This window comes from Homalodisca vitripennis, chromosome 1 (assembly GCF_021130785.1).
Source record: "Homalodisca vitripennis isolate AUS2020 chromosome 1, UT_GWSS_2.1, whole genome shotgun sequence".
Taxonomy (NCBI): Eukaryota; Metazoa; Arthropoda; class Insecta; order Hemiptera; family Cicadellidae; genus Homalodisca; species Homalodisca vitripennis.
The window spans coordinates 201,960,408-203,113,840 of record NC_060207.1 but is presented as its reverse complement, the minus strand read 5'-3'; the positions used below and the strand labels follow the sequence as shown (position 1 = coordinate 203,113,840).

Genomic DNA, 1,153,433 nt, shown 5'->3' with positions numbered 1-1,153,433 from the left:
CAGAATCATGTATCAGATGTATCAAGATTTTAAGAAAGTTTACTACAAAAAATATGGAAATGTATTACAACCCCAAAGAATTTATAGCAAATAGACCCATTTATGTCATTGATACAACAAAGAGTTTTGACAAATATTTCTAGTTCAAAGAACGATATAATTATCAATATGGATTTTCAAAATGCTGTTACAAACGCGATTTGTTATGTGGTTGTGGTTTCTGAGAAATTTTTAGCCTATGATGTGATTAAGAACGATATTAAAGAAATTCAGTAAAAAATCGTCTTATTTTCTGTTGAGCGAATGTTAGCAAATTTCATTATTTCCGTTTATAGATTTTTCATTAAGATTTCTGGATTTTTTCATTAAAACAGCTTATAAATGTAGAAGCAAACATTGAACAGTAAAACAGCTATAGATTCGGTTATTTAACATTCGTGATTTACAGATTTGTTTATGGTTCAATGGACAGTATTTTCCGTTGGTTTTCTGACTGTCCCAAAAGTGAGCTAGGACCCTCATATTCATATCTACTAATATGTACCAATACGAACATATGTTTTAGAAAATATTGACTCACCATTTAGTGGAGTCTCCGACACTACTGATGGTGAAAGATTTTGCAGAGATGAAATTCACTTTGAAACACTAACGCTACAATCTCTATCTAAATTTAAAATAATTAACATTTATCCATTGGGAATCTTTTAAAGGAGATATACTTTTTAGTAAGACCTCCATCAACTTTAAACCTCAAGTAGATGAATGTATATAAGTTATAAGTGGTCTCTACTACGGGGACAGGTTTTGGTAATAAGTAGTTGTAAAGTACATTAAAAATACTGTGTATACATTGTTTCTCTCGTTGTTATTGAATATCGAATGTGTCTCGATGTTGAAATTTCTGTACCGCAATCATATAGAAACCCATACAGATAACAGTTAAAATTTAAATAATAAAATAATAATATTTAAACTACAAAATAATAAAAAATATATCATAGTTCTATATCGTTTTCATTATAATATGTAAAATATATTTTAATTGTCTCGTTATTGGCGGATTTCTATTTCGGGTGTCATTATCTGCTAAAGTGCATAAAACCTTCTAAAACTTCAAAATGAAGGTCATATCAATATTTATAGTTGCCAATTACCATTATAAGAAGAAAACTCTATAATAAAATAATGATAAACTGAAATATTATCTTTCAGATTCTGGTTCCTTCAACTTTTGAATAAGTTTCCAAATATTTTTTAACTGATTTTATTACGTTTACAGTATGAAGAAAAAGTTATTTTTTGGAAGTTTTTAAAGTAATTATTTTGCCATGTATTTGAAAGTTTAAAATAGCGGCCTCTGAGTAGTCTGCATATTTGTCGTGAAAGAGAACAAGCTCCACTTATGTAATCCGAGGGGTTCGTTTTATTAATGGTGTGTGTTGCACCGTTGGGGTATATCTATTCCACAAGATCTGTATAATGCGCTCTTGTACTGTATTTACAAAATTGCAAGCTTGTATATTGCAAATATTGCTTTCCTGTAAATACTTTTATAAAATACGTGTTAGTCACGTCACATCAACATTCCTAAATGTAATTTCAATAACATAAATTATTAAAATTATAAATAGTTCGTTCTATATTCTCTGTATCAAAAGTATATGACTGTTTTACATATTCGTACTTTAGCAACCCAACCATCCACTTCTAGTTCAAAATATAAATTCAATGTATGAGTCACTTGGTTTTATCAATGTTGCGTGACTATCCACAGTTTTCCCTCAAACTCTTGCACAAATTTTGATTTATTGCCTTAACTGGTGTCGCCCAACAACCTTTAATGCTATCCCTGGCGTGAAAAATGTTGGCAAAATCTTTATAAAGACTTGTAATGCTAGGTTTGCAAAAGCTCACTCGCTGAATGATACAATCACACACAGGTGTGTTACGTTGATTATCTACACGAACCTAGGAACTGGTTATAGTCAAATCTTAAGATTTCTGCAATGGCACTGTGTAATAGTATCTATATATTAAATTGTATGGTGCCAAATCTTTCATTATATAGTTATGCTGACCAGATATATTTTCTAGATATAGTCTTTCAACTTCATTAAATTCTTTTCTATGCTATCTGAGATTAGAAAAAAGGCGGATGTGCAAGCTGTAAACCAGTAATATGTACTAGCTGACAAGGCAATTGATCTCAACAGTGGGTGGAATATAATAATTCAGACAAATACATGGTATATTACATATTTCCATGTTGGGCAAGATTTTGTACACTCAATGTACACTATGTGCCGTCGTGTTTTGGACTTGACGTAGGGTTGACTTTAGGAGTGCTTAACTTTGGATGGTTGAAGGAAAGAGAATTTTCCATCATTCAGTGACAAATATCACAGAACAATGGAAATCATATTTCCTTTACAATTCTTCCATCGTCAAAATTAAGCTAAATAAATATATCGAAGTTTTTCCTAAGTTTATTGTGTTGTAGAAGTTGCTTTAGTTCTGTTCAGAATTCATCTCCTTCTACCCTTTAGTTGGTATTGCAATACTGTCGCAAACTTTGGACTCTGCAGATTTCGTTCTTCCTTCACTCTGTAGAAGAGTCAAAAATAACAGATTTCCAAGAACACCTGCCTCAAGGTACATCCTTCTCTTGGTATCCTTAGATGTGCCTTTTTCACACAAAAAAATTAGTAAAATAATTAGATACGAAATACATAGGAACATAAAATAATACATTAAGAGTTTTCAAATCATATTTAGAGTTATTGTAGTTAATCGAGTAATAACTGTAGAAAGGTCTGACCCTAGGTACTTAAGGTTGAAGGTAATGAGGACGTATGGATGGTTGCATAGGTTATAAAACGTGCTCAGTGCATAACTACTATCGTGGTCTAGTACTGGGACTGTACTTTGGCCTGGACATGTTTGGCAACAACTTGGCGATGATAATTGATAGAAGAATACAGTTAGATTTGTTCAGATATTTACAACATAAATTAAGATGGTTCTGCAAGGACTAGTCGAATTATTGCATAGCTAGGCGAAAGGCTAAGATCTAAACCTATTATAAACAACTCGGTTCAATATACAAGTGAATAGTTCGTTATAGTTACTCTGTCTGTATAGTGATGATTTTCCATTTCAACTTCAGTTTAGTATAGCGTCAGAGATATATCCTGGAATCGGGAGTCTACGCCCGTCTGAATAGATGCAGGTACATCGAGGCACCAGAGCACCTTGGCCAAACACTGTTTGGTACCTCCATCGTTTTATAGTTAAATACGTACTAAGCATCATGATGAGTTTTGTAAGATTAGTTGTTTTTGTGTTACACATTTTCGACCTCAGAGACTACACAAGAGCGTCCTCTGTTTTGTCCAGCCGAATTTTAATTGGAATTAGACTGTATCTAATCTAGAAAAAAATGAATTTTCATTGTCTCACCGGGTGCTCAAATGAGTCCATGAAAATTTTTCAGACAATATGTCAAAGCATGGCGAAGTAACACAGGTTTTAGTGGAAAGAGTTGATGTAATGCGAATGTTGCGTTTAGCTCCATTTTACCTTCCAGTTAGAGCAGCGTCTGAGATATGACAATTTCATTGTCTTTGGCCCTGCTGGATCGATCTTTTGGTCTTTTCAGCCTTAATGTAATCCATTAGACTAATAAGAACTTCAGATTCTATAATCTCAGACAGACCTCAGACTTTGCACTAGGCGGAAGGTGAATTGGAGCTATATTCACAATTTCAATTGAATCATACATTCACACTATAGCTGAATTATGTGAATATTAGGATCAGAGCCGTAACCTTGACCTAATTTATGTGGATGAGAGCCTTAAACGTAAAAAAGATAGAAAAACGTAGAAAAGATACAGTATAATGTTACAGTGAGTAGTTAAAGAGTTTTACTGTCAGTTTTTCATTACACATTACTTTTGGGCGTTGCTCATTAGGCTGTTTTTCAACTTAATATTTTATTATGTACTATCATAAGAGCTATGTAACGTGTTTTCTATCAGTAATAAGATGAATATCTCGCAGTTTGGCTGAATTTCATATGAAGCACGATATTGTAAGCTTGAATTATTATGACTGTTTATGAATATGGATCGAAAGTAATAAATAAATTTGAACACGCAAGACCGTACCTGTTGTACACGGGGTGCGAGATATGACGCCGTGCCACACCGCCGTGTTCTGAGGTGTAGTGGTTGCGTGGATAGGGTTCACACATCATTGGCGGCCCACGGCATCCTCTGGTACTGGGTAAGTGATGGTGACTCACACTTCTCATATACGCTATTCAATAAATGAAGTAGGAGGATTTAACTCGAATTTAGGTGTTTTTGAATATCTGTAATATGCTAAAGTGTTAAGTTTATTGTTAAAGTACTTAAGTTTATTGAATTAGTTTCCATTACATACTTTCTACTCATTTATTATTAACCGCTTAAATGAGATATAAAAAAAAGATTTAAACATTTATATTTACACATTTAAAATCAAATCTTGACGGGTGAATTAATATTAGACCACCAATTTTTGATTTAGAACATTTTGTAATAATTTAGTTAGTAAAACTTTTTTTGTTTCGAACTGTTCTCAAGATATTTGTAGTACATTAAATTTCCATTGAAGTAATTTAATAATATTTCAGTTTTTAGGAAATGTACCAAACCCTCTTTTGAAAATATAAGCGTTTTTCGCCCGTGTTCTCTGTCTTGTCTGTGTGATGGCTATTGATAAAATGGCCCTAAATACCTATTAAAATCTTGATAAATTTGCCCTAGATATTAATAAAATTAAACTTGATTTATACGTTTTCTTTATCCAGAGAAAATTTTACTGATTTTGGAATTAAAATTTAAAAGGCAGTCCTTTTAACTATGTGTCCAGCGATTTTATGTGTCTGGTCGTTTTATTCTCAGTTTTATCCGTTAATTGTTATGATAAATATATATTACAGGTATAAGTTTTATTTTGGTGACTTAAGCTAAAGTTTCGAGGAATGAGATCAATATTTATTTAAAATACTGAATTATAAATTTAATTTCATCACAACTATCATCAATTCATTTTAAATATTTATTTTCCTAAAAAATAAGTAAAAACATTTTTATTTTAAAATCACATTTGTAGATATGTATTAATAATTGTATATGTAAATTATTAGTTAACTATTATTATTTGATACTATATAAATGGCAGTAACTTAATCGGGATATTAAATTTATTAACTGATTATGGAGTTATTTTGCCATTGAAAGCCAAAGTGCTTATTAAAATATAACAAAGAAAAAATTATTAATACAGAAAGCGTCTAAGGCGTAATATGATCTCTTTTTCGCCTCGGGCCGTGCTTTTTGCAGCTTCGAGAGCTTGTAAAGAGAATAGAAATAAGCTGATGGATGAAAATGGAACCTTTTACTAGTGAGTTTGTTACTTTTTACAAGCAATGGCCAGTTCTTGACCTTCTGATAGTAGGAAAAATAATATCAAAGATTGGAATTAGTTTCTGCCAGCTAAAAACTATTTGTATCATACTAAGAGTTATAAAGATTTTGTAAATAGATATAAAAATGAAAGAATAGATTGGATATAAAGAATGAGATGAAAAACCACAAAGATATTTTGTCCATTAGCTAAATTAACCAGTACTTAAACAAATACATAAGTCAACTGGATACTACGCACTTCCTCGTACTCATTTTCTCGTACTATAACTGTGAGTTAATTAAACATTGTGTTACAATCACCGAACTACTTGTCAGTAATTCAGAGTACAATGCTTAAAGAGGCCAATAAATTGTAGTCATGAGGTTTTAACGATAAATAATTTCATACTGAACATCTATTAGTTTCTTTCCTTGAAAATAGTTTTTCACTACGAAAGGATTGTAAAAGAAATAGGATTTGTCCGGACATTTGTCATCGTTCATTGATAAATAAAATCAGTAAAGGTACGTTTCAAGATCTGTAACCTGATCTCTTCCCCAGGTAAATAAATAACATAACACATAGCTATAGTTTAGCTTAAAATAAAAAAATCATGCTGAAGCGATTTTAAAGGCATAAGTCTGCCATGTTGTTTTTGACCTCTGCTAACTCTAAAACGTGCACTTAATAAAGCAAAAGACAACACCTATTTTTTTAACCTGGACTACAGTATTATTGATTCCTTTAGTTAAATTTTAATATTAGTATTGTTTATTAATCCAGTTATGTTTTGAATGTTATGTACAGGTATACAAATGAGACGGCTTTTGTATATGACGTAACATGCACAGAATATCTTGCCAAGCCAAGTACGTTTATTCCCGTGCAAAACTGTGTCACCCCACAACGAGATAACATCTCAGATACTATCAGCTCATACGCCCTCAAGTTTTGAGTTCAACACGCCTTCATTGCATATTTATTACTTGCTTTGATTGGGCTCATCTATGATATAAAACATAAAAACCACAAAAATGATACAATTTTTTACGAAAATAAATATTTATAATTGATTCACACCATGGGGTGTAGTACTGTATCTTTAATATTGGCTCAGCATTAACAAAATCTACGAGAGATTGTAAGATATTAATTTCTCTAAGTCTCTTTATATACCAACAGACTTTAAATTTTGTATTAACTTTATTTATACATAGACAAGAATGAGCTCTCTAGTGGTGCATGTCGACTCATGGAATTTGTCTGAGTGACATTGAAGCCAATCGTTCAGTAGGCTGCAACAATTTCTCTTTGCCAGGTGATATTATGAAAAAAGTTCTCCTCTTTATAATTACCTGTCTGCCCACAGGAGATATCAAGAATGAAATCAGCTACAGCCTTGAAATGCTGCATAAACTTTAGTAAAATCTGTTACACGACACTTGGTGTGAGATTTTTATACTTTGACGTATGCCAATTATAATCATAACCCAATCTTGCGCGATTACCAGGTTTTTTACTAACTGATTGCCTTTTATCGTGTAAGATTTGGTTATTTTCAGCCTAACATCTCATATGCAGGGAAATAAAAGCTTGCATTTTTCAAAAAACAGTTAAATAATCCTCTGTTTAAAGTATTTTTTTACCTCTTTGAATTTAGAATTTGAGAAGTTCGTCTTTTGTCCTAGACTTATGTGGATTCCCTCATGACCGATGCCAGTCACAATTTTTGTGAACTGTTTTTGTGCTCTCTGTGATACCTACCTACTACCTGTGTACTGACTGTGCCGACCTAGTGGGAGTCCCTCCGAAGAATTCTACGTCTCAGCGGTGCTTTGCGAGAACGACGTTTCCACCGGTTCTATATTTTTTTAAATCTACTTTCCCAACTAATCATTGGTCATCTGTACCATATAACTCTTTCCCATATTCCCTATCGTATCAAATGAGTTATTCGTACTCTGCAGCCTAACTATATTTATTTTATTCTGAATCTCTAACTATTTAGTATAGTTATTACTCCAACTATTTTATTAATAGTTATAAATAAAATTACTGCTTGCGCAGTTTTACTAAAAAACTACTTCTTTAAATATTAATTACAAATTAATAAATTGTGTGTATTAAATAATGATTTATTTATTACGCCCACTTACGGTATGAGAATAAATCCAAAAACACTTTATTTTATACAGTTTTCTGCTTACTAGAGGCATAAACTTCAAATCTCAATAACATTATATATTTTACCTGGTTTTTTCCTTTTGTGGAAACTACTCTGAGGAAATTATTTCTTCCTGTTCAGAAATCACACTTTTTTATGTTTCTTTTAAAATACTCAACTAAATAACTTAATCAATTAACCTTGTCTGGGCGATATCTCCAATTGAGGAACTGAACAATAAACTTATACTTACTTAATAGACTAATATTGTATAAAGCTTCTGTTATATTTATACTAGCTTTTACCTCCGGTCTTGCTCGCATTAACCTGTTAAATAAGCATCGGAGGTAATTACTATAGAAATGAATTAATATAATAAATATATTTTATTGCTTAGCTCGAAACGTAGGTAATACATTTCGTAATAAATAACAATGGCAAGGGTCCGAAATCCTACTATCATTTTAAAATTTTTATAGTTTAAATTTACTAATAATCTGATAACAAAAAAGTAGCACAACAATCTAAAGTGTAAGCAATCGAGGTTTTTAATTTAGTAATTATGTGTACTGAATGGAGGAAACACATAGGATTGGATACCGCTGAGAACGTAGCTGTAAATTTCCAAAGTTTAATTATATGTTTTTATGTAGAAAATAAACATAAAAGCAACGCTACTGAATGTAAAAATAAAATAATGAATTGCCACGTTGCTTTCAAATAGAGTGATAATGAACTAAATGATATCGTGGTGTGGGCCTAATGGTTCCAATGTTCTATGGGAATTTTAATTAATAATAATTAAAACTTTAAAACGGAACATCTATTTACGTTGATGTCGGATCACAAACGCGGGCGTTAGCATCTTGGCTCGACATTGCAGCTGTAGTCGAAATATAAGAAGATTAGTAGACTAGAAGTCTAAAACACAAATGTTGGACGCACTCGAAGTTGTACTCATAGTTAAAACCAAACTCAGAGACTCAAAGTTAAGCTCGTCTATAACAAAATCGCGATGGTATCAGCCATTTATCGAGACAACTTAAGATTTATGACTAATTGGTCTCGTCAGAAGTACATCACCACACTATTATCCATATTAATCTGCCATTTCAAACATCAATCAAGGTAATTTATTTTAATATTTATATGTTTACTTTATATTACATTCATAAATTAGATGTCTCACATGAGAGGGCTAATTTATAATTCGAAAATATAAACTTCACTTACGGACAGGGCGCGCGAGGTGTTGCTCGGCAGCTACAAAAATCACGAGAGAAAAAAAATAATAAGCATGCCAATTAGGTTATTAATCCGCCAAGAATTTAGTTCCAACAACATCGGATTAACTTATTACATAACTTATATAATTATGTATATAATTATATAACTTATATATTGATATAACTTATAATTCACCAGTTACGAGTAACAGGATTGCGAAAATATGTTTAATATAAAACAACTAAATAACGGTACAAGATGGTGTTGATTTTGGAGGAAAGGTATTACTTTATGACTACAATTAAGAAAGCACAGCGTAATATTAATTAAAACCTGAAATTTATGTTAAACGTTACTCTGGAAATATAACATTATACGCACTTTTGTTTCGATGACTAGCGCACAAAAATCCGATGTATATTTACTACAAATATGAATTACCTACTTTATTTTTAGTAAAGGAGTAAAACATTATACCTACGATTCGGTACGAGGTACTAGAAAATTTTTCAAAATTTACCTTCCTGATAACATATTTGCATGAGTTCTCAATAAAATGGATTATCGCTGTTAAAGTACCGAGTTTTTATATTTAGAAAATCCGAAAATCTCCCAAGTATTAGGACTGATCACATGCTCGAGACACTTTACTCAGCTATTTATGTCATTTCAAAGGTTTATTTATGTAAAGGCTTTGCTTCCCGACCTTCCAGTCCCACTCACTGATCTTTACATTTCCAATGAAAACCAATAAACAAGATAATCTGAAGATTATTCAATGTATTTTCTTGGTACCAATGTATTTTATGGTACCAATAGAGGTTACCACAAAGGGAAGTATTTTATCTCCTACGTCAGGATGATACCCACTCGCATTTAGCACTTATTAGAGGCGTATCAGATTACATTTCTTCGAGTATTGTACACGAGATCAGCATAACATCAAATCGTAAAGATGTGGTCTGATGGAATATAGTGACTAAAACAGCTACGCAAATAACGTGAAATGTTTGCTCTGACGTTCATATTGACCCCAGTCGATAACTTGAAACAGTTATATAATGATTATACAAAGGTTTACCTCTGTATGAATAGGCAGAGGTTTATAAATCGTAGATATGTACTATAGAGTCAATTGTGTTGACTGATTCATGTATCGGAGTGTCGATCGTCGAGCGATCTAAAAATTTGAGCTTTATACCTGAGTTAGAGATAACTTTGTTTTATATCCAGTATGTAACCTTAGCAAGTACTATCTACATTGTACTGTATCGACTCTCCATTTTATTTTGTTCTATAAAATCCTCACACTAGCCAGTGGGACATGAGGAAGACAGGATAAGTTTGAAAAAACTATCGGCGATGATTTCTTTAAGATAACCTAAATGCATAGTTATGTCTATCATTAGCTTTATTGTAAAAAGCTGTAATGTTTCATTATTGTGACCAATTTTAATTGATTTACAATTTTAAAGTAGCTATGATATATTTAATTTACTTTTTTATATGGACGATCAAGATAAAATTGTCGGTTCATGAGTTCACGATTTTCTCCGCAATAATTTTTATAGTAGTAATCAGTTAATAATTGTCAGGTTAAAAAGTCGTAGTTAGTAATTACATTGAAATTAATGTCACTTACTTTTTAACAATAAAGTGCAAACTCGAAATCTAAGAATAGCTTAATGACGAACAAAACATGGTACATTAAACTGTTATATGAAAAGCTAAAGCATTTTAGTTTATATATTATTGATTTATCCATACAGGAAGAATAGTTTTAACCGTTAAAGAACTGCCATTACCAGAAAACATCATAATTCGGTGAAAAGCTAAGATTATTCTTCTGTATAATGTTCTTTGGTGTTATTGGGACTTTTTACTGTTAGATTTTACTGGTGCCTAGAAGCTGACAGCACTGCTAATTACAAGCATACATCATGTCTGTGATCTTAGGGGACGATCCTTCATAGTGTCGAGATCATTTATGTCTATAAAATGATTTTATGTGACGTCTATAGTCGAATAGATACAACTTCCGTATTGGAAGGGTGTGGAGGGGCGGCGAGCAGTGGGGAGACTGATGCCGTGGTGTTGCCGCGTTGGTGCGGGCACTGCCGTGAGCGGTCACTTTCTCACCGAACACTGAGAAGAGAACATCAGACGGTGCGCGCCAGCGTACTTACCAACAAACAACGCGTCAGTGGGTGTTGTCTTTTGATTGTTTACACTAGTAATCAGAAACGAAAATTCTCTAATTTAACACAAATATGTGCGATATTAATATGTTACCATTATACTATATAATAATCTACAACTACTAAATAATTCGGATATCGTGAAGGACAAATAATTTGGGTACTCTGAAAACCTAATATTGCATTCACAGCACGAATATATTTATTGCGGGGGCCGTCAAAATACTTCAAACACCGCCCCCCAGCTCCGCGCTTTTTTGTTACCTTGCGTTGGGGCCTAATCTAAAATCTTGGAGTGGTATGGGGCGTTGTCCATAACAATAACCGATGGAGCAGAAAGGTTAGGTATATGTGATTCTCTGAACCATTTTTAAAAAGTGTCATGGTTCATTTCTTCATGGTAGTCTGTGGTTTGCTTTGAAGCAAATAATAAGCAACAGTTAGGAACAAACCCTCCAGATGTATCAGCGTGCAGTAAAATCAGCCTACCACCTTTGCCAATATGCCTTTGCCGATGTGGCAACAGTGCCTGTTTCTATGGCAACCGCGTCAGACGCTTCTCGCTCCTATTGGTCAGGTAGCCAACCAGGTAGTTCTCCCTCTCACTCCAACGTCAGAACGCCCCAGCACGCCGATACGGAAGTTGTATCTATTCGACTATAAAGTTACATCATTATTATTTGGTATAACAGTGTCATTTTGAAATGCTTTGCCAAATGTGTGTTATACTAACTTTACTTTGTGTGTTTTTTCAAATAGATAAGTTTAAACTTACACGTCATTTAAACAAATCTGAATATTTTCTTGTGTAACTTTGAATTAATAAATTCATGTTTACTGTTACATAATTACACTTGAATTATAAAAAATATACCGAGAAAGTAAAACCGTTGATTGTCATGCACGCGTTTGTGGAGATATTGAGTTTAGATCTATTTCGCAAAAGATACACAAAAGATTTTATAAGCAATTCTTGGTACTATATAGACGTTACCACTAACTTGCTTTATCTCCCACGCCAGGACGCCACACACACACGCATTTGACACATATTAGAACCATATCAGATTCCTTTTTCTACATATGTTTACATTTCTTTAAGTATTGTAAATGAGATCAGTATAACACCCAATCGAAGAGATTTATTTCGTCCAATCGAAATTAAAGACTAAAACAGCTACGCAAATAACGTGAAATGTTTGCTCTGACGTCATATTGTCCCAATTTGATCACTTGAAACAATTATATAATTATGATACAAATGTATACCTCTGTACGACTAGGTAGCACTTTAAATCATAGATATGTACTATACAGAGTAAATTGTGTTGACTCATTCATGTATCGGATGATCGATCGTCGAGCGGTATAAAAGTCGAACTTTAGATCTTAGTTAGAGATTACGTAGGTTCATATCCTGTATGTAACCTTAGCAATTGTTATAAGTACTATCGACATTGTACTGTATCGACTCTCCACACCTTACTCTGTTCGATTAGATACTCACACTGGCCATTGGTACATGACAAAGGCTGGATAAGCTTGAAAAAACGATCAAAGATGTTCTCCTTAAAATAACTGAAATGCATAGTTATGTCTATCTTTAGGTTTCTTATACAAAAACTCAGATTTTTCATTATTGCAACTAAATTTAAATGATTTTAAAATTTAAAGTAGCTATGATATTTTTATTTACATTGTTTTATATGGTCGATCATAATAAAATCATTGGTTTATGACTTCACGATTCTCTCCTCAATAATTGTATAGTAGTAATCAGTTAATAATTGTCAGGATAAAAACTCGTAGTTAGTAATTACATTGAAATTAAAGTCACTTACTTTTTACCAATAAAGTTCAAAACTCGAAAACTAAGAATAGTGACAACCATGGTACATTAAACCGTTACTTATATGAAAAGTATTAGCAGTTTAGTTTATCTATTATTGTTTTATCTTTATAGAAAGGATAGTTTTAACCATTACAGAACTGCCATCACCAGAAATCATCATAATGCACTGAAAAGCTAAGATTATTCTTTTGTATAATGCTCTTTGGTGTTAATGAGACTTTTTGCTGCGAAATTTCCCTGGTGTCTAGAAGCTGACAGCACAGTTAATTACAAGTCTATATCATGTCTCCGATCTTAGGAGACGAAAACCCCTCCATAGTGTCCAGATCATTGATGTCATGTTTTGATGTGATTTCAAAGATTACATATTTTTACTTCGTATAGCAGTGTCATTTTGAAATGCAGTGTCATTTAAAAATTATGTATATTCTATACTAACTTTACAAACAGATAAGTTTAAACGTAGACGTAATTAAAAAAAAAAAATCAGAATATTTTCTTGTGTAACTGTGTATCAATAAATTCATGTTTACTGTTATTGAAGTACACTTAAATTATAACAAATACTCCTAGAAAGTAAAATCGTTGATTGTAATGCACAGGTTTGTGGAGATATTGAGTTTAGAAGTTTATATCTATTTCAACTTTCGCTTGGTGCAGCGTCTGAAATCTGACACTTCGCTGCTGTAATTTGAAATGCGCGTCCTTGTGAAGAGATAAAAAAATTCAATCCATACTTCCAACTACAGCTAAGTTATGTATTTAAAGCTTACTTGCTCCACCGAGTTTGGAATGAAATTACATGCAATGAAAATGAAATGAAATGAAAAAAAAAACTTTATTAGAGGCGAAATTAGGACTTTAATGTCCTCTCTTCGTTTTTAAAACATCGTAGTGGTCTCAGTTGTAAACCTGATGGGAAAATGAGGATAACACTTCATTTATAATACACTGGATATCTACTGGATAACCACACTTATACTAGAAATATATTATATAAGTTTGTTGAATGCTTTTATAATATTGAGATTAATTTCATATCCGGAAACATTTTGGAGGAGTAATACTGTACTGACAATGTATTCCATGTGTACCAATGTTGATAGAGTCAACAGAATTAACATGCTATTGCCTTTCAGGTTTTAATATCTAATGAAGGTATAAAATCATTAAAACTTCATCTAAAAATTTATATATATATATATATATATATATATATATATATATATATATATATATATATTTCCTTGCACATTGCTTGGATGAGTTCGTTGCCCAGTATTAACAAATATAAAGTTTGAGATGGCGGACATTCATATTCAAGGAAAACTTCTAACTAAACTACTTCCCAACATCGACCCAAAGAAAGATGGCGGTGATCCGAATTTAGAGAAAATATGTTTCTTCGTTATTATAAAATTAATTAATAAAATTAAAATTAATTAAAAACGATTGCTGTCATATTTATAATTTCCCAGTTCACAATGACGGCCATTTAAAAAAGCCACCTTCTGTATAGAAAGTGAGGTATTCATGTTTCTTTCAGTCATGCGATGTGGCTTTTAAAGTATTAGGAAGTTCTAGTAGGTTGAAAGATACTTATAAAATCCATAAGGAATATTTAAGGATCATAACGTTTACTAAAAGAAACATATCATACAAAATAATATTTAAAGATTTAAATCTGTTAATTTGTCCACCAGTTTATGTGCTGAGATGTTTATTGTTTGTAAGGAAGAATACAAAGCTCTTTTTTGGAAATCACTATACCAATACTTGTAATACAAGACATAACGACTCACTTTCCCAGTCTTAGATTTAGTTTGAGCGTTCACCATAGTATGTAGGTCAAAATTATGGCATAAGTTGCCTACTAGGTTTAAATCAACCCAAAAATATTATGAGTTTTAAATTAAAGCTTCAGATGTTTAATAAGAAACACTCTTATTCTATTGAAAAATATCTTGTACAAGTACGTCAAATCCCTTTTAAAAAAATGCCAGCTCAAAACGAGATTGCATCTTAGATATTATCAGCTCATTTTACCTCTCACGTTTTGAGTTCAACATAGCACAATTGCATATTTTATATGCTTTGAGATTGCTCATTCAGAGTTCAAAAAGGTAAAACCACAATCGCATAACAATGATTTTGTTTTTTTATTATATATTTTTTTGAGTTTCAGTGATTTTGGCCCATACAAACAAAATTAAGAACATTGATATTTTTAAAACGAGTAGCTCATAGGCTTTAGAGATAAAAAATTTAAATGTTTTAATTTGTGTAATGGTTTTATGAAAAAGTTATTTTTAATAAAATACGCGATTTTAGATATTACCTAGAGAAATAAAAGTTTCATATTAACACCATACATTTCCTTTAGTTATATTTCACATAAATAATAAAAAACCTCGAATTCTACAAACATGTACCTGATTTCAATACGGTCCTAATAATTCCTAACATGCTTTCAAGTCATTGTGGAGGAGATTGCTCATTCAGAGTTCAAAAAGATAAAAACACAATCTTATAAAAATGATTTTACTTCCAGTATAAATACATTCATACATACTTACATATATAGAAAATACAAATATCTATTGTTTACTTAGGACTGTATTTTATAACAATGTTTTTTGTAGATTAATTATTTTTTTACTTCGATAAATTTATGAGAAGGGAGAAAAAGGGAGATTGGTCGTAAAACTCTCAAAATGGGGCTGTATTATTACCTATAAAATTTAGAAACTCCTTCAATAATAAATATCTGTATAGTTATGTAATTTCTAGTATATTTTCGGTTAAGTTGCCAATGATAAGTTTTCTATGGATAATAAATATACAAATCTTTCAGTTTCAGTCATTCACGCTTCTATACTATAATGTTTACAATTATTTTACACTGTGAGTGTTAAATTATAATACATACAGTATAGTGCTATTTATAAAAATTAATTTTTAACGCAATAAAATTATTTATAAGTTTATTTTAACCATGCGTAATTCACTAAACAATTAAGATAATTTTTTTAACAAAATTTAATGTTCTGGCTTGGTCTCAAATCGACTATTCTAAACCAGAGAGAAGCAGAGAAGACAGTTGAGGTTGTGATCCGTACGGTCTTTCACTTCCCCAGCCAACCGGAAATGTGCTGCGTTGCCATTCTCACCAAACGCCCAACGACTCAAACCTTGACTTATGGATACTCTTAATAGTTAATACTGGTTTGCGATGAAAAAATTTAGGAGCTCCTTTATTCAGGGTCGATATAAAAAGGAGCTTGAAAGACCTACGTTTTGATAAATAATATTTTTTTCTAGGCCAAATATTATGGTAGTTTATTAACTTTATGTATATTGAGTAATATACTTTATTAAATATGTTTTTAAATATGTAAATTCTTTTAAATAGCCTTCCTATTTGAAAGAATATCATATTGATTGTTAGACTTGTACTAGAGATAGAAGCAAATTTTTTTAATCCAAAACTACCAATAAACCCCAATGCCTTATAGTTTCTTACAAATTAAAAATGCACGGATTCATAGAGAAGAAGAAAATTAAGAAGAATCTGAAGATGGAATTTTGGTAAGGGCAATGTTTCATGGCTAAAATCACCTTTTTATTAAAAGTGTCTTATCTGAAAAGATAGAACCAGGTATGAGTTAATATTAATAAGGAAAGTATATATAAGTTATAAGAGCCCCGATTATCTCTCCTTTACTAAAACTATAACATATTTTTCCAATTATACATTTTTTCTAGTATTTATAATACTCCATATTTCAGTTGAAGTTTCTATATGGGTGCTGGACAAAATTAGAACAAGATAAACTCAAAATTAGGGGTATTTATCATATAAGCATAGACTAAGAACAGTTTTCTGATGTATTTTATTTAATGTATCCCGCGAGTTTTAACCGAGATGAGAACAATGAACCGAGGAAGTGAAAGAGATTGCGGCTGGATGCAGGAATACATAAGAGAAGATCGAAGTCGCCGATAACATCTGAGATATTATCTCTTTGTGGGCTCAACCGATGTTTGCACAGGGATGGAATATGTATCATACACCTCGGTAAGGGAACCTTTTGGTTCTCATATGATCAAAATGTCATCAGTTAAAGTTTTAAGCAAACTATTTCCTTAGTAAATAACATCCTGTTTTTAGTAAAAATACTGTAAAAGGCTAACTAATCAAATATCTCTAAACTTCTTAAGAATAGCATTAGACGAAACTTAAACACTTTTTGAAATTAAAATACTTTAAATATATAAAATATATATCATGAACACTATTGAAAACCAATTTAAATATATAGTATGTACATTCTGGTCTAAAACAGTCTATACATATATAAAGTGTTAAATAAAAATATATAAATCAATACCATAACAGAAATAAATTTGTATTTGTTCTGAGCTTACTACATTTTAAACTCTTACATTAGAAAGTGTTCTTTTAACACCTTTTACATTTATTTAACAGTGTACTAAATAGTAATCTTTACGTGAATTTTGATTATTAATTTTAACTTTATTTTTGATTATAATATCAGAAACTTTGGTACACTATATGAAATTATATAGATGTTGTTGATGAATGTTTACCCTTTATGTGAATATTGCTTAAAGGAAATTTTGTTTTGAATATGCACTCTAATTCTAGTCTTTTTATAGTTTTGTAGTGTTTTACTGTTCAGAAATGTATTAGTTACTCTTGATTTGTCATTAATGACTTGTATACTGTACGTCGTAATAAATAGTTCCTGTTAATAATAATGTTATATATGTTACTAATCAAGTATATATTATTCTCTTAGCATGCATATAATATGTCATTCATTCACGATGAGAGGTTAAAAATATTTAATATTGAGAACGTACCTGGTAACATTGCTGGAACTAATTTTGCTTATCTATATATATAAAAATGAATGTTTGTATGTTTGTCCTTTATGGAATCGTGAACTATTGGACCGATCATGATGAAAATTTGTACGTATATGTATTTTTTCCACGGAGAAGGTTTATAAGCTATGCCCATCCCTTTCCCGATTCAGGATTCCGCGCCACTGGTTACAGAAATACCCATAAGAAATGCATTGCAGCAAACATATGTTAACGTCTTTTCAAATTTTTAATCAGCTGTTCTTTGTAAACATATATTACACTTATAGTTTTTAAAGCATAGAGTAAGCTTAAGAGAAACGACAAATTTTGTTTAAACTGTTTCTGCAATCACTGTTAAACATAGACTTTACTATCCAGATAATACAATTCAAATTTGACGTAAAAATTCACCTTTAACTGCAATATTTATTTAATATAAACCATGCTCATGCTTGATCAGAAGAGCAATGCAGATATCATAATTACTATCTTACGTTGGCTACAAATATAAAGAATGTTATAAAATCAACCTTAGTTGTTTTTTTTGACAGAAGTATGGTTCTCAAAACTCCGTGTGTACATATTCTCTCGATCGAGACAACAAAGCAAGCTCAATCGTGGCATCGGAGATATAACTAATTTAATCTAAAATTTATTATAGTAAAAAAAAAAAAGTTTACTAAGTAATATAAGGACTTCGGTTCTTAAGATTTGCGTGCGAAGCCGTGGGTAACAGCTAGATAGAGGCAGGAATATGGTACATACCTTCATAATACGCCCAAGAGGCTCACGATGGAACGACTATCAATTATCTCAGCAATGTTTAGAATGTGATAGAAAAAGAATAAGTGAATATAGTGTACTGTTTTCAACGGGAAATTGCGTGCGAAGCCGCGGGCAACTTTTGCAAAAAATTATTGAAATGCGCAGCAAAGCGCGCCGGGCCCGCTAGTGCTTTATAAAATGTGGGAGAACATGTGCCATCTTGCATTTCTTGCGTTAATACTTTTATTACCAGTTTAGAACCTACCTCCCTGTTTAGAATTGTATTTTGGTTAGTAGTATAAAAATGTAACAATGTTTTTAACTCTGCCTACTACTATATGATATAACAAAGATTTGCCCATTTCAACTGCGTCGCTTTTTAAATTGTAGTGCCTTCCAATTGTTAAAGGCATTTCTCCTACCAGCTGGTCCCTATTGTCCCTACTGTTTCCAAACTTATATCATGCAATTCAGTTACCGTACTAAGAAGGTTCTCTATACCCCGTCCATTATGTGTAATGTCTTTAAAATAAATATAAAAAAGTATTTTAGGTTTTTTAAAACACCATGTTCCACATCTGTTTTTAAATCGACGGATTTATCAGCGAGAAAACAAAAAAAGGCTATAGAATCTACTGGGTACTAGCTCATTGAAATAATATGTTAACACAATAAGTATGTAATATAAGGTAATAATAGAAATAAAACAACCCACACTATACATAGGAACTTATTTTCATGATTATATCCTCTTTAGAAAACAAACCTAGACTTACCAAAGAAGGTAAAATAATTTTACATGTCAAGAAAATAAGAGGACATGAGTGATAACTGAAAAATTTAATTGTTTGATTTTAGAGTAAAGTAATAAAAAAATCTAAATACTTTCTCCTCATCCTTAAAACATTATTTTTAGTATTAATGGGATCAGCGCTATTAAATGTACACTTTTAATATTGAATATACTTTAACAAACGAAATAAATATGATTAAGGAATACGTGCTGTATTTGACAATGGGTTGACAGATCGTTATTAGACAGAGGTGATAATCATTGACAAAGCAGAACCTATGACTTCCCCATGCGAGATCACAATTAACGATAACAACTGACGTTTTGCACATATTTATCGATCGTGGTAATGGTATAATATAGATGTAATTTATTGCTTTGTACCTTCTGTCATGATTTATTTAGCGGAACATGTAGTATGAAAAAACCTAAAATACTTTTTTATATTTATTTTAAAGACATTACACATAATGGACGGGGTATAGAGAACCTTCTTAGTACGGTAACTGAATTGCATGATATAATTTTGAAAACAGTAGGGACAATAGGGACCAGCTGGTAGGAGAAATCCAATGAGGTCTATGATAAAATGTTGAAATTGAGCAAGTTAATGAGTTAATGAGAAAGTTCTAATAGGAGAATGAACGTATCTAGTAATTTTAGCTTTCTGGCAATGTTGACAGGCAAGGGTCCAAGATTCACAGGCATGGTACATGCTAGGAATACAAATATTTGAGATATGATTTTGTTTGTGACTATAATGAGAAATGTTGTGAATGGAATTGAAAACTTGACGAAGTAGTGAGGTATGGATGAAGGTTGGCAATAAACTTGTAGATCACTTCTTAGTATGACTTGATGAAGATTCATACTTGTGTTGTTTTGAGTACTTCCTTCAGTTCTGCTTCATCATTTTGAGTGAAATTAAGGCCCTGCAGGTCGAATTTTGTGGATGTAGTTAGAATAGAACCGAGACATGAAAACAGCGCACATTTTCGATGCTCCAGAACCAAACTGAATATCAGCTGTAGATTGAGCGATGAAGGAAATCTGGTTAAGTTTTACAGATGGTAGTTTAACTTTATTTTTGCGGAAAATATACGTGAGAGGTTTGGTAAGTAAATATTGTATAGTATTGAGTCTCTAAGATATGGTGAAAATTCTGCTCTGCAGCGGAAGCAGTTAGGAATTCTTAGTAGTAAGTAAGCCACTCAGAATGGTGTGGGGAGTTTCTGGAGAGGTTTTTAGTAATTTACAACACATTATTAAGATAAGCACCAACAGCTACGTTTGATGCATCGGTAAAGAGTCCTAAGGGTGCTTCGTGATCTGGATATGCAAGAAGCGTGACTTCGTTCGGATGTTCTTTGTGTGCTTCAAATACTTGTTCGAGCTCAGGAGTCCAGGATACGGTTGTACCCTTTAGTCCATCTTGAAATTTGCATTGCTTTACCAGAGTCACGTCTTAATATTGTGATCGCGTCTGATGTGTTCCAGATAAGCTCAGTTTCACACGAATAAGCTGGTAACTGATAGCTCCATTATACTGTACCTGTCAGTACACTAGTACTTCCTCTATCCATTACGTACACGTGTACAATGTAAGATACTATATAAATCACAGAATGTAGAAATCCTCAGTAACGTCTTTGATGGAAATGCAATACTCTATTATATATGACTAATAATATTATACGTTATTTATTTAAGGTGTACCGTTAGTTAGTTAGATTTTATATAATGTAAATTGCACAACCTAGTCAGCCAGTATAATTTAATATTTTTTTTATCCAATGTTCCGGAACTAAATTATCGGCGGAGTAACTACCTAATTGGCACGCGTATGAATATTTTATTCTAACCCTTTGTAGCAGCCCAACTACGTGACCGATCTGAACTCGCGCGCCTTGTCCGTAAGTAAAATTTATCTTTCCGTATTATTAAATTAGCCCTTTGATGCCAAACATATAAAAATGAATGTAACGTAAAGTAAAGTTGTAAATAGTAAAGTAACTTACCCTTGAAGATATTTTATTTGCTTGATTGAAATAGATACAAGTTGTGGCGTCGTCCTTCTGACGAGCACGTTGTTGTAATAAGTTTTTGTCTCATTAAATGGCTAATACCGTCGCGAATTTGTTTTAGGCGAGCTCACGTATCTCACGTATTATTTTAGTAGATGGCTACCACTTTCACAACTTCTACTCCTCTTCTAGTAATTACCGACTAGAAATAACCCTTCTTAGACTACAGCTTCAATGTCTCGAGACAAGACGCCGACACCCGGGTTGTGAGTATACATATTGCGAAGGGAAGTGAAATCTTAATGTTTTATAAAGTAAAACATCGTAGGCATAATTCCATAGAACATTGGATATTTTAGGCCCACCTATCAGATATAAATTTTTAGTTCTTGTACTCTAATTTGCAGCAACGTGGCAAGGCATAAATTTAATTTACCAACTAAAAGTGGTGCTTGTAAGTTTCACTGATTAAATTGAACTTTTAAGTAAACTTTGCAATTCGAGTATTTATTACTACGACCTCAGAAGTCACCACCCCCATGTGTTATCGTCATTCAGTACAAAGGGAAAGTATAATTTATTATACACGAAGCGTTCAATTCTCTAAATCCAGAAGGGGAATGTATTATACATTTTTTATATAAGAGGTACGCCCTAACGCTGCATCAAACATCATTAATAAAACGAATCTCACGCATTACGTAGGTAAACACTCCACCATTTTCAAAGCTACGAATAAAACATATATATCGTATATGCATTTGAAAACACAAGTAAAAGAGTTTACAATTTCTTTCTTTTTAATATGGTATTGGTAAAATGTTCTGCTAAATATATAGATTACAAACCGTATTTACCGGTAAAGAGGACCCGCATCTCAAAAAGGATAATTTACGTGTCAAAATTTCTTTTACGGAGGCTAATGGCTGCATAAAAGCGTTATAATATGGATCAACCTGCCAGTTCACTTGTACTTCCTCTATCCATTACGTACACTTGTATAATGTAAGATAATGTCTAAATCACAAATTGTAGAAATCCTCAGTAAAGTCTTTGTTGAAAATGCAATACTATTATATTGTATTATGTATTACCAATTTTTACATATAAATAATATGTATAAACATGTATCATTTAATCTCTAAGCTATAACTCTCAGTTAGGCCTGGGTGGAAAGTTGCGACTCTGTAAAAAAGTGGTCTCTGTAAATTACTAACGTTTTGATTGAAATTAACTTTGGATTCGTTCAAATTAAAGAAAAGCCACTAATAAATACAAGTTCAACTGATTGACATAATATCGAATTATTCTACTGAATTTTTATGATATGCAAAACTTCTTGTTTCGGAACTAAAGTTTTTTATACAAATATCAAGAACTTCTTCAAGTTTCTGTTTGTGTTTAGACTTGTACTTGGTTGAGAAAGAGATTAGTGTATCAACCATATTTAGTTTCATATTGTCACAGCTCTTTGTACGTATATTACTGGTTCTAAAACGATATCCATAAAATCTTTTCACAAACATTTTTAACATGTCTACAGTTGTCTTTAACAACGATCAAGCGATGTTAAGCTCTTTACATAAACTTGTACGAAAGTTAAAAAAGTACTGAGTGCTCATGTTTTTCCATAAGAGAACACATGCAGGCGTGTTTGTTTTTAAAGCAAGATACATATGTTGGCTGGATGGCATGTTCATGTACATTTCGTTTGGTGTTTCATTTTATGTTACACGGACGTGAATTTCAAAATTTTGTGCAAATATTTTCTCCATGCTTTCCTGCAGAAGAAATTGTTAAAAGATAATAGGATTACGGGCATATGCCATCGTTATATGGTACAAAAAAGGAATCCCGCAGTAAAAAAATATAAGACTTTATTGTAGTAAAAATAGTTTTAATGTAAGTATCACACTTTGTGTTAGATGATAAACAGTGTACAGAATTTTACTTATTGAGTACTAATTTATGGATCGCCCTGTATATCCACACACATCGGAGAGATCTAAGTAAAATATTTACTATGGAAAATAATTTTGTTTATTAGCTTCAGATCCTATAAAACCTACATTTCTAAATATAGCATGCTGTTTTAACTGCTGCTGTAAGATTCGTATAAAAGGTTGATCACTTTGAGGCAATAACATTCTGTTTTGTTGTTTCTTGTGATTATAGAGTGAAATCCACTGCACATTTTTAAGCCAAGGGTGGATTCATCACGGACAAGAGATGTCAAACTTGGATAGCAGTGACAAATCAGTTCACAAACATTTTTAAATATTTTGAGTGGAGTCATACTTGGAGTGGAAACACACGAAACGTGTCAGAATGCAATAAACTTTATTTTAAATGGTTTTACTTTACGATTGTAGTCTAAATTGTATTGTTTAAAACAATTTTATAAGTGTAAAATAATAAGATACATTATTCTTTCATGCGACACTAATAAGTAACCGAAATAAAATGCTAAAACACCATTTCTAAAACAACAAATTTCACCGCCGCCAAGTCTCAGAGACATTGAAGGCTACCGCAACTTTGTCGGTAACTTTTAATGAGATGAAAAAGCGAGATGAATAATAAACGACGACTTTATCGCACTTTTACTCCTGTCTTTCGTTGATCTCATTTTTCTCTCGTTTCGCTTAATCACTTAATAACGTAGTTAGCAGTTTGAACGAGTTCCCTAGAACATAGAGAAGTACGGATTTACAATACGTATATTTCAGTAATTAACAGTTGATGAACCACAGGTTTGGATTGATTTGAACTTGAGTTTTAAATATTTCCTAATGCGTAAAAGTAGCTCGCTTCCTTCTAGGATCCTTTCTAGAGAAATATTATCTGTTACTGCAATCAGTTTCTAATAGTAAAAAAAGTATTTTAAATACCTAATTTTCGTTACTTTTTAAACAAAGTTCTTATGTTTAGGACCATTTGCGTCATACATAGCGTTATTTTTTCATAATTTATTTCTCAATATTACTGTGGATGCTTTACTCTTGCTCCTTGTAATACATTTTATAGGAAGCAGTTTTAGTTATTTAAAATCACTAGTAAAAAAGGATATTGAGATTTTGTAAAGAAATTATAAGAGAAGTAATAAAAAATTATGCTATTCAAGTTCACGGAAAGTTGGAAAGTTTATTGATGACTAAATCACTTAGTGCACGCTCCTTTCCTCTTTCACTTTTTCTGAAACAATTTGAACCTATTCTTCTACCTTCATGTATTCGCTCTTCCTTTAAAATAAGCGGTTGACTAGTACAAAACACAAAATTTTCACTGCGTTTTTATAATTTTAAGTTAAGAAAACATACAATCTAAGGTTTATACCATAGTTAAAATTAATAACACTATATATTACACTCGTACTACATATTTTACTTCTTCCTTTTCTCCTAAAATGAAAACTATACTTATGCAGAGTTAACTTTATTACAGAAAAATGCATTCCTTGCGTCTCCAACATGTAAGACTTAAAATAAAACTAAATGTTGTACTCCACTTTAAATACGTAGGGAAACAACGTTGAGAAAGATGGAGACAAAAGTAATCGACAGGGTTTGATATAATCAGAAGTAACGTAAAAATACAAATTTACAACGTGACATGGAGTAAAAGTCATTACTTAAAAAATACATGTAACCCCTACAAAGTATTACAAGTTGTTTACTTCTCCAACATTATTTCTTAAAATGAGCTAATAACATGTTGTGGTTTTAAAACATTTTAAATTTACCATTTGAAAATTGCTCTATACATAAAAACACTCCTATTAATTGAACTTGTAATTTTACGCCTGTCATCCAGGACATGTATATAATATACAATTATATATATATATTTATCCTGAATTCTAAAATGAAACAAACAATAACCAATACGTACATTTAGAACTCATCCTTTTATATGTCTAAATCATGTTTCAAGTAAAATGTTAATCTATAGATGTAATTTTTCTCGAGTTTTCTTGCAACATGAAAATTTCATTTTTGTACATAAAGTTAAATTTAAAATCACTTTTCAGATAATAAAGTACTAAAATTTTCTTTTTTATTCCATTTATAATCCAATACGACAAACAAAGTCTGTTTGTTTACAAATATTTTTATTCTGCTATATTTTCATTGCCATCATTTTTATCCACATGGCCAAAGTAAAAGTATTCGCTAATGTTGAGCCAAAATCCCAAACACATAACTATGTGTACCATCATTTGACTCCGTAATGCCTATATCATTTGTATATTATAGAAATGAAGCATCATACAAACTTCCAAGTATATAAGTCTATATGTTTACGCACTACAATGCTCACGGATAGACACTGAAATCTTCAGAATTGAAATTTTTTCAGCCCCTTGAGAGGAAGACTTTGCTAACGCTCAGCCAAATGCTAACCTCAATATAGAAGATGTAACAGTTTGATATAAGAAACATAATATTTCTATAATGTTACAAACTACTGATTTGTTTAGCTGTAAAAACCGCCGTTTAATAAACAGATGATGTATGACAACATCAGAAACACTGATGTATGACACATCAGAAACTGTTGTCAGTTCTCTGTGAAAGCACTTAACAGATGCAATTAGAGACGAGTAACTTGATACCCTTAGCGCCCTAACTGACTCACGTGTTTAGCGGTAACCCTGTCTGCTGAGTTTAGAGTTACAGCTAGACTAGACTATAGTAGCTGCAACTCAAATAAAAATAAAGGTTTTAAATGTTAGCCCTTATTTATCAATATATTATGTATTTTATAGTAAAATATAGATCACAAGATATGTATGAAAATGAATGAATACTAATAAACTACAGTAAATCAACGCAAGATAAGAATTAAAATTAACTGTGGACACATAAATTATTCCATACATTAGCCAGAATATAAATATAGAAGTCCTTTTAAAGTGATAAACCAAGTGTAATTACAGAGTATTAGCAAACGATTTAGCTATAAGTTGACTTGGCCAATCATTTTAAGTACTTTAATGACATTGCGAACTGCCCACATTTCTTCATGACATAATTGAATTTCAATTGATCAATTTTAACACAACTTGTATTCCCGCTTTCTAAATCTTGATCGGTGCCAGTATTCAGTTTATCACAGTATGAGTCTACATTTGTTACTGCACGTCCAGTGAAAAGTGAATAATTATAATAATATATCACTAGCTATATTACATGGCATTTGACTGACCTTCTTGGGTAATTAAAATGCATGAATACTGAAGGAAGATACCGGAGAAGAAAAGTGAACAGTTAATAAGTTAAAATAAAACATATGAGAGAACGGAAAGGGCGGTAAGGGTGGTTACTTTTGAATTGCAATAGAATGTCCTTTGTGGCGTAAATGGAATATTCAGAGAAGGAAAGTATCCGGATAGATGGAATCAAGTTTTTGTAGAAGAAAAGGATAATGATCATACAAAGGTGAAGTCGTATATGACAGAAACTTTTTTTCTGGTGCCTACATTAAAAGAGAAGAGGATGAAATTTTTCTAAACAATAGGTATGGTAAAGAACATATCAAACATAACATATGGTAAAGTATTTTGAAAAATGGTTAGCCAGTATAAAATATTTAAATGTAATCTTTTTCTGATGCCAAAATTAAAAGAGATCCTTCTTGTAAAAATGTTAGAGGGAAGATCTCGAGGAAAGAATAAGTTACAAGTAGGATTGCTTATAGAAGGTAACAAGTACGTTAGAGGCACAAGCATAAAACAGTGGCAGATGCAGATAATAAACTATGTGTTAGTTACTTAGTGACTACAAATGTTTATTTGATGAAGCATGATTACCGGAAACTATGTGGAAACTGTAGGAAGTCCATTGTCACTGACGTTCGTATATAGCTGTATATATTACGATGCTTATGTATGTTTGTTAATGATTATTATTTTAGAAGTCGTTCTGATTAAAAAATTTGCAACTCAAGCATAAAGAAGAACGTATCAACAATGTATAAGTTTTTATAACGAAAATGTTTATTTAAAAAATAAAAGAAGTTTTATTGCTGAAAAAACCATTTTAGTACGAGTAAGAATTGGAAACGATATCTTTAAAGGGTTTTTCCTAAATATCCAATTAAGAGATAGAAAGACACTTTATATTTAAGGTGGGCAGCTCTAAGAGTAATCACTCAGAGATACCTTCCCTGCTGATCTAATTCAATTCATTTTGTTAATTACTCAATTCAATTTACCCTGTGACCAATTGGACAGATTGCTTGGCTTAACGTTGAAAATTACAATAATAGTATTTAAACGTATTTATTTCGTTTCAATTCCTAGGGCAATATTTCAAAAGTTCACTAGGTATGTAAATAATTTGTATTTATTTATTTATTTTATATTTAATCCTAATTTGATGACAATCTATAAGGAGGAAAGGACTAGTGCTATATTTATGTCTGTCATTTAATATAGTAACTTTAATTTGTGTTATTTAGAAAAGTTAATCTTAAATAAAACACTATCTCTTTGTCACCAATACATTAGAACTACGTTTAAAACAAGTATTTTATTATTATAATACATCTATATTAGTCTTTAAATTTTCAATCAAACAATTTTGAATATGTTTCATAATTTAATTTTAAACATTGAAGTATTTATATGGAATAAAAAGTAAAAAGTTGCATCTCTTCCAACAAAGAGAGAGACTTAACTCTTTTAGTTATAATTGCAATACGTTCTCTCCTGAATATTCGCATAAATTTGGCTTTTATCCAATTCGGAAAATGAAATAAATCTATTAATTGCAGCGTTTCTAGTAATAATTTCGTGGAATATGGACTGAATAGTCGTTTGTCCTAAAGATTTATTGTTTAACTATTCGAATATTAATTTAAAGTCATTAACTTTAAGCTATGATCAATTTAATTTCCATTTTAATATTTATTATTTAGTTCAGTAGGTATCCAATGCATTAAACTATTAATAATTGAAAGTGGCTTAATATAACATTTCTGTTATATCTAATGCTTCGACGATTTTGGAGTGCCGAAGGCCGAATGGACCCCAAACTTATAGAATATGAGTTACACATATAAGTTGGATAAATATAAAACACAGTGTGACACTTTTTATCAGTAGCCTACCATCGCATATGTAATGTATCGACTCCCTTTACTGTGTTTGACAATATGATGAGGCTGAGCGAAATAAGACTTAATAGGGGATCGGCCTCTCCTTAAAAAAATTAAAATCATTTTTTTATATCATGAAGCTTATTCAATTGGTATCGTCTCTTCTAGTACGAAAATAATATTAGTTTTTCTTTACTAATCAAGCTATTTGGGTCCTATACTTATTTTTAAAATTTAAAAAATATCATATATTTTATTTTTCAGACTAAATATTATTTTTTTATAAAACTAAAGAAAATTCTAACACACAAAAACCACGATCATGGGGGAGTTTCATGTTTACTAATTCCATTAAAGATGAGGTGATAAAAGATAGTAACAGTAAATTACTTCGTTCTTGCCATATAATTAAAATGACCAAAGGTGCGTGAAAGGACGTGTGTGTATAGTCACCGATTGTGATCTCGCGTGTAGAAAGTCGCCCGGTTCTGGCCCATAAATACGTTTATTCAATAACTATCACCTATGTCTAATAACACTCTGTCATTCCGTTGTCAAAACTAACACGCACTCTGGTGGAGTTATGGATATTTCAGTAAAAAATTATTTAAAATCACTCGTAATTATCGTTTTAAACTCTATTCTATTTAGTCTTGTCAGTGTATACAATACTGCTGTATATCTACGATCAGGAACTTTCTTTATTAGTATTATTATTTTATCAGCACCTAGATAATTATAAGTATGATTGTTTCAAGTACAAAAACTCAAGCCTATTCTTCGAATTTAACACGAAAGTATTGTTTTGAGATATGATATCTATCCATTTAATTGAATAAGTTGGTCTTTTAAGATAACTGAGTACTGTATTATAAATAGAATATAATTAAGTAATATTGTTGTTGTGGGTTATTTGAATAAATATACATTATTGGTACACATATTAGCCACTGTATGCCTTTACTTCGTAAGTGGAGGATGCTAGATATTCTTGCTGATTATTGCGTACATTAAAATGAAAAGGGGGGTTCTATGTGTTGTTTAAAAAATATACAAGTAATTCAAACAAGTTTAGTTTAGTTACATAGCTAATAAAATTCAAAAATATTAACGTTTCAGGTATGATAATTTTGTATTACCTAAGTGATAAATCTACAATTAAAATTCGTGAAAGAAGGAGCTGAGTTTCGAGGTCCCTTAAGGATCCATATTTATTTATTTCTAAATTTAGCTCATGGAAATGAGTAGTCTCATTGCTGTAACACGGCTGTCCAGATATATGCTGATAAGACGTCTCTTTAGTTCCAGTGTGGACTGAACAAAATCGGTAATTGTATATTTTTATATAATTACAATACTCAATACCTTAATACGCGTAAAGAAACCGACGACGTTGGTCTTCGAGTCTGACATAGAGATAGCGCAGGTTCAAATCCTGTCTGTGACCGTTGCACTTTTTATCAGTACCATCGACATTGTACTTTATCGACTCTCCCCCTTATTCTGTTTCTCGAAGATCCTCGAACAGGTCAGTGGCCCCTGAGGACAGGCAGAGTAAGGCTTAAATGAAATCGGCTTCTCCTTAAAAAAATGACCAATAGTCCTGACATTATAAAATATTCAAAATAGAGTTCGGTGATGTTTCATGTCACTGTATGTTTAGTACCTCAGGTTATTTAAAACCAAAATATAGTTGGGTCAAATCCTGTTTGTGACAGTAGCTCTTTTCAACAGTATGATCGTACTTGTACCGTGTGACCTATGAGGACGGGTAAAATAAGGCTTAAAAGGAAGTCGGCATCTTCTTACAAATTTTTTTATAACTATAAAAGTTAACTATAAAAGTTTTGTAAGTTACAAAAATTTTTAGTTTAAATTACCTAAATATATTATGTAAATATATTATTTTAACTGTAATTATCTAATATTATTATAATTTTTTCATGTACTTTAAAAGAAAAATGTTTGATAAAAGAAAAAAGTAAAAGAGTATTTTAGGCTATTTTGTAAAGTAAAGCAGCAAAAAAAACCTTCCTTTACCAAGGTGAGTGATACATATTCCATCCCTGTGCAAACATCAGTTGAGCCCACAAAGAGATAATATCTCAGATGTTATCAGCGACTTCCCTCGTATGTTCCTCCATCCTGCTGCAATATCTTCCACTTCCTTAGTTCGTTCGTTGTAACTTCGCTTTAAAGTAATTGAATACGGTACATGCTATTTGAGAGAATTTATCTGAAAATTAGTACACCTCTATATTTTGTGACTAAAAATAAACAGAATTTAAAACTATCATTATGATTTTTTTGGGATTTAGATAAAACATTTACCTATCACAAGGATATTTTTAATAAAACTGATAGCAACAAAAACAAAAAGATATTGAAAAATCAGGAATACTAGAGGCTTATTAAAATACTAGATAAAAAGTATACATATATTCACAAATCATTTCTTTTTCGTTATTATTTCCATCTGGTCACCTTCGTTGAACTACCACAACTTTCAATGAAGGACCCCTGTAGAGCAGATGGTCACAGTATTGTCTTAATTTATTATGGATTATTGTGTATTCTTTTCACTTAACATATTGAGTGCAAACGTTTTACCACTATTTGACACTGTCTAGAGGTTCTTCACAGTCTACACGAGACTTTAGTACTGTAAGGGTTATGCTTTGGCTTATATTCTCTAATTTAAAAAAAATACGGTACCCCATCCACAAATCTCATCACTATCAAAAACTGAGAGCATTCTTACATCCTCACTTCTATTTCTCTTATTTATAAAAGTACATCTACGTAATATTTCTTAGCCAATGGAGTAATTCCAATCCCCCACAATTATGTTACTGTCCTACCTTGGCACTATTTATACTTACTGGCTACCTTACTAGACCTATACTCATCAATTGCCTTCAACATAAATGACACAATTATCAGCCTCCTAGCATAGCCCATACCTTCTTCCTCTCCCAACACAAATCCTGCCTGCTTTAAAGTAAAAATTGCTGACCGGAATTCCTATACTTGTATGGTCGCACATACACCTATATCCCTTCCCTTGTGTCTAACCGAAATAATCTATTTCGTTGATTGATCTACTCCAATTATCCTGTATATCTTCAAACAGTCTCTACGTGTCCTCTTTTGTGCATAAATCTTCATCTCATTCTCATGTATATTTTTCCATAATATGTTAACTCACCATAACCTCCGATGGGTTGTTCACAGTTACTTTGACAGCATTATCTGAAACATTTAAGGACGTCTGCACGACGCTTACCAATACTTCAAAAATGTAGTCATGAAAGAATTTGTCTATAATTTAATATGTATAAGGCTCGGCCTTCTTTTTTAAGATAGGACTATTGACAGTCCAACGCTTTGAAAAATAAATACCCTCGATGAATGATTTGTTTATGAGAGTCAGCAAAGAAAAGAGAAATAGTGCACATTTCTTTTGAACCTCTGATATTACATGGGTACAAAAGACGCATAATGGCAAAGTGGTTAAAGAACATACCCCTTCTCTAAATAGATGTGCACGGGTCAAAGGTTGACCAGGTGTAAGAAGAGGATACCACGATTTTGCGGCTAATATCATCCTTCTTTCCATTCTTTATATCTCTTAGTATAATTGATTTTTAGATTTATTTGGTTTGTATTATTTGTGTTATTAAGATAGCTCTCTAATGTTGAAGTATTTAAAGCGAACTGTAAAATAAAATTACGTGTATAATCTAGTTTCATATTCGGATTATTTTTAGATATCATAATTTTCGGACCCATTTTCTCAAATTGCCTATCATGCATCCTGTGACTTTTGAACGAAATGATAACGAATGAACCGAGGACGTGAAAGAGATTGCGGTAGGATGCAAGAACATGCAAGAGAAGAGAAAAGTCGCTGATAACATCTGAGATATTATCTCTTTGTGGGCTCAACTGATGTTTGCACAGGGATGAAATATGTATCACACAGGTCAGGAAGGAAACTTTCACAGGTAAAGGGAACTTTTGTTACTGATTTCTTGGATAACAAACGTTAGATGTAAATGTTCTGAAAATATCCTTCATAATCATTCAATGACTACAATAAAACTTTGAACATTATTATAATTAATCATTAATCATAATTAATCATGTACTTTATCTAAAATTAAAAAATCTCTGTATAAGAATTTGTGTATGAATATCCTTTTTAAATTTTGAAGAATATGACGTTTAATGATGACCACATGAAATTCCTTAATCTAGAGGTAATTTTCTTATTATATGTTACTATGCACTCTGTAGAAAATTTAGAATTTAAAAAAGTTACTATTTGGTGGTGATTTTACAATTCCAGTGCCTTATTGATTATTAATCTGTATATTAATTTGTGCAAGAAAACATAAAAGCACGTTTTGGCCGCCGTTTTGAAACAGATGAAAAAACATAGTGATTAAAAAATACCTTTAATTTAAGGCATTAAGGTCTATCTATGCGTTTAAAACTTTGTCTAAATGAAATATTTAAAAATTTGGAGCAGTAGGCCTAGTTGTATTTAAAAACTATATTAGTGTTTGACCTATCGATTTAAAGGTGTGTCAATAACTTCAATAAGGTTTCAAGAATAATAAAATAAAATAAGGTAGGTAGAATAATAAAATAAACCAACTCTAATTTGTAGATGGAAAATAGAAAAGATACTAATTTAGGTTATTTTAAGGTACCATTTTGAATGAGAGAAATACAAGTACATAAACCCAATTTTAAAATATTTTTCTTAAAACAACCATTACTATGTTGCATCACCTGATCTATGTTTACATTTGTACTTTTCTAGATTCAAACTGATAACTCTGTAATTCAGGAACACTGTAAATAGAAACAATGAAACAAATTTTCAAAGGTAGCCGATAGCTTATTTAATGGGTTAGCAATCACCATGTATTTCAGTAACATTTAATAAAATTTAGAATTTTAAAAAAGTTGCAAATAATTTAAACCACATATTTACTTTCTGAGTATATGTTTATATACACAACATATAAGACTTTTTGTTACTATTTGTTGGTGATTTTACAATTCCAGTGCCTTGTTGATTATTAATCTGTATATTAATTTGTGCAAGAAAACAGAAAAGCAAGTTTTGGCCACCGTTTTGAAACAGATGAAAAAAACATAGTGATTAAAAAATACCTTTAATTTAAGGCATTACACGGTCTATCTATGCGTTTAAAACTTTGTCTAAATGAAATATTTAAAAATTTGGAGCAGTAGGCCTAGTTGTATTTAAAAACTATATTAGTGTTTGACCTATCGATTTAAAGGTGTGTCAATAACTTCAATAAGGTTTCAAGAATAATAAAATAAAATAAGGTAGGTAGAATAATAAAATAAACCAACTCTAATTTGTAGATGGAAAATATAAAAGATACTAATTTAGGTTATTTTAAGGTACCATTTTGAATGAGAGAAATACAAGTACATAAACCCAATTTTTAAAATATTTTTCTTAAAACAACCATTACTATGTTGCATCACCTGATCTATGTTTACATTTGTACTTTTCTAGATTCAAACTGATAACTCTGTAATTCAGGAACACTGTAAAATAGAAACAGTCAAAACTAAATTTTAATAGGTAGCCGATAGCTTATTTAATGGGTTTGCGATTTATATGGCGGTTCCAGCACTTACATTTCTGCTTATATAAATAGTGCACGGGTGCAATGGATGACCATGTATTTAAGTAACATTTAATAAAATGTTGGATGTCTAAAAAGAATTCTCAAATATGTTTTCTGTTCAATGTTCAAAATATCTTCAGTGAGTGAATTTTTACTATAGATAATATTTCTGTTAGCATTTAGGTCGATAGTAGACAAACGTCATGTTATTTCTAATGTATTATCCATTACTGCCATAATGTATCATCATCCATAAATATGCACCTTCCATTTAACAGTGATTTGTTTATTTAGAGTATAGCACTTACTGCTGTTTTTTTTTTAGCTTTAGAGCCTTCCAATTTATAAATGCACGTCACGCAATACCTCCCTGATAGGCGTCTTTTCACTTTGCAGTTACGTTTTAAATTACGAAAACGTGATTTGCATTTTGTACTTGAAGTATTTGATCCGCAGTATATTTTTATGTGTATATGAAAACTTTCGCAAAAACAACCCACCCTCCCTATTCTCAAAATTACTACTTACAGTGTACAATACAAATAAAGTTCACTCTGTGTATTGTAAAGCGAAGCAAAACTGCTGTTTTCCTGTTTTCATTCAGGTTCATTGTACTGGAATATTTGGCATTGTTGATTTTTTATCAGAATTTAAGACATTAGTTATTTATGTATTAAATTGTTATATAAATGGACATAATAAATATTTGTTATATAATAAATTGACTGGAAGATATTTTAAAAATACAAGAGAAATTTTTAAGGATAACGTTTTCGGTCAAGTTCCGTTATTTCACCCCATGTTTTTAAATCGCTACTACAGCCAGGGAATTGATTGTTTGAGGTGAACTACTCATTTCAACTTATATTTCTGCTCAGCCCCTCTAGAATTTTATATTTTACTGATAGATACTATCTCGAGGGATGTTTTTCTTTTATTGACATCAGCGCGGGGCAGCACCTTCGGCCGGAGGCACTCGTCTCATTTCGATAACAAGAACAATCTGGGCATGCCTGATGCTGATAAGATAAGACGTCGTAAAGGAAAACAAATAGTGTCTATCTAGTTTAGTACCTCCGTACTCATCTATGATCATAAATAGTTAAAACAATCAATTCCGTGGGTATAGTAGCGATTTAAAAACATGGGGTGAAATAACGGAACCTGACCACGTTTTCTAACTGAAGAACTTCATGTAAAAAGACTTTTTTAAAGATTTAAATCTGTTAACCTGTATACCATTTTATGTGCTGAGATTTTTATTGTTTGTGCGGGAAAATATCGAGCTCTTCTTACAAAATTACTATAACCATAATTTATTGTAATACGTAAAATAAAGATATGTTGCACTTTCCAATTCATAGATTTGGTTTGCTTGAGCGTTCACCATAGTATCTAGGACGGAAATAATTAGGCAATACGTTACACACTACGTTTAAATAAATAATAAAAGATAATGACTTTAAAATCAAAGCTTCAGATATTTTAAAAGGAAAAAAACTATTATTATATTGAAGAATATCTACGTGATAAAATAATTTTCATGTCAATATGAATATAAATATAGCTAAATAAAATTATTAATTTTTATTAATAAATTTGCGCACATTAATTTGACAATGTTATATAACTAACACTAATATTAAGCTCTATTTTATATCTTGATATATCACATATTTTTCCAGCTGTGCTGGATTAAAAGTAGCCTATGTGTTCTATGTTAATTGTGGCAATAGAAAATTTGAATTCATTCAACCTTTTGCTTTGGAGACAAATGATAAATTCCAGAATTTATGTAATAGAAATTTTTTGGGGAGCATTCCGAATTGGGTCTTAGTATTCTGCTGTTGCTTTATTAAATAGGAAATGGTAATAGCTTACTGATAATGTTAAAATATGGATCTGAAAATGTTCAAGCTCTACCTAAAACTATTAACTAGTAGCTGCAGGGTAACCACATTGGGCTTCTTTGTGGCGTGATTGTCTCTGTAGCGAATTTATTATATTTATTTATCTATTTAGTGTCAGTCCAATGCCACATTTTGTAGGTTTTAAGTACGTTTTCATACATTAAATGTTTTACACCTGACGAAGAGGGTAGTTATCAACTCTCGAAAAGTAGTGTTACGATATACACTTGGTAAAATACAACTATTACATCAGTTTCATATTTCAGACGCTATACTAAACGGAAGGTAAGGAGCTTAATACAATATTCGCAATCTCAATGTTGTTAATTCCGGACAAAGTTCAACCAGACATATGTAATTTTCTTATATTATTTGGAATCCAAGTTGTAGTCAGGTATGATAATTTTGAATCTGTTTAGTGTCAGCCCATTTCCACACGTTGTTGGTTTAAAGTATTTTTTCACGCATTACATTTATTACACTTGACGAAGAGGGTTGACATTAACCCTCGAAACGTCGGATATACATTTCGTAAAATTTAATGAAATGTAAGTATCCGAAATAATATTATCATTTTAAATGTTTTCTAACATAATTTTACTGTAAATTTGATAACTATAAAATAGCACAGAAATTTAAAGTGTAAGCAATTGAGGTATGTAATTTAGTAACATATGGTTTTGATTTTGGAGAAAAGATATTACTTTATGTATATAATTAAGGAAGGACAGCGTAATGTCAATTCAAGCCTAAATTATATTGTTAACAGTCACTCTGGAAATATACCATTATACGCACTTTTTTCGTTTACTAAGGCACAAAAATCTACAATATTTTTTTCTACAAAATATGAGTTACATACTTAATTTTTAGTGTAGGAGTAAGACGTACTTCTAACTGATTCATTACGATGTGTATGTTCTAATATTTTTAAATAGACCTTCCCGAGAACATATTCACACGAGTGCTCAATAAAACGGTTTATCGCTGTAACACTCCTGAGCTTCTATATTTAGAAAATCCAAAAATTTCACAAAGTAATGGGACTGATAACATGCTTAAGATACTTTACTCAGCCATTTATATCCTCTCAAAGGTTTATTTATGTAAAAGTTTTGCTTCTCTAACTTACACTCCCACTCATTCATCTTTCCGTCTCCAAAGGAAACCAATAAACATGATATTATGAATATTTGCAAAGTACTTCATTTTACCATATAGAGGTTATCACTAAGGGATGTGCTTTATGTATCACGCCAGGACGCCACCTACACGCATTTAACACTTATTAGTTCCATATCTGATGCCTTTTTCTACATGTGTTCATATTCCTACAAGTATTGTAAACGAGATCAGTATAACATCCAATGGGAGAGATTTTGTCCAGTGGATTTTAGAGACTAAAGAAACTACACAAATAACGCGAATTGTGTGACGTTCATATTGTACGAAGTTGATAACTTAAAACAGTTATATATTGATCACACAATGGCATACCTCTATGCGAATAGGTAGCTCTATAAATCATGTATAATATGTACAATACAGAGTGAATTTGTGCATGCACGTTGACTGATTTATGTTTTGTAGTGCCGATGTTCGAGCTGTCTAAGATGTCGGATTTTAAATCTGAGTTAGAGACAGCGCAACACATCCTGTTTGTGACCTTAGAAATTTGAATAAGTACTATCGAAAATGTACTGTATCGACTCTCCGTTTTATTCTGTTCGATAAGATCCGCACACAGTCCAGTGGGACATGAAGATGGGCAGAATAAATCTTAAAAAGAGATCGGCTTTTGTTTAAAAATAAAAAAACAGTAGCAGTCGTGAGACTGCCGATAGAAGTGAAAACGGAACTATTAAGTTGAGAGTAATTAACAATACAATACGTTATAGTAGCAGTACATCTGTAATTGTAAATGTGACGCGTTTTTAATTTTCCAATTTTAAAATCCACGAAAAAATATTATCAAATAACTAGAAATCTATTTACCACGCTAGTAAGATAAATCTTATACCGTAATAATACTCATTTCATGATGAAGAGGTTAAATATTAAAAACATAATTAAAATGAATAATGCTAAATTTTAAATACAAATATTCGTACAAATATTATAAAATGTTTAAAAATATATTCGCTGTTTTCATTATTCATTTATCTGTATAAAAATATGTTGTAATTGCTCAATATTAATAGTTAGTTAAACATAGAATACAAGTGAGTAAACACCGAGTGAACAACAGTGAGTTGAACACCGTTGTAAATAATACAGTTATTGCTACGGATAAAGTATATAATTGCAATAACAATTAAACCCACAATATTTTTAAAACTAATAAATTAGTTAAATTAACTTGGTTCTTTCGTAAAGGTATTTTTATTGCACAATAAACTAATTTATTGAGTTAATACGGTATCAGTGAGCCAATGCGCCAACTACAGTTCCGGCAGAAACGTTCACTCATCACTTCATACGCTACTACAGGCTAAACTAAACTTCCGATAAAAAAATGATAAATTACAAAAAAATATTCATCTATTTTCACACAACTTTCTCGCTGACAAATTTTTGTCTGACCAAAAAATAAAAAAAAATCCTCGCTTACTACTTTTTTCTTGTCATTGTAAACGCTATGTAAAATGTAAACAATAATCAAAATTATTTCGAAATTTTTTTTAATATTTAAAAATGTAACCAATAGATTGCCAATATTAAGAGCTTTAATTTGACGCATCTTACAGAATTGTACGACATTGGCTTCACTTTTAAATCGCGAGAGGAAGCCGTAAAGGTCACTGATTTTCGCAGTCTGTTTTCATACTCCGCCGGGACAGTTTTAACACAGCGAGACTGACTTTTTCATGCAGGTTAGTATCATTAGCATGTCGGTGACGCGAACCGAGGATTTTACCCTCTACCAAAACGCTCAACACGCCTAAAGAAGTTTTCACTTCAAAAAATTAAGTTGATAATATAACCATCCTCTATTGGCAGGACGTAGTAAAGTCCTTGACGCACTGAAACCATTCATAATATCCCTTCCGGTTCAGTCAGAATAAAGGTAAATTTCACACGAGGCTGTCATTTCAAAATGTGAAGCTGAAGATGCATTATTAGTTTAGATGTTTGATTCGCACAACACATATGAGACAATAGCACTCAATGTTGCCCTGTTAATACAATTGACTTCCAAAGATTTAGAACATCAATAAACATTAAACCTTACTAAATAAAAATAATTAAAAACATATAAATTTCTTTGTAACAACATGGACATGATTAAGTTTCAATTAATCAGGATTTATGTTCGTAAACACATTTACACATGACGGTTCAATTGCATAGTTCTATACTTTAAATAAAAATCTTGAAACATAACAAGTTCTCGAAAAAGTAAATCTAAATGTTAGTTTGAATTACTTGAACATTTTATAAAATTACAACTTTTTGTTAGAAAATACTCAAGAAAAAGTTTGTCGACATGGGAATAATTAGCATCTTGAAACCTTAAAATGTATCAATAGATGTAAAAGAATGGCAGTTCATTATAATTATGTAAATATGTAAAAAAAGTTGTAGATGTAACATTAGTTTGGGTCTAAGTTGTAAATTAGTTGAGTCAAGGGTTTTGCTCGGATGTGAATGGCTGCCATTTTGAAACCTTTCATTGGTTAAGTCTGAACAATTAACTCACTTAAATTATATGCGAGTACCATTATGGATATTTAAAAAATTACGGCCAATGTCGGTTTTACTACCACGCGTTATATTCAATAATCCCATTCACATACACTTTTATATAAGCACATATGCTTTTATATATACTCGGATTATGGTGGTTTTGGCTTCTGACAGTCATGATAGGAGAAAATCCATAAAATATCTCAAAAACTTTATTATATATTGTTAGAATTAGTTTCATGTTTCTGATTGTACGATTGTAAAGGTTATGCCAAATGTAATTTGAATTGTAAGTTGTTGTTGAATTGTATAAACATTCACCAATGTTGGTCATCCATCGCAACTTTCATAGATTCAGAGAATATCTAATACTATAGACTAATCTCTCTATTTCTTTAGTTCTGGATATATTCTTGATATATATAACCAGTTACACCAAATGATTGGAGAGACTAATGTAATATTGTTGTTGACCAAGTCAGTGTATTGGTATTGTTTCTGACAATGCCGTTTGCAAATCTGCTGAGATATTCCGGTACAGCGGATGTAATTCTGATGCTGGAATAATTTCTTGGACAAGCTCGTGCAGTCCTAACTATACTCCAAAGGTTTAAACTGGATGGAATTGCATAATAAATAAACCCACTGACCATTTATTTTATGGTACCATTTACTTATGTGTATTTTTTTATAAACACCTATATTGATATTTATAAAGTATAAATGAACGAGTTTTAAATATCATCCATTAATTTATTTCAACTCCCTTAAAAGGCTTGAAAAGCCGTTCAAAGCACAGCCTGAGGCAATAAAGGATCACAATATTCTTTCATCCTTCAAACCATTAACGATCTTTCCTTGTTAACATTTTATAAAATATTTCTGTTACAGTACCGTATTATTGATTATAATAAATTTAAATATCGTAAATTGACATGGGTATTCAACCGCTAATTCATGGGCTCTTATAATTTGAAAATAATGTTAATGGAATGAGCTTCTTTAACCTATAACTATATATGTAACTGTAATACCTAAACCAATTCAAAACCATTTAGCCCACAACACAGTGAGATGACGTGATTAAAATAAGCTCTCAAAAATATTATTTACAAATTGTAACCCACAGCCTCATACTTATGTTAAGAGTAATTATTTTTTTGAGAACTTACTATGAATAATAAAAGGTTTTACGTAGAAATCCATTTTCCTTAAGAGTCTGTTTAACTGATGGTTATCTTGTAGCTCTGTAGGAAAAATGTTAACTTCAATAGTTTTTTCTCTATTGTTTTTTGGCCATAGAATACTCGAAAATGTGGATTTTTAATTCGATCCTAATGAATGCTTGTAAATTTTTTATATTTATTGATTATTAATAAAAAATTCGAAATATTTTTTTATACTTTATCATTTAAATACTCAAAAAGTATTATAATTTCAAGACATTATCAAAAACGTTTGGAAGCTTATATCATGTATAATGCTTATGTATAATAAGCTAATATCTTTGAAATAATACATTTACCATAGCAACAGTGTTTAGATTGTTGCTGATATTTTTAAAACAACATCCGCGAGTTAAATCACTTAGGAGCCAGGTGGCAGAGCCCTGTCTTGAATATAACCTTTCTGTGCGCTTCTATAATGTAATATGAATTGGTGTGCGCGAATTAGTTATTTATGGTTTGTACTTTAAACTGTGCAGATGTAGACACTGAAGTAGGCAGTACTAGTATCTTTCCTGGTACTAACTAGAGCCAGGTATCATAGGATACAAAAAGTGTTACCAACTTAAAGGTTTATATTTTCTGGGAATTTCGCAAATTGATAAAACGCATAAACTGAGGACATTTTTTAAAACGATGCTCATGTCGTTTTTTAAGCCCATAGCAATAAAACACCTATATAAAACATAAATTTTCTCTTTTATAAAAATATGTTGTATATTCAAAATTAAAGTTTAAAAATAATTTTATAACACAATTTTTATTTTTAATTATTCATGTTATGGCAATAATTGTGAACATTATATGGAATTATATACTTGTTTTAAAAACTTGAAATCTGTTCTAAAATTTTCTAAATGTAAGATTTATGTGCATTCTGACCCTTTTTTATTGAAACTTCAGTTATATTTGTATTAGATTTTTCTAAAAATCCGTAACATAGCTATAAATATATTCTATGGCTCTTATGATAAATATCCATAATTTTCTGCTTACGAACCGGGACAAACTGTAAAACTACACCCAAAAGTATGAACGATAAAAGCAAAATGTTTTAAAAACACAATCTATTGCAGTTAACATTCATATATATTTTTAATCACTTTATTTAGATATTTTATGACACCCTATCAAACTATTATACTCAGATATCTTGAAAATGACATTATGATTCTATTAGTAAAAATAAATCTGTTTATTTTTAATTTTAAAATTACTAATATTAAATACATATTAATACAATATCCATGTTATTGTTTCCACGGTTTCCTTCAAAAAACTTACATATAGTTTCAACTTTAAAAAATAGTTTTTCTTTCGATACATTTTATATTTAAATTTTTTTATATGGAGTATCAAAACAAAATCGTTTGTTTACGAACTCACGATTCTTACAGGAATAACTTAATCGGTTCTTATTAGTAATCGGTTAATAATAGTACGGATAAAAAGTCGTTGGTTATACTGAGTTTAATTTCAAACACTCACTTTTCATCAAATAGAGTACAAAACTCGATAAAATATAGTTTAGTGACGAACAAACCATGATATATTATAATGTTAGTAATGATTTGAAGAATTAAAGCAGTTTAATTGATCTATTATTGCTTTATCCGTATAAAAAGAATCATTTTAACCCGTTAAAGAACTGTCTTCACCAGAAAACATCATAATGCGGTGGAGAGCCAAGAATATTCTTCTGTATAATGTTCTTTGGCGTTAATGAAACTTTTTACTGTTAGATTTCCCTGGTGTCTAGAAGCTGACAGCACAGCTAATTACAAGTCTATATCATGTCTCCTGTCTTAGGGGACGTAAAATCCTTCATAGGTCATCACTGATGTCTATAACATGTCATGAGTTTATGCGACGTCAAAGATTACATCATTATTTACTTATTACGCCAGTGTCATTTTAAAATTATGAGGCATTTGAATATATATATATATATATGATATATATATATATACATAATATATATATATATATATATATATATATATATATCATACTAACTTTATAAATAGATAAGTCAAATCGTAGTCACCGTTGCAAAAATAAATAAAAAAAGCAATAAATGCGTTCTTTAATTACACCGAACAAAGATTGATGATTCAACCTTGCTTTGGGAATGTTTCTGAAACATTTATATATATCTATATATATATATATATATATATATCTGTGTGTGTGTGTGTGTGTGTGTGTGTGTGTGTGTGTGTGTGTGTGTGTGTGTGTGTGTGTGTGTGTGTGTGTGTGTGTGTGTGTGTGTGTGTACGGGCTTACACAATATAATGCGAGCTTGTGAACCCGATCACTTAATTTTAAAAATATTGACTCTGATCTTGGTAAAAAGCCAGTAATTGCACATATACTACGTATTCCTCACACTGTTTTAACCAAAATAAAGTTTCAAGATGGCGGCGATTCACAATAGAACTAAACTTCTTACTCAACAAATTCTAAACATACACCCAAAGTACGATGGAGGTCCTCCAAAAGTGGGCAATTTTTATTTTTCGGTAACTATAAAATAAATAAATACTGAAATGTTCTTAAAATTGTCAAGAAACATGTATTTCCAGCTATTTTTTCACAACTGCGAATGTTTGCTAATGGTGGCCGTTTAAAAGTTATACAAGCATACATTTCCACCGTTACAAACATAATGTCTGATTAATTGTAACTGAATGAAGTATGTGCTTTTAAAAATAAATATGAATGGTCATAGCAATTGTTACCTTATGGTTTTGAATATTAATTGTTGTTAATTTTAATTGCTTGAAATGTTTACGTTTATATTAACATGCCAACATTAAGGGTTATTGTGCCATCAATGCTGTACACATACTTCTAAACTTATAATGCATATTTAGTTTGGCATTTAGATGACAGTGACACGTAAAATATATCTTTAACAAACACTACAGTTTAATAACTATATAGATATATAGTAAGGAAAAAAGAGTTTTTTGAGTAGAGCGTAATTATATATTCTTACTCTTTCGAAAAAAAAAACAAAATGTTCACAACGCGAATAAATCTCCTATACAGTTTATTCAATTATACAATATCTTTAAAACTAAATGAAATTTCCTGTTTAGAGTATTCAAATAGATGCTTACTAAAAATACGTTTTCTACGACTACTCGAGCATATAAAATCCAGCATTTTGATATTTCATATCGCCGTAATTAAGAAAAATATCAAAAAACAAGTCAAGAATTTAAAAAATCTGTAAGTAACTTTTTCTAACGATAATAAATACAGATATAAAATACATGATGTTCCATAAAAAGCAAAGTTGTTCACCATACTGAACAGAGGATAAAAAAATCTAAATACATATTTTAAAGTAAATACATACAGGTATGTCTCTCAAAACAACAAAACCCAATAAAAATTGTTTTCAAGTTTATGATTTCCCAAATCACAATGGCGGCCCATTAAAAAAAACCACCCTGCATATGGGCAGTGAGGTATTCTTAAATGTACGATTTAAGCTATATAATTAGTACCAAATAGTCACAAGTATAGATGTAACAATCTTCCGTCTGAAGAATTCAGAAATACTAATTTACATCCAGAATTAAATATAGTAGTTCATTTTATAATGTCTGAGGAATAAAAGGTATGTAGATGAAAATACATTCTATAGTAATGGTTCCTTTTAGTTTTTCTGAAATCAAACAAAGATTTTTTTTAAATCATAAAAGTTAGTACTTGAATATAATCCTACATTGTTAAATGGGTTTCTTTCTTTTAATGATCAGTGTAACTAGGACAACTGTTGTGTGGTCACGTATACAGACTATCTTGCCAAGCCAAGTACGTGTAATCCCTTGCAAAACTATGTCAGCCCACAACGAGATAGCATCTCAGATACTATCAGCTCATTTGCTCCTCACGTTTTGAGTTCAACTCGACTTCATTGCATATTTATTGCATGCTCGGAGATTGCTCATCCATAGCTACAAAAAATCAAACTAAAATCGTATCAAAATGATTTTGCTTTTTTATAATATATTTTTTGAGTTTCAGTGATTTTTTTAACGGCCCATACAAAAAAATTGAGAACACTGATATTTTTAAAACGTGTAGCTCATAGGCAGTAAAGATGAAAAACTGAAATGTTTTAATTTTAAGATACTTTTAATGAAATACGCGATTTCAGATATTATCGAGAGAGAGAAAGGTTTTTATATTAAAACCATAAATTTCCTTTAGTAAGTTATCTTTCACATAGATAATATAAAAACTCGAATTCTACAATCATTTATGTACGTATCTGATTTCAATGCGGCCCTAATAATTCCTAACATGCTTTCAATTCATTTTGGAGGTATATTTTTCTAATTTTACTTTTTTCAAGGTTTTCAGTCCAAATTCTATAAATAGTTTTACAAGTAAAACTAAGAAAGCCATCTATCTTATATAATTTACATTAATAATGTCTGGAAAAGAAAGAAGACACTACGGCAAATGACTTACTCCACAATAATATGCGTTTAGTAAAACCTGGGCTCTTATGATAGGTAATTTCGTGTTTTTACATGGAAGTATTACAGAAATAATAATTTTTCAGTAGAATTTATAATTACCTAACAGAATATAAAAACACAACAGTGTCAGAAACCTCCAAATACATTTTGTAACGAAATCGAAGCCAAAATGTGAGAGATTTTGCCAGGCGCGTGGTGATATGGCAGCAGCGACGATACGCTGCTTACTATTGGCGGTAGCTGAACTGTCTTCTTTGATGCACTCGTGTGTAATTACTGAATTTACTTCTCTTACATAAAGACCGCACTCTATCTCTTAGAGTCATGTTAGAATTCGTCATCATCATGTTTGTGATGTAAAATAAAGATTAAAGGCACAAACATTTTAATTGTATACTTAAAGACGTACAATAAATAAAATTTTCTTTGTTGGCAAAAAGAATACCACGAAAAAGTATCAAAATTCTATTTAAGTAAATAATTGCTTTGTTTATATAAGGGGTGTCAGGTAACTAAAAATAAAAAAAATCATTTTCCAGATTATTTTTTTTAATATTCATGAATTATTACTATGTATTTTACTGAAAACTTCATTAATTTATGACCATTACTTTTTTAGTTATACATTTTTAAAGTTGCGCTTGCTCAAAAAGTTTTGCATGTTCACTCAACTCCCAGCAGTATCACTTGTTATAGTACAGTTGTATTCTTAGTTGCTATAGTTACTTGATTTATCCTTAGGTTGCCTTTGCCTGTAATATTCCCAGCTGTTTTCATTTGAAATTTGTTCACTGAAGTGTATCTATTGCATTTCATATTGTGATTTGCTTACCAACAAGTATTGAATAATTTTTACAGTTCTTTTAGTTCAAAAATGCCTAGAGCAATCGGTAAAGTATTCAAGAAGCGTAAAAGGGTGTTTATTGGTACACCAAAATGTCGTGTAGTTAGACTAGAAGAAGTGGAGGACAGTATAAACAACTCTACTTGTGAAGTTAGTCGTAGGTCCAGCATACCTAATTGTGAACCTAGTATTTCTAGCCCTAAGCGTTTTTTGCGTTTTCTGGAAGTTACCATTTTTCAGCTTTAATTTACCTTTTCTCAGGAACCACGTGAGATATCTGAATGATTTTTTTAAAATTTTGTTTAGCTCATTGTCCTCTTTAATTTTTATGGAGAATACTTTTGCAACTATTTTATTTTATTATTTAGAGAATTAAAAAACTAATTTACATAAGAATAAAAAGTCAATTTAAAATGAAAATCATAAAAATACCAATATTAACTGAAACAGTAAACCATCCATGTAAATTATAGAGAAAGGAGTAGGCTTTAATTTCAAACAAAAATTAGAATTATGGTATTTGTACTTATTTCAAAAAGGTACATCAAAGACAGTCAATTTAATATTGTAAGGATAGGGAAACCCGACTCCCCTAACAATATACTTCATTAAACATGTTTTTAAATATATAAAACCTTTTAAAACAGCCCCAATATTTGAAAGAATGCTATATTTATTGTTGGACTTGTACTAGAGATACTAGCAAATGTTTTAATCCAAAACTACCTATAACTCCAACGCCCTTGTATTTTTCACAAATTGTAAATGTACAGCTTCGAAGAAGAGACGAAATTAAGACGAAACAGAAGGGAAGAGAATGATCCATAATGCACTATGGCATTATGATAAGGGTAACGTGTCAGGGCTAAAATTACCAGAGCCATCTTCTCTGAATAGAAAGAACAAAATTGGGGTAAATAACGATATAAGGAAATTGTCTGTGATTATATCAACCCTGTTTGTCTTTCTTTTACTGTAAAACTAAAGCGGATTTATTTAATTCTAAAATCTTTGCTGGCGTTGTAAAATTCATCATTCTGTTGAGTTTTCTATGAGTGCTCAAACCAAATCACATGAAGTTTAGCTCAAAACTAGGGTTGTTTATTATATATAAGAATACAGGAATGACAGTTTTCTGATTTATTTGATTAAATAGCATGTTGTCTATACCATGGGTTTTAGCAGAGATGAGAATGACGGAACTGAAGAAGTGAAAGAGATTGCTGCTGTATGCATACAGAGTGAATACATAAGAGAAGAAATAAGTCGATGATAACATCTGAGATATTATCTCTTTGTGGGCTCAGCAGCTCATGTTTGCACAGGGATGGAATATGTATCGCACAGCTGGGTAAAGGAAGCTTTTGTTGCTCGACTTATAAAAATTTAATCAAACAATTTTGCAAACCTTATTGTTATTGTTATGCAAAATTATTCTTGAGTAAATATTGTACTGTATGTTAGCTAAAATACTGTAAATGGCTTACTGATAAAATATCTGTAAACTTTATATGGGTACGAGTAGAAAAGTTTTAAACAACATTGCAAATTTCAATACCTTAAATTTTCAAAATTTATGTATATTTAACCCTATTCAAAATTGTTTTAATATATATATATATATATGATTTCAATAAACAATCAATCACAAACAGTTTATATATATATATATATATATATATATATATATATGTATATATATATTAAGAACATTATTGGTTCAAAAAGGTTCTTGTTATATAGAGTATTAGATTAAAATATATAAATAAATAGCAATAACCGAAATAAGTATGTATTTGTTTTAGACTGTACTTGATTTTTAACTTTCGTGATAAAATGCTTTTCTGTTAACCTCCTTATTTTTTATCAGTCCACTAGGTAGTAAGTTCTACGCCAATTTTTAGTATTGATGTTATATTTTTTTTTTATTATAACATCAAATTCATTATAAATATAACATTCTGCACACTGTCTTGATTAAGGTATGCCCTGTACGTGAATATTGTTGTGAAGGAAATCTTGTTTTGTATACACTCTCTAACTCTATGCTTATAGTGTTTTATTGTACATAAATGTAACAATTACTGCTTTGTAATATAAATACTACTTTAATTATTATACTCTTTCTTTGCTCTCTTTGACACGTATAACGTATGTAATTTAATGATTATTTGTATGTTAATTTATAATTATTTGTATGTAATTTAATAATCACAGATATGTATTAACTTAGTTTTAGACAAATATGATTTTACGAGCAAAGTAATCTGAGATAATCCTTAGTTTACAGTGTATTTTATTTATCTCTGTGATTTTCATCTATTTTGAACGGCCAGGTTATATCGTCATGGTATTAAAAGAAGTCTTTATTTAATTATTTTTTCTAAGACCAAATATGTATTGGCTTTCATGTTGACTGAAATTTTAATTATTTATTTATGATATGCATTTTACAGATAATATTAATTTACTTAGTGCATTCTACGGGTACTCAAGACAAGAATAAACCATAAAAATACGGAAAATCTGGTATATATTTTCATAGCTGTGTCATTAATCCACTACGAGATTTTAAAAATGAATAATATTTAGCACGTATGTGGGAAAAATGCTCAAATGCATTTTCTTACACTTAAGAAGATGTGGCAGAACATGTTCTACATGAATTTCCTGCGGTAAATCCTTTCTTACCATAGATAATGTTTAAAATTGTACTTTGGTTATGTACTAGTAGTATAAATGTGTAATGATGTTTCTAACACTATCTTCCACATCCGATGTAACAACGATTTGTCCATTGCGACTGCAACGCTTTTCTTAGTTTTAGTGCCTTCCAATTGTTAAAGGCATGTTCCGCAGTACTTCTGTGATTTGTAATATGAGATACCAGTGGAAATAAACATCCCACTTTAGACATAAAAACCGTTTATAATTATATTATTGAGAAAAAATATTTCGACTTATTAAATAACGTGAAATACTCGTAAATATGAAGAAATATATACAATGTATATCTTAAATATTTTGTTGTTTTAATTTCGAGTAAAGAGCTAAATACTTCTTTCTTAGTTAACAATAAATATTATTATAAAATTTGTATAATTGACTAATTACAAACGTTCAACAACAATGTTACATATATTGTCGAAAGTCAACTAAAAAGTAATTAAAACGATCGTTGTAATAAATGTGAATTTAATAAATATTGGAATAAGCATGATTATGGAACATATGAAGTTTTTTGACAATGAGTTGACAGATCTTTATTAGACATACAGGTAGGTGATAATTATTGACGAAGCATAACCTACGACTTCCCCACGCGAGATCGTAATAAACGATAACACACTGACGTTTGTACGATAACACACATCAATCGATCGTAGTAGTGTTGTAAAAGAGATGTAATTTATTGCTTGTGACTTCTTTTCATCATTTATTTAGCGAAATTTTATATGAACAACACTACAACTTTTTTTCATATTTATTGTGAAGTCACAACAGATAACGCTCGAGATGTAAATAAGCTAAATAATTATGGTAGTTAAACCGCATGATAGCATTTTAATAACAGTAGAAACAATTAAGTTAAATAAACTTTAACTCTTAAATATTCTAGAAGAATTAGAACAGGTTCAGATGTTGTCAGAAGATTCTCAAATCTCCTGCCACTTTTTGCATTATAAAAAAGCATTATAAAAAAATTATTTATAATATAATATTTAATGTTACATGTATAAAGCCTAAAATTTTAATATTGTAAGTCATGCATAAATCCTTTTTATTTAATACAGCACAATAGTTATAATAAATTTAAACTTTGAAACATACCTAATAGTACATTATTTACTACATAAGCTACAATAACTCATTTTTATAATTTCATTCTTGCTCGTTTCCGCAATTTTTATTTTTTACCCTTTTTTGTATATAGTATCCCCAACACAGGCACAGCCTTATGGGGTACCTAAATTCTCTTATTGTATAAATTTATTGGCCTAATTATTGGTTTAAAAAAAGAAAGAAAAACCTAAAAGGATGTAATCTGCTTTTTATATTTTATTACTCTAATTACATAAATTAGAAATAAAATAAGTAGAAAACATTTTTTTTGTATTTGTTATTTACTGCTATTGTAAATACGTTATGTAATAGTATTATTTATTATTAAGCACTGGCAATAATATTTGTTTGTAATATCCAATTTGTTATTTTGGGGAAATACATGATTATTATTATTATTATTTTTGCACTTAAGGTTGGACTGTTTACTACCTCGTACCCACTTCGGGTATACTTGGGTAAACTTCACTCATAGACAATATACAACATTACAGTAATTTACTTACGTGTCTCCAAACCTAAATTGAATTTGATACAATAATTGTTATAAGGCTTATGTTGATGTGAACCAAGTAAGAACGCAAGTAATAAAAATAAAACAAGGTACGAGTACATTACACCATGTGTCGCGTAACAGGCATGTATGAGATTGCATGAGAAAGCCTATACCAAATTTCATTAAGCTACGTACTATGTTACTAATGTAAAATGTCACGATTGTACACAGTTTGTCTAAAAATTTATTTATTCTGAGATTTTATCGTTTCTATCATGGTTACCTATAATACCTATGTAAAGATGTTCACTAACGCTCAGCAAAATCCCATGGAGTGACATGCATCATTCAGTTTCAAACAAAAACCAAAGTATGTTCTATTGTTTAAGATAGGAACATATGCTCCTCCCTCGCCACCAAGGTGATATTTTGTTATATTTCATGCGTATTATTCAATGTCAAGATATAATTCTCCAAATAGTTTGAGTAGCAAATAATATCGTAAAGTAATAAGAGCAATTATAAAAATAGTATAGTAGGATTTTTTTTTAAGAATTTATTTTATTAAAGACGGAGAAAACAAACAAAATTATCTTAATACAAAATTACTCTTTTATTCTGTGCCGGCAAAAAAACATTGAAGTGACAAAATACTCAGCTTACTCACACAATACTACTTCAAAGTCATATTTAGTAAAAACGCATAATTGAAGTTAAAAATAGAAAGCCTATAATTAATACGAAAAAAATCGTTGCAGTTGTAACAATGGGTTACATCACTCATTTCATTGCAATAAGTATATATTTTAGTTATATATTTATTACAATCTGTTGCAAAATTTTAAAAATAAAGTTTGATTACTATTAAAGGCAATTAATATGTAAAATGAAAAATATTGTGTTAAACAAAATTTCTGCATATTCCCTTTTTAATGAACTGCCAATAATTATGGTTTATACATGTTTGCAATATTTCCCGGTTTCATACTGATTTTTTTTAAAAAAGCTTTTGATTACTGTCATTGCAAATAATAAGATACGATGACGAGCCATATATTTAAGTTAGCCTTTGTAGTAACCCTAATAAAACCAACAAATTGAAGAAATATGGAAAAGCAGTTTCCTTACGTGTTATTTTAGTTAACACATTATATCTATAGGACAATTTTTAAGATTTATAGCATTAACATCTTTGATAGAATAAACAGATGAAGTAAATTAAGATGATTGCAGGATTGCTAATTTCTTCTCCTCCAAACCTAACAGTACCAATGACGGTGAAATAAACTTATCAATACCTCCTAAAGTATTTAAACAGTTTTCTTGTAATTTTCTACGTTTCTAAACTGAGCAATCTGTCCAATAGGTGCCAGAGTTAATTGAATTGGGTAATTAACAAAAAGAATTGAGTTAGTCCAGCCAGGAGAGGTATCTCTGAGTGATTGCTCCTATAATTGCACCACGTTTAATGGAGGGAGTCTTTAAATGTATTACTTGTGATCTCTTAACTAAATTAGCCTACAAAGTCGTAGGACACGATTTAAAAAATTTATCTCTATGTATAAAATATAAATCTCTCACCGAAAAATCTCCCATCTTATCAGCTGTGTCCAAGTTCGAAAGTTTTTGACATAATGTTTCATTTAGTGAACATACAAAATTTCAACCTCTCCATAAATCCAAATTAATTATTAATATTATTATTTTTGACAAATAATATCAGTCTAACAGCATGAACATGTTTGAGTATTGTCTGAGTTTGTGTTTTTCTAGTAATGTTCAGATGTGTAGATTTTTGTCGTTTTATATTTTAAGGACTCAAACTTAAAACAGCTGCAATAACTAAAAATGAATAATCATTTTTAAAAAGTTACGAAAATAGTTATCACCTTGAAACACATTTATTTCCCAATAGACTAGATTTCAATCTTGAATTGACGAGTAAAAGGATTTATTAGATATTGAAAGTAGTTGTCAGGAAACAGAGGTTTTTCTTAATTCCCATTTCAATCCATAATTATGCACAAGCCTTTTCTGATTTTGAAGAATGAGTATGAAAATTAATGCTGCACAAACCTAATCGGATTCCATAGTTTTAAGTATAAAGACCTTGATCTTTTGTTATTATCACAGCACTATCTCATGAATCCAGAGAGCTGATTTTTAGTTCAATGAAAACTGTGGGATATAATTTAATCATAAGATGTTAGAACCTTGATATGGTTATTATTATTTCAATAGCATTAAAATGTGTTTACTCCCAGCGTAGTGGGAAACTAAATAGTTACTGAGTGACGATCTAGTTTACTAACCCAGATCGTTATCAAGTAGTTAACAGCGTCCACCCCAGTGAAATGGTAAACTCTGTAACTGTATGCAACTAATAAACTACTTTTTATTCTTTTAGATTTTAATTTTGGGTTGTTTCTGTTTTCACCACGTCAAAAAGCTCATAACACATCTAAAATCTGGAAATGTTTGGGGCTTGCTGTGAAGAGCCATTTCCGATCAAAAAATTGTTAAACTACACATGACTTGACCAGTAAAGTCTTCCGATGACGAGTGAAGAAAGCGGCGCTTTATAGTGATTGGCTGAAGTTTAACTAGTTACTAATCAAGCTATCATCAGATTATGGAGAAGAATCTGTGAAAAAGAAGACGCTGTTTGGTCTAATAAATCGCTTCGAATAATCATAAGTCTAGCCATATTTAGTTTTAAATTTTTTGATTGGATGTGGCTCTCCTGAGCGATGCCGAACAATTGCAAGGTTTGGAGTGTAATACAAATATTACGATGTGGTGCAAACTAGAAAGTAATAGCCTTGTGTCCTGCCACGGAATCTAAACATTTAAGGCTACTACATTTTAAATAATCATTATTTGCATATTCATCCTGAAAGTAAAAATATTGATATAGTGATGATTTTATGCAAATTATAAAATAAATACGACATATTGTGGAGTAATGTATGTTTGGCGTACGTATCAATGTAAATACATTCATTTTCAAACATTCGAAAAACTGACCTAGTCACATATATTTTGCGACTGAAATACCGTTAAAGCATAAAGGCTTACATAGATTAAACGTACCGTTAAGCTTAAGCTCTAGTTTATTACGTGATAAAAATCTAGGTACTTGTGCTGTGAAATGCCTATTTAGTAATGTACTTGATATTTAGTAATGAATTTGTTGTAATGGTTTTATTTATTTCACTTAGGTCAAGAAACTGAAAAATTGTACTGAATTAGTCCTAAGTATCACCGTATTATAAGTGACACCATTTCCAAAATGACAGGATGTAGTGGATGAGTAAGGTTGGAGTAAAGGCCGCCTCCTAATGAGATCCATGGGGAATGATTTTTGGGTATTTAACTCAGCTGACCGTGTCTCCTTGGGTAAAGATAAGTCATCTCTGTACCAGCCTCTCCAGTCATAGGTGGCCCGCCCTTAAGTCTAGGCTAGTAACAGCCCTTACACCCAAGGAAACCCACCAACTCCTACAATTATCTCCTGCAGTAGACTAAAGCTATCTACCAATCTATATACCTTTGAACCTCATTATCTCGACATTTGTGGTTAGTGATCTGCCGCTCTTAGACAAGGTTGCTCAGATTTAATTGACACATCGGCTTTGGCTGCTCCTAGTGAAGTTTAAACTGGAAGGTATAAACCAGCCAGAAATAAACCCTCCTGGAGTTTGTTGTAATAGGCTACTCTACGAATTATTGAAATGATTTAAATTGAATAAATAGACGTGATTTTTATTTTTTTATTTAAGTGTTATTATTAAAGTGATATTATTATAAAACACTTTTATTCAATTGATACATTTATAAACGAAAATATCACAGTAACTAATAATCTTATGAAATACAATTCAATACAATATGAACACCGTACATGTTTCTCAGTGCTTTTCCACGTCTTCAACGCCTGGCAAACAACCTCTCCAGACATCTGGACTTCTTTAATATGAGCTGTAATACCTTCAAGAGAGAATTACGACTAGCTTGTCATGACTTAAAAATCGTCTGATAACTTTTTTCCCATTATTCTTGTTATGTTATTAACTGTTGTTGTTACTCTGTTATTGTTTTTGCTTGTATTTTGTTATATATTTATAATTACGACTGTGCCTCTTGGCTATATATTTACATTTATTGCATGCATTTGGTTTTTTCTCTGTTTGTATTTATATACTGTATTTTTTACTCTTGTTATTAATTTACAGTCTTTTCTCCATTGTTATTTACTTTATATAGTTAATTTGCACTGTTATTATTTATTATTTTATTTATTCATATGTCACGTCTTAGACAGTAATGTACATGGATTTAAGTAAAATATTTTTCTCATTTCTTATTTACCACTATCACTAATTTGTATTTGTCACTCTTGTTATTCATTTATAGTTTAGTTTTCATTGTTATTTATTATTTTTATAGTTTACTTGCTCTGTTATTATTTATCTTTTTTATTTATTCATATAATTTCACATATTATACAGTAGTGTATTTACGTTAAATACGTTTCCCATTTATTATTTACTGCTATCAATAATATTTATTATAATTTATACATTTCTTATTTATTGTTAATTATGCCTAGATTTGATTTAGAGCCCAGTTACATGTTTGGTTTGGCCCTTTTCTTTTAAGTATTATTTAATTATTACTTAGTCATCTTATCATAAATTTATAAATGTAAATTGGTTTTTGACCGTTGAAAGGAAATAAATAAATAAACACCAGCAAGGATCTGAAAGCTGTACAGCATTGTATGTCCCACAGGACAGGAGACGTGATGAAGACTCGTGTAATTAGCCGTGCTGCCAGCTTCTAGACACCAGAGAAATCTCACAGTAAAAAGTCTCATTATCCCCTAAGAATTTTTACAGAAGAGAATTCTAATATTCTTAGTTCTCCGCATGTGGCAACGCGACGGTCGTAGTTAACATGTATTTAACAAAACGCTTACTTTTTGTTTGTATAAAAATGAGTTTTATTGTTGGTTATTAGTTTTATATTAAAATAAAACTTTTTATATCACTTAATTTGTTTAGCTTCAGCGAAAAATCGCACTCGTGGGGCTGAAATAATTGTACTTATCTCTGTTTGTCTGCCTGTCTACACACCTAACAACGATATGTAGAAAACGAACTGACGTCTAGACTTTTCATGAAGTTTTTTCATATATTAGCAACAATGAGTTTGATGATGGTGCTTGTTACTCAAAGCAATTTGGCTAAGTGTTAGCAAATATATTTTTACATTGATCTTTCGATTAACAATGATGGCAACAAGTTAATATCACAGTAAGCTTTGGAGCAAACTAAATATAAGCATATGAGATTTTAACATGTGAAATTGTTATTCATGGAGAAAAGAGGAAAACGGTGTAGAGTAAAAAATGTTCAAGGTCGGTGACTTTATATTCGATTTCAGTGCGCTCTTGCGTTGTTGCACCGTACCTTGGTCACATGAACTTTTATTATTTTAAAACTGCTTTGAAACGTGCTTGAAAAAAATTTTAAATTCATTATGTGGCAAGATTTATTTGGAAAATATTTCATCAGCATCTTTACATTTTGAATCAATCTTCATTTCTACATAGGGAAGAATTTGGCTGTGCATCATTGAAGGCTGACACAATTTCTCGTTTGTCTGCCAGAGAAATGTAAAAATTTCCGTTATTATTGCTAGTCTGTCTATTGACACACTGAAATGGGCTATAGATTTGAAATTTTGCAATAAAAATCAGCAAAGCCTGTTACGCGATACGTGGTGTGGAGTAATGCTACCATATTATAACTGCAGACATAGAAAAGGAAAATGTGTTATGGAATTTTAACAAATATGATGTGTTATTTGAGTCAGTTAAGCAAAGGATTGAAAGGAGTAGCTGGACAGTAATTGCAATAATTGGGGTTTTTAATAGTTCAGTGAATATACCGAGATTTGTTATAACATATAATAAGGATATCAAACATATATAATGAGACAAGTTGTAAAGAACACTTTTATGGAATGAGTGAGATCATCTTTCACCCTGTATCACTTTATAGTCATGTAATGTGGCTCTGTCACACTATAGAATTCTGATCACATTAAAAATGAATTTTCTTGCTTAGACTTAATGTGATTTTCTAAAAGTATTTAGGGCAAACAAGATTTGGATGAGTATTTCTTTGGCTATCCAGCTGTAAAAAAGGAAAAGAAAAATTTAAAATGTTTTTATAATAAACAATATACACCACACTACGTTTTACAGTAAAAGGCTTCACTTCTCAGTAACGTACAATAAAACAGAGAGAGTATGCATGTAACACTTCAACTCTATTGCTCATTTAATTACGTTATATGTGTTACTATGTCACATGTTAAAATCCCATATGATTGTACTCAGTTTGTTTACTATCACGTGGTTATGTGCACGGGCTGTGCGGTGAAGGCAGCATGAACATGTTCTCTTGTAAAACTGTTTCAGCCCACAACGAGATAACATCTCAGATGTTATCAGTATACCCCTCAACGTTTTTATTTCAAAACGCCTTCATTGCATATTTATTATATACTCTGAGCGGCTTATCTCTAGTTGTGAAAAAATATAATCTGTTACCATTCAGATATTTTTTAGTGATTATTATATCAAATTAATTATCGTCTCATGAAACATGGTCACGTGGCTTAGGAATTTGTTTATATTACAAAACAAAGACTCGACCAGTCCTATTAACTCACAAATGGTTACAGATGCCTTGGATGTATGTCTTCTTCGGTTATGTGCTCTATTTGGGTAACACACCGCAAGGAGCGCTAGTAACGATTGGCCTCGTTTCTGATTGGCCAATATCTATACTGGAGTATAATTATCACAATGTTGGCTATCAAAATAGATTTATGTGGTTATATATATTAGTTAGGTTCTTTATAATTATTACTTTGAATTACAACTATTATCACGATTTATCCACATTGCCATATGTATTCATGTTTAAGTTGATTTATTAAAAACTTTAATTGTAACAGCCGCAGACTCAGTTTCCTTAGTTTCTTTTAATTTATTAACACATTTCCTATTGCATGGCAATTGATGTTGTGTTTCTAATATATTGCAATCTAAATCAGTTGAAGAGTTGGAAATATTTAAAAAATAACACTGATAAAATTATTGTTATTTTTTGGTAATGCCAATATGATATTAATAAATTTGAAATTGAAAATGCCACGTATAATGTACGAAAATCATGCCCAGTGAGCTAAGTACTATAACGCTAAGGCCCAGTACTACAACGCTAGAGTGTGCTGAAATCAAACATTGCATTTCAATTCTATTATTTTTTTTTTTAATTAATGGTCTTTGGTGAGTTAACTCAGTAATTGGAACGCATGAACATCATAACTGCAACGGCTTTGGAGTCACAAAATCAATCTACCTCATCTACTTGTCCAAATGGCCATATTTATTACTAATAATATTTTGAAACTCTACCAATAATAAATATCGGGTTAGTAGAGTAGGTGACTGTATGGACAACGATTTCTCAGATAATTATAATATAAGTACTTAAGATTCAACAATAAAGTATAATTTATTATATTGTTCACGTTTAGTTTTCTCTTTCAAACAGTTTTGACATACTTCCTAGGAAATCCTCGGTTGTATGTGGAATAATATAATTTTATTTTAACATTTTATATTTATTATTTTATATATATAATAAATATTTTATAATTTTTATTTTTTTAAATTGTAAGATTTATTGTTCTTATCACTTGTATATTATTGCATTTATGTAGTGACCTATGTTTAATAACTATATAACGCTAACATCTGGAAAGGTTAGTCAAAATGATATTTTACAAGTGGTTTCGTGCTGGCTCTCATGTAAAATATATGTATGACCAATGATGAGAACAAAAATTATATACAATATAATAAAAATCCAAATTATATAAACTATAACATTTATATTTGTGTTTATTTATGTGAGCTGATAAACATTAGTAATTTGCACATTCAAATTTAGAGTACTGGCCACTTAAGCACTAACTTTACTTTTTCTTTCCAAAATCCTTCATATTTAGAGGTTACGGTGGCTTGCAAAATATATGCTCATTTTACGATTCTAGTTATGGGAGTTCTCCACCAAATAAAATTTTTATTTATTTTGATAGAGTCATATTAGTCATATATATATTAAAATTATATATTTATTTATTCAATTTAGACTTGCTTATGTTATTGTTGCTAATTTATGTACAGTAATTGATAAAATACTAGTTTGTTTTAATGTTTTATCTCATATTAATTATTATATTTCTTGTAACATTTCTACTATTTTTAAGTGTGAAGAAGGGATTAAGTCCTTGTCCTAGATACAGGATTATTCTCTCACCTTTAAACTGAACAAATTAATTGCTCAGTTTTAAAATTGTTAAGCATCATACTAGAACTCTAAACCTCTTAATATATTCTTAATAAAAAGAGAATAATATTAGTAATGCAAGTGTACCAGGCTAATGCTCATATTTACTTCTACTGCGTAACGAGGAAAATTTTTCCATCCATCAGTTGGCCAGTCTGTCAAACGTCAATTAACATCCATGTCTAGAGTTACAACTGACATTTGATTGATGTAAATTGGCCTCAGTGGCGGGGGTTTGTTTGCTACTCTATATTTCCCATACATTTTTAACAAGTTTTGTGCAGAATTATTCACAAGCAGGTACATACGGAATGTCTGATTGCGTAGCCTCAAGATTCAATAATATATTTGAAACGTTTTAAATGAAAAATTCAGCTTAAATATCAATTACATTATGCTGTCATATAAAACATTAGTGATTCTACTCAAAATATAAGTAATGAACAAAAGCGTGACTGGCAGCTGTAAAAATGTGTCTCATAAAAAGAAATATGTTGTTAAATAATTAATGTAGATATCATATCAATATAAATTGGTGTTTCTAAAGGAGTTTACAAAAATCAAAAAAGCACTGTAGACGCAAGAACAAAACCATTTAAAGAACGTAATGTTAAGCTCCAGTTCATACTGTGGTAAGGTAAATATATTACTTTGGAAGTAAATTTAAACGGTAGGAATAGACATTTTTTACCGATTTTTTTTATCAAAGATTGTGTCAAATAATCTTACATTTGTATGTATATATATCTTCTTGGTTGAAACAGTACTATTGGAAAACTATACTTTGACGTAAAAGACGCAATTTATTCAAACCACAAATATATGCTCCTACACGTACAAAACCTGTAGTAGAAAGACAACGCCCTTCAATCTTAAAAACTGCTTGCGATGCCGCGAGTAACTACTAGTCTTAAATAAACCCATTTCTTATATTCAATTATCAGTGTATTCTTGTATTCATTTAAACAACAAATATATCTTTAAATATAACTCAAGACCAGTGAAAAAGTACAAACGTACACAGTTTTTAATATTGCGGTTATGTTACACTAAATACAGAGCGAATGAATTTTACTTATAGACCTGCTATCACACCATGAATTTTACTTATAAACCTGCTATCACACCAACATGTTTGCAATATTAAAAAACAAAAACGCATAAAACTATTCTATCCTGGTAGATACCTACAGGCGTAGTGAGTACTTGCATTACTTTCGCACAAATAGGTGTATAGAACAAAACATCGTGTAAACATTGATTAACCCTTTTCCGGGCCAGGCGGCAATATATTGCCGCCATAGATCGCGTCTGAAAAGTGCCAGGCGGTAATATATTGCCGGCGGTGACATACGCGAAAAGCGCCAGGTGGCAGTATATAGTCGCCTTGATATTCGTCGTTTTCTTAAATAAATACGACGTCAAATGATTAAAGTTTTATGTTATTTTATTCCCTGGTATATTTGTAGATAATTAATATGAATACCATTTTTATTTTGGAGGTCTATGCATTTTTATTTCGTAATAATTGTCACGTAACATTATCAGCTGATCTATTGTTGTTAATTCTTTATGCTTTAGTGTAATCGTATTATTGTATGCTGGATTCTTCTTCATTTATCATATTTTATTTTGTGGTTGTAAATATTAGTAGTGTTAGTAGTTACGTGCTTAGCTATTGTGTGTAGTAAGTTACAATGACTGTCAATTTGCGATCTCACGGGAGTGAAATTCTAAGTAGCATATTTGTAAATAGAAAAAGTGTAAATAAATTTCAAATAAAATTGTGTAAATATTTCTTGGTTTTAACTGTATTGAAACTGTTTATGGATCCTACAATCATCTGTTTACCGGTACATCCATAATGTGAATATTTATTTTAAGTTTCTTGCAGTGTAAGAGTCAGTTGCTTTATCACTTGTTGCGAAGTACAATTATGCGTATTATACAAAATGTGTCATAAAAAATTAGTTTATGAGAGAATTAACACAAAATTTTGTATGATTGTTCCTTTCTAAATGTACAATATAATAAAATAGCTTCCCACGGTAAAATTATTTTTCCTTTTTTAGTTATTTACAAGAAAAATAAAAAAAAAATAAAATTGTTTAATGTAATCTATTAAAACATTATTTTTTTAAATTTTAAACTACTTAAAACTACATCTATATATTGTTTTGTTGATATTATATATCTATACGAGTAATTTGGCACAACTTTTAGGTCATTCTCTAATTTTTATGAAAAGTTATAAATTTTAATATAAGAGACTGCAAAATCGCCAATTTTAGCCTGGCACTTTTGACTAGTCACAAGTGGATACAATATGTGAAAAGATTTTGCAACATCTCATATTTGGTCCTGGCCCTGAAAGGGTTAAGATAGGTATAGTATTGTTTAATATATGTTAAACATGTTCGACATGGGAGTGCCGATGACCGAGCGGTCTAAGATGTTCGACTTTGAGTCTGAGTTAGAGATAGCGCAGGTTCGAATCCTGTCTGTGACCCTTGCACATTTTATCAGTATCATCGACCTTGTACTGCATCGACTCCCTCCCTTATTCTGTTTGATAAGATCCTCGCACAGGCCAGTGGCCCATGAGGACGGGCAGAATAAGGCATAAAAGAAGATCGGCTTCTCCTTAAAAAAAATTTATATATATATATATATATATATATATATATATATATATATATATATATATATATATATTCAGCATGATATAAAGTAACATTGAAATATAAAAAGAAAACAAATATATTTATTCTATTTGTACATTTCTACATTAAATTGTAACACTAAGTAATAACGATATGAACTATAACCATATCAAATACTCAAAATATGGCAGACAGTAATGATCTGTACACTACTATACGTCCCCTAAGACAGGAGACATGATATAGACTTTAATTAGTTGTGCTGTCAGCTTCTAGACACCAGGGAAATCTCACAGTAAAAAGTCTCATTAACGCCAAAGAACAATTAACGGAAGAATCTTCTTATCTGTACACCACATTACGCTGTATTATGACGATGGCTTAGTTACCAGATGTTTGAAAAGTTCTATAAGAAATCCTTTCTTGAAATCTTCTTTGGAATATGTATAAAACTTGTTTTCGTCACTCTGTATAGTAATAGGCTACTTTCAACACAGCTGAGGTCTGCAAAAGTCATTGATTCTCTTGTAGCTAAGTCTGATTTTCCGTCTCCCAAACGTTACTTTCCCTATGTAAACAATTCTTTCTCTATGTAAACATTTTTCCCTTCGAAAATGTAATTCCGGTATTTGTTTTGACTCTCCTATGTTTAAACTGGCAATTATATGAACAAAATGAATTGTAATAAAGTTGTCACGTTTACTTATGGAATAATAATTAGTAGGATATGAAATGTCAGATAATATTGTGAAACAATTAGTGTTTTTGTTGGCATCATTATGAACTAAATTGTTTTATACCGATCACGAAAGTTTTTTTGCGGGGCTTGGTAGCATTTCCACGCTTGATTTCGGCTCGCGCGTATGGTCACTTTTTTACGTTTGTTTTTAGTTAACAAAGTATCCAAAATATTCGTTTTTCACAAATTTTCCTCCTATTTTCTTTTAAAGGTTCATTAATGTTATAAACTATTATTAATAAACTAGTATTATTAATTGTTCTAAATTGGGAAGTTACTTAGTAGCTTTTCTTTTTATCTTCTCTTTACGTTCTAGCATTAATGATTTCTCCATTCAACATTCAGAATGAAAACTGTTATAGGACTTACAGATAATTAATGAACAAAAGGGTCTAATAGAGTAATTAATATCTATTAATCTATCTCTATCCAGTAAAAATGTACTATCAGTTAGTCAGCTATGTCCGTCGTGGGCACCTGAGCTTATCAGGAACATATCAGACGCGATCACAATATCAGACCTGGTATCGTGATGTACATGTCAGTATAGTTATACTGTATATTACATTGCAAGTGATGATAATGTATGTAGGATGTAGTAGTGAACTGGCAGGTACGTATAATGGAGATATCAGTTACTAGCATGGTCGTGTACAACTGATGTTAACTGGAATCAATCTGACGCGATCACTAATAGAGACATGGCTCTGTTAACGTGATGTACATTTCAGGATAGTTATACATTAACTTACAGTGCACGTACAGATAATGAATGTAGATGAACTGGCAGGTACGTTTAATGGAGATATCAGTTACTAGCATGGTCGTGTACAACTGATGTTAACTGGAATCAATCTGACGCGATCACTAATAGAGACATGGCTCTGTTAACGTGATGTACATTTCAGGATAGTTATACATTAACTTACAGTGCACGTACAGATAATGAATGTAGATGAACTGGCAGGTACGTTTAATGGAGATATCAGTTACTAGCATGGTCGTGTACAACTGATGTTAACTGGAATCAATCTGACGCGATCACTAATAGAGACATGGCTCTGTTAACGTGATGTACATTTCAGGATAGTTATACAGTAACTTACAGTGCACGTACAGATAATGAATGTAGATTAACTGGCAGGTACGTATAATGGAGATATCAGTTACTAGCATAGTCGTGTACAACTGATGTTATCTGGAATCAATCTGACGCGATCACTAATGGAGACATGGCTCTGTTAACGTGATGTACATTTCAGGATAGTTATACATTATCTTACAGTGCACCTACAAATAATTAATGGAGATGAACTCGCAGGTACAACATTATAGTGGAGCTATTAGTTACAATGTTAGTCATGTATAAGTGAGCTTATCAAGAACACGTCAGCCGCGATCACAGTACAGCATGGTAGTATTATGTACATTTCAAAACGTACATATATATACATGACCTTAAATTGCACATTGAGATGATGGGTGGAAGAAGTACTACTGAATTGGCAGGTTAATCCATGCCATAATGTGTTTTGCGAAGCATTTATCCTCTGCAGGGTAATTTTGAACACGTGAACGTTTTGAGCTTCGAATCCTCTTAACCACGTAAATACGGGTTGTAATCTACACCCACACACACACACACACACACACACACACACACACACACACACACACACACACACACACACACACACACACACACACACACACACACACACATAGCAGAAAATATTACCAATACCATATTAAAAAGAAAGATGTTAGTAAATTCATTTACTCGTATTTATGTTCATAAACATATACTATATATATATATATATATATATATATATATATATATATATATATATATATATGATTTATTCGTAGCTTTAAAATGGTGGAGCGTTCACCTACGTAATGCATGGGGTTCGTTTTATTAATGATGCGTGATGCAGCGTTAGGGCGTATCTCTTGTATAAAATATGTATAATGCATTCCCGTTATGTATTTAGAGAATTGAACACTTCGTGTATAATAAATGATGCTATCCTTTAAATAAATAACTTTAAATATTATGTGTCTAACTAAATAAACTTTCCTTTACTTAAATGTATATCATATCTTTATTAAGTTTATGAATCATGATCTGGATGAATCAGAATCATGCCATTGGGTAAAATATAAAAAATTTAATATTTTTAATACTTTATCAGTGTAACTATAATTTTAAATTCAAAATATATAATCAATGAGTTCTGACGTTATCAACAACTGCGTGACTATCTTCAATTTTCTTCAAACGATTGCACAACTTTTGATTTATTGCTTCAACTGGAGTCGCACAACAACAACCAGTTATGTTATCATTGGCTAGGAATATGCCAGCAAAACATCTGGATAATGCAACTTTAATGGCAGTTGTATAAAAGCTTACTCGCTGAAGAAAATAGGATTGTTACGTCATTATCAATACGAATATAGTATTGTATGTACTTTATTCCCAGTTTTTATTATGAAATGGTGTAACACGTCGATAAGAAAGGTACTGTTGATCAAAAATGTATTGTTATTTAATGATGGTTACATGTTATTATTGATCGTGCACTGCAAGTTCGCTAATTTGATCGAACCCTAGTTCGAGAGCAGATTTGTTCCTGAGTATTTTGTTCCTCGTTTCCACGCATTGGTTAAATAATATGGATCTTTATAAATAGTATCAGATATCAGGCTCAGAAAATATTTTATCTACTCGTCACTTTTAATATTATATTGTACCTCCTGTTCTTATACAGCACGCGAAAAATCCATAAGTAGCCCAAAATAATTCAAAATACCTTAGAATTTCAAATAATTCTATGCTTGATTGGAAATATTAAGTAGTGATAATATAAATAAGACATAAGCATATAATAGCGTAATCTTATACAATAAAGTGTAAAATTCTTAGCTCAAAATTGCGTTATCAAATCAAAGATTTCTTCATTATATTACAATGAAGAAATTCAAGAAACTATCAAAATTCTATACTTCTATACTAAACGTGAATTTTTGTACAGCGATATTGTAAGTGAAATCGTACATTTATAATATACATTTTCACAATTTACGTCCCAATAAACTTTTTCTATTAAAAAAGAATTCCTCATAATTATGTTGCAGTTATTCATTAATAATTTTCTCTTATGTGTTCCAAATATGTGTGTTTAGCATTGGAACAGTTTTTGGATTAGCCCATATATTATCTTACTTGGAGGGATGATAATTCTAATACACACAGCATTTAAAGTATAATTTACTCAGAGTGATTTTATCCTATAAACTTATTAAAATATTGTGTGTAATATGATTTATCCAGAAAAAGTTAATTCAAATTATTATTTAGCTGATCTTACATTTGTGGATAAAAATTCAAAAAAAACCTAACAACTTCATTTGTTTATAAGAAATGTAAGTCAGATTTCAATCACTTATAAACCTGCTTTCCTTGCTTTCAATTGTTTTACTAAAACTGATTACTACAATTTAACTACGTGGATTCACAAGTTAAGAGCCTTAACAACTCACACATACACACAACCTTTGGTCGAGTAAGCTATATTCCTTCTTCAAAGTATACAGTAGATCCTCAAAGGCGTCTTCTATCTAAATGATATACACATAACACACAATAACTGTATAGAACATATGTCAGCAGCACAGAGGCAGTACTACTTGTTGAGGTCGTCAAAGCACTAGCCTTTACTTCGACTTCACAGAAATCGGTCAACTGGAAAGATTGTACTTTGCATGTACATTTGTTTGGTGACAAAAATATTTGCCAGCCTTTTAATGCAAAACCTCTAACCGTTATAAAATATGAATATACAATTTAGCAAATTTATTTATCAATTTCCGACATTTCAGGTAGGAAATTTGAGCGTTTGTTATAGTTTGAAATACAGTTTACAAGTATCCCCCTACAAAACAATAACCACAATTTATGACATCTGCGATAAGAATTCGATTAATCACTATCGATTCAGTTAGGGCTTTTCATTTTAGATATTGTACTGTACACTGCCAAGGCTGCCACAATTAGGAAGTTTCTTCACGACTGTCCCGGACTTTGGCATCCATTCAGGATTTTTAAAACAAGGGATTTACTGTAAATTTTTGATGGAACAGTGAACATCGTTAGGATATTTAGGAATAAATCTCTTTCTCTTATTCCAAACACAGGTTTATGGCATAGGTTAGGAGTTCGTATCAACATTTTTAATGCTTCGCAACCCCACGGTCACAATCCATTTTAAACATGACTATAGCGAGCTGACCTTAAGAAGATCGAAATTTAGTAACCATTGACTGTTATAAAATCCCTTCTATATCAAAATAATCATAATATGAGAATTACAGCAAACTTTTTCAATCAAGAATTGATTAAAGTTTTGCATTTGTCATGTTAGTGCCTTCTTTGAAATGGTTTTGAAGTTATCACTTGAATAATCACTGAATAATCATATAATTATTAATACAGTAATAGGACTCACGTCACTAAATCACACACTTTAATGTACTGTATTAATGTAGAATGCCCTACGAAGAACATACAATACCAGTATTTCTTTTAATAAGTATAAAACTTGCATTAAGAAAACTCCTAGCGGTAGGTAGACCACACAAAACATTGCAGTCAAGATGAAACTGTGTCTTCAGAGACGTCACTGGTTATAATGAAACTTTTTGCAAGAATATGCCCCAAGAGAGCAAAAGCTGAATGTATAATTATACGACGTAATGACGTACGTGTCGTCTGGGAGAGTTAGTTGTTGTTTCATTGTATGCTCATTACTAGTAGTCCTTACATTGAACCTTGAGCATCTTATTAGTTACATGCTAAATAATTATAGGATGTGTAAAAACTTATCCTGAAGCAGTAAAATAAGCCATTTTAAATGAAAAATGTGACCTCGCTGAATATTTTCTTCTTCAAGGTAATTTGAGCAACAAAACAAAAATGTATTTGATTAGTACAGAATGTTAAATTAACTTAGCTATTGGCCTAATTGCAATTTATTATGTCCTACAAATATAACTATTTATTCAGACATGATTGCTATTACGGCAATTTGTTAGTTACATAAACTACCTTGGTTACCATAGTTACATGGATGTCATTACTTTAGATGCCCCTAGTATACATTTATAAACAGTTTATAAAACTTAAACCTTTTACTTACAACGAGTAGGTCAACGAATTATAATAAACATGTTTCAAACAAATAATTAGGTGTATCCTTGTTGGAATTAAATAACTCTTTGTTGTTTAATGTATGATTTATAATAATTATATGATATTAAAAAATAAAAAATTCTAGAGTCTATAAAGAATTAACTGTTAAATGGCAAAACAACTGTTCTAAAATTACTGAAACTGTTATCACTACAGATAATATATCACTATAAGAGAAAATATTGCATTCAATACCAAACTCTATTGCCCCGTGAAACGTCATAGCTGCGCACTATCTAACAGCAAACGAAGAATCAGTGATTATAAATATAAGTAATACAAATTTATACAATTTGTACTTAATTACTTTTCTTAATCACTTCTTCGGTCTCCCCATGATATGCCAAGCATATATGTTTTCAGACTAGTTTTGAATGCCTTGAGCACTGGAGCACTTTTGACTGAATTTGGAAAATTGTTGAAAACTTTAACTCCTGTCTGTGATGTCAAATGTTCATGAGGTATCATTCTGTGTCTCCCTGTACGGTAGCTCTCACTGCACCTTGTTATATAAGAGTATATCTCTACCTCTTATTTTGTCGCATTTTGCCTTGAAGAAGAGACATTGATCTAATATATAGTGACAAGGTAGAGTAAAAAGTCTTAAAATTTTTAACGCTGGTCTGGAAGGCTTTCTATTTTGCAGCTTTGAAATGATACTGACTGCTCATTTGTAGAATAAAGAGTTTTGAAAAGTTTGCATTTGAGCAACCTTCCCACAAAAGCCGATCCATAGGAGAGGTGTGGGTAGATTACCCCGTAGTTCGCCGTCATCAGTACCTGAGTCGGGCAACACGCGGGCAGTTTTCTCAAAACGTAAATGACCGAAGATAGCTTAGAACAAACACTATCTACATAACAATCGACAGTCAACCCTTGTCCTAGGTGTATTCCAAGGAACTTCATTGAGTAGACTTTTTTTATCTCAGTTTCATCCAACATGTCTGTAGGACGAAAACTGAGTCTGTTTGTCGCAAACAAAACTGAATGAACGTTTTTTTTTTTTATTTGTTTTGAGATTCAGTTCATTGAAATGCTGAATTGCATTGTTGAGTTCAAATAATGTAAACTTCTCGAGTTCTATTTTTGAATTACCCTTAAAATAGAGACTCCTGTCTACAGCATACTGGACGATTTGTCCATATTTTAGTGATTAGTCAGCATTGTTGAAGTAGAACAAGAAGAGTATAGGCCTCAATATGGAACCTGGAGGAACCCCATAACGCAGCCATCTCTCCTCATACCGAACGTCTAAAATGCCTACAAATTGTGTTCTATTACCAGGATATAATTTAAGCCAATTGAGTGGAACTCCTCGTATCTCGTAATTTTTCAGTCAATGACGGTGCGATGGTCAACACAGTCAAAGGCTTCTGACAAGTCCAGAAATAAACACAAAGTGTCCCTCCGACTTTCAATTCCTCTACTATGAACTCAACCTGACGTCCGAATTGGTTTGTTCACATTAGCTTGTGTTTTTTCAAAAAAATTCAGACATGAAATGAGAAAGATCTTTTAAAAAGCTTAAGATTGGGTGGTAACTTTGGGTGGACAGTGGGTCGCCCTTCTAGGTTACTAGATATTAGTATTTTCCAGCGTTAAGACACTAATACTGCGCATAAATTATCAATCTTCATTATAATTATATTACCGAAAGTACTTGATACTTTTTCTCATTTATATTCAAGTAATTTATTTACATTTAAACCGTTTAATGTGTGTATTATAGTGGAATTTTAATAATTCAATAACTGAAGATACAATATTTCACCCAATGGTGTGAAACAATTATAAATATATATTTTATGTTAAGTAAAGTAGCTTAGATAATAAGTCAAATAAATTTAGTAAATACATTATTGTAGTTTTTATACTATATATCATAGATGAGCTCATTCAAAGCAAGTTATAAATATGCAATGAAGGCGTGTTGAATTTAAAACTTGAGGACGTATGAGCTGATAGTATCTGAGATGTTATCTCGTTGTGGGGTGACACAGTTTTGCATGGGAATAAACGTACTTGGCTTGGCAAGATAGTCTGTATATGTTCCATTGTATACAAGAGCCGTCTAAGTTGTACACAAGTACCTAACCTTGAAAACGTAACTAAGCTAATAAGCAACACTAATATCAAAATTTAACTAAAGATAGCAATAATACTGTAATCGGATTAAAAATACGTGTTTTGCTTTATTTAGTGCATATTTTGGAGTTAGTGTAGGTCACACAAAACATGGCTGACTTATGCGTTTTACATCGCTCTGGTATGATTTGTTTATTTTAACCTAGGTTATAGATATAATATGTTAGGTTAGTTATTCACATGGGTAAAAGATCAGATTGATGATCCTAAAACTATATTTAATAAAGTTACTTCTTTTTTATCTGTACCCATTTAATAACCTTTATAATTCGAAGTAAGGTAAACCATCAGACACTGAATTAAATAATTAATATCAAACAGTAAATAATTAAAAAATATTGTAAACTCTAGCATTAAACTCATTAGTAAAAAAGTTCCATTTTTATCCATCAGCTAATTCTATTCTGTTTAAAAACTCTCGAAGCTGTTCAAAGCACGGCCCAAAGCGATCAAGAGATAATATTACGCCTTAGACGCTATCTGCATTAATTATTTTTGCTTTGTAATATTTTAATAATCTCTTTGACTCTCCTAGGCACATTAGTTTAATAATCAGTTAATAAAACCTACATCCCGACTAATTTACTGCCACTTGTGCAGTATTAAATATGATTTACATATCCAATTATTAATAACAATTAGAAAAATTAGATTTTATTTTTTATTTATTTTGTATAAAATATATATTTCAAAATTAATTTATAAATATTGTGATAAACTTAAATGATTTAATATTAATTCTATATATATATATATATATATGTATATATATATATATATATATATATATATATATAATATATAGATATATATATTACTCCTCGGAACTTATGGTTAAGTTAACAAAATAAATTAATATACCTGTAATATATTTATCATAACAATTAAAGGACCAGACGAAGAATCATCGGACAGATATTCAGACGGAGTGCTTTTTGAATTTTAATTATAAAATCAGTACATTCTTCTTTGGACAAATGAAACGTACACACGCATTTCAAGTCTCAAGGGCCATTTTATCAAATGTTATAGCACAGATGGACAAAGAGGTGGACGGAAAATGTTCAAGCAATGCAAGTATAATAATTATTTATACATACACACGTTCGATGTTTAAATGGGTAAATATATTATAATAACGAGTGAACAGAAAACATTTATAGTAAAATAATTTAATAAACTTAATTATTTTAACAATATACTTCAAACTTTAAAAAATCTGTATTGAAAGAAAGCTAAATTCGAGTTAAATCCTCCTACTTTATTTATTGAATATCGTATATGAGAAGTATGAGTCACCATCACTTTCCCAGATACAAGAGGATGCCGTGGGCCGCCAATGATGTGTGAACCCTATCCACGCAACCACTACACCTCAGAACACGGCGTCATATCTCACACCCCGTGTACAACAGGCACAGTCTTGTATATTCAAATTTATTCATTACTTTCGATCCATATTCATAAATAGTCGTAATAATTCAAGCGTACACTCTCCTGCTACATACATAATTGAGCTACGCTGTAAAATAATCATCTTATTGACTTTACTGATAGAAAACACGTTACACAACTTTTATAATCGTACGTAACAAAAACTTTAGTTGACAAACGGCCTAGTGAGCAACATGCAAAACTAACTTGTAATGAAAAACTGATAGTAAAACTCTTTGACTATTCTGCAGTATTATGCTGTATTTTTGTATCTCGTACGTAAGTGCAATTATGTGCAGGTTGTATTTATTTAAAGACGTAAATTAATTGATAGCCCCTACTTAATTCATCTGCACACTGGATCACGAAATAATGAGCCTTTTTTCTTTAAAACTACTATTTATATTATGCGGATAATCTTCTTCGTATAAAACATATTTGCATACGTTGAGTATGCATATTATGATGTTTAAGGCTCTAATTCTCATAGACATATAATTCTTTATGGTTCGAACGTTTGATTCAATTGAAATATTGAGAATAGCTCTAATTCAACTTCCACTTAGAGTCTGAAATATGTTACAGATTTTTATCACGGAATCTGTAGTCATAATTCGTATAATAGGTTGCATTAAGCCTGAACCTAAGACCGAAAGATCGATCCAGCGGGGCCGAATATCAATGAAATTGTCAGATCTCAAACGCTGCTGTACCTGGAAGGTATTTTACCTTCCAGTAAAATACCTAATATATACCTCGCATTGAATCAACTCCTTCCATCATCATGTTACGACGTCACGCTATGAGATCGTGTCTAAAAAACTGTGGTGTTTTCAATTGTGCACCTGATGAGAGAATGAAAACATTTCCTTATTTAGATGAGCATTTTTAGTCTAGGTGTCGAGAAGATGTAACACGAAAAAAATAATCTATAAAGCAAATCATAATGCTGAGTACGTTTTTGAAACTAAAAATGATGGAAGTACTAAGCAGTATTGCCAAGGTACTATAATGTCTCAATCTATCAGGTTCGCTTCAGACGAGAGTGGACTCCAGATTCCAGGTTATATCTACGACGTTACACCTTAGTTAAATGAAAAATCATCTCCATACAGACAGAGCAACTATATAAGAACTATTTATATTAAACGAGTTTTTTATTATAGGTTTCAATCTTAGTCTTTCTCCTAGCTACTACAACATTCAACTAGTTCTTGCAGTGCTATTTTACTTTATTTTATAAATATCAGAACATATCTAACAGCATTCTTCCATGAATTATCATCGCACAGTTGATGCTAAATGTGTCCAGATCAGAGTGCATAGTACTGGGCCACGGTAGAAGTTGTACCCGTTTTCTAACCTAGAAGTCCTAATTACATTCGACCTTAAGTACGTGGGCTCAGATCTGTCTCAATTTATTACTCGATTGACTATAGTCACCTTAAATTTGATTTGAAACCTTTTAATATCTTAGTTTATGTTTCACAATGCTTTTTGTGAAAGGAACATCCTGGGGTAATCAGAAACGGATGTACTCTGAGGCAGATGCTCTACATGTCTGAAACCTGCTTTTTCCTTTTTTCTACGGAATTGGATGGGAACGAGTTCCCAGAATCAAAGGTCAGCGTCCGTATTGTACTACTCAAGGGCAGAAGAAGATTGATTCTGAATAAAACTGTAGCAACTTCCTCAACACAAGAAACTTGTGAAATTTCCGACATCTTTATTTGTAGATTAATTTTGACGATGGAAGGATCTTGAAGGAAAGAGGATTTTTCGGTAAATTTTCATTGTTTTGTGATTTTTGTCTCTGAACGATGGCAAATGTCTGGAAAAATCAAGGTTCATTCAACCATTGAAAGTTAAACACTCCTAAAGTCAATCCTACGTCATGTCCAAAACACGAAGGCACACACCTTCAGTAAACAAAATCTGGCGGACATGAAAATATGTACTATGCCATGCATTGTTCTGAATTAATATACTGATAACCCACTGTTGAGATAAATTTCCTTATCAGGCAGTTCATATTAATGGTTTATAGCTTGTATATTCGCCTTTTTTAAATGTAAGTAAGCTTAAATGCTTCGAAAAGGATTTAATGAAGTTGAAAGACTGTATATCGAAAAAGTATCTAGTCATCATAACTATATAATGAACAATCTAGCACTAGGATAAGATTTGACTAGAACCAGTCACTAGATTCGTGTTGATAATTCGTGTTTTACCACAACTGTGTATGAGCTTTTGCACACCTAGCATTAAAGGTCTTTATAAAGATGTTTTGCTAACATTTTCCACGCTAGGTATAGCGTTACTGGTTTTTGGGCGACACCAGTTTTTTAAGGAAAACTGTGGATAGTCACGTAACCGTTGATAAAACCAAGTGACGCATACATTGAGCATATATTATATTATGATTATAACGAACGACAATTATGACTTTTTTTTTTGAGGGAGGGACAGGAAAATTGCAATTACGCACGCAGGAAGCTCGCTCCTTATCCAGCCGCTCGGTCAAGTGATCTGGGCCACTTTGCGGTCCAGATCGGAACTGTGTGAGGTTATAGTCCACCTCGCCATGCCGCCTTTCGACCACATGGTTGAACCTGCTCGATGAGTCGTGCAGTCCATCGTCCTAGAGTTTCGTGCTCCCAGCTGTTTTGCCACTGCTGGAAGGTTCGGGCGTGCTCTTCGGATCTTGCTGCGTCCTTGCCGATCTCGCCTTGTCTCTGATAAATCGCCTTCCTCTCCCCTGCCAAGAGCTTGACAGGGATGACTCCGGCAGCTACCAGGACGGCAGGCTCGGATACTGTCCGATAGGCGGAACACACCCGGAGCGCAGGCTTGACGCTGAACCTAGAATCACAGCCTATAGAATTCCTTGGTGAGAGCGTCTGCCCACACCTCTGCCGAGAAACGGAGCACGGAATGGACTGCGGACATCAATAACCGTCATCTGCTGGACCGAGGACTCCCGACATTAGCCATCAGCTTACTAAGATAAGAGACCTCCTTAGCAGCCTTGTCCGACAATTATAACTATATAAATATATAATTATAATAATTGTTATAATTCAAATTATTGAAATGATGTTTACGAATGATGATATGGCTTGAAAAATATTTTGTAAAGTACCTTATTTTTTATCCTTAATTTGATAAATACAAGTTAGATACGCTCGAATTCTGAAGAAAGTTGAAATGACCTATTTTACTGAAATCGGCTAAAGCATTTTGTGATAGTTAGAAAGCGAGATATGCTTTTTCCCGTATTTAAATAATTTATATTCATATTGCTATTGTAAACTATCATTATTAAAGTTGAAATAGAGGTTTTATATGCAAACATGTAATCTAAAGTCAGTTTATCAGGAGATAAGGGTTTGCTGCATCAACTTTGTGTTTCCCTCATCAACGTTCAAAGGGTTGCCTCTCAGACAACCCTTAATTATCTGGCTTCACCGTTGGAACCCCCACAAATCGGGCTAGAGCTGCCAATATTGATAGTGTCCTGATGCCAGCAGTTAGTTTTCGTCAATGGTGTTATATTGATACACGCGGTATATTTAAGTCAATTTTTAACAATAATATAGATAGTCCATTTCTATTACAAATAAACCATTTAGTTCTTACAAAAGCCATTTTATACTTCAATTCTTGTAAATATGTTACATATACTATTTATATGAATGCGTGTTTGTTTGTCATCCACGAATAATACCGGAAATCCCCCCTACTTAATTTTTGAACCTTAGTCATATAAATATTTCTGGTCCTCACCGCGTAAATCTTTTCTTGTGCAATTGGATTCTAGAAGTATTTTAGGCCGTGGAGAGCCAGTTTCAGTGAAAAAGGTACAAGCGGAAACAGAAATTTTTGTATTTCTTTCGGCTTAACACACAACGAAACCGAAATATTTTTAGAATTGAATTGTGTAAGTAATGTCTCGACGCTTTGTGATACGAAAAACTGCCAAACAAACTTGAACTGTATAGACATTTTTCATATTTTTTTAAGGGATATTATATTTAGAATTTAAAAGAATACCGCTGACAACGCCGAGCTTCGCACCTCGCTTAGCTTTGTCTCTGATTCCATGGATAAGGTGAACACTGTCATGAGTGAATTATCGAAAGAACTAAAAAGAGTCCTGGCGGAAAATACCCAATTAAAAAAAGAGAACCAAGAACTACGAGGGGACATCTCCGGCCTCCACGTACGAGTGAGAAACTGGAACAGTACTCAAGAAGCAGAATGTCGAGATTGATGGCATTCCCGAAACCCAGGGAGAAAACGTACTCAGAGTCTTGGAAAGTGTCGCTGAGGCAGTGGGGGTTGAATTCAAAAAGGAGAATATCGTCGCAGCCCACCGCATCCCATCCTTCAACAAGAAGAGGACACCACCCATCATCGTAAGGTTCTCGACCTACGAAGAGCGGGACACCTGGATCAAGGAATACAAGAGCATGCGGCCTCTAATGCTCAACATGATCAACCCAGGATTCAAGAGCTCTGCCAAGGTGTTTGTAAACGAACATCTTTCACCTGAGAACAAGCTGCTTCTGGCTAAAAACCAAGGAAGCTGCCAGAAACAAGGGCTTCAAGTACGTCTGGAGTAGAGACGGCAAAATATTTGTGCGGAAGGAAGACGGAGAAAGGTGCAAAAAAAAATTGATAGCGCAGCCGATCTAGAGACACTACAAGTAAGCTAAGATCTGCAAGCAGCTAAACTCTAATACCTTTACATTTATATTATTATCTGTTATGTTTAGACTATTTTTCTATTTATTTGCTAGGCCAATTATTTTTTTGTTTTATTTTACTGCTGTTATAACAAACCCTCTATGAGCTTAAATGTATGTAGTGTCTTTGATACTCTAGACAAAACTTTTTTTGAAATCGATAATTATAAAAATGTTTTATGTATTCATCAAAATATTAGAAGTCTCCGGAAAAACTTTAACTTCTTTTTAGCTTATATTCAACCATTACAACGAGACATAGATGTGATAGTCTTAAACCGAGACTTGGATTTGCGAAGAAGAAAAATGTTACTTTGAAATCCCAAACTATTCTTCTTTCTTTTATTGTAACATATTAAATAGATCAGGAGGAGTAGTAGTTTATATTAGCAAACAGAATTAAAGCTAATTTAGTAGACTGTGTTATGACAACTGCAGATGTTTTTATTACTAACAATTAGTTTTAACGATATACCTTTTTCATTAATTGGAATTTATAGAAAACACGAGTTTACTGTTAACAACTTCTTAACTGAATTAGAACCTATTTTTAGTAGATTAAAAACCAATTCAATAATTATGGGCGATTTAAAATATTGATATAAACAAATCAAATACAGACACAGACGCCTATTTATCTCTCATGTATAACTATAGTTTTACTCCTTTAATTGATAATTATACTAGAATAACTAAGGATTCTTCTACTAATACTGATCATATTTTTGTAAGACACAAATGTTTAAAGCAATTTCAAACCCGGAATTTTTCACATAAATATTACTGATCATAGCTTAGTAGCCCTTATCATATCAAATGAAAAGCCCAACTATAAATCTACAGAAAAAACTTTTTGTTAAAAAAATAAATTACGATGGTTGTTAAAACTGCGTTGATGACAACAGAGTGGAGTAGTGTTTTTAATTGGAACGATGTAGACAATGCTGTTCACTCTTTTTATTCAATTTTAAATAACTGCATTCAGCAAAATACGGAAGACTATAACAATATCGAACAAATTTCACAAAGCTAAAACAAAAAGTCCGTGGATTACTGAAACAATACTTAAAAAAAATTGAGAAAAGAAATAAACTGTTAAAAACACAAAAAATAGACCATTTGATCTAGATTTCCCAAAATTATGTTAACAGATTTTAAAGCAAAATCTCTGCCTTGAAATTGACAACGCGAAAAAAGATTTTTATCATAAATTATTCCAAAAACACGCTGGTAAACACTTCTGAGCAGTGGAGAATTGTAAACAATTTAACTGACCAGAAAAGATAGAGGTGCAAATAACTAAGATAAGACTAGAAGACAGACGGATAGAACAGAATCCGCAGGCGATAGCGAACCTGTTTAATGATTACTTTGTGTCTGTTGCGCAACAGCTGATAACCAGCCCTCCCGGCCCGCGTCCCGACACACTCAGGTACTGCCAGCACCCAGCCGCGCTCGCTGTTCCTTAACCCTGTCACTCATCAAGAAATCTCTTCCATCATTAAAAGCCCTAAAAAATAAGAAATCAACCGGCTGTGATAATATATCTACTCATTTAATAAAATTCATTGAACCTGAAATCTCCAAAGTTTTAACATTTATTGTGAATTTAAGTTTCTTAAGTGGAAAGTTCCCTACTAAATTCAAGCAAGCAACTGTGGTTCCAATATTTAAGAAAGGTGATAGGGAACTTTTACAGAACCACAGACCAATCGCTCTATTATGTGTATTCTCTAAAGTTTTTGAGAGATATATGAAAGCAAGGTTGTTGTCTTTTTTAAATAAAGTAAAATTCTTCTCGCCCTAATCAATCAATTCGGATTTACTGAAGGAAAGAGTACTGAGACCGCAATTACAACTCTTATTGGAAAATGTTTTACACAGTATTAATAACAATAATAAATCTTCCGGTATTTTCATAGACTTTTCAAAGGCTTTCGATTTAGTAGATCACGGAATACTTTTAGAAAAACTTAAGGCTGCTGGAGTAAGGGGAGTTGCGCTGGACTGGTTTGAAAGTTATTTAACGAACAGAACTCAAAAAGTGAATATAGCTAATATTACCAGTAACTCAAAACCTGTATCCCGGGGCGTCCCTCAAGGCTCTGTGCTTAGTGCAACTATGTTTTTTAGTATTCGTGAATGATTTACTATGCGTTCCCTTCAAGGGAAGAGCCACAGCTTTTTGCGGACGACATTTGCTCTTCAATATAATAATACACACTGGACTAACATTTTAGAGGAAATGAAATTCGACATTCGGTCATTAAAAGCGTGGTGTGTGAAAATAATAACATGATAGTAAACGCCGAAAAAACTAAATTTATAAATTTTTTGGTCTTAAACGTTTTTCTTTCGACAACAACTTGAAATTTCACGTAAAATATTAACTGCGAGAATGACAATAAATGTAAATGTCCAGTTATAGAGCAAGTGAATCAAATCAAATACCTTGGCATAATAATCGACGAATCATTATCCTGGAAACCACATACAGACAATCTACAGTCACAATTAAGAAGAAACGTCAGAAAATTTTACTTTTTGAGGAACTTGCTACGTGAGGCTGTAATGCGCACCCTTTACTTTGCACTAATTCACTCCAGATTTATTTATGGGATAGAAATTTGGGGGGAGGAGTAATAAAGCTTTAAACCCACTGGAGATAATACAGAAGCACTTTATTAGAATAATAACATTTAAATGTAAAACGTGAGCCGTCCCTTCCTCTGTTCAGACAGTTGAAAATACTACCATTAAAATATCTATTTGTATTTAAAGTATTAAAAACGTTTTATATGCGAAGTGGTGGTGATGACAATAATAAACAGTTTAAATATTATACGCGAGCTGCTTCAGAAGGTCTTTTCAAAAGACCAAAAGTGTATAAGTCATTTTTTAGAAATTCATTTGTATTTTTAGGTCCAAAATTGTTTAACATGCTACCAAACCAAATCAAAATTATTTGTAAAAAACATTTATTAAAAAAAAAAATTAGAATTTGGTTGCTGGAAAAGGATGAAATTACTGAATTAACAGGCATCATTCAGTGATATATTATAAACTCGATGTAAATTAAAATTGTATTATACAATGATGTAATACTTCATCTTGGGAGTAATTTTAATTTCCATTAAATGTTATGTTGTGGATGAAACGTTTGAAAATGGTAGCATTAAGTTTAGAATATATAATATTTTATTTCTGTTTCGTAAAATTTGAAAATATGTACTTACTGGGGTATTAATTATAACAAGAAATAATCTATAATCCTTAGTTTTGACTTAATAGTTTTTGTGTGTATATAGTAGGCGCTGCAGTGGACCGCCAGTTTCAGTGTCAAATATAGACTGTTGTATGCCAATTTAGTTGTTTGATAAACTGTGCTAGCCATCGCCACCTGTCTAGATGGCTAATATCTTATTCTTATTCTTATTTCGTCAGGCATGGTTTTTATGGGAAAACATATTATTCTTTAAAATTATAGCTTTCAACTAAAAGATGAAGATTGCAATGACGAAGGAAACAGATTTATGATTAGTCTAGCCTAAACGGGTAGTGTTTGAACAATTTAAAATTGTAACATAAATTGCACGCTATTGTTGGATGGTTTTCAACTGTAATACCTGTAAATGTTGCCATTATTTTTTTTTCTATTGCAAACAACGAGCTTGCTGTAAATATTATTACACTTTTCATCAAGTAATGCAGTTTTTCTTTTTATTAAATGAACACTCTTGCTAGTATGGCACCCCCATCGTAACCCCATCGTATGGCACCTAATTTTGTAAGTCTTGATAAAATAACGAGGATAGTGAAAATTAGAGGTCTCTTTGTTGATTCCATCCTACACAGTGTCCAATTAAAGTTACAACTATACCTTTGTTCAAACAGTACCCAATTTGTCCAAAGAACGGTCATTAATTGGTTCTCCTGATGTCAATGGTTTTGTCTAATCAAAACCTACAATTTGTATATAGGGAGGCAACATTGCATGATCAAATTGTTGAATGTATCTTTTTGTGTGATTATTGCAAAACCAAATAAAAGATTGCTAGAAAAATATATTCCAATACAGTAGAGAACCTTAATAGAAAAATCTGGTGAGTATGAGAAGTCGATCCCTTATCTGGCCCCCGCACGACTTTGTTCTATCACTGAAGTCTTAAAGAAACTAAACGGTCTAGTAATAAAGGCATATTTACAGTAATTAATATTAAGTATTAAGTTAAATTATTAAGTTAATTAATCTTTCAGGAGTCCTCGCCAATTATTAGTACCAAGTGATGTATATTTTAGATCCTCATTATTTTTACAATGCATTCTTTTGATATAGTATGCCTATAGTTTCTAGTCTATATTGGAATTTCATTTCATTAATTATTTTCATGAAATTATTGTTTAGTTATGTATTTAGAAATTTATGGTTATAAGAAATGCATCAAGAGAAATTAAAAATGGACTACGTTCAAGGTTTTTCACACGCTCAGATATGTCTCAATTAGACAGGTCTCAAAAGATCGTCTGAGGTAGATTTTTGATACATTGTTTGTCATTTATTATTGTTTTATTTACTAATATATAATCAATTACCCGTTATGTTATCCAAGAAGAAGTAATTGAAATTTTTAAGGGTCAATAGTTTATTTATTAGCAGATCTGTATCTGCATTTTGATGATGTGTATATGTAACAATATTACACAAAGTAACGTGATATATATTACATATTAATATTGAAATTCTACCAAGAATAATTAAAGAAAAAAGAAATGTATTAAATACTAGCCAACCTTAAGATTTCAATCCAAATCAATTCTATAATGGAGACAGTTGCAACCCGTCTGCTAATTCAATAAACTCTGTTATTGCCGAAGATCCCGCGCCCCGTCTCTCTTGCCTCGTCAATATTCCCGGTATTTGCATATCGGCTTCTGATCACTGATTTACATTCGTGCACGTTCACAGCATCAGACGGTGCATTATAAATATTTACATTATCCAATACCTTAAAAATCCCTTTATAACGTTTGTGATCTTACTACAACACACGTTCAGTTCTGGTCATCATTTTTGGGGCTGATCTCCAAAATTCAGAGAAATAGTGAGAATATTGTTTTAATTTTTTTATTATTTAAATTGTTTACAGAATTTATAAGTTCATGTTATTTGAAAATATTCATTAAGTTTGATATAAATATAACAATTAAACTTAGACATACTAAAAACTATGAATTTTTGTTCCTTCATTTCATGTACAAAGTCTTAATAAGTCAGAAAGGAATTTTTTTCTGGTCAACTAGTCTACATTTTCAAAATTATCATGAGCTTGGGGCCGGAGATATTTGGTTCCAGTAGTTAATAGTATTATTATCATGGACATATCTTGTTTTGCAGATGCTTATTTCCTCCCAAAGCCACAGTAACTAACTGTAAAATCACGAACAATAAATCTGATCCATTCATAATAAATCATACAAATTGTCTGTGCACCATTAATTTTTACAGAGAACTTTAAACTGCAACTATTAAAGTGTAAATCAAATACCCAGCTTTCTTTTTTCTAATACAAATAAAGTTTCAAAACTGTATGTGAAATTTCGTTCCAACTAATTAGTGTGTATACACATTATGAATGAAACATGGAAAGAAATTTTTAATTTATATTAAAATGAACAAAGAGTATTAAATTAAATTATTCACACTTAATAAAAAGTCTTGTTGAAATTTTTAAACCAATTACTATAGTATCATATTATGATTATTTTTTATTTCATATATGTAAATTAATGCTACTATAAAATTGTTTACATTTATTCCCCTTTTAAAATAAAAATATGATTGTTTCTGTTTTTTTTTTTTTTTTTTTTTTTTTTTTTTTTTTTTTTTTTTTTTAATTGTTGGACAATAATCATCATCAAATAAATTAAAGTACAAAACTCAAAGTTTAAGCTCGCCTAATTCTTTAAATATCAAATATACATTGTGTACATATCATATACATTGTGTGTTTAATACACAACACTATAAACTGGTAGTAATTAATTGTAATTCTAAAGTTAACAGAGTATATCAGGGTACAAGAAGTGGTACTCAATAATAAATTAAAAAATAAACATAATTAATGCATGAAGCGTCTAAGCCGTAATACGATGCCTTCTTTGTGTGGCTTTGCGAGCTTGTAAAGAGATAGCAATAAGTTGATTGATGAAAATGAAACATTTTTACGGAGAGTTTGTCTTTTGTACGATGTGAAGGCAGACTAAACAGCACAACTTTTCTGATAACTTCTGGGTAATACTAAATTTCGTCGTAGAAATAATAAACGTATATCTTATATTCACTTACCAATATCTAGATGATTTAAACCACATATACTTGCTTAGACATGAGACAAGGCCAGTGAAGTGGTATAAAGGTATACACAGATCTGAAACCTTACGGTCATGTTATATTAAATACAAAGAGAATGAATTTTAGTTATAGACGTCAACCTGCCATCACACCAACATGCGTACAATATTTAACAATAAAAACGCATAGAACTATTCTCAACTAGAACAGTCGTAGTTAGTACTGCGAGTTAAGTTTCATACAATTTGGTTTAAAGAACAAAGAATGTTTGGTGTAAGAATGTTTGACCAAGAGTTATTAAACAACTGTATATATTATCGGCATTTTGTAAGTAAAATTGAAATATGGAAAGAAAATAAGTATAATTATTCTGTTGGTAAATTTCTAAATTGATTTGTAGCACTGTTTTAACGATGTGAATTATATCACCAAAATAATGCAGGCAGGAAATGATCTCTAGACTAACATACGTCCCCTAAGACAGGAGACATGATATAGACTTGTAATTAGCTGTGCTGTCAGCTTCTAGACACCAGGGAAATCTCACAGTAAAAAGTCTCATTAACGCCAAAGAACAATTAACAGAAGAATCTTCTTATATGTATACCATTACGCTTTGTTATGAAGATGGCTTAGTTTAGCGATAACAGATGTTTCAAAAGCTGTATAAGAAACGTGTATATACATATATAATAAATGTGTATAAAAAACTTGTTTTCATCACTCTGTATAGTAATAGGCTACAGTCCAACACGGCTGAGATCAGCGAAAGTTGTAGATAAGTCAGCTGATTTTTCCTCTCCCAAACGTTACTTTCCATATGTAAACATATTTTTCTCTACATAGAGAAAGAATTGTTTACATAATAACTTTTTCCCTTCGAAAACACATCAATGCAAATTCCGGTATTTGTTTTGACTTTCTCTGTTTAAACAGATAATTATACAGGGTGATTCAAAAACTAAACGGCAATCTCTCGGGAGCTTATTCTATAGCTAAAAAACAAGTAAAAAAGTTCATATAACCATATGCCCGGAAACGCTTCGTTAGCGAGTTACGCCTAGCGAAAGATTTCGCCCGGATGTCAGAACCCTTGGTGAAGTCAGGCCGTATAAAAAATGGTAAAGGTAGTTACAAAGATACAAATACGATTGTTTTTTATGTTTTTATATCTGACAAATTTATTAAAATTCGTCCCAGAGCTGTAAATGCAATACTTTCAGAGATATCTTACGTAAAACACAAGAATTGGTGCAAAGAAATAACACATTTTTGAGTTTAACGTAAGATTACTTCCATAAATGTTAAATAAAGGTCATTTTTTTCTTAAACAGATTTGTAGAACATTTAATTCTGAAAATATTCATGTGAATTACTTATGGAATAATAATAGGTATTGAAATTTAGCTTTATTTAAAAATAAAACAGACGCACAAAAATGCATATTCTTATCTGCATAAAATATTAACTAATGTTTAGGTTGTGAGTAACAGCTGATCATTTATTCAACCCTTTTTATCGTCATATTTTCTTTCCAAAGGTTGGCAATATCAGCTGATCAACAATTAAGTTCATGAAGTAATATTTGAATAACCTTTATGGAGGTTTTTGTATTGTGGCGTGTGAAGATTGTATTTTGTGAGATCCTGTGATTATTTGGAAATATTTTATACAAGTGTATAAAATATTTTATTAAATATTTATTTTTAAAATATTTTATTAAATATTTATTTTTAAAATATTTTATTAAATATTTATTTTTAAAATATGTTATTAAATATTTTTATAAAAGTGTATGTAATTATCTTAGTAAATAATGGCAGATAATGTAAATTGTATGTATTCGTTTGAAGAGTATACGGACATGATACTGATTTACGGCAAAGTTAACAAGAATGGTTTAGCTGCAGTTCAGGAATATCGTGATACTTTTCCACATCGAAGAACACCTGATCGCAAAACATTTGAAGCTGTGGAGAGTAAGCTTGCTATGAAATGTCAGATAAAGTTTAAAATATTTCATGTTCCTGTTGACAATGTGATGAACGGAATTGTTTTATACCAGTCTCGAAAGTTCTTTTGCGGGGCTTGATAAGAATGTGTACGCTTGGTTTCGTATCGTCCATGTCGCTCCGCAATAGGTCACTTTCAAGACTTTCCATAATGCTAAATGCCTAAGTTATTTTTAGTTAACAAATTATCTAAAATGTTTTTAAAATATTCATTCAGGAATTTCGCAAAGATTCCTCCTCTATTGTTTTAAAAGTGCAATTCATTTGATTAACTAATTACTAATAAATTAATATTATTAAATGTTCTAAATTGGAAAGTTACCTCGCTGCCGTTCCTTTTTTCTACTTTCTAGCAATAATGATTTCTCCATTCTGCATTAAAAAAGTATCCAAAATATTCGTTTAGAAATCTCACAAAGATTCCTCCTATTTCCTATTTCCTTTTAAAGGTGGAATTCATTTGATATACTAATTTCTGATAAACTAATATTAATAATTGTTCTAAATTTGGAAGTTACGTCACAACTGTTCTTTTTTCTTCTTTTTTACGTTCTAGCATTAATGATCTCTACATTCAGCTTAAAAAATGTAAATTATTATAGGACCTAAAGATAAATAATCTAAATATAGTCTAATGCTATTAATAAAAGATGTAAACTGTAGCCTGTACAAATTTACTATCCGTTATATAAAATTGAAAGTGGAGAATTATTTTTATAGGTTTTGTTTTAATTATGATCAATTCGCTTTTATCACGGTCATTGAAAATTAGAGTATTTTTCTAATTTGTGGAAGACCTTCAATAAATACTTGTACGTAACTAAATAAAACTTTCACCAATTTTTATATGCTTCATACTGCATTTTCGTTCTCTAGATAACCTATTGTATGAAGTACTAGCTGTAGAGTTACTTCCACAAATTTTTTTTCTGAACATCAAATTACTATGTTAACAGTTTTAAAGAACAATCCGACATTTTTCCAAGGAGATAATTAAGATAAGTAAAAAGTTAGAGGTGTAAGAAATTTTAATTACGCAATAAATTACAGAGTATCGCAGCGAATATTTCCCAAATTAAAAGTTCTCGTGGTCACATCGTTAAAGTTGTCAATACAACAAGTTCATTGCGAAAGTACTAGTGAAATTGCATGTTCTGTATATTAGAGCTTTCAGTTACCAGCTCAGTCATGTACAACTGAGGTTATCTGAAATCTATGTGACGCGATCACTAATAGAGACATGGCTCTGTTAACGTGATGTACATTTCAGGATAGTTATACAGTATTTTACAGTGCACGTACAGATAATGAATGGAGATGAACTCGCAGGTACAATATTATAATGGAGCTATCAGTTACAATCTTAGTCATGTATAACTGAGCTTATCTGGAACACGCCAGACGCGATACAGTCTCAACATGGTAACATATGTACATTTCAAAACAGTTATAAATTACCTTACATTGCACATAGAGATAATGGGTGGAAGAAGTACTACTGAACTGGCAGGTTGATCCATGTCAAAATGTGTTTTGTGAAGTCTTTAGCCTCTGCAGGTGAAATCTTAACACGTGAATGTTTCAAGTATTGGGCTGAGTATCCTCTTAACCGGTAAATACGATTTTTTATCTATATTTCGCAGAAACATTTTACCAATACCATATTGAAAAGAATAATTAGTAAAGTCTCTTGCTTACGTTTTTAAATGCATATACGATATGTATGATTTCTTCGCAGCTTTAAAAATGGTGGAGGTTGACCTACACAATGCGTGGGATTTGTTTTATTAATGGTGCGTGATGCAGCGTTAGGGCGTATCTCTTGTATAAAAAATGTATAATGCATTCCCGTTATGTATTTAGAGAATTGAAAGCTTCGTGTATAATAAATGATACTTTCCTTTAAATAAATTTAGAATAAATAGAATCATGATCTGAAAGGTATATAGCATTAGATAAAATATTTCAAACATTATATATTTAATAATTCATTAGTGTATTTATAATTTTAAATATATTATCAATGACTATTGACTTTTTCAACAGCTGCGTGATACTCTACGTTTCCCTTCAAACGTTTGCACAAATTTTGATATATTGCTTCAACTGCAGTCGCACAACAACCAGTTATGTTATCATTGGCGAGAAAAATGCCAGGTAAAACATCTGGATAAGGCAACTTTAATGACAGTTGTGTAAAAGCTCACTCGCTGAAGAAAACAGGTTTGATAAGTCATTATCAATACGAATATAGTACTGTATGTTTTATTATATGAAATTGTGTAATACATCAATAAGAAAGGTGATGTTGATCGAAAGTTCATTGTATTTAATGTTGGATAGCTGCTATTGATCGTGAACTGTAAGTACGTTATTTCGCTCAAACCCTAGTTTTAGAGCACATTTGTTCCTGAGTATTTTGTTCCTCCTTTCCACGCATTGGTTAAATACTCCGTGGATGCCAGTAAATACGAGGCAATCGTACATCAATCAATATGGAGCGGGGTTCTATACCCCTCTCAGTCCCGACTATTTCACTCTTTTTAGTTTTTGTATTTGCTAACCTGTGCATTTTGTATTTTTTTTTTTAATATTATCCTTTTAATTATTATTTAATTCAAGATATCTTTCATATTTCACTTGAAGTAATATTATTGTGCAATTAATTACATTTTATTAGAAAGGTTGTATTGTATTATGAAACATAAGGAAATAACATTATGTGAATCATACTGGCATATCAATAATATCATATGAGGTATCACGCAGACTGGCTTGGTTTCATGTTTGGTATTCTGAAAGGTATTTTACGCTTAAATTATTGTAAATGTTTATAAATATGGATCAAAAGTAATTTATTTATTAGTAATAAATTTGAATATACAAGACCGTACCTGTTGTACACGAGGTGTGAGATATGACGCCGTGTTCTAAGGTGTAGTGGTTGCGTGGATAGGGTTCACACATCATTGGCGGCCCACGGCATCCTCTTGTATCTGGGTAAGTGATGGTGACTTATACTTCTCATATAGGGTATAAAGTCCATAAAGGAGGAAGAGAATATAAAAAAAGTATAACTCATTTACAATTCTTATAAATAGGTAATCGTATATTTTGAGAATATAATTCATATGAATCAATAGGTTGTTATTGTTGGAATTACTGTTGTTTAAAATTAAATGTATGAATTTAAATTAGTATAATATAGATACAGTTTTTTAATTTTATTTTTTTAATATAGTTTTGTACAATCAATTAAATTATTATAATTTAACATTCCATTATATGATGGCTTTAATATATTTAAACTAATAATACCAATGACGTAGTGGTATATATTTCAGATATCCCCTTCAAAAATAATTGAGCTCTATTTGAGTGCATACGGTATATTAACGAACTACGTCACAAACCTTTTGCAAATGTTTAATTTTCTGCACTTTATTCTACTGCGGTAGGTGACGATTCTTATATCATCGTCGCACAATTTATACAGGACGGGAATAGAGCAATCTCGGCAGAGCTGAGTGTATACCATCTACATGCCAAGCCTTTTGAGCCCAGAAAGAGATACGAGGATCTTAAATTTTATCAGATATCAGGCTTCGAATATTTTTCATCTACTCGTCACTTTTAATATTTTATTAGGCCTCCTGAGTTTATGAAACACGCGATGAATCCTTAAGTAGCACATCATGTTTCAACATACCTTAAAATAATTCCATTCTTGACTGGAAATATTGAATAGTGATGATAGCAATAAAACAAAGAGATAATAGCGTAAGTTAATCCTGTACAATAACTTATAATATTCTTAGCGCAAAGATTTCTTCATTTCACTATAAATATAATATACTTCTTAAATAAAACGTGAAACTTTGTGCAGCGATATTGTAAGTAAAATCACCCATTTGTTATTATTTTTCACAATTCACATCCCAATAACCTTTTTCCATTTAAAAATAATTCATCATAATTATTTCTCAGGTTACGCATTAAAAATATTCTCTTATTAGTAACTATTGTTCTGTTAGTCCTGATATTATTTTACTTGGAGGGGTAGTAAAATCTAATACACTCAACATTTAAGGTATAATTTACTCAAGATAGTTGTAACCTATGATCTTATTAAAACGCTCTGTTTAATATGATTTATCAAGAAAAATTTTGATAATAAATAAAAAAATTATCCAGTTATTATTAGAATCGTATGCAAACAACATTTTTGGATAATAATTGAAACATAGCCTGTTAGTTCCATTTTTATAAGAAATGTAAGCCGTTCTTCAATGCACTAATATACTAGTTGTATTCTTTTTTAAATCTTATTGGTAAAACGGAATATTACAATTTAATTGCATGGATTCACAATTTATGAGCCTTAAGAACTCACACGCGTATACACACACTCGTTAGCTGAGTAACCTATATTCTTACTTCAAAGTATAAAGTAGACCCTAAAATGAGTATTCTACCTAAATAATATAAACATCACACACAATAGCTGTATGTAACACATGTCAGCACACAAGGACAGTACTATTTGTTGAGGTCGTCAAAACGCCAGCCGTTACTCCGGCTTGTCAGAAATCGGTCAACTGGAGAGATTGTACTTCGCATATACATTTGTTTGCTGGTAGAAATATTACCTTTTTCCAGTTTTTTAATTCAAAACCTTCAATTATTATTAAAAAACATTAATATTCAATATAGATTATTTATATATAATTTATGGTATAAGTAGGAAGTTCGAGCGTTTGTTACAGTTTCAAATTTGGAATCTCCCTACCAAAAAGGTTCCAAAAATTATACCGTATGTGAAGAAAGAAAAGAACCAGTATCGAGGCAGTAAGGGCTTTACCTTTTACAAATGTTGTACTATACCCTAGCAACGACTGTCACTGTAAGGAAATTTCTTCACGACGGACTTAGACTATGGGAGCAAGAGATTTATTGCAAATCTCCGATGGAACAGTGACATCGTTAAGATATTTGGAGATAAATCTATTTCTCTTGGTACCAAATACCTCATTGATGCACAAGGCCTCAAAATGTGTGAATTAACGGAATCACAAGGGAAACACGTTTACCCTGTGTGATTTACTACTATACGTCATCCTATAAGGCCAAGGTTAAAAATATATGTTTGGTTCCTTCAAAGTATAGATCATTATATTACGATATCATAGTAAATATACGATAAACCTACACAACCGAGTATCGTAGAACCTGAAGAATTTTTTATCCCAAAATTAATACGGGAAGTACCTTCAAGCAAGATGAACCAATTTAATAAGTTTAAAGTGTCTAGGACATGCCTATCAAGAGTTTTTACCCACGTGTACAGGCGGAAAATCAGACAGAAGGCCTTTAGACCTGTTGAATCTAAGTTAAAAGTCTCTAAAACATTTATTTCTAGGGTTTTCGTACCGACGAACAGAAAGATGGACACTGACATGAATCCAAGTTGATCCTGTCTGGTCTTCAAAAAGTGATGCATAATTAATTGCAGGAATCAGCCATGTCATAAATTATTGTTTTATATAAAGGTTTTATATTTGGAGACTATTAATGCTACACACTTTAGCCGCACGGACTTGGAATTGAGCGAGAGTAAACACAGTAACTAACTTCCCTTCTGGGAATTCATAAACAGTATTGGTCACTAAACACCACACACGCACTTATATTAATCGATACTATCCAGGACTACTGAAGGGATTTAGAATTAATTCATTAAAAAGTTACGTGCCGTCATTTCGGTGTTTCTTATCAACTTTTGTAATGCTTCGCCACCCTACGACACAATCTATTTCAAACGTGACCATTGCGAGTTGAGCTTATGTATTGAATTGAACTTTAGTAACCATTAACCTCTTAACAATCCCTGATATTTCAAAATAATCTGAGAATTACGGCGAATTCTTTTTTTTTTCAAGAATTAATTAAAGTTTTTCCTTTATCATAAGTTAGTGTGTTCTCTGAAATGGTTTTGTATTTAGTACTTCGATCATATACTAATAAAAGAACTCATGCCACTAATAAAAACATTATAATTGCCTATTAAAACACACATTTCTTTTTTATATGTATAAAACTGGCATTAAGAAAAGTTCTAGCGGTAGGTAAATAACACAAAACATTGCAGTCAAGATGAAATTGTGTCTTCAGAGACATCACTGGTTATAATGAAACTTTTTGCAAGGATATGCCCCAAGAGAGCAAAAGCTGAATGTATAATTATACGACATAATGACGTACACGTGGTCTTGGAGAGTTAGTTGTTGTTTCATTGTATGCTCATTACTAGTAGTCCTTCCATTGAACCCTGAGCATCTTATTATTTTACATGCTTGATTATGGGATGTATAAAACATGTATCCTGAAGCAGTAACATAAGCAAGGTTATATGTAATAATAACCTTACTGTATATTTTCTTCTTTAAGGTAATTAGATCAACAAAAGAAACATGTATTTGATTAGAACAAAATATTACATTAATATAATTATGTTACAAATTTAATTGCATACTTAAATGTGATTGATATTATGGCGATTGTTAATTAAATATATTCTAAACTATTAAAAGTCTTAATAAATTATTCTAACCTCTCCCTATCTACAGTAGACTTCGAACTTTGGCGTTTCCATTGCTGTTTTGACATATGGGGTTTAATTAATCAGCTTAAATATACTGCTTAACAATATTTCTTTATTGATTCTTGACTCCGATTTTCACAAAATAATACTTTTAATGTCATTATTTTATATGGCCCTAGTAAGGATAAAAAGTTTGTAATACCAAAATCTTTTACTTAGATGTCGTTGTTCAATGAATTATAATGTCTTTAAAGAAATATTTAGGTGGAATTAAATAACTCTTTCTTATTTTAATTGATTTGTGTTTTATAATAATGATATGATATTAAATATAACTTACTCTCGAGCCTATAAAAGAGTAACCGTTTCTTTATCACAAGACCAATTTCAAAATTTTGAAACAAATTTTTACAAAAACTGTTATCACCACAGGTTATATATCAGTATACGAGAATATATTCCATTCAATACTAAAATCTGCTCCCACTTGAAACGTCATAGATGCGCACTGTCTAACGGCAAACGAAGAATCAGTGATTATAAATATATTACAGATCAGTAATAAAACATTTGTACATAGTAAACTCTAAAAGTAATTAATATTACTCACCATTTTATATTACAAGAAGATACAATAGATTTGAGCCCTAAACAAAACATTATCATGGTAGCCCTATCTATAACTTGTCCTAAGGTTTACCGATCAAAGTTACTGCCACCCAATCCTCATAGATGTAATGTTTATTCTCTTTTAAAGTGTAAGGTATTATCTTCAATGTACGCCATAGATTTGAATTTTATCCTTTCAATGCTACTTAAAATGCAGAATTAAAGTGGTTAAAAACTATTTGTTAATATATTTTATTTTGTTTCGTTTAACACCTCCCGTGGATCAATGTGTTATTTCCTTAAATAAACAAGGTAGGAGTACGTCATACCACTTTTCATGTAACAGGGTTTGCTGAGGTTGGATGTTAAATTGCAATTTTATTGTGTGCGTGTATGTATATATATATATATATAAATAAGAAATTATTTTGCTTTCGATACATATATATATATATATATATATATATATATATATATATATATATATATATATATATATATATATGTATCGAAAGCAAAATAATATATATATAGCATATACACATGTGTACTATGCTAAAGGTTAAAATATCATAACATTCTAATATTTTTCTTTACAAATTTATTTATTCTGCGATTTTATTGTATCCATGATGTTTAATACCAATGAGACCAACGTAAATATTTTTGCTACCGCTTAGCCAAATATGTTTGAGTATACTTATACATAAATCAGTGTACAGGTCAGTTCGTCCTCGTGATATCTTTCATACATAGGTAGACAAACATATATTCATACTTTCAGTCCCTTGAGTATTTAATTAAATTATATTATAAGGAACATACACATTATCACATTATAAATGTTCTATAATATCTAAATAAAATTACTAACTGAAAAAATACAAACAAATTTTCGTTCAGTTTAAAATTGTTGCAAATTAATAAAAAAAGCTGACTATAACTGAATATGTTCTAGATGACCAGGTTATAAGCCGGTAGTGCAATTTAGCAAAAACAGGGTTTTTCTATTTATGGAAGATGTATAAAGTAGTCATTTGCCAGTTGACAGCTGATCATTCTCTGACGAGTGAACCGTTAGTTGAGTGACGTTTCTCATCGCGATATGGACGATTGATTGACAAGTCAGTCAAACTTTCAGAACGGACGGTGAGTTGAAAATTTAAATCCAACAGTGTGCAATAAATCTTAAAAATAAGAAATTATTTTGCTTTCGATAATAATGAAACGCGTTATTTCAGGAGTGTAAGATTCATCCGAGGAAGAGATCAGATTGCAGATCTCGAAACGTAGTGTTACTAATTTTTGTATCACTAAGCAATGAAAAAATGTCTACAAAATTCCAGTTTCCTTCATATAAACCGATCTCGAATTTCAACGGAAATTCATTTTAAAAAAAACTTAGCCGAGTTGGAACAGTCTATCTCATGATTACCGCTAAGGGACATATTTTCCGATTAATTTTTATTTATATTTTTAACTATCAATACTATAAATAAATGAAAACCATACATAAAATAGATATAAAACAGTTTATATAAGTTGTGTGTCTAATGTTTTATAAGTGTACGTGTGATATATTTAAGTTTAATTACAAAGATCTTATAATGGCATAATTCCTTACAAAGATTACGAGCCATTAGTATTTTCCAGCGCTATGACAATAATACTGCACAGAAATTTGCAATCTTCTTTATAATATTATATAATACTACAAGTAATTGATACTTATTCCCATTGATATTCAAGTATTTTGCTTAGAATTTGAAACTAATCATAAATGAATATGCCTCAAGCTGGAATTATTTTGTAAGTGTATTTCTAAGCCATGTTCAGTTATTTGGTTTGAAATTTAATAGGTCTTTGAGAACACGAAGAATCTGTTTACCACAGACACTTCGCTGCGGATCACGTCCACACGTGGATAAACAGCATAATTGACAAACCGTGGAGACCCGAATCTCTGAGCGAGCAGGAATCTTTTAACGCTAAATAATTCCTAGTACACTCAATCCGTTGAATTGAGCCAAAATCAAGCGTAAATGTGTAAATTACTCTAGTACTCTACTGTGTTTTAGCTGGAGATTTGATTTATTTCATTATATGGGCCACCTTTATATAGAAAGTATAGTATTTTCAGTAACCTTTTCACAACATTATCCAAAAATAAATTCACATGTTGCTCAAATAACGCTTACGATTCCTGCGGTTATTAAAATATTGTAAGTGAGAAAGTCAATACAGCTTCGAAGATTTAATCGACCGTGGATCACTATCGGTAGCCTAATTACTGGTGGCGAGAGAAAAGAAGAGACCTGGCCCGTGCCGGCGCACAGCTGTGTATTAGTGTGTTGCCGCGCGGTAATTTCAGGCGCTTCGCCCCACAGCCAACCCTGCGAATTGTTTATCCTAGCAATGGAGTTATTTGTTTTCAGTAATGTGGCATTCCTGCAGAGTGTGACTCATCTTAAATGTTAAATTTTATATACATAAAAGCACTACATTTACATTAGTAATTGTTATCTTAAAAATACAAAAATCTTCAATTTCAGCAATTCATTCCTTTAATTATTGTTTGTTACAACCACTGTAGAGCCTAATTATTAGACTTTATTACAAACATAAATTTTGCTCAATTTTAATTGATCAAAACAGTACCGTCATTTAAATTATCTTATAAAATATAACAATTAGGCCGCAAATCAATCAAAACAGTGAAACAATAATGGAATTACGAAACAAGGCGCGGCAACATACTAGTAGTAGCGCCTGCAACTTTCAGATAGGCCAGAATCCAGGTCTCTTCTTTTCTCTCGCCATCAGTACAAGAATGGTAGCCGTACAACGGATTTATAACAGTTCTTGTTAAGAATAGATTTAGGTATATCCCATGTAGAGACATGGACTATCATCAAACTCGATCCACAAGAAATAAATATTTCATACAATACTGTAAGCCTATAGCTTACTTCTTCTCTAGATAAGTGCGAAAGACGGACATACAGCCAACTAGAAGAGGTACTTTCCAGCCATCGAGTGAAAGCAAAATATATACAATTTCAACTGAATAATATTCAATACCTCCTTGAGATATTATGCAGACAGCTAAGATTTGTAAACGCCAAGCCAGGTCCCAAAAAGGGACATGCACCAATGTAGAACTTAATTGACGTATATAGAAAGAAAGACTCATGCACAAAAGAGATATTCTATGGAGAGATAACGCAGTTAACGCAGAAAATTGTGCCAGCACCAGAGTGATAAATAAGCTTATTTATCGCTCAGTCAATTCAATTAAAATTTAAAGACTATAATTATAGATTTAAATATAATTTTCATATCTAAAAAGTATAAAGAAATATTCTTCTCACATAAAGACACAAATAATCTTCGATAGCCCATGATCAGTTACTATTTTATTCGTTTTTACCTTCGAGTTTTCTAAAAAGATAACGCAAAAACCCATTTCTTACTAGAGCATTATATTCTGGGCAGTGGCTCATGTACAACGGTTTAACTAAACTTGAGAACTAATTTAAAAGTATAAAGCTTATAAGCATTTTGAAAAATATCAGAAATTCAACCATACACAATCTGTCATTGTAATTAACATTTCAGATAATTTTAAGGTAACATTAAGCATCCAATGATTAGGTAACTTCCGGTATCCAAGTTAAATTGAGTTACTAATATTGAGTAAGTACTATCCAATGGGTTGTGTTATTTTAATTTCAAAAGCTTCTCAGCCAAAAATTGCATTTACAAGTCTCAAATCACTTAAGGATAATTATATGTATAAAAAAATCCTTTTTTCTTATGGGGCTTTATTCTTCGCCATTTGATTATATTAAAAAACTTCAAAATAAAACTATACCATTAGAAAATATTCATGGTTTCCCTGGTAATAAAACATGTGACCTCTTTATTACAGATCCCAACTTTTCTCTCAGGACTATAATTTTAATTGTAACAGATATTTTATAAATATTACAATTATAGATAGACAATGGAGTCTTTCCAACTAAGAATTTACTAAGAATATCTAGTCTTGTGATTTATACAGTATCTTACACTGCACACGTTTAGGCAATGTATAGAGGAAGTACTAGTGTACTGACAGGTACAGTATAATGGAGCTATCAGTTACCAGCTTAGTCGTGTGCAACTGAGCTTATCGGGAACACATCAGACGCGATCACAATATTAAGACCTGCCTCTGGTTACATGGTGTATATTTCAAGATAATTATACAATGTATAGTATCTTATATTTCACGATTCAGTATGTTAAAAGGAAACATGGTTTTGTGTTTTATATTATTTTCTATAAAATAAAACTCAAAATAAATTGATCAATAATTTAAATTTTCTCACACAAAGCTTTCGACATCGTCAGGCTGTATGGCTAATAATAAAAAAACTATCAGCCGAATAAAGCTTAATATAAGATTTCTATAATTAAAAGTAAAACAAAATAAATATGAGTATATGTATAAAAGTTTGGGTAAAAATCATTTAGTTATATTTAAAGGAAGAGTAAATATTGAATCGGTCCAAAATCATATATTAATACTTTATATTTATGTTTTTTTTTTTTTTTTTTTTTATAATGCTTCAATGCGTCAAGTTATTTTTGTTTATGTATTTTTTTAAATAATTTTAAGTTTTAAAGGTGTGATTTGTCTTTAATGCACATTTGGCAATAGCTGATTTTTTTAGTTTGTTCGTATTTATAATATATTTCATGTTCTGTAAATTTTTTTAAAGGTTTTTTTATCAGGCTAATGTAAATCTTATCATAATCGTCACAGTTTAATTTTATCTATTTTCCACTAAATTTATATCTTTTTGATTTCCAAGTAGATTATTTATATTATTCGTTGTGAAAAAGGTAATGTACACGCCAACATCTTTCTAAATACTTTTTTGAATTCTCGTTCACTTCTTAAAGTAGTTCTTGATAACTTCTTATTTATTTATTTTTTAATAAACTCAATTAATTTAGTTAAATATCCATTGATAACTGATATACGTTTTATATTACTTAGTTCCTTCGTGTACTCATAGTTTTTTGAAGATGTTGTAAGTAATCTATTAATCATGGTATGGAAAGCAGGTTTTTTTTTGGTGGGTGGTTCGAATCGTGTGGCATGTATCTGTTGTTACAAGTGTATTTTCTGTAAATGTCATGTTCTATGTCGCCATTATTCCTTTTCACCAATACATAAAAAATGTCAAAGTGAATTTGTTTCAATTTCATAAGTAAATTTGATTTTGGATAAAATAATTTTAATTGGTTAGTACAATTTTAAAGATTGTACTAACCTTTTAACCTTTACTGCTTTTAATAAATATGTCGAAAATATCATTAAATACTGTAACCACTCTCTGGGCAAATAAGTTATGTTTTGAAGAATCTTGGATTATTATAAAAATGTTATTCTATTATCGGTAAATAACTAAAAAAATACTCCAATATTTATTTCTTTATCGCAAAGTTATTCGGAATCAATGATTTTATGAAGTATATGATGATTGACTCATTGATTCCGGAAGGTCTTACAATAAATAAATAAATATTGGAAAATTTGTATTTATTTACCAGTGATATAAAAGTCATATTTGGTTTTGCTTTTAATTTAAAATGTGCTGGAAAAATGTTTACAATAAAATATTGGTTCCCCATTTCTGTTTCTTCAATCTGTAGAAAAACCTAATTTAAAAATGGTTTGAGACATGCATATATCAGTTTATACAAAATAGTTTTTCCAATAAAAAGAGCTCCTTCTTCAATGGTTTTGCGTATATTACGTTAGTTAGTTGAAGTTCTATATGCATCATAATATTTAGTTCAGGTCAAATAAGTGTGTAAGGGATATAGAAATTGCCCATTTTTGTATGCATTTTTTATACATGTATTTTGCTGCAGCTATGTATTCCATGAGCCTGTTAGTTTATTAAATTTGCTTTGTAGACAGGATTTTGTGGATAGGCTAGACTAAGTATGTATCCTTAATTCTATTACTTACATTAATAGTGTCAGTCTACATATTCTAGATCATTGACAAGTTCAAGTCAAGTATTTTTTCATGAAATCTTTGAAGCCTCTTGAGTGATTCCTTCGCTAAAGATCAGCCAATTAATGCAATAGTTATACATTATAAACTTTTTTCACTTATTTCAGTCCTTCTAAATACAAAGAAGAGGTAAACTGCAACATGTATCGTAATAGGCTTCGCTGAGGTTGCAAGCAAGATTTTAAGCCCATGACTCATTTTATTCTTTATTAAAGATCTAGCTTAATATTACAAGTCTAAATAAGTCAGTTTAAAATGATGTTCTATGTATTAAGATAGCCCTCCAAGCTCACTGGAAATTTGAAGCGTTACTTAATAATCAAATCTACGAGTATATTATGTGGCAAGATATTCTAAGAAATATTAAATCCGAAGACTTTGAATTTGGCGTGAAAATTCATTTTTACCTACAAAAGAATGTGATCTATAATGGTGCATTTCCAACAATGGAATTTGGCTGAGCATAATTTTATTGTCGGTTTCTGATCTGTATGATTGCATGTCCGTCTACCTACCCGCAGAAAATCTTGAAAATAAAATGCATTATAGATTTGAACAAAACCCCAGCGGCGCCTGTTACGCGACAGGTGATTTGGCGTCTTACTACCTTGTTATTTAATACTTTGCCCCTTTATAGTTTGCGCTGCATGAAATATTTATGTGGTACTGGCATTTAATAACTTTTATTTTCTCATATTACAAATGTTTACCTTTGAGTTTCTTAATTTCAGTTTTTATGTTGATAGCATCGCAAGGGATACCGGTTTTTGTTGCTCCCCAAACAAGTAAAAATGGTATTATTAAGCTCCGCATATTATATTTGAGTATACTCGTGTTAAAACATTAGATCCCTATGACACAAATATGCTGGCCTACGAGTAGAGAACCTATTTGTATTGTATTTGCACAAAATCTAATTTACCGTAGAATTTTCCTTAAGAACGAAATTAATGGTCGGCAGCGTAAATATTGATCAGGATAGAAATATGTGGGTGTTGGAAAGGTTAAAATATGCAGGGAAACTTAATCAGATCATCTTCTTAGATTGACATACCCAAAAAAAAACCCGTCTGGCACGTAAATAACAGTTATATTACTGTCCCTAATGAGATAAAAAGTTTTGAAGTCGTATTTACCAGCTAAATATTCAGTATTCATATGGTTAATTGACTGGAGATTTAAATGAAAACGAAATTTACGCTCTTTAGATATAAAGATCGGTTTACATAAAACATTAAAAATATAAATAGCATGTAAAGTCCTAGGTACTAAAGTGTGTGTCGTTCAACACTTACCAAAGGCTCTCAAGTTGTGTCTCTTACTTTTATTTTGTCAAAATATACTTTAATTCTTGAGGTTTATAAAGAAATTAACCTCGGATCAATTCAAATAAAAGAAAAGCCTCTAATCGATATACAAGCCCAACCGATTGAGATATCTTGTATTGAACTCTTATACAGATTTTTTAAAGCTTATTTTTAGCAACTAATTATCTTTCATACACAATTTTTATTATCTTTAAAATAATTTCATCTAATTAGTTTTTGTCTTTACACTTCTATTGATTGAGAAAGTGAGAAATTTACCAACTACATTTAGTTTTATCACGTTACATATATATATCGTTATAAAATGTTACAAAATATTACAGGTTTCAAAAACTATATCCATAAAACATATTTTTCACAATAATATACACGTTTAACAAGTCCATAGCTTTCTTTAACAACGTTAACGCGATGTTTACATCTTTACACCAACTTGTAAAAAAGTTTAAAAAAAAGTTCTGAGTACTATTGTTTTGCCAGAACACGTCGTATGCAGTCATGTTGATTTTTAAAACATCACACATATTTTGGCTGGGGGGCATGTTCATGTATCTAGGTAAATTTCGTCCTGGGTTTTCATTTTATGTTACATGGATGTTATTTTAAAATTGTAAGTTTTTTCCCGTATCCTGCAGGAAAGGATTATATAAAGGAATAGGAAAGATAGGATAGGATTTTATATATAGGAAGGATTATAGGGAAGGTGTATATGTAAGGAAAGGATTTTGGTGAAATGCCACCGTTATATGTAACAGAAATAGAATCCACGATAATTAAAAAGAAGATTTTATTTTATTATTAAATGGTAAAAATTGAATGATCAAAAATTGTAAGCTACATAATTTTACTAATTGAATACTAATTTAGACACGCCATACCAAACCCTTTTATATTTCCTTGCCCAGTCTTTTCAGAGTTACCGCTCACCCTGTATATCTCCCACAAGCAGTAGAAATATAAATGAAATTTTTAATATATAAAATAATATAATTTAGTCTAGAATTAAATTAAGACACTATAATGGTTGAATGACAAACATTGTGATAGCTAAACCATGTTAAATATTTATAAAATTGCAAATACAAATATGGCTTACCGCGTGTTCATGCAAATCATGCATTCCGTATGTATCTCCTTGTGAATAATTCTGCACAAAACTTAGAAATCCCTTCACCTAGATTACACTATAATATATGTTGTAGTCCAGGTGTCTCTGAAGTTGACACTACATAAATAGCTCCTTTTGAGCTTCTTCATTGCGGATTATTTTTTATCTCCTCCGACGAACATGACTTCAGATTTCAAGAGTCAAATCTGTGACAGCATCAGACACTGCACCAAGAGGAAGATGAACTGGAGCTTAACTCAATATTCGAACATTACGTTCTTTAAACTGTTTTGTTCTTGTGTCTACAATGCCTTTCTGATTTTGTGTAAACTCCTTTAGAAACACCAATTTATAATGATATGATATCTACATAAATTATTTAAAATATATTTCTTTTTATGAGACACATTTTCACAGCTGCCAGTCACGCTTTTGTTCATTACTTATATTTTGAGTAGAATCACTAATGCTTTATATGACAGCATAATATAATTGATAATGAAGCTGAAATGTTTCAAATATATTATTGAATTTTGAGGCTACGCAAATCAGACATTCCGTATGTATCTCCTGGTAAATAATTCTGCACAAAACTTGTTAAACATGTATGGGAAATATTGAGTAGCAAACAAACCCCGCCACTGAGGCCAATTTACATCAATCAAATGTCAGTTGTAACTATAGACATGGATGTTAATTAACGTTTGACAGACCGGCCAACTGATGGATGAGAAAATTTTCCACGTTAGGCAGTACAAGTATTAATGAGCATGAGCCTGCCACACTTACACTGCTAGTATAGGTATTGCTGGTTTTATTTAATTATAGGAGTTTGATCAAATATGATCATGATTAACCATCTTCAAATTGAGTGGTTTTATCGTATCGATTTCTATTTATTTAGTTTAACTATGCCCTTTATGTCCTTCCTAGAACCATAATCTTGTCACTAAACTTTAAAATTCATTCTTTAAAATTAAAAACAGGAGCATATATTACAGGAAATAAAACACACGAACTGAGACAAAAGATTAAGAAAAATGAAATAAAAAAACTAGTTTATACATTTTTTTCAACTATATGCGTTAAATCCTATTTTTGTCGCAGTAGTAACAAAAATTCCATAAATTGATATCCTAGATGCCTGTTTCAACAGGCGAGATAAAATAAATAATAAGGAGTACTAATCAGGAACATTTGGATTGGTTCTGAAAACAAAATATTGTTGGAATATACTAAAGTTATTGTTGTTTTTGACAATGCCGTATTGCTAATAGCTCATAACACCCATGTATTATGTAAATGTCTTTGGTTGAGTTATTCCCTATCAGTTGAGAAGTATATCTGTACGTACTGTTAGATAGCATACAAGATTTTTGAGTAATTTTATCTTGAGTATTAGTCAATATTTTTTCTATCTGTTTTAGTGTTAGGTGTAAAATAGATGTAGTTGTATGATACTTACACAGAATGAGATGGTAGAAGTAAGCCACGCCAGGACATATTCTTAAGATGTCCAGCGGACAAATAAACGAACAAAGAATCTTACAGAGAAAAACTTTTACACCTCGGCTAAAGACAAAAGAGTTGTTTCAGGCTACTGAATATAAGCTTTATTGATGTTTAGCTAAATTACATGGATGGAAATGCTCAATTATGAAACATTTTAATCTTACGTAAAAGTTTCATAAAATTTGATCATAGATAAATTCTTTCTCACGATGCCTTGCCACATAATGCAAATATGTGTTTTAGGGTAGTTAGGCAATACTCGTAAGTATTATTATGTCACATGTTAAAACATGTGACAAACCTGAAATGATTTTACTCAGTTTGTTTGCAAATTTATTTATTCGCCTATTTTCTCGTGCTATCATGATTACAACAATATAATAATATTCCCCAACGCTCAACTAAATTCCTTGTTGTAAATATTCACAATTATCGAACTTAGCGTAGGCTATTTAGTAGCAAGGTTTTATGAAAATTTCAAGATTACATGCCAGGTTGTTTTTTTTTTTAATTTAGAGTGGATAGACAGATATGAAATGTCCACGTTTTAGTTAACCCTACAGCTAGTAAAACGAGCTGAGACAATAACGGAGGAAATAAGGATGAAATAAGGAAAGCAATATTGTAGGAAAATAAAAATAAAATAGTTCAACTACTAAAATAATTGGTTCTCATCATTGCACTTATTTCATATAAAGAGTCAGTGAAATATTTTTATTTGAATGAAATCAAAGATGGCCCTGTATATCCCAATGTAGCATCATAAGAAGAGATGTAAAATGAGTTTTAGGCTTTCCTTTTAGGATGTCATCTTTAAGTAGTTTTAATACGGAACACTAACTGACTACTTTTTCATAGCTCATAAAAATACAAATTGAAATGATTTATACTTTATGTAAAGCAGTAGGCGATCCCCAAAATGTTTATTAGTAAGTTTTGAGGGGGAAAATTTAATGAAATCAATTCTATTCTAAGGAATTTACAGTGTTATTATTCGAGAAAACAGTATTGGAAACTCACTGACAATTTATATCTAATATTGTTATTGTTCAAACATACACTCGGTAATAAGTGCAGCCCCATCTCGAGAGTGTTATGGCCTATCTCCCCTCCATCCCCCACAATAAAACTATCTTTCTCACATCCTAATGATAAATTGATCAGACTACCCCATAACTGCCTATAATAACGGCACAGTCTGACTGTAGCCATAATATTGCGGCATTTCGAGGGATTTAACTGTTCGCTTCAGATATATCTTATTGTGTAATAAAAAAGGAAACGCAGGTAAAGTGACTAAAGATGGGTAACTTGACTTTTATCAGGATTAATAATATTTCGTCACGGCTCATTAAGATATCTTTCCTGAATAAAGGGAATGATTCTAAAAGCTGCAAGACGAATTTCAGGCATTTAAAATAGTTGTTTGCATCACATTGAAAGAAGGCCTTTGGAAAATTGTAAAATCTACGTATAAATATACATACATATATATGTTTTATCTAATTCATAAAAATTCAGGGAAACCATAATCTTTAAATGCGATTTATCACAATCAAAGTTAACCGAAAAATTTGCTTCAAACTAAGAGAGATTTAGCATTTGGAGCTAAGTTTCAACATCAGTACTATCTAATGTAAGACATTAATTTTGAAATCACACACCAAATAATTTTAAAACCATGGCAACCTGACTTGTTAAACGTATTTGATATTATTTGTAAAACATTATTATTTTATTGTACTGTTTACTACTTTGAATTTATATTTTTTCAATTTTTTAATGGGTAGTTTACTGAAAACCCCGAAAATCAAAAACATGAACATAAACACTGATATCCTCATCATCACTTTTAAGCACGAGTGCGCGCGCGCGTCTGTGTGTCGTGTGTGTCTACAAAGGCAGGCAACTCTTTTAAATTACATATTTACTAAATTACAGCGAGTAATATATTAATCAATATTAATTTACAGTTTTACGTCAGTTTATTGGAGGGTACCAGGCACTATGAGCACCAGGAATCGCCCTGAAAACATTCAAGCGATCTCCTCCCATACTATGTTCAGGATTTCTAGGGTAACGGATTCAATTTCAGTTTAGATTTTTCGATGCATGTGTTTTTACTATAAAATTTACACAAATTAAATATAAAGATGATTATGGTCACAAAATATAAGTACTCCACACATCGTGTCGCGTAACAGGCTTCACAAAAAATTAATGAAATGAATGCCAATTTATGAGCCTTAAGAAATCACACGCATACACACACTCGTTAGCTGAGTAACCTATATTCTTACTTCAAAGTATAAAGATGATCCTAAAATGAGTATTCTACCTAAATAATATAAACATCACACACAATTGTATGTAACACATGTCAGCAACACAAGGACAGTACTATTTGTTGAGGTCGTCAAAACGCTAGCCGTTACCCCGGCTTGTCAGAAATCGGTCAACTGGAGAGATTGTACTTTGTATTTACATTTGTTTGTTTGGTGACAGAAATATTACAGTAAGTTTTCCAGTTTTAAATTCAAAACTTCAATTATTATTATAAAACATTAACATTCTATATAGCTTATTTATATACAATTTTTGGTATAAGTCGGAAATTTGAGTGTTTGTTTCAGTTTCAAATTTGGAATCTCCCTACCAAAAAGGTTCCAAAAATTATACCGTATGTGAAGAAAGAAAAGTACCATTATCGAGGCAGTGAGGGCTTTGCCTTTTACAAAAGTACTATGCCCTGGCCACGTCTGTCACCGTAAGGAAATTTCTTCACGATGGTCTTAGATTATGGGAGCAAGAGATTTATTGCAAATCTCCGATGGAACAGTGACATCGTTAAGATATTTGGAAAATCTCTTTCTCTTTATTCCAAAAACCTCATTGATGCGCAAGGCCTCAAAACGTGTGAATGAACGGAATCAAAAGGAAAAATCGTTTACCCTGTGTGGTTTTACTACTGCAAGTCGTCCTTTAAGGCCAACGTTAATAAATATACATTTGATTCCTTCCTTAGTAAATATGATAATAAACCTACACAACCGAGTATCGTAGAACCTGAAGAATGTGTTTATCCCAAAATTAATACGGGAAGTTCCTTGTACCAAGATTTAATAAGTTTAAAGTGTCTACGACATGCCTATCAAGAGTTTTTGCACACATGTACAGGCGGAAAATCAGACAGAAGGCCTTTAGACCTGTTGAATCTAAGTTAAAAGTCGCTAAAACATTTATTTCTGGGGTTGCCGCACGGAAGAACAGAAAGATTGACACTGACATGAATCCAAGATGATCCTGTTAGGTCTTCAAAAAGTGATGCATAATTAATTGCAGGAGTCAGCCATGTCATAAATTTTTTTATATTATGGTTTTATATTTGGAGACTATTAATGCTCCACAATTTAGCCACACGGGCTTGAAGTTGAGCGAGAGTAAACACAGTAGCTAACTTCCCTTCTGGGAATTCGTAAACAGTATTGGTCACTAAACACCACACACGCACTTATATTAATCGATACTATCCAGGACTACTGAAGGGATTTAGAATTAATTTATTAAAAAGTTACGTGCCGTCCTTTCGGTGTTTCTTATCAACTGTTTTAATGCTTCGCCACCCTACGACACAATCAATTTCAAACGTGACTATTAAGAGTTGAACTTAAGTATTGAATTGAACTTTAGTAACTATTAACCTCATTAACAATCCCTGATATTTCAACATAATCTGAGAATTACGGCGAATTCCTTTTTTTTCAAAAATTAATTAAAGTTTTTCCTTTATCATAAGTTAGTGTGTTCTCTGAAATGGTTTTGTAACTTCAATCATATAATTACTAATAAGAGAACTCATGCCACAAATAAAAACATTATAATTCCCTATTAAAACACACATTTCTTTTTTATGTATATAAAACTGGCATTAAGAAAAGTTCTAGCTGTAGATAAATCACACAAAACATTGCAGTCAAGATGAAATTGTGTCTTCAGAGACGTCACTGGTTATAATGAAACTTTTTGCAAGAATATGCCCCAAGAGAGCAAAAGCTGAATGTATAATTATACGACATAATGACGTACGTGTCGTCTGGGAGAGTTAGTTGTTGTTTCATTGTATGCTCATTACTAGTAGTCCTTACATTGAACCTTGAGCATCTTATTAGTTACCTGCTTAATTATGGGATGTATAAAACATGCATCCTGAAGCAGTAAAATAAGCAATTCTAAACACAAATAGTGACCTCGCTGAATATTTTCTTCTTTAAGGTAATTTTATCAACAAATCAAACAGCTATTTGATTAGAACACAATTTTAAATTAACCTAGGTATTGGCCAAACTGTGAGTTACTATGTCCTCATGTCCTAGTAATATATTTGTTTTTCCAGATATGATTGCTGTTAAGGCGATTGTTAGTTAAATGAATTCAAAAATATTAAAAGTTCCAATAAATTTATCTAAATCTATAGTAGACTTTGCTTTTGTCGTTTCCGTTGCTGTTATGACCTATGTAGTAGAATTATTCCGTTTATATATATATATATATTATATATATATATATATATATATATATATATATTCGAGTCCCGGCGGAGCAAGTACTTTTTGTGATTCAATGTTTATTGAAATTAAATAAGGCTATTACCATTTATACAAATTTAATGTATATATATATATATATATATATATCATAACCATGATAATGTTATGTATATTATTGTTATATTATATATATAATATATAATACATATATTATATATAATGTATTACATAACATTATCATGGTCACACTATCCACAAATCGCGGCAAGGTTTACCGCTCAAAGTTTCTGCCACCCAATACTCATAGATGTAAGTTCTATTCTATTTTAAAGTGTAAGGTATTATCTTTGATGTACGCCACAGATTAGAATTTTATCCTTTCAGTTCTAATTAAAATTTAGTATTAAAGTGGTTTAAAACTATTTGTTAATATATTTTATTTTATTTCCTTTTACACCTCTCGTAGATCAATTGTTATTTCATTGACAATACGTGGTAGGATTACGCCACGTCTTTTAAGTACTTTTAAGTAGGATGCTATATTGTAATTTTATATATGCATTACATGTGGATTACCATGCCACATGTTAAAATATCATATCATTCTAATACATTTTTTGTGCATTTTTTTATTTTGCGATTTTCTCGTACTCTGTGTGATTAATACCCTTAAGATCAACATAAATATGTTTGCTATCGCTTAGTCAAATCTCATAGAGTAGTTAATTAAATTATATTATAGTTAAAATACTCATTGTAAATATTCTATATTATAGGAATCAAATTATTATTTATATTAATAGTATTATATTTTATATTATAGAAAATGTATAAATACGTTTTGGTTCAGTTTTTAAAAGTGGTGCAAATTTATAGGAAAAGCTGACTATAACTGAATATGTCCTAGCAGGCCAAGTTTTAAACCACTACTGCAATGAAGTAAAAACAGGTTTTTCTATTTAAGGAAGATATATAAATTATTCATTTGCCCTTTGACAGCTGATCATTTCCCTGACAAGTTGAGCGTCAGCTGAATGACGTTGCTCATCTCGATATGGACGACTGATTGATAAAAGTCAGTCAAACTTTCAGATCGGACGGTGAATTGAAAATTTACTTCCATAATATGGAATTAATTTTGCCTCCGATAATAATAAAACACGTAATTTTAGGAATAAAAGATTACATATTCATCCGAAGAATAGATCAGATTGTAGATCTCGAACGTAGATTCAGATTGTAGACTGTATTAATTTTTGTATCACTAAACGATGGAAAATGTCCGCAAAAATCATGATTCTTTCATATAAACCGTCCTCATATTTACTAAAAAAAACTTAGCCGAATTGGTGCAGTCTGCCTGTTTTTATTTATATTTTATAACTATGTATACTATAATAAACATAATAAGTAAATAAACATAATAAATTAATACTATAAACAAATAAGATATAAATCAGTTTAATCAAGTTACATGACTAAACTTTTATAAGTGTACTTGTGATATTTTTTAGTTTAATTAGAAAGCCAATAAGACATAATTCCTGAGAAAAATTTCGAGTCATCAGTATTTTCCAGCGTTAAGAACATAATACTGCCCAGAAATGATCAATCTTCATTATCATTATATATTATTAAAGTACTTAATATGATTCCCATTTATAATATTTAAGTAATCTTTTGGAATTTGAAACTTTTATCATAAATGAAAGTGCTTTAAGCTGGAATTATTTTGTAAGTATATTTTTCAAGCCATGTTCAGTTATTCGGATTCAAATTTCATAGGTCTTTGAGAACACGAGGAATATGTTTATCACAGACACTTCGCTGCGGATCTCGTGCACACGTGGGTAAGCAGCATAATTGACAAACCGTGGAGGCCCGAATCTCTGAGCGAGCAGGAATCTATTAACGCTAAATAATTCCTAGTACACTCAATCCGTTGAATTGAGCCAAACACAAGCGTAAATTTATAAATTTATTCTCTAGTGATTTTTAGCTGGAGATTAGATTTATTTTGTTTCATGGACCAACTTTATATGGAAAGTATAGTATTTGCAGCAATCTTATAAAAATCTAAATTCACATGTTGCTCAAACAACGCTTACGTATTCCTGTAGTGATAAAAATGTTGTAGGTGAGAACGTCAGTGTAGCTTCCAAGATTTAATCAATCGTGGAACACTATCAGTAATTACAAGAAAGGTAGCGAACGTCGGTCGTAGAACATTACTAATACAGTACCCATGAAGAGACATGGACTATCATCAAACTCGATCTTGCCTATGAGGATATGAAAATTTCATACAATACTGTAAGGCTTTAGCTTATTTCTTCTCGAGAAAACTGCGAAAAATGTACATAAAAACGATTAGAAGAGGTGTTTTCCAGCCATCGAGTGAAAGGAAAATATAAGCAATTTCAACTCAATAATTCAATACCTCCTTTGAGATATTCTGAGGACAGCTAACTTTGTAAACGCTAAGCCAGGTCACATAAAGCGACATGCACCAATGTAGAATTTAATATTACGTATATAGGAAGAAAGACTCATGCACTATTTAAAGAAATATTCTGTGGAGAGACAAACGCAAAAGATAAATTTTGCTAGCACCAGAGTAATAAATAAACTTCTCTATCGCTCAGTCAATTAATACATAATTTAAAGGTTATAATTTGTAGATTTAAATATAATTTACATATCTAACAAGTGCAAAGAAACATTCTTCTCACATGAAAAAAAACAATCTTCAAAAGCCAACGATCGGTTCCCGTTGGACATTTTTGTCTTTTACCTTTCCCACCTCGGCCACTTTTGTCAGTCGGTGGGGGAGTCACTCCGTCAAAGTATTGATTATTTTCTGCCTGGATGGACTGATTGGTCGAGGTCAGGTGGTTGACCTTGACTGATTACCGACCAGCTGTTTACCGGCAGCGGCTACTGTTCGGACACGTTAGGCAGAAGCGACTTGATTCTCTGGCTGTTGACTGCTTGTCCTGATGCCCATGGCTGGCTAATTCTTCTGCTTTCGGCAGGTAAATGTTTTTCTCTCTCACTCTCTTAACTTTATATTGTTGGCGGTTTTTCTCTCCCACGCAGACATATATTTTCGTAGTTTAGTTAAAAGTTGCTTATTTATTATTTTGTAAATTGTGTTCCTTGTGTACGTTTTCGTGTCGCTAAGTGTTCTATCCTGTCTTTCGTACGTTCTAAATTTTGTTACTTTATTTAACTTGCCAGTTAAATATTATATTTTGCGCCGTGCTTTCTATTCGATCCATTCGGCGAACGGAAATTATTTATTCCGTGTACATACTTTGTCTTTATTTAGTGTAAGCGAGACGGTACAGACTTTGCAAATTTTGTTACCTCCTGTCTTTTTCGCTTACTCGGGACACCATGTAATCTTTTTTACCTTCGAGTTTTCTTAACAGTTGCGCAAAATCTCATTTCTTATTAGAGCATTAGATTCTGGGCAGCTGCGTGTACAACGGTTTAACTAAACTTGAGGACCACTTTAAAAGTATTAAGTTTAGTATCAAGTATGAAAATACCATACATTCAATCATACACCATCTCTCGTTGTAATTTATGGATTAGATCATTTTAAGACAATATTAAGCATCCAATGATTAGGTAACTTCCGTTCTCCAAGGTACATTAAGTAATAGTACTACCTAATGGGTTGTCCCAGTCTAATTTCCAAAGCATCTCAGCTAAAAAAAATTGCGTTTACAAGTCTCAAATCACGTAAGGACAAACTTTTGTGTAACAAATACTCTTTTCTTATGGGGCTATTTTCTTCGCCATTTGAATGTATTAATAATCTTCAAAGGAAAACTACACCATTAGAAACTATTCGTGGTTTCCCTGGCAATAAAACTTGTGACCTCTTTATTATAGAGTCACAAATTTACACGCAGGACTATAATTTAGATTTTTTTAAATACTTTATAAATGTAACAGTTATTAATAGATAATGGAGACTTTCCAACAAAGACTTTACTGAGAACATCTAGTCTTGTGATTTATACAGTATCTTACACTGCACACGTTTAGGTAATGGATGTAGGAAGTACTAGTGTACTGACAGGTACAGTATAATGGAGCTATCAGTTACCAGCTTAGTCGTGTGCAACTGAGGTCGGGAACACATCAGACGCGATCACAATGTTAAGATCTGACCCTGGCAACATGGTGTATATTTCAAGATAATTAAACAATGTATAGTAGCATGCGTTTTACAATACAGTGTGTTAAAAAAAAACAGGTTTGTGTTTTCTATTATTTCCTATAAAATTTTCTAATCATTTTAATTTTCTCACACGAGGCTTTTCGACATCTAAGATGCCATCGTCAGGTGTGATCACAAATTTGAAATAGTATAAATATTTTACAATTAAACAAAATTACCAGCTGAATAAAACAAGATTAACACGTGATTTGTATAATAAAAAGTGAAATAAAATACATATTAATATATGTATTAAAGTTTGGGTAAGAATAATATAGTTATATTTTAAAGGAAGAGTATATATTGAATCGGTACAAAAGCATAGCCTTTAAAGGTGAGATTTGTTTGTAATGCATGTTTGGTAATAGCAGATTTTTTAGTTTGTCCGTAGCTTTTTGTTCTGTAACTCTTTTTTAATTGTTTTTTGTCAGACCAATTTAAATCTTATCACTATCTTCACAGGTAATTTTGTAAATTTCACTTTATTTTTCCTCTGAAAATTTATCTTTTGAATTTCTAAGTAGATTATTTCTCTTATTCGTTGTGGAAAAATGTATGTTCATGCCAACATTTTGTCTAAATACTTTTTTGATTTCTTTATAAAATGACCACAATTCATAAATTACCAGTTTCATTTTTCTTCTTGTTCACTTCTTAAAGTAGTTCTTGATAAATTCTTCTTTAGTTTTTTTAATAAACTGTCAATTAATTTAGTTGAGTATCCATTGGAACTGCTATACTATTTTTTATATTGCTCAGCTCTTTCGTGTACTCATAGTTTTTTTGATGCGTTGTAAGTGATCTATTATTCATGGTACAGAAAGCAGGTCTTTTTTGGAAGGTGGATGGTTTGAGTCGTGTGGCATGTATCTGTTGTTACAAGTGTATTTTCTGTAAATATCATGTTCTATGTCGCCATTATTCCTTGTCACTAATACATTAAAACATGGCAAAGTGAATTTGTTTTTATTTCATAAGTAAAATTGATATTCGGATTAAATGAATAATTATGTTAGTACAATTTTGGAGATCTTGATTTGATTAAATATAGTGAAAATATCATCAACAGAGCGTAACCACTCTCTGAGCAAATGAGTCATATTTTGAAGAATCTTGGAGCATTGCAAAAACTTTTTCTACCACTGGTAAATAAATTACAAATTTTCCAATATTTATTTCTTTATTGCAAGGTCTTTTGGAATCAATGATTCCATGAAGTGCCTGATAGATGGAATCATTGATTCCAAAAGGCCTTGTAATAAAGAAATAAATAATTTAAGAAATCTTAATTTATTTACCAGTGGCAGAAAAAGTCATATTTTGTTTCTAGTGTAATTCAAAATTTACTAGAAAAATGTTTGAAATAAAATATGATAAAGGGTTCCCCACCCAATTGCTGTTACTTTAATCTGTTGATAAAACTTATTTTAAAATTTTAAAATGGTTTGAGACATGCAGAAATCAGTTTATAAAAATTACTTTTTCCAATAAAAAGAGCTCCTCTTTCAATGGTTATTGAGTTAGTTAGTTGACATTCTATGTGCATCATAATTATTTAGTTTAGGCCAAATAAGTGTTTGTAAGGGATATAGAAACTGCCCATTTTTGTATGCATTTTTCATATTTTGCAGCAGCTGTGCTAAGCCTGTAGGTTTATTAAATTTGGTTTGTAGACAGGATTTTGTATCGTTAGTACTATTACTTACATTAGTAGTGTCAGTATGTTCTAGATCATTGTCAAGTTAAAGTCAAGTGTTTGTGTCTTAACATATTTACAGCCTCTCGAGTGATTCCTTCTCTAAAGATCAGCCAATTAATTCAATAGTAACTAATTAATTAATTAGTAAGTAATTAATTCATTATAAACTTTTTTCCCGAGTCCTTCTAAATACAGGGTGGCGCAAATAAACGGGAAATTTTGAAGTTGTTGTTGGTACACCTGTAAGTCTCGTAGAAGTGGGGTACGGAAGTCATGAACGAGCTCCTCATGCAGCGGGTAAATGGGGTGATCGCAACTGGTGGAGAGAAAGATTGGGTGCAGAGCCGAGCAGTACCGTTAAATCCCGAAAATTCGTCGACTGGTCAGAGCCAATCAGTGCCGACAAACCCTGAACATGCGGCTGATAGCGACCTCAGTCTGATTTCTATTATCCATTACGAACTAGTGAGTCGTTTTATATCCGAACATATCTGCAAAACATAGAAATTCTATCGAATTAAATATATTAATATTGAACTTTCTTTATGTCTTTTTGTTGGATATATCCAGAATGAAAAATAAGCTATAGACTTGAAATTGTTCATGCAACTTCGTCAAAGCCTGATATGTGTTATGTGTCGTCTGGCGTACGCAATTATAATGCTGACCTGATCTATAGTACTATTATTATTATCAAATAATTTCTAACTACTAGTAATGTAAACTACAAATTATATTTATTTGATTAAGGCAGTTGGAAAATGCTATGAACCAAATATAATGTTACAAAACAGTTTTATTGGTTTACATTTTAATACAAAATATGCAATTAAAAAACTCAACTTAATTGTTGATTTTGTATTTTTGAGACCCTGAAGATCATTATTTAACTACTATGCTAAGAACACAAGTCTCGAATCTTTTGAACAGTTTAAATGTTTGCAAGCATGAATGCTTACAATCACATTTGAGTGATTAAGAAAATTAAAAAAGTACAATTAAATTGAGAATTCACTTGTAAACAAACAAATTTCTAAATTTTGCGAGTAGGGCTCTTTTTAATCCTCCTGGATGTTTAATCCACCCTCGAATGTTTTCTAGCTACGCCACTGAATGTAACGAGGTTACTTTGTTACATTAGACCTCCTTACGTCTCTTTGGGCCTTTCGATACTCCGTTGTATTGGTTTATTTGTATGCAGACAAGATTAATTGCCTGTCATTAATTACGTTGTAAAATCAAGGTTTAATGAAATAAATTTAATTGCGCTGCACATCCTGCAGCATCCAGCTTTGAAAATGTAATATATATATATATATATATATATATATATATATATATATATATATATATATATATATGTTGTACCAAATTACTGAAAGGTGCTTAACTCAGAGTAGAAGCTAAAAACACAGTGGTACATTTTAAGAGGTTTGTCAGATTAATTGCCTGCAATTTAATTGTGCTGCATCCTGCAACATCCAGCTTTGAAAATGTAATTTAAATATATGTATGCTGTACTAAACTACGATAAGAGGTTTGAAAATACAGTGATCCATTTTAATAGGTTTGCCAGTTACTGAGCTAAATTAAATTCAGAGGAGTACGGAGCATGAACGCACGGACTGCTCATTCCACTATTCCAATACACGGGTTATCTGTAGTTGGTAGGAGGGGCCCACCATTCCACTCTTTCTCTCCGCCGGTTGCGATCACCCCATTTAGCCGCTGCATGAGGAGCTCGTAAGTCATGACTCCAGGTAGTAACGGTCATTTAGTTGAGATGGATGGCTATACCATCATGTGAAGAGGTTCGTAATTTTGAAGAGACCTTAAAGAAAAAATCTCCTGGGCGTATAGTGACTGTTTTAACCCCAGAAAATGTTGATGCAGTGCGAGTCGCAGTGAAAAGGAGTACGCGTCGTTCTGTACGAAAAATCGCCTCATCATTGCGACTTGAGCGTCGGAGTGTACTAAGAATATTGCACGGCCTGCAGTTTCATCCTTAAAACCTTCAGATTGTTCAAGCTCTAAAACCAAATGACGGTGAGTTACGCCTACAATATTGTGAACAGCTACTGACTAAAATCAATGAGGACGCAAATTTCCTTGAACATTTTTGGGTGTCTGATGAGGCCCACTTTCATTTAAATGGGCATGTCAATAAGCAGAACATGCGTTACTGGGCTCGCAGAAATCCCGGTGAACTTCATCAACGTCCATTACACGGCCTTAAAGTTACTGTATGGTGTGTAGTGTCTTGTCGAGGGATAATTGGACCTTCCTTCTTTGAGGATGGTAATGGTTCCACTGTACTTTCACATCTGAACGTTACATTCATATGCTGGAGACATTTTTTGCACGGCTTCATGCTTTTCAAGATATTGACATGTAGCAAACCTGGTTTCAACAGGATGGAGCCACCTCACACACGGCCAATCTGTCAATGTCAGCACTGAGGCGTTTGTTTGGGGAGCGCATAATTTCAAGGAACGCAAACATCACTTGGCCCCCACGGTATCCAGACCTCTCAGTATGCGACTTCTTTCTGTGAGGACATCTAAAGAGCGTTGTGTACCATACTAGGCCAAGAAATCTTTTTGAGCTCAAGACTCAGATTGAAGAACACGTCGCCAACATCCTAGAGAACACATTGCGTCGCTTAATGTTAAGTCTTCGAAATCGATTGAATGAATGTGTCAGGCACAATGAACAGCACATAACTGATTTTATTTTTAAAAAGTGGCTTTAACTTTATTGTTATTTCCAACATTTCTCATGTAATTTCCACTCTTGCCTAACACATTTTAATCATTAAAAAGTTTTTTGTACAATTCATTGATTTATTATGATTATTTCAAAATGTTCCGTTTCTCTGCTCCACCCTGTACAAGGAAGAGGTACGCTACATCATGTATCGTAATACGCTTCGCTGAGGTTGCATGAAATGTTAAAAATCCATAACTCATTATATCCATTATTAAAGATAATCTAGCTTATTATTAAAAGTCTACACAAGTCAGTTTAAAATTATGTTGTATGTATTAATATAGCCCTCTAAGCTCACCAGATGTTTGAAAAGATACTTAATAAACAAATATATTATGTGGCAAGATATTCTGAGAAATATTTATCTGAAGACTTTAAATGTTGTGTGAAAATTTATTTCTTCCTAGACAATAATGTGATCTCTGATAGTGCATGTCCAGCAATGGAATTTGGCTGAGCGTAATTTTAGTGTCGGTTTCTGATCTGTATGATTGGATGTATGTCTACCTACCCGCAGGACACTTTGAAAATAAAATGCGATATAGATTTGAAATTATGTACACAACCCAGCTAGACCTGTTACGCGACAGGTGGTATGGCGTCTTACTACCTTGTTGTAATACTTGTGTCCCTTTAAAGTTGGAGTTGCTTTGAAGCTTTGTGTGGTATTGGCAATTAATAAATTTTATTTTGTCAAATTACAATTTCTGTACTCTTTAGTTTCTTAATTTCAGTTTTTATGTTGATAAATCGCAAAGGACACTGGTTTTTGTTGGTCCCCAAACAAGTAAGAAGGGTATTTATGTATCTCAGCGTATTATATTTGAATATACTCGTATGAAAATATTAGATCCATACATATATGGAATAAAATATTAGATAGTGAAAAAGAAATCCACGCTCTTTAAGAATAAAAATTAGTTTACTTGATTCACTAAAAATATAAACTGCATATAGTAGAGTCCTAGGTACTACAGTGCGTGTTATTTAACACTTACTATCGAAATGTGTCTCTGACTTTTATTTTATTAACATATACCTTAATTACTAAACGTTTTTAAACATTGCATTCGGATTTATTCAAATCAAATAAAAGTGTCTAATCAATATAAAACCAACCGATTCTTATAATATTCAAAGCTTATTTTAGGATCTGAAGATCTTTAATACAAATTTAAACAATTTCTTCACATTAGCTTTGTATTTAGACTTGTGTTGGATTGATAAATTGAGTAATTTGCCAACCACCTTTATTTTTGTAACGTCACATCTGTTTGTAAGTACTGGTCCTAAAATTACAACCATAAACATTTTTTTCACATACATATACATTTTTAACAAGTCCATACTTATCTTAAACGCCCTTAACGTGATGTTTAGCTCTTTACATAGACTTGTACAAAAGTAAAAAATTACCGAGTTTTTTCCAGAAAAGGACGTATGCAGTCATGTAAAACAACATATATATGATGGCTGTGGCATGTTCAAGCATTTGTTCCGGGCTTACATTTCATGTTAAATGGCCGTGAATTTAAAAATTGTGAGTAAGTTCTTTCTCCGAGTTAACCTGCAGAATAATATATTAAAAGGATATTATGATTGTGAAGATTTGCCACGATCATATGTCGCAGAAAAAGAATCCCACAATAATTAAAATGGGAGCCTTTACTGTACTATAAAATGGTATAAATTAAATGATCACAAATTATATTAGATTTTAATACGCTACAGGATTTTACTAATTGAATACTAATTTAGACACGCCATACCAGACGCTATTATGTTTCCTTGTCGAGTGTATCCAGAGTTACGCCTTGCCCTGTATATCCTTGCAAACAGTGGAGAACTAAATAAAATATTTCATATACAAAATAATATAATTTAGTCTAATACTAAATTCAGATTTCATACAAAAAAGCCCTTTTCAAATATATTAAAATTTAAAATCGATTCACTTCGTACATTTTTGAATTCGTGAATTGGTATAATTATAAGTTTTGCAAGCCCAAGAAACCAAAATTATTGATGACTCAACGAAATAAGGTTTCGTCACAGTAATTTAAAACTCATTCTCCAATAATTTCATCTAAAAATGTATATAACTGGTTTTAAAAGAATATTTAATATTTAAAGAATTAAAAACATTATTATAACTCAATCACATTAAATATTTATATAATTTCAAAAATAAATATTGCTTATAGTGTGCTCATACAAATCATGTATTCCGTATGCATCTCCTTCTGAATAATTCTGCACAAAACTTGTTAAACATGTATGGGAAATATTGAGTAGCAAACAAACCCCCGCCACTGAGGCCAATTTACATCAATCAAATGTCAGTTGTAACTCTAGACATGGTTGTTAATTGACGTTTGACAGACCGGCTATCTGATGGATGGGAAAATTTTCCACGTTACACAGTAGAAGTATTAATGAACATGAGCCTGCCACTCTTACATTACTAGTATAGGTGTTGGTACTATTAGTTAATTATAGAAATTTATTACTCTGATGTAGCGATCAAATATGATCATAATTAATCATCTTCAAATTCAGTGGTTTTTCTAATCGATTTCTATTTATTTAGTTTTAACTATGCCCTTTATGCCCACAGATAACCATAATCTTCTTTCTAGAACAATTTAATACCTTCTTTTAACCTAAAAACAGAAGAAATACTACAAGAAATAAAATACACGAACTGAGACAAAAAATTGAGAAAAACGAAATTTAAAAAAAATAGTTTAAAAGTTCTTTCATCTACATGATTTAAACCCTATTTATGTTGCAGTAGTAACAAAAATGTCCATAAATAGATACCCTAGATGCATATTTCATCGAGGGAAATAAAATACAAAATCAAAAGTACTAACAAAGAATATTTGGATGGGTTCGGAGCACATAATATTGTTGGAATATTCTAAAGTTATTTTTTTGACAATGCCGTATTGCTGATAGCACATAATACCCATGTATTATGTAAATGTCTTTGGTTGAGTTATTCTCTTTTAGTTGAGAAGTATATCTACGTACTGTTAGATGACATACAAGATTTTTGAAAGACATTTTTTTTAGTATTAGTCAATATTTTGACTAGCTGTTTTAGTGTCTAAAATAGATGTAGTTGTATGGTATCTTACACAGAATGAGGTGGTAAAAATAAGCCACGCCAGGACATATTCTCAAGATATCAAATGGACAAATAAACGGACAGAGGAAAACTTTTACACCCCGGCTAGAAGACAAAAGAGTTGTTTCGGGCTACTGAATAATAGGCTTTAATGACGTATAGCCAAATTCCATGACTGGAAATGCTTCATTAAGAAACATTCTAATCTTACGTAAAGTTTCACAAAATTTTGTCATAGATAGAATCTTTCTCACGATGTTTTGTCACATAATGCAAAGATGTGTTTTTGGGGATAGTTAGGCAATACTTGAAAGTGTTATTATGTCACATGTTAAAAACCTAAAATTATTGTTTTCAGTTTGTTTGCAAATTGATTTTTTCGTCTATTTCTTCGTGATATCATGATTACAACAATACAATAATATTCGCTAACGCTAAACTAAATCCTTGCTGTAATATTCACCATTATCAAACTTATAATGCGCTGCATATTTTATAAGAAAGTTCCATTAAACTTTAAACACTACATATCAGGTTGTTTTTAAAATTTCGTTTAGATAGATATATATATAAAATGTCTCCATCCCCTCACGTTATAGTTAACGCAACACTCAGCTAATAAAACGAGGAATAATGACGGAGAAAATAAGGATGCTAGCAATACTGCAGCTTACAGGAAATAGTTAAACTACTAAAAATAATTTGTTCTCGTTATTGCTTATATAATCGTACCATTTCATAAGGAGAGTTAGTGAAATGTGAATGAAATCAAAGATGATGCTGCATATCACCATGAAGCATCATAAGAAAAGATGTAAAGGAGTTTTATGCTTTCCTCTCAGATGTCAGGTTTATATAGTTTTAATACGGAAAAATTACTGAATAAGATTTTATAGGTCACAAAATTACAAATTGAAATGCTCTTATAATTTATGTAAAACACAGATGATTCCCAAAATATTGATTAATACATTAATAGTTTTTGGGGAAAAGGAAAATTTAATGAAATCAATACTAGTCTATGGAACTTATAGTGTTATTATCTGAGAAAACAGTACTGGAAACTCACTCACCATGAAACGTATTATATAAATATATATATATATATATATATATATATATATACACTATTTATATCTAATACTGTTATTGCTTATGACCGCTTCTATCCCCTACAATAAAACTAGCGTTCTCACACCCTAATGATAAATGGATCAGACTACCCCATAACTGCCCATAATAACGGCACTGTCCGACTGTAGGCATAATATTGCGGTATTTCGAGTGTTCCAACTGTTAGCTTTATATATTTCTCGTTGTGTATTTCTCGCCCAAGAATGAAACTCAGTAGAAGTGACTAAAGGTGAGTAACTTGGCTTTTATCAGAATTAATAATATTTCGCCACAGTTCATAAGGATATCTTTCCTGAAGAAAGGAAATGTTTATAAAATTTGCAAGATGAATTTCAGCAATTTAAATTATTTTGTTTGCATCGCAATGAAAGCAGGCCTCTATAAAATCGTAAAAACGATGTATAAATATACAATACTAGTATATATCTATATATATATAGATATATATATATATATACGTGTGTGTGTGTGTGTGTGTGTGTGTGTGTGTGTGTGTGTGTGTGTGTGTGTGTGTGAGTGTGTGTGTGTGTGTGTCTGTGTGTGTGTGTGTGTGTGTGTGTGTGTGTGTGTGTGTGTGTGTGTGTGTGTGTGTGTGTGTGTGTGTGTGTGTGTGTGTGTGTGTGTGTGTGTGTGTGTGTGTGTGTGTGTGTGTGTGTGTGTGTGTGTGTGTGTGTGTGTGTGTGTGTGTGTGTGTGTGTGTGTGTGTGTGTGTTTAATCTAATGCGTCAACACTCAGAGAAACCATGGTGATCTCCAAATGCGATTCATCACAATCACCAGAAGTTAACCAGAAATTTGCTCCAAACTATGAGAGATTTTGCATTTGGAACCAGGTTTCAATATCAGTACTATCTGATTAATGTAAGAAATGAATTTTTGAAATCACACATCAATTAATTATAAAACCATGGCAACCAGACGTGCTAAATGTATTTGGTATTTGTTAGTAAAAACATTATTATTTACTAGTTTGAGTTCTATCTTTTTTTAATAAGAGTTTACTGAAAACCCCGAAAAAAAAAAAAAAAAACTTGAACACTGATATGCCTAATCATCCTACTTTTAAGTGTATGTGTGAAAGTATAGATTTAGTCTGTTTAGTTTTTGATGGATAAAAATGGAGGGATGGAACCTGTCTAGGAACTAGAATTGAGCTTTTTTTATTCACTGATACAACTTTGCCCATCTCCTCCAAACGATTTGGAGGAGGGGCAAAAAGTTTTTAAATGTAAAGACCCATTAAGTGGACATCTCTTCAGTGGAAATGTTCTTGACAAAAGAAGAAGAACAGTGGAAACTAGAGCTGTCTATCTCAACCCAGTACAAAATGGAAGCCCATTACAGTAACTAAAATGCTCACTTATATTTCATAGAAATGTGTCCCCATTTCCATCCCTCCATTAGCCATTAAAAACGAAACAGAGTGTATCCATGCTGTTAACTAACACTGTGCATACCCATATATGCATACTAATATTCTACGGATCAAATACTTCAAGTACAGTAAATGACAATATTCGTAATTTTATATGTCCCTACAAAGTGAAAAGACGCATATCAGAGAAGTACTACGTGACGTGCATTTATAAATTGGAAGGCACTAAAGCTAAGACACAGCAGTAAGTGCTGCATTCTAAATAGTCAAATCACCGTTAAGTGGAAGGTGCACATTTACAGATGACGATAAAATATGACAGTAATGGATGATGATATATTAAAATTAAAATATCATTTGTCCGTCTACTACCAAACTAAATGCCAGGATAAACATTATCTGAAATAAAACACCAATTACTGAATGTTAATTTAAGATTGCACATTTCCGTTCGTATATTTTCAAGTAAAAGAACACATTTGAGAATTCTTTGTAGACATGGGACAATTTATTAAATGTACATATATACATAGTGTCGCAGTCCACCCGTCTACTATTTATATAAGGTAATGAACTATGGCTTTGCAGTTACTATTAGATCTAGAGAGAGAGCTGAACAGTCTCCAGTGAAATATTTGTTAGCTCACAGAAGGGGACCATATGGAAATAAATGCCGTAATAAAAGAAATTTGTAAATATCATTATAGTTCTTGTAATTTCCTATAATTCTGTATAACCTAGAATTATTTATTCAATGTCCCAATACGCCAAGGAAAGTTTGTTAAAACTATCCTTGGCGTATGTAAATATTTTATGTAAATGCCAAAGACTTACAATTTTAATTTGGCTTATTTTAGCAACAAAATGTAGAGGTTTTCTCGAATATCATGGTATGCCATGGTTTTAAACTAAGTTACAACGAATGTACCAAGAAAGTGAAAGAGATTGCAGCGCGATGGAGGAATATAACAAAATCAGAACAACTTAATCTCAAAACTAGGGTTATTTATCATATATATGCGTACAGGAATAACAGTTTCCTGAAGTATTTTTTATGTATCCCGTGAGTTTTAACCGAGATGAGAATGATGGAACTGTAGACATGAAAGAGATTGCGGCAGGATGCAGGAATACATAAAAGAAGAGCTAAATCGCTGATAACATCTGAGATATTATCTCTTTGTGGGCTCAACTGATGTTTGCACAGGGATGGAATATGTATCACACAGCTTGGTAAAGGTAGGTTTTCGCTGCTCAACTTTACAATATATCCTTAAATAATATTTTACGTTATTTTTCTTCTTCTAAGATCCTTCAATAAAAGAAAACGAAAACATAACAATCATATTAGAAATTTACTGTTAAAATAATATATTTCCAAACATATGTTAAGATGTGTACGCTAAAAAAGGAAAAACTTTCAGTAATAACATATTTTAAGAAGATTCCGACTCCCTTTTATGCTAGATTTTGCCCGTCCTCATGAGTCAGTCGCCTGTTCAAGGATCGCATTAAACAGAATAAAGGTGAGAGTTCACACGGGACAAAAACGATGATATTAATAAAGAAAAACGGTCACAAACATGATTTTAACCTACGCTACCTCTAACTCAGATCCAAAGTCCAAAGTCTTAGACCTCATGGGCATCGGCACTCTTAATGGCTGTATGAATAATGTAAAACTTCATTCTAAAAAGTTTTTTTATATCTAAGTATATTATCGGTTTTAAAGAAGCTTACGTACAGAACTCATAGTGCCATGAAACATCACCGAACTCGATTTTGCTTATTTAGGAATTTCAGATCGATTGGCCATTCATTACCAAGATATCCCTTAAAGTTATGTGTACAAACATTAGACTCGGTGCTGCCTATATAGATATGAAGCTTTATGCAAACTTCAAACTTCCAAGTATATAGAAAAATATGTTCTTGCACTAGCCTGCTCACAGACAGAAATTTTACTTTCGACGTCCCTCAAGTGATATGATTCGTTAACTCTCGGCCAATAATAATAAGCGTTATTGATTTCACCTCAATTTAAGGGCAATATTACTCTATTGCAGCCACTTATCAAAAATTTACTAATAATTATTTTTATGTCACTAATCACGTCACATTTTAACAGAGTTTATCGTATTTTCATGCTCAATTAAATTTACTTTATTGTATTTTATCTTATTTTAATTGATAAATGAAAAAACTAAATACATTTTTCCAATCCATACTAGAATAAAGAGACGTGTCAATAGCACATCTCTGGACTTAGCCATGTTCCACCAATGATCCAACTCAATCCCATGAATAACAAATAGAAATAAATAAATATAGATCCTCAAGGGACCACAAAACTCAGCTTCTCCTTTCACGAATTGTAATTGCAGATTTGTCGCTGAGGTAATACAAAATTAAAGTACTCATCGTAACCTTCAACGATCCAGTTTTTGTTTTTTTTTTTTTTTTTTTTTTTTTTTTTTATTAAAAGTTATGTAACTAAGCTAAATGTTGATTCACTTGTAAATTTTTAAAAGAACATGACGGACTCCTGTTTGCATTTCAATTAATGGATCGAAGAGCAAGAGTATCCACCATCTCCAACTTCCGCAGTAAATTCATATTTAAATTCTTAAGTAGCTAATATGTTATACCAATGTATTTATTCAAACAACTCACTTAAAATATCAATATTACTTTTTATATTCTATTTATAATAGGCTACACTACCTAGCAATCTTGAAAGACAGATTTAAATTAAGAGGACAGGTTTCATCTGTGTTCATGTTAGGTTAAATGTGATGAGTAGGCTAAAGTGTTTGTACTTAAAACATTCTTACTTATAATTATCTAGAAACTGATAAACTTAACACTAAAAAATGTTCCTGACCGTAAAGTATACAACAATATCGCATACATTGACAAGGATAATTACGATAGGAATTTTTTAAGCAATTTTTTTTTTTACTAAAATCTCCATAAGTCCAGAGTGCGTGTAGGTTTTGACAACGGAATGACAGAGTGTTATTAGACATAGGTGATAGTTATTGAATGAACGTATTTATTGGGCCAGAACCGGGCGACTTTCCACACGCGAGATCACAATCGGTGACTATACACACACGTCCTTTCACGCACCTTTGGTCGTTTTAATTATATGGCGAAAACTAAGTAATTTACTGCTTACTACCTTTCATCAGCTCAACTTTAATGGAATTAGTAAACATGTAACCCCACCCTGACTTTGTTTATTGTGAAGATATAATAGGTAACGGACCGAGATAAATCTGAGTGACCATACGAGTACAAGAATGGAGCCATTTTAAATAGTTTCAAGAGAAATAATATTAAAAATTATTTTTATGTAATGATGATTTTACATTTGGAAAATATTTATAGGACTCGGATAAATTAATTAATATAAAACAAATTATATTTTTGTGCTACAACAGACATTACAAATTAAATATGTGTAATTAATAAGATTATTTATTTGTTTTTGTTTTTTTTTAAGGAGAGGCCGATCATTTTTTCAAGTCTTAATTTGCACGTCCTCACAGGCCTCATCATCTCATCAAACAGAATAAAGGGGAAGAGTCGATACATTGCATAGTCGATGGTAGGCTACTGATAAAAAATGCAACGGTCCCAGACAGAATTTCAACTTTTGATATATGTAACTCAGCCTTAAACCATTCGGCCTTCAGCACTCTAAATTATTGAAAGATCAGATTATAACAGAAATATTTTGTTAAGCCAGTTTTAATTAATAATAGTCTAGTTAATTAACATCTGCACTATATAAAAACAATTTAAATATAGAATAAATGTGTGTGTGTGTGTGTGTGTGTGTGTGTGTGTGTGTGACTGTTGTGTGTGTGTGTGTGTGTGTGTGTGTGTGTGTGTGTGTGTGTGTGTGTGTGTGTGTGTGTGTGTGTGTGTGTGTTAAGCCAGTTTTAATTAATAATTGTCTAGTTAATTGATTGTAATAAAAAAATATTATTGATATCGTTATTATATATATATTACAATATATATATATATATTAATGTATATATATATATATATATATATATATATATATAATTTAAATTCGGCCACTGCTTAAAGTGTTAAATAGGTTAAAAATAGTATTTTAAGACTTAAACAATAAATCTCTATACAACCGACTATTCAGTTCATAGTACATACCATTATTACCAAGGAAACTGCAATTAATAGCTTTATTTCTTCTTGCGAATTGGATAAAATCCAAATGTATGCAAATATACCAGAGAGAGGGAACGTATTGCAATTACAACAAAAAAAAGACAGTCTCTCTCTTTGTTGGAAGAGATGAAACTTTTAACTTTTTATTCTGTACAAATACTTACACTTTTAAAATTAAAATTAGGAAGCATAAAGAGAATTGCTTACAAAATAATTTAAACGCTAACATACATGTAATATAACATTAAATGTACTTATTTTAAAACAAATCTATTATACATTTCCGGTGTGTTGTTTTTTTTTTTTTTTAATTCAATGCAATAACCGTTTCAAAATAGTTTTATATAGTTATATGTAACTAAGCAGATACCTTGATTCCATTATTTATTATTTTCACAATACATATTTGATAATACATTCATGACAACAAGAGAGTGTTTTATTTTAAGTTAGCTTTTCTAACAAAAACTATTTAAAGTAATTATAATGAATAATATAGACAACATAAAGCACCCGTCCTTTCCCCTTCATAGATTACAATCAAACTGTGTTTAAATACATAATAAATAAATGAAGACTATTAAATATCTAGTGGATTTTTTAAAAATATGGTCTTTATAATTGAAACGAAAAAATACTTTAAAACAGTATTATTGTAATTTTTAACGTTATGTCAAGCAATCTGTCCAATTGGTCACAGGATAAATTGAATTGACTAATTAACAAAAGTAATTGGGTTAGATCAGCCAGGGAAGGTATCTCTGAGTGATTACTCTTAGAATTGCCCACCTTAAATAAAAAGTGTTTTTCAATCTTATACTTGGATTTGTTGGGAAAAAGGCTAAAACAATATATTTCCCCGTTCTTACATGTTATATTCGTACTAAAATAGTTTATTCAGCAATAAAACTGCTATTTTAGAGTGTTTGAATATATATTTTCGTTATAAAAAACGTACAAAAGGTTTTATACCTGCTTCTTTAATGCTCCAGTTGCCAACTGTTAAATCAGCACAGGATCTAAAATAATCATTCAATTCAATTTAATTCTGCAAAGTTGTTAACTCATTATTAGAATACAACATCAGACATCTATTTAGAAGTGTGATAACATAAATGTTGATCGTGATTATGTACGTCAATGACTGTTGCTGGTAAACTGACCTATCATCTGGGCAAACTCCATTGCTATCCAGGAATGATATATCAATAACAGAAAATTATAATACAATTAGAGCCTTTTACTCTAATTGGTGGATCGGTAGGTCTTGCCTACTGTGGAGGTTGACTGATGGAGTCAATGGAGCTCCCTTTGTGTTGAAGGCTGTTGCTAGTCTAAACATGAAGCAGTGCCTTCCCATGTCTGCATTGACTAGAAGAGGATTGGGCAGAGCTGACTTAGAGAGCCCGCTATACCTCCCTCCTCACGGGATCTCGACAGGGGGAGGCCTCTTCTGCCCATCCTGAAAGACCTATCACTCCGGAAGTAAGCGCAAATATTTTTGTAGAACTATGTGCAATGAGGCGTATCCTCAACTTGTCCTAAGTTAACCAAAAATAATACAAACAGTAATGAATGTATAAGTGAACGCGACAAAATGAACAATTTTAAGTTTAAACTAAACGAACAAAGATATAGGCTCGTCCAAGGGCTACTGTCAATCTTGCTCATCCTGAAAATCCTATCACTCCAGAAGCAAGCGCAAAGGTTCTTTAAGCAGTATGTGCAATAAGACCTATCATCAACTTGTCCTAAGTTAACAAAAAATAATAAATACTATTAATGAAATATATAAGTAAATGCGACAAAATGAACAACTTTCTGTTCAAACTAAACGAAGAAAGAGATAGAATCGTCCAAGGAGCAGGTTAACGTTTTAAGTTATTCATTGCTCTTAGCAACACAAACTAACTCTGCCCAACTTTCAGTTCATTCTCTCATTATCACCGCTGTATTATAAGAAGCTCAACTTCAACACTTTCTCTCAAGTACTGAAATTCCAAGGTGAACGTACCGTGAAACGGGCATTGCACTAAAATTTCCATCATAAGACAAAAAGAACTTTTGCGTTTATTTTCCCGAAATGATCTTCCCGTTATATATAAATTGGTAAGCTAAAAGTGAAAGTTTTACGACACAGGGGACTAGGGGCACAGTATGTCCTTTTTGAACAAGCGTTCCTTTAGTACTCAAACATCACGTGAAATAAAGTTCTTGGACAAAACCATTTGTTTTATTATTTAGCTACAAAATAACTGAAGCAGTTTTATAAAGCATGACTTCAAAAAACGACAAACAACAACTCATGTATTTATGTAGACCATAACTATTTTGCTATTAACTACCAGCAATACCCTATATTGATCAATTTTTTAAATGAATAAATATATTTCTTGTTATATTATGTTTATATTAGGCTACACTACCTAGCCATCTTGAAAGACTTAAATTAAATTAAATTAAGAGGACAGGTTTTATCTGTAAAAAAATAATGTTAGGTTAGATGTGATGAGTGGGCTAAAGTGGTACTTAAAATAATCCACAAATACTTATAATTATCCATAAACTAATAAACTTTATACTAATAAAGAAAGTTCTTGATCGTAAATGTAAAACAATATTGCATACATTTGCAAGGACAAATAGAATAGAATTAAAACTATATTTACGAATCGTGTTTTTAAGTCATTTTTTAAAGTGAAATAACCATAACTCCACCAGAGTGCGTGTAAGTTTTGACAACGGAACGACAGAGTGTTATTAGACATAGGTGATAGTTATTGAATAAACGTATTTATGGGCCAGAACCGGGCGACTTTCCACACGCGAGATCACAATCGGTGACTATACACACACGTCCTTTCACGCACCTTTGGCTTTTATAATTAATTGGTGAAACAAAATAATTAACTGCTTACTACCTTTTATCAGCCCACCTTTAATGGAATTAGTAAACGCGGAACCCTACCATGACCATGTTTTGTGTACATAAATAGCTAACACACCAAGATGGATAATGAGAGATTATCCAAGAATGAAGGATTAGCAAATTCTTAATTGTTTCAAGAGAAATAATATTTAGTCTAAAGTATAACATTTTATGTGATAATTTTAAATTTGAAAAATAATTAAATAAAATGATTTTAATTTTTTTAATATTTTTTTTTAGAAAATAAGAAGAGGCCCATCCCCTTTAAGTCTTATTTTGGACGTCCTCATGAGCCTTATCGTCGCATCAAACAGAATAAAGAGAAAGAGTCGATACATTATATAGGCTACTGATAAAAAATGCAACGGTCACATACAGAATTTGAACCTGTGTTACATGTTTAACTCAGTCCTAAACCATTCGGCCTTCGGCACTCTAAATTATTATAACATCAGATATAACAGAAGAAGTATTTCGTTAAGCTAGTTTCAATTAATAATACTATAGTTAATTGACAACTGTACTATGTGTGTGTGTGTATATATATATATATATAGAACTTTAATAAAAGACCGAATCTAAATTCATTTAATTTTAATTTAAATTCATTTTCACTAATCAAATAGTAATTAACGTATTTAACTTTAATAAAAGACCAAATGTAAATTCATTTAATTTTAAATTAATTTTAATTGAAATTCATTTTAATTTACATTCTGTCTATGATTAAAGTTAAATACGTTAAATTGCCTACTATTTGATTAGTTAAACAAAAACGTTTTAGACAAACAACTATTCAGTCCTTAGTGCAAACCATTATTATCTGATATAATCAAGGGAACTTTAATTAATAGCTTTAATTCTTCTTCCAAATTGGATAAAAGCCAAATGTATGCGAATATACAGGCGAGAGGGAACGTATCGCAATTACAACGAAAAGAGTCACGTAGATCTCTTTGTTATCTTTTAACTTTTAATTGCATAAAAATACTTAAAAGTTTAAAACTAAATTAGGAAACGTAAAGAGAATTGTTTGCGAAATAATTTAAAGACTAATATACATGTATTATAATATTAAAAGTACTTTGTTTAAACAAAATTCTTATACATTTCAGTTGTTTTTTTAAATCCTATAAACATTTCATATTAGATTTTAATAGTTTTATAAAGTTATTTATTTTTTCCAGCAGGTAACTTGATTCAATTTATCCAACTTTTTATTTTCACAATACATTTTTTTATAATACATTTATGACTAAGGGAGAGTGTTTTATTTTGTAATAAATTCAATATTTACTATTTAAAGTAATTATATTGAATAATATAGACATAAATAAAGCAATAGCGTTTGTTTATTAATATATTACAATCAAATGCGGATTGAATATAAAATAAATAAAAATTATATCTATATCCAGTGGACTTTTGAAATATGGTCCTTAGAATTTAAACTAAATACATACTTTCAAAAAGTCAAAAAGTATTATTATAATTTTCAACGTTTAGTCAAGCAATCTGTCCAATTGGTTACAGGGCAAATTGAATTGAGTAATTAACAAAAGTAATTGAATTAGATCAGTTAGGAAGGGTGTCTCTGAATGATTACTCTTAGAATTGCCCACCTTAAATAAAAAGTGTTTTTCAATCTCTTACTTGAATTTTAAGGAAAACTCCAATAAACATATCGTTCCCAGTTCTTACTTGTTATATTCGTACTAAAATAGTTTATTCAGCAATAAAACTTCTTTTTAAAAGTGTTTGAATATATATTTTTGTTGTAAAAAAGATAAAAAAGATTTCATACCTGCTCCTTTATGCTCGAGTTGCCAACTGTTAAATGAGCACGGGTTCTAAAATAATCATTGACAAACATATACAAGCATCGTAATATATACAGCCATGTACGAACTTCAGTGACTCTGGACCTTCCACAGTTTCCACATAGTTTTCGGCAATCGTGCTCCATCAAATAAACATTTGTAATCATTAAATACCTAACACATAGTTTGTTATGTGCATCCACCACCACAAGTTCCATGGTTGTGCCTCAACCCAGGACCTAACGAACCTCTTTTCTTCTATTCCATACTTGTCCATTATTCTCCCCTCAAAGCCCAGGACAACCTCTAACATTTTAACAAGGTTCCTTATATTGTTAACATCAGAAAATTCTGTCATATACGACTTCATCTTTGTAGGATCATTATCTCATTTCACCTATTGCAATACATACGTAAGCACCTTAGTATCTGTTCCTTTCTCACAAGAGGTTTTATTTTAACTTATTCTTTGTCCATTTTTCTTCTCCGATAACTTACTCCAGTATTAAGACATTCTCAATACCTAAGCTCAGTAAAACGCCATGTAATATAGCTGTTGAGTTATTATTATATAAATTTTGTCACTGTATGTTCAGTAATAAATGTAGACTAAAACAGAGGACTGGCACCCATATGGAGCTAGAAAACGGAAATGCAAGTATTCCAATTCAATATTGTCAAGAAGAAAGGTGGGCAGTTCGCCATCTCATTACAGTACTTAAAAGGACTGGGCAAGTTAACTCATCGGGTAAATCCGCTCCTAATACTCTGTAATTACATCCGGTTTACCACTTTAAAAGTACTTTCACAAATATATTCTGGATAATGTATGTATTCATGTCTGAATTTATTTATTTATCCATAGTTAATTTGAATTCTAATGTTGCGTTCATTTACTGTCATTTATTAGTTTTCATTCAACCTCATGCCTATCTTGTAATCTTTATATTTAAATGTAAAAAACATAATTTATTGATAAATAAGGGCTGAGATTTAAAACCTACATTGTTTTTATTTAAGTTGCAGCTGCTAATGTCTAGTGTAGTTATTACTCTAAACTCAGGAGACAGGGTTACCGCTAAACACGTGAGTCAGTTAAGACGCTAAGGGTATCAAGTTACTCATCTCTAATTATATCTGTTAAGTGCTTCTACAGAGTACAGTTTCTGTTGCTGTCACACAACATCTATTAATATTATGGCGTTTTTACAGCTAAATAATTTAGTAGTTTGTAATACTGTATCAGTATTTCACATACAATACCATTATATTTTCTTTATTGAATTTAGCGAATAGCTGTGCGTTAGCAAAGCATCTCAATCAAGGGGCTGGAAATTTAATTTCTATCTATATGTCAGCATGATTACTCGATAACATAATATTGGAAAATAGACTTAATATCAATATAGGCAACACCGGGTTCGATGATGGTGAATATTATTCATTGGGATTTGTCTATGCGTTAGTGAATGCTTTTACGTTGGTCCTATGGATAAGAATTATGGCAACAAAAATAGCAGAATAAATAAATATGTAAACAGAGTAAAACAATATGTAATTATAAATGGAGGAAAAAGAAAAAAGTATTAGAGTGGAAAGTCGATGTTGAATTTTGTTTATTGTGTTTTAGTTTATTACTAATTTATTATTTTAACACTGATTTGAAATCTACCTAATGAACACAAATATAAAAGTACCTGTATATAGACTACTACAAGATTTTACTCTCTTTTAGTTTTCAGGACAAATATAAATAAATGCATAAAAATAGTATGAACGTTTCATGTACAACTGACGTAAAAGTAGGTGTTCAATTAGTACGTGCTTATATATAAATGTATAATGCAATACTCACAAAGTTAACTTTAAATAACTTAAAACCACAAAATGTTCTTAGCTCATTTTATGGAGTAATGTTGGACAAAATACTGCTGTTTTCTAATATTTAAACACTTCATTTAGTAAAAGCTCATTTTAAAGGAAGAGCGAATACATGAAGGTGGAAGGAAGAGGTTTAAATTGTTTCAGATGAAGATGTAAAAATAAAGGGGCGTGCACTGAGTGATTTAATCATCTGTAAACTGTCAAACTTTACGTGAACTTGAAAAGTAATACTCTCTGACAACTTGTGAAGAAAACTCGAATCCCTAATATATTTAAAATGGAGTCATTTTAAATGTGTAACTAATATTACTTCCGTTAAAATATAATAAATCAAGCACAATAATGTATAGAAATAAATGTAGACAAATGACACGTCTATATTTTAAATATAAAGGTAAATAAAAACCAAAAATTAGGTACCTAAATAAATTGTTAATGATTATGAATTGTTTACAGTAACACCGTGCCATAACAGACAATGGTTTGTCTGGAAAGTATTCGAATGAAGCAGCAGATACCTTTGCGCATTAGGAAATATTCCAAACTCACCTTCAAAATATTCCACTGCCGTGTGTTCGTCAAATCTAAAGTACTGAAATATACGTATTGTGAATCCGTACTTTAGGCTCTAGAGAACTCGTCAAAACTGCTAACTACGTTATTAAGTGATTAAGCGAAACGAGAGAAAAGTGAGATCAACGAAAGACAGGAGTAAAAGTGCGATAAAGTCGTCGTTTATTATTCATCTCGCTTTTTCATCTCATTAAAAGTTGCCGACAAAGTTGCGGTAGCCTTCAATGTCTGTGAGACTTTGGATGTGGTAATTTTTTTGTTTTAGAAGTGGCGTTTTAGCACTTTATTTCGGTTACTTATTAGTGTCGCATTAGAGAATAATGTATCACATTCTTTTAAAATTATAAACTTGTTTAAAACAATACAATTTAGACTACAATAGTAAAGCAAAACCATTTAAAATAAAGTTTATTGCATTCTGACACGTTTCGTGTGTTTCCAACTCCAAGTATGATTCTACTCAAAATGTTTTGAACTGATTTGTCACAGCTATCCAAGTTTGACATCTCTTGTCCGTGATGAATCCACCCTTGGCTTAAAAATGTGCAGTGGATTTCACTCTATAATCACAAGAAACAACAAAATAGAATGATATTGTCTCAAAGTGAGCAACCTTTTATACTAATCTTCTATCAGCATGCTATATTTAGAAATTTAGGTTTTATAGGATCTGAAGCTAATAAACAAAATTATTTTCTATAGTAAATACTTTACTTAGATCTCTCCGATGTGTGTGGATATACAGGGTGATCCATAAATTAGTCTGATATGGTGTGATTAAATTAGTACTCACTAACTAAAATTCTGTACACTGTTTATCATCAACACAAAATGTGATACTTCCATTAAAACTATTTTTACTGAAATAAAGTCGTCTATTTATTTACTGCAGGGTTCCTTTTCTGTATCATATAACGATGGCATATGTCCATAATCCTATTATCTTTTAACAATTTCTTCTGCATGAAAAATCATGGAAAAAATATTTACATAAAGTTTTTAAATTCACGTCCATGTAACATAAAATAAAACACTAAACGAAATGTACTTGAACATGCCATCTAGCCAACACATGTATCTTGCTTTAAAAAACCAACACGCCTGCATATGTACTCTTCTGGAAAAACATGAGCACTCAGTACTTTTTTTTAACTTTAATACAAGTTTATGTAAAGAGCTTAACATCGCTTGAACGTTGTTGAATAAAAACTGTGGCCTTGTTGAAAAATTATATGTGTGTGAAAAAAAATTCTATGGATATAGTTTTAGGACCATTAATATACGAACAAAGAGCTGGGACAATACAAAACTAAATATCGTTGATAAATTAATCTCTTTCTAAACCGAATACAAGTATAAACACAAACAGAAACAGTTGCTCAAATTTGTATATTTGTACTTGTAACAAACCTTTAGTTGCGAAACAAGACGTTTTGTATATCATAACCATTCAGTAGAATAATTCGATATTATGTCAATCAGTTGAACTTGTATTGATTAGTGGCTTTTCTTTAATTTGAACGAAGTTAATTTCAATCAAAACGTTAATAATTAAGTTAGTATGTGTTAGACACACACTGTCGTATTTTTGCCTGCCTATGCCACTTAGTTTGCAGTGATAAAAACTAAACAAAATTTTTATGGCTTAAAACCCTGGATTTCATTTTCATTTAAATCTCGGCCAAATAATCATGTAACTACCTTCAACTTGGCTGATATCACTTCTGACCTGAAAAAAAGGATTTTTAACATTTTTTTAAACAGGTAGAAATGATAGTATATTCAAAATTTAAATTCTACGGATTAAATATTTCGCAAGATACCTTGATACGTACTATATTCACATTTTTCTTATTAAGCTAGGTTTCACAATACAGGTTCCTAGAAAAGATACTACAAGGCAAAAGTATGCTGAAATTTCAAGTCTAAAAAATTTCAAGTTTGTAGCTCAGTTCGTTTTCGAAATATCGTGCAAGCTGATAGAAAGACAGAATTTTTACTCTTCCAGCCTCCCAAGTGATTACTTCGCTAAATATCTAGTTATCCAACCCATTTGAAAATTTCTTGTGGTTTCCCTGGAAATCAAAAACGTGAACAATTTTTTTACATAGTTGCAACTTTCCACACAGGCCTAACTGAGAGTTATGGCGTAGAGAATAAATGATAAATTTTTAGATATATTATTTATATGTAAATAGTGATATATAATAGATTATTGCATTTTCAACGAAGACTTGACTGAGGATTGCTACAGTTTGTGATTTATACAGTATCTTACATTGTACTCGTGTACGATAGAGGAAGTACTAGTGTACTGACAGGTACAGTATAATGGAGCTATCAGTTACCAGTGTAGTTGTGTGCAACTGAGCTTATCGGGAACACATCAGATGTACATTTCAAAGCAGTACACTAAACATTGAGATAATGGGTGGAAGAGGTAATACTGAACTGGCAGGTTGATCCATATCATAAAGTGTTTTGCAAAGCCTTTGGCCTCTGCAGAAGAAATTTTGAACACAAAAATGATTTTTTTTAGCTTTGGGTCCTCTTAACCGATAAATACGGTTTGCAGTCTATATATTTGGCAGAAAATATTTCCGATATTATATTACAAAGAAAGAAATAGTAATCTTTTACTTGTGTTTTCAAATGCATATAAGATATATATGTTTTATTCGTAGGTTTAAAACTGGTGGAGTGTTCACCTACATAATACGTCGGATTCGTTTTATTAATTATGTGTGATGCAGCGCTAGGGCGTACGTCTTGTATAAAAAATTTATAATGCATTCGCCATCTGCATTTAAAGAATTGAACGCTTCGTGTATAATAAATTATACTTTTACTTAAATAAATAAGTTATAATCGTATTAGTGATATATAATAGAGTTTTGTATTTCCAACAAAGACTTCACTAAGGATTTCTACAGTTTGTGATTTATACAGTATCATACATTGTACACGTTTACGTAATGGATGGAGGAAGTACTAGTGTACTGACAGGTACAGTATAATGTAGCTGTCAGTTACCAGCTTAGTCGTGTGCAACTTGAGCTTATCGGGATCACATCAGACACGATCTTAATATGAAGATATAACTCTGGTAACGTGGTGTACAATTCAAGATAGTTATACATTACCTTTCATGGCAGCTAACATTCAATACTTACAAAATGAGAGGAGGTAATAATGTACTCGCAGGTACAGTATAATGGAGCTATCAGTTACCAGCTTAGTCGTGTATACTAAGCTTATCGGGAACACACCAAACCCGACCACAATATCAAGACTCTGGAAAATAAATGTAAAATTCAAGATGGACTAAAGGGCACAACTGTATCTCCTGGACTCCTGAGCTCGAACAAGTATTTGAAGCCCACAAAGAACATCCGAACGAAGTCACGCTTCTTGCACATCCAGATCACGAAGCACCCTTAGGACTCTTTACCGATGCATCAAACGGAGACAAGCTGTTGGTGCTTGTCTTAATAATATGTTGGAAATGATTAAAAACCTCTCAATTTCTTCTCCAGAAAACTTCCCACGCCATTCTGAGTGGCTTGCTTACTACTGAGAGTTTCTAACTGTTTCCGCTGCAGATCAGAACTATCGCCAAATCTTGGAGACTCAACACTATACAATTTTTACATACCAAACCTTTCACGTATGTTTTCCCCAAACACAAAGGTACACTACCATCTGTATAACTTAACCAGGTTTCCTTCATCGCTCAATGTACACCTGATATTCAGTTTGGTTCTGTAGCATCCAAAATGTGCGCTGATGTCTCGGATCTAATCTAACTACATCCACACCATTCGACCTGCAGGGCCTAACTTTCATTCATAATGATGAAGCAGAACTTTGAATATATTCAAGAATTATTGAGGAAATACTCAAAACAACACAAGTATGAACCCTTAGCTAGTCACAATAAGAAGTGATGTACAAGTTTATTGCCACCCTTCATCTATACCTCACTACTTCGTCAAGTTTTCAATTCCATTCACATCATTTCTCATTAGCCTATGGTGACAAAGTTACAAACAAAATAATAGCTCAACTATTTGTATTCCTAGCATGTACCATGACTGTGAATCTTGGACCCTTGCCTATCAACATTGCCAGAAAGCCAAAATGACTAGATACGTTCATTCTCCTATCAGAACTTTCTCATTGAATGTAACTCAATTTCAACATTTCAACATAGACCTCATCGGATTTCTCCTACCAGCAGGTCCCTATTGTCCCTACTGTTTTCAAAATTATATCATGAAATTCAGTTACCGTACTTCTTAGGTTCTCTACACCTCGTCCATTATCAATAATGTCCTTAAAAATAAATATAAAAAAGTATTTTAGTTTTGTTCATACTACATGTTCCGCTAAATAAATGATGACAGAAGGTACAAAGCAATAAATTACATCTATATTATAGCATTACTACGATCGATAGATATGTGTAAAACGTCAGTGTGTTATCGTTAATTGCGATCTCGCATGGGGAAGTCATAGGTTCTGCTTTGTCAATGATTATCACCTCTGTCTAATAACGATCTGTCAACCCATTGTCAAAAAATGCACGTATTCCATTATCAAATTTCTTTCGTTATTCATTAAATTCAATTTTATTGTAAAGAAAACTTTAATTAGCCTTTGTCATTACACTCCTTCAGTATATTCAACATTAAAAGTGTACGTTAAAAGGCGCTGATTCCATTAATACTAAACATAATGATATAATAGTGGTTAACGCAGGAAGGAAGTATTTAGATTTTTGATTACTTTACTCTAAAATCTAACAATGTAATTTTCCAGTGATCAATCATGTCTTATTATTTTCTTGACATGTAAAATTATTTTACTTTCTAAATCTAGGTTTGTTTTCTCAAGAGGATGTAATGGTGAAAATAAGTTCATATGTATAATGTGGGTTGTTTTATTTCTATTAGTATCTCATATTACATACCTATTGCGGTAACATATCATTTCAATGAGCTAGTACCCAGTGTATTCTAAAGCCTTCTAAAGTTAATTAATACTATTTATACAATTTATTAGGCTATAGTGTACCAATGATTTTGATATTATAATAAAAAAATAAACGTAAAATTAATAATCAAAACTGACGAGAAGTTTACTTTTTAGTACACTGTTAAATAAATTTAAGGGGAGTTAAAAAGAAAAACGTAAGAGTTTAAAATGTAGTAAACTCAGAACAAATACAAATTTATTTCAGTTATTGTGTTGATTTGTATATTTTATATAATACTTTATGTATTTATGAACTGTTTTAGACCAGATTGTGCATACTATATATTTAAAATTGTTTTCAATGTTGTTCTGGATATATATTTTATTATATTTAAAGTATTTAAATTTCAAAAAGTGTTATTTTAAAGTCTAAATTTCAAGTTTCGTCCAATCATATTCTTAAGAAGTTTACAGATATTTAATCAGTTAGCCTTTTACAGAATGTTAACTAAAAAACAGAATATTATTTACTAAAGAAAAAGCATGTTTAAAACTTTATTTGATGGTATTTTGATAAGTCGAGCAACAAAAGTTTCCTTTACTGAGCTGTGTGATACATATTCCATCCCTGTGCAAACATCAGTTGAGCCCACAAAGAGATAATATCTCAGATGTTATCAGCAACTTCGCTCTTCTCTTATGTAATCCTGCATCATACCGCAATCTCTTTCACTTTCTCGGTTCGTCGTTCTCATCTCGGTTAAAATTCACGGGGTGCACTAGATGCTAATCAACATAATGGCTGAGTAAAGTGTCTTGAGCATGTGATCAGTCCCAGTACTTTGTGAGAATTTAGTATTTTATAAATATAAAAGCTCTGGTAGTGCTACAGCTATAATCCATTTTATTGAGCACTCATGCAAATAAGTTATCAGGAAGGTCCATTATAAATTATTTTCTAGTACCTCGTAGCGAATCATTAGTACTACGTTTTACTCCTCACTAAAAATAAAGTAGGTAACTCTTATTTTGTAGAAAAACTATATTGGATTTTTGTCCCTTAGTCATCGAAAAAAGTGCGTATAATGTTATCTTTCCAAAGAGACTGGTAACTTAAAATTAAGGGTTTAATAATTAATATTACGCTGTGCATTCTTAATTTTAGTCATAAAGTAATACCATTTCTCCAAAATCAACATTATCTTGTATCGTATTTTTAATTGTATTTCACATAACACATATTTTCGTAACCCTGTTAGTCGTTACTGGTTAATATAAGTTACATCCGATGTTGTAAGAACTAAATTCTTGGCAGATTAATAACCTAATTGGCACACTTATTAATCTTTTTCTCTTGTGAACATTGTAGCTGCCGATCCTGTTGCCGAGCAACCTCGCGCGCCTTGTCCGTAAGTGAAATTTATATTTTCGTATTATAAATTAGCCCTTTCTTGTGACGCATCTAATGTATGAATGTATTATAAAGTAAAGTTATAAATAGTAAAATAACTTACCTTGAGTTATGTTTTATATGGCAGATTAATATGGATAATAGTGTGGTGATATCCTTCTGACGAGATCACGTTATCATGAATGTTAAGTAAGTAGTTGGTAAGTTGTCTCGATAAATGGCTAATACCACCGCGATTATGTTATAGGCGAGTTTAACTTCGAGTCTCTGAGTTTCTGTTGAACTATGAGTTCAACTTTTAGTGCGTCCAACATTTATGTTTTAGACTTCTAGTCTACTAATTTTCTTATATTCCGACTACAGCTACAATTTCGAGCCAAGATGCTAACGCCTGCGCTTGTGAGTCAACATCAACGTAAATGGAAATCAATTTTAAAGTTTTAATAATTATTAAGTAAAATTCTCATAGAACATTTGAACCATTGGGCCCACCACCAAGATATCATTTTGTTAATTATTACTGTATTTGGCAGCAACGTGACAACACATTATTTCATTTTTACATCCAGTAACGGTGCTTTTATGTTTATTTTTCACAGTTAAATATACAATTAAACTTGCAAATCGAGTATTCATAACTATAACCTCAGCGGTATCCGATCCTATGTGTTTCCTCCATTGGGTACACATAATTACTAAATTAAAGACCTCGATTGCTTACGCTTTAGATTGTTATTTAGTTATCGCTGTTATTGCTACTTTTTTGTTATCAGATTATTAGTAAAATTATACTATAAAACATTTAAAATTATAATTTGATTTCGGACCCTTGCCTTTGTTATTTATTACGAAAAGTATAACCTACGTTTCCAGCTAAGCAATAAAATATAGTTATCATATTAATTCATTTCTATAGTAATTACCTCCGATGCTTATTTAACAAGTCTATGCGAGCGAAACCGGGGGTAAAAGCTACTATAAATATAAAAGAAGCTTCATAAAATATTTAAAGTCTATGTTCAGATCCTCAATTACAGATATCGTTTAGACAAGGTTAATTGATTAAGTTATTTAGACTATTTTAAAATAAACATCAAAAAGTGTGGATTACTGAACAGGAAGCAACAATCTCCTAACAGTAGTTTCCAAAAAAGGTCAAAACCAGGTAAAATATATAATGGTATTGAGATTTGAAGTTTATGCCTCTAGCAAACAGAAAACTGTATAAAATAAAGTGGTTTTTGGATGTATTCTCATACCGTAAGTGGACGTAATAAATAAATCATTAACACACACAATTTAATAATTTTCAATTAATAATTAAAGAAGTATTTTTTAGTAACACTAGGTAAGTAGTAATTTTATTTATATCTATTTGAATAATTAGAGATTCAGAATAAAATAAATATAGTTAGCCTTCAGATTACGAATGAATCGTTTGATACGATAGGGAATATAATAAAGAGTTATAAGGTTCAGATGACTAATGATTAGTTCAAGGTTAATTGATTACTTCAAAAAAACGTATACTAGCATAATTTATACATATTTGGGAAAGAAAATGTAAAAAAAAAATTATGGTTGCCTGTAAAGTCGGTTTTACGGGCGAAGATTTTACGTGACAACGTCTTTTTCTCGGTAGAATATTTATTGATATGAATATTATTAAATTGCACAATAGGAACAAGGAATTGAATGAAAATAAGAATTGCACAAATTTTAACTATAGAAATATATTTTGTTTACTAAAACATTGTACATAATTTGAAATTAATTAAATTTGTTATTGTAAATGGTAAAGTTGAATAAAACATTTACTAAAATTGGAATTTGAAATTCTTGCTAAACCCAGTTAAATTCTAACTCCGCGCGTGGTGATTGGTCGGTTTAGTTCGTTTGTTTGGTCGCACTGTTATTACAGGTTATAGGTTATAATTTGTTATTTTAAATGTTTGACTAGCAATACGCGCTGTTTCTTCTCAATCGACTGAATTACGATTGATTGCAGAGTGATTTAAACTAATAATTTACTTAACACTATCAACATTTGTCAATAGTATGACATAACCTATAAACTCAGTTTCTCAACTTTTGTGTCAATCTAACAATTAATCAATCAATCATAGTTTACGATAATGAAATATCAGTGTACAATTATTTACCTTTATTGTTGTAGTTGTTGTAAATGACGAATCTAAGCACTCCACATTTTTACGAATAAACATAGTTATCTGCTTTATCCCGTGCGGCGGACCCACAGTTATCTGCTTTATCCCGTGCGGATCCCGTGCGGCGGACCCACTGGACGGGCATCGTAACGTTACCGGGCGTTACACTTTTTCATGAGTGACTCCGAGCCGCAACCTAATTTAAGACGTTGTCACGTCAAAAAGATGGAACGTGTGGAAACATTGTCCTCACAGATCACACGCACCGTAAGGCAATGCTCAGACGTCGCATTCTGCGGAGGGACTCGCACTAGGTTGGCACAGTCAGCACAGAGGTAGACGTGTTGGTGTAATCACAGAGAGCATATAAACAGTTCACAACAATTGTTACTGGCATCGGTTAAGAGGGAATCCACATATGTCTAGATAAAAGACGAACTTCTCAAAATCTAAACCGGTTCAAGGAGTTCAAAAACCTACTTTAAAAAGCGAATCATTCAAATGTTTTTTAATGCTAGCTTTTGCTACCCTGCATATGAGATTTTAGGCTGAAACTAACCAAATATTACACGATAAGAGGCAATCAACTACTAAAAAGCCTGGTAATCGCGCAAGATTGGGTTAAAATTGTAATTGGCATACATTTGGTTTGAACAATGGAAGGATTGGGAAGGAAACAGGATTTTTCCGGACATTCTCCATCGTTCAGTGATGATTTTTTGTTTCACTGAACGATGGTAAATTTCCAGAAACATCCTGTTTCCTTCCCAATTGGCATACGTCAAGGTGTACAAAGTCTAACACCAAGTGTCGTGTAACAGGTTTTACTAAAGTTGTATGCAGCATTTCAAGTCTGTAGCTGATTTCATTCTTCTCATTGTCCTGCGGACAGACATGCAATTATAAAGAAGAGAACTTGTTTCATAATACCACCTGGCAAAGAGAAATTGTTCCAGCCTACTGAACGATTGGTTTCAATGACACTCAGACATATTCCATAAGTCGACATGCACCACTATTATAGAGCTCATTCTTGTCTATGTATAAATAAAGTTGATACAAAATTTAAAGTCTATTGGTATATAAACAGACTTAGAGAAATGAATATTTTATAACCTCTCATAAATTTTGGTAATGTCCAGCCAATATTTGAACATACAATACATGGTATGAAACAATTATAAATATTTATTTTATGTAAAGAAATTTATTATTTTTGTGGTTTTTATGTTATATATCATAGAGGAGCGCAATCAAAGCAAGTAATAAATATGCAACGAAGGCGTGTTGAACTCAAAACTTGAGGGCGTATGAGCTGATAGTATCTGAGATGTTATCTCGTTGTGGGCTGACACAGTTTTGCATGGGAAATAAACGTACTTGGCTTGGCAAGATAGTGTGTGCACGTTACGTCACATACAAAAGCCGTCTCATTTGTATACCTGTACATAACCTTCAAAACATAACTGAACTAATAAACAATACTAATATAAAAATTTAACTAAAGGAACCAATAATATTGATAGTCCAGGTTAAAAATAGGTGTTTTGTTTTGCTTTATTAAGTGCATGTTTTAGAGTTAGCGGAGTTCACAGACAACATGGCTGAACTATGCCTTTAAAATCTCTCTAGCATGATTTTTTTATTTTAAGCTAGACTATAGCTATGTGTTATTTTAGTTATTTAAGTGGTGAGGAGATCAGATTACAGATCTTGAAACGTACTTTTACTGATTTGTTTTATCAATGAAGAATGACAAATGTCCGTACAAATCCTATTTCTTTTACAATCCTTTCATAGTCAAAAACTATTTTCAAGTAAAGAAACTAATAGATGTTCAGTATGAAAATATTTATCGTTACAACCTCAGGACTTCAATTTATTGGTCTCTTTAAGCATTGTACTCTGAATTACTGACAAGTAGTTCGGAGATTGTAACACTATATTTAATTAAATCACAGTTATAATACGAAAAAATGAGTACGAGGAAGTGCGTAGTATCCAATTGACTTATGTATTTGTTTAAGTACTGGTTAATTTAGCTGATGGAAGAATGATGAAAATACCATTGTAGTTTTCATCTCATTCTTTATATCCAATCTATTCTTTAATTTTTATACCCATTTACAAAATCTTAGTATGATACAAATAGTTTTTAGCTGGCAGAAACTAATATTCCAATCTTTGATATTATTTTTCCTACTATCAAAATTCAAGAATTCACCATTGCTTGTAAAAGTAACAAACTCACTAGTAAAAGGTTCCATTTTCATCCATCAGCTTATTTCTATTTTCTTTACAAGTTCTTGAAGCTGTACAAAGAGGGCCCGAGGCGGAAAAGAGATCATATTACGCCTTAGACGCTTTCTGCATTAATTATTTTTACTTTGTTATATTTTAATAAGCACTTTGGCTTTCAATGGCACAATAACTCCATAATCAGCTAATAAATTTAATATCCCGATTAAGTTACTGCCATTTATGTAGTATCAAATAATAATTAATAACTAATAATTTACATATACAATTTTTAATACATATCTAAAAATGTGATTTTAAAATAAAAATGTTGTTACTTATTTTTTAGGAAAAAAATATTATTCAAAATGAATTGATGATAGTTGTGATGAAATTAAATTTATAATTCAGTATTTTCAATAAATATTGATCTCATTCATCAAAACTGCAGCTTAAGTCACCAAAATAAAACATATACCTGTAATATATTTATCATAACAATTAACGGATAAAACAGAGAATAAAAGGACCAGACAAAGATTCGTTGGACACATATTTAACGGACTGCCTTCTGAATTTTAATTCCAAAATCAATACAATTTTTCTCTGGACAAAGAAAACGTATAAATAAAGTTTAATTTTATTAATATCTAGGGCAAATTTGTCAATATTTTAATAGGTATTAGGACCATTTTATCAAAAGCCATCACACAATGGACAGAGAAGACGGGAGGAAAACGTCTATATTTTAAAAAGAGGGATTGGTAGATTTCGTAAAAAACTGAAATATTATTAAATGTCTTTGATGGAAATTTAATATACTACATATCTTGAGAATAGTTTGAAACAAAAAAGTTTTACTAACCAAATTATTGCAAAATGTTCTAAATCAAAAATTGGTAGTCTAATATTAATTCATCCGTCAAGATTTTATTTTTAAATGTGTAAATCCTTTTTTTATATCTCATTTAAGTGGTTAATAATAAAGAATGAGTAGAAAATATTTAATGAAAAACTTAATTTTATAAACTGAAGTACTTTAAACAATATACTTAACACTTTAACATATTACAGATATTCAAAAACACCTAAACTCGAGATTATTAGTCCTCCTTTATTTATTAAATAGCGTATATGAGAAGTGTTGAGTCACCATCACTTACACAAGACACACAAGACAATGCCGTGGGCCGCCAATGGATGTGTGAACCCTGTCCATGCAACCACTACACCTCAGAACACGGCGTCATATCTCGCACTTCGTGTACAGCAGGTACGGTCTTGTATATTCAAATTTATTCATTACTTTCGATCCATATTTATAAACAGTCATAATAAATCAAGTGTACATTCTCCTGCTACATATAAAACTGAGCCAAACTGCGAGATATTCATTTTATTGACTTTACTGATAGAAAACACGTTACATAACTTATATGATAGTAGATAATAAAATATTAGGTTGAAAAACAGCCTAATGAGCAATACCCAAAACTAATGTTTAATTAAAAAACTGACAGTAAAAACTCTTTAACTACTCCATAACATGATACTTTATCTTTTCTACGTATTCTATCTTTTCTACGTTTAAGGCTCTTATCCACATGAATTAGGTTCACGGTTACAGGTCTGATCCTAATATTCACACAATTCGGCTATAGTGTAAATGTATAGTTCAATTGAAATTAGAGTTTAGCTCTAATTCACCTTCCGCCTAGTGCAATTTCTGATCATGGAATCTTGAGTCCTTCTTAGTCTAATAGATTGTATTAAGACTGAAAATAATACCAAAAGATCGATCCAGCAGGGCCAAAGACAATGACATTGTCATATCCTCAGGACGCTGCTCTAACTGGAAGGTAAAATGGAGCTAAACGCAACATTCTCATTATAGCAACTCTTTCCACTAAAACCTATTTTACGTCACCATGCTTTGACATATTGTCTGAAAAATTGTCATGGACTCATTTGAGCAGTCGGTGAGACAATGAAACCTCTTCTTTATCTATGTTTAGGTACAGTCTAATTCCAATTACAATTCGGCTGGACAAAACAGAGGAACGCTCTTTTGTATTCTCTGAGGTCGAAAATGTGTAACACAAAAACAACTAATCTTACAAAACTCATCATAATGCTGAGTACGCCTTTAACTATAAAACGATGGAAGTACCAATCAGTGTTTGGCCAAGGTGCTCTGGTGCCTCGATGTAACTGCATCTATTCAGACGGGCGTAGACTCCCGATTCCAAGATATATCTCTGACGCTATACTATACTGAAGTAGAAATGGAAACTCATCACTATACAGACAGAGTAACTATACACGAACTATTCACTCGTATATTGAACCGAGTTGTTTATAATAGGTTTAGATCTTAGCATTTCGCCTAGCTACGCAATAATTCGACTAGTCCTTGCAGGAAACCATCTTAATTTATTTTGGAACTATCTGAACAAATCTAACTGTATTTCTTCTATCACTTATCATCGACAAGTTGTTGCCAATCATGTCCAGGCCAAAGGGCAGTCCCAGTACTAGACCACGATAGAAGTTGTGCTCTGAGCACGTTTTCTAACGTATACGACCATCCCATCCAGACGTCCTCATTACCTTCAACCGTAAGTACGTGTGATCAGACCTTTCTGCATTTATTACTCGATTAACTGCAATCACTCTAAATATGATTTGAAAACTCTTACTATATTATTTTATGTTCCTATGTTATTTCGTATCTAATTATTTTACTAATGTTTTTTGTGAAAAAGGCACATCCAAAGATACCCAGAAAAGGATGCACTTTGAGGCAGGTTTTCTTGGAAATCTGTTATTTTTCACTCTTCTACAGAGTGAAGGAAGAAAGAGATATTGCAGAGTCCAAAGTTTGCGACAGTATTGCACTACAAAACTCAAGGGTAGAAGGAGATGGATTCTGAACAAAACTAAAGCAACTTCTACAACACAAGAAAAACCTTCAATATATATTTATTGAGCTTAATTTTGACGATGGAAGAATTGTAAAGGAAATATGATTTTTCGGAAGATTTCCATTGTTCTGTGATATTTGTCACTGAATGATGGAAAATTCTGTTTCCTTTAAACCATCCAAAGTTAAGCACTCCTAAAGTCAAACCCTACGTCAAGTCCAAAACACGACGGCACATAGTGTACATTTTAGTGTACAAACATCTTGCCAGCATGGAAATATGTACTATACCATACCATGTATTTGTCTGAATTAATTATATTCCACCCACTGTTGAGATCAATTCCCTTGTCAGCTAGTACATATAATTGGTTTACAGCTTGCACATCCGCCTTTTTCTAATCTCAGATAGCATAGAAAAGGATTTAATGAAGTTGAAAGACTCTATCTAGAAAATATATCTGGTCAGCATAGCCTAATTATATAATGAAAAATTTGGCACCATACAATTTAATATATAGATATTACACAGTGCTATTGCAGAAATCTTAAGATTTGACTATAACCAGTTCCTAGGTTCGTGTAGATAATCAACGTAACACACCTGTGTGTGATTGTATCATTCAGCGAGTGAGCCTTTGCAAACCTAGCATTACAGGTCTTTATAAAGATTTTGCTAACATTTTTCACGCCAGGGATAGCATTACAGGTTGTTGGGCGACACCAGTTAAAGCAATAAATCAAAAGTTGTGCAAGAGTTTGAAGGAAAACTGTGGATAGTCACGCAATATTGATAAAACCAAGTGACGCATTCATTGAGTTTATATTTTGAACTAGAAGTGGATGGTTGGGTTGCTAAAGTACGAATATGGAAAACAGTCATATACTATTGATACAGAGTATATAGAACGAACGTTTATATAATTTTAATAATTTATATTATTGAAATTACATTTAGGAATGTTGATATGACGTGACTAACACTTATTTTATAAAAGTATTTACAGGAAAGCAATATTTGCAAAATACAAGCTTGCAATTTTGTAAATACAGTACAGAGTGCATTATACAGATCTTGTGGAATAGATATACCCCAACGCTGCAGCACACGCCATTAATAAAACGAACCCCTCGCATTACATAAGTGGAGCTTGTTCTCTTTCACGACAAATATGCAGACTACTCAGAGGCTGCTATTTTAAAGTTTCAAATACATGGCAAAATAATTACTTTAAAACCTTCCATAAAATAACTTTTTCTTCATACTATAGACGTAATAAAATCAGTTAAAAAATATTTTGAAACTTATTCAAAAGTTGAAGGAACCAGAATCTGAAAGTTAATGATATTTCAGTTTTATTATTATTTTATTATAGAGTTTTCTTCTTATAATGGCAATTGGCAACTATAACTATTGATATGACCCTCGTTTTGAAGTTTTAGAAGGTTTTATGCACTTTAGCAGGTGATGACACGCGAAATAGAAATCCGCCAATAACGAGACAATTAAAATATATATTTTAAATATTATAATGAAAACGATATAGAACTATGATATATTTTTTATTATTTTGTAGTTTAAATATTATTATTTTATTATTTAAATATTAACTGTTATCTGTATGGGTTTCTATATGGTTGCGGTACAGAAATTTCAACATCGAGACACATTCGATATTCAATAACAACGAGAGAAACAACGTAATACACAGTATTTTTAAATGAACTTTACAACTACTTATTACCAAACCCTGTCCCCATAGTAGAGACCACTTATATACATTCATCTACTTGAGGTATTAAGTTGATGGAGGTCTTACTTAAAACGTATATCTACTTTAAAAGATTCCCAATGGATACATCATTCATTATTTTAAATTTAGATATAGAATTTGTAGCGGTAGTGTTTCAAAGTGAATTTCAATCTGCTTTCACCACCGGTAGTGTCGGAAACTCCACTACTAAATTATTGAGTCAATATTTTCTAAACCATATGCTCGTATTGGTACATATTATTCATATTATATAGTAGTATATACATAGTGTATAAACTATGTGAAGCAGTATTTGGTAAATTCTTCCAATGGATTCCAGTTCTCAGCCACATTTCAAATTTCAGACTCTAGGTCTTTGAAAAGTTAGTTTAAAATCCATAAAGTATTGGATTTATTGCAAGCTTTTGAACTGTTATACATTAGATATATGCTGCATTTGAACTCATGTTAATCAGTAATCCCAGTCAACACATAACATATAGTTTCACGCCAAATTTCAAAGTTCCCATTCAACTCATTCTACACATTTCGTTCATATAGACAGACATAAATCTGGTATAACGGTATATGCATTATTTTGTTTGGTAAGAATTGAAAAGTTAATATTGCTAGGTGTTCAACTAAGCTAATCTAGATCAGCCCAATGTAAAACTCTCATGGTGTACAAAATTCCAGATTTTTGAAAAGAAAAGATTTCTGCATGTAAGAATATGCTCGTATGAACAATCTCACAACGTTTGCATTTATATTAACGTTTTATGTTTGGAACAGACTGCCGTATTAATAATGTTGTCTGATTAGTAAATGAAGAAGATAGGCACGTTATTGTTTTATTGAAAATAGGAATGTTTCAAACGAATTTTGATAAATGTAAAACAAATTCAAACATGCTCATGAGTCAAGATTTCTTGAGTACAAAAATGGAGATTGAGCACAAAAAATTTTTATTTCAAAGATCAAACTTAAATATTAAGAAAATGAAAATAGCTTTAAAAGTGTTTTAAACTTTTTTTATTTTCAAACTAAGTCCTACTGTTAACTACATTATGGCCAAAACATTAGTTAGTTTCATGTACTTAATACACTAGTTGGTATAAGGTAGTAAATATATGCACTAAGTTATCACTAAACCAGATAAATAATACTACGATTTTGAAATGTTTATTTAAACTCGCATATTAATATTTTATTGTTAAAAGTTCCTCATTTTTAGTCCTCAATTTGATACATACAAATTAGATGCAAGAACATTCTTTAAGAAGTTAAAATGATCAAATTGACTGAAATTAGCTATAGCATTTTGTGGCAGTTAGAAAGCAGGATATTTTGTTTTCTTTATTTAAATAAATATTCATACTATATATATAAACTATTATTATTATAGAGTTGAAATAGAAGTTGTGTATGCAAGCATGTCATCTAGATTCAGTTTATCAAAAGATAGGGGTTAGCTGCATCAACTTTGTGGTTCCATCATCAACGTTCAAAGAGTTTCCTCTCAGAGAAGCATTAATTATCTGGCTTCAACGTTGAAACACCCACAAATCGGGCTAAAGCTGCCAATATCGGTAGTGTCCTGCAGCCAGCAGTTAGTTTACGTCAAGGATATTTTATTGATATACGGATAAGATTTTAAATCAATTTTCAACAATAAATGAACATAGTTCTATTTCTATTACAAACCAGCCATTTCATTCTTATAAAAGCAATTGTATTCTTCTAATTACGTTAAGTAGTATACTATTTATGTTAATTTCTGTTTGTTCCTCGTCTACCGATACTAACGGTACCTTCTCCTACTTAATTTTTTGAACATTATTATGGTATAATGATTTCAGGTCTGCATCGTAAAAAGATTTGCTGCTGCAATTTAATCCTGTAAATATGGGTTCACTATGGAAAACCAGTTTTAGTGCAAAAGCTATAGGCCAAAAACGAAGTTTTTGTATTTCCCTCGGCATAATACACATCAAAACTTAAATATTTTAATAGCTGAATTGTTAAGTATTGTTTCGACGCTGTGTGAACCGAAAAACCTTTCGAATGAACTTGAACTGTATATATATATTTTTTCATATTTTATTAGGAGATATGTTATTTCCCCAAAAATTATTTTGTTGGGACAACCCGTTAAAAAAAATTAATTGCAACTAAAATATTAAGACTCCCATTATTAAGGAAGCAGATTTCTTATTAGTCTACGCTAAACATGTACTGTTCGAACAATACTAAAATTATAACATAAATTGCATGCTATAGCTTAAGTTTATCATTTGAAATACCTGTGTTTTTCTCATTATTTTTTGTTTTATTATTGAAGTGAGTTTGGTAAATATTTTTTCACCTCTCCAAAAATAATGCAGGTTTTAGGATTAAATGAACACTCTTTGCTAGTAACCTCATCGTATGATACCCAATTTAAAAAGGTTTCATGAAAGAACGAGGATAGTGAAAATTAGAGGTATCTTTGTTGATTCCATCCCCCACAGTGTCCAATTAAGGTTACAATTACACCTTTGTTCTAACAGTACTCAATTTATACAAAGAATGGTCATTAATTGCTTCTCCAGGTGTCAATGGTTTTGTCTCATCAAAACCTATAATTGTACAAAGGTAGGTACAATGGCCTGGTCAAGTTGTTGAATTTATCTTTTTGTGTGATTAATGCAAAAAAGATACAAGATAGTTAGAAAATGGATTCCAATACAACAGAGAGGCTTACTAGAGTATTATTTGTTGAATATGAAATTTCGATCCCTTACTTGGCCACCACACGGCTGTGTTCTACCATGGAAGTCTTGTGAAGTGCAGAAGGAATATATTAAAGGCAAACCTACAAGAGTTAAATTTATTAAACTTTCTGGAGGCCTCAAAAAATGTGAGTAAATTTTTCATTGTACGTGTAAAATATAAAGGTTATTGTACAGCTTAGTAGAGTTTAGAAATAATAAGAGAATTTCTTGTTTATAAATAATACTATTCGGATTTTCTAAAGTTCTAGTTCATAATAAGTTATTTAAAAAGTAATTCATTAAAATGTAACACACGAACTAAATTAAATTAGGGAACGTAACAGGATTCCTCCATTGCGAAAACCTGTAATACTAAGGGAAGTCCATTTTTTAAACCTTACGTGGTTCAACTTACGCCATTGGCATTTTACACAATTACACCAAAGGTTTTTAAGGAATAATGGTCCGAACCCATACACATTAACTAACTTTTACTGACTTTTACAGGAATTGAACCCGGGATCTCGGTTAGCTACAGTGTTACCTCTACGCTACAGTGAAGGTGCTTAGCAGTAGATAAGTGACACAAGCTCGCCAAGTACAACAATACAACAAGTGACAACATGATACAACACAATATCTTGGTAAGGGATTGAACACGAGAAAAATACAGTGTTAGTGACCTTAAAAATTATGCTTTTTATTAGAGACAGTATGCAAAAAAAAAACTAATCATTAAAAATTAATTTGATAAAACAAATTAAGCAATTGAGTACAAAGATAAATATATAAATAAAGTTATATTTTATATAACATAAATCGATTAAATTAATTATATTTTAAATACCTTCTTATTTTTATAATACATTCTTTTGACATTGTATGGCTATAGTCTCTAATCTATATTGGTATTTTCATTTCTATTTCATTTATTTTGTTGTTTTATTCTTATTAATAACATTATTGTGTAGTTATGTATTTAGAAATCTATACACGCTTCTTTTATTCTTTGATTATATGAAAATGCATTAAGAGAAATTTCAAATGGACTATGACAAATGCTTTACACATTCTCAGATGTCTTAATTACTCACGGACTCAGAAAAGAGTCTAAGGTCAGTTGCTTGGCATTTATTACGTATTTACTAATGAATCGATTACCCGTTTCTTTATCCAATAGGATATCATTGAAATTTTAAAGAGTCAATAGTCTATTCATTAGCAGATCTGCATCTGCATTTGCATAATGTGCATATATAACAATTTTACACAAAGTATCTTGAGATATATTATATATATTTATACTAAAATTCAACCTAGAATACGTAAAAACCCAAGACATTTACAAACTACTAGCCAACCTTAAGATTTCAATCAAATCGATTCTATAATGGAGACAGTTGCAACCCGTCTGCTAATTCAATAAACTCTGTTATTGCCGAAGATCCCGCGCCCCGTCTCTCTTGCCTCGTCAATATTCCCGGTATTTGCATATCGGCTTCTGATCACTGATTCACATTCGTGCACGTTCACACCATCAGACTAATACTTTACACATTCTTTTATAATGTTTGTGATCTTACTACAAAAAACATGTTTTGGTCTGGTTATCAATTAAGACTGTGGCTGATTTCCAAAATTCGATAAGAGTAAGAATATTTTTTTTAACGTGTAAAGAATTTCTGATTTCATGTGATTTAAAAACTTTTAATTAAGTTAGGTATACCTAAATATAAAAGTTAAACTTTGACATGTAAATACTAAGAATGAAATTTTATTTCCTTCATTTCATGTACAAAATTTTAGTAAGCCAGGAAGGAAATTTTAAGGAGAAATATCCTACAACTGGGAGTCTGGGAGGAGGTAATATATGGTTCTAGTAGTTATTAGTCATGGACTTATCTTGTTTTGCAGATGCTTATTTTCTCCCAAAACCACAATAACCACCTTTAAAATCACGAACAATACAAACTATGATTCAGTCATAATGATCGATACAAATTGTCTGCGCACCATTCATTTTTAAAGAGGAATTTAAAGTGTACGTATTACAGTGTAGTTAAAACACTTAGCTTTTTTTTTCTATTAGCAAATACAGTTTCAAAACTGTGCGTAATATTTTGTTCAAACTAAGTAATGTGTGTATACATTATGAATCAAACGTAGAAAGACATATTAGGGCCTAAATTTATATTAAAAATGAAAAGCATATTACATTAAATTGCTTACGTCAGATAAAAGGTATGTTGAAAATGTTCAACCAATTAGTAGAGTACTAATTATAATTATTTTTATTTTAGAAATGTAAATTGAGAAATAATTCCAACATATAACTGTTAACATTTATGGCTCCTTTTTATAATAAATCATTTGTTTGTTACTTTTTCAATAAATTTTTAGATAATATTAATCATTAAATAAATTAAAGTACAAAAAACCAAGTTTAAGATTACCTTGTTATTTAAATATCAAATAATCATATAGTCATTTGTGATTAATACACAATACTATAAACTGGCATTAATTAATATTGATGTTAAAGCTAATAAGGTAGATCATGGTAATAGGGAAGGTACTCATTAAAATATTACAAAATAAAAATCATTAATGTAGAAAGCGTCTAAGCCGTAATATGATGCCTTGTTCGCCCCGGGCCGTGCTTTGTGTAGCTTTTCGAGCTTGTAAAGGGAATAGCAATACGTTGATTGATCAAAATGAAACATTTTACTTGAGAGTTTATTTCTGTACGATGTTAGGCAGACTAAACAACACAATTTTGCTGATGACTTCTGGTTAATACTAAATTTCAACATCAAAAGTTTCATTTTTTCATTTAACTCCTCACCAAATCTAACGTACTCAGCTTTAGCGAAGCCCATCACTCTAGGGGCTGGAAACATTTCATTTCTGTTTGTCCGCTCGATATCTCAAAAACTGATTGACCTATAATAGGCTTGGTTATTTACATTAAACTGATTAAACTATATTTATATATTATCATTGCTGTTTTTGAAGATGGTGCATATCATTTATTAGGATTTTGATGAGCTTGGGCAACCATAATGTAAACGAGAGGATTGCAGAATAAATAAATTTGTAAACAAGCTAAGTACAACCAAATGATATTTAACATGTGACATACATATTAACAAATTGAGACTATTTATACAGCAAAAATAAAACCAATGCAATGATAATTAATACATCTAAGACAAAAAATCATCCTAAAATACTAAATATTGCATTAAACTTCATTTCTACATGCAATCTTATTTCTACCTTGTTTATTTATGTAGTTCTACGCCAGTTTTAAAGTTTAAAGTTATTAACAGAGTTAGAATACTTTTCTTTAATACAAACTGAGTAGTGGGCTTTCAAAATCTGTTCATATAATCTATTACTTTCTTATAACTTCCACAATTTTCAAAATAGACTTTCCTCTGTTTTATGAATAATTGTTATTGTTGCATGTCTATATATGGCTTAAAATTTAGATATTAAGCATCGTAGAGAAAAAAATAAAAGGGATTTTGTAATCATAGGCTATTCACAATAACTTTTGTTTTTTACGTGTTTTGATGTCTGTGATGAACTCTTAGAGGTAGTTTCTAAATTATTTTAGCTGATACTCTTCTATTACTTACATGTTTTAGGCAAGTTCCTATCAAGCCTCATGGAAAATAAAGATAGTGGGTTAAATATTTGAGAACCTTAAAGCTTTCGATATTTTCGCACAATATAAAGAATATATATTTAAAAACCAAAAACCTCCATTTGAAGATTCTGATATTTGTAAGATGAAAGCCACCTTAAAAGTTTATAAAAAAAAAATATTAAATTTCAACCACCTTAATTTGATTTGAAAGCTATTGTGTTAATACATGTAAACAATTGTAACTCTGTTAATAAAAATACATTCAAATAAATTATCTGTAATGATTCATACATAAAAACATTAAACAATTCAAAATAACTGAAAAATCCACTTCAACGTTAATATCTTTTTAACACTTATATGTTTTATTATGTTAGTCGCGGAGCTTCATATAATATTCGTATTTACCAGACAATCAAAAAGACTTTTTACAAGAACAGTTTTAGAAAACAACTTTCATAGCAATTTAAATTATTTGAATGCAATTTGAATGCACTAAATTATTGTTTAGTACATCTGGAAAAATTACTGCTATCAAAAGTTTAAAGGTAAAGTAAAGGTGTAAGATATTCTGATTACACAATAAAGTGGATAGCTTGAGTAGCTTTTTTAACATTTCAATTTCTTTTAGATATATCAAAAAGTTGCAAGCTCAAAATTAAAATAAAGCTTCATGGCGAACACAAAACCTTGTGTTCCACAGTCATACGTTACATGTGTAGGATGTACTAGTGAACTGGTACGGACACTATAATATAAAACTATCATTACCAGCTTAAACTCCTGTAACTAAGCTTATCGGGAACACACTAGACGCGATCACAATATCAAGACCTGTCTCTGGTAACGTAATGTACAATTTAAGATAGTTACACAATAATTTACTTTGCACGTGTAAGTAATGGATGGAGGAAGTACTAGTGTACTGACAGGTACAATATAATTGGAGCTATCAGTTACCAGCTTAGTCGTGTGCAACTGAGCTTATCGGGAACACATCAGACGCGATCACAATATCAAGACCTGTCTCTGGTAACGTAATGTACAATTTAAGATAGGTACACAATAATTTACTTTGCACGTGTAGGTAATGGATGGAGGATGTACTAGTGAACCGTCGAGTATAATATAATGGAAATATCAGTTACAGTCTTAGTTGTGTGCAGCTAAGGTTATCTGGAACCCATCTGACGCGAATCATTAATTGATACATGAATCTGGTAACATGATGTAATGTCAAGATGGTTATACAGTAGATACACAATAATTTACTTTGCACGTGCACGTAACATATGGAAGTGTTACTACTGAACTGGTAGGTTTATTTATATCATAATGTGTTTTGCGAACGTTCAGTCTGTGTAGGATAAGTTTTGAACACGTGAATGTTTTCAACTTAGCTTCGGGTCGTAATTTTATATAATAAATAATATAATAATGATTTATATTATTTATTATATAATTATTTATTAATAAAAATATAATAAATTTAAATTAATAATTTATTATATAATGCGGGTTTTATTATTTATTAATTGGTAAATACGATTTGTAATCTATATTTAGCAATATGCCAGCAATATAATATATTTATATAGACTATGCATTTAATGGAAGAATGATGAACAACACGCTTATAATTTTTATCTAACTCTTCTCTATTAATAGCCATTTACGTAATATCTATAATTCTTAGTATGGTACAAATAGATTAACCGACAAAGACTAACTCCAATCATTGATATCATTATTACTACTATCAAGAAGTCAATAATTGACAAATATCGTAAATATTGCTTGTAAAAACACTAAATTCGCCAGTAAAAGGTTCCATTATCATCCATCAGCTTATTTCTATTCTCTTTACAAGCTCTCGAAGCTGTACAAAGCAAGGCCCGAGGCGGACAAGAGATCATATTCCGCCTTAGACGCTCTCTGCATTAATGATTTTTACTTTGCAATATTTTAATAAGCACTTTGGTTATCTTTAGCACAATAAGTCCACAATCAGTTAAGATATAATATGTAATATTCCAGTTTGGTTACTGTCACTTGGTAAAATGAAAAAGTAATGCACTTATGCTACTAGTATTCAACTTTCGAAAAATGGGATTTTAAAATAAAAGTTGTAGTTATTTATTTTGTTGCAAAATATTTATTTTTCAAAATTAATTTATGATAATTGTGGTAAATGTCTAAAATTTATTATCAATTCAATATTTTCCATAAATATCGATGTCATTGCTAAAACGTAAGCTTAAGCTAAGAAAATAAATTAATATACCTTTCATATATTTATCATAACAATTAAAGCATATAACGAAGAATGAAAGGACCAGACGAAGAACTATTGGACAGATAGTTGGACGAACTGCCTTTAGAACCTTAGTTCCAAAATCAATACAATCTTCATTGGACAAATAAAGCGTGTGCAACAAGTCTCTAGGTTAATTTTATCAAAAGTCATCGCACAGACAGTCAGGCGAGACGACGGAAAACGACTCGATTTCCAGAAGAGCTTGTTGGGTCTTTCCGACTCAGTGAAAAGAAATTGTGCATTTTGTGACAACTGAATTACTATTAATTTATTCTGATGGGATTTTAATATACTCAATATATCGAACACGTCCGAGACAAAAAAAGTGTTTCAAACAAAATGGTTAGAACATGTTCAAAATCAAAACTTGACGGTCTAATATTATTTTATCCGTAAAGATTCGATTTGAAAGTGCGTAAATCTTTTTTTTATATATCAAATTAGAAAGTCTATGACATTTTCTAATCACAGAAACTGTACTATTCGGAAGGTAAAATGGAGATAAACTTCAAAATTTGAATGAAATAAACTCTTTCCACAATGTTACGAGTAGAGAATTTGGTTGCTACGCTCCGTGCTTTAAGATCGTGCCCAAAACATTGTTGTGCACTCAACTGTGCACCGGATGGAAAAATGAGAACACATTTTATCTATATTATATTGGACTTCTGCTGAATAAACCAGACGAATCCCTTGTGTGGGCTAGGTGTCTCTGGTATCACAGAGGTGCAACTCGATAACAATTAATGTAACCAAACCCATTGTGATGCTGAGTACGTTTCTAATACTTAAATCATTGCCAGTACTAAACAGTACTGCCAAGATACTCTAATGTCTCAATCTACCTGTGACTTGAGAAATATTGCTAAAACTCTTTGTTTAAAGTTTTTTTTACGATGGAAGAATTGTGAAGGAAACAGTATTTTACCTGAAAATTTCAATTGTTCAGCGACTTTTTGTTTCTATGGACGATATAAGTTTCCGGAAAAATCCTGTTCCTTCAACCACCCAAACACGAATATTGACGGCATATGTGAACCATTAGTGTACAAAATCTTGCCTAACATGGGAATATGTACTGTATAATGGATTTCTCTGAATTACAACACTCCATCCACTGTTGGGATGGATTTCTGATAAAGCCTGTTCATATTACTGGTTTACAGCGTGCATGCCCGCTCTTTCCAATATAAGTAAGTTTAAATGCTTAGGAAAGGAATAATGAAGTTGAAAGACTACGTTTTGTAAAAGTCTTTAGTCACTTTATCTATATAATAAAATTTCCGACAATATTCACTTTAATATCTAGATATTACACAGTCCCATGTAAGATATGATGAGATTTGAATAGAACCAGTCCCTAGGTTCATGCAGATAATTAACGTAACATATCTGTGTGATTGAATCATTCAGCGAGGGAGCTTTTGCACACTCTAGCATTAAAAAGGTCTTTATAAAGATATTTTGCTAGTATTTCTCACGCCAGGTATAGCATTACAGGTTGTTGGGCGACACCAGTTAAGACAATAAATAAAAAGTTGTGCAAGAGTTTGAAGGAAAACTGTGGATAGTCACGCACCCGTTGATAAAACCAAGTGACGCATACATTGAGTTTATATTTTGAACTAAAATTGGAGAGTGAATTGCTAAAATACGTATATATAACACAGTTATATAATATTATTACAGAGAAAATTGAATGAGTACATAACTGTTTAAAATTTTAATCATGAAATGACATTTAGAAATTATGATTTAACTTGATCATGTTAGTATTTTATGAAACTGTTTACTGAAAACTAATGTTTCTAATATACTAGCTTGCAATTTTACAATGGTAGTACAAAAGCACTTTATACAGTTCATGTAGAAGAGATACAACCCCAACACTGCATCATACATCATTAATAAAACGAACCCCACGCATTACGTAAGTGGAGCTTGTTCCCTTTAACGATAAATGTGCAGACTACTCAACGTGTGCAATTTTAAAGTTATGAAAACATGGCAATATAATGATATTGAAAATTCCCATAAAATAACTAGCATTTTTCCTTTTTCTTATATTGTGGAAATATTCTTATTAAAAAAGAAGGAATCTGAACGTTTAAAATAATCCAATATTATCATTTATTACTTGTATAGTTTTCTTCAAAAAATGGCCAATAATAACTATTCAAATATCTTATGTAGATTTCATGGGAATATGTCTATTGAAATCACCGTCATTTCGAGATTTTTAGAAGGTTTAATGCACTTTAGCACACAATGGCGCCGTACCACAGATCCACCATAATGAGACAATTTGAATATATTTTGTAGAGAAAAATTTAAAATGGATTTATCACTATCATAGACTTTTAATTAACTGTTATCTGTATGGGTTTCTATACAGTTAACGTACAAAGATGTGAACATTATCCCATTACATCGATGAAACATAAGGTAATATTTTTACAAATGTAGGTTACAACTGATTTGTTGCCAAATCCAGTCCACATTATTAGAAACTATAAATATGCATAGATTTTGAGGTTTGAAGTTGATGGAGATCTTATTTAAAAGTTATATCTCCTCAAAAAGCTTTCCTTTCGACATAAGTGTAAATTTATATATATATATATATATATATATATATATATATATATTATATATATATATATATATATATAGATTGTTGTGGTGTCGTTCCTAACCAAATGTCAACTCTTCAAAATCTGCTTTCACCATCAACTGCTGGGATAAACTCCAGCTCTCTGATAATGTGCTTATTTGGAGATTCTCGTAAAGTTTGCATTTATAATAATGTTACATGTTTGGTACATAATGCCATATTAAGTATTGTTTGATTCACCAATAAAAACCCTATGCTAATTATTGTTTGAGGAGCTATAAAAATTTCAACAAAAGTGTCACTGCTGCCCTGAAATGAAAAAAAAAAAATTTCAACTTTAGACAATATAAAAATAGTTTCTGTTTTATCTGTATATCTTTGAAAGATCAATCTTTGTAGTAAAGTTTGTCTTATTTACTTTTATGTGTAAAATATTTCATCCTCGGGTATTAAATTGATGTTAAAACTAAAGGTATGTTCGTACGCTAAAAATTATTTAAACGAATTTTGGGAAATGTAATTACAAATTCAATTATGCTCATGACCCCTGATTTTACGAGTTACCCTTAAGCAAAAACATTGTATTCCGAAGACCCAAACTTAATTATTGTGGAAATGAAAATAAATGACAAAATGTGTTAAACTGGTTTTATTTTTAATCGAAGCCCTACTATTAACTGCTCTTCGTAATTTTTGAAGATATAAAACATTCAACAAAAGTTACTGCTGCCCATAAATAAAAATGTTTTAAACGAATTTAGGTAAATTTAATAAAAAATTCAATAATGCTCATGAATCCTAATTTAACGAGTTATTATTGAGCAGAACAATTACATTCCAAAGAAGCTAACTTAGATATTTTAAATGGAAAATAACTTACAAAATCTGTTAAACTATTTTAATTTGTAATCCAAGTCCTACTGTTACCTGCTCTCGCGTTATATTGTGGCCAAACACGTATTTAGTCTCATGTACTTAATACATTAGTCGCTATAAGGTAGTAAATATATGTATAACGTTATCACTAAACATAATAGGATATAAAATGTTTATTTAAAATCGCATATTACTAATGTTTTTTGTAAGTACCTGATTTATTAGTTCTCAGTTTAGTAAATACAAGTTAGATGCATGAAAATTCTAAAGGAAGTTAAATTGTTTAACTGCCTGAAATAGGCTACAGCATTTTTTGGCAGTTAGAAAGCAGGATGCACTGTTTTCCTTATTTAAAGAAATATTTATACTTTATATGCAAATTATATTATTATAGAGTTAAACTAGATCGGGATGTGTATGCAAGTATGTAACCTAAATTCAGTTTATCAGAAGATAGGGGTTAGCTGCATCAACTTTGTGTTTCCCTCATCAACGTTCAAAGGGATGCCTCTCAGACAAACCTTAATTATCTGGCTTCACCGTTGAAACCCCCACAAATCGGGCTAGAGTTGCCAATATCGGTAGTGTCCTGCAGCCAGTCGTTAGTTTTCGTCAACGATATTATATTGATTTAAAGATAAGATTTTAATTCTGTTTTTAGCAATCAATGTGCATAGTTTAATTGCTATTACAAGCAAGCCATTTAATTCTAATAAAAGCCCTTTTTAGACTTCGTTCCTTCAAATTACATTAAGTATACTATTTATATCTATTTTGGTTTGTTACTCATCTAGCGATACTAAAGGTATCTCCCCTCACTTTATTTTTTGAATCTTTATCATATAATGAGTTCTGGTCCACACCGCGTAAAACTTTGCTTGTGAAATTTAATTCTAGAAATATTTTGGGCTCGCTGTAAAAATCCAGTTTTAGTTTTGCTAGTAACCCCTTCGTATGATACCCAATTTTGTAAGTCTTGATAAAAGAACGAGGATAGTGAAAATTAGAGGTCTCTTTGTTGATTCCATCCTACACAGTGTCCAATTAAAGTTACAACTACACCTTTGTTCAAACAGTACCCAATTGTTTCAAAGAATGGTCATTAATTGGTTCTCCTGGTGTCAATGGTATTGTCTTTGAATCAAAACCTACAATTTGTACATTCATAGGTACAATGACCTGACCAAGTTCTTTTTGTTTGAATAATACAAAACCTCAAAACAAAGATAGTTCAAGTTAAAAAAGAAAAGCTTATTAAACAATTTTTATGAAAATTGAATTTCGACACTTACTTGGCCCCCGCATGCTTTGTTCTACCATTGATGTCTTGTGAGATGCAGAAGGAATAATTTGTCTATAACTCAGTTCCACAGCTGATAAGCTTGCTCATAAATAGTGCAAGATTAAAAGCAACTAAACCGTTAAGTATTAAAGGTTATATTTACAAGAGTTAAAAGTAATTAAACTTTCAGGATGACTTACCAAAAATGTAAACTTTCAACGTCAGATATAAACGGTTATTTTACAGCTTAGTAGAGTAATATTAGATTTATAGTATATTTCTTGTTTATAAATAATACTATTCAGATTTTCTTAAACACTAATCTATTTAAAAATCAATTGATTAAAACGTATGACAGAAACTAAGTTAAATTTAAGTAACTGGCAATATTCATCCATTGCAAAAACTGTAACATTAGGAGAACGCAAATTTTATTTATTTATTTAGTGTGGTTCAATTTACGCCAGTGACTTTTTCCAGAATTAAACCAACCATATTTAAAGGGAAACGGTCCGAACCCTAATCACGTTGACTAACTTTTACTGACTTCCCCGAGAATTGAACCTGGGACCTCTCGGTTAGTAAGCCACACGCATGCTACTGTGAAGGTGCTAACCAGTAGATAAGTGGCACAAGCTCGCCAAATATTTGGCAACATGATACAAAAAAATCTCTTAGTAAGGGATCGTATGCGACGAAAACAGTGCTTGTGATCATAAAATTGTGCTTTTGAAATAGGATAAAAAACTAAGTATTTCAAAAAAATTATAAAAACATAAACAATACAAAGATAAATACATAAACAAAGTTATGAATTTTTATTGATTAAATTAATTATGTTTTAGATACCTCATTATTTTTATAATGCATTCTTTTGACATAGTATACTTAGAGCCTGTGGTCTGTATTGGAATGTTCGTTTCATAATTAATTCATTTTGTTGTTTTAATTTTATTAATAAAATTACTGTCTAGTTATGTATTTAGTATCTTTTATTCTTTGGTTATATGAAACGCATTAGGAGAAATTACAAATGGATTAAGACCAAGATTTTTCACATGCTCAGTCTTATTTGGACAGATATCAGAAGATAGTCAGAGATCAATTTTCGATACACTGTTTGGCATTTATTGCGTTTTTACTAATGTACTATATATTACCCATTATGTTATATAAGAAGATATAATTGAAATTTTAAGAAGTAAATACTTTATTAATCAGCAGATTTGTATATGCATTTGCATAATGTACATATATAATAATTTTACAAAAAGCAATGTAAGATTATATATTAATAGTAAAGTTTAATGCGGAATATGTAAAGAACTGAGATATTTGCATACTACTGGCTAACCTTAAGATTTCAATCTAAATCGATTCTATAATGGAGACAGTTGCAACCCGTCTGCTAATTCAATAAACTCTGTTATTGCCGAAGATCCCGCGCCCCGTCTCTCTTGCCTCGTCAATATTCCCGGTATTTGCATATCGGCTTCTGATCACTGATTCACATTCGTGCACGATCACACCATCAGACGAATACTTTTCAAATACTTTTATAATGTTTGTGATCTTACTACAATCACGCGTTCAGTTCTGGTCGTCAATAAAGGCTGGGGCTGATCTCCGAAATTCGATATGAGTTAGAATATTTTTAAATTGTTTACAAAATTTTTAAAATTTTAATAAATTTAGATATGACTATACAAATTAAATGTGACACACTATAAACTAAAATTGAAATTGTTGTTCCTTCATTTCACGTAGAAAATTTTCAGTAATGCAAGAAGGAAATATTTTCGTGACCAAGTACCCAACATTTCAAAAATGAGAGCCTAGGTTCGGAGTATTTGGTTCCAGTAGTTAATAGTAGTATTATCATGGATATATCTTGTTTTTAAGATGCTTATTTCATCCAAAAGCTACAATAACCACCTGTAAAATCACGAACAAGAAAAACTATGATCCAGTCATAATGATTCATACCAACTGTCAGCGCACCATTCATTTTTACACAGGACTTTAAGCTGTAACTATTAAAGTGTAAATAAAATACTTAGTTTTTTTCTAATAACAAATAAATGTCTCGATACTGTGTTGAAACTAAATAATTTGTACATTATGAATCAAACCTAGATAAAAATTGTTTAATTCATATTAAAAAATGAAAAGCTTATTAATTTAAATTATTTACATCAAATAAAAAGTCTTGTTGTAAAATTCCAACTGATTAGCAGAATATATATTATAATTATTTTATTTCAGATATGTAAATTAATGCTAATAGAAAACTGTTTACATGTATTGCTCCTTTTAAAAATAAAAATTTTTTTGTTTCTATTTTTTCTATTATTTTTAGAAAATATCCATCACTAAATAAATCAAAGAACAAAAATCAAAGTTTAAAATCTCCTTCTCCTTTAAATATCAAATATTTATCGTATACATTATGTGTTTAATACACAAACATTATACACTGGCAGTAATTATTTGTGATGCTAAAGTTAATGGGGTAGATCATGGTAGAAGCAAAGGTACTCAATAAAATATTAAACAATAAAAATAATTAATGCACAAAGCAACTAAGCCGTAATATGATGCCTTCTTCGCCCCGGGCCGTGCTTTGTGTAGCTTTTCGAGCTTGTTAAATGAATAGCAATAAGTTGATTGATGAAAATGAAACATTTTACTGGCGAGTTTATTTCTGTGTGATGTTATAAAGACTAAACAACACAATTTTTCTGATAAATTCTGGTTAATATTAAATTTCAACATCGAAATATTTATAGTTTTATTTAACACGTCAGTAAATCTAACGTGTACAGCTTTAGTGAAGCCTATCACTCATGGAGCTGGGAACATTTCTTTTCACACTGTCTTTCCGCACGATATCTCGAAAGCTGACCTATAGACTTGATCATTTACATTAAGCTTTATTTATATACTAGCTATACGTATATAATTTAATCGTTATAAAAAGGCCAACTCAACTATTAGAATTAAAACTGTACAGGGTTATAGTAGACGTTTTTTGGCTGAAGTAGGTAGTGAAAACCAACATATGTATATATTTTTGACCTGGGCAAGGGAAAACCCCCTGTTGTACCGTTAATTAATTAGACGGTAAATTTAAACGATGATATTATACATGTTTTGACCGTTCGTAGATAAAAAGGACTTACACTTTAGGTTTCTCAGTTCTACGTATGTACATCTACTTTCTTAATCATATTACATGTTTTCACTAGAAAGACAGTTCTAAAAGTTGTATGGAAAGCCGCGGGTAACTGTCAGTCTTAAGTAAATGTATCTCTTATAACCACTTATCAGTACCCAGTTGATTTAAACAATACTTGTTTAAAAATGAGACAAGGCCAGTAAAGAAGTAAAAAGGTACACACAGATCTGAACATTACGGTCATGTTACATTAAATACAAAGCGAATGCATTTTAGTTAGAACATTCATAGTTAGTACTGCATTAAGTACATGGTGTAAGAATTTTTGAACAAGATTTATTAAACAATTGTATATATTTTCGGCATTCTAGAAGAAACACTGAAATATAAAAAGAAAATAAGTATATTTATTCTATGTGTACATTTCTGAATTAATTTGTAACACTAAGTAATAACGACGAGAATTATATCACCAAAATAACTAATTAAAATATGACAGACAGAAAATGATCTCTAGACTATCATACGTTCCCTAAGACAGGATACTTGATATAGACTTGTAATTAACAGTGCTGACAGCTTCTAGACACCAGGGAAATCTCACAGTAAAAAGTCTCATTAACGCCAAAGAACGTTTAACAAGGGAATGTTCTTATCTGTACACCACATTACGCTGTGTTATGAAGATGGCTTAGTTTACAGATGTTTCATATTGCATTCAACAAGACAATGTGTTTTTATTTGCATTATTGTTTATGAAGTAAATAACATTATGTGAATCATTTAGATGTATCACGTAAGTTTGCTTGGTTTCATATGTGATATTCTGAAAGATATTTTACGCTTAAATTAATATGACTGTTTATGAATATGGATTGAAAGTAATGAATAAATTTGAATATACAAGACCGTACCTGTTGTACACGGGGTGCGAGATATGACGCCGTGTTCTGAGGTGTAGTGGTTGCGTGGATAGGGTTCACACATCATTGGCGGCCCACGGCATCCTCTTGTATCTGGGTAAGTGCTGGTGACTCACACTTCTCATATAGGGCATAAAGTCCATAAAGGTAGAGAAAGAGAATATGACAAATTTTACCTTAATTACAATTCGTATAAAGATTCAAACGAATAGTAATAGAAAAATATATTCTATAAACCAATACGTAATTTTAGTTAATTTAAAATTAAAAGAATGAATTTAGTGTATAGAATACAGTTTTTATTTTATTTCTTTAATATAGTTTTTTACAATAATTAAAATTAGTATAAGGTAACATTCCACTAAATTGGAGGCTTTAATATTTATAAACAGAGCATACCAGTGACGTATTGGTATATTTTCCATTGATCTCCTTCAAAAATAACTGACTTCCATGTCGAGTGTATTTGGTATATTAATGTATATTGTAACAAATTTTGGAAAAAATATTAAATTTTCTGCACTATATTCTACTGCAGTTGGTGATGATTCTTGTATGAAAGTCACACAATTTATCCAGGACGGGGATAGAGCAATCTCGGCAGAGCTTAGTGTATACCATCTACATGCAAAGCTATTTGAGCCCACAAAGTGATAGCATCTTAAATTTTATCAGATATCAGGCTCAGATAATATTTCATCTACATCGCATTTTCTAATATGTTACTAGAGGTACACCTCCTAATTTTATGGAGCACGCGAAGATTCCTTGAATAGCACAAAATCAACGTACCTTGAAATTTAAAATAATTCTATTCTTGACTGGAAATAATTAATAGTGATGGTAGCAATAAAACACATTAGTTAATAGCGTAATAGTTAATAACTTTTAATACTCTTAACGCAAATTTGTTAATTTCTTTATTTAAGTATTAATATACTATAGTTCTTACATAAAACGAGAATTTTTGATCAGCGATATTTTTAGTGAAATTGTCCATTTATAATATACTTTTTCACAGTTTATACTCCAAATAACTTTTTTCTATTAAAAAAAACATCATCATAATTATGTCGCAGTTATTCATTTGTTTCCAGATATTTTTATTTAGCATTAGAACTATTTTTTTTTTAGCCCTTAAAGAGACGATAATTCTAATACACGCAACATTTAATTGTATAATTTAATAGGGGTAATTGTAACCTATGACCTTATTAAAAGACTGTGATTAATACAATTTATCCAGGTAAAGTTAACTCAAATTATTATTCAAATATTATGCTGAATTTCTAACATTTTTGTATAAAACTGTAACATAGCTTAACAATTCCATGTGTTTATAAGAAATACAAGCCGTTCTTCAGTGCACTTATATAGTAAGGTTCCTTGTTTTCAAACTTATTATTGGAACTGATTACTAAAATTTGTTTACTTGAATTCACAATTTATTAGCCTTAATAACTGACACGCATAAACACACCCGTGGGCTGAGTAAGCTATATTCTTACTTCAAAAATCATCAATGGTATCATTTACCTTAATTATATAAACATCACACACAATAACTGTATGTAACATATGTCAGCAGCACAGAGACAGTACTATTTGTTGAGGTCGTCAAAACGCTAGCTTTTACTCCGACTTGACAGAAATCGGTCAAATGGAGAGATTATACTACGCATATACATTTGTTTGCTGATAGGAATATTACCTTTTTCCAGCTTTTCAAGACAAACCTGTAATCAATATAAAATATTAATATACAATTATCTTATTTACTTATAATTTCCGACGTAGATAGGAACATTGAGCGTTTGTTACAGTTTGAATTTAGAATCCCCTACAAAAAACAGAAACCACAATCTATGCCATCTGCCATAAGGACTAGAGACATTACTCTACTCGAGGCAGTGAGAGATTTTCTTTTTACAGATACTTTACTGTACACTGCCCAAAACTGTCACTATAAGGAAATTTCTTCACGACGATCCTGGATTTTTAGATACATTCAGGATTTTGGGAACAAGGGATTTATTAAAAATCACCAATGTAACAGTGGACATCACTATGATATTTAGGGATCAATCTCTTTATCTAATTCCAAAATCCTCGTTGGTGCACAGGACCTTAAAATTAGTATTGAAAACCTGAAGGCTGAAGTCTTTTTTAACCCAAAATTAATACGGGCAGTACCTTGTACCAAGAGGAACTTATTTAAAAACTTTAAAGTGTAAAGAGTTATCGCACAGATGGGCAGTGGGAAAGGCAGACAGACAGCCTTTAGACTTTTTGAATCTAAGTTCTAAAATTGTCGCACAGACAGACAGAAATATGGACACTGACATAATTCCAAGATGGCCCTGGCGGGATTATATTAAGTGAAGCATAATTAATTACGTGAATATGCTATGGCATTACCTTGTTTTATAAAGATTTGATGAACACATAATTTGGAGACAATTAATCTGGAGGCACTTCAACCTCACAGGCTTGGAGTTGGGTGAGAGAAAACATTGTAGCTAACTTTCCTTTTGAAAATTCTGAAAACTCCATCGGTACAAGACCCCCATATCCGCACTCATATTAATCGATACATGTCCAGGACTACTGAAGGGATTTAGAATTAAGTTGTTAAACAGGTTCATTGTATCTGTTAGGAGTTTAAATCATTTTTAATGCATCGCCACCCCACAGTCACAATCCATGTCAAGTGCGACTATGGTGAGCTAAACTTAAGAACACAAATTTAGTAACCATTGACCTTTATATAATCGCGGATATTTCATAGTCATACCCAGAGAATTAAGGGAAACTTTTTCAATCAAGCATTAATTAAAGTTATGCCTTTGTCATAACTTAATTAGTGCCCTCTTTGAAGTGATTTTGAATGTATTACTTCAATAATATAATTAATAATAATAGAACTCGTGTCACTAATACACGTTATAATTCCCTTATAAGAACATATAATACTAGTATTTCTTTTAATAAGTATAAAACCGACATTAAGAAAATACCTAGCGGTAGGTAGAACACACAAAACATTGTAGTCAAGATGAAACTGTGTCTTCAGAGACGTCATGGTTATAATGAAACTTTTTGCAAGAATATGCCCCAAGAGAGCAAAAGCTGAATGTATAATTATACGACGTAATGACGTACGTGTCGTCTGGGAGAGTTAGTTGTTGTTTCATTGTATGCTCATTACTAGTAGTCCTTACATTGAACCTTGAGCATCTTATTAGTTACATGCTTGATTATGGGATGTATAAAACATGTCCAGAAACATTATAAAACATCCTGAAGCAGTAAAATAAGCAATTTTAAACGCAAAAAGTGACCTCGCTGAATATTTTCTTTTTTTAGTTAATTTGAACAACAAAACAAACAGCTATTTGATTAGAACACAATTTTAAATTAACCTAGCTATTGGCCTAACTGTGATTTACTATGTCCACATGTCCTATAAATATATTTTTTCAGACATGATTGCTGTTAAGGCAATTGTTAGTTACATAAATTAAAAGTTCCAATAAATTAATCGAACCTCTCCCTTTCTATTATAGACTTTTCACTGTGTCGTTTTCATTGCTGTTTTGACCTATTGTGTTGAATAAATCATCTTAGAAATACTGCTAAAATATTTCTTTACTGTTTCTTGACTCCGCTTTTAACGAAATAATAATTGTGATGTCATTATTTCAGATGACCCTAGTATAAGTAAAATGTTTTTAAAACTTAAATATTGAGATATTGTTCATATATAGGCAGAAAAACAAGTAATTTATATTTTAAGTCTCTTGAATACTTAACTACATTATATTAGAATTAAAATACACATTATAAATTTTTATAAATTAAATTACCGAACTTAAAAGTTATAAATACGTTTTGGTTTTATAACAAAGTTATAGAAAAAGCTGATTATACCTGAATATGTTCTAGATGGCAGGTTGTAAACCTGTAGTGCAATGAAGTAAAAACAGGTTTTTCTATTTAAGGAAGATGTATAAATTATTCATTTGCCTTTTGACAGCTGATCATTTCCCTGACGAGAGAACCGTCAGCTGAATGACGTTGCTCATCTCGATATGGACGATTGATTGATAAAAGTCAGTCAAACTTTCAGATCGGACGGTGAGTTGAAAATTTAAATCCAGTAGTGTATAATAACTCTTAAAAATATAAAATTAATTTTGCCTTAGATAATAATGAAGCACGTAATTTCAGGAGTATAGGATTATATATTCATCCGAGGAAGAGATCAGATTGCAGATCTTGAAACGTAGTGTTACTAATGTTTGTATCACTAAATGATGGGAAATTTCCGCAAAAGTTCCTGTTTCATATATATAAACCGTCCTCGGATTTCAATGGACATTTAAAAAAAAATCAGATTAAGGCAAAACATTATCCGATTCATTTGTATTTATATTTTATAACTATGTACACTATATAAAAATTAAAACTATAAACAAATTAGATATAAACAGTTTAATAAAGTTACGTGTCTACATTTTTATAAGTGTACGTGTGATATATTTTAGTTTAATTATAAATGATTTTATAATTGCATAATTCCTCAGACAGATTACGAGCCATTAGTATTTTAGTAGTAGCGTTAACAGCACATAATACTGCCCAGAAATTATTAATCTTCATTATAATTATATTTTACTAAAGTACTTGATATTTATTCCCATTTATATTCAAGTAATTGAGTTTAGAGTTTGAAATGTTAATCATAAATGAATGTGCTTGAAGCTGGAATTATTTTCTAAGTATATTTTTTATGCCACGTTTAGTTATTCGGTTTCAAATTTAACAGGTCTTTCAGAATATGAGGAATCTCTTTATCACAGACACTTCGCTGCGAATCACTTGCTGAAGTAGGGTAAACAGCATAATTGACAAACCGTGGAGGCCCGAACCTGAGAGCGAGCAGGAATCTGTTAACGCTAAATAGTTCCCAGTACACTCAATCCGTTAATCTGAAGCCGAACACAAACGTAAATGTATAAATTTATACTCTAGTGAATTTTAGCTGGAGATTTGATTTATTTATGACCACATGTATATAGAAAGTATAGTATTTTCAGCACATTTTTCACAACATTATCCAAATATAAATTCACATGTTGCTTAAGCAACGCTTACGTGTTCCTGTGGTGATTAAAACATTGTAAGTGAGAAAGTCAATGAAGCTTCCAAGATTTAATCGATCGTGAGAAAGGTAGCTGTACTTCTGATTTATAACAGGCCTTGTTAAGAATAGAGTTAGTAAAAACATCTTACATTTCTTACTAGAGAAAAAAATAATAATACAATACATTATTATACAATGTATACAATAATGTATACAATACATTATGGGCAGTGGCTCCTGTACAACGGTTTAACTAAACTTGAGAACCAATATACAAGTATGAAGCTTATTAACATTTTGGAAAATTATCAGAAATTCAATCATACACCATCTGTCATTGTAATTTACGGTTCAGATAATTTTAAGATAACGTTAAGCATCCAATGATTAGGTAACATCCGGTCTCCAAGGTACATTAAGTTACATTACTACCTAATGGGGTTTTTAGTCTATTTTGAAAAGCTTCTCAGCCAAAAACACAAATTGCATTTACAAGTCTCAAATCACGTAAGAACAATCATATGTGTAATATATCCTTTTTTCTGATGAGGCTTTTTTCTTCGCCATTTGATTGTATTACAAATCTTCAAAGGAGAACTATACCTTAAGAAAATAATCGTGGTTTCCCTGGGAATAAAACCTGTGACCTCTCTATTACAGAATAGCAAATTTTCTCTCAGGAATACAATTTAGATTTTAAGAAATATTTTATAAATCTAATAATTGTTGATAGACAATGGAGTATTTTCCAACAAAGACTTTACTGAAAACATCTAGTCTTGTGATTTATACAGTATCTTACACTGCACAGGTTTAGGTAATGAATGGAGGAAGTACTAGTGTACTGACAGGTACAATATAATGGAGCTATCAGTTACCAGCTTAGTCGTGTGCAACTGAGCTTATCGGGAACACATCAGACGCGATCACAATATCAAGATCTGTCTCTGGTTACATGGTGAATATTTCAAGATAATTATACAGTATATAGTATCTTACGTTTAACGAGTCAGCATGTTAAAAGGAAACATGGTTTGTGTTTTCTACTATTTTCTTAGAAAGGAAAACTTTCAACTGTCCAATAATTTTAATATTCTCACACGAGGCCATTCGACATGTAAGATGCCATCGTCAGGTGTGAATCAAAAATTTTAAATAGTATATATATTTTACAATTTTAAAAATTAGCAGCTAAAAAAGCTTAATACAAGATTTGTATAATAAAAAGTAAAATAAAATAAATATTAATATATTTATGAAAGTTTAGGTAAAAATTAATTTAGTTTATACTTTAAGGAAAGATTAAATTTTGAATTGGTCAAAAATCATTGATTAGTATTTTTAATTTATGCTTTGTTATGTATAATGTTTAAAAGCGTCAAGTTTTCTTGTTTATGGACTTGTTTTAATAATGTAAAGTTTTGAAAGTTGTGGTTTGTTTCTAATGCATGTTTGGTAATAGCTGATTTTTTAGTTTGTCCGTATTTATAATAACTTTCATGTTCTGTAAATCTTTTTTAATGTTTTTTGTCCGTCCAATGTAAACCTTCACAGTTAATTTTGTAAATTCCACTTATTTCTCTAATTAAATATTATCTTTTGGATTTTCAAGTAGATTATTTATCTTATTCGCAGTGGAAAAAGTTATGTTCATGCCAACATTTTTTCCAAATACTTTACTTATTTCCTTGTAAAATGGACCATAACTGGAAGATTACCAGTTTCATTTTTCTTATCTTCACTTCTTAAAGTAGTTCTTGATAAATTCTTCTTTAGTTTTTTTAATAAACTGTCAATTAATTTAGTTGAGTATCCATTTTTAACAAGTCCTAGTTTTCTTGAACACCGTTAACGTGATGTTTAGCTCTTTACATAAACTTGTACGAATGTAAAGAAAAGTACCGGTACTGGTACTCTTGTTTTTTCCAGAAGACGACGTATGCAGTCATGTTGGATTTTAAAACAACATACGTATGTTGGCTGGGTGGCATGTTCAAGCATTTCTTCCTGGGTTATATTTTATGTTACATGGACGTGATTTTAAAAGTTGTGAGTAAGGTTTTTCTCCGAGCTATCCTGCAGAATAAAATTTTAGAGGATAATGTTACTTTAGAGATATTCAACGGTTATATTTTGCAGAAAAACAATCTCACAGTAACTAAAAAGAAGCCCTTATTGTACTATAAAATGGTATACATTGAATTATCGCAAATTATATTAGCTAATTGTAAAATGCTGCATAATTTTACTTATTGAATACTAATTTAGACACGCCATACCAGACGCTATTATGTTTTCTTGCCGAGTGTATCCAGAGGTACGGCTCACCCTGTATATCCCCGCAAACAGTGGAGGTCGAAGTAAAATATATCCTAGACAAAAAAAAATATAATTTGGTCTAATATTAACTTAAGGTTCCATAAAAAAGCCTTTTTTTAAATATATGAAAATGGAAAATCGATCCACATTTGTATTTTGTTAACGTTTTTTCACAAGAAACCAAAGTTTTTGATGATTGAACGAAATAAGGTCTCGTCAGAGTAATTTAAAACCCATCCTTCAACAATTAGAACTAAAAAGTTTATATGTCTGGTTTTAAACAGACACATTGCCCTTAAAAGAATATTTACTGTTTAATGACATAAAAATATTTGTAAAACTCAACCTCATTAATTATTTATAAAATTGCAAATAAAATATCGCTTATATTGTGCTCATGCAAATTATGTATTCCGTATGCATCTCCTTCTGAATAATTCTGCACAAAACTTGTTAAACATGTATGGGAAATATTGAGTAGCAAACAAACCCCGCCACTGAGGCCAATTTACATCAATCAAATGTCAGTTGTAACTCTAGACATGGATGTTAATTGACGTTTGACAGACCGGTCAACTGATGGATGGGAAAATTTTCCACGTTCCACAGTAGAAGTATTAATGAGCATGAGCCTGCCACACTTGCATTGCTAGTATAGGTATTGCTGGTTTTATTTAATTATAGAAGTTTATTACTCTGACATAGCGAAATTCAAAAAACTAAATTTAAAAACTAGTTTACAACCACATAAACCCTATTTATGTTACAGTAGTATCCATAACAAAAATATCCATAAATAGATACCATAGATACATATTTCAACAGTGGGAATAAAATATAAAATAAAAAGTACTAACCAAGAACATTTGGATCGGTTCTAAACACATGTTGGAATATTCTAAATTTATTGTTGTTTTTAACAATACAATATTTCTGATAGCTTATCATACTCATTTATTATGTAAATGTCTTTAGTTGAGATATTCCCTCTGTTAAGAAGTATATCTACGTACTGTTAAATAGTATAAAAGATTTTTGAAAGGCATTTTGTTGTGATTATTAGTCAATATTTTTACTACCTTTTTAGTGCTTCGTCTAAAATATACGAGTATGTAATTGTATGGTACCTTACACAAAATAAGGTGGTAAGAGTAGGCCACGCCAGGACATATTTTAAGATGTCCAGCGGACAAATAAACGGACAGAGAATGTTACAGAGGAAACTATTTACACCCCGGCGGTAAGACAAAAGAGTTGTTTCAGGCTACTCAATAATAATCTTTAATAACGTTTAGCCAAAATCAATGACTAGAAATTCTCCATTAAGAAACATTCTACTCTTACGTAAACGTTATCATGTCACATGTTAAATACTGAGATGATTGTACTCAGTTTGTTTGCAAGTTGATTTATTCGTGTATATTCTCGTGCTATCATGATTACAAGAATATAATAATATTCGCTAACGCTCAAATAAATTCCTTTTTGTAATATTCACCATTATCAAACTTAGCGTTGCCTTTTTAGTAACAAAGTTCCATTAAAATGTAAGATTACATTACATATTTAATATTAATAAAGATTACATGTCATGTTGTTTTTAAAATTTGGTTTAGATAGACAGATATAAAATGTGTCCATCCCTTCACGTTATAGTTAACGCAACAGTCAGCTAATAAAACGAGCTGTGAAAATAACTGGGGAAATACGGATGCTATAATTTATTGCAGCGTACAAGAAATTTAAATAGTTTAAGTTATTTAAAAACTACTAAAAATAATTTGTTCTTATCATTGCACACATTTCATATAAGGAGAATAAGTGAAATGTGATAATTGATTCAAATCAAAGATGCTGCTACATATCGCAATGAAGCATCATAAGAAAAGATGTAAAATGAGTTTTATGCTTTTTTTAAGATGTCAGGTGTATATAGTTTTAATACGGAACACTGACTGAATAAGATTTTATAGCTCACAAAAATACAAATTGAAATGCTCTTATAATTTATGTAAAACACAGATGATTCCCAAAATATTGATTAGTACATTTTGGGGGGAAAGGAAAATTTAATGAAATCAATACTAGTCTAGGGAATTTATAGTGTTATTATCTGAGAAAACAGTATTGGAAACTCACTCACCGTGAAACGTATTATATAAATATAGATAAACTATTTATATATAATATTTTTATTGTTTAAACATAAATTCGGCAATAAATGTAGCCCCATCTCGAGAGTGTTATGGCCCATCTCCCCTTCTATCCCCTACAATAAAACTAGCGTTCTCACACCCTAATGATAAATGGATCAGACTACCCCATAACTGCCCATAATAACGGCACTGTCCGACTGTAGACTTAATATTGCGGTATGTCGAGTGTTCCAACTGTTTCAGATATTTCTCATTGTGTATTTCTCGCCCAAGAAAAAAGAATGAAACTCAGGTGAAGTGACTAAAGGTGGGTAACTTGGCTTTTATCAGGATTAATAATATTTCGCCACAGTTCATAAGGATATCTTTCCTGAAGAAAGGAAGTGTTTCTAAAAGCTGCAAGATGAATTTTAGCAATTTAAATTATTTTGTTTGCATCACAATGAAAGCAGGCCTCTCTAAAATCGTAAAAAACGATGTATAAATATACAATCGTGTGTATATATATATATTTATATATATATTTGTGTGTGTGTGTGTGTGTGTGTGTGTGTGTGTGTGTGTGTGTGTGTGTGTGTGTGTGTGTGTGTGTGTGTGTGTGTGTGTGTGTGTGTGTGTGTGTGTGTGTGTGTGTGTGTGTGTGTGGAACCAGGTTTCAATATCAGTACTATCTGATTAATGTAAGAAAGGAATTTTGAAATCACACATCTATTAATTATAAAACCATGGCAACCAGACGTGGTAAAAGTATTTGGTATTTGTTAGTTAAAAACATTATTATTTAGTAGTATTATGTACTAGTTTGAGTTCTATCTTTTTTTAATTATTTAATTAGTAGTTTACTGAAAAACCCGAAAATCTAAAACATAAACTTGAACACTGATATGCCTGATCATCCTACTTTTGTGTGTGTGTGTGTGTGTGTGTGTGTGTTGTGAAAGTATAGATTTAGTCTGTTTAGTTTTTGATGGATAAAAATGGAGGGATGGAACCTGTCTAGGAATTAGAATTGAACTTTTTTTATTCACTGATACAACTTTGCCCATCTCCTCCAAACGATTTGGAGGAGGGGCTCAAAATATTTAAATGTAAAGACCCATTAAGTGGACAGCTCTTCAGTGGAAATTTTCTTGACAAAAGAAGAAGAACAGTGGAAACTAGAGCTGTCTATCTCAACCCAGTACAAAATGGAAGCCCATTACAGTAACTAAAAAGTTCACTTATATTTCATAGAAAGGTGTCCCCATTTCCATCCCTCCATTATCCATTAAAAACTAAACAGAGTGTATCCATACTTTTAACTAACACTGTATATACCCATATATGCATACTAATATTCTACAGATCAAATACTTCAAGTACAGTAAATGGCAATTCGTAATTTTATATGTCCCTGCAAAGTGAAAAGACGCATATCAGAGAAGTACTGCGTGACGTGCATTTATAAATTGGAAGGCACTAAAGCTAAGAAACAGCAGTAAGTGCTGCATTCTAAATAGACAAATCACCGTTAAATGGAAGGTGCACATTTACGGATGACGATAAAATATGACAGTAATGGATGATGATATATTAAAATAAAAATAACATTTGTCCGTCTACTACCAAACTATGTGCCAGGATAAACATTATCTATATTAAAACACCAATTACTGAAGTTAATTTAAGATTGCACATTTCCGTTCATATTTTTTCAAGTAAAAGAAAATTTCTTTGAGAATTTTTGGTAGACATGGGACAATTTATTAAATGTAACATATATACATAGTGTCACAGTCCATACTTCCAATATTTATATAAGGTAATGAACTATGGCTTTGCAGTTACTATCAGATCTAGAGAGAGCGTTGAACAGTCTTCACTGAAATATTTGTTAGCTCACAGAAGGGGACCATATGGAAATAAATGCCGTAATAAAAGAAATTTGTAAATATCATTATAGTTCTTGTAATTTCCTATAATTCTGTATATCCTAGAATTATTAATTTTAAAATGTCTTTTTGTTTATTTTGCTGGATTTATTAAAACTATCTTTGGCGTATGTAAATATTTTAAGTAAATGCCAAAAACTCACAATTTTAATTTGGCTTATTTTAGCCACAAAACATGTAGAGTTGACTAATTTTTAGATACATTTTCTCGATATCATGTACGTATGCCATGGTTTTAAACTAAGTTACAACGAAAGTACCAAGAAAGTGAAAGAGATTGCAGCGCGATGGAGGAATATAACAAAATTAGAACAATGTAATCTCAAAACTAGGGTTATTTATCATATATATGCATACAGGAATAACAGTTTCCTGATGTATTTTTATGTATCCCGTTAATTTTTAACCGAGATGAGAATGACGGAACCGAAGACGTGAAAGAGATTACGGCAGGATGCAGGAATACATAAGAGAAGAGAGAAGTCGCTGATAACATCTGAGATATTATCTCTTTGTGGGCTCAACTGATGTTTGCACAGGGATGGAATATGTAATCACACAGCTTGGTAAAGGTAGTTTTTCGCTGCTCAACTTTACAATATATCCTCAAATATTATTTTACGTTATTTTTCTTCTTCTAAGATCCTTCAATAAAAGCAAACGAAAACATAACAATAATATTAGAAATTTACTGATAAAATAATATATTTACAAACATATGTTAAGGTATGTACGCTAAAAATGGAAAAAAACTTTCAGTAATAACATATTTTAAGAAGATTCCGACTTCCTTTTATGCTTGATTTTGCCCGTTCTCATGAGTCAGTCGCCTGTTCCAAGTGAGCCACACCCCCGCTTCCGCTCGCCCGTACCAAGCTAGCTTAACAAAGAACGTGCTCCCATTGGAGCGGAGCGGGGCCCGACTCACGGAGAGAGAGCAAGGAAAGGCAAAGAAAGAACGTGGATGGCCAGCCATAGTGAAAATACATATATATATATTTGAGAAGAAAAAAAAACAAGGGGACAAACGCAGACAAAACTACCCAGAAAGGTTGCCTACTCAGGTGCACCTGGAGAACAAAACTATAAGTGGTCAACCCAGACTTATGGATAAAATTAAAAATCTTTATAAATTTAAGTTAGATAGAATTTAGAGCGCCAAATTTCAAACAGGAAAAGCCAAAATCACCCGGAGTCCTGTGGCACCAGGGCGGGTTCCTGAAAGGATAGAATTAACCTAAACTTAACTACTTAAAACTAGATAACAAACTGGATAACAATACTTAAATAACAGGCACACTGAGACAAATATCACAGCAGGGTATCACAGAGAAAATAATGTCCTCAGGTAGGAAAACCTTAGTAGCCCGCCATGGCACCGGTGTAAGGACCCGGCCCAAGAATCATGGGAGAGGCGGACATTGGAGCTGGAGCTCGTGAACCCTGCAAGCACAGAGTGCTTCTATAGCCTGTCTTGCTAGGTAAACATTTCAACAAAGTAAAAGTGTATAAACAAGTTTCAGAAGCCCTGGGTACATGAAAACAATTCAAAAGAATAAAAGTTAAGAATTAAGAGTAAAAAAAAAGAAAATAGTAAAAAAAAAATTTAGAAGGTAAAACTATTATAATCAATAAATTATACAGGAAATTACATGTTAAAGTTATAATTAACTGCTGTGACATAAGTAATAGTACAGTACAAAACAAAAGGTAAGTCTAGAAAACCTTTGGTTTAAAAAAACAAAAGAAACTCATATAACCAAGTACAAAAAAATTAAGATAAGGTCAGAATTTCAACTTTAAAGACTAACAGTAAGTAAAAGCAAGCACAAAAGGAGTTGGAACCTTTAGTAAAAGTAGCAGGGACATCTGGGTCAAGCAGAGAAAGCTTAATATAAACATTTGGTGGTACATAAAAAAAAATAATAACCATAATACAAGACCACTACCAAGGAAACTAAAATTATGGAAAAACTTATAAAATACACTATGTAGAGTTAATTCCTGAACCGAATTAGCTGAAACTTTCTGAAAAGCAGGGGAAAAAGCTTCCCTGCAGCTATAATAAGGTAAAATCCCCCCTGAAAATTTAAGGGAAACAAAAGATAGCCTAAGAAACCCTTTGATCTAGGCTTATATTAAACTCTAGGCCTATCTAGGCTAAAAAACTTAAAACTTAGAAACAGGGTGAAAACAGTTTTGCCTAGAGTTGACAGAATAAAAAGTTAAATCCGGAAAACATAAATCCCAATTTAAATTCCCCCCAAATAACAGTTAGCCTAAGAAACAAAAAAAATGGGAAAAGTTTAAAGTTTCCAGTTTCAAGGGTGAGTAAAAAAAACAATTTAGCGGCCTCCTAAGCTGGGAGAAAAGGAGACAAGTTACTAAATAACACATAACTAATAAATACAAAACTAGAATCCCCAGAACCTATAACTTAAATTCAGAACCACACGCTTATTGAGGTTAACCTGCTAAACGAACAAATATAAGTAAAATATAAATAGAGAACAGTTACTCACTCGTCAGTTGACACAGCCGTGTTTAGCCAGACATTTGGGGCAGAACAAAACCCAAAACTAAATAAAAGGGTTAAAACAAAATAAACTTCACTAGTAACGGTCCGAACAGAAGTGAAAGTCGCTACTCTCTCGATCCAGTCGCAGACGACACCAAAGCCTCGAAGAGTCAACGAGAGCAAACACCAACAACAAAATAAAACACTATAACAAAAAAGAGTCGGGAAAACCGAAAGGGGCACGAGAATTTGACCCGGCTCACAAGATCGCTCAAACAGAATAAAGGGGAGAGTTCACAGGGGACAATAACGATGATATTAATAAAGAAAAACGGTCACAAACATGATTTGAACCTACGCTACCTCTAACTCAGATCCAAAGTCCAAAGTCTTAGACCTCATGGGCATCGGCACTCTTAATGGCTGTATGAATAATGTAAAACTTCATTCTAAAAAGTTTTTTATATCTAAGTATATTATCGGTTTTAAAGAAGCTTACGTACAGAACTCATAGTGCCATGAAACATCACCGAACTCGATTTTGCTTATTTAGGAATTTCAGATCGATTGGCCATTCATTCCAAGATATCCCTTAAAGTTATGTGTACAAACATTAGACTCGGTGCTGCCTATATAGATATGAAGCTTTATGCAAACTTCAAACTTCCAAGTATATAGAAAAATATGTTCTTGCACTAGCCTGCTCACAGACAGAAATTTTACTTTCGACGTCCCTCAAGTGATATGATTCGTTAACTCTCGGCCAATAATACTAAGCGTTCTTGATTTCAACTCAATTTAAAGGCAATATTACTCTATTGCAGCCACTTATCAAAATTTTACTAATAATTATTTTTATGTCACTAATCACGTCACATTTTAACAGAGTTTATCGTATTTTCATGCTCAATTAAATTTACTTTATTGTATTTTATCTTATTTTAATTGATAAATGAAAAAACTAAATACATTTTTTCAATCCATACTAGAATAAAGAGACATGTCAATGGACTTAGCCATGTTCCACCAATGATCCAACTCAATCCCATGAATAACAAATAGAAATAAATAAATATAGATCCTCAAGGGACCACAAAACTCAGCTTCTCCTTTCACGAATTGTAATTGCAGATTTGTCGCTGAGGTAATACAAAATTAAAGTACTCATCGTAACCTTCAACGCTCCAGTTCTTTTAATGAATAGTTATGTAACTAAGCTAAGCATTCTTTTACTTGTCAATTTTTGAAAGAACATGACGGACTCCTGATTGCATTTCAATTAATGGATCGAAGAGTATCCACCATCTCCAACTTCCACAGTAAACTCATATTTAAATTCATAAGTAGCTAATATGTTATACCAATGTATTTATTCAAACATCTCATTCAAATATCAATATTACTTTTTATACTCTATTTATAATAGGCTTACACTACCTAGCAATCTTAGATCTACAAAGACAGATTTAAATTAAGAGGACAGGTTTCATATGTGAAAAAATACTGTTAGGTTAAATGTGATGAGTAGGCTAAAGTGTTTGTACTTAAAACATTCTTACTTGTAATTATCTAGAAACTGAAAAACGTAACACTAAAAAATGTTCCTGACCGTAAAGTATACAACAATATCGCATACATTGACAAGGATAATTACGATAAGAGTTTTTAAGTAGTTTTTTACTAAACTCTTCATAATTCCAGAGTGCGTGTAGGTTTGGACAACGGAACGACAGAGTGTTCTTAGACATAGGTGATAGTTATTGAATGAACGTATTTATGGGCCAGAACCGGGCGACTTTCCACACGCGAGATCACAATCTGTGACTAAACACACACGTCCTTTTACGCACCAATGGTCGTTTTAATTATATGGCGAAAACTAAGTAATTTACTGCTTACTACCTTTCATCAGCTCAACTTTAATGGAATTATTAAACATGTAACCCCACCCTGACATTGTTTATTGTGCTTATATAATAGGTAACGGACCGAGAAGAATACTGAGTGGTCATACAAGAATGGAGCCATTTCTTAATAGTTTCAAGATAAATAATATTTAAAACTAATTTTATGTAGTGATTTTACATTTGGAAAATATTTATAGCACTCGGATATATTAATTAATATAAAACAATTTATATTTTTGAATTACAACTGACATTACAAATGAAATATGTGTAAGTAATTAACAAGATTATTATTTTTTTTAAGGAGAGGCCGATACTTTTTTCAAGTCTTAATATGCACGTCCTCACAGGTCTTATCATCTCATCAAACAGAATAAAGGGGAAGAGTCGATACATTGCATAGTCGATGGTAGGCTAATGATAAAATATGCAACGGTCCCAGACAGAATTTCAACTTGTGTTATATGTAACTTATATGTAACCTAAACCATTCGGCCTTCGGAACTGTAAATTATTGAAAGATCAGATTATAACAGAAATATTTTGTTCCAGTTTTAATGAATAATAGTCTAGTTAATTAACATATGCACTATATATATATATATATATATATATATATATATATATATATATATATTATATATATATATATATTTTATATATATATATATATTTATATATAATTTACATTCGGCCATTGTTTAAACTTAAATAGGTTAAAAATAATATTTTAATAGTTAAACAATAAATCTCTATACAAATGATTATTCAGTTCAAACATACCATTATTACCAAGGAAAGTGCAAATAATAGCTTTATTTCTTCTTCTGAATTGGATAAAATCCAAATTTATGCGAATACTAGCCTAAACCCGCGGCTCCGCTCGCGTGGCAGTAGAGAGGGCTACATCAATCAAGCATCGAAAAGAAATACTAATTTTATTATACGTTTTTCCAATTAATTTATTGCTCTACTAATACATCGTAGCATATCATAAAATCTATTATAAAAGTTTTTTGTTTATTTTAATGCGTTACCGCTCGATTACTTTGCATTCTCAATCTATCATTCAAATTTGATGTTTCTCTTTCTTCTTGCGACAGCATCATTCTTGATGCTGATGTTCGTATTCGATTCAATTCGTTTACCTTTGCGCGCTGGTCGTTGCTTTGATTATTACGAATTCGTTTTGTTGCTATCGCACGTGCGCTGTGACGGCTTAAAGCACTTTTTTTCTTGGCGGCATTATGTTATTTTCCAATAAAATTCGTCAAAAAACTGCTCAAAGGAATTCTGTAAAAAAAAATGTTGAGAAAAACATTCTTCAAAGAATATTTACATGAGAAAACAAAAATACTTGCCTATTTTTTTTAAACCTTTTACTGATGGAAAATAACACTGTTCTTGGAAATTGTAAAAAAGATATCAAATCACGTTTATCAAAAATTTGACATTTGTGACACTTTGTAAATGTCAAAAAATGTTTGTTTACATAGAAACGTCAAAAATATTTATGTTTACTTAGTTACTGTCAAAAATAACAACAATTTTTTGTCGCATTATATATGTTTACAAAGAACAGCTGATTAAAAATTTGAAAAGACTCTTTCACTTAATAACATATGTTTGCTGCAATGCATTTCTTACGGGTATTTCTGTAACCAGTGGGGCGGAATCCTGAATCGGGAAAGGGATAAAAAGTATCCTATAACCTTCTACAGATCAAGACGAACAAATTAAAAAAAAAATTAGGCGAATCCGTCCAGCCGTTTGTGAGTGATGCTGTTACACACGAACAGTTTCATTTTTATATATATAGATACCAGAGAGAGGGGACGTATTGCAATTACAACAAAAAAGTCAGTCTCTCTCTCTCTTTGTTGGAAGAGATGAAACTTTTAAACTTTTAACTTTTAACAAATACTTAAACGTTTAAAAGTAAATTAGGAAGAATAAAAAGAATTGCTTACAAAATAATTTAAACGCTAACATACATGTAATATAACATTAACTGTACTTATTTTTAAACAAATTTATTATATATTTCCGGAGGTGTGTTTTTTTTTTAAAATTTAACTGCCATTTCAAAACTCAATTTTCTCAATAGTTTATATACAGGGTGTGAGTCAGAAATTATGGCTAAAATATTTTAAGACGTGGATTGTGAGAGCTAAATAATCTAAGAAAAAAATGTTATATAAAGGTAGGTCTGGAACGCTCCATTACTGAGTAATGGGCTGGCGAAAGATTTTGCTTTGTTTTCAGTTCACCTGGATGAAATTAAGTGATTCTGAAAGGTTTTGTTCTTACTTTTTTACTCAAATATGATGGTATATGATGAGGAAAAATCATCCTTGGGAAAAATCAAATAAAACCCACTTCTGAGAGGTTGTCATAGTAGTGTGATCAGTTATTTTGAGAAAATGTATGAAATTTTGCCAAAAATCTAATAACAAAAAATACCATCTTAAATGTTTTGAAGTCGAATAACATTGTTAAATGACCAATAAAACATTATTGTTTTTCTTCTAATATCAGATTTGTTAGAGAATTTAATTCTTGGAAAAACAAACCGTAATATAACATAAGTTAACTTAAATGTGTCAAAAAAGTTATGAAATTGAACTCCCCACGTATTACAATACACTGCAATTTTTTTGCTGTTTTATATAATAAGGAATGAGTATCTGATTGGTAACAGCTCGGTAATAATTAATTATTTAAACCAATAAACTGTTTTAAACATTTTTAAAAATAATAAATAAATCAGCTCGGGGCATTTATTATTAGATGACATATGTCACCTCATTGGTTGAAACATAAACAACAAACTGTAAAGATACTTTTTTGTGCTTATGGTTAAAGTGATTATACTAGTTATTTCCATCCATTTTATTAGTAATTTTCGATGTGGTGGTGTGTGTTTTATTTATTAAATATGGAAGGTAATTAAATGTCTCTGATTACCAGACATGGCATTTTAATGTATGGTTGTGGAACGCGTTGCGATAGTACTTCAGCAAGACGTCCTGTCTAGCAAAAAGAAAACTTTCCTAACCGGCAGGTGTCAAAGCGCAAGATTTTTGTCACTATTCATCAACGGCCTATCTGAAACAGGTTCTATTTGAGAGTCTTTGGAGCATAGTTAATGCAGCATCGCCCTATTATGTAGGGACTGTTGAATTTAGAAGAGGTCGGTTCTTAAAACCCATCCCAACCTTGGGCAGTCATGTTTTCCTGTTAGTGCGCGGCATCGTTTTCAAGCTCGTGCAAGGGTTTTTTAAAAAAATTTATTAAAAATATAAATTAAAAAGTAATACTATATAGAAGTATATATTTTTGTGGTTCAGAATTTAATCATATACATAATATTAGTATTTATAATTTTGGCCCTTAAAACATGTTTTACATAAAAATTTTTTTTTCCATATGAAATTCAAAAATTTACATTTTCTTTTTTTTTTTTTATTAGCGGGAGGATCATACCTAGCAAACCAAGTGTATAGTAAAGGAAAAACTCATAAAAGTGTGAGTTACCATTTGTGGTGTTGTCAAATTTATTCTTGTTTCAGAAACCATACATAAGCATTATAAAACATTTATGATGAAACTGTAAGAACACTATATAACAAAAAGCAGCGATGCGCAATAAATTGTGAAAAATAGGGTGTATATGTTAAGAGTATGCTAATAAAAGTTTTACTAATACAGTTTTACTTCCTATACATGTTGATATTGCACTATTTTTATTACTCAGAATGAAGTAATACTATACCAGCATTAGTAACATTAATATTCCATATACTCATTTTTTTGAAGAGTCGAAAAAAGTTTCAATTTTGTCCATTAACTCAAAAATTTTGCCGAAAAATTTTTCGAGTAATTTATTTATTCTTAAAATATATTTAATTTGCACTACTGCAATATTTAACAATTCATCACCACACTCTAACAACAACACTAACAACACAAATAATCCTACTAAAACTTACTTAATAAACACGGACTCTCGTCACCTCAAACAACTCAGACGGCATCGACAAACATGGCGGGTCCACATCTTTTACGTTCCAAAACTAAGAACTTGAGTTACGTGTGCCAACTACAATATAAAAGGAATTAAAAACTTTATTATTTACTTAGGCTTTTTTCCCCCGAATCCAATGGTATGCATGTAAATCGATATCGATTCGTTGACGGTATATATGTTATGAGCGTGATTGATGCACAAGGGAATGTTTGTTTATTCAAAATTTTGACGAAATCAATCCGCGAAGGGTTATGTGTATTATCAAAATTTTGATAAACAAACAGTTGGAGGGGTTATTATATCTTTTGATTATCCTGGATAAAGAGCACTAGAGAATTTGTCACTTACAGTTCAAATGTCAGCCAATCTAGTATTCGGTGAATACTTACACGAGTACCTGGTTACACCCATACCACTTCCAGAATGTCACATAGCAAACTCCATGTGCCAGCAATCTATTTTGCCACAAAGGGACTACGCTCACCATGTTGTTTTTGTCGATGTGCTTCTGTTTAAAAATGTTGCTTGATACACACGTTTTTGGAATAACAATTTTGTTTACCAATGAAGACTCACTTTATAAGAACTGCTATCATTAACTTTCCATAACTACCACATATGGGGCAGACCTAATCGCCACAACATCAGTTTTCAGTTAAATGTTTCGGCTGGGAATTCCTTAGCAGATCATTTACTCGTATTCGTGCTTCTTCCCAGGCTTCAAATGGCGTTGGTGTAATTGATCTTTTTAAGAGACGATGTACCTAACCTGGCTTGGATGGAGTTGTACCTCTGCATTTGCGCCAAAACAGATGGTGGGTTTATTGCATGACGGGGCCACCTGTTGCACTACTCTCCCGGCTGTTCTTGGACACCTAAATGAGAGTTTTTTCCAAAACAAATCAATCAATAGGCCGAGGTGACCAGGTTTCTATTGACCAGCAAGATAACTGGACTTAAATCCTTTGGACTTTTTTACTTTGGGGGGACATTTTAATAACCATTAGTTTTACTCTTCCCCAGAAGATACCATTGGGAAGAAACTCCGATTAAACATTTCTTAATGGAATTAGAAACCATTAAGCAAGGACTCACCTGGAGTTTTTGAATGGGGTCCGAAAAAAACTTGATGGAGAAGATGCCTGAACGCGCTGCATTCTTAAACGTGTTGGAGGTCATTTAGGAGGCATTCCGTTTTTAATCTTACGGTGAGGACTAAAAGCGATTGGTAGATTGTTTATTGAATTTTAAAAATTAAAAATTTTGAATTAAGAATGTTTATTTTTCACCAGATGTTACCAATCAGATACTCATTCGCTTATTATAAAACTGCAAAAGTTGTGCTGTGTTAGTGTAATACGTGGTGGTAGTTTCAATTTCATAATCTTTTTGACACATGTAGTTAACTTTGTTTATTAACGGTTGTTTTTCAGGAATTACAATTCTCTACAATCCGTAATTAGGAAAACAATTTTGTTTATTGGTCATTTTAACAATTGTTATTCGACTTTTTCAAACATTTAAAGATGTGCTATTTTTGTTATTAGATTTTTGGCAACATTTTCTTACTTTTCTACAAAAACTGGATCACACTCACAACCTCTAGAGTGGTTTTTATTTGGATTTTTCAGGTGATTTTTACCTCATATTATCCATCTGTATTTGAGGTTTAAAAAGTGAAGAACTAAAACCTTTCAAGAATCATCGTAATTTCACTCCAGGTGATAACTGGAAAACAAAGCTAAAATCTTTCGCCAAAGCCATTAATCGGTAATGGGAGCGGTTTCCGGACCCTACCGTATATATAAACATTTTTTCTCTTTATTTTTAGTTCTACAATTCACGTCTTAAAATTATTTTACCATATTTCTGACTCACCCTGTATATAACTAGCAGATACCTTGGTTAGATTATTTATTAATTTCACAATACATATTTGATAATACATTCATGACAACGAGAGAGTGTTTTATTTTAAGTTAGCTTTTCTAACAAAAACTATTTAAAGTAATACTATAGTGAATAATATAGACAAAAAGCACCCGTCCTTTACCCTTCATAGATTACAACGAAACCGTGTTTAAATATATAATAAATAAATGAAGATTATTAAATATCCAGTGGATTTTTTAAATATGGTCTTTATAATTTAAACGAAAAATTACTTTTAAACAGTATTATTGTAATTTTCAACGTTAAGCCAAGCAATCTGTCCAATTGGTCACAGGATAAATTGAATTGACTAATTAACAAAAGTAATTGGGTTAGATCAGCCAGGGAAGGTATCTCTGAGTGATTACTCTTAGAATTGCCCACCTTAAATAAAAAGTGTTTTTCAATCTTATACTTGGATTTGTAGGAAAAAAGGCTAAAACAATATGTTTCCCCGTTCTTACATGTTATATTCGTACTAAAATAGTTTATTCAGCAATAAAACTGCTATTTTAGTGTGTTTGAACATATATTTTCGTTATAAAAAACGTACAAAAGGTTTTATACCTGCTTCTTTAATGCTCCAGTTGCCAACTGTTAAATCAGCACAGGATCTAAAATAATCATTCAATTCAATTTAATTCTGGAAATTTGTCACCTTATTATTATAATCCAACACTATACATCTATTTAGAAGTGTGAAAACATAAATTTTGATCGTGATGATGTACGTCAATGACTGTTGCTGGTAAACTGACTGACCTATCATCTGGGAAAACTCCATTGCTATTGGAGAAAATTATAATATTAGAGTAAAAGGGTGGATCGGTAGGTCTTGCCTACTGTGGAGGTTGACTGATGGAGTCAATGGAGCTCCTTTGTGTTGAAGGCTGTTGCTAGTCTAAACATGAAGCAGTGCCTTCCCATGTCTGCATTGACTAGAAGAGGATTGGGCAGAGCTGACTTAGAGAGCCCGCTATACCTCCCTCCTCACGGGATCTCGACAGGAGGAGGCCTCTTCTGCCCATCCTGAAAGACCTATCACTCCGGAAGCTAGCGCAAATATTTTTGTAGAACTATGTGCAATGAGACGTATCCTCAACTTGTCCTAAGTTAACAAAAAATAATAAAAACAGTAATGAAATATATAAGTAAACGCGACAAAATGAACAACTTTCAGTTCAAACTAAACGAACAAAGAGATAGAATCGTCCAAGGGCCAGGTTAACGTTTTAAGTTATTCATTGCTCTTAGCAACACAAACTAACTCTGCCCAACTTTCAGTTCATTCTCTCATTATCACCGCTGCATTATAAGAAGCTCAACTTCAACACTTCCTCTCAAGTACTGAAATTCCAAGGTGAACGTACCGTGAAACGGACATTGCACTAAAATTTCCATCATAAGACAAAAAGAACTTTTGCGTTATTTTCCCGAAAAGATCTTAACGTTATATATAAATTGTTAAGCTAAAAGTGAAAGTTTTACGACACAGTGGACTAGGGACACAGTATGTCCTTTTTGGACAAGCGTTCCTTTAGTACTCGACATCACGTGAAATAAAGCTCTTGGACAAAACCATTTGTTTTATTATTTAGCTAAAAATTAACTGAAGCAGATTTATAAAGCAAGACTTCAAAAAACGACAAACAACTCATGTATTTATGTAGACCATAACTATTTTGCTATTAACTACCAGCAATACCCTATATTGATCAATTTTTTAAATGAATAAATATATTTCTTGTTATATTATGTTTATATTAGGCTACACTACCTAGCCATCTTGAAAGACTTAAATTAAATTAAATTAAGAGGACAGGTTTTATCTGTGAAAAAATAATGTTAGGTTAGATGTGATGAGTGGGCTAAAGTGTATGTACTTAAAATAATCCGCAAATACTTTTAATTATCCATAAACTAATAAACTTTATACTAATAAAGAAAGTTCTTGATCGTAAATGTAAAACAATATTGCATACATTTGCAAGGACAAATAGAATAGAATTAAAACTATATTTACGAATCGTGTTTTTAAGTCATTTTTTAAAATGAAATAACCATAACTCCACCAGAGTGCGTGTAAGTTTTGACAACGGAATGACAGAGTGTTATTAGACATAGGTGATAGTTATTGAATAAACGTATTTATGGGCCAGAACCGGGCGACTTTCCACACGCGAGATCACAATCGGTGACTATACACACACGTCCTTTCACGCACCTTTGGCTTTTATAATTAATTGGTGAAACGAAATAATTAACTGCTTACTACCTTTTATCAGCCCACCTTTAATGGAATTAGTAAACGCGGAACCCTACCATGACCATGTTTTGTGTACATAAATAGCTAACACACCAAGATGGATAATGAGAGATTATCCAAGAATGAAGGATTAGCAAATTCTTAATTGTTTCAAGAGAAATAATATTTAGTCTAAAGTATAACATTTTATGTGATAATTTTAAATTTGAAAAATAATTAAATAAAATGATTAAATAAAATGGTTTTAATATTATTTTTAGAAAATAAGAAGAGGCCCATCCCCTTTTAGTCTTATTTTGGACGTCCTCATGAGCCTTATCATCGCATCAAACAGAAAAAAGAGAAAGAGTCGATACATTATATAGGCTACTGATAAAAAATGCAACGGTCACATACAGAATTTGAACCTGTGTTACATGTAACTCAGTCCTAAACCATTCGGCCTTCGGCACTCTAAATTATTATAACATCAGATATAACAGAAGAAGTATTTCGTTAAGCTAGTTTCAATTAATAATACTATAGTTAATTGACAACTGTACTATGTGTGTGTGTATAAATATATACTATATATATATATATATATATATATATATATATATATATATATATATATACATAGTAACTTTAATAAAAGACCGAATGTAAATTCATTTAATTGAAATTAATTTTAATTGAAATTCATTTAATTTACATTCATTTAATTTACAACTCTACTCTCTCTGTGTGTGTATTATATATATTATATTATATATTAATCAAAGACCGAATGTAAATTCATTTATTATATTAATTTACATTCTGTCTATGATTAAAGTTAAATACGTTAAATTACTATTTGATTAGTTAAACAAAAACGTTTTAGACAAACAACTATTCAGTCCTTAGTGCAAACCATTATTATCAAGGGCACTTTAATTAATAGCTTTAATTCTTCTTCCAAATTGGATAAAAGCCAAATGTATGCGAATATACAGGCGAGGGGGAACGTATCGCAATTACAACGAAAAGAGTCACGTAGATCTCTTTGTTATCTTTTAACTTTTAATTGCATAAAAATACTTAAAAGTTTAAAACTAAATTAGGAAACGTAAAGAGAATTGTTTGCGAAATAATTTAAAGACTATTATACATGTATTATATTATTAAAAGTACTTTGTTTAAACAAAATTCTTATACATTTCCGTTGTTTTTTTAAATCCTATAAACATTTCATATTAGATTTTAATAGTTTTATAAAGTTGTTTAAATTTTTCCAGCAGGTAACTTGATTCAATTTATCCATCTTTTTATTTTCACAATTAACTATTTAAAGTAATTATATTGAATAATATAGACATAAATAAAGCAATAGATCTTGTCTATTAATATATTACAATCAAATGGGGATTGAATATAAAATAAAAATAAAGATTATATCTATATCCAGTAGACTTTTGAAATATGGTCCTTAGAATTTAAACTAAATACATACTTTCAAACAGTATTATTATAATTTTCAACGTTTAGTCAAGCAATCTGTCCAATTGGTTACAGGGCAAATTGAATTGAGTAATTAACAAAAGTAATTGAATTAGATCAGTTAGGAAGGGTGTCTCTGATTGATTACTCTTAGAATTGCCCACCTTAAATAAAAAGTGTTTTTCAATCTCTTATTTGAATTTTAATTAAAACTCCAATAAACATATCGTTCCCAGTTCTTACTTGTTTTATTAGTACTTAAATAGTTTATCAGCAATAAAACTTCTTTTTAAAAGTGTTTGAATATATATTTTTGTTGTAAAAAAGATAAAAAAAGATTTGATACCTGCTCCTTTATGCTCGAGTTGCCAACTGTTAAATGAGCACGGGTTCTAAAATAACCATTGACAAACATATACAAGCATCGTAATATATACAGCCATGTACGAACTTCAGTGACTCTGGACCTTCCACAGTTTCCACATAGTTTCCGGCAATCGTGCTCCATCAAATAAACATTTGTAATCATTAAATACCTAACACATAGTTTGTTATGTGCATCCACCACCACAAGTTCCATGGTTGTGCCTCAACCCAAGACCTAACGAACCTCTTCTCTTCTATTCCATACTTATCCATTATTCTCCCCTCAAAGCCCAGGACAACCTCTAACATTTTAACAAGGTTCCTTATATTGTTAACATCAGAAAATTCTGTGATATACGACTTCATCTTTGTAGGATCATTATCTCATTTCACCTATTGCAATACATACGTAAGCACCTTAGTATCTGTTCCTTTTTCAGAAGAGATTTTATTTTAACTTATTCGTTGTCCACTTTTCTTCTCCGGAACTTACTCCAGTATTAGGACATTCTCAATACCTAAGCTCAGTAAAACGCCATGTAATATAGCTGTTGAGTTATTATTATATAAATTTTTTCACTGTATGTTCAGTAATAAATGTAGACTAAAACAGAGGACTGGCACCGATATAGAGCTAGAAAACGGAAATACAAGTATTCCAATTGAATATTGTCAAGAAGAAAGGTTGGCAGTTCGCAATCTCATTACAGTACTTAAAAGGACTGGGCAAGTTAACTCATCGGGTAAATCCGCTCCTAATACTCTGTAATTACATCCGGTTTACCACTTTAAAAGTACTTTCACAAATATATTCTGGATAATGTATGTATTCATGTCTGAATTTATTTATGTATCCATAGTTAATTTGAACTCTAATGTTGCGTTAATTTACTGTCATTTATTAGTTTTCATTCAACCTCATGCCTATCTTGTAATCTTTATATTTAAATGTAAAAAACATAATTTATTGATAAATAAGGGCTGAGATTTAAAACCTACATTGTTTTTATTTAAGTTGCAGCTGCTAATGTCTAGTGTAGTTATCACTCTAAACTCAGGAGACAGGGTTACCGCTAAACACGTGAGTCAGTTAAGACGCTAAGGGTATCAAGTTACTCATCTCTAATTATATCTGTTAAGTGCTTCTACAGAGTACAGTTTCTGTTGCTGTCATACAACATCTATTAATATTATGGCGTTTTTACAGCTAAATAATTTAGTAGTTTGTAATACTGTATCAGTATTTCTCATAAAATACCATTATATTTTCTTTATTGAATTTAGCGAATAGCTGTGCGTTAGCAAAGCATCTCAATCAAGGGGCTGGAAAATTTCATTTCTATCTATATGTCAGCATGATAACTCGAAAACATAATATTGGCCAATAGACTTAATATCAATATAGGCAACACCGGGTTCGATGATGGTGAATATTATTCATTGGGATTTGTATATGCGTTAGTGAATACTTTTACGTTGGTCCTATGGATAAGAATATTATGGCAACAAAAATAGCAGAATAAATAAATATTTAAACAGAGTAAAACTATATGTAATTATTCTTGGAGTAAATAGAAAAAAGTATTAGATTGGAAAGTCGATGTTGAATTTTGTTTATTAGTACTTTAGTACTTTTTTATTTTAACACTGATTTGAAATCTACCTTGATGAACACAAATATGAAAGTATCTGTATATACTACTGCAAGATTTTACTCTCTTTTAGTTTTCAGGACAAATATAAATAAATGGATAAAAATAGTATGAACGTTTCATGTACAACTGACGTAAAAGTAGGTGTTCAATTAGTACGTGCTTATATATAAATGTATAAAATAAAAATGCAATACTCACAAAGTTAACTTTAAATAACTTAAAACCACAAAATGTTCTTAGCTCATTTTATGGAGTAATGTTGGACAAAATACTGCTGTTTTCTAATATTTAAACACTTCATTTAGTAAAAGCTCATTTTAAAAGAAGAGCGAATACATGAAGGTGGAAGGAAGAGGTTTAAATTGTTTCAGATGAAGATATAAAAATAAAGGGGCGTGCACTGAGTGATTTAACTATCTGTAAACAGTCCAACTTTACGTGAACTTGAAAAGTTCTCTCTGACAACTTGTGAAGAAAACTCGAATCCCTAATATATTTAAAATGGAGTTATTTTAAATGTGTAACTAATATTACTTCCGATAAAATATAATAAATCAAGCACAATAATGTATAGAAATAAATGTAGACAGATTACACGTCTATATTTTAAATATAAAGGTAAATAAAAACAAAAAATTAGGTAGCTAAATAAATTGTTAACGATTTTGAATTGTTTACAGTAACACCGTGCCATAACAGACAATGTTTGTCTGGAAAGTATTCGAATGAAGCCAGCAGCTACCATTACGCATTAGGAAATATTCCAAACTCACCTTCAAAATATTCCACAGCCGTGTGTTCGTCAAATCTAAAGTACTGAAATATACGTATTGTGAATCCGTACTTTAGGCTCTAGAGAACTCGTCAAAACTGCTAACTACGTTATTAGGTGATTAAGCGAAACGAGAGAAAAATGAGATCAACGAAAGACAGGAGTAAAAGTGCGATAAAGTCGTCGTTTATTATTCATCTCGCTTTTTCATCTCATTAAAAGTTACCGACAAAGTTGCGGTAGCCTTCAATGTCTCTGAGACTTGGCGGCGGTGAAATTTGTTGTTTTAGAAATGGTGTTTTAGCACTTTATTTCCGTTACTTATTAGATTCGCATGGAAGGAAAGTATCTGTCATTCCTTTATACTGTTATAACTGTTTTACAACAATACAAGGTAGATTGCACTCGTAACGTAAAACAATTTGAAATAAAGTTTATTGCAATCTGACATATTTTGTTTATCAGGTTTCCACTCCAAGTATGACTCCACTTCCAACTGATTTCTCAGTGCTATCCAAGTTTGACACTTTTATCCATGATGAATACATGTTTGACTTTGAAAAGTGCAGTGGATGTTATTCTATAACCACAAGAAGCAACAAGATAGAATATTATTATTTTATTAATGTGTTTTAAAATGGTGAATTTTTGTGTTCTGTTATTTTAGTTTTGTTGGCTGTGCAATTTCTTGCGTCGCTTTTTCTGAAGGAAACATACATTTTCCATTGTTCAGTGGCACAAAAAAGTCCTTCTCAGGCTGATTACTAGTCTAATGTACGAGTATAGCTTAGCTACTATTTAGATTAAATTAATCGAATCATACCAGGCTTGGAGAAGCGCTTAACGTCAGGGAATCACAAACAAACATGTTGTGTGTTAACTCCATGCACACTATCTATAAAACGTGTTATTAATAAAAGTAACATTAACCATTAAAACTGAAAAGAGAATTTCACAATATCTCAGGTCCACTAACCGACAGGGAACTGACCGATCAGAGGCCAATTAGAAAATGGCGATCATTACAGCATAGTGACAAGTCTAGAGATGTGCAGAAATCATTGCCATTTCTTCATCTTAACGGCAAATTTTTACTCAAACTAATTACTTTGCGTTTATAGTTCTAACTTCTCCACTTTTTGTATAGTAAATTTTGTCCTTTCATTTTACGTTACCTCTTCTATTAGTCGTAATAAAGGAATAACCCGATCTTTATACCAACATGTGTAATTTATTGAACATGCACAAAAATGATAGTGATGTTTGACTTCTGATTTTTATCAAGGATTTGTTATAGATACCAAAATTGACTCCAGCCTTCTCTAAGATTGGAAATATCACACAATGGTTACTGTACAATGTGTTAAAATAAAGATAAAAAATCTGTTCGGACCTTAATTCTTGTTTGATAAAAGTAGTGACATTCAGAATCATGAAGCCACTAGGTCAACAGAACAAAATTACTAACAGAGCTGAAGATGCACATTGTAGAGTTTGATGAATGGAAGTGCTAAGTGTTATTGGTTAAAGGAATTGCTCCTCCTAAACTTTTTTCTATGACATGAGTGCCTGAAATAGAACTAAAGAATAAGAGCGCATTTAAACCAAGCCAGATGAACAAGTCGTTTACAGAATTTTCAGTTTACCATTGTGCGGAAATTGTAAAAAATTTATTCATTTTTAGAATACACGTTAATCATCTAATTATAAATGTGATAACATAAAAAGTGATCGTGATGGTGCGCCTTTACCACTGTCACTGGTAAACCGACGCATTTATTACATTTGGGTAACTCCATGGATGTTCAGGAGTGATATATCAATAACGGAATTAATATATCGCAGGAATGTTATCCACGTACTTGTGGTTTGTGCTCGGGACTAGCATCCTATGCATTGACAAGGCCTGGACTTGACTCCAAGCGGCATATGAGTATGTTTGAACCCTTTTCTTTTCCTTCTTTAATTCTCTCTGTTCGTTATTTGTGTATGTATTAGTACCTCCCCCACCTGACGAAGAGGATAGATTCCAATCATAAAACGTTTTGTTATACCTTTTAAACCTACAACGATGGCAAATGTCCAAAATCCTGTTATCATTTCAATAACAGAAAATTGTAATATTACGGTAAAAGGGTGAATCGATGCGTCTAATCTACTGCGGGAGTTGACTGTTGGAGTGGTCTTGCCTTCCCCTATCCGCATTGACTGGAGGGTGCTGGGACAGAGGTGACTTACTGAGTCCTCTATCAGAGTCACCTCACGGGATCTCGACTGGAGGCGGCCCCTACTGTCAATCTTGCTCATCCTGAAAATCCTATCACTCCAGAAGCAAGCGCAAAGGTTCTTTAAGCACTATGTGCAATGAGGCCTATCTTCAACTTGTCCTAAGTGAACAAAAAATAATAAAAAACAGTAATGAAATATATAAGTAAATGCGACAAAATGAACAATGTTCAGTTCAAACTAAAAGAACAAAGAGATAGAATCGTCCAAGGAGCAGGTTACCGTTTTAAGTTATTCATTGCTCTTAGCAACACAAACTAACTCTGTCCAACTTTCAGTTCATTCTCTCATTATCACCGCTATATTATAAGAAGCTCAATTTGTTAACTTCAACACTTCTTCTCCAATACCGAAATTCCAGGGTGAACGTACCGTGAAACGGGCATTGTACTAACATTGCCATGATAACATTAAAAGAACTTTTGCGTTCATTTTCCCGAAAAGATCTTCGCTTTGTATATAAGTTAGTAAGAAACAAGTGCAATTTATGACAAAATGAACTAGAGGCACCGTAGGTTCTTATTGAACATGCATTACTTTATTACTCTACCATCACGTGATTATAAAATAAATTTCTTGGACAAAACCAATTTTTGATTATTTAGTTAACAATTAACTGTAGTAGTTTTATAATCAGTGTTTTTAAGTAACACTTCAAAAAGACGACAAACAACTCATGTATAATGTGGACCATTACTATTCCGCTATTGACCACCAGCAGTACTCTATATTGAGCAGTTTTTTTAATTAATACATATATACGTGTTCTATATATTATATATATATATATATATATATATATATATATATATATATATATATATTACATCTATATGTCGTCTTTATATCAAACTATTTAGTAGAATGTTTATGAATATTAATATAATTTCCAAGTTCTCTTGAAAAAATAGTCATCAAATAAAGTAGTTTGAAATGTTTAGAGTCTTAGTTATTTATTGCTTGAATTAAAATTGGTGTGAACAATGTATACAAGAAATAGTAAGACAGGTTATGTATTAGATAGAGTTTTCTATACAAAATAAGCTTATTGCAATTGTCCTCATCATAGGTAACACTTAGTCTACCGAATACCTCTAGATAGCTTAACCGTGTATGACTACCGGACCCAAAACGACACTTCTCCAGCACCGTTCAAAATGTTTAACGAGGATTATGAAAAAACGTGTAACTGTCACAAGGAAGAAGACATATGTTTAAATTTGACACAAAAATGGATTTTGAAAATATCTCGTCTGAGTTCGTGTGACAGCTAGGTGCATTCTACATTTGGCGGCTATTTATAATTTTAAAAATCACAACTTTGTTCTTTATGAACCCAGAGAAAAAAAACAAACGTGTTCTGGAATAGCTATAGTATATACTATATAATATATAGTAGGAGTGCTGAAACAAATTCTACAAAATTGCTACAAAAATGTATCTTAAAATATCTGGCCAACTTTGTACGACTATTTTAATCAATCTAAAAACGGTTTTCAATGTACTCGTACTGAGTACATTTAATTCACTTGAGAATTCAGGAGCTTAGAATGGAATATCCTAGAGGCTTGAAGCTCTTAGAATCTGGGATTTCCAAAAGAATACATATATAGATCAGTTTTTAAAGCAACGAGTATATGTTGTGATACATAGTGATGGCCAGTGCCCTAAAACCTGTTATCATTTCAAATAGTTCATACTTCACAATGATCTATAAAAAAGTGTGTTTTTGAAAACTAAGGGCATACAATAAATCCGGGTGCCCTCAGGCTGGATATTTTGAAACTCTGCTTTTTCCATATTTGTGATACCTCATCATTGCCAATATAACTGCTACATTGCCACATTGCAGCCATTCCCGGCACTGATGGAGCGGAGGCCTCTTTTATTCAGGATTTTGTATGGTCAAGTGAAAACACTAGAACAACAAATATGGTCGAATAATAAAAAGTCATGATCAGACGCAAAGCAATTATCCGGTATGTTTCACAAGACAAATGGGAGATCCAATGGCCTGATTGGTCTAATACGTTGGACTATAGAACCTGAGTTAGAGATAGCACATGTTTAAAAACTGTCTGTGACCACAGCCCTTTTTATCAGTACTATTGACCTTGCACTGTATCGACTCTCCCCTTTATTATGTTTGATAAGCCTTGTTCATGCTAGTGGTCCATGAGGATAATCAGAATAAGGATGTAAAAGGGGATCGACCTGCCCTTAAAAAATTCACTAAGTCAAAGTGAGTCTTGGATAAATAACATTTGATTACATTTGTGTCTGAACTAAGCCCCTCACTCAAAGATGAGAGGTTATGTCTATGTTTCTCTTTTGGGTTTATATAATTACCAGAGATGCAATTAATTCCACATTACACGAAGTTACACCTGGAGTCGCGTGCTTGGCAAGTTGTTTATTGCACCAACTTGCCGGTGCTTGAAAACTTGTAGCAATTAACTGTTGCTGAGACAAGTGGAGCTATGTGCCGATGTTACGAGATGGGAAGATATCTTGAAACAGCAAAATACAGACAATATGAAATAACTGAGTTAGTTATGTGTTGCATTTCAATATAGTTTTGGTTTGATTGTCGAATTTGTAAGACTTGTTGTGCATTACTTCTTGCTGCCTAAGCTGTCTTGAAACGTCTGCTATAAAGGTCTATTAAAGCCATAAACTAAAAACAAAATTAAATTTACAATGACGATTTTAGTTACACATCGATCTCAATAATTTCACCATTTTCCACTAAGCTAAAGCTAGCCTTCTATAATTACCCCGGGTCTAATTAATTACACATTACATGGATTTACACCTGGAATCGCGTATTTGGTAAGTTTTTAGCTGGAACAATGTGAGAAATTACTCGGAAAGATTCAAAATACAGATAACAGGAGTAACTGATTTTTCGTTTAGTTAGTTGCTACATTAGTATATTTAATTAACGTTGTGGTTTCACTCTCGAAATTGTAAAATTTTGTTATGCATGCAGTTTTGCTTCAAGCCGCAGCTGTTTTGAAATCTCTGTTATAAAATTATAAAAACATCTTAATTTTCTTAAATTAAACAAGGCATTTTCAAATGTAATATACATTTTTACACATTAAATAAATTTTCCTAGCATGACTAATTAACTGTAAAATAAAAAAGATTAAATTTAAAAGTAAAATAAGTAAGGCCTAATGAAAAGTCTAATAAGAGATTCCATCATCCCATTAAACATTTTTTTAAATGATCAGATACCAACTGATACTTATTTTAGCTCTCTGTACTTCAAAAATATACAATAAATAGCAGGAAGTCTTACAAGTACAATTGTGCAGCCATTTATTTATTTTGACTTGTTTTAGTCTTATTAAATTAAAGACTATTGTATCCTATTACCGATGGTATAAAAGTAAAAAGAAATACATTTAAAATTCAGAATATTTACTATAATGTTATTTCCTAATATTTATAACCAAATGTATTACAGTTCAAAACACTTTTAACTTCCGAATGGGTTATAACATTTTTAATTGCATTTTTAATGGAATTATAGAGTTAATGATATTCCTTTTAATGTCAATTATTTAATTTGAGAATGACAATGTTTTAATGGATTCGGTAGGCCTACAAAGTGAGAACAGATATAAAGTGACGTATGTGTTCGGCGTGAATTTCGTTGAAAGACTTGAAGGCGTTTCAAATAATCCAATGTTCTCCTAACGCTGTGTTTCTAGTTTGATTGTGATTTTAAAAATTTGTAAATTTTAGTTATGCTACTGTAGAATGTTTTAATTTTGTTAATTTTAGTATTCAGGATGTTCTGTTTTAACTATTTGAAAAGAATCTCTGTTTTACAACTTTAATATTTTGAAATTGGGAAAGAGTTTTTATTCCCTACTAAAAATATTTTTATCTCGCTAATTTTATTTATGAATTTGAGTCAATGTATGCGATACTGCAGTTTATATTTATCTATGTTTTTAACTAAACTTACCTTAAACCACATACTAATAATTTAAATCTTTTATTAGAAAAATATTTGTATTGGAATCTTAGATACAAATATTTATTGGAATACCAACATATTTAACGTAGTATATTTTCTTCCTCCTATTTAAACTTTTTATGATACCAGTACTTATTGGAATACCAACATATTTTACAAAATACATATTCTTTCTCCAAATTTAAACTTATTCAAAAACAAGTACTGATTGGAATACCGAATGGAATGCCAACATATTTAACGTAATTCATTTTCTTCTCCTAATTTAATCTTATTTGAATACAAGTACTTATTGGAATACGAACATATTTTACGTAATACATTTTCTTTCTCCTAATTTAATCTTATTTGAATACAAGTACTTATTGGAATACGAACATATTTTACGTAATACATTTTCTTTCTCCTAATTTAATCTTATTTGGATACAAGTACTTATTGGATACTAACATATTTTACGCAATACATTTTCTCTCTCCTTATAATCAAAACCACTCTAAGTCCAGATACATTTTCCTTTCCTGTCGACATTGGAAATGTATTTAGGATGCAAAACCCTTGATGAACAAATTATATCCCATCACATGTTGACAAATTAGGTAACTAGAAGTTCGTTGCTCTCTTATGCGTATAGCCTACTGTTTTAATTAATAAATGTACTCACTCGTTCGTATCTCCAGATGACTCAAGTTTACATTTCAAGGCTACCCATCTCTGATAGATTTCATATAAAACTGCTTATTACAATCACTTTCATTCTGGAATTTCCGGAAGAATTTTTTTATTTTCTCCGATCACGCCCTCAGAACCCAAAACCACCATAATTCGAAAATATGTGAGGGCTTATGCACTTTAACGCGACCTTTTGAACACGATATCTGCCGTAATTTTTATAGATCCAGAGGAATGTTTGTGCAGTGAAAATATTTGCACGTAACTTGAATGAGTTCGTTACCCAAGACTAATCAATTAAACGTTTTAAGGTGGCAGCCATTCGCCAACAATTTTAACTTGAATAATTTCCAGTTTAAGCCCAAAATCAATCAAGGCCCAAATTATGTAAGATTTAACATATTTTATTCGTCCATGTTTAACTATATCCTTTAAGGTTTTAATACGGCGGCCGTTCAAAGTTGGAAAGATACTATATTATATTTCAGTTACTACATTCAGCAAAAATTGTCTTTTAGGATTCTCGGGTCATTTAGTTTTTTTTTTTTTTATATATATATCTTATAAGATTTTCAGATAGCTATTATACAAAGTTTTGGGTGAGAATGATACCTGGCGGAAATAATTATCAACGCTATAACTACTGTAACGTTTAAGAGATTTAGACTAAATTGGTAAAGATTGTCTTAAACATTTTTATTTTTATTCATGCACAGTTCCGATATCTCATAAAGATTCTTAAAGCCGTTTCAAGAGTAGAAAACTATTTATTATGTTGACCAGTTTCTTTTTTATTAATTACTTTATTTGAAATAACTTTTGCTCTTACGTGGACTTTGATTGACTGATTGACTTGAAGATTTTCAGAGAATGATTATACTATGTTTTGAATAATATAAAGTAACAATGTGGAAATAGCGCTGTGCAATTAGCGAAATTTTTTAAACTTACCCATTCAAATTAAACTTGGTACTATGACATATATTGGATGAATGAGATCGTTAGCTAGTCGGAAAAATAGGTTTCAAAATGCGACTATTTGCGTTTGTGCAACATTTTATCTTGAAAATAATTATTCAATATAAATGAACTTTTATGGTTATAACGAAGTTTGTCCTATAAGGTACCACGATAATGTGATTCCTAAATACGTTTAAATTAATAATTCATCTTCAATTCGAGGAGACAACCAAAAGTGAAAATTAACTTTATTCCAACTAAGCCGGAAGGGATATTTTTAATTATTAACATTTACTAATAAACTAAAAAAACCGCTCGGAATCGTAATCAGCCTTAGTTGTTATCTTTGACCAAGTCGGTAACTCTGTATCCTTGCCCTATATCCTATACGGTAAATCATGAGATGAGATTTATAGTCAGAGATGTCTCCTTGACACAGATAGTAACTCTGATAAAAATGTTCATAGCTCTATCTGTACCTAGTGCTTCTTGTATGGATTTTGTACAGATGTTTGTAATCAAAGATACTATTCTTATCTCAGACGGTACCTAACTCTGTAAGAAAACTCATAGCTCTGAGGCTAGTACACTCTGTACGGATCCTATAAAGAGAATTGCAGTCCGAGTTAAGTATCCTTGACCTAGATCCTAAACGGTAAATCTTTGAAAGGAATCTCAGAGCTCCGTAAGTTCATATTATGCTCTAAGGATGATCACATATATTTGTAGTAAAGTGGTGACCGATATTTGTTTTACGAGTTCTAGGAAAACAGACTTCTGCCTATTAATGGCATCTTATATTTTATACAATCAGTAAAAAAGCTTCAATGATGAATAAAAAAAACTGTCAGTTGGAACTGATACAGGTAACTGAATATTCAAGGTTCCACATCTCGGAACAAAGAAGCATTCCATTCCTCCTGAGCGGAAATGCTGTAGGTAGGTAGGTGTTCGTGGAAGGCTGATGTCATGACGGAACGGTGGATCAGACTGTACCGCGACAAAGTGAGTCTGTGACTGTACAGCGTACACCGGTGTGGTGACTGACTCGGCTCAGGTAGCGCGCGGCGCGGCATTGTTACTCTCCCTCCCCCTATCGCGCCCCCACCACTACCAACTGTTGAGCGGACGCGGTGCGGCGCTCAGTGACGAGTCGACCTTCGCGTCCGCAATGACTCTTTCTTGATGTATGACGGGCGCTCTTTACATCGTTAGTGTTAGTAAATATCAGTGTAGTGATCATGTGGAGTGCCGTGGATTGCTCGGTTGTTCCACTGATTTTAACTATAGTGATGTCTGTGGGTGGATTCGAAAATTTGGAGAGGACACAGGACTTGTCTTCAGATAACATGTTGGATAACCTAAAAAAAGGTTAGAGCATGACATTAAATGTGTTCATGGCGAGAAACCCATTTACCTCACTGTAACCCTGCTAACTAACACAGTTAATGTTTAATAAAAGATTTTGTCTAAAAAAACCTTGATAAGTGTATGTATTTTACATTTACTTAGGTATCTACAATCTGATAACATTATCCAAAAGTGTAATTTATTGGAAAATCGAAAAACAGAATTCGAATGTAAGTTGACATTCATTAGAACCCAACGAGAACGAATATGCGTATTATAGCAGTGACACCATTCAAATAATATTAATGCACCAAAAATAAAAATATATTATTGAATGTAGCAATGTAATTAAAAAAGTATAAAGTTTTTTTTATGTATTCATCAAACACATTATGTTCCACATATATCACAATCAAAGACTGATTGTGTACAAATGACGGGATCATTTAATTCATGTAAAATATTATTGTTCTTATTTAGATGACTACGATAATTCAGTAGACAAGGAAAACATGTTTGTCGCATTACAGACTGAAGATTAATAAATAACTAAACGTAAACAGTCGACACGAGAATCATACTTTTTAAGCGCGTGTTACTAAATTAAAAAAATATTGTCTATTCCAAAAACTTTTGCTTATATGTATAAATAATGTGGGATAAATCAATGATAAGGAATCACAAAATTTAAAACAAATCATTAAAAACAAGTAATTATTCCGCTAGTAGCATTTTTTTATTGTAAATAATAAAATACACTTATTTACAATATTTTCGATTGAACTGTAGCTCAAGTACAAAACCACCTTTCCTCGAATCGAAGCAAGAAAAGGCAACAGAAGCTCTATTTCCGTTCCACATAAAATGAACTTTCCTGGAATTCACATCTATAGGTGGCCCAAGACTACTGATAATGAAGTGCGAAAACGCGGGAAATCAAAACCAGAATTCCTTTTCCATTTTTTACTATGTAAACGGTCGTACTGGATGTAATTAGACTGTCAATATACCATGGTCCAAGATCAATGAAATACAACAAATGAAAATATGATATGGGCTAACATAAATGTAGGACCTGTAGAACAATCTATTATAAAAAGAAAGATTTTTGCTTTTGTATGTCGTGTTGACCTTACGTTTTTTAAATAGTTTTGCAGCTAAGAATCATATGAAAGCCAGTCTCTTGACATAAAACGAGAAGACCAATGATCTCCAGTAATGCTAATAACACGTTTTTCTTCTAAAAGAGCTTTCTCGATTGTCCGGAATTGTTGTAACTGGTTAAATAATTTAAATATGGCAGGAATGTAATATTTTTTTATAAATTATTCCGTGTACATGAAAACCCATTGTGGATGAGAACCATTGAAAATAATTGTGGAATATTATCATATTTTATAAATAACGCTGTGTGCGACAGAACGGCGATTATTATGTCATCATTAAATTGCACAAATATCGAATATTTAAATTTACTGAGAGGTAGGTGATAATGGCGATTTTTAAAACGTTAAAATGAAAGCAATCTGATGTAACGAACCATCAACCCAGTAATTTAGACCGTCCATACAGTACAGTCCAGTATTCATTCCGAATCCAAAGCAACTAATCAGCTTTATGATTGCGTTTACTATTCACGACAAAAGATTTTTATTGAAACAAAAACAAACTATTATTAAGTGCATTTTATATTGTCAAATAGTTTTCAATTCCTCACAACTCTATTGCAACTTTATGGACATGGACTTCATTCTGAAATTTTAGATTAACTGTGTTATTGAGCCAAAACGTAAATATTAAAGATTAATTTTTCACAGTATTTGCTACTGAAGTTTCAAATGTTTAAATTAATATAGCTCTGTTGAAACAATAAATTATGATAGATAATAAATAAATAGCGAAAATATTACTGAAACGTTACATTGAAACATTTAAATGTCATTTTAGTTTATACCATACCAATTTCATATATGAATGTTCTCAGGTAATGTGTTAAGTCATGTTAACATACCAACTCGTAGTTTTAAATTTGTTGTAAATTATCTCCTAAGAAATAGTTCTAGCAAATGCACTATATTTTGCACTTCTAGCATATGAATTGAGAGGGTTCCTTTACAAATGCACGACTATTTTTCCAACTATTTTATACATTGAGGGTAATTATTTTTGTATTCGAATGTGGGAGTTAAAGTTATCGTTAGTAATTTGGTTATTAAATAAGTAACGTTTCATGGTTTCTTATTATAATTTTGTAACCATCTATATCTTTCTAAAAGACATAAGCAATTTACACATTAAATACATCAAGTATGAATGTTATACGACTGTAATTGTCAAGAAAAGTTACTGACAACTGCAACAAACACGTTTGCAGAATATATCACGGGAATAATGTTAAGAAGGTGTCAGTATATGCAGTATGAGAGCAGAATGAGCTTGTAAACACGTGAAGTAAGACTATTACACTACTAGGATTGTCAAGAAAGGTATTGACGACTGCGGCAAACACGTGTTCAGAATCTGTCACGGAAATAATGTGAATTACTGTTAGTATATACAATGTGCGAGCAGAGTGGTCTTGTAAAGATATTGAGTAAGAATATTACACTACTAGGATTGTCAAGAAAGGTATTGACGACTGCGGCAAACACGTGTGCAGAATCTTTCACGGAAATAATGTGAATTACTGTTAGTATATGCAATGTGCGAGCAGAATGGTCTTGTAAAGACATTAAGTAAGAATATCACACTATTGGGATTGTCAAGAAAAGGTATTGAAGACTGCAGCAAACACGTGTGCAGAATCTGTCACGGAAATAATGTGAATTACTGTTAGTATATGCAATGTGCGAGCAGAGTGGTCTTGTAAAGATATTGAGTAAGAATATTACACTGCTGGGATTGTCAAGAAAAGGTATTGAAGACTGCAGCAAACACGTGTGCAAAATCTGTCACGGAAATAATGTGAATTACTGTTAGTATATGCAATGTGCGAGCAGAGTGGTCTTGTAAAGATATTGAGTAAGAATATTACACTGCTGGGATTGTCAAGAAAAGGTATTGAAGACTGCAGCAAACACGTGTGCAGAATCTGTCACGGAAATAATGTGAATTACTGTTAGTATATGCAATGTGCGAGCAGAGTGGTCTTGTAAAGATATTGAGTAAGAATATTACACTGCTGGGATTGTCAAGAAAAGGTATTGAAGACTGCAGCAAACACGTGTGCAGAATCTGTCACGGAAATAATGTGAATTACTGTTAGTATATGCAATGTGCGAGCAGAATGGTCTTGTAAAGATATTAAGTAAGAATATTACACTATTGGGATTGTCAAGAAAAGGTATTGAAGACTGCAGCAAACACGTGTGCAGAATCTGTCACGGAAATAATGTGAATTACTGTTAGTATATGCAATGTGCGAAGCAGAGTGGTCTTGTAAAGATATTGAGTAAGAATATTACACTACTAGGATTGTCAAGAAAGGTATTGACGACTGCGGCAAACACGTGTGCAGAATCTGTCACGGAAATAATGTGAATTACTGTTAGTATATGCAATGTGCGAGCAGAGTGGTCTTGTAAAGATATTGAGTAAGAATATTACACTATTGGGATTGTCAAGAAAGGTATTGAAGTCTGCAGCAAACACGTGTGCAAAATCTGTCACGGAAATAATGTGAATTACTGTTAGTGTATGCAATGTGCGAGCAGAGTGGTCTTGTAAAGATATTAAGTAAAAATATTACACTGCTGGGATTGTCAAGAAAGGTATTGAAGACTGCAGCAAACACGTGTGCAAAATCTGTCACGGAAATAATGTGAATTACTGTTAGTGTATGCAATGTGCGAGCAGAGTGGTCTTGTAAAGATATTGAGTAAGAATATTACACTATTGGGATTGTCAAGAAAATTAATTGAAGACTGCAGCAAACACGTGTGCAGAATCTGTCACGGAAACAATGTGAATTACTGTTAGTAATATATGCAATGTGCGAGCAGAATGGTCTTGTAAAGATATTAAGTAAGAATATTACACTATTGGGATTGTCAAGAAAAGGTATTGAAGACTGCGGCAAACACGTGTGCAGAATCTGTCACACAAATAATGTGAAGTAACTATCAGTATTTGCAATGTGGGATCTTGCAATGACAGTCCCATCATGTTGTGCGGATGAAATATGCGAGTATTAGACTACTTGAGTCTATTTATTTGAATAGCCTACATCTTGACACAAAAGATTTGTTGTATTAAAATGACTGTGTACATAACAATGACACGCGTCTCAAATAGAATAAATGTGTAAATAATATGTTGTTATTAATGTTATTCACAGAATTTTCACAGAAACTACTCTAGTGTTTTTAATAAGTGAATACACTATACTGTATTAACAAGACGTTTAGAAGACCACTTTAATATTTCGATATGTATTATTTCCTCTTTTATTTCGTGTAGATGATTATTTATGTGCCAGACATAATGTGGCAAATCTTCATTTTCTTACTAATTTTTAGTGCAATGCCTAGCCAATATTTACAAAAATATATTATGACAACATACTCATGATAATATACTCATAAAATATAATGTACCGATATTCGACGGAGAGATATAATAAAATACAATCAGTAATAAACATAAACTAATATATTTTTTATTTTTTTATTTCTCTGTCACAAAGTGACATAATTTTCAAATCACACTATACATTTCAGAATTTTTATTATAACGTGGACACAATACATTGAAGCGCCCTTCGCTTAGAGGAAAATGTAAAGATCTTTCCGTTATCTCCATGAATGAATTAAGTTGCAGGAATAAATAATGTTTCATTTAATTAAAGCTGCTCTAAAATCAACAGAGACTTACAGATTGTTCTCTCTTTCGTCTCTTACTTCTTTCCATCCAGACAGAACCGGATCGCATCATTTATAATTCTTTACATTGTGCTGTATAATTCTGTCATATATATTATTTAAATTTCATTCATTAATTCTAACATTTAGCTTGTTTCAAACGATAAGAATAAAGTGAGTGATAAATTAGTTTTCTGAATTAGTAATTTGTTTCAGTGTATTTACACTATTTTTTAAATGTAGGTGTTATAAATTCTTCAGTATAAGAGAAAGTGAGGTTTTAATGACGTACAAAATTACAATTTAATGCTGAATATCTTATAATAAATTACATTTCTTTTTATATTCCTTGGATTGTTCATTTTATTCTAAGTGAAAGTGAATATTTGGCTTATAAGTATGCATTTGGACGTAAATAAAAGTACTTGATGGAATATAAATTTATGAATGTGTGAATTAAAAAATATCATCGTCCCAAAATTGATGTTGATTATATTTACGTACTCGGTACAGTAAGGTATATTTTTATTTATAGATTGTTCTGTTTTTTTTTAGTAGCGTAACCTATAAATAATACCTTTTATGATTAATAAAATTGTAAAACTTATTTATATTGACTATAGAAAAACCTCTTATGTAGATAGTGTACCTTGTAAATAAATTAGTAACGTGTCTAAAGAGCTCTTAAATATTTTCTCCTTGTTTGTTACACCATTTTATACAAGTGTATATTCAAATAGTTTGATCCAATGAATCAGAAACTGAAATGGCTCAGAGTCGTCGTTATAAATAGATGAATAAAAAATGCTTCAAATAAAAGAGTGCTGATTTTTAATTGCTGTTTTATTTATATTTCGGCTCATGCCTCTCTGAATAAAAGTTTCACAATACTGCGCGGACGGGACGTTGCCGATGCAGCGTAGACAATTGAATGTTGTTGATATAAAATGAGAACAATAGAAGTCGACAGAAGTTCAAACAAAGAGTTGATAAACATGTAACTATGGCGTTCCATTCTGCCCCGGCGATTGTGGATGTGTATGCATTGGGATATAGGCAATGTGCCGCCCTTTATTTTACTCGGTGGCGGAAATACGATCTTTGTGTGTCGCATGAGGTTTGGCGGATAACTTGTTGGTTTTTGCTTTTATTATTGACAAGAAGTTTTCATTTAAAATTTTAATATGTGTGCTCATCCCAAAATGGGTCGTTAAAAATGCTTTTGTTCCTTTGTGGGAATTTTTATCGTCGATGATATGCGGAGGAGTGCCTCGCATCCCCAGACAATCAGTCTTAAAATGTATCGCGTTATTGCCGCCATACTGTACCGATAGATCATGAATAGAAACGATTGTCCGAATGGTGACATATTGTTCTAGTGTTTTATTGTAAGTGTTGATAGGTATAGTTTGTTTTTCTAAAAAAATCCCTGACGGAGCCGGGTCCCGGCGACCTCTCTCGCACGCTTATCATCCATCTCACTTCAAACGTCCCCCACATTAAAATATATAGCTGTATTACCTAGGAAATAGTTCTTTACTGATTGGGTCGTATTGATCCATATATTCGAGTTTAAAATTGTTTTGTTAGTTATTGTTAATAACAATAACCAAAAATATGGAGAAAAACATGGTTTTCTGTTATAATTTAAGCTTTCTCCTGTTAAGCTCATCAATATTTCAAAAGTAATACCAGGAAAATACATTATTACACAGCATGTTTTGCATGTCTTTTGAAGAACGACAACTAAAAATTGAGAGTTATGAATTAATAATTAAAGGCGTATTTTACTTTTTTATAAACCCTTACGAAATCGGTAATTAGGTATTATTTTGACTTTTTTTAAATACTGTATGATACTGCACGTACTGGTCGTGAATTCTGATAAGGATTCATGGTAATTCCATTCATCATCTCACAAATAGATGATATTTCAAAAGAGTTTTTGGTTATTACAACGGGTGAGCAGTAGGTAGTATTGTAGAAAACCGTCGAATTAGTATTAAAAGTAAGAGAGTGGCAGAGAGAAAATTGACAGTTTAGTGACAAGCAAGTGTATGAGTGCCAATACGTGACAGTTTATGCATGCTTAGAGCTCAACTAATACTCAGCGAAGAATCTAGATTTCCTGGATTCAATTTACGTTAGCGCCACAATACTGGAAGACACTGTCAATTTTATTTCATTTTATTCTATCACACGTAAAGAGAATAAGCGAATCGTTGAAGTCGCAGTTTGAGTAGGTAAATTTGATAAATAAAGAACCATTTAAAAAGCAGTCTAGCAACCATTCTCATAATAAATATAATAGTTTGTCTGAGAAAAGAATACCTAGTAGGAAACGCCTGTTCCTCAAGATTTTTTGCCACATTGCACATTCAAATTTTTTTTAATCAAGGGTATTCCCTTCTGAAAGCCGTGATTTTCTTAAAACAATTTTAACAATAATTGTAACATATAGTTATTTTTTAATTCATTTGGTTTTCGAATCTTTTTTACATTACTAAATAAAAAAAACTTAATTTACATACATTTTGGGTTTTTTGAGTTTCCTTTGAAAAAAACAGGAATTTAAATTTCTTACAAATTAAAAAATAAAATTTTAGTGTTTTATATGTTATTTTAAAGTGCATAAAAATTACTAAATTCTAAATGCTTATTTTAAATAATTTTAAAGTGATGGTTAAAAAAAATTGTGTTTAATTTTTCGTTTTTTATTTATAAACTTGTATTAAACTTATAGTATTATCCTTGCACAAAATTGCATAAATAATTTGTAGTATAACTTACATTGCTCTAGGTATAATAGTTAATACAAGTCCTTTTGTGTTGAAAATATCAAAGTTGGGGGACCAGCGTTTGAAGTGTACATTAACTACGGAGGAAAATAGTATACCCTACAGGTGCTTGTAGTCAGTTAATTGTATGTTTAGATAATGAAGACATATGTAGCACTAGTAAACCACTCAAACGAAACATTATTACGAACTATATTTGTTAAATAATCTCTAAAACAATGTATAATTAATGATTACAGACATCATCACTGCCCCAAAAGTAAGTGTACATACTCCGCTTCAAATATCTTTTTCCATGGTAAAATAGATATATTATGCCATGTTTTGTGTTTTTATAAGCAATTTTAAAACATAAAACAGGAAAAAATACAAACAAAGTTTTCTGTATTTTGTAAAAATTGTCATTTTGTTCAAATAATAAAAGATCTGATGAGCTACGGAGAAACTATAACACAAGTGTGTGCTGAAATCAAATATTGTCACCGACTTTATTATTGACAGTACACTCTATTACTTTTATATTTGAGTTCTATGTATTAGTCGCACGTTGAAATCTCATATGATTGGCCTCAGTCTGTTTACAAATTTATTTATTCTGCTATTTTCTCGTTGCCATCATGAAGTGACATGCACTATCATTGCACTCACTGTTGTTCATATAGAAATGAAGCTTCATGCAACATTTCGGGTCATTTGGTTTTCGAGGTATTGTACGGGAACAGATAGACAGACAAACAGCTATAACTTTCGATTTTGAACTCACCCAATAAATATATGACCTATGATCATAACGGCGTAATGTATAATTTTATAATTGTAGCAAAGTCAATACATACCATATAGTATGTAAAAGGATTGGATGTTGAATATGCAGAACGTTGAATGTATGCTGAATCATACTGAGCGTCTCAGATAGCTGGTATACACAAAAATATGAAACTGGTATCTGAACGGAAAAGATATCTGATACTGAAGTATCCCACAGATCAGTGGCACCTATAGATTTCGTCTTCCCAAGAACATGCCAGTGTTCCCAACAGTCGAAAACCTATTTATTGCCAAGTTAGATGACTAAATAGATCAAGAGTTAATCAAAGATAAGGTAGCAGTTTCTATAGATTGAGAGTTCTCAGAAATATTTCCCACGAGTCGAGATCCATTCTAGAGGACTGAGGTTTCCACAGACATGGTGCTCCCAGAGATTGTTGCTTCCAGATGAATGAGCTACCAAAGGAAGGAACGTTCCAGAAACCAGGGTTTCTCAATATTGGTAAGTCCCAGGAGTCGGATGTACACTGGAGCAGAAAACTCCCGAGAGGTCGGATACAGCCTTAGAACTTGAGCTTGTAAAGGCAAGTGTTTATGAGTGAGCAGGTAGATCAAAAGCCTTGGCTGTCACACCTTATGGTTTCAGTAGGCTGAGATACGATAACCTACTTGGACATATATGGCTTCTTGAGAGTAGGTTTGCCCCAGAAATGTCGTAGTCTAAGAATGCAGCGCTACATTGGCTTCCGAAGGGTCAATGTTAGTTTAACTCGCTACTAGAGATTGGAACGTGAAGTAGTCTGCGTACCGGCAGTAAGTAGTCCGCGTGCAACTTCATTAGACAAAGGTCGTATTTAAATGACGAGGCGTATGTATGAGGACAGAAGTAGTCGTTTGATACACGGTTCATGTTCTCCAGAAATTAGTTTTAGTTATTTAATTCGTTAAAGAATGTAGGTATTCCAGGTTATTTCCTAACTAGCTGTTACCCGGTCTCGTATGCTCTGTACATGTATTAATAATACACAGGTTTTTATTTTATTAATATTAGGAATTACCAAATTCTGCAACAAAGCGTGGTAGAGTTGAATCCTTGAAATAGATTCATCCTCTGTGTAAATAAGTTTCCTTTTAAGATTTGATTTATTATTAATTGTTGCATGAAACGATCGTTCACACTTAAGGGTAAGTTTAGACTTCGAAAGCGTTAGTTTTGCTCTAATGTGTTATCAGTTCTAATCTCATATTGATTTGGAAAAAAGCTTTTTTTGTATGTTGTGACCAGTGAGCGAGCATTTTTTAACAGAAGTATATCTCAAGACGAGGACAGAATATTTAAGACCTATATAATTTTTCCAACTTTTACAACTCTTATATTTGTGTGTTGTTGTACATAGCGTAGTATGTATAAAACCCTGTTTCGTGTGACTGTGAGAACCCTGGGCTACACGAGGCTATGACGTCAACTATACCTGGAATGCTAACAATGCACTTCCATTGTCGGACATTCCAGAAGCTGCGGGTGGTGGCCGCGACTCTGACAGTTGCGTTATGGCAGGCAATACTACTCGTAACTCCTCGACTCGCCCATCAAGAGTAGCGATGGGCTAAATCAGTATTTACCTGTAACCGTTACTTATGATACCAATACTCGGCGGTACTGAGTATACTGGTTTAGATACTGATTCACCGAATACTCTTACTATTACCGTAGCTATAGTAGGAAGGATTGATTCAACTGAATTTTGAGTTTATCTCCAGTTTACCTTCCTTTTAATGCAGCGTCTGGTATCTGACACTGACTCAGACTTGATTCCTGGAATCTGGAGTCATGTTCGTTCGAAGAGATTCAAAGAAAGTCGACGACGAAGAAGCTCAAAGCGAAATATTTACATCGTTTCGACATCAGAGACACCTATAAATAGGTGAAGTGGTAGTCTCATTGTCTCATCAGGTGCACAACCGAGTGCTCTAAGATGTGATAGACACGATCTGTAAGCACGTTGGGGTAACTGAGTTTTCTACACATAACGTAGTTATGATAGGAAGGGTTAATTCAATTGAATTTTGAGTTTAGCTTAAGAATTCAACTCTTACTCTGATAAGAAGGAAGCTTTAAATCAGTATTTAATGCACTGGTAACGTTTGAAATACTATAAAACTTTAAATCAGAATTTTAGTAGTTGTAACGTTTTAAATAATAAGAGATTTTAACTCACAATTTTAGTACTTGTAATGTTTTAAATACTAAGAAACTTCAAATCAGTATTTCCGTACTAGTACGCTTACAGTACTGAGTATTTTCCTAGTACACACACAGTTTAGTAAATGCTTCGATGTAATTAATATTATTCAAACGAACGACACATTAATGTAAAAAATGTATGGAAACAATCTATTTTTATTAAAAACCTGTCTACTATTATTGAGATGTGGTCAGTCAACTGTACGATAAAATTTAATTTCTGGTTCTTAAATTCAAATGGGCTTTAAGACTGCTTGTTCTTTAATTTTATGAAAATAAAATTCTAGATTATAAGTAATTTTATATTTTTTGTGTATTTTTGATACATTAAAAAACGTTATAAAATGTATAATCATAGTGTACTGAAATACTTTTAACCATATGCATTATTTAATTGTTTAATTTCACCTAAAACAAGATATTAACTACTCAATGAGTAATTTAAGAATATAGCACTGACACAGTGGTTGATACGGTATACATTGTGAAGTATATTAATATAGTAATATTTTCCAGTTGTACCGTTATGATCGTGGAATTTATTTAGGATTTGTCAGCCTCAAATCATTATTTCAGTATTCGGTAGCAGTGATAGATATCTTCATATCATATCATATCTGTCATCAGTATTGTTTGGTTTTGAGTATCCGTTACAGTACTCGAGAAAAGTAACTGTTACAAAGTACTGTTTACTGAAATACCGTCTTACCTCTAAATATAGGATTGAAATTATCTCTCATTCACTTGCATTTAATCAAGCTTACGTTCAAAGACTAGCCTATTCACTATAAAAATATTTGTGAAAAGAAACAGTGTGTTTCAATATACTTTGCATAGTTGGCTTTAGTTATATTAGGGTGGCTTATTGTACAAGAAACAGCGTATAGTAGTCAATCTTCAAAAAAGAATTTCGGTTTTCTGTTAAACGGTCCAAATTCAAAGTGAAGGATTGGTGAGATTAAAATATTATTAACATTTCAGGTTAAACACATCTCACTTTCACTGTTCGTAGGCAGTCCTCCGTAATGCAAACCCTTGAAATGACTCTCATCAAACAAAGTAACCGCAACCAAACCACACGCATAGTAAACTAACCTCTAGAAGCAAACATAGAGTAGAAGAGCAAATATCACTAATAACATGTGACATTTCACCGATTATCTCTAAACAGGAGTCTTCTTAAATGTTACATATTAATGATTTTGATTACAATGATCTTAAAACAAAGCATTTTGGAAATACAATAATTCTTTTTGCACGTGGACCTTGTTATAAAATTCACTGAATGTAGATAAAAATACAGAGCTCCATCTGTTTGCGGTCATTAGGAACTTAAAAACAATGTGTTACTTTCATACGGATTCGCTGTTGTTACGTGAAATTCCCCCTCTTATGAGTGACGTCACACCATGATCGAAACTGGCGACTAATTTCAGAAGCCCAGTGGCGCGTCCCATATATAGTCCCATGATGTGATAACGGTCTGCTTTTGAAAGCTTCTCATTTCTTATCATATTTTTCTGTTGCAGCATATTCTTTAGAAGCTTTGGCAAATTTCCTCCAACCTGTGATTCTCTCTCAGCTCTAGAAGTCTCATCGGTTGAAGGTCCATCTCTAAACGTATCATTTAGAACGTCTGTAATTTCAGCCTCTGGTTGCACACCCTCTAAATGTTTTAGGCCTTTATAATCTCTGTGCCCCTGGTCAGTACGCCTCTGGAGAGTCAAATTCATCTTTCTGTTAGGTACACGTGATGAGGAATTTATTTGGGAAGAAATATTACTTTAGTTTGCCTTTAATCCAAAAAGTGTTTAAATACCACAGGTTACATTTTAGCGTGTATTTTTATAGACATTTACGTTAGTTGCTGTATTTTTACTAACATTTTTGTACTGTTATTTAAGAATACAAGATTAAATAATTGCACAATGGACAACAACGTCCACTACAAAAACTTGATGAAGGGTGTCATAGACTTTGTATGCATTTTTATTCCGAGGATTTTAACGTTGCTCTCCAAATCCAACCAGAAGTAGAAGAGTTATTTGCCGTGAATTGAGAACACTTGACCACGCTCCAGACGGCATTCTCTCACGTATCAGGCCACTTTGCGTCGCCTCTATCTCTATTCTCTTTTATTGATTTCATCCTTTTTCGCCGTTAATTCCCAGTATTATTTCAGCTTACGTAAATAAATCCTAACATAAATTATCGGATGCCTCTATATAAAATCGATATGACTGTAAAGTTATAATTTTATTATTAATTATTATGCTTTGAAATACTTAGCTTTTTGAAAACAGAACTTAATGCAGATTGTTCGTAATTCTTATATCATTCTGATTGCCTAATGAAATATCGACTAAAGGAATCACATCAGCGAACTTAGATCGCGTTGTAAGTTTCGATGATTGAGTACGGTACCGACAAACAGTCGTGCGTACGTCACAGAAGAAGACGAGTTTGTCAGTAACCTCGCTCTTGTACTTAATGCCATATTGTTCGCTCACAATCCTATTACGTTTCCTTCCACTACTTGCGCAAACATGTGTGAATTACGAAGCTTAAACACTCCGGTAGCAATTGGAAACACTAAATCGCAAAGCGGCTTTGCGGTGTGCCGCAGCCGTAGACGCCAATTCCACACCCTTTTGGCCACATTCCGAATTAAGGTGGTTCTTCTCCCTTACAAAGTTGCGGTAGATGTAATGCCACTTTTTCATCCCGAGCTCTTGGCATCCCTGATTTGGGTTAATGGGCAGCCCCGCCCCAGATATCCCAGGAGTGAAATATAACTGCCTGCTGTTAACAAATTACGAGATGTTGTTTCAGTTCTTTTAAGAGTGTTTCCCGCCGAGAAGCTTTACGAAGCGTAAACCTGTAACTAACAGCTCTATTATTTAGAAAGATACAAAAAGTTATATATGATACACATACTGTGACTTTATTATTAGATACGTTTTATTATTTTTAATTAGACATTTATTAACAATCTACAACTTACAATCTTGCTAAAATGTTGTTTCATAAAGTAAACTTTGTCATTTCCCGCCTATTTAACTGAAACACGACTATTACTATAAAATATCATACAAATTTAAAGCGTTGGAATTATTACGCTGGGTTTATCATAACCAATTGCATCTACTTTATTATTGTAGCCGGTTCTTACATTAGTAAAGAAAGTGTTTAGTTGCCAATTTTTAAATTTTTTTTAGAAGGCATACCTTATTTCTTTATTGTAATTTTTAATTACTAAATGTTGAATATCGGTTACCTTAATTGTAAAAGATAAATAGGCGTAGACGTATCTAGACATCTAAGGTATCTTTATTAAGGAACACATTTCTGGGAATTACCAATTGTTAAAAAAAACAAGTAAATGGTGTAATACTTACGTCAGTATGTTTTCGTTATCATTCAAAGAACTAATCACAATCCCTTTGAATGTTTAGTCATTACTAACATCACTCTGTTACCATTAAGAGAAAAGGTTAATTAAATACTAAACTGAGTTTCAGAGGACTGTAAGTTGAGTTTTAGTAGTAACGACACTCTGTTACCATTAGCAAAAAGGCTGGTACTGACCTGATTTGCTGAAAGCTACATGCACGTTGTACTATAGTGATAACAACAAACATTACCATTAAAAGACACTATGGCTAGTACTGTGCTGAGCTTCAGAGAGCTGTACTTGGAGCTTTCGTGGTAACAACAATTTGTTACTATTAAGAGAAACAATGGCTGGTACTGACCTGATTTGCTGAGAGCTACCACGTTGTACTTATAGTGATAACAACAAACATTACCATTAAAAGACATGATGGCTAGTACTGAGCTGAGCTTCAAAGAGCTGTACGTGAATGGCTGGTACTGACCTGATTTGTTGAAAGCTGCACGCACGTTGTACTACAGTGATAACAACAAACTTTTACCATTAAGAGGAATAATGGCTGGTACTGACCTGATTTTTCGAAGGCCGCACGTTGTATTATAGTGAAACGACAATTCACTGTTACCATTAAGAAAAACAATGGCTGGTACTGACTCAGTTAGCTGAAGGCTGCACTTTGTATTATAGTGATAACAACACACTGTAACCATTAAGAGGAATAATGGCTGGTACTGACCTGATTTTTCGAAGGCTGCACGTTGCATTATAGTGAAAACAGTTCACTGTTACCATTAAGGAAAACAATGGCTGGTACTGACTCGGTTAGCTGAAGGCTGCACGCTGTACTATAGTGATAACAACACACCGTTACCATTAAGAGGAACAATGGCTGGTACTGAGCTGATTTGCTGAAGGCTGCACGCTGTACTATAGTGATAACAACACACTGTAACCATTAAGAGGAACAATGGCTGGTACTGAGCTGATTTGCTGAAGGCTGCACGCTTGTACTATAGTGATAACAACACACTGTTACCATTAAGAGGAACAATGGCTAGTACTGAGCTGATTTGAACCGTTAAGTTAAGTGGTGATGGGAAGCCCATATAACGCGTCGGTGTGCGCAATCAGTAACACGTAACTGGCATCGGATGAATTGGAACAGTTACGTGGTTCTCACGCGTCAATGTACGCTGGCCCGTCGCATTGCGGAATTATTACTATCAGATAATTCTCTGCAAGGTAAATCTTCTACATGGTGTCCAAAAGTATTTGTTTTAGTCTATTTTATTAAAACATAATTATACAGGAGCTACTATATGTGATTAACGTGATTCCAATTATTGACGATAGATTATCTACTTTACTTACATCGGATTGGTACTTATAAATAGAAATTTCCAATTATTCATTATGAGTAATAATTGAATGATGTGTCAAATGCATAATCACACTTTCATAAATATACGAAAGGACCATTAGGACTAAAACTCCCTGACGACTTGAATTCATTCTCATGCGACAGTCCGAAGACTAATTCGCTCTATAAATGGTTCTCATGCCCAATTCGCGCCAACATGGTCATATTCTTAGCACATTTTTGGGTATACTGGTAAATTACATTATATAGATGGCAATTTTTCTTCCGGTTTTATCCTTATTACATCTGTGCTGTTCGATGTTTTGTCGTTACTACATAATCATTTAATAAGTAGTACTTATATTCTAGGATATCCACGATGCCTAAAAATGCTTTCCAAATAACATACTCATTAATATTTAATATACAAAATTTTTTACTAGAGGATTATTCTTCAAGTGTATTGTTTTCACCTCGGTCAGAATCTATTCTTCACTTCATTGAGTAACATCCTGTATATATGTCACTAGGGGTCCCTTAACGATCAGTGTAGTAAACATTTACAAGTAATCTTCGCCTACAGCTATATAACTGCGTATTCCCCTCACCAAATCGGTGTTAAAAAATGTCTGTAGGCGTAGAAAATGATACAGGACACATTCGGGCAATGTCAAATACAATCTCACAAAGTACATTTCAAAACCGTAAATAAAAACAAAATATACTCACTTAAAATGTTATGAAATACATAAAATATGCCTGCAAAATCAGACTAATGATCAAAAGGACACGCAACTGAGTCGTCTTCAGTATACAGCGAGAGACTAAAACTGTGTCGCTGTGTACAACCACTATTGGTTTATCGACCGGCTACAACCACAGTCTAGGTCTATTTTTATCTGACAGATATTACTGTACTTTCTACATTTACATGCCTCAGTAGTAGTAGTACAGCTTCAGTAAAGATTACTGTAGAGTCTACGTTATGCACCAAGAGTGAAAATTTACCTATAATCTACAGTTTTAGTAAATATGAATAGTGTGGAGCTGTGTATCACTATTAGGTTACTGAATAACTGTTCAACATAGTCTGGTTATATTTTTGTAACTTGAGGTACTATACCTTCAACTACACTTCCCCCAGTTCTTGAAGAGTTTAAAGAAATATTATTGCACAGTCGACGTTACATTGTGGGAGTACGAATCTGCAATATATTACGGCAGAGTTTATGGTGTTAGAGTGAGAAACTGTGTAACAGTACATTATGAGGTTATCGATCGAGTGCACAACACATTCAATTACTAATATATATCGACAGATGTAACACTGTCTGTATCTCTTTTCTGCTCCAGTAGTAGAGTAAAAATGACAGAGATTTATCTAAACTACACAGCGAGAGTGTGAAACTGTGTACAGCCACTATTAAGTTATCAGGCGACTGTACAACACATTTAATCACTAATCTATATAGGCAGATGTTACACTGTTTGTACCTCTTTCCTCCCACAGTAGTACAGTAAGAAGAATCTAGAGTACACAGCGAGAGTGTGAAACTGTGCACAACCACTATTAAGTTATCGAGCGACTGTACAACACAGTTAATCACTAATCTATACAGACAGATGTTACACTGTCTGTACCTCTTTCTTACCACAGTAGTAGAGTAAGAATGAATCTAGAGTACACAACGAGAGTGTGAAACTGTGTACAACCACTATTAAGTTATCGAGCGACTGTACAACACAATCAATCTCTAATCTATATCGACAGATGTTACACTGTCTGTACCTCTTTCCTCCCACAGTAGTAGAGTAAGAAGAAGAATCTAGAGTACACAGCGAGAGTGTGAAACTGTGCACAACCACTATTGAGTTATCGAGCGACTGTACAGCACAGTTAATCACTAATCTATATCGACAGATGTTACACTGTCTGTACCTCTTTCCTGCCACAGTAGTAGAGTAAGAATAATAGTTTAATGTAGAGTACAAAGCGAGAGTGTGAAACTGTGCACAACCACTATTAAGTTGTCGAGTAACTAAACAACACAGTTAATCACTAATCTATATCGAGATGTAACACTGTCTGTATCTCTTTCCTAACACATTAGTAGAGTAAGAAGAATCTAGAGTACACAGCGAGAGTGTGAAACTGTGTACAACCACTATTAAGTTATCGAGCGACTGTACAACACAATCAATCTCTAATCTATATCGACAGATGTTACAGTGTCTGTACCTATTTCTTGCCACAGTAAGTAGAGTAAGAATGATAGAGATTAATCTAGAGTACACAGCGAGAGTGTGAAACTGTGTACAACCACTATTAAGTTATCGAGCGACTGTACAACACAGTTAATCTCTAATCTATATCGACAGATTTTACAGTGTCTGTTTCTCTTCCCTGCTACAATAGTGGAGTAAGAATAATCATCGAGAATAATGTGAGGTAGGCATAATACAGTGGATAGCCTAGATTTATACAGTCCCTATTGATTCGCTTCCTGCCTTAAAGATAGTATCGCCTAGTTCCATCCTTAATTGACCAATTTTACTTAGTGCTCCCTTTTCACTAATAGAAGATTAAAATAAAACTAAGCATGGCTGTTCAGGAGGAATTTCAATATAGAAATGTTTAATTCGGGAAATTCTTGAATTTGGCTTTTATTATATGTATTATGTCGCTATGTTTTAGTAATAAATACAATGGATAATATAATTAAATAGTTATGTATTTATTTAAATTGTTTAGTAGTATACAGAGTGTATACGAACTCTCCGGTTACATTTTGCGAATTCGCTCCTCGGATTAAGTTGACTAAAAGTGTAGTCTTTCTGTATATTATTTTAGATTTTCTTATTTCAGTAACAAGTAAACATAAATATTTGGAATTTTTAGGAAAATTCTAAGAAAATTTAAGAAAAAAGTCGTATTATTTTGCAAAATGGTGGCATACAATACTTTTAGACTCAATAACAGGAGATTTTATGAAAGCATTTGGTAACACAATACGTGATAAATCCAATAAAATGTAATAAAAATTTGTAAAAATACAACAATAAGTAAATAATTTTATCTGTTAGTTAAAATAATCACCTAACCATAAATCGGCAGTTAAAACAGTTTTAATAACTCGATTGGAGTATTTTAAGTGAGGTATGGCGCAGTAAAACCTTAACTATTTCTTTATTATTTGTCGTAGCGAAATAAACTTGGTATCGGAATGTGCATATGTAACCCATATTTTACGAATCTCGTAGAAGTTTTCTAAAACCTCACGTTTTAGAGTTATTGCAGTTTACTAATTGTGTATAGACGCCATTTTTAATAATATATAATGTTTTACTGAAACTTTTATAACACACGTCTTAATTAGACTAAACATTTTGCAAAGTTAACTTACATCTTTATCTAATTTCAATATATATTTACCCCCCAAGAAAACATAGACAGACAGGCAGTAAAAAAGAGAAAATTTTATTACTTATTTTAGTCTGACGTAAATCAAATAGGGATATTAGGTAGGGTATAATTTGTGCACTCTCTGAGTAATAAAACCTGTAAAATTTGATTACATAAGTAATTAATTGACGAGTCCTATTAGTTAAATTTCTTTCTCAAACCTTGTGGTTGTGTAAAAGTATGAAGCACCGTCAGGTTTTGTTTCACGTATATGAGCTATTGATGAAGTGAAGTCATCATCCACTCTGTTGGCTCTGATAAGCGTTATCAGTAATCACACAGATAACGTGACTAGAGCGTCTGTTCGGGTCTCACATAAAGCTGATTACGTGATGAGCACACCCACGGAACATCTTCGTTGTTCACTTCAGTACACGTGAATATTATTGGCTGAGCGTCAGCGAAGCCTATCACTGGAGAGACTGAAAACTGTTATTTCTGTATGTCTGTCTGTCTGTCCGCACGATATCTGGAGAACGAACAGACCTGTAGACTAAAATTGTCAATGAAGCTTAACTTATGTATGAGGAACATCGAGTTCAACGATGGTGTACGTTACGCCATGGTGTTCGGCTGAATAATAGCAAAAATTGTTACACTGACATTATGGATGACCATGACGGCAACGAAACAATCGTACAAGAAATAAACTTGACTTGTACAATCATATGACATTTAAAAATGTAACATGTTAACACAAGTTGGCCAAATGGAATACATGTATTTTGTGTTGGTCTGTATATGCATCAATATTTTCTAAACTACTCTACGGATTTTGGTACGGTTTTAACTGTCGATTTCGTTATGAACTAGGGCAGGGTCCTAGGTCTGATGCATTAATATTTTAATCGTAAAAAGTAGAGAAAAGTTTGCATAATGCGAAAATTGATATTTTTGAGATTTTAGGAAAATAATTCATTGTAATACTTACGAAATCTAATTTAAAATTAACTGACACAACCAGATGTCGGCTCTTTCGGAGAATGTTCACCAAAGAAGCGGTAACAAAAAAGTTGTAGAATATATTAAATATACAGTGCTTGATCATTAGTTAGATTATCATTACATCTGCAGTGATTGCAGACTAAGTTACTATCTAATTTGGTATTTAAACCACCTAATGCATTGGAAGTACTATTTAAATGATGTTGTAAAACACACATTAATGAACAAATCTGTGAGAGTTTGCACATATGGTACTTGGCACTAATTAGCTCCCTTGACATTGTGTATGACATTTTGATGTAGCTTGAGGAAAACAAAGGTATGACACTCTCTTCCCCTTATACCGGAAGGAGTACACAAGCGACGGAAGTGCTTTTGAAAACATTATACTTTTTGACCGAAGTAGTCCTTTTAAGCTTATATATGCGTATATTTTCTTTACCGGAGATTTATATCTACTTATGTTTGAAAAATATCATACATTAAGTCAATTATTAAGTCATAATTTCTATCACTAAGTAGGATATGTCCGTCAACTTTAAAAATTACGTGAGGAGCCGCGGGTAACTGCTAGTTCAGAATGAAATGAGCTTTAAACTCGTATTTAGCCTTGTATTTTGAAATATCATATGATGGATAATTTTTAAACAAATGAAAATTTAGGGTTCCAAAGGTAAGCCGACATTTATTTAGAAACAAACCCGAATTGGGAGAAAGAGAAGAGTTTGATGGTAACGCCGCCGCCGTGCCGCGCGCTGGCCTGGGTGTAAGCACAGTCGTTCGCTACGCTCGTGAGGTGATAAACAAGCCAGGTGTCCCCTTTCACCTCCTGTAGTAGGTCGTTTCCTCGATTCCCCTCGCTCCCCTTTTCTTTACCACTCTTCCTAGAACTATTTGTTCATTCCAACATGTTTTATGTCTCCCGATGCGATACAACGCCGCTTTGAAGTGCGTGTAGTTTACGCGTGTACGGCCCTTTTTGGGAATATACTTTTGTTAGAAGCGTTTTTGTTGAAGTAGGCAGTTGTAGTGGCGCCCGTACATCATCGATGGTCTCAAAGTGATTTAATTTTTTATAGGTAAGACTGTTTACAAACATTACAAAATGTCTTTTCGTGGATGTACGTATTTAGTTTAAATTGCATAATTGGTATTTTCACATTTTGCATAAGAGATACTCCACTCTTTACTGAATAAAAAAACATCAAAACTTCAACTACATAAAAGACATTGCTATTATGAACGATTGCCTGGTACATGGTAGGGGCCTCCCTTCGTGTCACGTAACTGGATTCAGCGATGTGTCTTCAATTTGGGCAACCTTATGATGTCCAGGAGGGGCACATCACTAACCGCAAATATTGAGATTCTGGAGTGGAAGGGTAATTTGATAGGTCTAGTCTATTGCTGGAGATGATTGTTGGAGTTAGTGGGGTTCGTTCCCTAAGTGTCAAAGGCTCTTGCTAGCCTAACATAAAAGTGAGCCACCCCCAGGCTACTTTGACTGGAGAGGCTGATTCAGAGCGGGCATACTCTTCTTTCGAGGGGACATGACTTGAGGTTAGTGCTCTAAATTCTTCCTCATGGATCTCGATAGGAGGCGGCCCCTAACCCCAACCTTACCATCCAGAATATCCTGTCATTCCGGAAACAACGTAAATCCTTATAGAACTAGTTGCAATTTATAAGCTTCTTGTCCTAAGGAAACAAAAATTCTGTTTTCGCTGAGTTTGCATGCAAACATGTTAAGTCTACAGCACATTGCATTATTAAGAAGTCCTACGGACAGATAGAAATGCCAGAAAATCATACAGAAGAGGGCTTTTAAAATTCCTCAGCAGACAATACAGACATTTTTCAAGCCTATTGAAGCTTTAATGATGATTAGCGAAATTCCATGATTGGACACTCACTGTCACTACCATAAAACTCATTATTCAGCATGCGGAAAGGAAATTCATGCAAAGTTTAAAGTTTACAAATTATTATGAAGATATCTGCTGCGTTGGTTATCAATCAGTAAATAATAAAATGTTTTAGGTATTGAAGTAGTTAGACAAAATTTGTTAATATGATACATGTGTTAATGGTTACACGCAGTTTTGTTTAAAAATGTATTTATTCTACTATGTTTTCAGTGCCATGATCAGTCGTAAGACCTATATAAGGATATTCGCTAACGTCCAGCCACATCCCATTGAGTGAAATGCACCATCGCAGAATTCAGTTTTGCCTTTATATAATTTTAACTCTTTAAGTCAGATCGTTTAGAGATATCGTGCGAATGAAGTTATAATAAGCATAGCCAATTAATTTTAGTTTGATTTGTATTGTGCAGTACAAATATTAGTACAAAACTTGATAATTTTATAACTTGTAATGAGTATAGAGTTTCATTATATTCAACACCAACTCGGTAAACAAGGACTATAAAAGACGTTTAAAGATTTTATCATTAGAACGTTACGCTTGCAAAACAAAGGCTTATTTTCGCGAAAAGAAAAGTATTACAATTTCTTTGTAAGACGCCTTGAAAAGTTCGAAGTAACAGAATCAATATATTGAACTTAATAAAATAAACATGTTTTCCTGTCTTAACTCTAGTAATAGCTTGTTTTCTGAATGGAACCTACTTAGAAACTTCAAATTACTTTCGTCTCAATCAGAAGTCCAGAGAATGTTCATAGAACGTTCTGTCGACGCCTTGGCGATGGCTTTCTCATTGGCTACATCCTATAAACTTTTCAATTACGCTGCTAATGCACTAGTTTATTTTCCAGAGTTTTCAATCAGCAGCTTAGTCAGTTTAGATCACGGAGTCTTCCCTGCTCCACGGAGCTCTTAACTTTGGCTGCAAACCAAATTACTAGCTTAATTTAAATGTAGGAGCCATTATTTAATAAGAAATACTGTGTATTTCTTGTAGCGTTTCGTCGATAGTAAATTAAATTTTTACGTTCAAACTGTATCCTTCAGTTTATAATACAATGTTAACTGATTCTGACACTGGAAAATTGATCAAATAGTTATTGTAATACCAGAAATATACAAATTAATTAAATCAAAAGATAAATATGTTTTACCCCCTCCAGTTTGTAAGACACAGTTTGCTGACATATATAATTAAAAACTTAGTGACATTAGCAATTTTAAAATCTAAACCTTCTTTGTATAAAATTATCGATACTATTTGTTTAACTTAAAATATGCAATCAAAATCTCATTTGTATACTGCACAGTTCCAGCAACAAAAGAAGAAAAATAAGATTTAAAATATATTCAAAATGAATGGATGAGTATCGGGAGATGGGTGTTTATTGAAAAGTATCCAATCATATAGGATGGATGTGATGGTCGGGGAAGGATCTTCTACACTCATGGGTGGTGTAAGGAAGGTACCAGTATCAATATACCCAACCCCGTAGTATATGAGGAACGCCTGGGGAAGGGCCTTTTATTCTCAAACATATGGAGAGGTACCAGCAATATTAAAATATTCAGCCATTCCCTTTATGATGGATGGAATGGCTGAGAAATTACCGAAGATAAGCCGACAGTTATAAGAAACAAAACGGTCTTGGGAAAGTAAGAGAAGAGTTTTCGTTTAATTGTGTCATTTGTCTTATACTCACTATAGTAAGATGGGTATAAGATAGGTGCATAATAATAATTCGTCTAACCCAGCAGGATGGACGTAAGGACGTGGAAAGGTCTGTGTGTATAAAAACAGGTGGATAGATGGATGGTTAAAGGAAAGGTAACAACGGTGATCAATTCAATCCAACCCAATAGGAAAGATAGAAAAGGAAGAATAACCTTTTATACTCATATAAAATAGATGATTGCCTATCGAAGAGACATCAAAATTAATAAAATTCATGCAACCCAAACGTTCATATTTTATATTTGGATTCATTAGAATGCGTTGTTGTATTGTTTAAAGAAGATATTGTTGGATTGTAAATAAATAAATAGCACCGTACGCCGGCAAAGGGCTTCCAATAGAAAAGTACAGAACAGGTACCGACATTAATAATAATCTCCCAATTCCGTAGACCATACTAGCTTTACTAGCCATTGTAATCCACCTATGAAAGTTTTATGTCGTTCGCCGTGAAAATGTAACCGATACGTAATGTTTCTGGATAAGGATAAGTGGGATTTTACAATTTGAGATCCACTTAGATACTTTAGTTGGGTAAAAAATCACTTAAGGAAGACGCTACGCAACCCGAGTGCCTATTCCACAGGCATTGGCCACAGGCCACCTATTTACAACAAGTCGCACTTCCTTGGCCAGCCTGGTCTCGTATAGTACGCCGCGGTGATTTTCATCAGCCCAGAGCAATGGTTTTGTTTCATTGCTTCACATGTTTAATGTTTCACATTTCAACCAGCAGGTGTAAAATCCCGGACAGCTTGTATCGCGTACATCACCATGTCATTTTAAATTAACTATTATAAATGCCGTGGGTACTTCTATTTGGGCTTATATGTTGCTCTACAAATGAATAAGTATCACAATCAACTTAGGAACAAATAGCCTAATTTCTCCCAAATCATGACGTACTATTCATATATTTTCAAAGACAAAATATAAGATTAAATCATAAAATCTGTTTAAATCGAATTAATAATATCTAAGATGGCAAAATGAAAAATATTCTGACAGTATTGCTTATCTTAAATGTACATTAATTAATGGTTGGAAGACTCATTTATAAGGCCTTCAATCTGTTAAGTGGAAAAGTTACACTTGTTTGAGCAGATTCGTATTTTTTAATCTTTCATAGTGTTTAAAATAGCGGTTTTTATATTTTTAACATTTATTAAAACATTAGGTAAAATTTTTTTTATTTGTTTTTTTGTTTGTTGTAATTTGTTTTTAATTTTAACATTAAGTAAGAATATTACGTGGTTGTGTTAAGTTTTAGCTAATAATAATTTTACTTATATAAAGTATATGATATAAGAAGTGGAAAAAGATATATTGGTATTTACCAAAAGATTAAAAAAGTTTCTTCAACGCCTTTCAAATCTCTTTAAGAAACATATAAGTGTTCATGTAAACATGAAACACAGCGATGCACACATTCTGCCAACAACAAAGTTATATTCATGTAAAAACATACAATCAGAGTATTAGAGTCAAAGTATTTTTGCATAAAAATGTTAAAGTCACAGTTTCAAACGAAGATAAACTAAAGCCTGTAGCATCGTATCCGATCTCTTGAAGCGGCGCAAAATGGTCGTTCAGATTTCATAATAAGTTTACCTATTGTTTCTCAGTATCTTACAAAAGTAGCCATTTTAGCTTCTATAAGAAAAAAGTGAATAACTATATGGATATTGTAGCACCATGTAAATTATATTTTCCAAATTCAGGACTGAAGTACAACTGTATGATTATCAGCACTTTTGTCAAGGCATTTTCCTTATTTTGTAACATAGTTTTAGTAACATGGTTTTAATTTGAGGTGATTGAAAATTAAAACAATACTCTAACGAAGAGTAACGCAATATTAGTGAATTTGAAATGGACACGCAATACCAGAGACTGTCATTCATATGTGTGGGGATTGGGTAGCGAGCGAATGTCCCCGCACATTTGTCATTTCCTGTTGCCTAAATCATTTGTTCCTGGGTTTGTAATAAGTTTTCAACAGCAACGGAAGCGCCAATACGTTTACCATTCAGCAGCGAATCCTGGTTGTAGAGTGATGAGAAAGTTTACCAATATTTTAGTAAAGTAATAATACTAAGGGCAAAGATCTCAATTGTAAACAATCCATTATTGCTTTTTATAGACTGATTGAACATTTCCAAAACCTTATTCATATCCATAGGATTTTCCTTACAATTTTGAGAATATTATAATAATCTAGCTAATCATTTTCACATTACTTTAACGCATAATTTTGTCCTGAACGCAATAAAAACTAAGTAGGTATTCTCTCCGTACAAAATTGGTAACTTAACTTTGGTACTTTCAGAACTTTTGCAGGATTAATGGTTATGCAAATACCAATGTCGACAAACAACTTTTAATTCAATTTTCGCTTTCCCTTCCAGCGAAAGTTGCGACTGGAATATTATTCCAACGTGTTGCTAAGCTCTTGCTTATTTATCAAGCGATTAAAAACATGAGTCGTTCCAAAATAATGAACTCTGTAAATAGTTAAATGTGTAAAAAGGTTATAAACTTTCCCGTACTATTACAACTTTAGAGATTGAATCTGTAATAAATTTCTCTCATTAATAGCATTTTATTTAGGATGAAAACTAGAATGGAATGTATCGACTAATTCTAGCAGAGCAATAGACATTGTTGAAATGACTATGGGAGCTGTTAAGATAAGAGAGTATTGCCGACTTTGACTTCTAACGTACTTCACCCGATAGCTGTAATCTTTCTGACTAAGAGTTACATAAGACAGACCACTTCAGACAGTTTTTGTGCTAATCTGAACTTTAGTGTGATGTTGAAACCAAGACAATTATAACTCATTTTTCGTCTACATCAATTACAACAAGTCTACATGGTATTTGTTTGAGCCCACAAACACAAAATGCTTAAAAGTACTCACTTGATAATTTAATATATCAACAGAATCAGAGGCAAAATGAAATACCACTATATCATCCTTTGTCCAGAAAACGATTTCTTTCTATAATTTCTTAAGCACTTTATGGACGTGTTTGGTAGCTCATAATACCTGATACCAAAATACCTGAGGCTAAACGAAATACCACTGTATCATCCTTTGTCCAGAAGAAGATTTCTTTCTATAATTTCTTAAGCACTTTATGGACGTTTTTGGTAGCTCATAATACGTGATACCAAAATACCTGAAGCAAAACGAAATACCACTCTATCATCCTTTGTCCAGTAGAAAATTTCTTTCTATAATTTCTTAAGCACTTTATGGACGTGTTTGGTAGCTCATAATACCTGATACCAAAATGCCTGAGGCAAAACGAAATACCACTCTATCATCCTTTGTCCAGAAGAAGATTTCTTTCTATAATTCCTTAAGCACTTTATGGACGTTTTTGGTAGCTCATAATACCTGATACCAAATTACCTGAGGCAAAACGAAATACCACTATATCATCCTTTGTCCAGAAGAAGATTTCTTTCTATAATTTCTTAAGCACTTTATGGACGTTTTTGGTAGTTCATAATACCTGATACCAAAATACCTGAGGCAAAATGAAAAACCACTATATATCATCCTTTGTCCAGACGATGTTTTATTTCTATAATTTCTTAAGCACTTTATGGACGTTTTTGGTAGCTCTTAACGATTAACTTATATGTAAATGAATGAAACCCAATAAAAACTTAATGTATTTTGATTAGGGACAATATGACAAATAATCACGGTGGGTATTTAATTTACCATAAGAGACATTGTACTGTTCAAACTATTACAGTTGAATAGATGGGGATAGATAGTTAAAGGTGGGTTAGTGCAGTAAAAGTAACAAATAGTAATTCCTTAGATAAGAAATAGCAACAACCTCCAAGGTGCAGACCTACTTCTATGGAACGTATCATTCTGTATTAGTAAGTTTTAAGATTGCAATAATCAGAGGGTCCTATTTGTTTTAAGAGGATATTTATATAATTTTAGTTAATATTTATTTACAAGAATTACTTGCTTCGCCTGTGCTAAAACTGGGATCAAATGATAACCAGTACATTAAACATACATATGGAAATCTTTATATGTCTTTTTTATTTGGCTGTTTCTTCTTTTATTTGTAAGCTTAGAGAAACAAGGTAACAAACAAGTGATTCAAAAAAGAAATGCCAATCATGACATCAAACACTATTAAATTTGTATAAATAAAAAGGTCCTTATTTATTTTTAATGAAGATTGAGTGGCAAAAAGGACTTGCTCCACGTGGACTCAAACCCGATCTCTCACTTGTTGGGCGAATGTTCTGATATGACACCATTAAGTTTTAAATTTTTTTAATACGATTATTTGTTATTTGGCTTTTGTTTAAACACATTCAGGTTCAAATCAACAGACCAAGATCTGATCGGAGTATCAACCCAACTTTAGAAGTCCAGAATAGGATCATCCAAAAATCCACTGGGATGACGGATGATCACATTATTAACTGGGTGAAGTACGGGGGCGATGACGCTGTAACTCTCGTTGCGTTAATTGGTACATCAGCGCTTTGGTTTGCTTCACTAGACAAACTACTGGCTTAATTAGAGTGTGTCGGTTTGTTTCCGCCCACCTACAATCTCTTCCGGGAAGATGTTTTCCCGATACCGATTAACTTCTTTTGCGATTAACGATCTTTTTTCTGAGAATTACGTTTACACCTGTTTTCAAGTTTAAAGCTATATTCCACAAAGATAAATTATTATTTATCAGAAATGAAATGTTTTTCTTTATTTTCCCAATTATTCCCTTTATTCTTGAAGTAGGCTACAATAGCTATGAGTGGGACGATAACGACTTTGACGACTTTCAACGTAGCACAGGGCAAGGCTGCACCGAGAGATCTCAGGGATTCTCAGGAAGGTCACTAAGAAATTTCAAGTGGACCCAATAACATAATCGCTTAATATACCATTTCGTCAAGTTGTTATTAATTTCGCCTCATAATTTGGTAATAACTGTGCTTATTTTTAGCTACAAAAAATGGAATTATGATACATTCCTGATTTTTCGTGGATAACATTGACATTTTTGTATTATGACTTCTTTTTACTACAAAACTATTATAAAAATGTATAAATTGTGTAAATACAAAACAAATTATTTTTAAAAAGTTATAAGAAAATCGAAACCTAATTTTTACAAGATTTGTCGTTGATTGTACTGAAACTATTGCATTACCATACGTTTGTTTACTTTAAGGCTTGTGACACTTGTAATGTACTTGTGACACTTTAAAGAGTGTATGGATACTTCTGATATTTGAGCAATTTATAATTTGAACTATATGTGTTTTAATTTGGGTAAACATGGAGATAAAACTGTCTCATGTTTACAATAAGGACTATCTGTGTGTAGCTCGAGTTCAGCATAAGTTAGTTTAAAATAATATAAAGCACACATAAAGTGATAAATACTGTATACATTTATAAAATACTAATATTACTTAAAAACACTAAACACTTAATATTACGAAGATGGCCACTACAGTTTATTTTACCTTTGTTGGCTTCAAGCCGATTGCGGTCTCTTTGTTGAGGATTTCTTCCGATACACCGACCAGAAAATCCGTTCACGCCAAACTGCTCCCCAAATGATTCTCTATAAATTGGAGGGTGGCCATTTAAAGCTACTAAACAATAGACTACTTATCAAAGCTTTCAATGACACAAAAAATACTTAAAAGGGCTAAACACTATAATAATTTATCGGCCTGTACAAAATGTGTTCATATTAGCTAATTAGTATGCAATGTTTACCCTTCATAGAGACATAGAGAGGTTACTATTTAAATGATGACTAAAATTATTTAAATAAAATGAAATGATTCAGAATCAATATAAGATTACACATTAACAGAAACCAGTTTAAAGAAAGAACTCTGATTACGTACTGATTACAATGGAGAGATGAGAGTTTTCTTCACAACCGGATGTGAAGCTATTCGTCCTAATGCTTTTTACTGTGGTACAATTAGTTGATTTACATACTAGTCGCTTAAATTCAAGGTCATGACCTAGTTGGTAGACAAATCTTAAATGTCAAAACTTTACGAAATGTGAAAGTTACATTCCAGTATAATACTTGTTTTGTGTGAAAAGCATTCATAAATATTGCACGTCTGTTGTTCGATTTGAAAGCAAGAACTTGCGTAAAAAGGCAATACCTTTTTTATTTTTACTTTACTTTTACACCGTAACTGGTTTAATCTTTTCACAATGGGTAATATTGATTTTATTTTTGTTTCAGGTCAGTTGCGGCGATTCCATATCACATGTGATGAAACCATCGACTAAGATGAGTAAAAAATTTCTAAAAGTTGGTGTAAATTAAGAGGCATGTTATAGTGGAAGGCTGAAATATTCAGAGTTTATCATTTAGGGTACACAATTATTTTTTTATTTTTCAACCTGTAAACGTTTGCAATGGACATATGCTCAGAACACTAATCTATTAGTCCTGTTATTTACCTCTCTTATAATGACAAGGGCAGAGAAAATAATAGAAATAAAACTAATTTCTGCAGGTTCGAAACACGTATGAGAGTTGCCGCTTAAACCTTTAGTTTTTGACAGGTCGTCAGATATTTGGTAATGTAACTGATAGCGGAAAATCGGAATCATAAGCGCAAGAAAAAAATTGTCATCAATAACCCAAAAACAGTGATATAGAATAGAAAGATTGGTTGCCGTAAAAACATCGCACTAGCTGGGTTAAATGCCACATTTTTTCGTACGGTTATCTAACTCCTAACTAAATCTTGAATCTTCATTTTACTCTTCTACCATACATTGGATAACACACACTCTTGCCACGTATGGGAGAATATTTACCCATCTTCTACACGTGGGACAATTCACCCATCTTCCACACGTGAGATAACTTACCCTTCTAGCACACGTAGGATAAGTTGACATATTGCTCAACCAAGAAAAGTTTAGAGAATGTAATTTGTGATCCACATATGAAGTTCACGTAATGTGATATAATAACACTCTTGTGTCCGTAGATGATCGGGTACTGTTCCAAGTAATTGTGCACGATAACAAAACGAATTGGCGTAAATACTAATCATTTACTTTTCAGACCGATCCCTGGCTATACTGATACTACGCCGAACAATCATCAATCGTGCACGATAACAATACAGATTGGCTTAAATGCTAATCATTTACTTTTCAGACCGATCACTGGCTGATACTACGCCGAACAATCATCAATCGTGCACGAAAACAATACAGATTGGCTTAAATGCTAATCATTTACTTTTCAGACCGATCACTGGCTATACTGATACTCGTACTATGCCGAACAATCATCGCTGGAAAACCTTTCTCTCTCATGAAACGAGACCCAATAACAGATCGTTGCCTTTTTTGCAGGCTGTATTTGGTGTTGGATTGCGATTTTCCCCCATCAGTGTCGAAAAATCCTCTTGAGCAATCCACGAATTACAGTGTTCATCATTCCAATACAGTAGAAGGTGAAATCTTATGGTTGAAAAGCCATGCTGGGACTGCATGAGTTGTTAGATTATAATTATTATTGGTTGTTGGATTTGTACTGATTGTTAGGGCGTTTGTTCGGAATGTAATTAATCATTCAATTATTAAACAAAATTTAGTTTTTTAAGGCTACGACCAAAGGTATCACATCATGGAATTGACTTTGTAGTATTTAAGCTCAGACTACGCGACTATTTAAGTCTAAAAATAGTAAAATACCAGAATAATATTGTTGGGTGTCTGATTTGTTTTGCTCTTATGTAAAAAAATAGTTTCAAACAAAAGTTGCTGTACTATAGGCTATTCCTACGTAGTTGAAAAGGACAGGTAGGATTTTAGAACACGTTTCCTCATTTCTCTCACCGTACTTTGTACTTGTGATTCAGCTGGTCCGCTACCCGTGACCATGACATTGCAGTACTTCGTGTATCATTCTGGCATTCTTCAGGCATATTTGAGAACCACCCAACCATATATGCTAAAGTACACCTTGTTATCCCTGCAATCACCAAGCAGTTATAACCTGCCATGGGTTTGGACTGATGGAGTGGCCAAAAAATTACATAGATTAACTCAAATTATCGTGGAAGAATTGGGGGGAAAGCATGTGTGGAATTATGTGCACCGTTTTTGGATTTAAAGTATTTTGTACACCTGCCACTGTTACTCAGCCGACAATCCTTTGGTATGTCATCAAGGAGAGGTATGTGTTTCTGTGGCAATAAACTAAACACATTATACATTTTACCAGCTTCTTCTTATTGGAAACTAAATGCTTAACATATGATCAAACACTCCAATAAATGAAAAATTTTTTATTTTGTGAGGGCTTTCGTGCTCAAAGAACACATCGTCAGACCTACATAACTGAAATAAAAATAATAAAAAAATAAACACATTATTACTATTATTATACATATTGTTTTAAAATTTTATTCAAAATTACTATTTCTTATTTGGCAGGAAAAACAAACTCGTCAAAAATGAAAATTTGTAAGCTAGATAATTATAACACTGCTCTCAGAAGCGAGTAATTTTAATTAAAATTCAATAAATCTGTTTGTTCCCAAGATTTCAACGTGAAGGAGCCAATCTTATCAGTCACCTGCACAAAGAATGCTTGAACTCTCTTAGAGCAGAAGAAGTCTGTGGAAAATTAAATCATCGCTTGAAAGTTAATTAGGAGACTTAAATATTTACAAACGAAGTGCTTGAACCCAAGTGAAGAAGAGAACTTTGAATACGAAGAAAGAGAGATGTGCCAAGCCAAAATTTGTTATTTGTGTTGAAGGAAATGGTCTGTCGCTATTTCTCGCTACATAAACTTAAAGTTGCATACATATTTTAGGTTATCTATAAAATATAGACAGAAAATTATGAACGAGAAGACTATGCTTTAGTCCATAACTGTGTTTTTTATCTGTTTATATATATATATATATATATATATATATATATATATATATATATATATATATATAATCATATTGATAGATTAGATATGATACTAGATATCTTCAGTTCTGGCGGCGAGAACTAGATTGCATTTTTTAAATTTAAATAAAACTCTTGCGTGAAACCGATAAAGAAAGGAAGCGATTATCAACTGCTTGATTTTAAGTAAGAGGGTATCCAAATATCTAAAAATAATATATTATCATAAATAGTGTAAAAGATTATATTCTTTGTAAGTGATGGAGTTTCAACTAGCTATTAGTCACGTAGACCTAGCTAATCAATTATCAGCTCACCCTGAGAGATAAAGATACTGAAAGTCGTCATTGTATCTCATAACTCTAGTTGTATATGACTCAAAATTTCGATGGCTGACCCTGATATAACCGTTGAGTACATTTCTTGCTGTAGTGCATCATATTGAAACAAAAAATAATCTGTGCGAAACTAGTTTTTGTTATTTATTTAATGTAAAACATTTTCCATAAATTCCTTTCCTCTGACCAGAACTGTCCCGAGATGTGTAACTTTAAGTTTTATGTTTTCGTGTTTTATGCCGATACCTCAACATGACGAGAAAGTTGCGACGAACCTTTGAAAAGGAAAGTTTTTCAAACTCAAAGATATATTTTATCTACTTGGCAACTCCCTAACTTCGCCCAAGATGTTAAGTGCTTGATTTATTGTTGCATCTCGGGACCGGGGCCTCGCGGAACTCAGGTACCGATATCACTGATTGTCAAATTCTACATTTACCTAACCTACTTAAATAACGTTTATGCGATTATAGTGTTGTGTATGGCTAAGGGATACAACTTCGACCTTTGGTAGCTTATTCAGTATTTCTCTTCTTTTAGAATATTTTTTATCACAGTACAGTTTGTAGGCAATGTCAGTTTTGTTCCTGCAATAAAAACTATGTTTGCTAATAAATTATCTATTATTTATTAGTGATAACTTCAAACAGCTTTACAAATCTAGGTTATTTACTCATTTTACAATTATTTTAACGTAATTTTCATTCTGATTATTTCAGGGACTATTCCTGGTATAGCTCTGAATCTTGATCTTCTTGAAACTTTGCAATATAAAATAATCAAATTTAGGAGAGCCCTACGCGAGGTGCATTTTAGTACTACTTGTAAAACGTTATCCTTTCATCATATTAATACAAACAAAGTTGCACAAAAGAAAACGCAAGAAGATATCAAAAACCTTACAGATTCATGTTTTGCATTGAAACGTTTCTATACATAGACTCTTGTTAAATACCGATCTTTTGAGTTTTTTTGTTGGAAACAATGTGATTTATAAAAAATAAAACTTTAAACAATTAAATTCATTGACACAGCAAAGAGCCATGTACCATTTATGGATAATTTTTTATCAAACCGTTCGTAATTAATAATAGAACATTTTTTACATAGGAGCATTTGAGATTTTCCTCAGTATTGTTTTTTTTTTTTTTTCTCAGAGTTATAGTAAAATCGAGTGAAATCCTCATTGTAAAGCACTCTGGACAAATTATGTTGTATATAATTTATAATAAGTAAATAATGTATGTGTTACACTTAGTAAAGATTGCTGAAAGCAATTTAATAAATTAATATAAGGGGGAGTTAATTGAGTTCGTAAATTACAATCATTACGCGTTGAGCATCTATTGGAATATTTTGTTTTTCACTTTGTCAGTATTTTAATTTAAATATTTTCTAATGAACTGGAACGAAATGTGTTATGGTTTAATAGGAATTTTCTAATAATTTGATTTTATAAGACATTTTTCATTCCTATGGTGCATATAATAATAAAAATGATGGTGTGCTCATGAATTATTATTGCGTATTAGAAATGGGCAGGAATTTTAGTGAAACGTCATATCACCGGATAGGTTTGCTCCTTCCAATGTGACTGGTTTGGAATGCCAGGTGTTTCCTGTTGCCATTGCCCTTTGCCCCTCCGCTTAACCATCGCCTCCGCTGCTCGGGTTGCTTGACAGTCGACTTGTCATTCGTAAGGGGGAAGTATCCAGGTGTCTTGTTATGTGTCATCGCTGAACTTCTAAGCCAGAGCCTCTTCCCTTTGGAGGGATGTGACAGGAGCAAGCTGTTCCAGGGTGCGGGTTAGCCGGTGATGGACAACGATCTGGTCGCTGCTCATTTCTTCACGCTATATTGTTTCCACCGACCTACACCACTGAGGGGTGTATATGAAGTCCGGTCAAGCTTATCTAACGGCTTCTTTGTTTTCCGCTGCTCCTGGACTGTTGGGTGACCGCTGAGTATCATGACTGTAATATTTTTAGTGGAAGTAAGCTGTAAGGTTATTCTGATATAGAGTTACATTTAGCTGCCATTAGGCTTTCTAAAAATAGTAAATAGAGTAGTTGTTAACCAAAAACGTGTTCTTTTTTCGCCTTTTTCCCAACGACTTCTCTCGGATGGAACCAAAGTGTTGCGTTCCTTAGTTTGGACCTAGCTACGTTTCAGTGGATTCTTAAATGCGGGAAATGCGAACGAATTAAATTGGTGAACAGAATACTCTCGAATGATAAACGTTTGAAAATGGCAAAAAGGTTACAAGCTAAGATTGAAATATAGGAAAGTAGAAACGGAAACTGTTTAAATCTATATAAAACAATCAAGGAGTTTGCGCCAACATAGAGGAGAATAATTTAAATTAAAAGTTAACTATATCTTCCTACCCCATCCCAAACTAAAAACTGTATGTAGCAAAGTATTCTTTGTGCCATTTAAAAACAAAACGAATTAAAAATGAATATTTTTTTCAAAATAAATTTAATATAATTTTTATCTGAAATAAAAAAAATGATGTCAAATATTTTCAGGCATTTGCAATCATTACGCTACGCGTTACAGAAAAAAAAAACAAAAAAAAACAGAAAACCAAATTTTAAAGATTTGGCTCTATCCTTTTCTTTGTGAAAAAAACTTCATACATAAGGAAAACCCATTTTTTGTCTTATCAATGTGTGAATTTTGAACTTCATCTCAAATATTAAAATAATAATTCTGTCAAATGGTTTCTCACACGTGCTACCTTTATATGTTACAAAAATAGAACACTTAATCTCGAAGATTTGTCTTATCAATGAGTTAGCTCTCTTCAAAATAAAGCAAGTATAACGTTATATTCATTAACACATCAAAAACAATGTTATATTATTATTTGCAATGAATAGCTAGTAGCATATTAAACTGAAACACTTCTCAAATTAAATTTAATGATGGATTACACAAAATTTTTAGGTAAGGAAGAACTGACGTCCAGCAAACATATAGTGAGGGCATATATTCTTTTAGCCAATCAGAATGTTCTGCTGCCTCCATCTTTACAACCATAATTTACGAAAGTTTGCCAGTGTTGCCTTGTCAACTTCTTGTCGCGATAGCTCCTGTTTGTAAATCACCACAGCCTACCCAACAAATCTGAGAGAGAACAAACTCTGTCCACTATGGAGCGATATTTTACTATCCAAGTTTATCGGAAACGACGAGAGAATTCCGTCACCACTTGAGTTATTGGGGAAACACGCTGGGTTGAAAGTACATAACAAGAAACTAAAGTTTTCCTTTCTTTGCGTAAACAAAACACAATGGCGTTTTGTCGGGTACCCGTTGCGCTTATTCGAAATTACGCCTTCTTGGAATTCTTTTCTGACTAAGCGAACGTGTAATAGTAAGGAACGGTAATTTATTTTAAAATTTGTAGTTGTTCTTAACTTAATAAATCATTATTAATACAATTAATTCAAGAAAATAAAACTAGTATTCATGATTAATTGTAAGGAATAAAAATAAAATGTTATTATTTATAGCTACTAAACACCACTAAAGGGTGAGAATATAATTTAATAGTTGGTATCCATATAGTTTAAAGAATTTCTTGATTTTTCGATTGCGATTTATGTTTCTGAAAGTTATTTATATTTGTTGTTAACCGAAAGCCCTTACATTCTAGATATATCTTTTGTGGATACATCCGACTTTAGGGATCTGCCCCACAGGCTTCCAAAGTTAATCTTGTGAAAGAATTTTTGTTTAGTTTAAAACAGCTGATTACTAAACCAAACACGTATTGCTTGTGTTGTCCATCAGCTGAGTTCCAATTTCCATTGTATAAGCACGCGTTCTATTGTTTATTGAAATCGATAGAGGATGTTCCCACAAAAAAGAAATCGATCGTCTACTGCACTAATTTTGGCGAAGGTCGAAATAAGAGGTATCAAAAGGGTTAAAAATATAAAATGATAATTTTGGCTCAGTTCATATTTTATTAGATTGACAAACTTTAGGCAAACCCTCAGACACGTAAAAAAATATGTTAAACTTGTGTCAACTAGCCATAAAACGGCTTTCAAAGTAGTAGCTTTCAATCTATTTAGTACGTTTTAAATGTTTCAAGCCAGGAAAAATATAACCCGTGAAAAATTATTTTTCAATACTTTTAATCCTTTTGATACCGGCCAACTCTATCTCTTCCAAATCTATTGTGGATGGCGACCGATTTCTTTTTTAGCAAAATTCGTTGTTGCTTATTTATACTGTGTACATTGGCTGCTAGAATATGAGGTAGGTTACCAACTTAATATTAGCTTAACTCCTTATGACAACTTACACTAGTAAAACATTAAATTAAAAAAATCATTCGTCTCACATATACTGCAATAGATTGTAATTTAAATTCATTTTCGTTTGGCTCATTCCCTTCCCAGGCTAAAATCATCAATAGGTCGTATATGGCTTAATCAATTAGAGAGAGTTCATGCTTCATGAAGTTTTGGGCATGAAGTTACGGAAGATCATAGTATCTGGTTAAAGTGGACACCCATGTCAATAATAAAAACTCTGTTTAACTTTTTTAGCGTAAAAAACACTTCAAGTCATTTCAGTGTCGTAAACTAAAACCAGAAATGCATCAGTCCACGTAAAAATGATTACTATAAATACTTGTTTGAATTCCGAGACTTTAATGAGGTAGAGAAAAGGGCTTTTAGGTCTAACAGCCTGAATGTTCCGTTCGGTTAAAGGGCAAATGCAAAGGGCTTTGCTTGCAAAGGGCAGCTTTTAATTACCTCGTCTGTTTTACATTTATATTCCCACCTGTAAATAATAAATCGGCAATGCCACTTTGATATTTTCAACACACAAGATTAAAACAAAGTGTGACTCTTTTACAGTTGCTTTCTTATCATTTTGTATCAATTAAGGTAACGTTTGTGTGATTTCTTGAAGCAGAAAACGTAATGTAATGTTTTTTATTTAATTTAATTTTTGTAGTCGCAATACCTTTTATCTGCCTCGTGTATAAATGCACTATATTATGTCCCGTAGATTGCAAGTTTAGTTCAGAAGTGCAATATGCTTCGCATTGAAAAGTATTAAGGTCATATACATGATATAGACATTATATTTAAAAAAAAAACCTAACGTATGCTAAGCTCATAGATGTACCTGGTTTTCTGAATGTTCACAGCCTTAACGATCAAGATTGAAGATAACTCTACGTTTACTTCATATAGACCAAATTAATTCAATGTTAAACTAGAACTGAAAATGGTGGTAAATAGAAGTTTTCATTACTAGAAGCAAAAGTAGTTGTTTTTTATACACAATCTGTTTAGCACACCTTTCCTCCAGGTCATTATCAACGTTTTTTGTCTAAAAAAAAACAAACAAAATTAAAACTTATATACTTTATTTAAATGGTATTACGTAACATCTCAAAATAATTATGCTGTCAAGTTAACGCATAAAACAAAGCTGTTAATTGCCCTTCTTTTACTGAAACAACAACAAAGTTTGAGGCTAGAGCACTGAACAAATTTAAATTAGCTGATTTAAGATCCCTATTATACGGTGATAGATTAATATTCACATCTTAGACCATCTTAAGTATCAAAAAGAATGTGCAGTATCGTTAAAATACTATCGTGACGAATAAATTACGCTAAAATCTACGTTCTATTATGGCAAGAAAGGCTTAAATTTATTGGCTACGAATACCACCAGCACTTCAAAATAATTTTCCCTGAATGTTGTTCATGCACTACTATAAGATGATTGGACACTTTTTATATTTCCATACTGAACTAGTAATTGAGTAAGCCAATGAACAATTCAAATTGTTTATCCCAGAATTAAAAACCTCATTTAATTCTAATAAATGTGTTGCTTCTGCGGAGCCTCAAATGGGCCGATTGTGCAGACAGTAGTAATCTGAATTTAAATAAAATATGCATGAAATCTGAACCGAGGGTGGAATACGCAGCGCCCGCCTCGACTTTTGTTTAACGGCAAACTTCTACGTGTGCGAAATTAGAAAAGTATGTGTAATCTGAGTTACGTAAGAATTCCACCCATTCTGTCGTGAAACGTAATATGTTCTGCGCCATTAAACGGTAAGTTATACTTTCAAGTTGTAATAACACGCGCTTGTTGATGTTATACATTATGTATCGTAGGATATTACAAGCACTTTGCGTTAATGATCAACAATCCATAATGTAACATTAATAACACGGAATCATTAAGATCCTATTAAAAATGAAATGGAATTAAGAACAAATTTATGTGCACAGTGAGTTCTGTTTCATTGTAAAAGGCATTTTCTGAACAAAACATTTCTGTCAATGAAAACAAAGAGTATGGTACTCAATTTACATTTTAACGATCAGGACATTATTTTTTATTGTATTACAATCATATGAACCTGAATTACTCTTCTGGTTACAGCAAGTATTGCACAAGTTATGAACATTCTATTCGTAGTCGCTGTCAAACATATCATTTAATAATTGAATTTGGTTTAGATATTATTGTTTTGTTCAATAAAAAATATACCATTATGAGCTGGAACATGTGTCGGAAATTCTTCATTGCCAAGAGTGGCATTTAAGAGTTAGAACTCTTGAAATTGCTTCTGGTAAGAGTCAAACGTATCACTGAAGAGATGATACGTTTCTAATTCATTGTACAACCAAAGGCCCCATCATGCATGGTGTTTATTGTTTACTGATTAAGATCAATTAACATAGACCCTGACTGGAATTCCTCCCTAGAATTCACCCTTTATTCCTGTAAAATTGGAATGATAATTAAGAACAACATTTTGGTACATCACTCGTCTTGATATATCTCTGGGAAAATTTCTGGTTAGACCCATACGTATCCTAAAGATCCTGGCATACCTCTGAGAAACCCTAGTCAGAGTAACCTATCACTACAGCAGGCAGACGTGTTGGAAGTTCTACTGATCATAAACAAGCGTATCGGCGAAGAGTTAGCATTCGACTTTGAAATCTTTTTGTCAGTGCCTAACGTACCACTGAGACACTAAGAGTTAACAGGGCTTGAATTCTGTCGGATACCACTAAATGATCTACCAGAGTATGTTGTTAGAACTTGGTAATAAGATTTTTATATCTACATTTAGATATTGGTGTTATCATACCTTGCAATTATTATAAGTTTGTTGAGCGATCTGCAAACCTATGATATTTAATTCATATATCTTAAACCATTGCAATTTAAGATTAGTTACATAGATATAATACGTTCAAGGCGGAAGTGTAAGTGAAAATAAGTAATAGTGTGATGTAAGGTAAATTATATTAGTATAATCCCTCAATATTATTGTATAAAAATATAAGCCTAATATGTTTTACTTTTATGAAGAGTTCTATTACTAAGTTTTTCCTTATACCGGAAAACCAAAGGCCCCATTATGTATGGAGTTTAGTGTATAGTGATTGAGATCCATTTAAATAGACCCTGACTTCCCAGAATTTATCCTTTATTTCTGTAAAGTTAGGATTATAATTAATAACATCTTTTTCGTATGATCTTAACACTATATACTGAAAAAATGTACTCTTGAAACTATTTTGTACAAAAATTTTTGTCTCTCACGATGCCCTTATTAAAAGTTCTTACTCTGGGATATTTTAAAAGTTTAAGGTTTGTTGAAAAGCGCCAAATATCGGTACCTATTTTTTGTTTTTTATTGGAATAAAAACCTGAAGTTATTGCTTGAACCTGAATTGTAAAGTGACTCTCGTTATTGAATCCATACTGGTTAATTTATGGTAGGTTATCTCTCAAACTCCGTTCTGGTTATTTTATGGTTGGTTATCTTCCAAACTGTGGTACTGGTTATTTTATGTTGATTATCTTTAAAAATCGGGCACTGGTTATTTTATGGTTCTCTACCTTTCAAACTACGGTACTGGTTATCTTCTAAACTCGAGTACTGGCTATTTTATGGTTGGTTATCTTCCAAACTCGGGTACTGGTTTTTTATGGTTGGTTATCTTTCAAACTCCGGCACTTGTTATTTTATGGTTGGTTATCTTTTAAACTCGAGTACTAGTTATTTTATGGTTTGGTTATCTTCCATAACTCGAGTACTGGTTATTTTATGGTTGGTTGTCTTTTAAACTCGGGTACTGGTTATTTTATGGTTAGTTATCTTTCAAACTCGGGTATATAAGCTTTTTGATCCGAGAAAAGTAACAGGATCACAGAACCGTGCCATGAACCCAGATACAGTTCTACAGCTCTTCTCAACTCCCCGGTTCTCAGCCGCTCGACAGTGACGTGAGTCGAGGCTCATGAACCGCGAGTCCGCCAGGGCGGTGTCCCGGTACCGTTGTGTGCAGGCCCCCTCTCCACGGCTCTAGGCTCGGTTCATGACCTGCCGCGCGCCGTCCTTGGAGCTCAAGTCGCAGACCGCGCGCGCGCCAACCGCGACTGCAATTTTAGTCACGTTCCATCTTGATCTGGGGTCCTTGCCGCTGTTGTAGGTCACAGCCACAGTGATCCTCTGACATCTGATCTTTGTGGTTAGAAGGGCTATGCGTTTATTTGAATATTAGAACTTTACGTTTCCAATGCGAGTGCCCTTTGTAGTCTCATATGAATTTATAATTTAGTACGAAAAGAATTCATAGTATAAAGACATTGGAAAGAAGCCAAGAACGAAGTAGACTATTTCTGTTTCACTCTATGTAGGACAATGTGGTCATGTAAAGCGTCAAAAAATATGGCAAAATAAAATGCTAATTGCAAGATATTCCGTAGGAAGGTTTATTACACCCAAGAGTAAATATGCGCTCCCAAGTCGTTCCTAAAACGTGTAGTCGTGAATTGTCATTCTCAACAGATTCACTTTAAGTAACAGAAAATTTGTTTCTAGTTTTCCTGAATTTTATTTGCGTAGAAAAGACTTTTTTCGAGTAAATATTAAACATTCGTGCTCGGGTGGGCAGCTGGTAGGCATTTCCCTCATCTTTTCAGCTCGGTCAATTTTTGCTTTGTTCTCTGAGGTCAGATATTCCGCACAGCTAGTTACTAATGATTTTTCATCTTTCCTTTTGTCCTTTTCAGGGCATCGATGTTCTTATACATCGATGCCCTGAAGTAAGTCGTTTAACAATATTTTACTTGAAGCTTCCGTGACAAGGTCTAAAAATTTTTAAACCCGTATCCATTAGTAAACGTTTTTATCCATGCTAAGAATCTCTTGTACTTAGTCAGTTTAAAAAAAGATTTCCGGTATAACTTTTTAATGAAAAAAATACATATAAGTCAGAATTCATTTTTAACTTCAGATTCAACAATATCTTCGGTATATTTTTAGTATTAGGATTCAAAAGTCAACGCTGATGACTTCAATGGTTGTAGAACAGTTCATGGAAGGTTTTGGTGACAATAAAGAAGAATATTTATTTTTGTATCTAATAATTTCTATCCTAATATACAGTAAAGTTCTAAAAACTTTAACGCGTGTCCAAAGTTAAAGCTTAAACTATTGATGTGGCTGCTTTTCTAGCCGAAAAGTTAGCATCTTGATCTACCACCATTGCAACGGTTGTTCGATCCGGATTTGTGAGTGGATTTTTACGCTGACTAATAAGGGTCTAGCCTGGAGTAAGGAACCGCTTCCGGGTTTCATGTAATTCCAAAAAAGTAAATGACGACGTGACGCGGCGCCTGACACAGTTCCGTGGTTCCGGTCATGTGTTCATCAGTCACGCAGGGTACGCTGTCATTATGCAAAAATATCACTGCGAGTACAATGGAGTACAGTGTGGTTTTGCAAATTATACTGATTAAAGTCTACAGGCTACAGCGGAATTTGTAACGGAACTAGCTTTTATTGTTGGGCGTCATGGAGAGTATCTCTACAAGCTATAAAATATTGATTCTCTGTAGTCCTAGGAAGAAATGCTGACCAACAGAGAAATCCTTGCTCTGTTGGCGCTGATCCAAAACTCACTGCTTTCAACAGGAGTGTTGTTGGAAATTCTTACATTTTACACCAAACATTCTTCAAATAATCCGAGGCCAGGGATGACCTTGATATAAGTATACGCTAGTAACTGTACTTCACGCCATTTAGAAAAAGTACTCGTATTTATTGAGAATACAGCTAACCTAGTAACCATAAGCTCACTATAAAAATTTCGGGTACACCATATAATATGACATGACGTTTCCGAAATAAGAAACGTTTACCAAAACTGTTATAGCAGGATAAAACGTAATTTTAAATACCCCAAATTACCAATTATTTATAATTTAATCCTCTGCAAAATACTATTTCAGAAATAAAAAGGTAAGTGAATAATTGTTCTGGTGGCTTCAATCTAAATATGTGAAAAGATGCACTTATCTCACAAAACTAAAAAAGTTTTCATTTAATTTCAGAACTTACGGTTTAATTTACTATCCAGGTTTGAGTTAAAAATGCAAAGCTTTTCAATATTTTACGTTTGGCCTATCAAAAATATACAGATAAACAAATAAATACAACCAGTAACATAGAGGTACATTCAAAGATACAATTTTGAATTGTGTGGTGATTCCATTTTGTGGTGACAAATATTTTTGAAAGCGGTGTTTACAGTGCATTATTGCTCTGCTGCATTTAATTATTATAAAACGCGTTTTAGTATGACTTAAATTAATTAACCGTAATTAATTAATTAGTTTTAGTGGAAAGTAATATGTAACAGGAATACATTGTATAACAGATGCAAACACAGCAATGTTATTACTTAAAAGATGTTTCATTTTTACAAATATCAGGTTCTATTTTGCTATTTTAAACACGGGTATACCAACCAATAAGCCAGTATTCGAGTAAAATGTAAGCTTAAAGCTTAAAGAAACGTGTACAGAGTAAGGTTTTCCGTTTATTAAGATTACAACCTGTGGCAATACCTCATGTGTGTGATCAAGCTTCATATACTCTTCAGGCAAGGGTAAATAGCTTGGCAAAATAGGTACAGGTTCATGTTGGAATCACCGGGAAAACCATACTGTCTACACCGTGCATGTCTTCTGCATTGCCAGCCAGATAAAGTGTAAAACTGGATATGGGAAAAGGGATAACATTGGGGGAGAAATGAATGATTAGAATATTAAAGTGGCACAATCCTGACCCGTTTAAATTCATTTTACTCACATACGTGACGTGGTACCTCGCAAAGCTCTCGGATTTTCAGTGGTTTTCTTGTTTCACTTTTATAAATTCATTAATTTCCTTCAAAGAACTCGGAAAAATTCCTCCAACAGTATGTGAAGCGCGAAACATTCAAATTCCGTACAGTGTCCGTATAAGACGTTCTTTGAAGACAGAGTCGGTTTCAAAACCCAGTTTAATTAGGAACCTTCTGGACGTCCAAATCCCTCAGAGCAGGAACCTCACTCAACTTAACCTAACCTAACTTAACTAGTCTAACCTAACTTAACCAAAAATAGTGTAACCTAACCTCCTCCGGAAGGTCAACACACATTGTCACATACATTAGATATAACTGCACCCCTCATCAGTGTCAAGTTGCTAATGTTCCTCAGGCCAGCTCTCATACGATTAGCCACTATCACTGTCTTACTTAACGATTATTTTTGTTAGAACTCAGAGTAGGAACCTCACTCAACTTAACTTAACCTAACCTAACCTAACTTAACTAGCCTAACATAACCTAACCTAACGTAACATAATTTTTTCCGTTACACACATTGACAAATCCATTAGACATTACTGTACCCATTATCAGTGTCAAGTTTCTATTGTTCCTCAGCCCAGCTCTTATAGGGTTAACGCAACCACGGTGTCTTACTCAGCGATTACCTTTGTTTCGACAACCATGTGTTTTGTGGCAATCATCTTGGTCATCCTCGAGCTTGAACAAACTGAATATAACTCTTATACGTGTCTAGAAGGAAAGTAGTAGGGCCTATATTCAAATTCTTGAGGAACTTATATTTGGACTTTCCCTCAAGTTAAAAACTTTTCATAAAACTGTGAAGTGAAACTAAATAAACTAAATCAGAATCCAAGTGATATGCATACCAACCCTTAGATCGTAAAACTACTGTTTTAACCAATGATGTCATATACATTTGCAACATTTAGTATAATTATTCATCTTCCTTTAAGGTAAGTTTATACATCAAGCTACTGCTTTATTACCTTTGGAAACCAACCGACAGCAAAGAGAGTTACATTTAGTCCTAAACGACATAAAAATGTTCAATCATCCCGCGCGTACGTACCGTAAAACCTACGGTATATATATATATATATATATATATATATATATATATATATATATATATATATATATATATATATATATACAGGGTGTTTCTGAAAAAGGTGCCCATAAGTCAGGGCGTGATTCCTCACATCAAAATAAGAAAAAAAGGTCTAATTAACATAGGTCCGCCGAAAATGCTTAGTTACCAAGTTATACAGGGTGAAAGATTTCGTCTGAATTTCAGTTCCCCTGCTGCAACGAAGCCCTACGGGTATTTGTTGGCTGTTTAATTAAGATGTACAATTTAGCGTACTTTATGTAAAATGAACTGAAAAATTGAATAAAACCGTTTCCAGACCTGTAGCTACAGTAATTTTTAAGATATGTGACGAAATACGCGAAACTTGGTCCCGAAAAACAAGTTACATTTAGGTTTGAAGCAGATTTACTATGTTAAATGTACAATAAACACAAAATATTTTTTCACGGTACTTGTAGAAAATTTAATTTCGAAGAGAAAGATGTAAAATAAGTCTATAATAGACAAACGCAAACTTTAAAAAATAATCCTTAATTACATACAAAATGCATGAAAAATAGACAAAATCTGTTAAGCTCTCTACAAATGTAATATTGAAATTAAAACAGCTGTTTTATTAAAATATTTGATTTGAGAAACAAAATAATTTCTATTTAAAACATATGTTTTTAACAATGTAACATTGTTTATAATAATTTAAATAAACATTACAAGCAGCTATTTTTCCATTGCTCATTAAGTGCGTGTGTTGATCTGTACTTTAATACAAGTTAGTGGCGAGTGCCGTTGAAGTTAATTTTTGATAGCTAAATAATATCTTATTCATCATGGCAGGTAATTATGAATATTATGTACACTAATGGTGAAATGGCAGACATGCATTTAATGTACGGTCTTGCACATTGCAACAGTCGTCAGGCTAGACGACTCTATCAGGAACATTTTCCTCATAGACAGTTACCGACTCATAAAATGTTTTCTTCCATTCATAGAAGGCTAAGCGAGACGGGAACCTTTAAATCTGGAAAAGTTGGTATATCAGGACGGCCACGTACAACGTGTACAGCTGAATTGGAGGAGGGCGTGTTGGACGAAATAGAGAATCATCCTGGAAGAAGTACTAGAGAACTAGCCTTGGATTTCGGTGTTAGTAATTCAATTGTCTGGAAGATTTTACACGAGCAGCAGTTGCATTCTTATCACTATCAAAGGGTCCAGGCTCTTTTGCCTCGAGATTACTTTCCTCGTGTTCAGCTATGCCAATGGCTTATCCAAAGGTGCAGAAATCCACATTTTTAAATTACATTATCTTTACTGATGAAGCAAAATTTTCAAGAATGGCTATTCTTAACACCCACAATACTCACATGTGGGCAATTGAAAATCCACGTGCTATTTCAGAGAACCGTCACCAATATCAGTTTTCTATAAACGTATGGGCTGCTATTCTGGGTGATAAAATTTTTATTAGTTTTTTACCTGATACGCTCAATGGTGAAAATTATTTACATTTCTTGACGACTAATCTGAATGAGTTACTCGAAGATGTGCCACTATACACACGCAACAACATGTGGTTCATGCAGGATGGAGCTCCAGCTCATTACACATTACAAGTAAGAGAATTTTTAAATGAAGCATATCCAAACAGATGGATTGGTCGAGGAGCCCCAGTAGCATGGCCTGCAAGGTCACCTGACCTCAATCCTCTAGACTTTTTCTTATGGGGACATTTAAAGACGCTTGTCTACGACTCGCCTGTGGATACCATAGAAGAGTTGCGAATAAGGATTGTTAACGGGATTCAAAGGATACGTGAGACACCTGGGATCTTCGAAAGAGTTTCGGCAGTCTATGAGAAGACGGCTGGATGCTTGTATTTTGAATGAGGGGAAACATTTTGAACATCTACTGTGACGTGGTTAGTTTTTTAGGACAAGTGTAACTTTTTTGTTGAATGATAATTCAGATAACTTTTTTATGTATGATAATGTATGATTGTTAAAAATATTTACTTGATAAAAAATAATAGTAACTCATTAATTTGTTTTAATAAAAAACAGCTGTTTTTAATTTCAATATTACATTTGTAGAGAGCTTAACAGATTTTGTCTATTTTTCATGCGTTTTGTATGTAATTAAGGATTATTTTTTAAAGTTTGCGTTTGTCTATGATAGACTTATTTTTTACATCTTTCTCTTCGAATTAAATTTTCTACAAGTACCGTGAAAAAATATTTTGTGTTTATTGTACATTTAACATAGTAAATCTGCTTCAAACCTAAATGTAACTTGTTTTTTCGGGACCAAGTTTCGCGTATTTCGTCACATATCTTAAAAATTACTGTAGCTACAGGTCTGGAAACGGTTTTATTCAATTTTTCAGTTCATTTTACATAAAGTACGCTAAATTGTACATCTTAATTAACAGCCAACAAATACCCGTAGGGCTTCGTTGCAGCAGGGGAACTGAAATTCAGACGAAATCTTTCACCCTGTATAACTTGGTAACTAAGCATTTTCGGACCTATGTTAATTAGACCTTTTTTCTTATTTTGATGTGAGAAATCACGCCCTGACTTATGGGCACCTTTTTTCAGAACACCCTGTATATATATACAGGGTGATTCGGTTAGTGTTACCGGCACTTTCTGAGCTGATTGTACTATAAAAAATAAAGAAAAAAAGTTCATATAAAACATGGGTCCGGAAATGCTTCCTTACTGGGTTATGGCCAATTGAAGATTTCACCAAAAAATTGTGTGCAGGAGGTCAAATGATGATTTGCCGCGTGTTTATGAAGAGATATTTATAGGCGAATGCAACTTTTTCTAACGGATTTTTAGATGAGAAATTGAATAAAGTTTCATCTCATAGCTGTATCTCATTTAGTTTTTTTGTTTATACTACAAAAAACCAGAAATAAAATAATTTTGAAAACACTTTTTTAAGGTTTAACGGACAATTATTTTTGTTAAATAGGCATTGAAGACCCACATTTTTACAAAGAAACTTGCAGAAAATTTAATTCTGAATAAAATTATGTGTATATATATATATATATTGGTAAACAAAGTATCTCAAGAGATCATTGTTCCCATTTACTTGAAAGAAGTGAAAGTTTCAAAGTGCTTAATACGTAGACCTACTAACTGTATAACGGCCTCTATTAATCATATTCCGATACCGTATATATACCAAATATAGGATTTAATGATGTCAATATGGTACATGTTGTTGTAAATTGTCATATTATTGACGTTATGAACTGACAACTTGTCACCTTTGATTCCAACGTCCAATTTATTCGGTAAACGGTTGGCAGTTCACCTCATGAATAAGGGTTTGTTGAAAGCCTTCAGTACGAGAATGTTCTCGTAGGGTAAACAAAATTATTTAAACGTTTTCAAGATGGCGGAGGTTCCACATTCTAGAATATAAATTATTAATCAACCATTAATATTTTTCGTACTAAAAATACACTTTCAGAACTAATAATGAAGTTTCAGTTTGATATTTCGAAATAATAGTGAAACCAAAAATCTACCCTTCTTTCGACATTGGGGATATTAAAATTGAAAGAGTAACTATGGAATAATTTACTAACAGATTTTAGTAACATCTTAAATTTTTCATGTGCCAGTTTAAGGAGGAGAACGTCAAATACGTAGTTTTTAGGTATAACTTCTGTGTCCATAATAATCCCCCTGTTGTGTGAGTTTTTGTCCTGGAAGTTGGATCTAGGTAAGCAGCCGCCGTTGTCGCTGCCGCGTTGGATTAAGTCCTTGTAAAACCTTCAGCAGCAAAGCTCCTAACTCACTCTTCATTTTAATTAAGTTTGTAGTGTTTGTTTTTAATTTCGTACCTGTCAGATGGTCTTAAAAGAAGATTTTAGAACGTTTCTGTCAGATCGGTATGTAATAATTATTTTTTTAATCGTTCCAAATCGCATAATGCTGTAAGGAAAATAATTTGGAAACAATATGATACCGTACCTGTATATTCCTATAAAACCTTCACGTTTATACATTATGAATAATTCATACAGTAATTGTTCATCTGTTTTTTTCATGTTGTCCTGTAAACAATAACTATTGTGGCCACGCAAGACAACAAATATACTTACGTAAACTATGCTTTATGGACATAGACTTCTTTACACTTTTGTAGGTACTTGTTTCAATTAAAAACCATGCAAGTAGACAAATCGATAAAGATCTACCATAAAGATCGACCACCCGACACGGTTCTTCATATAGACGTGTGGCGGGAAAGTATTGAAAAAAGTACGAGCTTGAGTGATATACAGATTGTACAATAAATAAATAAAACGATACAAGAAAAACGTGTATACAAAACGGAACTGTGGGAAGGAATTCTAGGAGGTCTCATTTAATTCGAGGTGAATTCAAAATCTGTTAGATAAACGTTAGCAATATATGATTAGATAAGAAATACGTCGATGAAAAATATCATTCATAGTATAATAGTAATACATTCTGTAAAATAATTTCCATATATTTAAACATTGAACGTTCAATTACTAAGGTCGTTTACCTTCGATTGTAATAAAAGCAGCAAAGACATTTGTGTTTTGAGATTTTTCTTATATGTTGCATTGTGATTGCGAACTGAGTTTACAAAAAGTATTAGTTTTGTACAACTGAAAGAACATTAAAACTCTGATCAAACTAACGTCATAAAACAAACAGAGATAACACGCCAAAAATAAATGACTCTCTTAGAATACCAAATTATTAAGGCACCAAGTGGTATTAATATAAAAATATTAAAAATGTAATACAATTTTTTTAGTTTATTGTCAACATTTTTAGTTTTTGTGTCCTCATAAAAAATCTCAAATTGGTAATTATGGGGTACCGGGGGTCTAATTTATACCAACTTAGATTACCCGAAAAATATATCTCCTCCAAATCCTTTACGTACATATTCTGTACCACCAGAATTATTAATCTTCTCATACTATGTGTACGGAAATACATACTAATATACATAAACAATTTTGAAATCGTTGAATATTTTCAAGTGAGTTACTCCAAAAGGTTAACGATATTTTCATGTAAAAAGTAACTTTTGTTTATCATGTAGGATTGCCCAACGAAAGATATTATCTGCAGACATTCCTCCTTGTTTTAATTCGTCTGGAGATTGACATACTATTACTCATATTGATAATGTTGCAAAATTCAATATTGTATATAATATTGATTTGAAGTGAATATTAAGAGATGCGTTGTTTACTGAAAACTCAAAACCAAACCTCTGAGTAAAAGATGAGATTTAATATTACAAAGTTAAAATTGAAAACCTCAAGGATTTCCAATTATTTTTTTATATTTAATAAACAGCTTTTTTATGAAAGTGTTCCTTTTTATTAAATATTTAACTATTTATATAAACTATTTTACTTCATAAATAAAAGAATTTTATATGTTCGTTCAGTTGTAGCTCGGTCATTGTTTATTTATTGCATAGACAGAGGGACCTAAATACACCCAGACATCCAATAAGAAATTTGCTTCGCTTACGCTCTGTCACCCGGAATTTGTTAAATATGAAATTAAACTAATTAAACGTTTGGTTTACAGTATCTCAAGTGTCAGATAGGCTTTGACACTAAGTTCCAATGAGATGCTAATTCGTCAAGTGATTCTCGCAGAGTTTCGTAGTTGTTCCCAAACTGGGTAACGTGATTCAGTATTTCCGCCAGTTACATTACATTTCACGGCTCCTGTCTAAACGTTTACTGATTCAGGTCGCAATCGTATTTCAGAAATGTCCCTGTCGTTGACGTGTCTGAACGATTCCGAGCTGCACAGTTACATTTTGCAGCTCACTGCAGTTTCTTGCTGTGCTATTAGTGCAGCTCACTGCAATTTCTTGCTGTGCTATTAGTGCACTCGACATAGTTACAGGGAATTATTGCGTTATAAAGTAATAGGTGCCGATCAATCATTTTCTGTTTTGTATTCTTGATGGAAGTCACCATTGATTTCAAATTTTAATAAATTTTAATTGTCGAAGAATAAATTTTTTTTAATTAAAACCAATCAATCATCCCGTAATAGAGTGAATGAACAAATTACGAGGAATGAGGTATACTTTCAACTAATCATTCAACTAATAAATTAAAATATAATAATATCTAGCAGTTATAAACATTTTAGTTATAATTTACATAAATATATCTACATAACAAATTAATAACAATGATTTACGAAGGAGTGGATAGGTAAAGTAGTAGTAGGATATTAATACAGTAGGTACTGCCACTTCTGTGTAACGCGAGTCTTGCACAAGGTAAAAATGGAAAACCAAGTTGTTTCCGCTCGACACGGTTCTCATTTTACTTTACTTAGTTTTACGTTTATACAGCTTACTAACAAAGCACTATTTTTTGTACCATTTTGATGAAATTTGAGGTCAACACCTAAAGGTTTGCAGTCAGTCTTTGACAGAAATGTATTTAAAATGTATTACGAGTAAGGGGATATTTGATTATAAATGTACTAGTACTATAGTATTATTTAAAAAATATAATCGTATCACAGTTGCTTTGTATAATTTTCCAAACCATATTTAATTTATTCCATCCATTGTAAGCATAAAACTTAACATTAGCTTAGATTTAAATAATATTTCCATTTACCAAACAAAATTAGAGGTCTCTACCAACTGATAACTTGGGAGGGGTCTTAACTTGGATATTAACTGTTTAAAGGTGATTTCCTAACCTTTAATAAAGGCTGAGCAAACGGGCTCCTTGCAAGGTGACTGCGTGGTTATCACATGCATAGAAGATATTGTCAGCATCAATAGGAATCGAAATAGGAATAAAGTATGATAGTTCATATCTTATATTTGATTGCTTAACAAACCTAAATCTAACCATCATATGTGTGAACAGTAATCAGCATAAGTCAGTGAAACCTTGTTACTAAAGATTTTATTTTTTCGATTACGAAAGAATTTTCATTCCTTAGTCGAAATTCTTTTTTTAGTTTCTCGAAAATTTCGTTGTGTTTTTACACCAAAGTGCAAATCTCCATTTGCCTCCCAAACTGCACCCATCCAAGGGGCAGGTGGCCGTCATAGTTTAACTTAGTTATTTTGCGAAACACGTTGTACCACTTGGAGGCACCATTAACAATAACATTGTATAATATGGTGTCGACACGTAGTAAAGTAAACGGTTAGAAATAACGTTTCGCTGTTATTTACGTATCAGTTTTACGCATAACCTTTAGTATCTTTCCCCGTGTACCTTAATTGCTTTATGACTTGTACCTCGTGATTATCTTAGATGTTTGTTTACGAGTCTGCAAACACGGCGCTTCATCAGGCGAGGCATCACTTGGTGTTATCTAATTACGTTATCTATTTATCTATCTATTTAATTAAATGTAGATGAAACAGTTTAGATTTTATTCTTACCCCAAGTCAGGTATTATTGATATAGGCGGTTATAATACATTTGATATATTGTTTAAAATTAAATGAGCAAATTGTAATAAATTGATGTAGTAATTAATTACTAAGTTACTGCAACCCTATAAACCCTATGTGTTGGTTCGTAATTATTAATCAGCCTAAAATATTTTAATAACAATTCCAAGCCAGGTGTCAAGTTATCAGCCTTTATAAAATCCTGAAAGTTCACTTGGAACATAGTATTAATAATCTGTTTCCGTCCCTGGTATAGGCACATATAATATGTTTCATTGGGAACGTTGGAGAGTCATAGAGTTTCAACCTATTATAGTAGTCTATTACCTACGGAAGTAGTAGTAAAAATGTTATATGATATACATAATCTGTTGTACACGGTGTTAACCTCTTCATTGCCAATATCTGTTAAATCAACAATCCAGAGCCCGTTATTACAGTCTACAATTACTACCAGAAGTGGTAGTAAAATTCTATATTAAAATACATCGCAAGCTATTGGACATGATGTTAACCTCTTCAATGCCAACATCTGTTATATCAGCATTACGGAGCCCGTTATTACAGTTTGTTATTGACGCAAGTGGCAGCATAAATGCTACATTATGGCGATAGATTACAAGCTGTAGTATACGATGTTAAACTCCTTCATTTCCAACATCTGTTATATCAACATTACGGAGCCCGTTATTACAGTTTGCTATTGACGCACGTGGCAGCAATTATGCTACATTATGGCAATAGATTACAAGTTGTAATACACGATGTTAACTCCTTCGTTGCCAATATCTGTTACGTCAACATTACGGAGCCCTACAGTTTGCTATTGACGCACGTGGCAGCAACATTGCTACATTATGGCGATAGATTACAAGTTGTAGTACACAATGTAGCTCCTTCATTGCTAACATCTGTTAAATCACTGACTGAGGCGAATTTACACTGATACTATATCCGGTTGTCCTAAGGTGTTTAACCAACAATGTGGAGGCCGTTATGACAATTTAATATTGTCCGATATGTAGTAAAAACTTTATACGGAAATACATTACAATCTATTACAAGACGGTAACTCCGTTATTGCCAACTTCTGTTAAATAAACTATTCCAATCCTGTTATAACAATCTCCTATTACCCGATGTGTCAGTAAAATATATTGCAAACTATAGTCCACTACGTTAACTCCTTTAATGCCAACAATAAATAAATCTACAGTTCAGTTGAGACGGTTAATAGTCCAAGCAAAATAAATGGGAAACAACTTATCTCGGATCATAAAAATGGAGAACTTTCAAGAGAATAATTGGTTTACACTCCGTTACTAGATTATCTTCAATAAATTTATCTTTTATGAAGCAATATTATTAAAGTAACTTGAATACGAGTTACACAACATTTAATATTACACAGATTCATAATGTATGCCAACAAGCTACATTCAGTTCAAGAACGTTATTAAAAAATGCTTAAATTTAATTTAAACAGTAGAGAGGAAATAATAGTTTAGTTTACGTTCAATTAAAAAAAAAAACTGATTTACTTTTAACGTTAAATGTGCGGACATAGTGTTGTTTTAACCAGCGTACCGTAACTCGGGAGCTGTATTAAAAGCCTACATGAGTGAATGATTTTAATACTTTCTGTACTTATACTATAATAGCTGTTATTCAAAAGTGTAACTTTACGCAATACTGATTTGTTGGTTTTTATTGGAGATTTTGTACATTATAAGTATCCTTCATGGAAATGTCAGCCTTATTAAAAATGAAACAAACACATACATGACTAAAATATAAAGATACATTACAACTTACGAAACGTAAAAAGGTATTAATTTCTGTCCATGGATTAATTACAATCGTTAAGGCCTTTTGCTCGGGTACAACCCTGAAAAATGTTTCTGTCACATTTTAAAAGTCAAAATTTGATTCTCGTTCTATCACTCCGCAAAAAATTAGATTTAAATACTATAGGCTGGTGTTGTTTTTTGTGTGTAGTGAATTTTCGTTATTGCTTAGATGAAACACACATAGTGAGAATAAATAATAGTATAAAACGTTCGAAGTTGTGCAGTAAAAATGGTATTTCATAAACTTTTATTATTAGTATGTACACACGTCCACTGTTATACTGTGATTATAAAAATCAAGCAAATGGTCAAAAGATTGTTAGGCTGCCAATGGAGGTTAAGTGAATATTTTATGCATATTACAAGACAATTAAGAGAAGCTCTGCGTCTCTAATGCTAGCGCAACCCAAACCACTTGTGGGTATGTTGGACAGGTGGATATTCCTTATAACATTCATGTTGGATATCACTCATTTATCTCGAACGCAGAACGAAAGGTTGGGTTGCATAGACAGAGATGCCCCCAAATGTTCTGAGAGGTGCTTGCAGATACCTCACCATCTAGACAAGAATGTCCATTGAGACTTCTTTTGGAAACCCTGTTCTTGTGACCCTGACATGATCAGTTGCAGAGACAGAGATGCCCCCAAATGTTCTGAGAGGTACTTGCAGATACCTCACCCTCTAGACAAGAATGTCCATTGAGACTTCTTTTGGAAACCCTGTTCTTGTGACCCTGACATGATCAGTTGCAGAGACGGAGATGCCCCCAAATGTTCTGAGAGGTACTTGCAGATACCTCACCCTCTAGACAAGAATGTCCATTGAGACTTCTTTTGGAAACCCTGTTCTTGTGACCCTGACATGATCAGTTGCAGAGACGGAGATGCCCCAAATATTCTGAGAGGTGCTTGCAGATACCTCACCATCTAGACAAGAATGTCCATTGAGACTTCTTTTGGAAACCCTGTTCTTGTGACCCTGACATGATCAGTTGCAGAGACAGAGATGCCCCCAAATGTTCTGAGAGGTGCTTGCAGATACCTCACCATCTAGACAAGAATGTCCATTGAGACTACTTTTGGAAACCCTGTTCTTGTGACCCTGACATGATCAGTTGCAGAGACAGAGATGCATTCAAATATTCTGAGAGATGCTTGCAGATACCTCACCCTCTAGACAAGAATGTCCATTGAGACATCTTTTGGAAACCCTGTTCTTGTGACCCTGACATGATCAGTTGCAGAGACGGAGATGCCCCCAAATGTTCTGAGAGGTACTTGCAGATACCTCACCATCTAGACAAGAATGTCCATTGAGACTTCTTTTGGAAACCCTGTTCTTGTGACCCTGACATGATCAGTTGCAGAGACAGAGATGCCCCCAAATGTTCTGAGAGGTGCTTGCAGATACCTCACCATCTAGACAAGAATGTCCATTGAGACTACTTTTGGAAACCCTGTTCTTGTGACCCTGACATGATCAGTTGCAGAGACGGAGATGCCCCCAAATGTTATGAGAGGTGCTTGCAGATACCTCACCCTCTAGACAAGAATGTCCAATAAGACTTCTTTTGGAAACCCTGTTCTTGTGACCCTGACATGATCAGTTGCAGAGACGGAGATGCCCCCAAATGTTCTGAGACGTGCTTGCAGATACCTCACCCTCTAGACAAGAATGTCCAATAAGACTTCTTTTGGAAACCCTGTTTTTGTGACCCTGACATGATCAGTTGCAGAGACGGAGATGCCCCCAAATGTTATGAGAGGTGCTTGCAGATACCTCACCCTCTAGACAAGAATGTCCAATAAGACTTCTTTTGGAAACCCTGTTCTTGTGACCCTGACATGATCAGTTGCAGAGACGGAGATGCCCCCAAATGTTCTGAGAGGTGCTTGCAGATACCTCACCCTCTAGACAAGAATGTCTAATAATACTACTTCAGAGTTGCAGATATAGGAACTCTTTTAACATGATAAGTGCATACTGTACTTGAGGGATGTTAAATTTGTTAGTTAACAATATGTGAACAAGATAAGGAAATATGTAAAGATATATTTATTTGCTGGAGCAATTTAAAAAAAATTGGGTTTGTTAAAGGAAAGGTACAAATTTAAATATTTTATCTAAAGGTGACATTAATATTTAATTCGATTATAAATGTTAAAGAAACTTTAATAGATGATCGAAACTAGTGTCTACAATAAAGTTGAATCAGAATAGACAGTGTGAATAGACTGAACACGCAGTAAACAATATTATCTTCTGCTCGACGGATGATACTGTCATCTGTATTCACCAACCCAACTTCTACATTAATGAACTCTCTTCACCACCTGGCCGTCTCCACCAACTTACCTCATATCCAAACCAATCCAACCAATCCCAACCTATCTTCACCAATTTACCTTCTATATCGTATCCTCCAAATTCCCTTTTTCACCAAAGCACATAGTTTATCAACCCACGTACTCTGCCAATCTTCCGTATCCACCAATCTAGGTTATCACAGAACCCATATTCTCTAACAACAAACACACATTCTCTATGAATGCTTTACCAACTTCCCCTCTCTACAAGCCCAAAATTATCAGCCTGCAATGTACAACAAATTACATTATCCAGCAACCCAACTTATTCCATAATACGAGTAGATTCCACAAGAAAACCCACTTTCTCCGATAGTTCACTCTTACCCTAATAAAATACCTACTGCATTCACCTACCTTCTCCATTAACATCTTATCAATCTTATCCTCTAACTTTTAACTCTCGCAAATGTAGGTTTCCATATCTTCACTACCAGCCCTTATTTTCAGCCATCAGAGTAACGCAATAACATTCCCAAGTGGTGGATTCCTAACTTATTTAACCTAAAAAAACATCTACAACGAAGCATAATGTTGTAGTTATTCGTGTTGTTATGAATTTAAAAAGAGCAAAACTTGAATGTTACCGATTAGCGTATACAGAGAATATAAGACTGGGAACACTAGAATACAACAGTGTGCTCAATGTCTATATAAGCCGATTTAAACACACAATTGGACACTTCTAGGAAGCGATGTTCGTTCTGAGAACTGTTATCTACATCCACTATCCAGAAATTGTAACCTTTAATGAATACTCTTACTGCCTTGTCTGTTTGTGTCTAATACAACTAGTGGGTTTATATTTTTAGGTAATACTTTTTTTAATTTGACCAAAAATGATTAGTGGAAGATAATGCTTATTTTTCGCCTTTAGTTATTTATTTATTTATCAAAGAATAGTTCGTATTTATAAAGCCATTAAAAATAATGATAGTTTTATTTATGTTCTTATGTAATATGGCAGCAAATGTATAACGTAAATAAGATAGTTTTCAAGTAAGACAAAGGGATCCTGCAAATTGATTTTCTACGTATATATGCTCGATAGGCAATTTACAATTTAAGGTACTAGTTACAATTAGTGTAACTATACTGTCAGAGATAGTTATCGCCCCATAAAACCAAATTATAAAGGTACCAATATTCTCTTACCCACGATTGGCTGAGCTTTAGCAAAGCTTATCACTCGAGGGGCTACACAAGTTTCATTTCTGTGTGTCTATCTACTGTCTGTCCTCACAGTGTCTCGAAAACAAACCTACCTATGGTTTTAAAATTACGCATAAAGAATATATAAGCGATGGTGCCATGTCACTCCACGGAATGAGCGTTAACGAATATTGGTTTTATATTGTTCTTGGTAACGATTATGGTATTTATAAAATATCAGAATAAATAACTTTGACTACTACCGGGTACATATGATATTTTAACATGTGACATATTAACACATGTAGCCAACTATCCCAACACATATATCTTCATTTTATGTTGACTCGGTATATAGACTTTTATTATTTAAAAAATGGTATGAATAGAATTGAATAGAATATATTTATTTTTCGAAAGTTATTACAATCCATCACAACTAAAATAATCTGCTGCAAAATTATCAAAAAAGATGGTAATAATATTAATTCACATATAGTCTTAAGTTAATGACTGCAATTTAACTATACAATATCACAAATTATCATAATTAAAAGAATAAAAATACTATATATAAGTTTAACTGCAACACATACATTCCAGTATATATCCAATATATATTTACTTTTAAAAAACATAGGGCCTCTAAGGCAAAGCCTGTGTAGAGGTTCCTTCTCTAATATTAAACATTTTGCGCTACAAAGATTTTTATATTTTATTTAACCACATAAAGTCCCACTACATAATTGCAATTGTGGCAATAGAACTTCAACAAACCTAGCCGCTTAGAATAATGTTTGTTTCTTTAAGATATAGATTTAACGCAAATTAAACTTGTATATTAATAAGGTGATCAATATTATCATTTTTTTAAAGCCAAAACTTCAATTTTTTCGCAAACAACTTAGCATTTGTAAAATTTGCAATGCTTTTCGGAATAATATTAAAATTCTAGGACCCATAAAACAATAACTTTTTGTAAAAATGTCAAATTTGGCTTGGGTACTTCGAAACGTTCTTTATACCTCAATTTTTCTTTGTAACAATTATTTAATTCATTCAAATTCCCACTTTTTTACGAAAAAAAATTTGTAATACCTTATATACAAACATATATTTTAAAGGGAGAATTCTTAAATCTACAAATAAAGGCCAAGATGGTTCAAATTTACTTTTTCGTTTAATTAATCTAATAATTTTCTTTTGCTGTGTAAAAACTGGTTTCAAATTGTTGTCAAAAGTCCCACCCCAACAGAAAATACCATATTCCAGTCTACTGTTTACTAATGAAAAAATACAACATTCTTAAGACATCTTTCGAAATGGAACCCAATTAATTTTGTTTTAATTCGAATGAAGCATATGGCAAGAAATCTTGAGATAGATTTCAGATGTAGACTTAAACTTTTGCAGAACCTCCATTTCTACATAGACAAGAACGATTTCTATGGTGTTACATATCCAACCATGGAATTTGGCTGAGCGTTGTTGAAGCCTATCACTCATTAGGCTGACTCAATTTATCTATTTTTCTGAGGGATGTACACAGTTCCTTTTCGTGTGGTTTTCATTCTAGTTGTCACGTTATGTGTCCTAGTTATAGGCTTGACATTTTGAGTTGAATCTAAGCGCATCGTTACGCATCACATGGTTTAGCGTTCTCTTATCTTGTATGTTAGCAACACAATTACGAAAGAACTTCGCGATGGACACTCGGGACAAATAGGTTACCGGCGAAGGTGAAATCCTTAGCCTGCAGTAACGCCGTGAAAACTTAACGTAATTGACGGATACGGAATCGCGTTACAAGTCGAGAACAACAAACTACGAAACAACTCTGCGAGAATCACTTGACGAATTACCATCTCATTGAAAGTTTACCCAACGCCTCCCTAGCATTTGAGACGCGTGCCAGGACTCCGATAAAATAAATTTTATAGCCTTAGGATTTTTAGGTTCTATTTTTAGCCACTCCTTGTGGGTTGTATTATTCGTAAACGTAACGTCAAAAAAGAAAAGTATTAGTGTTCCTTTATTATTTATAAATAAATATATAGTAAAATATTTACATCAAAATAATTTTTGTTCAATTAGAAGTAAATTCCAGTGGAATACATGTTATGGAAAAACAACGGATTTAATTAATTTGTATTTTATTAATTTACCTTTAACGTATATTTTGACTGTTTTCTAACTATCCTCTAGGAGCATTTATTTATAACGCACCGTAACCCAAACCACAATATATTTTGTTGTGTAAAGTAAAAAAATTCATAGCCAGAAACAATGCACATCTTAAACGTGTTGCTGGGGTTAGTTAGTACCTTGTATCAGTCAATAGAATGCGCCAGTGGTGCGTTAGGTATTTTAATAGTAGGATCGTTCAGTAGACTACCTAGTTCTACTAACTAGGTAAGAAATATCTGTGTGTGGTAAGAAATCTTTTTTGTTTTTTTGCGCCGTTCACATTTGCAACGTTCACTGTACAGGGTGGCTTTTTAGAGCCACCATTGTGATATTGGAAACTAAATAAATCCGACAAAAAAAATTTAGAAGGAGAACCCTTGCCTTTTTAGAGATATTTAAAAATATGTACAAAACCCTTTTTAAACGACCGCCAATCTCCAATATGGCGGTCAACTTGATTTTTGTCTAATGGAAAATTCTAATTTTTTTTATTTTCAATTGGAATAATAATTTTAAAACATTTCAACTCTTACTACTTTTTGAAAATTTTCTTTCATAAAGTAGATGTGAGAGATCAAAATGTTAAGATTCTAAATGGGGAAACTTGGGAAAATTCGTTTTTTTATTTATATATGACAACTTTACATATTCAAACTATAATTATAAAACCTTAACTTTCGAGAAATAGTTTTCAAACTTGTTATTTTTTGGTCACTTTCTGACACTTCTCTTAGTAACGGTGATGTGCAAGCTAAAAGTTTTGAGATTCCTATGTACAATTCCTTAGAGAAGTCCGGAAATTAGCCTTCGTCTTAAACGTGTTAAGAGCGTTTCCGTTCGTTCAAAGTGCCTGAATGTAAAATGACGCTTTGATCAATTAATGATCCTTATCTAATTTAAACGTCCAACTTACTAAATGGCTGTATTTAACAAAGAACATTCGTTTCTATGCACATTTATAAATATTTTTTAAACAAAGGCAAATTCTCAAATTTTATCTGTTATCATTACATTTTAAATCATGCAAATAGAGCCTATTCATAAAGTTTTTTTTGATGTTAAACCCCATAAGGAATCTCAATAGTTTCAGAATCTCATATCTCCGTTATTATTAAGGGAAATAAAAAAGTGCTAAGAATTAAAATACCTTAAAACTAATTTTCCAATCGAATTTAATAATAAATGTTTTATAAGAAAAAAAAAAACAAAATTGACGACCATATCTTTAATAGCGGTAGTTTTTAACAGTTTGTTGTACTTGTTTTTAAATATTCCCCATTAATTGTTTGTTTTCAGTGTTATAGAATCCAAGATCACAATGGTAATCCAGTAAGAAACTATACCTACTTAAAGACAACTGCTATTGTTATAGTAGTCCAGCGAGAGAAACGACTTGATCTCAAATCAAAATGTGTGAAATTTTTTAAATGTCATAAATTATTTTTTTCACTTAAGTGGGCCAACAGCTTTTTTCCCGTCAATGAGGTGCGATTTGTTTGTCAATTACTACTTTATTCTTTACATAAATGTTCTTTTTTCTTATTTGTTACTTAAATGTGTCATACATCTGGACAAAATTCAATTTCATAGTTATCTCACGTTGCTGGAAGTCTTTAAGACCCACTGACATATGTTCCACATCAATAACAAAAACTTAAAATTCTTAAGGATAGCTAAGATAGCTGAATCGTTGTCATTAAAATTCGCGATACATATGGGTTGTATTAATATTTATCAATTCGGTAAGTTAAAAGTAGTACATTTTCATAATACCTATTGTCAGATAATATTAATATTATTCAATTATTTGTCGAAAACGTACATTATTGTTTCGCTATTCCACAGAAAAGAACTATAGGTTTGTTACATAAATGAATGTCCCAGAACGTATTAATTTTTCTTCACACCGACATAAGCCTTGATTATCTGCTGCTAATTACACGTGAGAGAAGACCCGAGCCGCCTTGTCTTGGTGAAGTGCAATGTGGTTGTATTTGGCTCATTCACTGTGACAGAGGCTCACCGAACTAATCAAGTTACCGGATGATGCCATCGTAATAAGCTTGACTTGCTTTTGGTTGGAACGCGCATTGTCTTCAGCGAAGCTCAATAATACACATCCTGTAATTAAAGTGTATTGCTCAGCGAAGCCTACCACTCCACTCGTGGGACTGGAAAAAATAATTTTAATTTGGTTTGTCTATTTGGTTTATTTATAATATCATATTTTGTATTTCAGTTATTGCCTTAGCGTTAGCGAAGCCTACTCGTGGATCTGAAAAAATGATATCTAACTGTCTGTCTGTCTGTCTGTCTGTCTGTCCGTATGATATCTCGAAAAGGAACTGACCTATTGACTTTAAATTATACATGCTGCTTTATTTTTATATTGTGAACACTGAGTTCGATTGTGATACATGGCTCATCATGGGATTTGGCTGAACGTTAAAGAATATTTTTATATTATATTAGTAGACTCCTACTATATCAGTATACTCGTAAGGGATTTTAACATGTAATATATTGAAAAGTATAGCTTAATTATCCCAGCACATCCAACATCATTTAATAGTGACCTGGAGTGTAGACTGTTATTATTTGTGGCATGATACGTCATAAAAGATTTTAGCTGTAGACCTAAATTTTGCATCAAACAAAAGTTCCTTTCTAAAAAGACACGAATGAGTTCAACTATGGTATTTAGTTGAGTGTCGTTTAAGCTTATCATTTAATGGATAGTCAGATTTATTTTTTGCCAAAAGAAGTAAAAATTTCTATGTCGTATGATTGTCTGTGTCAATAGTAAAATGAGCTATAGACGAAGTTTTTGTTGAATCTTAGCGTAGACTGTACGTGATACGTGGTATGGTGTAGTCCTACCTTGTACTATCGTGACTGTCTTTAATTGTTGTTAACTCTCCAGAATGAGTTAATAATAATCAATGAATATACACTTATCCTTGTTCAAGTTCATATTTTTGTCACACAAAGATGGACCCATGGAACGAGTGCCATACGGGACAACCTCAGCTCTGAAAGAGAAGTTTATAACATCACACAGTTGTTCGTCTTTGTTAGCAACGTGTCTGAGCCTGAATATTCGTATAATACGTATTAAAGGCTCTTTGTGTCTGAAATAAAAATACCTTTGGTTTGTATATATTCCTAAATGTGCTAGGATCTAACGTAAATAATTTTACACATATATCACAGCTAAATCGGCTTTTGATATAGGCAAATTGATATAGTTATTAAAGCTCATCGATTAGAATATTTTATAGCGTCAAAAATAATTAGAAGATTCGTCTCTAATAGAAACGCAACTATTTATTTAAAATGTATTATTGACGTTGATTACAAGAATAGAAGTCAACGTTTCGTGAATTGGAATCTATCTTCAACTTCAAGTGTAATAGACTGTATTGTAAATTTATTAAACATACATAGTTCAGTATATTGTGATAAAATTGCCGAAAAAATAAAAATAAAAAAAGATAAATTTATACGTCAAAAGGATTGAAACATTACCATAGGTTTACAAGCAATGAAGAAAGGACAGCATATATCATATGCTCTACACAACACATGCTGTACACACTAGAGAAGGTGTGAGACTGATCGATTGGTTTATTACACGTTCATAATAGATTTTTATGTATTATTTAATTTAATAGAATCAGATATAATTAAGAGATAATTACTAATGTGAGTCATATAAGGTAGCAATTATTTGTACCGTACTTGGCCACAGTGTGATTTTTTTAAATTTTCCTTCTTAATAAATTAGGGATAGTAAAAATCATGAGTTCCCTTTTGAAATAGACCCTAGCGGATCGCATATACTGTAAATCCAAACCACTCATAATTTCGTGCGAGACCATAAAAGTCACACAGCAATAAAATTACACTCATATTTTCTCACACTCAATTGTTACATACACAGTATATAATATTCCAGAATTCTGTAACATATATCCATTAAAATACCGTTGTAATTAAGACATCAGCCTTTTAATAAATACTATTAAACGTAATTATGACGAGAGCTTATATTACAAAGAAGCGTTAGTGTAATTAGCCTACTTTCTAAGACAAGATATTATCATACGTTTTATGCTAAGAGTTATTCTGATGAAAACAAGTGACAGGAATTATAAAATAAGGTACGCAATATAGAAAATGTCCTTAACTGTTTTAGTTAGAGTTCATTTAAAAGGCGCACATTATACCGATTTAATTCTTAATTGCAACTTAAATTACATTGAATTATACTAAGTAGCTTAAGGAGCACGATTTGAATCTCAATGTATATCTAATGATGTCTATTTGAATACAAGATTAATGATTTATTCAGTATATTTTCCCAGTAAATACCATCAAGTCCCAAAGCACGGCTTTTAAGTAGCATTTTAAAATGACGGACGGATGCCCAGCGTTACGGGCTGCCGCAGCTGAAAGCTTCCAATTAGCGTTATAGGCCATTTAATCCCCACTTATTTGAAGTGGATTATAATTAGCACCATACTAAGGCAAACAAAGCGAACCAGTCATTAAAGCCATCTCTCTAGGTGTGGAATGTAATAAAATAACTTTTTCCCCATTGACTTTGTGATTTGCTAATCAGCTGGAGTTAATTGGCGTGCCAATACAACCAGTCGACCGTTAGCTCATACACGCTGTAATAGACTCGAGTTGATTGATCAATAACACACTGTAAGCAATTAATATGTTATGTTTTTAAACGCAATAAGTTTCAAATTTCAGCTCCTGCAAGAGTTTATAACTTAACTACATATTAACAATAGGTTTACCTCATAATTCCAAATACATAAATACAACGGAAAATCTAAGGACCCGGGAAACCGTAACTAAAGTCTTTACCCAATTATTTTAAAATTGCCCTGTATTATTGAAATTTTGCTGGCCTTTAACATATTGACTCCAAAATTAGTGGGATTCTTCTTTGGACTAAGTAGAGATTATATACGTAATTATTCAAGCCTCTATGAACTTCTTCACAGAAGTACAGAGAGATGACACGATTTTATAAGGGACGTGTACTGTGCTTGATAATTTATAGATAAGGAGAACTTTAAACCTGTACAATACACCTGTAGTATTGTGATTGGGTGTTGTAAAAGTTCTGTTGTGACAGATCAACATCGGTCAAATTTAAATTTCAAATAGTTGGCGGCAAGATCGGTAAGCGGAAATTGACGTGCACTACAAACAGCTGATGCAAATCATATTTTTTCATCACGTGTAAGTTTAAAATTATTAATAAAGCAAATGATAAGTCAACTTCCTGCTGAAATCAATTCGAGCTATTTAATACTGATAATTAGTAAAGAAATTTGAAATCTATAGGCTATAATAAATAATATGCAGTAAAACATATTAGTTTGCGTTGGAGGCTGAAGAGCTGACGACTTCCGGTATGTGAACCCCGGACAGGTGTAACAGATTGCCGGTCTCCTCGTCGCCATTCTGATCTGAGGAGCGAATATGAAAAAACTTGCGTTAATGACTTGGTGAAAGAAAGGACATGTTCTAATAGATTTTGTTAAATCTGATCATAAGTTAAAGCAATTGAGATTGGTGAGTGAAATTATAATTTCGAAGTATAACATTTTTAAAGGAAAAATGAGAAGTTATTAGCCTCGACATGATGTAATTGGCGAGTATGGTTTTTTTACTGACTGGACCTCATTGAAATTACTATTTTATAATGTTAAAATTGATCTCAAATAAAATCCCACAAATAAGTACAAACAATAATTTGCAGACGAGATAAAACATTAGCAAACTCAATGATATTGGTTCCCACACATGATATTGACCAAGTGATCGGGTTAACACCTCAAATTGGACTGGAATTACGTTAAATAATATAATTCAATACTTTCCTATTAACTTAAAATGGACATTTATTTGACTATTACTATAATATAATAAACCTCACATTTGGTACTTTATCATATTGCATCACCAACCTTGGCCAATACACCGTAACCTAATGCTTGAAATTCTTTAAATTACAACAACAACGTGGGACACTTAATCAACATAATACACTTCGAACTTCATCACATGGCTGCAATTACGTTGGGCAAATTCATATAAACACTCACAACAGAATGACATCATTATTAGTGGTTAAATAGGAATTAATAATCAGCACTACACCGTAGCATCCCATCTACCATTAACTCAACAAGGAGCCTCCAATTAGACTTATAGCCGATTCTTAATGAGAAACTAAGGGGTAACACTGGTTGTTGTGAAATATAATAATATTAGGTCTGTATTTCTTGACGTACCAATGAATAAATAATGATAAATGTATTTCTCTCAATAGTTGTACATTTTTCTTTAGTTCCCTTAGGACAAGAAACTTAGAAAATTGAACATAACCCTATAAGGAACTTTGTGCTCCCTCCTGAACAGGATATTTTGGATGGGTAAGGTTGGGAGTAGGGGCCGTCTCAGATTCATCTCAAGCCATATCCCTTAGGAAGAAGGATAAGCCAGCTCTGAATCAGCCTCTCCAGTCAAAGCAGGAAGGAGTTGGCACATCCTTATGTCTAGGCTGGCAAGAACCTTTGACTCTTAGGGAACAAACCCCACCAACTCGAACAGTCATTTCCCGCAGTAGACTAGACCTGTCGAATGACCCTTACACAGTGATGTGCTGCTCCTGGATATCAATAAGATTACGTATCAAATTACCCTTGCGCCCCAGAATCTCGACATTTGCGGTTAGTGATGTGCCGCTCTTGGACAACCATGAGGATGCCAGATTTAAGTGACACATCGGTTGTTGCTGTACCCAGTGTGGGTTCAATTAAAAGGCATAAACCAGCCAGAAGTGAACACTCCTGAGTTCATGGTTTTACATAGTGAGTGGTTGAATTGTTTCCATTTAAGATTTAGAGAACATAACAGGAGGTATAAAGTCGCACAAAACCAGATTTTCAGTAAGCACCTATAAAGTTAACATGGATGTCTATTAAACGTCGAGGCCTTAGTTGCGTAGCTTACACGACTTCAGAGCCAAGGAAACAAATCTGGTAAGGTTTAAATAAAAAAACATTTAATGTATTTATTTCAAACATACAAGCAGTAGGACCAACTTGGAAGGTTAAGCTGATAAATAGTGATTATGGACTTATAACCGGTAATCAATTTAAATGGTTAGAAATCAGTAAATTTAATGTCGTCCGGAGTACTGTCCGGTTTGCAATGAAACATTTCGGAGTTTTGCGATCTGAGTAAAACATAGCCGATTTTTATCACCGGCGTTGTTATTATACGGTTATAATAAGAGCTGTTTCGAAACGGTTGACTGACGACGGAAGAAATGATATTGTGAACTCTTTTTGTGGGTCTTTCCGCTACAACCCGCACGGTCCACTGCTCACTGTGGAGTATTTATCATTTCCGTTCTCGATCTATTCAACCCGTTTATAACAACAATGGGCTTTGCTCCATAGATCCAGAAGTAACCAAGGTGTTCTTTAATGGCACAATCCGATCAGACTCATGGTGGTTGTTTATTTCTATCTCTATATTTGTTTGGATATTTTTGTGGGGTATTTCAGTATTGTCTGAAGGGCGCTCGTTCCATATCTACTATTTGTTTTAGGCTATATAAGTAGGTAAATACATAGCTTTGTATTATAAATAGAAAAGGTTAAAATTATCATTTACGACTAATCACGTGATCTGAGCTTGAATTTGGGTACTATCTCGAGGGGTGTTTTTTTTTTGCCCTAAGTGCGGGGAAATCGAATAACTCAGATCCCGGCCCAGATTGTCAAAATCTTTTGACGTCTGATGACGTTGGGGGGCTTCGGTAGCGCAGGTATCAAATGTTGCACTTTTTATCAGTACCATAGATCTTGTACTGTACCTTATCACCCCTCTTATTCAGTTTGATAAAATCCTCAAACTGGGCAGGTGCCCAAGGTAACGGGCAGAATAAGGCTTAAAGAAGTTAATAACTTAATAAATTTGTTACAGTTTGGTTCATTTTTGTATTGAATCGTGCATTACTGACATATATTTTAAATTTGCCTAAGTAGTCCTTAATTTTGTTAAGAATTTTACTATTAATTGAGTTTGTTTTATTTATGTAATGTTTTATATATTTATCATATCTAAACATTTTGAAACATGTTATTTATTTAAATTTAAGTTTACCCTCTGCCAAAAGATGACTGGATAGGCTTTGAATATACTTTGCTTTTTTTTTTTTTTTTTTTTTTTTTTTTTTTTTTTTTTTTTTTTTTTTTTTTTTTTTAACATTTTGAAAATTATGTTGTTTGTGAACTGTGAAGTTTGGCCTCTTAAAACAAAAACTATATACGTGTAAGGTCATGAAAATGTTGCAAAAATACTATGTCAATAATATTTACAATTGTCACTAGTGTATTTGAAAATTACAATATTTACAATAAAATAACTCAGTTACCAGCAGTTTCTTGGTGACATAACGGTTGTAAGACACGCTACAAGTGTAATTATGTCGTTTCCAAGAAAATGTTCCAATCCTGAGCCAACGCCTTGATATCGAGATCACGTACTCTGTTATTGTGTCGAGCCATGTCGATTATAACACTGTGACCGGCCAATTTGTGGCGCCTAAGCTGCACTCGAACACCTCTCTGTCGTTTTGTAATACAAATAACACCTCATTACCTACCGCTACCTGATTTGAAATGTATGAAATTGTTTCATCAAAAATGTACTTTATCTCTATAACTAAGGGTTGATGTTATACCCCTTTATAAATACTGCAATACTTGCAACTATCGTACAGTTTTATTACAAAGATGTTATTTTCAGGTATGAATCCAACGATTTTGAAAGCCTTGCAGAGAATATTACTTTGTTGCGCAGTTGTTATTTCCGTATCACAATAATTATCTCTAATAAGAAAGAACTCCTCTTTCAATAAACTTAAGTATTTTCCTCGTACTCTCCTAGAATTTATAAAATAAAATGGGATATTATTTCTGTTGCAGTTATCAATATTGGGACTACATTTAAAAAAATTTGTTGGAAATATAATGTAATGATTATTTTACCTTGTAAATAATGCCGGATACAAACTAACTTCATACACAAGGGGTATATGAATTGATATTCTAAACTGTAAAACTACAGTGGAAATTATGTTAAGAGCTGTTTTATTTATGCTATGGTGTGGTGGTTGAAATGAATTTGAACAAATTTAAATCAATGTTCTTAATTTTATTATTGAATTGATCTAGCTTACACCTTTTGTTTTTTTCACAGGTACTTCAGGAAACGTACCATCCATAATGCTGCAAATCAACGAGCGATTTTATTGGAGGGACTTACATGGAAAGTATAAATACCCTACTTTTAACCTTCCTGGGACATACACGCAGACACAATTTTCAATAAATTCTTTACTGGTTAAGATTCACTTACACTCAGGCAATACCTGTAAACGAATGCTGCGACTCATATTAAAGTAAGTGGGAGAATAAGGTCCAGCTGTCGACGCATTAAAGTGTGTCGGCACTCTGTAAAAATAAAGGGAGTAAAATGACAATTTTAAGAGACGTTGAAACGAACCGTAGAAGTGCTCAGTTTTGTTTGTGTTTGAGGGAGTAAATTGGCTTCAGTTAAGTGGAGTTAAGTAAATGTAATTTGTGTCTGAAATCTGCTTCAACATTAATTTAGCTGGCGCAATATCAAAATCTGCTTAATAATGTAGAATGTTTATGACGTTTTTATCAAAATAAATTAAAGCGAATAAATAGCTTATTAGTATTATTAGTTAACTGTTTATTGGGAAAATTAAAAATCATTCACCTATTCAAAGCAATGCTTTCTTTCTAAGAGACAGACAATTCTGTTGATCATGTTACGATATGTTGAAATTTAAAATACCAGCAGTTACCCAGTTAAAAATAAAAGGTACAGAGTGAGACAGAGGCCATCCATGTAGTATATTTAGTGATCATATCAAGAAAATATAATATTTGTTTTTTCTCTACACCCTCTATTTTTTCCTAAGGAGCCCAATAAAATATATTTTAACTGTGGTGATTTTCATAAAACATTTCAATTTAATCACGAATTGTATGTTAAAATAGACCATTTTAATATACATTTTGGTGCCACAATAAACATTTTTGCGCAAGTTACAGTTAGTTATCGTAAATATCATTTAAATGATTTACTTTTTTCCGGTTTCTTTTGCATCAAATTAGAGGGTATAGAGAAAAATAAGTGGTATAGACACTTGTTATGATTACTATAGTACATACCTTATTGAAAATAACCTATTATGAAAAAAAAAATCGTTTTATGTTTTATTGCAATGGTTAAAATTCCTCCTTATAAATGAAACAGTGGTGTAGCTATTAAAGACTTTTTGCTATGTGGATACTGTATATTATTAAACACTGTATAAATATAACAATAGTTTTTAAAAATCCTGTACAATGTGCTATCTCATTCAGTACAGCGCAATAATAACTAGAAGACGGTAATTAATTAAAAATAAAATGTACGTGAATTTCTTCTTAAGAAAAACAACTCTTAACAAACACTTAAAAACAACACTTCTTAAGAAATGGAGCAGAAATTTCAAATCTTGTACCGAGAAGACGTCGCAGTGTACGTTGCATCTGACGTTTATTTCAGATGCTTATTTCATTCAAATATGCTAATTGAATGCTTAAATACTGTTCAAGTAAGTATAAAATTGAAGAATTGGTAAAGATTACGGTTTTTTAGTTGTAATTTTCAGTAAATAAATTTCTATGGTTATTATTTGCCGAAACCTGTAATAACCGATTGTATTAAATATTAGTAGTCATTTAATAATGCTGGATATTCGTAAGAAATTAAACTTATCGTAAAACAAATATTAAATTGTTATAACAGTTCTACTCCATGTGTTATACGTTCCAATCCAATATAAATTGTTTTTGGATTGACTAACATTATGATTATAGCAAACATAACATGTAAAACTTTTATTTAACTAGTGTAAAAATGGTTAGATCTACAAAAAATAGCCAGGACAAAATTTTGAAACAAAGAAGATTTACCACTCTGTGCTATATATCTATTTATCTTGTTATTAAGTCTGATATTAACTTTCCTTGGGGAAGGCTGCATGATGTTAATACTTGCATTATAGACATTTATTAAACCAATATAAATATGATTATATGTAGAAAAATAAAATATTTATATTTTAAACAAAACACTTTTAAATTTTAAAAAAAGCATTGATCCGTCCTTTTTTTAAGATAATAACATCAATTTCCAATCATGTAAGTAACATATAATTACAAATATTTGCAGTTCTGTTATTGGAAACTTTGGTAAAAGGGGATCTTAATTACCCGGTATAGTATATTGGTTTAACAAACTATTGTTGTACTTATTTGGCTGAGCTTTAGCGAAGCTTATCACTTGTTGGTTTGGAAAAATTCCATTTCTGTCTGTCTGTCTGTGCGCATGTTTATCTTAAGTGAACTGACCTACAAACTTGAAATTGTGCATGAATTTCCATATGAGGAACACTGAGTTTAGTGATGGTGCATGCCACTCCATGGAATTTGGCTGAGCGTTAGCAGATAGTTTTACATTGGTCTTATGGGTAACCATGGTGGCAGCGATAAAATAGTAGAATAACTACATTTGTAAACAACACGTAAGAAAATCAAACATGTTGCTTAAATGTCTCATTACATGCATATCTTTATATTGACTTGGTGTATAGACTTTTATTATTTAAACACTGATATGAAACCCAATTAAGTGAACAAAAATGTGAATGTATCATATGGCAATGTGTTTACTAATTAGTTTATTTTGGGGTTTCCTCCTTGCCAACATGGTTACATATAAGACCGATTTAACAAATCACTTTTTGACATCCAGAAATTGATACTGCCTCTGGAACAATGTATACAATAACTATGTAGAGATAGTACTGGTATAGATGCACCTTTAATTGCAATCCTCTATGTAAAACCATTTAATTATTATCGTGCTTACAGACAGACAAATCGGAATCGGATTTCGTTCATCATCAACTGGCTGTAGTGGTTTCACAATAACTCAGCCCAAAATAATTTCCAAAATTAATGTATTTTTACTCTATCATATTTTAACTTTTGTTCAGTTTAAATTTACAAACTCTTTAATAAAAAGTATTAAATCTTCTTTCAGTACTTATCAGTATAGATATATTTTTTTAAGGAGAGACCGATCCCCTTCTAAACCATATTTTGTCCGTCCTCATAGGCATTGCGATTATCTTATCAAACAGAATAAGGAATAGTCGATACACTACAAGTTCGGTGGTAATGATCAAAAGTGCAACGATCACTAACAGGATTTGAACTTGCGCTACCTTTGTTTCACAATGTAAGTGGAAACGTCGTAGACCGCTCGGCTATCGGCTCTCCCACGGTAATAAACATAAGTTCACGCTTTCATTTTACTGTAACTTTTATAGCCTGTTATATTTTTTTTACTAATAGGTTGTAATCAATAATAGGATATACTTATTATCTGTGTTTAATTTTTATTTAAGTTTTCACTGATAATTTACCAATGAATTTTACGTAGTACCCCATAAAACAACAAGGCGTACGGCGAATGGAGGTGAAATGTTGCATTATTCATTCGTTCCTACCTGTTTCTAACTTGTCTGACAGGCATGTCTTCTGCCACTCCAATGGACGTTCTGGGAATAGAAACGGATTCATTGTTGTATTGGATATATTTTACAAAATATCCAAATTAATAACGTGCTGTAATTAAAAGTATTTATTTTAATACAATTCAAAAGTGTTGTAACGTTTAGTTTTGTAAGTGCTGTAAGTTTGCACAGCTTATACTTCCTTCCCCTAAATAGAAACTAAATTATTAGATTTTCCTTTCTAGAAGCCATATCGATAGTCATTATCATAAATGTAAAGAAATAAGTATTATTGGTAATGGTCCCCTTGTTTTAATTGCACTAATAAGGACTAATATATTTAAATATCGACCCCATATGTTATACTGTCTTAACATGTCTATATGTTATGAATGAAGAAGTGATAGAATAGAGTAACATGTTTTATACACAGTGAAATAGCTCAGAAGCTTAACCTCATCAAATTATTGTAATTTTAACTAAAGTAGGACATCATAGCCTGATATATCCTAATGGGAAGTAAATGTTGATAAAATCATGGGCCTTACAAAACGATCACCACTGCTTTTACATAAAGTAGATTTTTTTTGTTTATTCACTTTTTAAAATCTCAATCGAATTAAAAAAAATATATCGGAAAAAATACTTTTGGGTCACCGGAAGCAAAGTTAAAGTAAACTCTCAACATAGTTCCTGACTTGAATGTCTCCAGTTACTGAATGATTTTTCCTTTGAGCCTGAACTCTGAATAACCACGATCTCTAGGACACCCGAACACCTGGAATACACACACTATATCTATTTCTATGGTTACTCAGCTATGTTACCCAGCTATGCTACTTGAACCCTCCGATCCTAGAGATCACTTGCCCTCTAGATAGTTCTAGTCTCTAAGGTCACTACTTTCTGGAGAAGGCACATGACTTTGGGATTCCCACTCTCATGGAATCGAAGTCGTAAAAGATAAACCAAATAAATTCTCAATACAATTACATACTAATTGTATGATAATCAAACCAATATTGCCATAAAGTTTGTACCATATATAAAGTATACATATAAACAGTTCCTATTTGAATTTTAGGGAAGTTTTGTGAATGCTTTGATTTAAAACATTACGCCTACAATTGTTATATTTTAGATGTAAACGCCAGTATTGGTTTCTACGACAGAAATCACAAGTGTATTGTGGTAAATCCATTAGTGCAATTTCATGTACTTCCATTAATTCCTGGGCAACTTCGAAGGTTCAATAATTGTGGTAGAGTGAGACGCAAACTGTAAATGTATTTAGATATATTTATGTGTACGTTTATGTGTACACACACATGGGTAAGTGTTCTGTATACTGAAAAACGAGTTTTAAAAACGCCTAAAATGATGAATCTAGCACAAGTGTATATTAACCCAAGTTAAACATTACGATTGCCAATGTAGTTGTTGATATAAATGTATGTTGACAAATGTTTTAAAATGTAAAACTTGTACCGCTTGAACAAGACATTTACAATGTTGTAATGTGCGTAGCTTAGCCTACTATACGGCGTAATAAAAACCTAGATAGATGTACTAAGTGGCTGTACGATGGTTGTCTGTAAATTAAAGTGCCTTGCGTCCGTTATTTTCAGGGCAAACAGGAGGTAATTAGTAGTCTCAGTGAATTTCGTATGTAAATATTACGTTTAAAATAATTAACTGGAAAATTTGTGGAGTGTCAGGACCGTTCAAGTGTGCCTTCATACACACATGTGTTCTTTACTGAAAGTGAGCGTTAAAAGCTTTGCGAGTCCTTTAAACATAATATATGTAACGTTCAATCGCGTATCTATATATATTGTTGGAGATATTATTTGTGAATAAATAAATTAGGAGATTATTGTTAGTAATTCAATATCTACATCCTACGATATCTACTTTACTTAAAATACGGGTATCTTTAATTCTATTTTATAGTGTAAATCCCAATCAGTATTTGTTTTATTATACTAGGGGACATAACTGCGCGCTTCTTGTGGTCCATTGCTCTTGTCAATGGTCTTTTAATATGTGTGTGTGTGTGTGTGTGTGTGTGTGTGTGTGTGTGTGTGTGTGTGTGTGTGTGTGTGTGTGTATGTGTGTGTGTGTGTGTGTGTGTGTGTGCTTGCGTGTGCGTGCGTGCGTTCGTGCGTGCGCGTGTGTGTGATATATATATCTATATATATATATATATATATATATATATATATATATATATATATATATATATATATATATATATATAATTTATTTCAATAAACATTGAATCGCAAAAAGTACTTGCTCCGCCGGGACGGAGCAAGTACTTTTTGCGATTCAATGTTTATTGAAATAAATTAAATTCGGCTATTGCCATTTATACAAATTTAATTAATATATATATATATATATATATATATATATATATATATATATATATATATATGTGTGTGTGTGTATGTATGTATGTATATATTATATCATTTTTCAATAATTATTGAATCACTAAAAGTGACTCGAACCCGGATCTCTCACTTTGGCGGGTCAATGTGCTACCATTACACCACAGAGCCTTTACTTTTTACGATTCAATTATATTGTATTTGGCCGTATCTGTAACATATGCGTTTAAATAACTAAACTAACATCTGATCGAAAGACCAAATAAGTCCTCCTCCGTAGACTAATGGATATAGTCTCGGCTCTCTAACAGAGAGATCACGGGTTCAAATCCCGGGGAGGTCCAATCAGGCATAGACACGATTAGTGTACTTTGCAAATAAATATCAGTGTAATAATAATAATAATAAACTAGTGAACATCGAAGCCAGCATATCTTAAAGCTGAGGCTTCCAGATACCTGTAAAACGACTTTTATTACTGAAGTATTAAATATATATATATTACATTTACAAAGAAGTGATACCAATTATAGTTATCTAATATATTTTTCTTTACCCCTCTAGCGGTATTGTGAGATACAGTATACGTTGATATTGTAAAGATGTTATTGTCTAACGATGTAATGGTTTATACCCTGACTATAATTTTGAAGTTAAATTCTGTATTTACTAGAATATTATAGTCGAGACCTTAACACTAAAATATCTTGATTAAGTAAGAAAAAAGTGAGCTATTTCAATCCAGAAAAAGCACACATCAGATTTTTAATAATCCCGAAATTTAAAGTTTGTTTCTATAACTTGAAATCAAGTTTTAAATATATGCTTATAAATTTCTAAGATGGAGTTTAACAAGTACATGCAAAGTAAATAAACAAGTATATTTTACAAAAAGCTTAACTCCTTAACGATCTATGTATGAAGGAAATTACCAAGCAATTCGAAGCAAACGATTTTACAATTATTGTAAGCCAAACCACTGACTCTAGAAGATTATGAATGGCCTGTAAAGTTGCCCCTATTACAAAGTTTTGTCGTTATCGAATACTCAATCACTAATGCAGCATATGGAAGTATAGTGCAAATAATCTAGGGTCAAAATTCCTTTCATATTGTACTCTCTTCATTTTATGAAACGTATTGATCTAACTGTAAAACCGCTTTAGAAGCTGATTTTAGATGTCAAAGTCTTATAGAAACCTATTAATTTCAAACAGTGTTAAGTATTTTTTAGGTGTAAAAGGTAATATTGTTAATTAATCACATAGGCTACTTACTACAAAAAACTACAAACAACGCCAAAGTTAAACATGTAATATAATGCTTTTTATTCAATTATAAAACGTCTGGTAAGACAAATACAGCGTTTCTTAAAATGTAAATAAATAAAAACTAATATTCTAAATAATTAATTTCGTAATTAACGACAATCGTGAATTCGTATATTGTATTGCGGTAAATTTCTGGTTTGGTTAGTAGTTCAAATTCGATGCTATGTAATTATACACCTGGTATATTTTACCTAAAGTCAGGAAAACTGCAAGTTATTTAAATAAATCCATCAGGAGTTTTATTATTTGTTTTTTAATAAATATTTATTTAATAATTAGTGAATTAATTAGTAAAGTAATTAATGTCGTATTTAATTCATATTGTGAATTCGGTTATTTTGTTGCGATAGGTTTCTGGATTCGTATTTAATTCCAATGTTAAAGCCTTATATTCTTCTGAAGTCAAAAACTTAAAAATAAATTAGTGAAGAGTTCTATCACTTGTTTTTTAAACGAGTTATTATCTATTGAATGATTTTTATCGATTATATTTTAATAGGATATTCTAATGAAATGTATACGATTTTTAAATTTATAAATAAGTAATTCAGTCATCTTTTATTTACACACTTTAAAACATCCTAAAGTGGATGATTAAAAATTACAGATCACAGTTAAAAGAAGCTGTATAATTCATCTAGAATCACAGCTTGATTAAGGGAATTGTTGGCCTAAAAAGATAAGGACCCATATTGACTACGAAAGGTTCTTTCTTTAAAGTTTTATTTCAATAATGAAATATACCAAGTGTAAACAGTTTGCATGCTATACAAAAATATATTATAAGAAAGTAATTATTTTCGGGCTTACGAGTTTTTTAATAATCTTACTCTTGGTAAGATCAAAAGCCATCCAAAATGTTTGCTAAGGTTTTTGCTCAGTATAATAGCGATATATTTTATATCATGAACATCTAAGATAATAATGTCACACGTTCAGCTTGCTAGTGTAGTCATGATAAGCCTAATTTTAATCACTAATTCCAAATATAGTCTTATATCGCTTCTATAAAACTCTGTAATGGCCATACCGTGCTTATTGTTTGCGGTTGTGGACTGTTTTAAAATTAATTACCTTACGTAACGTTCCTTACGACACCCACTGTACATTACTGGTGGTTATGGTCGACATGTGCATTTCATTAAGATAGCGATATGATATGAGACACAAATACTACGTGACTTTGAATTTGCTAAGCCAAGTACATCGTACAGGGTGGCCGTAAATTCTACTCCACTACGATTATTCTCCCTTCCAAATTTTGAACGGGTGACTTGTTTTGGAATCATTAATTGTGAGGAGAGTTGGAGGGCAGCTCAAAAATGTCAAACTAGAAGTAATATGACTGGGTACTAATTGTTATGGTTTTAGTAACAAGTAATGTACTAGGTACCCAAGGAGGGTACATTTCTGGTTGGTTTATCCTTCCTGTTGAACTCACAGTAGGTACAGTAACAACCAAATGTCACTTAAATCTACGTAATCTTATTTATATCCAGGAGCGGCACATCACTGTGTAAGGGTCATTCGACAGGTCTAGTCTACTGCTGGAGATGACTGTTGGAGTTGGTGGGGTTTGTTCCCTAAGAGTCAAAGGTACTTTCCAGCCTAGACATAAGGGTGTGCCACCCCCTGCCTGCTTTGACTGGAGAGGCTGGTTCAGATCTGGCTTCTCTTTCTTCCTAGGGGACATGACTTTAGATTAGTGCGCTTAACGTTCCCTCATGTATCTCGAAAGGAGGCGGTTCCTACTCTCTACCTTGCCAATTCAAATTATCCTTTCACCCCGGAAGCAGCGCAAAGGTCCTTATAGGACTAGGTGCAATTTTCGTAGCTTGTTTTCCTTAGAGAAAAAACACCCTTACGAGGTTCAAAACTCAATTACGACCATCTCACCCTAAATAACAGTAGTTGATTTAATTTATAATCTGTCAAGGTCTCATGATTTTACATCCACGATGAGGAGGAATACTGGGTACAATCTTAGTTATGATACCGCATAGGGAGAAGACACTAGCTATGTTACCGTATAGGGAGAAGACACTAGCTCTGTCCAGCCTCTTCCAGTGAAGACTGGCAGAGGAGACAATAGCCCTCAATGTGTTTAGGTTTGGAAAAAATCTTTAACACTAATGTTTTTGCTCTTCTCAATCCTAAAATCATCGTCCGTAACACTTTTACCCATTACCTGAACAAATGCGTTTAATGATCTGCCACTCTTCGAAATCCATTGGGTTTGCAAATATTTGCTGTACACACTATGAGCTCTAATGGTTAACCAAAATTGAAATTACCTGGTGAATCTGACCTCACGGAGAATGCGAATCTCCTGAAGTGTTAGTGAAGGTTTCTTTTCTATCCTAACTTCGCCTGGTAAATTAAGATTTAGTCAATATGGGTTCGTATCTTTTAGCCAGCAATATTCTCAATCAACTATTGACTTCTAAAGGAATTATTGAGCTCCTTTAATTGTGTTCTGTAGTTTCTAAGAATCCATTCGGAATTGTGGACCTTAAAGACTAGAACTATCTAGAGAACAACTGATCTCTAGAGTCGGAGGGTTCAAGAAGTATGGTGGAGCAATGACTGGGTAACCATGGCTGGGTAACTAAAGCTGGGTATCCATTAGCACTTTGAATACGGCATACGCTCTAGTCCGATGAAGTTAAGTTGTGATAAGTATGAAAATCAATCCGTAATAATGAAACGAACGTGGGAAACAAGGTAATAAACGTAAATCTTTTATTTATTTTAGAAAGTAACCAGTGTTTACGATTCGTGATCAATCCAAGGCACATGGAAGTGCTCTAATAAAGACGCTTTGAGCATTCCTTCCCAGTCCCAGAGCCTCGTTGTGAATTACGAACTTTACTTCGGGTGACACGAGTTGGTAAGTGGGAACTCTCCAACTTGCTTACACAAAAGCGATACACAAAGAAAGTTTAGACTTTGTTTCTGCAAAGCTCGCGACCTTTGATAACGTAACAGCACTATGTTGGCTTCAAACATCCATTTGACTTTGATTTGCGCTCGCGTCACAAAGCGTCACACAGGTGTGGATTTAAGAACGCCGTAGAAGCGTTGTTGCTGGTTCAGGTTTTCTGCTTTCTGATACAAAGGAAAACCTCATTGGCCTATTTAATTTTTATCGCCACGCTGTATTAGAGTGTAATAAAGTCTACACATACAGTTGACATCTACGTTTTACAATTACTAAAGAAACATAAAATGGTCTACCCATTTTATATATTATGTTCTACTTCAAAGAGTTTACTTTATAAAACATTAATTACCAAATGTGTTGCTAAGCGCTAATCTTGAGAACGGCTGGAACAATTCGGCTGATTCTTTTTCTAAACTATTCATTGAAATCCGACGAAGGTTTGTATGAAGAGAAAGTTATGAAAGATCCCGGAATACTTTAGAATTGAAAAAGAAAATATTATATTATTTATGTTTAGTAATCCAAATTTAACTGACATTAAACATATGTTGACACTTTTTTCTGAAGTTCATAAAAGGGGCGCAAACATCTTCACATATTTATTTTATAAAATATTATTGTAAAGCAAAATAACAAAAACAAAGTTATTCAATTATACTTAGATTTCGACGGTGAAAAATTAAAACATCTAATGCATTTGAAATACTACATGAACACTGTAATAAAAGCCTCCTTAATGAACAAAGCTGTAAACTAGCACATACGATACTCGAAACTGGTTGGCTTCCTTGACGTCGTGATATGGCTTTTTAAAATGGCTTAAAAACACAGGGGAATGCGAATTAATATTCCTCAATGAACCATTCATTCCTAGAATACCTTCCGGAAACGACAAGACTTCTAGAAAGTCTGTTTGACTTTCTAAAACCTATTATAAACGATCATTTTGAAATATTGCATGAACGTAATAAGGATATTCCCCTTATACCGGAAATAGTGACTTTCTCAGTCCTATGTATATATGTATATTTTCTACAGCGGAAAATACAAGGCAAACACAACTATGGCACTGGAAATACCTTAAATTGAAAGAAGATTACAAGGGCCGGGAGTAGTAACTTTTTAAGCAGTTTTCCGAGACCAACGATGTGTCTATACTTTTTTATTAGGGAACGAAGGTATACTAAATTGTGTCATTGCAAATTAGCATAAATAAAAATTAGATCGAAAGTCTATTCAAACTGAATACATGTTTAAATCTCAGTGCTACGTGTTTGTATTTATTTCATTGGAAGCAACCAATGAAGCTTAACTATGGCACTGAAATATCTTAGACCTGAAGTACAATACAAGGGCCAGAATTAGACAGATGCTTTTTGCCCTGAGTAGGTTTTCAAGACTTGAATAAATTATGTATATATATACATATACATATTTGTATATGTATATATATGCTCCCGGCGGAGCAAGTACTTTTTGTGATTCAATGTTTATATATATATATATATATATATATATATATATATATATATATATATATATATTCTTGCTCAGAGCAACAAGGCAAGTTCAGCTGTGTCATTGGAAATATAAATTAAATAAGTTAAGAAATTAAAATACTCCTACACGTACAAAACATGATATAAGTCAATCGCAGTTTCGCTTGTCTTCTAATCCTCTTAATCGTGAACACTGAAATAATATGTACCTGATGAATGACTACTTATGTTTCAAAAAGATCATAGGGCTCCATCATATTATGTTTATAAGGGCTAAGTATTCTTTGGATTTATATTGTTTTTATTTGCGTGCCAGACTTTTGGTATATCAAGTATACTAAATAAAATAAAACACATTAAGATAGTAATTTCAAATTAAGTTATTAAATTTAATAATCAACTCAATATTGAAGTAATGGAAGTTTAATTTAATTGATTTCAAACGATTTAGTAAATGTAGTAAACAATTAGTCAACTTTATAAAATAAATATGATAATAAATTAAAGTGTTAACGAGTAAATTACTGGAAGTAAGTACAAAATAAAACAAAATTTTAAGCAAATCCGTCAAAACAATACATAATGCACCAAAACAAATTTTATATCTGTTCACTATGGCAAAAGTTAGCAAGTAATATTTATCCTACTAAGTGTAAGATTAAGTTTATTATTAATGAGCAGTTAATCATTATTAATAATACCATACTTTATTTTCAAATTCAAATTAAAAATTCATTTATTTTTAGAAAAGCATTGATTACATTGCAATAAATGTATAAGTATATTTAACCCACTAACTTAAAAGTATTAAAACACACATATTATAAAAGTATCTTTTTTGATACTTTTATACTTTTAATTCTGCTTAATAGGTCGCGCTACTGTTTCTTATTATTTTATAATACCAAACAAGGGGGACAATGCCAATTAAATTACAAAAACAAAAAGTTTTATTTACAGTATTAAAGGTTAAAGTACATTTATTATTTAAAATTAAGATTTTCAGTTGTATTGCCAGTTTTAATAATATACATACAAATAATAATAATTCGTAATAATTAAGTAATAATAATAAGTAAGTGGTAGTTTCCTGACTACGTTGTTTTGGTTGCATTATTAAAAAATGTCGGGTATAATAAAAAAAAACTCGTTATCTTAAATTCTTTGTCAGGAAATCGGCACAAAATATTTCGGTACATCATGAAAACCACCAAGAAAAAATCATACAAAACACAGGTAAGATCATTAAGTACATATCTAAGAACGTGTATTAGTATAGACTATATATCACGTATTGATAACATTTTAGTGGAGCAGAAAAAACGTAATAAAGAAGTAATACAAAAAATAATTCAAGAAGTTATACTCAATAATCCAAATGCGGCTGTTGGTTGTTGCACTAGACAATGGCGTAGTGTAGCGGTTACAACGGTTATCGCAAGATAACCGGATCAAGCTACGTCGAGCGTGGCTGCTGCTTGGATGGGTGACCGCTGACCGATCCTGACCTTGCAAGCAACCCGCCTACCCAACTGTTCGTGGTGGTACGGAAGTCACCTTGAAGCCGTAATCCCCAGGTTACGAGTTAAGAGAGGCTTCTTAGTCCTAACTTCGCCAGGTAAAATAAACGTCTTTACTTTACTGTAATAATGACGTCACAGCCTTGCTGTCTTTTTTAAGTAAATATTTTTCACATTATTTGGAACAAAAATGTAGCAACAATTTATAATAAATATAATAATATGTTGATGATAATCTAGAATAACACTGAAGATCCAAACTAACTCCAATATATCATTTATTCGTGTGGTGTTACTGCTCACGAGAATTCTACTTATATACACCACGGACACAGTTGCATACGCTTATTAAATTTCAGCGACAAGCGCCATGATATTGTACAAGCTGTGGTTCTATTGCGCAATTTGTGATGATATTATACAAGCTTTGGTTGGAATATAAAATATACAGTGAGAATATGATATTAGTTTTGATGCGTGATTTTACATGATGGCAGTGGTCACAATATAAGTTTATGATTCTATATAAAGTTTTTAGTTACAGCGCATAATAACGGTGACCAAACAATAATTGTTGGTATTATAATAAATGTTGTTACGGTACACAGTTTTTGTCCTTGTTTGGATTTCGTTTTTTAGGATGACAGGACATTTGGCGCCCTAATAAGCAAAATATAATAATAAATAACAACCACAGGACGTTTTGAGACTTGCAATCTGATCTCCGAGGACCTCAGATACGAACCTTAAACACATTAACTATAACTATATTCATGTGGATAAATCATACCAATGCATTTTGTAATGTATGAGTAACACGTAACAACAATTATATTCGTCAAACTCCATACTATGACTAAATCTCGCACTTAGAAAGAAACACATTGGATGTTATAAACATAAGTAAAGAGCACAATACGTATACAGTCTACAATACTCGTAACAATCAACCACTGACAACTCGTCAATGGCCAGTAGTAAATAACGATCTTCGCGGCAGACACAAGTTGACGGTAATTCAAATGGCTTTTTCTCAGTTTTAAACTTTTCTGTCTTAATGCACTGAAAACCGACCGCAATGTACATAAATAATTAGTTATATCATCCTCAGATTACTTAATAGAAGTGTGGGATAAAAGGTCGTCAATCAGGAGGGTTCTCTTCTGGCTGGTTTATACCTTCCATTTGAAGCCACACTGGGCACCGATGTGTCACTTAAATCTGAGCAGCCTCATGGATGTCCAGGGTTTCTTTCCTAAGAATCAAAAGTTCTTCCTAGTCTAGGTATTAGGATGTACCCCCTTGCCTGCTTTGACTGGAGAATCTGGTTCAGAGCTAGCTTCCCCGTCTTCCGAGGAGACATTACGAGATTCGTGCACTGAATTCTTCCTCATAGATCTCGACAGGAGGCAATCCCTACCCCTAACTTTACCCATTTAGAATATCCTGTCACTCCTGAAGCAGTGCAAAGGTCCTCATATGACTAGGTACATAACAAGCTTGTTGTCCTAAGAGAACAAAAAAAATGTATGAAGTTCAAAACCCAATTTACGACCATCCCGCCCAAAATAACAAAAATATGATCTGTGGAAGAATTACCATTTTACACTCAATATCCTCAATTTCAACCTCCACCTAAAGTAGCGCGGCTGACGATCAAGTTATATTTCACGGTGAATTCCTCTATTGATAAAAAAAAATTATGGTTGCCTGTAAAGTCGGTTTTACGGACGAAGATTTTACGTGACAACGTCTTTTTCTCGGTAGAATATTTATTGATATGAATATTATTAAATTGCACAATAGGAACAAGGAATTGAATGAAAATAAGAATTGCACAAATTTTAACTATAGAAATATATTTTGTTTACTAAAACATTGTACATAATTTGAAATTAATTAAAATTTGTTATTGTAAATGGTAAAGTTAAATAAAACATTTACTAAAATTGGAATTTGAAATTCTTGCTAAACACAGTTAAATTCTAACTCCGCGCGTGGTGATTGGTCGGTTTAGTTCGTTTGTTTGGTCGCACTGTTATGACAGGTTAGAGGTTATGTTTTTTTGACGTGTTTTTTTTACGTGACAACGTCTTAAATTAGGTTGCGGCTCGGAGTCACTCATGAAAAAGTGTAACGCCCGGTAACGTTACGATGCCCGTCCAGTGGGTCCGCCGCACGGGATCCGCACGGGATAAAGCAGATAACTGTGGGTCCGCCGCACGGGATAAAGCAGATAACTATGTTTATTCGTGAAAACGTGGAGTGCTTAGATTCGTCATTTACAACAACTACAACAATAAAGGTAAATAATTGTACACTGATATTTCATTATCGTAAACTATGATTGATTGATTATTAATTGTTAGATTGACACAAAAGTTGAGAAACTGAGTTTATAGGTTATGTCATACTATTGACAAATGTTGATAGTGTTAAGTAAATTATTAGTTTAAATCACTCTGCAATCAATCGTAATTCAGTCGATTGAGAAGAAACAGCGCGTATTGCTAGTCAAACATTTAAAATAACAAAATATTCTACCGAGAAAAAGACGTTGTCACGTAAAATCCTCGCCCGTAAAACCGACTTTACAGGCAACCATAATTTTTTGAGCTCATTTAATGCAAATTAGCTCTCGGATCACTTGCAGGTAATCTGAAACCCCGCCGTGCCAAAAATACTTTGATAACCAAAATATTTAACTCACATATCCACCTAGCAATAGAAAAATAATTTGGAAATATGTGAATATATACACAGCAACGGCCTGCTTCAACTTCAATCAGCTGTAATAATTTTAATAAGCACCACAACATTGTATAACTGTTTAAAGAAACATTCTGTGTCACATGCGTGAACATACTAAAATACAAAAGCCGTATTGGTCAGAGGGAATCACATCAGCATATTTGAGTGTTGAGTTTCGGTTCGCCGCACGGCAAAGCCCCATTACCGGTATCGGCCCATTTCATCCACGTTTGAACTGGATATGGTTATCCACGCGTGTCGCAGACTGCTCAGGGACAACTAAATCCCATCGATGCGTTCCTGTCACACAAATTTAGTTCTTTTTTACTCTTTAAAATGAATTTATAATTATGTATTTTATTCATACTCATATGTATTAAACCATTTTGTAATATATTTCTTACTATTTTAAAAATTATTTTTAATGTTATTATTATTCAATTCAGCGACTTTTTGCTTTGCTGATAAATTTAGAAAGCGTAATAGGAGGCCTAAAGAAGCAAATGTTGGTATGGAATAAAAATATTTGGGTCTTTTGCGTTATACGACCTCATTTCTTTAAACGTTTTCTACGTTTAAAGCAGGTTAGGTTAGGTTAGGTACAACAAGACACTGCGACTGCATAGGTAGACCGAGACCTGCGCCAATACCAGATAAAACCGGATTTTGCGATAAGATAAGGAATAATGATTACTGGTCGCCGCTCACTGATTACTTCTTAACTACTTTCATGTATTGATGTATGATGTAATTCAGGTCTAAAAATGTGTTCATAGCATTAATGCATCAGAGAAACACTATTATTAAACGTAGGAAACGTTTCAAGAAATGAGGTCGTAGACGCAAAAGACCCAAATATTTTATTGAACCAACAAGGTTAGAACCACATGGTTTTCTAGTCATTGAAGGTGACTGTTTTGTATTAATAGACATGCAATTAGAGTAAAGCTTGTTGATGAATGCAAAGTGATCAACTTTAACTGATTGTAAAGAATGTTTTTGTAAGCAAAAGAGTAAAAACGTGACTAAAATACAACAAAGTAACTGAATGTGATAACGGATACTGGGCAGAATGTTTTGAGTCCGAAAATGAATGGACACTACACGAAACCTTGCATTCTATGTAAAGTATTATAAATGTAATTGTTGTAAGTGAATGGAAATTTGTAGACCAAATAAAAGTTTTGATTTACTGCGCTTTATAAGTGTTGTCATTTTTGGAGCTTTGAAAACTTGGTGAGTTATCAAAACTATAAACAAGGAAAAGTTGAGAAGTTAAGTTGGCTATCGTTTATACAAAACGTGATTATATTATACGTGACTTTCAAGTGGAGGTGGGTTTATGAGGATGTCTATCTGGTGTAACATTAAAAGTTTGCTACCAACGATACTGACATTAGGTGACAGAATTATGAAATATTTATATTGGATTATATGTGTGAAATAAAGAAATATTATCAGCATTATAGTATAATGCACCCCTTTCTTTTTATATACATATATACTTATCAGCAGTAAATCTGTCTTCATAAATTGCTGGCACTGTATAGAAAAACAAGTTCTCCCTGTGAATTCGATTTAAACAATAGAAAGGAACACAAAGCCAGACCCATACGTAACACTGACGTTGTAAAAGGTCAAGATCATTATGTTTTGTCGTTTGGATCAAACGTCTCTGGTTTTAATTTCATCCTACCTCTGTTGTTTGGGCCTATACGTTTTTCCCCTTGAGGAAGATGTATATAAGGTGGCTTTGTTTAATGTGGTGATTGTTTAAGCAAACAAAAGCACTAATAACTCGTTGTATAGCCTGCTTATGAAATTATATACCGTAGTTTTTCTTCCAATTAGGTTGGTGTAATAGTTATATGTAAATAGTACATAGAAAGATATTTTTGGTGTACCTAAATGTCTAGAAATTTTCAATGGGAAATATTTTTTATACTACGGATACAGACACCTCAGAAGACAATTGAAAATCAAATATATAGGCCGATTTACAACTAATTACTTCTAGTCATTTATAACAAACGACTGCAGAGTATATGTTGCAGGCGAAATTATAAAACCAATTTAGGGTACTACTTAACGAAGTACAGAGGGTAGAATAGTAATTTAAAAACATATTTTTGGTTTAACCGAAATGTTTAGAAATCTTTGTTAAGTAAAGTATTTGTTACTGAGGATACAGACACCTTATCAGGCTATTCAAAATCAATTATATAGGGTTATTTAAAACAAACATATTCACATAACATTTATTCCATTTTATTACATTTAAATATTTACATTTCCATTTATTTATTACATTTATATATTTTGTAATAGTAATTTAAAAATATATTTTTGGTTTAACCTAAATGTTTAGAAATCTTTGTTAAGTAAAATATTTGATACTGTGGATACAGACACCTTATCAGGCTATTCAAAATCAATTATATAGGGTTATTTAAAACAAACATATTCACATAACATTTATTCCAATTTTATTACATTTATATATTTACATTTCCATTTATTTATTACATTTATATATTTTGTAATAGTAATTTAAAAATATATTTTTGGTTTAACCTAAATGTTTAGAAATCTTTGTTACGTAAAATATTTGATACTGTGGATACAGACACCTTATCAGGCTATTCAAAATCAATTATAGGTAGGGTTATTTAAAACAAACATATTCACATAACATTTATTCCAATTTATTACATTTATATATTTACATTTCCATTTATTTATTACATTTATATATTTTGTAATAGTAATTTAAAAAAATATTTTGGTTTAACCTAAATGTTTAGAAATCTTTGTTACGTAAAATATTTGATACTGTGGATACAGACACCTTATTAGGCTATTCATAATCAAATAAATACGCTGATTTAAAAAAAAATTACATTAATTTCATTTACAACAAACCACTGCAGAGCACATGTTGTAAGCGAAATTATAAAAAACAATTTACAATACTTTATACCAAAATACAGAGGGTGTACATCAATAAATAAATCCTAGCCTACAGAGCTAACAATTATTTATTTCTCTATTTATTTATAACAGTCTGTGTTATGTACTGACGTTATATCTGGCACGGACTGCTAACTACGCAACCGAAATACCGTCCTATATACTTGCATTGCAACTGAAAGTTTCTAAATTCACTTATCTGATAAAAACTATAACTGGGGGGATCACAAATCTTGGCTCCACAAAGTAATAATGATTTCCAAGAATTTTGTCGCTCATAAAATAATGCAGCTACGAATTTGGACTACAAATATTGACCAAGAACCCGTCTAACAACCAAAAACTAATTAGTTTTAAGGTGAGACATTAACTAATAGAATAAACATAGCTCTACTAGAAGCAATAAACACTTGCAACTACATTACGGGTCATAAAAAAAGTCAGAATTGAATTACTTTACTTTTATTATTTACTGTATTTAGATTAATATTTGCAAAAAGTTATTAGCTTACTAACTACTATATAACGCAAAATTAATACTTACGGAAACAGCTCCCGGGAATTTCTCCAACGGATACCACAACACTTGTACCGGAAGTAGGTGTTTAACTCAGCAAAGAGTAAAAAAGCGGAGGTGTTCAGTTGTAATCGTTCTACCGTAATACACTATAACCCATAACAACTTGTATTTCTTGTAAATTCTATTCATGTGTTTTGTTTCTTTAGAGTGAATTCTGTGTAACTTTGCACCAATAACGTGAAAACTCCACCTCTTAGAGCTGACATTTATGAAAATAAGCTTTTATCATGAAAAGGATTTTAAATAACAGCTAAATTCTCTAAAGTTGAACGTATTGTGTAAAGATGTTTGAAACAGAAATAGTTGTTGTAGTCGGATTATAGGATCATCCCCACAGCGGCAGAGAATTTATAGCGTACTTCTGTTGATTTTAATCGTCAGAATTTTGTTTTACAGTTGTTTTAATTTTCTGTTTATTTCGATACTCCTGTGTTAATATTAGATACATATCCATCTGAAGTAAATCAAGTATATTGACTGTTTAAGTTTATGTATATAATATATGGGAATATATTAGAGTTTCGTTTCCTATTTGAATTTATCGGCAATAAATACTGTCTTCAAAAACCATGTAGGATAATAACCAACACCACAAGAGTACTGGAAATCTATGTTTTAGGTATAATGTTTCTGTAAGAGTTCCAGTATTGTCAGCCTAATTGTTTTGTTATAGATAGTCTTGTCCGTTGATCTTAGGGTGAAATAAAATAAATAATTAATAAATTAAAATGCAGTTTTATTTAGATTGCGTCTCGGTACACACTTCTTTACAATTTTGAGTAATATATTACAAAATAGGGTGTGATTGGAAAGGGGATTGGTAGATTCATAGACATCTGCCTATTGCATTTGCCATCTTTATAAATTTTTTAAATTCTCTACGATCATAATCTCCAATCGAAAACTAACATAATTCGAAAATGTACATACGAATATATATATATATATATATATATATATATATATATATATATATATATATATATATATTTAAGTTTAAGTTTGCCTTGTTGCTCTGAGCAAGAATATATATATATATATATATATATATATATATATATATATATATATATATATTTAAACTTAAATAATTCCCAACGTTTACTACACTTTTTATATCGAAATATTATGTTTTTAAATTTTTACAATATCTCCTAAGGTTCCTAGTTTGGATAAGAAAGGTAATATTTAAGATATTATGTATATAGGGGAAAAAGTGTTTTAGAATTATCAGGCTAGCAATAACGCTTCCTCGTCCGAGCCCTTTTTAACTTGTATGATGCCCAGATATCGGGCGTCCAAATCTTTAGTGTACAAAATTGCTGGGATAATTGTGAAGACGATAACTGCCGTAGTTTTTAAAATATCCAGACTCGACTTGGTAGAAAGGGATGTAATAGAAATCCTCCAAGGTGACAGTACCTACTATTCCTCCTCATGGTTTTTTTTATCATAGTAGTATATCAGTAGGTTGAAGTTCTAGTTTCCTACTCTCAGTAGTATGGAATATCTGTTACTCTGGAAGCCGCGCACGTACTCGCTACTTGTTAGTCCTTAAGGGATTAAAGGAGTCTTAGATTTGCTTAGCTCTTGGTGCGAAGTTAAAAGCAGGTAAGGTTAGCGAAATAACTCTTCTGAAGCCTTCTTTAGTGATCAAAGATGATTATTTATATCTACTTAAAGATGACTCCCGAGTTTTCGTAGTTCAGTAAAGCTGATGTCTTATTTTTGACACTAAATGGTCAACCTTGTGCAACAATTGGGTAGAATTTGCAGTGAGAATGTCTGTCACTGTATACGTAATGTTCCATTTGATATTCTGGCATCCATGAAAACTGTCGATGATGCCTGTTTTTGTGGGTTAATAGGACTAATCCACGAATAATTGTAAAATCACTCAGTAAATCATATGGTATACTGATTGAAGGGACAGATTTTTATGATATTTATATGTATCTAAAACCTAAACGATCAATCTCGTTTTACCCCGATTCTTTAAAGTAAGATGTTTTTTTTTTAAATAGATAAGCGAATTTTTGAAGCACGATGGTAAAATGATTTAGTTATATTCAATAAATATAAAGAAAGCGGCTTTCCTTGTTTGCAATAATTGGAAAGGCAGCGCTGATCCGGCTTTGTGATTCTGCCTTTAGTAATAAATATCATCAAAACTATATATTTTACAAAAATATACTTTAAACATTTTCCTTCCCCTGTTCACAGTACAATTCAAATTAAATTTACTGTTTCCTCATTTCTTGATCAAGTCTATTGAGTTGCGTGCCAAAAAATCTTTACCTCTGCACATGTATTATTCTATTAATATTGCTTTTCTTTAAAAGAAAAAGGATAAAGTGTAATTAATGCATTTGAGCGATTGTAATATATTTATGAAGAAAAATCAGCAAACATATGTCCACCTATGTTAAGTTATAACTGATCTAAATTTTTGTTCAAACACAGTGACCAATTCAACTAAATAGCATTCAACCAAGGCAACTACATTAGCATGGAGTAGCGCCTTTGCAGACTTTTGAATCATCTGAACACATAATCGTCTGCCTCCTGAAAGCCTCTTTGTACCTGTTAGTGTAAATCACCGTTTGAGGGAACACTTGTACTGGCTTCCAGAACTATAAAGATAGACTCTGTGACCTTCCAGCCAATCCATATAACCAGGAAGTCTCCAAGGTCCGACTTCTGACAGTTTCTAAGCTCTAAGTTTACTGGTCTTTGGGAACTATCAGCCTGTGGAAGCTTTCAGTCTCCCAAATATTCCAGTCTTTGGAAAATAATAGTCATCGATATCTTCAGCTATATAGAGGACCCATGCATCAACATCTCCCAGTCTCTAGAAGCGTTCTTTCCGGCTTAAGGGATTTGTTGGCTTCCAGGTGCTTCTGGCTTCTGTAACCTTCTAAAAAGCCGGCATCTTAGAGGTATGGCTCAACGCCGTTCTTGGCTTTTAAGATTCCATTCCCAGAAGGATAAGAGGTATTCATGAACTGAATGAAAGTTCTGGACTTCCAACATATGTAGGTTTTAAAAAGACCAAACCTGGAAAACTTTAATCTTCAGTGCTCTCGTGTCTTAAGAAGACACAGAATTCCTTATACAGAGTTTTTCGTACGAAATAAATGCGGATTAGAAATTTTCCCTGACTAGCAAAAACGAAGTATCAACGAAAAGACAAATCTTATAAATGAGGTGTACTTTGATGAATTGTCTTTCTAATGAGTCTAAGCATATTATGTTCCTTTTATGTTTTGTAGATTTCTAATTTTCAGTACCGTCTAAAAATGCGTAGTTACAGACTTTTTATGTATATTTCAAAAGCATTTACTGCAATTTGCAAAGAACCTCTCATATCTGTTTAAACCATATGTCGGAAAAGTGTAGTATATTCGTAGTATAGGAAGTAAATTTCGGATTTAGCTAAACTTAAAACAAATAAAAAACGGAACGTACTCAAATTCGTAAAAACAATAACAATTCAAGTAACCAATAATAGAAATGTTAACCTTTCTAAAGAGACTTATTATAGTACGTATTGTTAGTGAATTGTTACTGATATTGTTGTTGTTATTGTGTTACTGATTGCTAATATTGTTACAGTGAAGACTTATTGTAAGCTACTGCAAACTACACAAATCGGCTGCTCACAGCGCGTTTCTAAGGCACAGTAGAAGTGCAGTAAATGGAAAAAAAGATAACATTTTTATTAGGTAAAATAAAAGTACTGTTCATACACCCATTACTGATGTAGATATGGTTTTTTAATTAAAATAACTTTGATGACAAAACATATATTGTATTCTAGTTAAGATTATTATTAAATATTTTTCTTCATTCATTTATATGTATATATAAATTATATGTAAATACTGCGTTTTTTAGCTCAAGCAAATCTTCTCCCAATATAAATTGTATGCGATTAAAATGCTTAGCTAAACAAGTTCATGTTGAGTAAGAGGATGTCATCTACGCTATTTTACCGATAACTCTTTCAAGTCCTCAAATAAAAAAAGTCGTATGTCCGATAATATGTAAATTGGAAACAACTGGAACAAATACATGCATTCGATTTGTTCAGAAGTAAAAAACACTTCTCTAGAGCGATGTGCAAATAAACAAGCGAGCTTTCAGAGACACGTGTGCATTCTGCGTGAAAAGTCGAGGAGCCAGTTAAGTGACAGGCTGCGAGGAGAAAAATTAAACTGGAGAGGTGCTCGCTTTTGTTAGTGTTGGAGCGAGTAAACTAGCACCGGTTAAGTGGATATAAATGAATGTAATTTGTGTTGAAGTACTTACTCAGTTGTATGCGCAACTTTGTAATCGAGAAATGTTCAAAGTGTGCGTACTAAGTGAATAGCGTTCTGAAATTAACTGTTTCTTTTTATGCATGTTAACACCGTTTTGTTAATTAATGTCTTTGACGTATCGAATCGTGTTTTGAATATTCAGTTTATTGAATGCAATGCATATTCGTTTTTAACGTTTCTAACCAATTGCAACGCAATGGGGGTTCACTTTCGGCTGTTTTATACCTTCCAGTTGATCTTACATTGGTTGGAACATAAATCTGTGTCAATTAAATCTGGGCATCCCTATAGATGTCCAGGACTGGCACATCACTGACAAGAATTATCGAGATATTGGGTAAAAAGGGTGTATCAATAAGTCTACTGTTAGGAGGAGTTGGTGGGGTCCCTAAGTGTTTCAAGCAGTTGCTAGCCTGATCCTAAGGGCGAGCCGCTCCCTGTTCGTTTTGACTGGAGAGGCTGATACAGAGCTAGCCTTCCCTTCTTCCAAAGACACATGACTGAGATTAATGCCCAAAATACTTCCTTTTATATTTAGCCCCTACCTCCACCTAGCTAAAATGTTGATAACAACTTTTTCAGTTTGTGTTTCCAACAATGTATTAGATTTTAAGGGTACGTGTCAATTTATAAATGTGAACTTTATGTATATGTTACCGGCAAAGTGTAAAATCAGGCATTGTATAGAATACCTAGGCATTCTATACATTGCCAAAAGTAAGCAGGCAAAGTGTGAAATTTTAAACATTTCATACTTTGCCTAGGCATTCTATAGAATGCCTGCTGGAGAGTTCAGGCAGAGTTAAAAATCTGTCTGTTCCATACAACGTGCTTGCCTCACCTACTCCCCCCCCCGCCCATCCCCGCTATAACGCTGCTCTCAGTTTCTGTTCCGTCACGCCACAGTATTGTGCTAGGCCTACGCTTCAGTTCTGTTCTGTCGTGCCACTGTATTGTTGCTTGAAAATGTCACAAGTGAAACAGTAGTATCAGTAGTTCTAGTGATCGTTTATCGCTAATGAAACTTCGGTTTAGTGCCGAACTTGTAAAAATTCGGAATGCAAGTGCTAAAAATAGTGTTTTTTTTGACTGAAGACGACTATAAGAAGCTGGTGTTGGAGGTCGAAGATGCCAAGGCCAAGCCTAGAAAGGAACCTCGTCACTACTGGCTACTCAACAGGTATGATGTAATGATCGTAGAAAATGTGCAAAAACTAATACCCCATTAAAACAAGGAGACAGTGTTGTAAAATTTTATGTCCACGATTCAGATTTATTTACTGTTCTCCATGAAGCTCATGTAGCTATTGGGTCATGGTGGAAGAGATCGAATGTTAAAAGAGTTAGATATTAAGTACAAAAATGTTACACCGTCATGATGTTGAGCTATATTAGTTTGTGTGAGCCATGTCTGAAGAAACAAAAGGGTTCGAAAAGAGGAGTGGTAGTAAAGCCCCTGATTTCATCAGAATTTAATTCTCGTTGTCAAGTAGATTTAATTGATTTCCAGTCACAGCCCGACAGGGAGTTCATAATGGTCTAATCAGGATCATTTGACAAAATTTGTGATTCCTTAAGCCTCTCAAAACTAAAAACCGCTGAGGAAGTAGCATATCACCTAGTTGATATTTTTACTCTCAATTGGATCATCAAGTATATTGCAGTCAGACAATGGAAGGGAGTTTGCAAACAAAATAGTTTACAATTTAAAAGATTATTGGCCTACGTTAAAAAATCGTTCATGGCAAACCACGTCCATTCTCAAAGTCAGGGTAGTGTAGAACGTGCAAACCAAGATATTGAAAACATGATTTCGACTTGGATGCAAGATGAAAAAAAACTGACCGTTGGAGTGAGGGATTGAGATTTGTGCAAATTATGAAAAATAGAGCTTTACATTCAGGAATCAAAAGAACGCCCTGTGAAGCTCTCTTCGGCTGTAAAGTAAAGGTCGGGTTTTACAACATCTTCTCTGCCTCGAGACATTTTGGATTCCATTAACAGCGAAGAAGATTTGGAAAGAGTGGTTAATAACATGCACACAACAGAAACACAAACAACGTCAAGTCTAGAACCTCCACTCCAAACCAATCATAACACTTCAGAAGTTAATGAGGCAACCGTTGATGTCTCGGTCAGTTCTAGCCTTCTACAAATGTGTAGCGTTTGTTTGCAGCAAACTAATGAGAAACAAAACTGCACAAAATGTTTAGCGGACATACATATTTCATGTGGCCATTCAATTCAGGGGGTGTGATGATACTGAAAAAACCCTGTTGTGTGTCCCTTGTTTTAATTCGGAAAATATTGATAAAGAGAGGAAGAGGTCAAAAGCTTGTCTTGAAAAAACAAGCTAAGAAAATGAAAGCTAATTCCGATAAAAAGTTTCCCCCGTCACCAAAGGAGTCACTGTTCGTGTGCCAATTCCTGACGTTGACAAAGGAAGAGGTGACTTGAGAAATATTCTGGCAGTGGTCATGGATACGACAGAAGATGGGTTTTACAAATTAGGGACCGCCAACGGAGTTTTGAAACAACTGTACGCAAGGTCATAGTTTTTACAGTTTGCCAAAAAAGCCTAGTTCGAGTAGAAGACGTGCCTGATCAAGAAACAGGACTTCGTACCGTTTGCAACAGCTCAGTCAACAGGAAGCGGCCAAGGATTTGTGAGATGCACTTGCAAAACTAAAATGTCAAACCAAACAATGTGCTTGTGTTAAAAACAATCGAAAATGCAACTCGAAGTGCCATAGTTCTCTTTCCTGCTGTAACAAGTAATTTTCTTAAATTAATATTTCACTTTTAAATTTTTTACTGTAGTAAAATATGAGGATTTTTCAGATCCTATGTTTAATACATTTTCATGTTTGTTATTTGCAATAAACAATTTTTAACAATATTGTTCATTTTATACTTTGCCTGCAAAACTTTCGACATTCTATATAATGCCTAGGCATTATACACAATGCCCTAGGCAAAGTTTGTACAATTGTTAAAAATGAGTTTATTTCATACTTTGCCTGGATTCACTCGGCAATGTATACAATGCCTAGGTATTCCATACAATGCCTGAATTGTACACATTGCCGGTAACATATACATTTAAATATCTTTTGGTAACCCGTGATTTATCACGGTATACTACTGCTGAAGTAGGTAGTGACATTTACTACCAGAAAGTGGTAATTAGTCGTGGTTTAAGTGGTGGCAGTGGTGGTCACTAATATCGTTTAACCGAATTTGATGGGGCTGAGGTAATCCGGTTAATGAAAATCCGGTTAATATGGAATAAGAATGGAGTGCGCCTGCAGATAAATTATTACACTATATCCAACACCGACGATTTAATAAAAGAATTTTGTTTTATAGCGCATTTATTAGTTGTTATTTATTTAAGTATGTAAAACTAGTTTTTCGCTCAGAATTAATTTCGTTATTCCAGTTATTCGGTTTGTTAGTTTTCGGTTAATCGAGATTCCAGTGTGGTTTGTGATAACTCAGCTATTATTAAACACAGCGCTAATGTTAAAGTACTGAAAAAGCAAAATGAATTGGTAAATATAAAACTAGGCAGATTGTCCGTCATCAGAGAGCGATTTCTGCTGTCAGCACGTCCTCTGTGTTTGGTTACAATAGTGTGCAGTTGGACATTCGTCACAATGAACAGTTGTATTTACTTCAAAATTGTCAGTCTTTTAACACAAAAGGATACGTAATAGTCGTAATCACAAAATACTTATTTATTAATCCGAATAATTCCTAGTTTTTAAGTCTTAAAATATTATTTAATATAATTTACATTAACTATTATATTTAATTTGTAAGATAATTCAATTTGTTTACATTGCATGATTAGTTGTGCAATATATTTTCCGTTAATTCTTCCAATTACAATATGAAAATAAATCTTGTTCTTATCTTTCGTTACTTTTTATGTTAAAATGAACTGTTTTTCTGGGAAATACATTCCGCCACAATTTAGTAGGTATTTTTCATGATTTTTATGACTCTTAACTTCTTGTAAGAAATGCATTTAATTTTTTCAACAAATATTTGGACTGTTTTTGTGGACGTTACAAATTTGACTTTTTAACAATTTAAATATATTTTTTACACTATCCTGTAGTGTATTATATATACACTTCAACTGTAGGCTGTATTCTGTAAGTGATAATTAATTATAAACATATATATATATATATATATAATTTTTGTGTGATTGAGATGTATCAAGTTTTGGTCACTTTATCTAAATCGATAGCTCAAATAGACAGCAACTGCAGATGATATGTATTTTTGATTTTCTTAACAGGAAGTGATCCAAGACGTTGGACTTTTATCTGAGTTTTAGATAATGCAGATTCAAGTTCTGTTGTAACCGTAGCACTTTTTACCAGTACAATCGATCTTGTACTGAATCATCTCTCCCCCTCATTCTGTTTTATACGATTCTCGCATAGGCCACTGGCAGATTGGAAATTGCAGAATAAGGGTTGGGGATCAGCCCCTGTGTTTATAATAAAAAGAATGTCTTTGTAAATATAACAATAAACGTGGTTTTTCCTAAACGGGTGAAATCTTTTGTTGGATTATTTATAGCCAGATCATCGTCTTACTTTTCGTGAAGAGGCGAATGGTAGTCTTTGTGTTTTTGTTGGCACTGGATTAAGTCTAGTTAAAAACCGTCAACGGCAAGCCCTGATCTCGTTCCGTTTTAATTAAATTTGCTGTGTTTGTTTTTAATTTCGCACCTGTCAACAGAGTATCAGAAGATAACGTTAACCAATTCTCTTTGTTTGATCTGAAATTAAATTAGTTTTAATGTACAAACTCTTCTCTGATCTTATTACTGTAATTTTAAAAATGCACAAATCTTGTTTAAATTTATGGCCTTAAAATAAAATTTTTTTACAAATTGATTTTTATATTATTTAGGTTTGTATTGAACCTAATGAATATTATGAAATAAATTGTATTAGTAATTAAAGGTAAACATTTCTAAATGTATTAACAATTTCTTGAGTGAGACACATATTGTATAGGTTGCTTTTTCGCCATAATACGAGTAAATCATGTACTAAATTAAGCTCACCTAAAGCAAAGCTGTAAAATGACTTTACATAAATCTCTAATTATCTGCCAATTCGTTGTAATAATATCTCAAGAACAGTTGAATATAAAATATGATAAATTGGCAGTTACATAAATTATTTGGTCTCAAATTACTTGGTCATCAATGATTACAATGAATTCAGACGATGTTGTTGCATATAAATGTTGAATTATGTTAATATCCGCAAAGATATTGGCTCCCAAGGGTCCAAAAGCCACACATTTTTCAAAGTACTCTTTGTCGCATTTTACCTTATGCGGGACATGCAAAACTTAAATAAAACTACAGTTTCATTTTCTCCTGTCCAAAATAAAATTTAATCACAAAGAAATTGGTTGTTTTAAAGACATATCAGCTCCTGTGAAAAATCGCCATTGTATACCTGTCCGTAAGTCCATGCTATAACTCTTAATAGAAAGGTACAAGAGAATTGACACATGGTACCTAGGTTTCTCATGGTGCAAGGAAGAATCCCATTAATGTTGTGGTTAAGTGTATCAAATTAGCAGTCGTTTTGTTAGAAGTTAGATTAGCCAGGTACCTAGGTTTCTCATGGTGCAAGGAAGAATTCCTATTAATTTTGTGGTCAAGGTTATCAAATTAGGTTAGCAGTAGTTTTGGTGCAAGGAAGAATCCTATTAATGTTGTGGTTAAGTGTATAAAATAAGCAGTCGTTTTGTTAGGTTACCAGGTACCTAGATTCTTCATGGTGCAAGGAAGAATCCTATTAATTTTGTGGTCAAGGTTACCAAATTAGCAGTTGTTTTGTCAGAAGTTAGGTTAGCCAGGTACCTAGGTTCCTCATGGTGCAAGGAAGAATCCCATTAATGTTGTGGTTAAGTGTATAAAATAAGCAGTCGTTTTGTTAGAAGTTAGATTAGCCAGGTACCTAGATTCTTCATGGTGCAAGGAAGAATCCTATTAATTTTGTGGTCAAGGTTATCAAATTAGCAGTCGTTTTGTCAGAAGTTAGGTTAGCCAGGTACCTAGATTCCTCATGGTGCAAGGAAGATTCCTATTAATTTTGTGGTCAAGGGTATCAAATTAGCAGACATTTTGTCAGAAGTTAGGTTAGCCAGGTACCTAGGTTCCTCATGGTGCAAGGAAGAATCCTATTAATTTTGTGGTCAAGGGTATCAAATTAGCAGACGTTTTGTCAGAAGTTGGTTTACTCAGGGCATTCAACCACAATGACAGTCATCCTCATAACTTTTTAAGTTTCTTTTATGCGCATAACCTAAAATTTGCACAATTATTAAGCGTCAAAGAGGAAAATTTTGAAGTATTAATCATTAATACTAATAAAAAAAATTAGTTTAATCCTGGTCGACGAAATAACGCAGGCAAATAAACTTTCTGGTGGCAAGGTAACTCAGATAACAGATGATGGGCCGATTTGCCAATTAACAATCATGGTGTGATCGTGAAACAGAGGTTCATAAAAAACGTGTAAAGAGTAAAGTTAGCAATTAAAACACAGCAATTAGCCGAATACTCGCTACGACTGCAGCAGCGTACACAATAGAAACAAGTTCTAGTAGTTAACTTGTTACCGTACCTTTCGTTAGTTATTTATTAACAAATCCAACTCGTATATTTCAAATCCCATCCAAGCTTTATATAATATTATGTGGGACACAGTACTTAACACTGATTATGGAACAAATTAACACAATAAGAAAGTATTAGAAATAAAAAAATATTCCTTTTGTCTCAGTCGAAAGAAAGGTACATTTTACATTTGGCTGCCAAACTGAAAATGCATTATTAGTTTGTAATATTTAATTTGCACAATTACGGAACAGTGACTTTCAATGTTGGCATGTAAATATAATTTTAACATATTCAAACATTTTAGACACTCCATAATGTTAAAACCTTACGTGGACTTGATTTAGTAACAAAAAAATGCAAAATTTGTGTGTAAAAATATTCATTTATAACGATTCAATTTAGACAATTGAATTTTCCATAGACGTTCCATAACTTTAAACGGCCACCATCTTGAAAACTTGAGAGTTATAAAAAAATAAATAAGAATAAATATTGCTTGAAGTCGCTTTGACAATTTTAAGAGAGGTGTTCAATTATTCCAGCACCGTTGTATACTACTTAAAGTTTTGTGTGCCCGCCACCTGGAAATTTTACTTGATATAAAAAAACCTAAGAACAACAATATTATAAATAACCTTAGATTTCTAAAACAATGCTTTGGGTTTTTTGACATAAAGCCTAAAAATTATTCCTTTTTCAAACTTCGAAGGGCCTCCGTCTAGAAACCATACGCGATATCAACAAAAGTGAATAAGTTAAAGGTGTTTATGATTACCTGTTTATGTTTTGTCATATTTTTGTGATATAATTTTAACTTTATATAAAAATACGTTAAATAAACCAAATTTTACGGTTTATGACCTGGTTAGCATGTAGAACAAACGTAAAATACATTTTTTACCTTATAGTTCTATACAAGAAATTTTTGTATTCAAAATTAAAGTTTACTTAAGTTGAGATAAAAATTATTAAAAATAGTAACAAACAGTATTTTTGTAAATCTAAGCTAGATATTCTCTAATTATTATAAAAAATAATCTATGAGTGATTCTTATACAATCAATATTCTATACTCTACTATTGGCGAGACAAGAGGATGTAGCAGAATATTTAAAATTTTACAGAGTAAGATTTTTTAAAACTATTCTCAGTTGTGTTGACTGTAAAAATACCGTGCCCAAGCTGGGATTCGAACCCAAACCCCTGGGTTGCTGAGCGGGGACGTTAACCACCTGGACGTCTGCAGTATTTGGAACGTCACATGCAATATGCTCATGCTTCTTAGTATTCCTGGTTCATCTAATGCACAAAGTTTTATGTACATAAATCCACTTTTACTAGATCATGTTGCTGGGGCGGTGTTTCGTATCGTATTATTTGTAGGGTAGCAGCGTCCAATTTGAATAACCACATTGTTGCCGGAGCCGATAGTCAATTTACATTGTATTCGTATAAGCACAATATTTTGAGTCTTCTTGAAAGCGATTTAGAAATTTCTCGAAAAAGGAAATCGATCGTCATCCACGCTAGGTTAAGTGATCGAAATGGGAGGGTTTCGAAAAGGTTAAAAAATCATTTTTGCAGAACAGATTTTTCTTAACTTAACACAGTTCAAACCAATCGTTATATGCGTAAATAATAAATTGAGAAGTCCACATCAACTATCCATAATATACAGACCCTTACGGAGGTGAATTTTAGCCTGTTTATCTGGTTGGATGCCGATCACGTAAATAACTATTATTTTAGTGTCAGACAACGATTTTAGGTATATGAAATTAGAAAAAAATATAAAATTAGATTAACATTCTTGTTTCATACCCTTTTATACCCTACTGTTTTCCCTTTACTACAAATAGCCTGGCTGAAGACCTATTTCCTTCTTAAGAAAAATTGTTGCATTGATTTCAAGAAAAATATACAGATACATTGACTTCATACATTTAATGTCATATGTGAAGAATCTGGCGACATTTTGCCGGCTACTGCTAGACGCTCTATAAAGGTGATCTGTTTACAGAAAATTATGTTTTAATACGAATTTATAATACTGTATTTACATTATGACCTTTATTTTAAATTTAAAGAATTCGGCGTCTATAGTTGACGAATTCTATAAAAATAACTCTAATTCTTCATAAAACGTCACAATAAGGCGTGGAAACTATTAAGGAACAGTTAATTTTTTAAATTAAAGTTTCTTAAATTCTTTAATTTCCATGAATTTCATACTGCATTTGTACTATTCCTATTAAAATGTAAAACAATTCTTTCTTGTTTTTCGTGATATATAGTTATTCTTTGCAAACTGTATTTTTCCACCAGCATTGCTTTTTTATTGGTGTAACTTTTTTTCTTTCTTTTTAATTCTGTCTTTATGGGTTTAATTAAGGAATGGCATTCTATATTAGTATCGCAGTATATTTATCTTACTCAAAGCTGTTTATTTTATATATGAGTAATAATTTGTCTGATTGTTATCTTGTAGGTATTTGGTTTCCCTTCTCATCTTACAAATTTTTCTTTTTTATTTTACCACTAAGTTATTGGTAAGTCGGTCAAGTCGGATTTTTTATCGATATTGTTATCTTTTTGTTGATTAAATGTCTAGCTTTACATTCCAATTCAAGTAATTTAATAGTGTTAAAATATTGGTGACAAAAATTACAAGCTAATGTCACTAGCTTGCGAAAGCTTTTCAGAGTGAGTTACCAGTTTTAACAAATAAATTTTTACAGTTGAATCATGGGATAAGCCTTCGGGAAGCTGAAAAGTCTGTAAAAAGCTTTACTGGAAGCTGTAGTGGCATTTACACGCGATAATGTATTTCAAAGACTGATCATATTACAGGATCAATGATAAATTTGAAGGGATTGTTGATATTGTAAAAACTCTGATGGTGTTCTGTTCGAACGTTGTAGATATGGCGGCTAATAGAAGTAATCAACTTACCAGAGGCTGCTTCAGATAATGGAATGATGGATGATGATGTTTTAGCTTACCGAAACAACGTTCCGCACTTCAGGTTGTTTGCTGAATATTTGCGGACATAACTGAAATATTTAACATCACGTGGACAACATTCTGAGCTAAACTATGGATTAATAAATTTTAATACTACGTTAAACCAAAATTAAAAGATGCTCATTAAAACTAGAACCATTTAGTTAAACCCTGGTAGTAATTTATTAAAAACTTAAGTGAATCTGATGAAGACTGTTTTTGTGACCAATATACTTTTGAAATATTTTTAAACATGTCATATTATCCGTTTTATATTTCAAAGAAATGATGTTTATTTATATTTCGTCAATTTTGTACCTATCAGTTGTTGCAAAATCTTTATAGTTCAGGAACCCTGCAGATAACCTAATCTTTTTAAAATTGATATAGGAATTCCTCTTCCTAAATTGAAAAAAAAACATCAACTTCGAGATAAAGACTTTATCGGCCAACGAGATAAAGAACCTGATATTTCTCATCCAGAATATTGTTGGCAGACGTTGAATATAACTAGTATTTTGTATGGTAGTTTTTAATGAGTGTTAGTTAAAAACTTATACTGTATAAGAATTTAGAGTATTATATATTTCACATAAAGCATTCTATAGCGTTTCAATTCATATTTTTTCATATTTATTCGTTTAAATGTACAGTTGAAAACATACTCTGTATCACGTGAAACCCAACCTTTACACCACTTAACCACAAGTCACAAAAGAAGTGAAAAACGCAATGTTAAACACGATACAAGCACCATAGGCCTGTGTTATTTCCTCCCCGACCATTTCTACACCGATATCCAGATCACGCAGCCTGTTATTGTGCCGGCTGCCGCCAGGGTCGCTGTCGATTATAACACTATGCCTGGCCAATTTGCGTCATGTAAGTTTTTACTCGCCAAGTCGCGCCTTGTTGCGGTTAAAAGCCTGCTAAACTTTCATACCTCAACAATTACCCTTAATGGAGTTTTCTTGTTGGCTAGACTCAACTTTTTAAAATCTGCTCTGTGCCTTTGTGTTTCGTGCTGAATCACGACCTGGTCTATGTCTATGAAAAACGACTAGCAACAACTCGTTATATAAACGGAATATATTGAACCACCAACTAACATAGATTTGCAAACTTTCCAGTTTCACCGTATCTATTACGAAATTCAGTTGTTTACCTGCAAAACTAAAAATTTTATATGACCCTTTAACCATTTACTTGGAAATAACAAATACCATATTTACGAATATTTGAACAAGATTAAAAACACTGCTTCAAAGAGCACGTAATATTCTACATGGTCTGATCACAATTACTTGAGAGTTTGCTAACAAATATGAAAACGCATTTATCTAAATATGTTTTTATGGTATATAAGATATAAAGTTTTGGTGTAAATGGGTTTGACCCGCACTATGTAGTTATTTTTTTTAATGAACACCAATTTTAGAATCGAGGAAGGCCTTAAAAGGCGCTTTGGAGATGTAAATTATTTTTAATATAATTTTAATTTCGAATGAATTTCAACTCTGTTCACCCTGGGACCAAGTTTAAAATCGTATTTTACAACAGATATTAATAGGCTAAGCCTTATCAAAGCCCATCATTACTCCGTGGGCTTGAAAAATCTTTGCCTGTCTCACACATTCATAAAGTAAAAGAAATAGAATGCAAATTCTATGTTAAAACTTGATGGAAAGATTTTACTTCGGCGCACTCTTGCGTTGTAGTACCCTTCTTAACTCACTAGAACTTTTATTATTTGAATACATCCATGAAACCTAATTTTGAATATTTGGGGAAATGGGAATACGTTATATTATCTCGAGAAAGATATTATCTTTCGAATTTAAATTTTGCGTAAATCTTCATTTTTGCATACACAAGAATGTTTTCTATGATGGTGCATGTCCAATCATGAAATTTGGCTGAGCGTCATTGAAAGCTGTGACTTCGTAGTATGATACAGTTTTTCTTTTTCCTGCTAGAGGGGATTGAGACATTTCTTTATGATTGTCCCGATTTCTGACTGACCGCACATCTCGAGAATGAAATGGGCTTTAGATTTGAAAGTTTGCACGCAACCTCAGTGAAGCTTGTTATGCAACACATGGTGTGGGGTACTTCTACCTAGCTATTAATTAGTCTTAAACAAACTTCAACGCCTGAAATTGGGCGTAATTGTTTCAATGATGTCTTTTGAAGTGACGGAATTTCGGCCGTGTCTCAATTGAAGATGTTCCACTAGTAGAATGAGAAAAATAACTGGTGGTGAAAAAGACAAGTCGTCCCCAATATTGGGATTTTCAACTTCACTTCATAAAAAATCAACACACTATCTCTTCATGATGTCAAATGTCGTGTCTTTTTCGTGATCTGTACCATTTAACCTTTTTTGAAGTAAGATCACTATTCACCAGTCAGTCATTCAGAAATAATGGGTCTTTTTTGTTTCACGCGATGCTTACCCGCTGCTGCCCTATTCAAAACTCAGATGCTTTCTCTTTTAGAAAAAAAATTAACTCGAGCTTGCAAAGTCCAAGTCCAGATCAACTCACCACGCTTTATTGAACAAGAAAAACTAAGTATAACTCACTCATGAACTAACGCAGGTTTCATTACAGGCAAAAGATAAGTGGCGCGCGTTTATCACTGATAAGATAAGACGAGTTTTTACTAGAAGTAGTACCTGGACTAATGCCCTAAGAACTAATAACACCAAAAAAACGATTAAATGCACTGACAGTCAGGTATAGTATGTTTGTAAGGTGCTGGCCCTTAAACGAAAAAGACCCCAAATGTCTTCACCTAGTGCTTACCTGGTGAACTGTACCATTTAACCTTATTGAAGTAAGATCACTATTCATCAGTCAGTCAATAGAAATAATTATTGAAGTATGCACTGAAGTACGTTTTCATAAAGCCCATAGATTTGCTGCACAATCAAAAGAGCAAGTTTTCGCTTGAACCGGCGGCCTGATGAGACAGACGGCTGACGGTTTGTCTTGTTTGTTATAATTGGACAGCACGTCAGAGCTCAGGGCGGTTTTGTGTCTGCCTTTTTAGTGAGTCACCTCCCCGCCCTTTTATATTTTACATTTCAGTCAAATTTACGATCTCCGAGCACTCGAGTACAGCTAGCCACGACGTAGTAGGTTTATTGGGGCTGCAATTTAAAGTTATTTGGGCCAATTCTAGTTTTAAAACATGTGTAAACTTTAGTACATTTTTACTTTACTTTATTCAGTTGTATTTTATATAATACATTTTTTCGCAACCCTGTTACTCGTTACTGGTAAATATAAGTTACATCCGAAGTTCTTGGAACTAAATTCTTGGCGGATTATTAATTGGCACGCGTATTAATTTTTCTCTCGTGAACTTTGTAGCTGCCGATCCTGCTGCCTAGCAACATCTCGCGCGCCATGTCCGTAAGTAAAATGTATATTTTCGTATTATAAATAACCCCTTTTATGCGAGATATCTAATTTTAAATGTAACATAAAGTAAAGTTGTAAATACTAAAGTAACTTACCTTGGTTGATGTTTTTTTTTAGCAGATTAATAGTGATAGTATCGTGGTGATGTCATTCTGACGAGACCACTTTGAAATGAATCTTGTCTCGATAAATGGTTAATACCGTCGTGGTTTTGTTTTAGGCGAGTCTCTGAATCTGATTTTAACTTCGCTTTTAGACTTCTAGTTTACTAACCTTCACTCTTTCCGACTACAGCTTTTTCCGAGTATCGAGCGAAGATGCTGACGCCCGCGCTTGTGAGTTGACATCAACGTGATGGGAACTCAATTTTAAAGTTTTAATAATTATTAAGTTCGTATGCAAAATCCCATAGAACATTGGAACCACTAGGCCCAACCCTATGATATAATTTAGTTCATTATCACTCTATTTGGCAGAATCGTGGCAATACATTATTTTATTTTGAACATCTATAAGTGGTGCTTTTATGTTTATTTGCCACAATTAAACATATAAGTAAACTTTGCAAATCGAGTATTCATTATTACGACCTCGGCTGTATCCAATTCCATGTGTATTGTCCATTCGGTACATGAATTTCCAGAATCACTATTTCAATTTAACATAGGATAACGATTAATATTATAGGTAAACGCAAATTACAAATATCTTAATTAAGCGAACCTCAAAAAGACAAAGAATAATTCCAAAACAGTAGCCAGAATCCTCATCAACTCAACGAGGATTAATCACCCGGTTGAGTTCCAATGATCAAAAGCAAATCTGTGAGCCTTTGATATTTCAACATTATGTCAATCAGGTTGTCATTTTCAATTAAAATCTATAGCTTATCGCGTTCATATGGAAACACGACGTTTGAAAAATATGTTAATGATTTTCGTAGTGGTCTGATGTTACTAATGGTAATCGAGGTAATACTTCTGCAAGGTTAAAATTTATTTCATTGATATTTTATGCTTTTTAGATGTTTAAAATGTAAAAAAAATAAATTATCACAACGGAGTGTCGCAGGCTTCTATACAACCCAACGAAACAGCTTTCGGACAGATGACGAACTGCCCTTTTACCTTTAGACCCCAAAACCAAAAGAGTTCGTTGTGGATCAAGAGGAACTTATATACCAAGTTTGAATTCTCTAAGACCTTTCCATCAAGAATTATCCCTCAGATGGAAATAGAGACAGACAGATGGACTGGTTCTTGACCTTTTGAATCTAGAAATCAAATAAGATACTTTTTTAGACGAAGAGTAACCTATGTACCAAGTTTGAAGTCTCTAGGACCTTTCCATCAAGAATTATCCCTCAGATGGAAATAGAGACAGACAGATGGACTGGTTCTTGACCTTTTGAATCTAAAATCAAATAAGCTACTTTTTTAGGCAAAGAGCAACATCTGTACCAAGTTTCAAGTCTCTAGGACCTTTCCATCAAGAATGATCCCTCAGATGGAAATAGAGACAGACAGATGGACTGGTTCTTGACCTTTTGAAATCTAAAATCAATAAGGTACTTTTTAGACGAAAGAGCAACCTATGTACCAAGTTTCAATTCTCTAGGACCTTTCCATCAAGAATTATCCCTCAGATGGAAATAGAGACAGACAGATGGACTGGTTCTTGACCTTTTAAATCCAAAATTAATAAGGTACCTACTTTTTTATCCGAAGAGCAACTTCTGTACCAAGTTTCAATTCTCTAGGACTTTTTTATCAATAGTTATCACACATACGGAGAGATAGACTGCTTCTTGACTTTTAAATCTAAAAGCAATAAGGTACTTTTTTAGATGAAGAGCAACCTATGTACCAAGTTTCAATTCTCTAGGATTTTTTATCAATAGTTATCACACATACGGAGAGATAGACTGCTTCTTGACCTTTTGAATCTAAAAGCAATAAGGTACTTTTATAGGCATGATGAGCAACATCTGTAGCCTACCAAGTTTCAAGTCTCTAGGACTGTTATCATAGTTGTCACACAGGCAGACAGATGGACTGTTTCTTGGCCTTTTCAATCCAAAATCAATAAGCGAATTATCTTTTTTAGACGAAGAGAACCTATGTATAAAGTTTCAGCTCTCTATGGCTTTACTATCAAGAGTTATCACACATACGGAGAGGTAGACTGCGTCTTGAACTTTTTGAATCTAATCAATAATAAGCTACAATTTTTAGACAAAGAGAACCTATGTACCAAGTTTCAGCTCTCTATGGCTTTACTATCAAAAGTTATCGCACTAATAGACAAATGGACTGTCCCTTGAACTCACAACCCTAAAATCAATAAAGTACTTCCTTTAGAGGAAAAGACACCTATGTACAAAGTTTCAAGTTTCTAGGACTTTTGTTTCAAGACTTATCGCACAGACGGACAGATGGTCTGATTATTGTCCATCCAACTCGAAATAAGGCTCGTCCTTTAACGAAGAGCAACGCATGTACCAGCTTTAAAGTCTCTGAGGTTTGTATATCAAGAATCATCCTACAGATGGATATTCTGTCGGACAATGACATAGTTTTAGAAGACCCTGTCAGTTTGATCCTTAATAATGTATACAAGTACAAACGCCACATTAATAATATATAATTACTATAGGAGTTATGTAACAATGACATATCTTGTTACATATAATAATTATTATTTTAGCACAAAGAGGAAAATTGCTTAGCAAGATAATCCGAGATGCAGCAGTTATCCGAGCTAGGTTTACATTATTACACAATGTATTGGGTGTAATATTTAACTAAACTACGTTTTCAGAGATTCCGAGAACTCCTCTAATCAATGTTTTTTCAGTAAAGTTCCAGATTAACCTGTCACAAAATAAATGTAATGTATACTTATTGTTCTAAGATTTTTATTCTGACCGATATTGTGTTCATGCGATTAAAGCATTGAATGTGTTGCACATTTATTACAACACTATGGTGATAATGAAGTCAATTACACGATGGTAATAATAGTTAAAATCACTTAATTACGTAGTATACTAAACTCTTTAGGAGAACAATAGAATTATACGAAGTAAAGTGAAGTTGTTTGTAATTTTACTATTATCCTGAAAAAGTTTTTGAAGCAAGGTGTTTATGAGATCTTTTACGGCTGCCTGGGGTTTGTTATTTTACTGAACATAAACTCGAAATGTCACGTTAATACGAGTATGCTCACGTTATTTATTTATTTAACTTATATTATAAAAAGTTTTAATAGAAATAACAACAAAACCGAGGTAGAAGAAAAAGACAAATGTTTCGTTCCGACTGACAAATAGAGTGTTAAAATCAATGTTTTAATAATCGTAAATCTTATGTGAAAGTTTCTCAAATTTTAATGTTAATGACGATCAGGTAGTAAATATTATTAATAACTTTATTGATGATTTGGATTGTCTTAAATTTGGCGTTAGGATGAGAAATTGTTCATTTGTGTACATTTCTCAAATTTCAATTGAAAATAATTCCTAATATAGTTATTTTTGTTACGCTCTAATCAACTGTATTCTGGAAATTGGTCATAAGAAGCTATAAATTAATAACGATTCCTTAACATAAATTAACTTAAAATACGTCACAAATCCTTTTTGTCATTTTAATAAAAAAAATAAATACCAAAGTTGGCGAAACTAAACCTATAAGTAATTTATCAGATTATTATAATACCAAATTACATCAAACTTCATTCGTTACTTTTATTTATTTTTAATTAAATTAACTTTAGATTATTATTATTATCTATAATAAACACTTACTCATTTTAATAAAATTACTATTATTAATAAAACTATTTAAGTTATAAAAACATTTGGTAAGCTAATAATATTTAAAAAATGTATTCATAAAATGTTTTCAATGATTTAAATACATATTAGTAAAGCAAATATTGATCAATGTCATATAAACAACTATATTAAGAATGAAACAAAATTTCAGCAATGACACTATGAATAATATTATGAGTAATAAGCAGTTGCATTACACAGAATTACATCTATTATTAATTGTTTCATAACGTCTTCACTTAGATTGTTTACCTATTTCAGAGTTATATCATTAATATTTTTTATAATGTAATCGATATGGGGCTGGAATAAAAAAAATATTCTTTCAACAAATTCTAAATTAGCTGCGCAGTCTCCAGTTATCAATTTCGTCTCATTAAATTTCAGATTTAAGACATTAATAATTTTATTGCTTATTTATTTGTTATAGTAAAACATGATTTAAAATTATCATTGAAGTCAATAATAAGTCAAATACTTCTAACTTGGTGTAACTTGGTGAATAAAATAATTTGTGAACTGCATTTCTGAATGTCATGTGGAAAAACGGTAATAAAAAGACAAATAAAGAGGTATGCAAGCCAAGTCAAGGTTGGCGGGAAATTTTACAGTAGTGCTTGCCGGTTTAGTAGAAACCCGAGGAAGTGAGAGCAGCATGACACGCCGGGTGGAGGGGGGAGGAACCGGGGAAGTGCTCGCTTTTGTTTGTGTTTGAGCGAGCAAATTGGTTCGAGTTAAGTGGAGTAAAGTAAATGTAATTTGTGTTTAAGTGCCATTGTCAGCTTTCAAAGTAATTCCTCCTCCAGTAGACTTCCTCGAGAGGACGTATGCATGCATTACTGGAAAACTGTACGATACTCGTATTATACAGGATATCTTGCCCCGCACTAACTCTACAGTATTATTGTACCTTACGTCGGTTTTATGTTCTTTCCATTCTTAATGCAAATAATATGAATACATTTTCCTCTATTAAGGGAATTGTAAAATATAAATATAAATAGCGTTCTCCTTACTCTGTCCATACTCAAAAACCTATAGCTCTGTTTGGTGACCTATCAAAAAGAATCAGTCGAAGATTCGGTACTTTACTATTGGATGTTTTGTTATAATGTTCACAACACAAGTCCAAAAAGGATTTGGACCTGTTTTACATCTAACTCAGACCCAATCTCGATCCTTTGCTTACCTAGCCATTCTGCATAAGAAAACAACACATTAGTGTGTCTGTATAGAAGATAGCAGTTAATCCTCTACGGTTATATGAGTGTTAAATAAAAATATATTCCATAACCCATAATACACAAAGTTGTTCATATTAAAATAAATTTTAAGTTTTTATTTTTATTAGTATAATGAAAAGTCAACTAAACCCCCTTTTTAATGTTTTTATTGTCATACACGTGTCTTGGTATTCAACCATCATCAGTGTATATTAACCTCTAAATAAATAAGTAATAAACAATTAAATATACACATGTGAACCATTTAAACATATTATGTTAAATTTAAATGACACAGTTGTAATTTTGATTAGTAATCTGTATTAATAATGTTTTAATTTTGCAAAAATTGGGCTTGTCTTATTTTTCAGATTACTATTTAAAATGTTATGAGGATCTTTATTATGATTTAGATATATATGTAATTCTTCTTTTTGTGTTTAATTTCTCTCCTTTCTTTTCGATATCTAATATTTTTAATTTTTAATATTCAATCTAGTGTAAGATCTAAAATCAATATGTTTAATTATATTTTCTAATCTAAATTGTTTAAACCCAGGATAGTTCACTTCTGGCTGGTTTATGCCATTCAGTTTAACCCACACTGAGCACAACAAACCGATGTAATTTAATACTGGACAACCTCATGGATGTCCAGGAGTGGTACATCACTAACTGCAAATGTCGAGATTCTGGGGTGCAAGGGTAATTCGATAGGTCTAGTCACTTGCGGAAGATTACTGATGGAGTTCCTGCTAGTTTTGGCTGAAGAGTCTGGTTGAGAACTGTGTTTTCCTTCTTCCGAGAGGAGATGATTTAAGATTAATGTCCTAAATTCTTCCTCATGGATCTCAATAGGAGGCGGCCCTTACCCTCAACCTTACCCATCCAAAATATCCTGTCACTCCGTAAGCAGCGTAAAGTTCCCTATAGGACAGGTGCTCAATGAATTATCTATCTCAGCTTCTTGTTCTAAGAGAACAAAAATACCTAAATTCCATTGTGATCTATGTATAATAAACATTGTACGCCATACTATGTGGATGACCTTCATTTTCCTAAACGTTGAACTGGTCTTCTCAATACATGTAAGGAAATGGCGGTTGGTGCATGCTTTAGAACGTTTAAATCATTGAAAACCATCATTGACCTTGCCATATAACAGTGCGCTCGGAGTCCACGTTTGTCTATAGAAACTGAATAAATGCCTTTTCGCTGTCAAATGTCATTTTCAAGTTCAATTTATAGTATTGGGGCAGGAAAATTGAGCTTGAAACATTTTTTTAAACAAGTTCGTTGCTGGAGTAAAATATTTCGTACATGTTGACTGTAAAATATTGATTGTAAAACAGACACTACACATTGACTAATATATTATTAAAATTAATTTATAATTATATAATTAGTTTGGGTAGACTTACACTAATGTAACTATAGCTGTTAACCATATGTTCACCGAATTGTTTGTCATCCCATCACTAATAGACTATGCAAATATCTGAATAACTTGAAAGACAAACAATACAAAAGTTCAATAGAAATGAATCTAGTAAGGCCCTTTACGAGGTTTTCAATAACTTGCTATCTCATGACTAAAAAATTACAATCATGCCTAAAAACATACTAAAAAGAACAAAAAACCCTTTTTGGGACCATACAGCACCTAATTATTATCTAATACTTTCAGCCTGAAAAAAAAATGAAAATAGCCAAATAAAAGTTTCAACTGTATAAATTTTAAATTCTATAAATAGATATTTCCAGCCAACCCCATAAGTGCCAGCAAAATAAATTTTTACTTAAACAAATTATTGTTTTTTTTATTGTTTTCTTATCTTTTTATATCGATTTATATCCTTGCCAATACTTTGGCGAAGATATAAAAACAATTATTACTCGTATATGTGCTATATAATTTACCACGCTAGTAGAAAAAGGCCGAATATTAACTACTGTTTACCAATTCTTGAGACATATGAGACATAAACACCTTACTGTCTAGTGGTGTGGCTAGAGTAAGAGATACAGTAGGTTCAAAGCTTACTTGGACTTATGAACTTTCTAGAGATACTGTCTACCTTGTAGTGTGCTGTCTTCTAGGTCAGTTACCAAGGAGTGGCTTCTTTAAATAGCTCCAAAGAGGATTTTTCTACAATAAGAATGGAAAGAACACAAAATATTCAACCATATTAACATACCAATTTAAACAGTGGGCCAAACGGTAGAACAAGATATATAAACAACGAACAAAATTTAACAATATTTAAAATCATTTCAATTTTAATAAATCTTTGTAATTTTATATTTATATTTAATCCTACTATATTTGTCTATATAATCCGTTCTCAAAGTATTATATTGACTACACTACTCAAACATACGCGATGGATTGCAAGTTTTATAGGGTCAGGATAAATATGGAAGTTGTTTGTTTAATTATGCCCTGTGCGAAGGCCAGTGGACTGAGCTATGAGGGGGAGGGGGTGGTGTGCTTTGAACAGTCCAGTAGTTGACCCTTCAATTGAAGCTCGTGTTTTCATTTCAGACGTCCCTTCTCGTGTATTAAAGTCGCCTACTCATTACCGGATCCCGTAATCAGAGACTCTGGTATTCCTCATTGTGCCGTCCTGAGCCTGATTTTCTTCTTTTTGTGAATATTTTGTCCGCTATGAACAGGTTTAGAAGTGCCTGGTAATTCAGGTTCAGCTGAGTGCGTGGACACTTTACAACCCGCATTTTCAACCGGTTCTTTTCAACTTTGACGGAAATCTCCTTCTAAATAATTCTAAATTATTAAGATTACAGGCTGAATTGGACAAGATGATATGGAAGCGAATATTGCCAATTCTTTGTCAGAACAAACAGTTGTCACTATATAGAAAACATTTAAAACTATGTATTTCAATCACCACTGTATCATAAATGGTTCTAAAAATAAAGTAAATGAATTATTTATATAAAATATTTTGAAGGACGTCATAAAATTTTGTAAGATACGGTATAAACTTTAAATTAAAACGAGGGCGTTTTTAATAATTATCAAGAGTATTATTATAGGTATTACTGGTGTAGTATGTATATCGGTGACAGTGTTACTCTATGGATTGGTAAAAGTGAGAAGTTGTGTTTTATTTCCTTGTGAGCCAGTGTGGCTTTTATACGCCGGTTAAGATTTTACTCCAGTCTCGTCTGTGAATATAAGACGTAAGGTAAATTTTTCCTCATCTCTAGATACATTTAATTTGTGTTATTTAAATGTTACAAACTAAAAAAAACTACTGAATCAAATTCATAAAAGCATAAGGATACTAATTAATTAATTCATAAAATTGAAGCTTTGTATGCAAGGGAAAAAATATTAACACAGAATTGAATTTATATGACTAATATTTAATTCTCAAATTTAATTTTCTATGCAAATTTCCCCACACAAGTCTTTGGATTCGATGAACATGTCACCTCCATATTTAATCAGAGCTTTCATAACCACTCTTATGTATCCCCTGAAGGCTTCATAAGCTTTGATCTAATCCTATATTGCTATATTGCTTTTGGTTTTAATTGCCACGGATTCATTGCACTCGGTTGTTTGCTAAAATCGTAGTCACGGAGCGAATGGTTCGTTGAATCATGTTAGTTCCCGGTCCCTTTTGTTCCCTTCAGGTACTGTAAATATGCCGTCTCACAATGTATAATTTAGTACCTTACAAAACTAATTTTTATACCTTATATGTATACATTTTTAATTTCGTTCGTAGTATCCAGAAGAAACTATTAGGTTTTAATTTATCGCTGCTGCTATCTATAATGAAAGTCCTTCTCCGTAGACCAGTGGATACAGTCACAGCTCTCTAACTGAGAGATCACGGGTTCAAATCCCGGGGAGGAGCTGAGGCTTAAAAGAGAGAGAAAAACGACAGGTGATACTTTGGCATTACAAAGTAATGTATCTCTATCAGCTGTCAAAAACATTGCGTATCGTTACAGTGTATAAATTTTCTTGTCCTCCTCCGTAGACTAGTGGATACAGTCATGGCTCCAAGTGAGAGATCATAGGTTCAAATCCCGGTGGGTCCAATCATGATAGGAATATAAGACCCAAAACTAGCCAGCATAGCCAAGAGCTGAGGATCAAAACAAAATAGAACAAAAAGGTAAACAATGTTTTTTATAATCACTTTCGAAAATTAGTTATGAGTGGTATTTAGAAATAAAAAGATGGTTATGTCTGATTCCTTTATCTAAGTTGCGTGCTTGTACAATGCAAAGTACTGCCGCCTCTTGGACTTAAGTATGTGACTAACTCCTCTTAGTCTCACATGGTCTTTCTCACATTACTTAAGCTTTATTATGTGGTCGTCCTCTTGAGCCACTGCTGCTTGCATGAATCCTATAAGTGGGAGAGTCGATACAGGCCGTCTAACATGTTGCAGCCACTGGCTCACAATCACAAATAATTATCATCCACCTTAGCTGATGCGGACATATGGTTAAATATTAATAATTACCATTCTAGTTCAAATTACCAATGGAGTTATTTATGTTAGAAAGTAAACTTAGAACGAAGATTATTTGCGAGGTAGTAAAGATATGTCATTTATTTAAAGAGCGAGTTTATTGTACTATTCCGAATTAGGGAAGTTATTACTTTAGGGTGGCTGACTTTTTCAACTATTTACTACATTTTATTTTGGCATAACAATAAATTGTCATTATTGAAAGAATAATTTGTAAATTTGGAATACTACGCTTTGTGGATTTTAATCTGTTCCCATTAACAACATACGCAAAAAATATAGGCTGCGTGTTAGCGAAGAGGTTCTTTTGAGGTGGGGGGGGGGGGCAAATGTCATATCGGTATATCTGTCTATTTATCTATCTGTGTATCCGCACAGTAACTCAAAATTGAACTAATATATACACGTCCTAATCCTAATAATATTATAAATGAGAAAGTGCCTGTGTTTGTTTGTTAGCTCTCGCGCGTAAACTATTCAACCAATTCTACTGAACTTTTACATGGATATTCTCATAGTCCCTGGCATAAATACTGGCTCTTATTTTTAAAATCCTCCCCGCGCCGCTCCACTAGTTGCGAAATTCCCCATCTAGATCTCTATAAATGTCAAATGTAATCAACTGTTCTTAGTAAAAACTGTTCATTAATTTCAATTTTTTTACATAAATTGTCTAACGAGTTACAATTATTTTTCACGTTGTTTTAGATTTCAGCGATTAGACGTGGGAATCTCGTCTACCTGAAAAAATACCCTAAAACATAAGATGGTCAGAATTTGTTTCCGAACACTCCTTTTGAAGCAGTCAGCAAGAGCTATGCTAGAGAAAGTTTACTGGACTGTGCTTTTGAACTAATGTACCAATTCCAGCTGAAAATATTCTAAAACATTAAAAATATATTTCAGCATTATAACGAGACAAACACGTAAATAGTGTCATTGTTAAATTAATTTTAATTGTAGCAACAATTAAGTGTTAGATATAAAGGGCAAATTTACTATTTAATTTTGTTACTTATAAATTTAAACACTGTTAAAATACCCAACTTCTTTGGAAGAAGTAGGATATATTTTCTTGATCAGGAAACAAGTCAAGATCAAGTATGAAACAAAAAATACAAAAAAACGAATTAAATGATAATCGCAATAAATGTATACACTTTTTGATGTATTGTATAGATCGTGGCAACAAAGCGAACTCAATACTGACGTCGGAAATATAATTTACTCGAACCAGAAGTGCTTATACAAATGCAAAACCTTAGAAATTGCCTGCGAAACCGTAGATAATTGTTCATCATTTCTATAAAGGTAACAGATCCATATGATTTGGCTGAGCTTTAGCGAACATTTTAACATTGGTCTTTGGGGTAACCTTCATGGCAACGAGAAAATCGCAGGATGAATCAATTTTGAACTGAATGAGAAGAATTAATTATATGTCATTTTAACATCTGATAGAATTAAATGAGCTATAAACCTGATATTTTTCATAGACCCTCAGCGAAACTAGGAACAGGATATAGTGAAGAACACCCCCGAATCCTAAGTTGACAGTATAATTAGTTGTATGCCACAATAAAAAAGCATTTGTCTGAGGGTCGCGAATGATTAGAATAAATACCAACCATATCACTTAACAGTGTGCTGAACAACACAGTCGCTCACAACAGAGAAGGTGACAGACCGAGTAAAAATCAATATAAAGACTTCTTGTAGTATTACGGCTCGTCATTTGATACAATAAGTTCGGCAATAGTCTAAAATCTGTTTATCTTTAAAGCTATATCGATATCGAAAAATTAAACATTTACATTTTTCCTTTTTCCTTTTAACTGTACCCCTGTAGATTTATAATCAGCCCTCTTATCCGTTGAAATTTTGTTAAGAATGACACTGTGGCAGAAATAGGCACTAAGACCAATCATTTTTAATACACACCGCTAATCAAAATTGACAACACTGTTGAGACTCTGTCTTCACAATTGATTCCTGACACGATATCAATTACGGGACGAATCAAACTGATGAAAGCAATTATTATCACTCTTTGTCCTACAGTCAAAGGACACACGTCACAATCAAACAATATTTAATTAAAAATCAATCGTTTCTAAAAATCAGTTATCGTAGCGTAATCTGGATTGAAATAATTAGTTGATTCTTTTGAATCCAATGAAAATATCATGTATTATTGTAGCGTTTTTAAAGCTACATTGATTTATTTTTTTATTAAAACTTAAATTAAATAAAAGTTTTGGGATCGAAATATTGGGACTTAATTTTAGATTAGATTGTGAAATGTCAGGGTAAAAACGAACATGTAATCCTTTGGCAAGCTAGTACTGGTAGTTTTAAATTGTTAGGAAGGCAGGTTGACTGCCTTGAATTGATTAGAACTTGTCTTGTTGCGAGTATTGTTCTCCTGGTTTGATACAGCTGGACCAATGAGAGAGCACCACGGATGTCCAAAGTTGATTGGAAAGGGAAGTATTTAAGCGCCCGCTCATAATTTTCGCCCTTCTTTTGGGTTTTTTCGTGAGTAAAGTTCATTGCAGTGCGCCGTATTTCTTAATTAAATTTTTCCGCGAGTGATTTTGAGGAAAAAATTAAATTCAAAGAAACTACAGAGCATTCTGAATAACTTATTCTCGAAGAACAATAGAGCATAATAGAATCATACAAGTTACATTTGGTTCTTGCTTGCAAGAGAAGTGAATTAAAATTGAACTTTGTTAATAACTTTAATTGAGATTTGGAAAAGTAGTAATTTATTAATATTTAACTGGAACTGTTTTATTGTGAATTATTAATTGAAAATTAATTGAACTTTAATAATTCTTAGAGAGAGAGTTGTAATCTGAATTGCAGAGACTTGAAAGTTATGGTTCAAATAGTGTAAAGAGAAGTTTAAATTTTTATTTTGAATTTTGAGTGAACTTAGAAGTGAACATTTTTATTTTAGTTATTTCCAAGTGGTGTTTCATTTTTATTTTGATATATTTGATTAATATTTTTATTTCTTGCCAAAGGAATTTTTAAATTTACTAAACGGTTTGTCAATTCTTTGTGGAAAATAGAGTGATAAAAATTCTGAAACGTTGAACTTATTAATTTGCCAGTTAAAAATAAATCCATTGTTTTTATTTAGAACTGTGATTTTTATTTTGGAAAAACCAGATAATATTTAATAGTTAACAAATTTAGTAATACATTGTACTTAATATTCACTAGGATCTTTACTAATCAAAAAATATTTTATATCGTCTTGGATGTATTATTGATGATTTAAATATTAATACTCTGGAATATTAATATCAACAATCCAAGTCGTTATAATTATCAAGCTTAACGGTGTAGATTTTATAACGAGTCTTCATATTAAAAAGGTAAAGCCCTCACTTACTCACTCATACTAATTGTCCAATTTCCCTATATCTTCGAAAGTTGAAATTTGTGACACGTATGCCTCATGACGTAAAAAGAAAAAAAAAACTAAAGCAGTTTCATAAAGCTCAAACATCTATTGACATTTAAATGGGTTGCTATCTTTATAAGAACTATATTTTGTTTCCCAATTTCTCGATGTCCTAGAAAGATAAAATTTGAAACACGTGACTTTTACTCTCAACAGAAAAATTTAAGATTTTTCATGAATATCAACAATCCGTAGGAGTTGAAATGGAATTCTAACCCTAGAAAAACTACAGGCCTAGGCCATAGTTATTTTAACCCTTCTCGATACCCTTGTAAAGTGAAGTTAAACATGCATGTATATTATGGTCTCAACAGCGTACCGGCACCTAAAATGCTTTAGACCGGAAGTAAAATACAATGCCCGGAAGTAGACCGAAGAATACTTTCCAGGCCTATGTATGTGTATATTTACTTAATCGGGTATATTTTCTTAATGCGAACGCTACTAATGCACTGGAAATACCGGATACCGGAAGTAGATCTTATATCTGGTAGATCCTTATTTCTTTAGCGAAATATAGTTTTCAGACCCACGCTACGTACTTTTATACTTTTTGATCGGGACCAAACGGCAAACGCTACTACTGCTCCGATAATATCTCAATCAGAGTATAAATGACAATCGTCGAAAGTAGAAACTTTTTGACTAAAGAATACTTTTCAGTTTATATACGAGATTACTCGTACATATTTTCTTGATCGCAGCAACAATACAAACGCTGCTAGACCATCGGGAATAACATACCAAAATAAGATTAGATAGGCCGTAAGTTGACTAAAGTAAAGTAAGCTTCTCAAATCAAGTAGGTATATATTTTTTGATCTCGGCAACAAGGCAAATTCTACTAAGGCGTGTGAAATATCATTGAGTTTGAAATACTTTTTCACGCGATAAACTTTGAAATACGAGCCAGTGGCTATTTCGTTTTACTTCTGAACACCATAACAATGAACAATGAGAAAATATGTACTTAAACATGTTTTCTTCAGATTCAATATTATCACAGGGTAAGTTCTTTCACTAAGATTACTAGGGCCTTAGTATTCCTCCAGTCTGGCTTAAAATTGTTGATCAAGTGTTACTGAAATTATTATTCATATGTTATGGAATTTTGTAGACAATGTTGTGTGATTCATTGGTACTCGTAAAAGCTGCCTCATTCTCCAAACTCCAGGGCCCCAAAATATCGGTATTTAAACTTAAAATTCAACTATTGTCAAAAGGATCAGGAGTTTGAAATGCCTTCCAATGACAATTTTCAGGAGTGTTATTGTGCGAATTAAAAGTGATATGCCTATGACGTAGATATATCAACTAAGAAATCGTTGAGCAAGGCCGTAGATATCTGTTAAGTACATTATATTAGATTTTAGGATATAAACATATTTTGAGACTTATGTTTTTAAAATATACATTATGATGAATCATTAGTTAAATTTATGTCGCAATATAATATAATATATCTATTTGTTAATTATAAAAATTATATTTCAAGTTTTTCAACTGACTGAAAAAGCTGAAAGGAACTATACTAAACATTTTGGACCATAAACCATCTCTGATATGTTGAAAATCATTAAAAAAGGGTAGGTTTTTGAAATCCTACCCTTCCCTGTGGATGAATGACGTTACCAATTTCAAACCGAATAGATAGGCCGAATGAGTCCTTCAGCCCATACTACTTGTCCTATTAAATAGGAAAGTGTTTGTGTCTAGCTTTCAAGATTTATCTACTGTAAAGAAGTCTTAGTTGGCATTATTATTTATTTTTATACCCTAAGTGAAGTAATGATGAAATGAACTTTCGTTGAATTTGTATACAGCTTTAGCTCTTTACTAGAGATATGATGGCTTCCAGAACACTATTTTTAGTAGTTATAGGTCAAGGTCCCATGAGCTGTAGAATAGTCTCGGAGGGGTTTGATCTATATTAAATATGGCTTCTACTCAAGGTGTATTTCAGGTTTAATATTTTACATATTTTACGTCCGGTGGTTGGAATTCTGATTCCGCATTTTAATCCTGCGTCTAGGCAATACAATACGTATTTTGGGAAAATCCACAAATTGTTGATTTATTTTCTCTCATATAAATCCAAAATGTCAACACTAACTTTTTTAAATCTAAATTAATTTATTTGTAGTTACAGTTCTCAAATTACGGACAAGCCACTGAGCAACTTACTACTCTTCTGTCACGTACATCATATCGTAGATGTGATAATTCACAATATTTTAACAGGAAAGATCAGGTAACGTCACGCCTGTGGAATCCATACAGGTTTAACAGTCCCTGATACTAGTGGCTTGTAAAACGTTGGAATAAACCATCTGGCCACAAATATTGGTAACAAGGCTTGTAGATATGGTCTTTAAGGATTGGAAGATTCGGAAACCGCACGGTCTAACGCGTCGGATTTGGAATCCGAGATAGAGTCCAGAATCAAACTTTCCCGATACAGAAGGATTCCTATCGTACTTTTCACTGAATCGACTCTCCTCTTAAATCATTTGTTGCATTCCAATTCAGAACACAGTATTTTTAATTTAGAGAGATTTGGGTAAAAATGAAGTAGGATATAGGTTAATGTTTGGAAACAAATTTTGAAATCGTAAGACACATGTCTATTTCCTGCCGAGGAACGATTATACAGTGATATTAGATATTTTAATTGGTTATATCTGTTACCATCGTTTTCATCTTGACAATACGAAAATAATACAAAAGACAATAAGCTACAGCGCCTGAGCGCCATGTCGATTAATGTCTTTGGGTGCGAAGGGCGAGAATCTAACACCACTTACACTTCCCAGTTCACACTTCAAAAGCTTTCTCCAACTTCAGCTCCGTTTTCATTCACCCAACTTGAGATTAAAACATTCCATTCGCTTATATGGATTGAAGGGATCGTTTGATTTGCTTAATCTTCTATGAAAACTTCAACAGCGATACACAAATTGTAATACGTAGAGATATGCATAGCAAAGAGATGATTAAGTCGACAAGTTTGTTTAATAAGTATGCATTACCGAGTTTCGGTTCATTTTTCGCTGATAAGACGGATTGGAAATCTTAAGTCGTTTTACAATTATTTGGTAACAACCTTAGTAACATTAAGCAAACAGTTAAGTGAAAGAAACACATAATTACACCACTTCTCAATCCTCGGTATTAAACATTTTGTTCGAAAGAACATTCTGTACTATGACCAAACTCTAGATGGCAAGGAACTAAAAATAATTCGTCAAACAAATTCATTTTTCAGAAATCACTCAAAATACTTGCTATGCAAATAAATCCTGAAATAAATTATCAAAAAACCAGGAGTTTAATTACAAACCCTCCCTTTTTAAAACTCTACAGCTTTTCTCCCCGTCCCTCTCCCTGAACATACAGCCGGACAGTAATAATCCTGATCTACTCTGGAGAGCATCGAAGTTTAGTACGAATCACCTCTGAAACGGTGGAACTGGAACTAGAAATCACCGGCCAGTTTCTGGTACTGCTGGCGTCCAGTTTAGTACAAGTTATATCTGAAAAACTGGAACTGGAAATAGAAGGCAAAAGACACCAACCGGCCAGTTCCTGGTACTGCTGGCGTCCAGTTTAGTACAAGTTATATCTGAAAAACTGGAACTGGAAATAGAAGGCAAAAGACACCAACCGGCCAGTTCTTGATACTGCTGGCGCCTGGTTTAGTACGAGTTATCTCTGAAACGTTGGAACTGGAACTAGTAGACAAGTGCCAACTGTACCAACCGGCCAGTTCCTGGTACCGCTGGCGCCTGGTTTAGTACGAGTTATCTCTGAATCGCTGGAACTGGAACTAGAATGAAAGACACCAACTCTAGACCAACCGGCCAGTTCCTGGTACCGCTGCCCTGGCGACAAACGAGTGCAGCTGACGTGGCAAGAATGCGGCCGCCACATTCTGCTGTTATTTCTTCGAAAAAAAAAACTGAACTGCCAAGTCTCTAAAGGACCTTCTGCTTATGAGTTGTAGTATGCGCACTACAGGAGTAATCTTAGCCATTGTCGGCTCTTCATTTACATTTCTAAGAATAAGTCTTCTGCGTAAGGCCATGTCGTCCTTGAATCCCTTGCCTGTGCTTCTCACAATTAATGTTTCACTGAGTTTAAAAGATTTTCATAACATACGGAGAAGATTTCACACTCGAATATGTTAAAAGTACTGGACTTTTTGTACCTAATAAATAAACACACACAGCTGTTGCCTCTTTCCGTGTCCCAAAAGTGTTCCGTTCTACACTAATTATGGCCTTTGGTGTATAATGGTCACACCATAACGAAAGAGCAATCTTAAATAACTTATATGTTGTAAGTAATTTAATACTACGAAAATGACAGAATCCTTCATAACAGTATAAGTTTATTTACAAGACAAAATTAAAACTCAAATTTGGCCTGAGACAGATTGGCTGCCTTACCTGTGAAAAAGTTAACGTGTAGGTCAAAATCGAGATTATTTCATTAGCAGTCCAGTTCAATACCATAGTATCGTACCCATTTCATGTTTTTACCATTACTTTGTTCGGAGATAAATACACCTTAATAATCCGTTCGTGAGTCTTAATCTTTCATGTCATCAGCGATAAAACTGTTGATGAATTTGGTTTACTAAAAAAACTGAAGTTTTTATGGTCTCTATTCACTTCCCGTCCGCCTGCCACCTGGCTGTTTTTTGTCACACTCGTCCTACCCTTCGCTTAATTTGCCGTTGTTTGTACGGAATAGGGCGGAAACAAGATTGTCTTCTGAAAACTAATGGAAGGGGTAAGTTGAGACCAACTTACATCAAGTTTATCAGTTACGTCCTTTATTTAATTTTTATGGCAATTGATGATTCTGTAGGAAAGTAAAACAGGGTTCTAAGAATTTAAGCACATTTAATGAAAAAGTGATGATTTACTAAGTTTTTGCGTTCCTCAATGTTCCTCAAAACGCGCCTTGATAAGTTAATGGCCTATTTGATTAAATATGCAGTTTACGTAATACTGCACGTCTACTAAACGTCTTCTTGTATTACATTTCATAAAATAGGTAGTGTTTAAAAGAAATCAATATAACTTAAAAAGTTGTCTGATATTTAAGTACTGTTTAATTCACAAGTATATTGTGAACTATAATAAAATACTACTTTCATAGCAATATAAATATTGTTATATGATGATGATATATAAATATTATATATATATATATATATAATATTATATATAATATATATAATATATATATATATATATATTTTTATAATTTTAAAATGATATAAAAAGTTATAATATAAATAAATTAATTAATAAATAAGTATAATTTAATTATATTAATTATTTTTGTATTACATAAAAATTTATATAATTTAAAATTATAACATTCGGTAATGTGAAACCTTACGAAAAAAACTTCCCAGGCTGTAAGTAAAAAAACACTTTCTATTAATATCAATTAATATTTCTGGTGGACCTAAGAATGGAATAAAATGTCCTCCCTTCTTTTCATTATAATAAATCCAAATTCATTAATTATTATTTTAAACTCGTTACAATACTAATGTTGTATTTCATCCTCGTTAATAACACCATGAATAAATAAAACACTATCTCCTTCAGTGTTGTGATAGATTGGAATATGTGTACAATTGTGTACAATTAAGTTACACAATTATTTCTCAGTCGGAATGGGAAAACTCCGAGTGGAAGAATGGAAACAAGGAAGTTAATTGAAACGAGAGCGAGCAAGTCTCAGAAGCATCATGCGTTGCTACAGAACTCAAGGGAATTAACTAGTGCATTAGAGGTCTGAAAGAAAAGTTTGCCGTACTGCCGCGGCGCCAGTTTTATTCAGGGTTTGTCCGGAGGAAATACTCTTTTGAGTGGTTTACGACTGAAACGCAGTATTTAGCACTCTTTGAGTGACACTCTAAGGCATGAATACCTTTATGGTGTAATGAAATAAGTTTTCCCTTTTTAAAGGAAAATAATACCTTCTGCAGTAAAAACAACCTTCTGCGTGTATGTCCCGCTTGAAAAACACGATTTTGTTCTTTGAACGCTGTAACTTGTACACATGACAATTTCCATAGCACTGAGGTAAAAAAATATTTAACGCTATTCAATTATAAAATATTTTTGTAATTTCAATAACTATTCTGTTGTAAATTATATATGTTTTATAGAGAAAATGGGAACACCAGACATCGACTTGCTTTGACAACACGGTATGTCGCTAACATGACGTGACGTATTAATATTATCTTTTTTACTTTTTTATGAGGTAAAACAAAAGTGTACCAAGGGAAAGTTTTATACCCCGTGGTAATTTTCAAGTATTGTGACGCAATCACACCGTGTTATCCAACGACTGTGGCATATTTACAATTGTACCAACATTCCAATATAGTTAAAATTCAAATTCGTTAATCAGAAAGGATTCATAATAAATGTTCTACTCGGAATCACGGTTTTTACAAAAAGTCACGTCAATGCAGAATTATTTCCAACAACGCTTTTTCCCTAAGGATAACGTTTCAAACTCAATGCATGATCATTAAAAGGCGTTGCATATTTACGTTTCGGGTAAGGCAACGGGATTTTGAAAACAGTGCTATACATGCCCCTAGTAAAGTCGCTTAATTTCCAAGATATTGACCAAATTGTAAAAAACATATAGCTTAGATGAATGTGCACTACTGCTGTAAACTAACTTTTCTCACATTGATAAATTTTTAGAGAGAAATAAATTTATAACATTATTATTTGTACACAGTTTTAGATCAGTTAACTGTTGTCACTATTTTAGTTTAAGAATTGAAATATATTCAGTTTTAAATTATTTAAAATAAATAATACATAAATAATTTAAAGTAGCAAATACGGTCTTTTTTATTTTTCCTCCAAAATAAAAGACTGAAATTAATCTTAAATTTTTCAAATGTATACACAATACAAATTATTTTAATGCCCAATTTTAAAGTTTATTTGTTAAGATTTAAAATTTGTATTGATGCCTATCAAATGTTTTGAACTGCATTCGATCGATGTATGTATAAAAATTTTCACTAATAAATTACTATCATGTGATATATCAGACAATTCTAGTTTTGTTTGCTTTAAAACTGGAAAATCGTATGGTATAGCTATTTTAAAGTTTTTCTTGTGTGTTTAAACCGTGCCAATATCCTTAACATAAGTGACCTTTTCACGGTTATGTGTTCTTAACATGTACTAATAATTGACTGGTCTTAACACTTCTTTGGGGTCTAAAACGGAATATTTAAAAACTGTTGTAATGAATGACATCACAGTAAAACTGACAGTTGAAAAAGTGGTATGATTTTCAATTGGTTGATATAGAAATTCACAAACAGGCATACCTGTACATGCAACAAGCATTTTATTGGAAATTTTCCTATTTAGAAATCATATGACACATTTTAATAAATATATGTTTTTTTTGTAAATGTTACGTAATAGTTTGCAATAATATCTCTTAAGTTATTACTGTGTTACTAGCAGGCTTCGTCTTGGAAACGCTAGTAGGAGGCTTCGTCTTGGAAACGTTAGTAGCAGGCTTCGTCTTGGAAACGCTAGTAGGAGGCTTCGTCTTGGAAACGTTAGTAGCAGGCTTCGTCTTGGAAACGTTACGTTAGTAGCAGGCTTCGCCTTGGAAACGCTAGTAGGAGGCTTCGTCTTGGAAACGTTAGTAGCAGGCTTCGTCTTGGAAACGTTAGTAGGAGGCTTCGTCTTGGAAACGTTAGTAGCAGGCTTCGTCTTGGAAACGCTAGTAGGAGGCTTCGTCTTGGAAACGTTAGTAGCAGGTTTCGTCTTGGAAACGTTAGTAGTAGGTTTCGTCTTGGAAACGCTAGTAGGAGGCTTCGTCTTGCAAACGTAACAGTTTACAATATATCCACTAAGCTAGTAGCAGGCTTATTCTTGTAAATGACTAACAGTATTATGTCACAATAAGAAAATGTTTTACAAACTTATATTGAAGTCGGTACAAATATCAAGTTATCATTCAGTTTGTAAATAAGACAAATGTTTTATTTTTTGAAACAAAAAGGCCGTTTCCTTTTCAACTATACTATTATCTTTAAGGTCTGTTTACCTTACATGAAACCCTTGTTTTACACCGATAAATTACACGTATACTCTTGTAAATTATAGGTTTATAGGTTATCTTTGATAGTAATAATTACACATGTACAACATTGTATTAGTTACAGTTTGTAGGTCATACTATCAAACCTTTAACTATACAGCATTTAGCGATCGGTAAGACAGTCGAGGACCTCTTATAGCATACTGCTGCACCTCACTGTACCGCAGGCTATCGCCATCGGTCTGATATCTGAGTGACTATATCAGACAGGTAGTTAAATTAGTTAGCTACGTAGGTATGAGAAGCTGAAGTCTCGAAGAAGGAGCCGGTTGTTACGCAATAACCGGTTTGAACGGCTTCGAGCGATACAGTCCGCCTCAATATGCCCCGGGCTGTACAGTCTCGGCGAAAATTCTAAACTCTGGCACGTGACAGACCGATAACACTATCGATACTGCCATGATCACTCACTCTCGATCTTTATGGAAACTATGTAGGTCATAGTACTGCAGACATTTTCAGTTACCATCTGATTTAGGTTCCGTTTAATTTAGGTTAGGAACCTCTAGGTATATTTATGACGTATGAATACGAGAACAATCGTATCGAAATGCGACAGCAAATGTTTTTATAAAGGATTAGAAGAGCATATTTCTCTTTGCTTGTTTACCAGCATTTTGGAACATATCGCAGGAATAAAAAGTGGTGCGTCTCCTTTTTTCCGTTGATGAGAAAACGACGTAAAAGGAAAAGTGTAAACTCTGATTCTTATAGGTAAATTTTATGTACTGAATCAGCATATTGCAATCATACATATTATTTCTACAATCCTCAATATTCATACATACATTTATCGACATAATTTCTATAACTATCACTCTAATATGCAATACGACTCGAACACCTCTGCCAATACTATCGCACTACACTGCAATACAAATCAATGCTTCTGTCAGTCGTGAGCCCATACGACACGATCGCCCCTGTGGGAGAGTGATGCGACAGCAATAAGACTCGAACATGTCCTCTGCTACTACTATCGTACTACACTCAAATACAAATCAAAGCTTCTCTCCAGTCGTGAGCCCATGCGACACGATTGCCCCTGTGGGAGAGTGATGCGACAGCAATAAGACTCGAACACGTCCTCTGCCACTACTATCGTACTACACTCAAATACAAATCAAAGCTTCTGTCCAGTCGTGAGCCCATGCGACACGATCGCCCCTGTGGGAGAGTGATGCGACAGCAATACGACTCGGACACCTCTGCCACTACTATCACACTACACTCCAATACAAATCAAAGCTTCTCTCCAGTCGTGAGCCCATGCGACACGATCGCCCCTGTGGGAGAGTGATGCCACAGCAATACGACTCGAACACCTCTGCCACTACTATCACACTACACTCCAATACAAATCAAAGCTTCTCTCCAGTCGTGAGCCCATGCGACACGATCGCCCCTGTGGGAGAGTGATGCCACAGCAATAAGACTCGAACACCTCTGCCACTACTATCGCACTACACTCCAATACAAATCAAAGCTTCTCTCCAGTCGTGAGCCCTTGCGACACGATCGCCTCTGTGGGAGAGTGATGCGAAATACGACTCGAACACCTCTGCCACTACTATCACATACTACACTCAATACAAATCAAAGCTTCTCTCCAGTCGTGAGCCCATGCGACACGATCGCCCCTGTGGGAGAGTGATGCGACAGCAATAAGACTCGAACACGTCCTCTGCCACTACTATCGCACTACACTCAAATACAAATCAAAGCTTCTCTCCAGTCGTGAGCCCATGCGACACGTTCGCCCTGTGGGAGAGTGATGCGAAAGCCATACGACTCGAACACCTATGCCACTACTATACCACTACACTGCAATACAAATAAATGCTGCTCTCCTGTCGTGAGCCCATGCGACACGATTGCCCCTGTGGGAGAGTGATGCGACAGCAATACGACTCGAACACCTATGCTACTACTATCACACTACACTGCAATATAAATCAAAGCTTCTCTCCAGTCGTGAGCCCATGAAACACGATCGCCCCTGTGGGAGAGTGATGCGACAGCCATACGACTCGAACACCTCTGCCACTATAACGCACTACACTGCAATATAAATCAATGCTTCTCTCCAGTCGTGAGCCCATGCCACACGATCGCTCCTGTGGGAGAGGGACACGACCGCCACACGACTCTGACACACGTGTCAATATTATCGCACCACATTAGTAAACAATTCTTCTCAACTTGTCGCACTGCCATACTACTTGCTATTACTTGCTTAGTCGCTGTGGTAATCCTCGTGAGTCGAAAGGCTTATAGAATTTCAGATCTTTACCATCTTATATGTTACAAAAAGAATAACATCACATTACCTTTTGAGGATCGAAATCTACCTTCTTCCTCATGGGCCAAAAGTAGTTACATCACAAAAGTGGCTGTCTATTGCCGCACTTTTTAGTTTATGACTTTTGTGATGTATTATGGTGTTTGAAATCCGAAAAAGAGGGTTGATATATTCCTCGAAACGTAGCGTAACATATAATGAAGTCAAATATTTGAAATCTTATTATTTTTTTAAAGTATTTAGTTGTGTACTTTCAATCGATAAATAACACATCCTTTTTATTGGGAGGTCGAGTGGAAGAGAGATATAAAATAAGCGCTAACTTCGCCTAAAAAAAAAGACATATTTCATGTAATTTCAAATTAAACAAGATGTGGGTTCTCAAGAAAAAAGAAGACAAAAATACCATCAGAAGTCTGCTAAATTAGTAATCTGCAAATACAAAAAGTAAGCACACCATAAATTATTCAAGGATAAATGATTGATTATTGTAATTACTAGAATCATTTAAGGAATACAAATTAACAACATAGTATTTATGTGAAAACATGATGTGGTGCTACTTTCCTAATTGTTGCACCTGACGATATTGCAAAAAAACAGAGTTTTACAAAGATGAAAACTTTTTTTGATGACGGTCGGTAGGCATGTGAGTGAAATGAGAATCGTACAAAACATAGAGCACCAGGTACAAACAATCTGAGAGTTCTGCCGCGAGTTTTCAACTATATATTATTCAGCCAGGTAGCTCTGCCGAGCCTTTCAACCCCCTCTCTCAATGCTACAAAGGTTGGGACACACATAACCGCACCGTGCCCGACACGTGAGTCGGCCGATTGTCGGTGCGGGCTCGGCTCGGTTACCGTGAGGCCACACATGTCCGTATGCAGTCCGAGCGCAACAATCTCACTGTTTGTACTAGAACATGTTTCTTTTGAATTCGAAGTGACAGATACTTAAAAAATATTCGAAAGATTAACTATTGCTTGAGAAAATTGTTAATATCAATTGTTGTTTATTTTTATTAATCGCTGTGGTGAATGAAACATTATAATGCTACAGTAAAGCTTTGTACAATCAGCTAGTATGTAAAATTTGTAAATATCATTTATCTTGGTTATATTTTTTATCCCTATAATTATTTTCATTGTGTTTCATTGCAATGAATTTCGGTCAAATACACTATAAAACAGTATATTTAGTGTTTTTTTGTCAAGAGCTATAGTGTGATGCCAGAGAGTTTTGCCATGTTGCAAGCCCTTTTTTTATAATAATTTGTAAAACATAGTAAATATTTGTAAAATATATGCTGGAGAACTTACAAAAAAACATATTTTACAAAATGTTTTTCTTTTATAGCTCCGAGGACAAATCATTTATTGCCAGAATTAGTCAAAAATAGTAGAAACATAAATATATTTTCTAAAAAAAATTAGAGTATGGTTGATCGGTCAAAATGATATTGAGTACTTGTTTAAGATAATACATTAGTGTATGGTTAGTCTTGTCTGCTAAGTTATAATAATATTTAAATAGACACGTTAGAGCATTATAAAATAATTATTTATAATATAATATTTTAATGTTACATGTGTAAAGTCTAATATTTGAATTGTAAATCATGCATACATCCTTTTTGTTTAATACAGCACACTAGTTTATACTAAATTTAAACTTTGAAACGTAAGAGTAGGGCCTACATTATTTACTACATAAACTACAATAACTCATTTTTTTTCATTTCATTCTTGCTCGATTCCGCTATTTTTATTTTTTACCCTTTTTGTATATAGTATCCCCAACACAGGCACAGCCTCTTATGGGGTACCTAAATTTCCTTATTTTGTAAATCTATTGGCCTAATTATTAGTTTAAAAAAAAGAAAGAAAAAATCTAAAAGGATGTAACCTACTTTTTACATTTTATTACTCTAAGTACATAAATTTGAAATAAAGTAAGTAGAACACATTTTTTTTATTTGTTATTTACTGATATTGTAAATACGTTATGTCATAGTATTATTTATTTGTATGGCGATAATATTTATTTGTAATATTCAGTTTGTTATTATGTGGAAATAAATGATTTATTATTATGATTTATTTTTAACATGGGTTTTTCTTGCTTGAAAATCTTATTGTAAATAAAATATTTTTATTTTTACTTTATTGAAGTGAAAAAAATAAAAATGTCATAGAAACATTCTAAATACGACCCTTACAAAAATACCGGAATAAATGTAATCAAGTTAACTTCAATACATCAAAGAGAAATAGATTTTCGCGCAAAATAATTACATGCTTGTTATTTTTTTAATTAATGAAAAATGTTTACCGTATAGATTTTTCATCATAATTCAAATCTAGTTTTTAAAATCACTTAAGGTACAACATGGTTTTCAAATTTGTTGTAATAAAGAAAAATATGCACAATAAGAAAAATATGACTAGTTTACTCTAAGGTAAGAAAATGTAATACTTTTAATAATAAATACGATTTTGTACGCGAACACAGGATGTAGAGTTAGTAGGCTATACTAAATAATTCACTAAATAGAACGTGTAGACTACTTAAATAGTTTTAAAAAAAGAAGAACGCAACAGTAAACAACATATGATGCCGCTCGTAGACCGCACCGTGCCCGTCAAAATTCAAACTAAACATATCGGTGACGGTGCGGGCACGGTGCGGCCACGACGGTCTGGTGTGTCGGTGCGGACATGGTGTGGACTTGCAGGTTTGAAAACTGCGCTGCAATTCTTTCACCGGTATGGACGGCCAGCATACGGCCGACTGACGTGTCGGGCGCGGTGCGGTTATGTGTGTCCCCAACCTTAAACCTCTCAAACTAATATTCAACCCCACCTCGTGTGGGATACATCTTGTGCATGTTCGTTCCTGCAACTTTCTAAGCGTTCCGGGCCTTGATGTTACGATGTACAAACAGCCTCATATATGCAGTTGTAATTTATACATTTTAAACTCGGCATTTGAAAAGTACATTATAATATAAGTAATAAGAATGAACACTTACTAACTTTTAACACTTTTTACGGGTAGAGTACAATAAGCGGACTCAGTTTTTTTATATTGATATTGACAAAAGATATTACGTAATTACAACTATGGATATAATAACCGATACTGATTTTAGAACAATAACTAACTTGTATCAAACTTGAAATCCTTTTCAAACTTCAAACTTTTCATATGATAAACGTATTGTCTTAAAAAAACACACGTTGAAAGCTCGTGGAGGATCGTGAAATGAAGTTTAAAAAGTGGCATAACAGCCGACCTGCTTGCAGATATTCTATGTGAGTATCTGCATAGAATAGAAATACGGTTTTCTAGAGAGGGTGCTTTCAACAACTTCTTGAAAGCGGTTAATCATTGCTACCCAGGAGAAAACAAATAGTTACGCATAATTTTTATTTTCTGTTACATCATTTCTGTATCATATATACTGTTTCTGCAAAGAGTTATGAACAGTTAAAGTCCTTTAGGTTTGGATGTTTTTATAATTTGTTAGAATAATAAAATTGACTCAATAAAAAAATTAAAATTAGGAAACTGTAGAGAACCTTAACATTGAATAATTGTGAATAATGCGTTTATATATATATATATATATATATATATATATATATATATATATATATATATTTATTTATTTATATAGACATTTTTAATTTAATTTTACTTCAGTAACTAAATTTTTATTTTGTATATACTATATTTTGAAAATTACTTGAATTTGTGGAGTATTCTGCTTTAAATAACTTTCCTTTTCCCGTAGATTTTATTTTTTTAATCGCTCTAACTCTGACCTTTCAAGTTATATAAAGCTAGACCTAAGCTACTCTGAAGATTTTCCACTGTCCTCTTATGAAACCTCCTAGAGAGCAGGCGCCGTCAACACTATATTACAGAGGTCTTTCTTACATCAATGTGTAAAGTATTTTAATTTGGACTTTTTGTTTATGTTGTTGTTGCTTTATAAATTTCCTCTAGTTAAACATGTTGTCATTCATGTTGATAGTCATCATAAATGCATGAGGAACTGGAATAACCTAATATATATATACGAGATACGAGTATATATACATAAATATATATATATATATATATATATATATATATATATATATATATATATATATACGAGTATATATATACTTTATGTCTGTAGTACTTGTAATTAAATTCGGCTATTACCATTTATACAAATTTAATGATTAATTTGGTTTTGGGGCACTAATTTTACATGCATACTTTACCTCTAGGCCTTATAGTGCACCTTTTTTTACTGAACGAATAAACATTCTTTTTTAAGACTTCGCTATATACGTACCTTAAATTCGTTTGGCACCAAATATGTTCGTTGGATGGGGGGTGGTGCAATCGGTTTTTGCTAGAGAAATTATTATTTATTTTAAATTCATAGCTGTTGAAGGTAAATTTCCTGAAAACTAAAAGATGTTAACGTTTAGATCGCTCTACGAGGAATTACTGACATTTATAAAATGTTGGGAGTTTTTTCATTAATGTTAAGCAAATAAACGAATGAAGATAATGACGTTGTTTTTGCAATATATTTATGGTTTCCTTAGATAATATACAGCTTCAGGGAGTGTTTTGAAACCTTTCTATTAATTAATGATTTGTTTATTATATGTACAGGGTTTTCATAAATGAATGGTACAATTTAAACATAAAAGAAAAAGAAACCGTACGAAGTACATTAAAAATATTTATTTCATTAGAATCCTCGTTAAAAACAATTTTATACTGATACATTTAGTACATTTCAATGTGTCCACCACCGATAGCTCTGCAGACATCAAATCTATGATCGATCTCGGCCCATACACTGTGCAGCATGTGTCTTGTAACCGATGATACTGCCTCATAAATCCTTTCCTTTAAATGAGCTAAATCACGGATCTTCTGAGAATAAACAATGTTTTTCACGTATCCCCACAAAAAAAAAATTGCATGGAGTCAAATCCGGGCTTCTAGGAGGCCATGCTATTGGGCCACCTCGACCTATCCATCTTTGTCCAAACTTGTCATTCAAAGCAATCACGAACAAAGTCCTTATAATGGGGTGGCGCACCATCTTGTTGAAAATACACCATATTGACATTAGAGCAATAAAACTAATTGAGCTGAAGAATTCAGAGGTGCCAACCATATTTTTCTACCTTGCATAGCAAATTGTTTATAAGCATTCAAAATTGCACTATTCATTTATGAAAACCCTGTATTTGTTAAATATAATTTTTAAAACGACAGGTTTTCAATAAATTACTTCTTCGAGAAATTATATCTTTACTATTATATAAAACTCTGCCCGCGTGTTTATGTAGTACTAAATCAGGTAAACAGTACTAGACTGAGTGTACAGTAATTTTTTATAGATATCTTTAAGAATCTGGTTAACACAAAGCCTTATTCCTATTTCGAAAATCCTCCCAGGCTACGCCCCACCGGTCTTGAATAATCCCGTAAAACTCCATTATCCATTATATTTATGGACATGGCTTAATCAGCAGATAGTAAATGTGTTTATGTTCACCTGTCAAAATCAAGGATAATAAGTATGCCAGTTTATACACAGTTAAACATGTGATAGTAAATTTATATTGTGATTCACACTGTCATAGTCAGTTACAATTTACAAATGTCATGTTATGTGCAGGGCTTTCTTTTTCTGGATTTGTTTTTATTGGGGTTTAAATAAACTATAGTAAGATATCCTACAATTCTGCACAGAATTTCTATTACACCTCTTTGAATTATCTATTATTTTTATTTTTATAACGGTATCGTAACGGCCTGTGATCAAATTGGTTTGTTATAAAAATTTGCTAAGCGAAAATTGTAGCGCTACAAAACATAAATATAAACAGTCTAAAAATAGCAGTGATAAGAAGTAAATAATTCAATAAATACCGATAGAGCTGTGGACAAAAACACTATCAAAGCGCGTCGCCAAGAAAATGCTGACTGTTATCTGTTCCTTATCGCGGCTTATCACCGTTATCAGATTGGAGAATGAGACAGGTGTGTTTTTATCTGAGCTAGGGGTTATAATGGAGTGGACCTCCATTTTAATTTATCATTCGTTATTAAACGTTGTATTATATTATTTTAAAATTGGAATTACTACTAAAACACAGTTTGGCTTACGCACAGTTTCTAATGACCAGAATGTAGCCTGCACCTATTTGTAACAGTTACATTTATTTATTTATTTTTAGACGAGTACCTGATCCTCTCTTCAGTCTTATGCTGCCTCCTCCTCATGGGCCAATGGCCTGTGCGAGAATCGTATCAAACAGACTAAGGGAGAGGACGGTAAAGTACAAAGTTTACAGTACTGGTATGATAAAAAGTGCAAAGGCCGCAGGCAGGAATCGAACCTGCACTATATCTAACTCAAACTCAAAGTCTGTCGCCCTAGACCGCTCGGCCGTTGGTTTTCCCAATAATAGATGTTATTAAAAAGTGCAGGAAAAACCAGTTTACCTCCATAGTCAAGTTGGTATTATAATGGTGAAATAATGTTTTCATATTCAAAATTTTAATGGTTCAATAAATAATGGTAGGTAAAAATGAAATCCATTAGATATTCCTTTAAACATAATTTGGTTTTATATCATCTAAAAAAATTATTTGAAAACCGGAAATAGGATTTTTCCGGACATTTGCCATAGTCCAGTTATACAAAAAAATAGTAACAGTACGAAAACGAACTTCAACAAATATTTTTAAAACAGATAATACCAATAAACAAACTTCTCATTCTCCTATTTTCTCCTAATTATATAGTTATTAAATTAAACAGTGTCAATTTTACCTAATTATAATTTAACCCAAATTACATTTGCTAATAGGTAAAGACTGATCAAAATACGATATTATTTTGTTGGTAGCCTGAAGCCGTTTTTCACACACTGATCAGTATTATAGACAGCTACACTGTAACGATGTTGGTATTCTTGTAAGGTTCTATAGAAGCCTGCGGCCACCGCCTTCTGATTGGTTAAACGCTATCTTCCCACCACCGTGTTGTGTTTGGACTGCTCTCCACGGACGGAGCAGATGCGCATATGAATGACTGCGGCAGCTTCAAGTTTGTTTTAATTGGGAACTTATTATAATATACATTGTTGTTTTATATGCAAGCACGTGCCTTATACCAGTTAGCAATGAGCGAACTTTTTAAAATAGTTCAAAATAAAACAGATTGGATCGGAAAATAGTCTTATGTATACCAACAAAAATTTAACAAGACGTTTTGAGATCTGTCACCTAGCGTCTTCTCCAGGGGGGAGGTTAGACTTATAATGTATTATTCAAAGATCAATCGTCATGGAAACACGTGAGTACGGCTCAATTAAAACATAATACGGTAGTAATGTTTTGCGATAGGGTTATATTATGTTAACGTCTGTAACATCAATAAATGACATAACAATTTCGAAAATGTCACTCAGTAAATAGACCAAATAGAGCATATCAAAAGGGGAAGCGCGAACTTTTGAAGGGATGGGGGAAGTTACAGGAGTGGAAGTTATGCGTGGGCGCTGGGCACCCTTTACCACATTTTCAGCTCAATCGAGTGGCCAGTGTTTGGATTCATCCAAAATGATTGAATCACATAGTTGCCTTTCATATTTTATTGGTCCGAAATGACCAATATATAAAGATTGAATTTAGAAGAGTTTAAAAATTGTTTAGTTGTAGATTGTATTTGACTTAGTTGAATATTCTGATCATTATTTTATTTGTTCGCCATGTTGTACCTTATTTATAAACGAATGGGATCATTTTTGTTTTCATTTTTTCGTTCACAAGGCATTTTAATTTTAAATGTAATTAAACGTTTACCAAGTAATTGTGCTATGTATTAACATCAGTGGAATAATATTCAATACGTTAAAGCCAAAGATCGAAGCGTTTTGAAGTAAAGTACAGTACATGTTAACTTATGTTTTGGAATATAAAAAAGTAAGGTCTTTTAGTTACTAAACCTGAGTATCATCACATCATTTGCGTGGGTGTTTCTTGTTAACCTTCAATGATTAAGAAAAGCTGTGTAAAATATATGAATGTATCATGATCACAAATTAAACCTCGCTATTTCCAGTTAAAAAAATATTTTTTAATTACTTCAAAATTGGATTTACGGATTGAGTTAGTTTGTTTTTTATCCTCGTAATGAATTTTATGACGTTTTAATTCCATCGATGTATTAAACACAAAATACTAGCTCAAAATCATGTGTATATATGTATAATATGTATACATTATATTTATTTTTGAGAAAATAAATTTCGGATACTATATTACGTCAGAAATTAATAATTATATTAAATAAGAAAATTACTAACTAAAAATCATTTTTGATAGTTTGGTTTAACTCTTGATGAGAGGTTGGCAAAGATAAGGGAACAAAATAATTTTTGCCACCATATTGTTTCTGACGTGACGATTGACTTTTACTATTTGCCTCTGGTCAGCCTTAGGTGGTTGGTTGGCGAAGCAGACCTATTGTGATCTACATTCTGTAGGTCAGTTTTAATGATTAGTGTTGTGTGTTGTTTTTATTAAGTGCATGTTTTAGAGTTAGTAAAGTTGACACACGACATGGTGGTTGTGATTCCTGACTTATGCGTGTCAAAATGCTCTGGTATGATTTGTTTATTTTAACCTATATTGTAATTAAATGTTAGATTAATTATTCATCTGAGGAAGAGATCAGACTACAGATCTCGAAACTTAATTTTAGTTATTGTTTGTGTCACTAAAGGATGGCAAATGTCCGCAAAAATCTGGTTTTCTTCTGAATATGTCTAAAATTCATCCTGTATAGTAAACCATGTTAGTATTGTGTCTGTTTCGAGCACGAAAACGTATTTACTCTTGTATATAATAACAAGGTAGAAGTACACCACACCACGTGTCTGAACAAGCTTCGCTGAGATAGCATGCAGCATTTCCAATTTATAGCTCATTCTTGAGGTATCCTGCAGAAAGATAGATAGAGTGATAGTCGTACAAAATAGAGTTGACACGAAAATGACGCATCGTAGAAATAAAAATTTAAAGAAGTCTATATTGTAAACATATCTCAAGATATCTTGCCACGTGATACATTCAGATTTTTGCTAGTTTAATTGGGTTTCATATCAATGTTAGAGTAATAAAAGTCTATGCACTAAGTAACTGAAAATGATGTATGTATTGGGCTAATTAGGTTTTAATAGTTGACTGATTTGAAACTGTTATGGCGCTATTGAGTTTGTTTAAACAATTTTATTTTGATATTTTCTCGTCGCCGTCATGGTTACCTATTAGAACAATTTTTAAAAATTCGCTTACGCTCAGCCAAGTCCCGTGGAGTGACATGCACAATAGTCGAACCCAGTGTTCATCGTAATGACGATTCAATCACAAGGTCAATTCTATAGGTCAGTTCGTCTTCGATATACCGTATGAGCAGACATGCAGTTAGACAAATATGTATATTTCTAGCTCCACAAGTTAAAGGCTTCCATTTTCCTCAGCCAATTATAATACATTGATAATTGAAATTAGAAGAGATTAGAAGAATTCGAAATTAAGTTTAAATTGTAATAAGGTAATAGATTATATTCACGTATAATCTAATAATACATAAATATGTAACTAGATAGTTATGATGAATTTGAAATGACTAAAGAAGATCGTGAAGTTTCATAGGACTATTTTTATTCAATTAAACCAGTGCATAAGTTGTTGCCATGTTTAATATAAAACATAGAATTTATCTATTTATAATCAGACTTTTATTTTAAAATTGTATTTACAATTAACTTGTAAAAGGTTATTATCCAAAATAATTAATTATACAGAAAGAATAAAAATGTTGATAAAAAGTTATTAAAAGCGTAAACAATAGATTAAATTAAACAAAAGAACACAAAACAAAGCGACTCCTGTTTTATCTTAAATAGAATCGCAGCCTGCACAAAAATACGAACGTCTTTAAACCTATTAAAGGCGTCCATTTCTCTCTCTTAAACGGCTGCGCCACAGGTTTTCCTCTATGTCGTTCCTTACACTCAATGCCTTTAAATTAAACGCTTCTAATTTTCTTTGTTTTCGCTTGGATCTGTTTTAATCCCAAAGTAATACGTATAAAGGCAACTTTAAATTTGTGGCCTTCATAGCATACTCACGCAATGCTTAGCAAATTAGTCGGAAGAAAATAATTTAAATTGTTGTATATTAATATGTACATTGTACATAACAAAATGATGAATTAAGCTTTTTTTTCAGGTGAGCTCCTGAATTCATCTAGGGTGTCCTGTAAGTAAGTAATGCCAATTTTACTAGAATTTATAACAGAATTGAATAAAAAGTGTTCTTATTTTTAAAATCTACTATTTATGATTTTCTCATATCGATACATGAATATTATATTATATATTTTATTTTATTGTATTGCATATATTATGTTTATATTAATAATGAAGAAAGCATGATAGTTAATAATGTTTCTGGATTGTTATAGTGCTCATTCAAAATAGGCTAAACATTTTCAATGCTTCTGTTTTTGTATACGTATTTTGTTTGCAAAATGGCGGATCTTATAGTTCGCCAATGTCAAATTTTAATAACATTAGTACAAAACTCATAAAATATATCAATCCAAAACGCTAAAGAAATTTGTACTGCCCTGTTGACAAAATATCACCCCAGCTAAGTGAAAGAAATTATATTTACTTCTTACTGTATATAATGAATCAAAACTTTGCAAAATTTCCAGTAAGTGCGGTGGAGTGTATAACGTGAGAAAATCAAATACTTAGTGTGGTGACTATAATAAACGAAACAAATACTTACGAACCAAAATACGTTGAGGTAGCTTTAAATTCAGCTGTTCCAATGTAATGTATGGCTCAACTTGCAAAAGATGTAGTGGTTTGGGGAAATCAGTCAGACGTTTCGCCCTAATTAACATATCAGGTGCATATAGGTGATAAATAATTGTTTGTCAACATGTGTTGAAATATAACGTAAATAACCCAATCCAAGGCCTAAAACCCCTATAATCGTTGAATGACCTTGCAGCTGCATACTCATTTTTAGGATGCATTAATTAATTTTGAAAACTCCAAGTTACGAAAAGAATGTTGTGGTTCCCATTTCACCAAAATCTGAATCGCACCAGGTAAAAGTAATTCCATTAAAACAACCGATAAGTTTCCATTTCACAAAAATATTAATCGCACCAGTTGAAAATAATTCCATTAAAACGACCAGTTATCGTTAGGTGATTTTCAGACAAGGTCTTCAGGTTGGTCAAAGACGTCGTTGAAGACATAACATATAACCCATTCCTTTGACTAACACCTCTTTCAGTATTGATCATCGTTCTCGAAGAGTTACTACAGATAAATTGTTACTGCAGAAGTCACTTATATTACATCCTTAGTTTTTATTACTTCTGCGACTACTCTGCTATTATTACTTATCTATCTGATTCAATACCTGTTAATCTTGTATCTTAAAATTCCTTTACATAGGGAAAGTATGGAAATAAAACAAGTAGTCTCTCTCTCAGTGTTGTGGTAGCTAAACTAAAACACTATTTTATAATGTCCATCCAGTTTTGAGAATAGGATGACTACCTAACTAAAACCTTCACCAACTTATATTGTGTACTCTTTCTAAAGAAATCTAATTCAAATTTGCTCGAACTTTTCCTACACAACATTTTGGTCGTCAAATGGGATATTATATTTAGATGTAAATTATAACCATACCACAAAACATGATTACATATCTCTTTAAATTATGGAAATAGACAGTTTACTACTAAATAAAACTTAAATATCAATAAATGCATTCCTTCCTCAAATGCATGTTTCGTTTTCTTCAAACGAAAATAAGTTTTATAAAAGTATAAAGACATCTTAAGATTATTAAAAGAATAACTACGTAATTATGTTCATAAAGTGGTGAATTATTCTAATTTTAAATCGCCTTCTATTTTGTTTGGGAGAAAGTAAAATTTTCATAGTGACTGGATTCGTATTTGCTGTTTTGGATTGTTAAATTTTAAGAGGTCATCAGAGGAAGATTGCTATTTTAACATCTTTACTCAACCCGTATCGCCTAATCCTTTAAGAGGAGTCGATATTTACAAAAATTCTTTAACATAATTTTAAGTAGACTAACCTTTAATGGCAGACTAAGCCCACTTAGTCTACCTTTTTGTAAAATATCAATAGGATCATGAAAGTAAATCACGTCTACTTTCGTCTTCGATGAGATCGCTTCTGCTTGAATGCTTATTATAATAAGAAATCCAGAGGAAAAAAGAACCGGTTCTGTTCTAGGGTAAATATGAAGAGACGATCGTATCGCCTTGTAGAGAGAGAGCACCATTAATTGATTGAATCATCTATTCCTACGTCAGCCAGCTCTCAACAAGTGGTCGATATAAATCTATCCCAGCTCCCTTTGTTCCAAGAGTTATTTATCTACTCCAACATAAACCCAGTTCTGTTTTTGTTTGCATAGCACGCTTTGCTTTCCTTTTGATTTGTTCCATTTCCACACATGTTTTTACGATCTGTACTACTTTATACAAAAAGTAGTTTATTTCCTTTATTGATGGTTCCTTTATCTTTTTACGACTAAGCATTTTACAAAAGTACGGAGTTATGGAGGCAATAAACGAAATCAACCGCAAAATACAGGTTCTCCGAAAAAGAATACCGGGATTGTGAAGGCAATAAACGAAATCAACCGCAAAATACAGGTTCTCCTGAAAAAGAATACCAGGATTGTGAAAGGCAATAAACGAAATCAACCGCAAAATACAGGTTCTCCGAAAAAGAATACCAGGATTGTGAAGGCAATAAACGAAATCAACCGCAAAATACAGGTTCTCCGAAAAAGAATACCAGGATTGTGAAGGCAATAAACGAAATCAACCGCAAAATACAGGTTCTCCGAAAAAGAATACCAGGATTGTGAAGGCAATAAACGAAATCAACCGCAAAATACAGGTTCTCCGAAAAAGAATACCAGGATTGTGAAGGCAATAAACGAAATCAACCGCAAAATACAGGTTCTCCGAAAAAGAATACCGGGATTGTGAAGGCAATAAACGAAATCAACCGCAAAATACAGGTTCTCCGAAAAAGAATACCGGGATTGTGAAGGCAATAAACGAAATCAACCGCAAAATACAGGTTCTCCTGAAAAGAATACCAGGATTGTGAAGGCAAATAAACGAAATCAACCGCAAAATACAGGTTCTCCTGAAAAAGAATACCAGGATTGTGAAGGCAATAAACGAAATCAACCGCAAAATACAGGTTCTCCTGAAAAGAATACCAGGATTGTGAAGGCAATAAACGAAATCAACCGCAAAATACAGGTTCTCCGAAAAAGAATACCAGGATTGTAAAGGCAATAAACGAAATCAACCGCAAAATACAGGTTCTCCGAAAAAGAATACCGGGATTGTGAAAGGCAATAAACGAAATCAACCGCAAAATACAGGTTCTCCGAAAAAGAATACCGGGATTGTGAAGGAAATAAACGAAATGAACCGCAAAATACAGGTTCTCCTGAAAAGAATACCGGGATTGTGAACGAACGTTACTGGAAAGCTATTCAAGATAACTAAACGATTTAAACGTCAAATTGAAGATTAAAATAAGTAAGTTTTTCCGTGTAGCATGGAAGGAAACATTGACCCTAAGCATGTGCAGAACAGCTGCGCGGAGGCAACCCACTATTGTGACTAACACGCATAGCGCTATTCGCGAGTAATTTTTACGGCGCAGTGTGTTCTGTGTTACGCAGAATTGAAATCGAATATTAATGTGCAGCTCGGTTTCAAGTTATGTTATAGAGGTCAAAGTTTGCCACATGGTAAAGCAATTCGTGGTTGGTTTAACCAGTTTTGTGACACGGTTGAAAAGGGTGTATTTTTCATTTACGCCCAGTATGGTTTAGTGAGAGATGTTAATTATAATTGTTACTACAGTATTCCATTTTTAGGAAGAAATGTTAAGATACTTCCAAGAATATATTTCGGACCTCATGGTTTGACACTGATTCTATAATTATCGAAATTGATTTGATCGTGTTTATTATTGCTAGCAGTATATAACAGGCGGATTGATACATAAATACATTAATGGAAATAGAGAATAATGGACCAAATCAACGTTATTAATTAATGTGTCGAAAATCAGCACATTACATGTCACATAGTATTTGTAGGAATAATTTATTATTTCACATCCCCATACAAACCGAGTGAAAACTTAATTTTTGAAGATCCCGAGTGTAGGATTGTTATCTGAATAAAATCTGTAGCGTTCTTGTTATCTCCAGATTAGAAAGCGTAATCCCTACTGTGTGCTTGAGCAAGCGGATTACTCCGATTCAAGCCCATCTGGAGAATTAAAATGCTATAAAGCCAAATTGAATGGGATATTGGGCGTAATTGGCGAGAGCTGGGCAGCAAGGGTGGGTGAGTCCGAGCTATGGTTTTCCGATGCTGTTTCTGTTATGAAGTGTGGGTGACGGTCCACCCCCCCCCACTCCATTGCCCTTTTATTTGATGCACATCAGAGATACAAAATGTTCTAATACAATTTTCCGGGCATTTTATAGGTCAAGAAGGCTCCTACGATAGTTAATTGAAAGTAATTGTAGTTCTTCTAGCTCATTTGGAAGAAGTAGGTACATTTTGTAACAATGTCATTATTATTCCTTTAGTCTCACTGGTTTTTCATGAATTTTTCATGAGAAAACCCGTTCGAGATATCAAAGATTGGTTGGAGCAAAGGTTTAGGAAATGTTGTTACAAGCATTCCAAAAAACATTTCTCCCCTAGCTTCATGAATAACGGAGTTGTTAATATTTGAAAAGCAACCATATTGAAACGAAAAGTACCAAGCTGGCCAACGAACTTAGCCGGGATATTTGCAATATAAATTTTGGTATCTATTTTCAACTTGTGCTTTTTAGGGACATTTATTTATCGTTCCCCGAGCCGAATTATACAGGGTGTGTACAAATTACTCAACCAAACTTTACTATTTGGTTTTTCTGGTTAAAATAAGTACGGAATGTCACATAAAGTGAAGATTTTTCTTGCTTACTTTTGCCGTATTTCTATTGTTTTTTTTTGTGATTTTAGAGTATAAATATATAGTATAGTTAAGATCGGTTCTGGCAGTCGCTTTGGAAAAAATATCGTATCAGGTATAAAAATGGCGACCATACATATTATCAAACTCTAATAATTCAAATACTGGAGATTTTATAAAAAGTCCATAAGGATAGTGAGGGTTACTTTTAGATAAATATTTTGATAAAAAATATTTCTCTACAACAAATAATAACCGAATAGGAAATATTTAACTGAGCATGACCCCTCACTTTAGATGTAAAAATCCAGTCATTAATGTTATTTAATTGCTGATTAATAATCAGCATTGGTCTGTAAATTTTGTTTTCGATATATTAGAAAGCCAGATTTTAGGTATATTTGAGGTGATTTGATTATAGAAATGCTACCTTCAAAAATAGGGGTGTAATAAGGGATAATTGTACAATTTTCTGTGTACGTAATTGTTTCAGTAATATAGTATTATATATATTAAGTATTATAGTAGTTTATGCTATATTTATTTTTGATCTCTTTCAATAACTGCTATATTAAGATATATTTATTTATGTATAACACAATATAAATAAACCTTTTAACACTTTTTTTGTAAACTTTTATTTTTGTTACAATGTACATTTCGGAATCTGTGATTTATTACTAATACTTTAGTACCTGAAAATGAAATCACAGATTTCGAAATGTACATTTCGGAATCTGTGATTTATTACTAATACTTTAGTACCTGAAAATGAAATCACAGATTTCGAAATGTACATTTCGGAATCTGTGATTTATTACTAATACTTTAGTACCTGAAAATGAAATCACAGATTTCGAAATGTACATTGTAACAAAAATAAAAATTTACAAAAAAATGTGTTAAAAGGTTTATTTATATTGTGTTATACATATTTATAAAACACTTTTCAAGGCTATATCTCTAACATAAATATATTTATTTATAACGAAATACAATCAGAACTTCTTCAGTTATTTTTTCATTTACTAAACAAGAGACACTTTGGAACCTCGTTCGTTTGTTGGAATCATTTTCCGTTTCTTGATAAAACTTTCATTTAAAATGCAATTTAACAATTAACAAACTTTGAAACTAGTGGAAATAGTTATTTTAATATTCAGAGTACAGTACTGTCACAAGAAGCTAAATATACTTTAGAAGAAGCAATTTAGCGAATAGTTTACTTAAATTAAGAACGAATTGGAAATGCTAGTTTCGATCCGCCAAACAAAACACAACCGTTTGGTCTCAGTTGTTGCAGCCAGCATAGTGTTAATCGAAACTCATCAAGGGAGACCGTCTCACTCCAAAAGCTATTCCATAAACATCCAGTTAGTAAAGTTGTAATTAGCTGATGAAAACACCCCACCATTGAGATGGCCCTCCATCACAGTGTTGTCTGTGACTTAAATATTTATGAGCCATCAAAATAATTCTTATTCAGAGTATTGCCCGTTTCACGAGTCAATACCGATTGTTATTTACACTTCTTTTCCGATTAATTGTTATTAACTTCTGAGTTTGTAACATTTCGAGTAATCCTATTTAATTCATTTTTAATCATCAAGTAAGTACAATAACATAAAGTTACTCAATGAATATGTAATTAAAATATTTAGGTTACTAATTCAATTATTTTAGCAACACATAGATTTTGCGACGAACTAAAAGAACGGGTGGTGTCTAGGTTAATTGGAACAGATTTATATATATAAAGAAAATTGGAAATAAAAGGTTTTTAATTTAATAAAATTGTAATTAAGCCCAAAAAATATATAAACGAAAGTAAAAATAAACTAACTACAAAATATTTAATAGATACTAAGTTTTTTTAATAAATTTAGCTCATTAGACGCTGAATGTTTTAAAAGTTGCGAATTTGGAAAAGCTAAATTATGTTTAGTATATAGTTCTATTAGGTGATTCCAGGATACTAGAGTCAATTAGTGTTGTAGAAACACACACAATATATGTTTTCTCTTAAATTTACTGACGCATTTCCTCTAAGAAAGGAATTATTGTGAGCCGCACTAATTTTTATAGAGGTCAAAACGGAAAGGTATCAAAAGGGTTAAAAATATAAAACCAGAGTTTATTCTCAAAATATACTTTTCTTAGTCTTAAACACTTAAGCCAACCGTATAACTCTCGTATAAAATAAGCATCAGCAACTGTATGTAAACCTCCTATTCGTCCACTTTCAGCCTGTTTATGTAGCTCGATAACTATGATTTCATGATAGAAAACCCAGGTTGTGTACTTGTGCAATGTAAATTCTCATGCTCTCGGTTCCTAAAGTATAAGACAATAAGTGGTTATATTTAAAATTTTTAGTATTATAAACCTTTGAACTTAAAGCAGATGTTACACACTTTATGTTAAATCCCACACTATATACTAATCATTGAAATTAAATTGTTAGAACTTCTAACGTTGAGAAATAGAACTTTTGTAACAGTTTTACTACCATTATCTGTTATAAATGTTATCATTGAAAATTAATACAATTGTGTAGTGAAACCCTCTTTTGTTCATTAAATTTCATAACACTTATATATTGTTTGGAAAGTACCTTTCTAACATAATAAGCAACTTCCAAATTTCCTATTAGGCTATATGAAAGTAAACTAACCTTGCTAACGCCATCTTGATAAAGTCATTGTTGCCTCGAATAATTATCAGTCTCCTCCATCTTCAGCCCTTATCGAAGGGCTACATAAGGAAGGTGCAATAGGGTTAAGGTATATTAGACTCTTCAATTTCATATCCTTTATTTTTACCCTTTGGGTGTTCCTCAAGTCAGTTCTTCTCTATAACACTTTCGTTAAATTCCTTATATTGTTTTTAGCTTTCAAAAAAGTTTTAATTTTTACATGCTCTAAAATGTTGTTGAAAAAAAGTTCAAATTTATAAATTTAAGATTTGTGGTACAGATTATAAAATTTGAGTTCTTCCAACTTTTTCTTCAAGGCATGTGAAGGCTTAAATAACTTTCAGTTTAAAGGGTTATTCAATTCTTTTTTTTTTCAAGAAGTAACATTAAAAGATATGTTTATATTAATGATTGTTATCTAGGTTTAAAATTAATTGATATTTATCTAATTTATTGTCTTTTTTTAGTGTATTGTATTATTTTCTTTCAGTTTACATTGCCGTATGTTAGCCAGCCAGATACTATGTGTCTGGTTTCTCTATTAGATTCAAGAACCAATTCGTTGATTATTTAACGGTTTACATCCATTAATTAAATAAAATAAAAAAATAAAACTGATAATAATTGTACTAGAGTTACTAAAGTGGTAAAAATGTATTTTAAAATTCGTATTGTAGGTTAAAAAATGTTATTCTATGTACGGCTTAGAACTTGAGTGCTTAACGAGCATTGTCCGCTTAGTTCGGGATCTAGTGTAATTCAAAATGTTCAGGTTTTCACCTCAAATTGATAAACATTTTGAAGTACACTACATTTGATTGAATAGTCTAGACAAACTTTAAACAAAAAATGTGGAAGCTTTTCTCACATTCCCTGTAAGAACCGCTCTAATAGTTTTGTATGAAAGGATGACATGAATTAAATTCATCCACTTCTGTGATCAAAGGTATTCGAGGGTAGAATTTTTTCTATAAAAATATGGCTGTGGTAATATACGTAAACGCAATTCATAATCAGTTTTATATAGTTATTGTAGTTATAAACTCAAACCCTTAAATAGTTCTAAACTCGGCTACTCAAATTGTTCTTTTTGTTAAATTTGAACTCTTTCATTGAAAACAAATCAAACCACATACAAGTAGCATCATCATCATCATCATTCATACTCCATCAGACCCAAGATTTATTATTAACCATACAATATTCTCAGCGACAATCCATAGAATATTCCAAGATTTCCACTTATCTGGAAAGGATTGAATAAAAACCGGATGTATTATATTTTGCGTGGAGAGAAGGGGATGACATGAAAGGGAGAGGGCCGGATTAGCGTGAAATGGCGCGTGTAAAGCGTTGTGCCGTTGAAAGAGGGCGTTTCGACAAGGGAGACTAGTTGGAGAAATAACCATCTAAATGCGAATAGGCCACTTGTGGATGGTTAGGGGAAGGTGTTTTTGCGTCCAGGTGTGTTTGGATACAACGCTTAAACAAATGTTTATCACCTAAACGTTCTGTTCACTGTAAATTGTTAAACTGTGTGTTGCTGGGTGTCAGACTAACAATAACAATACAGCAGCTCATCAGCTCCACATTTTTATCTCCAAGACGGTTATTCTATTCTCGACTCTTTAGTGAATTTGAATTAAATTTATAATATTTTACAGTTATTTTAGGATGTAAACGAAATGTTTGAAATAAAAGAATCGAGTAGATCAAGTAAATAGTGTATATAAAATGTAATACAATTTTTTAATGTTAAACTAACACTTATAATGTTAAAAATTAACACGTGTTGTAAATTATTGGTTATTCCCCACACTTAAGGGTGTCCCGAACTAAATAAGAGATAGAGCAGGTTCAAATCCTGTATCTGATATGTGCACGATCGACCTTGTACTGTATCTACTCTCCTTCGTGTGCTGTTTAAAATGATTCTCATACAAGCCAGTGGCCTAAGAGGATTGAAAGAATAAAGCTTAAAATGGAATCGTATTCAAGAAAAACACACATTTGTCAATTCGCCATTGTTGTTAAGTGGGTTCAGCGTATAATCCTGGGGTAAGAATTTTATAATTTAGACAAAGAACCATTATCCTAAATTGAAGAAATGTTGAAGTACCTAAAAAAGGAAAAACCAAAACAATAATAAAGTTGCACTTTATTAGGGCGTCCTAAAGATACAAACAGTGACGTCAAAAAATCAACAAGGAAACGAAGAAAAGACTATCTTAGTGTTAAAGAAACTGTATATTGGACCTTTTAAGTATCTTTTAGTTAGAGTTTATTTTTAAATGGCTCATCGTGCTGCTTGAGGGCATGTTGTTTTATCATTACTCAAGTTAAAATCTCAAGTTTTATGAAACATGGAAATAATAATGTGACGGTCCAGGATCAGACTTGTCACACGGGTATTTTAGTACAGTTAACGTAACGATACTACAGAGAAACTTGCACAGAGTAAGTTAATAGTAATGGCAATGTCTGGAGGAAAAGGTGCCAAGAACTGACTGAAAGGTTGCATGGAAAATATGATGAGACGGTCTAGAATGTGACTTGAAACACGAATGTGTTAGTACAGTTAACGTAACGATACTACAGAGAAACTTGCACCGAGTAAGTTAATAGTAATGGCAATGTCTGGAGGAAAAGGTGCCAAGAACTGACTGAAAGGTTGCATGGAAAATATTATGAGACGGTCTAGAATGTGACTTGAAACACGAATGTGTTAGTACAGTTAACGTAACGATACTACAGAGAAACTTGCACAGAGTAAGTTAATAGTAATGGCATTGTCTGGAGGAAAAGGTGCCAAGAACGGACTGAAAGGTTGCATAGAAAAATATGATGAGACGGTCTAGAATGTGACTTGAAACACGAATGTGTTAGTACAGTTAACGTAACGATACTACAGAGAAACTTGCACAGAGTAAGTTAATAGTAATGGCATTGTCTGGAGGAAAAGGTGCCAAGAACGGACTGAAAGGTGCATGGAAAAGATAATGAGACTGTCTAGAATGTGACTTGAAACACGAAAGTGTTAGTACAGTTAACGTAACGATACTACAGAGAAACTTGCACAGAGTAAGTTAATAGTAATGGCAATGTCTGGAGGAAAAGGTGCCAAGAACGGACTGAAAGATGCATGGAAAAGATAATGAGACGGTCTAGAATGTGACTTGAAACACGAATGTGTTAGTACAGTTAACGTAACGATACTACAGAGAAACTTGCACAGAATAAGTTAATAGTAATGGCAATGTCTGGAGGAAAAGGTGCCAAGAACGGACTGAAAGGTGCATGGAAAAGATAATGAGACGGTCTAGAATGTGACTTGAAACACGAATGTGTTAGTACAGTTAACGTAACGATACTACAGAGAAACTTGCACAGAGTAAGTTAATAGTAATGGCATTGTCTGGAGGAAAAGGTGCCAAGAACGGACTGAAAGGTTGCATAGAAAATATGATGAGACGGTCTAGAATGTGACTTGAAACACGAATGTGTTAGTACAGTTAACGTAACGATACTACAGAGAAACTTGCACAGAGTAAGTTAATAGTAATGGCAATGTCTGGAGGAAAAGGTGCCAAGAACGGACTGAAAGGTTGCATAGAAAATATGATGAGACGGTCTAGAATGTGACTTGAAACACGAATGTGTTAGTACAGTTAACGTAACGATACTACAGAGAAACTTGCACAGAGTAAGTTAATAGTAATGGCAATGTCTGGAGGAAAAGGTGCCAAGAACGGACTGAAAGGTTGCATAGAAAATATGATGAGACGGTCTAGAATGTGACTTGAAACACGAATGTGTTAGTACAGTTAACGTAACGATACTACAGAGAAACTTGCACAGAGTAAGTTAATAGTAATGGCAATGTCTGGAGGAAAAGGTGCCAAGAACGGACTGAAAGGTGCATGGAAAAGATAATGAGACGGTCTAGAATGTGACTTGAAACACGAATGTGTTAGTACAGCTAACGTAACGATACTACAGAGAAACTTGCACAGAGTAAGTTAATAGTAATGGCAATATCTGGAGGAAAAGGTGCCAAGAACGGACTGAAAGGTGCATGGAAAAGATAATGAGACGGTCTAGAATGTGACTTGAAACACGAATGTGTTAGTACAGTTAACGTAACGATACTACAGAGAAACTTGCACAGAGTAAGTTAATAGTAATGGCAATGTCTGGAGGAAAAGGTGCCAAGAACGGACTGAAAGGTTGCATAGAAAATATGATGAGACGGTCTAGAATGTGACTTGAAACACGAATGTGTTAGTACAGTTAACGTAACGATACTACAGAGAAACTTGCACAGAGTAAGTTAATAGTAATGGCAATGTCTGGAGGAAAAGGTGCCAAGAACGGACTGAAAGGTTGCATAGAAAAATATGATGAGACGGTCTAGAATGTGACTTGAAACACGAATGTGTTAGTACAGTTAACGTAACGATACTACAGAGAAACTTGCACAGAGTAAGTTAATAGTAATGGCAATGTCTGGAGGAAAAGGTGCCAAGAACTGACTGAAAGGTTGCATGGAAAATATTATGAGACGGTCTAGAATGTGACTTGAAACACGAATGTGTTAGTACAGTTAACGTAACATTACTACAGAGAAACTTGCAAAGAAACATTTACCAGTAATAACAATGTCTGGAGGACAAACTGCCTGAAACTTTCTGAAAGTTTATAGTTTTGTTATCATTTCATATAGATTGTCTAAGTATCTGTATGGTACTTAATAAGTTATAATAAGTTGTGACTTAAAAGTCCCTTCAACTTTCTTAGTGAAACTACTCGATTTTCGGAAGATTTCATCGCTAATTAAGGAACAAAATACACTTTAGTACTGATAATCAGTTTACATAGTAAAACTTTTCTCTTTTTCAAACATCATAAAACTTATGTAACGAACTAAAAGCTTACGGTACTTCTCAAATACTGGAGGTTGCATTAGTTCATTCTTTCCTGTTCTTTAGTCCTATTTATTTTTTATTTCCAAGTATTTGCTCTTTAAATTGCACATTGTGTACGTAATTGTGCTCATTTGGTTGTTTCCTTATCATGATATTGAGTAAGGAAGTTACCTAGGATTATTTCTTTTTCGTTTCATTCGTTAGAGTATCTACATACGACACTTCCTACATTATTCCTTGGCCAGACGATTTCCTTTTGACCGGCTTCCAGGTTCGTGGTTTCCTTACAACAGATTTATTTAACCGTTTCATCTCAACTTAATAGCTTACACCATTAATTTATGCTACACTGCACTGCACTGAAAATATAAAAACCACTACTAATTTACTATTTAAATAATTTTAAAACTAATGTTGAATAAACTTCTTAAAACCACTGAACTATAGCCAAACTGTCCCGCCGCGTAAACTGAACTGATCCTGTGCAGTAACATAGGCACTGCATATCTGGAAGTCTAAGAATAAAACTTTGGAGAACCATGACGCTCCATCGAATTTGTCACCTGAAGAGACAATACTGTACTCCCGGTCCAGGAAGCAGCCACTGCTCGCCTGTTATAATAGTCAAAAACTATTTTGAAATATCTCCTATTTATAACATGGTGCAAAACTGAATTAATAGGAATCATAATCGGTATTCTCAATCAGTACGTAGAGTACTGTAATTCAGTATTAACACAATTTCAAAATTATATCTAATAACCGATTTTGTAAAGTCTTACAAAATAAATTAATTGCACCATTAATGGTTTAACTTAGAACTCTCAATTTGTAGAACGTCTTTCTTCAAGAGACATAAAACAAATACTGTAAAAGAATTGTTTTAATACCACTATTGTTTGAATAATAAGGAGTTAACGTGGAGAAAGCTTAAAAATTTTAATCAGAAAACTGTGTTTTTATCCATATATTTGGTTATCACAATCCACAAAAACAAAACAAACAATTTTCTTTCGCTCTAATACACGAGTGATGAATACTACAAAAACAATAAAAAAATTGTTTCCGATGTAAAATAGATGTATAATTTAATTTGGTAGACGTTTGAAAGTGAGATGTTTCGCGTGTGAGAGAGGTCGCCAGGACCCGGCTTTCTCAGGGATCTACTTAAAAAAACAAACTAGTAAATGTGTCTACATAGGATTTTCCTTACTAATTGTTTACATAGGTTCTATACGTGGATTATAGACTATCTAATATTACATAGCTACTTTATACCTGTTATATATATTACGGGTAAGTATCTAAACCTTAGTTCTGAACTGTGTATATTACAATGTAAATGCACCAGTTCACTCAGATCGAGTTCAAAAATGTACTTTGGAGATAATTTGATAAAATCACATTCCTCTCTACAGTCCATACGTAATCTATTCATTATGTGCATTTACCTTTACTAGTCCCTAATATTGACTGGTTATATGTATTATATGTATTACGATCGTTAAATACTCATACAAAATGCCAGTTACCATTCAGTATAGCTACCAAAAGATTTATTGAGCAGTAGTGTGAAGGGAAAGGTTGTTCGCGTAGATTCTATTGTTTAGGGTGTTTACCAATCTTTGAGCGAGAGCTCTATACTGTCAACACCCTTTGTAGCGAATTCCATCCCTTCCGCTCCCCCCTCCTCCGCTAAGCCCCGTTTAGAAGCCCTAAAATGCATAATCTCTTTATCCGATGAAGTTACAACATATGGGTAGCAACTATTTCATAGCAAAGTCATGTCACCCTTTTAAGGGGAAATAATCTTAAAATCTTAATATTTTTGTTTACAAAATTATATTCACACAATTGTACATACAGTAATTACTAATATTGATTTTACAGAACATTCTATTTATTTTGTCTTAAATTGGATGTGGACAAAGTTGTTAATGGAAATTTGTAATTAAAATGACCTCGCCCCCAAAACACTAATACAAAAAATCAGTAGTAGTATTATATTAAATTATGCTGCGCACATGAATTGATTGAACCATATTTGGATTTATACGCCTTATTGAATTAAATTAATTTTAAACATACATTCATTAAATTAATACAAACAATGTTACGCTCCAAAATGTGTTTCGTATAAGTTTACAAATTGTTGACTCGTATGACACCAAATTAAGAATAATTGGAAAACAAATATTTGGTAGTCTATAGTGTTTTACTGTGTATTCCACACACTTTAAATGTTTAAAAAATGTATAAATTAACAAAGATATAATTAGTATAAATGGAAATTTTAAATGTAATTTTAATGTCAATAATAATTAAATAATACTTTTTTCACAATTCTTTGAACCGCTCAAATAATTTGAGCATATTTTACATGTCTTTTGTGTACTTTTGAAGTAACAAAAATATCTTTTCAGGGTATTATTTCTAATATATGCTTCTTTTTATAAACTTTGAAGAACCAATCTTACATATTCTTAAGAGTAAATATAATTTTAAATCTTTTTGTATTACTTAATTAACAAACGTCAGTAATACATTATTGTCATTTAGAATATAAAAATAACGAAACTTTCCTGTGGAAGGATCTGTTATAAATGAAAACTAACGAACACAAAATTAGTTTATATATATATATATATATATATATATATATATATATAATTTCAATAAACATTGAATCACAAAAAGTTTATATATATATATATATATATATATATATATATATATTAATATTTACGTGACACCATACATGCTAAATAAAATTTATTGAACCACAAACTTGATCTATTCTAAAATATGTTGGAAGAATAGTTTTGTACAGTATTGTGTTACGATATTTACATAATTAATATGTAATGTTGGATACGCTTTGAACAATATACATAATTGTTTGTATGTACTGATACAAAGTTGTGTGTGACTGTAAGTTTAAAATTTACTATAGTAATAGCATTGAACCATAGAGCCCTAGAGCCAATTTTCATTGTATAAGCACTGAACCTTGTTTTTCGCTAAATCGATAGAGGCATCTCCCTTCAGGATGTATAAGATGCTCATGCGCGATGTTTTGATCAGGTAAAAATGGGAGTGTCCTGGAAAGTTTAAAAATATCAATAATTTACTACTCAAATAATTTTTTCCACGAGAAATTTGAAACCTGCCACCTGGCAGACAAGTAATAGTGAGCACATCATCAGCCAACGATAAAGAAACTGAAAGTTGCCATTTCCAATCAAATATTTTTATGGTCAGGAAACGCTGATATAACTTTTATTTCCTCGTCTGTGGGTGAGTTATGGTCTGATTTGTCTAGTCGTTTTTGCCCAAAATTATTTTTGAGTAAAGTAATGTTTTATAATACCAGACAAAGTTAGGACTAAGATGCCCTCTTTAATACTTAACCTGGAGACCAACCGCTTAAAGGTGTCTTCCAAACCACCAATGGCCGGGTAAGCTTTTTTTTTTTTTTTTTTTTTTTTTTTTTTTTTTTTTTTTTTTTTGTTAAGCAGAGAGAACCTTCAAAAGGTACCGGCGTCCCGGTTATGTGGGATTCTTACCGCACTAAACCACTCTGCTGCCACGTCCTTCGTGGCCGTACAGCACCTGAACTCTAGGTTCACTGGCTGTAGAATGAAGCGCTGAAACTTAAAATTTTTATAGAGTCGCCTAATTAGAAATCACTGTTACGAAAGCAAATTAATAATTTAAAAGAAAATATTGAATTTTAACAACTGCGTCTCAAGTTGGGATCGCAGGCTCTCTCCTGTAGATGAATTTGCTACGGTGGGTCGTCCAGGATGCTGATGGGGCGCCGCCTGTAGTCGTCCGGACCATCGTACGGCGCTGTGATTGCAGCAATATGTTGATGATCCGACGCTGCTGCTGTCTCGAAGAACTTGACGGCTGATGTTCTCGCAAACACTTCTACCGTTGGCACTTCTAGGGATTTCCTTATGGTTTCATTCCGTACAAACCATGGTTGCCGGGTGATGGCTCGGAGGGCCTTATTTTGGATGGTCTGGAGTGACTTGCGGTTAGATCGGCTGCAGTTGGTCCACCAAGCTGTGGAGGCATACATCATGACCGATCTAACCACAGCGAAGAAAATTGTGGTCTTGACGCTCATAGGGAGGGACGAGCGGCGGTTTATTAGGGGGCCTATTGACCCAGCAATTTTCTTCGCCTCCTCGGCTTTTTTCTTAGCGTGGGGTCCGAAATTTAATTTGGAGTCTAGAATAACTCCTAGGTATTTGGCATGGGGTATGGATCGTCATCCAGAGTCACGGGTGGCGGGAGTCTCTTCGGCATTCTTCTGCGCTTTCTGAAGCAGACAGCTGAACTCTTCTCAGTGTTGATGGAAATGCGCCACTTTTCCAGCCACGGAGAGAGAAGGTCCATCTGCTGCTGCATGACGTCAGCGGCTCGTGTCGGCTGAAAGCTCCTGCAGAGGAACATGGCGTCGTCTGCGTACAAGGACAACGTTACCCTAGGTACCAGTGGCATGTCGTTGGTGTAAACGAGATAAAGCACTGGTCCTAGTACGCTGCCCTGTGGCACGCCCGCCTCGATCGTCCTTTCTGTAGATAGTTCGCCGTCCACGGCGATGCGGAAGGTCCTTCCTGTGAGGTAGGAGCGGAGGAGATGTACCATGGTGGGGGGAACTGGTGAATCTGCAAGTTTGTACAGGAGCCCCTCGTGCCAGACTCTGTCAAACGCTCTGCTGACATCTAGAAATACTGCAACTGAGCACAGGTTGTAGTTCATGTTGTCAGCCAGCATGTTCACAACGCGAACTAGTTGTTGAGTCGTCGAATGATCTCTCCTGAATCCGAACTGTTCTGGCCGGATGAAGTCATTTAGGTAGGGAACTAATCTGGAAAGGAGAAGCTTCTCGAAGAGCTTAGAGATAGAGGGGAGGAGTGATATGCTTCCAAGGGCAGGACAGCTCAGCGGTCACCAATCCAAGCAGCAGCCACGCCGACGTTGCTTGATTTGGTTATCACGCGATAACCGCCTTACCCACTTCACTGGCACCAATGACAGTATTTATATGAGTCATATGGACATTTTAGAGCCTTTTTAACATTAAGATTCCATTTAAATGGAATAATCCTAATATTATTTTTAACCCAATTGTTGAGCCATTAACACTAAGTTACATTTGTATGATACTATTACCTATTATGTGCAATCGATACAACAGTATCAGATAAATAACCACATTTAAAATACTTTTCTTTACTTTTTATTGTGTTAATAAGTTTTTGTTCTGAGCCAATCCACTGTTACATACATGCAGCAAATTGATTTGACGCTACTTAATTCGAGAGGAACTAGGATAGTAGTAGTAAAGGAATTATAGATAGAGCTGTGGTATCCATAGCACTCACCGCTTACAATTTCCCCAACCGCTACACATAAGATGAATGAACAATTTATTTCCCCTCTTATTATTCAGATTACTTAATAAAAATATTTAATGTGGCACATTAATGTTAGCTAATGGGTCGTCGTATTTTTAAAACCATCCGAGGTTACAAAAGCGAAGCTATTTTGCCTAGCCGTCTCTATAATCGGCCTTCTTCCAAGCGTGAAAGTCACTTAACACAGGCACTTCAGTTAGTACATAAGCGTCCACTTTGTCGCCTATTTACAGAATATATCATGGTTATATTACCTGGTTTACAATTAAGTGATCTAAACATTTTTACTTAGTTGGATACCGGGAGAACGTTTTGGGCAAATTAAGCTAGTGTGTACTTTTATAATACGAATAGTTCTGTACTTCTGTCTAACAAAGAAGTAATGACCACTTTGTGTATAAATAGAATTTACAGCATAGAACAGAGATCGTATTCACCTGATAATTGCTATTTCACACCTAGAAATTGTAAAATTAAGTCAGTACACCGACAAACTAGAAGCGATGTAAACAACGGAGAGTAATATTGTTCTATCAACATTTAAACAACATTAGCTAATGAGTTTTTCTAATTAAAATGTAAATGTCATACCCTGTTGATTGCGGTGTAAAAACCCGCCCTTGTGTAAATTCGGGAGCGACGATTTTGTCATTATGAAATGTCTCTTGGTGAAAAAAGCAAACAGAGCATGTTAAAAGCGGAAACTGACAACTTCAGCAGAGGTTACTGTTGGTGAAGGGAGGGGTGGTATTGGGGGTCGGGTGTTACTGTAGTTGCCTGGGGGAGAAGGGGATTGGAACTGGCTAGGGGTCATCATGGCGTAGTTGCTCCAACTTCTAATTATTGTGTCTGTGGCTCGCCAGTATATTTACATTTGCTTTAGAAAATTCCACTCTAAAAAGCATTCTCCCTTTACAAGTATACCAGAAATTTATAATTATAAAGATTAAACAAATTTTTGAAAACATCGTTAACAGTGATGTACACGAGGACAGTGAATGCTATTCGTAAATAAAATGTCTTTCAAATGATAACGTGTATAATAGATAGGAATCTCTTTGTTTATAATAAATATCTCTTCCGTAACGAAAAACAAACATTGTATATAAAATATTAGAGAATAAATAAAGTTAGTCATAATACTCATAATTTAATCATATATATATATATATATATATATATATATATATATATATATATATATATATATTTTGATATATTGTAAAATGTGCAATTATTTAAAGAAACTGTAACGAGAGTATATTCTAACGGCGGAAAAGGTACTGGACGTTTGCCATCGTTAGTTTACAAGAACATAAAACTAACTTTCGATGGTTGGAATCTACCCTCTTCTTCAGTTGAAAGATCTAATAATTGGATCTAAACAATAGCAAATAAAGCGATGACCTCGTTAAAGTAAAACAAATTACAACATAAAAAGTTGTGCTAAAATATTAAAACATGTACTTGAATTTCATAGCTGTGTGAATAGTCACAAAACAAGAACTGCACAATACATACGCGCTGCACATGACGTGCTATACGCACTATACAAGGTGAGAGACTGGCTATCAAATCAATATCGACAAATTCCGTAGAGGTACCTCTGAATCAATAAACTGAATATCGTGGTTGCGAAAGGGCATGCGCCTTAGTCCGATATTGTTTTTTTAACCTTACCAAAGTACCAAAGTTAAACTATAAATTTTAATAACATTTTCTTGGAAGAATTTATGTAATTTAGTGAGGACGAAATAATTTGTTTGCCAAAGTTGAAGGAAAGTAGAACGTTTACTTAGTAAAATGCATTTACATCATTGTGAACGAATTAGTTTTTTAAAATTAAGTACTGGAATTAACACCATTTGCTCGTTACAATGCAGTATATTTTCTTTTTCGCTTTGTAATAAATTCATTTCGTTTTCTATTTAATTAGGAAAAGTTGATGGGTGTAAATGTTAACGTTTTTTTAAAAATCTTAAATGACAACATATACATAAACTTAAACGTGAAAACGTGAACGAAACCTATGTTCATATTCATATCTACTTTTATGCATTCTATAATTCGATTTCTCTCAGTCATCGAAAAAATGATGAATGGTTTTGATAACATGTGTAATGTCACCTTTTTTATCAAATCTTTAAAGAAATGAGTGTTTAAATAAACAATGTTCATACTAAATAGTAGAGTTCTTAAAAGAGTAGAGTAACATAGGAGAATTTACATTTACAGAACGTAAGAAATTAATTTATTTTGAAGAAAACAAGAAATATAAAATTTAAATTTTAGAGAAAGTCAAAACTAAATTTAGTTTAACAATAAAATTATTGTAGGGTTAAAAGACATTAAAGTGAATCTGGCAAATAGATTTTTACTTGTTTATAAAGGTAAAACATTAATAAATCAACAAGAAAGAGAATTTGCATTTAATTGTGATTGGAAAGAAGAAGAATGTGTAAAGGTTAACAATGTAGCGTACAGATTTTTCATCGATTTTCGTTCAATTTTTCGTCAATTTTCCATACATTTACCAATAACTGCATTTAGATTTTTCACTAAAACTACTTACTGTGGTATCACACATTTTTAGGCATAACAGGTGTTAGATTTATTGTTTACATCTGTAGATACATTTATGACATTATTTAGACATACATTTGAGGATTATTCAAAAACAGACAATGGTTGATTATTTGTAATGCTTTAGACAGATATTTTACAGTGATTTAATGTCGTACACAAAGTGAGCTAGAAGCCGCATATATATAAGAGGCAACAGCCTGATAGATTTTTCAATAAACATTGGATTGCAAAAAATACTTGCTCCGTAGGGACTCGAACCCGGATCTCTCACTTGCCGGGCGAGCGAGCATGTTACTAATACACCACGGGGTCCTTATCTTTTACGATTCAGTAATGTAGTATAGTTTATGGTGCCTGTTTATTTTATGCTTATGCTCGCCCGCAATTGACTAACATTACTAACTACTAATAAACTCGAGTACGTCTGCAAACTTGGTAATTTTAATTGATAAAGTCAATATGTAAAGGACATGTTTCTATTTGCACTAAACATTGCATAACCAAGGATGAGACTGGAATTAATTTGTAAAACAGTTATTTTTCCCAGTAGCCTTCACGAAACTGTCGGGGTTGTACAAACAACTAATAATACTCAATTACGTCTGCAAACTTAGTAATTTTAATTAATAAAGATAATCTGTAAAGGCCATGATGTTTGTGTTTGCAGTAAACGTTGCAAGAACGACGATGAATAAGGAATTAATTTGTGGAACAGTTATTCTTCTCAGTAGCTTTAATAAAACTACCTTGTTATACTAACGATTAATAAGACTCAATTACGTCTGCAAACTATGTTGCTTTGAGTAATGAAGATAACCTGTAAAGGGCATGTTTGTGTTTGCACTAAACGTTGGAAGAACGGTGATGAATCTGGAATTAATTTGTGGAACAGTTATTTCTCTCAGTAACCTTAACAAAACTATCAGGTTATACTAACGACTAATAAGACTCAATTACATCTGCAAATTAGGTTGCTTTGAGTAATGAAGATAACCTGTAAAGGGCATGTTTGTGTTTGCACTAAACGTTGGAAGAACGGTGATGAATCTGGAATTAATTTGTGGAACAGTTATTTCTCTCAGTAACCTTAACAAAACTATCAGGTTATACTAACGACTAATAAGACTCAATTACATCTGCAAATTAGGTTGCTTTGAGTAATGAAGATAACCTGTAAAGGGCATGTTTGTGTTTGCACTAAACGTTGGAAGAACGGTGATGAATCTGGAATTAATTTGTGGAACAGTTATTTCTCTCAGTAACCTTAAAAAAACTATCAGGTTATACTAACGACTAATAAGACTCAATTACATCTGCAAACTAGGTTGCTTTGAGTAATGAAGATAACCTGTAAAGGGCATGTTTGTGTTTGCATATATATATATAATAATTTCTCTCAATATCAAAACAAAACTTAACAAAACTGAGAGGGATATACTAACTACTGTTAAATTTTAACTTCATTCCGATGCTCATTAAGTAAGATTTGATGCTATGGATGATCTTCAAGTACTTAAAGTTATACTCTTTCTTCTCTTGGATGAAAACTATGTTTTTCTTAAATATCAGTATAGTATCGATTAATGACTTAGCATGATCGTAACAGTCCAGCACCTGAAGGCTAATTTGCGTTTTTTTACTTGAAATCAAAACTAGATATTTCTGCTAAAAATAGAAGTGGTGCTGCAACCCTCTAGGGGCTGGAATGGGTGGGTATCAAATCGTTAAAAATATGAATTTTTTGATAATTTTTTTAGCTTGTCATACTTAAAGTGGACCGTCAAAACATAAATAAATGTTAAATCAGTATCAGCAGTTATATCCTTAAATAGACTACCTTCAGACATTTTATCGATTTTTCGGATGGTGATACGTCTATTGTTTATTGGTCTGACAGTTGGTCATAAGGTTTTTAAAGTAAGAAAAATATAATTTGAGAAAAAAATATCGGTTCATATTTTTAACCCGTTTTAATCCGGCCAATTTCGAAACGAGCCCAAAATTAGGGCAGCTGTGAGCGATATCTTTCTAAAAATATTTACATTTATTGATTTCAAAAATGAAAAATAACTAGGTTATGTGCTTATACAGTGAAAATAAGTCTTGGATCCTATAAGGTAAAAAGTCCCTCTTTGAAACATGCCTTATTCGCGCAAATATAAAATATGCAGATTCTGTGTACGAGCAAGTCACTAGTTTATGCGAAGAGTGAAACGTTAGTTTAAAATTAACATTGTACATATTTTACAGACAAGGTAGCCAGTTCAATTAAGAGGAAATAAAACAACGCCAAGCTTTTATCTCAGAGGAACCAGCCACCTGATGCACAAGGAATAAGAATTTAAACGCCGCTATTTTTCTTTCAGAGGCAGTCATCAAGGGTTTACAGGCAGTGATATCTCTTAGCTCAAGTGATTTAGATCTAAGCACTGCTAGCTTTTTCTTTCGTGTTATATCGTATTGCTTGAGTCGAAGTATTTTTATCACCCATTTTTAAGTAACTAAGTTACTATGTTGCAAGTAATAAGGATTTAATTTTTATATTAATCATTTTATAATTAATTAGTATATTATGAGTATTTTATCTTATTAACGTTGATTTAGATTCAAATACAATTAATTCAAGTAATAATAAGTAATCTTGTCAGATACATAATTTGGTGTTTAACGTGGGTTAAATATTAAAAAGCTTCGATTTTAGTTCTTTACCAGACATTCAGTTTTGTATTTTTTTAATTACTTTTTATGGGAAGAATTAAGGGGTAAGAAAGTAATAAATTAGTAGAACAAAGTTGTTTGCCTGAATAATTTAGTAAGTGTTAAAGTGTTATTTACATTGCTACATATTTTCTTGCTAATGTTTTCGTTTCATTACAAAGACAAAATTACATAATTGATTTATTTAAAAAAAATATGTAATTTTGTCTTTGCAATCAAACGAATATGTTAATGTGGCAATTTTAATAACACTCTAACACCTTCTAAATTATTCAGGCAAACTACTTTGTTAACTCCATTATAACTTAAAAACGTAATAGTTTATTGTTTGTAGATAATTGTCTTGTTTATTTAAAAATATTTACAGTTTGATATGAATATTTATTATAATATTCCAACCTATGAATATTTTATAAATATTATTATATTAATATTTCCTGAATAATTTATAAATTTATTTTCATTTAATCAATCTGAGTAATTATATCGTTATGAATGTCAACTTTTGTTCATATGTATTTACCTGCGTATACGTTGCGAGAAGAAAGATGTTATGCCCTACTCTATCTACTCACCTATACTTGTTTGTTCACTCTAAACAAAAATCTCTTTTCGTTCACAATCACACGCCCCATTTCCTTCCTTGTTCAGATTTATTCTGCCTCTTTAAGCTTTACAAGGAAAACTTATCGAGGATGAAGAGGTTTACTGACTTCTTATTAAAAAATATCGCAACCATTGTTTACCGGATGAACCAATCTGACAAGTTCGCCGAAGTTCTCATCTCGTTTGCACCTGTAATGGACTTGTGTTAAAGACGGTAGTGTGTTGTGTTGCATAACTAAACTACTACTAACAGCAATCAAAGTTGTACGAACAACTGCAGTGACGGGATGTTAGATCCCGTCGCATCTCTAACTAAACTACTACTAACAGCAATCAAAGTTGTACGAACAACTGCAGTGACGGGTTGTTAGATCCCGTCGCATCTCTAACTAAACTACTACTAACAGCAATCAAAGTTGTACGAACAAACTGCAGTGACGGGTTGTTAGATCCCGTCGCATCTCTAACTAAACTGCTACTAACAGCAATCAAAGTTGTACGAACAAACTGCAGTGACGGGTTGTTAGATCCAGTCGCATCTCTAATTAAACTACTACTAACAGCAATCAAAGTTGTACGAACAAACTGCAGTGACGGGTTGTTAGATCCAGTCGCATCTCTAACTAAACTGCTACTAACAGCAATCAAAGTTGTACGAACAAACTGCAGTGACGGGTTGTTAGATCCAGTCGCATCTCTAATTAAACTACTACTAACAGCAATCAAAGTTGTACGAACAAACTGCAGTGACGGGTTGTTAGATCCCATCGCATCTCTAACTAAATTGAAGTTTGATGAAGTTTATCATGTTGAATTTACCATGTGCATCCTTAACGTAGTAAAACGTAAAACTTAGGACATAAGCTCGTTTTCGTGGAAATACTCTACTTTCGTTATTAGGAGACTAAAACGGTTTTATACAAGTGAATGGATGGAAATATGTGAAATTGATTTATAACTTTGTCTTTTTTCATGAACAGTTACAAAAATTTTCTAAGATTTCCAAATCCAATTGATTGGAATTTCAAATTGAATACAAATAATGCACTTTTGAGATTGTTTAAAAGTTTCTATACACAGAAGAGTTAGTGACTTCACAAATCCACGGCTAGAAAATCAATTTAACTTTATTATAAAGCATAAATTTTAAAAAACTTATACTTCAACTCTTATAATGTTATTGATAAATATTAACAGGAGTACGCCACTTCACGTGTCGCGTAATAGGCTTCTAAGTAATGTTATTTTTGAGACGACCTGCGTTCAGATAGGTAAACACATGTCATACAAAAAATGAATTTTTAATCCCCCAGCTGACGAAGAAGAAATTGTGTCAAGCCTAGTTGCTTCAATAACGATCATCAAAATTCTATGGTTAGACATGCACCACCAAAAACTGATACCCTTTCTGTACAGAAATGAAATTTCATCAGAATTCTAAACCTGCAAATGTTTTTTTCATGGTATCTTGCCACATGATACATTCATATTTTTGTTAATTGAGTTGAGTTTCATAGCACTGTTTAAATAATAAAAGCTCCGGTCAGTTTGGGAGGGTACTACAACGCAATCAAACCTTGCCCAACTTACAACATTGACTGTCACTCTCTTATTTTTTCTCTTAACTATATCAATAATCTACATACTTCAATGTACCACTTATTAAAATCTAATATAGTTCAATTCAGCTTGATTACAAATAGATTTTTACTGATATTTTCTCGTTGCCATTATGTTTATATAATATTATAAGACCAGTCTAAAAATATTTGCTTAGCTAAATTCCGGTGAATAACATACATTATCGTCTAACTCATATTGCTAATATATAAATGAAGCTTCGTGTCGGTTCCTTTTCAAGATATCATACGGACATAGAGACAGGTGTACACACAGGAATGAATTTTCTCTAGCCCCATGAGTGACAGGCTTCGCTGACGCTCAGCCAATTAACATCAAACACGATAGTTCTACAGTTATTTCGTGGGGTTAGAATATGGCATAACGAACGTGATCTTTAAGAAATGTCATCGCCCTTGGACTCCAAGGCAGCCCACTACTTTTAAAAATTTAACTCTATGTTAATCTCATGAGACTTTAAAGTTCAAAATGGCGGCTAATAACAACAAATAAGAATAATGAGATAAATATAAGAGCGTATAATGAAATGGGTTATTTAATTATGTTATTTATAGGCTATAAGAAGCATTTGTACAGTTTTACTCGTATATTGTTCACTCACCGACTTTGAGATAGGATAAGTTCGATGTAGAGCCAATAGAGGGGCGACCCACCAATGAGTTTTTGGGAGATGTACTTGGCAGGTATGTGATACAAGATATGGCCTGAAGATAGAGTAGTGAGATACAAGTGTATTTGACCATAGTTCTTTCCTAATACATTTCACTAATGGGTTAGTAAAGAAACTGACTTTGATGTTAGAAAGAAAAGTCACAAATGAAAGGTAGAGGAAAGTATAACAATGTCCAGCCTTGTTCCAAGGATTGCTGAGAAGGTTTATTAACCACCAATGAAATCTCATTCCAGCGTGGTTTGTCATTTCATAAATAAACTCATTGGGTACCTAGTATAATGTGCCATTAATAGCATACATCTCAAATAAAGTTCCATTTCAACATGGTTCGTAATCCAAATTAAACTGTAATTCACCAAAAAGAATTTACGCTTCTTAGCTTAACACTGTATACTGTGACAACAGTGGTTTTCTTTCTCACCCGTGACTATATCAAATTTGAGATCTGGTAATTTTTCCGTAAATACAACATTTAATCAGCTTGTTACGCAAAATTCATATAGATATGTTGGATATTTTACACTGAAGATAAACAAATCAAGAATCACAGTAGAGCCACGTTCGGACAACATTCAACACAATGGAACGGTATGAGATAGTCGCAGGTATTGTAGGGGATCTAACCGCAAACTTGCTCCCACAACCGCTTCTCTGCGGGTCACCCCCCAATCAAAAGACTAATCAAACAATTATTTACACCTCTAACACCTCCAGTTCCTCACTCCCATTCCTTTCTCAGTTCTAACTGAAGTGCTTTGTCTGAAACATTTGTGATCGTCTTTTTGTCTCTATTTTCTGTTGTTTTAACTGTTTATTGTGGCATGTGTTTTGTTCGAAAACGCTTTAAAAAATAAGAATAAACCTATAGAAATTTGTGTGTTTAAAGTTCATTAAAAATGTGTTAAAATGGTCAACAAAAATTCTAAACACTTTTATAACAAGAATGTCTCGTGTACATTGCATTTTCTTGCTGGAGATTAACGAAATGGATACATTTCTTTATTAAATAGGACCCCGACGAGAAATGACTTTTTCACAGCTCATTAATTTGGTTCATTTACTCTGGCTATTTGCGCACGTTTATAGCTATATTTGTAATAATTTAGATAGAGCGTATTTATATAAACGCTATTTAGACACAGAATTAGTTTATGTCTAACAAATTCTATAATATAAAATTAGTAGTTGCTCGATTACTCCTATTTAATTTCTTTCCAAGAAATATTTGCAATTTTTAATCGTTCTATTATATATATAATTATTATTATTGTATACGAAGGTAAAGAGGTGTAACATGTATCCTCGCACAAGGATATGTATTTGAAATCTAGTTATGCATATTTTTTAGTTTATAATGTAATAATAAAAATAAATGGAATTAATTAAATGTTGTATTCAGAACAATTACTGTTATGTAACGCTTTCATGCATAGGCATTTTTTATCTACGACTAATAGAAAGTCGAACTGTGTCATATTAACCAATTGATATACTACCTAGTTTAACCCGTCAAAGTCCGTATTAATACCGACTGTAACCATGTTCTGTGTGAGTACTGTGGGTACAATTGTGTCTATGTGGTTACACTGGGCTGGTATAGATCAACAGTGTATATATTAGCTACTTTAAATAGGTGTAACCACATCTGTAGGATAAATTAGTTGTTTTATCACTGACATTTTGATATGAACTGTGTCTAGTATAAATGTGTGTGTAATTATGTAAATTTAATTCAAATTTAATTCCACTAACTATTTTGTGATTGAAAAAAATTGTTGTAACAAGGTTACTTGATATATATGTTTATCATTTTGCTAGCAATTATATTCAGCATTTTTAAAACAAATTGTACTGAAGTAATGTTATTTAACTGTGTTACTTCATGTGTGGGTCCATCACGAGAATAAAGTGTTAAATAAATTCTCTCCCTTGAAATATATACGAGGAAAAGTTACATCGCAACGTTTCCTCAATTAGTGGATGCGAGAGAGAATTTACCTATTCACTCTACAATATCAGCCGACCTGACGTTCTGTTAAGTTTAGACCAATTCGTTCGATTTCTAACAAGAAGAATGAATCAATCTAATCGATTAAGTGTCGGAAAGATTTCTCTCATAAAACAAGATAAATTGCCTCAAAACTATAAATAAACTCACATTTATTATAACTCATTACTATTCTATAAAACAGTGAAAACACCCTAACCTCTAATGCAGACCATCTTAGGTACAAGTTTTATATGAGGTTTCCATGATAATAAGACTTTTTACGATCTTAGCGTCAGAGGTCGAGGTTTTAAGAGGACTTGGGCCATGATATATCGTATAACAGCAACAAAACTGGTTGCTCGGCTGTTTGTGTTTTAATATTGAGCTAATTAGCCAAAGAAGAAAAAAGTGAGATAGATAAGAATTTAAATTTTGGCATCTTATTATGAACCTTTTCTGGGGGTACGTAAATTCAACTCACAAGGCCAAAATTGCGCCTTGTGTGTGTGTGTGTGTGTGTGTGTTTGTGTGTGTGTGTGTGTGTGTGTGTGTGTGTGTGTGTGTGTGCGTGCGTGCGTGCGTGCGTGCGTGCGTGCGTGCGTGCGTGCGTGCGTGCGTGCGTGCGTGCGTGCGTGCGTGCGTGCGTGCGTGCGTGCGTGCGTGTGTGTGTGTGTGTATTCATATTCTACTCTGTTTTTCATTAACAAGGATCTATTTATAAGTAAATATTACTTGTTAAATATACATCAAATTTGTGGTATTAAATTTCAAATGTATATTAGTTTTAAAAATATTAAGGTCTTACCTATAGACAGTGGATATAAAATTTAACACTAATATTTTAAACCCAAATTTAGTAACTCTAGCCAATACATAATAGTAAGAATAAATATTACAATAATAAATAAGAAAATCTAAAGAGATCTTAAACTAATAAGTACTTTAGTAAGTACGAGGTATAAGTTCCACAAGTCTTTTTCCAGTACCAAACCAGCGGTTATATCACTAAAGGCCCCATCACTTGAATAAAATTAAAGCAAAGTTATAAAATGTGATACTGTCTATGAACTTTGAATTACAATATATGGAGAAAAACGTGTTTATATTCAAAATAAATTAAATCATTTAAAAATCTATTGCAAATTTTCTAAATTTCTGCGTTCAGAATCGAAAGTGATAAATTTAAGTAAAATAATTAAAAACGACGTACCTCGTAACATTTATTCCACGACAACATAACTAAATTACGATTTTTAGCATCGTGTGTTAACTTTAAATTTCATAGTGTTTACACTTTTGTATCTGTCTCCTTTCCATGTAATACATTTTTTCCAGTTGAGCTTCCGTTGGGAGATCGACTCTTACCAAAATTTTAAGGTAAAAAGTAGAGAATCCTGCCTGTAAAGACCATATGTGGAAACTTGTTTCTAGTTTGTTCCAGTTTCAAAACAAACAACATTCTCGGAATCAAACGTATGACGGTATAGACAGCGCCAAGTTCTGTGTGGTGCGAGCAAGCGAATGTAACGTAACACATATTGGCGGGTCTACTGTAGTGTGACCTGACTGTACTATTCTCCAAGTGCATGTACCAGTAATGTAGATTCCCGGAGATGGCTGTAACCACATCACCGGGTGTAATAAAGTTGCGAAACGTCTGCATAACTTTTAATGGTTTAATTTGTATAACCTGCACATCAAAATATGATGTAAAACGTTACGATTCTGTACCTTCAGGTACTCTTCAGCCCCTGTATAAGGAGGCTTCTAAAAACATAAAACTATTTAATATAGCCCTCAATAAAACAATATGATAGTGATGAACTTATTTTTGTATGCGAAAATAAAAAAAGGCATTCAAATTCGTTCACGACATTTACTCATACATGAATAAAGAAATTATTTTAGGATGAATACAGATAAATATAATGTTTTTATAACTGGATTTATTTCAAAATAATACATCATTCGAAGTGCAACCGGCCTGGAAATCGAAGAAAAAAAGCTATTCCACATAGTATCTGACCTATCCTCCATTATATATCGTATATGTTTATTTTTATATTAGTAAAGAATTAGATACAACTTGTGCCATAGGTTATTCAGTTTAACATTTTTTCCGAATCCACGCGTAACGTTTACACAAGGAAGGGGAAAGCAAACGGTAAAAAACTGCGTTCTACGTTAATGTGGAGAATTTCCTTCTCTTCTATGACATATTTCTAACCCCTCGCCACACTTTCTTAACACCATGATGCGATTTTGTTGTCTACTGACCTGGCAGGCAAGATAGTGAGGCTTCCTTCTTGTTGAATGACGTTTAGTTCTCATCAGGTTGACAATACAGCCTTCATGTCGGAGCGATAAAGATTTCTTAGCCCTCACCGCAATTTCACAACACCATGGTGTGATTACTTTGTCTACTGATCTGACAGGATAGTGACTGACGTGACTGTCTTAGCCTTTCTACTGAATAGTGACGTTTAGTTCACACCAAGGTTGACAATACAGCCTTCATGTCGGAGCGATAAAGATTTCTTAGCCCTCACCGCAATTTCACAACACCATGGTGTGATTACTTTGTCTACTGATCTGACAGGATAGTGAGGCTTCCTTTTTGTTGAATAACGTTTAGTTCACACCAAGGTTGACAATACAGCCTTCATGTCGGAGCGATAAAGATTTCTTAGCCCTCACCGCAATTTCACAACACCATGGTGTGATTACTTTGTCTACTGATCTGACAGGATAGTGAGGCTTCCTTCTTGTTGAACAACGTTTAGTTCACACGTCAGGTTGACAATACAGCCTTCATGTCGGAGCGATAAAGATTTCTTAGCCCTCACCGCAATTTCACAAACACCATGGTGTGATTACTTTGTCTACTGATCTGACAGGATAGTGAGGCTTCCTTTTTGTTGAATAACGTTTAGTTCACACGTCAAGGTTGACAATACAGCCTTCATGTCGGAGCGATAAAGATTTCTTAGCCCTCACCGCATTTTCACAACACCATGGTGTGATTACTTTGTCTACTGATCTGACAGGATAGTGAGGCTTCCTTTTTGTTGAATAACGTTTAGTTCACACCAAGGTTGACAATACAGCCTTCATGTCAGAGTGATGAAGATATATAAGCCTTCACCACAATTTCTTAACACTAAGATATAAATGCGTTGACAATCGCACTTTTCTATTTCCTGTTAGTATTTAAAAATTACTCAATATTTATTTTATCCTATCCTCTTTCAAACAGGGAGAAACAAAATAAGCTTTTTACAAACAGTATGTTGATGTCACATTTGTAAGCTGATTTTATTGTTTGTTTACAAATTTTCTCAGTTGGACTAGTTTTGACGATATAGAGGTTATTCATTATTGTAGAGTGCAAAATGGTTAAAGTAAATAAAAATAAAAACTACAATCTCAAAGAAACAAAGACAAAACGCTGACAGAAGGTGGACGAAATATAGGCTTATGTTAATTCATCGTAAATATTTTACAGTGATAACATAATAAATATGACCTTTTCTGTTTCCTGTTAATGATTTACTAGGCCTAAATATGTCTTCAATATATAAATTTACCATTCACTAACTACAAGTACCTGTAGGGTAAGTTACTTTTCTCTATAACTACTAAATGTATAGCGTAAACAAACGACGATTCCTGCAATTTTTTATGTTTATCACACAAAAGCTATTGTAACTTTGTTACTATTACAGCTACAGCGCTAAAAACTTTACCACACATTATTTATAATAAATTGTAACTCTTTGTACATGGAATTACATGTAAGTTAAATACATGTTACGTAAATAAACAATAAATTAATTCAAAAGACATTCTGTTTTTTGTAAAGCCATAACTAGTACACTATTTTAAAAATCAATCTCATCATGCACGGAATGATAGTTTATTTTATATACTTCAAAATAAATACAGGTTTTTTTTTATTTTTACAGTAATAAACATTATTCCAGGACCAAATGAACCCCAAAACCTACATATAATAATGATTAATAATATTTTAAAGAAAATCGCTAGTTTCAGTAGGGCATCCCCTTTAAATTTATTAAGTTTTGTCCGTCCCTTTCTATAATGAAAATAAACATACCTATTTTGAATACTTCATATATATTTTTATAATTCCAGAATGCGTATGCGTTTTTTGTTATTGGTTTTATTTATCGTGAATAGTTCTTGTATATATATATATATATATATATATATATATATGCTTTGTTATAGAATATAATTAGTCTTCTGTTTGCAGGGATCCCCGTCCCTAGCCGCCGGGATGGGTGTTAAATTTGGGCCTAAGCTGAAGTAGTGGTAGTTTAAATCGGAGATTAGGTTTCCAGGGAGTTAAGTAGGCCATAGTGATCGTCACACCTACCGATGTTTACATCAATTACACGATAGAAGTAGTAATTTGTTAGAGTTATAAATTGTGTAAGAATAATATTTCATCTAAGATCTTGTTTCGAATCAGATGATGAAACATATTTTCTACTTAAAGTCATAATACAAACCTATAGACTTTTAACTATAAGTTTCCCTATATTTCACAGATATTTCAACTTTAAAAACATTTTGCAGCTTAACCGTTGCAAGTAAAATTAAATGTAATTGTTTTTGTGGATTCAAACTGTGTAAAAGAAGAAAACACTGGGGAAGGGGGGGGGGGGGGGGGTTAGTTATATATTATACATTAACGTTCAGAAACATGCAACATTGGAATGTTTAATGTATTGTGAAAAGTTATGTTACGTAACAGTAGATTTATTCCTAAGGTGTGAAGGGTTGGGTGTGGTTAGTAACGAGATTTGTAAACCTCTGGCGGTGTTCAGCATGGATGGACGGGCAAATTGTATTTTGGGTTAAGCCTTGGTTATTAAAACTCGGTTTCACTGTTTCCTGAAGGTTTCAGAACAGAGATGGATTATTTTCAGAATTTAGCTTTTATTAATTTAATACGGCCCATACTCCAATGTGTAGCAATCTTGACAAACCGAATAAATGATATTTTTTATCAATACCAGCATTATTGAATATCATAGGGCTGATTTTTCCTTTATTGGCCACTTTTTGAATCTCTTCTGGAACAATATAATTTTTACTTTTTGGTTCTAAATAATAATTTAAAAATGATTTGGTGATGGTTGTTTATTAATCCCCAACATAAAACGTTGTGTTTGAACCATACTAATGGGTCTCTGTTTTTATTGTGCTCCTCGTGATATTTAATAGCGACCTGTGACATCTATTAAACTAAAAGCTTTGGACTGCTCAGATGGAGATTGTATTCTCGGATCTAGGGTTTCATACTAGTGTTTAAAATTTTAAAATTAAAATACTGTTAGTATGTAGTTTCCTAAATATTGCTTCTTATAAATTAATTAATTTCCTAGAGTAGTTCGTGCAATATTCCTTCGTTTCTTATTATTAAAAATCAAGGAATAGTTTTTAACCTCATAGGATAATTATAAATAAAAATCAATATATCCCTTCCGACCCAGTAAGAAGAAATTTAAATTTCACATGTGGTCGTCATCTCTAATTGTCTAACCGAAGATGGTCATTAGTTTAGATGTTTAATTTCCACGACACTGTTGGGTCCATAACTCTTAATGTTGGCATGTTATTATAATTTTATTATAACATTGCAAAACATTTGGAAACTCCATAATCTTTAAATCCTACAAGATAAAAATTAATAACAAATTGTGTTTGAAAACATTTTTTACTTATAACAAATTATTTTTTTACTACTATTAATTTCAACGAGCACCAAATTGAAGCCATAAGACTTACAGAAAAATATGAATTAATAAATGCTGCTTGAAATTGCCTGAACATTATTCGATAAATTAGTTTTTTAACATTTACGTTATAACATAACAGAGATACAAATGTTGCCAAATTCGAATAACCGCCATTGGTTAAGACTCGGCGAAACGTTTTATTCGTTTAGACTGGCTAACAAACTCAACCAAGCTATGTGTAAATTCTGTCTCTGTACCTGGTTTAATCTGAATCTATTAGGAACTACAGTAGTTACCGTGTTCACACCTACTCCCACAACATTGTATACTACTTAAAACTTTGTACTCCCACTATCTATAAATCTTAAGAGATATAAATAATACGTAAGAAAAAGCATTACTGTACATGACCTGGGAATTTTTAAACACAAATTTTTTCCTATAATTCATAATTTCCAAACTATGTATAGCCACCACCTTGAAACTTAAAAAAATTTCGAAACAGTGAAAGAATAAAAGTTGATTATAATGATGTATTATAATTTCTTATGCATTTACAGAACTTATCCAAGGTATAAAAACATGTTTCCTCTGTACAAAGTTTGATCTCACATTATTAGGAAATTCGGTAGTTATCGATTTCACAATGATTTACGCAATGTTATAAACTTCTTAAAATTCGTACATCCGCTATCTGAAAATTTTACGAGATGTAAAAAACAAGTAAGAGCAATTATTTTTGTAACTACCTGAAAACTCTAAAGCTTTAATTTTTCTCATTTTTTCGAAATATTTTCAAATGTAATGGAAGATCGAGCCTTATTTCATTGTAAAGGTTTCTATTTACTTATCATTTTAGAAAAAAAATATTTTTTATTTTACTTTATTAAACTTTACTTCTTGTTTATAAGGTGGTCCAAATTATGAAAGTTGCACGGCTTAACAGTTATTTTACTGTTACTAATTAAAACTTTAAGGAAATCCAAATTTTCATCGAAGGTTGCCTTTCTAAAAATATGTTTTACACATATCTAATTAAAAAATGTTATTTCATATATTTAAAACTCGCAAAACATAAAAAAATAAATATAAAGTTATAACTTTTACTACAATAGCTCTCACAAAAATTGAAATTTCTTGTGTTTCAGTTTGGTTCTATATTGGATGGTTGAGAAATACCGCAAAAATAATAATTTTCACGACGTTTGTCTTGCCTCACTAAACATTTAAGCTACTAAAAACACCCCTGTTACTAACTCACTCCTGAAGTCCTGACGTGCCACCCTCCCTCCCCCTCTCCCTACTAACAATAGCCCAACATTTACTCAAAGCCCGCTTCTAGAGCCCTAACACGCTTGTATAATTAGCTGAGACAAACTAAGTCCCCCAATAACTCAGGGTGTCTGGTGTCTGACGTTGAGTCGCAGAAGGTCCGGGACCACGTGTCGCCTTAGTCTCCTGGGATTTATTGGGTGTCTGCCGCTGATAAGGCTTTAGTCTACACACCCTCCCCTCCCCTAACCGGAGGGAGTTATGGTGTTGGAATTAGCACATTCGCTCGTGTGGGAAATTACGTAAACCATAACTTTTACGAAATAATTTTCATTAAAACTTGTAGTCTTTGGCTCTGAACAACGAGACCGACTACTAAATCATTTCCTTTTTATTGGGTTAGATATAAAATAACATTACAGTGCAATTTGAAATATCAGAAGATAAGTTTGTATCTACTCAATTAATACTTTCTTACCGTGGCTGGAAGAAAAGCGTCCCTCCATATAAATAGGTTGACTTAGATAAAAAGACCATTCAGAGTTATGGCAATTGTAGTGTTTGTTATATTCTATAAGTTTGCCTTCCAGATATTAATCAATGTATTTAGTATACTAAAGTAATATATTTGAATTTTTTATAACAACTAATATTTAATTGTACACTTTAATGAAATCATTCGATATCCTAAAGGAAGAGTATTTCAAATATAAGTATATGAAATTCCAAAATCATATCCACAGTTATTATTACTGTTATTGATACAGCCGCTTTGTGTAAGTTATACGAATTATATAAATGAAAGTTAAAACATTTTACTGTTTGACAATTGTTTCTATTATTTGATATTTTTAAGTGCATATTTCAAATTATTTGAGTTTTTTGTCTTTTACATGTCAATAATAAAGTCATTTTTCGTTTCATTTAATTACAGTTGATGCAAAACAAATGGGCAGCGATGTTAAATATTATAACAGATACTACAATGGGTATTTGCTATTAAAATTTTGTAATTTGGAGGTGGAATCGTTATTTATTAAAAATTATTTATTAATTAATTAATAATTATTTATTAAAAATCACAAGAGATAAAATTTAGAACTTTTGTCGTATTCAAGATCCAGCTAAATGAACTATCATGTAACTTTCTTATGATTCCTGGTGATAAGACTGGAACTGTTGAGACAGTAAAATTAAACAAATAGGCATTAAGTGATTATACACGAGATATTTATTGTTATTATATATATGCTGTATGTGTATCAAAATGTGTTGTGTATCTTTGGTATTGGGTGTTGGAGGATCGTAATACCAAATTATGCCAAAGGCTAGGAGTTATATTCCAGAGACCTAGAGTATGCCGAAACCATAAAGATACAAATGAAGAAGACACCCAGTGGCCTGATGTTCTTAGAAACAGTCTCAGAGTGTAGAGATTCAAAGAACCTTGTGGCTTAGCTGTCTGCCAAGGCTCAAAGTGAGGGATTATCAGGAAACCTACGTACGAGTGTATTAATTATACACGGATTAAGCTCACTCAGTACAGGATACATATAACCGGTTACGAGTATTAATACTCCGTATACACGATCAGAGTCTACATAACAAATGCCACATCAAGAACATGTAATTTGGTGTTATAAAAGAATCAGATTGAGACAACAGGATCGTATTCCTAGATTGAGTAAACTAGCCTACAGTACTCCTCTTCCCGAACTAGTTTAAACAGCTTTGGCGGGCGTTGAGAAAAAGGTGAAATGCAATGAACAGAATTTTATTCCACATTTGACACTATTATTGTTTTTTTGGTATTATATTACAGTGTACCAACCGTTTCAATTGAATGTTGTGAACCAGAGCTCTCGATTGTACTCTATTTTCGAATTGAAAATAAGTCTCTACAAAATTGGTCATAGTTTATCTTACAATAGTACTACGGGTGTTACAATAGTTAGATTTTTAAATGGTTCATTTGGTGATGCAACCTACGAGTTAGAGGAAATTTGACATTTATCTCAAAAACAAGTCTTTAAAATTATGTTATTTGCGTTATCTAACGAGATAATCAACTTAGTTATCTCTGAAGGACATTTAATTTTCAGAAGTATAACAGTACAAAAAGCGTGTTCAGCAAAATAGAGCAGAATGCATCCAAATACGTAATTGTGCTTTTCCTGCGAATACGTTCTATTCTTGTATTCCGTCTACGTGTATGACCTAGTTTGAATCACATAATATATGCACAACTTTGCATAAACTTCGTAGAACGTAACAGTTAGAATTGTATGAAAGATTATAAATAGTGTTAATGGTATAGAGGTACTGCAAATTTACTTCAGAACTTTGAATTTATCAAACTTGGTTTTAAATCATTTATTGAAATATAATAAGAGTTTTCATCTGTATCAAAGTCACATTTTCATTTGTGAGTGAAATCAGTCCATATGACGAACTTGACTTACTATATCTTTCCAGTGAATTGAAAGAAATTAAGTCAAAGAAACAAAACAATGTGATGTGCCACCGAGGCTGAAGTTGTACGGAAAGGGGTGAAACATTTATACAATAGACTCAATAAAACAAAGGGGTGGCAAACAAAGCAAGACTGTTTTATCTTAAATAAAAACACTCTTTTGAAAACAAATCACCCGTGTTAAAATCCGGTAAACTCAGCTATTTTCCGCTTTTAATTGTCTGGGTTCACGTATTCAGTGCAAGACAAATGTCCTATTTTAGCTTTCGAAACTTCAAGATTTCTCTCTTTGTCAATCTTAACTTCCATCTTTCCTTCAATTACTGTATAAATTGCTTTGTTTTATTTGATTACATTATTAATTATTTTATTTCATTGTTTGTTTCAGGTATATTAAAATTCAGTAATGCAAATTAGTAAGTATGCTACTTACATCAAAGTAATTATCTTTGTTATTAATTTATCTAAGGTATGAGGAGTAGTAGATATTATAAAATCAACAGAAAGGCACATTTTTTACAAATGTGTTATTTTATTTAATGAAATATTTTTACCACCTTCATTAGAATTCATAGTCCTCACTATATCAGTTAGTTTTTTATTATCTCCAATAAATAATAGACCAGAGTTATGTTTTTTAATAAGTATCAGTTACGTCCGTTCTAGTGATATCCAAATGTCATGTAATAAGTGAGTATGGTGTTTAAGTTTGGTTGTACGTCGTAGGCTACTAATAAAGCAAGCACTACAAACTTCAGCTTTGCATCTTACCACATAATATAAAAAATTGGAAAATAGACTACAGGAATATTTGTACTGTAGCATACGTTGTTGTAATAAACATGGGATGTTTTATCCCTTAGAATATTCCCTTAGAAGTAGAACACGATTAGTTTTTCATTTACATTTTACATTCTGATGAGGAATGAATGTGAATTTAATGAAAATTTTAATCTATCTTTGAAAAATACAGGTATGACCGTGAATAATGCTTCCTGTGTTCCAGCCAGAATAACACATGATTTCACCTGTATGTATATCACAATCTGTGTAAAGAGTATGTTTTATCATAATTCTTTATATTATACATAAACGATAATTTTAATCGGGGTAAAATATCTCAATATGAGTAGAAGAACATAGTGTTCTTAAAAATCTTAAAACCTGGAGGGCAGAATCACGTGAACATATCTTTAAAATAACATGGATTAACATGTTTGTTCTGGCAAAAACATTCTATTGCAGTATTAGCTTCTCACTATATTTGTTTGAATAAAATAATCAATGCTGTTTCTTAACCGTTTTCAAGAACCTTGTTGGCTTTTTAATAACAACCGTAATGTGAACTAGGAACACGAAAAATATGTTTATTAAAAGTGAAAACTATTTTAGTATTTGTTGCATATTTATATTTTTTTGCTAAAATACCTTACGTGAGATTTCGGATAAAATAACGAGGCTCTCATGGTGGGTGATCAGAATAGCGTTATGAACGTTTTACCAATCTGCGGGTCAAGATTTGCCTAATGCTTTTAAGGGGGACTAATGAGCGATGTGGGATCGCGTGAGTGGGCAGATAATGTTCTGGCTAAGCCACTACGGAAAATTAAAACGTCATGTAGCCAAATGGGAGGGGTTATTGGTAGTAATTGCCATGTGCGGGTCGAACTAATCTCCCCATTCCATAAACCCGATTGGGAGCGATGTTCCATGGGAGATTCGGCAGTTGATAGACAGCCATCACTTATCGTGTGAAAACACACACTAGGGTTTGAATATGTATGATAAAATAAATGAAAAACCAAATAATAAATGACTAGCCAGCCACTAAGACTCGAATATAATAGGACTTTATTCATTTCTTAGTCAATCAATTTAATTTGTTGTATAATTTTAAATAGCAATTGCCAACATATTATTATTATTCAATATTGTTTTTAATCTTCATACCTACAAGACTTAGATTTTTATATTTTCTTATATTTTTTCATATTTTTAAAAAGATTGTTATAAATATCGTATACTATTCTCTATTATGCATGTATGGTTTGTTGGATATTGCAGGATTTACGAGAAAATATAGTGGACGTTCTATTGCCACTGCCCCAAAACCTTCGCTTTTGCACACGTATTAGGTGCAACTATTGTGCCAATAAAAAAAAATTATTATTGACCAGAACTTAATTTATGGAAAGTCTAATTAGGAAGCTCGAACTATGTTGCATTTGACTACTATTAACGACACAAATATACTGAGTTAGAACTTGTATCCCTATATCTACGTACGGACACAGTTGATCCTTATCTTAGTTCATTTTAACTAATGAGAAGAAGATCCATGCCATCGATATATGTTAAGTTAAGAAATTGCTGAAGTGGTTTTGAATCGCGGATTATTCTATTGGTCAAGTCGATATTTCGTTTTTTATTCCAGAAACGAACAATAAAATTTTCTACAATAAACTTAAGTTCGCAATATCCGTGTGGGAAAAGTTATTATAAATTAAATCCTGTTGCCATGAGATAATGAGAAAAAATTGAAGGAAATGCGCAGCTCGGAGTGGAGAGTAGCATTTCATTCATCTTAAACAACGAATGTCTCATGAAGTTCCATAGTGAATAATCATTGGGAAAATTGTTGCCTGTATACAAAATTACAGGGCCATTAAGTTTGCACCCGGATCTTCGTATTAGGCTGAATTATTAAATCTGTAGCACAATAATGTCAATTCTCTTTATCGTTTCTTTGTTTAACGTTTTTTATTGGCGATGGGCAGTTTGATAGGACAATATAATTTCGAATATTTACCATCGTTGTACATTACAAAATGTATAGCAACGTTTCGAAGACTGAAATCTATCCTCTTCGTCTGGTTAGAAGATAATTAGTACAATAAGAGTTAGTACTTGCAGGAATGGGCTGCCTGTAAAGACAATAATAAAAGGAAGGAAAAAGAAAATATTAAACATACCCGAAAAATGCTTGGATCCTGACAGGAGAAAATGAACCCAGGCGTTGTCACTGCACACGATGCAAGTCAAGCAAGAGAGGTCAAGGACACAAACACACGTCACACCGGCACAGGCGAAAGTGGGACACTAACATTAAAATCAATGTCGGCACTTCCTGAGGCATCGCGGCGTTTTGTTTGAAACAATGATCGGGAGTGTGAAGGGTAAAGGCTCACTGTGATTGTGTATTTGTCTTTATCGCTTAAAAACTAGGTAATAGGTTTTTATTATTAATTAAATTCGTAAGTCTCCTTATAGTGCAAAAATGTGTTATCACTGGATCTCGTACGTGATACCCTGTATCTTGGTTCACCCTACAGCGCGAGCTACATAAAGGAGCGTTCAAAGATGAGCTGATTTAAACACACGTAAGGTGAAAAGAATTACACCTTGTATCGTTTGTTTGGTATTTTTTTGTAATCATTTGGATCCTTTCTTCATTATCCCTAAAATATTTGAATTTGACAATAATAAACATGGAACTCAGTATTAATAGCCTATGTGGCGATCATCGCTGAAAAACGTGAGTTACTGTCTCAATGCGCCATAGACCCGAACGTAAAACCTGTCTATCCTGGAGGTGACTCTTTAAATGTCAATCCTTAAATTAATTACAGGAAGTAAAAAGATGGATTTATTCGGGTTTGAGTGTTAGAGGATCAGATAGTTGTAATTAGGGATGTTTCAAACAGATGAAATCATACTTTGTAAATTATTTTAATATGAATTTAGGTGTGATTATTTTAAAATAGGTGCAACAAATTAGTACGGATAATAGATGTGGATTCAAATATTTATATTGTGACCAATAGCCAAGAAAGTTTAATGTGACAAATAAATCTTTGATTGTTTTATTAATTTTTATATATTTACAAACAAAAAGATAGTAAATGTATGATGGACATTTTTAGTTTCTTTACTTCTTGTAAGTAGTTAGAATTTGGAAGAAACTGTTGAGTATAAACAGAATGTTCACTACAGGTAAGGGAGCATAATCGTTTGGAAAGGAGCACACGCAATGTGCGTGTAATGTGTTTTGCTGAAAGAGGGCGTTTTGGCAGAGAAGCAGTTGTAGAAATAACCGTTACCGTATATATGTAAATAAGCCACTTGTGGAATGTTACGGGATTGTATTTTCATTGTCTAAGGGTATTTTTGTTTGTAGATTCCATGTGTATATTACGTGAAATCGATGTCATTAAGTTTATACATACTTGTACAACTATTTTGAAGTACTGTTCTCTTAAAGTTTTTACAAGGTTAGAAAATTTTTAAGATTTACAATTTAATAGGTTTCAGCCGCTTATATTAAAACTAACTTCAACCGATGGACTTCAGTGTGCAAAATAACTTTACTGTACCAAATAATGCTCTTTATATAGTTTATCTCTTCAAGTTCATGGTATAATGAAAAATTTATGTTTTGTGATTGTGGTTACTTATATTGGTTTGTAATAATGGCTTAATCGTATACTGTTTACAATCGCATTGTTATTGACCACGGACGGTTTGAAAGGACAATATGATTTTGGACATTTTCCATTGTCATATGTTCCAGTAATACACTAAGTTTAAAATAGTGCCCAAGGTTGTAAAATAGTGCGAATCTAGGCAATGTCACTGCTCATAGCCAAGAGCATTGAATAACACTCACTGCACAAGCACTAGGAAAGGTGGAACACTAATTACTGTTTGCATTTAAGTCTTTAGTCCTGGAAATTCATGATTTAGGTTGTTGTTTAACAAGCCCAATACACTTTTAAAACTAGACTACAAGTCATTTGACTTGATTGCAAGTAACACCTACAGACTTATAATATATTTACTTTACGATTAATTGCTGCTAAATTACAACTAGTTTTTATTTTTACAAACCAAAATATGATTTTTAAGATCTGATGGCCCAGATTAAAGTAAAATATTTTTCCTTGGATAATATTTCAGTACTACCACATACCCACGACTTGGCATGCATTTCTACCAAACATTATTTGTATTAGATTCAATAGCTCCCATGATTTCAGTAACACTTGAACAATTTTAGACCAATCCGGAGGAAATCCACAGACGAAGTCATAGCTTTCTTAGTGAAAGCACTTGTAATGTAATACGATAGGGCTCTATGATATTTAAAAAATAGAATTAGTCACATACCATGCATCATGTACCCTTTTTCAGTGTTTATGATTAAGAGGATCAGAGGTAAAGCAAAATTGCGAGTAGTTCTTTAGGTTTCGCAATTCTTGTTCAAATATAATGATATGTCAAACGCAAATTTGGAGTTTGATATTTAACCCCTAGAAACTATATATGTATATCACAAAACGTACTTATGTACTTGCTCCGCCGGGACTCGAACCCGGATCTCTGATTTGCCGGGTAAGTGCCCTACCACTACACCACAGAGCTCTTACTTTTTACGGTTAAATTATTTTTTATTTTGCCGTATCTGTCACATGTGCGTTCAAATAACCAAACTAAAATATGAAGACTTAACACGACTTATTTACAGTTATTAAATTTGTATAATTAGCTATAGTCTAGTTTAATTTTCAATACACTTTGAATCACAAGAAGTACTTGCTCCTCCGCTGTTACTCGAACCCGGATCTCTCGCGTCCCGGGTGAGTGTGCTACCACTACATATAGACATATTACGAAATATACCAAATTAATTATAGTTGTGTTGCTAATCATTGAAACTGTTGTCGATTATTTCTGTAACGTAAATAAGACTGTTCTGTGAAAAGTAGGATACATTATGGTTGAACTTAAGAACTTAAGAACGACGATGGGTTCCTGGATAGATTTGATGCCTGTTATTCGAAACATTTGCTATCCGTAACGACGAGCCCCGGGAAATATTTGAAAAATGTGGGCGACCGAAACAATGTTACGTATTTCCATATACCGAATCAGACACATTCCCAAATCGTGTGCAGAAATGTGAAAACATTCAATTCATTTATTGTCTACACCACATTACAAATACATATTAAACATTCAAAGTTTAATCTAAATAAAATAAATTATAATGCATTGACATGAAAAAATGTATCAGCTGTTTATATGAGGTTGTGGTCATGATGTAACATATTTTTAATTATTACAATTTTGAATAAATATTGTTTACGATAGTAGTTAATACATAATCATGGTGAATTTTAAAACTAAAGTAGTTTTTATCTCATGCTAAATATAAAAAACTACACTGAAATGATTGGAATTAAAATTGCAGAATTATTAATGTTTCACATAATTGTTAAATATTGATTTAATATAGTAGTCATTCATACAAAATAATAAATTTTTCAACTAAAGTTTTTTCATAAGTAAATACAGTCAATTATATTTATATGTCGCATTTTACTTTAAACTTGTCTCTGACTATTAGTGATGGTTAATAAAAATTTGAATTTAATTGTGGACGTTTAATGGTTTTAAGATGTGTTTATTTTTAATTTCCATAAATACTATTTTTGTTTAATTAAGTAAAACGTTAGGATTAAACAAATGTTTTGTACCTCATAGGGCATACTTAGAACTGTTACTACCATTCACAATCAGGTATTCACATACTGATAGTAAATTTTAAAAGACAAGTATATTTTTATTTAACAAATAAATATAAGCAATCCCTTTAGTTTGAAACTTGCCACAGACCACTAGTTAAAGTTATTTAAAATTTTAACTTAATTATGTAGGATTAAGATTTTTAACATCCCTTTCTTTACGATTCCAATAAATATTACTTTTGCTCATGGAAATGAATAGGTTGAAACAAATGCTCCATGCTACATTTACATCTCTTGGAAATGTTGACTTTAAACATCGTCGTAAAATAAAAGATTGGAAAGTAATTATTAGTCGGCTGGGTTGTCTAGCTCGGCCTGACTCACAAAGCTTGACGAAAGCGGTCTCTGGCCTAATTGCCCGGCAATCTTCTTCCGATGATTTACCCCAGCCATTCAGCAGACGGTCGCGCTGCCTGTCCCTACCCCGACCCCCACTCACTCAGTTCAACCACTGTTGTCCCTATTGTTGTGCAGGATCTGTTCGTTCAAGCATCCAGAATCAGAGCTCGATTCGGACCTTTTGCTCTTTAACTTTTTTAACCTGGAAATACGGGCTACGACGAAAAACGTTGTAAACGTTCATTTAGCCCGTCTCCATTTCTTCAATTTTTTTTTGGAAACGCTCAACGCATTTTATTTAGCCACCAACGATACTTTTCAATTCACCGTGAATCTAAATTGATTGAAAGTTTTAAGTTGTATTTTTCATATACTTCTGCCCGTTTTAGAGTTAATTTTAACTGCTTTTCTGCTTAGTTAATACAAAGATAATAAAGTTTGAAATATAAGGTATTCTACCTACAAAATATAATAAAATTTGGAATATACAAATTAGGCAATTATTGATTGCTCTCGGAATATTTAACATCATCGCATGTATAATAAAAGAGTGAGGGCTATTAATTTTATTATTCTCCCTAATAATGTATAAATAATAATTACTGATTGCAATAAGTTTATACTTGGAAAAATATTTAGACAAAGACAATTTCTCCTTTACTTTTAATGCGTTCTTTATTTTTCAATAAATCATTGGAGTTGTGCAAAATTAATTCCTTGACAACAAGATTTTAAGGATTACACCCTTAAATGATAGAGATTGCTGCAAGCCATTTTGATATTCTGCAGATCATGAAACCCTGGCATACCATGCCTAAGCCTTGACTTAAATACTCGTATGCCACTGCAAGCCTCTCTAAGGTTCTGCAGATCATGATACGCGGTCATAGCATGCCTTAGCCTTGACTTAAATACTCCTATGCCACTGCAAGCCACTGATATTATGCAGATCATGATACCCGGGCATAGCATTCCTTAGCATTGACTTAAAAACTCGTATGCCAATGCAAGTCACTCAGAGATTCTGCAGATCATGATACCCGGGCATAGCATGCCTTAGCCTTGACTTAAACACTCCTATGCCACTGCAGGCCACTGATAATATGCAGATCATGATACCCGGGCATAGCATTCATTAGCATTGACTTAAAAACTCGTATGCCAATGCAAGTCACTCAGAGATTCTGCAGGTCATGATACCCGGTCATAGCATGCCTCAGCCTTGAATTATATACTCGAATTTGGTCTTCCTTTGAGTTTACTTTGAGCTCATCATTTTCCCTAATTTTATCGTTAAAAGTTTATATTTTTAGATGTACTGTCGTGTAATTTTTGCAGGGTATTGTGTTATGATACAAACGACAAGAACTATATAAATTAAAATAGCGAATAATTGCTGCCATAAGAGCATTTAATTAATACATCTAATTAAAATGCGTTTATTTATATACCATGGATATTGTGATATTGAGTAGAGGACGCAATGGCAGTACTGGGAAGTCTAGGATTATGTTCACACAATAACAGATAATTCATCTGTGCAACACATCAGTGGATTCAAGTACCTTTCATCGCAGTAACACGTGTAATCACTTAGGAAGCAGATTAATTGGATGAAAATGCAGTTTTAATGATTTATCCAATTATCCGCACAGTTGAGAGGGATTATCGCAAACCACTAGATAAATCAGTTACAGTAGAGATGCAATACATCAGAGGGGTTATTGTGATTAATTTGAAAAAAGTGTTAAGTGACAGGTTTTAGCACAAGCAACAAACAGTATTGAGTTGCATAATACATAGGTTTGGCATCATTAGTTCTGAGGGTGACCGCGAAGCTAGACAGTCCCCCATTTATCACCCTCGCTGTACGTGTGAACGCTCGGCCAGGCATCTTTCAGTTCACCCTTGTTTGTGCCTCAGCATCAGAATGAACATGTAAATTTGGAAAAGTTCAGAGATACTCATTCAGAACTTGAATGACAAACGTAATCATAGGAGACGATGTATAAAATACATCATTATGTCATCGGAGTTTCTTTGTAGTCACTTGCAGTAACCCGTCGCTTCGCACGCAATTTCGTAGGCTTTGTACGTAATGAGCACTTCTGGTTCAAGGGTATTCTTTTTTTGATACCAGTGTTGAGTTTTCCTTGATGCCATGATCAGGAAAATGTAAAAAATGAGTATGGCCATTCTAATTTGTTCCGGTCTAAATATTTTTTGTGGCGTGTAGTTGATTTGACCTTGTTTTCCTGATCAAAGAAATATATAAAGATCTATAAAATAATTTAGAAACCCTATTTCTGTCAAAGAACAGCTGAGAATGCTTTTGTAAGAGTCTTCAAAGTTAAAGGCAACGTTACATGGTATATTTGCATTAAGGTATTGACTAAGCACTGCATACTTAATTTGCTAAAATATACAGTTAAAATATACTATCACTCAAAATGTTTATTGTATTATCTGGTTATTTTCTTACTCTATGCTCAACAGTGGTTGTAAAAAGTGTGTGTTGAACTATCAAACTTACTATATGCTTTCAAGACTATAAATGTAGCTAAATTCAAAATTGTGGTTAAATTAATTAAACATGTGTTCTTAGCTGTTGTAAAACAATGTTTACACAGAACATATTATTAAATTTAACAGGATATTTCAAATGTACTATTATATCAAAATCTTTCTCTTTTTATATGTACCTGATTTTGTCGTAAACTTTAACAACTTTTAAATAGTAATTCTAATATTCAGGGCGGAGACAAATCCAACAAATCAGAGATAATTATAAGCATTACAGCCATTCTTGAGATATAAATGGTGTAGCTAAGTCTAATGTTTGGAAGTATATAGATTTGGCCTGTATGAAATCATTATAAACAATTACGTATAAATCAATACTTAGTTCCGTCCAGTTTGTAAGGGATAGTTAGTGGTGCACTTTACATGCTCTTGCTTACTGAACATTATTAGTCATTAAATAGAAATCAAACGTTATAATTATTTCTATTTTCTTAAGTAATATTGCTTCAAATCCACTTAGCATGGTTTAAATAGTTAATTATTGCGGCTGGGAAAAAAGCATTTTCTAGTGGAAGCGACATTCACATTCAAAATCGTGCATTGGATAAAAATATGTTTTGAATAGCAATCACATAATTTTTCTTACTTTAACGTAAGGTTTCTAAACAGTAAGTAAAAAAAAAAAAAAAAAAAAAAAAAAAAAAAAAAAAAACATCTACTTTGATCAAAGTTTTAATGTTTATGTAAGCCTAGTTCCGGTAAGCCCATTAGCAACAAATAGGACTTAAAATTTATATTCTCGAAACTGTAATTCAATTAGATATTATTCAGAATTTACCATCTAAAAACGTCATCCCGGTTACCCACACAATGCCTCAATCTACACTTTACTCAATCCTGAACTGGTTGTGTTGAAAGTCAATACGCTAAGTTCACGAACTACCCAAAATTCTATTTAGTTATGATTATAGGAATGTATGCTCTGTGCAATTCTGAGTATACAGAACCTCCGATGTGTACTGGCTGCAGGTGAGCGCCTAGGCATTGATAATGTAATAAGGGAATGGAAATGTGCCCTCCGCATTTGCATCAGTCACTGGCGCTCTCTGCCCTCTCACTGTAATGCTTGCCCTATCCTCGGCTAAAGCCATTATCCTGGTGACATGCAGTACGTTCTACATGTCCAGAGCCCGGTGCGTAGCATTAGTTTAATGCGTTGAAGTGTGCTGCGAGTAATTATCATAATTAACTGTACCTTTATTTTATGAGTGTAATAAAGTAGCCAATGTTTTATCATTTCACTGGCGGTGATTATCTTGTTATTGGTCCTGGTTGTAATGGAGACATAGATACTCTAACCATTTTTATTATTTGTGTAATTTATCCAATTTCTTTTTTACGCTATCACTCAGATAGTTTTTAAAGACATGGTTAAACATGAGACATTTTATTTATTTTGTTTCCTTTACTTGTATTCTTTACCTGACGTACATTTATTGTATACTCCAATTTGTTTTGTAGGAGGAAAAAATATTTCTAAATAATTGACCTTCTCTACTTCTTTGGTGTTAAATTATGCTATATATACTACTAAAATTTAGATACTAGTATACTTAAGCTAAAGAAATAAATATGCACCCTAGTTATGTTTTCTCTACAACAATCAGTGAATATTATCTTGAAATTTTATTTTTATAGCTAATTCTAATAAGTTTAAAAACATATATAAAATGCCAACATTCTAATTTTGGTAGTTCGGGTATAATATTGGAATTAACAATTTAAGTTAGGTTATATATTTATAATTAAATTATTATTTTAACGATGATGTTCCGTCTAGTAAGTAAAACAGCAAGATCTTCTCTCAGGGGGTGGTTGGCTATATTTGAATATTGTAATCAATTTATTAAGTTTATAGAGTGGGGTTAATGTTCAGAAATTTCCTAAATTAGAACACTGATTTATAAAAAAGTATCTCTTCTAAGTCGAATTTGGATAAAACTTGTCTTATTCAAATATTATAATTGAAAAGTGGAAAATCTATGGTGTAAAGTAGTAAAGGTTGAATCACACCAAAACATATACTACCCACCACAAAGATTTCATATAAACGGGTTTAAAAAGGGAATACAGATTCTTCGGCTCTTGCAGCTTAATGAAAGTTAGACTATGCACTGTTTTAAGGGAAGTAAAACAAATGTTGGGGCAGTGCCCAAATTCAAGTTTATTCACTGGCCCAGTCAAATGGAGAAGAACGATGAGGTGGTAGTTCTCAACAATGTTGTTGTTCAAAGCCTTTTGTTTGTAGTCTTCCTAACACTCATCACTATATTGGTTGAAGAAAATTTGAAGTCCCGCTATAAATAATTGTTATGTATAAAAGAAACCTGATAAAGAATGTAGTAATGTGGGTGATGAACTCAAGATTTATCAATATTAACAAGAAATTAGGTAAATGTTGTATTTAATCACATTTATATGAGGTTTTTATCATATTTATGACAAATTAGATATGAAATGTCACACTTGTTTGAGTCATAAATTGCGTGACGTTCAATTAACTTGTAGTGGCACCACCTAATTTATTCTGTACAGTACAGGAGCCGAGTGTCTTTGCAATATATAAGCACACAATTCTTGAAATCGGAAGAGAAATTTTATTAAGGGAGAAATTGATCGTTAACTAAGTTTGGTGAGGGTCAAAACAGGATTACGTCATAAGAGTTACACTATGAAATTATAATTTTGTTCTCATATCACATCTTTTACACACTTAAAACCAACCGTGAAACCCGTAAAGTGATGATAATCACCGTCAGGTAACCACATATAACGATCCTTTAAGTGGCAATTTCAGGTTATTTATGTACTTGTCTTGACGGTAATATCATTATTATGTATGTATCTTATGGTCGGTGTTATAAAGCTAAGATAAAGATTTAACTACAAATTGTTTCATATTTAACCCTTTTCATACCTTACCATTTTGACCACAAACAAACAAAAGCGACTGAAAGTTGATTTAAGAATTAAAAGTAAAGATATATTATTTTACCAGGCGAAGTTAGGGCCATGAAGCCCTCTCTACCACTCAACCTGAGGACCAACGGCTTAAAGGTGGCTTCCGAACCACCACCAACGGCCGGGAAGGCAGGCTGCTAGCAAGGACAAAATCGCTCAGTGGTCACCGATCCAAGTAGCAGCCACGCTCGACGTTGCTTGATTCGGTTATTTTGCGATAACCGTTGTACCCGATACACTGCACTATTGGCAGCATTTCTTTCGATTTAATTCTTAGGAAAGAATCCTTTATGTATATAAAAACAGAGTGTGTAAAAACAGACTCGAGTCCTAGACTATTAATAAAGGAATCACTTATTACTCTTTTTCATTTTATATTTTTTTACCCTCGCAGTTTGAAACTAACAATACACATTCACCAATATCATCTCATTCTGGAATATCCATGAGTTAAATATGGATAAAATTGTTAAATAAGGTATAAAAAGTTAGTAAAATTATACTTTACACTATATTTTACATAACATTTTAGCATTACATTGAAGGTGTTAGAGTGTAGACCATAGTTTAGGTCATTGTAAATATATTGTTTTTACAATGGAGTAATTTCCAGTAAAATATAGTGTTTCACTAACTACCCTATGTATGTAGAAGTGAAACTTTCCACGGATTAGATTTCAGCCTTGACCAACTATCACAACACCAGCAATGCGCAGAGCAAGCACTCCACGCACACCTACCTTTTCGTGCCTCTTACTGTCGTTGTGCTGATCCCTATTATCACCTCCCATGTAATCGCTCTCCAATCCGGTTAGATTGTACTCGGGCAGGCGTGAATGAACCGTCTGGCACGACTTATCAATGACTGAACACGCCCACAATTGAGTGCCAGTCTATTCTCAAACTATCAGTTCGTTTAACGTGGCACAAAGGCGCATGTTATATCTTTGTTATCAATGACAGTTAAAAATTGTCCCAACTCTTCCGTTAATGAATACGTCTAGGAATTATGCCGACATAAGGAAGAACTTCAATGTAGCTGTGGACCTCTATCCGTGAGGTCTCGGGTTCGGTTGCAATTAAAGTGAATATAAATTTAGAAATATATTGGACCTTTTGAGTTTAAGCATAATCTGTAAAAAACCGTTGGAATAGAAATAATTCTGATATAAAAAATGTAGACTATGATAAATAAGTGGGATGACGATGTTTTGACACCAGATGCCGGTTTACAGTTTGTTTGTGAACGTAGGTGATTTTATCAAACTCAATAAAACATAAAAGTAAATAAACTATTTGAAATCGTCCCTACAGCGAATTTAGCTTCAAATTTTCAAACAATTTTCAAATATTTCTAGTATTCCTTTACTCTCCCTCTAAGAACTGAGGGTTGTGGTCACAGACAAGAAGGTCACAGGTTTGATTCTCGGTTTGGTTAAAAATTTACAAATCTCGGGTTTGGATCATTCTTCCTTCAAGTCATTTGGTGTATCTAATTAACATGTTATTGACGTAGAGAGAACCTAGCACCTAGCCTCACATGCGTGTCAGTATAAACACTGTTGTAGGCTGAAAAGGATAAACATACTGAAACTCAAATAGATTAAAATAATGTATAATTTACTTTGAAATCATTTACTGCCATATATATCCCTATCCGCTACAAATACTGAAATATAAAAAAACCAATAAAAAGACAGAATTAATTGAAGTGTCGTTGTTAGTGGATTGATGAATCCTATTGCTTTCAGCAACTGTGTAACGTCAGGGCGCTGTGGGGAGGGGTGTTAGGGAGGAGCGATAGGCTTGTAAGCACGGCAAATTCCAATTACACAACTCTCGACTTGAACTGGTTGCTGGATTCAGGTTAATCACCTGATCGATACAACGCGAAATCCAATAATATCTTACACAATATCACGGACAACATAACTGTTGTGGCAACCCGTCTTCAATTAAGTGCCTAGCAGTTACCCGCGGCTTCGCATGCAATTTTGTAGGCCTTTGCACGTGTATGAGCACCACTGGTTCCGATGTCAATATTGAGTTTGCCTTGTTCCCGCAATAAAGGAAATGTGTTTAAAAATGTATATTTATGGCTGTTATAATTTGCTCAACAACAAAGTTGATTTGACTTGTTTTTCGATTAAGAATATAAATAAATACACACACACACGCACGCACACACACACACGCACACACGCGCACACGCGCGCGCGCGCAGAGATAGAGAGAGAGAGAGAGAGAGAGAGATCTGAGAAGACTACTTCTGCCAAAATATTAAAATGGGTCAATAAACGTCTTTAAATTTGTAGTAAAAGTAATAGTTAGACAGTCATTTCGTCTTTGATATCTGCATTAGGATTCTTAATATTTGATATTACGTACAGTTAAAAGTATATTTTCACTAAAACTTTTTGTTTTTATATCTGGATATTGTATTACTCTGTATTAAACAACGGAAGTTATTGAAAACGAAATGTATATAAAAGCTTATTCCATGATTTCAAGAATATTAATTAAAACAGTGATTAAATTAATTAAACCTATGCTTGTGCTGACATAAAAGAATGTTTTTCACAAAACAGTTGAAAATAATGAAGAGGCTCATTCAATTAATAATATATGTTTGCTGTAATGGAAGTTTAGACACCCAGATGGGATTTTTCGCAACTCAAGAGACCAGTGGGGCGTAGTCCGGAGGGATTTTTGAGTTAAGAATAGGCTACATCTTAACTAGGGATCCTAAGATTGACCATTGAAATGTTTTTGGCGGTCCACGAGGAGACGAGGAACGCCTAGAATGAGCAAAAAAATTTAAATTACATAACATTTGTGTTTATGGCTCATTAATTTTGGCTACAAAATGGATTTAGGACAGTAAGAATTACAAAAAATAATTAAAGGAATGGTGTCCTTTAAAATAAAACCATTTACTTAAAGCCGCTCTAAAACACCCTCGTACAGTCACTACGTTGTAGCAAGTTTCACTTGTAAAATATAAACTAACGTGTGTACAAAATTATATGACTGCTATGAGGTGTACACCTTGAAATCTTCAAAACTTTCAAGGTTACCCAAACCGCTTTTTTGATATAGCACTTTAAAAATAATGGAAAATTAAACTACTGACTATCCTTCTATGCTGTACGAATTATCAATAATATATACCACGGAGTTTAAGAATCACCTATCAATATTTATTTATTTGTATATTTAATTGTTTCTATGATTTACAAAGCTTTGTTATTTACTTTATAATAAATATTGTATCAACTGAATTGCCTTTAGAACAAACTACAGTTATTATCATAAAAATGGCAGTGACACATTATATTTAAAAAGTCTCCATCGATGATCATCGTACTTACGAGAGAAAATCACCCTTACTCATGACCTAATTAGTTGTCTCGTATTCTGTTTTAAAATGGCAGTAACACCTTGTATTTTAAAATGTCTCCATCAATAACCCACGTATTTACGAACGAAACTCACCCTTACTCATGACCTAATTAGTTGTCCCGGATTATGTTTTAAAATGGCAGTGTCACCTTGTATTTTAAAATGTCTCCATCAATAACCCACGTATTTACGAGCGAAACTCACCCTTACTCATGACCTAATTAGTTGTCTCGTATTCTGTTTTAAAATGGCAGTGTCACCTTGTATTTTAAAATGTCTCCATCAATAACCCACTTATTTACGAGCGAAACTAACCCTTACTCATGACCTAATTAGTTGTCATGGATTATGTTTTAAAATGACAGTGTCACCTTATATTTTAAAAGGTCACCATCAATAACCCACGTATTTAAGAGCGAAACTCACCCTTACTCATGACCTAATTAGTTGTCACGGGCTCTATTTGTAAATGCAGTGACATCTTATATTTTAAAAGGTCTCCATCAATAATCCATGTATTTAAGAGCGAAACTCACCCTTACTCATGACCTAATTAGTTGTCACGGGCTCTATTTGTAAATGCAGTGACATCTTATATTTTAAAAGGTCACCACCAATTACCTACGTATTTACGAGGGAAACTCACCCTTACTCATGACCTAATTAGTTGTCACGGGCTCTATTTATAAATGCAGTGACATCTTATATTTTAAAAGGTCTCCATCAATAACCCATGTATTTAAGAGCGAAACTCACCCTTACTCATGACCTAATTAGTTGTCACAGGCTCTATTTGTAAATGCAGTGACATCTTATATTTTAAAAGCTCTCCATCAATAACCTGCGTATTTACGAGCGAAACTTACCCTTACTCATGACCTAATTAGTTGTCCCGGATTATGTTTTAAAATGGCAGTGTCACCTTATATTTTAAAAGGTCACCATCAATAACCAACGTATATACGAGCGAAACTCACCCTTACTCATGACCTAATTAGTTGTCACGGGCTCTATTTGTAAATGCAGTGACATCTTATATTTTAAAAGGTCACCATCAATAACCTACGTATTTACGAGGGAAACCCACCCTTACTCATGACCCAATTAGTTGTCACAGGCTCTATTTGTAAATGCAGTGACATCTTATATTTTAAAAGGTCACCATCAATAACCTACGTATTTACGAGGGAAACTCACCCTTACTCATGACCCAATTAGTTGTCATGGACTCTGTTTTTAAAGGAACCCCGCCGCTGTAAAACGCAGCGCTAGCCAGTGTTATGCTAATAACGGTTTCTTTTGGGCACTAAACCGAGTGTTTACACTGCACGCACATTCTGTGGCAACCTTATTAATATGTATATTATTCGCTGTTATATTACAGCCGTATTAAACGATATGGTGTTGATAATTAAGTTTCAATACACCTTAAAGCGTGAATTAATTAACTACATATTCCATTATTCTTTTAGTCTATATTGTGCGCTGTTTATACATTTAGATGAACCAGGAGCAATTTAAGTTGCTGTAAAAATTAAGGAATCTAAAATGAATTAAGATGTTTTTTTTTTTAAATTGTAGGTTTCGCAAATGAAATATTTCATCTAAGATAAACGGGGAAATGTTATATATAAGTACTTGTAAAGATCAGTTTAAAATGCGAGTATTTGGCAAGGCGGAAGTACGCAACAACACAGAGCGGTTGCACGGTTATATGCAAACTCTCAAGTGTTACTATGTTAAAATGTTATGTTATTTTACTCAATTTGATTATAAATGTATTTGTTATGCGATGTTCTCGTTTCAATTATGGTTGCCCTCTGAAACCGATGCAACCATGCGAAAAGACAACCAGATGACAGAAATTATATTTTTTCCAGCCCCTCGAATGATAGGCTATGCTAACTATCAAATGTGCTAAGTTAGATATGAAACTATTTTTAAACTATCCTCTGAAAACTAGCCGATTACTTTGGAGATGGGAGTACTGGTTTTTCTAAACTGTAAACATTATCAGCTCCCAGTATTCATTCCAAGCAAAGCAAAGAGTAATACATCTGTCTGTCTCTGTAACTCATGAAATTAAAGTCCTAGAGTTTTTAAACTTGGTACATGTATTCTTCCGGGTCCATGAATGAAGGCTTTTTATTTTGGGGTGAAAAGCCAAAGGTTGTCTGTGCGTCTATCAGTTTGCTCGTCTTCTATCGAAAAAAGATCCTAGAGGCCCTATTAATCTAGATGTGTTTATGGGCCCTTCCTTTTCCAGAGACAATTTAATTCGTTATATTGAACGTTTTTAAATGACCTCCTCGGGAATTGAACACGTGACCTTTCTGTTGGAGAGCTACAGCCTTATCTGTACCCTTCTCAGAAGGATCTATAATCAAGGCCTGTACTCTACCGCGTTCAGTTAAGAAGATTGAGCGCTTGAATGATTAAGTAATAATGGAAGTGTAAGTGTAGTATAGTCATTGGTCACTGTCGTGGTAACGAGAAAAGCTCGAATCTCTGTCAGTCTCTGATCACCTCCTGAAATGCTCCTTTGTAGCGAACAGATCCTTTTTAAAAATGCATCCACCTGTGGAGCGCTGGAATTAGTAAAAAACAAGAACTTGCCAGACTCGTTATTAACTTTTCAGTGGCTGTGATTCCGCTCCGCCGTAGTCGAATAATTAAACTTCACAAAGAGGGAAAAACTCGTTGAGCGTTGTTGACTAATGAAGAGCGAACTGTTCTGTCTAATTATCTTCCTGAATTCATTCATTTCCGTGTTTTGTTCGGCTCCTTGCTAATTTTCCAAACATTCGCCGATATACATTTTGAAAACACTGCGGGTGATGTTTCGTTTGTGTTGCGTTTTTCCTCATAAGAGTAGGCTTTGTAATAACACAATTACGAAATAATGATGTACAGTAATAGCTAGCAATGGGGTAGTAAGAAAAATTATTAAAATATATTGTTAGTCACTATTAAAATTTAAACAAATAGTTTTTACCTGGTATATTACAAACCTTTGATATGGCACTGTCAAAAAACGGTATGACATTTTGAAATCTGTTTCGTTTAATAAAATGACAAACATGTAGTGTAAAATTATGAGAAAATGTTTACAATTTGCACACTTAGTACTACTTAGTATTTCGATGTTCCAGTACTAACACAATAACAGGTGTTTAAGATGGAGGTTGTACTGGCTACTATATTAACTACATTTAGAACACAAACCAGTACTTAAAACTTTTGTACTTGTAAAATGTTTGTGAGGCCTTTCGATAGCAAGGCTATCTTCGTCAGACACATCACAAAAGTAAATACAAAAAGTAAATTCTAAATGTCGTGATAAACAGGTGTGTTCTGTGTTATCTATGTTTACTAATCCTTTATCATATTAATACATCAAACTATCAAATGTGATTATCAGTGATACATGAAATTAACTTATCCATTGCTTTTGTTGATTTGTAAAATTTTCTAATATTTAACCTATATTCAGCTTTGACACAGAATTTCGAGGTTGGAACTTAAAAAAATGTGGAAATCGTAGGAGGGGAAGATTTATCATAGCTTTTTAGATTCTTATGGGCCTGGACAATCTTGTAATACACAAAATGAGTCTGTCTAAAACTGCTATAAATAACAGACATCACAATTTTACAAATGGACACCGTAAAGTAACCAAGAGTCAGACGCGTTCCTTCGCGTGCCAGGGCATGCTAATAGCTGCAGGCACTCTGTAGATATGTGATAACATTATAGCAATTTGTTAGCTTTGCAAATTAACCTGTCTTAGTGAACTGTTATCGGTAGTGGGATCCTTTCAGAGTGGCGTTTCAATCAAAATGCAAAAAAGGATAAAGATAAACTCTTGATGGATAGAAAAGGACAATGAAATTATTTTTAATCTTACAGCAAATAAATCTTTATTTATTTAAGACAAATAATGTTATAATGACACCTCTCTGGATTTCGTAAATCCTATTTGTAAAATATTTCAATTGATGGACGGTTTTTAGACTAAATATAATAAACCCATCGATATATACGAGTTACACTTTTGGATAAAAAGCAGCGTCAAAGCGAAGTCCGCTTATATCGGATGTTCCAACTCCTTTCTGGGACATTATTTTTTTCTATGCACCATCATAGAACTCATTCTTATCTATATAGAAATGAAGTTACATGCAAAATTTAATGGTAATAGGTGAAATATGTCTAAAGATCGATATCTTGCCACATAATACATATACATTTTTGTTCAATGAGTTAAGTTCCATATTAATGTTTTATATAATGTTTAAAATCCCGGATTGTTATGGAAGGTACTAAATCCTAATGGTGCGCTGAGATCAAATATTGCCCCCGACATTTAGCAATGCCTTCCCATTCTACTATTTTTCGTTTTAATCTATGAATAAACCTTACATATGTTCAAATCTCATATCACTGTACACAGTTTGTTTACAAATATACTTATTCTGTTATTTTCTCGATGTCATAATAATACTAATGTAAAAATATGTGGTTTTGTAAAAAAGTATTGCTTCATGAAAAATTTAAATACAAGTTTCTCATGCGAAATTTCAAGTCTATGGTCAGTTCGTTTACGAGTTATTGTGTTGAAGATAAACACATAAGCATAGTGACTAGCGTTATTTGCTATCGTTCAGCAAATAAATCGATGGTGAAATATTATATAAGTACTTTTTGTGATTCAATGTTTATTGAAATTAAATAAGGCTATTGCCATTTATACAATTTAATGAAAATAAAAGTCGTTTGACAGGTATTTGGTCTTCCGATCATATGTTAGTTTGCTTATTTAAACACATGTGTGACAGATATGGCCAAATACAAAATAATTGAATCAGAAAAAGTAAGCGCTCTGTGGTGTAATGGTAGCACATTCACCCGGCAAGTGAGAGATCCGGGTTCGACTCCCGGCGGAGCAAGTACTTTTTGTGATTCAATGTTTATTGAAATAAAATAAGGCTATTGCCATTTATACAATTTAATGAAAATAAAAGTCGTTTGACAGGTATTTGGTCTTCCGATCATATGTTAGTTTGCTTATTTAAACACATGTGTGACAGATATGGTCAAATACAAAATAATTGAATCAGAAAAAGTGAGGGCTCTGTAGTGTAATGGTAGCACATTCACCCGGCAAGTGAGAGATCCGGGTTCGACTCCCGGCGGAGCAAGTACTTTTTGTGATTCAATGTTTATTGAAATTAAATAAGGCTATTGCCATTTATACAATTTAATGAATATATATATATATATATATATATATATATATATTTAAATATATATTCTCAAAGAGACATTTGTCTAGACATGTGAGTTTGGTTTTCAAACTCATTAAGTCAATATTAACTTCAGAATTTTTTAAAACTAGTATAGGAGAACGCAGCACTCCTAAACAAATGATAACTTGGTGGAAGGCAAAAACGTAATATATTGCTTAGTTCATGAATATGTAAGCCTCATCTAAAAGATTACAGTGAATTACAACTCCGCTGTTCTATTGTTTTGATACTTGAAATGTTTTTTACAACGATTACATTACTGCTAATACTATAAGCAGTGGATGGATTTATTATTACTTGTTATGTTCAAAGAAAAAAGGTAGCACCACGATATAGAAAGCACAATTACTACGGAGGCAGATTTGAGCATTGAGATAAAAAATTTTTCAGGTTATCGGTAAAGGAAAGATAAAGCTGAGTTCCGGAAAGGAGTGGGGGTAAATAGCTATTGGCCACAGAACGCTCTACCGTCTCACTTGCTTATTTCTGCCTTGGATTATAATATAATATATGTAATATATTAATATTATATATATATATATATAATATAATATATTATATACAGTTGAGAAACTTAAACGATTTCGCGTCCCGATTATATGAACAAACAATTAGTAACTGACTAATCAACATTAATTAGTAACCGACAACATCTTTTTTGTGGTTCATCCGCTAGGGGGATGATAAAGCATGCGTGTTGTAAGACCTGATTTAGAACAGAACGATCTGAGACAACCTAATTGCACTCCTAGCAAATTTGCACAATGAGAACTCGATGTTATTAATATCGATACTATTTCAACTGGCCAGTCTCAACGAATAGTCGATAAATTGCAACCTTCTCCTTGGATATCCAGTTACGGCGTCCGCCAAGTGATTCACTTCTACTGAAATCGCTTTCGCAACACACACAGGATCTTAAGGTTCGGGGGGAACCCCATTCGTGCTGTAGCAACTTTTAATTCCGAATATGTAACAAAAGACACGGACCATTAAATGTTTTTTAGGTGGATTTTATATACAAAATCAGCCTATCACAATTTTCTACATGGTACTTACCCAAACTTTCTGCGTAATTTCACCTAACGTGACCCCTGCACATATAACTTCCGTTATTCACCGAAACTTGGTACAAAATTTGATCTTTACATATCTCGGCTAAGTTTCTTGACCGGTTTCGTGCCCCACTTCGTTTCAAAATGGCGGCCGTTAAATTTTTAAAAACTTTACAACTGCGTTATTTATTAAGGAAAAGTAGGAAAAAAACGCTAACGGTCTTCAGGATGGTTTTAAACCATATACTAAAAACTTTGCCAATAAGAATTTGCTGTATCTAAAACAGGGATATCCCACAAACAGGGATATCGAGAATTCCATGAGAATAAATTAATAACATTGCTGTTGTTACAAAACCTACCTACTTTTTTCCTGGACTGGATGTAAGGACAACTATAGTATTCGTATAGGAAATCAGGTAAGTAAATTGTGATTGTGCTATGTTTAGCCTCTTTTTGGGTTACGTATCGATCATCTAATCATAAAATGATATATGGTCCATAACTTTCTAGCATAACGATTAATATGCCTAAATAATGTTTTCTCTATAACGAGTGAAAAGTACACAAGTGGACAAATGCAAGACACGCTGTATTCTACAGCTTAAACATAGTAGACGAGAAGATAAATAAAATAGTAAACTGTTACGGTTAAGGTATGCAGTAGCGTGAAGCGGTGATGGAGGGGGAGGGGTGGTGAGTTGCGTGTCTGGCAATGGAAATGCGAGATGAGTGACGGCGCAGTAATTATAGGGATAATTGGAACATGACATCCCATGGATATCCGGTCTACCGGATGGACGCCACCTTTGCCCCACAACACTCCAGCAGAATGAACCAAAACGCTTAATTATACACTTGTTTCAACGTAAACAAACATATAGCTATACAGTATTTGTGTTAGCATCTTACGTAAAATACCGGAAAGCCAGCATTTTCATAAAACCCATTCGTAAAATACAAAAAAAACGTACGTAAAACACTACATAACCAACACTGTTTACCTCCGTTAGATAGTTACTAAATAGCCAAAAACATATTAGCTTGATTACTAAAAAACAAAATAATTCGTAAAACACTAAATAGCCAACATTTTTATGGCTTCATTTGTAACATAATAAATAACCTACATTTTTGTTAACTTCGTTAGTAAAACACAACACTGTCTAGCTGTAGTCTAGCTCTAGCTCTAGTGTACCAACACTGTCTAGTAATTTGAAAACACTAATAGTCAACATTTTTATGGCTTCGTTTGTCTCATAATAAATAACCTACATTTTTGTTAACTTCATTAGTAAAACACAACATAACCAACACTGTCTAGCTCCATTAGTTAATTACTGAATAGCCAAAACACCCAATAGCTTCGTTACTAAAATACAAGATAACCTACATTTTTGACGTAATTTAAAAACACTAATAGTCAACATTTTCATGGCTTCGTTTGTATCATAATAAATAACCTACATTTTTGTTAACTTCCTTAGTAAAACACTATATAACCAACACTATTTATCTCCATTAGTTATTTACTGAATAACCAAATAATCTATTAGCTTCATTACTAAAATATTAAATAACCTACATTTTTGTTAACTTCCTTAGTAAAACACTATATAACCAACACTATTTATCTCCATTAGTTATTTACTAAATAACCAAATAATCTATTAGCTTCATTACTAAAATATTAAATAACCTACATTTATAGCGTAATTCATAAAACACTAAATATCCAACATTTATATAAAACTCATTTTTAAAACATTAAAAATCCCAAAATTTGTATGGCTTCATTTGTAAATTATGGAATAACCTACATTTCTGTTAACTTTATTACTAAAACACTACATAACCAACACTGTAGAGCTCCATTAGTTAATTACTGAATAACCAAAATATCCATTAGCGTCATTACTAAAATACTAGATAACCTACATTTGTAACGTAATTTGTAAAACACTAAATAAATAGTTAACAATAATAAGTGTATTCTTAAAGTATCTAATAAACTGTATTCTTGTTACCTTCAATATTAAAACAGTGAATTTTATATCTTCATGAAATAACCAAAACTTTTCTTAGCTTTATTAGTAAAAAATTAAATAGCATATATTTGTGTTAGCTTCTATCGTAAAATTTTGAATAATCTAAATTTGTGTTGCTGTCTTTGTAGGTTACTAAATTGCTAATTGCCATTTTATGTTTCAACAGATTTTTTCATAAATATATTTAACACCTCGGCCACCTAACGCCACAGTGTTAGTGTTAAGAACGACAGAACACAGTTGAGTGAACGAGTTTAAGTGATCTACGCTGGGAAATATTTCTTCAATGGACTTTTGTAATGATTTGGAAAATGTATAAACAGATATACTGAGGAAAGACACTTAGAAAAGTATATGCGATCATACAGGAATTTCTCACCCCACTTGTTTAGTTGCTTCGCTAATGCTCAGCCAATTGTATTAGTCGCATTTTAGGCAGCGATACACACATTTGAGGAACAAAAAGTACGCGATAATGCTAAAGGGGTGGTGCTGTCCAGAAGTTTACTGCTGATTTCGCATTTACAAACCGTTATACATTATGGTGAGTGGTGTTATAGCGATGCAATTATGGGGGATAATTAGATATCACCCCTCTTGCCGCCTAATCTGACCCCTCACCCTCCCCCCACCCTGCACCACTCCCTATCATACACCCCGGTGGTCATCAGTTGTGTTGACAACTCTAATCCAATCCTTTATAGCCTGGACACTCGATCAGGGACAGGACTGACGTGGCATGGCCGTGGGGACTTCTTACAAAACTGGATGTCATAATATGTGCTTTTAATTTGAATTCGTAATAGCTATTTATTATTCCGAAAGTCCTAACACGTTTTCATATTTCTTTAAGTGGGTCTGTATAAAATATTTATTATTGGAACGCATTGACAGTAGCTTTTAGTTACCACTTTATAATAGACTATTTAATTTTCGTTAATACGTTACTAGGGGTTGCAAAGTTTATACTGGAGTAATTAATTCAAAACATTATGTGAGAATTTAAGTAGTTTTTGTATTTTATTTGATTATGCTCCATTGAAGTAGAAAACTAAAACACATTTTTGGGGTTGTACATACTCAACTAAGTACATATACACTTAAATCGTTTAACCTTTTTTATATATTGATACCAAATATTCAATGATCATTGATTGAAAAGTCTAGTATGTAATAAATAGTACACTAAATAAAACAAAAAATAAAAAATGTGTATGTATTTGTATAAAAGTTCAACACACCACGTGGAACCTAATAGGATTCGCTGAGTATGCAAACATTTCAACTTAAGTTTAATTTAATTCATATGTCTTGCCGACAGATAGACAGATATTCATACAGAAAAGAAATGTTTTACGTCCCTCGGCAGATCCAAGAGAAATTGCGTCATCTTGCTGGATGATAGGTTTCAATGAGGCACGGCCACTAAACTCTTCAGTATGCATATGCACCATTATATTTCAATTATTTTCTAATAAGAAATGAAATATCGTGCAAAATGTAAAGCCTAGAGATGATATCTTTCTCAATATATCTTGCTGATTGTAATAGGATATTCTATAGCTAGTAAAATGTCATGGGTTGCAATCAGTTTGAATAAATATGGATTTATTCTGCAATTTACTGAACCATCATGATTAACCAATATAAATATGTTCGCTAACGCTTAGCCAAGTTTATCTACTATATTTCTCTTTATATTTATATTAATATAAAGTCAATGTTGCCTTTATAAAGAAGAATCTTCGTTTATATTATCAAATCTCTAGGTTAGTTCGCTCTTGTATGCGAACAGGCAGACAGAAATTAAATATTCCAAACATTCGATTCAAAGATTTTGTTAATTCTCAGCTAATTATTTATATAAATACGAGGTAGGGCTACGCCATATCACTTGTAGTGTAACAGACTTCCCTGAAGTTTCATTAAAAATTTATACTCTTTAGATCAATTCGCCCTCGAGACAGACAGATAGATAGATAAACAGATATGTCAGCCGTTGCATTGATAGAATGTAAATATATTATCATATATTTACATACAAAATATCGATGTATATTATATATATATATATTTTTTTCTTTTAATAAAGGGTCACAATTTTTCAAACCATAACATTTACATATTTCTATTCAACGAAACAATTTTTACGGGTTTTCAATAAAAACAAAGAGTTTTATGTATGAGTTTATAATTTGTGTTTTTGGAGTTTAGAATATTAATTGGAATATTAATGACCCGGTTTCGCAGCTATGAGGCCGACTGACGGGTGACGGCCAGCTGCGGGGTATCGCCTGCGATTCCATCAGCTGGTTGTGACAGTCCTAATGAAGGCAGTCACTCAATTACCGACTGCCCTAATCCTTCCGACCGGGAAATTGTCATCAATATTCTCCAGCGCTAGGCATCAGAACCAAAATGATACTTGTGTCAGATTTAGAAGCCAAACTGGTTCTCAATTCTTTGACTGATATTTGTGTTCACGAATCTTGATCATCAAATAAAGTCAAATAAGGGACATACAGTGTAATAAAAATTGTACTAAATAAAAATGATACGTTTCTTTTATCATTATAACTAACCAAGCACTGTTACTGATTTGTTTATCCTTGATTTATTCCAAGAATAAATGTAATAATCGATTACATATTTTCACTACTACTGATTGCAGATGTCTTGGATTATTTACTTTATATTTAAATTTTAAAGATCAAAACTAATTATTACAGTTAATAAAATAATGCTGGTCCAACGAATGAATACCATTCTAGATAGTTTTCTAATTTTATGCTGTTAAACTGCTTTTCATAAATGTAATATAAAAATGGAAAAACTGACCTATTTTTGAAATATACTATATGCCTATAGAACTTTTAACTAAAATAATTACTACAAAAACAAGGCAATCTGATTTATTTTTGCATCAGATACAGTACAAATAAATAATTGTTGAAGCCATATGAGATTCGTGTGTCATTAATTTCGCCCCTAAAAACGTATTCCTGTCCTTTTCTAACCTTTTTAAATATCATTTTTTCGCAATTCCAAGAAGACAAAAGAGTTTATATTAGCAAGTAATTAATTTGAAAAAAAAGGTATTTTAGATTATAGAAAGTTAAAATACATTTACAAGCTTGCGAGCTGCAGTTTCTAGTGTTCTAGTGTAGAATAAATTGTTTGCAACTATCTTGCTGTGTTAAAGTAATACATTGATGATAAAATCATGAAATATTCTCGTTTACTTATAGTGGAAACAACAGTAGCGTTGAAGGCCAACATCATGAACTTGAATGTCAGGGCGATACTAGGGCGCTTAGCACCTTTGTTGCCATAAATGTGACGTTGACCTCATTTATTGTACGTCTGAGACGATAGCTGAGAACCCCTGGTGGAAGGTAAGCAACAGAATCTCACATGGCAGTGAACAACAGTGACGTTGGATGCTAACATCATTAACTTCAATGTCACAGTGATTCATACAATACATGTGACGTTGATATCAAATTGTACGTTAGGGCCGATAGCTGACTCCCGCTGGGGGGGGGGAGATGAGTAACATACAGGGGGGACATGACCTCGTATTACAGTGAAACAAGAGTAGCGTTGAATGCCAACACCACAAACTTCAATGTCAGAGCGATAATAGTGAGCTAGCATCTTTGTTGCCATAAATGTGACGTTGACCTCAATTGTATGTTGAGCCGATAGCTGAGAACCTCGGTGGGGGGAGGTTAGTAACATCACATCGTATTACAGTGAGGTAACAGTGACGTCGGATGCCAATATCATTAACTTCAATTTCAGAGCGATTCCTGGGAGATTAGCAATTTTTTTCAATACATGTGACGTAGATTTCACTTATACGCCTGAGAATCCCTGTGGGAAGATGAGCAACATGAGCACGTATGATAGTGAAACAACGGTGACTTTAAAGGCCAACATCATAAACTTGAATGTCACAGCGATACCAGGTAGCTTAGCACCTTTGTTGCCATAAATGTGACGTTGACCTCGACTGTACGTCTGGTCCGCTAGCTCAGCCCCCCTGGGGCAAGGTGATCTACACGACCTTGTATGACAACACCTCGGGAGGCATATCTGTCCTTGCCTTCGTGTACTTTGGGTTATTGTCTCTCGTCTTTCAGCAATAGAACAGCCAAAGGGCAGGATTACAAACTACTTTTCACTTTTAAAATGTTTAAGGCAATCCTCGATCGTAATACATTTTTATAATACCAGGCTTTTTACATTATTATTTTTCCTTACTATTAATTTAAGCTCTATAAAATCTAAAAAAAATCCCATGCACTATATATATATATATATATAAGTAAGGTTCAGATACATATGTTTTAAAATTATTTTCAATCCAGAGAAATTTAGATGCATTTATTAATACGAGTGAACATTCTTTATACATATTTTTAGGTTAATTTCAGCAAAAGGTGGATTTATTTAAGATATACTATTCTAGGTTTTACCTTAAACAAGAAAGCCTTATTTTAAATTAAATCTCCTGATTAAATTATTATTTTAAATGATTAGATAACATATACGTATGCAAAATATTCTTAAACGTCAACTTTGCCAAGTTCTAAACAACTTTTACACTTACTAATACATTGTTCAATGTCTTTAACACCAATATTCGCCGAATAAGAGTGAACTTTATAGATTCATGCAGTTGTTTATCCCGTTTATAAGCCCATATACATAAAACGTTACATTTTGTAAATTTATTTCACCTTTGTTTTCCTACTTGTGGTACAATGTACTAATTATTTGTAGGATTTATTGAAAGAAACGTATTGTAATATTGTGGAAGAGCAAATATATTAGTAATAGTTTTATTAAATTTCAAATGACATCCACACATTAAACTTAAATTATATCACCGAAAACGATGGTTAAGTGTTGAAAATCTGTTCAAAAATTAAAGAACTTAATTTTAATGGTTGCAACGTGTTTTATTTTCCAGTAGCATATGATAGCAATGGCATGCTGACCAAGATAAGATAAAAAGATGTTTAATAATGCATAAGAATATTATATATATATATATATATATATATATATATATATATATATATATATATATTGCTATGCATTATTAATAATCTTTATATATATATATATATATATATATATATATATATATATATATATAAGCTATGTTAACTTTTTTTTAGTGATTTGTTAGTATAAATACTGAAAAATTACTTATTTTCCAAATTTTTCTATGTAATTGTTTCTAGGATATATTGAAAGAAATGTATTGGAAGAGCAATATATATTAGATATTTAAATTATATTTATTATTTTATTTGTATTATAATTATATTGTGTGTATATATAAATATATATTTAATAAATTGATATACATGTCAATAGCCAAATTTAATTTCAATTCAAAATTAATCCCAAAATCGCTCACTTGCCGGGTGAGTGCGCTACCACTACACCACAGAGCCCTTACATTTTACAATTCAATTCTATTGTACTTGGCCGTATCTGTCACATTTGCGTTTAAATAAATAAACTAACATGTGATCGTAAGATCAAAAACCTGTCACGACGTTTATTTACATGCATTAAATTTGTATTAGATGGCAATAGCCTGATTTAATTTCAATAAAAACTTAATCACAAAAAGTATTTCCTATGTCAGAATCGAACCCGGATCTTTTACATACTACATATACAGGCCCACGTCAATCACAAACACAAATGTATATACACACCCTGCCATGAGTTAGTGGAAACGTTAAAAACCCTGGAGTATTAGGCGGGGTAGAACGTTAAGGCTTCATCAGCACAACTGAAAGCCCGCTAAAGTCACTATCACAGCTTAGTGCTCTGTGAAGACCGCCATAACAGAAGACGTGCTTGTATCAGCTTACACTTTGAACCTCCCCCCACCCTTCACTCAGCCAAACAGGACAAGATAATCTGTGCCCACCAGAGCCACCCTTGTCCTTAATAGATAAGGGCATGGGTGGGCTCACGGCTTACAGTGCTTCAGTTCCTTTGGCATTATCAAATGATCGATCTTGTCACAGGCTTCAAACGGCCGCACTACGTCATAACCACCTTAGATAAGATTAAAATCGTGCATATCTTTTTTAATCTAGAATTTATTGTTGAGATTTTGCGATTGGAAAAATTTTATTTCTGTCTCTCTATCTATTTGGCTTCGCACGCTTTTCGTAAGTTTTGCCCGCGTATGAGCATTTCTGGTTGAAGTAAATTATATTTCCAACCCCGATGTAGATTTTACCTTGATGTCACGATCAAGAAAATATGTCAAAAATGTATTGTACATGCATAATGTATTTTATTACAAAGTGGTCTACCACTCAACCTTTAAGTTCAACCAAAAATTTAGTTTAGAAAATTATACATCATAACTTAGCGCCTTCAAATAGTGTTTCACTGTTTAATATACGTATCTATCTCGTAATTGCAGGTTATAATATGCAGGCGCTTTGAAAACTTTTCTTCATTTTATTCGTTTATATTCACGACATAAGCGAATAATTCAGATAATAACTATCCTATCTTCTAAGTTAGACTAAATTACGGATACATGTGAAATTTGATTGAAATTGGTTCAGTCGTTTTGGAGTTTATTGGCAACATACATCGTGACTCAAGATTTTTATATATATAAGATATATATATATATATATATATATATATATATATATATATATTTATATTTATATATATATATATGAATGTTTGTGTGTTTGTCCTTTATGGAATCGCAAAATACTAGACAGACCATTATGAATCTTTGTATGTATACGTATTTTTCCACGGAGGTTTATGAGCTATGCCTATTGATGTAACTCACCACCAAGCAGCGCTGCAAAAGATAAAAAGGTTTAAAAGCTCCTGCACACTATAAACTGCAATTACGAGACAGTTACGTATATTACATAGCCAAACACTATTTGAAGGCGCTAAATTATGATGTAAATTTGCCTTTAAAATAAACATCAGTTTGAACTTAAAGCTTATGTGTTAGACCACTTTATAATAAAGTACATGTACATTTAGAAGGCTATCAACATTCACTTTTGACAGTTTTCTTGATAGTGGCGTTTGAAATATAATATACTTAAACCAGAAGCGCTTATACACGGGCTTAACTTATGACAAGCGTGCAAAGCCGCGAGAAACAGCTAGTTAACCTATAAATTTGGTATTATGCATGAGGTTTCATTTCGGTATGAGGAATACTGAGACCGATGATGCATGTCACTCCATGGGATTTGGTTGAGTGTTAGCGAATATATTTACTTGGCCTTATGGCTCATCAATATGGTAAAAGCAAATAAATAAATAAAGCAGAACAAATAAAGTTATAAATAAACTCAGTACACCCATAAGAGACTCAAACATGTGACATATTAACACATGTAGCCTAACTATCCCAAAAAAATACAAAATATGTTTTAGTAACTTGGTGTATAGAGTTTTATTACTTAATACCTATATGAAAATCAGTGTAATGGACAAACATTGGAATATATTGTGCGGTAAGATATATCAAGACAGATTCCAAACATTTAATTTAAATTTTGTACGAAAATTCATTTATACAAGAATTCTATCATTTTTTTTGTTCTTTCTTTTATGATTGTCATTGTGTATATCTGCCCGCAGGCCAACTCATGAATGAAATGAGCTGTAGATTTGAAATTACACATGAAACCCCAGCGAAGGCTGTTACAATACGTGTTGTGGCTTATTGCTAGCCTCTGCTATAAAACGATGCCAATGCCGCAAAAAGTATCATAGCAAGTTAGAAAATATTAAGTTCAAATAAACTGCAAATACGTATTGCTAGATTAATCTAGAAATTCTACCCACGCATGTCTCAACAATAGAACTTCCCAAGAAGCACTATCCTACATTCTAAGATATTACCTAATATTGAGTAAGATGCTTTATATTAGATTTGTCAGTAAAATTAAATTAAAATGTTTTTGTTAAGTGTATGCAAGAATATTGTTAGTTTTCTCACGGGATTGTATGTTACAATGCGGTGGTTGAATGCAGTCGTTTGCATTAATAACTTAGTTTTATTATTGCATAATTAAAATAGCAGAACTTACAAGAAATGACCTTAATTTAGTATAAAGTATAGATATAGTTTTCATTGTAAAGTCTAAAGTCAAGGCTTGCTTGATTTTGACACATTTGTATTTGAGGTTGCGTCTTAGATTTCATCTATATTGAGTAAACCTAAATAGTTTTCCTAAGTCAATGTCTTTATATATGTTTGTATTATTTATTACCACACATAGCTAACTTAAAAGTATTAATAAACACGAAGACTGGTTTTGTAGTTAGCTAGATTTAAACATCAACTCTTATTCATTTTTACACTATTTATATTTATTTTTGTGTTACAGGTAAGAACCAGCTGCGTGAGGTGAATAAAAGAAAGTAAGTTTACACTTGAGTTTGATAAGATTTTAAAAGTATTCCAGAATGAGAAACAAGAATTGAAAGTAAGATGTTTATAAAAATAAAAAAATATTAAAAATAAAAAATATAATTCTGACTATTAGTAAGTGTGAAAATATTTTTTCATCTTGAAATGTTACTTATACAAATATTTACAATAAAACAAAGTGTATATATGAACACATTCAATACTTCCTTCATACTACCTACATTTATCATAAAACAAGATTTATTTATATAAACTACTTACTGAAAATAACGTTTTAATGTCAAAAAATGCTACAGAATAAACAATCACTCTCTTTATGTCTAACTCACCACTAATTCTCCAACTTTCCGATATCCCACAAAAGTAGAATAGATTACAATGACCGGAATTAGACGCTTTTTAATCTAAGGGTACTTTTCAAACTTATCGTAAGCCGTGTGTATAACATAATCGATTCTAACCAGAAATTCCTCTTCACACGCTAATCTTGAAATAAGAGCCAGTGGAAATTTTGTTTGCCTTTTAAACCTCTTAGCAATGAGCACTGAAATAATGCATATCGTTTCTGATTTAAAATTAGTTATAGGGCTCCATTATATTACATCATAAGTGCTTCCACTAAGATTGATACGGGTTCAGTATTCCTCAACCCTGGCCTAAAATACTCCAAGTATTACATAAATTTATTCGAGCTATTTATTCAAATATTATGGAATCTTGCAAAAGTATTTCATCGGTACTCATAAAAATTGTTTCACTCTCGGACTTTAGGGCCCCAAACATGCTCTTTAAACACACATTTTTATTATTCTGAAATTGATTAGAAGTTTTAAAATACCTTCCAATGGAAATAAATAATTTTCAGGAGTGTTTATTACGCTACTATGAATGATACTCCTATATCGTTCCTGTTATTCAATATGAAATTGCGTGCAAAGCCAATTATTACCAATTAACTCAAAATAACGAAATATGTACATGCTGATTAATGTAAAATACATTTGGATCATTAAGATACATACTGTACTTTATAATTTTTGTTTGACCAAAACTATATACTCACAGTATTTGTTTAAGAAATAACAATGAATTATTACACATTTTTAAGGAATATCACTTGCATAAACGTTACTCCCATAGTTAGAAATTTCTACAAGAATTTGCTTTATATATTTATGTTAATGTAGTTTTGAATCTACATCTTCGACTAAGGTATATACAATTTCTTTTTCAGGAAACTTGTAAGTACGTAAAAAGCAAATACAGCATATATCTAAGAATTCGAGACATTTACCGGTTTTGTCCCTTGGCCTGCTATTGGAGGCAGCGAGGCCACGAGTCACAATCAACTTGAGCATTCCAAACCTTATCGCTTCCTGTTATCGTTAATGTCTTATCGACATGGAAATTTATAGCCGCTGAGGCAACGCCTGCTGTTTATCAACTGCGTTTGCGATAAGTTGCTTCTTTATCCCAATAATAGCAAAAACGCTAATAATATAATAGCACTAGTAATCAAATCAAACTATGAATACCAAATTTGCTCTCAATGTATTTGGAACAATTATCTGATGTTTAAATATTAAATTTAAAACCTAGAACATGTAGAACAATGTAATTTATTAGGATTAATCATGAATTCGTGTAAATAGTTCAGACACTAATTTACATCAAAACCATTATAATTTGTATTCTTAAATGACTTTATAGTGTATCAAAATTTAATTTGTAACAATGCTTGGAATACATTTTGTTTAAATTTTGATATTACATCTTACCACTTAATTTTATGCTTTCCTTCATTCCTTCTGCAGACAAATAAACTGGTGGATGTTTTGAAGTGAAAATTTGCTTGGTTCTGAACGCTCGGGCAATGAAAGGATATCATGAGAATAAGAAGAATAAGTGTCTACATTACCGTAATGTTATTCATCTAATTATTAAGGCTGGAAGAAATCATCAACTTCAACTACCTTGAAGTTAAATTCGTCGAATAATGTGTAGAATAAGTCTCTCATTTAGATTGTGCAATTAACTTCTAGGAACTCGCAGTTTGCGATAGAGAGTAAATGGAAGCATGGAAGCAAACAGTTATCAGTTCCCTTCAAACTACATTTTTCTAACAGCTACTAACCGATAAAATATGACAATGTGATTATGTATTGTTTGTTTACCGTAGCGCGCGCACCCTGAATGGTGTTGTGGTAGGGTTGGATTCATCTTACCCCACACTTACTCTGAGTAGGTCAGTAAAAGTCCTATAATAGTCAACTTAAAATTTTCCTGTCATTAATAAAAAACTACACGCATAACCCTTGGACGTCCCCAGTATCAAAATTTGAGGGTGCAAGCCATGCTCTAAACTAATGAAGTTCTGAACTAATGATCGTTTTTGGAAAAATGTAAACAAAATCCAATTTTAAGACATTTTTATATAGTTATTTGTGCGCTTTTTTGGTTACTACAATTATAGGTTTACGAAAAATGTAGGCTTTTATTTTCATATAATGTGTTGTGTTTCTCTAATACGAATATCATTTCTTTGGGTTTGAAGAAACAATTTTCAAAATTTTCGTTTCAATTCAGTAATGATTTTCCTTCAATTATTCCAGATGGTCGCTGTGGTTTTAACCTTCCCATGTTAAAACCAGAAATATTGTCGAAAACTATCCGTGGTGTTTGAAAGAACATTTAAAATGGAGATTGACGCGTCTTATTGCAGATGAAAAATATTAGATTTCTAGTACAGAGTAGCCACTTCAATATAAATTCATTTATCTCTTGCTAATTCCTTTATCCCACGGATTATATAAAAATTAATATAATATGAACATCGAGAGTTTAGATCCAGTTCACCTTCCTATTAGTGGAACGTCTGGCATCTGTCGCTGTGTCAGGCTTGACTTCTGGACTCTGGAGTCATGTTTGGAAAAGATCCAAAAACAAATTGGCAACAAAAAAGCTCTAAACGAACTCTCTACATCTAGAGACATCTACACCATAACATTCACCTAGACACTGGAGCTAAACTCAACATTCAAATTGAATCTATACTTTCCACTGTAGGCAAATTGATAAAGTTCTGCAATCTCTATTCTGCTTAAACTCAATTAATGTTATAAATATAAAACTTAATGATGATTTAGCAGATATGATATACCCTTTATTTATTCATAAAATTGGCCATTAGGACTTCCATTGAATTTAAGTAAAGCCAAGAAACAAAAAAGTTCTTATGATGATTCAAGGAACATATATTCTTTATTTTATCAAAAAACCCCGTTTTAAAGTGATTGTTTAACAAATACATTCACGGACAGACACGTGAAATTGCATTACGTTACCAATATATCGCAACAGTTAAGAGCTTTCAATCACTTTACTCGGTCTTCAAGTAAGTTTCTAATTCATTTATAAATACCTTACCACGGTAGTATTACCACCTTTTGTACTTTAATTTGCTCCATTTAATATATTTTCCAACTTTTACGATAGGGGCTGTTATGCTGGAAACTAATCTAGCTTACGTGCCACGTAATCATTCCTTGCCTCCCCCATATGCTAAGCTAGATGACGTTTTAATTTTCCGGAGCTTGTACCAAAATACAATCAGCCTATCATGTAGGCTCCAGGGGCGATTTACAAATTACGTTACTGATACCACCCTTCCTCCCTTACACTGCCTCCTCTCCCTCACCCCCATGCTTCCACCACTCTGCTATCGCATCATACGCCTCTGCACACTGCAATTAAGCAGTTTATCTCTTTTCTCAGAGTTCATTAGTTTTACATGATTAGCGAAGCAGAAGGCGTGAATTTACAATATAATATATTGGCAATTATAGTGAAAATCCATGTAATTAATAACAATATACCAACTTTACGACAGTATTAACTTCTTAATACCTGTATTCAAGCATGTTTTAATATTTAAAGTACTAGTTCAATGTTCAGTTCAGTAAGACTAATCTCCGTAATGAACTTCTTAATATTAAGCACATAACTAATTTAATTATTAATTTAGTTAATTCCGTTTTAATTGTAGACTTTTACAAAAATGCTTAAATCATAATACCTTTAGTTACAGACACTAAACTCTGGAATTATTTATAATTATTACATGGAAATATGTACTTAATGATTTATCTAATTATTTTCTACATATTTAAATATACTAAATTTTACATCCTATTATGATTAATGCTAAAAGTACATTCCAATTACAGTTTTAATTTATAGTAGTTTGCGTCAAAGTAAATAAAACAAATTAAATTTTTCGTACCAGTATTGAACTAAATTTAATTTTAAAGACTTTTTTCTGCCAAAGAAATTAATATTTTGATTTAGTACGTTTTCCTTAAAAATAGCGATATATATATACAAAATGGCGGCTAGGAGCTAAACAAAACCTTTACCGACCTATGTTTATAACAGTTTTTGTTTGAAATGATGAGTACTATCAGCCACAAACGTTTGTGACACCCTTTTGTAAACTTAGAATTTATAAAGAGTCCCGTTGTCGAAAGATCTAAGACGTTGGACTTTGGATCCGAGTTAGAGATAGCGCGGGTTTACATCCTGAACACAGATAGCATGCTTATCGACTCACTCCTTTATCTATTTGATAAGACCATCGCACAGGCGAGTAGCCCATTAGCTATGTTTACACTTGTGCGATTTTGCGTGCGTTTGAGGCATGCTGCACAGCGCATGCGCTAGCGCACGTGACGCATGCGGAGAAGAGTGCTTGTTTTCCGGGAAAACAGTCTTCTTTCTTCTGAATCGCATGCTGCAAAGCAAGCAGTTCCATAATTTTTGGATATTCGTGCGTCAAACCGTGCTGCATATATTTATTATTACAGTTGTTATTTGTTAGTTTTGTTTATATATTACAGGATGTCTTCAGATAAACAAACTGTTGATTTTATAGAAGACTACAGACACTATAGTGTATTGTGGGACATAAAGGACAAGTGTTATACCAAATAAAAACAAACGTAATGACGCTTACCATGCACTAGGTGAGAAGTACAAAATGAGTGAAAAAAGGTGTTAAATCCAAAATTAAAAACCTTTGTTCATATTTTTCAAAAGAACAACAGAAAATGTCGCAAAGAAAAAAGTGGTGCCAGTGCTGATGACGTATATATCAAAGTTTCCTGGTTTGCCTACAAACACTTGTTATTTCTCGGAGACTCAATCACTCCAAGAACGACGAAGGACTCCTTAGAGGATACGATCACCGAAGAAGTTGAAATTGGGGAAGACAATTGTTGAATTGTAATACTCAGCAACAGTATTTTCCGGACGTTGTATTTGGACATGTTTGCCATCCAAGGCCCCAATGCAATGTGGATAATTCCAAACCTCATTAAAATCATGGGAAACTAATTTCCATTCGTCCTCGTTCGCAGGGAGCTGTAAAAGAAGGTCTAAGTTAAATTTTCGAACGCTTCATAAAGGTGTAAACAAAAAACTATGTATGTTTTTTTTCTTTCAGGATGAAGACCAACCACCAGAAAAAGAAGCACCTGAAAATCAAGATACAGCATCGTCTTCTTGTCGACAGCAAAAATTTCTCCCAACACCACAGACCTGCAGAGGAATTAAAAGAAAAATAGATGATGATGGGAAAAAAGAAGAGGCTGCCTTCGGATTTTTTGAAGTAGCAGCTAAATCATCTGAAAAGGATGACTGTTCTATATTTGGGGAGATGATAGCAACCCAGCTAAGGAAGTTGACTCCGCGTAACCAGGCAATTGCCAGAAATAGAATACAAAATTGATTTTCGATTTTGAAATGCAGGAAATGAATAATTCTTTACAAAATAACACAGTAGCTCCTCGGCCCCTCTTCAGATTCTTCTTATGGTAACCCACTACGAAACCTACCATTAGTTCCCCCAACTACAAATTTCCACAGAGAAATCCCCAGCATCCAAGTAATGTGCTTGGGGAAGTACAGCAGTTTTTGTGTTTTAAAAAACCTTGATAATACTGAGAAATAAGTGTTTATAGTAGGGTAATAATGTATGTAAATAAAACATTATTACTTGACAAAATCTTGGAGTGCTTCAATTATTGCCTTTAAGACCCCTAGCATCATCGACGAAATCAATGGCTTAGATACTTTGAACAGGTACATTAAAGATACAAATGAGTCACCTGTTGCTAAATATCTTAGACATATCGCTAGTCTGATCTCAGGAGGAACAGCTTCTCTGAAGGTAGTATTTTTCTTCTCTATTTTTGCTCTGACTAATTCTAAAAGGTTATAAAAGTTTTCTCTACTCATTCTGGTAAAAGTTTTGAATAGAAAACTTTCATTCAGTTCCAAACCGTTCAAAATACCATTATTCCTCCTTTTAAAATAATCACACATCCACATAGACCTAACTTTCCTTTTACGTTTACCGCACTTTTGACAATAATAAACACGCTACACTAATACCAGCTAACACAGCGTCACTGTCCATTTTAACACTAAATAATTATTAAAGACACTGCGTCAAGCATACAAATAACGCTAAAATGTAAACAGCAATGAAGCATGCGTCAAAAGAATGCTTGGAAAAGCATGCGCTTGACGCAAGACGAAACAAAAATTGAAAAGAAAGTTGAATCGAAAATCTCACAAGTGTAAACATAGCTATTAGGATAGGTAGAATAAGACTATAAAGGATTTCCTTATAAAAAAGAAAAAAAATAGTAGGTTGCAACCCAACTGTTATTATTATAAATACAGAAATAGAATTTTGACTTAGTTAATAGTCTTAAAATAGAAAGTAAACTCTTAAAAATTCAACCAAGAGATGAAGATATTCTCCAAGCCACAGGACGTGTCGGTCTATTACCCCTATGAACAAGTCTCTCAGCATTCATAATGTAATAAGGGAATGGAAATGTATCCTCAGAATTTGCATGAGTCGAGTCGACAGCTTGCTCTGCCCAATCTACTGCTGTACTAGTCATCCTGCTAACGTACGTTATGCTGTAGCATTACAGTCATTCTGCTTTATTAATGCAATGATGAAGATTACCGTTATGCTGTATACTTTGACGACGTTATGATTATAGTTATGCTATTATAATCGTTATGCTGTAGATTACCGCTTTTTATACTATGATAATGTTATTTTTACTGTTATCTTAATAATATTATAAACGCGTAAGTGCCTTTGTTTGTGAGTTTTGCTTTCACGCGTAAACTATTCAACCGATTGTATTGAAATTTTAAATGGCATTTTTTTACGGTCCCTGGGATGAATATAGGCCGATGATTGTTTATTCGAAAATCTCTAATCCTCTTTCAAGTAGCGAAAAATCCCATCTTGTTTGTGAAATATGGATCAACTCTTCTGTGTAAAAATTATTTTATGTTAGTTCAACCATATATATTAATTTAACCACTGCTCTCAATTTGTTTTTATTTATAGTTTGTAAACTCTCTAAGAAGAAACCATTAGTTTTCACGCCGTTTTTAGGTTTCAACGATTATGTGAGTACTTTACCTTAGAAATATAACTTAGAAAATGTCAGACACATAAGAAACATAAGAAGGTCAGAATTTAACTCCGAAGACACATTGAAGCAGTCGACAAGAACTAAACTATATAAAAGTATTTTATCTATTCCAACTAAATGTTCTGAAATATTAAAAATATTTTTCAGTTTATAAAGAATCAAACACTCAAATTCTGAGCGTCTTATGTTTTAATACATTTTCTAAGGTAGATTTCTAAGGTAAAGTACTTACCTAATCGCTGAAATCTAAAAACGGCGTAAAAACTAATGGTTAATCCCAAGAGAATTTACAAACTTTACTAATGTACTTTCAACTACACATTTTTAGCTAATATATACTATCTAAATTACTTTCTAGCTAAACTTTAGTATTCATTTAAAGACTTCTATAAGACCTATCGTAGTTGACCACATTTATGATTCAAAACGGAAATTTCACAATATCAAATTTTCTTTATTACACTAGGCAGTTTGACATAACGATATTAGTTGTTTTGAATACCAGATAATGCCAAATTATGCTTTTATAGAGTGGAACGAGGAGTGATATTTGTAGCTTGTATTATTAATACTTAATTTGTAATATCTTTCTGTCTTAATCTTAATCTGAACTGAACGTTTTTTTCTAATGCATAGAAGTTGGCCTCCACAATATTATTATTAAATAACTCTAGTACAGATATTAAAATACAGGTATTTTCTCATTCTCTTTTACCTTTCTGAATAAAATTGTACAGTATTAAACCTCATATGATTGTATCCAGTTTGATTGAAAATTGATTTATTCTACTATCTTAACGTTGCCATTATGGTTACACACATGACTAATGTAAAATTTTTCACTAATGCTCAGCCAAATCCCAGATACTGATATGCACTACCATCGAACTCACTGTAGCTCATATAAAAATAATGCTTCGTGAAAACAGAGTCAGTACGTTTTCAAGATATCGTGCGGACAGACACACATACAGAAATCAATAATGGTCTAAAGTAAATTCTTGTATGCATATCCAAGCTTGCTATCTCCTTTATTTTTTTTAGCTTGGCTTAGGAAAACGATTGGTCTAGATAATGTGGTTCAGAATATTCAAATATCTAAAGGATGTAATTCAAAAGCAAGCCGAAAGATGTCGTACGATTTATATTATATATGGTAACATTCCTATATATATATATTTGTGTTGAAAATTTAAGATATTGCTATCGGAAGTACTCTGCCAAGCATCCAATATTTTTTTATATCTCATTAAATTACGTGTTATAATTTTAACAACCAAGTGGTGCAGAACTCAGTATTAAGAGCTTTATAACAGACTGTACTACAAGCAGCGGAAGTAAACCTGGTAAAACATTCGTCGTTACTGGTGTTTTATGAGTTAGGGTTCTATAAGCTTGTGATATGAAATAAGCGTTAAACTTTATTCTTATATATAAAGCAATAAAGTCAACGGCTTTATGACTAAAATATTACTATTAAGCTTTACCTTCATAGGTAACAAGGCATTAGTTTCTTTAAAAAATCCTGTATTGACATATATTTTATAATGATTAATGATTGTAATAAATACATGAACCGAGAATTATCGTTATGATTCTCATATTTACATATATGCCAATCTTTGAAATATGTATCGGAGAAATAGTTGTATAAAACGCCACCTGCTACGTAACAGGCTTCGTTGCATATAAAATGTCAAGTCTGTAGCTAATAACATGTGTTACTATATTATATGTTAAAATAACATATGATTGTACTCAGTTAGTTTAAAAAGTTTATGTTATCTTTGCCACCATGGTTACTGAAATGACCAATGAAATATTTTTTACTAAAGCTCGGCCAAATTTTATGGAGTGAAATGCACGATCATCTAGCCTTACATTTCCTATGTAGAAATGAAGCCTCATAGAAAAGTTGAAATCTATATTTAGGTCAGTTAGGCCTCGAGATATCGTGTGATATCGTGAGATAACAGAGTGACTGACGGATAGATAGACAGAAATGATGAGCTTCACTAACGTTCAGCCAACAAAGAAAGGCCTCCTGCAAAGCATGGTTTTCAGTGTATCGGTCTGGTTGTTTTTCTTACGTCATACAGTCTTTCGAGTAACCCTTACAAACTGTAATTATTTTATACATAATGTTATTTATATACATGCTACACTTATATATATCAATAAAATGTAGTTTTTTCGGTATAGCTGAAATATTTCATTCGTGTAAAAGGCGTGAGGCTCCACGAGTAACAATCAGTTCCAACCATTTGTGTTCTCTTACCTTTTGACTCTCAGTCCTTGACCGAATTGACCTATTGGCTAATTGAATTCCGGCATGAATGAATCCATTGACGCAACGCGCTTTGCCTTTATTGTATCATTGATAGCAACACCCACTATTGTAGTGCTGATTTACGTCCATCTGCTATACTGATTATCCAGGTCATCTATAGTGTTTTGTATCACACCAAAAGTAATCTGTTATAAGAGTAAGGCATTATGCTTTCTCGGTTCATATAACTGCTATATTTTATATTGTATAATCTTTCTAACATTGATTCAAGTAAATGTGCTAGTTTAGCTCTATTTCACCTTCCGCTTAGTCCAACGACTGAAGTGTAACACTGGTACAATTTGGCTACTGGAATCTGGAGTCCACATCTCTTTGAAGAGATCAATAATAAATCACCGACGAGGATGTCGAAACGAACTCGTTGCATCGTTTCGACAACAGAGATACCCGGACTACAAAGAAGCTCAGTATGGTTACCCAGCAGCTATCCGGTGTAAGCTATATAAACAGGTATACTTATTGTCTCATTAGGTACACAACTGAGTTCACTCGCGTAATCTGGAGTCCAAATCTGTCTGAAGAGATCAATAAAATATCACCGACGAGGTCATCCTCTTTGCATTGTTTCGATATCAGAGATACTCATGCTACAAAGGAGCTCATTATGGTTACCCAACAGCTATCCAGTGTAATCTAGATAAACAGGTATACTCATTGTCTCATTAGGTACACAACTGAGTGCACTCACTAAATCTGGAGTACACATCTGTCTGAAGATATCAATAAAACGTCACCGACGTTCAAAACGAACTCTGCATCGTTTCGACATCAGAGATAACCAGTCTACAAAGGAGCTCAGTATGGTTAACCAGCAGCAATCCATTGAAATCTAGATAAACAGGTATACTCATTGTCTCATTAGGTACACAACTGAGTTCACTCACGAAATCTGGAGTACACATCTGTCTGAAGATATCAATAAAACGTCACCGACGTTCAAAACGAACTCTGCATCGTTTCGACATCAGAGATAACCAGTCTACAAAGGAGCTCAGTATGGTTAACCAGCAGCAATCCATTGAAATCTAGATAAACAGGTATACTCATTGTCTCATTAGGTACACAACTGAGTTCACTCGCGTAATCTGGAGTCCAAATCTGTCTGAAGAGATCAATAAAATATCACCGACGAGGTCATCCTCTTTGCATTGTTTCGATATCAGAGATACTCATGCTACAAAGGAGCTCATTATGGTTAACCCAACAGCTACCCAGTGTAATCTAGATAAACAGGTATACTCATTGCCTCATTAAGTACACAACTGAGTGCACTCACGAAATCTGGAGTCCACATCTGTCTGAAGATATCAATAAAACGTCACCGACGTTCAAAACGAACTCTGCATCGTTTCGACATCAGAGATAACCAGGCTACAAAGGAGCTCAGTTATGGTTACCCAGCAGCTATCCTGTGTAAGCTATATAAACAGGTATACTTATTGTCTCATTAGGTACACAACTGAGTTCACTCGCGTAATCTGGAGTCCAAATCTGTCTGAAGAGATCAATAAAATATCACCGACGAGGTCATCCTCTTTGCATTGTTTCGATATCAGAGATACTCATGCTACAAAGGAGCTCATTATGGTTAACCAGCAGATATCCAGTCTAATCTAGATAAACAGGTATACTCATTGTCTCATTAGGTACACAACTGAGTTCACTCACGAAATCTGGAGTCCACATCTGTCTGAAGAGAACAATAAAACGTCACCGACGTTCAAAACGAACTCTGCATCGTTTCGACATCAGAGATAACCAGGCTACAAAGGAGCTCAGTATGGTTAACCAGCAGCAATCCATTGAAATCTAGATAAACAGGTATACTCATTGCCTCATTAGGTACAGAACTGAGTTCACTCACGAAATATGGAGTCCACATCTGTCTGAAGATATCAATAAAACGTCACCGACGTTCAAAACGAACTCTGCATCGTTTAGACAACAGAGATAACCAGTCTACAAAGGAGCTCAGTATAGTTAACCAGCAGCTATCCAGTGTAATCTAGATAGACATGTCTACTCATTGTCTCATTAGGTACACAACTGAGTTCACTCACGAAATCTGGAGTCCACATCTGTCTGAAGAGATCAATAAAACGTCACCGACGTTCAAAACGAACTCTGCATCGTTTCGACATCAGAGATAACCAGGCTACAAAGGAGCTCAGTATGGTTAACCAGCAGCAATCCATTGAAATCTAGATAAACAGGTATACTCATTGCCTCATTAGGTACAGAACTGAGTTCACTCACGAAATATGGAGTCCACATCTGAGAACAAACGTCACCGACGTTCAAAACGTGCATCGTCGTCAGAGATAACCACTACAAAGGAGCTCAGTATGTTAACCAGCAGCTTCTCAGGTCTCGTTGTCTCAATAGACAACCACATCTGTCTGAGATAATAACGTCACCGACGTTCAAAACGAACTCTGCATCGTTTAACAACAGAGATAACCAGTCTACAAAGTCAGTAATCTAGATAGACATGTCTACTCATTGTCTCATTAGGTACACAACTGAGTTCACTCACGAAATCTGGAGTCCACATCTGTCTGAAGAAGATCAATAAAACGTCACCGACGTTCAAAACGAACTCTGCATCGTTTCGACATCAGAGATAACCAGGCTACAAAGGAGCTCAGTATGGTTAACCAGCAGCAATCCATTGAAATCTAGATAAACAGGTATACTCCTTGTCTCATTAGGTACACAACTGAGTTCACTCACGAAATCTGGAGTCCACATCTGTCTGAAGAGATCAATAAAACGTCACCGACGTTCAAAACGAACTCTGCATCGTTTCGACATCAGAGATAACCAGGCTACAAAGGAGCTCAGTATGGTTAACCAGCAGCAATCCATTGAAATCTAGATTAACAGGTCTACTCATTGTCTCAATAGGTACAGAACTGAGTTCACTCACGAAATCTGGAGTCCACGTCCGTCTGAAGAGATCAATAAAACGTCACCGACGTTCAAAACGAACTCTGCATCGTTTAGACAACAGAGATAACCAGTCTACAAAGGAGCTCAGTATGGTTGCCCAACAGCTATCCTGTCTAATCTAGATAAACAGGTATACTCATTGTCTCATTAGGTACACAACTGAGTGCACTCATGCTATCTAGAGTACACGTCCACGACCCATTCTGTACCAGTGTCAAATTTCAAACGCTACACTAAGCTTATGGTAAATGTATCCAAATTCGATATTTATTCATACTCGCAAAATGTTTTAGCCAACTAATAGTAGTACTATCGGTTTTGATATTTAACTACGCACCAGATGAAAAGGCGTAATAAATAAATGAGATAAGCCGCGAAAGGCTACGTTTCTGACAGTTCGTTGCCTCGGGCGTTGTTGGCGGAAGGTTACAGACAGAGCACCTGGAAAGTTGTGGCAAGTGCCCTCAGGTATTAAACGTACAACTGAAGCTGACGGTTCAGCATTTAAAAGTTAGGCAAAGTTCAGACACCAACTTTAGATTTCCCTTTCCCGGAGCGATGTCTAGTTAAAGTCCGCGTTAATTCGTTACCTCTAATTCGTTTGCGTTTCTCTTGCCTGATTCCAAATCTTTTGAATTTTCAGTGAACAAGGGAATTCTGTACAGATTATGAAAGAGAGAAAAGAAAAAAAGTATTTTTTATTGATTTTTCAATACATTTAGTATGAAAAAATTATAGAAAGTTGGTTTTACAGTACCTAATTGAAAGAACTCACAGTTAAAGTAATTCAATCAGATTTTGAAAATCATAATTTTTATTTACAGTCACGGCACAAAATGTTTTTGTCCCTATACGGAGGAAATTGTAGACATCAAATGTAATGTATTACTGAATCTGATATAAAAACGAGTAAGGATAAAAAATTAGGCTTTTTACAATAATAAAATGAATATTAACTTCGGAATCTGATACATATCTTAATAATATATGATTTAAGAAAATAAAATTTTTAAGAAAAAATTGTTTTTAAATATGAAATTAATTTGTTACAAAATATCAAAAAATAATTAACAAAAATAATAATTTTAATAGTGTAAAAAATGTTCTTTTTGTAAATGTGTTCTTATATAAAACAGTTATCATTCGGGCCCGATTATAATATTCCGAAAATATTTTCTGTAAATCCCTCGTACACTAATGAAAAAGTTGTATTTATATTTTAGTAGAAAAGGTGCATCGAGGTTACATTTTAACACGTTTGAAGAATAAAAAAAAAAACTTATTAACCAAAACCCGATTATGTCTTTAAATGTTTATGATATTTTACTAAGTATGTTTCGAGACGATTACGTGTACGACTACAGTTTAGATTTTAATCAGTGATTAATATCTGCAAAAATTTAAAATCATGACAGAATTTAAAAAATCTTATTAACCGAAACACGATTATATCTTTAAATTTTTATGATATTTTGCTAATTTTCCATATTACAAGTATGTTTCGAGACGATTACGTGTACGACTACAGTTTAGATTTTAATCGTGATCAATATCTGCAGAAAATTTAAAATCATGACAGTAGTTTCCACCAATACGGTAATGTTAACAAACACTGGTAATTCTTACTGATATTGATAAGCAGCCAGGTTTAAAAATAGAAACATCCGTTTCTACAATTTAGACTGTTACTGAACCGACACGATGGCAACTTTTTCTGAATGATCGACTCTAGTAAAAAAGTCAAATTAAAATCTTTATCACTACTTTTTAAAATTTTCAAAATTTAAACATGATAAAAATATAGAGTTCACAAAGTTGTTTTTGTAGGGAACAACGTCATCCACATACTATATTATATAGCATTATTAAACTTTTCAAAATATTATTATTGACAAAATTTGCCTGTTTAAATTCTAGGATTGAAAATACAATTATTTTTATGTTATAAAGGACCAATCCCTAAACTTTATTGATCTCCAACAACATTGAAATGCTGTACATCGCAATGAACATTAAATATGCCCAATTGGGTTTTATATACACGTGTATTCCTTCTACAATAACCTTCTACCACTAGTCTTTATTTGATAGTTCATAAATGTTTTCTCACCCAAGAAATTTTAATTGTTGCGTTGAGACCGGGTACTAACTAAGAAGAGAGCGCTATCTTCTCTGAAATTATTCTTGTTAAAAATTTGTACACCTTTGTCTTTTGAGTCATATTGAGGAACGAATTTTGAAATTACCGCTAGTCTTAAAATTGACGAATTCATCATTTTCATAAAATATTTTAAAACATACGTTATTAATATTATACCATCTTCAAAATTTTTGGGTAATATATGTTTATTTTGTAAATTAAATATGTTTAAGAAAAAATAACATAAATATATGTGTTATATGTGTGTGTGTTTTGTATATATATATATATATATATATATATATATATATATATATATATATATATATACCGGTATATATAGTATACAAAAAAAACGAAAAATCCAATTATAGTAAAAATTTAAATTTCTTATAACCGTATGAACGTTTCCTAAAATATTTTTGTACACACACACACACACACGCGCGCGCGCGCGCGCACACACACACACACACACACACACACACACACACACACACACACACACACACACAATGAACAAATACCAATGCATAAAAATTCTCTCCGATATAAAGAACTATTATTTATTTCCTATACTGAATTCTCTCATACGAATTGAAACATTCCTCTCAATAAACTCAATCGGAATAAAGAAACACTCAGTGGAGAAGCAATTCGTATATATCTTAAATATTTTGTTTTTAAAAGTGTCCTTCGTTGTTTATTTATTTTTGTTCTTTTAAGTAACCGCAATAAATTAAAACTGGCATGTTGACAATCTTATTTGCTGTCATTTAAACATTGTCAATATATATTATATTCGTATAGAATTAAAACCATGAAAATCTAGACCTAGATGACATCTAGATCTAGATATACCTTGTTCATTTGTTTACGTGGAAAAAAGTGTCTTTTTTAGACGCTGAAAGTTTGTAACTTATATTGACACTATGTTCTATGTACGTGTACGTATAATAAGGAGATAACCAAATGGGTTGGGATCATTGTTGCATATATAAAATACTTGTACACCTTTTGTCCTACCAATATTTTGTTGCCTGTCAGATTTTTTGTGGAGGAAAAGTAAATCCAAGGCATGCTCATTTTGATAACATTTTAACTGATTGCAGGAAGGCAATTGACAATTACCCTATGAAAACAGTAATTAAAAGTATATGGTATTATGGACCACCGTGTTAATGATATTTGTATAGTTTAGTTCTTTCCACATTTAATACTTTTAACTTAAACAATCATAATATGTAGTGTCTATCAATTTATGTTATGTATCTTACTCTTCGTAATTATTCTTAAAAACTGGATGGTGAAATGGGCAACTCTGTTAACCATGAGTGATATGTGTCATTAAAACCTCCGGGAGGAAAAATCATTTATTAGCATGACATGCCCTTACGTGCTGCGTAATGACATCCATGTCAGGGAAATGCTGTGCCTCCAGTGAAAATATCCAGTTTTGTCAGAAAAAAACTGCCGGTTGGGTCCTGATGATTAATCAAGGGCAACTGAGTTATTTATCTTAATTATGTTTGTTATTTCGGCCTTTTCCGTGTACCCCTGTGACGTATATTTCTGTCAATTAAATTAGCGATATTTTTTGGATATTTTTTACAGCGATTTAATTACAAACGTACATCCTAACTCAATTTCCCATCAACCAGTTTTTTAAGTAGTAGATTTTACTGTAGAGTATGTTTATACAACGGTTAAAAAAAGTAAATGAACGTAAGGCAATATTAGTTATAGATTATAGTATTTATCTTATCTATCGTTAGATCTTTTTCACGCTTTTTAGTATAATTATCTTTAAATAAAACATATTCTGTGTACACGTTTAGTGTTTTGAAGTACAAAGTCCTAATTTATATTTGAAGGAAATAAATTAAATATGTAATGCAATTTGGTTTTCCAGTGAACAGTGGCCAATTTGTATTTACAAAATAATGATAAATTAGTATATTTAATATTAGCTAATTAAGCATTTGTAATTTTATTGCCTCTGCATACCAGAGTAATATCAAAATTAGTACCATCAACACTTAGCAAATCTGTATATAAAACAAAAAAAACTATTACAAAGATTGGGGAAACATTTCTTCTTATTCAAATTTTAAAAGTCTTAAAACAATGAATAAAGAAGTATTTACAATATTATAAAGCGTGTATGTTCCAGAGACATTGGAGGGATGCAGAAATTCAGTTTCAAATGCCTAATATCTGTTATTTTCACAATCTGAATGTGACCTATTTCAGCGAGCATTCAAGGGATTTTCGAAAAAGAATAAACTAATTTTGGAGTAAAGATAGAAGTAATTATAAGCAAAGAGAATAACGATAATTTTATTTGTGGTATATATTTTTTTGTTCTGTAGGAGAAAAAGCTGAAGATATCTCCGATGCACTGTAACCTTAAAGGGATGATATCCGTTGCCAATCCAAATGCCTAATTTGCGTTATTTTCACCATTTTAATGTAATTGGTTTTTACAAGGATTTAAGAGATTTTGGGAAAACAAAAACCTAAATGTGGAGTAGATGAAGTATAAACAAGGAGACTAACAATAATTCTATTTGAGATATGGGTTTTTTGTTCTATGGGAGAAAAATCAGAAGAATCCTCCAATGCACTGAAAGCTCAAAGGGGTGACATCCGTTGCTTATCCAAATGCCTAATATGCGTTGTTTTCACCATTTGAATGCGATTCGTTTCTTCAAGGTTTCAAGAGATTTTGGAGAAACAAGAACCTAATTCTGGAGTAGAGGAAGTATAACCAAAGGACTGGTTGTGATATGAAATATAACTTTTCGTTCTGTGGGGCATAAAGCTTAGGAAACCTCTACTGCAGTGAAACCTTAAAGGGGAGAAGGCCACAGAAGCGTGGCATCCGGAGTGACAGGATGTTGAGGATTGACAGGGGTGTGATTTAGGCCCGCGTCCTGGGAATGTACTATGGTAGAGCCATCCGTTTGGGGGGGGGGGGAGGAGTGCGAGCACTATCTTAGCCGTACCAACTGGGAAGAAAAGTATTACAGGATTACCTCATGTTCCACTGAAGTGTTGGACATCGAACATTTATTTCTTTTTAACATCGATGTATTGAGATCGATGTTTGATGTTATTTCTATCGAAGTCCAGTAACCGATGTTTTCTCGATATTTATGTTTTACTTTCAAATAAAAATTCTGTTTTTCAACTCGTTATCCTCTCTCATAATTTTTCACATAATACTGTTTTACATCCGACGCGCCTTTATTTTTATATTTGATTTCCTTGTTGGAATTCTTAACTGTACAAGCAAGCCTGCACTATAAATTTAAAGCAGGAAGTTTTATTTGAGAGTTAATTCTCAAGAGGTTTCGGATTGGTGTAGCGCTAGCACAGCTGCTTAGTGCTTTACAGTTTATATTACCGAGTTTTGGCACTTTTCTTGCAAATGAAAAGTCCATATATTTTGTATAAGTTTTTTTTTCAATTTACCCTCAAAACTCATAAATATTGGGGTCTACAACATCTATACGTTAATTTGGTCTCGAGATAACGTGTGAAAAGACAAACAAAGTGATGCATGAATGATAGAAAGACAGGAATGTGATAGCCTTCGTCCTATACGATAAATATACGAGATGTCATAAATGTTTTTGTTCGATTGTTTACTGCGTCAATGTTCAAGTGTCAATGTCGCCATCGATGTCCCAACACTACAGTATACGGTCAAAGCAAATGGGAGGAGATATTTTTCACTCTTGTTTATACTTGGCAAAGCCTTTAAAACTAAGAGAGGTCCTCCCATTCCAACAGTCGTCGCCCGCAGTAGACTAGAAACATCGATTAAGTCATCTATGTTTCTCAATCTATGACTCAATATCTTTAAACTTACAGTTAGTGCTGTCCCACTTCTCGACATACACGGTGTGTAAGTTACAACATCTGTACTTGTTTTACCCAATTCTATTGATAGGTATGGTTCAGCCAGAAACGAACCCTCCTGGAGAGGGACTACCATTAGTGCCCTATTACAGGGTATACGCCCTACTGCGTTACTAAAACAGTGTGGCGAGGTAACGAAGTAGTTGCGTGCCATGTAATGTAAATGTAATACGATGAGTGACGGCATTGTAATTAAAGCGATAATTGAACCTCCTACGTCCTTGAACATCCAACATTCGACCTTATAAATGCACTCGCAATAATAAGAATGAACGTCATTTTATAAGAAGTTGAAACATAGAAATTGCGTATGGAAATTCAACAAATATGGTACTTGGTAGTGTTACTTATTTTCCAAGCGTTTAGTTGAAGACAACCAAATAATAGAAATTAGTGAAAGCACCTAATTTGTTTGAGTTCTACAAAGAGGTACAGAATACTCTTTAATAACTCGGAGTTATGTTTGACCTTCAAAGACCACAACGGGTCTACAGAATACCACATAATGTTTTTCATATTTCTTAGTCCAAGTATGTCATGAGTATTTTTGGTACCCATGTAATTGTGTTTGCATTACTAGATTTCAAGCCCAATTACTGGGCCGCCTTAGTTGCCAGGTGTCAGCTGAGTAACTAACAACTTTATTTATCTTGGGATTCAGTGGACCCTTGTGTGCCGTTTAAGGTTGTGTTTTTTTAATTGTCTATATTTGATTATATTGTTTGTAATGTCATTTTGTGGTTATTTGTAAAATAATTTTTCTTACTGACCATTTACAATTTTTAATCAATAAACCATAATAAAAACTACACAATTTTATGAAGTTTTTGAATTATATTGCATATATTTTGATGGTTGAGTTTTACTTAGATTTCCGGTTTTATGTAACATTGAATTGCGATGGAATAAATACCTCCATACATAGTTTCTACACAATATTATAAAGGTGTTGTATAGTTTTGTATAGAAAACGTCTAACAAACTAAAGGGTATTCTATTTTCGTAAAATTTATAGGATTATGCCAGAACAAATATATAATTGTTATACTTATTTTTTTAATCAATATATTACAGCACGCACACACTAGTAGTGTAAGGAAACAAACAAAATTTATACGAATGCAATTTATTTTTAAGCACGTTCTAAAATGGGGTCCAGTAGACCCCTGTGTACCTGATGAAGGATAATGTGTACCATCTGCTTGCTCTTTTTCTAAAATAAGCAATGTAAGCTAACACATTTCAACATGTAATTGATTTGATTGCTTTGATTTTTTTCCAAAATCGCAAGCAACAGTAATGGAAACAGTTAAAGAGAATATGATGCAAGTACGAGAGAAACAAAACGATGGCTGCTGTACGCCTTAATCAGACCCATTGTAATCTATCCTACCCCAAGAGGTTTTCAGTTAACCTGCTCCACTGCACCTCTGCAGTTGGTTACCTTACTCTATCTGTTATCTTTGTAACTGGTGGTGTGAAGAATGCTACTCTTGACTCCCTCCAGCTGTGGTGATCTAAAGTCGAAACTCCTTAACAGGTCTGCGTTTGACAATCAACTACAACACCAAGTAATTATATAAGATGATTAGATGATTCCAGCCTCAAAATTGTACTTTTTACAAAAAATCAGCTTTAATTACTACCTAATTTTACTACTCAATTTGGATGAATGCCAGCGCGGATACTCTACTGAACACATAGTGGTCAACAGCGTACTTCTTCCACTTTTTAAAGACCAAAGTGGATTTACACCATTCTTCATCACTGACAAATAATAGATCCTGAGCTGCTGTTCTTGTATTGTATCAAGATACAAAATCTAACCACCATGATTTTTGTAACAAATTTTGGACACATGAGATAGAATGTATACATTGGAATTCTAATGCATTCAGCTATACTTTTCCTCTTAACACATGGATTTTCGATGAGGGAATTTATTTAACCTTGAATAAATTTGAATATAATCTCAAACAGGATAATTACATAGTTACTCCTCGTGAGATGATGACATTATAATTGTCCCTTAGGTCTCTTTCGTGTAGAGTTAAAATTGTTCGATAACCGCATTCAAGAGCTGGCGTTCATGAGCGCAGGCCACAAGAGTGGAGTTCCAGTGCTGACCACTTCTTCCTTAATACTAGTAAATAACGAATTGCAAATTTTCAAGAATGAAGAAGACATAGTTTAAGAGATATTGTTTCAATTCGTAAAAGTCCTGCCGATCTTATTAATGGACGAAGGTGTGACAAAGGACTGCACTACAGGGACGTTCCTCTTGTGGACTGTCGTCTGAGTTTCTACTGACCTCCAAGTGAGATGCTGCACCGCAGATGTTCTCTTCCTGACAGCTGGATTGTCCGATGCTCCTGTCACAGACGGACTTGGTATTCCATCAAGGACTTCGTCACGAGATTTGTTCAGCAGCCGCCATTGCCAACATTGTTATGACTTTCACGGTGTACTCGCAAGAATGAGGCTAAGAACTAGCTTCTGCGACACTTTCGCCATGTTCAACGACAGTGCAGCTCTTATTACCATAAGATGTGTACTCACTGTTCCCTAGCATACCGTTAAATAGTAGAGTGGCCCTACTAGATGGGGCCATCAACATAAATATGTGTTTTCCCTTAGCATGTAGTAATATTATTCATCTTATTAAGTTGGTTTTTCATTCGGTAAAATTTATAGCTTTTTTACATGTGATATTATTTATAGATCTCTTTGCATTTGTTATATATTTATAGCTTTTTTGTACTTGTTATTATTTTTTCACTCTTGATTATTGTGTATATTGTAGTGTTTATATATTCATTGTTTGTAGCAATGCAACTGTATATCAATGAATGTTTCTTATTTATGTAATGGGTTTTTTGCCGTTGGAATGAAACAAAGAAATAACGATCGTAAATAAGGCTGAAAACATATAAACAACTTCTATACCACACTAGATTAATATATCCATAAAAGATCTTAAACTAATCATGAAATTGATTTCTTAAAATTATAGTTTAGTTTGTTGGGTCTTGAAGGAACTGCTGATAATGTAAAATTTATTACCGATATGCATCTAATGTTGTTTATTTAAGGAGAGTGTGATCCAGTTTTATGCCTTATTCTGTCTGTCCTGGCCTGTGCGATTATCTTTTTAAACACAATACAAGGTCGGTACAGTACAAGGTCGATTGTACTGATAAAAAGCGCTAAGGTCACAGTCAGGATATGAATCTGCGATAACTATAACTCAGATCCAAAATATGACGTCTTAGACCGCTAGGCAAGCGGTACACTCAATCTAATCCATTAATAATTGAATTCCTAGTTGGTGCCAGTTTCAAAACTTTACTGTAACAATGCTCTTGATTTTATTAAAAATGACTTTTCATTTCAATATATTTAAGTACATTTCCGTGCTGATTTTGTAAATAATGCTTTAGACACTGTGTGACTAGGAGACCCTTGCGGGATTGATTCGAATTTATCATTCATACCATAACCTATTTCCCCAGACTTGCGCGATCTGTGTTTAACAATGTGAACCTATTTAGCAGAAAATCTAATGAAAGTCATATGTTTATTACTTGAAAATATAACGCTATATTTTACTGGCGTCGTTAAATTTTTAAACTACAGTTTAAGAAAAAACTGTTATTTTTAAATTCAGTTATTTGTCAAGTGCCTATTTTACGAAAGTAATTGATAATTTTTACTATGTGTTTTACAACTGCATGTTTTAAAATTTAGTTAAATAACAACATACAGTATACAATACATAAACAATAAATATTTAATTTCTATTTGTTACATTTCAATGCATATTTCAACTAATCGTTTTTAAACAACTACATTATAATCATCGTAAGACAAAATATTCAACTGTAATATATTTTACAAGAACAAGTCAGCAAGATCAAATGATTCACTGTCGCTATCACATGTAATATCGTCCATTTATACTGGACCAAATGAAAATCATCACAATGTTGTAATTACGTAACACTCCACCGACGGTAACTAATTGCCAAGCAATAAATAGCAGCACAACCTGGATTATGCGGACTATCCAGGAGGCAAGCACTGAGAAACGTATAACACTCCACCACCGGTAACTAATTGCCAAGCAATGAATAGCAGCACTCAACCTGGATTATGCGGACTAGCCAGGAGGCAAGCACCGAGGAGAGGATAACACTCCACCACCGGTAACTAATTGCCAAGCAATGAATAGCAGCACAACCTGGATTATGCGGACTAGCCAGGAGGCAAGCACCGAGGAGAGGATAACACTCAACCGACAGTAACTAATTGCCAAGCAATGAATAGCAGCACAACCTGGATTATGCGGACTATCCAGGAGGCAAGCACTGAGAAACGTATAACACTCCACCACCGGTAACTAATTGCCAAGCAATGAATAGCAGCACTCAACCTGGATTATGCGGACTAGCCAGGAGGCAAGCACTGAGGAGAGGATAATACTCAACCGATGGTAACTAATTGCCAAGCAATGAATATCAGCACTCAACCTGGATTATGCGGACTAGCTAGGAGGGAAGCACTTAGGAGCGGATAACACTCCAACATCGGTAACTAATTGCCAAGCAATGAATAGCAGCACTCAACCTGGATTATGCGGACTAGCTAGGAGGGAAGCACTGAGGAGCGGATAACACTCCACCATCGGTAACTAATTGCCAAGCAATGAATAGCAGCACTCAACCTGGATTATGCGGACTAGCTAGGAGGGAAGCACTGAGGAGCGGATAACACTCCACCATGGGTAACTAATTTCCAAGCAATGAATAGCAGCGATCAACCTGAATAAGGTTGACTAGCCAGGAAGCAAACATTAAAATGCCGATTACATGACATAATTTGTAACTAATTGCCAAGCATTGAACAGCAGCACCTAACCTAAATTATGCGGACTAGCTAGAAGGCAAGCACTGAGAATCGCATAACACCACATCACAGGTAACTAATTGCCAAGCAATATTTGGAGCACTCAACCTGTATTAGGTGGTCTAGCCAGGAGGAAAGCCCTGGGAAGCGAATAACACTACCTCATTGGTAACTAATTGCCAAGCAATGTTTGTATCACTCAACCTGTATTATGCGGTCTAGCCAGGAGAAAAGCCCTGGGAAGCGGATAACACTACATCATTGGTAACTAATTTCCAAGCAATGTTTGTAGCTCTCAACCTGTAGTATGCGGTCTAGCCAGAAAAGCCCTGGGAAGCGGATAACACTACATCATTGGTAACTAATTGCCAAGCAATGTCTGTAGTACTCAACCAGAATTATGCGGCTTTGGCTTCCCTGAGGGTTGGCTACATGTAATCGTCTAGTACTGCATGGCAGGGTGTACAGACAATATTGTCTGCGACTATGTCACCTCGAACTGGTTCTGACATTCCATTCGTAGTCAGCCAACCACTTAATTACCACCTTCATAAGCCTTCGTCTGTCTGTCTGATATTAACTGTAATTGGCCTGTCTCATGTGGGTGCATAATATTGTTCGTGATTTCAAATTATGTACGGGTATGTACGGACGTGTGGTCAACAATGTTTAAACACCAGGTGTCTCAACAGTTATCTCAATCCAGCACAAAACGGCGCGGCCTATCAAATTTTGAATTAAAACAAACACTCAATACTGTTGTTTATAAATTAAGTAACACAAACTTTATATCTAATTAAACTCATTATATTTCTACCATGAATATTGGTTGATATATTTCTTTTCAAACATAAGTGGGAATGGGACTTTTGGGACACCTTATATAATAAATACAGTGCAAAATTATAAAATTTTATTGGTATATTTTGGAAAAAACCTAATCAAAAGTTCATTAAGTATAAAATATAAATAATTAATATCAAAATACACGAGTCATTAAAAAAAAAAAAAAAAAAACTAACTCAATTTATTCATTAATCGTACAACACTAATTATTTCAAGGGCGCCAATTTTATTATTAGTCAACTGAAAAAATATCAATAATCAAGGACAATGCATTTAGCCAAATTGTGAAAAACACAATAAAGTTGAAAATCTATAATTTAATAACTTTTAATTCAAATAGGTATAAAGCATCTAACACAAAATTCGGCACAAATCTGAAGTTCTCAGCTTAGACCGGTTTTGTTATCTCGACTGATAGACACTGACCCTAATGACCTCGCGGTAACTTTCTCTTATCTATCATTCCGCCGCGCCGCTATGAACTAGACGATGTCGCAAACCAAGAGAGGACATTGCTCCCCATCTTGTTGAGTGTGCCTGAGGAATAAAGGACTGCTAAAGGTTAAAGCACAGATTGTATTCATTAATTATACTATGGGTATTAATTACCTAATGTAGCCTGAAGTGCAGTGTTAGTAGTGGCTGAGTATGTGTCTTAAATCAATATGTGTCACAATGTGTACCGCTTTTAATATAGCTGTTTGCGATTTAGCTAAGCTATATCACTCGAAAGGACGGAAAAAATGTAATTCTGTCTGTCTGTGTACATATCTCGAGACTAGCTGACTTGAAATTGTACATGAGATTGCATTCCTATATTGCAAAATCGAGATCAATGATGGTGAAATGCTGTAGATTGAGCTTATATTGGTCACTGTTAAATTACATGAAAAACATTAAACCAATATTTAAAACTTTTATTGTTTTGTGAGGCCTTTCGATAGCGAGGCTATTATCATTTTGTGATGTGTCTGAAGATGATAGCCTCGCTATCGAAAGCCCTCACAAAACAATAAAAGTTTTAAATATTGGTTTAATGTTTTTCATGTAATTTATCAATGATGGTGCTCGATGTCACAACATTGGAATTTGGCTGAGCGTTAGCGAACGTTTTTTATTTTTCTTACGGGTAGCTATGATAGTAATGAGAGAACCGCAGAGAAAATACATGTTTAGACTAACTACATCAAATCATAATACATTTTAAGGTCTAAATTGTAAAATATATAACCTAAATATCCGTAAGATATATCGATAAACTTCATTTCTACACAGTCGAGATTGAGCTCTATGAGGATGGTTCATGTCCATATATGGGATTTGGCTGAGCATCATGGAAGTTTATCACTCAATAGGGTGGCGCTATCTGGAGATAAGAACCTTTATTTTCTGTATGATGGTAGCCAAACCGGCTGTCCGAAGGACAACCGAAGAGTGAAATAAGCTATAGACTTTTTTCAATGCGATCTGAGCAAAGCTTGTTTTGCGAGACTTAGTTTAGTGTATTGTTTGTTTTAATAATAGAACTGCTCAATGGCTCTTCAAAGTGCTACACTTATTGTAAAACTCAATGTTAAGATAAATAATATTTTGACCCCCGCCCTTCTTGTGATTTTCATTATATAGCAGTGGGTCAGCTCACAGTGCAAAGATCACCAGAGTACTTTAATTCAGATGCACTGAGGAACTTGCTCAACTAAAAAGAAGAAACTCGTAGCACTGTTAATTATTTAACTATTACATACTCTAGGAGAAATACTACAATTTTTTTTCCAGGTAAATATAAAGGTGTTGTGTTGATTTTGTTACAAGATTATCTTCATTCAATCGAGTTACAAAAAGATTATTTGAAGTTCTGGTAGACGTAAATTGTTAGAAATAATTCTGGCCTCGTTTAATCCGTCCGTGGTCACCCATGACTTTAACAGGTGTCCTGGGAATGCACGAATCGGTATACTAATAATAATTGGCTTCGTTTTGTAGCAATATTTGCTCTAGCCAGACTAACTGTTAATGCTTATTTCTTAAATAAGTTTTAACTAACAGTTAAGTCTTCCCGTTCACGCCTCACAGAAACTTAGCTAACACAATTAAATCCTTGCAATAGTTCAGTCTCGCTGTGGAGAGCCATATTCAGCCAACAGCTGTTAAACGGAATTTAATTATATTAGTTAAGTTTCGACGCGCCCTGAACGGCAAAATAGTTGTTAGAAATGACGCCAGTAACGTAAGCCTAAAATCTAACATTGTGTTTTTGCTGTTATGGGGTTGGGTTTTCTTACATGAGGTAAAACTAAAGTGTAACAACATCGTGTACTTTAATATCAATATAGAAAATATCGCAGCTGGCGATCGGTGTCTTTCTTACAGGTAATTTCTTTATAGATTCAAAGAAAACCTTGTTTAAGTTCTTACACAAAGGAGATTGTATATTGCTTCTAGCGCTATTATTAGAACTACGTCAGGTTTGGTATTATTAATTCTGGCCATAATTAAAAATAAAACGAGTTATTGTCTTTGTAACTAAAAATGTGTTTTTTTAACTTCTATGAGTATAAGTAATCTTTTATCGTTATTTTCATTTTATGTGCAATGGTTATCCTTGGCTAAGCGTTGGCGAAGAACATATATGATTCACAGAAAATGTATTTTTATACGTCTTAACAAAAAAGAATTCTCAGAAATTTTTAGTTTCTTCACATTTGAAGCCCTCTTACCTCATTGTAAACTTTGTGTATTTATGTGGATTATATAAAAAGTTAAAACGAAACGTTATAGGAATGAATATAGATTATGTGCGTAATGGCTAAGAACAATAATCATGGTACATTACCTGGTACATATTCCCATATCTGTATAGTTCATTGCCATATAATGAATAAACTAAATACATTTCAACGAAATCAAAGGATATTGTTTCTATAATTCCTGCCAATCAATCTATATTGTTATAGTACGAAATGTCATGTGAGTAAAGGGAATTAATTCTCGGAAACAGAGACGTGTGTTTCTTCTCATATCACATGTCCCTTCCTCTATGAAGTTGTAACTTCATATTGTACGTTTACATATTACTGGAATAACGATTTCAGTGGTAAAAAGTGTTCCTGGTTTATTAAAATCCTTTTAAATTACTTTCATAACTGTTTATCATATGATATTAAAATGAAATTCGCATTACATCCTCTACAACAAAAACAAGTTTTGATTTGGTCAGAATAATATACGCATTTTTATATAGCCTACATAAAATTAGAATAAATCAGTATACAAGGAACACTCAACAATGTCATCCTTACGAATAGCTATGAAACTTGGGTTTGTTGCATATTGTTTGCTCGACCTTCTAGATCTAGTTTGGTGAAAGGGTGGTGTATGTTTAACCTAGTAAGGTGGGATAATTTGTGTACACTTACATGTATATAAATTGTAAAAGGGAAATAAGTAAACAATATAGTAAATGTAGGAGTTCAAAGGAGCATTATGGAGATGTTTAAAAGTTGAATCGAAATCATGTGTAAACACAGCATTGACCGATACCGAGTTGGATTCGGTGTTTCCGGCGGAAATTTGAACCGGTGATGGAACTGAAGACTATAAAAAAATCTATCCTAGCGGCGCAGCGGGTGGGGCCAGAACCTGATTTGTCATCAACACAGAAGTCAGGATAGCTCCGGTTTGGTTAGTAATCTATTTTTGGGTTTTAAATATATTTGTAATAAAACAGTTACGGTACCAGCTTTTTAAGACAAATGTGACTTTCAGATTACCAAAAAGACTGAACAAAATTTCCTTCCTCATGAAATTACAAACAGTACACGAGCCGTTAAATGATTTATAGCTTCAGGAACTGGCATTTGTTATTAATTTATGACGACAATAAACAATACTTTTAATTAAATATAATGAAAATTACATTTTTTGAAATATATTTATCCTAACAAAGTATTTTTTATACAGGCTCGTTTCAAAATGGCGGACTTTAGGTGATTTTGAGTCATTTTTATGGAATAATTTAATTTAATAATAATAATATCAATGAAGTACCTGATAGTGAATTTATTGAATTTGAAATGTTCATTGTATAAAATTCAGTATATCAAAATATGTTAAAAGGTGTATTATTGTACATTAATAGTTTTAAACGTTTTTAAAATTTTTTTTAACGAGTAAAAGGATTTTGTCAATAATTTTTTTTTTATGTTTACGACAGATTAATGCAATTCTTAGTTATCGTAACTTTATCTTAACTGTTTAAAACGCAATATATATTTATATACAATTTTAATAAAAAACCCACGCAGAAAGATAGAGGGAAAACTAAAGGTTTTAGAACATAACCTTTATATGAAAGTTTTGCTCATTTTTATGTGTAGAACAAAATTCCAAAGTGTTGGAACACTTTTATTAAACACCCTGTATAAAGAAGAAGCCTAAATAGAGAAATGAGTTATAGATTTAACCTCTACAAGTACCTGAAGATGGAAGATGTACTAATATCGTACAGTATTTATAATTGGTTATTTGAAAATAGCCCATTTAAAATTTGTATTTTTTTTTACTTATGTAGTTTATTAGAAATGTATTTAGAAACAACTGTTCTAGCGAAGGCATTCTTAAACAAGATCAATGACTGATATGGAGTGAAATGATAAATATTTTTGCACAATACACGAATTAATGCCACAATTATACTTAAAACTCAATTTGGTTTGTGTGAAATGGTGTTAAAATAATGTCAATAGAGTTTCCAGATTGTTGGAACGTTAAGGGTCCATAAGCACAAGTAATTTAATCCCGCTGAGTCGGTATCACAGCTTACTTCCTTGTGAAGAGCGCCATAGTGTAATACATGTTTGTATCAGCTTACATATTGAACCCCCCATCGCCACTTCTCTATCTCCACTGGCCCTTCATCGAAGCAAACCTGACAAGATAATCTGGGTCGTCCTCGTCCTTAATAGATAAGGGCATGCCAGGCTTCGAGCTTATTGTGCTCTAATTTCTTGGGCATAAACAATTAACCGAATGAATCTTAAACTGATCATCGTTGATCTCGCATTGTGAAGAGCGCCATAGTGTAATACGTGTTTGTATCAGCTTACATGTAAAACCCCTTATCGCCACTTATGTATCTATCTCCACTGACTCTTCATCGAAGCAAACCTGACAAGATAATCTGGGTCGTCCTCGTCCTTAATAGATAAGGACATGCCAGGTTTCGAGCTTATTGTGCTTTAATTGTTCCTGCATAAGCAATTAACCGAATGAATCTTAAACTTAACATCGTTTATTTAAATATAAAAATAACATTATATTACTTACAATCTGGACACCTAATTATTAACTTCACAGAAGGTCAATATGCTGTAACAAATCAAAATGCATTAACTTTCCTTAAATATTACATATTATACATAAAATCAGTATTGAAAATTTCGATCGCCGCCATTTTGTTTAGGATTAACCTTTTGAAGTCTAATTTGCGGTATGATATTCTACTAATTAAGACATTTAAAATGGTAATCAAAACAACCCATGCTTACTTATAAGATTTTTCACCGACTCCTTACATGCCATCGTCCTGAGGTGGTGAAGAGCTATTGTATCGAAAAGATAATTTTTATGCCCTATCTCACTGTAAAAAAGGCTATCCCGTTTGTTAAGCCCATACCAGAAACCATTAATGGCAATGTAAACTCAATTTAAATTAATTATTTACTATTAGTGCCTGCAAAGATCTATGGTATACCCAATTACAGTAGTTTCAACACTGTATTCAATAACTTTTTATTTGTAACAACAGTGCCTGTTTTATGAGGGTATATTTTTAAATAATGATTTGTTAGGCACTGTTTATGTTTAATGTTTTAAATTAGTCGAATATTAAATATTAAAATGAGGAAAGTACTCGTATCTGAAAACATCAACTTACTACTGACGATTTTGTCTTAAATTCACGTGTTTAGTATGTTATAAACTATATTTAATGTTTAATTGATATAATTATGTTAATCCTAATTTAACTCAGACGATTCGAATTTGGTTTATACCTTCCAACTTAACCTACCCTGGTTACAACAAAGACAATGTGTCAATTACATTTGGGCAATCCCATAGATGTCTAGGAGCGGCATATCGCTAACTACAAATCTTAATATTGGAGTAAAAGGATTGATCGATAGGTCTAGTTTGCTAGGGATGATGACTGTTGGATTGTGTGGAACTCCTTAAGTGATTAAGGCTGTTGTTAGCGTAAACATGGGTTGGAAGAGGCTGAAACAGATATAGCCTCTCCTTCTTCCAAGGCGATATGACTGAGATATATAATCTGTTGTACCTAAAAATCTGATATCGGCAGGAGTTGGCCTCTATCACCAACCTAACTCATCCTATCACTCCCCTCCTGAAGCAAGCGCAAAGGTTGTTTTAGGACTAAGTGTGATTAGCTTATTTTGCTAAGTTAGCTTAGAATCTAAGAAAAACTGCATGTTTAAGTGTTATTTTCTATTTATTGCTTTTTATATTCACACATATATTTTAATATACATAAAAAATCTACGTTTAACATAAGTTATAGAAAGAGAAATAAGTGTTTCGATTTTATTTATAAAAAGCTAAGCAAACCACAAAACATAGAGTAATTCTTAAAAATATTCTGGAATTTATAAAATTATTTTCAGTGATTGTCAAAATTATTACATTGACCAGAGAAGTCAAAATTTCAAATGATAATTTAAGAAACATATAAAACCCTTAAAATCAAACAACGCAACCAGGAAATTAGGTTTGTGGAACACCTCTTACAAACAGGACACAATTATAAAAGTATGGAAGAAAACATTAATAATATGGAAGGTTATTAATTTTCTGAACAAAAATGAAAAATATATATTCCAAAGAAGAACTACGTATTTAATTAAATTTAAAAATAGATTCAATTGACTTGTAAAATACAATGCAAGTCAATACAATCAAATCCAATATTCGAACGAATATCAAAATTAATAAAGTAAACCTTACTTTACCAACAAAGATTTATTGTTTATTACATATTCTCATCACCATAGTGTTATTATTTTAGTTTTTTGTAGAGTTTTAATAATCATGGAATGATTGCCAAAACACATGTCAGAAAATTAAACTTTATGAATGGGTACTGATTTGTGTATATTTTTCATTTAATTGTTATAGTACACTTATACGATGAGTGTAAAACTGCAATATTTTATATATATATATATATATTAATTTACATTATAAATTTTTTAAATATATATATATATATACATATATAAAATTATTGTTTATAATTATATATGTTTATTGAAATTAGATATATATATATATATATATAATTATATATATATATATATATAAAATTATTGTTTATAATTATTATATATGTTTATTTTTTTTTTTTTTTTTATTGAAATTTTATATATATATATATATACACAATAATTAATATAATAATACTTGTTTTCAAGTCTAAAAAGTTACATAAAGTCAATCTCGGCCTGTGAATTATTGTGTTGCAAGAACTGCAATGGTTCCGCAAAGTCTGGTCGTTTAATTTTCTCAATGTTGTAAGTAGGCTAATAGGGGTTAAAATGTGGGGTCAACACTGTGGATAACAGCGTCTCTATCTTGTTAACATACAAGATAAGGTATCTACACTTCGTTTGACATTCCAATTCAGTTTTTCCATTTACGGTGCTTGACATTTTATAAATTAAACAGAAAGTGTGTGCGATACTGGTCCCACACGTAAAACCCACTAATCCTTTTCGAATTTTTGACGAACGATTTAAATCAATATTTGAAAGGTGATCAAACAGTTTTAGTGCATTCAAATCGTTAATACTGTAATGACCAATTGCTTTAGTAATTATTTTTCCTGTTAAATGATGATTTAAAGTTTGAGTTTTACGCATTGAACCTTAATAAGAGTCCTTCTGGAGTTAATTGGGGAAAAGTCTAATATATAAACTGTATGGCAACGCCAGTTTGTTATTTAGTAGAGATCTTTAATGATATTGTCACCATGAAAAATTAAAATAAAATCCTCACTATATAAACAGATTTTAGAAAATTAGAAGAGTAATAGAAATTGTGTATATACCGAATTCAAAAAAAATCCACAATTATTTTGACAACATTTTTTCACCTAATGAAGTTCATATGGCTACCAGCAAGACTTCTAAAAACGTGTTCCTAAGCACTGAAGACATATCATCCATTACGAAAGATAATCTATACTATGCGATATTGCGAAAATACATTTCGCAAAATAAAAAGATTTCATTCAATCAGCATTGTACTTTTTCAACAGAGCAATGACAAAAAATTGTAATCCCGAAAAAAGCTTTACGTATTTTAATGATTATAGCCTTTCACAAAACCACTTTTTCAATCAAATCAAATTCTTTTATTATAAGATAGTATTTATTTATACATTTAAAACAAGCTAGTCCTTCAGGTTATTTGTTATTAACCAGAAGAACATTAAAGAGTTTAGGCCCGAGGTTCATAAAACTTCTTTTCAAGAAATAATGATGAATGTTCTACATGGAGGCACCCTTTTTTTTCGTAACTGTGATATGGTTCTCGAATATTTCACTAATAACTTTTGAAGGTTAACATTGATACTTCATAAATAAATAGAGACGGGAGAGTTTCTGGTGAAAGGTTTAAAAGCAACTATTGCGGCCTTTAAGAATACATATCATCCTAGTCACCGTCTTTCGCAATGTGAAGACTCTCTCATGGATGACTGAGTTCCCCGCACTTGCTCACTTGATGATGACGTTTCATGGATGGAGTACCTCTTAAGTAGAGCACCAGTGCTCTAATGGTTCTCTATTTCATCCAACGTGCCAACGTGACGCATCATAAATTGTAACAGCCTTACCTTATTTTGTAAGTGTATATTACGAAACATTTTCTATATGGAATTCTTAAATGAAGCAAAAGAAGAGGTGCCGCCGTGGGCTATGCAAGTCGACTTACCACTGGGGCGGATTTCCAATGAATATGCAGAGAGTATTTGTGGCGAAAATTGGTTCTCACTACCTGCACGCTATGATACTACCCCTCCCTTCCCTTCTCCACGTGAACCTTATCTTTCTCTTGTGCCCTTTGCTATCCTCTGCCATCTTGTTAACTAATGCAACTCCTACGTCATCATATGCGTGTGAGAATATTAATTGCTCTATAAAGAAAACTTTGAATATAGATTTATTTATTTGATTTTTATGATCATAACTACCTGTAAGCGATACGACTAGCTTGAAAAATGCCATAGAATTAAATTACATTTAGACATGGCTTTAATTAAAAGACCCATAGAATAAAAATATGTTTAAACGTCAGTTATCGGTTTTAATATAGATTTCCCATTAACAATTAACGGTCAAATAAATGTTTTATATTTAAAATATTCTTTGCAATATTTAAATTTGCTTATGTGTGTGATTAGAGCCAATTAAATTCCACTAACGAAGACTGAAGAATACTACACTATAACCTATTTTTAGCCACATCCATGATAGAGAAGTCTATAATATAAAGTGGACTTCCTTATTAACCTTGAAGTAGTCTCTGCTAGATTTGGTATTGGCATATTCTTCTGTTTTCTATACCTCCTTCTTCATCTACACAAATATGCACACTTTTGGTAAATATAAATTAAATCACCTTAAATAAAAATATAAAATTTAGATTTGTTTTAGAGAATAAAATGTTTGCAAATTGTGGAAACAAAGCTACATCTTTAACTATACATTAATTATAAACATTTTAAGAATACATTATAATTAATTATATTAAAGACTTAAAAGGTAGAAATTGACATAATTTGTATTTTATTATTCAGAAATGATTAGTCAGTACGAGGTTTAGGTACAATTATTTTACCTAAAATACGCAATTTATGACTTTTAATAATCTATAACTTGTTTGGGTAACCCAAAAAGTACGCTGAAAGGTTATATGTTAGGTACTTTTCTACCTGTAGCCTGATAAAGTGAAACAATTTATGTCTGAGAACGTTGCAACTGTTGGTGTGTTCTAGTTACGTCCGCTGCAAATTTGTTATTTAAAAGTTGAGTTTACAATTCAGAAACTACATATAGTAAAAATTTAATTATTAAAAAATATTCGTACAGGAAAATATTAACTGAATAATAAAATACAAATTAGAAATAAATACCATTGTAGTAATTTCAACGACTTACAATTTATACATGTTCAGCAAACGATTAGTATCGATTTTATTTATAAAACTCGTAGTATATTTTAAGAATTAAGTATTGTAAAAAAGTACAATCAAACTAATTGTACTTTTTTACAATACTTAATTCTTAAAATATAAATAAATTCTTAAATTTGAAATATAATAAGATTTAGTTTTATTTATTTTATTGTAACGGAAATGTGATTTTGATTACAATATGGATCTGTACACGAAACAGATATACTGTATCAATAGAAAACTATATTTGCCAATTAATTAGCATAATATATTAAGCATATATTAATTTATTGAGCAGTTATAAATGAAGTCAGCATAGTACTAATCTAATATTATAAATGCGAAAGTGCCTTTTTTGTTTTGCTTTCACGCTTAATCTATTCACCCGATTGTACCTACTGAACATTTACACGGACATTCTTAGGGTCCCCGTAAATGAACTCAGGCCTTTTATTATTCCGAAAATCCTCCTGGCTACACCCCACTGGAATAAAAAGTTGCATGAAATCCCATCTTGGTCTCAATTATGACAGCACAACCATGTATTCAGTTACTTTAACCAACATTTTCAATTTGTTTACATTTATAATGTGAAAGCAAGCTTGATAGTAACAACACTTCTTATTTCAACCTTTTTTACAACTGGTGATAAGGAAAGAAAAAAATCAAGTAAAAAAAATTAAATGATTTGAACTGAACATGTTTAGCAAATATTAAGTATTATATATAAATGACAAAGTTATTGCTTCTCAGATCAGTTTATGGTATATATTTTCTTGATAAGGAAACAAGACAAAATCCACTATGGAACAAAACAACAACAACAAGGCAAACTCAACATTGGAGTCAGGAATATAATACACTCAAATCTGAATTACTCAAACACGTGCTAATCCAACGAAATTGCGGGCGAAGCCACTGGTAACTGCTCGTAGTTATATAAATATTGCATGCAATGTCAGAGAACACAGTTACCTTGTACAAAATACGTATGCTATACATTATATAAATATGTATGCTATACAGTAATGCATAAACTAACGATTAATTAAGAGTTGAGCCTTTTTTAATACTATACACTTGCAATAAGTATAAGGTTACTAGATGGATGCATACGTGTTGGGCCGGGCTTTGGATTGGAGCCGCCATCTTGGTCTGGCCTGCCTGGTTGATTTTTAAAGTTTATTTCAAATGTATTCGTAGCCGTGGGCACATTACTTTCAGTGTATCCCATCTAACTAATGTTTGCACAACATTTATGTACAAGGAACATCAATTCATATGCTACGAATTTTTTAATTCATATTTACAGTTCAATCTAATGACAGTGCATGATTGGCTAATACACTCACCCTACAAGTATCAGCTCAACGTTGTTCTGGTCAGTTTATTTTACATTTGAAAGCGAGTAAGAGAAGGGTGTCTCTCAAGTTTGCGCGGGCAAAAACGTTTGACATCGAGGGAGCTCCAACCGTTCCAAAAATCACCTTGACCTGGCTCAATATCCTAACATTTTCGGTTAGTGATGTTCTGCTCCTGGACAACATTATAGACACGTTGTGTTCTGCTATACCATTTATAGACCCTACTTCTAGCTGTAAACCAGCCAGAATGGTACCCTTCTGAGGGTTTCGTCAACATTTATATAATTTTAAATTTAATTTTTTAATAATTGAATGCAAACACACCTGTAATTTTCTTTACGTACCCGTAAAAATTGCATTTTCCTGTAAAACAATCGTAATTACACAAATAGTGAGGACGAAGTATCGAACTATATCGTATCATGAATCTCAATTAACGATATAAGGAGTAATACGGAATTTATCAATAACGTATAACACCTTACTCCTTATAACTCTTGAGCTTGTACTAAATAATCCAACCATTGAAGATGACTAAATAATCAAATAAGGGGTGTTGTGATGATTGTTATTAAAAACGTTGGATCGCAATCAAGTGTAAACACGGCTCTGATCGACAACCGAGATGGATTTCGTGTTTCCGGCGGAAATCCAAACCGGTGATGAGACTGGAGACAATCAGAAAATGTATTCCGGTGGCAATTGGGGCCAGAAACCCGATTTGTCAGCAACACGGGTTGCGCAGGGTGTCACTCGCATGGTAATGAGAAGTAAGGCCGAGGGTCTGAATTCATCGCAAGCTCTGTGTTTTGAAGCGCAAGACACCGATACCCAATTAACTGCATGTATCTGCATTACAATGTATATTATCCATGTTTCTTTGAGTATTTAAGTAATTTACACTTTTTTAAAAATTAGCTTTAGAGTGATTTCATAAACTGAAATAATACCAAAACAAAGTGACTTGCTCTTAGGAATAGTGGTTTATTATTGTCCATTGTGAACTGCAAAATGTAATGAGCAGGATTAATAATTTTGTACAGAAATAATAGTGTAGTATTACTAAATGTGAAGCTTTTTTGTATTTTACGTATTATTTAATTTATTTAAATCAATTCTTATAGGCTGAGCGTTAGCTAAGCCTATCAAGTTATAGGCCTTATAGTCTAACTGTCTGTCTGTCTGTCTGTCTGTCCGGACGATTTCTCGAAAATGACTGACCTATAGACATGGCATTTTGGATAAAGCATAATTTCTATGTGAAGAACAAAAGTTCAATTATGTGACTCCATGTGATCTAGCTGAATGTTAGCGAATGTTTTACATTGATATTATGGGTAACCATGGTAGTAGAAACGAGATACTAGCAGAATTAATACATACATTTGTAAACAAACTAAGTACAATGATTGGATACATTAATATGTGACATTGTAATACAAATGTAGCCTCGTATGTAGCCTAAAAACACATCGACTAATTCAATAAATGCGTTATAAGATATTTTAAAATGTGATATATTAATAAGCTAACATGTACTATACCCAACGCATCCAATATCACTTAATTGTGAATTTGTTTCTTGACTGTTACTTTTTAAACATTGATACGAACCCAATGTAATGAACAAATGTGTGAATATATCATAGAGCAAGATATATCGAGAAATATGTTATCTGTAGAATCGATGACATTTCTTTTCTACATAGACTACACAAAAATCAGTTGCATGGTGTTGGATTTCCAACTACGGAACTTGACTGACGTTGAAACCTATCATCCAGTAGGATGACGTTATATATTTTTTATTTGTCTGGAGATATAAAAAGAGTTTTCCCGTACGATTGTCTCTCATTCTATCTGCCAATGACAATACGCTACAAACTTCAAATTTGTGTTGAACATCAGTATTGCCTGTTGTGCGACACGTGGTATGGCGTACCCCTATCTTGTTTAGTAATAACCAGTATGGCAAATAAATTTTAACAAATCTATATAATAAATTAAATGATCAAAATCATGTTTTAAGTTATTCCCAAAATTACTGCATAACGATTATCCTATCAGTAAGACTTTGACAAGGAAATGTAAAGTTTGCTAGAACAGCTTCATCAGCACAAGTTATATCGGTATTACAGCTTACCTGCCTGTAAAGAGCGACATAATAGAAGACGTGATTGTATCAGCTTACACTCTGAAACTCTCTATTCTACACCTTTTACCTAGCCAAATCGAACAAGATAAGATAATCTGAGTTACCCCTGCCCTTAACAGATAAGAACATGGAAAGGAGCACATCTTACGAGTTTTAATTGTCAGGGAATTACCATTGTGTATTACAAGTAACCTTGTCCATGCCAAAGCTCACCATTAAACTTGTAGTGTAGAATTGGATACAATGTTAATCATTACTCATCGCATCGAACAAACAAATGGCATATAAAACACAAATCAAAATATCTGTCGTTTATCCGCTAGCTGCCATGTTGTATTAAAAAAATATTATCTCTAAAACTAGTGAAGGTAAAGAAACAGATTTGGCACACAAGTTTGAATAAAGAAAAGAAACATTAAAAACATAATTCGTTAATATTACCAAAATGGCAAATGTTAATAATTATTTAAGTCAAATAACAAAAAACCAGTATATTTATAAAACATTGATTAGACTACATATATTTGAAGAAATTCATTGCAATTCTAACTGTACTTGTTTCAACGAAATCCGTCAACGCATAAAGAAGCACGACCACTTTAAGGATAGGCTTGCACAAGCCGGGAGCGCCAAACATTTTAACAGTTGAGATGTATCTGTTGTTTGTTGCTCCTGGCTTGTGCATGCGTGTCTTTAAAGTGATCTTGCTCGCTTATTCATTGATGGATTTCATTAGAAAAAGTACCGTTGGAATTTATATAAAATAGTTGGTATCTTTTAATTTTTTTAAACTGATTTAAACTGATTTTTAACTTGATTTTAACTGATGCATATTAAAAGATAAAATGTTTATTGCTCCCGGCTTGTGCAAGCCTATCTTTAAAGTGGCCGAGATCGCTTATTTATTAACGAATATAATTACAGTTATTAATTAGTCAGTAATTATTTTAAATGTCTGGTTAAATTTATAATAACGAAATGCATTAGTCAAAATGATAAACTGATGACTTCAACCAGTAATTACGCATGATAGTTAACGCTATTTTGTCTTAGTAGCAATTAGTTTTTGGAAAATAATCACTTTGACAAGACAGTTTGATGAATAGGTATATCTAGTTTGTCAAAGTAATAATTTCAGAATGGTATCGGAAGCCACGTGACAAATGCGCCTAGTTAGGTAGTTAGGGTAGGTTTTTTTAAGTAAAACAGGTTTTTTAGTTTGCATAATATATGGGTAAAGTTAAAAATAAAGCATGATTAATCACTTTCACCAATATCATTAGTTATTATTTTAATGACTGGATATCATGCAATAGCTGGAACTATTGCTTTGACTGTAACATATATACAAGTTATAACACAAACACATTTGTAAGAGTTGAGTATTTAACTAATAGCGTTCATCACGTATTACATTATACAGACAAAAATTTCATTTAGTGTTTATAACAATTAAATTGATCTTTAGCCACGTAGATTTAGGTGGAAATCAAAATGGGAGTATTTCAAAAGGGTCATAACGATAAAATAATAGTTGTTTATAAAATAATATGTTTTATAGCTTGATAAAATTAAAACAGACCCGTCAGGCACATAAATATTACTTATACCACTTTCAGGATCTGTATATGGGTAGTTGACTCTGGTATAACTGGTTTTCACTTTATTTTTAAGTGTGTCAAGCTAATAAAAATTGTAAAAATAATAAATCTATACAAAATTAAACGATTGTTGCCAATAAAAATGTATGTTTATCTGATTGTATTTTGTAGAATCAGAAACGATTTCACCAATCATTATGAAAATTTGTATGTATGTATTTTTCCACTTGAAAGGTTTATATGCTAGGCCCATTGATGTAACTCACTACCAGGAGGCGCTGCAAACTATATAAGTTATGAAAGCGCTTGCATATTATAAACTGCAATTACGAAACAGTGAAAATAATATACGTAATTAAATAGCCAAACACTATTTGAAGGCGCTAAGTTTTGATGTATATTTCTCTTTAAAATAAATTTCAGGTTGATCTTGAGTGTTAGACCGCTTTATAAACTTATACTTTTGACAGATTGCCTTGATTGTGGCAATAAGGTAAACTCTACATCGGCGTTGGAAATATAAGTCACTTGAACCAGAAGTGCTCATACACGTGCAAAGCTTGTGAAGAGCATGCGAAGCCGTGGTAAAAAGCTAGTTTGATATAAAATTGATTCGTATTTATACCCCTTTTGATATCCTCCCATTTCGACCTTCACTGATTTCAAGAAAAACTATGTTTTCTGTTTATTCAAAGCAAATTGACTCTTTGATCCTAGGCTGAAGGGAATCAAATTTATGAGCAATGTGTGTTTGCTGCAACATGAGACACCCCATCTCACCCGGATCACCCCAACCCAGCCACCCCGTTAGTGCCGGGCTTGAAGCCATAACTGTCACTACACACTTAGTTGTGGCTGATTTACTATTAATGCTCGCATTGATGTATAGGCTAACTAATTAGTTATAGCTCTGTTACTAATCACTTCCCATTGATTTACGAGTACATTTATTGTTAAATATGGCCCATGTTTGCAATTAATACCATTTCGGCACTGGTATATTTTAATATTATGTTTTTAAAATATTTATGTATTTGATTAGTATAAAATTAAAAAATTGTATTGTGTTGCACTGATTGTTTATTATAACTGTTGTTTTAATAATCTGGAAAGCATGTTTAACAATTATATCGCGTTTTGAATTCAAGATTTTTTGTCACGTAATATAAAACTGTATAGATAAAGTTATTTATTTATTTGAAATCGTACCCTACAAATCAGAGCAATATATCCAGTTAAGTTGTTACGAACTAAACAAAAGCCAATAATGTAGCTAGTATATTCTTATAATTTAAAATGAATAATAAGTAAAGTTCTCGTAATATTCCCTATTGAAAATTTCTCTTCGTTTTCTAATACAGAGACCACAGAGAAATAAACTATTACAGAAACTTTTAAATTTAATCATTAGGTAGTATTATTTTAGCATTCTGATTATTAATTGCGTATTACTTAAAATATGTAAGAATACAAGTGTTAAAACTTAAAATCAAAAGCTATTATGTCAATGACGGTTTAAGAGAAGCTATTACAATGAGGAAGGGAAAACATCATACCTGTATGTGCTTAATATATATATATATATATATATATATATATATATATATATATATATATAAACATTATATGTAAGCCTAGGTTATTTTTTATATAAATTTGTAATGTATTAATGAAAGCAAAACATTTTTCCTTTGTAACATCACAACTTAAAATTTATTGTTATGGTTAAAGTTGGACCATTTTGTTTAGTTTATTTCACTTAGTCCTGTTGTATTCAGAATTTATGATCATATAATTAGACGTGATTTACAAGATGATTCAGGAAATACCTAGACATACGCTCATTCTTCCCGTACTTGTGTGTCGAAAGATTTTAAATCAGTCTATGATTTGTGTTTAATAACCGATATATACTGTAAATATGATTAGCTTCTTCCTGCATGTAGATTTCGTCCTTAGTATGCAACGTTTAGTTTATCGATGCTTATTTTGAGAATTAGAATAACAAAGACTACATGTTTTATCAAAAGCCATTTTGACGATATTTAACATTAATCATTTCAATGTAGATGCTGTTAAAGGGCATATGGTCTCTTAAAATTAGCGATTGTGTTTGTAATATCATATTCTTAGAATTATCGGTCAATATGAATGTATTAGTCTCAATGATATCATAGGCAGCTGAGTTATGCTTATTATAGACAATACAGCGTAAGAAAATGTTGTAATTGTTTTTTCTCAAAAATGGTTAGTGTTATGAAAACAGCGTAAGGTCAATGTGCATGATATACAATTTTTGTCTTACATATTTTATCACAAAATTAAGCGTTTCGCTTAAAAATTTAAAAAACCCCATTTTTGCAAAATTTGACCTTGAATAAAAAGTTTTGCAGACATGGGATCAATGGAGACTTTTCCCAATTTCACAAAAATTGGGTCCCTAACATCTATGCAAATTTTCAGCTTTTTGGAAAATTTTGCAAGGGTCAACGTCTAAATTGGCCGGACTAAACACGACAAATCCTCTACTTAACCCCGCAAACACATGATAATATGTACGAACTTGGCTTTACGCACCATATTTTGGTTTTATGTGTTACACTTTGACACTTGTATAGGAGGGCAGATGATAGTAATAAAAAATAAACAGTAATATAAAACGTCATGTTTGTGTTTTTAAGTAAAACATGGAAAACTATTTTAACAATGTCAAATTATTCATGCTTTTGGACAAATAACAGAAAAAAGCTTAAAATTTGGCCATTCGGTTGTTTGTATAGCAATTCAAACAAAAATATTAGACCAAGTCAAGTTTTGAAACTTTCTAGGATAACTAGGCAATCTTTACCAAATGTTTAGGTATAAGTATAATTTTAAATTGACTGTTAAGTTGTACAAATATTGTTCATGAAATACTGACAATTTATCAATTTAAAACTTTCAAACATAATACACACTTTATGTCTCCTATGGATTTGGCTATGTACTGTAGTAGTTTATTTACTTCGAGCATACTTTTACTGCAATGTGACTTTATTGATTCGTAAAAATTTTGATTCAGAGAGAAGGACGCACAAATGTATAATGCCGTGTTTGCCGACTTTACTGCGAAGTGCATGAAATGTGACTGAGAACTATAAAAAACTCAGCCATTTCCAGGAAGAATGAGCGTCCTTCTAGTGCAGTGCATACGTGAAAAAGTTACCTCAGGTGGTTAAAATATTCCCAACTCCAATAATTATAAGCCCTTCAGGAAGCCGGCGCTAACAATCTCGACGCAAGTTTCCTCAAGTTATTGGTTTTCACTTTCCAAGAAAATTAATTAACAAAAGTTGAAGTTCTATGTCTCCAGGAATTAAACTTGAGGAGTATGTCCCACTATAACCTTTTTCATTCTCAATATAGTGTTGTTGTACAATTAAGATTAGTGTAATTCGTATAATATTCACTTCTATTTTAACTTTACTCTTTGACAAACATATCATACATAGAATTGGAACTCAAATCATAATAATTGTATTAAACCGTAATATTTCTGTCATTTTTTTACGTGAACTCTTCATTAGTATTGAAATTCTTAACTATGTTTATATTATAATAAAAAATTGCCAAAATCTAAATTGATCCATCCTTTGTATTTTAAATAGAGCAACAATAGAACCATAATTTTAATTTGTTTACTATGTATTCAAAACACAGCTATGTGTTTTTTCGTTATGTAAAAAAATTCCTAACGTTTAATTCCTGTTTATTGCGCTATGTAGTAACCATTACATCTTGGTTGCACATCGTTTTTTGGTTCTCTTAGGACAAGAAGCTGAGAAACGTCCTGTCATTGAACTTATTCTTGAAAGGACCTTTGAGTTTTGCTTCCGGAATGATAAAATTTTCAGGATGAATGATTTTTGAGCGAGGAGCCGCCTCCTGTCGAGACTCATGAGGAGTGATAGCGTTTATGCATACTGTAGCCAATTCTTTCCAAAATGGCAAGTCAGACTAGCGTATATTTTCCAATGTTTTAAACTTTGTAATATTTACAACTCTAAAAACTAAAATATATCAACTATTCTTTTAAATTCTGAAAAACACTTCACAGACGAAAGGTATATACAAATAACTTCATGTATATATAACGTATAATAACAATTATTTGTAACATAAGCATATTGGCAAACATTGCATACTGAACATAGGTGGATATAAAAGTAAGAATTATTTTGTCATGCCCTTGAGTAGAATAGTACCATCCAATCACTTATGCCGATTAAAACCTTATCTTTAGTGCCGGAAAATATCCAATTGGGCCAATTACATGTATTTTGGGAATGTGCCATGTAAAGTATCTCGGTGATAAAGTATCCCTTGAGAAAAAGTACCTATGTCACTAGTTATATCTTCCTTCTCGTTAAGAATTTTGTACCTAAGCGACTTACTACTAACTTAAGTTTCCGATTCTCCACTGAGAAATTATAAGCAGGTACTAATAGATAAAAAAAGTAGTGTTTTAGAAATAACATTAATTGAACTAACGATTTTACTTTCATGTACAGTAAGCATTATGTGTACGATTTGATACCTGAAGAAGGGGATATCCACCAGTTATTTAAATAAATTTTAACACATTATAAAACATAGAAAATGTTCGAAATTCCGTTATTTTTCAAAACCATCCATCAACAATGAGCCTTAAGCACTTCAATGATAAAGAGTTTAAATGGAAATCTGGTCCTGGCAAAGTTGGCTTAGACTCATATTTGATATTTTGGCTTTGTATCAAATTGTTTTTATGAGAAAAGTAGATGCTACAAGCTGCTCTATTGTTAAAGAACCTTCATTGTAACTCCCGTAACTTCTTGCTGCGCTTTCCTGCGTTGAAATATGTTTTAGAATGTGCGTCCTTTCAACAACTTCGTTTTCTTGTCTTACTTCTGTTTGCCTGATCCGATACAACCGCATAGTTACTAACGGTTAGGTGGAAGTTCGCGTGCTTTTAATATTTCTCAATGAAGTGTCTGATGTGAGGAGTGCTCGCTTTAACAAATGAGAAGTTGCTGTTTGAGCTTCGTTGTAACTCCCCTAGAAACTTCTTGCTGTGCTTTCCTACGTTGCAATATTTTTTAGATTGTGCGTTCATTCGCCAACTTCGTTTCCTTGTCTTACTTCTGTTTGCCTGATCCGATAAAACCGTATAGTTACTACCGGATGGAGTAGAGGTAGACGTTCGCTAGCTTTTAATATTCTTAATGAAGTGAGAAGCGCTCGCTTTAACAAATGAGGAGTTGCCGTTTGAGCGATGCAAGCGACTGTGTCTCAGACTGGGGCGACCGCCCCTGAATATGCAGAGAGCATTTGTGGTGCAAATTGGTTCTCACTAGCTCCAAGACTTAATGCCTTCGCCCTCTCCCTCCCTTCTCATCCCAGGCCTGTGCCCTCCTTTACCACCATGTTACCTAATCCCACTTGTTTCATTATTTACTTAAGGGAAACTAAGTATTGAGCTCCTCTCAGCTATAATTATATTTTATCCAATTTACTTACTTGTTGGTTTTGCATTATAATACTTTTGAATTTTGTGTAATCGTATCTCTTACAATTCAGGCATTAAGTAGCGTCAAAGTCCATATATTTCTTAATTACTAGGTGGATATTGTTAATACCGATTAACTTCCTCTCGTAATCATCGAATTCCATGCCATACCCAAATTAACACAACACTACTAAAGCTGGGCTCCCAGCTGCACGTTTCTGCAACCTAAATAACAGAGCTCGTTTTTGTACAGATATAGATAGTACAGTTGATAGTTTTCGATCTGTTTATTTAAAAAAATGTTAAGTTGTGTTTTTATCGAAACAAATTTCTCATCAATCACTGTTTACAAACTAAAAATTCCCTTTTCTAAACCGTATCTAGGAACTTTGTGATTAATTACAAGTATATATAGTACACGCAAGCATCAATATGCACACATTTATTTGTGTATATATTTGTTCTATGAATTCTTTGTATAACTTGTACTATAACATTTGTACTATGAATTTTTTTAATAAGTAAATAGTATAGTTTTATATAAGTATATATAAAATGGGATTAGAGGATGACCACAAAGATCCAATCGTTATACGTGTAGAGGAACAAATTAACACGATCCCCAACCAATCCATCCAAAAAGGAATAATCAAAGCTAGGGTAAACTGAAGACACACGATGCTGTGTAGTCGTCAAACGAGAGTTCTGGGAATAGGAAAATGTAAACCAATAAATCCTCTGCTCTGACAGGATTCTTCACGTAAACGTACGGGTTTTGGTGGTTATTTTCGAACTGTTGTGAAAACACGATATATTGGATTGATATTTAAATGATTCCGAGTAATTACATTAATTGGCACTAATTGAGTTTTGCTTGGTTAGTTGGAAAGCATATATATACTTACATGTGTAGGAGAAGATAAAACCTCTTTTCTTTGTTTGAAGTTTATTGATCGCAGATCTTGACGTAGTTTTACTGACTTTTTTGTTTCACTGAATGATGGCAAATGTCCGGAAAAATCCTGTTTCCTTCACAAACCTTTTAGGTTTGAAGTTTGTTTTTGACGATGGAAGGATTGTGAAGGAAAAAGGATTTTTCTTACATTTTCTATCGTTCAGTGATAGAAAAAGTCAGTCACATAACGTTTCGAGATCTGCAATCTGATCTCTTCTTCATCTAAACAACTAACCTAACATATAATTACAAACTATGTTAAAACAAACAAATCGTACCAGATTTAACCCTATAGAGTATCACAACGCTCTGCGATTATTGTTTATTTTAACCTAGTTTGTAATTATGTGTTAGGTTAGTTGTTCAACTGAAAAAGAGATCAGATTGCAGATCTCGAAACGTAGTGTTACTGATGTTTTTTATCACTGAACGATGCCAGATAGAACATGGATACATTCCTCTATGCCTACGATCTATAGGAGAAGATAGAACAGGTCGTGATATATTCATTTATACCTTTAAAAGTAGATAGAAACGTTTATAATATTCGTCTTTGCTTATAAGTATAGGAAATACATCTCTATCTATAGATTATCATTATGTATTCCTGTAGAGTATCATTAGTATAGGAGATGACGGGGACTCTCATGATACGATCCTATATACATATAAGAGTACATATAGACGTTTATGATACATTCCTCTATAGCTTAATGATTATATAGTGACATTTATAATACATTCATCTACGTTAATGTGTACAGGAGAGGATAGAAAAGTTCATGATACATTCCTCTTTACTTACAGATACAGGAGAGGATTAAGATATTCATGATATTGTCCTCTATTTTATGAGTAAGGGAGATGATAGACATGTTGTCTTTTTTGTATGTATTACTTAAAACTGAAAGTTCTAAGCGATAGACATTTAATAGTTGTTACAAGGCCGGGATAGGACTTACCCTGACTACACTATAATTACGGTACCGCAGTTTGTAGGGCACCGTAGCTCATCCCTGTCTCAAGTTCTGCTCAAACTGTCATCTCAAGGTTTCTTGTGGTAGAAGTGCAACTTCCACATTCCAGTTTGTCACTTCCATAAATACGGGATACCACGTTTACTGCAGCTTTACCGTAGCTCATCGCTGTCTCAATTTCTGCTCAAACTGTTATCTCAAGGTTTCTTGTGGTAGAAGTGCAACTTCCACACTCCAGTTTGACACTTCTATAAATATGGGATACCACGTTTACTGCAGCTTTACCGTAGCTCATGCCTGTCTCAAGTTCTGCTCAAACTGTCATCTCAAGGCTTATTGTGGTAGAAGTGCAACTTCTACACTCCAATTTGTCACTTCTATAAATACGGGATACCACGTTTACTGCAGCTTTACCATGGCGAGCGTACTTTTCTCCACATTCTCTACACATACTCCTTGGTATGGACAAAGTAAGTGCGAGTACGTACCAAAATCTTTCAGTGATGAGTTTTGCTTTCTTTTATTGTCATATTACTTGTGTTTCTAATGCTACCGTAAATCTCTCAAATCTGGAGACATATGTGAGTTCTTTCCGTGGTCTTTGCAGGATCGTTGGATGACTACTTTGATGACTTGACCAGCAACAAAAATACTTTTGTATTAAAAATATCGTGGAAGTCTTAAAAATTTGTGTTTTTTTATTTAAAATCATTCTACTTCCATTAAGGTGTTAACGAAGAAAATGGCACACATGGCAGAACATTCTTAGTAAAGCTTGCTTATTCCCAGTAAGATGTAGGAATATGGAATTCGTGTTTTTATTTGTGTAGAAACTGGAGAAAATACCTACTGAGTTATGATATTATTTAGTTATGCTACAACTAGTTAGGATTGAGGGATATTTTTTTATTTATTTTTTATATTTTAAGTTAAAATGTAGACAAATTAAGAACACACAAAATTGATATGATGAATGTCAAACCGATACCGTTAAACTGTACTACCTGGATAGTTTAATAAGAGGAAACTTGTTTTATATTATAGTTTTTACTACGGAAACTAATATATAGTTATAAATAGTTGAATGGAAAATGTATAAATAATTTATGGTCTTACTTTTTTCAAAGTAATTAGTTTTGCTGCCTATGTTGTGTGAAACTGTTTTTACTAAGGCTTGCCAAATAGAACTTTATTGATAAAGCTTCTTAAATTTAGAAAGAAAGTATTTATTTTATTGCATTGCACATTAAAAAATCGGCAATAACTCTCTATAATATATTTTTTATTTGCATAAAAAATAGAACATAATGCCTGTTTGTGGTAAAATTAATTCATGCTACATGCTGCTTTATAATATTTATCTTTGAAGATAATTGAATAATATTTTATGTTTTTGATTTCTAATTATTTAAAGTTTGAGACAAGCTAAATTTAATTTAGTTTAATGTTTAAATATATTTATTTTCAGTGTCCTTATGGGAATCATAATAATAATGGTATCCCTTTTTAAGCCTTAAAAGTACTTCGATAGTTATAAGTAGAATGTGTTTGTAAACTATTAGAAAGATAATTGTGCGCATCACGTGACGTATGTAGTAAGGATAGTAGCCGCTTTAAACTGTTAAAAAAGGCGTTGAGCAGTGATAAGAACTAACCTCACTCGATTTGAAACCACTGTTTCCAATCTATTACTTTTTGAATCTGCACTGAATAAATTTCCGCGTTTGAGTTACGGATTGATTTATTTGTGATTAATAACTGAAGAGATTGCTGGAAATTTTCTAATTACTGTTCAAACTAAGATTATGACGATCAAACAAATCTCATACCCAGCTACAAATCAGTAAAGAGAATCGAATTATACATTCACGTTTGTGTTTGGTGTCAGATTAACGGAATGAGTGTACTGGGAATTATTTAGCATTAACAGATTCCTGCTCGCTCCGAGGTTCGCGCCTGCATGGTTTGTCAATTATGCTGTTTAGGCTACGTGTACACGTGATCGCAGCGAGGTGTCTTTGATGAAGAGACTCCTCATATTCTTAAAGGCTTATTTGATTTTCAAACATATCCACCCAAAAAGAATTTCGTTAATACATTCAAAGATTATTTCTAACTTAAAATAGATCCTTATTTTCAGAGTTTGGATACCATACATTTGTATCTGATCTTATGTACAGGTACTTAGGAGCTAAATATAATTAAAATACAGTTTTATATTCAGCTTTAAAATATTGGTTTCAAGATGATAAATAGTAATGATGACCCAATAAATTATTGTTTTCAAATGAAAGCAGTAATTTAAGACAAAATCCTTAAATCTTAGATTGAAAGTTGTAAATTTTAGTTTATTATTACGAATAATCTACTTTACATTATTAATAATTCAGTAAATTTCGAGAAAAGCAATTTAAGGTTAAGCACATTTCAGCCATTTGAAATTGTTTTGCAAACAATAGTTAACGTTCTCTTGAAACCCATTAATAAAAGCAGAAACATAGTTTTTATTTCTTCATTTTCCCTTTCTGGGTTAAGAATAGTTGTTACTGACATAAGTATTAGAATATTAACTAGGATTTCAAATGTAATTTGGAACGTATTTATAAATTTATTATTCAAAATCCAGTCAGAACTATCAAAATTGATTGGTTAATATTGCTTTCGGAGTAAATAAACAGTACATATAATTGTAACAAGATCGTTATTTGTGTAAGATTCCAAATTCAATTATTTACAAATGTTATAACATTACATAACCATGTAAACCCCATTGCAATGTGGTCCATTTTTTATATCATATAGTTCATTAAAATTTGTTTTAGTTTACTTTCCACCATTACTGATGATCTTGCAATGTAGTTGGTTTAAATATTTAATATAATTATAAATTTAATACAGTTTATGGTGATAGTTGTAAAAAAGTTGTAAAAAACTTATACGTAGATGTAACAAGAGGTTAGACTTATAAAATCGTAAATAAGGTCACTTATCCTGTTTCTGAATATATCTGATCTCTGTTACTCACTTGTGATATTGCAACAAAGATGTGATATATTTGTAACAGTGGAGTCGATTGTACGATTAACGAGACGGAATATTAAAGACATGATAATGGACATACAGAACAAGTGGTTGTTTATGCAACACTGGGTATAAGCAACTGTAATGTCCATTGTCCTGTTTCTGGATATACCTGATCTCTGTTACTCACTTGTGATATTGAACAAACATGTGATATATTTGTAACAGTGGAGTCGATTGTACGATTAACGAGACGGAATATTAAAGACATGATAATGGACATACAGAACAAGTGGTTGTTTATGCAACACTGGGTATAAGCAACTGTAATGTCCATTGTCCTGTTTCTGGATATACCTGATCTCTGTTACTCACTTGTGATATTGCAACAAACATGTGATATATTTGTAACAGTGGAGTCGATTGTACGATTAACGAGACGGAATATTAAAGACATGATAATGGACATACAGAACAAGTGGTTGTTTATGCAACACTGGGTATAAGCAACTGTAATGTCCATTGTCCTGTTTCTGGATATATCTGATCACTATTACTCACTTGTGATTTTGCAACAAACATGTGATATATTTGTAACAGTGGAGTCGATTGTACGATTAACGAGACGGAATATTAAAGACATGATAATGGACATACAGAACAAGTGGTTGTTTATGCAACACTGGGTATAAGCAACTGTAATGTCCATTGTCCTGTTTCTGGATATACCTGATCTCTGTTACTCCTTGTGATATTGCAACAAAGATGTGATATATTTCTAACAGTGGAGTCGATTGTACGATTAACGAGACGGAATATTAAAGACATGATAATGGACATACAGAACAAGTGGTTGTTTATGCAACACTGGGTATAAGAAACTGTAATGTCCATTGTCCTGTTTCTGGATATATCTGATCACTATTACTCACTTGTGATTTTGCAACAAAGATGTGATATATTTGTAACGGTGAAGTCGATCGTACATATAACGGAGACAATATATTAAAGAAATGATAATGGACATACCGAACAATTGAATATTTATCCAACACTAGGTACAAGCAGCTGTAATGTTCATTGTCCCGTTTCTGGATATATCGGACCTCAATAACCCACTTGTGATTTTGTAACAATGTTGTATTGTATTTGTTACAGTAGAGTCTATTGCAAGGATAACGGAGGCGGAGTAAAGACATGACCCTGGACGTACAGAACAAGTGGTTATTTAAGCAAAATTGGACAAAACAACTGTAATGTCCACTACATTGTTCTAACTCTCTCCAAACAACATTAATCATTCTTAATAACAATATTACACAAAGTGTCCATCAAACGTCATTCGTAATTGTAGCTTGGAATTTGTGTGTGTCTAGAAAGAAGTGACAACACAAGAGAGAACAAACAATTCGCACGGACAAAACAAGGGGCCATACATGTCACAGTAAATATAACATGGCAATTACGTCTAGTAAATTGTTTCCTCCTGTCACCAAGCCCATCAGTTATATGTAATATCTTTTTCTTTTCGGTAATATTCTGTTAGTTTCTGTTTGAAAGCGATTATTTAAAGCCTTAATTTTTTGTCGGACTGAAATATATCGTTATTTTTTCCTAATTAATATATGGTTTTATCAGTGTATGAGTTAAAATTAATTGTAGACTATGACGCACTGTGAATATGTGTGAATGTCTTACAAATGGACATTGCCTATTACGGTGATGTTACTTTTTGTTTTAGAAATAGTTTTATTTTTTTACACGAATCATCTACAGAAATGGCAGTGTTAAAAACGATTAACGTTTCTTTATATTCCAGAATTATCTTTTCCAAGAATATCCAAAGTGTAGTTTCGAAAGCTAGTACAAAGGTGGGTGTTATGTACTAGGGCATCCAGTGTTAATGTGTTCTTCAGTTTGATCAATGTAACGTTAAAGGAATAATTATCTCATTTAAATGTTAATTTAAAATTGGTTATGTAAATGTGTTAGTACACCCATAACGATAAGTTATATATCATTTTGTAATACTGTAATAAGGGGGGTAATTTCGGGTATTAAGTTTAATGATTTATTGTAATGGCTTTCCGTTGTTGAGTTTAAATACAATTTGTAACGATATCCTCTAATTCTTTCTTATCGAGAAATGTATTGTACAATTTAAATCTACATATCTCACATGTAACTGTGAGTATTTTGGAACAATTAGAGGTGTGTTGTACCATAACACCCCTTATACCAATATACATGGTTTCTATGTATATTGGTATAAAATATATTATATTTATAATACCAATAAATATTAACATTTATGAATTTTTACCTTTGAAAATACATGTATATAATGATAAACGTTTGTGAGTAATTTAAAAATGTGTAAATGTTTAATTTTAAAACTACCGCAGCAAGGAGTACTTCCTTTACCAGAACATTTCTCTTTGGTATCGGCGAGAAAGCCTAATATAATGCGATTAGAAGTGATCAAAGACTTTCATCTCGTTGTAAAGTGACGAATTAGGTTTCCGTTTCAAGTATGTTCAAACAGAATCCATTTTCCACGATATCTTTGTGGGAGGAGCGTGGAAAGATGTGAGGAGTGCGCAAAGTTTGTGCGCTTATTCAAAGCCTTCACACAACTTTCCACGGAATAACAATGTTCGCTGGTTTTAATAGTTTAACCCAGTTCAAACACCCGTGTAACTTTATGTTCGAATGCAATGTTTTAAAATTATCATACGTTTAGAATTTCAGTTGCAGCTTTAATTTTTAAAGATCTCTACTTATTAATGCCAAGGCATTGTGTAAATGAAATGCCGTGTGCTGAAATCATGAATTATTCCTCTAATTTGGCCAACAACAGATATTTAAGTAAAAATGTGTTTTCAAACAATCGTTATAACTACAATAATGCATTTTTGTTACTTTGAATTCAGTTCCCTCACGTAAAACAAATAAAAATGGTTTCTATGTATTTTTTTTAATAAAGTAGGTTAAATGGTTTTATCCGGGCTTTCCTACACTATGACCAAAGAAAATAAGATAATTTGCATAATATAAGCAGAGACATTTTTATAAGACAATTGAAAAGGATTTTTCATCACATATGGGTACATAATTTACTGTAGTGTATGCCTTCCTGTAATGTAAGATCACAAATATTGCATAACCGTCTTGTACCAATATTCTTTACTTAGTTACTAGCATTTAATTATTTACATTATTCTATACAAGCTCTTTTAAAAGCACAATGTAGTGGAGAATACTATTAACATGTTTATTTCGTTAAGTAAGTAAATCACAGCACATTGTTTACTTTACTATTAGAATATTGTATATCTAAATATGGTACATCCAATTATACAATTTCTTTTAAACAGTACATAAACAGTGTAAACTTTTTCGATTCAGCTGAGAAACGAAATTGAAAATTTTGGTCACCTGATTGCTAAAAATCAGCACCCTTATCTATATCACGGAAGAAATTTTAGCATCCTATGTAAGAACAAGATGAGAGAATAGATAACATCTGTCAGATTCTTTATTAACAGACATATTTGTTCTCTTAAATTGTATAACCTCCATATTCTAAGATCATTCACTTCAAAATAACAAAGATCAGCTGACCAAAGTAACCAAATTACCTGCAACTTATGGACGCCTTATCAGAATGGTGTTGCCTTAATGATGGATCATTACAGATTAGATCACTGGCCGTATTTGATTATTTTAAGGTTGGGTTTAGATAAAATGCGTAACAATCGTGCAACAGAATTAGTAACTTACTTAAAAAATTGTGTTTTTGTCCCTAACAATAAACATGGAAAGTGAGTATAAAAAGATTTAATCACTGAATATTCTTAAATTAATGAAGAAAAGATGCATTCGCTACAAGTAAAAAGGTTAAGATGCACAACGTAAAATTATAAATTATGTTATATTGTACCTAAATGTTCCGGAATTCCATCACAATATTACAGAGAAAACGTGTGATAAATGTCGTGTTGTATGTTGAACCATCTATGACAGAATGACAAGAGGGGAAATTACACTGAGCCAACAAAAGGCTATCCTGTCACTACCCAAGGACTGGCAACTACATTACCCCTATTGGCAGACCACTTTTCCAGGTTTTGCAAGGGAATTTTATAAAAAATATAATAAATACAAAAAGTTATTTGATTATGCATTGTCATATATCATATTTTCATAAAAGTTTGTTTTTATACCATGCATACTTTTTTAGTATTTTATTTTTTTTATTTTGAACTTTTTTTATGGTGGATGGGACCATATCTATAGAAGTGCTATCCTTTGTACCAAATAAATACTCCAAAATATAAAAATGATTTATACATTTCTCTAGTTTCACAAAATATATTAGTTTGATTGACTTATTTCATACATTTTTAGTTTTATATTTATAAAACTTTCAATAGAGCATTTTTATGAAAATTTACATTACCATGGTAACATACTATATTACAGCAACAATAGTTTTTCCTTACATTAAACAGTATTATACCATATAAGGAGTTAGCAATAACATATAATTTATCAAGAAGTGCAAGTACAAAATTATGTAGTATAACATATCATACCTATTTATTAATCCGTACACCATACATTTTATTACATGTCAAACATTATATCTTCAAAGTTAGAAGCAATGTTGTAATTATCTTCTCATTATGAAAAATATAAAATTTTATTTTTCCATTAAAAATATTCTGTATTGTGAACACATAACCCTAATTGTTATAAATCTTCATTTACAAAAAGTTACAATTATAAACCTAGTTTCCGTTGGGGCACTGAGCCTCATCAGATTCACCACCGCTGTCATGGTCTACTGGTTCACTTTCTATCAAATCTCTTATATCACTAAATTGATCTAAATAATTCGTATCCATTCCAAAAGAATATAACATTGGTAACATTCAACATATAAATAAATAAAACTAGCTAAAATACAAACTTGACACTCCTAACCTACGCCTACATAGATTACAAAACTGGTTATTTTGAAACAAATCACTATTTATTTTACTACATCTCTCCCCCACTTGACTAAATAATGACTTCAAATAATATTACATACTTGCAACAAGAATATTGTAGTGAACAAATAAACCAATCAATACGTAAACGACAAAGAAATCAAAAGTATGAAAATGAAACGACTTTTATCGAAGATCGAAAAATACCGAACTTCATAGGAATTGCTACACTGATTTATCCCCTATCGAATGATACCATTACCTTCGTCGAATAATTACTTCATAAAGTGCCTTTATCTTGGCGATGTTTGGAGCGATGCTTACCAGTTTTGGGGAGCGATAGACCGTCGGCAGTTAAATATGACCAGTACCTCAGTTAAATATGATGTGACCATAATAGCCACTGAATATATCCAGGAACCCTTAAGCCCCATTATAAACGAAATCTACTGTTAGGGTTGTAATACAAGAAGATTATACTGGCCACCGTTTCCCCTTGTCACAACATTCCCGTCATGCTCCGGTAATATTGCAACATATTCCAACAAAAATGCAATATAAATGTAGCCGTGAAGTTGTTTGTCTGGAAAACAGTGACAGATATAACAAATGGCCACTCTGACAGAGTATGTGGCAATACCAGTGAAAATGTCTTATACAAGTCCTTATTTGTAACAGTGTTCGGGTGTCACATTTTGTAGGCGATAGTTACAAAATAGTAGTTTTATGATGTGTAAATCAGGATCAGAATTTCACAAGCTGTTACGTCTTTTACTTTAAAAATATTTTAAGATGGAAGACTTTGAACATTGAGCGTAATATCTGAGCACTTGCATAATAGGTGGACTGGATTTGTTTTACAGCCTAAGCAATGAAAAGATCGACTTTAATTTTTTGCATTACTTTTTCACAGGATTGGAATGAAATAGAAACAGTTTAATACCTTACCCATTTTTATTTCCTCAGGATACCGTCATTACTTTTCCGAGTAAGTTCAAATAAAATTATATATTTGTAACGGTATGCACTATGATCTACTTTTAATTTCCCCGGCCATAATATTTTTTCTCCGCTGTACATGGACCATAATCATATTTTGTATTTCGAAAAAGAATTTGTACTATTTGTTTTATACTGTTAGCCTTGGGAAAAAAATCTAATACAAAATAATATAATTATTATGCTTAACTATCTGGAACAATACAGTTTCTTTGCTTAAATTAGAACTCAAAGGATAGTTGTTCAATAAACAAATCAATGAAACTCGAGTTAACAATTAATTATTTTTCGAAGAGGATCCTACAATGAGAATATTTAATCGTGCTCCGCATTTTCGAATGAAGACAGTGGACGGTTTATTGATCAACTGTATGGTACATGAAGGACGAGAATGTGGGGAACCGCAGACTTGTGCTAGAGGTTGCGGTTTCGGTGCAAGGTCTCCCAGCGTAGCTCCCGCTATAATAAATAACTACATTTCCAGATCGTTCAGTTACTAAGGATTACTTCTCCTACTTCAGTCTTATCATCTATCGTTATCAACTGTGTAGTCATATTCAGGTAGTTAGGATTACTTCTCCTGCTTCAGTCTTATCATTTATCATAATCAACTGTATGGTACATGAAGGACGAGAATGTGGGGAACCGCAGACTTGTGCTAGATGTTGTGGTTTCGGTGCGAGGTCTCCCAGCGTAACTCCCGCTGTAATAAATAACTACATTTCCACATCGTTCAGTTACTAAGGATTACTTCTCCTACTTCAGTATTATCATATATTAAGATCAACTGTGTAGAACATGGAAGGACGAGAGTGTGGGGAACCGCAGACTTGTGCGAGAGGTTGTGGTTTCGGTGCGAGGTCTCCCAGCGTAACTCCCGCTGTAATAAATAACTACATTTCCACATCGTTCAGTTAGTTAGGATTACTTCTCTTACTTCGGTCTTATCATGTATCATTATAAACGGTATAGTCATCCTTTAGTTGGTTAGGACTACTTCTCCTACTTCAGTACTATCATTTATCATGATCAACTGTGTAGTAAATGAAGGACGAGAATGTGGGGAACCACAGACTTGTGCTAGATGTTGCGGTTACGGTGCTAGGTCTCCCAGCGTAGCTCCCGCTGTAATAAATAACTACATTTCCATATCATTTAGTTGGTTAGAATTACTTCTCCTAGTTCAGTCTTATCATTTATCATGATCAACTTTAGTATATGAAGGACGAGACCACAGACTTGTGCGAGAAGCTGCGGTTTCGGTGCGAGGTCTCCCAGCGTAGCTCCCGCTGTAATAAATAACTACATTTCCATATCATTTAGTTGGTTAGAATTACTTCTCCTAGTTCAGTCTTATCATTTATCATGATCAACTTTAGTATATGAAGGACGAGACCACAGACTTGTGCGAGAAGCTGCGGTTTCGGTGCGAGGTCTCCCAGCGTAGCTCCCTCTGTAATAAACAACTATATTTCCACATCATTCAGTATTACTTCTCCTAGTTCAGTCTTATATGTATCATGCAGCCTGTAGGCCGGAGGCATATTTTTCTACGGTATCATGTGCTTAGCATTTAGTTGACCTGTTTGTGTATGTTACCATGGGTATATTATGTGTATAGCATGTATGGGTACCTGATACAATATCACCACACTTCCTGTACTCACCCGCTTAATATTAACATCTATAATTGTTACCTGTTACTTTATTTTTGACTGAATCAATAACAAATTAATTTACGTTCTGGATAGATTTGTCTTTTTTTATTTTACAATATTTATAATTATTAATGAAATAATATCTTTTTAGGGTAGAACAAGTTCAACAGTACTGTAACAACATTTTACTTCTAAATATATCGAAAAGTATAATGTATGACCTAAGCTTGGATTTTTGATAATTATTTCAAAATTTCTTGAACTACGTTTTTTTATTTTTTATTATTTTATTAGTAAAATATTTGGCGTCTTTTAAGTAACGTTGAACTAATTGTCAGTTAACAATGAGATTTACTGGCTTTATAATAATAAAAACGTTCCTCGTTTCGCTGAACCCATTAGATATGTAAAATTTGTCAGTGTACATAAAATTATCCCAACTTGAAGAGAGTATTTGAAGAATATATACTTTCAATATCTGAAGAATTTCGGAGTATTATTAACGTTTCATTTGATATACTGTTTTTCTCCTAAAAAGATATAAATTGATATACAGTGTTGCATAAATTATGTTTAATTTTATTGAACTCATCCTAGATTTTCCTCTTTCAAATGCGAGATAGTGGGAAATCTCTAACAGAAACTATGCTGAAGATGTCCAATAAATCAAATTTTAAAAATTCGTGTTAGGCGTTATAATAGATTTTGAATTTATAGAACTGAAAAAGAAGGCTTCTGAAATGAAATTCTACATTTTAGAGTCTTACAAGTTATTATTATATATGACCAATTATATTATTTGATCGAAATCATTTTTGTTGAGTGCTAGTCCCAAATTAATGTACAACTGATATTGTGATGTTTTTGTCTGGAAATTTCACTTAAAGTATCGGCGAGAACGCTGTAATGTAATACGATTACAAGTGATCAAAGACTTTCATCTCGCTGTAAAGTGACGAGTTAGGTTTACATTACAAGGAAGCTCAAACAGAATCCATTTCACATAATATCTTTGTGGAAGGAGCGTTGCAGAGGTGAGGATTGCGCAAAGTTTGTGCGCTTATTCAAAGCCTTCACGCAACTTTCCACGGAATAACAATGTTCGCTGGTTTTAATAGTATAACATTTCAAACACCTGTGTAACTTTGATCATGAATATCTTAAAATATCAAGGTAAATATATTTAATTAAGTCGAATACAGCTAGAATGTAAAGTGTTACAGTAATTACAGAAGGCAATTAAAAGTCAACTTTTTAAATTGGTTGTTTGTAGAAAATATACTTTACACATTCGAAGATACTATCATAATTATTTACTCCCGAGTTAAAACCCAATATAACATTTCTAATGTCAGTGTTAAAATTCAGTACGAAGTTAACTTTCAGATGTATTAATGAAATGAAACCACATTTAATGTGCAGAGTAAAAAAAGGTCTTGCAAAAGGTTTCCTGCTAAATTTTGCAATAGATTTGTTATAACTAGTTTTTTGTAACTTTATAAATATAAAACGAGTAAATTAATTCATATTGTTAAAATAACACTACGGAACGTGCTTTACAAATACAATCGGATACATTAATAAAATATCTCTTATAAGTCAGAATATGTCATTTCACTTCCTGTTTACACCGCGTCTGGACCACACAGTTAATTACATTTTATAAATATCCGATTTGTGAAGACATTAGGCACACAAAACATACAGAATAAGGACAATTTGGTCAGAGTAAAACATAGTTACAACACCAAAAATGTGGTATAAATTAACAAAACGAAAGTAGTTTGAAAATTCGACATTACTATTCAAATATAATAATAGGAATAATTCATAGAAATAATCTATTCTATTCTATTTATAGAAATAATCAAGAAGGAAGATAACTTGAACAACAAGAAAGCGTTAGATAGTTAAAAACCTAGCAGCCTGTGATAGAGATGCCATATTACCGATGTTTGCAGCCTCAGCCACTCACAAGGCTCCGCTCTGTATCATCAGCTGTGCATTACTGGTTCAGGCCGTGTTGGTTTAAAGTCTTTTCACTGAAGATAACCCTCAACAATTTGCCCGAAATGTTTCGAGATTGTAATCATATGAGTTTAAAAAGTCACTGATCACGTAAGCCGAAGTATTACAGATGAATTTATAATTTAAAACTAAAATTTTAACATAAATTCATCTTTGTTTTACAAATGTGTATGGCCAATTAGATATGTATATGATTATCATACTTTACCACTTCAATAAAAGTTATTAATTAGAGAAATTCAGTTAGTTCAACTAAAAGATCATGACATTGTGTGAAAAATGTTTAATTTATATTAAAACTATTATCAAATGAACTTTAAATGCACCCTGGTTAGGTTAACATAGGAATGCTCGTGTTTAAATGTTTTTTCTTCACGAATCAGACAAAATGCTGCACATTCCACGTAAGCGGACGACCCATTGCCGAGTCCATTTAAGGCAGAATTTTGCTTATTTGAGACTAGCATCAAAATCCAAATAAAAGTAAGAAATTTCGTGTAATTATCCTCGGTATAAATATATATATAACATAGGGAATGTGCACTTTATCTCTTGAATTTTAGGAAATGAAAAACTTCTAGAAACAAAACAAAAACTTTAAATAAACCTAGGGGATACAATATTTTACTGCAGTAAGTTGCGAAATACATGTTTAAAAGCTTAACATATATTACCTGATTTCATTTCAAAATTTCAAAAGGAAAAATAAATGAAACACGTGTAAGACTTCCAAAAATGTTTAGCAAAAAACCTTACACAACGGAGTATCAATGGAGGCGGCCGAAAGTAGCAAAGATTTTACCGAACTCAGTAAGTTTTTCATTAGTAAAACTTGATAATCGATAACTTTGCTGCCCTTTGACCTTATCAACTTATCCTCTGGTAATTCATCTCTCCGGTTAATCCTCTAATAAACTCCCCAAGTTGGGAGAACGTGGGTTAATCAAGAGATTTAAATATTTAGAAACAAACAGATTTCTATTTGTGACTTTAGCCTCAAACGAAGCTTGTAACTAAAGTAAATGGAATAAAAGCCAAAATTTACCAATCATGCGAATATAACTACTGTATAGTATGTTAGACAATTAATTTAAAGGGACGTATGTTCAAATGTATTCATTGCCTACCGTCTGTATTGATATACAACTACTGAATTCAATAATATTACGTAACTTTATTTCGTCAATCCAATTTGTTTTGTTAATTATGACAAGTTTCGAGGGTGCTGTCCCATTATTAAATCATGTCGTCAAGTAGTTAAAAATCAAAAACAATAAAATTACACTTGACACAAATCAATAAACAAACAAATACGCATAATGAATCGACACTATCAAGAAATTGACCTTAGGCCTACCTTGGGCAGAACCTCTCTAACTCCTACAAGATTTTTCCGCGGCACATATGTCACGTCGCACACCACCACATTGATCCATACGTAATGCTGACCTTGAAAAAATGTAATAAGTTTATTGTTATCTGGCCTTCCAACATTACCAAGTAATTCCAGTCTATGAAATAAAATATTTTCGTAGAACTTTAATTGCTCATTTAGGTAGGATATCAGTTGGAAATTGTTGCGCTTTGTAAATATTGTAATTTTCGAGGGTATAGGACATTTTTTTACATTTGTGTAGTACTCTTAAAGTTGTCATTACAAATCTTGACACCATTTTTCTTGTCAATCAATGTGTTTTCTATGAAATTTCGTCTCTGTATCTACAATTTTGGTTTGGAAAGGTCGTTGACATGAAAGGCGTCTATAGCCTGTATCATAAAAGATGCCATCGTTTCTCACACTTGGATTAATCCAAGTTATTCGAAGTTCTGCATGCCAAAGTGATACTATGTTCTCTTTTCTTTTTTAATGGTATAGTGTAGGTTATTTCAAAATTTACACGCCAAGCCCTGTGTTTGACTGTATGAAATTATAAAATAAGCTTGCAACAGTGTTGTGAATCAAAATAATTCTGAATTCAGACTACTGCTGAATACTGTAGCTTTCTCTAACCAACATAACCAGAGCTGACAAGCTGAAACAGAATTGTTGATAAACTCGATTACATGTTGTAATGAATATTTCTCTTTGTGTGCGAAGCTGCTTGTGTATTATGGGTGTACCGTCGATACCGTTTATACACTATATTATTATGTTTATGATCATGTTCCATTTTGATTATTTTTTCCCTGGAGAGAAACAAGATCTAATATTAATAAAAGTAATCCGTTACATAGCTAATTAGGATGCTAGCCTAATTGGTGAGAAATCCCAAGTTGCGCTTAACAATGTTTGATCACCAGATCGACTTTTAATTTTACAAATTATCTCTATTTTATACTTAAATATGTTGAAGTAAAACTAGTTCTCTGTTTTGAAACGAAATATTTCATTACGTTTAGTTTTATTAGCAAAATAAAAAAATAAAAAGGTAATTAAATAAACATGCTTAGAAATTGTGCACAGGAAATTACGATTCAGTGTCAGACCACGGACTGATCAACGAATGTGTGAATTGATCAATAACGGGAATGACTTAATGTTTTTTGTTTACCACTTTTAATGAAAGTGTTTTAAATTGTTTCAGCTTAGAATACGCTATTTAAATATTTTAGTGTACTATCCTTTAATAAAACACATTTCTTCAAGACAACATGTAATTTGAATTTTTATTAATTTGTAAGGTATATATTATTATCTATATAATAATTTACATGTACTGCGAAATTTTAAAAATGAATTTAATTACCAATTGTTCATTAAATCGTATGTTGCTATTGAAAATTAAACTAATTTAATGTGTTTAAATGGACGAATTAATTGTGTTACTGGTATTTATTGTGGTTTACTGTTTCAGTGCAAACTACTTCAACCATAAAAACAGCACCATCATTTTGTAAACACTTATTTATTTCAATCACTATATTGAAAAATTGGAACAAATTGAATAATTTAAACCGATCATATTGTTCGATAAACATTTTTTATTTCACCTATTTAACTATATCCCAAAATATTTTTACCACAATTGTCGAACACCCTGTACACACAGAGAAAAAGATGTCGGGAATTAGTGTACCAATTCCCGGATCTAACATTCTTTACAGAAAGGTGAAAAACTAACTTTAACTACCTCCTATTAGTATAAAGTAGATGAACTAGTTCCTGAACTATTCCGTTACCTAAACCCGGATATTGCTAAGGTAATCTGTTTACAGGAGCCTATTATATAAACGTCTGATAGTGTACCTAGACCCGTTAGTGTTTATAGTGTACACAGCCCTTGGCTTATCCTCGACTCGAGTTTGACCTCAACACCGCTCAGAGCGCTTGCCTGGCAACAGCAATTTAACGGACAGGGTTTCTGTTTATCCAATTATTGTTACCTATTCATCGTTAGATTCGGTTGCTTCCAGAAGATGACGTCCTTTTCCTCTTTCTGATTAAATTTGCTCTGGATTATTATGCTGTGCTCTCTGGTGCATAACGGAAGAAACTGCTGATTCAGTTTGAATTAAAGTATTAAGTACCAAGGTATTGCGAGAACTTAAGTACAAAAGTTATCTTGCTTGAATTCTATAGACGAGAGGAAAATATAAAGACATAAATATAAAACAAGCCCGACAGTTTAGAAGTCGTAAATTTCACGGTCTGGCACGAATAGCTCAGCCAACAATTCAGATGGCAGTGCTGAGCAGTGTACACGTAAACAAAAAGTTGCTATTCCAAACTTTAGTTATTTTAGCGTTTAAGTGCTTAAATGTATTTAAATAGTGAGTTTTAATTGCTTCATAAGCCCATATCAGTGTTTTAAGGTAGTTATTAAGTGGTATCAAGTGTATTTATTTGTTTTGTACAACAGTGAACCAAACATAACCTACAATGTCGATTTTCGTGTAGTGTTTGTAACAAGGGCCTAGGTAACAGGCTAAAGGTTACTTGTTGTGACTGTGATCAATCCTTTCATGGATCTTGTGTAAAGATGAGCAAGGTTGATATGACTATCTGGCTAGTGAGCAAGTTGTGTGGAGGTGTGAGCCTTGCAGTGTAAATAGGCGTAGCAGTTTGAGGCTGGAATCTAAGGGCTAATGAAGGAACTCTGTCACTGGAGGATGTCATGAAGTCAATTGATGAACTTAGAAGTGATCATAAGGTGTCCATGAGGATTTTAATGAATCATATGAACTACTGAACAATAAGATTGATGACAACACTGATGCCCTGAAAGAAAACACAGCCAAAATGCGTGAGTACCTAGAAATAATAGATTCTCTTAAAAATGAAAATAAAAAGCTGAAAGAAAAAGTGCAGTTGTTGGAAACTAAAGTAGAAGATATGGAGCAGTATTCTCGGAGGAACTGTATTGAAATACAAGGAGTTCCATCTAGTGATGACGAGGTATTCGATAGTGTGAAAAATGTGGGTCAGGCTCTGGGCATGGAAAATAACCGAATCAATGGTTGATGCATGTCATTTACTGGGGAAAAGACCTAATGCTACTGATCCTCCGGGAATTATAGTCAAGTTTGTACGAAGAATTGATGCTGAGACTTTGTTGTCAAAAAGAAGAGGTAAGAAAGCTGTCCACCAGGCATCTAGGACTTTCAACAGACTCTCCTGTCTATGTTAATGAGTCTCTAACACCCAGAGAGAAGGAGGCTATTTGCCAATGGCTAGAAAGGTTAGGTCTGATAAGAACTATAAGTGGCTATGGGTTAGAGGTGGGAAGATTTTTCTTAGAAAATCTGATGGAGAACCAGATTATACTTGTAAAGTGCCAAGCTGACTTTAGAAAAATTGTAAGTTATAGATTAAATTTTTTTTGTTTTCTTTCAAAATAATATAATTGTTGTTGTTAGTTTATTAGCTGTTACTAGGTTAGTTTGTCTTTTTGTATATTTATTGAATACTATTAGATTAACATGTCACAATATTGAAACTATAGATTTCATTAATAAAAATGCTGGTTTTGTTGTAATCCACCAAAATATAAGAAGTTTAAGATCAAAATTTTGACATCTTTTTAGCTGAATTGACAGCAATTGAGAAACCTCCTCAAGTGATTGTGTTAACAGAAATTTTGGGTAAATAGTAACGAAACAAGTTTTTTTAACATCCCCAACTACTGTTCTTTCTATAATGCTAATGATAAATATAGGGCTGGTTGGTGTAGCTGTATATATCCACAAAAAATATCAATCAAACTAAAGCATCAGATGTGAAATTTAACTCAGCTGATATAATAGAGCTATCATTTCAAATGTTTAGGTTATGATTTCATAATTTTAGCAATTTATAGGTTACAGCAAAAAACCACTGATTCATTTTTATTTGAATTAAACTCTTATATGAATAAAGATTATATAAAGAAATGTAATAACCTACTAATTATAGGAGACATTAATATAAATTATCTAGAGCAAAGCAGTGTTATGGATAATTATAAACTTACATTAGCTTCCAATGGATTAGAATCCCTAATCAACGTCCCTACAAGGATCACAAACTTATCTAAAACTTGTATTGACCATATAATTGTAAAAATAAGAAATAAAAACAAAGTTAGAACTGAGGCTGCAGTAATTGATTGTCAGATAACGGATCATTGTTTAACAGCTGTTTGGTTCTGGAGGCCAGGTTGGGGGATTGCGTCAGCTGATTCGGTTTAAATTTAGAAATAGTCAATGCCCTTATCGCATCAACCATGACCAACTCAACAAATTTACTTGATAATGTGGACTGGAATGGTGTGTTATTAGAACTTAATGCTAATAGTGCTTTTGATGATGTTTTTTTAACAAATTTTCTTATTTAATAAATGAAAGTAGGAAAGAAGTACATTATAAAAATTGCAGTATAAATAAATTAAAACCATGGATGAATGATATTATTTGTAAACGTATAAAGATGAGGAACTTGTTAGTGAAAAAAGTGAAAAAAAAACAACCAAACAATACTTTATTGAAATCGCAATTTATAGAAATTAGAAATAAACTTCAGACCGATATTCGCAACCTAAAGAATAAATATTATGAATCATTGTTTAACAGACATAAAGGAAACTCAAAAGAGACTTGGAAAATTGTTAAGGAAATAACAAACCAGAAACCCAGTAGAGATTCTATAGTAACATTAGAAATTGATGGCAGGCATGTAAATGAGCCTCATGTAGTAGCTAATGAATTTAATAATTATTTTCTTTTCTGTTGCTGAAAAACTAAGTGTAAATAAAAACAAATCAGATATTTTATCCACTTCTAAATTATAAGAGTATTTTATCGAAAGGCCAGTTTTAATATCAATGTATATGGCCCCAGTACTAGAGACAGATGTTAGGGAAGCGGTGAACTCATTAAAGAATGGGACTTCTCCTGGAGTTGATGGTATTAATTCACATATTATTAAAAAATATTATCAAAAAATTGCTCCTGTCCTGACGTATGTTATCAATTTGAGTTTTGAGACAGGGGTTTTCCCTGGAAAGTTGAAGGAGGCTGTGGTGATTCCAATTCATAAAAGCAGCTCGAACCTGGCTTGTAATAACTACAGACCCATCTCCTTTGCTTTCTTCCTTTTCAAAAATTTATGAAAAAATAATGAAGAAAAGATTAATACTATTTTTAGAAAAAGTAAAATTCTTTAGTACAAATCAATTTGGTTTTAGACAGGGAATGAATACGGAAACTGCATTACTAGATTTTATGGATAGGTATCAAATGGAATGAATGATGGAATGCGAGTGAGTGGTCTATTTTTTAGATATTCAAAAGGCTTTTGATACAGTTGATCACAGAATATTGCTACATAAGATGTACAATTGTGGTGTAAGAGGTGTTGTGTACAGATGGTTTAAAAGTTACTTGCTGAATCGATCTCAGTGTGTAAGAATAAATGGGATTTTGAGTAATATGGGAGTAATAAAATATGGTGTTCCACAAGGATCTGTTTTTGGGAGCAATACTTTTTCTAATTTATATTAACGATCTATGCTGCGCAAAATTTAATGGGAAAGTAACATCATTCGCCGACGATACAGCACTTTGCTATGTTGAACGGAATTGGAATGAAATAGAACTAAAAATGAATTCAGACTTAGAAGCGCTTCAATGGTGGTTTTCAAAAAACAACATGGTACTTTAGCTCTGCTAAAACTAGATTTATGAATTTTAGTTTAAGACGAGAGGTTATTTTTGAAAATAAAATTTTTTATAAATGCATTGATTGTATCAGTGGAGGCGGGCAGTGTCTACTGTTTGTGCTGAAGTAAAACCTGTGGACAATATAAAATACTTGGGAGTAGTATTGGACAGGGAACTAAAATTTAAGAATCATATCATGAATTTGAAATCAAAAATAAATAGTACTTTAAGGTTATTTTATTTTTTACGAAATATATGCAGTAAAAAGAATTATTACGGGTTCTATATTTTTCACTAGTGCATAGTCGATTGGATTATGGAATCATTTGCTGGGGAGGGACTTATCGTTCAAATATCAAACCAATCTACATGATTCAAAAACGTTTTATACGAATAATAGGAAAAAAGCTTAAAACTGAAAAATCTTTCCCAATTTTTTTGCAATTTGAAAAATCTTACCCCCTGCAATATATGTTCGTATATAAAGTTTTAAAAATATTTTTTCATTCGTAGCAGATGCTGCATAACTGATAAGGCTTTTAAGTCTAAACTAAGAAATGCAGCTAGTTTTTACTGTACCCAAACCTTCCAATACATACTTCACAAAAACATATTACTTTTTAGCACCAAGAATGTTTAATAAATTGCCAACTGAAATTCAAAATTTAAGAACAGCAACCTTTTTTGCTAATAAAGTTAGAATGTGGTTGTTTACTGTTGAAAATATTGAAGATAAGATGTTTAATATAGTTCAATAGAACATTCCTTTCATAACTAGTGGTATACTATCCTATTATGATTGCATAGAAACGCTTGAAAACCTTTTGCCATACAATTCAATTCTAACAATATCTACAAATTTAAATAACGTCAAAAAATATAAATTAACTTTGAAAGACATTTCCTGGGACTGAAGGGCTTATACAAAACTGCACTTGAACGATAAATTTTCTTTTGAAATATCAGTATGTTAAAGTTTGGAAAATTATAATGTATGTGTGTATGTATGTGTATGTGTGTATATATATATATATATATGTATATATGTGTATGTATATGTATATATATTTATGCTCTGTTTTGCCATAATATTACAGGATTTCTAGTGGTGAAAGTACCTCCAAACAGGCACTGCCTTGGAGTACTCTAGTTCCGAATAAATAATAATAAATATCCAATATATTTTGTACAATACATGACCCAACATTCTGATTTAATTTTGTTATATTTAAATGTGTCAATCCATGAATTTCACAGTAATATTGTACTTTATATTTGTTGTGCATGTATGAATGTGAAGAGTGTATGTACTTTTTATCCATGTTGGAATGAATGCGTTAAGTTTTAAGGATGTAAAGTTAGGCTTGGCACTTAGTTTAAGATACTTTTAGATTTCAATTATTGTGGTAATGGCAAAATGTATTTTGTTACCTAAGTATATTATTATGGTTTTTATTATCCTGTATTTGTACAAAGAACTATGTAATGTATTTATTTTGGAAAATAAATTATTATTATTATTATTAATATGAGTCGAGTCAAGTATGTATGACTTTTGGTATTTTCTTCACACCATTTTACTTACTTTTATCTTCGTTTATGTTTAACATTATTTGTAAAATTTGATAAATTAAGGATAAATACCATGTCTCATAACGTCGTTTTTCTGTGTTTTTTTCCTAACTGAATGTTTCACGCAGAACATTCCACCTAACGTTCTAAAAGACCAACCGAAAGTTGGTCTTCCCAGGTCAGTTGTACTAATTTCAAATTATTTAGGTTCATATCCCTTACACACTATTCACGAACACTATCAAAAACATTCTAACGAATATTTTTTGAAAATTCTGGAAACAGGTTCACAGTATTAAACATATACAACTCCTTAGTTGCAGTTGTATCTATAATATCTTATATGACACTCGTGTACGTAAGCTTCTCAGCGTTGATACTATATTGGTTAACGTGTAAACGTAAGTCTATTAGCATTATAACTTGAGTGCTACAAGTCTAAATGTACAGTTTTGTAAATTTTTGAAACAGTAAAAGAAGCAAAATATAAACTAAACATATAACTAAACTACACTAATTGTATCTTATAGCTCTTTAAAAATCATTATTAAGTTTTTGAATATGAAAATTTCTGCAAATTTGCAGTATTAGTTCTCTAAAACATTCCAATGAAAAACATAGACCGTCTATCCCCAGTCTACCAGGAATTTGAAAAGGAACTATTTCTACAACCCATTCCTACTTATAAAAACAGGTTCTTACACTAACAAAATGTATGTTGCTGTTAAAATATACATACAAACATAGTATATAGTTCTTACATATATATTAGACGGTTCCGAATTTACTTCAGTAGTTTTGTACAGATTTTCTTATATATTTTAATTTTTCAGGTAACAGTTCGAACCACCTCATCTTGTTAGATATCGTGAGATGCCTCGAAAATATATTTTAATGTTCACGTCTACGTAAGTAAGTTGTTATTACCTTTAAATTTGGATAAGTATTTCTAAACTATGTTTGTAACAAAAGTAAAACTATCACAAAATAATTTATCGAAGTTAAGCAAAAAGTAGCCAGCAAGTAAGTTTCTTAGACTAAGTTCTGGATGTGGCAAGCCATTCTTGTAGTTGTCTGTATCCACCACAGTTCCCCTACCTATATCCAACATCTCTCTCGCGGTGAGGCATGATTTGTTGCTCCTCAATGTGAGTTCACTACTGGCTGGTTTACACCCACTATTCCCCTACTTATATCCAACATCTCTGGCGGTGAGGCATGATTTGTTGCTCCTCAATGTGTGTTCACTACTGGCTGGTTTACACCCACTATTCCCCTACTTATATCCAACATCTCTCGCGGTGATTTGTTGCTCCTCAATGTGTGTTCACTACTGGCTGGTTTACACACACTATTCCCCTACTTATATCCAACATCTCTCGCGGTGAGGCATGATTTGTTGCTCCTCAATGTGAGTTCACTGCTGGCTGGTTTATACCTACTATCCCCCTACTTATATCCAACATCTCTGGCGGTGAGGCATGATTTGTTGCTCCTCAATGTGAGTTCACTACTGGCTGGTTTATACCTGCTATTTCCCCCTACTTATATCCAACATCCTTGGCGGTGAGGCTTGATTTGTTGCTCCTCAATGTGAGTTCACTACTGGCTGGTTTACACCTACTATTCCCCTACTTATATCCAATATCCTTGGCGGTGAGGCATGATTTGTTGCTCCTCAATGTGAGTTCACTGCTGGCTGGTTTATACCTACTATTCCCCTACTTATATCCAACATCTCTGGCGGTGAGGCATGATTTGTTGCTCCTCAATGTGAGTTCACTTCTGGTTGGTTTATACCTACTATAGAACCGACACTTAACTGGTACAGAAGATCATGATGTTGAAGAAGCGGCAACCACTAACTTCAAATGTCAAGTGAAGTGGTCCTAAAGTGATAATATAGGCCAGTTTGGTACATCAATATGGCCGTCCAAACTTTAAAAATATGCATAACTCCGTTGTTTATGGGTCTAGAGAAGTTTTTACGAGCACATAAAGTTTACCTGGAGCAAGAAGCAACGTCTTGACACATTTTTATAAAAGTATTGTTTCTAGAATAATCAACCATATTATGTGAATTGGTCACATAATAAATATTTCTAAATAGGTTCAGTATTTGAAGTTAAATTATTTATAATGCGTTATTATCATCTGTTATTCATTTTGATACGGCCTTTTGCAATATTGTTCTAGATAGGCGTTACTCCTAAAAACAAGTAGATCCAAACTTATGCTCCGTGTGTTCAACAGTACTGACTATTGCTGATTTATGTTGTGAGGATACTGCCCTTTTATAAAAAACGAGAACAAAATCATCAAATGTTTAAAATAAAAAGTTGGTAAGACCAAGAGCTGAAAATTAAACAGCTAATAAAACATACTAGTTGTTATTTCGTTTTAAATACACCATTGAGAGAGTTACAGTATTAATTCTATTTCTTAATCTCATCTACCTTAGAAAATATCCTGAAACATAATTTGACTCCAAAAACCCTCTGAAGCAGTTGGCAAAAACAAAGGTAGATTAAAGTTGATGAGCTTTTGAACTAATGTACCAATTCCAATTGAAGAAGTTGTAAAATATTAAAAACATGTTTACTTTTTTAAGAAACAATCACGTAAACAGTTTCATTGTATCTTTAACATTGTAGTAATATATAAAACAAACTTAGCATTTTAGTGAGCAGAAGTAGGCTACTCAGAGCAAACTCAACTTTTACGTCAGAAATATAATTCACTCGGACAAGAAGTGCTCATACAGGTGCAAACCCTACGAAATTGTGTGCGAAGCCGCGGGTAACTGCTGGTATTATTCTAAATATGAAAGTGAGTATGTTTGTTTGTTACAAATTGAAGCGTAATTTGTTCAACCGACTGTACTGAAATTTTACATGAACATTCTTAGGGCCCCTGACTAACATTTCGAAAATCCCTCCGGGCGATGCCCCACTGGTCTCTAAGTAGCGGAAAATTCATCTTGGCCTCTAATATTGTTATTGGCTCTAAAGGAATAAATATTATTGATTTAAAGAGCCTGATTATTCTGTGCAAAAATTGTTTCATAACAGCACAACCATATGTTTACTTTAATTACTATTTACCTTTATCTTGTGAAATCATAGAGTAAGCTTGATAGTAACAACACTTCTCACTTTATTTCAAAATTTTCTCCAACCGCTGCTAAACACAGAGTAAAAAATTATCCAGAAAGTTAAATGTTTGAGTAAAACTATACTTTGTACTGTACATTTTAGCAAATGTTAAGTGTACAGTGCTTGGTCAGTACAGTAATGCAGATATAAAAGTTTATATCTAACTTTTACTATGGTGTTAAGACTATTATAAAACCATTTTATTTGTCTTTAGACGTAACCTTCTCAGATCTTTTTATATATATATATATATATATTTATATCAAGACATACTATTGGCTTCGGAAATATAATTCAGTCGGAGTGCAAAGCCTACGAAATAGAGCACAATTCCACGATTGACTGACTGCTAGTATTTAATAAAACAATGCCGCTGTGCAGAATGTTATTGGTGAACAATTGAAGCGAAGAGTAACAGCAACAAAACAAGAAGTAGACCATTCCTCTCTGCCGGAAATATGAGGAGGCTAACGGTTGGGGAAATTGTTTCCTGCAGGCCAGCTCAGCAGCTGCTGGTTCCTCTCTGTCTTGTCTTGGTGAATTGCTCGATTATTATACACATTTTATCAACTTTGATATGTGTTACTTTGTTTATTAACTTGGTTTTTATATTATCATTAAATTAGGAAACGTTAACTTTTACGTACTTCTCCCTTTTAACACATACGAGGGAAAAGAAAAATCCTTACTGAACTATTAAGTAAAACAAGTTTTGAATGGTTAACGCTTTTGTACACGTTTAGTTGAACAACGTTTTTAAGTTATACCTACCAACAAATTAAGTTGAAGCTATAGTTTAAAAAAGTTACAGTTTAAAAAAGTTTAATTTATTTTTTTACGAGAAAATTGAAATTATTAAACAATTAGGATTCCTTCTCGCTTATTAATTCGAAATCAAATGTACTTTAATTGCTTCTGAACTGTATCGAAATAAAACATTGTTTTCAAATTTTAATTTGATTTTTTTATGTTTTACTTATTTAGTTTCATAATTTTTTTTAACAGAGACCCTCAAGATTATTGAAAGCTAGAGCATTTTACCCCAAAACCTCTTTCCATAAGAGGAAATTTAAAATTCAAGTACCATTGTGGAAAATCAAAAAACTTACTACTTTCGAAAGCTAAACGTCGTACTTAAAAGTCTTAGTCCTTATTTTTTAGTTAAGGACTGGCGTACTTTTTATTGACATTTTTTATCAGTTTCATTATTTACTTTACTGTATTTAAATTTACCTTAGGCTTTTATGGGATTGTTAAACATTTAGTTAGCTTTAATTATGAAAATTCATTACAAGGATTTCCTGAAACAAATCTTTCAAAGTTAAATTTTAGTATGTATTATCTAAATCCCGTTTCAGAATGTGTGCTTGAGAATGATACTCCTTGGCAAAACAAATGTAGACGTGCTCGTGTGTTACGTGGCTGTCACATACGGCTGAGAAAGGGCACATGTCAAACACCAAGAAGCACCATCGGGTGTTCAAATAAATCTACAACTCGCGTGCACGTCATTCACCCCGGATAACGCAACCTGTGACGCCTTCTCCATTGTCTAAGTGGCGAGGCCATCTGTCCAGGCCCTCACTCCACAGGCCACAGTCAGGTAGGCACTTGGGAAACGATATCATGTCTGCTCAAATTACTTGTTAGCTGAGCGTTAGCGAAGCCTGTTCTTCAGGGCGATACAAACGAATTGAGCTGTAAACTTGAAATTGTGCATGAAACTTTATTTTCCATACACAAAATAAATTTCGATGACGCTTCATTTCCCGCAGAGGATTTTACTGAGCATTAGCAAATCCTATTACTCAGAATGACATCTTTAGGATTTAGATTTTGCGTGAACCTTTAATTCTACATAAGCAATACAGAGTTCTAAAATTGTGCATGGCTCTCCCTCAGATTGTTATTTGGCTGAGAGTTAGTGAAGACTAACAAAAGCAAGAAAGGTCAATTTCGGATATAACTTTCTCTATAACCTCAGTGGAGCCTGTTATTTGACACGACATGGGCATACATATTTGATTGCTAAGGATATCGGTATTTTTTGTGGAAATGGGAAACCGTAAGAAATACGGCAAGAGATGCAGTTATTTTGTTAATATTATCAATATATTTTCTATTCATTTCTTTTTTATAAACTTAATTAATGGGGTTATTTATTTATATATCCATTGATTGATACTTAATTGAATATACTGATTGATTTACGTACTTATAATTATGCAAAATATGGAGAAACAACATATTACAAAAGCTGTACAACTATAATAATTAACATATTTTATATTTGTTAAATATTCAGCTTTAACATCTTAACGCGTTTCTCTACTGTATGCTTTCAAAATTGCGTGATTTCAAATCAAGTTCCCAGATTACGTATCGTTAATATTTCCCGATGTGAGCAAAACAAGTAATATTGAGCTGGAAATAAACTTCTCATTTTATGTCTGAAAATTATGTTATTAGAGATCCCTAATATTTTGTGAATCGGTAAAATTGAGAACAAATTTTATCGTTACGAAAACTTTTTACGTAGTCGTCAAATCAAAACGAGTATGCTAGGAGCTTGTTGAGCACACACAAAATGTCACGCATAACTTATTATTTAAATTCAACACAAGCTTGTTGTAGTGTGTGAATAAATAACGTGAAACCAGTGAAAGTTGAGCCGTACCTATACATTTTCTGGTTGTCACAGTCGCACATGAAAGTGTACGCGAGTTTATTATTTGACAGTTGATAAATGATCGATGATCTGATGGATCATACGGTGCGCGACCTCGTAACTCTATGATGATAATTAGCTTTCCTACGTTACTGATTTATTACATATAATGTAATTAAAACAATGCCTGAAGAATAAATAATGTTTGATATAACGCTGTAAATAAAACTGGGTTTGACTGATTTTAATTTTATCTCAAACAATGTCATTCAATTATCATTATCAGATTGTATCAACCAAGATTAGATATAAAATTAATATGGATTATTATAGCATAATCTCATTTCTCGTTTCGTTTAAGAAACATTATATTTAGAAAAAGTGAATCTCAATAAATAGATTTGTACTATACTATATGCCCGTAGTATTTCTTCTTGGTCCAGTATTAAAAAAACCTTTTTCAGTCAGAGGATTGAATCTGTTATGGTATTTAAAGTTATGTCAAACTCAAAATCTCATACCCACATTGGTGTTATATTTAATTGATTCAAGTGATGTAATTATTTTAAACTATATAGTTCAGGGAAATGATTACAGCTATTAGCATCGTATTCCTAGTTTTGTGGAACAATAGATCAATACAACATATTCTTAAGATGTCATTACATTATTTTAATACAGTTTTGTAATCAAGTTGCGAGTGGATGCTCTCTTTTTATAGTCTAGAAACTAAGAACCAATTTGCACAGTATAAGCACACTACTTGTTTTTTTCTTGAAATCAATATAGACTTCTAAAAAAGATATTTATCGTCAGTCGTGTTAGGTTTGGTGGAGGTTGAAATGGAAAGTTATCAAAAAGGTTAAAAATAAAAAAAAAATTTCTTCAGATTTTATTTTTCTTAGCTTAATAAACTTAAAAACAACCGTCACACATGTAAATAAAATTGAAATTAACGTTAGCTAACCATATTTGAAAACTTTACATTGGTAACTGGTGGGTTCTTTATCTTGTTGTCTGACAATTACACAAGTATAATGTACGTGTTTATTGGTTTTATTTTTCTATAAGCCTAGAAAAAGTATAAGAGAACAAAATTGTTTCATACTTTTTTAACATTTTCGACACCCTACTATTTCAACATCCACCAATCAGGACGTCTGATGTTTGACTTCAAGGAAAATCATATTATACAGTGTTAATTGGTTGTCAGCTCATATACTGTGTTAGTGATGTTTTGTTTAGGAAATACTTAATTTTCAATAATGGTTACGGTATGTATTTATGAAGAGAGATACAAAATTTGTTTGTTGATAACCAATCCAGTTAAAGCATAACAATGATAAGGGCAAAATGGATGGGTGGACGAGAAGTTTAGAGCATTAGAATGAGATGGGAAGGTAAAACATCAATAGATGTCACTTGGTGATAAGCCACAATGATATTTCACAATATTTTGCTTCCAAACGGTCATTATCGGAATGCAACCATTAACTTGTTTTGTCAAGTTTAAACTTTTAAACTTATTTCATCGTTGTATCATTTAGGGCGCACGCGTTTACCGCTTTGAGCTGAAATCAAAGAGCTTTGCAAACGCTCAGCTCAATACATCGCCGCCGGATGTACCAGCCAAGCTAATGGTCAGGGCGGTCATTTCCTGTCGCGCCCCACTGATCGCTCAATCTTCATCCCCACTTGACATCCCTCGAGGCCAATTTCACTGTCATGCATATTTTATCATGTAAGGCATGCAAGAGCTCTTGGGGGCCAAACAAATAGTGTGGAACGAATATTCCCGCCTCCCGCTTAACCGTACAAGTAATTTCCGGGTTTTATCACAGTTAAACAGTTTACATTCTCACACGGTTTTAAGGACCTGAACATTCTGTGATCAATTTTGGAACTATCTTCACTGGTGATGAAAAAGTACTTAGACTTAGACTTACCTCCTGGGCTTTAATCTTGTAGATAAGGTCACTAAATACGGAAGACTTTTAACTGGAGAAAATATCCTCTTCTTTCTCAGCCAATGTTGGCTGTCCAATTTGATCAACAACTAGTAGTTTGGATGCAATTTAACGGTCACTATTGAGATTCTGTTCTTTTTAAGAACCCCATATTTCTATCTTAAGCATTGCCTGAATAAAAATGTACACAAATTAAAACGCATAGTAGGACTTGGTAAAATTCCAGTTAGTGAAAATATTAGCATATTTCTGGTTGTTTTAATAGCATACACAATGAAAACAACAAATAGTAACTTATTGATAGATCCAACAAGAGCAAGGAAACCGGGCTTTTTATAAAATGAGTTTAGCAAACTTTTGGGCTGGTTTTGTAACACATATCTCGGTGTTAAATAAATCAGAGCCTGCAGATCCTCTATCCTTCTATCTATCATTTATCTCAGTCCTGATATATCAGGCAATATATCGTTTATCAACTGTCAAATAACAAACACGTCTGTCTACTCTCGGCAAGACACTCAGCACAGCATCTGTTGTTTATTTGAGCATGTCTTACCAACGCATTGTAACGATATGGTATAGGACACAGCATATTTTATGAATTAATGTGAAAACATTCTCATGAATACTGTTTACACATCTCAAAAGTAATTTTCTAGTTCGGTGTTTTATTTGTTGTTGAAAAAGATGTGTTAAAATTGTCTTCTTAAAATTTGTTTCAATATATCGATTTTTCACCATTTTCGTTCACAAGCATTTTGGGCCTTTTTTCTTACATATGCTTTATACCTTTTATGATTATTACTTGTACTATCTTCAGGCAATCAATACACGCACACACACATATAAAACTAATCATACCAGAGCTTGTGACACACATAAGTCCTGAAACACAACAACAATGTTATTTATAACTTGTTATATCTTTGAGTACTTATTATTTATTATCAAATTTTGTATGATACCTATTTTGTTACTTTATGTAGATTTTTCATCTGATTGTATTAATTTTATTTTCCGCTGTATATTCTACTAGCTATGCTTGTCTTTGTAAATTGGCTGCTGCCGTTGGAAAATAAAATAAAATAAATAAATAAATGCACACTCACATGCTCTTAATAAATTCAAAAACCAAATTATTAAGATTAAAATACAGAATATAGGTCAGAATAGGTCTGCACTCACCGACCAACCACATAGAACTTCCCAGAGACGAACAGTAAATGGCGATCGTCTCGACAGAAACAATATGTTAATCCTTAATATAATCCCTATATAACGATATCCTTTATATCGTTATGTTAATATGTTATGTGCTGTTAATCCTTTTTAATACGGTATATTAACTATTTTGTCCTTAATCGCGGTTTAAAATTTATCGATTCATATCTATTTCTGCTTGCTTGCACTGCTCATTAGTACCAAATTGTTCATTTGTTATTTATTTATGTTTTATTGTTCATAAATTATTTATCATAAATTATTTATCATTGTTATTTATTATTATAATGTTTAAAAGTTGTGTTTTTTTTTCTCTTTCGTTTGTTGATATTCTAGGTTTTGTTTTATTTCTTCATAGTCGATCATTGTTAGCTCTTTCATATTTTATTGCCTTGTTGTCTGTTAGTCATCATGTTATTTTTTATAGTTTATTATTGTTACCTCTTATTGTTTGCTAATTCATTTGGTCTTTTGCATCTTGCATGTATTAATTCATCTTAGGTTGTTTTGTATCTATTATCATACTACAGTACTTTGTTAATATTACTGTTTTGTGTTGCAGCTTATCTATATTAGCCATTGAAACTTTGTACTATATTTTGTTAAAATGGGTTGTAAGTATATAAATAAATAAATAAATATGGCGGCAAAAATTAATTGTTTAACGTCCCGGAGCAAATCTAAAGGCTAGGTGATCAAGAGACCTTGATACCTTAATTTTAATTGGCTTTTAAAAAGGCTTTTGTTCCAATTAAAGCAAAGAAAAGACAATTTGATTCCAGTGCATAGTTTCCGAGAAAACTGTACAGATTATGTTTGTGTTGCTCAAAATTAATTTTTGCCTTCCAATATGATCAGCTTGTATGTGAATTATGAGCCTATTCTAGTAAACATCATTACAGAGTACACCATTCAAAACAAAATAAGAGTATTTTAACGCACATAATTGCCAATTTAATTATTGCTATTCATTTTACAAAACCCGTATAATTTATTAGCCTTTTTTAAATAAATGAAACCCAGCTTGACGATACTTACTCAGTCGACTTTCTGGGGGTGAGTTAGGACGCAATTTTTGGTATTGTGAGATGCTACTGAATCTAAATTAAACCAAATTCTTGTCTGTCAGAAGAAGGCCTCCAGATGTCCCTTTAAAGTGCCTCCTCATACGCATTGGAAAGATCTGTTTTTAAATATTTGAGTCTTCATAGTGCCAAGCCTTTACATGTTTGAAATCTCTGTTTTCATACAATTTCACACAATGGAACATGTAATCAACACCCATACACACACCACCAGACATAAAAATATGGACTAAATATTTATGGAAAAGCCTAAATATGCAGGTTTAAACATTTTTCAAACACTGCTCATTGCCAATAAATTGAAGGGCCAAAGCAATTAAAATCCAATTTAAAATGGTTTCCTTTGAAAATATATATATATATATATATATATATATATATATATATATATATATATCCGAGTAATGGCTATACTTTGAAATGGAACACGATTAATATTAAGTTTTAGTAATTTTCAAATAAACAGAGTTGCTCGCTATTTGTTCAACACAAAGTTGAAAGTGAACTGTGCAGTTTGATTAAACTTTACAATTAAAGCAGACAACTCAAACAGTATGGTGTTCTAAACAACCAGTTGTATCAGAGGAGTTTACTCTGACTTAGCTCGGGGGTAATGGGAACTCTGGGGCTGTTGATTCAGCACATCGGCACTGCACGAGGATTGGTGCTCACTATCTCAGATAGATAGAAGGGGATTAGGTCGATGCAATGAGTCGGGAGGGTGAGGGCTCAAACTTTGCTCAGACAACTCTATTTTTACTAGATTATATCGACACCTGATAACTAGTGTGGGGATTTGACAAGGGCTATTAAGAAATGTTTGCAGATATAACATTTCTAAATATGTGTAATTTTTGGGAATTGATGTGACTTTTCTTATTTTGTATGAACTTATTTCGGAGTTCTTATTTTGGTGTTTTTAATACTTTCCCTACAATGAATTTATTACTAATCAAAACTAAATTATGACATCCTGTGTGTAACTCTAATTTGGATGAACATCCTAATAAATTACATAACAGACCTACATCTTTTAATAATATTTTTGTAATATGAAACTATGAAAACGTTTGGATGATTTTTTACATTGCAATTGCTCCTTGCTTAATACAAGCACTTTAAACTTGGGACATATCTTAAATGTAAATTATAAAGGAAAAACCAAAATACGAAAAAATTTCATCGGTGCATAAGAAATGATTTTTATAAGGAAACAAAAAGTTTAGAAGATCTTGAACCTGGGCCTTTCCAAAATCTATCGTTACTGTTTTTGATGTAATTAAATATTAATTTTAGTATTTTACATATGCATTAGACTTAATGCCCTAATGTGAAAAAATTTATATTTTACCTCCCAGTAATTTTAAATGACATTCGCTTTTATTGAAGTACACGTATGTTTATACTATAATTTATAACAACCACTCTGAATTTAGTTACGTAGGTTTAATGGTGATTTCCTTGAATGTGAAAGTCCTAAAACATAAAATATACAAAATTATTAAATTAATTGATTTTAATTTTTATAACTAAAAGTTTTTATCATATTTTTGAAATTTATTTTTAATAGAGAATAGGTATTCATTACTTCTGTTGGAATAATAATATCTCGTAATTTGATTTTGTGTTGCGGTTTAAACAATAATGAATACAAATTGTGTGTGAAAACGCTTTAATTCCATAAAGGACACACGCCTCTTTGTGTGTACGGTACATATTTATTATATTAAATAGCAATATGTAATAATTGTATGTAAAACGTCCACTAGGAATAACATAGTGCTTTGCTATCTCTCTAAATTGAATATAATCAGTAATAATTATCATTAAGCAATGAAAGAGAAAAACAATACACCGTAGTATAAAAACTATTTCATTCAAAAGAGATTGAAATTCATGATGTGCCAACTCTCTCAAATTGTGCTGTGCGGCATGAATGTTTTGGATCTGTATCAAATGACACAAACACGACGTAACGTCAGATAAAGGACAATTCCTCGTTATTCCCGAACACGTTTTGCTGCATGTTGCTCTGAAATAACTCAGATATATTCGTACTAATATGAAGCTACTGTACGCTTTTTCAATGCGCATATCCTAGTTTTCTATTTATTAGAATAACTATATAATCAATAATACTTCCTTATCGTCGTGCAGGTCCTAAAGGGCATTATTAGAAAGATTTTTTTTGTTTTTTTTTTTTAAGAACAAATTCGATTTACTTCTAAACTAAAGAAATAGGCTAATAAAATATACGGTCTTGTGACTTATGAGTAGTGATAATTAAATAGTGAAGACTATTCTAATGAATTGATATATGGAAATTATTACCGCTAAAATACTCTTAATTGGTTTTGAATGTACTCTTTAAAAGTGTGTACTAGAATACTTCATATAACGAGCTGACCGAGTGCATATCGGATAAAAAAAATAATTAAAAAAAAAACACTAAATCATGAAGTAGTTTCGTAATAGAAGACTAAGCACCGGTATCAAACTATCCTTTATTTGGTTGGATCAAAAGTCTCCCTGTAATTCAAATTAGTGTTTCAGAAACTCTTGATCACCTAGACTTTAGATTTGCTCTGGGACGTGAAACAACTAATTCTTTGCCGCTATCTTGTTTCTATAGAGCCGATCGTCATTTACTATTGGCCTTTGGTCAGTTCTAAGTGGTTGGTCAGTGAGTGCAGACCTGTTGTGGCCTTTATTCTGTAATTAATAATGTTTTGGCTATATTAAGTGCATGTTGTGGGATTTAGTGTGCATGGTTGTTGTGTTTTTACTGACTTATGTGTCTTACAACGCTGTGCTATGATTTGTTTATTTTAACCTATATTCTAGTATTGTGGTAAGTCAGTTATTCACCTGTTACTTTTTGTAATTGCTATTTAATACTGTTCGCTATTGCGTAAACTAAAACGTTATGTGAAATATTTGTTAAAATAACTAAAACATAGGTTAAACTAAAAGAATGTACAAACTGGTACTTTTCTTACATTAAACAAATATGATTCTTCTAAATCTGACTGCAGTATCAAGAAAGTATAATTATAAAGAATTTTTGACAAAAATTAAAAACCCGTGTTAGATACAAACTCAATTGAAACGTATATTGAACGTCATATTAATATAATTATTATAACTAGCGATATATTTGTATTTTTATACAGAAAAATAATATTTTATGTATAGTATATTTTTCCTAACGAAAGAACTTCCTTGCTGCAGCCGTAAGGTCAGACTAGAGTATTGATTCCAAGATAAATAATACATCGAAGATAGATTATAAAGCAGAGACTACACTTGTGTATTTCAGTGCAATAGTTTCCGAACAGACAATAATCAGTAGAGTTCGGGAGTTGGTGGAACTTCCAGGCAATATAAATCACAGTTGAGAGGGTAGTTCATTCTGCAATTGACACTTCTAACTGCCTATTAGACAAAATTGTAGGTTCAGTCTGTTACAAATTTTATTTTCATTATTTTCAACATTGACATTTATTTTTACTCCAGTTCAGTACTAAAAATCTTATAAGTTGCCTAAAAGTAAAAAAGATTATTGTGTTAACTAATTGGCGGTGCAATGGATTTTTGATTAAATAATAACTTGACTGAATACAAACAAAATTGGAAACCCCTTTATATCGCTTCATGATAAATTTCAGACACTTAAAGTAGGGACATTCAGGTGATTAGAAATGATAACATTTCTGCATTATTTACACAAGTTACAGTTTTACCAAATGAAATTTTTTATTCATTTATGACTTCAGGATATATAATCATTCAATTAAATAATAATTCAGGAAATTAAAATTTAATATATTTCTACAGGAAATTTATATGTTATACACACAAAAACACGTTACTTTCTTTTGGTCCCATGTCATCTTACATTAAGCACTGTAAAAAGGTCATACGTTTATCTTCAACCATTTCTTTGACAATAAGTTCTAAAACATTCTTCTACAAATGCCTACCACTCGTCACAGAATAGTAAAAATAGTTTTTTTCACCATAAATTGTATTTAAAAGTTTGTGTGGCGACAAAAAGGTTCTTCAAAATATTCGAACCGAAAACCTATTGTAACACCCTGCTCCACAATATTACTTAATAATATAAAATGTTTAAGAATGACCAGACATTTAAAAAGATCTTAGACTTAAATTTAAAGCTTACAAGTTTGCAATGTAAAAAGCTGAAAACATCGTATTTCAGTTACATTTTCAGTTTTATTTGTTACTAGTAGTTATACATTCTCGATTTTTAAACTCAAGGTACATACATTTCTGCATTTATGATGTAATGTTATGGAGTATATTTTTTTTCAAACAGAAATAGGCATTTACCAAGTACATATGTTTTTCGGCTTCCATAGTCAAGGTATTCATGAATGGCTCTTACTTTAAGTTGTGCGCGTATAGAAGCATGCATTTCCCTTTCAATTCGCAACGTAAAGGAAACTAATTAGTACCAATTACATTTATAAACAGCACACTAAATATTCAGGCACTTTTTTAGATTAAGGTGGGCATCATAACATCGATTAAATAATATTTCCAATGCATTAGATGGTTTAAATTGAAATCTAATGTAAAACGTAATTAGTAACAGTGTAGTTCTGGTGGGAAGAGTTCAATGTGAATATTGAGTTTAGTTACAGTACACCTTCTTCGCTTAGAGCAGCATCTGGAATCTGACTAAGAGGAAGGTGAACTGGAACAGAACTCAAAATTCATAGTAAAATTGTCTTTGAAATCTCTGTATTACACTAATAATCAAGCACTGTTTAATATGCTGTAACATCTAAATGTAAAACAATGTTTTGCCCCTTTGGCTAACTGCGACTAAAAGTGTCTACAGCTGTAAAGTATCAGTTAAATTTGGATCGTGTTTCTTAACCTTCAAAGAACACACTGGAGTCCACAGGACTCCACATAACTTTCTTTTTCAAACTTCTCAATTTAAGTTTCTTGCTGGAGTTATTGGTATGCATATAATATTAGTTGGAATCACTAGGCTTCAAGCCACACCACTGGCCGCCTTATGTCGCCAGCTGTCAACTGAGTAAATAATCAACTTTATTTGTCTTGAGGTCAAGAGGACCCCTGTGTGCCGCTTAAGGTTATGTTTTTCCTCATCGTGTATATTTTATTGTATTGGTTGTAATTTCAGTTTTGTAGTTATATGTGAAATAATTTACATAATTTTATTTATTGACAAAAAGACAAATTTTAATCAATAGCCAATTAAAAAGATTATACAATATTATAAAACTTATGTTTTGAATTATATAGCCTATATCATGATGAAGTTTCCCTATGTTTGCGAACTTCTGTTAGATATATAATAATTGCAATGGCATAAATACATTCATACATTGTGTCATATAATGATAGTTTTGCGTCTAACACTTTAAAAAAACTTAAACACATGGATATTTTCAAAGAGTTTACATTTTCTTTGTCAGAATTACAGCAATTTGCGAGAAGAATTTTATAATTATTATATTAATTGTTTTGAACCACTATATTACAGCTCCCACACACGAATAGTCTAAGGAAACAAACTAAACTTATATAAATGTAATTTATTTATATTTATATTCTCAAGCGTGTTTTTAAAATAGAGTCCAGCAGACCTCTGTGTGTCTGTTGAAGGATAAAAGTATTTGTGTACCTTTTGAAGGTTAAATATAATAATTTGTTTCAATTTACAAATTCTTTCGTGAACAATCGTTCTCTTAATACAAATAAACCGCAAACATGAGCGGATTAGTCCAGCTGTTCTCGAGATTAGCGCTTGGCGACACTTTCAGTAAGCCATTTTTATTTAAAAGAATAGTAAAAACCACTTGAAATCGATATTTTTAGGAATCACCTGGCTCTTTCAGATAAGAGAGCACGAAAATAGCCGAAGTCACCCGAACATTCTCTAGGCAATTCCATCTACTTGAATCTTTTTTTATTCTGTTTTCGACAGTGAACTTGACTATGTCCAGAGTTATACAAAGAGAAACCCACGTGTTTTATCACTAGGTTAATGAATACGAAATAATGGTACAAAAATGAATTTATATATATATATATATATATATATACAAAAATGAATTCTTATATATATATATATATATATACAAAAATGAATTTTTATATATATATATACAAAAATGAATTTATATATATATACAAAAATGAATTTATATATATTGAATTGAATTGAATTGAATTGGTTTATTTCCAAAAGCTTACATTTCAATGGCCCCGCTAAGTACAACACTTATCAGCGGGGTCCAAATTAAACTATCTTAACTAAACCATACAATGTATTTATTAAATTACGTATCAAAATTGGCATTCATTACTTTGTTAAAGTTTACAAGCAAGAGTAACAGCATACAGGTTTGTTTTATTTTATCTTTACATTTCAAATTATTACCACTGATAAAACCGGTCTCTTAACTCTTAAAATTAAATTAAGTTCATGTTCCTAACTAACAAATTTGCACTGGTCATATAGTGTGATTGGATTGTATGATCTATATTCAGAAGCAGTCGATGTCCTTACCCAATTCCAATCGGTATGAGACAAGAATAAATACCCCCTCCCATCAGGCGTTCCTTGTTCCTTGTTCCGCCACTACCAGTGTTTATTTCTGCAACTGCAATGCACGTGCAAAATCTAGGATGAATTTTGCTCTAATTATTAAAGTTCATTTTAGATGATTATCAATAAATAAATAACTGTGTTAATTTATTTCACCCATGTGTAGCATTTACAGCATTCAAAATATATGTCAATGTGTCTGTTTGCCTATTCAGTCTGCGATATGTGTTTGTGTTATCCCTGTGCTAACCTAATTGTGTTTTGGTATTGTGTTATTGTGTATGTGTTATTTCATTGTGTTTTGACGCATTTATATATTGATAATAATTCATTTTCCTACTCCTTCCAAAATGTAAGTTATTTCATATTGCATATTGTTTAGTCATATCTAACGAATTTCCATTCCCTAAACTCTCTTACTGCAGTACAGTACGCGGCCACCACAACAACCTGCAGCTCCTCCCCTCTTTAGTCTAGGCTTTCATACCAATGGCAAACCCTAGCAAACGGTTTATTATTGTATAGATAAAATTCATGTGTTATATTTGGCATGTGTTTGTATTAAAAAAAAGCAATAAATAAATAAATAATAATAAGTAATTTAAACTAATAAACTTTAACAAAACCAACTTATATATCAACAACAACAACAAAAACTATAGGCTATGCTATCTATATATATAATACTTTTCAAATTTATATACCTCATATGAAAGAAGTAAACCACTCTTCTTATTTGTTTTAATTTTATTTTTAGAGTTTTGTTTGTCAGTGAAGTTGATACACAATATGTTGGTTTTGAATTCCTAACTTACGCGTCACGACGCTCTTCTATGATTTGTTTATTTTAACCTAGTTTGTAATTATCTGTTAGGTTAGTTATTTACCTGAAGAAGAGAGCAGATTGCAGATCTTTAAAAATTGTGTTGCTGATTTTTTGTATCACTGAGCGATGGCAAATGTCCGGGGGAAATGTCCCGTTTTATTCATAAACCGTTCTAATATTACGTTTTTTGTAACTTACTAAGTATTCCTTTATCTCTCACATATTTTCATTCTATTTTGAAAAATAATTTCAACCAATAAAAATCGTTGAATAATACTTACAAATAGCGCATTTTAAAAGCAAATAAAACTGTTTCTGGACGTTGTTATAGATAAATTAAGTTAATCAACGGGAAATAGGTAAACAAACTGGGGCCACCCAGATTACAGAGTTTCAGCGGAGTAAACAAACCACGATCCCTCTGTTCAAAGCTGACCAACACGTAACACCTCTATTGACCTGTTGTCAGCTTTGTGGCTCTTGAGTTCTAATGCGAACATAGCAGTGGCCGCCCCGCCCCGCCGCGTCAACCACGCAGTCCTAGTGCTCGCTTGCTATTGTCCCGCATAGTGGCATATTTACTGATCAATATATAAAGTCCGATTCTGTTAGTGAATTAGCAACCGCGTAAAAACAATAGGGTAGAAACCACCCGAATAAAACATTTTTAAAGTAAGTTTAAATCCTAATTTTAGTGTAAATTTATATTTAACGCACCATAGTGTTGATTAAATATAAATAAAACCATCATTACGTTCTTTAGCCTGATACAAAAGTGTTTGCATAACAGTTTCTTACACTTCCAGTTTAGAAGGTACAGTCACAAATGTTGTCATTTACTTGATAATAAAAATAAATAGTGCTTAAATATGCCCTAAATTCAAAACCTGATATTTTATCAAAACATTATGCATTAAACCATGCCAATGTGCTAGCATGTTAATAGGTAATGTTCTTGTTTCCTAGTTAACAGTAAGGACTTTTCAGAGTGGGACATCGTTAAAGCACATCTGACTATATTTAAAAACTTTTATAAATATAAATGTAAATATTCATACATGTATTAAATCAATTAATAACGAATCAATGATTTAATGTATGAAAATCATTATTTTGATATTTAATTAATTTATATAATTGTATGATAATTTGAATTGAAAGTATTTATAATAGGGTTTTCTTTATGGGTTTTCTTTTTTAATCAAAATTGCTTGTAGATATTATACGATTTTTGTTCCAAACCGTGACATTATGAGCAATAGCAATAGATAATGGGTCAAAATCATCTGCTAAAAATCTACAAATTAAATGGTTCCCTTTAAGTTTGTAAATTTATATTTTATTAATTTGAGTAAAAATTTTGAAATATAAATTTAAAAAATTCTTTTAAATAACGAACAGCCAAAAAAGTAAGTCTTAAAACAGAATGCTGGAGTGGGTGAACAACATTTTTAGGGTTTTAATCGCCAATCTTTTAGCAATAATCCTGGTATTTATTTAGCAAATGATGTATAACTTATGTATAAATGATCAATTTTTTCCTTCTATAATTTTGATGTATACGACAGCGATGTATACTAGGTGCGTTAATTAAAATAAAATGTAGAAAGATTAAAGTTTTAGCAGACTCTCTTATAACATTAAAGCGATAAAATTGAATAATTTAAACTGTTCATTAATATTCAAATAAAATTGAAATATCTTAAATAACATTAAAAACTAAACTTTTTAATTAACTTAACGTTGTTTAATTATCGGTACTCAGATACTATTAATTAACAAGTGCAGCTCCTTAGTCACAAGCATTATTTAATTGAGTATGGCGGCGGAGAATAAATGTGTTATCAAGGGAGTATTTTTATATTTTTCTTCCTTTAAAGAGTTTGTATACATTTCGACCTGAACACGTCTCAATAATGTGCACTATAAATAATACTTACAATAAAAAATCAGAACAATGTAACTGAGTTTAGAATATTTACGGGGTATCTATATTGAACATACTGTCTTTCTGCAATATGGATATAAAAAATAATAGATCTTTTTACATTCAGCTCAACCTAAAAAGTAATTTCAAACTACTATATTAAAAACTTTATTATTTTTAAATTCGTTTATTACTTTTATTTTAAAAGTTTTTCAAATTTGTAGGCTAAACTGAAGTTTTATTAAATGTCTTATAACATTTGAACTATTCAGCCGATTTCAACGTTTTATGTCTCATATTAAAGTAGGCTATGTGAAAAGTACTAACTGTTTGGGTTTAGTCAGAGTTTTGCTATAAACAGTTTAGTTTTGTAGTTATAAATGGGCAAAAATACAAAAATACAAAGCTTAATCGTTATGTTATGGCCTAAAGGAATAAAAATGTAGAAAAAATGTAATATTTAAATCGTGCAAACATCTTCGTTTACTGGAGCAGATTGCCCTATATTCTAGTTGCTCCAGTTATGAAAATAAATATTTTTTAATGAATCCGACAATAAAGTGGAAGTAGGGGGATAGTGTTCGACAACGAAGCTCTGAAAGCTTTGTCTCACAGTACAATCTCATTAACTGTTGCCCTTTTTGTTTCCAGACAATATAAAAGCGATACCAAACTGTACACAAGCACTGAGCTTGTGACGTGTGACATTTTTAGCTATGATATTTGAATTTCCCACACCAGGTTTATTTCATCGTGGTGGTTTTTACATTAAAAGCTTTTTGTTCTAAGCTGAAAGTTTACTGTCGAAGATTGAGAATTTGTAGTGGTAACAAAATTGTTTTAAACAATTAAATTTGTATTACTCTTAAATGGAAAAAAACGTTTCTAGATCTGCAATCTCATATCTGCCTCAGATGTATAAAAAAAATATAGACTGAAAACTAGGGTTATGAACAAATTATACCATTATGTCAAATATATGCGCATTATTCATTATAAAAATTAAAGTTATTTATCATTAAACTTGACATAACTGTAATGCCGAAAAGCCATTAATTTAGTTCTTGTGTAATAATTGGTGTTAATTTTGGGGAGTGGATGTTCTAGATAATGTTTACATTGAGTTGACACTTTGCGTGTCATAACGCATTGTTATGATTTGTTCGCTTTGACCTAATTGGCTGAGCGGGAGTGAAGCCTTCTCTGGAGGGGTTGGAAACATTTCTGTTTATTTACACGTCTGTCCGCACGTTATCTCGAGTACAAACTGACCTATAGAATTGAAATGGAGCTTGAAGCTTCAGTTTTATACGAGAAGCACGATGTTCAATGATTTTTCAAGTCAATCCATGAGATTTGGCTGCAAGTTTTTATATTGATTGTATGGGTAACGATGACCGCAATGAGAATCCTTGAGATTTGGCTGCAAGTTTTACATTGATTGTATGGGTAACGAAGACCGCAATGAGAATCCATGAGGTTTGGCTGCAAGTTTTACATTGATTGTATGGGTAACGAAGACCGCAATGAGAATCCATGAGGTTTGGCTGCAAGTTTTACATTGATTGTATGTGTAACGATAACCAATGAGAATCCACGAGAGTTGGCTGCAAGTTTTTACATTGATTGTATGGGTAACGATGACCGCAATGAAAATCCATGAGCTTTGGCGGCAAGTTTTTACATTCATTGTATGGGTAACGATGACCGCAATAAGAAAATCTTAGAATAAATAAATTTGTAAACAATCTAAGCACAATCATATATGTTTTAACGTGTTATATAGTAACACATATGGCCTAATAAAAAATTAACATCGGCAATTTTATTGTTTAAAGACATGTGCATGTATGTTGCATATTTATTATATAATATTGAAACTATGCATATGGTATACTGCAATGTTGAAATACCAATGACGAACTACGTGTATTGTAAATTTGAAATTGTGCATGCAACTTCGGAGAACCCTGTTACGCGAGGTGCCAGCTCGTTAGTGTTTATTGCCTTTTGTCAATTAATTTGAGACTAAAAATTCTATTAATGAAAAGTTTTATTTTGTTTTAATTACTCTTTATCTCTCTTTAAATATAACATAATACATATTACACAGTATTCAGTGTTTTATATATGGATTACATTTACAGTGATGTGGATTTGTATGTGATGTCACAAAGTAAAATACGTGTCATCTCGTACAATTTAGTCGTTTCAACCAGATTTGATAGTAATTAGAACGTCTGTAACACGTAGCGCCGCAGCGCCATGTGCGGTGACAACTACTTGGTTAATACATGTTTAATTGCATCTACAGTTTACCGTGCTTATTTGTCATTTGCAGTACACAACTATCTAAAGTTAGATGACTATTTATTCTATGCAGAGTTGAATAGTTGCTTTTACTTTGTTTAACTCAGTTCACAACAGTTATTTTACTGTAAATGGATACTAATAAAAACTTTTTGATATGACAAACATTTATTACATTTTATCATAATGCTTTCCGATAAACAATGTTTTTTTATCACGGCAAAATATTTACTAAGAAATGTGTTGTACTAAAAAACGTAACAAAATTAGTTTCCTTCTTATCTTAAAAACACGGTGAAAACAAAGAGATACTTTTTTATACCCATCTGTGAAGAGTCTTAGCTTACTCTCAGCCAATGTACTTCTCCTTACTAAGGGTTCAGTTAAAACTGTTTTCATGATCCAAATTTCTTACCAAAATTGTATGAAATACATGGTTCATGTTTAAGATGGTACAAACGGTTTTCGGTTGGAATATTTTTTTATATTTATTTTCACACATAATTTTAGTAGCAGCTTTTTAAAATACTATGTCTAAAACTGAAAAAAGTAAAAAAATATGTTTGATCATTCCACGTGGAGTCATGCCCAGTAGAAGCTTCATTTAGAGGTATCTTATATAATCACATTGAAAAATGATAGAAGATAAGAAGAGGTAAATTTTACAGTGTGATCGTGGAAGGGATTCACCGTGTTATTTTTATTAAAACATCAATTTCCATACGAAACTCTATTAAAAAACACACTATTTCTCGAAATCATATTTAATTTTAAGAAAATAATGTACTTACGTCATAAATTACCAAATAATATCAACCCCTGAAGCTAAAACCCAAATACATATTGTAATTATATCACAAGTTAGTCTTAGTAGGAACAATTACCTACATTTCCTATTTTAAATTACTGAAATTCCGAGGGATGGAATGATCACCTTCAGAGGAGTTTTTCCAAAGAGGTATAGTATAAATGTATAGTAATAAAACATATATTTCCCTAACCAAAAACCGATGGCACAAACTTCAAACTTCATACGCCACTCTTTGAAATAGTATTTTTTTATGATGCGTCCTAAGAAACAGTGATAATTTGTTTGTCCGACTGAATATTCCTGTACTTCAAGGCAGATGTACACTATACTACGTATCGCGTAACAGCCTTTGCTATGGATAGAGTGAAGGACATCCCATGGAGAGACGTGTTCCTTAATCTAACTCTATCTTGCGTACAGTTTAAAATTTATATGTTAAAATTTAAAGAAATACTTGTTTATAAAAAGAATTTACAAGATCCTGAATGATAGTACGTAAAAATTTCAAAAGCTTCTCTATTAGTTCTCTAGAAACATTAAGATCAGTTAGGCTCCGCTTTTGCTCAGCCAAGTCCAATGTAGGGACATCCGAAATCTTCTAACTTGATGTGGCCTTTGTGTAAATGAAGCTTTGCGTTTGTTGTGGTTCAGTTTATTCTTAAGATATTCTGAAGTAGCAATTGCAATAAAACGATTAAAACAGTAAACAGTTAGTTAGTGTAACATTAGGTTTTACTTAAGGGTTAAGTAATCGCCGTATTACTCAGTGATCAGAAGTAGCAATTGCAACAAAACGATTAAAACAGTAAGCATTTAGTTAGTGTAACATTAGGTTTTACTTAAGGGTTAAGTAATCGCCGTATTACTCAGTGATCAGAAGTAGCAATTGCAACAATACGATTAAAACAGTAAGCATTTAGTTAGTGTAACATTAGGTTTTACTTAAGGGTTAAGTAATCGCTGTATTACTCAGTGATCAGAAGTAACAATTGCAACAAAACGATTAAAACAGTAAGCATTTAGTTAGTGTAACATTAGGTTTTACTTAAGGGTTAAGTAATCGCCGTATTACTCAGTGATCAGAAGTAGCAATTGCAACAAAACGATTAAAACAGTAAGCATTTAGTTAGTGTAACATTAGGTTTTACTTAAGGGTTAAGTAATCGCCGTATTACTCAGTGATCAGAAGTAACAATTGCAACAAAACGATTACAACAGTAAGCATTTAGTTAGTGTAACATTAGGTTTTACTAAAGAGTTATGTGCCGTTCCAAGAGGAGGACGCGAGACAATACTGGTTAGACAATGGCAAGAAAGGAGCACCAGACCGAAACGTTGACATAATAGCTTGCTACCTAAATCCCACTTCACACGTTCTACTACACTTTGCCCAATACTCAATAGCTCTGTTGTAGGACAAATCGATATTACATTGTGTTGTCTTTCATTTAATCGAGTTTTATCCTCCAACATGTAACGTATGTCAAGTTACTTGTCTTCAACTATTATCTATAACTATACTATTATCATAATTACCATTTAAGGATTAGAAATTACCTTATCTTACCTCGCCACAAAAAAATTATTTTAAAATCAGAGCTTTTATGTATGCATTCGTCTTTTTAACTCTTTGCCTTTTTAACTTGAAAAGTGATGCTGATGACAGGGAATTCTTAAATAAACTTTAAGTTCCTTATTTTAAAAGAATAGTACAGTGTTCGAGAATACCTAGAAGAGAAAAATGTAGACCTCGATAATTAGTTTACCTTATTTTGAGTTGGTATTTAGGGTAGGTAATAGGTAATTCTGTTTTAATTATTACTTTTATACATCTCAATCGTGTATACATGTATCTTGGCGATTGTCCATGTATTTTTTTTTTTTTTTTTTTTTTTTTTGCTCTAAATTAATTGAGTTGAGTATTCTCTTTGTCATTTTTTAAACAACAGAAATATTTAAAAACTTTAATTGAAATAACAACTGTAAAGCCATTATAAAAATATGAAAAAGCATATCATAAAGCAAATGTAAGGTACGAGTATTAATAAATAAGACAATTAATATGGGATGATTAAAATAGCTTTTGGAAATATTAAATGATGCGGTCATTTTTGGAAAAGAGAGGAGAGGTAGTGATTATAAGGGTTTTATGGTGGAGGGGAAAGAGAGGGTGAGATGAAAATAAACTAAATGAATTCAAGCATTTATTTTCAGCAATATTAATTATTCATGAAAACAACGTTAGAACATTTAGGTTTTAATGAGTGTTAGTAATAAATACGACATTTCTTAGAGTACAAAAAATGTTAGCAAGAGTAATAAATCGAGGTAGACTGGTTCTTCAATTCGTAGAGAATCAAGTCAATAAACTGAGCTATAAGTAAAGCATGTTAATAATTTTAATATGGCTTTAAAATTGACGTTTACTAACAATACGTCTCTCTTTGTTTATATTACATGCTTACCGTTATTGAGTTTTTGCAACTACATACATACAATTAAATTGGATTGATTCATAAAACCTTTATAATCATAATTAGCTTCCAACACATTCTACCAATTACTTAAAACCTTCCTTGTAGAAAAACACAAGGTTACAAATTTTACATTATAATTGGTATGGAACTCCATTACATGAGGAGTGAAGTGATCTTACTTATATTGAACAATTTCATTTTTCGGATATTTATAATTGAGAGTTAATGAATATAATGTGTACCTTTTATGCAAGGGTTTGTACATACAGTTTTTAATTTAATTTATATCGGTGGTTTCCAGTATTAACATTACTAAATTAAAATCTTTGTAACCTTCCGGTTTTCACTTCTCGTGTACTAATGTTTCAAATTCAGGAATTATCAGTGCATTTTTCAATGCTTACGTATACAAAAATAGGCATCAATTAAAATAGTTTTCAATCATTTGTAACACCCTTTATTTAATATTATGTACTCCATTATGTAGCAAAATCAACAGTAATAACATATTTCAAGCTGGATTTAATTTTTTGTATAAATTTAATCAATTACAGATGAAATTGGACAATAACAGATTTATTGGTTCAATACATGTTCAATTCTTAAACCTTTCGGGTTTAATTTAATATTTAATTTTAATTGTCATCCTAAAAATTTGTTCTGTAGATCCTGCACTTTGTTCAATTCTTAAACCTTTCGGGTTTAATTTCATATATAATTTTAATTGTCATCCTAAACATGTGTTCTGTAGATCCTGCACTTTCAGGAGATAAAGGACTAATTTGGATGACTGGTCTCGTCTCGGTGTTGATGATGCGTTTAGGATGACTGTTAATGAAGCTCTCTACTCTAGCCTACTGATGAGCGCAGTCAAGATACCTGAAGCATACTAATATCCCGGCAGTCTGTAATGCATTTACAATGTATAATGTGGTCTAAATACCTTCGGTAGAGCTACGGAATTTCTAACACGAAGCGGTCTCTCACGTTGAGGTGTTTTAAACTCATTATTTATTAAGTAAAAATAGCGAAGCTGTGACGATCTTCATTAGTAAATTTGTAAACAGGCTGATTACAATCATTTGGAATTTTTACATGTGACATAGACATCTAGTTATAGACTGGAATGTTTTTGTGGAGCCTCACTGAATCCTTGCATGGTGTATTCCTGCCTTTTATATACTGACTGATTTTATATAAACTGGGTTTTTACCATTATTTGTAGTTTTTTCTTCTACGAAAACTAGCAATTATACAATATCCTCTCTCTAAATTACTGTATACTCATTTTTAAAATTGAATATACATAACAAACTTAGTGTAAAATTTAATAATTTAATATCAAATTAATACACATTTTCCAATATTAATTTTATTCTTGCGTGGTCTTTCAGAATCAATGATTTCACTGTCAGGCAACTTCAGAATGATTTACAATGCTCATAACAATATAAGCAAAGAAAATTTAAAATTAATGTTGATAAAAATGTTAATCGAAAAATATGTAAGGTGAACTAAAGGAAATATTACAATTCTAACTCATAAAACAAGAAAACTACGTTGGAGTAATAATGCTATATGGGATCTAAAGTAAAATTAAATTATAGAACGTTGTAATATGGTTTCACTCTATAATTAAGTTATATTATTATAATAGCGAATTCTGCTACTTAAATGAAAGTGATACAGTCTTCTTTTCTACTGCATATGCTTTCATCTATTACAACTATATCCTGACTAGTATATTGAAATCCATTCTTTCAGCCACGGAAGCATTCTTAAGTATTTCAAAATATATTCCAAGTAGCAGTAGGTCAAGTATAGAAGCTTTGGTTTTATTCTGCTAAGACGCCGATCACAAAGTCATTTTATAATCCTGTAATATTATATTCTCAATAGGGCTCGGAATCCTGTTATATATAGAGATAATCAAATATTTTGACACTTTAATTTCTTCAGCTGACATTTGGTTCATTCGAGAGCTATTGTACATTTCTTGTGATACTAAAATGAACTTTCATTTTTCTTATGTACTTTCATTGTTTTCTTGTATAGTCGATGTCACCGTCAGTTCTTAACTTATGCCTTAATCAAATAAATCATTCAAGTAAAATTATACCGTAACACAGTAAAGTACATTTAATTGTGAAATTTTCCTCAACTTAATGAGGTAATTAGATATCTAATTCGATGGAAACCTTTCCTTAATTGTACGCCACATTTTGTTTTAAAATAATTGATCCCTAGATTAGAATCTGTAGCCTGTGCTGTTCAAGTTTTTATGTTAATTTCACACTTCTTACTATACTCTACTTCTCACTCATATCCTTTTCTATATAATATTTTGACGGCAGGTTGTCCTAAAGTGTAAAACATTATTGATCATCAATTACGCCCTTAGTCTGCACATACAAAAATTGCTATTAATACTATGAATATTATTAATATGATAACGATACTATTAATAATACATGAATACTATTAATATGATAACGATACTATTAATAATACATGAATACTATTAATACTATGCTATGAAGGTTGCAATATCCGGCTTAAGCTATTTTGCAAAACTAATCTTTGAGGTGGAGTTTAGTGAATAAAGACTTTTAAAATGTCGTAAGTGCGGGCAAAAGCTTAATCAATCTGCAGACGTCAGGATAAGGGTTGCGTTACGGAAGTTTGCCATTGCTACGTCGATATGAAAGGATAATATGGGTTTGAGCGTTTGCAAAATGTTACAAAATGAACAACACAACGTTTCGAGGATTGAAATTATCCTCTTCGTTAAGATGTGGTCAAATTAGTTCGTGGGAAAATAAAGCCGAAAACTGCTTGGAGCCTACAGGAGAAAATGAACCCACGCGTTGTCACTAAACAAGATGCAGTTATTGACAAGTCATGAGCACGAAATGTCAAGTGCACTATCACACGTAACACCAGCATAGGCGAAAGTGGGATACTGGGAAGAACATTGATACTTTAGTTTACAACATAATTCTGATGCTTCAAGGGCTGGTATCTGCGCTCTTCTTCAGCTGAAAAATATTTCAACATATTATTGGGATTTTGGAAAGAACATTTCTTGGAGCTATTGGTGGTGGGGGGCAGGCGGGACCGTTGGACCATAGAGTACCACATTAGCTGGACTGCGCACAGAATAACGCACAACTCTGTCGTATTATTTCTCATGTCGCTAATAGAAAAAACTACACTTTCGCCTAGATGACCTACCCAAGACACAAACAAATTCACTTTACTAAATTAGTATAACTTTAAAAGAAAATTTGATGGTCCAATTTTGTAAGCGTGAGCGTAAAATATTTTGTACTCAAAATTATGTCTCAGTAAAAATTTAATAATTACAGTATTATTTCCTCGTTTAATTATTCGCCATTTTGCGTGCTAACCAACCCCCGATCGTTGACCCTTGTACAAATTCACCTGCAGTAGCGCCGGTCCTGACAGTAGCGACACTGGTGTTCAATAATGCTATGGTTAACAATGTGGCAGCGCTCCCTCCACCTGCCTTGAACTTAAGTCGTCAGTAGATATAATGTGGAACATATATAGCTGGGTGCTTGTTGGTATAACGCCAATTATGCCGCTCAGTATTACACTATCACTCACTGCCACTAATTATCTGGCTTTGACACACTGTAATTCTCACACTGACTGTACAACAAAAGGGAAGGCATAACGTTGAAGAAGAACCGTTTCGTAGAGGCTTCAATACCACGATTATAACTCTATTTCAGTATTTTTATTACGGGCATCGGCCACACTTCAAGTATTAGAATACAAAAACTTGGCTTTTCGAGGTCAGAATCTGCTGAATTTTCCTCTTGGTTCTAATATTAAAATAACAATTTTATTATGCAGTAAACATACAATCAGAAAAAGATTGTATACCTGAGATAATGAGAAAACCTCTCCTTCTGGATTACACTGGATAGCTGCTGGGTAAACCAGACAGACTTCCTTTGTAGCCTTCGTGTCTGTGATCTTGAAACAATGCAGAGAGTTTGTTATGAACGTCTTTTTATTTTAACTACCCACTTTTTATCTATTCAGAAGGATATGGACTCCAGATTTATGAAGTCTACCTCATACTAGTATAAGATTATCTACCCACTTTTTTATCTATTCACAAGGACATGGACTCCAGATTTATGAAGTCAACGACGTACTATTGTAAAATTATCTACCCACGTTTTATCTATTCACAAGGACACGGACTCCAGATTTATGAAGTCAACCTCGTTCTAGTGTAAGATTAACTACCCTTTTTTTATCTATTCACAAGGACAAGGATTCCAGATTTATGAAGTCAACCTCGTTCTAGTGTAAGATTAACTACCCACTTTTTTATCTATTCACAAGGACAAGGACTTCAGATTTATGAAGTCAATCTCGTCCTAGTGTAAGATTATCTACCCACTTTTTTTATCTATTCACAAGGACAAGGATTCCAGATTTATGAAATCAACCTCGTACTAGTGTAAGATTAACTACCCACTTTTTTATCTATTCACAAGGACAAGGACTCCAGATTTATGAAGTCAACCTCGTTCTAGTGTAAGATTAACTACCCACTTTTTTATCTATTCACAAGGACATGGACTCCAGATTTATGAAGTCAACCTCGTACTAGTGTAAGATTATCTACCCACTTTTTTTATCTATTCACAAGGGCAAGGACTCCAGATTTATGAAGTTAACCTCGTTCTAGTGTAAGATTAACTACCCACTTTTTTATATATTCGCAAGGACATGGACTCCAGATTTATGAAGTCAACCTCGTTCTAGTGTAATATTATCTACCCACTTTTTTATCTATTCACAAGGACATGGCCTCCAGATTTATAAAGTCAATCTCGTACTAGTGTAAGATTAACTACCCACGTTTTATCTATTCACAAGGACACGGACTCCAGATTTATGAAGTCAACCTCGTTCTAGTGTAAGATTAACTACCCACTTTTTTATCTATTCACAAGGACATGGCCTCCAGATTTATGAAGTCAACCTCGTACTAGTGTAAGATTATCTACCTACTTTTTTTATCTATTCACAAGGACATGGCCTCCAGATTTATAAAGTCAATCTCGTACTAGTGTAAGATTAACTACCCACTATTTTATCTATTCACAAGGACATGGACTCCAGATTTATGAAGTCAATCTCGTACTAGTGTAAGATTCCAGAAATTACTCTAAGCGAAATATAAAGTGAAGCTAATTATTCTAATTTATATTGAGCTAAATATTCGTATTCAATGAACCCTTTCATAGCGTGTTACATGGAGAGGAACTACAAGTTAATTTTTAAATTGAAATGCTAATTATTTAACAAGAAATATGGAAAATATATGGAAATTAACTGAACATTCTCTGTAATAATTTAATATTTAAATGTAATATAACGTTTTGCTAATTGGGCTCAATACAGAACCGGTAATAATAACACAGATTGTTGGAAAGAAAAATAATAAACAAGCACGTCGCGTCCCAATTCTGTCAACGTTGCACACGAATACAAACACGTTATGATGAATACTCGACTACCAGAGTTCGGAGCTTATTAAATTTTGCGACAGCGGCAGAGTAATATGTACATTCCCTAACATGATGTCGGCTCAGAAACCACATTAACGAGCTACAGTAGCTGGCAACCGGGATATTATTAACTGGCAGTAATATCTCGCTGCGACCATAGCTTAAGATACGTTATCATTTTAACATAACCCTTATAACGAACATAACGTCGGTGTCGGTTGCCAGGGTTGAGTGGTTTCCAGCATTGGAGGGAAATACAAGTTTGTATGTCACCATGCAAAGTATTTCCTTAACTCTTAATGATATGCTCTTACAAATTTATTTTTGAGTGGACACACAAAATAAGTTGTTTCATCTACACACCTTTTACTAAAAGAGGGACATTTATCGAGACTGTTGCCATTTGTTGTTTAAATAATAATAACACCAAAGTTCAAGTTTTCACAAACTTGTAAGATCCATAATAATATATATTCCACGCCCCGTGTATAAATAGATACAAATACAAAATATTGTAACAACATTTGAATGAATTGTTTGTATTAATCACCCATAGTTTACATCTCGGGTGATATTATTTATTCTGTCAAAAGCTACTTCAATATTTGATACGTAATGTATTGATAACAGATTGATTTAGGAACTGACAGTTTCTGCACGAGTTAAAAATGTTAGGTATATTTAATGAAATGTTACTGAATTACATTTGTGTTCGAAATGTTTCACACTATACGATTCCGCCCGAACGGGAAAAAGACAATCGGGCAAATCGAAAACATTTCAGTTTTGTTGGAGGTACGATCTTGTAATTATGGGTCGTGAGCAAGTCATTGCATTATAGCTAATATATTGTCGGCGGAAAACAAATATGTGCAATCGACTCTGGCTTCATCCAATTAATTGCATTAATTCCATTAAATTTGTATAAATAGCAATAGCCTAATTTAATTTCAATAAACATTGAATCACAAAAAGTACTTGCTCCACCGGGATTCGAACCCGGATCTCTCACTTGCCGGGTAAGTGCGCTACCACTACACCTCACATCCCTTACGTTTTACGTTTCAATTATTTTGTGTTTGGCCTCTTTCTGTCACGTATGTGTATATTACATTTTTGTTACTTTTCAGGATTCGGAAGATTATGTTTTTTTTATGTTAAAAATTAACAATACTGAAACTTCGTTGTACTAGCCAACCCAGCGGACGGTCCATGAGCCACTGCTTTTGAGTGTTTGTTTGTTGTTTTTAAATAAAGCACTGCTATAAAAGTTTTAGCGTTATTATACAAATATCTCGGTACTTTATTAAACTATCATACTCTACTCTTATGATGATAATAACCTAGAACCTACATTAAAATATCGCACTCTATCCAAATGATTATAGCAACTCAGTATTTTCATTAAAATATCACACACTACTCATGTTATGGTAACAACCAAATACGTTAAAAAAATATCACAATGACAAATCCATAATGCCATTACAATATCACACACTAATCATGAATTTCCTCCAACTCACGATTGTTCGAGGAAACCCAAAAATAAAATAGTTTGCATCGTTTATTGTAATTTTTGAAATATTTTGTTGCGAAGGGTGAGAACTGAGGAACATTCGTCAGTTTCACCATTTACATCCCGTTTCAAAATCAATACTAATGTTTGCTTTGAAACAGGACACTAGTATTTGCATTGTGTTCCAGAGGTAAGTAGGCTCAGTGAACCCAGGACAATTAATTAGCCAAGCGAGATGATTGGAACAGCCGGCACGGCGCGGCTTTTAGTTACAGCGGCTAGCTGATCACGCCTAATTAGCGGTTGGTCTTGTTTAAATCTATCTGATCTCAAAGGTTTAATCGTTTTATGATGAAAACCTTGATAAGGTTAAAAATTGTATCGTTTAAAGATTATTTACTACAAGGATCACTACGAGTCACGTAACAGGGTTTGCTAAGTTTGCATGCTAAATTTCAAACCTACTGCTAATTTTATTTGTGATATGTTGTGCGGTCAGATAGATAAACAGACATCATAAAGAAAAACATGCTTACTTAGCCTACTAAGTGATAGGTTTCAATGACGCTCTGCAAAATACCCTTATCGGAACATCATAGAACTCGTTATTGTGGTACAGATTATGTTTATCGATCTATCTTTCCAAATGATACATTCACGGTATTGGTCATTGAGTTAGGTTACACAGCAGTGTTTAAATTATAAAAGTTCCGTTGAGATAAGTAACGTTCTACAATACAAGATTGCGTCGAAATCAGATCTTTTCACCAACTTTTAACATTTACTTTCAATCAATATTTCATTATTACGTATGAATAATCTACATACGTTTAAAACGTATCACATTGTTTAAAAATCTCATATGAATGTGTACTTCATTTATTTATTGTGCTCTTTCTCCTAACCATTATTGTTACCAATGTAATAATATTTGATAACGTTCAGCCAAATCTCATGAAGATAGATGTATCATCATCAAACTCAGCTCTGCTAGTATATAAATGAAGGTTCGTGTAAAATTTTTTTTGAGATATCGTTTAGCCAGACGTACAGATATTAAAACAGACAGAAATAAACAACTTCCAGTCCTATGAACTGGAAGCTTCGTTAACACTCAGCCAATTAAGCTAAATGGGTTTTTAACAAACTTTTTCAGGACGCAATGTACCTTAACTGTGGTCTTGCTAATCGTTGAGGCCTGTTTCGCACTCGGAACGTATTGTAGTGTTTCCTAACAGTATCCAAGTAACTAAGTTTTCAGACATGCTTTCTCGTGTTTTGCGTTCTTCTTACTGCAGTTCCATGTAAGCATTCGAAGCCGCATGAACAACTTATCTCACAACAAATATTGTACTTATATTGTTACGTAAATTGGATTGTTTTATTAGGAATGTATATATATTTAATATATGATAGTGATGTAAAGGAACGTCTATATCCATAAATTCTTTCTCGCAGCACCAGTCCGTAAAGCTTGCAGCCAAGAACGATCGATTTCTACGACCTTAACTTTGGCGATGAAATATTATTAAACGCCACTGAAATAAGTGTTAGCGATCCTTAGGGCTGCAACATGTACGATAATTCTAGCCTAAATGCGGTTTCAAGAGCACTTTGATCTCAAACTTTCAAAAAATATAGTAATTAATTTTGTTTAAGAAACATCCTGAATTTAGCAGCACGTATTTCTTAGCTGTACCAGAACAGTAAAGTAGTAGCCAACGACAAGGGTGAACTTTGAGGTAACTATGATTTGTAACTATATTCAACTTTTTTGCAACCATAGTATGGTAACTATGATAGTATCAGACATTATATTATCCAGTTTGATCCTGAAATGTTAAATTTTAGCAGCAATATCCGCTTTAAACCCGTTATTAATCCACTCCAGGATCTTGTTTACCTCTTGTTTTGGGTTGAGATGACTTGGTATACCGGTTATAAGTATTTCTTAAGTGAACTATTTGATATTAATATCTTAATACTGTTTATAAAGGGAATACTAATTTCAGTATCAGTACCCAAGTTGCTCCTGGATATCATAAAACTTTCTTCCAGGATGAACCTCTTTTAACGGAATAATGGATTTATCACTTGAATATAACAATAGTCTTATTATATTATTTAAAATATAGTCCGATCGCCTTCAAGCCTCACTCTGCGCCGTCCTCTTGGGCCACTGGTCTGTGCTTGGATCTTATCAAACAGGGGGTCTTTTCTAGTATGTCCCCGCATTCTCTATTTTAATTTCTATAAGTTAGATTACGTTACTAGAGCTACAAATGTAATTTCTAAAGGTAATTGAGGTTAGGTTAAGCTAGGTTTTTGACAATAATTTGCAAAAACAATTGAAAAAGGAGTTTATTAATTTGTACGAAAAAACACAAATTAGTAATGAAAGATGTTTAAAATAATATACTATTCTGATAGCCAGAACGCTTTAATGTCCTCCAGGATTTGTTCGAACAAATCTGTGTTTTGGTGGCGATGTTTCCACAGAAACTCACACAAGTATGAGTCTAGCAAGTTGCGACTTGTACCGCATTCGTTCCTATTACGCCGTTTTGCCGACGCCCAGAGCGATTCGATTCTCTGTGTGTGTGCTTCTGTTGTAGGATCAACAAAATTTTCAGAATGGGTTAGATTACGTGACGCTTGCCCGCTGCGCAGCGCTTCGCGCTGCTTGCTCTTTTAGAAAAACAAAATTAACTCGAGCTTGCAAAGTCCAAGCCCAGATCAAGCGGCGCGCGTTTATCACTGATAAGATAAGGTATATATTGAGCTGAGTGGAAAACGCACCTTATATAGGTAGGAGGTGGCCAAACTCGTGATTCGTCGGTTTCCCGTTTTTCAATTGACAATGAATTAACCGCTTTAATTACGATCTTTGTAAATGCGGGGACATATTAGAAAAGACCCCAAACAGGATAAGAAGGAGTTGTTTTACAGAACAAGATCGATGGTACTGACAAAACGTGCTAATACCCCAGATAGGATTTGAACCTGCACTATATCCACCATCGGCACTCCCTAAACAGAGAGTAGGTGACGATTGTAGGAACTCAGACTTTTATCGAAGTGTTGAGAGCATTAATTTCAGCAAGAATTTATAAAGGTCTCCCCTTGCAGCAGCTTCGTCCAGTCTCTCGTCGCTCCAGATTTGACTCAGATTTATTGAACGTCCCAATAAGGATTAGTAGAGTGACGTAAAACTTGTCGACGTGGCTAAATAGGTAGCTTGGCCCGTATTATTGATGGCGTCGGGTGATCGAACGGCCAGTGATCGGGGGGGGGGGGACAAAAAGCGCAGCGGCTGTTCGGTGTACAATGGCCCCAGTGTTTCTTCCATCGGGCGTAACAGTCGCCTCGGCGCGCTGGCAAGAAATTTGTTAATGATCCATGGATTGGCTTTCTTAATCAGACCATAGACTCAAATACAAGAGAATAAGTTATCCAATAAATATTTATACGTAGTTAGGGAGAGAAAACTGCAAATGAAAACACATATTTAACAGAATATTTCTAGCGTATGCTAGTTGTGGCGTTTTTTTAACAACGTTAAGTAAGGATTAAAACTTTTATTCGAGGTGAAATTCGCAAGCTAAAATGTCCTCGTTATCCAAAGTACCTTCGGACGCGAGACCGTAAGAAGTAGGTGGATTTCCAGCTCTGTCGCCAACGCTACTTGACCCTGACAGTTGCCGCATGGACTGTTTCCATTCATGAACCTCCTGCTCTTCACACTGTATCTTAACACAATATTCTAATTTAAGTCGCCACACATTGATCCTTCATAGATATGATATGGTTTTCGTTATATTATTATATTAACATATTATGATAATTGTGTAACTGTAGTTTAATTACTTCTGAAATTCAATAATTAAATCTCAGTTTTCAAAACATTTTGGGTTTATGTGATTGTTCTTGAACCAGATTTTTAACATACCTAAACATGATAATATGACATTCATGTTAACGATCTACCCCCAGGCAATTAGTGATTAGGGCCGGGTAAATTCATGGTGGAAAGTGAAATATAAATCGGTTATTTACACATCTAAGTTCCCAAAACTAGGGTATTTCTAGTTTTAAACTTTATAGAGCAGGATTCACGAAAATATGCAGAAATGGGGGAGTTCATTCCACAAGTACAAATAATGAAAACGTTTATATAAACATGGGTTCGGAAATTTTCTTAGTGAAAGATTCCGCTCGGATTTCAGTTCACTGTGTAAAACGAGGTATTCCTGAAATTGTGGTAAGGTAGATTAAGGTGCGAATTCTATCGTCTCTTGTAGTTTTAATCTGATAAAAAAGGTCCCAGAACTGTAAAATTAAGTAATTTTTTTATAATGTAAACATATAAAAATTATACATCGTACAAAAACACTTAAAATCGTTTCAAAACATATTAATTACTTTTGTTTAATAAAACGTTATCAAACACAAGTTTGAAAACGTTATAAGGTTTAATATTTTTCTTATAAAGTAAAACTCAAGGTTTTTAAGTCAGTGGCTCTTGAACATATAGTACACCTCAATGTTGCAAAAGGTTAACTTTTTCTGAAAGTTTTTGCGATTGAACAAATTAGATCTGTTTGTTTCTAATCCTATCTTTTAAACTATGTCGTAAGTCCCAATTCTAATTTATGTCAATTGCAGTAACTTTATAGTATTACAACAACTCCAAAAAATGATAAGAATGTTAAGTTTAGCTCCAGTTCGCCTTCCACTTAGTGCAGCGTCTGAAGTCTAACGCTGTAACAATTTCAGTCATGGAATAACCAATATCCATCTGAAGAGATCCAAAACAGTTGGCGACAAAAACGTTAGAATCCAGACGCAGCATTAACTTCTGAAATTTTGCGATTGGACAAATTAGATCTGTTTGATTTTAATCCTATATTTTAAAATAAGTAGTTAGTCCCAATTCTGATTCATGTCAGTTGTAATAACTTTATAGTATTGGAAACAAGTTTAAAAAATGTGCACCGTCTGAAGTCTAACGCTGTAACAGATTTCAGTCATGGAATCTGGAACCAATATCGTTCTAATAAAACGTTACCAAAACACAAGTTGGTGACGAAAATTTTTTCTTATGAAGTAAAACTCAAGGTTTTTCAGTCAGTGGCTCTTGAACATATGGTACTCCTCAATGTTGCAAAAGGTTCACTTTTTCTAAAGTTTTTGCGATTGAACAAATTAGATCTGTTTGTTTCTAATCCTATCTTTTAAACTATGTAGTAAGTCCCAATTCTAATTTATGTCACTTGCAGTAACTTTATAGTATTACAACAACTCTAAAAAATTATAAGAATGTTAAGTTTAGCTCCAGTTCGCCTTCCACTTAGTGCAGCGTCTGAAGTCTAACGCTGTAACAGATTTCAGTCATGGAATCTGGAACCAATATCCATCTGAAGAGATCCAAAACCGTTGACGAACAGCGTTAGACTTCATACGCTTCAGTAAGTGAAAGGTGAACTTAAGCCGAACTTAACATTCTTATTGAATCAACCCTTCTCACCATTGCTCTATGTTGTGTCTAACAAATGAGTTTGCACACGTGTTTTAAGATATTTAAACTTGCTTCAAAGCGGGATTTTTTTTATTAAAATTGTAAAATACCCGGGTATTTATGAACATTATGAACTCCGATTCAATAATACCCAGGTACATCCCTGCATGCAGTAGGTAGTTACAGGTTACTTTTCTAACCCTTCAAATCTTCATATTTCAATGGTATCGAAAATATAATACGAAATTTAGTGCCATTGGATAAAAGCTGACTAATTTACCAATTTTGGTAAAAAATTAAGATTGCTTTCATTTTAAATGATTTTTAAAACCTATACATACTCACTCAGAGAAGAGCATGTACAGATATACAACCAAGACGAAGAACGATCCGATCCTAATTGAATTTTATTTAGGGATTAGAGTATAATCTTCCTATTTTGACTCAAGAAAATTTCTAACAAAAAAATGAGAATTCACTGGTTAAAAAGTATTCCAATAATTTTTTTCTTCATTGGAAAAAAGTATTAGAACATACTGTTAGTAAAACTGCCATTACTCTAAAATAATTACTTGTTTCCAAAATTAGCTTCATGCAGCAAAGCCAATAGAGAGCTGCTACTCAATTAACAATTACACGTGACTATTATTGGGTGCTAGTTATGTTCCGTTTATACACTGTTGTAACATTACAATAACAATGAGGAAATTAACTGTGTCAAGTTGGTAGCAGTGGGCCATGTTTAGATACGAGCACATGGGCTTTACAAGGAAACTTCCATTTTAACCGTTGGACTATAAACGTTTCTTTTTTTTTTCAAATAGTTTCAGGTAGGACTTGAAATTCTTAAAAGTTTCTAAAATGTTATTGCTGTAGCAATGGTATACATTTATAATTTTTGGTCATCATTACCAGAATAAATAAGAAAAAAATGGAAATCCTCAATTTTCATCTTTAAATTTCGTGAAATCCCCAATTTTTCTCAAGTTTTCCATTTTTCAGTTTTTTAAATACGACTAATTATTCATTATCTTGAAAATAAATAAGAGTAAAGTTTTTGTAACAAAATGCTAATATATACTGTTTAATGAAGTATTTCAGAAGAGGAGGGAAGCTATTAAAAGATTTAGACATCAGGATTTAATTTCCTTCGAGGATTTTTTTCCGTAAATCTTTGAATATCCCTACAAATCGAACCCATGTATCTGTCATATTTGCTAACTTTACTAGCAGTGAACTGACGTTGTAGTTGATATACATGATATCTTTTGTTATAGTTTTATATTATAATATTGTTTTTTCTTTAAATACAATATATTAGGGACGTTTTGTAATCGTATTTAGAACTAGGCTCTATAGTCAACTTATCAACTCTTGTCGTCCTTTAGTGTGGTTAAAATTTGTCCAGTTAATAATCTTGTTGTTTTCCATGTGGGAACACTTAGAGAGGTAACTTAATTTTCTTTGTGTGCAGTATCATAAATTTGGGCCCCACGCTTTGACTGCTTATGCAAATTAAAACTAATATTTCCCCTGTGATATATAAAAGATTTAATAGATACAAAGAGACAATCTGGCACCTAAGCTACTAGTTACATTACTTTAGATGAGACTTAGATGATCCTTAGTCAGCTTGCAAAAAAACCAAGCCCAAACCAGGACTCGAACACGAGTGTTCCCGTCACGTTAACCAGTCGGCTACCCAGGATGGTTCTGTCGTTTCATTACTGCTTCAATTCCATCAATTCTCCGTGTTTTCATTTATTTCCCTGTCAATATAGCAACAGATATTAGTTTTAAAATTCAATCCACATGTATAACTCGGCTCTATTATTGCACGCAATATAATGGCATGTCAATCAAATAGAGTGCTGTGTTCACATAGTTTATATCAGCCCACATATCCATGTACCCATGAACACGTGAATCGCTTATGTCACTCAGTACTTGCCCTACCTTCGTTTTATCTGTTGTAGCTGGACAATGCGTTTAAAACTAACAAGCCAATGTTAATAATTTTATTTTTTTACACAACTAGTAAGTAGATTTAATAACGGTCATGTGGAGTGGCGACGTATTGTTCTGAACTGACATAACCTCTTATACTTTTATTAACAAACTATATCAACACTTTGTTAGTAAATTCACAGTTAAAATGCTCATTTCAGACCGTCCGCGAAAACTCTTCGTAAGGATTTCTCGAGTCCGTTGATACTCCCTTTTATCGGGTTTTTATTATGATTAAGTAACAGTGAATAAACACAAATTCTAAAATGACGTATTCGTACTGTAGAGAGAGATTCCCCCAACAGATCACCAAACTCATAGTCACATAATTTTAATTACCAAATGGATACTTAAAGATATTCATACTACTTATAAATTATACCTTACCACAGTAAATCAGTAATCCAATATTCTCTCAATATATTTTTTATTAGTTTATGTGCACTTCTACTGCTAGTTTTAAATTTATTAAATATTGACTATTGTAGGAGACGGGCAAGATAATACTTTCTCAAATTATTTTTAAAAATCGTGTATTAAACTACAGATCAAAGTACAAAATTCAAAATAGGCATTCAATTAAATACCATTGATCCAATATTCCAAATGTATTAATTTAATCCACCAATTGTTTACAGGACCACTTGTCTTCTAAAAGCTTTTTCAAGAAAATTCTTCAAATAAATGAAATTCAAATTCAAAACTTCTTGACTCAAAATTAATAATTGAACTAAAATTAATATTTCTTGTAATATTCAAATAAAATAAAAACCTTCTACATTTCAATCAATATAAGTCGATTTTTTTCCTTATACAAGCGAAGCTAAATATAAATTAAATTGAAACTTAATTTGAAAATTATTTTTGACATGTTACAGTTGGCACAGATTTAAAATGAAAACTATGTTTCTTTCAAAATTATTTACTTAAAACTTTAAAATCTTGCCTAGTAATTTATTAGGACATTTGAATATTAAATTTCCATTGAAAAAAAAAATTAAAATAATATTGAAATTGAAACTTTTACTCGAAAAAATCTTGATTTAACGTGTAATATCTTACAATCTTCCGTTAATAATTTCGTGAATTTCCTAATTTGTGTTATCAAAATTGGATGAAAATGATAAAGTTTCACTGTAAAAAGAGAACTGGTTGACGATCATTTCCTCTAATAACATCGTAATTCGAATGTAAAATTCCTCCCATAATTATATATTAATTAAATCCAATTATATGTATCAAATGCTACGGTTGTTATTTATTATGTATTCAAAACTTAAATTAATAGTATATGTACTTAAAACAGGTCTGCTTCCGAAATGATGAAGTAATTTCTGATTAATATAAGGTGTTATATTGGAGAATTACATTTTAAGACATTATACAATTGTGTTGATTCCAGTACACAAAATTATGATATTATTTAACATACTTATCTTCTACATAAATAAAACCACATTTCCTTACCACAAGAGTTAAAACATAATTGAAGATTATCTCAACAACAGTGGTGAGTGGAGTTCAGGATATCTGCGAATCGATAACCAGTTTCGGCTTAATCAGGCAGTATCAATACTGGAACTATCCCATTTCGACATTGATTCATGTAGCCTAGTTTTCCCAACTCAAGACAACGGTGTGTATTTTATCACTTCCAAAACTAGTAAACACCAGTGCACCATTACAGACAAAGCGATTCGTTTTCGTGATGACAGCCAATTCGTCACGAAACTGTGTACAATTCTTCTCGTGTAATGTAGTGACGCTACTTCTTTAATAAAATAAGTGATAATTTATTCTTTTCTAATATTATTTATTTCAAGCATACTTTTTAATAACTATTCAATGTTATTAATTGTTTTACTGCTTCTCACTGGACTTCGCACTGACAGTGAGTTATGCCCTTACTAGTAAAATTCTCAAAAATGTAAATTTTTGAAGCCCTGAGGCTTATACGAACCTAAGCGTAAATTAAAAATCGCTTAAAACACGTTTCACGTTTTAATAAATCAGTTTTAGTTCACAGGTAATCATATCGTTCCATAATATTTGTCCAAATTGCTTTCGAAACAGTTTTTTTCATTGATAGTACATATTTTTACAGACCAAAGGTCTAACTAAAAATATTATGCTTGTACGAAAGGTAAAGCTCGTAAATTGTAGACACCTATAGTTTTCTCGTAGTAGAAGGTAGAAATGCAAAACTCAAGAGAAAACTAGTTGACCACAATAGAACTATCTGAATAAGCAGGAAGTCGAAGCTCCTTGCGTGCATTTATGTCGACCAGCTCAGAAGTCTTCCAGATTAACAATACAAATATTTTCTTTACATAGATTTCCTTTAAATGGTTTTATTGATACTTCTGTATTCTATATTTATTCCAGAGAAATATGACGTAGTTAAGAATACTTTGTACCAAGCTTCTGTGAAGCATGACATAATAATTTTAGATTTTGGAAAATCGGAAATCATAGCAACGTAAGGAGACGAAACTTCTCTTGGTTTACAAAAACCACATTGCTTATGTGTGCAAATAAAATCAAAATGGAATTAATAAGAATTACTCATTCATTTTACTATTTAAATCCTGTTGTCTATAATCCTGTAAAATAATTATTAATATATAGTTTTATGAATAATAGCAAAAGCATAATGCCAGAGTTGAATTTTCTGGCACTCCGTTGAACTGCTAAATTATTAAGATCTTCGATACAAAGCGAGACAATACAGATTAGGGTGGATGTAATGATTTCATAGGAAAAAGAGTGGGCCTAAATTAGATCCTTGAGGGACTCTTGAACTGACAACGAAACTGTTAAAACAATTTCACAAAATTTTACTCTAGACATTTTTAATAAAGCGAATTAATAATAAAACTAACATGGTCTTGCGATAATATCCAAAACCTGAAAATATATCACTATGAGGATGTGGGCGAGCTTAAAATGTCGTCTTTTTCACTCAACGTGAGGAAAATTATCAATCCTATCTCGCAACTCAATGGCAGAATCAGTCACAGCTAAAAGCGGCTTGGTACTTTTGTAAGAGTCAAACGACCACATGAATCTCTGACGTAGTTTAGATAGATAAGATAACAAAGTCTCTTAACAAAGAACAAACAACAAAAGTATATGGCTCCCGACGTAAGTTAGTCTAACATTAAAAACGCCCCTTTATTAAAACAATGCGTGGTTATCGCAATTACACTAATGGATGGAAAATGTTAATAACTCCACTCTAACAATTGTGAAAGTGTAAATGATTGCTAATTACATTTTGGTAATGAAACAGTAATACTGTCAATTCTTCTAATTCAGTAAGATGTAAAGATTTTCAACCAACATGATGTAGTAAATTGATATTGGAGTAATGTTAACATCTGGGACGTTTCAGAAACTTTAATTTTCGCATACTTAAACATATTCTCCTTACTATATTATTATTTACGTTCCTTGCTATGCCTCTCATCAAACTTCTTTACCCTACGAAAACTACTTGATTAATTCCGGAGCTCTGATCCTTGCTTTCACCAGCCACTTCCTCATACGATCAGCGGCATCCTTACGACATTTAATTTTGTAGGTCGTTATTTTTCATTTTGCTATACCTAATAGATATTGCAAGTGTGTCATCTAAGTCAGATATATTTAAAATTAATGTTTGGCTGAATTTATAATTTTTGTTTCAGGTAAAGACACTGACTGCAGTAAATCAGATAATCAGTAAGTTTACGTTAAAATGTTTACACTTCGAATTTCATTATAATATATACATAGGCATTATAACTATTACATAAAGCACTGTATGCACGTGATTGGAAAGTAACAATACAACCCCTTATTTGATTATTAGGTTAGGCCCTAACATATTACGTATTTGTTTAGTACCGCATGTGATTAAGATATAATTTAAATTGTTTGATTCTATTATTAATTGAAACTAAAGATGTTAAGATCTATTACGTGTTTCCAAAATTTAACCTAAACTCTTTTATTGTTTTTTTTTGGGGGGGGGGAAGACACAAAACAGTGATTGCGTGAAATTCGTCTTTAGCAGCACAATACACTGATAACGAGGAACTATATATATATATATATATATATATATATATATATATATATATATATTACTGGCATACTTATGCAGTTGGCTTTTTAATGAATTCGCGCAATTTTTAATATTATTTTAAGAATCCATTTTCTTGAACTACGGAAAACTTTTCAGAAATTAGGCACAGGTAATTGACGGTAAATTCTACTTACGTACAACAAATACAATACTTTCTAAAATCATTCTTAAATACAAGAAAAACTCGTATTGCTTAACAAAACTAGAACTAAAGAACTGAAAGTAGTACATGTTGACGTTTTAACATATGAGACTATGTTGGCGCATCGATTTCATATACATATTTTGTGAAGAATAGAGTTGCATTTTATTGAAATTCCGCAAATCAAACATTCCAATATACAACAAATTTCACCGGTTGAATTGTTCATTCCCGTTCATTCAAGTTAATATGTTCGTTTCTACAGAGATACGTCTGTAGTTAATATTTTTTGTTTAATTCTCCTTTTAATTGGTAATGTATAATCAATGATGTTGCGTTTACTTCCTATTGTGATGAAAAAATTCCATATCGGTCAAAGACCGTGTGCATCAAGCATTAATTTTATTTTTGTAAAGTTATTTAATAAAAGTGCATTATATGAATTACCGAAATATCTACAATTTAATTTCGGTGAACCTTGTATAGATTTTTGTTTACGGCGACACCCGATTCTGGAAGGGCGTGTGCGGTGTGAGAAATTTAGCAGCCTTATGGCCTACAACTATTTGCCATATAACAAGGTATTATGCCGATGGCTGAGCGGTCTAGGGCGTAGGACTTTAGATCTGAGTTAGAGATAGCGCAGGTTCAAGTCCTGTCTGTGACCGAAGCGCGTTTTATCAGTGCCATCGACCTTGTCGGCTCTCCATATTCTGTTTGATAAGATCTGCCCAAAGATCAGTGGCCAGTGGCCCATGAGGACGGGGGATAAGGAGGCCTAACACCTTCAATGTTGATCTGTACTTAATACCAACAGCTGTACTGTACTAAGTACTGTCATTGTGTATGAATCTACAGTAGTCTGCATATTAAAAGGGGATTGGCCTCCCTCTTTAAAGAAAAAGTATAGTTACTGTGTACTTGCGTGCATTTGCCATTCCTTATTCCGAAACTTCCACGTAATCTGCCTACGTCACTAGTTAAGTAGGTAGGTACGTCAGGTTAAGTAACAGACTTAACCTGTTAAGTAGGTTAAAATAAGGTATGTCTCAACGATCATACCAATAATGTTTCACAAGTTCTATTTATAATCATAATCTTTTATAGTAAAATTAGAATCCTAGTCTTATGACTATATAGCGGTATTTGAGTCCTTGGTATACTAAAGTTATATACTGTAATATTATTAAGTTTTTTGCTGACATAATCAATCGGAGAAAACACATCCTTTTGAGAACTGGATAATCACAAGAAACACTTACTAAAACATTTTAATTATGAAAGATTTTTACATTTGCAATATACGAATGCCGTTTGTGTGCGTTTGTAATCGGAAATTCTGTATTTCATATTCACCACAACAAACATCAAGTTTAAATACTGTGTATCATATAGTATTTTCTTTATAAAATTCTAGTATCACCTTTTACCCAAGATGTGGCAACTGAGGTCAGAGAATGGTGTAATGTAATACTCAACTGTCAGAGATTTTCCCGTCACTATGACTACACGTAACTGTTTAAACCTTGGCAGTTGCATATCAAACAAACTATATTGACCAATACATGTGAGGTTTGTTGTGAATTATATTGATTGACATGGCGAACTGCACGTTTCTGAATAGGCTTATAACATCAAGACCAGCCATAGACACAGTAAACCATTCACTACTCACCATCAGATCCAGAGGAATCACTTTCATTCATTGTCTGTTGTTTGTTAGTAGTGGAGCTTCGAGGAACAGAGGTTCAAAGCTCGTGGCAGAGCATCTAACAATAGCTTGCAGACGATTGATATGATGTTTCTCTTATCGTTCTCTCAACATGCCGGTGTCTGTTTTGTTTAGATAAAAACATTCGACAAATTTAGAACCCAACTCTAATCGGTTTCTGTAAATCGGTCTCACAGACCTTCTGGCCTTTGTTGTACATTGACTGGCTTATACATTTTCAGTCTTGATTTGAAGATGGCATATAGACAGATATGTGTGGACAGATAGACATACAGACAGTGTTGTACATAAACGTAATTTCTGTATCCTACCTGCATATAAAAGAGAATTTATGCCGATTTACTGAGTGTTTAAAGCTCAACCAAAAACCCGTAGATAGACATGCACAATCATTCATAGAACTCAATCTTGTCTGTTTAGAATAAATTTTAATGCAGAATTTAAATTATATAGATGAAATCTTTCTCAATGTGTCTTATGTATTCTGGCCTACACGTGTTAATATATCTCATTTTTAAATACTATATGGTTTTACTCTGTTTATTCAAAAATTTATTTATAATGCGATGTTCTCTATGCAATCGTCGTTACATATAAGGGCAATGGAAAATGTCCGCTAATACTTAGCCATATCCCATAGAGTGCCATGTACCATCACCAAACTCGATGTTGCCTATATAAATATTAAGCTTCGTGCAAAAGTTAATAGGTCAGTTCTCTGTAGAGATATCGTGCAGGCTGACAAAAGTACATTTTTCAGAGATAAATACATTTTTTCCTGCCCGGCTAGTAATAGGGTTCGCTAACGCTCACCCAATCATATAATATATTGTTAATGCGCCGGATGCAAAATAATGAAAAATTATCAAAAATCTTCGATCTTTCTTAATACTGTTTTGACGAAGCAAGCTATGTGAAGGTAACAATATTTGTCAGAAAATTTGCAACAATTCACAAAAACAAAATAAATCAGTAACACTATACTTCGAGATCTGTAATCTGATCTCTTCCTCAGGTGTGAATAACTGTCCTAACACATAACTACAACCTATGTTAAAATACGAAATCATTGTGACTTCCCATAAGTCTAGAATCACAACAAAAATGTAGTGTGTCAACTCCACGTACACTATCGTGTTGCTCTTAATAAACTATGCACTTAATAAAACTATCACTAATTATTTTACACCAAATTTTACAGGTCACAATTTGTCTGCTAGGAATAAAAAAGGAAAAACTGGTCTATCAGCCAATAGTAAATTGTGGTCATCACGGCAGAAATTTTGGCATTAACTAAAAATATGCGCAGTATAACGTTTTTAAATGTTTGACATTCTTGGATTTTAACAGTTTAAACAATTTTAGAGATAATTTACATTTGAAAAACATTGAAAAATTATGCTTCATTTTGCTTCATGATAATTATCGAAGTCTTTCTTATTTGTATCTTAGACTTTATTTGAATGCAAGATATCAAAGAATTTAAAATCTTATATTTTTGTATTATAATTGTTACAAACAACCTGAGACAATTCTTCTGAACACAATAATTATTAAACATTGAATTGTTTCGGATTCCTGGATCATAAATTCATAATTGTTGAAAACGATCAGTGATGCATTGTTTACGTGAAATGGAATCGTTTGAAAAGATTTCAATTAATTTTAAATATCGTTATCGATATCACTGGCTTTCACTCAGGAGGACAATTTTGTTATTAGCAACGACGTATTAACCGTTATTTATCGTTGAGTTCCCTTAGTGTCAAAGTTTATTGTGTGACATTTCCAGTTCAGTGCAACATGGACACTACCAGTGTCATTAATCCACTAACTTAAGCCTACTTTAACCAATTTATTGATCTAAATGTGTTAAGTTATGTTGTAAGATGTAATATAGTTTTTAATTGCCATACTCCATGTTTAAATAGCTAGCAATATGTACCTATAAGCTATAATGCTTTATCTTTCACGCATTTCTTTTATGATTTTACCAGACGTTTGCTTTGAAATGCCATTAACGGTGATGATCTATTTTAATTAGTTTTTGTTTCGATTGCAAGTTCTTTTGAAGCGTATCATTGTGCATTTTAGGATTATTAAAAGAAACGTAATTACCCCCACGGTTTTATACATGGTGATTTTATAAGTGCAATTGTAAAATTTTAATTGTGTAATCTATTTCATTTTAGACACATTATAATGCAGAGAAATATTTAGTAACTAAAACTTCAGGTATTCTAAGTTTTGTACCACGCAACGCCGTCCGTCAATGAAGGTATACAATTTTATGGATTTAAAAATTAATTTAACAAATTTATAGTATAGACTTTCAACGTGATAGTAGAAGGAAGCTCTTTAGTAGGTTTTCTTCGCTGAAAACTGGTCTTACGTTTGTAAAAATCGTAAAAACAATATTCCCATCAAGCGTCGTTTACGAGGAATATTGCATATTTGAATAGAGTTATATAACTGGTCCAGGGGCAACACGATATCTCTGTTTATTCGATAGGTTTCACTTGCTGACCTCCAAATCCTGTTGTTGATTAATATCCTGCATATTATAATTTCATAATACCTATCAATTTAGAAATTATATTTGTAAATTAAATATTCGGTATTTTAAAACAAATATGGAGCTCTTTATTAATTATAATAATTTATGCAACCTAAACTTAACTTGCAACTAGATCATACTGCCTATTTCTCTATCTTACACTATTTCTGTAACCAATTAAAACACCTAATGTTTAATCGTAAGCTCGTATTTATCCAATTATGTTTTTGTTCACCCATAAAAACCAACTACTCAAAAAAAAAAAAAAAAAAAAAAAAAAAAAAAAACAGTATTAACAGAAAAATAGGTACCCAACATTAAATTAGTCCAGTGATAAAGTAATACAGTCTTTAGTAATACATTTTATATAGTATTTACAAAATAATAAGGTTATCCTTACAAGATCGTAAAAGGGTGTTTAAAGTTATGATCCTCAGCTTCCCAACCTAATATGATTTTACAAGTTAATGAAAATGTTGCGTTTAAATTACAAAGGATAGTAATTTGAATAAAGTAATTAATTGTGTAGCAGGGCCATAATTAAAATGGAATGCGTATAAAAATAATATAACTCCGCGATCACTAATTGTACGTAGGTTCCGTGACTCTGTTCGTACATTGATAAGACCGACACCCAACTGTGGAACTCTAGAACTTAAACTACGTTACGTGTACAGCTGCCAATTAACAAAGAGTGTTCCCTAATCTTGGAATAGGTCTCAGTCATCTCGTGCAAGTCTGCTATAACTGCTGTAATATTAAAGCACTCAAGTGCTAATTTGTTTCTCGACAGCTTCGAGACTGTAATTTAATTTAACTAGTCTTTGCAACTTTCATGGGAACGAGCCCAAAAGTTTCCAAGGATGAGAGAACTTCCCAGACTATTGATCATGTTTGCCTATACGTAGTTAGTAAACCAGCCAAGTCTTGTCCAAATAGGAATGAGTTTGTCTGGAATTAAAAATTTAACATCTTCAAGATTTGTTTACACCACTGCTTACACTACATGAAACGTGATACTATATACTTGAAGATGATGCATTATGTGCCCCATATACTGAAACGCTATAAGATAAGTTATGTTCATCTCATGTTCAATTAGGACAATAAGAGAATATACCTCATTGCATATACATTTCAAAGGACTTTTGCGTTCTTCCGGAGTTATAAGGGTGGCTAAAGTTGGGGGTAGGAGCAGCATCTGTCAAAATCCCATAAGGAGGGATAACAAGCATTATCTCAGCCATGTCACATTTGAAAGAAGGGGAGGTTAGCTCTGAGAAAGCCGTTTCCAGTCAAAGAAGTATGGCACAGTAGTACTCCCTTATATTTCAGCTAGCTACAACCTTAACACTTAGGGAGCTGAACTCAAACACTCATCCTCGGCTCTAAGACCGAACGACCAGTTATTTGTAACCCAATATCTCGATATTTGAGGTTGGTGATGAGCCTCTCCTCGACTTCCATGAAGCTTCCCATATTTAAGTAACACGTCGGGTTTGCTGTACCAAGTGGAGGTATAACATTTAAAAAAAAAATGTTGTATGACAGCACAACCGTGTGTATAAAAAGTTTAACCGTTAGTATCAATTTGTTTACATCTATAGTTTTGAAAGCATAAAGTAAGTTTGATAGTAGAAACACTTCTTTTTCTTTTATAAACGTCTTCTGTAACCGCTGTTGAGCAGAGTAAGAAAATATCCAGAAAATAAAATTAACGTTATAGTAAAAATACTAATTACATTAGCAGATATAATAATTAGCAGATATTAAGTATGAAGTGCTTGGTCAGCACTGTAATGCAAATATCAAAGACAAAGTTATTATATACAAAGCTTAGTAATGTTTGTACGGATGAACTTATAAAGGCAGAATGTTGCAGCACGATACTCTGTATAATCTCCCCCGTAGCATGCCACCCAAATAGTTACACCATCAATTTCTTGGCTGCGGAAGTTAAGCGTGTAAGCTCCCAACTTCACACTTGATTTCCTTGAAAATGGTACATCGTTGCCAGAAAATGTCCCGTATCACATTATGCTTCCTTTCATTGCACACAATGAGATAAGTCATCCAACTTAGGTATATCTATTCATTCAAATTTAGTGGACAAAGTCACCTACTTTAAATAGTAATAGTGCTTAATACATAATTTAAACATTATAAATGACATTTTAATGGTGAACTTGAATTTTTAACTCTTAAAGAACCTAATGAAGAAATATAATTTACCTGTTCAAACGTTTCAGAAGTCCAACTAAGGGTTTAATATTTTTGAAAACCCTTTGGAACTAAGCTCTACATTAAATGGACAAGCATGCATACATTATAAGTTTGGCGCTTGACAGTTGTTAAAACAAATGTCAGAATCCCAAAGACGTGGTAACTGAAAGTTTTCATCATCGCGTGTTCCTCAAAAGTTGACCTTATCAATCCACTTACTCTTAACTAAACAGGTTGCTCATTGTGACTTAATTCATTACGTTATTGTGTCCCGTAAAGGTCGAATGTTCAACTAAGAACGTACGTCAACTGACAGGATGTTCGAAACCCTTATAACATTTTGGTCAATGTTCAACACGCAATTAAATTTTTAAGCTACCGAGTCATATACATTGCTGGTTTTATTTTATTATGTACAAAATTTCAAGTCACACAAAACCTGTATTTTTTAAGGTTTACTACTATATCACGTGACAAAATTTCATATGATAGTACTCAGTTTTTTAACAAATTTATTTATTGCTATTATTCTCGTTGCTAACATGGTTGTAATCGTAAGAAAAATGTTTACTAAAGCCTATCAAGTCCTATAGAGTTGCGTGCATATTAATCGAACTCGATGTTTTCTTTAATATATATGGAGCTTTATACAAAATTCCAGGACTATAGATCAGTTCGGGATATCGTGCAGACATACAGATAGACAGACAGACATAAATAAAATTTTACAGCTTTTCGAGTAATGAATTTCGCTAACGTAAAATGCAGAAAATACGATGTGAAAGAAGCAAAAGCCCCTTTACAACATACAGAACAATTTCATTGATACTTACTTCAAACAAAAAACAAAGGAAACAAAAACAATCAAAAAACAAAAAAATAAAATAAACACAAAACAAAAACGCAGTACCAAGTTTCAAGTGTCAAGGAACATCCAGAGCTATCGCATACATGGGCGGACGGCACGAATTCAAAAAGGCTCTTTTAAAGGAATGACTGATCCTTAATAGGAAGCTCGCATGTTTGACAGCAACAATCTGAAGCTAAACCTGAAATCAGGTTCACTAATGATTAGGTTACTTACGCCAGGGTGTCGAAGCTAATCGATCCACAAGGGAGAGAGTAGGGGCGATCTTGCTTTCTTCATTAGCATTTTTATGTAACGGCCAAAGTTGCGAAGACACGCAACTCAGCCTTGTCTTCCCGGTTAGGTCTGAATTACTGATCTTTATCCTTTACGGTAAAGGACACAATGAATACAGTCTTACGTAATACTTGGTTTTATGATCCAAACCGCTGTTTAACTAATTCTGTAAATTACGCAAATATGTTAAATGAAAGATTGTACTTAGAGGAATTTAATTTCACACCTCATTTCTACTTAGTACTACTCTATTATTAACCTCCCGATCAGTTCATTTACTTAGCGGTGTATTAATAATGACAATAAAGACATAAAATATGTAAAACTAATAGTCGTAAAAAATTCAGCCAACTTACATAATTTTTTTTATTGCCTGAATGTAAGTTCAATCCATCTGTATTATAATAGTTTTCTACTAAAACAGGGATTTTTTAAAAATAATCCTTAATATAAAAGCTACTGACTTTAACTTTATACTATTGCTGCAGCAATTATGGTACATAGGTGAATCGGTAAGGATTAAATATTCAGCAATCTAGTTTAACCGTTATAATTTGCTTGTTAAATTCTATAGATAATTCCGTTAATGCTTCGTATTATACTCGTATAATCTAAATGTGTACACCAAACAAAGTTTATCATGTACTTAAGGGGATTTAGTAATGCTTTATTCTTTATATCGTTTTCACTTAGTGTTCTAAAATGACACTAATACATATAATGTAAACTAATTTAACAACAAACTATTTACATAGATAAACGAACAAATCAACAATATCTGAATTTGTACTAATCTTTACTCTTGTTCATGTAAAACTTTTATTCTAGCCAGTTAGATCGAAGCGAGCTGGCCCTAAGGATAAATATTTTGAGCAACTGTTATCCTAAGAGTCTTATTACGGAAGGGGTCTTATCGAAACAATCACATAACAATCATTATACGAGTTGATCCTAAGATAAAAATAGGGTTTCTATTAAATACGATCAGAAGAGGCAAAAAGTCAGGGTAGAGTTGTTATACCAAGTCATCAATCTGGCAACCTCATTATTTAAAAGAACTTATCCAAATTTCACACAGATATTCTATGATATATTTCTTAACCCAAGGTTGGTATTGGATTCGCTTGGAACCAAGAGTGTAAAACCCCCTGAAAAAGTGTTTAAAACGTAATTTTTTGTTAGTGAAGCGTATTTTATCATACTTGACAATTTGATATCAACGGTAGATCCTTAGCTGAAAGTATAATTTCAATCAAGTATTTCTAAAGGAGAGAAGCTCTAGTATGTAAACAATGAATGAGATGCATGTATAGGCCTCTTTGCATTAGACAGATCTTAGCCAAAATTGACAAGGATATTAATAGCGTATCTTAAATTGATTATGAACACGTTTAAAGTCAGGGGTAATACCTAGCGTAGAAACAATTTTCAGTAATACTGTTCTGGGCACTGTATTAGTGAGGGTGTGATAAGCCAAAATTTTTGGCAGAGGTATATATCAATTCTGAGCCATTTCTAGTTATTCATAGCGGTGTTGTGTGCTATTTCAATAACGGGTTCATTTTAACAAAATTTAACATTTGTCTTCTTTCAGCCTAACACACAATGCATGGGGGGTTTATTTACTATATTACAAGTGAAATAAAAAAAATAAAACTCGTGATTACGTGCTATATTTTAATACATATTATTGAAATTAATAACAATATAAATGCAGTATGTAGCTGAGTAAAAAACTGTAGTAAAGATAGATCGATTCTAGTCACATGTATAAATTATAATAACCAAAGTTTTATTCGTAATAAAATAATAATTGATTAAGTATTTTATAAATATACGGAGTGTTCCGGTAATATTTTGGGGATTTGTTCTTGGAACCTAGACAAGCAAAGACATTACAACATAAATATGTACCAGAAATGATTAGTTTGCAACGTTATATGGTTATATGTGTTTTTAAGATTTTATTTTTTGTTTTACAAATCAGAAGAGATAAAATCTTATATTTGGTACAGTTATTGTTCTTTCCATGTTGAAACGCGATATAATAATATAGTATTGATTTTCCTCTTAGACTGCAAGAACAATCATTTTACTAAATTTACATTTTTTGTCTTTCCCTGTGGAATAAAATTAAAAGCTATTAAACACATTCAGGTGGCAAGATAAGGATTTATAATCCATGTTTATATTATATTTTGCTTGTCTTGCTCCGAAGAACACATCCCCAAAATATTACTTGAGAGTTCGAAACTTCCTGTTTACATATCGAAGTGCCTACCCCATAGTAACGTAAATTTATGTAAAAAAATTTGTTTTTAATTTAAATAAAACAAATTCAATCTCAATGTCTGCTAACCGATTATCGATGACAGCAGGCAACATGAAAAGCCCTATTCCATTTAACCCATTCTCTAAATCCAGCTTTGTAGACTCCTAACACTATTGCACACTCTATCAATGTTTGTTAAGTCTCACATTTACATGATTAATCGCTTATATATTCCAATTATAAGCCATTCTCACGGGGATGGAACAATTCCATTTATGTTTGTCTGTCCGCACGATATTTTGAGATAGAAATGACCTATCGAATTAAAATTTAATTGGCTCTACGTCCAACATCGAGTTTGATGATGGTGCATGTCACTCCATGAGATTTTGAGTGTTAGCATTATTATTACATTGGTATTTTGGGTAAGCAAAATGGTAACGAAATAAATGTGCTTGTAACCAAACTAAGTACAATTATATAACAGTTTAACATGCGGCATAGAAACACATGTAGCTGTAACCTCAGCGAAGCCTGTGACGTAATATGTGATGTGGCGTACTGCTACCTTGTCTTACTTCAAATAAAACAATTCAGAAATAACTGCTGGTAATCGTACACTATTATATCAATAAACCGTTATTTTTGTTATTAAACAAGTAATAAACTACTATCCTCCTAGCCAAGCTGAAATCGTATATTTCGAAAAAGTATTATCTCGCAAAAGCTCTTTCGTTGCCACCCCTGGGTCTGAAACAGGGATCAGGGTTTCTCACACAAACTATGGCAGGGTGGTGTGGAAGTTTACAGCACTAGTTAGGGTTGATGTGGATCGAGAACTACACTGACCATTCTTTCAACTGGTGGAACTGGGGCAAACTGATCTTCCTCTTGTATGTTTCAGTGTTCAATTTTCTGTGGTTTCAGAACAAAGTTAACTATTAGGGTTGCAGATTTGGTAACTTTCATTTGAGAGGTATAACTGTTTCATTTTTACATTAGTTGTGAATATTTTACATTTTAATGACATAAAAGTTATGATGCGCATTTTAAATGCTTTGATTTAATCGACAATCATTTTCAAAGGCTTTGTAGCCTTGTAAAATATTTTTTTTAATATTCCTACTGCTTTAGCCTTCGTTGGTTTTTTTCTCCACACTTAAATGATATTTTAATCCCCATTTTGTGTTTTATTACGTATTTAATGAGAACCTTTTTTATTTGTACTCGAATTTAAATTAAATTTAATACTTGAAACTATAGTTTTTGTTAGAAACAAGAGCTTTAGTTTATATTCAAAGTCGAAAAAATATTTCAATTTATCGTTAAATTCATAAACCCTTTTAATTTTCCTCGTTAATCCTTTTTTTAATTTTAATTTATACAACCATTTAACAAAAATTAAAACGTAAAATTTGCCAAATTCTTAATTGGAATAATTTGTCATTTGAAACAATGAATAATATACTACTTCACTCTCTTCACAACGCTGAATATTCCGAAATCCATCTGGAAGGATAATATAATTATAAATTGTCTACATCTCCTATAAGTTGATGTAACTTCCTCCCATGCTTTTCAATGACTACTGGTAAAAACCAATGTTGTGAAGAAATAAAAGGAATCAATGTTATTAAATCCACTTCATAAAGTACTTATCTCTCTGTCGACTAAAGCAAAGCCCTCACTCACTCGTAAAGTTTAAAGTCTGCACATGTATTTCCGATGACGTAAATGGAAAAACTTAAGCATTTTTATAACGTTCAAACATCAGTAGAAGGGTTGTGACGTGTAGAAAAACTACTTTTTGTTTTTCAACTTCTCCATGTCTATGAAACTCTGCACACGTATCGCCGATGTCGTAAATAGAAAAACTGAAGGATTTTTATGAAGCTCAAACATAAATATGAGTTAAATTAGGACTGCAACGTGTAGAATAACTACTATTTGTTTTTCAACTTCTCCATGTTCAAAAAGGACAAAATTTGGCATATATATGTCTGATGCTCTAAAAAGATAAATAATAACAAAATTATTGGAATATTCATAACTTTGATAAAACGAATTGATTGTTAGAAATGCTTATGTACACCCCAGAACATGAATTTCCTCTAAAAAAAATATAGAAGAGAATCACATTGGTGAATAAATTCAGCAGAATAAAAGTTACTACGGTAACATAATATTTGTCCATGAATCCTTTTATTAAATGATAAAGACAATAGATGAACGCTCGGATTGAATTTGAATATTCATCGTAAATTCTTTTAATACTATGTGGATAAATGTTTGAATAGATAAGTAATATCGAATGTAACGGGCCAACTTGTTTATTTTCATCGAACGTTCTAAGTATTTTTGATATTGCAATCCGCGATTCTACGATCTCATTGTACGACTTGCCAAGGATGGGTATTTGGAACATAACACCGTTTTAGACTACGTAACTTTCCTCTCAGTAAATAATTTTAGGAATATAACTGTAGTTTTATTTATAAACCTCATTTGTGTTCCGGACCTCGTTTATGTTCACTTCGCTTCCTTCGTGTATTTTTGTGCAAGGTGTGTTACCCTCATTAATTATCTGAACTAATAAAATTTTTAGGGTTGCTCCCAGCTTTTTTATTTTATGAACTATTTTATATGTTCAACATATAAAACTCTAAACTGCACTGAAATAATTGGCTGAGTTTTAGCAAAGCGTGTCGTCACATGAGGAGCAGGAAAAATTGTGTCAGTCCGTCTCTCTATCTGTCTGTCCGTACGATTCTTAAAACATTTTCAGGAAGCTTCATTCCTTTGAAGGCACCATTGAGGTAAATGTTACCACTGGAAGTTGTCTGAACGTTACTGGCCGTTTTTACATTGATCTTATTGCTAAACGTGTTGGCTCTTATTATTTGCGTACTGCTATAAAACCTAACGTAGGAAACATGTGAACGTACCATATTGAAAGCAGAAATATTACACATATAGACTTAAAATTTAATATGAAACTTTATTTTTATGTTTCACCCACAAGAATGAGTTTCGTGGTGGATGGTACCCATCCATGGGATTTGGCTGAGCATAATTGAAGACTATCACTCAGTACGCTGGCACAATTGCATTTTTGCCTGCGCAGGGAATGTAAAAGAGTTTTATTTTTGTTTGTCTGCCCACAAGACATATAAATAACGAAGATCTATACACTTCAAATTTTCACTATTCCTTATCAAGCTATATCCTTTTATGTTAAGTGGTGAAGTTTTGATAAATAACAGAGTGAAGTAACTGAAACTTCATTACAATTATATTACTTTTTTTATAAGCAAAGAGTGGTTTATTAAAATTAAATGTTAATTAAATTTCAGTAGATGTATAACCCAGAGATAAATGTAATGGATATCTTAAACTATTCATACCATGGTAGCGATTTGGCTCACTTTCCAAAAGTAAATATTGACATGTCTGCATCTATTTTCTTAAATAACGGTGAGAATGGGCTGTTTTGAAATCGATGGTAAAAACAGGTAACGTTACTATGAGTTCTTTAGGGGAGTTTTAACTTATCCATTTTGGAGTAAAAGTAAAATCAGGAATCCGTTGCATAGAAACTAATTCACTACAAACAAGAGAGGTCACTGTTTAGCTTATTATGTTACTTAATTGCGCTAAAGGGTACAGTCTGGCAAAGACAGGGTTAGCAGTTGTAAGGACGGATGTGCCCTAAGACGACTCTGGCTTGTCACAATAGACGGAACTCCTCTCTTGTTATCTTTTTATATAGTTCACTGTCTATAAAAATATTTTCTTTTTCTTTTTTAGAAGGATCATTTATTCAAAAATACTTTTTAACTGTAAAAGAAAACAGCAGTCAAATTGTATTCTGTTCTTTCACTGGTAGAATTCTGAGAAAGAGCTTAACAAGTTTCGACTGTTTGACAAAGCAATAGGCTTCCTTTACATAGCTATGTATGTGATGAAGAAAATAAGATTTTCCCGGACATTTGCCATCGTTCAGTGATACTAAAAGCAGTAACACTACGTTTCGAGATCTGCAATCTGATCTCTTCTTCAGGTAGTGTGATGATCTGCATCACTCGGAGCTGACGGTTCCTTCGCTCCAGGGCATTAATTATTTCACACTCCTTCACAAACTGCTATCAATAATATCAACTCACTATCACTGATTCACTTAACATACAATCTCGGGTTTTCTGAAAGCGGTGCAATCAATATTCTGTTTGAATAACGTTTGTTTGATTTTTCACAAAATTCATGTCACAATTTGAACATGTTTTATCTTTCCACAGCAGTGGTAGGCATTTGAAGCAGAATGTAGAGGTATCATATAACCTTTGCCATGTAATAAATGTTGAAGATAATTATATAATATTGTAAAGTATATACAAGTATGTGTATTTTCCTTATAAAAATTAAACAATTTCCTCGGGGAAAATATTGTAAAAAGATAAATTGTTTCGTAAATTATATTTCATATACAATTTAAAATACGCCAATATTTTAATCTATAACTTATGTAAATACTGTAAATTATTTTATTTTTTCAATCCGTTTTTATTTGTGCCTAACTACTTTAAATGTTTGCAGTTTCTCATGGAGTGACCTAAAGAGTATTTTACTAATGAGCTCTTCCTTCCGCATGAGGTGTTTAAGTTCATACTGTGCTTTTAAATGCTAGAAAATGTCAATTATTGACAACCATAAATGATTAATAACCACTGATGATATCTAATATTGTTTGCGATAGTTTAAGTACATTTAAATTTTACAACAGTTTACGCAATAGGTTTTAAATAAATTAAAAAATGTATTATCGTAGAAAATAGTTTCTGATATACTTTGGTACGATGCTTGTTTGTTAAAAGAGTTTCAATTTAGTATGGGATTAAATGGTGTTTCTTAACACACTTTACGGCTTTGAAAATGTATAGATATCTGTATAAAACAGATCCAGGTTTGATACAATGTTGTAAGAGAAATCATGTACTATATTGAAATCGAATAGGGTTCAACATGACTCTTATTGGGTACGTGGAACATATCCGTTTTTGAGGAAAAAAGTGTTAGACTCATAGAATTTCAGAACAACTTACTCAACTGTGGCATTCAGAAATCTGGTAGAGATGACTGTGGAGGGTATACACCCGGTAACTCTGATTACTCCTCGATGGAAAGAAATATGAGGTTTCAGGTCCGGTAAATATGGGTCTTGTGAACTTCGCATCTCCATTAAGTGGAAAGCGGTAATTCAGAAAATCCTGGACGTTCGTAGTTTTTCGGCATAGCAACAAGATGCTACATCATTTATGGAGTCAACGCTAGCCATGAGAAGCTGGCGGCCGTATAAAAACCGAAACATGGTACTAGTTTTTGGCGTATTTTGGTGAATAGATGCCGACAGTATGAAATTAATGGCACCCACTTTATTGTTGTTATATATATATTTCGCATATGAATGCCAAGAAAACACTGCAATAGCTAAACACCTAAACAAGCGATTGCAATATATTTAAAAGTATTTTGTGAAAAGGTTCGTTAATCTTCGTTTTTATCATCCTGTGGCCTTTGAAAAAGTTCCAACAAGATCTCTTAGTACACCATTTCGTTGAATTCTTAACACATCACACACATTCTATTTGATGTTCACTGTACTACGATATGCGTTAACCTTTAATTTTAACTCACCTCTAAAGATTATTTCTCCAATTTCAAAAATTCCTTACAAGAAATCCTTTTACGGTTTCAAACTGTTGGTTAATTGGAAGATTTTTTACCGGAAACGGTATTTCAACTCTCAAAATGTCGTTTATATACACTCAGCTCACGAGCAGCATACCTTTTTTGTTACTCAAAACAATTAGCGAAGTATTGCCTCATTTGCTATACAATTTGGTAAAACATTGGACATTGGAGACCCCTGACGATTTTTTTAGTATACTGTATATCACCCTGCTTCACCTAACAGAATTTGCCGTAAATGATCATAAAAAATTTACCATTACCGTACTTAAGTAAAAAAAAACTACGTTGGTGCGTTTAATTGTTCCAACCAAAACTCACAGCAACCAGTAAAACCATACTGGTGCCGCTGCCATGAATACGTTTTACTACTAGCCCATACCACGAAAACTTGGTCTGTAAGCAGTAATAACAAATATGGAAACATTTTCCAAAATATCTATAGTTTTTATTAGAAACATCTTGTACAGTATAATCAACCTGTATAAATTTAGCAATACAATGAATAACATTTTATTTGAATCTGAGACCATAATAACCTGTAGATCGTTGTAATACAAGCTTTATAACTATACCTTCAATAAAAGTGTAAAGATAATGTAAATCATAAACTCACATAATTTTTAATGCTTTTAGAATGAATTGTGTGACGGATTTACAATCCTTTGCACTCAACTTGTTGGAGAATATGATGGATAAATTTTCTGTCTCACCATACACCGTCTTGCTATAAATTAAATTTGTATTTTGACTTATTTGCGATACTTGTATAATAGTATTTATATTTTTTTAACCATGAAAATTTGTAATACAAACTTTATATTTCCAGTACAAATAACCAAAACCGATTCACACCAAATTATTAGCCATAATTATTGAAACATCGTAAGGCTCCGTATATTTAGATATAACTGGTCCGGAGGCGTTAATCACATTTTTTTTTTGATAAAGCAGCCAAACTGATATATCAATAATTTTGAATGATTAACTGTAGTAAGAGATAAGCGATTACATGGCTACCCGGAGGTGCAGAGAGCTTGTTTGTTATCCGACGTTGATAAATAGAAAGGCTTTGTACCACCAGTCAGGGACGTAATTGAGAGGATGAAAGCAGACGTTGAGTAAACAGTAATGGAATATTCGGTTAGCAGTGGTGTTTGTGTAGTCTTGGTGCTTCATTTTCCAAGTTCTTTAATTTCAAGAAGACTTGAAGCGGTTATAGAGTGATTTTGTTGAGTTACAAATATTGAAATGTCCCGGAATTCCTTATCCAGCAGTTAGGGTCCGGAAGTTTAGGAATTTCTTACACCAATGTCACCTTAATTCATTGCAAATAAACGTTTTTAAGAGGAATTAGCTTGAAACACGTTTCAAAATTTGTATTGATATACCCGGGAATCGAACCCGTGACCTCTCGGTTAGAGAGCCGGAGCCTTACCACTTCGCTACGGTGGAGGTCGTATAAAGGTTATTGATAGAGTTGTTACCAAGAATCATGTGTAGAAAACAGAGCAACGTGATATGAGCAAGCAGTGACTTGATGTGTCGATATATCTTGCTGCCACACTGTATGAAGCAGCGAGTACACTCTTGTGCTGTCTGTTTGACGGTTGATAAATTATACTCTATGCACATACATACTCATGTGCCCTAATGTATCTGGTGTGAGATGGGTTTTCTTATAATACGTAAACTCAAGGACTACATTTCTTTTTTTTATTTAGTGTTAATGAGATAATTCGGTTTCTTTCAGAGTTTAAATATGTATCCATCGTAAACCTTGCTTTGCACATTACTAGTACTTTTTTATTTCTTCGTGTGCCTTTATACACAAGTGCCTTTGAATTTTCTCAAAATCACCACACATTTTTTATTTACAATCATGCTGTATGATCAGATTTGTATCACCGAATCTTTGTTCCATTGTGCAAATGTTCCTTAAAAAACGTACTTTTTTAAACTGAATTTTCCTTCTAATTATACTAGGTCTTGAGCAAATCAAAAGTCAATCTTAAATTGATATAACATAACAGTGAGCTTCATATTGTGCGACTTGTGGGCATCAACTTTCAACTGAACAAACAATTTTAATATAAATCACTAAAAGCAGTGTATATATTGAACAATTGTTTTCTATGGAGTTCATTGAAATGTTTCTGCCCATGTAGCTTGTTCACACGTGTTTTTAAGAGTTTACAATTCAGTTTTAGGTTAGGATAAGAGGATAGTTAAGTTAGGTTGAGTTGGAGTAGGTAAGGTTGGGTTGTGTTTAGGTTTGATGAAGTTGAGATAGTTTAGGTTGCTTCAAATAAAAGTATTCGTTGTATTCTTTTACAGCAAAATGTAAATTGTAATTGAAAATTATGAATTTTTTACACCAATGGCACTTTAGTTGGTTACAAATAAATGTTTTTAAGCGAAAATAGCTTCAAACACGTAATGTAATGTAACTCCTAAATATAACTATTTGCTGTATAATTCAACTGTTCACATTTATCACTTTTTTTATTAAAAAAGAAATGCCGATCTCCTATTATATCTCTTTTATTTGTTCTCTTATTTTACGTTATTAAATAAGATAGCATTAGTGGCTATATCTTTAATGTATTCTAATATATTATATTTATTATTGAAGAAAATAAGGTATTTATAATAATAATTCCACGAAAAGTTTATTTTCGGGTTGCCGTAGTGCAAAGAATAGCTTTGATTTCGTAGCTTTTTGGGTTGTGTATTTAATGTCCAGATCCATAACGGATGAAAGAGTTAAAGGTGCCCGTTAAAGCCGGAACATCGCCGAGTTGTAAGAGAGTTCTCTAACACCATTGGAGGTAATATTGCAGACGTGAGCTTTAAACTTCCACAGCCCATTCACAACTTTTGCTCAACTTATCAAGGACAGCATCAAAGGAATAAGTTTCCTTCGAGAGACAAAACTTCAGTTAATAACGGGAAGGGCTTACAGCATTATGTATTCATTGCGTAAAAGCAACTGGCATAAATTGTTTACCTCGTCGAAATAAAGTAGTGTTTAGTAAAATAGGTAAAATATTAGTACTACGACATAGTTCTAAACTGTGGACTACGATGTTGGAAATTAAACTTATGAGGCAGTTAATAAATAAGTGCACTACTTACGTATATTTATAAATTATTTAGTTTTGTAGAAATTAGTTTCTTATAGCCGTTATCCGATTAATACTTCTAAAGATATAAATAAAATATATTAAATTGAAAATTAAGTTAGTATAAGGGCTGTTTTTATTTCTTAGCTGAATTGCATTAATTATGATTCTCCTAAAAGGGGAATTATTTAATTCTAAACATACAAGCTTAGTCACATTTAAACACAACGTAACATTTAGCAGATAACATTTTAACAGTCAATAATTATAACAAAATAACAGTAAACTATTACATAAAATTGCCAAGCTCAGTATACAAATTTAATATTACGAAACTAATCTTCATCGTTGCCGTCAATCAAATCAGTTCGTATGAGTACAGCTTTACTTCGTTTTATCATAAATCATTAAAACGCTACACATTAATACTGCACATAAATATATACTGTCTGATGCACTTATTTATTTTCCATCGTTTCAAGAGATGGCTCACAAGTACTTAGCAGAAAATATTAAATTATTGTATATAATGTAGATCATACAGTTAATAAAACTACAGGTGTCTATTAGAAGAACGCAATTGTCAAAATCCAGCCTCAAACGGTCCAATCTGTACAAAATGCCAGCGATTCATATGCTAACGTATGTGTGATTTATATGTGTGCTCCATTACACATTCCACTTAGTGCAGCTTCTGAAATCTGACACTGTCACAGACTTACTTCCAGGAATCTGGATCCTATGTCCGTTTGAAGTGATCACAGAAAAATTCCGCGACAAGAATTTTTGCTCTTCAGAGGAAATGTAGCTAAACCCATTCCATATTCGCATTGAATTAAACTTCCTCAACATAGCATGTTATGCGTAGCAGTTTATATTTGAACAAGCATGAGCTTGCTGGAAATAACTCAGTTTTCTTCCTTTTATAATTGAAAAACCTGGTTACAATAGAAAAAAAAACTCGACAATCGAATGGATATAAGAAGAAATACAAGCATCAATGTTGTGTTATATTCAGATAATAAAGTAAAATTCACATTCAAGCCTGAATTCTTAAGTTTAAATATTGGCAGATGAAATGAATGGCAGCAAAAAATTGGATATTATATAGCTGCATTTGTGATGTATTCATAGACCCATATAACATTCCGGTAGCTGGGTTGGTCCTTATTTCATTATGTACTTGTATGTTCCGATGTAATTGTGCGTTTCAAACCTATGGGCTGTTGTAATTTAACCATTGTACAATGCAATAGTAGTAGAAATATTAGAACAAACACTTCGAGAACTCACGTAGTCGGGTTGTGCAGGAATTCGTGTTGACGAGTTAATAATAGCGGCTCTGGTGTAAAGTAAAGAAGGTGGGCCGCTACACGTAGCCACAGTATGCTCTCTACCTAGTGGTTGACTCTCGACCTTCCCACAGGCCACATACTGTGACTATAACGTGATACAGTCTGGGGACACCCCGTCTGGTCCCTTATTTAGCACTAAAATAAGCAGTGCTTGTATAGAGTAAAGAAGGTGGGCCCTTATACGTAGCCACACTACGTTCTCTACCTAGTGGTTGACTCTCGACCCTCCCACAGGCCACATACTGTGACTCTATCACGTGATACAGTTAGGGGCCACCACGACTGGTCTCTTTTTTAGCACTAAAATAAGCGGTGCTTGTATAGAGTAAAGAAGGTGGGCCCTCATACGTAGCCACAGTATGTTCTCTACCTAGTGGTTGACTCTCGACCCTCCCACAGGCCACATACTGTGACTCTATCACGTGATAAAGTTTGGGGACACCCCGTTTGGTCCCTTATTTAAGCGGCGCTTGTACATAGTAAAGAAGGTGGGCCGTCACACGAAGCCAAAGTATAAATCTAATGGTTGACTCTCGACCCTCCCACAACCATATGGTGTGACTATCACGTGATACAGTCAGGGGCCACCACGACTGGTCTCTTTTTGTAGCACTAAAATAAGCGGTGCTTGTATAGAGTAAAGAAGGTGGGCCCTCATACGTAGCCACAGTATGTTCTCTACCTAGTGGTTGACTCTCTACCCTCCCACAGGCCACATACTGTGACTCTTATCACGTAATATAGTCAGGGGCCACCACGTCTGGTCTCTTTTTTTAGCACTAAAATAAGCGGTGCTTGTATAGAGTAAAGAAGGTGAGCCCTCATACGTAGCCACACTATGTTCTCTACCTAGTGGTTGACTCTCGACCCTCACACTTATAGCTATAAATAAATTATGGACCATGATCTGAAAGTAGGGACTCAATAAGGGTGACTCTTCTTGTACCGCGCGGTAGGCTTCGACAGATGGCCTCGCCACGTAGACAATGAAGAAGGCGTCACAGGTTGCGTTATCCGGGGTGAATGACGTGCACGCGAGTTGTAGATTTATTTGAACACCCGATGGTGCTTCTTGGTGTTTGACATGTGCCCTTTCTCAGCCGTATGAGACAGCCACGTAACACACGAGCAATGCTATATGCAGCATATATGGCCATTTACGTATTTGTTGAAGAATATGATATTTATAAATCTTTTTATGTAAAGTAATTCTAATCTGTTACAAAATTCTATTGACCGTACAGCAGTAACTAGCAGTCTAATAATTTTATAAAGTCTTTAAACTACTTATAAATGAAATATTATTTATCTAATACGCTACACAAATTTAAGAATAATCGCCACACGATTCCAGCATAGAGAGCGCTTCCAATCCAATGTAGATTTATCTACACGTGTACAGCCAACTGTTCGGCTCTGGCTGGCCACGCCACACTGTTACCAACTTGACACAGTTAAAGTTCCCATTGTAATGGTAATTCTACAACGCCACATAAAAGCGGGCACAAAGCGCTATGCACACAGTATCTGTCACATGATAATTTCATGTGATATGGCAGCTTGGTTTTTGTTTGCCCGTGCACTTTTTGTATGCGGAATATGTAAAGCTTATATTTTTCAGGACAAAAATTATCTAAATAAATAACCACGTTGCAACTTATTTTAACACTATTTAAGCATATAGATTAAAATTACACTTAATTTAGGGTGGTGTATTTGCATTCAGTCACAACACACACGATACAAAAATATCACACAAAATCATATATGTTGGTTTTTTATATACAATCGATCTATTCAAAAGTGTTATACTTTGATTTATTTTTGTTTCTAGCAAACCCATGAGTTTGGCTTTTACGATGGAAGGATTGTGAAGGAGACAGGATTTTTCCGTACATTTACCACCATTCAGTGATAATAAATTCGGTAACACAACGTTTTAAGATCTATAATCTGATGTCTTATCCAGGTACATAACTAACCTAACACATAAGTTAAGAGGAGATCAGATTGCAGATCTCGAAATGTAGTATTATCTTTTTTTGTATCACTGAGCGATGTTTCCTTCAAAATCCATAAGTGTTGTCGTAAATTAAGTATAAATCTTTATATTAGTCTATCTTCGTATTTCACTAGTCGTCTTTTAAATTTTATGACCGGTAATAAATACTATCCAATGATGAATTACAATCGATCGTTAATAACCTTCTTGTCACGCTAGACTGTCGAGGCGACCGCTACGCCTGATGGAAGAAATACCGGGGCCATTGTACTACCGCTGTGCTTTTTGTCATCGCCGAGCCCGGCCCGTTCGATCAACCCCAGCCTCCATCAATAACGCGGGACGACGCGCCCGACCTATTTAGTACCTCGACAGTTTTGACGTGGCCATTAAAATAAATACAGGATGTCTGGAACGAATGAGGGACGACGACAAACAGAGAGCTGGTGCTGCTACGTGGTCACCAGTCTCAGGCTCTGCAGTCGACCTGTAAGATGCTGGACATTCAGCAATCTACCATAGTGTGTCCAGACTATTTAGGGGTTTTTGGTAGGAATAGAAGATTAACAAACGATTCATTACACTTAGTCTTAAAACGGCCTTTGCGTTTGCTTCCGGAGAGACAGGATTTTCAAGATGGTTGGTTATAAGGGCTGCCTCCTGTTGAGATCTCATGATGAGGGTTCTATATGTCGGTCATGTCACCTTCAAGGAAGCAGATGCTACTTCTGTTTCAGCCTCCTCCAGTCAAATTGGGTAGGTAAAGGTTTTCCCTTGTTGTTAGGCTAACAAAGACTAACACTTAGGGAGCTTCAACAGCTATCCTTCGTAGTACACTAGACCTGTGATCTACTCTTTTATCCCAATATATATCAGCATTTGCGGTTAGTAATGTGCCGCTTCTGAACGTCAATGGGGTTGCCGAGAAGAAAGTGGCACATCGATTCTTGCTGTGCCCAAGGAAGGTTCAACTGGAAGGTATAAACCAGCTGAAAGTGCACCCTGCTGTCTGGGTTAAAGAGATTGCCACCAAGCGCAGCATTGCACTTGCTTATTGTTTTTATTACAATTTTTGGAATAGTGATATATACTGGATACGTTTCCTTAACAACACAAAAACTCATTTACTGTTCTGTAACGCAAGAAGATTAGGAAATCACATTGGCATCTCCAAAACCTTCTTTTGCGGGACTGGAATTCAGAATGGGTAATTGGAGATCGGCTCTGGTATCAACGACTTTTCCAACAATAGTTTGCAAAGATCAATAGGCGGATAGACAGATAACGACTTGGTTTTAAGAAGTACCCGCAAGGTTCTTATTTATTATCGATTAGTTTAAATCTATGCATTGGTAATCAGAACATAATGTTAAAATAAACAAATATTTATTCAGACATATACGTGTTATACATTTGATACAATTAAAACCAATGTAGATATACATCTTAGATCAACCAATTCCCAAGACGGAAACTACTAATCGATCGGGAAACATATTATGTCAATATAAATATATACAAATGCATCAATGCTTGTATTATTTGCTTGTATTGCTTAATTGTTGGCCACCACAAGATACATTTCCTTCATTTCATGAACCATTTTTGTTTTCAAAACATAATGTCTAGTAAACTATTTAGGTTTTATTTATATGAAAACACGTAAAATGTGCAGTATATTGTGGATGTCTAGAGCCGATGTATACTCGGAGTAGAAATTCCATTCCATCGTGTCAATATATCTGCTGAAAGTTCAACCAACAACTGGCTCGACAGTGTTACAATTTGCATTAATATCTTCTAGATTTGGCTGGCTGCCATATCCGATTGATTATAAATCTATGTTCACCAGTGTAACATTCCATAGTGACTATATATCTGGAGTACTGAAAGTTCGATCAACAACTGGCTCGACAGTGTTACAATTTGAATTAATATCTTCTAGATTTGGCTGGCTGCCATATCAGATTGATTATAAATCTATGTTCGCTAGTGCAACATGCCATCGTGCCTACATATCTGGAGTGCTGAATGTTCAACAAACAACTGGCTCGACAGTGTTACAATGTGCATTAATTAATATCTTCTAGATTTGGCTGTCTGCCATATCAGATTGATTATAAATGTATGTTCGCCAGTGTAACATTCCATAGTGACTATATATCTGGAGTGCTGAATGTTCGACCAACAACTGGCTCGACAGTGTTACAATTTGCAATAATATCTTCTATATTTGGCTGTCGGCCATATCAGATTGATTATAAATGTATGTTCGCCAGTGTAACATTCCATAGTGACTATATATCTGGAGTGCTGAATGTTCGACCAACAACTGGCTCGACAGTGTTACAATTTGCAATAATATCTTCTAGATTTGGCTGTCGGCCATATCAGATTGATTATAAATCTATGTTCACCAGTGTAACATTCCATAGTGACTATATATCTGGAGTGCTGAATGTTCGACCAACAACTGGCTCGACAGTGTTACAATTTGCAATAATATCTTCTAGATTTGGCTGTCGGCCATATCAGATTGATTATAAATCTATGTTCACCAGTGTAACATTCCATAGTGACTATATATCTGGAGTGCTGAATGTTCGACCAACAACTGGCTCGACAGTGTTACAATTTGCAATAATATCTTCTAGATTTGGCTGTCGGCCATATCAGATTGATTATAAATCTATGTTCGCTAGTGCAACATGCCATCGTGCCTACATATCTGGAGTGCTGAATGTTCGACCAACAACTGGCTCGACAGTGTTACAATTTGAATTAATATCTTCTAGATTTGGCTGTCTGCCATATCAGATTGATTATAAATCTATGTTCGCTAGTGCAACATGCCATCGTGCCTACATATCTGGAGTGCTGAATGTTCAACCAACAATTGGCTCGACAGTGTTACAATCTGTATTAATATCTTCTAGATTTGGCTGTCGGCCATATCAGATTAATTATAAATCTATGTTCGCCAATGTAACATTATATCGTGTCAGCTAACAGGAATTTTTTGGCAATTTAGTTATGACACTGACAATAACTTTATTATAATACTCTGTGTATTCAAAGCAGCGCAACTAGATGTTAAGAGAATTTTCGTTTGGTAGTTTAAAACGTTATTAAATTTCCACTTTTAAAATTACTTGAATAAATTGCAGAAAACACATCACAAAGAAATATCTTGAGTGACTCACTAAGGAACTCCACTTACCTCAAGTTTTATAATTGGTACCCACATACCGTGACCGGCAATTTTTGGTCAGTGACCTGAGGTCGCTCTACCCCTCTTGACTGGTCATTCTGCTACAGTTCTGGCCGTGTAGCCTTCGAACCACCTGTCCCCAAGTAGGAAGAAAAACAAGTCACCTGTTGTCTATTGTACCGTAATACGATAACATATGAGGGTGGTGACTTCTGAGGTCGTAGTAATAAATACTATAAATGCAAAGTTTACTTATAAGTTCAGTTTAATTACGAAAACTTACAAGCACCACTTTTAGATGGTAAATGAAATGTATGTATTGCCACGTTGCTGCCAATTAGAATATAATAACTAAAAATGCATATCTTCCAGGTGGGCCTAAAATATCCAATGTTCTATGGAATTATGCCTACGATGTTCTATTTTATAAAACTTAAGATTTTACTTCCCTTCGCAATGTGTAGACTCACAACCCGGGTGTCGGCGTCTTGGCACGAGACAATGGCGCTGTAGTCTAAGAAGGGTTATGTCTAGTCGGTGGTTACTAGACGATGAGTAGAAGTTAAGAAACTGGTAGCCATCTACTCAAATAATATGTGCCCTATGAGCCGTGAGACACGTGGGACACGTAAACTCGCCTAAAACAAATTCGCGACGGTATTAGCCATTTAATGATACAAATTACTATGTATAAAAACGTGTTCGCCATAAGGATGACGCCACAACTTTTATATATCTTAATCAAGCAAATAAAAGATCTTCAAGGGTACGTTACTTTACAATTTACAACTTTACTTTACGTTACAATCATTTTTATATACGTTTGGCATCAAAGGGCTAATTTAATAATACGAAAAGATAAATTTTACTTACGGACAAAGCGCGCGAGGTCTCCTCGGTCACATAGTTGGGCTGCTACAAAGGGTTAGAAGAAAATATTCATACGCGTGCCAATTAGGTAGTTACTCCGCCCAATAATTTAGTTCCGGAACATTGGATAAAAATAATATTAAATTATACTGGCTGACTAGGTTGTGAAATTTACATTATATGAAATATAATTAACTAATTAACGATACACTATAAATAGTTATAATACTTCGACCAGCTACTTCTTGTTATGAAAAACAATCATTTTTGCAATTTTTGTGTTTTTAAAAACTAAAAAAGTGTGGCTCCTATAAACACCCCCATAAATGTATCCAGGTTGATTTGCTACTAAGTATTATCCCGCACCATTGAAATGTGTAAGGAATATACATATATTATATATTATAATATGTATATATTTATTATATATATATATATATATATATATATATATATATATATATTCACTTCGGGTGTATAAAAGCAGAATTTCTCTTTTATATCAATTATTAGACTTCTTGATATAAAGTTCCTTTAATATATCGGCTTTGCCGTTTTCAAAAAGGTATAATAAAAAATAACAACACAGCAACAAAATTTACAAAAGTAAATAAATAAAAATTGACATAAATCTGTTATTTTTTATTATACCATTTTGAAAACGGCAAAGCCGAAATATTAAAGGAACTTCATATCAAGAAGTCTAATAATTGATATATATATACGTCATAAAATATAAATAAGTCTACAAAATAAAAGCCATATTATATGCAAATTAACTGTTTCAAGAATATGGTATGGAGATGATGTTTCTCTAAAACCGTGTCAAATATAAGTCCATCAGCCTATCCCACTCGCCAGACTTTATTAAGTTTGAGACTGTCTATATCTGTCCAAGGTTTTATTCCGACGTTCACTCGAAGTATACCTAATGATAATGAGTTTTAGAAACTTTTGATACAAACGAATTCAGTTTTTCAGATGGTTTTTGATTACAACAAATAGGCTTATAAAATGACAAATAAATCTAGTGATTCCATAATTTCACTGACGTTTATCGTAAATGTGTAAGGGCTATATTTAATTTTACTTAGATATGCATATTTGTAAATCAGCTAACTTACCGTCAATTTCAGTATGTATTCTATTTCTGTCGTTCGTATTGTTATGGAATAAATTTTATCATTCATATAAAAGAATGTACAGGCCAGAGAAAATATGCGTCTGTTTAGTCACTGAATCGTATGAGGAAAAGTGGACTCGAGTCACTTTACACTCGGACTGAATGTGTCGTAAAGGTTTGTCTCTAGTCACGAGTACGGAACGCTACTTGTAATCACGTTCCCCTTTTGTGACCAGACTCGGTCACGTGTGAACTTTCCCTTTATATTTCCAAGGCATGAGGAAGTTTCAGAGCATTTCGGTCTAATTGTTATTACGGAATGAATGTTAATGTTGCGATCATAAACTGAGATCATTATTCCTGCTTCTTTATAACAGAAACAGGAATAAAACTTTAGATAAATAAATTGATATACACTTTTTCAAAATGTTGTAGGTAATTTGAGATGTTTTCTACTAAGGAACATTGACAAATGCAGAGAACGCTCTGGCTCAAACCGATTCACTCATTGTCCACAATTAAGTATTCAAGGAAGTAATGTACCGTGCTTATCTATCATCTGAAATATAAAGTGGCTCTTACAGATAGATGCGGACGTGACACACGTCGTTGAGATAGTAACAGACGCGACAGCCGTGATGATTTATTTATTGGCTCAAGATGGCAGTGGCCTTCAATGTTGGTGCGACAATAAGCGATCATGAAATTCATATGGCGTAAGAGTAGTAACTCATACATCGTGTGCATCCCAAAAAGGAACAAACCAGCTCAAACTTTTAAAGTAACTGTCTAGAGCCACGTCCTTGAGTTTTACCCCATTAGATCAATGCTTAACCTTAAACAATTGTATGCCTTTATTTTAGGTCACAGAATTATGCTAAATGGTCGATTTCAAATATATGATCAATACTCTTTCTTAAACTTCTTCGGCTTTTTGAGTGTTTAAACGTTAATATACGTTATAACGTTAAAAAACTTGTGAAATTTTATGAAAATCCCCAAATTTAACGTAAGCTGTAAAACGCCTTTGAAGTTAAACCACCGCCAGTACGCTTAAGCCACAATAATATGGCTCATGTAATTGAAGTTTCTACGCGAACGCGAGAGATACTGTTATGATGGTCGAGGGGTTTTATATTCTGTAATGAGTTGTTTTATCACTTATGTGATGAAGTAGAATTTAATTTTACTTTTTATGATCAGTTTATTTACCATAGTAAATATTTTTCCCGTGCTTTTATAATCAAACACTTACTAAAAACAAGATATTGAGTGTGTAACTTTTTATCTTCAAAATTTTTAGACATAAAATTAAATATTCTTGAAGTCACTTTATTTAGTTTCAGTTCATAACAAGCCTAGTTAAGTGCCAAGTAACGTTTCCTTAGTATCTTACTATAATTGATCATTTATAATTTAGTTGCAGATAAACGATACAATAGGTATATAAAATGATTGTTTTACTATCTTAATCATTACCGAAATCCATACTTTTTTTATTAAACCCGAGAACCAATTTTTTATACTTCGATATTTATACTCAGTAAAGTTTGTAGAGTATGGCACCCTTAGCAATGTTGAAATTCAAAATTGATTTACGTGGAAAACTGCATCTGACACATGTTGGATTTATTGACCAACTCTACAAAAATATTTTAGTAATTCTGCAACTAACCAGTTCAACATTGATTCACTTAGCCTAGTTCCGCAAATTTCCAAATATGTTTCGTTATTTATTCGTTTGTTTATCATCCTGATATATATGAGTGCATAGAGAACTGCACTCTTCTCTCAATAGTAATCCTAGTAATATCCTTTATTGCACAATTAATCATACGATTGCATAGCACACTTCTATAGTACTAATATACATATAACAATAGTACTAATTACAACGCAAACAATAAGGCTTAGGATATCGCTTTCAATATCAGAACTAGGATTTCACTTTCACTGTCAATTATAATATTCAAATATTTTCATCCCAATGGTCCATCATGAACTCTTCAACGGAGTAAAGCGCCTTTGCCACCAGGAGGTATTTGAGGAGTATTTGAATTGATTGGTATTATTTAAATGCTTAACCCTCCAACTGGCATTGTAATGGCGGCATGTTTTCGAGCCTCGTGCAAGGGTTTTTTAAAAAATTATTAAAAATATAAATTAAAAGTAATATATATATATATATATATATATATATATATATATATATATATATATATATATATAGAAGTATATATTTTTGTGTTCAGAATTAAACATATAATAATATTAGTTTTTAAATTTGGCCTTAAATAAATGTTTACTAAAAATTGTTTTCCATGAAATTCTAAATTTACATTTTTTTTTTATTTGGGGGGGACCATACCTAGCAAACCAAGTTATACTCGTAGTAAGAAAACTATAAAAGTGAGATTGCCATTTGTGTCAAATTTATTCTAGTTTCAGAAACACATAAGCATTATACAAATTTATGAAACTATAATAACACTATATAACAAAAAGCAGCGATGCGCATAAATTGTGAAAATAGGGTGTATATGTAAGAGTTTGCTAATAAAAGTTTTACTAATACAGTTTTACTTCAATACATGTTATATTGCTGTTATATTGCATATTTTATTACTCAGAATGAAGTAAAATATACAGCAGTAGTAAAATAAATTCCATAACTTTTTTTTTGAAGAGTCGAAAAAAGTTTCATTTTGTCATTACTCAAAACTTTTGCAAAAAATTTTCGAGAAATTTATTTATTCTAAAATATATTTATTTGCACTACTGCAATATTTAAAAATTCACCACACACTAAACACAACACTAAAACACAAATAAACCTACTAAAACTTACTAATAAACACGACTCGTCACATCAACAACTCAGATGGCATCGACAACATGGCGGTCACATCTTTTACGTTCCAAACTACGAACTTGGTACGTTGCAACTACAATACAAAAAGGAATAAAACCATAGTATTCCTTAGGCTTTTTTTCCCGAATCCAATGGTGCATGAATCGAATCGATACGTTGCCGGAATATACTGTAATGAGTGATTATGCAAGGGAATGTTTGTTCATCAAAATTTTGATGATCAACAATCCACAATGGGTTGTGTCTATCAAAATTTTGATGAACAACAGTTATAGGATAGGGTTAATACTCTCAGAGAGCTTATTGATTATTCTCAAGCCAGTTTGAGGTGCAAGTGTCGAAACGCTGTCGTTCTATGTTGCTTATTTCTGAAGTTTTCCCTACCTCTGGTCTCGTACTGGTGGACGTCCCTGCCTTGGAACAATTCGAATTTGAAACAACAATACAGGGTGACCTCAAAAGTATAGAGGATGGGTAAAGTTTACACTACAAGCTCACTGAAAGCGTCTTTGCATACTCTGGAATTAAAGAAGTTTGACAGCTTTCTTTTGCGCTCTAAATACTCTTTCAATTTATAACAGCTGTTCCATTACCTCAGTCGCTTTATTATTAGCAAATTCATCCACTGCTAATAGAAATAACAGGATGCAATATACTATAAACCCGTTTCCTGTTTGTTTATCACCCTAAAGTATATGAGTACATAGTGAAATGTACTCCTCTATAACTGGTTTATCATGCAATTAAACTCACTGCTAATATAAATAACAGGATATAACATACTAGAAACCCGTTTCCTGTTTGTTTACCCTCAGAGATGGAACAGTCATAACATTAATTCTCATCTAGTCTTCATTCATGTGCATACGTTCATACTTCAAATTAAATCTACTTTATTTATGTTATTTCTGTTGTAATTTACTGAGGAATATTTTTGTGTAGAAATCTGTTTATGTCACTTGTAATCACCGCTCAACTTTTATTTGTTTATTTAAATTTATCAAACGTCGCCTTAAAACAATTTTAAATTACAGTACAAATCTACAGTTTTAGGATTCAGGGCGTGTATTAAGATTAAAATTTCGTTTTGAATAAATTAAAATTTGGGTCCAACGCTAAAACAGATGTTTTGTTGCAAATATTGGTGCGACGATTTGGCTATTGAAGAATAACTGCAGTTTTTAGCACTTAACATTAAAATAGTCATTGTGAAACTTTACGCCAATGTGGTTTCATAATATTAACTACATAAATCTATAATTTTATAAATTGGGGATATTTAAGACTGATGGAGCCACGGAACTAAGAATCAGTGGGGATTTATTATGGAAAGTAAATTATTTATTTATTTTGTACGAAGCCGCGAGGAAAGAGATAAAAAATGAATAAGCCAATTATTCCTTGTATATAAATTGAGAAGTTACGAAACGATGGATTTTCCGTGATCAGCGATTACTCATACGTTTCACAGTAAAGGTTGCAACAAAATTCAAAACTAGTGACGTTTGTTACGTAAGTTATCACATTGTAAACCAGTTTGGTGTAGCCATCCCTCCCGCGCACGTTGCAGTGGTACGCACATCACCTGGTATTTGTGATCGTGTGCTTAACACAATTAGACGTTGAGCGGAAACGTGTTGTGGCCGATGAAGTTCACTTTTAACTTTTCTCATAGACGTGTGTTCCAGCTGCCATGTACATTGAACTCTGTAATATCTGTAATTGTATTAGTTCAACAGGACAAATCGTTGGTACGGACGTGGTGTGGTGATGTCTGAGGGGTTATTTAACCCTCGAACTGGCAGTCATTTGTTTCCTCAGATGGCAGGACTTCTTTTTACTGCTTTGTACCCGGTACTTTAAACAATTTGAAAAACATATCTTTTTACTATAAATGTAAATATTGCATTAATCAGGATAATTTGGAGATAAATATGGTATAAAACATTATGCACAAAAAACGTTGAAAAATGACTACACCAAATTTTGTAAGTGGTGGAACTGTCCCTGTGAAAGTATGATAATATTATAAATATAAGAATCTAAGATAGCCAATTTATTTTCCTAGTTTCAGTAAATATGTAATGGTATCTAGGCTTTCGTGAAGAAAAATTATATATTCATTGCAAATTGTTGTTATAGATACGGTTATTTTCTAAAAGTTACATAAAATACATAGTTTTGACACTAAATATTTCCAAATTATACCAAAATTTAGCATAGTATAGCCTAAAACCAAGCTATAAACCAACATAATACACCTTACCCATGATATTATATCAGTAATTTCCAAAATGGCTAGATGAAGACGATCTTGCTGGCAAGTTTTATGAAGTCACTGTGATAATATTACTGTTGCCAAAAAATCAAAACAAATCTCACCATTGAAATCAGCAATTTTTTCTGTTTGAAATGGTAAATGAATAGTGGTGATAGTGATTTACGTACCATATGAACTGTCAAACCACAAGCGTGTCAGTTCAACATTATAATGTCGATTTCTAGTTCGAGAGTAAGTTTGGTAATTGTAGGTTCTGAGGTCTAAAGCTAGGACTTCCCCACGTAAATATGCTTGTTACCTACCATTTGCTATTTGACCTCTCACTCCACAGATCGCAGTCTGGTAGTCACTTTTACCGTCCCTCAGTTTATAGCATTTATGAGTTATATTTTGTGGAACTATTACTATGAAAGTAATGAAAATTTTATCGTAGTTACCAAGTTATCGTAATCTTTATCCCTATCTCTATTCATAGAATTTATTCCTTAACTTTTGCAGTCAAGTTTTATAACACCAGTTGTTAAGTAGAATAACCTAACACATCATTTTTTCCGTGCTGTAAACATGACACATCTGTGAGCGATGGCCGATATCTGAATGTTAATGGCCACAAAATCCCCGATAATATTCTTTGTGGTCTTCTGTGGGTTTGTTATTGTCAACAACTTCGAGATTTCCATGTTGTTGGGCTCGGGTTATTGCTCGGATCTGTCATCTGACACATCCCCTCCGACATAAAGTGCCGATAACATTGTGTGTATTGATGTTGTTTCACTGTTTCTCTATTGTTCTTCATAACTGATTACCCCAAAAAATTACTTTTAATTTTACAGATATAACTACAATTTATAATTATTAACTGAGTACTAAATACCGATTCTAAGCGAATTTAAATATTCTCCTATAACTAAGTGTTTCCAAATATGTAGCTTTCTTGTATATATAAAATATAAATATAATATCAAATCAAATCAAATATAAAAACGTATAAATCCACTAGTTAAATATCAATTTAGTTTTGCTTTTAAAAACATAAATATGCCGGCCATATTTATTTTAACCTTAGTAAACTTATTCCTTTCATTTTTTAACTCCACAGACAACTTAGTATCCCTTTGTAAAAACTCACAGAGTTAAAAAGTTTTTCTCCATAAGGATTTAAGATATAAAATTTTCATACGTAGTTTTTAACCTTAATAACCCCATCCCCCTGATTATTCCAACTTCAACAACAACGTACCTCCTTGTAAAGCCTTTGGTTTTCTTAACCCCCGCCCCTACTAACCTTATTGTTCAAACTGCCATCAATTTTTTGTTACTTACAAAGTATAAATATTTCAAATGCAATTTTATTTCCTGTTTAACTTATTTTCATGATAAAAAAAGTATCCACTACCATCCAACACCCTGGTATACTTATTTCCTGAGTCAAATTATCTCCATTCTCAATTTCTAATTGAATAGTCACGAGGCATTCACAACTGCAGTTTGAGGTCAAATTTAGAAGAATCTATAATAGGAAAATTGGAAAAATCTATGCCTTACAGTTTTACTCCTGATAAAAGCACATACTTTTAGTATACTCCATGGTGATTATAACTCCCTGGCTAACCTAGCTGTGAATTTGCATAATTGTCTATTTTCGTTCACCCGAATTTGGCTAATCCACAAATTTAACGAAGCCCTATATACAGCGTGTTACGAGATACTATCACCAGATTATGATTAATAAACATTTTCAGGGAATTTCTTTTATTGTAGGTGGATAACTTGAAGCTATGTCCAGATCGTTTAACCATATTACTTCAGGTTAGCCTCAGGTGATTATTTGTTAGCGTTCAAAATGTTCGTGCCCAGACCGGGACTCGAACCCGGGTCTCTTGGAACGATAAACTGAGGGTAACCACTCAGAGACCAGGGACGGCAACTAAGTGTGTTTGTAAGTGGAACCTAACTGTGAGGTTCTTTTAGCACCTTATGTTTGAAATTGTGTGACTTTCAGATTATTTTGCAAGACCACAAAAATATTATTACATAAAAGTATAAATTAAATATTTAATTTATGGATTGTAGAGTTAAAATCAAGATACAACCGCAATAACAATCATAACAATAACTGAATTCTGAACTGCAACATTAAAGCAAAAAGAAATTTAGATATTTTACATGGCCGTTTGAATATACTTGTGTGTTTTTTATAGTTATTGTAATATATACTGGTTGCTACCCTTGGCTCCACTTACATTACCATACTGAATCGGACAAGGCCTATTTACTTTTCATTCACACTCTCTTACTCTTATATAATTGTTACACATGCATGCGTATGTCTCTTTCTTCGCTAAAAGGCAACAGTAAATGTAAACTGTTTGCAAGTTTTATTTTATATTAATTTTCTGATGTTGAATGTTGATGTTGAGTCCTGACTTTCGCCCGAATATTTGTTTGTAACTTTAATTAATTATGCAATAATTGTGTCGTTTTGTCCAATAATGTAATAAACTTATTTCAACATTAAATTGTTATAAGGAACACACAAGTTGTGAATGTAGAATGTTGTGTGCAGGTGACTTATTATCGTACAACACTGTTGAAGGCATTACATCTGCCAGATTCATCGACTTGTCAACACCGATGTGTTAAGTTTGTTTGTGCAGATTGAACTGTTGGTTTGACAGCTTTCACGGCTCTGTGTTTGGAAGTTCGACAAAAGCCGATAGTTGCAATGCATTAGCTTACATCAGCAGATAGCGTTGTGCAGTGACGTGGATAGTGTTTATGTTATCTCTCTTGATGTTTTTACCGAAAAGGGCGATCTAACGGACGATCGTCGTAAACGACCATCTTGCGGAAGTGGCGGATTTGGATGTTTTTCACGCGTTTCCGCCCTAAGTTTCTTTTGAGACTCCAAAGAGGTTTTAAATTAAACTTTTAAATAACGTAAACTTTCCAGACAGGATAAGCACCGCCAAAGAATCCTTTGTTTGATCCGACAAGCCGTTTACAACAAAAGTTGTTTATAAACACATCCTTCCTTTTTGTCTTGTACAGGATGTTCACGTTGCTAATCGCCCTGATATGAAACTATACATCGATTTGAAATTTGAAATTCAGTCTTTCCTTTACCGAAACATTGCAATGCAGAAAAAGTAAATGCACGTTTACATCATAGATTGTTATCATTTGGTTTCTTAATTAACATTTCCTCACTCTTTCAATACAGTAAGCTAATTAAGATATCGTGCATGAATACAGCGACCGTTTCATTGGAAGTTCAATGTGCTAATCGGGGAGCCTAAATTGTCTGGAATACAACGGAAATGTCGATGAATGCTCAGCGTTTGAAGTAGACTACGTAATCAGAGACAATATTAACAAACCAATTATTCTGATGGTTACATAATTGGAGTGTCTTTAATACGGTGTCAAATCAGGTGGTCAGGCAATAATGCGCGATTGCCAGAAATGGACTTATTGGCGTTTAGTCCAAGTTTAAATGTGACTCTTAGTTTCTTATGTTAGAACACAACTACAAAATTATAATTTTCACAGTTTTTACTAAACGTTTTTTGTGAATCTATGACTTAGATGTCAGCTTCATAGCAGCTTCGTGCTCTAAGACGTGCGGAATTATGAAGTGTGCAATGTCTGTCTATTCCTATTCTGACTATTCCTATTTATTCCAGTACTCCTATTACCCGCTGCGTAATTAAGCTAACTTTTAATTTAAGGGCGCGAGCTTTAGTTTCAATTATGTTAATGCAGACATATTATCTTTTAAATAGATTTATTAAACTTTATACCTAGTTTATCAATTATTTAAAAAATACAATTGTTTATTGAATAATTTATTTAATATTTATTTAATTTAAAATGTGTACTAACCTATACACTTTATTACTCTGTATCGTTAATTTACTACTAATGACTAAGCAATTATGCTTCTTAATCATAAAGGTTTACTCTTTATACTACGGCTTTTGCACACGTTTTTTAATATTTCTGTTTCCTATTAAAGGTGTATACCCTTTAAAATGTCGATTTCGATAGTAAAGTATATGGTCCAAGTTTCTTGGATTTAAAAATAAATATAAAACATAAAACGTAATAATTATAAAACTGTTTTAAAGGAATGCGTTATGAATACTTGAATCCCTTGAATTGTTTTCTAGATGTTACGAGAGGTGCTATCAGGTATTATTGGTTTCATCAATCTACCAATACCCACAGTGTAGACTGTAGGTTTCGTAGGTCAGTACTACACAGGACACATACACTCTTTCCGCACATCATTCATCTCATACAAGGGATTTGGACGTTTCTTTCCAAAGATCTTTAAAAATTAAATTTCAGTCCATACGCTAAAGCCAGCTTCAAAGAGAACTGGCCCAACTAAACTAACTTATTCTGTTTCCTGACCTCATACTCTTAGTGAGGATGTACTAGCCCTTCATACCACTAACACTTTCCACATTTACCTTCCTAATTTACTAACTAGGTTACAACATAACAAACAATTTATATTTTTAAATTCCTAATAAATTATTATTAGACACTGTAATGGACTAGTATTGCCGGCCCGACCATAAGGAAAGTTTTTTAAATACAGGTAAAATATACTTATCCGTTTATAAAGGGACAGGTAGGTACGTGTGGGTGAATTACGACAGCTCGACCTTTATCCGACGTAGCGTCAGCCGTGTCAAGGTTTAGTCTGTGACATTTCATTTTATACTGCATTACTAGTTTCTACAATGTTAACACCCACTCACATGGCTGCATTTGTAATCTCAAAAAGAACCAACGTTATCAACTAGCAATAGATAGAATATTGGTAGATAACGACAGCTCGATCTTTATCCTACGTAGCGTCAGCCGTGTCAAGGTTTACTCTGTGACATTTCATTTTATACTGCATTACTAGTTCCTACAAAGTTGACACCCACTCACATGGCTGCATTTGTAGTCTCAAAAAGAACCAACGTTATCAACTAGCAATAGATAGAATATTGGTAGATAACGACAGGTCGATCTTTATCCTACGTAGCGTCAGCCGTGTCAAGGTTTAGTCTGTGACATTTCATTTTATACTGCATTACTAGTTTCTACAATGTTAACACCCACTCACATGGCTGCATTTGTAGTCTCAAAAAGAACCAACGTTATCAACTAGCAATAGATAGAATATTGGTAGATAACGACAGGTCGATCTTTATCCTACGTAGCGTCAGCCGTGTCAAGGTTTAGTCTGTGACATTTCATTTTATACTGCATTACTAGTTTCTACAATGTTAACACCCACTCACATGGCTGCATTTGTAGTCTCAAAAAGAACCAACGTTATCAACTAGCAATAGATAGAATATTGGTAGATAACGACAGGTCGATCTTTATCCTACGTAGCGTCAGCCGTGTCAAGGTTTAGTCTGTGACATTTCATTTTATACTGCATTACTAGTTTCTACAATGTTAACACCCACTCACATGGCTGCATTTGTAGTCTCAAAAAGAACCAACGTTATCAACTAGCAATAGATAGAATATTGGTAGATAACGACAGGTCGATCTTTATCCTACGTAGCGTCAGCCGTGTCAAGGTTTAGTCTGTGACATTTCATTTTATACTGCATTACTAGTTTCTACAATGTTAACACCCACTCACATGGCTGCATTTGTAGTCTCAAAAAGAACCAACGTTATCAACTAGCAATAGATAGAATATTGGTAGATAACGACAGGTCGATCTTTATCCTACGTAGCGTCAGCCGTGTCAAGGTTTAGTCTGTGACATTTCATTTTATACTGCATTACTAGTTTCTACAATGTTAACACCCACTCACATGGCTGCATTTGTAGTCTCAAAAAGAACCAACGTTATCAACTAGCAATAGATAGAATATTGGTAGATAACGACAGGTCGATCTTTATCCTACGTAGCGTCAGCCGTGTCAAGGTTTAGTCTGTGACATTTCATTTTACACTGCATTACTATTTCCTACAAAGTTGACACCCACTCACATGGCTGCATTTGTAATCTCAAAAAGGATCAATGTTATCAACAAGCAGTAGATAGAATATTGGTAGATAACGACAGGTCGATCTTTATCCTACGTAGCGTCAGCCGTGTCAAGGTTTAGTCTGTGACATTTCATTTTACACTGCATTACTATTTCCTACAAAGTTGACACCCACTCACATGGCTGCATTTGTAATCTCAAAAAGGATCAATGTTATCAACAAGCAGTAGATAGAATATTGGTAGATAACGACAGCTGACCTTTATCCGACGTAGCGTCAGCCGTGTCTAGGTTTAGTCTGTGACATTTCATTTTATGCAGCATTACTAGTTTCTACAACTTTACCACCCACTCACATCGCTGCATTTGTAATCTCAAAAAGGATCAATGTTATCAACAAGCAGTAGATAGAATATTGGTAGATAACGACAGCTCGACCTTTATCCGACGTAGCGTCAGCCGTGTCAAGGTTTACTCTGTGACATTTCATTTTATACTGCATTACTAGTTTCTACAACTTTACCACCCACTCACATGGCTGCATTTGTAATATAAAGAAGGATCAATTTTATCAACAAGCAGTAGAAATAATATTGGTAGATAAAGACAGTTAGACCTTTATACGACATCTTGTCAGCCTCATCAATGTTAGTATGTCTCATTTACCTTTACCCTGGCGTATTAGTTTCTACAATGTCAGTACCCATTTCTACGGCTACGTTTGTAATATGTAGAGGCCGCCATTGGTAACAAATGGAAAGTACACATGTTTGGGTGATTAACAAATAAATGCTCCACCGGCGCAGCGTCCATCATTTGTGACATTTTATTTTAAACTGCAATATTCGTTGTTACTCACTTACATGGCTGCGTTTGTAATCACGAAGAGCGTCAAACAGATTTTACAAGTAAAACCATCTATTTGTGAATATAGATAGCACGAGTTTATCTAACGCAGCGTCCTTCATTAACAATTTATCGGTGACATTTCTCTTTACACTGCGTTAACTCACGCAAATTGCAGCACGTAACCACAGAGGGACCAACTGTAATACCAATCAGCAGATCCGTGTTCAATGGATAATAACGACAACTCAACATTTATCCTGCACACCATCTTTCATGTGTAATTCATCTGTAAATTACTCTTACTGCGTTAACTCACGCAAATTACAGCACGGAACCATTCATAACGTCTACAATTATCCTGCACACCATCTTTCATGTGTAATTCATCTGTAAATTACTCTTACACTGCGTTAACTCACGCAAATTACAGCACGGAACCATAGGTAATATTGCAGCAGATACGTGTTCAATGGATAATAACGACAACTCAACAATTATCCTGCACACCATCTTTCATGTGTTAATTCATCTGTAAATTATTCTTACACTGCGTTAACTCACGCAAATTACAGCACGGAACCGTAGGTAATATTGCAGCAGATAAGTGTTTGGTTATATAATAACGACAACTCGACAATTATCCTGTGCACCGCCCTTCATATCACAATTTATCTGTGGCATTTACACCGCGTTAACTCACGCAAATTACAGCACGTAACCGTAGGTAATATTGCAGCAGATAAGTGTTTGGTTAGATAATAACGACAACTCGACAATTATCCTGCACACCATCTTTCATGTGTAATTCATCTGTAAATTATTCTTACACTGCGTTAACTCACGCAAATTACAGCACGTAACCATAGGGGGGCTATCGGTAATATCAATAAGCAGACACGTGTTGAACGGATAATAACGACAACTCGACAATTATCCTGTGCACCGCCCTTCATATCACAATTTATCTGTGGCATTTTTACACCGCGTTAACTCACGCAAATTGTAGCTCGTAACCATAGGGGGGCCATCGGTAATATCAATAAGCAGACACGTGTTGAACGGATAATAACGACAACTCGACATTTATCCTGCGTACCACCTTTCACTTGTCAATTCATCTGTGACATTCCTTTTTACAATTCGTTAACTCACGCAAATTGCAGCATGTAACCATAGATGAACCATGGGTGATATTTTGCAGCAGATAAGTGTTGGTTGGTGAATAACGACAGCTCGACCTTTATCCGACATTGCGTTAGCCGTGTCAAGGTTTAGTCTGTGACATTTCTCTTTATTCTACAGCACTAAACTGTACGCTGCGCCGCCGGTTATCCCCACTCTTATGGATTTGTTTATATCTCCATAGAAGGTTTTTGAGAGTTATATAACTCTATAAAGTATGGAATTGCATTTTACTTTGTATGTGAAAGGAAATTTTCAAAATCAGATGATGACATAAGCACTGCATAAATAGAATTCAATGTTTTTTATTGTTGTATACTACTTTATTAAAATGGTAAGTACTGTATAACGAACTCAAAATTGCATATGCATACTAAGATCACTCTATAAATTCTCAAGTGTATGTATAAAGTTTGTTGTATATTAATAATGCAGTAATGGTATGAGAAATGTAAGCAAAATTGGGATGGTCATTTGCAACTTTTATTACACAAATTAAATTATTGTTTCGGTCTGATATTGTTGCACCAGAAGAAAATTACTTGGTTCTTAAATTGTTTTCTTGCATAAGATTTTTGTCTAAGACCATTGAAAAGCCTTTCAATGTCTCCTGTAAGTAGCATAATTACTCGTATAAAGACCTTCGCGTGAGAATTCCACAAACATCCTTCCAGACACCAAGAATTCCGAGAATAGATAAGCTATAGTCTTTCAATACTTGGCAGCCTGCCATTCGCCTGCCAACGCCCATAATTGCAATGAGATGCAGTCAGAACAAAAGCAGATGACCTTGAGGTCAACATACTCATGATTGCAGTGACCTTGGTAGGCACCTGGTCGAGGAATCGACCTCTCAGTACGAGAACCACACGAGCAATCATCACCAATGCTTGCTTCTATGAAAGTAGTTTTGGAGTATTATGGTTTTTAATACACGTTTCATCTCAATGTTTGTTACAACACGGTGAACCTGGTTTATAAAATAGAATTATGCTAAATGGTGTTACATTTGGCCGCTTTTAAACTTTAGGACTTTATTGTTCATGGCAAATGGACCATTTTTTATAATACATTCTACGGATTAAAGTACCTTATCGGTGCAGAATTTTATCAACAATCATTATATTCAATACTTAAAATGTAAAAAAGTTATCTGAATTCATAAACTTTAAAACGGATCAATTATACGTAAAAGTATATTAGAATTACGGGCAACCATCACTGTGATATGTTACACGAACAGAAACACGACGTTTCTAAAACTGGTATCCACCGTCTACTTCAGCTGTAAAATCCTAAAACATGTAAAATAAAAAAATCAAACACACGACGATGATAACGCTGACGACTAGGTTTACAGTAAAAACACTATGATTCTGTTGTTAACAAATAATAATGTAATAAACTTTTGTCACAATATCAAATTAGCTTGGCTATAAAGATTAAGAGTTTTCATTTTATTTTATTTCCCTACATAACAGCACGTAGTAAAAAGAGGAACCCATTCGTAATTTTACAAGTGAATTAAGTTTATATACCCATTACATTACTTTTATAACTTTGTATTTATTGCATATAATAAAATAATTTATTTTTTAATTTAATATTTATTTTCAATTGTGTTTATTGTATTTTTTAAAGAACTTTTATTTTTTTGGGCTACTTATTTCACTAACAAAGCACAGTTTAAAATGGAGTTATGGCTAATCATTTACATGTAATAATGTAAGTAGGACAAACTACTCATTAAGCAATTTGGAGCTTGTGGTAAACTAGGTTACATGTTTTAGTCTATTTTGTGTCCATTAAGCATTATAAGTATGGTTCATTACTTCCTTATTCGTGTTATTAAATAAATTTAGTATAAACGTTAAATTTAATTCATTCATTTCAATTTTATTATTTAATTAGTTTGCATGTTTTGGAATTATTTGATTAATAATAATAGTGGACAAGAAGAATATATTTATGGACGTTGTAGTATAACGCTAAACATTTATTTTAGGCCTAATACTTATTATTAGCTAAAGTTATACATTATGAAAAACTTATTTAACTAGCAGTTGTACTATTTTTTTAAAAGTAGGCTACATAGTTTTCGACATCCCGATAAATTCAGTAATCATCTTATCATATTTTTTTAGTTCATTATTTGCTTGTTGGCAAAGTTATTTTCAATAGTTTGTTATATTACTATTAAACTTAATACAAATTTCTCTTATCAAAAAAGAAAGTTTGACATCCATTGCTTCGATTTGTGTATTTTTATTTTTCAAAAATTTAAAAAGAACTTCCAGAAAATTAATAAAATCAGACCCGTGAGGGTATGTCGTATTTCTTATTAGGTATTTTGGTGAAAGGCGGCAAAAACTTTAACACAGATAGACTCCCTAAACTTCCCTAAACACACGTCTTCAGATTAGGGAAAATTTCGTTTTCATTACTTTATTCTAGCTTGGTAGATAAGTACTTCGTTATAAATATATCCTACTAGATCTTCGCATTAGTTGCAATTACATACCAATAACTGTTTAACCAGTTGCCAAACCAGTTCAAGTCATTATCGTACGCTCATCAGTTATAATTTATTTTGAATGTGATTAAAACGCTCAATGGTGTTATAATGAAGTTGTAATCCAACAAACACAAATGCTACCCGGTTCGTCGCGTCGCGTCGCAACGCCAAATATTATCGGCTAGCGTGATCAACATTTTGTCATGCGCGTTCTGGTGGATAATAATGGAACTAACCTTAGTGTTTAATACGCAAATGAACACATACGCCAGTCACGTGTTTAGTTATTATAAGGGCCATTATAATGATTGAGACGTCATTTAAAGTAGCATTTTGGTTCATCGAAATTAATCTTCTTTCCATGGAAAAAGTATAACACAAATATGCTGGTTAGGAAAAATTATTTAAAAGTCAAGCAATATCATGATTTTCCGTATTGTAGGAATCACAAGTGCTATATATATATATATATATATATATAAAGTATTGTCAGATCTGCGATAACCCATGAAACTAGAATTGTATCGAAAAATATCTTATCCTAATTATAAAACCTATTAGAATACTCCATTAATACAATTATTCTCACTTAAATGAGCAATCTTAACATATTTTAGGGGATAATTAACCCTAGACTCATTTTGAAATAAATGAGGAGCAATTAAAAGGTTAAAAAACCAAAGAAAGTTCTTCCCTTATTTTAACATGCCAAATGGTATTATTTTAACTATTTATTACTTTATTTGACAGGTTTCATGTTTCTAAAATATCAAGAAACTATTAGATAATAATAATAATTTAGTGTTAAAATTATCTTAAGAGGGCTGTTCCTAAAGACGCATTGACCTTAAATTTTATAATTTATATTCTAACAAACTAAAATTATATTAACAATCTCACATGTACGAAAACCTTTCATTACGTAGTTTAAATATGGATATTTTGTCACGTTCCTGAATTGGATTTTACCTTAAATATGTATGAAGCTGGGATCGTAGACAGAAGTAATCAAACCAACAAGTTTTGTTGATGACGGTCCGCTGCTTCTCTGGACTCAATGAGTCCCATTTCAATTCTGAAACTTATTTTAAAGGGACTCGTCTACCAATAGCCACTAGACCACGAGTTTTATTGCTTCTCCTCTGAATAAAGAGTTTAACCCTAGGAGTGGAAATATATAGTTTAGTTTAGTTAAACAAAATATTTAATCATCTACTAGTTATAGCTATTGTTTTATCGTTAATTTTTCAAAAGTCTGCAACATAAATCTGTCATAATTTCAAGTATATAATTCAATAAGGTTATTAAACAAAACAATCATTGTGCTAACATTTCAATCCGGAATAAATGCTTGAAAGCTATACAGATTTTACCATATTCGTCCTGTTCAATAATACCAATGCGAACAAAACCAAAGGCGAATATGGATAAACATAGAAAGGAAGCGGATATGATGGGACCTGATATCTACAATAGTAGTAACCCCTGAAAATCAACCCACACTTAACACTTGGAGGAATGGCGAATTCCAAAGTCCACAAAACCTCTCAGGTCTTGTCGGTATTTTATTATAGCTACTGAAGATCATTTAGCTGCCCAGTAGAATTCTTAGTTTGATCTATCCACCATACAGGCCTGTATGGTATGTAAAGGCGTCAACTTCTAGTACCCAAGACGGGAAAAGGATATTACTTAGTCTTCTCTAAAAACTGACCATCAAGGTACTTTGCCAGTTTTGCAGCGAGAAGACCACTTGCAACAAGAAATCCTATGGTTCCAGTGTCACACAGGTCATTGCCTCGTGACACCGTAAAAGGCCGTAAAGGGTTTTACAGCGGATCGGAATCTGCTTCTTTTCAGCAGTCCAGCTAGAATCACATAAAGCCGCCTTAACTGCGCCTAGTATAGCACCATAAAGTTTAACTAAAGGGTTCCCTAAAATACCAAATGCCTATGTTCAACAAGATATGCGAGGGGGAAATGCATCTCTTGACATTCCAGAAAATTGATTCCAGAAGGCATTCCTGGAATCAACGATAATACTCGTAGTCTTAAGAAATCCAGATCCAATTTCGAATTAATGCTGCTCAGGAAGCGCGTGAGCGCAGAATCTAATAGCTTCTGAATAGAAAAATTTGTACTTGGCAGTCACAATTCTAGAATTATAACTTCTCGTGAGCAAGTAATTGGTGGTTAGTTATTAAACAAATTATTATACCCTCAGTGTCATTGGTACCGCTGCACCTTCCTTAAAGCTTAGTGTCTTCAAGGCATAATGACACGTTCACATGCACATTTCAGATCATTTAACCATTTTAGAATAGTTTATACCCAAATATCCCTGACATTAATGATCCTTTTTTTGGAAGTCCCGATATTTTGGGAGGCAAAACTTCGAACTGCAAAAGTTTTGGGAGGTAATTGCTTTCTAAGTGTAATATAAAGACATCAGGAAGTACTTCTATACTACGCTGGGAAGAGGGCAGTAATGATAGCCTATGTTGTTATTGGAAGAAATTACTATATTAAACTTTCTTTTACCAGGGCTTTATTCATCATGCTTTGCAGTCTCTAAGTAGCTTTCAGCTTTAAGAGTTATGTATTATACATTAACCCAATACATAACTTTACGGTGTGCGTGCACAAAATTCAATACTTCAGAAATCTGATTGTTATTTTATTTTTGTGTTACTTTCATACTTATAGACTGGAAAGAATGAGGAATTAGGCCCTGGTAAAAGAAGTTTGAAATACTTAAATTAAATTGATTATTTATTGATTGATTGATTATTGATTATTTAATCATGTCACGTATATTATAACGTATAGGTGTCAGTCAGGAATAAATGTAGCATAATATAATATAATATAGAATAATAGGAAATAAATACTAATATAATAGTACACCTTGAAATGGACCTCATGCTAAGGTTCAATTTCGGACTTTCACTAGTTGAACAAAATTCTTCAAATCCATCACTGACTTTTGAATTTTTACTTTATTGCTAGTATGTAATGTACGGTTACTCTGTTTGTAAATGTGAACTGGCTAATAATTCTTGGAAGATGCCCGTGTTTTAATCGAGCATATTAAAGAAACGTTGGGGCCTGTTACAATAGCAACACGCCAAGGCCACAATAGGCAATAGACCTGTGCTCACTTCATTGTTGAAAGTTCACAGTTTACAGCAAATATGTTTGTAATCGTTCCGCGCGCTCCGTTTGGTCAAACCCTTTGATTGTTCCAGTGCAATTGAACGTTTCCCGGTTCCCAGTCCGCGGTCGAGGTAAGCGCTATTCTGTAAATTATTGGCGGTAAACTGGTTTGCGTGGAACCGCAGTTCGGCGGAAATTGTTTGGTCACAGCCTCGCACGCGGCGCTGCAGCGACCTCTATAGCACGTCAATAGCACGTTCATTGTCACGGCCGTGCCGCCGCACCGCCACAATAGCATCCAGTGGTGGCCTGACTGACTGAACAGTTCACGGACCAAGTGTTAGGTATTCAAAAATAGCGCTTTGTCTCGCAAATAAGTACTTTGAAATTATGTAGATTCAGTTCATTGGATGATGATGGAAATGTCAAATACGTTTACAAAATATGTAACGTCATTTATTCGTTTAAAGTGGTAACAGTCGTTTTAGTGTTAATATTTGTTTAATAACGAATATAAATGTTTTCCTCTATTTTTATAACGTAGGCTTAAACTCAATAGTTATCATTAATTAAGAACATTTTGATAGCCAGGCATATTTAGGTATGAACCCCAAGCTTCAAGATAGCTCCAGTCCAAGATAGTGAAAAATTATTATCCCGGGTAAACCCAGAAGTGGTCAAGTACTAAAATTTCTTCCAAACAAAATATTTAGAAACAGTTCATAAAAAACATTTTGCATTACTTCTGGACCTTTCGATATTGGCCTTCAACATTTCGGAGACCGGTCACATCAAAGCCAATCGTAGGCAAAAATAAAACAAATTTAATAATTCTCATATTACTACCAGCTATGTTATTATTTTATGCATATATTTTAATATTTCAGTTACCTAATTAAATGATATAAACTGATATGGTACAAGTGTTTTTCTGGGTGTAATACATGTAATATTTTATCTTAACATTTACAACTAATAATAATGTTATAAACTATATACCATGTTATGTTAAAAGTACTTTGGCATCGAAAGATGTAAATATCAAAATGCCACTAATTAAATAGTCATCGAGGGAACAACTTTGTAAAAAATAACCATAAACTATATTTGATTTCATATTCTCTATAGCAGCTTCACATGTGAAGTCTATCTTTCTTTGGACTGTGCCGGAAGGGATATTTTATGTTCAAGTTATTCATATTATTAAAATAGTACGTACATTTCTTTTGTTTTTATAAGACTCGTGCTCTCGTAGTATTTCTATAAGGACCATCTTATCAGTATAAAACAAGACCAATTTAAACCAACAGATCAACTCTATGGATCATGCGAAATTCCGAAAGCTTATTATAAATATTTTATTTTTAATTATATTCGTCAGATTGTTGTTGTGACGAATATTTAAAAATTATATTAACAGATATTTTCTAAAATATCTAATATATTTTGATTATGTGTATTCTTTCACCGATTATTAATGGCTAACCATTGGAATATCTACTATGAGAACATCTAACAGATTTTAATACAAATAAAATAGGGAAAAGGTAGAAATAGAAGATCAAAAGTAGTATAAGACAGTCCTATATTACGAGCCCCATTTAATTTACCCAATGTATAAATGTAGGTTATCTTGAGTCACTATGATTGGGTCGTACTTTCTCATGCAGCCGAAATGTAATGAGTACTAATACTAGTAGATGACCTGATTCACTCCACTCACCGTGCACGATGAAAATCTAATTTAACAAGCTTCAACTGTGTTCTGCTTGAGAACCAGATTCAACGACTTGGAATTCAAAAAATTGAGCACTTTTGTGGTGTGAGTTGTGGAAACCACTAATCGCATGAACTAGACTCACTACCGAATCCCAGTAACACACAAATCGTTTACTTCAGCAAGTCATATATGAAAACATCCGTTGCAACTAGTTTTCTGACCAAATTATACAAGATCGATCATAGATAATACCAACGTGGAGCATAGAAAATATTACTAATGTGGACATTGAATATGACGTAATTTGTCTTAACCTCACTTTCATATCAGTCTGAGTACGATGTCTTAGATAAATTGAGCCAGATAGAGGAGAACTTACACCAGGTTCTGTACTGATAAGATAAGATCTTATCTTTGAAAGTGTTATCATTCCCTTATCGTATTCTATCAAAACGGAAAACGGTTTGGTAGTGCGTACTTCTGTGCCAGTGATCGACTTAGGTAAGTGTATTACAACACTTAGGTGTTGCACTTACTCTATCACTTATTAACTCTCATTTGGAGTAGCTGTTACGAGTGATGGAATCCATGAGCACTTAGACGCTCTCAAGGACCGTGACTGTCTTATCGGTTTGACTCAAGTCTTCAAGTGACTCGTGACAACTTCGGGTCTTGACAGAAGCTGATATCATTGCTCCAAATCCGTTTCGAAACAAATGACAGCAGTCTGTCATCCATAGATATCTCGAACCCACCTTTAATTTTTCTTCTGGAGTTTGTCACCGTTGTCTGAGCCACCCACATAGCATGTTCACACCTCCGTGTTATTCTACTGTATCTATACGTGATCATGTGTTCCTGGCTTACGAGTGGGTATGACTCACTCCCTGCATGGTACGTGCGTTCTGTCTCTCAGTCGACCATGGCCCCGTTCCTAAATCTTACACATGAGTACTTCGGAAGACTTGAGTCACCGTTTTGCCAATGGAGGAGAGTGCTCCAATAGCTGACATTTTTGCACGCGCTTACTAGCAACTACATGTTGTAGCTTATTGTTTTGTTGACAGTTTTTATTTCACCGTTTCATCACACTTGATTTTCTTTTCATTGATGTTTTAATATTTTGAAACGTGTTTTATCACATTTTTTTAAATCCTCCATACAAACGTATTTTAACAAGTATGGTGAATGTTGTACATTATTGATATCACAATTCGTTTACGTTTCACAACTTAATTTCCACCTTATATGTACAAAAAGTATTGTAACACGTCAGTTTGGTTTACAAATTGAATATAAATTAAAACAAAATTTTGCCTTATCAATTATTATTTGTAGTGTATTTTCTAAAATTAAATATAGTGTTAACAGTTTTTTTTTAGATTTAAGGGTTAAAATATCTTTAATTAACAAAGAAATACATGGAACACGGGTTCAAATCCCGGGGAGGGCTAATAATGTATAGACACGAAACAGTGTGTGTACTTTGAAAATGAAACAGTGTACATTGGAGCCTACATAGCTGAAGCTGAGGCTTAAAAGAGAAGAAAAAAATAAATAGAACAAAAATATCAAATCACTATAAATTAGTATTTTATCTACTTTGTGTAATGTATCGAATGGAAATATAAATTGTGTTAATATCCTTGATGAAAGTACCAAATACTAATGTATAACCGTAGGGTAACATAGTATACAGTGTATTACTCTATGGTAAAACGTTGGTTGGGTTAAACGAAATAACTTCTTTATGTCTGCACATTATAACTTAGAATAGTATCTTATTTTCCTCCTTGTGGATGAAAACTCACTTTTCTTCATTTCCTGCACTCATGATTGAACATTAACACCGTCTGTACTGAGTGAGACCGGCTACTCTGAACTTGTTTAACAGGTTTTCTCCATAAATTTCCTGTCCTATATTCCTTACAAATTCATACATTTTATTTCTTAGCTGAATTTCTCATTTCACTAACAACACACGACTAGGGTTTCTAGGAAGGAAAAATTGCAAGACGGAAAAACGAATTTTTGGTTCCAACAAACACTATACCATACACAACCAAAAAAGAACAACTGGAACAATCAATTAGTCTTCAGTTGAAATTATGCCGCTTTGGTTGTCGATACTAAAGAAAACTAAAAATCAAGCGGTAGAGAGTTCAAATGCGGAATCATAATATGATTTTATGAATTTCACCTAGAGTTAACCAATAACATGGAGTTTCGATTTGAGACAATTTTTGCAAAGAAGAATTTTCTCTGGCAAATATTTATAGTAAGTTTACATGCAGTATTTTTATACCGTAATCCTAGAATACTAAAGAAAACTCATAAGCCCATAGATAGTTCAAACAGCTGACAGATTAGAACAATTAGTTAGAATGTCTATTAAGAAAACGGAGTTGTTTATTTAAGTGGTCGTGGTTGGTTTTTTGGACATTACCTTCGTTCAGTAACACTTCGTCACGAGATCTGCAATCTGACTTCAGGTGGATAGCTGAGATTGTAGTTACAGTATGTGCTAGGTTAGTGTTATTCACCTGAAGAAGAGATCAGATTGAAGATTTCAAAACGTAGTGTTTGTTGCTGATTTCTTGTATCACTAAACAATGAAATATGTCTAAAAAATCCCGTTACCTTCACGAATCAATTCTACCAACTGTTACGAAGTAAGTTGTTTGTTATACATTTACAAAGAATAAAAGAGTAGAATAACTGACAAAACCCGTAATTAGGTGCTAACATGCATTTTTGTTAACTACCTAAAATAAATGGCTTTTTACTAATACTCAGTATTAAAAACCTTACTAATAATTAATTATACGTATACATCTACAAATATTTCAAGAACAAATAAGAAACAAACTGCATACAAATAATATGCTATAAAGTATGATATGTAAAGTGATATGTTGAAGACGGCAAATAGAAATAAAAACAAGCATTCAGACACAAATGCTGCAAGTTCTGTGATTGTTGTTGACAAATATCACTGCAGGAAAAAGGAGCAATATTGTTTTATTTGAGATAGGATCAATAGTCCAAGTGATACGGTGCAGATCTAATTGTAGTATGAAGAATCCCAATTGCGATCTTTTCAGTAAATAGTTCTGGATCCAATAAAAAGTTCAATCGATGTGAAGATCCCATTTCTGAGGAATCTTCGAACCATTTTTTACCCTAATGAGGTGAACAAAGTACCGTAGAATTGAGTATCTTTTACACAAATTTCGAATCGTCAGTGGTTGTAATACAGCACAGAGAGGTCCAAAACCGTTTGAAAACCAAACATTCACAAATTTATGCTGGATAAATGGTCTACCAAGCAAGTTGCACAACCAAAGGACAACCAAAGGACGTCAGTACCGAATCAATATCTAGCAAATCGCATGATAAGACAATGCTCTTGCACGTACTATGTCAACGTGAGGAAACCAAACCAAAAGAAGAATTCAGACGAACAACCCAGAAGTTGAATGGAAGTTTTAACAGTTTAGGATAACATGTTGAAGGTGTCTAGCATGGTCTTGCAAGCATTTCTGTTCATTTCGTGACCAGTTTTGTGTCATTCCTTAATTATTTTGGTAATTGATTATATAGAATATTTTCCGCGTGGCTGCATATTAACATAAAGCCAACTTTAGATACAAATGCTTAACAATTCCTATTTGCCAAAGGTAAACATCCTAGTCCTTTTTTGTGATATAAATTAATCATAACAAGAAAACGTTGTTACAATTTAACGTTTGACTGCTGGTAGATCTCTTAGGATATCAGGAAGAGATATACATCAAAGGAAAATATTAGCGCTATTTTCAATCGTAAAATAGTTTTAAATACCCAGAAAGCCAATTCCCTGCAATTGATTAAATGTCCTTCCACGAAATCCAGAAGTACATAGTATATGTGTAAATATTTGCATGTGTATTTTTCAAGATGGTATTTTGTGAAATGCACTCCGTAAAATATCAATTTACGTTTAACAACGATGCGTAGAAACATGGGAAGTTATTTCTGTTTGAATATCCAGTACATGGAATATAATTCAATATCCCCAATGCACGATTTCTAATTAATCAATGCGAGAAACAATTGCCGAATTCGATACCAGTAATTTAATTAGCTGATGCCTCATGCGTTGCGTGCCTCTGCAAGTACCAAGGTGTTTTTTATCTCAAACACAAATAATTACCTTTCTTTAGCTGCGTACGGTCTGTCATTTAAGTCGTTAAAACAACACCACTCTCTTTTTTCTCCTCTTCGCTGAGAAGTTAATTAAAACCCAACACAAAGGAAAATCCAGTAGAATCAACTTTTCAAAGAACAATAAAACGAGCAAAAACGCTTTCAGGCCTAATTACTCGTTTGTTAGCGAGTAAACTAATCAGCGAAACATCTGGCGTGGGCAAAACATCTTCAAAGCGAAGGAAAGCGATAGCGTTAATATCGCGGTATACAGTAAATGCTCCGCAGCTTCCTATCTCAGACAGCATAGCTTCTACCTTTATTCCGAAACCGAGAAACATTTTAATATACATCAAGCAAAAAAGAAAGAATATATTTGATGAAAGACTTACATTACTTCTGATTAAATAAGAGGTTGATTTAATTAAAATTCAATTAGGTTCTTAATGAAATTCACTATAAAACTATGTTTGTAAATAAGTGTTTAACTTATTTAGAAACATATAGCTCATTATTCAATATTACTCATTTTAATATCGAGTTGGATGAACTGATTTCTTATAACTGTAGTTTATACTGTACATTGGCAATAGTTTTGTGCAGCGAAACGAATGGAGTGAAAAAAGTACAATGGCGCTATTTGATCAAACATACTCCAACAAAATATTAAAAGTTATGGTTTTACGTTTTTATTTTCCTCCAAATATCAGGGTTATCTGGGATTTTGGATTAACTTGATTGAGTTATGTGGGCCTGATGATGTGCTCATTGAGTACGAAAGGCCTCTTAAAATTAAAAAGTATATATTATTGGAGTGTTTGTGTTAAATTAATATTTTTAAATAATGTACATAAACGTTTCACTCTTGTAGATCGTGATAATACAAGTGATATCTAACGAAACGGAATTTGTTGCAAGGATTCCTCCAAAAGATCTTACTTAATTTCGGAGATAGTTGGAGACGGTTTCATAGAGAGGATGTCCAATAATTATGCGCTTGTTGGGTGGAATTATGCGCTAAGGATAAGGAGTTACAAATATACGGACTCTTTCTACTAATTATCCTTAAGAAGGATTGCAGACTCTTTTAGTGATTAAAGCAAAGGTATGCCATTATTGAAAGTTTTAGAACTTTTGTAAATAATTTCCAAATAAACCAACGATATTTTTATTACGTTCATAATACTGAGTTACATACGGAAGTTATTAGGTATGAGTAAATAAGTCTTTTCCTTAAATAAAACTAAAGTAGACAGTTGGTTTATAATGATCTCGGTAAAATAAATTTTGCAGGAAACATAATTATAATAGTGGTTACACTTTGTATTATCATATTAATCTAAGATCATATTATCATATTAATCTTACATTACCTGTGATGAACTTGGTTGTGTTATGGTGGACCATCATGATGAGTAAGATTTCAATTATTAATTAAAAATGAAGTCACTAATTGTGGAATAATAAAATTTTAGGCTACAGTTAACGTAATAGAACCGTTATCAAAGTTTATTACAGTTACTAAATAATCAAAATAAATAAACCAATAAAACAGGATGTAGGTTTATTAATTAATACACCGACAGAACTTAATGTAATAGTTATTGGAGACGAACTGACTGGTCTAATACCCTTTTACCTTAAAAGCAATAATGTTCTTCCTTGGCCTCTGAAGAACACGTGTAGGCTACTAAGTTTCATGTCTCTAAAATCTTTCTATCAAGAGTTTTAACCCAGACAATACAATTTTTTATTTAACCAATAGGAACCTGTGTACCAAATTTAGCATATCTCTGATCTTTCTATCAAGAGTTAACAGACAAAAAGCCCTGTCTGGACCTTAATTAATGCATTTTCTATCCGGGTCTCTCGACGTTAAAGTAATGAAATATCGGTATTATTTAACTAAGTATAAGGAGTTTCTATTTATTGCATGTCCTGTATTTACATTTTTATAAATCTATGCATACAAGCCATAAATTTACGTCATGGATTATTTAAAATAACAGGGTCGCAATACATACTCGTAGGCTATATAAATTATGTTGACTGATTATTATAACCTACATGATAATCTATGTACTGGTTAAACAAACATAACCATTGAATTGAAATAACTGTACGAGGTGGATAATGCATTTGCGTTATATCTTAGGCATTCATCGCATCGCAGATGTAACAAAATCTTGAATGAGCAAGCAGCGCCAAACCACAAGGCAAAAGGTTTCTTTACTGAAATCTCAATAGTATTGGAATGTAGAAAGTTTCCCTGAATAGAATCTTCTCAGATATGAGATCTCGTGAAGACCTGACAAGAAGCCAAATACAGATAGGGGCCAAGAAAAGAGGCCAGATACGGCAGACACGAGGAGGCCAATTTCCGCTTCCGCACATTCACCGTAATAATACTCTTGCCGCAGGAAGACTTCGCATCTTTTCATTCGTGTGTTTTCTTTTGATAACGCCAAGGTAAAGTTGAGTTAGCTGAGAGCCTCATTTTGAAAGCATCTCAAATTATATTGTATAGTAAAGCGAGATGCAGGATGAAATGCAATCTTGATACGAGAATGTTCGTAGTACTACAGTTCTTGAAAGTTAGTATAAATAATGAGTTCCAAAAGAGGACGTCTGCCAGTTTCATTTCTTTCTTTGCATATTAATTTATACCGGGATTAGGAATTTAGAGTCAATTTATTTTAGCTGTGGACTCACTTCAAGTGGTATACATAAATGGAGCTCCATTAAAATTGTCTTTATAACAACCAATTAGAGATACTAAGAAGTGACTTTATAATAACTGACGTTCATTTGGCGGAATAAGGATTTATTTGACTTCCTATGTCAATAACATCTCGTCGTACATGTTCAATTGGTGGGATATGGATGTACTGATCTCGTATTCTCGTAATAATAACATATCGTCGTAGAAGATTACCTGGCATATTATGGATGTATTGGTCTTCCTTTATCGATGACATATTATCGTACATGTTCACTTGGTGGGATATGGATGTATTGATCTTCTTCTATCAATACTATATCGTCGTACACGTTCCCTTACTGGGATATTGATGTATTGATCTTCTTCTATCAATGCGATATCGTCGTGCACGTTCACTTAGTGAAATATGGATATATTGATCTTGTATCAATGCCATATCGTCGTACACGTTCACTTAGTGAAATATTGATGTATTGATCTTCTTGTATCAATGCCAAATCGTCGTACACGTTCACTTAGTGGGATATGGATGTATTGACCTTCTATTATCAATGACATATCTTCATACACGAACACTTGGCGTGATAGATATACTGATCTTCTTGTATCGATGACATATCGTCGTACACGATCATTTGGCGTGATGTAGATGCATTGGTGTTCGTGTGTCAATAACATCTTATCATACACGATCACGTGGTGCGAGATATTATCGTCTCTGGGCGTGATGTTCTCCTTGGCGTGTTTAGGCGTAATATCATAGCTAAATTATGACCACGCATCGCCGCGGCAACCTCATTATCCTCAGTAGGTGGAATAACCTGACTAAGTTAGTCGTAATTGATCTAAACACTATATAGGGCCAAAACTCACCATGCGCAATAGAGCCATTTCTCTCTAAGTGTTCGTGCATGACGAATGTTATTGACTAAGGATACCAATAGATCCCCTATCTTTAACTCAAACCGTCATGAGAGTTCATGTTCCAAACAACCTATTAATATAACAGCATAACTCATCTTTTAATTTTTCATTCATCTTTGTAAAATTTTGCAAAATTTGTATTATGCTTATTGCTTTTACTTATGTATGTATAGTCACTGGCTATAAACTCACAAAATTCACGATTTCAAAGATTTTCGATGAGGTTCTTTTAGTTATTGTAAACAATCTTTCATGCGAAATCTATCGAAATTATGTCTCATAGTTGGAGCAAAACTTAAACACTGATAGCGTTTATTGACATAAGCCAAGTCTAAAAAGACATGGGTAGGATGGCAATGGTGATAGAAATTTGCTTTGGATACAACTATGCTTCAGTGTAATTTGCTCTATGTTTGGTGTAGTGCACTATAACATACTATTAACCGTGTTTGCTTTCAGGTGATGGTGATGAGGAAATTAAACAACCTATTGATAACATTGGCTGCTACAGTTACATTGGTTCATAATTGGTTTGTTACCCTTACCATACTCTTTAATTGCCTTTAAATCTACACCTGAATGTAAACTGCATCATGTTCAAAGACAAAAGAAACATCTTGGCAGGCATGTTTTAATTTACTGTGAAAACCTTTTACTGAAGATTGTATTATGCCTTGATTTTCTAAAATTCTTCACACAGTTTTATTTTAATTCTACCGTACATAACTACAAGATGGCATAGGTACAAGTTTGGCCATTTCTTTCATCATTTGGATTATATTATTATCATATAAATATAAAATCGGTTCATCATATTCAGTGAATATTTTTTTCAATAATAAGTCGTATTGTTCATAAAATAATGTATCCCATTAGGTACTATTTATAAAGATAATTCTTTTATGGGTTAATAAACCTTTTTCGTACCGTTGACAAAAGAACTAAGAAAATGATTACTTAAATTTCTTGAGCATTGACCAGTAAAATCGTGAAGATGAAAGACCAGATTGTGAAATCGTAAATCACTATCAAGGAATAGTTCCACTAACTTAGCTTAATCAAGCAGATGAACGGTTTCATTAATTCCAAGTTCGCAAAACATTTAGCTTAACTTTGGTAATTGTGTTTAAGGGAAGGGAAATATTCATCACCCCCGCCCATTTCCCAGGCTGTCTTAGGACTGTTATAACAAATTGACAATGTGTTTGTATTTTGAACTTAACAGAGATGTAAAATTTAATTAGAATAAGTGGTACTAGTAATCATGGTAACTATTTAAATAATTGTTGAGTTTTGCTTTCTATTTAAACAACATAGTTATTTATTGCGTATTATTATGCATGTTTAATGTATTAATTAAATCTCCAAAAATTTAATCTTATCTAGACATGTATTATGTTTACAGACAATTTGTTTTCGTTTTCAATTGTAAATTAGTGAACTCTTGAGTGAAAAGAGAAGTTTTACTCAATCGATTGTTTCATAGCTTGTTTCACATACTGTTTACTCCCCAAAGTTAGCGAACCGATATAGTTCCCGAGGTTTATCCCAAAGTTGCACAGGGACTGCTTGGATAAAACATAAAATATTTTTTGCGCTTTAGGATTTAGTATGACAGTTCTCTTATGCAATGCATAGAGAAGAAACAGTATTTGATAGTAGTAGAGGTGTTGTTGCTATATAAACATGTGAGTATTATTCAGATGTGTGACTGAATAAATAAATGAATAAGGATGTTAGTTGTTAAACATGTATAAATATGTGAATTTGAGGAATCCAAGTTAATGCTCCTTAACAAATTTATTTCATAGATTTAGCGATATCTGTTTATATTATGAGTGATGACTCCTCTTACATTACAAAATAAATCAAAATTATGTGAACACATTTGGCATTTATCTACCGATGCCGTTTAAGTATACCATAGACATGAACCTATGGATTCGTACGTTTTTAAGATTCTCCATTACCCTGATATCCGTTGAAATTTAATCTTTGAAATCTAAAAATGCTCAATGTGCTTTCAATAGTGTTTCTTATGGTAGAAGCCATTAGGTATACCGATCAAAAACGGAGATTAGTCTGTTGGTAACATTACTGGTACTGTGCCCGTTATTCTTCTATATGTAATATGTGATATATGTGATCTATACAGACCTCTACATCCAACCTTACTCATCAAAAAAACCATTGTGTTTCATTTCCAAAGAGATGGGCCCATTTTCCATGAATTGGTCAATAGTTTAGTGCAAAGATTAGTTAAAGCTATTCAAACAGTTAAAATTAATGAGCTATAATTTAATTCGATATTTAATAATGCAAACATATCCATTAGATTAGTATTTACTTTGTATAACCTAAAAACTGCTCCCAGCCTATTAAATCCAAAACAGAGAAACATTATGGCTGAAATAACCATCTACATAAGTTATCTACTTTCATACACACTGTGACTTAATTAATTAGCAACAAAGTAACAATAAATTATTCGTTCACAGAAAACTCTGTATATGTAATTTGTCGTTATTGATTGTAAGTTATTTGGAAATAGTCATGGCAATATTGTCAAAGAAAAAAACTGTTAAAAACAGTAGAACATTAGAGAAATAACCAAAATCTTTCTTCAGTAGGATATTTTGTATTGAACTCACATGAATTCATATGGGCTGATAGAAACTTGTTGAAAAAGTGAAAGTAAATCAATTATTACCGAAGACGTAATTTTACGCTCATCAAGCTCTCAAACACAGTTGAGTCTTTAAACTGCCGCCGTGCCTTGTAATGAAATGAGGAAATCGTATAGTGGCGTTAAGGTGAAGTTAATCGATAAAAAATTACAGATTTGGTAAGAAGTCGAAGACAATGACCTGAGCCGTCAAGGGTCGCCAGCCTCACCGTGAAATTACCATCAGCCATTACCCGTCATGGGAACTGGCATGCAAATACTGAAGTGGCAGGTGCACTGCTCAAGTCTACATCTCGACTCGTACAGGTCGTAGATTTCCCAAGGAACGGCTTATCTGTTTTACAATCTCATTTTGCGCATTTCATGAGCTGAGACATTGGATTAGGAGATTAGTATTATAAAAACGTGGTAAGGTGTAAACTAGTGTGGGAATGGAGAGCCAATTTCCATTGTATAAGCACCCAACACGGTTTTCCTTAAAATCAACAGAGAAATTTCGGTAAGAATGAAATCGATCGTCAGCCATACTAGTTTATGCAGAGGTTGAAATGGGAAGAATCAAAAGGGTTGAAAATATTTAATAAAAATTTTTTCCTGAGATATTATTTTTATAACCTCAGATCATTTTAAACCTAAATAATTAATAGTATATCAGGTCAGACAACTGGATAAATAGACGGAATATCACCAATTTGTGTATGGTTAACTGACACATACCTGACAATTATAGGGGTGATTATAAATGTAGAAGGCTAGAAATATGATATGAGGAAAAGTGTTAAGAGTTTCAAATTTTTTAACCCTTCCGATGCCGTCCCATTTCGACGTCCACCAAAAGTAGCCAGGATATGTGCTTATATAATGCAGATTGGCTGTCGTCCCCCAGGCTATTCTAGGAAATGTGCGAAAGAAGGAGTGACTAGCTCTGCGCCAGCCCTTTTAGTCAAAGCTCCACGTGACTAGATCTTTTTCTGCTTTGTATCCTTGGTGGAAGTAAGTTGGTTTTAATGGAAAAGACATTTTTTGTATACTTCCACATTTAATTTATTAAAATAGCGCTTTCGCCGGTTAAGGCATCATCAGTTTGACATAGTTTACAGAAAAAAACATATGCGTAAAAAGAATAAACATATGATAAAAATAGAATAAAATTTAAAACTAACTGTAAAGACCAAAAACTAATAAATTATAAAAGAATTATGTAGAAAAATATGGTTTGCAATTCTGTGGTTGCAACAAGACGTATATCGGCCAAACATCAAGACCTGTGGAAATTAGGGTAAAAGAACATATTTATAATTATAAAAAAGAAAACATTGAAAACTCTAAATTAGTTGAACATGCAGTACAGGAAAATCATCGTATAAATTTTGAATCGTCTAGTGTAGTGTTTAAAGAATCTTCCTGGACTAAAAGAAATAAAATTGAAAGTGCGTGTATGACAGTTTTAAAAGATAATTGTATTTCCCAACCTTCCGTAAATTTCAGTGATATTTTTTATACCATTAGTGAAAAAAGAAATCCATTCCAAAATTATGAATTGCAAACCATATTTTTCTACATAATTCTTTTATAATTTATTAGTTTTTGGTCTTTACAGTTAGTTTTAAATTTTATTCTATTTTTATCATATGTTTATTCTATTTTACACATATGTTTTTTTCTGTAAACAATGTCAAACTGATGATGCCTTAACCGGCGAAAGCGCTATTTTGATAAATTAAATGTGGAAGTATACAAAAAAATGTGACTAAATCTGTCGACCAACACTTTTCACCCAAGGTTTTAGTTGGAAACAAAATATTTAGGTTACTGATCCTGGACATCAGTTGGGTTGCCCAGATGTAAGTGACACATAAGTGTTACATTACTCAGTTTAGGTTCCGCTGGTAGGTATAAACGAACCAGACTTCACCTTAGTAAGGTCTAAAGAGATTTACCAAACATTGTTTAAGTGAAACCAAGCTGTCTAACAAAGTAAAACCAACTTCCCTAACAAGAAACTGTTTACTAAGAATGTATTATACATTTGTAAAAGCACACAATTCAAACAATTCGCTTTTTAAATAAGCTTTACTCGGAAAGAAATGATATCGAGCATTGTTCCCCGCCAGCTTGTTTATTCTCTGTACGTTTCCACCATTAGTGGATTATATACGTACACTACCAACAGACGATTTATAGACAATGAATGCAGAATCCAGTAGTAGCCAGTAGTAGTGTTATTGTTAGTGTGCGAGTGTGCTGAGAGCTATAATTTATATCTTACTGTATATATTCTGTACTCGCTGTGGTGATTTATTTCTAGATGTTCTCTCTCAGTTTATATTCGCAAGTTTATACTCTAAACTCGCCAGTGTGATATAAAAAAGCATAATACTTTACAAAGTATCTTTTTACTTAACGAATTTTTAATAAAAAAAAATTAGAGGAGGTTTCCCTTGTACAAAATATTTTAAATTATTAACCATTACATTCAAATTTTAATAATAAACATCTATATTCTATTAGGAATGGGATATCCATAAAAAGCGTCATAGCGGCCTTTTTGAAATTGAGAACTAAGTGATAAGGAATGTATTGGAAATGATTAGGTATATATTAACAATTACACCTATTTAAATTTTACTAACTAATTAAATTTGTATTTATTTTGTTATTTTACTCCGTTATTAAATTAGAATTTATTACTAAGAGAAATATATTTCTTGCATTTAATATTATCAATTTTTTCCCACTAACAACTGATTAAAAATAGTGACTTAGCTCCTTTTTAGGAGTATATATTCAATCCTAGAACTATTTTTGTTTACAATAAAACAATCAGCATTGTAGAGTAATGTTAGTATTGTATAATATAATTGCTAACTGATAATTACTAAAAAACAAATGTTTTATAAGTTTTGTGTTAACAATCCTACACAATCGTTTTCAAGAATATTGGAACCTAATAGTTCATCAGTAAAATATGTTGGTGTTTTTTTTCTTTATACATCCATCAATAAAAAAAACAACTACTTGTTTTATTCAATATATTATAAAACAGGGTATAGCTGAATTGTGTCCTATTTAAAATTGAAAAACTGCAGATTCGTGAAGACATCTTTTTAAGATTTCATTCATATCAAATTTATTATTATTTGCGTAACTAGCCTATAAACGATCTATACAGAAATAATTGTGATAGTATTTCAGACAAATTTTTATTCAAACCATTATTTTCTTTTTCTTTTTGGACAATAATTTAAAATTTAGTTTTTAAAATATCTATTTTCCTTTTCCAAAAGTAAAATTTTGTTGCTTTAAATGTTGGCTTTATTACTCAAAATGTAAATATTGATACTATTTAGTACAACGGAATGCGAGGCAAAATATTGTGAACGTACGGTTAAAACAGCAAATCTACTTTTTTCCACCCTGCCCTACAGTAAACGAAAATAAATATGTACATACTTGTAAACAACATTTCAATTAACTTAATCCAAATGATCTGGCTATCAAATAACCGGCAGGAGTAGTAAACACAGCTATTGTTTTGAACAAACAAAAACGTTGCAATTAGTTTCCGAAAGAACACAATAAAACACAATTCTGGCGTGGCTAACAGCTAGCGGTCGTTTAACGTGTTGCCAACATGGATACTAACATTGAGTTTACATGGATCAACATGTTTTATTTACTTTACAAACTGTATCAACAAAAATCCACTTTCACATAGTGGTGTTATCAGGTACACCGCCAGAGCTTTAAATATCCCGTTTCGCCCATCCACTAAATTGAGTTGTACCCCACTACATTTTAATCCATTCATTGTTTCTGTGTACCGTCTTACTGCTAATAGTTATATATCCATTTTATATATTTTTCCGTATTCGAATTGCATCTGCAAGGGTGCATTAATTAGGACGAAATACAGAATGGTAGTGTCTATGACTGAAGTGTGCCGAATTTTGATAGATATAACATAGGCTATCAAAGACGAATTTAACCAACCAGTGACATAAAATAATGATTAACACGACTAATCAATATGTCAACTTGTGGTTGAGTTAATCATCTGCTCGTCATGTGCCGTCATATGCACAGAGAATTCACACATAAGTCTAATCATCTCAATTCCTGATCACCTTAATCATCTGGTGGATATATGCACAAAATAAACTACGAAGCCTCAATCATCTTAATTAAAGAAAATAAACTACGGAACCCCAATCATCTCAATTTCTGTTCAGCTTAATCACTTGGTTAACCTATACACAATATAAACTAAGAAACCTCACTGGTCTCAATTTCTGTTCAGCTTAATCATCTGGTCGACATATGCACAAAATAAACTACGAAAACCCAATCATCTCAATTTCTGTTCAGCTTAATCACTTGGTTAACCTATACACAATATAAACTAAGAAACCTCACTGGTCTCAATTTCTGTTCAGCTTAATCATCTGGTTCGACATATGCACAAAATAAACTACGAAAACCCAATCATCTCAATTTCTGTTCAGCTTAATCACTTGGTTAACCTATACACAATATAAACTAAGAAACCTCACTGGTCTCAATTTCTGTTCAGCTTAATCATCTGGTCGACATATGCACAAAATAAACTACGAAAACCCAATCATCTCAATTTCTGTTCAGCTTAATCACTTGGTTAACCTATACACAATATAAACTAAGAAACCTCACTGGTCTCAATTTCTGTTCAGCTTAATCATCTGGTGGACATGTGCACAAAGTAAACTACGAAACCTCAATGGTCTCAATTCCTGTTCAGCTTAATCATCTGGTGGACATGTGCACAAAGTAAACTACGAAACCTCAATGGTCTCAAATCCTGTTCAGCTTAATCATCTGGTTGACATATGTATATAGTGAACTACGCATCCCTAATCATCTCAATTCCTGTCCAGCTTAAAAGTTTGTTCTACTTAGATACCTGATAAACCAGCGGTGTAGTGGGTACAGCGGTTATCGCAAGATAACGGAATCACTCAGCGTCAAGCTTGGATGCTACTTGTTTGGAGACCGCTGAGCGATCCTCTCCTGGCAAGTATCCCCTATACACTGCCACCTGTTATGGATACGGAGTCATTTTTAAACTGTTGGTTCCCAGGTTCACCGTTGAGAGGCTTCTTGGTCAAATAGGACAACTTTTAAATTCCAACTTTTTAGACCTAAGACCATTAAGATGTTCCTTTATTAAAGTCTATTTAATAAATACATTTCAGGTCGATGTCGTGCCAACCTCTGTCATTTCACTTTTTAAGACCATTTCCACCTTTGGCGTCCTTCTTCAGAGGATATAAATTGATAAAATGACGTATTACAACAAACCTTAGTATTCTTGTATTTAAAATACAGAGTGCTTCTGTGTGGTGGTATTTTATATTCATTTATGGCAAGTTTTTGTCTCTGTTAATTCACAATATGTCTATTAGTTTAAGAGTTCTAAATCGCACGTTTCGATACCATGTGGTGTTTGAAAAAGTAAGTTTTTAATAATTAGTTTTTGCTTGTAAAGATTAAAGAGCTGAAATTGCCTATTTTATTACAATAATGCATTTACGTTCGATCTATTAATAGTCGTCGTAACACTAATGTTTTAAACAGTTAACATATATAGATACATCCTAAATTAGTTAAGAAATAATTAAAACCACAAGTTCACTCAAAACGTCTTTTTCTGGCTGTGCTAAAAGAAACTTTTATAAACTCAAAGTTAGATAAACACGCCTACCAGGTCTGTACAATGCTGTTCTTGCATATAAATATGAGCTGTTTATAAATACATAGTACATGCTTCACGAGCCTACGTATTTACCTTTAAAAGAGAATTCGGAGAAAAAGTTTTTGGCCAGACACTTGTAAGCGAATTGGATGCAAGATCAAACTCGCTTCACTTATTTCAAGGAAAATGTGCCGTTTAAAAGACTTCCTTCCTCGTTCACAATCTCCAAGTTAGTTGCAACTTACGTCTTATTATTCAGTTTCCACGACTTCTAGAGTATAAAATGTAGGTTATAATTTAACAAACTAGGATAAGGATACGTTGCTGATTCATAAAACTTAACACACATCGAATACGGTAAACTCTTGTGGAAAAGAATTTCCAACCTTGAGCTCTAATATTATCATACCGGAAGTACGTGTAATTTCACCACCTCCCCTAAAGAAAGCCAAAGTTATATATCTAGGTTTAGTGTAGTTTAATGAATATTCGTTATTGTTCAGTACACCCAGTTTTCACGCGTTTAATTAAAAAGGTATTTATAATATTACACCTGTTTAAAAATATAATGTGTGTATTTGTATGCAATAAAATTTGAGATTAAGCCCTAACCCAAGATATATTATATATATATATATATATATATATATATATATATATATATATATATATATATATATATATTATGTAGTTTATTTTATATTATGTATTTTGGATTCGATTATGTCTTGGGTTTGCAAGATAAGGTGCATCCCTCTATAGACTACAGATATATAATCATACGATTTTGTTTATTGTATTCAAGCCTTATAGAAGTGTAGCAAGTACCATTAAGTATAGTTTCAAGAAAGGTCTAAAATAGACGCGTATATTACCAAAATAAATTTGTAATATTTAGAAGAAAATATTTATAACTTGTAGGTAACTTCAGTTACCTGATTATGATTTTGTGCGTAGGTTTATAATAATTTTAAAATCAATATTTAGTCCATAACTAGTTACAGATAACAGTAAAAAAACGTGATATACAGGGTGATTCGTGAAGTTCTCCCCCCACTTCTACAGCACATTGTACTAGTAAAAATAATGAAAAAATGTTATATAAACATAGGTCCGAAAACGCTTCGTTTATAGGAAGCGTTTTAGGACCTATGTTTATATAACATTTTTTCATTATTTTTACTAGCACAATGTTGCTGTAGAAGTGGGGGGAGAACTTCATGAATCACCCTGTATATGCTAAAACGACTCCACACTCAAAGTCTAGTTTTAAAAACTCAAAAGGTTGTAAATTAAAAAAGGTTTGAAATGCTAAAATGCATTATAATTTTTGGTTGAGTATTTTATAACATTTAATTTTATACGAAGCAAATCACATTTGTTATATGTGTATAAACAAATTTGCAGAGAATTTATAGACAAAAACTTACAATTGGTGTACTTCAGCAGGCTACATACCAGAGGATGTTTAAGCTTTATTTGTTTGCAAACAGTTATGTGAGTTTTCATTATATTTATCATCGTGTCTCTTCTTTCTGAATACTAAAGTCTAAAACCTCTTTTTTAACTTAATTTGAAAATGGAAGGATTGTTGTTTAATGTGATTTTTATAATATGCATCGATCAAATAATTAGTAACACTACGTTTCAAGATGTGCAATCTTATGCCTTTCTCAGGTGGATAACGAATCTAAAAATTCTAAGTTGTCAATGGTTAGTTGGTCAGAGCAGACCTACTGCGACTTAACATGCTTAAGTTTAGTTTTAATATTTTTTTTATTAAGTGCATGTTCTAGAGATAGTGGGCATAGAGTTGATACAAAACATGTTTGATACACAACGCTCTGGAATGATTGGTTTATAACTAGACTGCAATTATGTGTCAATTATCCACATGAGGAAGAGATGACGAAACGCAGTGTCCTGATTTTTTGTGAACAATAGCAAATGTCCGCAAAGTCCTTTTACCCTCCTAAAGATCGTTTAAAATATGTTTAACGTTTAGAAGAAACCCACATTGTGTAGTTAAAATGTAAAATAAGCTTAATAGAGATGTTGCGGCCCGAACGAGAACGTTAGCGCCGCACTCTGACAGCACAGTGTGAGAGAGATTTTACTCCACCGCCGAACTCGTCTCAAAGTATTAATTGAAAACGTGCACCCTACACCTTTACTTCCCTCTTGCTGAGGTATAGTGTTACATTAAGGACTTGATTCCTCTAATCCATATTTAAAGCGGATAATATTATCCTTACATTAGAAATGATATTTATTTTTTAAGTGTAATTCATTTTTATATTACTGCTTGTTCAAACAATTTGAGGACGACCTTATACTTTTTACCACTTAAAATAAATAAAACTTTATTTCAAATTTAATTTTGTTTTAAATTAAATATTTTTGTATCACACTTTTCGTCTTGTCTAGAGCTTTAAAATGATATGCATTTTTATATTTTACTTTTCCTCCGACTCCTATGGTCTTGTTTCATAACTTTTATCCTGCAATGAAAAAATTCAAATTAATGTAATTTCTAAATTAATTATTCTGTTGAGGTTTGTTGCATTGTGCTCTACTCCACAAGTCCTTTATTTTTATATAACTCTCGACCTATGCTCTAGTTTAAGATTTTCTTTCGATTCCTTATGGGCCGTCCCCTATAGGTGATGAAAATTTGATAATAATTTTATTATCAAATTCGGATAAAACCGAAAATTGTCAAGTGTAGTTCAAATATTTATAAAGTCTTATATCTTTATATGTAACGTTAAAATAGAGCTATACTGGTACTTTTAGAACACCCTGTATAAGTTGTAATATCATATGCGTGCTTGAGTGCTACCTAGGTTTGATAAAACAAAAAATGAGGTTGTACATTTCCAAACATGTCCCAGTTGAAAGGTATCAGTTGTTTGTTGCTCCTGGCTTGTGCTAGCGTATCTTTAAAGTGATCGTGCTCATTTATGCGTTGACGGATATCTTTGAAACAGTTGGTATAAAATGACTAAATAGTTGGTATGCTATGCATTTTTTACAATTATACCATTTTTCTTGTTATTTAACTTAAAAATGTTTAAACAGACGCCACTTCGAGACGGGTATACGGATTTTGTTAATATTTTATTTTCAAAAAAATCTACCAAAGTTTAATAAAATCCTCAAGCGTCATAACGTTAACTTAACTGGTTAAAAAGATATTTTTTATAAAAAAAACATATAGACGGAAACTAAATGTTTTTAGGACATACCTTCATATGAACTTTTTTGCTCATTTTTCTGTGTAAATCGAAATCCCAAAGTATTGGAACACTTTTATTGAACACCCTGTATAATCTTTTAGAACCCTTAACATAATACTTTATAAGGCTGTGAATTTTAAAAAGCTTTTAACCAATAAAAACGTATTGCTACATCCGTTACTAACATAGAGTTACTAACAGCATCCTCATGGCTACTTCTGTTAACTTAAGGCAGATATGCTGCGACAAAGCAGTGGATATAATTCTGCATTTCGCAAGAAACCATACACGAGCTTTGCCGAATTGAACGGTCCGCTTCAACAACATCGCTACAACAGGACGTTCAGTGCTCAACCCCCCCCCCCCCCCCCAAACAACAATCGATAGGTACCAACGGTACTGTATTGTCTGTTCACGAGTGCATAATCTTGTTCTAGATCTTTGTATTTGCATTCGTCATCTTTATACAAACAACTAAACAACTGCGATTCCTAAATAGAAAACGTCGTGTAAAAAGTGATTGAGCTTGATAAAAATATTTTACGTTAAGTTATTTTGGATGAGCATTAGTGAAGCTTATCACTCTTGTGACTCTAAAATTCATTTCTTTACGTTTGTATTTCTAAAATGAACAAGCTTCTTTTCAAAATTTACAAGAACATCGAGTTCGACGATGATGAAGGTCTCACTATTGGAGTTAGCTGAACGTTAGCCAATATTTTTACAATGTTCTTATGGATAACCATAATCAAAGAATAAACACATTTGTAAACAGACTTACGGCAACCATCTAATATCTTTACATGGGATAAGTTATGGATTGTTTGATAATTATGGCTTTCGTTACATTATAGTAGGTTCTTGCCAGTTTATTGGCTGAGCGTTAGTGAGCCTATCACTTGTGGCACTGGAAAATTTTAAAATCTGTATGTCTGTCCGCACGATATCTCGAAAACGAACTTAAAACTGACCTATAGACTTTAAATTTAGCATGAACCTTCATTTCTATATGAGAAACACTGAATTCTATAATGGTACATATCATTCATACGTCACTTTTAGTCAAAAATAATGACTTGTTTACATGTTTGTCACTGTCCTTGAAGATTATTTCGAACTACCACTATAAGAGTACTCGTCAAACAAGTAATGTTATTTTATATATATATATATAGGCTTCATACAGTTTGTTACGAAATAATACAATTCATAGTTGTTAAGGATGAAATGTTATTCGAATTTGGGCACTATTTGTTAATGTAAAGTTCAAAATCATTAAAAGGATGTTGCAGGGTTTTTGTCTCGGACGCAGGACGTGGGGCGACAGCTGTGTGTTTAATTCTCCGCACATTTTAGTCCCGCCACATACACACCGGTTACTGGCCGAGGCAGCGATTCTGCCCTCAGATGTGTTCATAAAGGATGTTTGCAGGGTTGCAAAGTTTGGTAAATACATGCACGATTTGTCTCGGACGCAGGACATGTGGCGACAGCTGTGTGTTTAATTCTCCGCACATTTTAGTCCCGCCACATACACACCGGTTACTGGCCGAGGCAGCGATTCTGCCCCCAGATGTGTTCATAAAGGATGTTGCAGGGTTGCAAAGTTGGGTAAACACATGCATGCTTTGTCTTGGACGCTGGACATGTGGCGACAGCTGTGTGTTTAATTCTCCGCACATTTTAGTCCCGCCACATACACACCGGTTACTGGACGAGGCAGCGATTCTGCCCCCAGATGTGTTCATAGTGTTTTGTTTAACAAAGATTCGCTCTTGTTGTTTTCTACATTCGCGGTCCGGACATCTCCTACAGTAGCATTCAATATTGTAATACCATCACTAATTGACCGAGCGTTAGTCAACCCTATAACTCTAGGGGCTGAATAAATTTCACTTCTGTCTATCTGCCTGTATGTCTGTACGACGGTATCTCAAGAACAAAGCGATCAATAGACTTCAAATTTTGCATTAACCCTTTAACGCTCACTGGTCGATATTTCAACCACTCATTATTTGCTCTGTGCACGCTTTATTTTTACTTGTAATCCCTAGACGCACGGTGGTTGAAATTTCAACCACACCGAAATTCTTTCTGTGCACACCCCTAAAATTTGCAAATTTAACATGTTTTATTGATTTAACTTAATACTGGGGTTGTATCTAGACTTGGAAAAATAATTTTAAAAAATCCTTTCTTTTATTTGATATATTTTAGGCTATGGTTGATATTTCGACCATTGACCTTGCAGGTATATGCATAATACCTCATGCTCACTGGTTAAATTTTCAACCACTTATGGATAGGGTTAAAAATGTACAAATAATAATGAATAACATTATTTATTTAAACCCAAAAAGTTATCGCATTAAACAGAAACTTAGTTTTATTTTAAACATAATTGTTATAAAAAAAACATCAATTATTAAAGCAAACAGTAATCCAAACCAATATAAACCAAGATTATCATAAAACCTTAATTATTTAAAGCAAAATAAAATATATATATATATATAAATAAATAAATAAATAAATATATATATATATATATATATATATATATATATATATATATATATATAAAACAGCTGAATTCAAACTAACTATTATAACGAAAAGTATTTAATTCAATGGTAAAAATTTTAAATTTTAAATGTAAACAATGTTACATTTTAACAATTTTTACTAAGAGAAAATTACAAGTTAATAATAACATAAACTATCATAGAAAAAACTGAATCTACTTGACTCCAAATAATTATACTGTACATATTAAATAAAAACATATTTTGATTTAACCATATTCAGAAGAAAAAAAAATTAGGCCTAATCAATACGTAGTCATTCGGAAATGAAAAACATATTTAATCTCACCTAATTAAAAACTTAAATATCTTAATTAAAAAAGAAGTAATGAATATAAATTATAGCTCAGGGCTTGAGGAATGGGGCGAAGCAGGCTAGAAACAGTGCTGCATCACATTTCTCACAGGCAATACTTGTGCGCTTACATTTTTCCTTCGTATTACATCTTGCACATCTACGAGAAGAAGTGGGAATTGGAAAATGTTCTCCAACATTATTAAGGTCTAAATTCGTTACCTTTCTACCAGTTACTTTGTTTGCAATTACTGAGGTATTAGCTTTTGGTGTTTTACTACGGAAATTCCCAATGAGTTCTGCTGCCAGCTTATCACAAAAAAGTAGTTGTCATTGGTTTTTTTCTATTTTCAGTTGAAATATACCTATACAAAATAAATGAGTTGACTATGACAGATTCTAAAAGAAAATAAAAGATCTTTAACCACTATTTTCTTGATTTCTGGGCTATTCCATAACATGATTTGTTTATACTTCAAAATTATCTCTAAAATATCATGTAAACTTTCAATCAAAGTTATTAGTTTTTGTTTATAACTTGCATGCCCAAAGATATTCGTCTTATCTGATAATTTTGTCTTCTAGAGGAGAATATCCACATTAAAAGTGTATAACACCAATTCAAAATTTATAAAGATGAACTTTTTATAATTATTATAAAATTACCATAATTTAGGACAAAATTCTTTTAGTGTGATTTTTATTTTTTATTAAGAGTCTATATGGCTAATATAATTTAAAAACAAAGCATAATGTAAAGTCTCATATATCACGACCAATGCTAAATAATTTAAATGTATTAAAATCTCACCTTTACTCAGCTGCAGTTAAAAACGTAATGGCAAACAGGATTTTCTCTGATGTCACTATTCCTAGACGCACGCTGGTCGCAGAATGAGCCACTTTTTTTTGTTTATCTCGATAGAGTGCAGTACAAGTTCCGTTCACGTCTATTTCATATCCCAACATGTCAGGTGGAATTCCAAGAATGGCTAGTGCTGACAAGGACTATATTCGCCCATCCGTATGAGCCAAACTTACCTTAATTGAAAGTGGCTGAAATATCAACCACCGTGCGTAAACGAAATGCATTTTTGGGTGTGCACAAGGAAGTTTTCCAAGTGGTCGATATTTCGACCAGTGAGCGTTAAGGGAATTAAACATAATTTAGGCAACCTATAAAGGGCTAAGCTTCATTTATAAATTAATAAAATTATATTTATAAATTATAAAAAAACAATATCGTGTTCACTGATGGTGCATGTAACCCCATTTTGATTTGGCTGAGCGTAAGCGAACTCTTTATATTGGTGTTAAAGTGGTAATGACGGTAACCTGAGGATTGCAGAATAAGTAGATTCTAAACAAACTGAATACAATCATATAAAATTTTGTCATGTGAAATATAATAAGTTTAGCCTAATGAAGACTTGATATTTTGAATCCACCTTTTGCCACTTGTTGGCTGACGTTTAGTAAAACGATATAACTCATGGGGCAGGAGTCTTTCGGTATCTCTGTCTGTATATTCGCACGATATCTCGAAAACGAACTGATCTATAGTCTTCAAATTGTACACGAATCTTCATTTCTTTATGTTAAACATTGAGTTCTACGATAGTACATTTTCCTCCAAGGGGTTTGCCTGAATATTGTTATATTGGTCTTGTATCTAACCCTGATGGCAACGAGAAAGTAGCATGATAAGTACATTCTTAAACAAACTCCGAACACCCGTAAGTGATTCAAGCACATGACGTATATAACACATGTAGCCCAAATATCTCAATACATACATATATAATTTTGTAGTGTCTTAGTGTGTAGACTTTTATTATATTAACGATGACGTAAAATTCTGTTTAGTTATAAAACATCTGGATATATCTTGTGACAATATGTCTCGAGAAAAGTTCATATGTAAAATTTAAATTATGCTTGAATTCTACAAGAAGTAGTTAGTGGTGAATCATTTTCATGTCAACTTCTTGTACGAGTGTTCTTCTGTTTATCTGTCCGCAGGACATTCTAGAATGAAAGAGTTATAGATTCGAAATTTCCATGTAATTTCAGCCTTTTAAGACACGTGGTGTGGGGTACTTCTGCCTTGTACATTGTCGGTATTGTCCGTAATACTGTTCTTCAATCTTAAAAAACTGTAAATAATTTAAAGTACTGACTACTTGGTAAAACTAAGCGACATCAATATAAAAATATCTTTCTACAAGGTCATCAATATAGTTTCAGTGCAAGTTTTAAATAGCACACGATACTGATGAAAATCGCATTGCAACTGTTGTGAAGTAGTTTCAATGAAAAGTAGCGGTACATTACAATAAATTATCATAGTTATTCAACTATAATTATAACTCTGCACAAAGGAATAAACATTCACCTGAAATCGAATACAATTACCGAGAAGTTAATTAATAGTACTCGTTGACATTCGATTTATTTGATTGGCTGTTTAGTCCGAAACCAATTGCAATTTAACAGTTAATATTCGCTTATATTTAGCATTTGTTTTCCTCCAGCTCATTCATAATGTGTTTACGACCACTATACAAGTGATCTATTGTTTTAGACTAAATAATGTACTCCAATTTCAATATTGCAATCTTTCTTTAGTAAATAATGCCGTTTGAGTGAAAATTGTGATAGTAAAATTCGTCCAAATGACCAAATAGATGGAAATGCTTATTTAATATGGTAACAGGATCTCGGAAGTTTACCATTTTTATATGTTAAAAGAGTGGAATACTACGTTTCGAGGGTAAGTATTTATATCCTCTTCTTCATGTCATAATGTCTTTGCCAAAGGCGCAGTGTAGCGGGTACGGCGGTTATCGCAAGATAACCAGATCAAGCAACGTCGAACGTGGCCGCTGCTTGGATAGGTGACCGCTGAGCGATCCTGTCCTTGCAAGCGGCCCGCCTGCCCGGCCATTGGTGGTGGTTCGGAAGTCACCTTTAAGCCGTTGGCCCCAGGTTAAGTGTTAGAGAGGGCTTCTTAGCCCTAACTTCGTATGGTAAAATAAGACATTCTTTACTTTTATTACTTTTCATAATGGCTAAACATAAAGTAAAGTAAAGTAAATAAAGTAAAGATGTCTTATTTTACTAGGCGAAGTTAGGGCTAAGAAGCCCTTTCTAACACTTAAACTGGAGACCAACGGCTTAAAGGTGACTTCCGAACCACCACCAACGGTCGGGCAGATGGGCTGCTTGCAAGGAAAGGATCGCTCAGCTGTCATCCAGCCAAGCAGCAGCCACACTCGACGTTGCCTGATCTGGTTATAAATAGAGCAGGATAATCGTTGTACCCGCTACACTGCGCCATATAAGGATTAAATATATACATGTAATGGTTGAACAAGCACAAATCAATATACGGTGATTGACTTGCCAAAGTAAAAATATCCCTTCCGCTTCAGTGACAAAATTGATAGATTTTACTTGTAGCTGCCACCTCGAATCAAAGATTCATTATTAGTCTAGGCATTTAATTTGCACAATACTGATGGCTCAATAACTAACTCTCAACGTTGTGAACGTTAATATCCTCCTGACACCTTTAAATATGTAGAAAGTTTACTATCTCAAAAACAGTTACAAGGATAACATTATTTTGGAAAAACGTGAAATGTATTTTATTACAATCAAGTCCAAATTATATTTATAAAGCACATATATCGACTTAGTTTTAATCTTAGTTAGTATTAAACAAACAAGTAATAACAAAAATATTAGTAAAGTAACTGAATATTCGAATACAACATTTTATTTGACTCTGTGGTGCATAATAACTCAGCATTATTTTTCCAAACTTGGAATGGTCGCCAACTTGAAACGTTAAGAGAAATTTAAAGATGTGTATTGTTTTATTTTAATATTTATAACGTGTTTTATGAATTCGTAATATTTTATTGAAAAATCTGTCATTTAAGTTTATAGGTGGTATTAAAGGAGTTAAAAGCTTTAGCAAAAACGCGAAAGGCAGCCATATTGTGTTGTTTAAGATTAGTTGACTAACTCATCCAAGCTATGTGCAAATATTGTCTCTGCGCCATGTTAATTCTGTATCTACCAAAAGTTATGGCAGTAGAACATTGTTTAATGATTTAGAAACTTCTTTTGTTTGGCTTCAGATTTCTTACACACATTTCTTGCTTTCATGATATATCACGTTTAACATGTTTAACTTTAATTTCATTTTAGCTACTTGTATGTCAACATCGATTGAATAACAACATTCATGTACAGCTTTAACTTACTTGGGTATGTTTAGTGTGCTTTACATCTGTATTATTACATTTATTTATGAGTTTTCTACTATTATAAATATTACTTTTTAAGAGGATAGACAGCTGTGTACTACCGTCTTAAAAATTCTAGTAGGGTATTCGCGTCAAGCCCATCTCGAAAGGAAACTGTCAAGAAACTGACGATGATCTTTCATGCATAATTCTACGCGCTGAGGGAATTCGCCAAATTAAGAGTGATAAGGGTTGAAGAGGAGTCTTTTAGGGCGAAATTTCCTCAGATCCCTTGACGTCACATATAGGTCTAAAGGTCTCCTAGGATTCCTGAGGGATGTGTACGAATAGGATCAATAAAGCAACACATTTAAGAGGAATATTTTCTGTTTAATCCCGTGCTGAATTGTAAATTCTTCGAAATAAATACCTCTAGTGTGAGTAGTGCCAAAGAATTAAATGGGGTAAAACTCCCATATAGTGCACCACTGGTATGGTTTAAATGGCACATACTGGTAACAAATAATAATGTTAGCAATGTTTACATTATTTGTTTAAAATTTGTTATTGACGATGGCAAATTTGCAAGGATGACAGGAAATCAGACATTTTCCATCATTATAAAACTCGTTAAAAAAGGTATAACACAACGTTTCGAGAAATTGGTATCCATCCTCTTCGTCAGGTGGGGAGAGGTATTAATTAATTTTATTTCTTTTTTTCTTTCTGTTCTTAACTTTTATATGTTAGCCTAATTTCATATTCGTAAGTTACATTCCTGCCAATAACAGGCATGGACTTTCTCCGAATGTTATTGTCACTTTCTTCATCTTAATAAACATTGTAAAGGTTGTTATCTACTGATTGACAATATTTCGTTTAAACTTGTAAAAAATGTTTATATTAAGTGATCTATTGCTGTGGACGTTCGTTTTGACGTAGAGGGACTTCATCAGATATCATTTTAATATTAAAATAATTTGTAGTTATTTACTGTACTAAACTACAGACTTATTCTTATTAACAAATCGAATAATAATATCTTTTATTTCTGTTATATGGACTAATGATTTAAGTATTAAAGGAATGCCGTACTGTTTCTATAAGACCCAATCAATCCAGTAGCAATATTAGCACAGAAAACTTTACAAATGTTTGTATCTTTTTCAAAATTATTAGTGAAACATTGACACTAGACACGAAAATAAAGTTAGTTTTGTTTTCAAAAATCAATATCCGTTTACTTCTTTGTCTTTTCATTCGAACTTAACAAAAAACTATACAAAAGAGGTAAAACTGTACTAGTGCCCATTAATGACTGTTAAATTATCTTTACAACCACTTAGTCTCTGCTTCCAAGTGTTCTTTTATAGGGTTTCCCTTGTTTATAGAGCTTCAGGTTTCTTGCATCATGTACTACGGAATGTATAACAATTTCTAGTTACGGATTTGTTATTTTATCATCGTAGTGGTCCATGAAAATAAACATATGTCTAAATAGATCGCAATTTGATTTCCATTTTGCTTTTTTCGACTCTCGTTATTTAAACCGGTGCATGTAACAAAATTTAAACTGCTTTATATAAGTATAGAAACACCAGCATTTTAACAAAGAGATGTGTATTATTGTCAGTGACACTCCGACATCAAATGGGACCAAAGATCTGTTACTACCTGTCTTCGTCTGTTATACCTTGTTCCTATCCCTCAAACTTCACATAAGTTCAAATATAACCAGTCTTACCGTTTGTTCGGTTTTGAATATAAATTCCAAAAGAGTTTGTCTGTGAAGTTAATGATCGTATATATATCAACAATCCGACTTCGAATGTGACCAATGGTTTGTTACTACTTGCTTCCGTATGATATATCTTGTTCCTAGCGCTCAACCTACGGTTTCAGTGCAAAATTGTTTGTTTGTGAAGTATACGATACTGTATCAACACGCTGATATCGATTATGCCCAACAATCTGTTATTGCCTCCACTCGTACAACGGTATTACATCATGTTCAAAACATCAGCGTATTAACGCAGTATTATAATTTCTCATAAAAGTAAACCATTTATGGAAGTTTTTTTATCAATTGGGGGAATCCAATGTTATTTTATTGGACATGAAAATAAATGTTTATCACTATAAAATGAATTTTTTTTTTTTTAATGTCATCAACCTAATATGTGTCACAATATGCGTACGCCATCCCAAGAATCATTTAGGTAAACAATAATTGAAATAATAAATTTAGCGTTAAAGTTGCCTACTTTAAAATGTTATGAATTTCTTACATGAATGTTTTGACGTAGACGTTGGCTGTTCAAGACGATAAGTTGAGGAATTTATATTGACAATTTGTAAGTCTGACTATGGTACATTCACATACGTACTGATTGTATATGCTCTATTGGACAGAAAGTGTCCGAGTTAAGACCCTGAAGAAGAGGTGGAGAAACCATTTGACTTGAGCGTTGAGAGTTAGTGAATGGATTATCTCAAAGATAAAACTTCACCTTAGGTAACATTGGTGAATATTAGTTGAAAATTCAGTGCTTATGAAAGCCTATCTTTGTACCTTCGGGGCCACTTAAAACTTAACAGACCAACTTCACCACCAACTTCATTAGAACTCACAGATGTTCACGGGGGATTCAAACAATACTCAACCTTGAGATTGCGCAATACTGCATGAATCTAGTCCCAAGTCCACGGGTTCCTTCTTACTAATTAAACAGCATGTGCGGGTTGGAACGTCATTTTTGGGTTCGCGTTCCCACAATGAAACCTGGTATCCATTTTCAACCGTTACAAGGAAAAAAACATATTCTTGTCTAAATAATATTCGATAACGAGTTGGTAACATTTTGCGATTTTGTTTTGTTCCATTCAAGATGCCGCAATCAGTATTTGGATGTCTTTAATTAGTATTCAGATCCCTTTAAGTTTAATTCCCTTACATAAAAAAATGTTAACATTTATTTGATAATCCTATAGGGATTTATAGGTATCTTAAGAAGGAACTTTTTTTAAATTTTTCACAAGTCCCAGAGTAATATGGCTGAAAATAAGATTGCCATTTTACAGTATTATACTATAACTTTTGATCTCAAGGGATATTTTAAAATGATTTATGTAAAGCTTTTCCCATGAAATATATATATATATATATATATATATATACACACACATACAGTTAAAATTCTTTTTTTTTTCAAGATGTTCCTAAATTCTGCTTTGTGTGTATAATTTTTATTTGAAATTAATTTACTTTTTTAACTTCATGAATGGTGTCTTTAAAAATGTTACTAAAACTGTATTCTTAAAAAAAATTCAAAATTCACACTTCGCAACACCAACACAAGCTTGGATGCAAGAAAACTATTTTACACAACTAAAGTAATGGTTCCTTTTATTATGTAGATCTTTACCCCAAGAATCCAATTGTGTAATGTTGGTATTTTGTTTATTTAAAAATACTTAAGAAATAAAAAGGCAAATAACAATTACGAGATTTCCGCTTATGTTAATTTCACTAACCAAAATTTACATTTTGACCATATATTATGTAGGATTAGTACTTTATGTAAAGTTTGTTACTGAAATAGATAATTTGAAAGAATAAAAATTTCGGAAATTTACCATGTTTATATTTTACGAAAATACATAATTAGTTTTCAAGGATTGAAATCCATACTTTTCCTTGATTATAATTTTATACACTCAATTTGAAAGAGTAATAAGATTTAAGACATTTGCCATCTTAAATTTTACGAAATTAGAGCACTGCGTTTCCAAGAGTGACATCTGCTCTCTTTCTCAATTGTCAAATAAAATAAATACATTTGGCTAAACTTCCGCAACTTGCGTAAAAATTCAAGGAATAGAGAAGATTTCAATCCTCGAAACGTAGAGCCCTTTTTACTATATATATATAACGATGACAAATGTCCGAAATCATATTATACTTACAATACAGTTGGATTAGAATTTCTAAGTACTCCAGGTGAACTTTTATACTTTAATTTTTATTTGGATACACGTCAGAGTGTTATTAGTTAAAATAACAAAAACTTTTAACAGCTCGTCCGTAAATCTGTTCAAGATTTTTAACACCGTTAACTAGACCACACTGTCGATGCTTCATTCACTGACAGGTTTATTGGCCATAAAAGCATTACAGATAAGGGCGGCACTAAATTACCCACCAACTGTAAATTTATTAATTTTTCTTTGATGCACTTTCATGTCATTTTTGTGCCACTGTGACATAATTTTCCTGTATTGGAAGTGTACATAAGTCACCGTTCTTAAAGTCTGTAGGGAAGCTTAAAACGAGGCTATGCAATAACAGTAATCTTTATAAGTAACTTGTTCACTCTTTATTCGAAAGATAAGACGAATTTTAATATTAGCAATGAACCTTCTATTCGTGTTTGTTGAAAAATAACCAGTAATAATTTTAAATTATGGGTTTGGCTCTCATATATATTCTCTTGTTTAAGTTTCATTATATTCCTACACGTTATCCTGTATAGTGCCAAAAGTTTTAAAAAATTACTGTATGGAGCTCACGAGTAAAGTAGCGGGAGGAATGCGCCCTCCGCCTCTCAGGGCTCCATGTCAATCACTTTTCATGCATTTCTAAAAACATTGGACATGGCAAACTATGGATAATTTACTTATATTTTTGAGTTAAATAATATTATGTATTAACAATAAATAATTTCACTATATCTTTACTTTAACTAGACAAATTTTAAGTATGCATAGTATTATTAATCATATTGTTTCGACCATTTTTCTTGTTTTATTTTTGCCCATTACTATTTTTATTGCTTAGTAATTCTGATTTTCATAATTATTTTAATAACGTTGTTTACTATTAATATGTGTATTGCTACTCTTCCTGTTGTAAATTTATTCAATACGTTCAACCTACATACTTTAAAAGTATTAATAACACTAATACAAAAGTGACGGGTGCCTTGTAATAGTTACCATAGATTAGGAAATTTATATTTTGATACGTTTATATTTAAATGCTCACTATACATATTAAACGTGCGATAATTATTCCTAAATTTTGATAATTCATAAATTATTAGAATAAGGTATGTAAACAATGTGGACAACGAGGTGACACTGGGGGAAGCAGGCACTAAGTATGGTGGGGACTAAGTATAGGTGGGGAAGTATAACGGTATATTTTTGGAATGGCTAGTTCAAGAAATTCACTCGAATCCACTCTTCGCTACACCACACGTGAAAAGATAATAATAAAAAAGGGCTCATTTCTGCCCCCTGCTTTTTTATTTCCGCCATCTTGTTTCTGCCGTGACGATTGCCATTTTGTATTGGCCTTTGGTCAGTCGTAGGTGGTTGGTAGACGAATACAGACTTATTGTGACCTGTATTCTGTAGTTCAGTTTTCATGATCAGTGTTGTGTATAGTAATTTATTAAGTGCATGTTTTAGAGTCAGTAAAGTTGACACACAACATGGTGGTTGTGATTCCTGACAGGCTTGTCACAACGCTTTGGTATGATTTGTTTATTTTAACCTAGTTTGTAATTATGTATTAGGTTAGTTATTTACCTGAAGAAGAGATCAGATTCCAGATATCGAAACCTAGTGTTACTGATTTTTCATTCACTGAACGATGGCAAATGTCGGAAAAATCCTGTTTCCTTCAGCACACGTTTGCTCCCTATAGTGCCGCAGTAGGTTTTGTAGAAAATGTCCCTCTGAGGTGTAGGATGATGTACACTTGATTCTCTACTCAAATTATTTACCCTTAGCTAGTTCTTACCGTCATGTGTAAAATAACATTAAGAGCTACCGACAAAAATAGATTAAACATTGCAATATTTGTATTTAATTTTAAAATTATATATATTATAAGAGTATTTTGAGACAAAACTCGTAGCGGATGCTCGTTTATTGTCTGCTACCAGACCCTATGACGTCTATTGACGTGCGCTAAGCCTGTCAATAATAGTGTCTGAGAATAGATATTTCCGTGGATAGCAGTCACGTTTTCTTGTGTTTGAACGTTCTTGTGTATTTATAATGTAGTATCTGCATTTTCCGAGAAACTGTTGTATTCATTCCATTTTTACTTCAACCCAATGCATAGTTGGGTTAAAATCTTTTATTTTATTTTTGTTCTGTAAACTTTCCAAGATATAAATTAAATAATTCTGTAAGGGTTGGATAATTTATTCAAACAACTTTTTTATTTTGTCACAAATCGTTCCTTTTTAAAAACGTTTTAGAATTTGAGTTGTATATAGATAAAAATTTGTTTTTATATTTAATTGTTATATCATATAATACTGTTTAAAATGGCCGGTACAGGTCCAAAGTATTAATTAACGTGCAAGATCAATGTTTACCCAAAGAATAGGGGTAGCGTTATCTTAACAATTTTATTGTGGCTCATGAAGGGTAAAAATAAGTTCCCTGAACTCTTGTGGATGATGTGATATTTTTTACATATATTATTACCATTGATTATGTGTATACAGAATGCCATTTTTTTTTACTTTACCGGAAAAATGGAATATTATGTTACGAGAATTGAGATACGTCCTCTTCTTCGAGTGTCAAAATAACTTAAGCCACAATGAGGGCATAGGAAATGCTCGAAATTCTGTTATCATCGTGACCTTCTCTGTAGCGTAGAGGTAAAGCTGCAACTCTGCACTTGGCAGGTTACGGGTTCGATTCCCGGCAAGGTCATAAATATTTGCTATTGATTTTGGGCTGTTGAAGAAAGAGCTTATATTGGCTTTTCTAATTCAAGCGCTACATTGAAAAATTACAACAACCAATATTTTCACAACAAATAGTGCCACAAAATATAAATAAAATATTTGTGATTTTTAATGTACTGATTGATTCGGACTGTTTCTTTTTTTCAAAACAAGTCCTTCAATAAATTTAAATTCCTTTACGGTAGACATCATCCATCCTCAATAACAACTTAAACAGAGAAGTACCAGAAACTTAGTTGAAACGATTGGGAAAACTGGTAGTAATAGGATAGTAATCAATTGGTAGGAAGGATGCTGATACCTATAATATTTACCCTTATAATTCACCCAACACCCACACACGGCAAGTATGGAACGACATTTTCCCACAGAGCTTCCCCAGCTCTGGTGGTCCTTGTACCTAGAAAATTGTATGGCAGGCTTCGATATTCCTTTTGATGATTCCTCGAAGTAACCAAGGAAATAGTTATTAAGCATTCTGGGATAAAAAATAATCAGTTCAAGCGATTGTCCACGATAGGATTCTGTAAACACTTACAAGTAAGTTTTATAATTACATGCGGCCGTAAAACGCAAGGGTTATAAAGGGAATGGATGAAACTGAATGTAAACAAAATTTACAATCATGTAACACTTGGCTATTTATGAAACGGCATAAAAGGAAAAGAAAGCGGTCATTGGTTTGGGTATAACTAGATTCACACACAAGTAATACATGTAAAATCTAAAATTTTGAAAAGTGGAAGTAGTAATTAAAATTTAAAAGTTCCTATTAAAAAACATAGACTGCAACTTGTAAACAAATCAAACTGTTTCTTTACAAGATATTCTGATGTTATGTTTATATTTTAACGACAAAGCGTATTAAGGCTATGCTGTGAAATTTGCATATTAGGTACACAGAGAACAGAACACACTAAAAGCTCACAAATAACTAAAATAAGATTAAAATAAGATTTATGAGAACACAAAAATACCTTCGAAACCGAATATAGTCATAATTTAGTTAATTAGGAAAAAACAGTTCACAAGAGTGATATTCTGACGGAAGATTTATAGCATATATCAAAGTCATTGTTTGAATGAAATTTTATAGTGTAGACTAGTTATCGTGAATGATCATTACGAAGGGTAGGGTTAAATAGATTTGTCTAACAAACCTTTTAGTATAATTACAATTACAATTAGGTTATCTACATAGAGAGACTTATAATGTAATTTTATTGTTATGTAATTAATTATTTGATTCGTAAATTTCGTAGATTATAGTTGTGAAATCCACAGCACCATTAAAGGGAAGAGTAAATACTAAGATTCGTGTTACTACTAACAGTCAGTTAATACATATTATTTTCTTTTTGAAAGCTACTTACGTAGTGAGTATATTACTTTGGAAGTTAGCATATGAAATTGTAACTACATAGAGAATTAAGTAAAGTTTTAATTAAAAATGCATCACGATACCACGTATCATTAAAAGAACGAGAATTAAGTCTTTCAACCAGATTTTAAGAGAGAGGCAATATTCATAGATTCAGTTAAAGCTTCAAAGCGTTCTTTGAAGTACGCTGAATGGCTTACTTCAATAAGTTCAGAATTTTAAAAGCCACGCATTTATTGATACTTAAGTGCATGACTGGAAAGTCTCTTCTTTTCTTAATCTCTCTAAGTGCACCTTTATCTTTAGTATGTAATGTATCTAACAATGCACTTCATTGTATACGTCAACTGAGAATTATTGGCTGAGCGTCAGCGAAGCCTATTACTTGAGTGGTTCGGAAAAATTCGTTTCTGTCTGTCTGTCCGCATATCTGAAATATGAAGTGACATTCAGAAGTGAATTGTAGGATAAGACTTTATTTCTGTATAGGCAACATAGCAATACTTGAAATTTGTCATACAGCTTCAACGAAGCAAGTTATGCAACAGTTGTGGTGTGGCGTACTTCTACCCTGCAATTGAAGGCAGTTGAGCGTTATCGAAGCCCTAGCAGCAAGTAAATACCGGAAAGTTGTTACATGTTTGTGTTTCAAATTACCAAATTATTTCAAATTACTCTATATTTTCAGTGACCACAAAACTTAAATAATCGGACTGAGCTCTAACTCCCGTGTTTCTACGGACTTTTCTCTCTACGTAAAGTTACACAGTCGATTTGGGTAACTACAGCACCAAGAGAGGTAATTAAAAAACGTAAAGTGAAGAATGTATAATTAATTGTAGTAGGTGATGTTAGGGCATAGAAGCTCTCCATAACACTTAACTTGAGTACTAATCCATGGCTTAAACGTGACTTCCGAACCACCACCAGATGCTGGGCAGGCGGGCTGCTTGCAAGGACAGGATCACTCAACGGTCACTCATCAAAGTATCAGCCACGCTGAACGTTGCGTTATTCGGTTAGCTGTCGATAACCACCCTACCCAATACACTGTGCCATTAGCATTATATGGCTGAGGTCCCTCAATAATAATAGAATATTACTACGTAACATATATAATTTTTTTTTGAAGTATGTCCGTATTCATATTATTGAAATTAATACGAACAAGTGGTGTATGTATATATTTCATCTTCTTAACTTTCAAGTTGATTTTTAGTATCTGAAGCATTTCAGAGTATAATTTTACAGTAATTAGTTAAACACTTACTTGAAATGTTGGTGAAAAGTTTTTTTAAGTCACTCGACTAAGCTATATCATTTTATACACCGCTAAATACGTGTATAAGATAACGAACCTCATTAGACTGTATGCATGTTTTTTTAACTCTGTAGGTGCTTTAAGCCTATACTTGTAAAAGTGATTGTATTGCTAAAAATATAAATATACCCAAACAAACATGTACAAAATACCATTACAAAATTTTTTAATACATGTTTACTGGAAGTTATTTGCTGTACTTACATTAGGAATTTGCAACTGTTGGATATGTGTGATACTACCTATCTACTAATGTTACCTACATCTCCGCCTCTATTTTCATTAGGCCTATGATTATCAAACTACATATCTGAATCAGAACTGATTTCGTTTTGAAATTCTTGTTGGGCAAAATCAAAGTCATCAGATGAATCATTGTCACTGTCAATAATCTGGTCTATCCCACTGCCCCAGGCAGCAATGTTTCTAGGCCTACTTGTACTTGCCATCATCACATAACAGAACAAGAACCTAAAAATAATTGTAACCTAAAATAATAAAGTAATAAAACAGGCCTAGGCCTAAACAATAATTCAAACCAATTTTAAAAACTAAATCTAAAACTGTTTCACTTCATTGATGCACATACGAGTATAAACTCACAATCAGATTTGTCCTAAACCACAGTGAAAATCACTTTCAAACAACATAATTGCTACAATTACACTCAAAAGTAACATTATGAAATAGTATGTAAATATAACCAAAAAATAAACAGCTAAACACAAACAATAACATCGTCATGCCAGCAGACAAATCCATTTCACAGTCAGTTGCGTAGTTAGAAACAGCTGACAGCAAGCGCTACCTTGATCGATGTTTTTCGTCTTCTATAAACTAAATGTTGAACGGCTTTCGATACATAGGTATCGATACACCGATAGTTCATTTCATCTTCTTTCCAACGATGTATAACTCGAATGTATTACACCGAAAATAACCGAAATATATTCGTTATAAGATCGGACTGCGCGATGCGTACAGCGTACGTTCAGCGGTAAACACTAGACGTACGGCGTACGTCGCGGTGCGTCGAAGGGTTAACAGAAAATCATTTAATGTATGTATAGGTAATGTTGTCACAAAACTGTGAAAAACAAGAAATTAAGTGGACCACTTAGGGGGTGTTTAGTTCAAATTAAATACTGCGTTGAAGGGTTAAGAAAATTTTTAATATACAGTGATGAGATCAGCTCAAATTAAATCTCTTCACTTGTGCCTGAAAAACTACGTGGGGTATTAAGAGTGGAGTTATTTCGATATAACATCGTGAAATACTGTAAATTACAGAATTCTATTTGGAACCTGGAGATGGTGTTATTACAATGTGTTTATTATATAAGTATGATAAACATCTTATAGGTGTTTATATATAAACAACTAGTTATATAAACAACGTCTTATATCTTATATTATCCAGCTATATATTATCCAGAAATATCAAATAGCAAATACCAAACGAGTTAACTGTGGATTTATAAGCTCGTCTCCGTACTGCCACAATGGTGCAAAGAGGATGCGTGACAGTCACCGGTGGGACAGGTGGCCACAGCGATCACATAAGACCAATAGATGGAGCAGTGGGGTTGCCCGTTGAAGCCGCCTCTGTCGCCTGATGATACAACAATGGGCGGCGACCTTGGGATGATTCACCCTAGTGGCGAGCGCTCAGACTGTGTTCGCTGCTGTCTGGCAGGTTTTAGAACATGAGAAGGAAGATGAAGATCTCGACTATTAACTATGATATTGTAGGAAACACTTCAAATGTAACGACGCATATTGTGGAGTACCTTTCTGGTTTTGTAGTAAGAACGTTAAGAAAATAAAATAGCCTGTAGCGGGTGCCTACAGCTGTTACAGGCTAATGAGTAAACGCAATACCGCAACTGTTTGATAAGTTGTAAAAATCGAGGAGGACTTTTACAACCTTCTGAAGGTGTTTGTGAAACTTTGTTTGTTTATGTGAAACAGAAGTAAAGTTGCGTATTAAGAAAGGCGACGTGACAACTGTGAAAAACTAGAGGAGGACAGAATGGTAAATTCAGTATTACGAAAGTGTATCGGTGTAAATCTGTTCCCAGGAGGGCATTGTTTTGAACAAGATCCTGGAGTAAATCACCTTATATTAGTTAAAAAAGTTATTTGTAAACAATACTTCAAAGTGCGACTACATCACCACTGCAAAAATGTCAGTGCATCATTACACAAAACCAGAATAACGCAGTCATCTATTAAAAACTGTAATATTTTTTAGGACAGTAGAGAGGTACGTTTTATTGTAAGCTTTGGATATTTATGTTTCTAATTTTCATATTTTAATTTCCATTATATTAAAATTCATTATTTATAAACATAATGAATTACCCATTTGGGTAATTTGGTGTGCCAGCATCTGGACTATTTCGCATGTAGCTATAGCTTTTTTAGAAATAGTCCTTTTCATCATGCTCAATGATACTTAATTTATTTATTTTTTACGTTATTTTTTTTCTAATAGCTTGGTGGTAAATTTAAAACTTATTTGTTTTGTACTTTTTTAATGAATTAATATTTGTTTCTAAAATTGCACTGCTAAATGAGATTGTACATTGTTAATTACATGATTTCTTGTAAATGTATAGATTTTTCCAAGTAGATCTGCTACATCATTTCTTGTTTGTTTGTTATTTGCTCTAAATTTATCTTGTTAATTCTTAAATGTTTATCATTATTTTTCTTTTATCTTGTTGTTGTTGTTCTTGTTATTATACTCAAGTTATATTAGTTTTCGAGTTGGTTAGTGTTATTTATGATTTTTTTATAATTATTGCATAGTCAAAACTAACACACCATGTTTTATTATAAATTTGTTCGATTATGCTGTCTGTCTTGAATTAATTAATTTGCACTATTCTTTTTAAAAAATGGTTGTCCGTTGATAAATAAATAAGTCTAATGTCTAGTGGTTTACTTTATTGTACTTATATTGCCTCAAGTTTAGTTAATATTTAATTGCACTGAATGACAGTTTCTATTTACATGAAATGATAAGCGAATGGCCTTATAAATGGGGTTTAAAAATGTTTAACATATTAAAAATAACTAATTACATTTAAAATGAATTTTAAATTAACGATATGTTGAGTTTTAATTTAAGAGCCGAGAGCGGCCTGGAGTGTAGGCGATCTGTTGTAGGTCGGGCGATGCGGTCAGGGTTTTCGCCTATATTTCTGCCGATAATATCAGGAAAACGACTGGTCTTAGAAAATAAAGTTTCGAATGAAAAAAAAATAATTCAACTCTTTATCTCAAACTTTTCCCCGCTTACAAAACTTGCCTGTCCTAAAAACAAAAAAATTCCTCACAGACCGACTTTTTCATGTTACGATTCAAATGTGTATAAAACTTTTAAAGTTTTTTGCTCATTAAAATTATATAGAGATCAAAACTGGTAATTTGAAGTTGCGCCAATTGGAATCGGTGTTTTATGAGATATACGTACACCAAATTTGAACATTTTGGCTTAATCCTAAGTGGGCTAGGTGGCGATTTATTTATGCGCGCGGACTGCAATTTTTAAGCTTTTCTGGACGGCGTTTTGGCGTTTCTAGACGTTTCTCAAGATGGCCGCCACTGGCTTCAACACCAGTAATGCTGTAGGAATAGGAGTGCTCCATCTATTGGTCTTATGTGATCGCTGGGTGGCCATCAGTGGAAGTAAAGGGCCTTGTGGCCATCGGCACAGGTGTAATAGAAAGCTAACGCGGACGATCAACACCGAAATCGTTGCGAATCCGGTAGTACTGAACTTCGAATGGTATCTATCTTCCACTGACCCAAAATCTTTCTCCATTCACTAACATTATCTATATCTCGTATTTATTTGTCATTCGCCCCTGGTCTCCTTGAACTAGACAACATTTAGGGTCCCTAGGGGTACCCGTTCAAGGGCCCTTTTCTCAGGTCAACTGCCAAGAAATCGTATAAGGCAAAAAGTACGGTGTTGAGAACCCATCAGCATGGAGATCATGGATTTTTTTAACTCCTCCTCATATTTTTTAAAGAGGTCCCTGTTTTATAGACAGCCACTAGAGATAGTATATTTTTATCGTTATTCCCTGTCTATTATCACTTATCTATCTATCTAGTTGCATTAGTTAGTTAGCACTGCCATGATTCCAGATGGTCTGTGATTTCTGTCTATTTATTCATGTTATCTCAAAGTTTATTTGTTATGTATTTAATATTTCTGTCATGTTTATATATTTATTTAACGAATTTAAGAAATTCTAGCTACTATATTATGCATGTCCACTGTTTTTTTTTCTTTTGAGGTCTGGATTAGTTTATACACCAGTTTATGTAGTTTTTGGTTAATTGTTTTCCTTATCATTAGCATCTTTTAAGCTTGTTTTATATGTTCAGTTATTATTAAAACCTTTTAAAAAGTTGTAGCACATCTTTTATATTCATAATAAAATTTATGAAATGACAAGTTACTGCTGTAAAAGATCAACTGATCATATTAGGCAGTTGTTAAAAGTATAATGTGCGTCAGACATTTTAGGCCTATAATTATTCTATCAACCCAAGAATTACATTGAATTAGAATTGTTTTGAGTTCAGTGTCCGCACAACCTCCATATTTTTTATATTACAATCCTTTTTCCTTTTAATACTCATTATCCTCTCAACATAAAAATCGTATAATTGTCCTGATACAGACAGGTATAATGTTCAGTACTCTAGCGAGATGTTCTCGGAGAAGGCTCCAAGATGGGCATAACAATTCAGAGTGACGCCATTTAAAAGATAAAAACTCCATCAAGGAAACTCTACGTCGTGGTGATTAGTGTTGTAAAGATAACACTAACAGCCGTCAATGGCCATTCCTGACACGCCATTACGGCACTGTAGCTGTGTTACTCAGCTGCCACACCACGCTCTGACGTCACCTCGGTGCTGTTAATTTAAAGTTCCCTATTTTATTGATTTATACAAGTAAGTAATGTGAGATTCCATTATTTTACATTTTCTGGCCTACACATTTTTTATTTTCCCCATTGGAATCGAAGCATGAGTTTGTCTTTGCCTTTGACCCATCTCAATTATGTATACAGAGTGTCCCGAAATTGCTCTTCTAAATTTGGAAACGCAATAACGAATCGATGTATTTTCCACACTAAAAAGTATTAATAATACATTTTTTGTTTAAATGAAAGAATTTAGATTTTGGACGATCATCTGTCTTATACGACGTGACGTAACGTTAAGCTATAAACGAAATGCTAACTACTGTATATAAATTTAGAAGTAAATTGTTGGGAAGAAACCAAAGATCGTAATTGAACGTTTAACATTGTAAACTCTTCACTACTACTTATTAATTACCAAACTAAAAATAATATAAAAATCGATTTTTTGAAAGGATTTTGTTCTCATCACTTTTTTAACTACCAAGCCAAAAAAATGAATAATTTAATTAAATATTTAACTGTTTAATATGGAACGATAATTAGAAAGACAAAAGTGTATTTTGATTAAGTTAATTTAATGCAGGCAACAATTTAAACAATTTTGACGTAAAATGTATGTTACATTACAGTATTAATTTGTATTATGTATTTGTTTTCCTTTTCACTATAAAGAATCCATGCGCTAAAGAAATAAATAATTCTAATTTTTGGTATCTTTTATTGAATAATGCTATTTCATAACCACCTATGTTACAATAAAAACGATGCAGTTTTAAAAGTTAATAGTTATAGTGCAATAAATTGCTGGAATTGTTAGTTGTTATAATTAACAATTTTTTTTCTAACACAGATTTATCATGAAAACTCCCATTTTCTCTTTTCTCACTCGACGACAGTATCAATCGCCCTTCTGTAACCCATCATTGCTATAATTTTCCAAAATTTATGATAAAGCCATATGACGGTTCGTGCCGTTAGGCAATAGTGTCTCGTACGAGTTACGAGATACGTGTGTAGTAGCGTATATTAGGGTATACTGCCCATTATATAGCCACCCTTCACGATATATTGAGGAGGCCAGGAGGGTCGGTGCCGACACCCTCGTCATTACCCCAGGACACTGCCAAACATGCGGCGGTTCCCAGGACACGGGTCCTTTTAATTTATGATCCATTTACTCGTGGGCGAGCACTCAGCTGATAGATGCTTGCACCTGTAAGGCAGACTCCATTTACTCTATTTTGGTCAGAATTGAATTATGCTTTTATTACCACTACATTAAAACACAGGGTGGCAGTATCTCAAATCTTTAAATAAGGAAATTCAATCTACATCTGAAATCCCATTAGGAGACTTAGTGTGCTCTCTATTTTTATAGACTCGTTACAAAAGAAAGGATTTGGGGCATAATTAAAGAATTTAAAATAGCAATTTCAAACATTTCAGTCTGATGTGCATTTAAAACTGAACTATAAACATTCTTTATTAACATACATTTCTATAGGGGACAACAAATTGGATGATTGTGCATGTCACTCCATGGGATTTTAGGCTGAGCGTTAACACTCATTTTCACAATGGGCTTATACGTAAATAAATTAGTAACAAGAATTGAGTATAATTTATTTGACAATTTTACTTCTGATATATCATTTTACAATGATACTTCTGATTCTTATATATATATATATATATATATATATATATATATATATATATATATATATATATATTTCCCAAGTAGAACTTTGTACTTTGCAACACAAAATTTTGCAACTTTTCAGATATTTTGTTTCAATTAGGACTGGCTATACTGAAACAATCTTGAGTTTTACCTAATAAGAACAATGTTGAACTCTTTTACGCTCTTTAATTTTTGTTGTAGTAGTTATGGCAAATGCATCATCGTTAAGATATGAGTAATAACCATCCGATCGCTTTTTACGTTTTGATGTGAAAGGCAATGTTTAAACAATAAAGTAAAAAAAGTTTCAGCTTTTTTTCCTGAATTCCAACTCAAATATTGAAAAAGGATTTGGATTTGTAATAATAATATCATTACATTTTTTATAATCCTACAACTAGAATTATGGTGTAAAATGTTTTAATTTTATATCGTAAGGCCACCTCAATCAACAATACAATCGACTCTTAACGGTAACATTGTTCTCTCCTGTAGACTAGTAAATACAGTTTCGGTTCAAGCCCAGGGATGTCCATTCATGATATAACTGGAATAGCACCCATGTTACCCAAAAAAACCAGCATAGCTAAGATCTGAGCATTAAAGGAGAGTTGAAGAGAATTTGTTGATAAACATTCGTTTTATTGTCATTTAACTAACATGTTAAACGAGCATAAAATAAATTGCATCGTTATGCGGTACTAAAACGTATTGAGTGGGATTTTCAATGTTGTTGTACCATATTTCGTGTCACGACAAACTTGGATCACATCGGCATGAACAATATTTACACTTAATACGGCCGTCGCTCGTTATGTGACCCTATCAATCCGGTGGTTTTCGAAGTGTGAAATTTATGTGAAGCTCTTATCAGTAATGTTTTTATGGCCTATAAAACCTCCGAGGGGTTAAATTTTAACAGGCCAGCCCGCGGGAGCTTCATCACATGATTGTTTACTACTGGGCTAACTACTGTTTGTATCTCGCCCGCCTCAGACACGTTGTTTTAGCCTGAAATAGCGACTTTCGTTCACGCGTCTACGTTTCACTATAAATCCCCATAGAGAAAGTTCAAACAAGTCCGTTAAAAGTATGAAATTATACAAACCGTTGATTCGCCATCAAAATCGTGTAACGCCCTTTTTCGTATGAGAACTATTTATACACAGAATCAAAAAAGCTCTATTTCACTTCAAAACACACTAAAACTGATTTTATATGCTACTTTATATCCTACACATTATACAGCGTGCTACATGTTACATGTTTTCTTTATATATATTATTATTGTATGTTTATGACATAACATATACCACAATGCTATGTACGTAATCACATTTTGTTTAAAATAAAAAGACATATTTCATATAGTCATGCCAGAACCTATGTACAATATTATTTTTAGGATCCCTTGTACTAAAGGTTATAAGTTTATATTTTTAAAAAGACTCCTTGATCGAAATGAATTTAGGAATGTTTCAAGTGTAATAGAATAACACAATAGCAATAATTATATTGCACACAACCGTTGTATTATATTGATGATGAGTCATACTTATATTTATGTTTGAAGTTTGTTTTTGACGATGGAAGGATTGTGAAGGAAACAGGATTTTTTCGGACATTTGCCATCGTTCAGTGATACAGAAAAAAAATCATTAACACTACGTTTCGAGATCTGCAATCTCATCTCTTTTTCAGGTAAATAACTAACCTAAAACATAACTACAAATTAGATCAAAATAAACAAATCATAACAGAGCGTTGTGACACGCGTATTTCAGGAACCACAACCACCTGTTATGTGTCAACTTCGCTAACCCTAAAACATGCACATGGCAAATGTCCGGAAAAATCCTGTTTCCTTTACTTATATTTAAATGAAATGTTAATATATTTAACAATATTAATTTAGTAAATGTTCATTTCACTTTAAGGTGAAAACTCAAGTTCAAAACGTTACATATATATATATATATATATATATATACGGCTAATGTAACCTATGTTTGGCGAAATCTTAATGTTGCAGGTTCAAGTTTCTTTTTTGTAGTGATAGATAAGTTGTCTAAAAGAGTCATCTCGTTTGTATTAAATTACCGTTCACCCCCGCAATATTATCCAAAAAGTCAATTAATTAATTACCGCTTTTGTTCCAGTGTCATGGTTTAGAAATCAAGTTACTGATTCTGGTAAATAAATTAGTTTATCAATGACATTTTAGCGCAAAACTTTATTATTTATTGAACTACCTTTAGGTTATTATTAAACTCATTTTCGTAGCCGATTCTCATTTAAGTGTTAGTCTACCCGTCCTCATGAGCCACTGGCCTGTGTGAGGATCTTATCAGAAAGATTAAAGGGGAGAGTCGTTACTGTACAAGGTCGTTGGCACTGATAATAACTGCATCGGTCACAGTCGAGATTTGAACCTGCGCATCTATAACTCAGACCCAAACTCTGACGTGTTAGACCGCTCCACCATCGGCACCGCAATGAGAGTACACCTGATGTATTTCTTCTATTCCTTTGAGTTCCTTGAAGTATGTTGACCAATTTTTCAACAAAAATCGAGTAGAATAATAAATAAATTAAGAATAATTAAATTTTTTAGTTTTGGTTTGAAATGTTTTTGCTTGGCACTGTAATAGAAATCCTTGTAAACTGCTTGTGATGTGAAATGTTTAATTTCCACAAGAACTGAGACAAACTAGCAAAGAGTTCCGCAGTCAAGTACAAGGATGCAGGTGCTCGGTCATTATATTAGAGTACAGCCCTGAAATCTCATCGATTTACGCGATTAATTCTCCAACTCCGCCCCCTCCCCAACCAACTCACCCACCACTGTGGTCACACATATCCGTTCTCTGACTTGTACTGATCATCTGGCATTTTTCGTCGTCATCAATTAGGCTCCCTCTAATGGACGCCTCACTCGTGCTTTGTCCCGAGTAGGCTTCAAGGTGTGGCGGCCCTTTAAAAGCACCAGGAATTCATTAGAGCCGCAGCCGTGATTGGTGGATTACTGTCCTGTGGGACTGTTAATTTGTTACTGCTCCGGTATCCAACAAGAACAGGACAACGCTCAAAGGGAGCACACCATTCAACCAGAGTTATACAACATGTGACTATTTGATCAATGTAGCTCACAATGTGGCCATTTGAACAATGTAGCTTACAGTGTGATGATTTGATCAATAAAGATTACAATGTGACCAATTTGAACAATGTAGCTTACAATGTGAACATTAATGATTTATCAATGTAAAGCTCACAATGTGACCATTTGAACAATGTAGCTTACAGTGTGATGATTTGATCAATAAAGATTACAATGTGACCAATTGATAAATGTAGCTTACAATGTGAACATTAATTTTATCAATGCAGCTTACAATGTGAACTATTGAGAAATGTAACTTACAATGTAATCATTTGATGAGTGTAGCTTACAATGTGACCATTTGAACAATGTAGCTTACAATGTGACCTTTGATCAATGTAGCTTACAATGTGACCATTTCAGCAATATAGCTTACAATGTCATCAATTGATCAATGTAGCTTACAATATGACCATTTCATCAATGTCGCTTACAATGTGACCGTTTGATAAATGCAGTTTACAATATGACCATATTCTTTGTTGATGTAAATTGCCAACAAGATATATACAATAATACGTAATTTTGGTATGAAATATAAAATTTAATTTAACAGGCTGGAGTTTATTTCATCAACAGCTAGTTATCTGATATCAAAAATTCCCAGTGTTCAAGGCGTTTCAAACGACATGCTAAAGCATTTTATAATGTATACGGTTTTTGGCTAAAACCTGGTAGACCACATCAGGATTAGAACGAGTGGTAGTAATCTATAATTACAATGAACGGGAATAAACAAAATGTATGTATGTGTGAGAGAATTGTGCCGGCAGTGCAAATTTTAGTTTAAGTAACTGTTTCACGTAGCAAACACAATTATATCGTCGCTGCAGTGAAGATTTAAATAATGAATATAGTTAATATTTCATTAACGTGATTTTTAGTAAGGTTGATTTTTTGCAATTTTAACGTCACGATCTCTAAGATCTTGAATACATTAAAAATAGAAAACTATGATTCATTAACACATATATTATAGACAATGGTAGGTAGGTATGTAAATTTTTTAAATTACATTTATGAACAAGATTGGAGTAAGCAAGCCTACACGTCGTGGGATAAGCTTCGTTGAGGTTACATAAAAAATTTCAAGTTATTTCATTAGGCTCCATTAAGCTTTAAATGGTCTCTGACTGGGTACACTTGGAATACTGTATGTACCTGTAGAGGGGGTTCTGAAAACCAGGAAATTATAAGAAAGGTAATACACCCCAAACAATGGCCTGATAGGCCTACTGTAGGAGCTTTCTACTGGCTTAGGTAGGCAACCTCTTGAAGTAATGCTGAATGCAGTTCCGAGAGGGAGTGATACCTGGGCCGGTGGGGTTTTAGTGAAAATATACAAGGCTGCAAGCGTTCGCTAACGCTCAGCCAAATTCCAAGGAGTACCATGCACCATCCTCAAACTCGACGTTGGTGATATACAAATGAAGCATTATGCAAAATTACAAGTCTGTAATTTAGTTCGTTCTCGAAATATCATACAAACAGACAATATTAATTATTTTAACCCCCCGAGTGAAAGGCTCGCTCAGCGAATTATAATTTCAAGGACAAAATTTAGGTTGACAAAATATTAACGTAAGTAAATAATATTTCAAATACAAGTATATAAAAAATTACACCAGTCTTGCATATACATTCTGCTAGCTGATCCCTTTATGCTCTCTAATTAATATTATAAATGTCTAAAATGTCTCGTGTAATGATCCTACTTTATTTCTCCCGTCTTCATGAAACGTATTTCAAAGGTCTGTGACTAAAAATGTTTAAAATAATAAAAATCAAATGATCCGTAGTATTTTACTGTCACCTGATTTTAATAACATTTGCAACTGACAATATATCAAAAGAAAAACAAACGTAATGGTTGTGTCGCTTTAGAGGCACAATGTTTAAATAAACGAAAATTAATATGTATAAATCAGAGTTAAAGTAATATAAATAAACGTTTGTGTAAATTAGTTCTAGTAAAGCCAGCTACAAAAATAGTATTCAAATAGGTTAGTCGTCATAAATGTAATATGAGAATCATCGTAACCGTGAAATGCAATTAACTTCAAACTCGGGTGCAGACTTTGACTAATATTTGGTTTGTTGAAATCATTGTTTACTGAAATACGCGTTTAGATTTTACTATAAAATCATATTCCAGTATTTACTTTGTTACTCATATAGAAATAAACTGTAATCATTGTTTGTAACACGGTGTGAGGCCACAGTAACATTGTTGTCATGGTACACTGCGGTCGCTGTTAGCCTTAGTCTAGATTATGCATGCAAATGACAGGGTGGCTGCTGAATTTGGTGCACGGATTTACCCAATCTTTACAGTATAGCTTTGTTAGCTAGCGTAATAGTAGTGTCTATACAGGCGATTTTGTTTTACATGTGCGGCCATCTTAATCCTCCAGAGAGACAGCGGACTTTAAATAACTTCGTCTTCCTCTTTCTTAATAATAAAAAATGTAATTCGAAAGTTTCAAAATGGTTTGGCCACTTCCAATATGGTGATCAACTTCAACTGTTTTTATGGAGAACAGTGTATTTTACGAAACAATTACTTATGAAATATAATACTTTTTATTCTTTGCGTTTTTTCTCAAAATTGTCCATTAAGTGGCTGAGCGTTAGCGAAGCCTTATCCCTCGTATGGGGGAGGTGGAAACACTTTTTTTCTGTCTGCCTGTCCGTATACCTGTCCGTCTGTCCGCACGATATCTCGAAAGCAAATTGACTATAAGTTTGGCGTGAAGCTTCATTTCTATATAGGCAACAATGAGTTCGATGATTAAGCATGTCACTCCATAGGATTTGGTTGAGGATTAGTGAACATTCTTGGTGTTTTTGGTGAACATAATGGCAACGAGATGACATCAAAATAAACTAAAAAACAAACTGAATATAAGCATATGAGATTTTACGATGTCACATCTCAACACTTACTACTTTTATGTACCTCATATATTTTTTGTTGACGTGTGAAGACTCTTGATATTTGAACACTACTACAAAACCCAACTTAATAAACAAAAGTGTGAATGTATTATGTGGCAAGATATCTCGATAAAGTAGAAGTTAATTTGGCATGAAACTTCATTTCTACAAAGACAAGAATGCATTCTATGATGTCGTGGACTTTCAACCTTGGAATTTGGCTGTCTGTCAGTTGGGTGATACAATTTACAATTTCCTTTTCCCTGCTGGAGGGATGTCAAAAGGTATGTATTTTCTACCAGTCAGTCAATCCGGTTGTCATCTCGCGCATGAAATTAGCTCTTGACTATAAATCTGGGCTTCATCCTCAGCGAAGTCTTTTACGCGACACGTGGTGTGGCGTACTCCGGCCTTTTCTGGCCGATTCTGAAACGCTATTTAGATCATATGTTTTAAATGTATGCTACTAGTATTGAGTAAACATTTCAACACAGCAGTAACGTGAATTAAATATCTCGTAATGGGTGCTAAGTATTTTTTTCTCAGTGATTTTGAACTTGAATTGAAAATTCTCTCTTTCTGGTGTTATCCCTTTTGGAGGCTTTAAGCTTCCAGCTTTGAAGGAAAAGAGCAAGTTAAAAAATAGATCTTGAGATTCGTCTCAGAGTTCATAAATTGTCTCATCATGCATGCTTTGTTGGTTGATAATCCTAGAAATTTTGAGCCCAGCTCGTTTTCCTTGTGAGGATTTCCAAAAAGCCTTTAGTCTCTCTCAGTAAACTCTTTGCGCATGTTACAGTGAGACAGAGTAAAGCACCAGAGGTTTCTATAAATACCTTACAGAATATTGCAGAATATTTTACTGAAGAAAGGTATTGAGAAATACCGCCATGACATCAGTCTCTACCAAGAAGTGTTTATTTTATTAATGTTACTTTATTTTATTTATAGCGAACATCTCCAGTTTTACATATTGTTCAATACTAAACGTTGCCTCAAGCTGAAAACTCTTGAGGTAATTATTATTTGCCATTACATAATATATGTAAACTCTGTAGTATGACATTTGTTTGAAGATGCAGCAATCGATAACTAAAGGCCGCTTGTGGTGAAATTTCTTAATGAATAATCATGAATCTAAAATATCTGTGGTTACAAGCAAAAATAAATATGGAATTGCAATCTAAATAGATAAATAGGGAAACAACATAAATACAAATTCTATTATTTTAGAAATACAAGACATCTTATGGCAGAAAAACTCAACAATAAATATATCACTATCACTTTAAAAAGATTCTGCCCAAAATAATTATAGCACATTAGCTTGTTATTTATAGGTTATATTAGATTCACTTTATACCTATTGTAATGTATTCCACAAATGCATATGTTACGATAATTTATTAATATAAACTTGTTTCTACACATAAAATAAATGTGGTGAGAAGGTTTTATTCAATGTGAATTTTTAGTTCTGATCTTTTTTCACATTCAGCTTAGTGTAGTGTCTGAAATCTGACACTGTCTCTGACTTGACTTATGGAATCCGGAGTCCATGTCCTTATAAAGAGATCCAAAGAAAAGGTCGGGGACGAAAACTTAGCATCTCTTCGATGTCAGACACACCTAGACTACAACAGTCTGTCTGGTTTACCCATTAGCCATCCATTGTAGTTTTGATGAAGAGGTGTTCTCATTGTTTCGTCAGGTGCACTATTGAGTGGGACATGTCAGAGTTCAGACGCTGCACTAAATGGAAGGTGAAATGGAGCTAAGCTCTTCATTCCCACAAACTTGTTCCATTTTATACCCTCACCTCTTGCGGTTTGGTTCTACTTTGTAGAAGCTGCATTTCATATTTAATCTTCTTGTCGTGAAAAATAACAGAGCCAGTTCTCAGACCAGTGATAGTCCATCATTAATGTGTATTTCTCCTTATTAGCATGATTCCTAAAGATATGATTTCCATATTGAAACAGTATGGATAATCATCAGATAATCCCATCTTCTAAGAAAGCAACCATTAAGTACTTCTTGAAAATGGGAATATTTTACAGGTAGCATTATTGTTTTTAAGTCAATATTTATCTTGGCACTGCAGGTACATAGTATCTGTATTGTGTATTTACCGATATCTACCAAATCAAGTTTCTAAACACTGCCGGAATAGAAAATCCGAAAACGTGGGAATGACGCGAGGTAAATAGCACGTGTGCATATTTACTTTTCCCGTGAAATAAGAAGGAAGAAATCGTGTAAACAAGCAATCTGAACCGGGATGGATCCAACACGTGACCAACGCCACAGCACGTGTCGGGGTGGATTGTTTAACACCACCGCTGGCGTCTGTGTTTGATATTGGATAGCGGCAGGGTTCGTGTTTGTCCACGTTTTATTCAACATCCAAGCATCTGAGAAATAAAGAACGAAATATTTCAGTGTGCTTGTTTCTAGTGTCATAATTTTATAGGTTTCTAAAATTTACTTATTGCGGTTTGTTTAATTTTCCTACACAACTTAAGGAAGGCTTTGAGTAATATGGATCGTTTGTGACCCATAAACCCTTAAGACCTTTTAATTTGTTTCCAAAATTCCAACTTTTCATAATCTCCAAAATCCAAATCTCCATTACAAATACTAATAAAAAGAATTCACATTATTTAGGAATCTTTAGACAGCACATTCACTAAATCACACATTTTTATCTCCTAAAGTTTTATTATGGTGAGCTGTTTATTTTTTTTAATTAATAATTTTAACTCAGGTATAAAGTGGCGTGGAGGAAATCTGTATTTTTTATTAGCTACTTTTGTTTTTATAAACTCGGTGAGATTAGAATCTAATAAAACACGTATTAGATTACTTTGTCAGTTATACTTTGACAGTTCATCCCACATTTCTTTATCTACATATATATTAAAGTCCTTTTATCGAAATAGTTATTTCATTTCACATCAGGACTACTCAATGGCGTTGAAACCTCCATAAAAATGTATAGGTTTTAAAGCAACCTCTGTGGGTCAAATTCTAAATCTAAGGTTTAAATTAAAATCAGTTACCATAATCATTGTAAGTTTAGAACGTTTAGAATTTGTTTTATTGTGTTTTCAATGAATATTTATTCACTTAATTTAGTGTACTGAAATTTGAATTATAAACATTTTGTACTGCATTACTACTGATAGATACATAACTACTGATAGTACCAACGTGGCATGACAAAAATATTTTGTTTTATTCGGTACGTCTTTATTAAATTTTAAGTCAATAAAGAATTACTTTTTATTTACGGACCCATGATTACTAATACATAGTTTCACTTTCACACCACATGGCTTCACCCTAGTAGTAATAAAGTTTCAACGGAAAGTATCTAAATATCAGAAGTTAAGTATAGAAATAATATTTTTTCTATATATCTTTTTGAATATATATATATATTTATAAATATATATATAATATATATATATTTAAATATATGTTTTCAATATATATATATATTTTTTTTTAATTTAATTTATCAGTTGTTGTAGTTAAGGTGTCAATGGTTGTGCTTACTGACTCAATCCCCTACTAAAATCTTATTACATACTGACATTATGGAATATTGCAAGCACATTCATGCAACCTCAGGTGGTTCGTTCTATGACACTGCAACGGACTTTAAATCTATGACTGTCTCATTGGTACTTATGATTTTAACTAGTCTTTATAAACGTGATATTTGCACGCCACTTAACGAATATAGTCTCAGACTTAATGGCTCTTCTCCTGTGACCTTTAAAAGGTCAACAGCTACAACCGGAATCACGGAAAGTAGTAAAATAAAATGCCATGAAGTTTTTATAGACACTCATATCTCTCCATTTGTATGGTAATACACGATTTTACTCTTCGACTTCAAGTTTCCAGATAGCTAGTCCTCGTCGTATTCAATGGCTCAGGAAATAAGCAAGATTTGATGATCACAAAATATTTCAGCAGTACCAGTACTTGCTATTTAAAGGGAGTTGCACACAAAATTGCATGCTGCGGAGAAATTGAAATGGAATCATATCTTGTCTCGTGGGTATAAGCATACATCTCTAATCATTCCTTTACTTTCCTTATCATTTGTTGTTTCCTTAATTCATATTCTATATATGCATATATAGAACAAGATAGGGCACCACGTGTCTCGTAACAGGCTGATGGGAAATTCCAAATCTATAGCACATTTCATTCTGAAAATTCCCTGCGCGCTTGTACAGAAAGGGCAATGATACAGAAAATACATTTTCACATTCCCGCCAGACAAAATATATAATATATAGTTTGTCATATGAATGATACTCGTCAATGACGCTCTTCCGAATTCCATGGTGTGACATGTACCGACATACAACTTTTATAGCAGAAATAAATTTTCGTACTAAATTTAAATTCTACTGATGGAATCTTTTCTCGAGGTATCTTTTAACGTGATACATTAACATTTTTGTTCTTTGTGTTAAGTTTCATGGCGGTTTTTTAAATAATAAAAGTTTAGATAAAGCTTGAAAAATTAAAATGATATCTTCACCGACTTTTAACATTGAGTTTCCAATTATATTATTTTTTTTTAATTACTACCTACTTCTTTTGGGGGGCAATCGATGTACGTTTTGCATTGGGGAAAAACTTTCGTTTCGCGTCACGGAACGAAGCGTCACGGTTGTTCGCTTTGTAGCTGTTAGGGGGGGGGGGGGGGGCATGTACTGATGGCGAGAGAAAAGAAGAGACCTGGATTCTGGCCTATCTGAAAATTGCAGGTGCTACTACTAGTATGTTGCCGCGCCTTGTTTCGTAATTACATTATTGTTTCACTGTTTTGATTGATTTGCGGCCTAATTGTTATATTTTATAAGATAATTTAAATGACGGTACTGTTTTGATCAATTAAAATTGAGCAAAATTTATGTTTGTAATAAATTCTAATAATTAGGCTCTACAGTGGTTGTAACAAACAATAATTAAAGGAATGAATTGCTGAAATTGAAGATTTTTGTATTTTTAAGATAACAATTACTAATGTAAATGTAGTGCTTTTATGTATATAAAATTTAACATTTAAGATGAGTCACACTCTGCAGGAATGCCACATTACTGAAAACAAATAACTCCATTGCTAGGATAAACAATTCGCAGGGTTGGCTGTGGGGCGAAGCGCCTGAAATTACCGCGCGGCAACACACTAGTACACAGCTGTGCGCCGGCACGGGCCAGGTCTCTTCTTTTCTCTCGCCACCAGTAACCATTTTGATGTCAGGCAGGGCGTTTCCCCGTTCAGTGAATATCTACACACACGTGAGAGGTTACTGTCGCTCCTTATTGAAGTGACTACTTCTTTTGGTGGGCTGTGTTTACAAGATATTTAGCAAGATATTCCAGAATTATTATTTCTTATTTCAGTTATTATAAACCAATAATTTCTTTTTTTGAATATAATTACAGTGAATATGAAGTAATTATTTTGGAAATATGATACTGTAGTGGCCAAATTGTAGAAGCTAATACGAACGATAATAATGAAAATGTATGAAATGTCAAAATATCACATGTATAAAATTATAGAAAATATAAACTTTTTTAAGTTAAAGAATTAGAGTGTCATATATTTTAAAATATAAGAAATAATCATTTAATAATTAGCAAATGTACTTTTTAAGGTATATAATCACAACCCGTTATAAGCAGTCACTTCTGTCAGTCAGTCCAGCGACTGCCTTTCCATTTTTTTTCATTAAAGTATTGAGTATAAAAAGTATACTTCATAGAGTATAAAAATCTTGTATGATTGTACTCAGTTCGCTTACTAATTTATTTATTCTACCATTTTCTCGTTGCCATCATGATAAGGCGTAATACCATTTATTCGCAAACGCTCAGCTACATTCTAAGCTAACTGTTGTCTACGTGGAAATTAACCTTCGTGCACAATTTAAAATCTATAGGTCAGTTATTTTTCAAGATATCGTGCGGGGAAAGAGATATAAATAAACATTTTACGTCCCTTGGGTGATAGGCTTCGCTGTGCTTATCCAGTTACGTATATTCCATATTTATTGTTTCTTAGTTTTTTTTTATTCGGTGAGGAAACCATCATATTATATCACTCAAATTACTAAATTGACAATATATTACTTGTCAAAAACATTTAAGTAGTTATCAATGGCATTAATAGGCATTAATAATAATTCTGTATTATTATGCTGAAATAATCGTTCATCTAAAATCATTAATTTTAGATTTTTTGTGTAATATATAATTGTAATGAGTTAAAATGGTCAATTGTATAATATTTAAAGAGAGGAAATTATAGAGAATTACTGAGGGAAGAGTTCAGAATATAGAGGCAAATTATTACAATAATTAAAAACAATTACGTATTCATTGCATTTAGTTTGAAGAGTGATGAATGACTAATTAAGGCAGAATTACAACTTTTATTTATGTTTGTTTTATTTCGTTCTACTATAAACAAATTTTACATATCTATGTAATATTACTAAAATCATACATATTAAACCACTCTAATTCACTATACAAAATTTGTGGCCTTATGCTGTTTTGGAGGGTTTTCAAACATAACGTCTACAATGAGTTAAAGTGAAATCTGAAATATAAATAATTCCAAACACTCGACCAGAAACACGTTTCCAGTTTAGTTTTATTTTATATGGAAACCACCGGTAATATATTGTGCAAATGTAGTTTGGCAAGTTAGTTTTGGGTCTGCAAGACATTAGCATACAGACGAGTTTATTTGGGTTCGCATCAAAAGTGGAGAGAACCATGTTTTTACTAATATTTAGCCGTAACCGTCATAATTAACATATTTTAATTTTTAGGTCACAGTTGTTAACTGGCAATCCGTCTCCACGTCAAGACGTAGAGAGCCAGTTAATATACAAGCTATTTTAGTTCTGTAGTAGATATTACAGCTACGTCTAAACAAGAATTAGCTCAATACATAATAATTGTTTATGAATAAACATGTCATTCCTTTTAGTAATCATTCGCACCATAAAAAATCTTATCCTTATTTACAGCCACTTTTTCATGCTCTAATTATAGGATATCCTAAGTACCGCTTTTACTTTAAAGAGTTGAGACTAAAATCTGTTTAATTCGAACAAATTCACTTGACTGCATCGCCTGAGACTGATCATTTCCTTCCTTCGCTACTTCTTCTGAGTGAAGCTCTCTCATTAACTGCGAGCGAATACTAAGCAGGACGTTTCCTCGTTAGTAGCCTATACTGGGGTCCTGCTTCAGCGTCGAACTGTTTCTCTACCACAGTCCAATCAGATAAATAATCCTTCGTTGTTTAGCCACCGTGTCGCAACAAAGGCCTTTTGATACAAACACAAGTCCGGTAACTAGATATTGCGTATCAATTGTTACGCGATAAATGGTACGCGTATCAGCACTGAAAATACACATGCATGCATTTCTATTGTGCGTATATCTGTTGGAATATATTTGATTTTAATGTAAATAAATTTTACATCAATCTCAAGTCGTGTTTGATTTTAAATAAATCATATTCCAATTGCATTCAGTTTACAGTGGTATTTAGACTGTTCTCGAGTTCAAAATCGTCCCTCGAAAATTGAAATCATCTCACCTTTAAATCTCGCTCCGTATATAATAGAATATTTCTTCATTGCATTGACAAAATTTCATGTTACATGCAAAACGTCAAATTCCTGCACATTCCTGCAGCGTTATTGGCATAAATCAGAAACAGCAAGATGCCGAGTATAGCTCCATGTGGAACACCGTATTTTAGTTTCGAAATTGTAAACTAACCAACAATAGTGATAGTGATTTTAGTTCTGCAAAAGTCAAGATTTCTGCCGCAAATGTGGCCCTCTTCTAATACTATATTTGCTAATTACGATTTTAGTATCAATATACGTGCAATAGACAAACTGAAGGATCTGGAGGCGTAATCAATTCAAGGAATATCTGAAAATTTGAAAATATCAGTTGAATAAAAAACATTTTTTTGTCTTCTTCAATCTATCATCATATACTACACAATATTCAGTAACACTTTAAAACCAACGAATTGTCACAAAACATAAAACTGAGTAAGGACAGTTGTAGTGATAGAAAATTATTAATTAATTCATGTTAACATCCCATTTTATTTCAATGTGCGATATAAATCTACTATTAACAACTTGTCAAGTCCGAAATTTTAAAACCTTTTTTATAGCTGTGGTAAAAACGAATGTTGATGAAAGTATTGAAATCGATTCTCATTACCGAACACTAACAATTACGTAGTTTTAGCATTCATATAAATCTGCTGAACAATTTGAAGAGTTTACAGCCATATACTAGTGTTACAATATATTGTTAAACATACACGATGGTTCGTTTTACAATATTCCATTTCTGATGTTCCTCACAGCTTTGAAATAGACAGGTTTTGTTTGTATCCCTTAACGATTACACAGGCTGGGGTAGGATTATAGTAAATTAAAAAAAACCCTAAAATCATATTTCCACATTTACCACAATGCCAAACTCTTAATTACCTAGATATCATTTTTAAAACCCTGTCCACCAATAATCGTTTTATTGAGGGGTTTCCATAATTTAGTCTGTGTCTCACTTCTATTCGTATTAAAATGGTTGGAGCAACCTATGTGTAATTCTGATTAAACTATCCTTTGGTTCGACTTGTATTCAAATACAGCTCACATTACGTTTTCCACAGGTCCAAAACAGGTTAAGCAAAAATTCGATTTTAAAGTAACTGTCGTTTTAATCCGTTTTGGTGACAGTGTGCGGGTAAAAACTTAATCTAACCATCGCGCCGGGCCGCCCAATCCCGGGACCACAGCAATAACGACCAATAACATGATATTGTCCCGCAGATGTGCCCTGAACGCGACCTATACTCACTCGGTGGATAGTCGACTTGGTAACTAGGTCAAATTCTATTGCTTCACAAAATTGCACAATTATTTTATGAACCGAGTATTTAAATATTCCATTAATATTAAGTTTGTATAAAGTTTGAATACTAAGTATAATTCTTGATTATTGAAAGTTAATGCCATTGAAATTGCTACTTTGGTTAATATAAGTAAAAGAGTATAAGCCTTTATAAAAACTAAGCCGATATTTGTGTTGTAAGGTGGTTATTGGATGTTATACCCAATAAGCAGATAATAATTTAGTTAATAACTACCTGAACTACACATTGTGGGTTTCAAACAAAGGTACTTCCATAAGGTTAATTTTGGAACTTTCAATGCCCGTAGGACATAGCCATATGATCAGTAGTATATCCAATTCATGAAACACATATACTAATATTAACTAATACTACTCGACTAATACTAAATATGTATGTAAAATAACACCTTTTTGATATATATATATATATATATATATATATATATATATATAATATTTGTAATAATACAGTACATTTTTCTTTACTTTAGAACATATTACATTTTATTATTTTTTAAATAAAGGTTATAAAAAGAAATATAGTGTTTGTACTGGACCTTTGCCAGCAAGAAATTTAGTAATTGAGTTCATTTACAACTATTTCGTTTTATAATGAGAGGAAGGATTCAAAACAACAGAATTAAATCTATTTATTTATTTATAATGCAAAACAGATTGAATTTAGTTCATCCCTTATGGTTGTATCCCCACAAATTCTTGTATTACAGTTTGGAAGACTGTAAGTTTTCTTTCTTTTTCCAATTTATATTTTCCTGCTGTCTCTGCCAGGCGATATCAAATGTTTGTGACCGAATCTAAATAACATTGTTACAAAGTTAACTATTCTTTACTAAATCAACTAATGTATCTATGTGTGAATTTAATATTTTATTTGCAAATGATCATTAATACCCACACGAGATAGTTTAGTATTACTCACTATTACAGTTATATGATATGCTTGCCTATTATTACGCAACTCGTTACGTAAATAACCTTTAATACAATTAGGAGGAAATTGAGCAACAACACAAAGCCGAGCTGAATTAATCACCAGTGTTCTATAGAACGGTTGCATAATCCATCAGACAATATTTTTCCTAATTTCATTTATTAGGGTGTTCTAGAAAATATACGGAGAAAGATTTATGTTATGTTATCTAGGTAAGTACCTATATTTTGTGTATTGATCATTGATCAATATACAAACGGACACGAATGTAAATAAATACAGCTACCAGCTGATGGCTTTTTGACCAGATAATGCCTTTTTTCTCTCAAAATCCGCCAAATTCCAGGATATTAATCAACGTCTACACTTCAAGAGTGGACAGAAGGCAAGAATAATAAGATAAAAACACGCCAAACTTGGACCTTAAGAGGCTTTGCGTATACAACTACAAATCCCGGCGTACTCTTGTTTCCTTCTACTTGTACGACACATCCACTGCACTATTTTTTATTCCCAAGGATCATAGCCTGTACGTGTTACCACTCTCGCTGGCTTGATGTGATACATTCACTGGAGACCTTAACAGATCCGACAACGCTTTGGTGGACTCATTGTCTTTCTGTTTCAATAAACTTACTATTTCAACTTACTTTTGTTTTGAGTTGAATACTGTATCCCTATTCTCAAAAGTTGTGTTTACATGTCACATATAAATCCCATAATACAATATTATAATCCATATAAAATATATGTAAGATTTAGGACAACTCTTATCGTTATATGTTTTAAAAATTAAATCACAACAGTTAAATGAGGTTGGCTATACCTTATTACTTCATAATACGTCTTAAAAAGTTGATTTTGCTTGTTCTCATATTTCTCATATCAAAGCAAAAATACCATACACCACAAACACTATAAAATAATGAATTATGTAAATACCGCATCAGGAAAGATCCCTTTGAAAAATCTATACAATTTCAATTAGTGCCACTTTTATGGGCTAATCTGCTTTTATATGTTTACCTTTTGAGATTATTCGAAATTTGAAAGAAGGTATTACTCCATAAACAGCTTGTATTCAAACTCTAAGCACTGTGGAGCAACTGATTTTTCAAAATACGTACAACGTATACCATAGCTAATGGTAGGAACGGTTGATTCAGTATGAATATTGAGTTAAGCTCTATAGTTCACCTTCCTCTTACTGCGTTTACCTTTCCCGTGCCTTCTCCGTCAGGTTTCTTCTAAGACGAAGGTGACCTTAGTGGGGGGGGGGGGGCATTCAGTTAGCTAAACGCAACATTCACACCAAAATAAATTATAAAATAGTGTTACGATTCCTTATGGAGGAATAATTAACTAATAAAATTTAATTACGATTTGATGATTAGTTTTGTATTAAATGTCAAATAATCGTTAAAAAGATGTTGCGTGCTTTTTAGCATCGAAAAGTATCATTCAATATTCGTATTAAAAGATCTTTTGCGAGGCTCTATAGAATTTTCCACGCGCCACTTCCGAGACTAGTAATGAAATTTACTGCTAGAGTACATTCGCGCTAGTTTGCTTTTTGCATTATACAGCTACCAAAAGATAAACATTTATTATGATGATATCCTTTTATTATTTAACATTTACCTTGTTCTAAAATCTTTAGGTCTGTCTTACCCGCACTGAAACATCACTCGCTGACTTAACGCGCGTCCAAAATATACAATATTTATTTTTCAATAAATTGGCAATTATGGTAAATTGTTAAAATTGGCTATTCCAAAGAACGGAAATCATTATTTTTCAAGTAATCAGTTATTCTCATCCGTGAGCGTGAAGAGCCATTAGGCGTGATTTAAATTCAATCGACAACTGTCTGAGTCCTTCCTGCCTTCAGACTTCATTAATGAGTTAGCAGTTCACTTTATTTAGACCCAGTACAGGTTTATGCGATGTTCACAGGACATTGGTAACAAATATTTAAACTGTACAGTGGAGTCCCGCTAATCCGAACCCGGTTAATCCGAACATTCGGTTAATCCGGACAAAAAATGAAAATGGGTGCATCATTTCGTAAAAATACTTAGTAAATGTAAACTTTCATTAAATACCGTAGAGTATTTCATTTGGACAAATTGCGTACGGTACAGTACAGTACATAAATAATGAGTTTAAATACAGTACCAAATTGAAACTTACAGGGTAAGTATGAGTTAAAGTAAGAAATGAAACAAAAAAAACAGGACGTACTTTACAAGTATTATTGTTGAGTACGGTACAATATTAATTGTTAAAATGAACGCAACGAGAAAATTGCAGGATATAACATTTGTAAACAATCTGAGTACAATCATAAGACTAAAACCACGTGATGTGGTAACAAACGTAGCCTATTTATCCATAAAATATATCGAGAAAGATATCAGACATTACCTTAAATTTTGTATGAAACTTTATTTTTTCATGATTTTAAGATGGTGCATGTCCATCCATGGGATTTGACTGAGCGTCATTGCAGCCTATCACTCATTAGGCTGATATAATCTCTCTATTGCTTGCCGAGGGATGTAAAAATAATGTCTTTTGTATTTGATAGTATGTCAGTATATGTGTCCGTAGGACATCTAAAAAATGAAATGATTTTACATTTTGCATGCAAGCTTTTTCGCAAAACTTGGTGTGGCGTTTGTGTGGCGCATGGTTGTGTTTGTTACATTGTAATAGTTTATATAAAATTCCCTCTTTTCAAAGCAAGCTTATACCGTACTATAATTAACATGATATTAAAGAATATATAAGTAACACGCAGAGCAATAAACACAATATAACGCGTTTTGCTGAACATAACTCATTTTGTATCCTTTCCCCTTTATTTTCTACATATAAGATATTTCAGTGTTCAAAATTGATAAATTCTCTTGCCGAACCTTGTTTTACATAACAAATATCTCATGAATTATAATTATTTTAAAGTAAAATATTTACTCTTAGTAAGGTTTTAGTTCAAACCCAATTCAATAACTTTATTTGTAATAAACAATCACGTGACTTAGCAGGCTTATTTCCCAACAAAATGATGTCGAATGGGTCCTTAAATGAGGTAACCTTGGTGGGCCATTGCTAACCTTACAGTGATGGGGGGTCTCGGTGCTGTTAACACTTCATTACGTCGACAGGTTTACTGACCGTAAAACCACTGTTGATAAAACCAGACATAAATACCCTACCGACTCTAGAATGTTAACTCACCTCTTTCGCTTTAACTCGTCGTGCTTTACTGCGGTCATTTCCATGGCGAATCATAATCGAAATGAACATAAAAATGTAACGTTCGTATGTATATGAAGAAAATAGCTTGTAGATAAATACGTTTATGCTTTAAACTTACGTACAGCAGCTTAAAAAGTGGCTTTATTAAACCTTTTTCCCTAATTTCTTATAGACACGTGTTATGGACCCAACATTTCTTAGAAAAGTAAAATTCTATTAAATTTTTAAAAGAAGAGAATGCACAAACAAGGTTAAATAGTTAAATGTTCTATTTTAAGAGGACATTGAAAGCTTTTTCAACCAAAGTAATTTCCAAAAATATCATGTTTTCAAAATACTGTCCTTCCTTTCAGAAGTGTATTCTTATAATAGGATAAAACCGTTAATGAACTCATCCAAACATTTTCAAAAAAAGAACATTTTAAAAATATTTAAAAAATGTGGTAAAATATATTATTATGACAGTTTATTCATTTAATCGGATAACATGGTTAATGAAATCATCCAAACAAATAAAAGAAAGAAAATTTGTGAAAACATTTTAAAAATGTAGTTAAAAATATAATTATTACAGTTTATCCATCAGGACTATCTTTTCACGTGAATTTTTAATATGTATACTTTTTTATCAAGGAAATTAGAAATATAAATAGGAAATGAACCATTACTTAACAATTATTAAGCCTCCAAAATATAATACTCAGCATGAGCGAAAGTCAATAGTCTAAAAATAGCTCTGATCCGGTTAATATTCTGAAGCAGGTGTGAATGCTTATTGCTAGCACAGCTGGTGTTCACATCCTTCGCTTCTACCACTGCTCCTCTTCGATCCTTCACACCCTTCCTCGTGGCAGGTCAAATCCTAGTAATCACTTTTCGTGTTCACAACAATGTACTTACATGTTTACAAACTTACCGGATTGAACACTAGTTTACTTTACACTTTTTACTTTATATCATCAAGCCTTGTAATCTTAAAATATTGTCAGATAGCCATTAAACATATTTTAGGATATTGTGTGAAATTTGAAAATGTTTTGATTAACATACACAAAAACGAGCGTTTGTGCAATGCATTTTTATGTAAGAATTGTCGTTATTTACCCTTACAGAAAAATAAATTATTAATAGGTGACGTGAAACTAAAGTAAAATCTTTAGTAAGGACCGACAGATCCTTCTTAAAAATGTGTTGTTGTCTGTGCTATAATTTTTGTTAGATACTCTTTCCTGTACTCACAAACGGCAATGAGAATGCGAATATGAGAGGAAGGAACTATATGAAGCGTTGGTGCCCACACTGCTGACCTCATTTAATTATATATACTCCCAAAAGTGGGATTTAAAAGATGGATGATCTACCCTAATCATCAAATGCCCCACATCTCCAATGGTCATCCTTTTCATCCTAAAACGGTTTACGGGTGTCGAATAATTTTAATGGTAACTGTTATAAGAAACCTTGATTTTAATTATTAACTTTGTGCAAATTGCGCGTCAAGTTATTGTTCATGACGTAAAACAGATATTTAAAGACACTTTGGAATTGAATTCAGGCATCATTTACAGAATGATCTGGAAAATTTTAATTGCTTGGTACGATTGTCCTCTCCATTGTCTCACGTGTATTTATCTACAAAATCAAAATCCTCCTACTTAGATGAATTTTAACCCTATCAGTTTTAGATATAAATTTCGGAGATCAAAACCGCTTTTAGACTTGTAGTGAATCTTAAAATTCCAAATAATAACACAAGCAGAATAAAAACATAGAGTCCATATCTTTTACTATTAATTCAAATAAATGGAAATTATTAAACATAATAGCATGCTGGTAGTTCGTTAATACTCTTTGCGTCTTTTGATAATTAACTAACACTCGTGTAATCTCTGCCCTCTCCATATGACTTACTAATTTTAGATTGCAAGTGATGGAACACCTAACTAGCTATACAATTTACAGTGCATTATTATTTTGGTAATATGGATGGTACAAAACAAAATAAAAAAATGAACTATTAATAATGGCTAACAACTAAAATATAAACAAAAAAGTACCAGCTGAATACAGATATTCTAGTACATATTGCAACGTAAGATGAATTGCAATGTATTAGTGTAAAGTAATCATTTTATCTAATTATAAAATATCGAATGGAAATTCTGTAATGATCCATGATATTTATTTTACGTTTTGTTATGAAATATCTCAAATTATTTAATGTATGAAGAAGTTTTACTATACACAAAATATACCTACCACTAACTTAATTTTTATTTAACTGTCATTTAAACAAGTTAAACTATTAGCAATACACATAACGTGGCTATGGTAGAGAGGGTTGATTGAATGTGAAAATTCAGTTTAGCTCCAGTTCACCTTCCTCTTAGTGGATAGTTTGTAATTTGACGCTGTCACATACTTGACTTCTGGAGTCTGGAGTCATGTTCGACTGAAGAAATCCAAAAAATAGCTGCCAATTAAAGGTTAAAACGAACTCTTTATATTGTTTCGACATCAGAGACACCTAGACAATATATAATAAAAATACAGTGTATTATAGGTGAGGAGGTATGCTCATTGTCTTATCAGTTACATAATTACAGCAAGGTGAATTAGAGTTAAACTCAACATTAATATTAGCAATATGTTTTACATGTCTATAACTTCCAGATCAAGCATGCATGGTTTTTAAATAATAAATTTATTCAGCGTTTTTCTTCTTATTTCCCCTTTTTTACAGAAAAGATGAACACATCGCCGACCCTGTGGGTCTCCCAGCAATACACACTTAATTGGTTATTGCACTCGCAACTTGGTTGCAGTATGGGATACAACGTTAAGTTCTAAGACACTAGAATTGGCTTTGCATAGAATTCAAATTAAACTGGTGAAAATTGGAGGTGGAAACCGTGGTGATCCTCATGAATATTAATACACGTTTACCTCTCTATTTCCCTAGTATTCGATATTGTTATACCTTCAGTCAATTAAGAGTGGCTGATGCTTTGACTATTCGGTAGTGAGATTATTCGAAGTTTTGTGGCAATGAGGCTTCACCACTATTACACTCTGGTTGCCAGTTATCTGCGTGCCATTGTCGATCAATTTGACCGTAACCAGAGGAATTTGGCGGCAGTGAGGTATTACACAGGCCTACAAAATAATACTTATTGAAAGTTGTTAGTATTTTGATAGCTGATTCTACGTATTTTTCAGCGCTGAAGTCAAAAATGTAATTCATTTTTTTCTATCACGTCACGTTATCTCACAAACAGGGATTATATAACGATTGTATATTTGAAGAAAATACAAAAGAAACCCAATTTTCACATTTTTTAAGTTATAGGTTTTACTAAGCATAAAAGAAATACCATAATTTACATCTAGAGTACAAAATTAAGACAATTTTAAAAGTTTCGCAGTATTTTTGCTTACCATCAAAGCTTATTTTTGTGCTAATCCTATTGTGGATTTATTGAGGATCATCCCTTTCAATCATCCAGGAGTAGTCTGCTATCGTCTCTTGTACCTTCTTTCTATATTATTGATCTCTTGATGAAACCTTTTCCCCTGTTTTTCACTTACAGCACCAAGGTGTACTGAACAGTAGTCAAGGTTGAGTCAAGAAAGGAGAACTGCTTTCAGGCTTTATTTGGATGAGTCAGTAAAAAGTCATTATTTCTCTTCAACATATTCTATCCTAAAACTAAAAATATAATTGCAGAAAACAAGGTCACTTTCTTCAGAGAACCATAAACTCCTTTTCCTTAGTTCGATACTATGAAAGGGATGTGCCCGGAGCCAAAAGATGCTTTTCTTTCACTCTGAAGCCTAAAAGCTCTGCCGAGTTCTTAGGCAGTCCCAAATCTATATATTGTAATTCAGCCTGTCTAATATATGAATGGCTATCACAAACACCTTGACATATTAAATTTTAAAAGCATTTCTTAGCTAATCGCAATAATCCATATGGAATTACATTATGTTGTTGTCAAATTTTATCATGTTTTTTATGTAAGAAAACGTCAAATATTGTAATTGGTGTTTTTTGACAAAACTGTACGTCATGGAATTTGTTCACTATTTTCCCGCAAAGAGCGCTTAAAGTTCACTGATTATATTTAAGACAACTTTTCTTTCGCATACCTGTGTTATTACTGCACATCAACGCCATTAAATAACTCACAAAGATCAGTATATATTAAATATGTATGTTTCAGATCATACTTTATATTGGTGTATGTTTACTACACCTAGGATACATATTCAATTTGCTGAAAACTTTTCTCATATTTCATAGTTCAAGTTTATGACGAAATATTTGTCACTCTCTCAAGTTACACTAACTCCCCTTCCAGTCACCCTTATCTCTTTCCACAACTCTCCTTTCCTCTCTGAACTTTCACTTTCTATCCCTCTTCAGATTAAGTGTGAGTGTAATGTGTCCTAACGTCACCTGAAAATAGTAATTCATGATCTCTTAATTCTTTGTCTTGTTCCTCCCTCCCTATTTCTCTCTTTACTTTCCCCTTTCTTTTTTCTTTACCATCTCATCTCTCTCTTTCCACCCTTCTATCCCCCTCTCAACCACCCCTTGCTTTTCCCCTCCCTATCACACGTGTGACAGGCATCGATCACTTAGCTCTCAACTTTATTGGTAATATATCGTTTCCAATAACTCTCTAACTCGCCAGATTCTTGGTTGCATGAATAGTACATCAGTGTGGCAAATTTAAGCATTTAATTTTAAAGTTATTATACACTGACTTTTCTGGCAAACCATAATTACGGGCGGTATTTGAACTACAGCGGCTTTATCAACAACCCTATCTCACCACACTCAGAGCATTACTGGGAGTACGCTCCCCTTACAGTAAACCCATCTCTTCAACACGGTGTATTACCTAATACATCATTTTCTTGGAAAAGTGGTTTGTCGTAGGGAACATAGTATCTTTGTTATATGTTAACAATAAAGAACGTAACCAAAAAGAACTGTTAGCTTTCAGATAAGCACGTATTTCTTATACTTGCGTAAGAATACTTTTACAATATACATGCGGAATTTCATAGGGTTATTTGTTCTGTGTCAAAGCATGTTTAATTAAATGTGTACTACTATTTGTGTTTCCACTTTTTTAGAGTAGATGTGGCGTAATTTTACTATATGCCACTTTTTACCGCCTTACTAAGTGTGATCTCTTAATTCTTCTGTGATCTCTTAAAGGACTATTATACGAGCAAACAGATATAAAATATCTGTTTATATGTAGTATTAAATATAAACTACAATATTAAATTCCATCTTTTACTATCGTAGTTTACTTTTCATTTGCATTTGTACTACAATTTGAACGTGCATCTTCATTTCAATAACATTTTGGCTACAAATTGAGATTCAACCTTTTAGATTGCATTTAAACAATAACTTAAAATAACATTTTTTATCACCGTACTCTTTTAAGTACATTTGTATTACAGATTAAAACTCCGTGCTACAATTTCAAACTCACCTTTCTTATCGTTCTTCTGAATGAAAACCGTAATGGGGAGATTTTGAACCATTATATTAGATATGCAATAGCGAAGTCACTCAAGGGGCTGGAAAATTTCCATGCATGACTGTTTGTATGCACATGTCGAGAACAAACTGACCAATACACTTAAAATTTTGAATAATGTTTCATTTATATAACCAACATCAAGTTCAACGTAATGGGGAGATTTTGAACCATGATATGCAATAGCGAAGTCACTCAAGGGGCTGGAAAATTTCCATGCATGACTGTTTGTATACACGTATCTCGAGAACAAACTGACCAATACACTTAAAATTTTGAATAACGTTTCATTTATATATATAACCAACATCAAGTTCAACGTTGATTCATGTCACTCAAGGGGCTGGAAAATTTCCATGCATGACTGTTTGTATGCACATGTCGAAAACAAACTGACCAATACACTTAAAGATTTTGAATAACGTTTCATTTATATATAACCAACATCAAGTTCAACGTTGATTCATGTCACTCAAGGGGCTGGAAAATTTCCATGCATGACTGTTTGTATGCACGTATCTCGAGAACAAACTGACCAATACACTTAAAATTTTGAATAACGTTTCATTTATATATAACCAACATCAAGTTCAACGTTGATTCATGTCACTCAAGGGGCTGGAAAATTTCCATGCATGACTGTTTGTATGCACATGTCGAAAACAAACTGACCAATACACTTAAAATTTTGAATAACGTTTCATTTATATATAACCAACATCAAGTTTAACGTTGATTCATGTCACTCAAGGGGCTGGAAAATTTCCATGCATGACTGTTTGTATGCACATGTCGAAAACAAACTGACCAATACACTTAAAATTTTGAATAACGTTTCATTTATATATAACCAACATCAATTTTATCACCGTACTCTTTTAAGTACATTTGTATTACAGATTAAAACTCCGTGCTACAATTTCAAACTCACCTTTCTTATCGTTCTTCTGAATGAAAACCGTAATGGGGAGATTTTGAACCATTATATTAGATATGCAATAGCGAAGTCACTCAAGGGGCTGGAAAATTTCCATGCATGACTGTTTGTATGCACATGTCGAAAACAAACTGACCAATACACTTAAAATTTTGAATAACGTTTCATTTATATATAACCAACATCAAGTTCAACGTTGATTCATGTCACTCAATGGGATTTGGCTGAGCTTTAATTAATATTTGTACATTGGTCTTTTTGGTAACAAATATAGCGACAAGAAAATCACAGATTAAATAAAATTGTTAACAGACTGAGTGCAGTCATATGAAATTTTAACGTGTGACATATTAACACATGTAGCCTGTTGAAATGAGCAATAAAATTTAAATTTTGCATGCAACCTAGGGAAGCATGTTACTCAACACGTGGTGTAGTGTACTCCTTCCTTGTTATATTATTCAAGAGGTAATAACTGAGTCAGTTAAGATACTCAAACATCATGTAATGCCTGTATAGAATATTTATACCATCGTACAGACAGATCGTACAAAGGGACGATTATAGCTGGCAGGATTGTGGTATAGAATATTTATACCATCGTGCAGATACATCGCACAAAGGGCGATTATAGCTGGCAGGATATTAGTATAGAATATTTATACTATCGTACACACAGATCGAACAAAAGGACAATTACAGCTGGCAGGATTGTGGTATAGAATATCTATAACATCGTACAGACAGATACGTACCTAAGGACGAGTATAGCTGGCAAGATTGTGGTATAGAATATTTATACCATTACATACAGATCGTACAAAAACACGATTATAACTGGCAGGATTGTAGTATAGAATATTTATACTATCGTACATACAGATCGTACAAAAACACGATTATATCTGGCAGAATTGTGATATAGAATATTTATACCATCGTACATACAGATCGTACAAAAGGAAAATTACACCTGGCAGGATTGTGTTATAGAATATTTATAACATCGTACAGACAGATCGTACAAAGGACGATTATAGCTGGCAGGATTGTGAGCCAATACATGTTGCGGTCAAACATATCACGAGAATGTAGAGACTCTGGGAAAGTATACATCTGGGCCGAGACTTGGCTCACACGTGTATCCCGCAGTATTGCTTCTTAGTGCCAGTCCACCCTCTTGGCACCATCATTTCCACTAAGCTCACTTTATGGTTACTTCAATGAGGCCAGAGTAACACAACTTGGCAAAGTCTCATGATGAATGTTTATTGAGTTACAGGAACATTTCCTTTTTGAGAATGCTTTTTTCATTTAATTTCCATTGTTTATTTACCAAGAAACGTATCAGAAACTGATTTGGGATAATTTGGGAATATTCTATCTCGTATTTTAATGGCATATAATAAATCAGTGTTTTGGCTGCTTTATCAAATTTTGTGTTTTGTTGCAGGTATGCGCATTGTGAGAGAATACTACTGAAATTAGAGTTAGTCAGGTAAGCGAAAGTTTTTAAATGACAAGGTTTTAGCGTACTTTCATATAATACAAATAAAAATGTTGCTTATCAACTTGTATAAAAGTGTAGATTCTAAAAAAATTCAATACGTTACAGATTGTTTTCAACTTTTGTATACAATTTATTTCACTATAGATTAATAAGTATTTAAATTTACTTTTCTTATCATTATTCTAAATTGCTTATGGGGCATTTTCTAAGCTCTATAAAAGCAATCTATTTATAAACTGTAGGATTTTAACTACAACGTGGTTATGTTCGAAGTAAATATGAGCAGATTAGAGCGTAGTTTACATAGATCCCGGCTAGAATGTGCAGTTAACTTTGCATACAAACGAGTTCTCTGTTTTTGTCATCAGAATAATATTATGCAAACTGATAATTAACTGTTAGTAGCGTATAGGACAAAGAAAACTGAGGAATCCATTTCATCAAGAACGAATGCTAGATCAATGCTTTCGAAGAGGATATTTTTTATTACAAGGAACATTAAATGTCATACATATATGAAAACAGCGAGTAGTGAAAATTTGTTTAATATGATATAGTAATTATTGTTGTTGATAACGTTATCTTTCACTTAGCATAAGATGAGGAAACTTGAAGCACTTCTTATTCCCAAGAGGCCCTTCGCGCTGTGATGCAACTGATTTTCAGAATGGGTTAGGTTGGAGGTGGGGCTGCCTCCTGTCGAGATCACATAAGGAGGGACACGGGCACTGTCTCAGTCAAGTCACATTAGAAGAAAGGAAGCTAGTTCTGTCCCTGCCTTTCTAGTCAAAGCAGACTTCTTTCCTCATGTTAAGGCTTTAACACTAAAATTGCTCCTCCTACTCCAACAGTCATCTTCCGCAGTAAACTATACCTATCAAGTTGCCCTTTTTACCTCAACATCTCGACACTTGCAGATAGTGAGTATGTGCCACTCCAGGTCATCCATTAGGTCGCCCAGATTTAAATGGATCGGTTTTGCAGTACCCAGTATAGGTTATATTGGTAGGTTTAAACCAGCCATAGGTGAACCCTCCTGAATATATAACGTTATTTAATTCGAAACTAGGTTTTTCGTACTGTACGTCATGTTAGAAATTACTTTCAATAAAATATGACACTCTAGACCACACCAATTACACAATCCTAAGAAGCAGAAACTTTTCTTTCGTTGGCATATTTCAAGCCTTCACATTCCGTTATGGTGAGATTATCTGTCTCTTTTGAAGCATAGCATTGTATGTTTCTAAGGATAAGGTAATTACGGTGTACTTAGACACGTAATAACATACACAATTTATGTACTCGGTCTTGAACTTGTCTTTCCATCATCACAAGTAGTCTTTTCTTTATAATCAAGGCCGTTTAATGACGATTGCAGTGTTACATATTAGTTTTGTGGCAATGTAAAACTTTATCGCAAGGTTTCTTAAACTCGCTTGAGGTTAAAAGATTGTTGTTGGTATAAATATATGTGTTTATCACATGCTGAAGGTCTACACGGTAAAAAAATTGGCTCCCAAGACGCATCCTTGAGAAATACCATTAATGACTTAAAGTTGATAATGTTTGTCTTTGCTTTGAAAATGGACTTGGGTTCAAATGGACTTGGGTTGAAATGGACTTGAGTGTAAGTAGAACACATTTTATCCTCTACTATTAGCCTATACTGACAGTTTCGGCACTTTCTTTTATGGAATAACCTTACGTAGGTAAGTTCCCTAAAATTATAATAATGGCAATCAATAAAGTTAAATAATTTTAAAGCATTTTCATTTGACAATAACAATTCGGTGTTCAATAAATCGAGATATGATGTATGTGATGTAACAACAATGTGGTTCAGACGGACAGCTAGTTAACTCGGTACTATTTGGAAAACGATGTTTATAGGTTAAACAAACAAGGTAGCCAATTCCCACACAAGCTACAGCGCAGTGGTTAAGACTTGATCGAACCGCCAGTACATTGGTACACACAGCGGTAACATTGTTGTGCTGAATGCTACTTCTACGTGACTAGATGGAGAATGATGTGGAAATTCTGTTTGAAAAGTTACACTTTTTATGTAATGTTCCAATAGGATGAGTTTTACTGGTTAGATTTACGTTTGCATATCGTTATAATGATTTAGAACCATTAGCGTTTTACGTTATGCTTTCATTGGTTATACACCTTAAACAAGGAAATAAAAGTTGTCAACTTTTGTGTGTTTGTTTATTTTGGTGATATGATAGCTTCAGTATCTTTCTTTGTCAACAATTTTAAACAAAGTTCATAGATAGTAATGAATGTTTGTAAGGATAATAAGATTAAGGTTTGTCATCGTAATATTTTGTAAATAGAAACACGGTGTTTCATTAAAATGTAATATCTTCATGAAGAATACTGACATCCTGGTATCGCAATTTGAGGTACATATGTTCTGAGAGAAGACACCACAAATAACAAAATAGGCTCCCTCTAAAATTGCTATATATTTTGTGCGATCTCTTATACAAAAATACGTAAGATCATGTTAATAAGTGTTATTATTATTACTATTTTTACTTAGTTTATCCTAAAACTGAACAGGAATACCTTAAATATTAGCTCCATCGTACCTTTAGGACATTAAACAAAATAAAAACTCGTTTAACATTGTAATTATTTTTATACGTGATCTCGTAAACTTTGGATTCAGTAAACCCATTGTCAGGCAGAGTAGTAGGTCAAGGTAAAAAAACCTGTTGGACATTTTCTATTCTTACATCTGATGTATGGCAACTTCCAACTTATATACAGCATGTCTTGTCTTCTGTATGCGTCCTCTATCTGGGATCTACTTGCCTTTAGACCCGGAATTTTTTATATTTGGACGATTTCGCTTTGGACCCTGACCTCAGAAAGATTTCAATCTTAAGACGCTTTTAGCCGGTGAGAGCTTTTGACCTTTTCAGGCACTCCGCTTCCAGCTTCTGTAAGAGTATCAGAGTTATAGATTAGGTGTAATTGGGAATATTATGATTCTACTATATACACATCCCTCTCAATCACTTGTCGGATCTGTTTTCTCACCCTTCCTACCTGTACTAATCTATCTCTATCCCCCTTTACCCTCATCCTTCTCTGATCGATCCAAGCAAAGACCGCTAAGCATGTAATTACAAAAAGTGTAATATGTAACAGTATTTTAAAATGTTATTCATTGAGTAGAGTATTCTAATTTGTCAGTTTGCAAATGTTGTCATTAGTCACTGTGGCAGACAAGTGGGTGATTCCCCTATTCAAGCCGGCGATGGACTCAGGTGTTTGCCGCGTATTGGAACCGCAGCTGGAAAATCGCATCGATCTCGCAATTAATTCTCCCCCACACCTACCCCCCTACTGCCGCTGCTCAAGTCACATTCATTCTGGCTGACTTGTACAGATTATTCTGCGTCAGTTATTGTCGTTAGTGCCTCCTAATGGATTCCTCGTTCAGATTTTGTCACGGCAATTTTTCAACTCTTGGCTCTACGGTAGGGCATTTAAAACTACAGGGACTACCTGGTTTGAATGTTTTCTACTCTAAAATCGTGTATTTTCAAATCTACTTTGAGCGAAATCCTAGAGAAGAGAGAAAGATATTTCTAATTTAGATATACTGTTATATCAACTAAACTTTAATTGTACAGATTATTCTGCGTCAGTTATTGTCGTTAGTGCCTCCTAATGGGTTCCTCGTTCAGATTTTGTCACGGCAATTTTTCAACTCTTGGCTCTACATTGAGGCATTTGAAACTGCAGTAGCTACCTGGTTTGAATATGTTGTCTACTCTAAAATCAGCTGTTTTTAAATCTACGTTGTCCGGAGTCCTAGAGAAGGGAGAAAGATATTTCTAATTTGGATATACTGTAGATCAACTAATCTCAAGTTGCTGGGGTAATATTTAATTTGCATCCATTTATGTATATTAAACATTAATTATATAACAGGACATGAAGAAAATTATTACTGTTCTTACTTTAGGAAAGCTTGCTGTACCTCTAAATGCAATGCCTATTAGGGCTTATACAGTCTTATGTAAATTTTATTTTTGAATTATGGTTTTAAAGTTCTGTTTATTTATACCTGTGTATCTTGTTGCTCTGTTTTGGTATTCAAATTACCTCTAAACTTAAAGACCAATAATCAGTGGAATAGATGCTTTGTAATAGTCCAGAAAATGTAACACGAATGTAAGCTGATTGAGATTTTGTATCAAATTATTGGATGCACAGAATTAATATGAATTCAAGTACTATTAATTGGGACTTTCTACTTGTCTATGTCTATGCATTTTTAAGAACAAATTTTTGTCTTTCAAGCTCTATATTAATCTCTGAAACATATATTATCATTTAACGAAAAATATTAATCTTGAGAATTCTATAACAAAACTTTTGGATTTAATCTTTATTTTCATAATTTCGCTAAATTTCTTAGAATATATTAATCACTCCGAATGAAACAAGATATTTCATTGGACAAGCAGGGGGATCTCGACGTTTATTGAGCACCAATTGAGGTTTAGCCACTGATCTGAACAAGAAATTATTTATGTGGGTATTTGTTCAATTACTGTTAAATAAATTTACCACATTATTCCATGAAATAAAGTTAATTTTAACACCTCCTCTTGACCTCCTATTTTGAGTAAAAAGGAACTTAATGATTCCGTAATGAACCAAAATTATAAAATCGTTATAACTTTATTATCAATCATAATACGGGTGTTTTTTAAATTGAGTGCTGAGAAAGCATTCGTATCGGCGCGTAAGTGTAATTCGTTGCTGTGTGCGGAAGGGGGGGGGAGGGGCTCTAATGTCAGTAAGAGAAAGGAATAATTAGTTTTCCAGCTATAGAGCGCTTTCATGATTGAAGCGATTTCTCAAAAAAATAGACTATTAAACTGTAATGGCTCTCAAGTTCAGATGGAAAGTGGATTGGGTACAGCTGATAAAAATCTAATGGAACTAATTTTATAATTGTTTTTTTTGGGGACAATTATCTCTCTCTCACAAGCCCTGCATCATGGAGCCCAAAATTCATTTTAGCATTTCAACATTTAGTTTCAGATTTATCGAGTAATATATTATTAAAACAAATCAATTTTTGATGTTTACTTTTTTTGTTCAAAAAGTTTTCAAACGGAGGAAAGCTTAAAAATTCGATTTCAACAAGGAAGTTCCACAAATTTCATAATCCATATTCTGATTTTTCTGGCGAACAATTTATCAGCCTTGCATGGTATATAGTTTTTCTTAAATTCAACTAATTTAAATATTCAATTTCCCAAGCTTTTATAGTCTTGAAGCCTATACCTCAATTAATAAAAACACGCCTTTACCTTTTTTTCACTATATAATTACTTTGAAAAAAATTCGTATTTGCCAGATATAATTCTTTGTAAGCCAGTTGTGCTTTACTTTCATTATATTATCTCTTGTTACATTTGAGATCAGAAGAAAGTTTAGAATACAATACAACGCTTCTTGATAGATGTAAATTATTATGTGGTGGCCAAACGAGGATTTTGTATTGAAAATATTTTTCTTTATACTTTTATAATATTACTGGTGACCTTTGTCACGCATTTATTATATTATTAGTTGGCAAGCAAACCCTTTTCTAATTCCCGTTAATTGAGAAAGGAAGGCTTGTACCACATATGTGAGAATGTGTTAAAAATTCTCTCAACTACAATAAACAAATAGACAGTCTGAAAGGTGTTGTTGCCGCTAGGATCGGTGCAAATGTGTAAACTTCAGGAGCTGGGATACAAATAGGAATATAACCACGATCCCTCGTTTTTCCTCATTCGTTACCAAACCATATTTAAATGATTATGACTAAAAATAGTGACTCGATTCTTTAATAGTTTTTATTTCTAACAAATAGATGTACTGCAAGAAGTTATAGTGAATACAGTGAAACGCCCTATGATGGCAGGTGAAGCGTAGGGTGGAGGGGGGAGAGGGGGATCAGTTCCAGAATTTGAATCACAGATTGAGCTATTACCTGGGATGCTTAAACTAATGTGTTGACTTCCATTAGCCACAGTTACTTTTTAGCAATGGCCTGGATTTGTCTCGTTAGTAATACGTTGTTCTATCATTGTTCTATTGAAATATTAATGTAGTTTTTATCCATTGTTTGTAAGTTGCAAGTAAATTTAACTCTATACAATATATATATATATATATATATATATTTTTGTATATATAAAAATTTTATATATACTAAAATTTTTCAATAAACATTGATTCACAAAAAGTACTTGCTCCGCCATGACTCGAACCCGGATCTCTCACTTGCCGGGTAAATGTGCTACCATTACACTACAGAGTCCTTACTTTTTACGATTCAATTATTTTTGTATTTGGCCGTATCTGTCACATATGCGTTTAAATAACCAAACTAAAATATGATCGGAAGACCAAATACCTGTCAAACGACTTTTATTTACAATAATTAAATTTGTATAAATTGCAAAAAATACATAAATATAAGGTAACTAGTAAAAATGGTAATGGATAAAAACCATGAACAAAAGATTTAGTATGGTGGTGCTATCTATGTTTTAAATATCATAACTAGCTATATGGAACAAACTTTTGATGCAATGTCTATTCTCTAGAAAGTCAAAGCCACAATAGAGTCGCCCGTTATATAATTATGTTTTCAACATCAAAATCGCACACTGAAAGCTGAAAAGTTGTAAATAAACGTATATGTATGTGATGGCACAAAACACATTAGTATTTTTAAAAGCTTCAATGGACAGAACGTGGCCGAGATATTTACTGCTACTGCGACAAATAAATCCTTACAGCGACGTCTCAGCCAGTTAGAAAGATGTTAATCTGTATAACACATTAAATTGCCCGGAAGTAATTTATTAGTATCAGCCCATAACGCTGCACCGCTCCACAAGGGCAGAGATAGCCCCATACATCATGGGGTAGACAAGACTTCGTGCTGGCACCCTTATTATTATACCGCCATTCTGCCAGTAACGACACCATAATTCAGGTATTTAACCTTCTTCGTGCACTATTACTTTGAATTAATTAAGAATTCATGAATAGTGGCTCGGTTTTAATCAAGAGGTGCCATTTGTGCAATGATAAACCTTTAAAGAATCTCAAACCACTGGTTTTAATAGCATTCACATAAAGTTTTAATGTTCGTAAAAGTGTAAATCGATTACAGGTGATGGAGTTGTTGTTTGAAACCAAGCAATATTGTAGGATGTCAACAAGTAGTTAACTTTTTATATTACTAACCTCATCCGAATAACCTTTATAACATGATAACAACTACACTTGTCATCCGAAAATCCTTTATAACACGATAACAACTACACTTGTCATCCGAAAATCCTTTATAACACGATAACAACTACACTTGTCATCCGAAAATCCTTTATAACACGATAACAACTACACTTGTCATCCGAAAATCCTTTATAACACGATAACAACTACACTTGTCATCCGAAAATCCTTTATAACACGATAACAACTACACTTGTCATCCGAAAATCCTTTATAACACGATAACAACTACACTTGTCATCCGAAAATCCTTTATAACACGATAACAACTACACTTGTCATCCGAAAATCCTTTATAACACGATAACAACTACACTTGTTAATTAAATATATTTCTTGTGGGGAATAATTTTATTTACTCCTGGGATTCGTCAGCTACACTTCAAGAGAATACCCAGTATATCGACCGTACCATATGTATACCTGAAATGTGCATCAATTTCCATTGAATTCTTAATCAATACCATAAATCCGAAGTTACCTTCTATCCTAGGTATTGAAATTATTGGAATTCATACTTCTAAAATTATTTAGTAATCCTAACTCAAAGATTGGAGTTGTAATAGCATATCGCGAATCACGTCTGTAACTCCTCGTCTTCATATTGACGAAAGTTCTCAACGAATCCGAATGTAAAGTCCACCAGTGACTGTGATGGTGGTCACTGAGGACTTTGCACCGAGCTTCACACCCAGAAGCCACAACTGCGGCAGGAGGATGACGGCAACCGACTCGTGTTCAAGTGCAAGATTCTGCCCTCTCCGAAGCCGGATATCACCTGGTTTCACAGCGAGACGCAACTTGCCGAGAACAACCGGACTATTATGAAAATTCAAACGGTGGGCACCAATTTGTTCCTTGTGGTGCTCGAGCTGGACGATGTCGTAGAATCTGATGCTGGACTTTATGAAGTGAAAGCGAAGATCAAGGTAGGGGATGTGGTAGCTTCAATCAACTTAAACTTTAGTCGTAAGTATTTTTGTATTGTTTCGCATAGTTAGCATAACTTTTATTTCATATTTTAAGCGTGGGGGTTTCAATATAGCAATTAACCTTTGCCTCTTTCATAGAAAATAGCAATTTGTCTTGGATTTGTGCTGTCTGAAAATTGTGACTGAAATAATATCGTTTGTTGTGTTGTTACACTGAAATTGAGAGCTAGCCAATCTTCAGTTGTTGGCTCTTTTCTACTAAACCAGCTGGTAGTCTTCAAGGTCAATGATACCTGACTTAGAGCCAAATTCAAAACGCCAGGAGTTATTTGGTAGTATACTTGAATATTGAAATCAGAATTTAATACTTCCATCGTAATTTCTAACTTACTATTGGTAATTTCTAAATTCTAATTCCATTCTAAAACTTCAGAATTTGTTGTTAAATAAGATTCACGCCAAGTTAAATTCACCAGCCTTGTACACGAATTGGCTAAAGAGATAGTGTTGTACTGGCATATCGGGAATAATATCTATAGGATTTCCTATTTTTACTGATCAAGATCCACACCAATTGCAATTCAACAGCCTTGCACACGAAGTGGGTCAAAAGGTAGTGTTGTACTGGCATATCGGGAATCATATCCAAAGGATTTCCTATTGTCACTGATCAAGATTCACGGAAAATTCAGTTCACCAGTTTTGCACATACAATAGTCATATAATCCTCAATATCTCTATACTATCTCATTACATAGCATTTTCTGCACCAATATCAAAGTGTTATTAATTTTCGGAAACCAAAAATCTGGCTCTAGGTCTCCTAAAGTGGAATAGATAATGCGTAATATTCACAATCCATCCTCAGTTTTGGACTCTAGATATTTTCTTGGAAGTATGTTTTATTATTAATAATTTTTATTTGTATCTTGTAACATGTTTTTTGCGGCTGTTAGTGACTCCATACAGGAATATTTAGTTGATATACCATTTACACCGACGTTCAAGGGTTTTGAAACCTTCCTTAGTAAACCATCCCCAATCGTGTAAACGAGCATTCTACGCAACTGTATATTCTGGAGAAGCTGTCTCTACTAGAATGGTGCGTGATAATCGGCAACTCTCTCGGAGATTGATCGATTCAGGTGACTTTGTGCCGCGTGCAGAGGCTCTAGTAACTCTGGTACACTGCTCAACTTTGTGTCTCTACTAGAATGGTCCGTGATAATCGGCAACTCTCTCGGAGATTGATCGATTCACATGACTTTGTGCCGCGTGCAGAGGCTCTAGTAACTCTGGTACACTGCTCAACTTTGTGTCTCTAATAGAATGGTGCGTGATAAACGGCAACTGTCTCGGAGATTGATCGAATCTCGTGACTTGGTGCCGCGTGTGGAGGCTTTAGTAACTCTGGTACGCTGCTCAACTTTGTGTCTCTACTAGAATGGTGCGTGATAATCTTCGGCACGTGATAATCTTCGTGCCAAGTGCGGAGGCTCTAGTAACTCTGGTACACTGCTCACTTTGTGTCTCTACTAGAATAGTGCGTGATACACGGCAACTCTCTCGGAGATTGATCGAATCACGTGACTTGGTGCCGCGTACGGAGGCTCTAGTAACTCTGGTACACTGCTTAAACTTTGAGTCTCTACTAGAATGGTGCGTGATAAACGGCAACTGTCTCGGAGATTGATCGAATCTCGTGATTTGGTGCCGCGTACGGAGGCTCTAGTAACTCTGTGTACGCTGCTCAACTTTGTGTCTCTACTAGAATGGTGCGTGATAACACGGCAACTGTCTCGGAGATTGATCGAATCTCGTGACTTTGTGCCGCGTGCGGGAGGCTCTAGTAACTCTGGTACGCTGCTCAACTTTGAGTCTCTACTAGAATGGTGCGTGATAATCTTCGGCACGTGATAATCTTCGTGCCGAGTGCGGAGGCTCTAGTAACTCTGGTACACTGCTCAACTTTGAGTCTCTAATAGAATAGTGCGTGATAAACGGCAACTGTCTCGGAGATTGATCGAATCTCGTGACTTGGTGCCGCGTGTGGAGGCTTTAGTAACTCTGGTACGCTGCTCAACTTTGTGTCTCTACTAGAATGGTGCGTGATAATCTTCGGCACGTGATAATCTTTGTGCCGAGTGCGGAGGCTCTAGTAACTCTGGTACACTGCTCAACTTTGAGTCTCTACTAGAATGGTGCGTGATAAACGGCAACTGTCTCGGAGATTGATCGAATCACGTGACTTGGTGCCGCGTACGGAGGCTCTAGTAACTCTGGTACACTGCTCAACTTTGAGTCTCTACTAGAATGGTGCGTGATAAACGGCAACTGTCTCGGAGATTGATCGAATCTCGTGACTTGGTGCCGCGTGTGGAGGCTTTAGTAACTCTGGTACGCTGCTCAACTTTGTGTCTCTACTAGAATGGTGCGTGATAATCTTCGGCACGTGATAATCTTCGTGCCGAGTGCGGAGGCTCTAGTAACTCTGGTACACTGCTCAACTTTGAGTCTCTACTAGAATGGTGCGTGATAAACGGCAACTGTCTCGGAGATTGATCGAATCTCGTGACTTGGTGCCGCGTGCGGAGGCTCTAGTAACTCTGGTACGCTGCTCAACTTTGTGTCTCTAATAGAATGGTGCGTGATAAACGGCAACTGTCTCGGAGATTGATCGAATCACGTGACTTGGTGCCGCGTACGGAGGCTCTAGTAACTCTGGTTACGCTGCTCAACTTTGTGTCTCTACTAGAATGGTGCGTGATACACGGCAACTGTCTCGGAGATTGATCGAATCACGTGACTTGGTGCCGCGTACGGAGGCTCTAGTAACTCTGGTACGCTGCTCAACTTTGTGTCTCTACTAGAATGGTGCGTGATACACGGCAACTGTCTCGGAGATTGATCGAATCACGTGACTTGGTGCCGCGTACGGAGGCTCTAGTAACTCTGGTACGCTGCTCAACTTTGTGTCTCTAATAGAATGGTGCGTGATACACGGCAACTGTCTCGGAGATTGATCGAATCACGTGACTTGGTGCCGCGTACGGAGGCTCTAGTAACTCTGGTACACTGCTCAACTTTGAGTCTCTACTAGAATGGTGCGTGATTCACGTGACTTAGTGCCGCGTGCGGAAGCTTTAGTAACTCCACACAGGAATATTTTGCTGATATACCATTTCACACTGACGTCCAAGGGTTTTGAAACCTTCCTTAGTGAACCATCCCCAATCGTGCAAACGAGAATTCTACGCTACTGTCTATTCTCGAGAAGCTGTCGCTACTATAATGGTGCGTGATAATCGGCAACTCTCTCGGAGATTGATCGATTCACGTGACTTTGTGCCGCGTGCGGAGGCTTTAGTAACTCTGGTACGCTGTTCAACTTTGATGAGCCAATACAACTTTCAACTATGTCGCCCACGTAACCAATGTGATTTTGCTCCAAATTTTAAAGGTACAGGATACTCATTTCAGCTTGTCTCATTCTTCAATGACACAACAATCAATTACATATCAGGCAATGCAAAAGATGTGAAAATTGAGTGATTACTTCACACTTCTGGATATATACTTGTGAAATTCTTGTAATTCACAATGCTAAAAGTTGGGAATACTAATTGTAATAAGTATTCCCTATTAAATAAAAACATAGAATACAAGTTTTAATTGATCACGTGTTTCCGTGATCGCTAGAAGCTATAAGCTTTTGCTTACGTTATGATTTTAAAACAGTCAAATAAATCCAATAATAGTTGTACAATGTTCATGTTGCACTAGACAGCATATCGGTGAGATAAGTAATATAAAAATTACTTTGTGAGTTACATTTGGTGCATAAACCACAAAACGCAGGCGCACGAAACTAATTTAAATTCTTTCACCTCTTTAATGACATTTCCTATTTTTATTGCAGTCACATTATATTCTTACCCAATTATAAATATATGTATTGATCTAGTTTTAAATTTACTGATACATAAAATAAGCCCTCAACCGAAAATGGTAGGTGTGAATGAATGTAGTTCTTAGAATATCGTTGCATGTCTATACTTATTGAACTAGTATCCTTTTGAAACACAGGAGCAATTTTGAAGTTCTATATTTAACAGATTCATATTATATAGAGTGAATATGAGAAATCAGAAATAAGTGGAGACCTCGATTGAAACTTTTATCTTACGTGAATAATAAAAACACTTTCCTAACAGAATCTTGTAAGCTACCATTACATGAGAAGAGGCCTTTTCCCGATACAATTCAGCCTTTTCCTTTCATTCCTTGTTGACTTTGTCTCTTTGTGATACAATTCCTGGCCTAATACGTTTCCAAATAAGGTTTAAATAGAAATGTCGTATGTCTGATAAGCGGGTTTTTAGATGCACGGACATAACAGGATTACGTAAATCCCGCGACCGTCACTTTGAAAACAAACTGTTAAAGCCGCAGTGAGTACAATTCTGCCAGATAGTTTTGTCAGTGACGGAGTTTGTGTTTCCTTCAAAATTCCTGAATCATATTGCTAGACGACATTGTCTGAAGAAGATGAATCCGCTACGATACTTGGAATGTACCATGATGGATGGCTGACATGGGACGGTCAAAGTGACAAGCATTTATGTCTCGTAGTTGTATGACTAGTCTGCTTTGGTCTGATAAGTATCTGTTCTAAATATAAACTTGAAAAATAGAAAAGAATTTGTATAAACTGAAACTCCGAAAGTCGTGCAAAGTTGTCGCCAGGGAGATATGCTTTCCTAAAATCTTTCACATGCCCCTACAAACCTCAATATTTTCTGGAGGAGTAGTAATTTCTTATTGTTTATTATTTGTTTCCATTACCAGGAACTATTGCAATTTGCAATGTGAAACTAGGTATAAACTAGAGACAACAAAAATGATAGCAGCACATTATATTCTAAATATGTGCTATCAATTCATAAATACATAACTATGACCAATTATATAAAACTCATATAGTTGTATAGATATTAAAAATGGTAATAGTGTAAACTAATTCAATTTTAGTGTAAAATTTAATTTTTTTAGTTGATCTCTCTGTTATTTTATGCAAAATTATATATTTGTGTAAACACTGTGACAATCATTTTTTTCAACTAGTATTACTATTTTTCACAGTTACTTTGAATCTAATAGGCTTATTGATGTCTGTAAATGAAGCTAATCTGTGCTCTTCTCAGTCTAACTTAGGATGTTAAAAAAAGCCTCTATAGCTAAAAGGCTGAATCGGTGGTGGTAACCCAAAAATGCAAAAACTATTTACATAAGTCAATTATCTATAGATATGTCTCATTATTACCAGTTATTTGACCCAATAACCTCTTGAACTAACATTTGGGATGCCTCTTCCCACATTGATAAACTGCAAGACCAATGTAAGAATCATGAATTTTTTGACAATTAAAATACCTGTTTTAATAAACAACCTATATATTTTTTGCTCAAGTTCCTCTTTATTATATTAAGTTACTGTAATTACTAAGTAGTGCCTAATCTCTAGTAAACATATTGCTGATTGTAAGTCCTGTTTGGCTGAGCTTTAGCAAAGCCTCTCACTCAGGGGACTGGCAAATTATATTATTAACACAACCTGGGGACCAACGGCTAACGGTGACTTCTGAACCACCACCAATGTCCGGGCAGGCGGGCCGCTTGCAAGGACAGGGTCGCTCAGCAGTCATCTAGCCAAGCAGCAACCACGCTCGACGTTGCTTGATTCGGCTATCGTGCGATAACCTTCGTACCCGCTACACTGTGACATTGAATTGCAAGACATAGGCAAGATCAAGTTAGGTGATCGTTCATGTCTTTCACCCTATCCGTATTGAGGCCTATTACGTCACACGGTATATTTCTATCTTGTTTTAAAATCCTTTTAATAGTCACATAATTTTTACATTGCGTGAAATAATTACCGTATATGCCATAACGGCGAAAACTTAAGCCAATGAATGAGTCGTTATTGTCCTAGAACTTCAATTCCAGTACAAAGCTAAGTAATTATGCTGAATCCTCCGACTGTCCCTAGTCATCCAAAATTGTCTGATTTCCAGAGCGAATTTTTAATCAAAGCTCGGTTTGTGGTATTGGAATCCGGTTATAACAAAAGGAATGGAAATCGCTTTGAGCTGAAACGAGATGAGATCAGTGCCCGGAATAACAGCCGGGCTTTATGAATGCTCTAAGTAAACGTATGGATTTCTTTAAATAAAATTCTCTCTGGAACTCTCGATATTAAAAACGCTCTGGTTCTGCATTCTATCTTATATCCACCTGAATCCGATTGAATGCATCCTATAAAAGAAAACTACTCTCGGATCAAAAGTTTAGATACCCGAGTTTGAGAGTTAACTAACCAGCAGATCTACAATAAGAGGAGTTGGTAAATAAATTTAGCTTGTTTATTTTTACGTTTAAAATATACAGGATGTCCAGTAACTTTTTGAACAAAGTTATACCATTGTATTGCTCAGATCAAGACAAACATATTTCACCATATGAACATGGGTCTCCGATGCTTAGTTTCCCATCTGTCTGTCTGTATGTGTTTTATTAATATATCAAAAACCTATAAATTAAATTATACCAAATTTGGCTTACATGTTAATGATAACAAGGTCAGTTACTGAAAAATATACCATGAAATTATATTTAGTATATTCAAAATTGCGGCCATAAGAACTTTTAATCTTAACATCTTAACATCTTAAAATCGAGCAGTTTTTCTCAAGAATTATAAGAATATCAGTCATTAGAGAATATTATCACAAATCTAATGACAGCAAAGTTATTTAAATCGAATAATAAATCATCGATTTAGAGCAAATTTACTGTGACAAGACATGGCCCACATTGAGAGCTGCCGTTTATTCAGTTTTCGTCTTATTGGCTATTCGCTGGAATATATATATATATATATATATATATATATATATACATTAAATTGTATAAATGGCAATTGCCTTATTTAAGATCCGGGTTCAATAAAATTTTTGCGATTCAATGTTTATATATATTAAATATATATATTTATATAAATTATATATATATATATATATATATATATATATATGAACATTTGCATTTAAATACCCATTCAAATTCCCACCACTCTACGTGGAATGAAAAGACTGTTTATTTATTTCCTTACTTCTGAAAATATAACCTTTATTAAAGAGCTGTTACCAAAATTTTTAATAAATCAATTACTCACGCTTAATGCCGATTGCTACATCTTAATTTTGCATATTTTTTTATCATATTACAGTATTTAAAAGCGATTACTAAACACCGTGTAATATGACAAAGTCGTGGCGCCGTAGAAAAATAACTGCTTTATCTCGATCGTTTGTTACAACCGGCTCGCAATGAATATACATAACTTGTTTAAATAATTTACTACGGTTGCTACATGATTAATTGCAATTAGTCAGATATGTAAATACAATCTCATTCAACACTTTTGTCTAATCGCCCTCAGGGGTTGAGTAATAAATATTCAGTTATGGAAACAAGAACTGAATACATTTATTTGGACTCCGGGATGTGGAGCTGGTTTAGATAAAATTCGCATCAATTCCGCGTTTTTTTTTATTTCGATCGCCGATATCATGACTAGGGTCGTTGGCATTTCCACGGCCATTGTACAACACCCCCTACGGTACATATTGGGATCCATACAGATACCGTAGGATATTGTCGACTCCTTGATTTACACACGGCCACCCCTGTTGTGTTATGGCCCGTGACTAATTTTGAATTCGCGCGACCCCGTTCAATTTCGTAGCCGCTTAGGATAGTAATCAGTATTTCCTGGGAAATGAGTTTTCCTGCTGTTGCGCTGTGAATAATAGCATTCAGTGTGAAGAGTTAAATGAATGTTATCGGTAGAACGTGAATTTAAGTGGTTCGTCAGCACGATATCTCGAAAAGGAACTGACCTACAAACGTGAAATTTTGCATGAAGCTTTATTCTTTATAAGAAACTCAAGTATGGCAGAACGTTGACGAACAGTTTACATTGGTTTTTTTTGTTAACCAATGGTTGGTAACATGGATGGTAATGGATGGTGATGAGAAAATCAAATTTGAAAATATTCTGAGTAAAGTCATGTGACATGTTATCAAGTGGCTCTTGCAATTTTGCATGCAACCTTAGTGCAGCCAGTTACGCGAGACGTGGTTTGGCGCATTTCTACATTATATGTATTTACCGCTCTATAGTTAATTATAGCTTTCACCGAACGATTTTAGCGATTTTTATTTTTCAGGAAAATTTATAAATGTATTTATGTACCTAATGTATTCAGCACTATTTGTGACTTTTGGAAATGTGTCACTATTATGAAAGAAATATCAACAGGAAATTTTAATAAAAAATAACAGTGTAATATGCGAGACCCTAATAGGCCATCAATTACTCGCATTACGGCACGCACTTTAAATCCACCGCCATTCATGTAAATCCGATCGTCGTTGTTAACGAACTCTTCAGAAGGCAGGAATAATGACGGAGCTGTGCGCTGGCTGCGGAAGCAATTAATTTTGGAAAGCAAACGCCAAGCTATTGTTGGGGGTAAGAAGCGACGTCCTTGAACTGCTGTCCTGTTGACAATTAGAGGATCCCGGTGCGGTAACTCACAATTAGAGCGAGGTGTCCTGTTACTCCGGTAATGACATTAGAGATTACCCTTATACTCCATAACCTTTGAGGATAATTCAGATTGGCTTTGGATCCCATCCTGTTTCTATTTAAACCCAACCTAATGCCGCTTCTTCTATGACAACGTTGCAAATCGTAAAACCTGCTTATATTTGTACGTACTGTTCTTTCCTATATTACGAATTGTTACATCAATCATACGTGATTGTGAAATATTTATTTATGATTTTTCACGTCAAGTGGCAAAGGAATTAATTCCAAATACTAATCTTTTATTGCTGCTATTTCATCCCATGTTAGGTGCTATGCTTCTGTTGAAACATTGCACTGTATGTAAAATTATACCAAATTTCTGTTAGCGAACTCTAATTATCAAGTAAAATCTTACTCATTACTCATTACACATATGAATATTTTATAAATTAATTCAGAACTGTGATCACAATCATCTAATTAAAGATTAATTAAGAAAAGTTTTTTTTAATACCCAAAAATATTTATGTTTTCTGTTAAAAACTATTTTGTTATATGATAGCAACTTTTTTAAATGCCATTGTTAACATGGGGTATTTACAAATAATAATAACTGAAAAGAGTTATTTTCTAAATATTTTACTTGAATTCAAAGGTATGTTTTTGCCAATCAAATAAAATCTAAAACTAACCACGTAATACATATTGGAATAACAACACTTCAAAACGTGGTATCTTTTAATAACGTATGTCGGAATAAAGTAGTATACTGCCTAATTGTTCTAAGATCACTTACTCTGGCCATAAATTGATCATAATCGAATCTTTATTACTCAAGTTTTTTACTTATTGATACACCAATTTGACAACCAAAGTCATTAATGGTACCTATTGTTCTATAAGTCATCTTTAGTCCCTTCCAGTGGATCTCCCTTTTCCAGCAGTCATCCCCATTCTCCTTCAGACGCTTTCCGTCTGTAGACCCTTTCTATTTCCTCCAGTCTTCTCAGTTTCTCTCCGTTTAGTTAATGTCCATTCCTGTCAGCCTTCGTTTCCTAGTAGATCCCCTTTTCCATCAGACTCCCTTTTCCTCCTTCAGACTTTTTCCATCTCTAGACTCTGTATTTCCTCCAACCGTTTCTTTAATTCCTCTCTTACTCAGGTCAAACTTATTTCGTCCGCAGTCGTGATGATGCACAGGGATTTGTTAACTCAACCACGTAGCAATGGGTAGATTATAAATCAACTTATTACATATACCCGAATACGTGCAATATCCTACAACACTACATCAATACTGTCAGCATTGAGTAAACCGGTTGGAGTGGTATTGCTCGATGGTAGTTTTCCACTAACCGGTTGTTGTCAGCTAAAACTGGTTTCTTCTGATTGATCAGACCGTACAGTTATTTCCTGTGCGATGATTTACTTTTACAGGTTTTATTATAAAGTTCTTATATAATAGTATTTCGAAAAAATGTGAACAACATTTATGTAATGTTCAAAGATGATGTACTTGGAACAAAACACGTTTTAAACAATTTACACACAAATACAAACTGTAAATTTTCTTGTAGCTAGAGCAGGAATAAATGTCAAATGTTGAAACAAATTAAATGTTCTTGAAAATGATGACCCAATATTGTCATTGCTTTTTAGTAAGATCATGAATTATTGAATACGAAAAGTACTTTAAGTACATTTTTCAACTGTGTAAGTGTGTGATGCAACTGGGGAGAAGGTTTGGTGATAGGAAGGTTCAGAATAATTAGATGCAAATTAACATTCAAGAAACTATGCCAGTAAGAATAGCAACCAACAAACTGATGAAAGGTAAATAATAGTTACTTGGGAACTGATCCAACTTACCAGACTCCTCCTCCGTGCACCCCATATACCGTTATCATTGTACGCCAGCACAGCGTTCTAATGTACTTTCTCTATTTTTGTTTCTCTGTTTCCACTTCAACTTTTGTTTTTATACTGGAACTGTTTTGCATTTCTGTGTTTGTTCAGGGCCTCACTCCAGCTGAATCACCCGAATTCCAATTCCTCGCGCGAATTCCGTTCTTGGCCCCGAGACAAAGTCTATTCACAATTCGCTGATACGACTTACAGTAAACATTATCAAAGTAAATATGCATCCCGTGTCTTATGTTATTTCAAAATTTTAATGTAATAAAAGTAACTAACAGTATTGTTTATACAAATCCAGATCCTCGTAACTTATTATTTGAACGTTTAGCGCCGTTGCTGCTGAGCCAAATCCAATCTCTGTTTGTCTGTAGGTTAGACAATTACCATGAGAGCTGATTTAGAGGGTTACCATTTAGTATAAATCTTTACTTATATCACCTGTACGTTTCTATTGAAAATGGTAAACTTCGGTCCATTGAAATCTTCATTTATGTCTATAAAAGTGAAATAAACAAATGACGTAACAGTGTAACGTAAAAATTAATCACATGACAATTTTCAGTAACCTATCAAGAAAGGTAATGAAAAGACTTTATAGAATTGGTTGGTGCCATAAAAAGTTTTCTTGCAATGTAACTTTTATATCAAGCAAACAATATAGGGCTTTTTTACCGTGTTATGTTGGCTGTTATGAATGATAAAAACTGGAATGGACGGAGCATGGCTCTAATGTACGGTAGCTAAAGGTGTCTATTAACCTACTTTCTGGTATGTCTGTTACGTTAAAATACTTTATCGATTTTATCCTAACATTGCAAAAGACCAAGAGACATGAATTTAGCTCAGAACTGGATGATAGTTCAATAATATGCAATTTACTGAATTACATAATAAACATTGGTATATACCTTACACGAGTGTTTTGCAAATTCCTAGAATATGCACTTCCCACCCGAGGAGCTCCTATGGGTTTTATGTGTTTTACGAGAATGCAAAATCGAAAAATCAATATTTTGTTAATAAATTGATTGATTTACCTTCTACCACTTGAAAATCGATGCAGGTTTTTTATTTCCATGGTTTTGCAGACCTATGTGAATTTTATACAGAGAAAATGTTACATTACATTTATTAGTTGTAAAATCTAGGGGTTTTCCCTTAAAAAGTATTAATATATTCAAAATTAGTAACCTTGAGAATTATTAGTTTTGCGTAGTATTCCACCATATGATTAAGAAAACAGATTTCTGTTTTTTTCTAATATAAACGATAGCTTTCGAATGAGTCAACATGCTGCAATCTTGTTTGGTACTCTACTTTTACTATCTCTATATCTAAATTGAAAAGGGCAAACATCTGTTGACTGGAAGTCGCTTCTCTGGTCGAGATATTAGATGTTGTCTGATGTGGTCGATCCTAGACTCCCACGCTGACCCGAAGTTATATGTGCGTTTAACTTAGTAATTATTTTGTAATTAATTGTGAACCCATAAAAAACATAGCATTCATATTGTTTTTATTCAGTCGATAAACAATTGTGTTTTAGTAAGATTTTGTGTTAAACATAATAATGACATGACATTTGTAATCTAATGTAACACTAGATATTAGATATAGGGGATATGCGATGTAAGTACTGTGTGTGATAAGGGATGGCTAGTGTATATGGTTACTTACTCTATAGTAACACCATGTGTTATTTTGGTATTACTAATGTGTCAACAATGGAGATATGACATTGATTTTGCACTCAGAATTTCTTCTAGATGATATTCGATGTAATGAAGATAGTACATTGATCGTCTGACCGTATTACAGTATAATGCTAGGTATTTGGAGATAACAAGTTCATCCAATGGAAATTCATCTTGGGAATGTGCAGTAGCGTAAATGGGTGGATTTCAATATAAGGTGTCACTGGCCACGACTTGTGGTCTTAGTGTAACGTAACTGTACATTCTGTACAATATAACCTGTTACATTAAACATTATCTTGAGAACCCAGTGCGGTGTAACATTTTGGATGAATGAATTATAAATGTTGGTGTTTTCCTTGATTTCTATTGTAGCTAATTTATCTGTTTAATACAGTCAGAAACAATTGTGGTAATGTTGTTCTGACAAGCTGGATTTTTCCAGATCAGGTGTGCACGTTTTTTCTGTTTTTATTTAAAATTTATTAAACTATAACTAAAGTAAAAAAACTTGAAATAGTGCAATTCGTCTAACAATTATGCGTGTCAAGTTCTAAATGGCCAGATGGAATATTTAGGACTCGGGCGTCATATAAAATCCACATTCCGGCCGTTGGGTTGATGCGATCCCCTGTTGACACTGGCAGGGCTGGAATGACATGCTAAGGCGATTAGCGCGACACACACACACACACACACACACACACACACACACACACACACACACCCGCGCGCGCTGTGTAGTTTGAATACGGCCACAGGATTAACATGTCCCAACCGTCCGTAGTCCTGACGACAAACAAGATGCGCGGAGCAGAGGGTTCATACACCCCCTGACCTCGTCCAAGTCCGTAATCAGTATTTTATGTGAACCAGTTTACTGACACTAGTCGGCTAATAAACCTCATAAGTCTGACGTGAACGCATCAGTAAAACAGTCCAATATACAAAGACAATACATTTTTCCGACGAGGACATCGAACAGCAAAGAGGAAAGCTAATATCCATTATTTGATCATACTGATAAACGCTTTATTTTTGTGCGGAATTTTGCTAAGTTATAATCCTACGCGTTAAACAATGAGCCGGAATGTTTGGTCTTTTTAACAAATTCAGGATCTGGAAGCTGTGCTTTGCCATATTGTATGAATGATCATTGACAGCTTTTTTCATGTTGCGATCACCCAGTGGTTTTTCTATACTGCCACAAAATGTGCAATATGAGTTCACCAATGTGTTTTAAAGTTGTTTACGTTATCAATGGATCTATTTGTGCTTCAATTTAAACACATACTCTATAAAAATCGTTTTAAATGTCACGAATATGCAATGAAATCTTACTTTTATAAAAGCATTAAAAATATGACACTTTAACAATGAGTTACTTAAGTCTTTCTGAAAAGCCTTCACAACTTGTGAAACATTACTGCAGTCAATAGTTAAACAGTGTAAGTTTATAATTGGTCTATTGAATACATTTTTTAATTATAGAGAATGAATACATTTTTAAATTATAGGAAATGAATGCTTAGGATACATTTGAGTATAGCGGGCATAGAGTAGCGTACTTAATACGGTATTCGATTATAGTGGGGGTTTATACCCCGTCTATATCCGTATATTCCATACCAACGTATACTTATGCGAGGCAAATCAATTCCTGAGGAAGCCTTGGATACTCATGAGTAAGTATAGTGGGGGTTGATTAGTCTGATTGTAGGACTGTAGGTCCACGCCTAGTTTGACGAGGGTGGCTGACGTCACTTTTCTGCAGGGTAGGACAGTTAGTCCACGCCGACACCTGTGGACTAACTGTCCTACTTTTCAAAACTGACCTGGCCGTGCATTAGTTTTTCTACCTGCACTTATTCTTTATTTTGGTCAGTGATGCTTCCACTACATTCGCACAGCGTACTGCTAAAGCAGCAAATATTAACAACAATTTGCTCAAGCTATCACATATGAAGTGGATTACTAATAGGGATTATATCTTAACGAATTCCATATAGCATTATATTACTATCTGATTAATTTGGTTGGCATTGTCCTAATGAATCATAAACATCTACAGTAAGTTTGTATTAGTTATTCCTTATATTGGACCATCGTTTGTATAATACTGTATATACCAGTAGACACTATAATCGTTACAGACATTCTTAAGTTATAAATAGCGTAACTAACCTGACTTTATTTTATGTATATAATTTCGTTTCATTCTTTTTGCTGTTTTCTGTCTTATGTAGTGTACTGAAAACTATTTAGCAGACATAGAGTTTAGATCTCGAAACATCCATTCAAGTGCTGCAGTGTGAGTACGACGATCCCTTATCAACCCCTCGAGTCGAGAAAAGAAACCCGTGAGTCGGACAGTGGGTCCCAGGCCGGGACCGTGGACCTACTGTCCACCCCTTAAGAAGTAGGTAAGAAATGCTTCCGGCAGTTTTATGACGTGGACCTACAGTCCGTTTACCGATTAGTCTATATCCTTATACTCCATTCCAACAGAAACTAAAGTTAGTTAGATTAACTTATGAAAATGAATAACGAGACACACAATAGAAACTGTACGGAAAACGCATTTGAATAATTCCTTTTTTGAATATTTATGAGATTATATGTATTTTTAAATCCGTTGACAGACTTCCGTTTTCAAATGTTATTTCACTGAAATATTTCCCTTCCGCATGAGTTTCGCTAATCTTCTTAAAAGGGGTCAAACCAGTACGAATTGATTCCTTCCAGATAAAACTTATTTGCGTAGAAATTGAACCGGAAGCTTTCAATTTTGTTTAAATAAACCACCAACGGACTGCAACTGAGTATTTATTTACAATTACTAACGGAATTAGTGAATTACTTATTATTTATTCAATGTTAGTCATAGCTTCATTCTAGAGCATTTCAAAAGTGCAAATTATCTATGTTGTATTAAAGAATCTTTGTAACGTATTAAACAGTTTTATAACTTTTGGCGGGTATTAGAGACTAACACCGATGTATTAAAGGATTAAACGATTTACAACAATACTAAAACACGTTTTTCAATCCACAAACATTAAAACAAGTATGAAGTTTGGCGTACAAGTAGCAACAACCTTTCTTTTTCACATCGGGCAATAAAATCTAAATGTTCCTTTACTTTCCGATCTGCTTGAAATTTAGATTAATGCACAGTAACTCAGTACGTTAGTAGTTAGAACAGCGAAAACATGTTTATTTTGAGCAGTAAAAATTTTGATTTGATTTATTTTTACTATTTGAATACTTGGTAAATGGATTTGACCACTTGTTATTCAGGTGTTACTTAATTTTAGCACGTTAATTACCTTAAACATCACGTTTCTTGTTGTACGAAAAGAGAAAAAAATAATAAATATTTACTTAATTTAATAAGAAATTAATTAATTTCTTCAAATGTTTTTAATCTTACTCATTTATAAATAAATTAAGTAAGGGTGGTGTTGTTTATAATTTGTACTGGAAGACAAAAAATAATGCATTTTCGTATGTTTTCCAATATTGTTTGGTTGATTCAACAAGCAATTCCTCTGAACTCGCAACGGTGCTAACTCGTTTTTTTAATTTACAACCAATTAACGTGGTAAACCTTGCTTACAAGTCTGCCTGATGTATTTATTTTCTTACACAAATTCAATATAAATAGGAGATTAGAATCACGTGGGAAGATTATATATTTTTCTGACGAATCAAATATCCATCTAAACTTGGTACTATGTTGAAAATTAATTTTTAAAGTTTACTGCATAATAATGCAAATGTAATAACATTTAACTTTACCCTGAGTAAGCTAATAAACGATACGTTTAATAGTCTGGAGACAAAACAATTCGAAAAGATTTTTGTGACAGTAACAGTTTTTGCTTAGAAATATAGTTTTCGTATCATCATTAAAACTGGGATAAATTAATTTTTGGTAAACTTTATGGTATACATTGATCAGAACTGTACAGTGTTCATACGTTATCTTTGAAAGAAGACAAATGCGAAGTACTAGTAACCAAGAAACTAAGTATCATCATGAGATAATTTTAAGACTTTTATTTATAAACTCTCCAATGATAACTTCCAAAATATCCACTAGTTTTGTGAAGTAATTGTTAGTTATACTATTATATATCCTCGTTAATCGCTTTTTCAGTGACCTAGATGTGTTAGTAAAACAATCAGAAGTAACAAAGTAATCCAGCAATATTCAACTTATACAAATGTACTTTTATTTGCCACACTTTCAGATTAGTTAGGTGGGCGAATTCTGTGGATCATTTTGAAGGAACAATCAGACCTCAACCTTCGCGTCTCAGACCCTGGCAAACTGAAGAGCCACCGACCTTCCCCCTCCGCTGGAGACCCGCCTTGGTGTGGCATGTAGGTTCTGGGCTCTCCGTGTAACGGTGGTGGAGGGGCGTGCGGGCAGCAAAAAACGGCCGGAGGGGGAAAGTGAATGTGAGTACGCCGTGTAGTCCTAGTCGCGCCTGATGTGCTGGAGTGAGAGGATGTGGGTCGAGGAGTGACGAGTGAAATTGTGTTTTTCGTGTACTCTAGTGCTTTTCTAATTTTGTGATTAATCCATAATTTGTTCAATGACGCTGTGGAGTGTGTGTTTGTGTCTTGTGATTTGTTCTGTGGAAGTGTGGAGTTCACGTAAGTATTGTTTACAGTTTCGTTAATTTAATTTAGTATTTTGTATTCACACTTTTCCAGTACAGCGTTGAACTCAATTCCTTGTATTGGAACGACGCCGGTGAAGTTTACCGCCTGTTGCATCACACTTACATTCACGCTACGTTCGTTTTTATCGCTATTCGCTAAAGTTTTGCTCCGTTACTGTGATCCAATACAGAGCCCTGACCGGTAAAGTCAAAGATGTTTAAAGTGGAAACGCGTCGATACATGTTAACTTAGTTTGGAACAAGCTTACTGTTTCCAACACAAGTTCCAGAACTAAAGTTGCCGAGTTAATTATTGATTCTGCTGCTACCCTGAAGGATTTTCTGCTCGGAGTTGTCGCGCTGGCAGTCACACTACCGGACTGCTAAGCTCTCGCCCGGACAATACGATCGCCCGCAAGGGTCAACTTTAAGCCCTCTGCCATACGCCAACACGACCCAACTTTGTACATTCCCTCGACACGATATTCTTCAAAAATAGTTTTTTACACTCCGACTTCTCTTGACAATGAGATAAATATATGACTGATTCTGCACATAACATAATAAAATTACTCTAATATATAAATATTTGTACTGTTCTAAAGGTTTTACAGAGTATAATTGTGTAGTTATCATTTATGTAATTTAATAATACATATTTTAATAGCTCAACTCTTTGGATATTCATTCGATCCGTTCAATGAGTTTTAAATTCCTGTCGTAATTTTCGTGATGGGAAGAGACCACTAGGACAGATCGTTCCATTTTGTAGTCTATCCTGAACCAAAATCGACGCATTTTATCCATTTACGCTCAATTATATTTGTTAGTGTATGCAACACTCGAACCTGAACTTAAACCTAGGACCTGTCGGTGATAAACTCGGCGCAAGCCACCCGGTTATGACAGATGTTTAAGTTTTTTTTTATTTGAGGAACGGATAGACTTTGCTATTGTGTAATCTGTTATGGGAATGAAGTTAGTCCTCACACTAGAATGGATGCTTAGATGGCTTATCTGGTCTTCCTATAACTAGATACATTTTTTAACAAATAATATAAAACAAATATTATTTATTATTAATATTATTAAAAATTTTTGTGACATAGAAAACAAGAAATCGTCTCGATTTACAGACACCAACCACTCTTTAATAATAAGAATGGATTGTATTGTATTGTGTTACTTTGCTTAGCTCAATATTATGTGAACTAATCTTCATTTTAAAGAGTTTTGATTAAATTTAACGGTTTTTTTATGACAACAGATTATTCGTTGTTATTACGAGGAAGTGATGAAGTGATTGTTTATGGGCTGTATTCAATCAAGATGTTTAACGGCTTTTCAAAGTTCAATGGCACCAATGACTCAACCGGATGTAAACATCGAGATAAAGCTTTAATGGTTAAGTGTAATAATTCTTATTTTAATGAGGCATTGTCCAGAACGCCCTCTGCGGGTGAGACGACATTAAATCCGTGGAATATTAAAGTCATTCAAGCTTTTATCTTACGATGAATTTAGGAGATAGCTTAATGTATGTCAATGAACTGACATCAGTACATAAACTAAGTAATATGGTAGAAGAATATAAATTTGAAGGTCATTCAACAACAGAAAAACGTAATTAAAATTAAATCAGGCCCGTGCATAAAGTATACGTATGAAAACATATTTTCATTTCAGACAAAAAAATAATTAAATAAACCATTACTTTTTAATTGATTAAGTAATTTAATCGACTTCATTATAAGATTAAAGGTTTTGGCGGAAACACTGTTTAATTCATACAGTGATTGGTCTTGTAAATAATCTAAAACAAATTTAATGTTCCATCACTGTATATAGAATTACTATCTAAATACAAAGTGATTTGGATGTAATTTCGTTGACATTAAATTCACATGCCTATGTACTTGAGAGAGGTTAGGATATTTAGAAATTAGGTAACATTTGCTACACGTTAATATGAGATATTGAAAACGTCCAATTGTCAGTACACGTTTGCTGAAAACGACAAGTGGATTTAATTTCCGGGGGCGTTATTAAAGCGTACACTGCATGTATTTTGTAAAATGAATACATCGAATACACTTTCGACTGCATCGAAGAGCATCAAAATACAGACACTTTTTATCATTTGTTACGTAGAATATTATCCTACTTTGATTTTATAATTCACAATACAAAATATACACTAATAAAAGTTTCTAAGCATTATTATCTCTGCACGCATTTAGTACGTACAAGTGATATTGTATTGTAGTTTAAAGAAGTTCTATAACAAATTAATTTTTTTGTATTTAATTTCAAGATCAAGATAAAGTATCGTTACTGTCTAACTCGATTCAAAATAAATTTCGTATGTACTGTTCTGTAATCTTAATACTATGACAGTTGTTATAGTTAAACCATAGTATTGGCTTTTTCCTCAGTTTTATATTTATTTGATTGTGCTGTAGTTATTTATATTAACTAACAAGGTTGTTAATTATGTAAAACTGCAACACTAGCAACATATTTATGCCTAGCAGTTTCAGCACTAGTGAATAAATTAAATATCAAACACTTTTACGACCTTTTTGGCCATAAAATTATGGAATGTTTCTCATTTAAAGCTATGAATAATATGCATCCAGACACGTTCTAGTTATTTTTGAAAAGTATGCATTTTGAACATTTAAATGATGAAGTAAGTACTCATAGGTTTGATATTTTTTCTGAATTTCCAACAAACACAAAAACAACAACAAGAAACAAGAAGCGTCTGGACACGTATTATTAATATTTTAAAAATTATATATTTCGCAAAATTTTAATAATAATTTTTATTAATAATTTTTTTTAAGGGCATGGAAGTTTTTGAAGTAACATTGTTGTTTTAGAGCTAAACTAAAGATGGCCGCCAGTATAGTAAGCTCTTAAAAAATCTAGTCTGGGTGGTCTTGGTTGATAATTAAAAAATAAAATAACAAATACTTTTAGCAGTGGTAGCCTGTTACCTTAAGAATATTTGACAGTTTGATGATTAAGTGTCTTCCAAAAATTGAGAATTTTTGGTTGGGTGTTTTAAACTAACTTCCATAACTTATTTTAAAGCCGCGTGAGTGAGATTTAATTTAAAGTTTCCTTGTCCTTCACTTTCCATCGTCTTCTACTTCTGTGCGGGCAATCTCCAGAGGGCATTGTAATTTTGTCAGACACAATGTATGCTAAATTTATTACCCTTTATCAGATTTAGAGGGGAGGCTATTCACTTAAAGGGTCGCAGTCGTTGAAGAACAGCATAGAACTGGGAGTACAGCTATCCACGTGTAACGCATATTGATGCCCTTACATGCGACCAGGGCTGTACCCGCACATTACCTCCACTGTCCTGTAGTGTGTTCTCGTGTCCCTAATTTGCATACGCTCAGCCTCGACTACCCCGAGAGTATACCATTTTACGGGATTCCTTGCAAACGTGTGGTCTTTATTCCTCTATAAATAGCAAAAACCAATCAAACCAATCAATATTAGTATCAGTTTCCAATGTAAAAATTAAAAACTTTTCCAATTTCTCCATCATTTTAAAAATCAAGTTTTTGTACAATCAGTTTTTTCCAAAAAAACTACCGACTTTTTCAGTACTGCTTTTACTTTTGATATAAAAAGAAAAGTAATGCATAAAAATAAAAACATTCTTTTGTGATTCTTTGAACAAGATTAAAACACTCAATAGCTTCTAGATACGACGAATGGGTCATTGAGATACAGGGGTTATTATCATGGTTGCCTGAGAAAGCAGTAGAGTCAGCTGCTGTATTGACATGTTGACTGTTGTCTAATTACATTTACTTACTAGATCCGTTTTTTTTTCCCTTATTTTGTCCAAAAAGTAGCGATTTGTTAGTGATATAATTATTAAAGTTATTCCCTTCTGCTACTAATCGGTCTAATCTAATTTCCCATCATTATCATTCGTTTATACACTATTTAAAAGTGTTTCCGAGAAATATTTTCACGGATTAAATGGAATATTTCATAAGTAATTGCGAACGTGGACTTTCCGGGACGCGGATATCCGATCACAGGAAGATATTTCCACTATTTATGAGCGATGCTTTTCGTTATACTGCAAAAGGAAATTGAACAAGTTTCTTCTAGTCATTACACTAGCGAAACTTTAACTTGGTTAGTCTGAACCATTCGTGCAATGAATTAATTTCCAGCATGTGTATTGATATAAATTTACGTGTTTTTCTGACTTCTGTTTTGCTATCAAAATATTCACATAGTTGGAAGATACTAAAAACCTTGTTAAACATATTCTTTATGCTTGCACAAAATTATCTAACCACTGTTTCCTATATAGTTTCTATGTTTATATTGTAGATTAAATTAACCAGAGCAGATGGTTTCAAATTATTACTGATGGAAACAACACTGTCACCGCATATGGTGTTGGAATACATAATTTCGTAACACACATTCAACAGATCTTCTGTCGTCCTTCCGGTTTTACATAAGAAACTTCAGTGTTCGGTATTCCCAGATGATTGCGATAGGATCTGCAGTGTGATTGTATGCAGGAAAGTCTGCAGATGCACTACACACACTATTTATTTTCAATACCTAAATATACGTCGTCTACTGTTGCGTCTATCTAAAAAAAACTCGCAATGAAGTGAGATTGCGGTTGATCAGTGTTGTAATTGGACAAAACTACAGTTAATTTTAACCTGGAGTTCAAATTGGTTGATTTGTAGATTTATAATATATTATCAGGAGAAAAGCAGAGCAAATGTAGTCACCCTGTTATGGTTTGCATGTACTATTGGAATTATTTCAAACATCTCTAATATTATTATTGGTATGACGTTTTGTGCATATATGGCCTTATACACCTGGTAAAAATATACGGAGAAAGTCGAAAACCAAAAGATACTAGTCTGGCTCGGAGGTACAACGACGGAATAACGACGACGTTTCTGAAATAAGAGTCATGTTGTAATTTTCGTTTTGAATATTATTTATATTTATTATTTTTCAAAACCACATTATGTCAAAATCACTTAGAAAACAGAAATGTATACAAGACGTTGTTTATAACTTCACCGGAATCAACAGGCATTTAAGGTGGTAGAATCCATTTTGGGTCATCATAATATGTTAAATTCATAACATTTTAAGATACATTTTCTAAATACAGAGGTATTAGATACAGTACTGTATCACTACACTTGTAATTACTAGCACTTAAAGTAGGAAATTAAGCCAATTTTGTAATCAGACACAAATAAAAACAGCTGAATAATAAAATGTGAAATTTTTACAGCATTTATATAAGTGTAGAGCTTGAGGGAGTGTCAAGCAATTTAATGATTTATAATAAAGAAAGTAACACATTTGAATAAAATATCATTTAAGAAATTTTTCTTGTTTTATAACAAATCATTCTTTCCACTCGCCTTTCAAGTACATACTGTAAAAAATACATATCCTTATCTTCAACAACTCTTTTTTTGGCCTCATAATAGGATATCTCCAAATACCTTAATAAATACCTACAACTCCTACTGGAATTATCAAAGTATTTTATTTTGTTTGTCTTATTATACTAAAAAACAATTAATTATACGATTTTATAAAATTGAAAGTTTCACTTTACTTTATATTTTCACTAACATTTCATGGAAAGTACTTCTTGTTCTTTACTGATCCACGAGGGTCATCAGTAACAAAGCAATGAGAACAGGAATAGAAACGGAGTAAAAAGAGGACAGAGTATCCTCTTTTCTCTTTGTTACTCCAGGTAGAGTGTTCTGCACTTTACCGGTGATTAAGCGATTGCGTCTTCTAATCTCTAGCGGATGACTTCATCTTCTGGAATTGTAATGGTGCTCACTTGCTCACCTTGCTCACCTTGCTTAAAGTGCTTATTTAGGTTTGAAACGTTTCCTTTCTCTTCAGAAAGGGGATAAAAATTGGTATGTGCTTAAAACATATGATTATACATTATCTAAAATGATGAAAAATATCATCTACGATCTGAAGACAGATTGTGGATTGCAATCTAAAATTAAATGAATTTCACTCCGCTGAAGGAATAATAAAACTTTTTACGTACTCGAATTTCCGAATTGTAAGACACTCTCTAAAAATTTATTTTGTGTTTCAGGTCCGTACCAGAAGGATTACACAGCGTCTTATGATGCACATTTTACATCGAATAAAGGTCTGTTATGAACTTCTCAACACTATACTGTTGTTTTTAAATTTGCGTGGTGTTAATAAATTCTCTAAGCCGAATATATTGAAGCATTTTTCTTGCATCTATAATATTTATTATTTATATTGATTGCCTTAATATTATCCATCAGTCTCCAAAGTCACAGAGTTTCAGCAGAAAGTATAGGTCTGACAATTTCAGAGATGCCTTCCTCTTCAAAGTGAAATGAAATAAAATTAAAAATGTCTTTATTTACAGAGGCGAAGTTTAAATGTCCTCTCTACCACTTAACCTCCAAAGTGCATATTGCTGGTGAAAGCAGTTAAAATAAATACTTAAAAGTTAATAGGTGACGTGAAGGGGGCATGTTTTTAGAAATGCGTACTTACACAACGCATTCTTTAACATATCTGATTGTACTCTATGGGCTTCTACACGTTTTAAGAGTCTATTGGTATTGTGACTTTTGGCCAGTGGATGGACTAATGGAACAGGTGACAGAAGAACACCACTAATTCTGAATTGAACAATTTTTATTTTACCTCATTAAATAATCATTATTGATATTTAGATTACATCAACAAGAGAATCCAAGAGCCACATATTGACCTTTTTAAATTACTCCTACGATCAAATGAAGGACGCAAGCTCCCTCGCTGGATTTAGAGCTCTTTGATTGATGTTGTGGATTTTTCATGTGCAGACCTTATTCAGATATGAGAGAGCTTTAGCATAGTAGCTCATTTATTACCGTGCGGAGGGAGCGACTTGTCACTGGCGAGATGTTTTCTCCCCGGAAATGTAACTATGTCGCCAGATATGCGACTAGAGCGTATCTTCCTACTTTGTTAGGGATTCAACTACTTCTCATCAGTAAGTGTCACACAGAAATTCCAAATGTTACAGTTGGCCGTAGTGACATCCTTCTCGAGAAGTCTCGCGAGAACAATGTTTAGCCGTAAACCATTTTACATCCCCAGTTTTCTTTGTAGAGTTCTGCACTGCGTCTCATTTTACGCAGCAGTGTTTTCTTTCAAATTTTATTATTCGGCGCTAACCAAACCTATTTTAGAGTTTTCCCATTAACGGTCAGTTACGAACCATAAGAAGTCAAAAAGGTGTTGGATTTGTATAAGACGTAATTTTAAACGGTAAACTTTCACAAGTTTGTGCTCAAAAATTGGGCATTGACGTGCTACATAAGGTAACATTTTTCTTATGGGCCAAATCTAAAGGTCATACCAACATGGTCGGTTCGTATCTTGATAATCTGTGGAAGTGTGTTGTAGTGTGCAAATTCTGACAGCGGCTGTGGCCAGGTTGTTTTACACCCAGACAGGCATGTGGTCGAATGGTATTAGCAGATGCGGGATGCGGTGTGCTTATAGATGGGAAATGCCGTTACTTACCAATAACCTATTACAAAATAACGAGGTTAGTTGCTATTACGTTGCAGTAACCTATTACCGTGGTAACATGTTACCAGCCGGCCCACGCTCTATATTAGCATAATGCTGTTACTGTCATTAATTGCGAGTAGACTGATTCAGACTAAATTCACATGTGTGGGGCAATTTAGATATACGACTACAATGCAATTTTATGACTGGTAGACTACTCTTAAATACAATATTTATAATTAATGGTATCTTACAGCGAATAAATGAATGACGAATAAATCGAGTTTGTATTAATTTTTTCCAGAATCTTTGTTTCAATTTTGATAAATACTGTACACCGATCTTTTTTCTTTGCTTCTCTCACACCACCCAGTTCACTCCACTACGTTACTGGTTTTCCAGAAACCTAAGGCCAGGAAAGCTTTACCAGAACTGGTCAGTTCCTAGCCTCATTGCTTGCAGACCGTGTGCAGCGAAGGGTCAGGTAGTCGTCTCGCGCGCACACACGCACCCCCACTCTCACGAGCCTACCCGGCACCTGCCGTTTTTCGTGCTATCCGTGTCATTGTCCGGGCTATTCAATAACGTCTTGACTACACGACTAAGCAAAGCTATATGACAATGTCAGTGCACTAGGTGACTAACAGTGTGAAAATGTGGCCGGTCTTAATCCCCTATAGTTGTGGGTGTGAAAGTACCACCTGGGCACGGCCGGCACTCCCTATTTGTTAATACTATATTGTGGCTGAGTAGTGGTAAGGTCTGTAGGCTAATCCTTCACAGACCATGGTTCTCCACACAATTTTTATAAGCCATTGAAAGCTTATAAATACCCATCGCTGACGTAATGGGTAACTTAAAGTTTGACCTTCAATTAGTTAAATTGTAAAATTTAAATACGGTGGATTATGTATTGCAGCCAATATATTACATATAGTACAAGGAAGACGTGGATAAAAACTGGTTTAAGTGAAGCTACTAGACCGAATCAGCATATTACAGCGCAGATGGCGGGAAACTGCAGGAAGCACCTGTCGTCGCCTCAGGTCTAGAGAGGGGCGGCCCAAAGGGGTTGGGACTCGATTGTCGGTAACCCCGGAGGGACTATTGTGAGGGTTGTAGCAAGGGTTTTTGAGAATGGAAACAATATTGTGACACAAGAACTGTTAAATTGAAACGTTTGTGATTCGGTTATTGAAATTCACTGAATCTTTTGTTTACGAAAGTGTAGATTTTAAGTTCAATGTTAAAAACATGCTTTTTATAACTGCACAAAGTACACTCAGAAGTAATTATTTTGGGTTTTTTTCATCCAGACGAAGTAAAAATGTACGGTAAATATTGTGATTAAGTGTAAACAATAACCAAAAAGCCACTATTTGGAAACGTTATCAAAACTGTAAAATAGGGCTTACAACATTTTCATTGTTAATAGATGACAAATTTAAATTTAGAAAAATTACGTAACTCAACGAAGTAATCAAAATTTGTGAAAAATTTTAATGAAATATGTCAGTATGATCACTACAAATCTATGCATAATACACATAGGCAAGTATGCTGAAGAACAATTTTGCAAGTAACGACAAATATTTTCAAAGTTAATTTTTAAAACGTGGATACTAATATGCATTGAAATCTGAAATTGTGGATGAAAACCACAATTTCTTCTTCTTTACCACTACGTTCTACAGTTTATATGGAATGGAAATTTAAAATCATAACTCTATCGTTACTCACAGTTCACTTCTTTTTCTGCTGCTTTAGCTTTGTTGTAAATAAAAATATTCAAAGAACGAAAGGCCGACATAAAAAGTAGCATCCACATTAATCTACGCCTACCCGGTTTATATTTGGACGTAACTGAAGCTAACATCAGAAAACAGAGAATGTTCCCATCTGCAGATAGCTTCGGTTTATCGCCAATAAAGTGCTCAGTATCTCTAACCTTTGATGGCGAAGAAGAACATTGTCTGCTTTATTTCCTATTGTATTGTCACTCGAATACTTAATGTCCTTGGAGTAACATCTTGTTTCATGGATTATTACGTTTGGATAGAACTAATATACGTGGTGAGATCCAACAGGTGACCGCTCGAGAAGCAGTTGGAAACATTTTGCTATAAATTTCGACAAAATGTGTAAAAAATTACATTCAGTTCTTTTTCGATATTTTAATGCGGAATTATATCCAAACAGAGAAGGTCTGCGACTTCCGGGAGCTATTGACCTAGTTTTTAATCTTTACGTTTTAGCAGGACCTAATCAGTAAAGGGAGTTTACAGTAATATTAACCAAGGTAACAATTAAGACTATATTCGGCTTCGATTAACACAAGAGACAACACGCTTCAGAAACAAACCGATGGAGACACGAATGCTTCACAAGGGTCTGGACCAAATTCAGACACCACAGAGTCAAAAACCAACTATGAGACAAGCACTTTGAACTGTGTAGTAATTGGGTTACAGGATGAGATAGAAAAGTAATCCCAATGTGTTATTGACAATGTTATTGGCTGACATGGACAGCTAGCTTGAGTGGTATTGCAGAAGTGTTATCTTGAGTACATGACCTACTTATTTCCAGCTTGTCTTTTATAAAATTGCTGAATAGCGAAGAATTTCCGACGCTCAGCTAATGTCGGATGTGGGACAAAACAGTTGGGTACAATTGTATGAAGGCCACAACCATTGTTTGCAATGCCCGATTCATATTAGATCTCTCAGACATATTGTTTATAAACCGTCTCAGTTTTAAAATGTGTACTAATGCAACCAATACAACGCTGCTGCTTCTACGTGCGCTGAATGGCCCATTTCTATCATTCCACTTGATGACACAGTAATGTTGAACGCGACACAAAACACAGTTGAGCAAATATACAGAAACAAACTGTGCTCGTGTTTGTGAACAATCGAAACCCGTAGTCGAGAATTTTACACGTCCCTGATTATGTGCCGTAGTTGTTTTTTTAGCTCTACCTATAATGTTTGTGATTTTCCGCAGTTTATGTACCCTCTATTCATCCGAGTTATTTATCAAAGTCTGTCTATGATGTAGCAACCGGTACGTTTAAAAACTCTCTGATGTATTTTACTTTTTAGATGGGTTAATTAAATACAAATATATTATTTATATTTATTATTCAAATTAATAAAATGTCCAGATATTGCATTGATTTTCACAATAAATCGAAAAAACGATGACTGCTACAATTACACACATTTTAATCAATTACTAATCATAGTATAATTTTATGAAACGGTCTAAAAATATATTATTCTTGAATATAACAGGATCATTGGATATCACGTACAAGAAGTCAGTAACACTACGTTTCGAAATATGTTATCTGATTTCTTCGTCAGGTGGATAACTAACCTAACACATAACTAAACTTTTAGTTAGTTGTAGTCAGTTGTCAGTGGTTAGTGTATTCTTTAGTTCAATTGAGTAATTAGTGTATTTTTATTCAGTGCATGTCTTAGAGTCTGTGTGCATGAAGTTAGACTGGTTTGACTTATTGATTAAAACCCAGATTGAAGTTATGCGTTATGTTAGTTGTCCACCTGAGGAGAAGATCAGACTTTATATCTAGAAACGTAGTTTAACGAATTCTTGTATCGCGGAACGATGCAAAATGTCCAAAAGTATCCTGTCATTTTCAAAAATATTGCTGCTATTTGCACGTATCTTTACACAAATTCAGTAACGTCCAAAGAGTAATAACCAATTTCTTTCTCAAATTGTAATAATATATTTTGTATAATCAGACACAAATATTTAACTTCGTCACCTGTTAAGTTGTTGTATAGAAATGGAGATTTTCCTGACCAAATAAAATACTTGTTATCAACCTAAAGCATATAAGATCCAGTCTTCAAGATGTCAGTGACTATTTGTGTTTATTTGTTTTTTTTTTTATAAGTTTCTTGTTGTTATTTTTTATCAGTGCCGTTGAACAAAAATCTAAGTACAAGTACAGTATATGCTTTGAATTATTTCAGCAGGAAAATACACTCTATACACAAATGTATGCTGCATGTAGATTTAATTTTATTTGTTTCATGTAGTAGACCCTCAACTGGATCTACTTTGAACAGATGAAGCTTTCATATTTGTTACTTAAAGGGTCAAATACGAGTAAACAATTTTCTGTCATAGAATCCCATTGTGGACAATGCTGTGTTCTATTTTAATTAAGTCTATTAAGTATTTTATATGCACAAAGCTAAGTAGAAAATTAAATATCTTTACCAATAGTCAGTTCATTCACAATATAGAATTCCTCTCACGAAATAAAACATCACCAGAGTGTACCGTATACCGGAACACTGTTTATACAGAAATATCAGGCTTGCGTGCCACAAAGAACCGGTATTCACTATTTCTGTCTGATTAAAAGTAAACAGTCGACGGCGATCTGGGACAATATCAATATGAGAGCAATACCTCCGATATTTACATCTGATCGACTCAGCTGTCGCACCGAGTCGCTGGTAGGTTGGGGCAGGCTCGGTTTTTACCTTGGCTGAATATCCTGGAAACCGCTAAACTCGGGCAGAATCATCTCTGGACTTTCAATTTATTCGAACAGAACCGTATCGGTGTGTTTATATTCAATTGTTACGGATGTTCTTCAAGTTGGATTACTCGGTGTGTGTTGTCAATTTATTATGTCTTCGATATTTAAAAATAAAATTAGACTAAAAGGAACTTCCCTATTATTAAAAACTTAGTAATGCATTTTTATATAATTTACCTAAAATGATCAAAGCATTACATTTATTGACATTAAACAATTTTTAATGTAGTTTGCGATATGTCACAAATTAAATTATATTTTATTCCTAAAATAACAAGTGTTTGTAATTCTTAATTTAATAAAATACTAAATACAAGTGCGAGAAATGGAGTTAAAATTAATGTCATCGTATTGTTTTTCTAGTTGTGTTATTGACACATTAGTATATACGACAATCTTACTCGTTATCCAGTCATTGCTCCGAGCACATTTCGCAACAAAGATGAAACTATTGTAATTGCATCAACCACCGTTATCATCGTTTTACTATTCACTATTGATTGATTAACGATCGATTGTATTGGGTTAACAACATGGCTGATACTCGAGTAAGGTTTATCCCAATGTCGTTGACTACACCAATTCGAGATGATTAAACATTATTTTGATAAGATTTTCTTAAATTGTGTCACCTGATAAAATGTACAAATATTTTAGATTGAATCATTTATGTTAAACGTAATATTTTGAGCTAGAGGTATATATTATTGGCAATTAATGTTTACCATACGTCACTTGTATTGGTCCTCAAGGGTGTCCATGTTAATGTAGTTATATACCGTAAATATTCTGAGCTGGCTTATTTACTGTACTTTATGATTCCTTATATTTTTACAATTGGCTTGTAGTTAATTGTTCTCAACCAAAATTGACCGTATACCGCCCTTATCTACCGCAAATCTAGTGTTATACAACTTACCGTTCTTGCATATGATGTATCTTCAGATACGGAGACATGGAGTTAACCGTCTCTTTCCGTTTTTTTCCGAGCTGTGCAATAAACCGGAAATATATATTTATTGGGAGTCCCAACGATCGCGCGCAGATTCAGATTAAGTAATGAATTTACAACAAAACAGTGTGTTGAAGAGAGAAAGCCGAAAGGTTACTTCGTACATAGTGTACCAGACAAGGTTAATTCGTATAGGGTGTACCAGATAGGGTTAATTCGTAGATAGTCTAGCAGATGTGATCACGTCTATAGAATGGCTAAGAGTAAAATTATTTGGCATACAATTAACCAGACGAGGTGTACCAGAACAGTGTACCAGATAATACTATTTGATGGACAGTGTACCAGATACGGTCACTTTAGTAGAATGTATAAGAGGTAAGATTTCTCGGCATATAATTTACTAGACGAGATTCTTTCGTACAGAGCAAAAGATAAGGACACTGTCTAAACAGTGCTCATGTTAAGCTTATTTCATAGACAATACACTAAACAGGAGTAAATAAGGAAAGAAGAAAAGTGTGCTTTAATTGTATCATAATAATTGTAAACATTAACATTGGCAGAATTGACCTGATAGCAAAGTTTATGTATTTCACAAGCACAACATACAATGGTCAGAAATTTATCGCCTGTTCGGAAACCCCCTGATATTGTACAGTACAACTGAATATTGCTGAAGGTTGGCACCACTGATGTCATGTCTGGTCGGTTCCTTAGTACACAATGTACTAGAAAAGATTACTTCGTAGACCATTCATAGAGTACCAGATAACGTTACTTGGTAGAGAGTGTACCAGATAAGATTTCTTGGTAGGGAGTGTAGCAGATATTATTATTTCTCAAACAGTATACCAGACTAGCTTACTTCGTAAGCAATGTACAGGACAAGGTTACTTGTTAGGTAGTGTACCAGATACGATGACGTGGTAGGCAGTGTACAATATAAGGTTACTTGTTAGATAGTGTACCAGATAAGATGACATGGTACGCAGTGTACAAGATAAGGTTACTTGTTAGATAGCGTACCAGATAAGATGACTTGGTAGGAAATGTGCAAGACAAGGTTACTTGTTAGATAGTGTACCAGATAAGATGACATGGTACGCAGTGTACAAGATAAGGTTACTTGTTAGATAGCGTACCAGATAAGATGACTTGGTAGGAAATGTGCAAGACAAGGTTACTTGTTAGATAGTGTACCAGATAAGATGACATGGTACGCAGTGTACAAGATAAGGTTACTTGTTAGATAGTGTACCAGATAAGATGACATGGTACGCAGTGTACAAGATAAGGTTACTTGTTAGATAGTGTACCAGATAAGATGACATGGTACGCAGTGTACAAGATAAGGTTACTTGTTAGATAGTGTACCAGATAAGATGACTTGGTAGGAAATGTGCAAGACAAGGTTACTTGTTAGATAGCGTACCAGATAAGATGACTTGGTAGGAAATGTGCAAGACAAGGTTACTTGTTAGATAGCGTACCAGATAAGATGACTTGGTAGGAAATGTGCAAGACAAGGTTACTTGTTAGATAGTGTACCAGATAAGATGACTTTGTAGGAAATGTGCAAGATAAGGTTACTTGTTAGATAGTGTACCAGATAAGATGACTTGGTAAGCAGTGTTCCATCTTGATACAGAACAATAACACTCAGACGGCCTAGTAGAGTAGAGGACTCAATGCCGGCAACTCTGTAATAGCATTTGTATAAGCTTATTTGGAGAGTTTTGCTACGTTTCAGCTCCTGTAATGCTGTGTTATATAGTTTATTCTGTTTCTATCGGTTTCCAGATGGCTAATGGATGCTGGATTTATACTTTCGTGTCAACTATTCCGTTATTTATGTTGAATAATATACTACACAGATAACAATGACATGTGTATAAAATAGTTTATGTATATTTATTTGACTATAATACCCTTGTGTAAAGGTAGGAATTTATTTATACAATGTGCTATATTAAATATGAACAATACGTTTTTAATTCTTCATTTTTTTGATTTGCGAATAATGCTAGATTTGAAACACAATTTCACTATTTCTTGACCTTGACTCTATTAATTTCTTCACTAATTATTTTACTTAATAATTACAGAGCGTGGATTGAGTTACTATGATCCTAGTAATATTATAATTGCGAAAGTGACTTTGTTTGTTTGTTTTGCTTTCACGCGTAAATTATTCAAATGATTGTACTGAAAGTTTACGTGGACATTCCTACGGCCCCTTGGATGAATATAGGCATATTCTTAGTTCGAAAATCCCCCTAGGCTATGCCCCAATGGTCTTTAAAGTAGCGAAAAAAAATTCATCCTGGCCTCTAAAGTTGTAAAATATTAATTAAAAGAGCATATCTAATGTTAATAAACTGCTCTGTATAAACATTGTGTATTATTTTCAATTTCTTTACATTTATTATAGTGATTACATTGAATCGTTAATTGTTAATTTACAAGTTTTAATCGTAGGTGATTTTGACAGTTATGAAAACATATTATACAGAATTAAGTTTAATAAAAATATGATGTTTTTAAATGCAAAAGTTCAATTTCCATTGCCCATTGCTTTTTTAAGTGACAAACATGCCAGCAGGTAGAATATGAAGGTAAAGGAGATGGAGCTTTGGAAAATAAAAATGAAATTTAAAATTCGACTTCATTTAAATCAAAATAGATGTTCTTTTTACTCATGAAATTATGACACTAACAGAATAACTTTTGTTATATTGTTTATCACGAATATAGTGATATGTCGCATCTTTGGCATTTATTTGTCTTATATTACGTATTTTTAATCGTTTATCTTTGGCATTTATGTGTCTTATATTACGTATTTTTAATCGTTTGCATACATAATTGTTTACATACAAAAACATTACTCGTAATTTTGTAGACCAACAACAGTGACATCGGCAACAGAGCATCCAAGTGAGCTAACAACGAAAGGGTCATACATGTTATTTGAAGTGTATACATTCAATACATAAATATTTTCACATGCCAAGATTGTATCCTGCAGGCGTGTTATTAAGTAGGGAGAACCGTAACATAAAGTGTACCGCTTACGTAAATTTGGGGAATACGCGAGCGTATAATGTTCGGGGCGTATAAAACGTGCAGGTAACAGCAACCAACTTATATGTGGGCTTCTCGGCTCAGCAATATGTTAAACAGGTCCTAAACATCGCTCCACGGCCAACATTCACTTTACAGTTCCCTATTCCTTTTATTGTTCTCCCATCATGTAAACTGTCCAGTGATGTACTCTATGGAGTTGTACGGAAAGGAGAGGAGGTACAAAGTTGAAAATTTTAAGGTTGTGCAATCGATTTTGGGTTTGGCAAATAGTTTTATATTAAATGCATAGCTCTTTATGATAAATTTCCTGAATACAGAAAAAGTTGATTAATATTTGTTACAAAATGTGATTTCATTACGAAATCAAATTTTACAACGCTTATTTTTTTTATTCATATTTAATTATAAAAATATAATTTAATTTAATCATAAATGGTTAAAAGAACATGTCACTCTCTGAAAGTATACCTCATTTACAGATTTATCTTTTAACGGCTTTTATTTGGGCTTCATTACAAAACTGCCTAAATTTCCTACTTTGATTCCTGTAGTTTCACGTGCAACTATACATTTTTTTAGTTTACGAATTTAATATAAACAGTATTTTCCAAACCCATAATTGTTTTTACCACATACATCTAAAAGAAGCACCAAGACAGCTACACTCATATTAATTTGCATTTTGTTTATAATCACTAAATTACTCTGTTAAATATTTCACTTTTTTACAAATTTTATTTCCCAAAATTTACGATGGGACTGCTTTAATCCTGAATTGTAATAGTACAGTGTCAAATTATACTCACTAATACCAATGGAATACATAACTCTATAATAAGTTTTTAAATAGTCGATTTGCAAGATTCAAAACACGTAACAGTTTAACAAGTTATGATTATAGCCAAACTTTATAGCACTTTCCTCTCAATTACAGATGTGAGGCCAAACCCACAAATAATAGCAATAGCTATAGGGAAGTCACATGTCGCAAGATATCCCAAGTGGACCATGGGAGGCGGTAACAGTGTTGCCAATATCCAGAAAACAAAACTCAGAGTTCTCTGCAAGACCGCGTCAAGTGTTATTGTTATGCATTGAATGGCTAGCGGCATCTTCTTTCTTCTGAACTGTTTCCTTTTGATATTCGCTATAGTGTGAATGTTCCATTAGATATATCTGACTCGCTGACGGTGTTTAACGTCTTATACGTAAGAAACACCAGTCTACTAACAAAATAAAACAAAATCCATCAATATTAATTCTGAAAAAGGAGTTGTAACTTCTCATTTAGAGTATCAATATTATATGTTTTGCTTGGTAGAGGCATCAGTTTTGTCAGATAATAGTTTAAACTATGCAGCACCTTTAATACGAACCTGACAGGGCCTTCATAATCGTAATGCTGCTCGTCCGTTAATACGAACCTGACAGGGCCTTCATAATTGTAATGCTGCTTGTCCGTTAATACGAACCTGACAGGGCCTTCATAATCGTAATGCTGCCCGTCCGTTAATACGAACCTGACAAGGCCTTCTTAATCGTAATGCTGCCCGTCCGTTAATACGAACCTGACAGGACTTTCTTAAGATCGTAATTCTGTCTGTCTGTCTGTATGTCTATTTATAGAAACGTTTTTGAGAATTGAAAATTAGCACATAGTTTCTCTTTGTCCAAGGAAACTCAGTATTGATTTTGGGGTCAAAAGATCAAAGTACAGTACGTCTGTCTGTCTGTCTATTCAACCGTCCGCCTATCCTTCTGTGGTTAAGTCTTAATAGAAAGAACCCAGAAACTTTAAAATTGGTACATACGTTCCTCTTCGTGCAGGGAAGAACTACTGATTTTGAGTCCAAAGAACATTCCGTCCATATGTCCATACGTCTGTCTTTCTGTACTTTCACACAAAAAAATTAACACCTGATACACATGTTCCTCTAGGTCTAAGCTAGCACTTTATTGTTTTTTGGCGTCTAAATGTCACAGGACGCCTCTCTGTCCGTTCTTGTGTTAACTCTTAAGACGTTTTGAGTTCTTTGGACACTCCGTTTTATCGGTTTATTATCGGTAGAATTCATTAATGTCCTAGGTGAAATTTTATACGATATGAGGTCTACAGATTTATACGAGGAGGTCATTTTATATTAGTAGTATTTGTTAATAGAGGCCAAACAATCAACGGATAATAAACAGTTAACATTGAAGAATTGGTTTCAAAAATCAAACAACGATAAAAAGGTTATGCAAAGGACAGGAGAGTTTGACAGTTTCTTCTTTCATTGTACCAAGTAACTAAGCACAACCGCGGATACACATCACATCGATCCCACAGTAAATTATTACGTCACACTTGCCGTCTTAAAACACAATGGCTGAATTGGAGTAGTAAAAACAATAAGGTTCTATTTGGTTCTAGAAGATAGACCAACACTTTTCGGATCTATGGGTTCCAAATTCCTGTGACGTCTAATATATTAAAATATACAACAAATATTTTCATATCTAACCTTAGTTTTAAACTGTTGTCGCTCTTTAACTGTTAATATGTTACACTCGATCTTAGTTACAGACAAACACATCTTGTTGATCCGATAGATCTTTCTCAATATAGTGTCGTTGTCCTTCGTATCTGCGCTATAACTCTTGATGGAAATGTCTTAGATACCTTACACTTAGTACGTAGGATCCTCTTGGTCCAAGGAAGAAATGTATTGATTTAGAGGTCAAAAAGTCAAAGAGTAGTCCGTCCGTCCTCTGGGGGCACCTGTGCGATAACTCTTAATAGAAAGCTAGTTTAGTCAGGTTAGTCAGCACGTGCAATCATCGCTAGCAGTCAGGGTCCTTTCTCCACAATCGATAACCATGAAAAGAACATTTTGAGTTATTGGTATTTTCGCCGGGAATTTTTTAACAAAAGATAGTCAGTTTGGTTCTTTACGTTCTGCCAGGACCTTCAATACTTCATTTTACCGGTTTATTTATTTTTGTGTCTCATTTCTTTTCTTTTGTTGATGACCCAAAAATATGACGAGATCTCATGGCAAGTAATTGGCCGGATTGCTCTGATAAGATGTGATCGTATCATTGTTTAATCAGCTGAGCCCGTGACTACTCGATAACACGCAGCTAATCGTGACTCTCCGGCAGGGATACTCTCCTCGTCTCGCCAGGACTGGCCTGCGTCCTGCGATGAGCTGGCAGATGGCCGACGCGGTCCCTGTGCCGTGTAACTCTACACCTGCCGTGTCCGATGTCGGCGACGGGGAGAGAAATGGCCCGGGCCTCGCCACACCGCAGGCCTCAGGAAGTGGTTACTCACCACCGACTCCATCATAGGCTTTATACCCCACACTGCCTCTCCTCGTGTACCACGCTTTATAATTGTGCTTTCACAAGTGAACTTAATGTACGGTAATGAAATCATATTGTAAAGTGCTCAATCAGTAGTGTAATGCAGATTGCAAATCAGACTACTTATTGTCTGAGATAAGAATTCTCATAACATAAGAAATAATACTTAGGCGATAAATTTAAGAGAACCTTATCTGGCAATGTCCAACTTTATATATTAATGGTATTTGAAAACATTATACTTTTGTAATATGTTTGAGAGCTTAATGAAGTCAACAATGCTCCATAAGGTTGAATAATGTTTCTTATTGTTTAATTTACGTACGTTACTGAATAAACATTGTATTGCAATCAAACAAAATTGAAACGGGGTGGTGTACCTCAGAAGAGGGATATTCTTACAACGTAATTTAACTGCAGTAACTTATAACGAGTGAATTTTTTATATAAATTTGTTTCTACATAATAAATATAAAATTCCTTATAAAATGATGATTTAGTTCTCATGATTTCAGTACGAACATAATATAATAACAAGGAATTGTCAAGGAAACGGGATTTTTTCCGGACATTTGCCATCGTTCAGTGAAACAAAAAATCACTGAACGATGAAGTGAAAATAACTTTTTAAAAAGAAAATAACTTTTTAACACTACGTTTCGAGATCTGCAATCTGATCTCTTCTTCAGGTAAATAACTAACCTAATACATAATTAATTACAAACTAGGCTAAAATAAACAAATTATACCAAAGCCTTGAGACACGCCTAAGTCAGGAATCACAACTACCATGTTGTGTGTGGACTTCACTAACTCTAAAACATGCACTTAATACAAAACCATACACAATACTAATCATTAAAACTGAACTACAGAATACAGGTCACAATACGTCTGCATTCGTCTACCAACCACCTACGACTTACCAGAAAATCCTTCCATCGTCAAAAATAAACTTCAAACAAAGGAAAGGAATTGTCATTAAGAAGAGAATGCATAATATGTAAAGTACAGAAACTAAGGATGTAGTGGTAAATATGAAAAAAGAGGTTTGAGTCTAACTCGTGTGTGATCCCTTACACAAATAAGTCGCAACAAAGAATAAAAGAATACGCTCAACAAAAGAAAAAGAAAACCAAAATCCTAGTGAATGCTTCCACAATAAATTAAGAAGAATAAATACATTAGACCGATAAATTAGACCCTACGTGTCGCGAAATAGGTTTCGCTGAAGTTGCATACAAAATTATAATCTAAAGGTCAGTTTGTTTGTTCTTGTGATACAGTGCGGACAGACAAAACGAACATTTTCTGCTCATTTGCTAACGTTCTGCAAATAACTTTTTAAACAAACCGACAGAAAACTAGCTTCGTCTTCTTTAGTCCCACTAAAAAACTTGCTTCGTCTTCTTTAGTCCCACTAAAAAACTTACTTCGTCTTCATTAGTCCCACTAATATTATAAATGCGAAAGTTTCAATGTTTGGATGTTTGTATATTTAGATGTTTGGAGGTTTGTCCTCGAATCACGCTGAAACGGCTATACAGATTGTGCTGTATTTTGGAACAGGTATAGATAGCTTTTGATCTGAATTAACACTTAGAGTGCTTTTTACCACCCATAACACATTCATTTCACCAAATAAAGTCGAATTCAAACTGAAAAATTAGTTTGTTTACATTCGAATGTTATGATATTGGAGTGTTTTACATTGGATCCGGCACATTGCGCTACGACACGTAATATAAATTGAACTGATATTTAACAGCTGTTAACACTTTCAGCTGAAGTTCATCAATGAGGCAGAAACATGTGTTTACATTTAAATTTTAGTAAATATTGAATTATTGTAAAGTGCTTAGTCAGTAGTGTAATGCAGATTGCAAATACGAAGTTAGTTAATTTTAAATTTAGATTGCGCCAATGATCAATAATCTATCTTATACAATAGAAATGCTGTTTATACGCTGTTATAACAACTACCTTATTGTATAAAGCTGTGAATGTTTGCACACAACGTAATCTAATCTAGTGCCTTTAACATTGTGTATGGCCTTTGCCACTGTAGTTATTGAAAAGAAAATGGAGATAACATTGTCCTAATACTTGAAGCATTACCCCTAATACTTATTTAGTGATCGGTAAAAGTATCAAAATCACTTAATCATCAAAATTTAACCGAAGTTAGATTCCGAAACCAACATATGAGACCATTGTTTTAGTTAGTGCAACAGCATAAATCAATTGTGGAACTGTAAATATATTTGATCGGAGGTGAATTTAAACAACCAGAACAGACCCATATTGACCGCAGCAACTTTTTAGTTGTACGATACACTTTCGTCATTGGGATAAAAAGGCTAAATCTTATTGTTACTGAAGCCATCGAAGAACTTCCATAAATTATCATGGAATGTGGGAGGGAAATACTAATCTTATAAAAACTGTTTCACTTTATGACTTCAGGATCCCAAACCTCTGTTCTTTAAACTTAAATCTAAATTGGATCAGGAGATTGGAATAGCTTTGAGTGACAATCGATTATCTCTAGACTGTTTATTATTTCATAGAAAAAGAATACATACATAGGCTATATATTCCAGTTTTTCAACAGAAAATTGCGTGCGAAGCCCCGGGTAACTGCTAGTTAGAAATATTGAAAGATATAATGTAATTTTCTAACATGCGGTGTCATAGTTTCTGTGCCTTTTGGGTATACTAAGTAGCACTTACTTCTTAATTACCAAAATTTTAATTAAAAGAATACCTGCTTCTGAAACAGACGAAGACATTTACGACGTAGTCAGGAACAAAACGCGTGCTCACGTCCAGCAATCGGCCGAGGACGAGCTCATCAGCTGGAACTGGAAAGTAATGGAGCTGTATTGTTGGCAGCCCTGTTCACCTCACATCTCACTACTTCTTCATAAAGGCAGTAATTGGCCGTGTCCTCTGAAATTGCGTTTCGTGGCAAAGAAAGTGTCACTCTTTGTCCCTCCGCGACAATAATTCCAGGGAACACTGGCGGAGAGGTAACTCAAAGATTCCCGAGACGTGTGGAATTATAACATCCGACGTCCATTGTTTTAAGTTGGTATTAATGAGTCCAAATATTTTGAAAATCGATGCCATAAATAAAGTATTGAACACACGGTCTTTGACGCTTTTCGCAATTACCCCATCACCAGAAAACACTACTTGCTCTAGGTAATTCTTATTGTTGGGTGTACTTATTGTAGACTTTTTTCCAAATTTATGTCACCTTTAAATGGTCGTTATGTTGTTTAAATTAAAAACACAATTGATATACAAATATATAATTAATATTAGTCTCTCGAATGTTACATTTACTACCTCAAGCTACTTCTGTAGTTAATATTACTATAGTAAAGAAAAAGAAAAAGTGAATAATGTCTTATTTACCAGACGAACTATGTCTAAGAAGCCCTCCCTAACACATTTACCTACAAAATCCTAAATTTGAACTATTAAAAACAATTGAAATGTGCGGAGATGGGACAACTTATTTTTAAAAAAGAGTACCTTTTGGTAACTTTGAATACAAATTTTAGTTTCCTAAAACATTTAGCGTAATAACGGTAAAACCCTTTAAAGCCGTACTAATTTGACATTTTGGATGACCCTGTATATAACAAGCTTAATGAGTTAAAAAATTTTCAAAATCGACAGTAAATAGACATTTATAATTAGGTACGTCTTAACCTATCTTTAAAAAATCTTTCAAAAAATTTCTCCCCTCAAAGTGCCGTTTTGGGGTATTTTAATTAAAATTTATTTTCTCGAATTATTTGGAGTCAAAATAAATAGATTTTCGTAAAAACAAAAAAGTTAGATTTCTCAGTTCAGCCGCTATAATCACAGACGGATAGTCCGTCTCGCTCTGTTCACGCAGTTTACTAATATTTGTTAAGTAAAACAAAAAGTACTTTAAGATCACTAGGTGTTGACTATAATTTCCATATACTTAAATTTCAGTTACCAAGATGAGCCAACAAAATTCCCTAGTGTTGTCACAGGCCCCATTAATACTAGTACTAGGCCTAGCCATTGAATCGCGCTGTAAAACAGTGGTTCCAGTGAGACTTAAAATGTTTTATCTGTCTGTGGTTGCCGTGCCTTGTGAAGTGCTCCTTAGGATCTTGATCCAACCCGCTTTCATAAAAAGGTAGTATATCGTGGACATGCGGACAGCTAGTCCTGGAACTGTATATCACCCAGCACTGGACAGTTATGGAAGAACAATAAATCGAATAGGGAGCTGTAAAATAAATCTCGGTTGCGGAGCGATGTTTAGGACCTGTTTAACATATCGCTGAGACGAGAGGCTCACATACAAGTTGCACAGCATTTTATAAGCCATCAACATTCCTGGCTTACATATTCCCAGACTTTACGTAAAAGGTATATTTTATATTTCGTTTCCTCCCAGGTAACCTTTAATTTTAATGCGAAGTACTAAGTAGTACCTTATTATCATTTTTAATGAATAATCGTGGACATTTCCGCATCACAAAACATGTAGATGTTTTATTTTGGTTTTGCTTAAAGAAAATTATATCTTAAATGTTGTAAAATTTTAACTCGAATAGCTTGCTAACATGGAAACAAAACTTACAAACTATTTTAAACCTATTTATTATATGTTTTAATGTCAACTGTACAAAGAAGAAGAGTGTATAGATAAATCCAAAGATATACACAATTTTTATTAATTGGTCCATACTAATAGGATAACTGTTCTTTAACAGACGTGATTTTTTAATATTGAAGAGACAGTTCTAAAGTAACTGTTTTGAAATATTTTTAGCAGAGAATGACTCATTGTAACTACTATAATAACCCCTGGAGGTCTACCTCTCACATATACACCAAATACCACTCACCAAGTCTCTATAAAACCCGCAATGGTTTGGATGTAATGTTTTTCATGTAAGACAACATTGGTCGTCTTACACACTTGGACACTCAAAGTATCATCTATAAAAATCATGATCAATAACGAAATCAACAAAATACTGCGAAATTTGTCTGCCATGAGCAAATTATATTTAGATCAAGACCTTGACCACCCTTTAGTTGTTAATACTTACTTGGAAATCACCGATAAAAATGTTACTAGTATTTTTTGCACACGCGTCTGTCATGAAACGTTTCCAATGTAGTTACTGTGTGAGTCAATTAGATTTTGAGCCTGAATAAGTTTTATGAATTTCACTCATGACTATGGGTCTACCCGAAATCACCATTGATTTTGGACTTCAATTTGTAGATAAATAAGCCCTCATTAAATGGTTGAAACCAGCCGAATTAAAGCGACAGTGCTGTAATCTGTTGGACAACAGACGAGAGACACTAGTAAGGTGGCGCTGCCACTGTCAGCTCTCGGCATTTTTGTTCCTTTGTTACTTCGAGACTCAACTGCTAATTACCCTCTTTCTCTCAGCCCAGCCTAAGGGAGAGTGGGAAAGTTTAGTTATGGTGGTAACTGTTTGAGTCGACTGTGTTGACATGTTACCACATCAAGCAAGTTCGCGTAGTCAGGACATTCGCAGTAAGATTGATTTTTCCCTCGAAGAAAAATATATATTATCGCTGGTTTACAGATTCTTAGGGATATAGTGATCCCCTATAATAAGTAATTAGCGATACCACTGTTGTATGTTTACCACTTGCTTCCGTGACTGGTGCAGTGTAGAGGGTAAAATGAGGGACTTCTAATTACTCTGACAACAAGGATATTTGGGACTTCTTGTCAATCATATAAGGTGACTTCTGAAATCTCAGTAGGCGTTTGTCGCAAGGAGAATATTAAGGTTTATAAATTTTGAAACTAAATGAATTGGCAAGTACTACCTGTTTTTTTTTATTTTAACCCAGTTGGTGAATAGCCAAATATTTGATACCAAAATGGTCAATCTATAAGATTCAGACTCTCGCGTCATACAGGACATACACATGGCCCATGTATATTTTATGATTTCAAACAAATTTAAAAACAAGTTATTTATTTTACGTGTAATAATGTGTAATTAAGATAAATAAATTGTTAGTCCATGTAAATACTCTTGCCGTATGAAGTAGCATATTCTTCCTAACAAAATGAGAAGCAATGTTGTACTAAAACAGCATTTCTCTTAGCTGCTTTACAATTGCTTAAATAGTATAATAATTTTCCAATATACCACGATCCGAAGTGATAATTGTATTAATTATAAAACAATCGATGTAGTGTTTGAATTATGGACATTTCATTCTTGTCGTATAACTAACTATAACATTAAAATTGAAAACATATTATACTGATACCTGTCTCAAATATTCAGTTCTCTCAGCAAGCAAGTAACTAGGTACGGTTCTTGCAAACTTATGTCTTTAACTTGGAGTTTATGTTTTATTTAGTTCAATATTTAACAATAAAAAATCCATATTTTGTTTTTAAAGCCATAATTTTAATTTTAGTTGACAATTTTATGGCGATAGAAGTTTATTAGGAGATTGAATTGTCCTCACGTCCTATTTATTGTAAATATAATAGCAATTGATTTGTATACAGTGAAATCTTGATAGTCCGACACCCTCAGTAATCCGACACCATACAAGTATGTAATAACTGAATCATGTTACAACCACTAAATAGTTTTGACGGTTCAGTTGGATTTTAAAGAAGAGCTCCTCCCATGTGGGAACCTACACTGGCCAGTCAACAAATTCAGATAAGAGGTGTGATACGGCAAATGCCCGGGTCAAATAAGTCTTCCTTATCTAAATAGCTTTGTTTACCCAATGTTTTATTTACGCGGGCTTTACTTATTGCAGGTTCATACAAAAGGAACGAACAGTATTTTAAGGTACAATGCCCGAGTGTGCCATTTATAAACAAGCAGTTCTACTTATTTATTTCTGTGCTAAATGCACCATTAGGCATAACGTAAAATAAGTATTATAAAAGTAAAATAAGATAAGTATCTACATTATTTGTTATTTCAAATTCAATGTTGTTGTAAAAATGAATAATCCTAAGGAATCCCACCCAGTTTTTCATTTCGTTGCTTAGTAGCCATTGAACTATAAGAGCCGCAGGCCCTATGTACTACAAAGAGATAATGTAAAAGAAAAATAATAAGTTATATAAAGGTGGTTTGTTATTTATTTGGTAGAATAGGATCGTTACACGAGTAACTTTAATAATTTGATGTGAGCTATTAAGAAGAACAGTGCAATTAAATTTTGGTTGGCAGAATTTATTTTTCTATTTAAAACACTTTTCGATGTCTTCCCTCAAAGGAGTAAAAGTATGATAACTCTTCAAAGATTACAGGTATCTATTTAATATTTAAAAAGTTTGCGATTTTGTAATCGAGCCTAAATAAAAACTGCTGAAAATCAAAATTTGTAGTTTTTAAATATGTACATGAGTTCAATTTTTTTACGTAAGAGAATGGCATACGCTTAGTTACAAACAATTGTTTTTGAGGAAATTATTTGTTTTATTATGAATAAAATCATGCAATTCCTCCAGTAATCATTCAAAAACATCTGTAAAAAATGCAATACCCTTATGTACAAGGTTGCGAGATATCCCTAAACGCTGCTTCAATTGCGTACTTTGTAGAACGATATAAATGTTTGTTTTTTTTTTTTTTTCAAATATTCAGAAATGATTACTTAAGGGGGTGTGATAAACTTTTTTTATTAAAACATTTTTCATTTTTTCGGAAATTATCGCACCAAATTAAGTATGTATGTATCGAATATGTACTGATAATTAAACACTGATCGTTTTCCCGGTAAATTATAAATAACCAGCAAACACACTACGTCGCTGGGGAATAATTCTCTGATGCTATTTTTGCATTGGACTTTTTACGTCGTTATTAGAGTAAGCTTTTGTGGTTTTCATCACATTTTGAATATAATGTGTTTACTAAAGGTTTGCTTTAGTGTAATTTACTTTGCAATAATACTTTTTTCTAGCAAGAAATTTAAGTTCTCTAACGTTTAAAGACTCTAAAATAATTTTAACCTTTCTAAATTTAGGTAGAATGTAAATGTGGCCAGAATATGCGTAATGTATATCAACAAATCAGATTAAGATATAGGTAATATAATACGCAAACTAAAGAATCTGTTTGGGGTTTTCAGGGTCTTAACAACAAAATACATGCCCTGCCAAATACAGACATAATAATTCTTCAAATACGAGTTTATCAGTATTAAACGAGCATTTAAGGAAGGGGACGGCAAACCCTCTAGATCAACAATATTTCGACCAGTGATTTATAAACAGTCAAGTGCAGCCCCTGTTTGAAAAGTGAAACGATACAGTGGCTTTTTCGTGGAAGGAATAGGGATGTTTGTCACAGATTGTTCTTTGACGTCGCTATTCTTTTGATTACGACCATAGCCTTTTAAAATGAAACGCATTTGGTTGATATTTTATCAGTATTTACACTCGGCAGCTTGTTCCTGCAGTACAAGAATAAAGTTTAATATTCTAAAACCATTGCCTCAATTTTACTGGGATAGTTTTTACGAGTATGTAATACCAGTTTTGTCTAGAAGTGTATATTTATTTAAAACGTGTGCAAGGCTGTAAAACGTCGGGCGTGGCAGAATTATGCGTTACCACAGCATTTAGATTAATTCTTAACATACAACATATCAACACAACTGTTTTATGCTTCCAGAAAAAACAGTCATGCCCTTTTTGCGCATATGGGTTTAACCTTGAGATTTAGCTATTAATAACTAACGACTCTTTGATAATCCACTTTACATGCAAGTACGTTACAGATATCCAAGGACAAAAAACGAAAATAACTATTTGCTTAGGATTTCAAGCAATAACATGCTTACAATATTGAGCCCTTGGATCAGTTTTATCTTGTTTTCATTACTTAACGAAGCTACAAAAAGTAACCGGTAGTGTAAAGTTTTACAGACCACTTAATGGGGTAGTATTTATTACAGTTGCTTAAGAAAACTTGTTCTTTAACAATTGCATTAGATTTGGCTCCTAGCCAAAAGAATTCTTCAAACTATCGTTACTTCTGTTCCAAGTCGGAATGGAGTGACACTTGAGCTTTTCCAATCTGTTATTATTAGGTTTGCAATATAATCGTTTATTTTCGTTTCCATAAATAACATAAAGGCAAAAACGTAAATAATATCTAAGTATTTCGCAGTTTTCCTTATTGATGTTATCAAACTGTATTCTAAAAATATCTCATACTGATATTATTATTTCATATCAGTTTTTATTAACTTCAATAAGTACTGAATGTCCAAATCACTTATACTAGTTATTATTATATAAACATTTCGTCACGTATCTAATAATTACAAAATATAACACCCAGTATTTTATTCATGTAATTTTGAAACTTACTGTTACATATTTTTAAGATAGCTATTCTTCTTACGGATCTGTTCTTGTTCTTATTAAGTAGGATAATTATTGATAAATTACCTAAATCGTTGAATAGATTTCAAAGTTACTCTTTTCATAGTTTACGTGCTTAATACCTTATGGGTGGTACGGACTATTTTAATTTATCATACTACTTATTGATACGTAAACATAAAATATATAATAAAACACAAAATAAGTCAAATTATTGATATTGACGTAAATTTCAAAAACCATGTAGAGTTTATATTCACATAGGTCGTAATTTTCGTTATAACCTCATGTTGCGTTCCGATAAGACGTGTTTCGAAGTTAAAACAGTGTTACCAATAAGGCAGCGATCGGTAGTCGAATACAAGAAACACGTACAATAAGGCAGCGGTCGGTAGTCGAATACAAGAAACAGGTACAATAAGACAGCGGTCGGTAGTCGAATACAAGAAACACGTACAATAAGGCAGCGGTCGGTAGTCGAATACAAGAAACACGTACAATAAGGAAGCGGTCGGTGGTCGAATGCAAGAAACAGGTACAATAAGACAGCGGTCGGTAGTCGAATACAAGAAATACGTACAATAAGGCAGCGGTCGGTAGTCGACTTCAAGAAACAGATACAATAAGGCAGCGGTCGGTAGTCGAATACAAGAAACAGGTACAATAAGGCAGCGGTCGGTAGTCGAATACAAGAAACAGGTACAATAAGGCAGCGGTCGGTAGTCGAATACAAGAAATACGTACAATAAGGCAGCGGTCGGTAGTCGACTTCAAGAAACAGGTACAATAAGGCAGCGGTCGGTAGTCGACTGCATAAAAACAGGTACAATAAGGCAGCGGTCGGCAGACATATTGAGGTGTTAAATAATACAGTTATAAGCGTGAAGGTAATTTTTATAATTTTATCTACTTTTAATTTTTTTATTGATTCAACGATTTCCCCATTATGAGTCTTTTAATTTGTAGATGTACAATAAATTATTATTATTATTTAGATGCGTCAGATTTGTCAAAATACTGTACATTGGATTTTTAAATAATACAATAATAATAATATAATACACTTATTTTGTTAAAAGTTACCGATGGAATACATAAACCGATTAATTTATTAATTCATTTGACAATTTTTATTAGACAATGCAACATAGGCATGTTTATACCATCTAAATCAGCTGTTTGCACGGTTCCGCGTAAAAAATGCGTAATGGCCACAAAGACCACTGAAAACATTTTTATAACCAATGCGTAATAAATGTTTCTGCAAAGAGAATCGTTTACTTTGTTCTATAACTAGGCATTCATTTACAAGTAAATAATTTATTGAAAAATACGTAGGCCTAACTGTGCAAACACCACGAAACAAATTACATAGTTTCAAAAGCAGAATAAATTGCAATTGAATTCAACAAACACTGTTGAAGCTGATATTAACATTTCAAACGTGCAATTCATTGAACCGGAGAATTCAGTTTCCCGTATTTGTTATTCATTCGTAACAATAACATTAATTTTAGTTATTTTATCGATGATTTCTTCATGTTCATTGAGTTTTTATTAGATTAATAAAAAAATATAGAAAAAAAACACGTATAAATTCTTTTCAGTGATCACTTACATTTCTCGACAATATTTGTCTTTAGATCAATTTAAATTTGCAATTTGAAAAAATATATTTCTATAAAACGCTTTAAATATAATTGATCTCGGCATGTAAAGTTAAAAATCTGAGTTTTAAGTTTAAAGAGATCAGCATAGAATGTATTACGATTTAAATTTACAGTCTGATTTAACTATGTGTAATTGTTATTGTATTTTATCTGGATTTTATGATGTAAGTAATCATAAAATCACAGAAACTATGAGTTTAATATTCATACGACACCTCAGAATATTCTTAAAAAGCAAACAAATATAATTTTACTCAGAGAAACAAATTGCAGAAATCACACAACGTTGAATACTTGTATTTGTTTTAAAGCGGGAATATTAATGTGAGGGATAGATTAAACAGCTGAAATCAATTTGCATGTTATTCAAAGTCCAAACAAAATAATTGAAGTTACGCTGAAATTATTTGGTTTATCCACAACACCAACGTTAATTGAGATTACATGTACATTGCTGACACTCGGAAAAGGTAGTATCCCATTAGAAAATGTTCATTATTACTTTTTTTATTACTATCCTCTTTATTCACATTGTGGATTGTGGAAATGTCTATCGTTGGATATTTCTCACTATAGTAGGGCCTATATTTTTACTATTTAACTACATTATGTACTGTATTTCAATTCTTTCTATTTTTTCAATAACGGACTGCAAACAGTATATTATAGGTCTCTCATTTTATTTTTCAAATATTTAAACAGTGACGACTTTTTCTGCGTTTTTTTATTAACAATATAAAAAACCTTTTAGATGCATATTAGTGAGATATTTAAATGAGACATTCTCTTGAACGTAGAATGGTTTGATATTGAACATTTTTGATGCTAAAGGTGCCATAAGGTGCTAAAGTCGAGATTTCCTTCGGTAGAGTCAGTCTTCAACGGCATATTTTGGTATATCTGTTGAGGTATATTATAAGACTGCGGGGCACCTGTGCCAATAATATACGTAGAAGAGGTCTTAGGTTTAAAATATAAATATGTCAAAAACTTAAAAATTGAATTTCCCACCGCTGGAATTATGCAAATGATAACGCTCCTATAAACCAATAAGCTTCCTGAGAGAACCAACAGGCTTACTCAAGGGTATGACAGGAATCCTGTGAAGACTGACAGGCTAACAAAGCCAATAGACTTCTAAGTTGGCCAATAGGCTTCCTACAACGACAAACATAATTCGTCTGAGGGACCAATAGACTTCCTGAGAGAGCCAACAGGCTTCCTCAAGGGTCTAACAGGGATCATGTGAAGGCTAACAGGATAACTGGCAAGGCTAATAGACTTCTAAGATGACCAATAGGCTTCCTACAATGACAAACATAATTCGTCTGAGGGACCAATAGACTTCCTGAGAGAGCCAACAGGCTTCCTCAAGGGTCTAACAGGGATCATGTGAAGGCTAACAGGGTAACTGGCAAGGCTAATAGACTTCTAAGACGACCAACAGGATTCGTGTGCGGGACCAACGGACTTTCTAAGAGAGCTAAACAGGCTCTCTGAGTGAACCAACAGGCTTAATGACAAATCTAGTAGACTTCTAAGACGACCAACAGGAATTCGTTTGAGGGACCAACGGACTTTCTAAGAGAGCTCAACAGGCTCTGTGAGAGAACCAACAGGCTTAATGACAAATCTAGTAGACTTCTAAGACGACCAACAGAATTCGTGTGAGGGACCAACGGGCTTTCTAAGAGGGTTCAACAGGCTTCCTGAGACAACCAACACGCTTACTGAAAAATTCAGTAAACTTCTAAAACGACCAACAGGATTCGTGTGAGGGACCAAGAGTCATTATAAGAGGGTTCAACAGGCTTCGTGAGGCTTACTGACAAATCTAGTAGACTTCTAAGACGACCAACAGGATTCGTGTGAGGGACCAACGGACTTTCTAAGAGAGCTCAACAGGCTCTCTGAGAGAACTAACAGGCTTAATGGCAAATTTAGTAGACTTCTAAGACGACCAACAGGAATTCGTGTGAGGGACCAACAGCCATTCTAAGAGGGTTCAACAGGCTTCGTTAGAGAACCAACAGGCTTACTGACAAATCTAGTAGACTTCTAAAACGACCAACAGGATTCGTGTGAGGGACCAACAGCCATTCTAAGAGGGTTCAACAGGCTTCTTGAGACAACCAGCAGGCTTCCTGAGACAACTAACAGGCTTACTGACAAATCCAGTAGACTTCTAAGACGACCAACAGGATTCGTGTGAGGGACCAACGGACTTTCTAAGAGAGCTCAACAGGCTCTCTGAGAGAACTAACAGGCTTAATGACAAATTTAGTAGACTTCTAAGACGACCAACAGGATTCGTATGAGGGACCAACAGCCATTCTAAGAGGGTTCAACAGGCTTCGTTAGAGAACCAACAGGCTTACTGACAAATCTAGTAGACTTCTAAAACGACCAACAGGATTCGTGTGAGGGACCAACAGCCATTCTAAGAGGGTTCAATAGGCTTCTTGAGACAACCAGCAGGCTTCCTGAGACAACCAACAGGCTTACTGACAAATCCAGTAGACTTCTAAGACGACCAACAGGATTCTTGTGAAGGACCAATAAGCTTTCTGAGAGAGGTGAACAGCACCGTAATAACTGAGTCTCGGGACCCTACTATTGTCACATGTTTACTTAAAATATGTAAATTTACTTAAAAGGGCTTATTGAAGGAGAGCAATTAGCTTTCAATCATTGAATGTGACACACGGATCGCATTCTTAGGTGATGTAGCCATTCGAGAACAGTGGTGGATTGCACCATCTCGGATGTGGTTAGTTGCATTGACTCAACCTCCTACAAATGACTAACCGCACTTTCCTTGTTAGGAACTGAGAATCACTGAGGTCACAATCACGCAATACTGACCTACTTTGAATACCTAATGATTAAAAAATCCTTTGTATAAATTCAAAACTAATTTATATAAAAGGTGCATTCTTTTGCACGTATATTGTGACATTTCGTGTTTCATGACCTATTTGAATATTTAGTTAGTAATATTAAACAGAGTTCTGTTGTAAATTTTCTGAATGTTGAGTTACAGTAAAAATCACAGAGAAATACTTTTTAACATCCTCGTAATGTGATGTTGTAAATTAATATCGTATAAAACGTAATTCATTCACAAATCCTATTGTATATCGTAGCTAAAGAACTAAATTAAAACATGTATAATTTATTTGACTAAGAATTTCTCTTGTAGAAAACATTCATTCTAGAAAACTTCATTGTGCGATGTGTTGTTTCATTGTCCCACATACTCTCTGGTGAACGTGAATAGACACGGCGAGTGATACAGACGTGCCAGCAGCATTTGTGTGGTTCACTTGATGAAAGCATTTCTTTTGCAGCGACAAAAAATGTCATCTCGGTCACAACGCCACCACTCTGTGACAGGTATAATCCTTTGAAAATCCCTTTGTACACTGTAAAGGTGTTTCGGGTTTTGAAAAATTGTTGTGGAATATTGTTATGGCAAATCACAACTTTAATACAAATTTATCTGCAGAAGTACTAAAGATTATTATTGCAAATTACCAACAACAAAAAATCATTTGCAGAAGTACATAGAATAATTTTTGCAAATCACCATTTAAGTAAAAAAAAAATCATCTGCAGAAGTACTGAAGATTATTATTGTAAGTCACCACTGAAGAAAAAAAAATTCGTCTGTAGAAGTAGGTACTGAAGATTATTATTGCAAATCACCGCTTTAATAAAGATGTATCTGCAGAAGTGCTTAACATTATTATTACTATTCACTGACAAAGAAAAATCTGCAGAAGTACTAAGGATTATTATTGCAAATTACCTCGTAAGAAAAAATGCAGAAGTTCTGAAAATTATTATCACAAATCACCACTCAAGAAAAAAAAATCATTTGCAGAATTACTATAGATTATTATTGTAAATCATCATTTAAGTAAAGATTTATGTACTGACGTACTGAAGAATATGAACTGATTGATTTTTTCACATCAAAAGTGTTAAAATCATTATCTATCTTTTACGAACTTTACATAACGTTTGTCTGTTTGTATATCATGACTATAGTGAAATGGGAGACTTGATTATACAAAATTCAATTTTAAGTTTTTATAAATCTCTAGCAGTTGCCCGCGGCTTCGCACGCAATTTCCTGTTTAAAAACAGTACACTATATTCACGTATTCTTTTTCTATCAAATAGTAAACATTACTGAGATAATTGATAGTCATTCCTTCGTGAGCCTCTTGGACACATTATGAAGGTATGTACCATGTTTCCTGCCTCTATCTTTCGTGGTTTTTGCTAGGTGTTGATAAGTTATTTAGTACAATTAATTTATATGAATGAATGCCGATAAAGTAATTAGGTTATAAAGAACCAAATGAATTCTGCTAAAATTGATTTTCTGTCTAAAATATTATCAGATTATTATGGAATTTACCTTGTGTTCCGATCAAGAAAATGTATCAACGAAAACCAATTTTGATCATTAAACGTCTTCTTTGGGCTCTTTTCATTTACCTTCGATCTAACCAAAATCGATTACCTTATGTGCTAAAATTCACGGCTTTGTAAAATGAGGTGGTTTTTATAACAGCGTTTAATAGTAATTTCATTGCATTAGATAGTTTATTGATCATTGGTGCAATATAAATTTAAAATTAGGTAATAACTTCTTCTATGCAATCTGCATTACACTACTAAATTTTAAATGTAAACAAATGTTTCTTCCTCTTTGATGAACTTCAGCTGAAAGTATTAACAGCTGTTATCAGTTCACTTTGTATTACGTGCCGTAGCGCAATCTGCCGGATCCAATATAAAACACTAACATAAACAACAATTTATAAACAAAAAAATTAATTAAATAAACTATTTAAATCGGGCCAAATCATGAATCTAAACCATTCTCGAACTCCCTTCATCACACACAACATTTAATTAATCAAAATCGGTCCAGTCGTTTAGGAGGAGTACAGTCACATACACACGAACACAAGAAATATATAAATATAATGATAAAGGATAATCGCTAGTATATATTGGCGATAATTCCATCACGCTAATGCAAATTCAAAGATTATTTTGTGAAGAAGAGTTTTTTTAATTGAGGATTATTGTGGCTCGAAGAAAATATATTTTAGGACATCAATATTGTATATAGGCTATATATATATATATATATGTTCTGAATTTAAAGTATTTATTGAAGTAACGTAATATAAACTATTTTCGCGATGTTGAGTGCATGTAAATCGAATGATAAATACATTGATCAAATGTTTATTGCTTCTATTGGCTGAGCCGAAATAACTATTTTAAATGTTGAAGTTGTCATATAAACTGTTCTACTCAAATGGAAAGTCTACTATCGAACTTAACGCGTTACACTGAACAGCTGTAATCTGAGCTTGTGAGTGCAGCACAGAAAATTCGTAGATTACATAAATGGAAGGTGATAAAGCTTTGAGCGGGGTTGGCTCTCTATAACTGGATGGACCCTTTGTCATTTTACTAACTACTTCCGGACGACTCGAGACTCAAAGGCCAATCAAACAAGTCGCCGGTTCAAGTCAATGGCGTCTCTAACGCTCAAGTGCCGTACAATGAAGAGCTGTGCATCGTTGAGTCGGTGAAATTTTATCACCGGCTTAGCTGTAATGTTTGACGACAAATGGTTCTTAGTCGTCGTACTCCAATTGACTGTTGTCGTATGACTCGAAGCAACTGCCTATCTCATGGGGAGACAGATATATTTACGCCGTTTTTACAAATATTACCATTTAGTTTTTATGCGTTAGGAACTCTGTGAAAAATACCAGGGTAGATCAAATCCTACGAGACTTTTACCACTTGTATCAATTGCCCATTTCACAGGGAAACAGATATTTACGCCGCTTTTAATAATTTTATTTATTTTTCATGCGTTAGGAACTAAATACCAGGGTAGATCCTACGAAACTGCCGTGACTCGTATAAATGGCCCATTTCATGGGGAAACAGATATATTTATGTTGCCTTTAGAAATTTTATGCATTGTTTCGGTTTTGTTCGTTAGGAACTGTGAGATAAATGACAGGGTTAGATGCCACGGGACTGCCTTACAAATCCTATCAGCTTCCTCTCCTCTGGAGAAACTATTTTACTATGTTGCTGCCAGAAATGCTTCTATTTTCAATCAATTTCAAAAGAGGGAGGTTGTACAATTCAGTCTGTTTCTACACTCCTTTTTATTATGTGTGGACATCTCATAGTTGTACCACATTATTTTTTTATGGGTTGGTTAAGTATCTGACCAGGACATTACTTCGGACGTTTTACATATAAAACCTTACGGAGAATCCAGACAAATACATTTGGGGCGATGCGGTTTTCATGCAATTACTACGATTTGGCTCAAAATGGCTAGAAAATTTCACTTTTCGTTTTTGGCATCGGAATGATGTCTCTATTGGAGGCACTATATAAAAACTGTGCTGAGGTAAAGGGATTGGATTAATTGCGGAGTTTGAAATTTTCCAAAACACATTCACGTCACAGGTACTGTGCAAGGTTTTATAGTCTGTATCAGAGTCCCAGAAAATGTTCTATTAGGAGCATTTTGAAACATGACATGGAGCACCAAAATGGAATAAAAATGTTGACATGTAGTTTTCTTCCAATGCCCATACGGTTTATCATGCTAGAGAACATACCATGGAACGTTCATGGTAATGGTCCAAGTGCTGTCCCTATTGGAATCAATACAAATCATCCGCCCTGGAGCTAAGATTGAGTGATGAGTATTTAGCTAGTGATGAGTAGTAAGCATTTCCCTCAGTTATAAATTACATCACAGATACTGTGGGAAGCTTCTTATTCTACACTACGGTTCCAGATAATACTCCTGAAGGAGTCCTTTAAATGAAACATGACAGAGAGTAATTAATGAAACTGTATAAGATACCAAGATGAAGTTTTCTTCCGATGACCATAACCTACCTCACAAATGCTACGGAACCTATCTTTATTTAAGGTAACGGCTCGAGTATTGTCCCTGTTAGAGCCAATGTCGAAACCCTCTGAACCAATAAGAGAGCTTAGTGCTGAGAATGGAATTTTTCAAATCACCATTTAATACCAGTGTTGCTGTAGTAAGCTTCACAGGTTACATCAGGATTCCAAATGACGTTTCTCTAAGAATCCTTTGATTCTTAGCATGGAGTAACGAGAAGAAACAAGTTTTGTGAGATTTATGCTAGGGAATACTTAGGAAAACGTCATTCATTCACTAATCGTTTCAGTGACATTTCTATAGGAAGCAATATGGAATCTATATTAAAACAGTAAGATAGGAGATAGTGTAGAAAGTAAGACTTTTCAAAGAAACATAGCTTCCCACAGGCATTTAGAAAATATTTCTACTTGTATCAGGATTCAAGAGGTCTTTTAAATATGATAAACAGCAACGAGATGGACTATGTTGCCAAGATGTACTTCTCTAGCTTTTACTATCATTTACCTCATAGATTATCACAAATATTTCAGTAAAACATTACAAAATAGGTCAATGTTAGTAATGTTAGTAGAAATGTAAATATAATACAAATATAAACGATACGATTTAAAATACAAAACCCAAAACAAGATTTCTTGCTCATACGTCATGATATAATTCAAGATGAGGCCTTGACCTCCCTCGCCGAAACATTGTCACGCTATTGACTAATTCATAATTTGATCTACCACATCGTAATCTTCATTCTGATTCGATCACCCAGCCTGGGAGTTCAGGAGAGGTCAGTAGTTTTACAATGGCCGGAGGTTAATGTTTCGTAAACGTTGCCGCTTGAGAAAACAGAACCGACAGACAGACGGACAGACAGTTGACAAGGGACTGACCAACTTGGACACCATAAAGTCAAATTAGCAACAATTAGAGTTAGGCAAGCACTTGGAACTGGCATTAATTGGTTTAGGGGAGGGAGGCGAGGGTAATCTCAACTCAACTGTTTTCCCGATCACGAGTACCTTAACGGCGTTAATGTTTACTTTTCATTTTATGATTTTAGATACACGATTATTAGTAGCATATGAATTCAAATTTGATTTAATGTTCCGGTTTTAAGCCAAATATATTGTAAAGGAAGATGAATGAGTGTTTACTTAAAGAGAGAACATTACCACCGCATTGTTGATATACAAGGAAGTCTACGCGCAGTACGCCTATCTTGTTATGACGAACATTCTTTATTTTAAAAATATATTTCGATGTGAGTTTCAGTTTATATATTGACTATAATATAATGAACACAATATGATAAAATTCCTAAACATTTCGAGTTTGCAGTCGGGAGCCATTTTTAAGTTCCGTATAACATTCGTTGATTGAAGATTTTAGCATCGCTGTAGAGGATATTTCACGGATTTGAATGTGTTGAGACGAGCTGTGGTTGAAACAGTACAAGGCGATGTAAAAGCGTTAGTATTAGAAATTAAAGAACAGTTGTTTACTCATCGCTGTGTGTACTAATTTTTTATGTTTGTTTACGGTTTTTATCATTGCAATTATAGTAAAGTATTTTTATTTGGCTATGTCTGGTATTAAAGGTACAGTAGTTGTAGAATAGAAATAGAGTTCTGAGGCTCGTGTAACTTCGATTTTCTCATGAAATTGAGGTTTTAAAACTATATACGTTAAATGTAGTAAATTGTTTCCTATATTTTAGATATATTGCATTAATAAAAGTTGTAACATTGCATAGCGTAATAGGGAGAATATGATCTTTTGATGTGTCTTCTTTAGCAGGTTAAGTGTAAGATATAATGTGATGGTCTATAACTTGACTGTTGTTAACCAAATTGTTTGAAGATCTGGTTCATTCATTCATTCTACACCTTCTTTATATGTCACGAAAAAGCTATAGGATATTCACTCACATAAAATTCTGAACTGCTGATATATTTCCACTTGGTTATTCTGAAAAGCAGAATGAATTCGTAATAATTCGTAGTAATAAAACCCAAATTAAATCATAAATAGTACAGCATATTTGTAACAATACATACAGATAAAGATGTAGATGATACTCTGAATTTTTAAAACAAATCAATAAAAAAAGATTTATATACTTACTAAACTAGGAATAGTAATAAATAAGTAAAAGAATTACTTCACTACTATTATAAAGCACAGGAGTAAGTACTAAGACTTAGGGTTCTTTACGAAAAAAATAACAAACTCGAGACGTTATTCTTTACATGAAAATAAAAGACTATCGTATATACCTAAATTCGGAAGGGTTTTATTTGTAAGTCAGAGGCAGTCAAGCACATACTTCAGCTCTTCCTATAAAATAAAAGAGTATTGAAATCTTTGGGATGAAATTTAAGGAGCTTACAATATTTTCTCTAAACATTTGAATATATTTCTGTAACGACTTTACCACTGGCCAACTATAAAGTTTTTAGATATAAACATAGAAAAAGGAGAAATATATTTATTATCCATGTGTAAGATGGAGTCTCACTGGTTATTTAGTTTGAATAGCCAGAATGTTTTATTGTTATCACAACATCATTCTGGATACTTCACTTACTGATCTACGGAAAGATTCAGTTGCTTTTATAAATTACATCTGCATATAAATGACAGAGACAAGAAAAGAAAAGAATTTAAATACGCAACTTAAAACCGTTTAATTCAAATTTCATATTATATCATGTGAATCGCTATTTATAAAATATGTTACGAAATAGTATTCAAATTATAAGTAATTTACAATGTAATTGTACTAAAGTTAAACTTTTTTACATATATATTCAACAGTCTATTTAATAAATATTAAAAAGCACTTAGTAATTTCCTTTTTGATCAAATGTATAATTTAGTTTGATATTATTAACATGAATTGAAAATATATAAAAATAATATAATCTCTCTTTTAATCCAATATTTGAATATTTAAAGCCATTTCTAATACTGTTTAAAATATACAAAGTAGTAAAAATTGAAGTTACGTTGAAATGTACACTAAATCAATAATTTAGCTGTGCTTATTTCTTACATTTTTTACTTTTTATTCTTTTGTATTTTGAATGTTTAGATCCTTTTTTATAACTATATTTGTTAAAATACAAAAGAATTATTAACAAAGTTTATTTTATATCACTTAAATTTCACTTTTACCTGAATGGACTGAAACAAAATGCAAAGTGATACAGCTAAAACATTTCATTAAAAATACGTCAAGTTTGATTTCGATCAGAACTATTGAATTTTCTCTTTCGTTCAACAAAAGTTGAATTATGTTATTTTTTCATAAAGCCGTAATGAGTTTTTTACCTAATACATAAATCTGATAATTATTGTATAAAATGCAAACATGATTTTATTAAAGTTATTTTCCGTTTCTAGACTTTAAAATCCTAACACAAAATTAATTAAGTGCACATTCTGTGAAAAATCAAGTTATTTATATTATAAATATTGAATGTGAGTGTATTTATAAAATATGCGCTCATTTATAGTACTGCAGAAGAGTTAAAGGGGCCATTGTAATTCCACTATCTCGTTAAGACCCTTCTCGTTTTTACCGCTCGTTTTTGAGTGCTGAGTAAGCATCACAACCTCAGTTTATTGTCCCTTTTATTTGCCCTGTTTTGAAACGAGAGCTACGACAAACGAAGTTTATGTAATGACATCTTTATCTTTGCTATCCACTTCTGGAATGGGTTAATACAGATGACGATGCAATCACAATAAAAAGATGTTGCTTTATGCCCCCCCCCCCATAATTTACAGAGACAGGTACAGTGATCTGTTCTTTATTGTCGGTAAAGCGACTTTGGTCCTGCAGTGTACATTGGAGGAGTCATCTACAAGTGGGACAGAGTGGGTCGGCCGTCAAGACGAATTTTCCTTTCACTCAACTCAATGGCTTCTTTGAGCACTGAGGAATGTAGATTGGGCTTGAAATGTCTTCCTTAAGTCTCTTCCTTGAACGTCCCTTTACCTCCTTACAACTTCCTAATCTCATCACATTTATATTAAAGCTCTATTTTCGTTGAAATGTTTGCTTGCAGAAATGTTAATTTATATTTAACTTTTCACCTTCGGGTAGTTCAAGAACAAATATTGTGGAAGTTTTATGTAATTTACATGAAAGTGTCTATATATAGAAATTACAAGTAGTCCAATTACAAATTATGAAATCTACTTCAGGAATATTAATCCGGTGAGAGAGACTTTTGAAATATTTTCATTGCCTATAAAATTGCATTGGTAATTGAAGTATTATTGTAATAAATTCTTTTTGTATCCTGTAAACTATATATTTTTCCAATTAATTGTCACCATTATTTGTTTACAACACAAACAGCATAAATGTGTATTTAGCTTAATTTTAGAAGTAAATAATCGCGATTGTCTTAAGGTCTATAAACAGTTCGTTTAAAGAATTTGTAAAATCTGAATTTTTATTTTTTGTTTTTTCTGTTTTATTTTTGTTTTTGCCCTTACTCAAATGTTTTTTTTTGCCGAAACAATGTATTCTAAAGGTTAAACTGCGTTAAATAAATTTATTGTCACTAGAACTTATTTATTTCCCTTATTACGATAGTCTAGGAAAGATAAACTTGCCATTAAATAGCAAAAGACTCGTCGTAAGATCTCCTTCTTTATCCTTAATCTTTGGATATTTCTGGATGTCTATTCGTAATTCGCCATTACGAATTCTAGGAATAGAAGACTTCTAACATAGTATCCTATCCACTATAATGCAGGAACCACTTGGAACTTTCATTTTCGAACATGTCATTGGCTAAGCGTTAGCGAAGCGTATCAATCGTAGGGTTGTAAAATTTCATTTCTGTATGTCTGTCTGTGTGTTTGCCTGCACGATATCTCGAAATAGAACTGGCCTACTTACTTGAAATTTTGGTTGGAACTTCATTTGTACATAGGGAGGAATAAGTTCTATGAATAACCATTTAATTTTGCTGAGCGTCATTGAAGCCTTTTACATATGCTGTTTCCTCACTCCGGAGGATGGAAACATTTATTTTCTGTACGATTGTATGTCTGTCTATCTGTCCGTAAGATATCTATAGAATGAAATGGGCTACATAGATTAAAATGTGCATACTACCTTAGCGAAACCTGTTACGTCACGTACCTGGCGTACTCTTACCTTGTATATGTAATACCTACATAAATTAACAACGATTTGACTATGAATGAAATCAATATTACATAAATTTATTCGTAGTATAACCATAAAAACTCTGAGCTGACTAACTATATGTTAATTCCATAGACAATTCGTGACTTTCATGTTCATCCTCCCCTCCTATCCCTCCACACAATTCTGGTATCCACCAAACAAATTCCTTAAACGAATCGTTGCTCATTTGCTCCCTAGCGACCATGTACAGCTCAGATGTTCCAGACATCTCCTTATAACTCAACCGTCTCCTTTTCCCTTTGACTGCTACAGTTTTTCCGATTTGTCCGTGCTCGTCATAAGTACGTAAGCGTAATTACTCTCTAACTACCGGTGGAATATTACGCTTATTTTGCTGTAGAGAAAACTGCTCCCTAGAAACATTCCGCATTAGAGAACTTGTTGAGTGGTGACCTTTGTATGAATTTAAAATATAGTGAGAGGTTTTCAATAGCGAACGCAACTTTACGTACTTTACATATCCTTACATGTGTAAAGTAAGGTTTTTAAATTGTCAGTTTACTGGTACTGTTGACGTGGCTATTTTTTTTTTTTTTTTTTTTTACAGCTACTACGAGATCGGATTATAGTATGTTTTCAAGGCACTCAGGGTATTTTGAGGCTAGGTTGTATTGAACTAATTATGCTTTAAGGCTTAAGTGTATTGGAAATTAAGGTTATTAAAACTGAGGATATTTTGGGACTGGGATGTATTGCATCTGAGAATGTTTTGAGGCTAGAGTGTAATGTAACCAAGGAATTTTTGAAGCGAGGTGGTTTTAGAAATGATGATGTTTTACAGTTAAGAAGAATTTAAAAAATTTTTCAGGTAGATATTATTTGAACTGAATATCTTTGTCGCTGGGATGTTTTGGAACAGGGGATTGTAACAGAGTATGTTTTAAAAGCAATCTATTTATTGCACTATCCTCTCGTTGCCGTTATGGTTATCCATAGGACCAATGTAAAAATGTTTACTAACGCTCAGTCAAATCCCATGGAGTGACATGCACCATCATCAGTCTCAGTGTTGCCTATATAGAAGCTTCGCCCAAAAGTTCAAAAGGTCAATGCATTTTTTTAAATATCGTATTGGCAGACATACAGACATACGTGAATTTTTCCTGCCTCTCGAGTGACAAGCTTCCCTAACACTCAACTAATCATTTATCCATATATTTGCGGTTATTATAAATATATAAATTTTATATAACTCTTAAATATTCTATTTATAACCATTGTACAATATCCTATCAAACCATAACGTAGGGCATTCCACGATTCCTGAGAGTCCATCTCTTATTAAACGTTTTGAAAATACCAAATTGATGTCGATGTCTTTACATAACCATTATTAACAGATTCTTCTGTTATTTAGAATAATTATATAAAATGACATAAACAATGTTCAAGCTATAAATCAAAATAGAGGAAATCCCAATTCAACGTAAGTCAATGTCCGTCCTAAATCCGTGGAAAATTATCAATCCTCAGGTCACCCCAGTTTACCGCCAATAAAGCGCTCTGCGGCCTTTGATAGCGCCGTTGGCTGTTGTCCTTCCTTTCCAAATGTATCTTTCAGTCTATTCAATCCGAAACAAATACTTTTCCAAACAAGGATAAACTTCTAGAGTTTAAAAAGTGAAACAAAGTAGACTCGAATTCCATTCTCGTTGTTTGAAGCAGTATATTCAGAAAACCCCTTAATATGTCAAAATAAACTACTGAAAGTATTTAATAACTATAAAAGTACTTTACTTTTTGGCGCTAAAAAGCTTAAATACAATTTTATAACAAAAAGTATTATCCATAAAACAACTATTTATAGAAATAAACAAAACCGCTATATTTATTGTAGAAAACAATATTGAAATTCCTTTTAACTTTCAAAGCATTAAAAACTTTATTGGTGGTTTAGTTATTTGCCAATTTCAAATTGTATTGGATGAGCGTTAGCTAATTTCCTTGAGGAGATGGAAATTTGTCATTTCTGATTGTCTGTCTATTTGTCTTTCAACACGATACTGCGTAAACGAAGTAGATCTATAGACTTGAAATTTTGAATTATACTTCATTTTTCGTATGCACGTAACACAAGGGGATTTTGCTACGCGTTAGTGAGTAATTTTACATTTGTCTTTATGGGTAACCAAAATTATTGCGAACTAATCTCGGAATAAATACATTTTTAAGTAAAATCATTCGCATCATATGACATTTCAAATACGACATAGTAACATGCCTTCAGATTTTGTTTGTTACGTGATACGTGGTGTAGCATGATCCTACCTTGTTTGTAACAAAGTATATTAACTGCCGAAAATAAGAAATTGTTTAATGTCAGAAAAATGGTTTTATGTTGTATATATGTTTTTCTTATACTACATTTTAAAATGTTAAATACGGCCTGAACTATGGTGATTTGCGATATACAATTCATATATGCAATGTACGATGTTAGGATACTCTACTGATGACTCTACTCAGAAATACCTCAAGTTGTCGCACACCCGGAGCGAAAGCTGTCCGGAAGACAACTCCATTACGACAGGTGCTTAGTGAGGACGTGCTTCCCTTATAGAGCACACGGTGGGGATTTAAATTAGGCGATTCCTGAACAGTTGCCGTAAGCCGCTCCCTTGCTTCGGCCCAAGTTACAAGCCGCGTTTAGCTTACAATTTGCTGTCGTAAGCACACATAAGTCCAAGTTACAGCTCCCTAGTAGTAGTACTACTAGTGTTTACAACGATAACGTCTCAAAATTTAACACTCCCAAGTACTTGGACTCAGAACAGTTAATAAGAGATCAAGAATTATAATTAAAGTCTGGATGGATTAAAATGAAAGATCGAACTGGCTGATGAAACTAAAGAAAGGCATTTCGACACAGATAATTTATAATATTACTGAAAACGTTCAGTTCAGGAAACACTTGCCCATCTCAGGACTCACTACTGAAGATAAAGACTATTTAATCAATCGGATACTCACTACTGAAGATAAAGACTATTTAATCAATCGGATGTCAATTTTAAACACATGCTTTTGGATTGTATGTGGTTTGAGGTTAGGAGAAAAACCTTATTTGAAACCTCACAGCCACCATTTGGCAAAATCTGTTGGATCTCGTTTAAGATACAGGAGTAAGCAGGTCCTACTAGGGGATTTTCAATTTTCAATGAATTTTCAGCCAAAAATCATGCTATTTTCTTACATTCTTATGGATACTTAAGTCTCTACTGGAACAACCATTTAACGTTGTGATGGACAGTCCGAGAAATGTCACACTGCCGTGGCGTCGCGTACGTCCATCCATAGTATGAACGTCCGCGTATGCCGTGACGGTCTCGAATCCCGTCAAACTACCAGACATGCATCCGCGTCCGCGGCCAACGCCACGTCTTTCTAGTAGGGTGAAAGCTCAGTACACAATAAAATATCGTCTGTGCCAGTATTTTGTAGTTAACCAGGAGACCCTACTTTACGTTCAGCAGTTCCTTGGCTGGGTGATTCCAGCAGCGATAATAGCAGCAGTGATGACGATTTGGTGTTATTATATTCAGTGGCACAAAGAGATCACTGGGTACATCCTATCAATAAAAAACGAAGGATGTTTGGCGAGTACCATCATTTAATGCATGACCTTGAAGCCGATGATGACAAATTTCGTACTTATTTTAAGCTAAACAAGGAACAGTTTGACGAAGTTTTAGATTTAATTGACCAAGGTGCTTTATGCGCATGCGCGAGCCATCGTAGCTTCGCCGACGTCGCCCAAGAATCGCTCCAGCCGCATATCCCAGCAGACGGCGGCCGACGCGACGAACGTTACGCCACGTCGGTTATGTCAGTGTGACTTGTCCTATTTAACAACATGGTTAGCGATTATTTTAAAAATCCATCCGCAGATGGACGGACGCGACGCCACGGCAGTGTGACATGGTCTTTTGACGTGATGTAGCGCGACACTAGCACACTCTGTAGACTAAATAAGGAATTCACGATTAGAAGCTCTTGTCAAAATTTAAGTCATCCTTAGTTTAAATTTGTCACTGTTATTCATTTAATTAATTTCACTTGTCAGCCGTCCCTGATAGCTGAGTGGTTAGGGTCTTTGTCTATCACCCAAGGGACCCGGGTTCGAATCCCAGCTTGGGCACGGTATTTTTGCACGCTATTTAATAACCATTTGAGCTTATTGTGAAGCAATTTAATAAACGGTTCTAGGTTGGAGCTTCATATAACACAGAAACTGTGTTATAATCACAATGTCTAAAATGTACGCCACTAAATCATCACGTCAAGCTTACTGTACTTGGCTAATTTGGTAGAATAAAAAGGCGCGATGTGTGAGAAGTGTAAAATTACACTAATTTGAACACTGTAATACGTCAAAAAGTTAGGGAGTGTGGAGGTAAATCAGCTAAATCACTTCTCCAACCAGCTGTTGAAAATGTTTCATCCTGTGTAACTTTCTTTTCTCACAGCAATATTCTGATGGAAACACAGTTATTATGACATCATTGTAAAATCACTCAAGTTAAATGACCTATTCCCGCAATTTTTAAACTCCTAAACCCGAAAAATAAATTGCACCAATTTTAGTCTTTACAACACGTTAAGATTGGTATAAGAGATCGTACACACCCCTATTTTCAACGGATTCTCTTAAAATTTGTTACAAATCTTCTTGTCCTAATGATCAAATTTCTTTTTTCTCAATTTTGCCTAAATATTCTAAAAGAGAACAACTATACCTTAGCTATTGGCCTAAACTATATTAATTTATATAACCAACATAGTTTTCATGAATATTAAAATTTAGCTTCAGGTATTGGGTTCAGTGAAGACTAGATGGTAATTTTAATAATTCCGGTATTAACATAAACGTACTTTAGGTATTATGTAAATATTACTCTAAATTACGTAAACAGTATTACTTAAATTTCTACAGCTTTAAAACTTATCCAATTTATATCAATTTTGCTGAACAGTAATACTTAATATATTCAATGAAAATGATAACTGTGAATTTTTAGTCGAATAAGCTAATATGGTTTGGCATTGTTTTTAAAATTGTGTAATGTTTAAGAATAGAAAATAGCCCGTTGCACAGTGTACACTAGTATTCGGTTATGTGAATGACGAATCCAAAAGAAAGTTCAAATGATTAGTTGTGGCTAGACTTCGCTAAATCTCACGAGAAGTGTATTCAATCAAATGTCATGGACACGTTTATATTATCTAATCAATAGCTATTGTTGTAGTTTCTAACTGTATATTCTATTTTGTTGAACTTCGAAGTTTGAATAAAAACGTGTAGAAAATAAAGAATCAATTACGAATAAATTTTAAAAAAATATGATACTTTATACAGTTTAGCTAGCAATTGCTATAGAATAGAATAGACAACTCTCTTTATTGCAGGAATGTATAAACTCATTTTCTTTGAGATGAAATGACACAAATAATACATGATTAAAACAGTTTATAAATATACAATAATTGTTTACAACTAACAATAATTACTACAAAGATATGTATTATAAATTTGTAAATTCCCGCAAAAGGTAGCCCCTACATGCATGAAGACCAATGATAAGGGAACCCTATGCTAAGGTTTACCTTCCCGGTAAAATGACAATTAAATAAAATTCTTATATTAAATTGAAAGAACAACGACTTTTAAAATAAATTTAATATCTATGTAAAAGAGTATGTAATAGAGTAAAAGACTAAAAATAATAAAGGTTAAAATTAACATAAACTTATTATTTTATCATAGAAAATATATATATACATATATTACAATATACGAGATTTTATAATAATAATTTATATCAATATACTATTAAATTGTATTTTAAATATACTGCAGCTAAAAAATAAGAAAATATTACTACATTAATAAGGTTTGGGAAATAATATTAAAACATTTTCTGTTAAAATCCATAGTTTTTAAAAATATATCTAAATGATCCGCAACATTGTTTAGCAAATTAAATGCCGCCAACATTGGCGAAGTGGCGTGCCCCATCGTTCTAGCTATGCAAGTGATGGTAGTGCCAGTGCTGAAATTTCGAAAAACAGCAAATACTGAAATTCTACCAACAACCAAAAACACATGGAATGGAATCGGCTTCGCTCTTTGACTTCAGGGCACCTTAAGGGAACTCATGTTCGCGAAAGCCAAGTGACCACTAACGCGATCGCTCTCCAGTATAAAACGAACGTGCAAACCAACATCTTGTAGAGGTCCTAGACTACCACTGAGTTATTGATGATGGATTAAACGTTAGCTAGCAGAAAAAAAACGGACTTTTCAGCAATAGAATTATCCCAGGTAAATATATGATTGTTAGGAAATCCAAAAAAGTCAGCAAAGTTGAGTAACTGAAACATAACACATTCAATAAAATTCCAATATTGCTAACGCAATCAAGCCTAGATGAAAACGAGAGGGAGAGTGGCGAAAATCTCCTGATAGGTCACCAGATTCCACAGGAAGATAAACCAAGGCTCCAATCTACCGTAAAATCTAGATGTGACGGTTCGTTGACCAAGAAATGGACACCAATGTTCCGTCATCAGTTTTATAGTAGGAATATCTTTGTCCCTATTCGTATTATCAAGCACACTTCTTGCACTATTTTTACTACCATTTCTCGTATTAGACCGAAAAACACTACCATTCGTCATGTCATCCTAAGTACTAGTAACGGAGTAACGCGTCCTAGGCCTACATTAGCTGCATTCTGTCCACGTCCTCTCCACCAAAGAGGTAGGATTCAAACAAATCTCGGATACACTAAATTAACCAGCACCAAACCGTCATCAGACAACGAAGAAAAGAAGATATCTGCATTAGCACCCAAATTACGAGCAGCACCTTTGACTTATGCTATGTACCAGGTGGTATGTAGGAAATTCCTGAATACAAGATTAACAGCAATTTCAATAAAATATTGATTAAAGTAAACAAAGAACGTCATGAAAGGATAATAGTTTTTCGAAAAAAATATCCTATGCTATTTTTTCGTTAACTTCCTTATCTTCCTTAAAATAATTCACGGTCAAATTCCACTTAGTTATATGCCCCACAAGCTACGAACTTAATAAAGCCATTTTCGTTATTTCGCTATGCATTTTTCTGTCTAAATATGTTGATAGTATGTTTTTAAAAATATGGAGACGTTTTAAATATTGCCTAGTTTTTTGCCATATGTGACAAACCCTTTTGTTTACATTGTGAATCTTAAATGTCACAACAATCTTGGTATTAAATTATATATTTTCTGATTGTTCAGTCATGTCGTATGTTTTTTTTTTTTTTTTTTTTTTTTTTTTTTTTTTTTTTTTTTTTTTTTTTCAAATGAATAATGAGAGAATTAATGTAAGGGCAACTTATGTTCTAGTCCAGTTGTAGGGTGAACGGACAAGAAAGTTGTTAAATATTAGCTGTTATAAGTCTTAGTGTAGGTAGTTAAAGTGAAGTTGTAGGAAAATCAATATGAACCTAAACTTGTTTCATCACAAAGGATGCACTTTGTGAAGGGTTTCCAGCCGAGATAGGTATTTTGTATAAACAGGAAGATTCTTATTTTCGTTTTTGTATAAACAAGAGGTTCATATTTTCTGTGTTGTATAAATTGTATGAAATGGATGTTTCTTATTTTCGCTATTGTATAAACTATATAAATAGGATATTTCTTATTTCTCTTTTGTACAAACAGGAGGTTTTTTATTTTCGCTCAACTCTATTTCAGCCTTTATCTATTCTGTTAATTTTCTTTTGATACTTAATTATGTATGAAATTATGTATCAGTAATTTTTATCTTAATATAATCAGATTTAATTAAGACATGGCTAAATAGGGCGATTTAATATCGCAATTAATTTGCCGTTATGCGCACTTATTTGCCTAAAAAGCACACCTGTGTTCCGTAATAAAGGTCCAATTGAGCTGAAATCCGCTTATCTCACTAGAATAAATCATGCATTTAACAACAAGCGATTAAATTCATTTTATAATCTCATTAAATTGAGTTGCGGCTTATTATACCGTTCGTATCGTCTAAATAGTCAGTATTGAAAGCTTGTAATGTTAAAATTGTTATATATTTTCACTTTATGTGAGAAAATAATATCACAACTCATGTTAAAACTATTATTTATTTTAGATTAGCTACAAATGCAAATAACTGCAACTAATATGTTATTTATTATATACTGTAATAGTCCTGTAAATACATCATTTAATTTAGTAATTCGTCTTTATATTTTTATCGTATAATGCATTTTTAATACACTTATACTCAGTAACGAGACCTAAATAATAGATTGATTAGTTATTTGAATAATTTTCAAAAATATTTAAATCTATTAGTTTTGGTTTTAGTTGCATGTTTTAAAAACAGTAAATGTTATCGTTTCTAGTAGTTAGATTATTTTCTTTTGGCATTACTAATTTCCTGTTTTTAAGTAAAATTAGTTTTAAAACGCTTAATTGTATATAGTCTAACGAAACGTTTACGGAATGCGCTATGTAATTAATTAATTGATTTTCACGAATATTTCTCCAAGCTTAATGTTAGGATCTCGTGTAGTGTGCTGCAGAAAACAATTTCCCCTTAAAATTGTGTTAATGTAAATTAAATTTGATGACTATGAGAAATTGTACATTAGCAACAACAAAAAACAAAAAACATCCAAAAAAGAACATCAAGACATGATTAAAAAACACTTTTCACATATAAAATTTGTAAGAACTGAAAAATCTGCTATTGCGAAACACTGTATTAAATTTGGACACATCATCTGTAGTAAATTAGAAGATTATTAAAAGAAGTTACAAACAAAACACAATTGAATGCTTGAGAAACATTTTATGTAAAGTAAAAACTTCATTTAATAATGAAGACGGACCTATTGAAAATTCATTAATACTCTCGTCACAATTTGTAAGAAAATTAAAATGTAATAATATTTAAATATTTTATACTGGCTAAACATTTTCCAAATCCTTTACCATATGTTATTTTTGTACTCATTGTTTAGAAAAAATGTAAATATTTATTCATTTGTGAAGTTGCATGACGATGGAATTCTCAATTCTGAAAGGCCTTGCAAAATTAAATTAATAGTAGAAAAGGTGTTGTAATTCACTAGTGGTATAAAATGAAAATATTTCAAAGAATCTTCTCTTAAAAAGTGGTGTTTATTTGAATTAAATATAAGAAAGACAGCTTTAACAATTTGAATTATTGCAGGAACGTGATTATTGTGGCAATAATTGCAATTTCAATATTCTGGACTAGAATAATGTAGCTGTAAGCGTCACAGAGAGGTGAACCAAGCACAGGCAAAAACAGTCTTGCTTACCGATAAACGTTCTTCAATTTCTATCCTTATTGTATTCAGTTCCGAATAATTATCCTTACTGTGTTGTTGGTCATCCTTTTGTCGCTTCAATTGAAAATTTATAGTTATTTTAATCGTATACACGTGTGTTTTATTCATTTCAACGTGAAGTAAGAATAAGTAAAACACGTTGGTGTACTAATCTAGTGAGAGGCAAAATAAACATAGATAATAATGAGTTTTAAGTTAATTTTCAACACCAGACAGGATGTACAACCGGTTAAAAATATCAGCCATAGATCTTATAATCCTATGAGAACTACATCGTTATTTCATCAGGAACGTGTAATCAGTTTATTTGGAAACTTAAATCTTATTTTAATACTCAGCGAAGAAGTAGGTATTCGTAAATGTGATGCATAAATCACAAAAACCACTCCTTTTAATCACTAATAAATCTTTCAACTAATGTAACAGATTCCTTTCTTTTAAGTATATCTTACGTATTAAATTCTCGCTTATGCGTTTTTGAGTGAAATCGGTACGTTAAGCTGATTATTTTAAGCATAAGGCACCCAAGTTTTTGTTCCCAGCCCCAGCAGAAAGTACTTCTCCTGAGGTCGCCCGCTATCCAAGGGTTCTTTTCTAGTTCAGGTCCTCCACTGACGTAGCTAAATATTCGACTAATCAAATATACTTTAGGAGCTATAACCTAATTTAATAAGGATCTAGGGCATCGGGAAAGAAATGTAGGAGTGTATAGTTAAACCTATTTAGGAAAAATCTTCCAATATTAATCATGAATGTCCGTTAAAAAAAAACAGTTTTCTTACACATTTTATTCTACGGGAAAACGCTAGCAGAGCCGTGGCTAAGAGTTAGTAAACATATATATATATTCAGCATGATAGGATACATAGGAGGTCAAGGTGACATGTAGGTTGTGAAAGCGTGATCAGTACGGTTTATTATTGTAACGATGACGCAGTAACGTGGAAGTACAAGTTGTCGCTACACTGCAGTAGCTGTCGCCCACACTGCATGTCGGACACGCTTGGTCGCTGAGCCTCCAGCCCGAACTTTCAAGCTGATATTGCTTGGGTGTAGGTTGGCAACACTGACGTCATTTGGGGCCAGAATTAAAATTTGCCGCTATGTTCATTACTTTAAATGTTTTTATATTTTTAATAACGGCTCACAACGTGGATTTCATTATTCACAAATTTAAAGGTCATCTCTACGCTTGTTTTTTTTCTTGGTTTCAATTCTGGGAATTATATACATTTATTTGGAATCACTATATTGCTCGCTGCATTCAATAATTCAAGGGACTATAGTCTCCCACATCAAGTCTGGTAAAATGCCGTTATTAACGTTTACATTACAATCCCTCCTTTCTGTTACCCACTGTAAACATGCCTCATTAGCTGAGCGTTAGCGAATCTTATCACTAAAAGGGCTGAACTTGTCATTTATGTACGTCTGCCTGTCTGTCTGTGAACGAACTAAATTCAATTTTTTTCAGCCAGATGAATCCCCATAGTAATCTTAAGACAAGTTCAAACAGAATTTCAACTTAGTTGGTTTTAAAGTATACAGCATAACCGTTTAACATTAGTTGCACGTTACGTTGTTTTTTGACAACAATCACTAAGAAAATAGATTTAAGGTAATTTTTCTTTCTTTTTTATACGCTAAAATATTATAATTTTATTTAATGTTTCGTATAATTTATACATCTTTGTATGAAAATTGCTAAAATTTTAAAATGAAGTGACACAGAAAGATGTCTATTAGTACTGACAAGTTATCTAAACCTGAAAATAGACAAAGAAGTACGTTTAATATAAAAAATTTCTGCCCTTTATGTGCATGGTTGACCACTCTGATAACAGTCACTTTGTACTCGTCCTGAATATTGAAATTGCAATCTTTAGTATTGCCTCACAAATCACGATCCTGCGATGACTCGAGATTTCCAAGTTGTTTTTCTTCATTCAACAGCAATAGGACAATATTTTTCAATGGCACATTTTGTTAGTACATATACCGAATCCCTTTTATATTCGGGGTTAAGTTGTAATAAAATTCCTAACTCAGATAGCTTTAAGCTCTAGTTTAAGAACAGAAAAATATATAGAACATTGTTTAAAATATAGACACGAGTAATTAATTAGCAATGTTTAAGTAACTTTGCCCTCCCCATTTCAAGTATTGAAGAGTAAGGTTTGGAAATTATAATTGAAACAATAGACTCTTAAGATACTGTTAAAACATATTAATCAGATGAGTACTACGGATTTTTAGCCTACATACTTTAAATTAAAAAGTACTATTACCAAAATAACAGGTATAAACATATTTTAATACGCTTAAGAAAAATGCCAGTGTAGATTTTCTCTAAGTAGAATCACAGAGAAGCAAACCTAGTAGAGAGTTAGACTTTAGTTTCAACGAACGCCGTATTAGCCGCTAGGTTCGCGATTTGTGAGATTTTGATTCCAACTAAGAGTTGATTTGTATTTTACATATCACCTGTTAAATTCTATGAATTCTGATTTAATATGTAATGTGTTTGGAATAACATTTCTCAAAATCACTACTACAAACCTCTCTTATTATAAAAATCGTTAGTAAAAGTACAGCGTATGGCAAATTAGAATGCAAATACATCGTACTATTTTGGTCTGTGACTTTACAATAGTATTGCATAAACAAGAGGTTCATATTGGAGTTACAATATCCGTCACTCCCATAAACCAATTAATTAACCCAGTTCCAAGTGCTTGCCTAACTCTAATTGTTGCTAATTTGACTTCGAGGTCCCCAAGTTAGCTCAAGTTCCGTAGCAATAACTTCCCATCTCTGTTTCCTCATCGTCTAAAATGTTATTTTATGAAATTTTCCTGTCTAAATACATTTTTAAGAGGGTTGATCACAGTTTTCCCAAAATCTCTATGGTATATTTTTTAACTCTTGAAACTGTGTAAGAGATTTCTAAAAACATGTTAATAGCAAAATATTTTTTAAGTACTTGCAGAAACAACACGCTACTACTTTAATCGTTAATGACTATCGTGTTCATATTTCAGAATACATGTCGCGTAATAGGCTTCAGTAAGGTTGCACATAAAATGTGAAGTCCATAGCTCATTTCAGTAAGGTGCATTGTTACTATGTTAGGTATAAAAATGTTATATGATTGAACTCCGTTGTTATCCTTTAATGATTAAATTAAAGTTCACAATTTGATTTATTCTCGTTGCTATGAAAGTTACCCTTAATACCAATATAAAAATTTCCGCTAACGCTCAGACAAATCTTGTGTTAATATGTAGATATATTCATTCTCAAGACATCAGGTGCATATAAAAAGAGACTAACATAATGTTTCCTATCCCTCGAGCTATGCTAACGCTCAGACAAATCTTGTGTTAATATGTAGATATATATTCATTCTCGAGACATCAGGTGCATATAAAGAGAGACTAACATAATGTTTCCTATCCCTCGAGCTATGCTAACGCTCAGACAAATCTTGTGTTAATATGTAGATATATTCATTCTCGAGACATCAGGTGCATATTGAAACCGTACATCGCCGCTCGCACACCCACAGCAAACCATCAGGGAAGCGCGCGCCCATGGTGGCGAACGGGATGCCGGATCAAGACTAAACTAGGTAAAAAAAAAAGAACACCGTGGTCAGTATACTCAGGTTCATTTACTAGACACACATAGGCCTATCCAGTCAATATAAATAAATATGTATATATACTATAAATAAAAAAAAATAAAAAAAAATAAAAGGTGCCTGCAGTAGTAGATACCTCAAACAATCCTTGTCAGGTGCACCTGCATACAAAAATTAGAAACGCCATAATTTGAAACAAGAAATGCCAATTTCACCCGGTATCCTTCGGCTAAGGGCGGGCTCCTAATGAAATCACCACCACGGCTCGGAGTCTTTGCCACTCTCCCGGAAAGGCCAAACGCCTTCAAAAGGTCAGTCGCCTCTGCAGCCAATAAACCACACACACACACACTATATAAAACACACATGAGCCGGGGAGATATAGGTATTGAACCGGCTCAATATAAAGAGAGACTAACATAATGTTTCCTATCCCTCGAGCTATGCTAATGCTCAGACAAAATCTTGTGTTAATATGTAGATATATTCATTCTCGAGACATCAGGTGCATATAAAGAAAGACTAACATAATGTTTCCTATCCCTCGAGCTATGCTAACGCTCAGACAAATCTTGTGTTAATATGTAGATATATTCATTCTCGAGACATCAGGTGCATATAAAGAGAGACTAACATAATGTTTCCTATCCCTCGAGCTATGCTAACGTTCAGCCAATAAAATAATCACGGTGTAGCATTTCCCGGTAGAAATCTAACACCCAGTCTCGTAATAATTATTAATTAAATTAAAGTACCAAAATTAAAGTTCACAAATTTATTTATTCTCGTTGCTATCAAGGTTGTCAATAAGACCAATATAAAAATTTTCGCTAACGCTCAGCCAAATTTCATGTAAATATGTAGATAATTTCTTTCTTGAGCCTTCATACGGACAGACAGAGAGACTAATCCAGCCCCTCGAGTGATAGGTTTTGCTAACGCTCAGCCAATAAAATACTTACGGTGTAGCATTTTTTCGGTAGAAATCTGAAAGCGCTCTCATAATAATATCTGTCTACCACGCGACAGACACAGTGATGCAGAGATGTGATTCAATTGGTGTTAACGAAGTGATAGAAGAGTCAATTGGCGGAAGGGGGCGGGCGGCGGGACTGTGTACAGAGGCGGCAAAGAAGCTATCCATGGACAAGACGCTTTTCAACTGCAATAATATACTATTTAGAAGTTAAGACACGATTAATTTTCATCTTTGAAACTACTAAAATTTCTCAGCATCACTAAAAAGTGGTGCAAAATAATGGAAATATTCTTAGTCAACTCGCCGTGTCATAAGTATATCTTCTTTACATATTTCAATAATATCGAGACCCTGCAAGAAAATAAGTTTTATAATTTGCATTCAAAATCAGACTCAATTACATTTTGGTAAAATTTTAACTAGTGATTACGTGGCGAATTCTATTTTTTATCGAGATGGTACAAAGAATAGAAAATTTATAAATGTTATCATTAGAATTTGGTAAAGAATAATAAACATAATTTTTAACATTAATTCATTCTTTATGTAGTGCCCAAAAAGAAAACTATTTATAAATGTTATTAACAAAAAGTTTTGAAGAAGTTTTTAAAAGTCAGCCTATGCATGCTACATTTTAATGAAATCAGACGATACGTTCAGTTGATATTTGAAATAAATTTCAACATAAATAAAAACTTAATGTTAAGTAACTCAGGTTTTTGGTTCTACGGTTTTATCATTTCTTTAGTACCTAATGATCAGTGAATTCTTACGAGAAATTCAATACAAAATTAGCTATTATTTCAATAGAGATTTTATTTTTTTACACCTGTTTTTATTGAGTAAATCTTGTAAAAGGTGTGTAAACTATACATCCACTACTATTTTTTGTTTTTAACTATTATAAAATCTCTTACTATATAGTAATGGAGTCGGACCAAATTTACACGTGGCTTGAGTGTCGACTCGTGGACAGACTCACTATCTTGTCTAAAGACATTCGCTACATAAAAATATAATTTTTGTAAACGTGTTTTGATGGGAAATAAAGAAGGCTGGGGTACAATCCTAAATTTAAATGAAGGTATAAGACGCCGTTATAAATTAGGAAATGTACGTATGTAGTAGTGGACAAATGCCTTAAATTGTTTGTTTATTATTATTATTATTTTGTTGAATAATTTTATAAGCAGCCATTATTTTTAAGTATACGCTATGTTATGTTATGTTTTAAATATAATATTATGTATATGTAGATGTCTCAAGACTGATGTCCTAAGGCAAACAATTACATAATGCATTCTGAAAATTAAAGGATACACTTACGTTCAGTTAGATTTAAATCTAAATCTGTATTGGCATATGTACAATAGATTATGTAGTTATTTATAATCGAGGATGAATTTACAAGTGCATAGACATTTGTCGCTTAGTGACAGACACCTAATACGAATAGTAGATTTACGTATGTAAAATTTCCACGCGAGCTACCATAGCTACCAAGAGGAATATATAAATGATAAATAAATATATATTGGATAATTGAATACAATTCTTCACATTCCAGTTGTCACAAAGTTGTTAAACTGTCATCTGTTGACTGTACGGAAGTTGTTGTAGCGGAAAGTTGTATTGTACTTCGCGGTGCAAGATATGGTCTGGTTGTGGTAACCATGTTAAATGGCTAACACGGTCAAGTAGTAATTAAGGGGGTCTCCCCCGGGTCCCGCTGTATAAGGGAGGGGGTGGAGTGTGACAGGTCTGGCCATTAATTAGCAACTAGGCTCAGTTCCCGGACAATGGTGGTTAGTCCGCACCATGATTTGGAAATTGCTTAAAGTGTAATTATATTTTCCAGATTTTATTTTGTATTTAAATATTTTTATTGGGATAAGATATATCCCAATAAAAATATCCACACCTGATCGTAAAAAGAGTTACACGCCATATATATTAGTGTTTTAGAACTATTCGTTTTAACCATTTCCATTCACCTTTAGTTAAAGCCTTTAAGTGATTAAATAGTTGTTTTGTATTGTATCGAAAATTACTTGTAATGTTTTTTGTAACGCATTAAAGTAATTTACTAAGATAAAAAAATGGACACATCGTTTTAAGTCCATTAATTAATAAGTATAACTGCTTAAGATTTGTATATATATATATATATATATATATATATATATATATATATATATATATATATTATGTTCAAATAATTTCACCTTTTGCTTTTAAACGTTACAATTGTATGCACAAAACTCACATCTAGTTTGTTACTATATTTCCTTAAACTTTATATATTTGGTTAATATTTTGGAATTTAATGCAAAATGTTTATTTACCATAATTCAACGTCACTTAAGCGTTCTAATCCTGATTTGTGTGTTTCAGGTTAGTGACATTCTTGTAAGCAGACCAAAACAAAATATAAGGTAACGTGCACAGACAGCGTTCATTGTTTTTTACTACTTAAACCGGATGGTACTTCTGGCTCAGTTTTTTCACAACTGAAATATTATTAGTTTATTCTCATGGGATTTTCATGTCCCTAATCTTGTTTTAGATACAAAAACCTTTAGAGATACAAAACAAATTTCAATAACAAAAAGTTTAGTTAAGATTATAAGCATTCTATATCACGTTTTGTTTTTCTCTAGGTTCATAAATAACATAGTTCTGATTCTTTGGGTTTGAACGGCCTCCACATTAAAACGAATGGTCTAGAGAAATTTTATATTTAATTGGCACTCCTGAGAATACTGTTTCACTCTCTCACTTAAGGACCTCAAAACTTTGCTCTTTAAATTTTGATTCCAATTATTATGAAGTGGATGATAAAGCTGGAATATCTCTTAATTACTATCACTTATTTTCATAAGTGCTTATTATGCCGTTTAAAAAAGACATGTCTACGAGGTACCTTTTTATTCACTAGGAAACAGTGTGAAAAACGGCAGAGTATTAATATTTATTGGTAATATAAAGAGTACTCTATTAGTGATTTTAGTAAAAGTGTTATCACAAAAAAATAATCTTCTATTTGCATGTGAAGTTAAGCAATGTATTTAAAACCCAAGTGCTTTAAACAATGTTTATTTTTCACGGCCCAAGCGTGTAATGATGTCTCGTACTATAGTATGATAAAATGTATTTTAGGTAAAATAATTAAATAGCTTATATAATTACAACCTAGCAGTTCAAATACATTTGGAGGGTCTCACAAAGCTTTTCAATGCGCTATAAAACAAAACGATTTACTTCTGATATATTTGAACATAGTAATTAATTTAATCCCTTCGTATTTAATTTGATTTCGATTGTATGTAAACATTAACGTGACTGCACAGACGCATTGCCTAATGAGTCCATATAAAAGTACTCTTAATATGTCATTATTTATTTTAAACAGTTTCACTTTGTTTAATAATTAATTAATGAAAAAATAAATCATGAAGCTCTTTTTAAGACAGTTTAATTATCAACCTAATGTACAAAAAATAACCATTTTGCACTATCAAGTTAGTTTTCCATAAAATATATCTGAGTTCACATTTCAAGTATCTCTTATCAGTGTTTTCTTGGAATTCATTAGGCGTTGATTATATTGAAAATGTAACATTATCATGGTTTTGTCCTTGTTTTTTTATTTATTTTACAACAGAAACCATGTATTTCGGGAACTAGTGTCTTAATTTCCTTACTGTTCCATAGATGCCGTAATCAACGGCACATTGTATTGCTTCGTCGTTTTCGTTTTCGCTTCTTTTAATTAATTTATGGATTTGGATGTATTTATATGTATTGTTTGTAATTTTTTTTGTATACATGTTTTATCTGTTTGCTATTTTCTATGCTTAATACAATTACCACAATCTTACATCTAGAGAATGGAAAAGAAACCAATTCTCATAAAGTCATTTTTTATATTTTTTTGATATAAAACTGCAGCAAATGTTAATAATCATTTTATTTTTTTCCTTACAATAGCTAAAAAGGATTTTTATTGTAGCGACATTTGTTATACAAAATAAAATTTAGTTTCAATATTTTTTACAATGAATAAAAAGTCTACCAGAGGTTTGACTTAAACCATAGTCTTCACCTCCCCAGGAACACTGTTGTTTTCACTGTTTCATCCCCCTTCAGAAACCTGACACAAAATATGCCCCCCCACACTCGTCGCGGTCAAGTCCCTATTGTCTCTCACAAAGCCACGTGATGTAATGTCCACAGTGGGGGAAGGGGGGGAGCTCTACACACGAGAGCCTCAATTAGACTCATTCTGTGCAAGTGTCTGTCTGTCTGCGTTCCTGTGATGTCCCATTGTCAACCACTGTAGACTAACAAACCGCTCACATCCCTCGTCAACCTGTACCATCGGTCATTAGGTCATTGTACGTTTGTGCTCTGTCTTTGCGGTCATATGACCATTCGATCGCTATTGTACAATTATCAATCTACTGAACTGTTGTGTTTAATTGTATAGCCAACATTTCCATTTCTAAAAAAAATTTGAACTCATTGTTACACCTGTTTTCGAAGAGAGGGGAATAATTGTAACTAAAACAATGCACGTTTTGGAAATAAGAAGCTATTAGTTTGAACTGTATGGTATTGTATTGTATTTATATGGCATTGCTTTTATTTACATTGTTATGTATTATTTTTATTGCACTTAATTTAAACCGCTTTTTTGGGGGATTTTACAGAAATGTCGTAATCAAGCGTACATATTTTAATGGAAACTATGATGTTAATTCTGTTCTGGTACGTTGTAATATTAATTATAAAATGTGTCCCATAAAAAAAACTAAAGTTATCTTGAAAACGAGCTATATATTGTGTATGAAGCTTTATTTATGTATGAGGAACTTCGAGTTCGATAATGGTACATGTCGCTCCATGAGATGGTTGAGCATTAACGAATCTTTTTACATCGGTCTTATTTTGTAACCAAGATGGCAGAGAGAAAATGTCAGAATAAATAAATTTGTAAACAAGCTTTAAATATATACACATGTAGCCTAACTATTCCAACACATAAAACATAATTTATGGCGAGTTGGTGTATAGATTTATTATTGGAAAACTGTTACGATACCAATTTATTTAAAAATTTGAATGTACTAAGTGAAAAGAAATCTCCAGAAAGACTTCACTAGTAGAATAGGAATTTGAAACACCATTTTTACGTAAACAAAAGTGTGTTCTATGATGGTGTGTATGTTCAACCATAGAATTTGACTGAGCGTCGTTCACACCTATCACTCGTAAGCTGATTTAAAAGGGTGTAAAAGTGAAATTGATGTTCTATTTGTCAATATTGAAATTAGCTATAGATTTAAAAGTTTTTAATGAACCTCAGCGATACCTGTTACGACACGTGGTGTAGCGTACACCTTGTGTGATATAACTTGGCACGGTTAAATCGAGACTCGGCTTTACCCAGCGGTGACTGTAAGTGGAGAGAGACTAACTGTTTTCCATGACCGAACCCAGCGGTGATTACCACAACAGTCACCGGAAGAGAGTGCAGCTACACTAGGACTGCCATGTACAATTAGTGGACTCCCATTCCCACAGGAAATGTTGGGAGGCGGCCAGACGTGGTAACATTCTCAGGGCAACAATGGGCCCGGTTATGATAAATCATACCCACAAGTCCGCTGTGGTGCCACCAGCTCCCTGTCGGAAACTGGTACCTGTGTTACTTTCTTTCTTCAGGTATTACAGTGAAGAGTAGTTGGGAGTTGTATGTTAAAGTGTCGCCTATTTGAATAAGTATAAGTTTAATTACAGTTTGTTTCATCTAGTCTACTGAGGAATAATAGAGAATAGAATTTCCTAAAAATAGTAAACATATTCCGAAGATCTAGAATTTAATTTTAAATTTTAAAATTTTTTTTGAATTTTAAAATTTACCTATCCCTTTGCTGCCTTTGTAAACCAAAATACTGTGTTGACAACGAAATTAACTTATCTAACTTCATTATAAAATACCGTTTTAAAATTGGCTGCAGGTGTGATACCAAAAAATGTTTCTTTTCATAACTATTTCGAAAATAAATTTAGAATAACTTAAGCAATGGCGCACCGACCTCAAATTTTGATAAATTTAAAATTCTCATGTATAACATTATTCTAATGGCAACAAGAGGTGTCATGCATGATATTGGCAGATCCTGTACTCAATCTTTTAGTCCTTGAAACATGTTCTAAAGTATTCTCAACGAAACAGCAGTACAGTATAGTTCACTATTTGCACAACTTGTCTCTTATAGGAAGTATTGCTTTCGATAATCGAAACAAATGTCAGCTAGTTCAACAGTTGTTTGAGATAGAGTAGTTTTTAAATTTGGTGTACGACTCTGTACATGGTGTCTCTCAGGATCGTGTAGACATTTTAAACTAACTTTTATTACGAAGAAAACGCCTTTAGTTTCAAGACACTTGTATTGAAGTTTAAATTTGAATTTGTATTATGACGTGTAAATAATTTATGTTATTTTATTAAATTATAAATTAACTATAAATGTGCTAAATGTATACCACTTAAGCTCTTGAAGACAAATCGCGTCATAATGTTAAGCCCAATAAATACGAAGCCTGCTGTTCAATTGTGTGTGGATTACCGTTACCCCATTGAATCAATTATCTATTAATTAATCAATCGACTAATGTTGCTTCATTGCACTAAACTTATAAACGGCTATACATTTAATTGGTTACTTCCTTATATCTCGTTGCGTTCACAAACGCCCGTCTGTACGTCTCAATTTAACGCATTTAGAAGTCAAGGAGTGTATTGTTTTTATTTATTTGTTTTTTAAATTGTATTAACTGTATCATTTTTTATAATAACTTCACAAAATCATTGTATGAGAGATTTCTCAGAGATCGTATACATAACTCCGCATCATTTCACCTATACTTCCATTATATGCGTATGTAGAAGTGTTTCTACGACCCCACCTCCTCTTGTTCGAGTGTTTCATTATCCTTGCATTTCTCACTTGTCATATTATATTTGCTAGTGTTACGTTAGTTTGTGACCCAAACAGTTGCTAACGTGGTTGTGTTTCAAATTCTATTTTCCAACCAACATTTTTGTAGACCTTTGTTCAATGAAAAGACAGTTGAACTTCTGATTAAACTTCTGTATAGCTATTTTGGCTTTTACACTGACGTAAAAGGATACTGGATTCACCTGTTTATTTAAGAAAATAGTTAACTTTGATAAGTTTGTTAATAAATTTAACTGGTTTAAGACAAATTTTATCACATTTTCGTTGTTATAATTAGAAGACTTTTGGTTTTAGAATAAAATAAATAAAATAATGTTTACAATATTACAAGGTTGGGGGGGGGATGTTTTGGACACAATGGCTTTTAAAAGTGATATTTTGAAATTTGTGGACATACAAACTGTGTTTTATTACAAGGTATCCATAAGTACAGCGTGTTTTAAAAATGTCTATTTTATAGGTTTTTGTAGGTTTATAGGTTATTTAGAACAATATTTAAGTCTAAACTTGTAAACGGGTGGATAAACAGAAAAAAATTTAAGATGTGAATTGAAGAAACTGTTTTCATTATTTTATCGAGTTTAAATTTTTTCTGTCTGTTAGCCTAATTGGGATCACTGTGTAAACATAGTTCGTGTGGTACTTGTAAATGTAACAAAATTACACAAAATAATTATATTGGCAAGGTTATAATTTTTCGATTGTTGAATCATAAATATACTTCATGTACATCAAATAATCCTAAAAATTAATATTTATATTCTTTATTGCATGTTTTAATGTTATTGCATGTTTAATTAGTTAATTAGTGTTAAAGAAATTCGCTGAGTGTTACGACGGTAAACCGCATTGTATCGAAAATAAAAATAATTCTTTAAACGTGCATTAATTTTGTAAGCTGTAGAAAAAATACAGTTTTCCATAACAGCTAGCTGCAGATATAATGTAATGTAATGTTAAATTTTATTCAAGCCATTAGTAACTAAATCAGTATTAAGATTCACTTTAGTCTATTCATAGATTCTTAGCTGAGAAAGCGATGACCTGTTATTTACACTGGCGAAAGAGATAAATTATCCTAAATATTATGCAGTCGAACTTACGAAGAATTGCAATTTATTGCATAACACACATTATTTCATATTTTATGGCCATCGTGGTATACATTTGTAGCAGTACAGTGAATTTCAATCGCATACAATAATGCGATTTGATATGTTCGTCCAATATGCTTTCTGAGTTATTCTTAGTAGAAATGTAACATAAAGAACAGTTCTCTGGGGTGAAATATTTCTCCATTTAACTTCACAAACAGTCGAAGATTTATGCTAGTCAACTTTGTTGTCTGAGTTTTTACATGCAGTACACGTCGTTTGCTGGTTTTAAAAACAATATTTAATTTCATGCAGTAACTGCGCTGCATTGTTTTATTTTAGGCTTAGGAAACTTTTAATAGTGCAATCGTTCTTGATACCTGTCTTACTGGATGGAGATTAGTAAGTATGTCGATGAGCTTAAAGATTAATAATTAATTGTAAAATTCAGGTAGCGGATTCGGAAATGAGAGCTGATTCAATCCCAAGGCCTCAAATTTGAATCGTCGAAAAGCAACCCCAAGATCAGTAATATCATTGGGCCAAATCCACCTCCTGATTCATTACTATAGAATTCTATAGCCTCTAAAAGGAAAATAATTGTTAATTTCGATGGCCGAATGGTGTAAAACGCCATCTATACATCTGAGTTAGAGATACTGCAAGTTCAAATCCTGTCTGTAACCGTAGCACTTCTTATCAGTACCATCAACCTTGTGCTGTATCGACTCTCTCCCCTTGTCCTGTTCGATGATAAGACCCTCAGTACCAGTACCATGTGCTGTATCGACTTGTGCTGTATCGACTCTCCTCCCTTGTCCTGTTCGATGATAAGACCCTCAGTACCATCAACCTTGTGCTGTATCGACTCTCTCCCTTGTCCTGTTCGATGATAAGACCCTCAGTACCATCGACCTTGTGCTGTATCGACTCTCTCCCTTATCCTGTTCGATGATAAGACCCTCGCATAGGCCAGTGGTCCATAAGGACTGGCAGAATAATTCTTACATTGGAATCGGCCTATCCTTAAAAAAGTAGGAAGTGTTCCTTAAAATGCGTTTGTTTCCTTGGTTAAATAGTCTTTTATGATCAGGTTTATTTCTGAGAAATTCCTATTGTCTCATCCATCCTTTTACGTGACCGATTGTCTGAATATCATGAACCACAAGGGAGTTACTAATAAGTCATAATTTCTACAGCAAAAATATTAATTGCGTAATGACCTCTAAAATGATTTTCAGACCAACTATCATTATTGCTAGTAAATATGCTTTACCAAGACGCCAGATGTAAAAATATCGTTTGTGACACAGATCTAAAGTTAAGAATATCGTAAAAAACCAAACACAAGACGGTGAGACGTACCATGTAATCTAATCATCAGTAAAAAATCTATACTTTTTTGGTCTCCTACTAAGATTTCTGGAAATTACGGGATATAATGATAACTTTAAGATTTCTCTTTCCAGGGTCTTTGCTATAATCATGAATAATTTCTAAGAGATATGAAATCGTTGAAGGACGTTATAATAAGTTGTAATATCTGCATGATTTAAAGTCTAACTGAATCATACCCGAGTTGCATAGTTTCCAACAAAATTATCATTAGAAACTCGTCGATAACTACCACATGACCAAGAAAGATTTAATTATTGTACAATAACTGTAAATAATTTAACGTCCAACAGGTATAAACCAAAAATATCAAATAAACCCATTGAAAATTATAAAAATAAGATTTAAGATTTATTCATAGATAAAGTCCATCCTGCTAATGAATGGTACCATTATCCTTGTATACTAAGCCACTGGCTATACACTTTAGATTGAAAGTTGATGGATTTGACTGTATGAACGTCGAAGTGAGTACAAATAAGCTATTACTAATTAGATTCAACTGATTGATTTAATTATATCTAATTAGTTAAATACATATTACATTACTATTAACGGCCATCACGTCGCATTACGTCAGCTTCACAATGAATAGATTAATTTACTTAGGGTTCGCCATAGTCTGAACCAATTAGCTTATTAACATTTGTTGATAAATTAGGGTAAGAATGAAGATTTGTGTATTTTATACATTCCATAAAAGTACAAGTTTCATATACACGAATATGATGTGTCCCAAATTTTTCCAGAGAAATCTATTGTGTTCGGACTATAATTTTGTCTTCAGAACCACTTATGAATGTTACATGTCTTTGAAGGTCCATTAGGTTGGAACATTGAAGCAGTTTTTTAGAAATATCTCTGAGGTAGCATGGATGTTTAACAGATCTCTGAGGTAGCATGGATGTTTAACGAAATTTCAAATCATTTAGTATTGTGGTTTATAAGACTTTAAAAAAGCATACTAATTTATTTACAGGCATTGTTGGTGGGTCACACTAAACACGTTGATAATAAACAAACTCTTGTGTAATAAAAATCATTCAGTGCGTCCTTTTAATCTTAAATACTAACTACTCGCGTTAGGAGTTTACAGAACAAAATTAAGTGAACACGGCCAACGTATAATTTTATTTATTTTATCTGTGTAGACCTATGTTGCTATACAAACTGTGAAGTTGTTTTAAATAACGGTCATAATGTATGAAACGTTTAAAAGATTAGAAATCTTGGCATTTTTGAGACACTCGTTAATTTTACAATTTATAATTGTTCTGTTTTTGTGGTATTAAAATTCTTAGAATTTTTTCATATCTTAACTTTATATTACAGTTTTATTTTCCCCAAATTGCTTTTTATTTCATCAAACTAATATAAAAGTTTTAGAAATAGAAATTTTTCTTTATGTTGTGGAATTAGCTTTCTCTACCCCACGGCCCGAGAAAATAGTTTGCAATAAAAATGAACATAGATATCACACCAACCTATGTATTCTAATATAATATTTATATAAGATTTTATAACCAACACGTTTAACGCCTTTATAAACTGTTTAGGATGGACTCCGTCATATTTTAAAATTGTTTGTTTCCTTGTTATGGGTAGTATACCTTGGATTCACTTCTCAATAATGTTTCATTCTGTTTATTCACAGACAAGATGGTGAGCTACCCTCTGCTTTAAATTATCCAATCTTCACGGGGCTGTTAGTATACAATTCCCTTGTATTTATAAAACTGCTCATACTTTCAACAAATGCTGTGTACCAATATTTACTCTCTATTTTGTCCTAAAATACCAACTATTTATGTACTTCACTTTTTGTTCCCTTGACTTAGTCTCCAATTTTCTTCTTATCCTATTTCCTCTTCTTTTTCCTTTTCCGTCCTACTCCGTTGAATCCTTTTTAATCTATCCCTCATTTACGTTTTAGTTCTTACGTTCTTAGTTTATGTTATATTGTATTTCGAGTTTTAGTAATGATCTGTTCCCAAATATAATATTGGTAGTACGTTGTCTTGTCCCTATGTACAATAATTGTTTCTTCGACTACACAATTTCTTCCTTTGCATCTTTGCAACGCAGCTTATTGCCAACAATACAAATCTTTACCATTTGTAATACTCTAAAAATTTAAAAATATAATTTATGCAACAACTTAGTGCCTAAACCTGGCTAGAATATAAAAGATTGTCTATGTATGTGCCTTAAATATACAATGCATTAAACGAAATTCACCAACTATAAAATATAACTACAAATTTGTCAATGGAGACTGTGCAATTACTAAACTAGCAGCTGTTCTCTTGTATCCCGTAATTGTATACGGCATCTGACCTGAATGAACTTCTCTTTGTGTAATCATAGTAGTTAATAATTTGATTGCGCCAGTTTACATTATAGAATAAATGCAAGGAACTGAACGGAATTCAAACGTGAAAAGCTAATGATGTACCAATACTGTTTTTCGCCTGTAATCATAATTATTTCACTTTTGGATTATTATCTTATTGGAAAGAATTTGCTTATTTATTTTTTAATATCGGTTCTAAACCAAGTTCTAACTTCACGCCTATACAGGTTTCAACAGATGAAGGTCACCTTTTCTGAGAAATTATTTACAATAATATTTTTTAAATTATTTATTTATTTTAATTCACTCTCGGTGTTTTTAACAGCAATTGCTATTATTATAAACTGAACACAACACAATTTAAATTAAATTAAATTTGTTAATTAAATATGAATATGCCGTATGTTAAAATAACAATAATACTTCTTGGTAGTTTAAACGTTTTCAATTAAATAGTACACTAAAATAAATAAACACTAATATACGCAATGTTTACATTAGGTTGTTTGTGTTCACACCAGCTGGTATATTTAAATTAGAATAGTAATTAAACCTCTGGTAATGATGCAAAGTTTACTTTGAACGAGTGACTAAATTTCAGGCTGTTTATTCACCAACGCAGTTCTTATGGAGATTCCATCGATTTTACTGGCCAGTGGAACGGAGCTCGTGTAATTTTGTCATGTCCGGTATTTTCCCCACCGTTATTGACACTAAAGCTTTAAAACAAATCTTGTAAAGCTCTTTTATTTTTTTCACAGTTCGAGGACTTTCCTTGGAACTTTGCTTAAGCAATTAAATATATAGGATTTAATAATATTACATATTAGGAAACGTGATACGAGTTAAAAATCGACCCCACACATTTAATTCGGCTAAATTTGATCGCGCAATAATAATTCAAAACTGTACTCAATCAAAATCTGTATCATTGTGAGTTGTCTGGTGGTGTTAAATATACCAATGCATTGTAAAGGCAAAATTTCACCTTAAAGGTTAAACATAATTCCACAGATCCATGTAAAACAACAATTAATTATTTTGAAACTTAAGGTAATGGCTACTGCATGGCATTACTTTTAGTTCTTTTTACATTTTTTCAAAACTTTTTCTTATTACCTATTTGGCAAAACTTAACCATGAAATAAAAAAAGCAAAAATTCCCTTTACAATTTAAAATATTCTTTAAGAAACATTCCAAATTGTTGTGTTTGAGTACTGTACGGGAAGGGAGTATTACATACAATGTTTTTGCACAGATAACAAATGTAAAACAGTGAAGATGGCCAATGGCTTCCTAATATAATGAAAGTGTAAAAAATGCTTGAAGCCATTTCCATTTGATACTTTTGAGGTGACACGTGATTTAAGCGTTTTAAACATTGCTCAAACTAGTTAATTAATTTGATCTGTAAGCGAACAAAACCTTCTTTACATACGTGTATAACTTAAAAACTTGAACCTCTTCCAGTTTCGCGTTACAATTCGCTTGATTAGTTAGATACAAAAATAAAGTAAAATCCAATTTGTGTTCTCTCGAATTTTTATATGCATTTTCTAATAGGCTTCCTTGCCCTACTTTAAGAGCAAGGTAGGAAAACGCCACAACACATGTCGCGTAACAGTCTTTGCTGAAGTTCAATGTAAAGTACTATTTACAAGGTCATTTTATGATTGACAAATATAACGACAGAATTGTTTGCATCTCCCGGATAACAATTGAGGCAATTGTGGCAGCCTACTGAGTGGTTGGCTCATATGAAATTCACCTTTTTAAAATTAAATTACGTTTCATATCAAAGTTTAAATAATTAAAGTTTCCCAACAATTAACCTTAAAATTAAGTTGTGTGTGTTTAAATTTGTAGGCTACATTATCGATATGTCACATGTTTAATTCTCTTATGATTATTCTCTATTTATTCGTTGTCATTGTGGTTACCCATAAGATAAATTTAAAAATGTTCAGTAAAATCCCATGGAGTGATAAGTACCATACTCGAGTTCGGCGTTCCTCATGTACAGGGTGAGTCTGACCACCCGTGCAGTATTTACAGCTGTCTTAATAACTGACTTCCACACTTTTTCTATCTCTTTGCCTTATAATTTGGCCTCTACGAATCCGTTAAAATTATTTTCAATTTTTAAAAAATGCCCCTAAAGGGCCCAATTTGGGGAGTAGGGGTGCTTTTTGGGTAATTTTCAAATGTAACCATGGGTCGTGTGATACATCAATTTAAAGGTCTAATTACACCGAACATTTTGGCGGAAACAAAAGTTAATTATCTTTCACCGTATGTACAGGGTGTACCAAAACGTTTTGAAATAGGACTTTAAAATAAAGTACTGTGTTACCCTACCCACAATACGGAACAGCTCCAGATTTTTTCCTAACTTGCTATTGACCTATTTTTCAATAAAATATGTAGTACGGGCATTTTTTCACTGGATTTTCAAAATTTCAAAAATATGCAAAATTTAAGAATACAAAAAATCCTAACACTCAAAATTTTTTAAATAGCAACATATAATAAATTTTATATCAAATAAAAGTTCTTTTTAAAACAAACAGTTTTTGTATTTAACTTTTTTTCCTATCTCTTACTGTTTCGAAATGGCAGCCGAAAAACCGAATTACGTATGCCTTTAGGGGCATTTTTCAAAATTTAAAATAATTTTAACGGATTCTGAGAGGCCAAATTATGGAGGAAAGAGATAGAATAAGTGTGGAAGTCAGTTATTAAGACAGCTGTAAATACTGCACGGGTAGTCAGAGTCACCCTGTATAAATGAAGCCTCATTCACAATTTCAGGTATATATGTCAGTTCGTTTTCGAGATACGAGTATCGTGCGGACAGACATAAAGACAGACAGACATAAATGAAAGTTTTCCAAGTCCACGAGTGATATGTTTTGCTAACTCAGCTAATAATGGAAACATATTGAACTATACACAATACACAATACTTAGTTTGTCTCAAAAATTATTTGTATTTTACATTGAAGAATTTTTTCTTGTATTTTATGAAAGAAAGTAAGTATGCCTTATTATTATGAAACCGTTTTTAATGACAACTTTTTTTAGTTGGTATATTAGTTCACGTAAATGCTTGAATTTGAAAATAATAGTTTAACATAAAGATATTTTACTATCTGTGCTTCAAAATGTCTTATATATTTACATTCTATTAGATTTCTTAGTGTGGTATTAACAATGGTTTATGTATCTAAAAAAATATGTGAATTATGTAGATTTTATACCTATCGATGAAGGAATGAGTACTGAGTATATTATACTACGATAACCTTATAGTAAGTGTTAGTTTTTAACTTTCTTAATTAGTAAAATTGTTTAGTTACAGTAAACCTCGTTGGAGTCTCTTCTAGACAATTGGAGTTAAAGAAATGTAGGTCAGCTAATCAAATACACGTGCTCTACTTCTTGTAGAATACATAAAAAGCTTTATGTTTTTATATTATTTTTCTTGTTATAAAAAATAGGATGTTCTTTATCTATCCACCCTGTAAAAGATTCCCACCATTTTCCTTTCCCTCGAGATTTAAAATAGTGAAGCATTTTACGTCGTTTATAATTTGGATGAATTCGAATATTCAGTAATATACTGTTTAGAAAGATTGTTACTTTTGTTTATGTATTTAAAATTAATAACTATAAAGAACTGATCCATGCAGAGGCTCATATTTTACCGTGTGAGAGAAAGACGAAATGCAGAATCCTTTAACAAAAGTTGTAGCAACTCACTTGAAGCGAGTCAAGTTATGGAACTCTGCCCTAGAGACACACTATTACTCGGACTCATCTGAGACAACAAACTTTTGTTATCAGAAACTGTCACTTAGTTGTCCGATACAGTGCAACGTTTGTGGAGCGTGGCACAAATTTCTGCCAAAGACAACACTATTAATCGTTCTCGTATCTTATAGAAAACACTGAGGAATGGTATCAAGTACCCAACGACAACTGTAATAATATTTAGAGTAAATCTGTGTCTCATGATATACTGTTGGCCGTAGAGTGCAGGTTTATGATACATTCCTGGCTTTGAGGCGATCGGAGCCTGACTATAGGAATGGAAAGACTGATTAAAGGTATTTTATTTAAAGCCAATCCCTAAGGTCGGTTCTCCGTTTTATAATCCTTGAGCCCACAACGGCAGGTATGGAAAGCCGTAAGGAAGATCAACGCCCTCCTCACTTAAGAAAATTCACCGGGCACAGTCCACACACAAGTGATTAAATTGATTAAAGTGTCTATGAGAAAGTCTCGATAATGATCAGTGGATAAAAGCAAATTCCTAAAGTTAATACTATAGGCTAAAATCCTTCTAGTCATCCAGAGAAATATTGGAAAAAGAGAGATCAGCACCTGTAGGGCGTAAGAAAATCTCTGGCCTGGTTTAGTGCAGTCTACACCTTTAGGCCTATCATGACGTCTCAAGGAAGATCATCAGCCTCTTGGTTTAAGAAGATTCCTTGAGATCATAACTGTACAGTGCACAAATACTTACATTACTTGTCAAATTATTGGGAATATTTGGGGCAAGGATATAAGTAAGAGAGGAATTACTGAATGAACTGTGGCGTCCAAAAAAACAAAGTCATTATATTGACCAGACACCTACATTTGATAAAGATGGATGAATTAAAAGATCTTTCAAATCTCCTGCAGCTCGTGTAGTTTGCTCATTTTATCAGCGAAAATACAGTTGGATGCCTCAGAATACTATAGTTACGATTCTTCAAACAGACCAGATGTTAAGGCAAAACTTACGTAGATCCCGACAACTCTGAGGAAATCTTACGTCACTTAATGTCCATGACGAGATCATGTTATTAGCGTTAGTATTTTAAATTAATATATGGACAAATGAGTTCTGTGTAGAACTGGATATTTTTGGTATTTATACAATAAGAACGATAAGTCTGCATAATTCTAAATCTTGGATAGTCCGTATTTTTCCCATTGAGCTTTGAATTATCCAAGTTCCTTGTCAGACGAAGCCACCCTTATTGCTGGCTTACCTTGATATTTACATCTCAGTTACTGTCTCGGCAAAACGAAGCCTATCGGAACGTCTATGACAAAACCTCGTCACGCCTGCGGCCTCTTATGTAAAGCACCCGTTCAGTCTACCTAGTATCGGACCTGAATGTTTATGGAGATGCTTGCAAGTCACCAGGAAGCCAGGTCGATGGCAACACTCTTCTTATACTTCGTTTTGCCATTTAACTTCGGAATGAATTTGCCATTGTGCTAAACATGCGAGAAACAATATTATTTGCACAGGAGCACATACTTTAATAATTGTGCATATTTAGTAGTTTAAATTTCAAATCAAACATTCTGGATTATTTCCTGCCCAGAAACAACTATTACAGTAAATATAAACTGTTATAGTTATTGTTACCAACCTCATTTAACTGAAAGGTATTCGAAAATGTTTAAATGTCAAAATTGAAGTAGTACTAAATTTTCTTTTCAATTCTAAAGGTGGTCTTTCTACGCCAGTTGCGGTTTTTATTTATTGCACTAAACGTTCTTAAAGGAAACGGCCCAACCACCGGCCGTACCTTATAATGTAAAGATTCATGGATCTTTCCGAGAATCGAACATATGACTTGAGAAGAGAGCCGCAGTTTTATCCCTACACTACGGTGAAGGTGACACATCTGTGTGGACAAACAGCGGTGAAAAGTCAAACAGGAAACGTACAGGTCTGACTTCCATAACAGGTAAGACGCTCGTGTCCTTACAAGGAAGGTTTGAAACAGTCACACCCAGTCTGCCTTGAGACACATCTGATTAATTCAAAATAGATCATAAATTCAACTTTTACTCCGTCGTTAAATTTCACTCAACGCTATGGGCTAGATTAACTGGGATTAATACATGTTTGTGGTTTGTTTGTTAACATACAATTTTGAAGAGTATTGATACCGAAGTAAGCATGTGTTTCCTTTTGGATTATTTCAATACTAGTGCGTGTACAGTAATCTTAATAAAAGTTGCATGTATGTTAAATCTGTCTGTACAGATTTCCTTCAATACATAAAAAATTGTTTTCACGCACTCAGAAAGAGACGCATTGTAGCTGTGTCTATTCAAACATTTTCTATTGTCTTACCTCTTCTTACCAACGCGTATAATTTATTTCCGCATTCTTTAGAAAAACTGAACACATGTTGACACGATCCGAAGTTTCATGAAAAGTTTTAAGTCAATAGCTCATTTTATTCTCGAGAAGTCCTGCGGAAAGCTGCCATATGGACATTAGAGAATATCTGCTAGTCTATTTATTCTGATATTTTCTATTTGCCAACAGGGTTACGCATAAGACCATGTAATATTCGCTAACGCTCAGCCAAATCACTTAGAGTGGCATGTTCCATGACTAGTTCAGTGTTGCTTGTATAGAAATGAAGCTTCATGCAAAATTTTAAGTCTGTAAGTCAACTCACTCGAGGTATTGTGTGGATAGACAGAAATAAACTTGTCAAGCCTCACGATTTATAAGCTTCGCTAACGCTCATTCAATGAGATAAACCCCCAAAAAATATTATTTTTATCGTTAGCAGGAGGATTTACGTCCCAAGAAGGATGGTTTCACGCACTTGCATGATAGGCGTACAGTCATAAGTGGTGCGAGCATAATTGAAGGGTTGAGAAAACAAAGGAAGTGGCGCTGGGACAGTCTTATAACAAGGTTAGAGGGCCGAGTCGTCAGTTTAGCCATTAATTAGCCAACTTGTCCCAGTCCTTGGGCAACAAGACCCTTTTGTGGTACAGTGAGCTGCCGACTCTTCCAGCTCTTCCTTCCTAAGTCGATTGTCTTCAAATCGTAGTAAAATAACTTCGTGTCATATCCGTACTTTATAAAGAATCCTAAATGTTTATTTATCAACCATACTTTCAAAACCACGTTCATTTTGCTTGTATAATGTTTATTTATAAATTATTTTAGTAATGGGCATGTCAATCGTAACGCTGTGTGAAGGAAACAGGATTTTTCCGGACATTTGCTATCGTTCAGTGAAAAAAATCAATAACACTACGTTTCGAGATCTTCAATCTGATCTCTTCTTCAGGTAAATAACTAACCTAATACATAATTACAAACTAGGTTATTTAAAAAAATCATTCGAAACCGTGGTGGCACGCCTGTCAGGAATCACAACCGCCATGTTGTGTGTCAACTTCACTAACTCTAAAACATGCAACTTAATAAAAACTATACACAATACTAATCATTAAAACTGAACTACAGAATACAGGTCACAATAAGTCTGCATTCTCTACCAACCACCTACGACTGACCGGAGGCCAACAGCAAACGGTAATCGTCACGGCAGAAAGAAACAGTCAAAGTGACGCAGTGCTCCCGATTTTTTTTACCAACGAAGGAACAAAATAAGTATTGTTATCTAAAATTCATAATTTAAATTAATAAATGTTTGATATTTGGATGTTAAAATTGTATATTTTCATTTTACCTTGAATTATAGTAAATCTGGAAATCATCCTTGAAATTAAATACATGTAAAACATATTTTTAAAAGCCTAGAATTACATTTATTTTAAATAAATGAGACTAAAAATGAATCTATGGTACACCCTGTATGTGCCCGAGAATGTTTTAGTATGGTGGCCACCCCATTTCTATCTCTCCCGTTGCATAAATGAAAAAGCCGTAGTGAAAATTTGGAATGGTGGTAATCGAGAACTGGTAATGAAATTAAATCATTCTTATGCTGATAATTTAAACAATCGTTTGTAGATAAACGCCGCCGCATAATCCAGGAGAAAACCCGACACAGAGGAAACCGAGTATGCTAATACAAAAATGTACTGTGAATTTTTAATTTTAATTGATTCTGAACGTTTGGAATACTAGTATATTTTAAATTAAGTATCAGTTTCTAAAACCACAAATATACTATGTCCATCTGCGCTTCAAGATTTCTTATATATTTACATTCTATTAGATTTCTTGGCGTGAATTTAACAATACTTTATATATCTGAAAAGTTGCCATCGAATCTGATGGGCTACGTGATCAAAAGAGTTCGCATTTCAAGACAAATGACATACAGCCAAATCAGAACAAGTTACGTTAAACTAGCCAAGTAGTGTAACTTTACCCGTGAGACACATTACGAAGTTACCCAAGTTACCGTTCTTGCCTGTCATGTATCATTGCTATGTCGCTCGATCCAGTATATGTGCTATACTCTACTCTATATTCATTATAGTAGCTTTGGATAACGGGCATTTGCCATCGTTCAGTGATACTAAAAGACTAGTAACTCTACGTTCCAGATCTACAATCTGATATCTAACTTTGGTGGATAAATAATCTAATATGTCACTAGATTGTAGGTTAAAATAACCAAACAATTTCTTTGTTTGAAGTTTGTTTTGAACGATGGAAGGATTTCTAAGGAAACAGGACTTTCCGGACATATGCCATCGTTCAGTGATACAATACCATCAGTAACACTACGTTTCGAGACCTGCAATCTTATGTCTTCTTCAGGTAAATAATTAATGCATGACTACAACCTAGGTTAAAGTAAACAAAACATACCAGAGCCTGTGACACTCGTAATTCAGGAACCACAATATCGATGTTGTGTCTATTCAATGCATACTAACTCAAAAGCAACCACTTAATAAAAACTAAACACCAATTATTAAAACCGAACTACTGAATACAGGTCATAATAGGTCTGAATTTACCGCGAACTAAATAGAACTGACTGGAGGCCAATAGTAAATAAAATGCATACTAACTCAAAAGCAACCACTTAATAAAAACTAAACCCCAATTATTAAAACCGAACTACTGAATACAGGTCATAATAGGTCTGAACTTACCGGCGAACTAAATAGAACTGACTGGAGGCCAATAGTAAATAAAATGCATACTAACTCAAAAGCAACCACTTAATAAAAACTAAACCCCAATTATTAAAACCGAACTACTGAATACAGGTCATAATAGGTCTGAACTTACCGGCGAACTAAATAGAACTGACTGGAGGCCAATAGTAAATAACGATCGTCACGGTGATAATGAAAAATGAGGGCGAATTTTAGGATGTTAAATGTTCTTAAGAAACAGAAAACTCAAGTTCATTTTATCACGGCCGATTCTTAGAACGCCTGGATCAAGGTAGTTCCCGGAAGCAGAGTAACAAAGTTAAATAAAAGAGACTAGCTGAGTTTCTTTCCGAAACATTAAACAAGTGTTCTTTGTATTCGTTATTTTATTGGTTTTCTCCCGAACAGTGTGCGAATTAAAATATATCCGTGTATGATAACATGTATTAAAATTTACTATAGTAACTTTGTCAAAATGTTCAACTGAAATGTATATTGCGAAAGATTTAGTACTCGCCAATGTATCGTTACGTTTGATACGGGTAATTAGTCAAATCCCTTAACAGATTAGTTTTTAATCCCACGTGATATTTCCTGCCGACTATCCGGGATGAGATCCATAAATTGTTACGCGGAGTTTCCCGCGGTTTGAAGTGTATTCACATCGGGTTCGGACATTACTGTCCTATTAAAGTACTAATATCGGCGAACGAGGCCAGCCACTCACCGATGTACGAAAGGCAATAATATCTTGACCAGGAGGATTATTATTGGATACTTCGGTGTTCACATATTGGAAATACACGAGTACTTTGCATACACTGTGTAATTTTGTTTCAATTACAGGAAACAGTTGAGAATATTTCAGTAGTTGAATTGCGTTTTAATTTAAATTCCAAAATTACTATTCTTTTTTATAGTAATAATAAGTAGTTTTCATCTATGGGGGCAAATATGTTTTACGAGTGGAAAATTTTTATGTGTAATTGTCTAATAACGCTTTTGGTTCGAATTATAAGTAACGTTTTGATTGCTAAAACTTATAGAAGTAACAATAGTGTATTTTATTCACTAGGAGCAAAAGTAAATGTCTGATAGAATTGTGACTTCGTGCTTCAAAGTGTGATAAAGCGTCAAAGTTTGCTTTTGGTTTACACGAAAAAATTTATCTCATCTTGGTTCATAATATAATATAATTTTTAACGCAGGCAATAGAAGTTGTGACATTGTATTTTACATCACTATGAGCAAACTTTAATTCATTTAGTTTATTTTTTTATGATGGGGGCGAATTTTATCTTTGGAATGCAATTAAGCGGTAAAAAGACCTTTTTTATTCGAACAATTAAATAGATATTTCGTTCTATTATTGACATCCCTTCAATAAGATCCCTTTCCAAATTAACAATATAGTGGTTGTTCCTTTGGTGAAAAATTTCGACAGACGATTAATCAACAATATTTTCAGTATTTTATAATAAAGTAATTGCCTCGTACTCGAATTTACAGCAATTTCTATGTTAGTAGGTAGAATGCACTGTGGTTGTCAAAAAATAAACAAACGAAAGTAGCAAAAATCTGAAAGCCACTGCATAAACCATGTTTGGGTTTCTATAAATCATTAATAATTGACTGGTGAACTATATTTTTGTTATATTCTGATTCTTCAAATTTATGGTAAAGATTGAAGGGATATTTCCCTCACGAGGAAACATCTGAACGGACTCTATGTCACTGTCACGTGGGACCCCCCCCCTCACACCCGCCACTAGGTACGGTGTTGTGCTGTTAACACGGACTACTTGTGATTAAAGGAGTCTCCAAGGGCTCGGTTGTGGTATTGTGGTGTAGGAGAGAGGGGTGTCAGGTTGGTCCATTAATTAGGCAAATAGTCCCAAGTTCCTGGACCGTCTGAAACATGACTATCGGCGACTTGCCTCACACCAGCACCATCCCGTGGAAGATCTTCGTCCTGATCCACAACCCTGATTCTTGTCACTTTCATTAACAGCGTCCGCGAATTCACGCTAGAGAAAACCTCTCAGGTGTGTAAGGACCCCATCATTAGAGTAAAAAGAAAACACAGCAGTGTTATTAAATCAGCCCTAGTACTACCGTAGAAGGAACTGATCCTGATAACTATCCTCCGTCTAACGAAAGTTTTAATTTATTTTCCAGACAAAGATTTACAAACTCCATGGAAACAACGGATAGTAAATTTCAATTCTTTTTCTATTAATTTGTAAATGAATACCTTAAAATTTGTTAATTTCATTGATCGTTTTTTACTTAACTTGTAAAGGAACTCTGACACGTTCACCGATGTCTCTGCAAAGAACCGTTATCTTACCTTTACATTACCAGATTATTTGTGTCTCAAATTGTTTTATCTCACACCTACTGAACAAGACATAACTTATTACCAGCCTGAACTCGCTATGGAATTTATAACAATATAGGAGTTGGCACATCAGGAACGCTATCTTTTATTGAAGTAACAGTAGTGTAGTTTCTTCACCAGGAGCAAAAGTAAATGTCTGATAGAATCATAAGGCGGCTTGGTGCTTAAAAGTATGATAAGCGAGAAAGTACGATTTGTTTCATATTTTTAAAAAATCTCTTACTGCCTCTTAAGAATATATATTCTTTAACGTCATTTGTAGAAGTAATAACATTGTAGTTTTCATAAAAAAGACAAATTTTAATGTATTGTGTTCAATTATTCTTTTTTATGATGGCGGCGATATCTTTGCTTGAAATGTGATTAAGTGGTTAAAGGCCCTATTGCTTCGAAAAATTAAATAGGTTTTTATTTATATTATTAACATTCGTTAAATGGGACTATTTTCAAAAGCAATAATATATTGGTTGTGCCCTTTGTGGAAAATCTTTTTTACCGACTGGAATAAGTCAAGCTTTCAAATAAGATTAATCGACTATTATCGGGAATATTTTTATCATATAGTAATCGTCTCTTACTAATACTTTCAAGAATGTCTATGTTGGCTTTGTTCTTGGTTAGTGGCATTCACTGTGGTTCTAATGGACAATACTATAACCAAATGCAGTGATCACTGTCATAAATAAAGAACAACAATAGCGAAAATATTAAAACAAGTGCATTGATTAGAAACGACGGTTACGAGGAGAATTTTAACAGATTTAGGACTGTGGTCACGTGGTCTATCAGATTCAAAGTTGATCACATTAACTGTCAACTCTTATCAGAAATGTATGTTTTCGTATGTTTATAATAATAAAAGATTTGTTTAACAACTTTGAAAGCAATCAAACCCACTGTCATAATTATCAATAATTTTTAATCCTGTGTGCGTTTCATGTTTTTATTCTTATCAGTGGCTGGATGTACACATTTATGGATACTATCATATCTTATGAATGGACATTGGCTGTATATTCATGAAAATGCACCCAAGAAGGAGGAAGTTAGAATACTTATTTAAGTTTGTTTCTTCTGTGTGTTTTCATACCTAATGAATTTTTATATTTTTAATTACCTTGTCTCTTACCCTTCTACTATTTTTTTATTTAGAAGGTTTGTTACTTCCTATCACTGGCTTTGTCTACAATTCTTTATTTTCCCTTTCTTTTTCCGAACATTTAAACAAATTGTAGAGTAATATACCCAATTTTATTTTCCATGTGTCATTAATCTCATGTATTTTACAGGTGAGAGCCTACTATTCGAGCTTGCTGTCCTGCAAGGTAGAGTGTGAATACCGTTAAGTGAGATGATTATTTCAAACAGGTAAAATCAGTAGTTTTCTAAACACACAGTCTGACATTCCTGATTTATAAATAGGCCAATTATTGTTCATTACACAAAGCAATGCACATTATGTGGGCTTATGAGTCAAATTACGAGAATGTGCCAAAGGGTTCATAATAGAACATAATTTACCAGAACAACCCGCAACAGGTAACTGCTATAAAATAAATGCTGTGCACTAATTATTAGGTTATTTGTTCATTTTTCCCCTATTTATTATTTTTATATAAGTGGTAAAATCTTGTATTACATTCGCTAAGGAAGTTCTGTCAGTCATGTATAAATTGTGGTACTATTAGGCCGCCTTGGCGATTGAAGTGACATTAAAACACACCTATTTGCGTAAGTTTGTATACAAGGAAGTTCTGTCAGTCACGTATTGTGTTACTATTAGGCCGCCTTGGTGATTGAAGTGACATTAAAACACACCTATTTGCGTAAGTTTGTATGCAAGGAAGTTCTGTCAGTCACGTATTGTGTTACTATTAGGCCGCCTTGGTGATTGAAGTGACATTAAAACACACCTATTTGCGTAAGTTTGTATGCAAGGAAGTTCTGTCAGTCACGTATTGTGTTACTATTAGGCCGCCTTGGTGATTGAAGTGACATTAAAACACACCTATTTGCGTAAGTTTGTATACAAGGAAGTTCTGTCAGTCACGTATTTTGTTACTATTAGGCCGCCTTGGTGATTGAAGTGACATTAAAACACACCTATTTGCGTAAGTTTGTATGCAAGGAAGTTCTGTCAGTCACGTATTTTGTTACTATTAGGCCGCCTTGGTGATTGAAGTGACATTAAAACACACCTATTTGCGTAAGTTTGTATACAAGGAAGTTCTGTCAGTCACGTATTTTGTTACTATTAGGCCGCCTTGGTGATTGAAGTGACATTAAAACACACCTATTTGCGTAAGTTTGTATACAAGGAAGTTCTGTCAGTCACGTATTGTGTTACTATTAGGCCGCATTGTTGATTGAAGTATCATTAAAACACACCTATTTGCGTAAGTTTGTATACAAGGAAGTTCTGTCAGTCACGTATTGTGTTACTATTAGGCCGCATTGGTGATTGAAGTGACATTAAAACACACCTATTTGCGTAAGTTTGCATCAACTGAGAGAGTTGCATTGTAAGTGATCGACCAACACTTCACAGACTAAAATCTCCTGTAACAGTATAACAAGAGTCTGTAAACTCATTCCAATTCAACGATAGCCAGACTACTGACATTTAGCAAACTAATGCAACTTCAGCCGAAGTTAATCTGTTTCCTCCGGGAGACCCCAGATAGTTTCTTATTCATTTCATCATCCCTGTATTCCGTAAGGGATAAGCTAAATAATAATTAACCATTTCCTTACCTTTTCGTAGAGATTAATTTTTCTACATCAATAAACGTCCTTAATTATTATAAGTGGAAATTTGTAAATCTCACAGCCAATATGTGTTCCATTCTGCGTTTTTAAATGAATAGAAAATTATTTATACTAGCTCATCATATCTGAAAACGTAAAAAGGTTTTTTTTAAAACTAAAACTTTCTTTCTCGTGAGTCAAAAATAGAAGAATAGGCTCAAGTTTCACAGACGCCTTCTGAGTCAACCAAGTTTCCGTTCTTACCTGCCGTGAATCATCCTAACTTCTGTTCCCTTATTTCATCCGTTACATTCAATCTGTGTACAGAACTGACTTAATCAGACAAGGAAAGTCACAAGCAAGAAAGTTTTGGGACAATGCCCCAGAGACATCTGTTTCACGGACGCCTTCTGAGTCAACCAAGTTTCCGTTCTTACCTGCCGTGAATTACCCTAACTACTGTTTCCTTATTTCATCCGTTACATTCAATCTGTGTATAGAATTGACTTAATCAGACAAGGAAAGTCACAGAGCAAGAAAGTTATGGGACACTGCCTTAGAGACACATCAGTTACACAGACGCCTTCAAATTCTACCAAGTTTCTATACTTACCTGCCATGAATCATGTAACTACTGTTCCTCACTTCCTCCATTACATGTAATCTATATATAGAACTCACTTAATCAGACGGAGTAGGTCACAGAGCAAGACAAAGTTATGGGGCACTGCCCCAGAGACATCAGTTTCACGGACGCCTTCTGAGTCAACCAAGTTTCTGTACTTATCTGCCGTAAATCATCCTAACTAATGTTCCCCCATTTCATCCGTTACATGTAATCTGTGTATAGAACTGACTTAATCAGGCGGGGAAAGTCACAGAGCAAGACAAAGTTATGGGACACTGCTCCAGAGACATCAGTTTCACGGACGCCTTCTGAGTCAACCAAGTTTCTGTACTTATCTGCCGTAAATCATCCTAACTACTGTTCCACCATTTCATCTGTGTATATAACTGACTTAATCAGACGGAGAAAGTCACAGATCAAGACAAAGTTATGGGACACTGCCCTAGAGACACATCAGTTACACAGACGCCTTCAAATTCTACCAAGTTTCTGTACTTACCTGCCGTGAATCATCCTAACTTCTGTTCCTTCCTTTCAATCCGTGCCATGCAATCTGTGTAGGAATTAATGTTTACAGTTCTTTGGAAAATGTATTTTTTCAACTTTGTGAATGTGTACTTGCATTAAAATTTATGTATGTAATTTCAATACTATCGTAAAGTCCTTTGAAGTTTGTAATTGACAGTGGATGGTTTGAAAGGATAATATGATTTCAGACATCTGCCATTGTTGTTATATCTAACACACAAGTATTTACACAACTTTCGAGGGTGATAAACCTTCTTATTCAGGTGATAAGAACTATAAGTTATTAATATATTAAACAATGTGATAACGGACTGCCACTGCTAGTTAAAATAATTAAGTGAAACTTGACGTAATGTTTGAAGTGCATAGTGGAGAGAATTGACCCAAGCGATGCCCCTGCATAGGAAACGACCTGCACAGACACCCTTCCTAGGGTTCTTTTGTCCTGAAGAAAAGGGTAGATTTCAATCCTCGAATCGTATTATTATACTTTGTTGTAACATATAACTATGATAAATGTTAGAAATCCTAAGGTAGTAAAGATTGGAAATGAAATAAACAACTCTCATTGATTCTGTAGTACAATATATATACATATACATATAGTCCAATAGACTATTCCTTTCTGCCAAATAGACTAAAAAAACAATGTTAAGAATTAATTTATTTTAATTTAAAATTAAATGGCAAGTACACACCATAATCTATAACTTAACACTTTTAGTGTGTCAATGTCGTTAAAAATACCTTTTTTATTTAGTTTTGCATAGTGTAATTGTATTGTTGTAAAGAGTAATCTACTTTTCTCATACGTGGGAAAAAAAATTCTAGTAGTTTTAAATACTTTAGTGTTTAAAATAGGGCGGTGGCATCTTCGATTTATACTTTAATCATGGGGTTTTGCAAAAGGCCTTTCATTACATATTTCTTTACGTATAAGATTTAAAATGGAAGCAAACTGTTCCAATAAGGATTCTGTATTGCTATGTCGTAACTGCATAAGCTATATTGGGATATGTGCATACTAAATAAATTGCAATATTAAATGTGCACAGCAGAGATCTCTGGTGACGACCCATCGCAGTGTCCTACCAGTCGAGAACGCTCTCTGCCAACTTGATACATAACAGTAACCCTTCAGGCGGTCTACGATCTGCGCTCTCAATATTGCCAACCGTGTTACGCTGTATTGGATAGTTTGCTTTTGAATAGTGTAGTTTGAATATTATAAGATGCATGTTATGATTTCCATACGTATCTTGAAAATCGTTTAAAAATTAGAGATATGTCAGAACCATGTCAAAAGCATTTAGTACAATCACAAGAATATTGTTGTCTTACGTTCTTGAAACAGTTTTATTTTTAACTAAAAGTTTATATATCAAAAATTATTTATCACGTTGTAAATTTTTTCCAATTCGACCTCCAACTAACTCATATCACTCTGTTATAGAGACCACCTCATGAAAGGCATCGGCAAATGTTTCAGACTTTATTTTAAAATTTAATTTTAGCACTTAATGCCATCAAATAACGTATTTGTTTTTAAGCCTGTTACGACACATTTGTAACTGACTTCAAGAATAAAATGAAATTGCCGTTCTATCATTACTTTATGTTCTCTACTGCACATTCCGTATTACACTTTTACATAACACATATTTTATTGTATGTTCATTAAAGAGCTAATTTGCTGACTGAACCAATCTGTGCGTTATGACAAAAGCCAATTAAGGATGAAACGCGAGATACGGATTAACAATAAAACAGTGTTACTATAAAACATGATCTCTGTTTGAGCTCGATAAATATATTCAGTGTAACAAAAGAGATACACTACTCTACCAACACTGATCATTATTGGATGTAGAACACTTTGTTTCAAAAAAATAATACACAAATTGGATCCGCCACGGTGAAATTGATTTGCTGGTTGTATCAATCTGTCTTATTGAGGACAAAAAGCCAATTGAGAATGAAATGCGAAGTTACGGATTAATAATAAAATAATTTTACTTTAAATCTCTGTTTAAACTCGGTAAATATAATATTCACTGTAACAAAAAAGATATGGTAGTCTAAATCCAGATCCTTTTCTAAATTCATTTTGAACATAAATTTTATTAAATAAAAATTCTTTATCTAATTCTATTTAAAGATTCGCGCGGTTTTTTTAATTTTAGCTAAAATGTTTATATTTTAGCTTGAAAAATATAACAACGCAAATTTAAAATGAGTATTTTAACGTGTAATTTTATATTGTAGTAAGTATGCACAACAAAATTGTTCTCAATTTAATTAATGGTGATATTTTCATTTCACTGCTGGTACATTCTGTGTGATTTCACTTCCACCGATTGTACTAAACCTTCCCAAAATAATCTATTTACTGTTTACACTTTTATTTTAACAAGTTTGCACCTTGTCAGTGTTGTCAGAATATTAACGTTTCATCATAAACAGATTAAAAGGTCACTGGAGCTTAGGTTGAACAACAGAGTAATGTGGTTTGGCTAAAGTCAAAGTTCGTATTGAGTTGAAAGTCGTGTTGTTGACAACTGAATGTCAGCTTGCCAAGTTGTCGGTTGTCAGGCAGACAACCCGCAGTGTCGTTGGCTGGTCCAGACGTCGTCCTCATTGTCTCCTCTTTTGCCAGAGGACTGCTCATCTTTTGTTTGCTCTTATTCTGTCACCCCTTAAGACTTTACATTGTTTAAGCGTGTAAACCTTCGTATTGTTTAAATTAGAACAAACTATCGTAGTCACTCTCTATATTATCCTTAAAACATGAAATAAAATGTAATCCCTCCTCTCAAATGTACAAACGTGATTTGAGTGAGTTAAATAAGCTAATAAGCATATAAGTGAAAAATGTTGTTCGGAAAGCATATAGGAAAAAAATCAGTTGTTCGGAATCTAATTAATTATTATAACATTATTATAAATGCGAAAGTGTCTTTGTTTGTTTGTTTTGCTTTCACGCATAAACTATTCTACCGATTCTACTGAAATTTTACATGGATTTTTAGGGTCTCCGAAATAAGTAAGTCGCTCTTCAAATTTCGAAAATCCTTCCACGCTACGCCCAACTAGTCTCTAAAGCAGTAAAAAATCACATCTTAGTCTCTAAAATTGAAAGAGCCTGTTAAATACAATCAATTGTTCTGCGTAAACATTGTCTTTTTATAGCACTCTTATAACTCCTATTTTGTGTATATAATATAATAAAGTGCAAAACTTCTAATAAGAATCAAACTGAATAATTACTCACAATTTTGATTAAACTCAGGTCTTTAACCATGAACATTGAAAAATGTGTACCTAATATATGACTAACTCCATATTAAACATTTTATAGGAGCATATCGTATTATATCATAAGTTCTTTCATTAAGAAAGCTATGAACTTCTTCTAAATTGGTCTGAAATATTTTAAGTGTTACTGAAATTGTGGGAACTATGCAATCAAGTACACGGAATGTTGCTTAGAAATTGCGGACGAAGCCGCGGGTACGTGCTAGTACCTAATAAATCTAATATACCATCTGCGCAACAGACGATATTTTTTTCAATTTGTGATTATTCTTACATGTACCATAGCGTATAGCTCAAAATACTTTTATCTATTAAAAACTCAATTTCAATAACGAGATCAGGTCACGCCATAACATTGCTTCGATAAAAATATTTGAAAAGGTTACAGATTTCTCTTTATGAAAAAGTAAAAAACCCTAATTAAAAATTTAGACTTCACGTTACTTGAAATTTTAGTGAGAACTGCTATTAAAATGGCAATAAAATTATCAACCAACCCATACAACTAATTAAGGGTTAAAACAAAACACATATTTGCACTCCATTGAATCAGTTATAAATTAGAGTTTATTGTTTTATCGAGCGTGAAATTAACTAACTAGTAGTAGGCAATTAGGATTTGTACATAATGATAATACCGAGTTTCACTGTACAGAAATATAGTGAACAAAAACTCACCATTTAAACTAATTTTTAAAAGATAATCTATAAAATTATATGTAATATTACATTTTTGTCAAATATGATAAGATGTAATTCATAAATGTGTATATTGTTTTGGTGTGTCTATTTGGTTGTTTATATAAAAATTATTCACAAACTTATATATATATATATATATATATATATATATATACACATATATATATATATATATATAGCATATATACACACGCATATACTTGAGTTTTAAACATCACAATGAACTCAGCATAAAAGTACATTATATTGGTGACAACCATCTGATAAATATACTTATGTCCCTATTTTAGGTCACAGATTTATGAGAAATGTCTTATTTTATTTATAATACTTACGTATCTGTTTATTTAGATTTTCAATGTTTTTTAATAATTATTCCGAATCCCAAAAACGTTTTTGTACTTTCATATTTTAATCCTATCACAACATACACTTTGATTAAAATTATTAAGCGTTTGGATTTTTACTAATCGTATCATTGAGGGATATCACTTTGTTTTACTACCAAAGCTAAGACATTTATTGTGTTTGAGGTTTAACAGATCTGACGAGCTAAGAAGGTTTTTCACTGCCACTGTGATTAAAATTAAAATAAACTAGACTACTAAAAGAAAACTAAGTTGAAGTGACTTTGTAGACAATTATATAGATTTCACTTTAATTAATTATTATACTTATGCAAGTAAGGTTTATTCAGTTTTTGTAAAAATAAATCTGTGTTTTTTTTCTCAAATTTGGTGTCCTATCGATATGTGCGTGTTGTGAATTACCAGAAAAAAATATTTCATTGTTCGTCCAGAACAGACCATATTCTGGATCAGCATGCCTGTATACTATGATACTATTGCAGGCAGTGCTGCACGTATTGTGTAATGTCACCCAGTCACCCTAGCCCCCAGTTGTGTAGTGACCTAATGGGCAACACTCCAGACCACCCCAGCGGGTAGTACAGACCTGCCACAATACCGTATGGCCGCTGCCCAATAAATGCGATACATTATCAGGGTTGCCAACAAGAAATGTTTTACAAGTAGCGTCTTGTAAACAGTATTGCCAACGTTACAGGCTGTCGTCTTGTTCACACGTGTAAATATGACGCCTACTTCCCAATCTGTGACCTTTAATAACTTTTCTGTTTTTTTTTTTCTCTCGTTTCTTTGGATACATAGATTTACTTTTATGATGCTTTAATTTGCAATATAGCGGACATTTGTCAAGTGTTACATTAATCGGCACATTTATTTCGTAATAAGCTATTTATTTTCGATATTTTTATTCTGTATTTTTTATTTAGTGAAGGAGTCTGACACACACATACACATGTGAATTTAAGTGGGATACAGCGTACCATTTCATTATGGTGGACGAGAAATGAGACTGAAACTGTGTCGCAAACAAAGAAATGAAACCCCAACGGACAAGAATGATGGAGACCCCGTTCCACTCGATCAACTAAACAACTAATTTTCGTCCCTCTACTATTACATGCTGCTACTATGTCAATTTTTGCTGGATAACTGATGTAAAGAACTGTGTGCTATCTGTACATTATCGTTAAACATTTGTGTTTTCAGTAAATTGTTGCTACTAAAAAGGGAGTTTCAATTTCCTTCCAAACAAACACACTTTCGAGTGTGTTTTTGTCTTTTTAAGAAGTTTATTCTAATATATATTTCTTTAACTATTGCATTTAGTGTGGAGATTATTCGTTTCAGGTAGTATGATGCCGTTGTGTAGTCATCATTCTACACCTTATACAAACATATCGGTTATTACAGGATTAAAAGTATGAATACACTCTGTTTAGGTTTTGATAGATAAAGATGGAGGGATGGAACTCGGGACACCTTTCTAGGAAATAGAAGTGAACTTTTGTCACTGTTACAACTTTGCCCATTAACCCAAATTATTTGAAAGGTCTTGATAAAAGAAACAGAAAAGTGGAAACTAGAGCATTCTATCTCAACCCAGTACAAAATGGCAGCTAAATTGTGCATTAAATTAATTTTATATATAGTAATATATGTGTGTGTGTGTGTGTGTGTGTGTGTGTGTGTGTGTGTGTGTGTGTGTGTGTGTGTGTGTGTGCGCGCGTGCGTGCGTATGTATGTATGTATATTACCAGAAATTCCCATCTTTTTCTTTAAGAATACATTTATAGATATATGTGTAAAATATGTTTAATATTATGCATATCATATCAACGCAAAAAGGTACAAAGCTATGTGAATAGAATCGATTTTAAAACTCCTTCTGAACGGCGTTATAAACTTTGTATTAAAAACTGTATCACTAAATACGGCGTATAGTAAAAGTACACACACTTTGAACTATAGCATTTTCAATCTTATTTTGTATTACTGGTTGCTTTATAGCACACTTATTATAAATTATTTGGACAACCGTAGATAAGTAGTATGAAAAATATTAATTTATGGTGATGTTTTTGTGTTTTTTAATGGTGCAAATGTATTAAATTGTTTCTATAAGATATATCATCATAATTTTGCATTTATTAACATTACTCCGTTCTAGTATTTGTGTATTAGTTTTAGCCCAATAAATACAGCTCTTTAAACATTTTTTGACTTTAAATATTGTTTTATGTAAAAATAAAAAAATTTAAAGTAATGTTGTTTGTTACATAGGCTGCTTGACTATTTTAAAAACATAATATGGTTAGATATTTTCAGTTCACTCGTATGTATAGAAGTCATGTATTCGTTATTAAAACCTTATCGACACAATATTTATAAATATCTGTCTCACAGAATCATTTAATATATTTTTATGAGAATCCTGTACAAGTCTGGACCACTAAAGCGATATTTCATTACTTGTACAGGACGTTATTTGCCCAGACAACTGTTTGTCCGCATGTTTCAATGCTCCGTACTCTTCAAAATTGCCCCGACTTCTTGCAATTGGTACTCCTTTCGATAGTAAAGTTGTATATTCCCCTTTCCAACATTTTAATATATATATATATATATATATATATATATATATACATATTTTATACATATTATACATTTTATACATATATATATATATATATATATACATGTATATTTATTTTAAAATGTTGGAAAGGGGAATATACAACTTTACTATCGAAAGGAGTACCAATTGCAAGAAGTATATATATATATATATATATATATATATATATATATATATATATATATATATATATATATTGGAGACTTCCTGAACCGCTGAAGTGCATCCAAAGTAAGGAAGAATTTTAAAGAAAACTAAAGGAGCATTTAGTGGCGGGTTGTTTTTACACGGTGGGAGAGTTTCTAGTATAATAATGTTTTTTTTTTTTCTTGCATTATTAGTTGGAATTGTAAACTTCTTTTTAATCGGGCATAAACTAATAATTGTTAAGTTGTGACTCGTTTTACATTTTTGGTTTTTTTCCAATAATTATAATTATGTAAACTAATAAAAAAAAATATTTAGTATAATATTTACTGTTGTATAACCATTGTATTCTTATTGTTTAACTTTATAAGCTATGTATATACAGCATGTACTTGTACTCTGTCATACAACAAAAGTTGTCTTACGACATTAATTTGAATTTGAATTTTTGAACCACTTGGACATTCTGTTTTTTCCAATAGCACTTAAAAATCTCAATTACCGTTTCAACAACTGTGTTCAGCTAAGTTAATCACAGATTAAATGAAACGTTTTGTAGTATTATATAATACAGATTTTAATCAGACGATAACACTATACAATTTCTATAAAACATTATTATGTGCTTTTGTAGTTTATTGCTTATCGTCCCTTTTGTCACGACAATTTTATATTTCACTGCTCACTTCTAAAAAATATATTCCCTTCCTTATTATTACCAGAAAGTAAAGGTATTTAAAGTTATCTTTACCGAACGATTATAAAACATTATTATGCGCATTAATTTTGTTACAAAACTTTTTATATTTCACTGCCTAATTATAAAAAATAATATTTTTCTTATTTTTGCGAGAAAGTAAAAGTATATAAAGTCATCTTTATCGAACGATTATGAAACAAATAGTCACGATTTTAATAAAAGTACTACGTTGTATGAAACAAAAGACAGGAATTAGTTTTCGATCTAAGAAACTGCACGTACTATGTGTTGTAATAAAACATGTGGGAAGTATTTTATTATTTTAATGTAATAATCTATCACATTGTATTAATACCACAATCAAAATTGATTGTGAAGTTGGAAAAGATGTATTAAAACATATATACCTTTAATTGGTAGAAGGCGGAGAACAAACAACCGAATTATGACTTATTGGTGGTGATTTTGCTTGTAAAATATAAATAACAGTGATTTGGCTGTTTAGCTAAAATTTCAAATTAAGTCCTGTTTGTGTTGCGCTGAAATTATCGGGACTTTACAGCCACTTCCAATGTTTTAAGTGAACTTTGAATGTGAAATCCAACGACTGAATGGCAAATGACATTCCAACGATATGCCAGTAGTAGTGTAACACGAGCAGACGCGTTAATGACAACTGTTATCGCGGCTATGACACCCACTGCGAGAGTGACGGAACGTATCGCGCTGCTGTTGCGGCGCTACGGCTTTTCGTGTTTCGGAGTGACTGAACGCTTTTTAACTGACATCTTTATTTGCCGAGCCCGTGACTCGGACCGTTATTTCCGCATCATTTCCAGAAATGTAAATGTGATTTTTACATACCCGGTGGGGGCGAATTATTTTCTACTTTCTGCGATCACGGCAACTCGTGATAAATTGTGGTAATGCCTTGTTAGAATTGCGCGGTTTCGTGTCGGAAAGAAATAATTAGCCAGCGAGGGCGACATTTGTTGTATATACTGCTACATATAAAGTGAGGTTAGTTCTCGCTGAGTGTACGTCCACCTCGTAAATCATCAGCGCACAGATGGGAGTTATTGAGATTGAGCCCGGTAAGGGCTTCGGCTTTTGCACTATGAATGAGATATATAATCAGGCATCTAATCCACCATTTGTTGAAGAGCCAAAGCTAACATCTGTGGTATAATAGAGGACCCTCGATGCGGATACATCTGTCTGTAGAGGGATGACCGCCAGCGCGAACTGCCCGCCCTCGCGCGCCCAATTTGAGCACTATTCATAGGTGTACAAAGGGCGCAGCTGGCCCTCGCCCAATTTCCTCAGTCGCCACTCGGATTTCAAGTGGGCGACTGCTGAGATCGGATTGGGCCGTGTTTGGTCGCCCTGAAAAGAGGGTAATTCGTCAAAGCGGAGATGCTAATGCTGTGGCGGTTCGGCGCCGGAAACGCCGCTACGGATTTGCTCGGCGCGGAAAGGGCATTTGTAATGTGGCGCACACACGAGGAAGCGTGAAAGCAACGTTGACATTTTCAGACTCAATTTTGCTCCCGCTGAGATCCGAGTCTTTAATCCACCCTATGATGTGATGTATGCCCGTCACGCGCCAATTCACGCTGAAATGTCAATTTCGCACGTCAACGCTGGTTATGTTTTGCCTGCGCCTTTGTTAAAAGTACCACGTACCTGTGGAGGAATGCGTTCTTATAAAAACGTTAAGTTTTTTTGTTATAATCGTAATATAGAGGCGCAATTGATTTGAAATCAGTAAGTGTTTCCGTACCATACATGTAAACAACCATTACGGGTACAAACTTAACATTTTGTTGAACGACATAATAAATAATAAGTATTCACACTGGCGATTAGTAGAATTTTCTAATTTTGAATCGTGGTAGTTATATTGCATATAGCAATAATAATTGCTAAATGCCATTAATTTGATAGTTTTAAGTTTTATATTTTAAGCCCTTTAGGACAGCATTCCTGAAGATATCTTTCCACGGGGAATTATAGACCTTACAGAATAAATTTTGGGCGATCTATGATAAAGCCCAAGGTTATATGACTGAAAATGGGGATATGCATTTTTTACATTATATGATTTAAGGAAATATATTTTAGAAAGGGGAAAGAATGTAAAGTAAGTAGCCTATTCGTGTTATTACCTAAGCTTAGAGTAAAATATAAGCAATAAATATTCATGAAAAATTCAGTAGTTTTATTAACTTATAAGCAATAGATATCTTAGAAAGGGGAAAGAACGTAAAGTAAGTATTCGTGTTATTACCCAAGCTTAGAGTAAAATATAAGCAATAAATATTCATGAAAAATTCAGTAGTTTTAACTTATAATCAATAGGTTACATCAAAGCTGCTATTATTATGTATGTCTGCTCGATTGGGAGATAAATATTTTAAACGTAAATTTTCTATTGTTACCATCATAAAAATTAATCATAACGTGATGTTCCTTGGAAAAATAATATAAAGAAACCTTGCAAAGTATTCTTGTAATCGTTGCTACTTTTTATTGTACCGCTTTCTGTATTTAAAAATAACACGCTGTTTCTTAGAAGAGACTCTTCAGTTTTAAATATATTTTCTAAATAAATATTATTTCAATGCTTTACAATCGGTACCTTTTGAAAAATCTTCAAACTTAAGATTTGTTATTTATTTATATCATAAGCGGAAACATATTTTCCTTATCTTTCACCCTAAAATAATTAGACCCACCATATTGGTAAACACTTCTACAGTTTACGATTTTCCCACAACCCGTGTAAAATAATTCAAATTAAAACTAATAATGGCAATACCTAAGATTGAAATTAATTATATGATTTATAAAATTCACTATTTGCTCAGACAAAAGTTTCAGTAAGTCGAATACGTATATTACCGTAACAGTAAGCTATAATAGCTTAGAAATATCAAAATTACGTATATATGGTATGTAGAACTAGGCCTACTTGTAATTGTCATAAATATTACATACAAGCACAATCTTAATACATGGCTTACCCAGATCGCCGGACACAGATTAACTTTGTGAGAACGAGAGTATAATATCCATAAACTATTTAAAGCTTTATATGAAGAAAAATAAAAACTATAATATAAGCAAGGCGACAGACCATATTGCAAATATGACCATATGATAAATACAGTGCAACGGACACAAATTAACTTAGTGAGAACGAGAGTATAATATCCATAAACTATTTAAAGCTTTATATGAAGAAAAATAAAAACTATAATATAAGCAAGGCGACAGACCATATTGCAAGTATGACATATGACCATATGACAAATACAGTGCAACGGACACAAATTAACTTAGTGAGAACGAGAGTATAATATCCATAAACTATTTAAAGCTTTATGTGAAGAAAAATAAAAACTATAATATAAGCAGGGCGACGTACCATATTGCAAATATGACATATGACCATATGACAAATACAGTGCAACGGACACAAATTAACTTAGTGAGAACGAGAGCACAATTTCTATAAACTATCCGAGGCTTTATATGAATAAAAATAAAAAAAGGACGCACCCAGTACAAAAATGGGAAGGTCAAGACGAAATTGAGGGAGCTTCCCCGGAAAACATTCAATTTTTGGAAAATCGTAGAAGCAAAATAGTGGATATTGCACAAACTTTTTACGTTTTTGAATAGGTTGTTGACTATTGATATTCATAATTGTAGAGGCACTGCTTTAGTAGGTTGTTTAGGATTAATAATAAAAATCTATTGACTTATGTAATAGTCAAACACAGTACGTAGTATACAAATCCACATTGAGAAATGATATATGTAAAGGAGTTTTTTTTTTTTTTTTTTTAAGTAAAATTCTTCTTGACTTCCGAACCATCGTATCTAGTACTTGCTTTGGAAGAAACTGATATTTTCCTGTAGTGGACAGAAAGTAAGGCAAGTGCAGTCAACCACTCATTTCCCATTTTGTTCTTTAAAAATTTCTTGACGTGTTTCAATGTTGAGAACATCCTTTCAGCAGTATATGTAGTAAATACTGAATTATTTAAATAACAAATATCGTTTACTAAAAAGTAATTGAAAAACATTGAAAATGTGGGGGGGAGTCCGGATCCCTGGACCCCATCGTTAGCTGCACCCTTTGCAACCAGGGAAACAGACCATAATGCATGACAAATCCAAATTAACTTTGTGAGAAGAGAGTACAAACTCCATAAAGTATCCAATGGATATCCAATGGTTCTGTGGATAAAATTAAAACTCCATAATATATCCAGAGTGACGGCATTGTGTTTAATTGTGCTACACAAGGTTATGTTTATTAAACTAAAAACTTTACAAATTACCCAAGGGCGATGTCTAGAACTCCATAATCTACCCACAGTGATGTACATATCTGCAAGTTTGTTCGGTCTAAGGAAACACCTCATAATTTATTTACTCAAGATTACACGTACAGCTAATGGTCAGGTTCCGTTATTTCACCCCATGTTTTTAAATCGCTACTATAGCCACGGAATTGATTGTTTTAACTATTTATGATCATAGATGAGTACGGAGGTACTAAACTAGATAGACACTGTTTGTTTTCCTTGACGACGTCTTATCTTATCAGCATCAGGCATGCCCAGACTGTTCTTGTTATCGAAATGAAACGAGTGCCTCCGGCCAATAAAAGAAAAACATCCCTCGAGATAGTATCTATCAGTAAAATATAAAATTCTAGAGGGGCTGATCAGAAATATAAATTGAAATGATTAGTTCACCTCAAACAATCAATTCCGTGGCTATAGTAGCGATTTAAAAACATGGGGTGAAATAACGGAACTTGACCCAGCTAATATTTCGTCTATGAGCTTGTTAAAAATCTTAACTGTTAATACATACGTAATCCAACAAGAACAATAACAGCTATACTGAACCATTAGTGTCAACTCGAAACAATTAGATGAGCACGGCGTCTCAACTCCCTGTGATGTAGTTAGTACAGTATGAAATGCGGTAACCGATAATACAGTTAAGATCGATTCTCATCTCTGTTCACATTTAGTTGCTCCGCCTGCCGCGTCGAGGCGCTCTGAGCCGATACACAATATACTGGGGCTCCCATCTGTTCGTGTACGTGCTGAGAATGTCTGCTCAATCCACAATCAGCACTTACATCTCCAGTTATCTTGCACTAACGTTTCCTGCTGGATGTACAGAGATTACTCCTCTAACAACTCGCTTAGATCGTTGCTCATTATAGTAATTGTACATACGTGTTTATTTCCATCTTGGAGTGTTACGTGTTTGTAATATGATCTAAAATAGTGTATTCTGTAAACTAACAAATACGTAAAATCTCTTCTACAAAGAGATTTATTAGTTTCGCCCCATTATTTTACTAATTAGTGCATATATACGCTAGGCTCCTTCTTATGAGAGAATAGCTTTTCTACACATTTTAATAACTATTCATATTGTACTGAATATCAAGTTTAGGTATTTTTGAAAAGAACATAATTACATGCACAAATATATTATTTATACAGGCTAAATTTTTTAATAGGTCATCATTGTTATCTTGGAAACTATAAATCTAACACAGGAAACTTAAAATAGGGAACCTGTCCTTGTTATTAGACATTTAAAAATATGTATTTCATGTTTTAGAAACTCCGGCTATTTTCAAATTTGCTCTTATGGATCACTCTGTATTTTATTATTACTATCTATGGATAAAGTATAAGACTTTTTTATTTTGGAATTTTTCTCTTGATAATAACGAAAATATAAAAGAGTCGAGGTTCCTTATGGTGTTTAATTTTGAGAAAATACCCTTTTGAATAGGCTTCTACTTGAATATTCTAAACCATAAATTTATGAATTTTCCTTTGTGTTTAAGATATTTATAAATCTGTGAAGAATCAAGTGAAGTATCGTCCGTTTTATGGGCGTATCCGTCCCTTCAAAGTGTATACATAGAAAGTTATGTTTTGCTCAATTAAATATTTTTATTTATTTTCAACGGATACAACTAATACACGTTTGTTTTTATAATATTTACATTTTTCAATACATATTTACATCTTAAAAATAAAGAACAATTTCTAAATATGAGATGTTATATTCACAGTTTAGAATATTCAAAAGAAAGTTTATTGAAAAGGAGTTTCTGTATGTTAAAATGCATAAGGAACCTCAACTCTTTGAACGCTCATTTCGTTATTAAAGGTAATATAAAAATTTTCCAAGAATAAATTATTAAATATTACTTTCAACTTAATTAATTCCTTAACAAAATAATATAATAATACAAAATTAATAGAAAACGTTTGTTATAATTGTAATTATAAACGATCATTACATGAACCACCCTGTGGCTGCCACCTACAGCAGTGTTAATGTTTTGTGCGAAATTAGATTCAGTAATCTGTTGTAATTTTACATTTAACTTAATAATATATTTTATGTTCAGGTGCAATTTTGATAGAAAGGTTATATGGTTTGCTTTTATTGGAGTACCTAATTGGCAAGAAAATCTGCAGTAAAACACATTTTAAAATACATTTTATCTTTATAGTCTTTGATTATAACAATAGGTCTAGTTGTAATAAGTTTAAGGGTAATGTATTTTACTTACCTATTGTTGCCTAACATTTGAATTAACAATACAACTGGTTTATTTACGTTACTTTTAAACGCACGTTTATTTAAAACTATAACAAAGAAAGTTTGTAATCCTAACAATTGTCTTATCGCTTGACGCAAATAAGCTAGGAAAATATTAAATTCTTACATTCTAAAACTGTATTAAGATCTCAGATTTCTGATTTTATTACAAACATTGGAGTAAAAAAACAATCAATAGAAATATACAATATGACCACCAAGAAAGATTTTTACAACTTATAAATGTATAGAGTTATATGTATCTTGTTTTTTGATATGATAGAAGAATAAAAGACTTCTTACACGTATAGGTATTGTGGGTAGAGTTTATTCATTGGGAATGTTCAGTTCAGCTCGTTTTAACCTTGATTTTGTAGTGTAGGTGTCTCTAATAACGAAACGCTGTAAAAAGTTTTGAGTTTCTTCAACACCTTGTTTTGGATCGCTTCATACAGACGCGGACTCCAGATTCTAGGAGGAAAGTCTCTGACAGCGTCAGATTTTCAGAATTTTTTCTGAAGGTGAAAAGGAGTTGAACTCAACATCCAATAAAACTTTTAAATATACATTATACACATTATTTTACTGAACATGTTTTAAAAAGAAATAATTATCTGATGTGATATTTTCTAGTTATCAAATTAAAATAACCTGTAAAAAGAGTCCCAACAGAATACTCATATTTATAGTTTACTAACCAAAAATGTTTAGAGCCTCCAGCAGAAGTTCACAGTCACGAAATTCCTCTAACACGTTCACACTTCAAATTGGCTGTAATTACCTGGAAACCCCTTAATTTCCCTCGTCCGGATTAATTATCCCAACAGGTGAGCGATTAACAAGGTTGCAAATAACGTGATTTTAAATGGCCAGCACGCCACCGGACAGTTGATTGGATTAGTGCTACTTTATTACGTTCCTGATCTCGCGCCCCAGACGGTTGTGTCGGTAGTCACGTGATCTAAAGGTGGAGGTGCGTGTCAAGGTGGGGCTAAATGTGGGTGGGATCTACTTAGCTGCCGTGCCGCATGCTACCGAGTTGCTGTCAGCCGCAGCACAGCAGAGCTCCCACGCCGATGTGAATCGTAGGAATCAAGGTCACCTATTTTTTTTTTTTTATTCCTGTTCACTTCCTACATACGCGCCTGCCCATGCCCACACGCAGATCTATATAGGTCTTGAGAATCATAAGCAATAACATTGGAATCTACTTAAAAACACTATAGGTTAGTTAGTCATTTACATAAAATATTGGGCACTACCATAATCTAAAAATTTCTCACACCGATTTACTTCCTTAAAGTTTAGAGGTACCAAGGTTTCTCAAGAAATCCATTGGGGAGATTGTTAAATCTTTTAAAACCCGACGTAAACCACAAGGCAGCTTTTGTAGTCTATCCATTAAGTCATGTTCGTTCCTCAAAAAATACAGTCCCCCCCCTAATGTTATATTTATATCATATTTAAGAGGAGGCGGTTGAATTTAATGTGTTTTGTGACAGTCGAATAAACGTATACACCGTGATAAAATTGACCAAAGCTGAAAAGAGGCGCTATTAAAATATTTTAGGTGTTGTGAATGAGTGTTAAAATTGAGTTTGCAACTCCCAAATTACCGTTGTCAAAGTGACTCGAAATGAAAATTTTACGCTATATGATTTGGTTGTATGTTAGAAAATAGAAGTTCACCACAACTTTCAAGTACGAATTAACTGTGACCAGAAATGATCAAAATAGAATAAATACTTCGGTTTTGAGTTTTATTATAATGTTGTGCCTTGAAAACTACATACAGTATAAACGTTTTCTAAATATGGATATGTTAAATATTTACCCGGTGTTGGCGATTAGAATATTAAATTAAGGTTATTTTCCTCTTGGATGTAAACCGTATACAAATTTAATGAGAAGAACATATTTCTGTGAGAACTAGGAACAGCAATACATTATATTACATACTTTTTTAAACATTAAATATTTTCATTGGATACCGAGTAGGGTATCGAAATAATGATGAGGATTGCGTAATGATTCAAAGATTCAAGTTAAGTTACTGCTCAAAAATTCCAACAAACATTCAAACGTAAATTATAGTTATTTATTTTGTAATATATCAAGTATACGATGTGGAAATAAATGGAACAGAAGTACCACCCTTTTACGAGAATAGTTAGCAAAACTCTAGTTTTAAAATATCATAGGATGATTTTACTAATCTTAATAATAAATGCTAATCAATCTAACGTAATTTCATATATTTGGGGTTTCTTTATGTTTATTCACAGAAAAAGTAGTATACAGCGATGTGTGTCATATAAGTCAATCAGAACTTAAAAACTTATTTAATAACTGCTCTTTATTAAAGTGTTAAAAGAGATGCAGGGAAGGTACACATAAAAGAGCAAGAACCCAAACTAAAACTTTATGGAAAGTTAAAACTTTGAAGCTCACGGAACAGATTTTATTAAGATAAAACTAGTTACTACCCTGATGTCTTTCCTTTTGTACTACAGTATAATCAATGTTACGTTTAATCCATTCTACCATTTTCATCTGCTGTAATATTGTATTAATTTTACCCTACATAGTATGTATTGAATTAATCATTCCGTGTCATACATCATAATGTGATTAGGGTGGACAGACTTCCTCCGGCCTTTTCTGACTTGACGCCTAAAGTCTCCATTGTCAGTCAGCAGCTGTCACTTCCACCAACTGTTTCAGCCTTGCCTCTCACTTACAAGGCAGTCATTACGTCTTCCTCTATCGCCCACGGGCCCTCCCAGTCATGAGTAATGGGGTATATTATAAGCTATTGAATAAACACTGGGCTGCATTCCAAGTAATGATGTGACTGCAGTGTGCATCTTTGCGCTTACTAAGTAAGTCTTTGTGGCTAGCGTTGGCGTGACACTCATTCCAATGTGAGGATCGGACATGTTTAAGAAATAGGACAAATGCTGATACTTTATAATAAAAAATTACATTTTAGTGGATGAAACGATCCTACTTTAAACTACCCTTTAAGGTAATATCAATATAACAATTAGTGGTTCATTGCTTCTGAGATACTGACTGAACCAATTTTTGTTGTTGCAATTACGGCTGAACCATCTTTTCCCGACTTATACCCTCGATTGGGGGGGGGGAGGGACCTCAAAGGAAAAAAATAGGGAAGGGATAAAATAGGAAGAATAAATACCTAAATGTTTTACATAAAAGTTAAACATTATGGGACAGACTCTTTAACCGAGAGGTTACGGATCCAATTATTGGTAAGGTCGTTAAATTTTCCAAATGGGTTTGGATAGTTTCCATTTTTCAAGATAAAAATTCAATTGGCTTCATAAGTATCCCCCCTCCAAAATCATTAAGAACAACTATCAAACAGGATTAAAATTTAAAAATACAGTGGATATCCAATTTATGATCAAATTGCAATAAATGCACTGTTTATTATGTGCGTTTGTTATTATTATTATTACGATAGCGCATGATTCTGTTAGTGTTCTACTTAAAACAAAACTTACTATTGAGTTTCAAAAACATTAGTTTTTTTGTAAAAATTATATTAAATATTTTTTTAACTGAACTGTTTTGAATATGTATTATTTGTTTTATCCAATAAGGATTGCTGTTTAATAATGTATAAGTTATGTGTATTTTAAGAAGTAAAAGAATCAAGTACTCATTATTGAAAATTTGGGACTTTGAAAAGTTTAACGCTATCCATCCTAGTGTGCTCGGTTTACAACTGAAGTCAATTGCGTGTCGGAAGAGAAGTTTCGTATTGGTTCAGCCGGAGGGTGAAATAGTGCTATTAACCGTGAAGAGGCAGGGATTGAACAACCCCTAACCTCAAGGGGGGGGGAGGGGAACCATCAATCCACCAGTCTCCGACCTCCTTGAACACCCTTATGTTGAAATGGCTATTGAAATCTACAAGTTTTTGAACCCTAAACAAACTAGGGCTAAATTACAAAAGAAACCACATTACATTAAACTGGTCTGTCTGCCCGTGGCTTCCTCTTCATTATATGCTTTTCGTTTCCGTTCCCGATCATTATCTACTTTTTACTCTGTTTGTCCGTATTCTCGGTTCTATTGTTCTATTCTCCTAGACTGTTGCTCTTAAGTCTCTTAATTAAGTTTCGATTCTTTAGCTCTTAAGCCCACCATTTAAGAAAGCAAGGGCGGATAATTCAATATAAAAACAATTTGAAGAGTTTACATCTTTGTGAGAGTTCTAAGGTGCTACATAAATTACGAAATCGTGATATTTATTTATTCGCAGTCTAATGTCTAGAATGAGTGTGACTTCGCTGTGTAGTCGTTTACCATATGGGTTATTTTAAACCGACATCAGGGAAGTTTAAAGCATACATTAGGCGAAAAAATAAGAATTTTTCGTTTTAGCGAGTGCCTGAATATGCATTCTATTGCAGCTTCACCACTCTAAGAATGAAAAAAGAGCGTTCTCAATAAATGTGAATTATATTTTATTTGATACTATTGGAACACTATTATTCCAGAAAGGGGTGAGATATTCCGCGTTTTCGAAAATATCTCGAGAATGGTGCTTCTTGACAAAACTTTGTAATAGTCCAATTTCTTAAATACATTTTTTTTTCTTATGAATTTTGAAAAACGAATATGGCTTTTAAATTATGTGCTGAAAATACCTTCTTTTTCCTAAACATGATAGAACATTTTCTCTTCATTAAAAAATCTTCATTTAATATATTTCTTTAATGAAATAAAAAAGGAGGGTTCCGAACCATCAAGGTATGGGCACAATGGGGGACAAGGTATAGTAATTACTAGCATATTGATTGTTAAACAAAGCCGACTCTCAATTCTCAAATTACCGACATATCTCACTGATGTCCTTTAAGTCGACAAAACATACTGTTCTGGTTGCGCTAATATTATTTGGGGACATGCATGTGGGAAACCAGTGTGAGAGTGCTATAATCAAATTTAATCTCCCAAAATCTCCAAAATTACTTCCCCAATTAGTTACTTATAGCATGTTTAGTACTGACGAATATAAATAACTGATCACAGCAAATCAGCAAACGCCATAATCCTAAACAAGCATTCGAAAACAGAGTAAATTTATTTAAATGATCCAATTAAAAGATTGTTCAACGTACGTAGAAAGTACTGTGAAGTGCAGCAAACTGGGCTTCAAATAAATGAGTAATTGAAAATTGAGTGGCACTACAGAAAGGACGAGTGGCTGAATTGAATTCGAGCGAGTAATTGAGTAAAGATTAACAGGACTGTTACATTCACACGTCACTTTTGATAAGTTCGTACACGCACGGTTCACCTGTGTGTCAGCGGTGTTAACAACCCATCAAAGCATTTTACGTGCTCCATTCCAACCTAATAAATTATACGGCTGTGAAAAGTGTGTTAGCAAAAAAGTACCTTTATTCGACTACTAATTAAGTTCTTCACCACTAGATTGTATACTGCAGTGTGGAAACATTATTTTGTTTTGTTTTTATGTTTATAACGTTAATCAAAATTGAAGAGGTGCTAACCGTCTATTGTTTTGTCGGGTTCCTATATGTAGATATAAAGAGAACGGAATCTACTTGAAGTTTCGCACTATTATGGACCGTAACTTCACAATAGTGTTATAAACGAAGAGGGACAGTGTTTCCAGCTCTACAAAAAATTTTATTAGGAGGGGAGACCCTTTTTTGCCTTATTCCGTCCTACACATTCTTATGAACACATGGTCCGTTCTAAGGGTCACGGGCTTGTGTGAGGAGGGTCTTATGTGGCAGACTAAGAATAAGAGTTGGTTACAGTTCAAGGTTCATGGTACTGATGAAATGTGCTACTGTCTCAAAATTTCAACCTGCGTCATCTTTTCTAACTAAGAGTCTTGATTATGGATTCTTCTGAGGATCTATAATCAAGGCTGAAACCTAGTTTAGATCAGTTCAGGGATCTGCTCCCCCAAATTACTATTGTACTGTACTAGTCCTTCTAAAATAATTTTATTGCAGTTTTTAGTATGTCAAGGACTTTAAAGGCCTTACAGCAAAGATTGGAAACATATAATTTTATCATAGAAACGACAACTTTACACGGATAATAGTTCTATATCGATCCTCGCTATAAGTTTTACAGTATTTCATTAGTTATTAAATCAAAAGTATGTGGATTTCATTAAAACTTTTGCGAATATAACAGGATTTTTTAAGGTAATTTGCAATATTGTTCAGTGATAAACAGTTTAACTAATAACATTACGTTTCGTGATCTGAATCTGATATCTTCCTCAGGTAGATAAACAACCAAAGCACAGGTTAAAAAAACAAATCATACCAAACCATTCCAAGTCAGGAATCACAGGAAACATCATTTGTATGAACTTCTTGTACACTGTATCGAACTCATGCCTTTACTAAAACAAACACTAATTTATTATTAAAATTAGAATAAGAAATACAGGTCACTACAGGTCTGCATGCTTCAACCAACCACTCATATTTGGACCAATGGCCAATGATAGTAGATGGCGAACATCACGGTATAAACAAGATGGTGGCAGACCAGATAACAAATGTGGAACTCTTTAGTCGATGTATATCATGTGCACTTCCTAAAATCATAATGTGACAGCGCATTGGTTTATAAATTGACATTCTGTTTTATCCTCGAAGTTTTCTTTTTAATCCGTTTTACATAATTGGATACCAAAGCAGACTAATTTCAACTGACGCTGGACTGGGCGGTTCATCAAGGTTTAGTCAAACTTCCAATGTCATAAACAAACTTTAAACAAAGAACAAATTTTGTGTATTACTGTTTCACAATGTATATTTGTTTAATTTCAGTTGTGTTGTTTAAATAGATCTAAAAAGCAAGCTGGTATAGTTTTAATGTTTGATGTACTATGTAAATAAACGCGATATAAAATATCGGATGTATATAAATATTGATACAGTTTTCAGGAAAAAACGTTCATTTGTATTGGAGGTATGAGTGTGTTCAAAGTCTTATGTAAAAAATAACGGATCAATTTATTTCCTTTAAATTTTGTACAGTTGTAACCACTATAACGAATTAAGTTTCAAGAGCACCAAACTTGAAAGAAAAAATAATAATACGCAATAAACAAGTCTAGATGAGATTTCTTAGTATTTCATAATAGTCTCAATAGAAAGGTTGTACTCAACTTGCAAAGTGCACAGAAAGCTTTTAATTAATTTTGTGGATGTATCGTTTGTTGCTTATCAATGGAAATCTTGAGAGCGGCAACAGACACACGTACAGAACTCCCTCCTTTCACACACTGGCCACCTTTCTTCTGTCTTTCACAGCCCTGTATAGTGCCGCGGCTCACAAAGGCCGGTTAACAGCGGGGGCTCGCTGCGGAAAGAACATTCCGCCCTCAAGTGGCCTCGACGGCCTCCCCTGCTCTTGAGCAAACTTACAAAGTGCTCCATTGAAAATATTTTATCCGTCTTGAGACTTCTTTTGTGGGGCTTTCAAGAGTGGTGAGAGCCTGTAGCTTTTCATTAACCTGTAAAAGATAACGTTAAACTTCAGCTCTTTAATACTCCCCATTGATGACTTGTTTAAGGAAGTTTTAAGACAGTCTTTTCGTAATACTCTACAACGTATTGTAATAATACATGCGCTTCGCAAAGTACTTCCGTACTTTCAAGAGAACGTTTGTTGATTAATTTGACGATTTTGACAATAAATAACTTGAAACGAAAACGGGACCGTTGCAGTCGAGCCCTTTAGTGTCAATTTTAGAATATTACTCCTATTACACATTCCAATCACGTAGAACAAAATGTCAATTAGGGGATCAAAGAGACTTTAATTTATTAAACAAATTTTAATTGGCACTCGTATGAAATCTAATCGATAATTCAGGCACAGAAGAAAAATTATTTGAAGTTTAATCAACTGGTTCAAGTGTAATTGAATTCTCTAATGTGCCTCTAAATGACTTTTCTCATCCGGTAAAATAAATAATTACCGTAAATATCAACACTGTAACACGAAAACATTATTTTACTGTATCTTTTCAAGGGACGTGTTCAAAATATTTCACAAAGAATTATTTTGAAATTGTTAGTATATGTCCTCAAACATTAAGATATAGTTACAATGTTGAAATAAGTCGCCATTTATCAATTTGGATGATAAATGGTATAATATTGTATTTTAGTTACACTATCCATTTGCTACTGCCCATTTTCTGCTTTTTAGCATTACAAATATTTCTTTGCAAAAAAATAACCAATTAATGACAAAACCTGAGTTATTAATTGTTGTCCTTGAATTCTTTTTTATAAAACCACTTAAAAACGATAAAAGTAACCAAAGTTAAATATCAACACAAACAAATACGCAAGAAAAACTTAATGAACCGATTTATTTAATCTATTTAAACAATACCTACCTAAACTTTGATTTACAGTGATTAACAAGAGGGATATAAACAAATTACTACATTAAAGTGCCTGGAGGAGACAAGTGCATTCAATTCACCCTGCAACAATTCGTATTCCAAACAATTTATGTTACATTACGCTTCTATTTGTTTGTATTAAATTGTTTATATATCAGTTAAAAATATTCTCAAAACATAGTTTTTGGGTGCATTGATACTGCTATAAAATTTTGCTTATTTTTAGACTATTGACACGTATTGTCGTTTTTTAGTTATTGCACTACAAAAATTGGTAGTGCTTGCCGATGTTACGTATGATCCATAAGATGTTTTACAAATACACAGTACGTACAATGTAAATTTGCCCTGTGGTAATTGGTTTATTGCTTTTAATAATATATTATATATATATATTGCATGAAAAAATATAGTAGGGACTTAAAGCTAAAGTGAAATAAATGTTTACCTGATTCACTAGAAAGTTTTTGATCGGAATTTTATGTTCAGTTCGGAAAAAAATTAGGTTCTTCAATCATTTTGTAATACTGTGTTTTACGTATGACTAGGTCAATGCCGAAGGCTTCAGAAATTGTCCATAAGAGCTTTTAATTCTAATCATGACTAGCATTATCTATATAATGAAAATTGTGTGGTAATATTTATCATAGGGCCTTATAATACTGTTATAATTTATTTATTTATTATTATAGGGAGTAAGATGTGTATAACAAGCCGCTGTTGTGTATAACTCCTCGCATGATGAACCTCCCACAGCGCGGTGTCTGTGTAATAACAACTATTGACTCTATATTGATTGCGTGGATCCGATATAATCTGTCTAGCTGTCACACAGAACTGACACGACATCTCTGCATGTCACGTCACAATGTAGCTTGTGACTTGAAGTATACCCTCCCCGTGTTGTATTTACCTCTTTGTACGTGTAATACGGACTACGGACTCTATTTTCATTGCGTGGATCCGATATAATCTGTCTAGCTGGTCACACAGAACTGACACGACATCTCTGCATGTCACGTTACAATGTAGCTTGATGACTTGAAAGTATACACTCCGCTGTATCATTCCGTAGTGTTGTATTTACCTCTGTACGTGTAATACGTACTACTGACTATATTTTCATTGAGCGTGGATCCGATATAATCTGTCTAGCTTGTCACACAGAACTGACCACGACATCTCTGCATACACGTCACAATGTAGCTGTGTGACTTGAAGTATACCCTCCCGTGTTGTATTTACCTCTTTGTACGTTGTAATACGGACTACGGACTCTATTTTCATTGCGTGGCATGGATGCGGTATAATCTGTCTAGCTGTCACACAGAAACTGACACGACATCTCTGCATGTCACTCACACAATGTAGCTTGTGACTGAAGTATACACTCCCCCTGTTTATTTACCTCTGTACGTGTGAATACGTACTACTGACTATATTTTCATTGCCGTGGATCCGATATAATCCCTGTCTAGCGTGTCACACAGAACTGACACCGACATCTCTGCATGTCACGTCACAATGTAGCTTGTGACTTTGAAGTATAACACTCCCCCTGTTGTATTTACCTCTGTACGTGTAATACGGACTACTTGACTCTATTTTGATTGCGTGGATGCGGTATAATCTTGTCTAGCTGTCACACCAGAACTGATCACGAACATCTCTGCATAATGTCACGGTCACAATGTAGCTTGTGACTTGAAGTATAAACCCTCCCCCGTTTGTATTTCCCTACCTCTTGTACGCGTAATACGACTACTGACGGACTATTTGATTGCGTGGATGCTGTATAATCTGTCTAGTTGTCACACAGAACGACACGACACATCTCTGCATGTCACGTCAAATGTAGCTTGTGACTAAGGTAAACGCGCACTAGCACGGGCCTAAGACCAAGACCAAGACCACGACCAAGAAACGTGCAGCCAGGATAACCTGAAATGATGTGGAGCAACGCGCACTAGTCAGACCAAGACACGTGACAAAACGCAAAAGACCTACACGCACGCGTAATCTAAAGTCAAATCTCAGATTTTTGGAGTTAACGCTACAGGCAAACGCAAGACAGCCGCACGACAAGCTGTACCTCAGTCCGCACAACCAAGACCAGCTTGACGTTGCGGCCATGCTTCCATGACTGTTATAGAACAACGTCGCACTGCCTACGGCCACGTCTGCGACCAGGAGTAGTTGAGAGAGGTTTGTGTGTGCGATTGATTTGGTTTATGATTTGGTGAACAAGGTTTAGTAGCACAGTATTGTAAAATGGCAACAGAATCAGTGTTTTTGATACAGAACGTTTGATACAGGAGGTAAAGGAAACGGGCCTTGTTTGTGCGGATTTTTCATCAAATGATTATGCCAATAGAATAATAAAGAAGCAAAAATGGGAAGAAATAACATTGCTATTCGGTGGCGATGTCTGTACAACAGCGCACAGAAGAATGAATTATGTAAGTAGAAAGTGTTTTTTTTTTGAACCTGCCTCTCTGCTCTCAAGGGGTGTATCCAGTGTTTTTTTTTACCTTTTACATATTTACGGTACACATACACGGCCACTGCTATTTCCTCGACATCCATTTTCAGACTGACTGTTGTCTGTTTAGTACATTACAAAACTGTCTTTGGTCTTGGTCGTGGTCTTAGTCCTTGGCCGTGCTATGCGTGTTTTTACCCTTAAAGTATACCCTCCCCCCTTTGTAATTTACCTCTATTGTACGTGTAATACGACTATTTGGACGCGTGGATGCAGTTTAAAATCTGTCTAGATGTCACGCAAAACTGACACGTTCGCTGACATTTCTGGATGTCATGTCACAATGTAGGTTGTGTATACAACTTTGAAGTATACACTCCTCCTGTTGTATTTTACCTCTGTACGTGTAATACGTAATACTACTTACTGACTATTTTCATTGCGTGGATCCGATATAAATCTGTTTAGCTGTCACACAGAACTGACACGACATCTCTGGCATGTCACGTCAACATAATGTAGCTTGTGACTTGATAAGTATACCCTCCCCAGTGTTGTATTTAACCTCTTTGTACGCGTAATAACGGACTACGGACTCTATTTTGATTGATTGCGTGGATGCTGTATAATCTGTCTACTGTCACACAGAACTGACACGACATCTCTGGCATGTCACAGTCACAATGTAGCTTAGTGACTTGAAGTATACCCTACCCCGTGTTTGTATTTACCTCTTTGTACAGTGTAATACGGATTACTGACTCTATTTTGAATTGCGTGGATTCGAAAAAAAATATAATCTGTCTAGCTGTCACTCCAGAACTGACACGACATCTCTGCATGTCACGTCACAATGTAGCTTGTGACTTGAAGTATACACTCCCCCCCTGTTGTATTTACCTCTTTGTACCGTAATACGGACTCTATTTTGTATTGCGTGGAATTGCTGTATAAATCTTCTAGCTGTCACACAGAACTGACACATCTCTGCATGTCACGTCAAAATGTAGCTTGTGACTTAAAGTATACCCTCCCCCTTGTTGTGTATTTACCTCTTTGTACGTGTAATACGGACTACGGACTTCTATTTTGATTGCGTAGATGCTGTATAATCTGTCTAGACTGTCACACAGAAACTGACACGACATCTCTGCATGTCACGTCACAATGTAGCTTGTGACTTGAAGTATACACTCCCCCCTGTTTTGTATTTACCGCTGTACGTGTAATACGTACTACTTACTGACTATATTTTCATTGCGTGGATCCGATATAATCTGTCTAGCTGTCACACAGAACTGACACATCTCTGCTGTCACGTCACAATGTAGCTTTGTGACTTGAAGTATACACTCCCCCCTGTTGTATTTACCTCTTTGTACGTGTAATACGTACATCTGACTCTATTTTCATTGCGTGGATCCGATATAATCTGTATAGCTGTCAAACAGAACTGACACGACATCTCTGCATGTCACGTCACAAAATAGCTGTGACTTGAAGTATACATCGCCATTTCGTGTAGTATCTAGCGTGATGAGTCACTGACCAGCGTGGTGTACGTGTAATAGCACACCAAATACTCACTCTACATTGATTGCCTGGATTTAGTATAATCTGTCTAGCTGTCTCGCAGAACTAACCCTTTGCTTATCACAATATAGTTTCAGGCTAGAAGGCGAGATTACACTTGTAAACTTAATCTAGTTCGACGCTAAAATTACTATTGCGTAAATGTCGGGCATAGCCTGTGGTAAATCAAATTAGTTCGATTAAACCTCATCTGAATTTTTGTTAGTTAAAATGCACTATTACTCTATGAGGATCTGAAATTTCACCATTTTTGTATCTGTAAATTTTCCTAAATTGATGTTATAACATAATTGAAATGTGTTTTTCAGGTATTCATGATTTAATCATAACAATGTGTTATAAGCTTACATAACAAAACTTGTTGTTTTTTGCTATGGGCTGCGTTGTCTTTTAACGTTCTTTATTACTAAATCAGTTTTTGTGACAATGTTTAAGGGAACGCCGTTTTATACTATTGTAAATATAGGTGTTAATAGTAATTATTAAACCATTATTGATTTAAGAACTTTTGATGGATATCTCGTACACACGGACGGAAAGCAAGTAAGATACATTAGTATTTCATGATATTCCTAGTATATTTCAAGCTAACAAAACATGTTGAACATTATCAGATAATTTATGAACATCCTATGTTATAATAGCCTCGACTAATGTCAAATACACTCACATTCGAGGAATATTTCATTGTTGCAATGACCCAAAATTCTTTTCATAGCTTAATTACTTGACGGATTCCTGGAATTTTTTAACTTAAGTTAAATAAAGCCACTGTGAACGCTATAGTTGATTACTTTAGTAGTAATCTAAGAATTATTGTATGCCAAGAAACGGTTTGATATCAAGTCGGAAATTAAAAGGAAATAGGGAGAGATGGTGAGGGGGCAGACGTAACCGAAGGAATTATTTCCTTCCGTCTCCTCCCCGAGCCACTGCAGGAAACACCCAGGATCATTTACAGGGAACCAATTTACTTCAAGGACGAAGTCTAGGCTCGATCGCGAGACCATTCTATCGATTTTCGATGTGTTGAATGACGTCTTAATTAACTGGAGTGCGAGTTTCCGTAAAGTTTAAGACGCGCGCTGAAGTAATATTTCCTTTCTGTAATCAGGACTCTGTGTGAAGCACTGAGGATGTAGATTACTATGCAAAGGTTGCGCCAGATTGCACGCTGAATTTCATTATAAGACTCGTGTCTCTGTTGAGACGCTGTCAAAGAATGTTCAGTCGTCATATTTTGATAGTCATCATATGTTTATACTGACAACTCCTTATTAATATTATTGTCCAATTAAAAATATACTGAACCTTCTTTACGATATCTGAACTAAAGGCATGAAAAATGTATGTACAAATATTAAATGACTGTATGCATGTCGATAAGGACATCTTCAAATCAAGTCAAGGGCTGAAGATAACATGGACTATATGTAAGTAATACAATTCTATTTGAAATATGACTGAACGAAATAAAATATTCTTTATATAAAACAAATTTTACGCAAATTTTAACATATGTATAAACTAACCTGTCATGTTGTCTTAAATTATGTTACAGTGTATACATGTAATTTCCTTAAGTCATAGTAAATCTATAAAAAAACACATCCTTGAAATTATAATTAATATGCAAACTTTAAAAATGTATGTATTTCAACCAATTTCTTTGGGTTTCCAAATGCCCCAAATTACTAAACACATTTTTGGAAGATGTCTTCAGGAAATCTCAAAGAATCCCGATTCTGGACAAAAATTTCAATTGTACTACTAAGGAATCACTTTTTTAAATTTTTCTTAAAGACTTGGGAAAATTTCAGTCACTGTCTGACTTGTACACTGGAATATTTTTATAAACATGTTCTACCTACCATATTCTGACGAGTGGGTATAATAGACTTAGCAGTTTATTTAAGAAGTTATTTAATATTAATCTCCTGAATCTGTTCACACCTTTCATGATGTGACTAATGCTTGGAATGATTGCTTTTTGCTTTTGACGTGTGTAATCTTGTCATTAATAAATGTCAAGTTGTATTGTAAAGATTAATTTTTTGACTGCTGTACTGTATATGCATTCAGGGTATACCTTATCTTGATTCACAAAACGAAGACTCTAAACGTTTGGAGACTCTGTCCAATAGCACAATTAACGTATATTGATGAGGAAGACAATCGGTGCCAAGAGGTTCTCGGATGTCCTGGAGGTGTGACAATGCGAGTAACGAGGCGGACTACAATACCTTCATCAACTCTTGCCCCTCCCCCCGTCCTCACCACAATAGTACCCGACCTCAACCACTCCTCAGTCCTCGACTGACACATTGTGTCTTCAATCGTCGCTTCCCCAGGATCTACGGTCGAGTGTAGGATGACTCCAGAGTCTGGAATGCTGAGACTGGCCGAAGAGGTGTTTGTTGAACGCGAGGAAAGAAAAAAATTAGTGCTTTTTAATGGATCAGTACACAACTGTTGCCAAATCACACAAAAGTTAGTTATCCATCTTTTCCTCCATCCGTCCAACTCTTAAATCAAGAACAGAATATCAAAATTTATCATTACAAATTAAGATGAATAAAGTCTACCTAAAGCGGCCTACACACGTTCAAATCGGCTTGTCAATTCGATGTGAACAAGCCGAACTGACAAGCCGAATTGACTGTGTGTATGCAAAAGTTTGTTCAAACGATGTGAGCTCAAGCCAGAAATTTGAACTGATGGCATGATGGAAATTCATCATTTCGGCTTGACACATCGGCTTGACGGCAAGCCGAACTGATCGTGTGTATGGGAGCGTCAATTCAGTTCCTCAAATCAACTGTCTGCGCATGCGCACCAGTGACAGGCGTCAGTTTAGCAACTATCCCGCGTGTTTGCTGCTGTGTCCGTAGTCAGTGAAATTTATAGCCCTTTTCCAAGTGACAGCAGACTTTGAAAAGGTATTTTTTTTATTTACATTACACTGTGTTGTCAGTGCAATGAGTTCTTGGAGTAAGGAGTTCTTCAGTTCATAGAGTTGTTTAGGGGAAAAGAATGTTTCTTCGTTCATCAGCAAATAATTATGCCAATCTTTGGGGTGAAACCGAAGTTCTTTTAAAAGGTTAACATGGGAGTACTGGGCTCGATTTAAAAGCCAGTCTTTAGTCCACTGATTCCGCTTGACTTGACGCTTTCTTCTTTTCACAATTACACAAGCCACTGCACCATATATTAGTAATAACTCATCGTCCGAAAACATTATTTAACTTGCAATTTCCGAAACACAAGCACAACAAAATTTTGGAGTTAATTAACCAGATCGAACTGACAAGCCAAACTGAACGTGTGTATGTGATTGCTGCGTCAGTTAGAATTGACAAGCCAAACTGACAAGCCGAACTGACAAGCCGAATTGAACGTGTGTAGCGGCCTTAACAACATGTTCATTATATAAATGTTTTAAACTTTGCTGCCATGCTGGTAACGGCCATATACACAAATTAAATTTCTTTTTGTTAGTATTTGTTTAGGTTTTTTTTAAGTATATTTTTTTAAATGTGTTGAATGAAAATAATTTTATTTTCACTACGTGCTTAGTTTTTCAAATTTGACGTCCTGAACTGACATTGGGTCAGAGTTTCCAATACTAGTCATCTAGCTTTTTTAATTTGATTGATAATGGTAAACCTTGTTTATCTATAAATCAAATATTGTAATTTTGATAGTGTCTACTATATATTTTTTGTTTTTTACAAAATAGAAATTTATACCATTAATTGTTTTTCAAAATCGTGAAGGATTTAAAATAAACGTTTATAAAGATATTTGTTTAGGGAAATTGAAAGTTGGTGTCTGTGTATAAACAGGCTTCTTAAGCTTCTTGTCAGTACATAAACAGTTGAAAACTTGCTTGAAACACTTGAGCTGCTTGTCAGTACGTAAAAGTTGTAAAGATTATCTAGAACCCTTCTTGAGTTGCTTGTGAGAAATAAACGACACAAAAATTATCCAAAACACATTTTGAGCTGCTTGTCTGTACATAAACGACGAAAAATTGCCTAAAACACTTCTTGAGCTGCTTATCAGTTCATAAACGACTCAAGTTTGCCTAAAAAAACTTCTTGGCGTATAATGCTTTCTAACCTTTCATAATTTTATGAAATTAAATAAATTTATTTTGCAATTTTCGTTTTGAAGGCTAAAAAATATTAATTATGTATAAACAAAAATATCTATTTAATTGGCCTTTGCAATACCATATTTATATGGTATCGGCTAGAGTTAAGCAATTAATAATTTCAAGCATTTTCTCCACTATAGGCTACAATTGAATTGGCTAAGTACTTAATTGATGGATTAGGTACTCTTCCAAAAAATGCAATGTATTTTAATAATACAAATCGAGTAGAGATGAATGACAGAGTAAATAAATGACAAGACAGGGCGGATGTAATGACTTTAGAATAGATGACCATTACACAGTCGATGGGGATGTAATGGGGTTACGCGAATGTTCTGCGCGGCCCAGCGACATGCACCAATTACTAGCTTATATTTAATGTCCTGGTTTATTACCAACAGTGGAAATGCTTTTTACAAATTACTAAAGCTTTGCTATAATGATGGTAATGGCCTGACGTGACATTGTAGTTTTGTCCAGGGTTCCCCTCCCGATCATTTTAATTGGGATTATTTCATAGACGTTTGTCGAGTGATTTGTGGGGGTATTGTCGTAACATGTGTCGTCATTCTTTTAGATTATCAACTCTTAATGAGGAATAGTAGTGAAATTAATTAACTTACTTTTTTATTCGGTTGTGTGCGTATGCGAGACATCGCTAAAAATTATAACAAAGTAATGTTAATATAATTTATTGGAAACATAGAAAATAACAACATTTTTGAGTATAGGAACAATTTAAACAACGTCATCCGTTACGATCACTATCTTAAAAATGGTAAAACGAATAGTTTTGTGTAGTTTTTCTATCTATGTCTACTATTTTTTCGTTCTGAATTCAATAATGTATAAAATATATTTTGTGTTAAAATCCAGAATATAACGCAATTTTATAACAATTATCAATATATATTAGTTATCATTAGAAAATAATTGCTGTACTTATTGAATTGAAAAATTGAATTCGTGGCAAAGTGAGTGTAGAAGAACACGTTTTTGAGTTTGATGTAGTTATTTTCTGTGGAGCACAATCATCATAAATAAATATTTTTGTTTGTTCTAAATTATTTTAAATTTAAAAATGTGTTGGCAATTAATATGTTTTTAGCCTTGAAAACGAAAATTGCAAAATAAATTTATTTAACTTCCATAAAATTATGAAAGACTAGGAAGCCGTATACGTCAAGAAGTATTTTAGGCAAACTTGAGTCGTTTATGAACTGATAAGCAGCTCAAGATATGTTTTAGAATATCTTTGCACAATCAACATCATAAATGTACCAGGAAGATGTTTTAAAGTCTTCACGTAAGAGCGATTGTGATAGGAATATGTCTAAGCAATTTTTATGTAAGACATCTTACATCTTCGGAATGCATGGAAGTAAAATTTTCATTTTCATTAAATCTAACTGCGATTTAGCATTCTAAATTAAAAAATAAACAATTTAAAAGATGGTGTGAAAACTGTATTTTTGTAAAAATTTAAAGTTGTATATTTATTTGTGTAACTATAATGTTCCTCCTATAACGAAAGTTTAGCCACAAGACATGGGGCAGTTAAGCGTTTATTTGGGATGAAGGGAGTTATATACTACGAGGTTTAGCGACACTTGCCTCTATAAGATAACTTAGTTGTCCAGTTAGAAAGACCCTAGGGGCCCTGGTGGCTGGCTGATACCGCGTTATTTTTTATCAGTGCCAAGAACTTTCTCTTCTGTTTGATATTTTAAGTAACTAAGTTCAAAGGAATTCCAATGGGTTTGTAAGGCTTCATATCGTCACTGATGCAACTGAATGTTTTGGGTGATTTTATCTAGAAAGCGCTTAGTATTTCATAAATATATGGGATAAATAAACACCCATTTTAAATTGTCACCGAAATATAAATAAATTGTAATTAAAGAAAAATTACTCTCTAGGAGTTTTGCGATGACAAGTTATATGTTTGAATTATTGTTGTTTTATTATAATTATATTTATCTTAAAGAGGGGGAAAGGGTAATGATCTCCATTTAGATAATGAATAGTAGCCATATTCAGATGGGCATAAGAAATCTTGTGGCAAATACTTTCCAGAAGAGACCCCTAAGACGTGTGAGCTGATTCGTTACATTAATCCACACGGCAGCTTTTTGTAAGTAATGTCTCTCCTGCTGTAAACATTTACTCATGTCATTTACTCAACTGCGGTTTCGGAAACGTCAGTTTTATACAGTTCTAATACTAGAATAGTTATGGCAATGGCAACATTGTGAAATTAATATTGCTCAGACCAACAAAGATCCTGGAAACACAATCGGAAAGGAATTTACACAACTGGTAGTTATGTACTCGTATATTTTTCCATCCGCCGTCTTTAGCCATGATATGCTTTAGAATTTCGTAAGTCAGTATAAGAACAATGTTGTATTTCAACTTAGAAGGTAAAACACCGTCAACGCCTACACTGTGTTTCCTAACTATTTTTCATCCTATACGAGATAAAAATTCACTTCTGTCGAATTCAAAATATAGGAAATAACAAGGTTTCTCTACGTGTACGAATGTTATGAGCGATAAAGCCAAAATCGATTCAGCGTAATCTTCTTGCGTTTTTTTCTCCTTCACGGGGCATTGGGATATTTTGTAAATTTATAAGGACATAACCTATTGATCATTAAGGAACTCAACATGGTCTTCTTGAAATCGTGTCGTTTATCCTTTTATCCTTCTCGGTTTAAAGGAGTAATCCTACTTATTTTGAGGTCACAAGGTTCAAAGAGCAGACCATTCGTCTGGCCGTCCGTTTCTAGGTATAAATGTTTTAGAAACTTTAAACTTGGTATATATTTTTAATTTGGTCCAAGGAAGAAGTATATTGATTTTGGGTAAAGACAAAGGGCAGTCAGTACATCTGCCTATCTGTCCTATAACTCTTGATAGAATGGTCCTACAAGTTTTTCGCACTCATACATCGCATCATCTTGGAAAAAAAATCAATTGAATTTGAGGTCTAAAAGTCAAAGGACCGTCCGTCTGCATCTATTGTGCGATAAGTCTTTCTTAACGCTCTATACAGTCCTGCCATACTCCGTCGTTTCGGATTTTAAACACTTTTTAGCGTTCAGCACTATTTCTATATATCGCAGATAATGTACCAGTCACGTGACACCTCGATGTAGATAATGACATAACGGTGTTGACAGAGCAATGCTGCCTGAACACCGTCTCTCGCCGCCGTGTGGACACGCGAGATGGCAATCCTGATGAGTGCGGCCATGGTCACGTCAGTGTCGTGCTTTCCATTACTGGAAAAATTATACACCCATACAGGATCCTTTGACCTTTACTATAAAAATGCCTATCACAAATAGCTGACACAAACCGTATATAGACGATCATGTGCAACCACACACACAAATAATATTCTGATTGTAATGTTTATGTAAGTCTTCAGCAATATTTATCGCTCTTAATCTGTTGAACATACAATTTTAGACCGCAGTTGTTTCCTTCTAGCATGCCGAAATGCTATCATTTCAACTTCCTCAGGTTTACGTTATATTCGTGATTTGATACAAAGTTCAGTGTTGCATCATTACAGGTATACCGGTATAACAATTAGAGAGATTTAATCTGTAGATATTTGTTACCACGGTGACAAAATATTACGCTGTGTAGATTATTAATAAAATTAATCTACTTTAACCAAATTTAATTCGGTGACTTGAAAGGATCTGGTGACGGATGATCTGCTTACTTTAAATATCAGTTTTTATCTAATCGCTTACCAAGTGTGGTGCTTGGAAAACGTAGAATAAGTGATTAATTATAAAATGGAATTTTTATGCATGACAGACCATCGGGGAAAGAGGTGCAAGAATAACTGTCGTGAATACATTTTACAGAAATGTATTGATCTCTGGATGAGAAGAAAGATAACAATCGGGCTTAATATCAACGATTATATAAAAAGGTAAAACTATTCAGGGAACCAGGCTCAGATGTAACTATAAAATTGAATCAAACTAAAGATAATCTGCAAAGCTGAATATATTCAGAGAAACAGAATCGGAAGTAACTATAGAGTTGATTACAACTGAAGATAATCAACAAACATAAAGATATGCAGATTGCCAAAATCAGAGATAATTACAGAGTTGATTATAACTGAAGATAATCAACAAAACTAAATACATTTAGAGAACCAGAATCAGAAGTAAGTATAGCATTGATTAAACCTGCAGATAATCAACAAAACTGAAGTCATTCTGACAACCAGAATCAATGTTAACTATAGGATTGATTAAAACTAACGATAATCTACAAAGCTAAAGATATTCCGAGAACCAGATTTAGAGATTACCACACAACTGACGATAGAAGAACTTGAGGGATTTAGAAAAATTGAGGGATTTAATTTTTAGATGAGAAAATTAGTTCCACTATGGCTGAATTGTATATGCTTGTGAGTACTCTTTTGAGCTATTCTTGAAAACTGTACTTAGACAGTTAAAACATAAACAATAATTATCTTTGAGCTAAATACAATATATAAAGAATTTTTGGCACGTCTCGGTTGCATGATTTTGTTTTGAGTGTAAGTTTAATGTAATATTAATTTTCAGTAACTAGGAGACAAAATAAAGATTTTCACAAAAATAAAAGAAATTTAATTTCCAAACACGCTTACAGTAATGGTCATTGTTATGCCACCATAACTTTCTCAAACCCATATTGCGATAAAGCTGTATTGAACATGTTTTATAGTTTATTTCAGTGAATTATTATAATATTAGTTACCTTATACCATACATAACATACATCCGACAGACCGTTGATTTAAGTTTAAAAATCTCACTCCCGGTATTGACATAGGTAAACGTGGGAAATGTAACAGGAAAACTATTGAAAAACCAAATCGGTTAGCCATGAGAGGTTTTAGGTTGTGTATCGGATCAGACAATCGCATTTTAAATAGAGGGAAAATGCTGATTGAACTAAGATATAAAGACTCTAACGTGATTTAGTGAAAGTGTCTTTATATTCCTCTTATGTGTATCTGTATACAATTAAGAGGTATAATGTGATACTCACAGTTTGATGCATTTACTCTCATGAATAAAAAGTTTGAACACTTAAAAACTGTAAAAATATACATGGTAAATATTATATAACTGGTATAATATAAACCTTACAAAACTTTGAATAAACGATCGTTTAAAATTGTACTCTAAAAACTTAAGTTAAGTTTTAATAAACATACACAAAACAAGGCAATCGTGTTGAATGTCTCGCCGGATTATAATTCGTTTCTGAGAAACTGATAGCAAATTCCAATGAAGAGAGCAACCATTCCTCTTACCGTTTCTTACGAACCAATATCACCCCCTCCCTCCCACCACCATCACCACCACCTCACCCATCATCCACAACAATCCGATTGGATCTGTCCAGGAAGTTGCGAATCCGACCATTCAACCTGCCTTTACCCGCCCGGTTTCAAATCTTCTCCTCCTGGGAACATTTCATCGGCAAACTTTATTGGACTTAATCAAGTTGTCACGAGCAAGTTAGAATATTAAAGCCATTAAATGAAAAAAAGTATAAGTTTTCAAGCTGTTTTTCTAGGAACTATTACTGTTTCATAATGTCCTTATAAACATCTCGTTTTTCTAACTTTAACAGCGAATACTGATTAACCGTGATTTATGAAATTACCTCTAAGACTGTTAAAGTTCAACAAAATATTCTCTCAACAGAGTCTTCAGTTTGTGCATGAATTACTTACCTAATGAAGGAAATTACAAACTTCCCAAGGATGTAATAATGTTAAACCTCGTAATTAGGGTGCAACAGTTTTATTTTTATAAGATTCTTTAGTTAAAAAGTATAAACTTAATAGTTAGTGCATTTCATATGCATTAGTCTCTCTGTTGCGATTGTACTCTACAACGTAGTTATAATATTTTGTCTTACATCGATTTCCATATTTTAGACGTATTTTAAATTATGTTTTAAGCATATTAAATTCATCTTGAGTTTCCGCTTTATTCTTGTCTTGCTTGTTGAAGCGTATGTAGTAAAACCAAGACAGCTTAAAAATTTTGCCCTATGGGGATGTTTCTCTTTATTAAGTTGGTACGCCAAGGACAATCTAAATCTAGGGCATTCACTGAGATTATGCTAATTGATAAGACCTCTCAAGAGAATCAAATGTGATCGCCTCAGTGGTAGTACTAGGCCAGACCGTCTGATCACGTTGTGAATAGTTTTTTTTTCTTATCGGATGGACTTCTGTTTTTAATCTTTACTGTGGAAAGGCCTTGTAACATAGTCCCATTACATAATTTATAAAATATTTACTTAATAGGTAGTGCATGTCATATGCATTCAGCCTCTTTGTTGCGAGTGTATACTCTGGATCGTTGTTATAAATATTGTTTCTTAAATCGAATTACATATTTTAGAAGAATTTTAAATTTTGTTTTAAAGCCTATTTAATTCATTTCAACGATAATTTTTATCGAAAATAATTATATACCCACTATTTCTTGCATACGTGTTTTGTTCAACTAAAAATGTTTCAAACTGTGTTCAAATGCACCGAATAAAGCTATAAGTCTCTCCGATTCTGAAACAGGAAACGTGCTAGTAGAATTTGCGCCCGGTGTAATGAAGATAAATTGTGAAGTGAACACAGAAAGTATCTCAATGTTGAGAGACAGACGTCGCGTCGCCCCTCACCGCCTCGTGCCAATGATGGAAGAGGGGGGTGGAGTGGGGTGGCCTTGATATAGGAGCACTTTATAATGCTGGCGGTATTGAGAGGTAAATAGCATTTTGTATCTCTCCTAAAGCTTTTCATCATTGTTTAACAAGCTCTTCCTCATTGGATTAGATTCTGGAATGTTTTTTTTTTTTTTTTTATGAAACACCGCAGCATAAAATTCACTTGAGTGATAAGACCTTAAAGTACTATTTTGTAATTTTGGCATTAATTATTCGTAGTAAAAATATCCCACCTTAAATTCACGGCGTAGAATTATTTTAAACAGTAACGCGCATTGGAAGGATAGCAGACCATCGTTATGTGGTACAAAAATAGAACACAACATTTCAAGGATCTGAATCCATCCTCTTCTTCAGGTAACCCCACCCTCTCTGCTACGTGAGAAATTCTGTGGCGGAGTTTGTTGTGGAGGGCGCCAGATTCTTTGCACTGGCATCGTTTGAAAATTTATTTTTACGAGTGATAAAACACACACACACACACACACACACACATACATATATATATATATATATATATATATATATATATATATATATATATATATATATATATATATATATATCTCCCACTAGGACTTCTTACTTACACGTTCTGTTGTTATGAGTGGCTCTGGCAAGTTCATTGCCACATACTGATTATATTTTTACTTTTTTGTGTTCAATCTTATGGCTAAATATTTTTTCGAACATGAAGAGGATAGATTCTGTGTACTACTTTTGTAACATATTACGATGGCAATGTATTGAACATTATGGTGTATTATAAAGTAATCCATTATCATTTAAAAGCTTTAAACGGAATACACACTGGGCAAATTTATATATAGGATATTTATTTTTAAATTTTAATTACTTTTTAATGGAATCGGTTGTGAATTAATATACATAATAGTGCATTACAGAATTCATTTTACATTGTTTAAATATAGTAATATAGTAATATACCCGTTTTTGTTTTCATATTTACGTACATGCTTAGATGTGCACAGAGCAGTAAGTAAAGCACCATCTGGTACTCCTAATTAGTGTGAATTTTAAGAATATTTGTAGGAATTCTTTTCGTCAAAGTTTATAATTTTACACTGTACTAAAACATATTTTTTGAATAAGAGAATTTCCGTACTTTGAACCTCATTCATGTAAGTTTATTTGAATTACCATTGTTTATTATAAAAAATTGGAAGATTTTACCATCGTATGCATGAAATTCTTATATTTTACCTGGTGTTGGAAAATTACGTTCAACAACCTTTAAATGATCTGAACCTTCTAATCAGCTACTTGTAACTATTTACCTTTTAAGTATTAAAGTGAAAAGGTTGATATACTGCAAGATCGAACTAAGATAATATTAAGAATTGGACTTTATCTCTTATCATATTTAAATAACTAATTTTTATTTTAATATATTAAAAAATTTGATCACGTCAAAATAATTAACATTATTCCTAATATTCCATACTAATATTCATAAGTTTATACCTACGGCTAAAATTATGACTGTGTACATATTTAAGTTTTGTAAGTTAAACTATATATGTGTATTTAAGTAAAATATTGAAATTTCAAGTACATATTAAATGTAAGAAGTAATCAATCACAGATGTATTTTTATAATTTTTATTATTCAAATTTATATAATTAGCTACAATATGGTTTCACTGAAGCAACTGAGAATAATCCCTCATATAATAAAAACCAATATTGTCCACGTTTAAAGAAAAATGGAAAAAATGGATTTTTGTTGATGTTACATTTAAATAGCTGTATTACATTCTCAATTAAAGTTCCAACCACAATAATTGATTTATAGTCAGTGTTCTGAAGTTTGTTCCATTTCAACCAATTATTTCAACATTCAATTATTGTGATTTTTGATTCATAGCAATGTCCTAATATCTGTTAAAGCATTAACATGTCCTATATTCTTTAAAGCTATTAATTTTAAAATTTTCAAACAGTTGTAATAAATTGACTCGAATTAATTAATTGTTCTTAAATAGTTATTTTTGTTGATGTTACATTTAAATGGCTGTATTGCATTCTCAATTAAAGTTCCAACCACAATAATTGCAAAATACAGTCAGTGTTCTAAAGTTTGGTTCCATTTCAATGGATTATTCCAATATTTAATTGTGATTTTTTATTCATGGCGATGTCCTAATATCTGTTAAAACATTAACAGTCTTATATTCTTTAACACTATTGCGTTTAAAATTTTCAAACAATTATAATAAATTGACTCAAATTAATTAGTTGTTCTGAAATAGTTATTTTATGGAATTAAAATGGTTTGATCCTGAATGTTATAGGATATCCTGTGTCGAGTTGCAAAAGTAAATAAAAATTGCAAAAGATTTTGCATGAACAAAAGAATTTGCATCATCAATTCAAGATTAACAATGCCACTGCAATGGAGAAGAGAATTGTAATCGGTTTGAGTACGGAAAACACAACTTGTAAAATGTTAAGCGCCCGAGGGAGATGCAGCCAGCGCGGCTTAGTAGGAAGTGTTATAATTTCCCACGGGATTCCACATTTCACAAGTTAGTTGTACAATGGCTTTGTAAAAGTACGATGGCTCATTACGCTGACGCGCCGCGCCGCCCCGGTGCAGACGTACGTTCGCGTACGTTAACAGAGCAGTAAGACAGAGCAGTGGTGGTAATCGTTAGTAGACCTCGTATTCTTGAGTTTATGCTGTATTCTTTTTTGCTTGTTGAAGCGTATGTATTAAAACCAACACAACTTAAGAAATTTTGCCCTATGGGGATGTTTCGCTTTTTTAAGTTGGTACGCCTAGGATAAACCAAATCTAGGGCTCTCACTGAGGGCCTCTGTTATTCTAATTAATAGGACCTTTCAACAGAATATAATGTGATCGTCAGTGATAGTACTAGGCCAGACCGTCGGACCGCGCTGTGAATAGTTTTTTTTTTTATCGGAGAGACTTTATCTTTATTTTATTGTGTTTTATTTTTATTGTGGGTAGACCTTGTAACGTAGTCCTAATACATGAAATTAAAAATTCTTGTTCATTTTACGCTCATTCGTGCTCATTTGTCTAATTGTTTTATTTTAAATTAAATAAAGTTTAATATAACAATTGAAACAATATTAAAAAACGGACAAAGCCTGTTTGACCAATATTTTCAATAGAAAATTGAAATTTAATTTATTAATGGCAAAATTCCACTGAGAATATAATAACAAATATATTAAAAAACAAAACGAACCCGATGTGATCACATTGGGGACGTAAATACGAGGCTTGTAATATTGAAATCTACTCTCAGAGGCCCCAGACACATTAGAGTAGGCACTCAGCAAAATCACATTGTAATGTTTTCAAATAATTACAACCCAACGGCCGAGCAACCACGGGTTGTAAAAATCAAACGGGATGCTAATAAGCATTGCTTATGTATTCACAGAGGGAGTAATTGCTATTGTAATACGCTATCACTGCTACAATAATAATTACAGTTATGGACCTACACCGCAACTGTTCAATGTTGTGTTTGTCGTTGTCCTCATGGTTTATGGTTTTAATTACTGGTTTTTTGTATTTCGCTGCTTTGTATGATGCGTTGTAATAGCAGAAAATTATTTTCGAATGGAACGATTATTTAGATTAAAATTATAATTAGTCGATGACTTTTAGTGAATCCCTCATAAACGAAGTTTACAATTTGCTATGCAGCTGCCATTATGACAGTTTTGGAGGGATTTGAGTGCCACTTAACATTTTGAGTGATTTTCGTACGAACCGCGGATTAATTAGTAACGAATTCGACCTAGCCACACTCGAACATGGGTGCTATATCTATATTCGGCATCCCTATTTTTTTGAAATTTATTAAAAAAAAAACAAAATATATACAGCTAACTGGATGTCCAGGGGTAACTATAACCTGACGGTAAGCGACCTTACTTAAAACTAGAACCCTTGACCGTGTGCGTTCTAAAATCACTATAAATGAGCGCTTTCTTAAAATCATGCCACTATCTTTTCCCTGCACATCACTGAGGTTATAAAAAACCTTCCTTTATGTTTATTTGTAATACCATATTATTGTATCATTAATATTTAGAGTTTGTAGTTAGTTATGGATAGATTCAGTAGAGTATTTCCTGTACAACAAGATTCTTGGCGGTTGTTGTACATGGATTTGATATTTACAAAATATTGGTGACAAAAGAATATTCTGTGGACGCAGCTACAAGCAATAATCCAAGAGATATAGCTAAATTTGTGACAGCTCTATACTTTCTCACCATTCTGGCTTGGTTTTTATTCGACCTCTAATTGAAACCATTTTTATTAGAGCCATTAACTGATCCTGATTTGTTTCGCCGAGTTTTACCAATCATTCCTGTGGTTTATTTGATTGCTACCAGGCCGTTTAAAAAGTCGAGATGAAACAGTAATTTTTTTTAAAGTGACATTTTTATGCTGTTGATAGTTAATCCAAACTAGTGTGCAAAATGTACAAATGGAAGATATTTGTGTAGCTTCTATTGACAGGTACAACTTTATAGATTTGGCAAGGCTTTTTATAATAATAAGATTTACGAGTCCAAATTTTGATAAAGGTTAAATAACGGTTTGAAATAATTATAAAAACCGAATATGATATCTATAACATGCAAATTATTTAATCGTACGAATAGTTTTACATAATATGTTCATATCGGATAGAATCACCGTTTTTTTTATTTTATTTTTTTAATTAAAAGAAGAAAAAACAAGTAATCAAACAGACGCTATGCAATTATATTTACATTAACTTTATGCTCATTTACGCTTTCCCACACTATCCCACATACTGAACTGGATAATTGTATCGCATAATATTTTATTCAACCATGTTAATGATAATAATGTTAATGTTAATTAAAATATAATGAACGATCTATTACCTTGTAGATTTAGTCCTATCGACTTCCTTGCCATTCTCCTTAAATACTAATATTTTGTATAGCCGTACAAGCAATGAAAGCAAGCAACGTGCCCAAGGGTATAAATGAAAATGTACTGTTAATTAAGTTTAATTGAATTGATTGGAAATTAGGTTAGAATTTACTTGGGGGTTGTCTGTGCGTTGCTTATTATGAGAGTTAATGTCTGCAAGTTTTGGACTAAGTGTATAACTTTTTTGGATACCACTACGATACAGATTATAATAATATTCGTAAAAATAAATTTAAATTTTATTTAAATTTAATTTTAAATTTTTAAAACCTCATATGTGTACTACTCAATTCAAGATTTTATATCTTGATTTTTTCACATTTTAAGAACCAATGTTAGTATTAGAAAGTCTTGGTTAACATAATTTATCTTGTACCTCATAAATATGTTTTACTCCTGCGCGAAACAGTAGCGACATTCCACGGAAAGGAGAGTCCAGGCTAGTCATTCAACTGCGAAAACAACACTATAATACTCTCGGAGAGCTACCAATGGCAGCTGGTAATTACTCCACTGTTCTAAAACTCCCGCCGACGTAATAAGCAGTTAAACTAAAGAGGATACAGATTACCGTGTGATCTAACCGGTTGATGTCTAACCATAGTGTTCTACAAAATTATTATAGGCCAAATAGACGGTGAGCAGTGTACATTTCGTTCTAGTAATGTAATAAAATGCTATTTCATACTTAATAAAAATAAGAGCTAACCGTTTGATAATCCGTTTTTATCAGCAAACGTTACAACCCAAGGTAATCCAAATCTAGATGTATCAGTGTGGTGTTTCACTTTAAACAGTAAACTTTAATCGTGAGAAGTAATTCTAAAATAACCTGCGCTTGCTTCCGGAATTACAGAGTCTTGAATATCTGAACTTGGATATTGAATGGGTAAGATTGGTGTTAGGATCCGCATCCTGTCGAAATCAACCATGAGAACGGATAGCGAGGACTATATCTTAGTCATGCCAGTTGATGAAGCGGAGGCTAGCTCTGTTCGAGTCTCTTCCAGTCCAATCGGATAGAGGATGATGCTTTCTCACATTTTGGCTTGCAAAAAATATTGACACTAAGAGAATCCTATCCACTCCAACAGTCATACTCCGTAGTAGACAACACCTATCGATAAACCCTCTTATCTCAATATCTCGACATTTGCGGTATCTTGGACACCTCGAAGACCGCTGAGATCTGTAACAACAATCGATAATATCTATTCATTCATTAAACATTCACAGTTTTAAATTGTAAAAACTGTACAGTTTCCTACTGTAAAATTAATTCTTGAATAGTAACACATAAACCATTTAAATAAAATAATTAAAAGTTATTTGGCTATACCACGTGTTTCACCGTTGATTACGATGTTGTGCTGTAAAAATACCTGTTTAAAAAAACTGTATTTTAAGTGACCTAAAGTTAAGTAATAAATCTTTGCTTAAGAGTCGCTGTGGTAAAACTAACTTGGGTTTTTTCCCATAACAACAGTGTAATTTTAAGTCCTTATATGTGTTTGTAATGTCAAAGGAGGAGTCTCATTTTAATACGCATTCAAACGCTTTTTAGTTTTTAATACTGTAACCTTTTGAATATTTGAATGATGAAGTGCATAAAGGTTTGAGAATTTTTTGTAAAATACAAAAATTTGAAAAAACTAAAAATCTTGTGGATACGATTGAATTATATTTTTCATAGTCCAACGACTAAAATAAGTTCGTAAATGTGTGAGTGTTAAGATTGCTCTTATGAAGCTAAAACCAAGATGGCAGCCAGTATACAGCCAACTATTAGAGGTGCACAAAGACTAGCGTAGTAATTTTTAAATTCAGTTTTAAATTTTTCTTTTAATTACAAGAGTTTTAAACAGGCAAACCATAAATTGTTGTGTCAAGGAAAATGATCAGTTTGACTTATTATTATAAAATTGATAATTTCACAGATCTACAATTTTCATGAAAGATTTCCTTATTGGGTGGTTTTGACGATATCAGTAAGCCGGAGTTAAGATATATTTACAAAAAGTTAACTTACGTAAGTACAGAAGAACCTAATTATTTCGTGGACGAGTCCTTGGCAGCTTCATCAAGTTTTCATTGCTCAGTTGCTCTGCAGTCGCAGAGGCTTTAGCAGATTCTGAAGTTATTAGTCTATCCCTCGAGCTCGTTCTCAATAACTATCGTTTATTTCCACAGCAAAATCCCTCCTACTATACCTATAATTATAATATCATAGTAAATATCTTTAATATAACAATAGTTTTTGAACTTTCATAATATTCAAACTTTTTATTGGAATACAATCAAAACAATTATTAAATAACTTCTTTATTACGCGAAAAACACGGACATTGGTTTTGTTTTTCGTGTTGTTTTCTTATAGACAAGGTAGTAGTACGCCAGACCTCGTGATCTTAACACATCATATATTCAGATTTTTTGTTCATTACATTGTTGCATATCAGTGTTTAAATAATAAGTCTACAAATAAATTCATCATAAAATGACGTTTGAATATGTTGGGCTGGATGTATTAATATGTCTTATAAGTATACTGAGTTTGTTTATAAATTTAACGAATCAGCCAAATCCTGTGGAGGGACATGCATTGTAATTGAACTCATTGTTCAATAATTAACACTTAAATTAAGGCTCATATAAAATTTCAAGTATCAGGTATAACATTTCAAGGTCAGTTTGTTTTAGATATATATAGAGACACAGAGACAGATAGACAAACATAAATTAAATGTTTCCACCTCCACGAGTGATGGATATGGATATGGATTGGCTAACGCTCAGCCAATAGCAATAAGCTACGAGGTAAAACATGTTAATTATTGAATATTTTTTATTCCTTACGTATAATGGATAATACTGTAAATAAAGGGGGCCCTAAAGAGGGTACCAAACATCATGAAATGGTTAAACACGTTAAAAAATGTAGAACAAGGTTCCATGTTGTATACATGCATGTTATAAATGTTCATTCCTTTGTCTCTATGCCTGGTTTTTACGTTATAGTATTTTTGTAGGAAACCAATAAGTAGACATTTTTGACATATATTAGACGGATAAAGTATGTAGGAAAAATAAATTTGTTCACGTCAAAGTACAATATGGAAGCTTGCAATTAACCGAAGACAAATTTTAAAATATATACTAACGCTCAGCCAAACCCTGTGGAATGACATGCACTATAATTAAACTCAGTGTTACTCACGAAGAAATGAAAGATCACGTACAATTTCAAGAATATAGGTAAGTTCGTTTTGGAGACAGACAGATAGACAGACATAAATGAAATTCCACAAAAACTGAAAAATTTATATTTGATAGATTGGTTTCGTAGAAAAATAAAAATTAGTCACGGAAATGTTCTTGTCCTATATACATAAATAACACTATTAATTACCAATTTTAATTAAGGTAACCATTTTCTAAAATAGGTCGCCAAAATTCTACATAAGAAAACATTGTAAAATAAAGAAAATATGCTGCATTTCACATGCTATTTGTTACACCATGTTATGTTGTTTTCCCAACCACTTAGGCTCGCCTGTAACCCCATACTACGTCTTCTCCTGGCACAACACAACAACTTACACGGATTCTACACGTTTACAGAGAGAATTCGGTGTTTCATATTTTGTTTTCCTCTATCCCCTTTTCTCACGTCACAACGGTTAAACGTTTCTACTAGTTCATCAGCGGGTTGTTATATTATTTACCAAATCAATCTTGAAGTGTCTTGAATCATTGATAGGAAAACGATTCCTGCCAGAAGGCAACAACGATTTATCGTTTATAATACACCTCTGACCTTACTCACGTAAATCTGGGATTTATTTCAACATATATTCAGTTTACATCTTTTAGCAGCTAAAAAAAAACTAAAAACATATTTGCTTTATATTTTTCTGATTTAAATAACATATCCAACAATGATAATGTTTTGATTATTACAATGTTTCTAGTACAGACGAACTTAAATCATTATTATATTTTAGTACAACCAAACTTTGATAATTTGAATATTTTTATCCGAAATGTTGAATGATTATAATTTTTTTTCTTTTGGTCCTTTGAGTTAGGCCTTTGAGTTCGGTCCCTATATGTGTTAGTAATTACAATCTTTCTTAACTTATTTTTTTTATAATCACAGATCTTAAACCCCTATAATTGTTCACGGGCCCAAATTATATAATTTAATCGTCTATATTGCAAAATCATCGAAGTTCTATAAATATAAAAAGCCGGCAAATTAAGTCTTTGAATTGAATTTTATAAGGCTTTCACGTTCGTTTATACTAGAAAAATAACGCAGTGTCAGGTTAAAATGCCTATTAATATTTATATTAAAAATAGTGTCCACCCGTATTGTTCCTTTTTTATTGTATACTAATTTTAAAAATTGTGTACGGCAGCTTTTTTAAAGGATATAAAAAAACTGTAACGTTGTAAAATATTTTAAATTTTTATTTATAAAGCTCAATGACTTAAACAACATTTTAAAATCTGAAAAGACGGGATATGATAAATAGTTATAAATAGTTCCAAGTTTTAAATAGTTTTGTATTGTATATGTATCAAAACCTTTTACCTTTGCTCTACAACCGAGATACAAACTTTGGAAAAATAGCAATGAGAAGATACTTACAGTGTTTGATAAATTAGATTGGTTAACGATATCGCCTAAAGCGTGTTTGTAAGTACTATGAGCGTAACCAGCTTTGCTAGTGTAAGTATAAGTAAGAAATTACCGTAGAGAACGTTTTCACTCCATCACTGCTATACTATTGTACACCTCGCTAAGCATTGTACAGCGCTAACTTAAAATATTTTAGATATCAAAAAATTGGTTTTTACAGTGGCTGAGGAATTTAGAGTTTTGTACCATGTTGTTAAATAGAAAATAACTACTTTTTTGGGACTCTGAACGAAACCTGTGAAAGATGTACAAAGATGTAGTTACTAAAAATGGTATGGAATTTAAATAACAATTTTCCCTTTCTTCCCAATTGGTGTACATTAAATATTATTGCATTGTTAGTGGGTATTTCTTATAAATTTACTTTTATATTTTACTTAATTTTTAATTCTTTCAATAAACCTTTCATAAACATTTTCAACCCGGAGGTTTTTGACATTTTCAACATTTTGAATATACAGATTATTTAATAAGAGTGTCTTAATAAATTTTCCACAACCTGCTACTTAAACTGGTTATTTTTTATGGATACCGAGGTAAAAAATAACAAACATTCAGATAGACGCCCGTGCCAGAGAATAATGAGGCGAGAAATCTGTGGTCAGATTTACTCTTTGGTTAGTGTAACCACAAATGTATAAGGTTACCTCTGCATTTAAAATATATAAATGCCACTCGAATATCTTGGACACTAGATGTTTAGTTGTAGTAAAAACGTATCTCCTCTTGCAAAAGGAATATTTTATGTTAAAGCATTATTTTTATACATGATAATTTAATAATAAATCATTGTAAATTTAAAATATTTGTCAACATCAGTTTTAATGAGAACAGTGGACGCTTAAGTTTGGGAATAACTGGCTATTTTTAATCCGTTATCTCTTTTTGTGTGACCGCCTGGTAGTTTATTCCATTATCGCTGTACACACACAAGCTCATTTGTCCGAGGCTTTGTTTACACGCGCTATATTTTATTTCATCACAAATCGCCGGCTATGCTAACTGATTGCGCTTTTAAACAAAAACGCACCATTTGTTTACTCCGAATGTTTCTACTATCGGTTTAGAGAATAATCGTTTTCAATTTAATCACGCTTCATTTCAAAATGTTTCTGACCAGAATGGACGGTTAGCTCTCCATCGTCGTTGCGATTTTACCTGTAATTAATTGCCCACATAATAAACACACATTTATTTGCATTCAAAAATCGTAATGTTTCCTAACCTGGCAGATTATTTTTTTCTAAAAACAACAACTGCGAGGCTGTTTATGGCAAAGTGATTCTAAAATGTGTAAAAATTGTACTCACCATTAGCTAGAAAATCATTTATTTTTACTATTCCTATTATAATATGTCAATTTTAGGAAACAATTTTTATTCTAAAGCAACCAAACCGTATTAAACATATTCTAGTTATAGAAAACGTATAGTTCTATGCGGATTTTTGCCAAATACATGGCATGTATTCCTATAAAGCTTTTCTCGTGGAAACATAAATTTTAGCATGCAACATTATAGCACATAATACATTACTTGTTATCATAAAATTGTTTGACAACATACTAAAACCATTTAAATAAATATCGCTACCTAGGCCTACTACATATTTACCTCAAACAACTACGTAGCTAAGACAATTCCGCGCCATAGCGTTCGTTATAATAACGCACGGACAAAGGAACTGACCTTCGCGACTTTTGCCAGTGCGACAACTTTAAAGGAAGAAATTAAACATCACACATCTGTTTTAAAAATGGTGTATGCCGTATATAAATAAATAAATAATAAATCACTTTATTTAGCAGTTTATTACGTTTTCCAATGTCATGTAAAGGATAAGGTTATTCGACTTACGTGTACTATATTAAGTGACAGAGAACGAGGAATATCGGTTCGCTGTCACATTCGAGGAAAAATTCGCTGACATAATTCGAGGAACATAGGTTCGAGGGCTAAATCGTTAATGCTTCAACTAAAAAGAAAAGGTTTTCTAAGTAATTACATGTGCACATAAAATTAAGTTTTCTTTAATGTTGCTTTCTGTACATGAATTAATACGATTTTGCTTCTACTTTTATTTATTTCACGGAGAAAATTCTTCAACTGTACAGAATGTTACACAGTTCTACGTGTTTTTATGTACCTTGCGTGTACGGTGGTTTTATTACGTCGTCAAGTTACACACCCTCACATTATAGTGCTAATAATCTTGGAATATTTAGTGACAATATTATTTTTTCATTGCATCGCAATAAAGTTTTAGTGCTTAATTGGGAATTTCTATAATTTCTTATTTGAAAATTCGTGCTGGCTGTTGTGAAAAATAAACGATTATATAGGTTGATATAGCCTTGGTCGTTTTACTAGATTCAAGATGTGTGCTCTAAACCAATATTGAGTTTCAATCCATAAAAAAAGTCATGAGTGTAGGACGATTTTATTTCCATTTTTTGCTGCATTTCATTAAATTACTCATTTCAAAAGTGTAAGTCATACGCATTTAATTGTAATTGATTGTTTTAACGACAACTTCTATGCTTATTGCATGATTTCGCATTTTTAATATTACGGCAAATAACACTTTTATTGAATAGTAAAAAGAGGCATCCTGGTTTAGTAAGCAATCTAAAATAGAAGCATAACAGAGTTTAAAGTTCTTACGGAATAAACGCATGGCGACAATAAATTTTAAGTATAGAGGGTATTTCACGAGACAAGGAAATGATTGGTAATTTTAAAGGATGACAGTAACTCAGTTAAAATAATTTTTTTACATTAGATTTTGAAGTGTATATTTATGCGCATTCTTACGTAATTATTATTGTCTCATGGGTAAATATGGGTTTATTGAAGTGGATAACAAGATGAATGTGAGTCGAGGAAATCGATGATGCATTAATTATTCATCGCCTTCTTCACTGCCTCACAGTCGTTCTTCTTGTAACTTCAGACACATTTGGTGCTGAATTAAATCCATCGCATAAGGATAATCAGTGTTGCTTTTAGAGTTAGTAATACTTCAGACAGCTTTCATGATACAATCAGAAATAATTAAAAAATTGTAGGATTTCTTTTGCAAATAATTTGGCTCATTGCTCATTCCATCTTTCATTTTCATGAGGATGCAGACCTTATTAGAATATATATATATATATATATATATATATATATATATATATATATATATATACCGATGTTTTTTAGTTTTATTTATTGTGTTATAAATTTATGACATAATTTGCTAATTAAAAAAAGTCAGTGAAAACACATTGGTTAGTAGAGTGAAACGCCGCCTACCGCATCAGAATACGACGATCCAGTCAGAAATGGCAGCGCATAATGTACTTCACAATGTGTACCTAAAACAACCCGCCATTTCTGATTGGATAAACCTTTTGAGATGCGGTTTGCGGAATTCAACTCTACTAAGTGAGCTCTTTCAAATGAGGTATCACTCGACCCATGCTTCAATTTAAGATTTCCATGTTTTCCTCTGTGGGCCGTCCCCCCCATGGTTGGCATGTCATGGTAATAGGAAGGGAAAATAGTTTACATAGCCTACGACACTGTGCAAAGTTTATAGATGTTATCTCCTATGGTTTTTAAAATATTAAGCCGTACCCATACTTTTCAAACACCCTGTATATGTGTGTGTGTGTGTGTGTGTGTGTGTGTGTGTGTGTGTGTGTGTGTGTGTGTGTGTGTGTGTGTTTGTATGTATATATATAAACAATATTGTGTTTTATGACTGTTTTTAGATGTTTATTAAAGAGTAGACAGCAGTTTTGTTTTCGAAAACTGCATTAGACTACAGATCAAATACTGCATACTTAATATTTTCTTATATTTACTTTTTTCTTGTATGTATATACTCTGTGTCATCAGTGACCGGAGAAATGGTTGAAGTAATGTATTTTTCCTACAGGTATATAGCTTACTCTATGCTTACAAAAGTGTAAATGTAAACAAATTTTCAATAGTATTCAATATTATTTTAATATATTGTTGTGCTATAATGTTACAATTTTTACATAAAACAGCTGGTTATATTTAATAGGCATTGAAGGAAGGAATTAATAACATGTATAACATAATAACAGAGGCCAAAATCATTCCTAAGTTCACCTCTAGGTCACAAGATAAACCTATGTTCCAAATTTCATGTATCTATATTTCTTGGTTTTTGCTGAGCGTTAATGAAGCAGTTAGTCAGGCAGGCCATCTCCTTTATCGAAATTAAATTAGGATATTGCCAATAATACAGATTTAATGAATGTTACAAATTCGTTTGACAGATATTGGTCTTGTTTTAATTTACTTATTTAATCACGTGTGTAGCAGATACGGCAAAATACAAAATAATTCAGTTGTAGAAAGTAAGGGCTATGTGGTGTAGTGGTAGCACACTCACCCAGCAAGTAAGAGATCTGGCTTTTAGTCCTGGACAAACAAGTACATTTTTAAATTTAATTTTTATTGAAATTTAATTTGACTATTGCCGTTTTTACAAATTTATTGACTGTTAAGAAGTCGTTTGACAGGTATTTGGACTTCGGATCATATGTTAGTTTGGTTATTTAAACACATATATGTGTATATAGAGTAGAGTTATAAGTTCGTGTCCAATATTCAGTGTTTGTCTTGCACTTTGTCATCATTTTCGGGTAAATTTTGATATCGCTAAAAACACTCATGCCAAAGATATTTGTAATAGTACAGCAATACAACATATAAATTAACCTCATTTGTACAGCATTACTTAATTCCATTTCATCGTTTTTACAGGTGTCATTAAGCCCTTCAAAATTATATTTAAGTTTATATACGATTAAATTTTGAATTTCTATTTAAGGACCGTCTCTTAAAAGGGGGAACAGATATTATAGAAAATTATTTCTAGAACCTAACGTGAGTTTTATATAACGGTTTTATGAAACCTAGTTTTATTTGAACGATTGCAGTTATTAACATTATGTAGCAATATCTTTCTATCAGAAACTCATTTTCTGCTATTACCACCCATCATAAAACGCAACAAAACATTAAAAACCCGTAATTAAAACCATAAACCATGAGGACAACGACAGACACAGTATTGAACAGTTGCGGTGTAGGTCCATAACTGTAATTATTATTGTAGCAGTGATAGCGTATTACAATAGCAATTACTCCCTCTGTGAATACATAAGCAATGCTTATTAGCATCCCGCTTGATTTTTACAACCCGTGGTTGCTCGGACGTTGGGTTGTAATTATTTGAAAACATTACAATGTGATTTTACTGAGTGCCTACTCTAATGTATCTGGGGCCTCTGAGAGTAGATTTCAATATTACAAGCCGCGTATTTACGTCCCCAATGTCATCACACTGGGATTTTTCTGTTTTTTTATGTAATGTTACTATTTACTGATTTAACTTTGTTCAAAACATGTATTATTCCTTTATTACTTAATTATGATCAATTGTGATAGACGGCATAGTATGAGCTGAAAGAGAATGGCCTTTCACAAAGCAGTAATATAAATATTCTAAAGACCAAATTAAGTAATATTTTCTTTGAAACATAAAACATTGTTTATTTGTGAAGAGGAAAATAACATTCTACATATAACTATTTTGTAAATACGATAGATAATTAAGTTTTAAATTTCAAATCCATTGCCGATACGACACGATCACCGTCACGTGATTATTATCACTGATTCACATACGGGGACGGTCACGTGACACGCAGCTAATTGTCACGTAGTATCGTCCTGTGACTGTTTGGACATTTATTATTTTGAGCTTTTTCCGTGCTGTTCACTGATTCACTTACGGGGGCGGTCACGTGACACGCAGCCAATTATCACGTAGTATCATCCTGTGACTGTTTGGACATTTATTATCTTGAGCTTCTTTCGTGCTGTTCACTGATTCACATACGGGGGCGGTCACGTGACACGCAGCTAATTGTCACGTAGTATCGTCCTGTGACTGTTTGCACATTTATTTATTATCTTGAGCTTTTTCCGTGCTGTTCAATGATTAACATACGGGGGCGGTCACGTGACACGCAGCTAATTGTCACGTAGTATCGTCCTGTAACTGTTTGGACATTTATTATTTTGAGCTTTTTTCCGTGCTGTTCACTGATTCACATACGGGGGCGGTCACGTGACACGCAGCTAATTGTCTCATTTTTTATCCTGTAAGTGTTTTGACATGCCTTAATTAAAACCGACGCGAGATGACGATCGTAATATGTTCAGGAGCGTTGACCGTTCTGTTCACTGATTCACATAGGGGGCAGTCACGTGACACGCAGTTAGTTGTCACGTAATTTCGTCCTGAGACCTTGTCGACAGGCCTGAACTCGAGCACACGCGAGATGTCGATCGCGATACGATCGTGAGCTTCTCCTCACTCTGCTCACTAAACACACATGGAGCGAGTCACGCCCACTTTCGCTTATGGCGGCCGTTAACGTATAATGACAATAACGGATTCATTACAACACATTGCTTGAGTAAATATTGTCCTTTTGCGAACACGCAAAGCTAAATATGTAATTGCATCGAATAAAGTTATCCTGTTCTTTTATAGAGTAAATTTTTTTATTAAAACTGTATGCGGTTACATCCTATGTACAAGATGCTCTAATTTAATACTAATTAACATTTATGAAAAGGTACTTACTCCGCTGGAACTCGTACGCGGATCTCTTACTTACCGGAGTAAGATAGTTCATTTCACATCAGAGCCCTTACTTTTTTCTACAAACTATATTATGTTTAGTTGTTTATGTCACACGTCTTTAAGTAAACAAACTGTCATGTGATAGGAAAGTGAATAACACATCATGTTTAATAAAAGATATATTTTCCATCTAAAACGTCATTTTAGAGACAAAAATGAGTACACATATTTATAAAAACTAAAATAATAACAAATTCTGTGAACTTGCACAAAAATATATATTTAGTAATTAAACGTAATACTAAATTAAACTAAAATAAATATTTTTGCTGTATTTAAAAGTGATTTTAGCAATTATAGGATAATTTATTTTTATACCACAGAATGAGCTGATTTGATTATTAGTTTTTTTAAGTAGGCTAACAACAGGGTTCATAACCAAAAGATTGACATTTTTTATTAGCTCGTTAGAGCGGAAGTTACTAGACATAGATTACTAAGTAATGTTTTTCTATTAAACTCGATGGTTACAACATTATATGCTGTTTTTATAATACCATTAATATAACCCTGTAAAGTGTGTAGTTATATATTTTGTTTGGTTGGTGTAGTTTTCACAACCCATTCAATTTCAATACTAATTGACAGGGCCAATTTTAGCATAAAATTTGAAAATGGAGGGAAAAAGTGTCTCTGTTTAGGCGGTAAAAAATACCGAAATAATATTGTTGAATGCCTGGAATCAAATATCATATCGGTAGCCATTCGATCAGAATCATAGGTATTCTAGTTCGGTATTCCAACAAGATCTACATGTCACATTTATATGTAATGGAAAAAACACACGAGCTAATCAAAAGTAACAAGGACTTTAACGAAGTTACAGGACGAAAGCGTGTGTAGGCTTGCGGGTGTTCATTAAAACCAGCACTGTACTGCAAAAACACGGACTACAATCCGCTTCATTTGCGTAAATATCCAACTATTAAAATGTCAAGTGCCCCGGGGAAATGCAGTAGTCAGTTAAGCAGGAAGTATTATAATTTCCCCCAGGACTGATACACAGTGCAGGTTGTTGCGCTGCGTCACGATTTGCCGCTTACGTGGAATTCAAAGCTTTTTACAGATATCAGTTTACAGATTGAAAATACCTTAAGGGCTCATTATACTAGATAAGATATGCCACACTTAACACAGTGTTGCATAAATATCACTATTAATAGTTCTTTAAAGAGAAGATCAAATACCTCCTCAATTTGAAAACAATATATTTTAATACCACTCTATTTGGGAAGATGGTTTAGTTTTACCAAAATTTAATGAAGCCATGAACAAAAATTTGTGAATTTAAAAGTATTTACAGTAATTACAACAGACAAAATTCTAAGTTGACCAATACACTTGAAGAGGAGATCAAATGCCTCCTGTATTTAAAAAAAATTCTTGAATATCGCACTATTTGGGGAGATGGTTTAGTTTTGACAACATTTAATGAAGCCATGAACAAAAATTTGAGAATTTAAAAGTATTTAGAGTAGTTACAACAGACGAAATTCTAAGTTGACCGATAAATTTGAAGAGGAGATCAAATTCCTCCTGTATTTAAAAAAACATTCTTGAATATCACGCTATTTGGGAAGATGGTTTAGTTTTGACAACATTTAATGAAGCCATGAACAAAAATTTGAGAATTTAATAGTATTTAGAGTAATTACAACAGACGACATTCTAACTTGACTACTAAATGTTAAACCATTATATTGTACCTAATGGAGAAAACACGGGGGTTTGAGATGTCTGTGGTCATACAAATTTACTTTATTATACATTAAAAGGGCTAATTTATGGTAAGAAAAACATTAATTTCACTTACGGACAAAGTGCGATGTCTATTCCGGTAGTTGGATTGTCAGCTATGAGTTTAATTAGGAAGAGGTTACTTAAGCGCCAATTAAGTTATCATTCCACCAAGAATTTAGTTCAAAAAACGTCGAAAAATATTGATAGCCCGTAGCGAGCAACGGGTTAAATGATAATAAAATAACGGACATTCCCCTTAAAAAACATTTTACAAAAATAATCACGATGTTTAGAGATATCGTGTTTTCTCTTCGTCAGATATCTAATCCTAAAAATTTATTTGAAGCATGTAAAAAGCATATAAAAATGTAACAAGCATAAACATGCCAAAGTCAAACTCGATAACAGAAAAGTTGAATGTCAAAAACGCGTTTAAACAGAATTCAACTTTGAATGTTATAAGTACTATACTATAGACCAAATAATGGGTCAAATAAACAAACGATGTACCAAAAATGAAGTTTCAAACTGGAATGATTTGCTCAATCTATCAATATTTACTACACTTTGATTCCTCGCATTAATATTTGTTTTACGTCAACCAGCGTTTAAATGTTATTGGTTTAAATTCTCAATCCAGATTTTATTTACCACATTCGTGCGATGTAATATTCAAGTTTAATTTAATCATAGAAATGTTTACTGATTTGTGTGTAAGCTACTAAAGTTTTTCGTTATTAATATTTTGAAACCCGTATTTACTACTAAAATAGTGTTTGAGAATATAAATTATCATATTTATAATAAACCATTTAATCAATAGTTTGTAATTCTATAAATCATAAATATTATACGCAATTTTAAGTATGAAAACTATTTATTGTTATTTATTTATGTGTATTTGTTTTTGCAGGTAAAGTTAAGGATCACGTTGAAAACTTCTCTATGTGATGACATTCATTATATGTAAGTAATTTTCGTTGTAACTAGTTTAATAAATTACACTTCATCATTACATAGACACCAAATTACTACTTTGGGAATATTGTGTTTTTCCATACCTATGTTCAACCATATAATCTTAAGGACAGACATAAATAAGTATAAGTATAAGTTTATTTTATACTATACTCTCATAAACGTTTGATGGAACCTTAATGAAAATATACCATGAACGCTGAAATGATAAATAAGTACAGTACATATAGCATAAGATGAGTTATTAAATCTACAATTATATAGAGATATGGTTGTTAAATAAAATAAAGACTATATATCCGCAATAATGCAGCAACAGGCCCATAAATAGTCCAATACTGATTTTAAAGTTTGTAAAATTTACTATAAACATCCACAGTAATGTTGTAACACTGTAATAGTCCAATGCTGATAAAGTTGTGTAAAATTCACAGTAAAAATCCACAACAATGAGGTAACAGTGCAATAGTTATTCCAATGCTGATTTTACAGTTTGAAAATTCACAATAACGTCCACAACAATGCGGTAACAGGGCAATAGTTAGCCTCATGCTGATTTAATTGTTTGTAAAATTCACAATAGACTACAGTGCGGTTAAAACACAATAGTTGGTTCAAGGTCCCAGAGAGCTGCTATGACAGCAGCAGCTGTTAATTTATTTCGCTTGTTTCCAATCCCTCTAAAACAGTATACTAATAAATCTAAAAATTAAGATGTAAAATTACATTAACTTATTATTTCCAAGACAAATGCTAATACATAGTAATTATAAATATAGTTTAAAATAATAGAGGCTACTCAATAAGTGTTGTTAAAAGTAATAAACGATGCCAAATTTCACAATGTTTTACGAATATTATTTCTACTATTTCTTTGTTTTATTTTATTAAAGATTTTAAACAGTAACTTAAATTCATTTAAGGATAAGGTTAGCTACCTCAAAAGAACTGTATCTTTTCCTTCGAAAATAATGTTTAAACAACTCAGCTGTAGCTTAATTGGCACAAAGCCTTCAAGTTAAGATGGGTGATAGGTCTCAGGCGCTACTCTTGAAAGTCGGCCTCGAAGTCGCGGGTTCGATTCCCGCGCATGCCGGGGAATTTTGTGGTCCGGTGAGCACTTATGAGATTCACTGGTCTGTGCTAATGCTGGCATGAGGGGACCCACCTTACATTGATGGTGGTTGGCTTGGGTGGAAGTTGGCGGGATCAGGGTATTCTTGTATAAGGTTACAAGATTAAAAAAAACACTCGATTTCTGTTTGTTTTGTTTTCCAGGACATTTATTATTAAATCATACTGGCGCTGCTAGCCGAGTGGTTAACGAGCCAACTTCTCGCCCCGGGTTCGAATCCTGGCATTCGCGTGATATTTTTGAAACGCTAAGAAATAACTATCTGTCTAAGCTCAAGTAATGTTTTCTGCGTTGTATTATTGATGATAGCTTTAAGGTTTCAAAATAATTTATCTTTATTTTTTTACATATGTTACATGTTTATATTTCATAACTGATGATATCCTAATCGGCGAAGGCGCTTTAATACCAAAACTTATACATGTTGAAGATGCAGCTTATATTGGTTTGTTATTTAATCACTCTATTGAAAAACCACAAATCTATACATGGTATGTATTAAATTAAAACATGTCAAGTTATCAAGTAATTTATCCATTGGTGCCTTACTGGGTGATAAAATAATCACGAAGCGTAACGCATTATTGCGTCTGCCGTAATGAAGTCTTGAACCTTGTTCTGGTTCAGAGCTTGGGACTACGTACAGTAAAATTTTTAAAATGCTTGTCTGAGTTTGTAGATGGTACAAGCGTTTTCATTAAAATACATTTTGTTTACAACGGTTTTTTGTTCAGAACCGTGAAAACGCAGTGTAAAACGTGTGCACCAAAATCATAAAAGCATCTATAAGGTGTAAAATCACGTGACTTTCTGATATTTCGATGGGATAAACTCTTAACATATAGGCACTGACATATAGGCTACTATAAAAAACTGTGTCGTTGAAATTATCACCATCTTGAAACAGAATAAACTACCACATAGCCAACGTGGTCTAAAATATAGTAAAAGCATATTCGTACCAAGTTAGAAGAAATCGGCCCACACAATTGGCTGTAACGGCGTAAATAATAAATTCCCAAACTGATGAAACACGGAACAATCAAATTAAAACGGGTTCTCGCCCCCTTTCTGTGCATAAAATATTAAAACATTTCGTTGATTCGGTAAAATCTATTACGTATTCAAAACGAATCAGCATTGTTTCTACTTTTGTCTAAATTTTACATTTTCCTTTGACACACAACGTTTGAATTAAAGCCAATCAAACAGAAACAGGCCGTGATAATGTATTGTGAAATTGAATTTTTCGAGTAATGTGTAAAAAGAATCTTTAAATTTTGTCGTGCTTTACAGTTCGCTAGGTGCATAATCATTAAAACCTAGATTTTCCATCAAGCTAAATTTAAAACTCATCTTGGATTGTACGAAATCTGTTATTCCCTAATCACTTATATTTAAATTAAAAACTGTAATTGTTATGCTTTAAATAATTAAAAACAACAGAATGTCTGCAAATTAGGAGGTGTTGCACACATGTGGCAGTGCTCGTAGTTTAAAATACACCAATTAATTTACGTATTTTGCACGAAAATTTTACAACTATTTACTAAATAACATAAAATTAATAAATAAAGAAAACCCCTTTTTTATTTATCCTCCTTTTCATTGAGAATCTTTGTATTTTACGAGTATTTAGTTAAATTTAAAATTATAATATGTGCAGAATATAAGTTTTTAATGTTCAAATAACAGCGAAATAACTGTAGTTATTATAAGTGATTCTATGAGTGTTATTGTTATGATGGGTTATATTATCTCTTCTATGTAAAGTACAGAAGTTTGTCGACCACCATTTAATGTGTACCACCCCACATACGTTCTCTGTAATCTCAGTGTGCAGACTTGATTAGTTTCAGAATACTTGTTATATGCATATATTTGTAAACCTGTTGACAACTAAAGAGAAATTTCGTTTCACACACTCAATATTTTAATTGTTTTGAATTATGAAAAAGTTGTTTAAAGTTGATTGTAAAATACAGATAGTAGTAGAAACTTGAGGTCGACATACGGATGAAAAATATCCAAATCAATGAAGCGCAGAAAGACGATGGGTTAATTGAGATATGTGGTTTTTGGAGCAGTGAGTGCACTGTGGGATGGAAGAAGGTTCGGGGAAGGGTTTGTGACTTACATGGTATACTGTTATAGATATCGTGACAGATATTGTTGAGGTTGTAATCCTGCCAGGGTAGGATAATCACTTGTTATTTACCACATTGCCCTTTCCCTTGCTTCCACCGATATATCGTCTGTAACTTCTGGAAAAAAACAATGAGCACAATGTATTCATTATACACCAGGAAATTTTAATGTGTTAATATTTATTATTGATATTATCAGTATTACTTGTTTTTATGTAGGGACAGGTTTAATCAATAAAACATGTTATTACGCTTTCGTAATGCTGATTTCGAACTTTACGCACCCTATTGCGAGAAAGTGTAAATGATGTAGGTTAAATTACGTATGATGTTCATATACTAACAATCAGAAATAAGACATTTTTTTGTGTATAGTGTACTTTTGGTGACAAGTGTATAGCTCATTTCATTATATAGACTAAATGTGTTAGTATGTCACACGTATAAATCCCTTATGATGGTTTGTGTTGCAATTGTCTTGTTGCAAACACAGTTACCCATAACACCAATGTAAAATGTTCATTACTATCAACCAAATGCCATTGAGTGACATGGTCCATCATCGAACACGAATTTTCTTCATAAAAATTAGGCATCATGCAAAATTTCAAGTCTGTTGTTCAATTGTTCTCGAGATATTGTGTGTTTAGAGAAAAAATAAATATGAAGTTTTCCATCCCCTCGAGAGGTTTTGCTACCTCTCAGCCAATAACAAAAGCATCACAATGGCACATATGTGTTAATGTATGGTACACATTGTACATTATGGAGATCCTTATATACAGGCTACGTCATTATACGGGTAAAACCTATTTCCAGAAAGGAAATAACAAAATTACAAATATTACTGTTTTAAATTGTTGAAATAAAAGACTAATAATTACTCTTCTAGGACTATTAAATAGTAACAGAGTATGAAATTAAACGTTTTACTATCGTAAAATCAGGTGTAAATTTTACATCTGAAGAAGATGGTAATACCATGCTCGAAACGTCAGTCATGTTTCTTTTATTGATCTTAGCTTTGCAGTTCCCTCAAACTATTCGGTGTCAATAATGGACTGATACAAACACATTTTAAAGTAACTTTAAAAGTGCCATTTTAAAACGTAATTACGAGTAGATTGTAAGTGAATTTAATGGTCATTACCGTTTTATCGAAATGCTGGTAGATATAAGGGTGATTTTGTCCTTAGATTCGAACCAAGAGAATTTAACCCACAAGTTGTTGCTTCGAAGTTCCTAATTCCACCCCCTCACATGCCAAAAGTTACGATGGGTTGTTTTGAGAGTGAGGCTTCTCCGCGAACTTCATTTTAATCAGCTATACTAAAAGTTTTGAGGGAAAAGGATTAAAACTAAATTCCAAATTTTTATATCCCATAATTGGGACCCGGACTTAACCGTAGATTTTTTCTGCAACTTACAACTCTATGAGAGAAGTTTGTCATGACATCACATATCATCTACTCAAAACACCCCCGACTCTGTTCTGTTAGGCTAGAAACAGTGGCAACCCACTAGTTATAAGCCCGAAATAACACTGCATAGCTCAACACACACAAAGCGAATTTCCAAACTATTGAACTACTAAGCCTGATTGGCTCTTCAGTTGTTACGACGTGTATTGTAGTAGCTGCTGTTTTTAATTGCGTTTGGTTGATTCTTTGCCCTGACGTCAGGTATTTGTCATGTCAATTTTGAAAAAAAAATGTCATGACATTACGGTCACTCTTCTATTGGAGGAATTTGAAATTCAATTTCGACTTGACAAACCGTTAGTTTATATAAAGTATGTATTTAATCAGTATACTATGTTTTCTCGTTTTGAAGAAATCAAAAACAGGTTTTGAACAAAAAATTTAATACTTCACGGAATTGAAACTTTTCATTAATCTCCTCAGAATTGCCTTTCCCTAATAGGATTGCAATTATTGAACTCATATAATATAATTAAAAACTATGGTTTTTTTCAAATTTGAAAGGAATCTGTTCAAGAATGCGACTTGACATATATCTATACATAACATAACTCTTACGTGCTTGCTTGGGCTTAACCATTTATTACATTTATTAATTTATACCATTCTAGAATTTAATAACCATATTAGTTGAAAATAGTGAGAAAATGTCCGTTCTTTGTTGTTTATGAACATTCACGTTTGGTGCTTTTTTGAACAGAACAAACCATTTTTACTTTTGTGTAATAAAAAATAGTAACTGCTCCTAACCACAGTTGTGGTGTAAGCTATTTATCTCAATACCAACGACCAGTCGTCAACTCGTTATCAAATCCCGACCAGTGGCAGTCTGAAGAGCTCTCACTCACATGCTGTAGACGGGCCTCTGTGACGGGCTCCTCGTCTATCAGGTGTCCATGATTGATGTCCCACGTACACGGTGCGGCGGGGGTCACGCGTGGATTGTGGACTACGCCCACTCATTTATTTACAATACTGTCGACGAGACACGAGAAACCTGACTGCCTTAGATGTATTGCCTGTGGCGTCGAGAGTATTGCAGGAGTCTTTTCCAGGTACATCTTTAAATGTGTACATAATTTTTACAATTTATGTTTTTTTAAAGAGTTTATCTTCGTTTGCTGCTAAACTGGATGACCTTCTATTTTTAATGGCGGAACTATGATCAAAAAAGGCGACACACAGTTTGAATGAAATTGAACTCACAGGAGTGGCTTTTAGACAATTACTGACCTCGAGTCTTTATTGAATTCCAGCCAATTTGTATTGTCTATCCATTGATCATGTTGTGGATCGCTCACATTGAAGCAGTCCGAAAGGAACAAAGACTATGTAATACGTAACAGTGCTGACGTGTCAAGTGTCACGGATCACGTGTCATGCTAAGATCTCTCGTCTCGCATTACGACTATCTTTTGAAAAAAAGTCAGTCGTGACTATTGAAAGTTCGTTCGTTTGTGCTTTTCAATTGGCGAATAGTGTAAAATGCCAAGAGGCAAGAGATTAGTTAACTTGATTATCAGTGAAGCTACGAACACAAGTGGACTAAATTCATACTTACCCGTATACTTGCATGTTTATATATTTCAGAATAGCAATTTATGTATTAATTATCATCTAACGAATTGCAATAAGAAATTTCAATTTTAATATGATACAAATTGATTTAAATTGTGAAAGGACCCAGTAAGAGAAACAAGTAAAGCAAAAAATGTGTTTTAGCTTCAATTAATTAAACTAGTCTAACCTATTAAATAACAATATACAACAAATTAGTAAGCCAACAATGATCTTTCGTGTATCTTACTTACAAATAAGTAAACACGTTTTTCATGTCCTTTCAATGTTGAATAGTAACAACAACAGGAAAGATAATATTTTTACCTCATATCAATAACGTACTATTGAATGATGAATGTTTAATTGATTTATATAAATAACAGTAAAACTGAATTAATACCAGTGAATAATAAATAACGGTGATAACTAAAAATAAAAACTTTTCTGTCGACTAAACCATTTTAAGCTTGAGTTGGATAACATTTACAGTTGTATGTTGAAAACCTTTAAGCTACTACTTTAGGTGAGGCTGTGAGAAAACTTGAATTTTAGTATATTTCAAGTTGTTACGTTCGTTAAAAAATCGAGATAGAATGAAAAAGTCTCATTTAAAGAAACTCATATAAGCTCATTAAAAGCTCGGAAGTTATTTTTATTATAAGTTTATATATTCATGGTTTCATGTTTGTTATGGTGCCACTAAGGCATGGTAATGACTTGAAGTTTGGGAAACATAAAAGTTCGTAATCACTTGTAAGTGGTAGGCTCATTATGACCTTTCTGTACAATCTACAATATTCCCGTTATTAATTAACGCTCAGCCATTTGCTGAAAGAATGACGCGTATTCCAATAGTTAATAAATATTTAAACAAAGGTTATTTGTATATTGAAATAATCAACGAGTAACAATTATAATTGCGTGATTAATTCGATACAATTGTCTCGTAATGTTATCGTAATAATGTACAAACGAACATTATAAAAATTCTGTTCGAAATAGCAGAGAAATTACATCTGCAGCCGCTGGCGTGAAGTGATAAACCAATACGGTACGCTGCACGTCCCTCGGGTGCAGTTGTGGATTAGCCTAGCTGAAAACTGTTGTTATATCGAAACGTTTAATACAGCGACCACAATAGAGCAGCCTCGGCTCCGCGCGTTAAACTTGTATCCACACCGTATTTCCTGTATTTATGAGGGAAATGAATTGTTTATGTGATTACTCATGCGGATACAAAGCGTTCTTAACGGGTGGTTCAAAATCATTTATCACTGTAGAAAATTTACTCATTTCCTTCTGTCAGATTCGTTTCTTTACGAACGTCAGAATGAGATTTCTAACCAATCGTTAGAAATAATTTAAACTTCGTTGAGAAATCTGGTTTGTTCAGCGGTGTATTTCAAAGAGGAACTCTGGATGCCATCTTACTTTCAAAACGGCTATAAAAGTAAAAAATGAAATATTTTGGCAGAGCGTTTTTTTAACTAGACTGATAACTTCTAAATTAATTCTGCGTTTGAGGTTTATAATTGACGATGGAAGGATTTTGAACAAAACAGGATTTTTTCTGGACATTTCCTATCGTTCAGTGATACAATATAATCAGTAACACAACGTTTCGAGATCTGCAATCTGATCTCTTCTTCAGGTAAATAACTAAAGTAATTCATGACTACAATATAGGTTAAAGTAAACAACATATACCGAAACGTTGCGTAGTGTTATTGATTGTATTGTATCACTGAACGGTTCATATTTCCGGAAAAATACAGTTTCCAATTAAGTTTCAAATGATAGCAGGATTTGGAACATTTGCCAATAATATATTTTGTAAAGATAATACACTGCGTTTCGAGAGTTAAAATCTATCCTCTTGGTCAGGTCTCAAACACCCTAAAGCAAAAGGTTAAAACCAAAATGTTTGGCGGTGAACTTATCACAACTTATTTTAAATTTGCAACAGCATGTTGTACGTCAAAAAATCTTTTATATATGTGACCACAGAACCAAGTGCACTACACAAGACGTGTTGCACGCATAAGGGAAGTTGAAAGACTGGAGAGAATATTCTTATTGGTACTTTTTTCGGTGTGTTATCTGCTTCTCCCAGATTTTAATTTGAGAGTACTTTTTAATAAATTTATTTATTCATCTATTTTCTCGTTGCTATCATTATTACCCATAAGACCAATTAAAAACCATTCACTAACGCTTAGCCAAATCCTATGGAATAACATCACAATCATTGAACTCAGTATTCCTCATTTGGAAATGTAGCTACAATTTGAAAGTCTGTTACTATTTTAGACATCGTGCGGACAGATAGACAGACAGGCGGCCTCTAGAGTGACAGGCTTTACTAACGCTCAGCCATATAATTTCTTAATTATCCATATAAAATATCAAGTATTGTATCAACCTAATGTGTATTACACGTGAGTGTGTATGCATATTGCGTTAATTAAATTAGCTTTGTTACCAGAAAAATTAGCAGTAAATGTTTAATTAATCCTTATGCTACGATACAGATTACATCCAATTATATTAGCAGTTAGCAGTAAGTTACTTGTTGACACGAAAGGCTAAACGTAATAAATAAATAGCACGCAAAATATAACACGTTACAGCTCCAGTCTGTTCCTATAATTATATTTCTAAGTTCATATAAATAAATTAATAACATTACAAATAATTTTGTTTAAAGTAAGACAATACATGAAACTATATTTTAAAATTTAGGATCCAGTACCAAGTCCAATCCTTCATCACCGAAGGGTAGTTTGTGCAAAGCCCCACTTCTTCCAAGGTGTACGGAGGAATCTTAAAAATCCTACCTGTTAAGAGCAGTAATAAAGCGGTAAAACGCCAAGATTTCAAGGTTATTTAAAGTTACATTCCTAAATTTAATTCTTTCTTGCTGTAAAGTTGTTACAAAAACATCTGTTACAGTCTTATCTTATAATTATTTAGAAAATACTCCGTCCTTATGTAGTAGTAAATTATATGTACCTTTATCCCTAATATTTGAATTAATATGTCTTATAGTCGTTAGCAAGTAACTGATTGAAAGTAAAATATACCGACTCAATATTTAGATTTAAAATTTTACTGCTTCAAACAGTACTTTTATGAATATGTTATTCTGATTGGCCAAATCTGAACTTTTCCAGAGAGATAATTAAATGTAAGTTATTCTTGGCAAATATTCCCCTTGGACTAGATGAATTATTCCTTGACAAGGTAAATATAATTTTATTTTTATCGGATACCAAAGACGTTGTATTAACCCAGTACACCGTGTATTGAGCAAAAATCTGTGTTCCCAAGAGGCTTGAATTTTCATCTGCCACATAATAATGCACAACAGTCCCAGATGAATATTTATCTGCTCTTACCACCCTTACTGCAAACACTAATATATATGTAAATACACTTTACAGATTGTGTAATCTGTGTGCTTTTTTAATTTTAAGTGTAAACTAATTGAATTGTTGTCATTAGTTTCGAGTTATAATTGATTTTTTTCAGCAAGAATGTTATAGATATTTATTAGAATAGGCTGAGATTAGCCTAAAGTACAGGTGACGGAATTTCAGTTACTTACTATACTTGCATGATGTATAAAATACTATAGCAATTATATTGTACTAAACTGTACTGATAAGTCACTACTGTTAAAGTTATGCTTACTATCTCGCGTATACATTAATGCAACATCTCTTTTTATTATACCTTATATACAGCTCCTCAAAAACTGTACTGTACTGATAGTTTACTAATGTAGATACTTTTCATTAACTGACATACCATACTGATTATATAGTACTACAAGTAATGTTCTGTACTGTACGATACATACTATACAGTACTATAATCAATTCTGTACTGTAAGGATCAGATTTTTCTAACGTTGTTAAGACTTTCAGATCATGAAAAAACGTCAGGTTAAAAGCCTCTCCCCTTCATCCCTATTTCCAAAATATAACTATTACTTTCTTTTATTTCAGATAATGTGTCCCACAGAAAGCGCGGATATTCATTTCCCTAGTCTCTCACCTTCTCTAGTGTGTGCAAATTGTCTCTTTCAATGCGATATGGTTTGTACTTATGCAGAATTTTCTAGATATACAGACATAAGATTGAATTTTTTGGAATTATAACTTGTTCCATACAAATTTTACAGCTTGCTTAATCTTATACATTAAGTTTTTGACACCTGAAGAAGAGTATAGATTCCAATCCTCGAAACTGTTGTTCTATTTTTCGTAATACATCTATAGGAAATGTTCGAAACCCTATATTCATACATAACAACGTCGTTATTCATAAACTTTTTACAAAGAGTTATGTATTGTACTAAACTGTTCCTTAATTATTAGTAATAAATATTCTGTATTGAACCGTTCCGATCACTCAGTATAAAAACTAAATTATTGAGTGTGCTCCTCCACATCGATTGTGCAGTACAGTAACAGTAACAAACTGTTCTTTTACTAGTGTAGAACTGTGTGACTTGTTGTACCTGTTATAAAATACTCGAACAAAGGTTCTGTGCAGTACAGTGACTGTTCAGTATTTCGCAGAACAGATTTCTAGTTTCCTTCAAATCTATATCTGCTTTATCTAATCTATTTTAGTTTTTTCCATCATAGTTCAAAACAAAAAAGGGACCAAGTACGCGACCATGAGATACTCCTACAGGACTGACCAAATAGTATTTTTAAGTGACAGGTCTTGTATAGAGGAGTGGCAGTCCTAGAGGGAGGCTGTTGTTATCAGTGAACGGGTGACTGCACAACAACATGATAACAGGCGGCCATATTGACCCACCCAGCTGATAACACGGATTTCCGTCCAATCAAGGGAGTGCCGTTGTGTACACATCCTGTCTGATATCTCATTTTTGCACGTTTCATTCAGGTATGAGATACGTCCTTGTATAAAAAATTACTGAGTTTAAAACAGATAAAATTATTGAACGATAGAAAACCAGCATTTACTAAACTTTGCTGCACCATGAAGCTCATAAAACAATACGGCCGTTTTGTTAAGCTTCCGAGCGTTATTTACACTTTTCTAAAAAAATTTAGAGGATGTCTTGTTTTACCAGGCGAAGTTAGGGCTAAGAAGCCCTCTAACACATTACCTGGGAACCAACGACTTGAAGGTGACTTACGAACCACCACCAACAGCCGGTATGCGAGGTACTTGCAAGGACAGGATCGCTCAGCGGTCACCCATCCAAGCAGCAGCCACGCTCGACGTTGCTTGATTCGGTATTCTTGATTCGGATGTCATTGCGCGATAAAAGGTTATGCATCCTATGTTTTTAGTGGACTGAAGGCGTGTGAGTAAACTACGACACTAGTACAGAATCTGGAGTCCATCTTTGTCAGTAGAGATAAAACATGTCGGTGAAGAAGAAGTTCAGAACGAACTCTTTGCATCGTTTCGACATCAGAGGTACCTCAACTATAAAATAAATTGCCTGGTTTACTTGGTTTAGTAGCCATGCAGCATCCAGCGAATTCTAGATGAAGAGGTGTCCTCCCTGTCTTATCAGGTGATCTTTAACTGCTTTTAGATCTATTCAGACGGACGTGGACTCCATATTCCAATATGTCATATTTCAGACGCTTTGCTCAGCGGGTCAAACTTAAAATTTGCGTTGAATCAACCATTTTCGGCATAGCTGCGTTATGTGAATGAATGTGCTATACACTGGACGTTCTCTGCAACAGTATCTGAAAACAATTCTCTGAACCTAATTTACCACAGTGCCTAAAATCTGATTCAATATTAAAGGGCTTAAGTAACTAAAACAAAGCTGATTTCTGGAAAGCTCCACATAAAAATATTACCCGAAGTACGACTGTAAAACAATGTAAAGCACAAATCAGGCTGTGTTCTGGACAGGGCGCAAACAAAGAAGTACCCGCGGCTGACGTGTAGTTGTGGTACGCTTGTAAATAAAGCGGCGCTGGGGAGACATTTGTTTACCGAGGAGAAGAGTATTTATTGTTTGTCGCAACAGCTGGGCCGGCGTGTTGTGGTTCTGTTATCGTCAGTTTACCAGTGTGTGCTGATAAGACCGCTATCAATAGCCAACGCTAACACTGACGCTGCAGACTCTGGTGGACGCACAAACATACGTTCCGCACACAACGTATACGATGTCCAGCATCTCTAGTGATAACAAAATCATGTTTGAGGACATACTGTACTCACTAAGTTTACCACTAGCTAAGATATCATGTTAAATTTTGTGTTTGGCGGCTATCTGCGACATGAAAGTTAAACGTGTTTAGTTGTATGTGTGTCGAAATTTATTTTGTATTCGCACACCACTTAATGACGTACATTATGAAGGATGGAAATATTAATCCACCTGTTAAGAATTAAAATCACAAATAGTCTGCAAAAAACAAATTCTAGAAAGAATAAATTTGGACGAAAAATTAAATAGCAAACATTGAAAGTTAAGTAGGTTGACGTAAGTATAAAAATCGGTCAAACTATTTACAAATAAACGGATATAATATACGAAACCAATTGTTATAAATATGAAATGTTCTATTACTGAAGCCATTTTAGTAGTGTAAGTACTCGTAATTTCAGGAAAACTTAAATATAAAATTTTTTAAAAGGTTACGCAATCGTTTTTAAATTCAAGATTCGTCAGGACACTCACACTTTTTATGAAATACGTCTTAAAATTTTATTTCAAGTTGTAATAAACGTCACTGTTTTTTTCTTTTAGTTATTCTGGATGAAAATTAGTTATTATACATGATCCTGTATAGGAAAAGGAGTTTAAGGTAGATAACAAATATGTGTCTATATTTTTCACTTAAACAAGTTTCATGAGCCTGTGTACTTCAGATTATGTAGTTAGAAATGCTAATCAAGCACAAAGTTATAGCGTGTAATAATACAAGATTTACGTTGTTTTAAATTGAGACACGCTAGATTTCAATTATAACGTTTAAAACTAACGATACATTCTAATTGTTTTTAAACTTTATAGGTAAATTAATAATTCAGAGAATGACGGGAATATATATATACTTGTATACATATATATATATACATATATGTATATACATTTTGTTATATATATATATATATATATATATATATATATATATATATGCATTTAACAGTTTTACAACCCTTGTATATTGCACTAAAACAGAATGTACACCGAGATATTAATTATGTTTTTAACGTTAGAGTGCGTGTTATATGGCCGGAATGTCTGCCATAAATAAATTATTAATGTTTAATTAATGTTCGTTATTTATGTTTCATACGTAATGTTAGCAATAGGTATGATTATAGCCTTCCCATGAAAGTCGTGTATTTACGTCCAGTACATAAATAGAACAATTGCAGTACAGCCCGACAGTGCAGCAGTACCGTGGGGGGGAAGGGGGGCTGGTTAATTACTATAATGCAGAACCTACCGGTTCTTAATGTCGCTTCGCTATAAAACAGCAAAACCCGTGTAATTCCGGCTGTCTTCCAAGAATATATGGCAGTCACGAGCACCATGACTGAACAAACCGCAGCAATTTTCTGCTAGCGACGGAAATATCGGAAAGCCATCAGCGAGATGCCAGGTTTTTGCAAAAATCACTCTTGGTAGGATAATGTTTACTCGATGTACAGTTTTATACTGTAGCTGGAATATATTACAATTCAATTCTTTACTTATTTTACATTTTGTTATGGATTTCCTTCCAGTCAACGGCATTTTTACTTCAACTGAACGTGTTTGACGGAAAATGGTCCAGACCTATTTGCAAATTTGGAACTCCCAAGGAACTGGAAGTCGTGACATCTTGGTGAGAGAGTCACAGCCACGGTCTAAGGGTAAAGGTCGTATTTTAATCCCTCGTGGATAGAGAGTTACTTAAACATCTCAACCTTGTTTTGATTATAGCTTAATTTCACATTCTGCTTAGTGCAGCGCCTGAAATCTGACACTTTCACGGACTTGGAGCTAAACACATCATCACATTGAATCAATCCTTTCCACCATAGCTGTGTTATCGCAAACTTAATATGAATGTACCAGTAATAAAACTATCCGCATAAAATAAGATTGAAACAGTTTTGATTTGAAAATATTAATCATTCCACCTGCACCTTATAGGTAACCTGGATAATTGAGAAAGAATAGCTTTTGCTGGATGTTTATCAGAAGTTCCAAAATACGTCACTATTTTCACAAGTATCAGTCAGTTTTTTATTATTACCATGCCAACATCATAACTGTACATATACACATAAAGCTTAACATTTATAAAATCCATAAAACCACAATATTAATTGGTAGGTTAGATTATGTGCGTTTTAAAAGACCTTAATGAGACCGATATATATTGTGTCCAATATATATTTAGATTTACGTTCATATTTTATTAACGTATATGAGAAATGGTATATATAAAAGAGAACCTGTAAGCAATAGTAAGGTCAACAACCTAGCAGAGGAAAATCGCCACTAAACTTACATTATTAAAATCCACCATAACTTCGCTACAGAAATGTATGTTTATTAAATTGTCACAAGTCTTGGTTATGAGCCCCTGAATTAGGGCACTTTTTATCGTTATGTGTTATAGACCACCACCTTTCTAGGAATGGAATCTTTTCTCTTCTACGGTATCAAAAAACGTAACACATGGGATAGTCTATGAAATTAACTTTTGACAGTCCATTTCCGTATATTGAATTGTGTTTGCTTCCTTAAGTATTAACATTTTTACACTTGAAGAAGAGGACAGATTACAATCCTGGAAACGTAGTGTGCGGAAATGATATTCTATTCTTGTATATAACGATGATAAATCTCTGAAATCCTGTTACCCTTTCTTTTTTTTGTCCATAATCATCGATGGCAAGCTAGTTTTATGCCTTGCGTATTCACAGTGAATAGTAGCTAAACTATTCAATAATTATGAAGCCCTCATGATGCCTCTGAATGGCTCTGTATATGTGACGCGGGACGGCAATACGGCGTGAAAAGCAATGTCCGTGATATACGGGTGCATTTATCAGCAGCGCTAAATGTATCAGGGTGTCAGCAGTGCTAAATGTATCAGGGTGCTAAACGCATTTCAACCGCACTCAGTCGGGCTGGATTTGATTTAACCCGTAATGAAATTCTGCTTTTCTGATCCGAATAAAAGTTTTATTTTCCTAATACCACTAGTTTTAGTCTTTACTGATGCAATGACCACCTTAAACGCTGACGTTTAATGCTGCAATGTGAAAAGATTGTACTATATTGTTTTAGACATTATTATTCTGTTTTCATTATGAGTTTGGAAGCTGTAAAAAATACAATTTTTATATTAATTACAATATTTTATAAATTAACATTGTTAAGGTTGAGGAGGACGAGTAAAAATATATATTAACCTATTTTCTACGGCAAGTAGCAATTTATCGTAGTGGTTATTATTTTAAAAGCTATGAAGAGTTAGATAAGAAAAATTAGATAAATATTTACGATGCAAACCACATATTAGGTAACGTGTAGTAAAAATACTACGAGGTTTTCCTTTATCACTGCCTGATTATTACTCGAAGAGTGTTTCATAAATATAGTATTGGTCTAATTCAGACTTATATTTTGTCAGAAATGTTGTTTGTATTAAATATTGTTTGTGAGAAATGTTATTTTGCACATTTTTGTTGGACTTTTAAATTTGAAATATTGTTTATTCGAAATATCGTTTTTTATTCAAAAATGTTTTTTAGTATTGTCAGTCAGATATATTTTGTCCTAAATACGGTTTACTCAAAATAGTGCTTCTCAAAAAATCAGCTGTTCAAATTATTTTATGTTGCGTGTCAGAAATATCGTTTATCAGAAATGCTGTATGCTCGTACAATTATTGTTAGTTTGAAGTATCATTTGTCTGAAATAGCACTTTTTATATTGTTTGTCAGAAATGGCGTTTATCAACAATACAAACTGTCCGAAATATCGTTTATACGGCTCTCTCTGTGCACTCTGAAGAAAACTGGGAAAGAATATAAAAGAATCTTGCCTACACCACGTTCCTGTTATAAATTATATAGAAACAGGGAAAAAATGTCTGGCGTGTTTAAAACAAAACGTCAAGAATAATTCCACCAGTGAGTAAGGGCAACGCAATGATGGGGATCGGGACTTAATCCTCTTGCAGAATATCATTAACGTACACAGCATGTAGGTAATTAATTTAACGTTATTTAAATCTCGTTTTGTTCATCTCATTTAATTCAGAATAATCTTTAAATGCGTTTTGACACAAAGAGGAATAGATTAAACAACACTACGCTAATGTTGTGCGCCAATAACGTTTTATAAACGGTGTATTTCGTTACATCCCAAATGACCGCCCATTCAACCAAATCACTGTGTTTGTTTACGCTTGATTGTTTTCTATATAACCCAGGAAAATGGCGTCGCATTCTATTGAACTTCTGTTGTCACTAAATATTAATTATGTTTGCGTTTAAAAGCGTTACATTGAATGCCAATCTGATAAAGTTATGCAGGTAAAAGGTAGAAATACGCCTCAACACGTATTTTGTGAAAGGCTTCGCGAAGATTGAATGCAAAATTTCTAGTCATTAGTTCGTTTCTTTCTTGAGATATTATACAGGTAGCAATGATGTAAAAATATTACGTCTCCCCATGGGAAAATTGTGCCAGGATGCTAAGTTATAGGTTTCAATTATGCTCAGCTAAATCTCGTGGGTAAACATACAACGCATTTATGTCCATGTAGGTAGAAAATAAGTTCCATGCAAAATTCCTTAGATGATATTTTTCTGAAGTAAACTTGCGAATATTTGGACAGCAAGTGTTACTATGTCACATATTATAATTATATATAATTGTTTAATAACAAATTTGTTAACCCTGCAATTTTCTAACCGCGTCATGGTTAACTATAAAATCAACGTAAATATGTCCCTAAATATGATCAACCAAATCCCAAGAGTGACATGCAACACCATCAACTCCAAGTTGCCTTTAAATAAATGAGGCTTGATGCAAGATGTAAGTCAATATGGCAGTCAATTCTTGCGGTATCATTTGGACAGTTAAAAGTCAATTTTCCAGCCCCTCGAGTGATCCAGGCAACAAACAGTTTAAACAACCCACTGCGTATTTCCTTTTCACGATGAGCTCAATTTCACATGCTGTCTTCCCTAAGGCTTTGCCCGGTTAGATGAGAAGGAACATTAGGTTTCTACCTTCGAACATAAGTAAACAATTTCCATCCAAAATATATAGTAATAATAAAAATTGTAGACGTGTTGTCTAAAGCTGTGAACCTAACGCTCGATATACTGTGTAGTCTATAATATCCAAGCCAAGCTACTAAGGCGGATGAACAAAAGATATTGACATCCTGTAAGTAAGGAGCTCTGTAATATCCCCAACATAATGGAAGCAAATGGATTGCATGTTCCTGCAGATGAACATGTGTGGCTGAGATGACCAATGATGGATGAACATGGAACATACAAGGGATCGACCCTAGGGACTCACGCTGAGAGTGACGCCACTGGTGACGTATGTAATCTTCATCACCATGAGTATTCCAAGACACCCTATAGAGGCTTGTGATCATTGCCTGCGTCGCTTTTACTGAATACAAGTATGCGTTCGATGAACGAGATTTATATAACATTGACATTACGTATTCTGCGACTATTTGGCTACGTTGTTTTCATTTTGTTGTTTAACTATCATCGGTTTTTCAAAGGAATATGGTACATCCAAACGAGGAAAAGAGATATTTGACTCATTGTAAGAGTTTTATTATTGCTTTGGAAACGAATCTTGGGTGTTTGCTGGTACACTAATCAACTCAATCAAAAACATGATCCTTTTCCATCATTCTGGAAGAACTTGAACAGTCCGTACTATTTATAAATTTTTATTAGACACCAGTATAGTGCAACCTAAACCTGTGAGATTTAATTTTTGACATTAGAAGTCTTGCAGGATTCAAAGAATTCAAAGATTATTATAACTCACTTTTACATAAACCTTTTATGAAACTTCATTGCAAAAAAAGGATTTACTTATTAATGCTAATTATTAAATTTAATATATCCCCTTACTTTTGATATATCGGATCAGGTTTATGACGCTAAATATCGAAACATTAAGAATTTTTCGTTTATTTATTTATAAATATATAAGTTATGATAATAATATTTATTTAATAAAGGGACGTATAAATATGGAGATGGTGGCTAGTGGAGTGAGCAAAGTGTTTGCTTGATCCCTCGTAATTATATTTTAATCTCATTAAAGCCATTCGTGTAGTACTACAATCCCAACCTTCATAAAACTGGTCGATTAAAATGACCTGACTGTTTAAAATCACATTTAAAGTTACATATGCTTGTTATATACATACAATTTAAAAAATTGATCTTTGCACATTACCTTTTTAGTACATGTTAAAAGGCTACTTTTTGATTTTATTTAGGCGAAGTTGAATATTTTGATTTTGTTGAATATATGGAGAAGTATTTCTTGTTATAATTTTTTTCCCATCTCCGAAATTTTTCATACATTTCAACGTAATTATTTGTGGTAGTCCCCTACGATATATATTTGTAGAAGCAGTTTACGTTTTGGACTTATGTATGTTTTTGTACACTGTTATCATAAAATCACAAATTTTGAAACTATACTATTTTTGGCCAACATTATCAGGATAAAAACGGTGCCTGCAAGAACGTTAACACTCATCGTGTCTAAAATCTATGTTTTTTATAAAATAGCCATATAAAACAGTTATATGTTAATAGAGACCAATAACTTTATGTTTGCATTTTATATGCTTTGAAATCCATCGACCTAATATAGGAGTTTTAGTCTCAACAATTTTTTCTATCACATCTCAGATTGGTTATTTAAACAGTTATATATGTTAATATAGGATATAGGAGTTTTAGTCTCAACAAATTTTGCTATCACATCTCAGATTGGTTATTTAAACAGTTATATGTTAATAGAGACCAATAACATAAAATGCTTTGAAATCCATCGACCTGATATAGGAGTTTTAGTCTCAACAAATTTTGCTATCACATCTCAGATTGGTTATTTCTCAGTCATGTAATCTCAGAAAAGAAGACTATTACAGGAGTTACGCAATTGTACGTAAGATTGTAGCTCGCAAAATTGTAGTTAGATGTATTATAACAGTAAACGAGATTCACGTCCATTATTAGTTACAAAATCTGTAAAGGTGATTTATTTACGAGTGGTTACCAAAATGATATGTCACAAACGGATTTTCAATTGCCAGTACAAAGAAATATAAACACACATTGCAAGAGAGTATCACTTTTAATTGTGCTACTGTTTAACTTTGATGTAGTAGCATCATATAGTGATCACCTGTCATAGGGGTCTCACTTACATTATTATATTACTATTCCTATATGAGTTGTCCTTTGTATAACTTCCCTGAATAAAGAAAGTAGAAAACGTGTTTTTATCGCTCTATGTGCAATTAGAGAAAACTCAGGGAATTCAGACTTCATTGTATCAGGCCCAAATAATAACTGCTAATAAAAAAGTGAAATTGTTCACAGAATGTGTTTTACTCATTTATATCATAAGGAAATCTTTTTCAACTGAAAATAATGAAAGCAAATTACATTTTTTTTAACTATTTTTAAGGAATAATTTTGTTTATTTTATTAAAATATCACTCTCTGAAGCTATAAACTCACATGCATACTGTACAAATTTCACTTTTTTATTTTCAGTCTGTTTTACTCAGGCCTAATTAAAAAAATCGCCTAAATCATCTACTTTAAATGACTGTAATTTCACATGCAGTAACCAAGTTTTATATTCCATTTCTATTCTGTCTTAAAGGGCTATTTATTTAACTCATAACACATTTTTGAACCCAAAAATCAATTGCATTCAAGCTAGACGAAAACTGACAGATTTATTTTAATTTTTTTGTGTTATTTAATAGACGCGGTGTACACCGAGAAAGTTATTTAGTACCTATAACACCAGTTACCTATTACCAAGAACTAAAATTATCTAAGTTAAGGTGCATCATGAAACTCATTGAAGGTTTCCATTTTAATCTCGGAATTTTGTTATTGACTGAAGCAGTATATTTTATGAATTCGTGTAGATGTTATACGAATAAAACGTGTATTCACTGTAATTCAAATATCTTGAAATTGTTTTTATTTCATTAAATATTTTAATCAATTCCTCTCCTGAGTTTTATAAAATATAATCTATACGTTATTATAATTCTTTGACGCAATATTGTCAAAGTAATGAATATCTCATTTTAATCCACTGAAAAGTTATTTTACATTGTACGTTATTAGAAATACAATATCACTTAATGAAGATGAAACAGGGTATTTCATAGAATTGGATATCAAACAATTCAAACTCGCAGATTTTTAATAACAAACGAAACGCTTGTACATTTTGTAATCTTCTGGCGCTTTTATGTATCCTTTGACAGTCCAGAGAGTACCTGGGTGGTTTATTGTTTCAACTTTCTCGGAAATTATTACTCCATTTTAATTAAAATATCGCTAAAATTGATACAGTCAAACGGAGACGTGTCATTTGGATTAGTAGTTATAATTATTCTAAATTTATCTAAATATTCAGCAAAAATTCTTTGAATAAACGTTTAGAATAAGGAATTTTAGCCCAGGAAAAATACTTTTCAGTAAAAATGTAAATTGGAAAATGTTAATATTGGGGCTTATGGGTGACCAGTTGGCAAGGATAAATATTGGCTACGAAAACTAGACAAAACATCAATTTATGTGTATAGTTAAAATTAAACAATTTTTTACGAGTGTATGAATTATTAAAGAACAGTTAGAATTTAAATTTTACGAAAATGTATTGAATATTTCTGAATCATAGGTGTCACAGGATAGTTTTAAGAAGTTCATCTAGATTGACCCCGTTTTCTAATTTGCCGCAACTTGTTTCTACTATCGGCCACTGGTCAGTTGCCAGTGGTTGGTTAGTGAGAGCAGATGTTATGTAACCGTCCGGATTCCAGTTTCTGCAATTCTGAACTTTTTCCAGGAAGCCGAGCATGAACTACAAAGAGGTTGCCAGTAAACGAATGTAAAGTTCAACGAAGAAGACAAAGGTATTCACTCCGACGTGACTGGAAAGCGGTTTTCTCAAGTTGGGTTATATTTTTTGTTTATAAAGCAATGTTTTTCCAAGAACCAAACGAGAACATATCGATAAAGAAATTCCTTGCGTACAAATTACTGCACTTCTTAGAAACCCATATCACACAACCCAACAAAACACAGGTACCGTAAGTCCCTTAAAGAATGTGACATATTAAATTTTTTTATAACACAAGATAGGAAAACAATACACCACGTGTCGCGATCAGGCTTCGCTTGTATCCATCGTATAGTTGAAGTCTACATCTACATTTGTTACTATATCATAAAACTTTACGCCGGTTATTTACACATTTATTTATACTGCGATTTCTCGTTCTTGGGTACCTATAAAATCAATGTAAAATTGGCGCTAACATTTACCCAAATCCCATGGAGTGACATGCACTACCAAAAAACTCAATTTTATCTAAATATTAATGAAACTTAATGCAAAATTTCATCTCTATAACATATTTTGATATATTGTGAGGACAAGGAGACAACTGACATACAGAAATTAGACATTCAAGCTCTCAAGTAATACGCTTCACTAACGCTCAGCCAACAAAGTGTATACAATTGTAATATATATTACAATAAAAATAAAATAATATGAACAACTAAATATAAACTTTAAAAACTGAATAGCACGTCGTGTATTATACATATTAGAATGTTTCTTAGAAACGATTGTTAAAAAGACCAATGTTTAAAATAATTGGAAGCTACAACAGTCAGGAATAAAAATAGTTTTTAAGAAGGATATTCCCTCAAGGATATTCCAGAGCGAGGATGAAAGGTGTGACTACTGTCATTCCTCTCGTGCTTAAGAACACTTAAGTGTTGTTTGCCACAATCACGACAAAGTGTTCAGCTGGAATGGGAGTTATTTGACGCGAAAACAAAAGCCACACGCACATCCCCTGAAAGCCAACGTGCATTTAGTTTTAGTTCCCTCAAAGTATAACTAAGGCTTTTCAAAGTTTACTGCAGTTTTACAGTGTTTTCTTTCATTACGTAGGGAGACTTTTCTTACACTTCAGCACTTCAGAGAAATCTAGTAATTCTGAAAGATAGCATGAGTAAATAAATTTATAATGTATCGCAGATAATTTCAAACTTTTTTACATAAAAATAAAGCGTATTTTATAAGTTGATGTATTTACCAGTCGCAATACTTTTTCACTGTACCAGAGAGGGGTTTTTAATGTGGTAAGAAAATACGAATACCAATTATGGATTAGCACATTACAAATAATACTTATTTACATTTTTAATGACACCAATAATTAATTTTCTTAGAATGCGAGAGATTTGTGATCAGCGATTTACTTAATTGTAAATTGCTTTCAGTTTTTATTGTATTGAAGGCTACATAGAACAACATAGAGACAAAGAAATGTATAAAACCAAAAATTGTCATAGGGAAATGTTACCCTTATCAGATCTTTGACCAACTTATATAATCTTCATATCACTCCATAATCAGTATCTAATCTTTCAGCATTATAAGTGACGAATTCTGTCATTTCTTGGATTGGTACTTCATTTTGATTTCTAATCTTTATTTACTCGATTGTGGAAATTCTTTCCTGCACCCTGTATTTATAAACACTCTGAATCATATTTAACTCAAATATTGAAGTAAGCTTCGAAGTAACATTGATTTACTATCAAAAGTATTAACAATTTCAGATAATGTTGTGTAGGAGTTTATACGAGAAGAAAGAAAGCAAACTTCTTAATACCACGTTTAATGTGCATCTGATATTCTTAATATGATTCTTTAACTAGTACACATTCAAACGGATTTGGTTTTCAAATGAAAATAATACATAATATATGCTTTCGAGATACAACTGCAGTAAATCGGTTTGCCATCCCTTGCACTTTTGAAAATAAATTCAAAAGGAGTATATAGTAAAAAATAGTTTTCAAATATATAATACGTTATTAACTGTAATTTATTTAGATATTTTCCAGGAATTTCTTAAACAGTCGATATGTTCATTATGCCTGTAAATATATTATTTGAATGTCAATAGCAACTGTTCCGAGAAATTCCAATCAACGATTGTCCGGTTGTCCAAATTCAGTAAGCGGTGATTGAAGCTTCGGGGCCAGGTCGAATGTCGGGATCAGGTCACAATCGGATCGCCAATTGAGGGCAGGTAAACGCGTTACCGGGGTCACTGCGCCTCGTCCTGGTCCATTGTAATTCTGTAACGTCCGAGGACTATTGTTGAGGAAAAACTATTGGTTGATTTATTGGCTTTACATATTGACTAATAGCAAATCATAAAAACGCATATCTTACCATATTTACAATTACATTATGTAGTATAAATACTACATAATGTAGTATTTATATTGGATTTATATGTGGATCTCACATTCTTCGAAATCCACTTAAAGGTGGATCTCGTAGAAATATTTTTATTGCAATTGCCCTCATGATGGAAATTCCAAAAGATGTTTTGCATTTTCTCCGATCTATTGTTGACCCTTAGAATCCATAACTATGATAGTCGCGCGCGCGCGTGATTCAATTAAGTACGGAAATAGTACTTACACATAGCTTGTATAAGTTCGTTATCCAGCTTTAACAAATAAAATATTTTTTAAAAGACGTTTTTAATTTAAGCAAACATTTTAGTTATAATAATTCCCAACATACACCTAAGTGATACGTTTTAACATATATTATTAGGTAATTATAAACAATTTTGGTTATTTCTTTATTCGATATCTCTTAAAGTTTCAAGGTGGTGGGCGTTCTCGTAGTGCAAAGACATTATTTACACATAGCTTGATTGACTTCGTTAGCCAGTTAAAACTGACAGATAACACTGGTAATTTTACATAGTTCAAAATTACACTTTTCTTGCAACATTAATTCTTTAGATTTATACTTAGTTAAAGGAAGAATATGATTGAACCCTCATAAGTGGATATGTTTAAAACATAATTTCTTATTAATTGTTAAGAATCAAGTCCACGTTGTTACAAAGAAATCTATATGCTTATTATTTTGCTTTTTAATTCTTTCAGGTTTTAAGATTGTGGAGTTCCAAAAAACGTTTGAAAGCGTTACGATTATGCTAACATGCTAACATTGAGATTCGTTGCCCATCAGTGTTGTGAGAATTAAATGTCTAAACTAATAATCTTCAGTTTTATATTCGGAGATGACAGCTTTATGTTAAATCCACCTTTTTCCGATTAAGCCGGAAAGCTTATTTATATTAGAACTATTGTAAATGCAAATGCATATTATTCAAAATAACTTAGGAGTTCACGTGATCAGGAGTTTTATATTATATGAACTTATTCTATTCTGATCGCCTCAAGGAACAAGTCCTATTATTTTCACCTTGTTAGACTAATCCTTATTACCAGAAGGCCGGGTAACCTCCCTTCCCGGTGATACCCGACCCTCCGAACCTAGCGATAGGGCGAGAAGATTGGGATTTGATTGTTTGCCTCAGGCATGCAGAAGGACATGACATCTGAATTAGAGTTCCTTATGACTCCCCTGTTATAATCCACAGGTTTCTCATGCCTGGGGCAGCGATGTGGGGTGTATCACTGAGATGAGCACTTTAGTCAATACCCAAACTGCTAAAGAAAAGATTTTTCTGTTTGTGCTTGTGAATACTTGTCCGTACGTGCATATGCCTCTGGTGTTCAAGATGGCATCCTACAAATAACGGGGCTTCTAATGATTTGCCCACGTTAGGAAGCCGATTTGCAGCACTGTTAAATTCTCCTACTTTTGGTAAGATGGGTGGTATGTATTTCTGAGAAATACTTGAAGACATCCTTCCATAGACAACATAACAAAGGACCAACCGTAAGACTTATTGCCATCTGCCACATGATAAAGAACCAGGCACACATTTACAGCTATAAAACGAATAACAAAGAACGAGATAAAAGACTTCCTGCCATCGATCACATACCACAGAACCAGACACAAAACACACAGTCATCAAACACATAACAAAAAAACCGGACAAGCCTTCCTGCCATCGATCACATAACAAAGAACCAGACAAAACACTTGCAGCGATCAAACACATAACAAAGAACTAGACATAAGACTTCCTGCCATCGACCACATAACAAAGAACCAGACAACACTTACAGCGATCAAACCTATAACAAAGAACTATAGATAGATAAGACTTCCTGCCATCGATCACATAACAAAGAACCAAACACAATAGTACAGCGATCAAAAACCATAACAAAGAACAAAACATAACAAGATGAGACTTCCTGCCATCGATCACATAACAAAGAACCAATCACAATACGTGCAGCGATCAAAAACCATAACAAAGAACAAAACATAACACTTCCTGCCATCGATCATATAACAAATAACCAGACATAAGACTTTCTGCCTTCGACCATAAACCAAAGAATCGGACATACGTTTGAGGCTTTTTGGAAACATTACGTGTTGTACGAGTATTATATGAAACTTATAGGCTCCTAATTTTCCACTAGTAACAACTTTGTGAAATTTATATATTAGTTAATGTATTGTACATATAGTAGTTTAAGTTTGGATCTATACATTTTTATGTTAAATAGAAGATTTAGCCATCACTCTAAGGAAAAATTGTGTGTAATTTCCTCCACATAGGCCTTGCCTTGGAGGTTAGTTATTTTCTCTATTAGAACGTATATTTTATATTTGTATTTCTATTGTACATTAGTAGATATTATGGTAATATTGGATGTAAACATGGTTTCTGTACAATTCTGTAATGTATTTTGAGAAAATAAATCATTATTATTATTATTAATTTGGCAAAAGGCAACTTATTTCCAAGACGTGATGCTCACTTACACGAAGTATAAGTATAAGTAACAATAGGACGGAAAGCAACGAAATGTTACTTCTGGATGTCTTACTTCTCAGATAGTTTTAATGTTATCTCTGGATTCTTTAGAAGACAAAAAATGTTCAAGCGATCATAGACGAGTTTTAATGTTCGTTTGTGTCAAAACCCTTATCCTTCAGCATGACTCTGGGATCTAACGTTTCACTAAGTGGTGAAACTCTCTAATGGACATTTCAAGTCGAATTCTAAATTCGTCTTTATATGAAAGTGAGTGAATGTGGCAAGTGAATCAAGGTTTATCTGTGATCATTTGTATTCAACATTGGTTTTCAAAACAAATAAAAAGTATATTCTACTTTTTATGTTATATTACAGTAAGTAGTGTATAGTATGCGTGTTAATGATAAGGGCTTGTGTGAAGGGATGTGTTTGAATGTGAACGCGATTTTGGACAACGCAACCAAAGTGACGAGCGCCGGTTAATAATTAACCTGTTCTGAATTCATGAAAGCTGTTTCGTGCGCTTGCAAATTTCATCTCCCTTTCCCCCTCAATCAAATACCAAATTCCCAATACAATTCAATGGCCCTGGACCAATTGGAATTGTCTATACCTTTAAATTGTAATGTTTCATCGCTGAAAGTGATAGTACAATTTAATCTTATATGATTACTTATGTTGAACTGACCGCAGATACAGCACACTCTAAACCTTATAGGTAATATTCATTGCATATACGTCTCTGTTTGAACACATTAGTAGGATTTCGAACCACTTAAGGATGAAATGATTTATTTGTTAGTAATATATTCCTAACTGTCAAGGTTTGTTCTACGTTTTATTTCGAGTTAAATTTTATGGATATTCTTTATGATGTATTTACTCGGTCGGTAAGATGGAGATTTACATATTTTTATAGCCCTTCTACCTTCCTCCGTCCTGTTACCCATTACAAAATTTTGTATAATTATCAGACTAGGCATTCAAAGTGTCAATAAAGATATTTTTACTTTCACTCACAATTTACTCGTACATTCAGGTAATCATTTAAATCTGGAAATATTTCAGGTGATTTAGTATGTTCAAGAGATGTTATCAATCAATATAAATATTGATAAATGCATCAACTGTTAACATTACAATGCCAAAGTGAATCCTTCAGAATTGTTATTCTGCATTCCAACTTCATTTGGAATACAACCAAAACTCGTAATTTATTCACTAATGTCTTTTAATATAAATTGGAAGTCTTTAAATCAGCGAAATGTAAAAAGTGGAAGTTTGCAAAAAATGTATTGTTCTAATGAGTACGCCTTGGTTATTTCGTAAAGAGCATAATTTTTTGTATCTAAAATAAATAATAATCTTTATTGTTTTTACGGAAATTGCACACATTCGATGACATGAGAACAAACTACATTAATTGTTAAACACTGCGTGAGTTACAAAGCAGTAGTTTTGGTGTTGCACCAATCGTTAACCGTAAATATACAGGAATGTTTTATATTTTTTAATTTCAAATCGTATTAAAAAAGAATCTCCGTAAATACCCCATTGTTATAAATTGCGTATTTAGGCAATGAACAGGCCGAGTTGCTTACGTATTTGAACCTGAGTTTAAACTTCTATTACTTATACATACACACGCAGCCTCACTAGAGTTATATCCATATATTTTCAGATTTTGCTGTTATATTCATGCTCGCTGGGTCCTTATTATTTGTCTGTCACACATTTGTATGCGCAGTCAAACCACAATTCGATTTATGTCAACACGTCTTACCCCATGCCCTCAAAGTACCTTGTGTACTATTCTTTTGAATAATTCATTTTATTTCTGAGACATATTATTGGATATTTAATTTAATGTAATCTAATAAAATCTTGTGATCCCATATAAAGAAGGGCAGAAATAATGTTCTGTCACTATTTTAATTAATCTATACGATTTTTAGATAATTTTTGAGTTTAGGTCATAAAGAATTACCTCGTCCACTTCTAGATATCACACATTTTGAAAAAATTGGTCAAATATATTTAAAAAAACTAAGAAGACTTTGTGAGAATAAACATTGATTCACATATTCTAATAATTGTAAACATATTACGCTCCTATATATAGAACATTTTATAACATGGGCAATTCACAATTTCTTAGTGTTTTCAGAATGCTATATATAGTTTAAATTCTTATAATAAATATCACAAAATAATAATGCACGAGTATCTTGTTGAAATAAAGTAGTCAGGTTATTTATCTAAGTACTCAACTTAGTAAATATGTAACAACTAACGGGGTATTATGGCTCCCAGAAGGTCCGAAAAACAGAGGGATAAATAAATAGTTGCTGGCAGTAATTCCCAACGCCCCTAGAATTGTGATTGCATCGGCATTAGAATTGGGAAATTATATTTCTAAGTATTCAACTTAGTTAATATGTAACAACTAACGGCGTATTATGGCTCCCAGAAGGTCCGAAAAACAGAGGGATAAATAAAGAGTTGCTGGCAGTAATTCCCAACGCCCCTAGAATTGCGATTGCATCGGCATTAGAATTGGGAAATTATATTTCTAAGTATTCAACTTAGTTAATATGTAACAACTAACGGCGTATTATGGCTCCCAGAAGGTCCGAAAAACAGAGGGATAAATAAAGTGTTGCTGGCAGTAATTCCCAACGCCCCTAGAATTATGATTGCATCGGCATTAGAATTAGGAAATTATATTACAATGCTTGTTTTCACACCTATAACGAAAGCTTTTGGTTAAGAGCCAACTGGACTGGCGACCCTTTAGATTTGTATCCTATAAGAACAATGCTAAAGTAAAAGAATTTTGCTATCTTATTTCGGTCACAGAATTTGCAGTTTTTTTTTATAATAGCCAGATCCCCTTTCAAACCTTATTCTGCTCGTTCTCCTGGGTTCCCACCTGTGCGAGGATCTTAGCTGAATAAGGGGGAGAGTCGGTACAGTACAAGGTTCAAGGTACTGATAAGTAGTGGGATCGCCCATAGGCAGGTTTTGAATATGAGCCATTTCTAACTCGGATCCAAAGTCCGACGTTAGACCGTCCGGGCATAGGCACTCCCAGAAAATGCTTAGTTTGGACGCATATCAATGTCCTCCGGTTATTTAAATATCAAAACCAAAATTTCAAAGATTTACTAATCACAACACTGTTTCGTGAAAAATTACTCACATTCTACGAACGTTTTACAACAGTTGGATGCATGAACATACTTTTGAAAAGAAATATTTTGCAAAACTAAGAGCGAAATGTGACGAAAATTGAGAAAAATTATAGTAGATGGTATCCATTATTATGGAATGGAATTCAAGGTCATCTAGATGATCCCAGTATAACTTTATGTCAGGGCCAATTTTCATTGTATCCGGAATGTGATACTGATGTGGGTGGAGTTTGGTAGGGTTGGGGTGGGGAGATTTGCTAGATCGAGATTCCATGAAATCCGGCCAGGCCAATTTATCCAACGCTTCGCGTTCAACAGCTAACACGCCGCGCTGTTCTCACTTAATGATTCTTAATGATTTATCTCCACTTAATATTGTACTTGGTTATAGAACTGACAAACATTGGATCTTTTTTGTACTGAATCTTAGTATAAAGAAAAATTACTGAGATAATCCAATGTTACAACTAGAATGATGGTATACTGTATACCTTTAATTTCTTATAGTTCTGGAGTTTTCCTATGAAAAAGTCATTAAAATAAGTATGTAACCTCACCTACATCTAGCTAAGTTTTAGAATTTCTTGAATCTCTATAACCAAGTTGAGCTTGTTCAGAGGATGAGAGTGAGCCAGGACATTTAAATCACCGGTGGAGAAAACTGTCATTCTGTTTATTTCACAGTAAATAAAAAGATGCAAACAAATGAACTGCATAATTGTAACATTATACGTAATTGTATACGTAACATTAAAGAAAATGGAATTTCTAGTAGTAAACGTGGCCACTGTAACTAAAACTGGTGTTAGGGTCTATTACCGTACTAGACAGTTGAATGGAAAGAATAATTTAACAAATCTGTGACGTGATGAGCTTTAACAACAATACTGCATTGAAATATTACGTCTACTCTCACCAGTTATGGTAGAGAAAAAAAATCAAAATTAAGAAATATATTCTGTGAGTAGGGTATTTAGGATCAGTAAAAGCTGTTTTCAAAAGTAAATATTTAATTTCGACAAATATCCAACTTGACCAAAATTCACGTTAGGTTAAAGATCACTTTTAGGTACAATAAAGAAGGTACAGTGTAAGGAATATAATGTTGGAGATAAAAGTTGGGACCCCTCTGCTACTGCGTTACTTTCCACTTCTCTCTCGAGACATCCAGAAAAACACCCAAGAATTATTTGACGATATTTCGGTTCGACGATCAATCGGCGAATCGCGGTTTACCCAGACATGCTGAATGCTATGTCACGTGGCCGGAAACGTTGTAGCGGAGTGAAGCGTGGGAAGGGCGAATTACATTTAGGCATTAGTGACGTAACCACTCACCCGCCACCACACTGGCGGTTTTTGTAAGTTAAAAGACGACTTTACTAAAACCACGGAAGAATTTCGGCATAAAGAAACAATGAATGTAGGCTACTTCTTCCTACCCTTAATAAACTAATGCCCCTGGTTTACTCAGATCCTATAAGAGATATTACCTTAAAATATTTTTATTATAAGAACAATCTTTTAAGAGTGGAATCTTCAAAAACAAATGTTTCTTTTTCAGAATGTTGTAAAAAAACTACGGATGAAGTTTTTATATTTCCAATTTAAAATTTTTTTGTAACATTAAGAAACTTTTTTTGAATGATTTTGTAGGTTCCAAATATAAATACATTTAAATTTAATAGGTTCAAACAAAACATATTTAAAGTTCTAATATTTTCTCAGATAATTAGTAGTTTAGTGCTAAAAATTATGAAAAATAGAATAAAACAAATATTTACTGAATTTTACTTCTATTACAAGTAGTTGTATTTCATCAAGCCTTAACAACAATAGTGGTGCGTAAAATAGGTCTTCTTCATCTTCACTTTTCTTTTTTCCGTTTTTCAAACTTTACATATTCTGTTATTTTATTATATATCTAACATGTTTTACTTTTGACATGTGTGTTACCTGCCTGTATAAGGCTCTCTCTGTCTTCCGTTCTCAAAAACGAACTGACCTAGAGATTTAAAATTGTGCATGAGGCACATTGAGTTCGATGATGGTGCATGTCACTCCATGGGATTTTGCTGAGCGTTAGCGAAAATTGTTAAATTGGTCTTATGGGTATGAAATGACGGCAACTAGAATATGGCAGATAAATAAATTTGTAAACAAACCAAATAGACCCTTGACATTCAAAGTTGTGATATTTTAAAACATGTAGCCTAAATATCCCAACACTTGCAGCATAATTTTATAATGACTTGGTGAGTCAAATTTTAAAATCTAAACACTTATTTGAAAACGTATTTAAAGAACAAAAATGGAAATGTATCACGTTGCGAGGTATGTCGAGAAGGATGTTGACTTTAAATTTGTCTCCGAAAATGAGTTCTAATAATGTGCCATTTTTATGTCCAGAATGAAATAAGCTATAGATTTGAAATTTTGAATACAACCTCAGCGAAGTCTTTTACGACACGTGGTGTGACATACTCCTACTTTGTTTATTAGTGCGTTTATTAACATTTAAAAAAACCTATTTTTCCTGAAAAAATTTTTCACCAGTTTTCAAACTATCAAAAACTCGTTTATTAATGAAGGTTACGTTGATGGAAAATGGTGTTTCTTACTCTCATTCATTTATCCATTCATTTAGAGAACTATAGGGGGTATGTTGGATGAACATGTATAATTTAAACAAGCACTCAGTGATTTGAAGTAAGGTAATGTCTCGAAATATAAAAGAGTGACTTTGCAATTGTACTGTGAATTACTAATAAAATGCCGTTTTATAAATTACAACTGTAACAAGAGTTGAAATGTTACATATTTAAAATATGAAAATTAAAATTTAACATTACATTCCGGCGTAGATGAAAGCGCGGTATTTTCCTCATTGGCTTCCTCTTTAAGCTTTCACTGCTTTGCAGGATTCTTCGGTGAATAGCAACACCTACCCTTTTATACTTCATTAAACGTGGAAAGAATGTATTAATAAACTTGGAATTTTGATCGGTACTGATGAATTTTTATAGTATTTCGACATATTCTATCTTTTAATTTATTAGATGTAATCCAACAATCTTAAGTGATTGTAATTTAAATATTTTGTCAACACGTAGATTTGCGATTTTAATAAAGTAATAGATTTATTCATAAGAAAGGTAAGTGCATACAAATATAACGATCTGAAAATACGATACCATAATCCCGTATACGGCTTGGCTGTAAACAGAAAGGAAATTAAATAGAGAAAAGTTTTAATTGCAGTAAACAAAATTGAAATACATGTATTGAAGTTAAAGCTTGTTATTGGCAATGAAAGGTTTGACAGAATAACAGGATTACGGGCATTTTCCATTGTTATGGTTACAAAAGGTGTACACAACGTTTCGAGGATTGGAATCTATCCTCTACGTCAGGTGTGAGAGATATTAGTACATACAAAAATTAAGAACAGAAAGAAGAAAAGAAGGGAAAAAGGTGTCAAACATATCCAGAAGCCAGCCGCTTGGAGTCCAGTCCAGGCGTTGCCACGCCAGTCCCGAGTACGCAAAACACATACATCACATCGGCAGGGGTGTAAGTGGAATACACTATCCGACTTGTGCTCGAGACTCTCTGCAGTGATAACGCCTGGACTAGACTCCAAGCAGCTTTTGGACCTGACGAAGAGGGTAGATTTCAATCCTCGAAACGTTGTGCTATACCTTTTGTAACTATAACGATGGTAAATGTCCGAAATCCTGTTATCCCATTCTTGTTAGTTACAACATATAAAGTTTCACTATATTTTGCCTTTTTTATTGGGAAAACATTTTTAACATGTTGTGTAAAAGAACGTACAAAATTTACATGAAATGATGATAGGGTGTTCGCTGTAATTAAACTCATTTAAATTGTAATAGTTCCACAATAGAGCTTTTCACATAAACAGACTCTGTTATAAGGTCGGAAACAAATGCGTGATCATAATCAAGACTAATTATTGTTCAATCAAACAATGATGCACTGAGCAAACAATGGATACATAACTAAACTGCCGCGGCTTCATGTGGGTACACCGTCCGTGTCCGTACATAACTAAAATTCGTTATGTTTGGTGACAATCGAGGGCAGAGTAATTCATCCATCAGCGATAATCCTCTCACAGTTTTGTTCCTTTGTCCACTTTCTGTTTACTAACACCGGCTGCATTGTCGTGTGATGGCGCAAGAGCTCTACCTATTGTTCTTTCCTCCATTTCGACAGCTTAAATGCTGTACAAACTGTTCAAAACAATTATACACGACATAAGGCTATAACGATGAATGCTGCCGTTCTATATTGTTCCCGATCTGAACAAATGTAAACAGCAAGTTTTAACATACTATATTTTGTACTACAATAATATCGCAAATTATTTAAAATGATACCTGTTGGTTCGAAAGTACTCAGCAGTACATCAAGTGTAACATAAGCATATTTTGTTTAACTTTATCACTTCTAGAATAAATAATAATTATATATTGGAAAAAGTTCCCAGTTCCGGATTCACTTTATAACACTTATATCGTAGCTCTAACTTTGCAAAGTAAAACAATCTCTATGAGCGCAATGATATATTTGGAATATCTATGCTAAGATCCCATGGCATTTGGTTGAGTATGGATAACTCATAAGATTTGAATAAGTGTTTTAAGGAAACTTTTCGACACAGTGACGTTTTAATTTGTTACATTAAATGATTTTCTTGTTAAATTGTACAACACATTTGCAAATATTTATGACCTCCATCGATTTCGAATAAATGATAACTCGATTAGAGGGCTGATGCTTAATCTTATTGAAGTTCTCAAGGCATGCAGGGTGAAAGTGTGAAGGGTAGAGTCCATACCCCTTTCACAGGAAGCATATAGGGTGAAAATGTGAAGGGTAGGTCCATACCCCTTTCACAGGAAGCGTATAGGGTGAAACTGTGAAGGGTAGGTCCATACCCCTTTCACAGGAAGCATATAGGGTGAAACTGTGAAGGGTAGGTCCATACCCCTTTCACAGGAAGCATATAGGGTGAAACTGTGAAGGGTAGGTCCATACCCCTTTCACAGGAAGCATATGGTATTGCATCTTATGTGTTAAGGTCATGTACTATTTAAAAGGATGTTAACTTTGAATTTTCACCACTGGTTTTGTATGGTTAATCTTAAGATTCAAGATGGACACCTGATAGGATAGACATCAATTCTGGAAATATCGTGTTGTAACATACATCGATAGCAAAAGTCCTTAATCCTGCTATCCTTTCTAATCATCCATCGTTTGAATATAGATCCTGGAATACATTCTTTGAAATATTAAACATACTGGAAATATTTGTTTATTGAGGCAGAATTATTGAATATTTCACAATTTAACCATCAGGGTAATTAACTACACATTTAATTATCCAGTGAATTATTACTATTACAATGAGTTCAGAAATGATGTTGGGGGATGTTAATTTATGAGCGTAGGCTGGGCTCTATGAAATCTACCTGAAATGTTGGGATTGTGTACACTGTGTAGGTAACATCTATAGCTAAAGTAGCCACATCGGTGTAGCATAGTGTATGGATGTCTAAGTGTATGGTGTAGCAGAGAGTTAGCTGTACAAAGGAGGTAAAGCGGCGGCAGATTGCTTGTTTCTCTCCTACAATAACTCCCTCCCCCCCTCCGCTACATTCCGCAGATGCCTCTAACACGTCTCTCCATCTGTAACCCCCTCCCCCACCCAGATTTCCAACACTTTTAAGGCTTATTTATATACCTACGCCGCTTCATTGAGGAAAATACCGAAGGGATTTACTTTATTCCTTTCAGTGCTGACATTTGTCGATAAGCTACTTCCAGTATTTTGTTTGCACTAGTTCTCTAGAGATTACACAGAGATGTGGGGTCAACCAGATCTGCTGCACGTCGTTAAAAAATTGTTCCCCAATATATTTATTATAACCATTTCCGCTCATAGTAGCCAGTAGTTGTAATCTGATTAGTCTTCTGGACTCTCTGAGGCAAAAATATTCTTTAAATTTTTATATAAATGTAAGCTCTCGTAAATTCAATGGGCATTAAAAAAGCAACCTCCAAACTTCTTTGAATGTTTAATGTTGCCAAAACCTTTTAGTAGTCCTTTAAACATCTACTCTTCAGTATTATAGCCAGTGGCCCGTAACTAGAATATGTGGCAGAAGTTATGTTTACGGTTTATCATTCATTTTGCCCCTCGATGCAAAGAGAATAGTACAAGTTTGAACTGAAAATGTAAGAGATATAGATATTAATATCGCATATCTTATTTGGCCTTTAGAGTCTATAATAACGTCCGATAATGAGGCAGCTAGGAAACTTTAATCTCAGTCTACTAATATGGAACTTCACAATGCAAATATCTCCATACATCTTTCAAAATACATTTTAGGTTTCATCACCTTGTTATTTTGCAACAGATTTTTTACATTTCTCAATGGATCCTTCTTTGAAAGTGAATACATAAATAAATAATGTTCGTTCTACCGATTATGATAATGTCATGTTTTGTAATGCGACTTTCCGTGCACTTTCATTTTGTACGACAAATCTAATAAAATTTAAAAAAAAGATAATCTTGACACCTTAATTTCACTACTACCCGTCATAACTGAGAATTCTGATAAGACGCAGGGGAAGTTTTATAAACCATCGTTATAAATAAAAAGTGTGCGTAAAATTTAGCATAAGTATAATACCTGTATGTTGTATTCTTATTTTTGGATATAAGACATAATGCAACAACACAAAAGGAAAATTAAATAGTCAGTGTAGCGTCAGGGTAAAGCTCCAGCTCACTATTCTAGAGGTCACGGGTTCAATTCCTGGGGAGATCAATAGAAATGTACAATTGTGTTTGGACAATTGCCTCTAAAACATTTAAGTTAAAAAGATAAAATAACCATTGTCATAAAAAAGTCCTTTTAAGAATAGAAACTAAACTGAAAAAACTCCGGAAGATGGAATATATTAGTACCCGAAACGTCTTGTTTCTCTAGTACTGCACTATTTACAATAACTAGTTGCCAAGTCGACTGGTGACTGGTTTTAGTACATGTTGCAATAACAGGCTAGTATCTCTGGCGGCAATAACAAATATTTACCTCTGTGTTGACGACCTGTTACCTACTGTTATTGTTTGTGATATTGTAGACAATGTATTTGCGAACATATGTCCAACTAGTGGAGAGTACAAACCTTCGAACCAGCAGTGCACTAAAACCTCCAGTGGACTTTGTATGTTCTTTACGATTTCAGGCATATTAACGTCTTTTTTTTTGTTCACAGGTGCAGTGGTTTGTTCCAAAAACGATAATACTGTAGTAAGTAATACACGCACAACCGTAAAAATAAAATAGTATAAATGATAAATGATGTATTTCTTCAACAAAACGTACATGACAAAGCTATTCTCTGTTTGAAGTTTATTTTTGAAGATGGAAGGATTGTGATTTACCTAGAGAAGAGATCAGATTGCAGATCTCGAAACGTAGTGTTACTGACTTTTTGTTTCACTGAACTATGGCGAAATTCCCGAAAAAATCCTGTTTCCTTCATGATAAAGCTAGTTACAAAACTTAAATTAAATCCAGGTCACTTTTACAAGTAGTGTGACCAGATTAAATCTAGTCCAACTAAAATACACAAGTGCCGTCTGCTATATTTACTCATAGTAGAATTACAATTAGCCATTATTAATATAATTGACAACAAAATACCATCATAATGTAATACATTCTTAACTAAATATACATCTTGACAATGTTTATATAAAACAGACAAGAAAAGAAAATCACTATAAAAAAGGAATTAAAGAAAAGAAAGAATTTTACTTCCTTCAAATATTTTATACTAAGACATCAAAAACAATATTTTACAATCTGTCATTTTCTGTTTAATTGATGGTTAATTTTGAAAATAATTTAAATCTATTGCAGGTTTATATTTCAGAGGGTAATTGATAAAAAAATGTCAAACCTGCGTATTGAAATGATCGTTTAAAACTATGCTCTCTTTGGGAGTGCGAAAAATATTGTTCTGAGTATTTCTGGTGTTGTAAAAAAGGTTTTATATACCTTGGTTATCACTTTGATGATATATAATTTGAGAACTTTATATACACAAAGGTGCTGTTTTGGTAGAAGCTCCAGGTGTGTGAAGAGTGGGAAGGAGCTAGCTGTTTTTTGGTTTGTTTAAAGATAATTAAAAAATAATTTTATGTTATTTTCTAGCAGTTTATAAAAGTGTTTGAAAGTTGACTTTGACACCTAGTTAAAATGACACTAAAAAGCCGTTTCAATTCGTAGAGATGACAAAATATTTTCAATATAAGCTTAAAGGAACTATGCTGACCGATTATTATCACTGGATATAAAATAATTACGGGTGAAGGTAATATGTGACATGGCTTTTATTAGTAAAAGTCAGGATCTGTTTAGAGCGAGACTGGGTCAGCAGACATGTGGTCGGAACGTGGACTGTTTGCTTACTCGGCAATTGTGCTCTAAGAGGATAACATACGTGTTGACCACTTTAACACTCCTAGCCGTCTTGTTAAAGTTTGAACCAAACAACAAACCAAGCCAAACATACAAACAGACTGTAATCCTGCTTACAATGTCATCTGAGATTGGTTTCGATTTTGTAACTAGAAAATTATTAATCTTGAAGGTGGAGGTTGTATTGGTTAATTTCTAATATTACTTAACTTTGGGAGTAACAAACAAACCAAAAATTTTACTTTTTATTTTGTGAGCCCTTCATTCCTTATCTTAATGGTTAGACATCCAAAAGTTACGTTTCGGATGGGATAATTGAATCAGAAAGGTTGACAGCTAAGCTTCTGGAGTTGCCGCCATTCCCGCTCATGAAAATAATTCTGGGGTTCAGGAATGCGCATGATGTTCGTAATAAAAATAAAATATTACGAACCTTTAAATTCTACCTGCTTCTTCTTATTGGAATCAAATGCTTAATTTATGAACAAACACTCCAATAGTTAAGACATTTTGTTTTTGTGAGGCATTTTGTGTTCAATGAACACATCATCAGACCCACATAACTTTTATTTCAGGTCTGATGGTGTGTTACATTGAACACGAAAGGCCTTACAAAAACAAAATTTCTTAATTGTTGGAGTGTTTGTTCATAAATTAAGTATAGACACTTTTTTAACAAAAAAAAACTATAGAATCCCATTATACTATGCATGTTTAGTTCACTATTTCCAAATTTTGATGCTGTGATTTGGAATACCTGTTAATATTTTGAAAACACACAAATTCACCTCATTCAAATGCTTAGAAATTGGAGTAGTATTTAAAAACGTTAACCCATTTTTATCAGGTTTGTCTCATTTATTCAAGATCTGTCTTTCTATTCATTTCGTTTACCTTTTTTGTCAAATTTATGCCTAATTTACTTTGAATCGTTTAATATTTTATAATAAATAAGTCATTTTCTAATAAGTAATATCAATACGACGACATGAATAGACAGCTTTCAGGACAATGACATACAAATGGCTAAGCTTAATCTAGCGGTGGTCTATAGGAAGGACGGAGCCATTGTCTGTACATGACGTATTGTGACGCTCTCAGTCTCTGAGTATTACGAGACAGTGAGCGCCTATTGTCAGTCAACGTCTCAGATCTCCCGTCACATTGTCCGAGCCGCAGCGATAACAATGGGCTGTCGATGTCGTACAGTCTTTACTCCGTGGATTGACACCGCACTGTCAAATCTGTTACCCAAGCAGCGTTACAAGTGTAGATCATAAATGTTTTTATTTTCTCCAAACATGAATAGAAAATGGTATATTAATAGACAGACATCCTTTCTCCTAGATGAAATATTTCTAAGAGGGATAATATTCCAACAACAAATTATAATGGAGATATTGACTGAAGTAATGAAAAACGTAAATAACATAGACGAATTTATGCGATAATTATATTTATTTGCATATATTCGTATCAACACACATTATTTGTTGGTTAAATAATTTCATTCTTGGAGAAAAGAGCAGCGCTCTGTTTGCACGAGATTTATAGCTCACACTATGAATAATAAAATACTACATGTTCTCTTTAAAAAGCTTTCCAGTGTCGTTATTATGTACTTCACATTTAAGGTATATTATTAGTTAAAAATACAGTTTAATACAATTAAATAACTTTACTGAACTTATTATTGATAGTAACGTGCATATTGCGTCTCATTTTTTGGGTTTAATAATAAAAACAGTGCTTCAAGAATTTGAATCTTCTCTTTTCTTCAGATACGAAATAGAGTATTGAAGTAAACCTACATGAATTTTAAGAGACTCAAACTCAAGGTAATAAAAATTTCCCAGTTATGCATGAAGATAACATTTCAGCTGAATTTAAGCACAACAAAGCATTGGATTATATAATGCTCCTGAATACTTCAAGATTTTCTTTTCTTTTTTACAGCAGAATTTTACTTTAATAATTGTGACTTTAAGAAGCCCTTCTTGAAATTAAATTTAAAAGACTTTAAATCTTGATGCCATCAGTCATTTGGCATCATTGGAGTTTTGAGGAGTCCTTAAACATTCTACACGGATGATAAATTATTTAATTACCTGCAGCCCATGACATCCAGCCGAAGGGCGTACGACAATATATCAATGATTCCCAAGGTTAGTTATGGCACTTAGGAATAGCATCTGTGAAACGTTCAGTACCATGCTGCACAGAGTCCTAATTGTGCAGACCCAAATAGTGATCTCATTGGCTAAGGATGGAGAGATGGATAAAGATAATTCTGAGGATAATAGTGGTACAATATCGGAGACCCCCCATCTCTCCAATACCATCCCATCTGCTTTCTCCAAGCCCGAAAGATTCTAGACACCAAACATTGCAGTATTAAATCATCATCTATGAATTCAATATTTTGCTGCATTATTACGTTGGGAAAATCAAAAATTACAATGGGTCTAGATGGATTACACTAATTGGATGGTGATGTGTATCTGACTATTCCAAAGTTGTTGTGTAGGTATTCGATAGAATGTCTTGTTTGTACTCCATCTTACCTCATTTCATTTGTTTCATAAACTAACAACCTCTATTAGATAAGTTATTAGAAAGAATCCTTTTCTCTAAGACCCATCTCGCCTCTCTGCAACAGGACAGGCAAATCAAGAACTTCGGCAGGAGGGTTATCACATTCAACTGACCAGCATTTATTTTATCAAATTGGAAGGACATCATGGGTTCTCGAGGATTACATGTCAAGTTCATGATTCCTTCGTCATAGACATCTGCAGATATTGGTGAAAGTACCATCTTCATTATATATAAAACAATATAATTAAGGTTATGCCTTATACAGACGTTGTGCTTTACGCTAGACGATAAGGTTTTACATCGTTCCGCTAGAAAAACCTTTTCACTTAAAACGCTGTTTTTCACATGCTACAAATCACAGTGTAATACTTACAGTTCAATGAATCTAAATAGCCCCTACAACAGGTTTTAATGAACGAGAAAATTTGAGAGTATCGATATACAATACAAGGGTCTTGAGAATTGTTTGAGTCATCACGTGAGCAGCTAGGGGTTCAAAAATTGTTATAAAATCAGCGACATTTGCTTTTCCGTTTAATTAAAATTATGAAGGAATTTTCTTAGAAGGTTCCAAGTTTTCAAATCGCAACTCCAATTTTTACAGATAAAGCATTACAAAACAAAAACACTAAATTTCAAGCATTTTGATGCATTTAGTTTCAAATAAAACTTCTTATTAAAATTAATTAACCTGTAAAAAAAATTATGTTGCAGGGTTTATACGAAATTTAAACTTATGTTTGTCAACGTTGAACATTTTCTCATGACCTTTACCTCTCACAAAATGTTTGAACAATATATATGACTTTTTAATCTATAAATTAAAATTTTAACCATATGAGCAAATTGAATGAACTGACAAACTATATTGTGTTAAAATCGCCAATCATCAAAATTGAACATTTTAGAAGTCAATAATTCATTATACATAAATATAGAAGGTAATCGATTCTATACGCCCTAATAGTTGTATTTCATATCAAAATAAAGGATTTCTATTAGAAACAATCGCGTCCACGTTTGTCAGAATTTTGCAAAGTACACATTAATAGATTGAAAGTTTATTTTTGAATGTAAATTGTGAAAAAGCGGTGTGTTATATGCGTCACCCGATGAAAAGAGAACCAATTCCCTTTTATTTATTTGTCATTATGAGGCCCCTCCGTTGCTAGTATTGGTGTCATGGACGGTCTTTTGTTTATTTATTTGAAACAGTGACCCGGCCAAAAAACTGTGCCCGATCCGCTTTTAGGGTTTAATTAACTGGAGCTGTAATTTTCCATACAAAACTGCTTGTATAAAGGAGATCAATCATTTTCTTGTTTTATTTGTTTGTTTTCCCGACTCTTTGTCCGGTTTATCACAAAAATTAATTTAAAACAAACAAAGAGACGCGTTGTTCTAAGAAGTCTTTGAACGTCATGGTTGACAATTAATCAGGTGTGTAAACTTAGAAGGCAAGAATTTCAAAGGTTGATTCTTGGTTTCTTTTTCTTATATTACACTTAACTTACGGAATTAAACATATAGTCTATTGCCTATTCTTGTAAAATGAGTTTGAGAGTCAAACAATATAAAAGTATTATAAACTGGTCGTCCTAAATAACTGGCTTAAAAACGTTTTCTCACTCATATTTGCCTTTGTTCTGTAAGAAAGGAACTAATTCTAAACCATTTTATTTCCCTGATTTTGGTTCAAGAGTTTTTCTAAATGTCTCACTGCAAAACTATCGTAATTACGCATCAAGTGTCCTTTCTGTTTTCCTATTGTATTATTCACCTTTCAACAAAACTACTTCAAATTGTATTTATAACGCTTAGGCAGTGAATGCGCAAAATGATAGTTTGAAAAATTGCATATTATAAGATGTAAGACCTAAATTAAGTTAATATTATGGTTTAAACTTAAGATTGCACTCAAGTAACAAAAATTGAGTTTTGTACTTAAATAGAAGCTGTGTCCGTTGTATAAAACTAACAAAATTCAACCGTTTGTAGTTTTTATTGAATGCTTAAACTAAAAAAAACAACCAGCTGTTCTCTGTAAAGTGACAAATGCATCAACAACTCGAGCACGGTGCCTGGTTTTAAATATTGTCAACTTAACAGACTACATTAATAAAGATATTATATTTAAAGATGCCTGTAAACAAAACATTTACTTTGTAACCGGTCTTTGTGTAATCACATCAACAATCAGCGTAGAATATTAATAATAGAGAGTAAAGTGGTTAGTTGATTAAGTTACTATGGAACAAATGTTCAAACGGGGTTCGTGACAGAGGCACTCATTTACTAAAAAGCTTTCCTAGAAATGTAATGACATAGTAACGATGCAGGGACCCATCACATCAACATTGTGATGTTTCATTTTGATTATAGCGATGCAGTTCACCGCTTATTGCTGTTAACAGTTTAGTTACTTTGCAATAGTCCCACGTTTCTAACAGAGTTTCGCTATCTGGATGGTTGTTTCATTATATATGAGGCTTATATATGAGGCCTGTATAAACAACAATAGCCTGATGTAATTCCACTAAAGATTGGCTCACAAAATATACTTGCTCTGTCCGGACTCGAACCAGAATTTCTCAGAGCGTGCTACCACTACACCACAGATCCGTTATACATCTACATAATTTTAAATGTAGATATACCATTTCAACACGCGTATCCGTTTTCTTTTCAGTACATACGAAGCTATAAATCACTGATAATTGGCGCTTAATTTTTATCCCTTTACAAATCAAGTTATAAAATATGGTTTATATTAACAATTGTTGTTTTTAGTACACGTTGTGATAAATAAAGTGATTGCTCGAAGCTAACTTTATACATGTGTGTGTGTGTGTGTGTGTGTGTGTGTGTGTTTTTTTTGTGTTACAATTAAAATGACAACATTACCAGTTAATATTTTATGTCTGATATAAAAAAAATGTGCCCATATCAAAATCGTATCCTTGGCTTTCGGACTATTATTTAAAATACTAAAGGTGATGACAAATATTATTTGTATTGTTATTACTATCACTTGAGGCGCTCGTAAGATTTTATTTCTGTTCGTCTGTATGTCTACATGTTTGTTGCCCGCACGATATCTCGAGAGCGAACGAAGCAATGGACTTTTACATGAAGCTTAATTTTTATAAACAACTTATATAAGCGACACCGAGTACATTGATAGTGCAATCATGTGATATTTTTAAATAAGATTTGAAAATTTTGCATAGAACCTTAGAACATGGTGTGGCCGACTCCTAACTTTTATTCTGAGTTTAATTATTTAGGCATTGGTAGGAATATCTCAATCCAATCAAAAGAAAAATGCAATCGTTATTTTTTTTATCGGCTGAGCGTCAGGGAAGCTGTGGCTGGTGGCTAAATTATGTAATTTCTCTCTAGCTATCCACAAGATATCTCAAGAACAAACTAATTTACACACTAAAAAAGTTGTTGTTTGCTAAACAGTTTATAAGGCAAATAGCTTTAGCGGTCTCAAAAGGATAAATAAAAATAACTATAATATTTTGGCACAGGCTAGAACTAACTATATATTGAGTATACGCGTATTCATTAATTTATGTGTAATCAAATTTTCATCACCGCAAAATTACAATATGATAAGCCTTGTTCCTTCGTACTTATTCACATACACCCGCTTTGTCCGTACGGTAGTTATTGTAAATATCTCCATGGTCTGTAGTTTCAGAGTAGACGGTGATATTTGATCAGCTGTTGTAAGGGGCGAGAGCAGAATTATTCACTCAGTGACCTGCCTGTTCCCCAAACAGAAGACCCATCAGCTACTCCAATACACAGACTCTTGTAGATTCCACTTGTCGGCCCTGTCAATTGATTGGCCGCTTGCTTGTGTTGCAGAGCACTTGACTCAGCAGACCCCACGTGGTGATTGGGGAATATCACTTATAAATTGGTCTTGAGTGGATTGTGCTGCAATGATGCTGACAACGTTTGTTATTGTCTGTGGAGAGGTTGGAGGGGAAGACAAGAGGGTTGCTCATTCAACGCCCCAAAAAATAATTTGAAATATTCGATGCTACTTTTTATTGGTAAATATAAGGGTTTGGCAGTATTAAAATTGTCTAGTGAATCACGGCCATTTTGAGAGCGATCTACTCGTGTCATGGTTGGTATAGTTGGTATTAGCAAACGAAGGGCTAACTGGCTGGTAACTGTGGGTGTAAATCTTGGTTATCTAAAGAAGCTACGATTAGGGATCTGAAAGCATAACAGGATTTCGGAGATTTGCCATCGTTATTCGTTAAACCTTTTATAACCTATAACGATGGCAAATGTCCGAAATCTTATTATCCTTTCAAACCTTTCATCGTCAATAACAAACTGTAAACAAAGCAATAGGGATCTCCTACACATTTTACCAGTTAACACAAGATGGCTACAAGGAAGAGTTGTGCGAAATTAACTAGTCTCCCACTAACCTTAGTGATGAAATCGCGTTAGTTCATGTTACGGCATAATTAAAGATACATCATTGAGGCCTGAATATTCTCTGTCCTCTCTAAGGCACAAGTGGAATTCCTGACCTCTCTTAGTTATAAGAATACGCTATTTTTTCAGTAACAAGCTTCACGAAGTTAAGCAATCGTACCTGCCGATTTCTAATAATTATTTCTGGTTTTTCGCGAATACCAGCATTTTTGGTTCAAATTAATTACATTTTCGTAGTGGCATAGTGGAGTTTGCTTTGTTGCTACGATCAAGAAAATATAACTAGATCTGAGAAGCTTACTTTAATCAAGCAGGGCCTTGTCCGGCCCAAGGGGTGGAATAAAAAATGCCAACTTTAAGCTGTGCTTTATTGTTTAACGTTCGAACTTTGGTACTAAATCTCTCCGCTGAACGAAAAACCGTTCTCGAGACAATGTAAGGATAAACCTACGCGGACTTATCCATATGTATGAACACACATTTGAAACCAGTCCGATTTAGTGGCTTCGCTTCATTCAACCAATGATGTATGTTCCCTCCTCCAATATCGTTATAAACGCTCGCAATGTGAAATTAAATATTAGTAGCGTATTTTTTACATAAATAAGCTTAGTTCTTTAAGTTATTTGTTTATATACGAACCGACTATACTGTCCACCATTTGAATTTTGGCATTTGAAAACATTTTTAAGGTTTAAACATTTTATATTTTTATTGATTCCCCAGAAATGTTAAAAACCTTTTGCAGTTCATCGTATAAACATAAAAAATGTGTGTACTTTTTAAAACACACACTAAACAGCGTCTGGATACTTATTATTCAATATTTACAATTACACATTTTCCCATAATTCTAAAACCAAAAACAAGTTATAAAAACTGCTTTGTATTGTTCCTATGAGATAACACCCAAGTTCGTTTCCCATTTTCTGACCCAGTAGTTTAAGGGAGCCCTCATTTAATGAGACCATTACGAACGAAAATACAGTTACTCAGTCCACAATCAATTCAGACTAATCAGGTAAAGTTCTTATTGCCTAGAAATTATATGCAACCGTTATGTAATTGATAAAATACCAGTTATTTTTCAGTTATTTCTATACTTCAGTATATCTGCCAAATTGATCCATTTTTGGAAATCACAGGTATACAGTGGATATGCAGTATTTTCATTATTTGTAGTAAAATGAGTTTTTTTTTTTTTCAACATATGTCCAGTACTAAAACACTTTACCATCGTAACGCGAGATTTATGATCAAAAAGTAGGTCAATCAATTATCTCAAAAAAAGTTATGTGGCAAAACTTTGTTTGTTGCTTTTTGTTGTGATGGTCGAGCAGTGCTTGTATTTAATGGCTTAACGATACAAGTAGCTAGGTTATCCTGAATTACGTATTAAACTTCGGCAAGTAAGTCGGTACAGTCAGGCTACTCTAAGCCTGGTATGTTGTCCCACAAAGCGAGGCGACGCGGTAACTTCGCTCCGGTCTGATCACCTAAGTTTGATTGGCAGTTAGTCACAATACTGTAATAGATCGACACTGAGTGTTGTACCAAAACCAAAATAAGATGCTTTGCGGTAGAAAGGGTAGAAAGAATATTCATTTTTATACTTTTCAATGAAAACCTTTAAATTTGAAATCGCAATCATCATCCTTTCTTGATACTTATTTATTTGATTTTTCAGATATCAATTGGCGATCTTAAATTACATTGTAATATTTTTACATTTACAAATCACGACCCTTTAAGAGAAAGAGGTTAAAGAGGAATTTAATAATTGTTAAAGATGTGCACTAGGGGCTCTGAATGGAGAACGCCGCTCTTCATGGAGAACGTGGCTCTTGGTGGAGAACAAGGCTCTGAATGGAGAATAGGGCTCTGGATGGAGAACAGGGCTGTCAATAGAGAACTGGATTTTCTGGGGAAGAATAGGGTTTTCGATGGGAAAAGGGGTTCTCTAAGGAAAAAGAGACTGTCGATAGAGAACGGGGTTCTCTGGGGGAGAATAGGGTTTTCGATGGAGAACAAGGCTGTCGATGGAGAACAAGGCTGTCGATGGAGAACAGGGCTGTCGATCGTGGTTAATGAGGTTCTCTGTGGGAGAATAGGGCTGTCGCTGGAGAAAAGGCTGTCGATGGAGAACGAAGTTCTCTGGAGGAAGAATAGGGCCCCCGATTGAATATAGGGATGTCGATGGATAAGGTTCTCTGAGGGATCCTCCCGTCAGGTGGATGACAATATCATACAGATACGATACCTCTTTCTTTCCCTCGCTAATTATAGATCAACTTAATCAATGACCATTACATACTCACAAAAATTAAATATTTTTCTATAATACTATAAAATTTAAATTTGGAATTATTTAACATTAACATAAGTAAAAACTACTACTATGACTCGATGTACTGGCAATCATCTTGACTTTACCCCCAAAAGATCAATGTTACAGCTCATGAAACTGTAACATGATCTGCCTGCGTTTAATAGCTGGCAGATCACTCGGTAGCTTTCGATTGAGGATCGGCGAATGCGTGCAGTTCCAAAGCTGTGAAGGTTCGGAGTATTAAACATTGCATCTGACCGGAAACCATTTTACAGAAGAAAATTATCCATGATATTTTAACAATTGGAGCAACATGATCAAACTATATGAAGGGCGAATAATGTCGAAATCGAATTACAATGTAGATTAACTTTCATTTGTTAGATCATAAATTATAAAACTCTGGTCATGTATGACCATCACCAAAATGTTTATTTAATAATACAGGCTAATCCGGAAATAATATTCTAACCAAGATAATGATTAATGATAATGATAGGCTCAGAAATAATGACCTAAGGCACGGTACATCTTGGTAATAGGTCGCCGTAGTTTGAGTCGACGGTTCGTGTCGGGGGGAAGTCGAGGTAAGGTCGATCTTAGTATAATCACCAAAGTTTGATTGGCAGTTGATAACAGCACAGCCACAAGGAAAGTTCATATTGTCTAATAGTTGTGGGCTAAAATAGTTTCCTAAGCCGTAACAACAGTTTGGAATGAAGGTTCATGTGAGAACAGTTTGTGAAAGATGTAGACTTTGCAATTAGCTAGGCTACATTGTATTATTACTGCTAACGTATGTTGTAATGGAATAGGCAACCGAGGAATGTGCCTCCTGCACTCTTGTTTCTCTCTCCTTAACCGCGACCTTTGACTCCATCCTAGGGCACTTTTGTGTATACTGGATGCTGAAAGAGGTTTCCTAGTAAATTAACACCTGATATTCCAACTATTAAAATTGTTAGTCGACCAGTCTTAATTAAACAATTTATTATTATAACTTAAAATATATAGACTACCTTCAGCTCCACAAAATTTAACAATTATATGGGTAAGTCCTTTAAATACGATTTCGGGAGTTTAAATACGTTAAAAGTGAGTTTTATTGTTGCAGCAAATTGAAAATCTTTGTAAATAAATTTTAATTAAAACAAGAGTTAAAATTTTAAAACGCTTTATTAATCAAACATTAACGGTATTAGCAATGATTACAACTCTTGTTACGGTTGCCCTGTCAACTGACCTCTGGGTGACCCACTTGTGAACCCTCAAACACACTCGGCTGGCCGCCATCTAACACGTGTATTCATAAATAACAAACAGCTCCTTATCTCCGCTCGCACTCCACTGCCCACACTCCCATGCATTACAGTGTTAAGTGCTTGGTTTTCCTTTGCTTGGCTTCGCTTTCATCACCACTCCATTTTGATTCCTCTCCTCTCTCAGTCCTTTCAAGTCAAAGAGGTCTTCTGCACATTAACGCCTTTCGTCCAATCTGAAACTTTAAACGACAACACTGCATTTCTACTGAAATATTCTTGGACTTAACGTTAAGTTATAGTAATTACGTGAATTGCTTAAATCTGTGTCGAGTAACTTTAATAAGTACTAAGACGAGACCTTGAATTAGAATTTTTATCTTGGACTCTTCAATGCCACTGTATCTTTTTCAAAAACATGCTTCGCTACCAGGATTAAATTGGACTTTAGGGGTCGCAACAGTGAAGCTCAGTGCGGAAATTCAATCCGGAATCAAAAAGAATTCTTTAACTAAATTATAAAGATATATTTCAGAGGACTGCCAAATAAAAAGAATCTAAAGACACACAATTTAATATTACTTAAAATAGTTCTTGTTACAAACTATTCGTTTTATTTAGGTCCAAAGTTTGTTCCATCATCAGATAACTAGAGGGTTTTTGAAGTCTTTTATTAGGCTTAAATACTAACTTTTGGCACATCTGCACTATATTTTTTAGGTTCTTAAAAATCGAAGTTTATAATAATAATTTAATAATAATTATAATAACTTTTACTAACCGAGGGCTCATTTGAGGTTTGAAGGCTCATTTTGCATGCGAATGTTAAGTTCAGCTCCATTTCACCTTTCGCTTAGTGCAGCGTCTGAAGCTGTCACAGACTTGATTCGTGGAATCTGGTCACATCCGTCTGAAGATATAAGGAACGTCGGCGGAGAAGTAGCTGAAAACGAATTCTGCACCGTTTTCAAATCATAGACTCTTAGGTGTTCTCATTATCTCGTCAGATACACAACTGAGTACACTATGAAGATTTAGACACGATCGCAAAGCACGGTGGAGCAACCGAGTTCTCTACACATAACGTAGCTGTCAGCCCCACTATAACTACGCCATTGTGCATGTTTTACCTCTAAACTAATTATAGTAAAAACTGTTTTCGTGCAGTGTAACAACATTTGAATAGAGGTGGAAATCTTTGTTTCCACATACAACGGTGTTTATTCACTGCAAACCTCAGCGAAAGTAATTTCAGCAGCCCTGTGTGATCGATTGCCGAAGACACGTTAAAACGGCATGTCTTTGTGCATACTGGATACGCCTGTGATGGATTCCATTCGCATCTCCTTCACATTTATCCTCATTCGTCTTTGTTCTCCGATATCTGCTGTGATCACAACTTTACATGCATATCTGTAAAACTGTGAACAATGTGCGACTCGCATTGATGTGCTATATAACTTTCTTTATCCTTGTGCCAATGTTGTTTTGTAAATTACGTAAAAGCCTGCCTATTTCACTACTGTCTATGTGTATGTTCTGTTATGAATGTTGTAATTAGTACACTCCAGATAATTAATCAAATGTTCCTCATGTATGTATTACTCATTTTCTTTTCTAACCTTTTTTATGTATTTAGAGAAGTTCCGTCTATAATTACTAATCAAGCTCATTTTGCCTATTTTCTGTCTAACCTCTTATCAATAAACCTGATATCTTTGCTAATAAAGCGCCTATTGTCTATTTTCCACCTGATTTATTATCAGTACATTTGAAAAAATTCCTCATAGCTTTGCTAATCACGCTCCTATTGCCTATTTACTACTTAAATTCTTTACTACATCCGAATCAGTTTCTCATATCTTTGTTAATCACGCGCCTATTGTCTATTTTCTACCTGATTTCTAGTACATCTGAAACAATTCCTCATGTCTCTGTTAATAACGCTCCGGTTGCCTATTTTTCTGCTTGACCTCTCATCGTTACATCCGAATCACTTTCTCATATCTTTGCTAATCACGCGCCTATTGTCTATTTTCTACCTGATTTCTAGTACATCTGAAACAATTCCTCGTTCTTTGGTAATAACGCTCCTGTTGCCTATTTTTCTGCTTGACCTCTCATCGTTACATCCTAATCACTTTCTCATATCTTTGCTAATCACGCGCCTATTGTCTATTTTTCTAGTACATCTGAAACAATTCCTCATGTCTTTGTTAATAACGCTCCTGTTGCCTATTTTTCTGCTTGACCTCTCATCGTTACATTCTAATCACTTTCTCATATCTTTGCTAATCACGCGCCTATTGTCTATTTTCTAGTACATCTGAAACAATTCCTCATGTCTTTGTTAATAACGCTCCTGTTGCCTATTTTTCTGCTTGACCTCTCATCGTTACATTCTAATCACTTTCTCATATCTTTGCTAATCACGCGCCTATTGTCTATTTTCTAGTACATCTGAAACAATTCCTCATGTCTTTGTTAATAACGCTCCTGTTGCCTATTTTTCTGCTTGACCTCTCATCGTCACATCCGAATCATTTTCTCATATCTTTGCTAATCACGCGCCTATTGTCTATTTTCTACCTGATTTCTAGTACATCTGAAACAATTCCTCATTCTTTGGTAATAACGCTCCTGTTGCCTATTTTTCTGCTTGACCTCTGATCGTCACATCCTAATCACTTTCTCATATCTTTGCTAATCACGCGCCTATTGTCTATTTTCTACCTGATTTCTAGTACATCTGAAACAATCCCTCATTCATTGGTAATAACGCTCCTGTTGCCTATTTTTCTGCTTGACCTCTCATCGTTACATCCTAATCACTTTCTCATATCTTTGCTAATCACGCGCCTATTGTCTATTTTCTAGTACATCTGAAACAATTCCTCATGTCTTTGTTAATAACGCTCCGGTTGCCTATTTTTCTGCTTGACCTCTCATCGTTACATTCTAATCACTTTCTCATATCTTTTGCTAATCACGCGCCTATTGTCTATTTTCTAGTACATCTGAAACAATTCCTCATGTCTTTGTTAATAACGCTCCGGTTGCCTATTTTTCTGCTTGACCTCTCATCGTTACATTCTAATCACTTTCTCATATCTTTGCTAATCACGCGCCTATTGTCTATTTTTCTAGTACATCTGAAACAATTCCTCATGTCTTTGTTAATAACGCTCCTGTTGCCTATTTTTCTGCTTGACCTCTCATCGTTACATCCTAATCACTTTCTCATATCTTTGCTAATCACGCGCCTATTGTCTATTTTCTAGTACATCTGAAACAATTCCTCATGTCTTTGTTAATAACGCTCCTGTTGCCTATTTTTCTGCTTGACCTCTCATCGTTACATCCTAATCACTTTCTCATATCTTTGCTATTCACGCGCCTAATGCATTTCTTCTACCTAGTTTCTTATCAGTATATTTGAAATAGTTCATCATATCTTTGCTAATCACCCTCCTATGTTCATTTTCCTACTTGAGCTCTCGATATTACATTCGTTCACCTGGTCTTTGAACTTTTTATACCTTTTTTTACCACGTATTGCATATTTTCTTATCGGACTTCTCCAAGTTTTGAAAACTTTTCTCTTGGTTATCCCAGCAATGGCACTTAAAATGTGTTGTGAGTAAATTGCATCATTTTTGGACTCTAAAAAGTGGAATAAACGTCCAGGGGGGAAAATTTCATTAATAGCCATTATTTCATATTTTTACTTTTAAATTGGACTTATTACATATTGAGAAGGATAACACCAGAAACTTTATTAATCACTATACATAAAACAATACAAGATTCATAGTTAAAAGTCTAGGTCGTGTTTTAAGTCTATACAAGAAAAAAATCAAATGTATGAATAACATTTGTTGTAACACGAATGTATACTAAAATGGAAGGCGCATGTACATGTATAGTGCTCGTGTCCTAGATTACTTTCGTGTGGTAAAAGGATGCCAAGGCTGTCGCATCAAACGTTATGGTCCGCCATGCAGCATGGTGGATGTTGGGTGGATATCGGTTTCTAGCAAAGGATCACTTGTGTGCCACTGTTGCGGTGAGCTGTAGGCTTGATGTAGTGGATAAAGAGGTGACGAACTATCTGTCATTGACAGACAATCGGGTAGAGAGAAGTTACGACAGTGAGTGGTTTGCTATCCACAACTGCCTCAGAAACTCTATTTCGTGCCAGAGTCTAAATTAAAATGAGTCACTCTCTAGGAAACTGTGCCATTCCCACCAATCATTTACTCTCCAGCCCCCATTACTTTCACTGTTCATTTAATTTTGTGGATGAATTAAAACAGGCCAGTTTTGAGCAACGAATGTCCTTCCCATTAATCGTTTTTAAAGCTCCTGCCCCTCGACCACCCTCGACCTTCTCGCTGTGACAAGACCACGTAGCCGTATCACGTAGCGCGTGGGAACTGTGGTTCTTCCAATAATAATTTCGGAACTTGAATAATTGATTAATACACATTATTAGTACATATAAAAAATTAACTAATTTGTGTTTTATCAGTATTGCGATTATTTTACGGTTGCTCGTGATATGATATTATATAGCGTATATAGTTTAAATATAGGAGGCCCATAGTTTTGAAATAATGGAGTACTTACTATTCATACAACGTCAGTCGCATGTATACTTAATCTCTAATTATAGTACTCAGACTTCACTAAGAACGTCTCATCATAAAGGTTTTACAACGTCAGCCTCGTGAATACGTAATCTCCAACTATTTTACTCAGGCTTCACTAAGAACATCTCATCATAAAGGTTTTACATCGTCAGTCTCATGTATACGTAACCTCCAACTATAGTACTCAGGCTTCACTAAGAACATCTCATCATAAAGGTTTTACAGCGTCAGTCTCATGTATATGTAATCTCCAACTGTAATACTCAGGCTTCACTAAGAACGTCTCATCATAAAGGTTTTACAACGTCAGCCTCGTGTATACGTAATCTCCAACTATAGTACTCAGGTTTCACTAAGAACGTCTCATCATAAATGTTGTGCAGTATGTTTTCGGTTTGGTGAATTTTCTTGTAGCCACAGTCTAAAACATTTCCTAAAGACAGTACAATCCCTTAACAATTATTTTGTCGTCCCGCAAGGACTTGTAGGCATTCAAAGTAGTATTGAGCTATTTGAAAACTCCCCACGCAAATCACTGGAGATAATAGTATTAATGTTTGCAGTAAGTATATACAGAAACGATATGTTCGAACAGTACTTTTCTTAATATGTTATTATAACATGTAGTTTATAACAAATGCTTTTATTATTGGAAAAATGATATAATTATAATTATATATATGTATATTAGTATATGAAATTTTGTTATTGATATTAATTTAATCGGCCAAAGCTAAAATTAGTTTTTATTTCTGCTTCCAAACTGAGAGTTGTACAAAAGGTCATTCTCTTACGAACATGTTGTTCATTTATGGTAATAATTGTAGTTAATATAATATCAAAGTCCATAAATTATTGATGAATGATGATTAAATTACTTAACTTGGTTGATGTTTACAAAGAATGTACTACTTAGTGTTATTACAGAAACTTTCACTGGAATACAAGTAGGTATATGAATATCGGTTATGTAACAAAAGCTGTGCAATATAACATGCCCTAGATACTTACTGCAGAACGCCACCCATCTTTGTCCCAGCAGCTCTATTCAGTGTTCCACTTCAGTAATTGCCCATTACGTTCTCTATGATCACCGGACCTTTGCCGTGTTATTAAATTCTTTCCTATTTGTTTATATCATATTCTTGTTATATATACTCTATTGAAACATTTAAGTTGTAATATTTTTTATGTAAAGTTCTTTTTATCCTAAGATAATATAAAAAAATTAAACTATGTAATTAGTTCCCGTTTTAATTATTGACAAAGTATAAAAATAAGTGGTCAATGGCTAGGCAAATAAAGTGGTGATCTTGTAAAAATCTGTTCAGTATTATTGTTTTTAAATAATTTAAAGGTTTTAAGATGAAATTAAGTGGTTTTCTATTAACTCTCAACAGAACATTTTATTTTCAAAAACTTGATAATGTTCCTTGCGTGACTTATATGCAAACCATTTATTATAACAGAAGGTTCTAAAACTGGCCTATTAGTGTTAGACGGTAGTATTTAAACAAACAAACAAACACATTAATGAAATCGCGAATTTTGAAATGCACTAAAAAGATTTGCTCCATTAAAAAAAAATTATGATATTAATTTATTACCTTTTTTATGACATAAGGTTTGTTAAACATTCAATCAGAAAACTCTGATAGCCATAACACCGTGTCACATAGCATGTGTTCGTGTCTCATAAACTCATGACTTACAATTTCGAAAAGGTTCTGCCTAAATGACCTTCACCACAGTAGCTTATGGATAAGGCTCCAGTCGAGAGATCGCGAGTTCAATTCCCAGGAAGTCAATACAAATCACATGGATTTGGACTGTTTTCTGTCAAAACATTTAGTGCTTTCAAATAAAAATTACATTAGCTTTAAATGAGGCCCTTTCAAATTCAATTTCAAATCGAGCTAGATTATTTAAAAAAGTCATATATCATTTTTTAGGGGTGTAATTTTTCTTATCTTATACTCTATATGTCGTTTATAATCTAGCTCTTATGAGTAGCATTTAACTTCTTCAATCGTCGACACGTCGACAAAATTTAACTTAATTTTCGATGCTGAAGTGATCACAGAAATACACTGAACCAAATTACAATAGTTAACAGTACTACAGAACCTAGAAGATATTGTGAAGAAACTTTTTGTTTGGTCAAGTAAAACAAGAGATGGAATGTAACGAGCTGAGACGACAGGACTGAGATCTGAGACAGGCTGGGAGATCTTCTCACAGTTGTCATCTCAGGAACTCGGATTTCAAATAAATAGTTCCACTGGAATAACTACTTGATGTCACAGTACGACAGCAATTTATTTCCTAGCATAACTTCTCTTTATATATACAGATTACATTTTTTTATCCGGTTTGAATGTCAGTTATTGGTTTAATTTAAATACTATGATATAACCGTAGCAATGACCATTAATTGAGTTGATAAGCGTTAAACTTTTTAACGTTTTAGGAATGTAGTAAAATTCTTAAAAATATAGTACATGAAACTACGTGTAAATGATTACGTACCAAAAATAAACACAACTTATTGTTTTAAATCAATTTAAAAGTTGTCATAATTTTTTTATGTAAGTTTTAACGAAATTTCATATCAAAGTATGTAAATAGATGAGACCACTAGATTTGTATACTTATTAAGATAATCGTACATCCAAAAATACAATGATAAATTCAACTAACAGTGAATTAATAATTTTTCTTGCGAACAAATAGTTAGCGAATCGAGTATTGACATGTGGTAAAAGAAGCATTTTTGCTCATATTGACACCAAATGTTTATTGGTTGAGCGTTAGCAAACATTAGCAAACATTTCGCTCGTTGAAAATTTTCATTTTTGTCTATCTGTTCACATGATATCTCAAGAACAACCAGACCTATAGAATCTACTCAGTCAAAATCGAGTTAAGTTGCATGTAAACTCCATGATATTTTAGAGTTAGCACACATTTTTCTATTGATCTTGTGGGTAACTATGATGGTAATGAGAATATAGCAGGATAAATCAATCTGTAAGCAAATTGAGTTTAATCGTTTGCCATTTTAACACGAGGTACAGTAACAAATATGGCCGAATTATAGTAAACAAATGGAGATAAATCGTATGCAATTTAACATGATGCTCAATAACAAATGTAGCCGAATTGTAGTAAACAAACTGAGTTCAATCGTATGGCATTTTAACACGAGACACAGTAACAAATGTAGCCGACTTGTATCAAGATATCTATGTATCATTAATACGTATCAACCAAGTTTGCAGTGTTAAGTTTCATTTTTATCAGTTCAAACCATTCGGTGCATGGGTGCATTTTATTTACTTCACTTTGATGGAGATTAATTAAAGTAAAAATAAAGGTTTGTTTAGTGTATAGATTTTGCTAATTAATTGATAATAAATTATTTTCATTTTATAATTTAATTTGAAAAGGTGTCAAGTGAGTTATGGCTCCTATTAATTAGAGTGATTTTGAACAAAATCATAACAGTTACGAAATAACCGTTTCCAAATTTAGTAAGCTCCCAATATTTTTAAAGCATACATTAAATATTAACACATTTTGATTAATTTATTATGAAACTGACAATTTAGAAAATATTTCCCTATGAGATTGAGAAGCATGAATATTGCACTAAACCCATGAATCTAAAATAAACTAAAATATATTGATGGATGGTAATACCAATATCTGTTGATTTACCAGCATGAATATTGCACTAACCCATGAATCTCAAATAAACTAAAATATATTGATGGATGGTAATACCAATATCTGTTGATTTACCAGCATGAATATTGCACTAACCCATGAATCTTGAATAAACTAAAATATATTGATGGATGGTAATACCAATATCTGTTGATTTACCAGCATGAATATTGCACTAACCCATGAATCTTGAATAAACTAAAATATATTGATGGATGGTAATACCAATATCTGTTGATTTACCAGATATACGATACAGGAAACACATGAATGAGTGGTGGTTGGAGGTGACAGTTAGGGGAGAGAGGTTCCAGCGTTGTCAGTTTACAGTTGTGGAGTCCGGATTGTTTGTTCCTTGCACAATAACTTTGTCCATGCCACATTCCACAGTTCCTTCTAACATATATCTGCTTATCTCTCTCGAACTGTTTGTTCCTTGTACGGGAGTAACTTGACCCATACCACGCTCCAAAGTTTCTTCTAACATATATATGTTATCCCTCTGGAATTATTTGATCCTTGTACGCTAGTAACTTGACCCATACCACATTCAACAGTCCCTTCTATCATATATCTCCTTATCTCTCTCGAACTGTTTATTCCTTGTACGGGAGTAACTTGACCCATACCACGCTCCATAGTTTCTTCTAACATATATATGTTATCCCTCTGGAATTATTTGATCCTTGTACGCTAGTAACTTGACCCATACCACATTCAACAGTCCCTTCTATCATATATCTACTTATCTACCTCGGATTGTTTGTTCCTTGTACGCCAATAACTTGACCCCTATCACACTCCAAAGTTTCTTATAATATATATCTGATTATCTATTGGATTGTTTGTTCCTTCCTATAACAGTATAAACTAAATACTGTGTGTTATTTCTTTATGAATGAACTTTACAATATGTAATGTTTATGCTTTTTATATGTGGTAAGAATAAAACTATTTTAACCTTGAAATAATAATTGTTTTATTTTTTGTTATTAGGTGAGTTAGCAGATTAAGAAAAGTGAGAGAAAAAAAGTAAGTAAATACCGTTTATTATTTCTCGAATTATGTCATGTTGGCTACAGTGTAATGCCTTTTAGGAATATGGTGTTTCAGTAAAATATTCCAGAAATATAGAAACTCTATTTGAATTAGAAAGGCAATACTAATGATATTTTATACTAAAAACCGGAATAGTATTACATTCATTTTGAATTTATTCCATTATGATTTTAAACTATTCATTTGTGATTTTTGTTAGTAGTCTTACATGAATAAATTATTTTGATGCTCGTATAAATTTATAACTAATATAAAATGTAAATTGGTTGTTTTCAAGAAGTTTTACACTTTAAATGTATTTTCTAAAGATATATGAGGGTAGGTTATATCATTTGTGGAAATAAAATATTAAAGTGCGAGCCACTAGAGAGTAACCATATAAATAATTTATATCCTTTAATCATAGAAGAGGTATATACATTTCTCAACTTATGTTTCAAGATGATAACTTCTCGTAACTGTGTCTTTCTTTTGATTGTGGCTGAAGAGATAATATATTTTACTGAATATGATTTCTTGGACAGCTTAGTTTTTTAAATCAATAATTATTTACAGATTGTATTTAAACAATTTCAAAAGTACAAATTTAGATAGCAAAGAGGAACTTTGAACTACGCTAGACGGAAGAGATAGAGTAATATTCCGCTGTGAAACACTACAATGGCTGGACTAGGTCATAGACGTACAGTAATCCGCATATAGTACGTGGGCTGCCTTTTCAGTGTCCAATTGTGGTAAACAAGATAATAAGTTTAGCCCTTTACTGTGTAAGTTGTCTGTAAGCTTAATGTAGAGATGAATATGAGCTGAATCCCACAAGAACATTGCGACTGTTGTGTGAATCGAAGTTACAGTCAAATTGTATCTTTCCAATTTTATATTACTTAAAAAACAGTTTCCAGTACAATGTTACGCTTGTGGCCATCTTAATCTAGCGATGGTCTATAGGAAGGACGGAGCCATTGTCTGTACATGACGTATTGTGACGTTCTCTGTCGGAGTATTACGAAGCAGCGAGCGCCTATTGTCAGTCAACGTCTCAGATCGCCCGTCACATTGTGTGGGCCACAGCGACAATGGGTTGCCGATACCATACAGAGTCTTCCTGGCATGAATTGCCACTTAGTTGTGAATCCTTATTCTGTCTATTTAAAACATGTGTCAGTTATTTCCACTTATAATACATGCAACATGAAAAAAATTCAAATAGGATATTTGTTCAACTAAAATAACAACACCCGTAACTAACTGTGATTGTTGTAGTGGATGAAGCACAGATTATTACTCGTAATAATACGTTTCAGTTTATTGAAGGAACACTAGTAATTTTAGATAAACAGGCAAGAATTGATGAGCACTAAACTATAATGGCGGGAGAAACAACATAGTGGGAATACTACGGACAGTATTACAAAAATTCCCATACAAAATAAATGGAACGCTCAGAAAATATAAAATATGTCGTTTTGAAATGACAGGATCAACAATTTCCTAAAAAGCTTTTATGCTACTGGGGTAATCACGTAATAATAATAATAATAATAATAGAGACGCTTTTCACCTCAATATTGTGTTGCTATATCTAGATTATAGTAATATGGCCCACCGATTGTAACCTGTCAGCTGTTTGTTTACTAGGCATCGCATTGGTCGCCAGGTTACGACGCGAGTGACGCCGCCATCTATCACATCATGTTCCACAGAAATGTTTGCCTATCATTTGAAATCTGACCTCTGTTTCGAAATTGAAGATTACGCTGTAATCTATTTACAAATCCTAACCTTTGTAACCACTGGTATTGCTCCTTCATGTCAACAGTGATTTTGTATACATACATTTTTAAATTTGTTTCTCTACATAGGTTGTTGGATATATGTTCTGGGTATTTACGATGTCCTTGTGCAAACAAAAACATTTTTCTTTATTCTCTTAATAGATATTACAAAGAACTTGAGGACTCCATGAGAACTGCAATGCAGATACATTCCCTAATTCTGGTGATTGTGCAAATCCCATCGAAACCAAGCTTTGTGAAGTGACTACTTTCCTGCTCAAGAGCCAGCTCCCCTAATGTACAGACACTCGTTAATGCCACTTAACAATTCCGACAATTGATTGGCCTCTTGGTTTGCGTTGTGAAGTGCTTCACCACGCATAGCCCACGTGACTGTTTTAGTGTATGACTTTTAATTGGCACTTACAGATTGTCGCTAAAGTACTGCTGAAAAGACTGAGTACGCGCTCTACAAGAGGTTTTAGATTATTTAGGATCAAAGACAGTAAGGTTCGTTATTTTTGTACCATCTTGATAATGGTATAGCGTGTTGAAGAATGAGCTTTAACCCGCACCCTATTTTGACTAAGGACTACTTTAGGTTGTCTACTTTTGATCATGTGCGAACACAGTGATCTAATCTTCATGCATCAAATCTCAAAAAAAGTTATACCCCATAAGGAAGTAAATAATAGAACAACTCGTTCAGAGAATATAAGCTTAAATTCAATATTTTAATTGTAGCAGGTCTCATAAAGCCCATCTTAAGTTTGTAAAATTAATGATTTTTGAAAGTAGGAGTTTTTTGTGTGAATGTGAATCAAATATCACTGTGTTCGTGATCTGCGATCTTATATCTTTCTTAGGTAGTTACTAACCTAACGCACAACCATAAACTCTATTTGCTCACTTAAATATGTGAGCTACCTCCACCGTGAATGTGATCTCTAAATGAAAACCCGTATGAATATGAAATAAAGCTAGCCCTATGCATTGTTTTATAAATTAACGGTTTGAATTTATTTGGTAAACATTGAGATTAAACGAGGTAAATTCACTTCTAACTTGAGGGAGGTGGAAGGTTTAGCTTTTTAACATCAAGAGGTTTTCTGTTCTCGCGCTAATGCTAGCCCTATCTCCAACACTAATATGTTTGATCATAAAAACTATTTGCAATCTTTTAGTATCAGTTCTGAAGAATTTCTTTAATTAAAACATATATCTACGTTTGGGGACGCTTCTCTTCTTAATGCTGGTCAGATACTCGTCGTGCAACAGCACCAAGACTCAGTTAAGGAACAGTTGTATGAAGCAACTGACAATGTCCCACCATGGCGAATCTGCCGGCACTATTTCCTTTTACAATAGATTTAACCGAGCTTCTACTAGTAATCATAGATAATCGATAATATCTCGATAAAATATCGTTTCTGTATGGTATGTAGGTCTTTGGAGAACACGTTTGCTTGTTTGGATCCATAATCTGCCAGACATTGTTACCTTAGTTTATAAATAGGTTGGGTAAATCTCTTCATACGAGGTTATTACATTGTTGTTTTTCTATGTAAAGTTATTTATTTAAAACTGGTCCAACTTTAAGAATTTTATTTTCTAACAGAACATAATTTTTGTGTTTATTTGATTCTTATTCTGATAGCGCGTCTCTATCAGATCTACATGTTTCCAACTTAAACTAATAGTTAATATATTATCTGTGGAATTTTAAAAATATAAGAGACGAATTGTATAGTTGTCATTAATCTTGCCTTGCCATTTTTCGCAAATAATTAAATTTGCTTTGACCTTTATTAATTATATTGGAGTATCGATTATATAGATGGGAAAATACTGTTTACTTCACATTACTTTCCAACGTCAAAAACAAACTTTTTTCAAAGAAATCAAGGTGAAACAATCACATTTTTAACATTATTCATCCTTATAGGAGTTATACGGTCCTCTACAAGCTCCTTTCTGTCTAATACCTGTAAGTCTTGTCTCATCACCGCAGATACCAGTTACTCAACAGTGACTTACTCACTCGCCTTGCTCATGTTCTTAACCCTGGATTGCTTATTCGATTCGAGTGTGGCCTTCCCTCCCGCTAATCACACTCTCCCATTGGTGAATTAACTTAATGTAAGTTCTCTGACCAAAGATTTTAGACATTATCAATTTTAGTTTCTACCTTGTGTGGAGACAATCACAGAAAATTTCAAGCCTGTATACTAGTCCTTTTAGTCGTAACTACGTGCAATAGTCATGTTCGCCCAACCAACATCAAGGAATTTTATTATGCTTAACTAATCGTAGTAATTAAAACAAAAATAAAATTTAAGCACTAGATGTATACAGTAATAACCAAAGCAAAATTTGGAATTTGCCCTTACATTCTCAATTTGAATGCCAACGTATAAAATTTGGAACAAATATAAAATTCTCACACGTAAATGTTCAAGAAATGTTTGCATTATTCCTGGGATAAACCATGGAAGTGACAGTCTCAAATCTACAGTCTCTAATTACTGAAGTTCGGTTGGCAGGATCACAATAACAGATCAATAGTCAGAGCAGCAAACAGTTGAGAAATGTGCGTATTACTGTAACGAATCTACACTAACAACATTTCTATTAGACCATATAAACAAACTATAATAAAATTGCATTTATTTATTATTTAACGTCAGCATTTCACATAACATTTATCACACTATGATAATAAACATACACAATTTATATTGTTGTAACTTACAATTTAAGAAGTATATCAAATTCTTCCAATGACTCTAAAGGTTATAGACACTGTAAAATAACTGATCGATGAGGAAATCTCTACTTCTTCTATAAAGTGTTTTAACGGCAACTTAACCTTCAGGCAAGCAGTAAGAGAGTTTAAAATGCCTAGACAATTTTAAAAGACACTGAAGTTTACTGAAATAAGGAAACGGAATATACTTTATCACAATAAAAATTATCCCGAATCATTCTTTAATATCATTGACTCAAAATACCAATTGCTTGGAAATGTAAATAAATTAGTTTCTTCAAACACTAATTTAGATGACAGTCTTCTATACTGTCCAAAAACCGTTCTAAAAGCTTTTTTATGGATATAAACTTATGGTTGGAAAGATATAACTTTTATGGGTACTATACAAGGAATCCATAACCATTAGTTCTATAACCAGATGGGGATAGAAACAGCCGTGATAAAGGATCAAAAGAACGACCGAGGTGCAGTGAGCATGCTTTCTCAAACCAAAGGCAAGAACTGAAGCAACTTTAAAGTTATGTGATAAACAGACGAGCATTTAAGAAGAAAAGGATACGAGTATGAAAGTATTAATTTGGTCTGTTTCTGGCGTAAAAATGGCTGGTAATCATTCAACATGTATAGTAAATTAATTTTGAGTTCCGAAAATAATAACAATAGTCTAGAAATAATGAATAATATAACATTGAAAAGCCATGACAAGTTAATAATAATGTCTAATAATAATATAGGTACCAATAATCCTTTTCGATTTCAATTGTTTTAATATCTAGTTCAATATGCTTTCTTTACAGGATTCAAAACAACTTGAAATGAAGTTAGTATGGAATTCAGATAACTACACCAATAGGAAGTTCGAATCACTTTCTCTGTTCATATTTAGTGCTATATGGTATGAATAAATGACAAGAGATTTATTTTTATTTGTTCTCCTTCTGCTATGAACACAGTATTCGTTTTTTAAACTCAGTTATAAACACAGTGTAGAGTTAATGATAAGTATTAATGAGGATGTGGTCTATAGGAAGGACGGAGCCATTGTCTGTACATGACGTATTGTGACGCTCTCAGTCTCTGAGTATTACGAGGCAGCGAGCGCCTATTGTCAGTCAACGTCTCAGATCTCCCGTCACATTGTCCGAGCCGCAGCGATAACAATGGGCTGTCGATGTCGCACAGTCTTTCACGTCATAAACTGTCACTACATTGTTTAATCGAACATAGCCTCTTATTTTGATTCTCAAAGATCAAAAGAATCGTAACCAACCTTGAAAATCACAGGGTATTTCATAATAACTTAGTGTTGTACATAGGCATATTATTGTATTATTGTACATATTTTTCATATTGTACCTGAAGAAAACCTTTAAAAGGATAAATATATATTCAAACCATGCCATCTGTATGCCGATGTGTAAATGAAACGAAATAAAATTTAAATAACTCCCTGAAAAAAACAACAATATGTAAAAAAATTCTCTTCCATTTTTTCAGGCTAAGTTAGGACTACATAGTCTTTTTTACATTACGTTGTGGGGACGGTCAGAGAAGAAAATTAGCACGATTGAGCTAGATGTTAAGTTCAAACATTTTCAGGCAATTTTCAAGATGTTTTCTTGATTGGGGGTATTTTTACATGATAGCTTTCTCTACAGGTGTTGACAACGAATTCTAGTATACTGTTTGTTGTAAGACCACAGGCGTATTTGTAGTTTAAAATACGTATTAGCTTATGAAAATTATTATCATTTTCGGGCAATGCTCCCTTTGACGTGGATCATGGTTTGCCAAAAGAAACATTATTAAAAATTTGTTTATATATATATTCAATAAAATTTAATTTCTAAACCTTTGGCTTTTGTTTTGCTGCATATTGATAGTCAAGCCTTAATTATCATTCTTTAATAATATACCGAACAATTTTATTTGTTTTAAATTTTCCAGCACATTTAAGAACTACTAAAAATGTTTTTCAAGCGCCAGGTCTCGTGTTCAATTGCAGATAGCTTAGGTTTGACTGAACAAGTTGCTGAAATTCGATCAGTTAAAGTGGAGTTTAAATGATTCTCCGCAAAAGTAATAAAACCATAGAGAATGGAGTTGGAAGAAATAAATAACAAAATCAGTGCCCCTGCCCAAATTTCTAGCTGCATTATTTCTTCTAAATTTGTACGATTGTTTAATACTTTGTTTAGTGCAAACTTTTCGACAGTTACGAAAATATAATTGCACATGGGTAATTCGTTCAAGGGCGTTAGGAACATACAAGTAATTAAAGTTAACCAAGCAGACTACCTATTGTACTAGGGAGATTTTGATTTCGATGACTGAAATAGGCCGTATTGATGTAAAATATCAAGATGCGAGAAGAAGCCAGCGACTGGAAGTACATTCCTGGGCGTCCATAGCGTCGCCGCGACATGTCATGTCATGTGAATGGTGACGGGAGGAGGGGTCTCTGGCGTGATCAGAATCCGCCAAGTCAGCTGGACGTCTCCTGCATTCTGCTGTCTCTATCTCACGATCTGTCCTGAGAAGCAAACAGCTGATTAGCATTCACTCTCTAAGATTTCAAAATTATACATTGAAAATTATTTATATTTAAATATTATTATGTAGAACAATTAGCCTGGGAGCGTAAAGATATGTCTACAAATTTAAATTTGAGAACTATGTTACGTATTTTATTTTTGCAGTATTTTTTTATTATTCCCTTATGTCACTTGATGCAGAGGAAAATTAAAATAATTTTGCAGTTTGCCATGTTAAATCTGAGTTTTCACTAAAATAATATTAAATAATTTCTTCTGATTTGTTCAAAGACTCATCTTTAATTATAATTCAAAATCATCGAATTGCACACTCACACATAGTAAACAAATAATAGAAATAAAATGGTCAAAAAATGTTGTTATAATCTCTTAAAGATCATAACACAGCCCTTTCAGTGGTCAACGCTACGGTGGTGACAGCTCTGCGAACTATGGGTGGCAGGAGAGATATCAGTGACAAATCCGCCGTGATTAATTACGTACCGTACTGCAGTAATGTGTTATGACGTCATCGCCAGACCATTACCACAACCGGATGACAAAGTTACGGATATCTATCGATACTAAAATTTTCGTACGTGACAAAGAATTGTTTGCCGTTTTGTGACGTCATCGCCAGACCGTTACCACAATCGGATGGCAAGTTTGCGGATACTATCGATATATATATTATATATATATATATATATATATATAAATATATAATATACAATATATATATATTATATATATATATATATATACAAGGTCTTTGAAAAGTCTGGGTATGGCTTAATATTTTACAAACCATAGCAGATAACATCTATAAACTTAGCACAGTGTCATATGGCTATGTAAACTATTTTTCATGACATGCCAACCATGGGGGAACGGCCCACAGAGGAAAACATGGATATCTTAAATGAAAGCATGGGTCGAGTGATTTATAACACAATAAATAAAACTAAAATGAATTCGTCGTGTTATAAATTTATGACACAATTTGCTAATTAAAAAAAAGTAAGTGAAAACACATCGGTTAGTAGAGTGAAACGCCGCCTACCGCATCAGAATACGACGATCCAGTCAGAAATGGCAGCGCATAATGTACTTCACAATGTGTACCTAAAACAACCAGCATTTCTGATTGGATAAACCTTTTGAGATGCGGTTTGCGGAACTCTACTAAGTGAGCTCTTTCAAATGAGGTATCACTCGACCCATGCTTTCATTTAAGATTTCCATGTTTTCCTCTGTGGGCCGTCCCCCCATGGTTGGCATGTCATGGTAATAGCAAGGAAAAATAGTTTACATAGCCATATGACACTGTGCAAAGTTTATAGATGTTATCTGCTATGGTTTGTAAAATATTAAGCCGTACCCAGACTTTTCAAACACCTTGTATATATATATTTATTTATTTATATCGATGCTAAAAATCTCGTCCGTGACAACAATTATTTGAATTGGAAATATATTAACTTTCCATTGTTATTTCATCTTAAAACTGATGTTGATATATTTTTAATTAATAGCACATTATGAAGTAAGGAAACATTCAGGCATGGCAAGGTGCTACCTCGACATATACCATAGTTCTGAGGATTGTTACTAAAATAGGAATCTCTCATATTAGCTTCGAGCTTTACATTTCAACATAATTTCCTCATCATCGGCCTCGGCACCCAAGGCACATTTAGTTTGAAGTGGCTTTACATTTAATTACATATAAAAACTAAAAATAAATTAATATATTACTTAGATTTTAAATCTGAAGTTATTTGATTTTGTTATATAATTAAATAACGGATTACACTGGAAGGATGGCTAATACAAATTTGAAATTTTACCATTAAATGTAACTTTACCTTTATGTGCAAAAGTGATAATTTTGAGAACTTTTCTTACATCTGTATATATTGCAAGAGCAGGCGTTTTTTTTTTATTTACGGGTTTGAGGAGCGTAAACTGTTGTGTCAGGTTATATATAAATATCAATAAGTGTAGTATTGTGTTATTTTTTATTTGTTTGTACTTATTTACTTAGCGTATTAAATTATGTAGTACATTTATAATCTTATAACACCGATATTGTACATATTTGTTATTCCCATAGTTATAGTAGCTAAAAGTAATTGTATTTTCGTCCATTTTTGTAATTAAAATTTTTTATTTGCCATCTCTGTCGTCCATGGTAAATGATCAAAATCTTTATTTTATTAATTAAGTTACTTGTAGTTCGTTTGTAAATTATTTAAATACGTAAAAAGCCAAATTGTTGTAGTTTTGCAAAATTTCACTAGAAAATCACTTCTTTTTAAATACGTAATTTGATTTGGGCTTTACGAAAGATCGTCTTAACCTTGTTACAGCAAAATAAGAGTTTTGCAGTCAATTTAAAAGCAGTAAATTTTGTAGTAACAAAATGTTGCCAAATATTACCATTGATAAATTTTACTCATTGTTTGTATTTATCTCTAAACATACGTAGGAAACATAAGTTCATTCAAACTCTGATTAAAGGCCTATAGTGATTAAGGTCATACTGGGACTTTGAGGTTAGATTTAAAAGCGCCTTGAAATTGATCCTCCTGTATTATCTTGAGTCCGCAACAACCTGCTGCAAAGGACCTTAATCAGACGTTGGGACCTAGATTGCTTCCTGCTGATACGATGGAATGATCAGAATCCCATTAATATGGAACACGCTCTGTAGTCATCAAACGCAATGTTACTTCGGCTTTGTTGGTTGGTAACTGACAATATTACTGAGGATGAAGTGATACCACTGCTTTTCTCAGATGATGACTATTTCCGGACTGAAAAGTTACCACACATATCCGGTCCGCCTACACAGCCCGAGCTCGAGGAAAGTTGGGTCATCAAAGGGCAAAGGATGTTGGCTGAGTAATGCTTTTAAAAAAAGGAAACCGGATTTCCATGATTTTCATTAGTCATTGTTTATTCAATGAAACATTTCAGTAAATATAGCTTGGGAATTACTTCGCGTATGAGCTCACCTTTGCATTTTAAAATTCACCATAGTGTATCCATTTTCGATTTCCATAGAAATAGGTTTTGCATTAAATAAAGACACTGAGAAACTTTTTGTTTTTCGTTGTGGAACCTAGTAACAATCTTGATTACAGTCTGTACGGTATAGTCTTTACACAGCAATAATAGGACAAGTCACCAAGTTTTTCTTATAAATTTCATTTTGGAAAGACACTTTTTAGTTAGTATCTAAAACGACGATATAGTATCCCAGGTGAATATTTTTAGTATTCATTGTGAAAAATATTAACGATTTCTTGTCATTTGTACTATAAAGCCTTTCCTCAGCTTGCATTGAACAAATCAAACTAATTTTTATAAATCACCAAATTATTTTTGAAGCTTGTTTTTGACGATGAGGTTGTTAAGGACTTGGAATTGGATTTTCCGGACATGTGCTATAGTTATGTTATACAATGCAATCAATACAAACACTTCGTTTAGAAATCTGCACCTATAGCTCTTCCACGTGTGGATGACTAACTTAACACCGGAGGAAATCAGAAGAAACACACTGTTTAGACTGTTTTAAGCTCATTTGGTTATTTCTAGGTTATATAAACAAATCATTATAATAAAGAAATACAATTATGTTGAAATATAAAGCTTTTTGAACACAGCACGAGTGGCATAGACGAATGTTATACAGCATGTTCTATCATGTATGTAAAAAAATGAAGTTTAATATGTAAATGAAAATTATTTTCAAATTCATATACAAAAAATAAAACTGATGGTATCTTGGTTTTGTATTAGACTTTTTGTAGTGAATTCAGCTATTTTCAAAACCTAAATTAAAAATAATGTTTCCCTTAAAAATCGTCAAATGAGAATGTAAAAGTGGCGAGATAATTTTAAGTTTTTAGTCAAATTTACGGATTTTAAAATGTTCCACCTATTGATCATTATATATCGTAAGTTGTTTAATCAACTGAATATCAGTTTCATAATATAGCTTAAGTATCAAAAAGAAGTTTTTTACTTCTTTCCATACGAGACAAGTGGATAATATTACATTCTTGAGTTACGACTTGGAGTACCTTAGTTCATCCCGGGGTAACCTGAATTAGCTCATTGCAAGTAAGGTTTCCAATTAAACGAGCGTAACTTATTTCCATAAAAACATGTCACAATGAAATTTATCATCACTCTTAAAAGTGTGACAAACTCCAGGTGAGTCACTAATGAAATTTTTCAATCAAGTCTGTAGCAATACTGATTTCTTAGTTTGAAATGTTTCAAACAAGTTGAAGTTGGCGCCAAGTTTGCAGGGGTCGCGATCAGTCTAATCACCAAAGTTTGATTGGCATTTGAACACAATAACAGTACGATATCGCTACCTGTTTCACATATAACGTTATTATCAGCGTGCGAATATTGTCGTTCATCCTTCATCTAATTCAACTATACTAATAATAACTCCCAATCATATTTAATGAAAAAGTACAATTAATATACTCGATTACAGGCCCAAATGAAGTAATTTCTAAAAACATCACCCAACTAAAAAAATGTAAAGGGACTTTTTTAATTAACTCCTCAGTTCTTATACTGACCTGACCTCCATGTAAGGTTCTTAATCTTTCAAACGTTTATTCACACAGCAATTGTGTTTTATTCAAACCAATGAAGTTTACATATAATCACTAAATTATTACTAAATTTGTAATCAGCGATGATTTCCAACACGCTAAGTCGAAACCGTTGACCACTACTCACTACTAATGCCTTGTTACTTATTACTAAGTTTGAGTCTAACGCCAATCACTAAATCACTGAGTCAAGTATAACCCACCTCTAACGAAACACTGACCCTAATAAACTTCTTCGAAATCACTGGGTCTGGCTGGTACCGCTGACCTGAAGGAAATGAATCTAGAATCGCTTACCGCATCAAAGATCTGAGAATATAGTTGCGGATTTCTAGGAAATCAGAGTCTAGAATCGCCGACCACTATGAAGCTCTAAACCTAATGTTACAAGACCTCTATGAAATCATTAACCCTGGTCTATTCGACCGATCAGTACTATAGTACTATAGTATTATTTTCTCGCATCATTGAATCTAGTATTGTTTTATAAAATCATTGAATGTAGTAGTACCAGTAACCTTCAGGATGTTATAGACATGAAGTAAAAAATAATGATTTCAATATGTCTCAACCAGTTTCTTCCTATCCTGAGTCAAACATTGCCAAAATCACCTTAATTTTTGAGAATTGAGCTCTATCACATCTGAGCATTTGAATATCAGACATTTTATTCCTCTTTACTTACGAATGTCAAAGGTTGTTATTTTTAAGTAGATGCAGAGAACATTAGATTATATGACATTTGGATTAGACTCGCTTAAGGCATTCTTTGTTTTTGTCCATAACAGGAACACTTCCAACACGACTAATGTTAATGAAAAACGAATGTGACCGAAGACTATTCTGCTTGGACTCATCGCAGTGGCTTCACAAGGTATAAAGAAATAGCTTGTAAAGGGATTGAAGGCCAGGAATTACAAGCACACATTGACAGTTGAACGGGATAGGGACGTGCCTTACTAGAACCTTATTCAAATGAAAAAGTAACTAATACTGTTCTTATTCGATGGTGGAGTATAAACCCTGTTATTTCCATTGGTAAACTTATAACAACTTGTGAAATTAAATATTTGAATACGTAATTGACTCAAATAATGGAATAAATTAATAACACAAAGTTATTAACAGTGTAATCAAATTCTTCCTTGTGCAAGGTGCAAGTTGATTGGAAATATTAAATTGGAGTTTCGCAGCTGAATTAAATATTGAGCAAGAGCGATTATTTATTTACTAAATAAGTACTAGAAATCTACAATCCTCTGTTACTAGATTAATTTTCTTTTACTGAGTTTTAAAAGTTGTTCGTTGTTCATTTTATATGAAGAGTCTAATTACATAGGAGATTAGGTGTGCGATATAATATCAAGAGATCCATTGTCTACTTCTAGATTTATCCGTTTTTATAGGAGTTTGATAAAGAGCAAGTGCTTATTTTCCTAATCGATCTTATAAACTAAGTAAGTGTGCTAATTGTGAAACAGACAAATAAATTGTTATTTCTTGAAAGGCTATCCATACACATTATTTTTATAGCGTTCTTGCTTGCGCTCATGAAATGGTGACTGGCCAGAAATTATAGCATAGCAGCGTTGCATGAACGGTCGATAACATTACGTCGTTATATACTTCTGACACAGAATGTGTGCACACATTTAGAAGTGAAGTATAACGCACTGTATTAGTTCTTATACCAGTATAGGATATCAGTTTTTTTGGCGAATGAAGCGTGCGCGTGGTTATTTTACACGGAAGATCGGCAATTGTTGGCACGGAATTTGTGCATTAAGGCAGTGGCGTGACCTACTCTCATGTCGTCGCCATTAATACAGGTTAGCCAACCCATATGAGACTGGAATATAAATAAATAATATGTTACGTGTGAATTGGCTGGAAGCGTACTCTAACCGAACTTCACGCTGGACATCGTCAATCATCTCATGTTGTCGCCGTTAATTCAGGTGATTCCTTTAAGACAGGTTTGTCAACCTATATGTGAGTGGAACATTATTAAATAATATGCAATGTGTGAATGGATGAAAGCCCTACTTTAATTTACCCTCAAGCTGGACGTGTACAGTCACCAACCATCTTGTTTCGCCTTTAAGACAGGTTTGCCAACCTATATGTGAGTTGAACATAAATAAATAATATGTAACGTGTGAATTGGCTGGAAGCCTACTCTAACCGACCTTTACGCTGGACGTGTACAGTCGTCAACCATCTCATGTTGTCGCCGTTAAGACAGGTTTGCCAACCTATATGTGAGTTGAACATAAATAAATAATATGTAACGTGTGAATTGGCTGGAAGCCTACTCTAACCGACCTTTACGCTGGACGTGTACAGTCGTCAACCATCTCATGTTGTCGCCGTTAAGATAGGTTTACCGACCTATACATGAGCGGAACATAAATAAAAATATGAAATGTAATTGGCTGGAAGCTCACTCTAACTGAATCTCACACTGGACTTGTATAGATGGCATGGCACCCATCTTATATTTATCCGTTAAGACAGGTTTGCCAACCTATATGTGAGTGGAACATAAATAAATAATATGTGATGTGTAATGGGCTGGAAGTGTACCTGACTGACCCGCACGTTGGTATTAGATACCACGTATACTAGCAACGAGTACAGTCGGCATCTAGTTGCCGGTCTATGTAAGTTGTTAATGGGACACCGCTAACTACAGGCACTCTCTTTGTATAAATCAATATTGTTACATGAACATGTTTAGTAAGTTTTGGAACGTTAATGATTGGATTTTTTTATTTCCTTGGTATTAGTGATCTTATAAGAAAAGAAAATTTAATTTGTTGTAAATGTAATTTGTTCAAAGGCAGGGTTTATATAACTTTCAATTAATAAATGGAGTATTTTATAAGAATTAAAGAAGATAATTCAACACTATTGACCGTAACAAGCGAAGAAGTTCTAAAAACACTCTTAGACAAGAACTTACTTTTCCGCTTCCATTATATAAATATATTAATAACTGTCATAATTACGTTGTTGTAACATATCATCAGTATGTAACACTTCTTGAATTTATACACACTTTAAATTGTTGAAATAATGTTTTCGGATATTGCCCACAAAACTTTACATAATTCGACGCGTATTCCATATTTTTGTTGTGATAATAAACTCTTCAACGCAATAAATAAACTTCATATCGGATCTACTTATATAACTTTTAAGGTACAATATATCTATAGTACGTACATCCATACTTTTATCTTGGGACATACATAGTTTGGCAATGCAGTAAGTGGGTTAATCATACCGCCTCATATTGCCCCAAAAGATCTTGTTTTGTGCACTCTCTTTTTCAGCCATATTAGCCAATTTTTACATAAATTCTAAATTGGCTGAGCATTAGCGAAGCCTGTTACACTAGTGGCTGGAAATATATTTATCTTCAGTCTCTTTGTCTGTCCGAACGATATAAAAAGAACGAATTAAAGTTTAACCTTTACATTTCGCATGAACCTTTATTGTCATGTTTTCAACATCAAATTCTACAATGATGCTTCCGAAGGAGTTTTCTGAGCGTCAGCGAAGCTTTACTTTCCGCAGGATATCTCAAGAACAGTTAAGTTATAAGTTGGAAATTTGGCATGTTTTGCTGTCACTCAGTGAGCTATCAACATTTTTTCTTCTGTCTGATAATCCGTCTCTGCGCTTCGGTTTTTCCGTGATATATTGAGAACGAAATAACTTGTGGTTATTTAATTATACACTACTTCATTTCTAAAAAGGCAAAATAAGTTCGATTGTATTCCATGTCCGTCCGTGGGATATGGATGAACTTTATAAAAGCGTATCAGAACAGGGAATTTGTTGTGCATGAACTTTGAATTTTGCATCAACCTACAGGAAAGTTTGTTACACGACACGCGGCCTGACGTAAGAGTAATCTCATCCTGTGTTACACAGTGCCTCTAAAAATATTTAAATATTATACGTTTATTTGATACAATGACATTGTGTATGTTAATTTTTTTACAAACAATATCAACATTAATTTCTAAGTATTACAAAACAATGCCGGTTTAGTTTTAAATGACAAGAAACAACAACTAACATTAAATTCAAATATACTTAACATTACAGCAACTTATATACAGTGTAGTAAAGTAAGTTCTAAAAAGGTGCTTTGGAGATGTTTTGATAATTCACTAATTTATGGGTAACATCTAGAGTTTGCTTCACTTTCTTTTGCATAATTTAGAAAATCATTAAAAAATATATTCCTTACAGCTGGTCGATTTTCTCTATAAGAAAGCACATACTTATGTTTGGCCACTCGAGCTCAGGTTGTGGTGAGGGCTACAGTGGAATCACCATAAAAACTGGATTTATATTTTTATTTTCTAATGATGAATTTGTATCAATCAGTTCTTGAGAGCAAGTTTTTTCACACAGTCAGACAATGTTATACCGAACTCTTCACCCAAAATCCACAAAATGTAGAAGGCCCGCCACCATGAGTAGACACGGGATCCTTGTGGTGATTATTTATTTAAACTCATTTTGAGCCCAATTTCTATGCTTCCTTCAAAAGTGTTCTTTGCTACTATAAACTTTTTTTGTCCGTTACATTTGATTAAAATCTTTTTTTTATTCCTAAAAATACTTGTGTTATTTAAATTTTTCATGTGCATTCATCATACACTGTCATTCTCTTGCTGTAAGTGAGGTGTGATCGCCAATTGATCTTGCAAAAGGTCTAATCATGAATTTGCAATATTTATAATTTTGTGTTGTACTTACCGTAACTATTTATTATACTATCGGAAAACAATATCATAAACAAATTTAATAAAATAAAAATATAAAAGGTAATATAATCAAGAAGCAGCTTCGCATTAAAAAAGTGTAAAAACGTAAAAATGTTAAAACGTTCGATGCTGTTAAAAGAGGGATTTAATTTCCTGTCAATTGTAATCTTAATGCAAAGTGCTTTGTTAATGATAACACTTTTTTATATTTAGACAATGTTTTTTATTTCTTCTATATAAACTAGAACTCGAAAGGAATCAACACTTGATTTCCTTACTAGAAGACTTTTGTCGTTTTAAAGCATCATCGCGATTAGATAGTTCTAAAATATTACGTAGGGGAATTTTTGACTGATTTATTGAAGTTTCTGATATTGCAAGCTGAGATGAAGTAAGATGTTAATATCGTAAATGGAAATTAAAACCACATTATCTAGTTGAAATTGTATATTTACTGGATTCGTACAGTTTTCAAGACCTTAGCATTCAGGATCGGTTCTTTCCATGCCACTAGCTTGGATGTGTTTTACTAAATAACATATTTTAATATGATCTGAGACTAAATGAATACAGCAAGGCACATTTCAAAAATACACTGTTACAGTAAAGTTGAGTAAATTCTAAAACTGCAGTCTATCGATGATACTTCATTCCCCCCCTCCCGTCAACAGTTTCGTAACTTTATCGTAATCTTATTGGTTAACCGATCAATTGACATCGTACAACGTTTTCTGATTTTACTATTTACTCGTATGTTCCCTGAATACATCTTATTATGACAGAAATATCAAACATGCACGCTCCTGGCTTCAGCTGACTCGTATCAATCTTCATATAATATATTATTTGTGAAAAATCACATGTTTCTCTATACTAACTCATTATCCACTTATTTTTTCTTAACTGTACTACTTCAATAAACTTCATTGAATCAGGGACAATGAGCCGGGATTGTTGTTTTATTATTTCTACAACTAACATTTAACACAAGTTTATTACTTAGTTCATGATCTTACGTAAACATTGTTATCACTATTCCTTTCTTGAAGGACATTTGCATCGCCGTGGAAATTCAATAAATGTCAAAACGGACCAGCCGATAATACATGTCCGCTTATACACGTGAGAAGAACTAACATTGGAAACAACTTAATTACTTACTTCTTGGTTTACGCCTACATTGTTATCTCTACTACTTTCTTGAAGGACATTTGCATTGCCGTGGAAATTCAATAAATGTCAAAATGGACCAGCCGATAATACATGTCCGCTTATACACGTGGGAGGAAACTAACATTGGACACAACTTAATTACATACTTCATGGTCTTACGCCTACATTTTTATCACTACTCCTTTCTTGAAGGACATTGCATTGCCGTGGAAATTCAATAAATGTACAACCGGAAGAGCCGATAATACATGTTCGCCTTATACACGTGAGGTAAAGAGTATGGAGTTGTGCGGTGCTTGGCTAAAGATAAACGGACCCATGATTAATAGGCCAACATTATAAATATGACATTAATTATTTATAATACAAATTAATCAAGGAATTAAATAACTTCTACAAGGAAGGTAGGAGGAATTATATAAACTAGCAGATTTTGATAAAGAAGATACATTAATAATAGAGTGATCTTGTAGCGATCAAAATATTTAGCTTGTTTTCCTTGTCTTTCCTTGTCGGCGATGTTTCCTTAACGTTATGTTACTCGGATTTTTTTAACTGCACCACGTTAAGAGCTTGTACTTAACTCAACAATTTAAAGAGTAAAATTATTGAAACCTTATTATTGTTTTTAAATTTTTAAGTTGTTTTTGGGGTGCTAAGGTGTCGAAAAAGAATTTGATATAAACAGATTTTATTCCACAATGGTTGCATTCATTAAACACGAATATATGGTAAATACAAGGCGCAATATGAATATTGGACATAGGCCCTGACAATTATTATAACCAAAACCAGATACTGCAATATGCTATCTTTGTCCCGCCAGCAACGCGGTTCTATTCAGTTGTTTCCACTTCAATAACTAATTGCCTCGAACAATCTCGGCGATATTCGATTGATGCCATGAGTAATCGTGGTGTTATATTTCCGCGTGATTTACTCTAACTGCAGTCGATCGAGAAGTTTGATTTATGAATCAGTTTCCTCTGTAGTTCTCCTTGTCATTCAAGCAATGGTATACTGTGATCGTGGTGTTTTATATCTTAGAATTTTGGTTATGTTACACGGCAACTGTTTTATGTCGTGAAGGAATAATGGAAACATGCCCTTTTAATTAGATGAGTGGCATGTGAATCATATATATTCCTTGTGCACAAGCAGTCTTGTTAATTTATAGTTTTATTGACCACTAGAAAAGCTAATTAATTAATTGGGGTCTTTTTCGTTTAAGGGCCATCACCTTACAAACATACTATACCTGACTGACAGTGCATTTAATCGTTTTTTTTTTGTGTTATTAGCTCGTAGGGCAGTAGTCCAGGTACTACTTCTAGTATAAACTCGTCTTATCTTATCAGTGGTAAACGTGCGCAGCTTATCTTTTGCCTGTAATGAAACCTGCGTTAGTTGTCTGAGTTTTTTGTTCAATAAAGCGTGGTGAGTTGATCTGGGCTTTGACTTTGCAAGCTCGAGTTAATTTTTTTAATAAAAGAGCATGCAGCACAAAGCGCTGCGCAGCGGGCAAGCATCGCGTGATCTGAGTTTTGAATAGGTAAGCTAGGGTCTTTTGTGCTGGCCCTTAAACGAAAAAGACCCATTAATTTTCCAGTTACTACAATAGCGACCACGAGAAAGTGGAGTTGAGGGAGGAGCCTGTTTGAGACGTGACCTTGAGGAAGCTAACGAGGACTGAGCGACGTTGCCAAACTTATTCCCCGCTGTAACCTTAGCGTGTCGTGCCGGACGGCAGTTGATGTATAGTGCGGCAACGTTGCGCGGATCTGTCCATTCTATTGGTCGACGCCAGTTGCACTCTTTCGTGGCCCCTACTATAGGGCCACTTATTTTTTACAATAATTGTGATATTTGAATAATTTATTTACTTGGCTGATTGTATTAATTAACTGACACTATATACTTCGTATTGGTACTCTTCCAAATGGCAAAAGTCCAAACGTTGTTTCTAGCCTATTATAATCCACATACATACCGTAACCTCTGTTTATTGACTCTGAAGTCATCAATCTCCTGTCCTAAATACGTAGAAGATATTCTAGTTTCTGCAAGACTCTGCAATTCCTTTAGAACCCTGTAGTCGAACAGTTACTCTTTTCCTACACTATAGTCAGTATACTATTATGTATACTGACATCGCCAAGATGTTTGTCTCGATTACTTTATTTTATTTATAAAGACTTTGAAATTGAATGATTACGGAAAACCGGATAATGGTCAGCACTCCCTTGGTCCTCATCACGGTGTGTACCTTAGTGAGTTCGCTGCAGTCGCACAGGGCAGACAGCTGCCGCACGCTGTTACATGCCACCCGTCCTGGAGTATATATGTCTATATATCTACTGTTTATTGTCTCATAGAAATATCTGTCGCACAAGTAGATGATTGCTCGTTCGCCTCATGAAGTCACGGACACGGATAGTGAAAATGATTTAGTGGACGATATATGACAAATAATAAAATAAAAATATACAAAAACTCCTATTCTGAGGGTAGCTTATCTATCAATTTTACTAAAATCTAGATTGTGTTCTGAAAAAGCGCAAAATATCTCCTCCATGGCTACATTTATTACGGTCAGGTTTCTGAGTTACAATTAATTTCTTCTCAGGAATGATGTACATCATAATTAGTGCATAAATCACCAGTTTCACATTAAATTTAAATCATAAGTCAATTGAAATCAACTATTTTGTGGATCAATACACTTATCACTCTTATTGCTAATTAATTTAAACATTATTTTTATTAGTTTACAATATGAAACGAAACTGTCCAAACTGTATGTAATAAATATAAAATATTAAACAAATCATCCATTTAATTTTCAACTAGCCCTGTTTATACTTTAAAACATTAATAAATGTACTAAATTATGGTAATAAAAAGTACTCATTTACTTACAATAATACTCGGTGCGGATATTTTACGAGGATTTAAAGGAAGTTAATAAAATTGGTAAATCTATAATCCTGATTAATTTAATTCTTCTCATGTTCAGTATCTAGTTTAAAGGTTTATTATATAATTATTTTAATATCTTTCGTGGAATAGATCACGCAGTGTGATGTTTAAACAAAAACATCATTCTGGGAATATTTGAAACGTTGTTAGTGCAAAGTTACTTCTAATCCAAATCCTTCCATTAAATGCAAAGCGCCTCTCCGATGGTAGATATACATTATATATTTTCCAAGAGAGATTTGTTGTCGGATCCGCAACCTTGGGAGATCCGTTCTCGTTACAGGGAACCTCGTTTGCAAGTCTGATCATCGTTAACGCGTCCTCCTTACTATGAGGCAAACATCGCAATCGTTTTCAATCATTAGTTCGTTGCTGACTTTACCCCAAAGTTATACTCTAATAAATATTCATTAATAAATCAATATCGTGTTTTCGTCGTGAAGATTTCACCTCGGTGATACTCGGTCGTAACTTCATTAGCCAATTTTTCATATTTTAGTTTGGCATATTTCAATATGATTATCCTTCTTAAAAGTTTTGTTTAGGTATACTAATGTGATAAGTACTACCAGCGTTTTCGCTAAACCTTATTGAATAGATTGCCCATTTCAGGATCAGCAATATTACAATAAACATATACGACGGTAGATTTGACAGAACGCAACTTTGCTGCCCTTTAAACCCTTTGATGTAAAAATCATTAATGTTATACTTTGGTTCAAGAGGAATCTATGAACCAAGGTTCATATCTACAGGTCATTTCATGTAATGTTGTTCCATAGACGGCCAGACAGCCCTTGACCCTTTTATGCCAAAATGATGAAATTTATTCCTTGGATCAAGAGGAATCTATGTACCAAGGTTCATATCTACAGGACCTTTTCATGTAGTGTTGTTCCATAAACGGACAAACAGACTACCCTTTGACTCTTTGATGCCAAAATCATGAGTGTTCTTCCTTGGATCAAGACGAATGTATGTACCCAGGTTCAAATCTCATGAACCTTTTTATGTAGTGTTGTTCCATAGACGGACGAACAGACTGCCCTTTGACCTTTCGATGCCAAAATCATTAGTGTTCTTCCTTGGATCAAGAGGAATCTATGTAAAGTTCAAGTTTCCAGAACCTTTTTATGTAGAGCTGTCCCATAGACGGACAGACAGACTGCCCTTTGACCCTGTGATGCCAATATCATCAGCGTTCTTCCTTGAATCAAGAGGAATCTATGTACCAAGGTTCAAACCTTTTCATGTGGTTTTGTCCCATAAATGGACAGACAGATTAACCTTTGACCTTTCGATCCTAAAATCATTAGTGTTCTCCCTTGGATCAAGAGGAATCTATGTAAAGTTCAAATCTCCAGGACATTTTTATGTAGTGTTGTCCCATAGACGGATAAGGAGTTCATGTCAGGTCCTCTGTAAAATGACATGAAGATATGGTGGCTTCAGATAAATCGGTTAGAGTTGTATTTGGTTCAAATTAGTTTTGAGTTGGCCTAATTTAAAAAAACATTACAATTGTTCGGTGAATCATAATAGTGTTTTGGATCAACTGTGTGTTTGTAGCGAAAGCTAATGTGGCTTGTACGAGTATATTAAAGTATGAGCATTAGAAGAGGCGTCTCTTGGCTCAACTCCAGCTTGTGGTGATATTCTTCGTTATTTATTGTCCCCGTTCAACTGCTTTTATCTGCATCATGATGTTGCCATCATTGTTCCAACCTTCGTGGGTTTCCCTCCAGAACGTGATGTGTTATTCAGGTTTTTTAGCCAGGCGTGTTATATGAAGTTAAAGACTGAAGTGTTTCACCGTTTTAAAAATCTAGTTGTTTCTGGAACTGACGTTGCGATATTTGAGATCACGTGGTTTGAATGATATCCCTACAACAAAATCGAATGCTTAAGTGAAATACACAAAAACTTTTTAATGGCATTCAAAAATATTTAATTGTCTTTAAATTGCTACAGTTTAACCAAAAAAGAAGTAGCACATATAAAACAGTGATCTATTTGTTTTGTGTAAATAAAAATGAATAGTAAATAACTTATTTATAATTACGATAGATCTACTTTGGTTGTTTATTACGTGGTTTTCAATGTGCTGTTAAATTATATTCTTCATATAATTATGTAAGACGTTTCCTAAAATCTGCCTGGCACTATTTCAATTAAAAATGTATTTAGATAAGCGTTTCAAAAATCTATTGTTTATGTGACGGAATATACCATTATGCGTATTTGAATGTAGAGTTTAGTTCCAGTTCACCTTTCTTTTATTGCAGCGACTGGTATCTGACGCTGTGAGACTTGACTCCTGGAATCTGGAGTCAAGTTCATCTGAAGAGATCCAAAAATAGTCGGCGACGAAGAAACTCAAAACGAACCTCTACATCGTTTCGATATGAGAGACATTTTGTAAATAGTTGAAGTGGCAGTCTCATTGTCTCATCAGCTGCACAATTGAGTGCACCTCTCATCAGGTGCACAATTGAGTACAAAGTACACAGAAAGTGCATAGAGTGAGACAATGAGACTGCCACTTCTATTTATAGGTGTCTCTGATGTTGAAACTATGTAAAGGTTCGTTTTAAGCTCCCTCATCACCGACTTTCTTTGGATTTGTTCAGGCGAACATGACTTCAGATTCCAGATGTAAAGTCTGAGACAGCGTCAGATGCCAGACGCTGCAATAAAAGGAAGGTGAACTAGAACTAAATTTAAAATTCAAATTGAATCAACCCTTTCTACCATAGCTACATTATGCGTATATTATGATAAATAAAACCCAAAGAATTGTTAATGACTTCACATTAAAAATATTAATGTGGGTATGTATTATTATAAATAGAAAGTAACCGTAAACGTAAGTAGAGCGCTTTGCTTACCGGCGCGTCGCTGCATGTGAATCATAACTATATACAAATCTTAAGTTTTATATTACGCCTTAGGTTTGCTCAATACAACTGCTCCCATAGCGATACCGTCGAGATATGTCTCAAAACGATAGTGTACATCTATTCAACCTATCGCACTGCAATCCCAACATGATATCGCGCGTCTCAAATCGATCGTGTACATCTATTCAACCTATCGCACTGCAATCCCAACATGATATCGCGCGTCTCAAATCGATCGTGTACATCCATTCAACCTATCGCACTGCAATCCCAACATGATATCGCGCGTTTCAAATCGATCGTGTACATCTATTCAACCTATCGCACTGCAATCCCAACATGATATCGCGCGTCTCAAATCGATCGTGTACATCTATTCAACCTATCGCACTGCAATCCCAACATGATATCGCGCGTCTCAAATCGATCGTGTACATCTATTCAACCTATCGCACTGCAATCCCAACATGACATCGCGCGTCTCAAATCGATCGTGTACATCTATTCAACCTATCGCACTGCAATCCCAACATGATATCGCGCATCTTAAATCGATCGTGTACATCTATTCAACCGATTCCAACATGATATCGCACGTATCATTAGAATAGGAGAACTATCGGTTTTTCAGGATGAGTGCTCTCATAGACATCTAGTTCCCTTAGTCAATTGATCTTTGATTGCGGACCATATGAAACTCGTTTAATTCTCTTATACTCGTATTTTGGATAAAAAGCAGTCATTCTTTGTGATATATTTTGTATATGTACATAACTATTTCCATCGCGATCGCATCCAGATATCTGTTCGCAATCCGATATTACGTGTGTATGTATTATTTAAAGTAGTGCATAATCAATGCAGAATGTTAACATAGTAGTATAAACATAACATGCTATTCAAGTATGCTAAGCATGATTTGAGTATTTAGATTGTGTTAGATTGATCGTGATGAACGCTGAAATAACCCCACATTATAATTTACCACGTCATTTATAAAGTAATTCTTTAAAAAACGAAACTTAAACCAGATATGAACAGTTTCAACTACGGTGTATCTGACTACCAACATATTCACAGCCTTGATTGTAGCAAATTGGCTTATTGTATTAAGCTAATACTACACAGGTCTCGTTGTATAAAACACATTGATACTAGCTGCGGAAATAAAAATAATGAAAACACAATTTTTTTATTTGATAGTATAAAACAAGTTTTGCTTGAAGTAATTTCTCATCCATAATCTCATGAAAGGAGTTATTATATTTTCAACGGAAGGAAAATCTTTAGTAAATATAAAAAACTGAGAATAATGAATTAAATTAAACATGTTATTAAATGTAGGAGTTAATCAAATCTGTATGTTCTAAAGAATATATTGTGTCGAATAGTTTCCTATTTAATGGTAATTCTTTTTCATCATGACTCATATGTAATTTTTATCCTGTATTATACAACAATAAAATAAAAAATAAACTTTCTACAACTAAAATTTATTTTGACCTCATTTTCACAAGTTTTGCGAACAGAAGAATTAAGTGATATTATTATCTCCTGAAACTGGCAGGCGTAAACCAACAATAAACTTTATCGTTTGATCCGAGTCCCGGGTCAAAGCTATAATGAAGTGTCTGGACCAGTTTCTATCAGATTTACTGTTCAAAGAGGAATCTCCCCTCCAGCAAGTTGATTAACTTATATATCCGTCTGATTAGAATAGGAGAACTATCGTTTTTTCAGGATGAATGCTCTCATAGAGAACTAGTTCCCTTTGTCAATTGATGATTGCGGACCATATGAAACTCGTTTAATTCTCTTATACTCGTATTTTGGATAAAAAACAGTCATTCTTTGTGATATATATTTTCTGGTCTCATGATTAGATATTATATTTTAACTTTCCTTAAATAACATACAAGTCACAATTGTATATTGAATCGTAAGAGAACAATAATTACATGTAATGCATTTTACGTTGTTTTGGATACATTCAAGAATGTGTATTCTTCAAATGCTTAAATCTACTTTGGACAATATTTTACTGTCCAAATTCGAGCTGACTACTGTTCTTGAGGTACAGGATATGTTGCTCACTATCCGGGTTGCGAATCGAATACCGTTGTGAAGTACAGGATTTGTTGTTCACTATCCGAGTGCGGATTGAACACCGTTGTGGAGTACAGTATATGTTTCTTACTGTCCGACGGTGAAATTGAATACCGTTGTGAAGTACACGATCTATAGTTTACTTATGGAAACGTCACAAATGTTGTATTTATATGATTGTAAACTCGTTCCTTGGTTCTAAGGATTTCTGATTAATATTGGTGGTATTGGGGTATATTTATACAATACTAAGCACAATTGGTTTCAGGACACAACTGGTAAGTACTGGACCTGTTTCTTACTGTCCGATGGTGAATTGAATACCGTTGTGAAGTACAGGATCTGTTTCTTACTGTCCGATGGTAAATTGAATACCGTTGTGAAGTACAGGATCTGTTTCTTACTGTCCGATGGTAAATTGAATACCGTTGTGAAGTACAGTATATGTTTCTTACTGTCCGATGGTGAATTGAATACCGTTGTGAAGTACACGATCTGTAGCTTACTTATGGAAACGTGAAATATCTCTGTATTTATTTGCATGTAAACTCGTTCCTTCGTTCTGGTTAATATTGGTGGTATTGGGGTATATTACTGCAATGATGAACTGTTTGAAACTCAATCGTTCGGTGTTTTAACGAAGAAACGCTCAAGAAAACTGTTACTTTTTAAACTTGGTACAATTTAAATAAAATTAAAACTTTTTACGAAAAATATCACACATTAATTTTTTGGATAAGTTGTAATAGTTTCGTATTTTTAACGAGATAACTGATATATTAGAATTCCGGTTTTTAAACTATACTGAGTAGCATTGTGAATAAACTCATTAATTTAAGATGTAAAATGTAAACTAACTATAGTTTTTAAACAACAACGGAAAAACAAATAAATAAGAGGACATTTGAGAAATTTTAAATTCATGATTGCAACGTAACATAACATAGTAAAAGCCGTTGGGTTGAAAATGAACCGAAACAGTAACCATCGTTTGAGTTTATGAAATCGGAATAATTAATTAACTATTGAATTTTCCACGGTAACAACTGTATCTTTACCGACTGAACACACACTTAGGTCAAAAACTGACCAACACGATGCACCAGTAATGCCAACTCTCGGCCGCAGGTACCGGTAATGTCCCCAATCTACATAATGTTAGTTGGGGCTCTTAGCACAGCCATTACCACTGCTGCAACCCTCCCCCTTTAGCACCGTCCTACCACCGTGATTACGCTTCGGTCCCTTTGTTCCAACACTGATCGAACAATATTAGTGATTATAGTCTTTATGATTCACTTTCATTAAAACAATTAAAGATGAGTTGCAAACGCATTCTGAAGGATTAGATTAGTGTTCTGTGAAAATAGGTTTTGCTCTGAAGCGATGTCAACAATTCGTTGACAAAACTGTATTTATGTACATAAGGAAGACAGGTATAAAATCAATAGGCACTTTGAAAGGTAACGAACGAATTCAGTAGTTTCTCGATTACTGAGTCGAATTGAATCGAAGTTGGAATGGAAACGGAATTAGAACAGCAGTGAACAAATTAGACGCTAGCGGTCACGCACACTAGTGACTACTGCGTCAACCTTGGCGCGTTCTGTTCTGTAGTGTCTGCAGCTGGAGTACGCGGTAGCTATCCTTGACCAGGCGACGTTGCCGGACCGCGCACTGAGACGTGGCAACACTGTCGGCCGGACGACCTGAGCAGCGTTACGCAATCGCAATCCCTCACAGCCAGTCATTGTCCCCACACCGAGACAGAGACAGAAGAGGTTGTCGGGCGGACAGCTGAGTTGAGCCGGGCTTAGTGTGGATAAGGCTTGTCAAAACAAACAGAAGATAACGCTGCGCCCGCACGCGCAACAGTGACGGAGCGATGGCGCCAGATGTCCCGCTATCGATACTCGACATCGGTTCAGCTAACAGACTGATGATGTATTTATTTAAAATCTTAAGAGGGAAGAATAATCATCGCTCCTCACAGACTGGAATGAGACGAAGACGATTTAGATAATTTTTAGGCATGGCAACTTACAGTTTCGTTACCGCTCTGTTGGAGGGATATCGAAATTTAATTTTGTATTCGTTACAAACTAAATTAAATTACAAACATGTTACCATAACTCACTACTTATTTGATAAATTACAAATTTACAAGGAGTTCACAAGTTCTTAAAGGTGAATTATAATACTAAAAGAGGCCACGGCCATTGTGTTAGGTTAATCCTTAGTAAAATTTTCGACGTTGAAAAATATTAAACAGGCTCCGGGAATCTAACGGGAATCTTTAATTAACTAAAAGCCCACTCCGAATCTACCGGGTGCTTTACAACTTCTCCCACTGTAATTTTCCTAATGCTAGCCCTAATTAATTATGTTGCAGTCATACGGTAATGACGTTCCATTTCGAAAATAAATACCTTATTTGGTTAATTTTACAGTAACAGCTGCAAGCGTGTTGGCATTTGCTGAGTGCATTAGTTTCAGGTGTTTGTTCAGCACATGACATCGCATTATGACTGAAACCTTCTCTATTAAACACTATTTATGAGTGATTACTGGCTTTCTGATGTGATTGAACTGTGTTTGGTTATTTATAACGAATCAAAGTGTTGAAATTCAACATTCGTAATGTATTACAAGTGATTATAACGTTCATAAATATGCTTCTACGAATAAGAAATTTGTGAAGGATCCTGATTTAACGTGACATTATGGCAGCAGTATTTCAAATGTTCGAAGACTAGTTCCTGTTATCCGCGTGGTTAGCATATTAGCCTCTCATTCAAAGGGCCCGGGTTCGAATCACGGTTAGGGCGTGATCTTTTTGTACGCTAACAAAAATAAAATTGAAATTGGCCTGAAGTAATTTGGTAAACGGTTTCGGTCTAGAGTTTCAGATCAGTTTCAAACACACTCCCTGTAATAAAGCCGCTATTAAAATGAATAGATCTCTGTTTATAACGGGCAGAGTACAAAGTAACTAGTTCCCTGCTGTATTCCCTGTGGTGTACAATGATTCCATTTAGTCGCTGCCATCTGTGTAAACAAATAACGTCCAAGTTTTTATGTCAACAATAATCCAGTTATGGCTGGTGCTGCTGGAACGGTTTTAACACTAAAACTGTCTCCGGGGATTTTGCAGCTTGTAGATGTCGCTTTGGCTAAACTATGCTTTGTGACGAGTTTGTGACAACAGTGCTTGGACCAGTTTCTTTTGATAAGTGGAAACAATGTTAGTTAAGCCAGTAAACGATCAATATTCGTTAGCCACAGCACTTTTTCACTACATGAATCCAACTCGTAATGGTGTATAAATGTTGTATGACTTAAAATACATCCTGAATATATTTGGATTAAATGACAATACCCATTTGAGTAAATTTTTAAACCGACCAACCCTCCTCAAAATGTGATGTAGGGTAGGAGAACAGGGATTAACAATGTCAAGGATCCCATGCCATTTATGGCTCATTACGGTACCGATTTCAGACCACAAATTAGACATTTTGATGGGAAAACCCAAAAGGAATCAATTTCCAAAGCCAATTTCTTTACTGTGAGCTTTTGTATTTTTAAAAAGGTAATCAGGGAATAAACAAAACTCAATTTTTTTATTTTTCTAGTTATATTTTGTATAAAATTTTGTAAAAAAAGAAATGTACTAATGAAACGCAGCAAAAATATTAAGGATCCCTAATTTTAAAGTTATATTTAAAACTATAGAATTTAATTAAATGATTTATATTTCTTATGAATTATTAATTGCGTTACTTTATTTTTATATTATTGTTGTATGTACTTTAAGTACCAAAAACTTTATTAAGACACTTCTATAAGTAATTCCATTTCAAATTACAAAACTGTTATCCATGTCCTATTTTCATAAGAATGAAACAGTTATGATTTAAGATAGAATAAATAGTCTTTACTACATCGTTGGATTCATTTCATAGAGAACTTTGAGGCTTAATTAGAAAGACTTTCTCTACGATATGTTTAGATTTCCCATCAGACTCTCTCTCCAGTTTTCTTATAAAGACTTCTCATGTGATTCCATTCCTAAGCCCCCTTATAAACATTCCCACGTCTGAATCTTCTTAAAATAGCTCACGAAAATTGAGGATAAACTCAGATTTAGATATTTTATGGCCTGTTAAATGCATGTAAGTTATGCAAATAAGTTTCCAAAATCCGGAAATTAGTGGGTAACTGTAACATACAGTATATGTGCTTGTTGTAATTAAGAAATTTAGAACTTCATTGAAGTTTTTTCTGATCACCATGTCTTGATTGACACCTGTTTTATTTCCCAAGAGTAAGTTATTATTTTAAAATAAAGAACTGACTACAACTCAGTATATTGAAGTAAATTGATTTATAATCCAGCGCTTCCAATATAATGAAACTTTCAAAGACATGAGCAAAATTTCCAAGAATATTCAATCACACTGTCCTAGTAAAACTCGTACTTTGGAACCTAATATTAAGATTACAGAAGTAAGGGTACATATTTGTTCTTCATTTCAAGGCCTTTTCATATTAGATAAACACAAATCATTAATTTTGAAGTTTTCAGCTGTCCCAATTTCTTAATTTATTATTGGATGATTAACCTGCTTTATGTATTTCTTAGCGACAATGGGTAATGTGCATTAACGTTGCTTTGCTGTTTTTGTCCAAATTCTTTTTGACAATAATGGTGAAAACCATCAAACGTATTAATATTAAAAATGTAGCATTTTCACCGTTATAAAAAGTAGTGAAACTAATCATAGATATACTTATTAGCATCAGTTTTAAACATCAAACATTTTTACGAGCTTTGTTTTTAACTATAGAATTATTTTGTAATCTCCAATATTTTATTTAAAGCCATATTAATACGCATCTTTGTCATGTTAACTTTTTTATTATATGTAGACTATCAGTTATAAAAAATTAAAATTTGTTTAAGAATAACACAAAAATTTTAACAATATAAAAAGAATCTATGGATAAAAATGTATTTACAAAATTATACTTTCGTAATGAGACAAATCCAATATTTCGATCGAACATAAATGAGAAAAGTAAAGGAATTTCATCGTTTTATGGGTCCAAATAAAGATGTAAAAGAACGAGGAGATTATAGACTTGTAATATAATAACATTACATTATGTATCATCAATATTGCATAAACTACACCTCCGGAAAAATACGTCTGCAAAATATGTAATCATTGAATTTTAATTTATAACAAACATGGAACTCAAACAAGGCAAGCGTCATTCGTTGTGTGATTTTAATGTCATTTAATAACATGACTAGCATGTAACTATCTCCGTACGCCTTTCACGTCTTTAATTTGTATTCAGATCTGTACCTTGACTGTCATTAAAAAGGTTTACAATCAAAGCTCTGTTGATTTTTATAAGACTTTCTCCAATAGTTGTAGTAAATTTCATAATAATGACTCAATCCACGGGAAAACAAGTAAGTTAATTATAGTTAACAATTTACTAAAGATCATATACAGTAGTATGAGTCGTATAGAACATTACGTAATAATGATTATCAAGGGCAGCACTCCATACAAATTCATTAAGGAACACTCCCAATAACTCTCAAGACTGTCATTAGAGTATGGAATGTTGTTAGGGATTCTATTATATTCTTACTCTGAGCAGTTTATAGAGTCCTCCGCCGTAGCATAGTGGAAACGCTGCGGCTCTCCAATCAGAAGGTCACGGGTTCGATTCTCAGGGAGGTCATAAATATTTGCAAATTTATTTGGACCGTTTTCCCTTCAAAATGTTTGTTTAGTGTAATAAATTTAAATGTCATTTCTGTAGAAAACCTCCTAAAAAGCTGGCATAACTCAATAACACCTAAAAACTGAAAAGAGAAAGGGTTAATTTGCAAAACATGGTTTAATAAGATAGGCGTTTAAATGCCACAAACTTCTTGAAAAAGGTGTGAAAATGGATAGAAAATAAAAGGAACTGTAACTGATTTATGTCACCGAAATATGGATCGTTATCTTATTATTATATGTTAATAATTTTTTCATTCCAATATTTGTTTCGGAACACTTTTCATTTTACAAACGAGAGATATATTTAGCAGATGTTAAAAGTATATTTTTTAATATAACTGATTAGTTGCGAATTTATTAAGAATAGGAAATCACTCGCTGTGTTCCCTCACAAACAACTTACATACGTTAGAGCAAGAGTAAGCAAGACTTTGTTACGGGTTTGTTGTTATGATTGTTCGCAAACAAGCCTTCGTCCCACTCGAGTGTTCGCCGCTCTTGTTTGTTCAAAAGTTCCGCTACGTTCAATAATGGCGAAGTACAGTAACAATTTGTTTTACTTTTGAATGTACTTCGTTTCATTGTACATTAATTGCTGACACAATTGCATTTTAACTGACTTTAATTTGTGTGCTATTTGGGGGATTGCTAGTGATAACTTACTTGCTATAAATGGTGTTTTAATTTAATAATTAAAAAACCTAAGATTTTTCATTTTATTCTGTCAATAGGTTATTGCTTAAAATTCTTTTTGACTAATAGGTAAATTGGCGCCGTATTACTGTTTGTACTATGTAGTAAGTATATGCTTTACACCAAACGTCCTGTAATGGTTAAGTTACGTAATTACGTAAAAGTTGCAATTACCTTTAGCAAGCTTCTGTGTTTACCTTTAGTTGACCATTGAGTGGCTACATTGAGCATACTTGGAATGAGACCGTATAATGTCATTAAGTGACATGTGATTAATGTATTGTGGATCAAATATGTAACTACTTACGTAATGACCGTATTACATCACTGAACAAATTTACGATGTATCCCGAGTGCTGATGCGTTATGATGTACATACAGAATATGTAATATTACGGTGTTTTATGTACATAAGTGATTCGTAACTTATTTTCTCTGTGTTCAAAATATTGTTCCAGCCCGTGAAAAAGGTTAGGTACTTGTTTGTTTTCCCAGTAATATCACCATACACCATATGGTAATCACTCAATACTCACTTAATACCCTACACAACCTTTCAATAGAAGTGACATATGGAACCTGAAAAATACAAACCACTTTATTGACTATTGAAGTAAAAAGTTTCGGGTTGTGCTACAAAAGTAAGGTAGTAACCACTTAACATATTGAGTTGAATAGAGAATATTTCAGTTTGGTATCGTAGATTGTCAGATCATAGCATCTCTTAAGAACTGAAAGATTATCAGCTCGAACTATTATGTAACTTATGGACTCTTTATATTACTCAGTAATGCAAGAACTTAGCCAGAAAAAGTTTTTGGGGGTCGACTCATTTTCTTGTAAGGGACAGAAAGTAAAACAAGTGCAGTCAACCGCTCATTCCTCATATTGTTCCTTAAAAAATACTTGAACCGTTTGAATTTTAGGAACGATCTTTCAGCAGTACACGTCAGTAATACTCAATTATTTAAATAATAATAGTCGTTTGTTAAAAAAGTAATTGTAAATTTGGGGGGTCCGGACCCCTTGGACCCCTTAGCTGGTTACGTCCTTGCAGTGGTGTAATGAGTACCATTAGTTCATTCACGGAATAATACTGTTTAACATGAGAGTTTTTGAAAAAGTAATAAACTTCTCGGTTTTCAAACGAGTTTATCTTCGTTTTTCTCCTGTTTGGTTTTCAAATAGCTCGTTTAAAAGTTGATCCAAACAAAACAAACTTTAGCGATAGTAGGTTTGTGTTTGTGCTTCGCTGCGATACGGCGGGACTTTGTGGTCGCTTATTATGATTCATTGGGCGTACGAAGGAGTTATGGTGTATTAATACAACGGTAAACACAATTACCATGCAGATGCGGGGTGTGGAAGGGGGAGGGGGAGCAGCAGTTAATAAGTGTTCATTATAATGCTGGTGGCTCAGAGGTTAATCAATTATACACACACAAACAAAATGTTGATTAAATTTAGCACAAAGAGAGTCTCTGTTTGCGTTCCTGTCACGAAATTGCTTTTCTATTTTAGCATTCATTTCTGTTTCCTGTAAGAGTTTTAATTTATGTAATTTAATTAATGCAGTCCCTAATTGATTGCATTTGTATGAGGTTTAAATATCATTGAAAGAGACCTTTTATGCCTTTTTATCATCGTTTAAGTCCTCCATTGATCTACGTTTCGAACGAAATATTAAAATCCTTATCAAACTAAGTTTTATACCATCAGGATCATCATTATGTCAGTCATCCAGCATTCAACTGACTGTTTACTATTCTTTGCAACAAATACTATCCAAACGTAGATGTTTCATTATGTCAGTCCTCCAGCATTCAACTGACTGCTTAGTACACATTCTTTGCAATAGATACAGTCCAAACCTGATGTATCACTATGTCAGTCCTCCAGCATTCAACTGACTGCTTAGTACGCATTCTTTGCAATAGAGACAATCCAAACCTAGATGTCTCATTATTTCAGTCTTCTAGCAATCAATTTCAGTCTGCTTAGTATATGTTCTTTGCAATGGAGACAATCCAAACCTGATGTATCATTATTTCCATCCTTCGGCATTCAACTGACTGAATAGTATACATTCTTTGCAACGGAGACAATCCAAACCTGATGTATCATTATGTCAGTCCTCCAGCATTCAACTGACTGCTTAGTACGCATTCTTTGCAACAGAGACAATCCAAACCTAGATGTTTCATTATTTCAGTCTTCCGGCATTCAACTGACTGCTTAGTACACATTCTTTGCAACAGAGACAATCCAAACCTAGATGTTTCATTATTTCGGTCTTCCGGCATTCAACTGACTACTTAATACACATTCTTTGCAACAGAGACAATCCAAACCTAGATGTTTCATTATTTCAGTCTTCCGGTATTCAACTGACTGCTTAATACACATTCTTTGCAACAGAGACAATCCAAACCTAGATGTCCCATTAATTCAGTCTTCCGGCATTCTACTGATTGTTTAATACACTTTCTTTGCAACAGAGACAATCCAAACCTAGATGTCTCACTATTTCTGTCTTTCGGCATTCAACTGGCTGCTTAGTACACATTCTTTGCAACAGAGACAATCCAAACCTAGATGTTTCATTATTTCAGTCTTCCGGCATTCAACTGACTGCTTAATACACATTCTTTGCAACAGAGACAATCCAAACCTAGATGTTTCATTATTTCGGTCTTCCGGCATTCAACTGACTACTTAATACACATACTTTGCAACAGAGACAATCCAAACCTAGATGTTTCATTATTTCAGTCTTCCGGTATTCAACTGACTGCTTAATACACATTCTTTGCAACAGAGACAATCCAAACCTAGATGTCCCATTAATTCAGTCTTCCGGCATTCTACTGATTGTTTAATACACTTTCTTTGCAACAGAGACAATCCAAACCTAGATGTCTCATTAAGTTTAGTTACAAAGACAAATCGGCAGAGTTCACTAGTGCTCACCTAGGCTCCATAAATGGTAATATTAGGCCTGGCCGTCGGATCGCACCGTAAATAGTTGAGCTCTCTGCCTTTCTATTTATTGCAATGCTTATTTTGCCGTCGCTGTTTCTCAGCTTATTCCTCTCTTTCTGGAGCACCCATTATCTCTACCCATGAGACATATACCACATACGCAGATCTCATCACCTTGCTTTTTAGGGCATAGAATCCGCAGTCATTTTCAACCACCAATGTTACTTTTTCTTTTGGAAGCACTCCGCCAATCTCTCCATCCCATCACGTATTTGTGGTCGAGCTAATGCCCAGTCAACCACACTATCTGCTTCAAGCATTCTATCTGCAATGCTCAGTACTGAAGCTTTATCATCTTCTAGATCCAATACTTCACCATTCACCATTGGTTTTATCCTTATCTTTCTTACACTTTCCACTACCTTTCATCCTAACTTGGAAAGGTCCAATCCACCCCTCCCTCACACAATGCCCTATCCACAGAACCTTTTCTGCACAACCTTCAACATTCTACTATTGGTAAATAACCTTACCATCCTCTATATTCCCACGTTATCTAGTCGTGATAGAAGAGGAAACGTCAAGAAAGATGCTAATGAGATCCATGTTTTCAGTCACTAATATAGATTAGTGTCATGATGAGCGCGATAAAGATGATCAACTGTCGCCCACAAGATTACCGTGTCAACAAGAAATAAGCGGTTGATCCCTGCATTTTAAACGGTGTTTGTCAGAATTCGCACCCTTTATTAAAACGGCGGCGCCGCGCGGGATGACAGCTTTAAGTGAAGTCGAGAGATAAACCAGGCGACTTATCAGGAAAGGGTTTCAGACTCAATTAATTTTCTGTCACAAGGAAATAATTAAATTATTATTCGACCTCCTTGTTCCAGCGACTTGTTCTGTACCGATAAGAAAGTTGCACCTATATTTAGTGAATATTTAGTTGCACCTATAAATTGCAGCGTATTTATATTTATTTATTATTAAATTTATCAGCTAAAACATATAACTATAATGATGGTAAACCATGTAATAATTTAATTATCTCTCGTCTAGATTATATTTTGTATAATTATTCTGTATTATTTTCGTTTTATTAATGTATTAAATTCTGTTACTCGATTTTCAACTGTAGAGTACTTACTAGCTTATAATATGTTTATAGCTTTGTATATGTATAACGATATGTTCAATATTATGCTTATATTTTATTTATAACGTATCTAATTCATTAAATATATGCATTTATTTTTCTAATAATCCATGCCTGGTTTGGACAAATGAATTTTAAAAATTTTAACATAAATTATCTCAGAATAAATTCTGTTACTCGATTTGCAACTGTCGATTCCTAGACAGGTTCAAGCTTATAATATGTTTATATCTGTTGTAAATGCATGATGAAGTGTTCAATTTTTGACCATATTTTGTCTAAAACATTTATAATTTATATATAAAATATTTATGCATATATTAAAATGCATATATTTATGCATTATATAATATCCATGTCTCGTGTGAATAAACTAATTTTAAAACTTTTAACAGAAATTAACACAAAATCCATATTGTAAAATAGCATGATTTATTTCGATATTTTATGATGTAATTTCGACAGAAGAGTTTCTCTTCTTCGTTTCTCTCGCCTTATTTGGAATCAGACTTTGTTGAGGAGACTTAACTTTGGTAGTTTTAATAAAATTGTATTTCATAAAAGATTCAAACAATTCAAAACTGTACTGAAAGCCTTCAGTTATTTACCAGGACGCCACACTTGCAGCTGGAGATCGATGCTGGAATTGACTGGAGGCTCCGTGCAGGATTGTACTGGACGCGGTCCCTGAAAGAAAGTCATTGTCACTTGTCCTTGAGGCCCATCAGACCGGCACAGCTACGGTCGATATGGTGAGGACAATTACCTGAAGTACTGAAGACGCTACAATTTGTGTAGCCACTGTGCGTTAAGTCGGCCCCCAATCCCTTGCCTGAGTGCGCCCTCTAAGGGTTGTAAAAATTAATTCAATTCCAAACCATTTATTTCCTCCATTAAATAATACCCAACTATTACCGAAGCAATTGAAAAGAGTGTTTGTGTTTTTCAAATCAATTTCTTACGCAGGATGTTCTCGACAAGGGGTCAGTCAACTAACGTTAAGGATGTGGTCTGTTGATAATCTCGACTATATTTACTCTTCGTGGTTATTACATAGCATGTCCTTTCCTTTAACGTCAATTGTGGTAAAGGAAACACCTATATTTGTGGTTTATCTATTTTTCCAGGTTCTGACATAATGACCATTACTTTAATACGTAATTTATAATTGTTATCATTTTACAACGTACAACGAGGTTGCTTCATTTTACAAAGTACACATTTTAATGGCAAGGAACCATTTTTGTTTAATTAATATTTATTTAGTTTAATGTCTCGAAATCTGCATACACTCAGTACAAAAACTGTAGCTTATTTGCAAGATTAAATGGTTGCAAAAAATACCATTGTTTTGTTATTTATTGCAGGAAATAAATATTTTATTTATTAAATGCAAAATATTCAAAAGGAAAAGTTGCGTGCTTTATCAAATAGAGATAAAAGGTTACCTTAAATTCTTACCAAACTCTAACCCCTGATACAGGCGTAACAGAATTTTGAAACAATTCTACATGATGTGAATGTTGAGTTTAGCTCCAGTTAACCTTCCTCTTAATCTGACGCTGTCACAAACTGGGTTTCTGGAATCTGGAGTCATGTTCGTCTGAAGTGAGCGAATAAATGTTGGCGAGGAAGAAGTTCACAATTAACTTTTAACATCGTTTTCACATCAGATACACCTAGACTACAAAATATAGTGTAATCTAAGTGAAGTGTTTTTCTCATTGTAACATCAGATGCACAGTTGAGTGCACTGCGATGTTTTAGACACGATCACTATGTACGGTGGAGCAACCGAGTTTTCTACACATAACGTAATTCTTCTTAGTTGCTGATGTTATTTTTATCACTTCAGAAGAACATGGCTCCTCTTTTTAGGAATCTAGTTTGTGACAGCATCAGAGTAAGACGAAGGTGAACTGGAGCTAAACTCAACATTCTCATCGTGTCAGAATTGTTTCAAAATGTTTGGTAGTGTTTCCCAAAGTACTATGTTGCACTAAATTACACAAAACTGACTACCACATTTATATTCTCTAAATCTATTAAGGTACTATTTTTATACGACATTGACCCTTTCATCAGGGTCCTTGAAGTTTGGTGGCAATAACTAATGCCAATTGAACACACATACTTGTGTATAGTTTTTTGTTGTTATTTACACCTAAAACTGCACTACTGTATGTATTTAATTATGTATTAATATTGGAGTTATTATTGAAATTATATCGTTGTTGGAAGATTTCAAGTTTGCTTTCAAATTGTTGGAGCATCAGAACATTCCGGACCCTGAATATGCTGGTGGATTTACTCAGAACCAAAATAATCCTAATCTTTTCTCCGAAAGCATATCGCGTGGCTTGATAATGATTGGACGAAGCGCCTCCTAAACTTGGTTGCTAATTTACTCACCAGTCTCCTATGTCAAATACTCCTAGCGCTCATTTCCTCTAAAGGAATAACCTTCAAACGATTGATTGTTTATAAACTATTCCAACACGGACCAGTATAACTGTTCTGAACCTGTTTGCTGTGCGGATATCTGTGTTGACTTTAATTTAGACCGCTTGGTTTATTACACAAACTGACTGACTATATAGGGCGCAATATTCGGTCTATGAACAATTAATGGTTTGGCTTTGGCTTTGATATTGTTTAGTCTATTCGTTTTACATAGTATCAATGGCAACAGTTAATGCTACTTAACAAAAACGTTATTGTTGCAAGCATTGTTAACATTTTCAAATGATTTTTATTTTATACAATAACATAATTCAGGATACTCGATACTCATTAAATGGTAGGATTTTATATTTTCAAAATAATTCCTCTTACCCTTTATTTCCTATTAACGCACATTTGCCTGCTCAATGGATTGGATTAAACCTATTAATTTAGTCTTCCCTAATACCAGTTGTAAAATTGTTATACTGTTTGAGACTCTAGCCGTCAAGTTTTGATTTCCTATTTCAAACTTCCTTCTTACATTTAAAATTAAGGAATTAATGATTCGAAAGTGATTCCGGTGATGGGCACTCAGGAATACATGGGATACCAGGTAATTCGAAATATGGGTAATCAGGAATACTTTAGATGCTGAGTAATTCCGGAGATGGTTACTCAAGAATACATGGGATTCGGAGTGATGCGTACTCAGGAATACTTGGGATGCCGAGTTAATCAAAATACAGGTATGTGTACTCCGGAATACATGGGATACTCAATGATTCGCAGATATACTTAGTATGCCGAGTGATTCAAGAGATGGTTATTCAGGAATACATGGGATGCCGAATAATTGGGCATATACCTGGAATGCCGAGTGATTCAAGAGATGGTTATTCAGGAATACATGGGATGCCGAATAATTGGGCATATATACCTGGAATGCCGAGTGATTCAAGAGATGGTTATTCAGAATACACGGGATGCCGAGTAATTGGGCATATATACCTGGAATGCCGAGTGATTCAAGAGATGGTTTTCAGGAATACATGGGATGCCGAGTAATTGGGCATATATACCTGGAATGCCGAGTGATTCAAGAGATGATTCAGGAATGCAAAGAATGCCGAATGATTCGGGAGATAGGTACTCAGGAATACATGAGCAACCGTTTCTAAAATTAGTTGACCATGATATCTCTTTCATAGTGTGAGGATATGCGTAAGTATCCATGGGTAACCGGTAGTTTCTCGAAAATCCCAACACCTCATGTCTCTCTTTCTGTGGGAATATTAGAACAAGACGTAAGAATGTAAGAGATGATCATGCAATCACGTGATGCAAAGAATTAGCCATGCATGAGATTAACAAGATACTTTCTTTTCAACGTTTGGGCTGAAAAGTACCTACTGCTTTGGTGTGAGAGGTTATAGTTTCTTTAATCGGCACCGTTTCTTCTTGGACATCGAATTTAACGTGTTATTAACGTGTAATTCGTGACTTACATCGAAACTAATCAAAATTAACTAACTAAATAGTGATTCACACTAGATAGCGAGTTTAAATAATCAACTCTGTGTATTCAGCTCGTTCGTGAATACAGTTCATATGTTCAGAACAAACATAACTTTGTTTACTATCCCAACTGATACAGACATTTATAAGCTAGGAAGTCTGATTACTTATGATTATCAAACACTATAACGTCATTCTTTGTGGTTTGCTCACAGCGTTTAATGTAGCATAAGTCAGTGTTTAATGTTGCAACGCTATTCGCTGCTTACTCAGACTTTATGGTAATATTGGTTGGATCAAAAGTTTGAACTATCCTGATAATATAATTCATTTTTCGATTTAACAAGGTATTTTGAGATGTAAACCGTAACTGAGCTCTTACTGAAATGGTATTTTTTTAGTCTGTGATTTTTGCAATGTCCCTATCTCTGGTAAGATCTGTTCTTTTGGACCAAACCCTGTTGATTCTTCTAGGATTTTTGGCTGAGCGTCAGCGAAGCCTATTATTCGAGTGGCTGGAAAACTTTTATTTCTGTCTCTGTCTGTTTGTCCACACGATTACTCGAAAACGAACTATAGGCATTTTTGAATGAAGTTTCATCTCTAAATAGGAAACATCGAGTTCGATGATCATGGTGCCTATAAATACTTTTTATTTGTAGACCGTTCGTTTGCATATATGGAAATTTGTATTTAGTCCCTGGTCGTCTCAGATGTCAGAATCTCCGGTAGAATCTGCTCTTACGGACCAAATCCTCCTGATTGATACCAATTCTTTTATAAGTTAAGCTACAGACTTTCATCAATTGTTCACTGTAGTTTAGAAATATTATAGCGATCTAAAATTGCTTACATTCTCTATGTATGTTCACAGGTATGAATGATTCAGAACCATTTGATGTCTCCAAGAAAGCAGTGGAATGTGAAGTACAGGGGAAAGGTATTCAGTGATTCCTATCAAACACATTCATCACAAGTGTGCCATTACAACAGATTTTATTTTCTATATTGAGAGAAAACGTACGTAACCGCCCAACCTTTACAAGTTCTGCTATTTCTTCGCATATCATGTCGAATTAGATGTTTCCTTTAATAAAGAAAAATGAATTATGAACATATTTGTTTCTTTTGTTTCGGACGTATTTTATTCATGAGGAGTGATTTAATTAATTTACTACTCTACATAAAATAAGTCCATGAGTACACAGACGGATTGTTTTTAGCTCCGAACAGTATCTCATCCACAGTGACTTAACACACAGCATTCCACAAGTATATTAACCAGTTAGGGTATTTGGATACTAATAAATGTTTAAATTATTAGCAATCCACAGGACTTCATTGATAGCATATGTAACTTTTAGTATCTCTTTTTAAAATCAAATTACTTTTTTATATGTAGTTAAATAATTAGTTTTTCTGTGAAAAAGCATTCAATATAGACTATAACACGTATGTTTTCATAGTTTGCTAGGTCTATGTATTTTGTGTTCTACCCTGAAAATTTCCTGGAATTTCTAGAAACTAACTATAATCGTCTTTAAGCTAACCACCGGAAAGCACATACAACTCTTAATTTAGTTTTGTCGGTTTCAGTAACATAGGGGCAATATTAGAAAAAAGTATTCATTGATTAAATATATTACTATCTTTTTTTAAGAGTGTAAAACTACATAAACTACATACATTGGAAAGGGATTGAGAAAATAAATCAGCCTACATTAATTACTATGAGTAAAACATGACAGGGGAAACTCTTTGTTGTTGAAAGTTCACTTGATGATTCGCTTCCCCTAATTGAAATCTGGAGGAGCTGATTCGGTCCGCCAAAGGCCAATAAATAAGATCACTTCAGGCCTCCTTGTTCCGCAATCAATCACAGCCCTTCCCTCGTCGATCTCCTGTGCCCTTCTGGCTGCTAAGTGGCGGGGTGTCTCCCCCGTCTCACCCTCGGGCCGCTGGTGTCAGCCCGGAGACGGATCGCCGCACTGGGGCCGACAACCGGGCGAAAGTGAAGCGTAATCCACCCAGACACGGGTTGTCCATTTGTTATTATCACTTCATTACGTTGCGCTAATATAAGCTCTCTCGCAGCATCTCTTCGTAAGGCCCCACTCTTTTTGTATTTCTTCATTTAAGTGTAAAAAAGTGTACGTATATTTTGACAATACTTTATTATTCACTAAACAAAATCAATACTAATGTGAATAAGTCTACTTTGTCACATCTCTATAAAATTCAATATACTTTTCGTTGAGGAAATATTCAATCATAAATCAATCAATCGTAAATCATTGATTTACCCTCAACTTACCTTCAGAGTGGTATTGTGGGATGTCTGTGCAAACAACCAGTTGGCGAAAATGTTCAGATTGCAGAAGCAAGCGATTCGAATTTCAGAGAGTAAAGTAGATAAATCTTGAAAAAATGTTTGCTGTTGACTCTGCCAAGTCTCTATATTTTCGAAACAACTCTCTTCTGTATCACTAAATGTGCCAAGACAACTGGCCAAGACATTCATTCGTATGAGACCAGAGGCAGGGGAACTACCGGACTGGTAAACACAGAACGGTGGTTTATGAACGTCTGCCCTCACAGGCAGGTGTTCATTTCATCAACGTGCTACTTAGTTTTATAAAGAATGCCGTGACACCAAATGTGCTAAAAACTCCTTTGAAACGATTTTTAGCGTCACAAGCATTTTATAATGTTACCGAGTTTTTGAAATTTGACTGGGAGACCACCCATTAAGGAGATTGACTTCGGAGCTGTAGGTGGAAAATTGGCAAATGAACATAGGATGCATGAATGTTGAATTGTATGTTTAAGTGTGATCCTGATGTGGTAAGAATGTTCAACATTTTAGTTCTGAACTCGAATTGACTTTTGCTATGTATGTGCTATATCATGTCTTCGCAATAAAACACTGATTGGTTGATAAACTCACACTATAATAACTCACATCTGCATGGAAAATATTGAATCCATGATGACTAAAGACAGTTAACGCACAATACCCAGGTGTCTTTTATATGCACCAGTAGGACAGTGTGGGTTAATCTGTTGTCACACATTATCGTGTACAATCTTTAGTGAAATATTCAGTTTTGATCAAATTTACCATTTGAAAGTTTACATGACGCGGTTCGTGAGAGAGGAATTCGTTCAAATTGGTGGATTAATTACTGAAACGTTTTTGGAAACACATTTTAAAGAAAAGCAAAAGAACTGCCACGTGTATACAGTAAAGTTTGGTCCATACAAGTTTAAATTATAAAACTGGACCATTATTATCCAAAGATTTAAAACGATTCATTAAAAAAAAATTTTATTTGAATTTTTGCATAAAATCAACCTATAAATCCATGAATGTAAGTTATACTGCTTTTCCCTTTTCTTCTTGGATGACTCTACATACTCTGTATGATTTGTTGCAACTAGGTTGGGTGAAAATATACATTGGACTCAGAACTTCGATAGGAGGATGGCTCTTTACAACAGGCACAGCATCTTTTGGCAACCTGATTTGCGTTTTGGGAGACATTAAGATAGTGAAATGTTTTAACGTGGCAATGCTGTCATTTTACCAGCTCGGGTGGGTAAGGAAATAGTATTAAAAAAGGGCATTAAAAACCTTTTTTAGAGGGTAGTATTTTTGAAATCACAAATGTTGATGTGGGTACCGCCCGTTGATATTTAACTGGTTTTCTGACCTCGCCAATCCCACATTTCTGTCATAACCATTTCCGGTCTGCCTCCAATATAAACAACCGCACCAGTCAGCGATTTAACTTCCTATTCGGTTGTTTTCGTACAAAGTCATATATCGAAGAGATATTTCTCCAGTTATCGTAATCCACCGCAATCTAATATCCGAACCGTTTACCATTTTTGTCTATCGCTCATATATTTCAATTCGGAGGCACGTCTGTTTAAAAAAAGAGTCGACAAGAGATGAAGGCAAAAACGTATGCATCAGCACGGAATGCATAAACCCGACCTACGTTTGCATCGCACATTCTGAATCTATAATTTCATCCATTGTGAAACGTATGTTTTACCCAAACGAATGCATACACTCGGCCTCTATACATGTATAGCACGAGTTTATACGCGAATATTCCAGTAGGAAAGAAATTGTGGCGGGCATCCTTGTGTATACCACAATTATCTCCTGTGGATACCACCAGAACGGAAATCCGTATTGAGGTAAACTCCATAATTGCGTACTATTGAGTGGATAAAATGTTCAACCATTTTAAATTCTCTAATCAAATTTAAATTTAAAATCAAAAGATTTACGGATCCAAAATCAGAGGTTTCTCTCTGCTGGTTTTGTATTCCTTGATAACAGTGCTCTATCGTAAAAAGCGCCTTAACACAAAAAGCGCTCGTATAGTTTTGGACGTTATTAAACCACACAGCCCCAAATTAGAGTAAATTGACATATTCCAAAATCGAAATGGAGTTGTAAAGTGTCCTACTCCAAAATAATGAAGTTCTGGTAACAAAGTAATTTCATTGATTCCACGATTGGCACCGTATGAATATTGCAATTATTGAAAAACTCATGTCTTTAAAACAAATACTCCAAAACTAAGAGGATTATGTAGAAAAATAGAGTTTGATTAAGTTTTATTTTTGTAAATACAATTTTGTTTTGATATTTTTCATTTTTTTTACAGTACAAAAACGTTCTTTACTTTCCGGATCATATATAAGGTAGTGTGGAATCCAAATCAACACCTATTTGATTGTATCAACTGCAATGTTGAACCTCGATTTTATAATCGATTACCTATAGCGTCAACTACGTTGATGTTAATGTCACTTTACAACTGTATTATCGATATTGAAAAAACAATACTTTTTATTCATACTGTGAGCGTCAACCCTTATAATGAATCATTGCATCTTCATAATGGTAATAACGAAAAGATTCTGATCGATAGTGTAGAACCACAATAATTGTATCGCCAATAATATCACCACTCGAATGGATTTTAGTTATTCGAGTTTTATTTCTTGATTCGTATCAACCGACTATACTCTGAGCGTCAACACTTATAATGAATAAATCATTGCATCTTCACAATGGTAATAACGAAAAGATTCGGATCGATAGTGTAGAACCACAATTGTATCGCCAATAATATCACCACTCGAATGGATTTTAGTTATTCGAGTTTTATTTCTTGATTCGTATCAACCGACTATACTCTGAGCGTCAACACTTATAATGAATAAACCATTGCATCTTCACAATGGTGATATCGAAAATATTTTGATCGATTCAGTAGAACCACAATTGTGTCGCCAATAATATCACCACTCGAATGGATTTTAGTTATTCGAGTTGTATTCCTTGATTCGTGTCAACGGACTATTCGAAACTCGAATTTTTTAATCGACAATGGCGGCCCGGTTACATTGTCTACACTATATATTCTTCCCTATTGCAATGAATATAATAAACTATTTCCATTCGAAACTAGTTCTCAACTAAATGTAAACTCCTGATATGTTTTTATAAACTAGTTACTTATTAAACCGGACCAGACTTGGATCCCTGAGAGCAATGCCGCACCCAGACATCCTTGACCTTATAAGATTTCATGTGTACATCGAACATCGATACTGCGCCCGTCCTGCCACAGCTGAGGTTAGGCCATTATCGATATTAGTTTACCTCATTCATTGATCATCCTTGGTCATGTTCTTGTGCACTCTCTACTTAACGGCCCTCATATGAAATTGTGTTCTATAACGAGATTTTCCCCCATACACGATATCCTATTATCACTTTCTACGCCTGGCTAATTATTCCATTGATTTAAATCGATGAAAAATACAGTCAGACTGAATTTTACTATTATTTCGTCATTAATTTTCCCACTAATCTATTGAAAACAGTGGGAGTAGTAGCTAAAACTAAAAATAACATGAACATCAAATAAATAAGGTTGTTTAAGCTAAATAAACATTTAAACTTCGTCCTGCATACGTCATAGTGTTATGCTTGTAGGGAAAATAGAGAAAAGAAAAGAATAAACCAAAAGCCTTCCAAATGAACGATATTTTGAATATTCTGTCAGCGGTATTTGGTTAAGAGCTGTGAAAATCTGTCACATAGAAATTACAAAAATAGCTATAACTAACACACGACTTTTGAAAATGAACAAATAAAATTGACAATTAATTGTTCAACTAGTAAATTCTATTCTAATATACACTAGAAAATGTATACTCGGGAAAACCAAAGATAGAAAAAACATTCTAATAGGTTTCGATCATTTAAATTATTATTCATTTTGATCCTTAGCAAATGCACGAGTAAGTGTTCAAATTACAAATAAAAAAGCTGTATTGATTGTATTTTTATATTTCTGTATAAAATAAGTAAATGTTTCTATATAGTAACAAATCAGATAGTTTTCCTTAACAAAAACCACCTACGTTTTGCTTATGTATTTATATTTTAAATTCATAATTAATAAGTTTTCATACTTGCCTAAATATATCTTCGTGACTATATCTCAATAAAATGACTGGTTAGGTGTTTTTGTTCATTTATTTGGAAGTGTTAATATGGAACGTGCGGTGCTCGTTAAATTCGTGTAGAAATTTCATACTTCCACGTTTTGGATTCATATTGAATACATACAATAAACAATAGACATATAAATGCTTTTTCAGTGCAAGTTATAAATTATATTATAACAATAAATATATTGCATATGGTCACATTCACACGTTATGTAATAAACTTCAGCAATATATATATGCCTCCATGCTTATCTCACATTACAGTTACACTCCTACTAAGAACTCAATTATTGATTGGGTTTACGTGGACCACGACTAAATTAATACTACGAGGTTGGCAACGTAATTGGTTACAGTATGTCAGTTAATTCATATGACCTCCGCCCTACGCATTGTGTATATCGCTTAGTTGCTGAAATTGCCGTCAACTATTTGCATTGCACTGATTTCGCAACGCTGTTTGTTTGGTTAACTGCGCTTCGTTCTCTGTGATACAGCTTTCCAACCTCAACTCAAATATTGTATTCGTTTCAAAAGCAGTACAAAATGTTTAAATTAGGCATTACAGTGTTTAGTGATAAAAAAATTAAATATACACTCTAAGGTTTAAATTAGAATTTTAGTATTCAGTTACTGAGTTATAATCTTTTAAACAAATCAAGTAACATGCACTGTTTTCATCGTTAATGTACGACCTGAAGTAAGATCTGAATTCAAATAATAGAAGCCGTTCCAAAGTTTGACACCTTTGCTTTTTAAATATTACACAGTTTTTCACTTTGCTATTGCTCACCAAATAACAATAACGCCAACTCTCATCGTGCACGATTAGTCATTGTGAGATTCATTTGCCTCGAAGCACAGATTTCTTAGGCACGGATTCGGCTAAACTGTTAGTTTCGTAAGGTTTTCCGAGGCATCCATATGAACCTCTGTTTTTAGAATAGCAAGAGCAACAGAACTGCCATATGTGCGACAGTTTGACGCTGACTATAGAGAAGATGGCATCAAACTGCCGAAACGCTGGTAGCAGCGATCACATAAGACCAATAGATGGAGCAGTGGGGTTGCCCGTGGAAGTCGACTCTGGCGCGCGATGCTACAACAATGGCGGCGACCTTGGGATGATTCACCCTAGTGGCGAGCGCTCAGACTGTGTTCGCTGCTGTCTGGCAGGTTTTAGAACATGAGAAGGAAGATGAAGATCTCGACTATTTCTATGATATTGTAGGAAACACTTCAAATCTAACGACGCATATTGTGGAGTACCTTTCTGGTTTTATAGTAAGAACGTTAAGAAATAAAATAGCCTGTAGCGGGTGCCTAAAACCGAGTTGTAAAAACCGAGGAGGACTTTTACAACCTTCTGAAGGTGTTGTGAAACTTTGTTTGTTATGTTAAACAGAAGTAAAGTTGCGTATTAAATAAAGGCGACGTGACAACTGTGAAAAAACTAGAGTTAGTTACAAAATGGTAAATTCAGTGTTACGAAAGTGTGTCGGTGTAATTCTGTTCCCAGGAGGGCATTGTTTTGAACAAGATCCTGGGTTAAATCACCTTATATTAGTTAAAAAAGCTATTTGTAAATAATACTACATCACCACTGCAAAAATGTCAGTGCCTCATTACACAAAAGCAGAATACGCAGTCATTTATTAAAAACTGTAACATTTTTAGGATAGTAGAGAGGTACGTTTTATTGTAAGCTTTGGATATTTATGTTTCTAATTATTGTAATTTCCATTATATTAAATACATTATTTATAAACATAATAAGTCTATGTCTAGTGGTTTACTTTATTGTACCTTATATTGCCTCAAGTTTAGTTAATATTTAATTGCACTAAATGACAGTTTCTATTTAAATGAAATGATAAGCGAATGCCTTATAAATGGGGTTTAAAAATGTTTAACATATTAAAAATAATTAATTACATTTAAATGAATTTTAAATTAACGATATATTGATGAGTTCAAAATTTAAGAGCCGAGAGTGGCCTGGAGTGTAGGCGATCTGTTTTAGGTCGGGCGATGCGGTCAGGGTTTTCGCCTATATTCTGACGATAATATCAGGAAAACGACTGGTCTTAGAAAAAAAACTTTCGAATGAAAAAACTAATTCAACTCTTTATCTCAAACTTTCCCGCTTACAAAACTTGCCTGTCTAAAACAAAAAAATTCCTCACAGACCGACTTTTTCATGTTACGATTTCAAATGTGTATAAAACTTTTAAAGTTTTTTGCTCATTAAAATTATATAGAGATCAAAACTGGTAATTTGAGTTGCGCTATTGGAATCGGTGTTTTATGAGATATACGTACACCAAATTTGAACATTTTGGCTTAATCCTAAGTGGGCTAGGTGGCGATTTATTTATGCGCGCGCACTGCAATTTTTAAGCTTCTCTGGACGGCGTTTGGCGTTTCTAGATGCTCTCAAGATGGCCGCCACTGGCTTCAACACCAGTAATGTTGTAGGAATAGGAGTGCTCCATCTATTGGTCTTATATGATCGCTGGCTGATAACCTGAATCGCTTTAATCATACTCGTCGTTGGTTTGTTGAGTTTCACCCAATCACGATAAAGAACAAGCCCTTTCAACTCTTCTATAAAGCAGGATTCTTATTATTGACAGTTTTAGTTTAAATTTTGATGTCTGAAGATAGATGGTCATCTCTATAGTAAAGCCGAATACTTACAATATCCTTTCTTTCCGAAGAAACTATTTTCTAACAATCTTACGAAAACCTAGGATGTATTTATACTCTAGAATTGGCTGTACGTTTATAGAATATAATTATTGTAGCTAGTATTATACCTAAGCTTATGAAACAAACAAAACTACAGAATACAACAGTAATAACTGTGATTATTTTTGATTGCATCAATGATTAGCAATGTTGAAATAGCAAGAGAATAAGAAATTAAAACTAACCTTGTATTTTGATAGAGAAGGTAATATTGTATAAACGGAAGGATGTATGTAAGCTATCGCTGACACGCCATTGCCCCACAGTTGGCCCTAAAGTTTTGCTGAGGTGTTATCTCTAGGTGTGCAAGTTCGAAGTTCCGCGTGACTAAACTTGGGATTTCTCTCTGTGCGCCATTTTGTGTCAATTTAATTAACTAGTGCAAACGCTAAGTAATTTGGAGATTAACTAAGTTTCGTTCACAATTCATGGAAGTATCATTTACAATTTTAACCCTCGTGCTTTTTTAAATAAACTTTAAAGCTTGTTTTGCGAAAAGATGATCCAAAATTAAAAACTTCAAGGCTTAAGACGAAAGTAATATTGTTTATGTAATATTAGAGTTTATTTTAATTGCAAACATAGCTAGCACTGCGAACCTGCCCCTTATATTATTAAAAGTGAAGTTCAAAAGTTTATGTATTCAAAGTGACTAAAGTCCAACAATATTACTTGATTAATTATTGTTGTTTGTTAACCTGTATTTTTATTTTTTGTTAAGTTTTGGATATTTATAACTTGTTATATCTTTGGATACTTATTATTTATTATCAAATTTTTGTATACCTATTTTGTTACTTTATGTAGATTTTTCATCTGATTGTATTAAATTTATTTTCCGCTGTATTCTACTATCTATGCTTGTCTTTGTAAATTGGCTGCTGCCGTTGGAAATAAATAAATAAATTACTTTTATGTTTCTTCTCTGCCTAGCTCAACAGACCTTTTAGTCAAAGACTTGAGAGTTGATGTTGAGTTCTAATATATTGATAACGTAACTTAAAACTGGCAATGTTTCAATGTTCAATGTGTGTTCAATGTTTCATTTTGTAGTTGTTTTGCATCATAATGGAGATAAAGAATCGTTCAGGACCTTTTAGTCTTTCATACTGAGTAACATTCTATAATATTATATAAAAATCTAATGGTATTCTAATAGTCTGTTTGATCATGTGTGTTTTACTCAATCATGTAGAAAATACGGGACCGATTCTATTTAAATTTTGCATTGACATTCTTAGGGTTCATGAGTAACACATAGGCCTACTCTTATTTCGAAAATCCCTCCAGCCTATGCTTCACTAGACTCTACAGTTACGTTGAATCCCCTCTTGGTCTCTAAAGTTGCATCCCAGCAAACAAATATTACTAATTAAAAGAATCTTTTTAATGTAATCAACTGTTTTGTTTAAATATTGTTTTATGACAGTACAGCCATATGTTTAAATAATTTAATCACTATTTACAATGTTTATTCATTTATTGTCAAAGCGTAGAAAAAGCTTTACAGTAACGACACGTTTTATTTTAACCTTTTATATAACCATTCTTGAGCACATATTTAAAAAAAATATTCGGATAAAAAGTTGTTGTAAACATATGTTTTTAACTATACATTTTAGCAAAGTAGCCTACGTAGCAAATATGCAGTGTTAGGTCAGTACTGTAATGCAGATATCAAAGACAAAGTTACTATCTAACTTTTACTGTAAATTTTAAAACTGTTACAAAACCCATCTTTTGACTGAAGTAGAATTCTCAGATCTGTGTGTGTGTGTATATATATATATATATATATATATATATATGTTTTTTTTTTCTTTGTCAGTACAGTAAAAGTACTAAGACTGGAGTAAATGGCCATAAATATACATTCAACAAAAGAAAAATATGAGAAATAATCAATATAATATCAACATTGATCAACAAGAAAAACTCAACATTGGTGTCGTAAATATAAATCACTCATACCGGAAGTACTTACACACTAGCAAAACTTACGAAATCCCGTACTAAGACGCGAGTAACTGCTAGTATTTTATAGCGTAACTTTGTTTGATTAAGTTTAGTAAACTTTTTTTTAAATCTAGCTAACCCGTGTTCAAGCCTACATCAATCAGTTTAGAGGAAATACCGAGACCACATGACATACAATTCATGAAATATATCTAAACTCTAAAAAAAAACCCCCGTAATATAATGGATCTAACACATAAAATAGAACTGTTCGGTAAACAAAAATAACCATAATTTCTGCTACTAATATCTCTCCTAGTAATTATAGCCCATTTCTGGTAACAGCAGAGAAATCTTGCCAGTTTATTGCTTCCCTCCCCCTAAATTGTTTTCTGTTGGCCAATAAATATCGCGGGTAATGTCTCCCCAAAGCGATATTAAAGTCGGCCGGATTTCCTTGGTAAATGAGTCGAACAAAGTTCAATCCTTAAAAAAGATGTGTATAAAGTTTACCTTTTATGTGTTACGACTCTAAGTTGTGTACTGTTACTTATAAACCAGTTTTGAGTGTATTGCTGTCTGTGTATTTTTGAATACATCAATAGAATTTTCAATTTTATGTATTCTGTGTGAATGAAGCGAAAAATCATATTAGTTTGGAACATGCTTAAAGCAAAAATGTTTCCAGTGGAATAAGTGACAATTTTATTTGTATTATATAAGAATATAAGCATTTTTGAAAATTTTATATGTAACAGCGTGTTTTCCTACATACAGATGTATTTCAATGACACCGTTTTAGTTGTAAAACCAATTACGGAACAAAAATGGGTCAGGTGCCGTTATTTCACCCCATGTTTTTATATCGCTACTATAGCCATGGAATCGATTGTTTTAACTATTTATGATCATAGATGAGTACGGAGGTACTAAACTAGATAGACACTGTTTGTTTTCCTTGGAAGACGTCTTATCTTATCAGCATCAGGCATGCCCAAACTGATCGAAATGAGACGAGTGCCTCCGGCCATCAGCGCGGGGCGGTGCTGTCCCGCGCTGATGTCAATAAAAGAAAAACATCCCTCGAGATAGTACCTATCAGTAAAATATAAAATTCTAGAGAGGCTGATCACAAATATAAGTTTAAATGATTAGTTCACCTCAAACAATCAATTCCGTGGCTATAGTAGCGATGGGGTGAAATAACGGAACTTGACCCAAAAATGTTGTTCATTATGTCCTTGGATAACTTGTAAGCCACTCTGTCCATCTGTGTTATACAGCGCAGGTTCAAACTATGGTTCTGACCAACACACTTTTTAAAGTACGAGTACGACGCAACTCGTGTACTCTAGGTACTGTCTCTTATTTTATTTTATCCTGGCACTGGACATCAGGAATAAGCAGTAAAAGATCGGCCTATCCTTTTCTGCAAAGAAAGGTTATTTGGTGTTAATAATTTGTATTTAGGAACAAAACTGGTCCACATGTTAGTGAGCGAGAACGTTCAAAATATTTCTAACTATTTTAAAGTACGGTTTAATCTGTTATGGTACCTTTCTATAAGAGGAAGTAGAAATACGGAATTGACAGAAAGTGGAAAACAACAAACTTGATTTTGTGATCCCAACTTCTGAGCTAAATACCTTTTCATGTAGAATCCGAACCTGCTTGATATCGATACATCCAAGGCGTAGTATACTAATAGATACTTATCGAAATATGGGAGCCAAAAAAATTCTGCCTGGAATGCCATATGGATATATAATTATGGGAAGATGCGTACAATTTGAAGAATGTAACAGATTTTAAACTTACAACACAATTTAATTTACAATTGGTTCAAACTTATTTGATCACTTTGGAACAGGCATTGAAGACCTTCGGGATTCAAGGAACTACAAAACAAAGTATTACACAGTACAGTTTGAAGGTGGTAAATGTTCTCAGGATATATCAGAAAAGTATACTTCATTTGCAGCAATAAATATTAATGGTGGATGAGAAACTGGTGCTGCAATCTCAGTGGTGGATAACAAAGAAGTACGCAGTGACCCGGTTCGGTGTCAAAGGTGAACACGGTCTCCGAGTTTATGTCCCTCCTGAATGTATCTCTATTGGGTGCTTTGTTTCAGTGGCATGAACCTTATGTTTTATTTCCTGCAAATACAGATTTGTTACCTGTATTGTGTTCCTTGCGTTTAAATACCAAATTTCAATTTTAAGGATCGGAGCGAATTTCTGTTTTATGTGGACAGTTCGTTATTTGTTGTTCGTATGTAAATTTGTCCATCGCAAACTCAGCGTTGCTGATTAAATAAAAAATTGTATTTGCTGTAAGATGTTTCCAATCTCCTTCTGGACTAGTGGTTTTTAGTATCCGTTTTAAAGGATTTCAATATTGTATGTTTAAAAAATAGAACTTCACGTTTCGATAATTGAAATCCACCTAATTAAAAAGTTGAAAATCTAAAAACATGGAAGTGGAAACTCTACATGGCTGCCGATTGCGCCCCTGAGTTTACGATTTTAACATGAAGCTACAGTTTAAAATCACGTTATAAATATAAATTCATCCAAAACTACAAACTTTTCACTATAGAAACCTAAGTTTGATTCTCTCAATGTTAAATAATTGTAAAAATACGGTTATCTGTTAATAATATGTTTTAACTACTAATATGTATAACATAACTATATTGAATATCAATTATAAAACATTTTTATCAAAACATAGTCGTATTTTTAACAATTCATAAGCTCTCAGACAATTTCTATAGTGAAACATGGATGGGTTCTTGACGAATACCTATTCATAACTAGGTTGACGGCGGCAGCAAACTAGCGTGCCCTCTTAAAACTGATGGTGAACCCGCTACATACCGGTACTGTTCTAAATGATATAGTCAACTAATTAAAAAGTACAATTAACTGATCTTGGTCAGTCGATTAACACAATTTGTTGTTTTAAGTTTTTCTTTAAACATACGTCTTAGGGTTTGTTGACGCCTGAAGAAGACTGTAGATGTTCATCTGAAACGCACAGCATTTGTACTTTAGTAAAATATAATAGTGGAAAATATATCCTATCCTAATCCAAAATCTTACTATCCCTTTCAAATCATCCATCGCATATTTAAAAGAGTTCCCGTTTTGTGGAGCATTCTGTATTTCCGTGACTAATAAATCACTTCAAGCAAAAATATCTACGATTGGAAAAAGTAAAAAATGTTGTGGAAGCAAGTTGTTGATGTACGGAAAGCACAGTGACAGATAAGAGGATTTCCTTCCTTATTTTACAACCGAGTCCAGACTGTGCGCGGAACACAAGGTACTGTCACTTTTTTCACCTGTTCTACTACCTGTTTGGCATCTACTAACCTCTTGTAGGATATAATAATTATAGGCACATCTTATTTCTTTCCAATGCGAATTCTTTCCATAACACTACTAGTGTTGGGCTAATTACTTAGCCTTTAGTCTTTTTAAACAAGAAAATAAAAGTATTTTATTCCTTATAAACGGTTTCAATGTTTTTGAATTTCGTAAATAGTTTCTGAGAAAGTGGAAATTATTAGTCAAGAGCGGAGAGCCAATTTTTTTGTATAAGGACACAATTTGGTTGTTCTTGAAACTGATGCATTTTCTTTCATAAACAAATAAATAGCCAGCAAGCTAGTTTTGATGGGGGCTGCAATAACTTAGTTTCAAAAAGGTTAAAGTGGTCAAACGACAATTTTTTTCTTGTTTGGAACATTTAAAATCAACTGCCAAACACGAAAAAGATGTTCCACCTCAACCATCGAGATAAAGAGAATAAAAGTCGTAGTGATCAACCAAGATTCGGCCATCAAGTGGGGTTTTTAAGAAAAATTCCTCTAACAATTCACGAAAAATGTGAGCTTATTTAATGATCGTCTTGTGAGTTATATATTTTCATGTATTTAAACAAAGGTCTTTCTTAAACCTTTCTCATGCGTAAAGTACCATATTTTTACATTACTATTTTCCACTGCCATTATTATATTTGTAATGCGTATTATTTAACTTATATTTAAACTTTTTAAACAAATATCAAGTGATTGAATTTTTATGGACAAAGAAAAAAGAAAACGTGTCCTTTCTATAAGAATTGTTAAGTAGATATCTTGCAAAAGATTATGACACATATACATATGATAAATAAATATATATATATATATATATATATATTGTATATGTGTACTACATATTTTACATATATACATATACGTATGGATAGGCTTATGCAGTATGCCATGAGCATGTGACACGAAAACCGCCATAATTTAAAAATATCAATACTTAACTTGGTAGAAAGGCAGTACTTCCACATAGTTTAGATGAGTTCATTATTCATCTAACATCTTAATCAAAAAAGATTTCGAGATGGCTGCCATTCAATTATAACAAATATTTTAATTCAAATAATTCTCATAATCGATCCAAAACTATACGTTTCTTCAATAAATATATGATTATTGTAAACAACTGTAATATTTCATTTTTTTCGATAACTTAAAAATAACGGTTTTGAAGACGACGGCCATTCAAAATTTACAAAAAGGAATGATTATATATAAGTTATTATGTATTAAGCGCAAAAAGGTGTATTCTCAGGCCAATTAGAATAAGTTAATCTTGTAATATTTCAGATAGCGGGCGTATAAAGTTTGAACTAGTTTGCAACATTACGGAAATAGTTGTGAGCGCGATAACTACCTTAGTTCTTAATAGATTCAGACTAAACTTGGCACATATAATGTTTTACACGTAGCTTGGTTGAGTTTGTTAGCCAGCCTTAGCTAATAAAACGTTTTAAGATGATGATGGTCATTCACGTTTGAGCCAAGTTTTTATCTGGGATATTTTATAATATAAACCAAAAGTGACTGTTTCCTTAGAGCGTTTTGAAGCAACATTCATTCTTACTTATTTTTCGATAGCTCTTAAAATTTCAAGATAGTGGCCGTTAAAAGTTTTAGAAGTATTCAATTCAACTTTTATAAGTGAATATCTTTAAAAACATAATGTAGGTTAATTGTAACTAAATCAAATCCACGTTTTTACAGAGAAACTTGTATGGTTATAACAATTATTGTCTTGTAAGTTTTTAAGATTGTGGGGATTCTAAACGTTTGAAAGTGTTACGATTATATGAGTATTGCCCTTACAGTGTTTTGCAAATTAAACTACTAAAATAAAAGTGCATCTTGAGCTTGACATTTAGAGATAACCGCTACATGTGGAATCTACTATTCATCTTACTGAGCCGGAAAGGATATTTTATACAGAATCTTTACAATTTTAGTAGCATCCATTGTTGTGGACAATGTAGTTTTTACAAAATGACGAACGAAATAAACAGAGAGGAAAATGGAATAAATTTGTAAATCCGGTGTAAACATTTTGTTGGATCTGGAAAAGAGAGCTCTAGAGAGAAACGTTTAGACAAGTTTTGTCATCCTCTGTTACTTTTATACCTCACTTCGCTTGTCTTCAGATGTTTGTCTTTGGAGAACTGAATTAACTGCTAAAAGATGTTACTGTAATAGTAAATACTATTATTTCGATGCCTCTTCCTGGAATTTTTAAATATTTTCTTTCAATTCCTCCCAGTACAATAATTATCTCTTCATTGTATTTGAATTAAACCCAAACTTTTTAGTCGATTTCAGAGAAATCTGCTTATTGCAATCACCATTATAACGAAATTATGGGAGAATTTTTGGATTCTCCTAGTTCATAACCCCCAGAACCAAAAATAACCGTAATCCGAACATATAATAACGTGTAATAATAATATATTTTATGTATGGGGTTGTACGGTATAACGCGACCTTGTGAGCACGATAATTTTTACAGATCCAAACAAAGTATTGATACGGTATTTGCACACAGATTGGATGAGTTTAACTGCTATACTTTGTTATATCCCTTAAGGTTTCAAAATTTTGGCCGTTCAAACTTAATAAAGGAATGCTCATATCACAGTTATCGTAGTATTATGCATCGTAGAGCAAAACAAAAATTTATTTTATAATTTTCAATAATGTTTGTTCTTGTGTGTGTGTGTTTTTTTAAGTTTTTTGGATAGTTACCGTAAATAGATTTTGGTACATCCTTTAAACACTATATTTTCCAAATTTTTGCCGATTCATACTAAAATTGGTACCAAGTACTTAAATTTTGATTGAATGTTTTGTTAATAATAAATTTGTCACTTTTTAAAGAGTTGTTAAGCAATTTCATGCAGTTTTACTCTCATTCATTTGTTGATAACCCATAAGATGGCCCTTGTTTTCATTTTATGGAAGTATGTACACAATAACATTGAATCGTTATAACTGAACGTGCTTTAAAAATATGTACACAATAAAATTAAATCGTTGTAAGTGAATGTGCTTTAAAATATGTACACAATAACATTGAATCGTTGTAAGTGAATGTGTTTAAGAAGTAGGTGCACAATAACATTGAACCCTTGTAAGTGAATGTGTTTACAAATGTATTTCCACATTAATTGTACCTAAATGGTCCATTATTTTACGATTATCTTGCTTGTTTGCAAATGTATATATTTATAACGAGTTTTGCCCCTTTCAGATTTCTTAATATTTGGCACTGGTGCAAATATAATAACATGTCAACATTTTGTATTTCGTACTACATAGTACAACTAAACTAATAATACATATATTCAGTTTAAAATTTCGAGATGACAGCCACATCTAAAAACTACATTTCTTCCAACCAAGGTGTTTTACTTTCTTAATCCTTTTATGGTTCAATATGTCAATACTATATTTCTTGTAGACTAAATGTTATAGTATACTCATACGAGCCCTAGGAGTGTTATTGCTTGAAATATGGTGCCAAGCCCCTAGGGTCGGTGCGGCTCACCTCGGGGAGGGGATAAGGCAGGTTTAATGGTGCTCAACATATGTGGGAACACTCTAGGGGTGTCCGAGGATGTGATCATCTCTCACATCTCTGAGTATTATGATCTTCACGTGTATTGATCCAGACTGTAGATTTACACCGCGTTATCCGTATATGGTAGGTACATCCTAAGTGGTATTTTAGACATTTTCCAACATTAATAATGTTGTATAAGCAATTCATCTGTCAACTTAGAAAGGTATATTAATGTAAGTGGACTGTTCAATTGTTTATTTAAACAAAGTAATGTGATATAATTAATAGTTCAGGAGTCCAGAACCAATTTGCATTGTATAGGCATTGCACAACCTTTTTTATCTTGCAGTAAGTACGTCTAAGAAAGAAATCGATAGTCAGCCACGGTGGTTTTGGTGGAGGTCGAAATATGAAGGTATCAAAAGGGTTAAAATATGAAATAATTATTTATTATCAGGTCATATTTTTCTTAGCTTATCACACTAAAAATCAACCGTCAGACAAATAAATAAGTTTTTAATCATTTTCAGCTAACCATATATACAGTCACTGTTACCCAAATGTTCCCATATACAAGTGGCGGTTTTCAGACTGTTAGTTGTCTGGCAGTGATATAACTATTATTTATGTATCTGACGCTCGTTTTTAAGTGTATGAAGCTTGGAAAATATAATCTGAAAAAGGTTGTAATTTAATATTTTTAACCCTTTAGTTACACTCCTATTTCGACCTGCACCTATTCCGATGCACTGCTTATCGGGCAGAGGGGATTGGGAGAGTGTAAGGAAACCTTTATTCGTATAAAATTGTACTTTTGTGGAAAGTTACCAAGAGCTTTGAGGAAGCATTGTACTTAGGAGTATTCCTAAACCGTGATATAAATTTTGCTTAAAATTAATAAATAACAAAAGTTTTATCGTTGCATTATATTCAGTTTCTCATGGTGAAAGTCATTCAGGTTTTAATATATCCTAATGATTTAGTCAATTGATACTTTTCACATTTACTTATGTACATTGTTATAGATTATAGTAATAGTTATAGAACAGTCATACTGTAATAAAGGCGGGAAAACGCTTGTGTTCTCATTTTGTCTCTTACCATGGGTGAACCTAATACACAGATTCACGCAGCACCTGCAGCCAAGGTTATTTTTTTTTCTTTCAATAAGTCTAGTATGATATCAAGGAGAGGTTATGTAGAGCTTGAGGACTGAAAGTAATTCCACGTTTCATGATCAGATTCTGCACTAAATGACTGAAGAAACAACTACAAATGTGAACGCCCTTGTGTAAAGGAATGTTAATGAACAAGAATTGACATAGTTTTATCTAAATACTGTAGTATTGAAGCTTTAAATATTTAAGTTTCTTCGAAGCTGTTTGAATCACTTAAAACGAACTCTGGGTAATACATTGACAAATATTAAACTCACACTGAAAGCCTTTAAATTCAGAACGGCCCGTTTTGAAAGAATTCGTTCAAAAACATTTCCAATAAATGTTAAGGGAAAAAGAGGAATCAGTTGAATGAATGAATGGAGCAATCAAGTGTGAAGATTAGCCCTTTGAGGAGATAAAATATCTTTTCTGGTCCGTCGAACTTTTCTAATCTTCGCTTCTTTAATATGATTTCTTTATTGGTTTGGCCTCCTCTTCCTGATGTTCTGCGTGAGGATAAACTCGTTTGAAAATCTATTATTGAAATAATCAAGAATACTTATTATGATTGTTTTCTATATTAAAATTTAAACTTATGTAATCGACTTATAAAAACGTCAATAAAATCCGGCAGTTCCTGTTGATCCAGCTGTGTGTCTGTACATTGAGGCAATAACTTGTACAATATTGACTTTAAGAATAAGTGACTGCTTGGGACTAAAGTTAAGGATGTTTTTTAAAATTGTACATTAGTTCTTAAGGTAAAGCGGCTAGTGCCCAACATGTAAGTTTTAGGGGTCACAACACGGCGAAACACTGCTCATACAATTATATAGAAGCATTGTTTCGACCACAAAGTAGAGATCCATCATTAGTCCTCAGATGTTAAACCGAAACTGCCAATAAAACTCTCAGCTTATACAATGGAAGGGGTGGAGCTTCATCGTGACTGGCTAAAACCGAACACGACCAACAACCAATGCGATCAATATGGCTTCTTTATCATATGAGTCAGATTTATTTGCAATATAACGCTATCTTCTTTTTGTTAGTAATGTTTCTTCGTGGGCTAATTATATCTTAAGTTTTGTCTTGTTATCATTGAGTAGATGGAAATTTTAGCAATTACTTTTGTTTTTTCCTAACTATATTAAATGTTTTGTTTTGAAAGGTTTCTCCGCTATGACCGATGTTTCCTTACCCTGACTTTATGTGCTTAGATTCATTAATATCCTAGTGGGTTTAGAAAGCCCTGGCGAGGATTTTTGTCGAATATGGTAAAATGGAGGATCAGTTCAGTTAAAGGGCGACAGTACTGGTAAAATGTGTTATTCTCCTAGAAAGGAAATGAACCTGCCCTATATCTAACTCTTGATCCAAGTCCGACGCCGTAGACTGGCGCTATACGAAAAATAATATCTTAAAAACCTGTACTGTTTCCTGCATGATACCTCATGTGCGGTTAATTCATTGGTATTTTATATAGGTTAACGTAACCAATAATGTAATCTCAACTGTCCTCCTACTCTAGCGGGTCGAAGCCATTAGGAACTTTGGTAAGTGTCACCAAGTTAAGAGATGGGAGGACAGCGGATTTGTGGTACGTGACATTCAACCAAGTCCGGCTAATAACTTTGTGTAATGGCTACTGTTTCTTGGTGTCGCTAAGCTGCCTCGTTTCGTACTGGCTTACTAGGTTTTTTTCCAAAACTGCGCGTTTATGTAGAATACTCTAAATTGAGCAATAACGTTTACTTTACTACATGACAAAACTTGTAGTCTCATAAAAAAGCTTTTTGTAATATAAAGCTTTATTTACGCCGGATTTCAGGAGAGCAGTGATTGACTGTGACAGTCAGTTGCTTAAAAACATTTCAAAACTCATATCTCTAGATCAATTTTTAATTACAAAGTTACAAGTATTTCACTGTTCACAAATGTACAACATATGTAAACTAACGCCTAAGGTGACTCAGTTCAGTGTGTGAATCAAACCGAAAGACACGATAATCTCAAGGTTCGCACTAACTAGTAATAAACTGAACCGAGTAGACAATGACCAAGCACCACAACACAAGAAACTTTACTGAGAATAACCATTGAGAGCAGACAGATTTGTGATGCACCAATAACTATCATTGAATCTAAACACAATACCGTTTATTATTTTATCGTTCGGTGGACTCACCCTGAGCTCCCAGGGCTCGAAATGCTCATTCAAGTTTTAAAATATTTACTTACCCTTGCGTTCAGCTTTGGTGAGGAATTATCTTTCTAGCTATCCTTATAGCCAATAGCTGTCGAGGTTTACAGCTGCAACTGCATAATGGAAATCTGGTAGCACACACTGATAGAGTATTGTACAAAAGTAATTATAAAATATATAACTTGTATTCAAAAGCCCAATATAAGAATATTCAAACCCATCCAAACTTTTAAAGTTACGTCATAACCATATTTATGTATTCCATGACTACATACATCGTTTTCTAATGCTTGAATCAGTGCTTTGGATGTAAAGCAGGATGCTTGCCGTCACATGAACCTGCCACCAAGTTTAGATCCTGGTCCGGATTACGGTTAACCCCGTAGCCTGATGGAAGTCTTAGGCCAGCTCGGTATTTGATCATGTTACTAGTTCAAACGCAGAATAATAAAAGCCACCATCAGAAGCACCGCTTGATCAAAATTATTCAATAAATTTTACGTCCTTCCTTTAGGTCGTTGATTTATGCGAGACGTTTTATTTTAAGAAATTAATAATACGCATCCAAACGTCTTTACTTTGTTCTGTAAAAATTACACTTTTCGAATATTGAAACGATGAAGTACAAAAAGGTTTGAGATTTTCTCTGAATAGCATAAAAATTAAATAAAAGAGGTTTAAAATTCTTCAAGATGGTTACGCACGAAACCGGAAAGCCCAAATTTAAGACTGTACTTACTTACTTTACTTTAATTCGCAGTTATTTTCCTCTCACTCTGTGTTAACCCTTGATGAGCTGGAACTAGGTAGAAGTAAAATCATCGATAGACCTGATTTCATGGTCTGGGGTTCTGTTGTGTCTATTGAAAACTCTTGGATCTGTAAAGACGTCTTGGACTGTCCAAGGAAGGCACGTTCTGCAGTATCAAGGTCAGAGAATAGGTCACAGTAAAATGCTTCTCTGTTTGTAGAGATCAAACTCATAATTCATAGAAACAATGTTACATATCATGACGAAACAGGGAAAAACAATTATTTAAAATTCACTTCCATCAGACGATTAAATAATCCCAGGTTTTGTGCTCTAATGTTTTTTTTTTTTTTTAACTAAAACTGGAGGAAAATTAAACACTTTTATGAGCGTTTATGCTTAAACTAAAATTGCTAGTAATAATGGAGCGATGTTTCCCCTTTTGAAAGTCAAGAGCCAGTTTAAACAAAGTTAAAATAATACCCCCTGAAGGGGACAGGCTACACTTGAGGTTGAAGCATGTGACATGTCATGTCACCCCCACTCATCGCCCTCTGTCTTACTGAGGTTGACATACATTTAGTCATGTACATTATTGTTTATCCTTGTTATGTACGCTATGTTTTCATGAGGGCATATGCAACAAACTCTTGAATTAATGTGGCTTTTATGGAAGCTATCGTTACGTTCCCCCTCATTATTAACTTATGGTGTTCTGATATTTGAATCCGGTACGTGCAGAGGTGTTCTCTTGTGGGAACAATGCATTAAAAATTAATTAATTGCATTAATTGCAATTTTATAATGCATTTTTAATGCAATTAAAAGTGCATTATAAAATTTATATCTCGGAAAATGTAAGATTGAGGGAACACTAAGTTGTCGAATAGTATAGTTCGACATACCTAAGACAAAAACCATATATAAATTAAGTAAATTTTATACGTCCCAGCAAACAATTAAATATTTAAACTTTTTACTTTTGGATTCAAAATTATTTACAGTGATTTGTATGAAGGTATTTCAGTAATGGAATTCGAAAAAACTTGTTAAAAATTACAAGTCGCGTGCGACTTTTAATAAAATATGCAAAGTGAGTATTAATAATTGTGGTAAAATACTTCCCACTATTTTGTAGAATGAAAATTCTTGGTTGATTATAATCGAAGGAAGCCCTCCACTTTCTTCGATTATAACCAACTATTTTACATTTTCACCTGTTATAATGTAATTCAGAAAACAGTATTGAACAATGAAAAACTAGGATGAGGTGGTGGTTATTTTTTATCATCCTGTATTACCACATACCTAAAGTCAGCGGGTGCGAAATCGTGCTGATTTATAGCGTTTTTCACTTAAATTGTGATTTGTAGGCCAATAAATATAACGGATCGTTCCCTCAAGGAACATTACAGACAGTAATAAAGATATTGGCTCAACAAATGCCTCACTGACGATAAAGTAACGATATACAAAAGCTATAAACATTAAAAATGCCTCCACATCCATTTATATGTTTTGTAAGTTTTAACGGTTTATTTTATTCAAATAAGAAGTAGTTGTAGTGAAAGGACCTTACAATTTCCCCCATAAAAACAATGTTAAACCTCATACACAATTACGCCATGATTTTTTTCATTACGTTATCAGAGATGCCTTATTAAAAAGAAATATATAATTGATACGCCTTCAAACGCTTTTTTATTTTCTTGTAAAGTGTATACTTTTTTAGTATTAAACAATAAAGTACAACAAAGTTTTACATTATTCTGAAAACACAATAAAAATATCGAAAAATCTAAAAAAGTTTGGATATTTTTTAAATATATCTTTCAAATGAAACAACTCCCATTAGTCTAAAACTACAAAAAAACGCTCGCAAAATTGAATGAAGTTTAACATTGTTATTATGGGGCTATAACGAATTTGACTACCAGTACAGCCGACTGTAATTCATTGTCATTCCATTTAAGGAATCATTTTTGAGAAAATCGACAATAATACAAAATAAAATAATATTTTTGTAATTCACTTTAAATGTTATACTTTAGTAATATGCTATATAATACTAGAAAAATATATAAGGTATTTATATATTTTAACTCACCTAATTGAATTGGCAATATATTTTGTTCGTGTTGTATAGGTTCTGCATACAATTCCAAAAACACGTCAACGACCACGAGAAGTAAATCGATTTAATAGTTTTTATTAAATTTGCATTAACTTTTTAAAAGAAGAGAATTTGAGTCTCGAAAAAATAAAAGATTGGCGGATAGTCCTAAATCTTTGAAAGTCTGACGCATCATAACCTTTGCCTTAAATAGTGCGACGATAAAAGGCACTGTTTTATATAAGAATAAACTCCTTTGATCATAGAACGTCGTTTTTGCTTCGGTTAGAACTTTACGGTTCTTTATCTAAGCGACATCTAACGCTTTTCTTGAAAATCCATTCATCGTATTTACGTTAAAGACAAGTTTCTCTTTATATTGAATTTTCTAAGCTCTTGAATCAAACAAGTTAAATGCTTGTGAGTTTGACAGGTTTTGCTAAAGATTTTAATTTCAACTTATTTAATTTTTCGACTAAATTTAAAAGCGTAAAGAAGCATTGAGTCGTTTCAAATGCTCCCACCTTTTCTATAGTAGGATTTGAAATGGTACATTTAAGATATATTTATGATGGCCCAATAAGTTAACTGTGGACATAAATACTACAACAGTAGTTATGTTATTTGTTTAAAGTTCATTTTTCATACGATATGTTGTTTACGTCGACTATGCGTATTCGCTGTTAACTTTCTTCATGCACAACATGGGTTTCGGAGTTTGGTACCTGAAGAAGATACCAGATTCTTGTTCCCGAAACGTCGTATTTCAGTATTCATAACACATGGAGATAACAAATAATATTTATCTTCAAATACTATTTATCGTAATTATAATATTTCAAACTACATTTTTAGTAGTACTAACTGGGTAATTTGACACAATGTTTTTAATTGAAAGCTTCAATTTAGGTATTGTGTATTAAACTTATATTATACAAAAATTTAAAGGCCGTGTTTTAAATTTTTGCTTTCTCGTTATGTAACAACTAATAGATTCATTTTTAATATTTGTTATTAAATTAACAATCCATTTTTGGGAAGCTCTTCGGGTGGTTTTTTTTACATTTTTTATGGAAGCATTTCAAAAGTTGGGTTTTAACTTATTGCTTGCGAGTGTTTTTTTATTTGTATCAGATTGCCTTTCTTGTCTCTATAGTTGCTGTTGTGGTTGAAACATCAAAATTGGAATGCAACATCGAACATGGTTTAATTAATCAAAATAACAATGCAGGTGGAAATAAATTATTCTCTAAACAGCTGTTGAATCTCACGAAATATCGCGACCTGTCGATGCTCTATGCCTAGATTCGTGCCTTTTGCCGATGTAATACAAGTAATCCCGCACGTGTTCCGATCACAATTCAGGCGTGACTTCGCCCACTCAGACAGTGCGAGTCGACCGTGCGTGAAATTAATAACCCCGCTGAGCGCTTGCAGGACTTCTGTTACAGTGTTTCACTGCCTCGGGAGAACCAAGGATAGCCACAGCTCCTTCAATCTAACGGCTGTACTTATAATGATTACGTTACAACTTACTGATGTATCATAATTATACCGTTTAATGAACAACTGGCATAAAGTTGTAACTCACTTACTGATAGGTTATATAACCTATCCCATCTTACATGTTCGATTTCACGCGAAACCACTAAATCCCTAAATGTAATATACAATAATACACAGGATAAAAGTCGATTGATTTCCGGAAATGGTTGTTTGCAAAACCCGTTGTTTGGAGTGGTCAAGGCTAAATAAAATTAGTGTGGCTAATCAATGATAATACAGTTTCTTATATTATTATCGATTACTAAGAACCAGTTTACGGCGTTATCAGTGGAAATAACAAAAGTCTATAAAGATAACGGACCTGCAACTGCTCAATCGGGTAAATGGACTGTCGGTCCACCATAAAATTGTCGGGACTATTTCTTACCTACTTGTTCAGGAGCGGACACAAGGTCCACGGTCACGGCCTGGAACCCACTGTCCGCTACAATCAGCAGGGTAGACGGACTGTAGGTCCACGCCATAAAACTGTCGGGACTGTTTCTTACCCACTTCTTCAGGGGCGGACATTAGGTCCATGCCATAAAACTGTCGAATATTTCTTACCTAATTCTTAAGGGGCGGACACTAGGTCCACGGTCACGATCTAGGACCCACTGTCCGACTCACGGGTTTCTTTTAGCGAGGGTTGACAAGGAATCTTAGTCACACTGCAGTATTTGAACGGGTGTTTCCAGATCCAAACAGACCTGCCTAATAAAATAATCTCATTTCTTTAATTATGTTACTGTAGGCATACACAATTTGTAAATATTATTAAAACACCAAATAGTACAATTCAAAAATAGTATGTAGTTTGTAATATGATGTCATTACTAGGTTTATATAATTTGGGACAAACAGTTTTATTCTGGGTTTTTAGACCGTGCAGATGTTTAAGATTAGAAAGTATCTCAGGCTAGTGTAGTTAATTACCTATTTCCAGTAATTTGTTACAGTTATAAATGTGACAATTACTAAACATGAATCACCAGTTTCTGAGATCTTTTCAACGGTAAACCTTGGCGCTTGAACAAGAACCTAACCGCGTCATGAGCGTTTGTGACACAATACATTTATATCAATTAATTTTATTACAGTAAAATTTACCGATTGCAATTTCAATCCAATCAACAAATAATTTGGTTAATCCTAATTAAAAAACCTAACTTTATGTGACTTTTCTTCACACAATGATCATTTTATTCATATTATTTGTGTTGGCAAAATTCTGACTGCTGGTCCAATATCTGCTGTAATATAATCGTTTTATCGTTCGTGATTTCGCCGAATTGGAGATTATTTTCACAGAACTACGCGATTGACTCTTGGATGTAAATGCAATACAAGTACAATAATCTATCAACAAACATGTTAAGCAATCAAATATGTTTCAAGTGAGTAAATATTACAACTGCGCTAATTAAAAGATTTCATATTACTTTTCATGAACCTATCGTGCCAATATTTGTTTTAGAAACAACAGTTTCAATACAATGCGATTTCTTGCTTACAGAAAAACTAATTTTAAAATCAAGTAATTGTTATAATTTTTACTTCATGAAATTCCTAATAGCCATGGGGCGATTTGGCTGTAAATCATATTTTTGTATCATTTTGCTGTTAGAAAAGTTTCTAGCTAATATCTAACACCATGTACTTTTGTATTTTTTGTCCCTTAGACCGTTGACAAAGACAAATATTGGTGTTTTGAATTTGCTCTAATTTTTGATTAATTAAACTGTTAGTAATATTTACCATTTAAACAATACGATATACGAGTGCAATGGAAGCGTCATCAGAGAGAAGTGTGTTCAGATAGAAACACTAATATACAGCCAGGTCAGCCTTGGAAAGTAGAATCTTTAGTCCACGAGTGCCGGCGTGGACTCACTGTCCCACCGTGTGAAAATGTTACGTCAACTACCCTCGTCAAAATTAGGCGTGGACCTTCAGTCCTAAAATCGCACAGCCTAGCTTGACATTACAGCTATATAATGCAATTATTCATATAAGTTATATATGATAACTGTCTGAGATATTTGTTATCAGACCCTTTAGAAATTTTGGTTGAGCAATAGCGAATCGAGGGGCTGGGAAAATGTCAGGTTGTAACAGAGTGCAATTGTATAATATTTTATATGTGACATAGTAAAACATGTAGCTATATAATTTAAATTATATATATCAAATCATAGAAGCCTTGTTAAAGACTGTTTATCTTGTTTAGCATTACTAAATCAGTAGTTTTAGACTTTATTCTATGGGGAAATGTTTAAGCTTTGTGGATATTAACCGAAATTTACAATGTGTTTCAAAAAACAGTTTTAAATACAAAATGATACATTTTTCTATAATATTTGGTTAGTTAAACTTATTACCTTTAGTCAATGCGAATGAGGCAGTAAGATTTTTTATCACTTTTCCCTTTATAACGTTCCTGATATAACTATTATTTTTGTGTTTTGTGTTAAGGTCTAACCTCTTTGCAGTATGGAGTTAAAGTGTGAAATTATTGAGATTAGTTACAGTCTGGCTAAAGGGATACATGATATGTAATGGATTAATTTATGACAACCTACAAAAGTTAATATGAGAAAACACTTGTATTTTTAACCCTTTCAGTACCTTTCTGTAACGATTTCACGAAAACTTACTTCGTCGTAAGTACAAGTTGGTTCTCGAATCACGTATTGTACTGAGAATTGAGAAACATCCTGGTTGATAAATTATTCTGCATTTTTAACAGTTCCCCTATCTACAATAGTAGTTAGTGCATAAATACAGTTACAAGAAGGTATCCGAGAACGTTCATGGATTCTTCCGGCGTTTTTTTCAGCCAGAATTACCGGAATTCAAATATTACTCAACAATTTTAATTTACAATTTTCGCTTGTCTGAGCTCAGCACCGCTTTAATCTCGCAGCTGCGCGCGTCTCTTATCTCTTGGAAGCGATTAGTGTGCATTGTTCCCATTATCTCATAAATAAGTAAACATGCACTAAAATGATAACATTCAACGATAATTTTTACGGTGGTTGCGAGTACTTCAGTGTGCTCAGAAGAATGTTTAATTCAGACAAAACAAAGGAATGTTTTGTTTTCCGTGTGAACCAATTTTTAAATTTAGATCCAATGTTTATGTTGTACAATTTCTGAAAAATAAATTTATAATTTTTATAACCTTATCAGATTGTAATAAGGTAATTTTGGGAGACTCTTATTGTGGATATTTTAATTATGACGACGACAGTTAATATTAGAGGATTAAAAAATCTTACTTATTACAACTGAACAATGGAATTTTATTGTTCACTTAAAGGTTTAGAAATAAGATGAGAAATTTAAAAAGTTTTAAATCATATTTTAACGACTATAATCCCTGAGTTTTAAAATTAAATCTATTTACGTATCTATGTATATATGGTTTAGTAAATCTTTAATACACATATAAATAATATGATAAATTTACAAAGTTAACAGACATTTTGGACAACTATATTAGCATTGAAAAGTTCGATATCCAAGTAAGACACCAGCCTTAGCGTTGTGTCTACTTTTGTTACTGTGGTTGTGTGTTTTACATATAGGATATTTAATAAATGCAAACTTGAAGGAGATATACGGTATCTTTTTTAGAGTATGGAAATCCTTCCTGTAGCTGGAAATATATATCCACGTCAAGGTTAATACTTAAGTTACAGGTAACAAACATATTGCTGTAAACATTTACAACAATATTGACAATATGAAATGGTTATAGTAACCTAATATTGTAAGTAGCTCCTTGTCGAGAAAGGTTCTTCAATTACCAAGGTATTAGTTGAAGCCCAGCAATTACTTTCAATGCTGTTGATATTATAAACAAGCCATACCTTTTCGATTTTGAATGTCAAGTTTTTAATTATCTTATTGAGAAACCGGCTTCAACCACTATTCCGACAATTAAATCGCAACCTATGAGTGATTCCTATTAATATGAATCAATCTATCTTATACCTTTTTATGAACACTGGTATATAAAATCATAAAATTAGTTTAAATTACTCATTTAGATCATTTATGTAATTATTTTTGTTGTTAACCAAATGCAGTATTTACAAAACCACCTTTTTGAAATAGTTAGGAGTGGCAAGAACTCGTAGAAGTTCTCGTGGTGTACCACTAATCTATCCAAGAGCATATCGGAAATGGTGTAATCCCCACGTGACCCAGCTAGAGGAAATAAGTGTATAATCTAGGAGCCTGATCGGCGAGACCTATGTGCTCGCTGAGAATTAAATATTGACCGTTCTCTGTACTCATGAATCGTTACCTAAAACTTTGGTCCATTTTGACTAATAAATTCATGGAAATTCTCAATCAGTTGAAAGACGACACATGGTTATCACCTATAACATATATTATTTATAATAATCGTTTAAAGGTACAGAACTCTTTATGATGTGAAAATAAAATCCAATCTTAAAAAACCTAAAATGTTTACAATGATTCTATTGATAAAAGACAACTGTTTACTGATTTGTTCACATTTTAACAATTGGACATTTTTAACGGTAATTTTACTACGATATAATACTCTACATTTTCTACATAATCGCCCCAAACCAAAAATAAAATACTAAATTCTGAAAGTAGTAGAGAGCACAACTGCACCGGATGCCGTGACTAAAACATAGATCAATTGCGGAATAAATAATGGGAATATATCTGTCTGCTAGCCAAGTCCCTGCGCTCCTGTTACTTTACTTCCCGGGTTTATTATAGTGATTGGTAAGTCCGGTCTAGCTATTACTGCCAGTGAGGAGAATCAGTCGACATTCGTATCAGGTAATCTGTACACGATCAGGATTTCATCAGTACTCAAACGATGAACATGAACAAAAATCAGTAACACTACGTTTCGAGATCTGCAATCTGATCTCTTCTTCAGGTAAATAAATAACCTAACACATAATTATTATTCATGTTTATTTTAACTCAGTTTGTAATTATTACAAACTAGGTTAAAATAAACAAATCATACCAGTCAGGCATCTCCCACTCCAATTGTTTGGAGAGAAGGCAAAATTAATAGCCTCAAACCTGATCGTGTGTGTATAAGTAAAACTGCCATGTGGCCCACACATGGTGTACAGAAATTGGTACAGAATGTGCTTTTTAAACGCGTGTAGTTATGATTTTTCATATATTGGTGGCTCAGCAACAGAAAATTTCCAGCATAAATTAGCGTCTACTGAAAACTATGTTGACTTAGGCCTTATATGAACAATTTTAAACGTAAATACTTAAAAACCTTGATTTTTGTTTGCTTGATGTTTTTTTTGTTCTTATGTACCATTACTGAAGTAAATATACGAAATGGTAAATGAAGACATTTAAATTAACAAGCGGCTTAATTCATGTCTGCCAAATCTTTTCTTAATCCCTGACCCTCTAGTTACTCTGTTTGTTATGTTTGTAATACTTTTATAATCTGCTAAAAAGCCGGACTTTTCAGTATTTCATTGGTAAAGTTATTTAGTAAAAGGAGTCTAATTAAGGTTATAACTGAAGAAATATAATTACAGATACTTTAGACAGACGGAGTAAAAAGTTCTGTGAAGCTCGGAGAGAGAGAGGGAGGGAGATTTCAAGCTAAAACTTGGTGATAAAGTATGTACAGCCGTTGTTACTCGCCGTGTGACATACTTTGACTATTGAGAGCTTTATCCGTTTGTAAAACTAAATCAACTTTTTCTCGTATTTATTCTATTTTATAATTTTTGTTATGGTAATTCAGTGTGCTTCTTGCCCGGTCTGTTGGCCAATCCGTCATCTTCAACCTCATCTGAAGGATCAATCAGTAGTATCCTGTTTTATTATATACATATAGTAATAGTTAGTGATGTTCATTTAACGCCTTTCAATTTTTATTAGATCACGTGTCTCCAACGTTCCATTTAATATACCATAAAAGTGTTTTAACACCAAAACGGAAAAAGTAGGACTCATCCTTAAAAACAGCCTTTCAACTGTATAACTGATTTCCCATCGATGTTTCTTTTTGGAGTTATAGTTATAAAATATACTTGAGTGATTCTGGAATTATGTTTTTTACATCAACACGACTTCAAGAGGTATTATTACTCTGCAAATTGGGAGTACCGCAAGGATGCGGTTCTGTGATGGTAGTTTTTATTTCACATATGCTCTAATTACAAACGTAATAATAGCCTATTGCGCATATGATGTGTCATTTCAGCTTCTTTCTAGTCTCTTTTTAGTGCAGTATGCCAGAACTTATATTGCTCTAATGGAAAACTGATTAAAGGACTGTCGAATGACAGTGATATACAACATTCAAACAAACATTTTCAGAAATCTACAATGGGAAAGAAATTAGCCTTGCTATATACATACATTTTCCGAATACTAGGGGATACCAAAGTACCCTACTTAGAGTTTATTTTTTACACAAGAATATCTGCTCCTACTTATAATTAATGTCAAAAGACTAAAATTGAATATTGATCATTCTGAATTTAAGTTTACTTCTCTTTCAGATGATCAAACCTTCCGTTTAGCATTGGAACAGCATTATGAAATGCATTTTATTCTTATTTTTTCATAATACCTTTCATAATCCATCTATTTAGCTTTAATTTGATAAACTAATATTTCATTTGAGACTCTACGCACAGTATTTTAGAGAAACTGTTCAGATTTAAGATTTTTTAAATGTTATCTCTGGAAGACAATCTATGTAACCAATATTACAATATCCGAGATCCATAATGACTACAGCTTACCTCGATTTTTACAAACTATGTTTCCCCCACCAATCAAGAAATTCACTTTTTTTATACAAAGATTTTATACAATATTTACGCAGAAACCTACGGTTTTATGCAAATCTATCGTAACCGGCGAACAATAACATTGCCCTTGGGTGTTTCCTCACCTCGGAACCATCTTGCAGGTGACCTATCCAGAAAAAACTTATTGATGCGCTTCTACGTTTTCAAAATTAATTTATAACTCTCCTTAAATTCACCACGCATTATACATTAAACAACCGATTGTAATTTATTCCACCTTTCACCGAAATATCTCAAAGATAAAATGCAAAGAAAAATAATATCCCTCAGTAACCATTCGGATAAAACAGAGGGTGAGATAAATGGATCAATCAAGTGCAAAGATTTCCTGTTAGGAAGATAAAGTGTCTTCTCTTACTTCATTTGTGACTATTCAGTACTCTATTAAATAGTATCTTTCGAATTAGTACAGTTCTGGTACTTTTCTGATAATTCACAATCAGTTTTCAACAGTTCGGTTTAGTTTTCACTATCAGACTGATTACTTCTGCATTCTTGTGTATTGTTTTGTACTTTATTCGGTGACTGATAAGCAGTAAGCAATTGTCTTATCTTATCGCAACGCGATAAGCTCTGCTTTGAACAGTTCAGACTATTGTGTCTTAGTTTAGGACTACAAAATAAACACTACTATATCACAGAATAAAAATTGTATGTAGTTATATTTTTATAAAGCTAATAATTATTTTTCCACCAAGAGTTAAACGTTTTATTTTATTTGTTATCATGTCATTAATTAAACATAATAATTTTGTTTTGTTTTCCTACGTCACCCAAAAACTATATTTGAACCAACCTTTGTATGGAATCGGGGAAAAATGTGATGGAAGTGTATCAAAATAAATTATCTCAATCCTGTTTGTCTAACACAACAAAGGTATACCTCTAGACGATAGGTTTTTAACGTTGTAAGTTAAGAAGATTATTCTTTAATGCAACATCTTTTTAAGAATTCACTGCACGTATATCAATTTGCAGATTGTGACGAAATAGACAGATTGGCTAGTTATTAAAAATGCCAAAATGGATAGGTAAAAGTTGCATCAGAGCAGATGGAGAGGAGCAGGTGTGCTCTATTGGGGTGGAAATGGGTGGGGATGAGGGAGGAGAGGGATCCACCGAGCTACCCCGTACGGATTTTAATCCCCGTGATGAGGCGCTCTGCTCTCTTTCTGAAAATTTTCCTCAATTTACTTACTTTTATTGCAAAAGAAATACTCATCCTTATTAGAAAGATCACCTTTGTCGATAGATTTTTTTCATAAATTACTTAAAAGTTTTCTAAAACAAGATAGATATAAATTAATAAAATTTCACTATTTCTGAAATTATATGATTTACTAAATCCTCTGTCAGTTGTCCTCATGAACTAAATAACATCAACAGAATTGATTGATGATTTCTGAGATGTTTGTTCAGATTTATAGAAAGTAAATAAAGGAGAAGAGATTCATGATTTAAACGAACGGAAGTCATTAGGAACTTTAGAAAACGTCACCAAGAAGAGACGTAAGACGACAAGGGACGCAACTCTCAGACAAATCTGACTCAAAGGTTTTGTTGTAAAAAAGATAAAAGGACGTTTTTATACTCAGTGGTAGAGTGTTTCTTTGATAGTTGGACGTATGGAAGTTATTGCGGTTTTCGTTAATTGTCATCAAATTGGCTGATGAGAAAACGATTTATAAGGACTTATCAAGCTTCTAGATCTCTCTTGGCCCAATCTTTATCGCCTCTTTTAGTAAATAGATTTATTCAATAACATTCTGTTTCGTTTTGTTTCGAGATATGTAAAAAAAGACACAGATACTTCAAAGCTGTTATACGTATACTTAAGGCCTTTTTTTACATTTATGTTTTTTGTGCTAAACTTTCTGTTTTATTAGAAATTGTACTAGTATTTAGCTTAGTTTCACCTCAGTATTAAAATTACTGTTAGTTTAGGTCACACATTTAGTCTTCACGCGTTCCCAAATTATATTTTTAAGAGATGCAATGGATTTTGAGTTTGGAAAATAATTTTTTTGTATTTTTAAATACATATATTGCTCTGTAAAATAACTTCTCTGGATACAGAAAAAGTTGAGAAATGTGTTTGCATTCCTTACGAAATTCCAGGCATTTAAGCAGCAATTTATACCATGCCAAAATAAAAACGACTGAAGATAAAATATGAACCTTTTTGGTGTGTAGACGAGTTAGACGGAGTAGAGAGTAGAGAGTTTTAAGAGTAAAAAGATTTTTTATGTATTAAAATTGTAATTTTGTTCAGAAAAAGAATATTAAAACAATAAATACTTCCTGAAGCCATCCATTAATAAAAACATATTACTACCTGAAACTATACATCACCTACATATTAGAATATTTTTATTTTTTGGTGGTTTTATATAGGCCGGATTGCATTAATTCTAAACTGCCTACTGAAAATTCCTGTAATTTCATGAAGAGTGACAAAGTTTTCTTGCTTTTTCAGTATTACGGAAAGATTTCTTAAAGAGCTATGAGTTTGACATAACAAATACTTTTCAAACTGAAAATGTATTGCACCACCTTCTCTCACACAGCTAAAAAAAACTAAACCGTACATATTTTTTAAATTAAAATAAAATTATTGTCCGACTTTACTATGAATTTTATTTTCAGATCAGTTGTTAATTATATCCATTGCTTGACGCGTACATGACGGGTGCACTTATTATTTTATTTATCTGTCAAGTCAATAACTATACTAAAACGGTTATTTGATAACATTTTATTTTATATAAAAAAACTGTGCTGGTTTAGCCACTTTCTGCAATATGTAAACTTGAAGGGATCAGGTGTGCTGTACATATCGCTAGAGTGACTTCTCCCAAAAAATGTATTATTGAGTTGGGTCAGACTTACAAGTTACAAGTCATGCTTATATTTCCGCTTCGATCTTCCTCCATATGTCTCTTTCTCTCTCTGCTTCTCTCGTACTTTATAGAAATACTCTATATGTTATTGGAAAATAAGCTTCTCTCCTCGTGACTAAAGTTTAAATATGAATAAATACAATTTAACGTAATATAACAAAAACATATTAAATCATAAGTAATTCACAGCTTAAAATCATTTCCTTCTTCTTACACTACTACAACAATTTAGCAAACAGTATCAACCAGCTAACTAACAGAATAGAATCTAGTTTCATGGTTTTGTTGAAGAAACACATGCTTGGTATTGTTTTGTATTGGGGCCATGGAAAAGAATATTGAATTCGTTTGAAAATTTAAAAGAATTTATCTGAGTGCTAGTAAAATAGGTTAATTAAAATGAGCTTTAATGACATAACTTCTTCTTTTTGGCCGTAAATCAGATTTTCGATATAGTTTTTGAAATAATCAATCATATTTCAGTTTTCATATGGTACTTCCATATGGTCCGATTCTTCATGTGAATGAATGGTCATCTAAAAATTTTAAATTTAGTATGTCGTGTAACTCCATACATGATACTTGATACGCTCCACCTTGAAAATTATTTAAATTCTACACCGATTATAAATCAGTCGGCATAAACTATGTATCACCTACTTTAAGTATATTTGATCTTAATGTTCAAACTCATTCATGATACTTCTTTTTAATATACTTCTCATTTTGGAGTATAGCCCATAAAACGTATTTTAATCAAATCCTTTATATATTGCGTAACCTGTACCTTTTGAATTATCTTGAATGAATTTGTTAATCGGCCAAATCAGACCAGTGAGTAAGGGAAGTTTAGTGGCATTTATTTACATAATGTCATATTTTGAATAATCTCGTGGTGTTCAATTTTTTATTGATAAAAATAGTAGTTTTTGAGTCTGTAAACAATTTATTCAAACAATTTGAAACGTTATTTTTAACTGGTAAAACTAATTTTACACTAAACTTTTGAGACTTACAAGCTTCCTTGACTTCGAAATAAATAGCACAACCAATTAGGCGGAAAATAGTTATTTTCATTATATTTCCAATTACTACTACTAGTATTATTACAACTACAACTACTATTACTACTAGTAATACTATTACTACTACTACTATTACTACTACTACAACTGTTCGCACTCTATTAAACAAATCAGCCCATTGACAGTTCGTTTATAATTTGTAGCTTACAAGTTTGATAAGCTATTAGCATGCGTCACGCACTGGTAACAGTAGCAACGCCTCTATGAAGGCTTGTTTGCAAATTTGAACGGCAGCCGGAGCCATTACAGACCACGTCTGGCGCGTTATTGTCATGTAAATCATTCCAGGATGGGCGCGGTTTAAATTAATAAAGCTGCGATGTATAGGCCTCGAATAACTAAAAGCTTGTTACATTATCGCACACACTCGGCTGCAGCATTTGTTAATGTGTTTTTGATGTCGCGAAATCCACAGCAACGGGATCGACCACGACGATATTAATATATTCTTTTAGTTAGTTATAGAAATGTAATAAAATTCGTAAAAAGTTTGGACCAGTTTATTATACGTGTTGCACACAGATATTAGGTTCAAGTGTATCTTTTCCAAAAGTTGAAATTTTACTCCTTGTGGAGTCGAAGAAGATATTTGGAAGACTTTCTATAGTCTTAAATTTGTATGATCGGTAAGAGATACAAATTTAATAAGTCCCTAAAGACTTATGAATTATTAATGACAAAGCTATCGCTATAAACATCCTCCCTTTTCTTAAAAAAAAAAAAATGCCGCTACAATAATCCCATAATCGGTGTCTTTGGAATGTTTGTCTACCATTAGGATCCATAGAAACAGTCTTGAGTCTTGGACTGAGCAGAGTATATAACTTAGAATAAGGATTGGAAGAAAGGGTAATAGCCAAGCGAAATAATCTATTAAATAATTAAAAAAAAAAAACAAGAGGGCATTTAAAAATCCCATTAACACGCCAGTTGTATTATATGACAGGCCATCTACCTTGAGTAAGGTGATGGTCGCCTTATATGATGTACCCTTTGCTTTAAATAACGTGATGGTTGCCTTATGTTGCACTGAGTAACGTTATGGTTACTTTATCTGACTTACCAGTTGCACTGATTAGCGTGATGGTTGTCTTAATAACGTACCAGTTGCACTGAGTGACGTGACGGTTACGTTATGATGTACCAGTTGCATTGAGTACGTGACGGTTTCCTGACATGGCGCACCAGTTGCCTTGAGTAACGTGATGGTTGCTTTAATGAAGCACCAGTTGCACTGAGTGACGTGACTGTTGCCTTATATGATGTACCAGTTGCATTGAGTACGTGACGGTTGCCTGACATGACGCACCAGTTGCACTGAGTGACGTGACTGGTTGCCTTATATGATTTACCAGCTGCACTGAGTGACGTGTCGGTTACCTTATATGATGTACCAGTTGCCTTGAGTAACGTGATGGTTGCTTTAATGACACACCAGTTGCACTGAGTGACGTGACGGTTGCTTATGTGATGTACCAGCTGCACTGAGTGACGTGTCGGTTACCTTATATGATGTACCAGTTGCACTGAGTGACGTGACTGTTGCTTTAATGACACACCAGTTGCACTGAGTGACGTGACGGTTGCTTATGTGATGTACCAGCTGCACTGAGTGACGTGTCGGTTGCTTATATGATGTACCAGTTGCCTTCAGTAACGTGATGGTTGCTTTAATGACACACCAGTTGCACTGAGTGACGTGACTGTTGCCTTATGTGATGTACCAGTTGCCTTGAGTACGTGACGGTTGCCTGACATGACGTACCAGTTGCCTTGTGTGACGTCTTACCGTGTGCGTTATGCCATTTTCCATTTATGACGTGTCAATTGCCGCAGGAACCACGTGACGTGAATTTAGAAGCCTCCGGAATTACTAATATCTCCAGACTCTGAGAGTTCCTGAATCTTCCTCTGTAACACCTGGCCAATATCTTTGCAATGTAACCTCAGCTTACACGATTGGCGCAATGGTTGTACATTTTTTTTATTTTTTAACCTCACGTCTAAGCTTAATTATTCATATTAAAAATAATAATTTACCAGTAGATATTTGAATATGAATGGGGTGCATTAAAACACAAGGATGATAGTGTGATACATTTTTACAATTTAAAGATGACAAAATTTTTTTGCATATTATACTAGACAAACTACATAGATCACCGAGTATACGATTTAACTTTATGAGGAATTCGGGCTTCTTTAGTACAATTATATTGGAATGTTTTTAAGTTATACTAAACCAGTGAAGAGATACTTAACCAGCTAAGCGAATTATACATTCAGGATCCTCACAGATAAAATTTGTAAATTTCCCGCAAATCGATTAAATCTTAAAAGAAATAAAGTTTAATAAAATTATAAATATTTTAATACGAGTACATATGCAATTAAAATAAAACTGTAAAACCAAAGTATATACGATTTATATTAATTGTTCGAGACGATTTTTCCACGATAGACATCAACATCTCAGATGATAAGACGTGTCAGATGAGACCCGTTGCAGGTGGCCCCGAAGGGTTCCAGACCGTTCCTTTCTACCCCGCCCCTGCACAACACAAAGCGTATGAGGGCACCAGCATGCCTGCCTGCATTGTAACAACCAGCACTGTTCTGGCGCGACGTTATCTGCCCAATCACATCAGCACAACAACCAACAGCTCTCACTGAGTTTATACGGCCCTGTTAACATCCTCATCATCAACCGCAATCACCAACAGACCCTAGTATTAATGAAGTTGTCCCCATCAGCTCTCCTCAAACCACTTTTGTACTTTACTGACAGATCGCGACGTTATCTGCCCAATCACATCAGCACAACAACCAACAGCTCTCACTGAGTTTATACGGCCCTGTTAACATCCTCAACCGCAGTCACCAACAGGCCCTAGTATTACTGAAGTTGTCCTCACCTCTCCTCCTAATACTATTGTAATTTACTGACAGATCGCGACGTTATCTGCCCAATAACATCAGCACAACAACCAACAGCTCTCACTGAGTTTACGGTCCTGTTAACATCCTCATCATCAACCGCAATCACCAACAGACACTAGTATTAATGAAGTTGTCCCCATCACCTCTCCTCTCAATAGTTTTGTACTTTACTGACAGATCGCGACGTTATCTGCCCAATCACATCAGCACAACAACCAACAGCTCTCACTGGGTTTATACGGCCTTGTTAACATCCTTATCATTAACCACAATAACCAACAGGCCCTAGTATTACTGAAATTGGCCTCATCACCTCTCCTCTCAATAGTATTGTACTTTACTGACAGATCGCGACGTTATCTGCCCAATCACATCAGCACAACAACCAACAGCTCTCACTGAGTTTACGGTCCTTGTTAACATCCTTATCATTAACCGCAATCACCAACAGGCCCTAGTATTACTGAAATTGGCCTCATCACCTCTCCTCTCAATAGTATTGTACTTTACTGACAGATCGCGACGTTATCTGACCAATAACATCAGCACAACAACCAACAGCTCTCATTGAGTTTACGGTCCTGTTAACATCCTCATCATCAACCACAATAACCAACAGACACTAGTGTTACTGAAGTTGTCCCCATCACCTCTCCTCTCAATAGTATTGTACTTTACTGACAGATCGCGATGTTATCTGCCCAATAACATCAGCACAACAACCAACAGCTCTCACTGAGTTTATACGGCCTTGTTAATATCCTTATCATTAACCGCAATCACCAACAGGCCCTAGTATTACTGAAATTGGCCTCATCACCTCTCCTCTCAATAGTATTGTACTTTACTGACAGATCGCGACGTTATCTGCCCAATCACATCAGCACAACAACCAACAGCTCTCACTGAGTTTATACGGCCTTGTTAACATCCTTATCATTAACCGCAATCACCAACAGGCCACTAGTATTACTGAAATTGGCCTCATCACCTCTCCTCTCAATAGTATTGTACTTTACTGACAGATCGCGACGTTATCTGACCAATAACATCAGCACAACAACCAACAGCTCTCATTGAGTTTACGGTCCTGTCAACATCCTCATCATCAACCACAATAACCAACAGACACTAGTGTTACTGAAGTTGTCCCCATCACCTCTCCTCTCAATAGTATTGTACTTTACTGACAGATCGCGACGTTATCTGCCCAATCACATCAGCACAACAACCAACAGCTCTCATTGAGTTTACGGTCCTGTTAACATCCTCATCATCAACCACAATAACCAACAGACACTAGTGTTACTGAAATTGTGTCATCACCTCTCCTCTCAATACTATTGTACTTTACTGACAGATCGCGACGTTATCTGCCCAATCACATCAGCACAACAACCAACAGCTCTCATTGAGTTTACGGTCCTGTTAACATCATCATCATCATCAACCGCAATCACCAACAGACACTAGTATTACTGAAGTTGTTCCCATCACCTCTCCTCCCAATAGTATTGTACTTTTCTGACAGATCGCAACGTTATCTGCCCAAACACACATATGAGGGATATTCCAGCGGGTCAAATTCATCTCATCTGGCTTGCTGCGTATTATATTAATTAATTTCTTATATTTTTTCCAAAATGATTTTCAAATTAAGCCGTAGTGACCCTAGCGACCAGAAAATAGTTATATTTATTACGATTTGCAGAATAAATATTTCGTGTGCCTTAGTGTGTTAATATTTCGTGTTTCCCAAACTTTAAACAGCTTGAAGCTCAAATAATATTGTACTATTAATATTATTTTTCATTTTATTGCGTTGTTTCTATTCTCTTGCATGTTCTGTTTATATCGGCATATTAATTTCACATAGGATGCTACAGTATGATATATAATTTCGGTTTTATGAATTATCAAGTTAATGTGATTTAAAAAATCTCGCAATGAGAGAGAATATAAAGGTTTATGTTGGTGGGAATTTCTAAATTGTACAGTTGGCAACTCTGGATATCGAAGTCGTGAAAAGTAACAGACATGTGTCACGTGGTCTGATGTGAGAAGCCAAGTTGGCTAATGGAGCCCATTACCGAACCCCAAGTCTCTTGTAATTGGGGCAACTGTTATCTCCAACTCTAAGTTCTGCATCGGTTTTTCAACATCAAGAAGTGTCTTCGAAAAGACGTTCGTTTCCGTTTTCCAATTTAATAATGAAGACTTGTTTTCCTTCTTAGCGTGATTCTGTTGCTTCTCTCATATGTCAGAAAACGTGGGTATTGCAATAGAGAGTAGTTGATAAAAAATCAGTGGGTCAGAATTAAGTATTAAAATTTGACTGAACTAGCACTTTGCACCTTCATTGTTGCTCTGTCCTCTACCAGTCATTGCCCACATTAGTCAATGTGTTCCGTTAATGCCGATAGGAGAAACATTATTACACATTGTATTAAAAAGCATTAATAATTTAAATTGTCAAAAATCTGAAATCTGAACTCTTTAGAAAATATAGCTCCCTGAATCTACAACCAAAGTACATACTGTATAAATTCATATTTTTTATCTTCAACCAGGTTTTCAGTTTGACAAGGTAAAAAATTGCCCAAATATCCTACTTTGACTGACTCTAATGCCTCGTGGAGTTATTCTACTTTTATGCTCTCAGGGAAGTTATCTCAAAGAACTAAAAGTGGAGGAAATTATCCCAACCAGAAACAGATTATTGCTTTACACTTCGACTATCCTGGAAGACAATAAAATCTTTCTTGACAAGGATACACAATAGTACTTCTCCAAATAAATTTAGTTTATTTGTTGAATTCTTAGCATAGATATTTAGGACTGGTAAATGTATATTAATCACCTCTAGCCAACCTGAACGAAGTAGACACCCGCCCGAAAGGTTCCACATCGAATCCTGATACTGTATAAAAGGGTAGTTCTAACATATCTTGCATGCTTTAAGTTTTGGAATTTTTAATAATCCTAAAACATAATTCAAAGGAAATCTAGAAAAATAAACCTTTGGCTAGGTCACGTTATCTAACGCAACGTATAAAATAGGATCAAAGCTTTGGGCACATCGATAAGCACATGAAGAGCACGGTAAATGTTACAATATTTCAAAATTTAAATACATTGAATAGTTTAATTCAAGTTTTGATTTAAATTGTTAATACATCCAGTATTTGAATACATATATTCAACAAGTACGAGGTTGATCTAGTGTACGCGCTGTATAATATCATGGATTTGTCTCTCCTTGCTTCTAAATTCGAATCCTGTACACGTCACTGTTGAGTAGAGCAGATTATTTGAATGCAACAAAACAAACATTTTAAGCGGATCATTTTTACAAATTCCACTGTGATCAGTATAACTGGATTAATTTCTTTTCATGGTTATAAGCAACTTTACAAAATGTGTACTTGTATTGCATATCCCATAAAGACACACTTTTTATTTATTTTTGCAGTGATGTAATCTCAGTCGTTGCGATTTTCTAACGTTAGCGTTCAAGTAAGTTCGTAAATAGTATGTTTCTGATAGGAGTTATTAATGACGGTGCCAGCTCCAGAAACCGAGTTAGTTTAGCAACAAATTAGAAACTTTTCCGAAGTAATTGAAGTGCTCAAAATATTTCTAAACTAAGTGAAGAGACCACCAATCGAAAGCCAATCCAATAAGTTGGAATACTCTCGTAGGCTATGTTTACGGCAATCATGCCTACTCTCGCAGTCAGCACAGTGTCTATCGTTTCCCTGAACTCGTTCCGTGACGAAACTACTTAAAAGTGCTGTGTTCGAGGGAAAGGGTGGTCCTTCTCATCACAGTAATGGGTCCGACAACTAAAGTGTATTGTAGCCGTGTTGGCCCTCTCGTCTATATTAAATTAGTGTAGGATAATAAGCGTCAAGAAGAGCTCATCTGAATTATCTTTTACTTTCATTTTTTGCAGTACAGTGTTATATAACGGTTCAGATAGGGTTGCAGTCTTTCTGTCATAATCAGACAAATTGTCCATCAATTTTGTCATCCGAATAACCCAATCATAGCTACCATTACAAGCGTATGAGTTTTAAGCATTTCCAACTTCAAAATTACGTTTTTAAGGCAATTCAAAAAATTTTACTAAATTTTGATTCATTAGGTTTAGGTTTATCAATACATCTACTTAATAAACAATATGGAGTAATTATGTTGGAAATACTTGAAATTGCAAAGCAGAGATCTAATTCTTTGGTTTTACTGACAATCTTGCATTTGGAGATTGTCATTGTGAAAATTACGCTAGACTTCGTCTTTAATCCAAAAAAATACAGTGCTAAAATCTCGTTCCGGCAATAAAAGTTAAGAATACAAATATAGTTAAAGCTTCTACATTCGCCTTAGAACATGGTCCGTCATTCACTAAATGCCTGCTTCTATGGAATGGCTTTACTTCGTGGATTTTAAGATTGAGTCCAGGCCAGACAAGGTGCAGGACATTTACTTGTAACTTGATCAATTGACAAAGGAATCTTTGAAGCGCGATAGCACTGCGACATTAGGCTTCTTTCTTGACTATATCAAAAGTTTTGCCAACGGAAATGATTCTGAAGAATTGTTCATGATCTTCTATGGATGTAATTGATGTGGCTCTAAAGATGCGGTTAAGGACATTTGCCGATCTACCGTACATAATGGTCTACTTGAACTTTACTCTCTAGGTTTCACCATCTCCTTAGTAAATTTCAAAGATTGTATAAGTCCAATTTCCGGTCATTACAACAGATTTGGTTCCCGAGCTGCATTCTAATTGCTCAAAGGTGGTGGGTATCACCAGGCCAAAAAATAAATAAAAGTTTACTTTGAGTTCTCAAATCTACAGATGGTTTTGAACTCAGGCGGTCATTACAACAGATTTGATTCCCGAGCTGCATTCTAATTGCTGAAAGGTGGTGGGTATCACCAGGCCAAAAAATAAATAAAAGTTTACTTTGAGTTCTCAAATCTACAGATGGTTTTGAACTCAGGCGGTCATTACAACAGATTTGATTGCCGAGCTGCATTCTAATTGCTGAAAGGTGGTGGGTATCACCAGGCCAAAAAATAAATAAAAGTTTACTTTGAGTTCTCAAATCTACAGATGGTTTTGAACTCAGGCGGTCATTACAACAGATTTGATTCCCGAGCTGCATTCTAATTGCTGAAAGGTGGTGGGTATCACCAGGCCAAAAAATAAATAAAAGTTTACTTTGAGTTCTCAAATCTACAGGTGGTTTTGAACTCAGGAAGACTCCAAATGTCATTCCCTCTACGGAATACCAAGTGTTAAGTAATGTGTCAGTGCGATTTAATGCCAAACAATGATTTGGAACTCCAATTGAGCTGAATTACATCTCATTATGCATTATATAACATAGTAGAGGTAGCAGATCCTGGCTGGATTGTTGCCCAAGAACAGGTGGACACTGATGAGGCATGAACTTTTCAGAGTTCTCAGAAGAGGAAATGTAGACTCGGAGTCTCGACTACGACGGTGTGTGCAGCATGTAATATGCACCACGTGTTTTTTTTTTTTTTTTTCTCTGCTAAATTAATTATCAGTAGTCATTATTACATGTTAAGCCTAGTCGTTATCGTGTTACTCTCTTCTTTGTTTATTTCCATTTACATTGGTTACCGTAAAAATGATACCAGCTGAGAGTGAAAGTGAAAAAGATTATGAATTATAACGTTAGATAATGAAATGGCCAACTACTTGGATACCCAAACTCTTGATACTGTTTATGTTCATGGCTATACGCTAGGGCTCGCTCAAGTAAGAAGCTCATATGTTGAGATAATAGTCCCATTCCTAGCCAATTTCTCTCAGTTACAGGTCTTACTTTTTAGGTGAAGCAGACTTTTTGATATGATTGCAAATTTAACCTAATTGGCTCGTTAGAGGTTCACAGTTTGCTCGTTGACTGCAGTATTGAACTTTTGAAGCACAAGGTTTCCCAGTCGCATATCAGAAAGTTAAAACTTTTTTGCAATGAAGGTTTGTTTCACACATGCAGAAGTATCTAATTTTATACCCCTATTATTTTGCTTTGTTCCAGAAGCTATGGGGGATAGCTCTCGCCGGTTGCATCCTCTACTGCCCAATCCCATGTCTCCAGCGAGGTTGAGGCACTCCAGGCACCTCTTAGGGCGAGGATCCAGCGGCCAGTCCCATCTTCCCACTCCAGAAGCGCTCGTGGGCGGTCCTTTCCAGGATCTGACTGGGACGAGCATTGTGAGTACAAAAACACACTATTAATCATCGTAATTAGTTTGTTGAATTAACTCTTTATTGAATTATAGAGCTCAAACAGTGTTTAATTTACCGAACAAATTAAGGTTTTGTGTCAACTAACTTTTGTGGTAACTATTGGTTATTCGGTGGTGGATAATATGCTAACAAAGTCATTTAACCATAAATCTGTTTCGTACATTATTTACCTTTTTAAAACTGCTAGAATCAGTTTTACTGCGTTATCAGTGACACTATACGAGTGGAAAGTCTTATCACTATAAATATAAGACTTTCCACTGGCCAGCCTGGTTTAAAATTGAACACTATCGCAGTTTCAGATTCGGAGATCTCCACATGATCTACCTTAATTCTACCTTAAATCTACCTTAATCTTATTAATTAAAGAATAATCGCTACATTGTTGATAACTGCCAATTTCCAGAAAGGACGAAACAATTTAGGTAATTAAAAAAATATTTCTTAAAGTCCAAGGAAGGATTATATGAAGAGATCGGAAAGAATGCCCGGAATGACAATGATAATAATATCATTAATGTTTATGTCTCATAATACAAATTTAATTGACACAAAACAGCTGTTGACGCTTTTAATCTTTCTTTTGTGTTTCATCTGAAGTTCGTCAAAGAAGCTGAAACATTGCTTTAAATGTAAATGTCATCAAATATTAAGTACACAGTGCTTTAAATCTATTCTAGATTGTGAAGTAGATTTCTTTAGACCTGTGTATATATTATCTTAATCGTGACAGTATGACCAACTTTGGTATGGTGTCGAAAATATAATTCATTCCAATCAGAAATGTTTGTTTACGAGCAAAATGTTATATAATAGTCATGTGCCTGATGTGTCCCCACTTACATTTGAAAAATATCGTAGGGCACCAGCATAAGTGCTTTAACTAAGTAGGATTCGGCTTCGATTTTAAAAACTGCGTGAAAAACCGCGGGTACCCACTAGTTTTTCAAAAATAATGTATACATACGTGTAGTAAGCAGATAACGTGTTCACTTCCGTATCAGAAACGGCGAATGCGTGCAGTTCGAATGCTGCGAAAATCTGGCATATAAAAGTCTTAGAACTAGCTTTTGTGTTGACTTAATGGTCGTTCAGAATTTTGTCTATAAAATTGATAAATTCCCATCTCAAAATACAACGTGGTTTCGTACAACTCAGCAATTTGCTGAAAACGAGATGACTCTATTGGCTGTAATATTTTACCAGAATCTGGATTAAGTAGTTGAGATTTATGACCATATTAAACTCGGAAAGAGTGCAGTGACTGATTTAGCAATAAAATAGAAATAACTTTCAGAAGAATACTCTCTGAAAGTATTTGTTGTGAAAGCTTTATAGGATGCTCATAAAACCTTGATTGAACAAAGGCGCTATTTAAAATGTTATTTGATTCCTATAACCACGCATGAAAATTTAATTAGCTAAATGCTGGGTAACACTGTTAAAATTAAAATGAAGACCCTTTTACTGTAAAAACAATTTGCTAATTAACTTAAAAAGTGTAATATCTCATGTATCCATGCTTTTCGTAACAAACTGAATTAAACAAAATATTAATGTAGTATTGATTAAATATATTAGGAGTTTGTAGTGAAACAAATTTAACTTAATTTGTTTTGAGGGAAGTCTCCATGAGATTGAATTTTTATGTGCTGGGCTAATAATCAAAATGTGGCCATTTTGGTTTTTTCGTTGGGCTAAAATTTTTTTTAATCTTTTGTCCTAAAAAAGCTAAAAGTATATATACTGTTGCGCAGTGTTTATCATGCGATAATTTTATGCCTGTTAATTAAATACTTATAATTATATATATATATATATATATATATATATATATATATATATATACGTAATAAAAAGATAAAAAATATATATACGTAATTAAATACTTGAAAAGTGAATCATTTCTGATCGTAAAAAATGCAACTTTTTTGCTTTACAAACTTTTAGAATTCACAAAAACTCTTGAATACGTCTTGAGGTTAATTTTTCATCTGGAGTTACAACTTGATTAGTTTGTATACCATGCTTTTATACAAGAAGACACCGAAGTTTGTATGTATATTCATTGTCATCGTATTTCTGACATCTACAAATATAAAAGTGACCCTTCGGGTGGACAACGTTTTGAGGAAAAATGCTCGAGAAAGGAAATCATAAAGAACGGTGGTAGATTTTATTCGGTAAGATGAATTTCAACGTCTACAACAAAAGCTACACTGAACAGAAAGGCAACGTGATTGATGGAAGGAAACAAGATCGAAAACTAAATCGTTAGGCAATGAAGAAGAAATCCATTAGGCACTAATTGTGGAGGTAAGCCAGTAGTCACGTACGGATAAAAGGGAGCAGCCCTGGGGGAGGCAGTTACATTAACCGAACTTCTGTGTTACCGACCTGTGCTAGTAGCATCAGGCTAGTTCGTAGTGATGGGATGGTCAAATACATTTTTATTCGAGTGCCTATTCGATAGTTTACTGGATATTCGAATAAGTATTCATTACAATAATTTTAATCGTTTTGACTCCTAACTACAGCGACATAACATTGCGAATCATTTAGACGATTAATTAGCCAGTATGCTTCATTACTAATTCGAACGATTTTATTAGCATTACCAATTTAATAACAATTACTTTGATATTACTATTGCAAATATATCTCTTAAAGAATAATTATAAGTTATTTTAAAAAATATTTTCTGTTTTATTCTAACTTATTTCACATTAAATAAACATTAAATGTGTAACTTTTTTCACTTACTTAAACACAAATATCAAAATGTGTTTAATACATTAATTTTCATCCTTACATTAGAATTAAATGGTTTATCTTGAAGTACACGGTTAAATTTTGTAAAATAAAAAACGTTTTTTTCCATATTCTCTGAACATTCAAGACAGAAAATACTTTGTAAAATATAAAAGCATACCACATTAGAAATTAGTTAATTAATCAATTGCTATTCATAAAAAATAGAGACCAACAACATATTTTGTAAAGATAAATGGTATATTTATTTAGTTACATTTATCTACCATAGAGTTTATTTATATTTTTATCAAAATTATAGATCACACTGGTCATTAAACTGTTTAAATTGTTACAAAGTGTGTTTCAACGTTGTAATGAATGTCTGATATTTTATTCTTTGGGTTAAATTGAATATTGCAAAATTTCAAATATTTCAAAAATATATTTTAGAACAGAAGGAACATTTTATTAAAAACGTAATGTGTTTGCTGAAATTATTTCCCTTCGACGATTAATTGCTAATTTTCCGACAGATGAATAAAATATGCAGCTATACCGGGGGAGTTTTTTAAAGTGATCCAATAGCTAACGTTTTTAAATTACACACCTTAGCACCACACTTTAAATTTGGAACTTGCTCACTTTTAAGTTTTTACTCAAGAATACACTTTCAAATTCTTTGAAGATGGCCGCCATTTTCCAAGCTCCTGAACCATTAGAGATATTGAAAAACTCTCAAAAGCAACAATGTCTTATTTTTTAGAGTAGAATCTAAAAAAAAAAAAAATAAAATACAGAGTGTTCCATAAAAGATTTTAAAGTTTTTTCCAATATGGCGGCCATCATCAAAGAATTTGAAAGTGTATTCTTGAGTAAAACTTAAAATTGAGCAAGTTCCAAATTTAAAGTGTGGTGCTAAGTCGTGTAATTAAAAAGTTAGCTATTGGATCACTTTAAAAAACTCACCCGGTATAAGTTGATAAATATTGAACTCACTAATATCTGGGAGTGTATATTTAAACAGCACGAACTGGAAATCCGTACACACTTGCTGAGTGAAGCAATGAATACATTGATGTAAACATTACATTTATTGTGGATAATGTAAAACTCCGTTTCAACACGCAATAAGCTTACTGGAGTTACTAAAAGTATCTAAAAAAAGGGAGATGGAGACATGAACAGATCGTAGGATGTAGAGGACATTTGTAGGTGTCCAGTATATAGGGGGTATAAATCTGCTCGGGGGTAAAAATATGTCGAGGGTGGGAGGGGAAGAAGGGGGATTCATAGTATAAGTGGCATATCTTTTCTTTCCCAAGATTCCCCTAAAAAACACTGACTCACAAAATTTAAATTGGACACAAATATTTTAAATGATGAACCCTCAAAAAGCCTTCTAGTATATACGAGTATATACTAGTATATATATATATATATATATATATATATATATATATATATATATATATATATATATATATAGCACAGAGCCCTTACTTTTTACGTTTCAATTATTTTGTATTTGGCTGTTTCTTTCACATATGTGTTTAAATAACCAAACTAACATATGATCGGAAGACCAAATACCTGTCAAATGACTTTTATTTACGTTTATTAAATTTGTATAAGTGGCAATAGCCTAATTTAATTTAATATCAATAAACATTGAATCACAAAAAGTACTAGCTCCGCCGGGACTCTGGTGTAGTGATAGCACACTTACCCGGCAAGTGAGAGATCCGGGTTCGAGTCCCGGCGGAGCAAGTACTTTTTGTGATTCAATGTTTATTTAAATTAAATTGGGATATTGCTACTTATAAAAATATAATTGATTCTTGAGGAAATTTCAAATTACGGCGTTCTTTACGGTCCCGAAAAACTAGCCCTAATCCCAGTTATAACCGTTTTTGTAGTACTTACTTTACATACTTTAAATCATGTCTAAGGATTCATTATATTGTACACTAGACTGATAAGGATACTATTTTTTGGTATATTACTAATCGATTTAAATTATAACATATATGGGCGCAGTGATTTACGTGTAAATAAGCAACACAAAAACGCGCGCGCGCATGTGGGTGTGTGTCTTTGTAAATACCTTACAAAATTAAAAATTTGAGCAAATAAAATTTATATTAAATTATGATTATATAGATATACAAAATGCAATCTTTAGCACCGAAAATATTTTTTAATCAACAGACATTAATCATCTCTTCTTTAAATTAATGAAAATTAATTAAATTGCATGAATGTATTCAAACAATCTTTAAAATGTAAAAAATCATATAAATGACTGTATAAAGGTATTGGAAAAAACACTCATCATAAAATAAACTGAAGTATGCAATACAAGTATTTGTTGTGAAACAGAAGATATGCAACAGTGTTTTTATATCTGTAAATAGAAGGTAATTCTCGTCGGTGCGGCAGCAGCATGGTGCTTGTGCACCGTTCCACTAAACTGATTTATAAAAGGGAAATAAACTTGGAACGCTTGAGTACCCAATTACAGTTAATAGTTCACCTAATGTACAGAGAGCACGGATATACCTATAGCTCACGGAATTATTTATACATTTCTTTTCCTGACAGTATCAAGATCAACTTCGTAATTACATTCAATACTGTATTCCAGAATTAAATCTGTTGCACGAACAATGTTTTCTTACACGTCATTTCTAAAGAGGCTACTTATATTTTAGGCTTATCAAAATAAATTATTACATCTGTTAATTTACTACATTAAATGGTTTTAATTTAACCACAATGTAGTGAGCTTGGATTTTGAACCCTTTTCAATTATTAATCAAGGTGTCATATTTTGTCATTACGAAGAATTAATTAATTAATCGACTTTTTTCACGATTCAAAATACACCCTGATAAACAAATTATTAAATGTAAACACCTAACACATGCTTAATACAAATCCACTTACAATAACTAACAGCTACGATTGTATTAATTATTGATAGTATATTATTGAGTTTCTAAATTTTATTAATGTTATAGCATTGGTCAACTATTTATTTATCGATGCTGTTAGTGTATTGTTATTATTCCTTGTTATTTATTGTTGTTTTTGTTATTCATATTTATAGTATATCACTCTGTTATTACCTATGTTGTTCAAGTTAGAGCTTACATAAGACTGTGTATATTGATTATGATTTGTCATCTTGATTGCTAAGTATTTGATTTGTTGAATTACTTTTGTAAAAATGGTGGAACCGTTGGAAATAAATAAATAAATAAATAACACCAATTGAAGTATAAACATCCAGTAAAGAAATATTACGAAAACCAATCGGTCATTTATTTTTCACCAGATTAAATCATAAAATTGTATGTATTACTGACGCTTTAGTTAAAAATAGTATTGATAGTGTAATGTAAGCGTAATAAAACATTTATGTACAAATGTAATTTCAAATACATTAAAATTTTAAAACATCGCAATTACAGGTAGCTTAAATTTTCAAAAGATCATAAGCTTATGTTATCAACTGAAAAGTTTATCTACAACATTTTATTTTGTAATTTACGACAGTAATTGACTTAGACAATCTGCACTTGAGTTAGACAAAAAAAAATTAAAACTTATACGTTTTATTTAATTTTTATATACTCATAACATAATAATACTTTTAAATTTACATACAAAAACAGGTGTAATGTACTGAAGCAAAGGCAAAATTTTGAGGTTAAGGCAGTAAAAAACTTGTGCTCCAACTGTTTGATTACGTCCCTGTCAGCCTATAATTTACCGAAAACAATCACTTAATGCATTAACATAAAGTATCACAAGCAGTTCTTACATAAGCAGTATGAAAAATAGTAGTATTCGTCGCTAGGCGCAAAACCGATTGTTTTGTGTGCATAATTCGTGAAGGACAAGGCGAAGTCGGAAATATGATAATGCGTCTAAAGACATTTCCCGTTTGGTATATTTACCCGCGAGGTATATTTATCATACGAAGAAAAAGTTAAGACTTATACATTTTGTTTATTTTTATAACATTAACTCAGTAGTCATGTTGTAAAATTTACGTATCAAAAACAGCCGTTGTTAAGTTGTACTGAAAAAATCACAAAGTTTGAGATTAGTGTACATAAAAAAACTTAAATTTTTCACCAGCTGATTACAGGTGATCCTATTAGAACGTTTTTTTTTTTTTTTTTTTTTTTTTCTTCTTTTTGCCTGTTGGCTGGCCTTTATAATCTTATAATGCGGCCACGTAGTACACTTGTTATGTCTTCTTTCTAGTTATTTGCCGTATTCACTTTTTACATATGAACCTTGTGGTTGCCGGCCAAGCTATGAACAATTAGTTAGTCTTTGCATTTTCCAATTCATGTGTTTTTTTTTTCTTCTTTTTTTGTAATTTACTATATTGCTATTAGCTTATCAGATGTTTATTTCATTTTGTTTGTTTTCTAATGAAGGTTATGTAGAGTAAAATCCATACCCTAGAACCATAATTTCTAACATGTTCTGTGTAATTTTATGGTTAGTTAGGAGAAGGAAAAAACTAAGGAAATCTCTTTGATTGGATTATATGATAGTGATTTTGATATTTTTCACTGCCACTGCATGTATTCTAAGTGTTCCACAACCTAATCAAATTTACATGGTTCTACTTACTATTTTTAAAAAATCATTAATTTCTTTATAAATTTGACCTGCTAAAATTACAGGATTTAAACCATGGGTATTTTGTAAAATTGGCTCTGTATCTGTTTAAACCACCCAGCTTTTGAGGATTGTTGTAAGAGGTTTGTAAATTGTAAAACCATAAAATTTTTTCTGGAAGGCTTTAAAATCATCAATAGGTACTGGCAGGTATTGTGTTTCCACTCCATCATTAGCTGCTTCCTTAGCTAATTTATCCACCCTTTCATTATAATGGATTCCTATATGTCCAGGTATCCACTGAATATATATTCTTTTCTGTGTTTCCACCAACAGTTTAAAAATTCCTCATGATAATACCATTTTCTTTATGTCCCTTACTGCAGTTTTCCAATGCCATGATGGCTGATAAAGAGTCAGTGCATATAACTATGCTGACTTCATTTAATGGTATAGAACAAACTCAACTGCTAAATAAATTGCATATATTTCTGCTGAGTAACTCGACATATACTGGCTTAGCTTAAATTTGTGTTCTATTTGTAGTGATGGAATATAAACAGCAGCTCCAACCTTTTCATTGCATTTTGAACCATCTGTGAAAACTGCCAAACAATCTTTATATTTTGTTACAAACATTCTATTTATTCCCTGATGGATTACCGCCGCATTACAGGTCTTTTTTACTGTAACTTTCATTATCTATTAATGTATTAAATACTACATTTGGATTAGTCAATAAAATTGGACAGTCCAAATCCCAGTGGTTTGGTATTTTAAGTTTATGGTCAAAGTAATTATGATCCACTTCACCAATCTTATGTATGGCTTTTATATACAGAGGGGATTTTCCTATTCTTCCAATAACTTGACATGCTGATTAATAGATTGAGATAATTAATTTTATAGTGTGCTGGATTGTTCTTCATCATATATTTTGTATATGACTCTTTCTGCAATGGCAGTACGCCTCATACTTAATGGTAATGTAGAGGTTTCGGTTTGTAAAGCTATGATAGGTGTAGATTTAAATGCATCCATGGTTATCCTCAAGGCTTGATTTTGTATAACTTCAAGTTTATTTAGTAACTTTGCAGATACATGGACCAAACAAAAAACTACAATAATCCAGTTTAGCCAGTATGAGACTTCTGTATACTTTAATTATGAAGTCCGGATGAGATCCCTGTCTTCCACAATGCTAACAGTTTAAGGATATTTAAGTCTTTTTGACATTGGTTGCATAGGTTATTTATATGATCTGAAAATGACAGTTTATTATATATTGTCACACCTAACAGTTTGATAGTATTTTTAGGTGTTACTTTGTGACCCATTAACATAAAAATATCCGTACTGTTCATTATCATTATTTCTTTTACTTGAAAATACTGTAATATTACTTTTGGTGGCATTAAGCTCAAGATATAGTTTATCAAAGCTTTTAACAATGTTGTTGAGTGCAATTAGCATATTGTTGAATGCTGTGTCATAGTTCTTATGGACAAGTGTAAAGAGATATATCATCAGCAAAACTGTAATGTCTGTATTTCTTCAGGTAGGATGTTCTTTAAATCAGAGACGTACAATGAAAAAAGAAGAGGACTTATACACTTCCTTGAGGCAAACCTTTGTAGGCATGTCTGGTAATTGTTTCATTTGGAAGAATCAGATGTAGACTTCTTCCTATGAGCCATTTACTAAAATGATGTATAAACTTTGTTGGTATACCTTGCATGTATAATTTTCTCAGTAGGAGTGGAATAGCTACATTATCATAAGCACCTGAAATGTAAGTGCTGCAACAATAACATTTTCTCTTTGAGTTAGCGCAACCTGTATATCTGTGGTTAAGGTAAGTAAATAATCTGAGCAGCCACGCTTCTTCCGAAAATCCAAATTGATTTTCAGGAATTAATTTTTGCTTGTTAATTAGCCACTCAAACCTATTCTTGATCATTGTATTCATGATCTTCATTAGACAGGAGATTAATGAGATAGGCCTATATGACTGTTCATTACCTTTATTTTTATTAGGTTTAAGAATAGCTATTATTTTAATTTCTTTCCATTGTTTAGGTAATTCCACTTTATAGTTCCATATATTATTGTAAACAATTTAGCAGAATACAGAGTGCACTCATTGGGAGGTTCTTTATCATACTATATGTGACTCCATCTAATCCTGGGGATGTATCCTTTTTCTTAGAATAAATAGCATTATGAAGTTCTTTCATATTAAAAACTATCTTCAAGAAAGCTTCCTTGACTGGTAATATTGATTATGGAGGGTAGTTAATTTCATTGACTTGAGCTACATAATCTGGAACAATATGACTCATAAATTTTTCTGCCAATTCAGTATTATTATCAAATTCATGATTGTGGGCCATTGTGTTGTTCCTTTAGTTTGTTAATAATTTTCCCAAGCATAGGTTGATGACTTTCTGTCACTAATCTGATTGCATAGATTAGACCAACCCTGTTTTTTTTCGCTTGTTGAATTACTACCTGAGCTTTGTGTTGAGCAATTTGATAAATTTCTATATGTAAGTGCAGTCATATTTTGTTTTAAATATTTTTAAAAAGACAGCCTCCTCTGAGCAACTGCCAGAGAACACTGTTCAGTCCACCAAGTTTTAGGAACAAAACCTAACTTTTCAGCAATGTTTGCCTTTCTTGCACAAGGAGTTGCCATATTTATTGCCTTCGTCATTAAGTTATAAAATTTATTTATATCTACCGATGAATGGTCAGGGATATCCGCTAACACCTGCTCTATGTAGTTTGTATACACTTCCCAATTAGCTCTCTTAACATTTCTAGTATAATTCTTGTTTAGATTTATGTTAGAATACAATTGACTAATTTGAAAGCTGATTGTAATTGGAAAATGATCACTCCCCATTGGATCATGCAATACATCCAAAGCTGAGCATCGTTGAGTATAACTTAGGTGAAACAAATGTTAAATCTATTATAGACTGTTGATGGTATAAAGCTGGAGCTGTGGTTGGATTATTTGAGTTTGCAAGTATGAATAGGGAGTTATTGTAATGGTTGTATATATCATTTACCTCTACTGTTAGCTTTATTGCAACCCCCAAAAAGGGTGATGGGGCATTGAAATCACCGCACACTAGAGTATACCCTTTATCATCAGAAAATAAATTTTCAAACCAAAATTCCTTGTTTATTTTCTTCTTGTTGCTATACAAGTTTATGATTTTAATTGGATACTTCAAATTGGTGGTGGTAATACTAAGGAGTTGGGTAGATTCTGTATTAATTTCTCTAACTACTTGAGTAGTTATGGCTTTGTGTACTATTAGTGCTATGCCACCATATCCATCAAAATCTGTCTAGTCTTAGTAGATAATAATTGTTGTCAATCAACTTGTCATGATTGGTTAGCCAAGTTTCTTGTACCGCACCAATATGAATGCCCTGATTGGAAAAGAATTGCATTACCTCAGGCCATTTATGTTTCAATGACCTGGCATTCCACTGAAATACTTTTAAATTATGTATTTCCATTGTTGCTAATATTGTTAGTTTTAATAATTTAGTTTCAGTGATCTCAAAATAGATTGATGAAGGTTAAGTAAGGATGACATTATTTATTTTTAGTAAAAGCTATTGCCTTTACTTATTTATACCTAATTTGTTCGGTTTTTCAGGAGGTCTTACATTTTCACCCTTTTGCTTGTGTTATCTTTATTTATGCCTATAAGGGTAAGAAGAAAAGATCTCTTCAATTTGTTTTTTTTGCTGTGTGTCAGTATTTGATAGGTTAATTTTAAGGCATTTTACCCCTTAACTCGTAAATTTTATCCTGCAAAAGGGATTTTAATTGCTCTCTATTACTTTCATTGTCTGTTGATAGCGTAGAGTATGTTTCTTCGATGTTGTCTGAACCTGTACCTTGATTTGGCTTGTTTGTGTTACCAAATCTATTTGAAGGGATTTTGTTGGAGTTCATGTTACTACTGTAACTGAAGGTATTTACTTTAGATTTAGGTTTTCTGTATGTGTAGGCACTATAACTAGCACTATTATCATTTTCAACTAAATTACTCAGAGGTGAAAATCTATTATTAGGATGGTAGTAAGATGGTTTGTTATTGCCAGTTACAGGTAGTTCTGGATAATCCGAATCATTGTTTTGTTTTAATTTTTTCTGCATAAGATTGTTTTAATAAAACGGTTATCTCTTGTTATTTTATAGGTTATAGGATAGTGTGCACTAGCAGTAAATAATCTTCCTTATTGACGCTCATTCTGTTTTTAAATAAGTTTCTGCCTTTTTGAACTCCGGACAAAACTTCGATGAACTACTATGTGGACCATAACAATGTACACATTTCTTAGGTTGTGAACAAGGTTCAGATTCCGAATGGGAATTTGTCTCCACAATCTCTGCATAATCTATCATTTTTACATGGTGAATTAGCCACGTGTCCGTATGAAAAGCATCTGTAGCACTGTTTAACAGGAATAACAAAAGTTTCAACCTTCATACGAACATAATTAAGTTTAATAAAATCTGGAAGATTATCTGATTCAAATGTTATTTTTACAAAGTTTGTATCAACCAAAATTATTGTTTACCCTTCTTTTAATTCTATGAACTTGAATTAGAGGGTGTTCACTTACAGATTCATTTAGTATTTCATCCTCGCTTACTTCAGGTTCTACATTATACAACTCCTACAGAATAAATTCTGATGGTGGGTACAAAAACATTGTAGTTCATTAATTGATGTGAATCAATTAAGTTATTTGCAGCAGTGAAATTTTTGCAAATGACTGATAGATTATTATTACCAGCACGTGTAAATAAAATCTATATCATTGTGGTGTTGTTTGATTATTTTTCCCACTTGAAATGGATTTAGTTTGTGTTTATCTTTATGTTGAATAATTATTTCATTATGGTCCTTTATTTTTTAGCTGTATAGTACCTTTTGATTAAACTTTTTTTAGCATTAGTTTTGGCAGCTAGCCCATTTTTATTAGAATTATACTCCTCATTGGCCTGATCTCTTTTCCGTTTTAACTCTTTACTGTCAATGTTAGCATTACTACAATAGGTGTGATCTAAATCCATATTAATGGGGTCATTTGGATTCATAATAGATTCCACGGCTTTTTCAAGCTCCAAATCATTAGTAGCCATTTGGCTTGGATTGGCTGGACCTGATTCGGACATCTCAGGTCCAGCCTAAACGTGCGCGGAATAAACTATTCTATAGGTTAAATTTGGGTGGACAGGATTAGATTATAACAATGTTTCTAAAATAATGAAAAGAAGGTTAACGAAAGTAAACTATGGAAGAAGAAAGTTACAATGTAAACATAAAACTAAAATACTAGAAATATAAATATTTGGATAAACGGTCTGTGAGGTTAGGTATGGATAACGATAGTTGGCAACCACAAGTTAATCTCACTAACACAAACGTCGATCTTCAGATTCAAGTCACTTCATGGACTAAGCTGACGGATTAAAAACAATTTTTTATTGTACAGTGTGAAACAATTTCTTTTTTTTACAGCTGATCATCAAGCTAAATTATCAACAATCTGTTGTGTTAAAAATCTTCTGACGATTTATAAAAATAAATTATGAAGTGTTTATATAAAAATAAATTTAGAATTTTAAATATTACATAATTTATGATTTAAGTATTTAACAATACATCACAGATTGTCAGGTCTATGTTAGAAAACAGATTTACACTTTTTAAATAAATAAAACCGGTTATGGTATACATTTTGCAAAAATTACAGTTTTATTTTAACTGCACTCACCATTAACGAAACCATCCTTTAATTCATCAGACTATTAAGGCATGCTATCCTGGGTCTGAATATTTATGAAATACTGCAGGGATTGACTGTGAGGGCAAGATACTCAAGAGGTATCTGTTCCATAAATTGTCTGCCTCTTTACCTTCCTCATCACTTACCCGACCAATACATTACTTTACAGTGTTACTTAACAGTGTTGTCTTGTGTACTCTCACTGTTCAGACATGCAATAATGTTTACAGTACAAACACTGAATTACACTGACGTATTCATAATTTGTGTTTCAATGTGAGAGGGAGGGTTTCATTGTTTTAAATTTCACGGAAATTATGTATAACCCTATATAAAAAAAGGTATGGACTGTGGAAAATAAAGATGATAGTTTGTAAAAACATTTTAAATGAATGACGTTTAGTAAAAACATTGATTATACCCTTATGTTGATTTTATATCTCTCAGGAAGTAGCTCTGATCTAAGCTCCATGATTATTCTAAGTATATGAATTATTACGGAACTCGAATTCCTGGAATTCATGCAATTATTGCACCAAAGTTTTAATTGCTTTTAATTGTATTAATGTGTTTACTCTATAAAAGGAAGGAAATATTGTTGAATAATTAATTATTTTGACGGGCTGGAGAGAGCCCGTAGAAAGTTTTTAGTAGTATTCGATACTAACAAGCTGGCAACTACTCAGGAGCATCGTTTATTAAAATTTCTGTCAAATAAATAAAAACCTATTCGTGTGAGAAAAATTAAATACGTATGATCTTAACCAACATTTTACAGGGTAGATCATCTGTTTAGAAATTTTTCATTTTTATTTACTTTATTGCACATTTGCTGAGAATATGCAGTATACATATCTAAGTGCGCCAATACCCAATTACAATTTTAACGGCTAAGCTCGCATTATTACCTGAAAAGCACTTCAAGCGTGTTATTGCTGGACTTTACATACGGTTGTAAAGCAAACGGCAATAATTTAAGGTAGTCTAATAACAGTGAGGCCCGAATAATTAAATGTAAGTATAGGTTAAATCACGCTTATTCTTCCGGGAAAAGTTCTGCATAACGTTTTTTTCTAGTGACCGAAACTTTGTAGGAGATTCGCTAAAAGTTACAAAGAATTAATTGAATCTTCCTTTTGGATTTTAAGGTTGTCTAATAACATAGAGACCCGAATAATGTAATGTAAGTATAGGTTAAATCACGCTTATTCTTCCGGGAAAAGTTCTGCATAACGTTTTTTTCTAGTGACCGAAACTTTGTAGGAGATTCGCTAAAAGTTACAAAGAATTAATTGAATCTTTCTTTTGGATTTTAAGGTTGTCTAATAACATAGAGACCCGAATAATGTAATGTAAGTATAGGTTAAATCACGCTCATTCTTCCCGGAAAAGTTCAGCATCACGGTTTTTTCTAGTGACCGAAACTTTCTCCCTTTAGTAAATGGATACAATATTTAGATAAACAGAATTTCTCAAGCAAAGAAGGATCGGATTATGTTCCAAAACTTGAAATTAATTTTAGTTAAATAAATACAATTAGTCACGGCCAAGAATTTCACAACGGTATTCACTTAACGTATATTATATTAATATATTTTCTTCAAATTTTCCAGCGTTAATTTTCCAACATTACAAGCATAAAATAAAAAATTGTTTGCCCTCATACAAATTGAACCTTAATTATTTTATTACCACGATAGTGTTTTATAAAGTTTTTATTTATCTTGTAGTAGGTTTCTTAGTTAATTTACTACACTTTAAATTTGTAATGTGTGGCAAGCATTTATTTCAGATGTTATTAATTCGAACCACACACTATATATGTCTAATATATAATACATATATATTATATATAATACATATATGTATTATATACATAATTATATATTTTATATATGTATTTTATATATATATATATATATATATATATATATATATATATATATAAAATGTGTGTGGTTTGGATTTTTTTCATATCAATGTTTCATATTATGGACCTTTTTCTTTAATCGATATAAGAATCCACCTTTTTAATATATGGGAGCTTATTCGTGGTCATATGGATCGCCTTCCTAATGTGTGAAAATACTGCAGATCAGAGAAGAGGTAAGATAAGAAGAAGATCAACGTGTATCTTCTTAGGTTTAAGATATAAGTTGTAAGTATTAATTTTATAGCTCCAACGGTCTCGACACTTCTCACAAATCGATTGAAACAAGTATATATAGCAGTTTTGTTTAACTGCTAAGTTAATAGATTCGCTTATGTTAATTCAACTATTGATACGTTCATCTGCATCATAAAATTCTTACCCTTAAGGTCCTGCTATGATCAAGTCATACAGAAATCAATATGTCTTATAGCGGGGAGGGGGTCTGATCATAAATTTGACCCAAGTCACCGGTCTCACTCCCCTACATATTTTAGCGCCGAACTGATATTTATGACTGTTTTATGAACCCCACAGTGCCAAAATGTTACCTTATGCCAGCTGACCAAACAACAGATGTTCTTTATTTTTGTAACACAGAAGTAAAGTCTTGAGTGTTTGAGTGCCCTTTTGTTGAATTTCAAATAAAAACTCATTTAATAACTGGTCTAAACGTTCATGAATCTCAAAGGCTGACTATTTTTAATACTGGACTAGTCTCAAAGCTTTTATAGTCTCTCAAAGTTTGATTAGTTTCAATATCTAACTAACGCCAAAGCTTGACCACTTTCTTATCTAAGTTAGTCACAAATCTTAACTAGTGTCAAAGTTTGATTAGTTTCAATATTTTACTAACATCAAAGGCTGAGTTGTCTCAAAGCCAACAAATTCTAACGTGATTGGAGCCATTTTGCAACGCTCTCGTATAAACTCTAGTACCAAAAAAATGGTTGCTCAATAATTTGGACTGTACTATAACAGCATCCGTTGAAAAATAATACAATCAAAAATCCAACATCAGAACTGTTTTTCTTTCAAACTAGGACGTATAGCTTTAACACCAAAACAGAGCATACAACTATATTTCCTAATGTAAAATTAACTTTTATTAACTTTTAAAAGATTTAAATTGGTCAAGGTTGCTCAAGGATATTTTTTAAAATTTAAACCCCAATAATTTTTGTTATGGTTTAAAATAAAAAGATTTATGTATTCCTTTACACGCCGTGTCTTAACAATGCTAATATTATTTAAATCTTTAAATATTTAGACATAGCTGTAGATAGCAAACTTCAATTCTGGTAGAGCCTAATAATGCACATCCTTTTATAAAGATAAGTGGAGGGGCGGAGCTGTATCGTAATTGGCTGAATCTAACCAGACAACAGCCAGTATGACCAATCGGCGTTCAATATGACCAATAAAGGTTAGTTGATTGGCTGAGCTGTATTCTGATATCATGTACAGCTTCGTTGGCTCAGACAGTTTTAGTTCAACACCCTGTTAAATTAAGATAGCTCTTCACAGTAAGGTCAAAACATCTGAAAATATTAAGTGTATTAGCAATGCGTCCTATTTCCGAGGTGGTTATCGAAAATAGTTAAATGGATTTAGGCCATTTTATTTTAAATGGTTTGTTATAATCAATACTAATGCCATAGACGTTGATAGAAACTTCCCTCTTTCGACTCAGTTTGATCCAAAAATTTAGTTACGATACCGGTAGCCTCAGAGTTTCATTAATTCATTAAATCCAATAAGTCAAGCCTATTAATTTGTGTTTAATTTTAATCCATTCTTAATAGAAACTTACCAGACACTACTACAGGACGAAGATATCGGATTACGAAAGTTTTATTTTATTAAACAGTAATTAATCCCCACTGTTGCGTAAAGAAATCACATATACGAGTCTAGATAAAGAAGTAATCCAATTACCTGGCGAGAGCAGGTGTGGTGAACTGTCGGATCGCATGTTTGACCACAGCTTGCACATGCAATATCTCTACATTTGTGCAAGTGCAACAGTCGGCCGTCACCTTAATTGCATTGTACACAGTCGACATTGCATTGTGCACGCCTAACGTGTACTGCTCTAATGATAGTAACTTCGGTCGTATTTTAGATGGTGACTTTCAGTAGTTTTCCGGGCATAATGCATTTAATTTATTAATATTTACGTATAACGAATGGCGTGCGTGATGCATTTAGTTGATTAATTTAGTACAGTCGTATTTGTAATGGTATATGAACGAAATGCTAATTATATTACTTATACAAATGATAAATTTAATCCTTGAATATCATCATTTATTTTATACATGAAGCACGTGGCTGAATCTCTTCAGTGTACTTAATACATTTAGTGAATGTATTGTTTTTAATGATTGGTGCATGCTATCTTGCCTTTTCGTGCTGGTTGTTGAAGAAAGTAAAATACAACATAGACTGTAGATTATTGCTTCAAGGAAATATGATATGCTTTTTTACATTTTTACGGTTCAACAGATTAACTGAAAATAGTATTTAGTTAATCTTTTACTTCATGTAGTTTTGAATACTCTTTCTACGTTGACTATTTATTTTTGTGTTTTGGGCTAAGGAAAAAAGTAATATAGGAAAATAAAAAAACATGTTGCTATTAATAGCAACGTTTTACCAAATAAAGAAGACATTTTAGTTTGTTCAGCAATTTGATAAAATGTTTTTTAAAGTATGTTATATACGACGGAAATTTTGAAATGGTAATAGGATTTCTAACATTTGCTGCCATCGTTATATGTTACAAATTGTACAACACTACGTTTCGAGGATTGAAATCTATACTCTTCTTCAGGTGGGAAGAAGGTTAATGCATATATTTATATAGTTATAACTCTGATACATTCAGACGGACATTAAAAGACAGAAAACAAGATTTTTACAATTTATTAAACATTTCGTTTTAATTTTGTTGCAAATGGATTATAGTGCACTTATAACATTGCATTACAACATTATAAGATTTTGTTGTCCGCATTTTCTGTAGTTAACAGCCTTCCAAGACCGTCTTTGGGGTACATTTATAAGCTACGGTGGTATTTAGTATCATTTTAGACGTTCGCAGAAAATAATTAGGCTAGATCTCAAACATGATAGTAAGTACAGAATATATTCCTGGATAGTTGTTGACATTGAGGGCCTAAATTGTGTAATACAAGTTGTTCACAATAACACTCCAGTTAAAAGAAGTATTATTGTAACGGACTCTTCTGTTGTCACTCTTTAATTGCATCACACTCAGGACATCATATACTGAGACTTGAAGAGCAAGACCGGAAGTCGCCCAAGACAGGATGTGGGTTGACAACGCCTTGTACTCTGCCTATTGTCTGAAAATACGCCTCAATTTATGCAGAGAGGACGTCATTTGTTTTGTTGTTTCTTTCAATGTACTCTGACACTTCATTGTTTTATTCGCTGCTTTTTTGCCTGAGCGAATATTGTGGATTGACTAGCATGTTATGATTTTTTTCTGTATATAATGTAAATATAATAAAATCAATCGTGAAGACATTGTATTGAACGTTTGCTTTCTATTGTAAACGCGATTTGAAATTATTGGCAAATTCTAAGAGTTCAAGATCTTAGGTTGTAAAGGAAACATGATTCCGGACATTTGCCATCGTTGCGTGATACAAGAAATCAGTAACATCGTTTCACGATCTGCATTCTAATCTCTTCCTCAGGTGGTTCACTAACCTGGCATCGTTTTGACACGCATCATGTATCCTAATTTTGCAGACAATAGACCGTATACAATGTTTTACAGACAGTAATACGTAAAAGCAATAAATATAAAGTTTAATTTTAAATCGGGTTGCATCCACAACGCAAAATAATTGATCAAATACAGTTAGATTAACGACGTATTATTATATAAATGATTTCTTGTCCACTTTACAATATCGTTCAAACTAGTTATTTATTTTTAAATGTTTTAAGTTATTTTAGTTTATGCAGGCTCAGGTAGATGTAGATGAAGTCAACCTCTCGTAATTTGACCGTGTGAGACAGCACACTTTTTGTTTATGTGTCAATTTGTTCTTGTTTTATATTCGTATCAAAACACATGTTAATTTAGCTATTTTAATTTTTTTACAGCTAATAATAACTGGGACTTCGAATAATGGCGTAATAAATTCGCTAAACAATTCTAAAACGTGACAGATAGCCCAACACAGGTGTTATATTACAGTAATTAATGTTTTTTTAATATCAAGTAATGCCCTAAAACAGAAAAAAGTACCTATTTCATTATTTTATATCCGATGTAAATTTATTTACGTATAATTTTCTAGAAACATTTATACATACAACGTACAGGCTATATATATTTTTTATTCTTAACATTGTAATTGTTATTGTTACGCGAGATGTTTCATATTATGCTTGTATTTTTATGTGAAAAATTGTCAAATTAAAACAACAACGAACAGGCAACATTAATATAGGACTAAAAGATATGCAAGACATAATTTATATACTTAAAAGTTTTTCATATTTGTTACGTTTCATGTAACCACTTATGGATAATACTGTGGTTGACATTTTTAAACATCCTGCATAAATAAATTGAAAATATCTCCAGCTATTCAGCAACCCAACATAATTAGGTTAATTTATTTGTCAAAATATCTTTCTTGTTATTTAATACATGAATTTTTTACGTTTATACATGCCGTTTTAATGTTTTAGAAGAGTATGTTAATTCGTACATACTTTTACGCAGTAAACTCAAAGACGACTTAACAGATCTTAGTAATAATTGCCCAGGTAAAATTTAAATCGATGTACATTAGGTTGAGTAAATACGTAGTAGTACATTTTGCACAGCTGTGTATCAAGAACAATAACGATAAAACTGAAATCTGTGCGGGAGCTGAAAATAATATCTGACCACGACGCAGTGGATGGTAGAACTTTTTATGTGGAAAGGCTGAAATATCCATAAATCGATCATAAACATCGGTTCAGTACTGGATGGGTTGTGGTATGGGGGGGGAGGTCTGGGGTCAGAATTATGACTTGGTATCCGGATAACAAGACAGCCCACTGACGGTGACGTCTCTCTCTCTATACTGTAGCTTGCCTTTACATTCCTCATGCGCCCCGTATTTTATTTTGTTTCCACATTTTCCGCTCATATACTGAAGGCGAACTAATATGCACTTAATAAACAGACCTATATCTAAAAAAAAACATCAACGAAATTTCTAGGGGTAAATAATTTGAGATAATAAAATCAGAGCAGTGGTGTAACAACTACTTCGTATTTTATTTGCAAATTAAGATGTAGCTCTTAAACGGTTACCGTAACAGCGTATTGTACGTAACTTAGTTTTAAAAGTTGAACAAAATTAAAACTTTTAAATGCCATTTGGTCATGTGGTTTAATTTGTTAATATATTTTTTGAGAAAAGCTGTACTTTAAATTGCGTTAAAATAATTGCGTACGAATAAAGCATATAATTTTTAGAATAAATGGTAAGACTTATTAGAGGGGTATTGCACAGAAATGTTCGGTTTAGGGAGTAAACCGACCGTAAGTGATTTGGGTCTCGACACATATATTGTATAATTATATTATATTATAATACTTTACTCTTTGATATTACTATAAGATGCTAGAACTGGTCCCTCCGTTCGATTACAGACCAATAAGTATCATCGACATTTTAAGGTTCGAGATTTGGCTTGGATTGTTTACACCACAGATCAGCGATATGCACTGAAATATCATAGTCAAGCGCTCAAATCACCTCTTGATTCTATAATCGCTTCTACCACAACCAAGTAGTATCATCGACATTTTACGGTCCGAGATTAGGGTTGGGTTGTTTACATCACAGACCAGCGATATGAACTAAAATATCATAGTCCATCGCACAAATCGCCGCATGATTCTACTATCGCTTCTACCACAACCAACGAGTATCATCCGAGATTTGGTTTGGATTGTTTACACCACAGATCCGGGATATGCACTGAAATATCGTAGCCAAGCGCTCCAATCGCCACTTGATTTGCTGTCCGATGCTGGAATTAGTATTGTTTTGTCCACAGACACACGATCAGGACCAAGATAAGACGGTCCAATGCTCAGATAACATTCACTTGCATCCCAGACCAGCAAGCTGCTTTTAAATATTACACTCCGATATATTATAATCACTACTTTATAGTTCTCTTTTCCACGAAATCCGGCGAGCATCAACGATCTTGTCCGATGCTGCTCTTGAATACGAACTTGTTTTCACCACAGATGAACGAATAAAGTCGAAACATTACGGTTCAATGTTCGGATTGATTCGCAGACTATTGCGCACTAGTAAAATGTATAATCCTAATCCTAGTTTCTGATCTAGAACAAACTTCCTGGCCAACTTTTGCCCAATCAATGTTTTGAACTCAATCTATTTACACAAACAGAAGTCCAATTCCCGGCAAACTTTAGTTGGTCATTGCAACACGGTTTGCAAGTTTGCACATACTGATTGAGCAGGTGAACGAATTAATCTAAGAATATTCTTAAAGAGTGAACCTTTTTAGGCTGGATTTTGGTATTGTACTAATACAGAACTTTAATTTGATGTAGCCTATCGAAACAAATGTTCTATGTAAACATTGTAAAATTACAGCAAAACCTGTACTTTGAAAATATCTTTATGTTAAATTTATAGTCCTTAACTGCTTTAAATAAGTAAAAAGTCAAACTTATTTCTCCACGTGAATTTACAGTGATTAAAAGTAGAAAACTGTGGCAAATTGGTAATCAGACCCAAATAATAACCAACTGCTAAAGATAAAAATGAGAATTGTATTCACCATGTTCGTGAGACATTATTTTATATATATTATTTTATATATATTAGACATTATTTTGTATAATGGTCACAGACACATGTTTACATCTTGAAAAGTCCTTCAAAATTATGAATTGAATTTGTTTTTTCTTCTCCTGCGACCGTTTTAACAGTTATTAATGTAATGATAATATCCGTGCCTTTTTAAGCTTAAAAATCAATCAAACCTAATAACTATAAGACGTATGTAAAGTTGTAAGTACATTGTTCTTGACCCATTTTTATAGAAAATACGTTTTAGTGCACACTATAGTGAAATAATGGTTTCTAATATATTAGTTTTAATTAAAACATTTATTCAGTTTCGAAGAAAACGTGTGGTTTCCACTAAATACCCTAGTCGTGAGTCATTTCCAGACCGGATGCACTGACAGGCGGAATGAGATAATGAAACCAGTGTTGCCAAATGGTACGAATCCAAAGTAAAAAAAACAGATTATCTACTATGAAACGTACCATGGAACATATAAGTGAAGAAAGCTTACTGAGTCTGTCGCTTAATATACTTTTGCTTTTGGAGAAAACTAACTAAATTATTACTGTCCTTGAATGTTATGGAATGAGCGTAGGGTTAATAAGATATTCAGGACTATTTGGTTGTACATAAACACTTTTTCTGTAAATAAAAATACAGGGGCTTTCTAGAATTGTACATCAAAAGTTTACTATACATTTTTACATGTAATGTAGTAAACTAACAACTCACTTCATGTCTTAATTAATTCCATTGAGCGCCTAATCTTACTGTCTATGTGTTTATAAGAAGTAAGCATTTTAAGTCACATAATTGTAGACATGCATGCGTATTTATCATTTTAAAGAAAAAAGTAAATGTAAACATTTATGTAAAATCTTTCTACATTACTTTTTTTAAACTTTAAAATAGCAAATTATTTTTAAATTATAAAAACTTTTTTTGAACTTTTAAACTAAAATTAATTACAAAACTTATTTACTCACATGTAAAAATTTGTCAAAATTTCAATTCTCAATCATATTAAATCCAAACCAATCAAATGATTAGTCAAAATATTTTTAGGATTATCATTGCGTTTATTCGCAACAAACTTTTATTCGCGAAATTTCATCATAGTTGATACAAATGGAATTTAAGATGGTGAAACAAATGTATTTGTGTACTAAAATTATGTTTACAAAATTGTAAAGTTATTGTTGTAAAGCATCGATAAGCAAAAACACACACAGTTAATAAATTAAGATAGATAGGATTTTATATATTATGAGGAAGTTTTTTTTCTATTCTTATATACACTCATGTCCTTAATTCATGAAGCGATCTTCCGGGCGCATTGATAACAAACACTTTGAAATACTCGCAAAGTTTGGAAGAAGTACTATGCGAAGTTAAAATTCTTATCGAGTCAGAACTTTTCCCCTAACTGAACATTCGAAAAGAGAAGTTGTAAACAAGGACAATCCAGGACATAGCCAGGATCTCTGTGTTCTTTGAATATAGACCTGTTCAACATTATTTGTCGTCGCTTTACGACATTGTTCTTCCTTATAGTCCATATTCTTGTGAATCGCAATATGTCTATGCTGACTTTCCGGCTTCCTTATTGCGTTATATCAATTCCTATTACTATAAATATTGGGATTTCAAACAATTTAATTGCGGTCTAATCAAAATTGATGTTTTAAAAATAGCAAAGGAAAAAGGTTACTTCTTATTTTTTCTCAATGAAACTGAAATATATTTCAAGTTCGTCCACCTCAAAATTGTGAAATTAATTTTTAGAAATCGAGACTAGTAACAATTTATTGTGAAAATTAGCATACAAGTCTGTATAATTTTCCGAGTTTTTACTTAATTTATTCCTGGCAAACCAAGTTTTCCCTCATTATATGAAACATAATCTTTATTTCCCAGACGAATTTGAACTCTTTAAGTTAGTTGATAACTTTTTTATTATTAACATTCCTAAGCAGACAGTCAGAACAATCTGATGAATAGAAGAGATAATCAACTTGGAAAGGTATTGTGAATTTTTCCGGAGCAGCCACGGCAGGCTGATTAACCTATTCACTGCTATGCAACTTAGTGTCAAGTTGTTTAGTCTGTGACATCGTCAGATTTGAGACGCTGCACTAGGGCAGGCTGATTAACCTGTTCACTGTCATAGAACTTAGTGTCAAGTTGTTTAGTCTGTGACAACGTCAGATTTGAGACGCTGCACTAGGGCAGGCTGATTAACCTGTTCACTGTCATAGAACTTAGTGTCACGTTGTTTAGTCTGTGACAACGTCAGATTTGAGACGCTGCACTAGGGCAGGCTGATTAACCTGTTCACTGTCATAGAACTTAGTGTCAAGTTGTCAAGTTGTTTAGTCTGTGACAGCGTCAGGTTTGAGACGCTGCACTAGGACAGGCTGACTACCATGTTCACTGTCATAGAACTTAGTGTCAAGTTGTTTAGTCTGTGACAACGTCAGATTTGAGACGCTGCACTAGGGCAGGCTGATTAACCTTTTCACTGTCATAGAACTTAGTGTCAAGCTGTCTAGTCTGTGACAACGTCAGATTTGAGACGCTGCACTAGGGTAGGCTGATTAACCTTTTCACTGTCATAGAACTTAGTGTCAAGCTGTTTAGTCTGTGACAACGTTAGGTTTGAGACGCTGCACTAGGGCAGGCTGATTAACCTTTTCACTGCCATGGAATTTAGTGTCAAGCTGTTTAGTCTGTGACACGTCAGATTGAGACGCTGCACTAGGGCAGGCTGATTAACCTTTTCACTGTCATAGAACTTAGTGTCAAGCTGTTTAGTCTGTGACACGTCAGATTGAGACGCTGCACTAGGGCAGGCTGATTAACCTGTTCACTGTCATAGAACTTAGTGTCAAGCTGTTTAGTCTGTGACACGTCAGATTGAGACGCTGCACTAGGGCATGCTGATTAACCTGTTCACTGTCATAGAACTTAGTGTCAAGTTGTTTAGTCTGTGACAACGTCAGATTGAGACGCTTCACTAGGGCAGGCTGATTAACCTTTTCACTGTCATAGAACTTAGTGTCAAGCTGTCTAGTCTGTGACAACGTCAGATTTGAGACGCTGCACTAGGGTAGGCTGATTAACCTGTTCACTGTCATAGAACTTAGTGTCAAGCTGTTTAGTCTGTGACAACGTTAGATTTGAGACGCTGCACTAGGGCAGGCTGATTAACCTTTTCACTGCCATGGAATTTAGTGTCAAGCTGTTTAGTCTGTGACACGTCAGATTGAGACGCTGCACTAGGGCAGGCTGATTAACCTGTTCACTGTCATAGAACTTAGTGTCAAGCTGTTTAGTCTGTGACACGTCAGATTGAGACGCTGCACTAGGGCAGGCTGATTAACCTTTTCACTGTCATAGAACTTAGTGTCAAGCTGTTTAGTCTGTGACACGTCAGATTGAGACGCTGCACTAGGGCAGGCTGATTAACCTTTTCACTGTCATAGAACTTAGTGTCAAGCTGTTTAGTCTGTGGCAACGTCAGATTTGAGACGCTGCGATAAGCGGAAGTTGGAATGAAGCTAAACTCAACATTCGCAAGCTTATTAGCACGGACAAGTTCTCAAACAGCTAGTCCACTTGTAAACAGATTGACAGCTGTGTTTACATAAAGATTTTACTACTTCGCCTTTTGTTGTTGGGTGAATTCCCTTAGTTATCCTTGAAATAATAACAATCACTTACAACGGCACACTATTTGATAACCTTTCTACAAATTTCATTATACAATGTCTCCTCAGTATGTTTTATATTACTTTGGTGTAGATTGTTGGTAACAACCTCAACCTAGAACTTTATTTTCATTCCTCCCCCCAAATAAATTTAGTCTGCGAGAAATAAAAAAAAACAATATTTGTAAATCTTTTAAAGTAAAGTATTTATTTCAAATTTTATAGTTTTATGACGACCACACAATATTTATTATCCATGTGAAAAATCTCACCACTGTCTGAAGATATGAATAACTGTTAATGCAATGACACTCTTATTCTTGAACTTGAAAATAGTTTGAGGGCAATAAAACTTTATTATAACCTTAAATTGAAGTTATAACGCTGGTAGTTTAAAAGTTTAAAAGCATTAACGTTAATTTTTCGGACTTTTGCAGTTTAAAATTTCATTATTTTTGGACGCAGGCTGTGAGTAGGTTAAATAGATGTAATGTACTTTGGTGGCTTTTCCATAAGTAGCTAGAAGCGTTGATTATGAAAATAGATCATAAACAGAATCCAGCATTTTAGACGCCAGAACGGTACTAGGCAATGTTTTACAATGTTTAAGAAATCCCCATCCACACAATAAACCAGACACCGAAGTGAGGTGACTACTTTGACACTAGCTGCTTTTTTTAGAACGAGTCTCATAAATATTACAAAAGGTGCAGACTGACGCTATCCTATATCGGTCACAACGATGTAGACATAGTTAAGAACAATGGTTAAAAGGCTTTTATTACTTTAGAGCAATGACATAAAGAGTTTGAAGAATACAATATAGTAATTGCACGAAATGCAAGAAATTTGCAATGCAAATATGATAGCAGTATTTCCTGTGATGACAATGTACCATTTCGATATGTTTAAGACACATTAGGCATTGTCTATGGTACTTTCACCAATGAAATACTATAAATATTCGAGTGTATAAAAACAAAGTGTTTGTTTATGAACAAGATTATAGAGTACGTTTAGTTTTCTTACAGTCTGACACTAATATTCCGCCCATCCAGGTGGTTAACGACATGCACCCATTATGTATCAGAATAAAATTCTAGACTATCTGATTACAGATGCCTAAGAGATCTAATATATTATTGTTTTTTTATGAATATATATATATTGCATATTAAGTTTTATGGATTATATTGAACCATTATATTTAATTTATATTGCGGGCCTATAAAAAAATTTCACCCACGTTTTCTCGTCAAATTTAGCATAATTATAAAAAATCACCAATCAATTTAACCTTCTAAGGTCACCAGTCTACGATGCAGTCTAAACATTTTAGGGTCACGACAATCGAAACCACGGAAATGACTTTGACGTCTCACCGAGGTCAGTGATTAACTATGAGCAGTCAGAGAAATTCTTAGTGGTACAGGTCCCATCAATGGTAGTACTAGGACTGTCCGTCGGATCTTGCTAATATATTAAGGCTGAATTGGCTTTCACCATTATGATTGATGTTTTATTTTTTCTATATAGGCAATAATTAACAGTAGTTGAATTATCAATTTCACTGTTTCACCCATAATTATAAAGGAACAAGAATTGGTTCCCGACCCACCCAGGTGTAAAAAACGGATAAGAAAAAGTATAAAAGTACGAGACACAAATGTAACTTGTAGTCGTATTCGCACTCAGGTGTAATTTATGGCGATGTCTAGAGTCCGCGATACCGTAATTTCCTCGTTAACCAAGGTCGTAGAGTCGCAATTACAAAAAACACGTAGAGTTGGCTGCCAAAAGAGCAGAGGTTAGTTGAAAGCTTCGCGTAATGGTCAATAAATCTTGTTGTGAGCGCCGGTGGTTGCATACGCCGGATAATGGAGCAGGCTTTTACAGGGGCAGAGCATTTTATTTCACTTCCTCAAGTGGCTCGGTGACACCCTGCTTTGACACAGCCCAATTTTATTTGTACCTCATGGTTCATTTTGTTACCCTTTGTTTCCTTGTTCAGAGTAAGTTGATTTTTATTGTCAAACCATTCGAAACACTTTTGTTTCGTGGTTCAACGGATCTAATAGTCGTTTTTATGCAGTGATTAGAGATTTAATGTACAGCACTTATACTGGTGACAATAAAAAAGATTGTATTGAAATGAAAACCACACTATCGATTATTTTTTAATATAAATCTAAATATTGACAGTATAACTGGTTAATTTTTACAACATAACATGATTGTGTTCGTATTTTAAGTTTCTGTCAACAACAACTATCGAAATAAACTGGTACACGGATCTAATGACAGAACGTAACGAATGTCTACCGATTTGACTAACCGGACTAAGGAAATCCGGTTAGTTGATCGATAGTTCAGAATGCTATTTTTCGTGCTTATTCATAGTACAGTTTCAGATTGTGCCCATTAAGGGATAAAAACGCTATGAAGCTGATTGGCAATGTCGTGCATGTCCTGAGTAACTTGACTAACTGACTAAGACAAAACTGGCTAACTCTGCTTCCTTTTGCCGATTTGACCCCTAAAATAATATACTTTTTTCGTGTACCACAAGGAACCTGAGTAACAAGTTTCAAGCCCCCAGGACCTTTCCATCAAGAGTAATCGTGTAGACGGACAGACAGACAGACGCACATTTTAAGGACCCGTCGAGTTCCTAGCACAAATTAACGGTAGTCTTTAAACAATAGCAAGTTCTGGCACAGTATTTACTACAGCAGGTCTACCTAATGTACAAAATAGGTTTTTTAAAAAAGGCTAGACATTGTAGATCTGTTTTTAGACATTTTACATTACGAAAATATTGATTGTTTTTAAAATTTACTCATTTATTCGATAAAAGTTAACATCGTGTTTACATTCTTTTGCAGAGCTGACACAGTCAACACAACAAATAAAAAGAATGAGAAATCAAAAGGTCAAATTACCCTTTTTCTTAAAAACAAATATTTAAGGAAAATAATAAATATACATAGATAAATTAAGTATTTATGTACTCTTCAAAAATTAAGTATTTAAATACTCTTCAAAAGATGTTGAAGAGCTCCAATAATTTGTGGAGCTCCCAAAGTTTGTGGACCTTTTACAGGGGCAGAGCATTTTATTTCACTTCCTCAAGTGGCTCTTTTTTGTAATATGCCCGGTTTAAGAAGTAGTATTTTAAGACATGTTTGAATTGAATATTCATTTTTAAAAGATTCTGGCAATTTATCGTAAAGTTTTAATGCAGAATAATACACCCCTGCTCATAGAGTTTTAACCGATGAACAGGATATTATAGTATCTGATTCCTTGTATTGTAATGGTGAAATACTTGTTTTTTATGGAACTGTCCACTATTAGATATGTAAAAACTTAAAACTTCAAAAATGTACAGAGATGGCAGGGTTCAAAATGTTCTTATTTATGAAAAATTGTTTACATAAATGTCGAGTTCAGAGCTTAAACATAATTCTTTTAATTCATTTTGCAATTTGAACACATATTTTAGTTTAATGAAGTGAATGAGTTGAATTTAGTACATCTATTGCTAAAAACTGTCTTGTAATTAAATACTACACTTCCTTGTAGGGCATACACAGGTACTCATTTAATCTTTAGTGCGGATATCATGGAATACAGTAATTCCAGGTAACAGGATGTTGGAGAGTCGGAACCAGTTCAATTATTGAGGAGCGACCGCTCGGAGGCGGCGTGACACGACCACTTTTTATCCAAATTCGTAATCATAACTCCGACCCTGTCGCCCGACTCCTGCCATATCTTGGACATAACCGATATTTACGACTGGTTTATGACGTCTGACCCCACCTTATACAGCATTTCGTCTTCACTGCCTTGGTGAAATATTTTCTAATTCCTTATGTGGTCGTTTTATTTCATATTTGTTTTTACTGCGCACTCTAATTTACCGTCCACCTAATTAAAATCACCTCAAAATATAAGAGAATCCAGTTATTTTTTTATCAGTAATTCCAAAAATAAAAAATTACGAAAGTGGGGAGAGAACCCAATAAAAATGCCCACTTACAACGTTATCGATGAATTACTGGTATCATTGTACCAGAATTACTAGATTTTTCTTAAAAGGTTAAAAGTATCATAAAAAATAGTGTACAGCTAAAGCTATTAACGCTAGGTTTTAAAGCACCTTATAATGTAACATCCCTGACCAACTTTAATCTTGATGATAAAGTTTAATAATCCCCTACTTGAATATTGTAACATTAATTTAAACAATGTTTACGTTTTTTTTACACAATATGTGTTTTTTTACTGACACTAATTGTTTTTTTAAAGTTTATTATTCTCATTCATTTATACTATTTTAAAGTAATTATAGTACAATAATTTATCTTTTATAAATATATAGTTGTTTTTTACTACGCAAATGAAACTTTAATGAAATTTACGCAACTCTAACGAGTTGCGTGATAGTAACAAGATAACTACGCGTTGTTCTAGGGAGCATGATCGTTGGCGCGTAACTTTGTAACAGAATATATGCAACATTAAGTTAATGTTACGGTCTGATAACGGCGGGTCTGCTCTTTGTCGATGATGATGCGATAATACGCCGACTTTTAGTTATTTCAGTGCATTTCACTCTGTGTTAGTTGCGTACAAGGGTTACTTTATGAGTTGCCATGTGTGCTCTTAACCGCAATCGTGACCTTAATCGATTTTCGGTTGCACCGCAAATCGATAGTAGTACCTTACGATGTAGTACATTACTACTACACAGTTCAGCCATCGCCTGGAGTATGATGGCGTCGTTTGTGGAAGTTATTGTCTTGGACAAATAGCTTCTTAACTTGCAATCATATCTACTGCCAATAAATCCTAGCTTTGTCGGTTTCCAGGCAAAAGCTAACACAGGTTATTCACTTGTTGTTGTATTGTAAATGTGAAACAAAATAACCAATAATTGGATTACTTTAGAAGAATTATTTGTATGTCATTTGCGGTATTGTTATGATAATGTTTATAGTTCGTTACTTAATTCACCGTGATATAAAATATAAACCTGCGTCAATGATCAATTATGATAAGTAAAGATTGAGTAATGACCTAGTAGTTTTCTCAATTAACTAGATAAACTGCTTTCCCAGCGCTGAATGAGATACCATAGTTAACAAAATTCAATTGTAATTACAGCGAATTCTCAAACATAGATTAGGTAGGTTAGGTCATGTTAGGCTGCATTGCTCCCAAGGACTCAAATTCATTAAGGAGAATTCTAAAATGTATATTAGGCTAGATTGAGTTATATCAGGTTAGGTTAGACCACTTTGGCTCCTAAGAACTTACGTGATTACAGAGAATTCTCAACATTGGGTAGGTTAGGTTTGTGTACATCTGGAAATCTCAAACATATACTAGGTTAGGTTAGTGTAAATCAGGAATTCTCAAACATAGATTAAGTAGGTTAGGTTAGGGCACATTGGCTCCAAAGGAAATAAAATCTATCATTTCTTAAATTGGCATGGCCGGGAGTAAATAATCATGCAATCTTATTAGTTCAGAATCAAAATACTTTTTATTTCAGTTACTGTATATTTGACTACATTTTGACAAGCACTATGTTTCACTTGAATAAGGTATGGATTTGTTTAATTAACTGTCGCTTTTATTGCAGGCCTTTATAGAAATAATCTCATGCTTTAATATATGGGACGAGGTGCATACCGTGGTCAACCACCTAAAAAAATTAATTTAAATGCACTTAAAAACTATTTAAAGAACAAAAGCTCAGTAAAACTGAAATTTTTCGCCTTTTAAAATAGGTATCGAAAGGATTTCTAAAATGCCTTATAAAACATTTTTCAAAAACGTTCCACTAATCGGGTATTGGCTGAACTCAGAAAAGAAGGATTGTACTAAATGAAAACAAAAAAACAATTAACAGTGCATTCATTCTATAAAAGGTTTCACATCTAAAATTTTAAAGACCCGGCTAAAACGTGTTCTAATAGCAAAAATGGACATATCTCTGTCCTAGTTAAAATAACTACTCTCGGTTCAAAACGTTTAGATGCCCTAGTTTGAAAGTTAATCACAAACTAATCAGTAGAGCTGCTATAACGGAAGTTGCATAAAAATTTATCACCTTTATCTTTGCACTTAGACATGTAAATTATACAGTTTACAAACAATAAACTTTCCTTTTTATGTCCATAAAACTAAAAAAGGTACCGATTTTAGCGTTCAATCATACTGCTACTTTGGAAATTCATAATTCGGAAATATTTATAGAAGGTGGTATAAAAATATAAAATTTTAAAAATTAAGAACTATAAACATTAATATTTACAGTTGCAGTTTACTGCTACACTTAAAAGTTGTATCAATAAGAATACACTGTGTTAAAGCGACATAATTGTCTAATAAGACCTAAAAGAGAGGTTGTTTATCCACTAAACGTGATGTTAAGTCATACACTTTCCGAAAGTCAATTCTCGAACATTTGGAAAACAACCGTGTTATTTCCATCGGCTTACCTTCAGCTGCTGAATCCTGAAGCCGAGCTGATGAGCTGCCCCCTCTCCCCTCCCTCCCACCATCCCTCGCACCATTCAATATTGATTTACAAGTTTAAAACTTCCTTTTCAGCCCAGATACTCTTCGACACGAAAAGCTAAATTCATCTACTTAAGATTCTTGTCGTTTCCATTGATCGTTTGTCAAACATGGCCCTTCAGAATAATTTCTTAGTTGTGACATTAACCAGGGTTAGATTGTTTTCAGTTGTTTCTCGTGGAAATACGATTCATGGTCATTGTAGGTGATTGCATTAGAAAGGATTAAAAAGTTGTATTCATTAGTATTATTAAAGCCCCGACAGGTTTTCTTACAATAAGGCGGTAATTCTTGATAGAAAGTTTTCAGAAACATGACACTTGGTATGTACTGTGAAGATTCCTATAGATTCAGGGAATAATTATATATTTTTTCCTATTTTTGTATTAATTTTTTTTCTAGTCATACAGCATAGTTACATGTCTTTAACAATGTTTATTTACTATTTGTTGTTGTATTGTTTGTTGTATTGAGTTTTCGGTAGACTATTATTATTGGTTATTATTTATTTGTTATTAATGATTTGCATGTCATATGCAAATCTAATAATGTTATTGTTTACTTTTTCTAGTCATACAGCATAACTACATGTCTGTAATAATTTATATTTATCATTTGTTGTTGTGTTGAGTTATTGTTAGAATATTATTATCCGTTATTATTTACTAGTTATTTTTGATTTGCACGCCATATCCGTTAATTGAATAATATTATTGTTTACTTAGCATTAATTTTTGTATTAGCTTAACTCAATATTAGCTTTAAATTACTGTCCAATAGCCATAATTGCGTTGTATCGATCTGTTTTGTAAACGGTGATTCCGTGAAAAAAATAAATTTGGAGCTAAAATGTGAAAGAGCAGCCCGTATATCTGTCCGTCAATTTGTACGTCCATGAAATGATTTTTGATAGAAATACCTTAGAGATTTGAAACTTGGTTCATATGTTCCTATCAATGAAAGGAATAACTTTTTGGTTCATAATGTTAAATAAAGGACTCTCCGTCCGTCTGTTTGTGCATCTGAGCAATAACTCTTGCATTACATTCTTTGGTACCTTGTTCTATAGGTTTAGTACGTTATTCTATTAATCCATGGGACTAAAAAGGTAATTTATGAATTCACAGTTTTATTGCAGCATATATCAACCTAGAACTTTTTAACATTTCTAAAATAAGTATTTTTAAATTTCTTTATTTGCTTCTAATCATTTATTTCCATAATTTTATTTCCGTATCAAGTATAAAACTGATGTGTTGTACTTTGCTAGCAGATACCGGGTGTTCTGAAAGGTGACAGTCAGCTCCCATATCTCAATAGCGGTCATTAGACCCAGAGCCACGCCTGCAGTTGCATATAGTAGGCTAAAGAGAAAGTTGTCACTAGGCACGGTCTCCTTTGTATAGACGGTACGTACGTGTCTTTAAAGCCACCCGCCAAATTCACAGCCAAGGTTTACTGCTTTATTTCGTCGCAGGCCTAGTCATTTTTCCAGTTTTTTATTTAATTACTTTAGCTTACAAAACGTTTACAGGTATCTACAATTAATTATTGAAATAGTTTATGTACTACATGTTCAGTAAGAGGGAAGTAACTACTTCCGGTGAAAATTTCTTATAATTATTTTTGTATAATTTTTGACAGTTATCATTAAAAAAAGTAGCTTTTAGCTGGCTAAAAATTTAAAAGTGACTAGTTTAGTATTTACGGTTTATGACCAAACTGGTAAATACATATTGCAGACGTAAGCATTGTGTTCACGACGTTTGCTGAGAATGAATTCTGTTGTATCAACGTAGACTGTAATTTATTTTAGCTATTTTAAATAAAATGTATGGTACCTTTTTTATAATTTATATCAACGTGCAGTTATTTTCCTGAATTCAGTATTAATATGTTTTCTTATTCTAGTACCCTTACATTTACCAATCTTGTTCACTATTTTAGTACATAAAAATAGTAGCGTAGAGCACAAAGTTTCTGTTGCGTAATTTTAGAGTGGTAATACGATAACTTAGTATCTATTATCGTATCGTATCGAAGTATCTACAATTAATTATTGAATTAGTTAATATACTTCATCTTCAGTAAAGGGATGTAACTACTTCCGGTGAAAATTTCTTATAATTATTGTTTTGAAATTTTTGGCAATTATCATCATTATCAAAGTAGCTTCTAATTGGCTAAAAATAAATAAAAACCTGTCTAAAAGGGGTCTTAAACCTTAAATACATATTGCAGACAGAAAAATTGTATTTACGACGTTCGCTGAGAACGAATTCTGTTGTTATCAACGTAGGCTGTAATTTATTTTAGTTATTATAAATAAAATTTATTGTTCTTTTTTATAATTCATATTAATATAATATCACTTTTCTAAATTCATTATTAGTTTTTGTTTTCATATTTAGTTTCCTTACATTTTCCAATATTGTTCGCTATTTTAGCACATAAAAATAGTAGCGAAAAGCACAAAGTTTCTGTTGCGTAATTTTTAAAGAGTGGTAATACGATAACGTAGACGTTAATAAAGTGTTTGGAAATGATAATATAAACTACAGTTTGTGCCCAGCCGAGCGCGTTATCAGAATCTTCCCGCCCTGTTTAGTTTGGCACTACCCCCTCCCCCAGACGCTGCGTCGGAGAAACGATATTTTCGTCTGTCGTTAAGGACTAAACGTAACGACTCTTGCTGAACTTGAGTTTTCATTTCCCTTTCGCTGATTCGTATATGATTTCACCTACAATATTAGAAAATCTGAAGTTGGATGATGAATTACAAATAATTGATACAAAATAAAACCTTGCACATAAAAACTGTGCAGTAATTAATTATAATTTGATATCCACGTTGGATATCCTGCAAAAATTCATTATTTCAAATACTATTGTACCATTGTTTGTTAAATTTATTCACTCCCAAGGGACATTTGGCCTTACATTACCAATCTTCATTAAACTCGACACTGAAATTCTTTGCGATGTTAAAGGTATATCACTTTGGAAACAAATTTTTCTAGACATTTTCCATCGTTCAGTGATAAAAAATCTGAACACACAATTGATTACACAAATTGTATCACTGAACGATGGCAAATATCCGGAAAATCCTGTTTCCTTCACAATCCTTCCATCGTCAAAGACAAACTTCAAACAAAGTATATCACTTTCATTTTATTTTGTTAAATTAAAAACATGGCCTTAAAGAGGATGGTTAAAACAAGCATTATATTAGTACTGTTATCGTGTTAGTAAGATTGATTGTGATACACTTAATGATACACTTGATAACCAATCCTGAGTATTAGCTGTTTCAATTTAATTCATACTATTAATTGAGAATAGGATCAAATGTCCAGTGAGGGATTTACGATGAAAGCTAATCGTAATCTGTACAGCTAGAACGTGCACTAATTAAAATGAGAATAACTGCAAGGTAATCTCTGATCAAATTAATATTCTGTACTCATACTTTATGAAACGTCCAGCCTGACACTTCCTTCATTTCATTCCAGTTGTACATGCGACCCGTGCATTATCTTCACTCCCTTTTCAGTGATAATCTGTGGTTTAATTTTTCTTTCGAAACAGATGATATCTTTGACCTTATTCGGTCACAGACCGTTATGCCCCCACAAGACTTGTGGGTTATACTGCTCACACTTAATTTTTCTTTTAAAATGTTAAAACTAAAACTAAGCAACATAAAGGGCAATCATCGTGGTGGTAGAATGAATATGGATGATAAAGTATAGAGCAGGAATTACCTGACTGTTACGCGGGTACTTCAACGTATTTACTCGAAATCAGACCGTTTTGCCATTCCGACAGGAGGGACAGGAGGGCAGAATGCGCAATAGACTTCCAGCTGGACTACTGCACAGAACTCAACAACGGCGGCGTTTTGCCTGTTCAGATAAGATAAACCGACACAAAAACACAAGGAAATGCTTGTGTGGATATAACGGTCTCTAACCGGTATGCCTACACCGGTACACATACTAGTACCGGTTACCCCGTAGAAGAAGACTAGTGCCTGATGGTTTATCAAAGTATAAATATTCAATTGTAAACTATCATTTTTGATCCTGCAATGAATTGTTTAAGTATGCTCTAAAGTGTTATGGAAATAATTGTACGCCGTGAGGTACGTCCAGCGGTAGTGTGCTTTACAATCATCAACATTACTTTTACTTTGAAAGTATTTTCTGTAATACAATAGTATATCACAAACTCTTCACACATTATATGATATTGTATTGCGAAGGAAACAGAATTTTCCGGACATTTGCCATCGTTCAGTGATAAAAATATCAGTAACACTACACGGTATGGTTTTAACAAGTTCATCTAGCATGAACCAGTGATAAAAAAGGCCCACTCCTGTTCCATTATTTTTTGCCGCCATCTTGTTTCTGCCGTGATGATTGCCATTTACTGCTGGCCTCTGGTCAGTCGTAGGTGATAAATAGACGAATGCAGACCTTTTGTGACCTGTATCCTGTAGTTCAGTTTTAATAATTACTGTTGTGTTTTTATTAAGTGCATGTGTCAGTGAAGTTGACACACAACATGTTGGTTGTGATTCCTGACTTACACTTCTCACATCGCTCTGGTATGATTTGTTTATTTTAATCTAATTTGTAATTAAGTGTTAGATTAGTTATTTACCTAAAGAAGAGAGAGCAGATTGCAGATCTCGAAACGTAGTGTTACTGATTTTTTGTATCACTGAACGATGGCAAATGTCCGGAAAAATCACGTTTTCCTCAGAATCCTCCCATCGTCAAAAACAAACTTAAGACAAAGAATTTATGTCAATATTTTATGTCGTTGTTTCCATATCCCAGAGTCGACTTTAGGACGCATATAGTGTCCTGAAAGTAAAAATGCATACTCTCGTACATGAAATAAAAGTTAAATCCTTTAAAACAATTTTCGTGGAGATCATCCTATAATATTTTAATAAGGTACATGCATATACAAAATTATTTCAACATATGCTATCTTAGTCAATGCATCTTTTAATTCATTTTAGTAAAAGAATAGTGTCTAAAATCACAAATATGTTTTTAGGAATAACCTCTAAATTTATTAAGGTTGAACATCAAGTTAGTATTGTCTCCAAATACATTTAACATTTTTATGGTACCGTTTATTTTTTTAGACAATTTGTTAGTCTCTTCCATGATCTTAATTGAATTTTATCATAAATACAATCAAAAGTTTTCACTATAAATATATTATTGACAATTATATCAACATTGTTAGAACAGTATTTTAGAAAATGTGAACTGTTTGACTAAAATATTATTCCGCTTAGTGTAGCTGAACTCGACATCGTGTTGAATCAATGCTTCCCACCATATCTACGTTGTGTAAAATATTATTGTCGATCACGAGCAGTTCCAAAATGAACTGAGATTTTCAAAAACACTTCTTATCGGATGCCTAATAGTGTAGCCTATTCTACTGAAATACAAACTTTGATGTTTTCAACATCACAATTCCTTTCGTGCTATAAATGTGGGAGAAAGAAAGGTCTTGTGACTAAGTTCCATAATCAAGTTAATGTTTAGCATTGTGATAACAACGGGAAATAATCAAGTCTTCCCGAGTACGTGTACACACGTACACGATAAGGCAGTGATAACAGTCTTGTCATTTCCGGTTACTTAGCCTACTTGTCTGCGGGTTCTTGCGTTGTGTCTCTAACCATCATCGTGACCTTAATCGTTCTACGGAGCAGGAAATCGATGGTTATGCCTTACGACTATACGGTTCAAGAATCGCGCGGAGCCGGGGCCAACGTGATAGGATCGTTTGTAAAAATTATTGTCCTCGGTAAATATTCTGCTAGGACCTGGAGTAACAATCGTTTCGCGTTTTGACCATCGATATATCTCGCATATTAATGACAACAGGTATATCTCGCATGTTAATGACCATCGATATATCTCGCACGTTGATAACCATCGATATATCTATAACTATCGATATATCTCGCATGTTAATTACAATAGGTAATTCTCGCATGTTCATGACCATCGATAAATCTCGCAAGTTAATAACCATCGATATATCTAGCATATTAATGACAACAGGTATATCTCGTATGTTAATGGCCATCGATATATCTCGAATGTTAATGGTATATAATACATGTTTATTGTTAACATTGAACATGTCATAAAAACAAGTCATTGTGTTTGCTCCATTTGTTGTCTTCATGGTTTTTATTTCACAAATACAGGTATTAAAATTTTTTAATTATAAGGAACTAGCAGTTATCCGCGGCTTCACACGCAATTTCATACTGACAGGGACATCGTGGGGTATTTCTTTGAAATGACATTCTAAACACCCCTTTGTTAAGTAATAATCACTGAAAATAATATTCCAATCTTCTGATCCAATTTAGAGTTCAGTTTAAGGAACTGGATTTTGAGTCCCTGAAATCGGAGGGAGAAACAGTTTTTATAAATACCGTGAAATTATTCGAATTTCTCTCCAATATTTCATGACAAAATTTATCAGTAACAGTTCAAATTATTATAGACTTTTTAAAATAGTTTACATTATTATTAGACTTCATCTAAATAGCTTCTGTGCTAAAGTGCCAATACAAACTTAAACTTTAAACGAGAATTATGGTTATTGTAAATTATTCATTGAGGATAGATATATGCCACCGCGGAAATTTTTGTAGGCCCTTTTGAAACGTACAATTCCACATAACATTATTTTCTTATAAGTCGTAAGGTTTAGTCAGTATAGACGCATCAATTTGCGCATTATGCAAACATTTCCCTACTTTATACGATTAAAATACCTATGAATCTGTCCTAGTTCTTAACGAAGCCGACCGTGAAAATCGTATAAAAATCCGTAAAGTAGTTTAGAAAATATCGATGCACAAACAGACCAACGCGAAAAGCTACTTTAATTTATACTATGCACTGATGCCACTGGCACTATGTGTTCATGTACAAATTTGTATTAAAATTATTCTTGAGTTTTTATTAAGTTACCTTTATGAACCACAGTACACTGTAACCAGCTAGATTATAAAATAAGAAAGATGAGCAAGGGAGTTGAAAGCCCGTGTAATGGCCAATAAATCTAGGTACAAACGCCGGCGATGGCTGTTGCATATATCGGATAATGGAGTAGGCATTTACAACGCTGTACCGTACGTACCATACTCTGTTTTATCACACTTACTAGTTCTATAGGTAGATGGCTGTTGCATATATCGGATAATGGAGTAGGCATTTACAACGCTGTACCGTACGTACCATACTCTGTTTTATCACATTTACTAGTTCTATAGGTGGTGTTCATACAGTATTTCATTCGCCTCCGGTATAAGTCTTTGAGGTGTTCTATAAAAAGTAGGCCTAATAACAATACAACGTTTCAAAACGTTTTGAGATTAATAGTAAAAAAAACTATTATAACACTGTGGCATTTTCCTTGATTATTTAATTTTGGTAATCATTTCTATCATTTCATAAACCCCTGCTTGCTAGATTCAAAATTCACATTTTCCAATGTGAATTGTGATTGATAAATTACTCGTGGATTTATTTATATCCCAAGTTTCTGGATTGAGCCCGGTCTGATCCAACTAGAAGAATTAGGATTGTGTGTTATAAATAAGGTTATATTTACTGCTCTTCGTACACTTGTGGTTAGAGCGTTCAGTAATTTAAAACTATTCAAAGAATATAATTTTATTCATTCAGTATTTTCCATCACATCGTAGAACACAATATTTTGACTTTTGGGGATATCGAGGTAGTTTTTTTTTATTATTTTAAACTCTTGATATGTTTAAATGAATATAAATTTTAAACAGAATGTGGTCAGTGTGCTATTTGTTGAAACTTAACGCTTAGTATTAAAAGTAGCTATGTAACATTCAATCGCTCTAATGCATCCAATGTGTGCAAAAATATCATTGTTGTGAATGTTTAAGCAATTTCCCAAACATATGTTTATGGCTTTAGTGGATACAAAGAGGAAGTTCATGAAATATCGAAGAATAAATCCAGAACATTTTATGTGTGCTTTATTTTTTTACACCTGACGATGAGGATAAATTCTTATCCTCGAAACGCAGTGCTTGATTTTTGTAAATATTACTTTGGCAAATGTTTATACACCTGTAATTCTTTCAAATCATCCCCCGTCAATAAATTATCATTAAACATTGAATTAAACTTTTGATAATGATAATGACCAGTCTAGTTTTTATGGTACTTTAAACTGTTGGGATCTATGCCTACGTTTCTTGTTCACTCAGCTCGTTTTGAGTAAGGTCTCAGTTTTCTAAGTGACCCACACTTCAAGGTGGTTCGGGCCCTAGATTATGATGCCATTGACTATTGGAATGTCTTAGACATGCGCAAGGTTGAGTTAAAGTGTTATATAAACCAAACCAAAATTAATTTTAAATTATTACTTCCCAAAGAAAAAAGAAGAAGTTCATGAAATTTCGAGGAAGAGTTCCAAAAGATTTGTATATGCTTTTAATTGTTTTGAGACCTGACGAAGAGGATAAATTCCAATCCTCGAAACGCAGTGCTTGATTTTTGTAAATATAACGTTGGCAAATGTTTATACACCTGTAATTCTTTCAAATCATCCCCCGTCAATCAATTATCATTAAACATTGAATTAAACTTTTGATAATGATAATGACCTGTCTAGTTATTATGGTACTTTAAACTGTTGGGATCTATGCCTACGTTTCTTGTTCACTCAGCTCGTTTTGAGTAAGGTCTCAGTTTTCTAAGTGACCCACACTTCAAGGTGGTCCGGGCCCTAGATTATGATGCCATTGACTATTGGAATGTCTTAGACATGCGCAAGGTTGAGTTAAAGTGTTATATAAACCAAACCAAAATTAATTTTAAATTATTACTTCCCAAAGAACAAAGAAGAAGTTCATGAAATTTCGAGGAAGAGTTCCAAAAGATTTGTATATGCTTTTAATTGTTTTGAGACCTGACGAAGAGGATAAATTCCAATCCTTGAAACGCAGTATCATTAAACATTGAATCAAACTTTGATAATGATACTAACTAGTTTTTTGGGGATTTAAAATGTTGGGATTAATGCCTGTGTTTCTTATTCACTCAGCTCGTTTTGAGTAAGGTCTCAGCTTTCTAAGTGACCCACGCTTCAAGGTTAGATTGGACACTAGATTATGATACCATTGACCATTACAGTGTTTTAGATATGCGCAAAGGTGAGTAAAGTGTTGTAAAAACTGAACCAAAATCAATTTTGAATTATTACTTTACAAAGATATACACATAAGTTCCTTCACAATGCCATCGTGCGTTATTTCGAAAACAAAGCAGATCTCGAAGTACCCGAAGCAATTGGCCAATGAGCGAAAGTCGAGTCAGAACATGATTGCTAATCCACAATTGGACTCAATCTCATCAGCATCCATAACAATCCCGCCTCGGGCCGGTAATACAGATTGGATTTATGAATAACTTATACCAATTATGTTTTCCAACAAACAGTGTCACCGGCGCTGGTCTGCTTGATGAAATATTTAATCGCATTTTATGTTATTAATAATTGAATCTACGATGGCACGCAATAGTTAACGTTCATGAATTTAATTATAATGATAATCAAATAAATGGAAATCATTACAAATACGTTATTCAATATCGTTAATACTTTCTGGATCAGTATTTACATTGTACACAAACCGGCATGTATGATGATAGAGTAAATGTATGAGTGCAGTTCAAAACACGATTATAGATCCTCACTCCCGGCACAGTTTACCCCCAGTTCCGTCATTCTCTCTCTCTCTTATTCTTTTATTATTTCGAATCAATTAGAAAAGTTAGTGTTGTATCGAGTAAATCGATGTTTTATTCAAATCAAGTTGTAAGACAGTTTTAGTGGACGACTCCTTTTAAGTTAGGTTTGACTCCTTCTTAAAAACTTTTGGGTTAAACAAGGATTTCTGCTGAAGATATTTCCCACCAGTTGACCTGGAAATCATTGGCCGCCATTCAGGAGCTTGTCACAAAAACACTTACATCTCACTTTGCCTTACTTGTTACTAGAAATGACTAATATATTTTAAAACATCGAATATCGAATTCAACCGTAGATTAAAATTATACCAAGATCTAAAAGATTATGCTTTTAAAAATGGTTGTTGTGTTCGACTACTAACCCAAAACCAAACCCCAGACAATCAGTATGTCTGTACAAAGAATGACAGTCTGATTGGCATTACCTTCATTTCCACCATGTATTCCGTACACGATCTCCGTATATTCATCAACCCTGTTTATAAGTTAGGTCATATGTAAATACAGTATAGAATAGCCTTGCAAAGCACTTCGTCGGTAAAGAAATAACAAATAATAATTGAACTGCAGTACATAATACCGATGAAGGAAAAAAAAGAACCAGTAACACTACGTTTCGAGATCTGCAATCTGATCTTTTCTTCAGGTAAATTACTAAAATAATCCATGACTATAATCTATGTTAAAGTAAACAAAACATACCAAACCGGTGTGACACGCATAAGTCAGGCAAACCACACCATGCATGTTGCATGGTGTGACAACAACCATTATGTGTGTCTTTTCCATGCAACCCAAAAAACTAAACAATAATTATTAAAACAACTACAGAATACAGGTCACAATAGGTCTGCACGCACCGGCCAACCAAATAGAACTAACCAGAGACCAATAGTAAATGGCGAACGTTACGGCAGAAACAATACAGCGGCAAAAAGAAGGGACGGAGTGGGCCTTTTTATTATTGGTGCATGCCAGATGAACTTCTTAAATCAATACTGTAACTCTGTATTGGTTTATTACAAATGTGTTTGATACTTTAGGTTTTATTGTACGTTCGTTTTTCAGAATTGGCCAACAGAGCGGTCTGGTTTCAACTGATGGTTGAGTGATCAGTTTGTTTGCTAATTTAATGTATGAAGACTCAATTCATTTCCTTTAAAAAAAATGAGGTTCCCGTAATATGTTAGCTCATCCCAATTCATACGATGGTCTTCGGACCAACAATGATGTGCAATTTTGTTTACCATTCTGTTAGTCCAGTTCTGTTTCGTTTATCTTCTGATCCTCTTATGGTCTTTTTGTCTCGCCTATGTATTCCCTATTGCAACTATATTTTGCACACATTTTTTGGAATGTTGGAATTGTTGGAAGATTGGTACTATTGTTGTCAGTCTTAACCACCCTCTAAGATTGATGGACTCATACTGTTCTGATCGTTCTACAGCTCTAGAGCTATATATCAAAGGACTGTCACTTTGTTCCTGAGGGAGATGTGGGATGATGGACCGCACCAGGCGGAGCGAAGGGCAGAAGTCCCTTGAGCGTGGCAAGGAACTTTCCTCTTAGGACACATATTTGCCCCTTTATGCCTAGAATGGTTATGGTTAAATGCAAATTCAGAATTATTTACCGAGTCACTATCTACTGTAAATAACACTGAGTGCTGTACAGTGAAATCACTGTTTCAATTTATACCTTGCTCGCGTAGTGAAAAGCTACTTTGCAAAGTAGATGTTGCCAAACATTTTGTATCTTTTCAGTTTGTTCTAAGTTTATTCTTAAGTCCGTTATTACACTTTTAACACATTCAATATTACTGTAAATAATTTTAAACAATACCGTATATTGCGGTTGAGGCCGCTAACACTTTATGATGTAACTTTGCTTGGACTGGTCCGAGCCATTTCCCGGCACTCTTAGCCTTCCGTAACTGTTTTACTAGCTTCCCGCTAGATAAACTAACTTTTTACCCAATTCGTAACTTCAGAAATGTTATTAAATATTTGAAACGTGAATAAAAAATAAGATGAAATATAATAAACAAGGCAAACTCAATAAAAATAACAATAGAGAGGTTGTCTGTTGACAATCTTAAAAATCTTTAACCGTAAAATTAACAAAAAGTGCAAACAATTTGTTAACTTTAACGATATTCTATAGATATTCATATATTTATACCTTTTAGCTGCTATTTGAAACCACTTTTTGTCAAAATTATCGACAAAATGCTTTGTGGCTTTAGACCTGCGGTTGCGGTGAGTTAATTGCAGAAAGTAGAATCATTGTTTGAAAAAACACGGCCTGCCTCAACCAAATTGCACCACAAATGAGTGTTCTGTAATAACACCATTCTTAATCATCCACGGACAATCGTCATTGGTCGCACCCTGCAAAATATCCAAAATTAATTTTGGATAGTATATTTGGAACTATTTAGGTCTAAAACATAATCCGAAGAAAACTGTCGCTCTTTTAATGGTGACTGACTTTAATTTCTACACTTTTTGTAGGACGTTCAGTATGGCTGCAATTTTCTGAGCAATTTTCGTTAAAATCAGCAGTTATCAATAAAAATCCAATTTTACAATTTTTTGGATTGCTTTATATCTCTAAAAATGAAAACCTTACGTCAGCACACCTCATAACAGATTGGGGTTCTGAACTACATTAATTCCACTAAAGCGTAGTGTATTAGGTCTCTCTACCGGAGTTTATTATTAAGTTACATTTTTCCTTAAAGTACACGTGTTGTACTGTAATCGCGGACTAGATTGCGTGGATAAGGCAACACACAGCTTACAACGCTGTGACGTGATTTATCGACGAAAGGCAGGAAGGTTTCAACTAACTCACTCTGCGTTGGCTGTCGGTGCAACATCATTTTACGTCTTTTCGCTTCCAGGTGAATAGCTTTATCTCGCCAGCCGGGAAATGCATAGTTAGAGCCAGGAGCTGCTCGGCCGTGTGTTCAGATTTATTACTCTACGCTCGTTGTAGCCTCTAGCATTTGCAGTTCGGCCCCTCTTGTGTTCGTTTGTTTAACTTTTGCATGGTCCACTTGTCACTTGTTTGAGCTGAAATTGAACAAGTAATACAATTATCTTTTATCAATTCCTACTTTTTTAGAGTTTCTTGTGAGTGTACTGTAATGTAATGCTCGTGATAATCGTTTAATAATTGTGCTTCGCGTTCCTCTTATAATTCGTCTTTAAGCGCATTTTCTCTAAGCGTAAACGCTTCTCTTCTGCTTCATTGCAAGCTCCTCCTTGCTTTCTATACATTTCAAACAGAACAGTGAATTCAATGAAAAAAAAAACACGCAGTTTACATCAGAGTTTGATCACACCAGCTGGTATATTTAAAGCAGATTATTAATAAAACAATTCTAGTGATGCAACATTAAAAATTTAGTTCATGTGACTAAAATTTAGACTATTCCAATGCATTTCTTATGGAGATTTCTTCAACTTTAGAATCTACTCAAGCAAACCCCGTGTAATTTAATCGTTCTAGTTTGTTTTCAATAATATGTCACGGGATTTGTTTATATGCTAATTATCAGGTTGATGTAGTAATAAGAAGTGGTTCAGTTTAAGGACTGTATTTTAGCGTCATGATAATAATATCCATACATAGAGAATTTTCAAGCTAATAGTAGGAATTGAAAAAGTATTCAATATCAATGTTAAGTGAACATGCTTAACCATTTTAGCACCCTTGTTTGATTCTTCGAACGTTTGACATTTATTTTATTCTCTTTATTATTTTAAATCGATGAACTTCAGTAATTTTTTCAAGATATGCATACTTGTGGTAAAACCTTCTTTCTCTTCGCTATTTTTAAGATCCTCTTTCCCATTTGTTTCTTGCCTATGTTCAATTTGTAAATAATTGTACAATACAATATTTATAGAAAGATTTTTCTTCTAGAAGACTAGTACTGTACTAATCGTATCATTATTATAGTCATATATAATAACTAACTGTACTAAGTTGAATTGAAAATGGTGTATAATTTTCCTAGTGCTAGGAAGTTCAGAATTTTGCAATATGTAAGTTTAACAAAATGTTTCACAAAAATTGTATTTATCACCAAACTTTTATGGAATTTGGCATGTTTATGTAAACTGTAATGTGTAAAATTGTTTTTATTTTACTCTATTTTAGAGTACAACCGATGGAAAGTTATGCACATTGGTTAGACACAGTTCAAAAATCAATTTTGTTACTTTCGAAATATTAAGGTAACGTTTTAATTCATGCAGTAAATACAGTTAACGTCTAAAATACTGACAAACTCTCCAAACCGACTGACAAGGTGTTAAATTTTTAATTTTCTTGATTGCATCAAAGAGCAGCTCAATTTTTAAGGTGTAAAACAATTTATTTAAAATTCCAAAATGTATTACTTTTAAAGTTTTGCTTAATGACTTCCAATTTAATAGACCCTTTACGAAATTTAGGTATCATCCATAATTTATTTATATGATAAGGTTTGAAATCAAATTCGCTTACTTACAATAAGCATTTAACGCACAACATCATTAGAGCCAATAACACCTTATATGTGTAATATTGTTACCATGGGACTTGTATGAGTAGGTGGTAAAGTGAATAAATTAATAAGAGTTTTCTTCCATGTTTATTCTATTTCACAAATAGTTTTTTACAGTCACCTTGCACAATTCAGGATATATTTATCGAGCTAAAGGAATTTAAGGTAACTAATGAAATCCATGGTTAAACGTGGACACTGTAGGAAAAACATTTAATTTCCATTAGAAACCAGGAGACGCAGTGAAGCCCACATTCCCAAACATAAACTGCCTAAGTGAAGCAGACAGGAATGTCTAAGGGCATGTAAAAGTTAACAAGGAAACACGACAGATTCCGACGATGTAAATACTTAGTACGAGAAACATAGAGTAATAAATCTCAACACTGCGCCGAGCAGTGCTGCCTCTATGCATTTCCTGTCTAGCTGTTGGAAGCTAAGACGTTAAGATTGTCACGCCGCGCTGGGAGCTAACATCGCTGAATGAGTTAGTTGGAAGCTTCCTGCCTTTCATCAATGAACCTCGTCGCCTCGTTGTAAGCTAGATGGTGTCTTTGCACAGGCAGTGAACATGCAATGCAAAGAATGAATTCCTCGAGTTGACTGATCATGTAACTTGTTGTACGATTCTGTCAAGCCCAGTTGAATCCTTCATCAGTACAATGAGTGCTAAAACTGCAAACATTTACGGTGCAATCTGTAAAAGTGGGTTACATGGCTTAACACCAATACTGCTCGTCATTACAGCTAATGGTTATGGAATTCTGTTGTATTAATTTTATCCTTTACTAGCCAGTAACAATACGCAATTTTTTTATGTAAATACTTTAATTTGGATGTTGAAATTTTAAAATGGGAGTCTGATATAGTAACCTATAATTGTGCAATAGACAATTATGAGGATTTACGAATTGTATTTTACGTTTCATTACTAAATAAAGGGTTTAAAAATCATAGCAAGGTGTAGTCACTCGGCTTTGTTCTATAAAACAAATTCATTATCGGAGGAGAAGTAATTAGTATTTTTAAATGAGTTAATAAATAAGGGTCAAATAAATATTAAACTACAGAGTGATCATTAAGTCGCGTGCATCAAAAGGAACATTTTTCTATAAAAAGTAGTTTTGTTGAATTAGTTAGGTTGACTGCCGTAAGATAGCAGCACATGTACTACCGATAAAAAATCCAACGAACTGTACTATAATTCGTTGAACAAATCTACACACAATGAAATTGATACTAACCACATTAATTTTAATATGTGATAGAAACAGCTCTCATAAAATATAACATAATTGGTTGGCCTTTCAAATTGAAATTCTTGAAATGTCACTGGCTCTGAGAAGTTTCCCTTAAGAACGGAATCGAGCGCCAGCCGAACTAATTTTGGTTGGGGTCGAAGTGGAATTTGCTTAGAGAATAATCGTCTTATTCCCCCATAAGAAATGAGATAAATCACATATTAGGCTACGTAAGCGACATGCGCAATAGGTTAATTGGAAGAACTCTTGATAGACTATTAGATGGTGTAGAAAGGAGTACAAAGAAGTTTCTCTGGCCGTTAAAAGAAGGTACTTTCATGAAGGTCCATAAAGTTACGTTGGCAAATCATAGACATATTTCTTTAGATCTCAGAGATTCGTGACCAGAATTGGTGTTTTCCTTACAGTAAAATACAACTGCAATTTAAAATGAGCTATGTTTTCCCTGCGATCGTACTGGAACAGGATGTCGTGCAAAAATCGAGAATCGTGTCTTCAAAGAAACTCATGTCTTATTACAGGTCAAATTTTATGTTATTTTAAGAAACAGGTTAATTTCATAAAATAAATAACATTAGTCTTAAAACACATCATACATATATTACTTCAAAATTGTGGAATAATAATTTCAAATAACCCTAAAAATTGCAATTTAAACTTTGTTAGTTTACAACTACATACATAGTATTTCTTATGTAGATTATATAAATGTAATAAAACTAATATAACAATGCTTATTTCAAAAATTAGGTTATCCAAATATCAATAAATTTAATAGTTTTTTTATTTTGTAGATTATAAATAATTGGAAAGAGATTTCGACACTGATAAATGCTATTATTTATTCAAATAACCCATTTAGGAAATATTGATTTTTTCTCAATTATATAGCAACATATTCAATGTTAGTTGTATTTTGTGCAAACATTGTACTCGTAAGATTACAAGAATTAAGAAGTTAATTAACAGCTGCATTTCTAAGATTTTTAACAGCTATTTTATTGTGTGTGGTAATATTACTTGTGTTCATTAATTAATTTAACTATTATGATTGTGTTCAGTTTTATTTGTTAAAAAGTCATTAATAAAATTAATGCTTCGGTATGAAATCTATTACTTCTAATTAATGTTTTAAAAGTTTATTCCGTGTATTTTTACCAGTATTAGTAAATATTTGTCCATAGTCAATCTATAGGCATTTAACTAAGAAGCATTTTTGTAGATAGCGTGAAATTACTGAGAGATTGAGGGGAGGTAGTGTCACACGGAAATATTGGTTCTAATTTCAAACCAAATTTGACATTTTCTTGCTTCATATTAAGACCATTAGCTATCATCTAGACATAAATAGTTCCTAGAGAAAGTTTAATGCTTTTCAATCGAGTACTTTATTAGTAATTGTTAACACAGTCCCTCTAGTAATGCCTGAACGAGGAACACAACCTCGCCGTTGAATCACACGAAAAGTTTGTGTACGACAAAGTTGGATAGGAAGACTATAAATAACCACTTTATTAGTAATTGTTAACACAGTCCCTCTAGTAATGCCTGAACAAGGTACACAACCTCGGCGTGGAATCACACGAAAAGTTTGTGTACGACAAAGTTGGATAGGAAGACTATAAATAACCTTTTACAGGTCTATATTCTGAATACACAGAGCCCGAGCTCAGCGGAGGCTTGCCTTTGTTATTTATTGCTTCCCTTTGCGTTTGATTCGAATTCCTCTGCAGTAATATTACTTGTTCTGGAAGTACGGCGCGAAATGGTCTGCAACGTATGTACTTTGTAGTTAATGGACATTTTAAGATCTTTAACTTTTAAAAATGAAAGTGATACGTTGTTTTACTTGACTCCACATATTAAAAATTATTATGCAATGAATCATATAATGGGTCATTAGAGTACTATAGAACACCGCTCGAAACTAGTTCTATGTAAACGTGGCCATGGCCACTTAAAATTCCCACCCCCTATTGGGTAGGGTACGATAAACGGACCCGGTTTTTTATATCGAAACTGGCAAACGATATTACTTAATCCTAACCATCGATATAATCAATCGATACTGATTAATTATTTTGAACTATTAACTTAAATAGTCTATATCAACAGCTGTAAACACTCTAAAATAATTCACGTAGGATAATATTTCAATTTTACATACGTAATTCTGATTATTAAAAATGGTAGTCAATTTTAGAAAACTACACAACGTTGCTTTTTCGTGGCTTCAACATGTTGGATTCGTACCGAAAACCCCATTATGTGAAATTTGTGGGAAAGAAACAACTGTAACTGTGAGAGGAGCAAATACGGTCGTCTTCAGTATAATTTTGGTTATAATAATTTGTTTGATCACTGTAAATATTAAATTCATATTTTAATTTAAAACATATGATTGTTATTGAGGACTATAGGTACTTTTATATCGATTGATAGTCTAGGATTTGAGATGCGAATATTAGATATCGATGACTATATACTTCGATATAAAAAACCGGGTCCGCTTATCGTAAACTACACCCCCCCCCCCCTATTAATTGTCTTATGAATAGAGATAGAGTGATTTACTCAGGGCCATATTTATATGACCAACTGAGGAGTTTTTGGATGTATGAACATTTTTAAACTCTCTCCCCTACCAAAAACATGGGGTAAGTCAAAGTTTTAAATAGGAACCCCTAGAACGTGACGCCAAATAATGTAAAAAGAAGAGGAATGGCACAAACTAGGGGTTTCTAAATGTTACTTTATCAAATTTGTTGGCCAATTAAAGTTTGAATTGTTTTATAAAATCCCTAAATTCAAGTTACATTTAAAGTTACTGTAAGGCAGATAAAACATTCACTCACAATTTATTTTAATGTACTGTAGTTATTTTATAACTTTAAATGTAAAAAAAATGGGGGGGTATAAAACTATTCAAATCTTAATTAGCAATCAAATTTGATAGAGTAACATTTTGAGACCTCTAGTTTGTGCCATTCCTCTTCTTTTTATATTACCTTTAAAATAAGGTGTCACTTGTTAAATATTTGACTTACACCTAAACTACCCTACACATTTTAGTTTTCAAGATTTGTTTCTGCATGTTTATGTATTGGGGATTTTTAAAACCTGAAGAAGAGTGTAGATTTCAACTTGAAACGTAGTGTTATAATTCTTTTAAATAATAATTATGAAAACATTTTCGAAATCGTACTATTCTTTCAAAACATGCTTTGTCAGTAACAAACATTTAACAAATAAATGAAGGTGACAGGTTCTATATTTACTATGCGAGTAATTATGATTGAGAAATTGTGTGAAACTTCTCTTGAGAATTGTTTATTGCTTAAGAGTGTTACAAATGGTGACGTAAAGTATGAACCCGCGATTTAGAGCCGTGTAGTTGAATCACATCCTACTAGGCACAATTTGCAGTAAAATATATCTGTAAACGGTGACTGTTACAGTGTTAATTTAACACGAAAATGGTCAAGGTGTTGCTGCATCGCATAGGGACATTCAAGTCCACATACCAAAGCTGTAAACGTTCGTGAAATAGGTTCAACAACGTATCGTGATTACGTCATTGACCCTCTAGCATCCCAGACCAAATTTCATATAATCCAAATCCACACTGAGATATTTCAGTTCACAAATACATACAGTAACTAGCTAAACTGCCGCAATAGGTCGAAATCATGAGCACTTTGATTGTCCCCGTATCGCGATCCGTCCCCAACATTGAATCTCCTGTTAACGTCGTTTTGTTCGATTACTTGGGCCTCAAAGCTACGCCTGCGAGTAACGCTGTTACGAGTTGGTGATTGCAATTAGTCAGTAATTCCAGTACGGCCGATACGAGTCGCTCTTCACACAGACAGACGATATCCTCGTAGCCCTAGGCCCCCAGGTTCAGCGGGTTTAACAGCTTTCGTAGTCAACATTGATGAGTTATTAAAGGCACAGAGATTTCATCAAGTTTCCCTCTTATGGAAAACCGAAATACATCACCTTCATTAATTAAATTGCATCTTCCTCTCAATTTGATTAATGATCAAACTCATTTAAAAAGCTAAGACACTTGTAAATCTTTAAATGGTATTAATACTTTTTTCTTTTGGTAAATATGGCCATGGAGTCTTGTAAAGGGTTTTGACAGTCACACCTTTATGGATCTGTAACTTTAAGGCAGGATATATTTGACAGGATAACAGGATTTCCGACACACAACGTTTCGAGGATTGGAATCGTGACTAATGTCCTGGAACAATGACCAAGTGACAACGCCTGGACTAGACTCCAAGCAGCTTTTGAACTCTTTTCTTTCCCTTCTTTTCTTTTCTGTTCTCTATTTTTCTATGTGTATGTAAATACTTCCCCTCCTGACGAAGAGGATAGATTCCAATCATCAAAACGTTCTGTTATAACTTTTGAAACCATAACGAAACCATCTTCAATAATAAACTTTTCAACAAAGAAAGGATATATTTACTATATTTTTGGACTGTTCCTTAAGGAACATTTATACGCATATTTTAGTGTGTTTTTTTTTTTCAATTACCTTATTAAAATAGTATTTCACTTGTTACTGGACTTACTCATAAGCAAAATTCCAATAATATACCTTTGAGAATTATCAACAATAAGGATGGAAGGGTAAATAAAGATTAAAGAGCAAATTAAAACCTTTGAGTTGAACGCAAGGGGTAAAACTTTATTTACCGGGACCCTACCCTATGGATCTGTAATTTTAAGGTAGAAGATATTTACTATATTTATTTCGGTCTTTTCTCTAAGGAACATTTATATACATAATGTTTAGTAATTTTTGGCAATTACTTTATTAAAATAGAAATTTCTCTTATTACTGGATCTGCTTATAAGTAAAATTCCAATAATATAACTGTGAGAGTGCTCAACAAAATGTAAGGAAAGGAAAATAAAGATCAGAGAGCAAATTAAAACCTTCTTTGAGTTGAACGCAAGCGCAATACTTAATTTATCAGGAACTATAATTATAGTAAAACCGACTATTGACGCTCTACTATACTAGAATAGAATGGCTTTTATCTCTTTGTAGTAGAAACACCCTCCCAGCCTTTCACACAGCCACCCCATCCCATCTCGTCTCTTTCACCAACAATTGCTTTTCATGTCCTCAAGGTCTTTCTTGAATCCAATATATTACGCCAGTGCCACGTTCCGCTCAAAGGGACAATCGCCCTCGTAAGTGAAACTAGAGCGTCTTTTTTATTCTTTTCAAGTTGAATTGCCTCGTTGCAAAATAAATTAGTGATATAGAGCAGTAGCTAATAATTTTAAGATTGAAATTTTCAGGGAGAGTGTTTTTACTACATGTAATTCAAACGAAAATATCCTTGAAATCCTGTTATGGGTTCTAATCACAGTTATAAATTGATTTTTTCTTGACTATTTCATATGTTCTTCAACTTTGAGAGCTTTATTCTTTACTAGTTCGACTCTATCAGTACAAAACATTCCTAATTTGCGTCATGGTGAACATTACTGTCAATTTTCGGTGATACCGAACATTTCCATTGTTTGATGCTTCATTATTCATTCCTAACCAGCACGACAATAATTTAACTTTGCCGCTCGTGAGTACCCCTGTAAATTTTCGGCGGTATCGAATGTTTCCATCACTCGACTTTGCAGTTTTAATTCCCTAGTAATTCGACGCTAACAGGAGATTCTACATTTGTCGGTGCTGTTATCAGTTTTCGGCGAAATCGAACATTTCTCTTCTTTGACATCGCAGTTTGATTACCGATTGTTACAGATTTGGTGCTATCGGAACACTTAAAATTATTCCAGAGGATTATCCCTGTGAACTTTCGGCGATATGGAGCAATTCCTTTGGAGACGCTACACGTTTTGGATTCTTTACTTACACTTCGCTAACAGAAATTTCGATACCGAACGGTACCATTATCCGACAGTTGCTCACTAAGTAATAACTTAGACACTGCGGGACTCAGTAGTTAGCGTTTTTTTTATTTATATATTTATTTGTACGTGCAGAATACAAATAATGCAAGCCGAAATAGTGTTGTGACGTATCCATATAACCTTTAATTTTTGTGTTCAACACTAAAAGGTATATTTTAAAGTTATTCAATTGCTCTTTACTACAAATTATTAATGATCCGTTTTTATGTTTATAAACATTCAACATCAAAAAAATGTAAGGTCATAACAATCTCTAAAGAGCATTAAAATTAAGACGGAGAGATAAGCAAGTATGAGGTAAATGAGATATAGAACTCATGAAAGGATAAATAAGACGTACGCATCGAGAGTATCCAACACTTCTCTTTCCTTTCTCCGAATAGTTTCTCCTTTCCCAAGGTCATCCAATAAGTTCTCCGGTAGTCCTGGGACACGTGTACACTCGAAATCCATCAACAGCGATAGAAGAGGAGCACATCCGTTGCTCAAGGTCGGATGTAGAACTCATGCGTCATCCTTGCTGCATGCACACGATCACGATTCTGGATGGAAGTACTTGCTAGCTAGAATTCTTCCTTGAATTTTCTACTATTAAGTCAGAACTTTAAATTAATGTTTTTTATCGAAAAACTCTTTTCATTTAAATAGAGTCCACTGCAATTTGAGTTTAGGTATTTACATTCTCCTCATAGTAGTTCCTTCAGTCACCTAAATCTTCGCTGCATCTGCAAAATCGCCCAAATTCCCAGACTAAGCTTTAACAAACCACTTCACTTTCCTTTGGAAAATCTGACAAATATTGAATCAGATCGAGTCTACTGCATTTGAGTTCAGGTATTTACATTTTTCTTCATACTAGATCCTTCAGTTTGGAGTCACCTAAATCTTCGCTGCATCTGCAAAATCGCCCAAATTTCCCAGACTAAGCTTTAACGAACCACTTCACTTTCCTTTGGAAAATCTGAAAATTATTGAATCAGATAATTTGGAAGCACATTTGTTCAATAGCTCTACGATTCTGGGAAAAATTTCAAGGTTAGTGTGGTGGAGTTAATTTGAAAAGTTTTCTCATTAAAGGGTTTCTTTTATCTAAAAAGAAATCATAAGGAAAACTTTTCACCGGGGATTGAAAGTCGCGGGAACAAATGTTCTCAGTAAAACTGCAGATTTCAGTTTGAAACTTATTCCTGCATAATGGAAAGATAAATTATGTGGGACGAATGTCTCCTCGTTGTCTGATGTTAAACTGACCGCGCTATTTAAATTACCGTCAGACAACCCTCGCTACCTCCTCTGCATGTTTTATAGGAGGATGAGAGCGACATTAAGTATATTTTCCTTAGTTTGTTTATTTTTACAGAATCGCTGCTAAAGGCGTATTATTATTTAAATATATCTTTTAGCGCACTTGAAAAAACTTAAATTTCATGTGTTCTGGTATTTCATATAAATATATAAAATAAAATGCATCGTTGTTTTGGGGTTAATTTGTAAAGTACTGATTGTATGACGATGATTTAAATGGGATGTTTTAAAAATTTAATAAAACTACATCATATACATTTTATAAAATAGGAAAACTTAACTTGTTGAGGATTAAGTTATTTTATACGTGACGTATAACATTGAGACCTTGATTTTCAATCAGTTATACATTTTTTTAATGTATTCAGTTGTACTGATTCGATACAACCTACTTAAATATCTCTTAAAGTTTACAGTATGGTTGCCGTACTAAACTTTAAGAGATATTTAAATGTAAATTTTCTAAAACCAAATTAAATAAATTGAACACTACCTAATGGGAATAGTTGTAATTTGATTTCTTTTAATTAAATTATAGTGAATAAAATTGTAATGTTAATTTTATTCGTGGATTAAGGATGTCTATGAGAACTACAATGTTTTGAATTTGAATTTCTTAATGTGAATATCCAAAACTTGTAAGAACAACAGTTGTAAATTATCTAGAGCACATTAATTTTCCGTTTTACCGTAAAATGGTAATTGACATATAACCAACCCTTTTCGAAACTGAACTTCAGTTGTATTGAAATCTTAAATTATATTACAAAATTTGAAGAGTTACTAAATCAATTTTTATATCAGTTCCAAACATTTGATCTATGTAACATTTTTATTTTAGTTAAATACGGAAGTTATTAAACAATATCCCTTTGTCAGAGAAGTGTTACCTGTATGACTTTCCTCAGACTATGCCTTGATTATGGATCCTTTCTCACAAATCCTCAGAATGCCTTTAGAAATTCTCAGAAGAATCCATAATCAAGGGACATAGTGAGGGGGCGAGGACTCCCCAGAATTCACTGCTGTGCCACTGTTCCGAAACCCATTTTTATTGTCCTGGCAGAGAATCGAATCCGTGACCGCCCGGTCAGAGATCCGCAACGTTACCGCTACGCTACGGTGAAGATCTCCATACATGACTAGAATTCTCCCAATTCAGATTCTGCATTTGTTCTACACTTCCCTTTATATTCACTAATAAATTACAATTTGGCGAGCCATAAATACTAATTCATTAGAACCATACTTACCCCTCTTATGTGTAATTTGTCTGTACCAACGGATGGAGAGAAATGCTATCGAATAAATTCCTTTGTGACGTCATCCACTCAGAATAATTTCCTCGCTTTCAGTCCTGGCGGCTTGCATATTGAAAAATTGTTTATGGTTTAAACGTTCCACTAGAACTATTACATTTCCTAGTTGACCAAATGGAACAAAATAAATAATTTGGCTTATAGGTGAAAGTAAGCGAATATGTTTTAAGTATATTACATAAAATTTTATTAGATCTTGAATAATTTTTAATTAACATTTTTCAACAATAGATAAATATATATTTCCATGAAATTATGAACTAAACTCACGCTTTAAAAGTAACACTTTAATACATAGCGCCCCTCTTACGCTTTTATAAACAGCCGTAGAATGCACAGGCTTGCGTAGTTCTCTCAGTGTCGTAGAAGTCATGATAAGAGTTCCAAGAAAGGAGCGAGAATGGTGCGTGACCATACCAAGGATTCTACTATCTCATCAGCTGGAGTACGAGCTCTGATGCTGGTTCTTGACATGATCTGTCATGACTTACATATTCAATTGTGCACAGTAACATGCTTAGGATGTCAATGCGTGCTTTGAATCACACGTTTCTCAATAAACATGCGATACGAATGTTCAAACCTGTTTAAGAAGAGCAATGGGGTTTTTATTATTTTTATTCTACCTTTTTGCGCGTTGAACTGCCTTACTAAAATAAAACTACGTTTTCGTTGCCTCATGAAGGGTATAAACCGTGCCGAGTTCAAACAAGAGCTGTTTCGGTTTCAGTGGTTGGTTATGGTATGACTTTAACTTCGTGTGATACATTTCCTCATTTTGATACTTTTTATTTACCATAACAATATTTAATTGAAATAACTACTTTTTCGTCGTAATTGATTAAACATGCTATTTCTTTGAGGAACAGGTTTCGCTCAAGTTGCATGCTAAAGTTCAGTCTGTAGCACATTACATTCTCGAGATGTTCTGCGGACAGATAGACAGGCAGTCAACCATACAGAAAAGAAATTTGTTTTTTTTTCTGGTAGAAACAAGAAAATTGTCAGTCTCCTTAGTGGATAATCCTTAATAACACTCTACCGAATTTGACGGTTGGACATGCCCCATAGACAATTCATTCTTGTATTTGTAGTAATCAGGTTTCATGCAAAATGTAAAGCCCACAGAATAAATCTGTCTCGAGGTATCTTGCTGCATAATACATACACACTTTTGTTCATTAAGTTGGTTTTTGAATAATAAAAGTCTAAATTACATACGATTGGCCAAAAGATGTTCTGCGTGTTAGGCTAGTTAGCCTACTTGTTGAAAATGTATCATGTTAAAATATCATTTGCTTAAATTCAGTTTGTTTTCAAGTGTATTTATTCAGCTATTTATTTTGTTTCCATCTTGGTTCCCCATAAGACCAAAGTAAAAATATTTGCTAACACTCAGCCGAATCACAGTAACATGGACCATCATCGAACTCATTGTTGCCTGTACGGGAATGAAGGTTTCTGCAAAATTTCTAGTCTTTTAGGCCAGTTTGTTTTTGAGATATCGTGAGGATAGCCGACAGGTAGAAGGAATACAGACAGACAGACAGACAGAAATGCAATTTCCTTGCACCTCGAGTAATGATGGGCTTCGCAGATGCTTAGCCAATAATTTACATGCAACTCCGTAACTTTCTGTAGTACGAGCTTTGATGCTGGTTCTTGACATGACTTTAAATATTCAATTCTGCTCAGTAATTCGTTATTCCTGGCTTGGAAGTATTTCCAAATCATTACCTTAAATGTTTTAAACTATTCTACGTGCAGTCATGTTTTTTACTGTATCCAGGAAAGTCATAGTCAGAAATAAAAAAATAACAAACCAATATAGATTGCACCAATTTAACCGATAATTCATATCAACGAGTAGATTCAAACCACTACACCCCATCATTGACTGTTGCACTTCCAGGAACTATTTGAATAGTTCTTGATCCAGCGTGAAGTTGTTCCCCGCCACCGAACATTGTAGCATCTTAGTGGTTTCATAAAGTTCAAGAGCTTGATTTACTTGGCCACAGTTTCTATAAAGCTTTAAAAGTAACGTTCAATATTGTACCATTTGCATATTGTTCACATTTTATTTATAAAGTATTCGTACTGAGATTTGACTTTGAAATTTAGTTGTAATCCAATATTTTATCAATAATTGCAGATAGTTGAAATATATACTTGATTAATGGTGGTTGTGTTTATAAAACGGAGCACGAGATTGTTAAAGATAAATTATACATGATATTAAGTAAAGTAGCCTTCCTAACTAATATTAATAAATTACCGAGTGGACTAAACTTTGTGATTAACAGATTTACAACGTTCATACTGGAGCATTGTCGTTAATTAATTAATTCCTCACACATTGAATCTCTTGGGTTACGGATTGAATATTGAGTCAGTACAATAATTCTTTCATTTTCTAGACTTCGGTTCCTATAAAATCCAATGAATAACTCTATTTAGGGCATTGATGGTAAACCGTGAAGAAATATACTTGTTATTGTTTTACCCATTCTTAGACAATTATTCGCTGAGCGTCATTCGAGGTGCTATGTAATTTAATTTTAACAAATTACAAATGTAATTTCTGTCTGTCTGTCCGATATCTCGAGAACGAACTGACCTACGGACTCTAAATTTTGCTTGAGGATTCTATATATATATATATATATATATATAGGCAACACTGAGTTCGGTAATGGTGTATGTTACCCCATGGGGTTTTACTAAGAAGTAGCGAGCTTTTTTACATATTATGGCAACGCATTATAAATTCTATTTTAAAAAACCTGAGCACAATCATATGATATTTTAACTCATTCATACCTTGTTATTATAGGCCTTCTAAGAAATTGTGTTATGTAAGTAAATAAAAATAATACGCAGTATTATTTTCCTGGAAATTCTTGAATTACTTTAAAATTACATCTACCCTTCTTAATAATAGTTCAATGTATTAAAAAACATGAAGTGCTAGTTTGACTGGCGGCCATCTTGATTTTATAACCCCCCCTCCAAAAATAATGTTAAGCAGGAAAAATGTTAAACCTCAAATACATTTACATCCGTACTTAGAGTAATGGTGGATGTCTCATTTTAAAGATTTATTTAATACGCATGCAAACACATTTTGTGGTTTATTTTATATTCGTCACTGTAAAAAATATAGAAAAATTTGCACTCTATTGATTAAATAGTGAAAAATTTGTGCACACGATGTATAATATGTGTAAATTGCGTTTGGATGTGTATTAGTTATACACTTGAAATAAATCTAATCCCATAATTCTACGGTTAAGCATTGTTTTTACGGGTAAAACTAAAGGTCTTTTCAGTACAAGATCAATGGGACACTTTGTCAACGACCTTAAATTAACGTTAATTTTGATTCAAATAAAGGATTAGTTATATTTTTAAAATTAATATTAATAATGGTATTTTAAGCACATAAGAAATGCAATTTGGTTTCTTCAATCTGCTTCAAATTTAAAATCTTGATGGAGAGTCTGTATCCTTTCACAGTCCCATAGCCATCTTCCCCCCCCCCCACCACCACCACCAAACTGAGTGAGTCCCTGCCCATAAGTATTCTATTATAAAGTATTCCACCTATTGCAGAGTTCAGTTATAGATTGGATACTCATTCTCGACCTACCAGATAAAACTTAACCTCCAAAACCATTCCAGCTGTTTACCAAAAACCGCTTGGCATTTATGCATGCAGGAAGCCCGTTATAACGGCGTCACTACGCCGCACTGGGGCTTTTTGTCAGTCCATTTACCGTCCTCAGGGGTGCCCGTCATAAAATTTCATTATGTCCGTCCAACACACAGCGGTGCTTACAAGCTATTCTAAAAGTTCTTTCATAATGTACGATGCTTTAACTGGGCATTTAGAACGTTCTGGATTTGTAAGTACGGCGTCTATTGAAGAATGTACGTGAATAATTCACAATTTTAACTATTCTTCCATACTTTTTGGGTGGAATTATTCACGGATGGGTTTTAGTTGCCTTTTTTATTGTTAAGACTACACCTTAACAATAATTTATTAGATGCCACATAGTTTAGTCATGCCCAAGGTTCAAATGTAACAAACAAAAATTACATTATGTGTAAAATAATAAAGAGTGAAACATTAAATGAATATACAATGTCTTTTAATAGCCCCACCATCCTATTAATTTTCTTTTGAATACACATGAAGTGTTTTACTGGGATATGTTTGTTTGACCAACTAAGAGGATTTTTCTTTTTTATATAAATGTTTTGAAAATTGGGTTCTTTGGGGGTTAGTAACAGTTTTAAATAGGTACCCCTAATAAGTGACACATCATTTGGGTATTATAACAAAGAATAATGGCTCATACTAGAGGTCTTTAATGTTACTCTATCTAATTTGGTTGCTAAGTAAAGTTAAAATGTTTGATAAATCTCCATCACTTGAGAATAATTTTGTAAAGAAAAAATGGTAAACACTTTTCACTATGAATCTTTTAATACATTTTTTGAGATGATTGAAATGGCTATCATGGACTTCTTTACATAAGTAAAACCATAAAACAATATTATTTCTATTTTTATCTTCATTTGATATAGCCATTGTTATTACATTCAATGTAACAATCAAACGTAACACATTAGTTGGTATAAACGTGTCTCAGATACTAACTAGTAACCAATAATAGATAACATGGAAAAACCAGCCATTGGTATTCCCAGGACTTCTTATTGGACTTCGATCAGACATAACAAAACCTAATAAATGCTATCTTATTCATGGTTGTTGATTCTTTTCATAACTTGGTGTACGATTTGATGTCGTAAGTTCTCAAAATAAAGTGAATGTTTCATCTGTGTAACAATTACTTTAAATGTAACTTAAATTTGGGTTTTATAAAACAATTCTAACTTTAATTAGCCACCAAATTTGATAGAGTAACATTAGAGGCTTCTATTTTGTGCCATTCCTCTTTTTATAATACCTATATTTGAGGAGTCACTTGCTAGGATAATAGGAAACAATGTGAAGCAAATATCTATGAATAAATAATATAATTAGGATTATTAGTAAAAAATATTGTTTTCGAGCAAACTCATTTTGTACAAACATTAAAATGGGGTTTGAGATCTATCTGGAGAAATCCCCGTTTTATCAGTCAAGAAAATTGGTATTGCAAGAAGGTGAAAACTATTATGACCATATCTTAGTACCGTAAAAACAATTCATTATTAACCATACTCATTCTCCCAAGTACATATAGTAAATTTTCAACGAAGGTTATACTTAAAATCTTTGTTTGAAAACCTATTTACAAATTTTAGACCTGTGAGTTATATTTCATACACTGTACACAAGCCCAGTTGAGGCGTTATTGTCGCTGGGTACGGGTTTAGCATGTGAGATGATAATTAATCCAATTAGTATCTTAATTAATAGTGAAGTGCCATGTAGTGCGCAGATTGGCATTAATCTTATATCCGACTTTATTCCATTATGACTTTAATTCATTGCAATTACAACTTCCAGTTGTAGTCATACACGCTTACAAGTGGTCTTAATAAGTGTAACCTTAACGTGGTACTGAGTATGAGTGAATCAAATCCAAAATGTGGATTTGCCAAATGTATTGAAGTGGTTTTTGATATTTTTCAGGAACAACACATGTTAAATGTTTAAATATCTTGAATTATCAGCGTCATAAGTGAAAAGTTATGTGTAGGCCTAGTGGTATAAATCGCATAGGAAAATAATGACAGGATGGTCATTGGTATCTACAACACTGAGTCTTGGCTGTTTTATTCACTTAATTTCCCACACCTAGCCCCGTAGCCTCAGCACATTTGGTGGTATTTTTATTCCACCTGTTGAAGTTCAAATGTCAGCCTCGAAGGTCACGCAACCAAGATTTTAGGTGTAGATTTATCAAGATTATCTCGTTCAGCGATGACCCCGCGATCATGCAGAAAAAGCTGTTTTAATATCAACTCTTCACTTTTAAGAGAGCAACTGTTCCTTATTGTCCCGATCAATAAAATACAAATACATAGGTTCTCGGAACCCTACTTCGGTCAAAATGATGTTTACATTTAGCCCTTGTCATATACCTCCGATGTAAGATATTTACAGTGTCATAGTAGCGTTTGTCTTATTGCATCGACGAAGTAATGAAATATATACACTTAGGACTTAGAAGTTTACTTTGGTTTAAAGATTCTACTTCTGACCGTTCTTATGAACGGTACAACAATTGTTTTGATCGGTGCCTTATTAGTTTGATCAAAAACCTAGAAAAGTATGTAGCTCTCGGAACTCTACTTCGGTCAAAAAGTGTCGACTTCCGACTCTTGTAATCTACTATTGTCTAGAATATTTCTAATGCTATAGTTGAGTTGGCATTCTTAACCTCATGAGGAAAAGTATACATACTTAGGACTGAGAACTATTACGGTCTAGAGGGAAATCCTACCTAACTCCTACACATTTCCGGCATAAGGGGAAAATCCGTATTAATTTAATTTAACATTTCACAATAATCGTTTCTAAGCTTTTGCGTTATAGAAATCCTGTTGTTTTCGGACTCTAGTCTGGGTAGAATGGATCGTTGAGGCGTGTTATTATTCACTTCACAATGTTTCCTTAAGCCACTGTTAAAATGCCATATAACAATGCCTAGAAAGCTCACAAGTTTGGAGTACCTTATGACAGCTTTGTGCATTATGGTTGGTTAACAGTGTTCAAACAATATTTACAGCGTATTATATATTTTAAATTCGTCACTGGCGCAATCTGAAGCAAAGGTTAGATATTAACTTCCACTCTGATCTATATTGCAATACTGATCAAGCACTGTAAACTTAACGTTTTATCAAATGTAAACGTAAACATGTATATCAGCCACTTTTTCAAACTAGTTTATTATCAGTTAAATTTGGACTATCAAACATAAACATTACAAAATTATCGGAATTCCAAAATATTCCAAGTAACTTTTGCAATCTTTCTCTTTACATAAACATTTCTCTCATTTTACCGAATATTTTACAAAATGAATTAGCCAAATTGGTCCAGGGCTTCTCAATATTACGGTTTAAGAACAAATTTAGTGGTTAATTTTCATTTATAAGATTAAACCAATTCGTAAGCTGTATTTAACGATTCGAAAAGGCAAATTTTCAATTAAAGTTGTCATCGTTGTAGACAAATTTGCAATGAAATGCCACAAACGAGTGAATGTAAATACCATAAGAATGCCGGGTTATTAAGAATAATGTTACCTCCATCAAAGATATAAATCAAAGTTCGCTGTTCTTTTTTTGAGGTAACAATTATTAATGAAGGCTTGTTCTGCATTTTTATCTTAACGTTGCCTCCAGCTATACATGTTATTCATTTATACTTTTCCTTTATATAAATATTTAAAGAGGAGTTACGCAAATTGAATTCGCTCAAATATAAGCTATATTTGATCATAAAGGAAATGAACAACAATAATAAACCTTCAGTTTGGTCTTAAAAGGTCGCCTGCCCAATTATGTGTTTAAAACTAATTTGAGGTATGACGCCCATCCGAGAACATTAATTTAAATTTACAAATTAACAACAATTTTAGTCCAGTTACCTACACATGTCTCTTACAATCCCTGTAACTGTGTGTTATCGTTTAACATTAGCAAAGATGATCTTTCGTTAGCCATGTGTACTGAAAATAATTCGAAGATTTTAAAAAAACGACACGTGCCAAAACTACTTCATGTAAATTGCCGTGCCGTTAACATGTAAATTTTGTGGGTCTTGGCACAAGAGAGCATGTAAGGGTATTGTGTATCCTTTGTATTGGTGCTAAAAAGTATCTTTGAGTCATGAAAAGGGCGAGACATAAAGCTGTATTGAAATGACCTTGACATTTTTCCACATGAGAACAATGTTAAACCTTATGATCTTTTACGCCTCATTTTTGATCATAACGCCATGTCTCATTTTTTAAGATCTCTTTGGTATTGAAATAATAAAGTAAAAAAGTTTTAAGATTTTTTCGAAATAACAAATTAAATATAGAAAAGTTAAAAACTTCGTTTGGATGTGTATTAATTAAATATTTAAAATGAGAAACCTCCTATAATTCTACGACAAAAATAACGTCGCAAACTGTATGTTTGCATTGTTTTTATGGGGCTATATCAAGATGGCAACCACTACAGTCGAGTCTAATAGTTTATACAAAAAAATGTAAAGTTATTTCGCACTTAATCCATTACTAGCTGTTTCCCGCGGCTTCGCACGCGTCTCTTAAGCTTTGCCCGTATATTTCTTTGCCTTCAAATAGTGTTTGGATATTTTAATATACGTAACTACTGTGTTGTAATTGCAGTTTATAATGTGCAGGCGCTTTGATAACTTTTATATCTTGCAGTACAGCCTGGTGGTTAGTTACATCAATGGGCATTGCGTATAAACCTTCTACATAGAAAAATACAAATTTTCATAGTGATCGGTCCAATAGTTTCTGAGTCTATAAAGGACAAACACACAAACATTCATTTTTATATATTATGATTGCAGAAACAGTTTAAACAAAATTTGTCGTTTCTCTTAAGCTTACTCTATGCTTTAAAACTATAAGTGTAAAGAAATTTATATATAAATATATTTTTTGTCGCATTATATATGTTTACAAAGAACAGCTGATTAAAAATTTGAAAAGACTCTTTCACTTAATAACATATGTTTGCTGCAATGCATTTCTTATTTCTTACGGGCATTTCTGTAACCTGTGGGGCGGAATCCTGAATCGGGAAAGGGATAAAAAGTATCCTATAACCTTCTACAGATCAAGACGAACAAATTAAAAAAAAAATTAGGCGAATCCGTCCAGCCGTTTGTGAGTGATGCTGTTACACACGAACAGTTTCATTTTTATATATATAGATAGTAAGCTATACATATGGCATTTTCAACTTATACACACATTGTGAAAAAATAAGGTGATCGTTCAGAATTTAAATAAGACGCTTTCTCGGAACTCCTACTGATTACAGTTTCGAGAAAACGTCGGTCTTAGCTAAGAGATAAATAATGAATGAGTGTGTGCGGTGCGGGCGGAGGGAGCGGTACATCGCGATACATCAAACGTAGAATAGAACAGAAGCTGATGACAAACAGGCGCAGCTGTTGCTACATGTGTCGCGTGCATTGATTAGAGCGCGACAAACAGCTGATCACAGAGTAGTAAACACTCGGCACAGAGAAAAACTGAGCACGCGTTCCCGCTTTTTTAAGTCGCTGCCTTGTGATCTTGTTCCGCTTTGTAATAGGATACTGTTCTCTATGTAAAAGTAATCACGCCCCTTTAATGTTTGAAACTACCGACAGTAGGTAACAGTTATGAGCTTGTTCTGTCGTGTTTTGGTGTCTTAAAATTGTAATTAATACATCCACTGAATTTATGTAGCAAAACTAGTAATGTGAACATATCGATTATTGTTGAATTGTCCATTGTAAAACAATTCTGTTAATTGCAATGCCCTAATTTATAACAAATCCTAGGCTTGTTAAACCTACTATTTCCAGACTAAAACTCTGCACTATCCAAATATTAAACAAAGTGTGTGTGAAGACAATTAATTGTCAACTTCCAATTTTTCCAATTGGTTACTAAACTAAGTCTGGTTCAAAAATAAAAGTTCGTGATAAAACTATGATCTAACAAATTTACTTCTGTTTTAAGGAAAATTTGACAATATACATATTTTGGAAGCAACACTAACAATTTTCTGTTTTTTTGTTTAAAGTTTGTTATTGACAATGGAGTGTTTAAAATTATGTTAAAATAGGAATTGGTAGGATTTTGGATATTTGCAATCGTTATGTGTTACAAAAAGCACAACACAAAGTTTCAAGGGCTGAAATCTACATTCTTCTACATGTGTAAAAACGCCTAATATATAAACATGCACTTAAAATGAAAATTACGGCACTCACAAAAGTGCTACTTATAACCTGAATGAAGTTCGGATTAGATAGAACGCAACCAATGTCATTGCAAGTCTAGAGCATAAACAACACGTTATACTCGTACATGCACCAGCGATAGTAGAACACTAGATGAAATGTAAAATCACGTTAATGGCAGTGCATTCTTGCACTTTTGTATCATATTACAATTGGAAATGCCCGAATCATATTATTCCTTCAATATTATGTTTATTTTTATCATAACAAAACCTAAAAAGGATATTGAAAAATGTACAAATTTGATAAGACTGATACGCGTAAGGTTAAATAAAACATAATAAATAAATTTATTATATTCCTTTAGCTTAGTTTAATACAACACATTTTTTTCATCTTTTCGTATCAAAATCCAGTACCGGGAAGATTATTCTTTTTAGGCTTCTCAGTCATCGCAACCTCTTTCTCTTTCTAAAGACATTGGATGTACATGCAATATAAAAGTTAAGATTGCTTATGTAGTTCACTTTACGATCTAACTTTAATTGGTCAGCCAAAAACATAATACTTGGTTGAACCGAGTTTGTAAATATTTAACGAGATGAGTGATGAATAATTCAATACAAACCTCTGTGGAATCACGAGTATAATATTCTTCTTCTATGTCTATATTCTTCTAACCTCTTTTACTCGTACTATGTGTTGGAGTTAATAGCGAATTTGTATTTGTCATTTGATGTATTATTACTGTACTAGCGTCGTGTCTAATCATTTAACAATTTCCCGCTTGTTTATTGTTCGCACGTTTCAGCCCCACATTTACTCGTACTATGTGTTGGTTAAGGTTAATAGCGAATTTGTACATGTCATTTGATGTATTATTACTGTACTAGCGTCGTGTCTAATCATTTAACAATTTCCCTCTTGTTTATTGTTCGCACGTTTCAGCCCCACATTTACTCGTACTATGTGTTGGTTAAGGTTAATAGCGAATTTGTACATGTCATTTGATGTATTATTACTGTACTAGCGTCGTGTCTAATCATTTAACAATTTCCCGCTTGTTTATTGTTCGCACGTTTCAGCCCCACATTTACTCGTACTATGAATTTGTACATGTCATTTGATGTATTATTACTGTACTAGCGTCGTGTCTAATCATTTAACAATTTCCCGCTTGTTTATTGTTCGCACGTTTCAGCCCCACATTTACTCGATGCTGTCATTACTGTACTAGCGTCGTGTCTAATCATTTAACAATTTCCCGCTTGTTTATTGTTCGCACGTTTCAGCCCCACATTTGATGTATTATGTGTACTAGCGTCGTGTCTAATCATTTAACAATTTCCCGCTTGTTTATTGTTCGCACGTTTCAGCCCCACATTTGATGTATTATTACTGTACTAGCGTCGTGTCTAATCATTTAACAATTTCCCGCTTGTTTATTGTTCGCACGTTTCAGCCCCACATTTGATGTATTATTACTGTACTAGCGTCGTGTCTAATCATTTAACAATTTCCCGCTTGTTTATTGTTCGCACGTTTCAGCCCCACATTTGATGTATTATTACTGTACTAGCGTCGTGTCTAATCATTTAACAATTTCCCGCTTGTTTATTGTTCGCACGTTTCAGTCCCACATTGAAATTGACGGAAAAAACGAGAAAAACAAAACCGGGACAATAGGTAGGAAAATGGCGGCCATCGTATCTCCCCAGAGTGACCGAGTGCAATTGACACCAACACAATACCCCCTCCCAATCCCCATCCCTTTCCCTCCTAACCCCTTCCCTCCGGTCCGGGGAATTCACAAACTCCGCATAATTCCATTACTCGCTTCAATCCGGCACTGGAGAGGGAATTATAATTGCTGTTAAAGAACTTCGGCCCGAGGTGCCATCCTGATTGTGCTCCGGGCCCGAGTTTCCATTGAATAACTGAAGTGTCGATGCTTTACAAATCGCTGAATGAGAGCCATTTACTGTTCAATACGATTCTAATAGGTGGCCAACAGCTTGTTCAATGTTCACAGGCGTTAAAGTGATTTTATACTTCAAGCGCTTTCGACCAGAACAGCAACGTCAATGTTAAAACTCGCCACGAGGCTATTATACGGTATTTGGCCACCGTCCACATCACACTGCTGGCTCTCTTCAGCTTTGTTGGAACGCTTTGTTCGCTATCAGCAGGCTTTTCCACTTTCACATTGGTTTTGGGTAGTTTTCTGACAATCCCAATGAAGTCACCAATGTTAAAAATTATACGGTATTTGGCCACCGTCCACGTCACACTGCTGCCTCTCTTCAGCTTTGTTGTAACGCTTTGTTCAGCATCAGCAGGCTTTTCCACTATCACATTGGATTTGGGTAGTTTTCTGACAATCCAAAAAGTAACCAATGTTAAAACTCGCCACGAGTTTATTATACGGTATTTGGCCACCGTCCACATCACACTGCTGGCTCTCTTCAGCTTTGTTGTAACGCTTTGTTCGCTATCATCAGGCTTTTCCACTTTCACATTGGTTTTGGGTAGTTTTCTGACAATCCCAATGAAGTCACCAATATTAAAACTCGCCACGAGTTTATTATACGGTATTTGGCCACCGTCCACATCACACTGCTGGCTCTCTTCAGCTTTGTTGTAACGCTTTGTTCAGTATCAGCAGGCTTTTCCACTTTCACATTGGTTTTGGGTAGTTTTCTGACAATCCCAATGAAGTCACCAATATTAAAACTCGCCACGAGTTTATTATACGGTATTTGGCCACCGTCCACATCACACTGCTGGCTCTCTTCAGCTTTGTTGTAACGCTTTGTTCAGTATCAGCAGGCTTTTCCACTATCACATTGGATTTGGGTAGTTTTCTGACAATCCCAAAGAAGTCACCAATGTTAAAACTCGCCACGTGACTATTAAACAGTATTACGTAGTACGTAACAAGATAAAGATCCGTCAACGAATAAAAATCATTCAAAAAGTCAATCCGTAAAAAAGAATAAGTATATGTAAACGTGTAATCAGCAATGGATAATAATGATCTCTAAATGAGATGAACAACCAAAGTGCCTTATATGGCACATACCTGAACTTACTTTTCTACTCAGATACAGTATTCAATGTCATGCAGTGTGTTTGGAAGTATGGAAACGCATTTTTATTTTTTTTACCGTTGCAGATGTAATATATAAACTATGAACAGTGATATGAGGCTATATCAACTACATTTTTATGCAATAACCATCATACGCATACATTGGGTGGACAGCCCGTGGAGGGTGTTATAGAAATCTTAAATGAGGGCATGGGTCCTGTGATACATCATATTAAAGAACTTAGTAGAGCTGAATGCCACAAACCGCATTTAAAAAGGTTGATCGAATCAAAAAATGGCGGCATGTAGATGAAAACAAGTAACTGACGGTACTACTATTGGTGAATTTCTGTTTTTGTGGTTTTCCCCTGACATACCTTATCACTTACACAGGCCTTGTTGACATACCTTATCACTCAGAGTTGTCAATGTTTAGACTAAAGACTTTATTTGTCTATTGGGTGTTAAAGCTTTATGAATTAAACCTGGACAGTTTTAAATTATTATGAAGAAAATCTCACAATTCATTATAAAAGACTAATCAGCTGTTATTAATTAGGAACATTAAAAAAATTGCATTGTTGTATTTTTGTAGTTTTAATGCATCAAGCTTTAACACCCAATAGACAAATAAAGTCTTTTGTCTAAACATTGATAATTCTGAGTGATAAGGCATGTCAACAAGGCCCGTTTAAGTGATAAGATGTAGCCGGGAAAACCACAGAAACAGAAATTCATCAATATTAGTCAGTTACTTGTTTTATTCTTCATGCCACCATTTCTGTGTCGATCAACCTTTTGAGATGCGGTCTGTGGCATTTAAGCTGTTTAAATGAGGTATCACTCAGTCCATGCTTACATTTAAGATTTGTTTTGACACCCTCCACGAACTGTCCCCCCCAATGTATGCGTATGATGGTTACTGAATAAGAAATAATTAATATAGCCTTATAACACTGTGTAAAGTTGCGCGGTCTTCACAGAGGAGAGGCAAAAATTTAAGCACCCTTTGTGCAAGAAAAGATTTTTACGAGAACTTCAACGTTCACTTATGAATAAAAAAGGATCAAAACGGCTTTGTTGGCTATTAAACAGTTTCCAACCACAAAATCAACTTTTTTCTTGAGTGAGACCTTATAATAGACCTTGAATTGGTAACTCAAATACTTGTCTGTATTTTCATGTAAATTTTCAATGACATATCTGCTATCTGTGGCTCTGCTGATTCCCATTGTGCCATATATGGCACATACAACACTATGCTTAATTTTCACTGTGGTCCAAAGTGCTAAATATGGCACAAGCCTATGTTTTCAAAAGCAATACATCCGAAAAGTCCGGCAAATAAAATTACAAACTTAAGAAATGTAAATCCACAAACACATTCTTAAACATCAATCTGTACAAGAGGGTGAAAATGTGTAAACAAATACTCTGTAAAAGGGAATACAAAAATATTCGGATATCTCAACAATATTTATTTACTAATAACAGGACATTTTCTGTTCATTAGTATAAGACATTGTTTTTAGATTAATAAACAAATAACAGGCATGTTTCAAAAGTAAATAAATTAAAATGGTCTAGAGTTAAATAAGCAGTTTGAAATTAGATTTTGTAAGTGGTTCCCTTTTGATGCGAAAATATTTCACCAATAGCAGTTTTCGTTGAAAACGGTTTGACCATGAAATGTTACTTCGTCATGTCTTGTCGCTCCCTCGCAACGTCTTCAAACCACCACCTTTTCAGTTGAAGAGTGACTGTAATGGCCTAATTTGCAAGGAAGACATCAGGTGAGAATGGGATTTTGAGTCTACGGAAGTTTATGTTTGTCCGAAAACTGTTATACACGGCTGAGACACTAATTGTGCAAGTATATTTAGACGTTTTACGAAGCTTTTGGCTAAATTAGATACACATGCCGATAATTTTGATCAAAATGCGATTGAATTGTGTTTAAAAATAGAAGCACTACTATAAAGAACTAATTGACTTTTCAAACTACTCGAATAAAGTACAAAGTTGAAATCCGCCGAGACTGTATTTACTTTGATTCTTATCTGCAGAGATAAAATGCCGGCCCTACTATTTTTAGAATACATTGCTCCTCCTATTGACTGTGTAATACTATACACACTACTATAAAAACCGTAGTACAATAGTACTATTTAGTACTAGAATTAGCTATATTCAAGTAGGAGCAAAAAGAAAATAAATAGAGATGGCATAGCAAGTCTTCAGAATATAAGGAAGTTAACTTTTGACTTAATGAAATGAAGAATTTCGATTTCAACAAGGAAAAGAATATAATCAGTTCTCAGTAACTGATAGTAGTAGCATCTTCGAAATAAGTAAAGTCCAGTTTAAAATAGGTCAAGTCGTGTTTTTCACCAAAGTGAAACAGTTTTGAAAGTCCTTCAATCTGATATCGTAAAGACAAGGCATAAAAAGGCTTCCGTATCTTGGTCAAGGTCGAAGTCGACTTCCCTCTCCCCTCCCCTTCTCCCCAACAATCCCACCCCTTCTGCGTTTGGCGCTCCCCAGGGCTCCTCGGCTTGAAGACTTTTAATTGTACGCTCTAGAATTCAAACCTCGAGAAGACTGGCATTTAAGATTCAAACATTTATACAAGCATGTTTAACACTTACAACACAATTGTGTTTATTGCTTACACTATAAACTTCGTAATGAGGATTTCCGTATTATTTTATAACTTAATTTAATATACATTACCATCACTTATTATTTATACAAATAAGAGAATATTTCATTTTGCTTTCTGAAATAATACGTAAAAAACTAATTGTATTGCATAGTACATTTATTTCCGTACAGTATAACTTATTAACATTGCAAAGTATTATAATTTTTAAATTATAACATAAAACCGAACAATATTTTTATATGAAGTGTAAAAGTAAGTGTTTAGAAAATGTAATAAGCCATTTTAGATCAAATGTTTTCACTATTAATAAGTTTTATGAGTTAAAATAAACGCGTCATTTTTTTCTTTTCTACTCTACAACACTTGTTAACAAGTTTTCAGGCTATAACCAGACGGCATTTCTAGCATTTCAGCATTTGAACCAGGCATCTATCTATATCATTTCTAACAGATCCTGTTCATTTCAATACCTTGTATATTTGATGTGGACTTGTACAAATTTTTAAGTCTATTGGATCTCTAGTAATCTACAACAAGAACAAAACCTCCCTGTAGCTTTTGAATTTCAAAGCAAACATTTTTAGATCATAGACAAAGAAAGAAAATATTGATTGAGATGAAGAATGCAGAAATATAAACGTTAACTTTACGCAGTATTTAATGTGGTAAATGCAGGAAAATATAAGTTTCAAGAAGTAGTGGCGTAAATGATTTAGAAATTCTTGCTAGTGTGGTCAAGCCACTGAAATTTCCGAAAGTAGACAAATCGTTTCTGAAAATTTTACCAACAAATAACATTATTGGCATAATTCGAAATACAAGATAATGTTTTTTCTTCGTCGCAAACTTTTCTTCGTCAATGAATAATGGAGACTTCGATGCGATCGCTGTGTGGAAGAAAATAGATAACACAATTGTTTTGAGTTTAGTGTTTATGTACACAATTTAAGATCAATCAGCCAAATGAGGCAACTTCACGCCCGAAACGCACCTTGATTGGACAAAAGTTTCATATGGACAACGTTATACGTAAAAATACCACTAGTTTGCGTACCCTACAGAGTGGAAGCTAAACATTATATCATTTAGCCCAGGCCTCCCATTTAAGATTTCATGGTCGTTCGATGCTTAATTTCATTGCAAAATATGAGCTACCCATCTCCTGAATATGCCTTAAAGAACAAATAGCTTTCATTCATGGTAGAGTAAACGAAAATTTGGAATATTTGCATCGTTGCTTTTGTTTCATCAAAACCAGTGCTGAACTATTTAGCTGATTTGTTCCTTGATCTAGTTGGAAATTTGTTACGCGATCCACGCCTGATTCTGGGAAAATTGCATAATTTTTAAATTCTTAAATCATAATTCATTTATGCCATTATAATTTCTCGAAGTCATTTGAAAATTTCAGTCAAACTTAAACTATGCTGTCTTTTTCAAATATTCTTGCAGAAGACACCATGATCAGAACATAAAATCATGAGTTTTGAGGAGTAGCATAGTTAAAAGGATATGTATACCAGGTGTATATGCATTTGGACAATGAACAATCCCAGAAAAAAGTCATTATTGTAAGTTATGTCCAATGTAAATTACCTAGTGGGCAAATGCTTGATCGGTGATGTGTCATCTTTTCTATTTTTTCTCTTCAATTAATTTTGTGCCTCCAATAGAGACCTCATGAGGGGGGGGGGGTTGTAACCCCAAACTGGCTACGCCACTGTTCTTGTCAGGGACGATCTCTGCGTGCCTTTAGTGACTCACCTCTCTGACATTCCGAACGCGATTAAAGTCAAGGGAGAGGAATTTCGTCGCCACATTGTTGCGTGGTGTCGTCCCGCGTCGGCGGGAACTGGCCTGTAGGAGTTTCCGTCGCGTGTTCTGCTAGATGACTCGCCATGGACGACTAACCGAGTGGCCACCATTACGCGCCGACCTACTGGTACGAGGTAGACGCACGGTAATAACCGGTAGAACCGGACGTGTGAGGACCGTGCGTAGTTCCGCCGCGGCGGCAGAGATGTGGGAAAACACCTGCTGGGGGTGCCCCTCACCCTTACCCACAACTGCTTCGTGTTGTGTGGGTGGGTGGGGTGTGCAGGGGTGTCTTATCAGCACCACCCTCTCAGCAGTTCAACAATTCAATTACGGAGAGTCGTGAATGCCCTTAAATGTTTCTCCAGCAAATATCTCCTGGACTTTATTCGCACTCTGATGTCGTTTTAGATTTATCTGGATTCAGATATGTAATATCTTATCAGAATCTACTCTTCTCCAGTTACGTTTTGCAATTCAAATCTTTGACTTAAAATAACATTTATTTTATTTATAAAACGTTATTACATGCGTGTTTAACTAAATGCAATAAAAAGTTCATAAACTGGATATTTAATTCTAGCAACGACCAGACATAACTGATTTCACGACATACCATTTTACACATTTGTAAAATGCCAATGATATTAATGTATTATTTTTCTGAAATTTTCACGTCTGATTCAATATTTAACGAACACAAATCATAATAAATCAATATAGACAGGTATTTTGTCTACAAAAACCGAGTGACAATATAAATCACTTACCGTACAGTAGGCCTAATCTACCACGTAGAAAAAAAAAGTTACACCAGATTGTACAGGGATCTTGCCATAGAGGAGTGATGCTCCTTGTGTTCGATTTAGACATTGATCAAAGTTCTCTTAGATTTTATGGTTGCATCAGAGGTACTGCGTACCTTTTTGAAAGGCCATAGGTTTTTTGGACATTTTCCTACGTTAAATTCTAGAACACAATGTTTCAAAGATTGGAATCTATACCTTTTTCATACATAACCTTGAAAAATTTGTATTATATCAGTTTAATATGCGTTATTCGCAAATAGTTTTGTAGTAAAACTAAGTTATTTAATGGTAAACCTCACATTTACGTTCATATTTACATGGTAAACCCTCCATTCTTTTAGAGTACTGTATATTATAATAAAACAATAACACATTCAGCATAGCTGGTTGGATCCGATGTTTCTCACTGCCAACGAAGGTTTCGTAAGTTAAAGTAGTGACGTCATAACTCTTCATATAGTCGTGACCTGCCAGGCTGAAGGGCGATGACGTCATCAGGTCAGATACTCTACTCACTCGTCCATTCATTCCAGTTCTAGCGTTTCCGCCAGCATTTTGTCGAATGCCTTTCAGACAAAAACTTCGTCCTGTTAAAATATTTAGATAAATAAACAATTCACTACCTAGTCAATGTAGTTATTTATACCTAATTTCGCTAATTATCATACATATTTAGACGTACAGTAGTACAATTTCTGAATAATAATATGTACATCTAGATATTTACTTTGCAATATCGTTTATTTTGTTCAACAAAGAAGAAACGAGGATCTAAAACTAATCTATTGAGAGAGAAGATTAGCAGCAGTTGAGATATAACTAACTGCCACCATGCGGAACGATAAAGGATGACAGTGTTTCCGCTATAATAATCTAGTTAATTAAATACAACTCACTAATTAATGTTATTAAGAATTGTGCGACCCTCTTGAATAGTGCCTTAGAAGTGTCACTTATAAAGTAGTACTATTAACTTCTTTTTATGATGAATTACACATTTTATAAAACGATCGGTGAATACAAATAATAGTATAGTCATATTTTTCTGTACATAATCAATAGTCGGCCAAAATTAAGAATCAAGAAAGAACCATTGACATAATGGTTATTTACATTCATCACTACGGTATCGTATGGAACAATATGCATTACGAAGTATACAAAATAAAAACTAATGCTTTACAATAAGTATTACTTTAAAAAATGCTATTGGAATCGATAAAAAGGAATAAATTACGTTAGTATAATATTTGTTTTAAATAGTTAAATAGTTGTATTTCCAATCTTTTGTGTTCTGCACAGACTAAATAAAGTGTTCTTCATTAGCCTCCAAAAATGTCCAAAACGAATTAATAAAATGATAATAAACCATTAACATTTTAAACGTATACTATGTACATATTTCACTATCAAAGATAATACCGTCAGGTCAAATTGCAGGTTTTCTTATTTCACTTGCAAACCTTTGTAGAACTCGTAAACTGTTTTGTAAGTTGAAATCAAATTACTAAAAGAGAGACATATACATATTATTGATCTAATAAAATACTTACATGCACGTATAAGCTCTAGATGATGCTCGTACAGGTAGACAAAACAGTTACGTTATGATCAGACATATAAAATTGTACTCTTGTTTTTTTCTCTTTTATTCTAGCTTCACACTACATGTACCGTACTTTTATATTAGTTTATAATAGAATAGTATTAAATAAACGTGTTGTTCTTCAAATAGCTATGAATTTTAAATTATGAGAAATTCAATAAGGATGAAGCGTCACTCATCTAAATAATTCATGTTGTGCAACAAAGAATCCTGACTGGAAAACTTCAATTTTGTTTGAACTGAACCGATATAGTGAGTGCTTCACGAGCATCACACGGTATTTGAAGTATTATGGCACAATCTTGACAAGCATGGCAAAATATGTGTAACGTAGTAAAGACAGTGAAACAAAGAAATAGTCACTTTGAATGAACCGGTGATAACACTTTCCAAGAGCCGCGTTCAAGGAAACTGTGACGTTAGATAGGCGGTACAGTAACAGCTGATTCAGACGGCAATGATTCACGGCCGTGTGGCGGTGGCGAGCACAAGAGCTATGCCCAGCCCAGTCAGTCCATAGTGAGGTTAGGCTCGTGCAACTTCCGGAATGATTCTCAGGATATTTCATACAGGTATTCCTTATGGATACTCCCCCTCCACAGTTTATAGTGCGCTGCTACTTTTACTGATACTGACGGTAATTGTTACTTAATGAGATTTAACACTTATTGTAGAACTATAACAGATTATGAATTCCATTTTAAGAATTAATATAAGTATCATAATTTAGAATTATATACTCTACTCAATATTTTGTACTTATCCATAAGTTTTGACCAGTATATAAACTTTAATAATTATTTTTGCCGACGAAAATGAAGTTGTATTTAAAATATTTGAAATAATATTCGTTTTACATTACTAGTATTAATTTTTTGTAAACTTGCACATAACTCATATGTCAATAACTTCTATTTGGTCTCACAATTTCTTATTTCTATAAAACTTCTCTTATATGAATAGTTTATTTCAAGTAACTAAATGAATTAGTCATAGTATAAAATTATAAAATATATAACATGTATTTACTTGTTATAGTATTCAAATTATCAAACATTGTTCTCTTTCATGTATTATTTTTTACTTTTACTGGCCACTTTAAAATGACCACAGGTCTAGGCTTTGAACACCTGGACAGGAAAAAGTGGCAAGAGAAATAGTTGAGATTTTTGCCGCTTGGAGCGCCAAGAGAAGGAACAGTGAATCATTTTGAAATGTTTGTTTACTTGGTTGGTGTGTAGTGGCGAATGTACACGTGAGTGTTTGGAGGTTAGACATTCTCGCGATGTTTTTCATTTTGTTTAATTTTCTTTCCGTTAGATGACGTCAATTTTATTATGATTATATTATTATTATTATGATCGACCGTGGCAGTGTAATAAAACTAAATTGTTGTGTTCTTTTTGTGAACAATGGTTTATTTGTATTGGAAATGGATTGTATTATTACTTATAGGAGTACAGGTAACTTTATAAAATATTTCGTATACCTAGCCTAACTTAAATTAGAATAGTTTTGCCACTTATTATATTATCTAAGAGCTAATATACTAACCTCTTAATTATTTAATGACAGTTATGATAGCATTTTCACTAAGGCCAATAGTAATGCAGATTTATGTTAAATTTTTTAGAAACAATAGAGAAATTTTATCCAGAAAAATAACTTGAATTTTATACTCTAACCCCCTGGAGTCTTGCCAACAATTTGTAGACTTACATGGAGTGGAAGGGAAAACATAACCTTTAAAATTATAATAAAAAACGTTATTAAGATTGGTTTTTTATATCTTTGTCACATATACACAAGTAAACTGGCATACAGTATTTAGCAGTAAACTCTAATATGATCACAAAATCTTCAATTTCGATGTTTAGTATTTTTTTACGCTTGCAATATTTTTTGTCATTGCACACACATCCAGAGATGCAAGTTTTGTTGAGCTGTAATTTTAGATGGTTAGAACTTTAGTACTCTGCTCTTGGTTAGTAATCTCCATAGCATATCGAGTAGTCATCAAGTTATCTGGACAATATGACATTTTAACATAATTTAGGAAAATCGCCCCACTACAAAACTAGGTATACACATTTTTATAATTATTGTCTTAATTGTAAGTTGCGTTAGAATGCACTGTTTTCAGTATGTAAATGTATGTTTTCAGTATGGGATGGGCAGCAGCAGCCCTACGATACACGACAACCACAAGCCAGTGATCGCAAACTGCTCAAAATTCCAGCCTTCAGTGAAGGAAGAGGAGCCGGCAGGGACCTTTGTCTTCAGAGTGAGTTTTGAGATCGCTTTTTATTCAAAACCTATTTGCATTAATCCTCTGTAACATAATAATTTAGGCTCTTAAATTTTAATGAGGAAACATTAAAGTTAAAGTTTTTATTAAATTGATCAATAAGATGCTATTGTGTTGGCATAACTGATATTAATGTTTTGTAGTTTATTTTCAATGGCTAAAGAGGAATTGGAGTAGCAAGGGGAATGTTAACAAAACACGTTTTTATAAAATAAAATATCTAACTTAATTTACAAAAAGGTAAATTTTAAACTTAATTAAATTTTAACAATAAAAGAAAGTAAATGGAAATTGTAAAAGATTTCCTCGCTGCTTTATTGAATAAAAAGGAAAAAAAGAAATTTTATTGTGCATGTTGAATAAATTCTATCAATTTTAAACTCTTAATTTTAGTCATATTTAAGAATACAACAAGTCATTTTAGTCATATTTATTTTACAATACATTTTTGATTATCTATTTAAAAAGGCTAATAAGTTATAGGGTTAAAAGTAAATCTGTTTTAAAACGTAAATACAAGTTCCTTATGAGATAAAAGACAGTTTCAAATACATCGTTTTATAAATTGATCTAAACCGTTTCAGACAGCTACTCAGTATTAGAGTACAGTATTATCTTCAAACGTTCCCATGTACAGTTTTCAAAGGTTTCAGATTGAATGATTCAATATGAATATCATCTAAGTAGGGTATGGTATATATTTAACTAAGATGGACCTAAAATTAAAAAAAAACCTTATATCTGTTTTAGAAATATATATATATATATATATATATATATATATATATAATTTTATTGTGATTTAATTTTGTAGATAAAGGTAGTCTCATTGATTATATCTCTGTATGATTGATTGGAATAAGTATATAATTTTATGACATTGAAAATGTAATTGTAATTAATTTACTGAGAGAGTTCTGTGTTGTTCCAGGTGACGGCTACAGACAGAGATCCGCCCGAGAATGGAGGTAACATCACTTATGCCTTCGTGTCGGCTCCTGGGGACAGGCTCAAGTTCAGCATAGATTCTCAGACCGGTGACATCAGGACAAGACATGTAAGTGACATAAGTAAATCGCTTTTCCTTGTCATAATGGTGTACCAAAACTATCAAGAATAGAAATATTGAGAAACTGTTGAATTATTGAAATTGGTTATTAAAACAGCTGTTTAAAAACAACCCAAATATAGAACATTCAAAAGTAGTCATGCCAAGAAAGCGCTGTCTGTGGTAAAGTTGTATAGGGGCCGAGCAGTAAAGATGATAGTTGTGGTCTGACCAATAGAGTGCGTAATCGCTGTTGTCATATCACCTCGTACCTGGCAAAAACACCTGTTCATTGTAGTCTTGGTTTATGGTTTCGGAATGATATCAAATTGTGAATTTATAACAATATGAACATTTTATTTCAATTTCGTATATGACTCTTGGTCTGATAATACAAGATGAAAAAAATGTTGTGGTATGAAAGTTAGCACATGTTTTACATAAACATATAAGGCGGTAGTAATGAGTTTATAGAATAGTATTGATATAACAATTATATCAATTTTGAGCTTAGAGAAATGATTGTTTTACTAAAACATAGGCCAAGAAGGTATATTTTCAGAAGGTGAAGGTGAGAATGTCACTGAGTCGAGCTCTATGTCTGTCCTGCTCGAGGATAGTCTAGCAATGCAACACCTCTGTTTGGATGAGGCTAAGTGGCAGGCTGTTTGAGTCAAGTCCTCAACTGTCTTCTTTGTTGCACTCTTGTGTAGAGACAGTTGTATAAAGAGCCTTCTTGTTTATGACATTTGGTCACCAGGAATCTATTTAACCATAGAGTCAGTTGTACATTTGTAGCCAAAAAAATATTTAAAACTCATAATAGCCTTAAATAACTTAGTTAAGTTTGAAATATTGTTTACAAAAAAGAACAAAATTATTTTCATAAATATTGAAAATCCAAAGCACCCTAAAATTATGAAGTACTATTGAGTTTTTTAAAGGTACAGATTTGTACAAATACATGACAAAAAAATTAAAGCTATGCTTCGAAATTCAAAACTGTGCACTAATCTAAAACAAAAACTGAAAAATTAAAGGCAAAAGCACCTTTTACTAGGTATGTAGTAGTTTATAATAGTGATTTATTTAGTATAAATATATTTCACATGGTATAAAGAGTAATTTTAAATACCAAATTACTAACTTTATAAGTATAACAAACACAATGTTAAAAACTGACAATGCGGTTTCTGCATATACATTTTAGTCTAAAATAGGCTAATGTTAATTGTTGCTAACTAATATGTTTTACATATTCATCACAATTTAAACATTTTTGGCTTTATAAATGTAATAAACAATAAATGTTAGTTAGTAACAGATAATACCAATCTGAATTGGAAATAAATGTTGCTTTAAGTACGACTCACTGAATCATTGGTGCATTTTAAATATTGTAATAAACAATATCTGTAGGTAGATGGGAAAATTGTTTAAAACTGTACCTGTCTGAAAAATATCAATACAATAATTTCTCATACAGTTAACAAGTGGAATAGTGATAGCAGTAGGAGTAAGAATCAACAGTTATCCTCTGGTAACCAACCATGATTAATGTGTAACCAGCAGATAACCCTTGATTGCCAATATTAGGATTAAGTGCAAAGTATTTTTATAATATGTGATAAGAATTTTTCAAATATAATAGAAATGATTAACGGTTGAAGAAGAACTTATGGCGGAATTATGAGCTGCTGTTAGGAGATTACATTAGTAGTAAAAAGCACTATGTATAAAACTGCTTATTTTACCAAATAAAAATTCAGAGCTAATGTTTAGGATTAAAAAATGTAATAATCTTTAAAGTGTTGTTTGTTAGGAAAGACAGTATAATTAATATACTATAGGACAACAAAAAACATTGAACTCAAATTATAATTTAAATTACAATACATTCTCACTTAGAATGACATCCGTTTTCTGTCAAGAAATTCATGTACCTTATAATACTAAAATTGATGCAGTAATCCATATTTATAGTGTATCAAAAAACTTATGAAATAACTGTTAAACTAAAGTTTGCATTAAAATGGACTAAAATTGTTTTAACATAACTGAGGTGCACCTTGCAGTAGTTTTCACTATCCTGAAAATATACATATATATATATATATATATATATATATATATATATATATATATATATTCTTAAAATTTTATATTGTAATTAACAATATTAAGTACAGTAACTTTATGTTTTTAATATTGTGTGGCCATTCATCATATAAAATCCTAAGTTTGATTAGGTTTTAAAAACAATATACTCGTCAAAAAAATTAATTAACATTAAAATGATCTAAAACCTGGTTTTTAGTATTATATTAGTCATATTTTTTCTTTTTATTGTGATACAAAAAAGCCAGCGGGATTTTCAAAAGCCATGTTTTAATGAAGGTAGGTTTAAATTTGATATCACTTAAAACAGGTTTTTGCCATATTTAACCCAGAGTTATAATTAACCATTGAACATTTTTAATATTCTTGTTGGTATTAAGTTAGAATGTAAACAAGTCAAATATTTATCAAGTAAGTAGACTGACTCGACTTTGTGCTACTTATTTTCAACTGGATCACTACAGGCTACTGTGGAAGTTTGTGTCACGCCCCAAGTATCCTAGTGTTTAAAGTGACAGTGTTAGTCATATCTGTAAGTTCTGGTAGGACTCCCACTTGAGCCATTAGAGAGCTAATGACCCCAGTAATGGGTCTGTGTGAGCTGTCATTCTCAGAGGTGTTGATAACTCTCAGTTCCTCAATAATATCCCTCTCACACCCCAGCTGGCATTGTCCACCAACTAATGTGGCACTGATTTCACCTCTTTTACACTGTTTCAACATTATTACTAATTTGGTTGAGAAATATGTCCATTGTTTTTTGTTCACTTAAAGTTATTGCTTACAAATATAAGATGGTCTTTACAAACTGGTTTTCAGGTTTGATGGTAATCTTTAGTAAACAAATTTGTAAAATTGTCAGTTAATTTTGCGAAATTGGTTGGAAAACAACTGTGTACTATCTACATTACACTATTAATCAGTAAATATTTTTTGAAAATTGGAAATTGTTCCACAAGAATGGAGTTCTTTAAAAATATTTCTTTGCTAATTTTAGATTTGTACAGCAACTTTTAAAACTGTGAAGCTTGAGATTTTGACTTTGAATTTGTATGTTTAAATTATGATATCTCAGACACTAATTGACCTAGAAAGATTAAATTGTTATCATTCTCTTCTGCTTTGAAATTCCTTTAACTTCACATACAACATGTCAGTTTTGTATTATTTTGTTTCATCCAAAATATAGAAAATATTTCATAATAATCTCAGAAAAGCCTCTTTTGATTCGTAGAGAAACTACAAGGGGAAAACAGCAAAACTTTGAGTACTGAATGATTAAAAACTATCAACTTGATTCAAATTACACCATTAATTACTTAAGTCATTAATTACTACCAATAAAGTCTTCTTAATTAATATCAAAAACATTTAATACCACTTTATACCCAGTGCATAAACCAGATAAAATTAGTTTTGCTGTTAGACTAAGTGAAATGAATTCCACACGCTTGACCAACTTAACAAGTATTAGTTTAACCTCATTTTGTTAGATTTGTCAGTTCATTATGAACCACTAAACCAATCTCTACTTGACTACAGGTATTTTATTCCAGCAGCGGTAACCTGTAAATGTACACTTTACATAAACCGTACCTGTGCACTTCAAACTTTAGCTACGGTTACCGTGTTTGCTCTAACTAAATCATTCACATTTAATAATTCCTTTTGTATCTGATTTGAAAGGTTTTTCACGTTCAAAATGTACTACTACTCATAATTCATCGAAAAATGTTCTTCCACGTATTTGTTCAATTATTTATATCTCTACATCTTTATGAAATTTGGCAACATTTGTACATTTTGTATTTCCTTCAAAACATTTTTGATAATACTAAAATAATGTTAGAAAGAAGAATGTTTATGTGAAATTGTAAAACAAACTTCTTTTTTATAATCAATTATTTAAAATTCATATTTGTTATTTAATTAACATAATCCTAACCTACATATTCTGATAAAGAAACATATGACAATGTACAATTATTAGAGTATATGTTGCGATTTTTTAGATAAGCGTGCAAAGTGCTGTAAATGGGGTGACCATTATGAACATTTAACGTAGCACACATCTACTAGGGTTAAGTAACACTTAATTGACAACATAATTTTCTTATATTATAGTTCAAGATTTCATTTTACTATATCATAATTCATTAAAATTCATAGTTAATTAACTCATGGGTTCCCGAAGATTATGAATTATTACCTTAAACAATGAATTGATTAACTTAGATGAATTAAATAATCCTTATGTAAAAGAACAAATTATTTTAATTTAAATGCCATGGCTGTTTCACCAAAGCAGAGCATTTTAAATATAATTTTGTCAAATCATATTTAATTACGGTTATAAACTGATTTGTAATGAAATAAACTATTATTAATTTATTCTACATAAATGGTACTTTTGATTTCATTGTGTGGATTACATTGTAATTAAATCCGTCAAACATCTAATATAATACCTTATTATATCAAATCCATTTCATAGGACTGGACAATTAGAGCTTATTCCCAATATACTCCTATTAGATTGTATGACAAGCTATTTTGAGTCTTAAAATCAAAAGTCATAGGAATTCTTAAAATATCTAAGTACAAAGTTTTACCCTGTTGTTGAATATCTTGAGAACACGATATCTGTACTGTACTTATAAAAATGTCATATAGAATTTTAATAACTTAATGATCGTCTAGGCAATTTCTTGATTTAATTTATCTAGTTCATTTGATATGATCATCTATGTATTCTTTTAACTTATAGGAAATGCATCCACTTGCCTATTGTAAAATGGTATTATGTCAAGTGTTTTGTGGAGTACAAATTTTGATTTGAATCTATAAAATATTCATTTAGAAAAACTTACACATCCATAAAGTGATTTTACATAGTGATCTAGAAGTTTTAAGATCTAAAATTGTTGATATATTAATTGTTTAGTGGTATAAAAAGTATAGGCCTCAGGGTACTAGGGGAGAGCATGTAAAGCGTGATCACAAGCCCCAGCATATCAATGTCCTACGCTCTCACTCACTCAATCGCTTTACAATGCCTCCCTTCATCCCACCAATGTAAACCGCTTTCATTTTGTCTCCTTTGATTTGTTTTGAAACCCTTGTTTGGAATAATAATGAGCCAATCCTGGTTGGAAATTGGGGTCTCCGCTTGAGGCAGGCAACAGACAACGGATTTGTTAGTTTCTAAAGAGGGAGGTATATAGTTGTCTCTTTTTAAGAACTACGAGAAGAGTTCTTGAATTCCTCTTCTCCTTGCAGATATAAGTTATTGATTTGTTGACCAATTCAGTTCATTTTTGCTTAGTAAGAAATGTTAAATATAAAGGTTAAAAAGTTAAATTTAAAAGTTAAAAAAATGAAATATAAATTTTGTCATATTAAGTTTTGAATCATTCCGGCCCAATCCATTTTCTCTTCAAATATTCATCAATTTTACTGTGGTACAGAATATAAAGTAATTCTCCAACCAACAATTCATTACAAGAATTTTGAATTGATTGCTAATCTATATTTTGTACTATGTATTTTAATTCTAAGCAGTTCCAATAAGTATACATTCAACTAGCACTTTATTATTCTATATAGAGTAACATACATCAACAAAGGATTTCGGACATTTGTTATCGTTATATTATACATTTTGCCAGTTTTATGCATTTTGTAACATATAAAAATGGCAAATGTGTCAATAACTAATTAATTTTAAACAAAGAATAAAGGATAAAGTTAATCGATTTTGGAATCTTTGCTCAGTCTATTGTATTTGGCCAAAAATCTTTCAAAATGCAAATATTATTTTTGTTTTTTAAATTGGTTTAACTCTTCTGACTTGTCTCAAGAAATATTTTGCAGTTAAGAAACATTAAATGCAATGGAATTCTAGAAGGTCTTGAATGAATCAAATTTTCAAAGGAGATTGTGGTTAAACAAATTTAGCTATGTATCTTACTCATAGCTTCTGATATTACCTTGATAACATTCAGGGAAAAAACAACACCAATTAGGTAGATAACTGTGAATTGTGTGTGTTATTGGCTTAAGTTAAATGTTAGAAAGGTGTTTTGTTGTCACGTTTCTCAAGATCATCAACTTGAAAATAACATATTTTTTGAGCGAAACAAGTTCACCAGCAGTTATTTTTAGACATGTTTGTTCATTCATAGTAAATATATATTGTATCAATTTTACTTTATTGTGTATAAAAATCCAACAACAATAGAAATGGATTCATGTAAAAGCTTAATTTATTATTCATTGTAGAAGCCTCAGGAGCTCATCCAAAGTGTACACCAGATTGTTTAAAAAAAAAGGCATTTTTCTAGTTATTTCTAGTGGAATTTTCCATAAGAAAGTAGCAGATTTTTCTGTTTACACACGGTGTACGAGGGAGTTTTCTCTAAAAGGGTTGTTCTGTGTTGGGGTAGGATGTATCTTGCAGCATGCCTTGTATTTCAATTGTGAACATTTTGGTTTGTTTCATCAGCTATCAGCTGATGGGATTAAATTACAATGGCATTGCTTATACAAATTTAATTTGTTTAAAAAAATGTTTTACAGTTATTTGGCCTTCCAAAGATAGTTTGATTATTTAAATATCATGTGTGACAGAATTTTTTGTGACAGTAATATACAAAAGAACTAATAAAAGTGTGATGAGTCTGTGATTAATCGGATAGCATGCTTGTTCGCTGGGTGAAGAATCCATGTTCAAGTCCCCATCGAGCAAATACTTAGTAGTGCATTGTCACGGAACATCACACAATTGTGACCATTGTTTATGTGTTCCTAGATGTTTGACCGTGATGAACCGAGCAGAGAGAAGGAACAGTACCTGACCATACGAGCCACAGACAATGGCAGGCCTCAGCTGGACGATGTGTGCACATATAAGGTTATCATCGAGGACATCAACGACAACCAGCCCGTATTTGATAAAGTGGTAAGTGTTCACACATCAAGTGTTTGAGAGTGTATATGTAAACTAAAAAAACACTTTGATTAAAATTAGTTTTGAAATATTTTCCATAGTTAAATTGGAAGTACAGAAAGGGTTCAGTTAAAACACTGTTGTAAACTGGAAACAACTCAGTGATATTTAATGGGTCATCGAACAGATTGGAAAGATTCAAGTGCAATTTGGCAACAATTGAAATCACTTTATGCTATTGGTCGTTTTATCCAATAAGTACTCGAGCAAGTATAGATTTCCAATTTCATTACACCGAGCATCGTTTTTCTTTGTGTCAATATTTTGTTTTTAGTGCTTTAATAAACTTCATCAGCCGTTGATTTATCTCTTTTCATGAAACAAAGCAATTGAGTCATTCGGTGTATTTATATATTACATTTTGTAAGTAAATAAATGTATTTTAAAGCACATTAAAGCACAGTTATCGAAACGGTTTTCTGTACATTTATTGCCAAAAGTAACAATGTTGAAAGTGAAATCAAGAAATGCACCATATCTAAAGTGGCTGTAAAGCTATTACGGCGCAAACAGTATTGTCTGCGTATGTAAAGTGATACCACTGTTATCGCCATGCTGAGAGCTGCTTACATTAAGCATACATTTTTGTATTTAATGTTATGCCTCTATGTCATGATAATATAAATTCAGTGACTCGGAAAGGATTGTTTTGTGATGAGTCCTGTATTGTACATATTTATACAGGGTTTATACAGGGTGTCAATTTAGCCTGGAATCAGCCTCCCAGCTGTGTCTAAACGATTACTTACAGTTATTTTACATGGATGTTATTTTATTTTGTTACCTTGAATGTTCAAGAATTATTTAGCAGAATTTCTCTCACACCATGTACAGGGTGTCAACTAATTCTGGAACCAAACACCCAGCTGTCGAACAGTTACAAATAAGAATATACCACTTGGTTTTTTCAATATTATATTTTAAAAAATCCACATTTTCAAGCGACTTTCTGGTTTTCATCACTTTAGGAGGATGTCCCTCAAAGGAAGTCTTACTTTTCTCCCCAACATGGTTAAAAGATTTGTTATTTCTGGCTCACCAAGTGACACTGTTAAAATAAAATCCCTAATAATAATGTCAAAACTTGTAAAAGTGAAACCGGTCACACGATCACCACTGAAAGCTAAAGAGCAACTACTGGTATCAGTAGGACAGATAAGAGCTGTTAAGGTTGAAGTCTGTTTCATGGGAACACCCAAAACCACTCCTGCAGTTTTTAAAAACTTTTGATTTAGTAGTTTGTATTTGAAGTATTGTTTTATGGTAGAGTTTCTTTGTTTTAATAACTATAAAGAAACCAGAGATTCTGAAGGTGTCAAGTCACTATTTGCAGGGCAAAATAATGGAGTTATCTTTTACGGTTGTAATTTAACTTACATTTACTTTTTAAATACCACCATTTTTGCTTAAGGTAAACATTTGAGCTGTGGTTTGTGGTGTTATGGATTTCCTCAGAGGAACATCCATGATATGTTGAAAACCAGAAACTCTTTTGTAAATGTGGAATTTTTAGTATAGTATTGATAAGCTCAAGTGATATATATTTTTTTTGTGACCTTTCGACAGCTCAGTTTTATGGTTCCAAACTTAGTTGACACCCTGTAGACAGCGTGAAAGAAACTCTTGTTTAATAATAGTTAAATATATTCAAGGTTCAAAAATAAAATAACACATCCACTTAAGATGACTTGTCAGTTCTGAGAATGACAACGTGACTGACAGTCAGCTCCAGTCACACTACGTATTGAGTATTTACATACAATTTGCATGTTAAAGTGCTAAATATTAACTTTAACTCAGGCTGTTGGTGAAGTGTAGAAATTATTGCTTAGTAAAATGGCAATCTTGGAAATCTAGGATCCACTGGGATCAACTATAAACTAGACCAAATAAAAATAAATCTTGGTTCTTATATGCTATAGTTTATATTCATGCAGTCTAAAAAGAGCTTGGCTTCTGTTTGAAAGGATTTAAATGTAACAAATGGAAACCAGTCACAAACAAGCCTGTCTCACAATGGCAGCAATGCACAGGTGGGCGCTAAAGTATATTCCAGTAGCACATTTAATCCCACATCACATATGGCTTTAGCCAACTTTCCGCCTGCGAATACTCCACAATATATTCTTAAAATAATATTTGTCTTATTTTTCACTTCCACCCCCTCTGTAATTGAGTATTCTATTTAAATATCAGATTTTGTTTCCCTCAGTAAATCTAATTAGTTTGGATTTCTTTTAATCCCCTCTAGTAATTTGTAATCATCATTACAGTTACAAATTATTCCCTTTCGAGATTAGTATTGGATATATGATAAATATCTTAGTTCAATTTATAGTAATTATTAATTAGGTAATGTTAATTTTCCTTTTAGTATGCAGTAGTTTCAATGTTACTTGGACTTTGGTTAAATAAAAAATTGTTCATATACTCTACTTATAAATATAATACAGATTCCGTACTCCTTCTTCTATAGTTACTGGTATGATAGGTGACAGTAGTCACCTACTGTCAATTTTTTTGGTGTACTTTGTCACTGGAAATAGATAATAGTTTCTTTGTGAAACGTAAACATTTCCTCCCGCAATTAACACAGTTTAACATTTGAAATACACTTCAATTAACACAAACGTAAATTATTTATCACAACGTAATCACTAATCGAAAATTACACTTCCTCACAATATATGGTTTTTTTATTAACATGCTGAATGTTCACTTTCCGGTTTTCAACATTTAAATTTTATAGTAGAGGTCTTTATAAAAGGGAAATGACATGTTATTAAATAAGCCGCAATATTAAAAAAATGTGTTCACAAAATACACCTAAACTGTTAATAATGATAAATTATAATGATTTGTTTGTTTGAGTAGTAATCGTTACAGTTATGGTTTTTGCATTAGTAATTATGTAAATATTCGCTATATATTCATTAGAAAAGTAAATAAAAGATAATTTGACATTTGCTGAAGCGTGTGGACAGCCATTTGTTTACCATTCAAACAACGACTTGAATGGAAATTAAATGTGTTGTACTGCACGTTGATTACACCATTTGTTTGATTCTACTGTCAGATGATTACTGTAAACAAACACAACGAATGTTTTTGAACTCAGACAGTACAGTGTTAACTTTAATTTCCTGTCCTTAAATGAGGGGTGGAAAATAAGTTTTCACTAGTTACATGGAATTCAGTACTATTTAAAAGAACAGTTGATAATGGTTTTTAAGTATAATGACATTTATGTTACAACTGTAACCTGTTTAGTTAAATTTTCGTACTCCCTGCATTATTTTGCCGCTTAAACGTTTACTGACAGTTTAATATTGTGTGAAAATAAATAATCATAAAAGTTTTTAAATAAATAACTCTTGACAATAAACCTGTTGAGATTAAAATCCATTTATAATATGTGTATAAATAATTTTACAATGTGATTGATTCCATCGAACCACGTTTTACAACTATATGAGTCATGGTTTATCATGCAAACAAACTCGATTCAAACATTTCAATACTCATTTTAAACTATTTGCTATTGATTCCACCCAGTAAATCATTTGATTGGTTTTCTTTATGATTCGGTGCAGGACATAAATTGCAATACATTGAGTATACAATCAAATTGAATATAAGCACAGATTAATACATTTCACAATAATATTTTGCTCCAAATTAGGTGTAAGATAAATTGTAGAATTGCATTTGAAGGATTAAGTTTAATGAATGTTAATTTATAGAAAAGCAATAATAGTTATTCCATAGATTTATTTAATATTGTGACATGAGATGAAACTTATTACCAATATTTGATATATTAATGTAATTACAAGTAAATTATTATTGTTACTGAGTTTGTTTTACTTAAGTTATGATAGTATGATTATAGTCCTCCAATTATAATGGGACAAATGGTTGTTAGGGTTGCGTTCTGTGATATTGAACAAGTTCTTATTGGTACAGGTCTTCCGCGGATACGTTTGGAAGGTAAATAAGTAAAATGCATGGATATGTAGGTTTTTATGATGTTTAGATCAGTTATGTTTTCTTGAATGATTTGTGAATTTGTGTAGTGTTTGTTTCACTCTACATTTTGTCCTATGTGCACGACTCATTTTAATTGAATTTAAATGTTATTTTGTTATATGTCCCAACTCGGCCGTTCTTTCATCAGAGTTAGTATTAAAGTACGAGAATTCATGAATTAAAGATGCTGCTAGTTTGATTTATTAAACAATAATAATTCAACTAGTTTAATAATTGTGTTCTAGACAAAGCTTATAAGCTTGGGATAAGTGTTCCACGCATCATGTTTTGAAAAATGCATAGATTGTACAAAAGGCAAAAAAAAAAAAAAAATGACAGTAAATAATAGACACAGATCCAAAACAAATTTTATGCCTCAAGGACAACAATTCCAAATTGTATAATGTACATAGGAAGTTTTTGGATGTCAAATAGTCGTATATAGGTTACGCCCACAATCTTAATTTGTCATACAGTTAAGTATAGTACAAAATGACAACTCAAAATCCAAAAAGCAGACAAAATACTCTAGTGGGACATAGGTTACTTGAAGGATTGGACATAATACATATTGCCACAGGTGTTTACATATCTGTCTAATATAACCGTGTAATAACTAATTCAGTATGAAAGGGGAATATGCAGCCCAAAATATGGAAAAATGTCAACAATTTAAAGATTATTATATATTTATATAAAACAGTAGATTGAAGCCACTCCGGATTATCTGTATTTGCTTTTTTGTTAAAAAAATATGAAATAAAAAATATTATTGATAGCTAATTTGCGAAATACAGTCTAAATTTACAGCAAGAGTGTAAACGGCCATTTTGTCAACGCAGTAAACTGTTGAATCTTGCCGCGATTAAGTGGATAATGCCGCCCTATTGTGGACAGCGATCAGTGGACCGTTAAGCCTGTAATGAAGTGCGGCCATAGCATTACGGGGCCGGCAGATAAACCCATGACGAGCTTTTTACGCCGAAAAGGTGATAAAACTCGTGTTAAACAAAGGTCGAACATCTGATACTGAAGATGGAACGTTATTAAAGCAATAAAAGATGAATGAGAGGAGAAGCAGCAGCTGAGGGGGTCATCAAAATAATAACTACTGGAAACGGCAAGGCTGGCTATGCGTGGGGGGGTGGGGGTGGTGCGGGTTAACCCTACCCTCTCCCCTCACCCTGCTTAACAATGCGCACTGCTGTCTCTTTTGTCGAATAAAGGGTATTCGTTGAGGTGTTTTTGAACACCTTGTTTTTATCATCCTTTATACTGCTGTATTCTTTACTTTGACTACCATTAAACCGAGAGAAGTCATTTTTACACCAAACTTCTTCGCTTTCTTAGTCGTTTACTCTCAAAGAGAATAATATTTATCATACTGCTGTTCATTTTCCATATTTGTTTGTTAGCTTTCACATTATTTCAAGTCATTATCTTTGTTTTACCTGGTACAATTTGTATTAATTAATTGATATTTTAAATTGTCTATTTTTTAGTTCTCTACATGTGTGTTTGTGTTTTGGTTAAACTATCTCTCTCCTCCCAAGTATTTAAGCATGTTCTGAATGGAAGTAGTATTGTTTACAGTATGATGCTGTTTTATTTATAAGTACTATAGTGTTTTTATTCAATTTCTCAGTTTAATGTGATATTAGTTTGAGTTTTGTTATTGTATAAAACAATTCTCAATAAAGTAGTACAATAAAAATATGTGTTTGTGAAATGAGGTAATGGTTAAACACATTAGATCTATGCCTCAAGTAAAATGTTGTACAACTGATATCGATTCATTGTTTGTTTATTAAAAACGACATTACAGATTTTTTTACACTGATGTTTATTAAATAACAACATTACAGATTTTTTACACTGATAGTTAAATTAGTGTGAGCTACCAATAATTTTCATGCCTAACATGTTTTAACCTGATCACACTTGGACTTTACAAGTTTTAAAACTTGAGGTAATAAGAAAACAATAAAAAAAATCTTGTCATTAAATATCATTACATCATAGACTAACAAATAATGTTACAGTTACCAATACTGTACCAAGAATATACCATTTTAGGCATATTGATAAACTTCTCTAAGAGACATCAGGGATCATTAGTAGTTTTGATTGTGCTGGACTGGCACCTCATATCTATCTATGCCTTGTAGATATCACTATCCAGCTGCGATAGGCTATCATATCTGCAAAGTTAAGCACCATTTCAAGTGTTAATAAGTTGATAGTACATTGTACAACTTCAGTTCCACTTATTTCAGTTCAGTACATCTATTAAATGTGTTATTTTTCACATTTTTTTACTTTTTGTTTTGTTTATTTATTACTTTGACTCAAGTAATACAGCATGATGTTACAAGGCAAAAAATGTTTCACAATTCGAGTATAGAAAGCTTTTTTCTGAAACTGTGTAAAACACGTTTCATTATACTGCCAGTGATATAGAATATAAGAAAAAAAATTAATAATATCTAAAAATTGTCAATTATTCTAGTTATTGTTTGGTAATAAAATATTTTAAAGTAATGCTAAATAAAGCCAAAATAAACATACATTTAAATAAATTGATTATGTATAATTCAACGTAAAACATTTCACTGAGTATTTCAGACCATTTTGATTGTATATTTTTATTTAGTTTTGGACTTGGGGCTGTTGTGTTTTTATTTAGCCACAGGTTCAGTACATCCTCATGCCAGAATTCAGCGTAATGAAGTGATAATATTTATTAAAAAACATATAGATTTTAAATAACTGTATATATGGTAATGGTCTTGTATTCTGGAATCAGAGTTTAAAAATAGATATTACAAATTTGTACGTACAAGTTTTTGTAGGAGAAGTATACAATGTTTTAAATAGAAATAGATATATAGATATCATTAAACATTTACATGCAATGGATCTCGTTTTAATAGGATACAAAAACAGATCAATAATTATTTTCAAATATATATTTCAATATCTTTTATTCTCAACAAGAGTTTTCAATTAATACAATGCAAGGAATGTTTTTCTTGTTTAGTTCTGAACTCACATTTTTAGTTTTAAACTTAATTTCTGTAGCTTATACACAGTACAAGCTTGTTAGTGTTAGTTAGACTTGTACTAAAATGTTATTGTATAATGTGATACAGTAAATTCAAGATTTAACACAAGAACCCTCTTAACTTCTAGCATATTGAAGAACAGCTGTTTCTGGTGTAGTGTGATCTAAAAATAATTTCATGCAACTCCACTATAAAAGATTCATTCAGCACCCAGTTTCATGAGTTACGACTGGAACAAATAGGAACATCGATAATAAATTGAATGGGGTAAAGTCAAACTAATAAAGCTCAACTGTTGCACCAGCACCACTTGATGGGCCATCATCCAGTTAAGCAGGCCGGGACTCGCGCACTCTATTATTCAGCAAGAATCTTGTTCGGTTTATTTACGTTCCATCGCGTTTAACCCGAAGTTTAGTACGGTGACTAACACAGGCTTTAAAGGCCCGGTTAAGTGATAGTAACGGCTGCCTTGGAATAACTGCGGGCTTAAGTGTCCTCCTAAGAGGACTGTAGTCTTAACAGGCTTTGTTGAGTGGCCAACCCTCAATTAACGGTGCCCATCAACCTTGATTTATTCATCGACTGATTTAGGAGGGTCATAATTGCAGCACAGGAGGGAACTTCCATTGTCAGTCGTGAATTATATGAATGTACTAAAACATACAAGGTATGTCGGCACAACATTGTCTAAAGCTTGACCCTGACCGGTGATATTTTATGGTCATTGTCTAATGATATGGGCAGTGAAAAATTATCTTTATTTACGTGGGTTATTTATTTTTACTCTCTAGATCTAAGTTGTTTATAACTAATAAATGTATTTATGACTGAATCACTTGGAGGGGGAAGGGATACAATAAACAATTTATTTCCATCGCTTAATCCAGGCATTAAAATCTCAAAAGATGTAAACTGAGAAAAAAGCTGATGATCAGTACGTTTAGATAATGCAGTTGATGCACAATTTGGCAAATTACTAATTGAAAATGTCAAGGTAGTAGGACGGGAATAACTTGGTTATTGAGTCTAGTTCACCTCTCAGTGCCAAAAGCTAAGATAGTGCGGTAGGAATCCTTGCGTTCTGCAATCAGTAGAGGCTAGAACTGGTTAACCTTTCTTTCCCAAAGGTGGTAATTACTGAACCTGGATTACACCTTAATTCTTGCATGGTTCCCGTTCTGTACAGGAGGCAATTCCTATCCTATATTTATTCTTCAAGAATAAATACCTAATTTTAGGTTTTGCACAGTGGTTTTCAGCTTCTTGCTCGTAAAAACAAGAACTAAACTCTGAAAAGTTTTAGTATTTATTCCTAAAGAATGTATTCCTCAAATATTCCAAAGAGGATTCTAGAATTGGAAATTAAAGAACCTGTTTTATAAATACTGTATTATTCAGTTCAGGATTTGTAAAATATGAATTAATCATTTAATACTAAGTGAAGGTGTGTTTATTGTGGTTTATAAATAAAATAATAGAAAAGCTTATAATTATTTTAATGTATGAATTATTGTAAATCTAGTATTGAGGTGCTTTTATAATTTTTCAATTAAACATTCATTGGCAATAATAGCTCTGGACTTAATTTTATGGAGATAAATGAATAAAGTAGTGAACTAATGAAATTGTTTTAACTTAAAATAGCTTTACTATATTTTAGTTTTTTTATCTAGTTGTATCAGGAAAGAATTGGAATAAAGTTTAAATTACACTCCGTTGATACTTTGTTCACTAACAAGAAAAGAGTTTGGAATTAGGAAGTTTGGAAACTTAAAGCAACCATTGTTTTAAGGTAAAAAATAGTTTTTAGAAACAACTATTTCTTGTAAATTAAAAATTATGATCTTATTGGGAGTAGTATAAAAGATGATTGCCTCCCCGAAATTGTGCAGTAAGAGGTGGATAAAGGAAAAATACAAACAGGAGCTTGTACATACGAGCCAGCAGTAGATGAAGTCAGGTCGTGGTTTGCAAACAAGAGAACAAACTTGCACAAGAATGCCACAGTCTCAGTTTCCTGCAAAATTATCTTTATTAAACTCTCACGTTATCAGAGCAGTATCTTTAGAAAGAAATTGTTGGCGGTCTGGACTGCTTTATATCTTATCAGTTTTAATACTCTCTATTACCCACTGTACACCTTGAACGAATTTTTTAAAAGAGGCTAGTACTTAATGGACTAGTAAAACAATATTTTTCTGCAAGACATTTCTTCGTCAGTGCAAACCACATAAATTGTAGACTAGAAATTGACTATTATTAAGGACTCTTTTCTTAAAACCGTATCATTGTCTCTCTGTCTGTCTGTACAATAACTCTTGCTAGAAAGGTCCTAGGTGGTAGAAATGGTATATAGGTTTGTTTTGGTTAAAGGGAGAACTCTTTTGATTTTTTAATCCACACAGCATGAAGTTAACTGACATTTTAAAATTGGTATTATGGTTAACCACGATGGCGGCTACGAGAAAATCACAGAATAAACACATTTGTAAACAAAATCATGTGACATTTTTAAGTAAACTACCAACGCATGTGAGGAAGTTATTTTGTTGGTTTGGTTAATAAGACTTTTATTACCTTCCTTATGGGTCGTTTGATACTCCTTTTTATAGGTTTATTCTAATAAAATTATCTACTAGTACTAATAAAACCTTAACTGATGCTGATTTGCTAATTCCATGTTGTGTTGGTGAAGTAGGAACTAATTTATTATGTTGAAGATGTAATTGTTGAAGTTTTGATTAAGGTAAATAGTAGTGGTAGAGTCATTTTTTAAAAGTATGGTGACACATTTTCCAATCAAGCGATGCAGCTAGATAATTCCAAAAATGAAAAGTTGAAAATGCTCTTCTCATGCTAAGACGAGTATCGTTATTTGCAGAACTATGTGGAGTCGGTGCCCCAAGACCTGCCACCAGGTCAAGAGGTTATGAGGATATCAGCAACAGACATTGATGATGGCAACAACAGCATCGTCTTCTACGACCTGGAACCCAAAGTAGCAGAGGATGGAAAATACTTCCACATTGAGAGATCAACTGGCGTCATCTTCCTCGACAGGGTCATTGACGTAAGTTTGTTGCTGTTTTGTACAATAAATTAATATTCTGTATAAACATAATGCTGTGCATCAGTTGACAGATACATAGTGCATATTCTGTTCTCATTTTAGTGTTTTTGTCTTAGCAATTAATGTTTTTTAATCTTCATCAAAAGTTTACTTTCCAAAAGTGTTGAAGTAAAATTACTCTTAGTTTAATTTATCCAATTTGTTTATTTATTCCACCAAAGGATAGAATAAAAATGAGAAATTAAAAAATCCAACATTACTTCAGGTGAAACGTTTATGTTGCTAAAAATATACAGAATAATATAAATAAAAGCCTTTTTGCCCTTAGTTTATTTTTCAGTTCTGTTACTTAATCCACTCCTACTGTTCTAGACTAGATTCAGAGTTGTTTGAGAATAGATATTTCTGATCAACATGCTGGCTGCATCACAAGCCATCCAGCGTCAATAGTCAGGACTTTAGTTTCTCTTATTCCATATAGCCCAGCAGTGAAGATGTTACTTGGAATTGATGGTTGCTATTGGGATTAAAAAACTTTAAATGCACTTCTACCAAGTTCTGTCCGGGCATTGTTTGAGATGTTCAGTAGAAGTGATGGTAGAATTTAGTTTTTCTCACTTCAGTCACTTCTTGAGAGTGGTAGGGAAGATGTATAAAAGATAAGAATAAAAAGTTTGTGTTAACATAATTAGAGTTTATTGTGTAAAAGTTTATTGTTTCTAATTTACTCAAGAAAACAACTTTAAAGTTAATATAACTTACTGCTAGAGTAAAGTTGCTAAAAGTGTTTATTTATCGAGGATTAAACTTCAACAACTATTCAAGTTTTAATGAACATAGTTGTCATCCAACTTTATCTTTTAAGGTGTGCCACAGTAATGTTTTCCACCTCATGTTATAAACCTTGTATTTAGTTTAAAGCTTAAAAACATGTATATATCCTGTTTAATGAAGTGATCCAGTATTTTTCCCCTCACTGTCCAAGTTAATTCTTTAGTTAAGTTTCATTACAATCTAACCACAAATAGTATTAATATTTCAAAGTTAAAATTTTGAGTTGAATACAATTTCAGTTTGGATGAAGATTTTATTACTCTCCGATGATTCTATATAAATGTTTCTTCTTTTCTTTCAGCAAGCCATGCTTGAATATTGCTGCTGTGTACTTAACACAAAACCTTCAGACAAATCTGAAACTAAAATTTTATTACTTCACATAACTTGCAAATCCAGCTTAAACTCTAAATTGATTTTTTGTTTATAGAAAGAGCCTGGGTATCACTTCCGGATGAAAGCGACTGCAACAGATCAGGGAGAGGTTCCCCTCTCCTCAGCGATAGAACTAGAGATCTCTGTGGTAGAGTCGCACAAGAAAGCACCCAGCTTCATCTCCACCCCTCACACCCCCATCTTTCTGCCAGAGAACCTCACTGACTTCTCGTACAACATCGCCACCTTGAAGGCTGTGTAAGTACCACATTTGTATTCCTCATCCTTCCATTTTGCCTGAAGAAAAGATAGTAAATAAGAAAGGAAAGGGATGATCTCCAAATCTGAGGCAACATCATGCCAAACCTTGGATGGTAAAGGGATATTAGTTTCAACGTTCTATGTATAAAACAGAGGCAAAAGCTAAAAAATATGTTTGTGAAAAACATTATCATTTGGTATTTTTAATTCGATTCCCTCCCATTTCGCCCGCATTAAACTACCGTGATTGATGATGAACAATTATTTTTTGAAGGAAATTCTTCTATCAGTGTCATGATAAACTCGATTTGCACTAATACAAATTCAAATTTGCTCTTAATTCCTGAATTATAACCCGTTTAAATACAAACTGATTGATTGCAAGTTGTTGCAATCAAATATGAGAAGGCGTGTTAAGTATAAGTCATGGATCTTGTGTCTTACTTTCAATGTGACAAAAAAAGTTGGTTTTCTGGATGATTTACAGGCATAATATTAAATGTTATTGCGGTTACAGTTATTAAAGAAAAGGAAAAAATGCACAAGTTTCCTCACTCAAATTAATTTAAATATAATATTGTGAATATGTTAAAATGTGTGTAATCAATTACCTACACCAAATTTTAAAGTTGGTGTGAAACTATAACCGCAACATCGAGAAAGGAAAGAAGTTAAACAAAGTGAGATTGAGTGACACATGGCGTGTGACGAAGTAAGGAAAACAAGAGACGTAACAAGCTGCTCTGGGACGGATCATTGCGGCCATTTCACGTAGTGTAACACTGTTTACTCTCCCGTGAGGTCTCTATAGCTACTCCCACCTGGGGCTGGCTGATTGTTAGAGGACAACCTCGTCTGGCATATTGAGGTTTTATACATATATCTTTTATCAGCCAAGTCACAAGAGAGTTGGGCAATTTGGAAACTCTTCAAAATGTTTGTTTTGCCCATATTAAATGTAATATTATTTTTTGTATATGCCGTTATGGATCTCCAACATAGAAACATAAACTGTATTACTGTTACTGTACTTTGGTGATCTGTACAGTATTCTAATTTCACAAAAAATCTAATTAGGGTTATGTTTGGATTGAATACTATGGACTTGGTAAAACCACACTTTCAAAAGTTAAAAGTGAAAAGTAAGTTACACAATAATTAACATTTCTTGTCGAGAACCATAAACACAAGGAGGTAGGAGATGTGTTACTTGATAAGCCAAGACTTAAACTATGTAAACATAAACTGACATATGCTGGTTCAAAATGTTTAATAATTTGCAAAATCACCTAATACATAAAACAAAAATATTAAAACGATTTTAAGGATTATTTTATTTGCATTTCACCTTAATCATTTGATGTCTTTTTTCTTTTGTATCATCAGGGTAAATATAATTACATTACTTTTTAAATAATTTATAAAAAAAAAAATTATTTACACTATTTGATGTACAATTGTCCAGAATAAAGAATGTATTAATTGATTTGATTTGCAATATAAATACTATACATATTGGTAGTTGTGTACACAAGGAGTTTGTATCATCTATTAATATGTCTTTAATATAAATTTCTAAGATCAAATATATAGATCAAATAATTTTGTTTTTAGGTTTGAGCAAGCTTCTAAGATCTTAAAATATAAAATTACTTTATATATATATTTTATATATATAAGGCTATTGCCATTTATAAAAAGTTTAACGTAAATAAAAGTCATTTGACAGTTATTTGGTCTTCCGATCATATGTTAGTTTGCTTATTTAAACGCATATGTGACAGATACGGTCAAATACAAAATAATTGAATCGGAAAAAGTAAGCGCTCTGTGGTGTAATGGTAGCACATTCACCCGGCAAGTGAGAGATCCGGGTTCGACTCCCGGCAGAGCAAGTACTTTTTGCGATTCAATGTTTATTGAAATTAAATAAGGCTATTGCCATTTATAAAAAGTTTAACGTAAATAAAAGTCATTTGACAGTTATTTGGTCTTCCGATCATATGTTAGTTTGCTTATTTAAACGCATATGTGACAGATACGGCCAAATACAAAATAATTGAATCGGAAAAAGTAAGCGCTCTGTGGTGTAATGGTAGCACATTCACCCGGCAAGTGAGAGATCCGGGTTCGACTCCCGGCGGAGCAAGTACTTTTTGCGATTCAATGTTTATTGAAATTATATATATATATATATATATATATATATATATATATAGTTGATGATTAGTTACTATTTGTACAGCTATGTTTGTAACTCGTAGGTCCAAACAAAAAGTATTTTAAAGGGATAACAAAAAATTGTGGTTACGAATAAAACAAAAATGTTTCTCTGATTGAAAGTTATATTCTGTCTTCTCCATGTCTGTCTGTCTGTCTGTTTTATTTTAAAATACATAACTAAAATATTAAACGTTTTTTTTTTTTTTTTTTTTTTTTTTCTTCTTCTGAGGGAAGAGGACACTTTGTCCCCGCACTTAGTCCCCGCAATATTAAACGTTAGTATTGTAATTTTGTTTTATTAATCTATAACTCAAATATTATTCACATTAATGTTGAAGTTTTGTGCAATTAATCTATGCGTGTGTTGTAATTTAGTGAAATTAATTGTTATATGAACAGGGTATATTACTGAGCTCTTAAACTTATTTTAACTTATCAATGAATGCTTTTTAACTTGCATTGGCTATTACTGATTTTAAGGCACAAAAGCCCCTCTGCTAGAAGGAACAGAATAACACTGCAACCACACTTGAAAAATCAGTCGTAATTGACGTGTTAGCGATGCATCTCATGGCAGTGCTGTAGGCAGATGTGCGTAGTGATTGCAGGATCATTATTCAGTGTTCCAATCTCTCACTGTTCAAAGTTAAAAATCTGGCCTTGTAGGTTTTTTTTTTAAAATAAAAATCTGTCAACCAAATAATGGTTGAATCTCCAATCAGTCCTTAGAAAAATCAATCTTAATTATGTCAAAGTTTTCAAAAGAACTTTTTACTATTTAGATTATTAGTTAAACAATCAATTTGTCTCGTAACAGATTTTAGTTATTAATATCCTGTAGATTATCAAGTTGTATTTTTCAGATCACTGTATTAGTATTGTCTATCTTTGTAAAATTTTGTTTAGAATGATAGTGGAATTTTAAATTTTAAAATAAATGTATTAGTTCTATCGGTTAATGATATGCCCCTTAATTAAAAAAATTAATGTTTGCATAATATTTTGAAGCCGAAATTAAAAAAATGATTAGAAGCTATAAAGAAAGTACTTCAAGAAATACAATTATTAGATAGGGTTCTAGAAATATTTGTAAACATTTTCCAGACACAAAGTTTTAATCTAATCTGTGTTACTTGTGTTGATTTTGAACGACCTTTTGGCTAGGACCACAAGTATTCAGACAGTTGACCGAGATTCTAAGTAGTATGCCCCATTGAGCAGGGCTTGAGGTCTCTCTACTCAGCTACCTTATCCTCCCTTTGTCCCACTGCATACAGATTTTGCCTTTGTCTTCCTGCAATCAGTGCAAATTCACTTTACTTGTTTGTTTGGCCTGTGTCTGTACATTGTTAAGAATAACTTGTGTTCAAGCAGATCTGGTTAATTTATCAAGAAAGGGTATCTGCCTAATCAGTATTCCACCCTCTATGTATTTCTTTGAGGTGTGTGGCATTTCAAAGTTGGTATCCTCCCTCTTCTTCAGTTGTAAAATCCTAAAACATAAAGTTAAGTATGCTAAAATTTAACATTTCAAATACACCATAGTAAAAAGTTTACCACAAAAAGTATGTACATGAAAAACACGAACACAATTAACTAAAATACAACAACAAGTCTGTGTTATGCTTTGTAGTTTTTTTTTTCAGTATATATTTTTTGTGTTATTCACAACTTTGACTTGGAAATCAGAAATCAGAAATTTATTGGCCATTAATTAGTATAAATCTTACAATAGCCTTAATCAAAATAATATTTAAGCTAGATTTATCATATACAGTACATGTTGCTAGTCATATATAATAAAAATTGCATCATACAGACAGACAAATATTTTCTGTGTTCATCTTGATGTGTTTGATTTGTGTATTCTTCTACACCTTAATTATCTGTAATTATGTTATATGCAATTTAAAACATGAAGTAGTTCTTTTGATGGGAATAAAATAAATTCATTTTTAAAGGATGGTTCATAAAAATGCCATAAAACATTTTGCAGATTTTTACAATCATTGACTTATTGCAATAGTTAATTTCATTTCTCAAGAAATGTGTTCCTTCAGTTAAATATTTGCATCTCAGCTTGTATTGTTGAAGTTATTCAGTAAATTGGTTCATTCAAGATTCATATTTCTCTATGCCATAAATTAAAACTTTTCTTAAAATAATAATATCTTCTATTCTAACAAAGTTTTAAAATGTTAGTAAAACTAAATTTAATTTGTGATATTTAATAATCTGCAAAGTATCGGGTAGTATAATGTAAAATGCGCATTTCCATAAAAATAAAATTGTTTCTAATCTAAGATAGTTGAAAAATTAAAATTTATAACTGAAGCAAATAAACATATCTCTTCCACCTTACGCACCATACGTAGCTGTATGTAAGCTACAGATTACAAGAGGAAGTAACAGTCAGTTTTAGAACGCGCAGTGTCGCGGCTGAGAGAAGTTAATGCCTCGGGTGTAAAGGTTATAACTGTCTCAACCAGCATCTTCTGTGAATTTTACGTCCTCTGCGTAATTGAAAACAGTGAAAGCGTTGTAGATTTCACATATAATTATCCAGCTAGTTTTGTTGATAGTCTAGGAATTTTAGTAATTATAACTGTATTTCATTATGCTTTGTTGAGTAACAGGATATAGGTTGTGTGATGATAAGTTTATTGTGTTCCTATAAATTTTGTTGTGCTGTTACAAAAGATATTTTCCTAACATATTTTTTTATTTTACAACTCCTAATTACCATATTTATTGAAATAACTTAAAACCAATTTTTATAATTGACTCATATTTTAACTCAACTGTGTGGTATTTTGCCTATAAGAAAATAACACCCCAATAAATTAGTTTATCATGCCATAACTAAAAAAAAACAAGTTAAGATAAACTGTAATTTAATGATGGAGACAATTTTCTTTTAAGTCATTAAAAATATTTTAATATTTAAGGATTTAAACTTTTTAATCTATTTTAAGGTGAAATAGATTGTAGATAGATTGGTGATTAGGTGAAAATTTAGTAATGGTATTGATTTCCTGCAAGTTTTTTTTCAACAATTTTAATTAAATGTTTCATTTTTTAATTTTTTAATTTTTTCATTAATATAGAAAACGGTTTGTGCTAACATTTTCTGCCACTGTATTTGGGTATATCCCTGTACATAACTCACCCTTAACCAATCTAATCTTTCGTCTGTTTTGTTAGTTATACATGTAATAACTAGAGAGAGAGAGAGAACATGTAATTATATAAAATAGAACATTGTTCCTCCAATTCAACACTTTTCTGCGTTCTGCTCTTACGATACCGAGTAAGCTAGGTTAAAACTCGTTGTGTAGACAACATACTTTAATATTCATTCACAACGTAACGTTAGGTGAGGTTTATGTAGTTTACATAAACGCGAACACTTGGAACATCTTACAATCTTGCGCTACATAGAGAGCTTAATATGTTGCGTGTGCTCCTGTTACAAGATATCACAACACTTTGCTAGAAGTTGGGAGCAAAGACTAACATAACAAAACCACTGAATTGGTTGGTTTTACAATGTTTAGTATCAATAATACATTTAAAAATCAATTGAAACTGCTCAGAAAATTAATATTAACTTATTCAAAAATTCTTTTGTCAGTGTCGTGTTTAAATAAAAACAATATTAGCTATTTCTTAAAATGGTATTCATAGTTCGAAGAAGCACCTGATTTGTCTAAGTTTACTAACAAAGATGTATAAGATAAAGATAATATTAAACTGTAATGTATACATGTGTACATGTTGCAGCAAGGGATAGTCTGCAATATGTAAACTGTCAATATCAATATAAGACGTTATCTGTCAATATATCCAATCTCCACCTTCAGTACCTATCGAACACCAAATCTGTTTAGTTGATTTTGAATTACTGCAAAAGTTTGTAAAGTCCTGCTTAATCTTATGATCATAATTAACTTATAGTGAGTAGTTTTTACTCCATCATGAAGTACAATATTGTAATAATTTAGTTTATTATACTTTGTTACAATGTTGCCCAAATAGTTGAGTGGGCACAAGCTAAATAAGAATTAAAAATGGGAATAGAATGAATTTGTAGTATTGATATTATCAGTGATACACTTATATACCTTTTTCCAAACTTTCTTGTGGTTCTTGAGGTTACACAGGCAATTTAGCTCTATTAAAAAATGAAATTACAACACTAAATAACAATAATTAAACTATTCAATACTGAATAAAAATGCAATTATAAAAATTATAATCAAACAATCTGTGCCAATATGAAATGACAAAAACAATGTTGAACTTTAACAGTTACTAATATCAGCAAAGAAGGAAAGTTTTACTATAAAATATGAACTATGATCTAAATGTTCCATCAGTTTTTTTAATCAAGTTTTTCTTTTGCACTATAACAAATACAAGAGTGAGTGCTTGTTTACTAACCGGGTGACTGGTGATTACCAGAGAGAGGGTTAATAAATAAATTATAAAGAAGAGCCTTCAGTCAGTAGTCTTTTCAAGAGTTAAAGCAATCAGTAAAAGATCTGCAAACCAGGGTTTCCCATATGGTGTTCTTAAAAAACAAATAAAATGATGATTAATTCTTCGCAGGTCCAACACTGACGAGAAGGCACCAGTGTTTGAGCTTGTGTTTGGAAGAACGGAACAGACGAACAAGCTGAACACTTTCCGACTGGAGACGGAAGGCACGACGGCGCACATCCGCTTGGCCAGGCACATGGACTACGAGTCGATATCAGAGTATACCCTCACCGTCAGAATACAGGTATTTCACGTCTGTCTTTTTACTATGTCGTCTGGTAACTAGAGAAAGGATAAGAATTTTTATTAATTGGTTTTGACTACAGTGTAACATGAACGAAAACCATTGGGACAAGTTGATAATGTAATTGCTATATTTCATTCATTATAAGTCATCATGGTTTCATAACTAATATTGTAAATAAAAAAAATGTTCTTAATACACAATTTGTTGTAGTACATTCTATAAATGTTTATTTAATATATACATACATATATCTATTTATTTTTCTCTTAGAAAACCCCTATTTCAGGGTATCTAGGTCGTCACATCAAAATCTTATCATATTAATTAATAGGCTACATACACATAATGCAAGTTTACAAACTTTTGTAGGTGTATAAAATGCGCATATGTTGTAAATTGAAAAATTTAATGCATAACTCTATCCCAAGGCTGTTTTGACAGCACCCTTCAGGATGGCAGAAGCTTCTCTGAACTATAATAACACTAATTGACCAGCCATTTATTAAATTTAGTTTTCAAACTGGTTGTATGAGCTAAATTCTTCAGAGAGAGCATTTCAAAAGTACTTCCTGCCTATGGAGAATACAATAATTACTGGAACAATTACAAATAAACTAGCAGACTTGTAAAAATAACTTTTTTCCTATTGTTCTGTTTATTTGGCAAATTAAAATTAAAATTTTACTTTGAGAGTTTGACAATTGACTAATGCGAAAGTTCTGTTGGCGTTTCCACCAGCAATTTGAAGGTTTTGTAAAAAATCATTCGTTGTAATGTACTAAAATTGTGATAATACTTGTTCTGTCCGTCCTGTATTTCTCTTTGCTTCTATCAAATATTGAAAGAACCCGGGAAATCAATATAACGGTTGCAATATTTAAAGTGGAAACATAACAAGATTGCTGGTTCCGATTGTATTATTCAAATTATCGACAGCAGTCGTGTGTCTGTTTGCAGCTGTGTTGTTTGCCATTGTCTTGTTGACAGCTGCGTTGATTGTCAACACAGGAACCCTTTAACTCGCTGTCAACAAGTCAAACCTTTTATATTCAAGTGGAACTATTTCATACTCATACTTCTGTACTTTTTCAAATGTATCGATTAATTGTGGAACTGTTTTTATCGCTTTGATTGCTTTGTATACTTTACTCTCCAGTTCCATAGTAGTTTTCAGATTAACTTTTAATGTTTGATGTTTGAGTCAAACTTAACCAGTTTTTCATAACATAAGAATTTTTTGTTATTTTTATTATCCTCTTGGTCCCAAAATCTGTCGCTTGGATCCTCTTTGTTTAGTGGCTTCATTGAGCTTTTTTCTGTGACTAATAAGTAAAAGAAATGAACTCATTTCTCAAGTTTTTGTCTGGTATCACAGATTTAGCTTTATATGAATATATTGGCATTAACTTCCTTAACATCACTTGAGCAATATAAGTAATAAAACGTTAAAGCAATTTCCTTTTTGGAAAAATATAATTTCTTGACCAAGTATAAATATTTTACTTTTCATCACATGTACTAACAAAATATACTGTTTGAATATAATTTATTTTCCAAGAATAATCCTCTGTTTTATTTATTATCAACAAATGATTGCATAATCGATAAATGATAACAGTGTAAGCAGTAATGCCAACTCTTTGAAATCTACTCACAATAACGAAAACTCATAGCTTATTAGAAAAATAACGAATTTAAATAGCTTTTGTAATTAATTACACCTGGTCTCGGAGTGACTGTATCACACCATAACGCTGTGCAATTCTATCACAGTTGCTAATGCTATCAACATTTTCCAGAATAAGTATGCACTGGCTGCAGAGACCACAATCAACATCCAAGTGACGGACGTCAACGACTGTATCCCCGTGTTTACTGAGGTGGTGTCTGGGACTGTATCACACCATAACGTTGTGCAATTCTATCACAGTTGCTAATGCTAAACATTTTCCAGAATAAGTATGCACTGGCTGCAGAGACCACAATCAACATCCAAGTGACGGACGTCAACGACTGTATCCCCGTGTTTACTGAGGTGGTGTCTGGGACTGTATCACACCATAACGCTGTGCAAGTCTATCACAGTTGCTAATGCTAAACATTTTCCAGAATAAGTATGCACTGGCTGCGGAGACCACAATCAACATCCAAGTGACGGACGTCAACGACTGTATCCCCGTGTTTACTGAGGTGGTGTCTGGGACTGTATCACACCATAACGCTGTGCAAGTCTATCACAGTTGCTAATGCTAAACATTTTCCAGAATAAGTATGCACTGGCTGCGGAGACCACAATCAACATCCAAGTGACGGACGTCAACGACTGTATCCCCGTGTTTACTGAGGTGGTGTCTGGGACTGTATCACACCATTACGCTGTGCAATTCTATCACAGTTACTAATGCTATCAACTTTTCCAGAATAAGTATGCACTGGCTGCGGAGACCACAATCAACATCCAAGTGACGGACGTCAACGACTGTATCCCCGTGTTTACTGAGGTGGTGTCTGGGACTGTATCACACCATAACGCTGTGCAAGTCTATCACAGTTGCTAATGCTAAACATTTTCCAGAATAAGTATGCACTGGCTGCGGAGACCACAATCAACATCCAAGTGACGGACGTCAAACGACTGTATCCCCGTGTTTACTGAGGTGGTGTCTGGGACTGTATCACACCATTACGCTGTGCAATTCTATCACAGTTACTAATGCTATCAACTTTTCCAGAATAAGTATGCACTGGCTGCGGAGACCACAATCAACATCCAAGTAACGGACGTCAACGACTGTATCCCCGTGTTTACTGAGGTGGTGTCTGGGACTGTATCACACCATTACGCTGTGCAATTCTATCACAGTTACTAATGCTATCAAAATTTTCCAGAATAAGTATGCACTGGCTGCGGAGACCACAATCAACATCCAAGTGACGGACGTCAACGACTGTATCCCCGTGTTTACTGAGGTGGTGTCTGGGAGTGTGTTGGAGAATGAGCCGCCCGGCACTCCTGTAATGCAAGTGAGAGCCATAGATGCCGACAGCACATCCTCCAACAACCAGGTTGGTAACACTGTTGTCAGTCCACTACTGGACTTTCTTCAACCACTTGACAAGCAATTCTATTTCCCAATTTTCTGAACTTGTTGCTGACTTTCCAGTGATATTCGTAATATTATTATTTATAATAGATTTCAAGCATTTTATCATCTGATTTTTGAAAACCAATTACTTTTTATTATCTGTTACCTACACTTTCTTTTGTGTTGGTTGATCTTAATGTAATTTTTCCTATTAGTTTAAATGGAAAGATATTACTTTTTAGAATGGGGGTATTTTTTTATTTACCAGTAGAAGTTTCTTAAATGTCTGTTTAATAAAAATACAATAAGTTGTTCCCAAGAGATCAATTAGTAGTCCTATATATATTTCCAATGTTTCCATACAATACATTAGCAATGTGTAACTGTAGCTTTTACTTCACAGTTTGAAATCTAATTAAATATGCATATGAAGTAACTCATTGACTTATTAAACAATGCATAACTGACAGATACAAAAATTCTTAAATTTAAACGCATGCACAAAGATTTGTTTAATATAAAGTAAAAAAAAATCTTAATTCAAATTTTTGTCTTCTTAGAGGATGTTATAGTTAATGTTCTGATCAAATAAACTATAATAGAAAAAATAACAACATTTTAAGTAAAAAAACAAACATTTTCAGGATCATCAGACATATTCAAAGGTCTATTTCAATATTAATATTGAGAAACCGTAGAATGTATTGCCAAAATTTTGTAACAAGTTTTTAATATAAAAAAGTTTATTTCTTGTTCTTTGTTATTATTTGTTCAAACAAGATGTAAATGTTCTTTATTATATGCATAAATTTTATTTTGGGAGTACCTTAATGGAACATGTGATAAATAGTTAAAATTAAATTTGAAGATTTTCATTTGTTGTTTTTAGTTTGTTTTTTTACCTTCTAAATTTTGCAAACGTTAATTGATTTCTAATAGTCTAATAGTCACTTACTGTTGTAAATTATTCCAAATTGTAGTTGATCATTAACGCCATTTAATTTTGTGTTACGCAATATTTTGTTTTGTGTAGCAATAAAATAATTTTTTTAGTTATTCGGGTTTGGAAAAAAATGTATTTCTATTTGATTTTTATTGTTAATAATAAAATAAAAATTGACAATAACTAATATAACATAGTTAAGGAAATGTTTTTTGTGTGGTCAGTCAGTTCATATGTTTAGAAATTTGATCCTATAAGTTAAGAACTTCTAAACTAGGAAACAAATTAATTGTGTTTTCATGTTCTGGTACACCTCATATTAAGTCACTGATAAGTTCCCCACAAATATTTTGTTGCTTGTTCATAATCTATATATACCTTTAGATGTGTATATTATTTTTATCACTACAAATATACAATAACATCTAGTCTCAGGGTAACAATATGGTATTACATATTCACTTACTATATCACCCTTTATAGATTAAATTCATATATTCAGATATTTTTATAGAACTTGAAATCTGTTGTACAATTAATTACTGGTGTATGAGATATTTCTACAGTTGGACCAATAAAGTGAGAAAACCAAAGTTGTCATGTGTAAAGTTTGTGACGTTTAATTTTTTCAACAAGAAATTCAAAGTGAAAAGAAACTCTTTGAAACCGTGCTTTGTTGTTGTGAACAGAAACATCTAACAAGTAATTTCTTCAAGAGTACTGTTGCTGTACGGTGTCATTCTTAACATGGAGCACTTCACTTATATTTTAGTGATTACTCAGTGGGACTCTCCCATCAGCTGAGTACTTTGTCACTGAACCTGGACTGTTTCCTTTCTAGGATTACAGTGAAACAAACACATTTTTATAAACACCGAGATATTTCTCTAGGTGACGTACGAGTTGGGAGACAATCAGGAGTACTTCGCCATCGACAAGTACACAGGAAACATAACTACGCTAGTCACCTTCGACAGAGAACAGCGGGATTTCTACAATGTCAAGATCATTGCCACAGACAACTCGCCCTCTGCGCTCTATGATACTGGGGAACACAACAAAGGTACTACTTTCGATTTCACAAATTGTCTGCAATAAAGTTTTTCACTGTCCATGTTTTACGCAATATTACTGTTTAAATTGTTTCATTATTTTATATTTGCATGCACATATTTTAATGAGTTGAATGTTTATATTTTTATAATCCTATAGCATATTTTCAGGTTATTGTCATATTAAAATAATTATTATCTTAGCATTCTTTAGAATTTATAATAATAAACCTTTTACAGACCAGAAAACAATAATATAAAACGATCTTATGAAAATAAATAAATTAGTATTTTTGGTTGTTAATTTTTGTGCTGTCTGAGTGGAATCATTTAAAAAACACTGTGCATGTCATTTTGTTCACATTATATCTTTTTTCATTGATGGAGTGGACAAAGAGTTTTTCAGTTACTATATTTTGTTTACGTGACCATATTTGTACTGAATGAGTTGTTTTAATTCAGACTAGAATTGTATTAAAGTTTAGGTAGGTAGCGTGAGGGGAGTGCACGTTAAAAAGTATCAAATAATAACTAATTGGAAATCTGTAGTTAATCCATCCAATTAAATCTTCATAATCCTAAGACCGCATACAAATTATGTTGAATTTTACTATAAAGCACTAAAGTAATCAACTAAAATAATTATTATGTTCGTACCGTGAATGATTTGCAATTTTAACCGCACTTTATACATATAACTAATAAATGCCTGTGTGAGGGGAGACTACAAAAGTTTTCGGCTTTGCACTGTTTAAAAAGTGATTTGTTTTCCCAGCGTGCCTGTGGGATTTCATTCACATTCAAATATGGAAGTTTGCCTCGCACCGGTTTATTCAGCACACAACAAACTTTTAAAAACATCCCGCTTTTATTTCTCGTATTTACATGATTACTCCGGGCCGGACAGTTTTGTTTGCCCTTTCAGTGCATTTCACAGAAATATTAATGAATATGCGGTACTTTATGGGTTGTGTGGTCCAGGTTGAATTGTCTCCTAAGGAATAATATTAGAGTGTTGGTTAAGGTATTATCCTCCTTCAAAATTCTTATGAATTTTTCTTATACTTGCTTCAGTCTATGTTTTTTGTAACTGAATTAGCAGTTGTGGCTCTTTGATTATCAAGTATAAGCAATGAAAAGTTGGATGGTAATACGTAGTAAATACGATTTAGCGGTGATTGAGAGGAGCAGTTAGATGTGAGGATGAATTATGTCAAGTTTATTAACTGAAACTATTTGATGATCAAGTGTAAGCAATGTAAAGTTGGAAGGTAACATTTAGTAAATACCATTCAGCAGTGAATGAGAGGAGCAGTTAGATGACAATCAGGTTTATTGACTGTAACCGTTTGATGATCAATTGTAAGCAATGAAAAGTTGGAAGGTAACATTTAGTAAATACCATTCAGCAGTGAATGAGAGGAACAATTAAATGACAATCATGTTTTTTGATTGTAACTGTTTGATGATCAAGTGTAAGCAATGAAATGTTGGAAGGTAACATTTAGTAAATACCATTCAGCAGTGAATGAGAGGAGCAGTTAAATGCGAATCATGTTTTTTGACTGTAACCGTTTGATGATCAATTGTTAGCAATGAAAAGTTGGAAGATAACATTTAGTAAATACCATTCAGCAGTGAATGAGAGGAGCAATTAAATGACAATCATGTTTTTTGATTGTAACTGTTTGATGATCAAGTGTAAGCAGTGAAAAGTTGGAAGGTAACATTTAGTAAATACCATTCAGCAGTGAATGAGGAGGAGCAGTTAGATGACAATCAGGTTTATTGACTGAAACTGTTTGCCGTAGCCGTACTCTCGCGATCCTTATTTCTTCACCCACTCTACTCTCACCTGAACATTTTTATCTTATAAGAAATCTTCGCTCACTTGTTTCCTGATAACAAATCTCCATTACAAACTGTGATAAATTCACCCTTCATTATTTTACAGTATTGTAAATTTATGGATTAGTCTTGAAATATTTTTTTTTTTTATGTATCACATTTTCCATGGGATTTTTAATTGTTTTGTTTTTAATAGATAGTTAAATTGTTACATTTTTAATAAATAATTATCTATTAAAAAAATTGGAATACGGATGTGTCTTATTGCTATACATACCCTCCATTTCAAATCAAACTTTCACTTGTTACCTTTTTTTGTTGTATTTTGTGTATTTTAACAGTCTTTAAGTTATTGTTGTATTTTTCACACATTGTTTCTGAGCATGCAAATTTTTTTTATGTGTTGCCATCTTCATAGTGTACAAAGTAACCTTTAACAAAATAAATAAATATCTGCATATTAAAAGTTTTAAATGTATGTTAGATTTATATAAATTATGATTAAAAAGTAACTAAAAGCCATAAAATAGTTGTGTCAATTTCAGTAAAATATTTAAAGCAATTTGTTTTATTGTAACCATATCTTATTTATTTACTACACAAATATAATTGCATTATATATTATGTATTGTAGACGTAATAATAAAAACATATCTTAAAAACAAACCCTACAGAATCACTTAAATGTACAAACATCAAACTGGAAAGAAAAGTTTGCCCAACAAGATAAAGAGACTGAATCTTGTTTTACTGAATCTGAATTTTCAGTCAAATAGTCGGACTTCACATGGTTGGCTGACGTTAATTTAACTTTTATTTACATTGTCTGAAGTTTTTTTTAAGTTTGCCAAGCTAAACAAGTATGATCTGATAAAAAATCATTTCATATTTTTATACCCTCACAGTTCCTCACCAAAATTAACATGGCCGAAGATAAATTTCTTTCTTGGAGGAAATTCCTCTATCAATTTCAATAAAAACTTAGTTATGTGCTTATACAACACAAATTTGCTCTTGCCTCACGGACTAAATCTGTAGACATTTAATGTTATCTGTAATGTTCACTGCTTTAAAAAAATAATAAAATCGATCTAAAAATGTTTAACTTATATTCTGTTTTAAAACCATTTAATTTAGGATCCAATTTGAATTAACTACTTGAAATATATCAGGCCATTCATTCTATTCGTTATATGCTTAATTGCATAACAGATGCAAACATGAATTATTTCAGTAATTTTTTCTGTGTTTTGGTTTGTGGCTAAATTTGCTGCCAACTGGCAAATAATAAAACGGTATTTAACCAGTATTCATCAGTAAAATTTGAGTAATCAAGCCGAAAGCCTCAAAAGCTGGCCTTGTCAACAGCCTCTCTAGTCCAGTAGTTGTCAAGGGGCAGTCCAGTACACAAACCAATGTTGAAGGCAGAACGCAATAACGTTTAACGTGCTGGCCATTTCTTGATTGAAATCAATGTTCCCACTCTGGTTTTGTTCTATAATTCACACCGCATACCGCCACCGCTCTATTGTTACGTTTTATGATATCAGATGTCCACAAATGAAACAATTATGAAGATTGAAATACTGTAATATTACTTCACATTGCTGAGAATAATAATTCTTGTATATAATCATGCACATAGCCTTAAGGACAAAGTCTATACTTTGTAGCTTATTGTAGCAGTTTTTAATTAAGCCTTGTAATCTAAAACCAGTTGTTTGATAAATTTGCTAATCAATTCTCTGTTGATTAAAATATAAATAGTGAAGATTGATATGAATTATTTTAATAATTTCTTTTAAGTGATATAATGTTCTTTATGTTACTACATAGGAAACTTCATAATTTAAATTTTAATCTCCACTATTTTACCATATTTGTAATTACAAATTATAAACTATTTAATGTAAAAACAATGTACAATATTTAATGGCTACAAGCATTAACCAAGTGTATACTTCCAGCAATCAAATTAAGCCAATTAAATCAAAACTAGTTTTTTAATAATTTAAATACAATAATAAAATTACCTATCAATGTTCTATTGATTAGTTTATAATATTGAAGATTAAAATGAACCCTTTTCATAATTTCTTTTGTGCATTACATAATGCCTCATAGCAAACCTTATTATTTTAACTTTACTTACCAACGTTTTACCATATTCACATTTATAAATTGTAAATTATTTAGTATAAAAAATGTACGATTTTAATATTTAAAAATACAACACTATTTTATATAATAGGAGTGTAACTATTCTATTTGTTAATGCTGATGTGTGGACTACGTTGTTGCAGGACAGCAAGTGTTCAGGATAGAGATAGCTGACAAGAACGACCACCCGCCCAAGTTCACCCAGGAGAGGTATGTGGCAGAGGCTATCCCGGAAGATGCCAACATCAATGCCTTAGTCAGGGAAGTCAAAGCACTTGACAATGACACAGGTAAATCATAGTAACAATAAGTTGTTATTATGCTCTGAAGTTATTGAATTCTTAAGAATCGCTTTACTAGAACTTAATTGAACTTTCATCATAATTGTTCATGTTTCGATTCGCTGGTGTGGTTATGAAATCATTCAGCTTATTGTTGGTACATTTTTGTACAAAACCAACCTCAGTATTTTTATAACCAAAATTTTTAATGAAAAATGTGTTTTTAATGAATGTGGTTTATACACCTCATTTGACCATAAATCAATATTAAAAAGAAAGAACTATAAATTTTGTAAAAGAATTAATAAATAAAAGGAAATAACTCAAATTAAATCCACTTATGATTTTATTCGATTCCAATTACCTGTTTAATGTAATACCATTGTACTATTATTATTGTAATTAATTGTAGTAACTTACCATGGAAATTTTTATTACTAAAATGTTTTTATTAATTTCGACAAGAATCATTATAAGAATTTAATAGTGACATTTATTAGCATCTAATAGGCTTAAAATTGTATTAACTAAAAAGAAGAATTTTAGAACATTATTGTAGAAAACACCTGCTAAACAAAAACTTGGTTGCAAGTATAGAACTTTACAAATAGAAGTAAAAACTTCAATTTGAACAATCTAGAGCAGTGGTTAAGCTTATCTTCTTATTTCATGTTTACTTTTTACTTACATTATTTTCTGAATTTTTATTATTAGCATATTTCCAACAAAAACTTACGTTAAAATTTTCTTAGAAGAGTACCTATTCTTCCATATATATTTTAGAGAGAAAGTAAAGATCCAAGAATAAACCATTTCATTCAGTTGTAACAAATGTTTTCAGCGTCACCTGTCACCTACAGTATAGTGGAGGGGAACACGAATAATGCTTTCTTGGTCGAGACGCAGACAGGAAAGATCCGAGTCAACAGCCAACTGGATTATGAGAATATTACCAGTGTGAGTAGTACAAGTATTGTAAGTATAATCAAGATAAGTAAAGCTGGGCGTTTTCTTAATATTGTGGTTTTCAATTCGAAACATAAACCTTGTAAAAATAGTAAATTTAAACAAATTACCTACCTGAAAAGCCTACCAAATAGGTATTAAAAAAGTAACTCCTTATTTGAGTTCTTCACTATTGTACCGGTTTATGGTTCAAATCTAGAATGGAACACGCAAAGGTCATCCAAACTACTAGAGAGGGTGAGGTTGGATGGAAGAGAAGTTGAGGTTTATGTACCTATAGACAGTTAGTTCCTAAACATGTTCGAACGTGTAGCCCTCCTTTAACAGAGATCTATAGTATACATTTTTTAATTTTTTTCAAATAGGGATTTATGTAATTGGCATTAACAAAAGTAAGGGTTTGATGTATAAATATGTTAATATCTGTAGATTGATTTCATAACAGTGCCTCCCTGATTCCATTTCTTACTATTTCCATTGGAAGTGTAAAAAAACAAATTACTAACCATGAATTAAATGTAAGTAAGTAAAGCCATAAATAAAATGAAATAGCTAGTATCTAATAAAATTCAGTGTCATCAACATATGGTTGTGTTTGCAGTACACGTTGAAAGTGCGAGCGTTTGATGGCGTTTATGAGGATTACGCCCTGGTCGACATCAAGATAGAGAACGTCAACGACAATCCACCCGTTTTTCTGCCGTACAAAAACAACATAACCATCATGGAAGAGCAGTTGGTGCCTGGTTGCATCGTCACGGTAATTCTCATCTGCTCTTTAGTTTAGTAGGTGTTGTGGATGGTGTGTGAACGTAAACTATTACAATTACTGCCTGCTTGATTTTCTTACTGATCAGGGTCTAGATTTTAGTTTACTTATTTTCATTCAAGAGCAATGTTCTGATTAACAAATGCAGATATAATTTAGAGAGCCATGTTTACATAAAAAATTTTGCAACAAAACAACATTAGGCTAAGCACTTTTGAAAGATTAATTCAAAGTAGATGTGTGGCATCCCCTAGTTTGATTCAATCAAAAACACTAAAGCTGCTTGTGACAATCCTAGTATTTATATTACTTTTAAAGTTCTTGGACTATAAATATTCATTCATGTGTTATCAAATCAGTTTTATCATTTACACTCTACACTATATATACATTTTAAACAATATTTTTTATAAACAAAACTTAACATTTACCAGTAAAAATTTTGTTAGGTATTCTAACAACAGACAATGAAGGCATAACGTTTTAAACACTGTTTTGTAAAATTTCAGGACAAAAAGATGAAAAAGTTTTGAATACCATACTTGCAACTTGTAGACAATTTATAAAATTTTTTATCTCCTGTAATAATTACAATTTTTATTGTTTACCCCCAATAAATTCTGTTAATGAGACTAACATTAACGGAGAATTGCTATCAACCAAATTCAATTAACGTTTTAAGAGCTGGATGGAATTGTTTTTATATGGCCAAATCAGTTGTGCACTGAAGTAATATTTTATGGTTGTTATTTCAGTTGAAAGCGTATGACCCGGACATCCAGGACCGTTCAGCAGACCAGCACATAGTGTACAGTGTGGTCCCCAAACAAGACCAGGGTACTCACCTCACCATCGACAACCAGGGGTGTCTCTCACTTCTCAAGGTCAGTGGGAGATAGACGGTTAACAGTCTTGATACATACTTTTGTTATTTGTGCCCTGCAGTTGGTATCCACTGGAAAGTGAGGACACTCCAGTGTGGCATTCCATCAGGAATTTTGCAATGGGGCTAGAAAAGTTCACAAAACAAATAAAATTGTATTTCCAAGTAAGCTACCTAATGCTCCATCACTTTTAACTGTGCCTCAATCATTAGTGTCACTGTATGTCTGTATACAGTCATCAATTTATGTCTTTGTTTTGTCCTGTAATTTGTTCAGGTCATGTCAGCAAGTTGTGTCTCTGCTTGGACATAATTATTCTTGCCCATTTCAGCTTTACTTTTGTACTACAATAATTTTTCATTTGACATGTGTACTGTTTTCATTAAAATCTATTGTATACTACTATACTAACAAGTTTCTAATGTGTACAGTTGATTGCTATCGTAGGTTGGAAAACCGACAGGAAATTTATTGTTGACTGGACAAACTGGAATTTGAATATTGGTCACGCTATGTTCCTAAAGTAATTATCCATGCACTATTTTTATAATTTAATATTTATAATTTGCTTGCAAATAGTCATTAGGTTTTTTTTGTTATTTTTATGGATGTCATGTAGAAGAGAAAAGAGATTAAATTGCATACATGCTATTCAGTGTTGTACTTGCAATTTTAATAATAATACATTTATGGAAAAAAGTGCTATGGTGAATTTGAAATCAAGTCTATTTATATGCATTTTTTCTTCGAACTAAAAGATTTTAATTTATTTTCTCGGTATATGTATTTTTATACCAACTACTGTTTCAGCCTTTGGACAGAGATCCCCCAAATGGTTTTGACGTGTGGCAAGTGCTGATCCAAGCCAATGACGAGGATGGGACGCCACAGACTGCTCTGCGCCTGGCCACCACGGTCTTCATCAACCTCATAGACATCAACGACAATGAGCCTTACCTCGACATTGTGAGTCTGGGCATTCTGATTTATTTATGTAATTATGTATTGTCACAACCAAACTTGTACAGTCTGATTGAAGTCTTTTTCTACCATTAAACGGATATTATGATGGACAGTGGTGTATCAAACAAAAGAACACGACCTACAATGCAATTCATTTTGAATCACACTCATTAAAATTGTCTGCTTATTCCAGGAGCTTATTTAATTTTTCATGTATATGTGCTAAATGATTCCAGATTAAGTAATTTCATATAAAGTGGTATGAAATAGCTTTCTTCAAAGTTTTGGTTTTGTTTAGTACTACACAATTTGAGGGATTACTGTTAAAAGTATTTTTAGTTTTCCCAAACTAATTTTTTTTATGAAGTAAGTAATTTTGTCACACTAAATCATATTCAGTTGCAAGAGATTATAAATCTTTAAACTGTAGTCAACTCACCACAGAACCAAAATTCTGCATGACAGAAATGTTCTTTAACTTTCAGTTTATAATATTACTATCAGTACATATATGTAATATACATGAAAATAATTCTTGGTAAAATTATAATAATAGAATGTACACTTTATTGTTTTTCTTTTCATTAGATGGTTATGTTCCTGGCAATATGCAAGTGATAAATTGATATTTTACTTTGTGACAGGGCTCTACAAATATATATCAATGTAAATTTAATACTAATACCAATTAGTTTTTTGGTAAAAATTGCTGTCTAAGGATTTTGTATTCCAGAAATGTATTAAGAAGCAAACTAAAAAAGCTGAGTTGTTCAAATTTCACTGAGGATATAACATTTTGTATGTTGTATTTGACAACAGACTAAACATTTTTAGCCAGTGCTTATGAGCATATTAATTATACTTTATTGTTTAAAACCCAAGCACTAATAATACAATTTCTGAATTTTGCAAACAAACTTAAATTTAATTCAAATTTTTTTATGTTTAAAGTAATAATTAGCTTGTAAAATTATTTTTTTACACAGTCTTTTTGAACATTTAAATAAATATATATTGATAATAATTTGTAAATCTTCAAAGATAGATGTAAAATTTATCCTTTTTATGTTTTATTTTTTGTTAGTTCTGGTGTTCTGTGCTGTAGTGGGCTTATTGATTCTTATAAATTCTTTTATTTTAATAAACCTGAGGTACAGAACAAATCTTGGTTAAGTAAGTAAGTAATTGGTCTCCTGGCATTGAAAAATCATAAAAATGAGCTCAGACTAACCACAACAGCAAACATAAAATTTAAACATAGAATAATATATGTATGAGTTGTTTTAAAAATAAATTATATTATCATATACCAAAGTAAAGCCCTGTTTGAACAATTTTAATGCGGTTATGTTTATTTGGAATTATTTTGGCAAAAGTACCATCAAAGTGACATTATTTTTAATTAAATCATAGACACAGATTTTGAAATTTGCCTAAAGTCACTCTGCAATGACATAAACACAGTGGCACACCTGTGGAGTTTATTACGTATTGGCACATCTGCCATTTTGAATAATTGACTTAGCCGTTTTGTGTCTGTGTGTGGTGAGTCACCTGTCAGGTGGCAACCACCTCATTTGGTGCCTTTTGTACTCTCGTTAGTGCCGTTCTGTCCATTGTGGCACCTCCTTGTTGTAGAAATAACTTTTAGCAGTTCAGAATTTCCCTTTTTGTTTCAATCTTGTTGTGATCGTTGATTGTTCAACATGGTGGTAATGAAGTTATCATTTTGTATCATAATCGGAATATGCGACAATATTGTATCGTCATTAACAACACATGGAAATCTTTTAAATGTCAGTGTGTATCTGGAAAACAAAACTACGTCTTTAGATGACAATGGATTGTTTGTACTCAAGAAAACCATCAGTGATCTGTTTCAAAATTTGCTCTTCAATAATGAATCACTATCAGTTCTGAAAGGGAAAACAATAAAAATAGATTTCAACACAACAAGCAGGGTGTCAATTAACCAAACTACTGTCTTGCAGCCCGGGCCGGTCGTGTGGAGGGAGAACCAGCCACCCGGTATCATAACCACACTCAACGCCAAGGACAATGATGGACCGGAAAATGGAGGCCCTTTTAAGTATGCGATCGCCGGCTCAGCGAGTTCCGAGATCCAATCAAAGTTTGGCGTGTCTGGTAAGTTAAATTGTTACTAGAAGTAGATTGTTTCCATTGTGTCCAGTATGCTTTAGATTTTGTCCGACACATCAGTCGCAGATGTGATTGTTACTTCTCATAGCCTTAGATAGTAAGGAGCAAAATCAACATTATTTTATATGATGTGTGCACAGATTCAAAATAAGTGTGATATATGTATAAAATATCACTCCCTTGATTGCTTTTATTGATCACAATATTAAATCTTTTGAGATAAAACTACACGGAAATCATTTTGGTGGTAGTAAAAAATGTGTTTTGCTTTTATTGGATGGCAAAATCACACAAATGTTTAGTTCATATAACTACATTGTATTTTCACAGAAACTAATATTTTCAGTTGTGGCCAACCCACACTGACACATATCCTTTTTTACTAAAACAAATCAAATATATTAGTTTTGACATGATAGTAAATGTTGAAGTCCCTTAAAGGTCTATATTGTGTATGATTGTCCATCTAAGGTGAAAATAACTTAGTTCCATGACCTTAAGTCTCTATTAATTTTAAGTTTTAATTTAAGTAAACATAAATAAAACAGTGGTGCTTGTTAATTTTCAGTACATCTTCCAAAACATTTGTTTAATTATCTTTATAATTTGTTTTGGAACACCAAAGTTTGTCCTCCCAAAAAATTAATTTAATAATTAAGCAATATTATGATTATTCTTTCATTGAGTAAATCTTATAAAATTATAGTTATCTGTAAACAGTTCTATATAGATTTTATTACTGTTTTAAGTAAATTAATTTATAATAATTGTAGTATTTTGTAGCTTATAATGCTTTAAGCAGTTTTATTGTATTTTAAGATTTAAGAGTTTTGGTTTATTTAATTTTAAGTTTACAATTTATCATTTAAATTGATTTTTAAAATAAGTCATTTTGATCTTTTTTGTGAATTATCAATAAAATCAGTTAAATTTATACTGTTGCAATGCACACTTTGTAAAGAAAAATAGCATTTCTATGTTTGTAGACAGCACATAAATTTATGGTTTCTGAGTAAATACAATATGTATTGTTTTGTATTATAACAACAACACTATGTGATGGCTTAAGATGTAACTAAAGAAATTTGAATTTTAGACATATTTAACCTTTTTAAATAATAATAGTAACTTGATTATAAAAATGTCTATGTATAGGACAGAAGCCAAAATCTCAAATGGTACAAAGTAAGTTGGTATACTTTAATAAATTATATAATGACTGCACCATGAATGAGTTGCTATGAGCCATTTTGGGACTGCACCATGAATGAGTTGCTATGAGCCATTTTGGGCTAAGTAATTATTAATAAAAAAATTTTATTTTTTGATTTTGGTAAAATATTCAGTTACCAAAATATTAATTCGATCATTATCTATTAACTTATACTTGCTTACAATTTGTAATTCTGTCAACTTGAATTTAAAGTAATTTCCATTACTAAAAAAGAGTTGTTAATAGAAGACACTTTAAATTATAACAAGATAATTTTCTAAAGTTTTGTTTTTAGTAATAGTAGAAGAATCAAGTATTTGACAATAGTTTATGAAACTATCATCTCCCAAGTATTCCTCATCAGATGTATAGTTTGGAAATAAATAAGTGGAATTTGTAATAAACCAATCTATAGAGGAAAACTTTTACGAATGTGTTTTTCTTTGGCAGGTAATGATTTGACAGCTCTAGTGACATTTGATCGGGAGGAGAAGAAAAGTTACCAAGTGCAGATATCCATCACCGACAACGGCATTCCGGCGATGACTGGCACCAGCACACTTACAGTGGTGATCGGAGATGTCAACGACAATGCGATGAAGAAGGGTTCAAGCGACATCTTCATCTACAATTACAAGGTTTGTAGCTAAAAGATGTTCATGTCTGAGAACAGATATAGGTTTATGACAATTTCTTTTGGCCACATAAAACATTTAACAATACATAAAGTTGTTTGTTTAAAGTTTGTTTTTAATGATGGATGATTTGAAAGGATAACAGGATTTCGGACATTTGCCATCATCACATGTTAGAAAACTATGTTTTGAATATTGGAGTCGTTCATCTTCTTCACCATGCACAGGTGTCAATGCATGGTGATGAACTTGCCAGAGTTTAACTTGATAAATTTCATTTTAAAAATCCCAGTAAGTCCAGGCTGGTGAGATAAACCCATACAATGTCACTGCACAGAATCAAGTGTACTATACAACACATGTCCCATAAACTACAGGTGAAAAGTCCTGATTACAAATTTTAGGTTAAGATAATTGTTTTTGGTAATTTACCAACTTTTGCAAACTAAAAAGAAAACAATGTTATGTATGAAAATTTTTGAACGGTGTATTTAAATATGATTTAATTCTGTCTGTAACATTCTCTACAGCCAAAACTTTGACTATTCTAAATGCTCCTTTCTGTCCCCTTCTCTCCCTGAAGCAGCAGCTCTCAACACAAAAGAAGGGAACCTTTCCGTCAGTGTATCACCAAACCCTGTGACCCTTACAAACTCAATATCAGATAGAAAGCTATGACCGCTGCACAATATTAGTAAGCAATTTTTATTTAGTATATACTGTTATTCTGTGTTGTGTTTAATTTTCAACAGTTGGCAACAAATACTTTTGACTAGAACTATTGAGCAACAGTGTACCCTACCTTGTGGTGTTAACTTTATACTCTAGTAAAAGCAAAATTACAGTGTTGCCAGTGCTCCATTTACATGAGTTTTATGCTGGCTCCCTATCACTAATTGTTGTAACGTTGCTGGCTCTTAACTTTTTAAGATCATTTAAATTTTGATACTCTTTCAGAATATGCATTTAACTGTACCAATTCTTAAACAAAAAACTAATGAAATAAGATCCTTTTCTATCACAAGTTTGAGCATTCTACTAGGTCTCATGATTATATTATCATTTTGACCTAAATTTTTTACATAATTTAATTGACATAAAGTTAGTAACGTAATAACATAACAGTTAATATGTAAATTAATTTGTAAAGAATCCAAGTTCATATCTAATTTATTTTTACCCTATTCCACCAAACACTTAATGAATCTAAATACATATAGTATTAATTTGGGACAGCAATAACTTGTCATGTATATGCAGGGTGAGGCTCCGGATACTGAGATTGGACGGGTGTACGTGGAGGACCTGGACGACTGGGACTTGCCGGACAAGACTTTCCGCTGGGCAGACGGCCGTTCTCACGAGAACTTTGACCTCAGTGACTCCACTGGCATGATCACCATGTTGCGAGGAACCCCTCAAGACTCCTACCTCCTCAAGTTCTTGGTAAGGTGATTTTATTTATGTCTCAGGAAAAACCAGAATTTAATGATTAATTAGAAGTGAGTGAATTCAGAATTTTAAGATTAAATGAGGTATTAGTAGCTTGAATGTCGGGTTAAGGCTAAAGTATCAGTTGACGTTTTCAAAAATCCTCTCCACATTGCGTCATAGCACATTCTGGACTACAGATTGCTGGAATATAAGGATTTGATGTTCATACATTTCTCTCCTTCCAGGTGACAGAAGAAGCTCCACTGATACCACGTCACACAGTGGAGGCTGTTGTGAACGTCACTGTCAAGGTTATACCCGAGGAGGCTGTGGATAAATCCGGTTCTATCCGGTTTGCTGGTATCACGGCGGAGGAGTTCATCACTCCAGATTCAGTGAGTAGCCTTTTGAGTAGATATAAAATGTAGTTTATATTTAACAAGCTGTAATTTTATATGAAGTATTTGTATTTATTACTTAGTGATCAAGACTCCTGAAATACGACAAGCAAATCGCAGACAACATTTTGAGAACTTAAGTGTGTACAGTATCTTAACCCTTTATAGGTTACTGGTTGATATTTCCTTATGTGCACCCAAAATATTATTCTTTTTGAGTTAAAGCTTACTGGTTGGTATTTCAACCACCAGTCATGATTTTTCAACCAGTAAGCATTATCTCCAAACAACCTAAAAATCTATGCCCTTTAAAGAGTTAAAACACCAGTTTTAAATGAAGTAATTATTATTTTGACAATAATACTGAACTGTAAGGGTATAATTTGACATTTTATTACTAGAATTTTTATTTTATGATGAATAAGTTACATTTTTATGTTTAATTGATCACAAATATTCAATACTTCTACAACAAACATAAATTTAACATTTATTATTAAAAAAGTGATGTGGCTTCATTATAATTGGTCAAACAGGATAGTTTTAATCTAGCAACTAATGTTATCAATTAATTAGTGTAGTCTTTATTACAGTGAATTAAAGTAATTAATTTACAGTATTAAATGGACACCTCAATAATTTAACATAACCTTTATCTTATCTGCTTGTTTTAGCATTAAATGTATTCCCATTAAAAAACTTATATTATTCAAATCAAATATAATTTAAAATCAACAAAATAATGTTATTTAATATCATTACTATTTTAAATTCTTGCTTAAATTATTGTACAGCATTTACTAAGCCTTAATTGGTTCCCGTTATCATTAAAATTAAAGAGTAGAATTTAATATTCTTCATCCAAAGGTTAATAAAAGCCTTTTTAGTAAACTCAAGAGCACAAAAACCAGCAACACCCTTTGGAAGGGGAGAATTCCAGCAGCTTTGATGACAAAGAAGCTGTTATCTGTTGACCTAGACAACTAATGAGTGGGTGGTACGGTTGTGTACAAAGCAATTGTGGCCATCTGTATGCTAATGTCAGCATTACAGCAGTTTCCTGCCGCCATAACCCAGTCCAGATAATATTTACACATCCCCTCCCCCACTTCCCTCACGCCTGGCCCCTACCTACTCGACCAGTGGACAAGTAACAAGATATTTGTTTTAAAAAAATTTTTGTAAATTCCTCATTTTCGGGTATATTCTGAATAGTTTAAAGCTTAAGAATTGTGGATATAAATTTTTGGGAGATATTTTTAGTCAATGGAACCTACTTTTTTGTTGTAGGTATTCAATATTTTGATAAAGAGCTCATTTTAAACTATTCATATGGCAACCGCCCTGTCTTTATGACAAATGATTGGAAAGTACTAAAAAAGAATTTTTATGGAAATTACAAGACATTTTCTTAATTTATTTTTTCAATGTTTGTCACAGATTAAATCTAAATTCATTTTGAGTATGAATTCATGATATGAATTCCAAGTAAATATTCCTTGAATGTAAACTATGGTACAAACCGCTTTTATCTGCAATTAGATTAAAATTTAAAAACTGTTTGCCATTTGGACACATTTCCTAAAGTTTTAAAATATCCAATGCATTTTAATTTTTACATCTGCGTGTGTGTGTGGGGGGGGGTTTAATGGTTATAATGGTTAATATGCCCTGTAATTGTTATTGTAAAGTACTTGCAGCATCTTAGTTTACGTATGTTTACAAATAAGACAGAGGTATATTTTTCCAATGTACCAGGATAAATAGTAAATTGGACTTCTGATCTTGTATAATTTGGAGACAAATGGAGATAATTTATTTGAAGAAGATGACCTATCTTTGAGACAACCTAATAATTTTGAAACGTGAAACCATAGGTCTCATTGACCTAGTAGTATTCTTCCAGTTTTGTTTTTGCAGCTGTAATATTTCAAAAATTAATATAAAATCTTCCCATTGTATGATTTTTCTGAGCTTTCTTATTTTACTTATTGAATTATGGACTCATTAATTATATACCACTGCTTTTGTGTTGATTTTTCTTTACAGTTTTAGTCCTGCTGAGTATTTTCCAAGTATGAATTATGTTTCTATTGGGTTATTTAATTAAATTGAGAATAAATTCAATATTACCAATAACACATTTTTTTCCTTATTATTAATTGTGTTAATTATTTGAAAAATAATAGTAGATAATTTTTATTCAAAAAATAGTATTGAAAATGCGAATTTCAATGTCATGAAACTAAAACATATATTTGTCATCTACAAATAAAATAATTAAGATTTTCCACTGTTTGTTCTAATGAAATCATAAACAACATCTATTTGATTAGTGAGGTATACAAAAATAAATTTCTATGTTATAAGAGAAAGCCCGCAGCTGGAGTGGAAATGGTAATGTAAACATGTATTCTGTTTGAAGATAAAGGGGTGATCGATAAATGATGTGTGTAATTGTGCATCGGGACAATCACAATCCCCCACTTCGGTATTTACATGTTGACAATGTCATCATCGCATATGTTGTCCTCTCATCAAAGATATTGTTGTTACCTCTGTGCTACCTCTTCTTTGTTTGCCTCAAGCCATAACATATGTTTCGTCCATTCCATTTACTGGCCTACTGTTAGTAATTTAATTGGGCTGTTTCAAGTTTACTATATACATTGTTTCACTGAGTTGTATTAGACATTTTATCATTTAGTATCTTATCAAGAAAAACAATATTTATGTATATCTCATATATACATATGTTTTTTTAATATCTTTATTAATATTAACATGGTTTATTGTTAACCCATACACCTAGCATTTTTCCCTCTGAATTAGTCTTTTGGTAACTTTACTATTTCTGTTTATTAAAAATACATTTGTGTGTAATTTTTGAAAATAAAATCAGTTATAAAAGTTGTTCAAAACTAGTCAGTTATATTCATTAAGACTTAAACCTAGGTCTACCTACAACCAGCTGGTTATATGGCTATGGTTGTATGGTTAAATGTTTGTTGAAAAGATGACACTGAACAAATATTTTTCTTGTGTATGGTTTGCACGTATCTGTGTATTTTAATTGATGAAATAGTAAAGTGGAAATGCAGATTCCTGAACCTTATTAAACTATTTCCTAATTAAGACTAATTAAGTGAAGACTCGCTCAAGGGGCTGTAAGAATTTTAGCTGCAAATATTTCTTTCCACACAATATCTCAAAAATGAACTGACCTATAGACATTCGAAAAACAAACTCTTTGCATCGTTTCAACATCATGGACAAATAGGCTATGAATGACCTCTATCTGGTCACACAGCATCTATTTAGTGTAATGTACATGAAGAAGTATTTTCATTGTCTCATCAAGTGCACAGCGAAGCAACCGAGTTTTGTACAACCCCATCCACCACAGCTATGTTATGTGTAACATAGGGGATTCATCAATACATGCTTCAAAATGTAGTGAAAATAAATGTCCCTAATGTTTATTTTGTTAAGGCAAATGTAAGTTTTGAGGTACACTAGATGTTTTTTTTTTTTTTTTTTTTTTTTTTTTTTTTGTACTTGAGAAGCAATTTAAATTTGTATGAAACTGACACAAAATCTGCACCCTTTATCTTCTTCTAAGGAGCAGCCTATTGCCATGCACTTAACCTCAAGGGCCTTTTCTGCACCCCAGAAGTATACCATGAGGCCAACCAGTACGGTTTTAGCGATTCTATAAACCACCAAAAACAACTGATCAGGTCCTCCTAGGGAAATGTCTGGGAAATTTACCACCCTTGTCCAGACAACTAAAGAAGGCGCTCCCTTGCTATTTCAAGACAGTTCCAAAAGATTAACACCTAGAAATACCACAGAATGGTTGAGGTCCCATCTTGTTAGACGCCAAGCCCAACTCTTGCGTTTCTTGAGATCCCCTCATGACCAGGAACCCAACAAACAGTGACAATTTTGATTCTGTCAAGGGAAGAAAGTACTTGATAGCAATCTCAGACAAGATAAGTTTGGAGTTGAACACACAAGAGTCCAACGCCTTCAATGCTGCATGGCTATCTGTGAAAATACCAATCATCTTACTCTTAAATCGCAGTCGAAGGTGAGCACATTCCAAAACAAACCTGAAGGGTTTTTCGAAGGGAAGTCTTTGTGGCATCTGATCAGAGATCATGTGCAGAGCATTCCTCTGAATCAGGATGCTAATTCTGCAGTGCTCCCTGTTTCTGCCTGAGGCCAACCAAATTCCCACCTGCTGAAGACAGTAGGCACGCCTCCTGGCCATAGCCTGAATGATAATATCCAAGGAGGCGAGGTTGAGTCTAGAGCTGTGCTTGGCACATTAGGAAAAGACCCAGTGATAGCAAGGCAAGCCATCCTTTGGATGCTAGCCAGACACAAAATCCCAGACACAAAATCTGCACCCTTTATCTTCCTCTAAGAAGCAGCCTATTGCCATGCACCTTAGCTACCGCCGTCTTGGCCTCCGTTATGTCATCTGCATACCCCTGTGCACGCATTACTGCTGTTCAAAGACACAAGCAGGTCGTAAAACTAGGTTCCTCTGAAGAAGAGAAAGGACGCCACCCTGGAAACAACCCCCTCATTGTCCTTGCACTAAAGCTTGCTCCCATAAGAGTAGTAGTAACCACCCTATATGTAAGTAGACCCCACATATCCAGTCACATAATTGACCATCATTACCACGTCTTGAGACCGCACTGACAATTGCCTGACTGCATGTATTGTCAAAAGCTCCTTCGATGTCCAGAAAGACACCTATGGCTACTTCTTTTGCTGCTAGCGCCTTCTCAATCCTGCATACCAATTGATGCAGGGCTGGGTCGCATGACCTTCCTGGAGTGTAAGCATGCTGATTTGGATGTAGAGGAGATCCAAAAGAGATCCCTCCCAGACAAACCGAGCAATCATCTTCCCCTTGGTTTTTAGAAGAAAGGAAGACTGACATATCGGCCTAAAGGACTTAAATAGATCCAGGCTAGACCTCCCCTGTGCTTAGGTGTAAACACTACTCTGGACACCCTGCAGGACAGAGGAATGTACCTGAAGGCCACAGAGGCCCTGAACAGCCTACACAGCAGTGGAAGGAGAATATTCCACACCTGCTGCAGGCAAACCGGTCTCACTTTCTAGCACCATCTTTATATGGAGTAAACAAGTTAATTGCACATTCAATCCTTCTAAAGGTTATTACACGACTTGCAAACTCCATTGGCCCCCATACACCTCATAGGTCTCCCTCTGCAGCTGAGTGGTTGATCATTGTCAGAAATGATAAAGCCCTTTCTCTTACTACTTTCCAACATGTAGTTCTTGTGGTGACACTAAACATGACCTGTCCTGTTGCAGCACGGGATGAGCAAGAAGTCGATGCTGCAGGCGAGGCTGGCACGTTGGCTCAACACCAGCCTGGATAATGTGGATGTGTTCACGGTGCTACACTCTCCACACAACACCAACCAGTCACAGCTGGATGTGCGGTTTTCAGCGCACGGCTCCCCGTACTACGCCGCTGAGAAGATCAACGCTGCTATTGTTGAAAATGGGAGAGAGGTGAGTGTTGTTGTAGTGATCAGGAATGTTGATACACTTGAATTGCTGTACTTAAGTTTTTTTATAAATGTTTTCAAGTTGATCACTAACCTTTAAATGTGAATTTTTGCTGAGTATGTGTTGAAATAATAAGGGGTATTTACTTTAATACTTTTAGTGCAAATATCTATTTACAGGGTGAGTCAGAAATATGGTAAAATATTTTAAGACGTGATTGTAGAGCTAAAAATAAGAAAAAAATTTTATATAAAGGTAAGTCCGGAAAACGCTCTATTAGTGAGTAATGGCTGGCGAAAGATTTCGCTTTGTTTTCAGGTCACCTGGTGAAATTAAGTGATTCTGAAATGTTTTGTTCTTACTTTTTAACTCAAATAAGGTGGATTTATAAAGGAAATCACCTGAAAAACCAAATAAAACCACTCTAGAGGTTGTAGTGTGAACAGTTTTTGAGAAAAAGTATGAAATTTGTCAAAATTCTAATAACAAAAATACCGTCTTAAATGTTTGATGTCCAATAACATTGTTAAATGCCCAATAAACAAATTGTTTTTCCTAATACAGATTGTAGAGGATTTAATTCTGAAACAACCATAATAAGCAAAGTTAACTAAATATGTAAAAAAGTTATGAAATTGACTCCTCACGTATTACACTACACAGCAAACTTTTGCTGTTTTATAATAAGGAATGAGTATCTGATTGGTAACAGCTGGTGAAAAACAAATTTTTAGTTAAAATTTTTATTTTTAAATACAATAAACATATCTAAGATACAATCACTGTAAGTCTCACCAGAAGATTAAAGATGATGCTCAAAATGACCTCCGTTGTTCAAAATGCACGCATTCAGGGGTCTTCTCATCGAGCTTCGGACCCGTTCAAAAACTTCAGGTTTCTGTTTAATGGTTTCTATTCCATTAGAAATGTTTAATCAGAGTTCTTCAATGGTATCTATTGGGGAAGAGTAGTTTTTAAATGTCCCCAAAGAGGTAAAAGTCCATAGGATTTAAGTCCGGTGATCTTGCTGGCCATGAAAACTGGCCAACATCAGCCTGTCCATTGATTTGTGAAACTCTCATTTAGGTGTCCACGAACAGCCAGAGAGTAGTGCGCAGGTGCCCCGTCATGCATAAACCACATGTTTCGGCGCAAATGCAGAGGTACAATCAACAAGCAGGTTAGGTAGCTCGTCTCTTAAAAAGTTCAAGTACACCACGCCATTAAGCCTGGGAGGAAGCACGAATACGACTAAATGATCTGCTAAGATTCCAGCCCAAACATTTACATAACTTTTTTACACATTTACTTAACTTTGCTTATTATGGTTTCTTTTCAGAATTAAATCCTCTACAATCTGTATTAAAAAACAGTTTGTTTATTGGGCATTTAACAATGTTATTGAACATCAAACATTTAAGACGGTATTTTTGTTATTAGATTTTTGGCAAATTTCATACTTTTTCTCAAAAACTGTTCACACTACAACCTCTAGAGTGATTTATTTGATTTTTCAGGTGATTTCCTTTATAAATCCACCTTATTTGAGTTAAAAAGTAAGAACAAAACATTTCAGAATCACTTAATTTCACCAGGTGAACCTGAAAACAAAGCAGAATCTTTTGCCAGCCATTACTCACTAATGGGGTGTTTCCAGACCTACCTTTATATAACATTTTTTTCTTATTTTTAGCTCTACAATCACGACTTAAAATATTTGACCATATTTCTGACTCACCCTGTATATGGACATTCACAGAAAAAATTCTACTGCAATAACTTTTAACGTATTATACATTTGTTGGCATATAAACAACCAAAGTTAATTAAATTACAAGGAAAAAATCTGTAAGCAATACTGTAAGATTAATCAGTTGTTTGGTTTTAAAATATAATCGAAAAGTTTTATAAATATTAGTCATAACTTTTGTTTTGTTTATGTTAATTTTTATTTCTTTTTCAAGTGTTATTATGTTTCATGAAAATATCTTTTTCAAAGTCGTAAAATTTTCTCCTGTAAAACTGGAAAAAATATATAAAAATAAGATTGGTTTTACAATTAAAAAAAGAAATTTATTTTTCTGCTAAAAGGTACAAAAAACGAGGAATATATCTTAATGTCTGTAATTTGAACAAACTTTTTGGTAAAACACTGCAAAACAGTGAACTTAGGTCTGGCACTAAATGGGTTAAAAACAGTTTTGGGTACTAGCCACTATAGAAAACGAAAAAGGTTTAGTACTTTTACATGAAATCAGTTTTTTCTAAACCCCCCAAGAAACAAACATAAACAAAACACACAGTGACATTGGCAGCACACATAAACTAATGATCCATATCTGTGTTTAGCTCGAGAGAACCCTTGGTCTGAAAGTGCTGATGGTGAACATAGACGAGTGCCTGGTAGAAAAACTGTACTGTGAGTCATCCTGTACGAACTTCCTCAACAAAAGCAACGTGCCGAGCGCAGTGCACACTAACACCACATCGTTTGTGGGTGTCAAGGCCGTCGTGGACCCGCTGTGTAACTGCAATGTCCCGCAGAAAGTCGTCTGCTACAACGGAGGAACTCCTGTGGGTGACATGTGAGTATAACTTACGGTTCTACCTATATTCAGTACTGAATATCATTGTGCTGCAATTAAGCTATTGGTAACAAGTAACGTAGCTATGGTGGGAAGGGTCGATTTAGTGTGACAGTTGTGTTTAGCCCCAATACACCTTCCTCTTAGTGCAGCATCTGGAATCTGACGCTGTCACAGACTTGACTACTGGAATCCAAAAAAGGTGGTTGCTCCACTCTGCTTAGAAATTGTGTTTAAAACATTACAGTACACTCAGTTGTGTACCTGATGAGACAATGATAATACCTCTTCATGTAGATTGCACTATATTTTGTAGTGTAGGTGTCAGAATGTAACGAAACAAGTTCATTTTGAGCTACTTTGTCAGCAACTTTTTTTATTTCTTCAGATAAACATGATTTCAGATTCCAGAAATCAAGTCTCTGACAGTGTCAGATTTCAGACACTGCAGTAAGAGGAGGGTGAAGTGGAACCAAACTCAACATTCACATCGTGTCAAAATTGTTTCAAAATATTTGTAATTTTTTAATTATAATATCACCACTTCAGTTGCTCTGGGGACACCAAGTATTCAATTCAAATGGGAATATTTATTGTAGTTTTAAATTGATAAGAACATGCAAGTCTTTATAATGATAGCTATACATAGTAATTGGTCACAATACCTTTAACCGTTTGCACTCGGATTCAATCTCATGTACTGTCTTTTTGGACTTTGCAATAATTGAAACATTCTCTCTCTCTTGATCTTGTTAATTCTTGATCAGATCTGTTCTCTGATTTGTTTTCAGGCTAGAATCTTATATCCGATTGAGTTAGTCAGATTTTTGTTCTTCACAATTTGGTGGATAGTCTCAATTATGTTAGGCACTGACCGATAGAGACTATTGGTCCTTATAACTTATAACGTTTTAGACATAAAGGAGTATGAACAGTTAGACATATAATATGGCTGTAGAGATGATATTGTTCAATGTGTTTGGATAGCAACTGAGAAAAGATTATTACATAGATATTTATTACAGCTTGTTTTTGGGCTTGATGTAGATATGTGTATGTATTCTGCAAATTTTGGAATGTATAAGTCTGCTTCATATATTTATATCTATAAGTTATATTACAATCACTTATAATTTGATTGACCTATAGGTGTGAGTGCACGGAAGAGTACGACGGTCCTCACTGCGAGATTGTGGGAATCGGATTCGTAGGTAATGGCTGGGCTCTCTATCCACCTTTCTCTTCCTGTGAGGACTCCCACATCTCCTTGGAGCTGCGTACCAACAAGCCAGAAGGTCTGGTCTTCTATGTCGGCCCCACCAACTCCGATGCCTTCAAACAGCTGGGCGTACAAGGTAGGTTAACCCTTCTAAGTTAAAACTTTTGGTAGCACTTTCTCTAACTTAAAAGTTAATTTTTAAAACTGTGATAAATCCAATTTTGTTATTGGTTTATTTATGAATTTTGTTGCAGAGCTTAAGAATCATCTCACACAATGTTAATTTAAATAAGTTAATTTAGCATCAAAAACCGTTCTAGATTGATTAATGGTTTCCTCAGCATCTACTGTGGATCTGTAAATGTTAACTAAATGTCGGTTGTTGTAGATTTCATGTCCCTGGAATTGAAAGATGGCTACCCCGTACTTTTGGTGGACTTCGGCTCAGGCACAGTGCGAGTAGAGCAACGACACACCAAACTATCAGACGGCGAGATACATCGGATAGACATCATCTGGAACAAGTCGGTGAGTCGTCTTTGTACATGTCACAAGGTTAAAAATACTTACTTCCTTCCTGAAAGTACATGTGTTGAAAGGTTCTACTGAATATTATTAGTGATTCGGCATGATGACATTCTTCATTCTAAAAATAAAAGTTGACTGTGTAAAATAACTTTCAAACAAGTTTTAAAAAGTAAAAAGTTAAAACTCTTTTTTGATTTCATAAAATTTTAAGGCGTGTACAGTGAAGCTGGCAACATCAGGAAATCACATGTCAAGAAATATCCAACTACGCAAATTTTAAACTCTGAATATGGGTAGTGTTCTGTAGTTCAATCTTCCTGGCTATTCTATGCAGTGGACATTCTTAAACATTCTGTAAATATTGTCAAGTTGTCCCTAGGTGACCATGCTTCAATTAGACCTCACACAAATTATAGTGAAAGAACAAAACTATAACAAGTGTACCACTATAACTAGTTTGTAATCTTTTATAAAATAATCAAAGATTTAAGTCTGGTTAGATTAAGTTAGCATTTCATAATGAGTAAAATTTACATTGTGAAAATGTTAATAACCAAAACAGAATCAGGTAGAAAAATAAACAGAATCACTACCAAGCATCATGTCTTTTATTGGTGGAGCTTTCTTCAGTGAATTCTAGTTTTGCATTTTGTTCAAAAATATGTACATTATACACTTTCAATCAACCATACTCATAGTTACGTTGATGTTAAATTGACCTTTGTTGTGCAGTGGACAAATGTTGCTCCTCACAACCAATCAGCGCAGTGAGTCATCTGTCTGATCCATGAGGAAAAGGCGTATTAGTGTGGCTAAAAACATAAATATCACTGGTTGTAATGGACACTGCAAGTTCTTCAGTTTTGAAAACTGTAAAAAACCCAGTTATTCCTAGTCAAGCACACAAAATGTTGTACAACATCTATAATTATATGGAAAAACAGTACGCCGGAATGTCAGGGAAGCAGCTCAGATTCAAAGTGGCAGATTCTTGTGGGAAATCACCAAGTACTGAGTACAAGTTTTAAAATATAGTAAAAATTTGCTTTAAGAAGCAAAGAAATACATAACAAGAGTTTGTGAAGCCTTTCATAACATTGCATATATAGATAAAACTTACTTTCACATGTCTTCTGTGGTGTCTAAGATTTAGCCAAAAAGTGTAACTAGGGCTTTAAAAAAATCAGTAAGTAAATGAAAACTACTGATTGTTCTCCACACTGGCGGTGAAGATGGGTTCGTACCTAATGCCTTGGTCATGTTTGAAGACATGTGATTATCACCAAGATATGAATTTTAAGAACTATAAGAAATGGGTAAAAGAAAGACTCATCCTAAATCTGAAGAAGAACATTGTTTTAGTTATTGCCAACACGACATGTTAGGTAGTACAGTCGACCTAAACTGTACAAACTAATAAAAACTAATAAGCCATTATTCAGAAGTTATGAAATTGTTAATATATTACAAGAAGTAGGCCACTTTGCTGTAAGGTTACCCCCATATCATCCTGGCCACAACCCAGTAGAATTGATATGAGCCATGGTAAAGGAGTGTATAAGAAAGAAAATTATTAAATTTTCAACAAAAAGTGTTATGGAAATAGCCAAAGAAAAGTTTGTTACCATTACTCAAGATGAATAGAAACCCGCTGAGAACATGTGAGAAAGGTGGAGGAAGAATATTAATGTCATGAAAGTATCATCGACTATGCCAAAAAAAGACTTGGTATTAGCTTGGAGGAAGACAATGAAATGAGGGCAGTCATTGTTAGTGATAATGAAGGAAGTGATGTTGATTGCCCTGGTAGTTTTGAACAATGAATTACTGATGACAACGAATGCATGATTGAGATCTTTTAGTGGAAAATGGTTAGGTCTAGTAGACTTCTCAGATAATTTAATAGTAATATTTTATTTTTGTAAAGAGCAATGTTTTGGAGTTGTGCAATGTTAACGGAGTACAATGAAACTACACGCATCAGCCTAATATTTGCAATGCTGCTAGTAGTCTTCTGGCTGCACCTGCTGTCTTACTCAACCCAATCCACACTTCTCTTCAAACCTCTTGCCACTCCATGTACAAACCATTTTAAGTCTAAATAATCTAACTGTACTCATGTTTTGGACAGTTAGAAGTCAGATAGTAGAAGGTCAATAGTCACAAGTAGAACTTTGTGTTACAGACGATAGACATGCAGGTTGACAAGTGTAACCTGCCGACTTGCATGTCGGTGACGGCACCACAACCTCCCAACGAGTTCCTCAACGTGAATGGTCCGCTCCAAGTTGGTGGCACTCACATGAAGCTGGCTGCTGTCGCTGAGGGCATGAACTGGAGCCACAAGCCCCACGACGAGGGCTTCAGTGGCTGCATCAAGAACCTCACATTCAACGGGAAGGTATGTCACTTTCCTCTTAACCCGCATTGCTATGTAGTTATTTGTGGTTGTTTCTAAACAACATTATACAATCTGAATGTTATTACTGTTTGATAGTAATTTTTAAATTTTATAAACACATTTACAGGTGTCCAAAAAGCTCACACACCATCTTAAATTTTGAGTGGTTGAGAATTTCCAAATCTCATCTTGGGATATACAATAACATCATTGGTTTTGTCTCATCAAGGTCTTTAATTTCAATAGGTTATACCATTAACATTTTTGAGTTGCTTCCTACCCCTTCATTTTGAGAAAGAAAGTGGAAGCTTAACACATTGCGTGTGGTGTAGTCACCGGCGACCGCACACGCCATTTGTTTAAGGGTTCAGTGTGGTTCCATTCTTGTATTTGGTCAAATATTTCACCTCAGTTAATTTATTAAAAACTCTAAACTATTAAAAAATTAAGATAGCAGATGTGACTTTTGGGACACTCAAACTTCAATATTCATAATTTCATTGTATTTTTACGCTTAGGTTAAATTTGTTATTTTCTAAAATGTTTGTATTTTATTAAATAGATTTTTAAAGATTTGTCTTCATAAAAATGCATAAATAAGTTGAAGAGTTACAGTAAATTTCAAAACACATTTAGCAGATTCTGCACTACATTTTCTGTGTACATATTTAAATTCATGTTTTGTTTCAGCTTTACAATCTGGGGATGCCGAGTCTGTCCAAGAACGCAGACCTGGGCTGTAACCAGGGAATGGCTGTGGCTGTGACATTCGGAATCGACACCAGTTTCCTCGTTGCCATTCTCATCTGCCTCGCCATTCTGCTAAGTAAGTAGCACATATTGGGTTTGTTCTGAGATTGTAATACCTAATTGAGGAGACATTGTGCGTAAAGGTTTCTGTCTCAATAGTGTATGGATTCTTTTTGTATATTCAGAAGGGGAGATACGGCGTGTTTTTTCTCCAGTTCAGACTGAATTACCTTAATGTGAGAGAGAATACTATTCCCATATGAACTCTTCAAAAATACAATGTTGAGACAATGGGAAAGGGAATCTAGGTCCAAAATTGTATTAGTTTAGAAAGGATATTTGCAGAGATAAATGAAATATTTAAAGGTATGAATGGAGACAAAGAAATTCCTTCTGTGACTGTAATGGAGAATTGGAGTTCATTTGTCAGCCAGTCTGTGCACTCTGACCCAAGAGTGCATTCGCCCAATACTTGACACATACAAGTTTGTTGATGTGATACCCTTAACTACTGGTATCAGTAACTGGTGTTGAATGTTGCAGTTCTGCTGCTGGCAGTGGTGGTTCACCGCAAGAAGACCGATGATCTCTACAAAGATACGGATGACATCCGAGAGAACATCATCAACTACGAGGACGAGGGAGGTGGCGAGGGTGACATGACCGGATACGACCTCAACGTACTACGACTGATGTACGACGACCCGTTAAACGAGAAACAGATGCCTAACAACACACATCTAATTCAAAGACCAGGTATATGCCCTTTATAAGTTGATATCCTTTTTTTAAGCTCAGTCTTATTTTGGCTTACTGAATCCATTACGAAACATCAGAACATTACTCACACTGCACAATATTTGAGTAAAAAACTCAACAATGCTTTTATTGCATCTTAAAATTCTCAACAATAACTTTCTATGAATATTGAATTCAGCTCCATTTCACCTTTTTCTTAGTGGAGCATCTGAAATCTGATACTATCACAGACTTGACTCCTGGAATATAGAGTCCGCGTTTGTCTGAAGTAATCCAAACGAACTCTGCACTGTTTTGATATCAGAGACACCTATACTACAAAAAAGCTCTGTCTAGATTACTCGGCACATAATGACACACTGGATTACACTACTTCGTAAATAAAATAGCACACAACTGCACAGTAACATAGACAGGCAACAGATGATTGTTGACTGAGTCATAATGCTGCCAAGCAGTATAGAGCTGACATTCAATGCCACTTGTATTTAGTGTTCGTTTTGTAAATATTTAGTTCAAATATTGCAAACATTAAATCTTATTTTTGGTGATTTTTTTATAGACATCCGGTTAAACGGACTCTGGTTCTTCTTGAACATTTTCTAGATGTTGGCACTGAGAGGGTTAATACCGTTATTTAACCAAATACTTTTTTTTAACTATGCATTATTGTTTGTGGTATATAAGTTTTAATAACCACAACCACTATGTTGTATGTATGTTCTATTAACTTTAACTTATTTTTTCTAATTATTAAATTAATGTTTGTAGTATTTTCTATCGATCTTGCAAGACATTGGCTATAATCTTGAGTACTTTTCCCAAAGGGCCAGATGATGTCCCAGACATCTGTGGATTTCTGGATGGCAAGAAGCAGTCAGTAGACAACGACCCAGAGACGAATCCCTTTGACGACGTGCGACATTACGCGTACGAAGGTGACGGCAACACCACCGGCTCTCTGTCTTCGTTAGCATCAGGTAAGATGTGTATGATGTCGTAGTTAGATCTGCTAGGACTTCTAGTGTAGTACTTGTAGGTAATGCCACCAGACATTTCAGAGTTGAGGACAGGAAGAATCAAATCAGTCAGTAAAAAAACCATAAACAAAAAAGTATTAAATAATATGTTATAAATAATAATTACTCATTTTTAGAATCAGAAATAGATTCAAGAACTGAAATTGAAAAATTAGATGAAACTGGAACTGATCAATTTGGAATTAAACTGGTGATTAAAATCCTTTAAAATTGAAACAGTTACTAATGATGTTAATTATAATTCAGGTTTTTCAAAACCGGTATTTTTTGTAAATTACACATACTTTTCCACCAGGTTTGTCCGAGATCACTTACCCTTATGTAAATGCACCAGACCTAATAGACCAAAGTGCCAAGTCATTAGTTCCTTGTCCCAAGTTTGGAGCTTACTGTTTCACGATAAATTGACCAATCTGACATAGAATGTTTTGTTGTATGGAAAGCTTACTTGGGTGCTGAGCTGTAGCTGTTTATCAATAAAGTGAATGTTCGTATTTTTAGTTCTATTGTAGTATTTATGGTGCTTACCTACTCTTTCTATTGAGTCCTATTAAAATTTGTACTTCTATTATTTTCTCCTGTCTGTACAATTATATTTATCAGTTGACAGCCTCTAATTTTGTAAAAACAATCCTCTGTGCAGGAACCGATGAGGGCGACCTGAACTTTGACTACCTGTCCAACTTCGGGCCAAGGTTCCGCAAGCTGGCCGACATGTACGGGGAGGACCCTAGTGATGAGGAGGATGACAACTTCCACAACGCGGCATCAGAGTCGTGGTGTTGAGGTGCGGCGGCCCTGGCGCGTCCGGCACTGTGCCATCCCCCCGCCACGCCGGACGACAGGGCTTGATAGACTGACACCGTGAAGCAAACATTCCCCAAGTGTTCATAAGGCCGTTTTTGTGTACTTATTAATTCTACATTCCATCGGTCGGTTGTTGACGTTGAACGTGTACTTAAGTGTGCTTCTCAATTAAACGTCAACAAATCACCGTTTTTGATTTGATGTGAACTTTTTTTAAGAAGCACCGGTTTTTTTTAGCGAGTTTTTTACTATGGATGGATTTCTAACAAAGTACCAAAGAGACTGGTAACGCCGCTTTCTTTGTTGTAATTTCCTTCACGTCGCATAACTCTGTGATTAATTGTAATGAATTTGCGACTGATGTTTTTTAAAGCGATTTTCCTACTGAGCCCTACTCTTTTTTGTAGTAAGGGCTGGGGAGCCGCTAGAGTGTACATTATCACTGTAGGATTAATTGTAGGGAAAATGTTTAGTAATTATTGTATTTATGTTTATCAGTTATTATAATTACTATACAATAATTTTAATTTTATTAGTGTTCTTATGTTATTGTTATACCAAGTTAGGGGAACTTATGTTGAATATTTATTATAAGTTTATAATTTTTTTTATTCTTTTTTGATTTTGGTAATTCTAAATTTTCACTTTATTACGGTATTCAAATATGACTGAATAATAATTATTATTAGATTTGTATTGTCACGTATGTTCCTAAGTGTGGAAATCATTATCGTTTTAAATAAATACATAGTAATACAAGGGCAAGCATGAATAAAATGTTTATTTTTGTTTATTACAAATGCCAAATTACAAAATTGTAGATTTGTAAATATGTTTTCAAGTTATAAATTATTTTGTTGTATTCTCTATTTTGCACATTTTTACAAACTAAAATGCATCATTTTACATTAACCACTAAGAGTTTTGTGAAAAATCCTTGTATTATAACTTCTCTCTAAGTGCAATTAAGGCATTGTATTATATTTAATTTAAATATTAATTGTAAGGCATTAATTTTATACTGTAGTGATACTGGTAAAGTATTGTCAACAATATTAGGTGAACAGTTTTTGTTCCGCATTATTCCTCATTTATTTAGATAAAAATAATACTCTTGTGTAATTTTTTTACTATAGTGATTGGTTTTATTTTATACCATAGGTAGTGTCATAACATGAAATAAAAAGCTATTAAATGATAATAAAATTAAAAAATATATATATATATATATATATATATATATATATATTACTGGAATACGTCATGTTCTCAGTTTTGTATAAAGTTCATTCTATACTTCTAAACTTAAATGCCATTGATTGATAAACTTACGGATGTGCCCTACCCAGATCTGAAATATTAATAAGAATTTTTAGATGGAATACACTCAATGAGTAGTTCTGAGAGTACTTACCTAAATTCTTTTGATCTTAAATCATTCTTAAGATTGGGTCATTTTTAATTGACCTAACTAATATATTTTGCTGATATTTTCCATAATGTCCAGTTAGTACAACATTAACTGGACAAAAAAACAAAACAATTTCAAAAAGTAATTAACTTATCAGTGTTTGTGTAACATGATACCTTTTTGGCATAAATATATCCTCAATTTATTAGTTTTAACTAAAGTTCCCATGGGAAATAAATTAATACTAACGTATTAAACTTCACATAAAACTTTGCATTGAAAACTGCAAATTGCAAAACTAATAATACAACACAGTAAATTAATCAGACACCCACATAATGTGTAACACAGCATCTCACATACAGGAAAGAGAAGCAGCATGTTAGAAATTGATTTACCAAATTGAAAAAATAAGCTAATGAGATCGAGTGTAAGCTCTAATTTAATTATATGTTTGTTATATATCAGCCGAATAGGAAATATACAATTAGTAATTTAATAACCCTCGCATGCTTGAGTAAGGCACACCATTGAGAAAATGGAAATGGTTTTTAATAGAATTGAAATTTAAACATTTTATACATATTATTTTCTAATTTATTGTCATTTAATAGATAATAAAGTAGTTGTTATTGTTATAATTCACATTTACAATCAATTATGTTGTAAAGATATACACATCTTTGTTCTGCATGAAAAAATAATAAACGATGATGTAAATGAAAAATAATAATTTATGGGATATTACTTTAAAAAATAAACACAGCATGAAGTTTATTTAATACAAGTAAAAACCTCTAAAATTATATATTTTTAATTTGTACTGATAGTAAAATACTATTTTTATTTATTGTTGTTATACAGTTTTTGTTAATTTGTATGCTAGAGGAGAAATTTAATTTCTAGATAGCTATATGTAATTAACATGTATGTTTAGTTTATTAATTCAATTTTATTTATTTATTAGCATGTGATCAACTAAACTGAAAATTAATTTTTCAGTATTTTTTTTTATTTGCGGCTGAAAACACATCTAGTCAATTATTTAACCCCGAAATTGAAAAGGTACTATTTTTCATTTAATTGTGTTAAGTTATTAAGGAGTTATTAAATTTTAACGTAGTATAAAATTTATATTACTATATTGAATAGTATTTAAGTACTTTCAAATGAAATAAAATCAACTATAAAATATTTTGACGTTAAAAAAATTATTTCTTTTAATCCAAATATTAATTTCTAGATTATGCTTATCATTTTGATCATTTGTTTCATATTCCCAAACTGGAGATTGGTAAAAATGCATGTCTTAAATAAATGTTCAACGTTAAAAATTATAGAGTTGCTCATTTAAAGTTTTTATTCAAACATACAAAAAATTTCATGGATGAAAACAAAATACAGTGTGACGTACAAGTAACTATTCGATTTTGGGGTTAAATATTTTTGAACACAGCAGCCTAATTTGTATTTAATAACTAATCAATCTCGCACACAAATTGTTCACCTTCTATTAATGTAGGTTTATATCGTACACTGTGTAAATGCAAAGTGATCAAATAAAAATATCATGAGCTTTTTGTCAGGATAGGCCCAGATAGGCTTCAAAGGTCTTGAATGTGTCAGCACGATAGGTCAATTACCGCTACCAGCCAAGAGGGCGAGTGGCTGTGTGTGTATACGTATGTATTCGGTGCTATCTTAAGAGTTTCTAACAGATTTCACAACAACTCATCAAAGTTTTTGTTTAATTCTTTGGTTTGGCAAACAACTAGTTATTTTAAGTGTGTAAAAAAATAGTTAATAAAAACATACTAGCTTTATTAATTACTCTGTAAATTAATAAAATTTCAAATTGTAAATTCGATGTCACTTGTATTGTTTGACTAAAAACTTTTAATTTATTTAAGTATTTCTCGAAATATAATTTAATTTTTCACATCATGCATGCCGATGTTGATTTGATCTTAATATTTGTGTAATTGCACATTGGTAAAAATTGAATTTCATCAATTTTTATATGTCAATAATTATATTTGTGGTTGAATACAAACCAAACTAAAGTTCCCTTTACATGAATGACCAATACATGAATTCGCTTCAAATATTCGTTTGATGAGCTTTTGTGGACAGAGGTTGGCAGCCGTGTTAAAGGTAACTGCAGGGGCCAACTGTAAAGGAATAAATAATATAAATGTTATTTAATATACGATCTCATTGTTATTATTTGCACAATGTAAAATATTTAAAAAAATGTTTTGTATATAATTTTTCAAGCCGAATCACTGTGTTATCTTGGAGGTAATTTCTTTCCTTTATTATTATTAATTATAAGTTGCCATGTATGATTTCTGTGTAAAAAGTTTAACAGATTCATAATTTTGACCTATTGTATTTAGAATGTTGTGAAAGTAGTCCCATGGCTACATATCCTTTATGTTGAATTGTATGCCCATCGCATTCACTGTCATAGATTTAGTTTGATATTTAAAAATACAGGACTTTTTAGAAATTTGGTTTTATTCTTCCTATTCAAATTTTACATTAAGTTAGACTTTTAAGTCTTTTTTACCATCTGCACACCTGTCTTTGATATTTATAAACGATATCTGAATTAACTCTTACGTTATCATTTTAAATAACTACTGTGTAATATCAATTCAATCTCAGATATTCATTTGCTAATGATTTTGTGAAGTTACTGTTAGTAATATCATAAAATTATCCCAAGAAAGCAAAATATTTCTTCAAATATTGAAGATTTATTTGAGTTTGCCAATGGCGCAGTGTAGTGGGTACAATGCCTTTCGCAAGATAACCAACCAGATCAAGCAACGTCGAATGTGGCTGCTGCTTGGATGGGTGACCGCTAAGCGATCCTGTCCTTGCAAGCAGCCCTTGGTGGTGATTCGGAAGTCACCTTTAAGCTGTTGGTTCCCACCTTAAGTGTTAGAGAGGGCTTCTTAGCCCTAACTTTGCCTGGTAAAATAAGACATATTTACTTACAGTTTATTGCTTTAAGTTAAATGTCTATTTAAAAAGATGATTTTCAATGACAGTTTGTTGACATCAAATAAATTTACGATTTTTGACATATATTTAGGTATAAAATTATTATTTGAAGCTGAAAGGTTGAAAATTTTACTATCTAAGGGTTTTTACTTAGTTTTGCCATCTTTTCCACTTTGGTCTAGGGAAGTAAACTTTTTCAGGAAGACATCAGTTGTTTTCAACATTTTGTGTGACTATAGAAACTTGCAAGGACAACTTTACTTGTTTAGCTGTAAGTGCTATAGCTTCTTTGGACTCAGGGCTAACAGGGCCTTTAAGCTTAATTGTTTGGAATTGGGCCACCCACACCTTAGAAAAAGAAGGAGACAATATGTTGGTCATCATGCATTTTTACCCAAGGTATCAAAAGATTTTTGTTTGGTTCGGAATTTTTTTCCTTGTTAAAAGTAAATTTTGTGAAACAATTATTCTATGAACCCTACAAAGAAAATCTAGTAATATCCATAAATATAAAGAGTATGCGATTTTGAATGTGGAAAGTGTACCAAACACCAGGAAGTCATCTTATATATTTAATCAGTTTTCTACTTTTAAAACGATCTTGCCAATCTGTGCTGGATAGAACTTGGATGTTATTGCTACATTTAAAGGTAGAGTGTCCGAATTTTTATGTACTCATAATCAATTTACATTCTATAAGCACACAACCTAGTTTTACCTGAATCAATAGAGCCGGCTATAACGGTGGCCATCTTTATTTTAGCTCCATTAAGAACAATGTTAAATTTCAAACACTTATAACACTATTTTTAGCTATAGAAATATGGGAGTTGTCTCAACTGAGATTGGTTACTATGCATCCAAATTCCTTTTAGTTTGTACAGTATTGTTATTGCTTATTTTATTTTAAAAATCACAAACTTCAATATTCAAGAAAATATACATTTCACAAAAAAACTAAAAAGCTTTTTGATGCATATTAATTATACTGTACATTTAAAATAAGACATTCCTTTAATTCCAAAACCAAAAATAAGAGAGTAAAGGTGTTGACTTTATCAGATACTCAAGTTATTTAACTTTTTACTAGCTTATTAAGAAAAATGCTGATTATCTTTTCACAATCAACCACCCATTTGTTAGTGTCACACAAATTAATAGTTATATCAGTATCAACAAACGAGACAAAAAGATAAAATTGTAATTTTGAGCGAAATAGTCTGTCTTTATCTTGGTTGTGACTGATTTTACTTGTGTTTATAAAAAATCTTATAACTTTAAACATACATAAACCTTTATTTTTCCATATACAGTTATACAATTACAACAAAGTCTTTGGGAATTTTCTCAAGTTTTACGTCAAGAAGTTTACCTATCTTCGATGTGTTTTACATTATTTGTATGGAAATAATAATAGTCTATAGTTGAATTAAAAGTAGAACAAACCTGACATCGGAAAGGTCAAATGGGTGTTGTCGGGGGCTCAGCTTGCCACAGCCAATCAGCTCGGCTTGTTTCCTAGGCAACGGAACTTCACCCTGTTGCCAAAATTCTACTGCGCTATGCTCTGGCCCTGCCAAGCGCATGTGCTGCACCGTTACCGAGTAACGTGGTCAGTTGTGTTCTCTATCTTTGTATTGTGCATCTCTCATGTTACAGCACATATTGTGAACGATGTGTTTAGTGACTATTTGTGAACTGTTTTACTCTTTGCCAGTGACTATTGTGATTTAAAAAAAGTGTTTGAAAGACTAAACCGACAAACGTTTTGTTTTGTGGTTTTGTTTGTGTTGTCTGAACAACGTAACGTTGCTTCTACTGTAGCAGAGTAATTGAAAGTGAAAATATTCAAGCTATCCTACAAAGTTAAATGCTAAAGATTTTTTTTTTAGTCCATCCATAAGAACACGTTAAAATTTCTACTACAAAATTTCATCATTGTATTATAATTTGTGCTCAAATAATATTTTTTATGAAAAACACGGACAGACAGAGCACTAAGAAATATAGGACAAAAGTACTGATGCTATTTTTATTAGAATCAAGTATAGTATCCAAAATATGAGATTTAATGTATTCAACAAGTATAAAGTTTCATAGTAAAAGTTATTATGTTATTAACTTAAACATCGCCCTTATAGTGCTAAAACAATACGGCGTATTTTCTATGCTATAACCCACATGGATTCAAAATGACAAGAGCCTTATGACGAGGAAGTAATTCTGTGACAGGGCGGTGAAATAAGGTTAGAACACAGCAGGTGTGATGTGACAGTCTCAGACTTTACAGTGCGGCAACATTGGACTGTAATATCGGCTATTCCTATCTGCCCTTCGCTTCAGGTTTGTTCTGTTTTTAATTCAACTATTCATTCCAGTTCGACCTAATGAAGTAACATTTAATAATTGATTTCAGAAAACGCTCCCCTGATTAGTTTTTCATTACTTATTTGGTATTTACCTTATTAGCAAGCAACTAATCCTTGACAAAACTCCCAACACAAAAATCATACACGGTTTGGGAATGTTTCATCCAAAGAATCTCAGCAATGTCCTGTTGGAAAATTTTATTTGACTGCAATTTTTCCGGTTGGATAAGAGCAAAATTCTCCTTCACATCAATGTAAATGTTTCCATTCATTGATTATGTTTTCTAGAAATACTAGAGGACCAATTACTCTACCATGAGAAATTCCACACTAGGCTAAGTATTTAATTTGTTCTCTACCACTGGTGTGCTTTTTATAACAACGTGGGTTCTTGGTCTCCCAGATCCTAATAAAGTTTTACAATAAAATAAAGTTTTCACAAATAAAAAAGTAGCCTCGTCAGGGAATTTTTTATAATACTCATATCATGGTTTAAGTTATCTAGGATAGTTACAGCAAATTCCTTTAGGAGAATCCAGTCATATAATTATAATTAAACTGCCAGCTGATTTAAACTTTTTGAGTTACCCTTTCATGTGGTGGCATTAAGAAACTTTTTTCTCATTGAACATGAATGAGACAAGTTAAAATTGTAAAGTTTTTATGTATGTCGTGTATTGCTCAGGAAGGACATAACATTTATTTCTGCAATCCACCATTAACTCTACTGTAAACAACTTGTGGTAGATTATTTAAATGCTTTTATTGTTTTTTTGTGAGAATAGAGACAAAAGGATCGGAATCACATTAAACAGAATCTTGTGTTTTCGTGAATTTTAAGTTGAGCTTCTCTGAGCTGGTGAGCATCAGGGATATTTCATTACCTAAAAGGAATATGGATCTTGTGAAGTGGATTGCCCAATTTTGTAAGAACAAGGATTTGTATAATGGTTTACAGATTCATGGTCTAAAGGAAGTATATAAATTAATCTACATTGTAGATTAGACATCCAGGATTGATAATTTCCATCCAAAATTGAACAGGTTTTTAGGTACAGTACCTGAGTTATTCTTACACTCTGATTCAGAATTTGAAAATGTTTGTGTACTTGAAATTGAATTCGCAGTTTAGATTAATTATCAAAAATTGAACAGGTGTAAACTATTTTGGTTACTTAGTGATTTACTACATAACTCGGATTGACCAGTACCATGTTGGAGTCACCAGAGATTTATTGCCTGATACCATTTTATTTTCGAATGTCTGCCAGAGAGAAAACTAGATTACTGAAACTCAAAATCCACATCTTACAGCAACACTCTTTCGGTGGTATTATAAATGTTAATAAAGATTTTTAGATTAATGAGTATGAAATAAAAATATCATTAAACGATTAATAAGAATATCTAGTCGTTGAATGATACTGCAAATGCTGTGCCATGAATAAAAATTAATGATTTTATTTAAAATTTAAGTAACATTCTTTTTTATTTTTTATAGCAATAAACCTTTTAGCTCTAAAACTATTTAAATGTTCAGGAATTCAATAATACACGAAACTAAACACATGTACTATTTTTAAGTCATTATAATTGACTGAGTCAAGAAAATAAGGGACATTGCTATAAGTTAACATTTAAACTCCAAGTACATGTCTAATAACATTAAAACGAGCATTGATAATGAAAACTCAATTAAATAATAATCATTTAATGAATTGATATAACTTATATTACATGGTGCTATACAAAACTAAGCGTAAGTGCTCCTGCCCAAAAAATGTGCAACAATATTCTTTATAACGAGGGGGTCCGGTTGTGTGATCAGTTGGCGAATTTTTCACAGTCAACAATCTTCTGGGCCTCGCTCTGAAACAAAAGAAAAACATATTTAGTGTTGTTTCTCAATGAATTAGAAATAATGCTATAATTTAAATATACACTTAAAATTACAATAAAATCACAAAAATTATGGAAACTGTAAGAAACAAGTTAAAAAAACATTTTTTTACTAATTTAATAATTTTCTTTTTTTAGTCATGTCTTATATTTTTTTAAATATACAATTTGTGTATGTATACATACACTAGCAGTTACCCTTGGCTTCACACCCAATTTAGTAGGTTTTGCATGAGCACGTCTGGTTCGAGTGAATTATATTTCTGATGCCAATGTTGAGTTTGCCTTCTTCCCAGGATCAAGAAAATATATTAAAAAGTGTATGTCTATGGTCATTGTAATTTACTTCAATGTTGGTATTTTTTGTTCTATACTTGATTTTGCTGATCAAGTATATACACACCAGATCAGAAAAGCCTACTTCTGTGAAAAGTGAACTAAGATGGGTTTATATCAGTCTTTAAATTAACAATAAAACTTATACTGTATAGTAACATTGTCTTTTAGATCTAATACTTAATATTTGATAAAAATGTAAGGTTAAAAGTGCATTAACAATGACGCGCATTGGTTTCTTTATAAATTTGCAAATATTGTTAATATTTTTGAATGTTTAGACCTGGAATTGGTGTATTATTTCAAAAGCAAAGTCCAGCCAGCAAACTTTCATCTAGCATACTTCTTTCCAGCTTCAAATGGTGACATTAATGTAGATAGGCTGACTGAAAATGCAGACAACATATACCTCGAAAATGAACTACAGACCTTTGGAGCAAGACGACTACCACTTCCAGCGACAAGAATCACCAACTACTCACAAACATCTATAGACTGTATTTGTACCAATATACAGGAGGATTTCATTGAATTTACAGTAGTTGAAGCTGGAATAGCAGATCACACAGGCCAAACATGCACTGTCACAATAGAAAAAGATGTACCTTTTATAAAAGAAACTACACAAAAAAGAATTTTTTCCAGAAAAAACCTAGACAGCCTAAAAGATGAACTCTTCCAAAGAAAACTGGGACAGAGTTCATAGTGCTCCTGATGCTGAAGAAGCATACAATGCCTTTCTTACAACTGTAAGACTAAAATTGGATCATACATGCCCCTGTAAAAAGGTAAGAGCAAAGCGGAAAGGACAGAAAACCATTCAATATGATGAAGAAGCCAAAACACTAAAAAACAAGATTTTTCTCGCCGCTCTACACAGATACCAGATCACTGGAAGTGGAAAACGACAAAAAAATCAATGGTAGACAGAAAGAAAAACTATGATCTGAAGATAAGAAATCTAAAGCGAAACACTGTAGCAGAGTACATTACAAGTTCTGAAAATAAGTCTAAGGCTATCTGGGAAGTAATTAATACAGAAAAACAATGTAAACAGAGGGAGGAACCAAATCTGCAACTAGAGATAGACGGAAACCTCGTAGTTCAAAGCCCTACGGACATCGTTGAACAATTGAACAAATACTTTGTTGAAATAGCAGATGCAACTTTAGAAAGAAATAGAAACCAATTTAAAAATAGAACAATAACACATCCAATGATCCTACCACCTAGCAATATCCAGCCCATTAATTCTAACACCTACAACAAATGAAGAAGTTTTAAAAACAATATGCCTCATTAAAATCCAAGTTCTCAAGTGGAGTGGATGAGATTCCATCAAAAGCTGTAAAGCACTGTGCCAAACAACTAGCAGCTCCTCTTGTCAGTATAATAAATAAATCTTTCAATGTAGGTCAGTTTCCTTCTGCTCTAAAGATAGCTAAAATATACCCAAAACACAAAAAAGGCTCATACACTAAACAGGAAAACTACCGACCTATTTCATTAATCTCAACCTTTTCAAAAATAATAGAGAAGATCACACTTTCAAGAATGATGGCCCACCTGGAAAGATATGATCTAATTGCGAAAAACCAGCATGGATTTCTCAAAGGCAGGTCTACGAACACAGCTCTATCCACCTTAATTGAGCACACTATTGACCATCTGGAGGCTCGCAGGTACGTTTCAGCAGTACTGCTAGATTATAGCAAAAGCTTTTGACTGCCTAGGTCATGACCTTATTCTGAAGAAACTGTCAACTCTGGGAGTAGAGGGAATGGCTAAAGAGTGGGTGGTCAGTTACTTGAAAGGCCGCAGACAATTAGTTGAAATTCGACATAAATGGAAAAAGATGTACATATCGATTCCAAACAGCTCCACCAGAGGAGTGCCCCAAGGCTCAGTGCTGGGACCCTTCTTATTCATTCTCTTTAACAAATGACTTTTCCAGCTTCATCAGTAAGGAAAATGTGGAACCTATAATGTATGCAGATGATACAACTCTTCTGTTTACACATAACACTCCACAAGGATTACACTCAGATATCCTATCATCAACAGATAAAGCACTTCAATACTGTCTTCAAAATGATTTGGCCATCAACACCCTTAAAAACAACACAGATAAATTTTAGCAGAAAACAGGAGCAACTCCCAGAAATTCCAGAAATTACAGTGGAAAAAAACTATAAACTTCTAGGTCTCACAATTGATGCGGAACTTTCTTGGAACGATCACATACACAACTTATCTAAAAAAGCTTTCGTCTGGAATTTATGTGGTGAAGAGAATGATGTGGATAGGAGGTCTAGAAACAGCTAAAACAACATATTATGCTGTGATTGAGTCACATATAAGATATGGATTGATCTCATGGGGAGGAATATTCTGAAGGAAATCTTAACAAAATCCTAGTTCTCCAGAAAAAGGCTGTCAGGGCACTCGCTGGACTAAACTACAATGATAGCTGCAGGGAAGCTTTTAAATCCCTAAAGCTTCTAACTGTTCCAGCACTCTACATCCATGCTGTAGTCATGTATGCAAAGGAACTAGACCTTCCTAGGAATGAGGATTTTCACATCCTATTATTACTAGAAGAGCAAACGACTACAGTCTTCCTGCCCATCACACAACCCAATACAGCAAGAAACCCTCATTATATTGGTCGCAAAATTATCAACTCCCTTCCATTTTATCTGAAGACTACGCCAGTGAACAAACTAAAGAAAACACTCTGGGACTTTCTAGTGGAACGACCAGTGTACTCAATCAAGGAATTTTTAGATCAACTGGGACGCAACACTACCTGAACAAAATCTGAAAGTTTGTAAAGCAAGAAATTCTTTTTTACTACTGTGACGCCATTGTATTTCTTAATGAAATTACAAATAAAGATGTTTGTCTATTGTCTATTGTCTATTGTCTAAATGGAATCCTCAGTGTCAAATTCTGGCCATCTTATTTATGTTTTAGGATATTTTGTCAGGTAGATGAGTACTTACCTAATCGCTGAAATCCCAATAACTCGCATTATAAATACATTTGATTTTTTAGAGAATTTACTCACTATAAATGTAAACAAAATGAAAATAATAAATAATGTTTACCCAGAACAGTTAATTACATTTGACAGGCTATTTAAATTCATATTACACAACTTTAGAGACCGAAATGGTATTTTTGCTACTTTAGAGACCAGTGGGGCGTAGCCCGGAGGGATTATAGGCCTATATTCATCCCAGGAACCCTAAGAATGTCCATGTTAAATTTCAGTACAATCGGTTGAATAGTGTATGCATCAAAGCAAAACAGACAAAGGCACTTTTGTATTTATAATATAATTAGGGTATAATTAATGTGTACATATATTATATACAAATATTTTAATAAATAGCTTATATTTTATTGAATATTATTAATTTACCAAGATTACATTTTAATATATTATTCAATATCAGAATTACATTAAACTTCCTGGGGGACCATTTTGAAATAAATTCATGGGTTTCAATAGCGTAATCCCAAATTAACTGTTGGTAAACGTATTGACTTGATACATAAATAGACGCAAGCTGCAAACCCATTAGTCCAATAGCCGGAAGCCGATTTGCATTGTATGCATTTGTCATGGTTTTCTTGAAATCGATAGAGAAAATTTTCTTAAAGAGGTCAAAATGGTAGAGTAGGCTACCAATAGGATTTAAAATATCAAATGATAAAATTTTTCTAAGACTATATAATTTTTTATTTTGACACATAAAATAAACCTCCAGACAAGCATATAATGCCAAGTCAGCGCCAGCTAACCATGTACAAACCCTGACTGCGGTGACTATTAGTCTATTTATCTTATGGTGGTACAACTGGGTATGTGTTTTGACGGTCGAGTGTTAGTGTGTCATGCTAGGAAAAATATGATCTGAGAAAAAATTATCGTGTTATATTTTTAACCCGTTCAATACCTATGTTGTATGCTTATACAGTGAAGATTGGTTGACGGCTCCTATATACATGTAACTGAACAGAAACTGCATTAGCGAGTGAGAAACGTCTGTTGATTTCCAGGTGACATAACGTATTCCCTCTGTTTTAAGGGCACAACCTTAGACATATGCAAACACTCATATGTGTACATACGGTTAAGTATATAATACTATATATGTATTGTAGTTGAATTTCAAGGACCACAAATGGATTTCTTACTACATGTTTTTAAACATTGATTTTTATCCAGTTACAAATTTCATCCGTAAACCTCCGTAATTTTGATAAAGCACTCCTCTAATGAGCTTTTCTCAGTAGTCAAGGAAGACAACTGTTAGAAAAAAATGTTTCTTAGTTATCCTTAATTCTATGATAAAACTCAGCATAACACTTGTTACACCATTGGATTTGGCTCGACATTGCCTTCATGTGTCTGTGAAATGTTTTGTATCTTTACATTTCTTTGACAAAAAAACAACTTTGACAATTTAAACCACAACCATTTTGAAACGAATCCCAAAATCATACAGAAAGTTAATGTTTTGCCCCCGATACGTAACTCATTACGATGATGGTTTATGCCCAGTTTCATAAATTTATTTTCATGAGATAATTTATTCCAAAAACACACATATAGACAGGCCCGGATTACCCATAAGGCCAACCTTGGCCATGGCTTAGGGGCCCAAGCCGAGGGAAGCGCAAATCACGGACCAAAAAAATCATAAAAATGTTGAAACAACTAAAAACGTAACGCGCATGGAGATGAGAAAGGAAGATTTAAGTGTGAACAGATTGCTCTCTGTCTGCAGAGCAGAATTCCGCAGTTTACTTGAATGTCGTAGCCTGCAGGAGGGAGGGGAGGTTGGTAGCTGGTAGGGGGCAAGCGTCAGACGATTACTCAAAGGAAAAACAGACGACTAGACGAGCCATCAGCTCCTCTTTGCCTCGCAGATCGTTTTGTACCTTGAAGTGTCACTGTTATTATTTGTGTCGATGAATTGTTCGCATTTTCTGCTAGCTTTTTGTTGATTTTTTGGATATTCCGGATCAACTGAGATGTATTGGGCTGCCTGAGTGAATTTAAGGTAAGTTGATATGATAATCATTATAATTATTATTACTTATGATAACTATTAACTATCGCATTCGCATTAGTTAATATTATAAATAATGTGTCCCTCAACATTACATGTTGGTTATGTTAATTTCCGTGGCATAAAATAATCATAGCACGCTTGGTTGGAACTTATTTTCAGTTACTAAACTTGTTAAAATAGGCTGTATTATCGTCTGTACTTAAGGGCGCGTTCTACAAAAGGCCTACTAATACGACATTTCTGTACGACGACTTGTATGGCCATCACATTTTTTTAATAACCAAATGAAGTGCTTTCAGAGACTATTCTTTATCGAATGCTAAACATTTTTACATAAATGTAAGGCTTTAAAAAAAGTGCGTTGAGCCTTTAAAAATGAGCCAACTAAAAAACGTCCATCTGGAACTGAGTTCAGGAAGAGAGAGCTAAACGTAAATCTGAAGAGGTCAAAAAGTGCATTGGAACTTTGAAAATCTGATTATTACCACAAGAGGACAAACCTACTATAGATGAATCTGTTCCTTTAATCTGTGCAAGTACTAGTGGCATCTCTACTGATGAACTCTTCCTGGTAGTGGAACCAGTGGAAACACAGAAGAACAACTCGGAACAAGTTTAGAACCCGAAACATTTGCTATGATCCCGATCCGGCAAATTGGGTCGTAAATAATGTATCACGTGATTATGAATCCACAATTGGGTTAGTACAAAATAAAAATGCAGATTTCTCAAAGACAAATAAGATGTATGGGAACCGTTTTTGGAGTTTTAATGTAAATAGTTTTACGCAACAACATAACACGACATAACATTTGGCGAATTAAAAAAAAAAACAAACAAACCAGAGCCTGGTTGGTGTTCTCTGAAAGTATAAGTGCAGAGTTTGTGGTCCTTACCATCTTTTTCATTCAGAAACATATCCTGAGTCGTCTTTTAGTTTCTTTTAGTTTTTCCGACTTGAGTCGGGTTTAGTGACTGGAAAGTGTATCGTCGAGACTCAAAAAACATGAAAACTCAGTTTCCCACAAAACCAATTCATTTGATTTTAAAAGATACAGGAGGAAATTTTTGATCCAGATTTATAAAAATGAAAGACTAAGAAATGAGTTACTGGACTTCTCGTGGGTTGCCTTTTCGGGGATCAGAAGAAATATCTGGTTCCAATTCAAACTGGAACTACATGATGATGCTTGATACTCTTGCTGAGTTTGACCCTGTTTGGCCGAAAATCTGGAAATCCTGAGGGATGAAACAATTTGTATTTTGTATCTCTCATCCACTGTGTGTGATGAATTCATTGAGATACTTGAAACAAGACGTAGGGACTAACCTACATTTTAAATGAGGCTAGAAATTCTCAATACCTTTTAGTTGTGGATTCTACTCTGGACATTTTGCATGTGGATCAGTTGTCATTTATAATACGCTATGTGAAGCAAAGTGGAGTACCAAGAGATGTCTTGTCAATATGTCTTGTTTTCTTAACAAATCTTGGACACAAGGCTTTGGATATGTTTACAGACGTCAACGAAGTTCTACAACTTTTTGGATTAGACATATTAAAGTGCCGCGGACAATCTTACGACAATGCGTCAAACATTTCTGGGATTTATTCTGGTCTACAAACATGAATTCGTGTTTCATGTCCACTCAGTTTCTTGTCAAGTTAGTCCACTTGCACCATTTGTTCCTTGTGCGGCCCATTCTCTAAACTTAGTTGGTACTCACCAGTAGCCTACCAGTCAAATCAGTACAGTTCTTTAATCTCCTTTAAGGGTTGTATAGTTCTTTTCGTAGCTCAACATATAGATGGACAGTATTAGACAAGTACAAAGACACTAAAGTAACAACAAAAAGCCTTTCCACGACAGGGTGGTCTGCTAGGTATGACACTGTGAGAGCTGTACAGGAAGAATGGTCTGCGGTCATCAAAGCTCTTGAAGAATTGGAGAGTAACCAGATAAAAAAAACTTGACGCCCGAGCAGAAGCAAGAGGTCTGATCATAAGATTGATGCGGTTAGAAACAACTGTAATAGCTCAGTTATGGGTAACTATTAGACTTCATAAAGTTAACAAATGTGTTCAAAATGAACACGTTGATGTAGCAGTCTTAGAAGTTTTCAAATCACTAATACATCTTCTTGGATAACTCAGACAGCAATTTGATATTTATGAAAGCAAAGCACTAGATGTTTGCGAAACAAAACGTATAAACATGACGAAAAAAGCAAAACATTAATTACTTCAAACATCGATTACTTCAAGCTGACCAGTCCCGAGGCGGCGAAGTTTGCTTTTCCGGACGAGAACATTTTTACCCATAATTGATAATTTAGCTGAAGAGATCAAAATGAGGTCGATTGCCTCCGAGATGTTTACAGATAACTTTGGAGAATCATACAATTGTGGACTTTAACACAACAAATAGAAATTGGAAGTAAAAACTTGTTGATGATTTTCATTACGATTTAGAGACTTCGATTTTTGACGAACTTGTTCATCTCAGATCGTACTTCGTAGCCAGAATTGAAACTAAAACTCAACTGTAAATGGCTTAAAGAAAGTGGCCTACAGGAAATTTATCCTAATATAGAAATCTTGCAGAGGGTGTTTCTCTCTACCCCAGTGACGAACGCATCGGCTGAGAGATATATACCAAAATACAAACAGCCCAAGTTAATATTTAAATTAAGTTTAGTTCACGGAGAACTATGAGTTTAGTTGTTGTCCATTGAAATTAATACAGTTTAATAACCAATTGTAACCTAAAGTAACTTACCCAGTTTGTGTTGTGACATTAAATTTATTTGTTTCTTTTATTTTCTAGTCTTATGCTATAAATATTTTAAAACTTGTTTGCCTAAGTCTGCTTCAAATAATAGCAATTAATTACGCTTATTTTGTTCCTTTACATAAGTCGGCGTTCAATCGTTTTTTTTTAACAACATCTTTTTTATTTGAAGTAATTTTTCTGTTTGAAGAGGATAAAAAATTATCACAGGTCAACGATGCAACAGGCGTGACTTAATTCTCTTGCCCTCCTGTGCATCGAAGCCGATGTGACAAAACATGTTGACTTCAACCAAACTGTTGACTTGTTTCTGTGGGCCAAAGCAAGGAAGAAGAAATTTTGAAACTGCACACAAAGTGGTTTCATGTTGTACTTTTCTTTGTATTATTTTAAAATGAAATAATATGTAACATATTATTTGCTGTGATTAATAACATTTATTTGACTTTGAATGGTATCGTTATTATATTTTCGTTATTTGCGTCTTTTTAAAGCTTTCAGTGCCAGTAATGTGACACTACTGTAACACTCCCAGGGCTGTCTCGAAGCCGAATGTTGGTACTGTAAGGGTTAATAATAACCTAAATCCAAGACTATTTACTAATCGTTTGTTTTATCAATACAAAAGATCATCAGCAATACGCATTTTGAATATGAAAGGAGAAGATAAGGTTTTATTTTTAGTGTTTTTAGTGTGTTTTGTGTGTATTTTTAATTTCTGAGTGATGTGGGGTGCGGTAGAAATTAGCTTAAGGGGGCGTAGTTCAAAAGTGTGGCCTAAGGAGCAAAAAAGTGTTAATCAGGGTCTGCATACAGTCAACCTCTAAGCTAAGCAGGATGAAACACGTGTTGTCAAGTATTGTTTGTTAGTTTTTATCTGCTGAACAACGTGGCAAGTTTGATCGAATGGTTGCGAGACACAATATGTACATCCCAACATATGGTTAAATTAAATTGAAATAGAATGTTTACACATTTCAATTTATTCGAAAATATAAATTAAAATCTGTCTGTAGGTCTCTATCTTCTTTATAAAAAACAAACTTTAACGATTAGCCTACGTATGTAATTGGGTAGAAAGCAAATAGTAAGGCATGTTTCTAACTAGAAGCTTAAAGGGGATAAGATTGCTCCTCTAAGCTTATCCCGCTTTTAGAAGCTTTTCACTCGAGCTACATCATGTTGTCCTAATGAATGTTCTTTTTTGTTGATAATAAACATACTTGCCTCGATGAATACGCCATTGGAAACCTTAGTTTATTTCTTTAGTGTATTATATAAATTGAAACTTTTTAAGAAGATCAAACCTTATCCTTATTAACTAATAGCATACCTGCGATTACATTTTCGAAAACCCAATAAAGCAATTTCACTATAGGAAAATGTTAATAACTCCAAGGTAAAATTGATACAATTAGGATAAGAAAATACACACTGTGAATCCTTTCGATAGTATTGATTAAAAAAATTCAGTTCCAAACGCATTTAAACTAGCACTTTTAAAAATTAGGACATCATTACAAAAGTTATTTGTAATTTGTTAAATATTAATTAATTATGAATTAACTAGCTTAATAATATGTATTTCACCAATTCATAGACCATGTCTAGAGAGCATCGATATATTATTTACTAAATAGATTAAGCCAAATGAAAGTTTTTTTTTATTGCACTTTGAGGAGGTGGCAATAAAAAACAAAAAATAAATTTTTCAATATAAGGTTTGTGATGATTCATAACATAAAATATCATTGCCAAACGATTATATTCTAACTGTTTTCAACTAATTTCACTATTAGCATATAAAAGTACAAAACACGTATTATTACAAAACCATAAAAAATATATTTACTTAGGTTTTCTGATTCCTCATAGCACGCGCAGCTGGTCATTTTGCGAAAACGTAAGAAATAGTCCCGAGATTACAAAACGTATAGATATGTAACGGGACATGATGAAAATGATCAAAAAACTTTCTTTTTTTTAATAAATTGAAGGTTTCTATTAGTACAAATACGTTTCTTTCTAAAATAACATTCTTAGTAACACCTGTGCTGTGATTACTCATGGACCATATTCAACTACAAGGCAGCACAATATTCAGTATCTACGTAGATAAGTGACAATGTATTTGTGCGCGTAAGCTGATGATATTTTTTTACACCTTTTTTGGAACGCCTCCATACAGCGTGTTTTAGGAGTCAGGATGAACTATATACACAGTACTAGGAGCCATGCAGGAGTTAGCACAAGGGTTGCCCTAATTAGCCTCAAATGTCTATACAGCTGTACTGTGATTACACATGGGTCATATTAAGCCACACGGGAGCACAATATTTAGCACTTAAGTAGACCATGGGCAATATAATTGTGCACAAAACTTGTGCACCATAAAATTGACTTAAGATATTATTCACAATTTTGTAGCCCAGTAACAGAGAGCCAGTTTGAACTACATAAGCTCATAATCTAGTTTTTTGTGAAATTGACAGAGAGATTTTCCCCAAGAAGAATTGAACGTCAACCGCATGCTAGTTTTGTTGGGATTTACATCAAAGGGTATGGTTAAAACTATTTTTTCAGCTTTCCACACTTAAAATCAACGTTCAGTCACGCAAGGAAAATTTTTATTACCAATATAACATCAAATAGTCGATCTTCATGTAGTCAGTGGACGCTGATTTAATGTTTGTATGAGTATCCGACAGGTCGTTGTAAGTGTACAATTATTATCAGAGAAAATATACTTTGGTCTACAACCCTTCAAATACCTCCCCCCATTTGAAATCCCCCATATCTATACTGCCAGTTGCGTATGATCTCTTACCTGCACCAACTTGTACAAGTACATGAGTGAATCCATGGAAGCCTTGCAGCCGTCCTGCTGGGAGACCCCCCTCTTGCCCCAGGAGGGGGAGAAGTTGACCTGTGCACAGCAGACCGTGACCAGGGCCAGGGCGAGCATGACTGTCAGCAGAGTCCTGTACATTCTGGAACAGACGTATTCTAGTTATTGGAGTGAAGGAAGCATTGAGTATGTAAATGTGGCAGCTTGGTTACGTCATCCTGAAAGCTTTGGTAAGGTGGTTTTTGAGAGCTGATTAAAATAGATCTTAGTCTGAGTAGTATAAAGAGCCTAAAAGTTAGTCTAACATGGACGTAATTGTCTTTAATATGGTCCATGAACATTTGTCGCAAGAAGTCATAACTAACAGCTGGGTGTAGTAAATGACCTTGAGTTTTAAATCATTAGAATAATGTTAACCACTTTTGTTTTCTGATTTTTGATGCATTCAAATCCTGGGATCGTGTATTTATTATAAATCCCACATTTGAAAGATACATGCACCCAAATCCGTTTTCGTTTTTCTTCTCACGTGTACTTTTTCAGTATTCAAACTAGAGTTTTTTTCCAGAAAACGAATGAAATTATTTTAAAAAACTTAAAAGCAATTGGAATTGTGTATCAATCAAAGAGCCAGCCTTTCTGGCACCCAATGAATTATTCAACAATAAAGCCCCATAATAAAATATTCAATATCCGCTACTGTTACAGTACCACCTTATTTTTGGTCGCTGAGTTTTTAAGTTTTCATTTTATCTCTCATAGGACATAAGAAATCTTTCATTAATCAATAAGACGCATCATAATAAATATTACAATATTAGCAATTAGGGATTGCGGTTGAAAGACCAGATAGTCGTCTAGATTTTTATTATTTATAATTTTAATGTTATCCTAAAGTGATTAGTATACTCTATCGTAGGTCTATAATACACTGATATTGTCACAGAGTATTGCTTGGTCTTGAGTCTAAGACGTCATTGAGTAAACAGGGATGGAAAACTGCTTGTAATAGGCTGACCCCACCCTTTGCGCTCGTGAGTGTGAAGGTGCGTGTGTGTGGGTGTAAAACAACCTGGGCCCCAGCCCCAGTCACTTTTCCTAACATTATAAATATTATGTAATTAATACGCATAAAATAGCTTTTACGTTTTTACCAATACTTATATTGGTTATTCAGAAGAAATGAAACATTTTTGTACTTTATCGATTAAATATTAAAACATATGCACTTAAAAATAAAAAAAAAACGTTTCAATAGGTATGTTTCATAAGGACTCAAAAAATATTAAAGCAGTATGTTAGAGCATCTTATAATCAGGCCTACAAAAATCACTGGACGATAATGATTAAAACTTTTACTGTGTACATAAAATGATAGGGGTATTAAGGGAGTGATACATTTTTTTAGAAAATGTAATGTCGCTATTATTGTATTAAATGAGATGTGGTTTTCTTAAATTAAATTTGATAAACATAACATTCGCCTATGTCATCAGAAATGACCATTCAATAGAGCCATCAACAAAAACGCACAATAAAAACTCTTCACTTTGGACCTGATTACAAAATTGCAAAACAGTTTGTATTGAATGTCTATAAATGATCATGGATCGTTAAAAAAACATTTTATCTTCAGGGAAATGATAACAAATAGTAGTATCCTAGATAAAAAATTAGACATATTTTATTTTAAGATATTAAATGAAATCACTTTGAAATACACACAATAACTCTATAAAAGCATTAATTTTAAAATGGCAATATTTCAACACTTTACAATTTTATAAAGAAATGCGAAATGTTGGCGCTGACACAAAGTAGGCTACTTAAGTGCCGTTTTACAGTTCTTGCCAACTTTATATTGAATGTGCACTGCCAAAGAATAATTAGCTACTGTATACACGATTCGAATTAAAATACTGAACAAAAATATGTTTACTATGGAGGACATAATAAGCATTATTCATATGTAACAAACAATAATTATTATTTATACACCAAATAATATATATTCTAATATATTGATATTCTAAGGAATACTCAAAGATTTCATGTTGTTTTCCAAAAGATTTCCTCCTGCATTAAAAAAGCATTGATAGCGTTAATCTACTAGCAGCCACCCATAACGAATGAACATTTCTAAGCCGTGCGGAGTCAAAGAAGTTAATCAGACTGCGTATTCATGAATCAAAATTCATCAAGGAAAGAAAGAAAATTCATTCCTTGCATCGAATACAGTACATTCAATGGCGTGTCATTAACAGTCAGACTGAGGTGTCAGTGCTTTGATTAAAGAACACGATGCTTTTAGCTGATCAATAAGTGTGGGCCGAGGCGAAGTACGAGTATTTACCGGCCAGCGGCGAGCGGTATTTATACCCAATAAGGTGATCTAAACCACTTTTATTGCTCTCTGGCCACTTGTTCACGGCGTCCATTACAAGTTTAAACTATCGTTAGCAACATTGTTCCGCTTGCTAATTTCTTCCTTGTCCGAAGGCGAGGGTTTAAGTGATCACTCGGGTACAGAAGGATAGGAAATGTGTTCGTTAAGAGTAAATGTTAAAAGTACCTCTTCCGCAGCTCTTCCTGTTGGAGAAACAAATTTTGAACTATGGAAGAATTTTTCGAGACATTATAAGTTTAATAGAACTTAAACCGGTTTAAAGTGAATTGAGTCACTGAAATCTGTTAAATGTGTTTAGATAACTTCGCAATATTCTTGGTAATGTATAAAAATATCCTGAAGAGAAAGCGTTTTGATTCGGAACAAGGGAGTACGCAGCCCACACTGTTATTCCAGGAATTTGCACCAATGGTATCCAAATAAATCCAAGTTTACTGCACAGTACAGGATCGAATGGAGCGCTGTGCCCAGAGGCATCAGACTCCAATCAAACTTTTTTAATTTTTTCTCAAGAATTCCAACTATTTTAAAGAAGCAAAGATAACAAATGACTTACTTCCCCTTTCCGGTTGTCTTGAATGGGGACTCGTAAAAATAACTAATTTTTTTATAATAATAATTTAAATATTAATTTAAGCATTTAATTTATTAAATAATAATTATTGAGTAAGCCGTAACGGTTAATTATTGATGATAATTAATAATAATTAAAGTGATTGTTAATAGTAACAATAATTTATTATTATTTAGTAATTTTAGTTATTATTTATTATTGATTGTATTAATTTAAATTCAAAATATAATGTTAGCATTATTATTTTATTGATATGTAGGACGTATATGGCATGGGTGTATAGTAGTATATGCTAACATGTAAGTATGCACCAAAGTCAGTTTTATAATTATCAAATTTCATTCAACATTCATGTAGTATTAGAAATGTAGCCTTGAAAAGTGTTTGATTTAAGTAAACAAGAATAAACATTTGAACACTTTTGTAGTTTTTATTTGTACAATGTACATTTAGAATTCGAAGAATCCATCTTCAGGTACTTGTATTTACCTTAAGCTACAAGTACCTGAAGATAGATTCTTCGAATCCGAAATGTACATTGTACAAATAAAACCTAGAAAAGTGTTCAAAGGTTTATTCTGGTTAATAAGTAGTATTCTCAAAATCACTATAAAGTTTGGCAGTAACACGTTTATTACACCACTTCCATTGGTTTTACTGGTACATCTGGCTTTTTTATTATACGTTACTTATAATTTTAATGTATATTTTTTTTTAATTATTGAATTACACTAGATTATTTAATTCAAATATTCAATATGTTATCATAGATTGTTAAAAATCTAAATAATTGCATACAGTATTATGTAAAGAAAGATATATTTAAGGAATGAGTAGCCAAAATGTATACTAGTTTCAGATAGTATTTTTAATACAACAATAATATTGCTGGATACTCAAGCTTTACGAAGAAACTAAATACTCACAAGATCCAATACAGCACAAAAGAAGGCTTTTAAGTACAAGAATTTTGTATTAAACTGTGAGTAATGGCTGACAAAATTGCGTAATTTTTCAACACATATAATTTATAGTTTTATCCTGTTTTGCTGCAGTTTGTAAGTTTTAAAGCTATTCAGTATAAGTAAACTATTATTTTTCTGCTTTTAAACATTTTCGGAATTGATAATAATATTACCAATTATTATTATTATTATTATTATTACCAATTATTACCAAACAGTAAAGAGGTTATAATGAAATGCCTAAATATTTCATAATTCTAAGGGACTTAATGGGTAATGTTATTTATTTTTCGATTATTTTTGCAATCTTGAAAATATTTTTCAATATTATCGAATAAAATATTGTATACAGTTAAAAATTAATTTTCTCAGGTACTTAAAACAATTATAATAACATTACATAGTCTTTGCGTTGATTGTTTTGGTTATTGACTTGAGTTGTCAAGTCAATGTCAAGAGTTCTGAGATGATGAAAGGATGTTGATAATGATTTACGATTAGTGAAGAAATTTCAACATACACCTCAATGACCTATTTTTCACAACTCGTTTTATAATAATGTCCTCAATATTTAGCGATTCTGAAAACCACTGTAAAGAAAGGCAATAACAATTATATTAAATCATTTGAATAGTTTTTGAGTGGTAGTTTATTTTACTATTTCTTGTAAACGAGTGTTGATATTACATCCTTTTACTGTAGAGGCATTACCACTTAAACATTGTATGTCACATTATTGACTGTACATACATTTGTGCGTTCCAAATAAAGTATACCAAATGTAAGAGGGGGATATTAGTATTAAAAAACTGTTTCAGAGTGGTTAAAATAACCATATAAATTTCATAAGTGTCGATACAATAAGAACATCGGTGTGCATCTTCGAGGGCTCTAACAATGACGTCATCAAAAAACCTTAGTAGGGAAACGTTTCAAATACAGCAATTTAGTTTAAAACTTTTTGAAAACTATAGAAAATAAGTGAATTTGTAAGATTGACTATAAAATCGTTGTTACTTTAAAATTAATAAATGAACAAAAATAATTAATAAATATAGTAAGTTTGTACTTATTTACATATTGTTCTATTAATATAAGTAAAATATAAATTAAAAATATAACAATTAAAATAATAAATAAGTTATTGTAATTAATAATAATATTAAAATAAATTATTATTATTTATAAATTAATAAATGACTTATTAAGTTATAAATAAATTTATAATAAACACGTAAATTTAATAGTATAATTTCAATGGTTGGTGAGCAATGTTTTAGCGAATGTAAAATCATTGTGAAACGTAAAGTTTAATGGAATTAAATTCAGTAATTGTTTAAAGATTGATTTAAACATCATTGTAATGATGCATAGTACCACATTATGATACACAACTTTAAACAGTTCCTGTAATAAAACTGCGGTGACGCAGTTAGTAACCTTTTGGAGACTATTTTGTCAATGAATCCTTCTCTCGATCTCGAACAGATTCAGCTAATAGCGTTTTGAAACAAGTGTAATTTAAGTTTGGAAGGTAAGCGCCACCACCATGAGACGCTACCGATGAAATTATGCGACACTCAAAGACACTGTTAACATCGTTTAAGGTAAAATGAAAGCTATAGAGGACGACGACGAGCCACGATATACCCCCAGGTGTCCATTGAAGAGAGGGGAAACTTGCAGAACTCGTTTCATCACCATTTGTTTGTCAATGGCTCTGTTCCCCAAAGTGCCTTACGTTGGCAGTCCAATGCTTAAAAATTTTCATATAGAAATGTACACCAGAACTGTGTTCTCTCTATCGGTTAGTAATAAGATGATACGCAATGTCTACTGTATTCTCCTCCCTCCCCCCACGACCAAACGGTATTTCCGATCGGGCTGAAATTTGGTCAACATGCAACAAGGAGTGTAGTTGTTGTAACATGATAACAGGGTGAACATAGGCTGAAATGTCTTTTCCTAATGTAAAGCTTGGCATATTAGACGAAATAACTGGTTAGTAATAAACAAGGTAGGTAAGAACCAACTTTAATGAACTGATTTTTAGGTAAACCACAGTAGCTCTAGCCTGGCCCATTAACCAAACTACTACTGTACAGTTGTAAATCCCTCCCCCATTTTCAACAAACGATAGCAAACTATCGTATCAAGTCAGGTTGCTAGCTGTTATTCTTCAGGAGTTTGTTCTCTAAAACGTGTTTTATTTTTTTCAATTAATTATAATAATATCTTTTTTATGACAGAAAATATCCCTTTGCAAAATATGTGTTTTCTATATACTTTTATCTTGTCCTCCTCTCAACTACGAAACGTTTAATTAATTACCGGATTTTAAACATATCGATAGTGTTTACTTTTTGCAACTTAACGTCGCCATTTGAAAACCCAGTTTCAATTATTTAAGAAGGGTTTTTAGGAAAACTTAGATAACTCTTAAAGTGTATGTTCGTTTCAAAAATTTAGTAACCTTGAATAATTTCCTCTTTTAATAACATATTTTTATACTTAAACCTGAAATGCGTCATTCGGTTTGGAATATGGCAAAGAAGATTCATACAAAAATGGAAAACTTAAATATGCTAGTAATTATAAGCAGTAAATTATTAAATGTTTCTAAGATTTAAGGACAATTCAGTTGTGATTAAACATACCCTATGTAAATAACACAATTCGTTTTACTGTGACAAATGTTTGAATACAAAATTAAAGTTTTCGTGATTTTAAATATTTCTTTGAACAACTTATCTTGTTTTAAACATTTCATTTAAATATCAATAAATTGAAATAATATTTAAATTACTTGCGTACTTGGTTTGTTCAAAGTTCACTTTTGATAAGTGTAGGAATAAAGACATATCTTCATAAATTAAACATGATTTAGTTGCCAGTACAAAATAAAGGTAATTTAACCAAAACATAAAAATATATATTGACAGAATGTTAGTAATACTAAAAACTGCACATTAATATTATATTAATTAATTACTTTCATGTGTTAAACCGGTACGTATAACATCTGCGATAACAGAGTCTTCACAGACTCTTGAGGACGAAATATTTCAAGCATTAAATAATCGTGTAAGTAATGTTTCGACATGATGAGAATCGCGTAGTAATAACATAATAATAAGTCTGACACTGGCCTCATAATTTTTAGAACAAAAAATCTATAAATTTTAATTGTAAGTGAAAGCTACAAAAAAGAGCCACAAAACTTAAAGTAATAAACAGAAATTTTTACCTTTGAGAATAAGTGTTACACTTTTTGTTCAAAGTTTGTCGCAGTCAATAATTACTACCAATTACAAATTAAAGATGACGTGTATTGGGGATATCATAACGACAAACATTATTGACAATAACGAAGACAGTAAGTTTGCGAGATGCGCCTGGAGTGCCTGCGTGGGCTATCCTGTTATCCTGTTATTGATCAAAGTAATCATATACTCAGAATGCTCTCAATGCTTATATGTAAGGAAACGGGTATGAATGCCCTCAATTGAATTTGGAAGGACAGCAAAATTGGGGCCATTCAGTAGAGCACTCAACTTTCCGTCAGTCATGAGCGAAGTAGCGAGCGAAGTACATTTTAATAATATTAGGGTCGGTTTATCCCAAAATTCTTTCACGGGAAAAAATATAACTCCTTTTACAGAACTTAAATTAATTAACATTAAACTAATTTATGAAATGAAATGATTTACTCACATTAAAATGCAGGCGTATTTATTTAAAATAATAATAGTATACATGTTTTATTTTGAAATCTGCTTTATTAATGTTTACTTATACTATCTGCAATTTTTTTAAATTTATATATTCTCCATCCTTTGTATTTAGTAATATGGTTACATTTTAAATAGTAAAACATAATTGTGTAAGTAAGTGAGTAATATGTAAAATTGATAAAACAAAGACCGATCCAATAATAGTCTACGTATTACATTTATTTTTCAAAAATGTTTTATTTGAGGCAAATAGCTTACTGAAGAAAACAGTGTGGTGGCGGAAACAAAATAAGTGGGTAAAAATATTGCAAAACTGTTTTTAATTATTTTTTAAGAAAAAATAATTTATTTGTCTAACTTAAACATATTTGACGGTAAAATTGTAAATTGTATTTGCGTCATGTTAAGTAACATGTTCGAGAATTATTAATACCATAATGCCATTTCAATTAGAGTGTGGCTTGCTTGAGTTAAAACGACTCATGTAACATTTCAATATTTAAGGTTTGCCATCGTTTCGTCACATAAAACAGGGTTTTTGTTTCTTTTGCTTCATAGCTTGATAAACTATAAAATATAGAATTGTGAACAAATATTATTTTACATACATTTGTAGCCGGCAAATCCTTGTAAAGGTCTACCATCAAAGTTGTCTGTTCAGGTTGGTGGTATTGTTAAGTGATATTTTCAGTTATAACTTCATTCAAAAGTATAAAATATTAAAAAAATGGTGGTTAGATTTTTCCCTCAAAGCCAACATCTTGAGGAACGATTTTCTTGCCATACGCCAACAGTTAATACTATCTCCTTTTTATCCTTACAAAAATATAAGCCGTAGAAATATCCAGAAATAAAAGTAGAGAACACCAGGCTATAAAACAACAGGCAACCTGTAATAAAGAAGCCATATTCATATTTGATGGATACCTGATAAAAGCTTCGTCCAATCACGATACAACTTCACCCCCTCCATTCACCTTTATAAGCGGAAATGCATTACTGGCTTTGCAAATTTTCGGTGTAACAATATTGAGTGAAACGAAACAGAAATATCTTAATATTTTAATTAGTTGTCTTAACAATGTTTAACGCAATGTGAATCGGAAAATCTATACTAAGGTCATTATTGATGGTTGCTTTGGGTATTTCGTTTGAGTTTTAAGCGATCTACTGGTCACGAGGAGATCATATACGAGATTCAGACGATTGTTAATAAAATACTGAATCGGAAAATCTAACAGTAGCTGGAGAATCTTTATTTAGCCATGCCACAGTATGTTCTAAATTTAAATAAGCAGCACCGAATAAATAATGATTTTAAGTTATCATTCTAATCCCAACACACCATTAGTGAATAAACCTGTTTTAAATACACTGATATAAACTGTTTACTTAAATCAATTGGTTAATTATACTCAAAATTAAATTAATCTTTAGTCCAATACATTGAGCTTATTCTAGCTAATTGGCAATCATACAACACACCAGGTCTATTACATCACTCCATTGATCGCTAAATTGGAATAAATTACAAGAATTAACTTTGGTACATTGGAAACTCTAGTCAGCTCAATAGCCAACAATTATGTGGTCAGCATGATCGTTCATGTATTCATGCTCATTATTACTTGTATACAAATGCGTACTATATAACCCATATTTGATTTTGAAATTCTTACTTAAAAATATGATGTTGCTGAGCAACTATGGCTGTTTCGAAAACATAAATGTTTTAAAAAATATTTATCAATACAATTTGTTTTACTAACGGATTCATCATTTACATTATTATCAATCAATATTAAGTAAGTATGATTGAGTATAATATACTTATACCATTCATAAATAACTTAAATAGGGAACGTAAGTGGACGTAAGTACTTATAACAAATAAAAGTTAATATTTATAGGGACCGAAATTTCAAAGATTTGCATAGTTGTAAATCTTTTTTTATAATATGATCGGTTAATAAGAATGTTGTACACACAGATATCATAATGTATACATAATACTGAAACGTCTGTTGAAAAGATGTTATTAAATTGAAACAATAAACAATAAAGAGGTAAATTCAAGTAAAGTAACACTGTCGATTTTTATCGACTATGAGCAAAGTCTTTTATTATTAAATAAATTGAAAAAAGTCTTTTCGAATATTAATCTGCGGTATTACATATATTTTTTAAAAATGTAAAAAACAAATAATGATACCTTATTAACATAGAAGATAAAGTTCGCACTTACGTTAGAGTGACGATGTGCTGCTTAACAGAATCCCAGCTGAAAATTGTTGGAGCATTTTAATGAATGTTCTTAAGTTGAACAAAATAACCGCCAGAGCTATGGGGGCTGTAAGGATTAGGCAGTTTGTCGACATATTCAAATTTTTACAGGCGAATGAATTAAAAGAGAATAGTAAAAAAAGGCATGGACGCATTTCCTATAATTTCCTTTCCGTCGTAACATTATTTCTTTTTTTCTGTTGTTTGTGTTTCAGCTGCAAGGAATGTAAATAAAACCTAAAATAGGCGGAGGAAAGTCTCACTGAAAATTTATTATTTTAGATGAATTTTTCTCTTAATGAATATTAGAGATGCGTTCTGATTAATCTACAACAAATGTAGTACTGGAGTCTGTATGCGAGACACAGCAACGGCTTTACAGTCAACTCTCATGAATAAATAAGGAACTCTTTGCACAGAGAGATGTCTGATGATGACTCACTCCAGAACACTGTATTGATCATCATACTCTGCTGGGTATCGATCATCATACTGTACTCGTGATATCTCCATCCCAACCTCGGAATCATAATATCTCAAGGGTCTTCTTTATGTCAATATGTTATGAACACACTTGCAAATCAATTTCCCCGAGGCACTTTGAAATCTCATATAACTGATAGTAATATTCCTTACTTGGATTTCGATGTGGGGGGTAGCTACATTTCCGAACATGATAGTGTGTTTTGCCGCGAGGCTCACACATTAAGGTAAATCGATAAGCAAAGTCGGTTATATCCGAAATTTATCTAACGAATTCCCATATATCAAGCTCATTAAAACATTTAAATAATTGGATAGATCTATTGAAATGCAAGTTAATTCGTTATCCCTAGTCAAATAACAATAATTAATTGTGTAAGGCGATTTAAATATATTCGTTAATTAATTAGCCTACAAAGATTTAGATTTCCAACCTTACATTTGTATAATAAAAAAGTGATATATGTGTTTAAATAATTTAAGATGAATTATCAGGATCTTTGACTCGTTTTAAGTACCAAGAATCGATTCTTTGCTTCTCTTTGATAATGGACAGATTGTGAAGGAAAAGGGAAAACAAAAACAGGCTAGTGAGTTCAAATAAACCAATTATCCAGAAGTTCGTCCAAAATGTACAAATAAAAAGAAGCCGGCCCCGTTTCCTGATTTGCCGCCATTTCTTTCTGCCATTACGATCGATATATAATTAGAATATTATAATTAGAGAAAAAATTAAAGAAGAATTGGAGTGGAAAACTTTGTTTATGTAGGCGATAATATATTTCATAGTGTGTAGCTGTATCACACGAAATACGCTGGAGGACAGAAAGATGCTAATGAAGAGAATCACTCCTGATTGCAGATCGTTTGTTGTCTCACTGCCTCACTCTGATTGTTCCGCAATATAGGCTATGTGACAGATATACTGTACAGTTGTGAAATAAAACTCTTTGATTATGTGAACTTTGAACGCCTCTTCATATCGTGATGTTATCAAACGACAACGACACCATCGTTACCATTTGTACCAACCATCAAGGGTTGGAAACTGATTTGATTAAAAGAATGAACTTCAAGGATGTTTTTAAATTATATATTTTTAGTTTTAAATTTGTTTAAGAAGGTTAAGATTACTGTCCTATTTATTAGTTTTTCTTTTCCACTGTATTGCTATTATACCTTTGTCTTTGGGTAGTCCTGAGATCAGAAAGTCCTTCTTTATGTACAGTATAAAATAATTTAAAGTAATAATTCCGACGAATATACTAGAATTTCAAAGCTTGCTTTATAAAACTAATTAACATTTTTAAGCATCCCAAATTCATGAACCGAAGAGAAATAAAAATGAAAATAGATAGATTAATATAAATAATACGTTAAGAACAGAACGTCACACAACGAAAAACTGTTTTAGATCGTTATATGGTAACGGCAAAACCAAGATTGTATACAGGCCATTTTAAAATATCATAAATAAATTCTGGAGTTGTTTACATTTGGAATAACTCTGAACTGTTGTGCCAAAGGTTTTATTGTTGTAATTGAATCTGAATAGTGGCAAATTATGGTGCCAATTTATTTCTAATTCAATGTAGTAGTTTTCAGTACTTGTCCTACAATTATATTACAAATATTCATGTTTATGCGTAAATAATTTATTGTTATATTGAGTTCAAAATTAATTTATAATTTTAAACAAAAGTTCGAATTCTTTAATAAAAACAACAATAACGAGATGAATTTAACCTCTACCAGCACAGAAAAATACTTTATAAAAGCACAAACATAATTTTATGTTCGAACCATTATTAGATTATGCTAGTTAATCAATATGGATACATTTTGAGATTATGCAATTAAATAATTATCCTTCTATTAAGATTCATTACTCACTGCCACACTCCTTCCGTTTCTGGACCACTTCCGCCCGCTCCCGTTAGTTCAACATTTTGTCTGAACCCCAATAACAGCTTGCCTTGTGTTTAAAGATGTTCACTAATGAAATAGGGATTTGTCGAATCTCTTTTATTTTCCTCCAAATTCTTACTTTTGATTTTTTTTTTTTAATCCGAAAAATAATTACTGGATCTAAACGTATAGACAGAACAAACGGGCATGCGTACTTAATACTGTCGAATTTGGTACTATTTGGAGCTGAATCGGAACTACATTTCGCCATTTCGTATATTCGTGACACGAGCGTTGATCACCGAGAAATGGCAATAGTCAGTGATCTCGACCTTTTAGTAGGCAAAGAGAGACAACAATGGTGTGTAATCTACACACTTTAGAGGCTACCAAGAAATTGCAATAGTTAGTGATCTCGCCCATTTAGTAGCCAACGAGAGACAATTTTGTGAGTGATCTACAAACTTTAGAGACTACCAAGAAATGGCAATAGTTAGTGATCTCGCCCATTTAGAGGCGGTACAGAGAGGCGGTATTAGTGATTGTCTGCGCCCATTTAATAATCTCTGAGTGATAACAATAGTAAATGATATACGCCTTTTTAATCGCCGCAGTTTTTCAGTGATATCCTTGCAGTGATAGGCGACTTCCGCTATTGTTTTGTATCAATCCGTTCCGAAATTGTATCACTGACGGTGGTCCACGACTATCGACCATCGATATAAAAAATAATATCGATGCTATCGACAGGTTTCTGGGAACTTACAGGTTTAATTACTTTTACTTTCAGCACTTAAGTACAGTTAGGAGTCTATCCAATTATGCATGGGTTTATACTGAATAAGACTTTATTCCTTTCCTATTGTTAAAAAGCAACGAGTCACCGATGTTGAAATGGTTAATATTAATATTATATTGTTATAAATGGATTACATTATACGATAATGACACGAGTATAAATTATTCATACATGCTCTTAATGAAATGAATGAAAAGTCGATACAGTAAAATAATTAGATCTAAAACCGTCACTCGTTCGGATAGTTTATTTGACTTGTTCCGCAACACTAGACTACACAGTTGAACTATTTATCTATCGAGTTTACTTTATATTTTTATAAATTATAGATTATTTTCATAATTCCTGACCAAATTGGAATACGACAATTGGAAAACTCTTCAAACTAACATAGAAATGAGGCGTTAAAATTTTATGAAATACATAATTCTACTTAAGATAGTTTAAGAAATTAATAAATTGAAGGTAAGATGAGGAAAAACTATAAATCAAAGAATAATAAATGATTAGATATGTTTTAGTTGCAGCATTTTATTCGTGCAAGTACAAATTTGTTTAATTGTCTTTAGAATTTGAGTTTTTCGCGAAGTTATTAACTGACCTTTATAAATCATATGTGTAGATAAGTACTTTATTTCGATGTAGGCATTCACATAGACGTTTGTAGCCTACTCGTATCTACTAGGATTTAAAGATGATTTTTTGAAATAGTGGTTCACAATAGCAAATATTGTGTGAAAAGTCTTAAAGCATATTTATGTCCAAAAATACTACTAATAATTATTATGCTTAGCTTTTACATTTAAAAAATTTATATTAGTGTGTAAGGACAGTTTATTTATGATTACCCTCTCAATTTTACGCCAAATGAGGACAAAAAGTAAGTTAATTTCATTTCAATTTGTATATATTTATCTTTCAGAATCCTCCCTCTACTTCATTATAATCCATTTCTTTCCTTAAAAATAAACATTTTGCTTTAAACATATTTATATTTTTTACGATTTATTACATTTACTTTACGACTGCCATGTAAATAATTGTTTTAGCGTTGGCTCAGAGGGGCTGGAAACACTATTTAGATCTGTCTGTCCGCAAAATATAACAATAATAAAGTATCTAATAGACTTTTGCACGAACCTTCATTTCTTTTTAAACAACGTCGTCTTAGATAATAGTTCATGTCATAAACCATCATCTAACATGGGATGTTTATGGGATTTGGCTGAGCGTCTTTGGAGCCTATCCCTCAGTAGGCTAGTACAATATCTCATTTGTCTGCTTGGGAATGTGAACATATTTGTTCTATATGATTGCTTTATCGTCCACAGAACGTCTAAAAAATGAAGAGAACCAAATACACTTGAAAACTTTTTATGGAGCCTTAAAAAGACTGTTACGCGACATGTAGTTCAGTGTACTCCTCCCTTGTTAATATTTTATACAATAAATTGGATAATTTAATATTGCAGAATCAATTAATTATAAAACTAATCATAAAATAATTTATTAATTCATTTTTTGGGCCCAATTTAAACTAAATACCAATAGTATTGAGGAATTAAATCATTGTTTACTGACGACACAAATGTTACACAGTGCTGGACGAGCAACTGCCCACAGTGACTTGAAAAAGGATAGAACAGATGTCGGTTTGTGTTTGATGATTAATATGGTGCAATCAATTTTGTGTTTGCAAAATAGTTCTTTATGATCATTTCCAGCTCTGAAAGAATTCCCTGAGTACATAAACAGTAGAATAGATTAATAGATTTATGATCGTTCCTCGTGAACTTAGACACTTTTAAAGTAAGCAATTTAGGACATTAAAATGAGTCTAAAATAAAAAAAGCTAAAAATAAAAATGTAAAATTTGTACAGCGTGTTCATGTGTTACGGCTCGAGCGAGTGACTTTCTTATTTATACAAAATTAGATTCGTTAAAAAAATCAAAATCATGTAATTTTCTCAAATTATATTTCATTACAAAATAACCCGTTTAAATTCTGTAAATATTCCATATATTTATCTCCAGCAGTTTTTATTTAGGCCTAATAACAAATAGCCATATTTCACAAGGAGTGTTAAAAACTGTTTAAAATGTCTTAAAGAGCTATAAACTTAACTTAAGTAAATATTTTCCAAACACAAAATTGATTGAACTACCTTAAAAAAAGTAAGCGATAGGATCAGACAAAAACCTGAACTAATGTGGAGGGCTTATAGATTCAGAAGTCTTACCTACTTAAGTTATAAGTTCCTATTAACCAAGTTCTCAGCTTATCACCCGAGGGACCCGAGTTCGAATCCCAATTTAGGTACAGCATTTTTGTACGCTAAAAAATGATTATCTGGACCTAACCTGAAGTAACATAATAAACAGTTCCGTGCAATAGCATCAGATTATCCATCCATCAAAAGTTTTGATTTAAAATTTCACTCCTATCAGATTTTTCACTTGTGGCTTGAGAATGCCAATACCTCTGCTATTGAAGTACCGTAACTGAAGACGAATCCGCCATCTTGGTCTAGACATTTCTATCAATACGAAGTTCAAGTTAAAATACCTTTATTTTGAAAAACAGTCTAAGAAAAATAACATATTAGAAGTGCTAATAGTGCATGTACGGCAAAAATAATTACAAAGATACCATACTTATAACATGTTGCATAAGTCGGCATATATTTAGTCGTTACATAATTAATACAGTTATATTTTAACTAAACCCAATGTTAAAATGTGTATATTTAACTATCTGTATAACTTACACTGCATGCCGAACTGTATAACTATGTATAACATGTATACTGTATAACTTAACATAATGCCGAACAATGGTATGTGCTCTCAATAGTATATTTTATTGTTACCCGAGTTTATCATAGTTATTATTTAAGTAAAATATTATTTAATGGTACTGTTCTGTGTAATAAAAGTAGACTAATTAATAATTAATTTTAAATAATTAGTTTGCCTATTATTGCTATTGGTGTTATACCATCAAACATAGAATAAATATTGGGTAAAAAATATAGTGCGCTAACCTAGTTATTTTTCAATAATTCGTAGGGTTTAAATAAGTCAGTCCTTTATAGCTTTTTAAAGAGAGTAGAATAACACAGCTGTTTGACATCATAGAGTAAAACGTGAAGAGGTTTTAGAATGTTCAGATAATTTTTAACAGCTTTTTCATTTGCATTTCTTTGTGTAATAGTTCATTTTCCTATAATTTTATATTTTCTTTCCTAATTTCCTGTATAGTTTACTTTTTCAAAAGATTGAGTGCGCGTGGGAAAATGAGTATTGGATTATAGTTTCCCCTCTTCTCCGCCATAATGACGGCCATAGAAAAACCAGCGCTGCACGCGACCTAATGGTTGTACAGTTATTCTGAAATCTCTGCTCCTCTGGGATTATCTCGATCGCTTAGGACCCAACTCCCTCCCGTGGGTGGGTGTTTTGTTTTAGTTCGTCACCGCAATTCCATATTTCCATTTTATATAACAAACGTCATACAAATCACAGCAATTTAAAAATAATACTGATTGATGTTGAGACATTTAGTACAGTATTTTTATTTTATGGTCTTGCAAATCTGAATCTAGTATTAAAAAATGGAAACATTGTAAACGTATCGGTATTCCTTTATCGATTTTCAAACCTACAAATTATTTTAACATTCCAATACAACTTGTTTGACTGACGGTTTGACATTTTTAAATTCTGTATATTATACTAATTTACTATGGCATTCTATTTAATTCCAACTTAAAACTTTGTATGTGAATTTCCCAGAAGCCTGCCTGTTTTAAAGTCACAGGTAGAAGTTCCTATGCTGATGGTGATTGTTCACCATTAATGTCTTGCTCACCCAATCGTGACCATAAAACTAGGACTTTTAAAAGTCGTCTCAGATAATTCACAACTTGCTTTTAAACGTTTTCATCTGCCTCACAAGGTTTGATGACGAAATTCGTACGTTATTTCTTTTAAAGGGAGACTTTATACGTTTCAGGCATTCAAATTTATTACACTTTACCTAAAAAAAAGAAAGAAAAAAAGCAGTCCGAACCAATGAGAAACTGTTTATTGATCTCCCCAAGAATTGTACCGTAGTTGTAATTATTATGCTGAATCGCGGTAGGAAGTAGGCTCTTTTGTTAACTAGACGCTGTGCGTGGACATTGTTAGTTGGTTCGAGACAAGAAATCAGCTGATCGAGATGTCTACGGTGATACGTTCCCGAGCCCGTTGGCTTGAGAGAGAGGGGGAGTAGTGTTCGAGTGTCGACGACAGGGTGCAGACGTCCAGTTGAGAAGCAGTAGTTCTTCCTCTAATCCTCTAGTTTGGGATATAGAGTAATTCTTTTTATCGGGTGTAATTTAAATCAAGTTATTAATTTTCTTTAGTGCGTATTAGTTTCCTATCAGCCTCCATAGTCTTCAAAGTAGTAAGTCCCGTACCAGCGTTTAGTTAATATCTTTTATTTTTATACTGTTGTGATTAAATTTCTAAAGTTTCCCATATTACAGAGTCTGTGAATTAATTCAATTTTTGAAGTATTGTCAATTAGACTTTGATCGTAAAGTTAATATCAAGTTTTGTGTTATTTTGATTTTGAATATTTTGAGAAGAGAACTTTTTATTTTATTTTGTTAATTTAAACCATTTTGGAGAAGTATACATTTTTAGTTTCATTTTTATTTTGATCAGACTCTTAATTAGATTTGACCGATTGTGAGAAGTAGGCCTATTTGAAGAAAATCAAATCTAAAGTTTGTAAACTTTGTTAAATATTTGGGTGAACTTTAATTCGGAATAAATCAAGTATTTCCGAAAAGTTGTTTTGATTTATAAAGTATTAGCTCCAAAGTAATATAATATATTTACTATAATAACGGTACAGAATTGTGGTGAATCCCGTCTTCTGAGACACATATTTCCCCCTCACCACAGTTCCAATGACGTAGTCTAATGCATACATCAGTTATCGAAATATAACCAAGTCAAGCAACATCATCGTGGCTGCTACTTGGATGGGTGAGTGATTGCTGAGCGATACTGCCTTGCAAGCAGTCCGCCAGCCCAGCCATTGGTACCTGGTAGAAGCCGTTGGTCCCCAGATTAAGTATTAGAGAGGGCTCCTTAGCCCTAACTTGGTCTGTTAAAACAAAACATCCCTTTTTCGAACCTTAACACGTAACTACCTTTTGGTTCAGTTTCTGTAGAAGTCGAACCTGTTTTTACGGTCTTGTAAAAGGTATTTTGAAATATCTTTAGTGAGTGTGTGCCATTTTGCGCCAAATTTACTTTTTTAGTTTATATTGAGTATTGTGAACGATACGTTATCAGGTAAAACATGTTCGGTCAAAGGATTGCACACTTCAGTTCATATATAACTAAATGCTGCAGTGTCGAATTTATTTGGAACAAAATCCAACCTGTACGAATCTTTTTCACCACTATTAATGTCTGCAGTCAACAGCGCAAAACGCACACTTATGGTGGATTAATGGCTACTTGTTCATTAGTTATCATGCGCAGATTATGAGCGAACCTGCTCACTGTGATCCGTTAGATCATATCATGAAATAAGCCGGGTCATTTGATGAGCAGATTCCTAATTAAAACGAACCATCGCGTGCGTCTTGACCCGTTAGCTGAGAGTCTCCAGCCAGTTTAACATTCTTCGATTCTCATAGTTCTTTATGATCTGAGTGATCTGCTATGCACAGTTTGAAATCTTAATGTATTATGGACGACAGTCAAACCTCGTTGAAAGCTATTATATTTCACTTACAAAGCCTTTGAACAATTACAATTGATTTTACTGTCCAGATAAACATTAACGATAATTTTTTTATCAGTTAAATTACATGGTACACGAGACTAAAAACAAAAAAAACTATTTTTTACATTATATTTTGAATATTAGAAGCAAGCTGATGAATTAACTAAAATAACTAATTGCATCAAGATCAAATAACTTACTAAGTCCATTGTTTATTTTTAATTTCTTTACTCGATGATCTAATCGAGCAGACGGAGTGATTGACGTCAGTGATCTGAATGATCTGAAGATCCGGCTCAAGAGTCGGTTCATTTTAGTGATCTGTTCCGGATCATTCCAAAGACTCATTCTTCCCATCACTAGTCACTAGTCTGTAAAGGCTCTGAGTTGAAGGGGGCGGGTCAGCAGGCTACAATTAATAATTATAGCAACCACGGCAGAAACATGGAACGAGTACGCTCCTACGATCTAGCGGTTGGAGTGTGCGTTACTGATTTTTGCCCAACCTTAACTACGTGTGTGTGGGACCCACCCTCCAGGCCAAACTGGACGCGCATTGGGGGTCTATGGACCTGGCATGGTCGATTTAATAACCAAATACTCTATCGATTCGACTAAAATGTTATAATGGCAGCCGTTTATAAAAACTCTGTCAAACATAGTTTATCGGTTACTTCACAATACAGATATCCCTTTGATCATATCAGTTACGCTACGACTGCTCCACGTAACTTTGATTGTTACCGTTCAAATATTTGCTACCTGACCTCTCACTCCACAGATGACAGTTGAGCGCTCACTTTGGTTTTTTATGAGTTATTCATGAGTATGCTGTGTAACTAATACAATCAAAGGCGATAACATAAAACTCTTACTGAATATAAATTCATACAAAATACTTATCATGTTATGACCTAAAATAGTGAAAGCAAAGAGTTTGAAACTCCCAATTTTTATGGAGCCACTAATGTACTTTAAAATCTTTCATTCTTTAAAGGTATAAAAATGGACCAATGACTGATCTTTGGGAAACTCCTAGCCTACATTCATTTTTTGAAATTAGATTTTTCTCTACCTTGAATCACCATTAGTTTTCTATCTCCTAGATGTGATGATAATAAATCTAGTTCTTTATCTTTAATTTCATACTTAGAGTTTTTTTTAATTAGTAAACATTGCGAAATGTAGTCAAATGCTTTTGTTAGATCGATTTGAGAAGCAGAGGATATTAATTTGTTTTCAAACTTTACAATATTTTGATTAACAACCACGTCTACTGATTTTATAGTATTGTGACCAGTATAAGAAACAGAACAATTGATAACAAAAGAGATTATTTTGAAGAAAGAAACTTAATTATTTACAAGATTCAATTTTTAATCAAACTTACTGTTTAGATAATGTAACTGGTTCACCCCAACAAAAATGGGAATGGAGAGGATGGAGGAACATCAAACAATTTTATAATATAAAATGCTTCCGTAGAAGATAGTAAAGCAACTATATTTTACGTACTGATCTTCAAAATTATTAATGCATTTTCAAGTTACAATATCAAGACGAGTGAGCATCACATATGAAATCTAGCTTCCTTACGACGGTTTTGTTTTTCTGAGCTTTAATAGACAAGAGAAAAAAAGGAAATGAATAGAAATACAAGAAAAAGACTTCAGCTTTCGAGATGTAACAAATGTTTCATAGGTGATTTTGTAATTCTTTATGTTTGTAAAAAATTTAATATATTTTGGAGAATAAATCTGTGGAAATACTCTAATTTAATAGTCTATTAATAAAAATTGATTAGCAAAGAAAACTTGCCCCGCTGCTATTCGAACTCGGATCTTTCACTTGCTGAAAGAGCAAGCTATCATTACACCACAGAGTCCTTACTTCTATAATTTTATTATTTTTTATTTCAATTCTGTACATTGGAATGTTAAAAAGATTATCCTGTGATTATGCTTTTAAAAAGTTTATGACTGATTTATGTTATAAGTTCTATTAATCCTATTCCTAAAAAATACGAAGAAATCCTTAAATCTAGGTAGTAGTTTTAGTAAAGAAAAACATGAACTAAGATGGCCCTCATGGGCACGCATACACACTTTAAATTTGACTGAAAGCAATAACGAATAAAATAGCAGTTCAATTTAGCTAGGTGTATGAATTTATTACCCTAATAAAGACAGCTGAGATCAAAAGTTTCTTGTAGCTATGCAATATATTGTTACGCAATCTACTTTTACAAAGATTCATGGAGTTATTTTAAACAATATTAACTCGCATATACAACGGTTAAAAATAGCAGAACGTTTCCTTTTTCTTGAGACTAAAAAATTCCAAAATATAAGACAGTTGAACAATAATTATTCAAAATGAAGTTCAAAACTTCTGCTGTATTGAATAAACATATTGGAGGCTATATTCTCAATGTATTACTTTAGATTTTGGTTGGACATTTTTTATTTCAAAGTAAAGATCATTAAACTAAGAATTATAAAGTTAATGATTTATATACGATAAATTATGGGTTATTAAATGAATTTGTATTATTTAAATGAATTGTGTTTCTAATTTTAAAAGACTTAAGTTACTTCAGTCATTTTTCATATAGCTTACATACGTTGTATATATATCTTTATATTTTCTTGCTGGGTGTATTAAAAAAAATATCTTTAACTCCTTTAATTAAAAAAGGTTTTCTGTTTTTCCTGTCCTCGTCGAAGTTATCTTTTCCTGAGAAGACGAAATACAAATTAATATAAAAAGTAATAAAAATACCAAAACAAGTTTATAAGTAGCGAAATGTATTGTATGGTAAAATAAGTACCGAAAATAAAAATAATAGTTGTAGAAATAAAACATTTCCTATCCTCCTTAACTTCTTGATAAATTAAATTAAATTTAAAAAGCTGTGAGGGTGCACATTAGACTAATTATTTATGTTTTTTTGTTTATGTACTTTAATTTGTTCATTTTCCAAAAAAGATTTAAGAGGAAATGTGGATAGTTCAACATTTACAAAAGCATTTTGTGACAGTCACGCCATTAATACAATATTTTAACTCGTCATACAAAATGGTGAGCGTTTACATATAATTTTTTTATTTTAACATTTATTACGTTTTAATTCGTAAAAATCAAATTAAAATTTTGAACATTAATACTGTACAATTTTGGAGTACAATTATTAACATACGTTCCAAAACAGGAATAAATGTTTTTTAAACACACAGGAACATATAAATTAGATTGTATTCCTGTTTGCTTTTGTTACGAAATAACACACTTTCAGGGTAAGGGTATTCCATTTAGTTTTTGCTCTCTTCCATCTTACAATCCATAACGTGAAGGTTAATATTTCAAAATTGTGATTTCTTACCCCTTCCCATTTTGGGGGAACGAGAAATAAAAATTCTGAAACGTCTAATATAGTCTTATTTTTTATTAAATACTGTAAACGTTTGGAGCTACTTCTTTCTTAAACAAATGGAGAGGCCCATTCCATATTTAAACCTTATTCTGCCCATCCTCATGGGTCACTGGCCTGTGTGAGGATCGCATCAAACAGGATACGGGGGAGAGTCGATACAGTGCAAGGTCGATGGTACTGATAAAAATGCTAAGGTCACAGACAGGATTTGAACCTGCGTTATGTCTAGTTCAGATCCAAAGTGCAATATTTTAGACTGCTCGGCCAGATATTGCATGTATATGTTTACCAAGCCGACTATGTACCGTCATTGATATCAGATTAACTATAACTTTGTAAAATATGCAAAGTTATTTATAATTTCGAAATTCTGATAAAAGGATTTTGGCTAGTTAATTTATTAGTCTATACATACAACTGCTACATACATGTATTTTCAGAATAAAATTCAACATTTAATGTGGAGAATAAGCCAATATTTAGATAAAAATATTAATCTCAATTTGTTGGGCAGTTATTATTAACTTAACGCACATATTTTATGACACCTTTTTTATGACTTTAGTTGGCACTAAAGATATGGAAATGTAATCTAATTTTACCAGTTGTATTATGTTTGTAAGTGATCTTACAAATGTGCTGAGACTGTCACCTCACATGCTCTCACACACATGCTCTCACACACATGCTGATGTGAAGTTCAATCAGGTGAATGTTCCCTTAGGACAACTATGCTCAATGGGACAGTGTTATCAGTATATGTATGTTCGCTTAATCTCTGACGGAAAAGCAGACCGTTCCTTAGACAGAAACATTAATTAATGCTGCATAGGATAATCCAAATGGACGCCGTGCAGACTTCCCAACTCCCACTAATGACACAAGGATTCATAGCTTTGTTGAAATTTTAATGCCATTGCTTCAAATAATCCACGTGACAAAGGGATACATGATAAGTTCAAACTGTAAAACTCATTAGCATTTTTGACACCTTGAAGTTACAGAAAGACTGTTTGATTTAAACAATATACGCTACATTCAATAAAGAATAATTAAATTTTTGTGACAAAAATATTAAAAAACTCATAACTGAAAATATTTTTGAAGTAATTGCATTGTAAATTCCTACGGGTGTTTATATATTAAAGCGTAGTGTAAAAATTTTAATAATAATATTTAGTTATATCTATCAAATTTATAGTTAAAAATTATACCAAGTTGTAAGCGTTTCTAAAAAAAGATATTAAACATTTCTGCTCCTAAATGCAATGTAGCGATACGATATTATGAACAAACTAGCTTATTTTTTCCAAATCTTATAGTCAAATATATACTAATGGCTGTACTCCACAGTAGTTTACTGTATTCCAAGCAGCTTTTAGGTACGTTTGAACCCTTTTCTTTTCCTTATTTTCTTCTTTATGTTCTTTCTTTTTGTATGTACTAATAACTCCCCCACCTGACGACGAGGATTGATTAAAATCCTCGAAACGTTGTGTTATACTTTTTGAAACCATAACGATGGAAAATGTCCGAAATCCTGTTAACAAGTTTCTTAGAACTGTCCTTCGACCTAATGCTGTGAAGGACATAATCTGAGGAAACAGATTCCACCATGACAGCACCACCGTCGCTGCCGCAAAAGCTAAAACGTACTACTATTGTAAACGCATTTGACATCTTCACTTCAAATGCCCTGCTAGTAATGCCACCTAAAACGCCTGTGGTAAGGGGCATTTCTCAAAGGCATGGAAATTAACTTCATGGACGAAAGGTAAATCAAATTATAAAAAGCATACACTTTAGGTAATAAATGATGTCCAAAATATAGCTTCTCTGTCCAGTCTACCTAGGGCTACAGCGTATATTTATATCAGTAATATAAAATGTTTTACTCATATATACATTGTCTGAAAAAGTATTGATGTATTCTGTTAAGTTTTTGATGGACAAAGATAGAGGGATGGAACTCGGGACACCCAACTTTGCCCATTTCCCCAAAATAGGATTATGAGGGGAAGGGGGGGCGAAGCGGCTCAACATTTAAATGTAGAAACTCATTAAGTGACCACTTAATTCAAAGGTGTTGATAAAAGAAGAATAACTAGAGCTTTCTATCTCAACCCAGTACAAAATGGTAGCTCATTGAAATTAATCGAGACAAAACGTGAACGTCCACACTCAGAAGGTAAATAATTTCAATAGACAACCACTTTCCTTACAAACACCAACCTGTTTAACAGTTATTACTTGCTGCAGGGCAGGCCTCCCTTATCTTATCAGTTTTGAGGAAGTCCAGTATCATATTCAGTTTCTGTTTGGAATTAGAAAAATTGGAAAGTTAAGACTTGTTTTGTGATACTTTACTTTGAAATGGAGTGTTTAAATGAACAAGAGCATACGTACTTGCAGACCTACTAGCTTCATTGATGTCATTGAAATGTAAAATCGAACTTATCCAGGTAAGCGTAATTATAGCAATAGCTGATTACTGATAACTTCTCAAGAAATGTATGGTAATTATTAAATTACCCGAAAACATTTTATGACAATGTGGTGTAAGTACTGCCTGATCTATATTTTTACATCATTGCTGATCATTACTTATTACTATGTAACTGTTAAACTAACATGTGGTAATAACAAACCTCCGCTAGCTATCTGTGGTCTGATTGCTGCTGATATTACACCAGCGAGTTCATTTACTCACTAGACTTCTGATTATAAGCCAATCACTATAAAATCTCGCCACCACTTTTAGTCTGATAGGAGTTTCATTAAGAGTGAAATTCAACATACCAAGGGAGATTAATAGAACCTTAGTACCCTACGCCATTTAACCTGGGAGCACAAGTTTTTTTACTCTCAACGTAAATCACAAATGTCGTATAATGGTCAGATACACTAGCACTATAAATAGACTTACTGGTTTATTAGACGCTTATCTAGGTCTCTGGGAAGAAAACGTAGTCACCTCTTGTTGTATATAATATACATACCAAGTGCATATTATATAATCCCTATGCAGGAATATAATAAACATTTCATTGCTTTTTGAGTCCTTTGGACAACTTTAAATGTGTAACCTTTAAAAGAATACCATTTGGTATAACTAATGATGTTGCTGCATTTCAAAGAGTTATGAATGGTATCGTTGAATAGGAGGGATTCAAAATTACCTTTACTAATTTAAATGGTGTTTTTATTACGGTCATAATAAAAATAAGCATTATTACAATCTTATGCGGTTTCTGTAACCGTCTAAGCTTCTGTCTAAGTCGTAAGCATCTGTAAAGCTTAATGTAAAGGATAATAGCTTTTTCCCTATATTATAACCACACTATTAATGCAGAGCGCCCTATATCTCTGAAAAAATATATTTTCCAAATTATGCACATTTTCTTCGAAGGGCTTTGGGGATGTTTATCCACTATCCCAAGTTTAGTTTTTCTGAAAAATACACTTACTATACTTCACTGGTTCAACTTCACTTCAAGTTCACATAAGAAAATGAGAGTATTTTCAAATTCTTTGTTTAATTAGAGATAGATACATCAAATTCTACGATAGCGTATATGTTGAATCGTAGTTGTCCTGGTGCAAATTCTTCTAGGACACTCCTTCCATTTGAACATCTCCACTTATCTATTAAGAAACAATCCTAAGCTATTAGTCGAAGCCCTCAGGATATGAAGTAACTATACGCTTCTAAAGAATTTTAAAGTAATCACCAAAAAAAGCTGCCGCGTTCAACGTTTATTTGCAAAGAAACTGAAAATATTTGAGCCATTTGTATATGTGTCTAAGAGTTTCTGTTTCCGTATATAAAATTGAGGTACAGGCCAGTTCAAGGCAAAGTTTGGTAGATGCTTTCTCAAGGCTTTGTGCTGTTTTATCAACGAAAAACGGAGATTTAAGACAAATGTGTGAGTCTCTTTGTTAACTCTGCATTTGGGATTGAAAACACTGCTTTATTTTTATTACACAGAATTAAACGGACAACTACTTCCTGTCGAGTATGTGATGAAATAAAACCTAAATTCCACAAAAATAAAGGGCTCTAATAAAGACTATATCTCCGTTTAAAATATTGTATTTAAATTTTAATGATAGCCCTTTATCATTATATTCTAAAAATAAACACATTATTCCTACGGTGGATGTGTATAGCAATTTTAATATTGCTTTCTTTCGTATTCTATTATTATGATACATAGTTTTGGGTATAAATAATTTCATACCAGCATTTTGCAATCCTGACACTTATAAATTCATAACATAAACATTTTAGTTAGCAACTGTAAGGGTAAAATGTACGCGAATTTAGTCGAGATCAGGGTTTGCAGCTAATTACCATAGTTTCGACTATTTATAGTAGAAGCTATGAAACGGCTAGACAGATTCCGATTTCGGAAACGAAAAGGTGACTGGTGACGGAGAAAGGAAATCGACATGCCAGATCTGTTGTCAAAAGGAAATCAGAGGACTTATGTGAAGAGGACGAGGGTGAAGGCAACACCTTCCTTCAGTGCTGGTACTACTATCTTTACTCTTCTGTGAATACTTTTCTTCATTTCCCAAAAAGTGAGTATTTAAAAAATCTATGCACTTTTTTTAAATCTACATATATTCGAGAAAGAGCTTTTTAATATAACAGTTATCATTCAACTAATTTATTTAGAAAATCGCGTGTGATAATCATTCCTGCAAACATGTTAGCCTGAGTTATAAATGTGAACAGTATTTGAGTAGTATTTTAACATGCGTTCAAGATTCAGAGGTGTGATTGCTCAAAATAAAATTATTTTTGGGAAACGAATTTAGTAGATGAAATCGGATTCCAAAGTGTTTCAATGGTAAAACTAATACAAATAAGTAAGAATAATACTAAATTGTACGTAATTTTCGTATTTTGTAATATTTATTACATTAGTCTGAGGTAAATAACGTATTTTGTTATGTTTTATGATACGTATTGCGTATTGTGCTAAAATTAGTTATTCAAAACAGTATATAAAATTATAATTTCTAGTACAACAGTTTTTCATGTTATGAGGCAGATTACAATGAAATACAGTACACAATACGTTTTTAGTTGCAACAAAATACGCTTATTATGGAGAGTATAATTATTTATTTTAAAATATTTAAAAAAATCCATCGCATGGTTAACAAGAATAAGCACTAAACAAAGGTTTTAGATTTTTTCTCCAGAAAATATAGTTTAGGGTGCCCTTACTAATAACATCATTTCATTTCTGGCCGTTAAATACATTGTAAATTACTACTTATATACAAATTAAGATTGCTAGGAATCAAAACGAGATAAGTCAAAAGTTATGTAGATATGATTTCCCAACCGCTTAGTGAGAAAACTATAATTCAGTAAAATATGTTATTATTAATTAATTATTTCCAAATTGAAAAATATATTAATTTCCTCTGGAAAAAATATTAATTTACAGTTAAAAGGTGTAATCATTTGGGAGTAGAGAAAACAATAGCGATGGTTAATTTAATAACAATAAGCAAATTCCATGAAAAAGTAACACAAAGTAATCCTTTCTCAAATAGAAAATGATTAATAATGTAAGAGGGTTAATAATATGGAAGTATAGAGAGGCGTTTTTTCATAACATCAATACTGACTTTGGTTTAAATAATAGAACACAAATTCCATAAACTAAAAAGTGAAAGTTTTAGGTTTATCCTAAGGGAGCGGAGAAAACAATAATGGTGTGTATTTTAATAATAAAACATGAATTCCATAAAATAAAGATTGGATTTAAATTAATATATATTTTAAAAGCATTCATCGACTATGTAATAGGACTGATACTATGGGAATTCGGGCAATAATAAAGACGAGTGTTAAAACGCGAATTTGATCAGACAAAACGTAAAATTAAATTAATCGTCTCTAGGAATAAAACATTGATTGACAATGACCGTTAATGGTACCGGAGTAGTGATAACAACAATGACGCGTGTAAAGTACCTGATATCGGAGTAAGTAGCGGCGATGTGCGACGAGTGGCGTCTAGACGTAGTGTGAGCGTTGATGTCGCTGCGCGTGCCTCCCTTATAAACCGTCCATGCCTGCCGTCCATGCTATGCGCGCTCATCCCACACAATTAGCCAGAGGGTAGGATGTCCACGGGGCTTCAGGAAAATTAAATACGGGAATAGTCTGACCCTTGCCCAATCAGTAATTACTGATGGCAGAGTTGCATAGAGCAATGAGTATTGAGGGGTGTCTGTAAGAAACCTGTTGAATGTCATTCGTTCTCAAATCAGTGTAGGTTATCATTACTGGTTTTAATAAAAGTGTATAAACGATAATGTAAAGGCGTTTTATTAGGCTGAGATTAATACATTTTTCTTTCTTTCAAACTATCATTCTCTTGATTAAAACAATTATAATAAGTGTATGTATACCAGTGTTACCAGTGATAAAACAGTTGTAACTGGTTTGCTTCGGATTTGAATTTTTTAAATTTAATTTATTGGTCAGCCATATTAGGAGGATATAAGAGCTTCAAATTGCAGTAAAAAATCGTAGCGAATCTTTCTTTATTAATTCTAGAAGCTAGCAAGTGATGCCGATTACCGAACAACAAGTTCTCGGATTTGTTTTCTATCAAAACCTTATTTTGAGTTTACATTGAACCAGGGGCGTATATGGAATTTGGGGGGGGGGGGGGTTAGGGGGAGCTCACATACTGGGTGGTTTAAGAAGTATAAAATATTCTCCAAGAATAGAGACTCGAGAATTTTTCTCCGGAATGCTGCATACTTACACCTCATAAATGTATTCTATTAAAACAAACAATTGGATGAAATGTTTATATTTGTCTTTCAACATTTCGGGGGAAGGCCCCCTGAGACATTGAACACGTTTAAGGAATATCAGTACTGAATTTTTGTTTTAATGCAGCAGAAATCAATATTAGATAAAAATAATGTTTACAGCTTATGGATTATGTATTAATTAATTAAAACACCTTATGTATTAATTAATTTGGCGACGTCAAATGAAGTCTATTTGGAGTTACAAAAACAGCGTAGAGGCTAGGGTTTAAGAACAAAGCAATCTTGTTATACAAGAGACGTTATTTCTATACAAAACCCTGTCAACATGCCAGCAACATAAGATAAGTAAAAGTAGAACACCACATAAAAGTACCTTATTCACAAGACTGTCCTCCATGAGAATCCATATGAGCTCATTTGGATTTTTTATCGCAGGAAAAGCAAAGTGGTCTAATCGTACACCTTGCACCTCCTTTTTGGATTTGACAGTTATTTGTTGTTATTTTTTGTTTTCTTAAATGGTGTCTATCACTAGAAACTCCTTTTGAAAACGTATACAAGCTCTAAATAATAATAAATAATAAAATAACAACTGTACCTATAATAAGAAAGAACAGGACATATCTCAAAACTAATTGTTCGTAGTTACTTCTCTCTGTTTATACTGATAACATTTCGTAATAACATCTTTCTTTGATCCAAAAATATGAATCTCTTTTTTTAACACTTTTTAATAATAAACATTAACATTGCGATGCTCGACCGTATATAAGAGTATATATTTACCCCTTAAAACTTTTTCATAAAAAATTTCTAGTCTACAGAAACTTCTGTTTTTCGAATTTATTGTGACAACCAAAATTAGTCTTACCTCTGAGTTGTGTTTACTCATAGTTATCTAAATACTCATCTAGTGTAATATATCTAAAAATATCATACAGTATATATATATATATATATATATATATATATATATATATATATATATACTCGTACAAATAATATTACATTTATTATATATATAATAAATTTAAATATATAATATTAAATGCTATATAAATAAGCAATAAAAATATGTAATTATCACTCTTAGCATCTAAAAATACATAATGCCTTCAACCTACCCTTTGTAGCCTTAAAAACCACCAAGAAGATTCTAATTCATAGCACAATCATCATATAAACAATTTAAAAGTTTCAAAGACTTTTTGTTAGAAAATACCTCCTTGTTCACGCACCATCTTTCCAGTCCAAACCATGATGTGATAAAAAGTAATGTCTCTAAATTAATTTTAAGGTTTACTCCTATCTTATTGGAAAGATATTCTATAGTGTGTTGAAGTAACTCACTTTCCATTGGACCGACAAAATTGCCCGAGTCATATTCAAGTAACGTCCTGGATACACTCTAGGGAAAACCCGGCGAAAGTCTCTAGATTTTAGTCTAGTATAAAATGAAGTTTCAAAGAATGTGTCCGTTCACGACATTTAGTTAAAGCTTTTAAATGTAATAGCATAAAAATTTAATTAAGAAAGCATTAATTTGGTAATTTTATTTATATCTATTAGTTCTCCCGGACCGAGTTTATTCTTTTTATGCTAAAGGAACAGTACCTATGATTAGAATAGATATTTTAAATGCATTGCTATTTAAAATATATTAAAAGATATTTTAAAGTGATATTTGATTTTTAATTCAATTTTGGACTCAAAAAGTCCCATACGATAAATGAGAAAGTGACGTTGTAGCGGAATCTTGTAAATGAGTTGTACCTACTCGAGTATTTTTAAGTTATAACCTACTTACTACACATATCTCACATTTTTAGTTGTTGCATTAGGTTCAAAACAAAATAAAAATGTTGAAGTTTTAGCATAAAAGTAATTTTTAACGATGGATAATACAAATTTAGCACTGCAATGTGAAACAAAGAACGCATGATACACTGTAGAAGTTAATTGCATGTATAGTATCAAGATTGCAGTAAGAATATAATTGTTTTAGTTATCATTGTTATTATTATAGACGGTTATACTAGTATGGTAGTGCTAAGGAAACCGAACTTTTCTAAAATTGTACAGCGTCACGCTCTGCCTACTTGTGAATCCTGTAATCTTCGGCAACCTTCTAAGCCAAAAACTCTGCTTCCTTTTAATCCTGCCATTCTTTAAACTTCGTGCACCTTTTAGTCTGAATTGGTAGACATCAGCGATTCTTTACGTCTTTTGGCACATTGAATCCCTTGACATCCATCGGTTAGAAACCCCTTCATTCTTAGGGTTTCTCTGACTCCGAATCTCTCCATTTTATCTCTGTTCTTCAGGTTCACTGAGCTCCAAAAATCGCGTAGTCCTTAATCGCTGTTTTCTGTGACACAGCAGGTTATGTAATTTGAAACCGGCATTAGCTCTACAATTCAGGAGCTAAAATTTCTAAATATTCTGAATTCTTTTAACATGAAGCATCTGAATCTAATTTAAGATAATTTGGTGTAATTTCCGTGTGCATATGATTTTTCTTGATTTCACTCTTAATTTAAATACGCAAACACGCTCGTTCACCTAATATAACCTTGTTGTGGACATTTTTATTGGCCCATTACGACCGATTCTATGAATATGAAATTTCTATTCTATTCTATTTATTAACAATTAAAGTGTGCTCCAAAAATCCTAGATTTTCATTTATCCTTTGGACTTACAGAGCTTTAAATCCAATTGTTTGTGGGATATTCTTAAATAGTGTTAATGTTTGGCAAGTATTAATTGGAAACTTAAACGTTTTCATATAAGGCTTTATGGATATCATCGTTGTTATTTTGAATAGAATTCAGCGCTTTCATTAGGGTTATTAAATAAAGTTTAACTGTTCTTGAAGCCGTGTTGCGGAGTGTTAAGTTTGTAGTTGTGTATACTGGGCTTCTTGGAAAAGAGTAGGGGATGTAATTTTTATTTGTGCTTTAATTGGCAATAATATACTGTTTTTATAACTTTTACTAACGAACAAAAGATCTTTATCAAAGAGTTTCAATGAAAGTTTGCTTAGGTTTTCTGCCGTCAAACTCTTCCTCGGTTTAATCATGATAAAAGACTATGAAAACCCAGATGAAACCCCTAAATCTTCAGTTTTCAGGAGATACAATAGAATTCTAAATATAATCAAAAATATAATCTTCAGCTTATCATTAAATTCCGTTAATACTAGGCGGATCCTACTGTGAACAGTTTCACCAGTAATTTCTCTGTTTTTGTGATCGTTTTTCTAAAAGCGCCTCCGTAAAACGTAGTGCACTTCAAAAATAAAGTTAATCTGTGCATTAAATAGTTACATACATTTAAGTGCACAATTTATTACCATAACGAAAATGTGCTACTTCCACAGGACAAACGCTGTCTTTATTGACCATAACGTGTACTTATTAGCGGTTGTATAAGAGGTCAATCAAAGCCTATGGTAATAGCCCCAGGAAAAGTAGGCCACATCCATACCATTCTGTTTATTAAATTCATGAGTGTCTTAGCTTTGCAATTTGATTGTATGTATTGTGGCATTCCAATATATACAAAACTTAGTTATCCTATTTTGACTGGTACTGATAAAATGGTACCAGATAAAATAAGTGGGACTGAATAATTAATTAGCTCGTTCGTGCAGAATTTGAAAATTCCGATATCTCTGATAATTTCGACGACGTTCACGATCATGCTAAACTTAAGGCCAAAAGTACAGTAAGGGAAACAGTTTCTCCTAATCAGTAACTACTTTTTGGACAGTGATGATAAAAAAAATCCTAAACCCTTATACAATTTTTTGTAAACATCTGATTTGCTTCTCAAACATAAAAACATAAATCCACAATAATACGTGTTTTAAGTATCAAAATGTTAATTATTACCTGTTAAACACTTGCCTGACCGACACTACGTTGTAAATATATTTACCAAACCAAAGATATATGAGTCTGTAACCTCTGTAGTTTTGCAATTTATTACTTCAACCAGAAAGAAGTCGCGCTATAGTATTAAATCTAACAGTTTCTTAAAGTTTGCGTAAATGATAAACTCAGTACAATATTTCCATCGTATTACGGTTGGCATATTTATCATTTGTCTCGTTAACGTGTTTTAGTACTAAACTTATCCCTCTGTATCCATGTGTTAAGAAATGCGTATAAATATGACTCCTTACCACTGTAAGTGTTTGATTAAATACTTATAAACTTGCATTGAACATGACAAATTCAATTATAGGGCGTATATTTTAAATTTTCGATTTATAAATATTACTTGAAACCTATTATTGGGAAAAAATTCCCTATTCATTTCTAACATTTATTGTATTTATATTTATTAACGATTTAAATTTATTGCTGGACTATTAAGTCATGTAACCGATTATATCTGTGTTCATTAAGAGTTAGTACTATACTAACGAATTATTTCCGTTTCTGAAATTACTATAAACTGTTTTTTATTCCAAATACTCTGTGTAAATATAGCGATTCCGACACATTTATTCAAGTGTTGTAGTAAATAAACATCTCTGCGTTGTAAATGTGGGATGAACTGCTTATTCAAGGCCTAGCACTCTTACGTAAGCCTATCTTACGTGATTGCACTCCTGTGGAATATTGAACATTGACGCCGTTACAAATATTGTTTCCAGTTCTACGAAATGTGCTTATTTTTAGGCATTTTACGTTTTGCAGACTTCACAAGATAAGTTAACCTAAGTGTTTAATGAAAAATATGATGTGGCAAAGTTCGAAATAGTTTCACATTTTGAGATCATCACAAGTGACATGTTTTAATCTTTAATGACTTTAAGAAATCATATTTTATTCAATAAAATTAAATAAAATTGCGTGTTATGTAGTATTTATTTTCTTCAAGAATTCTTTCTTTCGTATAAATATAATATACATAATTCCCTACAGCTATATTTATACCGTAAAAAACTGGAAATTTTTATCTTCAGCTATTTTTATTTGGGCCCGATTACAAAATGGGCTGAAGTGCCTACTTGAAATGCCTGTAAATTCACCTGGAGTCCTCAAAACAGTTTTTAAACTTTTTATTCAGGGAATTTGTACTATAAGGCTATGATTTCAACTTGAAAAATATTTTCCAAACCCAAGATCGATTGGATCACTTTAAAACCGAATGCGGTGATCTTTTTAAAATATTGATGTTTACTTTTACAAAGTAACGTACAGACTAATATTTTAAATACGTACATAAACCCAAACTTATAAATAATAACAGTGCAGCATTGTAAATTAAAACATGGTTCTCCTGATGATCATAGATGAGAACTATTAGACTTTGTAGGACCATTGTGTTCTAGGTGAATCCTGGTAAATGCACAGTCATCACTCTACATCCAGGGGAAGATTGTAGTTTATTTACTGTACGTTCATATAGCAAATCTGTTAGGCGTTTATATATTTTATGTGCACTATAATTAATCAAAACAAGCTTTGTTTGATTGTTTCGATCTAAGCAGAATAATGGAGGTATGGAGAAAAAAGAAAACCTAAAAGATGGTTTGTATTAACCCTTTTCTCCATATTTATTACAGAACACTTGAATTTGCTATACAGAGTGATGGGAGACTGGGAATGTAACAAGGTTGCTTCTTTTACTCTAATATCATCTTGGCTAAAGAATAATTATAACACACTGAAGAAATTAAAATACTTTAAACCATACTAACTCTTCGTGGAACCTCTACATGGTTTCGACATCAGAGACAACTATAAATTCGTTTTGAGCTTCTTCGTCGCCGATTTTCGTTGCATCTCTTCAGACGAACATGACTCCAGATTCCACGAGTCACGTCTGAGACAGCGTCAGATACCAGATGCTGCAATAAAAGGAATGTGAGCTGGAGCTAAATTCAACATTTAAATTGTATCGAAAAGGTTGAGTTTCTTTGCAAAACACATGCTACCATTGACCAGAGTCATAAAACAGTCTCCCTAAAAACAACGCATCCGTTATATTTAAATAGTAATAGTTAAAATCTCGATATTTTTTACAATAATGTGAACTTTTTTAGTTACGAGAAGTTAACGTTCTTGTTTACAGAAATTTAAAAATTTCGTTCAGACTGTGTGAACGTACAAGAACAAATTTAAAAAAAACGGTAAAACTGTCTTATTTCACAGACAAAGTTAGGGCTAAGAAGCTACCTTACACTTAACTTCAGGGTGACCAGACGGGACCTTTAGGAAATTCCAAAAGGAGGGATTTTGGCAGTGAAAAAGGAGGACAATGGGAGAACAGTATTAAATATTCTTATAAACATTGCCGACATTTATTTATATATTATTAAAAACACGCGTTATAAATTAGTACTGTATTGTAATGCAAATAAGAGAACCCAAACTGGATTTGTTTGATATATAAATAAAAAAATATAAGGAATTTATATAAAGTATATATTGATGGATAAAAATGTGATGTTATTAAGCTATTATTTTGTATGTGGCTGAGGACTAAATTAATTATTACTCGAATTTTTCTTTACAACAATTATGACTGATTTCAAGACAAGTTTTTTTAGAATGATATTAAAAATAAATGTTGTGAAATATTTGGAATTAATTTATTGTATTCATTCATTACATTAAAAATTACATAATTAAAAATCGGAAAAAAATATAACATATTATAACAAAATTCTTACCATTCATAATACATAAATAGGAAATGAAGGGATAGAAGCGCCAATGCAGCTGAGTGGATAGAAACAACAGTGAGTAAGTGACACTACAATATAGATAAACACTCAGCGTATAGCTGAATCTAATAGCACATCCACGGATAGTCTAGTATCCGTGAGCACATCTAATGCCATGGCATTACGTGTGCGCTACAATAATTTTGTATGGCCTATCTTCGGAACTTCAGAAATAAGAAGATTTTTTAACGTGATGCTACTATTTTTGAATAATTAAGTGTTCACTAAAAGCCAGAAATTTTATTTAATTTTCAAAAACCGGGAGGACAGGAAAACAAACATTAGAATGGACGACACGTCCTCCAAAAAAGTCTTCCGAATCACTGCCAACGGCCGGGCAGGCGAGCTGCTTTCAAGGACAGGATCGCTCAACGGTCATCCACCCAAGCAACAGCCACGCTCGACGTTGGCAACTACACTTTATGCGCTATTAAACTAACTTTGATGACTCATGTTTTAATATAAAGGCGAGGCTGATTCTGTTTTAGCTTTATTCTGTCTGTATTCATGAGCCAATGGTCTGTGTGACAATATTATCAAACAGACAGGAATTTGACTTGAGCTATTTGAACCTCAAAAGTCCGAGGCCTTGACTACTCAAATTTAAATACCTTAAGTTATACATTTTATAAGTTTAAACACGTAAAATATAAGTTTTAAATTAGATTAATTAGGCGATCCAGAAGTTTTTAAAACAAAATGGATATTCTTTTATTCCAACAGAAGTGTTTAATGATAAAGAAATATATTCATTAATCTGGCCGAAGACGCATTAAGAACAACAATGCATAATGTTAGCGTGAACAAAACATGCATGAATGGAAAATAATGAAAAAACAACAACAAGCGAAACAGAATGTAGAAACAATGGGGGCATCTTTGCATTGGGGGGCCAGCTGTCAAGTTTCATTTCTCTATCTGTCCTAGTATAACACATTGTTCTGAATGCTTACTTCGGCAGAAATTCTCTTTGGGTGGAAAATCATATAGACGTGTTAGGAAATCTTATAAATTTAATAAGGAGTCATCTAATCGTATTTTGTACGACACAATTTATTTATAGTTGTTCCATAACGTTTACAATAGTAACAAGGTTAAAAAAATAAATAACTATTTCAAAGTTTGATAGTTGTTTTATGTATTTAATTTGGAAGTAAACCAAAGCATTAGTGAAACCGTGCATAGGGTGCACAGCTTTATATTCTCATGCCCATCAGTTTCGGTGGGTAAATTTAAAGCAAAGATTGGCGTTTTTCCTGAAAACCTTATGTATACGTATGATAAGTGAAACTATGTCACCTTTATTATTCTCATATTGGTGTAAGAAAAGAGTCCCCTCTTGAAATTTAACAAGAGACATACTTAATTGCGCGAAAGATAGATATACACTTGAAAAACTAATATCTGGACCTTTACTATGCCATACAAAAAGACCATGAGCTTCCTAACCAACAACATTCATTTTCACTTGGTTCCGGAGAGATTCGAAACCATAGATGGTGCCTGGTCTCTATTATTGATCTAGATCTAGTTTCTCACATTAAAATTTAGAGAAATTTAGTAAGTGCTATATCGATGGAGAAAATCCTTACCCTTGTACCTCACATCATCTCACTGAACCATATCCAATAGTGCCATGTCCTTCTGTGGGAGAGCCATTCGGGATCCTGATCTCGATTCGTTTCTAAATACTCCTGGAGATATAAGGAGCTATTGTTAGGAGTCTTGTACTTTTCAATGTTGTCCTGAAAGTAGTACTTGATGGTATCTCTTCCGCTTTGCCTTCGTCAAATCACATGAATTCCTTCACACACTACACATACTCGTAGTCTACGACTAGTCATGTCCGTGTGGACTACATTCCACTTGACGTTAGTGTCCGTCTTTTGTAACTACAGTTCGTTGCATATATCATGCAAGGTGGTATTTGTAATTTTTTACTCAGAGTGAGAAACAGGGCAAAGGACTGTCTGGTCGTAAGGTCCATTAGTCACGCAGATTGAGTAGACCATTATTTTCGCTAAAGTGATAACACGCGCTGCTGTCCGGGTTTTGATTTGGCGTTACAATGCCAGCCAGGGTCGATTGTTTGGCGACCGCGACCGATCTGAGCGGACTGTCTCAGGCCATCTCCGGCTGCCGTTTACCAACACTGAGACAACCATTGAATGTATGCCTGTGCCAGGCTGGAGTCTTAGTTTGCTGCACCAGAGCATGTTGTGAACAATTTGAACGTTCACATGTTCACTTAATTAACTACACTTTTGCGAACAGCTTCGTTAGTGATTCTGCATGGAACATCATTTTGCCTTTAACTGAAGTTTCCTGTTTAGGGTGTTACGCACAGGAACTGGATGCATGTTTTAGTTGCCCAAAGATGACGCATCGAGTTTGCAATTTCATTTCATCTGTAGACTTTCAGTTTTGTTTAACGTTTCATTACTACATAGAAAATATCGAGTTTGGTAATTATAATTTTCCTCCGTAAGTTTTGGCTGAGCGCCATATAAGTCTGTCAATCAGTAGGCTGGAAAAATATTTCGTCTGTATGTATGTCCGCAAGATATCTCAAGAATAAAATAAACTATAAGCTTGAAAGCATGCATGAAACTTCAGCAAGAACTGTTACTGTTACACAACATGTGTCTGGCATACGTTTATATTGTATTAACACTGAATTTACAAATGCCCTACTTGGTATATT

The 1,153,433-nt window shown here is 33.0% G+C and overlaps 2 protein-coding genes across 2 annotated transcripts; one reads left to right on the top strand and one right to left on the bottom strand.

Annotated features, from left to right (window-relative positions):
* Nucleotides 1-202,548: 202,548 nt before the first annotated feature.
* Nucleotides 202,549-1,098,962, top strand: LOC124353024 (DE-cadherin). The gene is made up of 29 exons (XM_046802814.1): nucleotides 202,549-202,789; nucleotides 675,447-675,503; nucleotides 954,726-954,901; nucleotides 1,033,630-1,033,749; nucleotides 1,034,705-1,034,830; nucleotides 1,041,750-1,041,899; nucleotides 1,051,926-1,052,114; nucleotides 1,053,379-1,053,581; nucleotides 1,060,419-1,060,593; nucleotides 1,063,486-1,063,662; nucleotides 1,065,517-1,065,688; nucleotides 1,069,829-1,069,975; nucleotides 1,070,808-1,070,923; nucleotides 1,071,534-1,071,692; nucleotides 1,072,457-1,072,585; nucleotides 1,073,396-1,073,551; nucleotides 1,075,540-1,075,693; nucleotides 1,077,372-1,077,559; nucleotides 1,078,817-1,079,002; nucleotides 1,079,236-1,079,385; nucleotides 1,084,750-1,084,953; nucleotides 1,087,300-1,087,535; nucleotides 1,088,685-1,088,890; nucleotides 1,089,143-1,089,282; nucleotides 1,091,468-1,091,683; nucleotides 1,092,374-1,092,509; nucleotides 1,092,977-1,093,189; nucleotides 1,094,020-1,094,172; nucleotides 1,094,876-1,098,962. The coding sequence occupies exons 1-29, from the start codon at nucleotides 202,660-202,662 to the stop codon at nucleotides 1,095,016-1,095,018; spliced, it is 4,707 nt and encodes a 1,568-aa protein (XP_046658770.1). The 5' UTR covers nucleotides 202,549-202,659; the 3' UTR covers nucleotides 1,095,019-1,098,962.
* Nucleotides 1,098,963-1,103,526: 4,564 nt separating this feature from the next.
* Nucleotides 1,103,527-1,143,267, bottom strand: LOC124353023 (hypertrehalosaemic prohormone). The gene is made up of 3 exons (XM_046802813.1): nucleotides 1,143,170-1,143,267; nucleotides 1,114,773-1,114,935; nucleotides 1,103,527-1,103,700 (listed from the first exon to the last, which is right to left on the bottom strand). The coding sequence occupies exons 2-3, from the start codon at nucleotides 1,114,932-1,114,934 to the stop codon at nucleotides 1,103,656-1,103,658; spliced, it is 207 nt and encodes a 68-aa protein (XP_046658769.1). The 5' UTR covers nucleotide 1,114,935; nucleotides 1,143,170-1,143,267; the 3' UTR covers nucleotides 1,103,527-1,103,655.
* Between the last annotated feature and the right edge of the window lie 10,166 nt (nucleotides 1,143,268-1,153,433).

What these genes read in the sequence shown, in the direction of transcription:
- LOC124353024 (XM_046802814.1), top strand. Translation starts at nt 202,660, where the DNA reads ATGTGGAGTGCCGTGGATTGCTCGGTTGTTCCACTGATTTTAACTATA. An exon ending in ACATTTTACATCGAATAAAG is followed by an intron (nt 675,504 to 954,725) that starts GTCTGTTATGAA and finishes GCTTTGTTCCAG; the next exon opens with AAGCTATGGGGGATAGCTCT. An exon ending in TCTTCATCTACAATTACAAG is followed by an intron (nt 1,077,560 to 1,078,816) that starts GTTTGTAGCTAA and finishes ATGTATATGCAG; the next exon opens with GGTGAGGCTCCGGATACTGA.
- LOC124353023 (XM_046802813.1), bottom strand. Translation starts at nt 1,114,934, where the DNA reads ATGTACAGGACTCTGCTGACAGTCATGCTCGCCCTGGCCCTGGTCACG. An exon ending in ACTTGTACAAGTTGGTGCAG is followed by an intron (nt 1,103,701 to 1,114,772) that starts GTAAGAGATCAT and finishes CTTTTGTTTCAG; the next exon opens with AGCGAGGCCCAGAAGATTGT.